Here is a 917,478-nt window from a genome sequence, read left to right as displayed (position 1 = left end):
CAAATTCAATTTTAAACATGCTTTTTTACTATTGTACAATTTCCCTTCTACGAATATTTTTCAGAAAATTATTCTGGGTTTTTTATAAAAAAAAATACATAACACGCAAAAATATCACAAAGAAAGGGCTTGTTTTTTATAACCGCGTACCAGTAATAATTCGTCATGGACTGATGCTGGCAATTGTTGATGATTTATATTACTGCCTGTATTATGAAACATAGCGGCAACATGACTATAATAATTAAATAAATAAATTCGCAAAATATATCGCATTTTTTGCGCGTGTGCGGAGTACATGATGTATTTGTTAATATGAAATGAGTATATTTTCTTTTTAATAGTTGGAAAAATTTTATTTTCTTTACTTTGCACCATTTTTTATATAATATATTTTAATTCAGATATACTTTTCCAAATAACATCAATATTCTGATTGAAATGTGAAAGGAAACAATGATAATAATAAAATATCTCAATCTTTTCCAACAGAATATCACATCCGTAATTTTTTCACAATAAAAAATGATTTTAGCTGCTTGCTTTAGGGTAAAATATGTACAGCTTGTTATTTCACGGATCTCATTATTTATATATTTTTATACTGGCAAAGATTAATACAAAATTAATTACATATCTCTGCCTTTCATAACGGTTCATAACTTTGCTTTCAATTTGAAATTCCACGCGTTTTTCTATTTTGATATGAAAAATTACAAGTCAATCCAACTCGCAAAAAGTACATGTCGTGTGCATAATTTACTTGTTAATTAGTTAATTTAGTTATGTTTTGTAAGTTCCTTCATGCGTAAACATAACTGTCTAAAGACGAGTTGGGGAAGCGGTAAATTTAATCAAGCCAAAATAAAGCGATCGCATTTCGCGCTATAAATTACAACCTCAGACTACTCTTCGCGACTTCTTGGCAAATGCAAACTTGAAAATTTGTTACATTTGGTGTCTTTAAAACAATTCTTGGTACGACAGATCACTGCGCAAATCCTAATGAAAATGATCATCTATGTCAATAATCTTTCATGATGCGGAAAATTAATTATTTTCTGTTAAATTTTAAAATAATGTTTAATTTTTTAAATATTGTCTTATTAAATCAATTGATAGGTAAATAATTTTTGATCGTTTCACAATTACATATATTTATATAAATGTCTATTTTTCAACAAATAAATTATTGTCAAGCATAATTTATTAATTAGAATATTTATTAGACATAATAATATAAAAGATATTCCAAAATGAGGGAAATAAAAAGTAGAGGCTTGTCTACTAAGCTTAGTAAATAATTCGGAAATGATATAAAAATTTATTTGCCTGCCAATCGATTTAGCGTTATCCTATACTTATACTGCGGTAATAAGACCTTCAATTAACATTTTCAATTACTAATGAGACTTTTAATTAAAGGGATTTATTCGGAAATCGGCTTAAATGCGGTCGCGTACGCGGATCAAATCGTGACAGACAAAAAGGATTAAGCGATAGGAATTAAACTCTTGATTATTTAATTTTTCTACTTTATATGAAGAACTCTCTATCAATAATTATTTTCGCTTGTTAAAGGTAGAGCAATTTGCAATGCCAATAACGACAATATCTTTGTGTGATGTTGTTCTTTAACAAGAAACGTGACAAGAATAGTTTCTGCATAACTCGCGATAATATAGGATTCCCAATTTATGTTACAGAAATGTTTTGCGATAAACTTAGATTTATTACACGTACAAAATGTTCCCCATTTATTTCTCATTCTTTCCTTCCAGTACTATAAATACTTTTTAACTTTATTGGATGTCTAATTTTGACGTTACGTTTTAGTTCTTTAGTTCTTATATTAGAGAGTCATCGTTAGAGATATTCGATATTCGATTTGACCTGGCTTGTCACGGTGTGGAATAGTCGACCACAAAGTCATATATTTGAACTTTTATACAGATAGGTGTACGGGAGAAACAAATCTCCATGACCATCCTGTTTCGTGGTGCTTAGATTTATTAAAAAATCATGCGATCTTTCCGAATTATCGGCATCAATAATACGCATGAAAAATCATTTTTATTTATATATTGCACCTATTTGTATCTTCGCGCGCAATATCGCAGTGGTCTGCATCGCACATTCGGCGTTGTATTTCGTCGGAGCCGGCCGGCTCTATTGATTTTCCTCGAGTTTCGTCACGATGTTCCCGACTGAATGAGGTGACTGATTTTCAATGGCTTGCAACCACCGCGAATGACCGGCGCGCTCGCTCTCTTAGCGAATTCTACATTAAACTTGCATTCAAGCGTCATCAAACGCGCGACTACGTTCGAAACTCTAGGCTTCTCTCGAGCAGTCGCAAAGAAGAACGAATATTATGAACAGAACGCTCCCTATAGTTCTGAGTTTGTTAAATCTTAAATTGTTAGGATACAATATGAATCTGATAAAAAACGCAAAATTTTTCACACAGGATTATGATATATAAATACGATATTATTTTCATCGTGCAAATATCTCAATATTTCATAATATATTATTACAATCGTAATAATATTCGCGCATCTTTCAAATAATAATCTAAACATAATCCAATTATCTTCTGTGATTTATCGTATTTATTAATATATAATTCATTGATTAAAACCAGTGTGAACGTAATATTTATAAAATAGAATTACACGTTACATTATTTCTACACTTTCATTTATTATGATAATCAATCAATACTTTATATGCGTTATCGAAATAGGTACACATGTAATATAAATATAAATATATGCCTGCGAGATATTTATAGTATAAAGTGAGCGGATTTTCAAATATACTATAAACACATGTTTCAAGTGTTTATGTACATACAAATATAATTATTCACAACTTACAATGTGTGCGATTAATCAAAAATTTTCAAATGCATAATTATAATAGAAGGCAAATACACATATCAGATGAAACTTTTCATTAATGTTTTGAGCGATTCGTCATCGAGAATACTTTGAGGGTGGCAATGCGCCCTCTATACGAATTTGCAACTCTCCCCCATGCTTGCTCATATCAGGGTGAAAACAGATCCAAGCCAGACGGGAGCAAAACACGATAAACAAATATTACGCATGGACGATTGCAAAGGGGTTCTTACCCTATTGAATTAGCCATTCGTTTGTCCATCGCGTTTGATTTCGCAATTTTCAATTATATTATTGCATAGTAAATTTACACCACTGTTGTTGAGCTTGCACTCATTTTATTATTTAGAGATTTTATTAGAGGTAAAAACTCTTTTTTTTTCTTAAAAACATGATCTTTATTGCTATTTCTCAAAAATGATAAATACAACTAGAACAGACGAATCTATTTTTAGCACAATAATGTGGAATCATTACGCGAGGAAATAATTATAGCAACAATCTCATTATATCACACATATCAAAAATCTGCAAAATATATAGAGACTCGTTTGATAAATCTCAATTTTTCATCTTTTAGACATCATGCTTGGCATGATGTTAATTGCTCGATCTGAAAGCTAATTTGGCACGAGAGCGCCACAGCACAGGAGAATAGCAACGGGTGGTTCCCCTATTGACGATGCAGCTATGCCCGGATTCTCTCGAAATTTGTTTTTGCGAGACCGTTGAATTTCTTGTCGGGCTTAGCGTCGAGCGTCGCATCAGATGACTTCGCTTCTTACGTGATCGCAAATCTCTCCGATCTCTCGTCGCGACGACATTTGTGCGTCTTGTAAAACCGAAATCGAACGGAATGAGACGGTGGGAAGAATGGTTCGCAAATATTATGATAGCATGCAAACGTGATGTAATTGTATTAAGGACATCTTTTGATCCGGCTCAACGATGCGCGTAGGTACGCGAACGTTTCGTTAAATAGCGAGCCTGCGAAATCTGCAGATGCCATATCAGGCATGTGCTTTTATATATCTTTCACCGCAAATCGGATTTCTTTCGAAAAGGGAAGAAGAGAGGCCTAGTATCCGATACTGCCAATATCGATATCGCGAATGAGAGATAGGGAAATAATATCGGCATCACTTCCACAGGATATGTGCGCGGAGTTTTTTACGAAGTCATAAGTTAGGATTCAAAGTATTTTGATAGTCATATTATTGAAATGTTCGTATAAATTTAGATAAATCTCGAATCATCATTATATAAAATTGTACAACTTGAATTATTAAACTATACTCCAGAAATGAAAAATATACTCCATCTTAAGAAATACACTCCATTTCATACCAATGTATTTAATTTATAGATGGCCTTAAATTCTGATCTCAATTGTGTAATTTGTCACAAGTAAACTTACAAAACCTATCAATGACATCCTGTATATCAACGACATGCCATTTTATCCGTAAGATTAATCGAGAATTGTGCTTCGAAAAGAAAAATTCCTGAGATCATTCTTGTATCGAAGACGATAAAAGGATTCTTAGAACCGCTTTATAACCGTTAAATGAAGCGTTATTATTACCCGATATCGCGCTGTGATTATAAATTGTATCCCTTTGAAGGTTTCACTCAGGCAAACTTAACTTGTAGGATGTGCCTACTTACCTTTTTCCAAGCTCGTGCTCCAATTCTGAAAAGACGATAATTCGCAATCATGGCCTATTGAATCTTTACTAGCGTAGCATGATCTATTTTTGCATTGCAAACTTTATGCTATCAAACTCCACTAAAGATATTTTATCCTATTTACGTAAAACGTGTTTGACGTAAAAGATATATAAGAAGAAATCAATGCTTGACAAGACAATTTATTATTTATGCAGAGTGTATAAATAATTAGAATCTCGAAACTCGATAAAACGGCTCCTTTTTCGTGGAACGTAGCCAGCCGGAAGAGCAGGACGACAATTTATAATCGCAGTCGGTTAAAGTTTGCGAAACTTGTACGCTCCTTCGGGTGTGTAAGTATAATCTACTTGCGCACGGCATGTCGCTGGTATCAGACTTGAACGTGTAAGACCACCCAGGCGATGTCTAATACTCTAGAGAGAGGAAGGTAAGGGAGCTAGAGGGAAGGATGTAGCATACAAGGTATTACAATAACAGTGGCTGTTGAGCTCGACATAGTAGACCCATATTACAATAGTATCGACCATGCTAAACGTCACAGAGTAAAGCGGAAATCCATGTTTTAGAAACAATTTCATTATGATACAATATCATATTATTAGATGAAAATCATCGTATTCAATAATATCAAGGAAGATGGAACATATTTTAATTCTGTAAACGTACACATTCACGAGCTCCTTTTATCTTCTTCTCTCAAATAATCGAAAAGATTTACAAATAATACAGTAGAGATTTTCTCTTTATCTCTTTCTTTTTTGTGATGATTTAATGCAAATTTTTTTGTATTCTTTAAAATATTTGTCTTGAAAATTGTTTTAATGGTGTAGAAATAAAAATATTAATGTTAAAATTCTCTTCTAATGTTCTGAGAGACCCTCGGTTCTACCGCGTTTATTAACAATCGGATAAGTGGAATGAACACTATTACTTTGTAGAATATGTGTTCTGCCACTGTAGATAGCACTTCTCTCGGTGGCAATAAACATTACAACGTTACTAACCTGAGAAACTTTCACGTCGACACCATTAGGTTGTCCGCATATAATACAAACCCTCGTTAAACAGTTGTTTACATGCCATTGTAATTCCAAGACAACTCTGTTTAGATAAAAATAAAATATAACTCTTTCTCTCTTTTTCTCTTTTACTCAAGCAGATGTATTTTTACATTCTTCTTACGACTCGCTTTCTTATTTATTCTTTTTTACGTACATGCACTATCTCGCTCCAGGGAATTACAATAAGCAACTGCAATTGCGATAATGATTTTTGTATCAATAAATATAAATAGTCAATCGAATTATCAAATGTAATTTTAATTTTAATTACATTTGATAGTTGTTACGTGTTCTACTTAACAACTTTATGAATATGAAAAATTATAATTTGTGTCTTATATCATTACAGTCGCTACCTTTTATTTATACAAAGAGATATTAGAGATATTATGCAAAATAGTTTTACTTTTAAAATAATTAAATTGTTTGAGTTTGGAACAAGTAAAAATTTTTAAATTAGCATTTTCACACAAATAGACAATTGACAATTTTTTAATAAATTATAAAGTTTGAAATATGTAATATAAATACATACATATATAGATTAGTAAAAGAATATTAAACATATAATAACTTTGTTAAACATATAATAACTGGTTAAAGCAATGACAAGATTTTATTAAAGATCAGATATTTCACTGATGAGAGTCTCAATGAAAATATTCACATTTTATTTCTCCATCTTATGTTTCTTTAATTATGACAGTAAGATTTTGTATAACTATTATTTGAATTCTTAAAATTATATACATATTATGTTTTTCTATTTTGTGATAAATCCATAAAAAATGAAGATTTTTGACCATTCAGATATTTCTCTAGCAAAATTGCTATAAATTTCTTTTATATACATAATATTATAATTAAGATTCATTTTAAAATATTACTGATTGAAACTATTATCACTGATACTAATACTCATTGACTCTTCTCAGTGAAATTTGTTTTCAATGTTCTGTGTTTATAACTGAAACCATTGCTTATCAATGATAATACATTATGATTTTATTTCAGAGAAAATTAGAAACATACGCTTTTAACTAAAAAAATCGATTTTTCTTAGTCAAAGAAAATTTGTCTGCAAGTCGTAACACATATAGGACGAAACTATATTTGCGAGCTTACTTTTTTGCAAGAAACTTTCTGGGAAATTTTGAAGCGCGGATTACTGACACTAAAAACTTACTCTATCCCGCAAAAAATATTTCTCATAATTCTTCGTTACTCTTACGAAAAGAAAGAATTCGAGCGCACTTTATTATTCACAGTTTTCAAGTCAAAAATAATGTAAACTAATTAATTGTTTTAGCTTTGTTAAATAGAATAAAGTTGTTAGTTTTATGCAACATACATAGAATTATCATGTCTCTCCATAATAGTAGCATAAATTTCAAAGATTGTTGTAGAATATTACATCTTTTTTATGCAAAAATATCCTTGGAGAAAAATATTTTTCTATTGAATGTATAACGAAACTTAAAAAAAAAATATTATTATATGAAAAAAGTTATATATATAAATCACAGAATATGTACATATATCGTATAATGAATTATATATCGATTATGCTATCTATCAATAATTGTACCACTTGTTTATTCAATATATCACTGCTTTTATCGATGTAATCTGACCGAATATTGATTACATCAAAGATATTGAATTAAACTTGGAAATTACATTGCTGCGTAATTTGCTGTGCAACATTTGTTATTGAATATAACAATGATATATGTATATTGCAAATATCAATTAAGGAATTTAGTGTAAAATTTAATTTTTGAAGAATTAGCAGAAATTAATTTTTAAAAAAGGCTGAAAAAATTTTATTTACCATAATTTTTAATAATAATGATATTGATTTATTATACATTTAATTTTTTTCTGATATCAATATTGATTTTTCAGAATTTTTAAAAATTGATAAATTGAATATCTTTATGATGTTAATAATTTTTAGAATTTTGATATAATTAATAAAGTTTTTAAAAATTCAGAAAGAAAGATAGAAAGAAAGAGAAGTGAAGAGAAGGACAAGAAAAAAAACGAAAATTTTTTTAATTTGCTATTGTTCGCGAGAATAAGAGCTATTGTTTACATCTTTTCACTATAAAAATTATAACGCGTTGATACGAGCATAATGTAATAGAAGTTTGGAGGATGCGCTTTCTCTGCCGTCACGCGAAATAAATTAACGAGCGGTGAGTGAACACGATAAATTATTTCGTGGTTATAAGACAGTTATTTCTGCACGAGCGACTTGAAGCCGCGATTAATCGTTACCGGTCGAAATATTTCATAACTCATATCTGAACTGCACCACTATTGTATTCGTACTATATTTGAAAGTAAGATATTTCACGCATTTATGCGATATAATTTTTTAGCGGAAAATATTAATACTTTAGTATTCTTGTGATAATTTTTATGCAATTTTTATGCAATTTTTAATTAAATTTATTTCTAAAAACTTTTAAAAATTTTTCTAACTTTTTATTATTTTTTAATGCCATTTATGTATCTTTTCGATTTTACAAAGAATTTTATAAAATTTTTGTTATTACCCGCGGTTTTTGAGATAAAATAATTAAATGCTAACAAGTAGTGTGAAATTGTGGCACGTGTTGACATGACGTACTTATTGTTCCGTTCACGTACCAAGAGATTGCCTGACTATTAACGGCTGCGCGCGCTAAATGCACCAAAGTGATGGACACTGATTTAATATGCGATTGACGGGGATCGAATGATTCAATGATAGTAAAGCGGAGCTCTGAAATTCCACGCAATGATGCTGTCTGCATCCGAATTCACCGTGAAAATTGGATTAAAATCTAACTCTGGTGTAAATTTGTACATGTAAATTACTATTTCTCTTTATAACTTATATTGGCGAGTATAGACTATGAAAATAATATCGAAATAAATTGCATTTATAAAAAAATTATTATTATAAAAAATAGCTTGTTTAATAGATTTTTCAATGAAAGATTATTCAATGAAATTGAATGAATTTGAATAATATAACCTTTTCTATATGTATATAACACACACATAAATTATCACATAAAAACTTATTCCGCATTCTATTTTGAAAATAGTTCATAGAATCATTCTTACTCCATTTTCTGACATTTTGATATACGGTCTTATAGTTGGTATTTTTCTGAACTGATAAGGTAGAGAGATTTACGTTCTTTTCGAAGAGATTATCTGGTCGTACAATACGAAACTCTACACGCTATCAATGAAAATATCGCACTTCAATCAGCCAAAATAGAAATTTCCTTTTTTTAATTTTTTATTTTATCGCGTTGCATTTTTAATAAAAAATTTAATTATAGATATAATATATTTTGCTTTATTAAAGAAATGTGAGATTTTTATTTAATGGAATGTCAGTAATGAATATGTAATATTGTTATAATGAGGATGTACATATCATGTCGAGTTAAATTATAAAATAAATGTAACAGTGCAGAGTTGAAATAAATGCAACAGTGCAAAGTTGATATGCTAAATATGATAGTGGGTATTCAAAATAAAATAATTTTGCATTCATTCGTTTTCAAACAGAAAGATGTGCATCAACAGTAATTAACTAGTAATTTATTATTGTTAATTGCAAAGTGTGTCGATTTAATATACGTTACATAAAGTAAATATATATATATATGTTTTTTACAGACAAGATTTTGCTTCTAGAAAATATATTTTTAACATAAAATTTAAAATTAACATAAAAATTCCATGTAATTCTTGTGATTCCAATTTTCTGTCTGAAAGCTCTCTCATCTATGAAATCAGAGGATATATTAACGAAATTTTTGTATCAAAATTCTCGGTACGATCCCGGATTCGAAATAAAATTCTGCTAGTATTCAACAAAATGCAGTGTACGTAGTACGAAAGATAGATGTATTTTTCGTCTTATTCGCGTAAGAAAAAGAAAGAAAGAAAGATATACAGAGAAAGAGAGAGAGAGAGAGAGAGAGAGTCATCCTCGCTCTCAATACTCTATACGCGTCGTGCTAAATCCTATCGAGCACTGAATGCAATTTGTGTGACCTGATATTTAGGGCTTTTAGTCATAAAATTTCTGTTGAGTAAAGAATAATACAAGCTTGCGGAAAAGCTTGTCTGATGCCCGTCATGGCTCTCACATAATATACACTCTTTCATCCCCCTCCTCCATCGTCGTCTCTTTTACAATATATCCATATATTTTCTCATCCGTTTTCTCCTATCCATCTCTCTGGCATTTGCTTTCTTGCAACTGTATTTCACCTTTACATTACACACATCTCATGTCGCATAAACGAATAGCTAGATATCATAATAGCTCACCGCGCTTTCCTTTCAAATATTTTATTTTATTGCTCCAACACTCCAATTTTAGAAATATGTTGAATAGCGTTGTCAAATATTTTAAATATACGTATATTTATGTAAGAAAAGAAAATATTATATAATTTATTATCTTAAATATGTTAAAAAAATGGAAAATGATAAAAGATTTTGATTAATTATTGTGAACAAGCTCAGAGATTTGACGAAATAGTATAAATTTCAAATGTTCGAAATTGTTACTATGAAGTAGGCGACAGAGGAATGTGTAAAGTTATGATAATGTATCATATAGTAGAAATACCTAAATTGATTTTTGCTTCTATAATCGTCTACAATATTTCCTATAAGTCCATATTTCATATAAAACGCATGCAAGTAAAGCATGTTTTATCAGATAAAACTAATTATATGAAAAGTAATCGCATTCGAAAATCTTCCCTTATTTCGATAAAAGTCATAAAAACTCGCGAGGAAATCACAAAATCAAAAACAAGATACACCAGCCTGTTCGAGCCAAGTTCTTTGAGACTCGAGGAGAGAATCCCGAAGGTACTTTCACTCTTATCTCCCAGTCTCCACAAGCTTGTATCGCGTCGCTGATAACGTGCACCAACGAGTTGATCTCGAGAGGTCAAAGTTACGAGGGGAGACCGAGCTAAGATAAATATCTTTCACTACTCTCTCGAGTAACTCATCGCACAGATTAATCTTTAATCATATTTGTCCATAGATATTTCTGTCAGTATCTAATATTTCCCAGAGAAAATTCGTTTCTTCAAATAGATAAACGAACGTGCACAATGAATAATCAATAGCTCTTTCAATGAAAGTTTCTATTAAATATGAGAGATCTTATATTTAAACTTAATATGTATTTCGAGATATTGATTCACTTTATCAATAAATGATTTTATTTAATAATTTGGGGGTTTTGGCTCAAATAATTGCAAATTAAATCAAAATTGGCACGTAAGAGCGCGGTAGTTGGATCTAGCACACTGCTTCCAACAATCTATCAAATATATTAGAATTTTGCTATGCAAAATAGATGTGCGCAGCAGATCTAACAAATCAAGTAAAAATATCGAGATATATTACACATGAAATCGTTTTTTTGTTTAAATTAATAGTTAGAAGCATGACTCACCAAATTCCGCGCTTTTATTAATTAATAAGAGTGTGCCATTGTGTATCTGCCATACCGGTTTGAGATTCGATGATGAAATCTATAAGCAGTCCTCGATCGTTAGGACATAAATAAACTCAACCGAGGACAAACTCAATTGATGATAACAATGATAACAAAGTCAACTGATCTGGATCTGGTAAGTCATGCTTCTAACTATTAATTTAAACAAAAAAGCGATTTCACGTGTAATATATCTCGATATTTATTTTTACTCGATTTGTTAGATCTGCTGCGACTTTGCATAGTAGAATTATAATATATTTGATGGACTGTTGAAAGCAACGCGCTTGCTAGATCTTCGCAGAATGCAATTTAACGTCACCTGCGCGTCGAGAAATAAAATTATATAATGTAATGCGTCTTAATTCATAATATATTGTTAATATCGCGCTAAGAGAAAGGATCAAAGGACGATCCGAAACGTTCGCTTTTTATTATAATTTTAATTTTGAAATAAACCAATAATAAAAAAAAAGAAAGTGTCGTTTCTTCCTTGCGCTCTAACGTGCCAATTTTGATTTAATCAATAAATGAATCAAATAAATGATTGATTGGTATAATCTGCATACTCTAATAAATATCAATTTAATCTAAATCGGTGTATTGTGCAATAATTTTACAGTTATAGTTTATATAATATCATTATCTATACATAATGCAATATTATTTGCTAAAATTCATTTGAGAATACATCAGATTGAAAATTGATGCTTCTCTATATATACCACAGCTGATTCAAATTTATAATGTATAAACCGCGCGGATGATTTATTATTTTGATCATTGTCATAATTTTGAGGGAAATTTCATTAAATTGTGGTATCAATATTGACTTATTGTTTCGATGCAATCAACATTAAATACCGATTCACCTCTTTCTGAATTATTTATAATTTATTATTTATAACTTTCTCATACATTTCAGCAATTTGTTCTATTAATGATATGGCGTGATTATTTTTTTTTTCACATGATATTGGTAAACGGTGAAATCAAAGATACCAGATCTGTCAAATTCGTTTCCGGATTTCTCATCCTATATCGCATTCCGTTCGTTGATCATTATGATAATACACAGGACAAATCTACTTCGCTACTAAACCGCGCCGTCATTATTAACTCGCCGCTTCTCCCTGAGCCAAAATCAACACGCCACACGACGCAAAATCGAGGATGCATGTTCGTCCGTCCGTTAACTGCCGCTCTAGGTATCTAGCTACGCTCGGAGACATCATACGACAAACGTTGGGACGTGGCGATTTGTCATGTTGTATGCCTGTACGTACCGTGATCAGTGGCCAGTTACAGCCATCATCAACGCGGCATCATTGCCAGAATAATTCAGGTATAATTGACCAGGTCGGCTAATAGCGACTGTTAATTAGTAGGATCTGCTCAGCGTGATCATTGTATGGGTGAGATATGAGTGATCGAGAATACGAGTGTGTAGAGAGGACACAAACGGTAACAAACGCTAGTCGTTGGTCATTCCTTTATCGCAGGAATCCTCAACTCTTTTCATTTTACTATTTTATACGCTTATGGTACTTTAATTTGATTGGCACTGAGTACTTAATCGTATTAAAAATACATTATTTGGAAGCGTTACCTACGCGTTATTTAATAATGACGTAATTAAAGCCGTGTATTATTAGATATAATTATATTGTCCGCATATATTAATGTATTTAAGATTAATGTATTATATCACTCTCTATATAAGTTTTTAACATTATTTTAAAGACCAAAGAATTTATCTTTTCAGAATATTCCGTATCTTTTTTAAAAGAAATCAATTATTTATTTTTAATTGTTAGCGATGCATTTTAATTTTTTTTACATAAATTTCAAATTTTAACTTTTAAAGAACTATGCAAGTCAATTTTAATTCAAGTTAATCACTTCCCTTTCAAATTTAAATAACTTTTGTCAAAACTGTTTTCATATATCAATTTAATGATGTTTCTGACATGTGGAGCAGAAATTGAGCACTTTAATTTAACGATGTAATAGCGTTTACGATTCATATAATCCGGATCGTTTCGAGTGCAGTTAAATACATGCAGTTAAATATTTTCAAGTCACATTTTAATCGAAACATATTTCGAGTTAAAATCCAAAAGTTTAAAAAGTTGAGCGCAAAATGCTTAACGAGTGTTTATACGCGATTGTATAAAAATTGGTTCTTACACTCGGATAAAAATGGAAAGATTATTATATTCGCTAACAATTACAAAATATTGATTATCTAAAAAATTTCTTAGTCGAGAGACTTGATGAAAAATCTAATTGTAAGAGATTGTCTTAATAAAACGAGCCATCACAATCACCAACACTTTGCTTAAATTGCAAATGTACTACTGTTTATTTTTAACATTCATTTAAATGTACTATCGCTTGACGTTATCTTAATCCGTTTACGATAATCGGACAAATTATAAGAGTTGAGAAATCCTGCTTTAGCACTTACGCTCATGACGATGTATGTATACGTCGGTCTTGTATACATATACACGAAGACAATAACGCCTGTATTAACGCACTGCAGATTGCGTACGTGCGGGCGTTCTATGGTAGCCCGAGGGAATGCTAGCTATCTATTCGCAAAATAGCCCTCTCGCCAGATAATCACCCCTCCTTTCGCTCGTTACGATGAGCATTAGAGAGAAAAATTACCGGATTAAAGTCGTGACCTTTTCTCAAGCGATGCATATCTCCCATTACTTTATTATTAGAGCATAAATTATTTTAATCGGCGATTTACAAAGTAAATAATGCGTAGCGATAATTTGTAGGATAACTTGTGCAGATGTAGTATAAAATGTTAAAGACAGATTTCTTACTTGAATCCGTGCGACACAGACCTTTACGTTCTGTATCTACAACGAGACTAACATTCATACACACATGAGAATATGACTATCTAATCCGCAGCATCGTTTAAGCAATACTAAGCCAATAATGGATATGATGGCATTTGGGAAAGCTTATGACACTTAAGAGATTCGCGATTCTGATATGTGCTGATTGTGATATTATCACAAATGTGGCTGGTTAATAGCTTTACGGAATAATTATTATGTCGAGTCATTAGCGAAATTAACAAGGTAATTGTGAATTATTTTTATATTGTAAGGCTTATTAAAGAATGTGATATATTCTTAATTTATTCAAAATAGTGAAAAAGATATCTATGAATTTTTATTCAATTTTCTTTTACCATAAGAGTTTATACTTTCTATAAAAACTTTTTTTTTCTTTTCATGTATATCGTAAAAGTATTTCCTCGTCTCCGCCACTCTTTCGGAAAGAACATTAATTAAACTTGTACTAGCGTTATAAAATAACTTGACACAGAAAGTGTGTGTCGTGATATACATTATAAATATTTTAATCCAATTTTGTGGCAGGTATATAAGAAGTAAATAATTTGTGTCACGTCAGCGCGATTGCCCTTAATTAATGCTAATTAAGAACAGACTTTACATAGTGCTGAATGTGACATAATTAGACGAGAACAGGCAGCATTAGCCGTAAGTGACATTAATACGTAGCCAAGAGGTGCAGCGAAGAACAGCTGGGTATAACACGAATTAATTAATATCTATTATAATATTCCAATTTAAATAAAATTGCATATTTCAACAGGTACTATGCATATCTTTTAATCTATCGCGTAAAAACCGGCTAACATTAAAGTATCGCATATAAATATCCTTCTTAACGCTGATATACTATTATTGTATTATTACCGAGGTGTTCGCCGTACCGCAATTCAACCGAGCGCGTCGTTATTAAAGCCAGTGTACTTATAGCGAGAAATCATAATTTTGCGGAAATCAATATCAACGCCAGTGAAAATTGCTATCCGCCGTGAGAAATATCGTCGAGTGAGCAAAGCGCTGTTCGGAATATAAAAAAAGCGACCGAAGTTGCGCGAAATCACGTCAGAATTCAACTAGCATCTCAAGTACGGTATAAATTAGCAATTAAGACGATTCGGACAATTCATACTTTTGCGTGGATCGAAGAGAACGGGCGACCAATTAAAAATTCATTACCGACCCTTTCCCACTGCCTCTTAAACCCCATTGAGCGTCGCGCGCCACAAAAGAATCCGACGAGGCTCGCTTCTCCAGAGACGGCGCGGGATACGCGAAAATTGTTCGCCAAGACGTCGGCGTGCTCTGGAACAATTCTTCCTGGTAACGATCATGCGTCAGTTGCAGGGAATTTATTCGTCGACGCTCGCACGAATATACAATTTAATTAAAAGCGGCGCGTTCAACGCGGCAACGATATTCCCTCGAATCGCATGCGAGCCACGAGGCCGTCCGCCACAAGTTTCGTAGAGATAAATCTTATCCTCGAACGCGGCGCATAAAATCCCTGCTCCGGTTCCGCCTTTCATCTCTCACTCTCTTTCTCTCTCTCTCCCTCCCCCCCTCTCTCTTCACAAACCTGTACATATAATAATCTCGCGCGACGAAAAATTTTCGCCGCTTCCATGAGCATTCTTATCATTTCCCGCGAAGTACCGCGCCTTCGTTTTCCACTGTTTTTACTCTATTTCCGCCTTTCTATTCTTTATATGTCGTTGAATTTTCAACAAAATTTTTAAACGAAATTGTTATTCTCTGTAACACGTAAAATCTCAATCTGTCTACGACGGTGTTATTATCATTAAAATTAGAGAGAATAAAATTAGAAAGAAAAATAATTTTGAAAAGAAAAAGAGTGGTGGATATATACATGGACAGATGTATGTATATTCATGGGAAGGTAGCTTCATATATATAGAGAAATACAGAGAGGAAAACATAAATGCGCCGTACCTTCATATAATTAATATCCGACATTAATTAGCTTTTGACCACTGTCTTGCGGTCGTTAAACATTTGGCGTGCTCTCAGTGTTCCGGAAAATTCGCAAAATCGCGTCTCGTCGACTTGGGAAATACGAATACGTCGACATCTCCGTTTACCAGTAGCGGGCTGGTCGTAAAAGTTAGCGAATCTGATAGCAGTCAGCTTCGTAAAGCGCCTCTCGATTCGATTCCCGTAGCTTTTACGACCAGACGATCTCTACTATATACCGTTCCAATTTCGAATCCTCTGACGATGACTCTCTAAAGATACGGACAAGGAAAAATTATCGAAAAATCTTATCATTCTCGTGTGAAATTTTATTGATATCGAAAAAAGTAACAATCTCGTAGACGCAAAATGAATATCCAAGTTTTATCAAAATTGGGTGTTCAATTTTATTGGAGTAATTTTTCAACCGTTTAAAATAATATTTGAAGAAAAAATTATATAATATTTTACAATTATCTTTTCTTTTCTCTTTCTTTTTCCACTATATATATATATATATATATATATATATATATATATAACTATTTCGTTAATTCCTTACGTAGTTTAACACTATTAATTATGAATTTTTATTTAAAAATTTTTTTATAAAAAATAATTATAAAACACTATTGGAGACACGCTTAGCTACGATGTCACAATTATCCTGTCTGTACAATATCTGTCGATAAATTTGGGGACTCTTTGGAACGTTATGATTGCCCTGATTCTTTCTCTATAAAGAATTCTCCGTGGATCCTTTTATCTCTTGTTCTTCATAGCCTTCTCCAGAGCAATTAATACATCCCAGCCGTCAAGTTTCGTCGGTGTCGTATCGACTTTCCTCGTTTATCTCCGTCATGAAACTATAAACTGCGCGGCTCCTACAAGCAAGAGTGAAAATTCTATTTCCCAGTAGTAAAGGTGGCGTTCTTGACTGACGCTGCAACGCCGTAATGCATCCATAGGCGAATCGTGCACTCTGAGCTTAGGTGCCTTTCATATTAAAATCGATGTTTATGTAATCCAATACTTTGAGCGGAAATCATTTCTTCCCAAGTTGCTCGGTAACCGTAAAAGTAGAGTATCGATAAATCACAAGACGTACGGATAAACGTAGCCAAAAGCTCTATATCAAGTATGCATCAAACCAAAGAATGCGTCAAATATCTATAATACGTAATCTCGGCAAATCTCGGGATACGCAACTTTTCTTCCTAAAGTTATCTCTCTAGCTAACTTATAAATAAACTTTAAATTTTCCAGCTTCTTATGAAGCGTTTTAAAATTGACGGAAAATAAACGCATAACGTTAGTCGTTGTAAAATTTGAAATGAATTTTTATCAATATGAGACTGGATCAACATCTAGTGACGTTTCGCGACATTTTATGTTAAAAAATAAATTACATTTTTTATGTGGAGCAATATTACGTATTTCTTTTCATATATCTTACATATTTTTTACATATATCTTAATCTACTCGATATATATTTATCCCAAAAGATATGCAAGTATTACAGATAGCGTTTTAAACAATTATCTTATTATTCGCAACTATATACATTTTAAACTAAGCAATTTATTATCATCCAGCAAAACTCAACACAAGTTTGTAAAAATTTAGACTGCATTAAAAATACTATGTGCGTACTAATAGAAATTTTAATATTAATTTAGTATTAATTAATATCGAGTGTATGTGTGTAATTTTCACACTATGTACTATTGTCTCGTTTTAATTTGCATTTTGCAGAATTAGATGATTGCGTTCGAAATTGCTTTACATTTTTTATTATTTACAATAAAAGGGCATACAAGGCAGAAATTGTAAATTAATCTACAAGCATACATTATGAGGAGCGTATAAAATTTTAAGTTATAAAGCGTCGCTATCGATTATCGATACATAGGTATTGCATTTACTGTTAAGTTAATAATGGAATTATTGTGTTATTTTTTGCGAAGCGTATGTGAATGAAAATTAAAATGTATTTATTCATCTTTTTTTGTATACAACAATATATGGGAATTCAGGTAGAAATGACAGGATAATAAAATCAGGAAACAGCAATGTTTTTTGGACAGTTAACGGTATCGAGCCATCCGAGCGATAAGCCATCTCGTTCTTCCATTAAATTCTACTCATGCGAGTCAAGAATTTATTTCTACCATTTCAAGTACTGTATATTCGGTCGATTTGTTTTTGTTTAACGGCAATACGAACGATTATCGATTTTTGCATGCGTCAACGCACTCAATATCCAATTATTTACGCTATCCTGATATATTTGTTATCTTTGCTGAGATTACAATTTTGTCGTACTCAAAGTAAGTTTCAATTGCACTAATTTTTTTTATTTGACACGTAGAAACAATTTATTTAATATACGTATAAAAACTTACAGATATATTTTTAAAAAATATTTTGAGTTCTTTTTTTCATTTTCTCCGATAATATTTTAATATTTATTTATTGCTTATTATTATTTTTAATTTTTTTATTTAATTAAAATATAAATACAAGTAATACATAATTTTATTTAATAAACTACGTAACTTTTTTTTCTTATATATAAAATGCACTTTTTTTATTTTTTACGTAAGTCTGTATCTATTGAACACTTCAATGAAATGATGATTTCGTTTTTGTGACAACAAGCGTAATTTCGTCGATCTTTGCGATCAAACTTAACGACCACCTAAGTGTTTCTCAATTTCTCTATTTCTTTCTAAAGTAGTATTTGTTGCTATGGCCTTAAATGTCTGTTCTCTGCGCTCGATATCGTTTATCGCTATTTTCCTCGATGGTCCGCATAGTCCCGTACAATGCGATTTTCAAACAAAACTAATATCAAACAAAATACGGATAAAAACTTATATATTAATTTTTAATAAAGAATTTTCTCATTTTATTTACCGATTCGTTTTACTTTAACGAAACAAAAATTCGATTGAATATTGACAAATAAAAAAAGAGAAATCGACTTTTTAAGATGGTTTAAAAATGTATCTACAAAATCTAGCAGTTTATTTTTTAGAATTACTTTTTATGTTTATAAAAATTGTTTTTATATTTTCAACGGAAGAGAAAAAGAGAGAGAGAGAATATACCGTATATCCATCTATATCCGGAATTGTTACATTCTCTACATTCATACGTATACTTATTCATTGACGGCAATATTGTATAGGGTATTGATTTTTCAGCAAAGAGATTAATTTTTCCGGATATCGTGGACGGTCGAGCTGTGTCATCAACACAAAACATTCAATACATAACGGAAATAAAAAATGTTTGGCTCGAATACGATACCGCTGCTAACATCAGAAAATCAATTTCCAGTTCAGCTATCGTCAATAATTCATGGAATCGTGATTCAGCAAAATCCAAACTGCCGTTCCACATATACCGCATATATGACCTTCGTACATCGAGCTAAATTTCTTGTAATACCTGAGTTATGAATTCCGTCAACGTGTAAAAGTTTGCGGCGTATAAGCAATGCGCTGTCGTTATAAATCATCGGTATGAATCGATCTAAAAACCGAAAAAAACCTGTCTATCTCATTCGAATTACGTATAAGTACGTAGTTTATCACCGTTGCACCGTTTCCTATTTTGCCAAGTAATACGAGCATAATATCTCACACAAGTGTAATATATTTTATCTAGCTACAATATATTTTCTCGTAGAATTTCAAACGATCCCGTCAGGTGGAGGCTGAAACTACTCGATGTCGGAGGCAAATGAGAGATGAGACCGTTGCGATGTGCGTATCATATTGAGAGATATGTCAGTTTTTAAATTTGCTTGCGTAAAAAGTAGCCAGAAAAATTTTTCAAGAATCTCGCATTGCTTAATAGTTTTGCATAATTTTGCGGGAATAAATCCATTGTGACAGCGATGTGTACAGTGTATACATTTTATTTAATTTTTGGATCGAAGCGCGCACATTTGCGCAAATTATTGAAATATGTATGTAACAAATGTCTGCCATGCTGTAAAACGTTATCGCCCGTGGCATATATTAACGCGAAAGTTAAATCGAGCGAAACATATGCGACATTGCCATTATTATCGTTATTTCTAGAAGTGTGTAAATATGTATGCAAGTGTTCTGGATAACGTAATAATTTTTGTAAACTCAGTATAACCCGGTTTGCATGTGCGTTGTAAATTAAACAATATAAACGCACTGCGTATTATTGCTGATTACGGTAATATATTTTCCCATATATCCATTTTTAAAGAAATGCGTTTTAAAGTCAATTTTTTTACAAAATTTTACTACAGTGATTTATTAATTTGTATATTTATTTTTGTTTATACTTGTACAATAAAATTTCGTTTGAATGTGATTGACGATATAAAAATACTGAGAGTAGATTTGCAACCATAACATATTGTCCGAAAGTTATTTTGCGGTAAGAATAAAAACTTGAACGATGGCAAATACAAGACAGATATTACAGCGGCGTTTTTCTTTAAAGTTTTCTAGTCGGATTAATGATAAAAGTTTTTCGGAAGTAATAATGGTATCATAGGTACTCTATTTAATTTTGATATCGAGCATCGATTGGAGACTCCATAGACCTTGAAATAAGAGAAATGCTATACATTATATCCGGATGTCCAGTTTTATTGAGTCTCTGAACGTTGGAAAACATTGGAGAGAAATAAGTAAATAATTGATAATAAAGAGAAAATCGAGATTACATCGAGATTTTTTCTATGCAGATTAATTGGAGCACGTGTGTATTAAGTGAAGTACTGCGAAAAGTATCACATGTTATTTTACACGAGAGCATATTTAATTTTGATTAATTAATCATTTATTAGCCGATAATTCCATATTCATCGGTTATTATGAATGATACATGGATATATATATATATATATATATATATATATATATATATATTGCCGGAGAGTAATATAATACCATAAATGTTACGCGAAAATAGATAATTAATATGTCGACGAAGTGTACTCTGAGCAAACATTTAACATTAAACTATATTAGAGTACAGAGTACCATCACCAATACTGTTTCGATACATGTAGTAATAGTGTTTTAGAAAAAAGTGACAAAGTAAGAGAGAATGCCTCTCTTTCTATCTAGAGATTTGCAATTTATTACATATTATAACGTTTGAATTGGATAATTCAATTTGCTGTGACCCATGTTTACATATTTATGTGATAGCATCTCTCTGATTTAGATTCATAGACAACTTATATTTAAAGCGCATTAATTTTACAAAAGTTTTTGTAACATTACGAATATATCTATAACGTTATAGGAAAGATATTAATGTCTTTTTTTGCGATGTTTTCCGATTCGCTAATGTTGAATATTTTCTGCGTTCGCTACCCTTGAACGAGCGATCCGGATGAGAGGGTCGTTAACTCACGTTGGCACGGAAGAGACTAGACAGGATTCTTATCTACGGATGTTGGGCACCGATCCAGTCGTTCTAGACAGGGGGAGTCGCGCCCTAATATATAGTTCGATAAAGTTTTCTTTACTTTCACGAACTTATTCAATATTTGTCAGCAAATTCTTCTTTCATTAAAAAATACTGTACTTATTCTACGAAAATTTATTTTTTACATAATGTCAACATTGCTGACAATGAATGCTAAGGCGCGTTCAGAATATTTTAAAAATTTGAATAATATAGGATAAAAAATTTTTCATAAAAATGTACACAAAGAATTCTGTAGATTTGGGAGAGAAACGTACAGCCTGAAACAGAAACGCCAATCCAGTTTCCATGCCGTTGGCTTTTGAATAATTGAAAACGATTTATACAAAAGAGCATGGACTAGAAATAGACGTGATGTTGTGCATATAGTGTAAGCATATTATTATTTGACATCGCTGTGTTAGATATTTCTTTATACCTATGAAATATTTTTATAATATAACGCTGTCTTTTTCTCTCTCTCTCTCTCTTTCTTTCTTCTTTTCATGATGCTATTATTTGACTTGCTTTCTTATTTTAATCAAATAAGTGTACAACTTAATCAGTATATATAAATATTCAACTCTCTAAATTTTTCATGTATAATTTTTATTATCTTTCTGCCATATTTGATAACATACATTTTACATTTGATAAATGTTAAATGGAGTGTACATTTTATAGTGAGATCAACATTAATTGCACATAATTAAATGCAATTTGTGCGTATAGGGAACAACAGGTGTCGCGCTTATACGACAAATCAATTGAGGGTAATGAATTACTTTGTTGGATATGCGGATTCTGTGCATGTCGAACATAAACACTGAAACATTATCAAAATTTAAAATTCAAAATCAATATAGTAACTAATAATTTATTGCTATGATAAATGTTGAATTTGGAAGAGATTAACTTAAATGGTTAAAATAAATGGTTCTCTTTTGTATTCCTTTATATATATATATATATATATATATATATATATATATATAAAAAGAGCCATTTCGTGAATAGTCTTTCCCCAAAAGCTCCTTCGCAAACTCTAGCTCCTCCCTACATACGCAGATACCACCACAAGAGAAGATTCAGATTTTGCAGTGGCAAAACTTTGGTCTATCTTCGCGACAAGCCATCTTTGTTCATTGTCCTATCGGCACTTTGATAGGGCAAAAAGGGGAACGGAAAGTAGAGGTAGTTCGGAATTAAACTTTTGCATAGAGACAATAGAGAGACCTTGGTATACAAGGTGAAAGAGACTGCTAGGGACGATTCTCTCCGACAACATCTACAACAAGAGACATAAGGATGAAAAGGTGTGAAAGAGAATGAACAAGTTATATTTCTATTCCTCTTGACTCTTTTTCCCCATTTCTTATTCTTATAAAGAATACATTATTCCTTGTTCAAAATTAAAATAATTGTTTTCTTGTTAGACCTCATTTCGCTGTTCCAAAGCTTCGAAATTAAATGTATAATTAGATTATTTTCTTGTTTTTTTTTTAAAGAAAAATTTTATGCAACCAATTAAAATTCTATTAAAGTAACTTCAATGCCAAATTAACTAAAAGATACAGATTTATCATCTATTTTCTCCATAGCAGCTTAGTCAACCATAAGCTCTTTATCTTCATTCACTAATTATTCTAAAAAGATTTATGAATAACTCGACATTTCCATTGAAAGTAATCATTTATAAAATCGCTAAAGAAAAGACAGCGCAAAAGAGTTAATCTCTTCCAAATTCAACATTTATCATAGCAATAAGATAATGCAAAAGTAGGGCGCATGTATAGTAGATAAGAAAATTATACATGTTGGAAAAGTCAGATATATAAAAAGGTAAAAACAATTTACGTCCATATTTTTATGGCGTTCGGAAGAAAATGAGAAACGTTATAAAGGACGTTTGCACGTAGAAAATGTGTCCCTCACCTAATAACGGATTCAATTACGCGGCTCTGTGTAGCACTCGAGGTTACCATGATATACAGCGCAATGTAAAATTTAAAAGTGACGCGTACCCCAAGACTACTAACCGCCTCATGACTTGTGGTTTCCGTTTCGGCGTTATGGTGGCCATACTAACCGGTTTCGGTCGGAAACGGGACACTTCGTTCTCTCCGGGGAAATGTCTAAAAACGACCTGACGTCGCTCTCGCCTTCGCTCGCCTTTTCACTTCTCTCTCCCTCTTTCTCTCTCTTTCTACATATATACATATATATATATATATATATATATGTATATATGTATATGTATGTATGTATGTATGTATGTATGTATGTATATCCAGCGTCCAAATGTTTTCCTACGAAGTTTGCCTTCCGTTTCATGTTAAAAATGCATCTCTCTACCTGTATTCGTATAATCTTGACTCATTTAACATAATTCATGAAAGAAAAGTGTTCTCTTCCATATTACTTACATACTTTACTTTTTTTTTAATGTTTTATCCTGCAGCACTTATATATGAAATATTGTATCAAAGATAGAAGACGACTCATAATTATAAATAGTTTTTTTATTTCTTATTAATTTGATCTTATTTATATATAACATAAATGAAAAAGCAGTACTAAATAAATATCAAATATATGTGATATTATGCGTCAGGTCTGTGATCAGTGCCAAGCGGATGTATAACATGCAATTCGCTTAAAAATTGTATGAGAATAAAAGTAAAATAAATGGAATACAACAGACCACCGTAAGAACGACGTGCGATAGCTCCCGTGATACTCAAATAAATTATGGTAGCCACTAGTGAATACAAGAGGAAAGCCAGGCAACCGGGTGCCATATCGCTAATCCTGATCTTCGTCTGTTGTTCAGGATCGACAGCGCTGGCAATGCCGTAAGTCAGCCCTAGTCCCAGCAGAGTGTTAAACATCGGCCCGCCAAAACAAGCTGCATATCCCATGCGAGGAAATCCCCGTCTGGCAATAGCGACATTCGATATCAGATCTGGGCAAAATTTAAAATTAGCTTGCATACGGTTTTATATAAATATACAGAATTATTATGGACAAATACAAATTAAATTAGACTTTAACTCTTACTGAACAAAAGCTACTATTAAAGAATTATAATTTCATAATGATTCTCTCTGGAAAATGTGTAACATCACAATTAATCAGTTTAATATTGTAGAGTCTTTTGTCACGTTTAAAAATTTAATCTCAGAATACTTTTTTTATTAAATTGTGTAGTTTTGGTTTATTTTATTTTATTTTCACAAATACTTTGGCAAGAAGAAGCATTTTTCAACGCGACTCACCCCCGACACTGTTCCCCCATGCAAGAAAAGTGATACCCAGCATGGCGTCAGATATGCTACATGCGTATCCTATGCATTGAAGTACCGCCATGACTTCCCGAGCTATCAAATAAACCGTCAACATGGCAGCGAAAAATCCCAAAAATGCAAAGGTCTGAAATTATGTTACATTCTTTATCATCAAAATTAATAAAATTGCTAATCTCTTTCGCATTTTTCGATGTCGTGAACACTTATTAAAGCTTCGATCATTTTCTTGCGCAGAAAAGAAAGAGAAAATACTTACATTATGGAATTTTGGTACACGGTCCACGTGAGTCGTTAGAAACACAATTACACCAATTACAGTGCCGACAACGAGGAATATCGGCACTATCGGCACATTGCCAAAAGTCGTTTGCCAAACTGCAATAAAACAGTTAAAATGAAATTGAAGTTGAGTGGTACAGATTGTGTTATATGCATTGATTGTCGATACGACGATTATGCGTTATTGACTATCCATCTGGATTTTGCATCTACCATATTGGAATAAAACACATTCTAAAGAACGGTTCTATAATATTGTTGGGAATTTTATTCAAGAAAGAAATAGGCCAGAAATCAATAAACAGTATTTTTAATATCTTTGCCTTTATATAATTGTTATAATATTATAAAGATTAGACGTACCATTTAATAGAAATAGCGCTATCGTAGGTGTTGTACACAACTGAAAGCAATTCAATAACTTTGACCAGCCTCTTTTTTCAGCAGTAGGATTCACAACTGGTATAAAGAGTTGCAATAGCAACATAACAGGCGAACGTATAATCAGAATGATTTTAAATAATCTATTCGAGTTCTTCCAATCTTCTCTACTGATCGGATTGACATCGTATAAAAATTCTTTGAAAAGACCTATTGGTCTATCGGAAACGTAGTCGATAATTTCCGGTTTCAACTGAACGAGACCACCTCGTATTTTTGATCTCTCTATTTCCGTTGCGACAGCAATATCTGATTTAAACAAACATATATAAAAACATAGAACACTCAAATTAATCATACATGGCGATTTTAAAGCAAGAATTAACTATTTAAAAAATATTCTATATTCTATATTTATTTTTCTTACACGTTTTTCGAACACATACATTCATATTTTAAAAAATTATGCGTTCAAGCAAATTGCTAGATAAATATGTAAATATTTATAATGGAAATATACAATGAGCATAATTGTGCTAAAAGACACATTTCACGATTCTTACTTTCAAAGAAATAATAATTTTTGAAAATATAGAGGGAATAGAAATCGATACATTTATTTAATACAAGAAAGAATGCATGTGTGATTCTGAAAGCAAAAATTTGAACTATTGAAAAATTCAAAAGAACTAAAGACATGGATATGTGCGATGAGTCATAAAAACGACGCTCGATACCTAGTTTGGCACGTAAGCCAAAAGGTCGGCTTCTAGCGGGAATCTTGGGAATGGTGCTTGTGTCTCTGTTCGCCAAGTAAGTATGCAGGACGTCTGGATCGAGTACACTTGGGATCCTGGCTGAAAGTACATAAGAATGTTCTCGGGAAAAGGGATCGATACTTAGTATGGAGAAAATTTTCTATAGGCGATAAAGAAGAAGAGAAAGAAAGAGAAAATAGAAGATAGTCGTGTCTTTTATAGATCTTTACAACGAATTCAGAAGTTGTAAGGAAATTTCCCATTGTGGAGTAGAAATATAATTTTCGAAAGCGCATTATAAAATTTCCGGGGATACAGAGGTATCTTAAGAATATATTTCTCTAAAATATAAATTAGAAACTTTTACAGAGAAGAGTACAATTTTATTTGTATTTTTTGAAAGTTATAAATTCTAATTTTTGTCATCCGAGATTCCTAAATAAAATACTAAAAATTCGCGAATGATTCGATATAAGTCGAGGGATCTTTGTAATATACTATACTTTTTAGATTTTCTTCTTTGGTCTCATACGTCTGCATTATTACGATCACTGCGATAAATAGTACATAGACCAGAATAAGACCTGCAATTAAAATTTATTAAATATTAAAAAACATTAATGTCTCTCGATTTATAAAGTTATTTTCATATCTTATATTCTTATCTTATATACTTACTGTTTGCAATGGGATAAATGGCTTACATAGATGATATCAAAAAAAACTTCGATGACACCGTGTTCTTTTTAATTGAAGAAAAAAGATCTTAATTACTTCTTTCTTTTAAAATCTGAATAAAAAAGATGTTCTTTCTAGGATTCTAAGATTCTTTTAAGAGCTTTTAATGAAGCAGGTAATAAGTGAATGCGCATATTAAACACAAGTTGTCTGTTCCTTGAAACTTACTTATTTATATACATACAACTATATTAAAATCATTGCTGAGGAGAATTACGAAGCATCTAGAGTAAAATTGAGTTTCTGTCTATTTATAATACTATCGCGTTTCGCGATATGAAGAAGATGAATCAAGATATTCGACGGCTTTATACGTGGCGTAACAATAACCTGCGCCAATGGCGCTTTGTACGGGCGCAAAATTATTTCCCTGGACTTTATCCGTTGCAACAATAATCCCTGCTTTCCCAGTGAAACGGATTCCTTGCCGCGGAATCCCGCAAAAATTCATCGACAGTCAGATTGCAAGCCCAGCCGGCAAGTGGTGGAGAGAGAGACTGCGGCGTAGCTTAATTAAATTCGCCGAAGAATTATCGTTATTCCAGAATGAAATCACTTATGGCTTCCCGCAGTTAAACTTCCTCTTTCATTATGATGCGTCTGATTTGCCGTGCGAAATATCGATAAAATTTGCCAAACACTATCCTAATTATTCATATATATACTATATATGATAAAATTAATATCACGTTTTAATCATTTCGCTTGGCAATTACGCATTTGAATGTTTCATTGGAATAATAGATAAAATTATGCTGCTATAGTATATATAAACGTAATTACATATTTATGACGCATTATAACATGTATATAATATTATATTTCACTCATTTATTACCAATTTGAAAAGATTAATTGAAAGGCAAGATTGGCGAAAATTATTATCTATTTTAATCAATCATTCACTTGTAACACAGAATAGAATAATGGAAATCATATATTTACTTATGTATTCAAGCCTAAAGCATCAATATTAGCATTGGAATAATAATTAATCGGTTCCTATATAAATTCTCACATATGACAATCAATAATATTATAAAGTATATGACATGTGAAGTATAAGATATATAATTTATATGAAAAATATATAATGAAAAAATATAATGTACTTTTTTAAGTATAATTCTTTTTTACGATTGTACTTGTATTATTATAATCTTATATTCGTTACAAGTCAATGATTGTAAAAATAAGAAGTAAAAAACAGAAGAGAAAGAAATTACATTTTTTTAATTACGAACGCGAAATAATCAATTCATGTTTACAAAGAATATAAAACGATGGATCCGCAAAAGTCAATTGATATTACTTTATCAAATTTGAATAAAAATAATAGACGTACTTACGGCTTCCCAAAAGTAAACCATTTCGTCCCACACTACGTAGTTTATCCAGCATATGGAAGCGATATAAAAACAGGCATCTCTCATGAGAGATTTGAGTGAAACTTTAAAGGGTTTAATTATCGCCACGGAACCGGCAATCATCGAGGTCACGAAGACACCCGCTCCGATTAATTCAGTGAACATTATTATCTCTCCGTTGCCTCTCGACACGAGGGACGTGAAGATGTCAGGCGCGCCGTTTCCAAATGCCAATATCGTCACTCCAGCTATGTTATCCGATAGACGCATTACACTGGCTATTACCGCCAGTGCTGGACAAAAACTGAAATAAAAATATTGTAGTGATTAATTCATAACATATATATATATATCTCGATTTCGATATTTATGACATAACTAATTTGTAGAAAAGTTTTTTAATTGTAATATAAATATAAGTAATGATATTGAAGATTATAATATAAATATAAGTAATGAGAATTAATTGGAGGAGTAATTGAGAATTTTTTCTCGAATTTAATTTATGTAGCAAATTACTAATTTAAATTAAATTTCTTTTATTTTTAATTATAATATATTCTTCTTATAATTTGTATATTTTATCATGAAAAGCAAAATTACAAAATTTTATTTTGGTAACATACAACTTTATTTAGGATTTAACGAAATGTCCATACTTACATTGGTATAACGATTTTATTAATGAAGCATAAAATATATAAAACATTCGGCTTGAAAAAGAAATAACTTTTGGACAAGCTTTCATTTAAGCACATTATATTTAATTAATATCTCATATCTTTCACTAAAATTTACAGAAAATATATAATATTATGTCACATAATATTATTTATATAAGAAAATAAATTTAATGTCCGAATGTTTTTATATTAATTATTATATTAAATATAGATCAAAGCAGAATTTCACTAAACTTTACGATATAGCGCGGTTGCATTTCTTTATCATTAAGCGCAGAAAAATAAATATTACGAACTCTTTAGCGATTTTTAAAAGTATCAGAAATTTAGATGATGATTGCATAAAAACAAGAATATAATTTTGAATATAAATACTGCGAATAAAAATTTAATAAATCTCGTTAAATTTATATGTTGTTTATATATTATAAAACGCGTGCTGATTTATTCAGTAGCTGGTGCACAATACATTATTACAATAAAAAATTAATAATTAAAAATTTTTATTTATTTATTTATTTTAATTTTTATTTATTATATATTTTATAGAAAAGTGTATGTAAACTTTTAAAAAATATCAGAATCAAACAATGATATTTTTGCGTCAACGGTAGTAATTATTAAAAACGGAAAAAATGCATTGAAAAATCTCGATTTGTGGGATTTCGAGACCTATGATTGAATACATGGCAATCTGCCATCTTTTTCTAATATTTGTATAACCTGAACGAACCTAAGGAAACCCTTTGTTTATCATTTTGAGAGAAACCACTGCGTATATATATATATATAGAATGTAGACTGTTGAAATATGAGGAAACATGAATCTTTAAATTATTGGTTTGGTTACTTGCCAAAAGTCAAAATTTGCTTGTAGTTACATAATCATCTACATACATATATTCTGTGTACGGTAACATATGGTTTTCATCGGAATTAAACTTGGCCAAAGTTTCCAAGGTCGGTACTAAGATAAGATGCAATTTTATTATCTGTACTTACCCATTGTGTTCTCATAATCTATATTTATATAAAATAAATCATTTTGTATTTATTTATTTTCATATTTATTTATTCACTTATTTATTCACTTGCGCTTGATTAAGTAAATTTACATGTTAAAATATATAACGATTTATTCAGAAATTTAATAAAATTTATAAATAAAAATTGTCTACCGATAATTATCCGTTCAATTAGAAATTGAAAATGATATATAATGATTTCCGGTTATATAAATATCAGAATGAATCAACTTACAAGTTATCTGCCGTGGTTCCCAAGATCAAGAATAAATAGAGCAGCCATAAGAGCACGAGCACCAAACCGCTAACAAACAAGTATACGTTTTCGGATCTGAAGAAGCAAAACAACAGTACCGTGTACTGAATCACTGAGTCTGAGTAGCAATCTTCAGTGCTCCTCACCCATTCGCAACGTTCCACGGCGGAAACTTGCCAAACGTACGAGCAATCATCCTGAAAAAAAGATTTGACGAAGAACTCGACGAGACGCAAACTGGAAGAGACGTCGATAACAATTTACCTCCCTTATAGGCAGATGCCCGTGTCTTAAAAAGGAGCTCAATATTTGCGACCTCATGTTCGAAAAAGCATAAAAGGGCAACGAAGCGATATGTAACCTATATTTTGTGTATTTGCCTTTCACGGATCCGCTCGATCGTTGCCTATTCAAGCAGAATCGAGCAAAACTTCAAGCGATACAGACAGAATGCTGTCACATACGTAGCGTAGTACCATACGCGTAGTTTGAAACATAAATTCAATACGATGCATACGTAAAGGGCCTTCTTGACAATGACATACACGTTGAAAGTGGGACATTCTATATATATATATATTGATCAATACTCTGAATATTATGCAGTTTACAAAAGTATTAATGTTCTATTTATCACGAAGAATGATATGTTAAATTCAAAAGAAAATGTTATATAAATATAATTTATACAAATTAAATTTATATATAATCTTTAGTTACATTCTCTCTTGGATAAAAAATGTTGACGATGCAACACATTTCTTTTCGGGAAAAAAAAAAGATATGTCCGTTGACTTCTCTTGACTACGGAAGTGCGCCCTCGAGAGAATGTCACTGCTTGACGATACTTATCCGCACTAGTCGGATGTCAACTAGAGGCTCATTAGACGCGGAGCAGTTCTTCTCCCATTTCGCCCCATTTCTGTCTATGACGAGGTGATGAAAAAAAAAACCGTCAGGTAACAAGCACACGGAAGGAAACTTCTCGCAGCAAACGGTTACGCTGTCATCCAGCGTGCGATATTATATCGACACTTATTCGATATTATTGTCAGCTTACGATAATGAAAATTCAATGATGTGTCGCAAGTCGACGACGCCAATTCGTTAAATCCATTATTACCAACCTAGAACTTTCACAGTTATCAGTTTTATGAAAGAATATTTCGCAGAGATAGAGAACGTTTGCAGAACAATGCGAAAACTATTTCTCTCGAAAACGCTCACTAGAAGCTAATTGAATTGATAAAAAACCAACAATGTTGTTGTTATTATATAACACACACATTGTGCTTTTCTCGATATTTAATATCAAATGGAATGTTCGCACAATAGGTACAGCTCTCATTTAAAATAAATTAAATTAGAAATATGTGTCAGTATTTTTGGGTTTTCCAATATTTTCGAATATTTATAGAAAGTCAACTTTTACCTCTGTAAAATTTACGTTAAACGACTTATACATATGTATTAAAACAATTATATTTTTTTGTATTGTAATATTATTAGTTTTAAAAATAAATTGCAAAGTTAAATAAGATTCAAATCGCTGTTTATGTTAAAAATAGTGTTGAAAATCAAATCTTTACTAAATGATTAGTGTGTTTTAGCATTAACGAAAAACTTTAACTTTATAATAAATCTTGTTTCAGATATATGCAACGTTCGCAGAAACGATAAATCAGCTTCGGCAAAATTCGAATAGTGTGATAAGATTCATAATAAATTAAATTTACAAGAGATTTATTATTTTAGCATAAAATGCAAAGAAGGCACTTGAACCTGAATTATTCTGAAAAAAAATCATGATGAAATCTGCGCTCTGACGCCTATTAGTCTATCTTCTATTGTTGCATACTTTTTAACAATGTTCCATTAAGACCACCTTTCAACAGCAGCGTACTTCACCGTAATTGCCAACTTCAGCAAATTGTCATTTATCGCCAGACTTCTTTTGTGCTGCTTTTCACTCTAAACACTTTATTGAATTGCATTCACAGGAGCACAAAGGAGCCAATGGCTTTACCCCAATTTATACTGCGCTTTTATTCTCCCTACGAAAGCCAAGCGAGCACGCTTGGCTTTTCCGGTTTCCTGTTTTGGTTCTCTCTACACACATTTATAATAAAGCGCGTGAGTGATATAAGGCTGAAATATGCAAAAGCTTCTTTCCGTAGTATAAGACGACTCTTACAATTAATGTAACAACGCGTCGGCATTGTGTTGTTGAAACTGAGTATGTACAGGTGTACACACTCGGTTATGCTCGAGCCCCTTTTGCCGTGTGTTTTGAAGAATAATTCATATCAAAGTTAAAGCAAAAGCTCGTTATAAATGTTAAAATAACGACGCAATTTATTTTAATTGAACTGACAGCTTCAAAAAAACGACGGAATTTTTCTATGAATCTATATGAGTGCAATTTCTCGTGAGAGTTTATTTTTGTATGAAAAAATGAGTTTTACCATGAAAATGGATTTAATTTTTATACTAAGTTAAGCATATATCTATTTAAAATATAATAGCATGGTTTGTTTAATAATATTCGTGAGATAAAAAATAAATAAATCAAATTCTAATATTTTTGTCAATTGTATTATTTCGCTTCATTCAAGTATTATATATGTATATGGGAGAGAAACTGAAATTGAAACATATATACATACATGCATAGAAAAACAATATCGATAATTCTGGCGAGAATGTGTATTATTTTCTAATAACATAAATTATTTACTTTGGTATATTAAGATATTCTAGTAAAAGTATTGAATTTAGATTAAAATACATAATTCATTTACAATGAAAATTTGCTTTAAAGAGACATCTTTTTTCCATTTTAAAAATGCATGAAAAACCGTGCCTCTCAACTGTATTTATCAGCTATGTTAAATTGTATTAGGATTTTCGAATATTGAGAGAAAAAAATTCAATTAATTTGAAATTACGATCGTTTATTCGGCAATTATCGGCAGGCTTCGAATAACTTGTTGAGCAGTACAATACTTGAGCAGTTTTACCTACTTATTGAAACAGATGCTTCTGACAGATGCTTACGGAATCGGTAACTTTTTTCTTTTACCGATTAATTAAAATCTTTAACACTTTAAACGTATCAGTTGATATATACGAAAAATATCGAGTAATATAAAGAAGTATAAAAAATAATAATAATTTATAGAAAGTTTTAAATACGAAAAATTAATATTTTGTATATAAAAATTTTAGTTTTTTAAATCTTTGTTTAATATTTCGTTTAAACTGCTCGATAATGTTCTGTATGAGAACCGTTGGGAAAATCGAACTGCAGTATCAATCCCTTTTCCACACGAAGTAGGCCATGCTCAAAACTGATCGTCGAGAAGGGACATTTCTAAGATCAGCACCCCACAGTAAATCGCTTCTTGCGTCCAGAGCAGCCCTCCGTGAATGATGAAGAGTCGCGCATTCGGGTCCAGATATTTTATATGATAAGAGGGTACTTATTATCTTTGTTCACAGTATACATTTACATTATATTACAAAGAAGTCACAAACAGAAATTGGATTAAACTGTTAAATTTTGAATGAGAATCAGTTACAAATTTTTAATTTTTGCATCTTTCTTTATTTTAAATTCTTTATATATTATTTGGATTAATTTGATTTTGAATTTGATATATAAAATTTTATTTTTTAAAGTGCTACTTTATAATTAATTAAAAATTTAAATAATTGAAATGTCTTCTCAATCTTTTATTTCAAAATAAAAAAAAAACATTGCAACTTTGACTTTTGAATAGTGGATTTAAAATTTACGCATAAAAATGAAATCGTAAGAGCGGATAAAACGAGGTAATAACGATAACGAGTTTGATTGCATAATATAACGAAAATGGAATTTTATGAAAAGCGTTGGTCACGCGACGGTGGTTTAGAGGAAAAACAGGCGAATACCTGAAAATAATTTGTTCTCTTCAGGTGTACATACATATATGCGAACGGTACTCTCATAAAAAAACAGCACGAATCACATTCATTTGCGCGTGAACATAGATGGTATTTTATACACTAAGCATCATTAATACTTTCCATTTTTAGGATAACTATTTTCGAGTCGGATGCATTCTGTCTAGATAGTTGCACATCACGACTCCGAATTATATTTGATAGTTTGACATTTTTCTAAGTATATAATAAATGTGTTAAGTAAAGTAAAGAGATGACATTAGATTCTTTAACTAATAATTATGATAAATGAATACAAATTTAAAGGTATTTTATTTGAAAATATAAAATATTAATAATATCTAATGTAGAAAAATGAGCAGAATTGTTCCAAGTGAATACATTTGATTCAAATTCACACATACAAAATTCAATTTTACAAGAAAAAAAAAAAAAAATATATATATATATATATATTATATATTAATATATGTATAGATATTTTTATTATATACATTTATAAATATCTTTACTAACATTTGTGTCAAACAATTTAAAACCAATATTTCCTTCATCTTATCTTGAATTTGCTTGATATATTTTTGCCTTGATATTTTGATAAATGTCAAACTATTTTAATAACAAACGGTAAATTTGTAACAAACATTAAAAGCCGTTCAATATTCGTGCAAATTTACTTGCGGATTATTTAACGATAATGCAAACTTCAAATGAGTTTTATATGATCGCTGGATAATAATATCGCAATAAACATATTATTCGCTTGACAGTACGGCAATATGTATTATTCTCTCTATATGCAGGCAGTCTTGTATAGATTCACTATCCCAAATATAACAACAGCGTAATCGATAAGGAATTAGAAAGAATTAAAATGATTGAAAATTACTAAATATATCATAAGAATAGAAGAATCCTGTGTAAATTAAAACGTTTACCAAGAATTATTAAAGAATTATTCTCAAAAACATTTCTAAGTCATCATTATTTTAATTTAATAAATTTAATAAATTATTTTTCATAATGATTGAAACATATAGCGATATTTTTGAATGCTTTTTAATCAATCAGCTTTTTAGTCAATTATTAAAACTATATTTACTTATAATAAATGACGTTATGGCTATAAAAAATTTTTTCTCATTTTTATAATAAATATGAACAAGAAAAAGATAGTTAAATATTTTTTAAAATATCTATACACAGATATTTTTTAAGATATGTACATATAAGATATGTCAGATTTATAAATGTATTAAATTGTATTGAAGATTAATATTTTAATTACTAATTTTTTTATTTTTTACATTAATCACTAATTTTTGTTATACTTTAATCACTAATTGTTAATTATTAATTTTTTTTACTTTTTACACAGTTTTTATATGATACACATGCGATAAAGAAGAAGAAATCAAAGCGCTTGAAAACTTTTTTAATCGTTTCTAGCATGTTCAATCGACATCCACTCCATTATCAAGAACTTCTCTTGCTCGGTATACCTGCTACGGAAAAGTGTTCTTTCCGTGACCTTCGCGCGGATAAGCTTCTTTCGACATTTAATCCCGCCCAGAAACAAAAAAGTAGTACGTACACAATACAGAGAGCTGCGGCGCCCATTCGATGCACTTAACGTTTCCTAGCAGTGGGGTCATTCTCTCTCCCTTTAGCGCATTTCCACAGTATTTGCTGCGGTACTTGCTCGAATGCCCGGTAAAGGGCGGCAAACACCTGGCTCGGTATAGTGGACGGGTCTATTTGCGATCCCAGACTAAAGTAAATAACGCCGTTCCCGTCGTGAGAGTCCAGATAATCCTGAAGATCCACGAGACGGTGGCTTTGGGCCCGATATCGGAATATGAATATCTCCGATTTCCTTAAATTCTTACGCCAGAAGTTGTGCGATGCTCACGATCATTCCTCAAGATCATCTGAACTGATATTCCGAACCGGAGGATATCGAAGTCAGACAAATCATGCATAAAATATTTTCTTGACCTCGTGATTTCGTATAACTCATCAGAGAACAACATTCTATGTATAAATTTGCGATTAATTTTTCAATTGATATCTATTTTGAATATAATTGATTGTAACATAAATTAATGTTATTTATTTAACGCAATCGAAATTTATTTAACGCATACTTTTGTAGCAATAATAATTAGGACTATCATTTATTTTATTATATTTAGAAAAAAGGCAATTTATATCAGAAATGAAAATTAAATTTGCTGCATTTGCTGCTATATATAAGAGAGAACTAAAAATTCTGTGTAAAACCATTTCAATAATTCCTTTATCTGCGATGTAATTATTAATTTTATTATCAACACTAAATGAAATTTCAAGCATTTATGCGGCGCATACCAAACTCATACAAACTAAAAATAGCATCATCGATAGGCGGAATTTCTAACAGCAATTTTGGGATAAATTCCGCGCATCTGCTTCCCTAGCTATAAGCCGGTTTGGTGATCGGTAGAACTATCGTCGTATTAATCGATCTTTCAAGAAAACTCATTCGCCTGGTATAAGGCTGAACCAGTTAGGGATGTAGCTCGAATTCTCAGAATTCCTAAGGACCTCGTTCGACTACGGTGGCACGATCACGGCGACTGCTGATAACGCCAACCTAGATATATTTAAAGCGCGGATGTGATATTCGGAAAGAACTCGGCGGCAAAAATCTCGTTCATGAGTCGAAACGCTTTCTCGTGTCGATGATCCTCTTCACTTTCGGATGATCCAGCACGGGATGGCAAATTTTCACGCCGATATTCTAGGTCAGGTATCTAATATTTCGCCTCGAAATCGTGAAATCCTAGAAACTAAGCGAGCGATCGAGTGCTGACCAAAGTGGACGAAATGTCCACGTCGGCCAGACGAGTCCTTGCGAGGGAAGTGCGTCACCGCGATGGTATCGTGATCTCTCGCGGAGAGCCTCTTCAGAAACAGCTCGTACACGTTGTAGTGGCTCTTTGCTTGGAAGGGAAATATCAGTGGTATCCTAGACTTTATCGATCGCACCAAGCAAACAAGCGATCACGACTAACAACGTTGCCGTAATCTTCAGTATCAAGAACGATCAACTTTTAAATCATTGCTCTTTCTATTTTTGTGAATCAAAAATATCCGTATCAGCATCAAATTAAATCAGTGGAAAAAAAACGAGGCAACCTTTTAACAAATGAGTTGAAAATATCAATCATTTTTTCCATATTATTAAATTCAAAAATACACTAACATAATATTTAGATTGCATTCTGTCTAAATTCTAATCATTTTAACATATTCCTAATTAAAATATTGAATAAACAGTTAGACTTTTCAAATATTTCACGTGAGAAATATATAAAAATAAACCGATTAAAAGAGATTTTTTTGCATTTTGTGTTAAAGATAATGATAATATACTTAAATCTCATGATCTGTACTTAAACTTATATAAAAATTAAATTAGACAATCAAAAATTATGTACAGAAATGTACTCAATAAATATTCGACGGAAACTCGTATATACTTGAAAATAAATTCCCGCGTACTACTTTGCGGATCGAATTATTTCTCGGCGCAATACTGATTAATTGTCTTGTTCTACCGACGAAATTGGGAACGCGAGTTACAACCCTGGGGTACTTTCTAGCGCGAGATTAAAGTGATTCATTTATTAAGAAATGCATCAGGGAACGAGACTGGTATACTGAGAAGAGTTTGGGAGGAGGGAAATGAAAGGTGAATCGAGAAAGAAAAGGTTCCAGCGCTTACATTCGTTCGTTTGCCTCGAGTCCCAAGCGTACTCTCGCTCTTAATCTGTTTGGAAAATGTGCCGATTCATGATTGTATGTATGTATATATGATTGTATATATTGTATCCATCTATCTATTTACTGGTGCTGCAACTTCTCCATTTACCAAATTACCCAGAATATTTTTCGAAATGACAAACAACGAATACATATACACGCGTCTCCAAGTATATGCATACATCTCAAACCATACAAGATTGAAAGCACAGTGTCGAGAATGAAATAATGGAATTAAGGGTGTCTATGTTTGTTTGTGCATACAAAGCGAATATTTTTGCTAATTTCATGAAATTTTACTTCTAGTAAACCTCAATAAAAGTATTTTACATTTTAAATTAGATAATGTTTTCAAGGTAATTTCATTTTGAAATTCTTTATATTAATCTAAAATTAATCTAAAAAATATGTTTCATGAAGAAAATGAAGACAATTTCTTACTACTTTTTATGTATTTCCATAATACTTTCTTTTTTTTTAAATGAAAATCATACGAAACGTTTTAACATCATATAGTTTTACTTGTAATTTTTACAAGTAAATTTTACAAGTTTACTACTAATATAACAGAACAATATTTTTAAAAATTTAATATCTTATAGATAAGAGAAGTTTTCTCTAATATGGCTGTGCTTATAATCCTACTATAATTTATTAACATTTTCAGAGTTTTCTCGCGAAATACTCGCTGATTTAAAATCATGGATATATCACTGACGTTATTTCATTCTCGGAATCTTCTTCAGCGTGTGGATTGTGTATGGGGATTTTCTAAAGCTGCTAAAAGAATGTAGAGATATTGCAGAAAAAGAAATTCAAAAAATTTTCGTTGAAGATTTAAAAATCGCTTTATATTATATAAAATTACAAACTAATCTGGAGGAGATGGAAAATATATTTACTTCCTTGATGTGGAAATCGGTTTCATTTTTTTACAGAAATAATAAACTTACAAAATATTTAATTGAAAGGTTAAATTGAATTTGAAAATCAACAGTAAATATCATTAGATAAATGTTCTTTTATTTTTTGCTTTTCAGTTTAATTTAACCCGTTTACTCCAGAGTACCTTATATAATGTACATGTGTATACAAAATATATACATTTTGTGATTTATAAACGAGTTAGTTCCGAATAGAGAGTAATCGCGATTACGCGCAAAAAGTGGAATGGTATTTTACTGAATTTAATTTACACGCAATTTTTCGCATTGTAATGGTACTCTCTATTATTTCCGTGCATCACGATGTGGAATATTAAAAAATATCAGAAATACCAAGAAATCCATCAATGCATAATTTTATCAATTGCACGAAGTGCGGAAAAAGCGATAAAAACAATCTCAGCGAAAATTTCCTTCCGATTGGAGTTTTGCGACAAAATAAAATAATGCAAAGGCACATTTAAAAAATATATATATATATATATATATATATATATGTAACATAAAATATATATAACGTTTAAAATAATGTATAAAAATCTTTTTTATTTTATTTGCAATGATCAATATGCATCAGTTTATAAATTTTAATAATTATTTTTTTAACTACTAAATAATAACTAAACATAGTTAATTTAAAAATCAAAAATTAAGATATTATTTAATTAGTTATATTAAAAAATATAATCCAATAATTTTTCATCTCATAAATCTATAAATATTTTATTTTATGAACAAATGAGATTCAATACAATCACACAATCTCTTATAGAAATTATATATATTTTCTTAATTTTTCTCGACAATGAGTCAAAAGACAAGAACGATTTGAATGAAATAGGTATATAGGATTAATTATTCGATCGAATCGCAAGATAGATAATCATACTTATGCATATAACAGATGTGCTTTAAACTCCTTATTGCAACCAGAGAGCAGCTTAAATAAAGCTGCGCTAGCGCGTTCAATTTTGCAAAATGATATAACTTGCGCTTCTTGTAGAATCAGTATAGATGTAGTCTTTATGCTCCTCTTTATTTGCTTCTAGCATGTTCATACATATATTCTCTCTCTTTTCATCTCTATCTGTCTCTTTCTACATACTACCAAAACCTACTAACCACAGGTTTACGTTCCGTGTTCGAAAATCCTACATGTTCATCCGAGTTTCTACGCGGAAGGTTACTAAGCCGCTCGTTTCGGATTTTCCAAAGATTCGAACTCGAGCAACAGAAATGAAAGTACAATCTCATCGAAATACGAAGGATTTTCAAAATGACGGCTTGTGGAAGAGCATTCCTAATTTAAAAAACAAATTTATGGTTATTCTTTTAAACATTGTTATCTGTTATTTAAAATTCATTCCCGTTTTTTAGAAATAAAAATATCAAATTTTGTATGAACAAATATACTGTCGAGGAATTGATTGAAATTCGCGAATAATCTTATGTCTCAATTATAGAAATGCCACAAATTTACATGAAAAAAATTATAAAAGATAAAAATTGGAAAAAAGTAAACTTTGGTTTTGAAATTAGTATTACTCGATTATATATATATGTAAAGAAAATGGATATGCTATACAAGGTATATTACAGCATTATACTTGTTTCTCATGCTAATTAATTCATCAGCTTAATTCTACTAAAGCTCAGTTGCACTTTAACAATATATGGAACTAAACATGAATCCGGCGATGCAGCAATGACTAAAACGCGAAGCATCATTAGCAGTATTATCGTCAAAGCGAAGCTCTTTCATAAATCCGTTCTAAGTGATGTCAATAGTAAATTACATTATACAGCAACAACATTTATAAGTAGGAAAGCATTTGTGCGCGGCAATCGTGCGGAAATACCGACGAGAAAGCTGAGAAACGCAGAACGTGACTTCTCTTCAAGAGAACGAGATAAAAAAGCAATGCGATGTCGCATACACGATCGTATGCTAATGTCCTATTCCGCGACCCACTTCTACTTTAAGCGAGCTTCGAAATTATTCTACCTCCCAAATTAAATGGGGCCAACTCGGTAATTGCTCCCTTTTACATCGCGCATTAATTAGCTCACGACGATATCGTGAAAGTTTCCTACAACTGGCTTACCACCACCAGGAGACGTACTTCTTACATTCTGTAGTCTGCTAGAAATTGAGATAAGAGACTATACAGCCGTGCCAACGTACGATGTGAATAGTTGAGGTCTTAGGAAAATGCATCGTCAATTAAATAATCGCGAATTATTAGCGAAAATAAAATGAATACTAAATTAAAAATTACTAAAAATAATAATATCGATTGCGATTATTCGATGATTTGATTATTCAGTAGATATTCTCAAAGAAATCAAATATATAATGGGTATAATGTTTATATTTATTTCAACAATATATTATAAAATATAATATTATGCAATATTATATTTAAATGTGTAGATATATGATTAAGATATTATATTAAACGATTTAAACAATTTGATGTATGCATCTATTAAAAAATTTCAATACTTTTCAATACATTTTCATCATGATTATGTCATCATATTTTTATTTTATATATGACATATATCTTCCAAAGATAACAGCGTGCTTAAGTTGGTGCATTAATTAATCTCGATGGCGTCACAAAAGTTTTACAGGCTGTACCACAAATCTCTGAGAAGACGCGAATGTTCCTCTCACGATGTGGTACTTGAAATTCAGATAAGAAAGCCTTCACTCTCGTCTTTTCCCTACTCAGATCCCCGACTACTTCTACTTCTTCTTCTTCTTGTTCTTCTTCTTCTTCTTCTTCTTCTTCTTCTATGGCTTTGTCTTCGCTTGCAAGAACGAGCATCGCGTGACTCTCCATCGGTTGAACTTCGTCCCGACTTTACCGAGAGCATCGTTGACTTTCTGCTAAACACTGATGAAACACTGCCCGACAAATAACACCCGACGTGCACTCGTTTAAAGTCAATAAATTATTTATGCGCCAAGTCTCAACTTCCCAGAAACATCCGTCACAAGGTATAATATGCGATACCAAAATGTCATATGTAACCTGGAAGTTATATAAGATCGTTGATTATTTAAAAGTTACATGATATTCTGAATCTGATTTAATCCATAATATATGCATTATGCAATATAAAAAAAAATCAAATCAATTTATAACTAAAACTGTTTAAAAAAAATTAAATCTTTTTACGGAAAAAAAGAAAAGAAATTTAAATCAACTTTTTTAATATTCTTTTTTTAGAAAAAATTTGATGTAAATGCATCTCATAACGTGCAGATTTCTCTCTACCACATTGAAAATTTAAATTTACACGCGAAATTACGCAGTCACAACGCAATGCGTTTTGCAAAAAATTTTTCAGTCAAAAGATAACTTGTGCATGTTTTGAGTATCTTGCATAGCAAATGAAGGAACGCGTGGTCGACCTTCCATGGCAAATTAGCCCGCAAACGGGAACCGGCTCCGAGACCGGAGAATATCCACGACTGTTTGCGATGAAACGGTAGTCATGCGCAAGCCTCGTTAGAGTTTCGTCCGTCGCTCGTTACACGTCGTCACCGGTGGATAGTAGAAGGGAATCCGAGAGAAAGGCGAGCTCGTTTTTCTCTCCCACATATATGGCGACAACGGGCGTCCAGAAGTGTCCAATCTGTCCATTTCCGCGAGCAACCAACCCAGCTAGCATGGTTTCGTCCCACCCCGAGTATCACGCGCCGCTCATTACCAGCGACGGACAAAAGGCGACCCCACTTTTACTCTACGACGAGAACTCTCCTAGGGGACGTCTAAAAATACGAGTACTTTACTCGTCACCTTTGTGCGAAACTGATGTTGTGTACGTATGTACGCGCGAAAGTTACCGTAGTTTTCAGCGTAAGGTATTCGCGTAAAGGTAAACGCCGGACACCAGGAGTGATTAAATGTGTCTCAAAGAAAAGAATGCACACCCGTGATTTCGCTCTTACACGCAACAACAAATAAATAAATGTAACGAAATTTTATAGGAGAAGGAGATTAGCCCGTGACGAATCGATCGATCATTTTCTCATCTATTAGCTATTCCATTAGTCTATTTTATAAAAATGAAAAGTATAAATTTGCATATCACACACACACACACACACACACACACAGAGTTTGAATCATGAAAATGATAATAAAATATTCAGAACATGACTATCGAAAAAGAGCGACACACAAACTTTTTGAAAGCTGGCTTCGTTTCAAATAACAAAATAGCCCGAAATATTGGAAATAGCGATTGATGTTATGCTGCATGATCTATTTTCCAATCCGCAATATCTTTGGCAGTATATTACTTCTATAATTAACGCAGTAATTAGTCACTGTGCAATGTTATAATTAACAGAATAATGGTGATATGCAGAATTTAACTAGTTACTTCCATCTGTATTGCATGCTTTCGTTAATAATATTCAGTAATGAAGCATTGCATCATGTTGAAATATTTGTAACAAATTATTAATTTTCGCTCATTTAAATTATAAACACATCGTGATAACCAATTAACAAAGTATTCTGTTAATTTGGTTTGCTAATAAAAAATTTTGTTACTTTTATGCGAAGTAATATAAACAAGAAGAATCGTTTTAATTCAATCGTTATAATGACACAATTAAATTGATATTGATATCTTATGATTCATTTATTCACGTGCATGCAGCCAGCATATAATTGACATAATTAAAAATTTTATTTGATTTAACAAAATCGAAAAAAATAACGGAGCGATTTAAACAATCTTAAACTTTCTCTCTGCATGCGACGAATTTTTATTACGGTAGCGGCAGTATATTTCACGAAGGGACTCAAATAGGAGTCCTTAGTTTGCTGTTTAATTCCTTGAAAGAAAACGTCGCGCGAAAAGTAGCTCATTACTTCCCAACCATCGCGGTCGTCTAATTGAAAAGGATCGCGAGCAGGCCACATCTCTCGCTAGTACCAGAAACTACGGAGAACGCATGGTCGGATTTATTCCTGACTTTTCCCCTTGTACGCTTTTGCGTGCTTATAGCGCATCGAGATGCAGCGAACGAAAGTCTAAAATTACGCGCCGCGAAGCTAGAATGATTAAAGTTAACGAGCCCCAAGAAATAATTAAAAAAGTTTCAAAAATCATATCCTCGTTGTGTCGATGTATGGCTTTCGCATCATTTACTTTTAATTAACGCAGCGATTTAATACAACGCTAGTCTGCATTTCATGGAAATCGTAAGAATCGAAATCGAAATACTGAGAAATAATTAATAGAGTAAATTGATGAAATAATGTGTCGCCCGTATTTTTTTCTCTTAACTTTTTCATTATTATGTTCTTCATTCTATGCATATTCTCACAATTACGCGCTACTTAATTAATTTTTGTGAAACTATATTTCTAAAATTTAAGCTATAATTAATCATGGCAATCTTATTTTGATTCGTCCAAGTTTGCAGTCAATTTCGAAATATAGAAGATACGAAACGGATGAGAATTGCACAATTAAATACAGCACCTGCTCCTTGGAAGGGAATCATGGGGTTACGAAAAGAGTCATATAATTATTTTTCCTATTGCATCGAATTAGAAAAAAAATCGCGATTGAATCTAAATAAAAGTATTCCAATGACGGTTTATTCAGCTTATTTTTTTTATAATTTACTTGTATTTTTTCTTTAAATAACGAATAATCTTCTTTAAAACTTAAAATACAAAACATTCTTATTATGACAAAAAAGTTTTTTCTGATCATAATTTGAAAAATCAATTTGCTTTTAGTAATAAATATTCTTATAATTTTATTATATATTTTTTTTAACATTAAATATTTTAGTAAATATCTATCTTGTAAAAAAGCTACCATAATTTTAATTTCTCTTGTAAAAGAAAATTCATTTGAAATTAAACCAAGATTAAAATTTTGTTCGTACATGTACTTATGTTACTTTTAATACTTAATATTTTAACTTTTTTACTTGATACTTTTTCTTTCAAAGTTCAAGTCATGAAAAACTTTATTCATTCTCTCATAAAATTTTAAGGTCTCTTCATAACCTCTTTTGTATATTAAAAATTATTTGTCGGTTTTTTCTGAAGGAAAATCACCTACAAATTATTGCAATAGAATTCAATACTTGTCGCATAGAAAATCGAATAAAAACACATTGCAAATCGCAGCCTGCAATTTGTTAGGCATTAATGGTAAATTCAAAGGTGTCTATCCAGTGACAAGCATTGCACGTGTAATGAAATTGACCATGATATACTGTGCAACGAGAGACGTTCCTTTGATTTGAGAGAAGGCAACGAGTGAATTGCCGAGCGAAGGCCTCGTGGTAACGTGGTAAACGAGGGTGAATCTGCGCACGAGAAGGGTAGCGATGGATGTTCCCTTAATTATACGGCTAGCACGTAACGTTGGCATATAAATTTCGGACTGGACTTTTGAAAAATAGATTATACGATGCTACATAAAGAAACAGCTATGTATTTTATATATATTAATAAAGAACATATTAACTAGAATATTAAATAAATGAATTAATTAAATTATTCACTAAAAGTTAAAAAATAATAAAATATCTTTCTTTTTTTTATATTATTTTGAAAGGAACCATTTTATAGAATGATATAAAAATATAAATTTCTTTTCAAAAAAATATCCATAGCTGTAGCTGCTATAAGCAAATTTAACTTGTGACACTCTGATATATCAGAAAAAGATTTGATACAGTGGAACCTCTAACGCGCGATTTCAAACTCTAAAATAACGCAATAACGAGATTGCTTTCATTTCATTTCTAAACTGTGAAATTCAGAGCCATAGAAGATATCATTTTCACACATTATTCCATCGAAAAATACGCGAAAGATACACGTTATTGCATGGTTGAACTGTTACCTAATCATTCACACTATTCATATATTCGTACGGAAGGAATTTTGTGCTATTTTAAGATACTTAGAGGTTCCACTATTTCTTTTTATAATATTATTTTATATCAAAAGAAAAAAATTTGATGAAATTTATCGAACCAACGTGCTCAGTATCCAACGTTGAATCAATTGATACTTCGAGCAATCTCGATAGTCTACCATTCGAAAACTCGAAGATGTATAAAATAGATATAAACTATTATCACAGACCTCGGGAGTTCACAATTATCAGTGAAGATCACTCTCTCATTCTTCGGCCGCTCGAATACCCCGCGGATTCAACCATTTTTTTTTCGGACATAGGTGTCCTGTCGTCGGCAGGATGTACATAATGAAATTGGCCGGACGAGCGTCCGAGTCGGGTAGGGGCGTCCCTTTGATTCGCTGGACGAGGCAAAAGGCCGGGATAAAGGGTACCTCGAGATAACTCGCCGAACGAGGGTGGAAGTCCGTGCCGCTGAAAAGAAGAAGGGGGTGAGTTGTTAGCGTGGAATCGAAAAGAGAGAAACCGGGGCCGGCCGAACGAGGGTGAATTTTCGGTCGACGCCGTTTCCCCGTAATTCCACGTGCACTCATTCCAGATAACCCTGGCTAAGCAACCCTTGCTAAAACCTTAATGATGCAGTCCCAACCGTGCGATTCTATCGGAATATCGATGATTACACACGGAACACGTTGCTCGGTAAGCTTACTTGTTTAAACGAGTCGTCGTACGTTCAAAATAATATAATTTCCTATATCGCATAAAATATTGCATAGAAATATTCTTTTATGTGTGATTTCGTATGTCTATATATGTTAATTTTATTCGCTTCTTTTATAAATTATACAGATATGTGCTTTTCGGAAAAAGTTTTTGTAATCGGATTCTGTTTCGAGTTTTTGTTAATAATACGCAAAATACCGTTATTAAATAAGAGTTAATCACACTTCAGTCTGGCATCGACCAAAAACTTGCTAGCTGATGAAGATATTTCGCTGAACTAAGTGAGAATTAATTGCTGAATTCGGGTTCCTTCCAGAACAGCACCCGTTCTCCTTACAGGCGACGGTAAAAGCAATCTCTCTTTAATAACTTGCCGGAAAGAGGGTTTGCCTTGTATATGCTCTATACGTGTATTGTAAATATATGTGAAATATACACATAATATGCTTCCTGCTTTTCTCAAGATCTTTTGTACGATATTAACGTATAACCTGGAAATGAACGAAATGAGAACTTTTATTCGTTTATAAAATTCTGCAATAATCATAATAGACAAAATAATTCCCTTACGAATAATTTTATTTATATAATAATAATTAATATATGTAATAGGTATTTTTGGTTTACTTTTATTCAAGTATAATTTAAATTTGCAATTAAATAATATAAATTAATTCCGAGAAAATCAATTTTATATATAAGTATAAATAACTGTCTTTCTTCTAAATTATTCTTCTTAATTATTTGATAGAATCAATTCCAGTTTTATATTAGCAGTACACCAAAAAAATTTTTTCTTGAATATTAAATTATAATTTTATTTCGGAACAAATGCTTTTGCTTTTATCTTATCAAGAGTCCTGCTTTATTTTTATTCATTTAATTCTCAAATATTTATATAGTGAATTATTTTAAAACTAGAGAGAAATTTAAGAATCTTAAAAAAATGTAACTGTTGAATAATACTGTTTTCTTTTTTTTAATTTGGGAATAGAAACACAGATTTCACGCGTACAAAATTATGGACTAAACATTTATATTCCACTCACGTGTGTGAGCTTGAGATAACTTTTAACGACATCAGTAGCTATTGGCTCGAAACCAGCGGCAAAATATCGATATCCGCATCTGCCAACGACTCCCTAACCGACAAAAATATTTCACTGGACTAAACGAGAATTAATAGCCGATCTCAAGTCCCAAAGGGACGTGAACCTTCTTACGATCTGGAAGGAGCGAAAAAAAGCATGCTTTCCGAAAAGAGAGGGGTCGCCCGCCTTCAAGTTTGAAATACGATCGAAGTAGAAAGACGCTCGCAAAGGAAAACCTATCAAAGACCTTACAGCTTTTACAAGATTATCCTAACGGAAGGTTTCTATGCGAAGAAATTTGCAGTAAAGGCGATCAATAAAATCGTGGAATGTAGAATACAAAGTTGAGAATTTACATGGATAAACAATCAAAGCGCTACAAGAGAATTACATAGAGTTTTATTAAAACTTGAGGACATTAATACAAATATATGCAATTCTTACAGCAAAATACAAACTTTTTTAGTATCATTGCTTTTTCAGTATCATTGTTGAATCGCACGATGGTCTGATTGTTCCCGTTGTCGTCGAAATGAAAATTCGTGAATTTATTACAATGGTGGAATGAAATTTTTGGACTGCGTCAGCAGGAAACGCAACGTCTGCGGTTTTAATATTGCGCAAGTAGATAGCAAGATCTTTAAGTAATTGTTTAAAGCCTACTATGTTTAGAATTTATGCTTACAATTAGAGCAAAATTTATATATTAATATATCAGAAGATAATCTGAATATAAAATATTATATCTACACCTTTCTCTTTCTCTTTTTTTTAATGTAATATTTAAACGCATATTATATTGCGTTATTCATATTCCATGTGATACTTTGTCTCAAAATAATAGTGCGACAAATTTTGTCAAGTTTATCTCTACGAATTTTGCTTTACTTAAGTTGACAACGATTAAAAATTTTTCACACATGACCAATGGTTTAATTCACAAAGATTATAAAGATAATTTAATTTTAAAAAAATATATTATTCTAATTTTAATCAACAAAACACTTTTTATGCTCTTATATACTTTGTTTCTATTATGCTCTAATACTAAAACTCTAGAGAAAGTAGAAAAATTTAATTAATTCTCACATATACATATACAAATATACCTAGAAAACGCATTATAATTTATATATTAGCTTTGAGGCAAATCTAGATGCTGCTGTTTGTGAATTATAATTAGAAATCTCACGTACATTCTCGTTGATTCTCGAAGTTATGTCGGCTCTGTATATACGTGTCTTAAGAAGGAGAAATTTCAGCTCATAGCAATAGCAGCCCCGACAGCTTTTCGTCCATTATAATCTCGGTTGACTTTCCACAAGTCACTCTCCTCCAGAGGGAATGGTTGCCTTCACGATGTTCACCATTTAGAAATACGTTTCACATCCCCTTCAACCGTTCCACAATTGAATTCAATTAGTATTGTTTCGAAGAAAGAGGGTGCCTCTCTACGAAAACTTTCTTTCTTCCTGGAGTTTATTTGGCCTTTTTGTTTCCGTTTGTATCCCTCTCGCGCCGACAAACCTGCAGTCTGCCATCCTTAAAATTAGTTCGCATTGGTGTGATGCACGATAGTAAATTGCTAGACGCGAACAGTCTTTTCGGCTGACAGTAAGATTTAATCGATCCTTCTTACGATCTTGAAGAAGAAATAGAAAAAAATGCTTTTAATTTTCTTTTAATTATATCAATTAATTTTCGTCGATCTACGCATACAACTATGTGTACTTATTAAATGTTTAGATCGACAAAGTTAATTACTAATTTGTATTTAAAAGATATAAATATTTATATCTCTTTATAATAAATAAATAAATAAATAAAATAAATAAATAAATAAAAGATATAAAAATTTATATCTCTTTATAATAAATAAATAGACACAAAGTGGGTGTGTATGTGCGAATAAAAATTAAAAAGCAGTCAACACAAGAAAGAGTCAAAAATAATTTTTTTTTTCAATTTATCTGATAAAATACTACTGAATTTCTTACTTGATTCTCAATTTTATATGTATTGCCTATTAATTACGATTCAACGTTGATTGTGCAATTGACATTTTGAACAATTAGAAATTATCCGTTCTTTCGAAAAACATCCAATAACGAAAGCATTTATGGTTGGAGATCTCACAGGGCATCATGCTCATCCCGATAAAACAATCGAGCTAAACGGGCGATCGCAGAACAATACGCGATACCGCGCGTTTCCTGTGCCCAACTGCTTTTATCAGCCATTCGACATGTTGGTACGGAGATTTATCTCATTGTACAGAGCGACGCAATTTAGTTTCTACCAGTAAATTGTCGTTATTGCCGCACTCGATTTGATGCTGTGACGCTTAGCACAAACGAGAGAAAAAACATGTGCAATGCTGCATCACAAAAAATGCAAAATTTAAATTTAACATGTTATTTTGCACATTTTACGTAATGAAGAAACCGCATATATCATTTTAATGGCTGGCCGAGACAAGATTTGTTAAAAATTGTATGAAAATCTTGATGCTTGCATTAGTATTAAATTAATAGTCTTTGATTTAATATGCAAATATAAAATGCAATTAAAATTATGATAAAGAATAGAGAAAAAATTGAAATCCTTTCGCATTCTCTTTGTATTCTAGCTTTTTACAAAATATTCTTATCTTTGTTCATGAATTTACTGAAAGTAAAGAGATCCTGAGATTTTCTTATCCAATAGGTTTAAAACTTTATCTCCTTTTTGTCTCCTCTCTCTCTCTCTCTCTCTCTCTCTCTATATATATATATATATATATATATATATATATATACTTATTTTACGTAAAGACACTCTCGCAATCTCATAAAAAAGAATTTTTCTCTCGATTTTTATGAAGATTATAGAAGTCTACAAGTTTTTCTACGTAGCAACGTGCAGTTTTTACCCTATTAAGTTATATTATTACCCGTATAAAACGATCGTAAGTCACGAGAGATTATATAACACCTAAATTATTCGATGGTTCAATATATAAAAAGATGCTAATAATTTCGAAAGTATCTCTATGTTGGCTATATATAAGAAATGCGTTATTATTTTTCTTTTTTTAAAAGATATCTTACAATTAGATTAAACAGCTTTTCATAACGCTCAGCTATATTGTTGCGATTTCTTTCCTTAGCAAATAAAGTTTTCGTTTGCGAAAGAGTTGATTGTTTGGGAACGTTAGATGCACGAAACGAACATAGGAAAGTAAAGGGAAGCCGGTCAACATTTACTTTAATCTACAAGACGTACGCTTTGGGGATTGTTAGGACTTTCCATACATAGCATATTGTACAAACTTTAATATCGTAATCATTAATTAAAATAATCATTTATTCAAAGCATATTTTTTGGAAAAGGAGAAATTAAATGTGAAAATAATTTTTTCTTGGCGTTATTATTAACATTCTTCTAAAGTCACATAATCATCAATGCACAAAAATTAAAAGTAAGACGTGATATTTTTTATATAAAAAGTTTTCTTATGTAAGTAATATTTTAATTAACTTGTACACAATTAACAGATTATTTCGATCAAAACTAGATATAAAACGAAAAGCAAAATTAATAAGATTACATCGCGTATCTTTTTCTGCTCAACTCTGACAATTAGTTTGTCGGTGTCTTCTAATAATCATCGCCTTAATTTCACAGTTAAATTCATCGAGCAAAAATCACGGCAAGCGCTCATCGTTTTGTCAACGATCTCCATTTGCGCCAGCCGCGCTTTTTATTAATGAACCTGTAGACGCCGAGAACTTTTCCGGCAATCTGCACGATCTTTGCGAGTGAAGTTTCCACTTGCGACCTCGTTAGGTGCGCTGGAGAAAACGTTAGACACGTGAAATGGCGACAGATAGCTAAGGGGGAGCTAGTCGACATTTGGTTTAATCAATGGGACGTGCAGACAGTTTAGGGATTGTCACAGAGAAAGTTGCGTTCCCCCACAGAAGAGATTGCGCGGAACACAAGCGGAGACATCGCAAGTCGAGAAGAGAAGAGAGAAGTTTAGGGGGAGACAGACCGCGCGGGCTGTAGGGGGATGTTATCGTCGTTCGGACTAATTAGTTAGGATTTACTGCATATCCGTCCCCGCCATGCTCTGTGTCGGGATCAATAACTCGGATTGTTTGCCATGTTTCTTTCAATTTCACAAATCTTTTCATCTCGAATTACAAGTCGATTTTTCGTAAGAGAAAAGAATTATTTTATTATATTATTACGCATCGATTTAGGACTTGAAAAAATTATTAGCCCTTTAATTTATCAATTACCTTCGTTTCTGCATATTTTAATTAATATTAAAACAAATTTAATATTAAAACAGCTGATAAAGAATTCACATGTAAACGTACAAAATGTTCTTATTCGTCATGACAAGAGCGACGACAGGAAGTTATTAAAAAAAGCGCGTCATGTGTGTGCAAATTTTGCTATATATTCGACTGTGAGAACAGTATCCGTCAACACACAGCAATTTCACGCGCTTGCATCCAACGAGAAATCGATCGGCCGCTGCGACATCATACGCCGCTGCACAATGGGAAACAAATTACGAAATTACCATACTAAGCGACTTCCGGTTCCCAGCACAATAGCGCAACCAAACCGTAGAACAGATTGAACGGCGAAAGCGCGATCAGTGCGCGCGTGCGCTCATAGCGAGATCGGAGAACAGTGGGATATATCATTTGCATCATTGCATCAAAAAGCGCATTACGACTCCAATTCAGCACCGCGGCATTTCCGCGATGCCCATGCTTTAATAAACACCGGCCGCTTTCAGCCGAATGAAAAAGATTGCTATACGTCCGGATTCATTTCGGCACGTCCGATGAATCGCGCCGGTGATTATATGAAGATAGCTTTAAATCAAATATGGAATAAGTTAATTTAAAATGTGCTTTAAAATGATGTCGCGTTTAATGGATGTCATAAATTATGCACGCGACATATATTAACTCTGAACTTGAGATATTCTCAATTGATAAAGTTGAATGTTCTTGCTGAACATTTTCTCTTATATATTATATGATTTCTCGATTCTCGATTGCAATTGCAAGGAAGTATAATATGCATGTGCATGTTGTGTATTTGCAAATTTCAGTATGGATACACACACAATTTTACGCATGATTGCTCGTTAGACTTTCATTAGACGGTTAATGAAAGTATAACAGAACGCTATCATAGATTCTTGTACCGATAGTTGAAGTAATAATTAGGCTCGAGTTTGCTTACAATCTAAATTTTACACGTGGGACTTAGAGCTCAAGTAAGATCAACATAGTATACGGATCGTGTTTACGTTACAGGAGTGCCAGGTTTAACCGCTGCTTCGGCATCGATGATGATAGCACGGAATAGCCGCGAGAACGGTCTTAAAAAAAAAATAAATACGGACAATAAAATTATCTAATGTCTTTTATTCAAAAATGTGCAAATATATTTGCATAGTTATGTGTGTGTTATATAAATAATTTAAATAAATAAAATCAAATACACAGGAAATTTCTGTACGACAGATTATTTGAATATTTAAATTGTTTATTGGAAATTAAATTTTATATATATATATATATATATATATATATATATATATAAATTGTATTGTTTGTTGGTTTTCTCTCGATATGAAATATACGCTTTATATTCAGTATCGCTTTAAGGTATATTTTACAAATGAAATATTTTTCCATAGTTTTGAAATAAAATATAATTCTCTAATATAATAACTAATAGATATTATATCACGTTGTCATTGCTATTCATTATTGTCTATGAAAAAAAGTTATTTAAAAAATTATCTAAACATTATTACACACGTATGAACACGTACACACAAACGTAAAAATGAATATATCAGACACGTGCTATACGCAAACTAACGCAACGAATTCGAGGAGCGTATCTTGATTCGGTTTCAGGAGTTCGCGCAATTAGGGTCGGTATGTGTGCCCATTATTAGAACGACATTAGCGGTCGTCGATGTGTGCCTTGTGATCGAAAGGGATAATGACAAGAGCGTACAAATTAGAGCATCGCGCTTCCATCAATCGCGGATTTAATTAAAGGAGGATGCAAAATTAGGCGTCGCATATTTCTGCTGGTCGCGCGCCACATGTAGCCGCATCCGTTGTAGGATTTGCATGAATAATCTGTGACGAGTCGCCGAAGTAAGCCTAATAGACGACCGTGGATTGTATGCACGCCACGGGATGTCGGAAGCGTAATGCAATTAAACGGATATGGCGGTGGTGTCGCGGCTGCGTAATGACTCCTGTAACTTTTGGAACTTTCGTTACTATGGGTACATTACGGAAAATGTTCGTAATATTTCGGACTAAAAGAGATGTCTTTGTTAAAATACGTATTTTGTAAAAAAAAATAGATTTATACAATATAAAACAAATCCAAAATTATAGCAATGTATGGAATATTTTTGTTTTGTGTATTTTAATTTTATCACAATTTTTCGTGTCACGATATCTTGAAAAAATGGATATAATATTATATAAAATATTCGATAAATTAGAAACTTTTTTAAATATTGAAAGAGAGTTATTGTATTACAAGATCTTTTCCAATCTGATAGTTCCATATTAATTTGATTATGGAGCAGATTTTCTTTTGCGCATTGAATTTTCTACATAAAACGTTTCAGTCGTTACTTATTCTCGTTGTTCCATTGTTTGAGACACCACTACATATGCGTCTACCAGTTTGCGGTAACCGCAGTTGCCTCGTCAGCTAGTGGATTTGCATGAGCAGTCTGCTAGGAATCGCTGAAGTTGGACGAATATACGGCTTACGTTATACATATATCGTAAAACGTCAGTTGGTGCAACTATGCTGATTCGTTTGTTACCAACGAGATAAATCTTATTCGAATTTCTCTTATAAAATCTTATTCGAATTTCTCCTTTGCCTGTAATCCTACAATTTAGAAAGAAAAGTGTCATAATTTAGAAAGATCAATTTTAACAAAGCAATATGATAAAGTTGAATTGAATATATAAAATCGTAATTAATAGAAAATTTTATAATATATCATAATTTTATTTATCAAAATGATAATTTAATAAAAATTTATAATTTTATATTTAATTTTCTTATTAATTACCATATATATAGTACAGTTCTTAAATTATAATATTTTCTGATAATGAAATATTTTACTATATTAAATTGCTTGTATAGAGCAATTTCTCTACATATAAAGGTGAATAATAAATTTCAATACAAAGTAAAACTTTGTAGTTAGCAATTAGAGAGGTGTCAGTCGTAAATTGCAGTAAAAGCCAAAATAAAATTTAGATTGACGTGAATAATACAAACAGAAAGCCAATATTACCTTCTCCCTTTATATAGAAAAATAAACTGTTTATGGAAAATTAATTGCGGTTAATTTTGCTATTACATTAAATACAATACCGTTTATCGAACAATAAATATAAACATATTAAATTATTAACTAAATATATTGACTGAGAAGTAATAAAATCTTTTAAATGTTTCTTTTGTTTTACAAGACATAACTTATAATGTTTAAAATTATTCCCTCAATATGAGGTAACATTATTTTGAATTTTGTTTCCAGCACTTACTCTGGCATTTGATAGAATCTAGTTCAAGTTTCTAACATAGAATTTAGGACTATATGAGATGGCTCTCCACTCCGCAAATTATTCCCAGTGGTGACAATTATATAACATTTGCGGCTGTCGCGAATGTTACATACATATTAATAGCACTTTATTTTAATTAAATATGCAATAATTTATCTAAAATATTTAAAGTAAGCATACATAAGACGAATTTATGTTTAACCTATAACATTCTTAATATAATAAATAAAAAATAAATTCATGTGTTGCGAGAAAGAAAGAAAAAAAGTATAGATAAGTTTATAGATATAAAATGATACAGATATAATACGATACAGATATAAAACACTGAAAATGTTCATAAAATAATTAAAAAAGACTAAATATTATATATAAAGAAATGAAATAATAAAATAATTATTATATTTTCTTAAAACTTTCAATTATATAAGAATCGGAAAACTCATTAGTAATATTGCTGCGTATAAGAGTTATTCTTAAATTGTATTATCTTCATGCTAAAGGAGCGCCATAATTAATGTAGCAGCGAAATAAAAAAGACTTTAACGAGATTCAAAGTATAATTATATTGATTCAGCATAGATTAACTTCGCTCTATTACACTAATTAACCAACGTAATATAAACGGCTTTTGTACAACATCAATAATAAAAGAACCACAAGACTTAACTATAACGGGAAAAAGTTGCGATGGCAAACTTGGGCTGGATTAATTTTTATTACTAGTAACATACCAATATTTCCATTCAATAACTAGTTGTAAGCGGATATAATAATATAATACATCATATTATTAGTAATATTGTTAAAATACATTAGTACTATAATTTAATAATAAAATTATATAATAATAATAAAATTATAAAATTATAGAAAATAATATATAATAAATAATAAATATTCTATTATTTTTTAAAATATTATATAATGTATGTTATAATTTTAGATTATTCAAATTTTGATTTATAATAATATTGTAAGAACAATTATAATCAAATTGCAATATATAGTATCAAACTCATAAATAAATAATACTCATATAAATACTCAAACCTCACTTATGCATTCGGAGAAGAAGGTTTTACTAAGAAGATTTTACTTATTCCTTCGTCTATTATAAATATTTAACGAATTAATGGAACGAATGCATTCCGATTCATCTTTTCGTTTGGTATATATAAATATTTAATTCACTATTCGACTGATTGCGTTCCGACTCGCTTTTTTATTCGATATATATAAATATTACACTTAAGTGTGAGTCCAAGAAACAGATTTCGGATATTCACTGTAAGTCAGCCGCTCCTCGGGCGATCGGGACGAGATTTAAACGGTAGTGCCGCGAAATGGTGTAGAATTTTATGCAAAAAGAACGAAATCGCTATCGCGTCCGGAAGTCGAGATATAAATTGGCCGTTTTTCTGCGCGCGGACGGTCGAAATCGTGCACGACGCCGCGCATGTTGCCTGCCTCTCTCGCGCGATATTCACTGTAACGCGGCGAGTAAAATGGAATGTAATCGTTCGATTAATTGATTAAATACTTATATATACCGAACGAAAAGATGAATCGGAATGCATTCGTTCGATTAATTCGTTAAATATTTATATATATAAATCAGAGCTCGGCAAGAACTGCACATTTCGGCCGATTTTGCTGGCTCCGCCTAGCGCTCTCCCCTTACCTCGCCGTCCCGCGCAAAGCCTACGAGCCGCTCTACGAGCTCTGGTCTATATAACATATTCCTCCCATATTACTATTTCACTACAGTATGAGGGTGCGCGTTCAAGTTTCTCTATAAATATTAATTTATCTAGTTTACAAGAGTGTTGAAATATATAGCATGGTCGTAGATTTGCGATTATCTAATTATAAGATATATACAAACACGCGCAATAAAGTACATGGGCACAAGTAAAACCGGCATAAAATAAAAAAAAACTATCATATATAGTCATCAACTTCTAATCTAAATACTATTATATATTACTGTTATATATTACTATTATATTATTTCTAAATATATTTTTAAATTAATAATATTTACAATAATAATATTTTCACAGATATGAAAAGGATGTGACGTGAAAAAGTTGCTATAATTAAAAAATTTGTAATAATTACATTATAAAATATATTATATAATTCATTAGAATTTAAATCAACCTCCTTCCTTATTCACATCTTTAAATTGAAGCAAGTTGTATATCTGTGCTTCATTTTCTATAAATTTTAAAAAATTACATTTTTATCTCTTGCAATTTCTCTAATTTAAATTAAATTATTCGCTGTTAAAGAAAAAACCGAAATCAACACAAATTAAGCTGTAATATCGACGTTTATAGGTCGATCAATCTCATTAGTGCCATTGCGGTTGTACATAAACTGGTCTATTCACCCTTAGAACGTGACTTGAGTTAACGATTACAATTAACGTAATATATATGTAGAATCGCCTCTCGTCGTCACAAGTCAAGCGTTCTAGAGTATCACGTAATGTCACGTTAAAAAATCGATATTTTCTTTTTTTTCGAACAGAAGTTTGAATATATTCTGATTGAATATATTAACCGAATAAAGTAAAAAGTAGCGTAATTTAAAACTAAAAATCGTAATTATATTATTGCTGACAATTGATGCATTATTTTATTCATTCACTTTATACGATCATTATAATAATGTATTCATCTATACGCATATTAAAACAAGATAATTAGCGATAAAGGCGATTAATTTTGAGCATGGGCGAGCTAATTCAAAATCGTGCGTGCTGCTAACCGCGATAACGAGAAATTATATCTGATTATTTAACGCTAGAAATAAGAATCGGCTTAAATTTTCGAATGCTTTCAAATAAAAATTCTCTTTGTGTATAAAACATAGAAAGAGATTTCTGAGAATTCTCGAATAGATGATTGCATAAATCGCGGCATATAATGATATATGAAAGAGATATAATAACGTGTTATGAATATGTCGCTATCATTAAGAGTTACGTAATTCGACCGTTATTCAAATTTATACGAGAACATTTTAATTAAACTCATTAACTTTATGTAACAATGCACTTTACATATACATTGAATATTTTGCGCGTTATATATAGCAATATAACTATAAAAACAAGGTATTACGCTTGAAAAAATAAAGCCACCGCAAAAGGAAGATGTTATATGTTTAGGAATAATAGTAGGTATAACTCGGTATCGACACTCCATTTAATTGCTATTATTAACATCAATTAAACTGATTGAAAAAACGAAGAGATATTTTATCAATATATTTTTTATCAATGTATTTTTTACGCTTGCGAAAACATTCGTAATCGCTAAAAAATCTCTGCTAAAATACGACACTCTGTAAATTAAGTGCGTTTATTTAAATGATATTTTCAGGAGAACTCGATAATTGATTAGCATTTTTTTTCGTTTCAGGATGAAATATTCCAAACATTTCTGATTACATTATAGTTACTTTGCCGTTTTATCACGTCTTATCATTCGTATTATTTTCTTCTTCCGGTATTACTACGTGCTCTTCCGTCTTATTGACAACATCGATTCTTCTTATTCCAATAAAGACTTGTCTGTCGGTACACTCGTCGTTATTATCTCCGTAACGTAAAAAGGAGCCGTTCTTTAATTAACGGACCCTTTAAGAGACGAATTGGCCGCTGCGCAACGATCAATCACGCGATTGGCCGATCGCAACACTCCTATATATACACAGAGAAGAGAGGACGCCAAAGAGGAAGGGTGCTCGCGTTGGATCGCGATGTTTTTCATTAATTGCCCAGTTCTGCCGGTTGTTTGCCGATCAAAAGACAAAGTTAAACAAGGGTGTAACCGGCCGCGCAGTAAGGTATCGACTTGTTATCGGATCCGGAGACTGTACGTACGAGAGAGGGAGAGAAAACTCGGCGGTATCTCACCGTCTGCGAAATTAGTTCCACGCCCGTTTAGTAATCACCCAACCGTTTCCCTTGATTAGCCAAACTTGTACTCTCCCTAGGATCTCTTCGCCGCTACCGGCGAAGCCGTGACACTTGGGGCTCTCCGCGCTTTAATGGACGATTTACTTCCTCGCCTCCGTAGTGTCGTGGGACTACGAAGGCGCTCGCCCGAAAGGATTCGATGCGCGCGTTACAGTGAACTCTAATCGCCCCACGTGACTTTCGACCAGAGGGTTTGGATCTCTTGGGGCTTCGATATCACGTCGCCGTATTTAGATTTGCGCGATTACTTGCTGTTGATTTTATTAAGAGAAAGAGACGCGATAAAATTGCTTAACAATCGATTGAACATATCGTTTGTCATCTATATGTAATCTTTATGATCTAATTGTGAGCCCTTGTCCAAGGGATTGCCAAGTTTTCCTACGTTTGAACAAATAAAATGTAAGAGAATGTATCCGGATATTTTAAAGCATTAAAAAATGTATGATATCCCCAAAAGATTGATATCATCTCGTCATAAAATGTCCATAAATAATTTAAAATTGTATCTCGTTACGTTTCATTATATTGAAAAAATTTACAATATTAATCTGTACGTTGTAAAGGCAGTTATGATTTTCAGGTACGCTTTCTAGTAAGAAACTCGATATATTTTAATTTAATAACGCAATACGTTTAATTAAAAGAACATATGATCTCAGTTTCTCGAATAACCAATTATTCTTCTTCCTCGTTTCCATTTGCGAGGACTCGAGTATCGCGAAAACGGAACGCAGAATATTCTTATTTCCTTATGATTTTCTATAGTCTAATAGACAAAAGAGCTCCGAGAGATGGCAACCGGATACCCGACTTCCGCGATTTAACGAACAATTTACATGCACCTGTCAGCTTTGATCGAGAGTAAAAAAAACGAATCGTCGAAGAAAAGCTCCACGCTTTTTACGAATAAATCTTACTCTACCTTTAATCTTGCCGTCGGTGTAAAATAAAAAGAGCACTTTACCGGAGCGTACGCTTTCTTTGCCTTTGCAGCGCTATTATGTGCCTAGTTGCGTCCGTTCCATTCTCTGTGCAATCACACTCGGCCACTGTTTCTTGACACCCTTCGTGTTCCGTTAACCACCTACCCTGTCCAGAAGCTCTTTACTCTCTAGACGCACCGCAGGACGTAACCTCCTTTAATATCGGTTCTTTTTTATTGCAAATGACTTTTAAGTGGTCTTAAATACTCCATTACGTTTAAAAACGGGTTATGAATGAACTGCTACAATGTGTTACTATCTCTAGGAATCGCTTCATGAATTTCTCAGTAGATCGTATCAACTGAATTTACCGAGCACATTTGGTAACAGTATTCAATATTAATATACATTTATAGCGGTAATTTTTATTGATAACTATCGATAACATTTATTTACAAAGATGGCATGTTTACGCTGATAAAAATTAAAAGCAAAAAGATTTTGTGGGAATTTTCAAGAATACAAATAAACATAACAAAATCTTATCGCTAAGCTAATTTTAAGTAAATTTTGATAGGTCTAATTTAAATAATCATAATAGATAAATTAAATTTAATATAATTATATTTTAATAATCTATTTTAAATTATCAATTGGAAAAGAATATATAATAAATGTAATATATGCACAAATATTGGAAAAATAGAAATAACTTCAGAGAGAGAGAGAGGGCTTTCAATAAGAAAGATCGTTAAATAAAAAGCGTTTGTTATCGAGTAATTCATGTATAACCAAATAATAATTTCAGAAATATAAAAGCATAACAATCTTTGTAACGATGCCATTATACACTTTTGCAGTATTGCATTCGTTTACAATATTGCGTTCATACAAATGTCAGTCAAAATATGACAAGAATGATTATATACAAACTATATCACAATTCACAATTTCTTTCTATTGCATAAAATGACATGTCACCTGGATATATATGGCTTAGCGATACTATATTTGCACATTGCGACGTGTAACAACGAGTCGCCTCCAATTTTACTTGTTGTCCACAGGTTCTCTGCAGTTGATGATACTGTGCTGTATTGCTCTAAAGTTATAAATCAAAGCTGAGCGACTTCCGAATCTCTCTTTCTCATTGACAGCCATCAATTTTCATAAACTATTGCTCGTTTTATCGTTTATTGATTGATTGACCGATTTGATTGATATCCTCAAATGATAGAATTGATAATCGTCACTCTTGATGATAATTTCTATTAAATTATTTTCTATTAAAGTATTTTTTCACATACACAGTTTATAACAATTATTGTATTTATAAAAAAATATCAAATATTCTAGCTTTTAATTCCTTCCATAAAATAGAATTTTATTTTCTTTTATTCTGTCAACTGCTACTTTGATAATTTTTTTCAAACATGTCATTTACTCTCATGCTATGAGAAATTAAAGTTAATTATTGTTATTTCTTATTTCAAAATACTTGGTAACTTAAATCTTAAAACTCTCCGTATATGTCTAACTTTTAACACATCATACTACCGCGAAATTCGTGACTCTGCGAATCTGCTTCGGTTTATGACGTGGCTTATTTAATTGTAATCTCACTTCATTGTATAGAACGTTTTTGCGAGGTACCTGGTTTTACATCGTTAAATAGTCGGCCGGGCTTCATCCCTCGTTGCTGCAATTAATATTGGCCTTCATCGATCACTCTGGCATTGAGCCAAGACGCGAATAAAATCTTTGTTGACTTTCTTTTGCTGGTCGTTTTTACGAGAACAAAAATTGCCTCTTGTTAACGTGGCTTCTTAATGAGAATACTAATTCATTTAGTTGCTAATACACTCGGAAGCGGTAAAGAGATCCCGAGGTAGAGAACACCCTTTGCACGTGTAATTTAAAATTAAACGCTTTTCTCATCCCGCTTCCCTTCTGCGTAGTTTACAAATTTTCTAAAAAAAGTTACAAATGAAAAATTCAAAAGAATGATAAAATAAAAGAGCTCTACGCTCTTTTGCATTTTTACATAAAGCTATTTTTACCTTACCCGTATATATTTCTCAATAATGCGCATATATAGCCTCCCTTTCAACCGGTCAAGAAGCTCTGTCACTTATCTGCCAACCCTACTTGATAGCCTGAACATATAGGACAAGAATGAAATCGAGTATCTCATGTTTGCATGACAAGACGGATGTCTCGGTGACATGAGTGAGATTGCAGGGGTCAGGATTCATGCATTAGAGCAGTATACTTTTGATGACATATCTTGCTCTGGGATAGCTCCATTGTGGAGATACTAGCACGGAACGAAATGACGGACGAGGTGGTTCCACGTAAATCAATAAAGTATGAGATTCCTGAATAGTCCAGTCGTAACTCCGAAAATAAAATATTCGGTTCTATGTTACTTTTCGAATCCAGTCTTCGTAGATTAGTCGAGGATTTATCTTTCTCGTGATTTTTACGAAATTCCGATATCATCGCCGTCGCAATATCAGTTTTTATTAGTGACGATGTCTTTAAGTTTTTAGAAAGTACGATGCCTTATTAAAATTGCACAGCTCATTCAAGTTTCGACATCTCATCGCTAACATTATCGTGCGTTTTTGTAAGTACGCTGCGCAACAGCTTCCGGATTACTCGTATATTTCTTACAGTAGTCGATACTCTAACGCTATGAAGCAATAAATCAGTTTTCCCATCCCAGACGACGTGCACGACGGTGGCTGTGATGCTTCTTCCACTGATGCGTTATCATCAACCCGTATACTCGAGGGAGAAGACCGAGTGAAATAGCAAAAACCGAAATGAAGAGAACACAAAAAGGACTTATGAGCTATAAGAACCTTAAATGTTTTTTGCTTCTTATCATGGCATGGCTATCGCGGTTTAGTTTAAAGATAAAGCGTACTCCTGCACGATATCTCCTTATCTCGAATTATTGTAATAGAATAGGGGTGGAAAATGTAGCAAGAGTAAGAAATTAATATTAAAAATTAATATTAGAAATTAATATTAGAAATTAATATTAGATAGCATTGACTCTTGTTTTAGATCATTCAAAAATCTTCATTGGTTTTTCTTATAATTTTTTGTAAAAGAGGCAAAGAGAACATCTGTAACAATAAGCGAATCGCTGTCTGGCTTGTTCTATTCATTTGCAAATGAAGCATTACGAGAGCTCGCGTATATGTTTAATGGGAGAAGGATAAGACGAAAATCGAGTCATCATGACGCGGAATACGACGCTGATGAATAGTGCAACGCTGCGCTTCGTGCCACTGAATCTAGATAAAAGTCGGATCGACCGTATAGATGGATACACAGATTCGACCGATGTGGCGCGAGGGCACAGCAGTCACACGGCAATCTCAATAAAGTGAAATCTGCTTTGCGTGTGTCTCTCGAATGGCGGGCATTGAACAGTGTGAGCGTCGACTGGTTTTCTCTCAGGACCCGAAGAAGCGAGGAGAGAGATTCAGAAATATATATAAATACAAATGTCGTTTCAGCATGTATATACCCTTCTCTTTCTCTCGTCTCTTGTCTCTTTTTGGCCGTATGCATACATAGCCATACAGTTACGTACATTTCTTTGTCAGACAGATGCGTCGTGTCAGTCGGCAACATCCTACACACTTGTATATTGGGCTTCTTTTTCTCATTATTCGATGACGTAAATCTTGAAGAAAAATCCGAGAAAGAATTATTAAATATATTATATATTAAATACTATTAAATGATAATAAACGAGAAACGAGAAAACTGATTTATCAGTTTAATTAATGAAAAATGTTACAATGTCACGTTTTTACACATTTTATTATATAATAATCTTACGTTAGCAATTTACGAGGAAGAATGTTAGAAATTAAATGTGTCACTACTAATTCAATGTTGAGCGATAAGAAAATGTAATAAATCTCTTTCTTAAATCTCTCCTCTAAAAGTTTTATAATTTAAAGCAATATATGTTTTATTATATTTAATACATATATAATATATATATATATATATATATATATATATATATATGTCTTTTTAACACGCATTTTCATTGTATGCATGTCTCAACGTCCTTTCATTTCGCGATAATATTGAGGAACTGATAATTGCTACTACAATAGCATTCATGCAGAGATGACAAATGACGTATTTTGGAACAATAGTCGCAATTACTGTAACAGTTACGTCACGCTCCTATAGTATTTCATAGCATTGTCATTGTCATATGGCAGTAATCGAAGGCATTATATACCTAATGTTCAAATCTATTTGAGCAGAGTCGACAGAAGTGTGTCACAACTCGCTTCCTCATCCTTTTAATGTCAAAACATTAATCATAATTTTCAAATATCATCATAATCTAGTCGAAGTGTGTAATTGACGTTTATAATGTCAAAAGCACTATAACATGGAAAAATATTTTTCAATCAATTTTACTGTACAAAATAAACTTTGATAGTGTGTTATACAAAAGATATCTATGGATAAAACATTGGAAATTTATAAATGTTACTTGTACACGTTTTTATAATATAATACATCTTAAATATGTGTATATATTTTAATGAACATGCCCTGCACTTGCCAGTATTTTCGGATTAAATGACTCAATTGTAGAACAAGGAGATGAGCGCGACAGAATGACCGATGCGTTTACACAAGTGGTCTCAATGTCTGAACGGCACGAACGATTGCGGCCACGTGGGCAGGCAAATTCGTCCTGATAATATGGCGGACGAGAATTCATTCCGTTTGCATGCACCTGCTACCGGTAAATCAATAGCAGATACCCGCTGTCGCGTAATTTGCGCGTGTGGTAGTGCATGTACGATGCGCTACATCCTGTAACCCCTGAGGGGACCGGAAGCCCCTGCGGCACGGTAAGATAAATTCTCTTTGACAATAATAGCCGTTAAATATTGGTCATACACACTCAATGGCTCGTGGGAGAGATCGTGGATGTAACGGAGAATCGCATAATTCAGTAATCATATTGAGATGATCCACTTTATAATGACAGATTGAACGAAGCGTACTGTGCAAACGAGCTCAATGGCTTGTATAAAAAAGTAGAGCGACAGTTTTAATTTATTCGAAGAATATTTTTCGAAAAATAAATAAAGATATTAAAGCATTTAATGTCAAGTTTAAAATATCGCATATCTCTGAAACTTGAAAGATGCAATAAGACAAAATTGTTTCTCCATAAGTAAATGAATGAGTTGTTGTAGACTATATATTCTTTTAATTAATGATTAATTATAATTATAATATACGCAAACAATTGAGAAATAAAAATTTGTTTATTATTAAATTATATTTTTGCTATAAATTATATAACACACAAATTATGTGTAAAATATTTTTCAAAAATTGAATCTTTTAGCGAGGAGAACCAATCAATAATTAATCAGACAAATTCGCTGATAATAATGCTACTGGCGATTTTCATAATAAAAAAATATAAAATTTAAATATACATGTAAATAATAATTATAAATAATAATAATGATAAAAATTTTATAATTAAAAGTACAAAATAACGGAGAAATTATAAGCTAAATCAATCAGTGCGCAATAATTTTTATAATTAATTTTTATAAAATTATTAGTAAATCAATGGTTAATGGAGAGCCAGTTAGAATAGCTCTTTCAATTTTAATTTGCAATTCAACTCATCCGTTGCAACTCATCCGTTGCATATTGTAAGAGCAGTGTATATATCTATAAAATTTGCATGTAACTGTATTGTAAAATGTATAAATAGCATTAAATCATTTATAGAATAAATTGATATAAAAAAATAAAGAATACAATCGATTTCCGATAAAATTCAATAATGCGATTTCTATGTCATTGTGTCAAGATTGTGTTCTATTACTACGTTAAAATTCATTCACTGCAAAATTAATTTGCACTCTAACGACGCGCGAACGTCGATATCGATTCCTTTGAAGACTCCGCGATTGTGAGTTTGCATTTCGCAGGTTTGAATTTTCTAAATTAGAAGAGCGCACAAGGCGATTCGATCCCTTGTTCCTCTCGGCGTATTCAAACTATAGAAGATAGCGGTAACTGGAAGGATTCCTGTAGTTTGAGGGCCAAAGTTCCGAACGCTGCGTTTGCACTTAACATCGAGGAGCATTCGCGTATATAGCATCCGTATATCTTCGTGACTGCAGCCTCCGTATCTTCAAATCGACTGAAATCAAAGTACTTCGTCTTTGCGGGCTTCTGTTCGCGAGAAATCCGAACTTTTGAGAAAATTGCAAGCATTACAAACTTGATATATCACTGATTGTAAGTAAGAAAACCGCTGCAAAGAACTTGGAATACACACAATGAAACGTTCCTTATATAAACTTTTTACTTATTCCGTTGTATGGTAAATAATTGATACATAATATTTATTTATGAAGATTTTATTAGGTGGATTAATTATTGATTTAATTTAATTTATTTTGAGCTTTATATTTAATTAAACATTTTCTTATTTTATTTTATTTTAATTTTCTTATTTTTTAATAACGTTACAAAAAAAATATTAGATTATATTTGTTTTCAAACTTTTTTTATATGCTTTTATATAGACATAAAAAATATATTTTAACGTGATAGTTATATATGCCACAGATTTATATATTACCACTGTTTTTTATTTTTTAGTATTTTTATAACATTACAAAATATTAATATTTATAGCATTCATTTTTTTCAATTATTAAAGTTTTCAATATGATTTATATAACAGAAAACGATATGTTTTCAGAGATTTCATATATATTACATTCTATGCATGCCGGAAATATAACGGCGTAAGTCAAAGCCGTTTTGCAAAGCCACGCTCTTTGAAAAACATCATCATCACCATCGTGATTTTCGCGCTCACATATGTGGAATTTTACGGATTATTCCCGACAGCCAGTCATCGCGTAGTATTGGAATTTATTCAGAGCGGTGGAGCATTTGCGAAATTGAAACAAATAATTCTTTGCCAATTGCACGGAACATCTGTCTGTTTGATATGAATGGCATCACGTATAATGAACGTCTAAATTACAATTAATATTGAAATTATAACACGTGATGCCTAATTATATAGAATGAAAAAGAAACAAAGTTTTTTTAGCGACACACATTTAATGAAAAAAAATATATAAGTAATAGAAATTTTTTTTTGGAATCGCATGCATTTAAAGCGTTCCACTCATTTAAAATACCATCTCTGCATATATTAGGCGAAACAAATTCCAAATTCAGAAAGGACTGTTACTTCAGATGAATCAAGGACTCTCAAAAGATAGACATTTTGAATATATTCGCAGCATATCCTCGATTTGTACGCGCTCACGGGCGGAAATTTTCGTATTAAGCGCACCGGACGATTCAACTTCCGTCTACCATTGAACTCGTGCGGGTCGTAAAGGAAGGAAGAGAGAAGAAAAGCAAAGGGGAATTGACTCTCGCGCAATTCGAAGGCCAAACTTCCGAATGCTGCGTTCGCATTTAACATCGACGAAACGGCAATCGCGCGCATTGCCGGATTAAGCAATTTTAGAACCCACCGCGCGAAATTTCCGGGTGTCCTATACTCATCCCGACGAAATACTTCCGACTTAATTCGATTACCAAGCTCCGAAGTCCTTTTCCGATCCGATTGTGTTCAAATTTAACGTAATTTAAATTTATTGCGTGTGATTGTAGCTACGTTAATATAGAAGTCGAATATCTTATGAATATCTAAATGGTATAAGATTAAGTGTTACAATCGACGTTCAAATTCCAAGTATAATAGAAAATCAAATTTCTAGAGAAAATCGAAAATTTTTAATTTATTTCTACAAAATCTATTTCATCTTCTTTTCATTTATATTGATATCGAGGTTATATACTTTAATTCTGGATTCTCCAAATCCTTAGGAAAATGATTAAGTTAAGAACGATTTAAGATGGTTAAGTTAATTGGTTGACTTTTCGTCATTTTATTGAAAGCATTATAAGGAAATCAAAATGTTAAAAAATAAATTAAAAGATACATCAAAGATATAAATTAAAGATATAAAGGATAAAAAAAGAAGACGAATTGAAGTCGAAGAAAATTAAAATGACAATCGCCATCGTTTGAACATTAGTAAAGAAAATAAAATAAAAATGTCAACATATCACTTTGTAGCTTTACTCTGACGAAAGTCACTCCTCCGCTCACGAGAAATTTACTACACGCGACAGCGTCCTCATTGAATCAGCACTCCGGGTACAAACCGTCCGAAAGCATCTTGAAGACGTTGCCTCGGCCATTTTGAAAGCCTCGTCTCTCGTTGCTTCTTCTCGGAGCATCATCTTTTCCGCTCTCTCAGTCGCTCGCGTTGATTCTCGGTCGACGAGGCTACCTTCTCACCGGAAAGGCTCTGGCTGGCCTCGTTACCACTCTAGACGCATAAATTGGGAAAGGTGCGAGCAAAAGAAACCCACCCCCATAGCGATGTGCAATACCGTCGCCTCTCTCCAACATTCATTAGATACCTTGTACTAGCGCCGCGGCCGCAGTGTACGCCCTGCCGAGATACGCCCAACCCCAACTCCCGTTTATGAAGTAATTTGCTTCCCTGAAAGAGCAAAGTTCTGCAGGTAGTAATAAGCTTAGAGTCGCGTCGTTGCCGCGCAACGAAAATCGACACGACGAATCGGCGCCCTTACACCCCAACGACGCGAGCAAGCCGCCGAGACAAAAACGAAGACGAAGGGCTGCGCGTTAAGATTTCCAGAATAAATCGCGACTTTGAGCAAGGGGTTGCATCGCGTCGAAAGTTCGCGCGAAATAGGAAAGTATCGGATGCGAAATGTTTGTTGATGATATACGATGAGATTTGAATAAATTATTTTACGTATATCTCGTAAGGAATTTTTTACTACTCGGTGTAATAATATTATTCGCGCTGAAAAAATATGAATTAAAATTTTTCAAGTGTACTGATCATTCGCGAAATAATTGGAATTACTCGCGAATTATTCCACAGACGTTTGTGAGACATGAATTTACCTAGAGGCAAGATACATAGGTCGTTTCTTTTATCTTGTCGAGTGAACACGCTCGCGACATTGCATCGAATCACATAGGTTCCCGAATTGCCAAAGGGAAAAACGGGATGTTGCTTCTTTCACTGTGGACAATTAAACAGACACTGACTGCAAATTGGTGTCGGACCACTTCCGCGTGACTTTATCAGATCACTGGTCCCCTCGGGAACGACAAACTGCGTTTGGAAACGACGGACCATACCGGACAGCTCCGAAGGGGCTTCACGTTCGCGCAACTAACACACGTGAACACCTGCAGTTATATATACGTATAGGGGGTGGTCTGAAACGTCGCCTCGTCAATACAACGCCTGTCCCGAAACGTAATATTGATCACGTTAACGTCGTTTCACGGTTATCACGTATTCATGCTACCGGTACATTTCACCTCGCGATTCCGGCTTATTAAGCATAGCGCGAACAAAAAAGGCGTATGATTTACATTGATCATTGTTTCATTAACTGTACGCGTTATAATGGAATTGCAAAACCGTTTAAACGTAAATACATATTTATGAACTCGTGTGTTGGTTTGACACAGAATATCGTTGTATCTAATTAGCGAACTTTGTAACTTGTATGTAAATCGATATAAGTTGATACTCACCGGTAGAGTAAAACTTGTGAGAAATATAATTTTATTTGCAATATATTAAGTTTCTCGATTTCTTTTGATCATTAAATAAAGTTATATCATAAAATATATAATATATAAAAATATATATATATATAATTAAAAATAAAATTACCGAGATTAATTATGCAAATCGATTTTTCGAATATGAACACGACGAACAATCGCATAGCGAGTATGCAAATATGTTCGTACTTGTCAAATTGTTCCTATCGTAATGCGATATTTTCCCCGAACAGTGTACGACGCGACACGCAATTAATGCTTTTAAATCGCGCGTTCATTGAAGCGGAAGTACACTTTAATCTAATATGATCTGATTATCCACTGATTACCCATCAAATACAGTATGCATATACGCTATGCGATTCGCTAGAATAGAATCAACAAATAATACGAAAGCATAACTGCACAATGCGTATCGCGAACATGACATGTGAATTACTTTTATCCCGTATCGACTATAATATTCGTTTCCATGCACAACTAGTAATAAATCGTTTGATATTAGCGAATAGATAATTCAATAATATAATTTTAGTGAGCATGTTTCATAGTAGAACGTTAATTATAAAGCAAATGAAACATAAATTATGTTGTGCAAATTGCACAACGATCTAATAATGTGAAACTAATAATGAGTACTGCCTTGTATTGCCTTAATTCTTTAATTCCAGATAACAAATCTCAAAAAATAAGCAAAATCTACTTTATTGTATATTTTTCAATATCTAGCTAATCTTAAATATCGAGTGGAAAATAATGCGATGTTGGAATAGCTTTGATGATAAATTATTTCCGAAATGCTATTGATAAAAAAAGTAAATAAAATAATCAATACTCTAATATCATAAAATTCTTAAGAAAGAACTAGCTATTAATTTTCCTAATTAACTTTACTAAAATGTTTTAAATTATTATGAAATGAATAGATTTCTCATTCTTCTTTCGCACAAGGAATACTTTATGTGATATTTTTTCCGCTCTCTCTTTGTTCACAATTTAATAATTTATTTTCAGGCATTAAAATAGGATATCTCAACTTTCTCGCTGAAACTAAAGCTCTGTTATTGATTTTCTCTTCGTGAATATTTTACTTAGTCATATTGTTTTTAATAAACAACAATTATAACAGGATGTATGTATCAAACATTTATTTCAATATAGAAATAATGAGATTTTTTCCTATAACTCGAATATTAAAATAGCACTTTATCTGTTTTTACAATTCTATCATATAGATACATCCATAGAAACGAGCCAGTGAATCGATACTTCTCAATGGTATACTTTGTGAATTACTCTCGTCGATTTCGCGCACGGAAATGGACACTTTATGCGATCGCTTATATCAAATGATGTGTCTAATGATGTGTCAAGTCACATGTGTAACAGATATTAATCTAACAATAAGTCTAACATTAATTTTTAAACGATAAGATCAATGTTTTCTCACAATCTCCAGACAAATTTCAATTAACTAACAATTTTTACTTGCTTCTTTGATTGATATAAAAATATATTTTATTATCCATCAACGCGCAAATATTTTACTGACAAATCCAAATCGAGTCGCATAAGCTTATTTCTTATATTTTAATACTGACAGATACTAGGTAAGAAAATTTTTTTCATTTAAGATTTATGAAATATAAAAATGTTTTTAAAATAAATAAAATTATTGAAAGAAGGCTCCCATTATATCTCGCCGAGTCATTTGGTATGCGCGCAATAAAGGATAGAATACAGCCGTTAATCGTATTGTATGATTTCACGCCCTCGGCATGATATGTCTGTACAGTCGAGTGCCGGTTCCGGATAGGGTATTATTACGAATCTCGCGATCCTGACACGCCGCTGGTGCGTACCACCATGCACGATCCGCTCATTACGTTTCATTTGTCCGATGCCATGAGCGCCATTTACGCATGGCAGGCATCATTAACCCTTTTAGCGCCGGATGAGTGAACTATCGATTGTACGTACCATACGTTATGGGGGGTATACAGGAACGGCCTTAGCAAGGCACAATTTAGGCCCTTAATGAGGCCCCGAAACAAGGACTATAACATGTAACCAGCTTAGCCTATGATCATGTATCTGCAAAGAGATTAAAATCGATAAAGTTTCATCAAACTCCCGCTTTCTCATTTCAAAGTTATCGATGAGGGAAAATAATTCTCATGTTTATTCATAAATTTATAATAATGCAATAATCAATGTGTTCTTTTACATTGCATTTATACGTATATAGCGAAAAACTCATTGAAAATATATCAGCTTTTATTCTTGTAAAATTGATCAAATTAGCATAAGAGCAGTTTCTGGTACAGCTACTGGTTCATGCATGTAGACGTATTCGTACACGCTCGGGTACGTTCTCGAGAGAGAAATAAGCAACGGAGAACGCGTCTCGTTCGTTTCGCATGTTTCAGAAACGGCTCCTACATCGCGATGCTACGCCTGCGAGGCAACGCAATCGTTTCAGTGCCGATCCATACAGCCATCAGGTTCACGCAGACAATCTCAGCTCGAGGCGCGTTTTTCTTTTCTATACACGAGAGCGAGCGATTTATTCTTATATCCTTGACGCCATGCGAAAAAACTAAAAGAAAGCTGCCGATACTATGACGCGTGAAAACAATAACCTGATGTGAGAGAAATTTCACAGAAGGCTGATCGTAAATTCTCGAAATACTATTCGATTGAAAATCAATATGCGTACGTATTATTTGGCAATTGAAGTTATTTTTCTCGAATAACGATGTATGTGAGGCGATTTTTTTTCTGGCACTCGCAATTGTCTTGAGTATTGATTTGACATTAATTCAATGTATGCGTTCTTTTAATAAATTGCAAATTTATTTCATAATTATTTTTTTTAAATTCTTTTTATACAGTTTAAAATAATAAAATTGAAAAACTTATCTCCATTTTCTATTCCGTTTAACTATTATTAAATTTACTTCTTTCATCAAAAATAAATACTTTTTTGCGTAAGATTTGCTGAAACTGAATTGTATGTACGCGTGTCTAGCTCTAAAACTAGCCCTAAAATTAAATCAATAAATATATGTAAAATTATAAATGCGGAAATTCAATTATATATATAATGAAGGAAATGTCACATTTATAAATATCATAATATTTTTTATTTTCATGCACATCTGTAAGAATTTCACATATAAAATGTTATTATTTTTAATCAATATTAGAGTTTCTAAATTTCTATGGATTCATCGTTCTAGCAAGGATGGACCTGACATCTATCTTTGTCACTAAAATAGATACTGTGTCCGCAACTTTTTTACCATCCCTTTCTGATTTAATTTTTGTTAAATACTGACAACACATTTTAAATACTGATAATATAGTTTAAAACATGCAAATACATAACACATCTAAATACAAGATTGTTTTTACCACAAAAATAACACGAAATTTAATATAAATCGAAATCAACCCTCAACAAGTTTAACCACCCCTCAATAGATGGTGCTGTTCTCCTGTTTAAATATGAATAAAATTATTAATTATTTCAATTATAATGTTATTTATTAACTAACTTCATAAATGCCTTAACAGTATATCAAAAAACAAACAAATGAATGCGAACAATTAAACATAAAGGAATCAATAATATTTAGTATACTACTATCTTGACTATCGGTATCAAATTTATAGATTATCATACACAAAGATAAAATTAATTAACTCCACTGAAAGCAATGTTCGAATAAATATTTTTTAGCATTCCTAATTCAAGATTCTATAAAAAATATAATAGAAACATTAATATAAAATAAATATTATGTTTTGTAAATTGAATAAAAAAAATGGTTAAGATTTACTAGATTATGTAATAGAAAAAATTTCATCAAATTAGTAGTATTGAAAGCTTTTATCAAAAGATGTGATGCGAATAAAGCTTGCAAAATATATTATAATGTAAAGAATTCATTTATTAAAAAAGAGTCTCAGTAGAGTATAAGCTTATTTATTAATAAATTATCAACGAAATAGACTACACAGGATTCAACTTCACATGTTAATGATTTATTAACTTAGTTTCACATACAATAGTATTATGCGTGAACGATCAAACATTGTATAAACAAAATTTACAAAATAAAGTATAAGTCTTTACATCTAAAAGCTACTAGTGTAGTAGTGGATCACATAGCTTCATACTTTTTCTCGGGTCCGGCAAATATTGCTCTTTCCGAGACTATCTTCTTCTTTATTTTATTTCCTATCTCTCATATATGTATATATATATTTATATATATTTGTATTTATATTTATATATTTATATATATTCATATTTATATATTTATATTTATATATAAATATTATGCCAAATATTAAATAAGATAGCTTTTGCTAATTTGTCCTAGCACGGAATTCGGGTGTGGGGAGGAATCGGGGGAATCGTGTACATATGTATATTATACTCATTTAGAGAGATTTAATGATCTCTCTATCTTGTAAATATAAAATTATCATCTCTTATTGTAATACCACTGACAATTGATATAATATATACGTATATATACATACACACATATATATATATATATATATATATATATATATATATATATATAGCTATGTTATTTGCAATAATATTTATAATGTACATCGAAAGTGCATTCGTCGCGTTTCTCCTAAATTTGTTAACCGGTAATTTCAATCACGATAAGTCGTTTGTCATTACTAATAAGACCGTTTCGCTTCTTCCTTTCTTTCTTTTTTGGTGCCACTTGCAATTCGTTCGCTAAAAGAATTCCGTTTCCTTCCTTATCTCGATTTTTTCGCACATGCACACTGTTTCGTCATCTACATTTTTTGCGCGCACACGCACACTGTACATTCCGTTACAGAGGACAAAAATGGCCTGCGTACTCTCTCGTTTCTTCATTATATCTCTCTCAAAACACAACAAGCGAACGAAACCGCTCCGTAAATACTCTACTTTTGATATAAATAATAATAGCAATAAATATATCTGCCGAAAAATCTCGTGACTTTTATTTCACGCTCTAATAACTATCGGTATATAATTCTCCAAAAGATTCGCCGCGCGCACGCCTAATTGTCGTCCGTCCGATTAAACTGTCAACTATCTTCTTACGCTACTATGTCATAATCCTTCGTTCAGTCGATGCGACGCAACAATTTTCGACGATGTAGGCCCTTCGTTAAAACTTGCAATGTCCGAGCTGACTGAGCCATCGAGGAAGAAGTTTGCCCGTCAAAGATCTATTTTTGATCCAAATAATCTTACATTGAGTGAAAAATTAAATAATAAACATACGTTGAAGACAGATTTGTTTTAATTGTATGCGTACAAGAGCTACTTCTTCCCTTTTACTTTCATACGGCGTTGTATAAAAATGTGGCATATATTAAACGTACTCTACTTACATCATGTAATGACCCGTAAAGAATGTTCTTATAAAATAGCCCTATAATATATTTTTTTTCTTTCCCAGTCATCTTTCGCGACATTTTAAATAATTAGAAGCCACAATGTTCGCTGTTGATAGAGATGCATTATTAACGCCTAAAATCGTTCGCTCGACAGCTCGTGTAATAATTAATACCTTCATTCGCCAACATTTGCATTTAGCATTAAACAATCATACTCGTCGACTGTTCATCTCGCACGGCGTGATTATTAATAAGGCGCGTAAATGTATATATGTATATGTATATCTATTTACAATATCATGGAAAATATACAAAGAGCATCGGCACTACAGTATATATTCTCGATTCTTTTTAAGACGTTTGATTCTTGCGTATATGTCACTGAGGTAAGTTTTCACTGGTTTCTTTTTTAAACTACGGTCACTCTCTCGCATTGCATGCTCGAGAGAGAAGGGACAAGTACTCTCGGCAAACATCTTAATTTACATCGATCCCAGAGAAAGAAATTAGCAAAATCTCACGCACCAAATTGAGGACCGTTTTTTGCAGAAAAATTGGCATGTATAAAAACTAAAAACTTTTATAAAAAGTTTGTCAATTATCTCCGTAAATATCTTTATTGAAAGATGAGTATAGATAACTTTATTAACGAAATCTATTATAATACTTTCTAAATATGTTGCTAAAATATGGAAAATTGTATAATATGAATAATTAAATTGCTATAAAAATTATAAAACAACTATAATTAGTAAAATTTAATGTTTAAAAAATAGGAAATTCTGTAATTTTGTTGAATTATATAAAAGCGGCCCTCAACTATTCAACTACGAATCATTTGAAACGCTAGTTTGGGCGAGAGAAATTGAATAAAAAATTAGAAATGTCTTAACTTTTAACGGTCCCGTTGTGTGTGTATAGTATGTGTATGTATAGTATATGTATGTATGTGTGTATGTGTATGTACAGTAATGCCAGCCATTTACGTATTATATTCTTTCTATCATCTTTTTTTTATTTTCACACAGTATGTTTTACTGAAAACGTGCAGATTTGAAAGAATTGTCGTTCGCGGCCGTGATATGTTTTTCACCATTCATCAAATGAAACGTTGCATTGCAACGCGTTTGGTCAAGATGAAACGTTACGAATCGTATCGCAGGAAACGAGAATACGATTCTCCGCTGTCAATTTCTTTGCGAAACTTAGTAATATGTGATATCGCGAACTTTTGATTTATTTTGATATAATGTCCTTAAGTAGAGATGCGCACCGGGAAAACTGCTCGCAAAATTTTTACGAGCTTTACATGGTATATGATATTTGTGATTATGCCTAAAAGTGGCCCAAGTCGCAAATATAAGAAAATTAAATCATCAATTCCTTGTTTTATTCATATTTTATAAATTATACACGGGCTCATTTTAAATTTTAAAGTTACGAAAAACAAATATTATAAAAAATTAACATTTTATATCTTAGCATGATAAAACTATTTAAAAATATTTTTTAATACATAAAAATTTTATTATCTCAGAGTAAAAAAATATGACTCGGGCAACTTTCTGCTTTAAGAGAAGACAGAAAACGTACAGTTGTAGACAAGACTTTGTTTGAACCGAGAAACCATCTTCATAAAAGATTTATAATTCCTCGTGGATATATAAGGTGACATCAAGCGATTATCTTTTGATATAGAGTAGCTCCGATTTAATCTCAGAGGCAAATGTAAGCTTACAGACTCGTCGCATATGCGTTTTCACTAACGTTAATTTATTTGTAAACTCGTTACACTGTTGGCCTTTCTTATATATATCTCTCTGCATTATTTGTTAATAAGATGTTTATCGTCATAGTTGACATATTTACAGATGTAATATAACGCTAAATCTGTACGGACCCGTTTTATAGCTAATTGTAAGTGTTATGCAGCCAGTGCAGTTATAGCAAAGTTTCTCAAGTTCCAGCGTGATTTACGTATGCGCGTGCGTTTCTCGAAGAAATCAAAGTTACAAATCATAGAAAACGCAAATTAGGAATCGCGCGATATTTTTTGATACTTGCATCTTCTTTATTGTCTATTGTACATTTCTGAACGCGTCGAAATTATTTCAATAAAAATAAACTTGTGATTTTTATCGCAACTTCAAATATTCAGTTTATAGCATTTATAGCGTTTCCTTGAAAGAAAAATTGAATTATATTTTTATTCTAAATATTGACGGTATATATATTTTAAGTCTTATGTCAAAATTTTGTTTTGTTTTATTTTATTATTAGCTACATGTAATTTCTTTTTATTTTTAATAATCTAAATATCTAAAAATTTGTTATATTTGCTCTGAAAAATCTGAATATTTAAAACGACGTTAAAAGTCAATTACTCGTGTGTGTGCATTTGTTAAAAAATACCTGGAAACCACATCTTGCAGCGGATTGCTTCGCTACTACGTACTATACAAAATCGACCCGTAAATTATTTAATTGCAGCGTGTGCCAGGTTTATATCGTTTGAGGAACATTTTGTTAAAAAGATGATCGCGCGGATCAAAAACGTCTTTGCAGACGCATATAGATTAAAAATAGTTCAACGAGCCTGCAGCCGATGTTGTCACGGTTTAAAACAATTATTCACACTCTGTATATAGCCTTCTAAAAAAATGCATTACTCTCTATGGATAGTGTAATGAAGGTTTGTTCGCAAAAATATCTTTTTAAACCTATACACGTTTGCTTACACGATTGCCCACATATATGGGCAAATACATATTTTCAGGAAACATCCATGCCTTCAAATGGCACGTGTAAATTGTAAAAACCACGCGTAGTAATCGGGAGAGATTGTATAATATATATTAATTATAGAAAGTTTGTGTGTTTAAAACACCGTCTTTTCTATTATTTTATTAATGGAATCTATAGACGAGTGTTCGAATAAAATAATTGTGTGACAAATTATTCGCTTATGATATAAATGTAATCTCCTTCTATCAATCGAAAAACATCTGTGAAAAACTATCGCTTCCAATATTTTGCTTTCTGTACGTAGTTACATAGATATTTAGTATTAGAGTAAATAATCTAAGAGAATGCATGCTGTAGGCCTATTTTGTATGAATTGGCCGTAGTATTTCTTGCATATGTATGTATATATATATATATATATATATATATATATATGTATAATATATTTCACTATTAATTATGCAATTTTACATGCCTGACCATTTCTTTATTAAACAGATGCTATTCGTCATAAAACAGAATGCACAAAAAATATTACAGCAGATATTACTTAGGCTTTGTCAATTAATTTTATAGAAAAAAGAGAAAAATGCTTGTTACTGTTATATGAGATTGTTGTAATACAGTTCTATGTTTAGCGTTGCATTCTCATGGCCATCGTTTCTGGTATCCATCAAAAGCATTTCTTTCAATTTAATCATGGACAAAATTTTTGATTATGTTATCGGAGACGCTTTTCACATAATCATACGATGCTGTGTGAGCGTCCTAAAGCGTAATATTTATATATAGGAATGGGAAAAAGTTTTAGAGAGAGATAAGATTGTACAATCTCTTCTTTTTGCTCAGAGATGAAATTCTTATAATGATTTTACAAAGAATTCCGATTGTTCGAATGTAGCAAATCACAGTGAACGATCACCGAAACATATATGACTGTATATTCATATACTTTCAAAGTGATTCATTTAAATAATATTTTTGCATCATTTATCACGTATCAACGTTAACATCACGTACTTTTGCACCATCTTACTTAATTTGTCACGTTAGAATCGTTATGTGTGTAATAAAATTTACCGTGATTAAATTAAATCGCACTGAATTGTACCTGCTTCAAAATCGCTTATTTCGCAATTACTTCTATCTAATTAATCAATCATTAATTATGAAGCAAACGGAAGTATATTGGTAATTTATAGGACGTGTACAATTTGTGTGAGAATTTATTAATAATTTATTAAACGGAAAGCTGACTAAAAATTACATTTCCGCACAAAGATCTTCGATACTTTGCGATTTACGACAAATGTAGTGTCGATCGCACGGATGTTTGCACTGACACCCATGATTAAACAACCATGATCAACACGGATCACCGGCATTGTTTCTGTTCGGCTTTGGCATGGTCCATGATTGCCCTTTTCGATGATCTCTTGGCCTCCGATTTGCCAGCGCCATTGATACCCTTTGAACTGGTTGCTGGCAATGATGTCACTTTGGGCGACTTTTTCAAGTCTTTGTGGTCGCTAGACGCCTCCGTCATCTTGTCCAGTTCCGCCATCGCCTCTTGTATCGCATTTTCCAATTGCATATTCAATTTACGACTTCTAGAAAAATAGGGGAGGAACGAGAAAATTGTACAGTTAGACAAATGATTACCAGCGATTACACGTGCGGATTAGACCGATCAGAATAATTGAGCTCATAATATAAAAGCTAAACACACAATCGCGACTAATAGACTTTGCCAAGCATAAGTGATAATAGTTGGCTACATTATAATTAACGCGTACAATTTTTTGTCAAAGAGAAAAACCACGTCAACGAGTCATAGAAAAATATTTTTTTTTTCTTAGAAATAATTTGATTGTGTTCATATAGATTTCTCAAAAATTTTTCTATACAATCGTCTATCACATCGCGCGTGTGTTATGGAAATTAGAATTATATGTATATTTAATAATACAGAATAAAAAAAGAAAGGGGAATAAGAAGAAAGATGGCTGAGAGATTGAAGTAGAACCACTTAACATATTAATGTCCAGCACATATAAGTATCAATATCCTTTGGCTAAGTTAACAAGAATATTGAACCGCAGCTACGCAGTAAGCTATGCGGGATAGATTTAATTGGCTGTTGGCTTGCTAATAAATACTGTATGATTACAATCACTATAAGAGTTCTTCAGAAAGAAAAAAGAAAAAATTTATTATTATTAGATATAAATTTGTTACGAGATAGATTTTCATGTCTTATTTTTATCGCAATATGTTCTAATAATGCGATAAAAATGTAGTAAATTTGTTACAAGATAGATTTTCATGTCTTATTTTTATCGCAATATGTTCTAATAATGCGATAAAAATGGATCAAGTCTGTAGATATCTATCTCGTGTAGCACGCGTATCTTTCTTCGTTTATTCTTTCTCTTCTAAAAATGTACAATTATAATTAATTAAACGTAATACAATTTATATAACATGACGTGCATATTTTATGCAATCTTAAAAAGGCGACATAATGCAATTCTACTATTTGACATTTATAATGCTCCGAATAAAAGCATAAATTATATATATATATATATATATATATATATATATATATATATATAATTCATAATTCTCTAGAATCGAGAATGCCGGACGTGGAGAAAAAAAAATTTTTAAATACTCAAGCATCTCTCCTATTTTTTGTTTTCCCCTGAATATTTACATTAATGCGATGTATATTAAGCGACAAGATAATTCTAAGAGACTCTCATCTTTCGATAGTTCATCCCTGTCGGGGCTGACTCACTTCCTAAACTTTTTACGGGCGCGATGATGCGCCTCGAGGCCTTCGGAGAGGGACTTGAGGGCCTTGACATCGACTTGGGTGCGACCACCCCCGCCCCCGTACCACCGGACCCAAACCGTCTTAGTACCCGGAGGGCCCAAAGATTCGACTTTTCCCGGCCAGGCCGGGCTTCCTCTTGCTGCACCCCACACTAGGTCACCGACCATCAGTTTCCATTGTTCATGGTTTCCGTCGTCTAAGTCCTTTGTCTCGGCTACTGGGGGTTCCAAAGAAGGCACGGTATCTTTCAGAGTTTTATAATCTCGATTGTTTTCGCGTGATTATTAAAAAATTACAAAAAAGCCCATCTCCGAGAAAAGACTTTTGTACAGACATATTGGATAGAAAACTGTGACGGAGTCGTATAAAGATAATTGAGATAATTTTTTAAAATATGATTAATTTTATATTGAATATTATATATTAATAATATTAAATTGCTGCCACTTCTTCTTTTTATCAAGAATTTATAGTGATATTTATAGTGATTTTTCTCCTATTATATCACGATTTTATTTACTTTACAAAATATCAATAATTGTTTTTATCTAACTTATATGAATTGTTTGAAGAATATATTAATATTTTCAAAGGATATATTTTGTATTAACATTTGCCACGATTAGCTACAAATTTACCATTATTAAAACGATCAATAGAATTACAAATAATTAGTTTTCATGTATATAAACGTGTACGTACATATCGTGATACGATACCGCATAATTTCCATCTGATACATCTGTATTGATCTCGATTGCGAGATGTGCAACGCATAACAGCGAAACGTTATGCTTATAGTGCGTGTCGCAGAGGAATATTTGAAACTGATGGTTTAACTACTCGTCCAATAGTATCGTAACAATGTGCTTCTTGCTCGCGTATGTGCTCGTTAAAAATGATTAGTAGCTTCATTCAATGGTGATAGGCGAGTTCCAAGGCAGAATGAAATATCAGATGATTCGAATACATGCAATGATTTTCTTGATATGAATGTTATTTATTCTATATTGTTCTTTTTGCATTATTCATTTATGAGAAATCTCTTCATACATATATCGCTCAAGCGAATAAACTTATAATAGAAGCTTATAATACTCGAAAAAGATCAGGTTTTCAAATTTTAACAAATTTTAAGAAACTTTTTCATTCCTTCTTTTATTATTTTTAACTTTTTCAATGCGAGTTTCTTTGTAAAAAAAATTATGATTGATTGATTTTGCGAATAATTATAGTTAAATATAACAATTTTATTTTCCGATTCATCCTAAATTTATTAATCCAACTTTATAATTCAACATCCAATTTTATTTCACATTTATATCCACCTAAATCATTGTCCAGTAAATGTTCCGCAGTCGTAAAATAATTCGAAAAAAAGACCTCCTCGGGAATATGCACATGCTGTACGCAAAACATGAGGGTGTATATGTACAAGGTACGTTGAAATAACACACGATAGTGAGCCACACCCCTTCCGAAATGAACATATGATTCAAGACCCTTGGCCACTCGGATGACAATGTAATTGCATGGGTGATGATATTAACAAACCTGACAGCCAATTAGTAAACGCAAAAAAAGGGGATCTTCAAGGGCATTATTTACAAATGTCAAAAGTTATTTTCTTCACTTCCCCAAGCGACGTCGAAGACTCGTACGTGATGAATGAAGGATATTTAGTACTGACACCACTTACCTGTCTCTCTTCGACTTCTCGTTTAATATGATTAATAATGCGACATTATAAATCAGTCGCTATCATAGACTAATTCTAAGAACTCAGTTCTGATTCGCGCAAAATATTTTTCTGGCATAAAGCTTCGAAGAGGGAATGATCCCTTTCGATCTAGCATCCAATTCTTGCATACGCAGAATCTCGAATATTGTGAAAAAAAGCTGCTACCAAAGCAATTGCAATGCGGCAAGCGTACATTTTATCATGCAACGATCAAGCACACAAATTAAATAAATAAATAAATACATAAATACTATTAACACACAGGCAAAATTATGGCATACGTGGCACTCGGTTGAAACAGCAAATAGAGTTAGACAATGCCAATGAAAATTAGACAGTGTACGCGAGCATGTGAATTGCAAATAATTCGATTAAAATCATAATTTGAAATACTCTTAATAATAACATTCATACGATAATTATTTGGTGATAAAGAGCAACGAGAAGCGCATTGTTTTTCTCTTGTCTAAACGAAATCATAAATGAATTGGTAAAACAATGATCGATGCTTTACGTTCCTCATTTTCACAAAGAACTAACGAAAAACATCCTGAAGAAGAAACTTTTTTACGATTATCGAAATAAAGTATTAATCTGTGTATATGATCAATATAACTTTAATATACTTGTCATTAAATTATAAAATAATTTATATGCAAGTAGTCTAAGTATTCTCGTATAAAATATAACTAAATATTTTTTTTATTCCGATATATATTATTCTATTAAAAATTGGAAATTTTTGTACATGTTAATTATAAATCTATACTACATTTCTTTCTCGTTTACAATGACAATTATATAATTTCCAAGTCTAAAGTTCTAAGTTTAAAGTTTCTTTGTAGAATGCTTTTACCGTTACTAATTGTAAGCGGAAGTATATTTTGACTACTCATATACTATTAACATCTAAGAGTACCATACAATACTGACCATCTTGGTCTTCATGCAGAGTAGAATGCATGGAATGGATGGAGTCCAGCTTTCGCTTGATTCCGCGGCCGAGGGCATGTTCCCTGCCCTCGCACCTCACCGTGCTCACCACACCTTCGGCTTGCTTCAACGTCTCTGACGTATAGATCTGTCAAATACAACTCGATCAACTCAGGCACAAGCCTACCAATCGCATGCTAATATCATTTCAGTATATCATTCAGTGCCGATGTATTATTTTTTATTACTTAAGAATTTCGATTCGTAGTTTATAAGAATTTTTTTATTTTTCTCGATCGAGCATAGGAGACAAAAGCGCAAAATTCCAATTAAAATATACAAGAATCGGACAATACAAAAGAAAAAAAAAACAACAAATAGAATTGAAGGAAAAAATTATTAGAAAGATTAAAATTTTGTGACCGATATCTCCAATGCTTTTAATGCAGAAATCACGCGATTCATCGGTGCATGCAAACGATAATACTAAAAGAGACAAACTCAAACTCTGTTTACACATGCTTACATTGCAAGGTATATATATGTTTAGAGAGAGAATCATATATATAATTTTTATCAGAGAGAGAAAAGGATAATTTTCAGTAAAAATTTATTTTTTCGTTATTATATATAAAAAGGAGTGATTTTTTTGCTAATTAATCCGATCAACACACGGTTAGTAATACAATTACATTATTGCAATATACGATTTAAATAATAACGCTACGAATAAACGAGCGCTCTTCACCATAGTGAAGATGTAAAAATTATTAACGTTAAATACAAACTAATTACAAACTTAATATTATCGAATGTAAACCGATCGCAACTTAATAATGCCATTGATATATATCTATCTCATTCCAATTTACAAAATTAATTAATTTTGTCCCGCGCGAAAAGAAAGCTGCGATTACTCGTCTGATGATGAATCACTCTCCTCAGCATCGTCGCCCTCTTGCGCATATACGAATTGATTATAAACGTATGGATTAATGTAGGCTTGCTTACTAGGTGTGTAGTTAACAACAGCAATGCCATTAGGGTCAGACCTATAATTATATAAATGTGGATACATGTTGGACGGCGCGATGCCAACGTTAACAAATTTTTGCGAATACCCGACATTTTGTGGAGGACAATAAGACATCCCGGTGTTATGTCGTTCCAATAATTTCTCTGTAGAATTTTGTTCGATCTCTTCTTGCTCCATGACATGTTGTTCGATTTGAGAGACGCGATTATTATCTACGCACGATTTATCGTTGAACTTGTTATTAATTTGAGGCGACATAGTATAATGAGCGTGATCTGGCACTAAGGCTTGCTGTCGATAAACGTTCGCATTAGGGACATAATGCTGGCCATGATAAAGGATTGGTTGATAATGACCGTGACCTATGATTTGCAATGGATTGATCTCAATCTCCGAATGGGAAATATCCGTCATTTCTTTACTGACGCTTAGTTGATCTTCCACGGTAGAGTGGTCCATTGTGTCTGAATTAATGGAATGATTTGGTGATGAAGTGTCCATATACTCCTGTGAGTCAGCGTATGTGTTTTCTGCGTGTGTCGTATCGGCTGGCTGGTGCATGTCTATTATAGTTAGATGACGGTTGACCTGCTCTACGTGGGTACCAACCTGGATCCCAGTGGTCACTGTCGACTCCACGTAAGTCTTTCCGTGCAAGCTCGGTTGATTCAACGTGATTTCCTTGGTGGCGATACTTTGCATTCTCCAATCTTCCGATGCTACCTGTACATCGCCCGAATCCGGTTCGCTGCTCGAAACGCAATGAACCATAGGCTGAAAATAAATTGCGCATCACGTGATAATTAATAAATGCGGATATTCTTTAAAAGAAGGAAAAAAAATTCTACACGTCTTTTAAGCTATAATAATCAAAATTTAAACAAAAATTAAATCATATCTTCTTCTATAACATTAAGAAATTAAAATTTGTTTTAAAATAAAAAATTAGAAACGATTCCATTTATTATAAATTATTTTTTACCGTAGACGACGAGTGATGTCTAGCAGTGATTGGAGGCGCTGGCGAAGCTGCACCGTGTGTAGTAGTGTCCACGGCCGGACTATTGGATCTCTGACTATTTCCAGGACTATGAGTAGTCGTATCCGGTGGCGATCCTTGCCGCATCATCGCCGATTGTACCACATTGGTTTGATTTCCGGCAGTTTGCGTAGATACTGAATGCCTTGCCATAAGCGGACTATGTTGTTCATTTTGTTGAGCCGTTTTTTCCACAACGGTCGTGCTACTACTAGCGAGTACATATTGCTGCTGCTCGATATTCTGATCAGACGATGGCGAATTTATTCCGCTCTTAGGGGAAGATGATGCCGCTTTTCCCTGAATCATACCGGAGCTCAGGATATACGATTGATTCTGATCGAGATTTAAAGAAGGTTCGACCGCTTGTCCACCGTTAGAAGTTGCGCTTTGAAAATTTGGTATCTGATTATTAGACACCATAGTCGTTTGTTGCTGTACGATCGTCGTATTCTGCTGGACGAATGTTGTATTCTGTTGATTCGATGCCGAGGAAACGGCAATGTTTTGCGCGGTAGCACAAGGTACCATAAGAGTTTGCCCATTCATTTGTATGAATTCCTGTTGACCCTGCATGTTCGGTGGTCTCACTTGTGAGGTATTGAATGTTACTTGCTGATTCGGACTGACATTTGCTACTATTGGACTTAGTTGATTTCCGAAAGATGTTGTTCCATTTACCAAAAACTGGCCACTGTTTGGTGAAAGAAATTGTGCTCCCGGACTGTGCTGCTGAATTATTTTTCCACTAGTCGCTTGCGGTGCTCGTATTACCATACCAGCTGGACCGGCAGCCAATATACTTTGACTGGGATTGAATATACTACCATGACTCTGCACCGGTGTCAACACATTCTGTCCATTGACATTCTGTATCTGAAGCTGCATCCCAATGTTGCCCGTATCCTGCAGCAATGTGGCCGTTCCATCAGCAGACATAACCATGCTACCTAAACCAGGCACGATAAACTGCTGAATAGTGGGGAAATTTTGAACCATCCCAGTCGCTCCGTTCAACAAATTCACTGGTTGAAGAAGATTTATTTGCTGAGTCGGTTGAGGATTCGTAATTATTTGCTGAGCATTAAATTGTGCAGATGCCGCACCAGTCTGACCATTCATGACTAATTGTGCCGGTGCTCCGCCTTTGCCAGGTACAATAGTTAACGCCTGAAGCATAGGCCCGCCTATACTCTGAGCCTGAAAGTTCTGTTGCGCAAAGTTCGACTGAGATTGCATTAGCATACCAGCGTTTTGCTGGGACGAAGCGATGTGCAGCATCGATGCTACGGTCTGCGGATTCGCTTTTCGCTTCTTATATCCTTTCTTCTTGGTCATCGCTGATTCCGGCGATAATAATGCCGGTTGTCGATTTATCGTCATACCTTGATTGGCATTGACAGTTCTAGATACATCCTGATTTGTGTCGAGGATTGACTGAGTGTTTTGTATAACGTTGCCGGTAGCAACCGTTAAATGCGGTATCTGCACATTCTGACCTATACCGTCCATCGTCATCACGCTAGGCTGAATTAGCACTGGCGTCTGAATAGTATTCACGAGAACCGTCGGTTGTCCTATCACTTGTTGGGCTACCGCAGGAATCACTTGGCTGACGGCTCCAGTCACGCTAGTAACCATCGGTGATACCGACAACGGTGGCATAGAACTGGCATTGGAAATGATTTTCGGTGGAGGAGGTGCCATTACGCCATTGATAGCCGACCCAGTACTCGCCATGATGAGTTGACCGCCGCTGGATACCAGTATATGGCCAGGCGGTAGCGTCGATCCGGCAGAATGTTTTAATATACCACCAGAAGTGAGGACGTTGTGAACTTGAACGTTGGCTTGGGGATGCTGCTGTTGTGGCTGCTGCTGCTGCTGCTGCTGCTGCTGCTGCTGCTGTTGTTGTTGTTGGTGGTGGTGGTGGTGCTGTTGCTGCTGCTGTTGAGTTTGCGGCTGCAATGACGAATTCGTACTTGTCTGAGGTACTTGTATGCTACTGACAACACTTTGGACCATTTCGAGCGGAGACTTAGACACCATTGTCGAAGATTGATTGTGCGAAACAGTGGAATGAGTGGTAACTGAAGCACTTGGCACATTCGTTAATGTCGTAGATTGTGCTTGATGCTGCGGCTTATTCGGCAAAAGATTAGGTATAGCGGGATTCGGTATCGCAGATGGTGTGTTTATGGAAACGGTAGCGGTATTCGCTCTTCCAGCTAACACAGACGTAATTGTATTACTGCTAACTGTATGACCACTGGCCATAGTTGTTATCACGGATGATGTTCCACCGAAAGTGTTCATAGATATCCTAGAAACTGCGTTTACAGCGTGCGGATGCGGTTGATAACCGTCCAAGGAATTTTGTCTACTCGTTATTTGTCGTTTCACTTGAGGTGTTAAATTGTCCGATGCGGAGGAAGACGTCTGAGATGGCGATGTGCTAGGTGGAATACAGCTGGAACTCATTGTACCGGAACTAGGAGTCTCAGATCTTTGTTCTTGAATGTTACTACTAATCAAGGATTGCGACGGCTGTTGTTGCGCTTGTGGAGTTATTGTTTGGGAGGGCATTTGGCCTGACAAGTGTGAATGAGGTGTTGGTGGTTGCGAATAACTATGTGGTGTCGCTGGTTGCGATGAGATAAGGCTCTGCGGAGTTGCTGGTTGCGAAATCCCAGGTGTCGAAGCCGTTGGTGTATCCGAATTAGCTGGACTATTCGTACCGATAGGAGATCCATGACTGGTGCTCACAGTACCGCCTTGTATTGGTCTAGAGTCAATTTGTTGTTGATTGCTCGTTTGATATCGTTCGCTGAATGTTGACGACGTGACAGGATCTTCGCGCTGATCCGTATTCATCAGGTACTGTCGTTGCATCTGTTGCTTATATTGATCTTGAATATAAGACTGTGTATCAGCACTGGTGACGCAACCTTGACACGGACTGCTCTCGGAATCTGTGCCATTGTTGCTCGATGTAGGCGTCATACTGCTGTGTACGACAACCGGCGAAGTCGCGTGATTCTTTACAGAAGCAAATGACGACGAGGTACTTGTAGGACTGGCGATAGAGGAAGGCTTTGGTTGAGAATTATAAGTGTTCGAGACATGCATGCCATGATTGGCTTGAGGCGACGCTTTCGGATTGTTGTTCAACATGCCCACTTGAGAGCTACTGACACCGGTTTGTCTCGATATTGTGCTATTGAGCAGCGCCGTCTGCTGGGCGAGGTACCCGCTGGGATCCTCTAGGAACGAAGGACCGCTGCTATTGAACGTTGAACCTATCTGATTATTATTTTGCTGATTCTTTTCGCTGAACTCATCTACTGGACTTGATACCGAATGTTCTAATCCGTTATTTGTTCTTGATTCTACGGCACTGTGTTGTCGCTGTTTCTTTACTATTATTTTATTCGATTTCGCTTTCTTTCGCGCAGCCTCATCCGTCCAGTTGGAAGGCTGTGGAATGTGATGATGAAGTGGTGGCACGCGATCAAACGAGTTGCAGGTGATATTCTGCACAGTGACGAGGGACGGTTGATGGGATACGGTCGCAGCACGATTCTGCTGCCATGGTGGTGTTCTATTGTTAAAATGCAAGTTGCCGGGCTGCCCATTTGGTCCCATACCAGACTGCTGCGCCTCAACGGCGTGAGTCGTATTCGGGCTTCTTCCCGTGTGATTGGATAAAACGAACTGCTGTTGATGTCCCATCTTTGCATCTGTGTTTGTCCCTTTCGAAGGATCAAAGTTCCTCATCGGATATTGTACTTGGTTTTGCGCGTACATTCTCTGAACGTTCTCGTGAGAATTATTTGGCAAACCATTTTGAACTACATGATGTCGTTGCAATGAATGATTATGTAACAGAAGTTGTTGCTGTTGTTGTTGCTGCTGTTGTAACTGTTTCGCATTTAAATCCTCATCATTAATTGATGACGCTCGATTGTGCCTATTTTGAATGTCAGTAGCATTGATGTTAGTCATAATGGCAGAGCCAGTTTGCTGCTGCATAACGTCCACAGAGTGATGATTTATTTGCTGATTTGGATATTGCGGCTGAATGCAAACTTGCGATAACTGCTGCTGATGTTGTTGTTGTTGTTGCAACTGCTGTTGAATCTGCATCTGAAAATGATCCGATGATTGTGGCTGCATAGCATGCTGACTTTGTTGAGGCTGTTGCGGCTGCATCTGATGCTGGTGAACTTGATGCAATTGCGGATGAAGGGCAGCTTGATTCGACACTTGCGATGATTGCATATGATGTATGTAACTTTCAGCAGGATGCTGAGAGTAATTTGTCGACTGCGGCTGATCTATTTCCTGAGTCAAGTGCTGCTGTTGTTGTTGCATATTATGCTTTTGAATCTGTTGCAAATGCAATTGTTGCTGCTGTTGTTGTTGCGAATTCAAGTGCTGCTGCTGTTGTTGCATTACATGCATCGACTGTTGATTCAGCTGATTGATATAATGGGGAGCTTGCTGCTGCGCTAATTGATTTACCATTGTATTCTGATGCTGTTGTTGTTCCTGTTGCTGCTGTAAGATCTGCATATGTTGCAGCTGCTGCTGATGTGGTAACAACTGCTGCGATTGTTGTTGCTGCGATATATGCTGCTGAATTAGTTGCTGTTGTTGATGCTGTTGCTGCTGCTGTAGGATAAGTTGTTGTTGTTGTAAAAGCTGCTGTTGTTGTTGAGTCATATTATTGTAATTTGTACTCTGCTGATTCATTATCAGCGGATTGTTCATCAGCATGCCCGACATATTGTGTTGGTTTAACCTCTGCTGAGGATTTCTTGCACAATTGTTTACATCATGATTCTGGGAAGGCGAATTTAAAGACTGATGACAGATTTGTTGGCCGTTTTGTTGGACTTGCAGATTCGGGATCGTGATTGGCCATACCTAAAAATTAAATAATTATAAAATAAATATTTCGACAAATATCTAGTGAAACGTAATGAAAAAATGCATGTATAAAATATATGTCGTATACATATATAATTGGTTGAATAATTCTTTGTAAAAATTTGATTATGTAATTTATCTACAAAATAATAAGAATACTGCGAGATGCTTAATATTATACAAAACTATGATTTTTGGCTCAGAAAAGAATTCGATAATTTGCAAAATTCTATGATAATTACATTCAATTCACAATTACCTGCGATCCATTAGGCACCGGTGAACCTTGAACTCCAGAAGCCGCGACCGCGGCAATAGCTCTTTCCCGTTGTACCAGAAGTTGCGAAACCGAGACGCCGGAATAAATGCCGCCTATGCCTCCCAGTTTCCTCTTCTTCTTCTTGCTGTGACCATCTGCGCACGTCAATAAAGTATCTCTTAATAAACCAGAACCGGAATTCAATTATATCTTCAATTCGCCGGCATCTACTTGAAGTTGAATCGATAAAAGCATTTCCCGAGAGTGCAATTGTGAAAGACAATAAGTCTCTGGCGCTAGAGAAATTAAAATACGACTTATTCACCCTAATCCCGTGCCGTCGGCGTTTTCGCTTATTATTCAGGCGATGTTCCAAGCTCCTTAATGAAACAAATGTTCCATTTGAAATCCCGCCGCAAGGTTAAATTGTATTTAGCCCGACATTTCCGTGCTTTAACTCTCTATCTCTTTTAAAACATCGGCCTTTCTTTCAATTTGCATTCTCATTCCGAAAAATATCGCAATTAAAAGATAGAAGAAAAAGAAATGAAAATTTTGAAGGCTTATACCAATCTTGGAATATGTGATAACAAAATAGAGTTACATCATATCTGTAGATGTAGAATACCGATAACAACAACTAAAAGTCATTACAAGTACGCGAATATGTTAATTGATGCAATATTTATAAATTAATCTTACATTAAATTAGTATCATGATTGAAATCATTTTGTCTTCTAGTATAATGTAAATTTTATATATTTTCTAACAATAGATATTTGAAAAGTTACACAGAAATTATAAAAATATATACAGAATATATACAAAAAATTCCAAAACTGCAATTCAACAAATAATAAATACAAAAAATAATGGTATATACACTATGTAATATGAACATTAGAGTATTTTAAACGGTATATAAATATACTCAGAAAGAGATGAGAGGATTAAATTAATTATATTTTGAAAACATTATCATTTGCATGTCTTAGAACAGTTGCAAGGATCATCGATTCTTCCGAATTAGCATGATTTACGTGTTAGAAAGGAGAAGGATTTTCAACGCAGGGTGATAGGTAAGGGGATCTTTTATCTGTAAGCCTGCAGAAGATAATTATTCTTTGTGCGAGTCGATTGACGCGGGGAGAGAACCAGATTATTCTTGGCGAAGAGGGGAAAAGCATGAAAACGACGAGAAGAGAAAGCGAAAAGGGAGGACGATCATAGTAATGAATCTAAGGCAACTTGTCTGTCCTGACGGCAGTTTAACCCGATTTTCCAAGGGAGAATTTGCGAAAGATTTGCGTAAAATCTTTGGATCCATTTTGTGGCTTCCGGGGTTTTCACGCCAACGCGTAAAGTCTCCCCACACCCATTTGGAATGCCTGCAGTCAATGGTTCGAGCAATAAACGTTCTCGTCGTTAAACTCGATGAAAGAGGGCGACGTAGTAATTGGAAGATGTACTTCGTCGTTTGCGGCTGTTTTTAACCGTCTCAGGTACTCAGTTAAAGCACTCGGATATTCGTTAGTAACTTGCTCGTAATAAATGATTCGTTTTACGGAACGCATGCTTGTTAAATATTAAGAATTGAATTATTGAATTAATTTAAATATTTATTAAACATTTTTCATTCACGGAGATTGTTGTCCCATTGATTTGGCTAAAAATACATCTTTCTATCAAATTTTGAAAATGGATATGTCAAATTATATGGTGCGGTTTATTATCATGTAGATAAGATTTAAAGATAATGTAAATTAATTTCAGAACTGCAATTACTAAAAACGCTTGAAAGTATCAAAATACATAAAGTTGTAATAAAAGAATTTTCAATTTTTCCAGAATATTATATTAAGAATTTAAATAAAAATTTGAACAATTTCTGATAACAAATTAACTCCAGCGACAAGGGCATCAATTCGCTTGAAAAGCTATGGATACAAACGCACTTGTAAAGATGATATTCGTAATCTCGCGAGATAAATCCACTCTTCATCGGTCTCACTGACGCAGTAAGGGCGAACGTTGGTGGCATCGTCGGCGCTTTAACTACACCTACAACGAGAGCCAGACACAAGCGTCGCGAATTTACTTTCAAGCTCCAGCAATCTCGACAGCAAATAACTCTCTTTAGTACGAGCATGAAAATCCGCCAGGATCGCGTCGTTACGCCGTTACGCCGAAGGCGTTGATGCGGACTGAGCGGAGTGAGATCGAAATGCGCTTGCGCGACCAACCGATGGGAGCGGACATGAGGGTGGCTTGGGAGAGAAACAGAGAGAGGAGTAAGGACCCTCCGCCGAGGGAACAAACGTCACTCTCTCGGGGCAGGCGCAAGAATCACAACCGGACACAATCGTTGGACCACAACACTGCTCTCCCTCTCTCTTTCTTTCTCTCTGCTTCTCCCTATTCCCTTCTCCCTATTCCTTATGCGCACGATCGTGGCTCGCTTCTCGTACGAAATTAACCCTTATCAACTCTGTGTTCCACCACCACCTTTCTCCATAACCCCCACCGCGGAAATTACAGCCTGGCTTCTTTCACCCCTTCTTCTTGTATCCACCACCCTCGCCATCGGTCGCGATACGCCGTCTTCGTCGTTGTCATCGTTGTCGTTGGCAGCGAAGGGAAAACGGATTCTTTTCTCCTCCCGGGACTTTATTGATCGACGCCGCGATAAGAAGGCCGCGAGCCGGCCGATTGGTCTAAGGATATGGCCGCTACGCCGCGATCTCGTCACGACGTGGTAGATAGAAAATGCTTCTTCGCAATCTATTCTTTCTTACTGCAACCGGATTAATTCAAATTAATTAATTTTATCTACCAATTACATCAACGATAAACACGATAAATATTTTACAAAGATTAATATTTTTATTTGAGTACGCAATATATTAAATATCTCATTAACTAAAATCTTCCTGCTCACCCTATGCGGATCAAATCCATGTGTTTATACTTCGTTTCAGCCCCCTATACTTCTTAAGAAGATTATTTTCGTCAACAACATCCTATGTAAATACACCTTTCGAAAAGAATGCGAGACCTTAATAGAGTCATCTCGTGTAAGCGGTAGAGTTAATCTGTCTACAAACGCAACGAAAACAAACACACTCGCATACAAGTCAAATCCACCAACGATTTTTTTATGGTTTGCCACTGCAGTTAGAAATCCAGTAGCTTGTGCGAGGATGAATCGTCGAGGTTCATCGCCTATAAAATCTCTCGTTGCTCTCGAGATGTAGCCGTAACTGCCACAAGGACAAAAGTGATCGATCGAGCGCCAGGGAAAAATTGTTTACAGAGGAAAATTGCTTGGAATGGTAAGAGATCACGCAAATCACATTTTGAATGTAAACATTATTACTCATTCGATAATTGCGTGATATGTCATGAGTCTCATTAAATGTGTTTCTTAATTTCTTCCGATAATGAGATTGGACTAATTATCCTAATTAAAATAACTGGGTCTAAATAGCAGAGACCTTTTATTTACGTTTCTGTTATATTATATATCTGAATATATAAAGCGGAAATTATTTTATTCGCGTTTCATTTATCATTTAAATATATACAGAGATAATTTTAAATTCTCTCTCTATAGAAAAAATTTTTACTAAATTAAATTACCCAAATAGCTTATTAAATATGTCTGCAAATAAAAAAAATGAAGCAGTTTGCATATCCGAAGAAAGTTAATGCGGCAATTACTAAACACATTACTAAAGCTGCTGTTTACAGCAGCGGATCGTCTCAGATAATTGTGATTTCCATTTTGCTCTCGTGACCGACAAAACTGAAACAGGCGTTCAATCATTCCTACTCCCAGAGCGGTATATAATCCATCGTACGTAAGCAAAGACCCTTCCCTTTTGAGCTCTTTAGCAAAGTCAAACTGAAAATCAGAAAAAGGGGGAATTAAATCGGGCTCCCAGCGGGGGTGAGCGCGTTATGAAAACTCAGAGCTCGACGTTCCACGGTAAAGATTCATTCTCCACTTATTCCCTTTGCCGTTCTTCCCTCTGTCATAGGATACGTACGTGTGCGTGTATGCGTGTGTTTGCGCAGAGACCGATGGCGCGGTAAAGAGAAGAAAATCGAGGGAAAAAGCTACCGACCCTACCATATCCAGCGTGTCGTTTTATATCACCGGAGAATTGGAATCGAAGCGACGCGAGTGCGCATCGATGTTAAAACGACCCTATAAAGTCCCATAAAAACATTGCCAACGACATGTATGTATATCCGCATGTACATACACGCACCGACCGTAAACTCGAGTTAAACTTTAGTCCCAGATTTCCAGACGCAAGCGCGAAACTATTCACCCTCTCTACTCGATGCCACGCACGAGTGCACCTATGCACCGGAATGAATCGCGCTAATTTATTTACGAGCGAACACAACGAATCGATCCGTCTTTGTTGTTGATAATTGCACAACAGATTCTTTACAAGGAATATCGCATACGAAGAGAGAGAAGAGTAGATTATATATATACGTAAGAGAGAGGATAGATTTATATTTATGAGATATAGATATAGATATATATCTTATAAATATAAATCTATCCTCTCTCTTTACAAGACCACAAATAAAACCGTATTTTAATCTTTTAACTTTGCAATGTATAAAAAAATTGTGATATTTTCTAAAATATACAATATTTACGTTATGTAAATACATCCTTTTCACGATATTCGAATAATTCGATGTTCGAGAAACGAGAGACGTCCTTCCAACCCCCTCTGCGAATAATATTAAAATGTGCGAGAAGCCCAGGGTGAAAGTTTAATAACCGTTGGTCGCCGACACGGTCGCGTCCGGCATTCAATCTACACAAGCGGATTATAATTTCTAGCCAACGCAATTTGGAGTACAGGTAGAGGTACGCTGGGAAACGCGTTTGTCGTGCGTCCTACAACAGCCGCTTAATTAACGGCGCGGAAGTAAGGAAAAAAGAAAAACGGAGGGAGGAGGAGGGAGAGGGAAAGGAGCAACGCGGCGGGATGGGTCGGTTATGGGATTTGGTAATGAAATTCGTTGAAGAGTTTGGCGGCTATGGTGATACATCATTCCACCCGGTCTCCGTTTCGCCCTCCACCGCGTTTCTCTCGAGTTTTAATGCGCCAACGCGGCGGACGAAGAAAAGACGATCCTGAAACGGGGGAAAAAGAGGGAGAAGGGGGTGCGATGGGCGAACCGACTAATGCCGCAATTTCGTCGTCCTTCTTCCACCGACTCGACTTTTTTCCCTAATGATCACGGCTCACTTGACGGGGTGGAAAAACTTTTGGTCTTCCTCCAATAAAAGTTGGCACGTGTTCCCGCGCGACGGTGAATAAACGTCTCGGTGATTATGGCGCCGATTCCACGTCCGACTTGACAGAAAACTTTGTTAATACACCGGATCGATAGAGAAAGTTTCGCGGGCACGTATGCGAGTTTGACTGTCGAAGTCGTCGAGATTGCGAAAACGGAGCGAAGTCTTGATTTTGATCGATTGCGGGAATTGCCTAACGCAAAATAAATTTGAAAAGTTTATTGCAATAACGGTATAAATATTTAAATGAGATATATAAATAAAAAAATACTACGTAAATATAAAAGTACTATATATATGTAACTGCTATATATAATAAATATTATACTATGTTTGCTCATATTTAAATTTCATTCAAAATTTATATTCTGAAAATTTTTAACTTACACACATTTGAAAATGTATTTTTTTTAAATTATTAATTAAATTATTTAATTAATTATTAATGTAATTATTAAATTAATTATTAATTTAATTATAAAATTATTAATTTAAATATTATTTAATAAATTATTAATTTAATTATTAAATTATTAATTTAAATATAAAATTTAATATAAAATTATTAATTAATTTCGATTTTGAATTATTGCACTTTTTCGACGGTGATTTTTATATTCAAATAATACCTTCACACAATTGTAAATGACACATTCTTACCTTTTCTAGCTTTATCCGGCGATGTGGGCGAATCGGCGTTCGCGTGAATCGAGGTCGTTGTCGGGCCAGAAGATAAAGTCGACGATGAGACCGCCGGTGTACAGGACGCAACAGGACTGGCGGCCGCGGACGGCAGCAAAAGTTTCCTCTTATGATTGCAGAGCTTGGTCATCTCGCGCGTCTTGCCCTGATCCGGGCTCCAAGGTCGTGTCGCAACCTGAAACAAGAACGTGCACGCCATTCGTTATTCGTCTGATCGTATCGCGTAGCCGTGTAGGCGTGTGATCGACTAACGAGTTAAATTTGAATCTCCTCGAATGCACGATGAGAGATCCCAGAATATCGTTTGAGGCTTTTTTGAAAGCTTTAACAAAGTTAATTAAATCTTAGAGAATTATATTAATATTGTCGACGAAGTACTTTCATCGATCTCTAGGGTTGATCGATATGTAAAATGTGATTTATATATTTAACAACCAATCTGCTATATAAAATGATAATCTTCTTTACCTCCACCTGTTTTTATCAAGAGGATTGCCATAATCGGTAAATATCCACGCTCGAGAAACAAAAGCGAGCGAAACTGGTAAAAAAAGGAGAGACTAAGGGGGTCGAGGGACCCAGCTGACGAGGCTCATGAATCTCATGATCGATGCGCGATGTTGCGAGCGAAGTTAAAATGCCTCCGAGTTGAAAGGCCGATGCCCATAATGGCCGTGCACCGGACTTCGCCGTGTTACGTGTCAGCTCGGGAGACTTTCCGCAGCAATTTACGGCCGCAAACACGGTGCCATTACAACGTATCGCAAGTAAGATAATGCCACGCTTGATATATAAGAGCTATCCGTAAAGTACCTAGCGCGCGAAATGTTAATCATCGTTTCCTGATGGTCTTTGATGATAGTCAGGATACGATAAGCGATATCATTAATCGTTACTCACGGAAACAATAAATTAAGGATTATACCGCCACATATTTATTGATTAAAATATCTGCAAAATATATTTCGCGATAAAAAAGAATGTAGCAAATTCGCGGATAATATTCTCGTCATGTTTAAAGACGCGAAGCGGGTTTTACGGAGCTAATGGAAAATGTGAGATTCCGCACAACAGATTCGCCACGCTCCATCTGAGCTGGTACCTAGTAGCTTAATTAAGAACGACCTGAATACGGCGCCGAGATTAAGCGTACTCTCGGCGCCGGTCGGCCTTGGCATCGAGAGCCAACGAGTGTAATAATGTATACAGACAGTTAACTCAATCAGTCCTTTTCTCTGACTGGCCTATCATTCATTCCGCTTCTGGCAAGGTGCTCATCAGCACTGATCGCATTACCGATTAATCGAGCCCACCGTGATACCAAAGAGAAAACGACGAAGTTTGCGTGCGATTCATTTTGAAAATATTGCGGATCGATCGCAGATCTTGTCGGAATAAATAAGATAAAGTATTTATATTTATGAATTAATTACTATCAATCTTTCAATTAAGAAAGCGATATTAATTTTCTGTACTGGAAGACGTTTCTAAAAAAAATTGCATCTTTAAAAGGACAAAAAGAAAAAATAAATAAATAAAAATATAAAATATAAAATAAATAAAAATAAAAAATAAATAAAATATAAATATATTATTAGTATTAAAATATATATACCAAGTAATATATGATGTGCTACAAATGTATGTTGTATATAAAAAAAACTAAAAAAATAACTGTTTTCAATTTAAAAAAGGCATGTATATTCTTTGCGGAGAACAAAACATTGTGGGCAAAATATCGCATGTGTTGCGAATAGTCAATTTTTTTTTTCATTCATGTTCGCTAGGCGAATCGCGCCCAAGCGTGCAATTGCGGTTACGTCGTACAGTCGTACATTAGCAAAGCGTGGTGTTTGCATCACTACCTAAATAATCCTCGCCACTCTGAGAGTATATACGCGGGTTACACCGTCGCCGCTTTCCACGGCATTATTTCCCGTCACACGCCGCCCATTGCACGCGAGGTAATCACACGGCGACCAGCGGCGGAAACCGCGATTTAATCCTTTTTCTCGGACGTAAAATGAGACGCCGTACTGCGACAGAAACGACTTTAATATGATAGCTTTTACCCGTTCTCCTTATCCCGTGCCCAGATACGAACGTGGCCGAGTATCTCCCTCTCTTGATTAGATGATCCCGAAAGGGAAAATAAACTGCACTACGCACGCACCGTTTGTAATTATCACGAATCAAACGAGCCAACCAGCACACGTTAAGGATTTTACATGAAACTGCTTTAGGTTTCTATATCGCATGTATAATTACAATAAATTATTAGAGAGAAATGAAATTAATATCTCATAAATTTTTGTAAAGTCTATAATTAAATAATTCAATAAAAATTAAATATCTGCAGCAAAAATTTTAGAGGGTGCTAGATAAGAGAAGATGAAATATAAAAACGCGTTATTAAATTTAAAAACACTTTTTCATCTCAGCAATCATACGAATAGCTATCCCTCGCTATTTAATTATAAAAAAATTGTACAATAAAATTTAACGATAATGGAAAGGAGAAGCTCCTTAGAAAGCTCGTAATAAGATTATCGCGTAATTTACTTGAGAATAAAATATTTATTAAACTGTTATTCATTAATACTAATCAACCAGATATTCGTAAATAATATATAAAGTGAGAACCGTCATCTATGCAATGCGCGTCGATATCTAAATTGATATAATTAATATTGATGCGCGAGCATAAAATCTTTATCGAGATTTATGAGTATGTTTTTATCTCTTTCTCTCAATTGTAGATATTTTCATCGCAAAATTTCTGCATCGCGCCGCAAATGACGAATACGCGAGTTTTATTTCGAGGAAGGTAAATCATCGTGCCGCCACGTTCTCCGCTAACTCCGGATCCAATCAACTTGGCATACACAGGGTCCGTATTCCTCGCAACGCAACGCGACGCGCTGACCTCGACGTCGTTAAATTAAATTTATGTCATTCCCGCGGCGTCCTCCTCCGCTGCGCACATATACCATATGCGTTTATCGTTACCGCGCGACATTACGTTGAATTAACGTAACAAGGCTATTAGTCTGCGATTTTACGACTTTAATCGTGACAGCGGGACCAGACTGCTCCCTTTCTCTCTCTCTCTCTCTCTCGGTCCCAAGCTTCACAAATTGGCTCTCGAGACAATCACGCGGGAGCACGTCGTACGTATCTGTCAACTGTGGATAATTAAATGTGCGCGTGTACGTATGTGAGCGTACGATTGTTCGCAGGTAACATTCCCAGAGAAATGTCGGCTCGCTGATTGCGCGGGAAACTGTGCGTCTCTTTCTTGTAACGGACGGTAGCTCATTTGTTACGGCAAGTACAAGCAATAACGTTCGCTAAATACTGCACCAAATATAATTGAGTGAAATGGCGAACGTTATTGCGTGAAACGAGGTTAAATCCAGGATCTTTCACAATTTTATCACGAGTCGCTACAAATTTTCTACATACATACATAAATAACAATAATTTAATTATATCGAGTGTACAGAATATTATTTATACTTGTCGCGGTAAGCTTGTAATGCATTGTAACAATCAACATGATTATCATATCATGAGCTAACGCGATTAAATTTTAACAATGTAATTTAAAAGCGCCTTGAATAATTTTTATTTTCATCCCATGGTTTATACAACGTGATGCGTGCGTTTTTCATCCTGTGCGCATTTATTCACACGATGATAATATAAAATTTTATAGTCTCGCGTTATTAAACTTGGCCACTATTAAGCGTCTCGCGTCAAAGCCAGGAATATGGATCGACAATGAATGTTCGTCGACGTCAATGCGAATATCTAATTTACGATCGACGTTGCTGTTCCCGCATTAATATCGCCATTATTAAACTCGAGCAACTATCGGACGCATGATGAAAGGTATCTCCGTGTATAGCCGTCTACAAAGAACTTTCGGTGCTTGTTGTTGAAGTGCGCTATTGAAATGAGATGCAGCGAAGACGTGCAATTAATTTAACCGAATATCTAAATTACGCATTAATGATGACACGAAATGAGAGAGAGCGTTAAATATCAAAGCGTTGCCTACCAAATATTATCAAATGAAAAAGGAATCTTATATTAGTCCGTCACTTGAATATTTTAATATAGGAAAACTAATTGATGCGAGCATTTTTCACGATATCGAAAAATTTGCAATTGTGATGCGAAGAATCTAGGACGCATGTTTACGTAATTGTTCGATAATTAATTAATCCATATTAATTGGGAACTTTTGATCGATAATTGCGCGCTCGCCCTCATTTCTCATCACAAAAGCTTCTTGTCTGGATTACGACACGTGCAGCAGCTTTCATTTCCGAGAAATTAGTTTTATTCGTTTAATGAACGAAAATTACAATTTCTGTCGCGTCAATTGACATATGTCAAACAGGTCTTTTGTTATAGGTTGCAGAGATAACGGATGATAAAATTAAAGGTATTATCGTATATCATTGTAAGCTTAATAGCTATGAAATTTCAAAAGTCAATCATCGATGCGTGGGCGTTGCCGCGATATCGTATCGAGGATCATGACGATACAAGAATAGAAGGGATGAGAAGGAAAAAAAAGCACGGTTTACGGTCTAGTATTCAATCGATAAATAATAATTATATCTGGTTGGCCAACTGATACTAATTCACGCGATAAGTCACTCTCGTAGGAAGGGACGCTTTATGTTAACGATGCTCGTAGCAGAAATGAAAGGGGGCGCGTGCTCCGTGATGCTCGTTTAATTACCACTCGTTTATGAACGAGTGATCTAAATGTTCACGCTTCTGCTACAGCTTTACTTACTTGCACGAGATACCGATAAAAATAAAGTTGACGATGTAATAAAATAATCGGCGAGAGATTGGCGAATAAAATTAATTTGAATAGAAATGAATAAAGAATAATAGACATCGATTGTCCTCCGTCGTAATTTCCGCGAGTAATTAAATTATGAAGTTAATCGATCGCTTAATTACCGAATAATCGTGGACAATTGCTCGCTCTCTCATTTTGTTTTCGATAATACTTTTTCCTTGAACATCCCGTGCTTGTAATAGCAGCGCAGTTATTTCCCCGAGATCTCTCTTAATAGTTTAATCAATTAATAATTATTATCGTTCGCGATAAGAGCATTCGCGTTTAATTGCCGTTCGTTTAACCCGCTTTACAGGAACGCAATAAAAACAAGAACATTACGAGTCGAGTCAAATTGAATTGAAACTTTAACGTGGCAAATTCAACAAATAGATATATAATTGTTTAATACTAATTTAGCGGAGGAAGAGAGAAAGAGAGAGAGAGAGAGAGAGAGATACAAATACCGGAATATAGTATTTCGAACAGTGGAAGTAATCCTCATAAATCACTGAGTAGATATCCGATAATTAACATCCTCCGTTTTCCATGGAAGCGAGAGGATGCTGCGCGTTCATTTTCACGGAGGGAACAAAGGGTCGAGGATACGTCGTCGTCATCATCGTCGTCGTTATGAAAAGCGCAAACGAGGGACGATAATTCAGAAGTCGATGGTCAACGCGTCGGTCATTGTAATTTTATCTCGAGGGGCGACGAGAGAGAGAGAGAAAGAGAGAGAGGAGCCGCGTATAAGGGAGTATAAAGTGAAAGAGAAACGGGCCGCGGGAACCGAGAAACAGAAGGAGGAAAAAAAAACGGAGGTAGTGGATGTGCCATAATGTTTTACGATTCTCATTTATAATGTCGGGTAATGTTTCGCTCAGTATGCAGTGCGTATTCGCGGCGAACTGCATCGCCGTCGTCGTGCACAACGGAGTATCATTCCGTGCGGCATTAATTTTCGTATCTGGAATTTATCGCGTCCTTCTCCTTCCCCTTTCTGCCCCTCTCGTCGACCGCGGATATTTCGCGAGTTGGAGATTTAACCGGCGGTTTTGCGAACGATGCAATGCGCTGTGTTTTTTTTCCTTTCCTTCTTTTTTTTTACAACGGTTTTCCTATTCGACGAGAGAGAGACAAAGAGAGAAAAAAGAAAGACGGGGCAAAACTGAGCGTGCTGAATTATTTTCGTTCCCAGCGGTTTGTTCATCTTGCTTTCTGTCGGAGCGATATGTATTTGTAGAACGTAATTTGAAGTTTAAAACCCGCCCGCAAGGCGAAAAAATAATTTCCAGATCTTACGTATTTAATTATTAAAATTTTTAAATTCAATAATCAACGGTATACAATCGTGGAATATATTCCAGGTTTTGAATAGGTTCGTAGGAAGGATCGTCTGCAAAATTGACAAGAGAAGTTTGATCAAAGTTGAACGACTTTATATTCGAATTGCCGTGAAATGTGTGACTAGCTTGAATATTTTTTATCCTGTATAATAAATATTTCTAGGGAAATATATAACTCTGGGGAAAGCAACGTTTTCAGTGCATCAGGAAAAATTACTAACGTGACTCCGCCCGGTGGAAATACGAGGTCTCCGACCTTTCCGCGATATTACGGTAATCTATCGTAAGTGCCAGGCGCGCGCGGACCGTTATAAAAGTTAAAGCGTATAAAAAACGGGAAATAAATTATAATTGCATCCATCACGGTCGCCGTAACTCGATTAAAAAGAACGCAAGTCCGTATAATTCAGCGTAATACGCCCCAGATAAGCGTATAGCACTTAGCTGAAATTAACATTAATAAAATTTGCCCGTTCCCGCGAAATTCCCAGAAGACTGCGCCGGAACCTTCATAATGGCCGCGTTTTACGAACTTCGCGGCTCCGGGGCTCATTTATAAAGCCTGAATGAGGAAGACGAGCGGCGGTTCCGCGAATTCAATAAAAGATGCTCGAGTGGGCGGGAGAACTCACTTTTTCACGATGTTATCGAACGAAAGACCTTCCCTCTCATCATAAAAAAGAAGGACAAGTTTTAAGAATAATATGAATCGCGAATCATAAATGCATGAGCATGGAAATGCGTCGTTTATAAATCATTAAAATACCACGAAATTGATTATTTTGTGCTCATCGAATTATTGATACAATAAAAGAGCGAGACTGGTGCGGGTCATTTTTATAAATCTAATGCAGGTGCATGTCTTTTGTGCGCAAACAATTTTATGCCGATGCCAATTATCTCGAGATATAAACGACGCGAAAGACCTCGCTAATAATTAATTACATTTGAGTTATTATTATGAAAGGAAGGAGAGCGATCGAACGATCGGACTTTAATTAAGAAGTGACTGTCAGAGACATACGTACGTCAATATCTTGCGACTTGAAACTCCAAGCAATTTATTCCTTCAAGGTTTTTATTTATTGACCATCGACAAACAATGGAAGAAAAATACGATATCTACCTTATTTTAAGCAAAACTTTAATTAATATTTGAAACGATATTTAATTCAAACAATATTAAATTTAATTCAAATATATTATTGGCGTTATAAAATTTTAAGTTTTCTAGCAATAATACAAATGTCAACAAAACATGACGATGCAACTTTATAAATTTAAAACTAATAAATGTTGTTTAAACTTAATATAACATCCATACAGCATGTATATACAATATATATATACGCGTATAAAAACGTGTACTATTTTTCTAAGGTTTTTTATGAGTAAATAACAACCGGTGTAACTCATACGCATTAATAAACATATAATTATTCATTAAACGCGCCAATTATATATCGGCGTGAATACTTGAGATGCAATCTGTGATTATTTTATTAATATTGTTACATCTCTGTCATTATGAAAACAGTTATGAAACTGCAATTTAGACTACCAATCGTGTGAGTTACGTATATTCTAGTTTACGAGCATCGTAAAAAGACGTTCGATCGTTTTTTAGTCATCGACGACGCATATGTATGGCCGCGACGCTCAATATAATAGGCGAACGCCGGCAAATTGCAATTTCTACGAGCGAGCGCTGCTGAGCAGGCGTATTAATATCCGCAAATGACAGGTAAAACACACGTCTCGATCGACACGTAATGCCACGTTGTTGGAAAGATAATCGCGTCGACGAGGGGCCCCAGCGAACAACGACCACGACCACGACGACAACCACGACGATGACGATGGCTACGCTCGATTCTCTCGTTTTATCACCCGCATTACGATGTCAGAATGTAGCACGCACGTTGTCCGTCGCGCCTTGAAACACCGACGGGTAATCGCCGTGTATCGATTTTCTGCGTGTATCGACTTCTGCGGACCGGTGTGCTAAAGCCGCTTTTTATCGCCCCGGGGCTGTATTACCTATTAGGTCTTTATACTTTCGCAGGGGAGTAGTTTCCTCCTTCCCATTTGTCCGCGAACTCGATCTGAATGAAAAATACCCGTTCGACTATCTCGACATCTTGTTAATGTCAATAAAATAATAATTTTAAAATAATAATTTTATAAATAATAATTTTATATATAATTCAATTCGAAAATTGCCAATTAAAATCGCCAATTTGTTAATTTTGATATTTACAGTTTAATTGACGTTTCTCTTAAAGTGAGTCGAAAAAATGATTCATTTACATTGTCGAGGAGTAAAATTTGATTCGCGTAATAATCGGCTCGCGAATTCAACCTCGGCGCGAAAAGGGTAGACCGACTTAGTCTCAAGTAGATATTTGTCGTTTAATAATCGTAGCAACATTAAAATACGTAAAACGTGTCAACAGCACAAATGTAAAGGACACAATTTTATAGTTTACGTGTCTAAACGTTCTTGCGATGTAATAATGTTTATAAATAAACGGAATTCGCTTCGATGGTGCGCGTTAAGCTACAACAAGAGCAGAATTCGCTGAAAGCCTGGCGCCACAACGGTCGTTTAATTAAATTAAAACGTAAAATCAATTATCGCACCCCCGTAGCTCCCGCGAGCGACGAGTAGCGTAGCAAGGTGCGCACTTACATTAGACGAGTTGCCCGTAAAGAGAGAACCTTGGCAAAAAGATAAATCCTTCACGGATCGACGTGCGTAAGTCTATACGTTAATCGCAGGATGCTAGTAATTATATAACTCCGCATCGATGCTTGACGATTAAATCTTACTACACGAACGTCAGTTAATTTTGCCGTGTTAATTTTGCACCTGAAAAAGTGTACTTGATACATGTAAAAGTGATTAAAGATTGATTGTAATTGGTAATATATAATATAAAATAAAATAAAATAAAAATTGTATATAATAATATTCAACTTTAATTTTACTCGACATAAGTGTATTACGTCTCTCTTTAATTATTTTTCTAGTTCATATATGTAAAAAAGATATGACAATAATAGAAAAAAAATTTTTTAAATCATACGTGCTTTACATTAAATTTTTAAATTATTTTTATAGAAATTTTGTAACATATTTTATTATATATATTTTTAAACAGTCTGTCGCATCCTCGTTATTGATTACATATAATGTATACGAATCCGGAGCCAAGAGATAATCCGCGGAACAACGCAAGTCAAACATTCGCGGTTTCGAGTCGGAGTATAACTGAAAACCGGGAGAGTTTCGCCTCCCTTGGCGACCGAGACGTAATGTGAAGAATAAACCGCCGTCGGCATGGTTTATTTATCTGCGCTTTTAATCGATTCCGAATAAAAGGCCCACCCTTGCCGGGACACGCTGATTGGCAAGAAATCGCGAGCCACCCTGCTCGCCACCCGGTATCGAAAAACCGGTATGAGTTACGGCGCCGAGATAAAATCGTCTTTCGCTCCGCCATCCGTTGCCTCCCCCTCCCCATCCCCATCCCCTTCATCGACGATATTACGCCGATGCTCCGAGAGACGACAGCTTTTTCTCGCGGCTTATAGCGAACACGGGGCGAATACGTGCGCGCTTGGAGAAATCCTGCGGACCGATACGATCGAGTTGTCATACTGCAAAATCGCTTTTTCAGCTGTCGCAGCTCGCCGCGTCTGAAAGAGAAAGAGAACGCGTGCGTCCAGCATCGGTTGATATTAATCTCGGACGAAAGTTAATTTACGATTGATTTACAGGTACACGGATACCGATCGATACATTGTACGTAGCTCGCATCGCAGATTATCTTATTAATCAAATAAATTACGCGAAATATTCCCAACAAAATTTACCCATGTCTACCCGACTCGCTCTTCTTTCATGAAAATTTCATCAATATCATATTTTTTCATAATTTTTTCGAGTTTAATATTTAATTTGAAGTGTAATATTAATTTGGATACTTTTGCAAAAGAATGAAATAAGAAAATAATTGAAAGAGATTACATTAAATATATATCTATATCATATTTTTTCATAATTTTTTCGAGTTTAATATTTAATTTGAAGTGTAATATTAATTTGGATACTTTTGCAAAAGAATGAAATAAGAAAATAATTGAAAGAGATTACATTAAATATATATCTATAACAAAAGAAGAATGTAAGACATCGTAAACGAATTTACGACAGGCAAATTGAAATAGAAACATGAAATGTCAAAGCGGGAATTATTTGCGTCGTATGTCTCGTCGCATACTATGGCTTACAAATTTCGCAACTAGAGTAACTAATTGTATGTACATACGACATTTAAATGTCGAAAGGATAAGCACGAATGTATATCGCTACTAAATATAATGAGCCGTGAATTACGGTCGCGACTAAACTTTGTACCGTAAAATACATAAAACCGACGTGTGCGGAAAAATGCTTCGTCTACCGCGAATTATATAACCGTCCTGGAATATCGATCGATCGGTATCGAATAATAAATTGTACCCACAACTGCGGTTACGAACTTCATTTTTACATAAATATTATCGGATCACCTGCTGTAAATGTCTAACTGAGAAGCCTTCTCTAATTGAATTTAATCTCAATTCTCCAGTTGCTCGCCGATTTTTACGTCATCGATCGATAATTGCGATCCGAGACATTCTGCGAAACTGGACAAGGCAATTTACTTCGCGTGCTCGCAATAATTGCATTCCAAGTGACGAGGTCGTGAAAGAAATCGTCGAGCGCGATCGACTCGTTTCGTGTTTCTCCTCTTTCGATGACCTGCTATCTTGATCAGCCAGTTATAGATACTCGAAGGAATACGTGACGCGTATGATCTAACGACCACAAGAGTTTATATAAAGCACTATTAGCGTTAACGTTACGATAACTAAAGTGGAAAAAATCTTGGTTTCGTGGCCATCTATGTAATAAGGGTTTGAACGTGACTTTAGTAATTGTTCTGCCAAGTGTGAAAAATCTTTACAATTTTATTTGCCGCCAACAGAGCGTGAGACGAAACGAGGCAGACCTCGTAAAAGCGAAATGTCAAATCGTTATTTTTGTGGTGATGACTCGTCAGTTTTTGGCGCGACACTTATCAATAACGAGGCAAACTCGAGCGTGTGATCTTTTGATATATCTTTTGATAAATCATTTTCATTTTATAAAAAAAAAATTATAAAAGAAATTATTAAATTTCATAAATAACATCGAGAGCACCTGCTTCATTTTGCACAAATAAATCAATGATAACTCAAACAAAAGTCTTTGATGTTTGGCGCGCATAATAATTACGTTTGGCCTTGAATGTTGATTCTCGTCCAAGACACATATTTCCAAGGTTGCAATAATAATAAGACTGTACGCAAATGTATAATGCAATAATTTCGCCGGTGGAAAAAAGTCGCTCGCGTATCGAAATAATTATTGGAAGAAAGCCGACTTGACATACGTCTCTTGTGTATAAGTAATGACTATAGGGACGTAATTTCAGACCCACACGCCCTTATGGAGCCTGAAAAAAACGATAAACGGAAAAGTAATCGATTCATTATGCCTCTGCCTCTTTGACATCTATATAATATCGGTAATAATCAGTTGGACCTTGGAGATCGATAGCATCATTTATATCGAACAAAACCAGAAATGTTGGATGAACGGAAAATGACACCTCAAGGCGAAATACTAATAGCGGTGCTTGCGCGGAGAAAATGAATCGATCTCAATTATCCCGAGAGATATATCGGAGACTTGAATCACGCTTTGCTGCTGGTATATTTGCCACTTGCCTAATATAGATCTGTATTATACGCTTTTAATTCCAATCTTTCAATTCCTTGTCTCGCAATATTGCCCTACAAAAGAATCAATCTTTTCAATCTTCTCAATCTCATCCAAGTAATAATTGGACTGATAATTCTTTTGGCCACAAAAAAGATATTTGCTCCGAATTTATTACGCGCACGGAAACATTCATGATCTCCCGGCAATCGAGAGAACCTCCCTCGTTCCAATAATTCATCTCGGTAGCCGTACGATCCTTCTGGTGCAATAAAATCCGCAACAATGGCCTCCGGCGTTTTTATCGTTTCACATATAATAACGACGACACACGAAATTCCAACTGACGCTAAATGTCCATGTATATAGCCAGGAATATATTCATAAAACCGATAATTGTCTCAACCTTAGAATCATATCACGATCGCACTCTAAAGTCCAATAAAATTTATCACGTCGATTCGCGTTATTCATGAATGATTGACAAACCGCGGTTTATGTTCGGATTAGCAGATTAAACGGCCGACATACATACCAGCTTAATAATTGCGGTGAAATACCTCGCAAATTTTTTCGAAATCTTGCATCAATAAGTATAACTGAAAATTAAACAATAAATAAATAAAAAAGTACGAAAAGACGATAGTAATCTTTAAAACAATTTCTCTCGTAAGAACCACACGACTGAGAAAAATATTATATATCTCTCGATACATTAAACTCTCTCTCTTCCACAATGTTAAATTTTATCGCTTATCGAGGCATGTCGAACGCAAAAAAATTCTATGAATAAAGTATAAGATGGAAGATTTCCAGAGATTTCCGTTAAAATATGTAGAAACAAAATGGTTACGTCAGTGGAACATTCACCTGGTGCGAATAATCGCGCGACGATATCCGCTATACAAGCGCACAAAAGGATCACGATATTCCGATCAATTTATGGTTTTTTTAACGATTTTATTAATGCCCATACATAACAGACGAGGGATATTTTACGAGGAATACGTTTGTTCTTACAAGGGCAACAGAGTCTCGAGGACAACGCAGCGATGCCCGAATAAAGTACGATGGCATAAATATCGACGATGCATGTTCCGGGGAAGTGTAATTAAAGACATGAGGAAAGATCCCGTTGAAGAAGCGAAAAAAGAGAAAGGCAGTACTCTTCCCGAGCGATGGGAAGAGGAGAGCGAAGCGAAGCCGCGAAGAGAGTATCTCGGAGTCGTGACCCACGACGTTGCAATGGAGTTATCGGTTATGAACTGACGGGTTCGAAAAGAACCGTCGTGCCCCGTTGCGGATCTCGAAGGCGTAAATTGGTCAAGAGGAATCGTTTTATTACGAGAGAGATGGAGAGAGCTGGGGGAACCGGACGCGAAGGGCAGCGCGAGGAGAAGAGAGGCGCACGAACACTTCGCGGATGCTGCGTTCTCCTCTTTCCTTCCGTTTCTTTTTTGTGTTTATTATATATACATATACATGCATCTTATGTATTTGCTCTCTTCGTCCGTCCCTTTTTGTCTCGCGAGCCCTTCGAGTCTCCGCCGCGGCCGGTTTTATTTCACCGTGCACCGAGTACGTGAATAAGGAGAGAAACCGAGATACACCGTCGACCCTTTCTTCGTTTCTCCAGTATATCGCGGCAAATCGTACTCTACTACATCATTGTCTCTCTCTCTCTCTTTTTCTCATCTTGCATCTCTACATCGTGTCTCCTGCACAGGAATCTCAAGCTTGAGAGTACTCCACGAGTCTGTATTCGACAGTGCAATCGATACGGATGACAAACACAGCTAAAAACCTGTACAAAAAAATCTACAAAAAAAATAAATAATTTTAATAAATCTCTAATTTTAATAAATCTTATGTAACTTGAAATTTTACATTTCACAGGAAAGCTGAGTCGCGATTTACATATAGCTTAAAGACAAGAAGCTATCGATCCACATTCATATATTTCCGTGACGCAAGAAGAATCCTTCACTCGTGCTAGCGCTATAAATATTCGCGAAGGCAGCCCCCCCTCTCTTTCGGGCGTCCACCGACTGCTGCAGCACGCATCGCTGAATCCGAGTTATGTTAGAACGTGCTAATAACAAGCCGATTCTCTATTCCACTGTAAATTCCGTCATTCTATTACACCGGCGCACGCTTGCCTCCCCGGGGATTTATAGACCCAGCGAGCATTCCGATGCTGCCGTCACGCGTCGCAGGGTCCTCCGCCTCCCCCTCGCCCTCCCCCACGTCCTCCTACTCGTCGCGCCGGAAGCCGATAAAGGAAGTTTGCGAAATTGAAACCCGCAGATTAATTTTCCAGAACGCAAATCACGAAATTGTTTTCTGTACCATGCTATTGAAAAGCTCTTGAGCGATGAATAATGGTAATAAACTGCAACGAGCTATAAAATAAATACTAAAACGCTTTTGGGAAGGACGCGTTTAAAGCTTTTATCTCGCGCAACAATTACAACTCCATAAACTGTGAATAGAGTTATCTTTGCAAAATGTCGTTACAAATTAAAGCAATAAGCTTTAATAAACGAAGCACATTTACACCGAAGAATCCGTGAAGGGCAATAAACGTTTATCCCGTACATATCTCAAACGCGTATACGGATCTTAAGATTCCCGAAGGACCTACCATACGTTGAACATTTCATTACCTCGTATTACACGGTAATAAGAGATAAACGCGCGACACATGACGTGTCGTGGGAAATAAAGAAACGTCTAAATGCGTTACAAATCAAACGGGAAGAGAAACGTTTTGAGCAAGCAAATCGACGCGACACATCGTGCGGAATTTACGATGCAAACGAGCGCGTACAAATAATGTAGCTGTCAAGCGGGCAACACCATTCGATGGTGTTGGGCCGAATAACACAGACGCCCGGATAAATTTGCATAATCGGAAACGATATGCATCGATAAACCGCGATCGTCAGTGGCGCGGTAAACGGCCAGACAAGCTAGAAATTTTCTATAACTATACTCGGGGTCTCGTTGAAACGCGGTAGAGAATACACAATATTCGCAGGATTCAAAAAATATATTGCGTTGGATTTTATTAAAAATTCTCAACTAACAAGTATAAGAAAATTATCTATTTTCTCTTGTCATTAATAAAATAAAAATTAATAAATAAAAAAAACAACAAAAATTAATAAATCAAAAAAAGAATCGGTTAAAAAATAGCTTTGTCGCTTTAATATTGTCATCTACTCTCGAGAAAAAAAAAAATGAAAAGAGCCAGTAACGCGAAAATACAGGTGACATGTGTTCGAGAATTTCTCGCTGCGTGTGTTTTACAAGCAGAGCTATTATAATGACAATTAAATGCCGCACCACGGATTGCACCGCCACTGGCGTAAGCTTTCCTAACCGGATGATTTATTTAGCACGGTGTTGAGTCGGCAGCATCACGAAGAATTATGAGGGCGTGATGAATCTAATAAAATGCGCGTGCACTCTGCCCTCCAACTCGCGGAACGCTTTGCCTGAATATCTCTCGCATCATGAAAAATTACTGTGTAATGTCGAAGGCGCAAAATCTGCATGTCGCATAATGCATTTTAAATAGCGCACATCTATCTTATATCGCACTTGAAGAGACGAGTGTTAAAAGTGAACTGTTGAATAAATAAATAAATCGCTGTCTCTCGGGAATTAAAATACAAGATGGATTATTTTACACGAAAAGGGAATTAATAAAATAAATGCGAATATACAAAAATGTATCACGTCAGATTTCGATATTTATGCACATTCATAGTCGTCATCCGCAATTGGCGACGACTACGAGACGACGAGCATCGAGAGATGCGCTTTGCGATCGTCGAGATCTATCTTGGAACAATACGCTCCTTTCATGCGAGTGCATTCGTCTCTATCTGCGTCGCGATTCTCGCTCGCAGTCTCCGCTGAAGGTACAGCGCAAAAGATGCAACGACGATGCGGCGCCTCATCGCGCCGACCCACTAGCAATGATCGCTAGGCTAGCATACCGCATAAGCGCTGCATAAACGCTATACGAGTCGGCGACCTTGAGTCACGCACGAGTAGAACAGCCGTCCGAGTGGCGGACGAAGGTAACGAGGAACGAAGGGCGAGGGAAAAAAGCGGTTGCACGACCAGGAGGAGAGCGTGAGAGGTCGGCGAAAGAATGAGAGGAGAGGACGAGGGAGAAAATCGCGCGCGGAGATGGCGAGAAAGGGATGAAGATGAGAAAGCGACAAGAGGGCTCTCCTGGCGAGGATTTTATGGCGAAACGAGCCCGACTAATCCGGGCGCGAGTATATACTCGTACTCGCGCTCGTTTTCCTTTTCTCTTTCTCCTAGTCTGTAAGTACCTGAGAAAGAAAGAAGGAGAAAGAGCGCGAAATACACGGAGTACATTGCAGATACTTAAGCCGCGCCGTGTGAATCCCGCTTCGTTTTGCATCGTGCAACCGTATCCTTTCTTTATCGCGATTCGACATTTATTCGTTACGCGAAGAAACGGAGCTCCGGTTACCTGCAACTTTACGAGAATTTACGCTTGTTCGCGGTTATCAGACTCGGACTCGCGATTTTATGGAAATACGAACATGATTGACACCACCGGAACTGTCACTTCATGCGCACATAATTCGCGTAAAAACCTTTATTCTCTGGGAGACATTTTTAAGATAAATGCAGCTACATATTTTACGCCCGTCAAAATAAGATAAATCTGGCACTCTTGTTATTCTAAATAATAAATGAGTTGTTTGACGGAAACGAGCACTAACGTCGGCCGTTACCTTTGACATTCTTTCGCTTATGGCACGAGATCGTATTTATGCGCTTGCACGTGACACCGCGCTCTCGTAACGAGACAAGTGTCGGTCAATCGGCTGGTTCTTCTGGTTCTTCGTCCGATATCCCTTTCGAAATCGAGAGTCCATTGGCTTGCGCGCAAAACCAGTTGCGCGGAAAAAAGATAGAAGTGAGAGAGAGAGAGAAAGAGAAATAGAGACGGAGCCAGGGGAAGATCGGGGAAGTTATCTCGTAGCTCTTAAGGGAATTCACGGGGAATCGTGTTTTCCTGCGGTAATTCTCTCCATGCGATAGCTTAACGCGAGCGTTAAGCGCGTGATTCCTAATCTGGGATAATGCCTATTGTTATCTCGTATTTCCAGCCGTCTACAATGGCTGAGATCGATTTTAGTAGATTGAAACCGATTGAATTAAACAATAATGCTTTGCGCTCGTTATCGTTTCAATGAATCCTACCCATTCGATTAGGTTTAATCAATTATACCACAGTCTCCTCTAGTCTCTCATAATTAATCTTCTTCAATTTTTCATTAACAGCATTTTCTAAATCTTCAATAAAAAATTAAGAAAAACTCGTAAAAAAATAACTCTTATTAATATATATTACAACATTAGAAAGAAATATTTCTTTATTATTCATTTAAAAAATGATTATTAATATGTTTCTATTTTCCCGACAAACTAAAAATTGATCTCACAGAGGATATCTTATTATAAAAGAGATTACAATATGAACTGGAATTAATAAAATTAGACTGCGTAACATACGGGATATTTCGTAGATTTTATTTAGCGGTAAATATTATCCGCGTTAACTCGTGAATAAAAGGGGAAACTGAAATAATGCAGATGAGTTAAGGCTCGTATCCCTTGTCGCTGCTTTTATACGCGTATAGAGAGGACCGTGCTCTTTCCCGCGGCAGTGTGCTTTCAAGAGCACTTAACAGCATCCACGTTGAGTGCTCGAGTTCTAATCCGAGATTGCTGAATACCTTCTGCTAATTGAATGCGCAGCTCGTCACGATTAAACTTACCAAGATGGCACACGCTCGACAATTCAAGCGGATTCACGGCTTTCACTGAAAATCAAGAGCCCGCTCGATGAATAGTCTTAACGAACTACTTCCACCGCAACGATAAATTTATGCGAACCACGAAAATGTTGTAGAGATTTTAGACCTAATTAAATGCGTAATACGGCCGAAAATTTTCTGAACGTAATAAGTATTTCGACATACGCATCGAAAATGAAGAGAGAAAATTACTTTGGACCTCATGCGGGAAGAATAAATTATTCGAATCTTGGCCGATTTCGAGGACCCTTTTTGGAGAGATCCGAACGTGGAGGATCGTATCAAATTGTATTCCAAGTGAGCTGACGTTTGGAAAAGGTCGACTGAAAAATTAAATTCACTTCTATATAAATTTATCATTTCGCAGCACGATTTATCGAGATCGTACATAATAAATGCTAATCGAAGATAAACAATCGAGCTCGAATGAAGAAATCAGGAGCACTATAGACTTTTTTCACAATATAAATAACCTTTCCATAACAATTAAATACATACAAAAAGACATACAATCTACATTTCTTTATAAACGGCATTTTGCTAAAATAAAAATTAAAAAATCTTGTTTTGCTTTTCAACAAGATTATAAAAATCAAGCTTTGAAATGTCAAATGTTTATCGTCGATTTCCTTAAACCCTCATTTCTGAGAGACTCATTGCGCTTAAATTATAATCTATGCGGAAATATCTCAAATATGCGAAATAAATTAGCGTCAATTTCAATCTTACAGTTTCTGAGAATTTATCAGCAACGGTGAACGAATCGCCTAGAGATGTTTGCTGCGATTCAATGGCGTCATGAATCATTCGGTACGAGTGAGCCTCGATGGTTGGCTGCTCACGGAAATTCGCGACGAGCAACTCGTTCGATGACCGCCGCGAGGCAATGATTTTTTTTTTCCTACAATACCCGATCGGTTTCCGGGCGCTTTACGAGTGGAACGGGCGCGATTTCACAGTAATTCGATCGATTGATCACGCCGATCGGACCCGATCCTTCGTGTGCGGTAAGGTTGCATTAACAGCACGAGTTAATATAAATACACGTTTTACGCTTATAAAGAAAAATTCATAATTCTTTCCTTTCCTCTATCGATCGATCTGTATTTTATAACGCGTGATATGAATTAATCTACTGCAGCAATTATAGAAACTAGATCAAACAACCATAATCACACATAAAATCGTTTTCAACAGAAATTGCGCATTTTTCTCGCACCAACCAGTCTTGGAAAATTAAATTAAGCATGACCGCGAGTCCTGTCGCCGCGATTAGAATCTTGCAATCGAGGCAGCGACAGAAAAACATATTTGATCGGGAGAGTGTGATGTCGGGTCCGCAACCGATCCAATCTATCGGTAAGGTAAGGGCAAGCGCACGTGCGAATTAAAGAGACGAGTTGAGCGCCACTACGACGGCATTCCACGATGCGCTGTTAGCCCGTTGCACATCCGCGATGTGTGTCTGCGAACCTCGTGATGTGCGCTTCAAACATCGCGCACGATAATACATGTGCGCGTCGCATTCATCATATTATTACGTGTTAATAAAATCAATGCTTTTCAACACTCGCGTTCGCACATCGTGCATGCGGGACATAGGATCGGGGTAATGGGAAACCATCGATCGGATAACGTTGGAAACCGCACATTGGTGACATGTCGCCCATCATCAAAAATAATATCATCCATGCAATATTGTAAGCTAATATGATTATTAACCAATTATTAGTCTCGCTCAGTTAGCCGAGAGAGAACATTAATATGCCTCGTCAGTGGGGAAATCGAATTTAACTCCTCTTTCTCGTCTACAAAATGTATACTTTGGCAACGGGCTCGAGCTTTTCAATTCAAGATAGATCTCACGTACACAAGTGATGCGTGAATGCATGTACGTATTCTCGCGCACTCTCGTCCTTGGAGGAGATAGAAGCTTCGAATCCGATAGTCACTACGACGACAGTGAATTGCCGCCGAATAAGATTCCTCGCATGGATATGGACGAGCGGAAACGATTTGCCTGGCGGGCAAAGAACCCTCTTTGCTAGACAGGAAAATCGATTACCGCGTCTTTCTTCTCCCCGGGGCTGTTTCAGCGTTTCCCTACGGCAGATTGGCATCGAGTTCTGTCGCATATAAATAGATAAGGAACCGATACGTTATTCCCGAGCAGCGCTTCGACCGCCGTAACAGCGACAACGGGGAGAAAAGACGGGAGAGAACACGGATTCCCGTGCTCTTTCTTGCATACTGAAAACCGTGAGGCAGGGCCACTCGGATGCTCGCGCTGACTCAAGTGTATTCGATACGCTTCTCAAGGATGTTTTGTATCTATTTTCAAAATATTGAGAATTTCAAGAAAATTGTACAGAATGTCCTTACATATTTAGAATCTTCGGTACAATTTTTCAATCGATTCACTAAAGCGTTCACAAGTTGTAAGAATTTTAATTTGCACCGAATTAACATGTGTTCTTTTGGGAAACGTATAACCACGTCAATTCAAATGACAAAAAACACATGGAAATAATATTCAGAATTTGTTTAAAATTTGCAAAAGTTTAGATACAGAGGAAATATTTGGTCAAATAATATTATACGAGTACTAACTGGTTAAAAAGATATTAAATATAATTTAATGAAGTTAGCCATGTCACAAGACGAAATTCTCTGCCAAAAGTTAATTATTTCGATTAACAAAATCTGGAATATTTCAATAAAAACGCAATAAATATTAAAAAATACATCTCTGCACTGTAGCTAAGATCAAATTGTAATATTCTACACAATTGCTCATACTCAAAATACACCAAAAGTGGATATTTCAATATTGATTTTCAGCTACTTTTTACTGGGATTGTACATACAAAACATCCTTAAGCGCCGATGCATTGATCAAAATTTCTGATAAAAATATTCAACATCGATATTTCTTCCGAGCAATATGTCGAAATTATTCTATTTAAAAAATCAATATTGTTATTGCAAATAATAATAATAATAATAATAAGTAAATAAAAAGTATATATAATAATTAAATAAACTAAATATTTATATTGAGAATTTATTACGAAGAAAAAGTATATGAGCATACAATCTTTTTTCTCTCTTGCTCTCTTTCATCATGCGCGACCTACATGTATTGTTTTCTTAATAATATATTATTTTCATAAATATACAAGAGAGCCCTGTAGATTGCATCAAAGCAAAAGCAAATATATACATTGAATCGATAGATTATTAATAAAAATGCAGTTTATAAGGACAGAGTCAAGAATGTATAAACACGACATTTCCATTGTCTGATGCATATATAAAAATTTGTCAATAAAATCGAAAACCAATATAGCGCATTGTCATCCAATTCTATTGCAGAGCAATAACTCGCGGAAAATCTAATTTTCCATATCTGTAATATTGAAAATTGAGCTTATCGACGTTATATACTATTATTAAACTCTGCTTTCACTATTGTTGTTATAAAAAAAGACTTATGTAATAATATCTGTCAGAAATGTGACAAATTTATGAATTGATTTAGTGAAAAATATCTTTTTAGATTTTTTAATCTTTTTGTATAAGCTCTTGCAATCGTAAAATTAATTCGTAATCATTATATCAGATCATATAAATAAATTTTATATTTTATTTATTCCGAAATATATATTACTTTAGAATCTAATTTAATTATAATATATATATGCAAAATAAAAAATATACATCTTTAGAAATAATAGTGCAAATATTTTAAAATAATAATAAACGTATCCTTTCTTTTATCAGCAATCTCTCGAGGAAAATTACAGATATACTAACGCGATTTCATTGACGCAAATATCTAGAAATACTCGTTGTTGCAGATAACGACAAGTTGAAAGCAAAGTTGAAAGCAGATATATCCGCGAGCATCGATGCAACGCGCCCGTTTCGTGTACAATAAACAAACAAATCTAATTTAACCGAATAGAATTCATGCAGGGATTCCAAACTCCCGACTAACCAGTGGCACATTGTTATACGCGGTATGAGCAGAGATTGTATCCCCACGGACACAGAGAAACGCCGGTTTCTGTCGCTGCGCGAGATTAATTTCGCACGCTGGTGCAGCCTGACACCGTGCTAATATCACGTAAATGGGATCACAATGGCGGACCGCAGTTTCCAATCATGTCGCTCGCGCCAACCCTGTATATATCCGAGTGATCGTTACCTCGGCGCTAACATATATCCGCCAGATTGCGTCGATATAATTAAGATGCGACTGCGCGGCACGTCTCACGCGCTTTGCGCGAAATTAGTCTTCCAGAATGGCTGCAACGCTCAGTCATTGCGAGGAAGCAATATCTACGCGATTAAAAGTATCGCCTGATAAAATTACTTTTGAATAATCAATGCGCTTAAAAAAATCGGAAAAATCGATTAACATGATTATCGCTGTGATATTTTTTCCAGTAGTATAATTGATAGTTGGCACTTAAGTGATTATGATTGAAAAATGTTGCAATGTCATCTCTATTTCTTACCGCGTAACAATGATTAGTCAGTCGGTTACGTGGATTCGACTCGATGTTGATGGGTAAGCGAAAAGTATCTTGATAATATGCAGCTTATTCCGCGGGAGAAAAACGATCGAGGATCTCGAGATGCATTGGTGCGGCTATCAAATGATAATGCCTAAGTAGCAAATTGCACGGCGGCAAAAGGGCCAATTTCACTTCTCCGCGGGAACCTTCAAAGTACGAGGAGCAGCAGGTTAATTGCAAGGTCGTCGAGGGAGGGAGAGAACGAGAACCTTTTGTATCATCCGTACATCTTTCTCGACCCGCTAGCACTTGGTTTCCACTTATGGCTCGACGATGCCAAACTGCGCGAAGTATGATTCTCCGCGTAGTATCCCGCGAATCTTCTTGATCGTTGTCGATCAGAGGGCGATCGTGCAAATTGCCACGGCAAATGCCTCCTACATATCCCGTCCGTTCCCTCCTTCTCGCGTGCAACGTTCCAGTAACTTTAAAATTCTGGATGCAAAAAATATGTATATATTCTCATTCTTTAAATAAAATTAATTGTAATTTTACATTGACTCTTAGAATTTAGATATTTTATTTAAATTTTGAAATCATTGTAAAATAAAAAATGATAAATTTTATAAATTTTTCTTATAATTTAATTATGCGACGAAATCTAGCGGTGACAAGAATCGATTGGATAATGGGAGACTTTGAAGATAATAAAGAAAGTGATCTCCACGCTTTAATATAAAAATCGTCTTTCTGCGATCCCGAGATGCTGATCCGAAATTATGCAGATTCGATCAGGTCGCTCCAATGCCAGGCGAGAGGAGGCCGCACTTTAAAGTCGGCGGAATGCTTTTATTATTCATCGCTTTCCCGGAGTCGTCGAGTAAAGCCTGAGGCGATTCGAGGACAAAGCGAATATCCGCGGCATTTCTCTACACTTCGATTGTCAAGCTGCAAAATGGAAAGAAGATCCTGTTTCGTGCGAAACACATTCTTTTATTGAACTTATAGATTTTTCTCCAGGAAACGCAGATCGGGCTTGAAAAAGAAGCGAGATGTTAAACAGGCTCTTATTACAATCTAGTCTCCTAATCCAAGAGAAATAAATAGCCTTTTATTTTTTGCATTTTTGTTTAAGAATACCGGATCTTAAAAAAATATTTAATATCAATAATATTTATATAACGTTGGAATTTTTCTGACGATTTTTTAAATAATTTTCTCTTTCAAAATATCATGTTTTTATAACATATTCTATTTTTAAAATTAATTTTACCATTTTTATAAGCATGATAAAATAATTATTTCATTTATATCCAGGATGTTCATAAATGTCAGACTTTTCTTAAATGGCAATTATATTTTTCTCCTTCCTCTCTCTTTCGCGAAAGAAAGAGAGACATGATGACGTTAATGAGGTGACACAACTAAGGCGACCGACAAGCAAGGGCAAGGCAAACTGAGTAATAGATGCTTGTATAAGAAATGAAAAAGCGCTGGGCTCTTTTTCATTGACGTGGGAATAGACTGACGTCAAGAGCAAGAAATCAAAGAAAAAGAAAAGAAGAGATTGCCCGATATACGTAACAAAAAATACAAATGACATACCATTCACTCGATTCTTAAGCGCGGAATGATTCTTTATCTCAATTCTCAATCTAGCTTACGCAAAAGGTCAAACGTTTATCGGTCTTCAACTCGCACATATTCCAAACAAAAGTATATTCTTTCGAATGAAATATGATGAACAATTTTTTATAAAAGAAAATGAAATATTAATTCAATCAAGATTTAAGCAGCGAGAAAGGCTCTGAAAAAGTAATCTCAATGAATATTTAAAGTAATTGGAGCACAATATTGTACATATTTAACAAAAAATTACGGTCGAGAGTTAATCGAAAAATATGAACCGCTCAACGTGTTACATGTTCATGTTAAGACAACGGTAATCAGTAGACCTATGTGGAACATAATTAATAGTCGGGCATGGAATATGATCGCGAGTTGATCCGATGAGCTTTCTAGGAAAAGGAGAAAAAAGATTGGAAAGAGCGTATGCGCGGTAGGAAATTACGGAGCAGCGTGCGATTGACAGGATTGAATTTTGCAGCTGGTCCATAGCGGAGGAGCCGGACGAATTCTCATTAGCAAGATGCATCGTGGTACGGGCGGGCTGCAATAGGGATCCGGTAAATCAATCGAATAGTAATTAACTGGCGCGGGTAACTCTCTGACTCTGGCGAGTTTGAGTTTGGGAGCGGTGTGATACGGTACAAACGATCCATACAGCCGCACCGGGCGATTTCAGCGAAATATTTGCGTAGCTACAGTTCCGGATTACCGGATCACTCGACCGGTATAATTGCCCGCCATTAACGAGACATTAATTACATTAGCTGACGCAATGAATCGATGTATATTGTGTAAAAACGCGGTTTAATCCTAGGATACACCAAAGGTAAAATATTACGCGCAATGCATTGAAATGTCATTAAAATATATTAAATTGAAAATAAATATTTCCAGTGATTTTCAATTCCGCAATATTTTATCAAATATTATTTTGCAAAATTTTAAATATAAATATATGTGTATGTGTGTCAATTAAATTAAAATTTAAAAATAAATAAATATTTGTTTTACACACATACGTAATATAAATTTCTTTTATATAAAAAAATTACAAATATAAAATATATATTTCAAATTAAAAGAGATAAAAATCTGTCGTGTCAAAATAAATGTGTGCAAAATACTCGCGATTATTCTTCAGCGTTTTAGAACGAGTGCACATTTAATCTCGCTGAAGCTATAGCGACGAAGCGTTACTAACAGCCAATAATTGCCCCCATGATGATGTGAATTGACGCATATCCGCCTGGAACTCATGCTCTGGCGATGAAAACACGAGAGGCGAGATTTGGTTCTAGATAATATTCCGCGCATAAGCAAGTAATTTCATTATCTAAATGTTGATTGCCGGAGAAAGTTTAATGCGGCGTAACTACTAACATTACCGCGTTTGCCAATGGAATTTAATCTTTTCCCTGGCATAGGTATGTTGTTATCCTGTTACAGCGGAGCGCATTTTCTACGACTCCTACAAGCGCTTGCATTTCGCTTATCTAATCATTTCATTCGAGCAGCACTTATAAGAAATTCAATATTCATAATTTTTTCTCGGCAGTTGTGAAGAAATATTTTATCAAAAACTTCCATTCTCATTTAATAATTCACAATAATCAAAATCATGAATGTTAATTTAAATATAAACTCTAAAAAATATTAATATTTAATATAACATTTCCATGATTTTTATATAAAAGAAACACATGTTAAAAGAATTTTTTTTAATTAAATTTTGCAAAACGAGAGAGAAATTTTACTCAAAACTTATGAGAAAAATTTATGAGATTTCATATATATGTATATTTTGCAATCTGTTCACAAAGTTTAAATTTGTAAATTGAAAACTGAAACCCCATTGAGACTTTTGTCGATGCCTCGTCCCGTCTTTTGTATACAAGTTTATTTATATCGATTCCAATCATTCCTTACATTCGCGTACGAATTAATGATATAAACGAAGCGGAATGTCAAGTTCAACATACTGAAATTCGAAACGCGTAAGACAGATATCGCTTTGTAATAGAGTATAGCCGTAAAGGAGCGTGACCCGATCTTAAGACGTGGGATCACGAATAGGGAAGCAAGCCAACTTCTGTAGACGATTCTGAAGCGCCTCTATAATATCGTATTCAGTTCTGTTCTCTGACGCTCAGTAAATCGTTCTAATATGTATTCAGAACGGTTTTGAATGGAGAATCTATTTCGACGCGGATATAACCAGACCGTGCTTCCAATATACGTCGTACGGAACTGGCATCATGGATTTCGCCGGATCCATGAACTCCGAGAATTTCACCGCCCTTAATGATAGGGATGAGGAGATGCCGGGATTAAATGTTAATCGTCGCTGTATCGCGATAATTTCGGTTATCATGTCCTTCATGCATAGTAATTGGCAAGATGATAAATTTCGGAGCACCATTAATACGAGCATGCTTTTGTCTCTCTATGCGTCTAATATTATCCGCTTATTTATCCGCTAGTTTATTATTATGGATGGAGCTGAAATAAGCAATGCGGTCTAAAATTTTAGAGATTAATGATAAACGGAGAAAGAGAAAGAGATAAAAATTCCTATCAAAGATTAATCGCGTTACTGCGCTATAAAAAAGCGTGCAAGAATGAAAGAGGACTCGGATGAAAATCAGATGTCGACGACGGTACCGGCAATCCTCTGATCCTGCTCTTGGGATTTCATTGTCTTACCCTGCTGCATTACCCTCAAAATTTCTCCGACGCACGTGTGTGCGTCCGTGCAGACGTAACTACTCGTTACGCCCCATATCTCTCCCGGTATGAAAAGGGAAGATTGCTCTTACCTGTAACAGAAAGAAAGAATTTTTTTCGTAAATTTAAGACTCTAAATTAAGTTACAAAATTTTATTCACAGAAATCGGTACATCTAGATTATCTTTCTCATAGATTCTCCATACTTTAGATAAAAATATATCTTTGATCAAATTAAATTAAAAAGATGTTATGATTAAGTAAGAAATATAAAAAAGATACAATTAGAGAAAAATATAACATGCTTCGAAAGAAGACTTTAGTACTTGATTATTAAACTCTTTGGATAGACAAGTTTAATTACGATTGAAGCGAGCTAGTAAGCGAATCTTTTAATCATCATCAGTTACACGTTAAACTTTCAGTGGGACGTTCTCAAGATAAATAGTTTCCTCGGTATCTCTCCAGGGTCGCGTAATGAGGACAGCAAAGTATAATTATCGGAATAGCTGAGCGCTAAATTGATACGCGTTCAAATTATCATCAAACGAAGGTCGAGCATCCCACAGAGTGATCTTATTGTTTAGTGTACCCTCTTCATTTACAGACCCCCGCCCACTCGCCTTCCTCTTTCTGGCAATTAATCTTCGCTCAATTGCTACAGTTAATTAATGACGTCGTGCACGAACGCGAAACCCTCCACCGCGCCACTTAGCTTATTGTCTTTCCGGTGAAATTATTCGGCAGTCATGAATCACTTCCTCCACACCCGTGTTACCCCCACTGCCGTTATTAAGGCGGCATAATGACGGGATGATTAAACTGATTAAGTTGGGTAGTTTATCGAGCATTTGTACACTCGAGTCTCAAATACATCTACGAAAAGTACCATTCACGCGATACCAACACGTCGTATTTATACCCACATAATTATATTTTATAAAAATTAATAATAAAAAATGTAAAAGAAGTATAACACATCGAAATTATAACTTTTAAAGTATAAGAAATATTTTAATATATAAAAAAAATTCATGTTTTCCCTAATTTCATAATAAATGTTTTCGCGATAACTTACAGTCGCTGACGAGAAAAGTCAAAGATTTCGACGCGAGAGGGAAGAAAATAAGATAGAATACTAACCGGTGCAACTTGTTACGTCGTAAATATGTAAATGATTAAGTCGCGAAACTCGCCACTCGGTTTATATCTGGATTTTTTCTAATTAAGCTCCCCCTTTCAGCAGCGGCGCGTAAAAGGCGGCCCGCTTACATCGCGTCTCACGCGAAATTAACCGCGCTCCAGGGACTAAACTAATTTGTCCATAATCGAATATTCCGCGGTATATCGTGCAAGTTTAATTAAATGTGGACTGACCGGATGAGCCGACGCGCACCCCGCCCACCTATTTGCCCTTCTTGTGTGCGCGTATCGGCGAGCGAAACGCAATACGCTCGCAAACGGTGATAATTAATACGAAAATTTTTACGTCATGCGGCCAATTATGCGTCGTGATAATAAACGTACGCGTGTTTGATATCACATTATCCGTGCGCGATGTCGATGAAAATTACGGTATTTCCAGTAATAGTCCGGAGAAACGCTCTTAAACAATAGGAGGAAATGTATGCGCTCGAGAGATGCCCGGTAAATATAAAACAAATTTTGTTAATGACTATTTGATATTACAACACGCAATCTATGTGCTCGAAAACAAACAGCTGAGAAAAAGAAGAAATACGTTAAAACACATATCATCGGTACGAATAATCGTGTGCTTAATTATCTAAGGGAGATTAGCGCCCGGCGATTAATCAGCGTTATGTCTTAACGCTAATTTACGCAACGCTGACGTATAAACAGCGAAGAGACGGTTGTTAACGCGCGGACAGAAATTACGGGGACAGGCGCGTACTCGGCAATGCGCAGATACGTTCCGATAAAGTCAACTACGGAGTAGTCCAATCGACGATAAGCACACCGACGTGCAAATTGCGCGCGTGTGTGCTTAACTCATACGCGCGATCATCGCCGAGCGAATTGGTCGCCGGAAGAACGGTAGGGTTGCTTCTCTGTCCGTCCGTCCATCCATCCAGTCATCCCGCCCGTCCATCCATCCGTCTATCCATCCATCCGTTCGGCCGTCTATCAGTCTATCCGGCCTTCACCATGGCGATCCTACCCCACCTATACCACCATAGAGAGGCGGCGCACTCCCAGCACAATTTCCACCGATAATTAGATCACTACCATCGTGTTTCGCCGCGATGTACGCAGTGAAATTTATCGTTCAAGCGGGTAATGATCGTCGACAAAGCTGGCCGCTTGTCAGGAATTAAATTTGCTTGAAATCGAAACAACGCGCGCGGCTCGCGCAATTTAAAGTAATTGGAAATGTTATCAGAAATCGTTTAAATAGATTGAGCTAGTTTTTGAAACTGCATTAATTAGATCTCAAAGTATAGATAAGAAATCAGAAATGTATACTTTCTGTCAAATTAATTTATAATAAAAATTAAAAATTTATATAATTTCTTTTTCAAGCAAGAGAGATATTCGATTGATCAACTGACGCGAAATATTTCCTTTGTCAGTTTCTTTTTTAACTTTCGCAATAAGTCCTTAATCATTATAATTAGAATTTAAAATGATTTTAAATTTTACAGAAGATTTAGAATTCGATTAACTCTCTCTTTCTTATATCACAAAATATTACAATAATTATATATAAAAATTTTAATTCTACAGGGCAATTCTATCTTTACTTCAACTCACACACAAATTAGTTATTAATTTTATATTTTAAAAGCTAAAAGAATGTACGCAACATCAAATTCATAAATTTCGAAATGTATTAGATTTATTAATGTATATTTATAAATAGATTTATTAATTCTTGGATGGTAGGTGATCCGTCGAATTCCTCCTTAAAAATTAATTATAATCTACTGCGTGAAAACGCATCTCGGCGAAATGTACATACAGGCGAACATAGGGGATAGGAGGAGGCGAATATGTACACCACAGAGTTGTTAAATCGATTTATCGGAGATAGGGTCTCAAATGTGGCAATTTCGCCCGCCTGACCATGAGCCAGGAAATTAAATGATCGGTCGATAAATTCATTAATCCCCACCGTTCGCACTCCTCGTCACCGTCGTTGTTTCTTACGACTCTTTTCTCGTCGATTTTACGTTATACGTTTGTATCGCCGCCCTTGTTGTACAACCGCATCAGAAACAATCGCTCGAAGGGCCACCTGGATGGAAAAGCATTCGCCCGAGGTCGATCCAGATACAGCGAGTAAAAGTTGGAATTAATACTCGCCATAAAAAGCCGATGAATATTTTCATTAGCGGCGCCGGTTTCTTGAGAGAAACTACGATAACGCGAAGGTATACAACAGAGATATCATTAAGACTTCGCTTCGAGCGGTGAGAGAGAATTTTCCTCTCGGCATAAAATTCTCTCGCGCACTCGAGCCTCGATTTTCGCGCGGGCTTTGGCGAAAATTTACGAGACGACGCCGCTGGGAGTATCACCAAAACGAGAACGAAACAATTCACGGTGGCTGCGAAAGTATCGCCGACGTCTATACACCTACGTATTTCGCGCGGCACATAATAGCGCAGTTATAAAAACGATGAATTATGCCACCATTCTATGCATTCGTTAATCTCTTCATCTCCTGTCTGTTCGCTCATAATCATTGCGCGTAACAATTTACCGCGGGAAGAATAAAGATGTCGTTAGAGAAATAATAGTTTCCAGATGTCTTATTGTAGATTGTATTCCCGTCAAAATTATTATCGACGAGTCGCGACAATTTTTCACAAGACGCAAACGTATGGTCCCGCGCGTTTACATGGTTGCAAAAATACGAAATCAATTTCTTCGAGTCGTTATCGCTCCTTCCTCCCAAGGGTGCGGTATATTTGCGCGACCGCATAAAATCTGCGGGCAGCCAGCGGCGCGAAAGAGTCCCCGTGCCTCTTCCCCTCGGGCTCTCTTCTCACCTGCGACGGCAAAAAGGCGAGGCTGCATCGCATCGTTAAATTGGCGCATCGAAAACAATCGAGCCCGTCCTCGAGGAGAGGAAGGAAGAAAGGGGAGGACGAGCAAAAAGAAGAGCGGGACGAAGAGGTGAGCAAGGCAAGCACAGCGAGCGCAAGACTTACCGAGGCCGTCTCGTTGCGCTTTATAGCCAGGCTTGACCACGAGAGGAGAAAAACGTCTCAGGGCCGACCGGTCCTTCGCTCTTTCCCCCCCCCCTCCCCCGCTCGATCCTCCGCCACGGCCGCTTTACCTACCTCCTCTTCTTGAATGAGCATTTATTATCGGGCAAGACCGTGTGGCAGCTTGCCAGGGCGCGCACTTGATCTTACACCGCGCCTTGTAAAACACCACTTCCATACGACTGAAAAGCAATTTAATTCCCTCGTTTCTCTCTATTCTCGCGAGTCCCGTCACCATCCCTCTTCTCTTTCTCTGTCTCTCTCTCTCTCTTCCTCTCGCGCGATCAGTTTCCTAACCTTCGTTGTTTCGTAGCCGAACCCTCGCTCGGCGTTCTCCAACCACCCCCGATCCCCCTCGCACGCGGACGGGTATTATTAATCTCGGCCGTACAATGTAACATTGTGCGCGGGTATCGTTCAATTAATTCGAAATGCGTGTACGCGAACGCCAGATTGGAAACCAAGAGCCGGCTAGAATGCCCAGGGACAATGGCGTACTAAGAGGATTGTAAGAGAATCGATACGCTTGAAGAGAGAATCGAAATAGCAATACAAGCTATCAAATATTCAGATAGGATAAAAATTCGCCAAACTAAAGCCATTAAATTAAAAAAGATGAAAAATCTCTTTTCACTTGCAAACGAAATACAGCTTCCTGCGTGTTTAAATTTGATAACTATCGATGCTAGGAATACGTGAAAGAGCGTTAGGTGTCTTCGATACGCCCCCGCTCTTTGAGAGATTGTCGAGGATGACGACGAATGGGATACGATGCAGTTTGAATGCGAAAAAAAATAAACGAAAAGGTCGCGCGAATCCGAGAAGAGTTCACGGCCCGGAAGAGTTCCATTCTAATATTTGTATTGAGAGCGTTGAATTGGAAATTTGTGTAAATCGCTGCTACCAAGTGCTAGCAAACGGTGCATTTAGATACAGCAGGGATTTTGTAGAGCGGGATCAATTTATATTCAAAATTACTTTGCATGCATTACGGTTGAATACAAAATATCAAAGCTCGTGTCTCTATCGGAAATCGATCTAAACGATGATTAATAAGTTACGAAAAAAATGTATATATAAGAAATAATTTAATAGAATTTTTTACGAGCCTCAAAGCGAGTAGGAAAGAGACAATCTATATTCAAATTATAAAATTCGTATTATAAAAATCAGACATCAAGATATTTTTATTATCAAATTAATGTAATAAGAATATAACTCAAGTTTCTCAATAAATAAATATAACAATAGATCATTTTCTTTGAAAATACATATTTTGATTCTAATAATAAATCAAACGAATTTTATAGCATGGTGCGTATTAAAAATGTGTCGTTTTATCATGAATCATCATTATCAGATTCTCTGCAATAGGATTTACATTTTGCGCGCGTCATCATTATCTGTCTTAATCTGTAAGCTTTGATATTATCGGTTGTTTAATCGATTATGGACAGATTACAGTAGCACGTGACAAAGACTCAAAATATTCACAAAGAAGTATCGTGTATCGTCGAGGCATTTAAAGTGCCATTAACTGCACCATTGCCGGGAATCATGAGGAGAAGGATGACGAAGGTGATTCGGGGAAAGGAGAACGCAACCTCGAACGCCGAATTCAAGATACGTCCCGTTTGCGCAACGGGGTGGAAATCTCCCGGGGGACGCTACGAGCGCGCGGTGCAGTATTTCCGATACAACGAACTAGTCAAATATACAAACATATTGAAATATTCTGCCGCGTCTCGTAGTCCGCGAATAATGCCAGGCGCACCGGCGGCTTCGTTTCAATACGCATACAGGGTGTAGAAAATTCAACGATATATTCCGGCGACGCTGTATTCTGAAGATCCGGAGCACGGAGCGGAGAAAACGAGTATTTGCGATGCGTATAGTTCGATAGATATTTATTGATAGTATATTTATCCGTAAAAATAAAAACAGAGAATGAATATGTTTTCATGATAAGTCGCTATCGCGAGAAATTTATTCAATGGCAATCTATAGAAAATATTGATAAAAAAATATCATGAGAAAATTGATATAACTACAAAGTTTAATAAAAAAAATTATTATAAATACGCGTAATACATATGTATAATCTTTTTTTTGTATTTCTTGAAAGTTTTAGAATGATAAATTGTGTACGTATATGCGCATTAATAAAATCTGAAAAATTCAATTACGAGAAACCAGCAAGATCAATCAAATATCGAAAAAATTTCAAGAGTTTAAAGTTTTAAAATTTCTTATGCAATCTTTGTAATGTTAAAGATCACAACAAGTTGAACGACCGCAATGGAATAGTTTGTCATAATAATATTTTACATGTGATTTAAAAAATCGCACAAGAAATATAGAGAGAGAGCGACATAATTCTGCTCAACTTTATTGCGACATAAAAAAAAATCCAATGTATAATATAATATCTCGCGAGGTGTCTCTTTTTGAATCCAACGATATTCGCCTCTATCACAAGAGGAAAATATATTCAGACGTATAGGCGATTCAAGATCGTCCGTCTACGAGGAACACGTACGTGACTCTGGAACATTTTTCCTCCCTTCCGCAGAAATATTGCAACGCGAAACGGAAAAAAAAAACGCGCGGAAAAACGTCAAGACCGACGTTTATGCGGCGTTTTTGCGTGTGTGCACACGCGAATATATCTCCCACACGTGCCCGCGAAAAGGAGACATTCAAGAGCCGACGTATGTACGCCACTTGACAATACGGAGTCGCAGCGAACAAAAAAGATGAGCGCAAGCGAGCGAGCGAACGAACGAACAAACGGAGAATGTACGATCCACTTCGTCCCCTGTCCATTCCTTCTCTCGCTTTTTATCCGGCGCGATCTTCGCGCGGCTTCGCTCTACAGTTCACAATGCTCCGCTCCGCTCTGCTCTGCTCTTCTCCCTGAGGTACGACAGCTTGTTGCAAGCCAGTTCCGGATTACGGCTCTTGCAATATCCACTCGGAAAGCTTGGATTGTCTGCCTGGATACTGGCGAAAAAACATCACCGATCGAAGCTTCTTATCTTAAAATACTAGAATCTGATAATACAAAATCAATCAGCATAGTAGTGTCAATAAGTAATTATTACTACTATTAATATAAAATAATATTACTATCAATTGCTGTATGTCATTTACAAAAAAATTGGATTCGTTATCGAAATATACATATTCGAATAATCTTTAGTAAATATTCTCGCTAATCATCGCTGCTGACGTAAAAATAAATTTTTTAATCAAATTCCACGAGAGAAATTCCTGGTGAAGCATATCGATTAGAATGCGAACCCGTTTGTTCGTCATGCTTCGTCCTCGACATCCCTGCTTCAAGCTTAGACGGGGTATCTCTTTTCCTACTCTCGAGTGGGAATAGGCGCCGTTGACAGGATGTCCCAATGTGCGCGACATCTACGACCCGAAAGAGAAAAAGAGAAAACAGCCCCAGCGTGAAATCATTTGTCCGGGACGAGCCGGCGCAAAACGCCCGCAAATTGAATAGCTGGCGGAAATACCAACGGAACGAAGCAACGTGAATAACCTGTCGCGTACATCCCCGCGCACCCTCGCCATCCGTACGCACTCGTGCATATTCGCCCCGGTCTCTGCCTGATTTATTAGGAGCCAACCGTCAAAGAAAACGACACCATCTCTAGTTGGAGATTACCGCGTCATTGCTGCCGGAAAATTTGCGCGCCACCGGCGACAAATAAAGGACCCATATCACAGAAATTCAGGAGTTGTGTACAACCTGAAATGTGCACGAAAAAAAGTATATTTCGAATATAACAAAATTAAATAATTAGATTATGTAAACAATTATTAGCGTGAATTATATGGCACGCACATGTAATTATTAAATGAATTTTTTTATCGATCCTCTAAAATTTAATCATGACGTGACATAAATTGTAAGGGATAAAGTATAATATAATTACACGATTAAAAAATTTACGAATAAGAAAGAAAGTCGTACATCGATGTTGATGAGAAATAATATTTATCGCCTTCTTCGTAAATTAATAATTGCTCCGCTATTTACCTACTTAATTTAATAGAGCGAGTTCTTCTATGTTATGAACGTTGAAATTAATATAAGCATCACGACACCCGAGCCAATACAGCGATATTAATGAAACGTCAGTCACGTCGCGCATCTCATCGTGTCCGATATCATAAAGGACAAACTCGGAGGGAGAGGGCAAAAGGGGAAAAGAGACAGAGGTCGCGGTTGCTGGTCACGCGATAAAATAATTAAAATGACCCTCCTTCCATTCTTCGACCTCGCGTCAACGATGAAAAGGTAATTATTATTCCCGCGGTGAATGCGCCGACGGCGAAAGGGTGCCACAGGAAACGACGGAGGCGAGAAGAAAAGCCGGGAAGGGGAAGAAAATTGAATACAAGTACGGCCAGTCGGAGTCGAAACTAAAGAGCGGAAAAGCGACGTCGATCGGATAAAAGCGGCGTGCAAAGAAAGAAAATTGAATATAACGCGATCGCATCTATCGATCGCTTTATTAATGAGATCGAGTCGAGATGACAAGAGAGAAAAAAAAAGGAAACGGGTATACATCATTAAGAGGACAAAGAGAATGAAAATCTGAATGACATGAATAAAAATACACGGACATGGAAGATTTCGAGGAGGAACACGCCGGGAGAAGGATATTTGCACGACGGCTCGGGCGGTAATTATTTCACGACAGATGATAAAAATTCGAAGAGCGCGAGGAGAACCGTGAAAAAATGCAAGTTAAAAGAAGGAGAGAGATATCCGGGAAGAACGGCGAAATGGCGAAAAAGGAAATGAAAATGAAGCGGGCACGGTGGCCAGCGAGGTATAAAAAAGACGACGAAAGAAGGGGCTTAATACCGCGTAACGTAATTTAAAAGTGTAATTGCTCTTGTCAGACTCGACGCTGAAGAGGACAGCCACGAAGGAACAGAGAACTGCGTGAAATGGAAAAACGGGTATAAATGAAAGAAAGGAAAATTAGAATAGGGAAATGAAGGGGGTAGGATGAATATAGTTTGAGCGCAACAGTTTTAGCGAGGCGGCAAGAATCCGCACGTAACGGCAAAAACAGGGCGAAAATGAGAAAATAGATACCGGATATTGAAGGTAGCGGCGAGAGACACAAGGACGGGATTGACGGAAACTAAGAAGAGAGGAATAATGAAAGTTATAAAGCAAGAATTTAATATCGCATAATATAATTAACTAGCGTAATTATTCCTGCTTGACACAAAGAAGGAATTAACGATGACGGAAGGGCGAATTCTTTCAAAGGAGCGAAAAATGTCAATAACTGACAGGAATAATTACAGGTTTACAATAATAAAGCAAATATATAATCTCTCCACGTTATATAAAACATTACGTTTATAACATTAGACGCGAAATGTCCATTTACATTTCGCGTCTGCGGTCATCGCGAGTCTTTTCATTTTATAAAACGGTATTCAAGATATGAAATCCCGAGGAAAATTGCGACGAGGAATCTAGATAAAGATAATAGGAAGGAGTAACAGAATCGAGTCGGCAAAGTATTTGGAAAATTCAGGAAAGCACGAGGGGAGAAGAACAGGATGGACAGGACGGACGCGGCGGCCGGGAAGGAACGCGGAAAAAACGAACGAACGAACGAACAAACGAAGGAGAAAAAGGAGGGAAAGGGCTTAATATCGTGTAACGTAATTTAAAAGTGTAATTGCTCTTGTCATGCCGGACGCTGAAGAGAGAGAGAGAAGGGAAGAGCGACCGAGCGACAATGAGTCTCGGGACCGGCTCGCTCACGAGTGGCGGGCGCGAGCGAGTGCTTATGTTACCGGGAGCGTAATAAGTTTTCATGCAAAGCGAACGTGGATTATCCGACCGTGAATGTGCGCGGGAATTATATTTCACGGGAGGAAGCAGACTGTTACTGTTTCTATCCGTGTCCCTCCACGACCGACTCTCGGCTCCTCTCTCGCGCTCGCTCGTCATAAATTACACGGACAAGCCGGGGCCACGGCCAGGATTTAGCAGTCTCCTCTATAGTCGGAGCTAGTATCTTTCCACCCTATCTCGTTCCATGTCTGTACCGCCCTCTCCATACTCCTACCATACCGTTCTCCGCCAGTCCGTTGGCTGCAGGTGAGCTAACGTACCTGTCGACCGTAAGGGACGGTTCTGTACGGACCAGAGATTATGGACAATCCGACCGAATCGTGATTCTCACGCGAGGCTGCCGAGCAGGAGGAAACCACCGTCCGACCGAAATTGAATCGCGTCCTAACGAAGTTGCCTTTGCAGTGAGGTAGAGAGAGAGAGAGAGAGAGAGAGAGAGAGAGAGAGAGAGAGAGAGAGAGAGAGAGAGAGAGAGAGAGAGAGAGAGAGAGAGAGAGAGAGAGAGAAAGCAACAGAGAGATGGGGAAAGAGGAAGAGAGAGAGGAGAAAGATAGCGCGAGAGATAAGCAACTTAAGTAACCCGCATGCTCAGCCACGACGTAATAATCTCGGACGCGTTACTTCTGCTCTCGTTACTTTTAATTAGCCGAGACCCTCCTGCTTTCTGCAGAGAATGACGACAAGACGTCGCGCGAGGCGTTCATTAAGAAAATTGACGTGGTCAGGCGTCGCCGTTTAATCACCGAAGACAAGACATTCGATGCAAACTATTTCTGCGCGAGAATAATACAATGTAGAGAAAAAAACTATTACGCAAACTCCAGACATGTCTTTAATTTTAGAAAGTGTAAGAAAGAATTGCGAAAATTAAAATGAGAAAAAAATGATGTCGAGAGATTTAATTCAGATATTGCAGAAAGATAATATCAGATTACGATTCAAAGATTATGAAATAAAGTCGATTCAAAAATATATAAAAATATACCTTATACTGTAATCGCTTTTAATCGATATAATAATGTATAAAATTTATAATCAAAATTTATAATTAAATATATCCATGAATAAAATAATTTTCCAGCATAATAATCTCTGTCAGCATACTCGAATAAGCGCGTGACTCGAGTGCTAATTTAGCGTCGATTTTACCGTCCCAATAGTCGAAGAAGGACGGAGGAAGCAATCTGTCTGAATGTAAGGGCGACGCGTTAAATTTCCACTAATCAACGCGGAGGACAGTGGGAACGACTACGCCGTTGTTTTCGGTCGATCTACCCTAAAAGCTTGACCCGTCCCGTTTCTCACTCTCGCGAGTGTCGCGAGAATTCGTCGGGGGAGATGCGCGAGTTATGTCCGCTGAGCGACGCGCGTCGCGATGCGATGCGGTGCGGTGCGATGTGGCGCTCTTTCCCACCCCCCTGGAAACTCTCTCGGTGTGGAACTCGTATCGTCGGAACGGACAGGCGAGTGGATTGAACGCGGAGTCGTTGCCGGAACCCAGGGATGAGAGACGTGGAAGCGGCGAATCGAGGTAGGTAGGGTGAACGATCTTCCGCCGTCAGAGACGAATTTGGAGGAGAAAGGCAGCGGCAACACGCGACGAAGACGAAACGCGAGAGACGAAGAAGGGTAGCGGCACGTTCTCGCCGGGAAAAGGGGAGACCGAGTCCCGGGACTTGGCGAGGGAGAGAAGCTCGTGGGATAGACAGGGCCAAACAAAACGAAGCGCCAAGGATCGACGAGCGAAGAGAGAAAGAGGGATGCGAAAGTGGGAAAGTGCACGGGCTGGGTGACGACCGAGAGACGCGGAAGGAGAAGGCAAAGAGCGGGTCGCCCGAGGCTCGCTCCCGCGGGAGCGAGACGAGAAGCTGGAATCCATGATGGGACGAGGTGAGACATATGAAACGGACGTGAACTTTGAGCGGCGCGCGAGAGAGGTGTATCCGCTGCTGGTGGTGGAAACGAGCCGTTCTGGTGGCGATAGTGCCAGTGGTAGTGCCGACGTTGAAGGTGGTAGTAGTGGCGGTGGTGATGGTGGTGGCAGAGAACCGGGAGAAGGGGTCGAAGGCGGCGGCTCCAGACTCGAGACCCAGGTCGATATCAGCCTCGAGCAAACCAGACATCTACCGACCATTCGCAAAACATTTACCTCAAGTGTCCCCGGCGGTGCCTCTGCTATTCGCTGCAATGCGGGCCCTCCTTCGAACGAGGGGTGTAGTCACCCTTCGATCCTTCTCTCGCCTTCCGTCACTCGCGCCGGCAGCGCGGGGTCGAAGACATGTCGCATCGACGATACCGCGATTTTCGATCCGAGGCCTCAACGATCTAGAAAAAACCTTCGACCGGTACTTTAACCGGAGGATCGAAAAAATGTTTCCACCTTGTCCGATTACTCTCAGTACTTCGCGATAAACGCGAAATCAAATTGCTTCGCGCTAAATTTCGGCGGTTTAATGGTCCAGAATAGCTCGCAAGGCTCAACTACTTTGGGCATATAAATCGAAGGATGATCGCAACAGCTTGTTTCTTTTAAAACATGAAGACATCATTTAATTTCCTCAATTTGAAAATCAAATTATTGAAATTAAAAAAAAAAAGGAAATTGAATGTAACGCATATACCATTGTTGTATAAATAAACTTTTGAATTGTGAAAGTACTGTAGGTAAATATAATCGATAACCATCACGAGAAATAAAAATAATATAATAAAAATAATAAATATTTCGAGATGTTAAATAACACAATTCCCGTGACATTATCCTATAACTATTAATATAAATACGAAGACAGATACGAAGTGCTTGTCGTAGACAAAGATTGTTCGTCGTGCAACGAATCGATATCTCGATAGAAATCGATAAAAACAGTGCACGGCGAACGTCATGAGCGATATCCTTCGAATCGTCGCGAATTGCGCTGTCGAGTCGATTTTCTTTCGAGCGGAGCCGCGACGTTTTCTACGTCGCGTGAGCAACAAACCGCGCGTGGTCTTATTCACCGCAGTCGCATTAACGTTCATAAACTTTGAACGTACCCGATGCCATATTTCAACTTAATGAGCGCAATAAATTTATACGTCGCAAGTAGACTGGCAGGGAGACAAGGAGATTGAACGAACGGGAAGAGAAGAGGGGTGGAGAGAAGAGGGTGAAGACGACCAGGGGAGACGAGAAACGCGAGGGGGGAAGGCGAGGAAAGCCGGGGAAGGAGAGAAATCCAGAGTTGCGACAGACGGAAAGGGAAGAACGCGAGGAGAAGAGTAACACAAGCGGAAGAGAAGAGAGAAAGGGAATACACAAGCGCGACCGATACCCCGTTTTTATTAATAGAAATTCAATTTGAACGAAGCAAGCCCGGCAATTCTGAGGAAATCAAATTATCCCGGTATTATCGGAAGCGCACGGTATATCCGTATATATCTATATACGGCGCGTTCTCTCGGCACATCAAGCCACGATCTGCAACGAACGCGCGAGAGATCGCGATATCTCGCGAATAATCAAAACAGCGGGAAATTACATTCGACGCATTTATACGTTCGACGATAAAAAACTGCTCCGTTTTCAAAATTCATTATATCGCGGGGCACTCGTTACCTTTCACGTATCATTAACGATAACTCTTACGTAATACACGATTCATCGAAACGTGGTCGATGTGAAACGATATGATAATTTTCAACATAAAATAAAAGTGCAACACCGAACGTGTCAAATTACTTACAGTCATATTTGACGTATTTTTTTTATCGACAAGGGATCAAAGATAAAAAAGATGAAAGTCAATCGAGGAGATGCAGATGTAAAAGAAGAGGCAAAACGGCAACGATGGCTCTTTGATACATTGCGTCGCGTGTCAAAGTTTCTCCGGACGATCTCACCCTCCTCCCTCTCGGTCTCGGACCGTTTGGCAATTACAAAAGGGAGACCGAAATTCTCCCATCTCCTCTCCCGCTATCCACGATCCTGGATTCGCTTCTTTTTCTCGGCGAAACTTTGAGGTTCGCCGAGACGTCGTGCAAGATTACTTTCTTTGTAAGACCAAAGTTTGTTTCCCCGCCGATGGCCCGAGCCGATTACAAAGAGTATCTTTTGAGCTTTACAATCTTTGACGGTCCTCTCCTCCATTTTATTCGCAAAATTCATGCTTTGTACATCGCTCGAGTAGTTTTTCACTCGTAAAATTGGTATATTTGCAAGCGTGCTGGAAATCGAGAAAGAAATTAATTGAAAATACAAGGAATTAATATCCATCGATACGCTCGCGTAAAATTTCGCGTCGTGTATAGAATATGTTGAATCTTATCGTAAAATAAAATTTATCCCAAAGATATCATTTTTATATTAATAATAAAAATTTCTTTTATAAGTCTACAAATATATTCAATTTTTCGATGTGTATATAATTATATTTTTAAAAGAGAAAATTATAAATTTTGTAAAAGTATTATTTCCAAGTCAACATTAATCGCGCAACATTTTTACAGCATTATTATTATTGTGCAATCTGACTGTCAAGAAAAAGCATTACAACATTTGGAGGAAAGACTGAAAAAGCATTATAATTAATGCAATAGATTAAGCGTATTCTTTCGCAAAAGCTGAGTGGTTGAGTAGCCAGCAACCCGTGAAAAACATTTTCATTGAGATTTCTTTCCCGGACGGAGTTAACTGGCGCTTAATTGCGAATCAAAAATGCAAGCCGGAGAAACGAGACGGGAAGGCGCGCGATAGAAGGAGAAGATGCAAATTCATTAAGGCAAATTACTTTACGCACGGGCTTAAGCGAGACGGGCTTGGTGTAATAAAAGGGTACTCGCTTTACCCCTTTTGTTGCACGATGCAACTCGTGCGCGAGCTCAAGAGAGCGCCTAATACATTCGTCGAGACACACCCGAGACTCATCCTGCCGTTCCTGAAAGCGATAATGGATAGCAACAACTTCATAAACTAACGCCTCGAAACACAGGCTGGATAGACTCACGACAAACAGGAACTTCATACTGACTTCCAAGTGCCGAAATGCCATTACGTCCCGATGGTAATAGGGGGAGCGTAATTTATTTCGCGCGTTAATTATGCCACTCGTAGAGAATTATATCGCTACGCGCAGCCCTCTTTCACGCCCATTACGTCTGTTTTGATTAAACGTCGATTAAATAGAACAATATATAGATAGGGCGAAGGTAAGGAAGCGTCACGTGCTCGCCCGATGATCTCGCGGTCTTCAAAGTTGTAAAAAAATGTTTCCACAGAGGTACTGAACCTCGCGCCGAGTTCACGGACACGATGCTCGTTTGCGCGATAGCATTTCGAAGGATACGGCCGCGGGAAACCGGAGGAATCGTTCCCCGCATCGACGATTTCTCGCGCCGTTGTATGCGCAACAATAGGCGGAAACGTCGGCAGTTACAAAAGGAGCATCGGGAGAAAAGGCAGAAAGAAGGGAACCCGGCTGGCCAAGAGCCGGTAGCGCGGGGGCGATAAAGAATCGAGCCAAATCAAAGGTCCGTAGAGAGACGTTAAGGCTGCTGTCTCCGGCAGATGGTATAGACCGTGAGAGATCGACCCGATAGTTACGCTGCCTGATTAATGCAGGTGGAGATACTCACGGACGCGCGTCGTAAACGTGTGCGTTGCTCGTAAATGCGCCTCAGGAGCGATCGCATGAGAAAGACATTACATCGAGCTACGTATATCGCGAAACCGATTCATTATCGCGGCCTGTTCCGATATTACTTGGCCTGTGTCAGATACGTGAAACGTTTTGTGTCTGCTCGCCATCATATTTTTTTGTCAAGGACGGCCAATTCTAAGTAGATGATTAAAAATATATTTATTTAATATATGTATGTATTAGCGAGAAAGAGAGACAAAGTCTATCTACATGTTATTCCGAGTAGGAAACTTAATCGATATATCGTTATGAATTAAATTAATGGACCGAAAATTAATATCTTCAAAATAAAAGAGGATAATAAAATATAATTTCTCGTGCGAGAGAAATATATAATTTTGTCGAATATGGACCGAAAATTAATATCCTCAAAATAAAAAGATGAAAGATAATAAAATATAATTCCCCGTGCGAGAGAAATATATAATTTTGCATTTCCTCGAATATAATCCTTATTTGTTCCAACTACTTAATACACGTCCGAGCGTTTCAACTGTCCGATTTGCATCGAGATCTTGGTAAAAAGGCGCACGGTGTGGGAGACGGGGCCATGAGTAATGCTGCCCAATTACCATAATAATCTCGTGTCGTCGCGAGTCGCGATTCGAGAGGCTGACTGGTCGCGAACCAACGCGAGATGCATTTCGAGATGCAGCGCAAAGTGCCCGGGCATCGTGCCGATTTCACTCGACAATCCGCGCACTTCTTCACCAGAGTCCTCTCTTCTTGTTCGGGATGGATGAGTACTCGAGTGCTATTGTCCAGACGAGTTTGCATTATAGATGCCACGATATCGTCCGTTCCTCGGAGAATGCTAAAAGATAATCTATTTTGCTCGCGCGAGATGTTTGAAGAAATATATCCAAGATATCAGATATCTTGGTACAATTGTGCCACATATTATTTTAAACTTTTCAATACAATTGAAATATATATGTACGTTCTAAAAGTAGAAATTTCACGTTTGAATTTATACAAATCTCACTATTTTTAATAATACATTAATATATATATATATATATATATATTTTTTTTTAATTATTTTTAATGTGTATATATAAAATTAATATTCTTATTAATATATTAAAAATATATACAAATATGTGAATATATATATATATATATATATATATATATATATATATATACATGTATTTCTCGCTCTTAAATCGGGATATAAATGACAATGATTATCGGTTATGTTGCACGATTAACGAAATTATCGATTTTACATTCCTCACTTTTCGAAGAATCCTGGTATGCGAATCAATGGTAGCAACGAGAAATGTCAACGATAATCGCAAGTTATACCCGTAAGATAAAGCTGATGCATATCGTATTCGTGTTGCAGTATTAGAGATATGCAAATGATTATTAATTATTAGCATGTTGATCGTCATGTCGTCGACACGATGGACCGGATCGCGGTGGAGTCTCTCTCCTCAGATCGGTGAAACATGATAAACTTTAATTAGGAAACGTATTAACGCACCGACGATGCACCGGGTACAGAACGGCGAGCAGCAGCGGTTGAGTGAGTGGTTAGCAAGCAGGTGCACGGATAATTATACGTTTTCCTCGTATATCGTCGCATGCTACCGGAATAATTAAGCAAAACTGATGAGTCTCTTCTGTCTCTTTCTCTCTCTCCCTTCGAAACGTCGTCTCCTTCCGCCATCCACCGAGTGAGTCCAGTATTTTCCTGAATCTTTAATTTATGTGTGCGGAAACCCGACACGAAATTAACCTTATTATACCTCTCTCTTCCTTCCTATTATCGATATTTCTATAATTAATTTCGCGGAATTGAAGGCGCGATTATATTTATCGACGATCTCGACAAAACAATTCGGTGATGGTCCAATTAAGGATGAAATCTAGACGTCGGTGCTATCGGTTTATCATCGTAAAGAAATATACACCATCCTACCCCTCTTTTCAGAAGCACACATTTCATTTCGAAAGAACAATGTGCTCGGAGCGCGATATTTCTTAATAAGCCGCGATCGTTGGCACGCACAATCGCGATATTTCTTCGAGATGGTTGGCACGGGCCGAGATACGTGCCGCCTCGCGTTCGCTCTCGCGAATGTACCATAAATATCTAAATAGCGGAAGTAAGAAAAATTACGTATTTACGGCAGCCGCGTGGCAGAAATAGCGCCGGATCAACGCTTTGTACGCGGCGATGTTTCGTGAGAAGTACGATTTTCCGGAACGGTTTCCACGGTGACGTGATTCATCGTCGTTTCTATAAATTCGAAACGAAAGAGAGAGAGAGAGAGAGAGAAACCGTCTTTAATCGAATCGAGAGAACATTAGATTGCCAAGAAATGATAGCGCTCAATAAGATACCATTGTTAACTGCCCGACAGTAATATTTCTTCCTAGATCTCTAAGGCATCTTGTTATTTTTAAGCAACAAACAAGAAAGGCCTGCTTTATTTATTAATACCCGTAATTAATATTTTAAGTCTATAACATAATAAAGGAATTATTAAAAACTATATCAACAACGTTTTGCTTCTATTTTTCATTTCTGATTAAATGCGACATTAAACGCTCACTTTTTCAACTTTGAAGCATAACACAGTCGGGCTATAAAATATTATCAAGTACTTTTTGCCATCTTTTTCACAAAAGCAAGCTTGCTTTTGTGAAAAAGATGACAAGAACAATCTGATCATATTTTACAGCTAAAGTATTATTATCTTTCCTTCAGCTTTTATTACATAAATATATAAATCAATATATTATATTATCCAGATTATATTCTTCTATTCGCTTATACATAAAAGGAACTGCGACTTAAGATTTTGAAAACGAAATTTTTTCTTATTGTTAAATTTGCATCGGCACATTTTGACCGCGATACTTTTTCATGGCAAATGATCTTTTTAATTGTCGCGAGAAAGAGTCATACTTTCCGATCGGTTCGAGGAAAAATAAAATTGCGCCGCGATATTTGTCGGCGAGAGGTCATTGCCCGCACGCACAATAGCGATATTTTATTCCCGGTAAGTCACGAGTTTCACGGGATTGTATGAACGGAAAGCGCGCGCCAATTACGTGCGCTCGCGCACGATAAATAAATAAACGGCGCCTAATCGCCGACGGCGATTAAGCATGATTAACGCTCGCGCTTTCACAGATGCATTCAGTTATATGCAGGTTGTATGTACTCCTCTGTGAACTTTCGCCGTGGCGAGACACGTCGGAATAACTCTCTCGACGGCACAAACGGTAAAAGGATAAAGTGTAATGAGTGTTTCACCGATTAAGCGCGTCACCGCCTATGCATGCGCATGCACATCACGCGTTTTTTTTTTTTGCATCGGACTCGTCATGCGACAGGCCGATGTATTGACTCGCGTCAACTCTGAAGATTTCTCTCCGCCGATTGCGACAGGAGCAACAACCACGGCTCATTTACTACGAAACGAGAATGTAATTGGGATGTGAAATCGAGAAAGATTTTAACCGCTCGACTGTCACGCATCTCGTGCATCTTGGAAGTAGAGAAACATAAGGAAGCACTCGTTTCCTCTTCAAATGTGTGATATTCGCAGTTTTAAATTACTGAATATGTAAAATAAATTTTTTTCAACAGAGTTAAAAAACTTTTGAATTTATAGTCTGTGACTTTAATTAAATACGTCTTCATTAATTAATAGAATCTCTTAAACCGTGTTTTTTTTGTGCAATTTCTCGGTTGTACTCAAAACTTTGTTTGAAACCAAAGAAATATAAATTTTAATAATTTAATAATGTATATAATATTATATTTAAATAAAAAATAATCTTATTCTATCATATTTCTTTAAAAGCGTTTCTTTTCCTTTAGAGAAATAAAACAAAAACTTTAATAAAAGTTTCTCCAATTTTCCACTTACCTTGGGATCAAAGTTGAAGACCTGTTCGGGTCTGAGCGGGCACTCGAGACCGCATTTGCAGGTTCCCACTGTTGTTAGATACTCCTTCAATTGGTCCAGCGAACCCAGCGCCGTACTGCTTGGACTAAAATAGAGAAATAAACAGAATTATTCCCTTTACCTTTCTCCCATCGCGATATAATAGCGTGCAAACAAAATATGATATGCGTACGCGACGTGAAATTGCGCAATGTTTGTCGAGTTTAGCATCTTGATCGTTTTTTTTTTCCTTGGGGCACTAACGACATTTCTATTTATTATCAACAATATATGTATATTGTATGTACCAACAACGTGCCAACTAGAAAGTTTGCATTTTGTAACTTTATATTAACATATTTGATAACTTGATTATAAATATATAAATTATATTATCATTTATAGCCACACTAACTCGATTGTATAATAATCGCGTAAGCGCGTAAGATTATTAAGAATGTATACAAAATTGAAGAGTTCAGGATCAGTAGCAGACACAGGGATATAATTTGTAAAATTTTATATACTTGAGAGATTTAAAGTAGATCTCACAAATTACGAACTCACACCACTCTCGCTCTGAACTCTTCAATCGGAAATCCAATGCACCACCAGATAATTCTACATTTCAATTTAAAGCGTAAATTGCGAGCATCCGACCACTACCGATGGAATAAATTACGGGTTAAACTACTTAATCGGGGCAGATGCACACCAGACATCTGCAAAAAATACCGGAAAGTTCGAAACACATCAGATGTTACGCTACGATAAACATACTTATTAAATTCCGCAAAAAACAATGCAAGAAAAATTGCATGTATACTTTATATGTGATATTTCAAGAATCTATAGGACAAATAGTAATTATTTCTCTGTACATTTATAAAAGACACATCTCTTTTATCGCTTTATTTTCTCATATTTCAATGCGTGTATATTTTTCTCTCGATACCTTAAATAAATTAATTTCTAAAAATGGTCTTCAATATCATCAGGTGTCTCTTGGAGCGTTACTTTTTCTCTGGTAATTACAGACTGTTCAATTGTAACTGTATTAAATGACAGGTATCCCACAGAAAAGATATTCGAGATTATTGTCGACAAAAAAAGATATCCGATGCTATTCGCGTAATCGGCTTCGTGATGAAAAGCGATCAAGCCTAAGAGCGTTTCAGGGGAGAAACACGAGGTAGGCGTATTATAATTTTGTGAACCGCCCCTCTGTAAAAAAGAGAACGGGAGGAAAGGGATGGTTTATTAGCTAAAGATACAGGCTGTCGTCTCTCTCTTTCCTTCTACCGGTTATTCTAAACGCTTGGAACGGACGAAACAAGTAAGCAAAGAGATTCTCGCCGATGGCTCGAGCCAAACTGACAAGGTGAAACGAGGCAGAGGGGAATCGTCGTCTGTATATTGATTACCTAGCAAAGGGACGAAGAGAAAAGACTTTGTTTCGGGGTACTTTGCAGCTTCCTAAACTAATAACCGCGGGCGTCACCGACATTATAACCCCACGGGAAAAGACGAAACTCTCCCTTTCGTCCTCGAGAATGCTCACGGCAATTATTTCTCGTGACAACAAGACGGATTCTCGTAAACCTACTCTGCCGCTAATTTGTGCCGGATTCGATTTGTTCACGAGAGATCGCTCTATAAAGCAAGAGTTTGCGAATAATAAAGTTTATATTTTCGCTTGACCCAAGTTAGACCATCTCAGAATTAATTCTTCCGCTCTTATTTTAATGCAAACGTTGCCTCTTGACTATTATGCAAAATTATTTTTGAAAAATAAAAAAAAATGTAGAAAAATGAGACAAATCAATAATAAAACTAATTATAAAGTATAATTTTTGACTCAAAACAAGCTTATTATAATAATATTAATCAGCTTTATAAGTCTGAATTTATACTGCGAGATTTGTCGAGAATTGCGTGAATTTAATGAATGAGCGAAACATGTAAATAATGCATTTTTATGTTACGTGGGACTTTTAAACGCGTCATGTACGTACGTCGTGCAAAGCACGCCGCAATCCGAAATTAAGTTTGCGCGACTATCGAGAAAATAAACTCTGAATGAATACGGTTGCGCAGATTTTGGCACTACCCGCTAACCGGGTCTCTCCATCTCGTAAATAATGCGGTAACTCTCCCGCGCTTTGGCAAAGGCCATTTTCCGTATTTCGCGGTGAGACGACCGAATCTGAATGTACAGCCGCTCCCGGCGATGCCATAAATAAGGGCAGGCAGACTTCCTCTCCTGGTCCCACGCAAAGTGCGTTGGAACGCCGGTAACGGAGAAGAGAGACACCATGTTACGCCGGATGAATTATGTCAGCTGGCTGGGTCGGTTAAGCCGCTTGTCCTCGTAAAGCACGTAACCGCGCCGTTCGAAACCGGGTGTCAGCTTTTCCTCTTCCGTCCCTTCCTGCGCGTCCCTTTTTCCGGCACTTTCCTGCCGTTTCGCTCCCGCGAAATCACGTAATTACTCCTATTGTATCGAGAACGATCCGAGCATCTGGTGCGATTGTTTTCGGAAACGCGATAAGTGTCCGTCATTGCGCGGAAGACCTCTCTAATTATCTCTCGTAGCAGGTGCGCGTCGCGAATTCGGAATCGCGACGAAAATTATACAACAAAGTACGCTCGGATTATTTTAATTTACGACACGCTCGAGGATAACGACCCATCCCTCCATTACGGAAATATTACGGAGATGCGAGGGGCGCGGATAGATGGCGGAACGAAAATAATATCTGACAATTTAATTGAGTTAATTAACAAGCTGTTCCCGTCCGTTTCGAGCCATTGCTCATCCCGCCAACAAAAAGCAGTGTTGCGGCGACGTGCTGCGAGGGAGGTAAATCAGCCCCGAGATAAGTAGACTCGTTTACGAGGACGCGGCAATTGCCACCAGCTAAAGAGGCGCGTGCTTGCGCGTTATACCTGAAATATCATCAGCGTGGACTAACATCGCGTCCAAAGACAAATGCGCAATTATGAGAGAGAAGCTTTCTCGGGATTGTCGCGCGATCATGCAAACGACCGCCATTTTTACGGCAAATTTATAACTTGGTTGCGAAAAGCGAAATTAATTGAAAAAATCACTTTTTTGGGGAAATTATCACGGTAAAATTATCAGAAAAAAAAGTGAGAAACGATGTAAATAAAACTATCGCTTCAATGAAAGAATCTAGCTTAAACAAATATTGATTCATTTAATCAAATTACAAAATTAATTAAATATCTATTCCGGTTGTCGTTTCGCTTTTTATATACTCTGAATATTTTATCAAATTGCTAATAAATGTAATTTGCCGCGTTTTTGTTTAGTTTCGTTTTTTTTTAATCTTATCTTTCTTAAATAAACAAATAGTGTTATATTTATAGCTGATAAGAGAGGCATAACTTCAACAGTCAAGTTCCCTCGACACGATTATACTTTTCAAAGCTGAAAATGATGTTGGCGCCTGGACTGTACTTATCTATAATCTATGAGCATTTATTTTACCTTTCGCGTGAGCGAAATGCAATCGCCCGCGGTAACCTGCACGCACGCTTAATTGTGTTCACCCGTTAGACACGCGCAGATACATATCAATTTCGACATTGATCATGAAAATTGCAAGTGCAATCTTTATTTACCCGTTTATCGCGTCTATCCCTTTGTCAACGATTCCGCATCAATTCTTGGATAAATGTGTAACGGCGGGGAGTGCGTGTACAAAGGAAGAAAATATATTTTTCGTTTTTAATAAATATACAGAAATGGTGCGCAACAACAAACATAGCCCGTTGTATTGATAAATTAATAAAAATCAGCAAACCTGATGCATTTCGAGAGTATTTATAAAGCAAACTTATAACGTATCGCGTTAATCTCGCATAATTACGTTGCATTCGAAACATTTGATCGCAAACATTAATTATTATCGAGATTTTAACGCGATCCTCGTAGCTCGCATTTGCGCTATTAAACGCACAAGAGGACGCCGCACGCCAAAAATCAAGAGAGAGAGAGAGAGAGAGAGAAGGGGGGGAGTATTGAAAATGCAACGAGACCCGCTGCAATTATAATTCGCGTTAACAATGCAGCCATGTTCCGCGCGATTCAATCCGCCGCGCAGCTATTATCGGGCAACTCGCAGTTACCGCAATTGCGTATCATCCGCGCGGCGGATAAGCGTGACGGCGTAATAGGAAATTCGCGAAACGCCCGAAATTGTTAATCGTCGCGTGGTGCGCGCGGCTCAAACGAAGGTCACCGTGCAGTAAATCGTCGAGAAGTCGCCCCCCGGTAACAATAATCCGCCGCGCGCGCGAAATAGATAGAGATATATAGAGCGAAACGCCAATTGTGGAATTGGCTCGTAATTCGCGCCCGTTCCGACGGATGGCTCGGCCCGATAATTACCGATCCGGGGGGATAAATTTATGACAGCGATAATTTACGCGGAAACTGCGGCCGACTGGCTCGATAAAGAGCGATTAACTATAAAATGAAACTATCGCGCGCAACGTTCGCTCGGCGATGTACCTGCGTACTTCGTTACCGGGCTTTTGCGCGAGTGCGTGATTGCGTACCCGCGTACCTGTGTCCGCGTCATCGAATATGAGGTGAAAATTTAAATCGCGCGATGCTTCGGGCTCGTCGCTGTAACGATGTAAAAAACGGAAAAACTGTGCGTCCCGAATAGCTGAATATATTTCGCGAAAAAGAGATGTATCGGATACGTTAAATTATACCGATCCTATTAACATAAGAATTATTGCATAATTTAAGAATACGGTGCAGCTTCATTCAACTGGCTCATTCCGCACACGTTTGAAAGCATAATCGATGGAATGTTTGTTTTTAATAATCGCATCGAGAAAAATGGATATTAATTATTGCGAATAATGGACCGCGCACAAAGCGGTCGCAAATATAATGTGCGCAAAAGCACAATATTAATATTAATCGCGGCGAAACGAGAGAAACGATTTCAAATTAATTCGGTTCCATCATCCGCACTTACAACACGTTAAGCTGAGTAATTATATTTCGCGTCGCTTTATCAGCGGCCTCGTGTGTGCGTGTGTGTCGGAGAGAGAGAGAGAGAAGCAATTAATCGGCATGCTCGCGTTTTAGACCGAATCATGCGACTGCGATCAAAATCAATAACCGATCCGTAACGCTGTTCGTGCTGCGTTATCCGGCGTGATGTTCCGTGCTACGGCATTGAAATCAATAATCAATTCGCAAGATCGTCGGGGTGCCGAGTGGTGTTCTGCGTTACTGCCGTAGCCGAAATCGATAATCGATTCGCAACATCGTTCATGCATGCTCGGCAGCAGCGTTTTGCTCTCCGCCGAAATCGCGACTACGATCGCAACAACGTTGGCGCTCGATCGATCGTAACGTTCATTAAATTCCGCTGAAATGCGATACGAGACCGTGATGCGCGTACGACGCATGTGTAATACGTTATACGGCCTAAATAATTATAGGATATTAAACGATGTACCTTAATGACATTGGTAACGCTGGCATCGAGATTTAAATGCCCCTTCCATTTCGAATAATAAAAGCGCCAGGGAATTTAACGCGCCAAATGCGGTATCGCTGATAAATACTCGATTAAGGATGTTTTGTACCTATTTTCAAAATGTTGAGAATTTCATGAAAATTGTACAGAATGTCCTTACATAGGTTTAGAATCTTCGGTACAATTTTTCAATCGATTCACTAAAGCGTTCACAAGTTGTAAGGATTTTAATTTGCACCGAATTAACATGTGTTCTTTTCGGAAACGTATAATCACGTCTATTCGAATGACAAAAACACATGAAAATAATATTCAGAATTTGTTTAAAATTTGCAAAAGTTTAGATACAGAGGAAATATTTGGTCAAATAATATTATACAAGTATTAACTGGTTAAAAAGATATTAAATATAATTTAATAAAGTTAGCCATGTATCTGTCACAAGACGAAATTCTCTGCCAAAAGTTAATCATTTCGATTAACAAATTTCAGAATATTTCAATAAAAATGCAATAAATATTAAAAAATACATCTCTGCACTGTAGTTCTACACAATTGCTCAAAATACACCAAAAGTGGATATTTCAATATTGATTTTCAGCTACTTTTTACTGGGATTGTACATACAAAACATCCTTAATCTCGTTTCGTCAATCTTCCACCAATCCTTCAAAGCTTCTTCGATTATAAAAACGCTCTTGTAACAATGCCATATAAATCTTTGTCCCTCAAAGTATCAAAAATTCATCTGTAAAATTATTTTTAAGCGCGTGAATTATTCGTAATATTGGAAATATAATAATTTCCACAAAAGAAATATCAGTCTTTTGTGAGAAAAACCATATTGTTTTTACTATACTAAAATAATAAATTTTTTTTAAAGGAGGCATATAAATTCTCTTTGACAATTTCCGTTTCTCGAGAATTAATATCGCAACTCGCCGAGATTATATCGTCCCAGCGCGATTCTTTTTCGCATCGTTCAATGCCATTCTGTTGGGGCTATTATCATATCTGCTGTATTATCGTATCCTCGAACTGTTTATCAATGATCTATTTGTGACGGTGTTCTTTACGCTTCGAAAAACAATCTCTATCCGCAGGCAAACCGGCGATATGATATTATCGGAAGAATGTACAGGCTTATATGGTACATAGCTGGGGGAGCGAATAATTTTCGACCACGAAAAGTGAAACGTTAACGGCGTCCGATCACGAATCGCTCGTTTCCTCCGGGTGTTTTGCACTTTTCTGCATGCGAGTGAACCGAACGAAGAAGGGAAAACGAAGGGATAAGAGATTCGAAAGTCGAGGTCGAAGAGGAGAGAAGGAGAGAATTGTTTCACAAGTTGGATCGAGCGCAGATTGCAGTCATTTGCCGGCATAAATTGCACGATCGGATAATCGTCTTGTGCGCGGAATACGAAAGCGGTCGCGGGCGCGTCGAAATCGCCGCGAATCGCCCGAAATTCCGCGATTCCGGATGCGAGCGAGCCCTCCAAATTGTTGCTTTCACCGAGTGCAACGTATAAATAAGCATGGTTTCCGTTACGTGAGTACGTATGTTTGTCCAACGGCATATTTGCAGCCATTCATGCCCATGTCGGCGTAAGATGATTATCTCCAATCATTATTTATTCAAACGAACAGCTACGCGACCTATTGCTCTTTTTGCGGTAACAAGTTTATTTTACACATGTAGTTATGTGACGTAAAGATGTATCCAACAATTTCTAATATTTTATTTAAACAAAGAACACACGTATGAAAATCGATTACGCTATGGCTTACTCGTAAAAGAGAATATTAAGTAATCGATACGCAAATTTAGCTGAACGTAATTGATATTCGACGACCGATTGAAATAGAAAGCGAACTTTAAATATAAAGATTTAAATGTAAAGCGTACTTTTTTATATCTCCTTCCCTCCTTCTCTTATTCTTTTTCTGTAAAGTAATGTGCGTAATTATTATGCGAAATATCCGTTGCACTAATGATTAAAAGTGCCATATATTTTCTTTACTCGGTAGCTTCGCAAAGCCATTTACAATCAAGTTTTGTCAATGTACATATGTGTGTAGCAACCGTAATAATATATACACAGATAAGGTTATCACGACAACGCAGCAAATTTCAACGACAAAACGACTTTTACAGTGATTGTCGTGGCTGTATATATGTAAAAGAAATCCGTACAGTCATATGCATTCGTTAGTGCGGTCATTGAACTTGAAAAAATCGACTATTAATCTTTCATACACACGAATATGAAAGATAATAGAAAGATTTGTGAAACGCAATCGAAATGCGATCGGATTCGAAAACGATTTTACTATTTTTCACTTGATTTTATGATGATTTATCACGAAACATTTATATAAATAAATTAAAAGCTTTTATATAAATAAATTAAAAGCTCGCGCCGATAACACTTTAATTTCTAAATAAATATTTGAGGAGTGTTTCGCGTTGGTTGCCCTTCAAATAAATCCATTCAATTAACCGACAACATTCGCGATTGTGTATTGAAAATGTAATTTTATAAATGGTCACGCGGCGCCGTCAAAGCGCGAACGAGGACATAGACGTCCGAACGATCGATCGCGCAACCCAATCGACTATAGCCGCAAATTGCAGCTCGGCAATTGCGCGATTGCGACTCTTCAGACGACCGAGTTCGCGTAACAGTTCACCAAGATTTATAGACAGACGCGCGAACTTTGTGTTTGTCTTTTCAGACTGCACGTCACCGCCGAGCGATTGCAACGAGTTACAAAATTCATGCGCGTCGATCATTTTAGCGCGCACGAAGTACCCTTTAAACTATAGACAGATGCCGTACAATCTGTCGCAAAGCTACGCCACAAAGTTACCTCTCGCGCAATTGTGTACGTCTGATATCTATACCGAAGACGTACGGGGAAAGTTATCGCGCCCCCCCCCCCCTCGCTAACCCCGCAAAATTGTCCCGTCGCAGTAAACTTATTTATCGCAACGGCGGAGCGTTTTATTCCGTGGAAAAATTATTTAAGACGCCCGCCACCGCAAACGCCGATAGGGATTCGAAGACGCCGCACGCGCGCTCATTATTTATTCACGAGTAAATGAAATTTCCCTCACTTTCTCAAAACTCATTCCTCAAATAAAAGAGATCTTTCCCCGGTCCCGTAGCCAATAAACAAGGCTTACTGCCAACTTTACGACCGTGGTCCCAGGTGGTCTCGCGCACCCGCGTCTCTAGATCGCGGCAACTCTGTTGTTCCACAAGGAGCTTATCAATCGTTCGAGATGCGAAACCATCGCATGCTCGCGGGCAACGCCGACAAATGACTACGAAATCGCTTTAACTAATGTGCAAGGAGACGCACCGATGCGGGAATATTCAATGAACGAGATGTCGCGTTCAGTTTGTGAAATTCTATCTCGCTATAACGGCCAAATTATATCACCGCGGTCCCCTTCTCCCTTTATGCGTACACGCGTAAATTAACCGTTGACAAATCGACTCGTATGTCGGCTCGTATGTTAACCGCAGCATGCCAAAATATGCCAATACGCACCAGAGTACGCCGCAACAAGATGCAGTGCATCCACTTGACATAATTTCATGTATTCTATACTCTTTGTGTTCCACGCAAACAATACTCTCTGTCAGGTATATATTATACACATGGCTGTGTTTAAGTATCAATTATTTATTGAAAATAAATTGTTTCCCGAAAATTTATCATTTCACAGAGCCTGCCGATTGTTCTCACGTTGAAAGGCGAAAGGCGAAAGAGATAGAGGATAATTACAAGATTCGAACCTAATATTATGCCAGTTAATTAGCCGATTTTACGAAAGTGATGCAAATTAAGTCCTTCTTGCGCATGTTACATGACGGATAAGGATCTATAATTTACACGTGCGTGTAAAGGACTTGCATAAAGAAATACAAAAACTCCAATTATTTTTGACTGTTGAAAAAGGGCAATAATAAGTAATAAATTTAATTATAAAACGTTTCTTACGATATGCAAAAAATATAGCTGCAATCTTACGTAAAACGTAGTTTCTGAGAATCATTAAATTATTATTGCATTATAATTATATAAAAATCTTTTACGTGTAAAGTTTCGTGAGAGTAAAAAATATCAGCGTTACTTGCGATTGCATGCTTGTTATACTTGAACAGTATTTGCGATAATCAATCGTCAATGAACCTGAATGGAACAACGAGAGTAAAGTAGATAATCGCGAGGCATCACACTTCACTAATTTCACGTAACGATCAACGAGCTTTTGTCTGTAAAACATCGCTCTCCAGGGATGCTATAGCAGTGCAGCATCATTAAATACGTGAGAGGATAAGCATGCTGACAAACATAAAGCAGCCATCATAATTATATAACTGAAATAAAAAAAAAGTTTCTCTTACTTTAATTAACAATCATAGGAAATAATTACATCGAATCATTATATTTTTATTATTAAACGCATCCAGATCAAAATCTAAATCGACTAGACAAATTTCATATAAAGCAAATTTTTTTAAAAATATTATCAAATTGTTACTATAATATAATATAATTATTACACACTAATAAATAAATAGAAAATACACATATTTATTTTATTATCTTTGATTTTGCGAATTGAATAATCTGACTTTGTAAGTTTACAATTCAACAGATGAACGTAAACTGGTGTCACGCTTCGCTTTGATAAGGATGCATTGGAATCATCTCGCAAATTACTTCCCAAAGCAAGCAACAGAGCTGAAATGGCACAGAATCGCACTTCGCTAATTTCGTATAATGATCAGCGAGCTTATTCGCGAGGCGGATGCTCTCCCGAGACGCTTCGCCAGCGCAACATAATTTACGTCTGTAGTCGTGAGGGGTAGATGGCGGCTTATAGGGGTTACGAGAAGCGGGGGTATAATTATTATCGAAGGCAGGTAGCAGCAGCGGCAACAACAGCATATGGCGAATGCGAGGAGTCGACGTGCCTCTCCTCCGATTCCTCCCCCCTTCGCATCTCTCCCTCTTTCTCTCTCGGTCCCGAGTCGGAGGATCACCATCTGTACGTCCCGGTAAATCCCATGACTCCGCGTATTATTAGCTTGCATTATTGATTTATTATTTAGCGCTAGGCAGCCGCGCAAGCGCCCGCTAAATCGGGGTTAACCGCTCATTTGCCGACGGTGCATTATGGTTTCTGCGTTATGACGCCGTAATGAGGCAATATGCGGAGGAGGGAGATGAAGACCCTCCGGACTTTTTATCGCCGTCCCACTTTTCTCGGATCTCGCTTCGATCATGTCCCCGATTGTGACAACTATTTACGTAAAACTCGATAAGATTCAAAACTCTCGCGAAACACGTTTTATTATGGATAGATATTTAAGCTCTCATGAAACTGTAAAAAAATATTAATAAGACTGAAATCAATTTTTTAATTAATTATCAATTTATCTCATTTGGAAACGTATACATTCGCGAAAAATGTAATCTTTAATTCCTCGATCAGAAATGTTTAATCCTCTCCATAGATGCGACATAATCAGGATAAATGGAAGAAGAGAAACACATTAATAATCCATTTTAGTAACAGAACAGTGTTACAGTTGCCATAATTACCGCGTGTAGCATCATATATCCGTTTCCGTGTGTAACTCGGAAATCTCATCGAGAACGGGTTTCAACGATATCGCGATATCCTACAAACACCACGCGTGTACAAAAATAATTCTAATTACCGCGTGGGCGTTAGGTACGTTAATGAAACATCCCGTAATTTTAGCGTGGAACGAAGCCACCCGTCCTCCTCGCCAAGTTTCGCGTCTCTCGATTACTGTTGTCCACGATTACATTTCGATTAACAGCAAAACGACGCGCCGGCAAATTGTTGCTCACGGTGCCCGATAACGCGCTCGCCGATAAATTAAACGCCGTGATAAACTAGTAGCACCCTTATGCATATACACGCATACAGACACGTGTACACGCGGCACGCATAATCGCAAACGCACACGCAAACGTCGAATGAAAACCCGTTTCGCAGTGAGTCGCTTATCGGAATCGGCCGTATCATAACTAGTACCGGCGTAACATAAAACGAATTTTCCATTAAGCGCAAACTAACTGCGATTCACAATCTATGCACATCACGCTACCAATTTAACTCATTTAATAAACAGGATTGAATTGCTCATCGGATGAGATATCGCAGATAAATTATACGTAGGATCTGCACAGGCATTTTAGAGTACTGTTTAAAAAAAGAGAGAAGAAAATTAAGTTCTTTAAAAAGCAAATAAATAGAAAGAAAATTAATACACATTAAATTAAGGATAAAATGAATATGCTTAAAAATAATCCAGATAATCGAGACGGATGCATCATCTGTCTGATTTCCAAATAAAAGTGTTATACGATTATCAAATAATTAAATAACTATAATCAATAATAATTAAAAATTTTCTACGCATAATATTATCGATATTTATTATTCTATACAGTATTATCTTTCTAAACGGCTTTGCAAAATATTGCAATATGTCAGCTACCTGCTCCGATATAATCATATTTAATTGTGGGATCCATGTCCGAGACTGCGAACCGATGGCAGGACGCGAGTATCGGCGTGAATGTGTGACGGAGATGATTAGTAAGAAAGGAATAAATTGCACTATAGCCGCTGTCGATACGTCTTCCATACAGCACCGCTCTAATTAATTCACGAGAACGCGATTAACGGACGCAACATCTCTCGAATATGAGGCTCCCCGGCTATCCGTTATACCCCACCGCACCGTCTGCATAAAGCATTTTGCGATCTGCATATTTTAGCGACCGCACTTCTAACTTGCTCTCGCGATTATAACTCTGCGCTTGCATCACTTCGCCCGTACATTCCTCAAGAGCGGTAATCAACGGAATGTTCAATTTCACCTCGTGTTTTTATCAGTCGGAACGCGCATATATTTCTAACTAAAACGTAATTTGCGAAGGCTTTACAAGTCGCACATCACGAGCGGTATTCAAAATACATAGTATCGCGTCACGATGTTTTTCCCGGCTTTTCTTTGAAGAGAAATTAATTTTCGCGGCGTACGAGCGTGTATGTGCGTGTGTATTACTTTAATTACGAATTTGTTCCGTGTAAGATAAGAAATGTACGTCGTGAGTCGTAATTTTCCTCAAATATAAAACGAAGAACAACAACGGACTAGAACAGGTGGCGTATAATGACAATTTGTCAGGCATGATTCTCTTAAAAATCGCGCAAAGTAACAGTCTTCAAGCTGGCCTTGAATGCCTAGCAATTACGTGTCTACCGCAAATAAGCGGAGACGACGATGCATGACATCACGTTGCATGTGTTAGCACGTCTCGCAGTCTGCGAGCGTGCTATTGTAAATTTATGTGCTCCGGATTACAAGCATCGATTCGATACGTTTATACGATTAGGACACCCGTCATTCATTTAATGAAAGAACCGACAAATTTGCATAATCATTGAGATGTCGCATGTACCGTCGACTTATTCTTTTTTTCATATGTACATATCTTTTTATTATCGCGCACTTTCATTCATAATTCATACGTGCGTGCCCAAGTATAATAGATTAATAATTGTGCGAAATATAACTTCCCATTACGTCAAATTGTTCCGTACAAATTGTTATTATATCCTCTCGCATACAATTATTGCCATATAATTTCATGTGAATTGGAAGAAAAAAATGATTAAACACGTGTGGAAGAAACTACACGTCTCGATATTCTCTCAAGCAGCGAAGATACAAAGATCCCAGACAACTAGCGATTATTCGAATCGAGGTATTACGTAATGAAAAGACACGGCGAGAAACACAATAATGGAAACGCTATAATCGTTTTGTTTCCGTGCAACCACAAAGGATGAGTGGATAGTTAATTCGCCCAAGTATTGCGTAAGAATATTGAAATTAAGCATTTAAAGGTAATCATCGCGAGAATTACGAGGATATCACGGCAAGACGTACGATCATGCCAGGCGGGGCTAATTGTTAGCGAGTTAACGATGATCGATGATAACGGGTCGTGCTCCCTTATCGAGCGACCCGTGTTGCACGTAACAGGCGCTTGCATGCAACGCCGAGCCGCTTTTACATCGTTACGTGTTTGCAAATTTCAAGAGGGCTCGCATGTGCGAACTATTATGCGTGAGAGATTGCTTTTTCAGTTTCACGAAGCCCGACGGGGCAATCTTGAAGGTAATCGTGCGCCGAATAGGGGAATATTTTGTTTAACAAGCGCGCGATATCATCTACGAGAGAATAAAGTTCATTTTAGATCATCTATAAGCTCGAGCTCGGATAGACTACTCTAGATATATTTTAATACGATCCTATATATTTTACACGTATACAGAGTGTCGGGGCAATCTCTTCCCAACAAAAAACTTCGAGAGCTTACCTCGAGAGTTTTTCAAAACACTGTAATAAGGTATTTTTTCATCGAGCACTTTTCGAGTTATGAGGCTTGAAATGATTTTTTAATTTTACGTAAATAAAATATCTAGTAAAATATTTATTTTTCGATTACCTTAATACTTTTTTTTATGTACAAAATAATGAGAGGAATCAATTGGTGTAAAGAAAACACATAATTGTTTCGAAGAAAAAATATGTAATTTGCAATTAACAATTACATATTTTTTTTCGAAACAATTATGTGTTCTCTTTACACCAATTTTACTATTATTATTTTACTAAATATTTTATGATTTATGTAAAAATTGAAAAATTATTTCAAGCCTCATAATTCGAAAAATATTCGATAAGAAAATACTTTATTATAATGTTTTGAAGAGCTGTCGAGGTAAGCTACAAGAGCTTTTTTAGGAAGTATAATTGTTCTTTGTCTTTTATAAATACACGTAGAGATAAAAAATTTCGAAAGGAAGACGTGAAATTTAAAAGTGTAGCAATAAAATATCTATAAGGCTATCATATTTTAAATATGAACGTGAACCAAAAGAGCATCCAAACGGAATAACACGATGAGAAATGTTACGTAAGTTTCCATAGATTCCCTGCTATGTAGTTTGCATTGATGTGCATCCGAGGATAATACTCGGAGCGAACACTCGACAGCGTTTGCTCCGCAAGCATCCATAGCGATAAAGCGTTTTAACGAGTGCCTCGTAAGTTCTTTTTTTCCCTGCGTGGATCATTAATTAACTCCAGCGAATGAAAAACAGCCTCTCTCGCCCATCCAGCTGTACCCGGCAATAATAAAGCGGGGCAATTAGCCACTTTTAATAACATCGTTTCACCGGACGACTTGTTTGTACTTTCCTCCCTTCCTCCCGCGCTCTTTTTTTTTACACCATTTTCTCTGACGTCCATGCATCGTAATGATTCCGCGCGCACGTGTTACTGTGTGTCGGCAAATCCGACGGATAAGCGCATTTTAATTGACCTAAATTTCGCGAGACTCGACCGGTGACGCGGCGAAATAAATGAAAAGAAGAGAAAGAGAAAAAGAGAACTCCGGCGAGAATCACGGCAATTTTTATACGGACGCGCTTAATTGTATATCCAAGTGCGATAACGAGAAATTTTATTTTTCATTCTTTAACATTGCTACGCTACGATTCTTTGCATTACTTGTAATTATCAAATACTGCGTCGTTTCGCATTATCTACGCTGTCCTTCCTGATTCGCGTCAATTTTCCAAATTAATAATTACAATTTTAATATGGCAAATTAATTTATAACATAATAAAGTGTAAACTTAAATATATGTAATTTTTTATAACAGTAAAAATCTATAGCAATTATTATTATAATCAATATAGAAATTTATATGTGATTACAAAATAAATATTCATCTTGAGATCTTGTAAAAATATAATTTTCTTTTTCATACAAAAGAGTTTTATTTTACAGCATCAAATTATGAAATGCTATTTTTTAACTATTCAAAGATCTTGGCCAATGTTGAAATCCTCTAATAAGACATTTTTAATTTTCCATATATTTGCAATTAGTCAACAATAAAATCCTACGTGATTGAACGGAAATTTAAAAAAAAATATAATAGAATGTATCTCGTGTCTCAATCTTGATCGGCAATTATTTTCCAGTAAGCGACACAGTGTATCACTTTAGCCTTGTCGAATGTAAACAAGGATAAAATGATTCACTGTGTTGCACCGTGTCCTGTGTCGCTCGCTGAAAAACACCCTATATCAGTGCGATATCTTCGGCTTTCTTTTTCGCACGGTGATAATTGTGTGCCTCCCCCCCCCCCGTTTCTCGAAAGCGTTGTAAAGTGTACCGTGAATCCCGCAGAACAGCCGCTCGTAAATATGCACGTCGTTTCATGAATATGCATCGTTCGCGGTGCATACGCGGCTATGCAACGCGCTATGCAGCACGCTTATCCATGTGCCCCTTAAGACTTCGGTTAAACATCGGTGCGCGAGTTTCCATTCGAATGACTCGTCAGTTGCACGAAATATGACAACTACCGTTGTCACCATAGTGACGGAAAGGCAAAAACAAAAATTCACTCTTCCAATAATACATTTGTGACAGTCACTATTGAGTGCGTCTTTACTATACTCTTTTTTTATGTTTTCGCGATTTCTCATAAATAAATGTAGCAGAGACATCTTGGAGAGATTATTAAATCGACCTCCGCACACACGCACAGCCTGATATTTACCTCGTCGTTTTGCCGAAAACCGCCCTTAGCCAAATCTATTGTAATATAATGACAATTGATTGATATGTTAATACAATCAATACACGCTTCATGGAAGTTAATTGAAATTATGTATGTTGAGATGTGCAATGTGTTAATTATGTACGGCGTATCTGCAAACAGTATGAATTAATCCCTTCCTATCGTCCCATTAACATTCGACAGCGACCAGCATTAAGCGTATTAATGCCGGTAATACGATATCGTGGCTACTCACCCAATAATGAGCACCGTTACACGAAGTATGGATTACCGATGCAGTGGCGCTTAATAAATTTTGCAAAAGCTGCCGTCGACATGTCGTCGCTCTCGAAATTTTCTCTCTCTCTCTCTCTAGCTTTGTCTCGAGAACACCGACAAATTCTCTTCTCTCTTTTAACAGCGACAACTTTTTTTTTCGGCGCAATTTTAAGTAGCACGATGCATATTTATGTCCTGGCGAGCGCGAAAGACAAACGGAACAGATTGGTTTCCGGCAGCGGCACGGGCGGTGTTGACGAGGTGGCAGCTGCAAAAGAGGGCCCCGTGTTTGTCACAGGAGGCAGGAAACACTCGCACCCGTTAATAACCCAATTAAAATGGACAGGAAACGTACCCCTGGTACATACCCCGCACGCTCGGCACGCTCTCAATGCCACCACTGCTCCACCGCCACCGCCACTATCGCCATCGCCATCGTTATTACAACTACTACTACTACTACTATTACTATTACCATCGTAACCACGATATTACATTACTGTCGCAATTGCACTGTATCAGAGTGATGCAAGCTCGCAGCTCTGGCTCAAACCGCGGCCGTTCATCGATATCTCGCGTACGCAGCATTGATCGATGTTAGATACTCGGAATTGATATTAATAGATGCTTTGCCGAGATATATCCAACGAGATAAAATTTTAATAACTCGGCACAAAAAGCTTCTCTCTACTTTATTCGTTATAAAATTGTAAATATACCCCTTATCGAAGATTGAATCGATCGGAAGAGTACTTGCGAGATCATCGCAACGCAATACAATGTAGACACGAGATGAATAGTTTTGCAAAACCGCCAGCGAATGTCAGAGAGCGTCTAAGCTTCACTTTTTACGATTGAAATCTGCGGATTAAATTCAATCGGAAATCGTGTCGAGTTGCGAGACAGCTATATAACGCGAGGTAGCTGTAAACGATCGATCAATTATTTTTTTGCGATCAAACCTATACAATTATACGCGATTACCTTTTCCCGTAGCATCAAATAACAATCGCATCGGGTCGTCTTGCAAGCGTTTCACTTCGTTATACGTTCGAGCGCACACCGGTATTCGCTTCTTACCTGGAACACAGGAAAAGAAACAATTTAATAGAGCAATCAATCGTCCGAAACAGGGGAAAAATAAAAGAGGGGCACGCGAATCCTAATAACAGTGCATATGTGTTGCGAAACGTAATTTGTATGATCGATCCGAAAACAATTTTGAAAAAATTATTTCGAGAATGTTACGATAATTTTTTTTTATATTTTTCTCTCATAAATATATATTAAATTGCCTATATCTAAATGTATTATCAATATTTTATCGATCGAGTAATATAATTTTATAATTTCATTTTGCTATATTCTTATTAATTTCTACTAAAAATTTTCCATAATAATTTTATTTATTAAATATTTTATAAAAACTTGTACTAAAAATTTTCCATAATAATTTTATTTTATTAAATGTTTTATAAAAACCTTTATGTAATTAATAAAAAATATCATCTGCAAAAGGTAAAATCCAATTTCTTTTTAGCGTTATATACTATGTTACGATATTTAGCAAGGCCAATAATTTCTGCTATCGGCCGAACAATCTACTACCGTGAAATCGGCGCGATCCAAGAACAGGTCGATGGTTACGGATATCGACGATTCACCTGGATCGCCGTCTGCCAACGCGAGGGTGGTCGACGAAGGGATAGTTTCGAAAATAAAAAAAAAACATGGTAAAAAGCATTAATTACGTAACTTCCGTTCGGCACTTCGTACCGAGGGATAGGTATCTCTGGCGAACGGATAGACCCGAGCACACGCACACCGGCCGCCGGTGCGTAAAGAGCTCGGGGTAAAGCGATATTGCCTGATCGTAAACAAAGTTACAAACAGGATCGGGGAAACTCCTGGGCAATTTATGCCACGTTCGGAATGCACCTAATAAAGTATGATTCAGTCCATTCGTGGAGCTTTTATTTATGCGATATACGCATATCAAAATAATGCTTGCTGATGCTTGCATAAATAATTTTTCAAAAAAATAAACTGAAAATATTAGAATTTCAATTTTTTGTTTTTTTCTGAAATTCATGCATACAACATTGAAAGATAATAAATGATAAAGAGTCTCTCTTTCAGCTATTTTTGATTATTTAAATTTAGTCCGTCAAATGTGACTAGTAATAATCAAATACATTTGTTTGTTGACAATTAACAAATTGTCAGTATCGCACATTAAAATCTTTGCAAGTTGAGTCATATACCGCTTTAATCACAGAGTTGTTCGAGGAAAGAGAATTTGATAACAGATTCGATAATGAAAAAAAAAACGCCACCAGACAGAAATGCATCCCGCGCCATTGTTCGCCAAGTCGGTGCACACGCGAAACGCAGGGTGACACGTTCGGGAATAAATGAGGCGCGCTGTCGGGGCCAGGAAGAGATCGGCGGCGACGATAGCCGACAAATAAAAACACAATATTGGGAAAGAAAAATGTAAAGCAGCGTCATTTAAATGCGTGTAACGAAAGGGGGCCGTCTGGTGGCAAGTCGTCGGGGAAGGAGGAGGGAAAGATGCGAGGGGAAAGGCGACCAAGGCGACCGGGGGTCACCGGACACGACGCGATCGCGTGAGATTAGACCCTTTCAAGTGTGACTCATGCCGGCAGGGAAAGTAAATGAATGCAACTGCGCCGGTACTTCCCCTTTTTTATTCTTCCGCCTTCTTTTTCATTTCTCTCTTTTTCCCTCGTTTCCTCTCTCTCTTTCCCTCTCGCGACCCCGTCTCTCTCTTTTCTTTCTCGCTACCGGATCCTCGAATCCCTCGCCATTCTCGTGTCCAGCAATCGCTGTTAACTTATCGGTACACGCACGGATACGACGCGTGGTCAGATCGAATCAGGAAAGTTCGAGTCAGTCACGAGCAAACTTCTTAGTCGGAAGGGATACAACTTGCTATCGAGAAGTTAACGTCAAGGGAAATTATCTCGTTCAAGGAAATTATTCCCAATTATTCGCAAGTAAACATACATGATTTATTCCGATATAAAAGTGTCTAATTCTAAAGAAAAGCACATTAATATATGGAATTGCTTCGATGTTATAGAGAAAGAATGAATTATAAAATTCATTAAAAAAAATTTTAATTAAATTTTAAATTTAAAAATCTATATTGACTACGATTTAATTTATCTTAAATTAAAGCTTAATTAATTTATTCTTTTATCAACACATTGTTCAATAAATATTTATATCTTTCTTCACGATATCTTCTTCAAAGAAGTCTACTCATGGCGCGCATTAACCGCTTTATTGATGGGTATCGAGCCGTGATGCAAAGCGGAGAGTCCGAGTCGAGGAATGTCATATTCTGGTGGGGCTCATTAGGGCCCCCCTCGACAAGACAAAGCCGCGTCGCTTTCTCTCTTCCTCGGTTCTCTCCTTCGATCCGGTCGCTTGTCGAATTAAGGGTCCGACTCTCCGTGCTCCGGTCTGTTCGATGTCGAGCGACGATCCGCGCCAGGTAAGACATACTGTCATCATCGTCCGCTACCAATGTCCCCTCTATCCGCTCGGCTCTTTTCCTCTTGCCGTCCTCTCTCCTTTTATCTTTGGCTCAATGAGAGACGACCTTCTACGGCGTTCATACGAAAATAGCAACGCCTTTGTTCGACGACCGTCCGCTGTCCGTCCGATCTCTTTCCCCTCCGTCCCTCGTCACCGACGACGTTATTCTCCTTGTTCCGATCTCAGTCTCCCTTCCTCTTTACTCTCCGGCTTTCTCGCAAATGTCTAACCGCCGAGACGTGTATCACTGATTCCTCGAAATTACTGCCACTGATCGTTCTCCTCGGAGACATATAGTGGAATCCTGTGTTACTGTTTTTACGAGCGGCCGTCACGGCGGATGTTTGCGGTTATTTAAATCGTTTTATTACGCGATATCTATATATATTCGCGGTGTCATTGATCTAGGAAAAAAATCATCGCGATTCAAAAATTATCTCTCTCCAATTTTGATTAATATATTTATTAAAGAGAATGTCGGGAGTTGAGAGCTCGCGTTAATCATAACACGGATTTGCACAGACTTTGCTAATTCGATGCATCCCACAGATTCGCGAGCTTTTTCCAATATTTCATATAATTCCTTAAAAAAGCCAGAGAGAATCTTTCGTCTCGTTCGAGGATTATTATACTTTTTTTTTTTACAAATCGGCAAAGTGACGTAATTAATCCTAGATATAAATGCGACATATTTGGCTTTTTGTTTAATATGGTCTGGTCCGAATATCCTGCTTTTGCCGCGCTCATGCATTGAAATCAACTGACGTCGCGATGTGATTGAATTTCACGGCGCGCCAGACGTCGACGAACATGAGTTTATTAGCCGACATATACGTGTCACTGTCGCATTACCATTAGTGGCCGGTTAAATCCGTTTCAAGCCCGAAGCAGCTTAACGTCTGCGGTGATGCAAGCTGGTAAGGTTTATCCGGTCTGCTTTGACGCACGAAGAAGAACGGGCGTTTTTCTTCATGATAATCCATTCCCCGATGTCTGGACACGAAGGACAATCGTGATTTCTTCATTCGCGCCGCTACCGATAGAATCGGATCGCATCTCCCTTTTTAATACCAGACATAATAGCTACCGAACAATTTGCGTGCGCGAAAAAATTTCTCTTTAAAAAAAATGTATATATAATTATCATAAAAATTTAAAATTCAGAGTTTAATGTATTTATTTATTTAAAAATATTATTCTCGTGAAATAACACTTGGAATATTTTTAAGATAAATACGTTATATAAATGAGTTAATTAAAAATATGAGCATATTTCTGATGCGTGTTGAAATATAATTAATTTGTGCCACGAGTATACGCAACGTATTTGGAATAATTACCTTATTTAACTTTTTCAGTTTAAAGCAAGAACAAAGGATAGCCAATTATCAAATTATTCCGTCTCTAATGAATATTTTAATAAATACATCACATATACTCATTTAATGCCACGTCGACGATAAAATCATCAATTATGAAAATATGATCTCATTCTTTTTAATGTTTGTCTAATCCTTTCTCTCAACATAAAGTATGGAAAATATTGAATTTTTATTAATCTAATCATCAAAATTCAATATATATCTGATATGTCAAAAGTGCTTTCTTCTCGATGCAATTCGCGTACGACATGTACGAAACGAGCAGCGAGCTAATCGACACAAAGGCGGATCTTTGTCCTCTCTAATTTATTAGCTCTTTTGGACGGCGCAAGCCGCTGAAACTACGGGCCGTCGAAGAACAGCTAAGAGCGTTAGTCACTCGCCTCATAATTTGTTCACTCCTATATTTAGGCACTATATCCGATCCCCGGGCTCTTCACATCGACCGCGAGGAAGTCTTGCCTCGGCGTCAGTACCACTGTATGTAACAGTGACAACGCAAAGAGCGGCTGCGGCTTCGACGTACGAAAATAAATCCGTCGATGAGCCGCGAAGACGCGCCACGGAATCTCCAAGCACGTGTACAAACAACGCGTAAAATCCTTATTGTACATCGTTGTCGACGCCATATTTCTCAACACGTAGAAGCATGCGAGATCGCGTCTTTTTTTTTCAAAACGCGATTTTATAAAAACGATCATTTTCATCCAATGTAAGTTTTTATTTCTTTTTGTACTTTTTTAGATTTTCTAATTATTCATATTCACTCGTGTTATTCTGATGTCATTAGAAAAAGAATATATTGCCAAGCTATTGCATCCTATCGCAAATGATATAACGAAACGAAAGATGGCAAAAGCGATTAGAAATTACAAGACGCTCGAATTGTGATACACAAGAGAAGTAAAGAAAAAACACTTTCACTGGCCGATAAAAAGAGACGCTAACGTCGTATAAGCCACAAAGAAATAACGCGTTGGCAAAGAGGGAAGAACGGAGCAAAAAGAGGCACGGCAGTTTCTTTGAAGACAGATCGTTCGGGGACACTTGTCGAGTGGCGGCGGCGTCTTTTCTCCCGTGGGATTAAAGCTTGTGTCCTTCCCTTCCCATCGACACCTCATCTTGGGACGACCTCGGGGAGAAAACAGGCCTACGAAAGAAGAAAACTCGATCCAACCGTGATAATGGTCCGCCGCGTCTCACCGATAAATCTCATTGCGTTAAGGTCTCCTTCGTACTTTTTCGAAGCCCCTTCAGGACACGAAATCGTCTCCATATCATCCTCTTTATCCCCTGCCTTTTCTCATTGCGCGGAGGAGGATCTAATTTAGCAACGTCCAAACAAAGACAAACTAGCAGTTCACTTCAACTAGCATTTCATTCGTGAATTTGACAGGAAAACTGTAGCTTCGTTTTATTATCATCTCGAGAATAATTCACGCGCTTTTAATTTCTCAACGTTGTTGTGCCGAGATTGCATTTCTAGCATTGCCGGCGAAAAGTTGAAGAGAAATTCAATAAAGGGATTTCTAACGCTGACAGCTGATAAATGAGCGCCAGAGATTGAATATGGAAGATAAATACGCCCGGAATGACCGCAGACTCTTTTGTCAGCGGTTGTTTTTGCGCGATCCAAAATAAATCAAGTGCGATATTATTCCACTTCAATATGTCCAGACTCGAATTGTCCCAGGCGACCGCCACCTTTTTTTCCCGAGGAGTCGCGACGAGACTTCGACAGTGGCCGCGACAAAAGTTTCGAAGCGTTAGGGGCACACCTCGGGGGATCGGTAAACACGAACTTCCCCCGTCTTAAAACAATTGATACTCCCGGGTGATATCAAACGCCTAAACTTTTTTTCGATACACTCTAGTCGCAAAGTGACAAACACATCAGACGATTGATTGATAACAATAAAATATCCTCGTATTAATTTCACTCAACAAAACAATCGAAACTTGCAATTTTTATTTTTCAAAATTTTTTTCATCTTATCGTGGGATGTCGCAGTTTGAAATACTTTTTGAGTTGTCTCTCTCTCTCTTTCCGAAGAAAAACAGAATTTTACGTTCCATCTCCTAAAGTATACTTTGTTATTTTTAAATGCGTTTCGTGCGAAACATCGCGAGATAAATGGAAAACGAAAATAAAAAGGGCTGAAATCTCCCGTTTCGTATCGCGTTTACATCGCCGTTTTACGGCCATTCGCATTCGTCAAGCACTTTATTATGTTCGTATCTGCGGAAACACTCTCGTTTCAATGAGCCTGTAATAGAATCTTTATTACACGCAGAGTCGTATAACTAGTGAATTACGTTTTTTATAATATATTAATAACGACTAATCGTCGGACAAAATGTGCTCGTAAATATATAGATGCTAACATATCTTTCAAGATAATTAAGCTCTTCGCATTCATTATATAATTGGCATTATGAAATAAATTTTCAAAATACTTTTTCGAAAATGTGTTCCTTCCAATAATATTAAAATTCACGAGAGAGAGAGAGAGAGAGAGAGAGAGAGAGAGAAAACTACGTATATACAATGCGACATCAAAGAAAATACAGGTAATTCGATATTTGCGATATAGGGACACTTCCATAATCATCGGTCGAAATTATTCTCGACGCGTATAACGCGAACGAGCCGCGCTACAAGGACCGCCGTACAAACATGCTAATGCCCTTCGGATTCCAATTAACGCAAATTGTTTAATTTAGAACGTGGCGCGACGGCTATCCCCTTCGCCAGCGATATCGCACTCGAATCGCCACGAATGGAACGAAATGGGTTTACGCGCCCCCTCGAAACCCCCGAACGGCCGCGGCATTGTACAACGCGCGAGACGCGGGAGAGGGGAAGGGGAAGGGGGACGGGGGTAAAAAGGGGGTTGGCGAGAGTTGAGTTATCGTGATGCATTATCGTCGCTGCACGCGTTCGCGTTGCACTTATCAACGCGCGCTATCCGGCGCGGTTGCGGCGGGGCCGTCTGCGTTCGCACCGACGAAACGTCCGGGCTTATCGCGGACGTTGATCGGACGTCGATCAACGGCGCGTTATAAATGATTTCTGTCGACGTTTACGGCGAGATACCGCCGCAATTACACGTCTGCGGAGAGTCCGGCGATGAAGCGAATAAAAAAAATTGCGTATAATCGATCGTCGGAAATGCTTCGTTGCGCACCAAGAATTTATTTCTATTAAATGATAAGTTATGAAAAATTGTAAACGCTCGCTGTGTTTTGTAAGTCGTAGAGAAAATTCCCCTTTTCTTGTTCTGTCATGTAATTATGTATTCTAATTAAGGGAAACTAATACTACACGTACTTAATTACTGACAGTCTTGACGCTGATCCCGTAAAGACTATCGTGTCGCTGTCATCACGTGAAAATAAGGGGTTGAGTGTGCACGAGACGAGAGGCAGCTGACGAAATATGTCGCGTGCGTCCATCGTATCCACAGCGACAATGTTTCGCATCGCTTGGGTAAGCACATTAGTCCCGACTGCCGTAATTAAATGCGTTACGTGACAACGACGCGCGCTGCCAAGTATTACACGCGAGTTTTGCATCGTCCGACAATAACCATTCTTTTTCGCCCCGCTATCGACCGAACCGCCAGATAGATTTATGATGACGAATGTATCGAGGGTGCTGTCGAAGCTTTTTTTCACCGCTTCGCGAATGAAATATGTAACTCACTTTTACACGTTTGAAATTTTCCATCCATTTTTTTCAGATGTATTCTTTCTTTAATATTTTTTTAAAAATGTGTCATATTAATTATATCAAAGACTATAACTTTAACACTGATAAATATAAAACAAATTAATTTCGTGAAAATGAATTGATCCACGAGAAATAATAAAATAAATTAGAGGCAATTATATAATTGAATTGACAATACGAATTTTGCATCGTAAAATAAAATTTTACTTGAAACTGCTATTTGATTGACAGTCGGATTTAACGTCACATTAATTCCTTCCAACTTTCTTCAGCCGAGAACAATTGGAGATATAATTCTTCAGCAATGTATATTCCACGATATTTTTAGTCTGAGAAATTATACAGACACGGAGAAAAACAGGCTTATGAAATATAGTCGAAAACAAATAATCGTTATGTCTGTTAACGCAAAGAGAAACGGGAATCGCTGGATAAATCTATCCAGCGTGCTCGCTATTCTTTACGTCGATAAAACTGTCTTCAGTTGCGAGCGTGAAAGAGGCGCGAGTCGTCCACATATTTATATCCATTGAACGCATCACGGACGGGCTGATTCACGGCTCTTGGGCTGTGCGTCCTTTAATACTCGCGAGTGTTAATGCCAGATTAGAGGCATACTTTTTTCCGAGTTAACGCGCCAACAAATTCGCATTTAAATTACTTTGCTGCCGCGGCCAATTTAAGCTCGATTACTGCTTAACGTGATCCAAATCTATACCGGGAAAGTAAAAATTCCGCGCTAATAACTGGTACAACAAAAACTCGAGGGCCACTGAAGCGTTAACTAATCGATAATTAAATAAAATTGAAATTTATCATGTCGGAAAAAATACTTGTTATGCGCGTGAAAAATAAAGATACGAGTATCAATCTAGACTCAATATAATTGCGATAATATAATAAATTACTCTATGCATTAAACATGACAAATCAAATATGAATTCTTAATTATGCAAAAGATAAAAATTTAAATTAAACCAGATATAGAAAATTGTTTATTAAATAGTATGCAACGTATTACGTGCTATATCCAACCGGATGAATGATGACGAGTCAAAATCGACTAAATCATATTCAGCTGTCGTGATATCAAGAGAGCGCGATGTCCGATTAGCTATCACGTACGATATTACACGTGTCACCTGGAACGGCAGAAATGATGGATCCCATTGACTCGTTAACGACACGCCACGGTTGAATCTTAACGATTCTCGTTACGAGTCTCGCGATCCGAGGGGTGCCACGTAGCCATTATCAAAGGCTGTCCAAGACGTTGCCGTGCGAGCAAATAATAACGATTCGACGTGGCGATTAATGCCCTCGTCGTGGCGCACAGAGAGAGGATGATTATATGCGAGAGCGGAAAAAGGGGAGAGCGCGCAAACGAGAGCGAAGGTTAAATCGGTTCGATGGTCCATACGTAAACGAGATATATCGCAAACGCGCGCGGCAAGCGATAATTTATCACGTAAAAGGCATCGCCTTTGGCGTACGGTAAATTCCCACCGATAGGTCATGCCTGTCCCAATGAACGGCAAAATTGCGCGCCAAGGCTGCGTTTACACGCGCCCGTAATAGGGAGGCTTAACCGCTAAACGCCGCCAGAGATTGTCAAACGCGCGTGGGAGAACAAATGCTGTACCACGTGTATAAATGATACGTATCTTGTCCTTCATCGTGTCGCGATCGTTCGATGTCAATCATCTTCAAATCAAAATTGTCCTTTGCACGCGAGAACTCTCCTTTTCTTCAAATCAGTATTCTTGATCTAAATATAACGACACGCACCGCACACGTATGTATTGATAATTTTTAATCTTAGCGCCTAATGTGAAAATAATAATACGATGCTGACTCACGCGCGCGCAAAAATACCGGGTTCGTATAAAGTACAGAGAGGTAATTTCAAGTGGATGGGCATTATGTTACTCATATGTCATCGTTAATAAAAAATGCAATTTATTGCGAGGCACGGATTTGCTCTGTTATCGTTTCAGAATCGTGCGCGCGAGAAAGAGAACATTTAGTCTAACTGCGCTCCATCAATTACACGAATGTAAATCGAGTTTTAATAACACACGCTATTTGCTAATTATATACAGACCGGTGAAACAAGTCCACCCAGTAGTGGAGAAAAATGAATTGAGCGATTTACGTCAACTTGTAATATCAAATACGAAGAAAAAGTAGTCTATTCGCCGGAGAAAGTATCGAGCGCACGACCCATTTCCTTCCTTTGAAAATTACAGCGAATAACATCCTACATGTGAACAAAAATATGTTTTTTTTTTCTTAAATAAACCTCAATATGTATATCAATTTTATTCTACATATTTTGTCTAAAGAAATATTAATTTTAAAATATGACAACTTGAAATCTAGGCAAGGCAAATTGCGGTGATAATTGCAATAATAACGATAATAACACGCATTAAAAATTATCTATAAGAAATATCTATGAAAAAAAATACAAAATAAGCTTATTAAATGCAATTGAAAAGCAAAGTAGAAAAATGTCGGATATAATTAAAGAGCGAACGATCTGAATAAGCGATTCCCGGAATAAAGACCATCATCTTTCGAATAATTGAGTCGATCGTTCGAAGCACATCGATGTACGTATATATCTCGTAAGGTGTCGTTTCGCCTCTCCGAAGAATGTTGCCGCTGCAACATCGCGGTGCGTTCACCTCACTTTTGCGGTGCAAAAGAGCATACACGGGCGCGAGAGGGGCAGATTACAAAAGTGATGAAAAAAGTAGCAAAGGAGGCGAATTGCAGCACCCTCCCCCTCTCTCCTCCCCCTCTTCCCGGCCCCACGTGTATAATGACGGTGCACGCCGCTCTTCGTTCCCGAAGAGAGGAATGCCGTGCAATTACAGCCGGTGGTCCGCCGCGGCGGTATTTCGCCGCCGCCGCTTGTACGTCCAATGACTTAAGCGGCATTTAGTGGTTTTCGGTGTCACGGCAATCTTACAATGTTGTTGTTCGGTCGACGGCCGGAGCGAAAGGAGGGGAAGGGGAGCCGCGGAGGGCCGCCGCGGAAAGATAGTCGTCCTCGATTCGACCAACAAATTGCACCCTCTCTTCCTCAAGTGTATAGAGCGTAATTGCCCGATTCACGGAGTAACACGTCTCGGGGAAAAATTGCATGTGACAACGCACGCGAAAGAATAGGGGCTCGTTCGTCTTCGAATAAACGTGCCGACCGCCACCGAGTCACGCGAGCTTCCCGAACGTTTGGCCGAATATTAACCATCGAACCACCCATGACGAGTAATCGCGTGAGGTGTCCGTTCTGCGATAAAATTCTCAATTAGAATTTAAAAAATTTTTAAATAAAATTATAATCTTCATTCCCCCTCCCCTGAAACATTAAGAAGTATGTACGAGCGGTATTCGACTTCGTTTCTCGTTAATAGATTTCGCAATCGCTTTAACTTCAAGTTTTATCTACGATGGACATTCTCGCAATTATCGATAAATTTGTCCACCCTCTTTTTCTCTCTTTCTCTTCGATTTGAATCGGCGCGATTCCCGCAATTCCCAAGACGACAGATTGCGTCAGTCGCGTTAATTACGAATACCATTCGCCGATTGTTCGATCTAGTCTGTCGATGATTAAAGTGGCAACGAGTCGGTGAATCTCTTTCACCATGGTCAATTAGCCGCTTCTCCTGCGATCACGTATGAAAATGATCCGCGTAGTTTTGCTCGCGTTAAATTCTGCGCATAAATTACTCGCGGTTTACACATTTTACAGCCCCGCTCGGGCACTTTACAGCGCCGACGAGACGTGACTTCGAAATAGCCATTCGAACGAGCTCATACGTACGTAATTAATGCCGAGAGAAGGAGAGAGAGAGACAGAGCGAGAGAGAGAAGGAGCGCACAAACCCAGTACGTCGATAAGTTTCTACACAAACTCGTCATCGAAGAGAAAAAGAAATAGAGAGAGAAAGAGAGAGAGAGAGAGAGAGAGAGAGAGAGAGAGAGAGAGAGAGAGAGAGAGAGAGAGAGAGAGAGAGAGAGAGAGAGAGAGAGAGAGAGCGAGACAGTCAAAGTCAACGACCCACGTGCCATGAAGTTGCTTGGTGTGGGCAGAAACTAATGGGAAGATATACTTGCGACCGAACGTGGATGGATAGACGTAGGTATTACCGGCGTCAGTATCATCTGGCACATCATGCGCAGCCTCGCTCGTTCTTTGGAATCGCGCGCGTGGGAGTCACTCGTTTCATAAAACAGTCTTCGAATATCTCCGAGAGCTTCTCGATCCGGCCGACGTGGGCACCGAGAAAACTATGTTACTGACAATGGATGCCTCCTATTGGCAATGAAAAACACGCGCGTTACGGAATGTTATCGGAATAAAGAACACGTGTGTGTCAAAAGATACGCGTCGCGAAACACGTGTAACGATGATTCCTTGCGATGTAAAGGCATAAAGTACACAGAGAAAAATGTATACTGTATTCAAGTAAATATTATTTATTTTAAGTATATCATAAGTTTATATATCCGCAAATATATCACAAGTTCACCACAAGCATTAATTGAATATATTCTGAATTTTAGTAAGTGCAGTATTTTAGTCAAGAATATTAAATTAAAACAAAAATGTGGTTTGCTTACTGCAAGAGTTGACGTAAAAAAAGTTTAATTTTTCTTTGATACAACTTTAATATTCTTGAAGAGAAAATAAATTCTTCTTTTGAATACATGATAATGAGATTTTCTAACACTTGTGATGAGTATATTTGAAGACTATTATCAAGAATATATTCTTTATTGAAGAAAACTTACTTAAAAAAAGAAAAATAAACTAAATAATCGCTTTTCTTGGCAGTAGAATGATATTTTTCTCTGTGTACGTGCGATAGATACGCAGCAAGAGGGATAATTTGAAAAATTCATTTTGTAAAGTAGCTAATTTATGACGTCGCCATATAAAAATGCCACGTGCGTTTGTAATAAAATGCGTTACCCACAAGGATGCCGCTGGAACCGTTTGTTTCAACGAAACAATTTCAAATGGAAAACGTGGTACAAGTCGATCGTAAAATCGACCGTAACACATGTTATCTGAAACTGCCACCGCATAGGAATAATAATTAGAACATGCTTGAGGTAACGCAGGAAAGATTCTTTAAATGGCTAGGTACGTAAGCGTGCATTCTTATAACGCGTGCGGCGAATGAGTTTTACGATGTATGGGCGGCACGTCATTAAAGCATGAAATATTGCGAGTGATAAGCGGCATTATTATCATAAAATAAAAGCATTTCGATCACAATCTATGAAAAGTAGATATATATAACTTTGAGCGAAAAAAAGAAATATTTAACGAAATATTTTCTGTTCACAGTTTTACTTTGATCGTCGAGTTCTATCTCGATGAACTCGATCGCGTGGGAGGCAAGGTTCATAATGTAGCTTTCAATCTTGAGTTCTAGCACATATTTTCGAAGGGCAACAGCGTGGGCATCGATGGAATCACATTATTTACATTTATAATATCACTGGATACTGTCTTAACATCGACAATAAAGAACACGTGTTGAAGATGGCATTCGTTACAAGAGCTTTATCATGTCCGATAATTTAATACTAATAAATCACCGATGTTACTCGAGTGTCTTGTTGATTTATAAATTTTTAAAATTATGAAAATGTTATCATGAAAGCGTCTTTCTTATCGAAATATTTTCTAATATTAAACGTAATAAAATATTGACGAGCGCTGCTTCTTTTTTCTCTTTGTTCTACAGCATCCACTGGTCGTCCTTGAGTTGAAAAAAAGAAATTCCCACCTACGCAGCATCGAAAGACAAAGAGGTGCTAATTAGTCGCAGGCTTACTCGAACTAAGCAACCGCAAATCGACCACTTAAGCACGACCTTCCGCCAAAAAGCGGTTCTAACTAGTCGGTCGCAGATATCGGCTGGAAACAGATTCGCGATGAAACGTCATCGCCGTTAACGTAGGCAGGTAGCGGCAATCCCGACGTTACGATTTCCGGCGATGCATAACCAATTAGCGACAACGATCGTGCCACGTGGGACCAAGTCCTCGTCTGTCGTCGTCCATACGGAGCAGCCTTCGTTAATGGCTCTAATGCGAGCTACGCACAGCGTTGTTGACAGCAAATGTCTTCTGAAACTGTCAACACGCGCTGGATACTCTAACAACCGAACCGAAGACGGCACGAGCTTTTGAAATTCTGTCTAATTTCACGCACGAGAGAATCATGTGTGTCTTGTGGAGGCGGCCGTAAATTTCACAATAAACCCTAAATTTGAAAAGATATTTAAAAAAAAATAAGTCTTTCAACAACAAATATTTAAAAAAATATATATGTCTCAATTTTTTCTAATACTTCCTACACTACTGTAAGAAAAATGAATAACAAATATTTCAACTTCGAGAGATTGTCGAGGGATATATCAGAGCGGTGATTGCGATAATTGCCATGCTCCGGACGAGAAACGAAAAATTAATCGACGCAACTTTGCTTTCGACTGACTCCGAACCGAAAATGGAGAGCTAAGAAATTATGAACCGGTACGCGCGCGGCCGAGGTAATTGAAAATAATTGGCTGGTTATACGCGAGCTGAGACACGGAGCGAGCATAAATCTCCAGTAATTCCTTGTATAAAGGAGAGACCGCGCGTAATGACGCGAGAGCGAGAGACAAAGAACCAGTGTGGAAGGCAGGGCTAAATAAAAAACGAATTAACAGGCAGGGAAATCGATTCTCTTTTTGACTTTACTCGCTTCGCTGGCCGATACATTTAGCATTTACCTTTTACAGGATAAAAAAAATTACAAAAAGATTTATAATAGTAAAGGGTAATTGCGTGATCGAGTTGGATATTGTACAAAAACTTATCAAGTTTGGTCGAGAAATTATCTTCATATTACTCGAGAGTTATATACAGTTGTAAACGATTAAACGAGCGAATTTCCTCGTCTATTAAATCATAAATAATTGAGGGAGAGACCAGTCGTAAGTAGCTTACGAAGGGTTAAATGCAACGATGATAAAATGGAGGAAATAGCGAAAGCAGGAAATGGCACGTGTATTTAATTCGAGAATATAAAGGCGGAAGCTGGCGAGATTGGTAAACTTATCCGCGACGGTAGACCAAGGAAGTACATTATCTACAGATATGAAATTACATTAAAAGTCGTTAATTAATTATGAGACCAAGATAAATAAGGGAGAAAGAGCGAAAAAGGATATTTGAATCTCCAAAGAATGTAAAGAATAAATATGCCGGCGCTTGAATCGCGCATGCTTGAAGATAAATTTATTCGTTTTAATAAAAGGATTTATTACGATTCCCCATCGTATAACGCTTGCATTGATTTAACATGCCGTGCACGATGTTTGAGATAGAGGAACATGGAAATAACGTATATACAAAGGATCGTAACGTGATTTCAAGCATGTTGTCTTAACTCTTAAAAGATATAGAAAATTTGCAACTATCTCCGTTACTCGTGCTTTGATTATCAAGCAGCTACCGAAATGACAAGCTGCGTGACAAACATATGTTTCTATTGTATTCAAATCATCTTTATTGTAATTACGTTTTCGTTTCGTTGGAAAATAATAAAGGTGCTTTTCATATCAAAGAATTTCTACGGATGAGCAAAGTCATGCGTATGTTAAGGATCGTGTTAAGGGGAAAACCAAGATGAAGGGTACTGTATAAATCGCGCACGAATCGCGTACAAATGCGTGCGTGCGTACATCCGCTCTCGGAATTGCGTTCTTGGATCGCGGCCCACATCGCCGCGGCTTGTTATTCATATTCCCTCTGATTGAGATGGAATGCTGTCGTGGCCAGGAGCTTGTCTCATCCCCGTTGCTGCCTTTCCCCCTCGCCCCGAGGCATCGCCGACCAGTTTTGCCCTCCCTTTCGAGAGTGAAATCAAGTCCAAATCAATCTAAACCGCTATCTAAATGATACCTCATCGTTTACATCTTCTTCGAAAGGCTACCTTTCGACTTATCGCGCGGTATAAATCTCCAGATAATTAATGGCGTTGATATTACATGTTTTGAGAAATATATAATTACGAAAATAGAATAATATAACATGTAGCACAATAAAAAATTAAAATTAAATTGAGTAAAATTAAGTAAAAATTAAATTAAATTAAGTAAAAATTAAATTAAATAAAATTAAATAAAAATTCAATTCAATTAAAACTTAAAATTATAACTTTACTTTGCTATAATGAAAAACTTTCCTTATTACTCCGCGCAACTGGTTCCGTCGTGTTTTTTATTCAGTCGCGCGCACCTATACGAGGTCGGACTAGATGAAGGGCGATAATCGGCCAGATAAGGACTCAATTAACGCGTGATATATCTCGAGCGAACCGGTATACAACGATCAATAGCTCGGAAAAGATACCGCCAAGACTCCGCGCTTGTAATCTGACATGCGTGTCCCATCGAGCACCTTCCACGCTTTATTACGGTGCGATTGTGTTCGCGCTCTCTTTCCCTCGTCTTATCGCCGTAAAGATATCGATCCGATTATTACCATATTATCGTGGGTTCACGCCTAATGTTGCATAAACGCCGGTAGCCGGCGACCGATACCGATCGTTTCGGCTGGCATCTATAAGCATCGTAAGCGGCACTAAACCCACCTTTTATCCCGATGAGATCGAATATTCATAATTTTCTCTCTCTCTCTCTCTCTCGCCCGAACGTAAAATTTCTTAAAATTGAGGAAGCCGAGAATGCCAAGTATCGTTCAAGGAAAACAGCTCTCGTTCTCTCGTTTTCCGGTGGCTCGTTTCGCGACGCTCTTCCTATTTGCGTGGATGAAGCGGCAATTGCGACCAAAATACGATATGGCGCCTATAAAGTGAAAAAAATGGTTCGCAACTATCGCACCATCGTAAACTGGAAGGAAGCGTACAAACGATAGCACGAGCGCAAAACGTTAGCCAACTACAACACGTAAGCAGCTGTGGTTATGCACGACAGCCGTTGCGGGTGGGAATAATGAGTCGTCCCGACTGGACGTAATCTCGATGAGATCGCAAACGTGCGACAAAAATAGTATTCAACGATTATATATGTATCGCGATATCGCGTGCAAGCGTGGTTTCCGTAATATAAGGATCAAACGCGATTTTTCCAGCGCACTTTGCATTTAATCGATATTAAATACTAAAAATAATCCCGCTCCGACTTTCCTAAACTTTCCTCTTTCGTGTTCATCGCGTTGATTCTAGAGCGTTACCTTATTTAGCCATTTGCTATACTAATCAGAGATATGTCACTTTACGCATTTGCGTATAATTTCATATAATCTTATGAAAAATAGAAAAATAGAATGGAAGAAATGATGAATCGATCAACGTCGGAAACTAGCGCGGGCCTTGATAAAAAGATGATAGATGAATTTTCAAGCGGAGTAGCATCGGTGTTTGAAAAAATGTGATTAACATTCCGGGGTGAAAAACGTTAGCACCGTACCGTGGCTACCGTGACGCATTGCAGCGCAGAGCGACGGACGGCGGGTTTATATTACACCGTCGGGACAGCTATAAGTATTTCAATCAACGACATGCACGCGATAATTAATCACGGCTCACGCGGGGATGCAATCTCGCGGCAGCCTCGACGCGACGGTCGACGACGAAAATAACATTCGCGGGTAAATCCGACGACGACGACGACAACAACGACGACGACGACGACGACGACGACGACGACGACGACGACGACGAGGATGACGATGACGAAGAAGACGCGCGGTTGGCAGAACCCGCCCTCGAGACTGCGAAAGATCATTTCCCGATCGCGAGCGAAGGAGAATACGCTGCTTCAATTAATACCGTCTCGCCAAAAAGAGAACGACGTCATGCAAGGAGATCTCTCGTCGGATATATTTTGCCCAACTGGTTGGCGGGTCTCCCGCGTCATTACGATGACAGTTCTCATTACCTTCATAGGTGATTGGTACGCTTGACAACGAAACGCATACTAACGCGACGTCCCATCTGTTTTCTCGATCGCTCGATCCGCGGCCGGTTTAATCGTTCCCCACCCCTCGCCACGCTACGTAGCAGATTTGTGCATCGCCTTATCGGTAAACGATCTCCACTAATTTCACCTCACGAACGAGGAACGACCAAGCATGGCAGGCACAAGCGTGGGAACTGTCTCGTATCCATCTAGAGGCGATCGTTATTTAAGAAAACTTCCTTTTCACGTTGTATCTTTCGCAATTCCGTTCAATTTATATTTAGATCGAGGTGTAATCGTTAAAGTGAAATGACTAATTCAATTTCAAACCGAGAAAAAATGTTCGCACTGCGCGTGAGCGCGGTAATAAGTCATTAATAATTCATCTTACGCTCTTGAGTCTACGCGGCTCGATGATAAACATCGAATTTTTACACATTTTTGAGGATAAACGCATAAAAACATGAGAGAATAATGAAAACGAGTTGAACGTGTGTGAAAAGTAAACCTCATTTCGAATAATAATTTTATTCAAATGTAGAGTGCGTAATAAAAAAATGTCCTCGAGATCTTAAAATATATAATCATAATTTTTAATTCTTAATATAAAACTAATATATTAAAAGCGTTATGCATAAAGACTCTTTTCAACACAAATTATGTTACATAAATTATACAAGAGATATTTTAAATAATATATTCAAATTTATTAAAGCTGTGTTTTTCAATGTAATTAATTTTTTACTGACGTTATTATATCGCACGTATTTTACTTATTCATAATATCAAATATTCCACTTCATCTTAAAACACGTTAGTCACCCAACATTCTTTAATCGCAAAAAATTTGTATCTTTGATCAACGTATTTAGTCATCGATAAATACATATAGAAAAGCATGCTCGGGCACATATTCAGGAAATGTTATTTTTATATCGGACTAAGAACGAAGACGAGAGAGGCAAAGAAACCGTTTAGCCTTGACTCTGTCGAGTTACAAGCTTCCCCGATTATTAATGTGAAGCATTATTGCGCCATTACGTAACGCGTGGTTATCTTCGACAGGCAACAAAGGAAACAGCGCCTATCTTAACGGGCTATTGTTGTTCGAGTAATGGCTTATGAAACAAATAGCGTAATCCAAAGGTAGGCGCGTATAACGACGAAAAACTCATTGCGGCTGTCGTAACTCATTGTCGATTCTCGCTAGTGTACATTATATGCCGGAAACTCGTACAAACGCTTGAGATTGGTTTTACGACCAGTGAACCAACTCTTCGATTGTACATAAATCTATGCGGATGAGCAAAGGTTACGTAAAATATTTTCACATTCAATGTTTTCACATCGGGCGCGAGATTTGAGTGGAGAAAATTTCTATTGTTTCCGATTAAAAATAATGTTTTCCAATAATTAGATGAAAATACATATATTTTTCTTTCATGTTCGCTCTAGAAATGGAAAAAAACAATTCATCATTTGAGATCTATGGCGTGATTCAATTAAAATTTAGGTCGCGCGCGAAGGATTCCGCGGAAATCACTTCCATTTACAAGGAAATCATTTGTCAAGCTTACACCCTAGCTTTCAACGGAGACCATTCGTCGACCATTTTTCGGATGGCCTTTTTTATTCAGTCTCGACGCATGTGTCACTGCCACGTGGCAGACCCCGTTGACCTTGAATAGTCAGCGAGACACGCCGGTCGATGGAGATGTCCGTGGGATGTACGAGAGCGTGTATGTATGTATAGCGACTCGAAATGCAAATGAGACACTTCTACGAATTCATCGATGCTAATGGTATGATAATGTATGACGAGACTCACGAGTTATTCCGCCGAATAAAAGCCGATTGTTGCAAATACTACACACGTTGCAAATATACGGCGCAATATATGTACAGCGATATCTAAAAAGACAAATTGATTTCCCTCTGTATAATGTACAGAGTCTCGCTAAATCAATCTTGTCAATCATTCATAATTGATATTGTATATCGACATAATAAAGCTCTTATTACGATATTTGCATAAAACGGTATAACGTACTCCCGGTATACCATTGTTCTCGTTGATAACATCATGTGCGGCATGTGCAACATTTTACAATTGCCAGATAAAATGCGATGGTCGAGAGACTACGTGGTGGGAATCAGACCGTGAAGGAACAAACACCGATGTGCTCGCGTCTACAGATATACCACCCAGCCCAACGAGGAGCACTGCAACGAGGTAGTCATCTGATATACACGAGACACCGATGGGCCGTCTGGAGGTTAAATCGTGCGTCGTCAACCGAGAACGCGATGCAACCGTCGACGAGCACAAAATGCAGCCTGATGGTGGCGTTAGGTCAAGGGTTCACTGAATTTTCATGAGAGTCACGCCGACACGGGGAATAAAAATGTCTCGCGCGTCCCGTCAAGTGCGGAATCTGCATTACATGAGAAATAACAACTATATACGAAAGAATCTAACCAAATGTCAGATTTGTAAAAGTCACAAATCAAAATTCCTCCACATTTTAACGTATCCTTCGTTAAGAGTAATATCCTTATTTTGTACAAATTATACAAAAATATCCAATGCAAAGAGGAAAGTAATTTAATTACATTTAAAGAAAACATTTTTCAACTTTTCACATTTGCGGAATTTGAGTTTTATCTATTACTATGAGCAATGTTACAATTTATAATTTTTGTAACTTATTATAAAATGTGATTATTAGTTTGAGAAAAAGGAAATTACTTTTTATCAATTTTGAGAAGGAATTAAAAGTGGATTAAGAATTTCTATTAAATGTTAGTGCCACGTAAATTTTAACGATTAAAAAATCGGAAGCGATTAAAATCCTTTTCGAAACGAACGCGTGAATTGAGGTAAATTTATTAGCTTTGGTGTAGAACAAGAGAAACATATTCTGCAACAGTAAATATCAAATACGTGACGTTGAATCGTCTGCGACTCGAGCGACGTGTTCTACGGACGATAAACTTGTGCTGGTTGCCGCGGACGTAAAATGCGGGTCCATCGTGTGACAGTACGAGCGTAAGAATAAACTGAGGATAAGAGTCAAGCGTAGGGAATACAAAAATATTCTATTCTCAACAATGCCATGACATCAAGTAATGCAAAGTGATGTGAATAAAAATTATTCCCAAACATTAAAATTCCAGATTTATCGCTTGGATGAATAATAATTGAGCTACTGTTTTAAAACGAAACTGTAAACAGCTAACAATTGGAATTCGAAGAAATTATTTTTCAAAGAAAGACAAAAATTCTAGACAGTTTTTGTGTCATTACGATATTAATTAAAACTTAAAATTCCGACTGAACGATTTGTTAAAAAATACTTAGCGATCTAACTAATCAAACTAATTTCTTCGATGGCATATTATAATTTATTTAACTGATTAATTAAATTTTCACGAAATGATGCTCCCTGCGAGCTACGAGCTACCTACAAAAGCCATTGCACGCAAACGACACACATGTCCCGGGTCCTCCCCGCGCAACGCGACATTATTTTATCCTTCGCCCGCCGGGGTCGTCTGGAGGTTGCCCGGAGTGGTGTACCGGGGCCGATAAACTTGTACGAGCTCCCCCTCTCGCTGGCATAAAATGCGGGTCCGCGATGTCGAGTCAAGGATACGAGAATGATGCACGACTTCCAGCGTGATGTGTCTCACCTTGAACGACTGGCGGAGTTATGGTTGCGAGCCACGCGTCGGCGATATGGGCGCGTGGGAGTGAGCCTCCGATCGACGTGGAATCTCTCAAGGTTCCTCTTTCTGGGAAATGATTTTTGAAAACGATCGCTGTAGATCTTCGCGGAACGCGAGGAACGACACGAGCATCACGATGTAGCGCGAAAAGATTTATATGCTACAGGGGCAATTACAAAGACACGTAATCTTGCGAGGTGTGTATCTCAATTTTCTCGAGATAAAACTTAACTCTTGTCTAAGAGACAATGCGTGTTTATAGCAATCGGAATAATAATGTGACGGATTATTTTTGTCCGATGTTTATCTCAATACGACAATATTTTCGAAGCGAAATCTCATTAATAATGGATCGAATATTTTCGATATTACAAGTCAACGATATAATAATGTGTAAATATTAAAAATGATAGCGTAAGCCATGTCTGAAAATGTGTCCGATATACCTGGTCAAGCGTCATTTTGTTCTCGGTAAAGAGATATTACATACGCCTATACGATAGCCCGTATTAATCGTTCGACACTGTTTGCGGTGAACGACGACCGCAAAGTTCCCGTCCGCGCGTCGCCGGCTGAAACGGATCGTTCGTTTTTCTGTAGCCGTAACCGCATCGCGAAAATCATGAGTCAAAGATGAGGGCGAAAGGGTAAAGGAACCCGCGCGACCGCACGGTACGCAACGAAAAGGGTAAACGACGCCGGATTCTCGTCGATGAACTCGTGGTCTGAATTATGACCGTGGGAGCCTATAATCGTTAATTAAAGGCCTTTAGCTGACTCTCGAGTTAAACCGCAGCGTAGCTTTTCGTGCGGAAAACGCGGCGCGTTTCGGTGAAAAACGCAATAAAAACGAGACGAGGATCAGACGCTCGGCTTTTCCCGGCTAGATTTTCCAATTCGAATATGTAATTCGCGCTCCAACGGACCGAAATGAAGTCTGCGAGCTCGACGAACTCAAAAATGAACGAGGATAGCGGACGAGGATGACTCGAATCCTCGTAGTTACGATCATGCGCTGTCATCCATCATCGTAAGTTAAAAGCGCAATTTGTAACCGACGATACGATACCGCGGATGGAACAAAACCGAACATCTTGTTCCAGTCGGCGTTCGAGCCGTTCGTTCGTTCCTTCGTTCGTTCCTTCGTTATGCGGCTGTACAAGCGCACCCTCCGAGATACGATCATCCTAAGTGCCACGAGATATACGACCTACGATTGGCATGCACGAAGCGTTGCCACTTATGTGTACACCGGTACCTTCCACGTTCTCCTCTTCTCTTCGCCTTCCTTTCTACCTACCGCCTCTCCTTATCGAGAGTGTTCCCCTGTCGAACGCGTTTTGCGGGGTCACGCGAATGCGATAATTGATCGAGAGCGATCGAGGGAGAAACCGAAAGATAAGCTCTCTGCGCGATTCGTAAATCAAGAAGGAAAATTTCGAACGTTTCAAATTTCGAGATTATATTAAAGAGAAATTTAATTACAAGAATTTTGAATTTCAAATGCATTTAATATTTGCGTAATCCGTAAAATTTTGTTAAATTCTTAAAACTGCAAATTGAAAAGAAATATTTAAATAAGGCTAGAAAATTTTAGAGCTATATATGTATATATTGCAGATTTTTAAATAAAATGCACGCAGCATTTTACAATTTGTCGCTCATTTTACTGCGTGTTTTCCTTTGAATACTTTATTTCATTGAAATTCGAGGAGCCAAAGCATCCAATCTACGCCATTGCGGTTGCATCGTGTTCGAAGCAGCCGTGCGGTTACTGAACTCGCCACGAAATTAACGTCGCACCTGGCCGAATTAAATTAACGTCGAACGATAAAAGGAAGCAAGAAGACGATCAAAGGAAGGGCGAGAAAAGAAAGGGAAAGAGGGAGAGAGATAGAAAGAGGAAAAGAAGCAAAATTATTAATGATAGATCAGTCGACACGAACTAGCTATGCATTTTTCAAAACTGTCGTGCGATACACATTATTTTGATCCGACTTTATATAGCGCACACAAGCTTATTTAATCTCGAGTGGTTAAATTGGGGTAACTTTGACTATTTATCCAGACATTTCTCGGCTCGTCGGATTTAACGAGATTTCTCTTTATAATTAAATCAGGAATCCGTATTTGGCCTTCATGTTTTTGACATTATCTTTCGACAAAGTTATTATACGCGTTGATGATATTAATGAGGCGTTAACTATAATCGACAAATTATCAAAGTAATTATATTAACGTTGACGTCGCCGGACCATTAATTTATAATTAATTATAAATTAATAGTATAGAATGATAATGAATATAATATAATTAAATATATGTTTAAAAAAAAATGTCCAAAGCAAGTCTCCGACTCACTAGCGTGGTTTTCTTAGAAATTCAAGATAATCCTTTACAGATTCAAGCAAACCTGACTCACGTTTTCTTGTACTGTAAACCCTACAATCTAATCATTCATACGAGAGCTGAATTATTACTCGCGTGTCCGAGCTACCCTCCCACCCTTCCATTTTCCCCGCGCTCGAAACACGCCCCTGGACAACGAACTCGCTGCGAAATTAACGTCGCACCTGGCCGAATTAAATTAACGCCAGACGATAAAAGAAAGCGAGAGGGCAGCGGAGGGGAGGGCGGAAGAACTAAAGGGAAAAACGGTGGCGCCGTACCGACGATACGCCACGGTCGATTCGTCGGTGTCGTACAAGCCGACCGGGTTGGGGTAGTGGCTTTATACCGACGTTAACGCCGGCATCGTTTACCCGGGGGTCTCATGGCGGCGACTCACGAAACAAGGGAGAAACGTCGCATAATGCGACTAACGTAATTAAGGTAGCGACAAGGCCTATCCCGTCCGCCCACACGCCCTTCCGACTCCTTCGTCGCGTTCGTGTGCGCTCTCGTTCCACTCGAGGGTTATAAACGTGAACTTGAAAGTTACTCACCCACCGGGCATTGATTTCGCCGCAACTCGGCGCGAGATAAAGCCCTCGTACTCCCTTCGTCGCGCTACCAACAAGGTAACCTTGGCAATGTTAGAATCACAAACCGTGTGATCGCAAGTATTAGATTAATCACAAATGTATTTCGGTTCGAAACATTTTCAACGATATATTTGTAAGATTGTCGTAAAAAATAAATTATTGTTGCAAATGACATGCATATTATGTATTTGAGGTGTAATTTTTTTTACCTATGTGTCAAAATGATAATGATTAAAATAAAATAAATTAAAAGTCTATTTCAATCGCTGTGTTTTTTATTTATCTTTATTCCCAATTTTTTCAAGCGGCAATGTTTTATTCGCAACACCGCTGTCACCAAGATGCGATATTCGAGAGACGAGTCGAACCTTGAACCGAATTTTATCCGATATGTGACACGATGGATAACGGTTTAAAACTGTCAGAGTCGAATTTGAAAATCCGGTCGCCGGTAGAGATATTTTGGTCGTATCGATTCGGCCGATATCTCGTCCTGAAAAAATTTCGCAAAAGTGACTCCGAGCACGCGTCTGTTCACGTCGTCAATTAATTTTGTTCTTTAGCCGCGCCAGTGCACGGGCAATGCACATTCGAAGCAGACGCGCGATTTCCGCATCCAAACTATGACAAATCGCGAAATATATGGAATTAGGATGTATTCCTTTGTAAAAATTTTTTAATGAGATGAGACAAGGACATTTGCAATTTCGAAAAAATTGTCGACAATACTAAAATAATACTGATGATACCGAAATCGATACTAGCATTAAAATATGTTTAATAACTATACAAAATTAATTATTAATTATTTATTTAATAAATATTTATACTGAGGCAAAATTCGAAATTTAAGTAAAGTAAAATGGTCAACAAAAAATGATTAAGAATTATATATAAATGGTGTTTGAAAATCCTTCATTATCTAAATAAAATTCCTGATTATAAAGTTATTCCATTTTTAAATATTCGCTTTATCAATAATTTATTGCAACTTTTTTTTCTTTTTAATCAAATCAATTAATTCTTCATGTATTTTTCTCGATAATAAGCGGGTCATAATTTAATTTACGATCCGTACGCGACTGGACGAAAATGGCGTAACAGGTTCTATCGTTTTATCGCAGTATTTATGTTCTATTATTCTCAATGTTAGCTCATATATCGTCGGTCCGTTAAATTCCAAGACCGAAGAGAATAAGAGAGAGGCGAGAGAAAAGCGCGGCGGAGAGAGACGTATACCAGGGACATCGTGGTAGAGGTACCCTCACGACCAAGTAATGGGCCATTTATTTTCACTCGTTGACCCTCGCCGAGACTAATGTGTCTCAGCAAGCTTTTTCGCATCCCTCAGCAATGCGCCTTCACGTTCCACCACTCAAGTAGTTTTTACAAGACGCTCTATACCAAAGTGACTGTCTTGTAGTCCGGAGGACTACAAAGCAAGCTTCGAAACACAAGCGAGTTTGTAGCTCAAAATAAAACGGAGGCTTTATCATCGCCGGAGCAAAAGCCAATTTATGCTCGGGATAGACGCGAGCAAAAAGAAGTAAAGGCAGTGTAGTGTCATTACAGCAAATTTGTGATTCGCTGAAACCTATTCCACACGTTGTTAATTCCGTCCCAGCGACGTTATTTACGGCGATATCACGCTAAAGATCCTTTCGCGGATTCTCTTTGTAACGAATCCTTCCTTCTGCGAGATCATATTTATAAATAGAAAACGAGCCTTACGATACGAGTGTCATTTATTCGAGCAAACTTCTTCTTAAGCGTTCAACCGTCGAAAAATTAATGTGGATTAATAAATTGTAGAATTTACGAATATTGTGTTTTAAATCACATCGCTAGATATCGCGAAACATCTTCAAGAATTCTATCAGATTCCTTTATGGCAAACATTTATACGAAAGCTCCGATACGATCCCCAGAAACTTTTACCGCCACAGACAGACAAGTAGAGCTTGAACCTTAGCTTAAGGGGTGACAGTAGAGACCAGAGAGAAAACTTTGAGGAGATTGAACGCTAGGAAGACTACGACGATGTCTCGGGACAGTGGCTTTCAATCTTCTTCTCCACAAATTTATCTCAAATATTCTGTATCGAACATGTGTTATCGCGTTAACTATACTTTCTCTCTTTCTTTTCAAGATAAAAATAATCTTTAAAGAAGATTAACGAACCCCTCGGTCACGAGATAACGAAAATATTTTCAAATAGGTCCACAATTTAAAGAGAAATAATTTATCATAAAAAAATTTCTCATATGTGAACATGCTTTTTTTTATTTAATAAAAAATCCTACTTTTAAAATGCCTCACGTCTCTCGTACTACTTCTCTATAAGGTTATTTTTAAAAATTTTTTAAAATTTGTGACGCGATGTATAGAATTAAATATATTATTCTCAGTAATTTCTCTCTCCAAGTGAATACCACTATGACACGATGGAACCGGCGAGTCGCAAGGAAGAGGAAAGAAGACAGGTGACAGGGATACCGGTGCGAGATGAGGCGAAACGAGGCGAGAGGAGTCGTTACGGTGATTTCCCGCTCAGAAAAGCCGCGTGTACGGTTCGTCGTTCGGCTGGAAGCCGGCCAAATGCACTTAGCCTTCTATCAGAACCCCTCCGTCCTTTTGCTACAAGCGCCCGCCCGCCTGCACCGAATAGGCTAGATAATTTTTGTATTTACTACCGTGGAGATACGACCGGCATATCTGTGGATATCCTCGCGACCAGTCGGCCAGCTTTTCCGCGCGCGTTTCCCTCTTTTCGCGCGTAAAAACAGGAAAACTTTCGTAAAAGCTTTCGCGACCGTCGACTTTCATCCAAGAGATTCGCCCTTCGGTGTCTATCCGCGCACATCCCTTTCCCCGTTTTCTTTCGTCGACAAAAGATCCGCACAAACACGAGAGACGCTCGCTGAATCGTAAACGGAACCACGATAAAAGCGCCCTTTAAAAAGAAAAACGGAAAACGCGTATTAAATATTTTTCCTGCCTCAAAGTAGAAGAACTAACGAAAAAGAGAAATCCACACACAAGAGATTCGGTCTTTAAATAGATAAGATATATCAGAGCGATAAGCGTGTTACGATTATAGTTCTACTAACAACGCGCAACGTTCTCTAATATCGGAATTTAATTGAAATCAAAGAAATAATATGAGAGAGACACTTTAACGTTTCTATAAAATAATACTCAATAAGATTTTCAAGCATTTATCGAGAATATTTCTGTGTACTCACCAGAAAGAGATGAACGGAAACGACGAGACGTGGAATAATGTCACACACACACACACACACCGCGCGCGCGCACACACACACCAAGTCCGAGCGACAAGAGCAAATCCAGATAAAAGCAATATCTGACAAGTAGCCGGAGAAGACGATCCCACGGCAGATCGCCGAGTACTGAGTGTTATATTTCCCTTGACGTTTATTTGGCCGATTTAGGTGTTTACCAAACGAACGGTGTCGCGCACAGAGGGGTCATATAAATATTTTCGATGCTCCGACGATGATTTGTTTTCCAACACGAGAGAGATGAATCAACACGCGAAAAAAAAAACGACATTTCCCCGCCCTGCGTTGAATCGCGCGAGACGACGATCGTGACGTATTTTGTGTTTTGTAACTCTTTCTTTCCGAATGAATAAACAGATGACGTAACAGAAAATAACGACAATATCATATCGCTTGAAAATGTAATTTTAAAAGATTACGAATTTGCTTCAACTTTTTTTTCTTATTTTTTAACAATATATATGTATCTCAGAATATGTGTTTATCAATAATATATATGTAATTATTAAATTAAAATGTCGTGAATAAATTGCACGATTAAAGTACAAGTTTCGCTTTTTATCGTCGTTCTCGCACGAAAGTTGGCAAAAGACAAAATCGAATAATCTCAAATAACAATAACGGCAAACAACGAGTTTCGCCTCGCAATTATGCGCGTTTTATCTTAATTTTTGCCGACTCCAATTTAAGCGGAATCGTCCTTTTTTACAGTCGATCTATTTAACGATGGTCGCTGCAATGGGGCCACGAGTCCCAAGGAGAAGACTCTGTTACGGAAATTACCGTAAAAACCGAGACTCGAGAGTAAAAAGCCCGCTCTTCCGCTACAAAGAAGGGGAAGAATGGCAAATGAAACGCGACACTTATAATCTTTCCTATCTCGCTTTTTAACCTCCATCCGGACCATCCACCTCGCGATGTCTTTCTATTACGCGCATTCCACCTGCTTATTTCCCGCCGACTTTAATTTCGCTCGACGCGATATCAGGAAAAAGCGCAGCACCGGAAAAAAAGCGCATACGAAACGGACAAATAATCGATTTCATTTAACATAAATTGAGGAATCTCACAGGACTGTGCGATCGTAAAAATTTTATTTCCCCGACGAACAATTTCTCGTCGACTGATGTTAATTATCTGATTTCTAAAAATAATTTTGCGTGCACGAATCGAAAGTTCAATGCGTCGAAAGGCGTATAGCGGCAATGCGACCAATAATCTGTCTTCCACAGAAATTGCCTGTCGTAGAAGTTAATTCTGCCTCGACTGAACAAGTAATTCCAATAACTCCGATTCACGAGCAAAGTAAAATTATATATAGTAAACTTTTAAAGAGTGAAACGCGAGGGAGGGCAAAGTACTATTATATCCCAGAAACGTCGAGTAGTAAATGTAAAAGGCAGAATTCAAAAATACGCTAATTATAAGATATGCATGTTAATTCGAGCGGACAGTACGGAGAATTAATATAGCTGATAAGAAAATGATACATATATGATTCTTAACGAATGGAACAAAGTGTATGTGCAACAATTTCATTCATTAAGAATATCGACACAATGTACACGTGCAAATATACATACGTGATTGAAGTAAGAATAGCGCGATCGCTAAACAAGGTGTATCGCTCTGAGAGAAATGCGGTAAACGTACCTGTAACAAAAGAAAAATCAATGATTAAATAAAATTCATTTGCAGGGTGTATTTCTTCGTACACATATATTTTAAACTGATTTGTTGCGAAAAATATATTGCAATCGTTTGCATAAGGGAAAATCTGAAGTAAAATGTTTATCGCTTAACAATTAAAGATATTTTTTTTAATGTCATATAATTGTAATAAAAAATCAAGATTCTTGTTGTCTCTTCTTTTATTTTCCATGTTTTTCTTTTTCTTACGAAACATTTCTTTCGAAATTGTCTTGCCTTGTAATCATTACAAAATTTTATTTCAGTACTATAAAGATGTATATATGCGATAAAAAGTTAACGGAATCAAGGCTGTATATCTTGAAGAAATTGCAATTCAGATTATACGATGCGTCGTACGATAGCAGCAACTATGTCGCGATCAGATTTCAAGAGCTCTCTCCACACGAACCCCACGTCTCTACCTTGTATTACAAGACGAAAAAGATTCCGATCAGCGTATCGACACCTTCCTGCATCTGGGTAAATATGTCTTGTACAGGAAACGGAAAGAAGACGAAAACTTCCGTCGCTCGAACGGAGAGAAGGAGCGAACAAGCATCTCGGCACCCCTTTTCTCCTCGGTCCAAGCTTCAACGGGTTTGCCCTACCAAGGCAAAGTGGAAAATCTCTTTTGTAAGCTCGCGCGTGTTTCCACTTCTCGCTCTTTCTCTCGCTCGCTTATTTTAATATTTGAGCAGACGAGCTTCCGTGGAAAAAGCGTTGAAAGCACCGCTAAAAGGGACTTTGAACGCGCCTCCGACTGACTGCTGGCTCTATACACGTTGCGAGTCTGTGTACGCGCGTAGAGAGGGTCTACGTACACCGTATGCGGCATGAACGCTCGTGACATCGCCGCGTGTAATTTCAAATTCATGGAAATGAGGCCGTAGATCGCGACGAAAAGCCGGGCCCGCCTTTTCCTCTCCCGAGGTTCCGTCGAGAGTTCTGTCTACATCGGTATTTCCGGGCGAACGTGTCGAAAAGGCACGCTTGCGCTTTTGTCGCGCAAGAATCGATTCTATCACAGCAAGTAAAATGTCACGGATTTTCGGCGATATTGGTTTTTCGATCGTGTGCGACGCGCGCGTTTCTATCGGACTGTAAAAAGTGACTGAGCGTGTAATGAGCCCGGGCCCGGTCGAGCGTATTGCTCCGATAAATGTATCCCCTAAAGTTCTAAACGCGGAGAGAATAGCGAGAACACCTACGTCGGTCTCTTATGCCGATCACGTAAAAAGTAAAGATACATGAAAAGGTGAAGAGTGTCGAGCGAATCACGAGACTTGCAGTTTCCTTGAAAACAAATATTTTCAAACCGATGATATATATAAATATATAAATATAAATAATGTAATAATATAAAGAGAGAGAGAGAGAGAGAATTATTGGATATAAAAGAGAAAGCGCTATAAGAGAGAAATTCAGTGATATTTAGATGCAAATACACACAGTTGAAAAATTTTATATTTTTATTAATTTATCTCCATTTATAAATCCATTATTGAATGCATCCTGTTATTTATTTTCCTGTAGTATCGGATAATCCCTGAGGGAAAAGATGAAGCGGAAAAATATGATAACCAAGGCGAGCGAGTTATCGAAAAAATGCGCGATTCTCCGGACGCGCTGACACAATTTGCAAACGCGCGTCGCGCGTTATCATTCCATATTTTCTTCATTTTATTCGCCATCGCATTTGCATATACATATTTATGCCGGCGTGCGAGCACGAGCGGCGGACGCCTTCAACGCGAGCATAAAACGGCGTGTAACTCCGACGAATAATTCCATTAAATTACGAGCGGGAGCGAGTTGGCTGGCTCGGTCGGTCGGTCGGTTGGTCGGAGGTTTGCGCGCGAATGCAATAACGTTTATACGTCGTCCGCCCAAGCGAGGGTGGATAGGTAGGGCTCGCGGAGGTAAGGGCAACGTCGTGACTCGGTTCGCTTCTTCCTGCGGATCCGCGACCGCGGCGGAAACATAGGATCCGAAATACAAGATGCTAATTGCTAAACCGGAGGATGTATACCAGATTCAGCCCGGCTTATCCTCCTTGTCCCGGTATATCGAGGCATGCTTTCTACCAGGGGGTCTCACCCTCTCATCTTCTCTCTCTCTCTCTCTCTCTCTCTCTCGCTCTCGCTCTCATTCGCAATTCCCCCTTCGTTGAAACCGCTGAATATTCAAACTTTGTCGTGGAAAGAGCGATAAACGCGAACTCAAGCGCGTCTCTCTTTCCGCTTCCCGTAGAAAATAAAAGATCGACTCCTGATTCGTTCGCTCGCTCGAATGTCATCAATTTTGCGTAATTTGCTCGATTCGCTCTTGGAATAACCAATGTTAAGTAATCGAAATCAATGCGCGATCCGGCATAATCTATCTGCATAATCCGCGCACGATTTGCCTTACACGTTACATTAGGCTCGCATCGCCTAGTAAGCACATGCTCCCGATTGAAAATTGGCTTTATCCGACCGGCGAAACAATATTATCGCGATAATTGGCTGACATTTAACGGGAATATTCGATTGTATTTTCGGTTGCGAACAATAATCGTCCCGTATATGTGTCCGCGATACAATGGGACGTGTATGTAATTAAGGTCGTTATAACGATACCAGTAGGAATGATAACAATACATGATGATACTATGATAATAAAAATAATAACGACTGCATTTGTAATAAAAAAAATGCACGAGTAGCTCGCAAGAATAAAACCTGCAGCAATAATACTATGTCTGGAAAAATGTGTAATGCCGTACTTTTTTCAAAGTAAAAAATATTTTCATAAAATAAAATTCTCAAAGGTATGCACCGCACAATCCTTTATCACGTAATTAATGCATCATGTTTAGCTTTTTATTTTATTTCATACGCATTGTATAGTTTTTATATCGAAAATATTTAAAGTTGCTTATTCTCTGTGTTTCTCTCGACTGATCTTGCAATATTTTCCTTCGTAACGAACGACAGGGGGAACAAAAATGGTCGCGGAATACTTAATGGTCGACTGGCTTCGAGCATCGTGCGTTTTATTGTCGGACATTTTTCGGTGCTGGAACTCGCGTGACCTTGCGAGTCGCAAAACAACGTTCGCCGATCGTAAGAAAACCACGGCCGGTTATATCCCCAGCGCGAGAGAAACACGCATCTCGTTAAGTAAGAACAAGCGCCGCAAAAGGTACGTACGATTCCTCTTATGGCCTTTAGGGGGAATGAAGCCCTAAGAACTTTAAGGACTGACGCGCTTCGTGGAAGGCGTTGCAAGAAAATAATTTCTTGCCGGTTGCACGACGGCGCGGAGAGATTCTCGCCATAATTTTCACCATAACAAAGTCATTACTCGTCGTACAAAGTGAACATACGCTCATTGCAGCGTGATAAAAATATATCGCGCGAGAAACTACACATTTCTATCGCGCGCAACGGCTATTTCGTCTAAACGAAAACTTTTTAATTAATATGAAATATTAGAGAGAACCTACACTTTTTCAAAAAGTCATCAGAGATAATTACGAAAAGTAGATTATCCTCTACGGTATATTTATAATAACTTAAATGGAGTTTAAAAGCTATCATTGAACGTCAAATTTTAAGAATATCGTACATTTTCTCTTTAGGAATGACGCGAAATTAAACATTTCAACAAAAAGTAATCGACGTACGTTTGCCACATGGCAAAATTTTCCGACGATTTTGCACGTTCCTGTGAAGCTATTACACATTTGTGCGCATAATCGTATTTGATCGTGCCCCATCGTCGATCCAACAAATTATCACTAATAGCTGGTATAAAGTGCACGAGGGTTCTCAATCCGCGGCCAATGCGTGGGCGTTTGCGTAGGCATCGCATTATGCAAGCAAATTACTCGATCGTAGAAACTACCGCTTCTGGTGATACAAGACGATGTCGACGTAGTTTAGGATCAGATAAACGACAACGCCTCGCCCGTTCGAGGACCACATTTACGTCAGAAAAATTTATCGATCCGGACGCGCCTCAAACGGATACGTAAGACACTTATATGCCCCGGGGAAAATTCGCATCGTTACAAACCGCTTTCGTAATCATGTTACTATAAAAGCCGCGCGGAAAGATGAATTCATCAATTTTAAACTACCGCGCGTATATTTTTAATAGAATATTATTTTAAAAATTGCATTTACATTATATTTAATTAATTAATCACTCGCCTCGTTATTTATAATCGATGTATCCAAGATTAAATTGTCGATTGGAAATAAAATTCATCAGACGCTTCAATTTTTCAAGCCATCGGTCTCTATTTCTACGCATTTCTACGCATCTTTATATTTTAGGACACATTATTCGAAACGTTTTTCTTGAAAATTAATTAACTCAAACTATCAACCGTGCTAGGGCAATCTCGAGATCTCTATGGCGTCGCTGATTGAAAATGACGTTACACGATTGAAACCGCTAATCTAGGCGAAAATTGCTTCCGAGACCGCAGATAGAGTAACGCGCGGGCGCGCGAGCGGAGCGAGAGGAACTACTGTCAACGGCAGACCGACCGGTCTCACACGCGAAGAGAGATTAGTCGCAAACGCGTTTGTAATGCCGTGTAAATCCCTGCGATTCGTCGTAAGTCCATTAACAGGGCCGGTGGAACACGACCGCCGGCACGATGCATCGGCCGAAATACCATTATCAACGCGGTAAACAAGTTTCTCCACGGCATTTCTCTCTCGACGAAATCGAGTTGTCCGACAGATTTCCAGTTATCGCTTCCTGGCCGCGTTCCAAATCCACGCCGCGATATCCTCGGGTCCCCGCGGCAGGGAGAGACACCATTACCGCCGATCTTCGCCGATCGATCGCGTCGAAAAAAAAAAAAACCCGACCGTGTGTTACGTTCTTCTGATCGATTACAATTTTTCAGCGTCGACTACCCGTAGATTGACGACTTCTCTACCGTTCCTGCCTTTTTTACTTGCCGAGATTCGATCAGGGATTCATTAACTTTTTGTTGGATCGGATATTGAGCAAAGATCGCTCCGATTATTCTGCGCGCGAAAAAATAACAGCTCGGATAAAAACGGTGATATATGCGAATAAAACGAGAAAAAAATAGAGGCAAATTTTAAGAGATGTTAAAAATATTGCCGACAGCAAATATTTACAAATATTAACGATTTCTCGGCAAATAAACGTGGATTATCTTTCAAGATAATAGCTTCATGGCCATTGTAAATTCTTGCGTTTCTTAGGGAACAACGCGATCAAACTATTTCTGAAGATTTCACGAATGTTTTTCTTTTTTTTGCATTTTGTTCAGTATTGCTACATGATGGATTATCAAAAGCATTTTTCCATCCCGTAGTAACATGTTCGAAATTAAAAACATTTTATTCTCGCAGATTGACCATCCGTTCTATATCGGAAAAGTTATAAAACGAAACTCCTATTCTCTGCCACGTACGAAATAAAAATCAAGCGAAGCCGGAGATAAAATAATAAACTGTTGAACGCGCGCAAGGATCTTCCATATCGCAAAAATAAATAAATTCCACTTTCGATAAAATCGAGTTGTTTCGCGGATTTTTAATTATCGTTTCTTAGCTCGATTTCAAATCGTCGCTGCGATATCTTTGCATCTCTTACGAATATCGTTGCAAAGTTTTAATTATCACGAGTAAATCACAAAGAGCTCTTCTATAAGGATTACTACTCAAACTCATTACAAGTCAAAATTACGTCGACTTGTTAAATTTCCCAACTTTATCCGTGGAAAAAATTTGCCGTCTGCTGAAAAACGGAAATTCCTAGGAATACTTTCGCGCAATTCGCGAGTAATTAAATTACTATTTTAATGAGTCACGCTTAAAAATTTATATTCTTGCGCCGCGTGAAAGAGCGAGCCTAAATTGCGTTTGGTGAATAAGAGATAAAAATAATCTCGCTAATTACATTTAGCGAGCAAAAGGCGACATGTGCCGAGCAAAACGCGCACACCCGAAAGGTTAGTCGCGATTTTCCTGCATTACAGTAAATATGGAAAGTAAATTGCAGCGTAATTGCATGCGTTATTAAACGACGACTCGAGACATTGCGACGCGACAGGCAGCTCGTTTAAAGTTTCTCTTTCGTTCCGTGCAACAATGACGTCTTTGCGAAGGAACCACGTTGTCTCAACCTCAAGGTGTACACACGACTTTAATCCAGAACGACGCAATTATACGGCTAATGAAGGAACTTTCCCCGAGAAGGTTATCTTCCACGACGCGACGCGAAGACGCTTATTGACGAAAGTCGCCCTAAACTCCTTGGTCGCCTTATCGTAACGAGGCATCGCCAGCTACGTAGTCATCCCTTATTTTTACGATCTCATCGTCGACCTTCCTTCAGCTATCATCAAACCTCAGTCGACGACAACTATTCTTCACGAGAATGAAAATTAATTTCTGAACCACATGTTTTAAAGATTATCATCATCGAACCGATATTGATTTATATATCAGTTGCTTACATTAAATAAATTATTCTTCAAAGCTGCATATTAATTTCATCGCGTCATTTTATTATCGTAATTATTTATTTTGAGAGAGTTATTTCTACACACATACAATTTTAATATGTAAATATATATTCAAAATTTTATTTTTTAATTTATGTATATTTATCACTTAACCATAATTATATTTTAACATAATCATATTTCGACAGGACTGATGAAGACCATAAGACTGCATATTATGCTTTATAAAGTTTAGGCATTCAACCAGTTTGATGCCGTACTTGTCACGCGATGGGAACCACTGTTTGAAACTGGCAGACTTAAATGGATACGAGAGCGACAGTACGAAATGAGACCGACCTTGTGGGTGAGGAGCCACAACCTGAATTTAATCCTTCGGGGCCGTGTTATCCCGAGATTATACCGGACAGACAAATAACAGTAATAAAAACGCGATGCGGTAGCCTTCGCGTTTTCTGACGTGCACACGTGTGCACACGTGTGCACACGTACGTTAATCCGTGGAATGGCAATTAAGTCTCTTGCATCAGATTTTCTCCATTTTGGATGTTTTTTTTTTTACGGGCGCGAGTTCGTTTATATTAAATTATTATATTCTGTTTTCTCTCTGCAAAGCAAATGATGTAAACTTGTAATAAATATATGTAATCAATATAATATATGAAAATTGGCATCCTATATATGAAAAAGAAAGAAAACATGTACATTAATTCACACAAATTTATTGTCAGTGATATTCGTTTGGATTCACACGATTCTAAAAAATCTTTATACCATCTATCGAAACGCGCTTAAAAGTATAGTTCATTTAACGGCAATCTCGATAGTTAAAAAGTCGAATAAATTTTCAATTAATTAGTATAAACGAGCGTCTTTTTGACTGATGAAGATAAGCATCGCAAGATATTACATTCTATTTTTTGTCTAAGATCATATAGTCGCTATTTCTCTATCGTATATATTCCCTTACATTCTCGTCTTACTCATAAAATAGAGATTGTGGGAATTAATGAGTTCCATTTTCAAATTTGCATATGTCATGCTTCAATGTAATAATATATATGATAATAGTGCATAGTTAAAATAATAGCATATCCTGATACTAATTTTATCGACGATATGTCTTTGCATTTTAGAATTTAATTTTTAATTATGATGTTAATGTCAAATAAAAGATGAAAAGTTACTTTATAAATACTGTTAAGTATGAAGAGAAGACGTAAACTGGACGGGAAACATTATATGTAGATTATATAGATTTTCATGCTATTTATACATCGTTTGCAAAGTATAAAGTGACCTTGTTGGTTTAACGAGTATATTGTAACCATCATTGATATTCCTCTCTATACTAAATGATCGCGTTCGTCGATAATAAAAACGCGAAAACCATTTCTCTTATCGGCCACAAATTTCCGATTATCGTAGAAAAAAATTTTAATATTCATCGTGAACAACGCGATAAACAGCATAAGCGTGACAGTCAACGATATAATACCCGCCCAGTTAACCATGAATATTTAATTAATTACCACAAAGTAAAGTGAAAATTTACATAAAACTGGCAAGTATTCGACGCGTGAAATATATGGCGAATATTTTTGAAACGTGTTTCGTATCGCTTTTAAATTTGTAATTTTTCTAATTTTGTCCAACCTTCCCCCAACTCTCGAAACAGTACACATTGACTAGATAAATGTCGCTTTGTATCATTATTGCGAAATATTACATAACATGTAAACATTAAAAATTCTGTGCAGGCAATCTTCAAAAAGCTTGACGCGATAAAATCGCGGAATAAAACGTTTAACAATTTGTGATATTTAATCGTAAAGGCCGTATTAAAACAAAATTATAATCAGCTTCGCGCACTATTCCGAGTAATAAATGAGAATAAAATGGTAAATTGCGAATTTAATTGCCGTCGGTCGTTTCGTGTCAAATGTCGTAACGGAGATTTCAATTGCGAAAGCCGCTGCTTGCAATAGAACAATTTAAATTCTTTACATAGCGGATACAAAGATCCACGTGTACTCTGTAATTTATTCCGCGTGTTAACCCCTTTTTATTCCCGCAAACGTGTAGCTTTAATAACAAGGTGTCCGCAATGTCTAAACGAAAGACCACTTTCGAAATATTCAAATCAGGCTTCGTGGAAGCGACACGCACGGCCGACGTATAAATAATTATAGCAATGACGAATAATTTATACGTAAACGCGCGGACCCGCGGCTAATCGGTACGTTCGTTCGCCTCTCGATTGGTATAATAATCTGACGTTATCCGCATCAATCGACAGCTTTCTCTCTATCCCGCTAGAAAAGGAAAATCAACGCTCGCACTGTAATTATCGATTAATGCCAATCGCAATGTAACTAAAAGATTAAGAATATCAGACGGAAATTATAATTACTTCATTCAGCTTTCGCGTATCTGTAGCAAATTATCGGTTATATTGATAAGTAGATTAAATTATTACTACGAATAATACAGAGATACGTTTCACACTGGTTTGTATTAGTATTCTCGTAATAGAATTTTATTTTATTAAATAAATTATTTTCTTTCATCTCTCTATGAAACAGAATAAATGTATAATTAATAAAAAAATGCAATTAACAGCTTTTTAAATATATTTTAAGAAAATGTGATTTTAATTTCCATATAAAAAATGGTTGTTTGAAATAATATGGAAATTAGAGGAGAATGATATAGGCGTCACAATAAATCGTAAATGCGGTCATGCGAGATTAGATGAATCGGACATGGTATAAGGAAGCAGCTTAAACTATCTTTATGGTGTGTGGAACTGAATGCTAGCTTAGGAGCCTCATTAAATAATTCCTCGCTTTCCATTCATTATGAGATCCCAAACACCATGGGCGGTCTTCGAAGATGTTCAAAATATAAAAAGTAATCAAATTAAGGAATTTTCACGTCAATGCCGTAAATGTATATCCGTTATCATCCAAATGGATGAACGTTTTACTAATGCAATTATTAAAACAGAATAGTCTTGATTTAAAACATTGAAATTTTTTTATCAATTCTGTTAGAATGCTATTAATCAGTCTTTCCTCGTTGGCATTAGCTAATAATACTAATTAATATTATTCCATATACCATAAAATTATTATCTATTCTCTGCTAATTAGTTAGAATTAAATTAAATTAGCACAAGTAATACATCATGGCAAATAATACATCAAACGTGAAAATCCTAGATCAATAAGAAAATAAAATATAATTAATTAACAATATTATAAATAACAATATAAAAAAAATAACTAATAAAGTAAGATAGAAATCAATTGAAGAAATCCTTCGAATCTTTTAGAGTAGATTTTCCTAGACTTTATTTCGTCAAATAAACGAAAAATATCAAAGTATTGCGAAATATAAAGGCAACCGAATTACTTATAGAATGACCTCGAAGAAGAGAGACAGTTTACTTCAACGGATAGAATTGATTTTTCAGCAAGATGCTCGCTTTTCGCGCGCGGCCTTTTACGCACCGTCGAAAGGTCGTATAACGAAGTTACCAGGGACGAGAGGCGGATTAGACAAAGGGCTAAGTAGTTCTGGCGAAAGACGAGTTGGCACTGGACTAGATTGTTCCGCGCAGGGGTTACAAGGGGAAAGGAATGAAGTGGACAGGGGTGGACGGATCCAATTATACCCCTTACAATAGGATTAGCCCACCACCGTGCTCGTTCTAACCTCAACGGGCAAAAAGGTGAAGCGAGAGTCTATATACCGTGTGCACGAAACCTTGCCGTAAGGCAGCTTGTCTTATCGAGCTTGTCCGTTGGGTGCCATTATGTCCTTGATCTCTCCTATCACGACATCAGCTAGTGATCGATCGCCGAAAGGAAAGCAAATCTGATCCTCCATCTGATAGACTTGGCGCTACCCTTTGACATGTTAAATCCTTGAACACATGATTCTTGTGATTGAAAGTGAAAATAATATCTTTTAATTTGAAATTGACTTTTAGATTTAAAAACACAAATTAAAATTACACTTTTCAATCTGTAACATTTAAATTTTCAGTAATGTCAAGAAGAAATGAGATCTAAATTAGAATCTGTTGCAAATCTACAGCATCCTAAGATTTGCGAAAAGAAAATAAAGATACAGAATAATTTCTACAAATTCGCGACACTCGAGGGCGAATCTCTTCGAGACAAATATACGTACAGAGAAAAGAAGGAAAAAAAATTTTAATCTTTCTTTCAGGAAAACGAAGAATATTTTCGTACCTCTCAATTCTGTAGCTTGTCGCGGCGCACCGCGTCATGCCGAGTGTTGTAAGGGCAAAGAAGCCACTCCGACAGATGTTCGACTGCTTGAGAGACGCTCTAGAAGAACTGGTAGTCTTTTACCGCCGATGTTCTCGTATACCACTCGAGACTCTAAGAAAGGGTCTCGGAAAGAGACCCTGAAAGATAAATGCGAAAATAATTATGACTCCCTCTCGATCGTTCAATATCGCGAATCTGTCTTGAAACCGGTTGCTGCATTTTACTAAAAAGATAATGTGACAATGTATAAACACGAACGCACAAGCTTGACTTGTGTAAAGTGACTCAGATTTACAAAACTATTTTATATTTATATATTTTGATAAACTCGTCATCGATTATTTTCTTAATAAAACTATCGATATATTAATAATCTATGTTTGTAAATTTTTAATCAAGAACCTTCAGAAAATCAAGTAAAATATTTAAAAATACAAGTACTAATATAAGTAATATGAAAATTGAAAGATTGCGAATTTGATTCAGAAAAAGATAACGTCGCATTAAATTTTCAGTAAGAAAGAAAAAGTGAAAATCGGTACGGTTATTTTTAGTCACACCATCACATTCCTATCGCGCGTTAAGAAATACGAGTACACGTATTCTGTGTGACTTTCAGCTAAAATAATCATAAAGTCTATAATTATCGCGAAATTCTCAATGGATGAAACGTGAGACGATGTTCTTCGAATTCAACCGGTGGCTATATTCGGCCGAGTTTAATCTTCACATAAATATGAATCATGGACCCGATGACAGTTCTAGAAATGAGTTCTGCCGAGACAAAATTTCTCCTCGCGAGCGAAATGCGAGACAGATTCTGCCGGAAATTACGCGAGCGGTGCGGGCGTTACAAGTTTCGTCTTGAAGAAAAAATTGGAAAAGAGAAAGATAGAAAGGATGGAGAGAAATAAAAAGAGCAAGAGCAAAGAAGACTCTCTTTACGTAGAAGGTGCGATTGATCGGGCTGCGGCAGCGGCAGCAAAGACCTGTTATTAAGGTCAATGAGCTTAAAATGTTTTAACCGTCATGGTCTTTATGGCCATTTTGTTTCGCGCCAAACATCCACCTTTCGGCCGATTTCTGTCTCTTTTTCGCGCCAACTTTTTTTCGTCAAGCACGGCATTGCTCGATCTCTGAGAAAACGCTCTCCCGGTAATTGTGCGTAATCACACCCGTTATGAAGTCGCGGCAGATGCGTACTTTTTTTTTCTCTCCCTTTCGAGAGTCGCTCTTCATTCGCCTTTGCAGCATCTGCCACGTCTCCTCTCGTTCTCTTTTCCCGTCCAGGGACAGCTTCAGATGCATTTTTAAGGAAAAGATATTTGCGCGCAATAAATTTGCATCAATTTATAAAAGTGAGAAAGTTTGAGTTTATGCAAGAATTTGAAAAAATCAAATTATTATAACACATGTCATTAGCAAAATGCAATTAATTTGTAGAGTTTTTTTCCTTTCTTTCACTCTATTATTTGATAAAAATAGGACAAATAAGAAAATTATAACATCGAATGATCAATTTTAATTTGCTTTTGTTCTTTTTATGAAATTGAATTCAATCATCGTGAAGCGAAGGAATTTTCCGCTGTAATAATCCAGCTCGATCAAATAAAAGCAATATAGCAATGTAAGGAAAAATATGAATGACTGCTCACAAATTCTTTTTCTTTTTGTAATAAACAGGCGGCTGCTTCTTTGTAAGTTGGTTTCTTTCATCATTTTAATTATAAGAGATTGTAACTTGATCATCGCTATAGAAATACGATAATTAAAACTTAGCAGATGTTCAGAGCTCAATGTTTACGATAATTGACAGTAATTGGTAGCTTGTCGACTTTGACTATCGAGATCAATTTCAATAATTACATTGTAATTGGGATAATTCTATATCTGTAATAAATCATGCCATTTTCAATAAATAATTTTATATAGATTTTTAAAATTATATTCTTAAAATTTCATTTTCTAAAAATATTTATTATATATAGTAAGTTAATCATTTATTATATTATATTATAACAAGTTAAATAAAGTATACGACTTTAATTCGCATTCGAATTTATTTTGCAAAATAGTTTCATTTTCAGGGATACGTTTGCGATTTCCATTGGAGCGTTGACAAACGCTGATGTTGACACTGTGGTACAGATAGAAATTATACGTCGTCGGGACGACATTTAATACCTAGCTGATTATTAGGTCCTAGATCAATCGCTGTCAACCTCGCACCCGGCTCCCGCCACGTTGGCTGTCTCGTCGGCAGATTAATTATTATCGGCGTGGATTATTACAGTCCACCGACAGGTATTTGGCGTGTTCCGCAAACATTGTTCGCACGTACCTCGATGATGTACGCCACAGAGGTATCAAACCATTACGATAACATTGCGGAGCGTAAATCAAAAATAAATGTTCGCGGCAATAAACTTGAACGGAGATCAATTAAGTGTCGTAGCCAACGTAACTAATTTCAACGATTATCGAAGAGCGATATATCGCGATTTCCGTCGTTGAAGATGACGATTTATACGCGTGCGGATTCGTAAAAACTGATCTTGCATTTCTAGTTTAATAATTCATAAACAGCAGTAATATAAATTCGCGCGAAAGCATGTGGCATCGTTGAAGTAATCGCGGTGTAATATCGCTATGAATCTCACAGTTCCGAGAGAGACCTTGGTGCAAATTACTGGTAAATATTCATATCTACCAAGTTGCTCCGAAAGATACGCGCATGTGCGTGTGTAATGCGTGTGGTATAGAGCTCGGCGACGCGTACCACGTGAAGCGAGTGATATTATACGAACGCGCGCAATTAAAGTAACGCTATCCTCGCGTTACGACGCACAGGATTGCATTTGCATTTGCATACGCGAGCGTCAAAGGGTCAAATCGAGTTACGAAGCCCGGCAGCGTTTTTACGTCGCGCGCGCGACGAGACAATGAAGCTTCGCGTCTAGTTTACAGATACAGAGGGAAGAGAGAGAGAGAGAGAGAGAGAGAGAGAGAGAGAGAGAAAGAGAAAGAGACAGAGCGCACCAAGAAACTCTTCGGGGCCGTCGTAATTTCTGGCTCTGGTGAGCTCTCCTCTGTATCCCGGGACATCCTCGCAGTACCCGCCATTACCACCCCACGAAGTCCACTTTGCGCGTTTCTCCGCGCACCCTCGTCGCCATTCCCGCGTATAATTGCCCCATTTAGCGCCCGCTTTATCCTATTTTCCTTTCGGTTACATGCGGAACGATCCGCAACGCGCCCGACAATTTTGTTCATTAGCAAGGATTCGTTAATTGTTTCGGGGATGCGAGTACGTCTGCGAGCTTTTCTCTAAACGAAAAAATTGTCCGCGGTATTAACCATTAAACATTGTCCGTATTTAAACAAGTTCTTTAATTGGACGGTGTTCTGGAAAAAATAAATTAATGCGCGCAAAATTGGAGAAAATGACTGATATATAATCGATTCAGTCGCACGTAAGTAAATAAAATCTGATTGTAATTAATTAGAAATTGCTATTAATGAGTATCCAATTGAGATTTCGCATTGAATTAAACTCTCCCGTCTTTGTTGCAGGGAGCATTGTATTCCGATGCGCTGAAATTGCGACACGAGAGAGATCCTAAATTACCGATTAAATCCGGAGCGAGATCAGTCTTGATGTCTCGTAATAGCTTCATTTATACCGTGCGATCATTGCGCGCACCGTTTAATTATACTTTCACTCTGAGAAACCGCGAGAGTCCCCTCTCCCCCCCTCTCGAAATCCCGAGGGGGGTCGCGGCTGTTATTTCTTATTCCGACTCGGTCGAATCGCATTATCGACGGTATAAAGCGGCGATCCGTGTGAGTTTCGCTTAAGCAGCGGCCTGTCGAGGCTCGCGCGCGCACAATCGTGAAGCCATCGTGACAAGCCTTGGGCGTTGATCGTCGTCGAGCAAAACCAGTTCCCGACGCGCTCGTCTTCGTGATCTCGAACGACGCTGGCTCGCATCCGTGAATCCACGACTCTCGCACGCACGTGTGTGCGCGTACGCACCGGGGTGGTTCGCTGACCGATGAGGTGCCCCGCAGCTTTATTGGGCTACCAGTTATTATGATAATGCCGTACGATGCGCGCGCGGACCTCCGAAAAGCAGAAAAGGGAGACGCGCGCTCTTCTCTCCCGTGTTTTACGCCGCGCCGGCCAATTTTCTGCTTGCGAGGGACAAAAACGTCCTCGAGATCGAACGACGGTTGGTAGTCTTTGCCGAATACTTATGTATCCAATCGAGAGAGAATCGTCGATGAGGCTGAAAGATATTGTCGGCAAAAAACGTAGGCGTGAGATGATAGTAATCACATGTCTTGCGAAGATTGCATTCTTCCAATGTCGGCAAATAACGATATACTCGTAAATTGATTATGTATATAATAAAGTCAAATTTTCTCTCGACCCAAAACATCGTTATTACACACAAGTTCACTTTCATTTATATAATTATACGCAAATGTACTCTTGAAATTTGCACTCGCGTAGGAAGAAAAATGGAGAGAGAGAAGGAGCATTAAATTATATTCGATCAATTTCGTGCATGTTCGAATCCAATGTTACGACAGATCACTCTTTATTTCATCTGCTTATACGCGAAATAAGCTTGCAATTAAGCGGAACGGTAATTTCGGAGCAGGCAAGCGACAGCGGCGGCAATTCATCAGGTCGCATACAACGAAAGCGTACCGGATTTAATGCTCGAGCTGCTTTGAAATGTTACCGAGTCGGGCAAATGAAAAATTATTCACTGACAACGTGTCGGTGCAGCGAAGGACACGAAGGACACTCGATCGCCGCGGCAAAAGGTTCGCGACGACGAAGGGGACACCAGAGTTGGCCGCATAAGGATGCTCGACGACTGATTTATGACCGAAATGACCGGACAGACTCGTGCAAATTACGAGTCGTAAGTCATAATTTAGGTATCCGATCTCTCTCTCTCTCTCTCGACATTGAGATCGGCAATCGTGGTGTCGGTCGCTTCGATTCGTATGTGCCGATTATTTATAAAGCAGCATACATGTATAATATGTGTGTGTGTGTGTGTGTGTGTGTGTGACGAAGTCGAGAAGTCGCAAGAAAATTGCAACCTTAAACGAGCACACGAGCAATTTTGTTCGCTCAAGGATACACATCTCATCGACTATCGATACCTCGACAATGCGCTTTCTTTCTCTCTCTTTCTCTTTACTTTATTATGATTATTATTATTATTATTATTCCAAGACTTGCACAAATTTGTATCAAAGAAGCAGAAAAAATAAAATTCAAAGTTATTAGTTTTAATATATTTATCATTGTACAATCAAGAAATAATAAATTCCATAAGTATATTGGAACATATAAAGTAGTATGTATAACATAATTGCATTTTTTCAATAAAGATTGCTCGAGTATATTATACCTGCAAGAATCTACGTAATTTCACGACTAAATTTTATCCTGATTAGATATTCTTAAGTTTTATAATCCGTTTATTACGTGTATAAATCTTTTAGTCATTTCATTTTTCTACAAATAACATTATCTCAAACAGAAAAAAGGAGTACATTGCTAATTTTACGAGACTCCATATAGATTAATTCCCGATACTAAAAATAAGATACTTAGGGTCTCTTATATTAGAAACACATACTGGTTGATGAAGAAGCTCGAGCTCGTATAATCGAGTTTTTCGCGACATTCCGGCCTCGTCGATGGCACTCGGTACCAATTATCCGATTTCAATTACTCGTGAAATTCAATTTGCCGATTAAACGAAGTACGTTCTCTAAATCGAGTTTATCCGGAAAGTAGCCAGGTTTCCATTATAGTTAGAAATTCGAAACTTCGTAATTCAATCCCATTAGAAATAAACCTCATTTGAGTACAATGTGATATCTAATATCATCGTATGTGATATCGAATAAAAACACTCAATTACTTTAATGCAGTTTTTAGTACTGATTTACCAATAGATTCTAATTAATACTTTATTTACCAATAGATTCTAATTAATACGTACAAGTGTTTGTTGGAAAACATTCGTAAATAATTATCTAAACAAATTTAAATTCCCAAGTTCTTTTTCCCCCAAAAAATCGTATAATCGAATTGTTTCCGATTTATTTCTTTCCCATGAAAACGATACTATATCAAGAGTTCGCTCTTGTTTAACTCAATATCAAGAAAATCGGCGTGAGTCTCGTTTTTGTAGACTTTTCGTGACACGATCCTATCCCTACTTACGATCCCTGAATCTGTAACACGGGTCACACGTGACAGTTGCGAAAGGTGAAAAGGCCTCCTCGTCATCGTGTAGCTCTATCGGAAGCATGCGATTACGAGAGCTCTCCTTCTCTCCGCGCGAAGGAGACGACGTAGAATTAGGCCGAGAAGAGAGAGACCGTTGGGTATGCTGTCGGACGGGTTATCTTACAAATGTTCGGCCGAAACCTGCCCGGGTAGGTTACAAACGTGTTTCTGTAACGCCGAGCCCCGAATTCTCGCCTCACAAGGCGCCCATCTCTTTTCCTCTCTTTCTCTCTCTCCATTTTCTCCTTTTTTTTCTTCCTTTCTACCTCGCGTCGACGCGTTGCTCGACGTGGTTGCCCTTGCACGATCGAAAGTTTCAGGTTTTATGAAGCGGCTATTGTCGGCGTGATACACGTAGAAATACGTTACGGGCATTATGCAGTCGCGTAGAATCCAGAAAAGCTTTCGACAATTGAAAAACTCGGAGCGAGAGAACGGACCGTCTTGTAAGCGCCTTGAATATAAAGAGGTGTCTAAAGGAGATTTTTACAAATTATGGATATTTACTCCATTCTTACTCGAAACTTATTTCACTCGATGTTACGACGGTTATTCTATACTTGTCATGGAAATGAGTTATATAAATAGCCAGAAATACGACATAAAATTTTATATTCTAAAATATGTTTCATAAAAGCGTTGTGTAAATATTCGACGGAAAGATGTAGCGGTTGGATCGGTTTCTTGGTTTCTCCATTCGCGATCGCACCTCGTGGCAACTTATTCTCGCCTCTGGGACAAAGACCAGGACGAGCAAAACAATTAGTTGTTGCGGCTACGCGTTAGCTCGTCCATTGACTTTCTCGGTTGGTATCGCGCGAATAAGCACGCCTATATAATGCACGCGTGTTTCATCCGTGTGCACGCATGCGGATAAATGCGTGCCTGGATATACCGTGGTTGTTATTGACACAAAGGCTCGTCGCGAGACAAACTACGATGGCAAGTGGCTCGCGAGGAAAGCGTGGAATGCGAGAATAATGTATATCGCGCTGCGCCATGACCCAAATCCGAAATGACGCGATCAACGAATCTGGAACTTCGCTCCGAGAAACCTTCATTCCAATGTCATCGTCGTGATTAATCGCGCGTGCTCCAATTTTACCATCTACCGCGCGAAATTATCGCCACTGATTAAGGATATTTTGTATTTATTTTCAAAATATTGAGAATTTCATGAAAATTGTGCAAAATGTCCTACATATGTTTAGAATCTTCAATACAATTTTTAAATCGATTCACTAAAGCGTTCACAAGTTGTAAGGATTTTAATTTGCACCGAATTAACATGTGTTCTTATGGAAAACGTATAACCACGTCGATTCAAGCGATAAAAACACATGGAAATAATATTCAGAATTTGTTTAAAATTTGCAAAAGTTTAGATACAGAGGAAATATTTGGTCAAATAATATTATACGAGTATCAAGACTAGTTAAAAAGATATTAAATATAATTTAAGTTAGCCATGTATCTGTCACAAGGCGAAATTCTCTGCCAAAAGTTGATCATTTCGATTAACAAAATTCGAAATATTTCAGTAAAAACGCAATAAATATTAAAAAATACATATCTGCACTGTAGCTAAGATCAAATTGTAAGATTCCACACAATTTCTCATACTCAAAATACACCAAAAGTGGATATATTCGTATTGATATTGATTTTCAGCTACTTTTTGCTGAGATTGTACATACAAAACATCCTTAACCATCCTCGAATTTATCTCTTTAACAATTTGGTGCGTCTATCCTCAAACAAAATCGTAGGGAAAATGTCGAAAATATTTAATCAGTATAAACTTGAATTATCATAAGATATTTCGTTGAAAAATAATGCATCATATGAGAACGCGTTTGTAGAAAAAAAGGTGACTTAGAAAGAGATCTTTAACCCGCTTCTTTATTCGAGAATCATTTAGCGGAAGAGATGAGTAAAATTTATGCGTACTGAAAGCAAGTTTCTAAAGGTCAGAAACGACTTCCTCCTCCGGCCAGGGATCCCGTTTAACGATCGCATCGTTAATGACCCGTCCGCGAAACGTCGCGGATCGCGCATCGCGAGAGAAAGAGCGATGAGAGTCGAGGAACAATGTTGAAACGGAGTTTAATCTACGACCGCGGCCGACGTCGGTGTAGCCCCGCGGCCGTAAATTTCTTTTCGAGTGCGCTGACCGGCAGCGTGCGCGATAAACACGGGAATGCGGAAGTGCACCGTTGCGCTTCGTCGAATGCCAGAGTGAAATCGGCGTGAAAACCGCAAAAAAATTTTATTTAACACCGCGAAAGAAACCAGTCCCCGCCTTTCATCGGAGATCGTGCGGAATAAAATTGGCATAATTGTGTACGCACGAGCGAGTATTCGTTTATCTATTACAATAGTTAGTCATGTAAATCGAGGGAAACTCGCTAAAAATAGGCATAATTGCGATAATTACATAAGAGACTGCGCACGCAAGCATATTAGTTATCCATTAGTGGAAAAAACCTTATACGATATTGATAAATTACTTTCTCATTCATTTTTCAGTGCCTATTAATTTTATTATTAAAAGATAATACCATAATTTCATAATTATTACTCTGTATTAGATTGCTGCGACCGATTCTACGGAAAGTAATTAAAGCTTTTTATAGACGGCCTGGCAGTCCGTTAATGCGATGAGAATTGCGGAATAATATCGGCGGAACAAAGCGCGTGCTACGTAAGCACGTGCCTCCATCGAGTAAATTGGAGTCAGTTGATGCGAGACTTACAACGATAACGGACGAAAACAAAAGCCTCCGGCTTCCGCGGAACAAAACCGCCGGTATTCTCGCTGTGCCAGCTTGTACGTGCACATGCAACGTCCGGAAAGCGGTCTGAAAATGGGCCAACGGGTTGTCGGCAGTAAACCCAGATTGCAAACGTGCATTTATTATAGCAGTGCGACGCGGAGTGGAACGAAGCGCACAATGAGAGCAGGAGACGCCTCGTTGCCGATCCATTTTAGTACCAAGACGACAATATCGATTCTCTTTATATTCTATGCATCGACATAAAACGGGATTTATCCCTGCCTATAATTACCAGCGATCTAGCGATACGGTTCCCCCCTCGATGAGCCACGTGACACTCGAGTCGGCAATTGTTGCGTTACAAACACCCGTTTCTCGTAGGAAATTTTAATTAATATTTACATAATAATTTTGTAAAAATAAATTACACAACGATGATGCCGGAATAAAATGGTACGTGGAATAAAATCGTATAAAACGAGATTGCGACCATAAAGATAACGATGGAAAAGAGAAACAACACGGCACGAGAGATGAAATAGTTCGAGGCATCGTAGCTAACTTGTAAATAGATATATAATAGCCGTTAAGTCGGATAAGCCTACACACCTTGGTGTTTATCTCGCAGCTTAGAGGGTGGCTACGTCTGTTTGCGCCGCAAATTAGTGTTTGCCTCCGCGCACCTTTGCTTTGTCGCATAATTGTGTTTGCTATCGGGCCGGCGTTAATTTCCTGGCATTACCGACCGCGCTTCGACGATGCTGCGGTGCTTCTTGCGGTCGATCGAGATGGTCGGGAATGTCCGTAGTCTACCTGCAGCATCCTCGAGACCGCCGGAGAAACATCTCCGGCCCAAACGGTTTTATTGTAATACGTCGAGGCTGTCGATAGCGCGAGACATTCCTCGGATGAGCAGCCGGATCATTCCGGAAACGATTTCTCGGATTCGACTGACTATCCCGATGGATAAAATGCTATGCCGACGTCGGGATAAATATCTCTCGCATGTCTATCGATTTTATCGATCTAAAGGCATATTACGCGAAGCCAATGTTACAAATGTCAGATGGAGAAACTCTTTCATTGCGATAGAGCGAATTTAACGGCGCGACATTATTTTTCGACGTCTCGTATTCAACGAGAGAACACATTCGAAGCTTGAGATTACATGTGTACTTAAATCTCAGAAAATTACTTAATTAATATCTATGTTACGACACAAAATATATTTTCAAGATATTGTACATCTGTATGTGCATACCTGTATATAAGAGATTTTTTTACACGCATAATATATCTATATGATTGATACGTAACGAAATAAATATTTTACAATATGATTTATTTCAAATTTAATAATGCCAACATCTTTTCGAGATCTCTCATACACACGTAATACGCCACGTGTTGCAAAATTGTTGAAACTCAAGTTAGAAACGTCGAGTTGTTACGGCACTGCTCGAGCCTGATGATCTTTCACACGTCGGCGCGAGTTTGCGCCCGTAGTCGGACACATATATTTCCATCGGGATTTCTATGCATACCGTGTTTTACCGTTATCGCGGACTGCGGCCTCGTTCCAGCGTGCTTCTCGCGGCGATACCGAGGGCGCATTGCACGGAATCGGGAAACAGCGCGCGTGAAAGAACCGTAATGCATACGTCGCGCGCCTCTCCGTAGGAGACCACCAAGTGACGCGCGTCGACCGCACTCGATGCACTCCCGTCTTCCGTCGCCGGCACAGACGACAATCGCAATGTCACAAACGCGCCGCATGTCGGCTGACATGCCGTTAGGTTCACCGCAGGCCAATAACCCAGGCGCAGCTAAACTTATTTAGAATAGCGCACGTGGCCGCCCACCTTCGTGCGATCTCCTTCAACAATCTCCGCGATGCTGCAATACGCGATATATCGACGCGAGGGGGTATCGGCGACCTTTTCGCCGTCATCGAAAATACGTAGTTGATCTCTACGGTGATCCGTCACGCGATAACGAACACCTACCTGCCGACAAACTTGTTCGAGTCGCTCGTTTGACCGTAAACAGCGATTGGCGTTAACGATAATTGTTTTATCGATGGCGAGAAAGATGCGAGTAAAAACTACAAAGAAATAAGAACCTTAAGTCACGATTAATGAAAATTAGGTCGCAGAATAAATGCAATCTAGTATTTGACAAAATTAATTTGAAGAAAAGTAACCAAAATATAATTTTCTTACTCGTTATAAACAATTATATGTACATAATTTCTTTTTCAAACTTTTAGACTCATATTGTTATCGTTGTTTATGTTTTATTTTTATTTTTCCGCGCAATTAATAAAATACAACACCTAATTATGCTGGAATTACATTACAATATTTATTCCCACGCGCGTATAAATATAACACTAATAAATTATGTTTGTGTACAAACAACGATTATGAGCATCGTCATATTTAATCAAATACTCTCTCCATGTATTTATCCAATGACCGACTTCCGGAAAATCTTTGCATCCGCGTAATGCACTTTCTTAGCCTCGCGCCAATCCCACGCGCCTCTTCTTTCTTTTTCCATCGACTTCACGTCAATCATCTCTCGCATATCGCCACTTCCGGCTGGAAACTAACGCCAGATTGATCGCGCGCTTCCTGCACGGACGGCATTCCGAACTCACTCCTTTCGCCGGCTGAATGCGCTCCCGCAAAGTTATTAACAACGAAGGAGGGAGAGTCATCGAGAACGATAGGGACAGAGCGTGCAGTCGCGTTTCTCGGTTGCTAAACGAGATTTAGATTTTCATACGCTCGGCACAACTGTCACGTAGGAATGCTATTTTACAATGAGAAAACGCGGGGGAAGGGGGAGTCTTGCGAATCCTTTATCAGCTGCCGCAGGCATATGGATTCGTGGTTAACGCGACTTCGATTGATCGCGAGGAAAAAGATTCGCGATCGCTCTTCTTTGACTTTCAACCGATCTCGCACCACCCACTCGCGAATGAAAAACGCACGAGTCTTACATAAGACTTTACGCGGTTCGATTAATATGCAAATTGATGGATCGGGAGCGCGAAGGATTTTTCTCCCCGCAATCTTGGCAATTCTTTCGCGACACAAACTGCACGTGCAGCAATGCAGAGAATTATTTATAACAACTAATGCTCTAATCGCACGATTGTCGAGATGTAAAGAGAGTTATCAATCATGCGTTTCTAAAATACGATAAAATATGATTAACATTTATATAAAAATGTAATGTATCTTTTTATTATACGCGATTTATAATAGAATTAATAATAATAATTTTGAATTTTTGACTTGACGAATCGTTTAAAAATCATCAAGTCAAACTAAAATAAATCAACGCTGAAAGAAAATATGTAATAGTTGAGAAGAGAAACGCCACGATCAATGATAGGTTTCACCGAGCAACAAAAGATTATTCATTCTTTCATGCTTCTTCTCATCAAGCTTGTTAATTGGCACATTTGTTCAATATTCTAATATAATCACTCGTCGTCAATCACGTGCTCGAGTCACGAATCGATCGGGGCTTTCATTAGGAGTTTCATACCGCTTCGCTCACATGTTCGCCAGGTTGACAGGCGATCGAGGAAGCCGAGACGTTCCGACACGAGAGGAAAACGATGGAAGAGAGGAGCTAGAAAGGAAAGCGAGCGGTGAGCAGTATACGCCGGACAATATTATCGCGCGATACCATCTGAGATGCCTCGGCTAGGCCTCTTAGGCATGTCACATTGCAAACAGTGGACAATGAGGCTATTGTTGCTGCATAATGGCCACTCGCTCGCTCGCTCGCGACCTTACGTGGCCTCTTCCTCCTCCTTCCTTCCATCTTCGCCGATCTCACGAACACCACCTCCGGCGCGGCTATAAATCCACTCCACTCTTCCTTCTTCGTTCCGTGAGATATCGAGCCGCTTCAAGATCAACGACGAATAATATCTCCGATAAACGACGAGGATCCATCAGCTTCGCTCGTCGACGATCGGGATTAATTTCGGTTAATAACCCTCGTCAATTCTCGCATAATGGAAATGGTAAAAAAAGGTAATTAATTAATTAAAGGTTAATGACGAATTTTAGACAGCGACAGCTGATGAGGAATTAGAAAACCGATCGATCAAAGCAAAGAAGTGTTGTTGCAACTCGTAATGAATAGTCCCGATTTCTCCGAGCTATCCTAAGAAGGACAGTTTGAGGTTTATTACGGTGCGCGTCGCGGTTTATCCGGATAATAGCACCGTAATTACCATCATAATAATGGACAGTAAGTGAGCGAGGTACGAGAGGGTCTTGCACGCCGGGCACGGCACAAAACAACTGTTGGCTGTGAGAACCCCCCCTTAGAATTCCTCGCTGATGTCTGTCAGTCATTCGTAATTTACGACGATGGCGGAACACTCGAGTGTGCTGGAGGATATCTGGATACTCTAGGTGACCCTTCTCGTCAAGGTGCGGATATGTCGTACAGGCGCTTCCAACATGAGAACAAAGAATTGAAAAGAAATGGAACCGGCTATATACCCGCATATACCTCCCCCTCCCTCGATTATATAGAAATTTTAATATAACATGTGACACGTGTCCAAGAATTATGAATAAATATAGAGATACAATATAAAAATGCATCAATTCTTGACGGACAAATAATTGCAAGCTTCACACACGTGTCCAATATTTTATTTTCCGCAAGGTAACGTATTTTTTATCGCTTCATTAATCAATTTTAAATATCGACGTTGTATATTTTTTTCCGCATTACAAGTTGAAACAATATTTTTAATTTATTTTTTAACAAATTAAAAGTCTTTTATCATGCCAAATATATTTAGAGCGACTGACAGTTTGCAAATTTCTCTATTTAATTATATGACGAGTGATTAAAGAGATTCGATTATTATTTCACAAAATCGATAGCCAATTTACTAATATATTTCTTTGAGAAATCCGTACTACATCTCGTAGCATACAACGCTGACAGACGCTCGAAGGAGGTCGATGCCGACGACTTGGACGAAGGTCACGCCCGACTGCGTAGCTCGTTAATAATTTGCAATCGCTAATTCGCGATCATTGTCCGCACGCGATATCCGTTGCCTGGCCTGCCTCGTATGTGGGAGTAGATAAATCGGATAGCCGGTTATCTGCTTTCAGTTGCACGGTCGATAATTGCGCGCGTGCACTTATGCACCGCATCGGGATGCTCTTAGGCCCAGGTACAACGTCTAATTTTCCAGTTAACTAACCGATACAAACTCCGGCCGTGTACCACTAGTGGTACTACTCTCTCCTTCGGCACTTTGCGAGAAGATCACTAGGGCGCATGATTGCGCGCGTAATATTCGCGCAGCGATTATATCGAGTGAAAGTACTCGATCCGGGTTTTTCGCGCGATATTACGTCTCGCTGATACCGTTTTATCAGTTCGCATTCATCGTTTTATCAGTTCGCAATTTTCCTCCAATATATGCTAAAGTATAGTTAATCGCGAATACAGAAACGAATTTTATTGAAGCAAAAAAGAGGGAGCGATCGCGCTGAGTAATTCCTAAGTAATTTCCGAGCGGATGTATCCAGAGTTCGCGAGCATTATTACCACGACGCTCAAAAGGGGAATTAATCGAGATACCGCGGCATTCTCTCTCGAGTTGATGTTATCCGTATTTACTCGACGCTAATCGAATTCTCGACAGGCGCACGATAGAGCGATGCGACGGTGGGTATCGAGCGTATCGCCAAGCGCATCGTCGTCGCGCGTTTCTTGCTTGGTCTTAACGTACGGAGCGGAACCCCCTCTGACGTAGGGCTTCGTAGAGCATTACCTGTGGTAAGCCCGACTTGGCGAGCGGATCCCGCGGGTTACAGTTAATTGGCTTCGCCGCCCTTGGAGTAAGGCGCATATGCACCGAGATGCGCTCGTGTTGCGCCTCTTTCTTGCGTCGCCAACCTACTCCAACGAGAGTGCGGTGTCGTCGTGTTACTCGCGAAAAGAGCGTTCGCAAATTGTGGGATCAAAAGCGTGCACAGCCGAGCGATACGGCATCAAAGGCAATCATAACATCGTTAATCCGCCCCGATCTTTTCCGCGCTGCTTTTTCATCCGTGAAATTAATCCGCAATTTAATGCACTGCAGCAATATTGCCAAGCAGATCCAATTTCGTTGGCAGTATCGCGCGTTTATGATCCGTTAAGCCTTTAATTTAGTATTTTTGCGCACGGTACGTAAGGTACACCCCTCGGGGTAGGAATGAGAATTCACTCATCCGCGACTTAACGCGGCGGATTATGATAAGTTACACGTGTCACGCAAATCGCCCACGCAGATTCGCAATTCGCGACCTTACTTTCAAGGACGCGCGCACAAATTGTGTAGTTTCGAATTAATTTCTCGTCAATTTATATTTTATCGCGTGTAAGTAATTTACAAACGATTGAAAGCTTCTCGGCGAGACGGTGATTGATATCTCGAATTTTACCTTTACTTTCTCGCTATGCGTTTCTACAGCGAGCGGATAAAAAAATGCAACAATTGCATTGTTGGCTACTAGCGTTAATAGGTTTACCGACTCGAGATCCTAATGTACGTACAAACGACCGTTACGTACGTAGAAAGCGATACTCACGGCGAGGGATCATGAGAAAATGATTACCCCCTTTCGTACGCCGCCAATATTGCGCCACATGAGCATGTTAGAAACTCGCCAAGTCGTGACCCGTCTCGTCGTCGGTACGTCGCGATGGAAACGAGCAAGACGATAGAAACACGAGAGAAGAGATGTCGTTCGACTTGTATGGCTTGTTTTACGGAAATGATAACTCCGCGTCACGACAATATAAGTAATCTCTTGGGCTTTTATCGCTGTCGTTACGCTCTCGCCGATAAAGCCGATTCAATGGACTTATTTGCGGAGGATCGCATGCCTCTTTGATCGCGCGGTTATCAACGACAATCGGGAAAACCCCCTGGCGACGCCTTTCCATTCGAACGAATAAACATTCTCCAAAAGTTGATACGCTATTTCAATCATTACATAACTTGTTTTTTTGGCAATTTCTTCATTCCCACGTTTAGGTCCGGTGAATGTTCAATAATACACGGAAAAATAAAATTTTCTTTCATTTTTGACTTTCGCGATATAACGAGAAATAAGAGAAATCTCGATGGTAAATACATTTTTAATTTGAAGACTTTTCAGATTGAAATATTTCACCGGCGGATAAATTACGAGAGTTTCAAATAAGTAGAAAAACTCCCCCGTTCTCTGATAAAAGCCCGGATATTTGACGGGCAAACGCGCACAGTCGATATCAAATGTAAGATAAATACAAAGTGAAATTATAACGCGGCGCTTTAAACGTCAAATTACACGCGGGGGAACCGGCCGAAATTTCCGGCGCGGTAGCGACCGATAAAAATCATCCGGGCCGGAACGGCCTCGATGAACAAATAAAGAACGATAACGGTGCGAGATGGGCGCCAGGTGTGCTCCTTGCCGATAAAATATCCGACGCGAAAAAGCGCCGCGGGGGTGGGTGATTTTACCGCGGACGGTGATATATACGGCGATCCTCCGCGGACGTGCATTCCGAACGGATACGCCGCTCGCGCAGGAATATTGCCGTTTTACTGTTATTGCAATGGCGCGTCGTGGCGCTGCTAAAACGCACAATGCCCGCCGCCTCTCTCTCTCGTGCGCGTTTACATTCGCCGTCGTGCCATCACCTTCCCCTGGATAGGTATTTTCGGAACGACAGCGCGTGTAAATATTTCTGCATTATGACTGTTCGCAGTTTGAGAAAACGATTTGAATAACGCCGTCTCGGTCAGTCGACGCGAAGAAATCGTCGGTGAAAGACGATTGCGATTTATCAATAATTGATACTTCGTATCCGGTAATTGTCAAAATATACGTCTATTTAATTTGAAGAAAATTTGATATGTAATTGTCGTTAATATTAAATCTATTATTTTACATCGTTTCTCTCTAGTCAAAAAATGGTTCAAACTGTTAGATAATATTGTATAATAATGGTAGAAATTAAAATACAAAAGCATTTTTATCAATGTTTTATACAATTTCAACAATCTTGAAACGTTGTTTTTTCCTGAATTAATTATACTAACACGTAATATACGGGCGTATTTTATTCTTTTCGAGATGAAAAAATAAGAAATTCACGACGCCAGATGTATCTCGATCCACCGTGTAATTCGACATTTATGAAGGTCTCGCCGTGCGCTTCTCCTCATCTTTACGTTATTGTCGAACGTTCGATCGTCTTCGCCGCGATGATTTTCAATAGAACCTTCGGTCCGATATCGCTCGACCATTGTTTCCGATCGCCACGCTTGGAAAGCGCATCCGAAGAAGAACGGAGGATAATAACGAGACTAGATAAGAATACGATCGATAATATTGTCTCCGCGAGAGCATCCGGATAGAGGATTACATCGCGTGAAACGCGATCGCGATATAGTTGTTCGAATCGACATCCGCATCCTCTTTCCGACCTTATCTTTTGTATGTACACGAGAAACGTTTAACTTTTGGGGGATATTTTCTCGATTTATGATTCACGCATGATTTATGATTATCGCATTCCTATGCGATAATAAACGTTATCGCATCTTTGGTATTTTTTAACGCTTTGCACATCGTACGTTATTAAAATATATTACCTGTTATTTAACAATAATAATTTTTTTAAATTTATTAAATCGAGAATGTACCTCCATATATTTGATAAAATAGAAAAAAGAAATATATCACGTATATACATACATTACGCATGCTCGTTCAATATTAGTTTTGAATATTGCTTATCCAAAGAGTATTACTCTGTCGCGATTTCGTCACGTAAAAGAAATAAGCGAAGCGTAAACCGCTCTGGATGAATAAGGCTGCGGCGCACGAACGTTGTGTTGTATTGATCACTGGACAGAAACTAGGTTAACATGACCCGTCCACCCTCTCTTCTACCCTCTTACCTTCCCATTTATCATCAATCCGTCCTTCTCGCGGTACAAATCCGAGTAACCAATTCATCGACTCGATACCAAGAGTTATCCGTTAAGCGCATTTACAGAACCTGACGTTTCAGTACTACAATGCGCTCACCGTGCGATCAATTATCATCGTCATCTCGTCATTATACGCTTTTAACACGAGTTTACACATCGCTTTACCGAGTGACGCGAATGTAACGTCATTATTTCGATAAATATTTTATTAGCACCCTAATGTATATTATATACGTGACGCGAAAGAATCGCGAAATATAATCTGAATCATATATAGAGAGAGAAAAAAAATCATTTATCAATCACGCGGCCTGTACTTGGCCGCCATTCGCAACGATAGCAAGGTCCACTGCGATAACGATAATTTCGTAATCGTCAAACTGCTTCCGCGAGACGCACGCAAAAAGGAAAAAAGAAATCGTATTATCGCGACAAACATATTTCGTAGTCGGAAACGCGTACATATCGCCGCGCTCGTTCAACTTCAGGAAGTGATTATTTCGTCCGCGCGTGTCTCGCATGCAAATCCGACGGAATTAATCGCCCCGCGAACGCCGTTTGTCTTCCCGCGGGGGGGAAAACGGCCGGATGATAAATTCGGCCGTCGTAATCTGATCGGTCACGGTCCATGAGAATGGCTGGCGGTACTTTATGACCCTGACGGAAAATACTTATGAATTCGCCGGATGGAGATTCCGGCGCTCTCGGCCTGCCTCTTAAAGTATCATTACGTACCGACAGTTTGCCAGGATCATAATAAAGAGAGAAAAGCGGTAACGGGAGCAAAACGGAATTACGGGGAGCGGTGTAAGCGCGCGGTCGCGTAAATTCGCATTACCGGGATCCTATCGCGCAAAATTGCCCCACCATAAAAGCGTAGCGAGCTGTGTCAACCGTCGGGATATAGAATCCCGGAACGAGCGGCGCCAATATCACCGGAGATCAGAATGATAAAGCCGACCGGCGTCTTTCGGAGAAATAAAACGCGACGAAATTGAAAGACTTTGGTCGGGGCGTTATTTATGTGGATCAAGTATCGATAGTCCTTTCTGACAAAGGAATAATATGCGAAAAAAAAAAATATATATATATATATATATATCGTAAATGTAAAAAAAAAAGATTGTCTTCTTAATACAAAAAAAATAGCTTTTATAAATAAATATACTTTAAAGGTATATCCAACGAGAGATGTATCGCGTCTCTCAATTTTTCTGTATTTTAAATTTCTCTTTCTCCTGAAATTTATTCTGCAAAATACGAGAACTCTCTCGGAGCGAGTAAATATCTCGGTGATGTCTGCAACATTTGCCTGTGAACGCGCTATTTAAATTCAGAGAAGCGTCTCTGACGACGAGATGCTTTATCCAATTTGCAATCCAGTCTAGCATAGCTCGCGATGAACGCGGCATTAATGCTGTCAGCTGATCCGATTTAAAATTCATTATCCGTCGATAAAGCCTGAAACCATTATTTCATTTGCGCGAGATTAACGAGCGCACTCAGTTGGGCAAATACCGATCGATGAGATTACGCGAATGCGCATTCCGAAATCTAATAAATTAACGACGCCACTCACACTTGTCCGTTGTAATTTCATTTTTTAACTCGGCAAACTATTCTGTATTGCGGTGAACAGTTGCATTACAAATTGCAATTTGTAGCGTACCAATATATACTCGCAATTTCCAGAGCTCTCTGTAATTTGAGAACACACAATTGACGTAAAAACTACCATAACTAAAATTATTCCATAATTCGACTTTCAAATATCACATTATTATTGTGATGCGACTATAATTTTCAGCCAACTGTAAATAATGTCGATTTGAAATAGCGTTCGCAAATAAAAGAAGAAAGTATTTACGATGGAAATATTAAAACGCCAACATTTATCATTTATAAATTTATAACGTATAGAAGCGTTTCTCGAGCGATTTAGGTCCTTGAATAATCACAAGACGTTTCAATAATATTTATCCCCAGAATCGCCATCAATTACCGCGTTCACTCCTGAAATTCAAGCAAAGCAAAAAGCTACGGTAAAAGTATTGCGAGTCATTCCCGCGGACGTTTTATGGGGTTATAGGTAGAGGCTCTCTTTGGTTAGGGGCGGAAGAACGAGAGGGTGACTCCGTCGCGAGGAAGTTATTGATTCCCTTGGCTTGGGCCGAGTGCGAGAAGAAGAGATGAGAACGAAGGCGTGGACGAGGCGGTATGAGTTCATTGCAGTTTCAGTCAAAGTCTCTCTCTCTCTCTCTTGTATTCCGCTTGTCTACCCTTCTTCTTTAGCTCGTTTTCCCGTACGAAATTATGATAAAATCGTGGAAAGCTAAATACAGAGTACCTCGTAATTATTCTAAATCTAAAAACTGCGAAAAAAATTTCACAAATATCCAACGCACGTTTTATCCATCTCTAATATGCAACATTGAAATAAACAGTCGTGAATCAAAGAAAAAAAAACGTATGACATAATACATATAAAATCACCTCAGAATCATCGATGAAATCACGTGTCACGCGTCTCGTTGTCTTCCGCGCAGGCAAAAATCAGAATTAAAATCGTGGGATCGAAGAGCGAAAAATGCGTCACAATTTCACGAACCCTCTCCTCCACGTTTAATCCCGCTACCCCTTTATGAATGCCGAGAGCGGGATGGCACGATCGGTTTGCGGTTATGCAAAAGCTGAGTCAAGCGCGATCGGAATTACACTCGGGCGGCGGATGGCGATAAAGCGGCGATACAGGAATTGCACTTTCCGAAACTGCAGCAGCCACTATACCCCCCCCCTCCCCCTGTCCCCTTCCCATCGCTGCTTCTCGCTCGCTCGACGGCGCAGTCGATTCGCCGGTAAAAGAGCCCGGTTATATATGCGACCGCGGCGCGGGCGGATGATGGTAAGAAGGGGATGAGAGAAAGGGGAATCGAGAGGATGAGCCTTCGCTGTTTTCGTATTCCGGCATCGATCCCACGCCACCGCACCATCACGAGCTTTCGTCTACCTCCGGTGGAATGTGACAAGAGCGCTCTTGTCGCATTTGCCGCTGAATACCCAGAGATAAAGGATTACGCGCGATCTTTTATTCGCGAGCGCTTACACCGAGAGTTTTACGGTATCTGCAAGATTATGATGTCTCGTTACCAAATACCAAATCGGTATCAGATCTATGCGAGTTTTGTAGTAATATTTCATCCTATGAATATATATTCTCGATTAGAACACTTGTTATAATTTTAGATAACTTTGCTGTTATTTCTCTTCTCCAATTTACTAATACTTTATAAAGAAACTTTAAATTTTATCATTTCGTTGGAATATATAAGATTAGACGAACAATGTCGATTTACGATCAAGCCATTGCTGATTTCGCTTTTCTTAAAATACTATGATATCGCGGCAGCATGTAAGAAAGAGATACAGGCATTTTCCTTTCTATTCTCGTTTCACCTCGTCTGAGCGAGCGTATCCTCGTCGCCGAAACTTAAGGTTTATCGACGAGGTTGCTTGGTTTCGGTTAGAGGGTGCACCTTCGAACCCAAAGGGAAAAGAAGATAAGCTCGCCCTGTTTACAACCACCCTTCACAAAGGAACGATCACGAACCGAGATTCCCGTCGCGATATTTCTATCGATAGGGTCGACGTAATACCATGAACGTCCCGACGACGACGACGACGATGCTCCGGATCGCCAGTAAAAATTCTTTTTTTTTCCTCCGTCGTCGTTACATCCCTCGCCATCCCGCGCCACGTCGGAAGATTCTATTTTAAGAGCGTCGCCCGTTGCTTAGACGGGAGATGCTGAATTTATAAAGAGAGGCGGCGGCACAAGTTTTCGCGCAAACTTGTTTGCCGAGTAAACTATAAACGACGACGGAGGATTCCCATAGAGCGAGTAACGCTTTATTGGGCTTCGAGTAACGCCACGATTATTACGAGACATCGGTGAAGGATAAAAAAACATCGCGGGTGCTTTCCCACGTTTAAAGTTGGGAATTACATTTCGCGATTACCGCGAATTATTATCGCTCGAGATAAAATCCGGAGAATTTAAGATGGAAAACGGTGAAAAATAATAATGCTGAGCATTCATAAGAGATTCCATTTAATTGGAACATTAAGAGATCGCATTTACGATACTTTTATCGGATGGAAAAGGAAAGAAGCAACTCTCGAGTATTATTTCATAATTGAAAACGTAGATCGTTATCGTTCTATTTTCATCGGCGTCGCTTAAACGATGCGCGAAGCTCTCGAGGAGCCGTCTTTTAAATTTAAACGAGATTTAAATCCCTCGCGCAAGCTCCGGCATTGAATTTAAGATGAAGATTTACATCTCCGCCGTACACTTTACAGGTACTATCATAATCTAAGAGCTGCAAACGCGCGCGCGATGAAATTATAAAGTGAATTATGTCTGCGTATGCGAAAGAATTGATACAATAAACATTAGCGCTCCTTGCCTATGCGAACGTATATTAAATAATATACGTTTTGGATTAATAAATAATGGAATAATAAATTACTCACCGATAAATTATGATCGTTCCCATTATTGGTCATTCAATTAAAAACCATCGTCATTATATCTTGGAATATTTCTCGGGGAAGCTACCCGGGTCGATATACAACGAGACGAGCCGCCTTTCGTTGCCGGAACAAGCCACTTACTCACGATAAAATTGAATTTACGAAGAAAAAGCCCGGCTTGCCCGCGACTTTCAGAAGGATGGGACGAAAGGGTAATTGAGGGTATAAATATTACCATTTTTAATGAACCACCTTTCACGGGCTCTTCCTCAACGCGAAATTAATTCTCAATCAATTAAGCTCGGACGAGATTTTCATCGCGATATTTCCATCGAGCCCGACGTAATTACGCGAGCGACTCGACAATATCCTACTCGACGAGTTCCATCTCTCATAAAAAAAGAATATAAAATAATACTGAAACATGATTTACGAGACGGAAGTCGAGCCCGCAATTTGCGAATGAGGCTAATGAGATGCGTTAACGTCATTTTCCACGCCTAGGCGCCTCTCTCCGATCAAGATTCAATAGCGCCGGGCCAATAGAAAGGTCTCTTTTCCAAGCTTGACTTCATTTTCTTGCCAGATATTAGAAGCTTCATCTGGAATCTCACGCCGTAATTTAATCCCATCATGCATAATCTTCCGCGCATACATAATAATATTAAAAAATCATATTCCTTTATATTTTATTTTTTTTTGTATTTAAATGTAATTAAGCATTATAATTTTTATTTAAATTATTTTTTATTTTTTATTCTTAAATAATATATAATTAGAAAATAAATGTTTAAGAGATTTATACATGTGAGAAAAAAGCTATTAAGGAGAAATCGTCATTAACGAAAAAAAATAATCGGCTTTTAATCCAAATATTAACGTATTTAACCAAGATTTTTTTTTCTCCGCGCTACGTGGTATAAATTCAAATCCAAAATGAATCTTCAAGCAATTCGAGCCAATAAAAGCGACTTCGTTGAAACGGATTCGCATCTCCCGGGGCCATCCAATTTCATTGTTGATTTTACCTTTTCACCTCTGCCTAGCGTCAAGACTGCTTCTTCTTCTTCTTCGCATTTGCCCTCGCCATCTTCTCCAGTCACCGTGTAGAGGCCAAACCACTCGAGATACGCTACTAACCCTAATACTATTACCGCCATCCCCCGTCGAGAGAGAATCTGCGGCTGAGTGTCCTCGATTCCAGCAACAACCATTTGCAGGTTTCCCTTATCCCAGAAGATCGCGAGGGAATACCTCAGCGCAGTCTTATCTCTCGCCGGAAACTTTAAAATGCTCCCATTTCACTGAATAACGCAGAAATCTTACAGACGAATTCGTCTCACCTCCAAAGAATCAAAGTTCGTTTAGAATGCAATTACTCGTATTTCAAGCAATTCATCCATTTCACAGAATATTTACCAATCAAGAGAGAAGCTACCACGTTCATATATTTTAAACACTATCGTATAATTTTAAAAATAGAATAGTAAAATTGTATACATATTTTAGCTTGTAATTTTTAATTTAATCATAATTTAATGATTTAGCTCAAATGTATACAAACTGCGTATACTTATTTAAAATCTTAGTAAAAATAAAGAAAAATCTATATGTATATATTTGTAAGAAAACATGCTGCATTCACTTTACAAACGTCTGTTTTTATAATCGAATCTATACGAGTTGGAAAGTGCATTATGTGATCGTACGCGGCATTACACGTAATAGAGATTAGGTGAGTTGCTCAACGGGTTATCGACCCGATGTCAAGTAATATGACTTACTGGCACGCGGCATAAAAGAATGCGGACACACAGAGATAATGCTTCTCTCATCGAACAATTTTACTCTTTTGAAAATGTTAGAAAAACTTTGCTTTTACAATAGCAAAGTGAAATGCGAGTTATCTCACTAATCGTCTGACGCGGTCGACCATAAACTCTATCGACAGAAAAAATCAGTTATCTTTCCTATCGGTTATCTTTCGAGAGCGCTCGATGCTTTTGCTTTTCACTCTGAGAACAGACGGAAACCAGTCGAACCAGTCGTATCTCGAATCGATACGACCGAGAAGAAACAATAGGAGCCTCGGAGAACCAGCGAGCGAGGAGAAGATGAAAGCTCGTCGGAGAAACGAAGAATAATTGCGTTAAATAATCGACCGATGCTGTCGAGAGATGGAGAGGCACCCGCGGATAAACGGCACCAACCCTTGTATATAATATATATATATATATATCCTGAGGGAGTTATACGTATAAAACAGATCTAACATGGAGACAATGAGGGTGCCAACGGGCTACGTTTCCCCACCATTGTACTCTGTTAATTAAAGGCCCTAGCAATTACCGCGACGCAACTGTTTCTTTCACCGCTCGTAAGATGCTTACCGTCCCCGCGCGCGCGACCCTTTAGCCTTCTCATCCCTCTCCCTCTTCTCTCCCCCTTTTCTTTCATCCTTCTTGGGATTCCGCGAAAAGCCGTTCTTCGCGATGCACAAAATGCGTGACGCGCGTTACATCTCGCACCGCTCTTTCTTCGCAGAAGAATGAAGCTTTAACGATGTATAAATGTTAAAAATTTTTTTCAATTGAATTCTTTTTATATATTCTAAAAGTGAAAAAAAAAATAATAAAATTTCAATAAAATCTAACAATGGAAAACCAAATTTAATTGTAAGAGAAAATATTTTATATTTAATATTTAACAAAAATGCTATTTTTTATAACTTAATTTCTCTGAAAATATATTAAAGAAAAATGATATGGTTAATGTAAAAATTAATACGAGTTAATAAAACAAACGTCAATGGCCATTGAACCTGGGGCAATATAATTTCTCCGGCAACTGTGAAATCATATTTCGCAAAAGCAATAAATCGTCATAATATTCTAAAAATCAACAGACTGATAATTCTACGCTTGTATAATCACGTTCTTTAATTACATCGCTACAGTGTCGAATCTGTTGTAATTATCAAACCAGATAATTGTTAAATATGTGATGATGTATTAATAGCATAATGCCAGAAACATTACAACTAGTATAACGCGATAATATTAATTAACAAGTAATGATCATTCTACAACGTTAATTTACCTGCATAATGCAAAACATTAAATTTCAACAAAATTCTATATAAATGTCCGTGGCATTATTTAACTTTGTCCATAAATGTAGCTTTGATCCAATCGTGGTCGATCAAACAATTAATAGCTGACAAATAAACGCAGCTGTTAGTATTCGCGCATCCCAATATTTTAGTACGCGAAATTTAATTTACCGTTCTACATATCGAATATAATCAATGCATCATTCAATTCTCCGACAAAGCCTGCTTTTGCGCAGAAACTAAAAGAATACGACTCTCTCTCTCTCATCGTGCGTCATAATTTTTCCAGACATTTATCTCGACTCGCAAAGAACCCTGTCGTATATTTCACCACCCTCTGAAGACGCTCGAGGAGGAGAAGTATGGACCGTTATCGGTAGGGTACGCGTCAAAAATACATCGAGTCGACCATACCGAGAGAAGAGGGCGAGGAGGAGGAAAGGAACGGAATGGATGGACGTTTCTCGGAGGAATTTGGCAAGGATGGAAGGGCGAAGCCGAAGGCGAAACAGGCGAATCAGGAATGATGTTGCACGCAATCTTATTCCCGGGGGGAATCTTTCGTGAGAATAGAGATAAGACACGAAGAGCTACGTAGATAGGTAGGTAGGTAGGTAGGTAGGTAGGTGTCGAATGATTTGCATACAAAAGAACGAAACAAGGTAAAGAGACTAGAGGAAGCTCGAGTCTGTGCAGACTGCACACTGCGGTCGATATAAAATAAAATCTTCATTCCAGGAAAGGTCACTGCGTTGTATCGCTACGCTTATTATAAAATGAGACCGAATCGCGTAAACGTAATATGAGAAAAAATATCTCAACCATTAAATATAGTTATTTTTAATGCTAAGATGGTGCCGCGCGCGTGTAAGTTATAGAAATTAAAAAGGAGAAAAATAACTTTGGGAAATATCTCACTCTTGAACTCTACAGCAAGATAATTTAAAAAAATTTTCCAATCCTTATTTGTGCGTTTCTATTTTTTAAACTAAAAATCCGATATAAACATGCATTTATCACTTATCTGATATATTTCATATCGAAGGAAGGATGGACCGTTTGAGTTTCGTTTCAGACTGATTGTGAAAAGTTTGATAAAAATGTATGGAAATTCGCGACGATAAATAAACGTTGATAAAATGCAGGGTAAGTAACTTGAAAATTGGTCCATGTGTGAAATGATTACATGGTGCAGCGCTGCAAGTGACCCGGTTTTGTTAATCACGCTGCGGGCACAATGAGATTGCGTAGAACCAAGCATGACCACACGTTCGATCTTCCTGCGTATATGTGCGTGTACCTGCACGCGCAGACACATAATATGTGTCAATTGAAACGGCTTTATTGTTATTGGACGCGTTGACACGCTCTCGAAGAAGAATACGTCGCGAGATAACGAGACGAGAGCCCGATAAGAGGAACAATTCATCGAGACGAGCACGACTCATAAATATTAAAATAAATTTGTATTCACTGTGGAAATCACAGATTTAAAATAAAGACTTACTTTGAAGCTGCTACGAAAACTCGTGCCCGATTACACCGATAATCTGAACTAACAATTTGGATCTCTCCTTGGTAGATTACCTTACCTGTAACAAGTAGAGAAAGAGAATTAGTCGAGAGAAAACAATTCATAAATTCATATAAAAATCTTCGTTTCTTTCTTTTTTTTACACAAAAACATTGAAAATTTAAACATTATTTGTATCGAATTAAATTATTTATAACGACAGCATTTATTTATTTCGTTATTGATGTATAAATTGTGATTATAACCATATATTATCTCGTGAGATTATTTCAATACGATTTATTTGTTTCTTTTCCATCTAAAGACGTGATTTGAATAAAGAGGATTAAGCAAACGTTACATCTTCAGACGGAAGAGACAGACGTAAAAAGCGGACCGACACGTCTGGTTCGTGATATCTGTCTCTTTTCTAGTCGGAGCGCTTTTTCCCACGGGATCGTTTGTCTGGCAGACATGTACCAGAGACATTTTGAAAAGCGCGTTCGACGGCACACAATGGGTGAGCGCGCTCGCCAAAGCAGAAGCCGTGCTTTTGCCGGTTTATTCACCTCTCGCCCTTTCTACTTCCTCCCCTTCTGATTCGCCAGGTAAACAGTCGCACGAGAGATACGACGCACGATCGCTCACACTCGGTTCGCTTTTCACGCACGCCCACGCCGAGAAAAACTTTTTGCATACAAACTTTACGCTCATGAGATCCGTAACGTATTTTGAAGCCGCGCCGCATCATGAATTTCATTTCAAAATTTATATATAAAATCTTTAAGCTTTAGTTTTTCATTTTTGCACATATGAATTACATAAATACGTAGAATATGATATATCTATCCCCTTGAAAGATCTATGCATTTTATCTCGATATATTTCCCATATCGTAATATTCCTCATACATCAAAATACAAAAATATCAACATGCGTTTCTCCATGATGATGTAAAATATTACCCTCCGGTCATATAGAAGGGATACACCCCTGTGCACGAAGGGAAGGTCGCTCACCGTGCGAGTACAGGGCGAATATAAATGTGTGTGCGTATGTGCGTGCATACGTACATACGTCACGTCCGTGTACGTGTAGGAGAGTGAAAAAAGCGTGTAACACACGACGCATACGCGCGTCAGTGCATGCTGGCATTGTTGCCCTTCTTGGCGCCACCCCCGCATCTTTCGCACCCTCGTGCAACGCGACTTTCTATGTATACATACATACTATGTATGTATGTATGTATGTATAATGGAAGCATGGCACGCGAGCTGACGAAGGGTGATATACCCTTTGCTCTTTGCCTTTGCTGGTCGTCAACGAACGGAGAAAAAATCCACGATAGTCTTGCACGGACTTGCACGAGGGACTTGCAGCGGTACTTTCAATTTACAACTGCCATTACGATCGCGTGCGTCGCCCTTCATCTACGCACAATCGGTAGTTTGCTTTTCGCATTTGAAATGTACATTGCAGTGCAGGCAAAAATGTCTGCTATCCTAATTCCACCGAACTCTATTATTAATTGAAAAGATCATCGTATATAGGATATTGCAATTTTTTTAATAAACTCTAATCTTTTTTTATATATTTTAATATATATTATACAAAATTTTCTTTAAAACAACTAGTCATAATTAATCATAATAAAATAATTTTAAAAGAATAAAGAATTTTGAAAATGTTAAATTTAAAAAATTAATCTCATAAACATCTCTCGAAATTATGTATCTAAAAATTGAATAAGTTGCTAAGAGAATTCATAATTTGCAGCATTTGTGGCAGAATAAAACATACCGGTCTTTTTTGCAATCTTTTGCAAAGAATGCCCATAAATCTGAACTTCTCGTAAATTTTACCGCACTCCCCAACTTAGGGACCGACCAAAATACTCATCGCTGTTTCATGTTGTCTCGTTTTTCAGTGTGTTTTTTTCTTTTTTCTTTTTTTTTTTGAATACTTTAAGACCGGAAAGGATCAGAGAACTCTCCGCAACCGACTTCCTCAAACTCACACGTGGCTCGTAAGACAACTGAGCGTTTTGCCAGAAACGGGAAACTGAAGACGGATGAGTATTACGTGAAACTTTAGAGAGGTCGTCGATCGTTTCGTGAACGCGTCCTGAGGTACCACAGAGCAATAAGATCGGTGATCGTCGATGTTCACGACGCAATAACGCGGCTGTAAAACCGTAAGTAATATATTTTATAGTAGAGAGCAATAAAGCAATGCGTCTTCGCATCTGGTCGCGTCAGCAGTCTCACCGGGATGCACAACCGGCAGCGATACAGCGGCAAAGAACTCGATTCTTTATTCCCGATCTCCCCCCGTTTCATTCATCTTCCTTCCCTCTCTTTTCGCGTTTTCTTCTTCCTTACCAAGTTCGCGACAGGATTCTACCGCGATGCTTTTATTCCCACGTTCGTTTATTCGCGAGACCACCGGTGTTGGTATATCGAGAAAAAAATTAAAAAACAATTCTGGCGATTTTTCTAACTCAAAACTATCTGTTGCAATGCATAATACATTTTCAAAAGATATTTTTAAAAAAATATTTGAAACAATATTTGTTTTATATTAATCGATATTAATAAAAAAAAATACTCTCGATAAAATTGTCAACGACTGACAAAAAAATATAGAGATCAAGTACGATAAAAAAGAATAATTAATTGCATGAATATATAATAATTGTATAATGTATTTAAATTTTCACAATATCCTTTTCTTTTTTTCTCACACAAACATATTCAGTAATAAACACACGCGCAAAAATTCGCATAAATTTCTACGACTGTAAAACGGGATTCAAAAATACACTGTCAACATGATCGTAAAGCAAAGTCAACTTTATCCGCCATTAATTTTTTTTACATTTTATCGCACAATCTCTTCGTTTCACGTTTCGTATTGATTGCGAATCGTCAACTAGCGACTCCGAGTTCCTCGCAGTCGAGAAACATGGGAAAAGATGCAATGATAATAAAATCGATCTCAGTTCCGTCATTGTACGCGTCTTTGCTGGCAAACGCGGTTTTACGAGGTTTGCTTGCACAATTGTTAACTTACAACGACGGCTCTTCGTTGCAGAGGCATGCAACAAAATCAAAGAGAGATCAACATTACGGCGTGCTCGCGTCAGCCACGCTTGTCGCTGAATTGTGCATAGAAGATAAATGAAGTTGAAGTCGTAATTTAACCGCAACGAGAGAGAGACGGTTTCGTTTAACTAGAGAAGCTTGGGCATGTGAAACGTTGTCTGAATTTATTGTTTGTGATATATCTTACGTTACGTTACGTGGATTTATATTCTCAAAGTCGCATATGAATCACACGTTGATTCATTATAAGCTAAATAAAAAAAGAAAAAAAAATCGTTTCGATCAAAACTTGCTTATTTATAACACACGAACAACGTGTTTCGTGAGCTCAATATTTTTCTTTTATTATCCATTGACATTTCCGCGAAAATTGCGTCCGTCTGATTGATCAACATCCTGCGTCATTGCTCGAACGTATCGCGTGCTTCAACGATTGAATAAATTCGTCTTCGTCCGGAATTACGAAATGCTAAAATAAGCTAGCTCCCACTCGTGTTTAAATAAGAGTTTCTAGCGCTGAAGCTTGCGAAACTTTTACTGGCCGTGAGCTTGCGTGATCCATATAAATGTAAAACGTAGATGTTCGCCGCTTTCATCAAAAGCAAGCCATCGCTTAAATACGGCTCTAAATTAATGCGACTGTCGTATTACACAATTTCATATAATAACTCCTATAATTATTATTAACTATAATTTATCTTATTATTATTAAAATTTATAAGTACTTATTATTTATATCAGTATTATTGCTCGTGATTTCATTAAAAGATTTCATTATATGATACATCTCTTTTATGTACGTATATGAAATTGCTTAATACTTGAGATTATCTCGCATGTAAATTGTAAAAAAAATTTATAAAAAAAAGTTTCACTTGTAACATTCTATAATCTCGTTAGGTGGTATGTTATCTTTGCACACCATCATGATGATACCACCTTTGAGCGATCCGCACATGTCAGAAAGTGATGTAAAAATAATATCCAAGGCCACTCTGACCGAGCGTGTTCTCGTGGTTAACAGACGTTCCCGATAAAGCTCGTTTTACTAGCATCGTATATATCGAGTTAATCGTTTCAACGATTCGAGGAACTTCAAAGTGCCAGAGAACGTAAAGTTCCTGGCCCACTTTTCCATCAAGTTCCAACTACGCACAAATTACGCGCTACATCGCCAGTGGCCTATAAAGTGTATATATTTTAAAAACTCAATCGTATATCCAATACATGCGCACAAAGATACGTATGTATCGAAAGAAGAGTAAACAAAAAAATTATAGTCGATTGACTTGATTAGGGCAATTGTGACATGAAGAGGTATATTGGGAATATTTTTCTTATTTAATACATACCCTAATGAAGTCATTAGAAAATGGCAGACACTAATTATATCATTAACGTCAATAAAAATATTGCTCTATTATATTCAATTATCTTTAATTTCTCGAACGCACATAATATAATCTCTTTTGAAGAAAATTAAAAAAAAAAAAAATATATATATATATATATATATTTATTTATTTATGTACTTTGAAGATTCACAAGGATATCGAAATAAAATCGTTCAAATCAATAGTAAGTTTCGATCAGAATTAATATTGGTAAAAGAGTATATCTACGCTTTCGTGTGCCATTTGGCATTTCAATCGCTGCAAAATCGCGCAATCGCGATTTCTAATGCGCGTTGCATTCCGATAAATTGGATTCCAATATATTAAAGGATGCGCGTATATCACGCCGAACCGTTCGATTTATTGTTGCAACCCACTGCGACCGGCAGTGTGCGATTACTTATGAATGCGCTTTGGGAAGAACATCGATATGAACAAAGACGCGGTTACGAAAGCATCCAGCACGAATCCCATCGATTCAACTATATATTAATTAAAAAGATTAACGATACTCGGAACGAAATGTTACAAGATAACGAGTAATTACGGCGACTTTAAAATATCTTATCGATGTGCAAACGCATACGCGAATATAATGTGTTCGAAAGCGTCAAAAGAAATTTATTGCCATGGATCTCCGTTACGTACTTCTGTCAGCGACATGAAATATACGATCACTGTGTTTTTATCGTATGATCACGGTGAAATCACGACAGCACAACGGCATGGAGAAAGCTACAGTCTACTCGGTCGTCGTTTATGGCCGATCGCAGACATCTGGTTACGCGGCGTCGTCGTCGTCGATGTCGTCGTCTCCCAAACTTTTGCGACTGATTCACTGTTCCCATTGTCCTTTTTACGGTTCCTAAATTTGTCAACCCGCGTCGTCAATTCGATTATCGTGTCTGAAATTCGCCATGTGATTTTTAAAAGTTAAAAGCGAGACGTAGACAGCGCAAAAATATCTCGCTGCCGGCAACGCGATGTTACGTAATAAAAATATTATGTGCGCAATAAACCCTTTTTTTATGAAGGAATCGGTGAAATTTGATAAATCATATTTTACAATGGCGAGTGAGTTCTCTGACAATTTTAAATTGAAAATCACATCATCTCTCTAACGTAATTCTTTAAATTATAAATTAAAAAAGAATTTTAAGTTTACGACGACTCGAGATGATAAAATATTTTAATTTTATTTTATTATTATATTCCCTCTTTTATAAAATCTTTTTATTCAGTAACGTAGAATTAAAATTCACTCTTGCGTTTATCCTTTGACATTTATTATCTCAATTCTTATTAGAAAGAAATGTCGCCTTTATCGCGCAATCGTGACATCAAAGCGAAAATTAAAAAAGTAAACTCGTCAAGCTCTTCCACTTTGTATAAAAAGTCTCGAGGCCGTTGCCTCGATACCGCGCGTGAGACGTTACGTAAATGATTTTTGTCGGAGCGAGCCTCTTAATTTCGGAGAAAGTAGGTTATGGGTGAAGGGACCAAGAGGTCACGCTTCGCGAGGAAAAAGTAAGCGAAGAGAGAGAGAGAGAGAAAGAGAGAGACAGAGAGCCGAGAGGCCGACAGAGCCCTTGACGAAGTTCCGCCCTTCAAGGACAAAATTATCGGAGACCTCGAAGAAACGAGGCCTGGGAAACGCTCCAGTTCCAAAGCGTTTCGCTGAAGGAGCAAATTATTTACGCCCCTCGTTAAAAAATCATTCCTGCCAGAAAGAGCAAGGCTCCGTAATATTTGCATAGCCGCGCGTCTTAATAAGAAAATTCGCTGAAGATAAACGCATCGCGAGACTATTCGCACGTAATTGCAGGTGCCAACCAAATCGCGTTACGATCCGTTAATTCGAATCCTTGAATGAAACATGCTGAGAAACGTTGATTACGTTTCTATGGACTCGTAAATGTTTCCGGCTCGACGATACAGCGATCAGCAATCTGTTGGCCATGTCATACTCGCAGCGTCTCTCTGTTCTCGAGCGCTATTACGCCCGCGGTCTTTATACCCGTACTCGATCAGATATTACGTACCGCTTCATTGTTACGTGGACAACGTACGTCTTGTTCCCGCGTCTCGCAATTAACGCCGCAAAGTCGGCGGAATATTTTCGAATATATTCTGTCGCGCATTATTTCGACGTGTCCGACACGTTGTAATATCGCATTCGATGTTGGCAGCGCGATACATTTCGACGGGAGAAATATCGCGTAGCATCAGCGGCGCGATATATAATTAAGATAGCGCCTCGTCAGGGCCAAGATAAAGTGCACACGGCGGTATTCCGCATTGTCTAAGAGAGAAATCGCCCAGGTGTGCGCCCGTTCGAGTTAGAATGCGGAGTCGAATAACTTTCCTGAGTCGTCGTCGTCGTCGTCGTCGTCATCGTCAGGAACGACGACTGGACTGGCTTTCCCATACTTCTATGCCCTAATTACTACCGTCGGAACGTTCTTACTGCTTTAATTACTATAATTACTCCGCGTGTTCTCGCTGTGACGCGTTTATTCGTTTCGTGTTATTCCATATCTTGCTTCCATCCTGTCGGTGCATACAATATCTGCCATTAAAATTTATCGCTGTTATTTCCTTCATTATCACTGCTTTTGTCGTGTTAAACAGACAGATATGTATGTAGATAATTTACTTAGATTACGAGATACAAGTCTTCTTTGTATGTCATTATTAATAATTTTTATTAGAAATTCAAAACAGTTTATTTCCTTAGGAAAAGACGGCGATAAAATTGCGATAATAATTTATTAATGATGATTAAGAAAAAATAATATAAAAAATTATTAGCATATTTAAAAAAAAATTTTTTATCAAGATAAAATAAAAATTTTCAATCATATCATCTATATCTCTCATCTATTTTTCTTTATATTTGATCAAATCTAAAATCATCATCGATGCTACTTACGGAAGATTTCATTGATTTCTTATTAAAACAGGACCTCTGGCAACTCTAAATATCACCGGAATCTGCTCGCCGCGCCCTAATGCCTTCGCCCCAGGAGCTCTCGGATCCGATTAATTTCCGCTTGATACCGAATAATATTTAATATTTAAAAAGCTTTAGTCTGAGGTGCGCGAACCGAGCGACGACAAGAGGGGAAAGTAAGCAAGGGGTGGATAAGGGGCCCGTCTCTCGTCGCCAGAGTGGTATAAGCGGTCGCCGGTCGGCAGTCAGAGATATTCCCGCAAATCGAATGAACGTGAGCCAAATGAAGCGATATTGAAAGGCGATATCGTCGGTTCGCTCGCTCGACGCACAAATTCAATAACGAGCTCTGGAATAGAACGACGAAAGAGAGAGGAAGAGCAGCACCGTATACTCCGGACACCGGCACCAAGTGGACTTCACCGCAGGAACGGATTCACTGCAAATGCCTATGCTTTTCCTCCCGCCGAGTTTCATCTCGCAAACGTTCCTTCTCACCGCCGATCGATGGAAAATCCGAAGCCAATGATATTAAATAATACATCATCGTTTCCATCAATCTCGAGATCTACGACGCGACGTCTCGCGCAATGTTTTTGCACCTCTCTTGTCCGACTAAAAATATACGCTTGAAATTATTACCCGTCATTTCCTTTTAACAGGGGAAAGGGAGACGTAATAAAAGCCGATGATGCCATTAAACGAAAATTGCGGATATTCGAAAATTTAACGCGATCCCGTCCACGCGTATTATTATTTATCGCTAAATTACGAAAATGTAAAACGACTAAATTGGTAACCATATGGGCTGTTAAAATGCGCAAACATGCGTGCCGTTAACACTTTCATTACCATACAGATACAGACACCTACATATTCTCCAAAGTTGCGCGTTTTGTAAATAACGATGACTTTACGATTGTATAATAATTTGCATTTGTATTCGCGTTTGTCGGCGTATCGCCGTGAACCGGCTAAAAAAAAAAGACCATTAATATCAAGCGGGATTCGCTTTTTTCCGAGGAAATGCAGGTGTGATTTGTACACGATTGTCGTGTCGTCAAAGCGTTGAAACGGGAAAGGCGGAACGCGCGATCCGCCCCTGCAGCTCTGGATCAGTATGGTATCCAGCATTTGTTCATCGTTTTGTTTGCCCGGAGAAGGTATTGGTGAATGTGAGTGCCGCGTTCTCTCACATACCGCTGCATCGTACTACTACCCACAATGCTTTTGTGTCTATCGGCTGGGTTTATCCAACGATCGATCCGCGGGTGTCCGGCGACTCTCGCTTAAAACCTTCCCGAGAAAATATAGTAAGCGATCTCGCGTCGCCACCGACAACAAAGTCTCCCGCTATTTAGCGCGATAATATCGCGTTAGCCGCTAAAGGAAAAAAGTCTACGGACAAGTGCGATATCTATCCGAGAATTACGCTTTAATTACGACAAAGAGAAGTCGTGACGATTTAAAAAAACTTGGCGAAACTCCTACAATATTTAATAATAAAAGAAAAAATTGAAATAAAAAAATGAATATACATATATATAATTCGTAATCTTTTACAATTAGTTGAATTTAGATTGCGAAACATGGAGATAATGAGTTTTTATGACGTTTTTGGGTTTAAAATTATTCGTAGTAATACGAACATATAATATTTCATAATAATAAACCACGATAGCCGCCATACGAATGGTCCTGTTTAAGTTTGCAGTGACAGAGCGCGAGAAATTATTGCTAAAATAAATGCTGTATGCATAAATTAAAACGGTCTCGCGTCGGGAATATTAACGATAATTTCGTGTTTGACATCGAAAAAGAATTAATCGAGGGCGGAGCGGAGAGCGCGAATATTGGATCGGCTACATGCCCGCTTCCATTAATCGAACTGAAAATCGCGGAAATTACGTTATGCTCGCGACCAAAAGCGCTGTCACGTTCATACGCCGAAATCACCGGATTTGATTACTAAGCGAAACATAATAACGCTCGGCTCATTGAAAGCAAATAACGATGCCCCCGCGCTCGCCAAGTTTGTATAGTTGGGTTTTCCGATCAGACGTAAATAAATTTCACGAATGGCGAATCATTTGTATAACGCCGCGCATCGAAAAATGATATATGTCGCGATGCGCGGCGCGCATTAAAATCAACATCGCTCCGCGAATATCGGTAAACCGCGAAATTAACGTACAAATCCGGGAAATCGGATTCCTCGATATATACCTGACGCTTTGCCGATCGTCATTTCCTCGCTATTCATTTTCGCTTTAATACGATTGCTCGAAATCGCGATTCCGGGGCAATCTTTCAAAGCCGTATTTCACGCGAATAATTTTTACGAGTCGCGCCAAGTCTGTGACTCACGTGACACGATTTCCTTATAACTCGTCGTCCCGAACGAGTCGAGGCTGACGGGGCCGTGTGTCGCCGGCTGTTCGTTCGTTCGAGAGTTCCGACTTTCTCCTTCGGAACGAATCATTAGCTTTCACTCACGCGAGTCACCCCGGTTTCCAGCTCGTAGACGCTTGTTAGAGAGAGGCGAGCTCCGAGGACGTAATATGCGTGTCGTAGGATCACGCATCTATCGCCAGCTGTCACGTCGAGAGATTTAACGATCTGAAATATTTATCGAATATTTCAGATCGCTTGTAATATATAGAGCTGCTCAAAATTGCCGAAAACATACAGCATTTAGTCCTTGTAAAATGTAGAGTCCATTCGTTTGAAGCGAACGTCGAGAGACTAATGGTTTTTTCAGCTCTACAAGCCATTGGAAAAAGGCTTTTAGCGAATTACCTCGGAAGCGAAAATAAATGGAAATTGCTCTCTTCGTTCAATTTCAACTTAATTTTACTTTAACAGTATTTTTGAGTAACGGAAAACTTGGGTATTAAGATATTGAATGTTGGAATTTAATAAACCGTGACAAATAACGTCCGTGTATTCGTCTTCCCTCGATCCTAAACGTCTACTAACGCGAATGTTTGCACTAAAACATAAATAAAACATGCGCCGCTCCTCGCTTCATGCCTTCTTACGATGCTATAGAATCAATGCCCGCCGAGACGCGAGCTTCCTTTCCACCGCAACCGAGTCGCGCAAATATCCCCCATATGTTTCGCAATGCAATGTAAAAGGTAGTTATTCCCATATTTGTTATTCCGATCGATATTATCGCATCCACATAACTGGACACTGAAAGACGCGCGTACGAGTAGCAAAATTTTTCGCCTAATGAGAAATTATCTCACTAGAGAAAGCGCTTGCATGTTTTCAAAGTTGAACCACAACTCTAACGAATATATTAAAACTTTCTAAAATCGTTAACAATGTGTATGCGTGCGAGGGGAGAAAGTTTAAAAAGATTTATACACACAAAGATCAATTACATACGTATACATAATCAACTTAACATTCCTACCGCACTTGAAATTATTCCCTCCCCCTCTCCCCCGTGCATCTCTTAAGCGTTCGTTTTAAATTTGAATTTAAACAAGCCTCGAATTCCTCCTTTCGTGATATGCAATTCAGCGATAACCGCAGGTTAAAGCGAGATCGCGATTTGCACGCTCGCGATGCACGCCCGCCTCGAGAAGATCTCGCACGCGCGCGCCAAGACTGGCGTAAAGTGAGAGCACCATAACTGTCACGTATGATACATCATCGTGCGTGTTTTCAGAGTGCGCCTCCGGGGACCGTAAAACGCGTCTCCTCCCTCCCCTGCCCCCTCGCCCCGGCTTGTTTGACTTCCATTTTCGATTGTGAACATTCGCGCTCGCGCTCGCCCTGTCGCCCCGCGCGCTAAGTTTATCGTTCGTTTTATTGCCGATCGTAAGACGTCAACAATTCACGGTAAAAGCGTCGGTAAATAACATATCGCCGGCGTATAAACGCTACGTTAAAGCCACCGCATGTATCCACGTCGCGGGAGCATTTCGCGCGCCCGACACTCGCGCGAAAGCGGGAAATTGCGCGCCGCGGCAAATCGATCATTGCGCGATAAAGAGCGCCGCGATAAAACGGACAAAGGGCGATTATCGTAGCTCGTGAATTGCCTTCGGTGATTTAGTACGAGGCGCTTTATTTCCGCCGGCTCTATTCAGGTTTCATCGTACAATCTACTCTTCTTTTCGGCGGGAAATTTCATCCGATCACGAGCGCAAAACGTGCCGCTCGTGTTGAATGTTAACGAAACGTTCTTAACTTCTTAAGCGATTCACACAAGTGTACGTGTTACGTTATCGTTTCGTCGCGTGTGCTATAAAATAAATTGTTCCACGTCCAATTTTATTTGTATCAACATATAACGTAATCCAACAAAATTTATTAATAAGAGCAATTTTTCCAATTATTAATTAATTTTCCAACTATCTTTAGATTTTATTATTAAATTTATATACATCTCACTAGTCGAGAAGGTGAAAGAAGAAACGACGTCAAACAATTTATTCTCTAAAGGCATGCAATCAAAGTGCAATAAAATACATACGAGTACGTCGATGATGTACCTCGTAATCGACAAGTGCAAACGATTCTTACCTGAAATGAGAAAAAAAACGAGTATAAATCAAATCATTCTGAATAACATCGTGGATATGACGGGAAACGATTTAACGCGTTGCGAGAAACGGGAAATTCGCGGTAAGCGCTCAGCGCGATATCAAGTAAGAGGTGCACGTATGCGGAATTTATACGGAGGAGAATCGCATTTTCAACATTATCGTACTCCTCGCCAATTACTCGAAGAAGCAAGCTGTCGGCCGAAGCCCCCCGCGCTTTCAAAATGATGGAATCGCGAGCGCGCGAGCGCATTTGTGAGGTAAAGCCACGTTTCCGTAGCTGTCCCGATTCATCAGTCCGCTGTTGCTTGTGTGTGCCAGTCGAGAATAGCGGGGCCTGTTTGCAACTTGCCAAGACCGCTGCGCCAGTCGCGGCCAAGCACCAATAACACCGAGTTAATGATGTTTGGTTGACGGATTTATGAGGTCAGTGCATGCGCTAGAGCAGAAGGCCGGTGCATGCGCGGTGCATGCGCTAGAGCAGAAGGAGTCATTGCACGCGCTATAAAGATACGACACCCCGCGGGCGATCCTTCGATCGTATCGCGGAAACCATTAGCCGGCCGTATACGGCAAAAACGTCCCGACAAAATCGTACGCTAATGCGTATATATACCGGAGACGGCGGAGAATAAGAAGATTGATGCGCCCGTGCGATTGATAACGAAAAAAAAATATCGCGCGCGAAAGAAGAGATTGTACGCGCCGGTAAACACGCTCGCGCGATCGAGCGTCGATCGCGATTATCCTCGCGTCGATCAACGCGCCCCGTTAATGAGATGCGCGAGGCATCGGAAGAGCGCGACACGTCGAGATGAGGACGCGAGGAGAATCGTTTACGTATCCGTCCCGCGGCTCGTGATTTCCTTTCATCCGCGGATGAACGCCAGCGTCCAATCATAGCATCCGCGATGACGCACGAGTCGCGTCACAATCGCGCATCTGGCGTATCGGGGAATGATATTTCGAATATTAATAGCCCGTGAGAGTGGCTCTCCGATGTCTTTCCTGGATCCGACGCGGTTATCGGGCAAAGCTGAGTCATACGGATTGCTTTTTTTCAGAATTAAAATATTCAATTCATCGCGAACGCGCGCGAATTAATGGCTCGCGGAGCGGACGCGTAAAGCAAGCTGGCACTGAGAAGATTATAATAAACATGCGCTATAATCACGAGGAACGTTATTAACGTCCAGAGAGATATCAGCCGTCTGCCGGCTATTAACTTTGCGTAATAGCAGCTCTGCGAGAAAACCATTCGCATCTTTTTTTTTTGGAGCAAGATAACGAGACCGGGCATTGTTAAAAGGGGATGGCGGAAAAAAAATCCGCCCGCCCCGGCTGTTCCAAAAACACGCGTAAAAATCGATCGCGCGCACTCTTTATACGGTTTTTTGTCAAAAGCCGAACAGGCCGAACAATGGGCTTATCGTGCGCGCTTGGCACTGAACGGCCTAATCTCGTTCTGCCAATCGAGACAATCGGTTCTGCGAGCAAGAGCACGACGATAAACAGACCGGAACGCAAATTGCCGGGCTCATTAGCATAACTCCCGATCGTCCTCAGCTTCGGGCGAGTGCTTTCCTGGTGTATGTCGTTACAAACACGAGCTCGTTATCAGGTTACTCGAGTCACACGGATTATCGTGTGAGAAACGACTCGAAAAGATCCATTGATCGCAAATGACTCTTGAATCACGATTGCCTCGCGGCAATTTATTCGACAATTTTAATCGAGAACATGAAAAGCAGGCAAACTTTCTCGAATGGTTGATATTATTATTTTTTCACGCGTAAAAAAAGCTCAAGACACGAAACATTGATTTATCATTATATCCTGTTATATAAAATTAAATGATAAAAAATTAGCATTACGAGATTCGGAATCATTGTGGGTGCTTTAGCGAAAATTGATCCTTTTAACGTAAAAACGCAACGGGAAATTGCAACAGGTAATGTATAAATCGGATAAAGCCACGGTTACGCGCGCATGAATAAATTAATTATAGAATGTATATATATATATATATATATATATATATATATATATATATATATATACAAATACAGATCCTATATCGCGCGTCCGTAATGTCACACCGCATAATATACTACATAATAAAAGAACCGAGAAGCAGCGCGAGCGATTGTAATTGAATTCTGATAGCATAATATCAGGGATACGCGACGATATAAAAGGTTTATGTTTGTCAACTCTCTCGCTGGAGGAACGGCAAGAAAAAAAAAACAAAATCATATGACGCATACCTTATTCAGCCATTCAGCCCAAGGTTGGAACTGTTGTTGAGGCAGCTAAAAACGGTAAAAAGAAAAGAACACCCGCGATTAAATATTCGCGTTTTCGCGCAAATCTCGAGGGCTTTATCCTCGGCAGTCACGACGTAACGCCTCTCGCCCTATCTGGTGGTAATGGTGGCCCATACGCGAGATCGCCGTCACGGGTAATTGACACTTTGTAGGATAATGCCGGCGCGAATACGCCGAGTTCTCGTGCCGTGTCTTCCGAAGATGACTATCGGCATCCCCCTAATACGTGTGTACGCACAAATGTGTACGCGTCATGCCTTTATTGCCACGTCTTGTACTCGCGTCGACGATCGGCCGCTTTGTGTAAAATGCCCCTGTTGACCACTGACGATTCGATCATTACGTTGCGCAAAAGTTATTACCCGAGACGAGCAATCTCGCGCCGTAATGTCGTTGCCGTAATAATAATAATGACGCTTTTAGCAATAATGAAAGACTCCGGAATCTGGCGGATACATCGTCCCGCGCCGCAAGCGACGCGAGTAATACACGACCGCCAAGAGTCTCACGCACTCATGCTACGTCAAGGTCGATGTTACGCGCACGCGCGTTCGACGTAATTACGTATGTGGACTCGACGTTATACGCTGTTACGCGTATGAGGCTGAGAGAGCAAATTGCGGCGACTCGCGCGATATCAAAGGATAAGCGTCGTGGACCCGACTCGTCATTTTGCCGGTCAAAGATAGCGAGGGAGATTATTAGCTTTCGTGAGTCGACCGCAACTTATCGCTCTCTACAAAAAAAAACTGATATGTAAATGCAAAACGTTGAGAAATGATCGAATGATTTGAATATTTGTTCAAATAATGTCGCATGTTATTTTGAAATATATTTTTACCTGTTAATTACAGATAAAAATAGCTTGCAAGTTATCTCGTTGTAAAATACTGAATAAAACATGTAGAGTAAAAAAATTTTATTGTTTTCCTGTTTCTTTAAATTTGAGTAAAAAATGGAAAAACTATAGATTATGCGCTCGTTGCATATCTTTCCATTCCAAATACACGAATCGCTCCATTCAATTTCGCTTGAAAACGCATGCTAAAGGCAAGTAATTTAGCGACGAAGCGAATAAATTACTATCGCGAGCTGCGACATTGAATGAATAATGCGGTTCTCCCTTTTTTTTTTTAAATCTCTCGTAAAAACTCGTAGACGTTAGCAATAAGACGGATCTATTCCAATTGCATTAACTTACACGAAAGCTTATTTACATAAGGCGCGAGCAGATTAAACACGACATGTAAATAATTTCTTTATTCTCAGTCTTTATTATTCATCGTTATCAGCGATAAATTATGCCATTCGTGAGGTATATTTATGGGAAAAACGGAGAGCCGGACAGAATGCGACCTCGCGGATAGAACCGCGACACGACGAGCATATTCAATGCATAATGCAGCGTGGATAGTAAGTAAACACTTTGTCTCGCGTACCGATCGCGGCGACTCTCGTTAATCATTTTCGTATTCGCGATAGACGGAGGTACGAGGGATAGATCTGTTTACGACGCGCTTTTTAATTTGCATCGATGATTAATAGCACCGTTTAAAGCGCGAGGATCCAAAGGGGGTCGCCGGCGGCGATGCAGCGCGCGCTCGCTTCGCACGCCAGCGCTTAATGCAACCTTCGTGCCAGGCAAATCATTATGACCACTGCTAGATTATCCGCGTAATCAACATGTGCGTTGCTTCGTTTCTCCGAGAGAGTAGCGCTTTGGATTCTTAGTGACTAATTAACTCCTTTTAGTCTCGCGGGGTTAATATGTCTGCTTCTGCAGAGAAGGAGAGAGATTTTAAAACGTCGTCGAGAGAGATAAAAGATGCGTGATTACACAGAAGAAAATATACTGTATTCAAGTAAATATTATTTATTTTAAGTGTATCATAAATTTGTATATCCGCAAATATATCATAGGTTTACCACAAGCATTCAATTTAATTGAATATATTCTGAATTTTACTAAGTGCAGTATTTTAGTCAAGAATATTAAATTAAAACAAAAATTTGGTTCGCTCACTACAAGAGTTGACGTAAAGTTTGATTTTTCTTTGATACAACTTTACAATATTCTTGAAGAGAAAATAATTTCTTCTTTCGAGTACATAATAATGAGATTTTCTAACACTTGGGATGAATATATTTTAAGATTATTATCAAGAATATATTCTTTGTTAAAGAAAACTATTACTTAAAAAAAGAAAAATAAACTGAGTAATCGCTTTTCTTGGCAGTAGAATGATATTTTTCTCTGTGTATAATAAATATAATATTTCTCATTATACGATATGATCTAAGCTAATGTGAAAAATAAAAATCTGTCATTTGCACTTGCAATCTATACTTGGAGAGTAATTAAAGTGATTACAACAATCGCTGTATCCCATGATAGCAGCATACGTAACAATTCGCACCTACGTGCACCTAACGTACACCGTTCGGTTAGAAGCTGGACGTATCGCGATTGGAATCGGGCAACGTGCCGGGCAACGTGCCGGGCAACGACGACGGGTCGTGAGTGCACGTGCTATGAATAGTTAGATCCGAGTTAGCGTTGATTATCGCGGCGTTCGCGTGTCGCGACGACGACCGGCGTGTCCCTCGCGCGGCGCTGAAATTTTCTGATCCGAACCGGTAGCCAGACCCGCTAATATTAGAATCGAGCGACCGCATACCGATGTTTCTACCAGAAGTGCTTTGTTAGCGCGCCGATCGGCAAGCGCGAAGGTTTTTATATCGGAAAACGCAACCTCTCTCATCTTGGGCAATTATAAAATTATGACGAAAAAATAATTCCCTAATAAAATACTAATAATGTTGATTCGGGAAAAAATAATATCGCAATTCAACAATTTATTGGTTTCAAAGACGCGTGTAAGTGAATTGTAAATATCCCTAAATGAAAAAGAATATTTATGTGCAAGCTGCGTCACGTAAAATTTACATATCTCATGATTTTCCAAATTAAGGCAACAATTTTTCAGTATTGAGAGCATCTTTTGATATTGCAGCGAGCAAGGTTTTTCATCTGATTAAATGACTTTTGAAATTGCAGCTCTGTTTATTCGATTTAAGCACCGTCCGTGTTAAACAGCATGACATGATTAAATGCGGGTCGAATAAACGCGACCGCCCGATGTGCTTATAATGATTTATCAACATGGAGAGAGGCGACTCGTATTGCAGCAGTGCAAAGCGATACGATGAACGATATATCGGTTGGATCTGGGTCAAGGAGAAATCGGATCACGTTGCCCGAGTCGACTTCGTGCTGCCAAAGATTTGACATAGTTCGCATTCATCACGCGATCAATGCAACAGGACAATGCAATCGATAACAGAGCAGTTTACTTAACGTTGGCTCAAGAGAGATTTAACTTTCCGATATTGATGAAAAGATGAGACGTAATAAATTTTCTCGCAAAATCTATTCTCGTTAAAAATTAAATAATACATTTACTTCTCTTGATATTCTGGTGTAAATTTGGGTCGCAAATAAATGGCTCGCGACGTCAAATCGTATCGTTTAATCGTCGTAACCACCGGTTGAATATTAAAATGTCGGGAAGATAAAATATCATAGACCATATTTCTTTCATTGACTCGATTCTCCGCTTGTAAAAAAACTTATAGCGTTATAAAAAAATGCGCTAAAGTTTCCGCACGTTCCCGGATGTATCGTCGTAAAATCTCAGCGCGGTGAAATCCGTTATCTCGCACTCACGCCTCTCCTCTCTCGATGCTTTCTCGATTTCCCTATAAACCCTGGAGGAAAACCATTCTAAATCCCGTATATAGGATCACGCGGTGGAAACAGAAAGACGACTCAGAGCGAAGCCGGAGAAGCGTAAAGCGGACACAGGAACAAAGGCGAGACACAAAATCCAGAAATGCGAACGGTCCGTCTATTCGTATACACGCCCGAAGGGATGATTCTAATTCTAAACGGGGAAACTGCCATTGTGATTGTTCGTGCATTCTCATTAATAATTACTGCGAAAGGAGAATTAATGCGCGGCTCGATCGCAGTTATAATTAGCCTTCGCGATACGGTAAAAGCGAAAATTGACGAAATGCCAGTGATTTAGCGAGAGATAATTAAATCATAATCTACATTTTTTTTCGTTGATACAGAATGAAAAAAAGACATCGTAATAAATCATATATTTAATTTGCAGAAAATATTCTGAAAAGAAAAATCAAAAAAGAAGAACTCGTAAATTTTGACCTGTTTAAGCTTGTATAAACTTGGGTTTCTTCTATTGTGGAAAAAAAATATATTCATGTCGACCTTTCGGTTACCGATCCTATTCCAACAAACGACTACCTTCAATTTCGACTGTTTCCTTTGATGCTTCAATAATTAGTCATCGGGCGGTTTACGAGGTACAGTCGCACGTTAATTCGTCGAAAACACCTGCGGCAGGACATCTTTTATTGCTGATCCTCGACAATAATCGGAGTAATGATCTTTGCGGCGCCGTACAAATTATCGATATGCTTTCGTCAGCGTACTCATTTTGCGGTAGCACACACAGTTGTAGTAAAACTTTATGGGCCCGGTGAAAAACGACCCGAAAGAATCTACTGACAATGAACCCTGGAAAGTCATAAATCAAAAAGCCAATTTTCGGTAAACAACAAAGTTGCAGAGCTGAAACAGACCTATACACGTAATAAGTAACGGCGAAAAGACAGAAAATGCGTTAAATTATACATGTACATAATGTTTCTACCACCGTAACGAAAAACTGAATAAAAATGTAAAATTTTAATTTTCAAGGGTCATTTTCTCACGTGTTTTACGAAAATTTATTTCCCCCTGTTCTTCGCAAGATGCGGTATAACATCGAGCTATCAGCCGAGAAATCTGACGGCCAATTATTTCTGCGAAAAAAAAAAAAACCTTCGTGCGAGGAGCGGCTCACCTGCGGACACGTCATTACGCTTAATGGTGGTTAATTTCGATTTAATCGAATCCGACGTATTCGTTACTACTTTAATTATCAAATGCCAGCGAACACCGGGCACGCAATAGCCGGTTCGTCGCTACATCGAAATAATTAGAGCGATAGTACGTAATGGCTTGTAATGGAATCGATATACAATCACCGGTACACATCGTGCGTGTTTGCGGATGCTGTGGCCAGATGCGGATCAGTATTCGCGGAACAAACGTTCTCTTTGACTTCCGGATCGTCTCAGTCTGGATCTCATTATGTGCTCCCTTTCCTCCCCTCGCTCCCCTTCCGCGTTCCTTCTAGCACGGTTGCAGGGCATCGACGAGGAGAGAACGACGATACGTCGCCCCGGAGCAGACACGGCAAAGTATAGGAGCAGGGCAAGCGGAAGACAGGGAAGGGAGGGAGCGGGTGTTATTGTTCTTCAAAACAATTTAAACTTTAATTACTTCGGTGAACTGCAGAAACGGCGTTGCGACAGTCTCACTGTTTGCCATCGTAAAATTAATTGGCTTCTCCTTCTACCTTCCTCTTCGACCACGTTTCGAGCGTATGAACCCTTTCTCCCTTTCTCTCTTATACACATATATACCCGCTGCATTTTCTTATATAGGGTGATTCTAAAATAAATCGAGGCTTTATATCTCGACGGATTTGAAAAGAAAATTTCCTCTCGATCAGAATGCCATTAAATCTATTTTCATGCTTAATTTTTTGATGTAATGCTAAATTTCCAATTAGGAAATTTATCAAAATTAAGATTCAAGTTTAAATAAAAAATCAAGATTTGTTTTTAAAGAAATTCTGTCGCTAAGAAAAAAGCAATTGCAACTCGATCGAAAATACATTTGCCTCTGAAGACATATTTGCGAATCACCCTATGCGCTTTCCTCCGCCTTCTCCGTTCTTCCGGCTTCCTTTCCCTCCGCATTTCTCCGCAGCTCTAGCATTGTGGACCAATTGATACGCGGAGGTGCAGATCGAACCGCTTTCCACGCCGGCTCGTGCGTTATATCCCCAATGCAATTACCGGGAGTGCCATCTGTCACGCCGCTACACCCGCGGATATATCCGAATATCCGCCGGTTATAATGCGGCTCTTCGTGAAATTTACTCGCGAAAGACCAATCGCTCGAAATCGAATCGCGTTATCCGACAGCCGATAAAAAAAAAAATCGGAAATATTTTCAGAGAAAGCGTGTCGAGCAAATACCCTCCGGCGTTTTTGATTCATTTTTTAAACCAACTTTTCTATAAAAATTTCGCGAGCATAAACGACTGAAAATTGCACTTGGAAAGTTCGGTAAAATTGTTCGAAATTGCGTTGCCCTCAATTATTCGTCACAAGTACGTAATAAGCAAAATTTCTTTCGACATCGTAACAGGATTGTAACGTTTCTTCAATTTTCACATTTTTAGCAAACGTTAAATATAATTCGATTGACATATTTCTAATTTAATAAAATTGATATAGTAATTGAATGTGAAAAATACGGATTCACAATTCTAAACCAGTGAGAAATATTCTCAAACACTTAGCCGTCGTACAAAAATAATCGACGCAAGTAGTTTTGAAACCATCGGAAGTTTGCGAGATCACGAACGTTCATATATCACGTTGTTTTTTCGGCCTTTGGCATCGTCCCTCACAACTCGCAGATTCGTTTATGCGACTGCCGACGAAAAAGTCGAGGAAAGAAGGACCGACGGAAAAACAGCAAAAGAAATAGAACCGGAGACGAAAGGAAAAAGACGGACGAAGAAAAATCATCCGCGCCACGCCCGCGGAAATAAAATCCGATCGTCGAGCGAGAAAGAGAGTTTCGTGTTTGTCGATATTCATTCGAATCAGTCTACTTTATTTGCCTCCGCGATTACTGTTTCGGATATGACATGTTAATAGAGAGCGAAAAAGAGAGAGAGAATTATTTTTCGCGCTACACATTTTCCCAGTGATCGAATAACTATGCATTATTTTTCGCTTCACGCGATAATATTTTTATTTCATCCGTCTTTATTTTTATTTTATTCGCTCCGTACTTTCGAATAATATTCAAACCGTATTTTGCAATAATTTTTTGAAATAAAAAAATCTCTTTATAGTTTATATACGCAACATTTATGCGCGCGGACGCGTCATTTCTGAAGCGAGCGATTCAATCCTTGTCGTCGTTTATAAAACCTCGGCGATGCGTTTTAATACGGAAAATTCAATTATAGACGCATATCAACATATATTACGTCCAGTTACAACAGCTACCGTCCGATCGGACGAACGAATCGCTTCATCTCGAAAGGGAATGGTGCGTCACGATGAGAAAATTCTCGACGACGTCTTCTCCCCGGGCCACTTCGATCGGCCATAGCCGGGGTTCGGAAAAGCAGCTGGCGGTGCGGCGGGCAGGAAAAACGGAATCCGAGCAGTCGTTCGTGTCCGCGCGCGCGCCACGCCCGCGGAAATAAAATTCGTTTCCCCACGAACGTACCGTGAGAACGAGAGAGAGAGAGAAGGGGCGAGGGGGAGGGAGAAGGAGAGAAAGAGAGAAAGAGAAGAACGGGAAGCGGAGGAGGCTGCGCTTGTTGATATTCATTTGGTACGTCACTTCTACCCGCTACAGCCTGCCGCTGGTATACTCGCGCGCGCGGGGGCTGCCGGAAACGATTCGATGTTCCTCCCCCTTTCAGCCCCAAGCCTCCCCGTCCTCGTCTCCGCCGCCCTTCTCTCTATTCCGCACAACGAGCGCAGCCGTAATGCCGGCGGCCAATGCTCGCGAAAAGCTGACTCAGGCATCGCCGTATGGCCGGGCACGGTGCATCGATCGCCTTCTCCGCTGCACCACCGCTTCCTCCTCTTCCACCCTCGCGAGAGAACCCACCCTCCTCCACATCCTCCCTTCGAATCCCGCCGCGTCCCTCTACCTCCTACCGCTCTGCTCCTCCTGCCTCCGAACCGCCCGCAACCCTCTTTTGCTTGCACCTTGCGCCACAGCGCGGCCGGGCTTTAGCCCCGTGAGCTGCGCGACTATACCCGATTTAACGTTATTACGCCGACGATTTGCGCGACGCGACGCGACGCGATGCGATGCGATGCGATGGTTACGCGACCCGTGCTCTGTCGCTGATTGGAATGCGCCAACGCGACGATTCATTGGCTGCCGAGGATTATATCTCTCGCGCGCGCCTCGCCAATTTTATTCAAGATCGATCGTCGAGCATCTAATGTGTAGTCGATAACGATGCGCGAAATAGCTTTATAACGCATCTGCGCTCCAGAAAAGTGTCGCCGATAACAAAATATGCTTTGATACTTTTTTGTAAAAAATTGGAGAAAATAGAATATATCATCTCTCGACTGTGTCTTTACAGATCGACATTGCGCAGTTTGCAATTCTATTTAATACCGTATGCATAACAGTTTACGACTTTGAATGTTGTAAAACTATAGGATCTTTATTAGGCGTTGCAAGTTGTCGCAACAATGGCTCGTAATTAAGGCTCTAAAGCATGGGAAAGATTATATGTAATCATTCACATAACGATAAACAATCTCACTCCCTTTCTCGGCTGCAAGATTGGCAAACAAAGCGAATATAATAATAATACGCTCAAGTACCTAACTACGGAATATAACGAGGAGAGAACGAGAACCAAACGAAGAGAGGGTCACAGAGCGTAAAGTAAGTAAATAAGTACAGTCGAAGTTTGCTTCAGCTAGATTATTGGCTCGCAGTTACCCCGAGTCCGCGATTATCGCGAGCTGGAAGAGACGCGAGAAATCGGCGAAAAACCGCCGTCGCCTTCGAAGGAAGAGAAAAATGAGGTAACGATGGTTGTAGATGACGTCGAACCCCGGCGCACTCCGGTGAATGGTTATTTCATGCGAGTAGCGATAACATTTTCCTAGCATTTAGTTAATGGATGAACGTTTTCTCCGCCTCTCTTTCTCTCTTCATCTTCTCTTCTCCCTCATTTGCATCGTGTCGATGTACACGTGCACGGATTACACTATTATAGCAACTTTAAAACGGTGCGGTAAAACGCGCGATGATTATTATTGCAGGAGCGAAACGCATCTAGAGACTCTCGCGAAATATCTCACGTGAAACTCGCAAAATATTTGCCGCTTTATTATCGGAAAAAAATTCAATCAAATTTTATGCACGAGTATATATTACTACAAATTCATAATTTTTAGGAAAATTATCAAAAAAAGTATACGTCAATTATAAAATAATCAAAGAAGATTGATCATTCGACGTGAAAAAATCGATTCGAAATTTGTCGAAGATTCCAAATAAAAATGGCTTGATGGATTCGCACGCAGCATCTTGTACATGACGCATGTAGCTACATTCGATAAGTAGATATACTCGAGCGAGGTGTATCATGAGTCAGGTGGCATTTTCTAACGACGAAAGAGAGACCAGCGTGCGTTGCATCGATCTGTGACGTGAAGCACGTCTATCGCGCTAAACTGCGCCATTCCGCGGTAATAAAGCACCATTTATCGTAATTATCGCGACGAGACTGCGGAGATTGTCCTCGGAATGACAATGTGTCATAAATTCCCACCAACTTTTGCGTCGCGATTTCCGCGATATTTATGCGCGCAAATCATGTTATAACATTGCCGTCCCATCGTGTTTAAGTGTTTGCAATTGCTTTCGCGTAGCGCGCACTAACGATCCGAGAATATGTCTGCGACGCGGACGTCTCGTTCTATATAAAGAGCGGTAATACAGTTGATAGCACAAAATTGCAAGCTAGGGGCTATCACTGCAAACTAGAGCCATTTCATAAGATTTCGCAGTGCAAAGCGCGCCGTACACTGTAATCTAACAGTTGCGTCATTCTTGCGTGCACGCGCGCGCGGAAGTAAATCGCAAATCACGGTGCAAAGTGATTGCATGACGCTGTCGCTGCGATGGAACGCAAAATCATAGCCGATCAATGTTACTAGAACTCGGATATTTCGCTTCCGACCGCGCGGAAAATTATTTCTCGAGCGAGAGTCGCGTTAAAAATTCGATAACCGGTCGCGCGCCACAAATCGAGCTAAAATAAACCGCGAGCTAAAGTCGCGTGTGGCAAAAGTCTCACGGTGTAATGTCGAGGTCAATTATATACTTTTTTTCCGCGATACGCGGGAAGATAGAGACGCGAGCGCGTAGACGTTAACCTTTCTTAATTAATCGCTCGCGCGAGTCAACCGTGTAGATAGATCTCGGAGGTTGTCGGGTTCATCCCGATGACACGAGCGTACGAGCTTCCGTTGAAATCGATACGCGCTATCAGCGGCAGAGCGGAAAGATATGAATAAATGAAGACGCATATTACCTCGATGCGCGCTCGCGAATATAAATCCCCTCCGCAACGTATGTCCAAATCACGTGCGCTTTTGCTCATAATCAAAAGCAATTGTTTCCCACTCATCCGTTACGCAGCATTTTTTCTCTCATGGCTGACATAAACAGAGTCGCGCGGTATTTATTATTACCGCGATTACCTGTTCAGTTTTAAACGCGAGTTGCGAAAATAAAAATGAAATAAATATCGTCGAGATGAATTTTTTCCTCGCGCTAGAGTCTCGTTAGGGGATAAATTCTATTATCAGTTTTACGACAAAATGGATTCGCGCTTACAACAATTATTGCGCGATCAATCGGTTCGAGCGAAATTATGTTTTTATATTCGCGTCACGTTGGCGCTTCGGATTAAAGTGAAACTAATTAAAACCGACATACTACTTTGAGATAATATATAAGAAGTGAAATAAAGACGCGCAATTGACCGTTCTATTTGCACATCCATCTAACAATAAGTAAAGGGAACATAGAAACGTAAAAGATTAATAGATGCTATAAATCACGGTGTACAAGCTACCGAGATTCCGAGATGTTGAAACTTTTATGAATAGATAGCCACAATTAAATCGATAACATTAATGCTCGTTACACAGAAACTCAACCCAGAAATGTGATATAGAGCGTTATAAATATTTCAACCTGCTTCGAATGTGTAACGATGTGTCACCTTGCATCCATCGATCGTTGGCGTTTATATTGTTTCCTATTAAATCAACAACATTACTGGCGAATAATCAACGCGATGACTAGAAATTTAACGCAGAAATTTAACATAAATTTAAATTCGAGAAATGAAACAATGTTTTTATAATTAATATTACACATGCACGCAGAAGCGTGGGCGGGCGGAGATTTAATATAGAGATTTTTAATATAGATATTTCTACTTTTTGATCTAGATAAAAACGTACGTATTATTTTGTAATACGTATACATTCATATATACGTATATAAACATGTAAACAGCGATATGAAATTTGGCGAGAATACAATTCGCCGTCGGCGGGTAAACAACGTTTCAAAACTTCGCTGTAATCGACACGAGAATGACAGAATTAACTCGTGCAAAAATCGACGGGTCACTCCGAGGTTCGCATTTTTCGAATATTCCATTTGACGAGGCTCATCCATTTTTGTGTCCATTCCCGAACGTTCTCTCGCGTCGACTAATATAACGCGTGTCGCCCGTGCCACGTCACGTTGCGAACATCACCGGCTGCGATTTCACCGCGATGAGTATTCGGATCACTGAACTTACAGGCATTCAGCGCGAATGTATGGATGCGTGGATAAACGTGGATTCGCGCGGTGGATTTCGGAGGGAGAGAGACGGGGAGAAAGAGAGAACGGATAGAGCGCGCACGAAAGCTCTCTCGATCGTTCGAGGGAGAAAACCATCGTCGCATTTTAAACCGTCATTTAGAACAGCTCTCTCGTTTGCATCACCTCTACCTGCCTTCGAATGAAATCGCGTCCATTGTGCAAGCGCTCTGCGAGGAAGAGGGAGAGCGAGAGCGTCCTTCTTCTTCGCGCGGCTGCCGTTGCAACCCCCTCGTGAGACGCCTCGAAACACGGCGCCGAGACTCCGAGTCGCGCTTTTTTCGCTGCCCGCCAATCGATATTTCCGGTTCGCATAATTGCGACGCTTATTCAAGCTGCCGTTCAACCAGATCAATACTCGTAGAACATGGATGAGTCATATTACTTTGTCATCCGAAGAGCCGAGTTCTCCGATATATATTTATCGGTTGCGTAAATTATATCAAATTTATCAAAATAGCATCGATAATACATAAATAGCTTTCCGATAATCGAATAAACATTTCGCAGCGAAAAAAATGATTAAAGTTACTCTATTGTATGTACGAGATATTTGGATACATATGATGAAACATCTCGGCCGCTTTATCATTGTTTCCAGTAGGATTCGTTCTCAGGATCCGCGGCCACATTATTTCAAAAGCGAGGTCCTCGTGGAGATACATAGCTGCGAGGATTAATGTCATAGCGAAATCTCGAGCGGCACTCTCTGGCTTCGGCGGAGAGTGGATGCCAGAGGCGAACACGAAAAACACTCGTATATTCTCGGTACATTCTGTGTTTACGGGCTGTTAACTGCGTGCGACTGTCTCGAGTTACATCAATAAACACGTACATAGATGCGCGCGCACATGCAAGGGTGGAGAGGAGAGAGAGAGAGAGAGAGAGAAGGAGAATTAGGGGAGAGGAAGAGGAGGAGAAAGCGAGTGCCGGACGGAGCGAAATAGAGACCATTTATTATTATTCAACCGGCTCGTCTTACATTACATCAATAAATATTTATCGACGGCCGCGCGCATGCGCGCCTCATGCGAAGCGAGATGCGCAACTAGGCGCATTAGCATAACCGTCGATGCAGACAAGAGGCGAGCAACCAGAGTCTGTTTCCTCCCCGTTCAATAAGGAGATTTGTGTAAATTTATGAAACTTCAAATCAATTTCAAATCTATAAACCAATCGAAACGTCCCGCAAAATGATTTCAAAAATATTCGTCATTTTTTTCTAATCATATTTTTTTTGCACGTCCCTCGTTAATGCTCGATAATGTGTGTGTTGAAACATGAAAACTATAGATTATACAAGTTTAAAGAGTTATCATCCACCTCTGTCCCCTTTCGTTCCGCGAATGAGAGAGGGAGAAAAGGCACCTTCCCTTATTTCGCGGTATCCGTACGAAGCCTCGGCGCAAGAGACTAATTGGATTTCGCTCCCTCGACACGCTAATGACCGTATTCCATTTCCGTGGCTCGAGGTAGTCGGCGCGATGCATCTCCTCGCACGATCTTCCGGTGGTCGCGGCGGCATTCGAGCGAAAATCGCATTATCGTTGCGGTCGAAAGAATTCCGTTCCCAGCGCGAACGCTTAGCAAATATCAAAAAAAAAAAGGAGAAAAAAATAGAAAAAAAAAACAGCCGCGTACATTTTATACGGAGAAATACAAATGGATTCGAAGAATTTCGTCTTGCTTCCGTAATCTCTCGAATCTACCGTCTATGTATAAATGTATACGATAAATCATAATGAATAAATGGCTAGATAGTATGCTGAAGATAAAATGTACTGTATTAATAATTTCTTCTCTACCGAAACATTGGCCTTTATAATTCAACAGTAATTTATAATTCGGGATTTATACTCTCTATACATAAATACAGATTGATTTAGCTTGTAAAAAAATGATTTAATAGAAATTATTTTCATATAAATCAAATAAATGCGCATCTAATTTTTTATACCTGGACACGCAAGGCACTCGTGTCAGTTATATTTTTTCGCAATTTATATTCAGTGTCTTCTTGTAAATTTATACATAACTTGTACCTAGTATGTATAGGAATAATATATGGATAAGAAAATAAACAAGAATATATATGGAGAATCCGTAAAGCAATACGCGTTTAGGTACCTTTCTTTTCCAGATTGATGTTGCTCTTTGATTGCTCGTACGTCAATCGCGCGCATCAATCGATTGCATCGTACGTGCACATCATTCTTCGACATCGATCTCAGAATACCAAGAGTTACCGACGTGCATGAATCGCGTTACCGTCCGCCAATCTACGAGATACAATTGCACGAATGCACCTAATTTTTTCACGCAGTATGTCTATTTCTCCAAGGAATAATCTCTCGAGAGGAATAAAAATATTCTATAAAACTATTTCTATATAAAACTATTCTGCATTTTCATGTTTTAAAATTATTCCCTTAATAAGCATTTAACCATGAAATCTTCGAGCACATTTTAATATATTCTAATTGCAATTTTTTTGATATAAGAGCAAAATGGACACTAAAAAAATGTAATTTATTTCTTCAAAGCATAAAAACCTGTAAAATTTAAAAACAAGTAGCGAATATAATCAAGAACGTGTAACATTGAACATGCATTTTGTATGCAATTGCATGTAAAACATTTTTGTCCTTTTGCGAGTTAATTTTGCACGTCGCATCTCGCCGTGTAAAATCGACTTTTAGAAGACTGCGCGCCTCGCATTTAATTAACAAACACGCTCGATTGCGAATCCACGGCCTCGCAACGGAGCAAACTTAATGACGACATTATTCGGAGTCCCGGCTCGCTCGCACTCGACGAATACGTCGTGCCAAACAAGGTGGAAGATAGAGAAGATGACAGACAGAGACGTACGTTGCGTGTGACCTACATCGCCTGAATCACCGCGCTTTATCTATTTTTAAACGCGAATCTATATTGTATCTCTCGTGCGAGATATGTGCTCGGTGCGCAAATCGCGATGCGTGACGTTATGCGCATAGCGAGGAAGCGAGCGGTTCCGCTCGGCGGAAAACAAGGTATTTAAAGAGCGTTATTCCGCAGAGATCCTCGGAACGCGTTGCAGGTGTGCAATCTACCGATCTTATTAAAGACTAAGCGCGATATAATCGGGACGAGTTTAAAGCGCGAAAAGGAAGCGGCGCGTAAAATTCCAAGGCAATATTCTGTAATGCAGCACGCGCGCGTATAAATTTCAACTATCGTCTGCATTTTTACGCGAAACATGAAAATAATTGCTAGAGCATAAAATAAGCAGCTGCATCAAAGACGCGTTTGGCGCGAAAAGAAAATCGATAAATTATAATTGTGAAATTCAAAAATTTATTTGAAGCCAGATGCCTTATGTTTAATAAAATACACTTGTTCTTTTTTTTAAAGCTTGAGAGACTCGCGAACCTAAAATGGCTCGATATTTCATCCATCGAGAAATAATCAATCTCAAATTAATCGAGGAATACATTTATGTGGGGAAAAAAGCACTCATACGTAGAGAATGGTTTGGTGGGACGGGGACAGTGTATTTGGACGCCGATCGATAAGATACCTCGATATATTACACAGTCGCGAATATGTAAGCCTCTATTGGAGCGGGCTGGCAGTTTCGGGCAACGCGAGCGAATGCACTTTGCACGCGCGTCGAAGCGACGCATTTATTTTGCGGGACGCGCGATTGTGTCCGCGCGGCACCGGAAAACGGACACGCGAAACAACACGACGCGACGCGACGCATACACGCGCGCGCGCGCAGGTAAATGAAAACACGCCAACGAGAAACACCGCGAGTTTAAAAGCGCGGAAAAAATCACAAACGCGATTAAACGTCGACGCCGGCCGACAAATTTTTTTCGTCCGCGATACAAACGATCGATGTATATGCGACGATGCGATTCGCGAGATTCGACGGTGGAAAACACAAAGCGGAAATCAAATTGTCTCGAATAGTAGCGCGCACGGCGCATAGCGGCGGATGAATATGCCGATGCACGTGGCATCGAAAATCTAGTCTGGGAGATCCGTGGGAAATGTACGCGATTCTAGGCTTCGCGTATTATTGAACACTTGGCACAGATTGCGGTGAAATGCCGCTCTGCTCGCTCGCTCTTCCGTTCCACGCGCGATCTTTATGCGCTCGCCCTGCAGCCCGCGATGACATTTAATTTTAGGAATGCACGAGAGAGCGTCGACATCGATACGCGACCGGAATGATATACCGTAAGCAATGACGTGGCGTTGAGATTCGTCCTAATCGGATTATTAGTCTCCTCTCTCGAGCCGTTGCTTATATCATGTTTATGCTCATCATGCGTTCTACTCGAAAGTATTGATGTCAAGAACGTTAAGAGGATGAATATTGATTTCGCGGTATAGAAATCAAATTAAGTATGTTAATGATTTTGCCACAAAATTCATTCTCAATTTATATAAAAGTAAAACACGATAATACTTGTTTCAAATCCAGAGTATAAAATTATTCTAGAATTTTATTTATTATATATATTAAATGTATTTCCCCCAAAGAGAGATACGCATCTAGAATAATTTTAAATAATTTTATACTCTGGATTTTTCTACAAGAAATAATTCCACACGATGAACGGACAACACTGGCCGCGCGGATTCCTATCGGGACGACCTTGCGCTTACCCCCGTATAAAAGCGATCCGCCTATTGATTACGCGGGAGGCGCGCACTTGCCAATTTATTCGTAGGCAGAAAACGCGCCAGCGCGGTCTCTCGCCGCGTGTGTGACAATAGGAAAGCAGGAAACCCCTCTGCCACCCCTTCCCTCCCCCCGGATTCCACGCAATCAATGAGCTCTGGCGGCGGCGACGGCGGCGACCAGAGCGCGCGGATTAATCCGGCTTTACGACGTATTTTTTTCATCCCGGTTCTATCCCGCCCCCGTCTCGCCCTCATCCTCGCGCTCGTCTCCCCTTTCGTTCCGAGCAAGCCGATATCCTACCTCTCGCTCTCTATCTCTCTTCTCTGTTTCTTTCTCTCTCACCTAAGGCCTCCCTCGCATCAAAATAGAGCGGAGAACGCATTAAGAGGCAAAGTCGCTCCGTCGCGCCAATTACATTCGAGACGATCGTCGTTTTCCCTTCTGGATTCCAACGGCGGCGAACGAATGAATTCCACGGGATTTAAGCGACTTGACTTTGAATTCGACAATACTTTCGCTGGTCTTTACATATTCGTTCGATAAGAAATTGTCATTTTATTCGAAAAAATGCGTTAGATATCAAAGAGATAATTACAGACGGAACCTTTAAATCTTTCATTTGTGTACACACATATATCATATAGAAGAATTTGCTAAATGTTTTATGTTAATGTTACTGCGTGAATTAAATGATCATTCATGTTGGAAAGATTTCAATAACACGATATGTTAATTATAATCAGAAGGCGCGTATTCGACTTGTAGATATATACGTTCGCATTAATAAATACGATACATTATAGCTGAGAAATATTTCCAGAATACAAATTTGCTAGCAATCAACAATGACGCAATTATTCAAAATAATCGACCGTTCCGTTAGTTTCGCTTTGAAAGTGTTCTCGGTCAACTTTTGCGCGGTGGCAATAAACTTCTTATTGCTCAAAAATGTCGCGCGCGTCCAAAGTTCAAGAAGACTGTCGGAAAGAAAAAAAAAAAGTACGGCGACCGCCGCCGTTACGGCGAGAAACCTCAAAGTTCTCACCGAGGAACCAACAAGAGCGGGGGTGGCAAAGTTTTACATAGTTATTCCGGGTTATTAAATAACGTTATCTCCCTCTCCTGTCCTCCCATACCTTCTTTCCCGTTGCTTCCCCTTTAGTAAATAGCGCTCGTCGACCACAGATAGACCAGGTAATAAAAAAAGTATCTACGATCCCAACAACTCGCAATATATAATTTCTCTTTTTTATGGAGAACTTTATTTCAGCATGTTTTAGCATTATATCGTTAATATTGGTGGAAACAGACATTAAACGGAAGAAATGCCGGGTTAATGTTAGAAACGTTTCTCGAGATTATGAGCGACGATACGAGTTCGGAGCAATATGCGAGTCGATGCGCGTAACTTTTTATCGCACGATAAATAATCCTTGAATTAATTATGTAGCCGATATTTTAAAACTTGCAGAAACGAGAGCGAGAACGCGAGTTCCGTCAGAGATAAAATTTATGCGATACGATACAAACGTACAATCGTTCCTCGTGTTTGTATACCGCGGATGGTCGAAATACTGGAGGAGAAAGGCGGAGATATACTTTACGCGGCAATTGAGATCAAATTGAACTCTACCGGGGAGTAAAAGAAATCGAGGTGCAGTTACCTCTCGTTCGACTTTCACATTGGGCAATTCGATTACGAGTTATGAAAGCGATTTATATACGACGAGCAATACATGTGTGTACGTATATTCAGCGCCCATGTGTAAAATAATTTTGCACAGTGCCGTGAGATTTTATAATTTTCAGCAAATAAATTTGCGCACGCAATCATATTACTCGGAAAAATATTAGTCATTTAAATTCCAAAACTCGGTTATATCTATACATGTTTCCGTAACAAAAAATAAATTTTATTCAGTCTTTATCAAGGCTACGAATACTTAAAAAAAATATATGCTTTACGTCTTGTAGTAATAATAGAAATAGATATAGATAATAGTAATATAGAAATATATTTTATCGTGTCATTCTATATATAGGCATTTATTTGAAATGTAGATATTTATTTGATCTCAATTTCCAAACGTGTAATTATTTTCATAAATGCGTAACTGATACTTAAATGCTTACCTAGAATTGTAAAATTACATACATATATATACTATACGTATAGTACGAATTTCTATGGATATTTTAAAATAAAAAGATTTTTATCTAAAGATAAAAACGAATAATTTATTGCCTATAACCAGGCAATACATAAAAAAATTCAATGTCAAATCGTTCTATTAACAGAAATCTTCTACGCCGTATTATCATAACTCATTATGTCGTGACTCATACTCAGGTGAGATAACTCGTTATAAATGTAGAACTTGACATGCAAAGCACGCAAAGTGTTATTTAACATTTTGGAAAAACGTAGAATTCTAGTCCAACTTGTCATGCGACACATTACATTCATCATTATAAAAAAAAATAACGTACAAAGCAATCTTAAATAAGTTAAATATATAAAGGCATTAGGCAAAATGATTTAAAGTAAATTCTATGCATAACTTATTGTTATTAAATCTCTCTTTTAACTATTCGATCGTTGTGCTCGTGGATATTTAATGCGGATTTGCGTCAGTAGCCCATTTTCGACGGCGCGATAATTACGTTTCTCATTTCGTGCCACTATTAGCTCCACTTTTCACGCTGCGCTGACGCAAAGTGCTTCTTTTCCAAGAAAACAAATTAAAAAGATTGGCATCAGGGCACTGTTGCCCAAGTTAATCTTAGAAGTAGGAAGCAAAATACGTCGTGCCTTATCGCGCGATAAGCGCACTCCAGACGCACGCGGGGAGCTTTTATATATTATGTAAGATACATAAATTTTAAACGGAACCCGTTAACATCGACGAAACAAGAACAAGAAATAGCTGCCACGTTGGCATAGAGTCGACCAGGAATAAATTTAAACGCATCTATCTGGCACCTAAATGTGTCTCGCGAATTATTGCTCTGTTTGCAGGACACTCGATGTTAAACAGTGCCTGCATATGAGTAAATAGGAAAGTAGATGAATCAGCATTTCTTTTTGCCGCGATCCAAAATATTCTTCTTTCACAGAACGATGTAGAAATATATATATATATATATATATATATATATATATATATATAAGCGATATATAAGCGAAACGACGACAAATTTTTATCGGGAGTGTGTTAAAAAAGTTTAACGCGTGTTTCATTGTCGTAGCAGGAAAGAGAAGTGCGCCTTAAAATTAAACATGCCTTCATTCCGATTTCGCCTCTCGAACGAGTCGTGAAAGTTTTATGAATCCGGTGAAACGACTCTGCAAATGATTCGAATGTAAAGAATTTATACATGCAGTTTGTTATTTATATAGATAGATGCGCGCGCGCATCTATCTATATAAATAACAAACTGCATGTATAAATAAATAAATAAATAAATAAATAAATATACATCATATATATCATTGTTTAAAATTAATTCCGCGAAAACACAGTTAAGAGCGATGATAATCTGCGATATGTATTATTCGCGGTCGGAGAATATTAATTTCCGGGATCGCGGCGGAGTCGAAATAATCCCTGTTGCACATCTGAGAGTGAGAGAGAGAGAGAGAGAACAAAAGTTAAATCGATACGACATCACGGTGGCTATAATAGGTTTCTATCGTTGTTGTGTGCCAGAATTAATACGCGCAAGGAACGATCGGCGGCGATTCGCGCAGTGAGCTACTTGCTCGCTTGTTCAATGCGCTTACGTGGGTGGCTTGTTATCAGCACAAATTACCTTTCCTCCTACGCGCTTAATTTAGTTCCGACCATGCAATAATAATGTTCGCATGACCCGCGAAATTGCCGTGGATCGATGATAGCGACAATTTAAGATCAAATCGAGTTATGCCGACAGCGCGATCGCGATAAGACGTTCAATACGCGATTGTTTCCTCTTCTTGTATACTGTATAACTCGCAATAATGTAACAGAGATCCATTGTAAGACAGCAATAATGTTGCGTTGCCCCTTCGCGTCTTTAGTTTTAATTCAACTTTTAAAGATTAATTAATGTATAATCTATTATCTAATTTTATATTTAAAAATTTTGACAAATTTGACTGTCATGGAAATGATTAAATGTATAAATTTAAACACAAGACACATTACATATAATATTAATATAAGTTTTGATAATAATTTTATATTTAAGAATATATATGTATATAAAGTTAGAAAATTTATCCCAGGAAATTTTCTATACATTCGTTTCCCCCTATTGATTATTATTATAAAAAGGTCAAAATTCCTGCTTTATCAATATTTTATAATAATATATCCAAAAGCAACATGCATTGTATTAGCATACATGATTAAAAATAGGATGATATATAAAAGATGAACAGAATAATAATGCCGCATGGAAAATATTTTTACGAGTAATCACGAGCAAACACAGATTTTTCAAATGTTTAACGAAGGCTTATCACAATAGCGCTTATATATAGCGTGTCTTTGTTTAACCGCTGCGAGACGCTACACGGTACATATACTTCGAACACAACCAGGTGCGTATTCCTGATGCTATCGGCTCGGAAACACGCCACGCGGCGCCGTACTGCGTACAATCAGCACCGCAATAAATTATGTTCCGCGTGTGTTCTTCGCATAGATCTTCAACGACGGGAAACCAAAAAGAGATACAAAGCGAGTCTGACAAAGATGTCCGTCGACACATACGTGGGAAATTTCTGTCGCTCCAAAGATATAGAAAAAAAAACAGAGAATTAAAGATGGAATCTACAGTAGTATTTTGTAATATATTAACATTTGACTTTTAATTTGACTTTCAAAATTGCGATTAAAATAGTTACAAACTTATAGTTATTTATGAGATAAAAAGATGTAGAAGCGCTGATGTGCTTAAGATAATTTATTAATTAAAATACCGATCGATCTTGTTTCTGACATAATATAAAATAATATTGATTTAATCATGACAGACGAAGAAGAAACAGACTTAACAATTATACGATAGATGTAATTTGCGATTGAATTTAATTACAGCTCTGCGGCTGTTCGACGACTGTTAATTTCTACCAGAGTTTCGGAACAAGTGAAAACTATAATTAGCCCATTACTCAATACTGAATATGTTGAAAGTGATCCAAGGCCTCGACGAAAATACCGTGTGTCGGTCGGCAACGTTATTTCGCGACCGCAATTGACGATCATACTGGATTTAAATCGCGAGGAATTTTCAACTATGTAGTATACTTGCACACGGCTGTGCCGCGGCGTCAAAAATGATTACTCTACTTAACTTTATTAATATCTCAATTAAAAGCGGTTATTCCCGGATGGATAGAAACGAATTTATCGCGACAAAAATACCGCCAGCATTCTTCAAACGACGGAAGCTAAGTGGCTCGATGCCATCGAGTGCTGAATAAATAACAATTTCTTATTTCTGTGTATGCCATACTAGTTAATGTCACATTTTGTTTATTGAAGTAAAATATCAAAAGTCATTTGCATTTAATACATATTTATATTCAACTTTTATAAAGTTATATATTTAATTTTATTATCATAATTAATTGTACATAGAATTTTCTGATTCTTTTTTTTTCTTCTATGCAGATTATTCTTTTATTAAAATGTTTTATTTTTTTAAGAAAGAGAATGTGAAAATTTTTTTCATAAGAAATGTTTTAAAAATTTTACCGCAATTGTAGTTTTAAAATTCTCAAAAAAATTGGTTTCAAATTATTAAAAAATAAAACATTTTAATAAAAAAAATAATCTATATGACAAAAAAAAAAAAGAAAAAAAAAGTCAGGAAATTGATTCTAAATACAATAATAATTGTGATGTAATAAAATAGTGAGAAGGAACGTTCAATAAAATGAAAAAGCAAAACAATTTTGTGCCCCACACAGTCATCCGCCCCAAAAAATCCTCAGTATCATATAATCAGACCAAAATCAGACTAATCTAAATTAAGTTTCCTCGCGGCAAAATGGCTTGCAGATTGTGCAGAAATTATGAGCCGCGGGAATTTCCATCGGCATGACCGGGCGACCTCTACCACAGCTTCCCTACTCTGATACATTCGCAAAGTCGAGTCGAGAAGAACAAAGAGAACGCAATAAAGAATAGAAGAGATGGGAAAGACGAAAGATCAACAAAGATAGAGAAACAGAGAGAGATAAAATGATTGAGATAGAGTGGGAAAGATGTTAACTAGCGTCCCCGGTAAAGAAAAGTCTGGATGGCTACTCTTTTTAATTTTTTTGCAATCGAATTGACGAAACGTTCTTCTATATCATATTTTTCGCAAAATCAAAATACTCAAGTCTTTCTCAAGTTTCGAAATGATAATCATATATTTGTGTGTATATATATCTTAAGAATATCTTAAGAATGTCCCTTTTGGTAGGTTGATTTTGGCCATAATTTAGTTTAGTTAAATTTTAACTAGAATTAAAATTTAACTAAATTTTAAAAAACAATATTTTTAAAATTATGTATTACTAGATTTATTACAACTGTTCAAATAAAATATATTTCTTAATAAGCTAATGTGATGTTTAAATTTGAAAAATGATATATATATATATATATATATATATATATATATATATATATAATTATTTTATAAATTCTCTAACAAATATTGTTTTAAATACTTCACAAGATATACTCTTAAGTATCTTTAAGATAAATCTATACTATTTTTAAACAACAAGAGACTATTATACGGCTTCAATTACTCCGCCAAGGCCTTCCATTACACAAGGTATTATTGTGCCGAGATCCAATCTTTTATTGTTCTTAATCGTGGCAACCAGAACGTCGAAAGAGAGTAAATGATATTACAAGACGGCGCAAGAAGAAATAATAATCCAATCTGTATCAATTAATAGGAAGTTTATCAATTAATGAGAATAACACATCTAAACAATAATATAAATAACGCATGCATACATTCTTTAATATTCTTTAATAATAAAACAAAATTTTTGAAATGTAATGTGTTATTCTATTATTATTAATAAAGTCTCATTGATAGTAAAATCAGAATTTTTTCGCGTTGCAGATTGTACATAATTCTCGAAAGCATCGCTTTCGAGGACAACTGAGAAAACGTCGCGGTGACGATGATAAAAAGAGTTCCACGGTTACGCAAAGCCGCGACATCGGATTAACAGTTTCGACACGCAACGATGCACCTGTATAGCGATTTTCGTGACGTCGCGGCAATTTGGCGTGTTTAGCGAACGACTTGACGAGTCATTAAACAGAGAACACTGGCAATTAATTATCACGTTTGCGTAATCGCCGCTCGGCGGCGGTAGAGGTGTGGTTGCGCAACTATCGCTCATTCTGCTCTGCTCTCTGCCTCCCGCCACTCTTATCCTCCCGAAACCCCCTCGGATCCCACCGATTCCTCCTCTCGTCTCTCTCATCCCTTCCATTTGGCGCCAATCATCCCGCGACTTCAATCATGCGTGCCAATAATTTTAATTCTCTGCTAATGCGATCTAATTCTCCGCTTCTTTTCTTCTATCTCAATTGATTCAAAGTGCAAGTAAAGCACGATTTGTGTTACATATTGTACTATTTATTCACTTATAAAAAAATAATGTTGCATTTTATATTTTATCAATTATCCAATTATCTCAATTGCACCTGTTTTCAAAATTAATCGATGAAAAAATTTTTTCGAATGAAAAAAGTATATCAAAAGAGTACTTTAATTTTCCAAAATATGATATAAAGATAATTTTATTAGCTAATTTAGGGAAGATAAATAAATATACAATGTGTATATATGTATTTAAATTTTAATTCAATTTGAAGCTTGCTTTAATCATACGCTCATTGGATTTAAAAAAGCCCGCATAAAAATTAAGATTTATCTCAACTTGTATTGAATCTTATCGTAACGCGAATCATGATCGTACTAGAATAGGATTACGAAGCGCGCGCGTAGCGGATCAACTGTCATTACGCAAGCCAACGAGTTACGCCAGAATCGTGTAGAAATTCGTAAAAGGAATTGGCCGAGTGGTATCCGTTGTTAGAAGCCAGCTACCGACCATAATGGTCCGATTGCCATTCGTTCGAAATGTCCGCCGACAACGGATCCGATCACGAGTTTTAACCTTCCGTTCGTTTGCACGTGTTCCGCCGAGTAATAGTGTTACGCAACGCATTGATATCATTTAGCGGCACACAAGTGCTCACATAAAAAAATATTATATAATTATGATATCATTATTTAATATAACAATTATTACAAATCGATAAAGATAAAAAAATTAATTGAATTTTAATGATTATTTGATTGTTTGATGATTTGATTATTTTTAATGATTATAAACTAGTAGTCACAAAAACATTAATGGATTATTGTAAAAGACAAACAATATATATATGAGATAAAATTCATTAAAAAATTAATTTGTAAATTGAATAAAAAGTTTTTAATTTTGCATTTTATATATTAAATATTAATTAAATTTAAGAGATTTTGATATTTGTACTATTAGTTTATATGATTTTTTAATATTAATGTCAAAATTTTAACTTCATAAACCAGACAATGGTATTCACACAGATTTTATTCAATGCTTTTTTTCTTATACTAGAAACATTATATTTTTATTAGAATTGACTTGAACTCTGATGTAATCATACTTCAAAGCGTTATATTTAGCAACAGCAGTTATTATTATTATTGTTAAATGTAATTAAAGTATTTGGAACTGCATTAAAATATACTAACATATTCAGAATTTGGCAAAATAATAGCAATTCCAAATACTTTGATTATATTTTCACAATTTTAAATCTCACGTTCTTCCTTGTATTCGTAAAAGAAGAATTGGACCGAACATAACAGGTCAAAGAATTCAATGAAAATAACAATTATTATTTCGTTCCAGGTGACCAGTCTATATATTCAAAAGACCGACCCAAACAGATCAAGATCCTGTGGTAAAAAAAAAGAGAAGCGAAAAAGGACGCAAATGAGACAAAAAGGAAAAAAAATTCGTCGCGGTCGGTGAAGTTAAGGGACGAGTGGCATGATAGAAGGCCTGGACGGTGAGGTAAAAGTCTCAGATATTCTCTAGGAGGTATATACGCAGAGAAAGAGAGAGAGAGAGAGAGAGAGAGAGAAAGAGAGAGAGAGACAAGGGACCGATACATATTATAAATCAAGAAGCCCGTGCGTTCCATAAAGGAAATGTCGATGGCAAAGAAAGAGAGAAGACTCGCCTAGCAGGAAGAAGGAGAAAAGGACAGCAAAACTCGTGTGTGCGGTCACGATCGTACATCACCGTCGGTATTTACGAGGTACCACCGTAAATCAATGATCGCACGAGCAGCGCGCGCGATTCAACGAAATTCCTCGTCCCTTCCTGCTTATACACTCCCCTTCCTTCGCTTCCTGTACACGAGAAAACCCGTTGGTCCTTTCCCATCCATCCCTCTTTCACCATCTTACGATAGTCTTCTTCGACGAAATCGATGACGCTAAGAAATCTCGTAAAAGCTATCCTCCGCGAGCAACAAAATGCCAAAAAATCAATCGCAGATTTCTACTTAATCTATAGATTACATATGCAAAGTATTCAACGTTCAATTGCAAGGTTTTCAATTAATTTAAAATTAATTTTGTTGCCGATTTAATTTAATTAAACAAAATGTATTTTTTTATTACTTTTGATACTTTTATGACTGCGTATAATTTTTCTTAAAAATTTTGTATTTGCATATATATGTAATTTTAATATAGACGTAAAATTATTTATTTATGCGACTTTATTTTCTCAAATTTATGTGTCAAGTTTCATTCGCGCATTTACATATTTTAATTTACCTTATATGATACGAAAATAATTGAAAATAATTGAAAAAAGGCCGCAAAAAAATTCACGTACTATCTCGAGCGAACTAAAGAGTGACCGCGCGATTCGCTAATTCAGTCCGGAGAGAGATACGATGGACCGAAAAAAAAGTCGGAGCCACACGCACACACAATCGGATTCGTTTAAGGCTAAGCATTGTTTGTTCGGGCCCTTTAAACGTTTTTTAAAGCGTGACTTCTGCCTACCCGGAAAGGATCGTTTTAACGAGGAGGTTTTAGGACAGACAGAACAGGTCAGATCTCCTACGCTGCAGCTCTACGGTTACGCCACGAGGCGTTGCCCTTTCCGCTTCTCGCGCTGACTCCCAAGAATCAGCCGCCTTTCCGCCTCACAAAGGCGAAGGTTGCCGCTTCTCGCAGCTGATCCTCTAAATCATATTACGCGATCGTCGAGGATAAACCTGTTTACCAATCATGCCTCCCCCTCGAGGAAAATCTTCTCAATCTTGGTATATAACGCGACACGTTAGAGATTTGAAAATATCAGAAAGATTTAACACTTAAATGGATAAATATTTTAATGGCTAAGAATGAGTCGATGAGTTTCGAAATATACTCGATACCTTTGATTCTGCAATAGATTTAAATTCATAATTATGTTGAAATATCGTTTGGAAAAATATCTTTTAAAATTTAGAAAATCAATTAACTATATTATTACAGTAATTTTATGTGTGTGCATGTGTATTCATCTGATTCTTCTATTAATTTTTCTTTTAAAATTTTTTTACAAAAAATTAATCTCACATTATTTTGTAATTTAATTATATATTAACTTTGTACAATGCAAAACAACGGCGACGAAATATCATGTTGTGTTTGAAGAGAAAAATTTTCAAACACCACATCAGTATCTCTACTAAATGACATTAATGCCATACAGATTTTTTCTATTGTGTACTTTTAGAACAAACATTTGCATTCTTCGTAAACTGACTGAAACTGTGCAGAATATATCGCATCTCGATCAAGAAAAAGAAAAAGAATTGGAACAACGACGGAAGATGAAAGTGACCCTTGAACAGATTTTACAAAGGAACCATAAAAGTACAATGAGTTAGGTAGGAAGGCTGCGCTTGCCACGCGATGAAGGGAAAGAGGGACAGGATGTCGAACTTCTGGCTCTGAGAAAAGTGTGTGTTTTTTTTATCGGATTACAAAAAGTCGAAAAGACTTTTGGAAGAAAAAACGTTGCGGCCTTTTCAAGATCTCTTCAAACAGCTGACTGGCCTAAATTTAGATAATTGTGCGCGCGCGCGCGCTGCCGGCTTTCTCGAAACAATATGCGCTATTTTCGAGGCGTCGCGTGTAAACGTGAAATGAAATAAATAATATATCGCTTCCGTTCGGAATTTTCCGCGTTTCAATCGATCGCCGGTAACAATACGGTAAGAAAACGATGATTGAGATCGTCGTAATTTCATTTGCTCGGTTTGCTATATTATAGATATTAAAAAGAGTATAGCTCACGTGAATCGTTATGAATAAATAAATCGTATTCGATTATGATATCGAAAATATAGGAATTCGATGAGATTGAACAATTTCGTACTAAAATGGTTAACCCGCAAAACACCAGTTTTGATAAATTGACATTAAAGCGTTTCATGTTGCCGAGAATCAAGTTGCATGTATAATAAATGATTTCAAGTTTTGTAAATCAATCAATGTTCGCAGTATACAGCAATTACGCCGGTTTCGATAGAAATATAACCCACCCGCTCTTGCTAGTACATTTAAAGTGAATGTAGTTTAATTCCATAAGCGAAATTAAAGTTACACGCGGTACGCGCTTTAATTTCGGGTCGATGCTTCGAGTCGGCGAGTCATTCCGTTAAGTCGAGACGAATTAAAAGCGTCCGCTAATACGGCCCATTTAACTTTATACCTTCGAGTCATTTTCGTGAAACGGAAAAATGGAAACCCAAAGACATGTTTCTCGTTCCAAGAAATCGGCGCCACATTTCGCACTTATAATTTAACGAGACGGGAAAGAAAAATTGCAAGACATTTCTCTTTCGCGAAATAAATGAAATATAATTCTATATATGAAATATATATCCGCAAAGAGGTAAACGCGTTATGACCGTTCCTTTTAATTCGTTTCGCGCAATGACGTCGCCTTGAATAAGATAGCGTTAAAAAAAGTTACCTGATGTAAATGATGACCCCGTTGGTGCATATCCTTTTCCATCCACGTGGCACAGTGATCGCCGGCGACTGTTGTTGCTGTTGCTGCTGCGTAATCACCGCACTGCCGTTCATTGTCAACACGAGCGCATTATGCTGCACACCGTTACTACCGTTATTGTTCGTAGCGTTGACACGCAACGGCGGCTGCTGGCGCGCAGCCTGCTGCGCGCACGCACTACCACCTCCGGGATGATTGTTACTCGCCGGCAAAACACCGTCGTGCTGTCCCATCGGCTGCTGATGACTCTGACTCTCGTCAGGGCTGCTGAGGCTGCTGTAAGTCGTCGACGATTCGTCGGATCGTATCGAGTCGCAAGCACCGATCACCGCACCACTACCGATATCACCGAGCCCGCGAACCGTCGCGCTCGACGCCGACGAGACCGAGGAAGCGGTCTGCTGATTATCGAAATTGTCCCGCTGCCGGGCCTTGTCGTCCACGGCCTGTTGCTCGGCGGACGTCGACGTACCGTACGCGACGCAACCGTCGTCGCCGAGGAGTCCTACGTCACCGGGGTTCGGTCGCGCGACGATTCTACTCGCCGTCGTGGCGTTATACGTCTCGCTGCTCATCCTCGCCGAGTACACGTCGCCGTGCTGGAGTCGCGCCTGATACGCGTTGGCGCCGGGTCCCACGAGGTCGTTGCCGAGACCGTCCGTCGTCGAGTCTTCGCTCTCGGACGCTCGCTTGTTCTCGCGCGACGTCATCATGGTCGTCATCGCCGGCGTGGTGCAGGTCGCGTGGCCCAGCGTGGCCTGTCGATACAGCATCGCGTAGTCCTCGTCGTCTTCGTCGTTGCCGACCATCCCGAGGGAAGAGGCTCGCTTGGCCTCGCCGCCGTCCGCGCTGCTATTGACCGTGGTCGCCGCCGTCGTCGTCGCCGTCGCCGTCGTCATCGTCATCGTCGTCTCGAGGGACGGTTTCAGACGGCAACAGCCGATCGCGGGGGCGGGGACGTTTCCTCCGTCGGCGCGGTATACGGCGGTTTTGGCGGGAAAGGTCGTCGCGGCCGCCTGCGCCGTCGCCACCTGCGGCGCCTGCAAGATGTTGGCGTATTGCGTCGTCGTCTGCTGCTGCGGTTGCGACTGATAACCGACCGCGATAGCGGCAGCAGCGGTCGCGGCGACATTCTGACCCACCGCCGTGGCGTACGCCAAGTTCTCCCCCGACACGTACACTAGGACGCTGTTTTGCTGTATACCTTGGTGCTGCTGCTGCTGCGATTGATGCGGCGATTGCTGCGGTTGTTGTTGTTGCTGGTGATGCTGATGGCCGTGACTCGGGGGAGCAGGGAGCGTGGACGGCTGCTCAGGCTTGCCGGCCATGGTCCAGGTCCAGCAGCGCTGCGGATGACCCCGACGACCCCCACGACAACATCCCTGGCACAACGTGGCACGTAGCTCGCGACGGGTCCTGCCGCATCCTCCGGGGGCGCGATCCTCACGCGCTCGACGACGACGACGACGTTGCCGATGGTTCGCCCTTGTCTCGCGCGTAGCGCGACATAACACGCGATTCGCGCGGCTCCGATTCGGAGCGATCGTAACTCAAAGCCGGCGCGTGTTCGCCGCGCGTAGTACGCGCTGCCGGTGCTCGCCGGTCAATGGCCGTCTAACCTCCTTGACGCGGCGGGGATCGCCGTGCATGGCGCGAGACGCGCCGACGACCGTTTTCCTCCCGCTCGGCTCGCTGCTTATCTTCTCTCGTTCCTCCTCCTTCCCACGAAGATGGATGCACGCTCGTCAAAATGTCGCGGCTCCGAGCGATACGTCGACACACGCGAACGCGAACGCGATTCGAGATGCCGCCATCGGGGTCGGCCGGCTTCCTCTCTCAAAAACGGCGGGCCCGCGGCGCCGAATCCTTTTGCCGCGTCGCGAATGTGCGTCGCGAATCGTTCCGCGGCATGTTCGTTTCCGAAGGTCGCGACTGCCGCTGCCAAGTTCGCTCGAAACTCGTCGTCAGCCGGCGCGTAGGCGCGAGCCGCGTCCTCCGCGAGTGAAGAGAGGAGAACGCAAGGTCTCGCTCGAGCGACTCAAGGTGACGGTCCGCGCCACCCACCCGACGGAGCGAGATTCCACGTTATCGCACACCCGCGTCGCACTTCACGTCGCTTCGCGCGCGCATCGGCGCGCACCTGCGTCGCGGTTCAATCGAACCCGAAAGTCCGACTGGATGTTAATTCGCGCACCTCACTTTACGAGAGTCGACGCACCGCGAGGTCGTGTCAATGACGCCGCGATGATTCGCACTTGTGTACGCCGCACTTGGTCGCCGGGAGCGAAGAAAACGTCGCGCGTTACGAGAAACCTGGATCCCGCGAGCCTCGCGATGTCGCGGCCGGACGACGAGCCATCTCCCTCGGCACTGACTGCGGTTTAATCGCGCCGAGTCGCGGGACGAGTCGGCTCGAGTCGTCTCGAGTCGGCGCTCGATCGGTAATATGGCGCGAACGCGCTCGAGAGGAGAAAAAAAAAACACCGGCGGCGTAACGATTCGGGTTAAATCGCGCACGGACGGACGAACGTCGTGTTATGACGCTGTGTCATCGTCACAGCAGCAGCAGCAGCAGCATCACGACCACCACCACTCTTTTACCACCACCACCATTACCACTGCCTCGTGCCGCGGCCACCACTACCAACGACCACTATTACTCTTCTACTACCACCACCATCATCACTACTACCAGCGCGTTTGCGAACTCGGGTCGAGTTAACTAACCCTCTTGTCGAGCCAAACACCTGCGCGCTCCGCGCTACTCCGTTTCTCTCGCGTCTCGCTCGCGCGCTCGATTATTATTATGTATTATTTTGCGACGAGCGATGGTCGCGCGCGACGCTCCGACGCTCGCGCGTCGCACTGCGTTCGTTGTCCTTGCGATTGACGCGCGCGCGATCACTCACCACCGGCTGACACGGACAACGCGCGGCACCGCCGATCGAAATGCCATGCCCGCCGGATGATCCGCCGTACGCTACGCTGTTTTTCGCGTAACTGATATTGGAAAAATATGGCTCCCACCGCATACCCAGAAACCTCTGCGACGGCAGTCTCTCGAGGCCACTCGCACGTCACTAAGTACATCGCTAAAAACATTGGCCCGCGACACGCGCCGCGGCGACGGTGCCCCTATCTATCGGCGAATGCGCGCGTTAATTTCGCGGTCGCGTTTACGAGCTTATAAATCTCATTTTCTTCCCTTCTCCTCTCCCTCTCTTTTTCTCGTTGAAATCGCTCAATTTTCATCTCTCGAGTAAGCCATTCTCGAATCTATCGCATTCTCCGATCCAAAAGCGGCGTTATAATAATAATTAAATTAAATGCGCGTGACATTTCACGCGAGTTAGATCTATAAATACTTGCAAGGATTAAATAGGATTAGCGAGTAATCAGAGATTTATAAAGCTATAATTATTCATCGATATGTAATCGGTTATATGTACTGGAAATATTAAAACGTTGCTCCACATTCTTATTTTTCATTATTTTTTTTCACAAATATTTATAAAAAGTTAATAAAATATAAAGATTCTAACTCTTGTCGTCAAATTTAATTTGGAACTCGCTTTAATCACTTATTCATCTTCTTCTAAAACTAAAAAGAGATGATCCAAAACTTTACTGGCATTAACAAAATTGATCGAAAGTTAAATAATGCAACACATTACGTGCAATTGCGCTAGTTAATGAATACAGGAAATTTAGGAAAATTCACGGGACAAATGTGTATAGTCGGATATAATGGAAAATACAGGATTCACAGATTTCGCAAAGAGGTAAAGTCGAAAATTTCCTACATTTTACAGTTTCGAATTTATTTAAGATGTTCAAAAAAAAGTACTAATCGATCACCAATTTTTCCTATAATAAATAAGATTACAAGAGACATATGTGGCTATTTAGTAAAATTCACTATAGTAACTGCGAGTACACGACCATGTATACAGTAAATTATGTGAATGTGAGGAGGGGCGGTATGTGTTTCGAAAGTATATTAATTTAATATAGTACAATAGGATTTCAAAATTGTCTAGAGCATTTGTTCATGCGCGCTGATGGAGTTAGAGAAAAATAACGGAATAAATTTTTATAGAAATGAATATGGACTTATTATATAAAAGATTATTACGTGAATTTTCAAAATTTCCTAATTTTACAACCATCGATTTTATCATAAGGATATGCAATAAAATCTTAGCATAGGCTAATGTAAAGAAATGAATTATTAGATCCAATAGCGTATAATTGCACAGCTGCTTATAAATACGCGCAATCGTCCACACATACACACACACAGGAACCTGATTTTCCGTTTTATTTGCATTATTCGCAAACAAAATTGTATTTCCGTTATTATCGTCACACGCCAGTATACAAAAGCGATTGGAAAAAAATTAAATATACTATGAATATGGAATAATGTTTCACCTTTCGAAGACCTCTGATACAGATGTTATATTATCCCGCGCTTTACCTAGATATTTTAAAAATTTGTTAGCACATCGATTGACACATTTCAATATTACTTTTACAAGTTCTAAAAAAACTGTAAAAAATAAACATTTTTAAACCGTCCAAAATGTTGTGGAATAATCAAATGCTGCTATTAGTATTTAGAGGACCAAAAGTAATCATATACACGAATAATTCACGAACAATTTTGAACTAAATATATGTATGTGAATTTTTCAATTCTAGTATATTGTTGTCTACGTAGCAATCAGTCGCTACTGAGCTGTTAATTATTGGAACAATAAAACTGGTCAATTAGTGAAGATTAATAATGATACTTGAAGATACATGTAATTACAGCTTGTAATTCAGGATTGACATCATAAAATTGTTACGTTAGATTACTAAATAAATTTCCTTATCACTGTGTAATGATAAGTACATACTTTTAATGATCCTCTATTTAAGCGAAACTGATAGATCTCATTAAGATGCTTCGCCACAATTTAAAATTACTTTCAATTTATTTCCATTATAATAATAATAAGAATTTACCTTTTATTATCAGGTAATAATCCATCTATTCAGTCGCAATGCCTAATTATCGCATAAAGATCTTATTGAAAAATCAATAACTGTAGTATATTCACAGTTTTGCGCGCATCCGGACATGAATTGTTTCAAATTCATTTTTGCATATTGCATAGTTTCCCTATATATTCAACTATGTTATTTCTTTCTTTAATATGATACGCGGAATCGAGCGAATGGGACAGAAAGTTCGAAATGAAAAAAATGGCTATGTTTACAAGGTTAATGTAATCAAATTAATGTGTGGCACATTGGACTCGCGATGGACCTCCTTCGTCCTCCTCGTACGCCTGTCTTGTATCTCTCCGCCTCTGCTCCTGCTCAGGATCTAAGTCAGTGAGCAAGCATTCTTCGGCGTTGTCCGGAATTATAACCTCATCTCTCGGTGGTAGGCATTGCTCCAGCGTTGGAATAACCGACGGTTCTATGCTCTTTGGAAAATTGACTATGAATTGTATTATGAGCCTACCGTGTGTAAATGGATCCTTGTAAATTGGCATGCCCTCGTTCAAGATGCACTTCAAATCTCCATGTTTTGTTATAGTACCAGGATAAGAAGTTATCACTAAATCTCTACCATCCAAAGTACGGATAACTTTCTGGAATCCACATAACGCTTCTACTAATTCTAGTTGCATCCGCATGATCAAATCGTTTCTTGAACGCCTGAAAAATAATTTATCGCGATAGTTGTTAGTAGAATGATTAATTACATTGATAAATAAATTGCAAAATAAAATTATTTCATCGTAGTAATACTAACTTGAATACTTCGTGTTCCTTTTCTTCCAGAAGAATAACTATGTCACCAGGTTCTAAATCTGGTTCTTGATCACCTTCGCCAGTGAAAACAATCTTTTGCCCATCTACCATGCCTGGATCAACATGGACTTCGAGGATTTTTCTATCTCTAATAGTCTTTCTTCCATTGCAATGCTTGCAACGATCACGAGGATTGATACGTTCACCCTGACCTTTACAGTCTGAACACATGGTTTGTAAGTGTTGCAGCATTCCTGGACCTAATTGCTGGATTTGTACTTGCAAACCAGAACCATGACACGTCGTACATTGCTCAACAGAACCCTTCTTTCCACCGACACCTAATCAGAAAATTATGAAAACCATCTTGACTGATAAATTTTTGTACAATTACTATTTCTATATAATTTCTATATACTTGCCTTCACATTTCTCACAGATGACATTCTTTTGCAAAGCAAGTTTACGTACAGTTCCCTTGTAAAGTTCCTCCAAGGAAACTGATAATTGATGCATGACATCTTGACCTTTGCGTTCTCTACCTCTTCCTCTACTTCGTCCACCAAATCCTCCACCAAAGAACATGTCAAAGATATCCATAGGTGATGAGAAGCCACTATTACCCATACCACCTTCTTTCAAAGCTTGCTCGCCACCTTGATCATAGATACGCTTCTTCTCAGGGTTTGACAATACCTCGTATGCTTGAGAAATTTGCTTAAACTAAAATATATGCAATATTTAGCAAATCTTAAATTTTATCACACGTAACATACATAGTTGGTAAATATTAAATTCATAGTGGAGAACAAACCTTTTCACCCTCATTAGGATTCTTATCGGGATGATATTTCAAAGCAAGTTTTCTATAGGCCTTCTTTAAATCTTCTTGTGTACATCCAGGCTTTACGCCCAACACGTCATAAAATGTAGTCTCCTTAACCATTTTCGCTGCTCGTTAAGTAATTTGTAGTTCAATAAACTCACTTCTGTTGATAAAAGTAAAAAAAAGACATATTACAATAAATTCTCCTAATTTTTAATTAATGTTAAATACCACTGATACTTGATATAACTTGATATACACGATAAGTTAACAACTTTTTATTTCAAAAAATGCTTCAAATATTTTTTTTTAAATAAGGAATGGCAAATTGTTAAAGCTTTAAATACAAGTATTTCATAACCAACTATATAATGTGATAAAATGATATCGTAAAGCAGACTATTATGTATAACGACTATATATATATCCTGTTCGTCATATTGATGAAAAAATAAGATAAGTATTGCATTCATAACTTGATATACACGATAAGTTAACAACTTTTTATTTCAAAAAATGCTTCAAATATTTTTTTTTAAATAAGGAATGGCAAATTGTTAAAGCTTTAAATACAAGTATTTCATAACCAACTATATAATGTGATAAAATGATATCGCAAAGCAGACTATTATGTATAACGACTATATATATATCCTGTTCGTCATATTGATGAAAAAATAAGATAAGTATTGCAATAGCGCAATATAATTCATAAACGTGTGACCAAAAACAGCACAAGTATGCAGCCAAGTTAGTTCTTAATTAATTCATATATTCTTCTCTCTGTCTCTTTCAATCCAAGTCATTGCTTTTTTTGTAATGTTATATAATTACATATGCCAAAGCTTGCATGACACATACAAATTGAAATATGGTCACATCACGATAAACACATAACACAACCATGAATCAATTATATGAATATTTATATAGCAAATAATAAAAAAAATTTAAGCTATCTTTTAATTATATTTAAGTTATTATTTAAAATTTATTGAACACGCGCCAGGAATGCTTTTCCAAGTGAAATCAAGTACATTTGAAACACATTTAAATCTATTTCTATTAAACGTGCGAAAACTTACAAGAGGCATAAAAAAACTCTGACAAAATTAAATTTTCCATTCAATCATTTTAATTTTCATTTCTGTTATATCGAATAAAAATATCGAAGATGTATAAAAATTGGAGTATTATTAAAATATCGATAATTTTTTTTAATCTCACCCAAATTTTTTTTTTCTAAGATTGTGTAAAAATGTTTTTGCGCCATTCGTGGAGAATATTAAAAAACATTAAAACTACATTTGCCTACAAATTCTAGAAATATAATGCCCATGCGACGAGTTTCAAAATGGCGTCGAAATGCTGAGAATACACGATTAAATAGATCAGCGGACGAAGAAAGAAATTAAAAGGCGGATTTGTGGCGTGGCGCGCATCGTGGCCGCTTGCCGAACAAAGAGAGTCTTTACAATCTTTCTAGATCCTTCTGCTATTGTGTAAGTTCGTCGAGCGTGCAAGCTGAGCAACGGAATTAATACGGTATAATGAAGCGTGCGGCGATTGCCAAGTAGCCTGACGAAATTTCTACCTGGCCAAATGAACGCGTTTATGCTATCGCGAGAAAAAACGTGCGCCTGGCTTGGTGCGCGGGAATGATAAACGGTTTTCTCTTCCTCTTTCTCTCTCGGCGAATGCTTCGTCGCGTTGTTAATCGACACGAGCCAGGTAGGGGCGAGCTAACACTCGACTCGCCAACACTACCGTTTTTTTCGTTTCCTACACCTCCCGTTATTACAATGCAGATGCTACTCGCCTAGCGATCGACTCGACGATTCGTAATGTCTCGTTATGTTGAATGTTCACGCTCGTATGCACGAGCAAATATATCGCAACCTTCGGCCGCCCGCTGAGCCCCCTCCGTTGGTTTCGGAGTATCGGTTACGCGAAATAAATGGAAAGAAATCGCGACGGAACTGTGCACGATGACAGTGGCGGCCGCGACTCCGAAAAGTTTTAGACGAGTCTACGCCTTGTGTAAACGCCAACGTCGAGACTGCTCGGAGGAAAAATTGCAAAAGGCTACTGATCGATCGCGCGACTCTGGCGGCCTGTTCGTGCTCGTCCGCGAGCCGTCCCCGAATCTCCCGTTGAAAAAACGCGAAATCCACGTAGTCGCGCGAGGGCTTACCTGCGTAAACGGCGAGACGAGAGTCGATGAAGGATGACCGCGCACGTTTCACACGATGTTCGTTCTCTCGTCCGTAGCTATGCGATGATAACGTCTCACGAACTGAACCGTGCTAAGCGACCACGTCTTCTACCAATATTACTTCGTATCCGTTCTCGAAACTTCCTAGAGAAGCAGTGGCCCGACGTTAACCGAGCGCCAATCAGCTGCCGACATGCTGTCGACGGTAACGCCACCCGTACGAGGTTGGTCTCTTTGAGAAACTCGTCGTTTCGATCACTCTGTCGGTAAGCCAGTTTTATAATTGAAACTCGAAGAGAAAGAAAAATTTTTATATTTGATTGGATGTAAAAAAAACATATATCTACGCATTTTGTTGTTTATTTTTTTCGTGTTTTTATGATAAAGATTGTTTATTTTCAAAATCTCGATTATATATTTAAGCGAATTTATTTCTTATACAGAATGTATATAATAATAAATATAAGAGATATCGAAGAGAAAAGAAATATTATCGTATTATTTTACATATATCGTTATATTATATAAAGAGTTTTGTTTTTTATAAATTTATTATTTTGTATAATTACTCAAAATATTCCTGGTATACCAATTCAACTAATTATATGGTAATATAATGTAAATTAGATTTCTAGTCGCTTTTCATTTCGAAAATATGAAAATAATAAATATAAGTTATTTTGATAATATATCAAATATAAATATTTATAAACAATAAAGTTGTTTAAATTAGCGGATGTGTGTCGGTGTCATGTTGTCATAGATGGCGGTATACATTTCCGTGTATGCCTTTTTCAAGCGATACATTAGCTGAGCAAGATGGTATGTAATTTATATCGATGGATTTTGCAGTAATCGTATAACGAAACGTGTAGTGTTTAATTAAATATTCGAAAATGGCATCTAATAAAGTATGTGTTATATATATAATGTTTGAAAAGTACTAATTATAAAATCATTAACAGTAAATGTGCACCATGACACATAACCTTATTAATGTGTGAATATAGTTACTTATAATTTTTTTAACCGTCTTATCTAATAATAGAGGAAACTACATTAGTTGGAATATTTTATATTGTTTGTCAATAAAATTTGCAGCATTTCCCCATATATCTATGAATATACTGATCTTCAACAATGAATAACCAAACTTATTGTCCTGTTTTGATTCTCGATTACAGACGGAAGGTACAGCTACCATCAGAACAAGAAAGTTTATGACCAATCGGCTTCTATGCCGAAAACAAATGGTGAGTGTACAACACTATTTGTAATCTTTATCACCTCTTGAGTGATGATATGCAAATGTTATATGTTCAAATTTATGTATACATATATGTATCTTTTGCATTATAGGTCGTAGATGTAATCCATCCTGGCCAACCATCGGTTCGTAAAACCGAAATACGCGAAAAATTAGCCAAAATGTACAAAGTAACTCCAGATGTTGTCTTTGTGTTTGGCTTCCAAACTAACTTTGGCGGTGGTAAATCTACTGGATTTGCACTCATTTATGATACTTTGGACTTTGCCAAGAAGTTTGAGCCCAAATACAGGTTAGCGAGACATGGTCTTTTTGAAAAACAAAAACAAACCAGGAAACAGCGTAAGGAACGCAAGAATAGAATGAAGAAAGTTAGAGGTACTAAGAAGAGTAAAGTTGGAGCAGCATCTAAGAAGGTAAGTCGGTTAATGTAAAATATGTTTGTTGTAAACATATATCTTTATTACCTGAATATGTTAATGTTATAATTTTTTAGAAAAATCTTATTTATCTCTTTCTCTTATTATTAAACCTTGATATAAACTTATCTTATGCATGTTAAAACAATGATTCTTTCAAATGATAGGGGCTTTGGCTTTGTTATGTCAAAATTATAATCAGCTTTAATCATATCTCATCTCGTTTAAGAATCTTTTTTATATTTTATTCAAATAATTCGAATAGCTAAATTATTGCATTTAGTAAGAGAAAATTGATGTATATTCATGAAATTTTCTTTATATAAATTTTATATAACTAATAATTAAATTGTTAATACATTGAATAATTAACTTTATTGATAAAAATACATATATTATTTAAAGTTTTCATTCAAGATTTCAAAAGTTAAATTAGTTTAAGTTACTTTTTTTTATATCCTTATAGTATTCAGATTTTGCATAAAATAGTTATATATATATATACATATATTTTGAAGAAATATAAATGGCAAAATGAAACATTTTTTGTTGGTGATGTAATTTAATAACAGTTAACCATGAGCAAATTCCAAAAAATAAAATTTTCTTTGGTTTTTTATATTATGCATGCTATAGTAGTATATATTTATTATTCACATTCTAGGGAAGGAAATAGATCATCATTTGCACTATATAATTCTGGAGAGGGAATATCTTTTTGCTTCAGGGTCAGCATGCAAATCTTTAAGTTTCAAATTACTTTTGTTCATTGTTATTCTTGTATTAGCATGCTAATAATTAATTTTAATATATATATATATATTTTTTTTTCTAATATTTCTAATATTCTAATATTTTATTTGTGTGATATATAAAAATGTATATGTCTATGTATAGTCCATATTATTATAATTTCATATAAAAGTCTGTATTTTTGCTTTAAATGTTATAAATGTACATATTTTTGCTCATGCTTTTTTTGATTTAGAGAAATTCATCGCAAGTACAGGTCTTGATTATATATACTTATTTTGCAGCTTGCTTTTAATTGTTTAATTCAAAACTTAAGTTTAATATGTTATTTGTGATATCAAAAATTAAATTAACATTAATCTTTATTATAAGATAGAAGGGTTCTTCATACAAAATAATAATAGTTTGTAGAGATTATTAAAATACACATCAATATTACATCAATTATCCTAATAACAAAAAACTAATAAAAAAACTTATCAAATATTGAATTGCTAACATTTTTTTTAGTTCAATAAAAAGAATTAATTCTAGTTGTAAAAAAAAATGTTGATAAATTAAATAAAATTATAACATAATTGTTTATAATTCTAACAAAGTAACAAATTTTATTTTAAAATTCTGTATCATATATGTATTCTTTTATATATTTATTTTATATATGCAATATATAATTATGGATATAATTTTATATAAGTATATATATGCATATGAAATAAATATATGCATATAAATATACAAAAAGACTGATATTTAAAATAATAAATATATTTGAATATAGAATTATATTTAATTACATGCTAATGGATGTTATATATTTCATATTTAATCAACGATTTATGTTAATGTGTTTATGTGTTAATTGAAGGTGTATACTATATCATACTTCTACAGCAATTTGTGTGTATAGTAAACATGTATATAAAAAATTATAAAAATTTATTATACATGTGTGCATGCTAAAAACAATTTAAATAAGAAATTAAATATTCTATTAATTTGGACACAAAATATTTTTTTTTATTACAGTAAAACCACAAGCTATCATGAAGACCTCAATCATCGACGTAAAAATTATTATAATATTGTACTATGGAATAGAATTGTAATTATAATAAATTTTGCGGAGTGAACGTACGCATTTCTTTTTTAAATTAGATTGTCGAATTTTAATATTATTATAAAGAAAGTAATATAAAATTAATGTTATTTTGTATATTAAATTTACGCGCTATTATCAAAATTTATATATACATATATATATATATATATATATATATATATATATATACATATATATATGTATATATAAATACATAAATCCCATATCAAACAACTGATTATAAAGTTCTAATTTTTCTTATATATCTTTTTCTATAAATTTAAATAATACTGAAATAATTTTCTTGTATTGTAGTAAATTATTTTTTCTATAAATTTTTCCTAGTATATACTATTTTATAATATTATCAAATTTATAATATTTTCAAATTAAATTAATTGTATTAAGGTATTCATAATAAGTTCATTTTAAAATTTTATATTTGTTAAATGAACAAGATTGAATCATGTAAAATATGAAATCTTATGTGATGTTTTTAAAACATTATGACTTCAGCAGATGCTGGACGAGGCTTTTTTGTGGTACGTGTATTAACAGTTTCGTTGTCTTCTATTCTCTTATTCAAAACAGGTAAAATTACTTCAGTGGATGTTGGATCAGACAATTCGGTGATAGTACTAGTTGCAATTTCTTCGGTTAATGTTTCAATTGATTCAGTAACAGTTACAACAGATTCGATAGATGTTACAATTGATTCGGTAGAATCTAACGTTGTGTCGGTGGATGATGTAATTAATTCGGTGGAAGTCACTACAGACTCAGTGGATGGAACAGTTGATTCTATAGAAACCGGAATTGTTTCCGTAGATGTTAAAATTGATTCAGTAGATATCGTATCTGATTCATCGTTTGTTACAGACGATTCAGTAGAAGTTAGAATTTCTTCGGTTGATGTTACAACCGGCTCTGTGGAAGTTGCAATTAACTGGGTAGTAAATGGAATCGGTTCGGTAAGAATCACAGTAGACTCAGTTAAAACTGATTCAGTCTGAATATTAGTTTGAGGTGTTTGTTGCGGCGTGGTCAATTCAATTTTCGGCGTGGTCAATTTAATTTTCGGCGTAGTCATTGGAAGTTGCGTGGTTTTTGGAATCTCAAATTCATGTATATTAGGCGTCCAATCGATTCCTAATGTAGGAAATGATGGTAGATTTGGTAGCAAAGATCTCATGTCCCATTCATCTGAATCGCTATCTGAACTGTCGTCATCATTTCCTGTAACTTTCCGGATGATGTACCAATTACCAATCCGAACTCCCCAATCTTGTTTTGGGTCGAAGGATATGCTAGCTAATATCGTAAAAAATTGATAAGATAGGAATGTTAAATCATAAGCTCATTTAGAAATTGCTTGGGACTATACAGTTGTAATAATCTTAAAAAAAATTAATAGAATATGTGATGTTAATTGCATTTCCTGTACGATTGTTGAAATTACAATACTTTCAATTATGTTCCGTAGCGAAGCATAAACACATAATTTAACATCCTCAAGCTCAATGAGAATTTCAGTCTTATGATGTAACAAGGAGTTGAAAGGAAATTTTACGTATTCTAACTTAAAATTTCACATGATCAAAATTGCTTACACAAATCCAAGAATAAACTTGGATAACCCGGTACTCGATTTCCTATAGTTTTATCAATGTTGAAAATATCCTGCGGTGAGAAACTCGGAGTTGGTGGATCGTCGTTGCCGAACCATTCTTGCCATTTTCCCACGACTCGATTTTTGATTATTCTGAACCAATCTCGTATTGTTTCTCCGAATCCAGCTGATCGATATTCTCTATGTAATAAATCTGCACCATCTGCGATAAGCGTTTTTGCATTGTATATAATACCAAAAGTTTATAGTAATAGGAATGGTTGTTAATATATTATGTGTAATCAAAAAAGCAGTAATTTCAATTTATTACATTATTGTCCTAACTCTTTCAATTTGTATAATTTTAACATAACGACTTAAAAGACTAAAAACGACTTTGTATTCATAAATTTCATTGATATTAAGCAATATTTCATATGTCTAAAGATATTGAAATAATTATAGTGAAATAACTTGGACACACTCAATCTCACGATATTATTACATCACTGTTCCTTTTATTATAATTGAAGCATTTAGGACAAAGAAGAATAATACACCACTTTAATTGTTTCAAAGATTTAATCTATGTTTAATTTATTCAATTTTATCTCAATATTGCACTAGCTTTTCAATATTTCCCCCATCAATTTAACGTAAACTGTTTTCACTGTATACAACCTCTATCAAAAATTGGTTTTGGCGTAGCAAGTTGACAGGAGAGGAGCAACAACAATACACCAAGTGGTTGCATTTTGCAATCGGACAAACATCACTCTGCGTGCAGATAGAAATGCGTGTGGCTTTATATGTCCTCTGACGGAAGTGCATAGCATGACAATCTCGTTAGTGCCACAATTTTATCAGGGATCAAATTGTATCTTCACAGTAATATCGTTAAACAGCATCGGCCTTGTTCATCCTGATCCTGATCTCCCTCACGAATTGACCTCCACGTTATTTCCATAATATAAAACTTACATCGAGTAATCCAAAGTTCGTACATAGCGCGCGATGTGCACCAAGGCAGACAATCACTTATTCCGCGAATCTAAATCCGCAGTATTATGCTATTGTGTCGTGTTACGTATGAATACAAATTACATACATGCGCTTATATGTGCGATTACTCATGTGGGTTGGGATAAGCCAGCCTCAAATTAGCCATCAATGGATTGTATTGTACACTATTAAAAACTTGCAATTTATTAAATTTTTTACTATTATGTGTTTGGCTGTATTTCTAATATTAAAAAATATTATTTTATTTTAATATATATTTTTAATGCGTATTATCATTGCAGATCAAGAAGAATAATAATTTAAATAATAATTTAGTTTGCTCTAATAAGAGCAATTCTAGAAAAAAGTTTACAGTTGACTTGTAGCACGTAAAAGATACAAACCTGTTATTTATAATTATTGTTTTATATTCAGGTAAATGACTTTAATTTAAATCAGCTTTGAATAAACTATGGATACGAGAGATAGATCAAGAGAATTTTTATATACAAGTCTACACGACCGTATTCGGGATACGTCATGCGTGCATGTATCTCAGCGCAAACACCTTATGGAATGAAAACATTACAGCAGAATATTAATTGGTACAAAATGTAATAAGAATGAAATACTTTACATGAGTCTAAGATTAATAAACTAAAATTTATTAAAGTAAAGTAGCACAATCGATCGTATAACTCTTGATGATGGAGGTACAAAATGGTACTACAAGTTATATATTGCCTATTGTAAAATCTTATTAATCTTTGTGCACTTATTAGCTACGAAGTACCAAAAAGAACCGAATAGAGTTTGAAATAATGCGTTTTTCTCAATCATTGTTTGTACATTTCTAACAAGATTCAATTGATTGTTAATCTAATAAATTGTTTGGGTTGTAGTGAAGTACCTGGCGTTCTAGATAATCGCTCAACTCGCTAGTTTTTCGGGTACTAATTCTATAGACGCGAAATCATAGCCAGTTGAAACAAAGTTGTTTGATCTGCTGTATGTACCAGATGTGAAAGTGGACCCATCCAGAGCGGTTGGAAACACTACGATCGCAACTCTCTCGTCACCTTTCGCTTTTATACGCCTCGAATATTAGTATTTCAAACTATTTCTACTTGGCCACGTATCTTTGTCTTCCAAAAAGTTCTCTATAGTGCGCATGAGTCTGCTGTGAAGACAACGGACATCGACGTTGCACGATACTTCATTCAGAATCCGATGGTGCAGTTGGTCTGTATCATACAACGGCATATCGGATCAATCACTGGTTCATCAAAGGTATCAGGTAAACAAGTTTAGCGATTAATCATAGATATACTTCAATATAGAATCAAATTATATGATAGGACAATTTATATACATGTTATATGCAATGTACGAATCCCAAGTTTTGTAGAGGCTACAATATTGTGGATATGTGTGTGGTTGGGTTATGTTATGTAGAAGAGCTGACTGCGTTCCAATAAGTAGATTATTGCACGGGAAAAGACTGGTTTCAAATACATATGAATAGCACATGAATAATTAAGTAGAATATATATAAAAAGAATTCTACACGAATATTTTAGCTTATTTCCAAACATAGACTCGCCCAAAATTCTCGAGTCTGTATCATCCAATCACGTAGTAGCATACAGTGACGGAACAATAACTATAAATGCCTATTACTTCTTAAAAATTTGCTGCTGAAATGTTTTTTGATTTTATATATTTTAGTTGCAAAAAATTTGGATTTGGATAAGAACATGAGAACATATTTGTAATACCACTCTATTTGTCATGTTGTGTTTTTGTCGGAATATATTCAAGAAACCTATTTACAATGTTGTCGCAGATCAATCAATATTTTACAATTAGTTTTAGCCTACCAATATTGATTTAATAACTATATTGGTCAAACAAAACAATTGCATCTCTAATAATCCCATCTGTATGATTTTAATAACATCCTTTAATAAAGCTATGGATTTTTAGAAATTTTTATATATTTGCAATACGTAATTATTTAATTAATAATATATTGTCTGACTTAAACATAACTTAAACATGTCTATGTAAGCAGATTTTTAATAAATAAATTCTGCTTATTCATTTTTAAACATGGTTACACAAATTATGAAAAAAAATCACTTGATGACATTTTATACAACAATTGAAACCGTTTATGTAATTAAGGAAAATTATCTTAATAAAAGATTAGGTCAATCAGATCAAAATTGTGTTCTTAACAGCTTTAAATTTTACTAGAATATATCCACAACTTTGTAAGATTAAGTTACATTTTTGTTGAATTTTTTATTGATTGCTATGTAATATATATTGCTACGTGTCGCTTTTCTATATATCTTAAATCAATATTCGGAAACGACGTCAGCATAACTATAGCGTATCATCAGCTGACGAGAATCCAAGATGCGTCAGATATGCTGACTAATCTTCAGCATCGCTTCTAATAAATAATCTTAATTCTCTTTTATTCGTTAATAATTTATAACAGAAATCTGAAAAAAATCATATACATTTACATTTAAATTCATTTTAAATCATTACAGTAAAATCAATCATTGTGACTATTTGGTAGCTAACTTTTAAAACATGTAGTCTAAAATACACTTCAATTAAAATATATGGCAAAATTGCAAAAATTATTATTGTTTTAAGGAAATCTCATTCTACTCATCCCGATAGTTTTGTAACATCTTAATTTTTGCTTCTTGCTAACGAATTTAATAATTATTAATTATACCGTAATCTACCGATATTGGGTTACGTACATATATGGAAATTGGAGATGTATTAGAGAATTTTTTTATAATGAATGATTAATCAGCCTTTGTACGCAATTGATTGGCATTTCTATGGATGAGGATTAATTATCATCCTTGTTAATTTACACTGTTAAGTTTGTGCATGTAAAATCTACATTCTATGCTGTTTCTATCTTTCTTATTCTATTAAAATTTAATAGATTTGATAGTATAAGCGTAGACTGAACAAAAGTATGTGTATAGTCGAAGCTAACAGGCCCAATTGTTATGTAATGCCATGTGGTATCCATATGGTACCCTTTGGGTCAGTACCACGTCCAGCACTGTCCAGCGTTACTACCGGTTCATCAGTGACTATAGTGCCAGTGGTTGAGGTTGGGCCGGGTTAAAATGCTCATAACAAATCCGTCCTTCTTTGTCCAATGAGGATGTGAATAGACGCGATACGAGTGACTACGAGGAGAGGACAGTATAATCATAACGCGATAGAAATAGAGGGATATCGTAGGCTTTTTCATAGCATTCAATTTCCATATCGAGAAAAGTGTAGAGAAAGGGGCATACAGGGTTTTCAGCAGATGGGAAGGAGACGCTCAAACAGGGACAAGTAGAGACAGAATAGACAGCATTGCCAACCATTGCCAACCATTGCCAGTGTACTTGTAAAATACTCAACCAAAACGTGTCTCTACAGATTGTACCCTATCTCGGGATGGCCGACAACACCACCACCATCCACGGGGACAAGAGCGATGATAGTAGTTACACGGCGTCACCGCAATCGCCTCCTTTGCTCACCGATTTTGAAATTCAATGCAAACAAGAACCATGCTCTAATCTACATAATTCGATCGACGAGGACTCACTGGCATCTGTAAGTCGAGGGAATTGTGAATATTGCGTTATAGTGTAGCATATCATTTGGGTACATCACGTGTTTGCATCGAAATTGGAATATTATTCAACTTTGTTCATTACGTCTTTGGAAAAAAATACTTGAAAATACTACTCGAAAATCTCGAAATTGCCGAAATTGATAGCCATACTTTACCGCGTTTTTCATGTTGTGTTGCTTGACCATTTTGGTTATATATATTACTACTTTGAATTATGACATGTTGAATGTTATTTATCATACATTTGCATAATTGACTTGCATATTGCATAATCAGTTCTTTTTCAATAAATGAAAAATTAATTGTTATTATTACTAATTTTTAATTATTAGGAAAATGAAATCACATCACATCTTTTGATTATATATCTTATAGCTAAATCTTGCTTTTTGTTCAAAATATCACATAATTATAATTTTATATGATATAGTTTTTTTTTATTTAACTTTAATATTAGAGAAATTTAGAAATAATGTATTTTATTTTTTATTATAGGACGAAGCCTCATCATTTTCTATTCCAATATCTATACCTACGATAAAGAATCCAATTGTTTTGTTAGAAAGATGTGATAAAATTTGGAAAACATTACAATTGATAAAGGTTATACAAACTGACAAACCAATCAATGATGATACTCAAGAAAATAAAGAGGAAGAAATACAATGTTCGGAAAAGTTTATAGAAAAACAACCTAAATCACGCATCATGAATCAACCTACATTAAGAAGTCATAATACGGTACCTTTCAAATTTTCTGTTCTGAAAACAAGAAAATTATATCCTTGCAGTATATGTGGTAAGCAATACCTGGAAAGACGATCTTTAAGAAAGCATTCAGACAGAGTACATGGGATTACTCTTCCATTACTCATCAACCGTAAGCGTGTCAAAAATACTTCACAATTGCCTAAGAAAGATATCGATAAAGTCAATCCAGTTACTTTGCTTAATAAGGAAAGTAATGATTTTGAAAATCTTAATAATGATAAAAATCCACATGCAAAGACAAAGGTTGTCGATACTAAAACTCCAGCATTGAGGAAGTTTGTCAAATGCACATTGTGTCAACAGAAAGTAACATCTATAAGAAAACATTTAATTCATTATCATAAAATTGGTGGTTCTTCAAGTATGGTGGAACAACTGGAATCTTCATTATTAATTGAAAATGCAGCATCCAAAGATGAGAAAATTACATTAGAAAATGTATCCTCCAAAAAATCTCCACAACCTAAAATGAATACGCAAGGTGGATTTCGCATAATGGATAATGAAGCCGATACTCATAAAAAATCTCAAGTTAGGAAAAAACGAAAATATACATTATCTTATAACACTGCTAAAAAAAGATTCAAGTTGAACAACGAGCGTTATATAATTAATCGGCATGGGCCTGCAGTAACACAGAAACAAATATCTTTAAATCATACCAATCAGACATACCAATGCGATATTTGTTTGGGAGTATATGCATCTCCTCGTGGTTTGTACAAACATAGACGCAATCATATTTTTCGTGGAGAAACTAAAGAAAATATCCATAATGTCAAATGTAGATATCATAATTCACCTTTCAATCAGAAATATAAATTATTACAGTCTTCCATAATGTCAACTGTGAGAAATACAAGCAATAGCATGAATAATGTACAATTAAATAATGAGACATTTAATCAAAATGACAAAATTTCCAAGATTAATCAAGCAATCCGATACAATGGAGAAATTGGCAAGAACAATGAAACCATTTGTTTATGTGGAAGATCATTTCGAAATCCTCATACTTTATTTACTCATAAAAAAATCTGTGAGTTATATAAACAGGAAGATACACTGTCGCAGCATACAAATGTCAGTAATGATTCTGGAATTGGTATTAACATAACAATAAAAAAACTAAATGATTCTTATAAAATTGTTGGAAAAGATAATATTGAGGATAAATTTCAAGAGTCTGAAATCCATTTTAAAGAAAATAATTTATCTAATACATCTGATCACACTACCAAAGAGTCTGTTAATTTATGTATTAACAAACAAAAAGAATCAGATAATTCTAAATCTAATTATAGTAAAGATCACAGCTTTTTAAAGTTACAAGTCGCAGATGAAGACGTAATCATTGATATCGAAGATGATGTACAAATTAAATTTGATAAAAATAATACATCAGAGCAAATAGTTACATGGCAAGATGATAAAAGGTCAAATAGGCAGAATGGTGTAAAAAATTTGAAAAATTATAAACAAGTTTCTGATCAAATCTGTACATTGAGACAAATGTGTAAAAATGTTCTAGACGTTTTTGCACATAAATCTAAGAATGCAGTAGAAAATGAAAGTCAAAAAAATAGCCAGGTTGAAGATAGCCAGATTAAAAATCAGGAAATACATCAAGAAAATAAGAGAAAATTACGATCTTCAAATAAACGACGTCAAAATGAAGAGAAAGTTGAAGAGAAGTTTGATGATGATGATTTGAATGATGGAATACAGAATTATATGACAAATCCATTATCAGTATGTGGGTATTGTAACAAACACTTCGAAACAATTAATTCATACAATAATCATCAATGTACTGTTAAAGAGGGGAGACCATTTGATGAATTTTCACTAGAGTTATTGTGTTTCTATTGTGAGGATGTATTAAATAGTTTCAATGAATATGATAAACATATGAGAGTCAAACATTTTGATAAGGCGTATCATTGTTACTTATGTATCAAACGATTTTCAAATCCTAAAGCGCGATTACAACATATTAATTTAGAGCATAAGAATATGCCTTGCAGGTTTTGTAACGAAAAACTTTCTATTAAAGTTAAAGCCTTACACGAAGGTTATCATTTAGGTTTTGGTTATCCCTGTCATAAATGTAAAAAGGCTTATACAAATGGAAAGAATCTTTCTTATCATAATTATAAATCCAGATTACATCCAAAGACTGATAATTTAGTAACTTGTAGCATATGTTTAAAACCTATAAAAATTCGCAACTTTCGCACTCATATGTCTACACATAAACTTAACGCCTGTTATTTTTGCGGTAAAGTGTTTTCTAATAAGACAGGAATAGAATTCCACACCATGATACATCATGGTACACAATCTAAATTAAAATGTAATGTCTGTGGTACGCGTTTCTTTACTAAAAAGCAGCTTGAGAAACATGCAAAGATCGATGGATGTAATAGTGGCATACAAGAAGTAAAAACTAGAAATTTTACAGCAACACATCATTAATAATATTTTTGTTTAAGAAAGTACATAAACAGAAAACAAGTTAATGAGAATTAATATTAGACATAATTAAAAATCTTTTGTATTGCGAATTATTTATAATTTAAAGTACATACATGCAGGTAATTTTGATGCGGATATTTTTTATATTATAATTAGGTTTGCTATATATATATATATGTATCTAGCCAACCTTTATATTTTTATAATTAAATTTGTAATTTTTATTATATATGCGCGTACCGATTAATTCACATAAATACATGTATAACAAGGATGTACACACGTTTCCATCATCTTTATATGTAAGACATAGGTGATACTTCGTGAAACCACCTGTAATCATATGTTCCATAATGTTCTATATAATATATAAATCGCCTTTGAACAAATATTTTCGTACATATTCTACTACATTCTCATGTCTATTATATCGTCTGTGTAATATCAATATCTTGTAAATCTTACAAACTGAATTTCTTAAAACATTTTTTCATAGATATTTCTGTCTTATATCAATTATTAAAATTATATTCCTTCTATATAATCTGTTAATTGCACTTATTATATTTTATTTATTAACGAGATATTTTTTTACACAAACGATATTGTAACTGGATTTATCTACTAGTATCTTACATATAATTGTACAGGAATTAGGATACAAGCTCTATTTGTAAATGATGTATATTTTATCTTTATTAAGAGATAATAGAACATTGGACGTATGATATTTGTATTGAATATATATTAATATTAATGTTGTCTTTTGATTATTGACGTAGTAGTGACAACAAAAAATATTACAAAAATACCAGCACATGTTTAACGATACCATTACGAAAGTGTTTTGAAAATGTGTTATATCAATGGTATTATTTATCTTTTAAACTTGTTATTTACATAAAAATCATAATCAGCCAAAGGAATATAATCTTGGTACACACACAAAAAGTATGTTATATACATATATATGTATTTTTTTTAAGATCTATGTGTTGAATTTTATATTGTATGTGTCATATGTAATGATGAAATTAATTTTACGATATTTATATATTAAACGACATAGATTTTACTTTAAACATATGTATGTATTTTTATAACAACTATTGTTAAGTTTTTAACATTTTCCCATTTTCATGATATGTAACTTTAATTAATATAAGATATATTTTATTAATTTGCTAATTATTAATTTTTGTTATTTAAGCGTTATTGAAAATGATTTTATCACATGATAAGAAAAATATTTCATTTGGAATTATAATAATACTATAAATTATTAATGTTAAAAAAACTTATTTGTGAATTTGTACATATTGCAACAATACTTATAAATGGAATGTAATTATAGAAAACCAAATTTGACAGCACATTTACATCTTATAATTAAAATAATAGAAAGTAACGGATAATTTGTGATTTATGTACTACAATAACGTAATTTCTTTATCTAATCAAAAAAACAGATATATATATAACATAAAATCGTTATATTTAAATGTTTATATATATATATATATATTTGTCTAACATAGTTATTTTATATATATTTGATACATGAATCTCATCTTTTTTATATATATAATAATCAATTTCAAATTGGAAATTATTAGATGTTTGAGTTAGTTACATCTTTAAAGTTACCAAAGGAAATACAACATTTGTAAAGAAATATTTTGAAAATTTATTTGTATTAATATAATATATCGTTTATTTTTAAACTTGTCATTTGTGAAAATCATAAGAAATAAAAAAAAACACATTTTGTATATAAGTCATACGTTCTTATATACATATATTGACTTTGAAATTAAAATTAAAAACATTAAAAGTATGTTATTTATCAGGTGAGAAGTCGACATTTTCGTCACTGTTTTTTTTTTATATGTATATATTGACCGTGAGAATCTGGCAATTTAAAAATAATGGATGGATACGTCTAGTGATTCGCGGCGCGGCTGGTAGGTGTCGCGGCGGGCGCGGCGTCGCCATTGACGGCGGCGCAGACGTGCGCAGTGTTCAAAGTCGTGCGAAGTGTCGGAGAGGGCGGTTGCATTACGCTCAGTGCTTTCTTTGTCGCGCGATTCGCGGAGACGAGTTATATACGTGTGTGTGCGCGCGCGGTCCGCGGCGGCCGGTCGATGTGAGGAAGCAAAACGCAACGACGACACAGCGACGGCACAACGAGAAATGATGGCGCGCCGCCGTGTGATTTGACAAGTGAGGAAGGAAGCGCTCGATGGGAAAAGTGTCTTATTAAAATACTTTCGCGGTGGTTCTCGTACTAGTGGACTCGAAGGCATCCGCCTCGCGCAACCCTGCGTGTAATCCTGGTTAGTGCCTCTTCTTTTTCTCTCTTTCTCTCTCTTATTCTCTCCCTTTTATTTGTCTTTTTCCCCATTGCCGCTATATTCACTCGCGTACGGGGTGGCGTTCGAATGTACGTAATCGTTCGATAATCGTGCGGATTCGAGGCGCCGCGCGTCATCGAACCGCGGTAAACTTCTTGGCTAAAATGCCGAGAAAAGGATTCGAGAGATCGATCGTCCGCGAAATGTACCACGTCGGAGATCATCAGATCGGACACCGTTTACGCCAGTATGCGTATATACACGTTTGTATGTATATATATTCGTGCGCGTATAAATAACAACGGAATCTGGTTTAATAATTGCGGATCCGCTCGCGGGATATATACTATTGCGTTTTTTTGCGCGTTTACCAGTTTTTCCCGTTTCCTACCGAAGACCACTCGCAATCCGGTTCGATCCGATAATTCGAAGCATCCATAAATTACTGTCATTAAGGAATTATCCCGCGATAGCAAATGCATAGTGAAATATCTACTACGAGTAGATATTTTTTAAATTTTTGTTTTAATGACATTTTGTACAATTTCCAAATTAAAAAGATTCTCTTTTATATTCAGTTAGATTAAATTTTCGTATGTTCCAAAATCAGTCTTTTAAAATTAGTGTCTTACTTTTAAATTCTGAATTACAAAGAGATATTTCTCGAGTTATATTTGTTGTCATTTCTTTATTCTACTCTATTTTCATAGTCTGTAATATTCTAAAATAATTGTTTCATTTTTAAATAGTTATGTACACACAGTACGAATAAAATAGATAAAATAGTTATTTATGTATGCTCGATGCAGTAAAATAAATAAAATTAGGCCAGATTGAAACATACGAATCGTTTGAATTTAAAACGTAGTAAGTGTGTGCGAGGCCGATAGAAGGTTATAAGGGATTAAATCAATGCCCGGAGGGAAATGTTCTCTAAAACAATATTTTATGAAATAATAATGAGCATCGTTGGATGCTGAGAAATGCTGAGGTTGTCGAATATTCCGTCGTAAAGCCGGAGAACGTCGCGCCGCTTTTATCGCTGCGGCTCCGAGAAGCGCGCAGTGCTCGAACGGACACGCTCGAATCGATTTTCCCCGTGGTTCTACCGTCGACCGTGCGCGGGCTTAGGCTCGCTCGTACATTTCCTCAGGTTCCCGCGGATCGCCAGCTGTGCGATCGTTGCTTATTTTGCTCCGGAATATTCGCAATTACACGCGACGACGGATGTCATCGTCGTCGGTATGACGTTGGCTCCCCGTTCGTCCCTCGGTCCTTGTCGAAGCACTCGCGATTCCGGACGAAGGTATCTCACGTTCCCGCCCAAAAGCTCGGAAAGGTCGGTCCTCGCTTTTATCGTTATTACGTTTAAAAATAACGAACGCGTTGATTAGCTGTTGAAAAAAGATCTTTTGGAAAATAAAAAAGTGCTGTGACATATAGAGCGTTCTAAAAAAAGCTGCGTTCTGTACCACACATAAATATCTGAAGCGTTGTCGAGATGTCTACAAGACGTTTCTTTGAAATTGTCCTTTTGGCTTTTTGGTGTATTTGATAGTGTTAACGATAAGATTACACTTTGGGCAAAATTCTCTGCCTCGATCGATTTTATCTTAACGAATAGCGAATGCTAGGACGACGATCGCAATGCGCTTGAATTGTTTTGTCATGTACGGTTATACCACCCGTATCGTTCCATGGAGACTAAAAATAGCATTCTCCTCGAGAAACAACTAATTCGACTATGGTTGCCTGATGAAACGTATTCTTATACTTTATATCTTTTATTCTTAAAGATTTTCACTTTTTAACAATTATAGATTCAAAATTAGAGTGGATCGAATAATATAATTTTATGTTTGCTTTAAATATGAATATCTAAATAAGCTCTTTAAGTTATATGGTCTAAAAAGATATATAGAGAGATAGATAGATAGATAGATAGATAGATAGATAGATAGATGATAGATAGATGGATAGATAGATAGATAAAGAAAGAGAGAGAGGGAGAGAGAAAGAAAAAAGAGAGAGAGAGAGAAAGATATTGGTAAGATTTCGAACGAGATAAATTGCCCGTATATTGTTTCTATTAATAAGTCAAGATTGCTCTATTAGTAAATTTAAATTTCGTGCGTCCCGAGGAACGAAAGCTCGCGGGAATCGAGGGCTCGCTGAGATAAATTACGCGTTATCGATAAACTTCGCATTTTGATCCACGCTTCTCTCTGATCGATTCGATCGGTCACACAGATATCAGGATTCCGCACCGTGGATCGACGTTGAAAATTAACGAGCGGAAGTATCAACGGGGTGGGGGAAACAAGAACGGCGACGGCAGTGGTGACGGTGGCGGCGGCGGCAGCGGTGGCGGCGGCGGCAGCGGTGGCTGCGACGAGGGTGTGAGACGACGAGAGGGTGAATCGACAAAGCGGCCAAAGGATGACGGGCGAGAACGGAAAGCGCGGTACCGGCGCCGGCGATGTTACAACTGGAGCAAACATGAACGCAAACGTCACCGACAACGCCAATAATGTTAACGCCAATGTTAACGCCAACATAAACGTCAGCCAGCAAAACGGCGGACTGGAGAAGGCACCCGTCGTCGGCGGTACTAATGTGGAGACGTTACCACGCGCCGGAAAGCAGGTGAGTTTGTGATGAATTTTTCCTTGATTTAAACACCGAGAATGATATATATATATATATATATATATATATATATATATATATATATTACCGTGTGTTAGGAATCGATTGTGACAATATCAATTAATTAAACAAGTTTGCTTTTAATGATTTCACGTCTCTTTTCTTTACATTCTCTTAAAATAATGTAAGTAAAAGAATAAAGTTTTTTAATCAGTGTTAGCTCTAGATAAATGCAGCGTTTCTATAAACTTCACTACATTTTTTAATGTTTGAATATATATTTATTTCATTTTTAACACACAAACAATAAGTATAATACAAAAAAATATAAAATATATATATAACATATAATTGTGAAGTTTTTCTTTTTCCTCTCGATAAAAACTTTCTTTGAGATTTTGTGAAATAAACAAGAGAGTTACTTATATATATATAAGCTTATATCATTCTCAGTGTTTCAATATTATCTATAATATATCAGAAAATTTTCCGTTTTCATGTTGAATACTTATCTCTTTTAATTTCACTAATTTATACATTGTAAAAAATCTTTCGTAATACGATGTCTTATCGTAATTTTGCGTGTTAAATGAAAGGTAAAAAAGGTAAAGTTTATACAAATTTACATAAAACAAAATCAGATAAAAAATAATATTCTATTATAATCGCGCACAGAAAGTGTTATATTGTCAAGGTCATAAAAATACTCATATATAAAATTATATATTTTAAAAATTTGGTTGTATCACGTAACATCGAAAGTTTTTAAAGTACTGCATGATGTGCGCATTGGTTCGTCACGAACATATGTATTTTTGGCCACGAGACAAGGGAAATGGGTAGTATTATCGCAAATAATAGGCTTCGTATGTATACGTGGCATCTAACAGCATATACGGGCTCGCATTTGACTGTTTTGCCGCATGTCAGTTCGCAATTTCGATTGCGTGAATAAAGTACGAAAAGAGGGTTTAGTACAATTGCACTCACGCATTTAATATTCTTCGCGAATTAGTTTCACGAGTTAGTTAAAATGTTTATTGCTAACAACTTGAAAGAGAACAACATGATAGTAGTTGCAATTGCTACATCTAACATTATTTAATGGATGATTATTCAGTTTATTTCGGGTATTATGAAAATATCTGACAATGAGTATCTTTCGAGAAGAATAATATCAATAAAATCGAATGCTCCATTGGTTTAATATTTTTGTGCTAATAGGAAAAATATCTCGATGACTTTGCATTGCACGATAGTTTTAAACAATACGTTAAATTATTTTATTTTGCATCAGAGTTGATATCTACGGTAGTATATTAAGCTTATGATTATTCATGTGAATAAAATTTTATTTAAGTTCTCCTTTTTTTTGCCTATATATCACATTTTACTTTTGGGTTCTTTGTTCAGAAGACATTTGGATACAAACTATAAATTTAAACTATATAAATACATTTGAATATTTTCTTTAATTTCATTTTACAAACATACGTGGAATAATATTCAAAATAACTGAACAACTCGAAATATGTTTTATTGAATATTTCACAACCGGAACAGTGTGATATCACTCGCAACATCATTTGTTTATAAATCGCGCAATTTTTATGAGGTCCTATTTATGGTGCATCTGAGGAGGCGTCGAGAGTGCAAAAAAATGCCTTTGTCGCTAAATCGTTACGTCGAGCGTATTAGCATGCAAAGCGACCATTAAGACGAGCTGACCGACCGATTGTTGTGACTCAAAGGTCACGGTTACTCTAGGACGTAGGCTACCGCGAAGGTAACGGCACAAGTGAATAGCGAACATACGTGTTCGTGTGTTCACGACTTCGAAGATCCTACACGCTTCTTTTCGGCAAAGAAGCAAAAAAATTCTAAATCGAGCGAGCGCGCATAATCTCACGGAACAAAAAGGTTATTGAATAGAGATATAAACTGCTTCATTAATTGCTGTTTCTTCCTGTTCGGGTGAATTGTTACATCGTTAAAACAACCAATCGTGCTTCATGTGGAAAATATCAGTAAAGTAAAATGCGAAACTATTAACTATCTCAATAGCTTCAAGGTAATAGATTTAGATTCTTTATTTTATTTAAGCAAGGACGATGAGAGCAAATTGGTACGATGGCAGAATTTGGGCAAGATAAATATATTATCTAAGGATAGAAAATCGGTTATGATATAAATCGAGAGGAGAAGAATGTGAATCAATAAGCGATTCAATTCTATTAATTTCTTTTATGCTATTTTAAATTCTAAAATTTACCTTGACTTATATGTATATAATTCTTCCATAATATATTAATTCTATCTTATCTTTTGTGCATTTTTAAATACTATATTTGCATTTTCGCGCTTTTTGCAACAAGTATATTCGTATCTATTAAATATACATTTTTATAATTGTATTTCAAATTACGCGCATACAGTGTATCATATAGATATATTTGCATCAAATTATATATATTTTGTAGAAGTAGGTGGAATTAGTCGGTAGAAAAAGTATCTGTACTGACTGTAAAAAAGTATATAAAATATAGAAAAATTATGTGAATGATAAGGGTAAAATTTAACATACTGTAATTTTATATTTTTCATAAAATACGATATTTTTTCAGATACACATATATATATATATATATATATATATATATATATATATATATGTCGTTATGACTGAAATTAAGTCCAGGCTCTTATACTAATTAACGAATACTTTCGTGCGGAAACGTTGTTTCTTTATTCTTTAAAAATGTGTCGTGACAAGAGCAGCACATGTTGTATTCGCTGAGCGTATAATTCGGGGACGAGTTATTTCATTTCTCCTGATCTCGTGATGTCATATGCTATGAATGTTGCTGATGTTTCAGTTTCACAAACGTATCATCATTTCTCGTCTTGCCGAATCTCAAAGAAATCTATAAATCGAGTAAATACGCGTAAAAATATAATCAAAATATAATATAGCTAAGAAACGATAATTTCTTTTTAACTCGTATAGGATAATCTTTTTTTTCAAAATATTGCAAATTTAAAAATCACATTTAAATTAAAGTTTATATATAATTTTTATCATGACGATTAAAGCACGAAAATAAAATGACGTATAAAATTCGAGATGATAAGCAACATAACCGGTCGCTGCAGCATCGCTTAAATTCCTCGAAGTCTGTAACAGCAGTTTGTCGCACTATCTAATAACATCGCTAAGACTTTATTAACTCGACTTACGATGCGTTCATCGTCCAGTTTTATATGCTAACATTTAATCGCTCATTGTATATACGTTCTGGACTCGCGGAGAATTACGTCATATTTCACCATGGACCCTCGCCAACGAACCTTGAACAATGTCTCGAGGCCACAGTTAACCAATCTTGGAGAGAAAGAAAAAAAAAGATTCGAGCGTTTCTCTGATATAAATAAAAAATGTTTTCGTCGCATTACGTTCGTTGAGTCACGTTAGATAGCGAATTGATTAATTGACCGGGACTCAATGGCCGGTACAACTAAGATTGACGGTTGCGTGTTCTCCTCATGTAAATCAAGGTCGCCGTATTTTATCGCTAATATCTTTCACTCAGGTATATATCAGACTTATCAGGAGATTTCTAAATATGCGCGATCCTAATTTTCAGAGTATCTACTTACTACAAAAAAAAATGATAGAAGAGAAAGGTCCTTTCTGTTAATTAAAATTTAGCTAGCCAGAATAGATAACGAACACGTTAATTTTCAAATTAAAAATTTACTCCGGAGATTCTTATTGGAGGATTCATCACTGGCGAAGTCAAAATTAAAATTGCGAGACCATTCGTCATAAATGTCGGTCAAAGTGATTGCATTAGAAAATTACACTGCTGGATTTAAAGCCGCATATTCGTTCAGGATGTCCGCGTGCGCGATAAAGGACACGAAGGTGATGTTGCGGCGATCACGAATCTAGGTCACCCGCGACGCATTACAGGATTTAGACTACCTACGTTCAGCAATTCCTTTCGCGTCGCTCTCGCGATGCGCTTTTGAGGAAGGATTACGTCGCGTGTATAACGGAAGTTTACGAAGGCAAAGACGAAGGTAATTCCGACAAGAGTGCGATGTGCACGAGTTACGTTTTTGATTGTTCGCAATAATACGGTGCGTTCCACGACGGTTGCACGCACATTTCTCACGACGATGCGTCATCCCTCTTCAATCAAGTACTTCAATTATGAATGATGCCCTAAATACTCAAATATTAATTGGAAAAGATACCCAATATATGTGCGATTATATACCGCTAATTTAATATAGTAAATGTCACTAAAATTGGATAAACGGTTTTATTTTTGGACGAACTGTCCAGTAGAATGCAGCTAAACAAGAATATTTAAATAAGAATAATCGTTTTGCATTTCAGGAAAATATATGCAAAAATAGATGTATCGAGATAGTTATAGAATATTTCATGTCCGATAAAAGCAATCAAACATTATTTGCATAACTCGCGCGGCGCGATAAATAATGCAGCAAACTAAAATGACTTAATCTCTCCTGTATATCGATTAGTGAATTAATCCGTTTTTTGCACGATTGAAATATATATGTTGTATACTGCACATCGAAAACACGTTATTTTCCATTCGTTGATTCCTCGCCGGATGAAACCGCGCGTTGCGAAACCGCCGACTACATATGTACATGTATATGTGCCGTCCCTTCCGCCTGCTGTAAAGGTAGACTGAAAATAAACGTTTTCGCGCCGGTACGCTGCCGCAATGGCGTTCAAGCTTGAATGCGAGGTGGCTTCACGCTTTACGCTAGATGGACGGTCCACAAACGCACGCGCGTATGCGTCACCGTGAAATTTTACTTCAATGCATCTCGATTCAAAATCGCTGCGAATCATTCGGTTTATGGCACCAGCTGGCACGCACGAGTCGATTTATTATAATGGGGTAATAGCTAAGAAATCTTTGAGATAATAGCTGAATTATTTTCAGTATGCCTTTTATAATTCACGTATAAAAATTTTGATCTTATGTAAAAATATATACTTTTATATTTAAAAATTTTAGAAAAATATTTAGATGATAAATATGCAAGTTTTTGGAACGTGTTATTAATTTGAGAGAAAATTGGCGCTTTAATAATATGCATAATGATAATAATAATTGAAAAAATATTAATATACAATATAAATATACAAAATAAGATACACAAATTTTGCCAATTATATAGAGTCAAATATTTGTAAACAAATGAATATTATTATGCTTGTTTATTTGCCATGTTTTCTATGGACTTGCGATTCAAAAGAAATATCTATCTATAAAAGGTCAGCTTTAAAAAGCAATTTAAATTAATTGCTGTTATATCTTGCAGCAAGTATCTACTTCAAATTGACAATGACTTCCGTAGAAATTTGGCATTCTGCCCTTGACAAGTATTTGAGCATTAAATGCAAAGTCGGAAACTGCCGTGATTGAACCCACTTTAATAATATGTCGTAAAATGACACTGTCGTTAAAAGCAGCGAAGGTGGATAAAGTACTCGTCACTAACAACGGGCGATACAATTCTCACTAATATATGAACTTGATTTAATTATTAAATTGTGTCAGCTTCGAAGAAGTAACTGGGCTCTTAACCCTTTAAGCGCTAAATTTGACTCATGTCATATAAATCTTTTCGAAGATAGCCAGAATGAATATTTAGCGAGCTTGCTCCAGAAAGTGCTGCAAATAATCTTAATAAATTTAAGTTAGTCTATTTTAAAAGAACATATGTGACATGTATAGCGTTCAATGCTTATTACATGAATTTAACAAATATTGTATAATTGACTATCTATACAGAAGTCAATAAATTTTCCATTAGCAATACAATAAAAAAATACAAATTCTAGAATCTATAAAACTTTAAGTTTATAAAAAATAAAAAAATAAAATAATGCATAAAACTTAATAATGTATTGTATATACAACTGTGTATATATAACTTGTTACATCTTTTTAACAGTTTACAAAATAAAGACTCCTAATATTTATTAAAATCAAAAATAGATAGGATATAATTAGATTTTATTCTTATTGTTAATGTAAGAATTATATTTGGCAAAAAAGTGTTCTTATTTAATACATGTATGTTCACTTTACATCGATGCATTCGAGAGCGTTTCTTTACTTATAAATGTCTAGTTGCGTTCTCAACTAAAAATCTTCGATTAACAGACTTCAAAGTATTGCCTAACGAGGCACTCGACAAAGTGCGATAACTCGAATGCGCATTTCGGGCGATTCACTTCTTTAAACACACATTCAATAAGTAGCGAGCTGTGTAAACTCGACAGGGATTACAGCCCCTCTCGCGTCGTCGATACTTTCTCCCTTTCATGCTATGGACCAGAGTGTCTCACTATGCTTTCGTAATCGGAAAGGGTTCGCCCTAGTCCTTTAACTTATTATAAGAGGGGGAGAAATATAGCGGTTAACTATGCGAACGATATACAATTCTGGAAAAAAAATCTTTATCCCTTCTTTTTTTTTCTATTATCTACCCACAGGAAACTCGAGAATGAAAAATAATTTAACGCAACTCTTGCTACTCTTGAGAATTAGAATGTTCATTTTTTCGTCGTCCACAATTATATATCATGTGGATATTAATAATATGTAGAATAATTTTAGTGAAGGCATGCTAAAAATTTCAAATTTATCTATAATGAATCAATTATTTTCAAGAATTTATCCTCACATGTTTATTTTATTTTATTTTAGTTCTATTTTATTTTATTAATAAAAGTTTTTAATTTTCAAATTTTTTTGTTAACAAATTTGAATATTATTAATCATCATATGCGTTACAAAATAGCATCAGTTACATGTACATATAGTTCTGATTAGACGTTCGTTTTCGATTACTAGAGCACGTATCAGCTTTGGTTCGAACAAAAGAATTATCCGGATAAAAGAAGCATCTAGCGCGTATAGAATAGTCTACGTAGCGTTTTTGTTGTTGCCCTAATTCTCGCATGACATTTTATAACACAAGCTTTTATACTGGCTTCCTATATAATCGATACCGACCTACTTTGAAAATTATATTATGCATGATGGAAAATGTCCTTGCAATCGTAATATTTGATTTATTTATTGAAAAAAATTCCATTGATATTATTAAAATATTCTAAACTTTCAGTAAATACTTGTATAAAATAGATTATATGCATATATGTTAATATGCAATATGCAATAATGTTTGTTATCATCACATTCGATATGATAGGAATGCCAAAATATGTATCGAATCATAGGCGAAAGTACTATTCATAACTTGGTGCAACAACCTATCGATTATCGAGTAAACTCAAGGAGTTAGGTCAATCTACTGCATTTATAACCGGCTAAGATTATCACGATATTGTAGATTAATTACTTTCTATAATAATGTAAATAAACAGGGCGTTGAAAGAAAGAGAGAGAGAGAGAGTGTGAGAGAAATCTATATTTTCCCATAAAGTTTTAATTTATTTTCTTCACGTTTTAAATCTTCTTTCAGACCAAAATACTATTTTAGTTTCACTGTATTTTGTTAATGCATTTTAGATCGAGGTTGCGTCATAAATACTTTAGATTGCATTTAGAAATATTCCCAAAAATAGCAAAAAAGATAATTTTTCCATTTTAATTATATTTCTAAAAAAGATAGATAAAATTTTCTAATATATAATATATTATAATATTTAAATTCCTTGGAGTACGTTATATATTTTTTGAAAAAATATTTTTCCTCATAAATTTGTTAGATTAATTATTTTTTTAAATATTAATATAATTTCATTTTTACATTAATTTAGTATTTTTTACATTTTTTACATTATTGTTTTCGTATCCAAATAAAATACAAAATCAAAATAATTGATAAAAAGTATAAGTAAATATATAAGTAAAAAATAAGTAAATATAAAAGTAAAAAATAAGTAAATATATAAGTAAAAAATTACGATATTTAAAAATATAGAATTACATGAAAAAATGTTTCTCTAAAATAAGAAATGCTAAATGTATTTTAATTTTTCTTAATATATTGAGTACAAAAAGTTAAACGCGTACATGTGAGAATATCAAGGAAATATGACGCAATTGAAACATTAAGTGATAGCATGTGTTGCGCGTTGATAAACAATCAATTTATCGAGATCAAATATAATGACAATTAAAGCGAAATACTTCTCTCTTTGTAGGCACCATATTACGTTGATATCTCATTTTTGATATTGAATTCATTAATGTCAACTGCAATGCCAGTAAAAACTGTTATCTAGAAAAAATTTGTAGTTGCAAAAATGTGCCGATAGATAAAATGCAAGTATAATCATATAATATCTAACATTTTTACTATGCCATATATGCACCTACATATGAATAAACTGTCTTTATATAGTATTTTCATATAAACAATGACTATATATATATATATATATATATATATATATATATATATATATTTCTCTTCACATTTATAAATAAGACGAGTTAAACGCAAAAAATAAAATTTTTAATAAATCTTAATATTGGTCAAATATTTCTGCGGAATTGCAAATATGACTCGCACGATATTGTTATGAGAGATGATCAATATCAATATTAATCGATACTGGTAGGTTTTTTTCATGCATATTTAATGCAAATTTTATTCCACGCGTACATTCGTATATCCATCGTGATCGCATCATGATTATTTTTGTTATATACGTACGCGCACGTGGTAAGATTACGTCACCGCTAGAGAAATTGAAAGATCAGGGAATGAAAAATGCTCGCATACGAAATATCACGAAATCCGCTTCAAAAATGAATTGATTTTTTGCGATAGATGTTTACCGATCATTGTTAACGGATAGTAAGAAAAACCGACGATTTTTATTACAGTGTCGAGTCAGCTGTTAATGTAATCAGTTTTATATCGTAAGGTAGTATCGAATCATTTCGATAATAAAACAGGGAATAATAATGCAAAAAAATTATTACATTTGTCTAACTTTTCTTACTCGAGTCAAAATGATTGCTATTTCTTACAATGATTATTGCAATGGATTAAAGAGATTTGACAATCAAACTGAATTTGATGTACACAAGTTGATAATGTCCCACATGTTATTACCGTTATTATTGCGATAATTAATTTTTTTTTATTTAAATAACAGATTCCGTGTGTAATTTTATATATTTATTAAAAATTACTAAAATTTAAAAAATTTTTTAAATACTTAGAGAATGTTCTATAGAAACTACTTTTTAAGCAAAAATGTGTAATTGAAATAATTAAAAATTGTTTTCTTTATATACTATTTGTCATGATATACTTTTCTTCTGCGGTTTGTAATCAATCATTTTGCTTTCACTCTATAAGCAAAAGTGCGTTTTTTAAAAAGAAGAAAAAAATCGGATAGGTATCGATTTGCAAACGGTGTCGATAGCAATATCTATGGCAGAAATGGAGAGATAAAGTGAAATTGATAATATGCATGCGGAAAAAGGCAAAATAAGAGGAGCAAACAGAGACCACCGAGGAACGAATAGGGGGCGGTTTGCTGCAATAGCGTTGCCGCGTTCATATCGACCCGTGCTTCCGAGAGACTCCATCTTGCCTGTCCCACATATATATATCTATATACATCTCTACATATATCTATTACTTGCCTATCTACTGTAATACTGTGCCCTGCCCTGTGATCACTTTTAGATGCTTTCTTTTGCTTACTGTTTTCTCTATCTTTCTCTCTCTTGACATTAAAAAATGCTTAATTATTTTAATTCCTTCTATAATCTCCCATTTTTATATTTTCTCCTCGTGTATATATAAAGACATTCATGTGATTAAATCAATGCAGACCACTCCTACATAAATTGTCTCTAGCTGTAATTTATCATACATAATAAAAATGCAAAGGATTCGTGTTATATATTGCATGAAAAAATATTATTGAAGAGCATTATATTACTAGATTATTATTGCATTAGAAATTGTTTGAGTACGTTTTTTGATACTATTTTAATTTATTTTTTTCATTCTTTTATTTCGGTAGTTAATAGATTATTCTATTTATTATGATTTAATACGTGTGTGTAATACTTATCTAAATAGCAATGAAAAAAGTAAAAACGAAAAAATTTATCTGTAGTTTTTTATATCTATTATACCTTTGTATCTTACGATGTATACATGTAGCAGTATCAAAACCGTTAATATTAAAAAAAAATTCGCAAGGAAAAATTTTTTCACGATAAAGCACTGTGTAAAAGAAAGGATATATTGTGGATTCTATTCCTCCTGTATAAAAGTATCTATGACAGAATTCTAAAATTCAGTTCATTGCTGCTATGCACACGCCGTTAACATCAACGACCTCGACCCTTTCAATCGTGCTCTCCATTTGCCCCCTATTCAGTTAGAGAAGTCAGGGGTCTTCTCGTCCTCATTTCCTCCACCGACACTGCGTACATTTAATTAAGCCTCAATGAAAAGGACGTAGCGATAAAGAGATTATGTTACTGAATAACATTGGGTGACATATATACGTGTATCAAGAACGGCAGAATATGTGAATGAAAGGGATTCTGCCATTTGAAGTAATACAAATCCAATAATATAATCTTCATCTTTCGTGGCGCGCGTATTTAGTTAACTCCGATGACTTCTTACAAAATCACGTTTTGTAATAACTCTTAATGAAAGAAGTAATTGGGAAGAAGAGAACTGAGAGCTTTTTGATTTTTCTCGTTGCTATTATATTATATCAATCTAATTAAAAAAATTTACTTATTATATATACTATTTTTTGTATTTTTTGTATTTATATATATATTATATATATATATTTTTTGTATTTATATATATTATATATATAGTATTTTTGGTATTTATATGTAAAAATTTTTTTGAAAATTATAATTTTTGTTTAGCATCTAAAACTTGTGCGTTGATAAAAATATTAATGACATCGGACACAATGGGAGACTGTATATTTTATTTCTCTTTCTTTCTCTCATAACTATAGATTCTTGTCATTATACGCTACATGAATAGAGATAAACATGGGCGGTGCGAAAAATTGTAATTACCGTTAATTAACAGTAGCATTATAAAATCATTTTATACGTTTTCATTATCTTCGAAGTTATTTCCGCTACGCTTAATTTACCGTAACGAATGCGTTAGAATATAATGTTTACGTCGAGTAAGATACAATTAGAGATTGCCTTAGAACTTGATATAACAGTGTAACACATTCAGGGTTCAATTGTTTGACACTTGCATATATGGTAATACATACATCGTTGCATACATCGTTTGTTAACAACTCGAAGAGCTGTTAATAACGACACAGATATAAATTTCATTCTTGTCTCGGCAATTAAGCGCGATATCAAGTCTCTAAGAATAGTTAGAAAAAAATAGGCTAATGTGTTACATTAATAAACATTTAAGAAATTATTATTATATTTTAATGAAATAGATTTGTGCATTTATAGAATTTGAAAAATGTGATATATTGAAATTTTATTAATATTACAAATATATGTTTATTAAATAACAGATTGAATGATTATCATGTTACCAATTATGGTTGTATTCTTGGAGTAATATTATAATTTTCATACGTCCTATATACTTTCTTAGATGACCTCGAAGTTCTCGATCGTTACAGAGACATAAAACGACTAGCAGAAAATATTTTTACATAGAACGTTTATAACGAAGAAGCATATCTCTCGCGCGAACGTCTTATGAGATATTTGTCGCTTTATCGCGCTTGGATGTTTTGGGCATTATACAATAACATTCGGGCCGTATACTTTTCACGATGATGATATGGATGAGTCAGAATTGCATTCGCCTTGCTCACAGTGAAAATTGGGACATGGCGACATAACCGGTTAATTCATGCCGTAAGTCCAATCGTTGCGAATGCATTATACAATTATGTGCAGTAAATATTTGATTGAGCAAATTTCTTAATATTATTTCCAGTTATTTAATATCATTTCCATTATTTTATACAAATATTTTTATTAGTCTTTATACTAATATTTTTATAGTCAATTATTTGTTGTTATGTCATGCAAATAAAACGTAACCAACACTTTTGCTTCTTATTAAAGAGAGAGAGAGAGAGAGAGACAAATATTATTTTATTATTTAATATTGACATATATTATTATAATAAGTATATACATATAAAATCGATATATTTTTACATTTATATTTATTTAAAGAAATAAGAATACTTATATTATAAAATATTGCTTATATTTGAAATTTTTTTAAATGTTTTCTTCTATAAATGAGTAGCAATAAAACAGATATGAACAGTAAAAAGCGTATATCGTCTACTATAAAAGTCTACACATATATTTTATATGACCGCGTTATTGTCATAATGTTTATGAGCATATATTACAAGAATCGTAAATTAAATGCTTTGCGGTAAAATCAAGAGCTTATTTGTATTTATAAAATATATGATATTTTTGTTTTATTTTTTAATATTTATTTGCAATATAAATTCTTTTCTAGGAATTCTTAAATTTTTAAAAATCTGTTCTTTACTTTTATTCATATATAATTGCGGCATCAGAGTCCAAAGAAACTTGTTACATAAGTTCCTACCGATTAAATATATATATATATATATATATATATATATATATATATAACATTGAGAAATCATCTGCATGATTAATTAATAGCTATTGCACTAAAGTACGTGCTCTCTTCTGCATCAATCGATGTTTTTCTTGCAGTCTTGAACGGTTAACGCATTCTATTTATATTTGGCTCACGGCCAAAACTGCTTAAGGGAATAAACAGAATTTTGATACTAGAGCTACGCAAAACCAGTTATTTCAGTACACAATTGTGTACTGTCTTGTTCTATTTATTGCATTAAAATTTCTATTTAAAAAAAACTATTATTACGACTTTATTATTATTATTTTATTGCAAGAGATATTATATGATATTATCAAGATATATTTACAAATATATGCATATTTTTATTATTTTCTTTGTACGCCAAAGAAAATAATAAAATTTTTTTCTGTAAATATTTTTAAAAATATAAAAATCATCAGCAAAAATAAATCATGGGATAATCATCATGCTCTGAGTTTAATCCCTAGACATAAATCAGTATGTTTATTAAGAAATTTAATCTACCTGCATATACACGTGGTCATTCTGAACATACGTGACAACACGACCGTAAAAAAATCTCCAGTATTGGTCAGAGCACCTGATGACTTCAGCTTGTAACGCTGGACATGATGTCATTCGCCGGCCTGTAATGTGCGATGATTACATAAGACACGTTTATGAATAAAAATGGAAGATTTTGAAATGTTGGAGAAGAAGAAAAAAACAAATAAAATTCTGTTAAAATCATCTTTATTTACAAGTTTTATTATCTTTGATTACGTATACATTTTTGTTGGTCAGGTATAATGCCATAGATATAAGAGTCACGCGCGTAAATTATCTCAGTCATTAGAGCATTTGTGAACTAAAATGACATTCGAATGCTCAGTGTGAATCATTCTTAGAGTAAAGACTTACATTTAACATATATTTGTCTTATTCGTGCCCATCAATTTGCAACTAAATACGTAGAAATAAAATATTATTTTATTATTTTATCACATTGCCGTTTTTATTTTTATTATTATGATAAAAAATATTTTATTTTATTACTATAATAATAGTAAGTGTTTTGTGTGTATATATCATTTATATCAATTCTATACATTATTTATTTTATTACAATTTTTATAAATTTATAAAACAAATAAATATATATCTCTATATACGTAAATATATATACATATACATATATATTATACAAAAATATATATTTGTTTCTTATAAGAACAGGAATAAAATCTATATTTGCATGATATAATAAAATTATTTTTTATATTTTATATAAGTTATATATTTGTTGTAAATTTTTTTATCTATAATTTATACTTATTACTTACGCATGAAGCATTTTTTTAAAGGATACTTTATGTATAAATAATAACTTGAAAAAATTTCTAACAATTGGCACATCGCACTCATAAAGCAGTCGTTGACATAGAAACGAGTGTCGCGAAATTTTATCGGCGACGCGATCACGAGGTCGCGATATTAAATTTTGCCCGTGGGAAGCTTCGTCTCCTTTTGCAGGACTCGCGGGAACCGCGTTGCAGAAGAATTCCCAGCAAAACAGATAGATTTAATTGCAGCTATCAAGGATACGTGGAAGAAAGGAAGAGTTCCTATATTTTTACTCTTCAAGGAAACCGATAGAATTTCGAGGATGCGCATTATCGTATGACACATCTAATTGGAAAAATTTTAGTTTTTTAATTATTATATATTTTATTATTATGAAACATGTTGATTGATAATTATTTATCAGCATTTCTAAATTCTTAAAATTATCTTAAAAAGTTTTTAATTGTTTTTTTGCTGTACGTTTATATACAATTTCAATATTTTTATTGATATGTATAATCGAAGATCTAAATAGAAATCTATGTAATTGCACTTTGGTTTTTTTCTTGTAAATTGTAGACCGGTTTCTTGTTTCTTAACAGATGAATGATATTTTAAAATTCAAAATTGTATTTTTTTACTTTCCAAATTTAAAAATATTCCTACACGCTTGTGTAGAACAATCATAAGTTATATATACTACAATCGAAAGTTATTTTGATAACAAACAACAACTTGAAAAATCGCATTTGACGCATTTAAATAATTTTTAATATAAGCATCTTTTGTATATAGACTTTCAAGGAAATTTATATTTTATTCATCCACGTCGGAATCCCGGCACCATGCGTTTCGCACCTTGACGTTATTTTTAACTATTATGTCCAGCACGCGGCGTGCATGTCTCGGCTAAACGTAGATCGCCGGTTCCTCGCCGACATAACTCCGAGCTGTGTTATTACATTCTTAGCAGGGAACGATAAGTTATAAGAACAACATCGATTATGATACTTTCTGCCGATGTATGCACATACACATACACATTTGTACATACATATAATTGCTTTTTCAGAGCCATACATTTTTCGATACAAATCGATTTTACGCTGCGAGAACGCGAACGTGTCCACATCGAGCGTTTTCTTAATAAAGATAGAAAGAATCTCCGGCACTTAAAATATGTTAATGAAAAACATTTTTACGAAAAACCAGTGAGACCAGTTAGCGATATGGCGTTCGCATAAAGATTATCTTTCTCGGTGTTCGTTTCGTAAGGTTGTAAACTTGAATCCATTGCCGGAAGACGGTAGAAGATGAGACCTTACGAACATGCTTCTTCTCGTCACGATCTTCTAATTCTCTCTTTCGGCCAGTGACCGACGCAAATTGTCATTAATCATTAGTGTTGATAGTCGAGACATTAATATCCAGAGCGTTGCTCGAGGGGATATCCCTATTACATCCCGAGTCTTTAAAGAGGAGGCGTGCTCATTATATTCTTATGATTGTAACTAATTCCTAATAACCGCTAACACGTCTATATAATTTTATTAAAATGTTCCTGTCGTGATCTTAAACTTTTAACACAGTCAATATTCAAACAATCATTGAAAATTTGTTTTTTTTTTTTTAAATATAATCTGAATTTTAACTAATTACAACTGCATGTTCGTTAAGAAAGTAAAGTTTGTATCTTTAATATTTTTTTAAATAATTACAAAACTTAATATATTTAATATTAAAGCTAATCATGAATGCAATGTGAATAATGCATTTTTTACTATTTCGCTTTAATAGAACTAATAGTTAAATTGTAGCGTTTAATGCATTTGCAACCACGTAATACGCGACTATCAATCACCAATTTTGCACGTCGATTTATAATGTATAATGGCCAACTGATTCGATGAAATCGCTACTTTTAGTATAGAGTGCACAGCCAGTTAAACTTGTAGCCTATATAGCCGAGATTGTTATAACATTCTACTCCGTCATTATTATCGCAACCGCTAATTGCCTGACCACTCAGTCATAGTGATCACTTGTACAAGTTCCATGTCTGATATCTAGATTTCTAAGCATATCCGCGAGCGATGATATAATGAGGCAAAATCATTAATATCAAGAAACTTTATTTCCCATTTGTTTATCACCTCATGATTAATAGCATCATAAAGAACAGATTTCTTACCACCACATTGATATGCAAAGAGATGAGCAAAATATAAAATATATTTGATATTGTACATGAAATCCTTTCTTATCATTATAAATTGACAAATTATTCTGAAAATTTTTTTGCCACTATTTATTTTTTGTAGAAATTGAAAAACATTTATCGTCGTAACTATTAAATACGAACGCACTCGAGAGGTAAAGTTTTCTTAATTGTTGAACGCAATTATTGTGAGCGAGATACATGTATATATTTTAGAAAATATTAAATATTTTAGAAACTGGAAGAAATACGCGAATAAAGATTTAGACAAATTATTAAAGATTTTTATATGATGCAATTTTTTACAAATTTAAAAATAGGTTTTCTTTGGAATCGATCCATAGCTCTAATTCTTAATTTATTTCATTTTATATGCGATGCAATATTAAAGCATCATGCAGGAATTTCAATTACGCGAGCACAGGAGCATTCTGAGAGTAGACAGCATACGTCAGGTATAAATTTACTTCGGCCTACGTAATCGAAGGACATAATATTCTCGTTCTTTATCTGAATATTATCTGGCATTTTTCGTTACGGCGTTATTAACTAAATTGACATTTCTCCGACATATTACCTCATCGAAAAATGCAAACATAGTTCGCTCGGTTACATTTCGAGAAAGCTTGACTCCGTGTTCATTCTCATCTTCCTTTTACTCTTCTCCAGGGACCGCTTCTCTTTTGCTTTTTATTATCCTTTTTCTATCAAGCTCGAGCCAGCATCTTTAGTCAGTCAATGAACTCGGCCTCATTTTATTATTGTCGTGATTTTAATTGCTGTCCTTTAGGCGAGTAATATCATATCGTTCTTATTGCTTATATTTTTTCTCGTTAACATTTTGAAGAAAATAGATCTTCAAGTTGTTAGTTAATTATACAGGCAAAAATGTGCTTTTTTATGAGATCGAACTTTATCGTTATTAAAATAGACATTATTGTTAAATATTATTATACCAACACACACAAAATTCGTTTCGATAAAGTAATTACATTTATATTTCGAATATTTGTATATAAATCTTTTGTGTTTAAACATAAATATTAATATCTATAAATTTTATTCAAACACGATTTCACCAAAAAGTTTACACGAACAATAATTTTTCGTAAAGCATCTTATCTTTTCTCCATGAAATTGTTATAATCATGAATTTTCTCTTTTTCTAGAAAATCCTCTTTAAAAATTAAATTTCTCGAAATCGTTATTTCTTTATCATTTTTTGCAATTCTTCATAGAAAGACTATCTCCTAAAATTAATGATGTACTATTTATATGCTGATAGCTTAAATGTATAGTCATGGTTTTTTAACCGCACGCTTTTGTGGCGCTCGTCGGGCCCGTTGCAAGGATGCTTTGTGAAAGGGAAAAAGTGTGATACCTGCACGAGGTCCGTTGATCCCCATGCAGCAGGTCGTTGCACTCGCTGCTGTACTATCATCTGGTTATAGTCCGTGACAGATTCGCAATTTTGAAATTGCTATTGGCAGATTTAATTTATTGGAACACGCTGTTATACTTTACATATAGATTTTTCAATTTATCCGTTCTTATCTTTATATTTAATTTAATTGGATTAGTCGTCTAATTTATTTAAAAACGCGCATTAAATGAGTGGTTTAATTATCACCAACGAGCGTAGAATCTCTTTAATCACGATGATTGCGAGTGCCAATTTCTGCTTTTCTTTCGCGAGAGCGCAACTATTGCGGCCGTGTTCGAACGCATTCTATGGCTGTCTGTTAGTTTGGCGCATGATGCGGCTATAGTTAGCTTGATACACCGCCAGAAATTGCAGGCGGGCGCATAGCCATTACAATCATTGTAGCAATATACTCGTAGTAGTACTCGCAACTCAAAGTAGCAACTGATAAAGGACGACTGCAGAAGAGGACGCTTTTATTGTAATTCTGGGAAATAAGTAGCAAACACGGAATCACGAAGCTATTGTCGCGATCCGGAAGTACATACTCTGTTTTTCTGTGCCAAGATATTCCAAAGAAAAAAAGCCAAAGATATTCCAAAGAAAAAAAGAAAACAAATTCTTGGATCGACAACTTGGAGAATATAACGTTAATAGTCATTAAATTTTAAACTTTTTCATGACCTGCGTGTGCACGATCATGTTGTTACTCGGTTAATGACCCAGGTCGTGAGTTATTCGTTAAATTATTTCCCCTTCCCCTTGCTCGTTGCAGTTGGTTTGCGTGTGAGAGCATTGTTCGCTTTGCTTAGAACAGGTTTCGATCTTGTATTTCGAGCGTTTTTTGCGCAAGGATGCGACTTGAATAATCTCCTTGATGTCAATAACGAAAAGGAAAATCTGTTATAAATGCGACTATAAATAATTCGCGGCGCAACGTGGTTTTTGTAAACGTTAGAAATAAGTTCATGCGTTATAAATTGCCGCGAGAGTTGATAGCGCGGTTTCTCTCTCGGTCGCGGTCTGCGTTCTATGTTTAGCAACTCCTTTCACGCTCCCTAAGGGGCCCCGGAAGCCCTTAAAGTATCCCTGCCTAGACAGCAAGTGAAGTGAGTACACTTGCATGTAGTTACTAGGAACGGGTTTCTCAGTTTGAGCCACCAAGAAAACCGCAGAGATCGTTGAAACATTTATGCTAAAATCTATCCGCGGAAAACCACAACTTTAAACGTATCTTTCGCGGTAAAAAATAAAATGTGTTTGTTAATGTATTAGAAAAGCTTCATAATTTAATTATATCGCTGATAAAAACAAAAATATTAAAGTTGTCCTGAATTTTGAATCTTATATTCTATTTTTTCATTATTTTCTTAATTTTATCATAATATTATAATAATTAAATAATTTTTTAAATGTTTCTTATGTAATATTTGTAATTAACTGCACAAAAAATCAAATAAATTTTAAGCAAACTAATTCATATATTTTAAATTTACAAGTAACAATAATACTTTACGAAATAATAAATATATTATTTTATTATATGTTTCAATATATATATATATATATATATATATATATATATATATATATAAAAGCCATATTTTTTACATGACTACTATTATTCTATAGCAAAGTTCGCATTTTACGTCAAAAGAAAAAATATATATATACTTACTATCTAATCATAATAAAGTTATCAGTTATGTTATATAACTGACGTAGAATTGACCTTAAAACACTTTAGGTACGTAACAACTCTTTAAATGGCATTTGCACGTCTTGAAGGAGCCTTCCATAATAGCAAACAAATATCTAAAGTGCATTTATTGCATATAAGAGAAATTTTGAATCATAAACTTCGGTAGACATTTCGGAGTCAAAAAATTTGTCAATTTTTCGAGCTGATATTCATTATATGATTATATTATGTGATTTATTTTTGGACAATAATATTTTCATTGCGTGTAATATTATTGCGCTTCAAAATATTTGATAAAATAATTTAAAAAAATAATAAATAATTTATTGCAAACACATATTGCAATATAATTTTTGCCCTCTATGGTACTTCCTTATTTCCCTACGTGGGAATTCTTGAAAGAAAGTGAGAGAAAGAGAGTAGGGGAAGCAGACGCGGAAAGGGACTTGATATCTCAACATGACGACCTAACGGTCTACTGAATTATTTAAGACTTGCCGGAGTAGTTCGCGTGAAACAGAAGATTCTCTGCATTCACAATATATACTAGTATGCGTGTGAACATGTTCGTCCTCTGCGTACTAATGAATACATTAAATAATTGCATTTTTTTCTGTATTGAAGTTTGAGATCTTGCATAATTTGCGAAAAATTTTTATTGAATTATTCTAAAAATGATTTTATCTATATATAATTTTAATTTAAGTAGATAATACGGAATAATAAGGTAGACAATAAATAATATTGCTGATGAAATACATTTATTATCTAAATATTACGAATATAATGATCTCAATATATTTTATACTCCTTTTTTTTAACATTTATGTTACTTATTGAATATCTTATTCTGTATGATTCAATTAATATGCGTAAATCAGATCGCAAAATTTGAGAAAACTATTCTTTCTTCTCTTTCCTCGCTCCATATAATTTTGATTGAGAAAATTTTCTAATACGTTTAAACATACGGAGGGATAGAGAATACATATTTTACATTTCATTCGGATGTGTTTTCTCTAGTGTGAATCGAGTATGAACACAGCGGAGATTATTTATATGGTATCTGTTGACCATTCAAAAAAATGTTATATCGACAAACTGATGCGACACGTCAGTTCTCACGTAGTTGATTCGCACTTGTATCTATGTCCGACAAAAATAAAGCTGACGAATGATTTTTCGTTTTGGTAATTAGAGAACACGATCCATAAATTTTATACGATATGACGAACGCGACACAAACTCTATCCGCATCTCTAATTTCTACCTGAAAAATCAAACATCTGCAAAATCGCTCTCGTAATAATAAAACGAGATTTTTTAGATTAAATCGACACAACTCTATATTATTTCCTTCTCTGTTAAATTAAATAAATTTTTTCTAATGTTTTCTAAAATTCTATAACAATTATATATGCCTTTAGAACTGAATAATATTAGATTGCGCGCTCTTTTATTTTTTCATTAAATGTCTTAATGTTTAAAACGTTAAAATATTGCATTTATTCAAACTATAATAAGCTTTGCTAAAATGGAAATAATATAAATTTTCAAAACAAAGGTCTATTATAGATAATATCGATATTATAAGGAAATGATTCCCCCTCGCAATTTTGAATGAATTTATAATAGATAAATTATGATGATTGTGTTTTATTTTCATATAAATTACACTCGATATTAGCGAAAAACGATGGGAAATGTCGCATATAAGCGCAAGAGCAGCAAGGAACTGACTATCGATTTATTGCTAGGTTGTACTTTGAGCGCATGACGATAAAACGTTGCTTCTCAGCAAAACCACCCACAACTGAAGTATGCTATAGTAATTTCACCTTCCATCACGCTTAGCTGCACAATTTGCATCGTTTCTGCACGCAATATTTTATATAACGATCGCAAACCATCCAACACAATAAAATATTATACACATTCATACTTTATGAATTAATACCGTTAAAATGCAAAAGCGGCACAGTTTATCTTTCCGAATTGTTTAATAAACCTTAAACTTAATGAGAAATATTTAAATTACTAAGGATTATCTTGGTAGTATTAATAGAACTGAATTGAAACTATAAAGCGACATTGTTTCTCAACTTTTGTTAATAGATTATTCCCTTGCTCTGCATTCTATAATTTTAACTATAAGACTTTAGTAATTATATTTGTATTTGTTACATTGATGCAATTTCCGTCATAATGAATATACTTTTGGGATATTTATCAAGTAATAGATTAATAGAGATGATTAATTTCAATATTTATTGTTTTCTCTGTGAGGAGAGAAAATGTGCAATCGCTTTAATTAAATCCATTGACTCAGTTCGTATTTGAGCTTGATTTGGCTTTCATCCAATGCATATTAGCCATTAATATCTTAACATATATACGATAATCTCTCAAAGTCATCGATTATTCTTTTTCATTTAAATTTTTTCAACAATTTGAAACTGATGCTTTCTTTATCGAAAATATTTAGTTATAATTTTGAAGCAATTAATAATTAAAAATAAAAGAGACGAATTAAACTTTAAAAGATAAATGATATATTCTTCAATCAAGTAGACAGATACTTCAACAGAATTCTAATTTAAAATGTAATTACGAAAAAATAGTACGTATAAAGAATTTTGGAGGCATGTATGATAAATGATATCTATCAACATTAGTCAAACTATGGTTAAAAGGTACATCCGGTGGTTGAGCGACACCGTGTAGAACCAATTGCAACGACACAGGATATATACTCGCTCAGTGATCCCGAATAAAGGATCGAATGCGAAGTCGAAAGAGAGAGAGAGAAGGGATCAAGCTGAGGGAGAAAGATCAGAGAGACAGACTGACAGAGAGAGTTGAATTTCCGTCACCTCTTACAGACAGCACGGCGCCCCATGCTCTAAATCTACAGTTAATTACTAACCCACGATGTGATCTGCAATAAGCCGGACAAGACGACCTACTCTCTGGAATTAATGTCCATTTTATTAAACATGATTGATAAAGCGATCGGACCGAAAATAGACATAATCGAGGATAAGTTATTTATTACCAATTACATAATTATTTGAAATCTTTTCCTTTTAAAATGCAAATACTTATCTGCTTGGCAAATTAATTGGCTTTTAGATCCTTTCTAAGTTTTCTTTTACAAATATACAATCGCAAAAAGAATGGAATTTTAAAACGGGTTTATTGTTCCACTTCAGATGTTAGTTTGTACACAAAGGGAAATAAGATGATCGATTAGTACTAGCACGTATCGAACGTGACTTGAGAGAAAAAAAGAATCGAGTTAGTTGCACAAGAGTACTTTGAACGGATATTAATTCGACCGATATTTGCTTCTCGTGAATCTGATATTAAGCGCGTTTAAATTTAGCCGATTTGGCACAGAGAAAAATATGAGTATATAAAGAACGAAGGCAAAAATCTGAAAGGAAAAAATGATGAAAACTTGTTAAATTTTATCTGATGTTATCTTGTTCTCAAATATGTAATGAAATATTTTATCGTTATTTTCAGAGCGATCCCAGTACTGCATTTTTACGGGCGGCTCGCGCTGGGCAACTCGAAAAGGTCTTGGAATATTTGGAATCCGGAGTAGATATCAATGCTTCTAACGCTGTAAGTTTCAATCTGTCATTTTTCATTAAATTTTACGTAACACTGCTTAAATCTCAAAAAGTATGCATTTTATATATATATATATATTTATATTTATATATTACAGAATGGCTTAAACGCTTTGCATCTGGCAGCTAAAGACGGCCACTTGGAAATCGTGAGAGAACTCCTAAATCGTGGCGCGATTGTGGATGCAGCTACCAAAAAGGGAAACACGGCATTGCACATAGCTTCTCTCGGTGAGCGAACACATTATTTTCATTCTCTCCTCATCTTGTCCCTTCTCGCGAAGTCTCATGTCTCGCTCATTAAATGCATACGGGACAAGGACGCGAATGATTTTAAATAAACATTTACTTCTCGAGTCTTACAAGCTCTCGTATCGCAAAATAATATTGTGAAATAAATTTTATTTGTGTGACATCGATACTCTGTTTCAGCTGGACAAGAGGAGGTTGTACAATTGTTGGTGCAACGAAATGCTTCGGTTAATGCACAATCGCAAAATGGATTCACGCCGCTGTACATGGCTGCCCAGGAAAACCACGATTCTGTGGTCAAGTACCTTCTTAGTAAGGGTGCGAATCAAACATTGGCTACTGAGGTTCGTATGAAATGTTGCTCTGCTTTTTGTTGATTTTTCATCGTTAAATTTTTTAATATTTTATCATATTTATTAAATTTAATATATTTATATATTATTTTTTTCTTATATTCTCAAAGCTAAATTATTATATTTAGTTATCTATTAATTTCTATTTATTTCTCTTTTATTGATACTTGAATATATGCGAGTTTTTCCTTTTACAGGACGGTTTTACACCATTAGCGGTAGCTATGCAACAGGGTCACGACAAGGTAGTGGCTGTTCTATTGGAAAACGACACTCGTGGTAAAGTTCGACTGCCTGCTCTACACATTGCCGCCAAGAAAGACGACTGCAAGGCGGCTGCCCTACTTTTACAAGTGAGTTATTGTTACGTCCTGTATCAGTCACGACTAGTATTTGTTATAATAAGTACTATAAGTGTTATAATAATAAATCACATATATAGTTTTCCTGGTATAGTTTCTCCATTTTCCTCTTATTATAGAACGACCATAATCCCGATGTAACATCGAAAAGCGGTTTTACCCCGCTTCACATAGCCGCACATTATGGCAACGACCGAATCGCTTCCTTGCTTTACGATAGAGGCGCGGATGTTAATTTCGCAGCAAAGGTATGCATTTTGTAGGACAAGAGAATTTAGGTGGAATTATTTAAAGATGTTTTTCAAATATAATATATTTTCTCTTTCATTGTAGCACAATATCACACCAATGCATGTGGCAGCGAAATGGGGTAAGATTAAGATGGTTAATCTCCTCATGAGCAAGGGAGCAAACATCGAAGCAAAAACGAGAGATGGTCTAACTCCTCTGCACTGTGCTGCCAGATCCGGTCATCACGAGGTAGTTGACATTCTCATCGAGAAGGGTGCCCCTATAGGTTCAAAAACGAAGGTAATGATAACTGAATGCATATGTCTCGCGAATGAGAAGTTTTCAACATTTGCTGAAACACTACTTGATTTCTATTGACAGAATGGTCTTGCCCCGTTACACATGGCTTCTCAAGGGGATCACGTCGACGCTGCAAGGATTTTATTGTATCACCGTGCACCCGTGGACGAAGTGACGGTGGACTATTTGACCGCCCTGCATGTAGCTGCACACTGCGGTCATGTACGCGTAGCTAAACTACTTCTCGATAGAAACGCTGATCCTAATGCGCGAGCGCTCAACGGATTTACTCCTCTTCATATCGCGTGTAAGAAAAATCGTATAAAAGTGGTCGAACTCCTCCTAAAACACAAAGCGAGCATCGAAGCTACGACTGAGGTAAAATTTTCAAGTTTTTCTTTCACGTTATTCATTATACTCTTATAAAGTAACAATATTATATATATGTCTTTTTACAGTCTGGATTAACCCCATTACACGTAGCGAGTTTTATGGGGTGCATGAATATCGTGATTTACTTATTACAACATGAAGCTAGCCCCGATATACCGACAGTAAGAGGTGAAACGCCATTACATTTAGCTGCCAGGGCGAACCAAACTGACATTATTAGGATACTTCTTAGGAACGGCGCCCAAGTCGACGCTAGAGCAAGAGTAAGTAACTTTATAATAATAATAATAATAATAATACAAATAATTTTTAGTCATAGAGAAAACAAATTTATCATTTAATAGTATAGATATAAAAAATGTGTAATTTATTTGTAGGAAGAACAGACACCTCTTCATGTCGCTTCTCGCTTGGGTAACGTCGATATTGTGATGTTACTATTGCAACACGGTGCGGGCGTAGATGCAACAACGAAGGATTTATATACTCCGCTTCATATCGCTGCTAAAGAAGGCCAAGAGGAGGTAAAATTATAAATATTACACATATTATAATATTACATTATTATATTGATATTACAACAGTGATTTTATAACATTTTTTTATGATCGTATAGGTTGCATCAGTTTTATTAGAAAATAGTGCATCGCTTACAGCAACGACCAAGAAAGGATTTACTCCTTTACATTTAGCAGCCAAATATGGCAATATGAATGTAGCTCGATTGTTATTACAAAAGAACGCACCTGTTGACGCTCAGGGAAAAGTACGTATTCTTTTCTCTAAATTTTACATTTAAAATAAAATTTAATTAATATAAAAATATGTCATGCTACACATTCTTTATTTTACATGTTTAATAGTATTTTATCATTTTAATGAATATTTTTAATTATAGAATGGAGTAACGCCTCTGCATGTAGCGTCTCATTATGATCATCAGAATGTAGCTTTACTTTTACTCGATAAAGGAGCTTCTCCTCATGCTATGGCTAAAAATGGCCATACACCTTTGCATATCGCTGCACGCAAAAATCAGGTATAATTATTATACATATTTATAATTTTGATTATTAATTTAAGTAATTATGTAATAGTATATAAAATATAAAATGATTGTTTGTGATAGATGGATATTGCAACCACTTTATTAGAATATGGTGCAAAAGCTAATGCAGAATCAAAAGCTGGTTTCACACCATTACATTTAAGTGCACAAGAAGGCCATACTGATATGTCAACCCTTCTTATCGAACATAAAGCAGATACAAATCACAAAGCAAAGGTGAGTAAAAAAGGAGACCGATATAATTTTAACTAATATTTATTTATAAAAAAATCTTATATTTTATTTATATATTTTACAGAATGGCCTTACACCTCTACATTTATGCGCACAAGAAGATAAAGTAAACGTCGCTTCTATTCTCGTGAAGAATGGCGCTCAAATCGACGCTAAAACTAAGGTAATGTAATTGCTAAATTTTTTTCGAATTTTTATTATGAGCGAATATAAATTATGATTAAAATAGAAGGTTATGATTACGTCTTTACATTATTAACACTTTATACATAATTAAATTATCATAGATGATATAATTTCTTCACTATATGTACAGTTGCTCTATATTTCATTGATAACTTTGAAATACCGCCTATCTAAAGGCTAATGTAATAGTATGATGACTGTTGTTGATCTTAATACATTAATAGAAAAATAGGATACATTAAATTATATAGTAATAAAAGAATTTACAAAGTTTTTTAAATTAAATTTGATTATTTGATTTTTTTATCAATTCTATTACAAAACAAAATTTCATCAAAATTTCAACAAAATATTCACTGACTAATTATTTATTGATTATTTTTTTCAGGCTGGATATACGCCATTGCATGTGGCATCTCATTTTGGTCAAGCAGCTATGGTACGATTTCTTTTAAGATCTGGTGCTGCTGTTGATAGCAGCACCAATGCTGGCTATACACCTCTTCATCAAGCGGCGCAACAAGGTCATACGCTTGTCATCAATCTGCTACTGGAGAGTAAAGCTAAACCAAATGCTGTAACTAATGTAAGTTTTATTTTATCGAGGTTTAAAATTTTGTGCATTGATTGCATAGAATTATTAGAATATTATATACAATTATACATTTATATAAAATATTTTTTGTACAGAATGGACAGACTGCTCTGGATATTGCACAAAAGCTCGGTTACATAAGCGTCATTGAAACATTAAAGGTTGTCACAGAGACTATCATCACAACAACTCATACCGTTACCATTGAAGAGAAATACAAAGTTCAAGCACCCGAATCCATGCAAGAAACATTTATGAGTGACAGCGAAGATGAAGGGGGTGAGTATTTGTATTCATTATTATGGAAACATTTATTATCCTTTTATATATTGCCGCTTATTATGTCTATTTGCTTCTAATTTATTGACAAACAGATTTGCGATATTGGAATGAAACAAGCTATCATTAAAAAATGCAACAAGTGATATTGATCGCGTGTTATTTCTGATATCGCAACAACATTCATAAATATATATCTTGATAGCTTATTGCTTTACATAATTATTTTGCTTTGCATTAAGCATTAAAATAACACAAAAATAATATCAGAGAAACTGAAAGTTGAATATTACACAACAATGCTTTTATTTTAGCTAATAATGCGTATAGACAATAATATTTAGTAAATTCTCCTAGTTTTTAAGGTAAAACTATCTTTCCTAAATGCTTCCTGCATATAGATTGTAACGCGAATTATCGCGACATAGATGAAATAGGGTTTTAAAGTAACATAGCTTTTGTACATACAACAATTGCACGTCAGGATAAAATCGATGATAAATTATTGCATGGAGGAAAATTATGAAAACATAATTTTAAAAAATAGTATTTACAAATATTAATAGTATTTACAAATAATATTTACAAATAGTATTTACAAATATTAGTATATATTAATAGGTAGATAAATATACATGCAATTTTCGTTCTTTAATCACATATTGTATATGAAGATTAGGTAGAAATTATTAAATTAGTACTAAAAGCCATTTTTGTTGCGCGTTGCATGATACAAATATTATTAGCATGTGAAACTCAACTTCTCGATAGGAACTCTTATCCTTTCCCGATCCATATATCACATATATTAAACTACACAAAATAATAGGAATATATAAAAAGACAAATCTTATTACGCGAATTTTAAATTAGTTCTATTTATCAAAGGTCTAGGTTCTTAGTTCTTTTTTATTAAAGCTACAAAACTGATATCAAAATGCCAAATGGATCTATTATTTGCTTGATTGTTGCATTATCTTCATTTTGCATAAGCATGCATTTAGCAAATATTCACTGGGTTGTTGTATACTAGATTTTGTTCAAAATTAAAGTAGATAATTGTAAAATATTAATAATGCAAAATTTAAAGTTATTTCTAACAAGAACAGAGAAATTGACATTAATTAACATTATGTTGATAGTACAAAATTTCATATTTTCAGATTAATATTTCAGTTAAATATGTTAAATTAAAAGATTTGCACTTAATTTTTTTCTAATACAAGTATATCTAAATAACTCATAGATTCAGAAATTTCTTACTAAACTTTATTTCTTTTAGCGCGGTAGTTTATTTTCAATAACAGGGACATTTAAATAAACCCCCACTTTTATCTGAGATCTAGTTATCTGTAATGTTAAATCGACGCATAGAAAGGCGTACTTGTAGTACGCTAGCCATCATCAGAGGAGTAGTTGATGTCGGTTTGTAATTTAGCGATATTCACGGTTCGCTTATTTAAAAAGAAGCTAGATTCGCACACGCGCATCTCATTCTCGATTCCGCACGTTTTAGCAACAGCATCGCGATTTAGTTTTTAATTTAAACATTAACAACCCAGTGATAGACAGAGCGAAATTTAGAAAAACAGTGTATATGGTGCGAAATTAGCGTTCTGATGAAACCATGACCTTACCTCGACGGCGTGTACGATGTATGTAGGTGGTGATGAAATCGGCACGGCAGCCATGAATGTGTACGGGCAGCCTCCGCACGCGCAACACGTGTACCTTCCCTCTTACTACCAGGGCCAAATGACCTATACCCGTAAGTTGTCTGTACTCTGTTTCTCACTCTTTCTCTCTCTTTCTTTTTCTCTCACGCGTTTAACGAGGAAGACCACTGCGGCAAATATACATACATACATATTCCAGCACTGTTGCGAAACGACGTAATACGTTAGATAATACATGCCATTGTCATTTTTTTCTGGAGATACAATAGTTCTGCTTCGTTATTTTTGACGATTAAAGCATCGCGAGCATAATGATGTTATATAACATCAAAAGTGTTGTTATCGTTATTATTTCGCTGACAAAATTCATCAAAATTCACATATCTCCCGTAAAAAAATCATGCTCAGTTCATTCATGTATGTTTCACGTATATTTCGATCTATTCGAATTTTCGTACATTAGATTTGCATACAGAGATGTGCACAGACACAACTATCCTTCGCCCGTTGTTTCTATCACATTTATTTGTTTCATTCGTCTTCCCATTGTCCTTTCCAAATTTTTTTTATTTTCAAGCAATGCGTACTATTATAGTATATACATTGAATTACATTGATCAATATAGCACAAAGAATTTATTCTAAATATAAATCATATTATTATTAATATTGTAAATCTCTTTCATAAAATTGAAAATGTTCCATTAATAGAACAAGACGTCATTTAAATTTATACAATAATCACATCAATTCATTATTTTAAGTAAAGCTTCTGAAAGAAAATTTGTTTGAAAGTCTTGACAAGAATGTGCTTTTAGTGCACTATATTTATTGCATTTGTTTCTTTTTCTTAAACAAATTTAGACTTAAAGCTAGACGATTTCTCATTTCTAACCAGCAGGATATTTGGTATAGATCTGATATTAAATCAGATTGCAATAATCAAAATACTTTATGATTACATAATTATATACATAATTATTTATTACACACATAATTGTGTAGTTGCATTTTCGGCAAAATTAACGTAATCTTATCTATAAAAAGCAACGTACTTGTCACTTATATGATTATTATCACTATTGTGCATTATTCTTTCGTTACTTATATTCAACAAAAAGTTTAATCTACGAAAAACGAAGCAAATGTTTAAAAAATTAAAGAGCATTTATTATCATAAATAAAATATTGTAGGACGTGAAATGATATCTAAGTAATAAAAATTTGAGAATTTTACACAAAGATAACATTTATGCAAGCAAACATTTTAGGATAAAGCAAATTTGTTTTATTAAAAGTACAAAATGATTTGTCTTTACTACACGCTTCAATTTGAAGAAATTAATATTTCTTTCTTTTTGCACACGACAATACATTGTTGAATATTGCACCAAAGTTTTTACGGGAAAACACATACCTGCAAAATATGAATGCACCTCGTCGCTGTATCTTCGTTCGTGACGATTTTCAAAATAATTCGTAGACGCACGAATTTAATACTATGGGCAAGATTCGTTCCCGTTGCAGCGACGCAACTTTACATACGTTATAACGACGTTGAAATAGGGCGTGCTTCTATCGCTGTTAATGCAATTTACATAATAATGAGCTGCGCGATCATTATACCAACCGACCGGCGCGCTTCGTCGTCATCGTCATAGTTGTATCTATTACATACTGCCCTCCACTTTGGCTACCTGTTATGCAACCGCCAGTGTGCGTATCGTGCCGCGTTATTAGTGCAGTTAGTTCAACCCTTGGCACATCGCCAAATACACGATGCCGGACCGAAATAATCTGAAATTTATATAACACACGCGCGCAGCGGTCGTCGATTAAGAGAAATAAAAAGAAGATAAAGTGTACAATTAGATACGCAAATGCACTCGTAAACAAACTCGTGTAAACTAGCGCATTCGAGTGCACTTTAAACGAAATCGATCATATTAATTAGCAATGCTCGCGAAAAAATACTGATATGAATTTTTGACAAGTTGCGAAGAATTCTTTTAATAGAACAAATGAATTATTTTCTTAAACCCTTTATCGAATCATTAATTGCCTAAGTTATGAAATTTATTTTATTATCTGCAATTATTATAATACATTACGGACAAAACAATAGTCATGTCGTGGATAAGAAACAATTCGATCGATTTCGATTATTTTGCCTTAGCGGTAAGTTTTTCGCGGGATGAACCTTGACCTAAGCGAAACATTGTGGCATCTACACTAGAAATTGATTGTATCTACTATATTATTACAATTTCATCACGCAAATCGTCTAATAAAATTTCCTCGCGTGTTCTCGTTGTTCTTTCGTTGGTGCGATGAAAAGCGCCAGTGGATAGTATGGCGCGGTAAATAAAGTAGTAAGAAAAGCTCAAAAGAGCAGTTACTATTATAAAATTGGTGATTCACGGAATGAGGTCACGTTCCTAGCGAGCTAGTTCCCCTAGTGCCGGTCGAACTTGTATTAATCTTTTCGAGTAGTTGCTGTTCCTGACCCCACATCGATCGCCGCTACCGAGAGCGCGAGCGAAAATAAAGGAAGTATTCAGCATATCCAGCGCGCGTGCTTAATGCAATTAAACGAATTGAATCTAATAGGGTGAATGCTTAGTCGCCGCTTACCCTATCAACCGGCAGCCAGTGTGATAGTCAAAGTAAGGGACCACGGCTTATTCGATAAACCGTTTACGTGTGCGATGAAACGAAGGAATTAGGTGAAAGACACATCAACAGTTTCCCGCAGAAGAAATAATCTACGTGATTACTCTCTAAATCGCTCCATAATCGATCGAAATTACGACTGCTAATATTTCCATTCGATCTATGCCACCTGCATATCGAGTGCACGCGTTGCATACGAAGTTCCGGACGGCCTATCGGACGCTGCATCGCGATAGTGCATCAGTGCGTTAACGACGCTCGAGAATACGGAACGCTTCCTCCAGAGGAGAGAGAACACCAAGCGAATTTCGCGTTGTCGAGAGGGGAAAACGTATCGTAGCAAACATGGCCAAGGGAAAAGCGAAGAAAAAAGGATTCAGGTGCAGTTGTCCATGCGGGTGTGGCAGCAGGAACAGCGACGTATTATGTAAATATCGTGCATCTGTTGCATTATACACCATCATTTATGACATCGTTAACCGTTAGTTTGCGCGGATGCGACCCTCTCGATCTAATCACTCGCACGAACGAGCGGAAGTCGCTGAGTAGCAAATTTTATTTTATTTTTTTTCCTCCAACTGCTTATTTAGGAAGCACCTCTATTTCCTTAGATAATTAGACACTATTGTAAATAATTTCTTTTACAGCGAATATTACTTAAAGTTAATTACTTTGCAAGGCAAATTTCTCTACTTAAAAAATATGAGAGAAATTATTTTTAATTTTCTCCTTTCATTAATTTATTATGTGCACAGGCAATATCAATTAATTTGTCGTCACTTGCAAATAGGAATCTATCGAAAGAAGTATGTTTACATTGCTTTTGATATATTAAATCATGAATTAACTCACTGATATTTATGTAAATTTAAAATTAGCATGATTACGATGAATAAGCATGATATAAAGATCTTCTTTACGATATGATGGTTCAGGTTAAATTTTTCTTGATAAGCAATATTTACAAACCGATAACATCGCACCACGCGACTTTATTTTCATAACGCACTAAATACATAAACGAATATTAAATATTGATTCTCCACGAGCCTTTATTTATATATGATACAGCACATTCTTAAAATTAAACATTATCAAACTTATATTAATTTTAAGATGTTTTATGTTATCAACTTAAAGTTTTATGATTAATTTTCTGATGTACTATTTTATACAAATTTCTCTCTTATCGATATCTATATATATATATATATATACACACATATATATATATATATATATATATATATTTATATATTTATTTATATATTAAATATATATTTTTTATATCTTATTTTTATGAATATAGAACTTGTCAGTTTATTAAAGAAAAATAAGTAGAGTTTTAAACAGTTTTGTTTTAAAAACCTTTTATTTTTATATAAACAATGATAAATAGTTATTTTCTAACAATTTGTATGCACTTACAAAACAATATAAAAATACACAAATATATAGTATATATAAATTACGTAATATTTCATGTAAATTTTGTGGCGTGAAAAATTGAACAATAAATTTCGAATTGATAATCGTATAAGAATGTTAAGAAGCACATTGCTGAATCCCGAAATATCTCGAAACATTTTCGTCTTAGAGGTAACATATGTCCGTGTAACGTGTAAACTGTCACGTGTTGTACCCCATTGTGTATTTACCAACGCCTCCGGTGCTACTATACGGTGATAATCGGTGCTTACTAAGAGATAACAGACGCGCCACGCGACCGTGTTTTCGTAAGCTCGTAAGTGTTAATGAAAGCTAAACGCTCGTACTCTATGGCTCATTGTCTAGATCGAAAGAGCATCATAGTCGTAGTAAATGACGGATATCCTTGGGCGTGGTGCGTACGCAAATATCAGAGCGAAATCGAGGTCGTGTCCTACGCGAGAATGAGATGCTTGTTCCGAAGAATTTAAAGACTCGATCTTATCCATGGAATGCTGCGTCGTATTAAGAACTGAGAATTGTGATTCGAATTAATCCAGGAAAATTATTAAATTATTTTCTTTAATCCCTTAGAATGCACTCTTAATAAAGAACCATAAAAGAAACAGAATATCTGAGAAAAGTAATTTTTAATAATCTATTAACTTCTTTTAGTTCTTTGTAGCATTAATTTTTTTTATAAACGCTGAAAAGTTAGTTATATTTAAATATTATTGCCTGCAATTTATATAATTTTATACAATAATTTTAAATGTAGGCTACGCCAAATCTTAGAATCAATCCTGATTTCGAGAAACGTTCTCTCTCTCTGCGCGCATTTAGCACTGAATGGCACTGTTGTTTGGATTCCCGTGTATTTCTGTACTATACGAGATGCCTGCCTGTAACAATTTTACGTTTACACATGAAAAACAGAAGCTGCTTGACGGCGACGTAAAAATTATTCGTGGCGCCGATTAAAACTCGAGTCGGCGCTTTATCGCTTTAAGCCGCATTATTTGCGTATAACGTTTGTATTTTCTTGAACTCAGCAGCTCGCATTTGCGTGTAACGGATAACAACTTGGTTCTTCGCTTGTACTCGTTATCGTTATACGGATAATGCGAATTAAAAAGAGACCTTCGATCATCTCGGAATATTTCAAATACAGACATGATTTGCGTACGATTGCGCATCGTGAGCAAACAACAAACGCGCCAAGAGGCAGCTACGAAGATTCGATTTTATATCGCGAGATATCGCCAGCCGCGAGAAAGAGAGAGGAAGAAACTCTCGCATAAAAACATTATTACGCGTGTAGCACGCGTTTCGTCGCGCCGCGTTGCGCGCTCAGTGCAGCACGTTGCATCCACGGAAAACGCATCGTCCGTTACGACGTCGTCCGCTCCAAGTTGGCGAATCGCGGACGCGCATTCTAATCGTGCAACGGGACCAGGTATACTCCAACTCTCATTGTCTTCCCGAGCGAATCCGGCGATACGAGGCGGCTCCGGGATATACGTATTCCGGCCGCGAAAGACACGCGCGATTAATGGAGCGGTCTGAGAACCGTGACCTGGTGATCTGTTACTACTACTATTACTATTCCTATTATCACTTTACACGGACGCGACAATGAAGCGGATGAAGCCATTAAGGACATAAGGGAGTAAACGATGATATCGCGTCGATCAAGGACGCCGGATCTTTCGTCGATAGAGCAGCATCCACAGCTCGATAGGCGTCTGATTTTCGATTCTCTTCCGGTGTATTTTTAGCATCTATGCCCGCAAGCGGAGTATACGACCGCGATAAAGTCAGCGAGTAGTATCGTAATCGGATTAATTGCTACTCTTGCGATGAGTAACTAGGTCGGTCTGTCTGGTAAACGAACTTGGGCAATAATAAACATTACGCCATTGCGAGGAAATATTCCGTTAATCTGTTTCAATAGTCTTAAGGCGTTAATAAACGCTTCGTTAATTCCAATAAAAACACGTTAGGCTTGACGATTGCATAAGATCTTCCACTTCTTTCTCTCTCTCTTTCTATATTTTTCTGTCGCTCTTTTTCTCCTTAGATCAGAGGATGACGTCATGCAAAACATTTAACTCGTAAAACGGTAGTCTTGATCCAACTAAGATTAATTTAATTAGATCTTGAATGAATCTGAAGTGAGTTTAGAATGTCATGCGGACGATACATGTAACCTATTTCGTAAGATTTCGCAAGTTTATTTATTCTTGCTTGTGCTTGCGATATGAGCAGACATGATAAAGTGATAATTGCTTAACCCAAAAAGAGATATTAGGAAGAAATTTTCGATATATTTATCGTCGTAAACATGCTAATGAAACGTACGATGGAGATGTCGCGTGCACGAGGCATATAATTACGTCGTTTGCATAAAAAGGTTGCATTATGCGATCGAAGAAAAACATTTTTCCGGCGTGCGTCAAACATGTTTCGTCCCCGACCGTGTTATTGAATCTCTCATTGACATTATGAACGACGCGCCGATTCGATTAGTCGTCACGTTTGAAAGAAGCACAGCGTATCTCTCTTTCTCTCTCTTTGATTACGATTAGCACTATTCTGGTGCATGACGCCGCACGCGTCAACGTTTTAACTGCACTTAAAACAGATTCGACATGATTATTGTGTGGCTTGCCTTTTCACTGATTGGTAGTTTGCAGCCCAAGTTATATAGGTCACTGCCTATGAGGTCGCGTAGGTAGAAGCGGTGTCTTTTAGAGTGAGAGAAGAGGAAGAGATATCCGCATAGAGAGAGCGCGAAATCGCCGTGACTCTTCGACTCAAGGTGTCCTTGAACATCGTTAAAATTAGCACTTCTACATTACAATTTCCTGCAGGAGTATCGTAGCCAGTCCGCAGATGTTTACATTAATTTTAGATATTAACAACACCGCGAGTTCCGCGGATGGTGCGTGACGTCACTATGGGCGAACCATAAGGGAATGGGATAATGGAACCCGATCTTCCTAGAATTGCGCCGAAACCGTCGTGATATGTAGATCAAGAGTATCCTCGAGAACGAAACGCCGACGTGCCAAAGATATTCGCATTATACACACATACACACATGTAACATAATAATATGTTACATTCCACCGAGAAACATTGATATTGAATAAAATTTAAATCATCTGACAGTAATTTAACAAGTAATTACATTGATTGAACATTAATTGGAAGGAATTTTTTTTTATGTATTATACTTTAAGTGTTGAATATTAGTTATGCACTCATTTTATACTATTAGAGTATTATTGGAGAGAATGTTTTTTATATGTAATATATAATATTGTTATATATGTAATTTATTTATTTATGAAAAATATACGTATACATATTGTTCATGATGATAAAAATAATCTGATAGATATCAGAATAATTTTTGTCAAGTTAATGTGCGATAGTTAATGTAAGATATTTTTTTATTCCAACTTCCAAAATGATCTCGATCAGTATTAAGCAGCTATACGGAGTTAATTTATGATTATGCTAACGGTACGATGGAGAGATGTGGGAGGCAAATTTGTAGGCTGACCGTTTATTAGATAATTGTAGCCTACATTCTTGGAATACTTGATAACGCGGGATCGTAAAGCAAGTTGCTCTCAGTCGTATAAAAAATGTGATACAGTTCGTACACGTCGGTATTTCATTAAATTGCTCTCATCTCTTGGATGTAGGATGTATCTAACCGTGACCTCAATTGACACAAGGTATGACGTGATTTAACAACTTTTATCCTATCATTGATAAACGATGCCATAATTTTCTATTTTCTTAAATAAAATTGGCAAAAAATGATAGAGCTATCGACCATTTAATTAAGTACATATTAAAAGAATTGTATCCATTAATAAAAACATATTATGTAAAATTTTGAAATTTTATATATAAAGCTAATGAATGAAATAAAGAAAGAAATTTATTGACTTTAGATATGATTGTATATTTAAAGTTACAGTAAATAATTAATATTTATAATTTAAGATTTATAATTTAAGATTTATAATTTATATTTATAAATGAGAGAAAGAAAAGAAGGATTATGTTATTAAATTTTACACAACTTTTACTTTTTATATGAAAACAACTAAAGACTAGAGTTAAATCTCATAAAGTAACATTGTATGAGTTATAGAGAATCTTTCATAAGATTAGAAATAACTGTTACAATTGCGTAGCAGTTCTGTTTTTGCTCTCGGATCAATGAGTGATGTCGGTAATTTAAAACACTCGAAGAGATTATCGAAATAACATATGGCTCGAAATATATTTAATCTGCCATCTGATAACATTTCCATTTCATACATCTTGTCTTATTATTCGCCAAAAAAGTTAAAAGATGAAAGTAATAAAACAAATCTTTTCAGCATTAATTATATATGGTTTTGTTTAGCAGAAACATATTCTAAATCGCTCATTATTATTATTATTATTATTAATGAACAAGTTACATGCCTTACAGAACATCAATATGAATTTTGCTTCTTCAGCTTAAGTGCAATGGTGTTGACTTGGCAATGATTTCTTCTTTATTTGCAGGCTCACATATTTATTCTCACATGTGCATTACGCATACTTTGGTAGAAAATATTTTGTGACATTTACATATGTTATATCACGCATTCATTTGAACTCGATAATATTCTAGAGAAATGGTCTCTTCTGTCAACTTCTCCCGCAAATATACACGCATACTCGTTCCTATCTTCATTTCTTTTATTCGTCTAATATTTATCACAGGTGAAGATCCAATGCTCAGCGACCAACAGCAGTATCGCTACATGACTGTTGACGACATGAAATCCATGGGGGATGACTCGATGCGCGTGAACGTGACGGACGATGAAAGAGATAATCGACATTCTGGAGGTATGTAAATACATCGGAAATGTGCATTTTAATATTTTAATTCAGAAAATTTTTTAAATATCATGCTCCTTCACTTTTAAGATTTTTACATTATGATTTTGTATTATGTATATGATAAAATATTTGATATAAAATCTGTTTAATCTCTGTTATTTATACAATTTTGATGATAATTACATAATAACTGTTTTGTTAGATTAAATAAAGTAAAATAATAATTATATATGTCCTATAATTTAAGATATGCTACGATTTGCAAATTGAACGTTCAATTATGTTGCTGCAAATTGAACGTTCAATTATATTGCTGTGTTTTAGATTATTCTCGGAAAATATACATTTAACATTATAATGTATGTATTCTTTAGCGCCAACCATAACAGAAATGATTACGAAAGAAAATTATCAACGTACGAACGCAGCCAATCTTAAGCCAGATAATGTAGACATCAACAGGCATCCTGTGCATGTCGGGTATGTAGTATTTTATATCTATTTTTATATATTATCGCAAATTTTTGAAATAAGAAAACAAGATTGCCTAAATCTGTGAAATTTCATTCTCTTGAAATGTTAATGAAAGATTTTCTAGAAAAAACTCACTTGAACATCAGTATAAATCTGAAAGATATATATATTAGATAGATTTTAACATTGAATTAAAAAGCTACGTTGCTAGTTATTTTGCTGCAAATTTTATTTTAAATATTAAGTTTTAGTATTTTTTATATAATATAATTTTATATAATTTATCAATTAAAATACAATAATAATGTAACAATAATAATGTAAATATAATAAATTTCAAATTTTCTTTCATTAATTGTAAATTTTATTTAATTTTGAAGAAAATATTTATTGGCAATTAAGATATCAGAAAAAAATATTAATAAATATAACTGAAACCAAATTATAATTGCATGGTTTGGCGTGACTATAGTTTATAAATATATAACATTAAGATTATAAAATTACGACATGTTCAAAATTTGATGCACGTGTTTTTGTTGATTTAATAGTTATAAAGAATATTTTACATATATATAACTGAAAATTACTAATGAATATAAAAATAGTTTTGAAATTTTATCATAGTTCTCCAGAAACTATGCAATTATCGATTTTGTATGAATTATAAATTAAATTTTTATAATTTTAGAAAAAAACCATGTTTTCTTAATTTTAAATATTATTAGGTTTCGATATTTAAAAAAAATATAATATACTAGTTATTTTTCTAATTTTGAATATATCGTGATATATGACGTAATATATTGTAAAAAATAAAATTTCTCAAATTTATGTCAAAATTTTAGTTCAATTTTGCACGCAGCAACTTTTATCTATTGTAAACCTAGGCTAGGACGGTGTAAAAATAATGTTATTCAATATTACGAGAAATGTGATCCGTATACTGCGTGATCTTATCCGGTGTATATATCGCGATTGACACTGTATTGATGCTACGAAACAATAATGATGTGTATTATAGTGTGATTCAATATGTGTGTTGATGAAAGTTTCCTGTTGTGATTAACCCAACAGATGATTGGCTGCTCGATAAATTACTCATCTAATTCTATTATCTCATTTAATTCCGAATTGGTAATGTGATGTAGACAAACAATATATGTATGTACATGTATACATGATAATTAATACTTTCAATCAAATATTATTTTCACAATCAAGATCAATTATAAAGATATACATCACTATTTTGAACATATAACTGTTGATAATTCATTTTAATATCATAATAATTATGTTTTATTGAAATCACATGCAATATGTGCATAATCTTTCACGTCTGCGCTAAGTTTACAAGGCACGAGGTATAAGTCAATATATTTTAATTATGCTACTATCAGATCTTTTCAATATAAGTATATCCATTATGACACAAAAAAATTAAAAAAAAACATATATAAAATTCTAATGAAAATATTTAATTACAAATGGATATGCTCTTATATCAAGCATTTTTTTAAATAAATAGTTATTGAAATTGATTAAAATTATTAAAAGTAAATAGTGCGTCAATAATGGCAAGTGTCAAATTAAAAAAAATTCAATACACAGTGCACTTGTAAATTTAGATAAATTTAGAAAATACAATAATTATAAGAGATCACAACACGATATAGTATGTACAATTATATTGTCTGTTTTTTTTACTTAACATTCGCTACAAGACGCGATACTTTACAGTCATTCAGCCAGCTCGATAAGAACGCTTGATGTTCTCATTACAGCCTGCTTACTCGTAGGAAAGTTCGATTACTTAGTGTTGAGCATGTTGTTTTTCACGTTTTATTTGGATGAACGATTCTTTGACATTTTGTGAATTATTTCACTCTCTTATTACTGCGATTTATACTAACCACTTGGCTAATTTGAACAAATGAGATTGAAGACTATTCACAAGAAAGAAAGATCGAATCGGAAAAAGAAATTATCTACTTTTATGTAGAAAATCTTAATCACCATAAATTAGTCAGTCTCTGCTATACTTTCTTATGTAACGCGAGGATCTCGTCATTTCTGCACGTGGCATCATTTAAAAAAAAAGCACATGTCATTTTTATAGTAATTTAAAGCGGACTATAATGACTGCACAAACAAAAAAGGATGCAATTTGTACAAACGAGATAGCATGAGCATGACATGCGATCATTATATTCGGATAATCTGAATCGGTTTTGTTTTGAGAATAGCGAATCCTTAGAGTTCTTATGCATCTCGCTGGCAGCCGTCAGTATCGCGCCGAAAGGACAAGGAATGTGGAGGGACAGGTACAAAAGAAAAAATTTTATTTATTGTATATTATTTAAATATAACGATAGATAATTATAACAACTTTTTTTTCGAAAGAAGAATATGAAAAAAGATATTGAGCATATATATATATACATATGCTATGATATTTACGAAAGAAAAAAATCGTTCGTCCAAAAAATTGTGTAGAAAATAGAGAAGATTTCAACGTTGCAACAGCTGCTGGATGTTTTCTTTTTATATAAGCAATTTTTAAATTATATTATTTTTCATAAGGATATGACGGAATCTGTTGCACTAATCGTAATGACCTGTTTAATAAAAGTATGCAAAAATTTTTTATGTCTTTATACAATTGTGTCTCTCTCAATCAAAAATTAATTTACAATTATATACATAAATTAAGAATGATTAATTTACAAAATTGTCAAAATTGCAACAGACTTCGATGCGTCATTATTTTAAGTTGTCTCCGCGAGATATATCTTTTTTCCGCAAAGTGTGAATGATATGTGTGTGGCATTCTCTACTATAATACATAATTATTATTGTTGGTGCTCGTTTCGTAGTCGTGTACAATAGAAAAGTGTTTGCGTGTGATGAATGCAGGTTTTCGAAGTGTTCAGACCATCATCGTCGCAACCTAGGAGCACTTTTTACGAAAAGCAACATAAAAAGTGTAAAAAAATCTGGCATATCGTTTGATGTGATTGATCAAGAATCAGTGCACACATCGTGCTTTAATTATAAATTCAATAATCGAATACGCTCAAAAGTCTATGTAAAAATGTGCTAGTGTTAGCGATATATCACGATCTCATCTTTTTTTTCTTTTTCTATATCATCTCATCATGTCTATGAACGAATGAATACTAACGCGTTTTTTATTTTGTTCCCGATCTTCTCTGTTATTTTATTTGCGCTACTCTCGCAGAATTCCACAGTGGAGAAAGTAAGTGATCTTCTCTTCAAATTTAGCTTCTGCAGTTTGCCATATATATTATTTCCTCGATTTTTTTCAGTTCTTCTTTTTGTCGTACACACAGCCTATCTGCCGCTGCACTACACAATTTCTTATAGCTGCTGATTCTTATTATTCTCACAAACGTTGTATTGCTCAGTGAATAGCTTCGTTCGACGACTACTGAAAAGGTGATTCATGAGTCAAATATGATTGAATCTCTAGGAATCTCAGGAAAATTTATTTTAAAAAATGTCTGATGAATAAAAGGTACGCGTCTATCTTAATTATTTCAAAGTTTTCTAGTTTGTGGCATTTAGCTATTCACGATGATGATATATTTACGTAAACACATGATTTATATAGATGCGTTGCTAAATCTGAATTTAAAATTAAAAAAAAAAACAAGTTTACTACTAGGTAATCGTTAATGACTTCATATTCGAACAGTCGTAAAATACCGCGTTGTCAATACTGCGTCAATTCGAAAGATGTCCTTGTCAAACCAATGCATTCACTGTGCAATGCGTATTGCACAATTTTCTTGTGAATAATTTATAGATTCAGAATGGAATTCTCAGCGTTAGCAGTACTACACTATGTAGTAGTTGAAAGCGATTGAGAATAGACCCAATTCTTGTTTGAATCGAATTAGATTAGGCACTTTCAATGTCGTTAATTTGACGCTTACGGCTATATTACACCCCATCCGACATAAAAGCCTCGTATAAACATTCATATAGATTTGACGTAGGTAGCTGTTTTATTTATCACTTATTTTGCAACATGTATTTCATACAATTTATACTTGTCATCGTATACACAAATATCCACAGATTAGATTTGAATATAGATAGCTGTTTTATTTATCTCTTTTTATTTTGCCATATATTCTCTGTACAGTTCATTATTGTAATTTTATCTGCTCTAATTGCATTATGTTAAAGTAATTACATTTATGCATAATATATATATTATATATTATATAATATATATTATATATGTCGACAATACAACATAATATGAATTCTGTTCATTTGTGAAAAGATAATATCACAGTTAATGATATCATAACATTAACGTGATTAATGCGCATTGTCTTAAAATTTTTATAAAAACTTATAAAATTGCTATATAACTACCAATATCACGCTTTATATATAGTACAATTTCTCGAGAATTACGCTTTCTGGCTTTGCATACTTTTGATACTAGTAAATTCGCGTGGACAATTATACAATGCATCACGATTGACATTAATATTAATATTAATATTGTATTTAAGATAAAATTTTATAATGTATTCACTTATTGCGCTTTTCGTGAAACTTGAGAGAAAATATGTTTATAACAATATTATAGAAATCTATTATATTATAGAAAAATCTATATTATATTATTATATTATAGAAATCTATTATATTGTTTTTCCTTTTATATCTTTTATTACGGAATTTTTCAAGAAAAGATTACATCGTATAGCGTATTCTATTTTCTATTAGATATGATAAAATTAAATTATTATAAATTTTCAAAGAAGCAAAATTACACTTATGCGTTTTTGTGAAGATATATTTTGAATACGCAAAGGGATAGATTTTGACTTTTTGTATACAATCTATATATATGTAGATCCAATAACTTTCTTTTTAACAGTCCTTGATAACATATCGTTAATCCAAATAACGCACTCTCTAAATCTCTTCAGCTTTCTGGTTTCCTTCTTGGTGGACGCAAGAGGCGGTGCAATGCGCGGATGCAGGCACAGCGGCGTCCGCGTGATTGTTCCGCCACGAAAAGCTGCGATGCCTATGCGTGTTACATGCAGATATTTAAGAAGAGACAAATTGACCAATCCACCACCTCTGATGGAGGGAGAAGCGTTGGCCAGCCGCATCCTCGAGTTAGGTCCTGTAGGTGCAAAATTTTTAGGGTACGTCGCATACATCATCTCTCGCGATTCATATTCCTTAATTAATAAAGAATAAATCTGAGGCTCTAATAGAATGTATACAAATTTAATGTATCATTCCTTAATGTTGTTGACATCAGATACGTGACATCGTAAATTTAGAATCGATAGAAAACGGTCGTAATTATTTTAAATAAAATATAAACTAATAATGATATGTGCGCATACACTATAACGGGAAAAACGTACTTTATTACAGTTATTTTCGGTGACAGCTTCTTCTCAAACATTAAGAAATTTTTCATGTGTAGCCCTGTTATCATAGAGGTACCGCACTTCGCGTCGCTGCGCGGAAAAGAACGAGAGATAGTAATTTTACGATCGGATAATGGAGAGACCTGGCGCGAGCACACCTTGGAGGCCAGCGAGGAGGCTGTCCAAGATGTGCTTAACGAGAGCTTTGAGGGAGAAGGTATGATTTTTAAAATAATTTCTTTATATGTGTGTAATTTTTAAATGTACAATAAACTCTGAATTATATATAATAGATTATATCTTTTTTTATAGAGCTAAGCCAGCTAGAGGATCTCCAAACGTCTCGCATCGTGAGAATACTGACCGTAGACTTTCCGCATTATTTCGCGGTAGTATCTCGCATCAGGCAAGAGGTCCATGCGGTTGGTCCCGAGGGTGGCACCGTATCATCATCTGCTGTACCACAAGTACAAGCTGTCTTCCCACAAGCAGCCCTCACTAAGAAGATCAGAGTCGGTTTACAGGTATTTTTCTGTTTCTTTTTTTATAAATGTAATTAAATTTATATCTACTCTTATTAAAAGCATATTTATTTTTTTTATAATTTATTTATCGCATTAAATACAAAAACTGTTATTATGATTTTCATTTAGGCACATCCTATACCGGCGGATCTTGTGGCCAAGTTACTCGGAAATAGAGTAGCTGTGTCACCGATCGTTACCGTGGAGCCAAGACGAAGAAAGTTCCACAAACCGATAACTTTAACCATCCCAGTGCCACAAGCAGCCAATAAAGGCATGATCAACCAATACTCTGGGGATGCGCCAACTTTGAGACTTCTGTGCAGCATAACTGGTAATATATGCTTGCACGTAACATTGTAGAGCAGCGTACCGTCTTACTGGAGAATCTCTTACCGAAACAGCTGAAACTATAATATTATACGCCGCATACACCTTTGGTGTATATATATCTATATCTATCTATCTATATATATATATACATATATATATATATATATATATATGCTCTTGTCGAACTTACGTTATTGCGCATTCAAGTATCAATTTACTGTAGTTTAGCAGGCATGAACTCAGTCGGTAGGCTATCTTGTCTGTTCTCAGGTCATCGGGACTGCGAATCAAAATATCGTATGTTGCACGAAAAGATTGCTTGAATGTTAGCAGCACTTTTATAACTTGTTTATGTTCAGTATTATCAACGGTCTGTACATTTGTGATTTGCACCAATAAATGTAAAGATGCTCCAATGTCAAGTATTCACTCAAAGAGGATTAATTTATGTTGCGGAGGTTTGTCATGACATTACGTGAATGTTTTAAATAATTTCTTGTCATTTACATCCGTATTGTCGGAAAATGTCCCGAGGGCCTTCGGATAGAGATTTAAAAGGGAGATGGTAGCTGCATGTCTTATAGAAAAATTTCGTTGAGTATCATTATTGTATACATATCTTGTTGTAATTCATTGTTAATGCTTGCATATTGTTAGGATTGAGTCATTTAGGTATGGATTATCAAATTAAAGTAGATAACATTTTTTATATATTACCTAGCTCATTGTAAGCGTTAACTTTAAAGTTTTTGTTTCAGCACATTCGTTTAACTGGTAATTGCTTTGATATTAGTAATTTGTAATTTATATAAAATTGTGCTCATGAAGTATATATATATATATATATATATATATTTTAAGTTGTTATAATATTCTTCGTACATATAATACTCACTCTTATAAATGAAAAGAATTAATGTCATTATTAAAACAATACTACATATTCACCGATTATTATTAATATTTAAGCTTAGCTCTTAAATCACAACCTATTGAGAACTTACTTTAAACATCAATATTTCTACGATATTCGTAAAAAATCTTTATTTTTAGAAAAAATAATTACGCTATTTATTTAATTTTTTTAACTTTATTAAAAGTCGTTTTTTATCAAAACATATTAATGACAGATTGAAATACATATTGATGTATATATATAAATTCTTTAATTATTACATGAAATTCGTACATATCTATAATTGCTTTTTACACAATTTATATGGATAGTGCTTCTTCTTGATTTTGCAAGCATTATCATTCGATCAATCACATATTTTATATTATTCACACATTGATAAAAAGCACCTAATAATAATGCACTTATAGCGATCGTTTTAAATACGAAGTTTTTTCTTAGACTAATAATTATACACTCGATATTATTTTTACATTGATTTGTATCCGATCAATTATTAATTGTTCGTATTTAATCTCGGTCGCGCGAAAATATACTACACTATATTTCACCTATGCCATTTGCGTATTTACAACACGGACATATTTTAATAATGTTATTGGACTTGGCATGTATGTCGTTCAGGGGGTCAGACTCGGGCAGTCTGGGAGGATGTCACAGGCTCGACGCCGTTAACGTTTGTGAAAGACTGCGTCTCCTTCACTACTACAGTTTCCGCTCGCTTTTGGTTGATGGACTGTCGTAACATCTCCGAAGCTACGAAAATGGCCACAGAACTCTATACGCATGCGACACATGTACCTTTTATGGCCAAGTACGTTAATGTAATGTAAATTTGAAGTAACAATAAGTGTGAGAAATATGGAAAATAATTATATTATTTAATGCATTTTTGATAGGTTCGTAGTGTTTGCAAAACGAATAGATCCATTGGAAGCGAGATTGCGTGTATTCTGTATGACGGATGACAAAGAGGATAAAACTTTAGAGCATCAGGAACATTTTACAGAAGTCGCAAAAAGCAGGGACGTCGAGGTAACTATCGGCGATAAAAATACAAATTAATTACTAAAATGCATAATGCATAACTATTTAAATGTCTAAAGTATCATAAATTTTATTTTTTGCTATAGGTTTTGGAAGGAAAAACGCAGTACATGGAGTTCTCGGGAAATCTCGTGCCTGTATTGAAAACTGGCGAACAGCTTCAGCTACCATTTAGAGCTTTCAAAGAAAATAGAGTTCCGTTTACCGCGAGGGTAAAAGATCCAGATGCCGCAGATATGATGGGGCGAATTATGTTTATGAGTGAACCCAAAGTTCCGAGAGGCGAATTACCACAAACGCCGATTTGCACGCTAAATATTTTGCTGCCAGAGAAAATTTCTCCGGATACTGCAGTCTCTGAGCTTGATTTATTGGAACTATCAAAAAATTATAGTTTTCTACGCGATGGCGGAATAAGTACGTGAATGCAGTAAAACAAGGAGAAAATTAATTAATACATGCACAATATTTTTTTATCAAAATGATAATTTAACACTAACATTAACATATTATTTTTAGGTAGGCCAGATGCCATACATAGAGCGACTATTCGTTTAACAGACATCGCCAATCTATTGGATAAAGATTGGGAACCACTAGCGGAAGAGTTAAACATCCCGCCTAATGATGTAGCCTTAATAAAACAAGAATATCCTGATAAACCTGCACAACAGGCCGCTGCAATGTTCAAAATCTGGCAGAACAACGGGAACAAAGCTACAGGTAAATCTCTCCACAGATATTATATTGTACAACTTATCTATCTTTATATTTGCAAAACACGAGCGCAGTGTGTGACTTTTCGATAAATGAGAGCTACTGCGTTGGTAACCTTTAAAAAAAACCTGTTTCTCTTAGCAAGGTCAATTAATTAGACACGCGCGTTATAGTTGAGTCAGACGCGAAGAATCTCTTCTAGGAACGTCGTAGATGATGATCTCATTGTGCATTATTATGCCTGACATAAGTCCACACACACGCCTCATTCCCACTTTTCTTCCCGCTAATGGCATTGACTCGCACGTAATTCTCGTGGCGTTTCTGCAATCGGCAGAAATAACGAGCAGTCGTGATTCCATAGTATTCTCGGGCGCACAGCAGAAGTGATTAAAATCTGAGTGTTCGCAGTCATTTCTTTTTTTATGTGTATCTCGATTTTACTATTTGATAAATTTTTCCTATCTCAATCTAAATTATCTGGTATTTTTCGATAAAATAATATATTTCGAGTGTGTGCTGCGTAATTTTTTTTTAACCTTAGATCAATTTCGATAAAAAATTAAAAAAAATTTTTTTTAAATAATGTTTATAACTTTGTATCAGGAATATGAAAATCAAAATCATTATACGAGCGAACTTCTATTAATATTTCGGAGATGTTCTTATTTTCATCCACAATGTGCAATACATTCAGGTTTGTGTCAAATTAATCAAAAAACGAACGAGGATACAATTGACTATAAATTTTATGTATATGTATTGACACATATCTTTATATATAAAATCTATTACACACATATAGTATTTCCAATATTTTATATTTTAAAAGATATATATTGAATGTTTTTAGAATATTAAATATAATAAATGTATAAAATATATACGTAGGTGTATATATATATATATATATATATATATATATATATTTATATATATATATTTATTTATATATTTATATTTATATTTATAATATATTTATACTATATAAATTAAAATATGCCTTTTTAAATTGATCATGATTGAAACATAACATTTGTTCTTCATTCGCATACAGGAAATACATTAGAAAAGGCTCTTAATAAGATTGGACGAGAGGACATAGTGAACAAATGTATCTTCAATGTTGAGCTAGTAACCGATGACGTTGAAAAAGCTGTAGCGAGGGTAAGATTAGATCAACCGGGATTTGATTCGCTAAAAGAAGAATTAGGACCGTCGAGAAACACGTCACTTCGTCGTGATGCAACTATGGATCCCAAGATGGATCCTGATTATGAAGAGCCGGATAGAATGAAGGTGCGCATTTTATACACATCTTTAAGAATCTGCAAGAAATCAATCTATATGTCACATTAAAACATCATTAAAACATCATTAAAAAAGAATGCTATTTTATATTTATAATGTTACTTTGTTTTTTAAATGCTACTGAAAACAATTGAAAAAGATACAATCTATCCACTTTGTGTTTTATAACTCGTTTATATATAGTTGGAACGCTTATACGTAACAGTAATTTACTTAAATAACTGCGTTTTCATAAGCGTGAGAATTACTGAGATAAAACGCAATTTTCTTATTCTAGGACTCTGAATCGGTCGAGGATCTCAGTGTCACTGGAAGTATGCACGATAAATGTAAGTACATTAATAAAGTTCATAATGTTAATTTCATTATTTATTATACTCGCTCTTGCATTGCGGTTTCTTATTACATATATAATTCAAGAATTCGTCAAAATTAGTTAAATATTACACATTTTTTTATTATACTACATTATATAGCAAAAATATGACGTCATGGCTCACAATCGTTGAATGAATAATGCACGTCGCAATGCGTGCTTAATTATGTCAGTACATAAAAATAGCAAATACACTTTTACTCGTGCTTATCTAAATGTGTTAGTCAATGCTTGTCGGACAATTTTATTGTAGCCACATTACGATTTATTTTGCAACGTTTCACATCAGCTCATGTTATTTCCTCATGTCTCCTTGTTTATGCATTTTCTGCACTTCACAGCTAAAGAGCACATCACAATCACAAACGGCACTGTATTCAACGGAACCTCGACCCCCATCAAAGACAAATATGCGAGCGATGAGAAAGAGCTCGGCGACATGATGGCTGATTACCTTGAGCAGAAATGTCACGTGACTGACACGATGAGCAAAAAATCGCGCGATGAACTGGACGATATGGATAAAAAACGCCAGAAAGTGATCGCCGACGCCAACAAAATAGTCTCTGGTAAGTGAGCAACTGAAAGCGCAATTGAATAAATGGTGGGTTGAGGGGCCGTGCTTACTACTATTATTACTACTTTTGGCAGAACCGGTAGCCAATTAATCGATTTTAGCAGAACTACGTCGCCAAATGCGGGATTACGCATTAATTAAAGCTCAGCAGCATGATTGGATTAATGCTGCGGGCGCACGCTTGATCCTAAGAGATCGATTTACTTGATTATTAACCATCTATCGACAACTTACGTTTTGCTATCGGACTCGCTATAAGAACTTGCTAAATTGAAAATACTTATATCCTTTCCTCGATGACATCGTGTTCATAGTTATGAAACATACGTTATGAAGTGTCACTTAAAAGAATTTTGAACGAGATATATGTTAAATAATAATAATACCATTTTTTTTCTTAATAATTAATATTTTAATGAAATTTTTCGTTGTTCTAATTAGTTATATTTTAATGCTGACAATGTTACTTTTCATTTCCAAATTTTATTCATAATTTGTCATCGTCTACATAAAATTATTTTGAGTTTTTACGTAAGTATTAAATTAATACGATATGCACACAATCTTATTTCAGCGAAACGTTGCAATCGAATACAGAAATATTCTTACTTTAATAGCACAATGATTCTGGACACGATTCCTGTCAATAATACATAAAATGATGTCTCAGCTTACAAAGAACATTGTACATTCTGCAGAGCAAATAATGTACATGAGCACTAAACTTATGTCTCTATGCCGTTTTTTACTTCTACTCACAGGTTCTGGAAGCCAATGCGGATCTCTTCGGATTTTTATCAGAGAAAAGCTTGCTTTTATTTTAATATATAACGAATTATTTTATTGCGCCTATTTATCACACAAGCAGCTCTTATCTATTATATATTATACGATATAATTTTTATATCTCATTTAATCATCCCCACTAATATCCTTCTATTCCGCGACACTTTTGGATTAATTTGTTTCAGCAAGGTTTCGCTGCAATTATTTGGCGTTGCATGAATGGCCAATATGTTGTGTGGTCCAATTGTGTGCGCGCACGGAGCAGCTATCATTTGAAAAGATCACTAGACATTGTCGTATAGTCATCCATTAAAATACTGTTTCACGTTTGTGTCTTTAATAGATGAATTAAAAAATACTAAGTTATTATACTAATAGCAATATGCTGTATTAGTTTAAAATAATTAAAAGTTTTTGCGAAGCTGAATATACTTATTGCTGTTTATATTCTAACAGTTTCATTTTGGAATGCCTTCAGCATTTATTTTTTATAATATATATAATATTAATTAAAAAAGATGCACACTCTCATATTTGAAATTGCATCTCATTTCGAAATTGCAAGCTACTGAATAAGTTTTGAAAAGAATTGATTGAAAAGTTCAAATCAAAAATTCATTATATATTGATTATTGAATAATTAATGTTACTTCTCCTTCTTGAATCGTACTTGTCTTGCGTTTATAATGATAGTAATGAAAAGATGGCTGCTCCACAGCACATACACTTCACGCACAAACCACTCTACAATACTCTAACCGCAGTTCAATGAAAAAAGCAATCAAAGAGCGAGCCAGCTTACACTAATGATGACGAAATTGACAATAAAATTGTGTTCTTTTATTTTCCACCACGTATACAGATGCCTAAAATATATGATACTTAATTAACAGGTGTAATAGCAGACGCAGAGAAAGAGAAGGGGAAGTTAGCGAAGGAAGGGTGGTCGGTGGTTTATGATGATGATGATGTGCGAGACAGTAAAGAGGCGCGGGGTGCGATAGGGCAGACTTTAATTAACGTACAATTAGATCAGGCGATCGCCGAGCCGAAAGGTATAATTTCCAAATCAGTCGCTGAACAAATTCCTAGTATCGAGCCACCGATGGTTAGGCAATATCACGGTGAAAAGCCAGATTCTAAAATTAGCAGTAGTAAAACAGTAGTTTCCGTTAGTGATGATCCGAAAGTAAGTCGAACGGTAGTTACTAAAACTACAATAATAAAACAATTTGATCAAACACCGACTAAGACTGTAACTACTAAAGAAACAGTTATTTTACCGGATAAGAAAGATGTTGTTAGCGAAAAGGAAAAATTATCTAAAGAAGGTAAGGAAGTTGACGAAAAATTAATTCAAGGCGTAATTCCTACGGGTATTACGCAAAAAACTGTACAGGTAGAAAGTGTAACTCGAACTGATCAGAAAAAGTCAGACGCAAAATCGGATGTGGCTAAGGAAAAAGATAAGGATAAAACAAAGGATAAGGATAAAGAAAAGGATAAAGAAACTATTACGAAACCAACGAAACCATCAGCTTACGAAGATATTTACAATGTACAGCAACTGGCAGATAGTACGGACGAAAAATCAGACGAAGAAACGAAGAAAACGAAGGATAAAAGCAGTGGAATTTTTTCAAACATTTTTAAAGGCTCTAAATTGAAGAAAGGTAAAAAAGGTTCAAAGGACACATCCCTTGACAGTGGCGATGAGGAATTGCCAAAGCCTATCATAACGAAAGTTTCGGAACAGCAGCCAGAACCCCCTTCTAACGAAACAATAGATTTGTCTTTCGACAGTAAACTTCCAGAAATCACTGTCGCACCCGATGTAAAATTAGCTACTATTGAATTCTTGAATGATTCCAAACGTATTGCCGCGGACATGCATGTGCCTTATGAAAATCTCGCTAAACCAACAGAAAAAGAAGATAAGAGAGTGGAGCTTACTGAGAGCGACGATGACGGTAAAGATAAGACGGGCTTCTTCTCAAGTTTATTTAAAAGCAAATCTAAAAAGGATGACGATGGAACGGTTATACCAGTTATTCATGTTGAAAAACCGAAAGAAAGTGCGGAGCAAATTGCGAAGAAAGAGAAAAAGAAATTGGCAGCGCTTGCGAAGGAAAATGAGGAGTTACTGGAATTACAAATAAAGGAAAAAGCGAAAGAAGCCGAAGCATCTGAGACTGTCGAAATACTTAGTGGTACAATCGAGAAAGAAGCTGCAACTAAAGATATGAAAGTCAAGGATATCGAAAGTAAAGAAATCGAAAAGAAGATTACTGCAGATGAGCACAGTAAAGATGATAAAAAGGAAGAAGATCAAACGAAAGAGAAAGGAAGTTTCTTTGGCATCTTTAAGAGTCCAAAGTCTAAGGAGAAAAAGATGAGCAAATCGAAGGAAACATCCTTCGACAGCGGTGACGAAGAGATTCGAATCGTGACAGAGAAACTCTTAGATGACACACGAAAAATTACTGATTTAAATGAATTACCAGTTGCATATAAAAGTGATAGTACGAAAATCATTCCTAAAGAAGAGGTACATACTTTTGTGTCGACAACTCATTACGACGTCGACATTCCTGCTGATAAAATCGGAAAATCCTACGATGTTGTCCAAACTACGACAAAGATTGAGAAAACTATTATTCAGGAGGAAATAAACGGAAAAGCAGATGCTGGTAAAGACAAAGATCAAAAAGAAGAAAAAAAAGATACTGAGAAACCCGCTTCAGAGGTTAAATCTGAAATATCTGACTCAAAGATTTCCGAGATGGAGAAAGAAGTAAACGATGACATCAAGGAAAAAAGCGGTGGTTTCTTCGGCATATTTAAGAGTCCGAAGCTGAAGAGCAAGAAAAGAAGCAGATCCCGAGAACAGAGTTCTTCGAAGGATACCTCCTTCGATAGCGGAGACGAAGAAATTCGATTAACAACGGCAAAATTTCTGGAAGACACGAAACAGATAGCGGAGAATCTACAGGCTGGAGAAACAGTTACCAGAACTCCACCCATCGATCATGCAGAGATTAAGAAATCTATCATCCTTGAGGATGAAGTCGTTGAAAAAGATAAGGGAAGTGGTATTTTTAGTATATTTAGAAGTCCCAAACAAGCAAGGAGTTCTAGGAGTAGATCAAAAGAAAAGACTCCATCGCTCGAATTACCAGATAGTGGCCACGATGATATGCGGGAAATAACAACAAAATTTTTAGAAGATTCTCGAAATGTAGCGAATATTACAGGCGAATCGACAGAAACCGAACATTTGAAACACAAAATCGCAATTGAAACTAAAGACGATAAATTAATAACTACTATTGAAGATGCGAAAAAAATTAAACATCACATTGCGAGTGCGGTAGAAGATGTTGACAAAATTGTCAAGGATGATAAAGAGATAAATGGTAAAAAAATAGAGGAGAAAACACATGATATCCTCGATAACACTGCAACTACAAAGGATAAAACAATCAAGGAAGCTAAAAAAATGAAAGAGAAAGGATCAGGATTCCTCTCAGGAATATTCAAAGGCGCGAAACATGCTGTAGAAGATGCAACTGACGACGTCAAAGAATTTCTAGATGAGACGAAAAAGGAAGCTGTATTAGAAGAAGAACGTGCTAAGGAAAAAGCTGCCGCCGATCTCAAAGCTTTGAAAGACAAAAAGGATACTGTTGTTTCAAAAATTCAAGAGACTACAGAACAAACTGCTACCGACGTGAAAGACGCGAAAGACAAAGCAGTTTCCGCTGTTAAAGATAAAAAAGATGAAATTGTAGCAGAAGTTTCCAAAGATATTCAGAAAGTTGCCGATACTACGAAAGCAGTTGGTGAAAAAATAACAGCAGAAACGAAAAAAGTCGGTGAGAAAATAGGAACAACTGCGACAGATAAGGCGCAGGATGTGAAGGATATTAAGGAAGCAACAGTCAAGGAAATGAAAGAAGATGCAAAATTAGTAAAAGAGAAATTAGCAGCAGGCGCTGATGCTGTTGCGGACACTATCGACAAAACTAAGGATAAGACAACGAAAGAAGCGAAGAAAGCCAAAGAAAAAACAAGTGGCTTCTTCTCCGGTATATTTAAAGGAGCGAAACACGCTGTCGAAGACGCAACGGACGACGTCAGAGAATTTCTAGATGAGACGAAAAAGGAAGCTGAATTAGAAGAAGAACGTGCTAAAGAAAAAACAACCGCCGATCTCAAAGATTTGAAAGACAAAAAGGATACTGTTGTTTCAAAAATTCAAGAAACTACAGAACAAACTGCCATCGATGTGAAAGACGCAAAAGACAAAGCAGTTTCCGCTGTTAAAGATAAGAAAGATAAAATTGCAGAAGAAGTTTCCAAAGATATTCAGAAAGTTGCCGATACTACGAAAGCAGCTGGTGAAAAAATAACAGCAGAAACGAAAAAAGTCGGTGAGAAAATAGGAACAACCGCGATAGATACAGCGCAGGATGTGAAGGATATTAAGGAAGCAACAGTCAAGGAAATGAAAGAAGATGCAAAATTAGTAAAAGAGAAATTAGCAGCAGGCGCTGATGCTGTTGCGGAAACAGTGGACAAAACCAAGGATAAGACAACGAAAGAAGCGAAGAAAGCCAAAGAAAAAACAAGTGGCTTCTTCTCCGGGATATTTAAAGGAGCAAAACACGCTGTCGAAGACGCAACTGACGACGTCAAAGAATTTCTAGATGAGACGCAAAAGGAAGCTGCATTAGAAGAAGAACGTGCTAAAGAAAAAGCAACCGCCGATCTCAAAAATTTGAAAGACAAAAAGGATACTGTTGTTTCAAAAATTCAAGAGACTACAGAACAAACTGCTACCGATGTGAAAGACGCAAAAGACAAAGCAGTTTCCGCTGTTAAAGATAAAAAAGATGAAATTGTAGAAGAAGTTTCCAAAGATATTCAGAAGGTTGCCGATACTACGAAAACAGCTGGTGAAAAAATAACAGCAGAAACGAAAAAAGTCGGTGAGAAAATAGGAACAACCGCGATAGATACAGCGCAGGATGTGAAGGATATTAAAGAAGCAACAGTGAAGGAAGTGAAAGAAGATGCAAAATTAGTAAAAGAAAAATTAGCAGCAGGCGCTGATGCTGTTGTGGAAACTGTGGACAAAGCCAAAGATAATACAACGAAAGAAGCGAAGAAAGCCAAAGAAAAAACAAGTGGCTTCTTCTCCGGTATATTTAAGGGAGCAAAACACGCTGTCGAAGATGCAACTGACGACGTCAAAGAATTTCTAGATGAAACGAAAAAGGAAGCTGAATTGGAAGAAGAACGTGCTAAAGAAAAAGCTGTCGCCGATCTCAAAGATTTGAAAGACCAAAAGGATACTGCTGTTTCAAAAATTCAAGAGACTACAGAACAAGCTGCTACCGATGCGAAAGGTGCAACGGATGAAGCTATTTCCGCTGTTAAAGATAAGAAAGATAAAATTGCAGAAGAAGTTTCTAAAGATATTCAGAAGGTTGCCGATCCAGCGAAAGTAGCTAGTGAAAAAGTATCAGCGGAAACGAAAAAAGTCGGCGAGAAAATAGGAACAACCGCGACAGATATGGCCCAGGATGTGAAGGATATTAAAGAAGCAACAATAAAGGAAGTGAAAAAAGATACAAAATTAGTAAAAGAGAAATTAGCAGAAGGCGCTGATGCTGTTGCAGAAACAGTGGACAAAGCCAAGGATAAGACAACGAAAGAAGCGAAGAAAGCTAAAGAAAAAACAAGTGGCTTTTTCTCCGGTATATTTAAAGGAACAAAACACGCTGTCGACGACACGGACGACGTCAAAGAATTTCTCGATGAAATGAAAAAGGAAGCTTCAATGGAAGAAGAACGTGCTAAAGAAAAAGTTGCCGCTGATCTCAAAGATTTGAAAGATAAAAAGGATACTATTGTTTCAAAAGTTCAAGAGACTACAGAACAAGCGGCTACAGAAGCGAAAGACGCAACAGAAAAAACAGTTTCTGCTGTTAAAGATAAGAAAGATAAAATTGTAGAAGGAGTTTCCAAAGATATTCAGAAGGTTGCCGATATAGTGAAAGCAACTAATGAAAAAGTAACAGCGGAAACGAAAAAGGCCGGTGAAAGAATAGGAGCAACTGCGGCAGATATGAAGGATATTAAAGAAGCAACAGTAAAGAAAGTGAAAAAAGATACAGAATTAGTAGAAGAAAAATTAGCAGCAAGCGCTGATTCTATTGCCGAAACTGCAGATAAAGCCAAGGATAAGACAACGAAAGAAGCGAAGAAAGCCAAAGAAAAAGCAAGTGGCTTTTTCTCCGGTATATTTAAAGGTGCAAAACACGCTGTCGAAGACGCAACAGATGACGTCAGAGAATTTTTGGATGATACGAAAAAGGAAGCTGAATTGAAAGAGGAACATGCTAAAGAAAAAGTTGCCGCTGATCTGAAAGATTTGAAAGATAAAAAGGATACTGTTGTTTCAAAAATTCAAGAGACTGCAGATCAAGCTGCCACCGATGCAAAAGACTCAACAGACAAAGCAATTTCTGTGGTTAAAGATAAGAAAGATAAAATTGCAGAAGAAGTTTCGAAAGATATTCAGAAGGTTGCCGATACAGCGAAAGTAGCTAGTGAAAAAGTAACAGCAGAAACGAAAAAAGTCGGTGAGAAAATAGGCACAACCGCGATAGATATGGCGCAGGGTGTGAAGGATATTAAAGAAGCAACAGTAAAGGAAGTGAAAGAAGATACAGAATTAATAAAAGAGAAATTAACAGTAAGCATTGATGCTGTTGCGGAAACAGCAGACAAAACCAAGGATAAGACAACGAAAGAAGCAAAGAAAGCTAAAGAAAAAACGAGTGGCTTCTTCTCTGGTATATTTAAAGGTGCAAAACACGATGTCGATGACACAACGGACGACGTCAAAGAATTTCTTGATGAGATGAAAAAGGAAGCTTCATTGGAAGAAGAACGTGCTAAAGAAAAAGTTGCTGCGGATCTCAAAGATTTGAAAGATAAAAAGGATACTATTGTTTCAAAAGTTCAAGAGACTACAGAACAAGCGGCTACAGATGCGAAAGACGCAACAGAAAAGACAGTTTCTGCTGTTAAAGATAAGAAAGATAAAATTGTAGAAGGAGTTTCCAAAGATATTCAGAAGGTTGCTGATACAATGAAAGCAACTAATGAAAAAATAACAGCAGAAACGAAAAAGGCCGGTGAAAGAATAGGAGCAACTGCGGCAGATATGAAGGATATTAAAGAAACAACAGTAAAGAAAGTGAAAAAAGATACAGAATTAGTACAAGAAAAATTAGCAGCAAGCGCTGATTCTATTGCCGAAACTACAGATAAAGCCAAGGATAAGACAACGAAAGAAGCGAAGAAAGCCAAAGAAAAAGCAAGTGGCTTTTTCTCCGGTATATTTAAAGGTGCAAAACACGCTGTCGAAGACGCAACTGACGACGTTAGAGAATTTCTAGATGAGACGAAAAAGGAAGCTGAATTGGAAGAAGAACGTGCTAAAGAAAAAGCTGCCGCCGATCTCAAAGATTTGAAAGACAAAAAGGATACTGTAGTTTCAAAAATTCAAGAGACTGCAGAACAAGCTGCCACCGATGCAAAAGACTCAACAGACAAAGCAATTTCTGCGGTTAAAGATAAGAAGGATAAAATTGCAGAAGAAGCTTCGAAAGATATTCAGAAGGTTGCCGATACAGCGAAAGTAGCTAGTGAAAAAGTAACAGCAGCAACGAAAAAAGTCGGTGAGAAAATAAGCACAACCGCGATAGATATGGCGCAGGGTATGAAGGATATTAAAGAAGCAACAGTAAAGGAAGTAAAAGAAGATACAGAATTAGTAAAAGAGAAATTAACAGTAAGCATTGATGCTGTTGCAGAAACAGCAGACAAAACCAAGGATAAGACAACGAAAGAAGCAAAGAAAGCCAAAGAAAAAACGAGTGGCTTCTTCTCTGGTATATTTAAAGGTGCAAAACACGATGTCGATGACACAACGGACGACGTCAAAGAATTTCTTGATGAGATGAAAAAGGAAGCTTCATTGGAAGAAGAACGTGCTAAAGAAAAAGTTGCTGCGGATCTGAAAGATTTGAAAGATAAGAAGGATACTATTGTTTCAAAAATTCAAGAGACTTCAGAACAAGCTGCCACCGATGCGAAAGACTCAACAGACAAAACAATTTCCGCTGTTAAAGATAAGAAAGTTAAAATTGTAGAAGCAATTTCTAAAGATATTCAGAAGGCTGCTGATACAACGAAAGCAGCTAGTGAAAAAGCATCAGTGGGAACGAAAAAAGTGAGTGAGAAAATAGGAACAACCGCGACTGATACAGCACAGGATGTGAAGGATATTAAGGAAGCAGCAGTCAAGGAAGTGAAAGAAGATGCAAAAATAGTAAAAGAGAAATTGGCAGAAGGCGCTGATGCTGTTATAGAAACTGCGAACAAAGCCAAGGATAAGACAACGAAAGAAGCGAAGAAAGCCAAAGAAAAAACAAGTGGCTTCTTTTCCGGTATATTTAAAGGAGCGAAACACGCTGTCGAAGACGCAACGGATGATGTCAAAGAATTTTTAGATGAGACGAAAAAAGAAGCTGAATTGGAAGAAGAACGTGCTAAGGGAGAAGTTACCGCGGATCTGAAAGATTTGAAAGATAAAAAGGATGCTATTGTTTCAAAAGTTCATGACACTACTGAACAAGTTACCACTGATGCGAAAGACGCAAAAGACAAAACAGTTTCTGCTGTTAAAGATAAGAAAGATAAAATTGCAGAAGAAGTTTCCAAAGATATTCAGAAAGTTGCCGATACTACGAAAGCAGCTGCTGAAAAAGTAACAACGCAAACGAAAAAAGTCGGTGAGAAAATAGGAACAACCGCGACAGATACAGCGCAGGATGTTAAAGATATTAAAGAAGTAACAGTAAAGAAAGTGAAAAAAGATACAGAATTCGTACAAGAAAAATTAGCAGCAAGCGCTGATTCTATTGCCGAAACTGCAGATAAAGCCAGGGATAAGACAACGAAAGAAGCGAAGAAAGCCAAAGAAAAAGCAAGTGGCTTCTTCTCCGGTATATTTAAGGGAGCAAAACACGCTGTCGAAGACGCTACTGACGACGTCAAAGAATTTCTTGATGAGACGAAAAAGGAAGCTGTATTGGAAGAAGAACGTACTAAAGAAAAAGTTGCCGCGGATCTGAAAGATTTGAAAGATAAAAAGGATACTATTGTTTCAAAAATTCATGACACTACTGAACAAGTTATTACTGATGCGGAAGACGCAAAAAACAAAGCAGTTTCCGCTGGTAAAGATAAGAAAGATAAAATTATAGAAGAAGTTTCTAAAGACATTCAGAAGGTTGCCGACTCAACGAAAGCAACTACTGAAAAAGTAATAGTGGAAACAAAAAAAGTCGGTGAGAAAATAGGAACAACCGCGACTGATACAGCGCAGGATGTGAAGGATATTAAGGAAGCAGCAGTAAAGGAAGTGAAAGAAGATGCAAAAATAGTAAAAGAGAAATTAGCAGTAGGCGTGATATCTTCTCCGGTATATTTAAAGGAGCAAAACACGCTGTCGATGACGCAACTGACGACGTCAAAGAATTTCTAGATGAGACGAAAAAGGAAGCGTTATTGGAAGAAGACCGTGCTAAAGAAAAAGTTGCTGCGGATCTGAAAGATTTGAAAGATAAAAAGGATACTATTGTTTCAAAAATTCAAGAGACTGCAGATCAAGCTGCTACCGATGCGAAAGACTCAAAAGATAAAGCAATTTCCGCTGTTAAAGATAAGAAAGATAAAATTGCAGAAAAAGTTTCTAAAGATATTCAGAAAGTTACCGATACAGCGAAAGCAGCTAGTGAAAAAGCAACAGCAGAAACGAAAAAAATCGGTGAGAAAGTAGAATCTACCACATTAGATATGGCGCAAGATGTGAAAGATATTAAGGAAACAACAATAAAGGAAGTAAAAGATGATGCAAAATTACTAAAAGAGAAATTAGCAGTAAGCGCTGATATTGTTGCAGAAACTGCTGACAAAGCGAAGGATAAGACAACGAAAGAAGCGAAGAAAGCCAAAGAAAAAACAAGTGGCTTCTTCTCTGGTGTATTTAAAGGAGCAAAACACGCTGTCGAAGACTCAACTGATAACGTTAAAGAATTTTTGGATGAGACGAAAAAAGAAGCTTCATTAGAAAAGGAATACGCTATGAAGGAGGCTGAGGCGAATCTCATAGATTTACAAGATAAAAAGGATAGCACAGTTATCGGAGTTGAACAGACTATCGATAAAATTGTTACTGATACAAAGGAAGTAAAGGATAAGACAATTTTTACTGTTAAAGAAGAAAAAGATAAAATTGCAGAAGGCATTTCTAAAAATATTCAGAAGATTACCGATACTACAAAAGCAGCTGGTGCAGAAGCAACAGCGGAAACGAAAAAAATCAGTGAAAAAATAGAAGCAGCTGCAACAGATATGGCACAAGATGCTAAGAATATTAAGGATGCAACAATAAAGGAAGTAAAAGGAGATACAGAATTAATTAAAGAAAAATTAGCGGCAAGCACTGACGCTTTTGCAGAAACTGTAGATAAAACCAAGGATAAGACAACAAAAGAAGCGAAGAAAGCCAAAGAAAAAACAAGTGGCTTCTTCTCCGGTATATTTAAAGGAGCGAAACACGCTGTCGAAGACGCAACGGACGATGTCAAAGAATTTTTAGATGAGACGAAAAAAGAAGCTGAATTGGAAGAAAAACGTGCTAAAGAAGAAGTTGCTGCGGACCTGAAAGATTTGAAAGATAAAAAGGATACTATTGTTTCAAAAGTTCAAGAGACTACAGAACAAGCTATCATCGATGCGAAAGACACAAAAGACAAAGCAGTTTCCGCTGTTAAACATAAAAAAGATAAAATTGCAGAAGAAGTTTCTAAGGATATTCAGAAGGTTGCCGATACAGCAAAAGCAGCTGGTGAAAAAGTAACAGCGGAAACGAAAAAAGTCGGTGAGAAAATAGGAACAACCGCGACAGATACAGCGCAGGATGTTAAAGATATTAAAGAAGCAACAGTAAAGAAAGTGAAAAAAGATACAGAATTAGTACAAGAAAAATTAGCAGCAAGCGCTGATTCTATTGCCGAAACTGCAGATAAAGCCAAGGATAAAACAACGAAAGAAGCGAAGAAAGCCAAAGAAAAAGCAAGTGGCCTCTTCTCCGGTATATTTAAGGGAGCAAAGCACGCTGTCGAAGACGCTACTGATGACGTCAAAGAATTTCTAGATGAGACGAAAAAGGAAGCTGAATTGGATGAAGAACGTGCTAAAGAAAAAGTTGCCGGGGATTTGAAAGATTTGAAAGATAAAAAGGATACTGTTGTTTCAAAAATTCAAGAAACTACTGAACAAGCTATTACCGATACGAAGGACGCAAAAGACAAAGCAATTTCCGCTGTTAAACATAAGAAAGATAAAATTGCAGAAGAAGTTTCTAAAGATATTCAGAAGGTTGCCGATACAGCAAAAGCAGCTGATGAAAGAGTAACAGCGGAAACGAAAAAAGTCGGAGAAAAAATAGGAACAGTTGCGGCAGATATGACGCAAGATGTAAAGGATATTAAGGAAGCAACCGTAAAGAAAATGAAAGAAGATACAGAATTAGTAAAAGAAAAATTAGCGGCAAGCGCTGATGCTGTTGCGGAAACTGCAGATAAAGTCAAGGATAAAACAACGAAAGAAGCAAAGAAAGCCAAAGAAAAAACAAGTGGCTTCTTCTCTGGTATATTTAAAGGTGCAAAACACGCTGTCGAAGACGCAACTGACGACGTTAAAGAATTTCTTGATGAGACGAAAAAGGAAGCTGAATTGGAAGAAGAACGTGCTAAAGAAAAAGTTGCCGCGGATGTGAAACATTTGAAAGATAAAAAGGATACCATTGTTTCAAAAATTCAAGAAACTACTGAACAAGCTATTACCGATACGAAAGACACAAAAGACAAAGCAGTATCCGCTGTTAAAGATAAGAAAGATGAAATTGTGAAAGAAGTTTCCAAAGATATTCAGAAGGCTGTTGATACATCGAAAGCAGCTGGTGAAAGAGTAACAGCGGAAACGAAAAAAGTCGGAGAAAAAATAGGAACAGTCGCGGCAGATATGACGCAGAATGTAAAGGATATTAAAGAAGCAACCGTGAAGGAAGTGAAAGAAGATACAGAATTAGTAAAAGAAAAATTAGCGGCAAGCGCTGATGCTGTTGCGGAAACTGCAGATAAAGCCAAGGATAAAACAACGAAAGAAGCGAAGAAAGCCAAAGAAAAAACAAGTGGCTTCTTCTCTGGTATATTTAAAGGTGCAAAACACGCTGTCGAAGACGCAACTGACGACGTTAAAGAATTTCTTGATGAGACGAAAAAGGAAGCTGAATTGGAAGAAGAACTTGCTAAAGAAAAAGTTGCCGCGGATGTGAAAGATTTGAAAGATAAAAAGGATACTATTGTTTCAAAAATTCAAGAAACTACTGAACAAGCTATTACCGATACGAAAGACGCAAAAGACAAAGCAGTATCCGCTGTTAAAGATAAGAAAGATGAAATTGTGGAAGAAGTTTCCAAAGATATTCAGAAAGCTGTTGATACATCGAAAGCAGCTGGTGAAAGAGTAACAGCGGAAACGAAAAAAGTCGGAGAAAAAATAGGAACAGTTGCGGCAGATATGACGCAGGATGTAAAGGATATTAAGGATGCAACCGTAAAGGAAGTGAAAGAAGATACAGAATTAGTAAAAGAAAAATTAGCAGCAAGCGCTGATGCTGTTGCGGAAACTGCAGATAAAGCCAAGGATAAGACAACGAAAGAAGCGAAGAAAGCCAAAGAAAAAACAAGTGGCTTCTTCTCCGGTATATTTAAAGGTGCAAAACACGCCGTCGAAGACGCAGCTGACGATGTCAAAGAATTTTTAGATGAGACGAAAAAGGAAGCTGAATTAGACGAAGAACATACTAAAGAAAAAATTGCCGCGGATCTTAAAGATTTGAAAGATAAAAAGGATACTGTTGTGTCAAAAATTCAAGAGACTACAGAACAAACTGCTACCTATGCGAAAAGTGCGACGGATGAAGCTGTTTCCGCTGTTAAAGATAAGAAAGATAAAATTGCAAAAGAATTTTCCAAAGATATTCAGAAGGTTGCCGATACTACGAAAGCAGCTGGTGATAAGGTAACAGCGAAAACGAAAAAAGTTGAAGAGAAAATAGAAGCAACTGCGGCAGATATAACGCAAGATGCCAAGGATATTAAGGATGCAGTAGTACAGGACTTAAAGAAAGATACAGAATTGGTAAAAGAGAAATTAGCATCAAGCGCAGATACCGTTGCAGATATTGCAGACAAAGCCAAGGATAAGACAACGAAAGAAGCGAAAAAAGCCAAAGAAAAAACAAGTGGCTTTTTCTCCGATATATTTAAAGGTGCAAAGCAGAGTGCAGAGAGCGCAACCGATGATACGAACAAATTTCTGGATGAAATGAGAAAAGATGCATCTTTAGAACATGACCAAGCGAAAAGAACCTTAACTAAAGAATTAAAAGATTTAGAACGTAAAGCTGTGGATTTTAAAACTGACTTGAAAGATAAAAAGGATGCTATCATTATAACAACTCAAGATATTGGAGATAAAGCTATCGCTGATGCAAAGGATGCAAAAAGTAAAATAGTCTCTACAGTAAAAGAAGAAAAAGATAAAATTTTAGAAAAAGCTGTCGATACCATGAAAGCAGCCGATGAGAAGATAACAACGGGGACGAAGAAAATCGACGAAAAAATGGAAACTACTACAGCAGATGTTGCACAAAGTGTTAAAGATGCTAAAGATACAGCGAAAGAGGATATAAGATTAATGAAAGATAAGTTGACAATGAGTGTTGGAACTATAGCCGATGATGTTGAAACTGCAAAAGACAAGGCAACTAAAGAAACGAAAAAAGTTAAGGAAAAGGGATCTAGTTTTCTGTCTGGAATAGTTAAAGGTGCAAAACACGCTGTTGAAAACGCGAGAGACGATGTTAAAGAATTTATTGATGAAACAAAGCACGAAGCGGAATTGGAAGAAGCTCATGCTAAAGAAGCAGCAGCAGCTAAATTGAAAGAACTGGAAAACAAAAAAGATATTGCGGTCGAAAGTGTTACAAAAGACGTAACGATTGTGGGCAAAGATGCTAAAGATAAACTTTCTGAGAATGCAAGTCAAATAGTTGAGACGACGAAGACTGCTCTTGATAAAGTAGCAATCGAAGCGAAAAAAATCGACGATAAAATAGTAAGATCCAAGGCCACAGATGTTGATATAAAAGACGAAAGTGTCAGTAAGAAAATGAAAAAAGATATGAAAGTTGTAAAAACTAAATTGGCAACAAGTGTTGATGATGTCGCGGAAAATACTAAAGCAATTAAAGAGAAGCTAGCAAAAGATACCAAAAAGACGAAAGATAAAGGTTCGGGTTTTCTGTCTGGAGTTATTCAAGGTGCAAAACATACGGAAAAGAAGGTTTCCGACGATGTGAAGGATTTTCTGGAATCGACCAAGCAGGAAGCAGCCGCTGATGAAGCACTTGCAAAAGAGGCAGCCACAGCAAGATTAAAGCAGCTCGAACAAGAGAAGGACAAAGCTGTCGACGAGATTAAAATCGCCACGGAAAGAATTGTGAAAGGCACGAAAGATGTCAAGGAAAGGAGCTTTTCCGGCATGAAAGGTGCGAAGGAAAAAACGATTTCTGCTGTAAAAACAACAGGGAATAAGGTAAAACAAGATGTATCGCAAGCCAGCGATAAAATTAAATCTACTAGCCACGATGCGACGCAGAAAGCTAAACGTGTCAAAGATGCAAGCGTGAACGAAACGAAAGATACACAAGCAGTCAAAGGGAAGGCAACAACTGGCGCAGGCGCTATTGTGGACTCCGCGGAAGTCGCCAAGGATAAGACCACCAAAGAAGCTAAAAAAGCTAAGCAAAAGGTTGGCGGTTTTCTATCGGGCGTGGTAAAGAGTGCTAAACACGCAGTAGAAGACGTAACGGATGACATGAAAGAGTTCTTGGAAGAAACCAAACAAGAAGCAGTCACCGAAGAAGCACGTGCTAGGAGTGACGCTCAAGCGAAAGACAAATCCGCCAAACTGTTAACTGACACAAAAGACAAACCTGTCGGTTCTGTCAAAGATGCATCAAGAAAGAAGGTTGTTCAAAAGGCATCTAAATCGCCACGTGATACGAGAGGTGCGTCAGGGGATGTAGTCTCGTCCATTTCCAAAGAGACGAGCAAGGTAACGAGAACGTTAGCGACTGAAACGAGGAAAGCCGGTGATAAAGTAGAATCTAAACCTATAAACGAGAGTGTTCAGGAGGTAGTTGTACGAGATAGTTTCGAGGTAATTGGCAGTCCGGAGATGTCAGGCGATGTTAAGCATTTAATTGAAACAGTTAGGGATAAAAGAATATCTCGCATTCCACAAAAGATTAGTCCAAGCAAGGAAATTCTAGCTGACGATGTCATGACATCAGACGATTCAGGTTTACGTAGAGTAGTAGAGACAGTAACTACGATAGAGCATCCTGAGCCTCGCACACGGCACTCCGTCACCACAGTCGTGACAAAGTCTGTGCGAACGACCCCACCACCACCCGATTCACTCGCCGAGTTCACTGACAGTAGAACCGAAGGTATCTTGCAATAATCTTGCGTTATATATATCCATATATCTCTATATATACTTATATATACATACATATATATATATATATATATTTATATATTTATATATACATATATACATATATATATATATATATGTGTGTGTGTGTGTGTGTGTGTGTGTGTATATACATATACACATATATATACATACATATATATATATATATATATATATATATATATATCATATATATTATACATATCATATATATTATAATATATATTATATATATTATATATACCAGCTGTGTGTAACATGATTAATTATTAAGTTGATGCTTCTCTGTAACTTCAGTTTTACTAGTTATTCTCGTGACATCAGAGAGAAAAAAAGAAAGAGATATATATATATTCATGCACCTTCGTCATTCATTAATGAAACCTAACACTCTAATCTCAGTCATTTTCAGTCTACTAATTATGTTTCACGACTCGTAGAGCCGATCGACAACATTCGAAACATTCATATTATCGCTTGTTCCTGTTATAATTTTCTGCATATTGTTTTGGATTTGTTTATGTTTCCATGTATATTGAATAGGTATATTGTTAATCGGAGTCAATTTTTTTAATGAAGTTTAAATTAGGAACAGTGCTTGTTATAATACAAGATCAAAGATATCAATCATATCGAAAGAATTTATAAATGATATACTATATTAGTTTAATTATTTCTTATTATTTTATTATATTTATTATAATGATATGACTATTTATATTATTGTCACACAAAATCATGTCTTTTTTTCGTTTATTAGTTTATTATTTTTTTTTTTTTTTTTTTTTTTATTTTTTTTTAACATTATATAAATAGACGAAATGCATGCTTTCAGGTTTTTATGCTGTATTTTATAACGTCTCTTATCATGATAATAGATAATTTTCTAAGTACTATTTATCGAATACCGGAAATCTTATTTTGTCACACAAATCATGTCTTTTTTTCGTTTATAGCATATAACATATAGAGATCACGTATTTACGATTATACAGTAATATGTCTCATTGAAATTAACAGGAGTACTACAACTAGCGAAGCATGAACCGAGGTATGCCATACAGGGAAAACATCATTCATCATCTAATCTTTGTTGAATCACTGCTTTCAATGTCATATTTGTCGATTCTCGATCTAAACTCAATTTGCGTTCTGTGACCTTTTCAGATGTAACCGAAGAGGCTGCGAGACAGGCCCAACATATGGCAGAACAGGCGTCGAGCATCTCGACGAAAACAGGTAACGTAAAATAACTCGAGTAAAATGTAAAAGACTTCACACGTACACGGATCATCATCTTCGGTCGAAGATTAATAACGGTAGCAGACTTTGTTTTTGGTACCCTCATTTATATTTAGCTTTATCTTCCATAGTTAGCACCTGCCGACGCTTTCACACTAACCGATACTTGCGCATGTGTCTTACTAAATAGTTACCGCGATCTCTTTTTGCTAAGAATACATTTACACGCCAGGAAGAAAGATAGCTCTCGTCGTCTACGAGACACCTTGCAATACACTCTCTTCGATTATTATCGAAATTAATTTGTATATATATTATACTCGTCGAGTAGGCTAGTTACATCAGTAGTCTAGAATATTCAATAAATCGTAATATAAAATTCCTGCAGGAAAATAATCCTTCTCGAAAAGAATTGATGAAAAATATAGATTAGATATCTTCTTTTTTATTAATTGTATAGCTTCGAGAAAATTTCTTGTGAATATTAAAATAGTACATATCTTTATTTTACTACGTATTGCGTAATGTTAAAATCGTTTCGTTCCTGCCTCCACGATGGTACATTTTAGTAAGATTCAAGCGCTACGACTAGACATCGTCTTTTAATGAGTGTACTCTTTTTGTTTCCGATAAACAGACTAATCCTTGTTGCAATATTGATACTAACTAAAATTAAATAAACGCGAATATAGAACAGCGGTGTACGCGCACACGCATCACATACGCGAAGCGCATTTTATGATTTATTTCTCTACCTTTTCCGACGCACGTGCGTGCGTGCATGCGTGTGTGTGTGTGCACCAGCGCGAGTTTCTCCTTTTTTATTAGTGTGTATGCGCGTATACATACATATTGTGAAGCAGAAACGCTCCGAATCTCTTTCTGGGTTCAACTTTGGCAGCTGGGCTAGAGTTGAAATTCTTAGTGTGTATCAATGTGCTTTATGTCCTTGTTCCTGTTCTTGTCCATGTCCTTTTGGATGGGTCAGGGCATGATTCGGCTGAAATTGATGGGACTGTAGAGAGGCATGCTACTTCTGCTCCATCAAAGCAACCTGTTCCCGCCCCGCGTCACTCCACCACCAAGCCGTCTACCAAACCCGAGTTCCATCTGGAACTTAGTGACGCCTCACGAATACGTAAAACAGTCGAGCAGCCGCTCAAATCGCAGGAAGCGCAATCGCCGAGCAAGAACAGTAATTTAAAGAGCAAGATACCCCTTAAAATCGATCGTACACCCCAAACAAGCGACAATCTTGAATCCGTTCCATTCGAAACCTCAAAAGATCGTATTATAGGTCCACAAGCGATTTCGAGAACCGTTAAATACATTACCAGGGAATACACGGACGGAGAACTGATCAAGGAAACATCGAAAGAAAATATCGTATCGCTCAAGGACGCAATTCCGACGATCAAACCGAACGATATGATTGAAACTATGATAAACAGCAAAGTGGAAATGACTCTTCCAGTAGAAGAAATACGACAAACAACAACTACAATTGTAACTAGCGATCCATCGGTCGATCCTGAAAAACTGGAAGAGCTTTTGAAGACAGGTGGAATCGTCGAAACGGTGAGGACCGTGACTTTAACCTCAGAAGATGATGCTCTGCAGCCCGTAACGCGCGAGGAGGTTGTCAAGAGAATAAATCAAGTCGCTAGTACTCTTCCGAGCGAGATCTTTGATTTTGGCGAAAATTTCCCAGATTCTTCCACTACTACGATAAAGACCGATAAATCTGAATCCGAAGGTGTTATACAGACGGTCACGACTGTACAACGGGTAACAGTGGAAGAGACGATGCCGGAATCGGAGAGAATTGAGAAGGTGGTGAGAACAGTAATTTCCAGCAGTAATGATGGTGATTTAGGTGACGAGCAAGCTTATGCTCTAAAGAATCTCCAGGAGCGATTGATGAAATCGGAGATTGGGGAGACAACTTCCTGGGTTTCGATGACGGGTGAGCAATGGGAAACGATGGCGCAATACTCTCAAGACACATCGCCCGGCTCCGGCAACGGCGGCGCCGTTGATGGTTTCGCTGCCGGCAACAACAAGAATGGTAGCTCGAGGCACGATATGCACAGCGACACCGATAGTGATGGTTCGCCACAACGTAGAAGACGATCCCCGAGCAAGAGGCGTACGTTGGGCAGTTCCAGCGGGTCGGATGTAGCACTGCACGAAGGTGCGGAGCTGTCCCCGTTGGAGGACGACCAAGGTACCGCACTCTCACAGCTAGTCTTCTAAGTAAGCGATGTACATATTACCCCGAATCTCCTTGCTAACCGGTTACCTCTCAACGAGCCCGAATAGGAGAGAAATGTATATGTATATATATATATATATATATATATATATATATATATATTTATTTATATATTTATATATATATATTAACATGTTGCTTTAATTGTTTGCACGCATTCTCTACGCACACTTTCCTATATTTTCTGCTAATTGTGAACATATATTGATGTTCGCAATTATTCGATGGAAAAATTAACGTGAATTAATTATATGGGTGATGGAGCTTGAACGATTAGAATAATCGATCACCGCTGAAACAGAATTAACATAAGATTGTACAAATTTTAGATATTTCGAGTATGCATCTGTTTCAGGGATGAAAATTTGAAGTTAAAAAAGGAGTCAGTCAAAAAATCCTCTGTTTATTCATTTATATTTTGAAAGTTTCCTTCTATTTATATCTTTTCAATGTTTATTATTTTTTATATGCAGAAAATGCAAAAATAACAGTTATTAAGTAGTTAAAAAAATTGAAAAAAATATTTTTTAACGTAGATGAAATAATTCTTGAAAATTCGAAATTTCGAAATAATTTTTCAATTGGACGAACTTTGACTCTCCAGATATTGTTACATGTTTTGAAGGAGCAAAACCTTGCTTGGGAAATGCATGATCTATTATTTGCTTGCTGTGCTGTGTTATATCTTCCGTGTCGGCGGCATCATATATATAAAAAAGGGTAAATGACCTGTGCAAGGAAAAATAAAGCTTGTGAAGTGCAGTTATATAAAACTGCATAAAGTGCGTAAATACCTTTCTTCATAGGTGTACTTCGTGAGGAATTATGACATGTGCGATTAATGGTGAACGATTAAGTGTTGCTTCGTTCGGGAAACATTTGACGATAATCGTTTTCTTCCTTTTTTTTCGTTGGTATTGGCTATAGGATGGATGGAATCTTATGATCAGGGGCTTTCTGGGACTATAGCATACTTTCATTCGAGGCTCAGCTTTACGATCAGCTAGGTATGATTAAACGTTATCTATCACATGCCGACGTGTTGAAGCGACATGCAAAGAGATGAATCTAACATATATTTATTGCAAAACTTCCTCGTGCAATTTGGCCAAAATAGCGCTAATTAAACCGAAAGTTTGCAATTATGGGGGAATAAAAATGATGTAATAACGTCACAATAAACAGGAAATTTTTATAAAGTATGAATCAGCGCATATACTAAACATCATTTACTGCTAAACAGTATGGATTACTTCGCAGAGAAGCTTTTTAAAAAAATTGCATGAAATTATTTTCCATATTCGTAAAATTTAAGCGCAATTTTTACGTATCTTTTGAAAGATTCTAATTTGACACTTAATTAGAATTGATAATACTTTTAAATAAAACTGATAAATTTAATTTTATATACATATATTAAAATCAATGATAAAATTAATTTTTCAATAATATCACGGTCTTTAATAAGATAACAATAAATTTAGTTTGAACACAAAACTTTTGAATTTTTGGCTTATTCATTACTAATCACGGCGGTGGAACGTTTCTCATCCAGATCGATCAATCAATCAATTCATCAAAATTCAACGTTTCCGAATATAATTCATGGCAATTGATAATCTTTAAATGACAGAAACACACGGTATGGTACCGTCGGTTTGTTCGAGCAATGCGATAGAAGCGAAGACTAGGACGAAGACATCCAGTAGATCCAGCTGCGCGTGTTGGATGAGCATAGCTGTCGCTGCGCTGGTGCTTTTAATAGCGCTTATACTTGCTCTGGAGCCACAAATGTTTCGACGTGTCATCTACACCTTGTCTAACAATGTCCCGAAGCAAGCCGGGTACGACTATCCTTCACATTATTTACTAAAATATCTGTACCACTTTTAGTAATGTTAAAGCTTTTTTAAAGATATATATCAGGGCAACAGTTTTTACGAGATATCAGGATAGAGATTCAAGCTATCGATTTATATTTATGTTGATATTGTATTTTCAAATTCGTGACACAATCCTCGAAAATTGAAGTTTTTCTGATTAATGTATCAGTGCTTAAATTTTCCCTGAATGACTTAATTAAGATTATAGTAATTATTGTTGCAAATTTATTTGTAGTAATTTTGTAAATAAAGATTTAAACATTCTTAAAGTTATAATAGATATTAATCAGAAAAACATAATTATTTGAAACATATCTACTTTTGAATAAAGATATGTGATTGATAAATGTTTTTAATTATAATGAAGATAGTGCATTAAAAAAGGAAAGAGTCTTACATACATATTATTATGCAATATTAATAAAAAAAAATATATAAATTTACAAAGTATACAATGTCCCAGAAATATGTGATATTATTAATAGAAAATTTTATTAAAAATGCAAGATTTACATACTTGTAATATTAGAATCTATCTCTATGTTAAATGTAATCGTAATAGTTTTGAAACCGTAACGTTGATCGTAATAGTTTTTATATAATTTATATAATTTTCGTGAAAACCTTCAAGCTAAATAATATATACAACATTTCAATAATCCTGGCGATGATTGTAACGTGCAACGAATGATACTTTTATAAAACTAAAAGTGCCTTCTATCATACGTGTAGGCATATAGGTCTAATCTTCCGTACCGAATACGTCGCATACATGTGATAAATTGATTTACTACGAAAACAGGTAAATTCGTACAAGAAGAAGCAAGCTTTCTTTTTTCTGTAGTACAGTCTATGCATGAATTTGATATTGATATCCCGCATGATTGCATCTTTTTGCATCTTGTCGACTTTAGTTTGCATTCGTCGCAGCGGTGTCCTGCATTGGGACACGACACATTTTCACTGTAATAGAAAGATATGTTTTATATCTAGTGTTATGCACGAAACGAGCTCCTACTCTTCTTTTTTTTTTTATTTTTCCCATTTTTTTTTTTTTTTTTTTTTCTGTTTCGAGCATCCTATAGTTTACTTTTACCCTTCTAGCTCTCTTCTGATAATAAGCAACTCAAGATAAAGCTAAAGTGTAGAGGGACCAACAATCGTGTTTTTAGTCACGTTAGGATTGTTAGGCGAATCGTCATGTAAGTAATTTATATGTATATACATATATATATCGTATTTTACGTATAAGCACAAGTGTGCGCGAGAATGGCTTTCTCTGAATCTTGTCTATATACAAACGAATATATGACATACTTCTCAAATGGCACTAAGATAGCTCTTTCGTGTTCTTTTTTCCGAAACGAGAGCGAGTTACGTTGCACCGACTGATGTACTACAGCTTCTTAATATTCTACTGAATTCTCCCTTTCGATCCCACAAAAATGTAACGTATGCCGCAATATGAAGGGGATTAAAATCGATATATTTCTAGGATTCTATTTCTAGGATTTCTAGGAATTTAAATTTCAATTTTATCCGCATCGAAAAACTTAATGAAATTATATCAATTTCAATCCCTGAGAGAGAAGAATCGGAATAGAAGATGCTTTTATGTCATCTTTTCATTCCTCGAGCTTATAATCCCTCTATTTATTAGCGATACGCTAGTTTAAAACATAGACACGATAAGCATTTCGATGGCTAAGATACGTCTATGCATTGATTATCGCGTATTATGCTTTACTAATCGAATATCCTCCGAACACACGAGTTTTCCTGTGTATAATCCGTACACATACACGATCCGTATCTTCTGTCAATGTGTCAAACGTGAAGATCGACTCAAATAGAATGATTTTGTACCGTCGTTCTGAAGAACTTCAAATTTGCAAGGCTGTCGTCCTTTTCCGCATTAGGAATTAATATATTGCCAAATTCACAATAAAATTTTAGCACTCTATTCTGACCGTTCGTCTAACAATACTAACTAATGTAGTTAGTACGGGCTCCTATATATAAAATGGTTGCCAAATTTCATGAAGCGTTTTCATTTGATTGCAAAACTACGGTCAAAACCGGCGGACTGCAGATTAAAAATCATTATATCTAATATTTATGAGAATGTTTCCTTCGGATTTAGGCTTCGAGAGACAATCCGCTTTACTCAAAAAAAATTATATTTTTGCTCTGTGCGCAATATAGTGTATTAAAATATTAAAAATTAAGAATCTCTTAATTTATTTTCATGGAAAAAAATATTGATTTACTTTGAAACAGAGTTAAAATACTAAGTACATCAAAAATCATCTCTTTTATAGAGTACTACACTTTCACATTTTATATACACATTAAACGTGTTGGAATGCATTTTTTCAATTTTTGAAAGGAGTCCACTTTCAGTTTTTACCGTAGTATATTCTTTTGTTGTATCGAAAACGTTGAATACCTACATCTCTTACGACTAACTGCTAAATGCTTTGTTCAGCGGCTTTTACCAGCGCTTTACACGAGCTCGCTGCGCTCAAGCACAATCGTATTGACAAAAGTATTCCGAACATTGCTCAGTAATATAATGTTGTCGTATATTTAATTACCTACAGATCAACGAGCGTTTATTTCTAAGCGGTGCTGTCTTCCTATGAAACGTAATTAATTCTTCGATCCTAAATAGCAGAATAATTATATATATATAATATATATATCACAAGAAATTGTATAAAGAAATAATGAACGCGAGAGAGATATAAAATTTAATTTAATTTAAGAAAATTCATTTTTTTATTTTTATTTTAATTATTTCCATTTTACGTCTAAAAAGATATATGTATAATAATAATCCTGTTATTATTGGAAAACTTTGACAGACTGCTATTTAGGATTTAGAGTCTCTCTTTGAGTACATACATATAATTATATCTTTATCTTTTCATATATGATAATATACAGGGTAGATTCAAGAAATCGTAATACAATCGGCGACATAATTTCCTGTATTTAGAAAATATTATGTAAAAATATTGCAAAGAATTATTTCTACTCGTCGATTGTAACATGATTTAAATATCCTGTATGTATGGAGTGTTGTTATTATATACGATACATTTAAATTATAATTAAGACATAGGAATTCGGCCGAGTTTGATGATATACGGCTTGTAGCATACACGTGTAAAAGTAATTAGCATCACAGTACAAAAATAAATAAATAGTAGACGCAATAAAAGTTGTACAAGGATGTATATAAAGTACGCGAGAAGTATATACGTTTGCTGAGATATATCCACGTGCGGAAAGAAATATCACGTGAGGAAAACGGTTGCATATATAGTTTGGCTGATTGAGTGAAAATGCGTATTTATATATACATACATATATATATTATGTATCGTCAAATGTTTAGCAATGTTGTAACTTTTTTTATATGTGTCTAGTTTTATTCCCTTGTTTTGGGCATGACGTAAAATTTGAGAGATATATACGATTCGTACTCTTGTTCTCTATGTAAAACATGCAGCAACAAAATAGCGAAATCCATCGCGAACGTTACACAAGATGTTTGATTTGTTTTCCTTTGTTGTCGCAGAATCTGACTTTTTGCAACATAGCGAGCCATCCTTCATGGAAACGACAACGATCGAGGTGGATCCTGTCACACAGGAAAGGTATATATACAAAAATGTTTTTTTCTTTAAAGGCAAGTATTACATGTCTTCTAATAACAATAAAATTTAATTGCTTTTATTTTTTTTTGTGAATATTCATCGAATATTATTTGAAAATTTGCATTTTTTTCTTTTTCTTTTTCCATGCATCTAGATAAGCATAATCTTGAGAGAATTATTATTTTCAGCATAACAACGACCACACGAGTTGAATCAAGAACAGTATTGTCCACGGGAACCGATGGCACGGATGATTTACGCGAATCTATGCAGAAGATCATGGACACGTTCATGACAGAAGAAAGAAAGGACCATTAGGAATAAAATGCGCTGCTGCCCTTCGAACTTTCTTACAATGAATAAAAGAGAGAATTCGTCGAGGTGTTATCGACGTTGATTCTCTCGTGATTAATTTTCGACGAAGCATCTAGACTCCATCGACTTGACGCGTCCTCGGGTGTCGAGCGATGAGTTTTAGATTATGTAGGACCAGAGGTACACGAAGACACGCTCATCGCGCGCTCCTTCGAAATGTTGCCTCTTTCTGAAGCCACATAAAAGCATGCACGATGATTTACTACCACGCTGCTCATGGCCTATGCTTCGGATTTGCTTACCTTTCCGTTCCGTTCGGTTGCCTTACTTGTTTGCGTTCATAATCTCGCGATCGATGATGATGTGTCTATGTATGTCGTTGCTAGTCCGACTAGCCGATCCGCGCTAGTCTTCACTATGCCAACCCGTCCATGTACAACGCCTTTCTCGTGTTGTTTAAAGCTATAATGCGATATGGAAGGGAAGGAAAGATAGGCGAAAATGATGAAAAAGGAAAAGATATGATGAGAATGCAGCAGCAGAGATTGTCTCGATCATGTCGAGTAATCATCTAGATCTAGTATCTCGCGAGAATAGTCCATTTAAACCGTAGGATGGTTGTTTATCTCTATCTCAATATGTCGCTTAATAGATCGGCAATAAATGAACGAATATACATATATTCTTCATTAATACTTTTGACAATGGACATAATTGATAAATTCTGAAATGAGAATAAGAAAATTTCTTGTTGTTATTCAATTCAAGTCGCGAATTCAGGCATAATGAAAAAAATAAACTAGGAAAGAGGTGCCGATTATTTCACGCACCGACCGTGTTGATTTGATTAACAGTGAGAAATATAAATGTTTTTATGCATCGGAACATAATGTATAAATTTAACTTGTTTAAAAGGTATTTCCTAACAATTTTTAATTGTATATATGATAATTTCTTAGCGTAACTTATATATATATACATATATATATATATATATATATATATATATATATATATATATATATAAATGTACTATGGATACAATTGTAATAATTAAGATGCTAACAGAAATATTTTATTTATATAGCGAGCCTCTGGATACAAATGTTATGTATTAATTTGTAAGCTTGGAAGGGTTACATTATCAGCATTCTGTCATGCCACGTGAAACTAAATAGCGAAAATTAATGACATGATGATGTGTAGAGATTACATTTGAGACTTTGCGGATCCGAATTCATTTTTAATATTCTAAGCCAGTGTTAGCTTTCGATGTATGACACAGTTTTGGAGAAGCACAGAAAAGAGAGGAAGAAAAGAAAAAAATCATATATAAATATATTAAAACGAAATTTAAATAAGCTATTCTATTAATGTATGATATATGATATATTGAAAGATATATAATATGATTATGCTATCTGAAGTTTATAAATTATTGTCTATAATGACTGTTATACTACGTTTAATAGAAATTGCCTAGAGCCCATCTGACCTAAGGACCAAAGGCACAATCACACGCGCATCAAAATAAAAAATATGATATGCTCCTATATATTGTCGTAACATTTAGTATATATAATTCACTACGAATGCCATGACGACGCTGGTACTTTAATGTTATCGATGATGTTTATCTCGCGATGGAAGAAAAACTTTTATACATGCAATATATATTATTATATATTATTGCAAAATACAAGACTACTATTTATGCAACAGACGATATATTCTATGTGCAATAGCAATACATTTTTAATTGTCTTATGCTGTCAATCTATATATATTGCATCTAATATCAATGTCATTTATCTTCATCAAAACATTGATGTACCAATGTTGAACTAATGCTTTATATTTCGCACACTTTTGTACAAGTTAATTTTCAACTTAACATGTCAAACTACATATATTTGCCCCTGTACTAATTACGTATCCCTTTTTAATATTATAATGCATTATCATTACAATGACATTGCATGGCGTCAAGATATCAAAGAAGAAAGAGACTATAATTTATTATATAATATTGTGTGATAGAACTATCAGGCATAATAAATAAAATGTTGCATCGGAATTACAACGTCCTTTATAATAGAAACATAAAGAAAAAGAACGGAAAACGTTCTCATCATTTCATTCATATTTGGACTTTGGACATACACTTGACCAATCAATTATCATCTAATGCACATTTCTTTCATGGATTTCCAAGCATTAATATTATTATTTTTAAAAGTGTGCAACCTAAACGTGAAGAAGAAAAATTAATCTTATGTAAGTATATATTCTTCACATTATATAAACTTTATGTTATTACAATATTTTTATTTACTTTTATAAGGAAAAGGTAGGTTTTGAAAAAAAAAAAGAAAATAAGTATTTCTTCAATTTTTAGAATTTGGTAAACATATGCAATTTTATTTAATATGAAAAAAATTCGAGTTTACAATTATATCTTATTGTTCGGCTTAATTGTACACAAAGTAAACAATATACAGTAATATTACTTATTACAATAAAAAAATATTACTTTCCAGATTTTTTCATTAATACAAAAATTAATTATACATTTTCATCGTTAATAACCGATTAATTGTCGAAATGTAGCACTATCCTCCTTTAATGCAATGAAGAATAACATTTATTAAACAATTGCACTGAGATAATAAAACTATGTTCCAAGAATTATATCTGGCACAGTTATATAAACAATTGTATCATTATTAGTGTCTAATCAATCAAATTACAATAATAATCATGCTAAGAAGTTTTTTCTGTCACTAGAAAGTTGCAAGTTGTTTTTTAATTTGTTTAGCAATTTGACAATTTACTAATTGCACTGACTCTAAAATCTCATCAAAGTCAATGACAAAGGATAGAGGTCTCTAATTGTACATTATTTCATTTCTCGATGGATATTTTAGAGTGAGACATTTCAACATACACACAAAAGAGTACTCACTGTGATGTATATTTCTATTTTTTGCTTAAATGACGGCATACATGTGTATTATTGGCAGATAATATGTACGAAATATAGAGAAATATAGAGAGATGATTATGAAATTGGTCACAACACATTCGATTCTGTACACAAACAAATCTAGCTAATCTGGCATATAATGTATTAAATATAACACAAAATATTGAAATTTAAATATATGTTAAATATCAACTATATAATTTTCCTATTAAAAAAGAATTCATGTTCCTATAAAACTTACAAATATCAAGTATAACTACTCAAATTGGAACATGTTACCCATAAACAATTTATTTGTCGATACATACAGGAAGGAAGTGAGTTATTCGATAGAAGAAATCTTGACATATAATTGTATTTTGTGAAATGAATAGATGTCTCCATGCATTTTCGTGACATACCTTTTTTTTATACTGCAGGTCATCAGATCTGTAAGTACAATATTTTATACATGTATAGATATATGTTATTAAATGTAATAACAAATAAAGAGAATCAAATCTTTTTTTAATTGGATGTTGAAAAAGAAAAGAAAAATTTTAAAATAGGTGCTGTGACTAAATCTAGAAAAAAATCAGAGAGTAAAAGCAAATTATAATAATGTTGTAAACTTGTAAGAAGATAAAATAGTTTCATGTATAAAAAAGCTTACATTGTCAACATCATCCTCATCATTATCGCTAATTTCATCGCCAAACTCAATGTCTTCATCAAATCCATCTTCCACAAAGGTGACTGTATCATTGATACGTACTGAAAATAATTTTACGTTAGAAAACGTCAAGTGGTCAAAATGTCTGATATTAAATACAATAAACAATACCACTTACCAGTTTCTGGGAATTCACCATAAGTTTTCAAGTTACGTGCTTCGTCGGACGTATATTTCAATATAACATCTGCTTTAGCATCCTGATAATCTCGTAAACCAATTAATATAATATCTCCTTGATTTATCCAGACCTTCTTCCTAAGCTTCCCTCGAATGTGACACAATCGCTTGACTCCATCAAAGCACATAGCTTCTAATCTACCATTGCCCAGCATTTTAGTTACTTGAGCATATTCTACGCAAAATAAACACTGTGAGTCCACCAAAATAAAACGCGAATCATTTTCAATTGCAACATTACTTATATTCCCCGCACTGCACTCTCACCTTGTCCATCCTCCTTGAACACCAATTCTCTCTTTTCTGTCTCATTCTCGTTCTTCCCTCTTCTTCTGTTTTTACCTCCCTTTCCTGCGAACAAAGCGTCATTCTTAACATGACAGCGCAAGGAAATTCGCTTAAAGAAAATTATAATATATCCGTTTTTGAAATAATCTTGACGTTAATAGGTTAAGTCAACCTTAACCACATTGCAGAATAAAAATTACGATTATCAAAAATCGTGCAATTTAGACGAAAAAGAATAAATGCGAAACGCAACGCAATCTTACTGACCTTTATTCTTTGGCATGATGTTTTAATAGCGTCAGCGTCAAAGATGTAATAATTATGAACACTCGTTGTCGACACCTTTAATCTCTGGCGACGAGTTTGAATGGCCTTGAATACTAGCAGTCTATACTTCTACAGCTAAAGAGAATGTCAATCTAAAAAAAGTATTTATCTATTTCCCCGAGCCGACGTCTAAATGATAAATATCTTCGTTATTTGCAATTGATGAATCAACGTACACGCGATGAAAAATCTTACAGAAAATTTCGATTTAATGATCATGTCGACTCGAAAGTCGTAGACTTCCGTTGGTTACGATGGAAAGTTCTATGAACTGTGAAGACTGAAGTGCGTTCGAAAATCCTACTCGTGGAGAATAAAGTGTCATTGAATTAACCAATCAAATCACCAACCAATCACAAGGAAACTTTTTCTCTCATCTTAATTGGTCAATTAAATTATTTTACTCCGGATTTTCGAACTTTTAAAATTATTAAATACATAACGGGATTGACTACCTCATTAGATCTGATTGGTTTTACAAAGTAAAGATTACATTTTACTTAATTTTACAAATGCTTCAAATGGTTTTGACTATTGACCTAGGTTTATATATCTTTTTTGTTTTAATTGATTCAATTAAACATTGAAAATTTTTTAAAAATTATAGAATAATTTACTTAACTACTACTATAATTTACATTACTTTTAATACTTTTGTTTAATATAATTTTTTATGATTATTAAAATATATATATATATATATATATATATATATATATATATATGTATGTATGTATGTAAAAATAGAATTTTTAAATAAATTTGTTACTGAAAATTTTAAATTTTCTTTTATTAAAAGTCTAAGAAGCTACAAAGGTTATAGTTCAAGTTTTTTATTATCTGCTTTAAATTCGAATAAAATTCTCTCTCTTATTTAGATAATATAAAATTGTTAGCCTTTGGCAAAGCTCAATTTTTTATCATTAATTATATAAGCCATATTTAAAAAATTACTTATGCTTTGCGCATATTTATTATTTATTGTATACATATATTGCAGTTATACATAGGACCGTTTCTCAATACAGATGTGATGATACATATCGTGATTAATCTAGAGAATCGAATACAATTAAAGAATTTATCTCAACTTTCTACTAGTTAAAATCACTCTCATGCTTTCTAAAATTATAAAATAAATATAATACCTAGAAAGATTAATAAAATATATTAGTTATACATATTTATGTATATTTTGAGAGGTTATCTAATCAATGTAAAAAAATTTTGATTGAAGAATTTTGAACTATATATATTATGTTATCCAGAACAACAATTAACATTATTAGGAGATCGATGTGTAGCAATGCACGTACATTTTATTATGTACGAAATTCTTTACAATCAAATTTCTTGACACACGTTAACAATACAAAGGAATACGATATACAAAATCATTATAATTCGTACATGGTGAAAAGATTCAAATCTAATAGAAGAAAAAGAGCTGACAATGTAATTAATAATGATAATTTACATATATTTATATTTACATTTTCTTGTTTTACTAAAGACTTTAACATAGATAAAATTTTATTTTTAAAATTTTATAGAAAAAAAAAGATGAGGATTCAGATGAAGAAAAAGACGAATACGAAGAAGAAGCACCTGTTGGATCAAAAGTACTTACAATAAATGTTGCGTCTCTTCGATTAGATGCCATTTCTAAAGCTGGGTTTGGAATACCGCGCACGTATGTTTCATTTTATGCATTAATAAAATATCATTATATTAATTTTTTATATATAATATTTACATTAAAACTATTTTATATTACCACGTTCTTTTTCTTGACTTTAGTAAAATAGAGGAAGCATTTTATGCAAGTAAGCTTCGTGTCAATGGGAAAAAAGTATTTAAAAAATCTACAGAGGTAAATATATTTATATTTGATAACTAAAATAATTTATCAAAAATCTTGAAATATAATTTTTTTGTATTTTGTACAAAAATATATAATAAATATAATAAAACAGGTAGAAGTAGGAGATGAAATCGATATGGTTTTACATCGAGATTTGGATAATCCTGGGCTTCTAATTGTAAATAGAATTGTGATACTATCAATGAGTCCTTTATCTAATTCTATACGAATTAAATTGTCCACTGATAAAAAATTATTAATTGAAGATTATGAAGAACCATGGTCAGGCGTTTAATTTTTGTAGCATATTAATGGTAAGATTGTATTATAAAAACAATAAAAGTATAAATAAAATATATTTTAAGAATTACAGTGCTTAATAATTTAATTATTTATTTATTATTATATTTGCTATATATTTTTAATATTTTCGTTTATAGATTTAATAAAGAAAAAAGGACTTATGTAATAATAAGAAAAATAAGAATTATGGAATTTATATTATACTTTATTCGTTAATTTCTTTTGCTTTATCAGAAAATGGTTCTTGAATTGCTCCTAACTGTCGCAATAAATCTTGTTTCGACTCAAAAAAATCTTTATACCATACAATATGATTGATTTTTTCTTCAACAGTCAAATACGGATTTTTGGAAAGTCCAGTGCATACTAATTCCATAAAATGACGTACTGGTCCTGATTTAGGGCACCATTCTTTCAAGTGACGTTCCATAAAGACATGTTCTGAAAAATGAACATTCTGCTCCTCTTCCATATCTGGAATGATATGATATAAATGAATTATGATATATATGAACATATTAAATTGAATTTTAAGTATTGGAAAAAATATCTAGTATATATAAACCTTGCTCATTGTCAATGGGAAATTTCCATAATTTTCCTTGTTCTGTCCAAAGAATCAATTCTTGAAAGATATTGGCAGGTGGATAAGTCGTCAATGCTTTCAGCTCTCTTTGTTCTAATGCTGTCCAAGTTTTTAATTCTGGTATATCTTGCGAAGGGACGCCTATATTTTCAAAAATATGGCTAGGCTGTCCATTCCATAAATTGATGTCTTGTCTATTATGTAACAATCAATTGAAAATATTGCTTAATATATTATGAGAATATAAATAATATTATATTATATTATATAGTATTCTGTAAAATAATAGTCAATATCATTTTTATACAACATACTTGAAATGTGACCTTTTTAGATCATTATTTTGAATATTTAGTTTAGCAGATGTTTTGCTTTCGTTTAATAATTGTCTTGCTATACTATTTTCAACCACTGGTTGCTTATTATTATTATTATTATATTCTTTGAGTAGAGTATGTATTATAGATTTCTTTTCTGAATATCTGTTATTTGTTTGTTGTTCTTCATGTTTTGGCGATTTCTCCTCTAAATTCCTATTAAATATTTAAAAAATTTCAAGACTATCTTAAAAAAACTTAAGTTACACATGGAAACACATTTATGTGTAGTATATACTATACTTTAATGTATTCTGCAATAATTTACATACGTATGTGCCAATTGTTCTTTCCTCAATGTTTCTACTCTAGATGTGAGAACTTTTTGAAGCAAATCCGATGTAGTCCTTATTTTATCTCCACCAAGTATACTGGCTACATTTTCTGCTGCATCTTTTAATTTTTTTTCTATAAAAAATATTTATTATATCCAGAGTCTGAAAAATTTTTTCCATGATTCTTAAATTATTATATAAAGATAAAATTACCATACGACATATGTTTGACTTCATTCAATGAATCCTTAGATTTCCTTTTAGGTTGTATAGCAATATTAATGGTTTTCTCTAATTTCCTCGCCTAAATACAATAACAAACATTTTCATTAAAAAATTTATCATCTTATATTTCCTTTCACAAACACATTATTATTAGATCATTTTTAAATACATTAATTTTTACCTCCAAACAATATAACTTACCTTTATCATATTATTTACATACTCGGTTAAGTCAGTTTGTGCATTTGCTGTTTTTATAATTTCCTGTTTTTAAATATAATAGAATGTCAGAGAATTTATTTTAAAATATAATATTTTTATAATTTCGGAAAGTGAAAATACTTTTACGCACCGAATTTTCTAAGCGAGTATCTTTAACTATTTTAGTCTTTTCGGCCATCTTTGTAGGTACAGTTTGCTAGAAATACAATAAAACTATAATTGCTATTCTAATCAAAATATTGTAAATTAATAAACTTTAAAATAATTGAAAATTATAATTTACTTGTATCATATTGTTCAAGAAACTTCCTAAATTATTTTTATTATTTGATGCTGCAGAATTTTTAGCATATTTTGGCGATTTGGTTTTTTCCGAATCAGAATCAGACTCAGATGATGATGAATCTGATGATGATGAATCTGATGATGATGAATATAATCTTATAGTAATATTTCGCCATTGATAAACTCCATTTAAAGGCCTTATATTGTACCTATAAAAAAATATCATATTCCTTAATATAAAAATACAATTATATAGCATAATAAAAACTACTTTATATATTATTTTATATGCAGCATAATAAATTACTTTACATAACATAATTAATATATGAAAAAATTTGAGATATGTAATATACTGATGACATTGTATTAATTTAATGTATAATATTTTCATTATTTTCGTACAAGTGTATTTACCTCGATAATATATATACAGGTAACATATTTGCAAAATGTCAATTGTCACAATTATATTTTAATGTAAACACAATATGTATAAACGTTCTACTAAGAATAAGAAACAAAATTTTTCAGACTGCTTTTCTGACAACAACGTCATCTTAGTAGAAATCTGCAAGCTCGTTAACATATATCAATAATCGGTAAAATATGTGAGATGTCGGTATATTTCCTACGAAATCACATAATCTATTGAAGATAAAAGATATCTTCCGCTTGATACTTTTCATTTCAAAATACAAGATTTTCTTAATTCATCAAACACGCTATGTAGCGAAAATAATAAGTGAATTCCATGATACATTAAGTGTTTAATAAATAATCATATAATTAAAATCTATATAATCTAAAATACTTCTATATATTTTAATACATTTTAATATATTCCGCGTATATATTTGTTAAATTAAAATATCTCAAACACTAAATGTCGGCAACATGCTGAGTGTTTTGTAACACAAAATGCTTATTTATATTAAATAAATTTCTAACGATTTATCATTGAAAATGAAGTATAATATAAATAATATTCTAATTTATTTTTAAATATTATAAATATTAAAATTAAATAAAAAATTTAAATTTATAATTTGTATCTAATTGAAAATTATTTAAAAACATTGAGTTTAATATGATTTTAAAGCGTCTTGCATTCATATTATAGCATTTGTATTGAGACACTACAATTCTATCTAAATCGGAAACACGACCGCCCTCAGACTTCTTTCTGTTCAAAGTGAGGAATGTGTGATATAATGTGTGTAATAATTAGTTTACAAAAATGAACATTTAGAAAGATGTATCAGATAGAAGAATGTACAAATAATTTATTTATATGGATATAATCTTTTTTGTATATATATGTATATTATATGTATATACACTCAAAACATATGGCCGATAAAGTGATAGGATAAGATAAACTAAAGATTTCAATTTTAAAACATTACAACATACATTATTATATTGAATCAATATATAGTGTGATAGGATGAGTTTAATATTCTTCCTCTTCCTCAGTGTTGACAGCATCTTCTTGTACTTCACGATAATCGAGTTCTAAGGCAGCTAGATCTTCCCTGGCTTCCGAAAATTCACCTTCCTCCATACCTTCCCCGACGAACCTGCGAATAGTTTATTGCGCATTCATTTCTCAGTAAGTTGTAAGATTGGATAACAATGGTTTGTTCGCGTTATATTAAAATAAAATTTTTCTAACATTTGCAAGAACAAATAATCGATATACATATATATATATATATATATATATATATATATATATATATAAATTAAAATGTTAAAAGCATTTTAAACACATCGAAGAGAAAATGAAAAAAGAAAAATGCTATATCTAAATAATTCGAATCATTTCAAGCAGAAGCACAATTAATATTTATATAGAAAATTTAGATTCGAATTTTAGTCCTTTCTCCTTACCAGTGAACGAAAGCTCGTTTGGCGTACATAAGATCGAATTTATGATCAAGTCGAGCCCATGCGTCTACGATAGCCGTTGTGTTGCAGAGACAACATACAGCCCTTTCTACTCGTGCGAGATCGCCACCCGGTACAACAGTAGGCGGTTGATAATTTATTCCCACCTGTTATCAATTTGATGATTGTAATTTAATTGCAATTTTTTAAATTTTAATTTTAAAATTTTTATCTCTACTTTAAACTTCCTTGTTTTAAATTTCCTCGCGTTCACGTCTAATATCTTACCTTGAATCCCGTTGGGCACCACTCGACGAATTGCACGTGTTTCTGCCGTTTTATCATCGCGATCGCCGCGTTAACGTCCTTGGGCACCACATCACCTCTGTACAGCAAACATACCGCCATGTACTTTCCCATGCGCGGATCGCAATTCACCATTTGATGATTTGGTTCGAAACAAGAGTTTGTTATCTCTGAGACGGTCAATGTTTCATGTCCAGCCTTTTCCGCTGACAGAACAGGAGCATAAGTGGCCTGCGATGAAAATCTCGATAATTAGGATATAATTAAGACGCTTTATCAATCAAGTAATCAAAGCTGTTTGAGTTTTAAACAGTTATTAAATGTATATGTGAAAATTAGGCGTTCAAACTTACGAGTGGGAAATGAATACGTGGATAAGGCACTAAATTTGTCTGGAATTCGGTGAGATCGACATTCAATGCCCCGTCGAATCGTAAACTAGCAGTAATAGATGAGACCATTTGTCCAATCAATCGATTTAGATTCGTATAAGTCGGCCGATCGATGTTCAAATTCCTTCTGCATAATTCGTAAATGGCCTACGGATAACACGCGATTATAGAGAGAGACAAATAACTTTATTATAATATTATCTAATATATTAGCAAATATATATAAATGAAAACTCGTAATAAACTTTATTTTACTTTTTAACTTTATATGACATATTTGAAACAAAATGTGCAAACTTTTACTGATAAAATCCAAAGAGAAATTATTGTTATTTTATAATCGGATCATAAATAATTGAATTGTAATAAATTTTTAAACGATCTAAGCTTCATTAAGCTCTATATAGATATGTAAAACAAATACTTAATTTATGAAGATATTTAATTTAATTTAATTTAATTTAATTTTGAATTGTAATGATATATGTACACACCTGATTATCTACAATAAAAGCCACCTCGCTATGCTCTAATGTTGGATGAGTATAAAGAATCGCATTATAAGGTTCCACTACTGCAGTCGACACCTACAAGAAAGATAGCAAGATAAATATTAAAAAATTACAAACAAATAAATTTCGTAAAATTCTTTATATTCTTTATATTATAGATAATATCCAATAAATATATTGTAAACTGAAAAATATATGCAGATTACTTATACTTGAATATCTAAAAGAAATCTGAATTTTTAATTTAAAAAATTGGAATATATTCTAATGAAAATAATAATACCTGTGGCGCTGGATAAATGCTAAATGTCAGTTTACTTTTCTTTGGATAATCGGCGGACAATTGTTCCATAAGCAGACTCGAGAATCCAGATCCCGTGCCACCTCCAAACGAATGGAAGATCAAAAAGCCTTGCAAACCCTTGCATTGCTCTGTCAGTCTGCGTATTCTATCTAAAGTAATGTCTATGATCTCTTTTCCTGAAAATTGTGAGAACAATTAATTTTTTTTATATGTGAAAAATCTGTGCATAAGATTTTAATATACATATCTATTTAAAAAAATTGAATTTCTTTTAAATCTCGATAAATCGTGTATCCCGATGTATCGTTGTAATTAATTTTTGCGTTATTATAGATGTATATGATTATAACAGGAAATATATATTCGAATACCTATCGTATAATGACCCCTAGCATAATTATTAGCTGCATCCTCCTTGCCAGTAATCATTTGTTCGGGATGGAACAATTGCTTGTAAGTACCCGAACGAACTTCGTCTAAAGTATTGAGGAAAATAATTATTTCATTTTAAATCTCTATCAACCCTTAATACGCAATGCGTAGCATTAAAAATATCATAGAAATTAAACAAGAAGGGAAAACACTTGCCTACTACCGTTGGTTCAAGATCGACCAAAACCGCCCGTGGAACATGTTTTCCGGAACTTGTTTCGGAAAAAAATGCGTTAAAAGAATCATCCCCATGACCTACAGTAGTGTCGCTGGGCATTTGTCCATCTGGATGGATACCATGCTCCAAACAATAAAGTTCCCAACAGGCGTTTCCCATTTGCACGCCCGCCTGCCCTATATGAATGGATATACATTCCCGCTGTCAACAAATAGATAAATATATTTATCTTCTGCGTGTAAATTATATATTTATATAAATACGCAATAAAAGTTTTCCGGCTTCAATCCAAGATCGAAAGAAATTATTTACAATTAGAAAGCTTTCTTTTATTCTAACGCTTCAGTTCTTTATCTTTTTATGTAAAATATTCATTTTTCGAAAAATATAAGCAATAAAATAATACATTCTTTTGCTTTTTTATCTTTTAATAAAGAATGAAAGATAACAAATAATGGAAGTAATTCAGATAATTGAAAAATTATTGTAATTAGCTACTATTTTCGAAAATAGCATCATTATTTGCCGTAAATATTTACTGATCCATAACAATCTTATAGATTCGTTACAAATTAAAGAACGAAACTGTTCCATTATCGTGTATAAACTATGTTACTCATTCTACCACGCCATATTAGATATGATTATTACTTCAAGTAGCGTTAAAAAATTCACGGCAGACTATAAGTTTGTAGTTTCATAAAAAGAAAGATACTATAATGCGCACATACATGATTATTAAATGTCAAATATCAGGCATTTAGAAGATCCTTTATTAATTACCTTTTTTGCCATGTTTCAAAAAATTTCTTTATATTAATTAGAACAAACACTGATGCAGACACTCAAAGAAAATTGTATATCTCACAAAAACACATATAATAATATTAAGTTACGCAAAAGTTAATTCATTCACTTAATTATTTCCTTATACGTGTACTCCCTTAATATAATTCTGATCCACGATCTTTTTTAAAAATTATATATTAATCTAAATTTTTTTAACGCCCTTTTATTACTGTATATAAATGATATTTATAAAGGATTTTTTTTAAATTCATTTTCCGAACATAATATCACAAATATTTTCGATATTACAAAAGACAAATAACTATTCTACAAAAGATAAATAATTTAGAAAGAGAATTATAAAAAAACTTATTTTGTGTGTATAATAAAGTTCTTAAAAACTCTGTAATTGATGGGTTTCGTTCTTAATTATATACTTTCACATATCTAATCCCATTTATTTTTTTCTTATTATTTAATCAAAAATTAAAATAACAAATATCTTCCTAATAAATATTCAAATAATTATATTATTTTCACACAAATCATCTCAGAGTAAGATATCGATTATATAAGTCTTTCAACCAATCAATCAATACTTTGATTAAACGAAATCTGTCGACCGAATTTAGAGAGTGATCGCAAGAAACTATGTCCGATAAAGGATGATTACCGATGGCCAAGACGTCGTCGACTAAAGCAGCGACATTATCTGTCAACAATGTCTAGTAGAAAAATGCCCACCTTGGCCTGTGACGTATCTTCTATCATTAATTTAAATGTGTCCTAAAAATGAGCATCTATCGGCATGTCTATAGCCGGCCTACTTCCTGACTTGCAGAAGCATGTGGACAAGTGTATTGTCTCTTGCGATATTATACATCCTATATCTGCATGGTAAAAATCGATTTTTTACAGGTTGACATACTGTAACCATAGCAGCTTAATCAAACATCGAAGTGCATGTCCGATTCTTCCAGAAAATGATTTCACATGAGATTTATCATTCTTTTATAAAATAATCATTGAGTGTGATCTATGATATGAGTTTCGAGAGAATATTGGCCCGAAAAAATATTTGACAATCCATATATAAGCACAAAATTCTTAAATATATATTTGTAAATATATATTTTAATATCCTTAAAAAATTAAAACTTTTAGAAACAAATTTTAAATAGGCAAGTGAATTGTGTATTCGGTCTCTTATGCTCGTTTGTAATGTATATATTTCATTTTGCTTTTGAATGGATCAAATAATCTAAAAAAATTATTTTGTAAAAAGAATAGAAAGGAGGAGAAAGAGTAATTTTATTAATATAAAATTAAAGCGTCGATTGATATTTATAATGCGAATCAATATTTCATATATAATTTAAGTTTCGCGTGAAGCTTTAAAAATATATAGTACATATATTTCAAGCACATTATTTAAGCTATAAATAATAAGCACAAAAAATTATATAGAAAGAAATTTACTTAAAATATTAACTAAAGTAACTATTAAAAGATAAAAGATTGATTTTATTTTCATTGATATTCAAAAAATTTATTAATTATAAATGCATTCTTGAAAATGTTGCCCACCACATCATTTAGCTTTTTGTACTCTCCTTTAATATAAATTATAAGCAAACGGAAAAAAATCGTATTAAAAAGAATATTAATTTTAACATTTGTTAATTTAATAGGATAAATGATTTTATCGATTATTGTTCTTTTTTTATGCAAATTTTTATTTATGCTTTTTTCTATTATATTTTTCTATTATTCTTATTATTTATTAATTATTCTTCCTCAAATTTCTTTTGCACTTATTTAAATTACTTGAAAAAGCTTTTAATTGATTTTATGAGCTATTTAAAAGTATGTATATATCGATTTAAAATGATACACACGACATATTTTCCCAGATATGTACTTTGGTCTAATGCAAAGACGAATATGCGTTTATCAAGAACAATATTATCGTACAAACATATGCAATTTCTATATTAGAATGTTTATAAATGTGTACAATAAATGTGTAAACAAATCGGTAAAAAATTACGTTGATTGCAATATTGATGCAATTTGTAATTAATAATATAAATTATGATAGAAAATCAATTAGAAATAGCAGAAATTTTGAAAATATAATTATAATTTCTCATTACATGTAATTTTTTTTATGTAGAGAAAGGACTTTATTTCAAAGAGATATAGATAGAAAGTATAATAGAATGAAATATATAGGGAATGTCTTAATGCAATTGTATTAATCCTATCAAATGTTCTTTGTAAAAAATAAAAGTTTTAGAATAATATTCTTTTTCTTAAATGTGTATTCCGACTACGAAATTAAATTAAACGAAAGATCTTTTTATTAAAATATAAGTGTGTATATTTTTATGATAATTATTATAATTGAAAAATAGTGTCAATATTAAAATACAAAATACAATAAGAAAACGTGGTACTCACCATTTTTTTTGATTGCGTATACTCTGTAACGTGTCGGAGCGCGTGACGATTCGATCACTGTCTGACTTCGCGGATAGTACGATCACTCTGCATCGCCATTTAAGTGCTATATACGATATATGATATTCGCATCGGAGTTCATAGGCAACGCGGATCAACTTACACTACTACAGTATTCGCGACAATTGTATATGTACATATGCACATCCGCAAAGTGCATTATTATATTCTATAGTATAGATTTCTTGGAAATAGTATATATACATAAGAATGCTCTTCTTTAAACTTCGCTCCAATTTAAAGATATGAAAAAAACGTATTTTTTTATACATTATTTATAATATAAAATTTATATTTCTTACAACATATTTATCTTGAAGAAATACACTTTTATAATCGAAAGTTATACAGTATAAAAAAATAATTACATAATAATAATTAATTAATTAAACTAAATATAAATTTAATGAGAATCTATTTTTGTGTGCAAGCTATTGTTTTTTAAGTTCTTTCGGACTCGACAAAGTTATTAATTTTACTCTTCTAGGGGTTTTATGACATCTAACAGGAGCGATATCAGGTTTTGATGGAGTATTTCTGATTTTAGTTTTGCTCATATTACTATTACTTTCCTCATTGTACACTAACTTGATATCTTCTGTTTCTTCTATAATAATATCCTCACTTGATTTCTTGTCTGTTTGTAAAGTATTGACTTCTGCTCTAATATTTTGATCATCTACTACCTCATTCAACTTTTGTTTATTAATCTCTTTAGGCTCATGTGCTATTATATCGATTGTATCACTTTTAAGATCAATATCCATTGCACAATCGTCAATATCAAATGTTGAAATGTTGCTTTTGATTACATTGTCTTTGACTATATTTTTCGATTTTTTACTAGAATTCTTACACATATTTGCTGAAACAGTATTTACAGGATTATTCATTTTATAAATTTTACCTAGTTCACTTTCTTGAAAATGTATTATGGAACAATAGCCGTCGCTCGAAGATACAATTAAAATTTGACCATCATTGGACCTATAAAAGAAAAAAGAAGTTAGAAATGATAAAAGTAATTTAAAAGTAGAAGCAGAGATATAATAAATAGATGATAATAATAAAGTATAATAATTACCATGAAAGATCGTTCAATCTACCATAATGAATTAGCGATATCACACCAATTGGACAGGTTTGTTGCGTATCATAAATTAATACAGAACTTTGTGTTGCAACAGCAAATATCATCCTATAAGGTAATGTTATCAGTGCATTTGGACCATCTTCCCGCAATTCAAAATATACTGGACAACATCTTACTGCTATAGTACACTCATTCATAGTAGGCAAGATCATTATTGGTCTAAAAAACACATTGTTAAAGTTGATAAGATTTTTTTTAGGGGAAATTAAGGAAATCAGAAACTTTAATACTAACTCTTTCAAATTTGCCCTGGAGAAAACAATTGTCGCATTTGATATAGTTTCTGCAGTCTCATGTGATTCAATTATTCCAGAGGGAACAAAAATAAGTGATCCATCTACTGAGAAAGTCAGTCTGCGAAAGAATGATTTGAATGTGTCATCATAAAATAAACGTACAATCTTTCCCTCCAATGGATTACCAACTGGTGTTGGAATTGTGGATTTATAAACACGTTGAACAACTTTCTTTGTAGCAATGTTTATTAAGCGACAATATCTGAAAAACAAGAAGCAAGTTTTTTAATATACAAAACTTAGAAATTTATAAAATATTTTATCTATATATATAGCATAACATACAATATAGATTATATACCTGTCTGTGCTAATAGTGCATACATATTGATTGCAAGGATCCCAGGACACTCCTTGGACAAATCCTTTATGATCTGATAATATTGTTTTATGTCCTTTCTGAATATCCCATAATATAGCAGTATTATCAACAGATCCAGAAATTAAACAATTAGAGTCTGGTGACCAGCTGATGTCATAAATATCTTCGATATGACCCCTCAATACTTTCCAGGAGATCCATTGTTCTTTATTTTCAATATCATTTGGAAGCAGAGAAGAATCTCGTTCCTCTCTCTCCTTGATTTTCCATAAGATAATTATTGATTCTGCATATTAATGTCAATATTAGTAACAATATATCAAAATATAAAAACAATAAATATAATAATATATAGATATAATAGCTAACCATCATCCCCTGATGCTAGAATTTCTTTTGAAGGGGAAAACCTTACAATATTTACTGCCTTTTGATGACGATCAAGATCTACAGCAAAATTCACAATAGCTCCACCACATTCGGTTGTTGTTAAATGCCAAATCTGTGCTTAAACATAATTATTTAAAATATATTCTCCACATACAAATTTTATCTTTGTCATGTACTTTTTAATCTATTATGATAAAATCAATTATTTTAGAAAGATATTACTTAAAAGATATTACTTAAAAGTTCTTGCTTTTCAGAAAATATAAGAAACATTTGATAACTTTGACAGAATTAAATGAATCTATCCTGTTACTTCAGTATATTTATTCCATTATTTCTATATTAGTTAAAACAATGTTTTTTCTATATATAAATGCTATTATATATATATATATATATATATATATATATATATAATATCTTTATAAATTATAAATTACTTATAAATTACTTATAAATTACTCATTACCAAAACATGACAGTCCGCTCCTCCAGTTGCAACTCTCCGAAACGGTTCTCCTTTTAAATTTTTGCACGTACCATTCTGTATATCAACGCTCAGTACCGGGTCACGATTATGCCACGAAATTTCAGGAGTAGTAACCTTCATTGTCTCGATTAAAATTAACAAGTATGATTCTCATACGTGTCACAATGTAACAAATAAAAGAAACAAAAAGAAGTGATTTACTCCAAAGATGGTTTCACTTAACCTTCAAGCTGTCAGGGTATTCGCGCCAAAAATTTGTGGACCGGGCGATCTCACATGAATTTAAATATTTGAAGATGGATTGCGATTCGAATATTTTTCAAATACGTCCGTAAATCACATTAACCGATCAGCCCAAATGCACTACTGTGTAGAAAACTTTTAAGAAGTGTAAGCAGCACGAATGGACAGGTGGCGTCCGATTGACACGTTGCTAATTGGCCAATTCAAAATAGAACTCTCTGATTGGCCAATCGTTGTTGGTTACCCTAGACACAGATCGATATAATTGGCTATGGCCAATCGCAACGTGGTCAAACGGGACGCTTTCCGAACGGACCTATTTGCGAAGAAGGCTTAAGGCTATAGCACACACTTTCCATAAGACATAACAGTAAGGTTTCGATCAATCGCGTTGCTCAATTTGGCCGTCCGTAACCAAATTGAGCAACGCGATTGGTCGAAAACTTATGCCAGCGGGACACGACTGCTTGTTTCGTGCTGAATTGCATGCGAGCATTACGATGATTTGACAATTCTTTAATATCGAAATTACGATTGGTCAATTAAGACGCTCACATGCGATCTAGTACGAAAAATCGTACGGTGTGCCGCAGACTGTTATGTCTTATGGAAAGTGTGTGCTATTGCCTTTAAACTCCCTACGAGAAAAATATTTACGCATGGTTGTATATATCTTGAACAATATTTTACCAATGGTTCTAGTGATATAAAATAACACCGGCGCTAAAGAGCTAGGAACTTTTAACGACACGTTTCGGCGCCATCGTTCCCGCGCAAACGAGCGCCCGCCCGACACGATCGTCGTCAAAATATCCGAATGTGCATGCGCGTAACCGTTGTGGTTGCGCGGGCCGCTGCTTCATTCGGCTTTCAGCGCTCGGTGTTGGCGTGTCGGCGTAGCCAGTTCCCAGATTCTCTCTCTCTCGCGCACGGAAAAGCATTCGATTCAGCGAGACATGTCCGGACGCGGTAAAGGCGGTGAGTAAAGGAAGAAGAAAAAAAAGAACTTTCTTCATTTCGTATACCGGTGAACGATAATGACACTCCTCGATCCGATTCTTTCCAGGCAAGACCAAGGGGAAGGCGAAGACCCGTAGCAGCAGGGCAGGGCTGCAGTTCCCCGTGGGGAGGATCCATCGTCTTCTCAGGAAAGGCAACTATGCGGAACGTGTCGGCGCCGGTGCACCGGTCTATCTTGCTGCCGTGATGGAGTATCTGGCGGCTGAAGTGCTCGAGTTGGCTGGAAATGCCGCCAGGGACAACAAAAAGACTAGGCAAGCCCTTTATTTCGTTTCTCTCTCTCTCTCTCTCTCTCTCTTTCTCTCTCTCTCTCTATCTATCTATCTATCTATCTATCTATCTTTTTCTCGTTATCTCTTGCGCGTTAGCTTTCTTTGTCTCTTCGTTTCTCTCTCCTTTTCTCTTGTGTTTTGTGCTACGACTTCCTGTTTCTATTTCACGTTCGCCTTTCTCTCGATTTCTTCGATATTCTTGTCTTTAGCATTTTTTTTTGGAGGGAGATCACATTGTTAACCGATTTTTGAAAATTATATCTCGATCATTCTCGGATATTCTCTTGGAATATACATGTATAATTTATGATGCTACATTTTGTTGATTTACTTCAAAGAAATTTCAGTTTATTATTTATTTACTAATCTTTATTTTTGTTCGGCAATTTTTTTGTCAAGGTATAAATATATATGTATTTAACTTTTTTCGATATAAATTGATTGTGTAACTATTACTAACAGTAATATATTTATATATATATAGTACAAATAAGAGATACTTTGTTATATAAAAATACATGATTTCTAATAATGGTTTCTAAATTACTAGCTAATAAGGGAATATTTTTTTATTTAAAAAATCAGTTTGTAATTTTGCTATTGTAAAGTATTATGAAGTATTTCTATATTTTCTACTTCTTTATTTATTTATCATTATTTATATACTTATCTATTTTTGTTCAATTTGTTAATTTGCAAACATTTATTCTCTGTAGGATAATTCCACGTCACTTGCAATTGGCTATTCGTAATGACGAGGAGCTGAATAAATTATTGTCTGGAGTGACCATTGCTCAAGGTGGAGTACTGCCTAATATTCAAGCAGTCCTGTTGCCGAAGAAAACTGGTACTGGTGGTTCTGGAAAAGGCGACAAAGCATCTCAAGAATATTAGATTATTATACATTTATAACTCTTTATCGTACTTTAGAAATATGTCTCTGTTTCTCAAAATAAGAGGAAAAAAATAATATCCCTATAAATCTCAACAGCAAATTTTATATCTGAATCTATGACACATTTTTTTGTATGCTTAATTGACAATCTGCAAGCAAATAATATTATATGGAGATCCTGGAATAGATATTCTACTATTTTCATTCATGTTTTTACATCGCGCTAAGTCCTATCTTGGACACTGTTGAAAGTATAATTGCTGTCTCAATAAAATACATTTGATTGAAAATATTCCAGTGCTAAATAGTAAATTTTCAATTGCGTTTTAATTTAAGATTATGTTATAACAGATACAGTATAACTTATTGCTGAATATTTCTTGACTTATTTAAGTACAATGTTTGATTTAGTGATATGTGCGTGTTATGTATGTTTTCTTTTGCTATAATTTACTATTACTATAATGTTACTATTTTTTTTTAATTTTTTATCTTTTTGCACCTTTCGTGCATTCCTATTGTCTTACATCTAGAATCAGAATTTCTATTGTATTATCAATAAACATTTTAGCATGCATAATGAAAGCATTTGATTATTTTTGTTGAATGTAAAACAATATTTATATGAAAATAAATGACATTGCGTTTCCACTTGAAATTTGGTTTATAATTGTATCATACTCGAAAATATAAAAATAAAATTTAATTTACAAAGATACATAAATATAAACATTTTATATTATATTTTAATATAAATTTTATTTAACAAATGCATGTACTAGTATACATAATTGATAATACGTTTTATGATATATTATTATTTGTTATTTGTAAAAAGTTGTTAATTAACTCTTATTGAAGCCTGCCTCAAATTTGAAATTGGCGCTGGCGAATCTGTCGCCATGCTACAAGGAATTTTCGGTCTAGTCGGCATATAAGTAGCGCGTCGATTCGACGTGACATTTAATTTTCAGACAGCGGAGTACATAGCGGATACTTGGTCTGAAACACATCTCAAAGTGATATATTGACGTTGAACCTAGCAACGAACAGCGCGAAATGTCGTCAGGCGTTATAGATATCCTTGTAGACATGGGTTTCAGCATATCCAAAGCGTAAGTTCGTAAATAAATGTTACATCGTTCTAGTCTAACCTGCGATAATATTTAACTATTTTATTACACAGTGAGAAAGCTTTGGAAATCACCGGTAATAAAGGCGTGGAACCAGCGATGGAATGGTATGTGTATAATTCTTTAGTAGAAACTTTATCACATTGTTAATCATTGCTATTGATTTTTTATTTTAGGCTGCTAGCCCATTCAGATGAAGCTGAACCAGCACCTGAACCTTCCATAGGGGAGAGTGCTCCAGCGCTAGCTGCTGACACACCAATACAGGACAATGTTGCTAGTGCTAGCAATCAATTGGTATCCACCACTGAGACAGCTAAATCCATGAAATGTGATGTGTACGTTGAATACAAAGATAAGCTTTTAACTGTAGGAATATTTGGTTATATATTGGAATTAGACCATTATTTCTCGTATATAATACTATTTCAACAGGAAGAATATGATGATATATTTTCAAATTACTTTTGTAGATGTGGAAAGCTGTTCAAATCCAATTTGGAAATTGAATTTCATGCTACAAAGTCTGGGCATGATAGATTTTCTGAAAGCACAGAAGAAAAAAAACCACTTACTGAAGAAGAAAAGAGAGAACAACTGAAAATGTTGGAAGAAAAATTAAGACAAAAGAGAAAGGAGAGAGAGGAACAAGAAAAGAAAGATGCGCTTGAAAGAGAAAAAAATAGGATACGATCAGGAAAGGAAATGTCTGAAGCTAGGAAAAAGTAAGAAAAATAATATCAATAATATATATTAAATGTACAATATGAAAATTTTAGATAGAATACATGAAAATCTGTATTTTATTTATGTAATAGATTGGAAGAACTAGAAATGAAGAAGCTCTTAGAGCAAAGAAAACGAGAGAAGGCAGAAGAAAAAGAAGCAAGAGAAAGAGTTAGAGCACAAATTGAAGCTGATAAAGCAGCAAGACGAGCCAAAGCAACTGCTGAAAATAATCAGTCAGTTAATACAGCTTCAGCTTCTTTATCTGCAATTACTTCATCCACATCTACGCATCATAGAAAGGATTACACTGAAACTAGGATTCAGGTACTAAAATGAAATATATAGTAAAATTATATTATATATACATGTAATATATTTTAAACAATGATATTTTTTAGCTTAGGCTTACTAATGGACAAACTTTGACACAAAGTTTTGGAAGCAAAGAACAGTTGTCTGCTGTGAGACTGTTTATTGAAATGAATAGGACGGATGGTAATGGCTCTTTTCAACTAATGACTACTTTTCCCAAGAAAGTATTCACAGATGAAGATTATGATACACCATTAGATGTATTAGGTATGTGTATTGATAATTTATTATAGTATAATATACATATACATATGGAAGCATGTGCTTAAATTAACAACATTGATCATTAATATATATATATATATATATATATATATATATATATATATACATACATACATACATACATACATATATACGTACGTACGTACATACATACATACGTACATACAACATACATACATACATACATATGTACGTACATATATACATAGTATATGTACACATACATAGCATAATTTATAATATATCCTATTTTTTATTGATACAATTAGTGCAGTTTTATTAATTAATATTTTCCAATATATTATGTAATATTTTGTCAGTTGTAATAATGACATTGTTGCAAATACAATATTGAAGTCTTTTAGTAAAACATAATATATATTTTTATTTTTTAATTTTTAGGCCTGGTACCTTCAGCAGTCATAATCGTCCAAAAGAAGATGGAATGATGTAACCAGTGATGTCCTAATTTGTAAGCAAAAAATGTATATTATCATACAGATTAATTATAAGACATTCATGCTAATATAATGATATTCTTTATTATAAATAATCGATAATCTTATCTGCAATATGCAAATTTTTTCTGATTTCTTTGTAATCTCTTTCTTTATAAATAGTATAATTAAAAATAGATGATAATAGAAGAGCAGGTATTGGAATTCCGCATTAATTATAATTTAAACTAAATATGCTTTTTTTATCTATATATTCATAATTTAATTTAGAAATTATGTTGTAAATGTCTTAATATAAAACAATTTTTATCTTAATATAAAACATTTTTAATATTTCTTTAATGACAGAAAGAAAATTAAATTATATTACTTTTCTATCTTATGTACAAAGATTCATTATTAAATTCTTACCATGACAAATTATTTCGAGTGCATATCATAGTGCATATAAGTGTAATATATATATAATATTATTTAATAATTTTTCATCTAATTTGTGCACACATACATACATAATGATTTTATTATTATTAAAATTGTTATTATATCTGTATTGCACGATAATTGTGTGGTGTAGAACTAGGATATGTTATTTGTTTCAATTTATTACAATTTGTAGGGAACTCATAAATGCCATCACAATCTATCAACTTCAATGCTTTGTCAAAACAAAGTCTTATCTCGCTCACATACGATTCACCCGTTTTCTAAAAAAAAGTAAAACTATATACTTTTATAAAAAAAATAATATATATTAAATTATTTATTTATATCTGTAAAAAAATGATTTATATAAGAATCGTTTATATCGAAATAATTTTTGGATTTACCTTGTTCTGCACACATATTATTTGGCATCTTTTGTTCAACACTTGTTGAATTCCTATCAGCATATTTTCTACCATGTACTTTTGCCCTGGGAAAATATTTGCTTTTGGAAGTATGTCTATCATATTATAGCTATTAAGAAATGTTAGTCCTTTTTCAAAATATTTATATTCATTTCCTAAAGCTTTTATTTTAATTGCACAAGTGCCGTGTTTTTCCCATTCGTGTTTCCAAAACGAATAAGGATTTGATCCATTATGAATATCCATCCAATTCTCTTTTAATTGACTTTCCAAAGGCACTAGAACGCTTGCGTTAAACCGCAGCGACGTATTGCAATATTCTGGACCTTTTGTATTATATTTTGTCGGCCAAATGCCGTGGATAGTCCATTCATCTCGTTTAGGTAATAAACAAGTGTGATGCTTAGAACTTTCTTCCCATATAAAACAAGCTGTTAGTGGCCATTGTTGAGTAAATATTACGACATCAAAGTTATTGGATTTTGGCTTTTTAGATTTTCTTCTATTAAAAATATATGAAAGTGAAATATCTTTTTCTAAATCACAATTTACATTAAAGCATAACGCAACATTTTGTGAATATACTATTTTTTAATTATTAAAATTATTAATTGTTGAATTATTAAATTATTAAAATTATTTAATTATTAATTATACATAATTTTAATAAATTAAATTAAATATATATTATTTAAAGAAAGAGGGAAAGCAGCAAAAATAGTCTAAAATAATTTTAAAATAGTCTAAAATATTAATTTATGTCAGAAAATATTTAATTATATATTAATAATATTATATTATTCTGATGTTTAATAATACAATATGTAGTTTTATATGTATAGTTTTAATGATTACTTAACTAATTAAATTTAGGAAATTCGAATCATAGAACATTTATTTAAATCGTTATATAAATAATTTTTTGGAAGTCGTTTGACATGCTTTGACATTGATATCGCGAAATTTTTCTTCTTTTAAATGATTTTTAAGCATTTTTTGATAATATTTGTTAACATCTATATCTGTGTACTTGTACAGGTGTGCTAACATATTATCTTTGTTTATCAGAATACTAACATATAGAATTATATAATATTTTGAACAATATTTTTTAATATTACTAAGCATTAACATTAGTTTACTTACCCATGTGTGAGATACACTAAAGAACACAGCAAAAAAATATATAATATAATATATTTGGCCATCTTATTGAGAAAAAATTGTTCCACGTGTAGAAAGTAGATACTGGCTCCGAAAGAGCCAGCATCGAAGCTAAATGTACTCGATTCTCCCACTACCTTTTTCTGTAATTGCCACCACCACCTTTTCTCATTGTTCCACATTATGTCGGTAACAGATGGTTTTACTTAATCCTATTATGAAACCATGAGATATTATGAAGTTGACAATATTAAATATTCTAACAAATGTATCGTGAACCGGATGTATATTGAAAATAGCACATGAATATTGAATAGCATTTTTTTCACGAACATTAATTGACGTCATTGTGCATTGTGCATATAACTGCATAAAATAATTTATGACATAATTTTACAATTACATAACTTTATTTTGTAATTAATTTTGTTTTCGAAAATATTTTTTTATAATTGCAAAATATTTCTCAATAATCGGTTACGTTAAACATTAAAATTATTTTTGATGTTTAATATAATCAAAACAGATACTTTTAATTTAAATTTAGATAATATCAAAAATTGTGCAAGCTATTAATTTAAAAAGAGAACATTCAATTAATGTATTATAATCGTACATTATTACCATATTATATTTAATTATGCTAAATCGTATCATTATTAATATTTGGAAATAAACAGAAAAATGTTGAAATTAATATATCACGAATCTACAAATCTTCTACATCGTTTAAACTTATCTGTTAAACTTATCGTTTGATATTTTCTTTATTATTCTAACATGACGCATGTGTAAGATAATAAAAAAATCACGATATTACATCGTGTTATATTAATTTCTATTAAAGGAAAAATCCCTGCAAGTATGCAACCAAACATACGTATGAGCAATAGAGAGACAGTCATAACATTAAATGGCGCCATCTTCTTTTATAACTCATTTTATAATATTTGATAACGGGAGAATCATTTTTTATACAGATAGAGAATGTTATATTAATTAATATACTCCTTTTGCACAATATATATATATTATCCTAAAATTATTGCAACAATTATAAGATATATGAATTTAACATTATGATGAATGAAAATAGGAAAAAATAAATTTTATTTAGAGAATATATGCAATTTACTTTCTTTTATTTAAAAATTATATAACAGATCAAATATCAATTCTTTATTTTAGTATAAATCATTTTTTACAATAATTAATATTATGTTTATAATATTGTTGTCTCAACAATCATATTTTTTTTAATTATTACAATTATATTTCTAATTTAAAATTTGTTTTAGAAAATATTGAGCTAAATGTCGAAATGCACTATTATATCTCAAATATACATATGGTAAATAAATATTATATTAATGATCAAGTATTAAAATGACTCTTGATCACATTTCCAATTATCTGACACATCTGGAAAGTTTTGTTTGGTTGCACTCTTTGTCTTAATAAATAATATAATATTGCCTTACAGATAAATAATATGATAAGCAGAGCTAGTATATTCAGCCAATAATTTGGAGCTTTCTCCATACCTGCAAAACACACAGATAAAATATTGTTTTATTTTCTCAAATATTTACGAGAAATAAAATCGGCATAGAGAAAATCATTAATATAGAATATAAATGTAATACGTAATAACAGATCTTAAAATGAACAAACAATTCAAAATAATTAGTAAATATTATACAATTTAAAATAATAAGTTTGATATTATTATGAACCCACGCAGCACCAAGTCTAAAGGTACTACTAAAACTGGACGTTTTTTTGTCATAAACATCTTTTACTGACATCGTTAAATCGGAAAGATGGCTAAAAGTCGTCTCATGATTGGAATTCAGTGACTTTTTAATCTTGTGCATATGATGACTAAAAGATGACTTGATTCATTCTATATAGATTATCGACATTCGATAGTAGGAATACTTCAATACACACAATAAATGGACTATTTCTCCAATTTATCCGCCTAATTTCTAATAATCCGTTTAATATTCTGAATCTCAACAAGGAATCCAGATTATTAAATAAATTATTTTAAATTCAATTTGTCAGAAATTAAACTGATAAACAGTAATGCCAGGAAAAGGATGCGGCTCACATGCATACAATGATTCTGCGTAACACACGTATGTGGTTCTCTCTGATTGATGCGTGCGAGCAGTTCCTCTTTCTGGCATTACTGTTTGTAAAAGGCAAAAATATGCTTCAGATCTTATATTAATTACTAATTCTTTATATATATTTCATGATAAATATTCAATACGAGTTAAGAGTAGCTCGCCGCGTAGCGATAAACGAAGAAACACGTGCCACATATTATTATGTCTCTTTTATGTCATCTTTTTCGACAAAGCGAAAAGATGTCTCTATAGACATCTTTTTGTTTTGTCAAAAAGATAACTCAAAAAAGACATCTTTTCGTTATCTTTTAGTATATGTGCTGTGTGGGAAACCTTACCTATTGTTCGAAAGATTTCTTTAGGTGAACTGAAATGACAATATATTTCTTCTACTGGACAAGGTAATCTCGGTCTATCGTAACCATACATAGCTGTTGTGAGAGCCTCTAGTCCATATCTGATACAACTAGTATACATGAATAACGTTCGGTAAAGTGGTAAAGGTGTGGAATCACCAAAACCTTGTATCGCGGTTAAAATCGTGACACAAGTTAGTGCCGGTGCGATGAACATACTGTTCTAAATAAAAAAAGAGACATTTTAGTTGTTATATTTATTAATTTTAAAGAATGTTTTTTTGTATTATATCCATAATTATATAATTTCAAACATACTACGGCATTGAATATGCTAGCGATATTATATCCTATGCTTTCTCCGATAAAGGCGCAGATGAAACAAGTACTGAAAAACATGATGCACCTCTGCCATTCCAGAGGTTGTCCCGTAATAAAGTAGACTATCGAAAGATATATAAAACCTAACAATATCTGAGAAAAGATTCAGAAAGATTTTTAAAATAGTTTGATAGACATGTGATAAGTCTAATGTAAAATAATAAAAATAACAAAAGAGCTGCTATGTGATTTATTGCTAATAAAGAATTTATCAGAGGAACCAACCTGTAAAGGTATACTGATTATTGTTAGGGCCCAGTAATAAGCGCTAAGATTATACCATCTGTTAAAATGTTCTCTTTTCATTATCCGAACTTCAAAAGGAACTGCAAAGAATTGAAATAAAATAATTGAAATACAATCATAAGCTAGTTCTCTCTATTAGGTTATTAATACATTTAATATATATTTAATTATTTTATTGCCTCTTCATCTTTAGAAAAAATTTGACGAAGTTTAAATATGATAATGAATATAATTAAATATAACTATATTCATATATATTATTAAATATAATTAAATATAACGTTATGTATTTTGATTGCATAATGGTTGCTTTTTTGTTGCAGGGAAAAAGAGAGAAATTTTCATATCAACAATATTTATAAATATATTGTTGTACTGATTGAGAAATATAATACGGAATTTTGCAATGAAAAAATTAATTTAATTAATTTCTTATATATCGATTCCTATATATATACACAGAAGAAATAGTATACTTACAATGCTGTAACACTGGAAGCATAGGTATATATAGAAATACTATTAGACAGGCGAAGCAAAAACCAAAATTAAATAGGGCCTTCGAGCCATCATTGCCCATATTTAAAAACAATAAGCCAATTACTAATCCTAAAAAAATATGTAGCACGATCTTCAAGTAGATGTAATCCTGCAAATATATAGAAATATATATTCATTTAACAAATAATTTTTTAGAATTAAGCTTTCTCATATTTATAAACTTCTATTGAATTAATTATTTTGAATTAATTAATATATGTGTTTGATTTTTACTCTATTTCTATAAAGCTGCAATGCCATCCTCTTGGTTAACGTTTTGAATTGATCAAAGCGGAGTACTTTCGGATTATGCTTGTCAAATTCGAATTCACACTTTACTGGAGAAATCGGAAGAATCGGTAATTTGTTGACGTGAATCATCATTTGTTCGATCAAATCGGAACCATAATCGCCCGAGCAGATTTCTATTACTGAAACAAGTATTCGAAACAATGTATCTTTTAACATACCTAAACGTCATTATTATATCATTATGATTGAAATTAAACGATAAATAATGATAAATATAAATTCTTAAAATTCTGAGATCTGATATATCTAAGGATTATTGTTATATCATTATCATTATAATTGAAATTAAATTAAATGAATTCTTAAAGTGCTAAGATCTCCTGTATGAAAAATATTAAGCTTTTTCATGAAAAACTCGACATATGTTTATTATAGCTTGTGACTTTGGCAGAAATATTGAAATAGTGAAATAATGTTGAAAGAAATCATACGAATCAAAAAATACAATTGTACGAACAGTATATGACTTACAGAAGTCCGCTGGATTGTAATGCTTCGGACATTCTAGATTTAGGCTTTTTAAGAACGGCAACACGTTCGAGGTACCCTTGTAAGTACATTGTCCGTCAGTCATGACGTAAACGTGATCAAATTTGTTGAATATACTCGCATTGGGAGTATGTATCGAGCATATAACATTTCGTCCAAAATGCGCCAACTTTTGAAGACTATCAATGCAATGAAAAGAAGACAACTCATCTAATCCACTGAAAAAAATAAAAATAAATCTCTCTGCAACTACTTTTACAATATTAATACTACTACTACTTACAATATTAATACTACTACTTTTACAATATTAATATTTTTAAGACAAAAGTTCTGTACTGCATTTATTTCATTACAAAAGCATATGACACGATTTTTATTCTATTTTCTAATTTCGATATAAGTTGTAACGAATATTTTAACAACAATATGTTGTTTCCTTTAATTTGTTTTTTTCCCAAATAATATTGAATAACATTATAATCAATTTTTTGTTACATATATATGTTTTGTTTAACTATGTGCATAATTCATAACATTTACTAATTGTTATAAAAAGAATCAATGTGATTATCTATAATGAATTTTTAAAATTTATTCTAAAGGTTATTCTAAAGGTAATTTCTAATAATAGATTTTCTAATACTTTGTTATTCTCTTGTTTCAAAACACTTGATTTATTGACTCACAGACTTCTTTATGATTTTAAAGAGAGAGAGAGAGAGAGGAATGTTCTCGGCCAAGACATCAATTATGCGCTATATAATCTTTACTTCTTGCGTCATACAAAATCGTATTAAGAAAAATTAACTTTTTTCTTCCTTTTTTTTAAATAGATTATATAAGAAACAAGATGCCATAATATAATTATTTCTAAAAGCTTAATTCGTAACGAATTACAACAATAATATAACGATATTGCTAATAGTAAGACGATTTATAATGTTTATAATATTGTTATTTTAGAAAAAGATTATAATTAAATAATTATGTATAATTAAGGCTCACGTATGTGTTGCATTACTTGAGTTTTGTATATTAATGACTTCGTTATGCATCTTACAAGTTAAAATAATTGCATACAATATAAAATGTAAATCGTCTTAATGTAAACGTAATTATTTTGCAGTTATCATAAACTTCCTATTTTATCATTCACAAATAATTAAACAACAAGATAAGAAAACTGGCGTATCCGAGCCATAGTGGATGGTAATGCCTAAAACTACTTTAATTGTACGCGAAAATGTAAACGAGAACAAGGCATATACATATATTTTACTTGGTGCATTTACCAAGATATATAAGATTCTCATTTTTGAGAAATTCTATAAAAACCCTCTTTACCCCCCTGAAGAGACATAAACGAGAAAAATATTGGGGCGAATGATTAATATTTATAACTACTTACATATGCAGAAAAATGAATGATGAAATATATTGAGATCATTTATATTGAGATCAAGATGCAAAGTAGTAATATAATTTAAAAGTGTGTATAAAAACTTTTCTATATTTTATTATATCTACGCAGACATTTAAATATATATAGTTACTATTATTATTATACATATAATAATTTGTCATATAATTTAAGAGAATAAGAAATTGAGGTATGTATTATAAATAAGAAAATTTTATATACATTTTGTACAATACTCACGTGGTTGGTTCATCGAGAAAAATCACAGGTGGATTATTTACTAATTCGAGTGCGATTAGCAATCTCTTTCTTTCGCCGCCGGAGAGTTGTTCCATAAATGTATCTTGTACTTCGGATAATCTAAGCATAGCCAGAATCTCATTTATCTAAAATTAATTGATCTTTTGAAAATGTGGATGTTTATGATCATAAGTTAGTGATACTAATTATAGATATCAATTTTTGTTATTTTTTTTTTTTTTTTGTATTCTATGTCTCATTTTAAGTATATTAAATCAATAGATTTTAGGCAATAGCCTAAATGCGCATTCTTTTTATGTGGCAAAGAATGTTACATTAATTGAAAATCAGATTTAAAATTAATAGTGATATTTTCTTAGAACTAGTGCTTGAAATAAGATTTAAGAGAAAATTATTTAATTTTCTGCAGTAAATTATATAATTGTTAAAAAATGTACTTTTTAAATCAAATTTAAATCAGATGTTTCTGACGTAAATCACACATCTCTCTCTTCGCTGATTCAAACTTTTTTAGCAATATTTTTATAATTATTGATAGTAAATTATTATGACAATTACAATACAAATATATACAAATATTGCTAAAAAAGTTTGAATTAGCGAAGAAAGATGTGTACATGTAATTTGATTTGCATCAAAAATAATTAATACTTGATTTAAAAATAATTTTTTCATTGTTAAAAAATATTTTATCAAAAAATGTTTAAACAGAAAATACAGTTGTGTTAATTAATTCGCTTTTGCGTCAATCTTTTATACTTCTGCATCGAATTTATTGTTTACCTTGATTTTAGCCTTCAATATATGCTACTAAAATATTCTGCCATAATATTAGACTACGAAAATATTATACTCACGACAAAATGTTTTTCCGATTGTGATTTCCTTCTGCCAAGTTTTAAATCTGCGGCGAAGGTCATCGCTTCGATAACCGTGAGTCCTGGTGCCGCCAGATCATTTTGCATAATGTAGCATGACATTTTCTTGAACTCCTGCATGTCCCGTGGCTGTCCATTGATATTTATTGAACCACTTATCTCCGTGAATCTGAATACGAAATATTCGCTTTAATGTTGTGCAAAATTGCAAGTTTTTATAATACTGAATTTTTCATTATTTATCATTTCCAAATTTGGATATAAAATATATAATTATTTTAACTGTTGTATAAACTTTGTTATTATGTTTTTGTTGCTTTGTTAATTTCTTCCTTGATTATTCAATCGAGATGCTATATCCTTTTGATTTTAATAATCATTGAAGTTTGCCACAAAATTGTTAAGTATTATGCAATATACTGTTTAGCATAGACATTAACATAGACTCTTTATAAGGCAGTGGAGCCTAAGTGGGAGTGTCCTGAGGGAAAAGAATAGCATGAATTAACTTGTGTATCTGTCTTTTTCTGACACGCATGATGCAATTTCAAGTTATTGACTTTAATAACTTGAAATTACATCACGCGTGTGCCAGAAAAAGATAGAAACACAAATCAATTCATACTATCCTTTTCTCTCAGAAAAACATTCCTCGCTACTTTATGAGCAATCTATGTTAATATGTCTATGCTGTACAGTGAATACGATCTTATATAACTTAAATGTGTGTAGATAATTGGAACTCCTAAACAATCGTAAAATATGAAAATATGAGTTATCGGAATGAAAATATATATGAAATATAAAATAAGATATTTTTGATAATATATATGTGTAATATATATAATATAATATAATTATATTTTAATCGCAAAAAACAAATCATATTGATAAATAATAAGAAGAAATATGATAATTAAAATAATGAACGAATAAATAGTAAATATATAAATATATAAATATATAAAAATAATATATTAAAACAACTTATACAATTTGAGAATCTTAACAAATTATAGTTTGCAATAATAAAAAATAATAACTTAGGACTATTAACAAAATATCACGAATTGCATAAAAAAATAAAAAAGATAATAAATATAACTCAAATGTTTCTATTTTAGACTGGATCTTAAAATTTTTTTATGCAATTCACGACATTTTGTTTTTAGTCTTAAGTTATTATTCTTGCAAACTTTAATTTGTTAAGATTCTTGCAAATTGCATAAATTTGATTTAATATATTATTTGCATGCCCGGTATTTGCTATTTACACTCGTTTATTATTTTATTTATCTTTATTAGAGTTATTTTTCTTATAAGTAAATAATAAGATGGATTTGGTTTTATAAAATATAGACTTATATAATTATGGAGAATAGATCCACGAGAAGATCCACAAGATCAATAATTAACATATTAATTGAATTTGAATAGAGATAATGACGCAGAAAAGATTATAGAATTAACCAATTTTATACGATTAAAGATTTTTATTTGAATTTGATTATTCGATTACGTACTTATATCCGGCAAGAACATTCAGTAACGTCGATTTTCCAGCACCGGAAGGACCCATAATTGCTGTCAGCTCACCCGATTTGAATTGTCCGCTAATTCCTTTTAAAAGTATCTTTGACTCTGTAAATTTTTGACAAAATATTGAATGATATATTATATCTAAAAAATAATTTTATTTATAGTTAAAATTGTTAAAACGCTTGATAAAAACTTTGATAAAAAATTTATTTAATTTATTGATAAGAAATCCCATTACATATGATAAAACTATGTATTATTGTTAACTTTATGTAAGACGCGAGATTACGTGTGAAAAGAATTCTATTACACATCTCCTTGAGCTCATTTGCAATATGTCATTCGATCGTAAAAGTAGCATTTTCTTTTTCATTTTCTTTTGGTCAGGATAGTTGTTAAGCAAGACGGTATTAAAATTTTCTGAAGAATATGAAATCAGCATAACCTGCATAATTCACACACAAATTAAAAATTTAAATAGAATTAAAACGTAAAGAATGAATTGTACCGTGACAGTGAATGAAAATATTCCAATAAAAATATATATACTTGATAAATATAAATATATATATTTGATTACGTTTACTTGCTACGTATTAAATTAATAAGCCAAGTCTATAGCTTTTATTCGATATAGCGTTTATTACTCTTATTATATTAATGGATGCTTCGTAAGAAGAATTAGCATACATTATTAGCATGCGCAATTTGCATAAAGATCATGTCACTTTTTTTGTCTTTTTTTATACTTAAATATTTGCATTTTGATAAAGATAAAATTTGTAAATTAAAAAAAATGAGAACAAAAAGAAATATGAAATAATATGATACACATCATATTACACAAATTGCCTATAATTAACATAAATGAAGTAATAATGTACAAAACTCTGAAATAATAATGATTAAATAACATTAAACTCTTGAAGGTCGCCAGTAAATAAAATACAAGAAGTAATTAAAAACGACCACACTGGCAAATTTTTATTAAAGTGAATCACGACGTTTCGACCATGGTTTTGGTCCTTTTCGAGTGAACTACAAAAAATTATTTCCAGTATTACACAAAATAATGATTAAAACTATCCTTATCTAAATTATACATATATCATATATAAATATGCTCTTGTCACTTCGAATAATTTATTTCATTTCATATATATTTTATAATATATCAATTGCTTATTAATCTATTGAAAGAATAATGTATTACTAGGTCACCACTATATCATCATTTTTATGTTTTTCACACTTGATAAATTTACTATTTAACATAGAAATCTTTTTTCAATTTTTTTAGTATTTTTCTATTTACTTTACATAGTATATTATGCAACATTCGATCGTGAATTACGTGAATCATGCGCGATTTTTGCAAAATGATTACGAAACTTTTTTTTTTTCACTTGTCACAAATGTAACACTAATGGCATTACATGCTTTTCATTTAGCGACACAAGTCGACACAAGAATTATTCTATCTTTATTTGTTGTTATTCATTGAAAAAAGATAATGCAATGCTCTTATATTTATATTCATATCACGCGTTGTGAGTTTTATTATTGGCAACAATACTTCGAGACTTTCGAGAATCAATTTAACATGCACTTTTTAGAAAGGGATTACAAGAAAAATTTCTTCAAGTTCATCAATTTAATTTTTACTATCTCAAGACATCAATTTAATTTTTACTATCTTATATATATCATGAATGGAAGATGTATGTACAATATAACACATTATGTATAATTTTGCTATTTTTAATCCCATAATCTAATATCACTCCATTTTAAAAAATATAAATATTTTTTTTTCTTTTTTCCCAAATTTTGTTCTAGAATTAAAATATATATATATATATATATATATATATATATATATATATGAATAATATAATTATTTTAATTGTTTTTTTTTAATTTACGCAACATGTTATTGTTTACAGAGAAATAATAGGGAACAAATATTTTTCATGCGTAAATTACTTTGTAATCATGTAGATAAAATATGTTATGGAATAAATTTTCAAAAATTTCGTCCAAAAGATCGATACACAATTATAAAAAAAATAATTCCATGCATAACATAGTATGTGAAAGCGCAAGTATATGCTGCATTTTGTTTTATTTTATTTGCTATTAAATTATTATCAATAAATTTTTTGTTCGTAACAAGCAGGTAGAGATATTCTTTCCTTTTATTTGAAAAATAGCAATTGCAGCATCAATTGATTTATTTATGATTGTGTATGATTATGTATTATGTATGATTATGATCGCTTATTGTTCATGAAGTTCATTTAAGTGTGTGTATCCGTGATTAAATAACTCGTGTATTTAAATGCAAAATTATATATTTGTATTCGGTGGCAATGTTTTTAATCATCGAAGTTTTATTACTATAAGTTTTATTGATAAGAATAGTTCAAGTTCAACTGCGAGGTTCTATGTAATGCGCAGTTAGATTTTCATCGGCGAAGCTTACGTATGTCATACGTGTGTCAAAGCGTATGTTTATCAGAATTGTGTATTTGAAATTACTTAAATAACTGGTGATTTTAATATATTCTTCACAAAAAGTACCAACTAAATTAACTGTATTGCAAAAGAAAGTAATCATTTTCATAATTGTTAATTTCAAGATATACAATGTTATATATTAATATAATAAGAAAAATTTAACATCATTATTTTAACATCGATGTTTCAGAGAATGTATATTATCAGCAATTAACATAATACAATTCACAAATATATTTTATCTATATCATATTCAATATTATCGAATTAGGAAAACCGATGTAAATTATACAATATAAAAATACTTGTTGTTTACTAAAAATTTATTGATAATAATTTAACAGTAAATAAAATAAAACAAAATGCAGCACATAGTTGCGCTTTCACATACTATGTTATACATGGAATTATTTTTTCTATGATTTATAATTATCTCATTAGTAATGAATATTAAAATAACAATTAATAATATCAGTCTTTTTATTGCAACGTATATATTTTTCATACATATTTTTATTAACGTATATATTATTAAGAATCTTGTATGACATATGTCACAAGTCTTTTATAAATGATTTTGTAAATAAAATAAATCGTCTAAGTTCAACATGCAAGCAAATAATAAATTTATTAGCAATAAAAGAATAAAAAAATTGAAAGGAAAATGATGAAATAAAAATGTAGCAAAAAATATTCTTTATTCTAATCATGTCATTAATTCAACGAAGCCACAATATCATATATTTCGTTTTATTATATAAATCTTTTTATACTACTACTATACTTTATACTATCAAAAAATTAAACAATATATATTTTTATGTAAAATATTTGCATGAAACTATCTTATTTTCATCTTTTTTATCTTTTAAAAATTCATAAAGATTACAGATTCAATTATGCAAAGATTAAATGTAATTCGATCTCTTATTTTTATCCAATTACAATTTAAGAAGTAGCATAATCAAATACTCATTTATAAAATGCTTTTCTTTTGTAAATTTTAATAATTTAATGGCAATTAAATTATTAAATTATATATCGTCTATATAATAGAATATGCACGCGATATTTTAATATATTATTAATAATTTATAATAATTTTGTGGCAAATTATATTTTATGTAAAAGATAACACTTTACATATAGTATATTATATTATAGTATATTATATTAAAATGTGATCTACTATCATCTTATCGATACATTACCAATAATTGTTAGGTTAAGAGATTAAACTTTAAATAAACGAAAAATGCGCTGTATTAGAAAGTTATCTGTTCTGCCACAAAATAATCTCGATATATAGTATTAACAACGCGTTTAGCGTATTTCACAACTTTTATATTATTATTTTAATTTATTAATGTGAACATATATATGATTGACTTTACCTTTTCGAGAGCTTGGCACTGTATATGTTAAATCGTTGAATTCGATGTTCACCGCGGCCATTTTTGATGTATAGGACATGGTATGTTTGTTATAATCGAGAATTTTTTCTACAGTTTCGCCGTTTCCGGCTTCCTTTTTGTTGTTTTTTATAGTAGGTTCCAAAGTTATAATTTTCCACCTGATTTCTAAAAATGATTTATCTCCAACTTGCGATTGTCATCTGATCCAGTCTCTTTTTCGTAAAGTAAGAAATTGTTCAGTATCACTAAAGAAGTAATACAGATAATAATTAAAAATAGATACATATAAAAATATAAAATACAGAAACCAAAAATTTTGATGTGTGCTATGAAATAAGAAAGAAAATATCCCTTGGAGCATGCTGATTGCTTATTTACACTAATACTGTACATAACAAGGAAAAATGATAATAATTTCTTAATAATGCAATAAGAACTATATATGATAGATGGAAAAGAAACTGTGTTCGAGATTTTTTACATATACGTATATTTCCGAATTACTTTATTATGCATTATGTTTAGAACATTGAAGATTATCCGGAAACTATAAACGTTCTCTCCTGTTTGTAACTTACATGTAATGATCACTTGACAAATAGATAAATACTCAAGATGAATAATATAATAGTAATATAGTTTCTACTTTATATTACATGCATGCGTTACGTAAATCTTATGTAGCACATTGAGCTTCAATTGAAGATGATCTAATATAAGAGAATTATAAGTAACGAACTATATACATATGAGACAATATATGAGCTAAGATTAATCGCTTGCAATTAAATACAAAAACAATAATCAAGATAATTACGTTATTAGTGTTTAAGAAAACCTTGAACTCTCTAGACTCATTCTCCTTATATAAAAGTAAAAATATATATAAGCGATTAAGCTTAACTACTGTTGTACTGTGTAACTCTCATATGTTTATATGTTTATATAGTTTATTATACTGAGAAAAATCTCGTTACATTAATTAGAATTCTGATAGATTCAACCAGTATGTCTGTTGGAAAATGGACGAACCAGAATTCTTGTAGGAATTACAAGATAAATCTGATTAATTTCTTCCTGTTAAATTTACCAAATTTTCTGGTTAATAATACTAAACTCACCAGCACCAAGTTATCTAAACTTTTTTCCTCTAATCTCAAAAATCTGTTAATATTTTGAATTCCAACAAGCTTATTGGATAAATTCAATCCAGATTATTGAATAAATTATTTTAAATTATTTTAAATTTAGTTTGTAAAAATTGTAAACTGATAAACAGTGATGCAAGAAGAGGTTGCTGTTCAAACACACACAATCAGAGAGCTAGAGTCTTCTTTCTGGTATTATTGCTCGTAAGAGAAGAAAAATATACTTTGGATTTAATCTTAATACTAGTTCTTTATATACATTTCATGACAAATATTGAATACGAGTTAAGTTAAGAATGGCACTTAGCGGCAAGCAAAGAAATTAATGTAACAAGAAATTTTATAGATCCAATCAGAAAATACTAACCAAATCCTTATAGTAAAATCTATTAAAGTATCGTTTTAGTTATAAAAAATCATATCTTATCATGATAACTAAAAATTCTTGTTTGATTTAATCAAAATGCCTTCAATCATATACGCCTTGTTGGTACAATCAAACGATTTTTCTCAGTGTGTATATGAAATGTTATTAAATATTATTAAAATACTATAATATATTCTATTATTATATTATATTTTACTAAAAATAGTATAATATATATACAATTTCTTCATATTTGTTTGTTTAATATGATAATTATATATAAAACGCATTATGACCGTGAGCTTTTTGAATTTTTTATATGTGAATATCTTTCCAATTTCTTTTCCAATTTCTTCTTCAAATTCTGCGAGAATATGTTGACCAAAGATATAATTATACAATTTACAACATGCCAATTTTGCTACTTACTTTCTGTAATTTTCATTTTTTTATATAGCAAATAAAGAACTTGACTTATTTACAATTTTCACTGCGACAAGCAAATAAATTGAACTTCTATGTTTTTATTCTATTATTTTTACAACTTTTTCAGATGTGATAACTTTCATGTTCGCTTCTAGCACTATATTGTATTTTAGGAAAGCTAATCTGCATAGACATTTATCTACATAATACACATTTATCTAAATTTGTCTACATATGCGAAAAACATGTTGATATTTGATAATCGTACGTTTATCAGCATTTTATACATGTAGTACGCTACTTTACATACACTTATATTTTAATTTTTCTTATAAAAAACTGAATAAATAAACTAAGATTTTATATTTGGATTCCCACATTATTATACAGCCTGAATAATAACAAATCATTATAATTATTTTTCTCGTAATGTATCTATATAAAGGGAGTAATTTATTAATTTTGTTTTTTTGTCTGTATATGTCTATGTTGCAATCACCAACGATAAGAATATAGATAAGAAACAAAAAACACAGATCACAGATCACATGTCACAGATTCATCTGAATATTCTTCTTATATATATTTTCGTATATTATATAATAAATTATATATTATGTTTTTTTCATTCTGTTTCTTTTTTCATTCTCATTTCAATTTATTTATAATTATACTTATTTCTCGATTATTTTATCAATTTTGTTTTAGTTTGGAAATATTTTACAGTTTTTGTTTTTTTTTCTTGTTAGTTTTCTTTTCTTTTGTTCTTCATCTTTTTCATGCATTCGATTATATTTCTTTAACTAATCTTGATATTAAATTTCTATTAAAATTAAAATTAAATAAAACTATAATTATTTCATCACCTTTAATACTTTCAAAGAATAATCCTAAAATTTTTGAATTTTTGGATCACTAGCAGCTTAGGTTAATTATTCTATTCAGTATTTTTAATAAAACAAAACTATTCCTGAATAGATAAAAATAAATCTATATATAAAGAGACATGCTAAAAGAGAAGATTTTACATTATATGCAAATATCAATGGAAACTTACGAATCATCAAAAATACTCAAATTTTACTCTTCGCGCGTCACCGCTTTAGCATCGTCATTAAACAGAAATATGGCAGCAATGATTTACAAACAATGCATGTCACATCGACGGCACAATGTGGTCTACCGATTAACACGACCTCACTAGAAATAAGAATCACCATAGGGCAATGATTAATCAGTGAATACTCAGCAAAATTACTCAGCGCGCTGCCAGTAGCAGCAGTAGACTGACTCGGAAATAACATTTGGTGCTCCCGCATAGCTGTATATCTCCCTATTGGTGTATGTAAAGCGTGACTCTTAGAATGAGTACTCATTACACTACATCGCCATACATAACATGACTACCATAACTGTTCGCATCACGGTTTGTACGAATAAAATACAGAATGAATTCAAGACAGCACAATTGTGATTCTCGAATAAAGTGAAAATCAGATGCAAGTTTTTAGAATCTATCGTTTTGACGCCATTGCAAATATCGATCGTGTTCAACAGTTACCATACATTCACTTATACGCAATTTAAATCATTGATTTAATAAACAGCCAATTCAAGATTTTTACTCTGTATTATAAATTATTTTCATGACTTTAAATGTTGTATTCGAAATAATATTAAAGATTAAAAAAGGACGTTACATGTTCAATATCTACTTATTTCATACATATACTCTGTTAACTATTATGAATGTCATAACAATAGAGATAAGAGATAATAGGCGAGAGAATTTATTTCATTCAATTACTCATTCAATATTTTTGACTGGTATGCATTTAATACACCAATTTTGTGTATATGTCTGAATTTGATTAAATTTTATTATCCTCGAGTCAGAAAAACAAATTCATTTGTATTAGTAGATAATTCGTATTATTTGTGAATGATAAATTGTGACATCGAATATTTTGTTTAAGCATTAGACACGATTTTTCAGTGAATTATAAAATATCGCGATTTTGACACGCCATTGCATAAATATCGATCGTATTCAACAGTAAATTATAATTATAAATATTTGTATCTTTAATCTCTCTTTTAAGAGATATATTTCTTTTCTTAAAGTTTAGATTTGATAGAATCATTTTTTTCATTCTTAGATAAAATAAAAATGGACCGAAAAAGATTCAAATCGACTACAAATTTAATAAGAATGATATTTACAGACATACTAGTATAGCTTTACTAATATAGACTCGATACAATTTTATAATGAAATATTTATGAACAAGTCTTGCTCACCTTGTTCATTTTTTATTTTTATTCGCATAATTGTATACTAAATAATTTTATGACATCATAGTTTTATCATTGAAAGTCTCTTTATTTTATTTTATTTTATTTCTATCTTATTTTATTTGCTTTATTCCTATTTTATTTTATTTTGAGTTTAATCGTGTCTACATAATAGGAAAATTCTTATATGTACGAATAATTTTTATATGTTACATGCATGTGTAGATTTAATTATTATATACTTAATCTAATAACTATACGAAATATAAAAATATATGCATGAATTGTTACCATTTAGATTGTGAATATAAATTTATTGCACGAAATATAACGAGATAAAATAACAATGATCATTAAAATAACAATGATCATTAAAATAAAATTTGAATATTTATCTATTGCCAGAATATAGGTTTATTTAATTAAATAAGCAAGATCATATACGCATATAAATTCAAATTAATCGTTTTGATTGTGTTTAAAAATTAAAATATCGAAGATTAATAATTGAAAAGTAATAATTTATTGTTAGATATTGTATTAGAGAATTACATATCTTTATGAAAAATTTTTCACAAATTTCGTTTATCATTAATAATGGAATGGATACTTACATCTTGCGTATCTCTTGTGAGTTTTTCATTATTAGTTATTCATATCATTATGCTATCAATATTACGAATTTTATTATGAAGACTTATGAAACATAAATCTCAATGAATCATAGATTGAAGAATTGTGACAAAAAATATGTAATTTTGATGTACATACGTGCGTCCGTAATATATTCAATATTTTCAAATATTTTAATCGATTCAAAGGAAATATGTGTCATCAATAATAATGATTATTAATATTACCAATATTAATGTTTTTTCAAAGTGTATCAAAAAATGTATCATATTACACAGTAAATATTACATAATTATACTTTAAAATTATTTAAAAAAAGACATAATTTTTTTTAGAAATATATGTATATATGTATACATGTTGTTTGCTACTGCATTTTGTATTGATTGTTAAAATCAAGCAGTGAATGATATAATTATCAATTATATAAGAAACTTTGAACCAAAAGAAATGTATTGAAAACGTAATTAAAAAATTAATGTTTCAAATAATAATAGATATTAAAAATAATTTTTGTAATATGTGTGTGTGTGTGTGTGTGTGTGTGTGTGTGTCACATAACAATTATAAACATATATATGTCTATACATAATTAATCATAATAATTAATCATAATAATTTAAAAATTTAAATTTAAACATGTACGATGTAAACAAAGATAATGATTAATCATAGAATTTTCATAATATTAATAATTGTAAGATTAATATCTACAAAAGAAACATTCGTAAACATTTTTTTGAATAATAACTTATAATAGTAAATCATTAAGATAATTTCTTATCGAAAAGAAAGAGAGTATCTATAATTTTGTTTGTAAAAGAATTAGTGGAATAATGCTTTCTGCAATATTTAGCTGTAATTAAATGTTAAATTAATCTTTTGTCCACTATAATAAAATATCATATATAATGCCAATACAATGTAAGAAGCACATATAATTATATGGGAATATTTTACATTTATATAAACTACGCAAAAAATATACTGAGAGATATAACAAACTAAATTGCTAAAGCTTTTGCTAAATAATGCGACAATATTTCCAATAAGGAAACTTAAATAAAAATTCCCAACAAATCGAAAATATTTAATTAAAAATTAAAAAGCTTTAAAATTATTTTTACATAATGCATGCGACTATATTGTGTATATGATATACAATGAAATATTAATATTCTTTTAATATTCTTTTAATATAAGTGGAATAACGGCATGACAAATATGTACTAATATGTCTAACACGATAAGAATGAAGGACAAAAAGTAATTGAAACAGTATTATGAAAAGCATATCTCATATTTATGTTTTATATATGTGCAGAAACTATAACAATGATTATGCCAAACCAGTACAGGTACACGCATCTCGATATCGCACCTTATATATTATAAAAGTGTATTTATTAACAATCGATTATATATTTTTAATTGATCACTGTTTATTTTATCTACATAAATATATACTATATTGTAATAATTACTTCATTTGTTTGAGCGCCGTAACCATGTTATCGATATTTAATTTAATCGACGATTTTTATTTAAAAGACATTTAGATAAGCGACATGATATAATTTCAAAAATCTTTAACTTTGATAAATTTTGAGAACAAATGACAATTTTATATATATATAGAATTGTAATAAAGTACGGTTTTTCTCTCTCTCTTATGTTTTTAAAAATTTTCTGTTTTTCTTTCTATTTTTCTTATAATTTTTAACATTACAAAAAATCGAGAATTTACGCTTATTTAAGAGAATAGTCTAGCAACACATTCTGTGTCTGGAGGAAGATAATAATAATTCAATAAATATATATAATAATTAATTTAATAAATTCGTTCTCAACAGTATAATAGCAAACAAATTGTTATCAAAATAACCTTTTTGTCTTCTGTTAAAAAAATTTGATTTGCATATCTCAATTTGTGAGTATCAACCGATACAAAATAATGCAGGAAAAATTTGCTCATTATATTTATGAAAATCATAGACTTTTATAAGAGTACATAAACGCTCGTTTTGACATAATCTATCAGGGCTGCTCTTTTCTCTAAAGTGTTAATAACATTTGGTCTTTAACATACAAAATTAATATCTGGCAAGATAAACTCATACGCTTATAAATCATCTCGGACATATTATTTCGTCCCAGCTAATTTTAAGAACATGAGCATTTGCATTTGATTTTCTCTAACATCATTTTTTGCATCATTAAGCTCACAGCCATTGGTGGATAGAATAGAATAATCGTTCGTGAAATATATCATCGATTAAGGCCTCGTATTCATTTATGGAAGATAGACACGATTGAGGGCAACTGACAAACCCCCATCACTTTTCTTAAAGAATTCTTAAAAATCGCATGTCAACTAATTCTTTTCGCCTCAGCTTTCTATCTAATTGCATGGTGCGACAAATGTTTGGAGTTAGTCGACAATAAATCTAAGATCGACATTCTCGATCGTATTCTAACGAGAATGCTGATATAAAAAAAGGAAAATTTTTACATATGCATACATACATGCGTATATACATATATACACATATATACATACATGCATACATATATATATATATATATATATATATATATATATATATATATATTAATCGCCGTCGCATTATAAACTTAACTAGAAATATAAATAAGTTATATTAATATATCCCCCTACAATTAAATTCAGCAAAATAGCATAAAACATGAAAGAAAATAAATCACTTTACGATACTTTTGAAACATATAATATACGTCTTTTCTCGATAAAGAATAGTTATTGCCGCCGAGAAATGCCACCAAAATCTTTGCATAAATTTTCTCAGTTTTTACTCACGTATTGTGAGGCATCGAAATTTAAATTTCCATTTTAGAATATCTTACAGTAGTTTGCGTGTATCGACAATTTACCGAGCATTCTTAATCTTCCAACGAAGGAAGAAATACGCGGCGATTCGAAGCACAACGAATATGAGAAGGAGAGCGAGGATATCTAGAGTAAAGTCGGCATCGAGCATGTCCAGTTCCTCAAGTGTCATTTCCGGATTTTTAAAGTGACAATATACCTAGAAAAAAACAAATATTATTGCCTTCTGCAATCTATGATTGATACCAACATTCCATGCTGTATATAATCTTACCTGGAAACATTTTAGTTTCTCTCGACCGTAGCCATAAATTGTCAAAGCAGTTCCCTCGAAACCATATCTAATGTAGCTGAGATACGTGATCCATCGTAGATAGATCGGAATCGCGTCGAAACTGACAAAGAAGCCCGAGAAAAGAAGGAATGGCACCGACATTACTGGCGCCAGAAACACGCCATTCTGCACATTCATCGCAGCGCCGACCACAAAGCCCACCGATTGCGCGACAAAAGAAATTAGCAGACAAGTACTCAAGAACATCAAAAATCGCGTCATATCTGCCGGTTGACTCGTCGAGAAATAAACGATAGTGACATACATTACACAAAATATAATCTGAAAAAAAAAAAAAAATGAAAATAATCATTTATTCGCTATAGACGGATGTTGTTACTTAATAAAGCTTAACGATTTTACCTGAAATGGTATATCAGAAAGAGTAATTGCAAGATAATATGATTTGAGAGAGTACCATCTATTGAAGTTCTCTTTTAAAAGTACAGGCAGTTCCAGTGGGACTAAAAATAAAAATCGATAGGTTAAATTTTTTAGAAATTATGTGAATATTGTTTCTTTTTATCGCGAAATAGACAAGCATAAATTTGAAAACTTACAGGATAGAATGGTGATTGTCATGGAAGTATACATAAGAAATAACATATTGAAAAACAGAAATCCGAGATTGCTAAGTACTTTAGCGCCATCATTTCCAATATCGTAATATAGCGCGGTGATTAATAACGCTACCAAAAGGTGAGCAAAAAGTCGGAGATACATAAGAGTCTATAAATATAAAAGAATTAGAAGTTAGAAGTTATTTTTAAAAATTGAAAAATATATCATTTAGAAAAAATATATTTAATCGCGCAATATTATATTTTAGAATCGCAAGTATTATAGGATTTATGATTGCAAATAGTAATAAGCAAAGAGTCTGAATCTTTTCAATTATTTACCCAATCTCTACGACTGAAGAGTAAAGCACGCTTTAGAATAATGTAGAATTGTAACCATTCGGACGTAGGATATCTTTCCGGAGTTATTGCAATGGATTCATCGAGCAAAGCCATACTAGCATTGTCTTTCTTATCCGAGTCCACAGGAATTGCCACTTCCATCGCTAAAATATTTCATATATTACTATATTATATTACATTTTACATATATTACTTTATATTACTTCTTATTACGACACATTAATTTACACCATAATTATAATATCCTGCCACGATAAATTAAAAAATATAATAAATTAATATAAAAATATAATAGATAGAATTTTAATATATCTATTATATTTTAATTTTAATATAATTTATTCTATCTATTATATTTTAATATAAAATAAAATATAATAGATAGAATTTTAATTAGTTGAAACTCAAATAAAGAAAAACATGATATACAGATTCTTTATAACTGTGCTATATCTAATTGAAATAAATTATATCAATGAAAAGTCATCTTCACATAATTGAATTACAAATCATCGCCACATTATGCGGTTTGTTATAGGGACGTAAAAAAGCGTTCTATACCTTGCTTAGCAATGTCATTCATCGCATAGCCCGATATAAGTTTCTCATTACTAATTTCGTTTAATTTCTGCTCCGCAAACTTCTCCTCTAAATTGTTAACGTCGTTCTTGTCTTTGATTTTAATTTTTTCTATATTATCGCCATTCTTCAGAATTCCCGTTGAGGCAGCACAATTGTTCATTTCTTCCTTCGTCTCAGGAAACGGATATCCCTCGCGTATATCATATTTGCCATTGTTTATCGCATTTACTAAGTTCTTGATATTGTCGCCGTATTCACCGCATGATACCTCAATAACTGCAAGATAAATCATAGCACAAATTATGCTATAATTGTAACATAGAAATCACAAAAAATAACGAATTTATAATAAATAAAAAATTTCACGTTTAATTACTTATATGTGATTAATGTTATTTTCTTTAATTTTACTTTTCAAGATGTGATAATTATCATAAAATAGTAGAAGTAGAATCAACTTTTTATTTAATAAAACTTACTAAACGACGCTGGATTATGATAGCTCGGACAATTGAGGCCAATTGTTCTGAGAAAAGGCACCAGTTGTGATGTGGAGCCTTGATAGACGCATTGTCCTTCGGCTAATGTGTAGAGAGCATCGAACATCTCGAAAAGTCTTGCGCTGGGCTGATGAATAGTACAGATTATCGTTCTACCGCCTCGTGCTAACGTCTTCAACAACGAAATGCACTGGAAACAAGATGAGGAGTCCAAGCCACTGTAAACAACCGGATAAAACAATATCAGTATCTCTAAATTATGCTATCTTTTCGCATCTCTCTTTTTTTATTTGCCTATGCATATTTATGTAATAGTAGCATAAAGAAAGTTGTAGAATAAAAGGACTTGACAATCTGGCGTACTTTTGCAATTTTTTTGCATCGAAGACCTTGATTAAAAATATCAAACAGGAAATATCTGTTAACTGCATAAAATATACATTAAGTGATATGTATTTATAGAGATACGTATTTTCCTTGATTCTTTAACATCCGCAATGATTAACAGAAATAAATGGCGATTGTATTTGAGTGATTCTTTTATGGAGCCAAGTTCTTAGTCCAATATAGACCTTGAAAAGACCAGACATGTCACTTATAACCTTGAAAAGACCAGACATGTCGTATCTTATCTTCTAATTTAAAAAAATATTTGATCCTTATAATTTATAATATATTTAGTCCTTATAATTATAGATCAGAAAATTATTTTTAAACTTTAAATGATAGATGAATGTAAAATTTTTGCATTGCAAATAGATGAGATCATGTATGAAAATCAGTATGTTTGATAATGTAGAAAAAAAAGTTACAGCGTTATAATGTTTGAAAAAAGTCTGTTACACCGTTTCAGTGAAAGTTGCCAACAAAAAAAATACATTACAAAAAAACCAAGCATTTACTTTCTCCGGTTACTACATACTTTTTTGTATCTTAACTGAGATATTGATTTCGTATATATAGATATTTAACTAAGACATTTAAAATATACATATTTGATATTTGATTATGTTTCAGTGATAAAAAATAAAAGATGAATTAGTCTAGATTTATTAAATTTTCTAATAGACGTTGTATTTTTAAGACCAAAAGTTTATTATTTACTGTTATAGTAAGTTCTGTATAACTGATTTTGCACAACTTTAAATCTGGAACAAGCTAGATATTTGAAAGTTGCAAGAAGGAGAAACTCAATGCACGACGCATGACATTTATCGTAACTTGAAAAAATTCACATGTTTTCTCAATCTTGGTACATACAAAAAAGACAAATATATTCCGTTGACATTGGCCGTGTTAAGATCCGAAGATCAAGGAACTTATTTAAAGACGGAATAGTCTTTCTTTTCCATGATTTTTTAGAGAAAGTAAAAGAAATTATTGCTGAATTTCCTTCGAGTTATCTAATTAACTAAAAATTTTTTTAATTTGATTATCGAATATATTTTTATCATATATTTAGATATCATTAAATATATTTATAGGTTATATATATATATATATATATATATATATATCTTTTTTTTTATTTTTAGTAACAGCAAGTTAGCTTATTCATAAAATTAAAATTATTATAATAAAATGACATTATTTATTTATTTTTGATATATATATATCTACGCTAAAATGTTAGATGTTTTTTTATATGAATTAACTACCGAATTATTTATGTATAATGTAATCATAATTATTTCATATTCACCTAGTTGGTTCATCGAAAAACATTATAGGTGGGTTATTGACCAGTTCCAGAGCAATAGAAAGCCTTTTCTTCTGACCACCACTCAGATTCGAGGTCATGGTACGGCGGTGCTCAGATAAACCGAGAGTTTCAAGGATTTCCTGAATCTATAAGAAAAGAGTTTTAATAAATCGACAAAATTATATACAAATAAAATTTTAATCGAGATTGAGAAAGGAAGTATATAAAAAAAAAGATTGTATAAACTAATTTAGAAAGTCGTTAAATTTACATTCTATATGTTAAATTTTTGTTTCATATAATTAAATATAATGTTAAGAAAATCAATAATTGTAATTAAAAAAGATTTTTGATAAACTAATATGTAATAACACAAAAAAAGAGAAGAAAGAGAGACATAAATCGACAGAATAACAATGAATCCAAATATAACTATCGCTTGGTATATATTTAATTTATAATAGATTAATTGCATCTGGTAGTAATATGTTTAAAAGTATCAGATTGTCTATTTAGGACAGTTAATTCGATAAATAGGGTCAACTTACCACTTCTTCTTTCTCTGCTTTGTCGATGTGTGAGCTAAGCTTAAGACTCGCTGCAACTTTCATAGCTTCCGCTACCGTTAGATTCCCGTACAATTGATTATCCTGCATGATGTAGCAGGAGAGTTTCCTGAAGGCACTGAGATTTCTTTCGTGACCATTTATTGTAATGCTACCCTCTGTACCTGTCGTTCTACGATAAAAATTTGTCTTAATAAACAACTCGCAACATATAATATTATCTCGATACATTCGCTTATAGTAATATGTTTGCTTGTATTTTCGCACATTACATCATAAAAATAATTTGTGACAGGCAAAAATTATACATATTTATCACAATTTTTATGTAATTTAATATTTGAGGCTTTTTAAATATACACATGAATATTAAAAATAATTTCCGGATTTGCCGCGTAAATTTTTATATAATAATTTGGGATTCAAAATTAAAGAAAGAATGTATGCGGAAACTAATCCTAATATTTTATTCAATTTAATATTTTATTCAAAACAGAATGATCTATAAAAAAGATTATTGTTCAATCAGACTATATAGAAAAAGGCATGTCTTTTTTGTTATAATTATAAAAAATTTGTTAAAGAAATTTAGGTCAATGATAAGCAATCCATCAACATATTTTCGATAGTCATGTCTTGATTCAAGTTAGTCATTAATAATTCATCAATTTTTCTACTGCATAGAGAAAGAGTCAATGTCAGATCGCTAAACGTGTCATAAGCATCTTTCGTAAATGCGTGAGACTCGATAGTGCACAAACATTGCAACTGACTACGAAACCGGTTTGTAAAACGCGATGGAAAAGAAGCAAGTAAGTAGCAAAACAACTTTTACACGGTAAATACATCATGGGTTATGCGCGAGCGTATTTCTTGGTATTCAAAACTATAGACAAATATCGCATAGAAATCAAATAGCTGATCAACCTTGGGCCATAATTGATGAATTTAGAGAAATATTAAAATTGTCCATATTGTACTATTTATCATTTTTTTAGATAATTAAATAATATGCAGAATATTCATTTTAACAGACTGCAATATAAAAACTTAACTTATAAAGAAAAATTTGCGTGATGATGTGTTTTGATTACAGAACTTGTCTTTTTTTGCATAGTTGATTACGTCAAAGCAATCAAACAACATCATTATACTGGATAATTAATGATCAAGTATTTGTGTGTGTATCGGTTTATATAAAATACAACTATGTTCAAATTGTATGATTTGAATGCGGCAAAATATTAATTGCAATATTTATACACGCCCTTATACGTATAATTTAAACATAAAAGTATAGAGCAAAAAGAAATCGTTGATTTCTTGTTGACAATTGACTTTACAATTGCACAAAATGGAGCGGTGGCTAAAACGCCTTGACACCGCAACTGACTTCTTCGATTTATACGTAAATGAAAAGGTAATTTTAATGATGTAGAGAATACAAAGGAAACCTCTGATTGAGCAACATTTACCGAACTGAGTAACTTCAAAAAATAACTATCTGTCGAACAAGTTAATGATTCGTTGCTTTATCAAGTAAATGTATTATATATGCTAAGAATTATTACGGTTATACGATTATAATAAAAAAAGATACAATTTTTTACTTTAATTAAAAAGTGAAAACAAATTTTAAAAATTAGTAATTTGTTGTTGGAGAATTAAATTTATCTCCGTAGCGCGATCCATACATAACTCTTTCAGGATTTTCGAAGAAATCCCAGTAGAGTATTTCAAACAAGACGTTTCGTAGTAGAGCGACTGACCAAAAATACATTAAAGTAGAAAGTATACACGCAGTACTATGTAAGCTCATTCACAATAAATGACAATCTCAAGTCAATTTTAATGTCATATAATTAAATTACATGATAAAGAATAATATGTAACATACGCACACGCATATTCCGACATTGTATTGTATCACATAAAAACAATTTTTGTATTATCTCTTTAACTTTGTAATTATCGGCAAAATAATTTTATTTCGGAGCAGTTTCATAATAACACGAAAACACGAAAGAAAGTGAAACTCGTATTCCGTCGAAGAAAGTGAGTTCACGCAGTATGCGAAGAAAGCGAAATCATTTGGATAAAAATTGAAAGTATGGAGCGAGGTCATGCCGAGATTATACATGTACGTACGACGAAATCTTCCCGCAGCACGACCGGTTTATAGTAATGCATACATACAGATTCGCATAAATATCTAAGATATTCTAGTAACATGTCGCAAACTTTGAAGTCAAAGTGCCAATTTTCACAGAGAGAAAGAGAAAAAAAGTCGTATGCACGAATATTATTGCCATTTTTCTTCATGTGTGTCACATTTGTTTATTGATGTATGAACGACAGATACGAGATTTTCACGCAGAAAACATCTACTTGGCGTTTCGGTTAATAATCTGACGACGAAATCTTAAGAAAGCGCAAGTTACAACGAAATTCTTCGTAAATGCTATAATCAGAGAAATTGAATATTCTGATAAATTACGCAAAGAAATTGAATTCTTAAATATTTAATCTTTGAAGAATAAGCCTTTGACAGAATTGAAAATTTTTAAAATAAATAAATTTTTTACAGTATTATATTGTAATATGCTGCATCAAATAAGAATCGATATTTGATAAATAATATGATTACAATTAAATGCGATTTGAATAAACAATTAAATTGTAAATTTATGAAAATATATCCGGGAAATAAAAGTGATTTAAAACTCACTATTTCTGAGCGAATAATTCTAGTGCATGACTTTTTTTCAAGTACAATTTATAATAATGTGAAAAAATAATAAAAACGTTATAAGCACATAAAAATCCTTGCATGAGTCATGAAATCAATAGTAGCTTATTCATCGGTATAAAATTAATAAGTGGACTTTTAACTGTTAATTATTAGCAGTTTACTTATATTTCTATGTAGGAATATGTACGTTGGTTGCAAAACGTATATTGCAAGCTAATAATATAAATAAAGCACAACATTAATTAACTCGCATGAGTTTATATTTTATTTTAACTGCCATTGGATTAATTTTATTTAAATTGTATTTCTCATGCCACTGCATTATTCTTTATCGTTAATAATAAAATTATACATTAGCGCTAGTACAGATACGTTAATATATTTATTAATGATAATTGTATCGTAAAAGTTTAATAAAACTTGTTGACTCACTTGTATCCGGTGAGAATATTTAGGAGCGTTGACTTTCCCGCACCAGAAGGACCCATAATAGCCGTCAGCTCGTTGGATCGCAATCTGCCGCTGACAGATTTGAGAATCGTCTTCACATCTAAAAATCGAATAAAATTGTTAAATTTATGTGGAAAAGAATTGCTAATCTAATATAATTAAAACTAAATTGAATCTTATCTTCCAAATAGCATTTTTGATGGAATAAATAGTATTAAAAAAAGCATAATACTCATATAATTAGAATAATTAGAATAAAGCATATAATGAGAATATATATAATTTTTTAACAAGCATTTATCAAGGAATAATTTATTATAATTATTATAATTATTAGGCAAACATATTCTGTTTTTTTTTTATGCAACTGTATAAAAAAACATAATAAAAACAGAATATGTTTACCTAATAAATTATTATCGACTGATAAATGCAAATATTTTTTGGATTAAAATATTTACATATATTTCGTGAAAAACAAACTTATGACACGCCCATATTTTAAATAATTAAGCATGTTGATGATATTCTTGGTTATTTAACACATTTACTTTTCTTATATTATATTATATCATGTAACACTTACTAAAATATTAAATGCTTTTTTAGATAATTATTATTTATCACATTTGTTGATCATCATACCGAGATGACATAAACTGACTCTGTTTTTTGTGTGACATAGATCATTAGTATATAACGCTTGAGATATCAGACAAAGAGAGGAGGACAAAGTCCAGAATGAGCTCGCACGCTATATTATATTTGCGTATATAACCAGCATTGCTTGTGTGACTCATATATACCACAAGGTCGAAAGAGTGACTTTAATTGATGAGTTCATTGTTGCAAGAAAAACGTCAAGTCGTTTCAAACTTGATTATTAATTAATTCTTGCTATTAAATAAGCTATGTAATAATAAAAAAATTGAATTGCTTTTGATAATAATTAACCATAGTGTATCTTACAATTCGATTTTCTAATACGATTGTAAATTATTTAAATATTAGAAACGTAATTTATTACACATTACTTAATCAGAAAATATGAAAGCTTTTTCATTAAATAAATAATATTTAATATTTAGTTTATACAAAGTATAAATATATGTTGGATATACCTTAACAAATATCTAAAAATTTAAATTAAAATATATACGCGGAAAAAATATTTTAATTGAAATATTATTAATTTAAAGAAGTACATTGAAGAAAAATATCTCGCACATCATCAAATATAAAATATAAAATATATAAAATATTGGTATCCTATCAGAATTATATAAAAATGCTTTAACATGTTTGAAATAACATAATTAAATTTTGGTCCATAAAATTTCCCCTCGAAATTGATATATTTATTGTTAATATCTGTTATTTTATTTATCATCAAAGTTAAAGTTTATTTTTTGAAAACTAAAATCAAAATAAACTGTTTTTCAAAAAACAGTAAACAATAATAATAATTCTATTTGTATGAATATTATAAAAGGCAACATAATTTGTAAAATAAAACAAAGTTTTATCAATATTCAACTGATGCAATACATATTAGCCACGATAAATATACAAAAATTGGACTATTCTAGGTCGCATGAGAGCATAAAAAACGTGATCTTTCAGATCTTGTAAAAGATCTTGATTTTATTGATCTTCTTGTGTCAAAATTATAGATAGATAGATGGCTGAATACTGCTTTTACATGCTTACTGATAACAATCTCAATCTATTAACCAGAAACATTTAATCTGTATAAAAAAAATTAAATTATTATTTGCCCTAAGAAGAAACTATGAACATATCGATATATCGTTAACCACAAAACTTTTGAATATCATTTCCCACGTCACAAACTATATAATCAATGAAACAATGAATTCTATATACTAGAGTAGAGAATAAATTACTCTTTGACTTTAAAACCTCATTACATTCATCATAAATTCAAATAATAAACTCGAAAAGTTTATGCAAAAAGTTAATATTAAGAATACTAGTTTTATTGTCATATAATAGATAAAAGACCGCAATTTGATTTTGAAATAAAAATTGAATTTTTTTAATTATTATAATATATTGCGCTCCAAAAATTAACGTTATAAATTTTCAATTATAATAAATAAAGATCATTAAAAGAACATTTTAATCTTCAAAAGCTCCAAATATTGCAAGATCTTTTTTATTTACTATTTGTTTATATTTACAAGATAACGGGATGCCATTTATCTTCATCTATCTGCAAATATTCATATTTAAGAAAGCAATAATTGCTTAAAGAAACGCATTTCATATATATATATATATATATATATATATTATATAATATATATATATATATATATATGTGTGTGTGTGTGTGTGTGTGTGTGTGTGTGTGTGTGTGGTGTGTGTGTGTGTGTATATGTGTTAATATCATGTTTTGTTATACATATGTATATAAAGTAGTAAAATCTAACATTCCTTGACGAAGATAAATATCTCTATTTTCTAAGAGTACTCTCACCTATAATTATTCGATTGCTTGCTATGTACGCATATTTGATCCGAACATGAACATACATAAAACCTTAATGACATATTAAAACACTTTTTTGTTTCAATTCAAGGTGAACTAGATTCCAATCAACTTTATATAAACATATTGAAACTGTAGAAGAATTCTGTAGAAGATTATAAAAATCAGTTAATAAAAATATATATGTAAATTATATGTATAATATATATATGTAAATTCTTAAATATTAAACATATTTTTCATCAATTTACGTCAATTATAATAAATAATTAAATTTTTGAGATTGCTGACGTATCTTTATTTTACAAGAATTCTTATACTCGTTTATTATGTTTATCATATCTTTTTATTATCGTATAAACATTTAAAATCAGTTTTTATATTTGTCAGATATAAACATTATTACTATTTCAAGTAATTGTGATAACAATTTTTTCATTTAGCTTTTAATCAATAGAAATGCGATTTTTAAAAAATTCTGTATATTCATACGTAAAATTAATGTAAGTTTATTGCTTTTCGTAAGATAATTTCCAGATACGATAATTTATCACTTAATAAAAAATGTTTATTATATTCATTGCTTAAACGCACAATATTATGTATATCATTACAATCATATATACACCTTGACCTTACACACACACAAACACATACATGCGCGCGCGCGCACACACACACACAAAATTGCTGCACAATTCTGTCATAATTTTATTCTTCAAAATTTTAGAATGATTGTATTGCTTCCTTAACTTAAAAAGTGCAAGTAAATATCTTCCTCCTACATCTATGTCAAAACTCACGTGACACTAATTGCATCATTGTCTGCCATTAATTGGCCACATACGTAGAATGTAATATTGCAAATCATAGAGAAACAATCCTTTAACTCGGATCTATGCAGAGAGAGAGAGAGAGAGAGAGAGAGAGAGTAAGAGTGAGAGAGAGGGTTGAGATCTAGAAAGAGAGATGAATCAAGTTTGTTAATTTCGAGTGTAGAAAAGGCAGCACGCTAAATTACGCAACCTATATTGCGATATTGCAAAAATCTTGCTACGACATACACTTCGTGACTTTACAATATTTAAATTACTCCGGTTGCTCGCACTGTATATGCGAAATATATATAGTGTATGTATGTGTGTGTAAATGCGGGTGTATCTTTATGAGCATGTATCTGTGGGTATAAATAAAATAGCAAAAGCCAAAGAGAGAGAAAGATAGACTCAGAGATCTCAAAATCTTATATCCATCTATTTGTCTTCATGAGACTACACTCTAGACTTTCTTCATTTAATTTTGCAATCTTATGAATAGCGCAATAATATTTCACGTCATATCGAAATTCTGCATCGTAATCTTGCAAAAGTATATCGTAATACTTGCCACAGGCAAGAATCGTATTTCATTTATCTCGTGGGCAATTACAATGATTTCAATGTAAAATTTACAATTATCAAGAGAAATCTCCAATATGAAATTGTTTCTGTACAATCTTTTCAAACAATTATATTTATTTTAAAAAATACAATTTTTTAAAGATATTTTCTTGAAATGTTATTTCTATTTCTATTTGGGATAGAACATTTTGTAAGATAATAAATAATGCAATTTCTTTAAGTTACGATCGGAGAATAAAAAATGCAAAGCAACGTTGAAATTATCAGTTTAAAATTATCAAAACGCGCAAATTTAAACGCGCACTTTTAACTCTTTGCTATTTTTACACATTGTTGTAAATATTTTAACGACTGAAGATAATTATTGCGAGCAAGGATACTCGATAAGAAAGTCGTCTTCCTGTTTCTCCTATTCATATTTTATTGTATGGATATCACGCAATAAAACGTAGTTAGTGAAACAATGTGACGTAAAATTTTATTGGGTGGAAAAATGATACTTCGATGATAGTACGGATAATAATATAGATAGATAATAAGAAACAGAAATAGAATATAAAAATGGGGAATAATAAAATATACAATAATTGATATATTTCATTATTGCATACATTACAATGTATCGCTTAGACAAGCGAAGAGGATATAGGTCATATTAGTATTCTCAATGGATAATATATTTCATTCTTTAAGTCGATGAGAAAAACATGTTTGATGGCTTGTGTAATGGCTTGTATTCCTTTCGTATTGTACATAACACATAAACCAATGAATGTAAACCGAAATGTAACTTGTGTTTTTCATGTGTCGTGAAATCTATCTAAACTGGTATAAATCTATCAGTGATACATCATTGTTTTCCTTAAAAAAATCCGTAAAGCTTAAGAATACTGTATGCAGGAAGTTTATCCAATCGAACATATATTTCTTTTACCAAAGATATACAAATTATATATCTTGAGCGCATATTTGTAGATAAGTAAAACTAATCTACTAGAAATATTATTTCGATGGTCAATGATTTTCGGAATAAGACATTTAAAAATATTAAGAATATTAAAGCATGTGCAAATCCATGAATTTATATCTACTGTGTGTTTTACAATAAGAATCATTTTAGTACATTAAAGTATCATTTTTAGTCGAACTGATAATAATTATCGTTTATGATTTGCATCTATAGCTACAGCAAAGTCTTCTGATAATATATCATGCATTATACATTGTACATTTTCTTTGATTTATTGTTATTTGTGAAAATACCTAAGTAATTAATCATGATCTGATATATGTATAGTATCTATATTACATTTGCATAATTGAAAAAAATAAAAAAAAACAAAATAAAAAATTCTTGTCATTTTGTAATTAATCTACGCTTGGCAGTAAGATAAGTTTATTGCGGAAGCCCATGTAAGGTAGCATTACTAGAATAACGTAATAATCTTGGATTACGTGGCCAGCTGTGTCTTGACTATTAAACGCTTCATCAAGGCCATCAGAAATTAATTCCTATTTTTTCAACTAAGATATTACACGACAGCAAAATGCATTATGTAAATATTTTAATATTGACATTTATAATATTGCATGATTAAAACGTGGTTTATCATTATCTTATTACATTTATCTTATTACATTTATGATTTATTATATATAGTTCAAATATAGTTTCTCTTTCCAGACCGTAAAATTGTCAATTCGATTCTCTTGATCGACGTGAAATTATCCATCAAAGTGATAATTAATTCCCACAGTATCTGAAGTAAAACGTGACGATTCGCGAGTGTCAATGCCAATGAATTTTATCGTATTATAGTTATTGGAACGATTCACTTGAAGCTTGGAAGATACGATAAGAAGGAACAAAAACTCTTCGATAATATTTAAATCGCTCGAGATATTATTGTATATTTTTCTCTTTATTGCATGTCAAATGCAATTTTCATAATGCTGACAAAGAAACATATAATTCATTGTAATTTTTCTGGAGAAAAAAACTGTTCTTTTTAAATGTATTTTAAATAATTTTAGCGAGGTACATTGTATATATTAGGCATCCATGCAGCCATTAAATAAAATTTATGTTTTTTGAGAGCTTAAAGATGATATTAATATAATTAACATATATTATATAAATTAATATAATTAATATATATTTATATAAATTAATATAATTAACATATCTTGTCTGAAATATACTCCTAGAAAAAATTAACGCATAATTTTTTTCATTTTTTCTTTAAAATTTTTTGTTAAAATTTAAATATCAGCTTTTAAAGAAAAAGTTACAAAAATTATGCGTTAATTTTGTCCAGGAGTATATTAGTCATAATCGATCATTAGTATATTGTCATCGATCTTCTTACAAAATTATAGTTATTGATATTATTTATTGTGATGCGCAATTAAACCGGATTTTAATTTAAATTTTTTAAGAAAAACATCAGAATATATACATGTATATATATTCTATATACTATATACTATATGTCATTCAAATTCTCTTGCAAATTAAAACATCAAGTTTGAATTATTGACTCGTACAAGAAACAAAGAAATAAAGATACTCGCTGTGATAATATTATACAATGATTTAATTTTGTAATGAAATTTTAATAACTCCAACAAATATATGCAATTTAATTCTATAATAATTGTGCAATTTAATTCTACTATAATTTTCTTATATGATTGCAACTTAAGAATATCACCTGCGAAAAATTGGTGTTGCGAAAGTATTTTTATGCGAACTATAAAAAGAAAGAAAAGCAATAGATGAACATGTCACATGTCTATAAATAATCGAAATCTACTGCATAGTTTATGGCGTGTATATCTCCATTATAAGGCAAAATGTCATATATCATAAATATATGACCGCGATACAAAGACAGTTATAGAAAATCGATTACACAATGTGCGTGCATAGTTGATAGAAATATATACTTCTAGTATTATTATTAAATTATCGATTTGATGTATAGACAGAAAGAGAGAGCAATGCGTTGACATCAAGTACAACAGGTGATATTATTAATTTACACCTGAATTATTCACGAAAATATATACGGACAAAGGATTTTTTGAATAAGCTCATGTTTTAAAAAAACACAGATTAATCGGTATTCACTCCCTGTGTCATGCGTTCCAATGACGCTTAAGCGTGATGTTATCACGCGTATCATCTATTCTGATAAGAATGTTCAGAAATGCAATCATGGGGCGTTCATTGCATTTTTAAATGCCATTGCACCGCATTACGAAGCTGCGGAAATGCATTTCTTTCACGCGTGCGTGCACTTTCACTCGGTGGTCAATGTCATTGGAAACCAGTTTACAATCATTTATCACACGCAACAACGACCGATACACGTTCAAAGCAGTTAACGACTGGTTTTCACATGCGAAGGCTAAAAAAAATAAGGAAAAAGCCTCTACAAGATTCATGTGCGTGCGGCAATACTTAGATACGTACTTAACAACTCTAACAATGCTTAATAAATTGTAAATGTATCTATTACTAGTATAAACGTATGAATGTATCGGAATATATTTTACATAAAAAATATAAAAATATCAAAAATATAATAATGTAAAAAATATAATAATTAATCGATACTTGAGAGACGATTCATCGTGAAAATAATATTTATTCGTTAAATATGCTAAATAATATATCATTGCTGCACCTTACCATAAGAAGCAATAACTAATGCACTGTTTTGTTATGAAAAAATTTTAATCTATTTATATTTTACTTTTCGATATCTTAAAATAGAAAAAATATATACATATATAGTTAATTTTAAAACTGTAATGTAAAAATAAATCTTAAGGGAAAATCGCAAGGGAAAAAAGAATGAAATCGAGAAAGAATAAACAGATTGATAATTGCCACTTCATGATAGAATATATAACAATAATATTAAGTATTATTCTTACTACATAAGCATCATTAATAATCATAAAAAAATATAATTTAACTCGTAAGAGATTTATTGCAGTATTATAACAGTAAATTATGTTTTAATATTTGACAGTTTGCGATTAAAAGTTCTTTTTGCATTTGATAGAAACTAATAAAATTGTACTCAATTTGATAAATAATTTTAACATAATAAAAAATTTTTTAATCTCGCATTTTATAGAAATAAGTGGAAGAACACATCGCAAGATAAAGAAAGTATAGAATATTAGATTTATATAGAATATAGAATATAGAATATAGATATAATAAAGAAAATTATAAAGAAAATTATTTTAAATTTGATATTAAATATATTTATCAAAATTTTCTGTTTTTCAAAATAATAGAAATATATGTGTAATTCATACCTTTCAGTTCTATTCCTCGATTTGTGCATAATCTATATGCAATTTTGTGTGTGTGTGTGTGTGTGTGTGTGTATATGTATAATATATCGTCGAAATATTATAATATAATAAGTATATTAAGAGTAAATTAATAATACGGAAGTAGATAAAATGATAATGAATTTTCAGGAAAAAAATATATACATTTTCAAGTACATATATTTAAAAAACGCATGTGTATGAAAATATATTTCCGCGTGTTTTTAATATTTAGCAGGAAATTATCATACTCCATATAAGTCACATATATCACATATATATTTATCAAGTCATTATAAAAACAAGTATGAGAACTCAAGTGAATATAAAATCTTCTTGAAATGACTTGACTATATTGAATTCGAATAATATTCGCTTGTGGAATGCAATTCAAGGGTAACATGTTGGCATACTATGTGATTTCAGGATGTAATTTCTGTGATTATTATGATTAATACTTTTCCTTATATGATTAATACTTTTTTTACTACATCAGAAACTCTACCTGAATGTATAATAGATAATGCTTAATTATTTAGATTTTAAATGTTAAGTTGGCTCTAGTTTTTAACCTCTTTTTTTCATTTCTTGCAATTATTGTATATTTTTTATTAAAATTTTATGATTTTGCCTAATCATAAAACCTATCTAATTACCGCAAACCTGAAATATGTTAGCCACATGTATGTCAAGAATAATGAAAATTTCAAAGTAACATTTACAAAGTAAAGTTTAAATTCTAAAGTTCACTGAGATTTTATCAAAATTGATATGATAACACCAAATAAGCTTCTTGCTGTATAATAGATTGTGAAACATGAAAATACGAAGTTATTTTAGAATATATATATATATATATATATATATATATATATATATATATATATTCTAAACAATTACAATGTTAGAGATGTCTGAGGGAAAAGATATGATACTAATTTATTTTCTCGATACTAACTTTTATGACATTTTAAACATTATTCTTAAGAAGTACTCTTGTTAATTAAAATCAAAAGTGAGTAACAAATACATATTTTAATTTAAAAAACAGATTGAAATGTTGCATGGTTCTCATTAATTCTCTACGAATTAAAATATCGATATTAGAAAATGTGTACTCACTATTTTTGTGGCCTTCTCGAACTTTATATATGAGATCAGTAAACGCCAAATCGACTGGTGGTCTCTTCGGCAGGTGCGTAATAGTTTTCGGCTGCGCTGGCACTATCTGCAACCGCACCGAGTTTTTCCTGGATTGGAACAAAACTCGATTGTTGTCATCATCCGTTGAACAATTTCCCTCAAGCGTCATCTTTTTTAATGAGATTATTTTCACGTTTCTTTCTCGAATACCAATCCGAGTTTGTCTCGATTTTACAACTGTTTTGTTTCGAAATCAATGTTATGGTGCACAAAAGTAAAAAATGAATGCTTCCTCACTGATTTATCACCGCCTGCAATATCATTCATATAATGCAATGCACTTCGCTTTTTACGCAATATTTTCAAATATATTACAAGGGAAGAAATTATTTCTAAATGTATTACTCCTAAATATATTTTCGGAGCAGGTTTGATTTAAAAGCGAACTTGTATGTGTATATGCTCATGTACATATAAATATTTATTTTTTCAATATTTGTGAAAGAATTGATTATGTAGACAAGTTTGTTTTCAAATTTCAGTAGTGAATATTTTCAAAGCGTTAATTTTTAAAAAATTTTGTTTTATGACTATCTTGCATATTATTCATGGGAAAAATATTTAGTATGAAGAAAATAACGTAAGAATAACAAGAAAAGGATATAGAGTAATTATTACATTTTTACAGCACGTATGAATGCCATTTCGTCATCTGTCAGATATGAGAATGCTTACAATATCAGCACTAAAAAAAAACTCTTTCATCACAATATAAATCGTACAACGTGTAAAATAATCAATCGCGATAATTATGATGATAATTACGATTTATATGGCACATTAATCTTTAAGACAATAGAGATTTATTAATGTGACCGCGCGCGCGCGCAATGAACGTTTATATTATTAGAATATTACATAAAAACATTAAAAACGTAATTTCATATGCATTAGTATATAATATTGAACACAGAAAAATCATACATTATAAGAATTTAATATAATGCAAAATTAGCATATGTAGAGAAAGCAAACATATAAATTGTAAATGTACACCGACTTGCAAATTAGTGTTTTAGAAAACAGTGCAAACAGTTTCCAATCGACTGCTAATGGTTTTATTTTCGTAAATGCAACTCGTATTAATTTTTTTTCGCGCTTATAATTTATTCTCATTCATAAAAACATATCAGTTAAAAAATTTTAGAGTAAATATTTTTTCATTAGAATCAAATTATTTATTCAAATTATTTATTTATGTCACGCAATAAAAAGCTTTAATAAGTAAAATATAATGCAGTAACAAATATTGGTAAGAACATTGTTTTTAATCTTTTGTTACACAAGGACGTAAAAAATCCCAATTTTTTTAAATATTATATCAAAAACTTTGAAAAATTATTTTACGATACATCTTTCAGAAATCATTAGATAATTAAATAAAGCTAGAACCGTAAACGCAGAAGGTAGTGCGCGATAATTATACAAGTAAAATATATTACAAGAAAAAACTCATATAAATCATGAGACTTTTATGTACAACATAGACTCAAAACGTAATTGAGAATCTGTCGATGTTTCAACGTTCTTCCAAGTCAATGTCTCCTCAATGTCAAAAACGAAAAGTAAATATTAGATATAAATATTATTTGAAAGTCAATGCCATGAATTGATAGAATTGAAAAGAACAAGTAGAGCCGCAAAACTTGTATCGCAAATGTATAAATTAATGTTAACAATCACGCACTATCTTCTGCGTTTATGGTTTTTAGCCTTATTTAATTAAATAATGATTTAAATCTTATGAACTTCTCGTCACACAAATCTTTCAGAAATGTTTTCTTGTACCAACGAGAAGGAACAAGATATAATTTTCATACGAGTTGGCTCTTACATCGTTTGGTATATTCGTAACTTTAAACGATATTTTCTTGTATACTGTTGGAGAAACTCCCGGACACCGAAACTAGCCTTGAGATGCAACAGAAACGCATGTCAACCTCTGCTCCGAAGTGCGCGATGAGGTGGCCGATGATGACAGCACCACGTTCGATCTGTACGACTGCACGTGTCGCGGCGCACTCCCGAGCAGCGTGCAACGCGTTGCGATTTTTAAATGCACCGGATTATACTTCGATAACAAAGCCTGCGATAGCAAGCAACAAGCAGTGGGGGAGACAAAGAAGCCGTTTAACACCTCCCTCTTTCGTTACGCTACACTCGCTATGACGGTCCGAGACCAACTGTGAGTTAAAAACCGCGGTAGCGTCGTGGCTGCCGCCATTGACGCCGACGCCGCGTCCCTTTTTGTCTCGCTCTCTCTTCTCGTATTCCGCGGTCTTCTCTTTTTCTACTATGCGAAGAAAGAAGACATTCATGATGCATGAGAACAACATTATCGATAGATCAAAGTCCTTCATTGACAAGAAGACAGATAATTATCATTGATAATGTCAGTGATATTTGTCAAAGAGATTTAGTCATTTTTTTAATTCGTTCTGACTCTTTTATACTTCGTAGTTTGTTCTCTTTGAAGAAATTAAAGAACATTATACATGTAGATGTGATTTTTATCGATGACATATCCCGATTTCACTACTATCAGCCGAATGTTTGGAATATTTAAAGTTTGCGAGCGACACATAGTATATAATAGTTCATGTGAAACACATGTATCGAAGAGGAAAATATTATCCGACGATAGTAATGACTTGTGAAAGTGTGCAGTAATAATATAAAAAAATAAAACGAGAGTACAAGGATGACACAAATTTTAAAAAAATTTTAAATATACACTGCCATTAAAATTTTGAGTTATTATCAGAATGTTAATAAGATAAATTATCACAGATAACAACATCACGTAGTTATAATAAATGAGAATAAGAAGTATAGAAATGCCATTCTAATTTGAAATGCAATTCTAATTTTCTAACTTCGATGAGATCATATCTCGAAAGATTATTTTTATTACATATCCGAAATCAACCTACAAATAAAACTATTAAAGTAAAATTGTTGCGTATTTACAAATCGCAATCAATGATAAAAAATATAAGCAATTGTATTATTTTTGAGAACTTTCTATAGCATATATATATAACGTAAATTAATTTACGTCATACACTCATTCATAATGTAGGAGAGATGTGACCTAGCACCATTAAAGGATTGTCTTTAATACATTGACGTAAATGGATAATGATTTAATAAGAATCTGAAGCTGACGCCGGACTAACAATTGCAATTATTATTGGTATATTTAATGATTAAAAAATATAATAATTAAATCATTTTATATTTGAAATTATGCAAAGATTATGCATTATAAATGTTTCGATCAACAATTACATTAATTTTAAGATTATATACATTTATAATAATTTTTTATAATAATTTATATGAAATCATATCATATAATATTGTTCTAGTAACTTTTACTTCTTTCACACCTCTTAATTGTTATTATTGTCGAAATTTTTAGTACTATTTAGCGCATAATAATTTAATTGTAACGCGAAAAAAAAATTCTTTCTCTCTCTATAATTACTGATCATATATGTATATATCTATATAAAATTTAAGAAAATATTATCCTTTAATGTATTAATTGAAAGCTGAATATATATTCCGTACGAATGATCACCGGAAGACTGGCAGTTAAGCATTGATAATAAATCGCTCAATAATGAAATTATATGTATTTTACGCGCGTCATAGGTACGTCTATGTATTCATTAAATGCAATTAATATTTTTTGCGCGTTTGTTCAAACACAATACATTGTATTATGGTTCGCATTACAAGATTGAAATTTCGACATATTTATAATCATATCCTGTTGTTGCAGACATATAGAATGCAACAATAGTAATATAGTTTTCCTATTATTAAAATTTTTAATTTTCTTTACATCATCTTATTTGCTTTTCTCGTATTTCCCTAGATATTAAAAAAATTAAAATGTTAATACATTTTATCATTATAGATTGGAAGTGACTAAACAAATAGTTTATTAATATACTATTCGCCAACAATAGTTTGTTAATATACTATTCGCATCACGCTAAAAAAGAAAATAAATAAAAAAAATAACTGTCGCAATAAAATTAAGATAAAGTTAACATGAATCTAAGATTTTTACTATTCTAATTGAAAATCGATCTAATCGAAAACATAAAATAAAGCATAATAATTAATTTATAAATAATATAAAAGTAATATTATGTTTGACTTCTTTGAATATCATGATTATTATTTATATGTTTGATTTTAATCATAAAAGATTGATTAGAATAGGACGCCAAAAAATTTGACAGAAGATAAAATGTGCATTTATGTATCATTTCACAGATTATATTTTCGAACATTGTCTAGCTATTTAATAAAATATTTTAAATTCTGCATACTACATGTTGCATGCGTCCTCTCCTTTCGTCAGTGTTCGTTAATATACATTATCATCTTTATATACACTTAATGCAATATAAAGTAGTTTGGCATAAAATGCGTCACAGCGTGCGTCATATTTCATTCTTGTAAAAGCATTTAAAATATTTCTACAGATCAAAATAAATGTCATAAAAGTGCCGACGAAATAATATAATGTTTAATGTACGTAATTAACTTATATCTTATTAATTACTCTCGTTTACGTAACTGACAATAACTAAACACAATAAGAATTGTGAAATAATTCTCTTTCTGACAATAACTAAACACAATAAGAATTGTGAAATAATTCTCTTTCTCGCGCAAGTGTTATTGCAGTCATACGAAATACAATCAAGTTTTAATTTTATTTCATGAAAGTGATTAATAAGTTATTTATTAAGATGAAGAAACAGAAAATAAATTTAAAAGAAAAAAAATAAAAATATATAGAGAGAAATAAGAAAATAAATTTCTTTTGTTCTGCTATTCTCCGATAAATTTAATATGTTATATTCTAGACACGTTATTGCGAACGTGACACAATTGTCAATAGTTATTTTTTCCTGTTGGAAATTAAATGATAAAATCATACGCAGAAAAGCATAAAAGATTATAATATTCACGAAAAAAATGGAACAATTACAAGATTAAAACATAGATAAATTATGATTTTCTCCATATTTCATAAAAAGCAGTAGTGTAGAACTGCAGATTGCACAACAATTTCAAAAAGAGAAAACAAGCAATTTCATGATATAAATGCTGACAAAACGATATCTTACAGTATCTATGTAATTAATTTTCACCATAATTATATATGATTAAATATGCTAATGCATCTCGTTAGAAATTTATTTAAATTTATTAAAAATTCAGAGATATCTTTTTGACAACATTTATTTAAGAGAATATAATCTTATAATTAATATTGAAATAAAATATTTTTCTATTATATTAACAAAAAAATGTAATTAAAACTAACCATATTACATCTTTACATTTTATTACAAGATGCAATTTGTGTACGTATGTGTGTTTATTATCAACTATATATCAATTTATTATTTATATTTACATAATTTAAGTCTTAATTTATTACAAAAACAAGTAATATACAAAACAATTCCAAGTAAAAGAATAATAAATAAAAAATATGTTACAATAGTATAAAAACTATTACACAAAATATTTGTTAAAGAATGAGAAACAAAAATTTTTAAAAATTATAAATTTTAAATGAATTATTTATTAACTGATTCATTAATACATAAAAAAATATGTAAAAAAATACGTTATATACGTTATAAAAACGTTATAATTATAAAAACGTTATAATTATTTAGTTATATTTATCTCTCTATTTTATCACATATAACGAGATGTTTGTTAAAATATATTGATTGTTGATTAAATCCTGTAATAATGTGTAGACGAAATGACCAAATATTAGAAATCTTAGCAAAAAAATAACTGGCATGAGATAAAATTTTGCAGAGCCATTATTTAGTATCGATAGAATCATTCAGTGAGTAATCTATGATGTACAATTGCCGAAGTAAACGTCGCTTACACAATAAGAAGCACAAAGTCCGCTTAAATAAATCTTTAATAAGCACGATAACAACGTGACGCAGAAACATATGTAGAAATTTTACTAGCGACCTACTTGATCGTAAATCGTCAGGCAGTTTGTCCCCATTTGATCATAACATTAATTAATTAAAAATGTCATTATTAAAAAAATTAATTAAAAGTTATGATAGCATTATTCGCAATATAGTCCAGACGCGCGTAGATTTTAAATATGTACTTAATAATAAGTCGACATAAACATTTGCAATATAAAAAAATGAAATAAAAGAGCGTTTGAAACATTTAATATATAATATTAGTTTACTCACAGAGCTGTTTTAAGTAACTTACCGAAACTGGAGATTATAATTAATCAATGAACAAAAAATATATCGGATGATTTAGAAAAAAATATGAAAATAACTAGTAATTTGAAACAAAGTATCTTAAGATTATTATATGTTGACGGACTCACTCTTTCCCACTCCCTAGGTCATCGCAATTATGCAGACGTCGTAAATTGCTTATTATGCAGCACACATACACACACAGATGAGTGTCATAAAAATTGGTCTTCACTATTTGCTAGCAAAGCTGTGATCGTTGAAATTTCAGTAAGGAAATTCCTTATTTTTAATCTCACCACGAACCGGTTTGTACAATATAAAAAAAGAATAGTGGTTTCTATTTTTTTCTTACAAAAAAAAGTAATTTTCAAGTCGGATAACACTGTCAAAAACAACTTTTTTTTATAAAACGGTAGAAGAATTAAGATAAAATGATGTACAATAATAATACTGTTATAAAAAAAAGAAAAAACATTATTTTTGAGAAAATAAAACAAATTATATAAATAATTATAGCTTTATCATAGTGTAATATACATATATTTTATATAAACCATACTAATTCTGTGGTTGATACGATAAAATAGTCGTTACATTTTAAATCTGAAAGAACTAATATATATTTTTTTATAATCCTAAATGCAGCAAGAAAAGAACTATCTTAAAAATTAAGAAAAACTGTAGCAATACTGTATTTATATTATAATACATAAGCGTAATATTTAATCATTTGTTCAATATCTATTTATTTTCTTGTTTATAAACTTCTTCGAATAATAAATCGTTTTTCCTCACAATGATCATATAGAAATCTTGATATCTCTGGATACACATTCAAAGATCAGTATGTTATGTATGAGATAATACGGAACGAAATACATATCAAGCACCGAGTAGGTGCAAAGTCTTCCATTATTGATATTCCATCATTTTATCTTTTTACTTGTGATAATTACAGTATTAGATTTAATACAAATGTATTAAACGATAATATAAATTATTCTTATTAATTTCTTTCGTAAAGTAATAGTTTTATGAAGATTTTTAATGCGTTTCTCAAGAAAAACACTTAAGTGCAAAGTTTAGCATAAAAAAATTAATTCAAGCAAAATCATTCCGATTGAATTCGTCTCTTACTCACTAAAATATTACGAGTATATCGTAAAAACTGAATCTATTTTTCATCTTCGATAAAATCTTTGCAAAATGTTTGCAAAATGATGAATTGCATTTTATTACATTCTAGTCGAACAACTTTTTGCGGGATATAATTATCGAAATTATTGATATAATAAAAAATGATTTAAATGCTCATTAAATCATGATTATTATCTGATAGAACATACGATATATTTCCGGGAAGTCGAAGGTCTAATGTTTAAGGCTTGTGTACCGTCGAAGATGTCACAGCGACAAAGTTCAAATTCCGAGATATATATATATATATATATATATATATATATATGTACTTTAAGATTCTGTTACTCTACGACGGTGTTCGTAACGACTATCAGGCAGAATAAATTATCGGCGATTATCAGTGCATTAAGCTTATCGTGAAAAAATTATGATTCTTTGACCAAGATTATTGGCTTGAGAAAATTTCCAAGCTATTCAATGTAACATTTTAAAAATATATATTAAATATTTTATTTTATTTCATTTTTATATATTATATATATTTATTTTTTATTTTAGAAATATATATTTTCTGTCGTTAATTTTTATTTAAAAGTCGTAAACTATATGTGTGCCTATATACATAATTAATTTATTATACGTATTTATTCTTCAGAAATATATTATATTATTCTAAATTAGCTTATATTATTCTTTTTCAAGATAAATACCTTATATATATATAATTATTAAATATTTTGAAAATGCAATCAATTTTTAATTGTCTCAGTATTCTTTTCTTGATTAACTTCACAATTAATTATTATTATTAAGAAATTATAATTCCAAAATATTGAAAAAGTATTAGGTATTCTTTGAAAATGTATATGGGCATTTACATGATTAGAATATCAAATGTCACAAACGCAAAGATAAAGTTGAGTAAAATTTACTCAAATATCATCAATTATATTGAGAAAAATATTCTGATAACATTGATTGAACTGCTAAACATGATAATAATGATGATCAACATTACAGCGTTATCTTAAATGTAATATTCTAAATGCACATTGCATCATTTTTGCAGGCTAAAAATTTGAGCATTAGATAGTTCTCTGTAAAAGAAGTCACGCATTTTCTATCAATTCCACTTTTCTCGATATATTAATATCAGATATATAATAACCTTATTGATAGAATTTATAAAACTCATTATTCAAATGAAGCTTGAGGAATGCTTGAGGAATGCTTTTTGTTCTTTCCCTTTTAAACTATACATCTAGAAAGTACCGCGGCATGTAAAACAAAAGTCTGTAATTTTGTTAGGAACTCACCTGTTAACTCCATTACTGAGCAATCCATTCTGCATGTTATTTTTTCTTCCTTCCACCATGATTGCAGTTGTGTTGCTTCACGGACGATCGACTTGCAACGCACGCCTAAAATTTATAAGTATATTAGATAGAAAAATCTATGAAACGTGATTTGATCGATATATTTCTTTAATAAGATATTTTATAATTACAATAATATAAGAAAATCATTTTTTATTGCACTACTGCGCATGCGATGAAAATATGATATCGTAAATCTAAAAAACAGATCTCGCAAAGATTACCTATAATTTCAAATAATTATGCATACGTATCGAAATTGCGTAAACATACCTCTGATAGATAATATATATACACATAATACTATTCATATTCAATCAAAAATTACTTAGAAAAATTTAGAATTTTAAAATTAATCCTTTTAGATGTAAAATTAATCCTTTTAGATGTAATTAATAATTTTAGATGTAATGAAGAGAATTTTCATGAAAATTTGAAAAAACGTAGAATAATTTTATTTGAATGGAGAATAAACTTGATTTATCAATTCGATAATTAATATTATGCAAATTAAATATAAAAGAAAATTTGCTACATCTGTATAAATTAATTTATATTTATATTCTTTGGAGAGGGAGGTATTAATATATCTGTTTTTCTCTATCGCTCTCTATATTCTAATTATAGAAGTTATTTCATTAAAATTGATTATGCAATTAGATAGAAGTTCATGTTCAACCTTATAAACAGCACTTTGTAATTACGCGCACCAGCGACATTCGCTTATGATTATGAGATCTCATTGTGTAATCTAGTTTATATTTACAGCAAAGAGTATGAATTCGTAGCCCAATATTATGTATAGAGAAACACAGATTGTGATTCATTATTTCTAATATTACTCATTCCAGTGGTGCACATTTCATAATTTTGTGCGTATTACATATTTTTCTTATTTATCAAGTTTAATGACCTTTTTATTATATAAGCGATGGAATTAATCATTTTGTCATTTGTTATCATTTTGAAATGGTTTCTTTTGGAATGATTCTTGAAGTGGTTTTATACATGGTGTGGTGGTGGTTTTATACATGGTGTGGTGGTGGTTACATAATTTTATGATAATCCTATTCAATTTCTTAATACAACGAATATTATAAATTTTTATTTGTAACATACGTATATATTAGTATACATTATTTATAAAATGAGAAATATTAACATTTGAATTATGTTTTCATAGCAAATTATCGTAATTTTATATAAATATACAAAATGTGTGTATGAATAAACATAATATTTTTTTCTCTTTCTCTTTTTTTATCGAGAGATTTTCAACTTATAAATACGTCAATATCTCATTAAAATTCTTTCAACTGTATTGCAAAAATCACAAATAAAATTATCAAGAGAGAGAAAATAATATCGAGTATATATTTCAATGAACAAAAGAGATATGAAACATACACAAGTTTTATCGTAAAATTAAGAAAAAAATTTCCAGTCGACTCTTATTCGTAGCATATACGTGCAATGCACTCCGTCGATGATGATAAAACTATAGAGATACCGTTGCAGCTAGGCTGATATAAAAGTCGAAATACACGCGGAGCTATGGCACTTCAATATAACTTTCAAAAGATACGTCAAGATACATAACTATTAATTAATTAGCCAATTATACCTAAGAATCGAGTAATAAACAAATGCACATTTATATGAGATATGTTTAAAATAAATGCCATTAGCTATTGCTATTTGTAAAAACTTATATTAAAAATTCCAATTGTATATCAATTGTATACCAATTGTATATCAATTATAGTCGTATTTGCATACATATTTAATATATGATTCTACATGAAATTTATACCTCAATCGTATTTAAAAAATACATATGTTACATCTATTATGTATATTTTATAATAATGTATATAAATCTCATTACATTATATATATCTCGTATGTCTCATATTTTGAATGGAAATGCGCACGCGGATAACTTTAAGCGGAATATAAATAGCAGGCATTTAATATTTACCCAAGTGAATTACTTCCACACTTCTGCTAATTTTGGCGCTGCGCTCCGGATGCTTCGATTCGTGCCAAGTATTAGTTCTACACTCGTGTGTAAATGAGATAATGTAAAAACGGAGATATTTCCGGCGTGACAACAGTCACGCGCATACCAATTCGCGACGCGGCATTACACTAAGCTGGCCGATCGATCGTACGCGACTCTGGTGCCTTCTAATCGTCTTGGCATCCCCGTTCTCTCGTACGGATCTCGCGCAGCGGATTGGCCAGCGATAAAACGGCATCTCGCAAACTTTGACACTCATGGAGCCTCTCCCAGCCCCACCAGCCGCGAAAAGCAAAGAGAATGCGCATTGCTATATTCACGCACTTCTCCCGTACTTCATGCTCGCGCACTGCGTGTGCGCATTTGACGATGCTCAATGAGTCAGCTGACCGACCCCAGTTTGATAGTATACATATGTGTAACGAGTACAATGGACTTCAGGATATTTTTTTCGCTTTAATTGAACTTTGTTATCAGAGTTGTCAAGGTTTTCAAAGGAATGTTACAATATAACATTATCCTATATCTATGTAATATTATCTTATATGTATATACATATATGTGTGTGTAATAATTTTGATTATTATTTGAAATAAAATTTGAATAAAGTATATTACACATACACACACACACACACACACACACACACACACACACACAACACACACAACACACATATAATATATGCGGAGAACATATACGATAGCCGATTAGGGTTGTTTAAATTGATAAAATTTATCATTATCGAGATTGTCCTTATGTCGACAGAGAAAATCATGATCAATTTTTGACAACTGATAGTTTTTATCCATTATTGATGTAATCACTAACTGCTGATCAAAGAGCTTAATCTTACAAATACCAACTGTTGGCAAAGTGAAACGAGTTCTTCTAAAATAATTATTATAAATGGTTACAAAATTTTTATAACATTATGAATAGATTTTTTTAATACATTCAAAATATTAAATTTTTTTTTCATATAAAATTTGAGTGAAGATTTATATTTTCATCTTGCAGGCTGGATGAGACGCATTGGGATTGATTAAATTCAATTCAATTTGAAAAATCTACCAACGTATTAATATGGATTTAACTGCAGTTATTTTTAATTTCTAAAAACTTTATGAAATTTATGTTTAATTAGATATATCTGAGATAATAATGCATATATGTAAAATAAAACATATACGTATCGTTAATTAATTTATTAACATGATAAAATAGGTGCAAAAAGACATAATTCACTTTTCATAAATATAAGCAGAAGAAAATGTTCGATACATTGTTTCAAAGTAGAAAATAATAAATAGGAATCACACATGCGTAATGATAGCCTTTTCTTCTTTGAATCAGTTGCTATAATATCAAGATTTCATTTTAAACACAGCTATTCCGAAATTCCATCAGCTCTTTGTATGCGATAATTATTTCGGATTTAACGAAGTCTTCTTGCTTCACGTTCAGATTCCAGAAGCGTTAGGATGTCTCCTTCACGCACGGGACCTTTGACGTTTCTGATGAGCTGTCTGTTTTGTTCGTTCAAAAATTCCACTTTGACTTGTGTACATTGTCCTTGAGACCCCGTTCTGCCGAGAACCTTCACCACTCTAGCTCGAACTATAGGTTTCTCCATGCTCTACTGATTCTTATATCTTTCTGTGCAATCGCTCGTAGAACAGCTCTTGTACACCGTGTTACAAGATTAGCAATGCTGCACTGAACGTGATCGCTACCAACTTAGATCACATGCGGATCAAATAACATCTTGATAATGTTCCAAAAGAGAGTGCAATATGCCAACTAAGAGCACCTAGTAAATTCTGCAAAGAACTATCTGCGTAGACGACTTCAAAGACTTGTGTGAATTATTTGAAGACTCATAGAGAATCTCTTTTAATCCGTATTTAAAATGAGAAATTTTTATTTCTACTTAAAAAATAAGAATAAAATTATATATCGAAATTATTTAAAATTATTGAAATTTATTCAAGGTTGGTAGGCTAGTCATCGCTACGTGTCAAAGCTGCTTAAAATAAGACTGACCTATACTCGTACATTCATCGTGCAGTTATGTGATATATCACTGAGTTGTACTTCGATACATCGATTCAAAATTCAATAAATTATATTATAAATATATTTCATATTAATATATTATAAATATATTTCATATTAATTTAAATACTATTATGTAAAGTGTTATATAATAATCAGAAAATTTGTGTTTAGACACGATCAAATCGAAGTCAAGTTTTCTTTAATAAAAATGTTTAACACCAATATCTACTATTAAATATCTCGATAGCTTAGACAAAGAAAATAATTCCATCCATTGATACAATTGTTTATTCATTTGTGCTTTAGTATAAACGTGATGTCTCTTGCTAAAATCGCAAGATATGAAGTACATTAGCGTCAGTTCATCAAGGGTCGGCGATGTTTTCTCTTTATCACGCGAAACATCTTCATATAATTTTCGTCGTCTCAAAAAGAAGATTTCCTCTACAGGCCTAATCTCTTTGCACATTCACACGTTCAGTCATACATTCTTTTACATTCTTTCTGTCATATAAAATTACAATACTTGAAAAAGATTGCGACATTTGGTATGCGATGTGTGTGGTCTGACTTTATACATTATACATTGACATATACGTGTATATATGTATGTGTGGGTGTACATGGAAATAATATGTATAATCCTAAAAGAGACAAATTATGAATGGATTTTTTTATGCTGCGCACACATACTCTCATATTTTGCTTCATAACGAGCGACATCGCTATAATAAAAAGTTAGTCGACAACGTTCGAACGAAGCTTGAACACAATGCGCACGTATTCGCGATACGATTCGAATAATCGATTCGATGATTATTCTAATCTTCCTCGCCCGATAGTCTTTCGATTTTTTGCGCAGCATTGCATGAAACTTGGACTTTGACAAATAATTGAGACTAAAGAAAATCATCGATACGTCAGAATACTATTCATTCACAGATCTTCAATGAGCGCGACAAAAGAAATTTATAAATATTATTACTATATGAGTATGTGGGTGTGTGTGTGTGTGTGTGTGTGTGTGTAAAGATTAAAGGTGTACTTTTTTTGGAATAATTTTTGAAAATAACATATTATGATTTGAGCGCATTAACAATAAAAAGTCAACAATGTCATCACGCATATAAAATTACTATTGAGATTATACACTTATTTATCTCCGTCTCGATATGAATTTTCAGTCATGGTAGACAAAAATTTTTTATAGGTCTCATAAAATCGGTCTAATCTGCTTTCTCTTTTTCGTTTGGTTCAATGTTACATACAAATTACTCTAATATTTTATATAATGACAAAAAGTTAACTAAAAAATACATTCTTGGTAAAATATATGTATAACTCATTGACTTGTCTATTTAGTAAACAATTAGGAAACATACGGAAATTACGTTTAGAAATTATCCTCTCTCTGAATAATAATTATACGCTATTGCTTTTTAAATGCACAATATAAGTACAAGTATAATAAAACAATAAATAATCATTAAATAAGAAATATTAAGAAATATAGAAATTTAAAAAATATAGAAATTTATTTACTGTCATGAATTAATATACATATTTTTTTCAAACGATGTATTTTTCATTATTGGAATTATATGATATGAGAAACATGCGCACAAGTTCCCTCAAGTAAAAAAGATTTTCGATCTTACATTTTAACGCTAAAATATATTTTATGATAACTATATTTAAAAATCTAGAGAGGATACTTCCAGAAAAATATGTATATTTAACAAGATTTTACTGATTTGGATCAAACATAATAATATAATAATAACTATTAAATTATATTGCAATTATGTAGAGATCTTAAAGAAAAGAGAGAGAGAAACTTAATAATTATTACAAAATATTATCTAAAATTGTAAATTCACCTGTTATATGGCATAAAAGAAACATTGTATAATTAGAGTAATACATTGATCATATCGTGATTGATAAAAAATTATTATCGATAAAATATCAAAGAATCAATATATCTTAAGAATTTAACTAATTTTAAGTATTTTTATGATACTAATGTATAAGTTGGTTTATAAAAATAATCTATCATAATAATGTATTTAAATGATAGAATAAAATAAAAATAATATCAAAGTATAAATACTGATTTTTTTATAATTTATACGTGACAACATGTAATTATCATTTGGTTAAAAAACATATTCATTGTCAACGAATATCACATAAAATTATAAAAAAACATTGAGAGAGATTGATAAATAAACTGTAATATAAAAAATTATAAGTTCTATGAGAAGAAATAATTTTCGTGATAGATTCTATTGCCTCTCTCTTATCCTTCTGTCATTATTACTACTTAATGCAGATAAAAAGTAGAACATATTTTCATTATTTACATTTATCTCGCTAGTATATGTATAAGAGAAATATTATAACTAAAATGTGCTTTAACTCTCAAAATATGCTTAACTCCCTTAGAAATAAAAATACATTTATATTGTCTACAAAACCAATGCATAAATTGCTTTGCTTCTTGTAAGTTTATAATTTCTTAGTGATGTTAGTGATATTAATTAGTATTAGTAATATTTTCAGCGAATCTTAATCATATGTAAATTAAATTGAAAGTATACGATATAATTTTAATCGCTGTTCTTTCATATAAATGAATCTGCAGAATGTAATTGTACATATAGGCCGTGAAAAAGAATCATACAATATTATAAAACATATATACGAGTTAATTACATATTCATTAATGCACAGAACGCTACCTATCTTTTTTTCTGTTTTATGCAACTATACATACACAATATCCTCCCAATAGCCATATATACTATATAGTAAGTGTAACAATATTTAACACTCGCACTTAGAAGCAACGCTCAGGCAGCTAGTGATTGGTCAAGTGTGAGCTTTTTACAATAAACATTTTTCGTTCTTTTTCCTTATTTCCTTATTTCTTTATAATTATCGTATAATTTATTAGGTAAACTCTTGATGAAATTACGATATGAAGAAAGATCGAGTGTATGATTATGTAAGACGAATAACGAATAAGCGTTTTCTACCGTTAATATGAAAACGTTATTCGCGAACAAGTGCTTTCGATTTTCACAATTTTCTGCTATTCATTTGTCCAAGGACATTATTACAATCATAAATACACAATTTACTTATTTGCCTTCGAGATTACCGGTCGAAATAAATATAGCAAACTATGTATAATTTAACATAGGAATATCATAAAAGACTCGTTTTAACGATTCTTTTATTCTACTTATCTATAGAACTCTCTATTTTGTTGTGTTCGCGTTTAAACGCTCTCGTTGGAGGGACACGAGTCTTGAACGGGCCTAAGGCTCCTGGCGAGTTTATTTAATGTGTCATTGGCTATAAACACGTTTGCGATCTTAATTTAATACCGGAAAACCGATGTGTTTGGCGACGCAGATCGATCTACCGTTGTTTACGAGATTGAACATAATCTAATTCCTGTCTGTACTATTTATTTAAACGTCTATCTACATATATAGACGAGCTAAACTTGTGATCCGTATTTAATCGGATTTGAGTTTGGTCGCGGTAACTATTTTCTATTTGGAGAAACAAAATATGATAAATGTTTTCTTTTGCCAATGGCAGAGATCAGATTCGGTTTGGTAACATTTGGAAACCCTAATCATTACAATCATTACATTAATAATAATTAAACATTCTTCGAAGCACTAATATTACATATCTTATGAATGGAATCAATAAAAAATATTATGCTTTAATAAAAGTAAACATAAACTTAAGTATCTTGCGATATCTAACGACTTAAATTACATATCAAAGTTTACATGTCAAACGATTAATTTAATCAAAGATAATTTACCTTTGTTCCCTCATATCTTTCTATTCGAAGCGTGTATATTCTCTTCATCAATATCTTCTTTTCATGCGATGATCTTCGCCACTTATTAATGCAGCAATTCTTGTCGATTCTAAGATCGAACTGTCCTTTGTGCGCAATCGTCTCTTTTGTCATTCATTTTACACGGTTAAAAAATGTAATCTTCGTTGATGATATCCAGGTCACAGTCCCGGTGCAACGACGATTGTAACGTCGTGATTATTGTCTGTCCTGGACTTACTAATCAGAAAATTTAACGAAGGGATCGCAGCTTGAGTCTCAGCACGAAGTAAACGACCACTCTGAGACCGAGCAGGAAGCCGACCAAAGCAACAACGTCCACCCAATAGACCGCATTCTCCATAGACATCTGTTCGAGGAACTTTGTCGGACTCTTAAAGTGGCAGTAGTACTCGGAACACTTGAGCTTCGCTCGATTGTAACCGTACACGGAGATCATGGCACCCTCGAAACCGTACCTCACATAACTCACGTACGAGAGGAATTTCAAATATTTCGGAACGGCGTTAAAATTGATGAAGAAGCCGGAAAATAGGACGATCGGAACCGACATCACGGGTCCGATAAATACCCCAGTCTACAAGCGACAATACGGATATTAGTACAAAAATTATGATAAAAATGAGAAAAAACAGAAGAAGTTAGTCTTGTTTATGTTTTCTGATAATAAAATTTCCTTTATATGTGTATTTTATTGACTTTTACCTCCACGCTCATTGCCGCTCCTATTAGCAGACCGGTAGATTGTGCGACTAACGATGTCAGTATACATATATTTAAATACATAAGAAAACGTTCCGTTTCCAATGGTTGCGACGTGATGAAGTACACAATCATCACATAGGCTATAGAGTATACCATCTGCAACAATTTAATATATTGTGCATGAGTCGCGATGCGTTTGACCTTAATTGAACATGGAGTGTGGCAAATTGTACTCACTTGGAACGGCAAGTCCGCCAATGTTCTCGCGAAGTAAAAGGCTTTCACCGAGTACCAGTAATTTAAGTGTTCTCGTACAAATACAGACATTTCCATCGGAACTATATAACAAAGTTGAAAAAAAATATAACGAACCTCATGGTTATCTCTCTCACGGCGATTACATAACGACAAATTACTCACATGTTAATATAGTAGGCATCATCGCAGTGAACATTAAAAACATCACCGTAAAGAAAACGCATCCAGCATTACTCATAACTTCAGAGGCCTCGTTGCCGATGTCGTAATAAATCGCCCCGATCAAAAAACCGACGATTATATGCGAAATCAATCTTACCCTTGTTAGCGTCTAAAGGACAGAGTGAAAGTAATACAGAATGAAAATAAAATATCTTAAGTATAAATATATACAATAATAATAAGTATCTAAAAAGAGGATATTATATATACTTCTTTTACGATAAAAAATTGCACTATGTGATTGTTTAATGAAGAATACAATTTTTAAGATTAATTATATTCAATCACATAGTGTGTTATTTCCTCATAAAAAAGTAATGAAAGAGGAAACATTCCGAATAATATATATCGTATTTACCATGTCTCGCATTTGCGACAGAAAAGTTCTTTTAAGCAGTATCCAAAATTGCACCCAACCATTCGTCGGAAAGCCAACCTTTTGCTCTATGCTTTCCGCACTGTCTAGCAATGACGTTGTGCAAGAAACCGGCATATTTATTATCGTCGTGCCAGCTGGCGGCTTTGCCACACCGTTCGGTATCAATGCAGCACCTTCTGTTTTTGTCTCTTGTGGTGACTCCTTGGCGATATCGTTTGAAACCGTCTGCGCCGCGGAGATGGCCGTTTGATGAAGCTGATAATTATTGCATTTGCCATTGTTCACAGCCATCACGAGCTTGTGAACGCACTCGCCGTGCTCCCCGCAAGCGACTTCCATCACTAAACCGAGGAAATTTCGTTAGCTAGTCATATCATTGCGATACAATTTTGACAACAACCACGACAATCTTATAAAACAATTTTAAAATTTTAGCAATAAATATATTTTGTACATATATTTGATTTGAAAATGTTGAGATTAATTTTATTCTTATAGAATTAATATGAATGCACAATGAATATACAAAATTATAGTTTAAAGATTTTTACATACATAGGTATAGAAACAATTAAAACTTAAATTAATTAGAATAATGAAAATTCCATCGAATACTTGCCGTAATCCGCTGGATTATGATAACTTGGACAATCGAGACCCATCGATGACAAAAAGGGCACTAGGCCACCGACATTGCCCTGATATATACATTGGCCTTCGGCAAGCAGGTACAGATGATCGAACATCTCGAACAGTCGCGCACTTGGTTGATGGATCGTGCATATAATCGTTCTTCCTATAAAGGATTCCAACATGCATATAATGATGTTATATTATAAACGCGAGACATTGATAAAAAATAATTTTGTAAAAACATTACCTCCTCTACTTAAAGATTTGAGCAAACTGAGACATTGGAAACAAGAAGAGCTATCTAAGCCGGAAGTTGGCTCATCGAAAAACATAACCGGGGGATTGTTGACAAGCTCCAGCGCTATCGACAATCTCTTCCTCTGTCCTCCGCTGAGACTCTGAGTTTGTGTATTGCTGGCTTCGCGTAGGCCAAGTGTCTCGATAATCTCCTCAATCTGCATTCAAATATATAAATTTCAGAAATCGAATTTTGTACTGCAGCTTATATTTTTTAAAAGGCGATAAAAGAAAAATTTCCACTCATCATACCACTACTTTCTTAGAAGTCGCGCTAATATCTTTTCCTAATTTCAGATTCGCTGATATAGTCATTGCCTCATAAACGGTAAGATGAGGCAAAAGTCGATCGTCCTGCATAATATAGCACGACATTTTACGAAATCTTCTGAGATTCCTGTCCTTTCCGTTTATCAGTACTGAGCCATTCAAATGAGACGTTCTAAGAACATTATCGAAAACGATAAAAATTTTCTTGTCAAAAATTTCAAGAAAATAACATATGTGCAATTTGGATAATACACAATTTTATCACTTAACATAATTTATTGTTAATTTTCTATCCTACTTACTTGTAACCTGCTAAAACATTCATAAGCGTACTCTTTCCAGCGCCAGACGGCCCCATAATGGCTGTTAATTCTCCAGATCTGAATTTTCCGTTTACGCATTTCAGTATAGTTTTATATCCTGCAACAAAATTGAGAAATAATAAAGAAAAATTGAAATATAGATATTTTTCTACAATCAAAAATTTGCAACGTAAATATTGCTAGAGATTTTCATATTTTTTCTTAAATATAAAAAAATTTACAAATTAAATCTTTCCAAGCATATCATTATTTTGTATGCATTATAAATAAATATATATCGAATGTATTATTATTGAATTTCATGAAAAGAAAGATATTATCAGCACATATACATTTTACGCAAGTAGAAATGGAACGCGATGTTCTATAATAGAAACTGTCTATTATAAGTCTTTTTCAATTTTGGCATCTTCTTATTCAATTTTCAGTGCCAAAATTTTCGTTAAGAAAATCTTGCCAAAACTGCAATATTTTCATTGTATAGAAAATATATTCAAGGATTATATATATATTCCTCAGACAAATAAAACTTCTGGCTGACCTCTTTATCGTTAGTACACTTGCACCATGGACGATGCATCTGCGCCGAAACGGAAACCTGTCCGTGCATTTCTATCGATTTTTTCGGTCAGGTCATTCACACATGTTGATAGACGAAAAGCCTACTGAACAGCTTTTCGCATATTCGATTCCCCCATTTTAAATTCGATTACATTGTTATCTCAAATTATTCAGCGAAATTCTGTTGCCCCGAAGTAACGCAAAAGCAAAAGTATGTACATACGTCATACCGATATATTATTTTGAGATATAAGTTGCTTTCTTAAAATCAAAAAGTGGAATCGTTCTGCTCTCGTTATGCTCTTCTACTTATTTTTCATTTCTTTCTTGTATGCTACCTTAATGATGACTCAATAATGTGCGTTATGCCGTGAGAACAGAAATTGACTTTCTCCTGGATTTAAATATGCAATTATCTTTCTTTCGGAAACTCACCCCTCTTTCTGCCTTCGGACACGCTATAGGCCAGGTTCTTGAACTCCACGTCGACCGGAGGTCTCTTCGGGAGATGCGTCAACGATACCGCCGGCCTTTTATTGCCCTGCCCGGGACTGGCGCCGCTATGGTTCGGCACTTTCCTGGCCAGAACACCACCGGTACACACCGCAGATGCAGCTCCGTTCGACGTGGTGCCGTTGCAACTGCAGTGGAGATTATTCTGCGAGCCACTGTAACATTTCGCCCAATCATTAATTTAATTAAGAGTTGCGTTAATCGAATAGATCTGTATTTGTTGTCAAACGATAATATGTGTAAGTTTAACTTGCTAATATACATAAGTTTTGCTTGCTTCATAAATCGTAGAGAAAAATTCGCTAAACTGTTTCTACGTATTTTCGCAAAAATAGGACGTATTGAAACATGTATGATCTTTGTACGTTACATTACTTTACCGCCTGCTTTGGAAAGCGCAGCTCGTATACATTAAAATTAAACCCTCGCCACGCTATATGCAGGTGTACGTGTAACGTATGTTTAAGCGACAAAGTTAAGAATGCATATCGATTTATTCAAAATTAACGAGATTTTGAATGTATTTTTTAGAAATATTCCGCAAAGTTGTAATTAATTTGAAAACAGAATAATGTTGAAGAAGCGATGCATATTAATCGCTCATTTATTTTAACATTTTAATGTAGATTTATTTTGCACAGAACAGATGGTACCAATCCCATTAATTAATCCGTGATGTTAATGAGATGGATTGTTTTTTGGAAATATTATTAAACATTGAATATAGATGCGAAATTGTATAAGACATTAAATATTTAACTTATATATAACTTTAAATTTAATATAAATAATCATATATAAATATGATAATTGCCTATATTATACTATCTTAAATTTTTGTGATATATTTTCTGACTCGTCGACTAAATATATTGATAAAAATAATACTACATATATAAGAAGCAATATCTCGCTGCTAATCATAATTTTGCGTATGCACTTGCTGTTTCCCGTCGTAGATGTAGATTTTCTGTTGTGATTCTGGCCGCGTAAAAGTTTATTATTTTCTAATATTATAAGGAAATAAAATCGTAAACGAGATTAGTTTCTACAATTTTGCGTAATAACACTTGCACGCAATTACTATAGCTAAGTGTGAAAAATGCTACTGTTAAGAGGATATAAATATTTTTGTGAGCTGTTGATGATTTTATCGTTGCATTAAATTGGCGGTCGTCGTTTAACTGTTTTACAAAAATCATGACGCTATGTTCATCGCAAGAATTTGTCCACGTTTTCTTATTATTGGTTTTTTCATCATACCTATGATTATTTTTATTGCTAACATCCGCCTATTACTGAGCTACATATTTGCAAGAAAAATTTTCGAAAAACGCGATAAAAGTGATAAATAAAGGTAAATGTAAATGAAAAATGCAACAAAAGTGTGAATATATTTTTTGCAAATCACCGAACAATTTATACTCAATAGCGTCAATGGAAAGCATTTATTTTCTGTCTGGATAATTAAAGGTATGATTTAAAAGATTTGGTAATTAAATAAAAATTATAGAATTTTTTACAAGACATTATTGCCAACATTATACTACTTTTAAACATTTTATTTTGAAGTTTAAAAAATTATTATTATTATTATTATTAAAATTAAATAGTGTTAGAAAACGGAATGATATTGATAATTTTTTAAATTAATTTGGATTTATATTATCTTGTATAAATACAAAATATTACGCTACAATAGAATATTTTGATACACGTGTCTTTATATTGCTAACTTCTAATATAATGCATGCAGTCGAATAGAATTTTACAAAAATGCTAATACCTTTCTGATATACAATAATACAATATTCTAGAACAGAAATATTGTGTACAGATTTTCAATTGATTTTAAACGTTTCTTTGTATCTATTCGTAATTGCTAAGTTTTATAACACTTTGTCCTCTACGAAGTTTTATACTGTAGCTCTCTTTCCCTTTCTATCAATTTTTCATGTATAGTAATATAGTATAGCCTCCTAAAAATTTAAAATACTGAATAAAGCATCAACTTTTCTATTTTATCACACACGATTATAAACGCAAAGTATCTTGTGTTAAATTATACGTAGTTATCTCAATAATATATATATATATATATATATATATATATATACATATATATATATATATATATATGTGTGTGTGTGTAGAGCTTGTTATATATAACAATATGGTGAAAGCGTGCACGCAGCAGCACAATCTCTTCATTCGCTTGAATGATTCAAAAACGTCACAAAAGAGACGTCTTTGTCTAGTCTGTTATGGCTGGACTTAGCACTGACTCATAGATTGTAGAAGGTAAAGCGATCGACCATGTGTTGCGATACTTCTTTGATGTTTCTCGAGAAATCTCAATTCATATCATGATAAACTTTAACTGTACACATTTAGTGCCAGAGTATTAGTCTAATATCGCGCATATTCCTTAGTCTTGGTATTTTCAAGTTTGAGAATCGAAGTTTCCACGAGGAGGTCAAAAACCTTGACCGTGATCGTCTACATCAGACCCTGAGACAATTAGTATCGATTGTCATTCCAAGCAGTATAGTCTCTCAATATTGAATATTCTTGAATGTCCTATAGTTATCTCTTTCATTTACAGATTCAGGCGATTTAAATGATTGATGAAATTAATCGATGAATTGATAAAATTAATCATCTTTATAATAATTTTTACGTAATAATTTTTATCTGATTATTCTTGCAGATGAAGATAAAAATTATTTTTTTCAGCAATTTTTTTACTTAAATATCATTAATTCCTCCAATAATAATTTTTTTAGAGACTTGTAACTTAAACATAAATTACTCGTTGACATAAGTTTCGTCATTTTGTAATATAACTCTGTACTGTTTAATATACAAATTGAATTTATTTTTAGCAGCAATAGATTAAGTTAAAGTAAGGGCAAACCTTGAGAAAGGTACGATCGAATCTAAAACCTTGAAAGATTCCTTTTAGATTTTAGTATTTAAAGGAAGTTTTTGCATGTTTATAAGTATTCTATGATCGTGATAGGAAAGTCATATATTTTTTCTCCTCCTTTTCCTCTCATTCCCCCTTTTATTTACATGGTCATTCGCATATTATACAGTCAAAAATTCTAATTTATATTTGACTGAATCTATATTTTAACAATAATTTATATATTTTAAGAGATTTATAAATATAATATATTAATGCAAAAGTCTGTTCAAGATGGCAAGCTCTAAATTAATTTTATGCTACTTTAACTTTTGCCAAATTTGCGATTTACTATTTCTGTTCTTAAAATAATTAAATGGCAGAAAAATTAATAATTAATTTATTAGCAATAAACATTTTATATATTTAAATTCACTAACAAACACATCTTTTGAAATATGCCTTATAAATGTCTTATAAATGTGAATAATAATGTGAATAAATGTGAATCTGTATATGTCATATAAATATGATATTTACCTACAATTTTTTTAAATAATAAAAATTTAATATTATAAATGAGCTCTTTGGTATTAACTATACAATTGTTCTATATTCTTAAATAAATATTACAGTTGATCATGGACGCAAATGAACGATCAATATCAATTTACATATTCGTATATTACCCTAGGAAATTGCAAGGCAATCATAATGCAATTCATAATACAAGCGCATGTCATGGAATGCTAATCAATAAATAGCAATTTGTATTTGAAAACTGGAGAACGGACAAAGAAGCTAGATTCTCTTTTTTTTTAAGGAATCGAAGGCCATCTGCAGAGTTCGAAGTGAGTTTAAAGCTTACTTTCTAAGTGTATTATACTCTATCTCTACCATAATCTCTATCGTAATATCATAGAGAAACTTTATACAAATTATAGAAATTCTTTTGTAGCAACATCAATTTTGCTTTATCTATCTTTATATATTTTATTTATTACCTATTTATGAAATATGATTAGCAAAGGTTTTGAGTTATGTATTTATTTAATAATCTTAATTGAATTATATAGCTATATAAAATTGTTTATAAATACAAGTAAAATAAAATAAATATCATCTTTATTTACTATTTTTATTTTCGTCGATTTTATTTTTTATTAAACCAATACTTGTATAAATCTTAGCATAATCTTATTATTAAATCTTATTATTAAATTTCTATGACTATCTTTCTCATATAACTGTAAAAAAAGTTTTATATAAGTATGCGTGATATTTTACCTTCGCCTTTTATTTAGCATGTGTTTCGCGCAAAGGTTTTAATACATTGTCATTCATTATTTATCAATCTATAATTCAAACAGACTAATTTATAAAAAAAATGTAAAAGTATAAAAGTTGACTATATCCATGTATTGCTTTTTTTATTTATTATATTTTATATGTATTGTTGCTACAATTATTTTTATTCTAATAATAAAAATTTTGTTTTTTTCTTTAATTAGTTGATATTTATCTTATATTTTTGAATTTCGGATAGCGCATAAATAAAGAATTATAACAAATTTTATTCTTACCCGTGGACTGCATTGTTGAGATTTTCCAGATGTAAGGAAGGAGGAGGTGATCTGATTGTCACCTGATTACTTCCACCTGGAATAAATTGCACCTGCTCATCGCCGCTGTACCTGGATGCTCCGCCACTACTCAGGGTAAGATTCTTCAAATCAGCCATCATCCAGTCGTGCTGAAGAAAAATAAACATTTATATACGTTAAAATAATGTTTCATCAAGCTAAACGAATAAGTCTAAACACTATATTTTGTTGAGAGTATTTAGACAATGTACAAATACTTAGAATTCCATTAAGGTATTTTGTGCCTTAAAATAATAGTTAAAATAATGGTTCAGAGAATTGTCAGAGTGTTTTGCGGTTCAAGAATTGTGTCGTGTTTTTATTGAAAGAGTGATATTTTCTCCGTTTACTTTAAGCCTTTGTTTATCTATATTATTGCAAATGAAAATAAACGTTGATTTGGAAAAAATTCTATTTAATAATATTCTAAAACTGATTCTATTTAATAGTATAGTATTAATGTTTGAGTCGATTGAGATAGATTGCTCTGATCTTCATTTTAATTCAGCTTCAGAAATATTATTCACTATACAACAGAAAACATATCTGTATTTTCAGAATGCGTATTACTTTCATAATCAGAATTATTCATGATAAATATGTACATACTCGACAAATCCCCGAATTTACAGAATAAGAATGATCTTTCTTCACTCAACATCTACGTTAAACTAATGTAAGTACAATAATAGGAAAAGACTTACTCATAGAACGAGTTTCCCCGCAATGTCAATCTCAATATTTATCTCATAAAAAGAAAGAACATAAACAACATACTTGTCCTTATAACGGTTATTGTACACATTATATATACAATAACTCTTATAAAGACAAGTGTTGTTTATGTATATTGTATATATAATGTATGTGAATATTAAAAGTCGTTACGATTTTATCAGGAATTAATCTGTTTAAAATCGGAGTAACAAAGGATCTTTAAAATTAATGTTCTATTTTATTTTAACAAATAAAGAATGAAATGTTATTCGTATTATAAATTTTAATACGAATAAGACAATAAAAATTTATTTAATATTAACGAATATAAATATAGTTCTCAATAAGAAAATTATTTATTATATACAAATAAATCTTCTAATTTTATTCGTTAATTAATTTATTATTTAAAGTAAAATTTTTTCAACTCTGAATATAGTAAATTCTTCATTTTTATTTAATTTTTATTTAGTTTGTATACAATGTTCTAATCTAAGAAATTATAAAATGTTTATTCGAATATTTAATACAAGGAACGCAAAATTAAATGATTTACTGATTTTTCGAATAAATAAATAAATAAATAAATTTTATAATTAATTAGAGAGAATGAAATGTTATATATTGCATATCAAATTAATTACATTTACAAATATGAGATATATCAGACTAATGTATAATTTAGAATTATTATGAGTTTTTATGAGCGTATAAATTTAAACACTAGTAAAATACATAAAATATGAAAATAATGTTTTCCCGTTGTTAATGTAAATCTTATGGAATTAATAAACGTTATAAAAATGTTATCACATTGCACGATTCTGCTGTATTCGAACAAAAATAGCTATAGATTCACTCACCATGTTCTTTATGTGAATCAGCAAAAAAGATATGGAATTACAAATTTTCCGGGTACAGATGCACTGAACGAGCGCAAGCAAACGTTGGATAATCGTCTCTTTTAGATGAAGAGAAAAATGTAACATTTTATTGAGAGAAGACTGTCGTCTTTTTAATTTTTATAAATTCGCTTAATGTGATATATATATATATATCGTAATAGATGTCAAATTATGTAATTAAGATATATTAACTCTAATCGAAAAATAAAAATAACTTGCAAACGAAGAAATTTATGATGAAGAAATTAAGGTGAAATTTAAAATGAAAGTATTACTATTACTATTACTTATTAAAATGTCTTATAAACATATGATTTTTTAATATGATCTGATTTCTTTTCAGAAAGTCGACAGACCTAATCTTATTATTGATTATTATATTTTCGACATTTTTCTTTCTTGCTAAAAGAAGATAACGTTAAACTCTTGAAGGAAATATAAACTTGAACTCTTATAAAAAAGTTTGACAACACGATCAACTTACAAAAGGACACTGAAAATTTAAACAATATTTATGATAGACTAATAAAGGTTGTCTAATCTTTCTCTGTCTGTGGAGACGGTTGACATGACAATCTTGACGAAGTGATTTCCTTATTTCTCACGATAGAATAGTTAACTAAATTATTGTATGTATTATAGTATAACTTGCCGCTCATTTTTTATTTCAAAATCAATGTAATTTATTTTTTTGTGTAATATTGGAAATAATTTGTTGTAGTTCACTCGAAAAGGACCAAAACCATGGTCGAAACGTCGTGATTCACTTTAATAAAATTTGCCAGTGTGGTCGTTTTTAATTACTTCTTGTAAAAGAAGGTAACTTTAATATTGCAAACTTGAATTTTGCTTTTCTTGATAAAAAGGAATTATCTATATCGCATATAAATTTATGAGTAATATTTGCCAGTCGAACAAAAAAAAAGATAAAGAAAAGATAATTTCCTTATATAACATATAAAAGAGGAAAAATAATTAAAAATGTATAATAATAATGATAAAAAAACATAATTACTTTTTTATCAAATCAAGGATGAAAAAAGGATCGGTATCTGAAGATTTTAAAGAAGATTAATTCAACACCGTGTATTATAATTCAGGGCACATCTCTTATGTATGTACACAGAAACCCATTGATGCACCGGGCGCCTTTCGCCCACTCAGTATCTCGAAAATCGAAGGGATCAATTTGCAGCTATGCGCCATCAGAAACAGCGCGTGCTGTTTTTGCAGAACCCGCACGTGCCAGGAAAATCATTTCACCCGTGTGTTTATGATACATGATTACAATTGCATATTGCTCACGCGAGATGCAACGGACAATATTTCATTGTCGTTGCAATCGCTGTGTCAGCAGTTAGGCGTAAGAAGAGCGAGATGAAATCTCGCACACAGTCCGCTTTATTGTCCCAAATGTCCTAGAATCGCTCTCCGGTCGCTAGGCGGATCTTCTTTGTTTGAACAGCTAAACCTCTCGATCAGGTCGAAGGCAAGATAGCCTCGGTCAAGCTCTTGTTAATTAAACGCTCTACTCAGAACAGAATCAATTTTGCAAGTCCGATAAGGTACGAAAGCACACCGAGATATTTGTATACGAGAAAGAGATTTTTTTCCTTTAATGCGCTGCTAAAATAAAGTTTAGATAAATTCCTAATGAGTCGCGCTTAGCCTCTTATTTTCTCATATCAATGACAATGAAATGTGAGCGTGATGCTGGTAATGTTCCAATTGATAAAATTTTAATTCAGGCGTAATAAGAGATATAATTATCTGCATTCTATCGTATTATGCGAAAACATATTTAAGAAAGTAAATTCACGATCTTTTATTCGCACATAATTTTTAGAATTAATTAAATGATATCCGAATAAAAATATGATCATTCGATTTGATATGTGCAAATCCTCCTCGCTAAATTGTGATATCGCATATGTATATGCTTTTATTATAATACGTTTATCTAGTTGTCCCTGGTCAAGGTGTCTACTAAGTAACCCGCATCTTGATTCTATTTCTGAAAGGCATTTGAATGTACGGAGGAAACCGAAAGTTTCGAAGCGTTTGTGTTCAACTTTATTGAAATAAATCACGTCACGTTTAAATGCCCTCTAATAATAGGCTCTAAAAGTCATAAAGTAAGATGCCACAAACGCATAATGATAGCAGTCACAAAAATAATAAAAAAGAATATAATATCTTTACATCTTTATCGAAGATTCTTCCATATGCTGCAAATAATGCCGCGTATCGCAGAAATAAAAGGCTCTAAAAGTCATAAAGTAAGATGCCACAAACGCATAATGATAGCAGTTACAAAAATAATAAAAAAGAATATATCTTTACACCTTTATCGAAGATTCTTCCATATGCTGCAAATAATGCCGCGTATCGCAGAAATAAAAGACATCTAGAATAATTGTGTTCGAACCGAGCTTTGTATAAATAGTTTGTACAATCATGCGATATCACTCGTCTCGAGAATTATTTATACAAGTTACAAGTCATAAGTCATATATTTTCATCCATTTAAATTGTTAAAGCCTCGCACATTAGAAAAATAAAAAATGTCAGAATCATTACTTTCGAATGGGAAAAGATCATCTTTCTATCGATAATGCGAAAGAGCGATATGTCGATGACCGAATGCACTATTATCAGTGATCAATGTCTATATATACATAGATAATATTCAATTTCTTGTAGCGCGTTATGGTATACATATCATTTCGCGCCGCGTAAATTTAATTAACGATGCACTGATCAGTAAATTAAAAGGATGCTCGCGAAAATTAATTAATTCCTTCCCTTTTCATAATTGATTATTGAATAATGAGATAGGTAGACATAGGTAGATACGAGATAGATTCGTAATATTCATGACGCCACAAAGAGTTAACAACTGCACCAAAGGTGTTACGTGTTCGCCCATACGCATGTTGATTTTAAAAGGACAACTCACCCTCGGACGAAAGTGGGCTCAGCTACATGGGTCGCGACGTCCGAATTCATACCACGACGATGACGCTCTGCATTTTTGACCTGTCAAATCCTTCGATCTGTCAAACTCAAAACGGAGATGTGTTTCAGGTACAAAACGATCACGAAGTGATCGCACTATTCTTCGCACTGAACCAAGGGTACGTCACGACATTCTACTCCACTCGTATCGACTTTATGCGCCTAGTTGCTGATGTACCACTATAGCAACTATAAAACTTTATTCGTTCCGGAGTCGTTCCGTGTCCGTTCCAGGGACGATCGATCGCGGACGCATGCACGCACCAGATGATCCCCGGACCGATCTGACCGAACGCACTGAACGGAACCACGACGTATACTGCGACCGAGGCGAGAGAGAACGCCGAGATCCCCGACAACGCACCAGTACGATCAGCTGTCGAGCTATGCACCTCCACTCCGACGACGAAATGAGCCGAGCTCGAGAGTGGCGAGGTCCAGGAACGGCAACGGCGCCCTGGCTGCTCTGATCTTTTATTTGTTTGCTGATGATTGAAAACAAGAGAACAATAAAATTTATTCATTTCTAATATCAATTATATTCTTATATCTTTATCTTTGTCATTCTTATCTTTACCTTTATTTTTCTTATCTTATTGTTTTTATCTTTATTTTATGAAGAATTAATTTTATAAATTTATAAGATATTATAACACATTTCATAAAGAAAAAACGTAAATCAATTTTTGCGTATATATAATTGTATATTTCATATTTATAGAAAAGCTTCTTCTAATTTATACTAATATATGTAATGTAATTTGTTAATATCTAATATATATTTTTTTATATTATTGAGAAAAATTTCTATCTTCTCCTATTATTTTCCTTAATGCTTTTTGCAGTTCTTTATCTCATTCCGACAGATTTTTTGCATCTTACTTATCGCTATCTATATGTTAAATCAAGGATAGTCATTGTTCTTGTGTCTAGTCACATTCGCAATAAATATTGGACTTCAGACGGTGAAATGTCATCGCGCATTTCATTAATTTAATCATCAAAGCAATTAAATAGACTGTCATTGAATCTATTCAATTATATGTCTTTTAAAGAAATTAAACTTCTTGTGTGTATTTCAAAGATTAATTTTGAGTACGTGTTTAATTATGGATCCAATATTAATGTACTAAATACTAATTCATGTACTATTTTATATACTTAATACCGATTTCGATACATTAATCATTAAAAATAATATAGGCACACATCATTATTTTTTTGCCTCTACGAAATTCCTATGGAAAAAGAATGTGATTGTAAAAGAACATTTCCTGTTGTGTGCTTCCTGGTAACTATGGTGATTCAGGATAATGACACACGCGGACTTATCATTTTTCATTGCTTGCTCACATAATTATTCTCTTCGTGAAAAACAAAGTAATCATTTTCTGCCACCAATTTATTACTTGGATTTAAATAATTGATAAATATTTTAGACTTTGCTAAATATAAAATATTACTCAGATTTAAATGATAGAAAGAAAGGATTATAGTATATTTGACATTGTTGTTGGATTATTAAAAAAAAAGGAAAATAGATAAAATAGATTTATATGGATTCGTTGATTTGATGTAATATATAAAGAATAAATCGCTCGGCTCTTTAAAGATGTAACAGGGTGCTGTTGCCTAGTTATACATCCTTGATTCACGCGCATGCACGACAAAGCGAGGTTGTACTTTACGAGCGGAATTTCTACCTACGTTTACGCGAATGTCGACCTTACGAGGTCGTCACGAGTACTCTAGAAGACCGTGACGAAGAGCGCGCGGGCGGGCCGAGCGGAACGACGATAGAAAATAGGAGTGGGAGACTATTTCCTCGGCCAAGTGAGGAGGAAGGGAATGAACGAAGGAGAAAGGAGAGAACTGAGCCACGGGTCGATACTCTAGCACTGAACTCGTTGGTGATACTCACCGAGTGCAGTTGCACCGAGGCGAGTACATCCGCACCAAGATTGGTACCAAAGACTTTTTGGCTGGTATCCACGAATAACAAGATTCAATTCAAGAGAGAGGAATGTCGAAACACAGGACGCGGAAATCCCGCTCGATGGACACCTGTACTAGTAAATGAGGATCGAAGTTTGGGTTTGGCTTTCTGACGCAAGTCTGTCGTTCCACCACATTGTGGTCGATTATATATGTGATGTTTATTATATACGTGTTGGAAGATACGTAGGAGTACATGTACTTCGTTAATAATAATTAGGGTTCCTTTATTGACACACATTGACGTATTTATAAAAGTATCGTAGGCAGTTAAACAATGATCGCAACAACAGAAATGTATCTTCATGTAATACATGTAGAATTTTTATTACATATGTATATACTGGTTTTGCTACTTTCGCTCATTCTACAAATTTTTGTATCAATTTCGATACCTTTCAACTCTGGGGCTTTAAAATCTTTGCTTCTATAATATAATTTTATAAAAGAAAAACTTATTTTTTAACATACTTTGTGTAAAGAACTCTGAGAAGAAAAAATGCAGAAAACACCAAATTTTATGTTTTTTTTTTATTTTTGCCAATGTAATAATTGAAAATTAACACATTTGAAAACTGCTGATAATATTTCCAAGAACTAAGAAAAATTTTAACAAAAAACATAGAACTATTGAAATACTACTTATTTATTATAATTACTTACTTATTCTTTAATCTATTATTATCTTGTTTTTGATACTTCACTCTTCAATAATTCTTGGACTTTTGAACATTGAACATTTGATTATTATCATGTCGATTTTATCACTTCAAGCTACATGTGAAATATTCTATAATTATCTTATTATAGATTCTCTCCTCGACGAACTTTGCATACTGTATGATTAAGAAAGTTCTCTTGCTTCTATCACTAACAATAAGCTTTAATTATGGACAAAATAATCTTTTTGACAATAAACGGTATATTAATACCAGTCAATAAAGACAATAAAATACATAATTTTGAAATTGCCGTTTTATGAATTTGATAACAAATTCTCACAAATAATTTCCTACTTGAAATATACAATTACTATTTTATATGAAATAAAATCTATGTTATTAACGAGCAAAAAATGTATGCTAGACTTTCACAAAGCGTATCATTTAGATTTCTCATTTTGTCTCAACTTTTAAAAACTTCTTACACAAGATTGAATCCAATATAAGATATGTACCACTTTTATCTGCAAAATAACAAACAATTTTATATCGCTTTCTGCTGCAAATGTTTGCTTAACAAGAAAAGATAATGGAAATGAAATGAAGCGTATACACATCGTAGATGTGAAAGCATCGTGACTTGATTTTCTAATTTTCTTGTCACAAGAATTGTAGATTACTTGATGAAGAAATTCCAGATAATTTTGACAATTTATTTTATTTAAAGAGATATTAGATCAAGGACATCTTTCGAGCGAATCAATAAAGTCATCTGACAAGGTCTGTCTGCGAGTATGTTCAGACACGTGTTAAGAGTTTCAGGTGTTTTTTGAGATATGGATGACGAGATGATAGTACGTGCCGAAATAGCCAATGCGGATATTCCTATTATGATAATAATATGACTATGCCAGACCATGTTCCAACGTTTATAATTTTGCTACATGTCAAAGGAGCAATTCATCAGTATGAAACAAGTAGTGATAATAATTTTGCGCTATAAAATATTGGTAAGAATACGTCTGGTAAAAAACTTTATATACTTCAAATATATCTTCGAAATATAAAACTATCTAGTTGAAATATTGAATAATATTTTGGAAAATTTCCACTCCCTTCCATTCTTTAATGTAGTAACTTAAAAGTAGTCGCAAAATACGAGTTGTAGAGATTCAGGTAAAAAAATTTTTTTATGAAACGAATGTACGCATTTCTTTTCAAAAATTACGTTAAATTATCTGTGATATTTATAGATCATTATATTCTTTGTATATTTTAATACCGATAATACACTGAAATTTTAAAAGCATTAGAATGTAATTAACAATGTGATCTTTCATGATTAGTCAGAGATTGCTCCGAAAAGCATAATTAATTTCTAAGTTTCTCGAAAATAATTTTCCAAATTAGGAACGGTCGAAGATAACGATTACAGACAGAAGATCGAAAGTTATACAGATTCTTTTTTCGTCATGCACTTTCGCCGCTTATGTTCTTCATCGTTATCAGTTAGTGCATATGCATGAGGCAGAGATAATTTTTATTTTGATGATCCATGACTAATGACCTCGATTTGCAGTCTCGTCGTTTGTTACACTTGTTAATTTGTCTTTGTGCGTAAATAAATGTGATGCAGATTTCTCATTATATTGATAGAGAGATACGATTTTACATGATTACAAAATGAATTCACAAAATCAATTCGCTCGCACGAAACGAGCAACGCATTTGCGTAGGTGTTACAGAAATTACAGATGCATTCGTATACCAAGTTTTACATAATAGAAACGTTTGTGTGCAGCCATCTATTATTAGAAATTATCAACAAAAGTTCTCCTCTAAATGTATAATATAAACATATATAAATAGATCGCGTGAAATCAATCGAGACATATTTTTATGAAGACATCGTCACGATTCAATTTTATCAATTCACAAATAAATTAAATTCTTTAAGAATAATATATATGCCTTTTCAGTTATAAATATATATGTGTATGTATATGTATGTATGTATGTGTGTATATATACATATAATATTCTAATATTAAGTTATCTTGATTAACATTAATTATTTACATAATTAAATATACATTTATTTAGATATAAAATAATTGTTTAATTATTTTTTATTTCTTTAAAAACTAGCATTTCTTAACAACATGAAACATTTTGGCGATCTTTGTTTTAATGCATAAAGTGCCGCAGATTGTGTGCATACTTAGCATGATAGATTCACAAAATGCTGCAAGTTACAATGATGATCTGACATTTAATTAGCAAAGAAATTATTTCAATAAACGCAAACTACAGCCGTAATATCTCAAATGTACCGAAATTAAAGAACAACTGCAGTAATCTTTCATTCATTAACTCCTATTTGTATGTCTGTATGTCCATTTTTATTACATTTCTCAGAACAGCTAATTGTTGATAAGTGGCAATAATTGGAAGAAAGACAAGAAAATACTTGAATGAATTGTAAATATTTCGTTCTGATATAATTTAGAAATAAATATAAAATATTACTGAAATACAAAGAGTGCACAAAATGTATAATAAATTCGATATCAATAATTTTACAGATCGATTAAATAAGGTATTTAATTCTCAATTGATCATTTATTTTCTGCTGTTGTTGCCACGACAATGAGACGCTCAGCCAAGCATTTGGAATGCAAATGCTTTCGGGGCCGTTCGTAATCGGCTAAGAAAATTACTCGTTCCCTCGGGAACGCGATATCCCCATAATTACTTCCTAATCGAGCAACCTGCAGCGCGAGAGCGAAGGTTTCAATTTGCGGCACAAAGTAGCAACGCCTTTATACCAAGAAAACGTACACAGCCGGAATCACTTTTCTTTCGCTCTTCTCGCTGACTCTATTTAAATGCCCTCTTCCCGCCGTTCCTCTTCCTTTGGCTTTTCCGTTCGACTTCGAATTACGAGCCACTGCGGATTCGCAATTCTCTCCCGAGGAATGCCAAGTTTACGAACGCCTAGAGAAGAGAGAGGCATCGTCGTGATTTTCTCATCGTATCGTTAATCGCGCGCATTAACAAACGCACATGCACACGTGTAATTTTTTCTTTTTCGCTCCTTTTCCAATCTCGATCACGCAAATCGTCGATTATCTAACGAGTCATTGCCGATGGCAAGAATAAGCGATTTAATTTCTATCAGCGTGCTTTCAAAACATGGAGGTCTCGACGCTACAGCTTGAATATAATTCCAAGACATTATATATTAATTATAAATTATAATTATTAATCATTATAAATTATTAATCATATCTTGATAATTAAAATTGCTTGAAGATATTTTTAGAAAATATAACGTTTACATATAAGTCTTTCAATCGTATTGTGTAAAAAAACGTTTCTAAAATTTTTCTATTATATTTTTTGTTTTCCAATTTGTTATGACATAATTAAATGACTTAATGTATCAAAATGAGAAAATCTATTTGTGAAAATTTAATGTAGATCTTGCACAAATTATAGGCTTATTTAATCTTTGCATATATCGAATGCTTCATGTTTTCATGAAATAAAAAACATAAATTCCACTTTTTTATTCTCTCATAAAAGTACAAAGATCAATGTCTCACTATATAATATTTAATCTTGAATAAACCTGAAGAAATATCTATATTTATGAATATCTGCTCGACCAACGATTCGTCATATTCCGACAAGGCTGTGACTCAGCTTGCACGCGCTCGGTGCAACTGCACTCACCATAACACTTGGACCATGAAAGGAGAGTATGCGCTCTCTATTCTGCTTCCAGTAAATATACAAAGGGCTGAGACATGGCCTCGACACAGCCTTTCTTCTGCATTGTAGCTGTCGATCTGTTTTACATATCATAATTGACAGTTATGTGAACGAAAATATCTTTGTTTTAAGTAAAAAAATATAAATATAGCTAAATAAATAATATAACTATAGGATAAATATAGCTTTCTTTTGTAGTGAAATTAAAGAACTTACATTCAATATATGTATATTATCATTTACAATTTTATAATAATAATAATCTTGTACATATGCATATATATATATTTATTATATATGCATATATATATATATATATAAATTGAATTCTGGTGGTTAAGTCATAAAATATATCACCTAATTTTATTCATCTAAACATTATTTAAAAGAAAAAAGAGTTATAATAATGATTATGTTATAGTTTATAAAAAGACAAAAAAAATACAAATTTTACAATTGCGATAATATATGCAATATTGTTGCATATGCAAGAATAATGGCATTTTTGTTTTCAAGTACTGCGTAATTACTCACACATGTTATTTATACATTCGTTATTATCTGCGAAATTAATACTATCAAAGATGAAGATTATACATATCTAAACGATGTAACCACCGAGTGATAGATCAGTAACTGCATCACTCGGTACAAGTGTACTCAGAGCTGCGTTCAAATAGAAATGAGAAGGGGATACGCGCATTGGGCAATCTCGACAAAGAAACTATTTTTCAATTACAGTGCAATTTTTTTATTGAGGAAGATTCCTTTTGAAAATCTCATTACACTTGTAACGTTGTTTATTCTTCGGAATCGCACGTCGAGTGCATTTTATAATATATGCGGTTGAACTTTGTCATATCAAAAAAAAAGTTCGAAGGTGCTACTTCGTCATAATATTTCATTACTATTCTTCAAATTACGCTGAGTAAAAAATTGTTATTATATTATTACTATAATTACGCAAAGTAAAAAATTGTTATTTATCTCGAAGCAAATAGCTTCTTGAAAAACTTTTGCTTGTTTTGTAAAAAATATGTGGAAAAAAACGTATTACGTATCTCGTAATAATATGCGATATAGCATAATTATTATGCATAATAATCTCCTTGACGTTTATAAAGGAATAAAAAATTATGTACTACTTATAACAATAAATAAAATCCCTTTTTTTCCTAGGATAAACTAAAAAAAAGAAAAAAAACAAATATATTTACAAAATTAAGAAATAAATGTTATGTATACTATAAAAGAGAGAAAGAATTATTAATATTTTATATATTATTATATATTATTATATTAATCTATAAATATTATTATTATTAAATATATTCTATTAAAAAAAACTGCACACTGGATTCTTATATGTATAAGAATGTTTACAACACTGTGTGTACTGTTTCATCCCAATTTTAATATAACATTCATGCATTTTCGTTTGGAAACAAAAATAAATATGTGTAGATATGTAAAGTAACACAATGTGCCGTCTGAAAGATCAAATTTTGTCATTTTAACATGAGATTCATTCATAAGATGGCGATATCTCTCGATTTAAAATCCAGCATCCTGCACTACATGCATGTGTAGCGGGTTGCAATAATGCAGGCGTTTAGAAAAAGTAATCTTTATATATATGTATATATACATATATATATGCATATATATGTATACATGCGTGTGCGTGTGTGTGTGTGTGTGTGTGTGTGTGTATACAATTGTTGAATTATTAAATATATTATATAAAAACAATACACAACGTCTCTCCAACATCATCTTGTCATATCGTATATGAAACAACGCATATGAAACAAGACATTTCCGAAAATGAAAACGTGATGAAATTTATATTTGTCACATGCACTTGATACATGCACTTGGTGCTTGTCACGTGCATTGATCGTGCACTTTAGCATGCTTAATAATGTAGGCGTGCGCTGCGTCTGAATTTTAACCCTATCTGGTTAGATAGCCAAGAGTGATGGGACATTTTATACCACTACACATACTTCATCATTAAAAAGAAATGTTTTTCATCAATTTGAATAAAAAATCGATCTAATGAGATCTTTTTGATCCACGAATTCATTTATATTAAGGATTTATAACAAGTATAATGAATATATGTATTCATTATATTCATTATTCAATACAAATTTTTTCCTTCATAATTAAAACCAAATGATATATAGGACCTTAAATTAAATTAAAACCTTAAATTAAAATCTTAAATTAAAACCTTAAAATAAAACCTTAAATTAAAACCTTAAATTAAAACCAAATGATATATAGGACCTTAAATTAAATTAAAACCTTAAATTAAAACCAAATGATATATAGGACCTTAAATTAAATTTAAAAATTAAAACCTTAAATTAAAACCAAATGATATATAGGAGAAAATACTTTACATATTTTCTTCAATCTCTTTTTATCAACATTAGGAATGTAATTTCGTTTCGTTTTTAGATAAAAGTATGAAAAGTGTGAAAAGAAAAAAAAACAGACATTAGGCATTAATATAAATCCTAAAAAACAAAGATCGGAGATACAAACGCACGCGTTTAATATGCAAGTCATTCGAACGAAAATTCATCATTTACCTTGAAAAGAATTTGAATTTTATTTCTGGATTTTCTCTTTCTTTTTCTACACACCCTATATATTTACCATTTTAATTCTCAAAGACCAACGCGGACCAAAGCAGATTAAAGATACGCGCAGTAATAGATATCACATAGATATCGCGATATCAGTGTGCGAGCGAGACAGGCAACTGATACGCGAGAGAAGGAACAGAGACAGGGGTTGTGTCGCGATGTGGGATAGTTGCGATGAGAGTGAGTGCAGTGAGTTGACTTCGATAAGGACGATTGATTTCATAAAGCCCGAGATGTTCGAGCCTACGGAACAGGGAAAGGTAAGCGAGCGTTTTTGCAGGATGTGGTCATCGGGCGAGGTCCTGTCGAAGGACGATGCGCCGGTCAGGAAAGATTCGATCACGCTGTCGTGATTACAGACGAGATGACATTCGTGGAATGCATCCGCCCACATGTATCTCATGGCGTGTTTCACGCGAAATTCAACAATCGGAAATAATCGCGGGATTATCGGAACAATGACATTCGATTAATCGCGTAAAAGCATCTGCTATGATTTACATAAAGAACGCTTTGTCGTTTCGCGTTTTTCGATTTGGTTAGGAAGAGGTTAGGAGGAGATTTCTTTTGGCGTTCCATGAATTTCGAGTGACTCGAAGTCGTTTGTTCATAATCGCGAGAATCATGAAAAAGTTATGTGATAGCGCAAATGATCTTATTCATGAAATTGATAATATAATTTGTCCTTGATAATTTGACATTTTGCAATCTGTTTATAAACAGTATTGTGGTATGCATTCGTTATCACCTACAATCGTCACATATAATCGTCAACCGTTATGTTTAATTATAGCGCAGATTTATTTATAGTGCTCTGTCAGATACGCAATTATTACAATCCTTTGCAAATTTTTATTTAATATGAATGTTATTTTGTTGATCTTAGGATCTCTGCATCCATACAGGAGTTGTACTTCGTGGAGCAAATGCTAGAGAAGATGAGATTCATAGTTCTGGAACACTTAATATTGTGCAATATGTAAGATTTTTTTATTATTGCAATTAATGTTATTTATATGTACATATATATATATATATATCCTACAAAGTTTGTCTATTTTTGCAGAGTTTTGGCAAATGCATAGAATGGAAGCCTATAGAAGATTCTGTGGTATCAGAATGTCAAGATCAAGATCTAGAATGGTCCTTAGTAGATACTCATACAAGACGAACTCGTACAAACTCAGAAGGTGGAGATTCTTTTGGACGTACAAGAACCGTTAAAATATTATTCTCCGACTTAAAGTCGTTTCGTGTGAATCACGGTGGACAACAACTTATATTTATGCAGAGAGATGGTACCACCTATGTTGCCTTCTTTCAGTTGTGTAATGCTGAAAGTTTTGTTAATTCACTGAAGGGATTTATTAAATTCGTAAAATCACGTTCGGATAAAAACTTGTATCTTGTTTTGGATGAAGTTGAGACTGTGTTAAAGAAATCTTTCGCTGAATTAGATCTGTTTCAAGAGAATACTTCCGATTATGTATGGAAATTTGTAAAAAACTTACATAATCGTCCTTATGAAACAACATTAGAGGCTTTCAGTAAACTTGCAGACATTTGGTGTAAGTGGATTTATATCTAAAATCAATATATATTATACTAAAATCAATATATTACAATTTGCTGTAGATGTGCTTTCATAGGCATATATTACATATAATACATTATACACTGCTGGCTATTAAAATTGCAACATATATATATATATATATATATAATATATTTATATATTTATTTATGTGATATACATTATATATAATAATATTATAGTATATAAAGAGCCAGTGAAACGACCTGTTGAAGAGGCAGTTGCCGATCTATTAAATCAATCTCTTACAATCGATCCTCATCCACGTGTATCTATATCTGTATCTGGAGAAGGATCCGGAGAAGAGTACGAAGTAATTGGAGTTGGAGTGGATTTACCTCCGCGACCGCCATGTCCACGTGGTATATAAATTAATATATGAATATACACATTAATATGTATATCAACATAGATAAATAACATAGCATAGGACTCTTACATATAAAATTTTTAATTGCGTATATATATATATATATATATATATATATTATGTATTTAAATAAAAATTTCATAATTTTATCAGGTGCACCATTGACACAAGAACAATGGGAGAAATACAAAGATCCAGAAGGAAGAATTATTAATCCAGAGGCTGTTAAAGAAATCATTTTTCGTGGGGTATATATCTGTTTTTTTCAATAATATGTTTCTAATTGTTTAAATATAACATGTGACAAATTTTATCATATGTGGCATTTATTAGGGTATTTTTCCATCACTGCGTTTCGAAGTATGGAAATTTTTATTGAATTATTATCCATGGCGATCGACACATAATGAAAGATTAGAATTGAAGAGGAAAAAGACTGATGAATATTTCACAATGAAATTGCAATGGCGTACATTTACGTCCGCGCAAGAGAGTCGATTTTCCGACTATAGGGAACGAAAAAGTTTAATAGGTAAGGCTATAAAGTGATATAAGAATAAAATTTCTCATATTTTGAAATAAATAAATATATATTATACATCTTTTAATTTTATTTCAGAAAAGGATGTAAATAGAACAGACCGAACACATCCCTATTATGCAGGAGATAATAACCCTCACTTAGAACAACTGTATGATATACTCATGACCTATGTAATGTACAATTTTGATTTAGGATATGTTCAGGGTATGAGTGATCTTCTTAGTCCTATCTTATTTTTAATGGATAATGAGGTAGATGCATTTTGGTGTTTTGTTGGATTCATGGATAAAGTGGTGAGTTTGATATTCTTTACATAATAGTATATAATGCCAATGCTTGCAAGTATATGCAATTTCTATTATTTTAAAACAGAGCACTAATTTTGAGATGGATCAAAAAGGCATGAAAACACAATTATGCCAATTGCATACTTTATTATGCACTACGGAACCACAATTGGCATACTATCTAAATAGACATGATTCTGGCAATATGTTTTTTTGCTTTCGATGGTTGTTGGTACTCTTTAAGCGAGAATTTAGCGCGATCGATATATTAAAATTATGGGAAATACTGTGGACGAATTTACCTTGCAAAAACTTTCATTTACTTATATGCGCAGCTATTTTGGACACAGAGAAGAATATTTTAATAGAAAATAATTATGGATTTACAGAAATATTAAAGGTAATTTTCAAAATACTTTTTTACAATGGTACAATGATAATTATTTTTATCAAATTCTAAAATATTCTAATGTTATTATTTACAGCATATAAATGATTTGTCACTTCATATTGAGTTACCTTGGACAATTTCTAAAGCTGAAGGTATTTATTATCAGCTTATGTCCATGGAAGATCAGATTCCTGATGATGTTCGTGTGATTATTGGTTTGGAACGATTGCATAAAATGACATCAATGAATGGAAGCGATGATGAAGCATCTGGTAATAATACTCGAGTTAATGGAGCTCGAACTAATAATTCGAGGAGAAATAGCTCAGGTAGCGCCAATGTTAAATTAGGAGACGATGAAGTAATGTTTGAACGTGGATTGAATATGACATATATGTGAGGTCAAGATTGGAGCTTTACAATGATTTATTAATAGAAATCTGATTGAAAGTCTCTCCATTCGAAAAATCAAATATCTGTAATAGTATTTGAAGTTTTATACATATTATTTCAAAAATATTGTTGACAATTTCCACGGTTTTTGACGAAATTAGATAACAAATAAACAGTCAAAAATACTTTGAGAAAAACATAAACAACAATAGCTCGTTTCTAATCAGTTTTTTCAGTTGATAGTAGATGGAATATTTTTCTTTTTTTTTTATATATTGTGATTGAGACTGATTGTGATTATAAGCTTGAAATTCTAAAACGTAAAGAATGTAATGAATACATTCTCAGAAATAATTAAGTAGTGTGTTGAATTTTGAGATATTTATAAGATTTACTGTATAGGGAGATGAAAAGAGAGACGGACAGATTATAGTACTTGTGTGTGCAAAATATGTGTAGATATTTCAATGCAAAAAAAAACTTTGTCTCACTGTAAATGACTGTAAAGTGTAACTTTGGGTGTGCGAAAACAGGATAAGGATAATATCTCTAGACATCTAGATAACATCTTATAAGGGTGTTATATATGCATAACTTTCACTTAAGTTAAAGCCTCTTTTTTTAGATTTGTATAAAACCCTCACAAAACACATTACTGTATATTTCTAATAAAAATCACCTATTTAATCTTTCATATATTTTTGCATTTTTCTCATTTCGCATTGTGCCAATATTGAGGACTCATGGTATCTTCATATAAGTAAAACAGAAATTAAGAAATTCTTTTTCCATTATTAGTTGGAATTTATACACTAGAAAATACTACATTGCTTTCTTATGTGCATATTATATTATAAATACTATAAGATTTATTTTTTTCGTCCAATTTATTTCAATTTATAATAATAATTTGTAATGTTTAATATATATTATCAGCTTAGATTAATATACTATTTTATTTTCCTATGTATAAAACAATATAAAAAAATAGAGATTAGAGAAAGATTATAAAGCATTCGAAAACAACGAAAAATAAGTTATTATTTATATAAGATAAATATTTTTATATTTTAAAATAAAAATATTTCTTTTTTTTTCTCTGATCAATATTAATGTATTAAAAATTAGACTATATTTTAATTGTATTAAAAAATTAAATAATTTGTATTAAAAATTAGACTATATCTATATTCATCTCCTCCTCGTAAAAGCAAATTTCATGCACGCATTAAGGTGCAATTTCATTGACGCTAGAAACCAGCGGCAAATTAAAATCACTAGACTTTCTCTAGATATGGCGTCAATAAAATAAAGTTCAAACAGTTTCAACTTTTTCAGTGTGTAAAGCGGCCTTTTCATTGACGCTACTTTTTAGCGTCAATGAAATTGCACCTTAACAGTTGGCAGCCCTACAAGATAGGCTGTGCAGCACTGCGCGTATATAAAATAAATTTGAAATCGCTTCTAGCCTAACCATCTTCACGCGATCAACTTTATTTGAATTGCACGGCATCGCGTCGAATTATGATGCGGCGCCGATTTGTTCGAACGTAATTCGGGACATCGCAATGCTGTATAGGCGTCGAATGAGCACGAATTGTCACGAAAATATGATAAATCAAATCTACTCACTCGTTCACCGGCTGTTCCATAGGCTGTTTCCGGCCGCTCCACTCGCTCGCCTCGGGACGTCCCATTCCGATCTTGATGCACACGATATCATCAACGCGAACCCGCGACACTTTATTCGGCACTCCCGATATTCGCTCGCATTCGATAATCATCATCAAGGGCGCAAATAACGCGACGCGACTTCGCTCCATCTTCGCGATGACGCCATCACTGAATATCGTCAAAAATCGCTGTCGCGCGTTTTCATCGACACACTATGAAAGTCGCGCGATCATCCTTGGACACTTTCGACGCTCTTTCACTCGCGATATTCGTTTAAAAATGGTTAAAAGACGCGAAAAATGCGGACGTTCGACGATCCGTGTAACTGCGTATGACTCCGAGTCACGTATGACGCGTATGACGTAGCAGTCACGCGCCAACATGGCGGCCGAACCAGTGCGCATTCGTTTCTGCGCATTCGTTTCTGCGCACTGGTTCGGCCACCATGTTGGCGCGTGACTGCTACGTCATACGCGTCATACGTGACTCGGAGTCATACGCAGTTACACGGATCGTCGAACGTCCGCATTTTTCGCGTCTTTTAACCATTTTTAAACGAATATCGCGAGTGAAAGAGCGTCGAAAGTGTCCAAGGATGATCGCGCGACTTTCATAGTGTGTCGATGAAAACGCGCGACAGCGATTTTTGACGATATTCAGTGATGGCGTCATCGCGAAGATGGAGCGAAGTCGCGTCGCGTTATTTGCGCCCTTGATGATGATTATCGGATGCGAGCGAATATCGGGAGTGCCGAATAAAGTGTCGCGCGTTCGCGTTGATGATATCGTGTGCATCAAGATCGGAATGGGACGTCCCGAGGCGAGCGAGTGGAGCGGCCTATGGAACAGCCGGTGAACGAGTGAGTAGATTTGATTTATCATATTTGCGTGACAATTCGTGCTCATTCGACGCCTATAGAGCATTGCGATGTCCCGAATTACGTTCGAACAAATCGGCGCCGCATCATAATTCGATGCGATGCCGTGCAATTCAAATAAAGTCGATCGCGTGAAGATGGTTAGCTAGAAGCGATTTCAAATTTATTTTATATACGCGCAGTGCTGCACAGCCTCTCTCGTAGGGCTGCCAACTGTTAAGGTGCAATTTCATTGACGCTAAAAAGTAGCGTCAATGAAAAGGCCGCTTTACACACTGAAAAAGTTGAAACTGTTTGAACTTTATTTTATTGACGCCATATCTAGAGAAAGTGATTTTAATTTGCCGCTGGTTTCTAGCGTCAATGAAATTGCACCTTTAGATTTGTCCGAAAACAAAAAAAAATTGATAGAATAAGTCGATGCTTGATCAGGTTCTATCGTCTCACAACGGATGGCGTTAATACGAAAATGTAAACAATGGAGTTAACATAAAAACTCAGCTGTGTTTTGTAAAGTAATCTATTTTCGAGGTATGGAATTTGTTCCTACAAAACGGCACAAAAAGTGGAAGAAAAAGCGATACCTGAAACGAAAACAATTACACGAGCGAATTAGAATTGAGGTTAAATCGTCCGCGAAGCATTGGGAAGTGTTCCCAGAATATATTAATGCTTTTGATGCGCGAAGAATAGGAACGACCACGATGCAAGCCGATGCTTTTTGGAAAAATTATGCATCAGCTCAAGAATGGCAAAAAAGGTAAGTGTAAGACAAAAAATTTATCATTTATGCCCTCTCTCATTCTCTTTTCTACAATTTTTTTTTTCTTACACAGATAAATTTATTAAAAAATTTTATTCGAAAAACTTCATTGAATTACACATTAGAGAAAAATAATAATTCAAATAATAATAATAATAAAAATATATATATATATATATAGAATATGAGAGAAATACTAAATAGTTTTTCTTGTAAAACATTTAATTGTTCAATAAATTGCTATTTGCAGACATAGTATAACCTGGTGGAGATCACGCTGCCTTGCTCTTGAATATGAAAATGAAATGCTGCGCGATAAAGTGAGATTGTTAGCTCAGCATTGTACCTATCCTAATATAACTCGGAAAAACAATTATTATAAAAAGAACCATAAAACAGATATGCAGGAAGAAAACTATACAGAATTTAATTCGAATATTGGAGAGGTTGAGTTTAATGTGAATGAAGATATGTTAAAGTTTTTCGAAATAAGCGAGAGACACAAAAGACAGTTGAAGCAAACATGTAAATCTAAAGAGATTAAGAAGGAACATTCTCTAGAAGAAATTTCCATCATTGATGCTGCTGAGATGTATAAGGAAAATTTTGTAGAAGAAATTCCCATCATTAATGATGCTGAGAAAATCTATATGAGGAAACAGGAAGCACATTTGTTATATGGTGACGATAGTTCCAAAATATTAGCAATGGAAACTGCTTTGGAAACTGCAACGAACAAATATAAAGATATCATGAATCCTCAATATTGGCCCAATATGCCTCTTAAACCTTAACTAAGCTGGTCCAGTATATATTATTATTTTCAAGTTTAATGTACATTTTGAATTTAAAAATAAATAGATTATTTCTATAAATTAAAATATTATTAAGTTGTTATTTCCATCTTTTCTTTATATCCTACAAAAATTTCATTGGTCTAACATTCCTCCGTTACTACGCAAGATAACCAAGAGATGGAGTCACCTTAATGTTTCTACGTTCCATAAGTCTGCGTGTGTATGTAACAAAGAGATGCAATCACACACAAATTAGAAAAAAATTCAGGTATATCATTTTTCAAATTTTCTCCTGAGAAATTATAATAAAATTTACTTTTTCGCAGTATCTTTAAATAGCACACAACACTAAACTTGCGGAGGTGTAAGATTCAACCAATCACGCCAGAAGCATAATATCAAGTTGTTTCTCTCGCTCGAGTCCCGCAGCAACCGCGCGCGGCCATAAATGACACCTATCATAATGAAATACGCCGGGGGAGGAAAGCAATTAATAGCTACTAATCTAAAACGACGGGGCACAATTATACTCACATTATTATTACTCGGAATCAGAAATAATTGATCTAGGCACTCTATCGCAGTTTGAAAAGTATTATTGCTTCGCGATGTACGTGAAGTTGTTGCATCACATGCATGTATGAGTGTGTACGTGCATAGAAAAATGAGATGAGAAAGAAGAGAAAGCGCCCTAGACGCGAAGATGCACGAAATAGTCTTACATAGACCTAGTGGAATAATAGACGTCTTAACATCTGTTTGTCAATTATATTCTATGCATATGCTCAAAGTACGTATCGTTTTAATATTTCTATAACACTCGTATATATTTTACACATATCTTGTATACTTATGTACGAATATTTAAAAAACCACACGGATCAGTTATATATTATTATTGAAATTATTAATTTTATATTTTAAGAAAAATACATATTATTAATATTAATTTTATATTTTATTGCTGTCATGAAAATATTGTTATGTTCATTGTTACAAAGTAATAAGATCTTACGATCAAACATTCCTCGAGAATGTTGAATACGATAGATTAGAATGCTGATTATGATAGATTCAAGCATCTCCCGAAAGAAGCAAAGAAATAAAAATCGATTCATCTATATAAATTCCTACTTATATCAGCACCGCATTCCATCGTAAATTCGTCAAGTCGGTGTAACGTCTTGCAGTTTCATCGTCCGTGCCAGGTTTGCACTGAAGTTTGCACCATGCCTGCGTAACTCAATTACCGCGCATTGTGTTCGCGTCTTTGATAGGACTACATGGCTCGTAGAGTAGATTTACCGTGTGGACGACGAGGCGGGAAAGTGCCACTTGCTCACGGATCAAGGCCGTAACTTCTGCATGGATAACGCACGAGGTAAAGTAGTTGAAATTAAGTATTCAAGGCTCCTTCCTAGTCAGCCTCTTTTGTCGTTGATTGAACATGGCATTGCTAGAATGCGCCCAGGACTCAACGCCCGCGAGAAAATAGACTGCGTCGTACGTTATACGTAAAGCTGTTTTCTTCTACGCAAAAGTCGAAGGTATTTGACGCATTTAACTATGCCTTTAGCAGTTTAGTCAACGTTTCGCGAGAGCGCGTCACATTTAAATTTATCGAGACAAGTTGTGATTAAAGGTCCCTCGAGCGTCAACGAAAGAGACATTCGATAAGGGACATCGTGCCGCCGCATAATTTGGAGAAACAGAAGACAACTTCACGATATATCGGAGCAGGACGCGCCTCTAATCGGATCGTCAGGACGTTATCTGTAGACCGAACCAGCGAACATGGACCGTAGGATTTTTAAACCAGTCCGTGAGGCTCGAGACGACCTTTGTCGAAAGAAAAGCTCCTAATTATCGAAATAACGCGTATCGATATCCCGTTTACGTGTCGAACCGAGCTCTATCATTCTACTATACTCCCACGGAATATCCGAACGCGGTCTTGGTTTTTCCTTCGGGTCTAAATTATTCTATCCGCGCGAGTCGATGCTTTTTCTTTTTTTTTTCTCCAAAGATAAATGTAAAACGTGAAAGAAATTAAGTTGTTATTCTATGTTGTTTAGCCCAGATAAGGACGAAGTACGCTCTAATTGAGACTTAATAAACCTGAAGATGTAATACAACGCAACGGTATCGAATAAAATTAACAATTATCATTTTAACGTTATTTCATGTCGACTATAAATGTCATCATTATATCGATACACGTATGCACGGTATATATGATTGCTTCAACTTCTGCATCGTGCGATATTATTTCTTTTTATTCGACAAGCTATGACTTATAGACGGCAAGTTTCCAATCAGTGTAGAACACGTAACATGCAAAATGTCCTTCTTCTCTTTTTCTGGCAAACCGGTCGGTCCTACGCAAAGTAGCTGCGCTCAGGAGAGTCGCTTTATATTCCCTCTACAACTTTCATTTAGATCTTTATCGATCGACTTTCACGGTGTGCTCGCGTATTGCACTTCATTGCTTCACTCCCGACTGTGATCTTGTACTGTGGAATATAATATTGGTGACTCGTACATTGAATTTACTTTTCACCCTGTAATATCGATGAAGATCGTTACGGGACGCTTTCATAAATTGCTATAAATATCTTAATTAATTCAGAAATTAATAACAAACACGCAGCAAAAAATGAAGAAGTAGAAATACTTTTATATATAAATATATATAATCTAATATATACGTATATATGTATGCATTTTCCGTGAATAAGTATTTTGTTAAATCGCATTTCTTTAACGTTAAATATTTTTTCAATACAACGCGTTTAGATTCTTTTGTTCGGTATGTAAGAAAAAAGTAAAAATTGATTTACTGTCGAGCGTGTACATTTTTGCAATTACATAGGCTCTTAAAGCAATTTGTTTTTAATTACCAAGACATTCTCTTTGAGAGACGAAAGATGTAAAAAAAGTCGGAAAGCACTCGTTTTAACGAAGTGCTCTCATCTCCGTCTTGTCAATTCCCAGAGATCGCGCGCGACTCTCAAATTTCTTTTATTTTTTTTTCTTTCGCGAGCAATTTCGCCCTTCCATCATCGCGCTCTAAAATCGTTCTACCATGCATTTGCAATCTCATTGGGACGTTTTAAGGCCCACCTTCGTACAAGATGGAGTCGCCATGCACGAAAAAGAATCACAGGGCGGACAGAAAGGTAGCTCGCTTGCTTTTTATCGCGTTCGTGTCATTAACGCGGCCCCAATGAGTTCTATAAGTTCATATCAGAGGACGGCGTCGAAAGAGAAGTTCGCGAGATCCTCCGAAAGGACACCGAGGACAAGGAGACGCGAAGGCACCTACGACCATTCGCCTTATTAGGTCTCTACTTTCCTCGTTTCTCTCCGCGTCACCCTTCTTGTCTCATCCTCCCTTCGTGCAGCTCTTAAAAATCATGGCTGCACGTAACCGTCTACTGATTATATGGATTCGGCGATGATTTCTGATGATGCCCCCGACCCCCGAAATGGTAAAATAATACAGTGTCGTGTCCTAGCTCGGACCCTTTGGGTTCCGTGGGCCGGTTCGTTAGCGGGGCCTTGGCGCGAGGCACCCTGTCATTATGCGGCTGGTCTCCATCACCCCCACCAGTATCCAATTTTCGGCGCCTCTCCGTACAACCGACGCAGGATCGACAAATCCTCCTGCTCCCTCCGCTATACCGCTCTCCTTTCCTTTTCCGTTCGATCTCTTCTCTTCTCTCGCCGGAGGCCCTCATCGTCTTCTTCGATGCTACTATTTTACGCCACCACTCCGCGACATTGCCAGCGTTTGTGCCGCGTATCGCGTGAATCGTCAATTGTGAGAAAATATTCCAAACTTGTCTTTCATTCTGCCCCTCCCCTTCCTCTCGCTCTTGTATTTGCTCTTGTAAACGCACGTTTCTCGTCACATTCAAACATGCGCGTCCATGGTTGTTAACTCTTTTCAAGGCAAAGTATAGAAAAATATACGCAAAAATTATATTTATGACATTTGTATGAATGCTCTTGGTCTCTTTGTAAAATGGTGTAATCTATGTTCAATATTCTTGCATTGAATTATGAAAACGTATACCATGCGATCTCTTTCTTGTAGAATATTTGTCGGAACGTTTTTCGAGAACGACGTAGGAAAATAACAATCGATCGAGCGAAAATCAATTTTAAACGATTTTAACTTTTAAAGACATAATAAAGTATTGAAAGTGTATTTTTTAATTTTCATATTTTTGTTTTTTTATTCCTCTGCAAATGAAATGAGATAGCAGACCATTACGCGATATCGATATGGCGTGAAACTTGGTATCATTTTGGCTGCCGTTTTCTTTCAAATAGCATTTTTACGAAATTCGAGCGAGCGTCGCGAAATACTAGAGGTAGTCACGACTACGGGCAGACATTCGAAACTCGTAACTCTATCGTGCACCGACTTTGTCTGGTAACATCATCGCTCGCTAAACACTAGTATTCCCTTGACTTTGCATAATTCGATTTCTATGGCTTTAAAAATAATCCTAATTCCACCCGCGATGGGAAATTATATTTTAAAACATTTCTTTTTCTCTCTCTTTCAATTAGTCCGCTTATACAAAACCGATCGTATTTTACGTGAATCTTACCTCCAGACGCAGAATAAGAGTCTGAAATATAACGAGTAAATTCCTTAACTAGTTATTTACGGGTACATCTATCTCACTTTCGAGAATAATGACACGACGGCTGGTTTTTGATCTTTCAAAATACTTATTCCGTTGCATCGTAGCGTTTTCTGGGCGGCCAACGCTCGCTGATTGGCTTCGCCGGAAGTGGGTCGACGAAACCGCGGGGTTCCATTCGTAGGCTTGTAAAAGCGCACGGCGGTCCAGCATCCTTGGGGTGCACTCGTCCTTGGGGCGCCTCTTTGCAAGTGTAGGTGGTCTTCGCGAGCGGCAATCATTCCGCTTAATGACGAGAGCTCGGTCATCTTTCCTTTCTTTGGTCTCAGATTATCGCACCGTGATTCTTCCCTCATATCCACGGACCACTTCGGTTTCCTCCTCCTCTTTGCATCCTCGCCCTCTGCCCTCGTGCTACCACCTTTTATCCCTGAACTCTGTAATTTTCTTCTAGCGACCGTGCCACCACGTCGCGCCGAAATTGATGTACGCTGGAACGATTTCGTGGAAATGTGCGTCGTCGCTAAAGAGGGGAATCGGGCACGACGGTGACGGTGGCATTTTCATCGTGAGCTCGACCTTAGAAGAAGAAAAAGAAGCAGAAGAAGAAGAAGAAATAGAGAAAAGAGGAGATTGGGGAGCGAGAACGAAAACGAACGAGCCGAAAGAGAACGACGAGAATTAGGAGAGGTAAGGTAATAAGTAGAGGAGAGTAAGAGGATTGGGAAAGAAGGAGGAAGTCTCGTTCCGAGAACAGTCGTACGATGAAGAATCGTTCGGCAGTACCGAACACCTCTTCGCTTTCCTCTCGACGTAGAGATTCGCAGGTGCGCCAATTTCTCTCGTCCCGATGCCGTAGGGACGCAGGCAAGCGTGACAACACGCAACGCATTTCTTTCTATCATGCCAAAAATGATACACATTGGCTGCAGATGGAAGTCATTATTATTACAAAGAAGTGTTTTTGCTGCCGACCGTCTGTCGATGTCGAGCTACTATCCCGGACATATAGGCGCGTTGACGACTTACCGAGAAGGAGTTCTCTCCTCCTGGAGCTCTCTCCTCGGATCTGTCCGCGGAGCGAAATTGGCGAACAATTTGAAACCCGATCCGCGTATTCCCACGTTATTAAAACTAACTACTGGCAATTCGAGTCATCTTCGCGGAATTAAAAACGCGCGCTAATCGCGCATTATTTCTACGCGCGAAATCCACGCGGAAAGTGGAAAGACTTCCGCGCACAAGTGACTTAATTTCCGGGAAATATTCGCGTGTCACCGCGGTATTATATGCGCGTCGTCATGTTACGTGATGGTGTGTGCGCGCGCTCGCTCCGCTTCCAGCACCTGCAAGAAAAGCCGAGCGGTTGACCGAGCAAACAATACGAACGATGATGCACCGTCCCGAGCGTATTGTCCGCCGCGGCGAGTAGTAGTAGGCGGCGGATTTATCTGCCTACTCGTAGAGTCAGGTAGAGAGACGAGAAAGAGAGAGGACGAAGGGGGAGAGAGAGAGAGAGAGAGAGACCAGGGGTCCTCGACCCCCGGTACGCGTCGCGTCTCTGCCGGCGACCGACCGGCTGCCGCCGTCATCGTCGCCGTCGTCGCCGTCGTCGCCGTCGGAAGACCGATCGACCTTTCTTTCGTTCCTGGCTAATTTCGCGCATAATTTCGGCCATCTATCAATTATCGATAAATTTAGGAATTTAGGAAATAACAAATCGTACAGTAGCTCGCGCTTCCTCGTGACGTGATCCTCGACGGCTTCGCCTGGATGGAACGTATTGGCGAATCGTTGTAATAATTTCGATTTGTGACGATCGGTGTTTATTACTCTGTCTAATTGTCGCTGTAAATATTCGTTTACTTTATATCGTCATGCTCGGCAGGTATGTAGACGAGATTCTCCGTGATCGAGGAAGTGACGATGGTCTAATATTAACGATACCTTGAATTTTATATTTTACCGATATACGATATTTTTTTTGTAAAATTATAATTGCGAATCAAAAATATCCCATGACGTTGTATCGAAAAAAAATGAACACTTTAGACTAGCATTTATAGTCCCGGAAGAGCAAATATTTACATTTAACGATATGATTTGCATAATGTTTATTGAATAGAATGAGATAAGAGCAACATTTATTATTTTTAACACGAATATTTTAATTTCTATAATTTTTTATATATAAACGATACAAACACAGTACATTGTTATCTGTAAAAACATCGTTTGTAGAAAAATTGTGCCTCTACAGTATAAATTATTTTGTTCATTTATATATATGCACGCATTTTATATATTCGCGGTTGATGGGCGAGTTTGAAAACTTGATCATATTTCATTTATACAACTAATATCAGAGGGCTTTGGTTCCGTAATACAGAATCAAATTAATATGCCGCTGAAAATATATTTAGCAATTTTTAATCTATTATAATGCAAGGTATATATAAACGTCGTACAGAATATCGTAAAGAAGTAAATTTATGACAAAAATTTGGCATAAATTGATCCGAAATTTGAATTATCACGAAAACATCCGCGTAATATCTGAAAAAGTTTGGAATTTATTTGATTTAATTTCAGATTTCTCCAACACATGTGATTGCAAATGTTGAAAACTACACGGCTGTAGACATTAATGATTTGTATGTCATACCCAGGAGGCGTTTTGTCTTTTCATAATCCCGATTTACGTATCTAACAACGAAAGATGGCACATTCTCTCTCGTCAGGTTACGAAATTCCGGAATCTTGGCGATTTGTCTCATTCGATCTTAAATCATTGCGATTCGTGGGATATGTCGCCTAGAGTCGCTCCGATATTTTTCTGGTCACGTTGCAAAAATTCCAGAACCTGCCATTAGTCATTAAACAATTCGTACATGATACTGACAGGTCCTTTCACTCCGAGAATCCTTCTCGAAGAGCCTATTTTCGTGTAACGCGCGTTTGCAGGAGACGGCACGTTCTCGTAGCCGTTTTTCTTGTCGCGTCACGAAATTCCAGGACCTTTGGCACAGGAGACACGTACAGGAGGTCCTACGTAGGGCCGGGCACGGAATGAGCGCCGACGGTAAGTCGGTTCCTCGCATACCGAGCGCTCAGGTAGGTAGGTAGGTAGGTAGATAGGACGGCGGAGAGAGAAGACGCAGGAGAGAAGGAAAAGGATGCGAGGGGAAAGGGAGTGCGAGCGAGTCGGCATGCGAGCAGGCAGGCAGGCAAGGCAGGTAAGAGAGTTTGGTATGGTCTAGCTGCTCGCTGCCGAGGAGCGAGTTGAATGCCGGGGCCCGGTCCCGGTTGCGAGCGGCATCGCTGCTCCCCTCTCCAAGATGGCCGCCGGTTGGTTCGCGAACCCCTGCCCCCCCCTCCCCGACCGCGCGGGCCCGTCGAGTCAGGGGAAAGGTAGGCATCGCAGGTGCCGCCATGTCAGTGCATGCCTAACCTCGAAGCCGCGCGGAACGGATGTTGGGCTCGAGTACGCGACAACACCTCGTGCCGTGCTTCTCTCAAGGGGACTTTACTAGTTTAGCCTCCGGTCGTTGAGCTCGCGCATACGGATCGTCGAGCGCACGTGATCGTAGGACCGATTTCCTCCGAGGGTCTTCGGCGCGCGGTACCAAAAGTGTTCGAGAGGTCTCGCAATCAACCTATCGTCGATATCGACTCGCGAACGGAGAAGAGAGACGGACAAGATACTCGTAGACCTCGAAGAGAATCGCGATTCGCGAGCATCTCGGTGAACCGTGTATCTTTGCGCGCGTTATTTATCCCCATCAGGGTGCATCGCGAGTGTACACTGACAGTTCGAAGTACGTTCGGTACATACGAATTGTCGTTTTCGTCCGTTCGCATCGGTCTCGATCCCGATTATTCCGATCTTTCGCCTGGTCGTTAACTCCGCCCGAGATTTGATCGACGGTCCTCGAGAAGATACGGAAGAAGCGGGTGTCTTACGCGAGGTAGAGAGAATGATAACGGCAGCAACCGGTCCGGGACGTCGTGGAACGAATTAGGCGCGTCGTGATCGACGGGAGCAGAATCGAACGGAATCGCGTGTCCCAAGGACAGACGTTCGAGGTGTCCGACGGGACACCATGTATGACGCGAGGCGATCGCGCCGGGTTCACGACCGGTCGTGCTGATCGGTTCTATTATCGAGTCGTGGATCTAACGCGAGGAATGTGCCATATTTCGCGATCGAGATATTCCCGGTGACAGCGAGGGCTATTTGTGATATGTTTACAGCTGGCGGAGAAAAATAAGAAGGAAGAGGAAGCCTAGAATCAGAGAGCCGAGAAGGCGGAAGATAAAAAGGCGAGAGAAGAAGAGAAAATTTCAAAGGATAGAGAGACGAAGGTATCCTCGCGACGCTGGGATGTCGCGGTTTGCACCAGGAAACGGCTCGTGCGGCCACGACAGGTCGACGACGCAGTGAGACAATCCTGCCGGTTTTCTAAACGCGAAGCTACGTTTTTCCGCGAGAAAAAGAGATAATACTCCGCGTCGGTGTAAGTGTAATACTACAGCCGAGAGAAACCGAGGATAAAAGCAGTGATTTCGTGGTTGATTGGTGCTGGTGGTAAATATGTTGGGTGATACGAAAGGTGTCGGGAAGGAAAGGAAAGCGCCGCGATAATCACCGCGACGTTCGTTGTCGCGAAGGAGAGAGGAAGAGGAAGGACTTTGCGTCGTCGGAAGCGATACGTCTTCTCGTTCATCATCGCGCGCTCGGCGTCTCGCGAGACTAGCGGTCGCGTAGGAATGGAAAGATCGAGATAATATCACGAAGACGGGAGAGGAGGAGGAGGAGGACGGCCGTGGCGCGGTGTTGGAGACCCCCAGGATGCGGCATCTGCTACTGTTCCTCGTCCTGGGAGCGACCCTCGCCCCGGGCGCGCTATCCAGCGTTACGCGCGAAAACGTAACGTGCCTGGAGGTCTCCGAGAATGCGCCGCCGGGGACGAGGGTGGGATATATCGACGCCGACAATCCGCCATACCTGATAGTGTCGGTGGAGGGTACGTCGGTGGAGTCCGATCTGACCGTGAATCAGGCGACGGGCGAGATAAGGACGAAGGTGCAGTTGGACCGCGAGACCCGTCCGTCGTACGTCCTGCTGGCGTTGCAGCAGAACGTGCAGATCACCGTCAAGGTCCTCGACGAGAACGACAACGCGCCAACCTTCCCCGTGGACCACGTGGACGTGGAGTTCCCGGAGAACTCGCCGCGCGACGTCAAACGGGCGCTGCCACCGGCCAAGGATCCCGATCTCGAGCAGTACTCGACGCAGCGCTACGAGATCGTCGCCGGCAATCACGGCAACGTCTTCCGGCTGTCGCAGCACATGGGCCGCGACGGCGTCCTCTACGTGGACCTTCAGAGTTCCGGTTCGCTGGATCGGGAGGCGCGTTCGCGGTATCACTTGGTGATCGAGGCGCTCGACGGGGGGACGCCGCCGCTCCGATCGAGCCTGCACGTGAACGTGACGGTGCAGGACGTCAACGACAATCCGCCCATCTTCAATCAGACGCGCTATGTCGCGTGCGTGCCGGAGAACGCGACTGTCGGCACGCCGGTGCTGGCGGTGAACGCGACCGACGCCGACGCCGACGACAACGGCCGCATCGAGTACTCCATTAATCGCCGGCAGTCGGACCGCGAGGAGATGTTTCGCATCGACCCGGAGACCGGGATGGTCTACGTCAACAAGGCCCTCGACTTTGAGTCCAAGGACCGGCACGAGCTGGTGATCGTCGCCCGGGATCGCGGCGCCCAACCGCTGGAAGCCAGCGCCTTCCTATCTGTGTGCGTAACCGACGTCAATGACAATCAGCCGGCCATCACCGTCATCTTCCTGTCGGACGACGCGACCCCCAAGATCAGCGAGAGCGCGCAACCCGGCGAATTCGTCGCCCGGATATCCGTCAGCGATCCCGACTCCAGAACGGAATACTCGAACGCGACGGTCACGCTCACCGGGGGCGAGGGTCACTTCGGTCTCACCACGCGAGACAACATCATCTATCTGGTGGTGGTCGAACGGCCGCTGGACCGCGAGGAGAAGCCCGTCTACGATCTGTCGGTGGAGGCGACCGACGCCGGCACGCCACCGTTGCGCGCCGTCCGCACCTTCCGGCTCCTCGTCACCGACGTCAACGACAACGCGCCCAGGTTCGCGCGGGAGAGGTACGACGCCCATCTCCTGGAGGCGTCCGAGCCCGGCACGTCGGTCCTGCGAGTGACCGCGACCGATCTCGACGAAGGTACCAACTCGGCCGTGCGTTACTCCCTGCTCAACACGACGTCGTGGTTCGCGATCGACGAGATCACCGGACTCATCAGCACGGTGACGCACGTCGAATGCGAGGTCGACCCGGCGCCGATTCTCGTGGTGATCGCGACCGACTCCGGACGGCCGCCTCTGAGCAGCAGCGCGACCGTCCGCGTGACAGTGCACGATTACAACGACAACGAGCCCATCTTCGAGAAGCCGCTCTACAACGCTACCGTGCCCGAGGACATGCCCGTTGGACGCTGCTTTCTCAAGGTAGGAGATCGTGCGAAAATCAGTTTCTCCGCTCCTCGTAAGCGTCGAAAGGTGAGAAAGCGGAGATCCCGATCGTCGATACGTCGAAACGTCAATGTCGCGTCGAGTCGCGTGACGGGTGAATGTGACGCGAGTCCGCGATTTACGTTATGCTTTTCGCACGCGCGACAATTGTGTTTCAATCGCGCGCTCTTCGAGTCTCGCGTCATATTTACATATCGCTCTTTCTCACCCTTTCGCGAGGAAAAAATACATAGACATGTAGGAACGCTGACGGCGATTGTTTCGTTAGCCGGGCAAAAAGTTGCGGAATAGCTCCGCGGGCTGTTGCAATTTTGCGAATTGCTTGTCATGCCTCTTGATATCTATATGACGTGCGGAATATTTTCCACACTTGTCTCAACGTTCGCGGGTGTAAACGTCGGGCGACGTAACGCTGTCATCTCCCTTAACAAGCGCGGTACCGTCGGTGGTCTTTCTCTCTTTCGTTCTTTCTTTCTTCCTACGTACAAGTATAATTGATATTTATATTCAGAGAAAACTCGATCTCGGAGGAGTTGATTCCTCTATCTCAATTTGTTAAATCATCGTCGTTTGCGCGCGCAAATCGATTATCCAGAAGTTACGAGCCGTGTTCGCGAATGCTCACGATGCGAGAGACATGGAGACTTAATTGACGTATACTTGGAGAATCGGCTAATCTTTGCCGTCATTCGCAATCGAAGGAAATCCGTCACCGCACCTACGTATACGGCAATCTCTAATTGATACGTCATCGCAATCGATTGCGAGACGTTTACCCGAGCTTTCGCCAACCCGTATATAATTAATATCTTAAATGCCGCGTCTCTCGAAGGAGTGACGATGGATACCTCGCGTTTAACCCTTGCACAAGCGACGCCGTTTTGCGTAAAGTTGCCAAGATTCACATTAAAGGTTACCTTCCACGCGGCCGAGCGGCCGAAAGGGCACAAACGCATCACCCGTAAGCCGGTCGGCGAGCTGTCAGACACGTACGTTACGGGAAACCTGTAATTGGTACTCGCGAGAGGTTTTCCTCGGCGTGTTTCAATTAATACCGCGGTTACCCAACAAGCGCGCGTTATCGATCATCAATCTTTTTACTCCGAGGAAACAAGTAACGCGATTCGAAAACCAAGTAAAGTCTGCGCGCGACTTGTCACTTGCACGCGTGAGCGGTCGCGCGTTTTCCCTGCGAGAGGCGGAAGGAGAAAGAGAGAGAGAGAGAGGAACGCGAGAGCGACCTGAATGAGGAAAGTATACTGTACGCAAAAGTGTTGCCGTGCGTATGGACACGCGGATAACGGGGCGACATGAATCGCTCGGGGCACAGCGTCGTCCGATCCGAGAGGAGATGAGTACAGCGCCTCTCTCGCCTCCCCCGTCTCTCGTCTCGTCCCGAGACTCCCCCTCCCCGCTCCCCCGCGCCGGTATTCCGGTATTATATCGACCACGTGGCGCTCGGCGGAGGAATCCCGCCGACGTTTCCTCAGCGAGGCCATCGCCGCCGCTGTACAACGACGAGACGCTCTTCCCCGGAGCGGTGTTAGAGCGCGAACAAGTTAGCCCCGACACACCGATGGTGCTTTACGAGTCGGTACGTCCCGCCGACCGCGCATTTGTATACGTTCCGAACGGGATAACGACGAGATGCAAAGGATAGGAGTAGTTCCGGGGGACGGGAGGAAAGGGGGAGCAAATCCCGGAAGAGATAGCGGGAAGGTCGCGCGTCTCTGAAATTCGAGATATCGCGTTTGCCGAAGCGATTACGCGTGTACCGACTGTCGTCTGGCATTACGAATGATCGTGTTACGTTTGACGTATATAATCGTCGAAAGTAACATAACACCTCTTAGCCCGCGCACCGACGCGAAGCGGTAATCGAGCTATCGCGGGATAGAACCGCGAGAAATCGAGATCCCGGGGCGACCGCGGAGCGGGAGGAAGGCGAGAATAGCGCGGCGTTAAATTCTCCTCCCCCCGTTTAATTCTCTCGCGCGTAAACGCGAGACGCAAACTCGGCGCTGAAAGTTCCTGAAAGTGAAAGCCCGATGTAATAAGTCGATAGTGCCGGAGAGACTAATTCGCCGCAATCGGCGAGCCGATCGTCGACGGTATCGCGCCGATCGTTAAACCGCCCTGACACGGTCAATGCGTCTCTTTACGCTCGAAACGCGCGCGATAAAAAAAAAAGCGCTTCTCTCGTTGCATACGCTTAAAGCGCATCTCGACCGTTGCATTTCTGACCGAGATATATTCATCCGTGAAACGACTTTGCGAAAGCGTTCGTCATTCATCCAACATCGATTCATGGACCGTAGATTCCTTCTGGAGGAAAGAGACGCGAATGGAAGAAGGGACACGCGAAGCAGGAACGCAAAATAAAGGAAGAGAAGAAATCTTTCTCCTCGCCTTCCACCCTCCTCCCTCTCGCATCTCGTCCGTCTGTCTCGCGCGCGCGCTCGGCCCTTTTTTGTCCCGTTGGTTTGTCATCCGCGTGCGACGCCGAATGCCGATGGAAATTGCACGGGAATAAGCCGAGTGCATTTTTCAATCGGCCGACGGACGCAACATCGCGCGCATCCGGCGGGGGCCATACGACCCGATGTTAATGGCTGCCCCCGGTACGATATATATTTTATTGGCGTTTCGCTGCCTAGTTCAATGATAATTTATAATTGTTGTCCGCGCGCGCTCGACTGTAATTATTATAATTACAGATTTTTCGTTCGGGCCCTCTCGGAATCGGATCCTGGCCCGGGCCCGGACGTCCCCTTCGTTCCATCCCTCTCGATGCAGCTCCACCCCTTTGGTCCTTCGTTTCTCGGGGCCTCCGTACGTTTCTCTCTCCCTCTCCCTCTCTTTCTTTCCGTCTGTCTCTCGATCTCGCTTCTTCCTCCTCTATCTCGCTCGCTCGCTGCTCTTTCTATCTCGCGAACAGAGACCAGATCTACGGCGGCTCCGCTGTAGAAACGGGTTTTGGAAGTTGGACTCGCGCGCGAATCGAGTCCTCGCGCTCGATTCCTAAGAGAAACCACTGTCTCCGCTCTCGTCTCCGCTTAACGTGCGATTGCGTTTGATTCCGATAGCGATAAACGTCGAAGGCAATGACGAGAAGAAAAATAAAAATAAACCGATAGCGCAAAAAATATCATGTCTTTCAGATTGATACGAGTTATTCGATTACGATATAATTAATTTTTTCGATATTCCATTCTCGCATATGGAAATCGCGCTATTAACGAGTACTAATCTCCATCGACTCGTCGAATCTAACAATATATCCTCGCACATATTCACGAGATGAGGAAAGAGGAACGCGTGCGTACACGCGTGTACATCCCGCACACGTACGCGCGCGGCCTACGCCGTCCAACGCCGGGAACATTGGTCCAATTCATCCTCGCGCAGGTCTCCCATTATCCGTCCTAACCGGTGACGGAGGATCATTAAGCCACGGCGTCTTTTGTCCGTCTCCATAATATACGTCCATATTATCCGTCTCTAACAACGAAGCTTAAAAAGAAACGAGGGACTCGGAAAAATGCAGCCAAGCGTGCTCCACTTTGAGGCGCGCCGGCCTCCAGCTTGGATTCTCGAAAACGTCAACGATCGTCCATACTTTTCACGGGCACTGTATCGAGTCGAGGAACCGAGATTGCGAGTCGTGCGTAAATCGCGACGCGGGTGTCGCGCGAGCGACGCCCTAGCATCTCTCGCGGATGCGTCTCTTTCTATTTCTATTTCTCTCTCGCTCTCTTAGGTATATATCGCGGTACGAAGTGATGACCGTAATGACTCTAACCATCGTCTGACATCTGGCATTAGGCACTCGGGCTTTCGAGTGGCAACGCCCGCAGCAATTGTTGCCGTTTACGACTGCCGTGCGCGCTCTCCTTCTCCCTTCGCTCCCTCCCTGCCAATGATTCTCTTCTTCTCTTTTATCTCTTGCCTCCTCTCTCCCTCTCTCTCCCTCGTTCCATCTCGTTTTCGTCTCTACGCGCATACTCGGCTGCCTCGTCTCTCTTCGTCTCTTCTCCCTCCGTCCCTCTTCTTTCCCTCTCCTTTATAATCTTTCGCTCAGTCTTTCTCTCTCTTTCTCTTCCCTTCCTTTCCGTCTCTCTCAACCATTCTCCTCGTATCTCCTTCTCGTTTCCCTCGTCCCGTTCTCGCTCGTATATCTCTCCTCTCTCTCCCTTTCGCGCGCCTCTGGTCCCTCTCCCTACCTCTCGTTGGTCCGCTCTCGATCCTACGCGCTATAGACCGCATTCCCGAGCGCAACGACGAGGCAAAGATATATATGTATATGCATTCGCGTGTGCACCGTTCGCCGTCGCCACTGCCATCGTTGCAGTTGCAGTTGCGAAGCAGCGTGCTGGATAGAGCTCGATAGGCTGCTTCTGAAAAGTCATAATTGCGATATTTATAATATATTTCGCGCTACTTTCTCACAACGCGCGATTGCCCGCCGACAGGTGACAACGCTCGCGTTCCTTCGCTCGCGAACGAGCCAACGTATGCGCACGGCTGCTTATTTACAAGCGGATTATGCAATCGGTGTGCTACAACGCACGCGGGCTCTAATCGTAATACCGCACTACATTATGCGAATCTGGTTTTGTCCGGGACCCCCGCGCGTCCCGCTCGAATTGCAAAACGTGACACGCGCTCGTTAACCCGCGAGCGCTCACGTCACAAACACGTGTAGCTTCGAATTAAAATAGGGAATATATAATGAAGATAACGCGTTTATATATTCCGGGGATTTCGAAGTGAAAATATATATGTACGCGTGAAATTATTTATCTCGAGATTATCACGTTATGGCATTCTCGACAGCCCAAATGTGACTTATATCTTCGTGTTTCGTATTAAAAATAATTTGCATTTATGTAAATCCTCTTTATATATTAATACATGTTGACAGGACAACAATTGCCGAATGGAAACTCTTTTTTATAGCGTGCAAAAACGTTGCGCCGTGTCCAATGTAATAAATTAAACGTAAAATAATGACTTGAAAACATTTCGTCGAAAAAATTGCCGTTGTAGCGATAAAATAATTTCCAATTTTAGCGAGTTAAAAACATCATAATTAAATAAAAATAAATAACATGTATTCACACATATAATCAATCGATTTATATCCATTAATTTGATTGCTCAGAAAAATTGTCAATGTGATATAAGCTTTAACGATGTTGTTCGTATCTTTCGTTCTATCGTTTCGCAATCATTTATACGCTTTAACTTTCCATTGAAGATACTGTCGGATCGTGCGAAAGTATGTACAATATAGTCGCTTTTGCGTATGATATGCGTAACACTCGTTCATTATTCCGCATCCTTATTTCAGGAATAATAGAGATTAGGGATCCAATGGAAAAAAAAACAGACCGTTTCTCATTGAATAACGACTCGTATAGCGCGAAGCACAATTACGGGTATTAGAAAGTCATCCTTATTAAACGCGCGTACATTAACTAAATTTCTCTTTGCACAAACATACGCCAAGTCGACAGACCTAGTTTTCGCTAATAACAAATACCGGAAGAGCTCACTTGTACGAATAAATTTTGTGCAATTAAACCGTCTATCTTTCATATCTCGTTTTAAACAATCTTTTTGTTTATTGAACAAAATGCGGACAGTGAAATATCTTTTTTTTTATTATATGCATCGTCACGAAATTAGATAACTTCAACAATCGATCCGTTCCATGAAGTGGAACAACGACGAATTGCGCGATTTTCCTCGGCAGAAACGCCTCCCTCGAACAATTTCCGATTCGACAGTTGAAAATAAATCCTAACGGGCGACGATCGTTTAAAGGGGGAAAAAAAACAGGATTATCCTTATCGGCGTAGCTGATTACCATCATTTTCTTGCGCTTCTAGCTGCATCGCGCGCGATAACCATCCGTTATCGGGTTTCCCATGTCTCCCTGGATTACCCAACGTCCTCTTCTCTCTTCTCGATGGTGGGTGGTGAGATATTAGACGATTCGTCGTTCGTCCTCGCGTTCAAAATGCACAGAGGGCGTCGTATTTTACTTAAATAGTCGCGGAAAAAGTCAAGTCGCCGGCATTTCTCGCTCGTAAATTTCGAATTTCTCATATTGGCGTTACGCAAGAAACGAGCCCAAGGCTTAGCTAAATAGGCTTTCAATGCGAATCATTTTCGTTCTATCTTGCGCTGACGGTTAATGTTACTCGTAAGAGAAGATTGCAATTTCGGACGGATTCCCGAGAAAGATTATTCTCCGCGCGTGAAATCCCGTGAAAAAAAATTCAGCTTCAGTGAACCGCGCCGATACTTTTTCAGAAAATTTCCCTTTACACGTGACGCGGACAAACGATGCCGATCCTCGGCTGATCAGGCCGACCAGGAGCAGAGACGGTAAGAAGGTGTGTACGTTATAAGAAGTAGGTGATTGCTCGGGAACTTCTACGAGAAGGCCGGAACCGAGGTGTGTTGCCGAGAATCTACGGTGCATAACGTTAAGAGAAGAACGGCTCGTAAAATCCCTGGCAGCTGGGCGAGCCCGGTTACAAGCCGTGGAAGGCAAGCCGAGAAAAATCCCTACGCGATCGGACGTATCTTTCTTCCTCCTTCCCCTTCCCCGCGGTTGTCATATCGGGATTACAAGCGCGCCCAATAAAGCTGTTTTATAACGACATCACTTATTGTGACTTATAAGGAATTTATAAAGTTTTGAGAGAAATTTCGTTCAACACATGCTTCCATAAGGAGTTTATCTAGAATAAAAAAGAATTATTTACTCTCTCTCTTTCTCTCTATCTGATAGTAATCTAAGATACCTATTCTTTTCTGTTCAAATAAAGACTAGAAACGTGTAAATCAATTTTTGTGGCTTTAAGCACGGTGTTATCAAGATATTATCGGGACAATGCGAATAAGACAGTTCAAATAACACGTCGCCATTCGAATGACATAGATTTCTACCTGAGCTTATCAATGTGTCAGCATGATTGTCTCCAAATATCCATAAATGTTCAACACCGGATATCGTAAAATTGCCGTTACGCATCGTTGCGTTAATGAACCAAGATAACGTAGATCGTAACGACGCTCATCTTTAGAAACTTAATTATCGTGATAACACTTGTCACAGCTTCGCACATAAAGTGTAATTTCGGTATGCTCGATCGTCTCTGATAATTTTCCTCTTTCGCTGGAGGATCTCTTTGGAAAATTATGATTTCTCACAATATAATCTCTCGATTCACACTTTAAAGCTGGAGAATAAAACTATGTATATAATCAATATATTTCTCATTTTCCATATTTCTTTTCTCAAATAAACTACTCAATTAAGTTATAAAATTCAGGGGATGAGGGATTATTAAAAAATTCAGATGCACCGAATTTCGCTAAAGGCGTTAAAACGTTAAAATCGAGGCCATGTCTCATGATTCCGATCAAAGTCGGTCACTCTCGATCGTTTGATGCCAAAGAGCCCGCGGCTGGCTGTACAGCCGAGCGTTTCCTCCAAGTTTAACGAAACGAGGAAGAAGAGGAGCGAGACTGGGGGAAAGGGGAGACGAAAGAGAGGTTTTAAGTGCGTGCGTATATGCATCGAGGCGTCGAGAAGAGAAAGCGCTTGGTAGGCAGATCGGTACCGAGTTATAACGCAGGTAGAGGAGGCAATCGAGAGATGAAGGCGCGAGAGAAAAGAGACGGGAAATTGCGTGTGAGCCGCACTTTCCAATGCGACCGGGAAAGTGCAAGCGTCGGGTTAAGGCGAGCGTAGACCTCATTTGCACGTGCATCGTGCGCTTGCTTCCTCGACAAAACATCCTATTTCGCGATTCCGTGAAAAAATAAACTCGCCAACTTGTGAAAGCTCGCGTCCCGGCAGAATAAACAGTAATGTATTTATCGCTGTCACCGCTGAAAAAAAATATAAATTCGAAATTGATTGATGAAACGTCAACGCTAAAAAAATAAACGTCCTATCGGCTAAGAATTATATTAAAAGTTTGAACGTTATTAGCGTATGATTCGATGAAGACTGGTGTCGCATTTGAACCCATAAAAAATGTAATTGGAACGCTAACGATTATTTTAAAACGATGATGACTCTCTCGCAATCCTCTTTCTGTGTATTAGATTGTATTGTTTAAAGGGGAATTTTATATGTATCGGTCGTTGGCCGATCGACGGAATCCGAAGGTTGCACGCGAGATTGGATTTCGTGAGCGTGTGCGAGTTTAGTTTTACACTTAATTTCACGATCGATCATCGGCGATCCCACGTCTCGAGCGTTTTCTCCGGTGCACGATCGAGCTCTGGGGCGCATTCCGCCGCACGCATCTCGTCCCGCGACCGATCAGGCTGCAACGCTCAGAGGGAAAAGCACTTTCCGATCGGTGCACGCTGCAGGAAAGTCGTGTAGGTGGTCGATCGCGCGCGAGCGCGGCTTGATTGGCCTATCGATAGGACAGGCAGTTATGGATGTGGAGCAGTTAACGAAGCGTTTGAGAATTTCTCCGATGCAAATGTGTCGTTACATGATTTACATGCATGCCGCACTTTGAGCATACTAATCGCCAGTCACCGAGTAACGTGTCAAATGCTTACCCTAGCGATTGATAATTTTAATCGCGAATAACATTAGACGTATGTCTCGACTATTAGTGCATACTTAATTCCTTTTTTTTTCTCTTTCTTCGTTTGTGTCGTTAGCGAGAATGTTACGACCTTGCTTATCGTCGATATTACAAGAAACCGGCTGTTATTAGGGAAATTTTATTTTACGACTTGTATATGGTCGAGAGGCAAGACGACGCTTGCGTCGACAGATTGCCTCCATTTGCGTTATACATTAAAGATTGCACTTGGCGTTAATAGAGAAGTATTCGTGCTATGTGTCGTGAAATTATCCTTAAAGCCGTTTCGTATTACACGATCGCACCGTCTGTCTTGTAATGTAACCGACGATAAGCAATAAGAAGGACCGTATCTACCGTGAATAATGATACTGTTGGACAAAAAGCGTTATCGAGTATCTTATTACAAAGTCGCGTTTATTCTCGGTACAATAAAGTGTTTCATTATTTTACCATTGCATCGCCAAGCTAAAACAAAGAACTGCGTATCGAGGTTAGCGTATCGACAAAATCGTTGCTGTTACAAATTGTAATCATTTTCGCGATCGGAGTAAGAAACGATAAACGATAGGAAGAGAAATTTCACGCTTACGTGATACGTTTTATGCACGTCGCTATTCTATTATCACGGATTAATCCTTCCGCGTTTGCCAGGTTATACGTATTCTATCAGATAGGACACTTAAAACATAGATAGTGGAGATATAGATGCGGAAGGAAAATAAACCCGCGAGATTTCTCCGTCCGCAAAGATTTATCGTGGAAAAGGGTTAAACATCCGTCAAGTAGCCGATAGGTCCGAGTCGGCGGGACACGTTGCGGTTATCTTGCGTATTATAGCACCATGATCCAGTAAGGGACGGCGCGAATCGCCAGCTTAGGGTCAGTTAACCCAGTCTCCTCTGGAGATCGGCTTCTTCCGAGTTACACTTAATCCGTTCCGCGCTCCCATCTCTCGCGCGCGGAAAACCGATGGCTCCGCTCGTCGGTGTAATCGGAGATAAGCGGCAAGAAGAAGCGCGGCGAGATGCGCCGAGTGACGACCTCGATTGACCCGTCGATCCGTCACGGTTCTCCCGGACGAGAAAAGGGGAGAGACGGAGAAAGAGAGAGTCTCGCACAATTAGTCGAATAAGGTGCAAGATCGAAGGATCGTGCGCGTCAAGTAGGAGCTAACGCCTCGCGAGTGCGAGGGTACCGAGAGTGCGGGTCGTGTGTTTGCATGTGTGCCACGTGTGTGCGTGTAAACGCGCGCGCACGCGCTCTTCCGTGTGCGCGCCGGCCCTTCGAAGATAATACACGCGAGACACGCGTGTTTCACTAATGGATTCCCCTGGGGCCGATTCGTTTTCGTCGCGTCATCTCTACGCGGAATTTGATTAATTACGATCGCACGACCGGCCCGGTAATTACTTTCCGATAGGATCCGCGCCTCTCTTCTCACTCCCGACCAATCATCTTTTCCATTCTGCCCTACCCTTCCCCGCGCGCGTTCACCTTAATCTACCTCGCTCTTCTCTCGCTTCGACGGAAATTCGTCGTTACGCCGGCCGATCGATAAGACCGATAACTCGACAGATCGCGTTCCGATGCGATGCTCGGGTAGATACCGCTCTTTTCGTCTGCCCTCGTCTTTCTTTTTCTTTCTCCCGCCTCTTCTTGTCGCGGAAACGCTCGTGAGAAATTCCGTATTGTTCTTCCGGGATCGAAGGCTTTTAACTTCAATGTCCCTTTTGATTATTCGAGAGACATCAACGCGTGGAACGGAAATATTTCCATCTTACTTCTTTAATGCTATTTAATATATTACTTGTAGCGTAACATAATAAGAAAATAATAGTTTTCCTCCAGGAAAATTGAGCGTTAATAACAGGAAAGTCACAAAGAAACTTAATCGTTAAGATGTACAGTTACAAAATAATCTTACAGGTCGCAAATAAAATATGCGTAAGATAAATTTGCGATAAGCACGGTCGAATTATATCGTTATACGCGCTGGCATCTGAAATTTGGGCATTATTACTCACTCGATTTAGTACAGATGTAACGCGAAATGTTATATGATTAGCGGTAATTATATTTCATTTATGTGAAAAACGCGCGTGTGTGCATGATTTATTTTATTAAAGTATACGGTAAGAGAGCTCGTCTCTTTCCGACGAGATAATCATTTATTTGTCTTCATTTACATATGTGTAATCGCGCAGACAACAAGCCCGCGTGAATGCGATGATCATCGTGTATGATTCGTACAAACTTTTTATTTTTTTTTCGCGCCGCGAAATCGCCCGACAAATTCTTGGCGCGTTATCATCAACGACGAGATACGAGAGCTTACTCTCGCACTCTCTTGTAATTATAGTATAACGGACTATCTAGGATTTCCTGGAATTATTCCGGTATATTACCGGGGCGATTCTCTATTACGCTTGATATACGATCGGTTCAACCACCCGCCCGGCTTCTTTCTCTCTCCTCCTCTCGCCCTCCAACACGTGTATCTTCGCTTTGGCGTTTACGACGCGGTAGACCTCGTATACGTTCGCGGACTTGCTTGATATTTTCTCGGCTGGCCTGTTCGAACTTTCACGGCGAGTAAACCCGCGAGTTAAATCAATTCGTGGCCAGTTTGTGCAGTCTCCATGCGTATCGATTCACGTATATTTCGCACTTTTATGCGAGTTATTCTACGCGAATATCCAGCGATATCTCGCGCCAATCATTAGATGGAGCGAGCATTGAGATCTCCCGATGTGAAGATTAAATCAAAATTCTCGTTTGATGATCGAGATAAGAAGCGATTAACGTGACGTAATCGCGAGATGTAAATCGCTCAGCGAAAAGATTACGGAATTAACGCATTCGAGTTAATATCTTCGCGCGTGCGAATATCCTGTCGATGAACCACGATGACCCCCGGAGCGCCGCGTCTGTGCCGTGCTGCTCGTAAATAAGGGCTGTTCTCGTAAGCGGGAAGAATCGCGCGAAAATTGATCGCGTTCTAATTTACGAGCGTTTAAACGTGCCACGAGTACATCATTAGGCGGCAATAGAAGCTTTTCGAGTGCCCCGACATCTTTTAACGCCGTCTATCGCTTTAACATCCGTGTCATCGGCAACAACAACGATATAGCAATGATTGCGAAAACTACTAGGACAATCAAATTTTTAATTAATAAGTTTATGGATCATATTCACGCAAAATAATCGGATCTCTATTCAAGTTGGATATGTTAGATATGTTAATATCGTGGGGTTACATGGATGGATGGGCAATATATACGGAATATTTATAGATGATATGACGTAATTTGTTACGTTCGAACGCATTATATAAACATAATAAATTGCAATTCCGTTATATTCTAACGGCTAAAGCATTTGTCAAACTAATAAGTACGTACTAGAGAATAATCTTAACGTCACGGATTATTAATAACATTTTATGTTTGCAGTATATTAATGCTAAGAATTTATAGTAATAATGTGGACTATGATAATTGGTATCTATAATAAATGAACGATTAAAAATATTCCATATCTGACATATATTTTGACACAAGTAGAAAAGTCTGTAGAAATTCTTTTAGTCGCTCGATTTATATCAAATGTAAAACTATGTTGCTAAACACATTGGGGACAGATAACTGTTCGCGTTACCCAGTACATTTCAATTAGTTAAATCATTTCTCAACCGGGAACCGTTGGCCTTTGATGTGATAATTTGATAGTAATATATGCAATGGGATCGTTAAACCGAATGTCAATGCAACTATTACGGTCAACAATTCAATCATAGACAATTTAGTTTCTTGCAACAATGCTTATCGCAAGGGGCTCATAGATATCATAAAAACATTGTATTACAATTCAATTATTCTTTTGTATGCCCGCTTTTCAATGTGAATACATGTCGTATGATTTGCATTACATAATAAATACTGTTGATAAACTGGGCTTGGAATGAAATGTCATCGTTGTTCCATTCAAGTCAAGTTTGACTGTCGTATACGGTCCCGTGAATTAACGCTCTCACTTTTTGCACATTTTGTTTCGCGCTCTTTGAATTCCTTTTTGGGAACATACGAGAATTATATAAAATACCGTATCTCTAAAAATCCTAATATGGCGCACGAATACACGCCGAAATATCTAAGTGTGAGATTTTAATTTCGGTGGACCTTTCATGGAATAAATTGCGTCTTGCGAACGGGACGCGACGCGACGATGACGCCGACATTGGCGACGATGACGCAGTGAGACGAACGAGGGGCGAGTAAGACTTTTAATTAAACCGACGTCCAATCAAGCGGTGTCTATCTACCGTTGTTGCGCGCCTGCTGCCGATGCATTTCCGCGTTCCCCGTGCACCGGGGGGTTCAGTCTCGGGTGAGGCTTCCGCTCGCCGATTTCTCGGCCTCGGCATTCGATCGAGGAAGGAGGGACGTCCTCTCCGAGATTCACATCGTCCAGGTCAATCCACTCGTTCGCGATCCCGCTCGCACAATTTTCCTTCTCTCCGCCTCTCAAGCTTTTTTCCAATCTTCTTCTCGTTCGGTTTGCCTATCTATTTATGTATTTTCATTATTGCTCTTATCAACGATCGGCGAAACTCGGAAAACCGCAGAGCAATTAACCGATCTGGCTAATTAGATCGAAGAAGCGCGAACCGGACGCGACTCGTCGTTATTACATCTCTGATCTTATATCGCGTATATGCCATTATGTGCCATTGCTGCGTCGAACGTTAATTCCGCGTCTCCGCATCAATGCGAATCGTACGTCGCGCGGAATGTGGCATTTATCGTCGGCTTACGAGCTACATGCTGCCCCATTATCGGAGCGAGCGTGATCTTTTTTTTTTATCTTGTCGCGAATGCTGATAACCGTGGTTAAGTAGCGTGGCGACGTCTTTGCGTTTTAATGCACTTGTAAATTCGCTCCTCGTCGCCGGCTACTTGGAACGCCGAGAAACGTCATTCCGTCCGCTTATGTCTGCATAATCTGCATGAAGCCGCTAGAGCGACGAGTCGCATAACAATTCGCTTACCTCTTCAATGGACGGTAGAAAAGGGAATGGAAATTGTGCAAGTAATTTTCTATTCGACATTTGTCTCCCTATCGAAAGATGCTACCCCAAACACTGCTAAGGCTGGAGGAAGGAGTATCGAATCTGAATGGAATGGTACTTCGGCGGTACCTTCGATGCTCAAGAGAGAGGTCAAGAGAGAATCGCCGTCATCATCGCCGTCGCTGTGCGACCTTGCGATGCTCTTTCTCTCTTTCTCTCGTCTCTATCTCTCTGTGCTTTTTCGACTTGCATAACTAACTCTGGTTCATCCGCTGAATGAGAATCGGCACGATGCCGTAATACGTCTGAATACAAGGCAGGAGGAGAGGAGGACGCGGGAGAGCAGTGAGAGGGATGCTAGTGGCGGAGGACAACAGACGCAGAGAAGAGGAGCAAAGGTAGAGACAGAGCGAGAAGGAGATTCGAGAAAGAGAGAGATGTCGTGAGCAGCATCAGACTAACAGCAGGTGGTTGGTTGGCTTAAATGCCTTCTCGGGAATCGGTTCAATATACAGAGTGTCTCACAAGTCGCGCGCTTTGTATCCAATTGAATATTACAAATCTGAATTGAAACAAATATTAATCCACAATTCTTGATTTATAACACAAATTGACGGAAATTAAAAAATTACGAAATCAAATTTCAACTATGAAAGAAGATAACAAATTTTAACATTTTTTTATTAATAAGATAATTGTATACTTTTTTATTATTACGTGCACTTTTCTTATATCAATAAAATTAATCGATTTCTAGTTCTTTGTCAAACGAGAGAAAGTGCGCAAGGTTTTTGATACACTTTGTATACACGTAGGCGAACTATAATACTGGCGTCTTCGCTTCAAGAATGCACGCGTGGAAATACGTACGCGCGCGTGCATATACGGACATTATAAACTGATTCGTGACACTATATGTGTCATGCGGGGGCGGGCACACATGCGTGTATCGTCTCGTTTTCTAATGTCCGATAATCGCTACGATTTCCTCGAGTAGGACATATCCAAGAGGTCGGAAATGAAAATATTATCTAGTATCTAGCTTTCTGTATAATTTTTCTAAGGCGAGCCCCGTGGCCACGGAATGCACAGAACCAGGAAGTTCCTAAACGGTAGATATTTCTCATGTCGACGAGGTTTATGCAAGAGTCAGGATATTGCACTTTGCATTTGCGATACGTTGCTTGAAACAATCATTGATCAAATATGATTTAAAGTACATATTTATTGCGCAAGTATTCTCAACCCCTGTTATTATTTCTTTAGATTCATAACTAATATCTATCTAAGACATGAATCTATCATTTAATTACTACTACAAATTTAATTTTGTTAAGATAACATATACGTAAAATAACGGCGTAGGATATTCGAGATGTTTTTAAATGCAACATGTATCGGTAATGTTTGAAATAATGAAATATGTTCAAGGAACTTTTAAATTTCCGAGATTTTGGAAATTGCGTTCGGCGCTAAGAAAATTGCATTTTAAACACCGTGTTGCTTCGCTACCACACTTCCGTTGGCTACCGCAATTCAATCACCGGCCACGCTCTCCTGGCCCTTTATCTTCTTTCATCGCGGCGCGTTCGGACCGAAGTTACGCGGAAGATTGCTCACGATCTTCATCGAAGTCTTGACTTTCGAGAAAGGAGAAGCCACCTGTCGTCTAGTCTCGTATGCCTCGTGACGGACTTTGTCTGCAGGATGTTCCCGGATAGCTTCCCCTGCGCGCGTTATGCGCATGTCGATATCTGCTAAAATGCATCTCGTGTGATATTTCGCGTCTGATAATCTCTCAATTTACAACATAATTAGAAAAAAGTAATATTTGTTTATTGCACTTATTCTCTCATCCAATGCTTCTTATACGGATACGAAGTCGAAATTTACTTATTAAAAAATATATAAACTCTGTACTTTATATTTTAATACTTTATATCCTAACGAAAGGGTGTGAAATACAACTTTGAAAAAATAACTCGATATATTTAATATTTTTAATATCGAGATTTTTTTAAAACGGATCGATTAATTCAGAGCAAGAAAAAATCTGGATCTTTTATAGATTTATTAATCCAGCTATAACCAGTTGTTCGAGCTAGATAGAGTAGATTTTTCGAAGATTGTCCTTTGTCTCGATTACACGAATCAACTGCATCTTACGTCACCCGCTCGTGTTGTTGACCGACAGTACGATATGGTCATTGTGTGACCGAGGTGTAACTTGACCCTCGTTACTGGAATGGTTTCTCTACCAAAACGAGTCGCCAGAAGTAGGTTGTCAGGCTAACGTTGTTTCGTATACCCTCTCTAGCCTAGTGGTCGTAAAAGACGTGAGATTAATTACAAGGACGAAGTGTGAGAAAAAGACCAGCTTGTACTCCGAGAGATGAAGTTTGTTATGACGTAATATGAGATTCCTTACATTGCACGCAGATCCGCGTATAAAATGTTTACGATTCTCACGACTATACATATTTCGATATCAATTTCTCTGCAATGCTCCATACGCATGCATTTTTCTCATTTAAAATTTTTCTGTAGAATATTTTTAATTTATTTTTAGAAATTTTTACACGCACAGAAAAGAGAGAGGACGCTCTTTCTTACATTTTTTTATAACAGTATTTCTTATAAGTATGTAATTATTTTTTATAACGGTATTTTTTATAAGCGTGTAATTATTTGCACATTTTCTTCAGGAGAGGAGAATAGCTTAGCACGTGTTTTCGCTTGCGAAACGCTTATACCCGCCTGTGCGTGGGATGCAGTCGGTGCACTGCATATATATATCCAGCGATACGCGGTAATAACGTATGTATCGATCGATTTATCCCGACGTGATATTTAAAGCGTTGCGATTTAAGGCGTGCAACGATTTTATACGAAGCTTTGGTGATTTAAAATCCGGAAGATACGCTATGCCGCGAAATGAATACGTATACGAGTCATTTCGTCTCATATGTACGTACGTACGAGCGCAAATGCGTGAATGAAAGTGCGAGTCGCGCAACGAAGTCTCCACTTTGTATAACTCAAACTGAAAGGCACCTTTCTTAGGACACGTCTCTCTCTCTCTCTCTCGCTTAGCTCTGTCTTTTTCTCTCCCTTCTTCCGCTGTCTTTGTCCTGCTCGCTCGCGCGCGTCATGTATCACGCTCGAATGCAAGCGTCACTGTCTGTTCGCCATCTGTAACCGATGGAATGCATGTTGGTGGCACGTACTGTGCGAGGAAAATATTGATATTTACCAACGAGAGATTCTGTTTGGTGTTTATTCCGATGGCATAAGCTTACGCAGATGCGCTTCTTTCCTCGAGATCAATAAGTCCAATCTTTTCCAATCAATCAGGTAATTGCGAGAAACTGGTTTTAATCTCCATATTTATGCACAAGTTGCGCGGTAAAATCGACAATATATGAGTATATGCAGATTATCGTTGTTCATTCATTGATTCAATATCAAAAACTTTTTCTATATATTTGAACAATGTATCCGCAATTCCGCGATTGCTTGTCATTTTGTTTTACGATATATATTTTTTAAAAATTGGATAATTTTTCAAAAAAATAATTCTTAAAAAATTGTGATTTTGTAATAAAATCGTCTTGTTATTTGTATATCCACTTTACATGTACATTTTAAATCGCTACGACGATGTGATTAATTCCTCGATTCAAGTTTATAATTGAAGTGTCCGCTTACGATATAAGGCACTTTCACGGCGATATTTTCCCCTCGAGGTAAAATAAGCTTGCAACCAAGTGTGCAGAGATATCGCGCTGCCGAGCGAGTCTCGGCGCAATTCTCTCATAGCAAGGCCAACCGCGGCATTATAACGTGCGCGAATAATTTCGGCTCTTAATGCGTAATGGGTGCGTATAAATTTGAAGGACGCCGCGCTACGTTGCCGTCGCTATGTTTGTATTAAATTTCGCTAACGAGATTCGAAAATTAAGATAATCGTCGCCGTCGCGAAATTGCCCGTGACATTATTCGGGCGAGGTCACGCGCGATCCGCCGCCGTTCGCGTCTTTCGTCGGCGCGTATCGCGATGATATATACGCGTGCCGGCTGAATTCTTAATTGGAACAAATAAATAATCGCGACGAACGCGCCCGATTATAACAATCGCGCTCGTTGCCGATTTATTTTGACGACTGCGAAATAGCGCGGTGGTGAAAAAAAACGCCGCTGCATTTTTCCACGTCGACGATTTTCGGCGGACGACCATAATTACACGCTGCGACGATTCGAGTCCGTATGAAAAGGAGCATATGAGCGATTCGACAAAAGTGAAACGTTATCCTTAAATTATGGGAGAGGGGTGGACACAAGAGAATTAAAAATGGGCGGCGGAACTTTGAGTACGAATTATTAATATTACTATTCACAAACGGTGACTCTCAACTCGACAAGCCGACAAACGGTTCTTTTCTTCCGGTTGTTTGTTTTACAAGCTTCTACAAAGTTGTAATTACGGTCAGTTGTTTCCGTTGAGATATTTAATTCTATCAATCTCGTTAAGAAGAAGAAAATTGTAATAATTAGGATATAAAGTTGGACACTTTTAAGTAATAATGTTAAAAATGAAATCTTTATTGAACGTAATATAAATCTCTCACGCGAAACGACAATCACATAATAGCATGCTCTCACGCATGCAAATTCAGGAGAAGAGAATTAAGAGAAATGTCACGAAATAAAATAATTTATCAATGCATATGCTTATTCTTCCTGGAACTCCATCTATAACAAGATCCTTCGGGACGTGGTATGAAATTCGGAAAAAAAGGATCAAAAGTAAAAGTATTTTCTTTGCATTTTTTCCTCTCTTTCTTCAAGAGTTAAATTCAGGAGGAGAGAATTAAGAGAAATGTCACGAAATAAAATAATTTATCAATGCATATGCTTATTTTTCCTGAAGTTCCATCCATAACAAGATCCGTGGGCATGAAATTCGGAAAAGAAGGATCAAAAGTAAAAGTATTTTCTTTTCATTTTTCCCTCTCTTTCTTCAAGAAGTTTCTGCATACGCGATCGGGATGAAGGCGCCGCATAGGTAGGTAAGAGAATCGCGTGGATCATTCTCGAGAACGCGCGGGGGGCCACGCGATGCCGAGAGGGGGCTCGCATTCGTTTCGCGGAGAGCCAAAGGATACGTTGGAAATGGGATTCGCTATCAGATATTCGTTACTTACATCAGGGTCCTCTTCCTCCGTCGTTCTTCTCTCCTTTCCTCTCCCGTCTATCGCGCTCCTCCGCCTTGTGCGATTCGCGTATGCGTTTATTTCGTTTGTATTGCGGCGTGTGTTGCGCGTAACGTATGGACCTCGCGTTATTTATCATACGACTGCGGCCGCCGATCGCGAGCGGGATGCATTCAACGATCCGCCGCCTAATCATGGTAATTTTAAGTCGGCGATGTAAATTAAGGCGCGCTCGCGCGCGCAAAGCGGTTGCACCGGGGCCCGCTCGGGTAGTTTCGCTCGAGAAAAAGGGCCCGTACAAACCGATTATTGCAATAATTGTGAAACGATCGTACCGGCAACGCGACGTAAATAATTGCTCGAATGGCGCCATCATGTTCATCGTCGTATCTGTCGGCGGGATCTGACGTTCATATCATTAATGACTTAATTAGATGTCATCTTGGCGCGATTCTTTATTCTTTTCCAGAGTGAATTTAATATTTTTACGCGACTCCTTCCAAGCGTAATATACAAGTATAATATAGTAATATGTGTCTCGACTTATTTCCGCGGAAGTCTCCGCCTTACTTTCTCACCACGATCGTCGTAATCTCACGACTACTTGGTTCTGGCGTTCTCGCGGGTTCCATCGGCTTTCCATCCCGCCCAGCGTTTTGCGCAACACATCTCTGCCGCGCCGGTGCATTTCGCGAGAATGCATCTCGCCGGCGAGGCAAGCACGGCCCGAAAAACCATAACCGTGGATAATGCACGGTGGTGAGGATCGTGCGGAGGGACCCGTTCGTTAATGGGGAATCGCAGGCAGTAGCCAGCGAGACGTAAGAGATGGGAAAGAGGAGGGAAGAGGGAGGGGGGAGAGAGAGAGAGATAGAAAGAGAGGAGCACGCGGCCGACCGGCTACCCATATTCCATTCCGACGACCGGAGGGCCACGTCGGCTTTTTGCGGCTGCATTTCACTTGCACTTGGCCAAACTCATTTGTCAGCGGCGCTGCGTGCACCCGGCCGCTACATTTGAGGCCGGCATTGCCTGGCTTCTCGATTCGAATCGCTATATGAGGGCGCGTTTTCTCGGGGGTGTTCTCGGGTGTCTCTCGCATATATTTCTTCGAATTGTATAATACGCATAAAGTGATATAATGATAAACGTTATTAATTTCACGAATTGTATAAGTTTAACACGCGTGATATTAAATGTAAAGATAATGAATCGCTCGAGCGTCGTACAGAAATCTGAAAGAAACAAGCGTCTATTACAAGCCGCCTATTCGCGTCGTGTTAATTTTATATCAAAGTCATCGCGCGATTACACGCTTCATCGATGTTCCCTTGTTTCGCCGGCAAATATTCTTGCGCTGGAGGTGGTCGCGGATTTTACGATTCGCCGCGCGCGTTTAAGGATGCACCGAGAGAGCGTCGAGGAATCTCAAATATTTTAAGATACATTTCGGGCTGCGCAAGATGCATTCTCGTTGACCTCGTCCTCGTCGAGATTAAGGCAATTAAAAACGCGAGAGGCTCGAAAGCGACAGCGGGACACCGCAAACATCCTTGTTCGCGTAACACTTTCAAGGCGAATGTCACCGGCTATGAAAAGTGGAATATGAGAAAACGCGCGGCCGATGTCGCGTCATCGGCGGAAATTAAGTTAATTTCGAGACGAATCCTCGGCGTGCTTTTTACGCACCCACGCTCGCCCACGGTCGTGCTCATTTGTTCGGTGCAGCGTGTAATTACAGCGCCGATGCATGTACAGGATGAGTCATCGAGAAATTTTCAAAGGTACCAAGGCCGTCGCGATCTTCGTTTCGGCTACCGTCCCAGCTTTCTGTTATCTCCCATGCGACCTCGTATTTTCTCGTGTTTATCGCGTTGGTAAAGTCGCGAGATTATTCCTGCATAAGGCTTCGACGGTGTGATTATTCCTGCATAAGGCTTCTCGAAATCGTGCATTAATTAAATTGATTCGATACCTGAGCGTTCCACGCGTTATATTATATAAAATCTTGAAACTTGCGAAACGAAAGTTAACGCTCGCACAATTTTTCTTTCTCTTTTTCTCGGCATGTATGTGTATGTATGTGGAAGAAGAGATGATTTTATTATATAATTAAAGCACTATTATATATGTATAATTAAGCGCGTGAAATAAATTTTTTTAATTATCACAATAGTACTCTAAATATCAAAAGTATACAAATTAACGCATAAAAAGTGTAAAACGCGTTCTAAATATAAAAAAAAAAAAACAAATTAATGCGTTTACACATGTAAACATTTCATTAACTTCAAATTAAAGTAAAAACACAGTAGCAGTTATGGCAATTACGGCTTGCAATTTGTGCTTAGAATGCCAACAATTACCAGGGGAAAGCAGTAAATAAAATAGAGAATTGGGCTCGAGGGATAAAGGGACGAGTGAAGAAATTAAGGTAATAGGATTTCCTTATCTGATCGCCAAAGTCAGACGACCGTAAAGGTGCCGGGAAAAATGGAATCTTTGGGCCGTGCACTTTAATGGCTTTCCTTTTTTTCCCTTTCTTGTTTTTCCTTCACGTCTTTTTTTCCCCTCGTCGTCGTGAGACAGACGTCAGGATTCTTCCCCGCGGGACATCGACTGACGTCGAGAAAACTCGTCCGGGAATTTCTTCCTCGACTTGGACCACGCGCATCTATATTCCCTTTTCCTTCCCTTCCCCTTTCGCTCTCTTTCTCGTTCGTCTTCCTGGCGTGTTCAAACTGACCTGCGATACAGCACCGCGAGCCCACGATCCTTCGAACCAGAGAGAGCAGGCACCGCGACGAAAGGTAGGCGCGACCGATCCGTGAACAAGGCACCGGGCAAACATCTCGGAGAACAGAGGGGCCAGCGCGCCTGAATAAGAGGCTAGTTTGTTCTAGGTCGAGAAAGAGCGGGCGCGTGCAGGTGTCGGGAAACGAAGGGAGGGACGTTGCTCTCGATCGAGAGTTGGGAAACATCGATAAGCGGTGCGCACATCGATTGCATTTTATGGCGGCGAGGATAGGTGTTCTCGATTTTACCGGCACCGGTAGGAGCTTGATCCGCAGAAACGAAAGAGTGAAAGGAGATCGTGTTCCTTCGCCGTTTTAATTGCACCGATCGTACAATAAAATTATTATACCTACAGCATTACACTTAATTTTCGCAATCGCGAATTATTTTATTTTATTTTATCATTTAACTATTTAATTGTAACTATCTTTTCTCGACAAATCAATACGATAACTCCGATCAATTATGTATATTATTAATACAGGGTGTAAATAACTATAGTAAATCGGGTCTTATCGTGCCTCTCGATGAATTTAATCGCGTGGCTGGTTACACCGCGACGGCGAATTAAATACGAGCTCTACCGATGCAAATGATGTTAATGCGAGTTATTCGCGCTGTTTGCTCGAGTTATCGTTCCTCTAATATAAATTAGACACGAATTGGCACCTGTTGTTAATTTGATCCATTAACGAGAGTATACTTGCCAGTATGTAGCGATTTATTACCTAATTCGATACACGATTTGGCTAAATCTTTCTTCTCAATAGACTGTAACATTGCTTTTACTATTACGTAATGCCTCATGTGAATAACAACAAATTGAGCATAAGTAACATGAATGCTAGTCGTATCGATCCAAATGGTTCGCCTTGATGCAACTTTCAGTCACGTGTTTCGATGATAAATCATACGTATGATTATGATTGATTCTCTATAGATTACGACATTTAATTACGTACTATGTAAAAATATTCAACTTTCTCAATTTAAAAGAGTTATGCGATTTTAATAATACCCATATACATAAATGCTGGTATTATTTTTTTCCGTGGTCGCAATATTTTTTATTAGATCGTCCGAGCCAACAATGATGTCCTTATCGAGGCTATTTCCCGCATGCTACGCTATTATTATACTACGACGATCAAAATTCCCGTCGTCGTATCTCGCCATGTGGCGCTCTACTTGGATAACGAATCTAAAGTCCGCGCTGTCTCAGGCATTCAGCGTGAAATTACGTGCGGTCGTCCCGACGTCGGCAGTGACAATTTTCTCAAGAACGCGGCGTGGCCAAGCGGGCGACTTTCGTGCGCGCAAAATAGCGTGCATTCTAGCGAGCAACATACTACGCTACATGATGGTTAAGCGAAGAGTGGCGCGGCGGCTCCAGTTATGAAACTGCAAAGTCGAGGAAGAGAGAAGGCACTCTGCCTTTTAAGGCGAACCGATCCAGACTACCACTCTCCTCTTTTATTTTCTTCTCCATCCTCTTTCTCTTTCTTAACTCATGTTTTCGAAATATCAACAATTCAATCGGTCGACTCTGGTTACCCATAATTATACTTAAAGAAAATATCATTTGCCCGATGAGTGCGAAATAGCCCGAGGAATCCAGCTCGAGTCTGGCAGGAACCAGCGCACTTTCTCGCACGGACGACAAGTGGGTTAATTAATAGCCCGCCTTTTTCGCTCGAGTTCCTGAGATTCCTCTGTAATATGATATAACGATTTTATCGTCGTCACCAAAGACACTTATCATTTTTACGATTGCTCAATTCGCAGAATTGGATTCATAAACATTTTTAGAAAAATTAATAATTTTTAGAAATTAATTTAAATTAGAAATTAATTTGATTTTTAGAATAATCTATTTAAATTAATTAAACCTTAGTCGTTTTTCTTATGTAAACTGATATATTTAATTAATAATCGATGTTTTATTTGGGATATGGAAAGATTTATTATTTCTTTTATTATTTTTTGATTGTTTTTCCTTATTTGATTTAACGGTGAATCTTTACAAAAATTTATAATATGCACAATTGTGAAGAAACTATGAGAAATTACTAACACGCGTCTTATTACAAATTATTCCACTAAATATGCCACACAATGTGAAAGTTATTTACACGTATTTCCTTGACATGACGTGCCAAAGAAAGCGCCAAGTTAAATTTTAGAAAAGTCGTTTGAGGTGAAAAGGCGAATAGACTGCATGCACCGTGAAAAATCACACGCACGCGACCAATATATTCGACTGCTTCTGTGGGGTCCGCGGATAATACGGGTCCAATATTTGGGCTGCGGCTGTCAAGAGTGTCCACTGTCCGTGTGTGTGCGCGTGTTGTCGCCCTTCATTATGCGTATGCTCTACTTTTTAATTTCTTCTTCGACGACGGTCTCTCTTTCCAAATACAACAGGACGAGAACGAGCTTCGAGAGGGTTTTCGGTCGCTTCGTTCAACCGGGGGTTGTCAGGTCCGCCATTAGGACCTAGGCGAGGGCATGGAAACTGGTCAGATGTAGCGGATGAGGTGGAATACGGCGGGGCAAGAGAGAGCGGAATGAGTGGCGAGGAAGAAACGAAAGGTAGGCGAGGGTAGGCGCGGGAAGGACGCCAAGAGAGTGAGGCGACCGGCATTCCACGGAGCCTGTATTAATTATACCAAGTCTCGACGATGCTACGCGAGAGTACAAGAGAAAGAGAGAGATGGCTCCCTCTGAACTACTCCGTCTCTCTTAACTACTACTACTCGTTTCTCCTTGCTTCCTCCTTCTCCGCTCTCTGACGCGAGAAAGAGACGGCGGCACAGGTAACGCAGGTGTGAGCGAGATGGAGCTGAAGGAGGAGAAGAAGTAGATAAGGTAAGGAACAAGGAGAAACGAGAGGGGCAGTTCTGCCGAGACTGCGGTAGGAGTACGCTAATGCGGATCTACTGCCTCTCTAACAATAAGCCGGAACGCTCGAAGGAATAAACCGTGAAGGGGTGCACCTTTGAGTAGACGCAGTGAAATAACTTTGTAACGACGATTCGTCAGTATCATATATGTATATTTTGAGCACCGCGACTCTTCGTATCAGTCTTTATAAAAAGATTCTCCTCCTCTAGAGTCTTGTAAGAACCCTTGAATGGAGATTCCTCTCGATATTAAGTATCGCATTTAATCCCATTGGAAAAGAATCAAAACTTTCCTGTCTGAAAGATACGACATGATTTATTTGTTATTATCTTATATAAGAATAGAAACCTGTGTAATGAATCCATCTGTTAAGAGATTAAGTAGATCCTTTAGGATTATGTTTTTGCACAAAAGAACGTAGCGGGAGATCGTAGATCCCAGTTAAGAATTTCTAAAAAACTTAGAACAGATATTTTTAGCCGGCGAGGGGAAAATAGTTAGCGCGTTCCGAGTATAGGCCGCGCGCATCTGAAGGAAAGAAGAAGAAGAGGAAGAAGAAGAAGAACGGCGGCGTGGAGAGGAGAAAGAAGAAACGTATCTGGTACTTGCAGCGAACGAAGGAGGATGGAAAGTAAATTACCTCTGGGAGGAGGGCCGGTATATGGCGCGAGGGGAAGAGAAGAGGAGTTAAAGGATGGGACGGCACGGGATTTGAGAGGGTAGGATGCACGGATGAAATGGAGAAAGAGAGAGAATAAGCGGCGAGGCGAAGAGTCTGCTGACCGGCAGTAGGCTAGCGAAATTGCATCGCTAAAATCCTAGTCCTATATTCGGAAGCTCTTTCCTTTGATGCGCCTTTTATAAAAAAAAAAAGTTCTTCATCCATCACGTTTTTGCGATGTAATCTGTCGATGCTAATCTTTTCTTTTCTAAAAGAGCACTCTAATGTTGCGTTATTTACGGCAAATTGTTTTCTTTAGCTTCTTCCTGCTTCTTTCTATGTATTTAACAAAATTTCTCTTTTTACTTAAGCACGTTTAAAAACGATATCTCCATTTTTTGGTATTATTATTGCTCGATATTATCTATAATTAAGTTTTTGCAACTTTGGAAAAAGATATAAATTTTTTTAATGTTTTGATCGTTTGTTTTTTTTTTTACTTGTACGGCATCGCTTCCTTTTCTTCCTTGACAGAAGGTGTATCAATCTTTTTCTATCGGGTTACAAGACTTAAATAACGCAAAAATTTATATCATATCGAGTCAAGACGATCGATTTAGGTAATTGGAATATCAAAATTAAATCTATTGATTATTAAAAATATATAGAAATATATAGAAATTATTAAAGGAGTTAATTTATATGAAATACTTTTAAGTAACCGGACTTTCAAGTATAACGTATTATGCTACATATAAGTTTACAAGTAAATATGTAACGTTTGAAGCATCTATCGATGAATTTCGCGTGATCTCGAGCCATCATTCGCCGCATAAACGGATCAAACAGGAAGCGGTGCACGTTCGTGTGGAACCTGTATATCATCAGGCCACTTACATTTAATTTTCTTCATACCGTGCGGGCTGCTGGTGCATACGTCAATACGCGTAACGCATCGATTACAGGCGGGTTCCGCGAGCAACGATGCGTGGCGAAAAGGAGGACGCGGATTTTAATCGCGAGCAATTTGGAAATATGTTTATACGCGTAGAGAGAGAGACAGAGAGAGCTTTTATCTCTAAAAATATTTATAATTATTTCTAAACACGGACAAGGCGTTTTCTCTCTTTCTCTCTCTTGCTACGAGAGTCATGCTCGCGGGAGCTAGCCTCCCATACGTATCTCGTTTGCGCGGTAATCATCGGCACCGTCGTCGCCGCCACCGCCTTCTCTTCGAACGTCGCAATGGGTTCGCATCGCGCAATGGTACGGCCCGCGTGCAGTAGCATTGCGTGCGAAGAGGAGACGCGCGCGTGATCCACGAAAGAGCCGGTGGTAGCCACGCGAGCGCTTCGGGCGACTCTCCTCCGCGCGCGCTCGCTTTTCGCCTAGATGTCCCGAATCCGAGACGTTCCCTTGCCGCCCGCGCACGCAAAACGGCTCCGAATCAATTCCCATCGTTCGTTTCCCTCCTTCTTGGGTTCTGTCGCTCGGTCAGGCTCGAATATTCGAGGGTTCCGCGTGTATGCGTGTCCCAAAAATCTCGACGTTCCTCGCGCGTCCTCCTCGCCCATCCAGGCACGCGAGCTACCGTCTCTCCTTGAGTCCGCTCTTCTCCTTCTCTCTCCGAGTGGCATAATTTTTGCATTCTCAAACGTGTCGCTCCTCCTTTTACATTATTATACCCTTTGAATGCCGAGATGGGTTGCAGTTGTTATATTGTTCTGCGTTAGATTGCACCGCCGTAATTTCATCCACTCCTTTCTTTGGCTCTTTCATCTCTTTTTCTCCTTCTAAACGTTAACTAGATATCCGCGTCGAGGTGCGCGCTAATAATATCTCCGTTAGATTCCTAAGATAAGAAAATATGATCGTTAATTGGAAAGATATTCTAGTTTTGTCGGGGATATATTCACTATGTTACGACTCTTTATCACGGTTATATCTCGTATATTATATATTATTCAAACGTTGACTGTTGTTTAAAAGGCTAAGCGGAAATAATTATGCAGTACTGCACCCCATGCAGTACTGCATACCTCGTACCGTACCTCATAGCGTGGATGATGCTAAAAAATATGCAGTTATTTTACCGGATGTCGTTATTAACATGTGAGAAATAACTACCGCTGCTACTATAGGAGAGAGAAAGAAGCCGTTGTTGTAAATCCAAAGCTATATACAATAGTTACCGTTGATCCGAGATTTTGACTTTACGGCAGTCATTCGTCGCATTATCCTAATGTATCCTGACAGCCCGGCCCGTCGACAAACTCCGGCAAGAGGTCAGAGGAATACCAAAGTTATCTCTCGGAACGGCGGGCAAGGAGAAAGAAAAGGAAAGAGACGAGCACGGGGAGGGAAAAAGAGAAGAAGAAAAGGAGAGTCGTGTAAAAACCCGCGTTTTTTTCCTTTTGTGAAAAATCGAAAAACAAATCGGGACCGCGCGTCGACGCTAGTCACGAAGCGACGATTTATCAAAAATTAATTATCCATTAGGACTTGGGATCGAGTAGAAAAGTGTAGCTTTGTTGCATACAATGGTCGGTTGCCCGGGGCCTCGGCAGGTATAGCGGAGTGAGAGAGGAAAAAAAGGGGGGAGAGGAAAAGAGAGAGAAAGAGACCGCGACGAGTCCTGCCGCAGCGGCCACAAAAAATCGTCTACGCCTCCGAATATTCTGCCGCGTCGTGGCCAGGTCCATCGACAACAGGATCTTCTTTCTTTCTCGTTGACTTTTCCACTTTGCTTTTTTTCGTCTTGCATCTTTTTTCACGGATACGTCAAGTATTTCTCGGACAGTTATAAGCAATATCTCTCAATTATAGATAAATTATAGATAAATTAGCAATCTTTCTCAGTTTAGCGGAATGTAAGATTCTAAAATATCGCTAATAAATGTCGACAACACTTTCCGAAGATACGAATTTTATTTGTGGCGAATTGACAATTTATCGCCAACTATTACGTTTCGATAATTTTTTGTCCGGCCTGATAAAACGTTCTCTCTTCCTCGCCAAACAAATTTGTTCGCGACATCGTCGCTATATTTCTCTCCAGGCTGTCGGTCTTTACTCTTGAATCAGATTCCCGCACTTCCAAGTAATTCCGTAGCGACGAGAAAGATCGAGAGGTGGCCGCACAGTGACCCCGAAGGTCAAGAATGCCCAAAACGAAGGAGAGAGCACGGATCGGTGTGTCCCGAGAGCCGTTCGAGCGGGCTGTGACGGTTCCGACTCGATTCCGGTGGAGGACTTACGAGTATTTTTCAACATGTCCACGAGACGTGGGACACGAGAGGGAAAGAAAGGGAGTTGTTACGCGACTGCGAGCGCGACCGTGACTGTTGGAATACGCTTTAGCAGATCATGTTAAATCGTAGAATTAGCCCGTTCGGCCCTCTTATCCGTTCCTTCTCGCGACACGGCATAACTTACGGTATTTATCCCGTAAACCCCCGGTCCTCTCACCCTGACCCTTGGACCTTATTTATAACTGTAGACAGGTTCACACTATGCTCGATCCTTCCTCCTCTGCGACACGTACGAGCCTCCAGCGCGCTTTAACTGACGGAATAATGCGAGGAGCATCTTCCCTCCCTTTATCTCTCTCTCTCCTTTGCCGTGCCTCAGCACATTTACATTTCTGTACTACTTACTTGCCAAACACAATGCGCGCCCACTCGATAGCTCGAGCACGAGCGCTCGCACTGGATACGCCCCGAGCACGATGCTGTTTTTGCGGTGTATTTATTATCTGCGTTGATTTATCGTACTCACAATTTTTCGTACTATTCGGATGCACATTGTAGAGGTTTCCGATAGCTCGAGCGAGAGGATGGAAGGAATAGAGGGAGGGAGAGAACAAAAGAGAGGAAGAGGAAAAATTCTACCACATCTCCAAGGGAAGACGAGAAGAGAGCGAGGCGAGCCTATGACATGCGTGCCCACATACTGTTACGCGATAAAAATTTAGATGGCACGCATTACGACGTACTATTTGAGATTTTTCTCCGTGCACTCCGTAGGAAGATGAATCAACTTTGCAATTAAAATTTATTATACGTACTTCAACAATGCAGGCGCACGCAATCATTAAAAAAAAAAAATTAAATTTGCATATTTTGGCACGCACTACCAAAACAGTTCTGCCTCACGGCCATAACCGTTCAGGCATACAGTAAAGATCGTACGTGTACACGTGTACATCGAGCAATATGCAACGGGAAATTAACGCGAATAACTGTGAATATATACTAATGGACTTGAGACAGGTTAATAAGCTTTGTATAGGTACAAACCAGTTAAATCGTATAGACGATCGAAGAATGAGATAGTAATTATTAATTGGCCGTTATTTTAATTAATTGATCTCTAAAGTACTCATGAGAATATAATGTGTGTATGTTTGTGCGTATATATATACTTACTAATTAAATAATAAATTTATGAATTGGTCAAATACTTGTTAGATAATTTGACCATAATGTTCCTTTGCATTTCGATGATTAAAAAGAAATTTCGCTACGGAGAGAGAGACTGACACGTGTCTAACAGCACGAACGTAGCGTGTTCGCGGTCGACACGCCTGGAGGAAATGCTGCTTTTTCGGCGTATACATTATCTTCGTTGATTTATATCGGGCTTACAACTTTGTGATATTCACACACACGATGTAGATGTTTTCGATAACTCGTACGGTAAGAGAAAAAGTGAGGAAGAGAGAGAAAAGGAGAGGACACAAAAGAAGAGGCCAGACGGAAATGTTTCTGTAAGGAAGAATTTGACAATTTTTTTTCCAGATTTATCCTCGTCGTTGATTCTCCGCATTTACATTTTCAAACTCATCCGGCCAGTGCAATGTAGCAATTCCGAAGCGTGCGAGAGAGACTAGAGCGAGTGGGCAGTCGATAAGCTATTATACCCGATAGTCTTTAGCATTGGTTATCTCTATCGATTCCTCGAATTTACATTTCTATTCACTACTCACCTGCCAAATATTGTACGACTGTTCCACAATCCCGATGCAACTTCCACGATTCAATCGCTAATAAACTAAAGAGACGCAACAGCGGAATTTCAAATTACAAGTTGTTTTTGCCGCAAATTTCTCACTCGTCACCGTGTTGAAAATATCGTAAAACAAAGTAGATTGTATCAATAAAATTAACTTTTCACGGGAAAAATTCTCTCTGCGCTCTTGTTACTTTGTAAAACGGTATCATTGATCCTCTGTCGGGCCCGTTGGTAGATGGCTTCACTGCTGGGAAGGGACGGTTGTTGCATTTTTGTGGGTGGATATCGAGGAAGAGGGTCTGATCAGAACACGAGAGAATCTAGCGGTGTAAAGAGAGGAACAGAGATGAGTGGACAAGGAGAAAGACGAAGCATGGATGGGAAAGAGAATTTTATTTTTGGTGGGTGGTTTAAATGAGGGTCTGTCTCTTTCGTTCTCTTCCCTCCCCCGTTTCCATATCCTTCGTGTCTTCCTCCTTCACCTTCACCATCACAATTCGACGGGACATCGGATACGTGCAATCGGCTAATACTTTAACGTCTGTCACCGGTGCAAACCGGTGCCGTTTCTTCGGGCCCACCGTCACGAGAAAATAAGGTTCGTTTCTCTGATTTGCGCGGCTGACCTCGCGAAGACGAGGTTTAACGTGTACCATGACGAACTGGCTGGTTCGACGACCCGAACCCAGACCAGTAGGCTGCCAGATGGCCAAGACTTTTCGCTTGACGAGACTGGTATTCCTAATTGCCCGTGACTTTATCATTGATATCGAAGATGGTTGGAATTCGAGCTATTGCTAGGTCGGCTTTAGATTCAAACACACAAATCGTTCCTGCTAATTTCGCGCTTTATATTCATTTCAATACATTATTCGAAAGATTAAGCGTGAAGGTCGCAAACGTCGCGTTCCAAATGTTTCGAAACTTTCAACATGTAGCTCAGCGCTGTATTCAATAAAAATGATTCATTGTCGGGAATATATTATGTAAGAGCCACGCGATATCTCGTGTCTCGGTCTTCATGCTCGGCCTACGAAATATTTCGCGACGAGCAATATTTAAATGTTCTTTTGTCGGATAAGAAAATTGGCGATGCGCGATTAGACCCATTCTCAAACATTTTGGCATAAGAAACTTCTTAATGTAATAATAATCATATATAATATATATTATCGAAAAGGAAGGATAAATCATTAATTAATATTATATTTTAAATTGTAACATCTTTCATATTTTTATATTTGTATAAATTAGCTGTTGTAAAAATGCAATGCTTCTTTTTTATTATTTCTTTTCGTCACAGATCAAAATAAAAAAGATAAATTATGTTAAAAAAGAATCATTTTTCGCGCTCTCTTTCATTTGCTTTCCATCTTGTTAAGGTCATACAGATTGCGCAATCGCTGGTGGGCAGAAGGCGATAAAGCCGGGACACGCGTTATGCTTACGACTATTGCATTCGCAATGACTGTCGACCTCAGATCACAAAACAGGACACCAGGTGTGTCGCTTTATCCGGTCGGTATCGCAATAGATAGCGCGCGAGCAGTACCAGAAGGGCCCCTTCTGTTTCATGACTCACGTAAATTGTGTGTACTCTCGCATAAATTGCGCATTGTCTTCGGACTTTGCGACAATCGCAATATGTCCTGCGGCCTCTCGATCCTTCGTCTAAACTCGTCAAGAACGCAAAGCTCTTATCATATCTTATCGATCGCGCACGAAACCGTCGGTTTGTCCACGTCGTTAATTACTGCCAATCTGGTTAATCATGCGTGCAGACAGGCTGCCGCGCGCGCGTGGGCCTAAAAATCGACGAACGCAATCGCAATATGCAGATCCTCAAGGTGCACGCTGTCCTACTTTCGCGCCGCTTGTCGCAGGTCGCGAATTCCCGTTCGCGCGACAGTGATTTGTTTTACGCGTCGCCGAGCCAGCGAGGCGATAATCGCGAAGGGGGGAATCGAGAGAGGGCCGGAGGGCCCGCGCGTGAAAGTAACTCGGACCGGGGAGAAACGAAGAGTCCGACGAGGCCCCGTCGCGCTTTTTACGATCGCCCTCGATCGCCCTCGTCCCTCTCGCCGCTGGTGGGGGCAGTCCTTGGGGAGTCTTTTTTTTGCGCGAAAATTTAATTAGACCGGCGCGGTGGGCCTCGTGCACTCGATTTGAAATTACTTTTACGAGGGGCCCCGCTCCCCTTTTTCCCGCCCCGCGCGACCACGGCGCCATAATTAAAGCTAGGCGAGCGTCTGGCCGCGTTCCTCCCGGTGCTCTCAGGGCCGACGCCCTCCGGTACTTCTCCAGCCTCCCTCTGGCTCGTCTTTCTCTCCTCGCTCCTCGCTCCCCGCTTCTCCGTCCCTCATCTAGTGTTTCCCCCTCCTCCTCGTTCCTCGTTCTCCTCTTCAAGTTTCCCCCCTTCGTCGCCACGCTTCTTCGCGTTATCCATCCTTCTCTCTCATTCTTCCTTCTCTCGCTCTGGATATCTTAATTGCCCGTCTGCCGAGATATTTTCGCGAATCGCAAATTTATGGACCAGCCCCTTAGCGGATCGCGCTAACGACGTACTTGTGTGCACGTACAGACGTACACGGGCGCGAGAGCGGGAGAGAGTTATAGGGAATGGCCGCGTGCGCGGAGAACATGGAAGAATAAGGCGATTCAGCCGAGAGAGCGAGAGGACAGAAGAGACAGAAAACGTAATCGTCGGTCTCTCGCTGTGAGAATCATTTGGTTATTTCGCGCGCTCTCTTTCGTGGAATCGACGTGGCAATATCACTGTCTTAGCATTAAATTAAAATCATTAACGCCGGAATACTACAGTGTTAATACGCGGCTGGTTGCGCGCGCGCGGACGTTTTTTCTACGTATGTGTACATTCTGTATGGGTGCATTCTGTTTGTCGTCGTACTTGCCTTTCGCGCACGAATATGCTGGATTGCGTTAACATTTAAGTTATCGGCCAATCTATTTTACAATTAACGGACATCGGATATTATTTTAATCGGGAATTCAAGGGCGTGTTCGTAGCGATTTTTGACGTAATTTTATTTCGTTCTTTATTCGAGTCCGGGTTGAGTAATTCGATACCACTCGAGAGGTTTCAACATCAGCGGGAGGTTTCCTCTCTCGAAGCCATATTTTTCTTAATACGGGGATTTTTTTTTTAATACGGTGATGTTTTTATTATTGTTTTCCCTCCTGTTCGTAAACATGAGATTTATTTGTTTTCCGTGCATCAACGAAATAGGCGATAAAAACGGTATCCTTTCCCATGACTAAAAATTATTACTTCATTGTTTTATTTATATAAGCACATTATTATAGGAGATCTCGAGGAAAAAAATAAATCTCAAAGTATCACATTTACTGTAACTTACTCTCATCTCGTCGCATATAGATTCCCATCTCTTTGATTTCCATATATAGGCGGTGAATTGATTTTTATTCATCGCGTCGGAGATTCTCTCGAGAGACTCCCAGTCAACGAATTATGCTAGTATAAAAACGATCGTACGAAGGCAAGGAGTCCCGCATCTCGAACTGTGGTGTTTATCTAAATCTGTCGCTTGTAATAATGTGCGACGCCGTTTAAAAGGCGCACAATTTAGATAACATCTAAACGAGGTCGTAAGAGGTATCGTTTGAAGAATAGCTCCTATGCGGTTACCCGATATCTCCTTTCCCTCCCCTTCATTCTCTCTCGCTTGTATCGAAGTAATTCTAATTCAATTTAGGGAACATTGCAGGCGTCGCGAGACATTGTTATAGGTTGAATATAATCTTTTTTTAATCTGAATATAATCTTTTATTGTATGATTATTTTTCGACGATAGTATTCTGTGATTAAATTTTTTTTATACAAGTATCTTTTTACATATGCAATTATGATTCTCTTTAATAAAATTTTTTAGAAAATGAATTTTTATGATTTTGGAAACGTGATTTCCCGGACTTGATCTTTAATTTTCTATTATTACATTATCTAAAATCTTGTATCTTTAAATATCGAGATGTATAATAAATAAAAATCTGTCGATAATTATACCTGAATCCTATTATCAAATGCGATGGTCGCTGACCCTTCGCGATTTAACGATGCAATACAAGGGAAAGGCCTCCGTTATCTCGATAATGGAGTTTCGAAACGGCAGCTCTTTAAAATCGTGAACCACGCAGGAGGGTGAAAAGGACATTTTACTGGCGAAGCTCGTGCTCATCGGCAAAGGAAAAGGCCCGGGAATGGTCGCCGCATCGTCGAAGGGGCGAGTGGCGCGGGAGGAATTTTAAGTTGGAAACCTTGTCGCGCGTTCCTTTACCTCGAAACCACGAATGTCAGAGTCTTGTGCCGGAGGAAGCACCTTTGACTCCCGTTAAGCGAGAGAAAAAGAAGGATGTGGATGCGTCGACTCGAGGAGAGGAACGGGGAAAGAGTGGCCGCGCGCAAACTGGTCCTTTCGACCTGATTCTCGACTTCTCTGATTGTGAGACGAGGACCGATAGGATAGATCGTTCGTCTAATGGGATTTCATGTAATGCGAAAATGCTGCTCCAACGACTAATTATCGTTTTTTCTCATTCTTGCTGTCATTCCCACTTGCGGATACACGGCAACTTTGGCAGGACACGTAGAGACTGGATGACTGGTAGCCTGTGTTATAGAAATTATATTAACATTTGTGTAAACACTTTGCATACGCCTGGCATTCGAGCTGTATTTTATGATTGGGTTCCTTTCGTAAAATTAATGAAACGAAAAATATTCGCAGCGCTGATACATTGTTCTAATTGATGACGCATGCCGAGCTACCTGTGAAATTGATTCATTATCATAACTCTTATTTTAAAAATCCCTTTGATGAAAAATTCAAATCAAAAGTCCCATTGAAGTTGTTAATTTAATCCTGATTGCGATGTATGATACGCTTTCCGATAATCAATTCGGTGCAACATTTACATAGCATTGATTAATTGATATTAAATGATAAGTATTAATGGAATTTTTCACGAGATATTTTCGTTGTATCTTATATACTATAAAAAAAATACACTTCTGATATCGAATTTGAGTTAAGGCCCGATTGAATTATGCGACTTGGAAAATTGAAAGCCAAGCTTATATGACAGCTTGTAGTCAAACTACGAGAGTCTGCGGCTTTTGGAATGCGCTTCATTCAGGGTTAATATCGGCGCGATGGTCGCTTATCCGAAGCCTGGTTGGCCTGAAACGATCGCGATAGAGGCTTCGCATTCAAAGACCGATATCTTCGGGACGGATAGTGCGTACCTGCGGACGATCCAGTATTTTCTACGGCGGTTGCCAGTTGGTACAGCTCTTGCTATCAACCAGCTCGCGGTAATATTACCCGGAAAGCGTCAATGCTGCGCATTACAGGGCGCCTTAAGGCCGCGCTGCCACACGCCCACGATCGCTCTTCGATTTTCTAACGGCTCTGGCACGCACGTTCGTCAACCTTATTCCTCCACGCATCGTTTGCCATCGCTAGATATCAGCGGCTCTCCATCTCTCGTTGTAATAGAACGCCAATGGCTCTATAAGTATCCCCTGAAATACCACGTTCGTCTCCCTTCGAACTTAGTTCTGGTCTTTCGAGGTAGATTCCAAATTACAACATTTAACGAAATGAAAGCGAATAGCGCGACCGATTTTAATCGAAGACATATTTACATACTTGTAATTTTGCGCATCTTTTTTGGATTATACATCGGAGAAATATTTGCTTCTGAATTAATCTATCGATGCGAGCGAGCGATCTAGGAGACATCATCGAGGAATTTGCGAGTTTTCACAGTACTGGTTTCACGCTTGAGTAGCCGTGCATATGCGATATCAATCGGGAGAACGAGGCATCGAATATCGATGACCGGTTCTGGTCCGGCGGAGAAAATGGGTTTGACTGTAGGAATTAGAAGCGCATACGTAGTATTCCGCGTTCGTGTGCTAAACCGGTAGATAAACGGTGCAACCGTTGTACCATACTCGTTTTACGCGTATTTCTCCATGGCACGGTGTGCGCATTTCCATCTCTTTCCTCTTTACACTTCACACGGTATAAAAAAAATATATGTATAAAGATTCTCTGAAATATCTCAGCGTTCCTTCATTAAACTTTTCTCTCCTCCCTAATTAAATTCAATACACTGTATTCAAGTTCCACTATACTTATCGATATTTCGCACACAATTTCACTAACATCTCAACGCATCGTTGTAAAGCGCTTTTGTGCCGGTAATGAACGAGAAAAAGGAGAAGAATTTTCAGAGAGATCCGGTCTCTCGCGGACAATCCGGCGCGGCGCTGCGTCGCCGGTGGACCGTAAAGCGCGGAATATACGGTGCTTCTCGCGGCGAGGACAACATTGTGATCGTGCAGGTCGTGTGCGTATGCATGCGCGTCAGCGAGATAAGTCGCGAGACGAAAAAAGGAATCCGCGAGGTTTGAGACGCGGCGATGACGGCGGCTCTCGGAACTCGTTCAAGGTCCACGCTCGCAGCCGAGTAGAAGCAAAATGCCGCTGCGGCAAATGGAGCGACTCTATAAAGGCCGAAGGATAAGGCCCGCGGAGGCGACATCGCGTCGTCTCGTCGCGCGAGGAAAAATCGCCCGATCATTAGCCGCTAAACACCTGATTAGGAGCCGACTCGCGATATAAGTAGTATAAGTTGCGCTCACGCGTACACCTACGTGCGTAGGGCGCGTTTCCCGATTACGTCGTCGTGCATTTAATCGGTGAGCACGGCCGATGATACGGACGATGAGACGAGGCCGAACCGGGCGAGTGATTTCGATACAAGCGAGATACACGTGATGTTACGCGCGAATGCGCGCCACGTTGCGTGTGTAGGGTATTCACGTAGGCGTGTCTCTCGGATATTCATGCTATTCCGTGTAAATACGAGGAGGTAAATGCAGACTTTTGTATTTCAATACAACGAGGTGGGATATGTAATGTAAGACTCTTCGCGGATTATCGCGTGTAGGAAGTATCGGGGCCATGGAAATTGCATTACGACAGAGATACGAATCGATTCGTGCGTGGATCGAAGCTTAAATCGCGTGCTATTGACCATTAGGCGTATCACTTGATTACGAGCATTTCTTATTGCCGATATGAGCTAGATGTCTCGATCACGATGGGCACGAGGGACACCGAACATTGGATTACATGGATAATCTGATATCCCGCACCGCACGTCTCTATCTCCGCAGCTCCTTAAACCTTTATAACAGCTCTTTCAACGATATCTCATGGTCATCATTATTGCGCGACAGAGAATACTATTATTACCCTTCTACAAACTCTCTGTCATCTAGTTGTAATTCAATCGATCGTAAAGGTGGCCCGAGAGAAAAGAGAGAGAGAGAGAGAAAGAGAGAGAAAGAGAGATTGGCCTATTAGGATTAACTTTGCATCAGACAAAAAGGGAAGAAAAAAATGACGCTTTAAAACGATAGCGCAATCATCGATGTATCTCACGTATCTCTATATTTCGAAAACGTTTCCAAGTAGCGCTTCCCCGCCGAGCCATCCTGATTTAGAGCGGGATCTTCTCTCGCGATGCCGATAATTGTATTCGTGCATGCGTGCGTCCGTGCGCACGTCTGTGCGAGAAAAATGCGAGGGTCGTTAGCCGTTAAATACCGACGCTGCCTGAGATTGTACGAGGTGCGTACGATCGAGAGAGATCTCGAAAGGATTCGCACGCACGCACGAGTAATATGCGCGCGTTTGTGGAACGTATTATCCACGAGTACATGAGCGAGAGGCGCGCTACGAAGACACGAAAGTGTCCACGTCGCGCGGCGCTTTTGCAACGAGAAAGAGAGAGAGAGATCGAAAGGAGACCGCTATCAATGCTATATACTGTTAGCAATTATCGCTACAAGGGATTGATTGTTGATACTGTGTAAATCAATAAACGCGATGAAGAGAACATAAGAGTCCTTTTAGAACAGGTCAAGAGAAATTAGCGTATTCTTCAAAGTACTATCCTGGGAATAGAAATTGGAAGATAATTTTCAAAGAAACGTGTTAATGACTTGTATATATTAAAAAAATACGTAAAATAATATAAAATAGAGCAAACAAAGTATTGTAGAAAAGTCGCGAGAGCGTCCCGTCTTGTAGGTTTTGCGAGGAAACAGGAGCGACGCGAAGCAAAGCGTACGCGAGTGATGCGTATATACGGCTGCTCCTAAACCGATGATCGGCGCAAAGGATCTCGGATGGATGCAGCGCAAAAACTGGCAGAGACGCGCGGCGTTTTTGAAGAGCGCGGAGGGTGAGCTCGTCGCGAGAGCAAGACGCTCGACACATCGGCAAAAAGGAGCTCGCCCGTCGATACGATTTTTGTCATCCGCCTCGCCAAGGACGCGCCTGTCGTGCGTGCGTGGCGGTAGTCATCGAGAAACGCGGGAGGAACATGAAATCAATCAGAAGTCGCAGACGAGATCGAAGCGGAGAAGAAACGGAAAAGGGAGACGAGAAGGAAATCTCGTGGGCAGAGAGGGAGCGAGGAAGCAACGCGCGAAAGACAGAGAGACGGAAAAGAGGTTCGTCATGCTGGCAGGTATACGAGTACTCTACAAGTACATCCATCGCGCCGAGTTTGCGCGCACTAACACATCGACGACCTGATCGCGAACGAATACGTGTGCGCACCCGTGCATCTACACGCACGGAGCGCGTATATACGCTCGCGAGCCTCTGCTCCCTTTAAAAATCTACGAAGCTATCGGGTCTTCGTCCTGCTCTATCATCCTCCTTCTTCCCCTCCTTTTCGCTCCGTCGCGTCGTGTGCATTCTCGACCTTGAAGGATGTAACAAGTTGTAACGCGGACCAACGGAGACGAGAGCGAGTCGCGCGGCGACTTCAGCAGGCTGCCGTGGCAACCTCCTGGATTGTAACTCTATAAAAGCTTAATTGTTTCTCATTTTACGGTTCAATCTACGTGACTCTTCTATCCTTATCCGGTGCTATCCTCCCGTTGTCTAGTTCTTCTTCCATCGCGCTGAGCACGATGGAATCGATATTGCCTCCTCCATCGAACACGAATTCCTCCCCCTCTCCTTCTTATCCACGTCTTCTCGTTGTCGATCCTCTTGTCCTCCTCCGCGACGTCGATCCTCGTCTTCGGTTCTCTTCTTTCGCATCTTCTTCGTCCCGTTCGTTTCCTGATTGCTGTTGCACTCCAGGCGACTAGCGTAGGTCGGGAGGACGTGCAAGATAACTCTGGATAATTATTTGATCTATAAATACAGGTACAAATCTCTGTAGCGTATCAGCTCAAATTTTCGTTCTTGTAATAATCTTTTCCCTATTTATTAATAAACTTTCTGTATCTTTAACTCGTAACTTACTCAAATATTGGACATAATTCATGTGGCATGGAACGCGATCCTTTCTTAATGCCAGTAGGGTGAGAGAAACGAGAGAGCTGAAGCAGCTTTCGCGACATTTTAAATAAGAAATCCCTGCGGCAAGAAAGAAAAAGGACAAGATTAATGTTACATAGTTACGACACACTTCTTTCTTCGCTTCATGATCTTTTTTATTTCTGTATCGCTGTTATATTACGATCGCACAACATTGCAAAAAGGGTCATCGATGCGCAATCATTTTTATGCATTTGCAACTCTGACATTGATGATGAAGCGCCTTTCAAGATTATCGACCACACCTTCTTTACATTCTTTGGTTGACGATTATAATCAACTGTCTGTGTCTACCAGAGATTTTTCATTAAATCTTTGCGTGTATCTATCAAATGCTTGCTCATTGTCAGTTTATTATATTTTTTTACATAATTCTTAAAATAATCTCGATTTGCATTATGGATGTCTTTACTACGGAATTTTGTTCCTCGAACAGTAGATTCGAGTTTTATCTGTTTTTTACATTTTATTTCCCGCGGGAATTATCATTTCTTTTTGGCAAAATAATAGCCGAAATAATTTATTTATGAGAGAAAAATGTAACAACACAAAAAATGTAACAAAAGGATATAAATTAATTAAAATAAAATAATAGAATATGAATACGGGATTAATAATGCTAAGACAGTTACAAAACTGTCAGTTATATACACGAATCTATGCTAATGTAAATTACGACAGTTGCAAGAATTATTCATGGAGGCGTTTACGTGCGAAGCGGTGTAAACCGGAAGAATACGAAAGAATGCCGTCAAAAGGATAGAGTGCGAAATGTTTCTCGCACGAGCGTTTTGATGGGGGAGTTCGAGGAACGCGCTTAAACCGATCCCCGTCCTGCTTCCTTCCCGCGCGAGAGGTTTGGATGTCTTTCCTCGAAACACTCGTAAATATATCGGTAAAAGACGCTGCGGGCGAACTCGCGGGACTTCGCTAACCGGAATCGCTCGCGCGAACGAGATCCTTCTTCCAAAAACTATTCCCAGGATACTCTAGGAAGAACCGAAGCAAAAAGTAGGTGGAGACGATCGTGTCCTTGAGAGCTAGAGGCGAGGATAGGTACACCCACCGTCCTAGAATTCCGTTGTAGCTTTCTCTCTGCTTCTCTCTTTCGCACTCTTGCCCTAGACCCGGTGGTGCAAGAGGGCGTACATGGAGAAATCCAGGTAGGACGCAACGGAAGACACGGACTACGGATAGGGGGATGATGGGAGCATGGTTATTACAGAACGTTGTAAAATTATGGATCGTTAAGCGGCTTTACGAGTTTGTTCTGTTCGTCCAGGCATTTTGCGTCCTCTCTCTCTCTCTCTTTTCTTTCTTTATGCGCGCACATGATTACATCTCGCTCTTTTCCTTTCTTCTTTCTTCCTCTTTTCCCGCTTACTCCATCGCGAATATGTCGACGACTTTCTTCCTTCTTCTCGCGGCCGATCTCTCACGATCGGTTCGATGTCAAAGACCAGGCGCGGAATATCTTTCTCCATCATGACAATAACGTGGTATGTTTGTTCGACTCGATGCAAAATTAAATATTGCAAAGAACGCAATTGCAATTTTCGCCACGATCGACTAATGTTCGATCGACTAATTGATTTCGATAATCGGTCAAAGAGATTTTAGATGTGCCGCGTCGCTCGAGACGATGAGGAGCAGCCGACAGTTTATTGCGCTAATGCAGAGTTTATGTGAGCGATGCCTCGGCATGATGATCGTAAAATCTACTTGCAAGTCTTGGTCTGTGCAGAAACCGCGCGATTGTATATCGCGCGTGATCGAGAATGCAAGGAGATGGAAAGATTGATATCAACATTATCGTGAGATGCTTTTCGATGTTCGCTGATTCTTTCGAAATTACTTCGACGAAGTCCTTCGCTTCTCTTTTTAGAGATTTCCGGAAATGGAAATTTTTATAAACCGAAAAAAGTAATTCCGTAGTAGAAAAGGTAGTTTCATGGGAGATGTTTTTTATCGTCGGTTCAACGTAGCGTGTATCGAAACCAAGAATTCAGACACGAGCGCAGGTTTCTAAACGCGATTGCGGGGTTACCCTGATGATCGTGGAAATAGATGATAAAGAAATAAAAGTAGATCGACTCACGCAAACTCACGAATAAGATTAATTCCGGGCTTGCGTGTTTCCTGTTACGTGATGTTGGACGAAGTGAAAGATTGTCTCTCGCAACGAAATGATAAAGATTAAAGATGACCCAAATAGGTTTTTTCGAATGTTGGCCGACGAAAAAGTCTTCGGGATGCTAACAGGTTTCTAGCTACACGACGTGTATAGCATTCGGCAAGGATCGCCCGGAGGCGTGCCATTATTCCGCGCGATCTGGCGTATCGTTGGACCGGCCGTCAGAAGTAAGAGGAAGAAGAAGTAGTAGTAGAGTACAAGAAGATAAAAATGCGGTGGAAAGTGATGCGGCGGTCTCACGAGAGAGCTTTGCGATGCAAAGCGTTTCTGTTGCCGCTTTCGTCTCGTTCCTTTTGTCTTGGGGCGGCCAATATGATTCGAAGCGCGTAAAACTCTCTTTCGTAGTCGACGAAACAAAAGGCTGCGGATATCATTGCGCCTGGCCACGGGTATAATGCGAGATGCCCACGGTGGGCATATCTCGGTTTCCCTCCCTCCTCTTCCTCGTTCGCGACCACCAAACCATTTCTACCATCTTCTTCTTTTTCTCCGTCCTCCTCTTCGCCTTTTTCTTCTCGGAAGCGATCCCATGGCGGTAAGGTAATTGTAGTGATTATGCCCCGTTCTCTCGTTCCTTCTCACTCGCGCTCCCTCCCGCTCTTTCGCTTTTCTTCATCTCTCATTCCGCGCAGCCATCGATGTTCGTGTCCTTCGCGAGTCCCAAAAAATCATACCGCGCCCATAAACCCGACGAATGATCCGGCATAATTCTTTTTCTTGCCTTTCGTCATTTTCAGCGGTAATCGTTCGTAGTTCGCTCTCTTTGCTTTTCATCGTCATTGTTTCTCTCGGCGATGACTGTGCGCGTCTACGTTTCGCTACTCCGCTTTTTGCTAATCATCGCAAAGACGGTGATCGATGTTTTGTTTAAATGCACTGGCAGTAGCTCATCTCTAGCTCGTTTCTTTCCGTTGCCGTCATCGTTCTCGTTCTCATCAGCGTAAATATTATTTTTACAAAGCGGAGATTACATGGCACGAACGGATTTGCAACCAATATTCAGTCGGCTTGACAAGGATTCATTCAAGATTTATTACGCGATATAATTTTGTTTAGTTGTGCTTTAATAATTCTACAGAAACTGTCAAATTTTTTGTTTAAAATCCTTTAAACAAACATTTTCAAAACCGGGCTGATTCATTCCAAAGCATTCTGCTTGTGAAAGCATTATGGTTGCTGTAAAAGGCTCGCATTCCGACACATTGCGAAATTACATCGTGTTGGAGACAGAAGCTGGAGACTACCAACGCGATTTCGGCGGGGTGCTGCCATGATGAGAGCCCAAAGTTGTATCGGAAGGAGGCACGGGGCGTGGAAAAGGGCACGAGAGGAAGATGAGGAAAGGGGCGAAGACATTCGGGATGCTCGCGAAAGAGACAGCGGTCAGCCTCTCGCGGTGTGTCCGTCAGTCCGGCTATATATCACGTGTAAACGACTCGGATATTAGCATATCTGTATCTGTCCGGTGGTTGTCCCTGCCAACTCTACCGGGATGAGCGTCTTCTCCGCGCTTGCCTTCCCTCTTCTCGTCTCGCGAAGACCCGCCGAGTCTTCTACCCTCGGGACCCCTCCCTCCTCTTCACTCTCCGGTTTCTGTGCGCGCGGTCGAGATGGACCGGGCAGATTTCGGGACCGGCAAAGTCGGTTTGGGGAGACGCGATGACGAAGACACGCGAAAACACATGGTTTGTACCAAGTAAGATGAAGGGGGGGAGAGGAAAGCACGGCGGGCAGATAGCGAGTGCACGCGGTGCAAGGGGAAAAGACACGGGCCGTCTTACCGAAACTTTAATTGGGAACTTGCACGACGTTACGATACGTATTTACGTATAAGGGGAGGCCGCCGCCTTCCCTTCTCCTCCCGTTTCTCACTTGCTGCTCGTGGAGACAAAGGTATCGAGGACGCTCATTACGATCGTTAGGCGTCGACTGAAACGCTGGAAGATGGAGATGAAGAGGCGGCGATGTTGCGCGCATACTCGATAGTGCTTCCTGAAGAAGATAAATACACGCACCATTCGTTGTATCGCTTCGTAAAATAACGAAGATAATGTACTATGCCGGAAGGATTTGCACAAGAATTTATAAATATATTAGTTTTAGGCTTGTCGTGATATTAACTGCTAATAATATATGAAATGCATTCAACTACCGACTATTTATCGATAATCGTCAAATTTTTTTTTATAGAGAGCCTTTTATAGAAAGTGTGCACTATTTTCTCCTAATGGATTCTACATGAATTTTTAATTTTTTTAATGGATAAATGCTAATCGAGGTACTCTAATGTTGAATTTCACCGGAATTTATGGTCGTTTTAACGCCTCCAAATTCTCCGAAAATGGATGCGATGCGAAAGCATCGATTAACGAAGGAAGGAAGCGAGCAACTTGCATATAACTTGCGCATAATTTGGCGTAAGAAAAGAGCTACCGGTAGTATCGAAGAATTTTGGAAGCGAGGCTACAATACTTAAGTTAATCACAAGCTATCGTGCCTAACTCGGCCGTAACGTTTTGCGGTAACAGTCGCGGCAAGTTTTCCCCGCTACAAAATGGCGTTGAGGCACGATAAAACGATTACATCCAGTGCGCATCGCATTTCGGGGAAGGAAAAAGAATCATCACGATGTGCCACGACGCGATGCGATGCGATGCGATGATGGCGGGTGAGGGAAGGAAGAGACGGGGCGGCGGAGATGGGGACAGGAACTGTGGACGATGAGCAGTCGGCTCCCGTGAAAGAGAGACGAGGAAGTAGAAGGAGACCAGTGAGCGGGGAGGGAGTAAATCGGGAAGACGAGGCGGAGAAAGAGAGAGAGGGAGACCGGGTCATAATAACGGTCGAATCATTTTGCCGGGGTATTTTTCAAAATGACTGGGCACACTGTAGGAACGGCGGTATGCCGTGTTCTTTCGCGATCCGTCGGGGGCTCCGAATTGCCCGCAGATGCGAGGGAAAGAGAAGGAAGGGAGAGGGCGAAAGAAGAAGGGCGCCCCGTGTATCCAGAAGAACGCGTAGAGGGGGAGAGGGATTTATGCTTCTCGTACGGAGGGGTGCGGATTGGGGAGACGTACATATCGTGGTCGTACCAATAGGGAAAAAAGAAAATTAAGGTCTGAAAGGAGGGGAGGAGGCAATGGAGTATGAGGGATAGGTAGAGATCGAATGAGGTCGAGGGAGGGAACGAGAGAGGAGAAAGAGACAGAGAGAGAGAGAGAGAGAGGGAGAGGGAGGTGGTCAGCTACCGCATGGGCCACCGGTAAGAAAGAAGTATTTCGCGTCGAGTAATTGCGCATCGTCGACCGTTTCTCTACCGCGGGGATGAATATTTCGACTCTCGGCCATTTCCGCGAATTGCGTGGAGCGTGACTTCTTCGGATGCAGAAATTTGTGCCACTGTGATCGAACGCAAATTTGTCCGTCTATCGGGTAAACACCTCGGCCCTTGCCGAGTTCCCCTCGCTCCCCCCTCGCCATCTCTTCGCCGATCGCGAATTCTCCCCTCGGGCCTATCGATTTCGACGAGCCGCGAATCACGAATCTATATCGAGCGTGCAGGTGAAATAAGAACCCGCGGGGGCAAGGGATGAACGTTATGGGAAAGGGGAGGGGGGCGCACGCAGCAAACGATCGAATAAAATGACGATCGTCGAAATGATCTAGACCGAGATCCCCTTTGTCTCTGAGCGGTGCGGCGGCCTTATTCGAGGCATATCCTTCGTTTAGGTAGACAGACGGTATAATTTCGTCGGGTCCGTGTCATTTCGAGAACCTTCGCCTTCGCGGCGCGACTCCTCCTTTCCGAGGCGGACTCCTCGCGTTTCTTTACCTGGAAGATTCACTTTATCCTTCTTCCTCTCTCTCTCCCTCTGTCTCGTTTCAATCTTCCCATCCTACCGACTGCCTCCCGTCTCATCCTGCCGTCTCATTATAGACGGACGCCTATATCGCGTGTGTCTCTACCGTTCTAAGACCGGACGGTCATTTGCGAAATATTCGGAGCATTGCGTTGCCTAATGCCCGAGGACGCGCCGCGCGATCGAGCCCTCGGGCCTAACGTTCAAGTACGTTCTCCAATTCGTGGATCCTCGGAATGTTTCAGAGGTAAACGAGCATTCTTTCGTATAGACTTCTGTCGTGGACGTTGAACGATTAAAAGTTGAATTGGAAGTAGGTGGCCTAGCGCAGATGTCTTACATACGATATTAGCTAAAATATCCAAGTGTGTACGCGTGTGCGTGTGTGAATACGCGCGTGCAACGTTCACCGTAAGAACGTGGGCGTGCATATCTGTCGTTATCGTTGCCGTTGCCGCCATTCTGTAATTACGAACGAATCGCTAAACATGCAACGACATCCTCGAGCACGCGATCTGTCTCGAAACAGCTTTCTGACAGATCTATGAAACGCTCCTGTTCGAGCGAGCGTGAAGGAACATTGCAAATTCGTCTGCACGCATACGTGCGTGTGCGGAATCGAGCTCGCGGAAAAAGACCCTTGTTTTGTATGCACTAGTATCAGTTTTTTTATCGTATTCTTTGATGCGAAACAATACCTTTATCGATACGATTTTCGTGAACCGCTCTTCAAAAACGTTTGCTGTTTTTCTCGTTTTTGCTACTTGATTTGAGAATCGTATTATCTGTCATTAGTCAGAAAACGTCGACAAGTCGGAATAATCAATACTTTATAGGTAATAGTGAATATGCAAAAACATGCGCGTTTCAATGATGTTGAAAATGTCAGTTAATCTTCGAGGCTTAATGACCAAGGATTCTCGTTTCGTTTTTCGATCATTGATTCGTCGAATATATGACTAATTAATGCGCGTCGTGACTATCTTAAAACGAACAAACTGTCAAACTGTTGGCGCGTTTCGATGTTGTCGTTGATGGGGAGGCGTGGTTTACAGCGAGAGCGACACACGATTCAGTCTTCGACGAAGAGGCAATAAAATGTTACGCAACGAGTCTAAACTCCGCCCCGAATGGACGATTGTACACATGGCAGGGCTCTCTCTTGTCGAAAGTGTCTAACGCTTTCCACGTCTCGCGCGATTTTTGATCGCGGATCGACGCGTTACATCACCGTTCGATCTTTCCGCGATGTAAGCCGTAGATTTTCACGGCTCGTCGGCTCCGCCGCGTACGGCGAACGAAATATCAATTCGTCTCGGATCTATTTCGTGAAAGAGCGCGAGTGTGCGTTGCCACGGGTGGAGAGACGCGTAACGTGAATTTGATTTATGCCACGTTGAGTCACGGTGTAAAGTCACGTTAGTTACCACAAAGACTATCATATATCACTGCCCGATCGCGCGAGGGAAGTGCAAGGGCGACTCGAACGCGAACGCTCGTATGCGCGCTACGTTTAGCGGCTAATTTTATATCGCATCGGATCGCGCTGTAAAATTCCATCGCCCACGTCTCTAGTCGCCTCTCCGGGCCGATCTCAAAAAATCCGGCGAATACCTTCGGCGTCCGGGTGGACGAGTTTGCTGTTCGTCTCTCGAGGGAACCTGATTTCGAAAGCTTTTCTTTATGCGCCAACAGGAAAGCGGGAGCGTCGGGAGGTTTTCGAAGAAAGGTGTCACGCAACGTATCGTCGTATCGAGGGACGAAGATTTCTGCTATAAAGGGCGAGATGGGACGAGGGAGAGGAAACGAAGGGGGTTGTTGGTCCTTATTACGGTTCGGTCGTTCGCCGTCCAATTAGAGCCGTCTAATTGGGCCCTCGTGGAGTCGCGGGGATGACGGAAGCGTCGATAAGGCCGGGTGCTGGTCGTCGCGGCAAAAGCACGATCGAACGAACGAACCGGGTTAGGGACGAGGGTAGGAGAGGGACAGAAGAAGAGACATACAGTCGAACCGAGCACGTATACACGAGTGACGTATCCGAACCGAACATATGCGGCCCTCACAGAGCGAAGCGAGGCGCGAATATAAATCACGGCGCGTTATATGCCCGAGCGTGTGCGGCTGCGGCGGAGCGCACGTTTGCAACACGCGAGAGAGACGGAGGCCGGTCGCATCGACACACGGCTGGCTCCGAGGATCGGAGCGATCTTCTTCTTGTTCTTGTTCCTTCAACTTTTCCTGCCGTCGGACGTTCCTCCACGTTCCGCATCTCTCCCTCTTCCTCTTTCTCCCTATTCACCGCCACCTTCATCATCATCACTACCGAGAACATCACAACTATCACCCCGTGCCTCTTCTATCGCTCTCTTCGCAAGAGGAGAATAGGGTGAAGAGCGGTGCACTGCGTGTTTACACGCAACACGCACGCACACGCGCGCTACTCGTAAATAGCTCGGGTCAAGCTCTCTTCCTTTCCGACGCGATTTATCTCTTCGCGACGAGTTAAAATCGTTTGCTCGCAAACCGATTATATGTCATGTTCAGAAACATTAATGAGTTAGTTTGATGAAATATTAATGAGACATATGAGAGCAGGATGATTAAAATATTAGCTATCACTGGCGCGCGGTACATTTCAATTTTGAATCATTTTCAAGTAAAACAAAGTGGAATCACGAGGCGATAAAGTATCGTGTAATTCGTTGGGAGACAAATATGTGCAAATTTATGCATTCCAGCATTCTCCGATTACGCAATTAGCATTTCGCGAGATCGTAAATTGTGCCCGCTAACTTAGTCGCTTCGTAGAAAACGCAATCTTTTATTATTTTTACCTATGCATTCGCCTATGCACACCTGTATGCACGGTGCACCTTTTGCAGGCGGAATGCAATTCGATCTCGATAATCGTTGATACTGCATCGAGACAGGGTAATGTGACGACAATAATGCAATCGTAATCGAGCGCCCGCCATCGGCCGAGTAGGCGGATACCTATTGCGTACCCGATCATTAATTACGACAATGCGGTGCATCGCGCACGCAGAGCGTCGCGCCGACCGTTCGTTACTCTGGGCTCTATCGCGCCGTTGATAATTGCAATCAAGTTGGCGTTTCCCTCTCGTACGTGGCGAGTTCAATGGGCCCCGTCGGGAATGCGAGAAAAATCGGTTGCTCGCACAACCCATTGCGCGATCGAGTGATGTATGGCGCGCGAGAACGTAGGCAGGCATCCATCCGTCCGTCCATCTATCTATCGCGCTTTTACTTATGCGAAACCGCATTGCCGCTCGTTGCACGGCGGCCTGTGAAACCCTCGTCGATCGAGCACCTGTCTGCCATAGGTAGTCCTACAACCCCGGCAATAAAGGAGAACATGAGCGACCCGCGCGAGTCGCACGACCTCGCACATTGTTGCCGCAACGATCTCCTCGACTCCCCTCTTCCGCTTCCTGCATTCCGAACGATTTCGTTGACAATGAGTCTTGGTCGTTGAATGCTAATGATTTCGCTATTAAAATTTATATCGACAGTATTAATCCTGTCAAAAAAAATCTAATTGCGAGATAATAATGCAAATTATATTTTTATTCGATACGGTTTAAGGAAATGAAAGCTACAATAATTATTTGATTTCCATACGTTTCTCGCATTAGTTTTCTGTCTAAAGTTTTATCGCAGCTAGTAGCAATTATGCGATCGATCGTGTATCATTAATCAATTATATTATTATCATACTTGTGTACGAAAATTATAATTTAATATCACCAGAAATATTCAGTCGCACATAACGTTTTTTTTTTCTTTCTCTCTTCTCCATTGCCTCGTTGAATGATGCGTACAAATCGCGAGTCAAAGAATGTCAGAACAATAAATGTGACAAGATACACGTGTTGCTTCAGCCGCTTTTGCTACTTCGTTTTTGTCTTTTCTTGAAACTGACGTTTTAGAAAGCAACTCTACATCTTCTCGTTGCTTTTCCGCTGCAACGAGCGCTAATGAAAAATAGCAGGCAGAGGCGAATACGAGATGACAGAGGGGCAAGGAAGGAACAACGAGACGAAAGCAAAGGAAGGTTCCTATAGCTATCCGCATTCCGGTTTACCGAGAACCTATGCACCTGAGATGCATAACTCTCGTGTGACGTTTGTTGAAACGAGGGAGCAAAAGGAGAAAGGAGGATAACTTGAATAATTTCGTCGTATTTTCTTATTTTTATAACTCTTACACGTGTAAAACGTGACACAAATTCAAAATATACTATTGACTAATTATTTCAACGAATTTGTATTAAATGAAATGAAAACGTGAAATTTGCAAAACAATGTTGTATGCATTTTAAATGGTTAAATTGTTAAATTGTTAAATTGTAAAATAGGATATTTTGTCTTTTTTTATGAGAGACGATCTCTATCAATTGTGATCTGTCAGTAGTTTGTTAAGAATACTTTGTGTAACACTTCTAGTCTCTCCGCTCGATTCCACATTGATACAAGCCAGGTAATTCGCCATGCATGGACAAACGATTCGCGGTATCCTAGGATGCGATCCTATCGGTAATTGCAGCCGACCATCTCGAGAACTTAAACAGTCCCCTCGTGACTCACTCATAACACGATATCTCGCAATTTCTATTATTATCCGACATGTTTTACTATACTCTCGGTATGTATATCAATGCCTAACAACGGTATAATTACATGCAATATATTACGTGCACGATTCACCGGCCGCACGTTACAGCTGTGATACATTCGTCAGATATACACTCTAGAAGAACTTTCGTGCTCTACCGTTACTCGGTATCTCAACAAATATGAAACATATACGTGAAATTAGAGATTAGAAAAAAATCTTTTCTCAGATATTATCTATTTTTTTTCATAGAATTCTGGGACGATACATTCTACTCTTTGTCGTCCCGGGAGAAACGTGCATCGTGTAACGCGACGAGATTCTGTCAGTAATTGTAATTGGCCGTAGTAAAGCAAAAAAGACGAAGTAATAGAAATAATGATATGATTCGATCTTTGAATCGATTATTATTATCCATCTTGTGACAAGAGAAGCTTTGGCGAACGAGAAATCAAATTTCTCAAAAATAAAAGGATATCAAGATACAGCGAGAAAGAATGGAAATAACTTTGTAGCTCGCGATTATTTAGCAATTAAACGAACAAATTGGCAATTGCGTATTATAAAAGGTGCTTGCGCAAAACTCGATGGTGCAACAGCAACAAGAGTAAATCTGACTGTTGATATCGATAGAACGAGAGGGAGGACATAACGTATGAGAGTCAGCGAAGTGGATCGCGAGACGCACCGTAACTTAATGGTCGCAGGTGCAGTTCGACGTGGCGAACTGGTATGTTGATGCAATTAGTAGATGGCTGCATCTATTCCGTCTTGGCAACGGCTGCCTGTAGCTGCGTATGTGTGAACGCGTTACGACAATGAACGATTAGAGAAAGAAACAGAGAGAGAGAGAGAGAGAGAGAGAGAGAGAGAGGGAGGGAGAGAAAGAGACAGAGAAAGGGAGCGTGGAGGTAGAACAGCGAGAGAACGTTATGCTGTTTATTAATGCGTGCCAACCAAGTGTACCTGTCATGTAGGTGAGAGTGACGAAGAGGCGAGAGATCGAGAGATCTCTCCGCGAACCTCCTCCTCCATCGCCGCCAACGCAATTGTAATTTCAACTGCAGTTGCAACTAGGTAGCGCGTATTCTAGTATCACATTGTGTCGATTTTACCTTAATTCGCAACATTGAATTTATATAAACCGTTGCCGATGGCAATTGCAGTAAAAAGCGCACAGACGTGATAGCAGTGGAAGGCATTGAACTTACCGCCGTATCGTAAATTATTCAAGGTTCGAGGAACGGTGTCCTTGGTTTACGCATAATTACAACAAGAACAATCTTTCTCCTCAATATCGAGAAATTCTTTAATAATATGATAGTAATTCGCATAAATAATTCCTTATACTCTCATTATACTTCGTATATACAAGACGGACATATAATTGCACGTAATTATTAACATTACGTGCAAAAAAATTTTATAAAAGTCATATCAACGTATGTGTTTATGCATTCATTATTAATATTATCATTAAAGTCACCGTTCTTTCGAATTAATCTATCACTTCGCGTTTAATGAGCCGATAAACGCGTCAATGATTCATCGCGATTCGGCGAATTCACAATCGAACGATGCGCTCGCGTCCGATTCGCGTAAGAAATCGCGAGATAGCGCGCGTTAAAGGACAATCGGTTAACAGCGAACGAGAGCCCGCAGCACGATCGGCGACTAATTGGACACTTGGCGGTGAACGGACCGATTCATCGGCGGCCGTCTTCGGTTCCGCAGATTAACTTCGCCTACGGGATGCCCCGTCTCGCCTTGCGTCTCCTGGCCTCGCGATCAACGCGTACAACGATCGGTTAACGGTGTGTCGACGCACAACAGCAACGTTTCACCCGGCAAGGTCGTCGAGTGACTGGCGAAATCTCAGATTCGCGTGCGCGAATCCAGCTCGTCGATCAGCTCGTCGTGTCGGGCGACTTTACATTATGTGTCGCGCGCGACGTATGTTCTTATCGATTAATCAATTATCTCACAGCGGTCGGTTTCACGAACAAAATTTATACCAGCAACATTTATACATATTTATTTTTTCACGCTTTCGTCGCGAAGCCGGGAAGAAACGTAAATCGCGCTATATCGATTTGAGATTGGAAGGATATATCTTCTTGTCTTGTCGATATAAGACTTACTTGCGTATCAATTAGACCAGTTTGCGGACTGGATGCGTGAGTGGATCTTAATAACGCGGTAATGAACGCGTTTGATTTGCTCTCAAACAACGGCCTCCATCGCGCTCCATCGATCGTCGCCTAAAAAGGTAAAACTCGTGAGATGTTCTATCAAGCGAGGAAATAGATTGGTGATGCAATGAAAATCGGTTAATTAACATCTAATTTATTAGAGTCGAGTCTACTCGTGAACGGAAATCTAATTAAATTATATCACGAGCTCGGGATCGCTTTTTCATGCGCGTTTTCCCGACTTACTCCAGGAAATCAATTAGCTACAGCGTAATGCTTTCAAGCTACTATATGTTAATCGCGCCGATGAGTTTCCATAATTCCGCGTACCATCATCCCGCTACTTTATATCGATTCGATCGTAATTAAAAGTCATATACATATACATACATTATTAGGACGAGTTTTCATTCTCTTTTCCAAAGAGAACTTTTCCAAGTTATGAACGAATAAGCGGTTTACGAGTAAAGACCTTCGACATCGCTTCCGATCAACTCGCACTACAGATTCATTGAACTTGTTATCTCGCCGCCGCGATCGGCTCTAATTACACAACCAGGCAAATAGCGAATGGTTTTTTGCGAATTATCCTTGTACGGTTTCGAAGAGCAGCGTATCTCTAAAGGCGGATGGAAATAATTAATATCAAGCGCATCGATATAGATAACAATTACGAAAAATGTGCCTGTCTACTCTTTTCTAACTCTACGCTAAACTCCCGAGATTACCATATGCGTCGTGTTTTAATGATACGCGAGCATTAGCGCAAACCACTTATCTCCCCATAAAGACATCCGATATTACGTCGCCTCTCCGACAATTTTGCTCGGCCGCAGCAACCAGCGGAATCTCCCCTCGAGGATATCTTGAAAATGATCGAGTATCGACACATCGTGGAAAATGTAAGTTGTATCGAGACGAGTTTTCGCAACGTTACACATAATATATATATGTATATATTTTCTCGCAGAATATTTAATTTTTCCCGTTTTATAATTGAATTCTATTTCTTCATAGATGAATTATATTTCTTGTTTCCGTGGCAAACTCATTGCTTCGTAAAACGTCACTATAGTCGAAGCACTAAGCATAAGCTATTTATACGTTCGCGGAATGTCGAGTCGCCAAAACCGGCATTCGCGAAAAAAGCGAATGTCGTCGGCAATCTTCCGGATCGGCGGTCCTCCGCACCGCCAAGGGGGCAAAGCTAATTTCCATCGATCATCCGCTCATCGTTCTCCGATTTTTGCAGCGGTGAGAGGATAGCATTAGCATGAAAGTGCGCGAATGCAATCATCGGGAAAAAGCGCCGCGTCGGAGCTCCTTTACAGGCAAAATCGCGCGTCGGGCAATCGATCAATCGTTTCTCTAGGCGTTGCGGGTTATTACGTGAAAAATGCTTGTACCTTCGATAGCTTCTCACCGCGGGAGGGTTCGGACCCTCGGTGTACTTCTCCCTCAATCCTTAGTCCTTTTCTTTCTCTCTCTCTCTTTCTCTTCTTCTCTTCTTCTATCTCTCATCCCGCTTCCTCATCCTCGTGCCATCAGCAATCCTCATCTATCTTGCCTCTCTCCTTCCACCGAACGTCCTGGAGGGTCGAATCCTTCTAGCCGGGATTCTTCCTTCCTTCCTTTCCATCCCTTCTCTCTCCGTTCGCTATTCAACTTTCACAAGATCCGTACGTCAAGGTATGAACATGGCGCGCATACGATTCTTCGCGGGGGAGGAGAAAACGGCGGTCAGGAAGAAGGAGAGGGGAAAGAGGGGGTTTTAAACGGCACACGAGTAACCGCACAGAAAGCCAAAGTGATAGAGCATGATTTATCTGTCGGTCGCCATTTTTATCGTCGCCCCTTCTCTCTCATCCTTAAAGGTTGCAGTTACGACGTGCGGTTCCTTCGCGGTGTTGCTCGCGCGAGCGCAACGCACGCTTCCGCAGGTATTTACGCGCATCCATATGTATCCGACCGGTGCAGGAATTGATTGTAAATTTGGCTCTTGACGGTAGATCGGACGCGTGACCTTAGAGCGGACTCGAGTATCGATGCATAATTTCGGCACGCGAACTTGATTTACGATCTTTGAAATCCGATACCGAGAGACTTTATAACCGGATTATTATATTAATCAAAGTCACGCGTACCCAAAAAAAGTCTTTCAATAGAAGATTGCTACTAGGAGCACACACAGGATCGTAAACATATATAATTTTATTCAAAAAGCCATCAATAGCGTCGAAATTAAAAAAAAACACCATTCTGTGAAATTATTATTATTCAATCATCCGATACTCTCTCGGCCGGATTATATATGATAATATAAACGATAATATAAACGATAATATAAACGAAGTGACTCTCTCTCTTTCGTGACTTTCTCTCAAACTCGCTTTTTGCGCTCCGTGAGAAAAGATGGGCGCCACATAAAATTAAAAAGCAACGATTACCTTCGTCCCGTTTTATAGATCCGCCGTATTACTCAAATATAATAGTGTGTGTATGTTTGTGTATCCCATCGCGAAAAATTTCGCAGTGCGGATAAGCGATAGTAAATTACAAAATCTCGGTACGCGCAGGTTCGCCCGTAAATTTCTCGCGGGTCGAACGAGCGAGTCAAAGTAGGCGCATTACGTATTCCGCTTTGTATGCACCGTAATTCACGGCTATTGTTATTATCGCCGCTCATGATCGGCCATTAACGTTGTCGGCTGCCGTTGCTTGCTCATCGATGGAAAAACGCACCGGGGATGCGCCAACCTGGCATCGTAAAATGTGTGTATTCCGCGGCTTTATTAGCGCGAAACTCGTCTCATCATTCTTCTGCAAAGACGTCGATCGTTTTCGCTCCGATTTTCCCTCGCTAATATTCTTAAAACGAAATAATGAGCCCTGATTACATTTTATGCGAAATTCATAAACCTGTGAGAAACACGATAGAAGTAAAGAAAGTATATAATAATTTACTCGCGTGTAACATTTGCGCGATTAGAGAATGTTTAAATCGTCTCTTTTTTTTCACTAGCAACTTGCACGTTGCGCCTGCATATTTTACGTTACGCTCTTGCTCATAAAGCACCGCTCCGATGCATTCGATCGCACTGTACCGTGTAACGGAGTGTTTAGCGGCTATTTAGCGATCCGATTCTACCGATTAGAGGAAAAACCTTACGTAAACGTCAGCCGCGTCTGTTTCGCACCGGTAGGCACATGTGCTCTACATTAAATATCTCTGCGTGCACGTACAGGTATATTTATGCGGCAGCATACCGTATTGTACAAGACTATGCAATTGCTGATGCTCAGGCACGCTTTTATAAAGTGATAAATGTGTTTAGAAAAGTTCGATAGACCGCATTATGTATTGCATTAATGTTAAATATACGCTCGTATTGTCAAACTGAATTGATATCTCGTGTCTGATACATCTGTGTGATTTTTTATCGACGATATTATATCCTTCTCTCGCTCCAATTATAGCCTGCAGGTTTATCCAGACCAAGATGCATAAATAATGCAAGATTTATCTCGTAAAATTATATTTACATCATGCTTGTCGAGATGTATGTTCGAGAATGTCAATGTACTGACAGGTGCCTCTCGGCTCGCAAGAGTTGGTGTGATATACAGAAATATGCGGAGCGACATTAAAATTTTATTTATATCGCGTTGTAATAGCGTATAAATAAAAGCCTCGGTCGCGTACTAATAATAAAAAATCGCGCAACGGCCGGGAAAGCTTTATAGGGCGTCAATAATGACCGGCACCGGTGCCGCTTTAAGATAGAACGTTATTTTGATGCAACTTCGATCCTTCATTAGGCGCTACCGATTGACCGGTAGGTAGCAAGGTAACCGTGGTGCATGCATGCATGCAGAACGCTCGACAAAAAGCGTACGCGTGCAAAGCGTTTCGCAGCCTCGGGGCGCAGAGCGGAGAGATTCCAGATTCTCGACACCACTTATCTCCCCTACAACTTTCTACGGAGCAGATGAGAGGCGCCGATAAAAGTGCATGAAATATATCGATAGGCTGTACACATACGTATAATCTTGATCGACGATCGGGTTATTAATAATTCGCCCGCGTTTCACCCATTGTAAATCACGCGAAAAACAAGTTGTCTGCCAGAACGGCTGCCTTCGCACTGCGAGCGTTATAACTGGTTTCCTCTTCCGGAAAAAAGTAAAAAAAAAAAGACAGAGAAAGAGAGAGAAAATGAATACAACGCGCACGCGCGGTTTAATACCGGTAGCGGAAGGAACGTGCCGGCGTTACGCGAATCCGTGTACTCTTTGGGGAAAAAATTTATTAACCCTTTATCGAGATGCATGTCACGCTCATCGATATCTCGCGCTATGTGTCTCGGAGAAAATAATCAATATCGAGGCTCTTTTTAACGCGTGCACCGCTATCGGTTGAAATTTATAGATCCGCGCTCGATGGTGTTAAAATCATAACAAATATATTTATAGATTAAATGTTAAAAATTGCAAACATGTATTTCTCATACGCTTTTCAAGATATATGCATATCCGAACGCGATAGGAAGATAAAATACTGATAGGGCAAGATTAATTAAAACGCGACGCAAGGTTTCGCGGGACCATATATGTTACTGTAACGAGTAAACTGCATTTTTTCCGTACATCGCCAATCCACTTTGACTATTGGGGCAGTCAGCGCGGTTTATATGGACCCGTAAAAACCGTTTATCGTATATGCATGCAAAGCTGGTTTCATGCGCCTGCGGCCATACGAGGATTCCAGATTCTCGTCACGGTCACCTATACAACTTTGTTTCCTGTAATAGCATCACGCGATGGACGCTGTAATTGTAACAAAAAACCGCGGCTGTTCAATTCGGCCGGAACTTCCGCGGACAAAACCGTAGTAGAGGGCGGCGGCCGGTACACAAATTTGAGGGATCATAATTTTAGTCGGTATGCAGCCATTGAACACTGAATATATGACAGCAACATGTGTAATTGAGAATGCATTCATTTTACTGCATAAAATCTCACTCAATACTTGGAATTTTTTGAAGAATTTTAATTTACATCGATTATGCATTATTACGTAAAATTAGAAAATAATATGTTTGCTAAATCGCATGATTAACGTGCTATAACGTTCGGACAAACGTTATAGTTAGCAGAGAGATATATCGGGTCCATTTGTCACTCATTGTCGGCGATAATGAGGCAACAATGGCTACGGATCTAATAAATGTTACAGATCCGATATTTTATTATTAGAAAATATTGTCGACAAAGGGCAACAGGTCTATTTAAGCGGATCTGTCAGAAACGTTATCGTAATCTGATTAGAATTCCTGCGTATCTCGATACACTCTCTCGCGGCTCGTCAACCGTTTTATCCGTTCGAGATGTACGTCGACCCGGTCCGATCGAAACCGCTACATATGTATACTTTCGTCATGTGCGTGCAAAAGTCGCTGCGCGCCATAATGCCTCGGGCATTTTCAGTATGACGGAGTCTCGACGCCATTCATTTCTCGTGCAATCTTGTTGCACGAAGCAGCAAGCACGAAAGTCACCTCCGGCTTCGAAACCGGCTGCGTATTCGTCGATCGTTCGCTTTCAGCCGCATACGTTGAACAAACAGGGCATTGATCGCGCGAGTGTCCATCAGCTTGCAATCCAACTAAGGAGTAACAACCGTTCTAGAATCGTACGGAAGGATCACCCGCCGAGAATATTTTACAAAGTATCAAATATACATAACTTGTCCGTAAAAAATTATAATTATTACCTCAGTTTAGCTCCCAATGTATAATTTTTTGAGAAAATTATAAATAAGATTGTTGCGCTTGTTTGTAAATTATATACGCAATTTTGTAGTCTCTAGCAAATCCGCAGTTGGATATTCTTTCCGTTGAATTTTCATTCGCTATAGGCTCTTCTAGTGTGGTTTCGGGCGTTGCCTCGCAGCGTGATTAGAAGTGGAAGATGAACAGGGCGCGGTAAGATGGAGAGAAATTAGAAAAAATAGCGATGCGGCGGTGGATCTTCTAGATGAGTTCTCCCGGGAGAAAATAATTTGCGGGTGACCAACCAACCAGCGGTGTCTGCGGTCTTTGTACAATCTCGAAGAGAGAGAGATAGAGTACGCGCGGATGATCGCGGACGAACGAGGGGCAGGGGTAGGAGGAAGGAAAAGAATATTGCGGTCGACGCTCGTAGATGAGAGTGAACGGGGTGGCGGTACCGGCGCAGGAAATGCAAAGACGGAGACGAAGACGAAGAGGAGAACCGCGGGCCAGGCCTCGACCTCGGGGTTTATTAACTCCGGGTAACGTTATACAGCGCTTTGTGGGTCCGCGAGCGCGTCTAACGCATACTCCGACACGCGCGAGCTGCGAAATTTTGCGGCATAAGATCTATTCATTGTGCCAGCTAGGACTATCTCGTTTAACGCCGATCAAAGAAAGCTTCGAACAGCCCGAACCCGGCAATGCCGTTCGAAAGCAATTCTGAGAAGTATATATTTAAGTGAATTATGGGAATTGCGGATCGAATAGAGCAATAATAACATTGACTAATTGCGTTAGTGATTGATTTACTAATCGACTAAATTAAAGGAAATTTAAATATAACGTCGTAGAAAATATCCTTTCTCTATACAGTTTTTATTTATTATCAGAAATAAACGGGAATCTTTCTCTCTTTCTCTCTCTTTATGTGTGCACTAAGTAATCATATTTTCACACTGCGCGTTTCTCTTGGATTTCCAGACACGAACCATCCGGTTACACGAGCTCGAAACGAATTATTAACGGCCTTGCTCCGTTCAGAGCTACACCGCACTTACATCGTTCCTTACTTCGCCGAGAAAGGATGATGAAAAGATATTCTACTAAGTCGCGCGATATTTCAAAAATTTGTTACGAAAACGAAAGAAAGAAATCACAATAGAAATGGAAATAGGAGTCTAATCGTCCAATTTATCATTTCAATCATTGTCACGAAAGCGCATTACGCGATACGACACGATGACTTAACACGGTGAAAAGCCACGAACATGATCGTACCACGCGATATAACGCGTGACGCAAGAAAGTATGTATAAAATATAATATAACGAGGAGAATCATATCGGCTCGTAAGAATCGCCCGAATAATATAAGCAGTTTCACGGCTTTTGGAGCGGATATTAAGCGAAGCCAAGCCGCGCGCTCATGCACGACTATGTACACGCAACCGTGGGATTTCGCGTTATTACGCGAGCCGGTGCATTTAGATATTCCCTCGTGTCTCATGGCGCTCCCGTATAGCGGCGCACACAAACGCATAGAAGAGAAGACGTAGACACGTACTTGCAAGTGCTCACGTATATTTTCGCTCGTTTGCATTCGCATGCAAACGCAGTAAATAGTCGTATAAACAACGGCAGGGGGGGAATAATAGCGTCAGCGTGGATGGTGGCGGAAAAAGGGAGCTCGTGCGAGCGTCCCTCGCACCGGACTGTACAAGAAATTCATTCCGACATAAAGCACGCCATGGATTCCCCGGATAATTATTTGCGTCCGTGAGGGAGAGATAAAGAGAAAGAGAGCCCAGCCAACCCCGGAACTTTCCGTTCGCGTTTGCATCGCTGATAAATTCTGGACATAGTAAATGCACAACACGGTCCGATCTACCTTCCTGATCTCCGTCGTGCACGTGCGACCCCGCACGTTTCGTCTGGAAAGCGTGATCTCAGCCTGATGCGGCACGTTGATGTTGTTCCGATAGCAGATACCGCTGTACTTCGCGTATAAAATTTTGAGTTTTCAGAAATTGCAGCGCACATCAAATTCCGCATCAGGACCGCAATCGCGAAAACGGTATCTCCCTCTTTCCGTTTCGCGATCAAATTCTCGTTATGGCACTCGTTTCTCTTTGGAACGCACGATCGTTTATCGTCGCGCGCATTCGAGTTGACATTCGAAGCGTATTGCCATCGCCGTCACCTACGTCGGGACTTATCGCGAATATTGTCGCACGGTGAAATCTTCAGGTGACGAAGGACTAACGAGGACGAATCATTCGAGACGCGGAGGAAAGACACGGTTTATTTCTCGCTCGCAACTCGCGCGGTTCTTCCTTCTCTGAGAGGAAGGACGGTGATATCTCGTATGAGAACGGGGCGACAAGGTTTTCGTCAATGTCGGGGTTAGACACGCTTAGATTGATTTCGAAAGACGTGTCAAGGAAATTGACGTGCCGCTGAGAACGCGGGTAACTTTAGTCCTGCCGAGGTTCTTACACTGTTCGAAGGAATGTGTCGCGTCATACTGTCAGTTCTCGACTCGTACCGCGTATACACAATCTTGTCGTCTCTCAGAATCTGATCGTTCCAGATTCTCTTGATTTGTCTCTTACGGCTGTTAACAGGTATGTCTACGGATCCGATTGGAAAATATTCAACGCACAAAAGTTACATCAATAGCTACGATGAGCAAACATTTGCCGTCTAAATTCTTGTAAATCGATATTTGATAAATCTAGTTGAAAACGCGCGTTAGCCATAAAACGTTAGCGCGAAAAACAATAGAGACGAAATGTTTGTGTCTTCGAGTAGGAAAAGGAAACAAGTTTCTCCTCGCTCGCGCGCAAAGGGCCCTCGCAACTAATTTCACTTTCAAAAGTGCCTACCTCGCGCGTTCTCATTATTTATCTGCAATTAAGAATCTCGAGGGGCGTCGGCGCTCTGCCACGCCGACGTATCCTCTCTTGTCCCACTACTGTCTGCTCCGCTCTCCTCCCACTCCTCCGATCTCAGGCACTTCTGCATATACCGTCCGCGGGCACCGGAGAGGAGAGGATCCCGACTGTTCGGGTGGTCTCGCACCGGCCCCTCGGGTTCATCACAGACAGCGCCGCGGCGAACTCGCGGCTCCCGACAGCGTTCTCCGTTCCTCCCCCCTGCATACGTGCGATTCCCTCTCGCTCTCTCCCTCGAGCTCTCTTTTTCTTTCCGTCCGCTTCGAGTTAGACCTCCGCTCTCCCGCGGCTTTCTCCCCTTTGTCTCTCTTTCTCTCTCTTCCTGCCACCGTCGTTCTCCGTTCTCTCGCGATGCGCTCATCTCGCTTAACGTCAAAAAACATCGCGATTTTATCACCCCTTTCAATTAACTTAACAATATGCCAGATACACAACAAGAGATAGCCAATAGTTCCGCAGCCGTAAGCGCGGCCGACGGAGAGCGACGGAATGGCAGGGCCATCGGCCGCGGCCGCCGGCAAAGTTTCGTCCCGTGCGGCCAAACTCAACGAGCGGAGGCGAGTCGGAGGGACGGCGAATAACATATGCCTCTCGAACTCGAGTGACGATGCCCTGGCATTGAAACGGGCCTACTTTTCGGCGCGCGTAATCCCGATCGTAATGTCGTGGCCATTATGCCCGACGATCTTTCCGCTGTCCCTTTCTACTCCACCCTCTCTCTCTCTCTTCCTTTTTGCCTCTTGCATCTCGATACGTCGCGGAACTTGCCACCGCAGAGTCGATAAGCCCCTCGTGCATATTGGAGTAGGTACTTGCGAAGACGTACAATGTTGGTTATCGAAGAGAACCAGCGACGGTGGCTTTTTTTTTTATTTATGCCATCGTCCCTTCTCCCTCCCATCGCACGTATACGTACGCCCACACGTGCATTTGCTCTCTTTTCCTCTCGCATGTCTCGAAAGATATCCCGAAAAGTTGTACGATGACAAATGACCAGTCCTCGAACGAGTCATCTATATCACGCGACTCGTCTCTCGGTTAGATCGCGGAATATTTCTCGAATTATTGTCGATCGCGTCGCGCGACTCGCGAATGTAACAGCTACCGATGTTACGCGCTGATTTCGCGAGCGTTTCAATTTTATGTCCGAAAAGGTAATCTCGTTCTCGAGATCATCGTGCTCGTTACTTACGAGGAAGCGCTGCTTTTTGCCGGCTACGCTATTTGTTCTTTTACAGCTCGTTACGCCGCGACGCTTTTTCTTCGCGGTGGTTAAGGAGCCCGGGGCCCCGTTGACGAAATGTTGCGGCGGCCGTTTCGCCCTGCGCGACGTAATCTCGCGTTGCATTATTTACCGCGACGTGTCGCCGGTGCCAACGACCGCCGAGTAACGCCGCGCGCATTTCACGCTCGTAAAACACGATTAAAATAAAGCGTTAGATTTCTTCCCGAAACCACTTAACGACACATTCCGGTCGTTGGACTTTTGCAACGTCATTATCGCGAAATTGCCTCATTGTATTGGCCGAGAGAAGCGTAAGATTGTGCGCTACAGCTCCTGTATTGAAAGTGGCGGATAAGAGCATCTCTCTTTCTTTCTCTCTCTCTAGATTTTTATTATTGTCGATCAATCACGATTCTTATCTTCCAACTGTGTCGAGTCGCGAGATCGTACGCGATAACGATGAGAAAAGAATTACGCGCGGTCAAAAGTTACCGGACGAAATTGTCCGTTTGAAAATTAAGTTAGAGACGTCCGCTCGTCGTGGAAGTATCCTAGAGGTCATAGTATGACGATGAACAAATACCTTTATCGTTCGATGATTAATCTAGAAACGAACGAGAGCGCGCGATACGGCTAACGGAATATGATCGTGACGGAACCGTGTTAAAACGCCTTTTTTTTACCCCCTGCAGTAACCGAAACGCCTCTCCCGTGTCCGTCGAGATCGGCACAGTCATCGTCATCGTCTTTCTTCTCTTCGTTTTCGTCCTCTTCCGCGTTATTGACATGCATGCCGATAGATTACGTAGCGGTCTATCTGTCTCTCTCACTCTCTCTCTCTCTCTCTCTCTCTCTCTCTCTCTCTCTCTCTCTCTCTCTCTCTCTCTCTCTTTACCTATATTTTATTCATCCATCTCCGCTGCTATTCTTAATGTTTTACGCTTGGGAATTTTTATTTAAAATTTCATTTTAAATATCCTACGGGAAAATTTCAGAAAACAAAGATATGCGAATACGCGATAGCGACAGTCTAAAAAAATCGGGAAAGAATCTATACATTTGCTCAGCTGCAAAGTGCAGCGAGTCGAGTTGAGAATAGCTTGTGGATCATTTCAAGGACGAGGTGAGACTGGTAGAAGTATCGTTGCACGTTTGAAATTCCTTCGACTCACCTCGAGGACTCGCGTTCAAGTAATTGCTGTCTTCTTCAGTTCACCGAGTGCCTCTAACGGTTACTTGTGTCGGAGATTCGCATGGTTAGACACGCCGATTTGAGTCTCTTCATACATCGCTAGGAAAACTTGTCGTAACTTGACCTGAAAGAATCAAAAGATAAATTAGGTTGCGTTTTGGATATTATATGCGAAGCCGCGATAGAGAAAAAAAGACTTCCGATCGTAGCCTTCTCGGAACTCGCGTGAAATCATTTTCGTGATTAAATGTTACGTTTTTTTTTAGCTGAGAATGTCTCGTTATCTCACACATATTCTCCTTCCCGTTTATCACGGAATCCGCGACCGGTGCGGCGTTTTTACTCTTTCCTTTCGTTTTTAATGGCGCAGATAGTTCGTGCCTTGCTGCGGGGCTTGCTCAACCATCCTTGTTGTCGTCAACTTCTTGTTCTTCTTCCTCTACACCTTCTCATTATCGTGCTGCCGAAATGTAATGGATCACGGTTTGCGAGAAATAAAGAAAGAGAGAGCTGCTTTCTGTCAAAACGTAGAAAAAGAGGTGGCGAACAAAAAAAACAAGTAGAACAAGAGCAAAAGGAAGAAACATGGGACGTTAAAAATTCGAATGAATTTAGCAATCTTATCCAACACCCACTGTAATTACAACTTTTAAGAGCAGCTACATAAAGTCGTGTATCGAATTTGTTGCCAAGCATGATTTAAATTCCGGCCTAAAAAGAAAGAAAAACTCACTTGAGATTTCATGACAATAACTTCCACATCTTCCTCTTCTTCTTCGAATAGAATAATTTGAGCTTTAAAGTGTCCTAATAAGCTATGAATTTAATAGCAACCAATTTAAATTATAATAAACCAGTTATTCGAGCTTGATATAACGACGTGGAAAATAATGTTGACGGGAATTATTTTCGCATTCTACTGGTGCGTGATCATAAAGAAAAGAACGGTGGCGGACGGTTGATAATGTTTTGTAGAAGTCGATTAATTAGTTTCCTTTTTGAAACGAGATAACTATTTTTCTTTTTTAATAGCGCTATCTTGTAACTTATCGAGTGCAGACGGAAACTTCTCGTTATACGCCTATTTTATTTATTGAACAACTGGTTTCGCAAGAAATTAATTTCTTTAATTTATAATAAACTTTCGAAACCTGTTGCTGTTGCTTTTACCATCCCACTTTGCGGCAAATGTAAAATTAGTCCCATTTATTAAATAAATCCTAAAATTAAGAGAGAAACTTATCATTACCGTATCAATCACGCGCTCGCGCATGACAAACATAATTAAGGCGATTAGCGAATAAAAATCAGCAAATGATGCAGTATGAACATATAATTTTTGACGATTTTCGACAACGCGCATTGCATTATTTCACCGATCGTAGTCTCTTCTCTGAAGAAATCTTTCGAGGACACCGAAAAGTCGGTCGGCGGTAGACGATTCGGGTACCGACGCGCTATCGTATCAGCTCCGTAGTACGTATCGTATCGCCCGGCCGGATCATTACGCCTGTACGTGGTCTATAAGCTGTAGAGAGCAAAGCAGAACAGAGCGGAATCGCGCGCGACGTGCGCAAGAAAACCCCGGTACGAACCCTGGCGGATCGTCCGCTCGTAACTCGAGGTAATTAGAATCAGAAGTACCTACACCCTCTTCTTCTTCTCGGCGGTCATCCACTTCCACCCTCTCATCCACTCGCCCTCCTTCCTCGTTCTTATTCTTTTTCTTGTTCTTCTTTCGTCTCTTTGTGGCTCGGTGCCTCATGTACTCTGTCGGGCCGTCGTCTCGTCGCCCCATGCGGCGCGTTTGCATATACACGCACGTGCGTAAGCGATGCGCAAGACAGGTCGACCGTAGACATGCGCGTGCGGCTTCTCTTTCTCCTTCCTGCCCTTTTCCCTTCTTGGAGAACTGTGCGTCTTTTAAGTTTCTACTATCTTTTCGCTCTCGCTCGTCCTTACGTACTTTCTATGTGCGTATTTTTCTATCCTTTTTCGCGACGTCATAAGATTCTCTCGTTTTATCGATTACACGGATATTCTCGCCATCATTGACACATTAAAATAAAGATTTTGTACAAACGCTTGTATATTGGGCGACAAATTTAACTAGCAAAAATTCCAAACAAATCTGAGAATCCCATCTGAGAATTAAAATTGGCACAATTTATGCAATTTTTCAGAGACAATTAAATTTTTTTATACACGAAATATTTATGTAAAAATTTCTCGCCTTCGAATTATGTCGAATACTCTAGGGACAGTTTCAATACACGTAAATGGAGTTTCTCTCTTTTCTCTCTTTTTCTTCTTTTAAATTTAGCCTCTGTCTTTTAGTGTTTTCTTCCACGTCTACTCTGGTTTTCCAACTTCCTTCCATTGCCTTTTCTTTTCTGCACGAGTTCTAGCGGATTCGTCTCGCTCCACGTACACGAGGAACGCTCGTTACGAGTGACTACTTCGTAATTGCGATTATTATCGATCTTCCGGAGATGCTAGCGAGATCATAGTAATTTCGCAGGTCGGTAGTTCCCCGCATCTGAGTGGTTTCTTTCGTTCTCGTTCAGAGTTATTGCACGCCAACTAACATTTTCTTCGACGGTTTGAAATTTATTTCTTATAGCAGTTTCTTTGACAATTTAAAATATAACAAGGTCGCGGTTTTCAGCTACGGTCGCAATTGATAAATTTTTAACGAAAATAAAGTATTTCTCTCAACAGCATTATATTAAAAATACTCGCTGAATTTAAATAACCGTTTTTAATCTTGTTAAACTTTTAAACGTTTTTTGCAGCAAAAATTAAAAATACTCAATATTAGTATATAAGATAAAATATAAAAAGTCATATGCAACAGCGGAGTAAAACACAATGTTGAATTTATAAATCACATAAATACAAATTAAAGCAATATTTAAAATGATTAATATTTTAAACAATAATTTTTCTGCACTTAATTGAATTTTTTAATACATATAATTTACACGAACAAATATTTTTATACAAACTTTTATAAAGTAAAAATAGAATTTAATTTTTTATATAAGTCCAATAATTATAAATTTTAACAAAAATTATATTTTTATACATATATATTCTTGTATAAAAATATTGATTATAAATATTTAATATTCTAAATATTTCGGAATAAAATTAAAAATATTTTATATACATTATATAATATAATGCACAGGGTGATGTAAAGTTACTACCGTGCATATAAACGAGAAATTAGCTTTTCAAGTAACAAAAAATTGAATAAGTTAATAATTGCTTACCCTATGGTTGCTCTGCCGCTGCCTCCCCGAGTCTTCTCTTGCTCTTCCTTGATTCTTCATTGCACTTATAATAGCACTCACAATTATGAAAACATAATTACTTACGCGCACTTTCAACAAAATACGATAATCTCGCGGCACTTTGTACGACACTTCCGACGTTAAGTATAATTTATTATATTGCGATCAGAGAGAAAAATAACACGAAAACTACGATCTCAAGAAACTACGATCCGCTCGAAATCGAGCGATCAACTTCACGCGCCACTCGCTACGTAAATTATGACTTAATAATTGAACGTTCTATATAATGCTCGACTCGGAATCGATTCGCTTTATACCACGTTTATGTGACATTTTAATGACCAAAAAACACAAAAATGACATCGATAATTCCACCCTGCTATCTCGTAATATTACGCGAGCCGAGTTAATGTTTCAAAATGTGACAGTAAGGATTAAATAAATTCGTGGATTAGTAATAGCTAATTGTAATAAATATGGAAAGTAATTAAATTTAATATTTTTAGCGTTTGTGACATATAAGGAAAACTAATTTTTGTGCATTTGGTCGCACGATTTCCGAGTATTAGTTTCTTGCAGTTCGTAGTTTCCTGCAATATTTTCGCGTTACTTTTCCATCGTAATATAATAAAATGCATATCGCACAATTAAGTATCATGTAAAATGCCATAAAATTATTTTTTATTCTGATTAGCGCGCCATCGTAATTTATCATGTTTTCACGCATGAGTGCCACAAAGAAGCAACAGGAGATGAAAAAGATGCTCGAGGTGGCATCAGGCGACCGCGGAATAATAATTATAAGATGAACAATTTATAAATTTAATTTATATAATTTAAATTTATATAATTTAAATTTATATATTAAAAATTTATATAAGAATTAAAACGCATAATATATAATATATAATCGCAATCTATATCTTTCACATTTGTACATTTTGACTGATAAAGAAATAAATAATATCAGAGCGCTTGATTAAATTAAAAAATGACTTTAACGAAGTTGGATTTATCTCTACTACACTCTAATTAATCCGAACGATTCATATATCGCGAAAGGCGATACGGAATGATTGGTTGCTTTCCACGTTTGAGAAATTGCATCGGATATCGAAATGTCGCGTGATTGTGTTCGAATGTCACGACCGAGGGTACCGGCACGATCCAAAAACTCACACCTTTCCGTGAGCTGAATTAATTAACGACGGCCGTGGCGAAATCAAGGCCACGGTGTGATACGCCCGAATTCGGACGAAGACCCGGCCGCTTTTTAATAGCCCCCAGGAGTAATGATCGATTACTGGGTTGCGTGTTAGGAGGTCCCGCGGGGGGACGACATTGTCGCGCGATTCGCCCAGCAGGCGACTCCGGAACATCAAATGCGACCGCTCGTCGCCGTCTAAATTATTATTACCGTTCTACACGGTAACACCCGTAGGCCCGCAGGTGTAAACGCTGGACCCTGCGTGTGCGGCCGACCGGCAGTACACGCACTCTTGCGCATTCACGGATTCCTCGTAGCGATAGCGTGTAAAAGCGTACTCCCGCATGAAAGGGCTTCTAAGAGAGCTAATGCGGCCGATCTGTCTCCTTTTGGCTGTGTAATCAAGGCAACGCTAAGGATTGATGGTAGAGGAGGTGACATTAAAAAATTGCACGGGAAATAAAAATTAGCCTCATTTACCGTGATATTCGCCGGAGGTCGTCCAGAAACGAATACAGCGCGATTTCAGTCTGCTCATTATGCAACATTGGTGAGCGTAAAACTATTGAAATTTTTTATATGCTGTTAGATTCGATATAAAATTGCGCATTCCAAAAAAATATATAAATTATTTTGCCAAATGTTTTTTTAATATATCAAAATAAGTGAAATCAAGAACGGTTCGGGATCGCTCGAAAGAATCGATCGAAAATTATTTTTGACAGTCAGTAATAGAGAATTGACATCTATCAAATAATAATTACAGTTCAACGTAGCATACTTGTGTTTGGAACTTTTTGATCAATCTCAAGATAGGAAGGCGACATGCTGATGCTTCTTCGCAGATATATGTATGACTCTATCGGATCTGTTACCGGATTGCAAAGCCGATCCTGGAAGTAAAGCTTCTCTTCCTGAATATGTCATCGAAATATGGAACTTCTACTCTCTTATTTATCTGTCTCTTTCTGTTTTTCTCTCGAGATCTGCGAGTGAAAAAGGCATGCCGCCGTTGTCGAATCGAAAGCCAGAAAAGGTCATCGAACAGCCGCCGTTCCCGAGTGTAGGTGGTTGAGAAAAGACCAGACAAATTACCCTCGGCTTAATATGACAATGTGCCATCAACTTTGGCCTACACACTGACAGTTACCATTTCATACACCTCCTTCTTCGTATCCCATACTTCCAGCCCCACTCGCTTCGGATCACATCGTTCCGCGATTTCAATCTCCAACCGCGTCGTTATGCCTGGACCACGTGCACACGGTGGGTCATGGGTAGATCAAGAGCGATACAACTCGATACACGCGATATACATATATCTGCTTTAGAGAGATTGCACGAAGAAATCTTGTGCTTCTTCGTGTTTTATAAATGATTTGTATATAACATTTTGTTTAATTATTATATATATTTATGTAAAACTTTTTCAATATAAAATCAATTTCCATTTCGCATATAATTTTAACACTGATTTTTATTTTATTTGTTTTTGAATTTCTATAGATTTCTATAGATATAAAAGTATAGCTCTCTTATTCGAAATATTAATTAATTATCTTTAATTCCATTAGTTGCAATTCATACATTTGTTCGATGTGGATTTCAATTCTGTTTCGTGAAATTTGCGTGTAATATATAAAAGTGTAACGTAGGCAATACGGCTAATGTAGATTCAACATTAATGTCCCGTAATTAAATAACAATTAGCGAGAATAAATGATGGTCGAGGAACGGTATACGAGCGATGCACGTGTAACTGTTCTTGATATATGATTCCATAAGCATGTATTGTGTGCAAGACGAAATTGATCCCGGAGCTAGGAGGCGAACGAAATTGCTGGCGCGATGAGAAGTCGGTTCAACTTGATGGATTTTTGTCTATCTACCTGCCCATTTGTCGGTGAATGCGGGATATACTGGTGACGCTCCACTTGTTTCGCGAGGAATTCGACAAAAGCGCTAATGAAGATACGCGGTCGAGGCAATGAATACGAAATGAGATGCTCTTAGAAAAGCATCGGTACAATGAACCACAGCCACGAAAAGAGTCAAAGACCCTGAGGCAAGAGCATTCGTTCGAGATATAGTCACTGGACACTTAAACGACGTCTTTCCTTCTCTCTTTGCATCCTCGGGCCCTCCCCCTCTCAACCTCTATCGTTTCGTCTGTGCCCCCTTTCGCGCTCGTTCTCCATTTTCGGACGCGTGAGAGATATCTCCGAATCATTAACGGCAATTAAAACATTGATCAAGTGGGAGCCCTACGATGTAGCGGAGGGACGTACCTGGTCGAACGTGAAAAGGATTTCGTGGGGTCCGGAGGGTGAGCGAACCCGGAGGGGAAGGGAGAGGACCTCATGCGGCGAGAGCATATTACTTCGCAGGAGACTACGTGGGCCTGCCTCTTCTTCTTCTTCTTCTTCTTCCTCCATACGGTTCTCCTTCTCCATCTCATTCGTCGTTGTACATTTCTCTCCTTTCTCTCTTTCTCTCGCTCGCTCTGCGCGAAGCTCTATGGCTGCCCTTCTTGTCGTCGCAGTGTCTCTCAACGTGTCTCTCGCGTCACATGCACCGTCAATTCTACCGCGTGACTAGCGTAGTCTTAATGATTATCGTTGAATTTCTCTATTAGGCAATCAACTACGTGTTATATTTAATTGATGCCGGCGTGAGTATACGTGTACGTAAACGAGATCGATTAGTATATTCGTGAATAGCCGATTACGCAATCCGATTGAATATTTCCGGATAGGCTGGCTCTTATACTTCTCACAGTACAGCCGCACAATTTAAGTAATTTCTAAATGACCGGTCTTTTTTTGCGCTATATCTTGCTCCCGCTGCGCTCCGATTCGCTTGATTGGGTAAGCGATTTTAAATGCCAACCGCGTAATTTGTATCGGATATAACTCGCCGATTAAATTGATCCAATTTGTAACACAAACATATAATATGAGCACAATTTAAAATCTAAAAAAAACATTAATCTTATGTTAGATTAAGCGCATTTCGCATAATTACGCATAATCTAGCTGCCAATTTTTGTTATTCTTCACTTCAATCTAATGGAATTTAATCGTCAACCAAAAATAAATACGACAACATCGTATTTAAAATCACGTTAAAACAAGAATGCGTCGAGCAGTACATTATATCACGATATAAACGATTAACGTTTCCAATACATTATATCACGATATAAACGATTAACGTAAATCAAAGATTCTTATCGAAAGAAAGATCGATATATTGCATAACACGCAGCGATTCACATGCAATTTTTCTTCTTCGCATCCAATTCTAGAGAGAAAAGAACCGAGACCAAATTTCGCTAAAATGGCTAATCATATAAATACGTGATTCTAATTAATACGCGCATTTATACATCTCTTCCGGCGTGTAAATACCGTTCAACAATTTTGTGAACGTAAATCATCTTGCTCGACAAGACGAAAGAAAGCTTTTTTGTACGTAATGAGCTATGTAGAGCTAAATATCTAAAATCATGATGAATAATGCAGGGACGAGAGGAAAGGGACAGTAGTGCCGTGTAGAAGCTAGAGGGGAGAAATATGAAGGGTTGGTAAACGAAGAGGCTGCAGCGATGGCCGGAACCGAGAGGGGGAGTGTCGACAATCGTGTTGTCATTTCTCAAACGGCCGTGCCGCCGCGTTCCGAGGACCCGGCCATTCTCTCCCGCCGTGTTCGCCTTCTCCCTCGTCCATCTTTGGCGTCTTTTCCAGCCGGCTCTTCTCAGTTTCGGAGCGGAATCGTCTGTCGTGTCCCGCGCCGCGCGGTTATTTATTTAATATTGTCACCGATCAACCAAACGGAAAGGAGAGAAAAGATGAACCGAGAGAGAGAGAGAGAGAGAGAGGACGCGACGAGGAAGCAACGGAATCTCGTTGATGACCTCCCCGAGAGAGATCGATGACGCATTCTCGTCGCGCGAGAGATGAGAATGAGCAGCCGTCTCTGTGAGCCATCGCTGCGATGTCAACTGATAAGTAACAACGTGGGTGTAGAAGAGTACGCGAGGAGAAGTGAAACTTCTTTTAATCTTTATTCGCATGATTTATCATCGAATGATTGGAAAACTGTGCGCAAAAGAAAAAGAGAAAGAGAGAAAAAAAAGACAATGCTCGGCAATGAGTATGCAAATGTCAAATGGTGCGTTATCTAATTGACGATCAGCGATAACTATACGCTAAGCAATCAACGATTCGGTATAGCCATCGATTTTCGATTGATCGACCTTCGAGGTCGATTCTAATAGCAGAACCGATTATTATATTATAGTTACGACAGGAACGATATGTATTTAATTGAACGTAACCGCAAGGTCGATCGTTCGAATTGTTTCGCTCTTAACAAAGTGCTCGTTCTCACGTTCGACGGAGGCACGGGAAGGGGAAAAAAGGTACGGCGTGTGCGTTAAAGGAATTTAAATTGGCATCTGTCGGGTAAAGAGCCTGGAATTACTGTAAAAGTCTCCGATTCGCGCCCACGCGTGTTTATTACTGACTCTTCTTCTTTCTCTTTCTCTCTTTTTTCACCCTTTCTTCTCTCGCGTTCCATCTCCTTATTCTCCTCGGCGCCGGGGTATACGGTTTAAGTTAAGTTTGTAAGGTAGACAACCCTCTTATTTACTTTACCGGTCCATGAAGATCACGTGCTCGATAAAATCCGATTTTGAAAGCGTTCCTCTCGATCCTCTCGATTTTTTTCTTATAAAGATAATAATAAATTTAGAATTATTTAGAATTATTTAAAACTATTCTGATTTTACATAAATCGATTACATGGATCGGTTTATTACTATTTTACGTATATTATTTTTAGTATTACTATTTTATTATTTCTAGTCTTAGCACATATATAATGGTACTTAAATATCGATGGAAATCTGTTATCATATATGCAATGTAAAAAAACAATCGCTAATTCCTTAAACGCGATGTTTACATATAATTCATTTCTTTAAACAATTTCTTAGAAAAACCTAGATAAAATAATTAAAGGCTATAATCCGAATTCACTCAACCGAGTCAATATACATATAATTATGCTAATTAACTAAGTAAAGTTGAATACATTTTGCGATTTGCATAAATTATAAGCGAGATAAGAGTATTACATAACAGTATACCTAAGTTACATAAATATATATATAATAAAATGATGTTTGATAAGTAACATCTAGCTTATAAGCGCTAGCGCTGAGATGATCTTGTGTATTGTATTCAATGAATATTGATTGTGTTGCACATCAATCCTTGTAAAAAAATTACAAAACAGAGAATGAAGCATGAAACCGACTCTTTTCAAATTAACGATGTGTAACTTGAACTTGAATTCTTTCTTCCGATTTGGATATCGGCGCAAGCATGTCGCTCGAACATCTGTGCGTAAATGTCCGAATCGAGCAACGCGGAACCGCAATAGTTCCCAAAGAGGATCGTTGGTATCCTTCCTCGTTGCGTTCCGCGGCACCTTGTCCCCTGGCCTGGCCGCGCCATCGGTGCCTTTTACGCGAACAAGAGAGGGATTTTCGGACGCTTCGTATCTGATTATTTACCGGGGACGGACGATCTTGATACTCGCCGGTTCGTTGGCTAAATGCCACGGGGGAATAAAACATTGTTTGCCGATAGGAGTCGTGGACGCGGAGCAAGCCACGTGATATACAATGCCGCTTACCATCATTATTTATGCACCTTCTTTCCCCCTCGGTCTTCTTCCTCTTTGTCCATTCGTTCTGTCGACTTTTTCAGCAATCGACGAATCAGACACTCGTGAAACAAACATATGCGTTTTCTAAATTCTAGCGTTGTCTCCCTCTCGGATAAGCTAAACAAGAATAAATGTCAAAATTCGTGAATGTTGTTTCTGCTGTATCTTTTTATCTTGCGATCAATTAATCGAGACGAAAGCCCAAAATGAATATTTTGCGGTAGCAATCGAGATTTACTATTTCGATTAATCAAGACTGACGTTTTCTCTTCATCGAATCGACGTATATAAACGTCCGTAAAATCCCCGGTATGATCCTCGAGGCGGAATTCGTCGACATTTGCTGACGAGTCGTGGAATGTACGCTGCCCCTCGTGGCTAAGAATCGAACCCTTCCTTCCGAGAGAGAGGACGAGCTATCAACGTGGTATTTACAGGCTCCGCGCTTTAAAGGATTGGTCGGTACTCGAGTGACTTACGAGGAGCGTTTCGCTCGATACGAAATACATTCCGCTTGAAGCGCGCGTTAGGGAAGAAAGATTTATTGGATACGAAAGACGTTGCGGCGAACGAATGGCTCGGCATTAAATTTTAAGGAAGCATAATTAGTATTGTGGTGTCGGAATATCTCGCTATCGGTACGCCGTGTGTCTTGATAAAAGCTCCGAATGTCTTTTGTAATATGGTCGTAATCATCGCGCATTGACGTCAGCATGTTACGGCATATTATCACATATACATTGCGCTATACATAACGCAAACTTTAATGCGAATGTCATTAACAAGAAAAAAGATGCATGAAGAAAAATATTTTTCGAAATAATAAAAATATAATTATACAATGGGCATGTGCAAATTTCGTTTATCCGTTTATTTATTAAATTATTTAAGTTGCATTCTCAATAAAATCTTTTATCAATATCGAAAGTGGATAAATCTATATTCGCACATTTTAAAAGAGAATCGTAACGTTCATTTTGATTTTCGTCTACCTTGCTCCGTGATTCATGCGGGAGCAATTTCGCTGACGAACGGACATCCATCCCGACGAATCGCTCGCGTTAAGAAAAAGGAATTCGCATCTCGCAAAGTGTCTTAGAGAGAGATCTCGATCACACGTAGATGGAAAGACGCGAGGCATTCGGTCTCCCGCCTCATCATTCCTCTCATTCATCTCCCTTCCACTGGCGTGCACACTTTCGTTGTTATTGTCACCGGTTGACCTGTTCTTTTTCCCTCGATTCCACCTTTCATCGCCGAAAAGGCGGAGGATCTCGACTGAAATTTCAACCAAACACACTCCTCACGGCCGACTCGACAGTAAAAAAGCGAACCCGCGTGCCTTCGTCCGCCGGTTTGCAACGTGAGATAAAGACGGCAAGAGCGATTGGCTTGCGCACCGTGCCTTTTTTCTCGATTGATCTCCTTCTCTCTCTCTCTCTCTCTCATTTCAGACTTGTTGTAAATACGAGATGGAGCGTAAATCGGAGAGCGAGCAAGAAAGAGAGGCCGCAAGATCGAGGGTTAACGTAGCGAGGGAGAAAATGGGAAGAGGAAGGAATACGGGTTGAAGGAAGAAGCATATTAGCGAAAGAGAAAAGAGAGAAGGAGAGGGTCAAAAATGACGTGAGAGTACGTGGTGGCGAGCAACGGGCCACGGCCAAGGCTCAACCTAAATGCGGGTCGAGGCGCGGGCGGGCCAACGTTGATATCGAATTTATCGGGTGTCGGGTTGCAACCGTTCGTGGTTCTGTCCTTAAGCACGCATCTACGGCATTTTGCCGGGCCAACGCGTCTGCAGAATCGCCGGGGACTTCGATTCGATTTGCTACGCTCCGAGAGTGACGACGCACGGCGTGGCATTAGAGACCCGTAAGTTTAAGGGACTGCGGCTCCCGATTTCGTCGCACGTCCGTCAAAAAGGTGTCGGCTGTTTTGCATAATAGAACGCCCTTAGAAGACTCCTGCTGCGGTGTTCGCGCACATTTTGATCCGTGAAATCATGTTCCCATATCATAAGAAGCAGAAATTGAAATATATTAAAAATTAAAATAAAAATAATATATGCATTATATTTATTATATATTATTTAATGTATCACGTTCAATAAATAATGTTTGAATTGTATTAAAATTTGAAGTTATCACATTTAGTTTACATTTAATTTTTGTGATTTAATGAAACTGTGGCCAATTAAAAAAATATTTTTCCTTTTGTTGTAAGAATTATATTTTTATATATTGCTTTCTACCGTAAAAGCGCCATTATCCATTACGTTCTCAGTCGAGCATTATCGAGGCAGACAATCGAGTTCACGAATGCGCAAGCAACATCACGTGTTTCGTTGTGCGTCTCAAGCACGCAACACGTGAAGTTATCGAGGGTTGAGTAGGTTGAAGAGAAGGTCGAGACACTAGACAGATGTTGATTAGGTGGTGCTCGGGGCATCCTTTTTTTCGATCTTCACCGGCTTCTCCACTCTCTCTTTCCATCTTCTCTTTCTCTTTCTCTCTCCCGTCAGCTAAATCGCGTTCTCTCTTATTCTCTTCTCTCTTCGTTCGTCATCTCCTTTCGAGCCCTATACCGTGCCTCGCCGTCAGTCTCGCTGAGTCGCTTCTGTTTTCAGACACGAAGCACGCGATTCTTGTTCGCATGTGTAACCGGCACTATCACCATCACCGCCGTCATCGTTGTCGTTGTTTGTCCGTCTGTGTCCGTTACTTGGTTCCTCGCGCGGTCGAAAAATCCATGTTCGATAAACGCTCGTTTATCGCATGTACCATGTTGCTATTAATATCAATCGCTAGAGTCATTTTTTCACCCACACCATACCTGTCATCGTCGGGCGCAAACCATTAAAGAAATTATTTTTGCCGAATCGAAGAATCACGAAAATGTGTTTTTATTTTTGGATTGAAATATATTTGGAATTGCATTCTCAAATATATGAAATTTGTTGATTCGTAATTCATTTATTTGATTAGATAAAAAAATGTTAGAGACACATACAATTTTTTCTGTTGACTCATTACTATAACAGCAATAAGTCATTATTGTGTAAATTGCTGAAAGAAAATTATTACATATATTTTTTATTTTATCTTTATTATTGATAATTTATTTTTGGTTCTGTGTCTTTAGCAAACGAATTTTAAAACTTAAAAGACGAGTGAGAAATTATCTCACATACGGAATTTTTATTTTAACATAAGAACTAGGTTTTACTTAACGTTTCCAATAAAACTTTCTCGAAAGCGGAAGCATGGTTACCATAGACATGGCAACGAAGCAGCACGTTAATTATTCAAGCCGGTCACAGATAATTCCTGTAATACATCGAGGTTCGAATGAAACTATAAATTACGTTGTCGCTAGGGCCATTACCGATCGAGTCCTTAGCTTATCTGGACGTTAATAGGAACTTGCGGAGTTCCAAGTATGATTAACGATCTCTCTTTAAATACTTTACGGTAATTTATATATTACAAGATATGTCTTAATTCAACACTAGAAATCGGATGTCTACTTCTCTTGAAAATTGTAGACGTTACTTTTAATTTTTGATTGATGCTTCGATCGAATCAATCGAGTCGGATTTCAACAACTAGTTTTCTCTTCTTCCCAAAAGAAAAATTAAGCGTATAACTGCATAATTTTTAATAACGTGGATGATAATATTACCACGTGTGCTTACGTTTGTGAGCTCGCATGGCGGGACAATTCTGTCAGGCTTTGATACAATCGACGATAAAGCTGCGAGAAACGTCATTTCGTTGAATGCGCGAGTTAAGAATGACAATGAATACAAGAGACGAGCGCGGCCCACGACAGCTGATAGTTTAGATAAGCGTATCATAACTGCGTCCTATATATGACGAGTGGTATTTTCCCTTTTTACGAGGATGGCCGGCCACGGATCCCAAATTAGAAATGTAGTCGCGGCGAAAAGACAGGAGGGAGTAATGAAGCGATTCGTATGCGAACCATGAAGATACCGTACGCATGGCTGCGGTGCCCTTTTTACGACCGGCATAGAAGAAAGAGAGAGAGGGAGGGAGGAAAAGAGAAACGCAGCGAGGACGACAGAATAAGAATGCTCTCGAGGCAATGTTGTCCCACCTTCGCTGCTTTCTTCATCAGATCTCGGCGTAACCGGAAGCACGCTGACTTGGTGGTTGTTACCGCGAGATTGGTTTTACTCTCGTTGGCATTCGTCGTACTACGCGCTTGCACGATACTCGTGTATCGTCGCTCTGTGCATTCTGCTTGGCGCGTTCATCGGCGAATTCCAAAACCGCCGCGCGGACTCTAGCGGAATTTCAATATCCGCTTATGATATATGCACGTCGAGATGAGGTCATTCATGTCACTCATGGCATCGCGGTTCTCAGAAATAAAACCCGACGATGTCATTTTTTTGATGAAGAGATTAAGCATCAGATCCACGTTGTAATATTTTCACCTCCAGCTCGTGTTTCAATCACGCATGTTCTGCAATTCTAATGCCGCATAATTTGGAAAAATTTTAAGATATTTCATATTTTTAATAAAAGTGTTTTAATAAAATAAGAACAATGGCATAGTGTTTCTAAATCGATTAAATTATTATATCAATAGTATTTAAGTTAAACATAATATTGGAAAATGGTTTCCTTATTGACAGTTGAATATTTCGCGAATATAGAGTTGTGATCGGTACCATAGCTCTAAAACCGTAGTCTTCACCGATAAAATGACCGGAGTCGTAAATTCGTTTTTGCCCATCTCCTTTACTCACCCTTCCTTTCGCGCCGTGGCGCGTAATTCGCTCTCTGACATTCTCTCTGTCCTGCTCTACCTCCCACCCTCTCTTCTTTTTTGCAATGCACTTAAACGTGCACGCAAGCAAAAATTCACAGAACGTTAGAACGCGGAGAAACTCGAGGGATCTTGTGGGATCACGTGGGTTAAAGATGCACCCGCGGTGAAACCAAAGTAGAAGGACATTTGAGAAGAAGTTCCGCGAGGTCATTTCGTTGGAGTCAAAGGAAGAGCCGCGAAGGGAGATGATGCGCGAGAATGAGAGACGGAAATCGTTACAGGAAGGAAATTACGTCGGTGCTCTGGACTCCATCGGATTCCTATTAGCAATAAAATCGGCCAACAACGACGGTGCGTGATACGGCCAGCGCGGTTTGCCACTCGGTCGATTCGGTATATGTCATTCCTTAAAGCGGCGCTTTGCTCCTGATGCATCATTTCGATGATGTTGCATCAATTACCGGGTCAGTGTCACGAGGGCCGGACGCAACGCATCTCGTCCGAACGATCTGTCCCTGTTCGGCGAATGTTCGATTTTAACGATCGCGCGCTCCGACGCCGATTGGCCGTCGCGTGATTCATGGTTCGGCATAATCGATACGGCCATCGAGGCGGAAATTACGAAAGAAACGGAAAGGGTAGAGAGATGAGCGAATAGTGAAGGATGTAGAAATTGGGATAAAAGGAGGAAAGATTTACGGAGATGCCAGAGACGCTATAGAAAATAAAGTTTCTTACTTCGACATCATATAAAATAATCGTAGTCTGAGTTTCGGATATACAAAAACAATGCCGATAGCATTCTTCAAGCACGAATATTTTTCTCGTATATATATATTTCATTTCTCCATAATAAGAGAGGTTGGCGAGATAATTTTACAATTTACTACACAGAATTATAAACGAGAAAATGAGTTGTCAGATTATATCCTTCGAACGTGAATATTAAGAGAAACGACTAGGAATTTCCGAAAGAAGAGATTGCATCGTGAAACGTAGGGGTGCATAATAGAAAACAACGAAAAAGGGAAAGAAGAATGAGAGAGGACAGCGTGCACGGTTTAGGCTGTGCATACGTAATATCTGATTCCACATTCGAGAGAGTCAAGAGGAGAATACCTTTCGATTGTTCTTGTCGTCCCTGGTGAAATAGAGAGCGCACACGGTTACGGGAAGGAGCAAACCTTCCGAAGCAGGAGAAAAGGTGGCCCGGAACAAAGAGAAAAAATGACAAGGATACGAAAGAGAGAAGGAAGGAAGCGGGGATGGTGATTGTTTTGCCGGTGACATGATAATACTTAGCTTAAGTGTATTTAAAGAGGACATAGCGCGTTGAATCTAAGGAGCTGAGAAGGAGAAAGAGGAGGAATGCTCTTCCGAGGGTGAACGATATACAGGCTATGTTGGTCCACGAGAAGCAAAGCGTGACGAAGATCGCACGAGGTGCATCTCCGTCCGGATCCTCATCCACATCGTCATCGAGCCGAGGGAGAATAGGGAGAGACAAGAAGCGAGATAGAAGCGAGAAAGAGAGTAGCTGGCTTGAAAGGAAAATGAGAAGAGAGAAGAAGTAACCGAGAGAGAGGATCCGGCGGCTGCGACGGCGATGACGACGACGGCGGCGGCTGCGCAACCTATTGTCCTTGTATCCACAGTCTTTTTCAATTCAAATTGAAGCCGCAAAAAAGCACAAGGCACGCACACGCATACAGATGTGTAATATATGTAGGCGTATACGCGCACACACGGATCGAAGGCTGGTCCAACGGCTCTACGCACTCTCTTTTCTCCGTCTTCTCTTCCGTCTCTCTCGGACTATCGCTCGTTTTCGTCCACATCGCGCGAGAGAGAGCCGATTCTATCGAACCGTAAATATTACCATCTCAGAAATGCAGGTAGCGCGAAAGGCATTCACCTCTCCTCCTCTTCCGCACACACGTATATCGACATAATGCATCGATGAGAAAGGGAAAGGGATCGCAGAATGGATCTAATCCGAAGCGAATGCGTTTCTTCTCCCTGTCGTCGTTTCCCTCGACCCGCATTTGTATCTACGAGAACAACGCGTTTCGTACAAGCGGATTATACGAGCATACTTTCGTAAGGCTCCAATCACTTGGCCGGCTAATAACTCCCAGTAACGGACATTGTATCGTCCCTTCATTACGCGAGATCTTTTATTGCACTTCAGCGCCGACGGCGATTTACATAACATGACCGAAAGAGAATGATGGTCGTAATAATTGTAATTTATGCGATTAACTCTCCAAAAAAAACCGGTATGCGCCGAAGTCGCGGTAGGCGAAAGACCCCCCTGATCTGTCTTAAACCTATAAACGCGTTCCTCGGACGTTTTTTGTGGCGCATGAGAGAGAAAGAGGACGCGCGTTTTCTTTCATAAATTGTATTTTATTTACTATGGTAAAATGCATTGTATTATATATAAGCAGAAGTATTACATTAATCAAGATCGAATAATGTGCGCAATAGGGATGGGCGATCTTGAATCAATCTTTTGAAGAATCAATTCTTTTATATCCGATTCTCGATTTTTTAGATCGATCTTACATCTTCGATTAATCCAGTGAATCAATTCTTAAGATTAGAGATCGATCCTAAAAAATAAAAGTATAAAATTTACATTACGCCTTGTTTTTTCGTATATATATTAAGTTAAGAAAACCGCAATAATGCATATAAAATATGCAATACTATGTGCAAAATATATATATTATATGAATATTTATAAAAAATGAGCAATAAACATATATAACAAGTTATTGATGTTTTGTTTTTATACAAAAATGTGCTATTATTAGAAATAATGTTGTATTGTTAAAAATATTTAATATTTTGTAAAATTAAATAAAGAGATCGATTTCTGATAGATTGATTCTTTGACAGTCGATTTTTTGGCGAATTGATTTTTAAGTCTCCGATCTAGATCGATCCAAAAAATCGATTCTTCTGGAAAAATCGCCCATCCCTAGTGTGCAGCAGCGTCGTCGCTTATATTATTTTTTTGCGCGAAGGAAATATAAAAAAATATTCAGTTAAAAATCTGAATAATATCGGCCTTGAGTAGCAGTGGAAACACTTGGCGTTATACATTCTCCTTAACAATTGAACGTTACATATACTCCGCCTAGAAATATTACATAGAAAAGTTAAACGCTTATTTAATTTACATTGCAAATATAACTAATCTGAAATACTTTGTTTGCTTTCAGGTAAGACATTGAATCCGCCACTTGTAAGCCCGATTAACCGGTCACGCACGAGCGCGCGTGTAGAATGCGAGTTACGTAAGTAACAAATTGCTTTTGTATCTATTCGAGATGAAACGTACGATACAGTTACGCGTTCGAATCAGAAAAATCCACCCATCTTTAATGCGGCTACGCCGAATTATAAAAAGATTTAATTGCCAATCGCGCATACTGGCGCGCTCATAAGCATAAATTTAACATCGATCAACGCGCGCTACGTCTTTTCAAATTCGGTACTGGAAGCTGTTAGCACAGCAAAAAGATGAAAAATGCCTCGAGTTCGTATGGATGTAAATTATAATTGATCGAGGCAACGATCGAAATCGAGATTCGCTATTAACTCGCGATATAATGATATTTATGCTAATCCCTTTTCTCCAGCAGTCAAAGTTAAAGGAATACCATGCGCTTATTTAATATCACGATACAGAGATGCGGAACGATAATCCCCGTGTAGCTGCATTTTTACATACGCTCGAATGCTTTCAAATGGCGGTTCGCCGATTGATGATACGTGGACCAAAAGTTCTCCAAGTTCTCAGACTCTGGCTGGCCAAACTCGGTATAAATGAGGCCCGGTCCGGTGACATAAAGCGCTACTAGACGTTCGGTTCCCGTGTTTCGGCCGTGCGTTCCCGCGGGTCTTTTACTCGGACGCTGCTCGCCCCGATGACATTCCGTAAGGAACGCAATGATCGGTTTGCGGGCCGGCGCGTCCGGACTTTGAAAGAATTATGGGTACGTAGGGTCTCGCGAACGGTCTTTGTCTCACCCCGAGCGACGACGGGAGTAGCAACCGCCCGCGGATCTCGAGTTTGTCCGTTTGCTTTTGCAGGGCCCTTAACCGTTTCCCCCTCGCGTCGTCCCCTTTCCATTCCGGCAGTAGATACTTTAAGGCGGTGCCGCGAGCGCCAAGTAGAGGGTCCTCGATCGCGGAATCGGGCCCCCAGCCCCGTGGTCGCCGCTTTGCATTTGTTTCGCCGATCGTTCGCGGCTGGTAGAGGGCCCGCTTCCCCTTTCAGATGTCTTCCTCCTCGAGACCCTTTCGCCGTTCCTCCCGGTTCCCTTTCACCGTCGTCGCGCGACGTTCCTCCTCTCTCATTCTTCTTCTCCTCTATCTCGCCGCCTGCTGCTGCCGTTGTTGCTGCTCTTTCGTTTCTTCCTGGACAGCCACACCGGTCCCTAAATTACGCGGCGCGATGCGCCCGTCCGTTTCTGTTACCCGACTGAAACGGTCTCTACGGGACGAAGAGCAATGCGTTTCGGTCCTGTCGAGAGCGCTCTCGTTAATTGATAACCGATATCTCGAATCTCGGCGACGTTTCACCGTAAAACGGCAGTTTGGGAGCCTATTAATATCGTTAAAGCGGCGACGACAAAGAAGAGAGAAAAATCGAATCCACGAGTTCGTCTCGGCTAAGATCCATCGCCTCTTCCCTTTGCCACGGTCTTTTTAACCGTCTCTTTTCTTCCTTTTCCATATTTTTCTTTTCTCTCTATCTGCGCGCGATGTCCCTTGTACGTTTCTCCGTCTCTCTTCCGGCGTTCTTTCTCAGCCACCGAGTTTACCACTCTGAAAAAGAAAGACGAAGAAAGAGAGCAATTCTATCTCTCCTTTATCCGTCCGTTTCGGGACCGACCAATGGCCGGGAGGAACAAGGACGACATTGGCGGAACCGCGGAGAGTACGAATCGTGCGGAGAAGCGAGTAAACGCGAACGCCGACTGTCGCGCGCTTTTTTTCTTCCTTTTCTTCTTCCGCTGCAGCAACTTCCACCGTTGCCTTCGTTCGTCGGTTCGCCCGCTTGCTCGTCTCCGTTCGTCCATCTTCCTCCTCCTCTTTCTTTTTTTGAAGTCTCCGCGCCGACTTATAAGGCGATTCCTGGCGTTCCGTCCGAAAAAAGCAGGAACCTGCGCTGGGAATTCAGGCCTCTCGCGAATCTGGAAGAACGTCCGCGCGACGATATCTTGGCGCGAGGCACCCCTGGGCGAATCGTTGAAAACGACTTCCTGGATGACCCGACGACGGATCGCTGCGTGAACCGCGGTAGATAACTCGCGCAACACCGTATGATTCGGCATTCGATCCATTATCTTTGCAACGTTACGGCATCGAATCGTTTATTCCGCGCACGAATTCATCTTGTAGAATCATGCGATGGAAAATCACGTTACGTTGGTTTAAAGAGAGTTTGCGGCAACGTGAGTGCACGAACAATAGAGTGGGAGGTGTAATAAGAAAATTTGACGTTTCGAGTTTCGATAACAATTATTTGCGACAATGCGCGATTATCAATCGTCGGGATTACATCTTGCGTATTTTTTTTCTTTTTTTTTTCACGAGCGTGGACGTACGTGGTCGAAGGAAACGGAACGCCCGGCATGGCGACCGATAAGGAGCATAATGGGAAATTAGATGCGGTCCGACCGTTGCCACGAAGAAGGCACCGATCATAGAGTACGTGCAAAGTACGGGGTACCGAAGACAATGCACGGACACGTAATGACTAGGTTAATGGGAAAGAGGCAATGTGCAAACAAGGCGCTGTCTAAGATGAGGGAACGCAGATACTCGCGGTCCGAAGAGCGATGCGATGTTTCGAGTCTTTTCCTCTCTCGCGATATCACGAATGTTAAACGTTATTAATACGCGTCAATTATCGTGTAACGTGTTGTAGTCACGAAAATTGCATAACGTGTAATGCGCATGTTGTTTAATGAGACTGCAATATTTATATAATTATGCAATGTTTTATAATTATCAAATATCTCCTTCAAGCGAGATCTTACGAATAAGACAATTTCGTTGTACAATATCACGCGGATGTACGAAAGTAGCATTATGCGCTTTTATCCCTTTGGTAATCTCGGCAAGCCGAGGTGAAGATCCTTTGTAAGGTCAGTAATCTTACGCAGCAGTTGTCAGGTCAGGCTTTCGTCTCTCTCTCGGGGTGAGAGAAGGGCATCGAGCTGCTCCCGCGAATCTCAATTCTTCGGGGGTCTGGGGAGGAAGGCGAGGGTTAGGTCTCTGTGCGCGGCCCGTGAGGCCGGATGTTTGGCCCGGCAACAATAGAGGGTGATAAATGTGCACGTCAGGAGCCATGAGGAGGAGAAGGGCTTCTTCTTCCACGAGCCGCTGCCCCGATGGTGTAGAGGCTCTAGGTTTCTTTTTTTTCTTATCCCGGCAACGAGTCAGTATGAGAGGGCCTATCTTCATCTTGAAACGGGATACGAGGACGCCCGCGCATCCTAATGCCGATTTTGGCCGGTGCGGCAGGTATACGTGGAATATAGGGTCTTCGCTCGTGGAGATTTTTAGCGGACTGACGCGCGACGAAGTCAACGAATCGTCGCTAACCCCGAGGTCATGATTGTAAGAATCTCTGCGAATTCCACGTGAGATAAACTTGACACATCGTCGTCTTTCATCAACATGGATATTCTTTATAATAAATGTAACGTGAAAAAAAATGTATTTCTGTGCAGAAACACGATCGATAATATATCCTATTCGCGAATATAATGGATCGTAAAAATTATCTCCGACCATATAAGCTATATTTTTAGGTCCGCTTCGTTTCTCATTAATATGTGCGAACCGTGAATAGACGGATATTGTAATTAAGATCTCCTTTGAATGCCTACGGCATCCATTAGAGTCAGATTTTTGTGTAAGATCAGTATGGCGACGCGCTTTTTAGCGATCTCCACGTCCGTTTTTCTCCTCTCCTTGTGCGCGCGGAGATCTTATCGGAAACCAATTTCATAACTCAATATATTCGGGCAGAGATTCCTGCGAGCAGACAACGCCAATTAATTCGACGACTCGATTAACACCGATATAGCGAGCCGGTATCGTCGACTTTATCGCGTTTAACCGTCGCCGTTTCTTACTACTAGCGGCCTTCCTCTTAACGTAACTTTGTCTCTTTCTTTCTCTCTCTTTTTACCTCTCTTGATATACACAGTCGATATCTTATTACGAGAGCTCTTTTAGAATGGGCGCAACTTCCGCACTGTATCAAAATGTAAGGCAATGAATAAGTATAGCGTGCGATAAATGCGATGCAAAGAGCCACGGATTTCTTTTACGATCAAAAATGTAATCATATTTTTGCGCGTTTACATTTATCTCGTGCTTTATATCGAATTTAAATAGATTGAGCGAACATTTGCCGATTGCTTCGGCCATATTGAGCTAATAGAAATTTTTTAAATGTTGAATATCCTGTTACCATCGATAGAACTAACTAGTATATCATTCTATATCAATGCACTTTGAATATTTCGCGATAATCGCTTTTACGTATGAATTTATATCGCATAGATTCGCAAGAGTTAAGACAAGCTTAGTTTTGCTTTAAAATAAGTAGTCACCGTGAACATAAGATTATTGAAGCGATTGAAATAAAAAGGAGAATTTTGATTGATAAATGAATAAATTACTATAAATACGATTGTATAATATTACATGTGGCGGTTCAATACCGGTTAGTCGACACGATTATCCGATAATCTTGAGTTCATTGAGAGAATACCGGGCATCAATTTCGCATGCATACATAATACAATTGTATTCATTGGACCGTGACAATATTCAGAAAGTAAAAGCAAAATCTTATTTTGATTGGAATTATGATAGTACAAGAATAGGCGACTATTATTAGAGGATTTTGTATATCATTTCCAAGTATAATTAATACGAAATTTCTATCGGATTTACAGTCATATTAGCCTTTTCACATTTCAAACAGGCTTGAATTAAAAATCCTGAGAGAGAAACAAAATATTACTGATTAATGCGGTACTATTAAGATCAAAATTAAATATTTTATATTAAATTATTTTTAATTATATTAAATTATATTTAATTATATTAAATTATTTTAACAAAAAATTGTAGCATCGGAAATGCTGCGTTCGTATAAATATCATATACCTATGATATCGAATTGATACATCTTAAACATGGCTGCTTTATTTCTATCATATTCTTGCACATATCTTACGGGCAAAAGGTAAATGCATAGTGAGATGCGTGCGTGCGTGCTTGCGTGCAAAGAGCTCTATATCGAGTTGCTAACGAGTGTCGCATAGCTGCAGACCGCCCGGTGATCCTAAAGCAATTATATACTCTTCTGTCGCGACAAAAGCACGAATAATTTTTTAGAGTAAATTCATGCTATATAATCAACAACGTTTCAAGTCGAGGAATGATCGCAATACAATCGCAATTTAACATAAATAACATTGGCTAATGTATACACTTTAATTAAAACGTTAAAGAATATTATTTAACTGCACTGTGTCTGAAATTTGAATAAGATATAAGATCATCTCTATACGAATGACGCTTTATCATATTTATATATGTGCGATTGATGCGAAAAATATAGAAAAATATATAAAAATATATATAATCGATAACTCACGAGAAATTTCACGCGAAAAATAAGGGTAACAAGATATATACGAATGGGTGTGCGTGATTATTTTTATGCATATTATAAACAGATATTTTTGCATATCGTAAGCATAATCGTTCAAAGTTTCCGCTGTTCTCGGTAAACACTACTTTATCTCATTGGATTAAGTTTGGTTAAGATTCACAACGATAGTGATAGTGGTGGTTGCGCGACCACTATTAATAATATCATATGATGATAGATGATGGAGAACATGATATAGGTAATAACTGTCGTTTAATCGTCTTCCGGCTTGGTACAGAATTATGCTATGTTCACGAATTATATTTAATGGATTAGCTATCCTGCTACACGTTTTCAATTAACCATTTCGCAATCATCAACAAGCAAATAGATTATATTATCGTACCGAGTGATTTTTAAGATATCGATACTCGCTAGAGTAAAGAACGTATTAAAATAATTTATAATACATTGTCGAAGCGATGCAGTCTTGTATAAAGATACTACTATATTAAAGCACATTCGATCAAATATCATAAGCCGATTATTTGTGAAAGATTAATATTTTTGTAATATTTTCAGTTAACAGTCATGCAATGATTTGCAAAAAGAACAAGTTACATGCTTGAATAATTTTAAATCCGAGTTTTCTCTCTCTTTAGCTTTTCCTTTCCCAACTTGTGCTGCTCCAATATAGTCACCTCGCTCGTTATAGGAATTCAAAAAAATGTTTAGATGCGCAGGATGATTTGGTATCAAGATGAAAGTAAGTCAGAAAAATCTCTAACATTTTATGAAGAGAGATTTATGGAAGAGAGATTATATCCTATACGGGTTCTACGAAATTTTCAAACCTGATTTCAAACAATAATTTTTCTTTATTGGAAGAGAGAAATTTTTTTTTACTTATTACACATTTTTCTTATTTAAGTTTTCTTATATTTTATGATACTTGAAAATTTCTCTCGTACTTATTATTGACAAATTTGAAAAATTTTTATTCAACATTAATTACTCATGACACATTTGTATATGCATTCATTATAAGAATGATTATTTTTACAACTTTTAAAAATTTGTACACGAAAGAAAAATAAACTGCAAATCATGTATTCAGTTCTCAGATTATTTCTCAGCATCGTAATCAACGCGTGTCACGTGGCAAATATCTTATAGTTTGTCTAAGCTTGTGTCAAGTTCCGGAAAGACTGACGACGGTATGCATTGTTAATGCTAGTGTCCGTTCAGGGAAACACGGGATGTCGATGGTCACAGTTCATTGAAAATTCCATCAGGGTGTCCACGAAATCCCGTTAGAATCGCTCCAGGAGGGCTATCATCGGCGGATTAGTTAGTGAAGGCACGCGCTACTGCTTGATTTTTACCTTTAGATAACTCAATCCTGCGGTTCGTCGGATCGCGCTGACGAATTTCGGGTCGCGATGTAACGATCTGTTTTCCTACGCGACTCATTCCAACCATACTTTCTTCTGAGAATTTATATAACTCGAAATAAATTCTTCAAGAATGCTATCTGAATACCATAATATTTGAAATAAATAAATGTGTCAACACACATTCTCGTGGGATTCTGAACATTTAAATCTTATAGTATTTCTTGCGTCTCGTATTATTCATGATGGTAAATTATTTTTATTTTCTTCACTGAATACAGTGCATTGATCCTGATTTGCTATTTCAATCGCAATCTTTCTTCTATCTCTTTATCTGTGATTATTAATTTGATTTAATTATCGATCGGAACGTATCATTATTTAATATTTGTTGAGATTATCTGCAAGTTTTTATTTACGCGATATAATGTTTAGAAACAAGGTGCGCTAAGAGAGAAAATGAATAAATGAAGAGAAGAAGACAGAAAAGAAAGAGAGACAACGAGAGCATCGGTATTAATTACACAGTACGCGTCTGGCTCCCTAGGCCACCTACGATTACTTGTTTTGCATAATACATATATACACTTAGCGTCAGGATAGCGAGAGGGTAGAAAGATGCGGGATGAGGGCCAGCAAAGTATAAGAACAAGACGATGGTGATCGGGACGGGAGGAAAGGAGGATCTGGTGCGGATCGAAAACGAGGAACGGCGAAGAACGTGTTCGATTCCCACTTGGCCGGAACCGGAATCTCCTCCTTTGCCTCTTCCTTTTTTTTACTCTTTTTCTTTGACTCGTCTCCGACGAAATCACGTACTCTCGTATTCTTTTCGCACACACATACATGTACATACGGATGTTTCCCTCTTTCTTCTTATTCGCATTTTACTCGCTCTTTCTCTCTTTTACGATTCTTCTCTCTTTCGTCGCTTCTTCGCGGGTCGTCTCTGCAGGTCGAAGCGCGCCTGATTATTTAGGCAGCGAATGTTTAATCGAAGCATTGTATCGGTAGGACGAGCTGCTGACTTCCCCCTCGGTCGTTCGACTCCTCTTCTTAAGTTTGGTGGAGGAGGGATACTCCTCGGTCGTCGCCTTATCCCTTTCGGTTCCTCTCGCGTTCCCTTCGTCTTCTTTCTCCGTCTACTCCACCTCCACATCTTTACGTTTATTCGTTTATTTGCTGGTGGCTGATACCTCATTACCGCGACAGATCTACCGATAAGCGCAACGTTCTTGGAAACACAATGCGCCCCTCCTTGGAGGCTGAGCCGTAGCTTCTCCGACCATCGGCGACAGGAGGGAAAGGGATGGACGAGGACGAGGCGGCATCAGGAGCAGGGACGCATATTCTTTGCGTCGTTCGCAACCTCTTCTTTCAATTCGCTCTCCGTTCACGTCGTCTCTTTTCTTTGTTTCCATTGTCGTCACTGACTCTACGAAGAAAATAGATATCGCCGCGCCTCCACCCATCCCCGAACACCTCTTTATCGAGCTCAAAGTCGCCTTCTCACCCCTTCGTTTCCCGATGCTGATCTGATATAACTCCATTCATCGCATTGCACCCCAACCCTCGCATTGATTTATCGGTTAATCTCACGCGAACTCACCTCTATCTATTAGCGGATCCAGATAGTCCCATCTGATCAACAGAGAAATAAAACTATCTCGAAATTCGTAGCCATTAGTCGTATGCGTATCTATTAGAGGAAGAATAAAAGAAAATCGAACTTTACAAATATCGGTACCTAACGAAAAGAAATACTTTCGCGAAATCCGATGAAAAGGGATGCGAAAGATACCGCACGTCAGGGCCGGATTTAGGGGGGGAGGGAGGGGGCAACAGGGGCTGAAGTCTAGGGCCCTTCGCAAGAGAGGGCTCCACAACACAAATTTTTGGGTAAAATTTCCTTCACATCTTTAAATCCGGCAAATTTTTGAGTAAAATTTCCTTTACCTCTTTAAATTCGGCTCTGAACGATCATAACAACTTTAATAATCCTACCTAATAATCCTACTAAGGGATCCTAACAACTTTAACGATCCTAATAGTTTCAATGATCCTAACAGCCCTATTGCTCTGCAAATTAAACCAGCGGAAATATGCGATTTTTTTAGATTTGGGGAATATGCCATAATTAGGATTTTATTACACGAACGTAGTGTTTCTTTATTTTTCGCGAGTTTTTCAGTTTATTTTTGTATGTTATTGTATGTTATTTATTTTATGCGTACCCGTTTATTTGATCTGTTTAATTTACGCGTTTATTATGTGCCATTGCACCTTTTTAAATTAATTTACCTTTCGAATATCCAGGCACTTGGCTATTTTTAGCCAAGGATAAAGCTTTGACCTGTATCATAGGTCAATGAAGGAGAAAAACTCCTTGCCGGCTACTTTTTTCACCGGTACATGAGCATATTTTTACGCTCATTTACAATCGTAATATTATGACCGTTTGTTATCGTCTTAATATAACTTTGCTTTAATTAATATAATGCTATATAGTGTCAATCAAAATTAAATGATTGCAATTTTTATAATATATAATATTATTTATAATAAACAATTTATAATAAAGATTTACGATAAAATAAATTAATTTCACATTATTTATACATTTTCAACTATATTTTCTATTCTATAATATCGTTCATTGATCTTTTTAAACATTACATATGGTTCAATAGATTGATAACTTACTTAGATTTATATCAATTAAAGCAAAGTTTTTTAATATGTTACACTACATAAAAATGATGGACTATAAAAAATTAAAATAATGTCAGTATGCATTATAAAAGTAAATTATTATATAGTATTAAAAAATAAAATTACTAGTATGTTCTTTATGTATTTATGTATATTATTTATTTTAAAATAAAATAAATAATTGATTATAATGTAAAATTAATAAAAAAATGAAATTTTCCTTTAATTAATTCAATTCCTTTAATTAATTTAATTTTCAATTTTGCATTTTTAATAAATTTTAATGTATATTGAAAAAAAACTTTAAAAAATTATATGATTTAATTTGTTCTAGTCCATCCATTTTAAGGTAACGGACCTATAATCTACAATTTACATCTACAATCTCCACACAGATCCGTTACCTTAAAATTAAATAAAAATTTTTCACTCACCGACACTGATGCGCAACAGCGGAGTTGTCAATATTGAAGCTACGTTGTCTGTAACACACAAATATAAAATTCATATAATTAACTTTTAAAGTAACTAATCTTTCATTATATTTAAATATTATTGGACGCACCGAATTTTATATCCGATATGTGCAATAATAAACAAATAAATAAATATGCAATAATTTTTTAAATTCTGAAAAACCTATTTTTTTAAATAGAAAGTTTTATATAATTATTTACATACAATCTTTTTTCTTTGAATCTTTCTTGTTTCATCATTCAAATAAATGACTCAAATTAGTACGTGTACGCGATATAATAATTAATATAAATAAATAATATAAATAGTACTCACCATCAGGTTGTTCCGCCGATGCAGGATGCCTTTCCTAGGCCTGCTCCTCCTCTCAGATCATCAGGATTGTTAGGTTGATCTATAACAAATAGAAGATTTAAATTGTAATAACATCCAAATAATTAATATTTCAAATGTTACATGTATTGAATTTTATATTCGATACATATAATAATGGCAGATTAATAAAATAATTCTATAAATTTTAGAAAAAAACATTACTAATAATTCTCTAATACTTTATAAAAGCTTATATATAGCTAATTTTATAAGATTATAGATTTTATATAAAAATCTTTTTCTTCAAAATTCTCTCTTATTTAAATTATATAAATAAAAAATCAAATTACGCGATTAATTGTTTAATTTAAATTATGATAAATATATTTAATATTTAATATACAATTACAAATAAATAAATTACTTACTAGAAGGTTGCTCTGCCGGAGCCCGATGCCTCTCCTAGGCCTCCTCCTCCTCTCAGTCTTGGACGCGCGATACTTTACGGCACTCCCGCACTCACGAGCGATATTTTTAACGCTATTTTCGCACTTTTACGCGCGATACTGAACGGCACTCCCGCACTATTTCGATGCGATTAAAAATTTTATATTTGATCGCGCGATCGTGGGATTTTTATACGAAAAGTCCAACGCGGAAGCGCGAAAACGCGATGACGCGAGAAAACTAAACACGAAAACGCGGTAACGAGACGCCGCCGTCCGCGACACGTTGACGGCACCGACGACGGAAAGTCGATGACGCAATGCGTCCAACGCATCATATGCGTGCCACATATGAGCAAGCCATTGTGCGACTCGTGACAATGCTGTGCTGGGTACTTAGCTTCCCCTTCAGGCCCTTGAGATTTATCCTAAATAAAAAAATTTTAAATAAATCTCAAGGCACCATCCAAGTACTGAGCCACCCCACCGCGTCAAGGTGTACCCGTGGGGGGTTGCAATATATAAATTTATAATATAATATAATTTATATATATGAAAGAGAAAGAAAGAAATTTATATTATATATAATTTTATATAATTTGTGTGCGGGATTGATTATATCATTCAATAATGTAATCTGACTCATTATAGCGCTTCTGATTTTTACGTCATGTACGAAATAAGTATGTAAACATTTAGTTAAAATAAAAATTTTTTTTCTCATTGTAATGTTTACTTATATGAATATTATTGAATAAAAGATTAAGTATATGCGAAATGTCGACCAAAAGATAAAAGCAATCTGAATAACTGTCTAATTGTATATATAAAACATACTATCTTAAACTGAATCAATGAAATTTTTTATTGATTAAAATGTAATACAGCGTATTTCTCATTTAAATAAGCATTGTCTTTTTATAACATTTTTTGCGAATTATTTATATAGAATAATAAATGTGTTTTTAAAATCTGCAAATAATTTTTTAGAAGATATAGTTAAAATGTTTTAAATATATTTTCTTCTAAATGCAAATCGAAATTATGAATGAATTAATGTATGTTAATTATAATAATATTTTATAGCTGAAAAACAAAATAATATATGTATATCTAAACATTTATACAGATGACACTGATTGCTTTAATTGTAATATATGAATAATATATAAAGTACACCTTTAATAAATCGAATTTAAAAAGAAAATGCTCAAAACTACACCGTACAAACGAGTGTATAAGTAACTGAAATATATGAAATACATTTGCGCAAGTACATTTGTGTGTAACTAAATTGAGACATAAATCTTGTACGCGATAAAAAAGTGATGACAGGCGGACATGAAAATCGGTATTATTTTGGCTTAGTTTTTATCTTTATATCGAGTTTTTATGTTCATATCGAGTTACAATAGATAAGGCTTAGTTTTTATCTTCATATCGAGTTTTTATGTTCATATCGAGTTACAATAGATAAGACCGAGTCGAGGCTCGCTCGAGCTTGCCCTTTAAAAGCAATTAGAGAAAAGGACGCAACGAGGGTGCGACAAGGATGCGTGAAGAAACGCGAATCAGACGTGAGATACGACGCGAGTGACAAAATCCGGGTTTTCTATTGGATTTAAGGATCGAGGAACTATGCTTATTGGCTATCGATTGAGTCCGCGTGGAGTATTTAGCTCAGCAGTCCGCGCGGATTATTTAGGTCAGGAAAAATTCGGGATGCTACATATATGAAACATCTGACACGAATATTAATCATTACGCAAACACAAATTAAATGCAAATACATTAAATTTTAATATTTTTATAAATCTATTTTCTAATAAAATTAAGTATCTAAATTAATTGATTGTAAAATTAATTATTACGCGCAATCAATTTTTTGCCTTTCAAACAGATATTTAATATTGTTAATTATAATTATGAAGGATTATCTTGAATATAAACTTTTAATAAAAATTCAGTCTATTTAAAAATATCTAATTCTTATATATAAAGTACATAATAATTACATTATTGTGAAATATTTTATAAAATATTGAACTATCTTGTAATATCAATTAACACGAAAAATATTTTATTATATTATTTGGAATATTTTAAAATAAAAACTGAAATATTTTTTATATATGCTAGATGATAATTAAGAATAAATTCGAAAAGGTGAAATAGGAATAGGCAATATGTCTAAAAGTAACATGAATGATAAATAATTTATAAATGACTTACATTTTATATTTCGTTGCTCCGTATGTGTTGTTCGATGTTTTTCTCCCTTTTCTCCCTTTTTCGTTCTTTGCTATTTCTTGGTGGCACTCACATTCACTTCCGAAAATACGAATAATAATAATTAATTATATATGGAACGATCGTGAGACACTTTGCACGACACTCCCGATCGCGGAATAATTACATGAGAAACGCACTTTTTAACATATCGTAAGAAACAGAAGATACGAGAGAAGTATTATTTTCGTTCGATATTTATATAAAGTTTCAAATTCATGCTCTACTCATTACAAATGCTCCGTTTTATTAATATTATATTAACATGAATTATAAAATCGAAAGATTAATCTAATTGAAAATCATGATAATCCAATTAATAATAAATTCGATAATATACGAAGAGTATCGTTTCGCACTATTATCTTGCTCGAGTGTCGCCGTATGAATGATACCGAGACTGCGGAATGTAAACATTAGCGCGCTATTGTATACGCCGTCAAGGCTAAACATTGTATTATTGTCTGTCGAAATATTTTACGTATTTTGACAAACATATACGCGAAATATTTTAAAGTATAGAAATTTAGATTTTAAATGATATAAATTAATTATATGATTATTTATTGAAGGATCACTTTCATTACGTTAAATATATATTTATATTTACGATTCGATCGTTTTACTACACGATCTCAATCTGAATTACATTTAAATAATCGAAAAATAGATAAAGAGTCACGAATGATTTATATTTAACCAGGGCCGGTTTAGGGGGGAGGGAGCAACAGAGGCTGAAGCCCGGGGGCCTTCACAAGAGGGGGGCCTCCACAACACAAATTTTTGGGTAAAATTTCCTTCACATCTTTAAATCCGGCAAATTTTTGAGTAAAATTTCCTCCACCTCTTTAAATTCGGCTCTGAACGATTATAACAACTTTAATAATCCTACTAAGGGATCCTAACAACTTTAACGATCCTAATAGTTTCAATGATCCTAACAGCCCTAATTGCTCTGCAAATTAAACCAGCGGAAATATGTGATTTTTTTAGATTTGGGGAATATACCCTAATTAGGATTTTATTACACGAACGCAGTGTTGCTTTATTTTTCGCGAGTTTCTGAATTTATTTTTGTATGTTATTATTTATTTTATGCGTACCCGTTTATTTTATCCATTTAATTTACCCGTTTATTATGTGCAAGCGTTTTTAAATTAATTTACTTTTCGAATATCCAGGCACTTGGCTATTTTTAGCCAAGGATAAAGCTTTGACCTGTATCATAGGTCAATGAAGGAGAAAAACTCCTTCCGTTGTCGGCTACTTCTTTCATCGGTACATGAGCATATTTTTACGCTCATTTACAATCGTAATATTATGACCGTTTGTTATCGTCTTAATATAACTTTGCTTTAATTAATATAATGCTATATAGTGTCAATCAAAATTAAATGATTGCAATTTTTATAATATATAATATTATTTATAATAAACAATTTATAATAAAGATTTACGATAAAATAAATTAATTTCACATTATTTATACATTTTCAACTATATTTTCTATTCTATAATATCGTTCATTGGTCTTTTTAAACATTACATATGGTTCAATAGATTGATAACTTACTTAGATTTATATCAATTAAAGCAAAGTTTTTTAATATGTTACACTACATAAAAATGATGGACTATAAAAAATTAAAATAATGTCAGTATGCATTATAAAAGTAAATTATTATATAGTATTAAAAAATAAAATTACTAGTATGTTCTTTATGTATTTATGTATATTATTTATTTTAAAATAAAATAAATAATTGATTATAATGTAAAATTAATAAAAAAATGAAATTTTCCTTTAATTAATTCAATTCCTTTAATTAATTTAATTTTCAATTTTGCATTTTTAATAAATTTTAATGTATATTGAAAAAAAAACTTTAAAAAATTATATGATTTAATTTGTTATAATCCATCCATTTTAAGGTAACGGACCTACAATCTACAATCTACAATATACAATCTACATCTACAAGCTCTACACAGATCCGTTACCTTAAAATTAAATAAAAATTTTTCACTCACCGACACTGATGCGCAACAGCGGAATGTCAATATTGAAGCTACGTTGTCAATAACACACAAATATAAAATTCATATAATTAGCAGCTTTTAAAATAATTAATCTTTCATTATATTTACATATTATTGGACGCACCGAATTTTATATCCGATATGTGCAATAATAAACAAATAAATAAATATGCAATAATTTTTTAAATTCTGAAAAACCTGTTTTTTTAAATAGAAAGTTTTATAGAATTATTTACATACAATCTTTTTTCTTTGAATCTTTCTTGTTTCATCATTCAAATAAATGACTCAAAGTAGTACGTGTATGCGATATAATAATTAATATAAATAAATAATATAAATAGTACTCACCATTAGGTTGTTCCGCCGATGCAGGATGCCTTTCCTAGGCCTGCGCCTCCTCTCAGATCATTAGGATTGTTAGGTTGATCTATAACAAATAGAAGATTTAAATTGTAATAACATCCAAATAATTAATATTTCAAAAGTTATTACATGTATTGAATTTTATATTCGATACATATAATAATGGCAGAACTTAAACTGAATCAATGAAAATTTTTATTGATTAAAATGTAATACAGCGTATTTCTCATTTAAATAAGCATTGTCTTTTTATAACATTTTTTGCGAATTATTTATATAGAACAATAAATGTGTTTTTAAAATCTGCAAATAATTTTTTAGAAGATATAGTTAAAATGTTTTAAATATATTTTCTTCTAAATGCAAATCGAAATTATGAATGAATTAATGTATGTTAATTATAATAATATTTTATAGCTGAAAAACAAAATAATATATGTATATCTAAACATTTATACAGATGACATTGATTGCTTTAATTGTAATATATGAATAATATATAAAGTACACCTTTAATACATCGAATTTAAAAAGAAAATGCTCGAAACTACACCGTACAAACGAATGTATAAGTAACTGAAATATATGAAATACATTTGCGCAAGTACATTTGTGTGTAACTAAATTGAGACATAAATCTTGTACGCGATAAAAAAGTGATGACAGGCGGACATGAAAATCGGTATTATTTTGGCTTAGTTTTTTATCTTCATATCGAGTTTTTATGTTCATATCGAGTTACAATAGATAAGACCGAGTCGAGGCTCGCTCGAGCTTGCCCTTTAAAAGCAATTAGAGAAAAGGACGCAACGAGGGTGCGACAAGGATGCGTGAAGAAACGCGAATCAGACGTGAGATACGACGCGAGTGACAAAATCCGGGTTTTCTATTGGATTTAAGGATCGAGGAACTATGCTTATTGGCTATCGATTGAGTCCGCGTGGAGTATTTAGCTCAGCAGTCCGCGCGGATTATTTAGGTCAGGAAAAATTCGGGATGCTACATATATGAAACATCTGACACGAATATTAATCATTACGCAAACACAAATTAAATGCAAATACATTAAATTTTAATATTTTTATAAATCTATTTTCTAATAAAATTAAGTATCTAAATTAATTGATTGTAAAATTAATTATTACGCGCAATCAATTTTTTGCCTTTCAAACAGATATTTAATATTGTTAATTATATTTATAAAGGATTATCTTGAATATAAACTTTTAATAAAAATTCAGTCTATTTAAAAATATCTAATTCTTATATATAAAGTACATAATAATTACATTATTGTGAAATATTTTATAAAATATTGAACTATCTTGTAATATCAATTAACACGAAAAATATTTTATTATATTATTTGGAATATTTTAAAATAAAAACTGAAATATTTTTTATATATGCTAGATGATAATTAAGAATAAATTCGAAAAGGTGAAATAGGAATAGGCAATATGTCTAAAAGTAACATGAATGATAAATAATTTATAAATGACTTACATTTTATATTTCGTTGCTCCGTATGTGTTGTTCGATGTTTTTCTCCCTTTTCTCCCTTTTTCGTTCTTTGCTATTTCTTGGTGGCACTCACATTCACTTCCGAAAATACGAATAATAATAATTAATTATATATGGAACGATCGTGAGACACTTTGCACGACACTCCCGATCGCGGAATAATTACATGAGAAACGCACTTTTTAACATATCGTAAGAAACAGAAGATACGAGAGAAGTATTATTTTCGTTCGATATTTATATAAAGTTTCAAATTCATGCTCTACTCATTACAAATGCTCCGTTTTATTAATATTATATTAACATGAATTATAAAATCGAAAGATTAATCTAATTGAAAATCATGATAATCGTTCAATTAATAATAAATTCGATAATATACGAAGAGTATCGTTTCGCACTATTATCTTGCTCGACTGTCGCCGTATGAATGATACCAAGACCGCGGAATGTAAACATTACCGCGCTATTGTATACGCCGTCAAGGCTAAACATTGTATTATTGTTCTGTTCGAAATATTTTACGTACTTTGACAAATATATACACGAAATTATAAAATCGAAAGATTAATCTAATTGAAAATCATGATAATTGTTCAATTAATAATAAATTCGATAATATACGAAGAGTATCGTTTCGCACCACTATCTTGCTCGAGTGTCGCCGTGTGAATGATACCAAGACCGCGGAATGTAAACATTAGCGCGCTATTGTATGCGCCGTCAAGGCTAAACATTGTATTATTGTCTGTCGAAATATTTTACGTATTTTGACAAACATATACGCGAAATATTTTAAAGTATAGAAATTTAGATTTTAAATGATATAGATTAATTATATGATTATTTATTGAAGGATCACTTTCATTACGTTAAATATATATTAAATATTTATATTTACGATTCGATCGTTTTACTACACGATCTCAATCTGAATTACATTTAAATAATCGAAAAATAGATAAAGAGTCACGAATGATTTATATTTAACCAGGGCCGGTTTAGGGGGGAGGGAGCAACAGAGGCTGAAGCCCGGGGGCCTTCACAAGAGGGGGGCCTCCACAACACAAATTTTTGGGGTAAAATTTCGTATCGAATGGTATACAACATTTACAAGATCTATGTATATTGCTTGTTATTTCGCAATAAATTATTTAAACAACGTAAAAATTTCCATTTGATTTTGGTTTAAAAATGGTTAGGGGTCTCCTCCTCTTCGTTGCCCAGGGCCTCCACATCTTTAAATCCGACACTGCCACTCGTAGCTATTAGCGCGATAGTAATCCGAATGGGAACGGCTTTATAGTGGTTGAATAAAAAGAGAAAGAGAGAAAAAGAGAGAGAGAGAAAAAAAGAATTTTTTTGGCCACATTCGGCGAGTCTCGTGTATTTTACGCATCGTTGGGAACATCGATTGCATATGTCATCCGGTAGAATTAAATTTCCATTTATTAATGACCGGCTGTAGCGAGATGGTCGTGAAAGAAAACGAAGAAACAAATTTGTATCTATTAGCTAGATCATAGTATAGATAAGTCGGTCATAAAAGGAAAAATAATCGAGGAAATATAAGTCCAGATCGCTTTTATTAGCGGTTCGATATGACGCATCGCATTATAATTATTTAAGAATGAAAGATACATTATATGCAAATGAGACAAATAAATGAGTCGTTTGATTATATTAGACACGGTTGATTGTCATGTTAATTGTATCGCGAACGAAAAAGATAAGCTTTGAAAGGATATATCTGCGCAACACGTCGTCGATCTTTATTCGAAATTCCGAACGCGCGCTCCTGTTTCGGTATCTCGTCGCATATATCATGCATATAATGAGATCCATTAAGCGAAGAGTATTTTTCCATCGAAAACTATGGCACAGTGTTGCATTGCCGAGCGCCTCGCGTCTCAAATGCGTTCTCGCGCGTTAATCGAGATCTGCTAGGATAGACCGGCGACGAGGCAAGATAAATGGCATCGCTCGCTTTTATTCTGGATACAGCGGAGCGCGAGATCGCGAAAGTACAGACAGCAGGTAGCGTCGAGATTCGCGACTGAAATCAGATCACATCGCTCGTATTACATCCAAATGACTCGGTATAAATACCAGTGTAAAAAAAGAAATCGAGATAGAGGCTGTTCGTGCGCGAAGAGAGGAAGAGGAAGAGGGCGGGGGAGAGGGGGAGGGGGAGCAGAGAACGGGACGAAGGGGTGGGCGACTCGAAGGGTTAGTGGTTGGGCATTATTTATCGATAGCAATGAAAAGGTGGCGGTCGGTGCTTGATGCCGGGGGCTCATTATTCAGATTAACGTTACGCGCCTTTTTTCGCCGGCCAATACACCGCTGAATATTACTCAATAAATCATGGACGTCACAGTGCTAAAGACCCAAAGAAAGGAGGGTCCTTGAGATTTTTCAAATCATCCGGCCTGATGAATGCAACATCGTTCGTCGGGGCCACGAGCGTGGCCGCGCGGAGAGCGCCAGGAAGCATTTGCATGAGCTACCAGCGCGCCGCGCATTAGCATGAGTTAAAATGGTAATGATAACGCGCGCAATGCGCTCTCGATGGACCATCAGGGGGATGCATCCGCGATTGTGGCGGGCGTTAAAAATCGCGTTGTACGTGGCGCAAATCGAGAGTAAGTAAGGCAGCGTTGTTCGCGGCATCGCGAGACTGACATTTGCTCTCTCTATCATTTTACATGTGTTTGTACGGAAGAATACTTGTAAATTACATCTTTCTTTCTCAAGATTTACAAATGTAATGTAATGTTTTAAAATTAATCCTGAAATATTTCAATTAGATAATAATAAATGACTTGAGAACGAGTTGACATTTGAAAACTGACAAAGTCGTTTGACTGTTTCAGGAATTTTATCAGATATTTTCTAAATTTAGAGTTCGGATCTCGTGGAAACTGAATAATTGTAGCCATCTTTATCCGTCTCGCAAGGGATTACGAGTTGATATCGCAGCGGTAGCGGGACATCATCGTCGAGCGTGGGATAAATATCTAGGGTCTGTGTTCCGTTTAATTAGCATCGGTATATACCGGCGCACACTCGCGCGTCGCTTCGCGTATTCGCGTGCATGTGAATACTCGTGGAGGGAGAGGGCGGGATGAAACGGGTATGCTACTTTGAGAGCGTGGACGAAGAGAGAAAAAGGTGGCTTACGGAGGACGTAAGGATCGTACGAATGCGTGAACGGACGAGCGAGAGAGAACAAGAGACAGATGGAAGTGGAGGAGAAAGAGAGGAAGGGCAACAGTCGGACGGACACGTTGACGAGGTACGGTAGTACCTCGGGGACTAATTAAATAAATCCGGGAGCGGCTTCTCGGGGGCCGCCGGCGATCGCGACCGTAACCGCCACGACGATGGTTAAGGTCGTCGTTGCGGAGGCGTCTCGGGTCAAGCGGGAGGTCAGCTTGCCGGCGGTCCATCTCTTCCCCGCTTTCCCTTCCCGCTCCTCCATTGTTCATCCTACCCCGTCGCCGTACCAGTGCTCCTCTTTTCGTGACGATAGGTTAGCGCCGCATCCCGTGTCACAGATCACCTTATATCTTTAGTCTCCACTTAGTCATGCTAATTTATTCCATCTTGGAATATCGCCGACTTTCGCCGATTTACATACATAATTTGGTAAATATTGGAATCGTTGCACGCAGTAAAAAAATTTAATGTAAAACAATACAGTAATGACGTTATGTAATTTTAATTTTCTTAATTGTATTAATCTGAAATGTATGTTTACAAGTTTATCGCTATCGAGATATCCTGCATGTGTGAGAGAGAGGAATTTTTTGATAATATTTTAATTTTATCAAATGCTTACTTTAATTAATCAACAAGTATCGCAATGCCAAGATAATTCTCACGAATATCGCGCACGATCGGGACTGTCTGACAGTCTGAAAAAATCGGAACATCATTATTTCCACTCGATTCAACAGTACCTTCACGTACTGTCCGTCTGTCTGCTTTCCAACGTTTGAACGGACCGCCGCCGATAGAGAAGTATAGGAACCGATTATGTTCGATGCGCACGACTCGATAGAGAAACGGCGGACCGCCTCGCGTTGCAACTTACTGTTAGCAAGCGATATTGGTCTAGGTGCCAGCTGGTGGTAACAACCTTCGCTTGTACCCAATCAATGTGTATCCAGTCTCTTTCTCTCTTCTTCCCGGCAGCGCTTCCTCCGTTGCTTTCGCCGTCCATCATCCGGCATGTCGGCTATAACCTTTCCCTTTCTCTCGCGAGCAGAGCACCGGCTATCAACAGGTCATTATACGAATACCACAATGTCAGTGATCAATACCACCTGCGGGCATCAACTTTGACGAGCCGTGTACTCGCTATTTCGAGAAAGCTCAGATAGAAATATCAGCCATCGACGTAAGACTATGAGTTAATCGAAGAGCCGTCTCTTTCTCTTTCTCTCTCTCTCCTTGTTTATCTCACATAAGCCAGGGCTTTTAATAAATTTTGGAAATAGCTTTTAACGATTAACAGAATCGAGAAATTTATTGAGTTTTCGACTTTGAACACTTAGGCATGTAATAAAACGCATACGCTATAAGTTATCGCGAATTTGTATACATCTATGGTTCGCGTCCAATAAATTTATTTATCACAAAAGTCAACGATAGGGCGAGGCAAAATGAAGGATACTAAGCTTAGACACTTTGTATTCTGTACGCTCTTATTCCTAATTAGCATACAATTTCTATCGTTGCGATAAGCTGATACAACTCCAATGAACTGGGTGTGAGTACTAAACACTGCAGAATGTATACCAAGAATTTATTACTAGACAGTCTATTCTCTCACGATTAACTGTGCTTTTAACAAATTGCGTTATCTATTTATGTATCTTATCGCGTGATACTTAGCTCATACATATTTTCATCAATTTACTCCGATACCGTACGCACATTTTGTCGCGAAAACGATCTTTGAACACGATATCGGCCACTGATGTAATCGCTGACGAAGATTACTCCGCGGGATGCAACTAATAAACAGTATCCTACATCGCAAGTTTGAGAGAAATTGATAAAGGCGTATCGTTAATTTAATCCTTAAAACCGTGCGTTGCATCACGAGAAACCTCGCGTTGATCATCGCTCGAAAGACGCAGGCGGGTTCTCCCGTCGTCTTGATTTAAATAGAAATCAGGGAAAAAGGTATCGGACGTAGGGTATCACGGGGTAATTATACAAAGAGCCAGAAACATCGCCCCCTGCGGTTCGGCGCGATGCAAGTGCACCGAACGCACGTCTTGGTACGTCTAGGGAAGAAAGGACGGAGAGGAACGGCGAAAAAGGGCGGCGGTAAGACGAAGAGGAAATGCCGTACGGCATTTGAGCGGCGAACCTGCACGATCGGAGCTTAGCGGAGGCCAATCTATATGCAGGCAAGTGCGTGTGCGCGCGTTGGGATACACCGTCAGGCATACATAATTAATATTTAAACAAGCAACATCGGTCCGTGCGGCTCTACGCGGGCCGGTGAAGAGCGCGAAGGATAACACGAAGACACTCGAGTCGGAGTGCGGTCACGTGGTTTGGTGTAAGTCGCACAGAGAAACGAGAACAGCACAAACATACGTACGAGGCACAGTAAGTACGATAACAAACGCGTATACTCTCGTGTGTACTCGCTCATTTCAAGTAATTAGCAGTCGAGACACGGACAGGGAGAAGACATCGCGTACTCTTAAGCGTAATCGCAATAAGCTACAAGTATCCTCTCGCCGGAGTCAATGGGACGAATTCGCGCATCGAGTAAATCGCTGTGAGTAGCATTGTTGCGGGTGACGTTGTGTATCGAGTGATATTTCACGAGCATAAACCGCGCACCGAAGGGGTCATTATGCATATATCCGTCTTAACGCGAGACGCATGATACCACCGTAGCTTAATATGTAAAAAGGCCAAGCTACTTTGACGCGTATAAGGATGCTCGCGCGCCGTCTGACTGACCGCCGCTGCCGCCACAAATGTTTAAAGATCGCTGGAGAAGAGGAGGATCGAATGACTGATGAACCTCGTTGAATCGAGGAGTACTTATCGCGCATCGAGCTTGTGAAAGGGCAACGGTGCGCGGCGACTCTGCGGACGGTGGGATATTACATGTAACGAGGCACGAGCGCGTCTCGAGTGCGCGAGCGACGAGAAGCGAAAAGTGGATGTACTAGTCTGGAGAAATTCAAAGTCCGGACGTCGAGGGAGATCCGCGCGGGAATCACTGTTTGACTTGGAAAGCGAGCTCGCGAGTCGCACGAAGAACGGAGGCGAGAGATAAGTGCGGATCGTAGTTGCGATTTCTTTCGCTGTGCGCGCACTAACACGGCGATACGTTGGAGCATCCGGTTCTTCCGCGCAACGAAAAAAGCGGAAAAGATCGAAACATACTTCGTTACGAGAGAAAAAGGATCTCTCTCTCTCTCTCCCTGCGGTATATCGATACATAAATATCTTGAGCGGTGACGCCCATTCTTTAATAACTGAGGCGCATCACGAGTATATATGTGCATATTTGTGCGAATAAATAACCATACGAAGATAGTGGAAACCCGCGCGATGAGACGTCCGGCGAGAATCCGCTCGAGCTTCGGAAAGTTCGATTAGAGTTTTTGTTTGCTATTCCGAGAGACGATGCGCACATTTCTCTGCTCGTTTCTATCCTCTACTCCTCTTTCTCCTTTCCCATCTCGCTCTTTTCATTTGCGTTAAACGTATAGTTCTGTTGCTCTCATTCTTCCAATATCCATAGTTTATTCAGGTGCATTTCTATCTTTGTTCAAACACACGAACGATGGACAGAGATTAAGTATAATGCAAATATTTTCAATTTTTTGATCGTCCTGTCTTTCCGTTTTTCGAATAGTGCAAATATCCGCAAGAAGAAGAAAAAATCACGTTCTCTTCTTTACATATTAGATAACCTTGTTACCTTCGATTCATAGGCGTGTAAATTATCTGCAGCCTTTTGTTTAGCTTCTTTTCCACTCGCGAGCTCATCGGATGCATTCATGCGCGTTGGGAGATGAAGATACTTGAGTTTTCTATGTAATTAGTTTCGCGTAATACCTCTCTCCGCCGAATGACTTGCAAATGTAATGAGTGGTGGTAGTGTTGCGGTAGGGGATTCCTTTTCAAAAGCGCACGATACGTATGCCGCAATATTGCTTGAAGTGTTCTTCGTTAGCTTGCGCGCGCTCGCGTCTATAGGATACATGGCGTACTTCTTTGGGCTATCGTAACGAAGTGGCAAAGCTCTTAACAAACATTACCGCGCGCTATTACAGCATTCTCAGTTGAATTAATGTTCTTAAAGCAATATACAGAATCTTAATCTCTACACGTAGCCGAGAAGACATATCGCTAAAAGTTTCTAATTTATTTCCTCTTCTCGATGTATCCCGCAAGCTTACAATTCTTTTCAAAACATTACAATGCCTCTCGATTTTTTAAAGGTTAATGCATCTCTCGGCAATCTCGCTGAAAAGATTCGTCGTGCTCAAAATCATTCGAAGGTCAATAAAATTACAGTCGCATCTCTCGCGCGATTTATGTATTCGCGTTTCAAGAAAGTACACGCGATAAAGCCGTCCTATCTCGAGAAGCGACATGATGCGCGCCATAACCGCCTACGAGTTAACGCACGTCGGGTTTGATCGCTTCGGGCTTCAATTTAAGCGTACCCGACTAAAAACAATAGGCCGAGTCTGCCATGGTCGTCAGCCCGTCGTTTGGACAGCCCTGGAGGCCGGGTCGAGAAAAAATAAATGGCCCGAAGAGAGCCGAAACCCTGTCTGCGCGCCGCGCGGAGAACGGGGGTGTCGGGCCTCCAGACGAGGGGGAGTCGAAGGAAAAGACGTTTGTAGGGGGAGTAGGCTAGGCCGAAAGGTATATATACTACGTCGAAGATGTAAAGGTAGATGCCACCACGCCCAGAAACGACCTCGAGACCTCGTTCACTCTTCCCTTTTATTCCCGCTCTCTGTTTCTCTTCATCTATGGATTATCTTGCAAAGCCGAACTTGTAATCCGCTCGCGAATCGTTTCGCTAGAAGAACAACTACCGTGTTTACGAGGCAAAAATTGCTCAAGGCTTTCAACATCAAAACACCGCGAGTATAAGTTTTCGGCCAAAATTGACTTAAAAATTTGGTTAATTTTTTAATTATTTATTTCAATTGCACGAATGATGAATTAATATCAAATGCCGTTTGCTTTCAAAACAAAAATAATTATAATAATAAAATGTTTTTTGATGAGAACTGATTTTATATCAGAGGTTTCTCGAAATTAATAATTGCCACGATGCATAAAAATTTTCTATTGAGAATCTGTTATAAATAGTTGACATATATAATCTTTCATATTTAATATTTGATAAATATCTCATTAAACTCTAGAATTATATACTAATTTACATTAAATGTATTATGTTATACATTTAACAGAACTTAATTTGTCATATTGAATACTATCTTGATTTGAAAAAATTTATGAATCTCTTATCGCACATATTAAAAATTATGCACGTAAGAAACAACTTTAACGAGAAGCGAAAATAATAATGAGCGAGAATCTCAATTGTGCAATCCCGTGCAAGATGAAAATACGCCTGTCTATCTTAATTTAATCTTGATAAGTAGTGAAATCTCATTCAGATAGTAAATATCAATATGAAATTGCGGCTCGTTAACGGCGGTTACGTCCAACGTTCGGATTAGCAATATCCTTCTCGAAGGGTCCTCTCTTCTTACGTTAATGTCGCGACAGCGCCCAAGAACAGCAGTATAATAGTGGGAGGGTATACGGGACCGAAGAAGGATAATAATTTCTATGATTGCGACTCTAATAACACGGGATGCCCCCGCGCAATCAGGAACTAGATACGTACCTGACCGGTTCACGGCGACGATGGATGGAGGGAAGAAGGTCGGTACTCCCGCGGACAGTCTCAACCGGGTCATCGTAGGTTTGAGCTATACGTGTGAGATAGAAGGTGACTAATGGTGCTCTAGAGCCTTACGATATGTCGTCGTCAGGGCCTACCGCGGATCGTTCCGATTAGCCATTACTTTATGCGGCGAAAGCGGCCTCTTCTTTGCCGCGCCTAAGCTACTATGTAATTATCCTCGGAGGATTCTCAAGGGGATACCGGAGGATGGGGAAAGGGGGGAGGGAGAGGCGAAGTAGTAGGGGCAAATCATGCACCGTCATCGTCTTTGAGTTTGGATCCGTCCCTTCCGCAAGGACGAAGTCGGCGGATCTATGATCTTACGGTATTATGGCGTGTCGGCGAGACCGTTCTCCGTAACGTCGACAAGAAAATTTCCTCCGCTTGGTATTTATGTATGAGAAATATATCCCACACGCGCGTGTTCACACCACGATAAAGCAATAGCAGCGGCAACAGCAGCGAGACACGCTGCATTTGAGTTTTTAGCATCAGTGTTTTGCATACTAAAGTGTTACTGCACGAAGCGATTAACGCGTCAGATATTCACCGGCGATTGCTCGAAGCGAGAACGCAGGGCGAGGAGGATAAGGGTTCTTCACCTCGCACGGAATTGATTCGTCGTTGCTTTCTAAATTCAGATGCCTACCGCGCTGTCGGGCCGATATTAAAGCGCCGAGAGATTCGATCGAGTGACCGCGATGCGCAAGAAGAAAAGTGCCTTCTGCAGCGAGCAAGGAGGATGTTCCGAGACACAGAGGAAGATAGAGATGACGCAGGAAGGTCTAATTGTGAGACTGGAGGCCCCATTACGGGGCCTGAAATTACAGGGTCGGAATCTCCCCCGACCACCCGATCCATAGAGTAGTCGCCGTCCTTGCTCGCCCATAGGACGCTTAGTCCTGTTTTCGGGTGCCCCGGCGCATTCCGAGAATAGTCCACCTCATTATGAGGTGCTTCCTACATTTTCGAGGCAGCTTCGTATCATTTGTACGGAGGAATCGGGTTAATCCTCGCGCTATCGTCCGATCAATAATAAGGAATGCACCTGCCCGACACCGAACTCGTACGCTAGAAAATACTATTTCGATGCAACGATTAACTAGTCGGCCGTATGAATTTCAACTTTTTAAAGCGCATTCTGTCGTAATGATAATTCCATTTTTATAATGCTTTCGGGAAAAAAAATGTGTGGAATAAAGAATATTCAGTATACAATACAACAAAATATTGCGATAAATATTTGCATCATCGCTTTTAATCCTAGAAACGATAATAATTTTATCGCTTTTATTTTCTGAAAAAACGACAGAGAATTTAATATTCTTTCTAATTGATGTAGCTAATGAAATATTTATTCTTTCAAATTTTAATCTTTCTCGAATAATTATTCGCTTACAAGTTTATACGATTACTTAATCTTCCAGCAAGATATAATATTCACTTAGGTAATCATGCTTATTCTAGAATAGTTTGAAGTTGCATTGACGAACTGTGAAATTGAAAGTGGCAAAAGTTCGCGATAGTTTTGTGCAAAAGCACTTGTCATCGAAGCCGCGACGACGTAGCCGCGACATGCCTGATAGCCGATGGTAATTGAGAATAATAGCGGCGGCCGTTTCGCGTATGTATGCGTATGTCTTTTCATGCATGCAGGTACGTGTGTACATGTAGTGTGTGTGTATGCGTATATATGGTCAAGTGCATTCACCCCGCGGCAATGCGCGGCTGTATCGCCTCTCGTAGGTCGCTTCCCTCCACCTAATGCTGTGTAAACCTATTTGCTGTAAAATTACTCTGTGGTGGCATCTCTCGCTACCTCGCCTCGAGCTCATCTTGCCTGGCTGTGCGCTTGCTCGCGTGTAGAAACACACGAACGGCAGCGTTGAGAGCGTTCCGCTTTTGAGACGGGCGATTTAAAGACTCCCTCTGTCCTCTTCCCCCTCGTTCTCTTTGTTCTTTCACCTGCGCGTCACCTGTCTTTTTATTCGGCGCGCGGCAGAAATTTTTTCCGTGTATAAAACTAATCAAACTGAATGCATCCGCGACTGCGAGCGGTGATTTACGCTCTGCGCTTTTCGAGGCTCTTCGATCGTTTGCTTCTTTAGTAGTAGATGCATGTCCTACAAGTATATTATATGATCTTGTATACATAAAATATGTCATTATGAAATATTCAATGTAAATCTCCTCCAGTCTTTTCAACTCATATCTTTCGTTTTAATAACAAATATTTCATAATTTATATTTCCGTTGATGAAAAGTGAAACGTAATGTATTCGTATGTAATTAAGATATACACATTGCATATTAAACAAACAATAATGCAAAAGTTATAATATATCCTGATTACATAAGAAAGATGCCGCCAAATTTTCATGAATATTCCGCCTTTCTGGCTGAAAAAAATTAATTATCTCTCGTGCAACATCTGTCGCGGCGCGTGGATTCGTTCGTAGGCGGCAAAGAAGAAAGATGAATTTGGGAAAAAATGACAGAGACAAACTTACGCGTTATATTAGTCTCGTGTTTGAGATGTATACGTGTGAGTATGTATGTATGTGAGTGGGACTAATTCGGTAAGTCAGCGTCAAGCGAGACGAAACCGCCACCGTAGCTGTAAATCACCGCAAATGCACGGCGCAACAGCGTGTGCCGAACGTGATCGTGCGCAAAGCTTCGCGAATGTATCGGCGCGAAGCTCGTAGGTACATAAGAGACCTTTAAACGTAACGTTGACCCGATACAAACCGACGGCAAATATTGCGAATTGATTCGTTCGTCGTGTCGCGCTGTACGCGTCGATTTTCTGCGACTATCGTACTTATCCATTAGCCTTTGCTAAATCAATTTTTTCTAAAGGACGGCATAGCGATACGACAGTTAAGCTCAGCTAGTAGTTGATGAACAATCAAATATTCCCTGGCGCAAAAGTACGACGTAGAGAATCTACCGCATAAATGTGTCGACGCGATTTCAATCAGTCTTTCTACTTTCATAAACTTATTTCCCGCTACGTACCACAAGTTGCGAATCGCACCGATGACGCAACATCCCGACACATACATGCATACATACACGTGACCTGGATTTGTCAAGGTTCCGTCATCACCATCATCGCGTGACCGGTTCTAAAGGATACAGATGTAGCCGGGTCGACGAGCTTTGTGTCTGGCGATGACCCCGTGTTAGGTGAAGGCCGCAATAACGACAACCACAACGTTCCGAACACTGCGAAGTGTGAACTCGGCATTTTTGCCGCCTGTCCTCGAACCATTCTCGATCTGTCATTGAGCTCGGCCCTACTGGCCGGAGAGAGAGGACTATTAATCAGCCCGTGCCGTGTGGTCCCTTTAAACAGATTTAAAGGACGATACCGACAAAGGAAAGCTTTTCAAATTTGTTCTCTTTTTTTCTCTTTTCATCCTACCATCTATTCTTAAAGGATTTTCCCAACGTTGTTCTTACCTGTGCGAAAATATCGTATATCTAAATTATTTTATTATTCGCTCCATTATTGACACGCGCAGTACAAGTTTGCATTCCTTTTAATATAATTTAATTATTATTATTTTCGATATTTTTTTATTATTCTGTGTGATTAATGATAAACATTAAATTTTGACCTGAATGTTATAAATGTTTATGTAAATCCCTTTTTGATATACATATTATAATAGTTTGATATAGGTATTTCAAAATTGTATCTGTTGTATTACATTCTATTTTATCGATCGCATAATTGTCGGAAACTTGAGCAAATTGCACGCGACTGGCGATTGTATGGCATCGTAATTCAAAAGATATATCGTACGTAACGTATTCCAGCGTAATAAGAGCCTCGCCACGAATCCGCCCGCTAAATGTAGATTAAAATCTACGCTTATACATCGTAGAAATTATACCCGGCGATTATAAACGAGACGTTATTGGATCGCACTTTTCGTAAGCGGGCTTTACGTCCAAGCCCGATAAGAAGCGAGAGCCAATACCGCACCGTCCTCCCCGTGCGTGCCGCATGCGAAAGAGCCGTGCACGCATGTAGGCACACATGCCGCGCGTTCCCTACAGCGGCGAACATAACGGTAAAGGCCGGGGATTCGATTGGTACGCGAGATGCCGACGAGAGTAACGAAGAAGAGAGAAACCGTCGGGCGCGGAAGGCCGGCGCGAGGGACGGAAAGGATAATTACCGGAGAAAAGGGGAAGGGGCTCGAGGAATACAGTAAATGGCGGGAAGCGATACTAGATACGCGCTTGTGAAGAATGGAAACGATAACGACGATCGAGGACCAATAAACTACTGGTTGCGCGCCTCTATCTCGGCTAGAGTCGCGGTGTAATTATTCCGGGGCGGAAAAACAAATAATGTACATCGACAACGGAATCTGCAACGTTACTTTTGCCATGCCGAGGTGGATTCAGGGTCTATTCATCTAATCGCACCGATAATTCGACGAGAGAGCATCCTGGATAACTGGTTTCTAAAAAAATTGCACGCTCCTCTCCCGCAGCCGGCGTGTGCGATGCAGAATCTACTGCGTAATCGTGCTCTTAAACAACTGTCATTCGTGTCTAGTATTATCTAAACTTTATACGATGCGAAAAAAACTTTCCGATATATGTGAAAAACAATTTAATTTATCACACATTTTTAGATGGCTGTTGGATTTTTCTCTCGTTTGATATTCTTACACTTTGCGTATATGAAAGCGATCGATTTTGAACTATGAGCAATTTCACCGAAATAATTTTTGACGGTAAAAATTTGCGAAAAGACAGTATGAAAATAGTAAAAATTACAAATAACTTTGCCGGATATGCGATTTTGAAGCTAGAAGTCGACGTGACTCGTGAGCATCGTGGCTAACGACACGCCAAAGAAGCCGAGGGCTCATTTCGAGAATCGAAAGAGGCGCTGCGTTAATATTATACGCTGGCATTCGATGTTCATCTACATAAGCAGATGCGCGGTTTATTACATGGGAGATGAAATGGTAGGACGGGAGGCGCGCGCGTGCATGTACGACGGCTCCGCATCACGAGGTATGCGAGCTCTTTCGAAGGTGTCGTAGTTTTGCCAGAAATTGCCCAAGTGTATGGGTAAAGCCGCATTTTTTCCTTGAAAATTAGTCGGTCATTAAATCAACTTGGACTTTTCAATATCTCTTCCATCTCTCTTCCGCACTTTATTTCTTCTTATTTCGAAAGTACCACGCGTGTGACGTGATTTTACTCGACGTTCGTTCTTCACGCTGTTAAGAACGACAAAGAGACGAACGGAAAGCTTGAAATCTAGCTGAAATCTGATACAATCTCGAGATTAGATGACGGATAATCTTGGCAAATGGATCTAAATGTTTTATCGACTAGAGGGCCGTTACCTTTCAATCAAATTTGAAGCGGCGGTATAATCTTGCGAAATGAAAGAAATCGGCGTTCGGGGCTTCCGTGTTTTCTATATTCTTAATTTATACGTGTGTACGCTCCATCATCTTTTTTTCTCTATCAACGTAACTCAATATTTCTACGAATTGCTACGAGTCACCGCTCCTCCCGGGCTCTTCGTGAACGCGTCCGCGCATCCGACGTAATTATTCGCTGAAATGGCGCTTAACTTGCGGGTAATTTCGCGAGGGCCGATCACTTGCGAAACCACCATGTCGCGCGAGGGACACGTCGACGCGCGCTCACGTAAGCGTCATTATCGTCCTGCCCGCTCAATTTCAACGAGTCGGGGGTCCGTTTCGATGGCCTCGGGTTGCGCGGAAAGCAACGGCCGTTTAATATTCGTAACTTTTTATTTTAGTTCCTGCGCGCGCCCGCGTGCACGCAATCGACTTGTAACTCTACGCCTTTACAATCGCGCGGTGACTTCAGTCACCCTGGAGCTCCATCGGAACCTCACCTCACATCACCGTACCCAGATACCGATCCGATCCGATCGGTATCTCCAATCAGCAGTAGATACGTCGTTCGGTAATGTACATTCACGTGCATGTCGTCTAACGGTACCCCGCGGGAACAAGAATCCCGCGTGGTAGAAGGACGTCAGTGTGTCGATCATGCTGAGATTCGAGACCGTGCGGAGAGGACTGAGAAAGGATTGAATAACACGAATATATAGAGTCTCTTCTTTTTATCCTTGTCTTCTCGCTCGGATATCGTCTTCCTTCAGCGCAGCTTTAAAACAATACCTATCGAAAGTCGCTCGTTCATTTTCAATAAGCAATTAAATTTAATTAGGTATTTTTATCGCACGTGAATCTAATTAATCAAATTAAAATATTGTCAATTGATATTGTATTAATAATGATATCGAATAATAAAGCATTCGGGCGAGAATTTGCTCGGGGAGTGGCACAACTAAAACTTTGAGGCAATCTAAACTAATCGAATTGGCGGCTGCATCGCTCGCAAGGAGGATGAAAGACGACAGAGTCGGTCTCGTATTTTCGCGCAAACTCTCGATAAGAATAGCGTTCCGCGACAACCGGTTCGGCACCGCTCCAACTATGCGATATTCTTTCCAGTAACGAGCAAGAAGGGGGGTAGACGCGCAGCGAGAGCCGGCAAATTAATTTCGTCGTACCGTGAATGTTCGCAGCACGAGCCGTGCGCAACCTGGTTAACGAGCTTCCACGAGTTAAAAGTGAGCGCTTCGCGTTGCGGATTAAGATATCGCGCGGATTACTATACGGCGCGGTACGCGCTCGAATGAGAGGGCGAGAGGGAATGACCGCGCGCGGAAGGGGAACACGAAGGGGGCGGGGGAGGCAAGTCGACGAGAGGGGGAGCAAGGAAATCCGGAGAGGAGATCTTAATGTACACCAGCGGTGTATTAACATCCCTTACGAACGGTCGACTAATTGCGCAAAGCCATATAATCCCCAGATTCCGCGTAACAAAGCCACACCGCGGTGGATTATATCAATTAGAGGCTCGCGCGAGTGCGAGAGAGAAGGGAGCGATGCGGGATATAGCGCATACGCGAGAGAGCAAACATTGTACGAGGGAGGAGGGAAGGGGGGAGAGAATTCGCGCCGGTGGTGCGCTCGGAGGCCGTAATGCCGGCGCTTGTACACCTGGTCGTAACGAGTGTTAAGTGTTACGGCTGACTAAGAGGACGAGATGGTAGAATGAGGAAGGATACACGACAGGAAGCTAATTATAATAATCTGTCGGGGCTATAGGGGCCCCGATGAATGACGGCTCCGTGTAGTTGAGAGAAAATCCGTGGCCGTTTCTCGCGGCGCGCGGCCAGGTAACACACTCGCCACGTTCTCTGATCCGTCGACCGTGTTTGGCGCGCATTTATCTCGCTGTATATTCGCAGTTATTCCGCTAATGCCATCTCCGGTCTCGGTTATCGCGAAACGACGGAATCGCCCGCGGGATACGCAGGATGCAGATCGAGAGAAACGCGTGCAACACGCATGATCGCGTAGCGGCTTCGTCTCGAGATGTACAAAGATCTACAGTTAGCTTTCGTGATTCGAGTAATTTTTTAATCCTTGGATATTGCGCAAATGTAGCGAAGGATACGACGTAAAATGTCGCTAGATACCCGCGTATATGTCGCAAGGACGGACGCGCATTTTCTTTTTATTCGATTTGCGCGGAACGAGATCCACGAATGCACTCCGGACGTTTCGGTGGGCGAGCAATCTGCAGCGAGAGCAACGCGCTTTTATCTGCAAAGTACGCGAGGAGTCGCAATTATGCGGAGGGACTCTCTCATTCGTCATCCGCGGTGGTGATCGCTTATCAGCGGTCGTTCGTTTCGGTAGCAATATGTCCTACGTGCAGGCGTGCAAGTTGGCGAGCGACCGGTCGGCTACCCAGAACTTCTCGAGGCCGGCCTCGGACGATCGGTGGCTGCATTAACGTCAAACAATCGCGTCGTCGCAAAGAGAAAAACAAAGTAATAATAATCTCGACAACGAGACGATGTCTGTGCGAATCGAAGGGGGCGGGAGGAAGGATACCGGCGCGAAAGGGCACAAGAGTAACCGGGTGGACTGTCGGGGATCGATGGAAGAAAAAGAAAGAGAAAGAAACGCGATCGGTGTAACGGCGAGAACGTGTCTCCCTCGGCTCGCGTTCACGTTGCACGATTGAACCAATAATGAGTTAAATGCAATTAGGCCCCGCCAATATGCCCTGTCGGTGGGTATGTACGGGCGTGAGAATGAAATATTGTAATTCATTTGGCGCCCCCAGGCTTGGACAGGATGCATTACCCATTCCGCATTGCGCGATAGCGCCCAAAACGCTTCGCAGACTCGGGACCGCAGCGTGGAACGCGCGTATACGAGAAACATTCACCGTGCGACGCGCGTGTATTTGTGCGTTACTCGCACCTCTGTATGCGTAAGCGCGAACGAAGGTATGACCTCAGATGGATATCGGTTAATAGCTTTTTTCGGGCGAGGTTTCAGCGAGAGAGACAGAGGGAATGAGAAAAATGAAAGATAGAGAGAAAGAAGGACAGAGAGAGAGAGAGAGAGGGAGGGAGGAAGAGAAGCAAAGATACGTGGGGGGTAGAGGAAGAGAGATGGAGCGATACACAAAAGAGACGGAAGGGAAGAAACGTTGCAACGGTTCTAGCTCCTTCGTCTCTTCTCCCCGTTCGTCTCTCCCTTTTTTCCCCCGCTGCGCCGGCAATGCGGCTCTTATACATGCGACTGCTGTTCCGTAGCGGCAACGACGACTAGCGACGAGAGGAACCAGGAACTGTTTAACATACGGTAATGGTCGATTCCGCCTTTTTGTTCGTGTCATCCTGTTACACGTGTGATACAGTGACGTAGCGCTGTAGCGCGTTTGTCCTCCGACGATAAGAGCGCGCACGCGCGCAGACGACGTACGCACCGTGTTTGCCGGCGTGCGTGTATGCGATCGGCCGTACACGCACGCAACGAGGATGCGCCGGGAAGTTAGGATTAGCTCTCTTTTAAGTTAAAGCCCGCGGGGGCTGCTTACCTCTTCCTCTCCTGCGCCATGCCGCACATCGCCGTAAGATTCCGGGCGAACGTTAAACGTAGAGTGAAACAAGAAACATCTGTTGCCTGTGAATACTAAAATTACGTCGGCGCCATAAAAGCTTCCTTACCGCGGATTTAAATATTCGTGCGAGAAACCCGTTACGGACAAAAGTTTGCCTTCTCGCAATCTTCTTAACGCTCTATTGTTCGCGTTTATTATATTCAGGTATTTGTACGTGTAAACGCTATAGCGCGCGTAATTTTACGATGGTTAATTTATGTACGAGTTGCCAAAAAATGCACAAATATTTAAATTGAAACAATGTTTTGAATACGTTTTGTCAAAACAGAGTTTCCGTTTTCGCACAAGATTGAGCGATATTTGCATAGACGACGCGTCAGCAAATTGATTTATCCTAGTCTTACACGCTCCATTTCTCACGGGTTCGACGCTTCGACGAAATTCCTTTGTACGGCCGTTCCTTTTTAAGGGCCGAACAAAGGAACGATTCCTCGGTACGTCTGTCACAGTCGGTTTCTCTTCTAGGCGAGCTTGCCTCCTGCCTCTAGGTGGCGTAGAGGTGAGGTAATTAGACGGCTCACCGGCCCGGCTTCCAAAACGAGCTCTGTCCGGTGCGTTTACTAATGAAAGGGAGTGACTAACGACAGATTATTAATATTGCTCGGCGATCTCGATCTCCCATCTAGCACGATATTAAGCATCTCACGCATGAGGCCGGTTTCCTACCACGCAGTCTGTGATATCCGCGGCGCGCGGTACGCGATGGCTAATTAGAAGGGTCAGGGGCAAAGAAAACCCTTCGGTAAGATAGACCGTATCGCGAAGAGGAAACGTTACGTCAACCGTTCGCTCATTAGTTGACGTTCGTTGTATCGCGCCACCGATATAATCAGCGATTGCTTTTCTCGTGATTAGGAGAGGTAACTTTTCGGTTTTAACGATTGATTAACATTGGCTCGATATCTAAATAGCTAAAGCGTATAATAATGAAGTTACTCGACTCGCTTTATATTAACAATAGCGGCGTTCGACGCGCATCGTGCGCGCCTGAAGCTTACGTTATTATATTAAAATCTTCATCACGCGGCAATATTAAAGCACGCGTTGAACGTCTTGGTGATTAACGATGTCGAACGCTTCCACGAAAGTGGCAAGATAATTGGGCAACGATGACATTAAGGGACTTAGCGCTAAACCTCTCGTTATAATTACTGACTTTCTCGCTCGCTTAACAACAAGAGAAAAGAAGAATAGACACTCCTGAGTTGCCTGTCTCGCGGAATGAATTAGTCGTCTTCTCTCCATGAGAACGGCCAGGATGGTAAGGACGAGGAGGAGGACTCTTCGTAGAGCGGACTCGCATCGCGCGAGCATCGGCTCATTAATCTCCCGCGGTAATTGCGACCATATTCCGAGGGAGCGTGGTTAAGACTCTCTTCTCGGCTACCTCTTCTCCTTCTCACGCAACTCCTTTTTCCTCTTCATTCTTCTTCGCTTCTTCTTCATCTTCTTCAACGTTCTTCCACGTCATCTGCAGCGAGGGATAAAAAAAAAAAGGAAGAGGGGCGAGCGCAGCGGGAAAGAACCTCGATACCTGTCCATCAGCGCCGATCGATTGCCAATAATAGCGCGGTCCCGGGTCCCGATCGCCGATCTTGGGCAAGTTTTTAACGTTTCGGGGTGCTCATCAATTTCCCGCGATGCCTCGGCGCTTCGGACGCGCAGCGATAGACGTTGCTTCCGCGCGCGAAATTCCGACGACACGTTTCTCGCTGCGCTCTTTCCGTCTCTTTTTTTTCCCTCCCCGGCGTCATTGTCCTCCGCTGTCGGCGTCGCTCAGCATTTCTTAATTATGCGTTCTCCCTACCACATTTCTCAGGTGACGGTAAATTAATTATGAGCTTGCATATTATTTGAATGACCGTGGTTGCTGCCGCTGTTGCCGCCGGGCCTCTTCCGCTCGCATTTCTTTCTTTCTTCCTCTCGCTCCCTAACCGCCTTGTTCCGATCTTCTGCTTGCGCGGATGCCGCGGTCATCATTAATTATCGGCCGATGTAATGACCCGGACGACCGAACCCACGAGCAGCCGCCATAGCGACTCGATTCGGCGCTCTCGGAGAGGTGTTTCCTTTTAACGATCGTAGCTGTACTTTAGGGACCTGCCTGCGAAACTCGTGCTCGATAATTTCGTTGGACGTATTAAGGGATACGTGGAACGGGCGCATAAACATAAGTACAAGTTATATACGAGGTAATTTCTGGCCCGAACAGTTTTTTGAAATCATAAAGAGTCAAGAGAGCGGTACTACTACTTTGCTCCGCGGTTTCAGAATTTTCTGACGCAAAATCGGTTTAACTATCTTTCTTTCTTATTTCTTATATATCACCGGCAGTTTAAGCTTTCGCCAAAGTGCCGGAATTTAAAGTACCGAATTACCCCGAATTCGAATCATTTATTTTACCGTCCAGAGAGTTGTGCGCTTCTCGAACGCGTATAACGACCCAGAGCTACTATTGTTATCGAGAGAATCCAACGGGGTTTCCAGCGCCGCGCCGATGGGGTAACGGATTCCGAATCGACCGCGGCCCGGATCCGTAGAGATCGCTCCCGCTACCGATTCACGAGAGATCACGATCGAGGTAACCGGGCGGCGATGGCGATGGCGATGGCGATGACGGTGGCGGTGGCGGTGGCGGCGGCGACGAACGGGGCGCTATACAAGAGAAAGATCCGACAGCACCCTCCCTGTCGAGAACTGCCCCGGGGGCCCCGTGCGCTGCAACGAGAGTGAGTAGAGGCCCGCATCGCGCGCGGCGTGAGGCGTTCCGCACACAACTCAGAGGTTGTTGACATAAACGGTCCCGGACGTACAACGTTTTAATACAAAGTTCTTTACGATCCCCGGGCCCCCCGATGCCGGCCCCGACGTGGCGGTGCGCGCGTGCGCTCGCTCGGGCCCCCGCGAGTAAACGGGGCCGGACGGATGGACGGGAAGCGGACAGGGCGGTTTGCCGGTTACGCGGTGGGGCCCGCTCTCAAGATTAGGCCCCGTGGTGCGTATACGCGTCCGCATAAATCCCGGGCCCTCCCATAAATTGCGATACGGTAGCATTAAAGTGAAAATAATGTATGAAATTTGCCTTTTGATCATTTTGTCGGCCGGGGGCGCGCGGCTTCCGCTCTCTCGCTCCCGCGCCCTCGGGCCTCTCTTCCCTCCACCCTTCACCCTCTTATCTGCTCGTCGTCGTTATACCTCTCGATCAGACCTGTGCTTATTCGCCGATATCCAAATATTCGCGCGAAATAAACCGAGCCAGATATTACGATGTACACCGTGTTTCTGCAAATTACATTTTAATTCAATTTCATCTGCTCTCGTGTATACACTTTCTCGCGTCTTATTACAAGTGCCATTAATTTTTTCAACGAGCGATTGGATTAATTGAAACATCGATAATGTACGATAATGCAAAATCGACGTACTCTTTCCAATTATATTTTAGGGTTCGAAAATATAAAGCTGTAAATATAGCGGTCCGACACGGACAGTGTTGCTGTCGCGCGTAACACGCGCCGTCATCAGGGGGACGTATCTGGCGATACGTCGTTGAAGGATGCCCTAATCTCGCATCGGGCCCGCTGGGCGCAGCGTTCGCGGCCGCCGCCGCCGCTGCCACCGCTGCACGTCCAAGGGTCTCATACTCCTTCCGCAGAGTCCCTCCTCGAGCTCGTGTTCATGAATTGCATGCTCTCGCTAAGGGAACGCGGCCTTCCTAGTAGCCGCTACTTATTTAGCCCTAATTTCTGTCCCGGGGCACCCGGTGAGGTATCGTACCGCGTCGACGTGCGTGCCCCGCGATTACGATGGATGAAGGTCAAACGGGAGCACGCGATAATAAGAATTCCGAAGCCTTTAATCCAATATGCTACCGTGATTTAGCGTTACATTGTTAACGACGATATTGTTAAGGACGAATTTGTAACGTGTTGCACGTAAACGTTAATTCTCAATTATCGTTCCACCTTTTCTCGATGAAAAAAATCATGCTGGGAATTTCAACTTAATTGCATACGAGATTATTTCGCGTGTAACGCATCGCGCGCACGCATCGCGGATGTCATTATTATCAGCATTATCGCGGCAACCGTTACTACAAATCTCGAGTTTGTAACTGTACCTGCGGAAAGATAACGAAGCGACTGACTTCCTGGATATCTTTATTACAGCTTCGCGTAAAAAGACAAAAATACCGTCGTAAAGAAATTCATCTCCGTGTATGTACTGAACTCGCTTGGTAGCCGGAAAAAACAAGACGTGTGAGAGACGTTTCCTCAGAACCTGGCTATCATGGTTTTCGCTCGCACGACGAACATAACACGCAGCCCCTTGACGATCATCGAAACAGGAATTTGCGAATTCGCAGGTCAGATCTCATCTCCTTCCCGTTATTTTTATAGGCTTCAAATGATACAATGTAATCGCGTCATTACGAGTCGAAGCCATTAAAATTAAAATTAAAATTAGCACTCATCGATGATTTTAACACATTGCCTTTCATTAGTAACTTTACATTATTCGGAATTTAACTTTTTGTTATTCAAAATGAGAAGATTTAGCTCAATTTATCGAAATATTTTGCGGTCAAAGCGTTGTATTTTTTACATTCCCTTGAAAAACGAGAACAGAGAAAAATACTTATTCCGATTGGACCGCAAATCTGTGAGCTTATATATACGAGGCCAAGATCCGATATTTATAAAAACAATCGCACATATCAGAATATTGTCGAAAAATGAAGCAGGGAAAGTTCTCCTTACACAATGGCAATTTGTACACGTTTGTTTCATCATATTAACGACTTCAATATATCAATTATTAAAAAATAATAATAGGCTGAAAAATTTATCTCTATTTATGTCGCCATAAAGGCACGTTATACTACTTTTTTAAATAATACTTTGTCTGTTATCAATTTAAAATTGCAAGAATCAACGATGCGATGAGTTTAACCGTTTAAAAAAAGGTTTGGAAAAATTGCGAATTATTTCCGGTATACGTGAAACGTGTATAGTATTCATGAAATTTATCGATATGCATTCCAGCTTCGATGTTAACGTGTACTTTTGTAGCATTATAATATTGCATTATGTTTGCATTATTTAAATGTACATGCTGAAGGCCGCATGTAATACATACATGCGAGCAGTTGACATCCCTCTTTGCATTCCTCCGTCTTGCACGGCCTCTCGCGACATTTATCTCGCGCGTCGTTTTGGAATTATGCAAAATGCATCGAAATCTGAGCGTACTCGCGGCGAATAGCGCGATCGCGCGCATCCGCGCGCTCCGAACGTGCCTCTGAGTTGGCCGTGGCCGTAACTCATCGCAAGTTTGCGTCGGCCGTGCCCTGCGCTTAACTCACGCGCATGTCACTAGTCCGCTGATGTATAACGACTACGTGTCGGCTTTGCTTAGGACGCGATTACGCGCTAATGCGTTTCTCGACGTTGCATATGTGCACGCCGGCCGTTATCCTCGCCTCACCGCCATTTGCCAAGCGGCCTGCGGCGACGAGCACAATAATTGACACGTCGAAATTAACGAGATTCTTATCAAAATTCTCGCATGTACGCGAGAAAGACTTTACGCGCACAGATTATTATCCGAATAAAGTTGTACGCGAGAAAGATTGAAGAAATTTCCTCTCCTAAATCTTTGAAATTTCTTATAAGATGAAATTTACGCATTCTTTTTCGAATCATCTCTTCACGATTATTTTAAGGAAAACGTGTCGATTGTAAACAGATTGATTTATCCTTTATTTTAAATTTGATATGGAAATTGGCGACTGAGCTCAAAAGCTTTTGTTATCGATATAAAATTTATTTCCATTTTTGACGAGCAAGAGCCAGAGGAGCTTGAAGAAGTATAAAGATTGCGAGCAATATAAATAAATCGCAAGATCACGCGCGTACACGATTCCGCGTGTAACAATAAACTGACCGCTTGTAAATTACGCGCGCTCTCTCTCAAGATTCGCGTACTCGCGAGCATTTCGCTATCTCGCCGCAGAGATAAAGGGAGATAGAGAGAAAGCATCCTCCTCGAGGAAGCAAGAGGTAGAGGGGGAGAGGACAACGCGGTGCGGGTTCACGAATCGCCGTAGTTCGCTGTCAGATCGTTAGGGTACTGCTGCATAATTAATAGAAAAGTACAAGCGACAGCGGCAATGCAATCCGTGAACAAAAGTACCCGCGCGAGATGACGGTGGCAGATAATTGTGGCAGGGTACACGGTCGCCTAGGTCGCTCGGAAATTCGAGGCAGGAGGCGCAGCAAGGGAACAGCGAGAGGTGGCCGAGGAGGAAGAGGGATCGTGAATGAGGCACGACGCGGAGACGGCGAATCGCGTATGTTAGGTTCCATACTGTCCGCGGCTGTACGCGCCTGTGTGCGGCTGCGAGTGCGTGACAAATAAATGCCTGCCCGCAGCGAAGCGAACGGGAATTTGCATTCGTACGCATAATGCGGTCGAGCAACCGCATTGCCCGTCTCCTCCCGAGGGATCTTCTTCTTCCTCTCTTCGTCTCCTTCTCTCTCTCTCTCTTGCCTCTCTGTCTCGTTGCGTCGTATCTCTCGATGCGAAAAGGGAAAACGTCGAAAATGAAAGCGCGTTTTCGTTTTATCCCGCGCGAAATATGTAAAACGAAATATCGAGAGAAGAAGCGAAAGTAACGTAAAAATTTTAAGAGCGGGTTAAATACGTATGTGTACGCACACATGCGTACGTATGAGCGAAATAACAAATGTGTAGTTGTCGAGTCGGCGAGTGAGAAAAATATATTGGTGCATCGCGATGCGTGTTATAGATCAAGTATTTATATAGCGTTCGTATAACGTGTATAAAGATGTCCGTACCGATTGACGAAGCGGACCTGCGGGCAAACTCGTAATCAAGATCGAACGCTCTCGGAGGATGACAGAAAAAAAAGGACGCATTAACGCAGCCGGGAGTTAATTGAACCTCCCGCGTCAAAATCGTAAACGTGTCGCTGACGTATCTCGCATAAATAATGGATTATCCCGGGCGCGTTAATCTGTAAAGCGACTGTTACTAAATAAGTACAACATTATTCCGGCAGTCGCGATAAGTATTGCCCGGTCGGTTATAATTCGCCGTATATAATCGGAATAACGCGCGGTAATAACTCACGTACCGCGAGTAATTATTATTGCCGGGTCGCAATTAGTTATTCTCTCCGGGGTGATACTCCGCAACATTTTATTGCTGATTTATTGTTGCTTGCGTGTTAACGAAACGTATCGCGCGCGGTGCTCCGGCGCTCGTTTCAAATGATCAAAAGCCAGTTCCTTATTAAATAGGATTATTTTTATGAAGTCACCGCATGCGATTTCTCACGCGATGTTATGAACTCGGGTCCCGATGTCATGTCGGTCATTATAATTATCAGAATCGTACGGTGTTACAATGTTACATGGTGCATACTAATTAGCGCTTAAAAAGAAATACTTTCGATAAATTTATGTATCGTGTAAGAAAGAGGATAACGAGAATTTTGTGCGTGTAGAGGTACATATTTAAATACAACGTCGTATATTGCGTATTAAACATTTTATTCTCTGTTATCAAAAAATTACTCACCATTTGTCGCATACGTATTTGTCATTCCATCGATGTTTGTCATTCCAGCGATGTCAATTTCTGTTCATTTCTCAAAATTTCACAGACTCACATGTATGAATAATTCACAAAAATGTACTCGATTTACGATGACGTATGTAAATTTAAAAAAATACATTAGATATGATACTTTCTGTATATATTTATTTTTGCATATATTCACTTTCGCGAAAAAATCGATGATTCGCGAATTATTGTCAAAAAATCACTCGCGATATTTCAATATATTTAATATTCGTGAAGCGATCACACAATTAATTTATCGATAATCGATGAGTAATTACTATTTTATCTTAAATAGAAAAATTTATTTCCAAATGATGGAAAAAGTACATTTCCTTTTACAAAATTTATCATAAAAAAGCTAGAATATAATAATATTAAGATATAATATAGAATATAATATTATATAGAATATAATATAGAATATAAGATTATCTCCATTACTATATAAAAATGTGATTGATAGAGAGGATAAAAATACCGTGACATATGTGTAGTACACTTCACGAATCCAAAAATATATTGTAGTCTTTGCTAAATTTTCTCCGTGCGGAGAGAAATTGGTGTCGTGTTATTCGGAGCAAAAACACAAAAGGAATGCGTAGCGCGAGGGCGAAGCGTAGTGGGAGAAATACGTCACGCACGGAATTCCCGGAATCGAAGGACGCGAGGTCGCACTATACACACGCACACACACACACAGTCGTGCCTTCGCGATCAGTTTACGTCGATCTACCGAACTAGATAGTGTATCGAGTGCGCGCTTCCGAGATATTCCGAGATATTCCGCTCTATAATAAATTAAACGTATATATCCGAGTTAAAAAATGCGATGTTAGTAATTACCTTTCAACCGACGAAAGATTTTGATATCTGAATCGCAATGAACATATCGCTGTATCGTGTCATTGAACATGAAATGACAAGAAACTCGACAAGCAATTAAATCGCGAACGATTCGCATCTAAGAGTTTCCGCAGGTATTATTTTTGTGTGCTTTTTCGCGTTACTTATTTTATCGATAACATTAACCTCCCCCGGCGGATATAAAATCTTATCGTTGAAATAGAAATTGGACATTTATTTTAATTACGATAGAAATGTTGAATTTAAAGAAATTAATATTTGATATCGACGACGAGTTTGAAACGCGCGCGAATAATTGGACGCTGCGTCTTAAATTTGGCTTCAAAAGTTGGCATCCTTGAAAATTTCTAGCGCGTTTGGCCGAACTACAACCGTCGCGACAGTTGAATTTCGGAAGTCGGCGAAAACTGTCCGAATGATCGTCGTGACTAAACCTCGCGAATAATAGTGATATCGATATTTGTTCGGTGAATCGCGTATAACATCTGATCGAATTTCCCTCTTCGGCGAAAGCCTTGATGAGTAGCGAGTTAACCTCGTTGGTGTGACGCGTTTTCGCTAGTCGCCGAGCGGTCGACATTACGTGTAACTGTATTCCAAAATGTCGGACGTAGTGACGTATCAATTATTTACTCAGTAATTATCTCGATTATTTTATCGAGGAAAGATATCTCGGGATCGAGATTTAGTCCCAGTGAAACTTTATTCTTGGAATTGACGCGAGAATATAAATAAACTTTCTTCGAAAGCACGCATATCGCGAAGCACCCTACTCGGCAAAAAACAGAAGCCTCGCTGGACGATTGGGAGAGGAGGGGCGAGCTCGAGTTATGTACAAATGACGTCACGTAGACAAGTGCGCGTACTTGGATATATTCCGTCGAAGCTTCGTCGAGTGTTATCTCTCTTTATCTTTCGTAGCTCATTCGACGTATAAATCTCACGCATCTGTTAGATATCAAATGGCAGTCGATCACGATAGTGTCGCGAAGATGCATTTTTATATTTATTGTCGAGTGTCTTTCATTCATGTGACTTTTAGAAACGTCGAGAATAAATATCGCAAAAAGGATGTGGAGGATGTGGAGGAAGCACGCATTTCAAGTGTCGCGAGTGATGGTGAATAACGTGATAAACATCTTGAGTGGATCAGCGCGCATAAATATCGTCGGGAGTGCCGAATAAGTGTCGGGCGATTATTACGCGAATGCCGTGAATATATATCGATAATCGATATTTAAAAGTATATTCATCGCGCGTGAATTTCGGTAAAAGTATCGCGAGTTTTGATTTTCGGCATTTATCTTTTAATAATAATAAATAAACGTGCATCTCTCTCGGTAGTGTCGAAAAAAGTACATCGTGCGGTTGTCGAATTTTCGTGAGTGATGATAATTGATTGCCCAATTGACTGATTCAATTGCACGTGCGATGGATCATCGATCATCAAAGGACTTTCGAAAGATGAATGGATTAGACGACGAGAAAAAAACAGGGAGACTATGACTGGTGAGTCTGTAATTAATTAGATGTATCATATTTAATTCATATAGGAATCAGGTTAGATTAGATATCAATCGAATGATTTACGATCGAATAATAGTATATATCGATATTTTATGAGAATCTTTATTAATATCATGATAAAAATTATTTCAAAAATATGTGTATAATAAAAATTGAATGTATTTTTTCATACATTTTCTACAATTTTTATATTTTTATATTTAATACATATACGAATCAGATTAAATTAGATATCAATTGAATGATTTACGATCGAATAATAGTAAATATCGATATTTTATGAAAATCTTTATAAATATCATGATAAAAATTATTTCAAAAATATGATTTACGATCGAATAATAGTAAATATCGATATTTTATGAAAATCTTTATAAATATCATGATAAAAATTATTTCAAAAATATGTGTATAATAAAAATTAAATATATTTTTTCATATATTTTCTACAAGTTTTATATTACGTTATTTCGAGTTATTTACATAATATAAGCGCATACCGGTGTTTTAAATATTATATCGTAAAAAACGTACCGAATTTTAATTTTTATAAAATGCAGTTTAAAAATAATCTAACCTGATTCGTATATGGATTAAATAAAAAATTATTATTATAAAATATTTATATAAAATTATTAAATATCAAATACTAGTACTAAGTGTGATTAATCCGATCAAATCGATAGTAAACCTTAACTTATTCGGAATATTGCGATATGGAAACTGGATTGTCATTAGGCATTATTAGGCATTTTAATAAATATATTTAAAAATTTATTATTCAAATTATTAAACGTTGATGTACACAATTTTCCTCGATGATTTACTTCTCGCTTTAATCCAAATGAAACCCCGCTTTTACCTTGCTTTTCACACGCGCGTCTTACCGTTGACAACGCTCGAAAAAACACCATTAAATTAGCCGCGCGACCATTTCCAATTTTCCGGGGACGCCGACGTCCGTTTGAATGAAATTGCGACATATCGCATATGGCGCAGTCATGGCACTTTCCGATTCTCCACCGAGACGGCCAATCGCCGTGGCTCTGGTGCGATAACCCGACCGTATGTGCCAGTGAGTACGAAGCTACGTCGAAAACGAGAAGGGAGGACTCGCGATATCGCGAGAGATAGGGAGGCCTCGGAATTCGGACGTCGCCCGGCGACGAGCGTGAATCGCGAATCAGAGGATCGCCGTTACGACGAGGAATCATACCCGTTTGCCGCATCGCGTACACCGACGAATCTTTACGCGAGTTTTTACGGCTGCTTTCAGATTTCGGTGACACGTCCGGCGCTGGCAGAACGCCAGGAATGTCGCACGAGGGAAAGGGAGCGGGCCCAACGGGCGTGATTCTTTCCCTCCGTCAAATTGCTCGTAAACAGCCCAACGATACGGGCCTTAATGGCTTACGGTCTCGGCTAGCTGAACTAGATATTGTTTTCGTCGCTTGTCGATCTCGCGGACGTATTTTCCTTGCGTGGTATACTTCTGTTTTTTTTTTTTTACAAGATACACGGCATCTCGACACAGTTGAGATTTTTATGCAAAAGTAATTTGTCAGAGAGAGAAAGAGCGATTCTTTTCTCTGAAACGCTCGCTTTCGCTATATTATTCGCGTTTTCTTTTTCGATTTTCGGCCGAGTCGACGACTACGAAATGGAAGCACGCATCGCGATAGAGAGCGGACATTCGGACATTCGGTGGGTCGAAATAAAAGAGAAAGGTGAGAGATCGGTCCGCGTGGGGCGTTGAATGGAACGACTCACTTACGGTGAAACGTGGAATTCCAGAGATAAGGGGGGGCGGCCGGAGAGTGCCAGGATATTTCAATTTCGTGCCGCTTATCTCGCGCCCGTTGACTTACCGAAAAAGTGTCGCCTTAACATAATTACCGACAAACGACTCGCGATGGATGAGGCCGTCCTCTCGAGATTAACTCGGAACGAAACTTGAGCAGCGCGGCGATATACCCGATCGCGACGAAAATCTCTCGAAAACACCGTCGGTCGCCCGTACAAATCGTCGTACATCCGTTCGCCTTCGTCACCGATAAATTACAACTTACCCTTGCTTCGTCCGCGCTCGTTAAAATGCCGACGACTGATTATTTTTACGCTCTTGTACGCTCTTTCTTAGCTTTGCGCGTTTGTTTGCGCTTGGACGATGGCGGCCGATAAAACGCGTCTCGAGATTGATTTGTCATCTTTACGGCAAATTAATGATAATGAGCCATTTGCTTCCCGCAGGAAATGGAATTAAACGATTCGAATTTCGGCGTAATAATTAATTCGATACGAGTTTCCAAACAGCTATCCTTGCCGCCGCTATCTGTGAAATATGTCTGTTATTATCGAACGTCATTTTTTTTCTCTCGCTATTAACGGTAATGTAGGTCTAAGATGCGGCATGCCGTTAAATTAGACAGCCGACTTTCTCTCCCTCGAAGGGACACGGAGGGACTTGAAGACGGAGCGGGCAACCATTAGAGCGCGTTTCTCACATTTCTGGAATTTACGATTTACCATTCTCTCGAAATTTTCCGCTAGGTAAATCCCCGAACTCCCTTATCTTTGCAGATACTGTCGTATTAACGGACGCACTTTGGCGTCCCCTTCGGTTTCGCGTGGCGTTTCACGTTTGCGCCATCGCGCATACCGCACTACCCGTTTTTATGGATCCTCGATGAGAGCGTAAATTAGAAGAACAGGGATCGAGAGAAGACGTCGCGCCTCCCCGACAGAAAAAGAGAGAGAGAGAGAGAGAAACCCGCGGTTGGCGTGTAGGCGCGAGGAAGCAAAGGTGAAAATAGCCGTAGTTAGCGACCAGGTGTTACTTGGCTTTCAGGCAAAGATATTGCACTACCGAGAAAGAAGCTGTTCGCTGTTGCAAGCATCGGCTTTATATCGGTTCCCGATGGCGGTCGTTACACGTACCGAATGTACGATATATGCGCTAAACGCACTAAAAGTCCAGTAACGCTAAACGCTATTAATTAAACCTCCGTCGTCCCCGGTGGCGGCGACTGATATCGCGTCGGCTTTTCTCTATTTTCCTCGTGTCGGCGCTAATCTCGACGTTTCTTTCTTCGCGCGGGGACCCGGGGGGGACCAGCGTAGGTCGATCGTAAAAGCGGTCGAGTCGTAAAAGCGCGAGTGCGCCACGTCGGCGACGACGACGCATTGGCGAAATCGCGTCCAACCCGGTCCAGCATTAAGATTTAACCCGAGATTAGGGCGTCGTATAACGCGGCCCCGATATCTCCGTCGACGGCGACAACTTGAAAATTTACCCGTTTAATTCAAGTTCGGTTCTTTTCGCGAAATGCGAGAGACGCATCGATGCTTCTTGTTGCTCGCCGTGATCCTTAATTGGGATCGGCGCCGTGTCGATACACGAGACTTTCCGTGGCGAGCAGATAATGTTTAACGCTTGTCCGAGCAAAGGATACATTTTGGTGCATGTAGGTACGCGTGTATAGATTTTCTGTCGCGTTGCAATTTACACGATTATCAGATGATGTAAGAGTAATTATTATTGTTGTAAGTTTTAATCCGCGCCGCAAAGCACACATGCTTCGATCCGTCTTCCTCGAACTCTCTCTCTCCCGTATGCTAATATTAACAAACTCTTTCGCCGGTGCTCGTTAACCGAGTAAATACTATAAAAGCCGTAAACGTCTTTGTAGACGGCGCCGAGAGGATCTTTCGGCCACGACAATCAGAGTTCGCTCACGTTCACCACCTAAATCCACACCGCGTTATTTATCGAGACGTACGCGCGTTGTCCGAATGTCAATCGATCCCGCGTGCGTTGCGTTGCGTTGCGTGCGTTGCGTCGTGTCGCGTAAATCGACGGAAACGCAGCAGCTCGTATCGACCATGAGGCGAACACGATGAAAGACGAGGGAATCGGATCGAAGCTGCGGCGCACGGCCGGCATTCGCCGTGTTTACAGGAGTCGGGATAACTTCAAATATTTGGGCTTTTAGATGTGTTTGGACAGAAAAGACAGAGGCCGCTTGCTGAAATGGCAAAGCCCTCTCTCCTCGCGAGGCTTCGTCCGGTTCTTACGTACGGAAACATAAAACGGCCGGATCCGCGTCGACCCTTGAACCTTTGTTGCGATATCTCACGTTTACTCGGTCACTCGTCAAGTAATCTCGATTCCTTTCCTTTCCTTTCCTTGTTCGTATACTCGATCGAATAGTCGAAGCGAATATCGCGTGCTGCACGGGAATTTTCCTGTCTAAACAGATGCCTCGCTTTCAGCCTTCCACGCGCGCGTTAATTAGCGTTATCCGGAGGAGTATTCATTAATTTCGTGACAAATGAACCGGTTGATAAGCCGCATACCGCGCTTAATTAATCCCCGACGTACTTGCCTACTAGTGAATTTTCCGCCGCTCGTTACGCTCCATCATTTCATTAATAAACGCATTCGCTTAGAAGGGGAGGATATCGACGACGTCGATAGTCGATGAACGAACGTTCCACAGATGTTCCTGCCGAGGAACAAATTAAATCGCGCGCGAGTCTCCCGCGAGCCTCGAGCAACATTCATCGCCGTCATCATCATCATCATCATCATCGTCGTCGTCGTCATCGTCATATTTACGTAATTGTCATGCCGCTACTTGGCGTTCCAAGAGGAAAAAAAAGACGGTCATCGCGTCGCATAACATCGCCCGCTATTATACGTTTCCTCGTTTTCCGCCCCACTCCTCCTTCTTATTTTATTCGAGCTCATCGTCGTTCTCTTACCGCCAGTTACCGGTGCTTCCATCATTCTCCAGAAGGGCCACGCCTGCCCCTCCTTCGATCCTATCTCGCGCCCTTCCCCCTTTTTCTTACGTATCCCTCCCGTGGCTTCGGGTATCCTCCCCTCGTTTAATTATCTTTGCGCTGATTGGTAGCAAAGAATTTCGCGTCGGGTAATTTTTTCGATCCTTTCTCTCACCCTCCTTCATCGCGTCCTCTTTATCTCCTCGTCTGCCTGTTTTTTTTCCTTCCATCTTCGTGTCTTCGCGGTCGTTTCCCTCATCGTGCGCATACCGCATTTCGCCGCATACACGCGTACAACGCGGTCTCTATTACGTTAATATTTAATCACCGGCGGAAATTTGTAAGATCTCGCGATAGATAAGCCGGTCGTTTTAAAAATGCCAATCGCAGAACGAAAGATAAATTTTGCGTCGACTCTTTTTACTCCTTCTTTAGCGCCCAATCTTTACGTAATAATCTCGGCGAATCAGCCGCTCGAATTATATAAGATCAGTATGACGTAAAATAGTGACATAATTTTTATCAACGTAAAGCAATTAGCCGATACGATACCCGACGTATCGCGAAAGAGCGCATCAATTATGATCCACGATTCATTGCACCGCGGATTTATCTTAATCGGCGCCGAGACTATGAACTCGACGTCCAGCCCGCCGAGGAACATAATGCGGATAATAGTTGGGTATAAACTGTTGGAGCGGTTAGTAAACCGTTGCTAGTTGCACGGTATTATGCGGCTCGAAAGTGTCGAATCCCTCTCGCTCTCACACTCTTGCATTCGAGACAGGAGTGGCCGAGTAAAAAGTTATCCGTGTAATCGCATAATTAAGGCTTTACGGTTATTGGCGTCTCAATTATTTTTAGTCAGTCGGAAAGCAGATACGAGACGAGAAGCGCGTGGTTTGTAAAAGATTCTAAGAAACTGCCGGCGTCATTAAGTCTCGTTAAAAAGTACAATTACAGCGAGGTGTTTCCTCGACACGGATCCTTGCCTATTTAAATCGCGAGACTCGTGCGAAAATTGAGATCGATTCGGTGCGAACTACGACGTAGTCTCGCTTAGAGGTAACGGAACGTCGGGAACGAAGATGGATCGGAGATCCAGCGGTGCTTTCCATATGGTGCGAGTTGAGATACGAGTTTCGAGGAGTAGACGCGGCCGCGAAAAATGTATATTAATTTCGCCATTAAGCGTATCAAGCCTCGAGAAACGAGCCGGAGAGAGCCGGCTCGTAACGGGATCCCCGGGATGAGATAACGCGAGCATGCGACCAAGAGTGACATACCGTATCGTATTACAACAGTTATCATTAATTAATGAGGAACTGCGGCGCCTCGGCGATCGAACTCATCTCATCATGCCCTCGGCGGCAACGCCAGCGGCCTCAAGTTTCTCCAATTATTTCGGAATTACGCGAAGAATGCGATTTTAATAAAGCGCAAAATTGTTGGGATCGAGAAGAAAAAAACTTTCTTTCAAAAGACACGTTTATGAATCGGGATTAAAATCGCGCTCGCCCAGGAATCGATGAAATCGAGGTGATCGATTTGACATATTCGCGTTTACATCGCGCGACATCGTGACGATACAACGATCGGGCACTAATGAAGCTTAGTATTCCCATGGAGGATTCCCTTAATGGTCGGTCGCTTCGCTCGCTATCGGTGTACGCCGTATTACAACCGGCGATAGAGTTGCGCTACGCTGAACTAGCGTGTACGATATTAGTTTGTTGCTAATGAAACGCCGGCCGTTTATTACATCGCCGCCGTATTCGATCGTCTCTCTCTTTCTCTTTCGCCACCCTATGTATACACGTTCTCGCGAGATCGGCGTGCGGCATAAATAGTAGCATAGCTCGTGGGAGCATACCACGAGTCAATTAGTTAATCTTGGGACGGCACAAAGACGGTGCTTCATAAACGACGACGGTTAACGCTACCAGGACGCCGGCGATTTACATTGGTCATTGCTAATGACGCTCGCACCACCGTCGCTATCGTGCATAATAGTTTGTTAGTCGCCACTATGTTATAGTCGCACTGTATAACTAGCAGTTGTACGACGCCGAGTGGCGAGAATATTATCCCCGACGACGCGTTCAGCAACGCTCTTTGGCGCTGCCGGAGGGGATAATCTCAGATTTTGCGATATTACAATGATTCCGATGCGAGGAAAGCGGCGATAACGACGAGCTACAAATCTGGCAAATAAATCGATGCTCGTCGCGATGAGGAAGATCAGCTGTTGCATCGAGACGACACGTTCTCGCGCATCGCCATCGAATGCATTGCCTTCATTTGACGTGCCGCGATCTTTGCATTTCTCGCATCCGCACTCGTTCGAGCGTTACAATGATCGTGAACAAATTCGTGTTCTTTTTCTTTTTATTCGTCTCTTTTTAAGAGTTTATCAAAACTGTTTTTTCTCTTTTTTCCTTCTTCATAATTTTATCGTTACGACGATGCTCATAGCATCATCATCGTAATCATTATGTTTATCTTTTCGCCTATCCTGTACTTTAGAATTGCTATCGTATAAAAAATAATTCAGGAAGAAGATCGTTTGGGAATACCAAAGTAATGCTTGCTCGTTAATCAAAAAGTAGCGTAATAATTAATAATACTTGGCAGAGTAGAATGTTGCTGTGAAAAAGTCGCGGAAAAATTTGATTTTAGAACGCAGTACATCGCTTTGGTATTGCTTATCAGACTGATGTACTACATAATGTTACTATATATATGTAGTCGACATGTATATCTATATATTAAAATTACACCTGCCACTATCAATCATAAAGTTGTTTCGCATACGTAACAGATATGCATATTTTATTGCATATTGATAGAGATCACAATTGGAAAGAAATTCTAAATAATATTATAGATGCTCAGTATTTTACACATTCCTACATATGTTTTGCGATATTGGCGGAACGATAAAGCTTCTTTGTTCACACAAATTCGTATCATGTATTATACGAAAGGGATAGCTGCGAGCGGGGTAGTTGTACATTCCTTAATATCTGATTCGAGGACTTATTATACGGATCGCTCCAGTTGCACCTGGTCTCACCTGGTACGCAGATACTCGCGTCCGATAACTATGAATGCGATAGGTGTAATTAATACCCGAGGCGCGGCAAATAAAGGAATAGGGAGCATGATTTATATCGGCGTAGATGTCGGAGGAAGCAAACTTGGCGCGAAAAATGCGCCTTCGATGGAACGCGAGTGGTGGTTAATAATTGTTTTCTAACGTGGTAGCGCGATCGCGAGGGGAAATGTGATATTTAATTTGTCCGTGGACAGGAAATCGCAGGTGTGCGAGGGCGATTATTATAAAACAAACACATGGACGATTCCGAACGATTCGAATAAGCGCGAAAAGTATACTTGAAAAAGTATCATTGCGTTCGATTGATTCGCGTGTAAAGTTGGCGGTCTCCATAACGTTCAAGGCTCGAATGCACGCCTTGGCCATCAATGCGCATCAATCGCCGTATATCTCTGGGATGAGGATCGTCGAAGGTAAGGCGAGGAAGGAAGAAAAGGGTGGAGAGAAAGAGAGAGAGAAAGAGACGCGCGGCTCTGGATTGTATGGATGGGAGTGCGAGAGACCTAACCAGTTCGATCTAACCAGCAACTAGTAATTACTTGTAATAAATCATTATTCCATCATTATTGTTTAATTATAATCAAAATCGCGGCTTGAATATTGATTAAACTTCGCTCATGCTGCCCGTGCAGGAGGAGGGTCCACGCGGCGCAATTCTTCCTGCTTCTTCCACGTTCGCGGAGAAAGCAATTATTAATTTGCTGAGGGCGGCCCCATAGTATACCGCGCGGCTAAGTTTCTCGCGCTATTCCGAGGCTATCGTTCGGAGGTGAACAATCGTAACGTTATATTCGTCTGTTTAAAACAAATTGAAAAAAAAATTGTTTTCCTTCATCATTATCTATAAGAGATAGGAATTATTAATAATCGAATTATATCGGTGCTATCGCAACAATTGTTATCCAAACGAGGCTACGCATTTTCGAGATAAAATTTGCGTTCCAAATTCGAGATCTTTTTGCTAAATCACGTGACGACTGCCGTTCGCCGAAATTGCAGAGTATCAATCACGAGAAACATCTGAGAACGTCTCTCTTCTCGTTTCACGCCACTATAGTCTGTGGTTCGCGAGACAAGAGGGAACAGGAGCAAGTAAGGAGTAAAGTGAGAAAGTGTCTTCTTTCATTGCCGTGTAGCAATCTTAGAGAAAAGATATTCTCGTGCACGCAAAGAAAGGGAGCACACAGACGGGAAGAGAACCGAATTATCGAGGAAGCCGAGACGAGAGAAGAAAGAGGCAACACAAGAGGCGCGTATAGATCCAATCAAGTGCAGCCGCTCATAATTCTCTGTTGTAATTATTGCAGAGTCTCGGAGAGTGCGCTCAGCCAAAGCAATCTTCTCTTATTTTATTGATTAAATTGCTATTATATACATATATATATATATATATATATATATATATATATAATAGCAATTTAATCAATAAAATAAGACAGTCAATAATAAAATCAATAATATAAATAATAAAATAATCAAGAAATAATAATTATAATAATATATAATAATGTATATAATATACGTAAAATAGCCTCTATCTATCTCTTCGCTTCTTCTTCTTCTTTCAAATTCCATGTATGCATCGCGCTTATGATATATTATACGTATATCCGCGATAGCGTAGCCGATTCACGATGGGGCGAAGCGATGCAGCGAGAAGGGAAATTCTCATAGAAGTGGGCAGGAGGAACCGGATAAATATGTCAGAACGATCTAAGCAACGAATCCCGATTCTCTCCGACTTGGAAAGAAACTCGTGTAAGGGATAACCCCGCGAGGTTCGAAGGATAACCTCGCTCTACAAGCAAGAGAGACGTGAATCAGTTGAGATGGGAGAAGAGAGGAGAGAGTGCGACGCGATGTGCGGAGAATGCTAGGTATTAATCGTCCTCCCTTCGCGAGGAACGCGAATCGTTTGCGCTTGGATTCCCCATCAGGGCCGATATCTCTTTGTCATCTATATATCTTTCTCCAATTCCGTCTCATTTTCTTCGTAAGGGCGAGTGCGAGAAAAATAGCGTCACGGGAGACACCGCAGAAATTCGATATCTCGGGAACTTTGCTCTCACAGTCTATAATTATCCCGTCATCTTATGTAGTCTAACTGCGAATCGCACTCTACATTTTTTTGTCTTCTTTGTTCCTTTGTTCGTTGCTCTCGAACCGTAACACACGATGCAAAACACGTAATCCGATATGTTCTACTAACGTAAAGAGTAGGAGTCGCTTGTTTGCGATCTCTAAATGATGCTGCTCCTCTATCTCCGAGATATTTTCCCTCTTTTTTTTCTCTCTCGCACTCGTTCTCGTTGGCGAGAAATAAATCGACTCGGCGACAAGTTGTTGGTAAAAAGGAATGTGTTTGCGAATGAAACGCCACGCCGAGTAGCTTGTTGCAATAACGAAAATGTCGTCGCAGTCCGCGATAACGTCCATCGTTCTAGCAGCCATCTTACATTTTGATACTTTTCACGAGGCTTCTTGTTCGTCATCGAGAAAAGACATTCGATAGAATGAGAGAAAATCTGCGCAACAGCTGATTGCATAGAAATTGCGGAAATTAGCATACATGAGTAATTAATATATATATATTAATAGATATGTTACATATAGAAAATTAATGTGTATCTTAGGCCTGATGTACTTAGGAGATTACATTATATTTAGTAATTATACTAGTTTTGATAGTTACACCGTGAGAAGAAGACGCGTCTTGACGTTCTTGCCGCATTTATATTTTTAATTAAATCTTATTTACTCGTCGTGCTTTTTTCCTAGCTGGTTCACATTAACGTTTATATCTACGGTGGGCGGGAACAAGTGTAACCGACTGCAAAAGCATGTATATATATTTTCAGAGACCTCGGCATATTTAATCGAATATTATCTTTTCGTGTTAATCTCGAGTTAAGCTACGACACATAATTGCAACATTTTTCCCAGACCCAGACAAGACTCTACGAGACGCGACGAACGTACACGTTTCAATGCCATGCGATTGTTTTTATCTGTTTTTATCTACACCGGACGGATCCAGCGCGCTAATTAGCGACGAAAGCTCGCTCGCGTATTTCGCGACTTATTTGCCAACCGATCTTTCGTTAATAACCGGCGGGAGATCAGCAGTCATCGCGGTGTATCAACCTTAGAACTGGCCTCGTCTGTTCGCGGTTCACGAGGAGATCGGTTATTTCCGAGATCACTCGGCACCTTCGGAAAAATAGCGTATATACGCTACGATCGTTCGCGAGCGCTGCTCAAACCGCAGGCACTCGTATCCCCGAGGATGAGCGTACGTTTCCTCTACGCGCGATAATGACACGGGGCGGTGCCGCGCGTCGTAAAGTATCGTCGCGCAAAATTTATGGGGGTAAGGTGGATGCGCTCGGTTCTTTCTCTCTCTTTCTCTCAACTTCCATATCTTCGCCTTCTATGATCGCCTTGCCGTTTTTATCGTCTATAACGGACACACCTATTCTACGATCGAGAAACGCGCGAGCGCGAGACTAGGTTTTAGCCGGTAATCATCCTCGTTGGTCCGCCTGCGGAGAGTTCCGGTAAACCATTGTCGTCGTCGTCGTCGTCGTCGGCCGATGCGCGATCGCATGAATCGGACTCTGTGTCCCATTGTTCATTATGAGCGAGTACGTTGTATTGATTTACGGCCGTGTCTACCCGCATGCAGTGTCACATCGCGTCGTTTCGCCCTCGAGTTTGCGACGCTCGAGGTAGAATCTGGCCAGCGTGACAGGTGTGACGTCTGCATCTCCCACATATTACTACTTCGTGTTCAGTAAATTAACGATATGGGGTTATATAATTTCTTTTTACTCGCATTTTATTAGAATGCAATGTATAGTTATTTTTAATATAATATTATTTTTAATATATTATTTTACGTCACTTTATCTTTCACGCATTTCTATGCGAATCTAACCATACGCGAATTACGAAAATTGTGCAAATGTGTCTCGGGCGAAAGAAAAATTGGAGATTTCTTGTGATTATTGAATATGACAATCAAGTTGTTATAATATCAAAAGAGTATCACGCGCTGTCTCGCTTTGCGGTAACTAGATTCTCGAACGTTTAACACGAGTTTCCTTCCATTTAATTCTCCTGGACAAGGCCTTCTTCCTCTCCATCATTCTCTCGGTTTCGATCCATCGATCTATCAACGATATCGGTTGCGGGTAATAAGTAAGCGATTCGCGCGGCAGGTAAAATTCTCGTACAAGTCGATAGATGCTCCCACATTATCGTGCGAAAATCTTTCGTTTGAGTGAAAAGGCCGGGATGCGAAGAAGTTGGTAGGGAGAAGGAGTCTAGAAGGGAGGGATTCCAACGCTATCGAGCAAAAACGGTGCAATTTTTGACCGGGTAGACGTCCGGGTCGGTGGCCGCGAAGGTACGGATAATACGATCGCCCTCCTTATTTTCATGGAAGAATTTACCCACGATCGACACCGAAAATGGAGAACGACTTAAAGGGAGGAAGGGGACGGGGGAGGAGAGGGAGGGGCAGTCTTTATAAACGATATTGCGTTCCATATAATAACGTTGATACGAGCGTGCGCGGGCGCCCTGCTCGTAATATTTGAGAGGACGAAAACAAGAGGGGACAGGAGGGTAAAAGAGGAGGGCAGAAGCCCGACTTGACCGCGGGACACAGGTGGACAAGGGGGTTAAGAGGGAGGACGCACACACGTGCGATCGATGGAGGAGCCCCCGTCCGTAAAATAGCCGCGTCCGTATACCGATCGGAGGCCCGGGCTAATCAGACGGACATAATTGATCTCACTTGTGATCTTGAGATTCGAAAGATCACGGATGGAGAGAGGCTCGAACCAATAATTATTGTTAATATCGGCCGCCCCTCTTCCCACTCCTTCACCACCGCCACCGCCGCCGCCGCCGCCGCCGCCGCCGCCCGCCGCCGCCGCCGCCGCCGCCCCGCCGCCGCCGCCGCCGCCGCCGCCGCCGCGGTTCAGGCCAGCTATGTATCCAAAGTCCGACGACCATACAGCCAGCAACTTCGGCCTCTACCTTCCTCCCTTCCTTCTCTTCCTTGGTCCCTCTTCCTTTATATATGTGTCTTCCTTTTCTCCCTCCACCCTTCGCTTCTTATTCCTCTTCTCTACCCATCTTTGCTCTTTCCATCTTCGGGTATCTCCCGCCGGTACGTCGGCTGTTCTGTGTCCAGAGCTTTTATTTATATTAATTTCGCGGGCTTTTTGCTTTTCGGTGGTTTCGGGGCCTCGATGAAGCGGAGGAAATATAAAATAATAATGATAATAATGAGCCATTTTGCGCGTAATAATACGGTAGGAGGCCGGGATATGCCGTGGAAGCCGCGCGCGATCCGCCGGGCTAATAATGCTGGACGCCAAGGCTCGACTCTTTCGCGGCGTATAGTTTTACCCACGTAGTTTTCTTCGTCCGCTCTCCGCTCGTAGTTTTCTTCCTCTCTTTTTCCCGCTGTCCTTTTCTTGTTCAGCGGCATTTCCTTCTTTTATTCCCTGATTGGGTGGTTTTTCCATGTGTATCTTACACTTTATTTTCCTACATTTGTGTAGAATTTCTCTCGTTAATCTTTTTATCGCTTTGATGAATGAAGAATGTTGATTGAAATTTCTTTAAACGGATGGTTTTATGCAAAACAATTATTGCATTATCGCAAGAAATCAAACATAATTTTAAGCATCAAGCTCTCGTTCAAATTATTAATCATCTGTTACAAATTGCATATTACCTGGCTCGACTTTTGTTTAAATTTGCGATAATAGCATCACAAGCATAACAGTGATCAACGGCTTGGGCCGTATACGTAAGTGAACGTGTAGCCATCGATGAGAGATACTCTACCTCCCGCCGAGCAGACTATGCGGCCTCTAAAGATTTTATGGCCAGGAATGGGATTTGGGTACACTTAGCAGTCATAAAGCGGCGAAGGTGCAAAGAGCTATCCGCAGCTACCCCTTTTTCGGTTCGAATCGGCGTCTTTCATCCGGAGGAAATCCATGTTAGGGGGGTACTCTTTTACAAGGCCGCTCCTTTCCGTTACCACCGGCGATGACGTGCTTCTGTGTACCATTATTTACTTCCCTCGCAATTGCCCCGCAATATCTTGCATGTAAACAAATACCTTGGAAATGTTCCGATTTTTTGCGTTACGATATCTCTCAAGTTATGCACGTATATAAACTGAATTAATTTAACAAAGAAGATATTGCTGCTAACATAGGCGTCCACAGAGTTTTTAAATTTTATCTATTATAATTATTATTTATTATTAGTATATGTATATGCAAATTTATCTGGACTACACTTTCTTCTTTTTTATTTTTGGTTTATTTCAAAATTAAAATTACAGTAATAAAAAGCGAACGTTTCGATGGAATAGATAAGCATGTCCTCAACTGTTAAGATTCAACCGAAGATAAACTCAGTTGACTCATTGATAACAAAACTTTATTATCTTTTTATTACTGTAATTTTAATTTTAAAATAAACCAATAATAAAAAAGCCAATTTCGATTTAATTTTTAACGCGACAAGGATGAATCCGAGGTCTGCGTATGTTGTATAATGTTAATTAAACTAAAACAGGATAAATGCTACTCGTTACACGTGTCGAAAATGTTTATTTTTTTTTGTTCTTATTACGGACAAACCACGACTCCCTTCGGCATGGATCGCATCAGTAATGCCGTCGTAAACTATCTTGCAAGTTCATTTAGTCTGTCTGGCGAATGCTCGTATTTACCAGATACGGGATCTCATGCACGAAACAATAAACGAATCCTCGGCATTGATCCGACACGGCGAGCCAAGTCGGCGCGCTGATCGCGAGAAAGAGGATACAAGGCAAGGAGAGGAATAAGAAGTAGAAGAAGACGAAACGAGGGAAAAGAAGAAGAAAAAGAAAAAGAAGAAGAAGGCCTGGTCGAAGGTTACGACGTTCTCGGTCTTGTTCGGCTCTTCGACGTAGGGCGCGAGAAGAGTGCCTTGTACCTCACACCCAATCAACTTAGATCCGCGGTTCCAGATAAGAGCTTCCCCCTTCTCCCCCTCTCTTTTGCCATTGAACAGCGTGCACCGAACGTATGTGTGCGTGTATATATACACACGTTGTCAGTATCGCGGCGGTTAACCGGCATATACACAATAGCACTCGCGGGGGCGGCCTGCAAATACTAAGTCATCCGGCGCAAAATACATCGAGTGGTTTTCCTACAGGCGGTGCCTCATCGTGTCCTTCGTCTCTTCGAACCTCCGCATCGAGAACTGACCCCTTTCTCCCCCTTTGGCGTGCATGCATCCGGGTAACGAGCTTTCATTAGCGACGCTGTAGGCTAATGAGCCATGTTAGAGCCGTTCCATGGGCAGTTTTGTACGCTGAGATCCGATGTTCCAGCTTCGTTGTTGAGCTCCTCGCTACTTAAGCTCGTTTTATACATGGTTCGTTTTCGATGATCGTTTCGAACAAATTATTTAAAGCGAGAAGAAAGCGTTAAATCACCGAGATAAAAGAAGTGAGCGCTTTTTACTCTCATATTATACTTATAATCATACCGTATCGCCGTTATAGTGGCATATTAGCTTTCGTCATTATTTTTGTTCCTACTCGGTCTCCTCAACGAAAACGTCTCCGTTTGGTAACGCGATGGAATCGTTGGCCGCGATTATCGAAGGGTCAAATCGCGACGCGACATTGGACGTCGATGATGTTAAATTAAATTAAATTCAGAGGAGGCCAGCCGCGTGACCCTTTCCCTGCGACTCGCTAAGCCCTCGATCTACGGCGGCGATATACGCACGTATACGCACGGTGTACGCATGCACACGGGAAAAAAAGAAACGTCAGGAGGAAAGGAAATCGGCGGTCCAGCAGGCGTTTTATAGCATATATGCGACATGAGCAGGGATATTGAAAAGTTTGATTGCCCGCCGATTTAATTCGCCGCGTATTCGAATCCTGTGGTAGCGAAGGAGGGCCTCCTGCTCCCCTTTCCCCCGAACCGTATCGCCCGCTTCCTCTTCGTCGATCGAATCCCGCGCCACAACTCTCGCGAAAATTGATTTTGCGGTTGTACATGGATCCCGCTCGATCTTCGGAGAACGATACGCCGAATCTAAATGATATTCAAATTTTATACCCTCGAAAACATCAGCAGAAAACTCGCATCGAATTTATCAGAGATCTAAAAAGAGAAAATATGTCTTTTATTGCAAACGAATCGTAGCAGATTTCAAAATTGCGCATCTAAAGAATCTCTAGTAGGATACTTTTCACTTTCCTTGCAATTACACATGACGTGGAAACGCGATACATTCCAAGAATAATTGATCAAGATTTTTCGAATGGCTACCGAGATGAGATTCACTGTAATACGATGTCTCTTCCAATGTAACGTAGGAAATGCTCGCTCGCGCATGTACGATTATTGGATAGAGGCCGGTGATCGCCTAACGGCCGCGCTAAGCGGTTTAGCACCCGTCGTATTGGATCGTATTTATTACCCAGACTGCCCGCTTCGCGTCTCGGACCCGACAACATCCTACGTTTCCTTTTATTTTCCGGCCGATCGTTTCTCGCCGCGCGAACGACGTTGTCGCGATAACGCCACGAAAATATGATCGGCGTATAATATTTCCGCGTCCCGGGGCAAAATAGTCGACAACGATGATGCGAGCAACGAACGCGATGCGCGCGCGATCGTTAAACCATCTTCATTAGACCGGCTCTCGCGACGCGATCACTTGCGTTTAATATCTCTTTACCTCCCGTTTCTCGTACCATTTTCCATTAATCGTATCGTTTTCTCTGCTTTTTGCAGGTAAGTCGGAAGCTGCGATAACGCAAGAAACAAATGGTGGAATACGTTCCTCGCGAATGGAGAGAAATAGCAGAAACAACCGAGCGATTAGCGTGGAATCGCGAGATAAGGCGGAGTCTGCGAACCAGCGATCTCGTGCGCCGGGGCACTTCTCGGCATGGGAGCACTGGTATTTATGTTAATTACTGTCAACGTTAATTAGTGCCACTGCCCTCGCGCGGCACAGATCCCTCCGCCGGGTATCGTGCCGGCCAAGAGGGCTGAGGGATGAGAGGGGTGGAAAAGGTTGGAGAATCGTGTAGAACGAGGAACAAAGAAAGAAAGAAACGAAACGGACGGAGAAAAAGATTCGAGTTGCGAGATCGGAATCACCAACCTCGCTAACCGCGTTTGTCACGGACGATCGGGTTTCGTTTCGAGCCACGATAAGCATTGCAATCTTTGCGGGAGCCATGGAGCGTCTTAATGAGAGCGTCTACGTCGCGCTCATAATAACGCGCGTCCCGAGTTTAATCCTTGATGTGACATTACTTTGATGTGGCAACGGGACGAAACGCAACCGAAGACGGACATTGGACGCGCAAGGAAGTCACGGTCGTGTCACGCGACGATTTTAGAGGGACTCGCAAAAAGGGGTCGTTAGTGCGAAATTGTCGGAAACGGTGGGAACATTATAATGTTATAATGAACGGACGCGTACAACGGAGATTGGTGGTTCTCGGATCTATCGTCCGATGCGTGCACGCCATTCGTTAATTTCTGAACCCGATTTCTGCCTCTCATTCTCTATCGCGTCATTTCGCGTGTGTCTCGTACCGTCAATTTGCCGATAAAAATCATTTGCGTCTTTGTGCGCTTGCAAAGATTATATCGATTAAAATATGATAAAGTTTTCCTTATTGACATATATTTCGTCCCTATTTTGTTAAAATAGATGAATAATGTTACAAGTAAATTATACGACCAATTTCCGCATGCTGCTTTTCTCATTTACTTTCGCCAACTGTTCATAATAAGCCGAGATGTACCTTCGTCAATATATCTCTTCATTTTCATCACGGGCAAATAGAAATCATAGGCATAAAGTATCCTAGATAATTGGATATTAGCATTCTAATGACGCAGGTATTAACGATCGGTGAGAAAAACATAAATTTAGCAATAAAGAAAGTCGCGAATATTAAGTGGTCTCTGGTATCACTAATACATAATAGATAAAGACATAAAAGTCGATAACTAGCGCAAAATTGGACGAAAAAGAATCATTGAAAAAAAATCACCGCGATAATACCCATTTAATTATTCATATACCTAGTCTATTTTTAAGAAAAATGTAGCTTTACATCACAAAAGTAGCCAACAGGTTAAGCGAGAAAATCAACTATTTTAAATATTTTTGTATCTATTTATCTTTAATTATTTTATATTTTATAAGCATACAATTCCTTCGCCGATGCCGTTGATTTATCAGACGAGAGGCATCTTTGCTTAAAATTAATTTTAAATAAATACCTAATAAGATATACGCGTACCTTGAATATGCGTTCGGTTATCGAGTAATATTATAATCGACAAATATTTCTTTCATTTCCTCACTTCGTGTTCACGATTTGTTACGCGGAACATATCGTCGGTTATCGTTATCATTTGCATATTCAAGATTCCATTTACATAGCCAACATGTTCCCTAACGCTTATATATATTCGAATATCTTACAAAAAAACACTCGCCATTTTTTTGCGAGTGGAGTCCCTCTTACATTCGCGGTTCAGAGTAGGTATAGAACGTACACGATGCTTCTGGAACACCCTGTACGCGCGTAATATTCGTTATGCGTGACACGCGTCTTTGAGATAGAGCCATATTCGATGGAATCCCGCCCGTCCGCGGGCTAACGCGAGCGGTGACCGACGACCGTCTCTTTCCCGCGCTCGTCGTCCTCCCTCGTCCGCTCGAGCATCCAGGGGCCTTCTCTTGCAGGCGACGGCGGGTGCGATGACTTTTCTGCCTCCGAGGCTGCTTGCACCGAGCGAGCAGCCTCCGAGTAGCGCAGGACGGTACGGCCGCGGGCGAGATCTACGTGCATACGCGACATAGATGCGGAGGAAGCCAGATAGAGGGAGAGGGAGAGAGAAAGAGTTAGGGCATCGCGGCGGACAGTTTATGACGCGGCACGGCTCGAGCAGTCAAACGTGCCGCTGGCCTTTTTCCCTCGTCTAGCCGACGAACGCGGCTATACGTACGTTTGCGCTCACCGTAACGGAGACCAGTTGAAAAGGACAACCGTTGAAGCCCTGCAAATTTGCCGGTGAATAGACCGCCGGACAGTTCGATGGAGCTCAGCCACGAATATATCTTCCGCCATCGCGGAAAGTTGGCTCACTGCCGGATCGAGAATCGGAGAAGTTATCGCAAACTCCGCTAAATTCGTCGTATTCTTACGAAGCTCGATGAGATATGCGCGATTGTTTCCGTAGAAAAAAAATCTATCGTAGCTTCAAGAGTCGGTGATTTAAACGCATTTTCGACTTTTCACGGAGAAGCCGTCGCCATATTATTTCTCTTGTCAAGAATATAATGATAAAAGAAACATTTTATATCAATTTATTATATGATAAATATATCGGTATAAATTTTATACATCATGTAATGCAAATTTTTTATACGGAGATGACACGCAATAATTAAAAAATAGTATGTGAAATCGATATACATACGTACCTCCAGGCAAGAGAAAGAAATGATAAATACGAGTATTGTCGCGTTATAAAGTTTGTCAATTAGTCGAGGTGAACGCTAATTAATCCAAACGCTCATTAATAGTCGCGGTCCACAGCTACACGTGTCCGGACACTGTCGAACGATTCGATACGCGGAAGACTCGCTCGCTTTAGCGTATATTTGTAAATTCGATAAAATTAACCGACACAACTTATTACTCGACTTGTCTTATGCCGTGTCCATTATCGCCCGGTAAACCGCCTATCTCATTAAAGCGGGAACGTGTGTTAAAGCCGCGCGTGTTTCGAACGGCATGTCGGACAGAAATCGTCGATTTGATATCTCTACTCGAGTTAATGTTACACGGTAGCGTTATACCGTTAGTCGTGAAATAACGCGTCCGCCGAGGGAAGAGAATCGAAACCGCCGAGTATTTTAATAACGGACGTGCGACGAGGCGAATAATAATAATAATAATAATAATAATGAGAAGATCGTTATAACAGTACGCGGCACGACTATTTGCGCATCCGGTTTTCCACGTTGAACCCCCTGTTGATGCCCTTATCGAAAACGCGCGAGAGAGCGAGGGAGCGAAACAAATTACGCGGAGATTGCTAACTAAATTAGCACCGCCCCGAGAGATATTTATATGAAATTGGAGATATATATATTGTAGGTACGTGGCATGGTCGAGCAAGCCACCGTGCTTAAAAAGACGCGATCCATTTCGCGACCGATTTATGACGCCTCACTTATACGGCGCGCCGACGAAATTACATTCGCCAAGTTTCGTTTCGTGAAACGGCGTTCATCTATTAAATTTGACGTTTTACAAGGAACTTGGGAGTTTCCCGAAATGGGCGACAAAAATAGCGGTCTCGTCGCGTCACTTTTTTTTCCCCCCCCTCGCATCCTGTTCGAATAATTCACGTTTCTCTCGTCCGAGTTCCTCGTATCGAAGAGGAAGGAAAAAGGCGGAAAGAGATACAAAGAAAAGACAGATTTTGCATCATTAATTATCGCGATCGGCTTGGGCGCGAGTGCGAAAGTATCCGATTACGGAGCAGTACATACGAGAGAGGGAGAAACGAAGGGAAGAAATGGATGTATCCACTTTGTGTGCCACAGCTTCGCGGGGCTCGGATAAATTCGTCGTTTCGTCGTGTCGCGGACAGTACCGGCTCCGGCTCGGATTTACGAAGTTTGGCGGTTTAACGCGGCGCTACATCGTTGCAGGCACAATGATGCATCGCGCGGATGAGCTTACGGCGGATAGGATTGCGGAGAACAAAAATATCGTCGTTCACCTAGACGATTTTATTGAACGCAGAGAATACATTTATCGTACATACTAATACATTTTAATATTCGCAAATTATTTTTTTTTAGACATTCACATAATTATAACAGATAATGAATTATATCGCGCGATGCAGGTTTCCCATTTAATCGTCAAACTTTGAGAGGCGTCTCGGTGCAAAGGAGAAAAGATGTCGAGCTACGCGACGAAAGCGAACAAAAGCGCGCAAAACAAATGAGCGTAAATAACCGCCTACGCCCAACCGCGGCGCGTTCGACACCTTCCTCTCCGCAGACGCGTCCCAATGCCATTATTTCATTAATTAGTGTCACTCGCGCTTACCCGCGGACACACGAACACGAGAGAACTTCTGCATACGGGCCGTGTTACCGCCACCCGCTTTGTTCACCTCGGCCATAAACCCCGCTTGTGAATTCCGCCTCCTCTTCGGCCTCCTCTTTCCCTCGCTCTCCGGAGAGCCTCTCCGTGTCTCCGTTTCCTCCGTTCGTTCCGTGGCCTCCCAGTCTCTTGCCTCGTTCCGGGATCGTTTTCGCCTATATCGACATCGGTCGCGCCGGTAGATCGCGTCGATAGACTCCGACGCGGATATTAGACTTGGAACGTGACGACGGTGCACCGAGAGTCCAGTTACCGACTCGATACGCCGCATAAGATGCCTACTTTGCGCGACCGGATTGTTGTCCCACTTCGATAATATTTCAACGCGGCTCGCTCCGTCGAGCATCTCATCGCGAAGGAATCTCGTCTTCGGGAAACTCGGCCTCGTAAGCGCGAATCTGTTCCATATAAACGAGTCCGCGTCGAGTCTTATCGCATTCCCGCGCTATAAGTAAGCGATTCAATGAATATCAAGCTTTCAAACGTTGCCCGTTTACCTATTAATTAGACAGGCCGGGTGCGGTGCTGAAACCTTTGGTTAATCTATCGCGCGGCTTGAGAAATTTATGACGAGGAGGGGTGTATTAAAGTAATACCGACATAGCGCAACGACCTTGGGCTATTAAAGCAAACACGCTCCGAGTTACGGTACATCGCGTACATTGTAGAAAAGAAAGAGAGCCGGCATTACGGCGGCGGGTGGCGTCGAAATTCGACGACAAACAAAAACCACCAATTACGCGTGTTATTACCGGTTATACGCCTGACTTATTCATGCGTGTGCTCCGGGGAACGCAGGAGCGGAGGGGGGGGACGGAAGGGGGGACGGCACGGTACCGCCTGATTTCCTGTCGGCCCAACAGCGAGCGTGTCAGCCGCTTACCGACAGGATTTAATAACAGGTGCTTGGAGAGTACAGTGTGCAAATTTATAAGTCCGCCGTACTATCGCGGCCGATTATCCTTTCTATACCTACGTATTAATGAAGTATTTCTGCCGGCAATTATCGGTTACGGCACCGCAATTACAGCCGTACGGCAACTTCTGCTTGACGTTAAAGGGCGGTGTACTCGGGAGTAAAACCCAGAAGTACGGTATCTGCCCGCGACATTTCTCACGAGGATCTCGAAACTCTTCGAAAAACGCCTTCGCCCGAGGCGCGGATTTCATACGACGGGTCACATGGCGATTTAACCCGTCTCTCTTTCCTCGCTTTCTCCAACTTTTTTGTTTCGAATAATAAAGAAGAGACGCGTTCGTACGCCTCGATTTATTTCGACCTTACGATTATCCAGTTGTAATGTCTAATTCTTTTCGACATTCGTACGCGCGACGACAGCCTTTCACCTAAATTATTTTCCTTCTTTTGCAAATGATTCATTTAACAATATTCGGCTCTCTTACGACTTAATACGCATCGCTATACGATAGCAGTCAAATCGATTTCCGCTTATTGAACGCGCTCGCCTCACGCATATCATTATTGTCCGCGCCAACCTCACGTACTATGGTTTTACGATTCTGAGTCGTGCAAATATGTGCATGTTCGTCCCCTTATTGGCGTAAAGCTATACATGGCAGTTAACTTGTACTTACTAAAAGGTTAATAAAGATTTGATTTACAAGCGAAGGAATTTAATAAGCAGATGGAAAGAATCTTTTGAAAATTAAATTAAATTAAATTTTTTCTTTAATATCGATATACGATGTTACATGAAAATTATTGAAGATCCGGTACGTTTTATTTGCAGCGGCGATAAGCAAAAACAATCACGCGACCTCCGAGATTCTCGTCTGAGAAGTCACATTTGTTTTAATATTTCTCGTAACACTCTCCGGTGGGTTATCGAGAAATGAAATGTAATCGCACGGTACAAGCGTGTACATATCACGCGCGTATGACGGGTAATATAAACACGCTCTCTTTCTCTCTCTCTCTCTCTTTCTCTCTTTGTACGGACTGTTAGAACAGACCTAGAAAGTATGGTAGCGTGGACCGATGTAGCGCGACTTTGCTCCGCGCGGGAGAGTCAATTGGTAACCGGCTGCGGCAGTTCGTAACGCAACACTTCTGCCGCTGGCCGCGGGGCAGCAGGCCTCCTTTCATTACGATTCGTCGTGGTTTTCATCTCGCACGACGCACTTTTAAGCTTTAACGTCGGACCACGCTGCGACTTACCCGACCCGCGTATCGATCTCGACGCGCTCTCCGACGAAGACGTCTGAGGTCAAGTGGCGTAATTGAGACCTTTCGATAAATGAGACAATAAAATATGATAAATTTACGAAATGATTATTTATGTTTCATCAATTTATAAGGTTTTCACGAAATATTTATCGAGATGGTCACGAATTTTATTATACACGTGTAACTCTTTTTCCTTAGATAATAATTGAATGATGAAGGGAGTGGAAAGAATGGATGATTGTAAGATGATGCATCGGTATAACAATGTAAAGGCGTGATAAAAGTTAAAAACGATTCTTCTGTCGCGACACGAGACGGGCGATCTACGATACTGCAATTTACATGTGGTCGTTGACTTTGAGTCGCGCGATAAGACGGGATTCGGTTCGTCGAGTCTGCGATTCGCATTCGCCGCCTATTAATCAGTCGAGAAAAATGACAGTCGCACCGAGGACTATCTAGAGACCCTGAATTTATCAACGTACGCGAAATCTAGTCGGTTCGCCATTCGACATTGCGATGGTCAAAAAGATATCGCGCCGCACATTAATAAGGCAATAAATTCGGCAGGTATACCATCTGTCCGAGTAACATCTCGCGAAGACACGCACGCTCGAAATGTATGATGTACGTTTTATCAGCTGAAATTAGCATTTTTGATTCGTACACGGATTATAAGGCAATTCCATACGTTCCCAGTTTACAGATTCGAAAAGCGCGATTATTCCAACATAGGCGACACTCCTCTCTTTCTCCCATCGAATGAGATCGAACGGAAAAACTTGTCCCGAAATTCGCGAGTCTTTAATCCAGCTTGCAGGCTAATGCACGCCGAGGGACATCCCGAGATTGAATCACGCTCGTTATCTTGGGTCGAATGAGAAAAAAAAACTCTGCTCGTTTCGAGATTACGAGCGTTGGGTAGAGTGGGAGAAAGGGAGGGCGAGAGAGCACCTTGTTCCGTCCGTGAGAGGAGGGTAGACAGCCGGAGAAAGAGACGGAGATGGTCCTTTATACTTTCACGCCTTAACGCGATCGTTCGGGAGTTAATTACCGAGCTCGGTCATCGCACGCCGCGCCTCGCTCGACCGTGCCTGTGCCTCTGCCCTTCGGGATGAATTTCGTGCGCGCGTACGGGATCCCTCGAGAGTCTTTCGGGAATGGAAAGGGATCGCCGTGGTTACCAGGCTCTCGCGAGCGATCACGAAATGGATTCGCACAGACGCGATTTATCGCGCGATCGCCCGCGCATTATCGTCATCGTAAAATCTGCCATTACGGAAATTTTCCCCGCATCGGAATGTTTAACGTCGAACGTAGAGAGTCGTTATAAATTTGCCAATTTAATCCGTAAAGATTTAATCCTCGTAAGAGGCGATTAAAATTTACATTTTATAAATGCGACCTATCTAAGAGAGAATACGATTACAATAAAATCTTTATATCGTTTTATATCGCGTATCGTGAATAAAGTATGCGTAACGCTTTTCGTTCGTATCATACGGTACCGCTCTTTTGTTTTTACCTTTTAGCACGTTGCATTACATTACGTTACATTATTATATCTCTGCGATGTAATCCGCTAAATATCTTCGTCATCGTTGCTTCCAGGCGTTAGATGAACGCGGAAGAAAATGAAACGCCACGTTGCCCTGCTGCGTTAACGGCATATTAATTGCCTTCGTAACGCTCGCGCACGTATCGTTATCCCGCTCTCGCCGCACAAGTCGGTTTGGATTCGACCATCTCCGTCTATGCTGGCGCGATTGTGAGACTTACAATTAGAGAGAATTATGACTTAGCCGCGCATCGATATCGGCGTCGCAACGGTAAGAATCACATTATCCCCCTTGAATTCAATCGAGTCTGTCCTTGTGCCAGAAGATGCTCAACCATCTCGCGTGCGCGCACATAAATAACTCGCAATAATTGCCGCGATGGACCAATAATTGCCGCGGCGCACTTTCTGCCGAGCTACGCCGCGTATTCATTGAGCGAGGATGCGGCACGCAACTCGACGCATTCGGCCTTGCGTCAAACGTCGTTAAATCTTTTAACCAAGATTTAATTATCGGAAACGATGAAGCGTAAAAAGCGCTTTGATCGCTCCAACGAATATTCGTATCGTATCGCTTTACCTTTACCGCGTTTGCCGCTACTTTTTATTTTCATCTCGCGCATTTCTTCAATTATTAAATTATTTCGAGTCTCCTTAATGTGGCGGCTAAATTTCTGTATAAAAGGACGATTCAATAAGCATAGAATGTATCATTTAAACGTATTTTAAATGGACGTACGCGCGAGCTCTGTTATTTTATTACCTCCGTTGGTAGTGGAAGGGTTAAAGGACCGTGCCCGACTGTTTATAACTTCGGACAGTGCTACGTTCTTTTCTGGGCCACCCAAGTTTGCCCCGCGCAATATTACAAAGATTAATCAACGTGTCCGAGCATTAAATTCTTTTCTTTTGTTTGGTCCTTTGGGAAGGGGCAATGCAATAAACTACGATAAATGTCAACGTTTCCCATATATCATCTTGTCTTCATATTCTAATATTATTGAACTCTTAATATTTCACTACGCAATCATATCATATCGGAGCGAGCAAAGAAACAATTTTTTATCCGTGCTTGATATCACGGTACATACCGATGCACATAAACGCTGCTTTGAAATTAACGAGAGTCCTAGATATTATTCGAAGCATTCTCCTCATCTTTCCCGAGGAGCATTTCTAACTATTTCAGGCTAATGTTGCTCGGATTTTGGAGATTATTCAAGATTCTCTTGTAACGCGCGATACGCGATTCTTATTTACGTGCCATCGCGGTGTTAAATCAAGCGATTACCCACGAACGCTCTATAACGACGATCTAACGCGACCATCGACCCGACAGAGTGTCACACATTCCACATGGACCTTTTCAAGCTGCCCAACATCCGAATCTCTTTCTTGCCGCGAGACCCGGCCAGGATTGTTTAAGGCAAGGTTACCCAATGCGCTAGCCATGCCATCATAATTTCCCGATTTCTGAACCGCGTCACGGACACATCGAGATGTTGCCCCAGCCACCTACACCATCTTGGATCGAAGGTGGATGCGCCGTGGCTAATCGTAAGGTGTAAGGAAGAGGGACGCGCCGCGGTGTTCGAAGGGACTCGTATGTGTATACGTCTCGGTCCTTTAATTTATGTCCGTGTACCGGTTTTCGCTGCCTGGACTGTTTTTCGTTTCTCGCTCACCTGACATTTCGAATACGGGAAAAAAAGGAAAGAGAGAGAGAGAGAGAGAGAGAGGAGAATCCAAGAGAAAGTTTCCATCCAAACGATTCATCTCGCCGATGAGCGATATTCAAAAGGATATCAACGCCCCTTTCGTTTCTCACTCGATGATCGGTTCCTGCGGAGAGCAAATTGAGCGCGCGAAGAAAAATTTTCTCTCGAGATGCATTCGGGCCCGGAAACGTCTCGGTGTCCAACCGGTTTATCTCATATTTACTCGTGCGATTAATATAGCGTATCGACTTCTACGGACGTTCGATACTCGCGAAACTCCTACCGATCTCCCCGTAAAAGCGTCCGCTATTGCATCGGTATACGTGCGCGCCTCAGCGATGGAGCATTTATTGAATCGATATCCGGGACCCCTTCTCAGTGGGCCTTTATCCCAGGCATGGATATACCGCTTTCAGGTCCCGGGCATTTTTCATCGCGCGCCGACATTCCAAGCAACACATTTGCCCGCGCCTCTCTTCGCCAAGTATCATCGGATGGAAGATAATGCTATGAATGAGGATCGAATAAAGATAGCGGATGAATATCCTCGATACGGTGTGTCTCGAAATAGCAGTCGAGTAACCATTATGCCGAGTCGATCGAGCCAGAAATCGTCAGTGACTGTTCGTTACTCGATCGCATAAATCAGGTGCTCCGCGGGTAACTTAATTAGGCGAGTTCCGGTAAAAGGGTAAAGTCGATTACCGCGGTCAGAAAAGGCGCGGGCTTAAGCGAGTGGGATAAGGTGCGTGCGTTGCGTGAATTTTCTGCGCGCACGATTATTCCGTGCGCGCGCGTGCGGCTCTTGTGAATTCATATCTCGTGCGAATGAGTAATCGCCCTCGGTATCGAGACGAGATGTTTATAATTGAGTTTGAGACACGAAGAGAGAAGGAGAGAGGAGAAGAAGAGAAAGAATCCTTTGGTGCGCGACGCATAAGAATTTTCAATTAATGGCTTATTACAGGGAGCAATGGCGTAATTGAAGCATTGAACAGGCGCAAAAATGTCGTTGGAATATTTCGATTTCTTAAAAGCGAATCTACACGTTTTCAAGTTTTTCTAGTTGTTTTATTTTGTAATGATTTATGTGCGCGAGAATTTTACGTTTTTAATTAAGGCTATTTGAAACTTTCGCATGTCTGAATCGTTAACATTTCTTGTTGCGCATCGCTCTCTTATTAAGCGCATTAAATTCTGTTCGATTTTAAACTCTACATCGATGCGAAACGATTTGCGGTTATTTTTTTATGCGAACGGAAACAAACTCGCGGGATTAAGCGCGAGGAAAGGGACACGAGTAAGAGGCAGGCAGGCATGGCACAGTCGTACCACCTCGCGACTAATTAATGAACGTTGTCTCGATCAATTTACATTTACTAAGACCCGCCACGAGCAACACGAACAACGGCGCTGCCCCCTTGTCGCTCCTCTCCCGAGGGTGGGAGTGCGAAGGGGTGTACCTTCGTTAGCGCCTCGAAAGACATTCGAAGGATTCCGCGAGAGTACGATCCCGCTGCGCAACGAGAAACCGCTCGTTACTCCTCTTGTCTGTCCTCGTACGTAATCGAGAATCGCATGTATCTCGTGTACTTTATTCTCCCTCGCAATTTCGAAAACATTTTCTCGCTGCGTTTGATATAATTTGGCTTGATTAAACATGACGAAAAAATAAATCTACCGCAAAGATTCGATTGATTGATACAAATTTATTTTTTTACTTATTTTATTATTACGACTCTAGCGCGCGTTTATGATTTATAACGGACACCTTAATTTGTCGAAATAATTTCGTTAATTATAAGTGCGATTCGTGACAGGACACCGTCGCTCTTATCTATCGGTCGTATCGCGTAAATGCCGCAGGCGTTGGAGGATGAGATTGCAACAGTCGTATACCTTCCGAGAGCGCCCCGAGGAGTAAGATCTAGGGAAACCATCGAGGCGAGGAAAAAGTCGAAACCGCCGACGGATAGGTCGTTGGGTCGGTGAGACGCACACCTAGCCGGTAATCGTCATCGCGTCTTGGCGCAAATAAGATTCAGCCGCGAGAGGAATAGCCTAAGCTCCCCTTCGTCTCGGTGCGCAGCTTTGAAAAAGGATGTTATTTTATCGCGCTCAAGGACCATTCGTGCGGCTCGCGGCTAATTTTGCGGTCGGCTAAACGACTCGCGAAGGGAAAAGGACGGATGGACGAGGAAACGCGGGAAGAGAAGACGGGGATGGGGGAGAGAAAGAAACTATATGCGCGATTTACGCCGAGTTGACTGGCTGCTGCGGGAAAATGGAAATTGCTTCGTCGTCCTTGAGATCCTTGCGCGTTGCGCGCGATTGTTGAGAAAACCGTCCGTTTCTTCGGATTCGATACACGCACGCGCATCGTGCGTATTTATAGGAATTCCAGACATCGTCTTAGAAAGCCGACGATGTCATCGACACGTTTACCATTCATTTCATTTTACTTAATTAAAATTGGAAAATTGCAGGACGATATTCGCTCGTAAAATCATCTCTATCGCTCGCGTCGTCGAGAAAGGCGTGCCTGGCGGGTCGATAAAAATATCGCGCACGGTTTCTCTCGATTATTTTATGAAGAACAAACGTAGCGATTATCGCTTTTATTAGAAACTCGCCAATTTATTCGCGATTTCGCGTAGATGCAATCATAGACGCAAATTTTACGACGGAAGCCGCCCTCTAATTAGACGCCGACGAAAAATACGATACGCCGTCGTTAATGAGCAAACAAATGCGTGACTGTTTTCGCCATTTACGAGCGGTCAACATGGTTCGAATCGAGAAGACTCGAGAGCGAGAAGAAGCGATCAATTTCCAAGGCCGTGGATATTCGAATCCTTGAGCCTCTACGAGTGATCCTTCCAACGTCACCGCTCTTCCTTCGCGCACGAATTGCCTCTGCGGTCGGACGTAAAACAATCAGCCGACAATTTTTTTGGTCGCTTCGTCGTTACCCGCTCCACGGCTGGCAACGATCAGCGACGTGCCCGGTAGAGGCGACGGTAAGAGGATGGCCGGAGATGGTTGGAGGGGAAGAGGGAGGGCCCCCGGTGAGAAGGCCTTTACGGTCGGGGCGCGCGATTAAAGTTTTTGCACACGAAGAAGTGGAAGCCGAAGAACCGGGCGAAAGAAGAGCGTGCAAGAAGGAAAAATCGAGAGGGAGGAGGAAGGGGAAAATCATGGATGTCTCGCGGTTCCATGATCGACAGATGTGATTGGGGGGGGGACCTCTCAAACTTGCAATTAGTCGCACGTCATGTTAGAATAATAACGCGACACGCGAATTTCGCTCTCTCTCTCTTTTTCTCCTTAAAAGATACATACATTTGCGAATTGCATCGGGTGAATAGCTTCCCCCAGTCTCGATCGCTCCGACGTTATTACGGACGAATAAGAAACGAAACGATAGGACCTCACGTGCACGGCATACGTATCTTATTTGAGCCCTAAAACGAATCTCGGCGCGGTAACGCGAGGCGAAATATATAGATCGAAGAGCTCGACTTTTACGACCGATTCATTAGCCACTGATGGATCTCGTCAACGATACTACCGAATCCAACGAAGCGTGATCCTTACCGTATCCCGCCTCGGATAGAGTCGATTCGTCTCGCCGCCGACTCCTCGTTTGAGCGCGCGATGCGTTAGTGGCCTCGAAGATCGATAAACGATCGACCGGAGGTTTGATCCGCGTTACACTGTAACGTGGGCGGGAGTCGAGCCAATTGTTTTCAGACTTTTACGAGCGATTCATTAGCACCCGATGAATCTTTGTCACGGAGTTGTTTTTCGCGATGGTAAATTATTAGCGCCAACATCGCGACGCGAATATTTCGCTTACGGTTACACGAAAACACCAATCTATAAGCTGACAAATTTTGTCTCAACCTCGGACGTTGGTTGTATTTCACGATCAGATAATTATTATACGTTTATCGCGATTGAGATGAAAAATTGCGATATAATCATCCTTTTTTCGGGTTTTTTTACATCCTGTCGGGTCTCGTCTTTTTTCCTTATTTCAGCGATACAAACGCCTCCGGCGTACCCGTGATTGTGCAATTATCTAAAATTGCCACGTAATTCTCGGATCAGAATGTGCGTTTTGTATACTTCTCGTGTGTCCCGTGCGCGCGGAAGTCTTTCAACGGTAACGGAAAAAAGGGAACTATACCGCGTTTGATCGTCCTTTTTCGTGCTTTCGGTAGCGTTTAATCTCCGTGATTGCATATCCCCGTGTCCAGTATGAAAGGATACTTTGGTTCATCCGTATACGATGCGTGAGGCCCCGGGAAGGTGCAAACCTCATACACCTGGATCGTTACACCGTGAATCAGCGATTGCTTTTACGAAGCCGAGGATATTGAAATGGGGCTGGGACGAAGGGACGTCGAAGGGTCGATTTACGAAGATGAGGCGCGCACAGTTTAACTCGCGTTCTCCGCCTCTCTCTTTCTCTCCTCTCCCCCGCTCTTCTCCATCTTGGCGACGACCCTCGGCCGTTGCAGCGTACGTCGATGATTATCGGGATGAAACGTAATTTTTGTATTCCGACGTTAAGTGGCAAGTTTCTCGCTCGCGACATTTAACGTCCGACGTTCCCGACGTTACAGCCAGTTTTCGTTTACCGCTTATCGCGCATTAGTTGGTGGTAAATTCGCGCTCCTATCGCGCGTAATCGACACCGCGGCCCGTCTCGATCCGGTTTTAACGGTCATCGTCGACGTCTAATAATCTCACGCTCGTAAAGCGCCGTTCGTTGGCGCGACATTGTTGCGTCCAAGATATTACCGGTTTTCTCTCTTCCGCCCTCCTCGAGAATCCTCCGCGTGCACGTTGCCGATCGCTGTAACGAGAAATCGGAGCGATTACGTCAACTTGTGCTTTTTTCGCGCCCCCGGATCTTTTCTATCTTTGCGTACAAAAGTATAATATCGCGGGTACGTTATTCTCTCGGAGCGTATTCCTACGATCCCGTACATCGGAACGCGGAGCAGAGTAATAAATTATTATCGCGTCGATAAGGAATGTTGATGGGATTTAAAGATAGCGCCACGCGTTGCTCGAACGCAGTCCCGGTGGTTATCGACCGCCTAATAGACTCGTTCCTGGGTGTCATTCTCGATATCGATGCGCGATGATTGATACCCGCGCCATCGAGATTTCGTCTCGCCTTTTGTGAACTCGCCCATCGCTTTTCCATTCATTATACTTCGTGTCTCGATCTCTTATTCCGCCTTATTGAATCTATTCATGTAGGATTAATAGGAGCTGACGGACTAATCTAAATTTTATTTTACCGCTGTGATGTCATATTTTTTCATGTCCGCGTCAAGTCAGCCAAGTGACGTTGCAATAATGTATCTTACCGTACTGGGAATATACATGATGGGTGTATAAATTGTAAATACAAATAATTTGCATATATATTCAATTTTCTTGGCATAAACAAGCGAGACTGTAATTTAAAAAGTAATAACGAACCATATTAATTCGGCACGTTTCAGATTGTTTGCGCAATTATCCGACTATATAAATCTTTGAAATGTTTAACATAATATAATACGATGAGACGACTTTGCGATCCATGAGATCGATATTATTGCACGACACAAATATATTTTATTAAAGATAGCGGCGCGCGCGATACGCTAACCGGTGTTTGCGGTTATCAGTTTTTGCGATACATCTTGTCTCGCGCTACAATGAGCGGTCGCGGGGCTTAATAGCCTTCGGGTCCAGAAAGCAAATGAAATGAACTCCCCTTATCTCACACGCACGGTATTTGTCCAGAGCGGAGCGAGCCGATCGATCGTAATTGAATCTCCGCGCTCGTTCCGCCTCTTTTATCTTCCCCCCTCGCAGTCTTCCGCGTCCCGCGCTTGGCCGATCCCAGAAATTCATTCTACAGTCATTTCGCGCAGCCGCCCTTTTCACCAATATATATTCCTTTTGATCTCGCCACACGGTTCCGCATGATTTTATTCTCTCGCCTCGACAGCGTGCATTTTTCCACGCGCGTCGATCGTGGAAGATTGGTACGCCCCTGGATGTAGCCCCGGCCATTCCGGAGCACGTCCTCGGAATTCGCGGAAGGAGCGGAAAGGAGAACGCGCGAGGGGGTTACCGCGATTATAGGGCCGTAATCAGACGCAACACCGCGTCCGGGCAGAGTGTCGATGGAAAAGAGGGACGTCGAGAGAGGAGAGATACACGAACGAGAGAGAAAGAGAGGAAGCTGGACGTGCGCGAAACTTTGGGTGTCGATGGCCGAGGTCATCGTGCTGCTTTTGACGATGTTAACGCGCGTCGTTGAAATCGCACGGACGCCTTCTTAAGGGATCCTCTAACGATCCTCTCGCTCATCAAGGAGATATGTAAATGAGAACCAAAGTCCTATGCTGTAACCTTGATAATAACGCGTCGCGCGATGCGATCGGGAAAGATACATCCTCGTTTGAGCGGTTTTTGATGGGATCGCCAACCGATGGGATCGCCGTACTTATCGGCGAGAGTCGCGTATTAAAAATGTCGCGAGTCGCTCGATAATTCGAGGCGTCCGATTCAAGACGAGAGGGGAGCAATTACAACGATAAAACCCAATTTCGTTGCCAACGACACAATTTCGCGTGTTTCTGTCTCGCGGCGATGATCATCGAGATCGCAGACTTCATTCCCGTCCTCGTTCGGAAGAGATCGTTACTTTGTTTATGTGCTGTCGCGAGGTGCTTGAATATTTAAGCGGAACATTCGTTATTCGGTCCGGTGGAAGATCCGCCGCCGCACTAGAGGCTAAATCAATTAATTTAATTTGTCTCGACGAGGTGCCGCGATATAACTCGAGGTTTCATCCGCAATGATTGTGACGTTATAAATTGCGCGACGCGGTCGCGTCCGTTCTCGAATGGTTGACCCCACGATTAGAGGTACTAAACCGTACCTTTTGCTGTACAATCAACAGCTATTTGTTACTGCGATAATTGCGGACTGTCGGGGTGCGTTGGCTCGCTCTATCTACGGACGGTCCGCTGAAAATCGAGTTCTCGGGCCTGACGCGTATGCTCGAAAGTATCGCGATCGATCGCGCGTAGAGCTTGTCCTTTTAAAAAAAATTACACTAGTACTATTGCTGTATAAAAAATACATTATTAATTTTTTTAGCATTATTTTTGAATATCTTTTTCAGTACATCTTTTTTATTTTTCTCTTCTCGAAGAGGTTTCTTTTATTTCTATATTTCTATAAATAAAGTGTAAAAAAAAGTGAAAGAGAATTAATCGGTCTAGTTCAAATGGTCCCGATTTCGGAAATGTTGTGTCGATTATTACAATATTACGCGAGCTCGATTTTTTTGCGCACACTATACAGGGTGCCGGCAGTTCTTAACGAGTTAACAAGTCTGTTTTGCTGGATGACCATAAGCGACGTGCTGCGCGCTTTCTTTTTTTTTCTTCTCGCTCCTTCTTGCGTCCCGCGAGATCATCGTCGAGGGATCGGAAACCGGATCGATGAACGAGCTCATTGTTGCCAAGGCTCGAAAATGCGAGGGGTCCACACGCCGCCGGAACGTCACGGATGTAAAGGCGATCGCTTCTCGAAAGCACGTGTGGTACGTGTGACGCGAACGAAGGAACGAACGAACGAACGAACGAATGACGTTTTCGCGTCCCCGTCGCGCCGCATCAGTAAGTTCAGGGTGACTACAGGAACACGCGATGATGTAAGTGCGGCGGATGCAGAGCTATGCGCCCAGTCATCATCGCGCGCTCTCGCTCGACTTGATGGCGCGACCGCGATCGACCAGTGTGTGACTGCGCATACGCGAATCCCCGGAACATGTAACATCGATCGTCCGACAGATCCATACGAATCTTTGCTCACAGCCGACGACCGGTATCACGGCCATTTGCCTTGCTAAAGTCGTTAGGGCCGTTGCACCTTGAGGTAGGTGTAAAATCGTCATCGATGCGGAATGCATTTGCCGCGTCGCGTCTCGACGTTGATTAAAATTGCAATCGCTTTCGCGCGTATTTAAATTTTTAATATTATAACATTTATAATATAAAAAGGAACTTGTCTCGAGATTATCGCAGCTGCACTGATGTAGCAAATGAAATTCCATCTTGAATTCCGCCGTGGAACGTTCACGTGTGTCAAAACATTGAAATTGTCCGAGAGAGAGAACAACCTTGGCTCCGGAGTGAAACGTTCCACTCTGAAATAAGTACGCGCGTCGGGGGATACAGGCCAGTGTCGAGAAAAGTCCGACAGGTCGTTTCGCGATGCATCAAATGACTCGCGCCGATTCGTTCGCCGCGGTATATATACGGCTCGCTATTACGGCGCGTACGCGTAGGTACTCTGGATGCCAGCGCACCCGGTTAGGTAACCTCGACGGGTGGTTGGAGCTCGCGTTTAAGCCGAGCAACAGGTAATCCCGTGTACTTCACGGGCACTAAGTAGATACGCGCTCTCTTTTCCAATAGCCGCACCGGGAGAGTGACTCGCAACGCTCGAGCGAGCGCGGAGGCTGCGCTCGGCGGGGGTGCGCGCATTTGCTATCATTGACGGATGAGTCATGAAATCAATTTACGCGGATCGCTTTCGACGCGTGTCATTCTCCGAACACTGTGTTTTCGCGAAAATCAAAAATCTCACCTCGAGGGACGGAACAAGAGAGATGTATTAATTACATTGGTCTAAAAATTCATTTCCATCACATACGGAGTGATTTTTTTCTTATCGTTTTCACACTTACGAGGTATGAAATTCAAATCGGTGTACCGCTCGCGACAGATGGATATCTCGCGATATCACAAAAGTATGAATATCCCCGCGCGAGAGACGGATTATCGCGGGAGATTGATACGTGTGCAAAATCGATACGAGTATCCGACACCTCGCGCGAGCGTTATCGGTGCCATCGCGGTTTCTACCTACTATTATGAGATTTACGAGCGCGCAAAAAAGAGGACGAGTCGAACGCGAGAGAGGTTGAGGGCTCTCTGTAAACGACCGGCATCGACGGCGCGTAGGTAACGGGGTAAGGGTCCTCTCTCGATAGCGCGGCAAGAGACGGCGAGAGTTAATCTCGAGCGTGCGTGCCGGGCGCTGTGAAAATCCGAGCAGCGATTTATACCTCGCGATCGGCGTGGAACGTCTAGGGGAATAATTAAAGGAAGCGGAACGACCGTTGGAGCGAGCGCGCCAGTTAATCGTTACTCATAGCTGCGATTCGTAAACGACTCGAACCTTAATTGCGCGCGATTAGAATCTCTCGTACTCTCGTACTTTCCGCGATGACGACGGGCTCTCTTCCATCACCTTCGTTCTTCCGTGTTCCGGGTGAAATCCGCCGCGCCGGGACAAATGAGTTACAATTTCATTTTATTCAGAGGTCGCGAGTGAGACTGATAAAACGAGGGAAAAAATTGTAATCGACACATAGATAATAGACTCGCAAAGAAACTCGTTTCACAGTCGTAATTGCGTTTTGAAACAGCGGCTACGCCGACGAAATGCACCACCGCTGCACATCCTTAAATCCGCGGAGCGCAACGCATCGTTCTATGATAAACAAGGCGTTTACGTCGCTTAAACCGCGAATTGCTTCGTAAATCGTAATTCTACGCGTTTGCGGGATTTCGTATTCGCGCACGCGCGCAGAAAAATAATCGCGGTTTCGCCCGTCTTTCTTAAAGCCGCGCGCGTCCGCGTCTCTATCCATCCGTCCGTTATTAACTCTGCGCTATCACGGACGACCATCTTTACGTTGCCGCGAATTGAGCGAGGCGTACCTACCTACCTTGGCTTTCTCTCTTTCTCTCTCTCTTTCTCTGGGGGGAGCCTACCGACATTACGTGCACCAACACTCGTGCGATGCAACGCGCGCGCACGTCAGCGCGTTGGCTCCGCTCGGCTCGGATAACAGGCTCGACTGCATCTCCCCTTGAAAATTGCCCCCCATATTTTTACCATATTACTTCATTTTTAAGCCACCTCCCGCTCCTGGGACTCCGTGCCATCATGGTACAACCGCCACCTTCTCTCGTCTTTCCCGCCTCGCTGCGATTTTCAGCGATCCTTTTTCTCCTTCTCTCTCTCTCCTCGGCATCTTGTCCCCGTCGTTCGTTCGCGTTCTGCCTTCGATTCCCCTTCCATCTCGTCGCTCGTCTTCCTCTTCCGTTTCGTCATTCTCTCGGTTGCTCGGCCGCCCCGCGAGTGGTTCACCGCAGAGACGCGATCTCCGCCATTTTACCTGCGTATCGTTCGCGAGCGATCCCGTACTTTTGTCGTTTCTTTCCTTCTTTGCCATTCGCGCTCCGTCTCGCCACCCTTTTTTCTCCCTTCTCACCGAGCAGCACACCCTCGCGTCGACTCTTTTCCGTTACTCGGCCGTTCGTCTCTCCTCTTTTCCACGAAAATTGCTCGTCTCCGTTCCTCCTATTTCCGTTCGCAATCATATCGGCTATCGCTCGATAATGACCGTTACCGGTTTATGCCTTAGCGGTATATACTCGTGCGAATTGACGGGCGCGTACATTCGCGGCGGTCTCTCGACAATCGAGACGAATACGATCGGCGACGCGATCAGCTGGAACCCGTAGCGAGGAAGATGCGCTTGTAACCGAGCCACCGCAAAATGCGAGATACACTTTTTGCGTCAATATTTGGAGCGATTTTGAAATAATGATCGTCATCTTCTCGCGCCGAGCCGGGAGATGCGAGAGAGTTATAGAGGACGATGGGCGGCCGAGATACCTTTCTTACCAGAGGAAGTAAAAAGAGGTGGAGAAGGTAGATAGGTGGATAGCGAAGGGGGGGAGGAAATTCGGGCTCTACGGGGCAACTTAATGAGATCACGCGTAACCGAAAATTGTCTGACGTACCGATTTTATTGGAACGTCCGTCGGCCACGCAAAAATGGTGCCCGTGGGCCGAACTGGTAGCGCACAATGTAGACGTCCATGATGATGTCCAAGATGATATCCCTCCCCGGCGCGTGAAGGGATCCGCCGCGTGGATACGACCGGCCCGGTGCGCCTGTTAATAATACACATTCGCGTACGTACGCTCCTCGTGATCGCCGTTGTCATGACGTAGTCCCGATGAGTCCAGCTCGACCTGATGAGATGGCCGCTAACCGAAAATCAGTGTACGACGCGGCGCTGTTGATGGTAGTCGTGGGGAATACATTGTACGAGCGAGAATGATCCCGCGCCGAGTTAATTGGAAGTTCACGGACGTTTCAACGTGGTAATGATAGCGTTTGTACCGATCCCTCATTCACGTCCGTCCAAGTCGAATCTCGGTTGTACAATCGAAAGTCGTTTCGCCCGTATCCGCCGCTTTCTTTTTCCCACTTTGTTGCAATCTTTTCGCAAGAATGGGTAATCCCGCTTACGTTTACCACGTGACGCGTCCTACGATCGAGAAGATTGGATCCCACACTGTGCATCGCGATAATAACGTTCCCGCGTTGCTTCTTTTTCGCGCGTCGTTACGGTAAGAATTACGTACATCTCTCTCTCTCTCTCCCCCTTGCGCCTCGTTCCTCCTCTCTTCGATATAAATTAACTCGCGAATACCGATATGTCGGATATCTTTTGCTAATTCCTGCCTATACTCGCATCGTTTTATAAACTTTTGTCTTTCCTTTTTCTCGTCCTTTTCACGCGATCAAAAAAAGGTAATCGATCCTTAATCTCTCGCGCCGCGAGCAATTTCAGGCGCGTACCATTACTTCCACGTGAAAAGCGTCAATACGCTCGCGCTCGAAATTGTCACGTTTCATCCGTAGCTAACGTATTAAGGCGCAAGGTGCACGCCCGGTGCATCGCGATAATAATAGCATTCGCTCGGCCCATCCTCCACGATCGTCCTTGTCGCGCGACGTCGGTTCCTTAGGCGAGTCTCTCGGCGCGATACCATCAGGGGGAGGGGGAAATAGAGAGACGATGTTGTTTGTATTACAGGGCAAGCGAGACCCCCGCGAAGCGGGGACGGGACAGCGCCTGACAGCGGTCGTTACGTAAGGACCCGACTTGTTGCGGCAGCCTCTGATAATCTGTCCCACCATTACCGCTTAACAGCTACAACGTTACCGTTACAATGGCGGGGCAGGTTGCGCGACGTGTCGACGGACAATTTGTTAGCTCGCGCTCGCGCGAGATTCGTTTCCCGAGGTTAAGATCGCGATCCAGCGACTGACGAGGAAGTCGCGCGTGGCGGCTCGTCCATTGTCCTCGGCAGGAAGGACAGCCGCTTGGACATTCCGCGGTTGCGCTCGCCGATGTACGCCGTAACGATCGCTCGATAGCGAGGCAACGCGAGATGGAATCGCGAGGTCAGCGGGCCGCGCGCGCGATCGATAGTCGACGTGTAACAATGTCGGCGTGCTTATTCGTCGCACGTGGTTGCACGGTGAAAGTCGCCGGTGTCTCGTCGCCGAAATACCTGCCATTCGCAATTATCGAACGAAACGATGCTTGTGACGTTTACGCCTGCCTTATTACGCTTTCGTAAACGCTGCGAGCGCAAGTCGTACCCCCGTATCTTCGATCCGTTTAATTTATTTGGATTCTTTTATGCGCGCCAAGTATCGCGCTGTCACTAACGATTAATCGTGCCCCGGTCTTGGCGATTTTGCAATCCCCGAGAGGGATCGGTGAACACGTTGTAAGTACATCGACGGGGCAAATATGGGTATTTATCGTTCGTAAAGCGCGAATAAAAGGTTTCCACAATCATTTTCACGACGTTGTATAATTTTGTCTCGCGAACTCCTGCTCGCACGTAGATTCTTCGATTCGTCGAGAGGTACCGATTACGATACGAAAGCGGCGAAACAATATGGTAGAGTCTAGAGATCGAGACAATCTTCGTCAGAAATCAAGTGGAAAGAATGATATTCTCCCGACAATGAAATCAACCGCAAGTATCGCGATGGCGGCGGTAAGAGATCCGGTGAAAAAAGGGGGGACGGGTAGCCGGAGGTGAACGAGGACCTTTGTCGCGTTGCCTTTTTGCGAACCGGCCTTTTTTTCACGATCACACGGCAGCCATTGAGCGAGGGACGTATATGCGAAGCGATCCTCGTAGCCATCGGGCGCGTTCGAGCATAGCGTAATTGTTTCGAAGCATATTACCGTGGCTTTGGCGAATTTTATTTTCTCTCGCGTCCGATCGGCCGGTTCCACCTTTCCGGTCGACTTGCCGCTTCGATGGGGGTTCGCTTAGTAATGGTAAATCCGACGAGCGTCAATTCCGGATAAACAATGCGGGATAAAATCTTGACCGTCGTCCTTGAGCACACATCTAACGCCCGAGAGTCTAACGATCGTTTACGTAATAATCTCACAAACGGATGTCGAGGAAGGCGTGCTTGGAGATTAGAGAAGAGTTGACTAAAATAAAACGTGTCGGCTTTCTTGTGTTTTCTCGTAATTATAGTATATAACAGAAAAAAATGAATTATTACGTACGATTTAGTAGACGAGATAATATTTCGACAACTCGTAGAAAACACCGCGGTAGAATAATGACATGTATACGCGCGTCGATATAATGCGGGGATCATAACTATGAACAAGTTTTAATCATCGTGCCGCGGTTATCTCGGTGTGTCTACTACCGTGTAAGATCGGCCCCCGGCGAGACTATATTATTTATACCTCCGTCCAGCCAAATGTATACTCGCTGATTCTGTCTCTTTTTCTCTTCCATCTCTCTCCTTCTCTTTGCACGGGCAGCATCGGAAGCCCACGGACGAAATGCGCGAGAGACGGTAATATACATAATGGCAGGTTATGCGCGAAGTAATCATAAGCCCGACTACGAAATTTGCGCGAATGCGTCCTTCGGCACTCGAGCATCGAGAAGCGAGAGCTATCTAAATGTCTCGCTCGCGCTTTTCTCGCTTTCGTCGATGCGAGATCGCGTTTGAGATCGACGACATCTCGAAAGATGAGACTCGTGCCTTGTCCCAGGCTTAATTGTTTCAGGCCGAAAAAGATGGCCAGTCGTGCCATTCGACATTCCGCCGCTATTAGCGAGAGTATCCTTGGAATGAAGAATCGGCGCGAGGTATACGTCGCCTGATTTATATCGTTTCTGATCCGGGCGTTTGTCGGTGCTCAATTGCTGTGTACGAATAATTTTGTCTCGATATGCACGCAAAGCCATGCTGTGACGAGAGGCATTCGAAACGTTTAGGCAGGCATGCGAATATTAATCCCGTGCCGTAATATTTTTACGTCCCGTATTCTCCTCTTGCATTAATTCATTTCACGAGTATAACGGATATGAATGCTTATTATAAAAATGTATAAATTTTTTTAATCATGGATTCTCAAATAGGATTTTTTTTATATTAATTGCCATTTAATCGCGTGTCAGTCTTTCTCTCTTTCTTCGGGTACTCTCTCTTAGAACTCGCATTTAGAATGATTCGGAGGTCTCGTATTAGCGACGTGTTGATGGGGAAATTTCGGCCGTCCGGCACCGCGCAACGCAAGCGTAAGGTCGTTACGTGGGGGTAATATAACGATCGGGTAGCTGTCGGGTATGGGGTACAACCATGCGGCAACAACCTCCCGTGGGTAAGCCGTGGAACGCCGGTAGGTAGGCAGGCAGTGGTAGTCCTCGGTGCTGCCTGGGCCGCTGTACCATATTATTAAGGCGGCCAACCGGTGTGACGCTCCGCCATCTCGGGAGCCAATGGGACAGCGTCTCATCGCGTAAGGAATGCGTCCATTCCCTCTCCTCCACCGATCTCTCACCCTCCACGAAAAGCAGTCCCCACCGTTTCCGGCACGACGAATTCGCCTTCTTGCGGCGAAATCGATCGCCGATTACCTTATCTCGACCTCTCGTCCCTCCCGACGTGACTCCCGAACCTTATTAACTCTCAAATCGCGCGACTTCCGCTCTCTCGATCGTCTCCGACCGACGAGAGCCGGCAGAAATTCGCAAACACCTTCATTCACGTCAGCTTTTCTCTATCAAAGTGCTTGTCAATCATAAAGGTATTCTTGTTTTTTTATTACATCCTCTGAATGAGCTTGGGTATGTACGAAATTAGCCGTTTCTGATGCGCGGCCCATGATTAATTTTTACATGATTTTATTATATGAAAACGTTCAGTATGATCAGTTTTTTGATAACGTATCGAATTAAAATAATGAAAGAAATAAAGTAGAGAGAAATTAATCAAAATAGATATATATATTCGAATATTACATAAATATATTTTCAGTATAAATATTAAAATATTTTACATGTAAAGGAATAAGAGGTGTAGGAATGCATCAATTGTTTTCAACTTTGATATATTTTATATTTTATGATACAAGTCTAATACACATATAAAAATAAAAGATGGATAATTACATTAAACACATGTCTACACATTATTGGTGCACACAGATTTGATACGCTATTTGGAAACCGATGAATCGTCGTCCTTTTTAGCGCTCTTCCGTATATTTCGCGGTGAGAAAAAATCGCGGAGTCTCTCAATTAACCGACAAAATGTTCCAAGATTAAAGCGCCCGGAGGTTAATGCGATACCTTGGCAAATAAGTTCCGAGGACTAATTTTCGGGAGAATATTGGTATTTCTCGGAAAGAGACGAATACCTGGAATCCATCGTTTCCTTCGAACCTGGATTATCACTACTCTCGATTAGTCAGGGTGGCTGAACTCGCTTCACCTGACGAACCAACCCGTTCGCCTCTTCCAATCACGATCTTAATAACCGCGCATGGGCGAAAAGAGGACGAAGACGACAAAGACGACAACGATGACGACGACGACGAGGATGAGGAAGAGAGGCAGGCAAAGTTGGCGAGGAAGAAGAAGAAGAAGAAGAAGAACAACAACAACGATGAGACGAATATAAGGAGAAGAGAGGAATGTCGGATGGTCCATAGCATCCGAGACGCGTAATAACAACGACCAGAGAGTCTCGATCTTCGTAGACAATTTACGAGGGCAAAGTGGGTCATAAATGTAATTACGGCTAAATTATGATTATAAAACTACTCCTTTAATAACCGGCTCATCTATCTGTTTGCGGAGAGGCACGAAAGTCACCTTTCTCAAATGTTTGATGCAAATGCACGTGTTTCGATTGTTCTTTATCACGCGAAGAATAATAATCGATATCTTTCGAAATAACCGTCGACGGTGACTTGCAATTATACACAATTTCTCGTCAATGTCGCGTCGATCAAATGTATTAAATGTTAGTTGCCCGCGCAAAAACTGTCAGGTTATACTCATAAGTAAACTCATATCTTTGAGACGCGCTCTTTGTACTCGAGTCTTGTTAATCGATATATACACGTCACGTACGTGAAGAGCCCCGTGGAGATTGAAAGGCGAGGAAGGAGGAGGAGAGAAGGAGGAGACGCCGTATGCGCGGAGAGAGCACAAGGATCCTTATTAAAAATAATTCCCATGCGAGCGGGACCCTCCCCAAACCCACCCACCTCTTCCCCGTTCGATTCTCCGTCAATTAAGAGGGGCCCCTTCGATCCGTCGTGGATCCAATTGGAAATAAAGATCATCCCGGCATGCCCGACGCTTTCCGACGCTTTCGCGAGCTTTCGTAATCATAGAGTTTCACGATATGCTTATTAAATCGACCCGATCGTCGGGGGCAGAGAAAGGGAGAACCGAGGCGCAATCCCGCGTGGCTTTTCTCTCTTTCTCTCTCGAGCTGCCGTCCACCGTCTATCTTCTTTCCGGAGAAGCACTGTTACTCCCCATGCCGCTGCACGATCATTACGCATCGCGCTCACGAACGCGTACGAGACATCGATCGCGAGCCATTATTCCCCGGCTCGTTCGCCTTCCGCGTCGTAGACGAGTCGACGGGGGAGGTCGAAGCCGTTGCCCGGCGATCTTGCGCGAGATATTCCGCCGATTACGAGCGACCTTTGGAATTGTTTGTCCAATACTTGCATGCATAAATTATCCCTTTGCTCAAATCTTTGCAAATTTTCATTTACATTCCAGTTTTACTTTTTATTTTAGCTAGATAATGATCGTAAAATGGATAAATTTCCCTTCACATTGTTGTCAACATTTTAATTAAAAACTTGTACGGCTTCTATTCGATACTAAAAATTGGAAAATAAAAAGTTTGAGGAAAATTAGTGTCAAGCAATTGTATCGTTTTCCTCGCGAGCTTCGACACATCGCGTCGGCGGCATTCGAGGGAATTAATTCGTGTCACGTTATCTCGCTCGCTTCTCGCTCGGCTGCTTCGTCCGTGAACGTTGGTCATGCCGCCACCGAAGGATATAGAGTCGGAGCGAGATCTCGTCTTTAGTCTGGCGTCTTCGCTACTGCAGAGCCCCCGTGGGTCAGGGCCGAGGGTCGAGCGTGATTTCCCTGGCCCACCGCGTGGGCAGCCGTGGCCACGCTTCGTTTCCTCTCGGTGAATCGTGTTTGTCTATTCCTCGCTTTTCTCTTTCATTCTTCACTGCCAGTAAAGACGGCGGCGGAAAAGATCTCCGCAGCAGAGACACGTACAAAATCGGTACAGATTGTTTGCATACTTTTTATGAATTTGTCTTTTATCCACTCGCGCGCGATACCCGATGTGAATGTATAAATTAGGGTGAAAATTTCGTATTCTCGTTCATTTTTACAATTTTTAGTATCGTACAATTTGTCATTTTTCTAAAATATTTTTCACCGAAATTAGATGGAAAGATTCAAGCGAGAGAAATGCAAAAACTACGTTGCAAATTGGCAAATGATTCCGGGGGGAGGGGACGCATTGCGAAAGAGACCCCCGCAAAGATTCGTTATAAGATACGTCGTCGCCATCGAGGATATTAACGCGACGCTACGGACTCTCAACGGGGGGTTCTGCGTTTGCTACCAGCCTCCTTTTTATGATTATTTGGTGGCATTATTGCCGCTTGACCCGCCATTAAGCGGTTAAACGGTCCGAGACGAGAAAGCTCCGCTCGCGCTCTTTATGACAACCGGGGATATTCGCTTCCGAGGAAGACGAGAGGTCGGTCAGGTGGGCTTTATTAATCCGTGTACCTAATTCACCCTGTACCCTCTTTGAGATGCAATTCGATTATCGGGATTCTTGTAATGTATCGAAAAATTACTTTGTTAAAGGTATCGACTCAATTCGCCTTTTATAAATTTAATTTTGCTCCCGTAAGAAGGATGAAAAAATTAATAGCGAATAATACATCGCACAAGTAATTAAATCATTTTGTAATTTTTATTACATAATGTATTACTGTGTTTTATTAATTGTAAAAAACTAAATTATTTTGTATCTAACCTACCAATTTATAAATAGATTATCTTTCTTTTCGTTTAATGTGAGACTCGTTCGTGACTTGTCCGCTTGCTCTGCCCTATTCGGTGACGACACGTGTTTGTGCGCGGCCGAGATTGCAAAAGCTTTTAGCCTCGTCGTGAAATTGTTGATTTGTGTTGCAACCCGGTCTTCGTCGTCGTCGTCATCGTCGCGTCGCGATATCAAGAGACGACGATGTCTCGGGATCCCCGCCTTAATTCCATTTATCGGTTCGCCATTTTTCGCGATCGCGGCATACATTAAGCCACCGTTGCGACACGTAGGCCTCGCGAATGTACGGTTAGATCCATGTTTCATTCATGAACCATAAAGTTGCCGAGGACGCGAGGCTATACCACTTGGACGTTAGGTACTTCCTCGATCTCGCGAACGCACGAAGATTTTATGCGTATATACAGGCAGGCAGGCAGGCAGGCAGGCAGGTAAGCGGACGGGCGCGGAAACGAGCGCAACGGTTTCCAATTATTCCGAGAATTATCGGTTGTGTCTCGAGGTAATGAGGCTCGTGGGCATGGATACGCCGAGAAAATATCGAGTACCTGTATGGAAGCCGATAGTGGGCGATCATAGCTACAAGTTATTGACAATAAATGGCTACTGAACTGGCATTAGTCGGGAAAAGTATGACCGTTTCAGTTACGCAGCGACCGCGCGAGAACTGTGTGATTACGCTTTACTAAAATTTTACATCTCCTGGATTTGAGATTATTATTGTATAAGATACGCGCAAAAGAAACAGTCGAATCTCGCGTTAACAGTCGGATCGCAGATTCTGTTATAATAATACGTAGGCGAAACATGACTTTACCATCGTTCCGGCTGCAACGTCTCAATTACCATCGCTTCCTCTCGCAGAAGGCAAACGTGTAATCGCGCAAACACGGAAATAGCTGCTCTTCTTTCGCGGTAATGTTGCGATTTTCGCGTAAAAAGGCCGCGCAACGCAACGGTAAGCGCAATGGTTAGGTGGGATTGGACGACGAGATGGCATCTGTCAGTGGCATCTGCCTCGCGGAAGCGGGCGAATATACCCGGCGATACCGTCGCTCATCGTGGAAAGCGACGGTATCCGGATACAGAGGATATATTCGCCGGAGCATCTTCCCCGGTGGCTAACTAATGCGCTGGTTGTCTCATTTGCATTCACCCGGGAACTCGAGCGCAGCAAAGGTTGCATACTAGAAAGAGAGAAAGAAGAGAGATCTTTGCTCTCGTGTGTCTCGGCGTGTATCCGTTTGTAGGCTTCTCTCTCGTCGGTGTCGCGTCGTCTCGTTTCTTCGCGCTCTCACGAATGCGCCCTTTTATTCCGCGATACCAGCAGCGTATAGCTTCTCTCCTTCCTCATTCCATTCCGTCCCATTCTCCCGTTCTGACGCGGCGGAGACCGCAGCGCCACGTGTTCTATCCAGGTTCTCTCACCCGCATCGCATGCGAGCCGCGGCCGTTTCATCCGCGGTGAGTGTCTTTTATACGTAGGCGCGAGAGGTAATCTTAAAGTAACCGACCCTGCCCGGCAGTACGTTTGACGTCGCTGATGGCTCCCGTTGTTGTTGTTGCTGCCGTTGCTGCCGCCGCGGTTTCTGCCGCCGCGTCTCGCTGACGCTTCTCTCGCGTCGTAACGGGACACTTATGAACAAAGAGAGGACCGAAAGAAAGGATGATCGGGTGGAAGAGAGAGAGAGAGACGGAGAAGAATAGGAGTCGCGGTATGCAAGCCGGAGCTTTGTAACAACAGTCAGCTCCGGGTTCGTCGTTTCGAGTTACAAGAGTTAGTCGCACCGTGACCCATGACGCGATTCTTGAGACCATCCGCGAGTTTTCTTATCTCGCAACCTTTCCCGTTTTCGTGGCTTCCCTCGTGAACTCTGTTATGATTGTTCGTCCGCTTCCGTGCCTGCCGTCCGCTCGAGATCAATGATGCGATAAATGCCAAGTTCGTAAAATTCCATCAGGTTTCTCTCCTGCTAATCTTCGTTCTCGCGATATCTTCCATCGCGGTTAATAGAGGCATAGTCATTGTTAAAGCAGGCCCGATATCGACAATGAAATCTATATGAAACGAGTTAATCACGCAAACGGCGATTTGTGCTTAAAAAATGTTAAGCGGGATCGTCTTTTCTATACATACATACATACCGAGATGCACACATATAGAGATTGAACTCGTGGCCGTCATATCCGGGATCGTTATTTGTCCCTGAACATTAAAAAATTTCATGGAAGCAACGTTAAGAATCGAGACTTTTAACCAATCAAGGAGGAATTCGAGACAGATGGACGATAGTTAAACTTTGGGCTTTAGTTTAAGAAAGACGTGGGAAAAGGATAGCGATCAAAGAAAGGAAAAGACGGAAAATTTGATCGAGATATTCTGGAGCTCGCGTGGAAGTAAAATTATTGTTTTCCCCCTCGTCCGTTCGTTCCGTTCGTCTTCCCCCGAGGAAGCTAGAAATTCGCGAGAGAGGATGGACGCTTTATTTTCGCGGTTACTCTTTTCTCCTTGTGAGAAACTCGATCCAATCTTTGGGCCGAGATCAATGTAGAGCGCATGGCGCATTTGTCTGCCGTCCTTTTAAAATTGCACTTCGCGGCCGGTCTTGCGAGGGACTTCCTCGTCGTCGTACGATTCCCGCAGGCAGAAACTCGAACTTCTCTCCTCTCCGTCGAAGAGCCAAAGGCGAACCGGATACGTTACTTTGCGCGGGTCGGATCACCCTTGATCATCCACGAGGAGTCGTGATGGACTGGGCCTTCGGGAATTTTTTCGCGTTGTCGCGTATCTGATTACAATGGACAGTGAAAGAGAATTCACTTCTGGTCAAATATCTCGTACAATTGCAAAGGTTCCACAATTATATTAATAATTACACAATGTATTGCAAAGTAACATAAATTTATTACATTTTTCAAAAATATCGCAGAAAATTTTCGAGTAGTGTTATAACAAATTTAAAAAATATAAATACATAAATTCTTATTATATTTATATTGAAAATGATATATCGAGCTATTTAAAAAAATGTATTCTCAAAAATCTCGTGCATCTTGATAGTGACTGTATAAAGTGCTGATGACAAAAAAGATTTTATCCTTCTTTCTTTTTGTTTCTCCATCCAAGGGTTTCGGACTGATCTCAAAAATGACAGTGGCAAAAAGCTCGCTGTCCAGTTTAAAGGATAAATATCAGATATGCAACATCAACGGGTACATACGGTAAACAAGTCGAGTATCTCGTCGAGTGACCTCACGTGTCGACGATCATCGCTCAACGAGATTCTTGATACGAACAATGGCTAAAAACATAAATCGTGAGGGCATATTGCGAAAAAAATATATAACACGATCGAAACTTGATATTCCTCGAGACCTCGCCTCCCATAAATCGTTTCGTATCGTTTAACGATTAAGTCCGTCATTAGGAGCGATAAATTCGATGACGGATGAAGGAATTCGTGACAATTTGCCGGTTGTTTACGAAAACAAATTTCGATAATTCCGCATCGATATCGTGTCTTTGACTCTATAGAGAAGAGAAGCGAAAACGAAAGAGGCGAAAGGAAGGGACGAGGATATTCCGACTGGATTCTCTTAGCCCGGGGGGTGCCAGCAATGACATACTCACAAATTCGTACATCCGTACATAACTTGTCTGTTGTTCCCCCTTCCGCGCCCGCCCCCTATCCACCCTCTCCCTTTCCCGGTTGCCCTGTTCCTCTTGTCGAACGGCCATATTTTTTTGCGCCCCGCAATTATTCGTCTCAAATTACCGGGCTGTACCGCGGAAAACTTATAATGCTTGCAACGCTTGTACGAGATGGAGTACTGTGTTGCCCGTCGGCGTAATAAAAAGGTCGCTTCAAATACAACCGTCGAATGCTCGGTCATAATCTCGGACGCCGGTGCGAGACGCATCGGCAGGCAGGAAAAAAATGTGGAGGATTCTCTTCGATGTTGCCGTTCTTTGGTACTCGCCCTCGTGCGTGTTCGCGTCGATTTACATCGGGATTTTTGCGCCGGTTTATCACGCGCGTCGATATCAATCAAGAAGCAGATGGATGAAAGAGACGCGTTGATTTCTTCTACGAAAATTGCGCTACTACTAGACAGAAATTATTACACGTTTAATAAACCTGATTAACGCGGATAAGTTCTAATCTATGTGTCAGTGTCAGATCACATCGAGTTATAGTCGACAATCTCGGTTTATTACAGACTTGGCTCTTGATTTATTTGTTAATATGGCATCGAGACGGTTCCGCTAGCGTGCACAATTTCTCAAGTTGCGACGCATGATTGAGAAGCGCGCAAAAACTGACAGAAGCATCGTCGGATCTTATATAATCTCGTCTCAACTGTCTTTTATTTTTATCTTCTTTTTCAGTTTCGATTCCTCTTTCGCGCTCTCTTCTTCGTTCCGTTTGTCCGCTTTCTTTCTCTCTCTCGCAATGCGTTCCCTCCTGTTCCTCAAAAGCGACCTTCGCTAGAGCGGGTATACCGGAACACGGTAATTTGTTTGACGACGTAAAGTAGACACTGTGGGAAGAGAGGACGCCGGTCGGAATCGTCGAAATTATGATTTCGAGCGATGTCTCGGGCCTTTCTTCACGCGCGCATACGCACGCATGCACCTTCGTAGACCGGGTTTATGCGTCTCTCTTTCAAGGAAACGTTTCTCCGAAGTAATCATCATTATGTCTTATCATCTTATCGGTACAAACTCGTCGCTGTCTACAAAGACTTTGCGTGTTACTTTACAAACGAGAGCATCGTCTAACCAGGGAACTCCAATAACGAATGCACAAAGGAACGGCGCAGACGGAGAGGAAGAAAAAAAATAGGACCGGTCGTTCGAACGCGCATCTCCCGCGAACCGTTACGAGTAATTGGTTCTCTAGAACGCGGTTGTCGAATTCCGCAGCGCGTTCCAATGCAACGATATAAAATACGAGGCATTTCCGTGTAATCGCAGCGTAGGCACGATGCCTCTTCGCGTTCCAGGGTCGGGCCGTAAACAGCCATTGTTCCGTTGCGCGATCGTTATACGATCGGTGTGAATCGGCGAGGAGAATCGTGAGCCTCGTCGAGAGAGAGAGAGAGAGAGAAGGAGAGAAGAATACTTTCGAAATCGAGACGTCGAGTCATAAATACTTGAAGGGTGTTGAATCAATGTCTAACTGATTTTCATAGATTCTCACGAAGCTTCCCTCGAGAAGAATCACCGTGGATGTTACGCAAAAACGACGCATACATCTGCGCGTACTCGGCACGGAAAGTAAGAACCTTCTCTTTCGTTTTCGCGATATCAGAGTTGCCATTTGTTTCGAAAATTAATTGAGCTGTATATTTTAAAAATTGCAATAAAAATCCGTCGATCAAACGCGTACATTGAAATACTTGGTATAAAGAAATCACGTATGCGCATAATTTGTTGAAAATATTTCGCAGCTGTCTGGCCGGCAGGGACGTGAATAACGTTTCTTAATCTTTGCAATACTCGCAAATGAGGAACGTCGTTTCGGCAGCGTCTCTTCACTCGCAGGTTTTGCTGCGCGGAACATTTATCTCCTTCACCGACAGCGGAAGGAGCCTACGGACAGTGCACAAAGTAGCTTCTCTCTTTCGTCCTTATTACAGCCAACGTATATATATATATATATGGATCGTTTCTTCGACTATTTGTAAAAATTTCGGTCAACTTGTGTGGAAGAAACATTGCTGTTTGATTTTTAGCGTTGTAGCGATCTTTAGAACGAAACGAATGCGTTCGTTAGCAGTGATAATAGAATGGACGAGTAATTATCTTTATTATAATTATAAATTACTTTAAATACTGATACTAATGACGTTGTGAAATTATCGCGGAATAATCCCGTACGTTACATTCGTTTCGTCGACACGGTTAATCTTTCTGTCGAGAAATATCCTTCCGATGTTGTCGAACGTTGCATTTCTCTCGTACGATCGATAGATGCATAATGTGCAATCGGATTATTATGCGCAGGCGAGGAATTAGCATCGATCATAGATAACCTCTGATTTCTGCACGTTTGAATCATACGCGTGATACTTTAACGTTGTTCTCACGTGTAACTTTTACTCGGAGAGAGTTTTACGAAAACAAAGTTTACATGTTGCGCAAATTACATAAGGAATTTATGAAGCATCGAATTGCGTTTCGCAAATATTTCACGATATAATGCACAAGACGTATACTCGTACAAATTTTACGACTCGTCTTAACGCAGACGTGTTAATGGCAATTCGACGTATATTTGATGATTGTAACATTCATAAGTAACAGTCGTGATGTTCGTATGATTATACAATATGACATCCGGGATCTTTTTCTCCGTAAAATCGTGAAACGTTTGAATTCTCTCGAATTCTCCAACACGATGATTCATTCCGGTCGCTCTCTTTTTCGAAGAGAGAGCGACGAGGTATAATACGCCATCGTTTTATCTGTATTCGCGACGCCAGCGGAATTAATATGGAATATAAATCAGATCGTTTGATCGCCGCGTGCATCTTTTTTTTCGAATAGCGCGCACTTTAATCTCTGCGGGGTTAACACGCTCGGACGATGCGAACGATTGTGCAAAAAATCATGCGATACGACCGGACGTTGCTCATGGTTCGATTAAATATCCGTGAGAGAAGGAGAGAGAGGGAGAGATTCGTTTCGAGTTTTAATAATCGCATCGATTACGCGCCGAAGTCGCAAAAACAAGCACGCGAAACGACTCGCGCGTTCCTTAGTAAGTCCCGAGCACAGCTCGGGCTGTAGAGGGGCTGTTTCGCGGCGGCTTTGTAAGAACGCACGAGTCGGTTCGATGTCTTCTCGTATTTTACGAGACAAGGAAATTAGTTAAATATGTAATAATGCTCGACGAGAGAGGGGGCGTCGGGCTCTTGAAATATCCTTCCTCCTTTTTCGCCCTCTCCTTTTGGTGTGTCTCTTTTTTTCCTTTCTTTTCACTTTGTATTCCTGCCCCCGCACCACTGTCATCTTAGTCGACCACACGCGGCGAGCTAAGCTGTCTCTTTTAACGCTCGCTCTAAGAGACACTAAGCCGAGAATCGTTTAGACACTTGGTGGTGTAAAGATCGATAACAATGTAAGTCGGACGGGGGCCTCGACGCGAATGTATTACGGTTCCCGCGTTTTTTTCTTCCTCTCGACTCTCGCTAACGATTAGATATATTCAATCGTGCATGCACATGTATATTCTTTTCTTCTCCCTTCAATTTTTTTTCTCGCATTTAATATCACCGATGTCACGTCGTAAAGGATACGCGGAGCGATCGTTAAAAATCTCGCGAGTTTTACGAGTACGATGACCGGAGTGACTTTCCACATTCCGAATTTTACGGCAGAATCCGTCATCTGGAATTATGCGGCGCGTCCGCGAAAAAATTGAGGAAACCTTTTACTGCCGCGTTTAAATGATACTCTTATCAGTTTAATCTGCATAATTGTATAACAAAGTAGGTGTTGCCTCGTCCCTCGTTTCCCCCGTTCGTCTCCTGTCCTGCGATGCCGTTTACGCAACGCATGTTTTTGACCTATTAATAACGGAGAAAGATATGCGTCGGCAAGCTAACATTTACCGAGCACGGGAAAAGTATTATTTGTGAAAGCAATAATTACGACTCAAATTGATTACCTCGCGTCGATCTACTAGGCTTCGATCGCGATGTTACAGAAATCGCGTAGCCTCGTATAGCAATACAGAAATTAATTACAAAACGTGATGTTACTATCATTATCAGTAATTACAATCGGGATCAGAAGTCATACTTTTAGAATAAAGCAATGTTAACCAATGGTTAACCATAGGTTATTTTAATTGGATGTCGAAAAAAACTGGATTCGTCGTCGCAAATTGCAAAGATATACCTCGGCTCGATCTTTTCCTCGCATTTTTATATGGACAGAGTAATAAATAACTTTACTATCGCTTAAAAAACTGGATTTACCGTCGCAAATTACAGAAATATCTACTCGACCTCTCTTTCGTATTTCTATATACGGGTAAAGCGATAAATAATTTTACTATCGCGTTATCTCTTAATGGACAACCGCTGTTCCCAAAGCTGTACGACAGAATTAAGCAATTTGAAAGTTTGATTTCGCAGAAGACGCGTTATGGTAAACAGCAGTCGATTTTAATTAATCCATAGTCATATCTACTTTATTCGTAGACGTGCGTGTATCTCGAAAGTACAAGTGCGTTTTATGGCCGTGCTTATCGACTCCCGTAATTGAAATATTTATGCGCGTTGGCGTGATACGCTTAACTCGAACGTTTCTCTTTCTGTTTCAGGTAAGGATTTTCCATCGGACAAGAAAATATTCTGCGGAGCTTCCTTTTTGGCATAAAACTTGAGCTACTTGACACAAGGTAACGCGTCAATCTCGTATCGCGAGCGAAGCGGAGAGAATGAAAAGTCAGGAATACGTCGAGTTGCGTAAGGGCTGGCGACCTTCGGGATCCGTTATGCAGGCCGCGTCGGCCGGAATCGGCATAGCATTATTCAACACACTTACAAGATCGCGCTACGATTCGCGAAATCGTTGCCATAATAGCAGATCTGTGCCTCGAGCATGCGAGAGATCGATTCGCGAACGGCCTCGTTCCCTTCATCTCCTCGCGAGATGGATGAAATTTACTCGAGAAGTAAATTCTACGCGAGCGATAATGTTTCATAAGTAGGCAGAGGAAACGCATGGAATGATCGAGCGATTTGCAAGTTTGTCTAGGTGGAGGCAGTTTCGCCTTCGTGCTCTCACACGTGACGGATCGTATTATCGCTTTATCGCTTATCGATCCTTCGTTAGCTTGTTGCATAATTAATCGCGGCCTGAACTTTCGACGCAGTTCTAGTTAATTGATACGATCGAGTCTGCAAAACTCCCGCGTATCTATCGACGTTCCGTAACAAGAGCAGCTCGACCGCTAAAATCGTTTTGCCTCGCTCATAGATCGTTCGTAGGCTTTCAGCACAATCGACCGTATCTCTGACTTTTCATCACGTTGCCTTGAAACAGTTCGCGATGCGATCAGCGATGCGAGAAAAACGCATGTACTTATTGATAGACGATTCGAAATAACAATGTATAATATAAGTCTCCCTCTCATCGTGATCCGTATTAAATTACCACGACTTTGTAGATCGTTTGTTAATCGCAAGCGTGTGTGCGTGTTGACAGTGCGATGCTCGCAATTAACAAACACGGCGAGGATTTATTTTTAGTCCCCTTGCCGCTAATCATCGTTCCCCTTTTTGCACCGTACGCGATCGTATCCGGAACCCTGACCGTTGCCAACAACGTGCCAGTCATCGATTCATGATTTTCCAACGTCGTTCGCTAAACAATATCTCTTCTTATACCTTATACCGAGGTACTCCCGTCCGCGAAACGATTCCGACCGATACTATCTGCAATACGTCTCGTCAGTCGTTCGGATGAGAGAGGCGTTTTACGTGTGTATGCACCACATGTGCATGACGTATACACATGCGGAGCACCCGAGGAGAACGAGATATCGGACACTGACCCGCGCAATAAGCCGACCGTCTATTACTTGTTACCGTAGATTTATCATATTTTATAGATCGTATCTGTAATAATTTTATTATCTGAATTTTTACACGCGCGGTATATTTCATATATCGACTTCTTTAGATAAAAATAACTCGATAATGAGCTCTTTATAAAAACGTCACGTCACTGCCTGTGTGAAATTTGGATCGTTGCTGCAGGATTAAAAAGCTTTATGCTCTTTAGAAAAGTTGATACGCTTGTCATAACTCTTTCTCGGCATCGGTCCAAAAGAAAGCCGGCTCCTCAATCTTGAATATATACACTTGAGTAGAGATTCTGGGGGTCCAGAAGAGGGTTAGTCACCGGTAGCGAGGTGGCTAGTTAGCGACCGAGTGTCGTGTTTGCGTTGGCTCATCGTAAACCTGCCCAGAAGAGGCAGCGTGGATTACTACCGTGGAAGATGCTGTGCCCATCTTCTCGTCATTCCTCCGTCTATTCTATGACACCATTGTAAAACTCTGATTATTCAATCTCTATCGAGAAAAAAAAACCGTGTCACGTATTGAATTTCCATCTTTTTACCATTTCGCGCACATTTCTCGATCATTAAACTTTTCGCGAATGATATTTAATATCTGCTTTTACTCTCTTCGTGATTAAATGGGCCGAGCGCTTTCAATTAACGTTGTGTCAACGCATCCGCGTTGAAATATTTTCGCTCGATATTTATGCAAAACACTCGGCTTCCCTTATCACTTCTCTTTTCTTCGAGATGTCGGAAATGTGGTGATTAAGATTGATTCGTGTTTCCCAAGTAATCTCGTCAAATAATCTTTCAAAGTAATCTCTACAATTAACGTTGTAAACAACAAACGCCTCGCTTGTATCGATGGCCGTTATTCTTTCGATAGCACGGAAATTTGCATAAAATTAATACGGAAGTAAGTATCTGTGAAACGCGCATCTTGAAACGTTCGAGCGGCAATTTTCGTGCGGGAAACGACATACGGTACACGGTATACGGTGTGAGAAAGATAAAAAATCTGTCCTCGGTTTTGCACCGCGAAATTATAATAAGCTTGTCGTTTGTACCGTTGGTTTAGGCCCGTTAGTGGACGTGGGTAGAATCTGATTATTGATAGCATTATCGGTTCATTCTTTGACCGGTTCGTGAACATTGAGAGACACGATTACTCTGAAGAAGTTACTCGCTCGTGTCGCAGCGTGTTGGAACTGGTTCCCTATCGAGTCGCGTCGTGTAGCTTCGGTTCGTTTGCGTGTATGCTAGGCTATTTCCTGTTGGATTAGCAGTGATCGCGACTCTCTTAATCAACTGGCGCGGCGAGAGATTTGTAGGAAACCATCCGGCTGATAGTATCCCTCTATCCGCTCGTGTCATTCGTCATACGAATCTAATCTGCGCTAAGCTTTCGTAAGCTGTCTTTTCAAACGCGATGCAGACATAAATGCATAATCGTTCATTACTACGTCATTGATGTTGAGTTAATTACATCTGTCGATTCGTTTTACGCACAAATTAATTCTACCTTTCCAGAATATTGACGAATGAATAGCAAATTAGCATATGATTAATCATTAATATCGTATCGCGTCAATCAAGAGTCCTTTCGTCGTATTATCTATTTGCAAAATTACGCGATTCTCCTCTCGTAACTCGATTTACGGCCCAATTACTATCTAACAATGTGCGTGCCACGCATGCGATTAATCTCTTTTTTCGGCGGTGAAGAAAAAGCTAAGTCCCATTTGCGCAGGAATGTAATGAGCAGTTCACGGTCCACTTTCGCGATTTCTTCGTTCATCTTCCGCGCCGCGCGTTTGCTCGGCAGAGTGAGAAAAATGTCCGCTACACGAAAGTCACGGTACCGCGGACTCATGAAAGTCGATGAACCGGCCGCAGTGATTCACTCGACTAGCTTTCGTCGAGCTACTACAAGGCTAGGACAATTCCACTCGCAAACTTCTATTCTACTCGTTTTAAGCGAAGATACTCGCGATCGCCCTAGGTTGCGTCGTGAAAGTATTGGCGTTGATAATGGCTACATTTGAAAGTCATATTTGATGCATTTTCTCGGCAATGCGAGCCGTGAATCTTACGTGTCTCGATGACGATGCTAAGAGCTAGAATTCTCTCGTTATGAAATAATCGATATTTATTTACAAAATTGAGAATTAAAACGTATAAACTTTAAAAGTATTCATTTTATCAAGCATTTCCGCGGTATACGTGAAAGTTCTCGAGGTATTTTGAAACGTAATGAAGAAATGTATAGATAAACAAGATATATATTATAAATAGATATATAATATTCGGATGAAATTGATTTGAGAAAAGTATTTAATATGATATAAAAAGAATAATATACTTGTGTGGAGCGAGATGCCGTGTAGATTCTTAGTTAGTTCTTATTAGTTTGTATAGTCATCGGGCCTTAGAAGCAGGAGGGGAGAAGGAGGGGGGGGGGAATCAAGAGTATAATAGAAAAAGGGAAGCCGACGCGCGTAGTCGGAGAAGTAGAAGAAAGAAAAGATCGAGGCTCTTCTACCATGTGAAGGTGAAAAGTGGCCCTGTCGTTTTTGTGGTCTCTCTGCTCGCTCCCAGCACAAAAGGACGCCTGCTCGCGATAATCCTTTATCGTACCGACCTCGCTCGAATAATCCGTATTCATAAGCGGTGAAGTCATTAGTGGTCCATGCGGAGTGTGTGGGTGGGGCGGTAATCGCCGATTGCCGGAGGTGAAAGAAAGACGAGTGAAATCGAGGGGCATAGGCAACAAGATATTCGACAAGAATTCGATAAAGAGAAAAAAGATTGAAAGGAATAAGGATCGTTTCTTGCAAAAATCATTTAAGCAAAAAATGAAGCGAGGAGAGGGAGGCACCCTTATTATGAGATTTATGTAGATTCGTGTAGCTTTTTTTTATCTATCATATATAGATCTATCGGAAACGTTTATCGTTTTATATACGTCGACTCCGATGTCACGCGGCTTGGACATCATACGCGTAACAAACAAGAGTTCTAGATTAAATGTTATTACTGTCACAACAATTAGCTCACGAAAAAATGATAACTGGTTATCGATGAAGCAACTACCGTTGAACTGGTTACCGATATAAATTGCGATACTATCGCGTATATCCTTGGCAATAACGTCCGATATAACGTAACATCTGTTCTGAAATAATCAAATTATTCGACCGCATTAAGACGACGAACAAGTTGACGGACGAATACAGAGATGAATAAATGCGATTAAGAACGGGTTCGTTTAGGTGGATGATGACATGTACTCGCGATTAATCTACTGTAATCTACCGCGTCTACCTGCATCGCGAAGCGACAAAAGTCGGAATGCGCGCTTGACAAGCAAGCACGTATTAACGGTGATAAAACACATATAACGAGTTTGTTAAGGTCACTCGTGGTACTTTAAACGCATTGTTACAATTAGTAAAGACGCGGAAACGAAGAACGAACAAGATGGAAGGAAGAGGTACGTAAATAAAGCGCGAAAGAACGAGAACCAATATAAAGGACGACACAGGAGGTAGCGAAGAATGATGAGCTGTGGGCTCGTATTTACGACGGGGAACAGAGTACTGTATAACGACCGTCTCGCGGGGAATCTGGATTTCGAGCAAGCTCGTAAGTCTCGCGTAGAGCGCACGAGGTGAGAGAAACAGAGAGAGAGAGAGAAAGAGAGAGAGAGACAGAGAAGGGTAGGGTACAGCGGTAACCCCGTAGGTGTTACGTAAGAGAAGGGCTCTTCGGATGTATCTCTCGCTTCTTTCGTCTTCGCATTGGTCCTCTTCTTTCGTCTCCCCTTCTTCCTTTCTGGGCAAGGCGCATCATAACTCAGGGACATCACCGTTCCATGATTACGAGTCATTAAGGGGCCGCGAACCGGTCGCTAAGAGCGTACCTTTTGTGCATACCCCCGCGAGTGTATGTGTATGCGCATGTATGCACGTGGCATAGTGCCCTGCGCGCATCGCGCGAGAATGCGTGCGTGCGTGCGTAGTTGAGTTTTAACGTGCCAACGTACGCACGCGCGTGGCTCGCGGCTTAACTTTCAGTACGGCCATTCAGGCCCGGGGCCCACGGCTTCGCCGGGACCCGGGTCATTTTTTAGCTTTGCTCGCTGCGGGAGTTCGCGTCTCCCCCTCTCTTTTTTTGTCGCTACTCCTCGCGTTCGAGCCCTCTTTGTCGCTCTTATCGAAACGCGCTTTCGTTTTTTCTCTTTCATTTACAACGCGGAGAACGTGGAGGAGGCGGTTTCCGCACCTGTCCGAGTTTTTATTAACACGCACGTACGCCGAATCGGGATCGGAAACTCCATCGGATCCTTACTCTTTCTCGTTACGACGTGCTTGGCACGTCGTTTGCCTCTTTGCTTTCGCTTCTGTATCGCGTGACATCATTTAAATGCGCTTTGCCACGCAAAACCAGAATTTATTTTCGTAAGATTCTTGACAGGCCGCATTTCTTTCACCATTTTTCCTTTTTCTTATCGAATATTAGATATTAAAATTACACTCTCGCTAAAATACAGTAATAATGTATGCAACTTAATTTTTTTCATTAATTAAATTTATTCCAATGTCTATCATTTATTTATTTTCTTAATATTTTTTCCAAATTATTTTACCGTGAATAAATATGAACTGAGATAAATCAACCCATTTAGCCAGCCTCGTTATGGCAATTAAATATTTATATGCGATATTCAAGACAAGTATTTGCGTATCGTACACATTATCCCATGACTCGCGTCGCCTTCTTCTTTTGTCTCTTGCTAAACACATCTTCAAGTATTATATAAATTGTCGATCGGCGATGAAAATTTTCAAATATGAAAGAGATGAAAGATTTTAGAGAAAAGAGCTCAATAACCGGTTATTTTCAAAATATACGAGTAATCATCGTACAAGACGAGCGGTTCAAAGAAGCTGTGTCTTCCAGCATCATTCGATCGACGATTCGCCATGGTCTTAGCGTCGCACGCATGCGAGCAGCGGCAAATCCATCGTGAGACACGCAAGAAACTATTCTCGCGCGTTATACGTCGAATGCGAGATGCGCAGAAACGCAAGAAATATACGACCATAATGTCGCAATCGCAACGATGGCGAAAAGACATTGCCTAATGCTCGGCTCGCATGAGAAGATTCGGTCCCTTGCGCGACAAGTACGTCTCTTGGCGCGAGATCATTACCGGGATTTATTAGATTAAGAGTTAGTTTGCGCTCGCCCATCTCTCTTTGCTTTAGGTGCTAAAGAATTTCCGCGTTGTTTGCGTTACGAGACGGTTAAGGCTTTAGAAACGATTAAAGAGATACAAGGCTCATTCTCCTGCACTTTATCAAGGGCAGAGTACGCGAGAGGATATCGGGTAATTGCGATAGAAGAATATTAAAACGCGATTAATTCCGGAAAAAAGAGTCGAAACTGAAAAAGTCAGGTGGACAGAAATGATAATTTACGCAAGATATTGCGAGAAGATTATATATCTTACCGCGCGGGGTGAAACCCTTCATTATATAAGGAACGATCGACGCGAAGCTCTCGACGTTGGCGTGTCTTTGTCATCGACAGTGTTGCTGGCGTAAATTACGGCCGGACATCAGTCAGGCCCGGCTATTAGTAAATCGGGCCGCGGTTTAAGCCACAATCTAGCAGACCGCAATTTTGTATCGCGCACGCGTTTTTGCAGCTATGGTTATTTATAACGTACAAGGAGCGCGCGCTCGGAAGGCCGCGTATTACGCCCCTTTTTGCCGAGACCGTCGGACAAAAGTCGCCGTATGTACCCCGCCCGCAAAAAACTGCGACTTTCGTGCCGCACATACGACTTTGCGCGCGTACAACGAAAAGTAGAATGAGGAGGAGGAGGAGGAGGCGAGAAGTGACTCCGGATGTGTCGCGACAGTGTCCGTGAACGTCCAGGAGAGAGACCCGGTGCGATGAGGCTCGCTCGCGGAAGGACGAGCCAAAGTCGTCGGCGCGGTGGCTGGAAAGCGAGGGGGCAAGAGGAGGGAGACGCGGACAAAAAGAGAGAGATGCCCGAGAGAGGGACTCCTGGGAGAAAAAAAAGGACGGCGAAACAGCACGGATATTATTTGCCATTAAAGCGAGGGACAATTTAAAAGCTATTACTATTACTCACGGCCTTCGTGTGTGCACACACGCTCTTCGCCTTCGCCTTCGCCTTCGCCTTCGCCTTCGCCTCCGCTCTTCGCGTTCGCGTCCCGCGATCGCACCGGGACTCAGGGTCGCCGCCGTCGCCGTCGCCGTCGCCGTCGCCGTCGCCGTCGCGGCTCGGCTCGGCTCGGCTTCGCGCGGATCGTTTTGCGTGACCGAGCGTGTCTTACGTTCCCTCCCGTGCTCTCGTCCGGGTCGGCCCATCGCACCCGATTTTCGCGGCGTTACGCGCGCATTTGTCCGTAACGAGCGCGAGCGATTACCGCCACCGAGGGGGTGGAGAACGCGCGGGGGGAAAATAATTTACCGGGGACCTTCCGAGAAGATACGAGAGGGGCCCATCTGTATATCCATGGTTATTTGTGTACATTTTGCTCGCTACCTCCGTCCTTGCCATATTACATTGTAATCCGGCTTTATTTTACGTTAAAACAATTTTCTCAAATCGCAAAACGTGCGTAAAGTGAGATGGATGTCGTCGTATATTAGGTCGTATCTTTGATAAGTTGTGTGCTCTGCGGGATCTTTTAATGTTTCTTTTTTCTCTCCTCTTTTTTTTTGTAAGCTTTCGTAACTTTTCGAGGATTGTAAAGATACTTCGACTAGTTTTTTAATGAACGAATGGAAATAAATTGTATAATTGGAACGACGGCATATGGATAATGATCGAGGATAGGAGGGCCCGCGGGTGCAAAAACATCTGGAACGCCTACTTCAGGGTGATAATAACGGTGCATCGGAGTTCCTTTGTAACGTTGCTTGTTGGAAAGGCTCTACAACGCGTCCGGAGCTTAATGCATTTCTTCCCGGAGTATTTCGAAGATTACAGTACATTTCATTTCAATGTTTGCACAAGTACACAAGGTACGCTTGTGTATACAAGTATAGAAGCTTCTCGCACATCGGTCCATCTCTGTGCAAATTGTTTTTCAGTCATCCGTGCAGCACTATTATATAAATGTACATTTATTTTATTAAAATATTTATAATTTAATATATGTAATTGTGCATGTTGTAAAGGCGGCGAAACGTTTCTCTCTCTTTCTCTTTCTCTCTCTCTCCCTCGTGAATACCGTTTTATCAAACAATTTCACGGCTAAACGAGTATTCTTTAAAAACGACGAAGACGCTTCCCTTCATCGTGGCGGAAATAAAAGCCGCAAGAGTCGACCGCCACGCTACCGGTCCCCAAAGCGGCAACGGCCGTGTCGGATGCACGGGATGCGAACACTCGGGAGGAACCGGCATTCTGTTTAAGAACCCCAAGCGAGCGCAACGTTCTCGAATTCCTCGCGCGGGAGATTAAGATCGGACGCTCGAGAAAAGCCAGGTATGACGACGTGTGCGTGCGGTGACTCCGTTAAGACGTGGAAGAAGCAATGGAAGGAGCGGGGAGGAGCAGGGGGAAGAGGATAAGAGCGAAGAAAGGAAGAGAGGAAAAAAATGGGGAAGGCTCGGTATAAAGAGGGGGCAACAATAAGACGAAGGAAAGAGGAGTGAGAGGCTAGGCCGGGGGGACGAGCGTGGAGGGCAGAAAAAAATCTCACGGGGTCGCCCCTCGTTAGTCTCGGATCCCCGAATAATGGCGTTCGACTATTAAACAAACAACAATTTGAGGTGATCGCGCGCCACCCCCGTCGTGAAATTTCCGCTGCCCGAGGGAAATTGTTAACGCGTTGCTGCGATCCAAGCTCTACGATTCTCGAAACGAGAAAGAGAGATCAGGTAGCGATTGAACAGTATCGTTTTAGGAATTAAAATTCTAGGGAATAAATATTCGCAAATATTAAATATAAATATTCCCTTGTGAAATATATATAATTTAAATATGTTTATAATAGAAATATTTTAATTTCCTATCTTATCTTTATAGAAAAGTTCCGGTCTGTCTTTCGAAAAAGTGTTTTAATCATTTTTGAATTTAAACTATTTTTTGAATTTAAACAATCGAGCGCTCGTGATTTTGAATCTTGGAATGAAAAACATGTACGATATCGCGCACGGATGTCCGACGTCGCGATGATTCGATGGATCGAGTCTTTTTAAAGATGCACTTTCGTACCCGCGGGCGTCTCACCGAATGACGAGCCTCGCCTGATCCAAATCGCACACGATACCGCTCCTAATTCTAATAGCTGCAATCTGCACCTGTTACCAACACGCATCGGTTGGAGGGCTCCGAGGGGAACGCATAACGCGCACATACGGCTCACATCGATAAGGACAATTTGCCTTGAAAAAATTCTTGCATCTAATATCCGAAAATTATGGGTACCGCTACTAATTGTAAGTCGCGTGCATTGATTAAATTCAGAGCGCACAAATTGGCATCAGCATCGCACGAATCCCGTCATTATAGCTACACGACTTACCAAAATAAATTCTAACATTCCTTGGTTAAAGACTTTTGACGTGTTACGGATACATTAAGAGCCAAGTTAGCTATGTACGATGAATGATCTCGTTCAAATTTAACGTTACTACGCGAAAATTTTGCCGAATCTATTCGCTAAACAAAAGAAATTCCGCGGCTAAGGATAAATTTCGAATTCGTTCGAATAATTTGGTGAACCGACAAAAAATCCAGGTGGATTCCAGCGAGTCGTCACGGTTGTTATTCGACGAAGATAACGGCTAGGTGGAACGAGGCGCGAGTAAGAAACCAGAAAGCGCGGAGTGTGCGTATCCCTAATTATTTTCTGGCGTGTGCGTACGCGCCGAGCGATTCGCAGCTCGGCATGCTCGTTTGCGATTCGCTCGCAAGTCACGCTGGCAATAATACAACGCGCGGCGAGTAACACGAGGAGCGTAATGCTCCGGCCGCACCGGTCACACCGCAACCTTATCCACGTCACACCTCGAGGAAAGAGTAGAAGGACCCTTTTTCATTGCACTCGTTCTCGTGGTTCTCCGTGCTTCTCGTTTCCTCCTCTCCACCTCTTTTCTCTTCCTTCGTACGAGGCGATAATTACGTTTGCATTAATGTCAGTCTCGCGACTCCCTGCTCGCTTTGCGCCCAATGGGTGTTCATCTACATTTAATTGGGCGACAATAATCGTAACGCGAGGATGTTATATGTACACGCCTTATTACGTATATATACGTATCTCTCTTTTCCCAACACATTTATTTATTTATTCATAGTTTATCGCGTCCATTTTTGTGGATAAAGGAGACGAAGCGATATCTAGACATAAATGTTCTGTCTAATCAACGATAATTATAGAGCGTCGCTCGTCCGTCGATTAGCTACCGTTCCCGCGACAGTATCTTTGAAAAATTGAGATGAAGTAGACATTTTTACCGTCATTCCTCGGCCGTGCTGCCGCGCCTCGCCAGCGATAATTACGCGCACAGGTCCTTCGAGGGAGAGATAGAGAGAGAGAGAGAGCGAGCGGTGCGATCCGCGTTCACGATATTCCTGTCCGACAAACCGGCCTCGTAGAAACTGGGCCTTGCAAGGGAGCTCGACTTTCGAGACAAACGGCCGATAGGCAATTAATCTCGGCTTCTCCTCTCACGCGGCCTCCCTCTGCCCTATCTCCTGCCTCTCTCGCGTTCTCTCTTTGCGGCTCGCGCGGCCGTCGCGGCGATGGCGACAGCGAGGAAAAAGGTCGTGTAAAACGGATGAAAAGTCTCTCGGGCGTCGTATCGCCGTGCCGGGACACGCCGTCCAATTTGAGAGCGATATCTTAACCCGGCCGGTGGCATTACGCCGCAATAAATAACGCCGGGGACGACGATATAATGCATCGGGCCCCGCTTGTGCGCACCGACTACCGCCGGATAAGAGATTAGTCTCGCGCGGCTTCCCGTCGCTTTCAGCGCCGCGAAATCCTCGCAGAGGTGTCTCTTACACATTCGCACGGTGCAATGCTGATGCAAGCGACACGTTTTTACGATCCTGCCCATCGCCAAACGTGCTGGAAAATTGCTAAAGTTGGGAATATAACGGGAGAATAGTATGCCGCGGGAACATCTGACGGAACATCTCTCTCTTATTCTCTCTCTCTCTCTCTCTCTTGCATTCTCAACTTGTTGTCCGTTCGCTAGTAGAAACGTCGCGTTGCCCAATGATTAATTCAAGAAGGAAAATATCCGGTCCCTGTCGATCTTATCAAACAACCGCGGAACGAATCGCACGAGGTAGGTTAATATTCGTTTGGAATTTACCTTGCCACACGCAACTCCTTTCACGGGAGATATATACTGTTATTGCAGTAACATTAGTATATATAATGAAACACTTGACATTTCGTATTCTAAAATCTGTAGACTTTTCTATAGAGAAGAACAATTTTTTTACTTGTAACGAATAGAAAATTATTAAAGACTTAGTAATGGAAGAAAAATTACACTCAGCACTTCATTATTTTTTTTAATCTGTAATTGATGTGTAGATAAATTTTATTTCTTATAACTAGATTTTATCTATATTATTGAGAGAGTTTATGAATTGTATAATGTGTTATAGAGAAATCGGATCTCTTCGCAAGCGTATTGACACAAAAAGGAGCCTGGCAAAGCCTTTTATAGTAAAATTCTTGCATGGCGTTGATAGATTTGTCCTCGTTGCATGGGAGTATGTGCCACGCGTGAGCTTATCGCTACATCCACCTGCGAAAGCGCAGCCGAATTGCTCGCAGGTGCAACGCATTTCGCTGTTTCGTGTGTGTGTACGTGGATGAATGCGCATATAATACCACCTACGATGCTGAGTTGTAGAACGATATTGTTGAAACGATGGAGCTCAAATCCTTTCGATCGATTTCCACGCATAATACGTTCGCACGTTGCTCCAGTATCTTTTACAAGACAGATTGAGAAAAACAAATTTATTTTCTAATCAGGAGAACGAGGAGGGTGCTTTCGGTAAAATAGAATTATACATGCGATTGATCTTGCGCACAATATTTGTAATATCAGAATTTAATTGCCGTATGATGAAGCAAATAATAGTTTATTTGATTATCACTGAAATTCGCAAAAAAAAAAAAAATCCACTAATGTGGACACTTTTGAAGAAATAGGATGCGCATTTTTTTTACTGAGATATCGAGATTTAAAGTTTCTATCTAGTCAGTTTACAAATTTTTACACATGTTCTTAAATGTAAATATCTGTCCTTAGATTAAATTTCGATTAAAATTTGTAATTAACTTTTCATTAAAGTTTGTAATTAACTAGAGAAATGTAAGATTTTCTTATCTTGATTAAATTCTCAAGATTTAATTCTTGAAACTTGATGCCTTCAAGCACTAAACAACTCTATAATTATATATGAATTATACGAATTATATATAAATTTAAATTTTTGCCGACAAAAAATTGTTACGTCAAAGAATATATCTCTAATACTGATTCCAACTTGAGACGTGATTCAATCATAAAATCATAATATCCGTGTAAATTAAAAAGAGAAAGGCAAAGGATGAAAAAGGCGACTAAATGCTCGAATCTGAGATTTAATTCATGGTTAAAGATTGCACAATCCTTGAAGTCAAATAGAAATTGGCTCTTTAAAAAGAGCTTGCTACCAAATACGATACAAACAGGTTTAGTCGCTTTATATGGAACACGTCGAATAATTGGTGCTGCGATTAGGGATTTTCTGATAAATTGGGTCACGCGCCATAAAAGCACGCGTAATAAATCCTATCGGAATAACTAGACAATTAATTTCCATCGGTGGCTGTCAGCGTAAAGTATTGCAGACTCTGGTATTACATTAATTCCGTTGCATAATGTCTCGTTGCAGCGAAATGCGTTCAACTCACGTGTGCTGTTCACACATTTGTGCATTAGCACAATTGCAAGATGCGCGAGATACGAGTTTTCACATCATTATAATGCACTCCCTGAAACGAGTCACTTCTTTGAAAAAAGATAAGGCAAAAAATTCGTGTTTACCTCCTTTCGCGTAGACTCTCTGCGTTAATCATAATTCCACGAGTGTATTGTGACGAAAGGTATCAAAATATCTGGACGCGCTTTTTCATGCAATCGCAGTCGCCGTGATGTTCGCAGACTGACAATTGGTTAACACGACAAGCGCGCTGCGTTCGAGGTATAATAATCAGCAGTCATAAAATGTATTGCGTTTACGCAAACAAAGCTTATAAAATACGATGAGATTGTTTTTTCTATTTTAAAATTTATTCTATTAGGAAATATGCATGCTTTAATTAATAGGGATGAATTAATTTTTCGAGGCCTTGAGATAAAAATGCTTAGAAAAAGGCTACATTTATTTATAACATTTTATAAAAAGAAAAGTACAATTGTACATTGTGTATTATATAAAATTAACAAATCAAAGTGAATAATATTTTTGATAAAAAATAAAATAAAATTTTTTTTCCGTCAAGAGAAAGAGAGAGAGAGAGAGAGGAAAGAATCATTCATCATGATCGCACGCGTTACAGTTATAGCGGAAGACCATCTCGATCTGTCGCGATGCAGATTTGCATGCCGCTTTCGCTCGTAATTAACCTGGCGAACTGTACCGTTAATTCGTTACACTCCGACCGAGTTTGGAAGGAGGACAAAAATGAGAGGAGAACTCGGTTGTCGTGGCGCATCGTGATATCGATTCTGCCGATCGCGGCGCGCGATTATGGCGCGGCGCATGGGGCTCTATACGTTAATTAAGCAAATTTACGTAAAGCCAATCGTCTCTTGGTGCGCATACCGAATTCGCAATGCCGGACGCACTTCCTAATTAGCAAACGCGCGGAGGAGTCATGCCGAGTGCAATAAGACGCGGTGTAGAACAAAAGGTTCCCACGGAAACTTGAAACGTGAAAAGAGAACGAAGCGGGCGATCGCTGGGGAACTTTGCGTCGTCCCATTTCTTGTATCTTTTCTTCTTTTTTCGACGCGATGCGAGATGCACGAGATGCACGATCGGTCGGTCCCTGTGAATTATCACCGACACGGATTTGCATACAGTGATGCGGGGAAAGGTGCGATTTCCATCGTTCCTTCGTTCCGCTGAAGAGAAGGAGAGGCAGAGAAAGCGACAGACCGTAGTAATTTATTTTCGAAGAACGTGGCCCTCGCGAATTTAAGCTCGATCGTCAACAACACGAGACAGAAGGATTTTTGCCTGCTCTTCAGGGATATTTACTTTTAATTGATAAATAATGTGGACTTTTTTTCGGAACAAAATGAAGAGAGAATTAAAATATCGAAATAATCCTTAGAAGATTAAAGGACCTTATATTCATACAAAGATTAGCTATTTAAAATTATCTCTTTGTCTAAAATTATCTAAACTAATATTTTATACTATTCAATTTTGCTTTATCTGATTAAAAATTAACAAATGATTGAAAATTATTAAAGTTCATTCGCACGATTTTTATCGCACTTTTGATACTATACGTGTCCTTTAATCTGAATCATGCGGTTAAAAAATCGATTTTTCGGCGTGAACAGGTTTTGTTAAACTTCAAACACGTTTCGCAAGCGATCCATCTGCTTAAATCTCCTTCGAAAATCGAATTGTTGAATACATACGATTTACTTAATTACTCGGAGGATAATGAGAAAGCTGATAAATTATAAGTTTGAAACAAACTTAATTATTACTCCACTTTCTCTTCGACGATGTCTATATAATAAGTTTTATCTTACATCATCAGCTTATTTGGAACTATGACTTTCCCCTAAGAGACCTAAAGAAGATCTGAGCTACTCTATTGAAGCTTTGCGATCATTGACAGTTCAGAAAGGTAGCTTCGTAAATCTTGCATTCTCGTATATACCCAAAAGATATTTTCTCCATCCAAGTATCCCGAAGCGTGGAAGCTTAATTTTCAAGCGGTATTTCGAGCGGCTCGCTAACGGAAAGCGTTTGAATCGATTTCTCACGAGGTCTGTTAGAAAGGACAAAATCTTTCGAGATACACCAAGAGATGCGGAAGGAATGACGGAGGCAGGAGGGGGGAGGCGAGGGGGAGGCGGCTATTCTACGCCGCGCGCGCCCACAAGTGCGGAGGTTTCACATTCCGCGGGAATTTATCGTAGGAAAGAACCGTGTTCGCCGGTGTAGGAGCAGCGTCATGAAGGGGACCGTGATCTGACTACATCTCTTATGCGCGCTATATATCAGATGGAGGCGGCCAGGAAGAGAGAACGACTATGCGATGAACCTCGCGAAGAGATGCATGCGGACGTGTATCTATCTATGTCTGTAGATGCATATATATATATATATGTATGTGTATAAGAAGGTCACGGTGACGATTATATGTAGCATCGAAAAGAAATGCATGTAAGATCATGCAAGATTTTTTTATTATTTCGAGGAATTTGGTCGCGCGATCTTTTGATAATCACGAGCGATTCGCGAAAAAAAAAGAGAGAGAATGCGCCGCTTTTTTCCATCTTGTAATACAAAGAGACGGGAAGAGGTAGGGAAACAGAAGAACCGGTGAAGCCAGCTCTGGAATCGAGATGACTCGTGCCTCGGAGAGGTCGACGAGGATCATCCACGATAGTCAGTTTGCATCAGCTACTTCGGAGGATCTTGAAGACGAATTTTTCATACGGCTCCTTTCTTCATGGCTCGCATTCCTCCTTTTATCACGTCCGACAACGTAATTCCTGATGATAAAAGTCTGCATAAAATTATTATCGCATCACGATTGATTGCGAAAACGAAAATAATTAGAAATGATGAAACGCAGTAAGAATTTTTTGTATTTAATTTTTTTTCGATATGCCCAAAACAATTTTGTTTTCACATCGATAATAGGAGAATTTAAATTATTTCGAGATTGTCTTCATATGACTTATTCTCGCGTTATAATTTAAAAAATGCCTATAGTGAAGCGCGTTACGTTACGAGATTGTATCACTTCCGTTATCCACTCAAGTCCATTTACGTTACGTAACACGAGTCGGATTTAAAACCGGCCGAAAGTAAAAATGGGGATTAAGAGGGACGAGTGTTGATCGGAAGATGACTTCTTTGTGACGCGATCACAAGGTGGCATATTTGTCCCTAGTCTGTTTTGACAGAATGAATCGAGTGAAAACGACACGGGGAAGACAATCCGATTAGGAGACGTTGTTTATCAGGGATTAGGTGAAATGTGTCAGTTTCCGGATAATGATCGCGTCATGGTATCGATGACGAGCGATCGAAGCGTTTCGAATATCACGTTTGCTTATACGCGATCTATTCTATTAAAGCAAAGCCAGTGTGTCGAGAAGAGATGCTTATAGAGCTAATAATATAAGTACCGCGAGCCAGAAGGTATCGTTCGAATAAAAAGAGGAGGAAATAGCCGGAGACGAAGAACCTGAAGAGAGAACAAGAACAAGACGATCGAGTATTCCCGATGAATTATCCTCGGCAAATTAACGTAAACACAAACACTGTAGAGCCACGTCTCGTCGACAATGGAACCGGTAGAGAAGGCAAGAAAAGCACTCTCTCTCGACTGAACTAACAAAACGGCCCTGTTTGCACTTGTGCGTCGAGCCGAGCAAAGCTCGCCGCTCCAAGTTTCTTCAATGAACTGACATCAATGACTATCAATGTGCCGCTAAGAGCACGAGCAACATCGTACGAACGTAAAGAGATAATTACACCACGTTTAATCACGTGTTTCATGTTGAAGATGACAGTTGTTTATATCAGCTGCATAAAATGAATATTATATAATAATTTTAAAATTTTGCAAAGTTTTTAAAATTTTTAAACCTTGTAAAGGTTGTTACAATAATTGATTCTTAATAATTGAATTTTGTATAAATTATTTATCTCTAGATTTGTAACTTTATACAATTATTACTTTTAAATCAAAGTAATTCTAAAAGTTAAAATTTCTTGTTTTTGTTTTTTATAAAAAAGAAAAATTTTAAATTTTGCATGCAGTATAAATATCTAAATCGTATTAACTGATATTTTTTCCAGCTGATTTATTAATTTTTATTGGAAGCGACGCTCCATGTTTTTTTCGATGGTATCGCGAAAATCTTAATATATACATGTCTCATCCATTATTGCAATACTAAATTTTGCATTCAGCAGTTTCTTACATCTTGCTTATTACGATCGACAATAAATATTTTCGTGGATATTGTCATTGTATTAAACAGCGTTAAATAGTTAATTAACTGGGATATCACAAGGGAAATCTTTGCTACTTGTAGCAAGAAAATAGCACCGTTTTTTGCGATGTATTGTTCTCTCTCTTAGTTTCATCTCTTTATTCCATCGATTTATCTCTTTCTTTCCATTTCCTCTTTTCTCTTTTTCTCGCTCATTCCCGACTGCACTCTCTCTCTCTCTCTCTCTTTCTCTCTCTACTCTTTCTTCTTGCACTCTGACCTGACGGTAGTCTACCTTTCGAAAGCCGTAAAGCTAACTTTAATTACCAATTAGACGTAGCGTGGAGGCATGCTTTCGCTCGGTAAAATCGATTAGCGGCATGGGACACGACGAAGCGCATTGCAGCACAGCATAGCATCGTCACTATCGCAAACGGTAACACACGAGCGATACACTTATGCAAATCGACTGCATCACGGAAATCACGTACGAGGATCATACATACTGGTAATCTTGGCATGATCCATGCTCGAGTGCTCGATTTCACTCGTCGATTAGGATGATGTATATTGATGCGACGTATTTAATCGCGCATTTTCGCGATGCTTTCGATTCACGATCTCGGCCGTGACGCATAGACCTTGTGAATCTCGTTGCGATATATGTACACGTGTTCGTTTCCTTTTTCCGAAGCGGCCCCTGCAGTTGCGCGGTGATCGTGCTCGCCGAAAGTTTGCAATGTGTTTTTGATGATAGGATTGGGTACGGCAATAAATGGTTACGTTGATTATCCGACTCACGAAATATTCGGAATCCCAGAGCAGAAGCCTCAGGCACGATTTTGATTTTGAGATTTCTTGTCTAAACGGCTGTCGAAATTAGAGACATCAATAGTGTTTCGCAGAAAGCAATTTATTATATTATTATTTTAAGAAAACTTGCAACAAAATATAAAAAATAAATTTTATTTTTTATTTAAAAAATAAATTTGTCATAAACATGTTTATGAAATTGTTGAGAAATAGAAACAGCGGGAAAAAGAATCGGAGATAACACATACGTTATTCGTCGCGTAAAAATATGTAAGGGTCTCTCGGATTTACTTTCGGACGATTCTCGAATTCGACGATTTCTCGCAGTGAAAGAAAGAGGAAGCTTAAGCGTGCGATGCGTGTTGGCTTCGCGGTTTCGTGCATCGCGACGGTGTACGGCCCATGTCGATGCTCGACGGCAACACGGGAACTCCGAGGCCGCGGGTATCAATTTATGCGGTGCAACATTGTCGGAACGCGCGCCGGGTCCTCATCCCGGTGTCGAAGGGAGGTACCCGAGGATAGGGGCGCCGGGAGAAACCCTGTAGCCGAGAGGAGAGTACCTTGTAAGACCGTGTTGGAGGTCAACGATAATTCAGGCGAATACCAGACCGGTTAACTTTCGAGCCGAAAAAGAACCATGCTTAAAATTATACGCGTTCGATTCGAACGCGCGATTCCCTCGATCCCGCTCGTCGTCTTATTTATTTCGGCCCTTTTACGCTTTTTTAGCGTCTTTCTCTTCCATCATTTCTTCTGTCCGATAGTTTGGTTGTCTCTCTTGTCAATTGTTTCTTCCGTGCGTTGAAAAAACGTCATTCGCCGCGTAGGATCAATGACCTGTTCAGAGTGATGGATTTTAAATTGTTATAAGATGCGTTTTGATCAATTTCCGGATGCAGAGAAAAAACATTACGTGTAAAGAAAAATTAGATGCGGACTGATCATTTCGACCAGACGTTTCTCATTGAACTCACTTGCATTTCTAAGTTATATTTCGTATTGTTTATGTACAAGAAAAGTACTATTCGTTATTTTTATCGGATATAATTTAACTTGATGGAGAGAAAAGGTACCTCGATCCAATGATTCGTTTTTGACGTTGCAACTTCGGAGAAGTCGGACAGCTCTCTATCGGCAGAGAAGAAACGGTGATACGGATCGCGCGACAGAAGCACTCCGGAGGTGGGAGGCGGGTGATGTATGTGCGCACGAACGCGTATATATATATATATATATATATATATATATATATATATATATATATATTCCGTTCTTCGAGACTCAATTTGTCAACGAGGATGCGTGGTTTTGTTCCACGGACCGGATTCCATTTCGATGTACGCGCGACCGGGCAAAACACAGTCCGTCTCGGCACGCTCGCACGATTATCGAGCTCGAAGTCCACGAGCTGAAGCTCCGTCCGCCTTCTTCCTCGCTCTGCGTTTAAGTTCCTTCATCTTTTTCTCCTTGTCTGTTTTCTGTCTGTTGTCACTTCATTGACTCTTCTTGCTGATATCGAAATAGTTGGCGACTTTGTCACGTGAACTAGGACGCTATCGCGGCATTTACGATCGCGATTCAAGTAGTTGGAAAATAAATTACAACGCGATGAAAATAATATTCAGTGTAAACACAACGAGAAATGATATTTATATTTTAAAAATACATGTAAAATAATATAAAAGATTATTTAAACGGAGAAAATAATCCGAATGTACACTAATCAGATGTTTGCTTAGAGATTCGAAAAATTGGCTTTCTCATTTTTTTCTTCAGTTTATATATTAGAGAGATGATGTCGCGGAAAGTGCAATTGAATGCAAAATGAATATAATGAAATATTAACCGCGATAATCGCGTAGACAAGTGGTCGCCGGTCTGGAGTCTTTGAGAATTTAAACGACGACGACCTCGAAAAGACGATGACGTCGTACGAGATTCGCAACGAAGAGCGGTGGCGGCGACGGGAAGGACGTGCGGCGCGGGGAAAAGAGAAACAGCCTCTTTGGACGATTAAACAACTTAGGGACCGCGGACGAGCAAAGGCGCCGCCTCGCCGGTCGACAGTGGAATGATTAAATAAATTAGTTGCTCGACAAAGAAGGGCAGAAGCGGGATGACTGGATGGGATCCGTACTGGAGGGTAATCCCCGTTGAATTCCTCCTAATTATGCACGCTTTACCACCGCGGCTACCAAACTGAGGGCAGAGAGAGATAGAAGCGACTGGTAAGCGAGGGAGAAATGGAAAGAGGTCGGCGAGTAGACAGGGAGAAAAGGGTGCTAAGAAGGAGGAAGAACGGAGAAGATAGAAAATTCCACGCGAGTGCAAGAGGGTACGCGCCACCCGTCCCTCTTCGTTTTCTTCTTCAACCTCGTTCGCCTTCCTGGAGCGCGCATCCCCGACTACCACGAGACGTTGCAATCCTACCATCGACCGTTTTACTTACAAATTCAATAAGCATATATCATATTTAATGCATGCCCTGAGCCGAGAATGTTTCGACCGCCCTGGACCACCTTCTTCTTCTTCTATCCGATCTTCCGTTTCCTCGGCGTTCCTCGCCACCCACCCCGTGCGCCTTAAGTAGACACTCGCGCAACTGTTGGCTCATCGCTCACTTCCTTCTTCTTGGTTGCGCAAAGTACTTGTAGACACAGCATCGCGTGCCGGAAGTCTCGGAGGCTGCTCTACGCGTGATTGTCTCTATAGTCAATTTGATTATCATAACAATTCTCTCTTTTTTGTTCTCTTTTTTCTCTCTACGCAATAAATAGAATGCGATGTAAGTGCGTTGAGAGTGCAAAGTACAAATAGATGTCTGCCAGTCAAGACTCGCAAGATGCAAATAGCATAAGCTAAAGTTAGAATGCAGTTATTACAGCTTACATTTAAATTTGTCGCGACAGAGCACACGTGTAATTGAAGAATTCGATCGAGACGTATGGCAATACATTTTTTTCATCGGTCGGAATGATCACGGCGGAATCCTTGTTCGTGTATTTGGGTGCGGCGTGGTGCCGGAAAATCGATTCGACAAAGGAAACGCCTGCAAACAAGCCGACACAACGAGGGCTTTATATAGTTGAGGTTTTACGATTGAATGGCCCGTTAATAGACCTCACACATCGGTACGCGAAGGTGCTAGACAGCCGTTAACCAAGTTACAGCAGTGTGACGTAATCCTAGCATCTGACGACGAGCGATCCATACATTATCAAGATTCGAGATGAATTCAATTGTCTCACATTCCGTGATAATTTATCGCTTATAAATGTCTAGAGTCGCTATTACTTTGCGAAACACGATAACTTGCACTTTTACTTCTTTATTTCGGAAAAAGGGAAGTAATTATTCAACGTATGCCATGCGCGTGCGAGAAGGCAATGATTATAAATTAAAAAGAGTTGGAGTATAATTGATGTACCTTTTCCTAGCATTGTCACAGTACATTGCTTAGCGAAATATTTGCACATTTTAATTTAATAATATTAACTACAAAATATTCATAACGTACGTATGCATTTTTTATGTAATTAAAGAAATGAATCTTGCGTATCTCTCTCGTTTCTCGATATCCGCGACTTTGTGTATTACGGGAATTTCTGTAAGGTACAACCGGTTCCGTTACTCATTCGCCTATAATTTATGTCGACATAGCTACACGATCTCCCCAAAAAATCCCTCGGAATTCGATCCTGTATTTATATAGAGATAAAGTGCACAAGCGACAATTCCACGAGAGTTGTAATAAACAAGATAAATTGTGTTCTATCTCGCTCGACAAAACTCTCGGAAGAACTATGCCGGGATATGTTTACGATCCCTCTCGGAATTAATTAGCGGCCGGTAATCTACAGCGACCGCGCCGCTGCCATTACCGTGAAAGCTCAGTTACTTTAACTTCAATTAAGCTCTATAGTAATCCTACATCCGATATCTCACGAGGAGACGAGGCCAGAAGTTGAAGCAAAGCCGAACGCCTTCACGGAATCGTCTTTTAACGTTAATCGCGTAAATTTACGGCGATTTAGTGACGCTCATTTGATTGAAGCCGTCGTCATTGATGGCGTAACGCGAAGCTGGGATTAAGATATAAGCGGCGCAATTTGTATCTCCTTCTAAATTACGCGATACGAAGATATCATATCCGACATTACGTCGATATTTAGGGGTTAATTATTTTTCAAATTTGTCTAAATCGCGGTTTACATCGATGTGTCTAAATAATATTCTTCGATCTCCGAAATCTTGCGCGACTTGTCATTTTACGTTTGAGATGCATCGCTCTTTCGATTCCGATCCTAACACCCGCGCAAAATGTATCATTGTTGTTTGCTCGTTCGAGTCCGAGTACAAGGTATCCCGCGCGTAATGCTCGTGTGTTAAGCGATTACGTCGAAGGTTGAAATCGCGAGATAATCCTCGAGAGGGAGGAGCGGCAGGAGGAAAAGGATTATAGCTCCGGGCAGTTGGAACCTCGGTGTACTGTTCAGCGATCCGTTAGTATTCTCTGATAGCCGTAGCCCTTCTCCCCTCTTTCGGTTTCCCTTCAACCGACACCTCCGCACACGACATACGCGCGACCGCGGTTTCGCGCACGTGTACCTATATATGTAGTACGCGTGCACGTAGCCCGCGTACAAGCGCACGCACACGCATCGCTATACTCGGATCGTAATGCATTACCCACGGAGGTCGGATGTTCGATGGAGAACGAGATAGCGGCACGTCGTACGGTGGGAGGCCACGTATCGGGACATATCTACTAATTAATTTATACAGGCTCGTCCGCGGACCGCACTAATAGAAAGGGAGAGGGAGAAGAAGAGGCGAGGAGCAAACTTATATAGAGGGACAAGTCGGTATTGCACCGCCAAAGAGCGCATTATTCGCCGGCCAGCGAAATGGCCGAGTGTAACGAGGCGTGAAATTAATTTGGTTTACGGATAAATTACGCAGGTTGAGAGATCAGCGCGGCTTTCGGTAATAATAGAGAGCGAAATCCTTTCGTTGGTTCGAAAAATTTCAATCTGTGTCCGAAAGTTTGAAACACACGTAAGCGCAGGTAATATCTTCCAAATGTTCGTATAAGATCAATTCTACTACAGTTTGTAGATTGTTAATCTATATATTGTGCCTACAATATTGAATTATAAAAATATATATTTAGAGACATATCTGATGAGTATATTACAGATTTTGGAGATAAGATACGCCGACAGAGAGAATTACTAACGGAAATAGCCGCCTGGCTTCACGCTAGGCGAAGCGACGAAACGAGCGTTAATATTATTTATATCGATAATTGAGTGCACAGTCACGGACGCTGCCGTGTACGTGCGCGCGTATGAACACGTATACACGCGTGTATCTCGGCGGCTTGGCACCACGGGAGGCCATAAAATATCTTTAATGCCTTTCCGATTCAAATTCGGCCCGTAATGGCCGTAATAGTCATCCGTACCGGTGACGAGCGAGTCGAATCGGTCTTTGCACCTGTATCACGATTCGTTGAGCCAGCGTGGGTGCGCGAAAAAAACACGCACGTCGATGTAATCGTGACTGTGACGTTATTATTTAGATCGTCTTACAATTTTTTCGCCTTTATAAATTTTACAAGGAGCTTTACTAGTCTCTCGATCACTTTTATTAATCTAAGAAAGAGGAAAATGAAGCCGGGAAAGAAGCAACAATTTGGCAAAATATTTTTTCACTTAAGAAACGTCATATACAAGATTTCTGTAATTTATCATTGGCTCTTGCAATTTGCAATATAATGACACGCGCGATCGAAATAAAAAGTAAGGATTGGCAAATTTAATTTAAGTTATATCGATCGACGAATGTGTAAAGATATGGCGTGACATATAAAAACGCATACCTTGTTTGCTTTATCGAGCGACTAATAGTCTCACGATTCAGGAAAGGCAAGTCGCTAACACGTGTCACGCTTATTATTCTATTGACATGAAAGTTGAGTAACACACATCTCGTATATGTTTAGAATCTTTTATTCGCCTTTAAATGTTTAACATTAATCCATAGTATCTCGCAATAGCACTGCGATTTAAGCCTTAATTGAAAAATGTAAGTGTAATGGGAATGTGTAATTTTTTTAACTGATTTAATAGCTATATATCACGCACTTCCAAGACATAGCTTGGTATATTATAGATATGCATAGCATTCCATTTAGACACACGCACACTTGCATTCATTATCGTGAAACGAGCGAGTACATCGATAGCGAGAGACTCCTTTTCATGCGCGAATTTAACAAAACAATTCGGTAGATCGATATATAGTGATAAATTTAATGCGCATTCTCAGAGAACGTTCGGCATCATCGCGAGAGCGTTTAGACGAAACGCGAGGGGGAATACTTTCGTAATGCAACATCGAGGAAGATATCATCCGTAACGAGTCGCGGGATCGTGATCGACCGTCGAAGGAGATCGACGACGAGGAGCTTCTCGTCGGGTGACGTTCCATCGCGTACGAGCTCAAGGACACTCTGGAATTCAGAACCGGTGAGACGACGTCGCGCGAGCCTCCCGGAATTTTTGTCATTTCTTGCCCCATTGTCTTCGGTCGCGCCGCGAAAGAACGCGCCTTTCGCGCAATTATCCGCAAAAATGCGAGAAATACAAACCATATAAATTGCCGCAAAACAACCGGCCGTACGATCCAATTAAGCGGAGTCGCGATCATAAGCGTCCTACCGTCCGGGAAGGTCGAATAATCTTATATCTCGTCGAGAACACGGTACTCGATAATCTGCGAGACGTGCAATTTTCTCGCATCACGTAAATGGCAACGCGAGTGTGTGTTTTCAGGTTCTCAGGCCTCTAAACTCCGAGTTCTCTCGCGCGAGTTCTTCCCGGCGTCCTCGATCTCGCGATACATGATCGCATCGGCGGGATTTAAAGCGCGGAGAAAATTTCGGCAGAGCGACCCGCGCCGAAATTTACGCCACGCGTATTTTACATCCCGGCCCGCTGCTTTTACGAACGCGTTCGTAAAGAGGAGGACCGATTCGCCGAAAGTCGCGCGAGATGTTAGCCACCGTGGCATCGGGGTACATTGTGGAATGTGCATTACGTAACGGCATAATAGCATCGATAAGTATACGACGGTGCTTTCAAGAACGAAGAGCGAGACGAATGCTCGGGATGGGAGCAATTTATGATTGAGCGTAGTCGAGAGAGAAAGAGATATTTGTAAGAAAAAGATGTACGTATATAAATACACAATTTCATTGAAAACACACGAGTGATGGAGGCGCGAGAAGATTAAAATTATTAAAGAGGCAGAGAGAGAGACTAGAATGGAAGGCTCGCAGAAACATCGAATGTCAGGATTGCGACGCCAGTAAATCGCACTGTGTAGAAAGGCAAATGCGATTGGCTAATTGGTTGCACCTGTAGCACGGGATACGTGAGAGAGAGCGCCGAACGTAATTACTAATAGTCACCTAGGCAGCTAGGATAGAACCGGGGGATCCGCGGAATGAGCGGATGAGCGAATGAGCGACACTGGTTTCAATAAGGCAAGAACACGGGCCCGCAAACCGCAAGTCATGTTGGTTCATTACGCCGCCCCACGTGAGAGTAAGATGAGACTTCGAAACTAACCTAAGCCGCTCTGATGGGGTCCGCCTCGCGCGTAGCGGGGCTCGATATAACACTAAGGCCGCATAGCGCGCTCTATCCCTCCGGCTCTTTCTCTCGCCGAAAGGCAGGAGGAAAAAAAGAAGAGGGAGCCGCGGGATATTCCGCAAACGCGTTGTTGTAAATTCTTGGAGAAATTGCGTTTGCGCCCGTACGCTTTGGGGGCATTAATTAAAGCCGCATAATTGTGTTTGCGCACGAGCAAACCGCTAAAGCGATCCTTCGTTCCGCCTGGAATTTCCTTTTTCGACCGAGCGACTGCGCGTCTGCGTGCCGTTTTAATAAGAACACGCTCGTGCCTAGAGTACTCGCTGTAAACTTTATTACGCAACCGTAAGTGGATATTTGTCCGCCGCGCGTTATATCTTTAATTATATTAATCTGTTGAACACACGTGAATATGTAGGAGAAAAATAATAACGCAACTCGAAAATTCATCTTTCAATATTTGCGCTTAGCAAGCGAGCGTGAGCCGGTTGTTTGAGACGATGAGAGAGAATTCTGGTCATCAACCGCGCGCGCGGCTTCCTCGCGCGAGTGCAATGACGCCGCTGTATCAAGTATAGGGGAAGATGTAACGCGCCGGGTCTGGCGTTACAGTTAGCTCTCATCCGGCCGAGAGATAATCCGAACGAGCGGCGCGCGCGTTATCTTCGCTCCGAGGTTAACCTCGCGAAGGGGTACACAGCGAGGAATACGCGCTCGCCGCGTCGGCCCTTCCACGGCGGTATGATTAAATACGAAGGAGGAAGCGCGGTTATACGACCAAGGCGGACGCGCCTAAGATGAGTTAGAATCCACTGGCGGTTACGCCACAGCCCGTACGGTTAATTGGAATTTAGTGATCGTAAGTCGCGCTCGCCGAGCCTCCGCCGAGGCTACCAGCGGGGCCGGTCGACCCCGAAGAATCGCAATTTCCAGATTGCCCAAGCATGTGGCCCCGTCGGCCACAGTCATGGGAACGTAATAAAGGGAATTGTGTCCACGCACCGTGAGCTCGATATCAACGCCACGGGTGAAGGATACGAACGGCATGAATTTAAGATCGCTCTCGCGAATTAAATATATATTAAACGTTGAGATTTATCGCTCCATAATTATTGCGCCAAGTATATATAAGTATGAAAATAAAAATACCACGATGTTCTCCGCAAGAAACTTTGCAAATTTAAAAGGAGCTGAACTGAGAGAGATGGTGACACGCTTCAATTTACATTGCATTATTAAATGAAATTTGTTTTTATCAATGTTGACGCTTACAAATGTTTACGATTATTTCCGTTTCGCTTGTACAGATCGCTGAGGAAATTATTAGTCGCGTGAATCATTTTTTTTATCCGATCGACCGAGCGAAAAAATGCGCGCGAACAAAGTGATTCATATTCGATATTAAAACATGTCGAGATTGTAAACCGTTAAAGTGTACATTAACACTCTCCGAAATCGCCGACTAGAACGATCCGCCGCGATGCGGTTCCCCCCCTCGCAAAATGTATTAATGATAATAATCTGAAATTCAAATTGACAGCCGAGCTTATCGTCCGGCTCGATCCGCCCCGAAATCTCGTTTTCGGGCTTTCGCGAACTCGGGTAGGATTCGGGGTACAAAACGTCGCGGGATTCACGAGGGCCGGTTGTACGCGCGCGTCGGAGCGGCGATAGCAATCTACATCCTTAATTTCGCGGGTTGTCCTGTCTCGGTCGAGGTGGATTGTAAAGTCGAAACGTCAAAACGGCATACCGGGCCCGAGCTCTCGCATGCCCACCCACGTACGCTCTTCTCTCACGCGTATACGCACAAGGCACGCGCATATACTTCCCTCGGCTCGCTCGTGTCGATTTTCAAAATGGAAAAAAAATTAAAGAGAAAAGCATATTTTATGTATATTAATTTTTGAGACTTGTTTCAAAGCCGAACGAAATGTTAGAAATGATAGAAATATATATTAATGACGAGATAAATGCGCGTGGCAGAGTCAATGAAAATATAGATGTACAGCGATATGACACGGAAAGAAAGAGAGAGAGAGAGAAAGCAAGCATTCGCGCGCGAAGTGAAAGGGGTTTGCCCATCTGGGCGAGAGAAATGTTTGCATTAGCTCGACGTTGGATCGTTATGCAGCCGGTAATACCGCGGGCACACGTAGCCACGCTTCGATGCATGCACGCGCGAGCGCGGGACTATATATTCGCGTCCCGAGACTTTGTCCATAATTTAATAATTTTATCGCTCGCCGAGATCATTTAAACTTGTCCTCGCCGTATTTTCGAGACGAAAGCTTCACTCCCTCGTTCTCCTTCCTTCGCCAATTACGATATTATTCGCGCATATCGGATACGCGAGACGCGGCGAGAGCATCCCTCCGATTCTTATAGCCGATCGATCCGAGCTGCGCGTCATAGATCGGGATTCGCGTGATGGGGCGATATTATTACGGCGGCAGATTTGCGCGGCAAACAATTTTGCGAGCGGGACCGATCGCACCCGTCCATAACTTAGCGATTTTATCATTTATGACGATCGTTTAAACCTGTCCTCGTCGTGCTTCGACGAGGAAGGAGCGGAACCGAGAGAGAAGGATCCTTTTTTACCGTCCTCCTCGTTCGGCTAATTATTCGTCTTACTGAGTTTCTTACGGTGAGAGAAAAATCCGACGGGATTAAGCGAGCACCGAGCGAAATATCTATCGCGGTGATATTTTGTCCCCGCGAGAATATTATTATCATAATCCTAACGGGACATGGGCGGGCGCGGGATGATTTCGCGCTGTTCTTTCCGCGAGATACAGTCTCGGCCAAAAATTCTTGGCTGCAATTCTCGGCGCGGAAGATCCGTGAAGCGAACGCCGGAATTGCCGGCATGTAAGAGGTCAGATTATAGATCGGCGGATCATCCGCAATAATTGGCGATTTCCAGCGATTGAATTGACGCCGAGTGCACTTTACGCTAGTCGTGCGGCGATCGATCCAGCCGCGAAACAGATCGGCGAAGATTGAAGGATCGTGAGAGAGACGCACCGGAAGAGGATCGCGACTATAGTATCTTGAAGATTGCATTTCTCTCGCGCGCTCCTTCTCGGTTTCTTTCGCGTATTAAGTACTAAGCATGCTACACTCTCCCTCGTCTAACGGAATCGACACAATATCTCTTCTACGATTTCTAACGACGATACGGGTTTGCCGCGTCGTAATGGCTTGTAAGGATTCTCGAATTATGCATAATGCTTAATTAAAGGTAATTTACGTATAACTGTATCATCCATTATCGCGATATAAATACAATAGAATAACATTGATGCTTGTCTACATCTTTTTTCTCATAGTTGTGCACTTTTCGTTCGAATTATTTACTTGCAACTTTGATTAAAAAAGATATTGATACGTGTGCCCAGGTAAATAAAAATGAAAAATTAAAAAATAATCTAAAAAGATCGGTGGAAGGATCAATGAGAGTAAAATTTTTAAAGAAATTGCATCAACTGATTGACGCGTTAACGGCCAATAAGAAGCCATCTTTATTGGCTGTAAACGCAGCAATATTTAAGCTGGTCTTATCCTAATCCGACCTAACACTCTGTGTTACAGGGCTGCAAAATCTTCTTTTCTCCTTCTTTATATGGTTTTACACGCCGATTCTTGTCGCCATCATCTTCGGCGCTGATCCGAATCGGTCGAAATTGACAGCCGCACCGGTAATTGTGTCATTAGCATCGGAATCAAACGTCTTCCAACGGTCAACAGCGATTTTTTAAGATATGAAACTTTGCGAGAAGGTGAAAGTTGGTTCTTGAGTCGAGTTTTTCTCACCGTTTCTTAATTTCGCGTCTCATGTTCTCCTTTCGTCTTGTAAATTTTTTCATCTCGATTACGAGATTGCGGGAGACAATTCCGTTCTTGGTATCTGTTCAAGTGTCGAGAAACATCTCGCGGCGTTATCACGTGGAAAACCGGTTGGCATATGCCAATTTGAATTCTCGGTCGAAGCATTTCGACAAAATCGAGAGATTGTCGAATCTTGCGGCGAAATAATGTTATTATAAACGCGATTGCGTAGTGCAGCGCGCAGTATGGTACACGATAAGGTCCTTTTATAAAAACGCTCGAGCCTCCGGGTCTTAATTAATGTTGGCTAATGTCGATGGAATGACTCGAGTTTGGAGAGCCCCTCGAGATGACGTAGGGACGGACGTCGTCCTCGAGTTACGACGCGTTGATTGACCGGAAATATTTTAATTCGAGGTTAATTAGTCCGTGAATGTCGCATCCCGAGTCGAAGATTCGACGGTGTAACGCCCGCTCGAATTTTTGCATAATTGCCGACGCGCCGCTTCGCGATTATAATCGCGTCGCTTATTTATCGCGAGGGACATCAGGTGGAAGCGTCGCGTCGTTTAACAGCGCGCGTGCGCCGGCTCATTAACGATTTCTTCTTGGAAGGAGCTGCGCAATGCGCTGCGGGCTGTATTCGCGCGAGAAGAGACCCGTCGGTGCCGTCAGTTCTTTGGATTCCACCTTGCAAAACGACCGACCGACCGTCTTGTGCAACACGTTGATTAATCCTCCGTTATTATGCCCCGCGATTTCCTTCTGAAATTTGAACCTAAGCCGGCATTGTGAACTGGAAAGCGTCGGATAATGAATTTTAATTAAGCCTTAAGGCGCGCTTTATGCGCGCATTAGTGTGTCGAACGCGATACATACGCGCGCATCCCTGAAAGAAACACTCCCGTCCAACACCTGTTGCCGGGAGGTTCCACGATTATATGATTATGTCAGAGGTTATAAGGATCCTTCGAGATTGAGTTATAAATCATTATTACTCGTTATTCGATATAATTACATCTCTTTACGTCCTCTCGAGCAGCTCGGTGAATATATTTCTAAAACTTTATTTCTTGCTTTCGATTAATGCCCCCCCCCTTCTTCGATTCGTACAAATAAGTGAATCATTTGTCTCGCGTGGGAACAAATCTATCGAGTTGCTTTTCGATATGTGAATACTTGAAATAATATATATAAACATTTTCGTTACCCTTCTCGAGCGACAAACTTTCGGTTGATTTTTCGGTGTCAAAACTCGCGGCCCTCGGAATAAAATTGACTTTTGCCGCTTATACTTTGAAGCGGCTCGCGCGATGCATCGGTCGGGGCTCGTTTTCGCACGCGTGCGTATTCTCGCCGCGAGCGAAAGAGCGACCGCGTGTGCGCCGTGTCGGCAGGTATGCGTCTCGGCATCTCGTAAGGTCGCGCGGGAAGGAGGCGCTCTCTCTCCCGTCGAGCACCTGTCGCCAAAAGGATCGGCCACCAACACCACCCGTACCGGCGATCTTCCTCCGTCTGTCGAGGATCCGGTCCCCGTCGGTTTCGGTCTTAAGACCCGGCCGCGTGTACGCGCCTCACGGACCTTATCTCGATACGGTCGTTCCGCGACATGATGGATCGATGCATTAGCGCGCTGATTAGGTCCTCTTTCGCGAACCCATTCGATTCCTTTCTGTCACGTCCCTCTCTCTTCTTCTTCTCCCTTTGCTCCCTCTCCGAAATGCTCTTTACATTTTAAAACGGTCGATTTCTTTTCGCCTCGATTTTCCCCTTCGTTGAAAACGAAGAAGGAATTTTCCAAGAACCACAAGAGAGAAAGAAAGAGCGTGAAGCGAAACTGATGATTTAATTAGAAAAATCGTTGCCGCGGATTATGAGATGATACTATTGCATTTCGATCCTTTGATTCTTCGAATAAGTATTTTACCTTTGAAAAGTGCATTTCAAAGATTTCACGCCAATAGTCTTGGAAATTACGAAGAAACGTAATACCCGTGCATTATTATTTCATTATTCAGGCGTAATAAGGCGAGATTGAATGGCTCGGTAATATTATAAAAGTCAACGTTTCATTTTAGCTATTCCATCTTTCACGATTTCGCATCGCCTGGCGGTGTCGGATACCCCGGTATGATTTCGCAAGGGATAATCGACAAAGAATTGTTTAACGACGTACGGATAAAATATTACGCGGTAGATATCGCAACGCAGCGAGAGATGATGAACTTTGGTGCGAAACGTCGGTCGGGATAAAGAGTACACCTTCAATCGTGAAACGTGAGAGACGGGTTAACGTTCGCCGTAGGCGAACGCGGAGAGGAGACTCGGAGGAGCCGTCGTGAGATTGACCAATTCAACCCGCGGCTTGTCTACATCTAGCATCTACTAATCTCGCGTATAAAGCATCTCGGGTATACGCTCGGCCAACAGATCCGCGGAGGACGGGCGGACGAGCGCGCGAAGAAGTACTCAACATAAACAAGGGGAATCGAACATGCTGGCGAAATGTTAAACGTCTCCTAAACGTGTGCGAATATGTACGCGTACACCGTAAATGTCAGCGCCGGGCGGACCTTTCGCGGAGATCTCCTCGCCGAGAGAATACAAATTTCTTCGGAGCCCGGCAGGTTCAACGCGCGCGCCTGTCGATATATACCTCGTGTATATCGGAAATCTGGAATCCGCCGGCTCTGGGGTATTAGCGGGAGTCGCGCGGTGAAACATTCTCGCGGTATGTCGGGGTCGCTGGTATATTATACTACATCGCGGCGCGATAAATCACGCGTCGCACTCGAGCTGCTGATGCAGACGCGCGCGCGCGCGAAGAAGTACAAATTCGCGAATTAATTGAATCTCGTGTCGAGCGCGGAGACACGCGATGTATGATAACGAGTAACAAGGACGGATGCCGGGGAAAAAGCTACGATAGACCGCATTAATTTCCTCGAAATACCATTAACCCCTTTTCGATAATGCAAAAAGGTAGTTTGACGACACTTGGATGACGTTCTATCACGCGACCGATCGATTATGTTAATCGAATTTTTATTTTTCATCCGATACATCGTCGCGAAATATCGAATAAAAAGGGCTAAAGTAAATTGGTTTCCGATGGACCGATATCATCTCCTGAAAGCATCGTTTATTTCTCTAATTGTAAGATCGCTGACAATCCGTCTACAACGTTAGCGTGCAGCCGATTCAATTCACATATGCATGCGATAAGAGCGACGGGACATACATATTATAAATATACCCGTGGCGGAGACGCGATAGGCGGCTGCAATGAGCAGAAAAATAAATCAAAACTGCGTCAGGCGTAATTCATCATCTCGATGATATTAATGCGACTGCGGGCCGTTTTTGCGAGAACGTATACAATCGATGCACCGGGTGCACGCGCTTATATGCACGGTCTGATTTTATACGAAGCCCGTCTCTGCGCTGGGAGAAAGTACGAGAGAGAGACAATGGAGAAGAAAGAGAAGGCGAGAGAGAAAGCGCGTGTGTGGACACTGAAAGGAGGAGAGAGAGAAAAGAAGTAAAAAAAAAGGGGGGAACCCAGAGCCTCGGGATGTTTTCGCAGATGGGAGGCGATACCGTGAGGTCCTATACCTGCGCAAAACTTTATTGATGACGAAATACATAATCGGCGCGATCTACCACCGCGCTACGTACCTTCAATTATATATAAATAATTAACCTTCCATGCCGAAAGAGTCGATCCGGCCCAATTAAATCCGACGCGATGCAAATCGGTCGCGTAACGGAATGTTTCATGGTGAAAACGCTTATCGGCCCACCCGATGAGGCAAGATCGATGACAACCTTGAATAATTAGCACACGGTGGACACTTGTTTAATCGGTACACGTCTGCGCTGTAAGCTTTAAGGTAACATCTCCAGGCTTTTTTTTCGGGATTCTCTAGTAATTGACTGCGAGAGGAGTACAAGATACGTTTCTTCCCTCCGTCTCTCTCTCTCTCTCTCTCTCGGCATCCTTCGGCGAAATTCCTAGAGCTTGATTTTACGGCTGATGCTCGTCCATGCGAAATTAGCCCCTTAAATTGACTGATTTTATTGCGCACAGCTGGGGGCGCGATAAAATCGGCGGAACGGTAGAGACGGCGAGTTTTGAAATTCGCGAGATTTCAACGCGGACGGATGCCGCGGCTTAAATTATGTAAACGGCGTTCGTGCGCTAGCACGGCTTTTCCCACTTTAGTATCGTCTTTCGCGTGTTTTTCTCGATCGGGAAGACCGCACGTAGCTTAAGCTTCTCGATCTTTATTCGACGCTCGAGGTACGTGGCAGCATCGGCAGCTGCGGTACGTTTTGCGGCGAGCAAGTTTTGAATTAAAAAGCGTCGATGGTGCAAAGTATACTTATTGTACTTGTCTTTTTCTCCGCACTTTCCGTTTCCTTTTCGTTTTCTTTTTCTCTCTGTCATTCTGTCGTTTTTCTGTCGCCTGATATTAACCGACGAGAAGAAATATTACTCGATCGAGATCCAATATCTGGGGGCACGTTGAGAGCGGTAACACAGATTAGCGGGGACTCTTCATCCTCTGACAATTCTTCCTTCCAATTTCTTAATATTTCTTCTTGGATGAATTTCTGCGCGCTTACGCGGCTTGACGCAAGGAAAGAGAGCAGTCGAATCGAATCGTTCCTGTTGATACGACACGTATACCCATCCGGAGTAACTAATTATGCAGATAACGACGCAGCGCAGAAAAAGGCAAGCACTCAGATACGAGAGGCTCGATCGCGTTCCGTTCTGTCCACCTTTCGCACCGTTTTCGCTCTTTTTTTCGATGCTTCGCCACAGTTAGCGGCTTGGATCTCGCCGCCCCTCTTTCCCGTGTACACTCTCATGCCCATGATAACGTCCGTGTGGGATACGGTTATTACATATTTTCGAGATACGCGTACGTGAGAGAGAAGGCGTGAAATGGGATCGATGCCGGCCTCAAGTGCATCGGTAAGTGGTCAAGTTCGATCACCTCGCCTTCAAATCTTATTCGCGCAAACACACACTCGCATACACATATATGTATACATCGTACGTGGGGATAGGGCGCACACAGTAGTAACGCGTAATTAAGGTAATTAGCAACCTACCTTTATTAAAAATATCAATTTATCGAAAGTCGCGCGGGACGCACATTCGTACGCAGGCGGTGATCGTTTCTCGCGGTACGCGATCGTTTCGTAACATCGTTATTAAGCCGAGAGTTAATTAAACGTCCGCGGTACATCACTGTCTAGTAACGAAGTATTTCCTTGCAATTTAGCGGCTCGCCAAGAATCACCACCCCGTGGTTTACCTTTGCGTTATCCATTATACTAAAATCTCATCGTGCGTCAAGTTCCGGTGGAAGGTTTGAAGGTTTTCGGCAGGATCATCTCTCTCTTTCTCTTTCTCTCTGTCTCTCTCTCGGAATGGCGAGAGAAAAGAATCCATCCGGACTTTTCTCTCTCTCTCTTTCTCCAACAGGGGTATACCCCGTATAACGCGCAGGTAGTCGACGGCATCGTGTACGTACGTATACCTACGTACACACATACACACGCGTGCAAACACGCATACAAGAATATATATACATGTATACACGGTACGAGTGTCTACACACTATAGGAGCGCGGCAGTTTCTCATTAGCGCGACCGCTTTTTCTGCCAACGAATTATGAATCGTTTTTATTGCTTTTAAAATTGCTAATCAACCGCTTGGCCATCGGGAGCAGTCCCGGACTCGTTATACCGCGATGCCCCAACCCCCTCCCCCTCTCCTTTCTTCAGCCGCTCTTTTCCTCCGCCAACACCTATATATATTCGACATTCTTTTATTTCTACGATCGCGGGGTGCAACGCGCGGCGTCGATCGCATCGTTTTAATATAGATACGTTTGATTTATTAATCCTTGTTTGATTTAATATTCCATTCGAATTACTTCGATTTAAATGACCGCCATTGATCGTACCGATGAGATAAGCCCCGTCCTTTGTTATGCCTTCACACGCCATCATCTTCTCGTGTATTAGTATGATAATCGGATAAGATCTATGCACTCTCGCCGCACCCTCGGCGTCTTATGAAACGTCTTATGATTTTCCTTACTCTTTCGATTTATACAAGGATCTCGCGATTCCGCGTGCGATCGCCGCCGCGATATCCGTGGAAGGCCTCGTCGATCTCTCCCTCGTCGCGAGAGCGATGCTGAAATGTCAGCTATAAATTTTCGTAGCCTCGTGCGCCGCGACATTTCCACGTTGTTTCGTCTATTAACATAAAACGACGCGCCGACGTTGTCGGTGTCGCGAGCCATCGTCATATTCTACCGTACGCTGCACGACGTTTACGCGAAAGTTACAAGAGGGGAGACGGAGGTTGGTTCCGCTACAAAGGTATCGCGGCACTTTTTCATGTACAACAACGGCATTAATAGAGATAGCAATTACGAAACGTTCAATTTATCGCCATTTTCCGTCGGCGTGATTCTGTGTCTCGAGTCTTGCCGTTAGCGAGAGCGAATTGAAAAATTTCTAATTACGTCTCCGAGACTGTGATACACCGTTATGAATTTATACCGCCGTCATTATACCGCGCTCGCCAACGGAGCCTTAACGCGGCAAAACCCGCCGCGGTGTATGTACGAGGCGCTTCTTGCCCCGATAAAATCCACATTAGCGAGACATCCGCAACACAAATCGGACGTTATCCACTTGCATTAAGCGTTAAACGCGTGAAATAGTACTTGAGTTGAAATTAATAGCCGCGGAAGCGTTTACACGCGTAATACTTCTATTTCTAGGCAGCGTTGGGTTAAAAATAAATTAAATGAAGGTGCTGCGTACTTTTTTCCGTTGCGTTTTATTTCTACGATTAATATAAGTGTACGTGTAGCGATATATTTTTTATTTAATGTTTAATATAATTATGTAGAGTGGAATCAAGAAGAAAACTCACTTGACGGAATTTTATTTTAAATCTACAAGTTAAACAAGTTTCGTTGCAAAATGTCAAAGATATTGAAATGTTGATCGGAAAAATTTATAAAAGATAATAAGAAGGTTGTTAATAAATACAAGAGTCTACCGGTCGCGCTGTCGCAGTCGCGTTATTAAGTTTTAAAGTAGATCATCGGGTGGAATCATCATGTTGGACCGATCGGATTCAGCTGACCGAGAAAGCGTATTCGCAAAGCGTTTTTTACCGCCATAAGCTCGGCCGGAGAACCATTACGCCAGACGGGGATCGGAGGTGTACGCCTTTTTTGTATCCAAATAATTTGCAATCTACCGCGTGGCACAGAACATTATTACGAAACATTGTAATTAGCCCGCGCAACTCCCCGGGCTTTTTTCGACATCGTATCTCTGGGACGATGGGCCCCGCCGATGCACGCGGGTGTGCCCGAACCTTCACGTGGATCCGGATAACTTGGCGACTCTTGGCGAGGGAGAGAGAGAGAGGATAGTTGCTGGCGAAGGTTCGGACGTGAGGTGATTGATCGGTTCCAATATAATGAGTGCCGATAATGACCGACACGGGACAAGGCCCGGCGCGAACGGAAAGCGATGGGTCCGTTCGATAGGAGCTCACGGGGAGAGGATGCGCACGGTCCTTATTCTTCCATCACTCGTGTGTGCACGCACGCACACGCGTATCTGCGTGCATCGCCGATACATCGCGGATTTACGCACACGCGCACGCATTCGACGGTTAGAAAGACTCTCGGACTACGAGAACCGCTTCACGCGCGAGAGAGTCGATATCTTCTTCTTTTCTTACGAGAGCAGCGCGTGTCGCCGCGGATCGGAATCGCTCGAGGCTTCTCTCCTCGGCTTTTTCAAGCCGTGAAGTGTTGCTCCGAGAGTAAATTAATATATTATCCGGTAGTTATCCGAAAGAGGGATCTTCTCCGAACGATGATGGATCCATTTCTAACAGAGATATCTACGGTCGCGCGATACGCTCGTGTATCTGTTCGTCGAAATGTATACGATTGCGATAATAAAGTGAAGCTTACGGATTTAGACGAATACATGTACGTCGCTTTATATTCGTTTGACACCCTATGACATCTAAAGGTATCCGCAAAATATAATAGTTTATTTAGGAATTTGCAGATGCGCGCGCAAATGAAATTAGAAGCTTGCATCTTTCGAATAATTAAGCAATTGCTCTTTTCTAAACGCATTTAGTAGTGCACATAGATATGAATGTATATCAAAAATGGCGAATCGATCTTTAAATTAACTTTGGTTTATGTCTCTTCTTTCTCTCTCTATTGCACGGGTCACGAGGGCGTGTCGCCGCGAATCGGGCTCCGCTTTCTTTTGTCGGCGATCAGGTGCTCGCTACTCAAGAGAGATGACGTGTCAATTTGCTCTTCATTCCTTTCGTCGTGCACCTCTTTACTCCCATCGCTTTCGGTGAATCTCCTCTTTCGGCGCGGATGTATGTATGCGCTTAAGACGAGAGAGAAAGAGAAAGAGGGTGGATCGGGAGAGCGGATCGAGAGAGGACACGCGGGAAAGAGCGAAAGAGAGGAAGCCGGTGAGTGCAAACGGGACGGATCTATCTTACCGGTTGTTATCTAGTGACGCGTCGGGGATTACGTTTGTACGATTCGCCGGCGTGGATGATGTTGTCGCCCATGGTGTCGGCGTTATCTCGACACGGGAGGGCACTTACCTGCCGATAACCGTCCTTCTCTCGCTTCTGCGCGCACATACGCATGCATATACTCGCCGTCGTTCGTTTCTCCCCCCCGCCTTTCCCTCTGCCTCGCGTTTTCTTTTCCCTCCTTTTTATTTATTTCCCTCGTCTGTATTTGCGCGTCTTCGTTCAGGAATTCGCTCGCGAATTTCGCTCGGATCCCGACTTCCCGTTCTTGTTCTCCCCCTTGCGTCCATCTTCTTTCGATTTTTGCCTTTACTCTAATTTGTACCATTTGTACATGAACGAATCCACGTAATTAACTCCGTAATTAACTCGGCGACGATTTTCAATCTTGAAAAGCATCGTTATTAATCTGAATACATGTATTGTTGCACTTAGCGTGGTATATTTTATTTACTTTCAGCGTTATTTAGTTTTCGCGAGAAAAGAAGATTACTTATTGATACGTATATATATGAAAATAAAGGAGTCGATCGATAATTTTGAAGCAGCCTCCGTACATGTATCAATTATCAATTTCATTATTAAATGCACTCTCCGTGGTACTTAATATATTCACGCAGAGATGCTCCCTGCTCTTCATTTTCATCCCGATCTCCCTCGTGCACGTAATTTTGCCCGTCCGAAGCATCGCTTTTCTGAATTCGCGACTGCCAAGTCCAAGAGCGGATATCTTGGAGCGAGGTCTGAAAGAGAGGACGAGAGAGCGAAATTGACGAGGAGAGCGGGGAGGCGGGGGAAATAAAGATAGAGGGTCCCTAGCCGCGCGCGCGCACCAACACTCCCGGCAGGTAATGAGACGAGAAGAGTTTATCCCGCTCCCCCCGCCGCCGCAGCGCGGTGGATGCTGTTTATGCAAATGCAACCACGAATCACGTCCGGTGGCAATCGCTCCGGGAATTATGCCGAGATCGGCATGGAATGATTATTCCGTGGCGCTAAACTCATCTCACTTCGTGGCCCGGCAATTCGGGACCCGCCGACAGTCGTTGCGCATCATCGGCCGCGGTGCGCACTACCCTATTTAATTCAAATAGGTTGCGATACGCACGCAAATCTCTACACGTGTGGGTTTCTTACCGTGCCAACACACGGATCGTTACACACACGCATAAACCGAATACCTTTTCGGTATCATTGTCTCCTTTTTTCCGACATGTACACGCGCGTCTTTAAGATTCTTTTCAATTTTAATTTTTTCGAATTTATTTCAAATCGCTGCTCATTCTTTTTTTTATTATTGCATTATAAAGAATGCAATTCGCGCTAGCATGCGGCGACTAACAATTGAAACTCTTTGTATGAATTATAAAAAAGGAGAAAGAGAAGGAAGAGGCTTCTTGGGTGCGTCTTCTTCGCGCCACCGCAATCGTGTATCTGTGCATTTACCTTATATTATCCCCAATTAAGGCCCAACTTGACGTTTGCCCGGTGCTATTACCAATTAAGGTTTCGGTGCTACCTTCGAAGGGACGAAATATGTACGTAGATCGTAGCTGCGGATGGGTAGGAACGACAAAGGGCAGTCTTGATGGGGACTTTTCCGTGCGAGACGGTAGAGTAGAGGAACGAAGCCGATCGCGCAACGTGGTCGTGGCCTATTAGGGACTATCGGGACTCCGGAGATCCAAGGCATAAACATGCTCGACACCTCGCCGCCTTGCGGTAATGCGTTCGTAACTCTTGGCAATATCTCGGTGCGCTTGTCTCTTTCTCTTTCTAGTGTACGTAGCCTACACCCTTTTTCTCTCATCTTGCATCCTCGTCGCTATTATTTTCTCCTTGCCTTATGAGTTCCGATACGGAGATTTGCGCGTCGCCATCTCTTACCTTTGCACCGCGAGTAAAGTTCACGAGTAAAATCTAACGTGCGCATCACACGTAACGGGACGTCTAGGAATTGTGACTATTAATTCTGAAATATCATTTATTGGGATTACTTCGGAAAATGTTGACTGTCTTAAAAGTCTTAAAGATTTAATAACAATTAGCTGGTGCTTAATTATCTTTTATAAAGATATGATTTGTAAAAGATATCACAGATACAGCAAGAGATGCATTTATATTATTATAATATTTGGACAAATTAATTATTTTTTATTTATTTGTTATTAAAGAATATCTTTTATACTGTTACTTGACGAATGGTTGAAAATTGGATCAAACTTTATGACTGATATAGTTTGTGACAGCTCGAAGAACAGTTTCTTTTTCTCCTCTAATGGTACATTATCGTCTCAGATATCGCTTATCGAAGCATATTAAATCAATGTCTTGAAGGATTAGTTTAAAATCATCTCGAAGGGTACACGACAAATATAAAAGATGAGTGTCTAGTGATCGAAAAAGAAACTATCTTTATAGAGTTAATCTACGTATACAAGACGTTTTGTTTTCAAAAGTCACATCACATCATACATAATTAAAATCTCTACACGATATCAAGTTAATTATTATAAGACGTATAAAAGTATTAAAAATTTAAAAGATATTTTAATTGTTAAGTGTCTTTTGAATATTTTTATAATAAATCTTTTATGTTGTTTGAATAATCATTTCTTTTCTTGAAACTAAAGATATCTCGAGCAGAATCGAGAAACAAAATAGGATTCCTTAACTCAGGAAACGATGGCGTTATTATAGTGATGTATGTATATTTAATCAGAATAAGAATCGAAAGGAAGCCGATGGCTGGCGATGTTCTAGATAGGTTAAAGGAGCCATTACAAATGCCGGGCCTCGGAATGCTCTTGAGCCTTGTATACGTACAGTTTCCACCGAATAAAAAATTTCGGTCGATATACTGGAATGTGTCACATCGCAAGGTAGTATCGGTCACGGTGGACGAGGTCGGGTAGGCGACGAGGTAGGTGTAACGAGGTTCGAGATGCATTGAGACGTAAAGTTTTCGGCTGGGGCTAATAGCGACATTAGTCATTTCGTCCGACATTACTGATATACAAATGGAGGCATCAATAACGGCCAAAGAGCGCGAGCGAGATAAAGAGAAATTCTTACGAGATCGGATGAGAGCGAGAGCGAGGGGAATGAGTGTGAGATGAACCGGTCAACGCGTCGTCGACTTCGGTGGAAGCGTTTTAGCGTTTAGGGGGAATGTTCGGATAACGCGCAAGATTAAGATTGAGATTCCAATGCGCGTTCGTCTATCCCTTTCCTGTCGTCTGTCTTTTTTTTTCTTTATTTTATTTTATTTTCTTTTCGATAAACGAAGAATATTCAATGTTTCTGCGCGGGATGAGAATCCGCGAGATAAATGACCATCGAGAGAATTTCATTCTCTTTAACATTTTTGCGTATTTTTACGGTATATTCTTTCTTCCTCATGCGTTTTCTCTTCACATTTATCGCATATAAATTACAATTGTTCAAAATCTACCTACCTTATCAATCTTCTCGACAGATAATATCGAGAATTTAGTTTCAAATAGTTTGGTATGCACATCATCCTCGATTAAACCTATAGAAATCGTCGACACTGAAAAAATGGTTGAGATATTTTTATATATTTATCAAAATTAAAATATATATTTTTGATATTTTTTTGTTTAAATATTTTCTATATAAAATCACAGTAGCACAAAGTGGCATTGTTGCGTACCATGATATCGTTTTTCACAGTCTCGAACGGATCGTAAAATGTGACGACAGACGGCAGTACACGCAACAGTGTTAAGTGGCACGGAGAAAGTTAAAAATGATCGGAACCTGTGTGTATCCGCGACTCTGTAATTAAAAAATATTAAAATTACGAGTAGTTAATCCTCTCAGCTGTGTACGTGAGAATTGTACATGATAATTGCGATAACTTGTTAGTACAGCTGTTATCTTCGCATCCTGTCGGGAATTATTCTCAGATGCAACGATCGTACCTCGTAAAGTGAAAAGGAATGGAAGTGAGAATGCAAGAGAGAAAGTGAGAGGGGGAGGAGAGGGGGAGGGGAGGAGGAGGACGAAAGACAGCGAAACGACGAACTGGGAGGTGAGGATGAAACGACGATATAACAGGCTGAGAGATCGCGAATTAATTACTCATAAATCGCAATCAAATTACAACGGCAGAAAGAAAGAAGGGGAACACGCGCGATCTCTCTTGGAGGCTCGCCATTATGTCCAATCACTGATTCAGCTCCGTTAATTTTGCATTTAATTGCGCGAAAGTCCGTTTGAGTTGTCTCGCTTCTTTGCTATCGGCTTAAATTCTCACTTGCGTCTGAACCGCTAATTTTTTCAATGTTTCGTGCGGATAAAAGCGCGCGGCAGAGATCCAAAGTGTGCTTTAAACGCCCTTCTTAGGCTCGTTGGACATTTTTCTTCTCGTGTTAATGCGGCAAGTTAATAGTTTTCATCGAATGCAATTTATATGTGCGCGGTAAGCTTCTTACCATCTTATGATGCATCTATTACAAACAACTTCCTATAAAATCTTCGTTATGCTATCATTTCTGTGTATTATGTATAATATATCATTTTTTTTCGTTTACTAGTACTTGGTTAATCTATTTCATTATACGGTAATCTATGTAAAATGAGAATAACCGCAACATCATGCAGCACAAAGAGCGAAAACCGTCCAAGCCAATTCCATGTTGCATACTTTTTTACACTGGTTGTATATTTTCTCATTTATTTTATGTTTGTTTAAATCTCCCTGAGAAATCATTTCTATTTATACGTATGCACTCGATAAAAATGTACGAAACAGCGACGAATTGATCAGCTGTTGCAAAACTATCACAATTATAGCACAATGACAATAATTATTAAAATATTCTCTCTACGTTTTATTTTTTCATAAGTTACTTCTCTTACATAAAATTTTAATAATAGATATTCCACGAGCCGATTTATCTTTAAATGAAAATATTATCGCTGCATTTCCGTTCGCATAATCATCTCGTTTCTGGAATCGCGACTAAAAGGCATATCGAGGGACGAGAAGAGACGAGAAAAAAAAGGAGCAGCGAGAGAACTGCTGTGCCGCGCTCCTGGCGTTTTCGATCGCCGAGTGTCGATGACCTCTGAATGCAACGTGTTAATTGGAAACGTGTGAAACGCATGAATCTAATCGTTCTCGCGCCGGAGGAGAGCGAACCCGATACAGGGCGGCCAGAGCGAAACCATAAATTCAGATCCAACGCATTAGCGCGTCCGCGGCTTCGTTTTATTACTCGATGACCAGAGATGCACATCGTCTGCTGATCTACGCCCAGACATATTTGAAATAATTGCTCGACGAGCGCACATCGTCCGCTCAGATGTATCTATTCGAAATAATAAAGATTGCCATTCGATTTTTAATTTCGCTGAAGAGCAGCGTATTGAAGATGAAAATTATTAAGAGTAACGAAGTGTGTCGGAACGCTGGGAAAAGGAAACTGAAACATTTAGTTTGATTGGAAGAGCCGTAGATCGAATCAAAGTTATGACGATTGGAATGCCATTTGATATAAAATCGCCGATAGAGTCGAACGCAATTCTCCGTTCCCGTAATATAAAACACGTAATGCGTGGAAAGGTCAGACGATTCTGGCTCTCGTTTTATTAGCGCGGTATTGATTCAAGTTGGCGTATGCGAGGCTATGGAGTAAAGTGGAAATTTATTAAATGAAAGAATTTGTTCGCACGTTTTTCAAGACAATTTCAGGATCCCATACACTTTTCATGTAGCGATATAAGAGGCATGCGAGGCTTACGCTGAGAAAATCGAGGATGATCTCTCGCGACTCGCTTCTTTGGAAGATACGCGCGATATGTTCTCCTCGCTCGTGAAAGAAATAAGCGCGGAACAGGTTCGGAACAGGAAACGGGAACGCGCGACCATCCTGTCAATTTATGAACGCATGGCGCGATGTATCTCGGTATAATTACATTTGAATGCGCGGCTGGAATCCAAAGGTGCTATAAATCTAATCTCGTGTCCGCGACGCCTTTGTGGCCGCTAACTTTATTCTCATAACTGCCGCAAAAGTGTAGATTTAATCATTCGCGGACATTTGCCGCTGGCAAAAGGAAAAAAAGTACTGTCGTCGTGTAGCGAGTAATAATCGATTAAGCGATGTTAATCATTTTCGTCTACGGTACTTAATCATCTAACAGGCGTGGTTGAAAAAGCGTGAGAAAACTTTTGAAATACTTCGTTTCGAGGAAGAATTGATATTAATGAAAATATATATGTGAAATTTTGTAATCGAGGTAAAAAAGAATGAGAGAAAAAAAAGAATGAACATAATTATAAATTATGATGTCATAAATGTCAAATATATAAGATATATGCCTTTTTGTACTCGATGATCGCGAATCTTTGCGCAGAATATTTTCAGCATTTTTTATTTTGATTTATAAGGATTTTGATATCATGCGAAAAATTCTTGTTAGGAACAATCGTACATGGCATCATTCTTGATCGGAGATTGGTTCAACGTAGTTATCTTACAATATAAGTTGTTTGTTGAATGGCAAGGCTCTGTGATGCGGATCTCGTATATGCCTTTGGTGAAAGGCAATGTAAACGAGTATCTAGGAACATAATGTCTTAATGTATCTAACAATGAATTGTCTCGCTCCATTAAGTGCGCTCGTACACACGTACGTGAACGGGAATCTGCGACAATAGATTCACGATCGATATATACACGTATATTGGGGCTGATTGGTGTCGCATCGTATCGACTCGATAGAGTTCGATGCATGAATAAGTCATTGGTAATGAGACGGTGGAATGTTCCCGGACGATAACGAATACCTTCGGAGATCCCCCGTCCGGTCGAATAAATTAGGTGTCTCATTTTCGTTATCCGTCGCGTTATCAGTACGCGCCGCTTTCATGCGGGACACTCTCGGACGTGAAAGCGAAGGAAGAAAAAGAGATTCGTCTCGTGTGTCTCGATTAACCGTACGCGGATACACGGGTTACGTATCGTATGTAGATTTTACCTTGCAACTTGCTGTAACGACAAATAGATCGTCTCGCTCCATTAGTCGTAAAAGCACATGTGATTTGTACGGCCGCCCGCCGATAATTAAATATTGTTTATGTTAAATACGTTTTTATGCGTATGCACGTACAAAGTCTCGGTCGATATTTGCTCTTTCTTTCTCTTTCTCTCGTGTTGATTATCAAAACATTCCATTCGAGATAATGAATCGATTTCGCATGCGCGCCGAGTGAAAAATTGTCATTTTCAAAACGAGCGGAAGTTAAAATCGCGTGCGTTGCACAGCATGCTAATAGTTTCCCACCGTTAAATACTTGACTCGCATTAATCTACCGACGATGGTGGGTAGTAATCAGTAAAATTGCGCGGCGCTATGCGCAATTATGTCCTAATTGTGGGCGCAGGAAAATTAAGCGTATTATTCAAATTGAGAGCGACGGATCATTATCATGACAATAAATGCAATTCGCAAAGTGTATACTCGCTATCATTGTTTCGTGACATTTAATTCTCGTTACGTGTATATTATTTTATTCGGAAATCTTCTTTAAGCATTTCGTTCCTGTTAATAAACGAGGACTGATTTACTAATTCGCGTCTGTCGAGAAAAAAATTTCGGCGTTAAGAAATCGAGGACGTGCGCATCTCTTAACGATCGCCTCGTCGCATAAACTCTTGCTCCGCATAATTGATTCCCGGGAAATAACCCGACGGCGAATCTCGTGCATTATTAACCGGAATTCGGGCCACGACTAATCAAGTCGCACAAGAGGGCGAATTCGCTCGCCCCAGAAAAACACGGTTGGGACGCGAGTCGCGACTCGTTTCTCTGGCCGGTTGAGAAACGGAGAATATAAAGCGAATATAAAGAGAACGAGAGAGAGAGAGAGAGAGAGAGAGAGAGAGAGAGAGAGGAGAGAGAGAGAGGAGAGAGAAGAGAGAGAGAGGAGAGAGAGAGAGGAGGAGAGAGAGGGACGTGGATCGCGATTGCGGTGCCCTTCAACAAATAGATGTCCGCCCATACGTTGCCGTGTGCGGGCAACCGGACGCTCGGATGCTGAGAATTAGGACGGTCCGATGAGACTTGGAGTGGGCGGGAGTAAGACGTGCGATTCGAGAAAAACTCACCTCGAATGTCGAGCGAGCCGGGGCGAATGGCGAGGAGAACGAGCGATAAAAGTGCCGTGGCGGAGGAGAAAGGATGTTTTGAGAGTAGGAGAAGGAAAATACGAGAGGATCAAGCGTGATATCGGGAGAATACTCGTCAGAGAGAAGATGAAGACTGAGAGATAGAGCGGAGAGAGAGAAGAGAGAAAGAGAGAGAGAGAGGAGAAGAGAGAGAGGAGAGAGAGAGAGGAGAAGAGAAGAGAGAGAGAGAAGAGAGAGAGAGAGAGGAGGAAGAGGAGAGAGAGGGAGGAGAGAGAGAGGGAGAGAGAGGAGAGAAGAGGCAGCCCGGGCATCACCACGAAGGCCACCTCATTATTTATCGCGATATCAACCTATATTTCACACATATACAGAGAATAGAGGGAGAAAGGAGACAGAGGAAGCTAAAGAGACTTAGAAAGAGCGAGAGAGAGAGAGAAAGATCAGCCGTTCGTATCTCTCTTCGCCCGTTTTCTTTTTCTTCGTTTTTCTTTCGCCAACTATATACTTCCCCTTCCTTTCTCCATTATGCACTTGCACGCGGCGAGATGCACACCTGTAGCTATGTATCGGTTACAGTGCTATTCTCGCTTTTGAACATGCGTAATTTTAGTATTCTCCGCCAGACAGTATTTAAACTTGTATAACGTATCTTGAATTATGATGTAAAGATTTAATATTGAAATAGCTTTATGTATATTGTAAAATATTATTGTATAAGTAATATACATAAGGTCCCCTTCTTATACGACATTTGTAATTATATGACATATATGCGTACTACTCATAAGCTATACTTTCTATATATGTCGGATTAGATTTCTCATGGCCCGTATATCATGCCGTAGACAGCAAGCACATGCTTTTCTCGCGGCAAAAAATGAAAGACAATGAGGTAATATATCGCGCACGCTAATGCAACGCGCGCATTCTTTCTCGCGATTCGATCTCTGCTGGTCTCAGTGACGTTCTTACTGCGGGCGCCACTCTTGTACGCTTCGCTTTTCGCCACTCGCCTAATTAACTCGGTCGATTGTCGGTGGATGGCAAGAAGCCGGCGGATAGCGGATGGTTATGACTAGAACTAATCTCGCCCGGTAAGATGCGTCTTCTGAAAAACTGGACCTCGCGATAATTGAGAGGATGCGCGATGGGAACGCACTAATGAAAAAGTCGAATTGATTGTCTCAAAATGGAAAGCATCCGGCGTTCGATTCTCATAACTTCATTTTGTATTATGCACTATTGAGAGGAAGAAAAATGAAACTTACGACTCGCGTCTTCTTCTCTCGAAACGATCCATAAAGCGAACTGCATTATTTCGAGATAAACGTAGATAGGTTTCCGACTAATATCGTTCGGTCGATTATAAGAACGCGATAGTGCGACGCATGATCGATCGATATATCGCGTCTCCATTCGTTTTCTTCTCGCGACGGTTAAGAAATATAGCTTATACAGGCCGGCGATGAACATAAAGTCTCGAGACGGTACGATATTTCGACATACGCGAGAACAAGGCGAGACACGAAACGGTAAACGAAAAGAGCCAAGGGCCCCCCGTTGATCCTCGTGAAGTGACAAATTATTGTTCCGCTGCGCGCCTCTGTTTTATAGATCTTGTAGATACGAAGATCCTCACGACGATAACGTACTCGAAAAGGATTCCTCGATACGAAATGATGTATCTAGCATCGAACGCAAGTAACGAAATCTAATCGATGCTATCGCCATTCTGAAATCAAAATTACTAAAAATCTGACATTCCGTGTGAAAGATGGTACGATTTCTGGCATAATTAAGCGCTCCGACGAGTCTGGGAGTGTTTGATAAACTCGGACTCGTTGGAATTAATCGGAATAATTTCGATTCTGTATGTCTTAATCAAGCCTTTTTTTGTCAAGCTCATTAAATCATTTGCATAAAATCTAATAAATCATTTGCATAAGTCGTTAATGATATCGTAAATTTCCAGACACGTGGACTCGCGTCTACCGTAGGCAAATACATATTTTCGCGAACGGTCAGACGGTTTAATACGCGTCGCTCAAAATCGATAGAGAGGAAGAGAGAGGTCTGAAGAAAGATATCCGAAGAGGAAGAGAACGGTTCGAATGCGATCCGAATGCAGCGCGACTGGTTCTCCTCACGCGATCGCGGGGAATCTTAAGCACCTGCCACTTAAGGACCGGATTGCTTCGCGGGAATGAGAGGGCAGGCAGGAGAGATCGAACAAGTTGAGAGAAAGAAAGAGAAAGCGTAAAGAGAGAGAAAGAAAGTGGGAGGAGGGGAGAAGAAGAAGAAAGAGACTCGAGAGCGGGAGAAGAAAAGAGGCCGAAAGATATCCTAAGGGATCGAACGATTCTCGAATCGCTATCGATAGACATATAAATAATCCAACACTTGGCAAAGACATAAGAGTGCGCGCGTAATCGAGTAAGAGCTGTGATCGCAAATAGATATAATATCACTTTATTAGAGTCTCGCATATGTATAGCTATGTTAATCATATTTTTCGAGTAATCGTTTCAAGCCGAATAATTAATTGCCCTTTAATCACATCTCGCTCGTTTCTAATTTATATTAAAACGATTATGTGACGCGCACAAGATGAAAATTGAGTTTGACGGAACCACGATGACGTAAGACTCGCGTCGAGTAGATCGAGTACCGGACGTTGGCGGTGTTGGTAATGAAATCTTTTTTTTGGAACCAATGTTCGTTACGCCAAAGTCGCTAAACGAGAGAAACAAGAGCAACAATGGACGCGGTCGGGCTCTCAAACTTGATCGCCGTATTCTCGGCGCACCACCGGCACGTACGGCGATGAAATCATAAATCGGTGAACGCCAGCCCGCCGGCACTGATAGCGAGCAACCAATAATTATGCTAATACATACATCGTAATATATCCGAGGAGGCGGTCATTCGTATATGCGTGTATTGTAGGCCGGCGGGACCGCTCAACATCGCGCGTCTTCGTCGTGCGATTTGCGCCGTGTCGGTTGTTCTATTCGGAATACGATGCGTCGCTGTCGATCTCGAAATCTCGATTAAAGCCGCCTGTCAACCTGACATTACCGCCCACGTGTCATTCACGCGGGAACATTAACTCCATTGCGATAGACCGGCACCTTTATGACAATATGCGTTGCGAGAGGATATTTTACCGAATAATGCGTGTAAAGGGATACAGAAATGTCCCTTGATTTGCTCTTTGTTGTCTGGAATAAAGTATGATATAAATAAAGCAACGATTCGCGATCTATCTAAAGTTCACGTCGTTGCCACGCGTGCATGCAGCTTTCGGTAATCTCGGATAAGAGCAAATTGCAAGAGCAATTTTATCTCGTAGACGCAGAACCCTCGTTATAACGCGTGGGGAGAGGGATGGATCCGATAACGTTAACGAATAATTATCCAAGCGCAAAGACGAATGATCATCGTGTTACGTCTTCATGCCGAATATGATTCCCCCGAGATATCAACCGGATGCGAATAAGGATAAAGGAGGCTGCGAATATCGAGACGAGCGCGAGCTGAATAGATCGAGGCGATGGCACGCAAGACGATAGAGGAGGGCTTCGACTTTATCCGTTCGACGAATCTGGTTGAGTAGCGCCGTTAATCACGGCTTTGCTCGCCAATAAGATTAACGCCATTAATGTCTATGGGCCCAAATTAAGAAAATATTATCGCGATGGCTGTGCGCGAACGCGACGATAATAGGAATCGGCAAATTATGTCGAATGGCTAATCCATTAAGATAAGTTGTCGCGTCTTCTGGTTGAAGCTTCCTCATTTTTCTTATCCTTAATCCAACCGTGGGAATAGTTTCCCGCATTCCACAAAAAAGTATAGTAGACCCTTGCGACAAATAATGTTCCCATTAAATTCTATTTATTTTATACTTACTCAACTTTATGCAAAATCTACTCGTATAATTTCAAATATCGAGAAATAATCGTTTAAAATTATCGATGCTTCTCAAACATTAGTATACGGAATGCCGATTCGTGTCGGAAATGTTTGTACATTAATTATCGCAATCTTGTTCTCCAATTGATATATGCATTCAGGAAGAGGAAGTTCTAACGACGTACCAAGCCTTTTGTCTTCCGTACTCGTCCTGTACGATTCGCGACATCCTCGCATAATTGTCGACACAATAGAGCTGTTAATTATCGACGTTAATTGGCCCGATGGCGTATAACACGACGATCGATGACGCAGCGGCGTGCGAGCACCGTTAAGCTTGTTTCGATCGACGGGCGCGTCACGTTCTTTTCTGTCATTGAAATCTCTATCTGGCCGCCAGAGATTTCAATGCCAGAAACGAACGTGACGCGCCCGCCGTTCGTTTCTGTCATTGAAATCTCTGGCGGCCAGATAGAGATTTCAATGACAGAAACCAACGTGACGCGCCCGTCGTGGCTACGCTCTTACGCATTAGAAATGCGCGAGAAACACGCGCGGCGATAATTGCGTGCGCTGCGCGCGCCCGTGCGTGTCTCTGTGGATATCGATACGACTCCGACCCGGATTCGATAAATAACAATTTATATTGCGTGCAGCGCGAAAATGAATATTAACGTTATCGGGGAATATAACGGCCAGTCGATTTGCGGCATTGCTTTTTCGCGCTCGAAGCTCGAAGATGCGAAACGCTACGCATCTCGTCGCGCTACTAAAATAGGAATAAAAGATAACAAACGAAATCTTTTGCATGTATTCAATTAATTACGATAAAATAGGTATGACGCGTTTATTTTAACGAGTGTTTCGATGAAGCCATTTTTGGTTCGCCTTGGAATAAATTTATTCGTCGACAGAAAAAGAGAGAGAGAGAGAAAACACCGATATATATCCCATATTTTTCCCGTAAAGGACGATCGTGATGTTGTTTACCGCTGTGCGAACGACGTCGCGAGGATAAACCAATGATTCGCGGCAGGAGCAGAGAGGACTTTGCCGGTCCGGTACAACGGCAACAAAAATACGAATCAGGTTTCTCGCGGACCCATTAATCTCGCAGATTCTTAGTCGCCGTTCTACTCGTCGATGAACTCGAGCGTCTGCGTTATAGGCGAGCGAGGCGATTTCCATCCGAGATGCGCTTCGCGTTGATTTTTTTCACAATCACGGGAACGAGTTATTTGTATCTATTTAAACGTTTATGACTCTGTCAATTTATATTTCTGTCGTGCATACATATGTGCGATCGGATTATTAGCTTTTCTATTTATTGCAATTTTTTTGTTTGCTCGTTTCTAATTCTTCCTTTTTGAAATATCATTTGAATTATTAAGAAATGTATCGATAATACTGTTGATACTGTTATTAATATGAATCGGAACGCACGTGGGCAAAAGCATATCTCGCCTAATGTAAAATATCGATTACAAACGTATCCTCATTATACGATAAGCCGAGCTATAGCGCGTACATCGTTGAGAACCACATATACAATCGAAAACGCGATACATCTGCTCGAGCAGGGGAGCCCAGAAAATATAAAATGCGCGACGCGGCTCATCGACTGTTATAAATTTGTCTCGCTATATTAGATGCCAGGTCGAGGTAGGGGGAAAAGACAGAGACGGAGAGAGAGAAAGAAAGAGAGCGAGACAATCTAGTGGCAAATTGCAAGATCAGCAGGATCAAGGAAGAGGAAAAAGGAGCGCTTTTAGCGCGGAAGGGAGCGCGTTTCTTGCGCGGGCAAAGAGAGAAAAGATCCGCGACTACGCGGAGACGCGATTATTAATCGGCGCGATCAATTAAATCGCAATGGGATACGCGCGATTGCGTGCGTAGGATCAATAATATCGCGGACGGATGTACAAGGCGCAAGGGGATCCTTTAATGCGAGGATAGGTGTATCGATTATTGCGATCTCGTTTATCCGGCTGTTCCTTTTTTTTTCCCGGCATCGAACCCGGCCGCTGCAACAGCCCCGCTTCTCTCGCGCGCCCCTTCGACGATCGGTACCGTCGGCTATCGAGTCTGGTTTCATCGAGGCGCACGATGGGGCTATCGACTTTACCCTCGCGGATTTCGCGGAAAATATGTTTGCCGGAGAGAATTACGATTCCGTACTTAGGATTCGTGAAAAAAATCGGGATCCAGTAGTCGCGTTGCACGTCCCGCGGGCTCGATCTTCCCGGTCGATCTGCTCGGAAGGCGAGAGAGTAGAGGGTGAAGAAGGTCGGAAAGAACGCGGGTAGCCACCGCGTGTCGTCGGATCGGTCCATAGATCCCCTATTCTATTGAGACGGCAGAGAAGCGAGAGAAGCGACGACGGCGAGATCGAAAGCGAGATGGAGGCACGCGGGGAGGAAAGAGGCGCGCTTCACCGAGAGGCAGAGAGGACTGTGGAAGTTGCACGGCGCGCGGAGAGCATACAGCTATCTTAATCGACGACCTTTCTCTTAACCCGCCGGAGAATCCCGCCGGTGGCGTTGCAGCACGCTCTCGCTCTCTCGGAGTCCGGCTCCGTCGACGAGAGAGCCTTTGCTGCTCGCGGTGGAGGCCTGCCGCGGAAGACGAAGGAGATAGGGAGTCTCTCGGTCCGCGATCGGTCGGGGGTACGGGAGAAACTCCTCTCGCGGAACGCGGAATCCGACGCTGCAGCGCGTTAGAACCGGACAGCCAGTTGGGACACGAGAGGAGATCGATCTGCGCGTGGGCGGTTGCCGAATAATAATAAACTGGCCCCTCTCGAAAGTCGAGGACCTTGGGGCTATCCGTCTCTGTCTCTTCCTGTTCGCCCATACGCTGCGCCCGCGACGGAGCGATTCTTCTCGTTTCGCCTTAATAAGAGGAGTCCTCGTCGTCTCGATACTCGATAGATTTGCGTCGAGAGATATAAGATTCACGTTTATGCGATGGTGGTTAATAAATATTAATTACTCGTCTACGCGCGTTATTTCAACGATGGAGCGGTACCGCGATCTTTTTTTATTAAATAAAAAAAAAGATAAATATTGCTGATGCGTGTGTCTCTTGCGATGCAGGCGGACATGCCTGTGATTTGTGCGTGCGCGGGCCGCGTGTTCGAATCTCTGCGAGTCACCGCGACCGGTGACAACGAGACAAACGGACGCTATTAACCGAATGCCGAATTTGCGAAAAATAAACCTCCCCGCTGTCCTCCTCGCGACTACTTTCCCCCGCTCTCTCTCGTGCGAATATGGGGACTGGGACGAAGGGCGATAACAAATGACGGGACATACGTCGCGGCGATAGCTTGACAAATATATATTAAACTATTTTAATGAGAAGTGGCCGCCATATCTCATCGCAATTACCGGGCAGCGACCCGCCGAGGGCCCCGGTCGACTCGTCTCTCGGCTTGCTGGTCCACGACGAAAACACGCATCCCGAGAGAGCAAAGGTTAAGAGGAGGGCCATACAGGCTCCTCCAGAAACGGGTGATCGTCATGTCGTACCGATTTGGGATATTTCATAGCAAAAACGTGAAAATTAATGCGAACCATTTTTAATAACAAAATAACTTATTTGTGCGTACATATTATTTGTCAATAATAATTTTATTCATTGTACTATTTCTCAATAATTCGAGAGATTTAATAACTTGAATGCTACAGGCGTTTTTCGACATATCAATATTAATTTTATTAATTATGATTGACACAAAAATAAACATTTATTGCTAACGGAATATTGAATTAATAGATGTTTCGAAATCTATTTTCGCTTATATTATTACGATAGACATCGATCTACCTCGTCATCGACATAACGTTTGATCGGATGATAAACGCGAAACGAAAAGTTCCGTTCCCTTTAGCAAGATCAAATAGTCATCTACAAGATTCTCGCATTCGCGCGATTCTCACACGATAAAGAACCGGTCGTTTCACACGTGCGCGTCTATCGGTCCAACATACGTCTGTCAACAAGTCCGTCGAAGTCTCGATATTCGCTAGTCGCATAGAAAATCAACATCGACGTGGTCGTCGCACCTCGTCGTGCGATGGACACGGGAAAAAATGGCGAGGAAGCCAAAGTAGACGGCAAGACGCGGCGGAGGAGCGACGAGAGCGAACGGTAAGAGATGAACTAAACGAATGGGAAGAAGAAGAAGACGAAGAAGAAGAAGAAGAGAGACACGTTGCCTCTCACTGCCGACTCTTCAGGCAACTGTGAGTGACGGTTCTATAGAGTTCGTCGGGTTGGTAGCATTGTGTGGGCTTCCTCCTCGCCCCCTTCCAAACCTCGGTTACTTTTACCGCGCCACTCTTGCGAACTCGTATGTAAAGCATCGGCTTCGGTACGACGTTTAGTACCGTACGTCGTCTATAGGGGCTGTAATCTCTCTGCGAAACGGGTCCCGGTATTCATGACACTTGTATGATCAAGTATGATCGTTTTTTTGCACGATGTGTGCTTTGGCCTCGTTTCGTTTCGGAAAATGAGTACAGCGGGGATCATGAATATGTAAAGACCTTCGGTCAACCGAGACTTGGCTAATCCATTCCAGAAGATATATGGAGAAATCTTATTAAATTAATCCCAGAATGATGTTTAAATAGTAAGAAAATTATGCTAAAGATATACAGTCTTAAAATAGCTGTTTGCATACTTCATATTACTCTTAGTATTTTATATATCTCGAAATTTTGTCGAATCGAATTTTGTTTTGATAAAATTCATATCCCTAATTTTTTAAATTCTCATTAGATATTGAGCCCATGCACTGAAATAAAATAAGTTTAAGCTTCAAATAAATGATATGATTCGTAATGCATTATCGACAAGAATGTCGACAGCAAACCTCTCACCGCTAATTAACTTTACCGTATACGAGCGTCTATTTGGAATTACGCTGAACAGTTTAGCGCTCGTTCCTCCTCGTCGTTTCGTCAACTCTTAGTTTCCTTCTCGGGCATCTCATTCCACTGGTCTCGTGATTTTTCACCGTCCGCTTATCGGCCTACGTGCCCGAACGTGCGCATACGCTCGTGCAAGTGTGTATGCGCCCGTACGAGAACGAGAATCCGAGAAGAGGAGCATCGGTCGCGTGAAGGAAACGAAAAGAAGGGGAGCAGAAAGAGAGAGAGAGAGAACGAGAAGGAGGCGGCAAACACGCATATATTTATTTATGCAAACGGAATACGGAGCCGGCTAATTGTGCAGCCGCACACCCGCGGTGACTCACGTGACGGCTACCCGGGCATCGTAGCCGCATGTCAATTCGCGTGACAAAGGGTCGCGTCCTATCCACCTACGTAACTTCCGGTTCGGGTCTCCGGCTGTTCGCGCAGATAGCGCAGACAGCCGTTCTCGCGTGCATCGCGCGCGGCGCATCGCGCAATTAGGGCCCCTTATGTGCAAATGGCGAGGATTTTAAGCACGCGCTCGCGTCTCGCCGGGAATGATGGCAGCGCGCCATGGACGCGATAGCGCGTTTTTCGAAATTCCAACGCGTAGTTTCTTCGACGAGTGTGATAACACTTTGCCGGCGAAATGGCGCTTTCGCAGATTCGAGAAAGCCTGCAACGGTTTGAACCAAAATGTTAGATGCGAGCGAAATCTCGCGCATCCTCGAGATTTTTTTTTATTTGATATGTTCGCGATAATTCATCGAGGACAGGGGAGAAATTCTGGTGACAGGAAGGAGGAAAGTAGAAGATGTCTCGACAGAAGTCGGACTATCCGTCAGCGAGGCAAGCGAGCCGCGAATACCGAGGATGGCTTCCCGGCTTACTCAACGAACAGCTCTATCTGTCGACTTCGCGTTTATAAAAAGCGGTACTTTTACGGCGAACGAAAAGCATGAGCGACGATCGGGAGGCTGGAGGCTGAGATGAGAAAAACCGTCGGATATCGCTCAATGGTACAAGAGCGTCGCGAATGGAAGAAGAATCAGACACGCGAGTTGTTAGGATTTCAATCATGAATTTCTAATCGAGAAAAACACCGGCGATTTGGAGCATCTTTCAATAATTAGGTTTCGCTATGAATAACTGGAGACGAGAATCGATCGAGTGGATCCCTAAAAGTGCATCCCTCGCTCCAGATTAATTCACTCGATGACTTTTTCGTACGCTCGATAATGTTTTAATTTTGTACGGGCGCGAAGGGGCCGATCGTGAAGACCCAACGCGTGTGTGGCGAACGCAGGGGGGAAGGATGCGTGTATATTCGGCGCGATAAATTCCCTTTATCGGCGAGACGCGCGCGAGAGCTCGCCGGAGGGAATCCACCGCTCCAATTCGCCGAGTTTTACGGATCATCGTAAGCGATTATACGGGCGCGCTGTTGTGTACTCGGCGATGGGATACCGTGCCGCACCGCCGGGGATGATTTAGTGACCCAACGATGTGAAGGATAATCGTATGAAATATCGCCACGTCGTAAGCGAGGCCCGCGCGATCGCGCGGCATAGTACACACGGTAAATGCTTCGCGCGCTCGCGCGGCATCGTTGACCCCGGGGAATGCGAGGCCCCCTCGGTAAGCTTAATGCACGGGAATTTCATACAATATTAAGAAATATTTTTTCCTACGGAGGAAAATACGGGAGAGCCGATGCCATTAGCTCCATGAATCGCTTGCATTAATCAAGGCGCACCGGAGCTTCGGACGATACTTGGCAGAGTTCCTACCAAGAGTATGATGTCGGAAAATACTGACGCGCGCAGAATGCCGAAAGATTGTTTGACTAATGTTTCGCTGGAGCTCCATCATAGGTTGAAGAGGTTCGTTTCTCTGGCGTATAAAGACGTGCGCGATGTTCGATAATGACCTGCAGGCCAAATCATTTTGAGACGGTTAAATGCAATTTTATCCTCCCGAGATTTTCAATTGCTCGCGAACCGATTGGTAATATTCATGAATGCGCGTTTGAATCTTAGTACAATCTTGAATGGAAAAGTGTAGATGCGGTTCTCACAATTGCGGTAATTCATTGTGCTCCGTTAATGAATCGTTTTACGGGTTCGCCGAGTTACGGTTACAAGGTGAGCGAACGGGAACGATTAGATATCGAGCGCGGCCGGTGAGAGAGAAGACCGAAACGAATCGCGCTTAGGCACACAATACGATAGCGGACGCCGACGAACCGGTCCGGCAATTACGTGGAAGATCGATTATCGCCCGTTAATAGACTCTTCGCCGGCATCGCGCGGTGCCTCGCGACGAGAACTTCATAACTTTCTATAATAATTGCCACGTGCACGCGAAACGCTCACGGCGCAATGCGTCCAGATTCCCATCTATATACAACATTTCGGGCCTGCAATTGCAGTATTTTGATCCTTTTTTAAAGATTTTCTAGCAATAAAAATTTATTTTAATAAAACGAGATCTTTTATTTTGTTTTTTATATAAATAGCATAATAGAATAACGAGATAATTATGGATAAAACATGCTCTATTTAAAACGGGTTTAAAACGGGTTCATTATTTCTCCCGTTTTCTCATATGAATATCTCGCGTGACTTGCTATAGACAATTTATTCCTCTCAAACATTGTAAAGAAAATGTTCATTTTGCGGCTCAACATTCTTTCTGCACCTTTTTTCGAGCGCTTCTCGAGTCTCGCTACATTGAATATTCACCGATTGTATGTTTCTGTAGACACGTTACGAAGCGTATGGCAAAACGAATCGAAAGATCGACAACACACGCACGACTATTTTGCTGCATTTGCCTCGATAAATACGCTCGTTCATACGATAAATTTTTTGAAATAATTTTTATATATCTTTGTGCAATTATTTAAAATATTTTCTCTATAAGCGCGATAAAATTCACTATTTTGGCAATTCTATTTAAACACCGATTGATATTTCTTTAGGATTTTGTAGATCATAGCTCATGATTGTGTGTGTGAACCCGGTTTTCGCAGGAGCGTTGCGTCATCGTCCCACCGCTCGAAGGCTCGCATACCAGATGCGTCGCGGCGAGTCATCTGCGATTTATAGCGATAACTTTTATAGCCGGACAATTTGTACTTGTTGCACCACGATGGCGGCGACGGTCGTCTCAGACGTCGGTGACTGCAGGCGGCCGGTTGCAGCGATGCAACGCGACGCGTCTAGTACCGGCGATCACGACGATCAAACGGCAGAGCGATCAGAAGCGGCAGCAGGCAGATAAAGACGGAGATGTCAAGGGCGTAAGAGATAAAGAAATAATTTCGAATTGAAAACGACGAATGTATAACGCGAGGAAGCATGAGATCCTTCCACCTTTTATAGAAGGAGCAATTTATTCTTCCGAATCTAGTGTGTAATATATTTTTTCGATAGATAAGAAACCAAGTATCATAAAAACCGACCCGTTACTCTCTGCGGCCGTAACAATTAGGTAAATAAATTCGCTACTTTGATCTCGACGCGCTTAAGAAGACGATAGAGAAGACACGAGGAACCGAGAGAGAGGGGAATTGGGGAGAAGGTACGCGCGCCATCCTTAAAGGTGGAGGCGCGAGCATGCTGAGAGCCTTTCGAGGCACCGTATTTTATAACCGGTGTAGACAGCCACCGCATATATACAGACAATCCTTTCCTTTTCCCTCCCTCCCTCCCTCTCTCTCTCTCTCTCTCTGTGTGTGCTGTATGCCATATAACCAGGATGAGACCCGCGGCTTTTTCTCCTCGCGGTCCTGGCGAACGAACACCAGGACCCCGCTGACAACGAGCGCGATACTCCGACCACCAGGACGACGGGGATGGTTTTCGGTCTTTCATCTTTTTCTTTCTCTCTGTCTCTCTCTCTCTCTTTCTCGCTGCTCGAGGACGATGGATGGCGAGAAAGGGACGCAGAGAGGTTTTCGACGCGTAAGATACGCAGGGGATGAGAGAGAGAGGCTTCTGCGTTGTGCGCCCTGTAATACGATTATCTGATCGCGGACGGACATTCAGATTATTTATATTACACACTTGCATTTGCGACCGTTGCAAGATTTAAGGCCACTTTAAGCGATTGTAAAATGCATTACGCACAGTGTATGGAAAGGAGTGATTTCCCATTCGATTTGTTGAATACTGAAAGTGATGTTACTTATTGTAAGTCATATAATGTAGGGAGTTTAATCTTGATTTATGACTACTTTGTAAACTATTGTTGTCTGTTTTTAACCGTACAAGCTTGCAATTTATTCTTTATTTCTTAGATACTACGATAAAATTAAAATCAGATGGAGAGAAAAAATCAATTAAGTGCTCGAATGTGTGAGAGAATTGAATTCGTGTTACAGGATGTGATGTTATTATGTAACGCAACCGAGCGTGACACGCAAAAAGATTCGGAGAAAGCATTCTTACTTGTTCGAGAATCTAGGAGAGGAGGTTTCCTCTCGAAGCGAACAAAGCATTTACGATCTTGTGGCTTCGGTCTGGTCCGGTCTGTCTTACCGAAGGGAATGCGCATCGGATTGTATTCCGCATACACGTCGATTGAAATCGATATTCCTCGCAAGGTCGGGCAATAACAAAACAAGCGAAACAATGCATCACGCGGTATAGTCTCTCGCCGAGGGTTGGAACAGCAGGTTAGACTGCTCGCGATTTAATACACTCTGATCCCACGTAAACGTATCACGGCGAATGTATTTTATCGTTCCTTCGTGAAAGTTTTTCATCGAGTAGAGATTCGCGAAGTGAATTTTTTTAATGTTTGCAATTAAGAATATCGAATCTAGTAATAGGTTTCTTAATAGAAAATGTCATTCATGATATCATAAATAATGAGGCATAATAATCTCATCGAGATAAAATCTCGAGAGATGATTAGCGAAACTTTCGGCAAGAAGAGGTGACGAAAGCAGTACAAAAAGACGATTACAGAGAGGGGACGGGAGCGAAAGACTAACGAAGACAAGACTGTAGCGAGGGATGGCCGAAATCAAACGTTATAGCTGCAGTGTACGCGCTATCGCGCGGAGGGGGCATCGAAGTGGGCCTGAATCGGCTGTCCGGATCAGCACCGGTATTGCTCGGCAATAATTCATTAGCATGATTGTCCGAGTGGAATGGAGGAGGACCTTCGGTTTCTCTCTTCTTCTTTCCGCACTTCTTCTGCTCTCGCATTTTATTCCCCTCTTTCTCTCGCGCTTGCCGAAAAGAAGAAAGACGCGGGGATGTCGAGGATCCATAGTTCTCTCTGCCGTCTGAGAGGAGGTTCCGCATATGGCCCAACAAATTTCCCTCCTTCCACACCCTAGGTCGATCCTTTTTTTCTTCGCTTCGTTTTCGTCCCTCCTCCCTCCCAGCGAGGTACTCGATACGCGGCTCGAGCCGCCAGAAGAGCGCATCGCCGCTTCAAGGTGGCAACAATGTTGGCGGGAAAGTTATTCGACCGCTTGCCACTAAATCATTCCTCGCGGACTCCTGCTTTATTATCCTCCATCCTACCTCCACCCTTGGCTGGCTCTACAATTCCTGGTCTCTTTGTCTCTCTCTCTTTCTTCTTCCCTCGCCCTCCTCCGCGATGGCCGCGCGCCTCTTCCTTTCAGAGCCCTTCTGTTAGCACGTTGGATAGATGCGCTACTCGCGCTTGTGGAAAAATCACGGTGGATATTATAACGCGGACGCGCGCGGAGCATCCAGGGGATGTTGTTGCAAATTAGGTTTCTACGATGGTAATTCTCACACGCGCTCGGGACAACGGCTTTAACTTGACCGCGAAGCGCTTTGAAGATATTAATAATGCCAGTTTATTAACGCGCGGCGCATATTACGCGGGACGAGTCGTAATATTTTATAGTTCTCTCCCTGTATGTTCCCTATCGCCATGCTTCCACTATCGGCGATATAAATGCCGATAAAGTACACGCGTAACGGCTAATATAACACATAACGTGTATACTTTAATATAATACGTTCGCGCTATAATTTCGTTTCCTCTCATTATACCCGTTCATTTACGGCGCTATCAGATCGGACATGGTAATGACAAATGCCGACGAGTATACCCTTCCGATTTATCGACTTTCAGGAGTTCTATTCTAGTCTGCCTATGCGATCCGTTAGCGATCCGCCTACGTAGAAAGGAATATTTTCTCCGCGCGAACCGCCCCGACCTCCTTAATTGTAGCTCAAGATTGCAATCTTGTTCTTTCGACGCGCCCTCTCTACGATTCTCACGATTCTCGTACACATTGTTTTCGAGTGGAATATTATTGCCTGGCAGATAGCAAATTTAATTTCTTCCCGCGCATTCTTCACCGAACCGTCATCAGGCTTGCAATTAATTGCGAAAAAGCTTCACGAAGAAAAAAGAAATACCTGTAGCTTTCTTTGCAAAAAAAAAAAACACGACACAAAACATGATTCTATATTATTAGCGTATGGTTGAAGAGACTTTACGCGACTACTTATTTTCAACTATGGCAACACAAGTAACCGCTTAATTTACCACGAAACACCTATCTCTGCCATCGGATAAACACGCGAGAATGGTTTGCGTTAACCATTGCTCTCTTATGGTATATAATTTTTTTTTCGCGAATATAATCTAGCCAGTATGCCATAGTTATCGCGAAAAATCGACCGGGTCGTAACGAAGTAATCGATCATCGGCGCGCGATCGCGATCACATCCCGTGATTCCACGTTTCCTTTCAACATGGGCGGAACGATTCTCTCCCGAGTACTCGGATCACGGTTTAGATGGCCGACGCGATACCGCAAACGCGAGAAGAAACTTTAAACTGTCATTAAGGCAACTCTGCCTGGGTTAAGGGGTTCATTACCGGTCGAAACTCGCGTCTCGGTTTCTCCCGCGTCGAGTTCCCGACGACTGTGGCACACGAGACGACTACCACTATATCCTGCAAATTACGTCCCGTGCCGGTAAATTTACGAGTGTTTTCTTTTCTCCTTCTTCCTGCCTCGTTTTCCTCCCCGTCCTCGGCCACGCTCGGCCGATTGCGACGGCAATTACTGATCGATCATAATCTATCGATCTATCGGGTAGCATTATCTCTCGATATTAACTATGTAAAAATTGCAAAAATCGCGCTCGCATTGTGTCTCTGGCGGTGATACGCGTACTCGAAACGTGCGATAAATCATCGAGCGAATTCTACATCACGTCGCTCGAAGGAAAATACCGTTTAGACCGCAATTCAGAGCGAGAAGTCTTGTTCGGGAACTATTGTTCGGGTATTCACGCTCAAGTGGGAGTCTATTCATTTCAACGTCGACATATCTATCATAATTCAAAATGGAGAACCTTTATAACGTGGTTTTCCGGATGGAAATGAATTTAGCATTCGGTATACAATACATACATATGTGCGTAGAGCACACAAACCATATAAACCATAGAAAATAATAGATTTAAAATACTTTCAGTTGGGGAAGCTTACAAGCTTAATCGAAATGAAAGATTTCTACGAGACTGAGCGTATATTCGGAGTATTCTCGGAGGAAATAGTCTTTCGACGATAACGTTTCGACGGGGAAAAAAATGGGAAGGCATTTTCGTTAACGACCTTTCGTACGAAATCTCGTAACTTGTATTACATCGAGGGGTGGGTAGGTGGGCATGCGATGAATCGTCGCATAAATCACACACGCTGGAAGCACAGAGGCGTCCATCACCGCCCCCACGTTCGTCCGTCTGTCGCGGTAACGTCTTCGGGTCCTCCTCTGGGAGGGCAAGAAAACGAAGGCTTCGCTCGCAAATTAGTCACTGGGCCCAGATTACGAATGGACCACCTCCCCGGCGATCCGCGGGTATCCCGTTTCAGAAACGCCGGGCGAAATTAAACAAAGTGCTTCTCTCGGGTGGATTTTGCCTTCGGGGAGGCGCGACGACATCGCGCCCTTCGTCATCCGCGTCGTCTTGCGTTTTCTTGCGGTAAAAATAAAAAAATTGCACAACGAACAAATGGAATCGATAAATTTCAATGGTAGGCTATTCGTCGCGATTCTGCGAAACAAGACAACTTTCAAGAACAAACTTGACGATTTTCCAACCGCGGTGTCAGATTGTACGTGTCATCGTATAATTATTTATTATAAAACATTAGAGTTATATTATTTTATTTCTGAAAACAGTTTTAATCTTTCTTGCTTTTATGATTGTTTTATAAAACAGTGCGGTCACAATTATCAAATTATTCGCATTCTTATAATTATAACGCAAAGATATTTAATCGCCGGAGTAAAAGATATAGAAAACCATATATTCTTTTACACGATAGCCATTTTAATCAAGTCAAGATATACGGAAAATGAATTTTGAGATTTATGTTTAAAATGTATATTTCATATTACATGTATCGAGTGTTTTATTGCATTCTGATCTTGATTTATCCTTGTTGCAGGTGCAAGCCACCGATCCCGACTGCGGCGTAAACGCGATGGTCAATTATACCCTGCCTGGCGGTCGACTGGAGAGCGAGCAGCTCCTGGTGCGCAGTGATACGGGGGATATTTGCGTCCGGTCGCCTCTGGACAGAGAAACAGCGCCTTATCTGGAGTTGCCTGTCATCGCCACCGATCGAGGTTTGTGTTCTTCTTGTCTTTCTATTGATTATTAAACGATTATTAAATTGTCGAACTTGGAGACCAAACTCTTATATTTAGTTTTAATGAAACAATTATCAATCTTAATATTATTTGTTTTTCATAATTTGTGACATTTTCATTTTTATCATTTTTTACTTTTATCAGCGATATATTAATTTCCATAATTAAATCCATAAGTTTAAATATGTTATTAAAAGATGACAAATATCGCGTCAGAAAATTAATTTCTATTATAATTTGATATTAAATATCGCTATCATTAATCTTTCCGCCCTTTCGTACCTTGTAATCTAAACATTGAACATCCTTACCTATTGTAATTCAAGATATTCACACTGTTGCGATGATTCGGTCCGATCGCGCGATCTCGTGCGATCGCGATCTCTCGTTCCGACGACGTAGGAACAATGCCCGTAGGAACTTTGCCGTTCGCGTGCGAGTACCGTTGTACGCACTATGGCATCGATAAGGGGGACGGAGGATGGGGTGGGACGAGACGACACAAGTAGAAACAAGTAGAAACGGCGGCGCGGGACGAAGACACGCGCGTGTAGAAACGGGAAGAGGAACGCGAGAGGAAGGTAGAAACAGCGGAGAGGAAAAGACGGTTGGCTATCGACCCGTCGAGATCTAGTAGCTCTGTAATAGGGTGTATGATTTATGTCGCGATGGTGGGTTCTCCGTGGCCATTTTCAACGCGGTAGCGAGCCGGCCGCTTTATGGGAAAGGACAATGACTGCGGATCCATTGATCCATCGTGGGACGCTACCGGCGACCGGTGCGTGATTTTTTGTAGAATTTTTGGAGCGCGGGAAGAAGAACGAGGCAGCATAGTATATTCGAGGAAAGAATATCTACTGAAAAACCGCAAGATCAAAGAGAAGTAGGAAGAGGAGGGTAACTATTGTTGGCGTTATGCCGTTTTGCAAACAAGCGCGCGAACGTAATTGTCGCTCGTTATCGATACGATTGTCCGCCGTGCGAGAGCGGCAGAGTGTCGGTGGATATTGTCAGGATGCACAATAGAATGCCGGCCGGATATGACGGGCACCGGGAGGCATACGGGAGCGCGGAGAGCGATGCACCGCGAATACCGGTGCCGACGTGATTTATATGCCTGCTGACTAGCGCGTCGCGACAGTCGTGCATGTTTGTAAAAAATTTACGAGCAAGAAGAGGAACAACGCTGCGCGCGAATTCCAATTTCGCAGTACTCGCCGAGAATGGAAATGACGAGAGAGAGAAAGAGAGGGGGAGGGATGCTCTCGTAGTTAGATAAATTTCATTTCCCGAGTTGTCGTACATGGGCGGCACATCCGAAAGTATACTGTATCTCAATCAAAGTCCGGGACGCGCGGAAATGATTACAAATATCTTCCGGCGATTCGCACGTCCTCGCGTCCAGGACTTCCTCGTGGCGCCGCGCGCGCCCGAGACTCATTAATCCTCCTCCTCCTTGCCTCTTATTTTTACGCCGGCGATTAATTCTTCTTATTGCCCACCTGTAATTCGCGCGGAGAGAATCATTTTGGCGCGACGGCAGTAAAGCGAATCGCGAGCCACCGTGAACCACGCGGGCCAGGTGCGCATGATTTATATCACCTGCTGACGTTCGCTACGCGAACGACGACTTCGAGCTCTCCGCCTGCGTTCATCCCCTGCGCGACTCGCTGCTGCATCGCGCCTCTTCGATATTTATCGAGGGGGGGAAATGCCGACGATAAGCAAACCGTGCCGCTTACTATCGTGCTAACAGCGCTGGATAACGCGGCGTGCACGGCCGTGCTGATAATTATTACTTACGAGTGAATCGAGGCAGGATCTGTGAGAGAGATATCTATGGATTTCCTTAAATGAATCGGACGTAGAATCGGTTGACAGGAGGCGCCGTCCCTCGTCGAGAATCGATGAATAAATACTCGAATAATTCGATGAATAATAAATTTAGAGCGCTTTCTTTTTTTGCTGTTGCCACCTGTGAATGAAGAGAATCGTAACAATTGAGATAGGTAAAAATTTTCGCAAATTTCGAGTATTATTTGGGTTTTAATCGCCACAATAAATTATATGGCAGAAACAAATAATTTCTTGTAAAAAACATTTTTCAACATATTTGCAATGTGATAGAATTACCGATGTTATTCGAACTGGATTTTCTTTTGCCGAGAATATCCTTTAAAGGGGAGAAATCTTGAATCGGTATCGATTACGCGCGGGTACGATATCTTAATGTAATTTCTACGTTAATCTCTCGGCGAAATCCTCCAAGCAATTCCTGTCGCGCAGAGATATCCCGCCAACAGGATAGATTTTATCTCGCATCTTCGATTTATCGTCGCGTGTTGACGGTAAGAAATAGAAAAAAAGAGATGTGCTATCTGTTTTCTTGAAATTATATACCTGCGAGAACGTGTGTCTGCCTCACAATATACGTAGGCAGGTGTATACAAATGTAAAGAAAGGCGCGTCCGGAAGGACGCACACCGACTTCTCGGACGATGCGCGCTTCGCAACTATACACACTAGGAAGAAGGTGACTTTATTGGCATCGGCATCATAAATCTTCGAGGCTTAACTCCCACCGGACGTTCGTGTCATTGTCCGCACCGTTTTTGCGTTTATTTATTTCCACTTCTCGACGCCGCGCGATACCGCGCATAATCTCGGATATGTCACCGAGCGAGCTGTCAGTTCGTACATTGTAACGAACTTTGAAATCAGCTGTGCGCATTTGCGCGCGGCATATTAATGGAACGAATCGTTTTTCTCGCTTGTAGTGAAGAAAAAAATAAATTTGCGGATTTACGCGAAAGCAAGTGTCTGCTGTTTAATTCGTAAGTAATTTAAGAAACATTTATTTTTCGACCATGAATCTGTTGTTGAAATTGTTTAACGTCAAACGCGAAATTCTAAAGTCACGTGCAAAAAATCAATAACAAGTACGCGTGTCTGTAACACGCGTGTGTTGTGAAACTCATTCTTCGCACATTCGTAATCTCGCTATGAGGTTGAGCACCGCCGCACCTACCGGCCGTATAAATCTCTCGGAACCCTCGTATCCCCCGCCGCACGAATCTCGAAAAGGACTCATCCCGGCGATCGAGCGCGTGAAATTAAAAGGGCCGGATTGCACCGGCCACAAAATATCGGACCGTGCATTAAAATGCCGTTGAACTATCCCCGGGAAGTCGGTTCGTTCTTGGCACGTCCTTTGGTCTTCCGTATCGAACACGTGAGTATTTAATCAATTCTTTTTTATCCTCCACAAAAGGATGCTACGCGATTTGATCTATGAAAGCGCATCGTAAATCCGCAATTAAAAGTCATTAGGGTCGCAACAAGCTTTTTCAATAAGTTCCGTGTGACTATGTCCGTTATCTAGAGATCAGATCTCGATATCTCGATATTGTCCATGCATTGTCACGGATACTTGGTCCTTCTATAGAAGAGAGGCCGGGGCACGAGAGACCGTGGTAGCATGGGATGCGAGAGACCGGACCCTTGACGCATGACTCCAATGACACTCGTACCTATAAATCTCCTCGCGCCTGAGAGAGCGCTCCGCACGGTCCGAGTCCATACATTACTATGAGTTACGGTTGTAAACCGTTTAAACATCGGATTACCCGTTTTACATACACTGTCTTTGATATTAACACTTGCGTCATGCTTCGCCTAAATCTCACGGCGACGACCAGGAGCTCGCAGTACTCTGTTACACTATCTGATTTCTCGTTGCTCGCCGATATTGCGCTCTTAAAAATTACAAAAATACTAGTAATCTGTGATTATCATTTGCAAAATGCGTGCGAGAGACACAGCCCAGCGCAATTTATAGCGAATCTGACAAATAAGGAGCTCTCTACGACTTAGCGTTCTGTATCATGAGACAACTAAATTACTTGCCGGATTAGACGATCGCACAGTCAACGCTGCATACGAACGAGACAAATGAATAGTCGCTTAATAATTTTTCCTGTAAAATAACAATCTCATTATCAGTTATATTTTCTAATTTTATTGTACGCGTACTTCACCGATTGTAGTTAATCGATCTATCAGCAAAGCTATTATCCGAGAGATCGTGATGTCTAAAAGAGCGTGGTCGTTAAGACACTGCGAGAATGCGGCCATTTGGGGACCCCATAAGCTTCTCGTGTTTGAAATATTACTACGAACGGCGCATTACCCCCCCGCGCGGGAGTAAAAGAGCTCACGTCGACGCACACGTGCTCGCGCGTGTCCGAATAAAATGCCAGAGAAAGAGAGAGAGGATACCGAGCGAGAAAAAAAACTGAAGAAAGAACGCAGTGAGAAAAGAGCGAGACGAAACGAAAACCTGTGAAAGGAGAGAGCGAGAGAGGCCAGCGGCTGATTGGATCCGAGAAGAGGCTGCGGTCCGTGATTTATGCCGACCGGCTTCGGGCGCGTCCCCGTAGATTCGTTCTCTACGTCGGCTAATACCCCGACATTATTTGGCTCAATAAGAGGATTTCGGCCGGGAATGAAATAAACATAATCGCTCTCGACCGCGCACTTCTTTCTCGCTTCCATGTGAAATGCGCGGATAAGTGTATAGCATAAAGGCCACCTCATAGATTTTTTTAAAACTCGCATAAAACTCTGAATGATGACTCTCCCTGAATATTAATAAAGCACACAACATAATAATATATTATAATATTATGCGCTATTATTTCTGCAGGTACTTATATTCGTAATAACTTGAAATCATTACTTTGATATAACGAGACAAACGATTCTTAAGATTGTAACAAACACAATATTAATTGCGGACTGCGTTCAATTTTTTTGCTTTTAATTGTTATGATAATTTTTTTATCAACATTTCCCGATATTGGATTTATTTACAATATTTATTCTTGTAATTTAAATTTTTCTAATTTTTTAAATATTTAATATATAACGTATGAGTATGGTCACACGGAGTTTACCTGACGAAATTGTCGCATGTCGATGCGATATACTATACTTACGCATAACAATTATACAATAATAGTATGAAATAAATTCTGTAATAAACCATATATGTATAGTAAAATAATTAGAAAATAATAATTTGAAAATTTGTTTAAATTATTTTACTTCATACTTGATCTTACTAATTTTATAACAATTTCGTTACGAACTAATTATAAATTATTAATAAATCAATCATTATATATTTACAGGTGGATTAAGCACTATAGCGATCGTGCGCATCGAAGTGACGGACGTGAACGACAACTGGCCAATCTTCGAGCCGCGGAAATATAACGTGACCTTGCGTAGCGACGGCACCATACACGGTCCAATCTTGAAGGTAGTAGCGACCGACCTTGATGCCGGGCTTTCCGGCCAAATCGCCTATCGTATCGCTAGCGGCAACGAGGCCGGAGTCTTTCGCATCGATCGAAATACCGGCGAGTTGCACGTGACGAGACCAAGCCTGCTCTCGCGATCGTGGTTGCATCAGCTCAACGTGACGGCGACTGACGCGGCCGGCTTGAAGAGCCTCGTTGACGCCGAGGTCAAGGTCACCGTCTCTTCCTCTGGGCACAAAATCGCCACTTGTGAGAAGCCGCGCTACACTGTCACGGTCAAGGAAAGCATCCCGCAGAACAGCATCGTCGGCGGCGTAAAGGACACCACGACAGCGTCATCCTCCTCGACAGGTACGTCAATTCGCTTTTATGCAAAGTTCTTTTATTGGTCGACCGTTACGTCTCGCAACCCATCATCGCTCGATGTAACCACGGACGCATGTCGAGAATATCATTACGACTGTCACTCGATGAATGACAAAGATTTTCCTCATCGATGTGCCGCATAAATTTTATAAATTTATGAGTAATTATATCAAAGAGTGTTGTTTCCTGATGTACAATTTTCGCGCATCATTCTTGTATCAATGTACGTTGATAATTTTTTTCATTACTTGTTAATCAAATTTAAAGTTTGTACTTAGAAGAAAATAACCAGAAAATTTATCTTTGCGCGACGTCACGATACATGACAGCGAACGTGTTTGCATACCGGAGTTAATCTGGCCGATTCTAGAACGAGGGTACCATCTCCGATCCGGCAAATGCCTCGAAAACGTATTCCACGCGCGGTGCTACCGCGTTAGCATAGTCGCGTCACGAGTAAAATGCCGAAGACTTCACAAACGCCTACGTATACGTGAACGTACGTTCAGGCACGACGCTCGGCCTTAAAAGCTGAAGCGCATTACGAATGAAGATATCCACGCCGCTTTTATACGAGGTACGTAAAGCGCAGTGCAACACGACGGGACGCCTCGATATACTTTGGTGAGCACGCGCAAGTCCCACGTATCCGCGCGCTATTTAAGGATATTCATGTTTCATGTAGCGCCGAACATGCGGCGACAATATAGGTGTCGAGGAAAAAACTTGGTAAATTTCCAGTCAGCGTGTCGAACGTAAGAGTTTTTGTCCGTGACTTTAGCAAAAGATAGGTTAGCGGGGAAAGAGGTTCTTTCCGATCGAGCCAAACAGGTGGTCATCGAAAGGAAGGAGGAGGAATAGAAGAAGCGGGAGAAGACTAAGGTTACGGAGCGAGGGGGGGAGATCGAGCTCGGGTAAGGTCGCGGACGGGTGGGTGGATTACTCCGTGCCGATATATCGAGACACCGGATAGAGGAGAGAGAGCCAGGGAAAAAAGGGGGAGGGAGAGCCGAGGAGAGGTACGTATCCGTGTTTCCACACTGGTGGTACATCTGATGCAAGATAGGCCGCGTCACGACCCGCGCTCACCGCGCCATATACCCGATGCACCGTGTAAACTGTCCTGCACGGTACCGAGCGGTACGGCACGGTACGTTATAGGCTCGTGGATACTGGATAGTTTACACGCTGGTGCCTTACCGGTTGGTCGTATTGTTCGTCCCGGCGTGGCCCGCATATGCGGCCTGTTGCATATCAATGCGCGAGGCATCGAGTATGTACCTTCTTCGCTGAGCGACGACGTGGATCTCTTTCTTTCTCTCTCCCTTTCTCCGTGTCCTTCCTTCTCTCCTCGGTTCCGCTTGTCCCGTCTCTCTTTCGCCCGCGAGAGCATACGAGAGCGACTACGAAACGAGAGAAAGGAGAAGGCTCTCTGGACGTAAGCTGCGCTATCCGAGGTTAAAAAGTATCCTGACCCCGTACGACGCACGGCCTCGATTCATAGTAGATTCTCAGTCGTCGTCGTCTTCGTCGTTGCCGTTGTCATTGTCGTGGTGTCGGTACGTCTCCCCCGTAGGAACGTTCAAGCGCGATCAGGAAACGCATTTCTCAGATTCTTCATACTGGTATTACAGCAATGACACGCGTAGATAAATCGTAATTATGTGATCGTTGTGATCGTTGTGATGGACAAGTGAGTCTATACAAAATGTAATTCAAACGCAGCTTCGTTATCTCTTCATTTCTTCGTAATGTTGTAATCCCAGGAAGCTAAACTCAATGTGCTGTCTGCACAATTTTTGGCAGGATAATCTTATGCCGTCGTAGTGTCGGTTAAAAATCTGTACCCCTTAAGAAGAGACTGGCAAATAAAATATAAAATATGATAAAAGGCAACGGGAAGCGCCTTGTATACATGACGTGAAACAACGAGCGCCGTCTCGCGCGTTGCGCATTCAAAGTTGTCCTTCCGGCATCGGCGCAATCGACCGGTCGGTTTCAGAACCCGACTTTCAATCGGCCACGCGTCCGGCCGAGAACCAGTTCGCGCAGAAGAACGCGGCCTGACACTCAGGCCCGCAATATTTGACACACGGCAGCCAATCAGATTATCAGATTAAAGTTGAACGGGGCCGGCGATCGTCGGCACAGGTGGGGTTCGTTTCGGTTGTGCGAGAAAGAGAGAAGGGGAGAAATCTCGCGGGCGCGCATTGACGTACACCGGCGATCCGTTTTGCGACACCTGTTTCGATAAATCAGATCGAGTCTGGGACGAAATGGCACTCGGCTTCGCGTTTCGATTGAATCAGTTATATTGATCGATCGATTCCTAACGAGACAGCGACAAAGCGACGATGATATCTTTACTGTATCATAAAATATTTTTATTTTAACATAATTTTCTAATATTAGTAAAAATATATCGACATTGATAATATAGTCGATTAATCTAAAATAATTTATAATGTTAAATTTTAAGATTTTTTTATCTGTTTTTTGTTTTTTCAAGAATATTGTGCGTGTTTGCAGTCAAAGTCCTGATTCGCGAATATTCGTTATCAACGAATGTTCCATTAATCAAATTAATTTTAAGATAATCAATGCTTTTTATCTCGATTGCGAGATACTAAACTATAATATTAAATCGAGTCAAACGTAAAACATCGAGACACAAAGGCTACTACTACTTTACTACCATCCATTCTGATAAGCAAACTTTGCCCGAATCCTCTTTGAATCGCAAAAGAGATTATTAAGAAACGAAAGCCGACGAAAGAACGATCATTTCGATTTAAAAAACCTATTAAAACTGACATAGAATTCCGAATCGAGAGAAGCAGTCGTTTGCGAATAGTTATGCTTCCATAAAACCTGACGATAAAGTGAAAAATCATTTGACGTTTACGGTTGAGTTTATGGTAGAGAATCATCGACTAGAAAAGACTAGTCTTATCTTATCCACGGACGAGCGGTCGAATCCAGCGAGTTGAATGTATTGTCCAAGAAAGTAGAAAATGTCTAGAAATCGTGATGACGCGGATTCGAAAATTAATGAGACATGGAGATAAATCGAAATTGAGCGCAGAAGAAACCGATTATGATCGAAATCGTCCGACTTTGTTTTGCTTAGGTTGCTCTTGTAGCGTGCATGGAAAGAGCGAAAGCGGGAGTGATGGATAGATAAAAAATAGCACGGGATTAGTGCCATTGGAGCGAATCGTGTGGGAAATCGATGCTGCAAACGCGCGACGAGACCAGTCAATCGGTCGGATAGTACTACACACCGATAGTTTGCTCTCTTCTTGGTCGCGAGAATCCGTGAACATAAAACAAGATAGCTGTTGTTGAACAGCGGTTTCGCAGCACGCGGAAGAAGCGATAACGACGGTAACAAGCATCTTCGTTAGAAAGCTGACGTGCAATCGGTGACTGCTCATCAAAAAGTCACACTTTCCTTCTCTCGCCAACTTTCTTGCGATTATGCATCTCGGTGATTTGCGGTCAAAGTTTCGAAAAGTAATAAAAGGCGCGTATAATAAATATAGCTTCGCATAGTTGAGTTTAAAGTTGAATGTCTGAAATTTTTTGCAATATTATTTTTTACTATTAATCCGCTCATATTTATCAATAATATTTTCATATTTATTCGCGGGCGATTCGTTATTTTTTAATTCAAAGCTAATTAATAACGCAGCGAATTTTGATTTTGCCAAACACTCTTGGATCGAATATATCGTGTACTTTTCGGGGCCTGGCATTCTTGTCGAAAGAATGCGCGCTTCTTGAGTGCCGGTCGAGAAGACACGAGCCGAACGAAGAGATTGGAACGAGCGAGACGAGGAAGAAGGATACGAATGCGAAAGGAGTCGGGGGGGGGGGAAGGGCGAGAGGAGGAAGAGGTGGAGGTGGACCGTCGTCGTCGCCGAGGTCGCATAAATCGTCGTGAGTCGGATTCCGGGCAGCCGAACGCAAGCCGCCATTGTCCGAGACTTTTTGCCCCTCTCTCCCTATCGAGGGGGCTGCCGCTACGAAGCTGCACTCTTTGCATATGCTTTAAATATCGCCGCTCAGCGCGCTCGCTTTGAGAGCTCCCACGTCCCTTCCTCTTCTGTCTTCCCTGCGCGAAGAAAAGACAGCGAGCGCGGCGAGGTGCGCAGGAGGGTGAGAGTAGGAGGAATGAAAGATGAAGAATGTCGGCGGAAAGAGAGAGAGAAAGAGGAGCCCAAAATTCGCTGACTGTCGACTGTCCTCTCGTCGCAATTGGCGGATCGCATTAGATGCATCTCACCCCGCGATTCGTATCTCGCATTCTCTCGAGAGCGTCACCGCGTCATTGTGCGTATCGGAGAAACGTAAAATAAATAATTTTGATTTTACGACAGGGTGCGCGTATCTAAGCCATTTAGTTTTACAACATTTGCAAATTTAACCGTCCAAATTTTTAATGGTGAACAAGTAAATAAAAAAAGATGGGAAATCGGGAAACACAGGATCGATATTTCAAGAAAACTATTTCAACCGAACATCCCGTCTTAATCTTATCCGTGCGACACAGTCTGTTTTTAACGAGTTTAACGATGACACCATAAAGATCAACGTGCATTGCAGTCGTTTAAGACCGACCATAAAGATACATCCGGATATAACGCGCATGAAACGATCTGGCCGTAACGTCTCAAAATAGCGTATAATCCGCGCCACTCTCGTCGACTATCAAATCGTAAGAAATGTTCCTTCGAATTAAAGACGCTCGAGTTACTTCATTTTTATGTGTTAATTATTGTCTCATTACGCATGGATTCATCAGCTCGAGATATACAATATATTTCTTCCACGAATCAATTAAAGCGTGATGCATTCCGTCTCTTTTTCCGCGCCATTAGAACCGCAGATTGCGTTTCTCTTCTTCGTCCTCATCCTCGTTTCTTCTGTTCGATCTTCGCGAGTCTTGCTACTCTCCTTTCTCCGTTGCACGGATCGTTCTTTCTCTTTCATGCACGTCGTGCTTTCGCCAGACTTGCAAATTTCATGGGACGATCGATCCTACCATCGCGGACTTCGAAGACGGGCGGCCCGACTTAAACTCGCGCCGGGAAGATTCGCGGATAAAGATACCTGCCACGGTTGCCAGGAAGACGACCGCTCGGGTTCTGATTTGCGTAACCTTCCCGGAACTTTGTTTGCTCGCACCTTTACTCCGTGGCATTCTGTTTCGACTTTTACGAAACAACCCTCTCTCTCTGCACCCCCGCCGATTTCACGAATCGCTCTCTTCCTGTACTTTATTCCTCGATTGTTATTTAAAATTATGCACGCCACCGCCTTTGTCCCCGAGGTTTTAATTAGTTTCCTTCGCGTATATATATAGCCGAGAGGAATCGAGGCGTATAAAGTTGCGCGTAATTAATTTACCTTGTCGCCGACTATACATTCGATGTTTTCATTACTCCTCTGCTGGGTATGGCTGTCATGAGAGATATATTTTTTGGCGAATAGGGGGTTACGAGATTATCACTTCGCATTATCTATGCGAGTGTATTTATAATACTTATTATCAACGAGATAATAAGGACCCTCTTACATTTTTATAATTTTATTTCAGTAACTTCACTCGGGGAAAATAAATTTACAAGAAAGACTGATGCAAAATTGCGTTAAATTTTTTTCTTGCAACCGAAAAGACTACTCTGTTCCTGCATAATTGACGTGCGTCCTTTGAATCAATGTATTAACATTTTTAAAGAGAAAAGGATAAGGTATAAAGAAAGTGGGAGGAGGCTGAGATATGATAATCCTATTTACTGATCGTTCTCTTCGTCGATCTTCCGTGGTTTTATACCATTTTCGACGACAGCTATTTATTGCCGAATGCAAATCGCTCACTGAAAAAAACTGACTGTATATGTGACAAGCAAAGACGTACCGTGAGAATGATAGATGAAATAAATGTGTGCGAGCTATTTATTAAATTTAATTATTCGAATTTAATTGCAAAGATCTACTAAGACCTCGGATAAATATCAGAGTCCTATGAAAAGTTGTTTTTCAAGCGTCTTCGCGCTTCTTTCCTCTCTAAATTTATTTTATCATTGTTCGCTACATTGTTGCTGTCGAGAGGTATAATGGTAAGATTGTTGCGGCGGCTATTGTTACTCGGGTCGCGATTCAGAGATACTCGGCCTGGCTGGGGAATCTCGGGAAAAGCGTCTTAAAGCGTATTCCACCGCGGAGGTCGTTCGCAGATCGGTGGAATTCGCAGATGCTCGCGAGATACATCGCGCGGCGCGAGTTCGCTTCGCTATCTCTCGGCCGTAAGAGCATTCACGTTTGCGCGCGTACACAAACGCAGAATACAGATACACGTACACGTACATCCTCTTACACACGTACGTCGTCGCTTCACCGCAATCGTTTTCGATGTGCTATAGGCGTGCGGAGTAAAAAGAAGCAGCGAGCAGAAATCTTGACCGCGCTGCAACCGATTATAGCTTTCCGATCCGGCGATCGCGAGGTTCTTGTCTTTCTCCCGGTATTCGTGCGTTGTTCGATTTAAACATTGTAGCGTGCGTGGCATCGCGCTAATCGATCCGAGAATGCGAATAAAAAGACGCTGCATCCGAGGGATTTTATTAAAATTTACGTTCGGCATTCTAATTACGCGTAATGCACCATTATACGTACATATCGAGACCTGTCAGAGCCGAGGAAATGGCAGAGTAGAATTTTTTAATATGCGCGCGAGCTATCTTTTGCCTGGTCAATGCAATTTACTTCAGCGGTAAAAGATACAAAAAAACTGACCGATTAGTATTCTTTCTATTTGGTCGCACTCGTGAAAAAGCTTCAAGATCATTCGTAGTATAATAAGTAGTATATTAAGACTCGGAGTTATTTCCAACGCGGATTCTTTGAAAATTCTCTTTTTCTCTTTTACAATTGCTTCATCATATTGCTGCATATAATTATAATTCACAAATGACCATAAACTCGATATTAATACACATGATGTAACAATATGAAAAAAAATACGTATAAAAAATTTTTTTATTTATATCCGTTATATTAAAAAGGTTAATTTAATTCATGTTTAACAACATAAAATATCTCGTCATTATAGGATAATCGTTAGCTCCTTGATTTGTCTTATAGTACGTGATTAAAGGGACTCTTACTAGTCGCGGGACACTCTGTAGATACACAGATAGCAATCCTTAGAACGAGAGAAAGAGAGAGAGAGGGACGATATAGAAGATGAGAGGAGATAGAGTGGACTCTCGCCTCCTTCTCCCCGTCTCTCCGCGCCTTGTATGATGCGCCTCTTATCTCGCGCCTCGTTATCGCCGTTTACCATCGCACGGAGCGGCAAGCGGAGAGATTTCTCAGTGTACGTGTTTAGCCGCGTATATACATATATATGTACCTTTTTCCCGCTCTTTCTCGGATCCTTCGGCGATTCGATCCCTCGAGCGGCTTCGCTTCGCCTGGAATTTCGTCGGACCGACTAGGGGAGAATTACTGTGGTGTAATCCTAGATGAGATTGTCCCGACACAGAAAAGAAACGAGGGGGGAAACAGGAAGGCGCGATAGAAGCGCACATGTTCTATGAACGCTGATTTTACTCGGGTTTTAGCTAGCAATGCGCTCCATCGTAATCCTATCTTGTTGTTGCGGATCGCTGGATCACGTGCCACCTTGACTCGTGTCGAATCTGATTTGTTTTATCGTCGATACTCTAATAATATAACTTTAATTGTGCACCCATGATATAGATCTTACCCTTTGCATAATTAATATTCATCTTGAGAAAATGAAGATAAAAAATATGAATTTTATTTCTGCACTATTTTGGAGAAAATTTGACGTTTCTCTTCGCGAAAAATGTCCTTTTTTTGCGACTTTTGTTTCGCCAAATCGAGCAACGTCATTACTTTAATATGCGTCGCGCATCGCGCGTTAAGGGATGCAATGGTAGATGTGCCGCGGTAACCGATGCGGGGCCTCATTTTAATTTATTTTCACGTCGCTGGAAGCTGGGCAGTCTTATTGTCGCCATCCATTGTCTTGTCCCTCTCGGTTGCCGCACGTTTTCTGGACTTTCTACCGTCTCTCTTCTCCGGTTCTTCGTCCGTCCTCGCCGGACGTATACTGTACCATTTAGCTGTGTCTTTCCTCCAAGATATCTTTTACGGAGCTCTATTCGTTTGTTTAGCAGTCCAACGTTCGCGTTTCTTGCGCTATTGTATACGTTGCACTCGGGTACCGTGGTTGCGCTGGTGCAACAAACCTTACATTGGTTACGCGTGTTTAAAACTTTCTTCAGTCGTCGGTTGTAGAAACACTCTAGTCACAATGTGTAAATCTTTCAGTTGGTTTCACCGGTTCGCGACAAATTATTGTTAAAACAATATTTAAATATATATAGATGCGTATCCTCATTTGCACAACACAGTAAACGCAGTAGTGCCGTAGAACTTCGAGGAGAACGCAATACAGCTGTAAGCGGATGTGTTTCGCCGCGGGAGACAAATCCAGACTTGTCAATCCGGCAAGTGTCAAACAAGAAAATAGATATCCGTAAGACGGATACGTTCCATCTGACAGATCGAGACGTGTCAATATCTCGTGTCTCTCGATAATTCATCCGCGATCATTCGAGACATACGATCCGAAAGTTAGAGAGTCGATCGTGGGTTTACGTGTCGTGGAGATTGAGCGTTTTAAATTTCTTGCCAGTTTTCAATTACAAGCTCGCCGCGTAAAAAGCGGCCGTCCTCCCATTAACGAATATCATTCCGGCCGAGGATCGCGGCGCGACCTCGGATGTTGAACGTCTCGCGGCCCTCGTGCTCGCTACGGGACGTCGATATAGCCGTAAACGGGCGCACCGACGTCGTTCGAAACGAGCGAGAGGAACCAGGTCGGACGGATGGGGGCCGGGGTGGTTTGACGTAAGAACGTGCGCGAGAGCACGGGAAGAAAGAGGGACGAGCGGGACCCCCGTCAACGACAGCATACCGCCGCCACGGTATCGTTTCTTCATCGCATTCGTCGCGTCGCTCGACGCTACCACGACCCGCGCGGCTAATCATCATTATTTAAGTACCAGATCGTTTTTCGCTATGTGACGGCGGCGAGTGTCGTGGCGAGCTCCACGTATCGATCCTGGACGGTGTCCCTCCTCTCGGCGAGTATCCCGATACGATCGTGTCGAGATTGCGCGACGTTTCGCTATCACGATGCGTCATATCGGAGTTTCTCTCTTTGACACGTACGATTTTTTTATCGTCGTTAATAGCACGCCAAGATTCGTCCTAGAAGCCCTCTCTGTCTGCTAAATTTCTCATCGTATATTTATATTTATATGCGGCTTGGTTGAGAATCGGCGTGTTTTAAACTCCGACTTTTATAGCGTTCGCCGCGCAACTGTTCTGGAGCACCGTTACGACCGCGATATCAAGAGATGCTTTTAGATGAGAGGCCGCCAGGCGATAATTATAGTCGCCGACGAACGATTCGATGGCTATTACGTGCCTGCATACGAGTTTCTAAGCATATTTTCGAAATTTGATTACGCGCCGTTTCCTAATTAACGAGAAGAAGTCCAATTCCTCGCTCGATGCGGCGCCCAGACTCGACGGATCATTTCCGCACGATCATGCCTATCTCGATCGTCGGCCATAAGCGGACAGTCCTACCGGTCCAATTAAAAAATCCACGGATATATGCAAACGGTCGGCCTTTTATTGGAAGACCCGGGACACCGGACATTCCACAATCTCCGCCGGAATAATCGATTGTCGCGATTTCAAAGCCGCGCAAAACGGGAGACACGCAAGTGTCCCGTTACAAACGTAATAGATTGCGATTGCTCTCGTGCTCTTTTTTCTCATTCCATTATATTACCAGAGATGCACAATTTAGCAGCAATTATTTTATTTTATTTAAAAAAAATTGAGATCGCAATTAGATTCGTATATTCCGCTAATAATAATTTTATTGCTACAAACGCAATTATTTATTCCAATATATTTCCATACTTTGAATGTTATAAACGCGATATATCTATGCATATATCGTTTTTATCTGATAAGAATATCGCGAAAGAGCGGCTTGCATCGATACCCATATTTAGAACAGGATAACTCGTAATTCGCGGCGATCGTAAACGGTCGTCGTGGTTTGCCACGACGGCACCGCCCCTGAGAGGATGATCGGCTTCCTTCGGGCGACCTCAAGTGGGACAGGCACCGTTACGAGCTAATTAGCAAAATAAGAGAAGCGCTCTCCACGCGAGTGTCACGGCGCCGTGTCGCGCCGGCCGCGTAGGCAAGCGATCTCGTGCTGCGAGACCTTATACGATCTGATCATCGATCTGTGATTTATCGCGCTCGGAACTCGGCTCGAAGAAGAGAAAAACCCAAAGTCGTTCTTGCGTGCGTTTCGATGTGCATGGTGCGACTTGCGAGCGTGGCGAATAATTAATACCGCTGCGTACCTCGCGATAAATATAGTTTGGCCGGCGCGGAGATTGCGGCTCTTTTTTCACCGGAGAAGAGGAGTGCCAAGGGGCGAAACGGAAGCGATCGGCCAGATGAAGCAATTCTAATCGATTTGCGTAGAGAAGTCTTGCCTTCAACGAGATATTATCTGCCGCTGCCTCTTGTTTGATGACTTCTAGTTGTGTTGGGAGCATGCGGACATGTACAATGTACGATGCAGTGGCTTCAGTACATTCAATTATGTATATGAGAACAGCAATCGACGGTCTATTAATGATTAAAATTCAGTGGTTCGTCTCTTAATCCGAATGTCATTAGGCTGCTCAGCAGATCTCGTCCAGATTATTCTGACGAGAAAATGCGTTTGACGTTTACAGGGAGAAAAGTTTAACATTTCCAATATTTGCGAAATATAAGATTTGACAAAGATTTCACATGTGCGGCCGAAAAAAACTTGAGACATGTGCAGAGGAAAACATTAATGGCGCGTTACTAAAACCCTTAAGAAGCGACGCGGGAAATCTCATCAAGAATCACCTGAGGGCAAGTCAATCTACAGTGTGGCGCAAACACTGAAAAACTCCATTACATATAAGAGGATAATCTTGTCTAGAGTTTAGCGTCGTGATTGAAAGACCAGACATCTTGATTTCAATATAACGACTCGGCTACCGATCGCAATTACTTTTTACTCGGGCTTCTTGCGCGACACGCGCGCACACGTTTGCTCGAATAGATCGCACGCAGTCGTGTGAATATCGACCTAGTGTACGAAAGTGAATAATCACCGGTTTGCTAGCGGAAGTTACAACTACCCTGCGTCGGGGGATTCTCAGTCAAACGAGATTGCACGACTGGACGAGCAGCTCGCGTATCTCGCGCGCCCGTTCGATACGGCTATTCATGAATGCGTCTGTCGATTAATCAAAGGAGCGCGTAATTGCGAACACGCGTCAAACATTGCTGACGATCGTGACATTGAGATGTCTTTTTTTACATTTGAGAGGAGATACCCAGCAGGGAACGAGCGCAAATTCTATCGCTTAAAAGTTTACCGTGCCATAAATAGAGATGAACGAATGCTAATGAAAAACTGATATTGTTTAATGACGAGCAATTTGTGGGTTACATTAATCTAAAAAAGCGACACGCGTTTCTATCTGTGCGTACATAAATTGCGAGTACGCCTATCAATGGGACAAGTAATGAAGAAAGATAATTAATGTATCGCATTTTTGCAAAATTGCTAGATTAAAACCGCGCCATTTGTACGTGTTTTATTAAAGAAAATTATCTAATGATTTATGAATTATTTGGCGCAAAGAAAACATCGGTCATCCTAACGGAAAATCATTTGCATACCTTGTTTTTCAGGCCGTCTTTTAGATAATTAACGCGCCCGTTGCACGATTTATGTACCTGTTACGCGATAAAACTCTCGTGATTGAGTTTAAAAATACATATTACGGAATGCAATTTTCTATTAACGTGTAATATTATCACGTGCCTGTCGCACCAACGAGCAATTTTCTTGCGACAGGACGACTTCATTTCGATATATATCCTCTCGGCATCAATTAGAAGCTTCGTTTCGATTTCTCGTAGCTGATACAGCTGCCCACATCACACGCATACACACGTGCATGCGTACGTATCAGAGTAGCAAATGCAGTCTCGGGAGAATTATCGAAGAGAAATAAATAGGATCCTGCTACTAGGATTGCACGGCTATCTTCAGTCTTCGTCATCGTCATCGTCATCGTGTCGTCGTCGTCGTCTCGCACGTGAGAACGACTCGGGTGAAAACAGGACAGAATCAGTGGCTGTTAAACAGAGATAGAATGAAAGAAGGACTTGGAAACGGGAACAGAGACGAGCAGGGAACGGGAGTCAAGGAACTAGAAATGAATTCCATTTGCGCGGTTGAGAGGGGAGGACCGTGAAGCGGAATAGAGCGGAATAAGAGAGGAGGACGGAGCAAAAAGGGCTGGCACGACGTCGGCCGCGTGGAACACGGGAGGGTTACCTCGCCTTGTGGAAAGCAAAGAGAAGAGGATGAAGGAGAAATTCGCGGGAAGCGCAAGAGGGACGACGAATAATAAAAAACGCTTGAGGAGGAAGATTATAAGTTATACGCTTACGCGCTGTAAATTTACTCGCATTGTTTAGAATTGAATGAGAAAGAGAATTACGAATGTGATGCGGGATTATATCTCGACTGTTTTCGCGTTGTCATTACCTAAGAATCGCGTTGCGAAGCGTCGTGCAAGAATGCAAGAGATGCATCTGGTCGCGGGAATACGCATGCCGCGTAAACAGGATATGCTGATCAGTAACCATTGATCGCTACCTACGCCATCCGAGACTGCTTATCGATGCAAAAGGAAGGGAAAGCTCGCCGTAATGTTTACAGACATAGCGCAAACATGTGCAAATATGAAATCTTGATATTTTTCTTTCACGTTTTTTTAATATCTAACATTCTGAATTTTTTCGTTTTAATACGCTTGATTATAAATCAGATTTTCACATTTAATTCGCGGATCTGGTCAGTCGCTATGAGGGATTTCTCATAGAAATCGGACGGAACGTCTCGGACCGTGCCATTCGTGTCGAGAACGCATAAGGGCGAGAATCAGTAATGAGTACGTTACGGGTTTCTTCCCTGCCTCGGCTTCGCCGGCAAAAACTCGCTCTCGATTCGATTCACGGTGCCGGAGGACGAGGGATACGAGTAGGAGGAGGTGGAGAGGGTCCAGCGCTGGACCGGCGATCTCCGCGAATTAATCAAATACGCGAGCGATTTGTCTTCGTTACACCCACGTGGGCACCCCGGAGGGACGCGTGTGTAACCGGGGTGACGAAGCCTTCGCGACTCGGCACCGGCGAGAGAAAAACGTGACCGTGCACCTTGCGCGCGACGATTATTCTAAATAAAAATAATGCTTTGTGCAACAAAAATCGGTGGAAGATTTATGTCTGGGTTTGAATTGCAGAAAAAAAACTTGTTTTTATAAATAAATTTTACATTGCTATAAAATACATCTATATAGCGAGAAAAACTGACTAATAATTTACATTAAAATTATATAAAATATGTAAAAATGTTTCAATATATACATAAGTTTTTTTTTTATAATTTGCTATAAATATTGTTTGAGAACATTTTTTTTATTTATCGCTCAAGATTCTTTTATTTTACATCATAACAAAGTATAATAATATTTATTGTTTTTTAATCTTCCGATATACGTAAGATAAAAATTGAAATTACGATGTGCGATATTCTCACGAAGAACGGGCGATTTAATGCGCGCTTTATAATTTTATTATCCTTTAAGATTTATTACCAAATGCGTCGCCGCGCGTATCTTAATGGCTAACTTTCTCGCCACGGCGGCTTACGAAGGAAGGGACACAGATTTGTCCGGCATGTCACATACCCTTCCGAAGTCGCGCGTCGAAATCCTTTTGCACGGGCAAGATACTCGAGCGGTATCTCAGCGTATCGGGATGCGGAGTAAATCGTAATTATATACGGGGAGTAGTACAGGATCGGCGGACCCACCTCTCGCGGCGAGAGTCCGTGGAAAAAGATCACGCGGACGTTTAATAACACGGGTACCGAATGCTGATGGGTAGAGGTATCGCTGGGGATATAAAACGTGTACGTCTTCCAGACCAGTCTCGCGGTACCAACGCATATACGCGTAATTACACGCGCGCCGCGCGTATACGTTCACGCAAGCGCAGTGTTTCATCCTCCGCATGTATATATATTTTACATATGTTGATTCGCGCGCGTGTGTGATCTCAGACACACGCGCGCTTATCCTACACGCAATATGTACTCATACATAGGATGTCTGACCGAGAACAACCTTTCAAATGCCAAAAAACAAACTAAGGATGATGAGGATTGTATCAATGTCTCTCGACATGTGCTAAGTGCAGGAGTTATTTAGCATTGAGAATGAAAGGATTTTGTTTCTCTATCAAAATAAGATGTGTACCAAAATATGCGCACCATTGACCGCCGTATATGTGTATGCGTGCGTGCGTGTAGGTGCACGAATACGGATACACCTTTCACACACTGTTACGAGCATCGATGCGAAAGGGGAAATGGAGGAAAAGGACAGACGAGTTGGATCGAGTATAAATAGCGGTCCATAAATTATGCCATCCACGTACGCGACCGAGTACCATCTTTAAGGCACTGGTCGAAGGCACGGGTCGATGTCACCCGATGTCACCGACGTTAACATAGGAGACAGGCGTCGACGAAGACGCAGATGTCACGAAATAGCGTGGAAATGGAAATATTCACGGCTACTACTCCTCAATTCGGATGACATTGTTCTACCTGATTTTTCCCGTTGCAAACAACGGGAAAAGAAACTTGATCGGAATCGATGGCAGTCGACCTCGCGGAATTGATCGAAACGTATCTAGGAAGGATGTGTCTCGGATTCGTAGTTTCACTCCCGTTTTGGTTCACACCGCGCGCAATTGATCGATCCATCCATCGATTGATCTGAACAATTATCGGTACGTCTGCTGTGCCTGCTTTATTCGCGTGATTGTCTGTAATTGGATGTGACCTCACGATGACGTGTTTTCGTGACACGACGCTGAATAATGTAGAAAATTCATGTCGTTGTAACGAACCGTTGTAGTTGAATCGGATTTCAAACATCATTAATAAAAACGGTTAATTGCTGTGATTGCGAAAAATAAACGGAAGAGACATCTTTTCATCAATTTCATTAGGATTCTTTTTTTATAAATCGAAGCGAAAGACCGCGCGTATGCTAACGATCCGGCTTTAACTCAATACTGACGAACTAATGATTTAGAGCCTCTTCCTGTAATAAGCCATCCAATTATACATCATCATCTATCAAACGGCAAATCGGGGACACGTCGCGTCGGCGCGATGCGTTAGATCTAAAAAGATCCCGACATCGTAAGCCGCGATAATTCCAATTCAGTTTCCCGCAACGTAGGATCCTTACGGTTCTTGGCGTACGAGGACGTGGGCGTGCGGACAGCCAACGGCACTCGTTATGCGAGATACACGCATGTAAGCAGGCCGGCGCGCACGAATCGTTCATCACGGAATTGCATCTGCCAGCGGTAATGACCGGCCAATTTGGCTATTAATTGATTCCGAGGCAGCGGCACCGGGCGGTCCCGGCCGACTCGTGCGAGGAGGTCGAGCGAGGTCGACGTCGTGGAATCGATAAACCGCCATCATTCATTCGTCGATTGCACGTGCCCCGTTCGTTCGCTATTCGGTGGACGAAACTCGTATCATCGAACGGACGCGATCCTACAGACACAAATACGTTTCACGCTCGTGTGCGTGCGAAGGTGACCGTATTCACCGAAGATCTTGCTGTAAGATCATGCCACCGATCAGACACGATCCTTCGAGCGAGCAACGCTCTCCGATCGTAACCGTGACGAATGAGATCTCAGCAATGCGCGACAGAAAAGATCTCGCTTGAAAAGATCTGCTTAGCAGCGAACCTCGGCTAGTCTTCTTTTACGGTGGACTCAATGCCGCCGGAGTTTTATCAGCGGAGAGAATAAATTCGTTCACCGCTGAAGTGAACCGGAGGAACGAGAGTAGCGAGACGCCCGTAACTTTGCCTCTAATTTGGCGAGTTGAAATATAATTACAACTGACTGTGTTGTAATATATTGTTGGCAAGATTGAATGCTGCAACACTCAAGATCACCGATGTCCTTCTGTAATATACAGCTTGTTTGCAAAATTCTTTAAGTCATCCCAATGTATTTTTGCACCAATTGTTTCATAAATTGCTACGGTTGTCGAGGACAGTTGTTAAAAGCAAATCGTTTGTTGATACAAGATCGATTAGAGAGAAACTGACTTCGATTAATCGATCTTCCGATTCAATCACATAAACAACATAAATATATCGGGATTTAATAACAACTCAATCAATTCAGTGTGAACACGCCCGTCGAATCTGGAGTCATTACAAAAACTAAGCTTCGATAATGCAAATGTTCATGCAAATGCAACCGGAGACCAAACTACTTTTTGATATTCGCATCATAATTTATCGAGATTATTCTGATACAACTTTTAATTAGCCTCCGTTGAAGGCGAGAAGGACGAGACTTATTGTGAATAAATTAACACAAAATGTGTTTCTCTTCTTTCGTTTAAAGCAATTTTATTTATATCTGATGCACGTATATATCTGTATATATTATTTAAATTATGTATTCTGCATTTTCAGGCGAACGACCGAGCAGGTTTTATCTGGTAAGAGAGGAAGCTGATCTCTCGTTGGATCCCAACACGGGGATGCTGAGAATTCGACAGCCGCTCGATCGGGAATCACGTGACAAATACATTCTCAGCATCGAAGCACGTAATGGAGGTCCCGCTGGATATTGCCAGGTAAATTGCACATCCTCCAGATAATCATCATCTCGGTATTAACTCACTATAATCATAGCCGTTTATCCGTTTTCTCAATATTTATCCTGAAATGCACATGTAATAATACCGAGTGTGCGAAAAGTTTGCTATGATTTTTGTGTTTCTATTAAATATTATTAGACAACTCGATCGGTGTTTGTTAGCATTGCACTTGAAAACTGTGATTAGTTCATCGTTATTAATCTTTTATCGGTGAGACATGAAGAAACGTTTCATTTATTTAATGAAGGAAATATTAGCTGCCGAATTGCTTTCATTTATATAACATTTATACAATATCGTTTACCTTTTTATTTACAGATGGAATTGATCGTAGAGGATGTAAACGATAATACACCGTTGTTCCGAACGACTAGCGTTCGCATCTCTGTGCCGGAATCTCATCCTCTTCATGTACCTCTGTACGTGGCGCATGCTACCGATCTAGACACCACGCCGTCACTGCCGATACACTACGTCCTCGGTCAAAACAGCAACGACCTCTTCGGGATAGACGCGCGCACCGGCGAACTCTATTTGGAAAGACGATTGGATTACGAGACCCAGCAGAGGCACGGTCTCCTGATAAGGGCCCTGGACGGTGCTGGGCTCTCGGCTAACCTCAGCTTGAGCGTCGAGGTGCAGGACGTGAATGACAACCCCCCAGTGTTCGAGAGGAACGAGTATCATGTGGAGGTTCCCGAAGGCGCCAGGCTCGATTCCCAGGTGAGAAAAATCTTCATTACACGCCCGTCACGCAAGCATTTGTTTGTCGAGAGAATGCGGTAGGGTTCTTCGAAAAAGAAAGCGGATATAGGAGAGACGGAGAGATTTAAAACGTTGTATACGTGTACATGTTAGAGAAAGAGAGCAGAAGAACGAGAAACTTTGGATCAGTCGGGAGAGATGGTAGAAGTTAACAACCTCTCTTCGGTCTTTCTTTCGCTCTTCATCGGCATCTCTTCGCGCCAAAGAGTTCCCTTTTTTTCTTCGTAGGTGGCTTCTTTTTGCTCCTGTGCGTTTTGTATCCCGTCTCTGGGATGCGTAATTTATCCGGGACAACCAGGAAGAACGCGTTCGTGAACCTTTGCTCCCTTTCGATATTGCGAGGCATACGCATCACAACTACCGTTCTCTCCTTTCCGGATAGCTTCTCGCGAAAGAGAAAAGCAGGCGGAGGAGGAAGAAAAAGAAAACGTTGTAAAGTTCACCTTGTAGCAAAAATAAAATTAACCTCTCGCATCGACTAGGAGGGACTTAACTGTACGTTGCGCCGTAAAGATATTAACCGATGTTACTCTACAAAGTTGCGTGATGGATCAGTTCGGACCGGTGGATGGATAGGAAAGAACGTCTGATAATCTGATATCCAAATGCGCGTGCACGCGGCATGTTGCCGATCAATACCGATTGCGACTTCCGCGAGCGTCTGGAATTGATAGGTAACAGTCGATAGGCCCCCGCAGGAGCGTATTACACGGTCGATCATTTCACGAGCAGGTTCCAGCGATTACTTGAACGCGAGATGGGAGATTTATCATGTCACGTACGGTTAAACCGAAAATAGTGTTTCGATTGAGAAACTTGAGTTTCTGAGTTTCGCATTTTGCGCGAATTTGTTTGGTAGAGAGATTTACATTTGTCCTGTTTAATTTCGCATTGAGAAAATCCGAAGCAAGTTATGAATCTTGCAAACACGGATTGGCCCGTAAAAATGATAACGGCAACGTACATTTCCGGTAATACACATATCCGACATATCGAATTGATAAGCGTCTCCCCGCGGTAGTTAGCGGATGTAATCCCGAATGTACGAAGATATTGATGAATGATGCCGGGATTCTTGCTGTAAGATAGTCTCGTTAAATAACGTCACATTTTTAATACAGCATATACACGAGAACCAGAGAGAGACGTCGCCGCGATTGGCGCCTCTCACTTTACTTTTTTCGTCTGCTTATCCTCTTCTTCTCTTTCCTCTTCTTTCGTAGCTGCTCGATCTTTTGTTTTATCTTTCTCCTAGTATACATGTATACATCGCTGATATCTATCGGCGGAACAGATCTGTGAGCTGTCGGTATCTGGACAATATCTAGTATGCATAGATTAGAAAAAAGAAGATGGAGAAATGTAGGAAAGAATGTTGAAGAGCTTAGTACAGTAAGCGTACTTTTCTTTTACCCATCGTAAATTAATAACATGCAATTAGATACATTGCTGCTCTCAAGTATCAAGTTCTTCATTCAATGGTAACGCATATTCCTTCCGATTCCTTCGTCCGCAAAGACAACTTGGTCGCAATATCTCTCTTTTTCTTTTCTTTTCTTTTATTCCTTCTTCTTCTTTCCTTTTCCTTTCCTTCTACTATCATCCATCATCTGCGAGCCGCGAGTTCATGTACGGAACACGACCTTATACACTCCCGGTCCTACATTTTTTCTTTTTTTTCGTTCTTTGACCTTCACTATCTTCCCGTGCTGGGAAACATCGGTTGGCTCGAACGTGTTTAGAGTTCCCGGTCCTTGGGTGCGTTTAATTAATACGAAACGACCGGATCGACTGGTCTTGTCTCGACGCCGCCTCTCACCCCGTTTTTTTTCTCCATTCTCTTGTTCCTTTTCTCTCTTGCTAGATTACGAAAAATCTCGAATGATTATTCTTGTTTCCATTTTCATCGTTCGTCTGGTACTCAGAAATATTTCATTGCTTCATGTGTGAAATTTTCAAATATATTTCAATTAGATATTATATATTTTTTGTGTAATTTAATAATTATAAAATTAAATTAGCAGTTAAATTGTCGCATTAAACATGATTACATATGACTAATAAAATTTCATTGTTTGCAGATTCTTCAGGTAACCGCGGTAGATCTGGATACGGGAAACAATGCGAGACTGAGCTATCGTCTCCATGGTTCTGTTGCCTTTCGCATCAACTCTAACACTGGATGGATCTATCTAGCGCAGAATTTGGATCGTGAAACTCTTGATCGACATGCCTTGACGGTTCTCGCAACGGATAATGGGTCTCCCGCAGCGACCGCGAGTGCTTCAGTACTAGTGACGGTTCTGGACGATAACGACAACGATCCACATTTCGAGAGGGACTTTTACGGATTCGAATTGATTGAGAATCTTCCTTCGGGTACTCTTGTTGGTTCCGTGAGCGCCACCGATCCTGATCTCGGCAAGAACTCGCTTCTCAGATACATGGTGATTCAAGCCAACAGCAGTTTCGCTGTGGATCCTGACACAGGTATAAAAAAAAATTTTCTCAATTTTGCATCCATATTTTTCATTCTTCTTCCGTTTGCACGCCGTCAAATACCAAGGAGATATATATGAGGTTCTCATCGAAACGATGAGTTTGAGTGTTTGCGAAACCCGGGCCTGGCTTCGAGAGCCAAGCAGAGATGCCCGTGCAACTTGAAAACTCGCGAAGAAAAATATTGGCCAATCCATTTCCGAACTCGGGTTCGTCGAGATTTTGTCGAATAAGCTTGACGAGAAGTGCATTATTCTCTATTCTGATCATTCTCAAGTTGAATTCACACCGGACTTATGACTGCGTTACTTGACGACCGTGAATAAGAAATGTATAAGGAGGAACTTCCTGATTTCGTACTTCTCTCGGGGCTACAGTGACAGTGATCGATTCGCGGCGATTAACATTTCGGTTGCAGACTTAAGATTTTTTTTTTCGTCGCGATGCCTTGCTTTGCGGTATTCTGCCATACTACGCTACACGTGCAGCCGCAGGAATGCCACGAAACGGAAGCAATCTCGGTGCAATTCGTCGTGGTCGCGTCGATAATTCCGCTCTCGTCGAAATCTTATCGATCTTTTGCGCGTCATTTCTCCAACTTTATATCTCTTCCTTCTTCGTCGAAGAACGCTATCACGAACGTAATTGTACCGCCGTGTCTACCGCAGAATCTTTTATTTCTTAACCAGATATTGAATCTCGTATATCAGTCTAACGCTTAGTCGATCCGTTGTGCTCTCTTTTCCGTCCTCGCCTCGCGCTAACTTCTATCTCGCGCATCCTCGCTCGCAGCCACAGTTACTTCCTGTTTCAGACAGGTTCTTAGCCTGTTAAATAAAAATTGAACACGCCTTCGCTAGCTTCTTATTAATTCTCCGTGTCTGAATCGTCGGTATGATATTCCTTCTCTCTTTAACTTGTCTCTTCGAGTTCCTTCCAATGCGATATGATGGAGAAACGCTATAGAGTCAACGAAAGATCGATTTAGGTGCGAGAAGGAAACGCCGCGAGTGTGGGAAAAGGAAAGACTATTAATTTTCTAAATGGACCCTAGCCGTCAGCATGTAATTTACGTGTTGCTGTTGCGTCAATCCAATGACCCTTTATGCCGCGCCATTGTTGAACGATTTCGTAATCGACAAAAACATTCCTCGGACAGCGTCGTTTAAATTATTTTGAAATAGAAAAAAAAATATCATAAGATAATATTTTTAAAATATTTTTATAAATATTTTTACAAATACTAATTTTTTAAGTTTTTGATATTACTGAATGACAATTTGCTAAATTACTAGTTGGAATAACAAAAATCACCCGATCGTTGTCTCTCTTCAGGATCTTCGCATAACTCATTTTAGATTGCGGCAGTGTGTGTACGCTCTTTTCTCATGGGCATTAAAATATAATCCGGTAAGAGTGGCGCTTTCGTTTAGTCGACGTGTAACGAATCATCAGGAACGAGGCCCGAGGCTCGTCACACGCCGCGTAACGCACATGTATGCAGTGTGCCACGCAATGTGCGCGGTTTGATTGGCATGCGACACGGGAGTATTTGTGTACACGCTTGGTTCGAGGTCCGGACCCTCTCCTCTCCTTCTTTCCTCCTCGTTTCGTATCCGCCGGGCTGCCTGTTTACAGAGGTGGGACTTCTCGAGTCATTCCGACTGTGCGGATCGAGAGGCAGGCAGAAAAAAAGATGAGAGATAACGACGAGGTGGGGGCGATCGCGCTGCCGGAAGTATCAGCTGTCTTGTCATACGAATACTTCTATATTAATCCCTGCTGCACACAGTGCGAGTGCACATTGTCCGATCAACAGACTGGCGGCAGCGGAGTGAGTTGAAATTTCGCTCGGCCATTGTCCTTCGATCGCGGGCTCTCTAACCCGCGATCTCCCATTGAGAAAACCCTCGAGCGATGCCTCTTGGCTCTTTCCGCGTAGGTCGCCGCCGTAATGTCCGCTTAATGGCGCCCTTTTCTCCATTCATCCAATTAAGGGGGCCCCGCGTGTTGGCTTACAATGTCGAGAGATCGAACCCGCCGTGATTTATGGAACGGCACGTCCTTGATGAGACGCGATGAAAAGTACGGAGAATATCACCGATTGTCAGTTCGATCCGACCAGTTCCTAATATGTACCGGGTGTGATTACAGTCGCTAAACGTCCATGTCCCGCTCGACAAAGACATGATACATTTGACGATGTATTCGTCGAGCCAATGTCAAAGTCGCATTCCGCCACTTTCGCCTCTCTTCCGACGCGAGCCGCGACGTCTTCGTGCGTGGAATCTTCACTCGTCTCTCGTACATTTCAATTCGTCTCGATATGCACGCGCGATACGGCTGATTATTGCAACCTCAGGAATTTCCATGACTTATCATCCAATCAATGTTCATCTATCTATCGGATACCTGTTTACGTACCATCTGCGTCACGTAGCTTGCCCACTGGAACAGGAGCATACTCTTATTTTAGGGATGCGGTAATACTTTTAATGTTATTTTATCGTGCGTCAATTTTGCAAAAAAAAAAAAAACTTTTAATCATTTGGTCTCGTTTAACTAATATTGTTTAACTAATATCGTTCTACGTTGTAGCCTGTGTGTGTACCTAGCATGATAAATGTTGATGATAGTCAATTTATATTATAATTGAGTACAAGTGTAAAAATGGTCGATAGGATATCTTGAATTATTTAGCGATATATTTTCCAGGGGTAAACACGTCCAACGGGGTTTCCCACAGCTTTTTCTTATGCGCTGATAATTTGATACGCAGTTTTGCATTGATGATCAAATTAGAGATAAGATTGCTGCCCGGCTGGTTTGCAACTCGCGTGCGTGGTTGCCGAGCAGGTTCCGAGCTTATCCTCGCCTGAGATTTTTCCATCAGGCACGCTTCTATTCGTCGAATTGTTTGAGGAACCGACGTTGCGTCGTCCGTCACGACGCGGGTCTTCCGCCTAAGCTCGTATATCCGATCGCGGCGATGGATTCCCAAATATTGGAAGAGGCACGCGAAGACAAAAAAGTCCGCTCTTCTTACGAGCATGACGGCGAGGTCGACCATGCGGTCCCACGAGAAACTAACACGAGAAACGCATTAGCACGCGTCCTACGATATACTTCTTATTGTTCCGCGATGGTATCCTCCGGTCGGCGCGTTTGCATGTCCCCCGTCGATCGTTTGTCTTGTCGACGGCGAGGAGTACGATGTCGCCGGGGCCACGCCAGGACGGTCGTGACTAGGTACGTCGAGAATTCGTGGAGGCACGCCAGATTCCGCCTGGTGTGTCGCTGGGGACAGCAATACGGTCGTCGTTTCTCACAGATCCGTCGTACGAATTATTATCCTGATTCTTTTCCCAGATTCTGGCATAATCTGGCGGCGCGGCTAACCGCTCGCTTAATTATCCATTAATGTGTCGACTGATGCCGAGGTAAGGAGGAAACCGGGTCTCCCGACTCCACCTTTTCCCTCTTTCACCTCGCCGCGCTTTCTCGCCCGTCCCCTCCCCGCTTCCTCCTCGTTTTCTTATTCCTCGTTCCCTTCTCGTCGTCCTTCTTTCTTCCCTTGTGACCGTGTCTACTCCCCGCGATACGTAATTACGATGGAGCTTGTTACACGCACGACTACGTACGTTCCGACTAGGTACGATTATTACATGCGAAGAGAGAAAGAGAGAAGAGAAAAAAGAAAGAAGCAAGAGAGAACGGAGACGAAAAACGAAACCCCTGGCGCGACCGTGCATAGACGGTTCTTACGAGCGACGATTATCCAATTAACTGTTCTCGACGAAGAAAATTGATAAGGTCGGTCTAGCCGATCGCGAAGAGGGATGCCGGTCGATTGTACGTATTGAATTTTATGCGAACGGATATGCGAGCGTGTGCTCTTCCGCTCGCATAAAATGCGATTTCAATCGCAAGATCGGTCTCAGAGCCAGCACATAAGATCTATCAGACTCGTTCTTTTGTTGCGCGGCTATAAATATTTCGCAGCGTTCATAAATAGATGCTACCTACAACAAAGTACCGCGAGGAATTCTTAATAGATCGTTAATAATTTGTGTACCATCGGATCCAATGCTTATGAAACGTAATAAAAATAAATTGTTTCTGTTTCTTTTTACTCGTCAGGTGAGATTACCACGCGCGAGCCGCTTGATCGTGAAACGAAAGACGTTCATGAACTGGTCCTAGAGGCACGGGATCAAGGAGCACCATCGAGAGCCGCCAGGGTACCTTTGAAAGTCACAGTTTTAGACGTCAATGACAATTCGCCTGAAATCGTCGATCCTCAAGGAGATGTTGTCAGCGTTAGGGAGGAGCAACCACCGGGAACGGAAGTTGCCAAAGTGCGAGCACTGGACATGGATCTCGGTGAGAACGCTTCGGTGACCTATAGTATCTTGAAAGGTAAGAATATTGTCGTTAACGTTAGTTTAATTTATTTCGGATATATATTTCGATACACACTTGGAGAGAACGATTCCATCTCGATTACTTATTAATTGCCATGCGTGACTAATCGGTTATGCATTGCTCGTTTAATTGAAGGGACCTGCGCTTTTGCCTAGAATATATATGATTATATCTCGGTAAGAAAATATATAAATTATAATTATAGTTGTACGCGAGACCAATAATTGCGCTGCTTCGTTACGAGAATGCCGGTGTGGAGAGTCCGGAATAATAGAGAAATAGCGAGGAAGTACTTACGTGCCGGAGATTAGACAGCGCGGACTTAGTTTTTTACCTTAGGTCTTTCTTTCTCTCTTGCCTCTTGGAAGGGCGAGACTTTTTGAAACTTTAATAACCCAGCAGCAATTACAGAAACAATTATGCACGGTCTTAAAAGCAGTCGCGAGCGTTCTTGCCGAGTGTGTTATCTCTTAGAAACGTATCGTCTATAAAGAAGACGCGCGCGTCCATTCCACGCCGATTACGATCGGCATCTGATTTTCTCGATCACGTGTATCTATAGACATAGCAAGACAAACGAAAAGAAAATTTCGATCATAAGATTAAATCTTAACATCGCTTCTTCGAGGTAGCTGTACTGTCGAGGAACGATGTAATCTCTCCGTCCACGTCGAGTTCATTTCATTTCGCGCTCTATCGTGGCGTCTATTTCACGCATATATTTCTTTCTTCGAATAAATGATATATCGATATATCGAATAATTTTTCTATCTCATGTTGAGCATATTTAATTTAACTTTGCGTTAAATTTGAAAACGTCTTGAATTTTGTTCTCTTTGAATTTTTATTATTTAGAGAATATTTTTGATCGATATCTGATTCCGTTTTTCGCCTTAGACCGAGATTCAGATGGTTACAACGTCTTCACTATCGATCCGATCACGGGCATGATTAGGACCAAGGCCGTGCTCGATCACGAGGAGCGCAACGTGTACCGGGTGTCCGTAAAAGCTACTGATGCTGGGCACTTACCGCGACACAGCATCCGCGCATTACGAGTCGAAGTTTTGGCACTCGCGGATAATCGACCAACCTTCACCAGCAGCAGTCTTACCTTTAATGTGAGTATTATCGTTCTCACCATCCAGTGGAATTCATTTACTTGTCGAAATGTTTCTAATCTGCTGAAGATGCTATCGGTGTATAATTTTCTTTACAATTACTCATTAGAATATTGATATATAATTTAATTGCTTTTTTATATTACTAATTGTCGAAACTCGATATTTTACATTTAACTTTTTTTCTGATAATTTTTAAAAAATAAATAAAATAAATATTCTCATAGAATGTATGTAAATATTTATTATATTTCTCAGTTTTTATCATATTTCGAAATCTCTGTTTAGTTTTCGTTAATATATAAGTTAATATTAATAGAATTTAATATTAATTTGTAGTTAATATTAATTAGATTTTTACAAGAAATGTGAGAAATACAAAAAAAGTAGATAATTATACGGAAATTAAATAATACATGCTTAACGTATATAGGTGCGTGAAGATGCAAGTATCGGACATGAGGTGGGATCAGTGTCGGGGGCGGGTTCTGCAGGTCGCATGGCCTTCACCTTGGATTCACTGACGCCGATCAGCGAGTTTCCAGCTTTCGACGTCGATCGTAGCTCAGGCCATCTAGTGGTCGCGCATTCTCTTGATCGCGAGAACGTAAGTGAATACCACTTAGAGATTCGTGCGTTGGATACGACCTCGATCGGGAATCCTCAAAGTATCGCCGTCTCCGTGAAGATTATCATAGAGGATGCTAATGACAATGCGCCGAAATGGCCACAAGATCCGATAACTATTCGCGTGTCCGAAAAAGCGGCGATTGGCTCGACCATTTACAATCTTACGGCCAGTGATTTGGACAGCGGCTTGAACGGCGATCTCAGGTACAGTCTCGTAGATGAGTTTCCATCGAAGGGTTATTTTGCCGTGGACTCTTTGACGGGCGCTGTAACGTTAGCTAAGCAATTAGACAGAGAGGAAAGGGCGGATTACACTTTAATTCTCAAAGCATCGGACCGCGCACCACCAGGCGAGCAATTAGCATCTACAGTTACAGCGAAAATCATAGTCCTTGATCAAAATGACAACGATCCTGTCTTCGTCGCGCCGGATTCTAACGAGATAACCGTCCCATCGAATCTTTTGCTTGGTGAGTATTATATCTCGTAAGTCGTATTACAAATCTGTACATGAGATGTTTAATTAAAATTCTTGTTTTATTAGGTGCGAGCTTAGTAAGAGTCGTCGCCGTAGACAAGGATTCTGGTGACAATGGTCGAGTGTCTTATGTGATAACTTCAGGCAATGAAAAAGCATGTTTCACCGTGGGCTACGAGTCAGGCATCATAAGCCTCGCGAAGTCCGTTAAAACAACCACGAATCTCGAAATCACGGCTAATGATCACGGATCGCCGCCTCGTAAGGCGGTATTGAAGTTGAGTCTGATTCCTGTGACGACGCAGGCAAACGGACCTCCTCGGTTATTATTGCCCAATCCCATAGCCAGGATTTCCGAGAATTTGCACATTGGGGCGCCCGTACTGAACGTCGCGGGACCAATCGCGGATCAAGGTAAGAACAAAGACTTTCACCTATTTATTTATCATAATTGCTCGTACATTTTTGCCAACGAAATTAACAAAACTCAATCTACACAACGTATGGTCTGAATATAAAGTTATCATCAATTTAACGACGTCTACATTATCGAAACAGATTAAGCGATTTTCCGATTTATGATCTGAAGCAACTCGACATATAAAATACCGCACAAAGAGCAAAGCAAACAAACGTGGCTGAAACTTATCGATAGCAGGCATAACAAGCATCGAAAACAGAGGCTCCTTTTATACTTTACCCTTACTTTATCCTCATTGTTTCGATGGTGCACGCATAAAGTCGCTGCTGCACGATGCAGAAAGGACTCAATTTAGCGACGTGTATGGTGTGCACAGCTGAAATTATAATCTGCTATCTCTTGCTCTTTCGCAGGTGTCTCACTTGCATTCTGACGATCGCGATCTTTCTCTCTCTGTTTTCGATGTAGATAGTATACATCGGAGATGCCGCTCTGCACATGCCATCTACATATCACGCGCAAATCGCGTATGTACGCGCAAAGGCGAGCATAATCGTGAACACGCTCACCGCGGTTAATAGGAAAGCCCTGCTACGAAAATATCTCGAATAATTGCCTTGAATCCGGACGGGGTACCGGCATTATAGTAAATTTTATGAAATGACTCGCGCGACTCGGGCTCTCTCGAGGATCCTCGGTAACGCGTTCCATCCGGTACGTAAAACCCCGGAATACCCCGCTGCGGTGACTCCCCCCCTCTCCGTTGGTTTCTCTTCTCGATCGTTTTAAAAAGCGCGAGTCGAGGTCTCTACCGAGAAAATTCCGACGTAGCGACTTCGTCCGTCTCAGAGAATATCGACCCAGGGAACGCGTCCTCGGATTCTTCTCTCTCGGAAAACGCGATAACGAGTTTTTACAAGCGAGCTCGTTCGTATTATTTATGATACAAGTCGCATCATTTTTCGCGAGACGTGCGGCAACTCGCGCTAATTATCGTGGCGGGAATTTCACGAGTGAACATATTCATGGCATACATTAGTACTTTTGTAGCGAGGAACGTTAGGAGGTGAGTTGTGTCTTAAAGGCGCAAAATGTGAAAATAGTAAGTCGATAAATATCATAAATCGCTCATTTCAGAAATATCGATCCAACATGATCGCGCTTCGCGTATATTCGTACCAACACCTGATGAGATTTCTCATCGTATGAAGAAACTAGTGATAAGCAAAAAGCCAATTACGTCGTGTGAATGTCTGATAAACGATAGCATTCCACGCGATCGTTAAACGCACATATCCTTGAGCTCACACGTACGTATTTTGCGCATCATTTCTCCGCGCTAGATCCGCATACTTACACCCAACACGGCAGCGATCTGATCTAGCCGGTTTAAGTCTGATGAACAGTTAAACCGCGCGGAAGAGTCTGCGCTTCCCGTACGGTAAACTAGCAGCCACCGAAGCCGATGGAACATGGAATATCTCTTCTGGTTTTGCGCTTATCTATCGCGACACCGGAACAGCGCATTAACGCGCCCCGCCAAAGGATCCTACGTATCCCGAGGGACTAGTTGTATGCTAGGATATAGGAGAAGGGGGAATAGTATAGAGGGGGGGATTGCAAAGTGTATGCGCGAGCGGGTGGAGAACCAGAGGATATTAGAGAGGACGAGGCGAAACAATGGCCACGTATATCATCGTGCCGCCGGCCTGCCGCGGTACGCATAGGCAAATCACCGGGCTCCCACACCACACACCGACATCATCATACATGGCGATTCTCCGCGTGTGTACGTGTGATGCGAAGCTACGTTTCGCCGCTACCGGGCTGAAAACACGATGAAAGATGGTCACGAACGCGAGCGTGTTGCAAGTGGACGTATGTGTGTCGCGTCCCTTTGTTCTAAGTCCGCTAAAAATCCGACGAGCATGGGCTCGCTAAGTGAAATTTGAGAATCGAATGCATTAAAGTGTCCGCATTAGAATCGCGAAAATCGCGCTGCGGACGCTACGATTTTTTCGATAATATTCTATTATTAAGAATCTGCAGAAGACATTTTTTTTATGGTTGAAACATGATGATTTTTGTAAAGAATAAGTCGAATTTTATGTGTTGTTGTATAGCATATAATGAATTTTTTTATTTCGCTTTATATAGGTAACATCACCTTCACAATTCCGAAGGATGTGGCCTCGAACAAATTCACCATTGCATCTAATGGTCTAGTCACTCTTCGGGATACTCTGGATCGCGAAAAAGTTGCGCGTTATTCCGTTTCTATTCTGGCGAGATCCAGTAAACTTTTGGACATCACTACTCTGGAGGTGATTGTGATGGACGAGAACGACAACAGTCCGGAATTTCGGCCAGGTTCCTGTTACACTCTCGCTGTACCAGAAAACCAGGAAACTTCCGTGATCCACACCGTAGCTGCGACTGATCTTGATGAGGAAAAGAATGGCGAAATCTTTTACAGTATCGCAGGTGAGTTATTTTGCTGGATGCATTTAAAAATTGCAAATATAAGAATATAAGTGTTTAAGCTTTAATTTCATTCTCTTTTTCAGGCGGCAATATTGGTACCAAGTTCACTTTGAATCCAATGACCGGTGTATTGTCAATGTCAAATTTGGATCGCGAGACCGTACCCAAATATGTATTGACGATTTTGGCCAAGGACAGGGGAAGACCAAGTCGGGAAGCGCGCTGTAATCTCACTGTGATTGTGCTGGACATCAACGACAATGCTCCGATCTTCGTGCAGAATCAGTACATCGAATCTCACGCACATAACGGTTTTTCGTATGGATCGTCAAACTATCCGGCAAATTATTATCCCACCAAATATGTGACAACCATCTCGGAAGACGTTGCGCCGGACTCGAGCGTGATGTCCGTAAAGGCGACAGATCCGGATCAAGGTGTAAACGGAAAAATTACGTATGCCATCGCCGACGAGACAAGCTGGCTCTTCAGGGTCGACAACCTTACCGGTGTTATTACTACAGCTGGGTGAGTGCATACGTCGTCTGCTTTTTTACGTACACATTCTCTTTTTCCTTCTGTCATTCTCCGCCTTTTCCTTTTCCTTCTGATCTTTTCAGTTTCCTTTTCTTTCTCTTAATCTTTTTTCTTCTCTCGCTTTCTTTCCCTTTCCTTCCGTTTTGCTTTACGCGCAATCTTGGTTATCAACCGACTAATTTTATCTTGGCGTTAATTATCGCGACCTTTATTGCACATCCGATTAGGATCGCCCAGGGGAATATTAGCGGTCGGTAGTAGCGTCGTAAAGTGGGAAGTGAAGATACACACATACACAAAGAGGAACATGGAGACGAGCGAAAAAAGCTCGGCGTTCTCTACGAAGGTAGGGGAGAAAGGAAAGGAGCGGTCTAGGAACGTCGTAAAATTATAAAGTCAGTCGATGCGCTTTACGAACGACGTTCTATGGCCGATTAAACGATTCTGTATGCATAACCCGTCGACACAAACCAAGATACTCTTCCTTTTCCCCCGTCTCTCTCTCTTGTAGCCGCACGTTTGCTCTCTTGGTCCTTCGTCGTGTCTGTCCGTTCTTCTCGGTCCGTATGTGTGTCTCTTATGATTACGTGTGCAATAAACTGATACTCGAAACGTCATTAAAGCGAAGACTTTCTATGGCTTCTGTTCATCCTTCCAAACAGCAAGGTCGTGGTTTGTTAATTAATGGATCATTTCGATGCAAGCTACCGTGAACTTTGATTTAGCGAAATCTAACTCAACATAGTGTAATCATTAATTGTTTAGTATAATTTTAGACATCGTAAGAAAATTTCATTCAGAAGGAAGATCTTAATTACTAATTGTGTATGCGTGAATTTTGCAGAAGTCGAATTCATTGCTGAATTTTACAGAATATTAAATGCTTATGGATGATTGAATGATAGATGATAGTTTCATAGTAATTAAAAGACTTTCCATGCTTGATATTTTCTTTCTTTCAAAGTGACTAATAGAATATTCCTACGCTGGAAATATATATACACTTTGCTTGCCATATTAATATTACGTTAATATTAATATTAGTATTATATACTATTTATTAATATTAGTATTATATATATTATTTATTATATTAATATTAGTATTATATATTATTTATTATATTAATATTAGTATTACATATTATTTATTATATTAATATTAGTATTATATATTAATATAATTACCAAACATTCATGGCACCGATATCACACCCAACATTGCAATTGATTATTCGCTTTAATTCTGTCATTTGGTCCTCGATCTTGATTTACGATTACGATACAATTTTGCTCGATTACAACCGTTTATCTGATTCTTATCTCTACTTTCGCTTTTTATCACTTGTGTTCTCGTGCGCCAGAGATCAGTGTATCAGTGTACCGAATGTAGGAGGAAAGGGTGGGAGTATACTAAATCGTGGAGGAACGAGAGAAAGCGCTGCTCAACGATACAGAGAGTGTCGGTAGCCATGAGAAGAAGCGCAGGGGGGAAGAGGCTGCATACTTTTGCATCGCGACAGCCGTGTGTCATTTCAGCGAGATGCCATGTGGCATTTCAATGCATTATTTCAACCGGCAAAATGTCTGATATGCAAAACCAGATCTCGCTCGAGCCGCTCTTTCGCTGTACGTGTATCTCTCCCTCCTGCATCGTTCTCTTCGCTCTTTTTGAATGCGGTCATCTCTGTTTCTCTTTCTCTCTCTTTGTCTTCTCTTCTTCCTTCTGTTTTTAGTATCCTCTTCGTTCGATCAGTAGCCGCGGACCCGGCTTTCGTGTCGCCTTGTTGCTGTTGTTCTTACTGCACAACGGTCGTCCCTGTTACCTTTGGAAGCCGGCCGCTCTGCGGCACGAGAAGGTGTACGAAACATTTTTCCCTTTTTCATTCCTGGACCACCCGGTAGATACAGGTGCGGGTCAAACGAGGACCAGTCCTCTTTAAAATGACTCGATAAATAGCGCGAACCGGTAGCAAGGACGACGAGACGATACCGGAGATGATGTGTCAACTGATCTCGCTGATCTTCCGCAGATAATTGGAATATAAATCACTTTCGTGAAAGTTGTCTGAACTCTCTTCTAACAGAATATACACTCCCTTATTTCTACATCTCTTTCATATTGATCCTTATGTACATATTTGGTTTATTTATTATTTGAATGAAAGTGTACGTAATATTTTTAAAATTGACTTTTACTTTTTTTGAAAGAATTATTTTCAGTTAAAATGTTTTTTGTGAAACTATTATTCTGTTTAATAGAGATAAAGATTTGTAAAACCACATGATTTGCATGAACGGCAGAAACGGCGAAAGATAACTGCACTTCGCTTTGCGCAATCGTAAATAAGCGTATCGAACTCGTGCACTACCGGCGTCCGATCATTATCCCACGCTTATTAAGAGTTATTGCGAGCATTACATTACATCGCAAAGGCGCTGGGAACTTCTCTTGCTCGACGGTTGTGCGAAATTTTATAATAACATTGTTTTCAGATATAATTTTTGTGAAATATCCGCGAATTAGTTTTAATAAATAATTGTAACGAAATCATGATTTACAGAAATAATCTATAAACTTTTTGCGAATACAATACATCGTTAAAATAACATAATTATCATGATTCTAATAAATAATAAAACATAATAATAATCTAATTTTTTTCTCTGGATTGGAATAAACAATGAAACATTGGATAAAATAAAACTTTAGAAAAAAGTAAATTATTGCAAATTTTTTCTCTCTCATTAAATTACATAATTTCTCTTTTTATATATATAAATGTCAATTTCTCTCTTTAATTAGAATTTGTATCAATCACTCTATAATAACTAATTTTTATTTGTTCTAGTTCACTGGACCGCGAAAGCAAAAGCAGATATCTCTTTCACGTAGTCGCTACAGATAGTGGCAAGTACGATGCGAAGAGCACCTCGGTAAGCATTGAGATCAACATTAGCGATGTAAATGATAACGCGCCGGTTTTTGCGGAATATCCCTTTCGGACGCGCGTGCCCATCGGTATACAGCCCGGTCAGAATATTCTACGGGTGGTAGCCAAGGACGTCGATGATGGGGCCAACGGAGATATCGTGTATTCGTTCTTGCACGAGCAGGAAAAGCCAAAGTTTCGGATACATCCCAGCACCGGCGAAGTAACCGCGAGTTTGTCGCTATCTCAGGACAACGGCAAGATCTATCACTTGGAGGTATTAGCCAGGGACAAAGGAAATCCTCCAAAGAGCGCCAAGGGTTTAATCGAGCTTCAGATCGGCGATCTCTCAGATTTAGCACCAGCCCTCAAATTTCAGAATGATACATACAACGTCGTCGTTCAAGAGAACTCTGTAACCGGGACGGAGATCGCTCAAATCACTGCAGTGCGCACCGATGGCAGAAGACAGCATGTATCCTACTCGATCGTGTCGGGGAACGACTTCGATACCTTCGCGATCGATGCAGGTACCGGTTTGTTGCGCGTCAATAATCCTACAAGACTCGACGCAGAACTCTGGAACGATATAACGGTAAAGGACTTTAGCGAAGAGTTACCGTACGATTCGACACGAATCAATTCGTGGGGTAGATCTCTAGAGGATCAGGAGCCTCGAGAAAGTTCGAGACACGTACTCAATATTATGGCAAAGACAACAGGACCAGATGTCCTGGAGGCATACGTCAAGGTGATCGTCAGATTATCCGATGTCAACGATAATCCGCCAATCTTCACGCAAACGCAATACTCGGCTACTGTGCTTGAGGGCAATACTAAAGGAGATTTCGTCGTAAAAGTAAGAGTTTTACAAGATTTTACAGAATCTTCATGTTCGATGCATTATATAGTATTCTTTTTCAAGCATTAAAGTAAAAATAGCAAAATATTAGTAAGAAATAAACATTGTCTTATATGTCTATTATTTATGGCTCATCTAATATGACTCATGGAATCCTTACATAAACATTCATGTATGTGTACAAATTTACGAGTCATATATATTTTAGTAAATGTTAATATTTTTAATAAAGAAAATATCTAAATAAGTAGATATATAATATATATAAGGCAGAATCGTTCAAATATTGAATATTTATTTTTTCTGTTTATTTTATAACAAATTGATAAGATATAAAAATAGTTATATTGATATAATTAATTTATACAATTGATTATAAACATCTTTACATTTATTAATATTTATTGTTGCAGCTTTCAGCAGATGACGCTGACCAAGGTCTGAACAGCAGGATTTTATATCATATTGTGGATGGTAATCCGGATAATGCCTTCACTATAAGCCCGCCGCATAGTGGAATCGTAAGAACCAATATAGTCTTAGATCGTGAAGTCCGTGAAAAATATAGGCTGACCATTATTGCAACCGACCAAGGAAATCCACAATTAACAGGCACGGCTGCACTGAGCGTCCGTGTAATCGATATCAATGACAATCAGCCCACGTTCCCAAAACACAACATTATTTCAGTTTCTGAAGGTAAGTCATAAAAACTAATACTATAATATAAAACCTAGAATTTTTAATATTTTTAAAACATCAATATATGTAAAAAATTTATTTATTATTAAGAGCGTTATCTGTAATACGTTTAAGTAACAAAATTAGATAAATATAATATTCAAGTCATTAACATTATTATGCTTTAGTATCTAAAACTATTGAGCTTGTAGTATTTGATGTGCCATCAATTTTCCATTTAAGTATCCGGTCTTTGCATTTTTCAAATTGTGGCACCATTTCCTCAAGACTTTTGTCACCATCTATAATCATAACCGGTGCTGGTAAAGAGAATAAAGTTTGTCTATAGAGCCAATCATCATGAATTTCATGGATTTGTCTTAGATATTCCAATGGTACAGAGTCTTCTTCTTTGCGTCCACGTGCCTGCATTCTTTGATACACAACTTCTGGCGTTGTTCTTAGATACACTAAATTGCAAAATGCTATTTAATACAAAGTTAAAAAAAAAATATTTTCTTCACTTTAGTAAACAAATGTACCTATTAAGTCTGCTCTTATATTAGCATTTTCCAAACACCAATTGTACCATTTTTCTAAAATTATCACCTCTACATCCTGTATCATGTTTGTACGCTTCATATTCTCTAAGAAGCATCTTGCACTGAATATGGATCTTTCCATGATCTTATAGGGAGATGATGTGCTCATAGTGTGTAATTGTAATCTAGTTAATTGAGCATATGATTGAAATAGAAAGGCATAATTTATCGGGTCCTTGTACAAGAGATCCTAAAAAGCATTATGCAGCTTTTTTTAAATATCAATTTATACAGATGTATATGTAGATATTTAAATAATTATTATTGAATATTGAATTTTTTAAATTACACGATTCTGCCATATATATTTGTGACGTTTTACTCTAAGATATATCTGAAATATGTTAGCTAGAAAAACTGAAAAACTTACCAGCAAATTTACTCCAGCCACATTTCGCCATAAGTCCACTGGTTCTTGCAAAATTGTAGCATTGTTAAAGTTTTGAAAATGATTCAAAAATGTTGTTTTACCACTTCCAATATTTCCTTCGATACAGATTGTAAATGGATTGTTATAGAATTTTCGTGGGGAAGCCATTTTCTTGATACAAATGCAGCAGGGTCTCCCTGAAACAATACATTGTTCCTAATGTAAACTTGTTGCATCAATGAGAATCAACATCAATCAATAATCGAGTTATTTTTCGAAATTATCAGCCTATCAAAAACAATTTTATTGTCTTTCTGTATAATGAAGTAAAAAGTTTTCATACCTATTAGTATCATACTTATTAAATCACAAATTATACGGATATCATAAGTAAAATAGTACCTATGGTAATTATCTTGATGATAACTGTATTCGTTTTACTGCCTTTTATCGATTTATACAGATAATGTGCGTATATTTCTTGAGGTTAGCGAACACGGTTGTTCCTTCTTATCCTTTGTATTATCATATATATTCGTCACGTAACACTATAAAACTGTTTGAAAAACACATAACGTAACTACACAATCGACTAACGCTGACTGGTGACGATACACTGCCACATAAGACGGTTAGGCGCGAGGAGTATGTTTCCCGCCGAAAGTGTACATCGCCATGTTTGACGTCACGTGCAAAACCTGTTTCATGTTTCACGTACATACGTTCGATGGGCGCGATCAGCTGTGTGCGCAGCTACTCTTCGCGGGAAAATTAAATATGCAATAAGACATTATTAATGTTACAATTATTTATTAAATTAGATATGCATATCTCAGTTAGAGAAAACAAATTATATTTAATATAAAATTAATATAATTATATAATTTATATAATTATATTTAATATAAAAATATCTAAATTTATTAACTTATAAAGATGGTTTAATATCAAATTATATATTTTTTAGTCTTCTTTTTATTAATTAATCATTCATGAATCTTTCAAATTTTATTATATTATAAAGTGTAGTATTCGAATATTCAAGATATTTCTTTTCAATTGTAATTTATTGCAAAATGATATGATAATCGCAAACTTTTTCCAGTGTATAGTAACGTGAATCATCTGTTTTGTGCCATAGCTTTATCTCAGAGACAATCACATTAGAATAGCAAAGCACTCATTAAAACACTTGGTGCCATCGACAGTAGCATAGCAGTATGATAATCCTGTCTATGATAATTCTGTCGATGATAATTCTGTCGACGATATCAGGTAGGATTTCACCCACGGTGACGATATAGACGATAGCTCGAGTTTCATTCTGGTCGTTGGTTCTCGAATGTCTACCACGTGATTCCCTCTCGAAATGCAACGGGTTTCATGATGGGTTCACTCCTCTCAAGGTCGCCCACGTGCGACGATAGAAGGAGAGGCAGAAAGGCTGCATGCCAGTATATGAGAGAAGGAAAAAGAGTCGAGAAAAATGCATTTATTGATATCGCGACGTTATTCATATTTCGAGATCATGCCATCATCTGTATAAAGATATCTAAATGAGTAATTCGAGAAGAATTAAGATGAAAATTATAAACAAAAAACAACACATTATCCACGTATAAAATTAATGCTAAATATCAATTATAACTTAAAATTAATTTTAAATTAATCTGTGTACACAAGAATTTTTTATGCTCAAGAAATGTAATAACATAAGCGCAGTCAAGTATAGATTAATATTTTTAACAGAAGGTAGACGTACCTTATATTTGAAATAAAATTTTGATTTGCAACGAAAAGAGAATTTAATATTTGGAGAATGATATATACAGGATGTCTCATAACACACACACACACATACACAAACGATGGCGAAGGTGAATCGATGAAGAGCAAGAGAAGGCAGTAGTAGAGAAGTATCCAACTGCATTGAGAGGGCGGGAACGCATTCTACTCTCCAAGTATAAAGTTAAGTGGCAAAGGATTTATGCCGGCATTAAAGTCCAACTGTTCGGGACAATCTGCATAACTTAAGCGAGGCTGCCGAAGCGCGCGTTCGGTGGCTTGGCTTCTCCGTTTCTTTCTCTCTCTCTGTTCTGGGCACACGAGTTCCTCTTCGGCCTTTCTCGCGTCACCATATTGTTCCTCATTGACAGATACGATTCAATGGAACGGCACGCAAGACCGAGGTGGCCGCGAGTTTGACGTACAAGCGCCAACCTCGCGCTACCACTTCTCGAGGCGCAGAAAAAGAAGGTCTCGTCCCGTCCCCTGTGAATTTCCTTTCGATCGTCATCGGTCCGCAGCTAGTCAACGAAGATGACGCGACGAAAAACGAGTGGTGATCGAGTAAATTCAACCGCATCATCGAATAAACGAAGGCTGCGATGCGGTAGTTTCGATGATGCCTCGAACGGGTCATTTTTTTTCTTTTCTTACGGATCCATTTCTTTCTATTGGATGGAATTTCCAATAGCGAGCAAGTGGCGAGTTACGCACTTCTAGCAATCGTTGGAAGACTAGGATATAATTTATAGAGCCTTTTATTGCACTTGTATTTTTGCTTTTCCTTGATACCGCTACTGTTGCTACGCTGCTTCTTCTTCGTCTTCTTCTTTTGAGAACGTCCGAGAATCGTAGGCATCATATACTGAGTTTGTAATGGCATAATATGAGATTACTATCTAATTTGTACCACCGTAAAGCTCTTCAGCCTCGGTGTAAACGAGACTGCCACATCACGTTAACACACACGCGACGTCGCGTCCGGCAAAATTTATTTAACGTTGCACTCCTTTGGAAGTTCATTGCTATCTTGCAGTTGCAACCGCGACAGTAACGGAATTATATCGTAGAGATATCTAGGCTTTGCCTATAGAGATAATAAATGTTTCATAGACATTTACAGATATACACTTTCAATATTCTGTGTCGGTGGATATCATTTCGATCGTGTCATAGTTTTGTGGCTAATGCATTTTATTGTATTGAAAACAAATTTGATGAGAAATATGCATCATCGTAACGCGAGACGTGACAAGATAATGAACCTGTTTTAATATCTTCTAGCAAAACATTCCTTACCGCATCTTTACGATAATCGCAACCTGTCATTCTCACGTAGTGATTTATGCTTGTAAATTGCTAATTGATAGCGCAACTCGGCATGAAAGGGTTTAGCAGAAGTAGTCTATGTTCTTGTTATATATATATATAGATTGCATCCTTCCACGATAGCGATATCGATTACGTTTAATCCGTACGAGTTGGATTTTTAATGCAGCCTGCTCCAAACGTTTGTAATTACTGCGGCAGGAATAAAGGATGTAATTATGATCCAAACCAGGAGGCGCGGCTCATCGATGTTGGATGGGCCTTGCCTCTGCTCTCATAAGGCCTTTGTACTCGGCTATATGTACATTTGTGGGAGGATTTAATCGACAGCGTCGATCGGGTCGATTCCGAAAGTGGCACTGACACGAGAAATCGAGAAACAATGGTGGACCACCGACGAGTGTGCTTTCCATACAAGGAACATAATGTTGCCGGACACTGCTCGAGTGTGTTTGTAGATTCAATTCGTGAAATGCGAGGAACATCGAGATACTAAACGTTACCTTGATATAGATAATGAATCAGATACTTAAAATTCCGCAATGAAGTTATACGTAAAACATGTATCTCCTGTAATAATTTTTCGAGAAAAATTTCAGTACTTCATTCTTGACGGAACTCTTCTTCATCTTTGACTTTATCGAAAGGATATTTACATCGTTGAATCTTCTTTCATTTGCTTTGCAACAATCTCTATCTCAAGCTGCACTCTGCAATTTTAGTTTCCAATTTATCAAGTCTAGGATAACAGAGGGTTGAAGCTGTAACAGAGTCATGTCGCGTGTACGTATTCGCATTTATAGACGGCGGGATCGCTCCGGAAATCGATTTACACGACTTTAACGATCTCTCGTGAAATTTACGAGCGGTCGCAGCCGCGTGTTCCGACTAGCCCTCATGCTAACCCCCTCGAATACATCGCACCGGTATAGAATAATTCTTTTACTGCCGCAGGTGTTGCTATGCCTGACGTATATCACCCGAGCTCGGTCGTGGAATCAAAGTCCGGTCTCTGATGATATGCCTCTTCCTAACTACGTATTCGCATATCCGTTTATCTCTTAGCAAGTCGAGGAACCCCTTTTGAATTGTTGAAAGCTACATAGAATATATTTATCCTTATATTATATATTTATTTTTATTTCGCATAATTTTTTGCTACATTCCTATAAGTGTGTTTTACTTGTTGTACATTTCTCATATCGGGATGTTGATTTATTTTTAGCATGATAGAAGAGCGATATACTGGAAGAATGAATAGTAGGAATGTAAGTAGCATCATTTAGAAAGAGAGCTTCCGTTCGATTGTGATTATATGTATTACGATGACTTATGAGAAGACATAAATTCATATTTCAGGACAAATTGCGTCCAGGTATGATCAGAGGTGCATTCGCGACGAATTGCGTTACGAGATACGTGTCGCATCGTGTACTTTGTGCTTGCAAATTAGTTCCTACGTTACGGTTTTCAATTTCTTCACGGACGAGATGATATTGTATAATTTCATTCACTCGGCGACTGTGTGATCCGATCGTACCTCGCGAATGAGAAGCTCATCCGTTTCTTCAGGCGGATTCGTTCGACCGCTTCTTCTTAGCACGGTCAAGATAAAACGATTCGATAGTACGGATTCAATGCATTTTAAGCACGACCCCCTTGAAGTGTCTTTAACTTCGCGGAAGAGCACGCCCTGATCCGTAGGCTACACGTTCGCGTCGTTTATGTATCGCGCACGATCATTTCTCGGTGACAAAGTGCCTTCGGGATGAGGACAAAAGAACAAAATCAATGGCACTTTTATGCATAAGGATGCAATTCGTCAGTAGCATCGCAATTTAGAGCGATAAAGCCGTCGCTCTTCATTGTGCTCGAGATCCAGCTTTCTTCATCTTCAAGCCAAGCATATTCTATTCAATTTTGCTCACTATTAAATATCAGAATAGCCCTTGCGATTATTCAGTTGTTGCAGTTATAACATATATTTCACTTACAGATAACGACAAATGACAGACGCATTTATTTCTTTCATCATTAACAAAATTGCTAAAGTGGCGTCTTTTTAAATTTCAGGTACAGCCATGGGAACTGTACTAACGACCATGACGGCGAATGACGTTGACAGTTCACCGGTGTTGACGTATCGATTCGGGAACTTGACGAGTCCGGGACCCTTCAGCATCGACCGATATGGTGGCAAGGTCGTTTTACGGAAGCGTCTGGACGCCGAGACGCGCTCCGAGTATAGTCTCCAGGTGATTGCCAGCGATGGAATTCACGAGGCGACGACCGACCTCGTCGTTCGTGTGACCGATCTCAACGACAACGCGCCGCGATTCGAACAGGCTGTCTACGTGGCTGTTCTCTCAGGTACGTATCGAAGGCCCGATTCTGCCCTTTTTGTCCGAGATGAATGAGAACGAACCAGGTAGCAGGCGAATTCGCAATCCGAAACTTTGACGATGATCAGACGCGATCGTCGCGGTGGTTATCGCGTAGCGTTCGCTTCAGCGAGCAGGTGATAATTCCTTTGATTTATTGAGGAACGATCGTTCCCGAGATTGCGAGATTGGTTGTTCCGCGAAGCGGTAGCGTAGGACGGAATCGCGGAACGATGAGATCCTTCGACGGTTTCGCGGTTTTGTTGCTACATCTTTGAAGCACCACGAATCTCCTGCGGCTCACCGCGAATATACTAGGTGTGTTATTAAAATACATATATTAAAGTCTACTCGTTAATGGTCTGTTTATACAAATTACATGGTGAAAATTCCGACAATTCTAATAGCTCATTTAGACTGCAAGTAATTTATTTGCTGCGTATTGTTTCTATAGTTTATATCTTGTAGTTTTTTTTGACATCTACATCACGAAATTATAGTTTTACTATTGATCGATATTTATTATATTATTTATATCGTCAGATTATTATTGGTCGCGAATTCTGACATCCGCTAGACCATGTTTCGATGTAGTATCCTGTCGAATGTAGTATAGAGGCATAAAGAAATAAGGAAAGAGAAGAGACGGGAAGATACAGACGGGCTCCTCGGCGCGAAATAAACGCGCGTTTAAAAACTGGTTTTTAGTAGACACGCGTTGTCCTGTTGTCCATGTTCCAAACTCGAATTGACACTGCGCCGAGATAAAGCGCGCGAGAAAGAGCGGGTAAGGGATGAGAGGAGAAAAGAGAGAGGCCGAAAAAGAAGACGGGTACAAGGAAGACCGATGAAAAGCTAGTTGTTCGAATGCGGGAGAGACAAAGATACAGTATATTGGGAGAAAGGAGGAGAAGGAAGAGAGAAGGAGAGAGATAAAGAGGGAGGAGAATGCAAGATCGGCAGGATAGGGCGGAGAGCGAGAAGCACAGAGAAAGAATGGTATGGATGGGGTGGAAGAACTGAGGAGGATTGTGACTCTTCGCACATAAATAAACGTGAGGACACTGATTGCAAGGCAGCCGAAAAGCCGCCTTCGCTTGTCCGCCGCCTGAAATCACTAACTTCGCGAAAGGAGATTCTCTTCGAAACTTATTAAAAATACATAGACCCGCAATAGTACATTTGGTTGAATGGCGGAGAGATAGGATGGGAAAGATAGATTGGCAGGTGCTGGATGTGAAAATGTTGAAAGAATTCAAGCGGGAAGCATTTGCATCTTTTTCTCCTTTCATTCCATACATCGTTCCACGCGTTCGCGAAAAGCTATGTTGCGTTTCTCATCGGAGACAGGTACGGGTTGGTAGATCGCAGATACGATCGAACGAAGAAGTTTCGGTGAAAGTTAATGAAGCGTCTGTGCGGTTAATGAGATCATTATAGATGTTTATTATAAAAGTGATAACATCAAGATAGATCGAAGACACTTTGTTCTCGTCGTATTTCCTTAAAATCGTGCGAATTTTAATTAAGTACTCGAGAATTATTAAATATTATCCTACAAATATAATTCGTCTTCTGAAAAAAAGTTTTTCATTGCCGAAATTAATAAAAGAACGATATTAAAAGATATATAAAATAATGATAAAAAGATTATAATAAAACCGTACTAGATATTGAAAAATCCAAATGTGCTAAAGACGAGTAAAATAAAATAAAAAAAAATGAAACATAGATGTTACTAGAAATAACTTATTTCAGTGAGAGAGATTGATTGTGCGTGCGATCACACGTGTTGTAATAAATATCCAAATCCTGTCATTTTTTTCGCAAAGGTTTTTCTTTTTCAAGAATGTCCTTCCTTCTGGACGCAATCCCTGAGGAGTTCTGTCCTTCTAACATATTCCCGACTCTCTTCCATCGGCCTCGTGCACTTCGGGCTATGGTTTGGTATTAATATTAAGTTATCCGTGATTTGAAATGCATTGAAGTGATTTCTATACTATGCACCATCGAGAACCGGATCCGGATAGTACCGCACAGCACGATAACTGGTTATTATTTCATATTTCCGTTGATGTCAAAAAGGCTTATCTTTATCCTTAGTTGTCAAAAAAAAAGATATAATATCGGTGCTGGTCAATGGTAGTTGAAGACGGATCGGCAACAAAAAGATATAGAAAGTATCTGAACTCGTGCTCGTGATCTCTTGATCTTTCTCAGGCTCTGTCCAATGGTTCTCCGTACAATGTAACTCGATAATTGATCTTGCGAGAATGCTTCTGGAGTTTCTGTTCTTCATTCATAAATGAATGCCGTCTCATGTGACTTTATGTGACAGATCTCTCTTATAATTTCACAGAGTTACAAATATCTTTCTTTTTATTCATGAAAATTGCTGTATTTGCTATTTTATGTATACGAGATTGCGTTAACATACTATATCAAATATCGATTTTTTTTTCAGAAGGGCAAGGCAATCTACAGGAAATCCTGACGGTAAATGCGACGGACGACGATCTTTCGGAGGAGAACAGCCGAATACGATACTATCTGTTGCGATCTGTCAAAGGATTTTCGGTACATCCTGTGACTGGTGTTCTGACTGTTAATCGCACGGCGATACCCAGACCAATACCGAAAGAAATGGACTTGGCGATCGTCGCGGAGGATTATGGCAAGCCTTCGGCATCATCGATATGTTCAGTTATTGTGCGACTTAGCAGTTTAAAGAACGCCCTTCCAGGACGGGAGTATAAGGTTACAGTGAAAGAAAATTCGCCAAAGGGTACGACACTAATGAAGCTCTCCGATGTAGATTTGTTGGATGGCGCTATCGTTGCAGGCGACGATAGCGGAGCGTTCGAGATATTTAGAGGCAAATTGATTCTATCCAGGACACTTGATCGTGAAATCAAGGATAGGTAAGTATCGATTTTGATTTAATGTTTTTTGATATTTTTTTCCATTTGTTGTTTTATATTTTATGTTTAATATATTATCTAGTTCTAAAATTATATGCATTTTTTGCAGATACATATTGCGCTTGAGCAGTAAAAGCGAAAACATGACGACGGATTCGCTGATGGGAGAAGAACCGGTAACAGTAACAATCATCGTGGAAGACGTCAACGACAATTATCCATACTTCCTGAAAGAATTTTATCAAGTGTCGATCAAGGAAGATGCTCCACGTGGAACTACTGTTGTCGTTTTACGTGCCAAGGACGATGACTTGATTGACAGCGCAGCAGCTACTTTGATGTACGACATTACGTCAGGCAACGACGGTGGTCTCTTTCGGGTTGAGAGAATGACAGGCGCCGTTTTAGTGAACTCCACGCTCGATTGCGACCTTGAGGCTGAAGTCCACAATCTCGTAGTGATGGCTTGCGACAGTGATCCAATATTGCCTTTTTGTGCGCTCGCCATACTTCGGATTCACCTGGAAGATGTAAATGACAACTCACCAAAGTTCCCCGTTTCCGAATATCTCCAATTTGTTGGTGAGAACGAGCCGATTGGCACGATAGTATTTTCATCGCGTGCCTCAGATTTAGATCGTGGTATTTTTGGATCATTGAATTACTCTATCGTATCTGCCGCTGCGAGCGGATTCTCCGACATCGACGACAGTTGGAAGCTGTTTGCGGTTGATGAGAAATCTGGCATTGTTACCACTCGTGCCGTATTTGATTACGAGCAACGGAATCGATATGCTTTCACGTTACGTGCCACAGATATGGGCGGTCGTTCCGCTGCTGTGCGCGTTAGGGTAGAAATCGATTCAAGGGATGAATTCTTTCCGCAATTTACTGAAAGAATGTATAGATTCGGAATAAAAAGCGGAGTTTCGATATTGCCTGGCACCGTAATCGGTCACGTGACAGCAACTGATCGTGATAAAGGGCCTGACGGCCGAGTAGTGTATCAGTTAACATCTCAGCATCCATATTTCAAATTAAATCGCACTACCGGCGCATTGATCGTGAAGCAAAAGTTAATGCATATCGATATGGGCGTAGAAGAGTCATCGAGATTGGTAGTTAGCGCGAGTTCCGGTAGGCAAGGTTCCCTGTCTAATATGACGGTAGTGGAGATCATTCTGATGGACGACAACGAGCCGAATGGAATTAGAGGAGCTATTACTCTAGCAACGGATGTCGGCTCAAATAATATGGCAGTAGCCACTCCTAGCGGCTTGGCCGATTGGGGTCTAGGTCTGTTGATTGCTCTTCTTCTTCTCATTCTCGCCTTTGGCGCTATTTTCCTTTATCTTCACATTCGTAATCGTCGTCACAAAAAACCCGGCACGAAACCGGGTTTGAATGGCGAAAGCAACGCTACCGCGTCCAATAGCTACGTGGATCCGAGTGCCTTCGACACCATTCCGATTAGAAGTGTGACCGGAGTAGGTGCGAACGGAAATAGCAGTTCCGGAAGCGCTGGAGGAGCAGGCAGCGCATCTTGCCAATTTGCTCCTCCAAAGTATGACGAAATACCACCATACGGAACATCCGGTCAATCCGGGCAACAACAGGCTACCTCCGAGCTTTCCGGAAGCGATCAGTCGGGTTCCTCTGGCAGAGGTTCCGCCGAGGATGACGGCGAGGATGAGGAGATCAGAATGATTAATGAGGGTCAACAAACCGGCGATTCCGCGAGCGACCTTTCGGTTCACAATACTCAGGAATACTTAGCTAGATTGGGCATCGTGGATCCCCCAGCTGGTACACCTAGAAGACCTCCCGAAGCTCTTCCCTTGGATAGTCTACATTTGTTTGAAGACGAAGCGAGCACCGAGGCGGATATAGCAACGTTGATCTATGGCAAGATTGGAGAATCTGGACGACCCACTTCAGGCCTGGAAGTACCGGGTGGACCGTCGATGAATGGCTCTTTGAGCTCTATCGTGCATAGTGAGGAGGAACTTACTGGCTCATACAATTGGGATTATCTATTAGATTGGGGACCGCAATATCAACCATTAGCCCACGTGTTCAGCGAGATTGCCAGGCTGAAGGACGACGCTGCCAGTGTTCAAAGTGGAAACTCCGGCAGCAGCGGCAAGACCAAGTCTGTACATAAAGCACCGCCACCACCATTGCTTACATCCGTCGCTCCGAGGTCATTGGCGGCGCCAGCATTGGCGAGAGGCATCTTGCCGAGGTCACCAATTAGCCACGATGCCTCTACTTTTCCCTCTGCCGCTCTAAGTCCGAGTTTTTCACCCTCTCTATCACCTCTAGCTACGAGAAGCCCCAGTATCAGTCCTCTCGTGCCACCGGCCACCCAGAGATCCAGTCAAAGTGCCAACCGAGGAATTCCCGTCACCGATGCCGAACTGAGGATTTGAAGACATTTAGATTTTATTTCGGCGTATCCCCTGCGTACAAGTTAGTAGTGTTAATTCAGTAATGACTCGCCGAGTAAAAGATATTGGTAAGAATGCGGTGCCTCATGTAAAGCAGTGCGAATGATATTCCTGTTAATATACATTGTTTAAGTGCGATTGAATATATGAATGTTGCTTTCTTAGATGTGAATGATGTATTATAACTCGTGGGGTAAACGAGTAATTTTAATTTAGGAATTTTAATTTGACCGGCCATCGAAGAAGAATATAGTGATCGAATTGTTTTCCTCGTCATACGCAAACATTGTCTTCCCGCGATCAATTATTATTTGTAATTAATTAACGAAATATCGACTATATAGATAATTTTAATTCATCGCGCAGGATAAGAATAATATATTTCACTCGCAGAAGTGAAACAGTAAGCGGGAAAGCGGCGATTGCGTCTCGACGATTCCGTATTTATTATACAATACGGCTGCATCCTTTGTTCGGATCACAATCGATAGGCAATTGAAAGGAAGTATTTTTTTAAACGGAATTGTGTAAATATTCGCCGGCTGCGACGGCGTTTAGTCATTAAGTAGCATTGTAAATATTAATTCACGTGAACAATGATGCTGTCATAATCAAAAAGATAGACTGTCCTTATATAAACCGGAAACTGCGAATGATCGCGCCGTGTTTGTCAAGTTGCGTGAATATGTACAGTAATAATCTACTTTTATAATATTGTGAATTGATATACGAACATGGCGATATCATTCAAGTCGAAAGAAAAAAATACGCTACTACGAGTGAACTGATAACGCCGGATTTCGTGGTAGTGCGTCTCTAAAGCCGCCCGTATAACTTCGTTGATTAATTGTTACTTCATTCCTGTCTTCCGAACGCGACTTTGATGTAACGGAGGATGAAATTTCAGCCAGGTACATATATGTATACATATGCACTGATTATATATAAATGTATGTCATATTTTGTATAAATCGTTCTGTGTACAAAGACTCTCCCGAGCCGAGGGCCTTACCGCGACGTGGGCCTTAAATAAATGAATTTTTTAGGAAGAATTTTTTTATTTTGCCCGATTTCTCATCTCACATATATAAGTAAAATTAATTTCTTATTTGAGTAAATTAATTTAATTGCCAGTTTTTTGAACTTTTGTTTAAAATACATTATTTAATTAGGAAATTAAACAAGAAGAGACAGGGATTTGATGATATTTAATGAGAAAGACAAAGTGTTTCCACATATAAATCTGTTTTTTGTTATACAACACGTTGAGCCTTATAAGTATACATGTATTTTTCAGATTATTTTGATAAGTTTATTTCATGTTCTCTCTGCCCGTTTTATTCCCATGACTACATTACGTTGTCTCACTTTATCAATACTTGAGTATAAAACGTGCCGAGTAACAGAAATATCCGATGTATCACTCGGAAGAATGGCAAGATGCTCTAAATAAAATTCAGAATTAACATCATTATTAACAAAACTCTGTTATTATAAATTAATCAAAAGAGAACTTATTATATATTAATTATGTGTAATTAACAACGCTTTCTTCTCTGTCTTTTACATAACTAAACTACTGATTCTTCTAATTTCTTTAATTTCCGATTTATTTTTATTCAGATAAATGATTAATTTCCATATATGTATATATGATAAAATATAAATGCTATTTCTACGATTTATTTTGGTTAAGTTTATATTTGGTGAACTGCTTACTTTGAATAATATTTAAGCTAAAATAATCTAATTCAATGTAGCTAGTATTTGTTTTGGGGTCGAGTAACAACAAGTGATTTTCTTCGTAAGGACATATGAAATAATGTTATTTATTCACCCCGGAAAAATTAACGATGAAAATCTAGAATAATTGGTTGCAATTTATACGAATGGATAAACATTTAAAATTACTAAAAACGCTAATAATACTATGTACTTGAATAATTTGTACATTTAAACAGTCTCTACGATGAAACACGTATCGACCTATCTATCTAGTGCCTAGAATCAGCGAAACCATATAGGAATCGTTTACCCGATTATATTATATCTAGCAAAACGGTTATTATATTGTGTATCCAGTCTTGTTGCCGCTCGATAATGAGCTGCGCTATTTAATTTTCCATTTTTTTCATCATTAGATTATAGGAGAATTAGTATATGGTCTTCCACATAAGTTCGAAAAAAACACGAATTTTGTTTATCCTAAACTACCGAGTGGACAATATTATACTGGAAGGTATATTATTCTATGCAGGAGGGGAGGGGGAGGGGGAAGGGGAGGGGGAGCACTATAATAAAAAAGAGTGCGATGAGACAGAATTTTAAAGATTCATAATTATGATTAGTGAAAACATAAGTTATTGAAGTTTTTTCATTGCTCTGATATTAAATTTTTCTTGGAAAGCTTCGATTGCTAAGGTGGTAGAGATATAATTTTTTAAAACCGCGTACCCGATTTTATATGTAACAAAATTTACATACAAAATTTACATAAACTTCTATCTCAAGCACTCTCTTTCATTTTTTTAAAGTAGAACACCTAAAGTGGTACTATGCACCAGTTTTTCTGTCAGTTAATGGTCCGATAGTTAATTCGATATGACTTCTAAAATCTATTTAAAGTCCTATGCCCGGTTACAAGTCTTCTTTTGCCATATCTTTTGCGTGCGATATGATCTCCACTAAACCTGTATTATTGTTATATAATCATTAATTAATTTCCTTCTCTTTATTTGTAATCAGTGACGTAATTAATACGGGATACGAAGCGAGTGGTCTTCATAGAGTGCAGTCTCTAATTGTAAGTCGTACGTTATAATCATATATAAGATAATCAAAATGTATTTGTTGTGTATTTCCTAGATATGTGTAGATATACACGTAGCTATCTAATAGTTATCACATAAAGCTTCTCCAATCACCGATAAAAAAATTTATTTATCCTCAATAGAAAAAGTTGCATTTGTCGCGTCACTGAAGACAGTCGTGCACGATCCTCATATTCTGGGCTAGGACATTCTAAAGACATCGAAAAAGCGTCAAGGATTGGCCTCTAATACTACACATGATCATGACACAAGGGTACACGTGAAAAAAAAAAAAAGAGAACTCGAGAAATTTTTTTACTTTCATCGCGCCTACCCTTGATTGGCGCTTCGAAATAAGGCACCACATTCGACGCTGTTTATGCGATCGATCATAGAAACGATCACTGATCCCTGAAGATGCAATAGAATCGGTGATCTCTGTGATTCGCTATAATTATGAGTCTTTATCTACGGATCGTCAACTATTGTTTATTTGCGGGTGTAAGTCGGTCCGATTAAAAATCTCTTTCTCAATCTAGTTTAATTTCTCAGAATGGTGTATGCTTGGACGATTTATATCCCGATTCTTTACTTATACAACGTCGAGCGTAGTAGTTGATATCATCATAGTGATTAATAAAACGCACTTTCTTCTCGAGTCTTTGGAGAGAAGTCTCGACCAAAGTTTCAAAGTACAATATATTAATTCTTATTGCTCTCTCCCTCTCTATGCCTGCGTCACGTAACACATTCTCTATTGTTATTGACTTTGAATCTTATATTGGCGATTGTATTTCCTGCAGAGTTCTTACAGTTTGCCACTTGTAGAACTCCTTGCAGAAAATCCTTACAAACTTCGAAAATTATTAAAACGAGGAGAAGCAGAGGAACTAAACACGCCTTTGGCGCAACGTATGTTTTTGATCCTCGTTGAATAGGCTTGTTTAAACAGATGAAGTCGATTCGCTTGTTTTAACAAGGTTCTACGTAAATTATTTTGTGGGGTTAACGATTAGTCAAACGGTCTCTTCTGTTATACTTCTCGACATGTGCAAAACTCCGAGGCTGAAAAGAGAAAAGAAGTTTGGAGAAAGTGTTTGCAGTTTATTCGAAGACTTGATAGAAAAAAATCGTGTATGTGTATGTGTGTGAGTTATTAAAATTATTTCTATGTTAAAGATTTTGATTCTGTCAAGTCTTCATTTTGCTTGCTATTGATCTATAAATAAATCAGGGATTCGCGAAAATATAAGATGAACACTAATGAATCAATGTGATCTACTATGATCGTACAAAGTGATAGCCTAGCCCTACCAACAAGCGTGTTTACTTGGCGATCCCCGCAATTCGTGTGTCATCTTGCATCTCGACAACGACGGTGTCAGGATCAGGTACCCTGTTAGCGGAAAGACATCCATTGGCGATTGTGGTTGGCAGCACAGTCTCCGACTGAAATTAAATGAATATTGCTTATTGTTCTAGATGCTAGTATAAAAATAAAAATTCCTTCAAGTAAAATAAGCGAATGGAATGAGTCAATTGTTAAACATACTTTTTTTCGAATAACTGATGTGTACATAATTAATTATAAAGAAATTTTACTTGATAGGCTGCTGCGTCCAATGCCATCAGTTCCTTTTTCGACAGTTGCTCAACTACTGCAGCGGCATAACAATCTCCTAGCATATTGTTGGTGGTCCTTATGCGATCTCTAGTAGATGTAGAATTATGCTCATATTAATAATAATAGATTTTAGATATTTTTCCATCGACATAATGATTGCCTTGAATTGTAAATGTGTATTGATCGGTACTTACACGAACCAGTCGATCGCGAATAAAAGAGAAACATCATTAACAGGAGCATCAATGGCGCTTAACACAACCAACAACAGGACAAGCGCAGCACTTGGTACTGAGGCCGACGATACAGAAGCAGCGGTGGATGTCAGACTTCGCAAAATAGAATGATAAAATAACGATGAATATAATTTCTCGTGGTAATGTAAAAAAGTTTGTCGAAAGACTCACATAACGGTGATAATCTCGCCGAAACCCAAAAAAATCCCATTCATCTGGGCGATGAATATGCTGGCCACAGCGACGAAGAGTGCGGTACCATCCATGTTAATATTGCAACCGATTGGCAAGACGAACCTGGTGACTCTAGGGTCGACTCTGAGCTTCTCGGTCATCAGACGAAAAGTCACAGGAAGTGCAGCAGCCCTGTACAAAACTGCGTTAGCAAAGATCGGATAAGGCATGCTTCCGGTGATAGTAGAAACACCATGTCGCCTGTTGCCGCAGTCGGTGGTCATTCTGGCGTAAACTTACGAAATAGGTGTGATTTATTGATAATTTCTTAGATATAATTGATCAAAGGTTGAATTGAACAAAACGAAATAGATGGGGCAGAGAAGTGATGTATGAATAGAAAATATTCGGAATTAATATGGATGCATATTAATTACGGAAAATATCTGCAAATAGTAGACAGAGTGCCAGAGCAACAGCCAGAATGACCGTGTCAGAACAACCTGAAAAATTAATCGGCATTAGCTAAATCACAATCCGCAGGATATCCGCCAGAGACCCACGTAGAATTCTGTAACAGACAATGTATCTTCATGTTGCGGCCATCAATTACTTACCAAGCCCTCGGTCTCTCAAAGTCAACCACCTGCAAAAGGCCGCGTGCAGTGCGTGTTCTAATACATCATCATGATATTCATACAGTCTCTGTTCAGATACACTGAGAACAGAGTTTCTCAGTCAGTCACAGTGTACGCACAGTTGTGTACGCTCTTTTCTGGAAACAGTTAATCCACAGAGAAAACAGATTGAGTTAGATACAACTGTATAAGACCTAGCTGGATCAAAAACAATATAGGCACTGCTAAAAACAATAATAGAGGACAATAAATAGGGAAGAGCGGAATAGCGGATAGATTGTGGATTGTGCGGAATTAATTTTTCGAATATCTTTTAAATGTATGTGTTGGACTTGCGAATATAAAAGAAGGGTAGGATTTCAGAGAATGACTCTCAGTGTGAACTGAAAAAATGATCGTTGCTTTGTATGACTCTTAAAAATGAATTATCAAGAGGCAAATAATCGCACGTTGTTCAGCAGTACAGCCGGTCATCGACGTCCTCGTCGTACCTGCAAGAACGAGCCCGATACACAAGCAACTAATATTTTTTCAGTTCCTCTAATCTGTTTAAAAAAAAACAGTATACTTTAAGTACTCTATTTAAGTTTTATATCATATACTTTGGCGTGGAGGCCTCCTTTGGCAGTTTCTTTTTTCTCTTTCTCGCCATCGCGAGGGAAGAGTCTGAAGATACCGATCACGAATCCTTAGCAGACTTCCACGCCGCGAATCAGTCCAGGTAACACGGAGTCAGCAGATCTCCGGTTTAGACAACATCATTGCCGAATAGTTTTACTCTCGTGATAACGCAGACAATCCTTTGAAATTACTCTACACCTTTTTATTCGCGGCGATAATACATTATGACGATTATTATAACGAAATTCCGTTTACACGTTGCCGTAAAAGATTTGGCAACGATTTTTCGAAACTTCGTAAGTTTGGATGATCGGAAACCTGAAGTATCAGCATTCTAAGTGTTACCCGGAACTGCATACCTCTTTCCCTCTTTCTCTCTTTCTCATGTGGCATGGCGAGCTCTCCTCGCAAGCGAACATTAAAAGAGATTGTCATATGTGGAGGAAGGATTAATAGGACAATTAGAAGTTGTGCCAGCTTTCATAACATTTTTATATAAAAACTAAGCAAACGAGAATATATACGAAACCAAAAGTTATGTAAAGCTGGCTTGACTAATTTTGGAAGGGATATCGGGATCGTGGCCTCGCAAAGCCTCCACATAGCTGGCTGAAACATCAATATGTGTCTCTGTCAATCTATTCGATCGATACACGTCTTTCATCGCCACGTATCACTCATTGTCTATTTCATTTTGCAACGTCAATTGTTTTGGAATTAATTACTTGCACCATTAATCGCGCGACAGACCAGCTCCATTTCGCATAAACGTAAAAAAGGTCCACGTGACAAAAATAAAAAAAGCGGAGGGAAGAAAGGAAATATAAATGGAATGTATGTGGGAGACGACCGATGAGGAAACTACGAGGTCAGAAAGTACAATCACAACGTTGACCGAGGCCCTGTGAGGCAGGCGAAATGGATTCTCTCAAGGTCGGGCTCGGATTCGAAGATCGACGACTCACGTTGATGCCATGGCGAAGGCGGTGAGAGTACCCTGGGCGAGGCCGGCGTAGAATTTAAAGGGGTTCTTTCTAACGAAGGCCATATATATTAACTGCATGATCACCAGCTGATAGAGAAAGACACCGATCGCGATCGTGACGATGAACCATGCTAGCTGCGACATCACCAGTACCAGATCGTCCACGCCGAGTATTTTGCCTGCTATTACAGAGGTGATGCCGATTGGTGTCATCCTGAAGAAGAGACAAGATGTTTTCTATTATACATCATAAAGCGCTGTCATGTCGCTTTCAATGTTCGATTTTGATTTCAAAACTCACCACATAACGGTTGAGACCATTCGCATAATGACTTCAAACACAGCCTTGAAAAAATCTATGACAACTTGACCTTTTTCACCGAGCGTTCCCAGAAATGTACCAAAGACCAGGCAGAAGAAAACTATGCCTAAAGTGTTCGTCCCGCTTCTATATTGTATCACTCTTATCAGTTCTTCGTCTCCTAAAACTTCCGTTGGTAGTTGGTCAGTAATATTCTGGAATGGTTGCTTTTTTGGAACGTATACTGTATGTGCCTGCAACAGTATTATTGTTATTATTATTATTAAATTACAAACTAATTTTTCTTTTTTCCGAATATGATATATTGCAAAAATCGAAACATTATCCTCACCTGTTGAAAAGCTGCTTGGAACAAATTATCTGGAAACATGTTCCTGTAAAATAATTAATTTATAGGATTATTGTATTTAGTATATTTTCAAATATATTAAATACATTGAACAAATAAGCAGTGTGTTTTTGCGATAAAAAAAGGACTATATATAATATATATATATATATATATATATATATATATATATATAAAATAGGACAATGTATTTTAAAAATAACACATTTTTTTCCCACGACCTTTATTTTATTCATAGCCTTTAAATATTGGTTAAGTCGCGGCGCAAATCATGCGGCGACTTTTCAATTAAAATGATCTTATCTCGTGTCACTGAGTAAAAAAATTATTAAATAGTTTCCGAGTATCGAGTGGTATTTCTTCGATTTTAATCCAACATTGGAAAATCATGTCAGATATTGTGTGGGCTTTTAAGCAGAGTTTTGGAATGAGTTTTCGTGCGACTAAAACACGCACGATCGATGAGCTTCTATTTTCGTCTGAACGAATAGTATATGCGATCATGATGAGTTTCGTTTAGTGGAATTTACGGCTTGTAAAATGCTATGACCTTAATCCGACTTAGTTAACCTCTATTATTGGAATGATTCAGCAATTAGGCAACGGTAAAGAGAAGTATCGCGAATTGATTTTATTTTAATATCGCGCAGACGTTATTCAAAGTTTTCGTAATAAAAAATCACGGCAGGGAATTTTTATTACAAATTTTTATCACAAAAATACAATTGATAAGACGATTCCAATTACAAGATACTTAAGCGTAAAATGAAAATATTAATTGACTGTAAAATTGATTATATCAAATCGTTGATTGTTTTCTCATCGCTCCATACACTTCGCGCTCGATTACCTCCGTTTTTAATAGGGAAACTTTCAAGCGTCTATGTACATTATTGATATTGACAGAATCGATATCGAGGATGAGATATCGCAGACATAATTTACCTTCCTAAATCGAGCAGGCTGTCTAGTATGTTAACGGCTCTCGCATGATGCGACGGCCCAATCGATTCTCTGATACCAGGATTACCGGGATGAATAACGAGGACCAGGACTACACCGAGAACAGCATTGAGCAAGGACGTCAGTATGAAGTACACCAGAGTACGAACAGCGATCATTCCGTTCATCCTGGCGTTTAAACTCGCTGAACCTAGAATAATAATGAAAATGAATGAGGTAATTTCTTTGGGGTGAATGAGCATTTGACACGCGTCTTATTGCGCGCACGCAATAATAGGAAGAAACTTACCCGATATAAGACTGGCGATTACCAAAGGTAAAATCATCAGCTTTAGCAATCTCATGAAAAGCTCTCCGGGATAGCTGATCAACATTACCGCATCATCCCCAAGGTCCAGAGGTCGTAAACCAAATCCTAAGAAGAGATGCCATCTTATTAATCCACAATTCTGTGCGGCGACAATGTCGCCTTTTCGTTTGCGACGTAGAGCAAAGAGTTAAGAGATTCTACGGAGCGCCTAACCTTGAACTATATTTAAACTTATTACAGTTAACTGGCTTATTATCCGATCACGAAGAAAGAGTAAACTCTTAAAAGGGGATGATGAAAAGATTGTGAAGGTTTGATCAATTCTTTTCTATTCCATCAAGTCAGATTCGTTTTATAAGCTGTTTATATTCTAATAGAGTCGTTACATACATATATGTAAAGTGTGCACCATATACATCTTTAAATAAATTATTAATTGCGATAAGATATTATGTAGATAACAGATACTTTATTAGTATTCATAAAAAAATCGATGATGTAGAGGTTGACACATAGTCTTGAATCTTTCATTTGAAGAATGAATGAAAACGTTGATTTAGATTCAAACTGACCTCTGTCGAATGATATCGTATAAATTATTATCATGTTGTCAACGATTCTATTTATAGCAATGTAGCTATGTTTGTAGGATGTTTGACTATCAAGTATTAAATTAAATTGTGGGAAATGAAATTTTGCGTAAATCTAATACTCACTCACATATATTGATGATTCTATTAATATGTTTGCCAATCGTTAAATTTATTTTTACCTCTCGTTTAGTTACGTCAAACGTATAGACTCGGTAAATTTCATCAACTAATCTTCGTATTACAATTCAGTTATAATTATATTAAATTAAATTATAAATGCATTATACATTTCATTTCCGATGTTATACGATGCAAACTAATAAAATCAATTTTTTCTTAATTAAATATGATTCTGTTTATTAACATTTCCAGGTAAATCGAATGATATATTCATGGAAACAAACATGCCATAATGTACATACATGAGCATGAAAGATCTATCATGTTATGAATGAGAAAATATTGAATTTCCATTAAGAACCCGACTCTAGAAATCGAACTTACGTGATGGAATTTTTTCAAGAAAATACTTTGTCGATTGTCAATATCTTTTAACGTGATACTATGTTTTTACGTAATTGGAGTAATTTCGAATTGGATTCTCTGCAATATATAAAATCGATGTATATGAAAGTTTGCAATAAATCATTTATCATGGGAAATGTATTATGCTACATCTCGCAGATTTTTATGAACGTTTGACATATTAAAAGCATTCATTATGATCATGTATATGCATAGATGTTAATTATAGAATAAAATCTATACAACGCATGCAGTCGTTCTTATTATATAAGATTTTCATGAATCGATAGTGTAAGATATACAATATGAAAAACAAGTAATCAGTCACTAATATGACAAAGAAAAAAATTGCTAATGAATTATCGTGATAAATTGGAAAAATCTAAATTAGCCTGCATTGTTGAAAACATTAAATGTATTTTTCAATTGCCACAAATGACATTCATCATTTATAGTTGAAAAATGTAAAATGACAAGGGAATAAATTGAAATCATATACATTTTATAAGGGTATAGGACACTTTATTTTATACTTGCGTTCACATCTTTCGATAATGATGCGTAATAATCGACTATTAAACATGGTACCAGATTTAAAAATCTTCTGAATATTATAAAAAAATATAGTGCTTTAGAAAAAAATCTGAAACTGAAGACTGAGATCGTAATTTAATCGAGAAAAATCAAGAAATATCTCTGATACTCACCAAGAATTATGCCGAAGAGAACGCCGGAAAGGGTGACCATGAGCAGCAGGTTCTCTCGCATCCACTTTCTGGTGTCGGCGGTCACCTTACGGGGACCCTGAGAGGCCGAGACGTCCTGCCCGCCCATCTTGGCGAACAGATACTCGGAGAATCGGGCAGAGGACTTCTCCTCCATCTCACTGGGCCGCCAGCAAGCGGCGTACAAGGGATCGGTGCGAGTCGCGTACGAACAGGCCGATCCTCCCGCCGATCCTCCCAAGCTCTCTTCTCGCGATCTCTCGCGGCTAACGGCGGGGCCCCGGTAGCACCACGACGACGACGGGTTGCCGTTTTGGGGGTGTTTCGGTAAATCCGTGCAGAAGGACCAATCACTCGCGCCTACCAGACGTCTTAATAGCCTGGCGGCGGCCTGGCGGATGCCTACTGATTCGATCGTGGTACCGGGATAGGATTGGACCAACTGCTTAGCGATGCTGATAAAAATTGGTGGCTTTGCTAGAGCTCGCGGGACCGTCTAATCACCTCCCGTCGACTTGTCTAATTTTACGTTTGATAATGTCCTACGTCGAAGAATGTCCTCGACGAAACGATTCGAACGTGTACCCGAGGGAGAATTACGCGTTTCTCTAGTTCTAAACGAGAAGATTGCGGACAATTTCGAGTTCCGTAGATCTTTGATCGTCTTAAGATTCCTGTAGCAGCAGTTTCTTGTCAAATATTTGCGCTGTTGCACAAGGTCAGTTACCCGAGAGATTCTCTAGCATTGTCGTCTCTTCTCAAGTATGATGATACCACCACCGTTCTTTTCCAATCGGCGCACTTCAACCTCGTAAAGATCTTGATTTTAGGACAAACGAGAAGAATCAGAACTGAGGTACGGCGACGATGACGACGATGAAGACTCGAGTGCAATGGACTGTTCTGATGAGTATTGCCGACGTAACTGAGCGTGCGCGTGGATCCCCGACACGTTCCTCGCAAAGGATGAGCCCCGACTGCCTGGTTACCGGCGGACATCCCCGTATTGATTCACCGGGATTTCACCCCCGAACGTCCCCGTTCTTTCGGCGACAATAGCGCGCGCCTGCGCAATTTCAGTGGTTCAATCAGTCGCTAAAACGTAGCAAAATGTGCACTGTCCCGATGCTGTTACTGCACGGTGGTGCATCGCAAAAGCAAGGAGGACATGTATAGAGAAATCAAGAGATGACGGTCAAAAGAGGGTGGTGACGGCAGGGTGCGAGCGTCGACGCGCAAAAGAAACGAGAAAAGCAAGGATGCGGCAAAGGGCAGCGGAAGTTTCTCAGAATTGCGAAATATATTATCCGAAAGGAAATCTTTAAATTTAATAGAATTCTGCTTCTTTGTCTCAATGTAATTATTTTTTCATACTGCTTGGAGATGCTGAAATAAATTTTTTGCACAGAGATACTTTATACGTCAGCGATGACCCTGTATATTTTAAGAATAGAGCGTCCCATTTTATTTTAAACGCTTGACGTAACAAATCGAATAGAATGCTATTCATCACCAAACCGTGTTGTAATACAATTTATATATATAAATGGATATTTTATATTCTTTATTTCTTATATTTTAATTGGTTTTTCTGTTATACTTGGAAATTTAAAATTGTAAGACTAGAATATTTATGATTCACAATTATATACTTTATTATATATACAAACGAATTAGGAAAACATCGGAAGATAATAATTTTGCGTAGCAAAAATCGTTGCGTTACAGCCATAAAATGTATCATATTAAAAGAATAAAGATTATAGAAAAAAAATATTTTTTTAATACAGAATGATGAAATAGATAACTGTCTGATCAAACATCGGTAAATACTACCTTTGTCTGACCGTGATGGTAGTTACTACTGGCGAGCTTTGTAGGCGAAAAAGCGAAAACGTTTACTTGAAACAAGGAAAGATGGAAGCACCGCAATGATGCTTTGAATGATTCGCTTATTTTTTTCGATGCTAAGAAAAATTTTGTTAACCGCAGTATGAAAATTAAAAATGGTAGATATATGTACAATTACTTTGCCGGAAATAATATTGCGCTAATGATATCGTCAAAACAAAAAGATAGAGGTAACTTAAGGATCGATTCGATTTAAAAACTTCAATGCAGCGAAAATATCCATTTTATTCTACCTTTAATAGCGTATCACCCTTTTACATAATAATCACGTTATATCGCTGTCGACTGCACTCACTTCGTGGAAAATTGGAAAAGCAGTACAAAATTCCAATTGACTGGTCGTATAAAAGCGTAACAAAAGGAATGTGATACTATACAGGATATATTCGCGATATTGTTAACGAAGTGTAACAATTATTCATTTGCTTATTAAAGCGAATAAATATTTGGCAATTATTATTAATATTATTGTTATAGTTACAATTCGAAAAAGGCGGTTTTGCGTAAATATATGCAATATTTCTTAATTAAGCATAGATTATTATTAGTAGCTCTACTATTAACTCTCGACAGGACAAAATAAATATTTTAATATATATTAATACTATTAAATTTCATTGCTTGACAAAGCGATTTTAAATACTCGCTAATTTTAATTCCTTTTGATTCTTCTTTCATATCCGCGTCGGAATTGATTATGAAAAATGATCATGAGGGATGATTGCGTTTCGTTCAAGCATAATAAGAGAAATTCCTGTGTCATAGTCCGCTGACAAATGTTCTTTGTAACGTGTGAATTAAGTAATCTGCCGACGAAGAACCCCGACATTTCGGCGGAACAGACCATCCCCATTGAATAATGGAGGGTAATGTTCTAGTCCGAATCCGAATTTCGTAGTATGTTACCAGAGTTAGATCTCACCCTCTTTGTAAATAATCTAGAGGCGCGAGAACAACCAAGTGTGTGCCGACGAACGCCTATTTACTTTGTCCCCTTTCGATATATATGACACAATGTGTTTTTCGCATCGCTCTCCGTTCTTCGCATCTGTTTTCTAAATTCTTCGAATTCGAGATTACAGTTTGCATTCGAATGTCGAGGATGAAATTTTTCCATGCGAAGGAAAAATGTCATTTATATTCTTTATCTGTGCATAAATATATCATGCGAAATTTCGATATGATGATTTATAGATTTAACACATATCGAAAAGATTCATGAATATTAGAAAAGAATTGAAAAGCAAGATTAACATATTTAAACATCTGTCTCTTTTTAAATATTTAAATATTTAATTTTATTTAAATATAAAAACATATAATATACATTTATATAATATAATAAATATATAATATAATAAATATATAATATATATAATATAATAAATATATTTGTAAAATTGAAATAAGAATATTAAGAGAAAAAAAAGACAGAGAAAAAAGAGAAAAGCAAGTATTGTGAACTGCATAGATAAAATTTTCTTCGCCAGCTTCTCTTTTCTGGTGGTGGAAAAGAGATATCGTCTAAAATTCGTCTTATGCCTACCTGGTGTCTATGTTTTGCATGCAAGGCAAGAATCTCATTACGGAGAAGCTACTAAACGAACGCCAATGAAATTAGATTGGATATCGGTCGAAGGTTCGAAGAACGTGGCGAAATGTCGGAGAATAAGAACGAAGAAAAAAATTCCAATAATCAGATTGCACGTAGGAACACGAATTTACTTTTTTAAAAAAGTGGCTTGAGGTTTTTATTGAAATGTATTTACAGATTAAATCCTCTTAAATCTCAAAGACTATCTCCCTCATCGAGCATCAACTAGAAAGAAGTGAAAATCTTATAAAATATTCTATAGATTCTCGATATCTCCTGCATAATATCAATAGTACTAACCGCATTATTTTCTTTCGATGGTACGATAAAATTTTTGAGTTTTCATAAAAATGAGAGAAGAAACAATTTACACTTTAAAATTAGTTAGCAAAGAAATCTTTGGGAAATATAAATGAAAGCTATGATAGATGTATGACGCATATGTATTAATAAACATACGGAAAATGAATAATGAATTCTCTTTCCTCTCCACAAAGCATCGTATATGTATGTGTATTTCGATTATCCGAATAAAATATACAACAGAGATCAGGGAGCAATGCGACAGTTAATTTATTGACGCGTTTGAATATTTAGTATGCATGTCGTACACGAAGTGACCGTTAGCATGACTGCCGGTGATAATTAACGTTCACGTACAAACGTGGAAGGTGCACGAGCGATATGTAAATACATAGAGTTGAATTCACTTCCGTGTTACGAAATCGGATCTATCGGCGCTAATAATGACACATTTCCGTGATTACCAGACGATTGAGTATAATAGACGGACAAGCTTGTTCACACTATATTTCTGCAATGCAAATAAGATATCGAAGGTCGCACTTTGTGGAAATCATCGATGAGATCTGTGTGTAACAAGTGCTCGGCATATCCGTCAATTTGGACGGGGTGTCACGTCGGCGATGACAGTTCAAACAAACGGGTATTAAGCACTTAATATTCGACCTAATTCACGGACCTAATTCACGGACCTTCTAGCGGAATGCGTCGTCTTGATCATCGAAGGATATGAAACGATGTAACAATGTTGCACGATGGCTATTTAATAGAGTTTTTTTACATACTTTCCCCGCGTGATAAGATCAGAACGATTACGCGAGAAATATTAACTAATTAAAGAAAAAAAAATATATCCGATATAATCTTATTAGAAGTAGCTACTTAGCGGTTATTTGTAATTAATTCTATGATTGGGAACACATTGAAATAAATTATAAATATGCAAACATTTGATGGAAGCTGCAAACTTGCTGAGTAGACTCGACGATTGTCGAGTCGGTAGCCGGCAAGATTCTTCAAGCTTAGATAGCATCTTCGCGAAGACAAGAGCTATTATACTTGCACGTAAAGCCACGTCAGCCAAAGCCAAAGTCAAGTGTTCGTTCTTTCGAGGCTTCACTTTCCTCTTTTTTGATAACGCTCGAAGTGCATACAGTCTCTCAATCTCTCGCAACATTTTCCGTTTTTATCCATAGCCTTTTGTATTTCATATCTTCTCTGTAGATTCTTCAAATTTTGAAGTCACTGGGTCAGGCGATTGCATTTGAAAAATCTTGATACGCTCATCTTTGAATCATTGTGTATGCATTAGAAGAGGATCTCTCGAAACTTTTGTCTTGATGCTGTACCTATCTAAATTCTCATACATTGATTTGCACGTTTATTCCACAGAGCATTTCTGTCTCTCGTTTGTATTTAATTACAGTCTGTATGCAACTTTAGGAAACGCGTGTCTATGTACTTCATCAGTGCTATTGGGAAGTCACATGGTTCCACAGTGCTAAACTATTTCGGAAACTATTGCCATGTTTCCATTTAACACAAAATGTTGCAGAGCAAAAGCATGAGAAAATATTGAATCATTGATCCTTAATGAATAGATAGTTAAAATCAGTCGTTTTCTCATTCTGTCGTCATTTTAATCAATTTTTTTAAGTAATTACTAATATACGGAAATAAAATAGTGCGTTTTAAAATATAATTTATATCTGTAATGTTTTCAAATATTTTTAATATAAATGGAACGATTATGACATGCATTTCGATTGGAATGTAATTTCTCAATGAAAATATTTGTTTTAAATATTCCATTTTTGTTTAATTTTAAAGCGTCTTGTATATTTAAAAACTTAATTTACAGATACATTTGAGATGTTTATTATTATTTCACATCTGTTAGAAAATAAAATTACCCTACCGAAAAATATTTTCGTTGATATATATGTTTTTTAAATTAAGAAACTGATGAAAGCTGTTGCGTTCTTTTAATCTTATAATTACCAAAACAACTGTACAGTATTTATTTTAATTGCAGTTATTTAAAAAAATGATACAATTAGAGGAATGTTTAAAAGAAGAATGTTTGAAATAATATTGCAAGCATTAAATTTATTATACCTGATATTTCCAAGCTAAAATATTTAGAATAATGAAAAATTTGTAGGAATTAATAAAAATATAGTGGTATGTTAAATATATACATATAATATTAAAACATATCACGTAAAATAAAAGCAATTTTGTAAAATATTTTTCGTTAAATATAATATTATATGTAATATGCGATATTAATTATTATGATAGAGAAGAGATTATAAATCTCAGAGTGTAGCTATTTTTAGACGATAGAATATAGGAAGGAAAATCCGCTACTCTCTACAATATTTCAGCTTGAACATTTTGTTGCTTGATGTCTTGTGCTCGTCGAAGTTTACAGGTGGTCGTGTTTATCAGAAACCGTTGTGTCGCTCCCGGAAGAGTATTGTTGTGGCAACAATACCATTTCAATATTTCGCATTTGAATATCGCCTTATACATTACAGCATGTACAATCGACAAGCTGCTTTCAATCAAACTGTATATTACAATCGGTAGATTTATATGTAAATTCTAAAGAATATCTGAAATGTTGTAAATATAAAGATCATGAAGAAATACGCGTAGTTTATGACGTAACAAATTATAAGTTATAAGGATTGCGAACTATTTTGAATCCAGCCATCTATCTCTCCTTCTGCAATTGATTTACTTCATTGTTTATTTCATATAGCGAGTGAAAGTTAAATCCATTTTCAAATATGTTTATCGGTTTGTCGATTGAAATGTGCGACAGTCATTTTCACTGTATATTTATGAAGCAGTCATTGAGTGTCATGTACTTGAGAATTTTTCCAACATTTAATCTCATATTGTTCGGTTTTGTTTCTAGAAACTTGACAGTTAGTTTCGAGATTTCTCTCAATTAATAGTATAAAGAGAGAAAACAAGAGAGAGAGATGGAGAAAGTGAGACGGAGGAAGAGGCAACGCTTTGGGAATAGCCAAGGGAAATGATATTCGGGAAGCAGCATCTCTAAAATGGGCTAAGCGAGGGTTGATGGAGGATTCGCTATATATCCCACTAGGAGAAGAGACCGCACAAAATCACGACGCTTACGTCCCGGATGCAGGATCGAACGAATTATTTGTAGTCACGAAGGGCCATACGTTTGCTCCGTTAAATTTCCTGAAGTGAAACATTTCGCCATGAAATTGCCATGAAATGGCTATTAATACAACCTTTTGCATGTTTACCCTGAAGGATATTTTATCTTGTTTAATGTCTTCGATTATAAATTTTTACATATCAAATATGTTGATCGACCATGTCGTTATTTGGAAAGTGGGAAATTTGTTTCATTAATGAAATATTGATGTAAAAATGTGATATCAAAACGATATTATAAATAACGAAAACAAATTCTGTTTGCGTGAGGTCACGTTGTTAAAAGTCATCGTTCGTAGAGCAAAGATTGGACATTTCAATCGCCCCAATAACCGTTCGAAAAAAACCATACGTATTTCCAAAGTAGAGGAGCAACACGTGTTTACGCGGAATATTGGTTGCTGTAAATGTTTTCCCTGAATCTGAAAACCCATTCCATTCGTTACTTTCACAGCATTTCGCAGCTCGCCCCCAGCAGCGCTTTTGAAAGGAACTGTTTGCAATCATTCGAAATCCTTCAAACAGGGACGTACATCTGCGTTCACTTTTCGATTGCTTTTAAATGAAAATGGTTTTTGCGTTCCTTTGGTTACCATAATATGACGTTTACAGTGGAATGTTCAACTTTTTAAATCAATCGGTTTCTAATCACTTCGCTCTCCTATATGGCTTTTCTGCTAAATAAATATAAAATAAATAAGTATATATGGACTAAATATATAAAATTTTGTGTCTTTTATTACATCGCTATCTAGTTTTGATGTATTTTACTTCGACAGAGCGAGGTGTAGTGATTAATCATTTTTCTCGGTAAAATATATTTTTCCTTCGATTTTTTGATATCATTTGATGCGATGCTATATTCATGAAAAATTGAATATCTAAAACGGATGTTGATTCAATCTCAGTCGGCTTCTAAAACGCTTGTTGACTGTGTTGTGGTTTCCGGCGAGCTTCGAACGTTATTTCGTCGTGACCTCGACTGCAAATAAGAACGAATTGCCTCGTCGGGGAAACCAAGTTTCCGCCGGAAAGGAATATAATTGGGTACATTGCGCTCGTCCCTTCCCTCGTAACGATATTTAGCGAACGCGATCTATTTCGCTAGTTTACGCAGGAGTAGTCTTTTAATTTAGGATACGGTCGTGGATTTCATGTGATTTAGTTTTGTTCTTTTTTAGATATGTTATCATGGTAACAATTCAACTTCGCGAATTTAACGTATATAATTATAATTTTCATAAATGTAATGCATGTAGATGCATTGATATTACAGATTAAATAATATTTAATAAGTATATTGACTTATACGTAATTTTTTAAATCTTTTCCTTGATGATGAATTTTTAACAACTTATGCCTCAAGGAGAAAGTAGAAAACAGAATCTTAATCTCTCTCTCAATTAATTTTAGGTATACTTAGCTTTAATAAATTTTTTTTTACTTGAAACTTGAGAGATACCAAGATGTTTAACGTTAAAATTTAAAGAAAAATCGTGAAGAGAATTTGGCATTTAATTAAATTTTGATAAGAAAAAGATCAGTTTTTAATAAGATATTACAGACTAGTGTCTACTTCTAGAGATGGTTATTTAATAATTATTTACCCTGTAATTTCGTCTTCATTTATACCCTATTATATCTTGTAGCTCAATTTTCTTATTTTCTTCTTTTTTTATTTTTTTTTATTTGTTATATCATATAATCCTGTCAGCAAAAGGTTACTTTGCATTCGAATTGTATCATTTCAAAAGAGAAGAGATTCTTGCATTTGTTGTATTTCTCTGCGTTGTTTTATAACGTGAATAAGCGTCAACTACAAAAGCGTTTGAATATGGGTGTCGGTAGAAAATTCGAATTAGTTATGAACGCTGATATACCGTAATAAAAGTGGATTAGTTAGTAAAATCCTTTTGTGACATTTGTGATTTATGCGCCGGTTGAGATTATTCCCGAACGCGTTTGATAAAGCCGCGTCAGAATTTAAATTGTAAAAATTAATGAAGAAAGCAAAGGGAAAACGTTTTATTTCGAATGTCGACTTTTTATGAAGTACCAAGTAGACATTGCTCTTCATTTTCAAGGGAACGTTTTATTCGTATTAAATTTATAAAAGTGTAAAATGTAAAAGAGACCACCAAAGTAGTGCGGCGAGTTCTTCTATTTGACTTTCGTGTTCAACAACTGGATAACTCGAAAATATATCTTTCGAGATTTACGATTATCGCCTCTTGCAGAAATATTATATCGTTGAAGATAGAACAATATTAAGAGTTTAATTATCGTTCAATTTCATATTTATAATTAAAATCAATTAATTCATAAAAAACACATACTAATATATATTTTCTTATTTTTTTATTACGATATTATTTCAAGCACATCGAATATATAAAATATATTTTAATATATATGTTATACAAATATTTTAATATATGTACCAAATAGAACAGATAGCAAATACATTTGACATATATCTATACTTGTATAATCAATTCATCCAATGAATGCACCTGTACCTACTGTTCGGCGTTTTGTTGGGTCTACAATAAGATAAACGATCGATAAAGGCATTAGGTGTCCGGAACATTGTAGGGAATAATATTCTTAGCACCTCTAGCTTACTGAATAGTATATATTGTTTAGCGAATTTCACTATTGGGATTCGATGCAATCTGGTAGTCCGAGCTAACTTTAACCACATACAGTGAATTCGAATAGTGTGCTATTATTTTGTAATCTTGCTAATGTATTGCATCGATTCTGTCAACATATTGTATCGATATTTCTTGCTCGCTAATGAAACTTTTAGTTCTTAAAAGAAGATTAAAACCTTTATAGCATTAAAATATAAAATAACAATAACATATATAAACTTCTCAGAAGCCAAATTTATTAACTCTGCTTTTTATTTTTGTGCTCCAAAATGAAGAAGTTACAATTAAAAATTTTACAAAAAAATGGAATGTGAAGCTCATGAATTCTTATATCACGAAATGTAATAAAATTACCTTTTTATATTTATTATATATTATTTGCTTTATGTTAAATTATATTTATAATTATTTATATATTTATCAAAACTCAAATCTCCTTTCATGTTACATTATTGATCTATTTTTCCAAGTATTGAAATTACATATTAAAACGTGTCATAAATAATTGCTTAATTAAAAAATAAAATTCAAAAGAACAAACAATGTAAATATTACATTTGGTCTGAGATATTTCCAACTCGCGGCTAAATGACTGTTGAATAATTTGATTTATTTTGTGCCATCCGATGGCGTTAATAATCGCCTCATCGTCGTTCGGTGTATAAGGATCAATCGAGACACACGTGCCAGGGCTATCTATATGATCGCCGGAAGCATGTCCAGCAAATTGAACTCCTGCAAGTTCAGAAGCGACACAAAGGGTATTATCCGATGAACCGGCTGTCTCCCGTTATCCTTGTCTTGCCTTTCGAAAAGAGCCGACGTAATCGCTTTAAATGGTCAGTCAAGAGCAAAACAGAAATGTTAAAGTCGATCGATCTCTCTTGGCGAAGTAGAGAATTCAAGGACAAGAAAAGACAGGGACCCATGGAATTTGTCGGCATATAATTGCACTTGACATATTTTATCTGCTGGCTTGTCAGCAGATTAAATTAACGAAAAAAGCAAATATCAGATGCTGAGTATTGCCTCTAATCGAAGATAGATTATAAATGTAGTGAAAAATCAATTCCATCAAGTCTTAATGAAATCTTAACGAAATCTCTGGATGATCTGAAAGCAATATATATATATATATATATATATATATATATATATATATATTTATCGCGGGGTGTAGTTTAAAGGCTATTAATCATTGCGGATAAATGTAATATTTACAAAAAAAGTCTCAAAGATTACTTTTAATCTGGTAATTAACTTTGAATGAAAAATATCGCATTAGTCTTAATAATGGTTACCTAGGAAAAAATTCTATTTGCCGAACTTTCTCTAATTACTCGTATTTCATTTTGGAAATTAAATAAATTTTCAAAAATTGTATAATACATATTTAAGAAAAATAAATAACACGAATAAAGGCACTATTTGGTTCATGCTAGCTATTATAAGCTATTCACTTTTTAATTATTACTCATTCAGCGCATTATATTGATCTGACGGTTGACTGCGACTCTCATAATCTTATTAGTAGGTATTAAGCGCGTGCAACGCTACTGATAATATGCTTATATGTTTTTACCATGCAGATAAGAAAGTATTATTTCTTTCGACAATAACGCGAAATATATGCGCGAATTGCGTTCCTCGTCAAGATAGTTATTTATTCTGACAAGTTCCTAGCTTCGTCTTAATTTGCATACACAATTATGCTTTACATTTTGAAACAAGAACAAGCTTTGTATCCAGAAAATTTCAATTTGAATTTTGGATCGCAAGGAGTTGTTGTCAAATTATTGTTGTATTACAGCTCTATTAGTCATTTACATTATAAAATTTTTTAATTTTTGAAAAAAAACATTTTATCTATTTCTGCATCTCTTTTTGGAGTTCCTATTTTAAAATTTTATGAGAAATTTTAATTATATTTAAAATCTTCTCTCTTATAATTTCCGAGTTAAATTACTAGAATTGTTGATATATTTATATTTATAGTTTGACATTTTTTGACAAAAATATGAATATTTTTTCAATTATTTAAGAAATTATTTATAGAAATTAAAGAAGTAATTTACTTATTAAAAAATGTATAATATTAAAAAATTTAATTGTTTAGAAATTAAAGAAATTTTAACTAATTTGAATTAGAACATTTAAAAAGTCAAAATCCTTTATAACAATCCTCTAGGCACCGGTGGTTTCGTTTGCTCGTTAAATAGAAACTGCATCCGCGTTGATTGCAGCAAACTGCTCAAGGACAATCAACGAAAAGTCCGTTGTTTGTCGCTCGGAGTCAATTGAAAACTTCAGTTATGGAAAGTATGGCTGTGAGTGAAATGGAGGAACAATCTAACTCCCACGGCTCATTTCTGAGGGATTAGATGAATGCATCCCTGGCAGAGAAGCCTCATGGCTCTTTACTTACGAGTAAATTATTCGAAGAATGAAGTGAGGGTGAAACTTGCAACGTGAAACATCGCTGCATTCTTATCGTCCTTCAAACTCCGAACGAGGTTTATGGAGCTCGCAGTCATATAACGAATACATAAACTATCGTTAAAACCGCGTATGTAGAATGGCGATTGACATATTTTATTGTCATAGACGAGCATGGAAAAGTCGGAAAACGAGGTTGAGTATTTTCTTAATTAATTTTCATCCACCGCAACTAATTCTAAGCCATTTCGTACTGCTATTTGAAAATTTTGTGGAGGTCATTTCTCATTACTGGGATAATTGTACCGGAACGGACTTAATCACCATGAGATTAAGAGGAAAAGCTTTTAAGATGGCCGTGGTAATTGGAGAGTTCCATCGAGACGTTTGGGAAGTAGCTTTAACTTTGAGCATGAAGATATTGGGAAAGGTTTTATCGAGAATAATAAATGATATCAATGTACATAACTGCCCAATATAATTTAATTAATTTTACTTGCTCTTTGCATTGATTAAGAATTTGGCTTATTAATTAAAGAGGATGATAAAAGATCCAAGTTTTAATGTGGTTCCTGATGTATACTGTCATATATAACAAATGTGAGTTCTGAATAAATAATTGTTATTATAGGCAGCTGTAATATTGTACGATTAATATACAAACATTGAATATATTAAATTATTAAATTTATTACGGCCTATACATATAAAATACCATTTACAATCTATAATTAATCACATCAATTATTTATCCTTCCCCCAGAGAATATAGGCTCGCTCGCAGAAGTGCAATTTCCAATCTCGAAAAAGCTTCGTGGAGAGGACGTAGGAAAAATTCATCGCGGTCAACTTTCAAGTAACTTTTTCATACGAGAAGCGTCAAGCATACAGTACCGAATGTCCATGTCATAATATTCGTGCATCGGAACCGGAGTTTCGCGAACGAGATTGAGAAAGGAGGATCAAGGATTTACACATATCTCCTCTGCTGCACGGAGAAGCTGAGTCGGGGGTTTCCTCTCGCGTATCCGAACGTTAGAGGCTGGAAGCACGAGCGGCTGCGCATTGCCGATACTGTCGTTCTAAAACTCCTCCTGGTAGACGAGGGTTGGCGAATATCACGGGGTAACAGTGCGCGAACCGCCACCACGCGACGCGGTTGCTCTTTCGTAACGCGCATCGACTCCGATCGACAGAACGATACACTGAGATAGCTGCTATCTACGCGAGTATCCCCAAGGAGCTTTTCGAAAAAGCGAGCAATTTATCGAAAAAAATCGGACGCTATCGTTATCTGCGCTTGCATTTCTTTCGTTTCGCTGAGCGAGAAAGAGAAAAAAAAAAGCAATAAATGTAGGCAGCAATTTGGACGAAAGTATACGCGTCATGTTTGGAATAGGCTCCAGGGACATGATGCATCGTTTCATTAATTTACCTGGCAAATTGAGCGCGGGGAATTGCGATTCTGCATTAGTAACTTTTCTAAAAATAGTATCGTCAGTGCAGTACGAATTACTTCGCCGAGACTGAAACAATTAGTTGTTTTATTACGATCTGATTAATTGAACGATGCGACTCGTGAACAAGACAATTAATTAAAGATAACTCGTGAAAACTCTCAATTTCGCAGGAAATGTTAATGTATTTGCCAAAATCTTACAGATATATAAAATATTTATCTAAAGATCTTATGTCGACATATGTGTTGTTACATTAATTTAATCACTCGGGATGAAATCTTAGTGTTTGAAGTGCTTGAAGAATATCCAAGAACATTCAAAGAGAATTTCAATTAATAAATATCCCGAAGTACAATTCCTGCCGTGATATAATCAGAGGGAGCGATTCTCACAGTGAGATCAAAGAGCAAAAGTTCGATTGGATATCCTCGTTCAATGCGTAAATTGGATGTGTCGTGCGATACATAAATTGGACGCGCTGTGATAAAGAGCTCAGTGACACTTTTCCGAATCAGAAGAGCAGGGAGATTAATGTCAACGCCTAATGTTAGCCTGCTCGATGCTAATTTGTAACACGATTAAAAACGGTACTCGGCGAGTTGAAACGAAAGTCAACCAAGTAACACAAAACGGGATTTCACCTGTGAGAGGAATCACCGGAATCAATTTCTGATGAAACCGTGCACGAGAGAAATGTGGCCTAGAGAGGAATGCCGCACAATTTTACGGTAATTCTGCTTACCCGCTTTATTACACCTTTTCAGACGCGCGCACCTTAAAGCGGTCGCGTCGACCGCGGCTAATGTTAACAACTCGAAGCTTAACAACTCTTACGTTTTATCCGTCTCATGACGCTATAAATATAACTAACATTTAATGCAATCCTTTCTGCGTTTAGTGAATATGTTTATTGAAGCTTTTCGAATAATACATCCAAGATATTTCGACAATAATGCACATTCGATGATCAACGATATTAATCGTTGCTATAAACTGCTCTATAAATGCAACAGTGTTTTCGTATTGTAGATGCATATGATTACATTAATATTTCGAGCGTAACACATTTTGACGCGACGCATAAAAACGATTCATTAAAATTACGTTATATTACACTTGAAAGATAATTTAATTTGTAATTGCATAGTTTTGATGACGGAACAATTGCATCTCAAACAAGTGTAATTTTTTAAAATTCCTACACATATTGCTTTCTGGGTCGTTCATTTATAACACAAGACATTTCTCATGTAATTTATCTCTAAAATATGCACGTTATAAAGACGTTCTACGCTTCATATTCGAGATCACCTTTTTAATTATATCAGCTTCCCTTCCGTGAGAAATTAAAATCATCAATAAACTTGTAAGGGCCATATGTTTCTCTTAGATTTTCCCCTATAGTTTAATACACGCAGCTTGTGAGAAAATGTGCTCTTCACTTGAAATCTCTGCTGGCATGATCTCGCTATAACGTTGAAGAAGCTCAATATTTTTAGTCTTTTGATGCGAACAATGATAAAACTTGGGGGAGGATAATCGCTAAAGTTCAGTGTCGTTTTCGTGAATGTTTTCTGCAACAACTTCCTCTTGTTATTTTCTTAATATTGAAATAATTCAAGAACCACGGATTAATACTGTATATATGACTAATAGGGACTATAAGGCAGCTTATTTTATTTCTAATAAATAATGATTCAGTTAAAATAGTAAAAAAATATATATTCCGATGTAAATTATCCGATATATTCCGATCTATAAATTATGATAAAATAAAGAAAAAGATGGAATAAATTCCTATGTGCTGCTGGCAAACTTTCGCCTATCGATTTGAAATAATTCAATACTGAGTCAAATGATTTAAATTTTAAAACAGATGTCTCAACCAGTTCGCAAAACAGTATTCATCATACGAAATTGACAAGTAAAACTGTTTTAATACGTAAGTCATGGTTATATATTGATTAACTTTTCACTTTGACGAATTGTAAACTCAAATTTAATCTCGGTCTTATGTCGGATCTAACTACTCTCTGTACAGCGTATGTCCCTTCGGAATTTGACATGGACCGAAATTGAAAAGTTCCAAAATCAGAATATATTGATTTGTCAAAAAGTATTTCTACATTAAATATTAAATTACATTTACTTTCAACTCAACTGATAAGATTAATCAATAATTTTTTAGTATAAAAACAATTTACAGTTAATTATAAAATCAAATCTTATATTTAAAAAATCAATCAAGAATGAAACAAATTATAACATATATAAATGCAAAAATGCATTTATAATACAATTAATAAATATAAAAATGCAGTTAGTAATATGTCTCAAACTTTTGACTGAGATATAAAATGGAGGGAATTTTTTTCTAAACCCTTAATCCGTGATCATTTAAGAGTAATATCGGTTAAATGCTTTTTCACAATCGTTAAAGAGAATGGAATTCTGAACGTTACTTATAGAGATCTAGATCTTTACTTCCTTCTAATCTTTTCTTATGCGGTTCCTTAGTATTTTCTTCTTTTACTTATTCGATTAACTCCAGTAATGTTCTCCAGCGACTTTATCGTGTAATTGAAATATATAGAAAATAATAATCTTAATAAAAATATATGTATCAATCTCTATGATAAATTAGAAAAAATTCTCTATGATCACACAAAAGACAAAAAAATTGTAATGTTAATATAGATGTAATCTTATCTGCAATTATATAAATGTATACTTATATATTATGTATTGTATTAAATATTTAATCGTATTATTTTAGTTTATGTCTTATCATAGTTCTCAATACAAGCAGATGTTCCAAAAGTCAATATTAAACTTTCACATATAATTTTAAAGAAATTCCTCGAGGGATTCGGGATAACAGAAATAGCAAATCTTCTTTGTGTACAATATATTTATTACATTTTTATCAAAAGTTGCTTTCCAATATAAAATTTCAGATTTGATATCTGAATTTTAAATTTTAAATTTGTAATAATTAAATAATTTTTAAATAACTAAATTTACAGTAATAATAAAGTTCTCGTTATATATGACCTTATTCAAAATCGTATCGACCTTATTCCCAATTTCCTGATCTCGTTATTGCCGACATCACCAGACATTCGAGATATTTCTTGATCGGACACACCTTATTTCTTGATCAGACATCCTATTCCTGACTTCCGGTGTAGACATATAGGAATATATCGGATCTATATCGATTCTATAACGCATCATTCGCTATTTTCCTGTTTGAATTGAGTCACCCGTCTACTCTTCATCGAAACGTACGTAGGACGTATGATTACAATTTACGGTAGGTCAGGTTCGACGAATATCTACCCTTGTACAAGATTTCATATCTTTTGCTTTTATGCCAACTGACAAGACGGTAGGGAGATATTGGTCCCACCCTTCACTTGTCGCTAGAACGTCAAAATAAAACCAATTTTATTGCGAGTAAGATTTACCCCTGGCCGATGAAATAAATAATGATACAATTTAAAAATATGCCACATAAATTTAACGTGATTTATAAGATAGAAAAAAAAGGAAACAAAGAGGAAAAAACGATGTTGATAATGATTAATAACACAACTAAAATGATGATTAATAGCACAATTAAACTGGAATTATGTGAAAGAAGATGAAATAAAGAATAAAATCTACAAAATGAGTATCTATATACGATATTTTTATGATATAATATATTATCAAATTTTCATACACACCTATTAAATTTCCATATTATATATATTATATATATTATTATATATAATATTTTGTAACACAAATTAGAAAGCTAAAACTTTCGTACAATACGTATATATATTTTTAAATAATCTTACGTTTATTTTTACAAAGTGAGACGACTAAGGAAAGTTTTTATAATGATAAATTTTTACTCAGATTTAAAGAGAAAAAATAATAAATTTCAACGTAAGTTAATAGATATGTATGATGTATGCAAATACAAATATATTTATAAAAATATATTTCGATAAATATTATGATGTTATTTTACGTTATATATTATTTTATTATACTATCCTATATTATAGTATTATTCTTTTTTCATGCCGTCGTTTTTGTTAATATTTCTCAATCATTTATCATTCATTTTGTTCCCTGTCATTGATTCATATGTACATATACTTCATTTAAAATATGACATACAGTGTATGTTGAGCTTACAGATATTTTATATACGTTTGTCTAATCTAGATATTTAATGGGAATTTAATAAAACTCTGCTCTGATTATTTTTACATATAATTCTAATATTTATTAATTTTATATTTATAGGTTATTTTTATTTTTATAATTTATACACTGCTGGCTATTAAAATTACATTATATATATATAATATATATATATATATATATATGTATGTATGTATGTATATAAGTATTGCTAAGTATTTAATTATATATATAATAAATTGCAGTCGCCTTGTTAAAACCTTGTACCAATGTTTTATCAAGTTATGATATACATTTAAAACATTTAAGCGAGGTCAACAATTTCATTACCTGAGTGAATAGTTAGCGAGCTCGTTACACTACCTTTTGCGATTCTCGTACCGTCGTCACTCCTACATTGCACTAGCATTAAACAGATTACGCGACAAAGTTTTTGAGTTAGGGAACGAACGTATGTGTTTCACTAAATGAGCCACCCACTTCTCCGACAAGAGACGACAATTCCGCGTTCGCGAAATCTCGTAATTTTGAATCGAAACAATAAAAGAGTAGCGTAACAAAATAATAAGATTCGTGTTATATAGTATTTTCGAACTCTCTTCGTTAAGGGGCGGAATGTGAAAAAGAAAAACTTTATAGCGTCCGCCGCGCTTCGAAACATTTCGTGCGCCTTTATAACAGAGTTTGAAGCTAACAGCGTTACTAGGGCGTGCGATACTATCATATAACTATATTATGTCTTAATGGATCTTTCGACTGCGACAAAGGACGATAAATGCCTTTGGACATTTACTTATAACCCCCATTGGCTTTCATTAATTGTAAAAGATGTTGATTCCTTCTGTATTCGACATTTGTATTTGTTCAATGAAAACAGATACAGATCTCTAACATTTGTACGATTGGAAGATATATAGACTTTATAACTTTTCGCAATCCATCTCGTCTGCGTAATAACGACGTAGATAACGATTTGAACGCGCTCAGCCTGAAGACTTGTCTCTAATCTCGTTTGAAACCCCATTACCTGCCGATGAAAATCAGATTACTCCGACAGAGATTAGTCTGATCGTTTTTCTTTCGCAATATTACGTACTTTTCGTACTATATTCTTATACGTACTTCGTATATTGTTAGATATTCTGCTGTCCGCAAAGGTGTAACGACTATTAAAATGAGGAGAAAAGAATGGCTGCTTTTATTTTATTACAAATTAAATTATAAATGTGCTAGAAAGGCGATATTACATTGTAATAAAAATAACTGGTTTTTAAATTTTGATGCTGACGAAATTTCACTCGTGCGTTTTAACAAATATCATTATATCTTCATATTATACACTCTGTTTTATATGCAAATATAAGATCCGTGCAAAAAGTGAGATTAACGAGCGAATACGGTGAATTTTAAATTCTTAGTATATTTTCTGGAGACGCGTCCTGAAGAGACTCGTAAATGTAATACAGTGTCGCAGTTATATTTCTCTCAACGTAATACCTCTATCTGAATTTCATTTGTGCTTGCTCGCCAATTTAATGAAATTATTTCATTCTCGTAAGCCTATTATTTGAAATTGAGAACATCGAAATCTCTCAAACGTGATATCGAGTTAACCGATCGAGTATTTATGTATGAATATATTTCCATTAGCAGATTATTCTATTTTCCAATTACATACGCAAGCTTCGTTACGATTCCTACAGCTCGACAATAGTTGTAGGTTATAATTAATTAGAGGAGGGGAGGCGACACATGCATTCAACTTTTTGCAAAAACAAGTCTTCAATGAGTTCCTGAATGCAAATTAAATGTAAACCGCTTTTACGCGAAATCGATGAAAAAAACTCTCCTTTGCTCGAGATGTATGAAAAACTTCTGATGCTGAAAAGAGAAAAGTATTTAACATATAACACAAGTAAATAAACTTTTCACCTATCAATAGGAAAAAACTCAAATAGCTTTGCAAGTTAGTTATCTATACGGCAAGTTATTTGATTGATTTGTAAGTACTTTTTCGGTCACAGATTAAAAGGAATATAATAAAATTTATCGAATTTTGATGTCGATATCATAAGTGCATTTCCGAGAGATTTTTGTCGTGTAAAATGTCACGTTTAATAACATTTAGAAAGAGGTAATTTTTGTTATTAAATTTTATTATTAAATATCATGATTGCATTAATTGAAACTTATAGTTAACTCGATTAATATAATTTTCGCGTGAAAAACTGTTTTTCTTCATTTCAATTATTTATAATTTATGTAATACATGACGTACATATAATCACTAATTTTATATATGTATTAATTTAACATCTACAAATTTTACAATTCAGATTTAGCTCATGGCAAAATCTTTTTTTTACAGATGAGAAGAAACCAGAAGAGCGCCTCGAGTCGTCACAAAATCGACGACTGATTATGACGCGCGTCCACACGCAGCGGCATTTCTCTCGTCTCCTCCTGTTGTTCTCTTCCTCCGGAGCCCTCCACGCACGCCATTGCCTGACCCTCCTCCTTCTCGGTCTTACCTTTCTTCGCACAGTTTTATCGTGCGACGAAAAGACTAGATCCCAGAGCCGTGACCCGAACCCGCTTCCCTGCCACGTTGAGGTAAGAAGATACATGGAGCAGAAGAATCTCGATGTTCCCAGAGTGGTATCGGAATGGATGCAACGCGAGAAAGAAGTTTCGAATATGATTAGTCAAAGTACTAGCGATGTGGGCGGTGATGATCATCATCTCAGTGATTTGTTTAAAATCCAACTCAATCGCGAAAGATCTGATCCGGCAGTGACAAAACAAACACACGATATCGACGATGGTACTTTTGTGAACATTATTCATAATGATCAACGCGGTGATCAAGTGCATTCCGAACCTACGACTAATTATCTGAAACGGAAATATGATGATCGATTTAACGATCCTGCGGAAAATGAGCAAGTTAGCAGCGAAATTAATTTAAAAAATATGAGACAAAGTGAAAATAATGCGAAGAATTGGTTAGATAATCTGATCAGGAAGCAATGTAGCATGCCGACGCTCCAAGCTACTCCTTACTTCTCGGCAAATGAGGTTGTGAGCGAAGTGCAATTTCAGGACGATCAAGATAGCGATAATGATGCAAGTTTGGCGATTTTAGATGGACCTCGTCAAAGTGCCGATAATTTACTCGAGAGCTCTGTTCACGATCGCAATGAGGGTACATTAATCGAGGCTCCGATCGATCAGTTGCATTTGCGCGAGGCTTCAAATATCAATCATCTGGCAATACCGATGAGAAGTCGACGAAATCGTAATGAAGTCGATCTCGATGAAGTGAAACGAACGGATCTAAACACCGGTAATTTATTCGCCGAAACGCTCATTAATCGCGCGAGTGATCGCATGAGCGATTTTACATCTCAACGAGAGAGAGACTCGGGCGAGAGTGAGACTTCAAGTCGACCGAGTGAGCGCGATATTGACGTTGCGGCAAATCGACGCGGCGACGATTCGGGAATGGGTCGAAACAATCGTAAGACTGTCGATTTCGAGGACATGAAGCAAACTCATTTGGATGGCCGCAATATCCACGCTCTTGATAATCGAAGCCGCGGTACAAGTAGATCCGAAAGCACGGTTGATTACCTCTTCAGTGAGAGCGAGGACAACTTCAACGTTGCTAATGAGTCTACAAACTCGTACACTTCATACGTCGGTACAATCGCGATTAATACAGTTGCCAATAACTTTGTCAGCACCGCTTCCATCGAGGACCAAGTCGAGATGGACGGAATTTCGGAAACCGAGAATCAAACCGAGATCAACTTGAATACCGATGGAACAGAAATTTCGACCGTGGATTGTCGCGATAGTGCGTGCTCGGAATCGAGCGTTAACGATAATGTATCGGTATTTAGAACGAAAAAATATGGTAGAAAGAAGGAATTGAATCGGAAAAATAAAGGTTATTTCGCACAAGTCGACGTATCAACGATATCTGTCAACGACAATAATACCAATATCGACGTCGTTGACAGCGAAGCGTCTTTCACAGGTTTCAAGGGTTCTCAGAAATTCCCTGTAAAAATCAATCATAAGTCGCGGTCTGAACCGTCGCAGGTTGAAAAGTTTGACAGGCGACACTTTGGTCCGCGCAAGGACATATTTGAAGAAATATCCACATATCCGAGTACTATACTCGACTTACCGAAAAGTCCCAGCAGAGACGTGCTTCATCGTCATCGCAAAACGGACGATGGTTCTGACGTCGGACTGGACGAAGAGAATAATAAAGGCGAGGAGATGATCGAGAGGAATGAGAAACGAAACGATACTTTCGACGAGTCCTGGCTGCTCGATATGTCGTCGACTGGTGTCAAATCGAGCACCGAAAAACTCGCGACGACTCCAAATGTCACATACAGCGACTTCGAGAACGTGACGAAGAAGGATAAGAACGCTTTCGATGGAAGGATGGCGATCGATGTAACAGAGCCGAGTATAAGACCGATAGAGAAGACGAATATAACCATCCTGGGTCTCTTCGAGATGACATACGGAGCGAAAACGAGACCGGAAGGATCCTATGAGCTTCAAGCAGCGAAATTAGCGGTCGAGCGAGTCAACGAATCGAATGTGTTGAAGCGCTTCCGTCTTCGACTTATTTACAATGATACTAAGGTGAGTTAGCTTATTAGTAAAGTAAACGTTGTCACTGAGCATTTAGTAATAAAATATTTATTTTAATAATAATAGAAATTATATAATTAGAAAAATTGCTTTTTTATATTTAAATAAATCGGAAAAAGAGAAATGATATATGTGAGAAAGAAGTATGTAATCGAAAAGTAAATTAATATAAAAAATAACTTCCCAAGTTTCTATTCGCTTAATCTTGCACTTGTGTACATTGTTACTGTTCTTATTCACAATTGATTTCCGTGTCTGATTACCAATACATGTGCACAGTATGATCCATGGGATTGTATTAAATCCTGTCTGTCTTCCCAGTAGGGAGAAATTATTGAAACAGCATACAATCTAACTTATTCTATAAATCAACGAATTACCAGCTTAACGTTATTCCGTGTAAATTGCTTTTTTTCAGCGAATATTGAAAATATTGATTATTCAAAACTATTATTTCTCGCTAGTAAATGATATTAAAATAATCATTTAAAATAAAATATATATAAACTTTAAGATCTCAATAATTATCAAGTTTTTTACTGCATTTATTCTATTCAAGAAAGATCTCTTGTAGAAAATACTTTTATTATGAATAAAGTATAAAAGTTTATATAACTATTTTGTATCCCATTAAATATATTATACAATTACTATATTTTCCATTTTATTAGTGACGCAAAGACATGATATTATTATTATATAATTTCTTTATATAATTTATATAATCTTTATATAATTTCTTTATCAAATTACAAAAATAGACGAAAAAGTGAAAATTAAATTTCTTAAATTTTGCCACTAAAATGCTATATTTAAGATTCTTGAAACTTTCAGCTTTAAATTTATAGTTCTATAAGTAACAATTTCCTATCCGTCCCGATCTTCTCGCATCGCTTAAGCGCTTTAGAATGTATTTATGGTACGCGCATCACCTGCCAAAGAATTGTGGAATGTAGCTGGCTGATGGCGCCTAGGACGTCACCAGTTTTACGTCATTACGTGAACGACGTTAAATTTATACAAAAGAGAGAGAGAGGGAGAGAAGGAAAGAGGGAGAGTAATTTCAGTAGAATTTTTTCTTTCTCTGCTGACGAAATTTGCGAGATATATAGGTTGAGCATTTAATTATACATGGGATATGTATTCGTCGGCGGATCAAGCTTTTCTACATCGTTGCCTAAATTACATCACTCTTTCGGTAATTAGCGATTGAGAAATCATTGAAATGAAATCTCAAACGGACTTAATTAGAAAGTTTTCCCGATAAAAACAAGAAAAGGGAACTCATTTTTTCGCACATCTGCTGTTATAATTCTTGAAAAATAGTTTTGCGATTGTGTACGAGGCATGTAATGTGCTCGCGCGAGGCGTATGATAAGATATGCGACAAATTTACGCACTATTACTTTGACGAAAATGCCATGTAATATGCAATATAAGGAAATCTCTCGTGCGGATTTGCATAATGTAAGACATAAGGGAAAGATACGAAATTAGGTCGCATTGAAGAGCACTAATAGTTTATATCACACTTCTTGAGAGGTTTTTGATAGAACAGTTTAATCAATCTTGAATCTATGATTACTTTTAAACTTTTGGGCATATTATTAAACCCCTCTCAAACTATTTCTGATCTCTATAGAGGCAAATTCCCTGTCGTGCCACAATGTCACATGGTCTTCCGACGATAAATCGAAACCGCTGTCAGATGCCTCGCTTCGAAACAGCTTTGAACATCTTCTGACAGTGCAACCTACTACCATACGCGTTCCAACAATTTGCAATGCTTCCAGCGCATACGAAATACTTTTCGTTCAGGTTGCGCTTTGAAATTTAATAATGTCGATCGGTTCTCGCGCGTGCTTCGTCCTTTGATTACACACAGTTGCGTCAATAAAATTTGTTAAAAAAATACAATAACGTAACATAAAAACGCGATAATGTATGTAAAAATATTATATAGGAATTTGGGGGAAGATAAAAAATATAGAACATAAATAATTAAAATTTTACTGTATAGATTTCTTGAGTTTTTGAATTTTTAAATATTTTGCAGTGGGTAAAAAATAAAAATAGAAAAATATGAAGTATCTGCATGTCTAGTAATATTTTTGATTTCCAGAAATTGAACGATGTCATTTTGACATACGTGATTTCTCTCGTCAGATATTTCTTGCTATGTATATGTATAAATGCATTTCTCAAGAAAAAATTTTCGCAGAACTTTTATAATCCTGTCAATTTCACATACACATATCTTTTTATTGCTAAAATATTTTAAGATTATTCTCATATACGAGAGAGATTAGATACGAGAGAGAACGAGAGAGAAGATTATTCTCATATTCAAGGGTTAGATTTGACAAGTGTTAGATTTGACATCCGTTTGACACTTTTGAAACACAGATTTACACGGAGAATAAAGCCTGCGTGTCAAAATTTATCGTAATTGATTTCTGTATGCAGATATATTCTGTATGCAGACAAAAAAGAAATCTCGTTTCCAATAATGAAAGTTCCATTAATCGTTCTGGCGCAGTTCGCGCTCTGACGGCTACCTCAAATAGAAACGGATAGTAAATTGGCGAAGGTTCGCGCATGCATACCGAATGCTGCTTACGAAACAAACTGACCCTGTGTTTACCCTAAAAGAGAATAGTGGCAACGAATTGCGGTCTGGTCACGAACACGGCGCGATTAAACCGATGTTTTGTTTCGCATTCGAGGGATGAAGGCAAAGCGTCGAGAGAATCGCTATGTGCTTGAAAGTTTTTGCCGTGGTATACCTCCATGATATTAAATCCTAAATAGTTTCACATGTGCGGTGTTCATTTAATGGAACGGTGCTAGTAGTTGTAACTGTTATATTTTTAACAGATTAAAAATCAAAATTTTATTTTTTACACATATATATATCTAATAAGTTTAAAAATTGTACATATGTATTATGCATTTTGAATATTTATGAATTAATAAACATTTTTTTTTAATGAGAACAATTATAATTTATCAACTATAACCAATTATAAAGAAAAGAATACAAAAATTTAACACTGTTTACTTTTTTCCTCTGAAATTCCTTATTAACAACCATGTGCGAACGCGCACGCAAATTATCCTTTTCAAGTTATCCTTATCAAGTTTCATAAATTTACATTATAAATCTACATAAATATTCTTATATATTCTCAAAGGTTCGTTAAGTAACCTTTTATATCCATTTTTCAGGTCAGTATTGAATCTATTTTTCCTTGCTTCTAGCTATTCTGCCTTGAATTTTAATCAGTTTTAAAAAGAAACCTTTTTTCTATTGCCGGTTACTTATTATCGCCGGCAAATATTTTACAATATTTATTTACGATTAAATTAAGTAATTAAATAATTAAGAACGTTTGTTCGATGCACGCATCTAATTCTCTTTATATATTTTTAATAGCTCTAATAACTCTTTACTTCTACTTGTTGGCTAAGTTAGCGAAATTCCAGGATCATCCGCTCCCGAAATTTAGGAAGTATGTCTTAATTTTGATTTATAAATGCACTGAGTATTCTCAATTAAGTATCATTACGTATAAATATTTATAATTTAAAAAATTAAGAAAAAATATGTCTTTAAAAATATTTTATGTATCTTTTATTATCTCTTCTGGCCATCTTTTATCTTGCATAGCTTACTTTTATATTTTTGGAACTACCTATCATTGCTCTGGCTATCTTCTGGCTCGACTTATAACCAGAAGTAGAAAAGGAGAAAAACTCCTTTTATTGCTGGTTGTTTATTATCGCCAGCAGATAAGCGCAAAGATTTTTCTTGCGCTCGTTTACGTTGACGGTTTGTTAAATGCACGCGTTTGTTTCGTTTAGATTGCGAAAGATACATCCCATTATTATATAAAATATCAATTATAATTTTTCGTGTAATTTTTCGATTTAAAATTATTTGCAAAATTTAGGAAAAATTAAATATTGTAAAAATTAGTTGCTTTAATCAGAAAATGGTTTCGATCATGTGTCGCAAATATCCGGAGTTTTGCATGGTATGAATGTAGGGAATTATAAGAAACGAATTTTACTAGCTAACTGTAAATCGCAAAACCGTATTTATTCGTATAAAACCCATGTATTCGTACTGCCCGTAATCCTTGCTACATGTAATCTCTTACGCTCAGAAATGTATCAAAAGATGAGACAATCATAATGAATGATATGAGATTCAAACAGATAGCGAATTTACAGCATTTTCACAAAATCAATGCAAGAATGCTGTAAATTATAAACTCTCGTATATATTCTCGCATTTGACTGCTTTTATACAATTTTTTATGAATGTTAGTAGAATATGTTTAATCACCTATAGATTAATTTTTAGTTATATAAACGATTCTATTTTACCTTTATCAGACAATTGATCAAATTTTATTTGATTGATATGATTTAATTTTAATCGATTCAAGATGGATTGTTTTTCGCGGGAAAATCGAATATTACGCGAAAAAACATAACTAATTATTTACAAGGACCGATGCACTCGACATATTAAATGCTCTTTCTATATATGAATTATTTGTGATTTGTGACAATGCTTTTACAGCATTGTTCGGGTACTTAGTTTTTCCTTCAGGATAAACCTTCCACTTATTTTACTAAGCCCTCCCACTAACGTGTATCCATTGGGCTCTCCCAAATTTATATATTATACCCTTATAATATATTTTGTATGTGTGTGTGTGTGTGGTATAATATAATATATAATTTGTAATTTATTTTATAAGTGAGGGATTATACCTATATTTTGTTTTAATATAAGTGAATAAATATACCAGTTAAAATTAAAGATAAATATTTGCGAATTGTATTATTCGAGGATATAATTAAATTTGTCAATTATTTACATATCGTAAAAATATATATCGTAAAAAAATGAGTGCTAAATATCGTGTAAAGTAAATTAATTCATTATCGACATATTTAAAGCAATATAAAAGAAATTTACGCGAAATATTCTATTTTTAGTATATTTTTTATCTATTTTTTGAATTTTAAATTAATTATTAATTAAACAATTGAGATACATGGTTCTCATTACTTTCTCATTATCGGTTTAGTTTTTAAATATTTTAATTGAGTTTTGATGACTTATTTATATGATCTTATTATATACGATCTCAATCCGATTACACATTTAAAACGGCGAGAAATTTAAAACATCAGATAAAATATATTTAATTTTAGCAGAGTTAGAGAAACAATTACTGTCCGTAATTATTTCGATAAGAATTATAACGACATATTAATTTTTATTAATTATAATTTTTATTCCTGATATGAATGTTGTTGGAAAGCTTTATATCAGAAATGGCGGATAATAATTCATTTAATCCGAATTCATGTTTCCACATTACTATGCAGGAAAACGCGCATAAATCTCGGATTATTCGTGAAATTCAAACTCGCGCGATTTCTCACTTTCAAAACTATCATTGAAAGCAAGTGTCACTATGGATATGAATTCAAAGAGCTATATAATCTTTATATCTTTGATATGAATTTCTTGTACATACGTGCATGCACTCTCATATATACGTGCATCTAATTGCGTACGTGCATATGATGCATTTGTATCGCGAGTCACACATTGTGAGAAGCCGAAAAAGTCTCGTGAGCTATCGATAATTTAACTAATTTATAGCCAAGAAAGTTCTAAAACGAAACTCTTCAGTCTTTTATACTTTCGAGAAAAACAGATGAACGAATTTCCATACGTTAAAATCGAGAAGCAATTAAACTCTACGCTGATTCACATTGACGCATTGTCACAAGCCGGAATATTGCACATATTGAAAAGTGCTATAAAAACTCTGAGATATATATTTCAAAAAATTGAATTCAACATGAGCGACCATTTAACACATATATTTTTCAGTTTTAAAAGTTAAAAACGAAGCGAGAACGAATGCAATGTTTTACGTTCGTAAGAAAATTTATTGAGAGTTTAAATTATGCTTTATGCAATACGAATACATATACGATACAATCGTCAAATTTGTATTCATGTATGCAGCGTATCACGATATCTTATCAATACTACGCAACATATGAATTTGTTGAACGAGAAGATATTTTATTTTTTAAATGATATATATAATTCGAGAGAATCATAAATATAAAGATTTATTAATTACAGTCTTCAAACTTTCTTGATCTGAGTTCCATTAAAATGTAATATGCTAAAACTTAATATATTTGATGTAAAATATACGATCGCTTACATTTTCCGATTAATACGCGTTTTATGAGAAACATACGTTCTTGCACTTTCCAGGGATTTTATTAATTAACCTAAATCCGTTCCGAAAGGGATTACTGTGCCTTAATAGGAATACGGAAGAAGATCTAGAGGCCCAATGGGATTTCTACAAACTTATAATAATTCCTCCCACGCTGAGTTTACAAAACATAGAACAAATACAATTAAAGTCGATAAGTTACACAGATTTCATTCGAACAATAGAATGTTGCAAATCATATTTTGTTACATTTATTTAGTTAAAGAATTTATTTATATAAGAATGTATTTTAACTGTTGTTTATAGAAATATAAAATTACAATATTTATTTTTAAGACCAACTAGCTCATCTCGTATATATCACAAATTAGATTAATTTATTATACATTCATGATTTTTAAGTAATACAGCAGGCGATAATAAAAAGTAGTAGAACAGATAAAGACTTGGCAATTTTTCCGAAATGGTATGTCACTGCCTAGAAATTAATTATAAATGTTTCTATAAAAAATTCAATTCGAAAACACAGTTGAAAATTTAATTTCTGTTGCTTTAAAAAGTGTTTTTAACGAGGTCACGAGAACCTGAATTTACCTCTGGGAAAATTACGAGGGAATAGTTTGTCTATTAACGCACGCAACCGCACTGCTAATAAATTATTGATTGTGCAACATTATCAAAGCTGCCGCTATATTGTTCCTACGACGAAATTAATGAGTAATATTGCGGCATTTGTAGCGATTCTCTTTACAGTTAAAGGAAACTTGAAAAGTTTAACTTAACTTGGAAAGTTTTGAACACAATTTATTTCAGCAGAAATATAAATAAAATTAACTCTTTTAAATCCATGTTCTTATTTATTCCATAGAAGAAAAAACTTTTATAGAGATCTGCAAAAGATCTTGTTATCTTTTGCTTTATAAATTGCTGCAATTATGAAAAAAATTATTATTTTTTGGCTATCAAAAAGAAAAAAACCATACGTATGTGAAGCTAGAAATCAAATATATTTCGAAATATGAGTTACAATCGTAACGAGTGCAACGTTATCGGATTAATTTTTATAAAAGAGAAGTGTAAAAGAAAAATATGTGGAAAAATGCAATGAATTTAATTTCTCAAAGATATTCTTTTTCGCTACCAATTCTCTCTAAAATTTTGACGATCCTCGAAAACCGTTAGCATGAATAATATATACACATGAATAATTATATACACGTACTCTTACATGTCAAGATATCGCTTAATGCGAAAAAATCAACATACTGCTGAATCACATTGTCCTTCACGGAGAAAGTGGCGGTAAAAGTTTTTCTCTAGAATATAAAATCGCCGACCATTAGTTTCGAAGACAGCGATATTTTCCAGTGTAATAGCATTCTGTTTGGAAAGTTTTAATGCAAAATATATTATTTTAAAAATAAAATAATGGAAACTTCATACATTTCATTATAATATCAATATTAATAGAAAGAGATTTAAATGTCGAGATATTGCATCCGTGTCGAGAAAATATTTCTCGAAAAATTTAAAACCCATCGTTGTAATAATGAATGTCAGCGGAATTTCCACGCTTCTCGCTAAGCGAACGAATTTTCGTTGAAATTCCGTTACAATCGATTCGCGACTTCGATAGAGGCATGAAGAGCACACGCATGAGTGCACACGCATACACATATCGAAATACCTGTTTGATTCTGTCTTCCAAGGACGTATAGATTGTGCGCGATCAAATTTAGGCGCGACATCAAATTTATCTCGCATTTTGGAATTCCTGCATAAACCAGCGATAGAACGCATCGCGTAATCTTGCATATCAGAGGAAAAATTGGAGAAAAATTTATTCCAATATATACACCAACTCCGGCATTGATTCCGGTTGTCGAATAGAAAAATATATTCGCAAATTTATATCGCTGCGAATCTTTTTGAAGATTAACGCGTATTTCAATGAATCTTCCTCGTTTTTGCAACGTCAAAGGCATATCTACATCATCGCGTATTGCTATTATTTAAATGTATGCCACGTTACTTTCTATCTCACCGAATCCATCGCGCGAGCTAGATAACAAAGAAGCATCAAAATTTATTTTTCTCCGAACTGCATGTTTTGCTTTGAGAAAATATCTGCGAGGCTTTTCGCACCATCGCATGATCATCAACATTAATAATATCCGGGTCTCGCTGAGATTCATTCTCGTAAAGCACAACGGACGCGCATCTTGACACCGGAATTACGGTACCGTTTACGCTGATAATGCACGATGTCATCCTCATTAGAGTATATTTACAATACAGTTTTAAAGAATCGAGTGTTCTCGTTTGATTTTCTTTATCAATTTCTTGATACTAGTTATCTTAAAGTAAATTGAATTATTTGCATTTCAATTTGTAAATGTATTTGAAGTATGAAAATGTTAATTAAAAAGAGTTAAGAGAAATATTTTATTTCGCTTCGATTATTAATATTGATTTAAGTTATACAAATCGAATTAATCCGAAATTGAATTATTGACATATTGGACTGTGTTTTTTGGCTTGATTACATTTAAATGAAAGATCATGCGCACAAAGGAAATCGTTATCTCGCGCGCTTTAGTCGGGACTTCGTAGCCACGAGGGCAACTTTCCCTGTATGTACCATTTCTGTGGAGAAGCGTAGAGGAACTTTGATTAATTGCCGGAGGTTGTTGTATGACCTACCCGCCGCGACGAGATTCATCCGAAGAACGTTCATTATACTTAGCGCGCACCCTTAAAATCCCTCGGCGCATCGACAAATGGAAAATCTTCCCTCGCGAGCTACGCGAAGTCATTCATATGCGAAATAATTAGAATTTTTTGCCAGTCGCAGATCAACTTCAAATTGATTGAAACTGTATCTGGTAGAACATCATATTTCGTGATACTTTTGTATTCAGATCACAAATCTGAAATGAAATTGCTTCAATTCGTGGTCAGAGAAATAATAATTCGACAAAAAAACAAACTTGAAAGAGTAATTTTGTATTTCTCGAGTAAAATTGCAAGACTCAATTTTATTTCTTCTCTTGTTGTGGTGATAGGGGAGGTAGAAATTGTTGCGACTAACGGAGTTGAGCGTTTATTATATCTAACAACGTTATTCAGAAAAACGAAAAGGAGTCATCAAATGCAGCCTCAACTCGCATTAATTTCAAGAGTTGAAATTAGAGAGAACGATACACCTACGCTGAAGGATACTACCAACTTGAGTGATGGAGCTTTTTCTTTAGATTTCATCACGAATGATTTAATTAACAAAACATTGGCGTTTGGGAAAACAATAATTATAGACGACTAGAGTTTGGCGAAAGCGAAAACAGGCTGAATTGTGAATACTCATTAGCTACCGGATGGTAACAATGATATACTTCAAAGGTGTAGGTGTAATATAGAACTCAAGTTTATTACGGAGTTTCAAAGCTTCCTTCTAAAAGGGGTAGAAATTGTGCGAGTAATGGTACGCGAACAATTTATGTTCTTACACTATTTCTTTGGAGCTCACCCTTTCTTCGTCGTTGTACTTTAAATATATTTAAAAATACCGATGATGCAAGCGATTATAGTAATCATAGCGATAAAAGCGAAACAATTTTTATAAAACTTTACGTTTCTTTAAAATTTTTATTATAAATATCTAAAAATTTGTTGGTATTATCTTAAACTGCGATTAATTAAATACTTTATTTAATCCATAGTTTTTATAAGCACCAGTAAATTATTGTACAGTAGAAAAGTGCAAAACTTTTGAATAATTGGATTAAAAAACAAAATTTATTTTTTAATAATTTTAGAAAATTTGGAAAAATATATGAGAGATAAGAGGGATAAAATAAAAAATGTCCATGTAACACAGAGATAGAGATACGAGACTTCTAATGTCGTCGAGATATATGCAAAAACTTTTTTTCAATCACGTAGGAAGAAATCCGAAGTGCACATCGCCGGCATTCTGGAGAAACGATGTGAAATCGAGAAAAGCCAGTGGCGTGGAATTCAATCAAAAGAAGTCCGGGCGCGAAAATTCGTTTTGAGCGTAGCGAAATTTTTCTTCAATTTAAAGAATCGAGGACAATTACACGCGTGGTCGTTGCGTTTCGGATTTTTTGTACTATGTCTTATTCGCTTACTGCGGTCCATCTCGTTTCGTTCCTCTACTTCCATTATCTGCCAGTGGAAAATCCCCTTTCTGCGGAATCCTTGTGGATTCTCTCTTATATTTCGCCTTGTAGGCAGCCGACGGATATCAAAAGAATCCGTTTTAACATCAAAGATGGATATACTTTGATGGATATCAATTCCATCAATATATAATCTCGATCATTCCAAAATCGTTTTTACAGACGAAGAGATTTTATTACTGTCATTATTGTTGTTATTAATTTTTATTTATTCAACATTCCCAAGTATTTTTAACTTTTAACTTTATTTTTAACACTTTCCGCAATTCTTTTAACTTTATTTTTAACTTTCCCCCTCTTTCAAATATATTGAATTATATATTTAATTATATATAATTATTGCACATTATTTTATAATTGATATAATGTCATTATAATTAAAATGAAAGAAATCTTGCTGCGTTCTTACAATTGAATATCGGATGCACTTTTACGTTGCATTCTTCCGCCAAATAAAAGAAAAATAATTATAATTAAAATTCATATAATGTCATTATAATTAAAAAAAGTGTCTATTATTGATAAATTCAGATATTATATCTTGTGCATTACTTGTTATATATTGCTCTTTTGTAGTTTTAATAATTAATTTTATTTATAATATACAAACTAATAAATAAATTAATACATTAATAAATTAATACAAACCAAAGTATGTGTTTAATTCCTTAATGTTAATATTTAACATTGTTAAGTTAAAGTTAATAATAATATTTAATTAATAATAATAATAACAATTATTACAAAAATAATGAAACATATGTAAGTTTGAAATGACATAAATATTGTACAACCTGTGTAAAATATTTTTTTAATATTGATTATAGAAAGTAGCGCAAAATATTAATTGATACATTCAGCTAAATTGTTTAATTGTTCACTATTGCATCATCTAAATAATAATGTGATCTCTTTTAATAATTGTAGTACTGAATTTGTTTTATTATGCAAATAATAATTATATCAAATATATCAAATAATAATTTAATTATTTGTAACTTTAGAATAAAATCTTTAAATCTTTAAAAATGATATGTCATGTATACTATATGCTTGCATATGTATTTTATATTAAATATCTCAAAGAAATACGTTTGCGTTTAGTTAGTATTGTATATTATGTTAGTACTATGCGATGTATAATTATATATGTCTATATATAGTTACAATATTTTAGATCTTGAAAATGTAGTGTGCGCACACAATACAATTGCTGGCTTTGCGAAAGAAAACAAATTGGCGGAAGAATGCAACGTAAAAGTGCATCCGATATTCAATTGTGAGAACGCAGCAAGATTTCTTTCAATGTTGTTTAGGATAAAAATGCAAAGGAGCATTTTACAATAATTACAGCAATTTTTATGATATTTAGAATAAAATTCATATAATCTAGAACATATATAGAATTGTATATATAATAATATATATGTATATATAATTTAATATGTAATTATTTAATTTAATTTAATTTAATTTAATATATAATTTAAAAATATAGATCATTATTATGAGAATTATACTATTTAGAGTGAAATTTATAGAAATATAAATTAATATAATCTAGAATATAAAAAAAATTGTCAGAATATATCATTATATTATTTGAAATTAAATGTATAGAGAAATCTAAAAAAATACTTTACAACGCGACTCATTGTCTTACTTATATCTCAATTAATATAAATAATACACATCAGAAAAAATGAATTGAAATAATATTTTGCAAAATAATAGGACAGAATTGCACTCTTTGCCAGTTTCATAAGAAAAGCAATTTCTTTTCACTGGTATTATTTTACATAATCCTAATATTATGTTATTTTTTTCAAGCTCCATTTCGATGAGATGTCTTAAACTAGCGACTTATCTAAAGTACTGATTATTTTTTTTGTCGCAGAGAAAAGAAGAAAAGAGAGAGCGAAAATGGGGGAAAGAGAAACGAAGGCAAATTTTTATTTCAGTCTCGTGCTTAACCGTCTTTCATCCTAGATTTAAAAGCATGCGTTTTCACACGTATATACGGACCGAATAAAAAAGTCTATAATCCGGTGCGGTAACAGCTGTCACCTATGAAGAATATTTTAGGTTTCTTCAGGGATTCCACCAGAGAGCTCGCGTCTGTATGTTTATTATATGAGAATAATACTCTTTTACGTTAAATTCTCGTTAAGTTGTAAATCGATCATGACTGACATAATTTCGCAGATTTGAATCTCATCAGAGGTTTTCTATGAATTTTTATATCGATCGTGTAACATTAAAATCGTATCGCTCTGCGTAAAGATATTCTACGCTTTGTATTTCCATAAGTTTTTTGCATATGGAATTTTATATATATGGTAATATAATATTATTAAAGAAGATATTTCGTTCACGGAAATCGTATGATCGTATGCCGAAACTTTTGTCGGACAAAAAACTGTGTATCGTCTTGAAAATATTCATGCAAATTCTACTTTAATTCATTATAAATCGCGAACGATTGACGCAATATCCTCGATTTCAATCTTATCACGCGATAAAATAACCATTTCTTTGATCATATCGTTTTACGAGTGATTGTATCGAGAAATTTTATATCAAATTCAAGTAGAGCCGTCATAAAACGTTGTCGACTATAAATTGCAGTTTTATATATGTATATAGATATTCGTGCAAATATCTTCTCAAGCACACATATTGAAATCACCATGTTAAAAATGTTTTTTTTTTTTTTTTTTTTTTTTTAGCAAACTAATAAATATTCATTATTGATACGATATATAATATACAGTTTTTATAACGCACTAAAAAATTCTTGTTTGTAAAACTAATAAATATTCATATAATATATTACGTATTTTGATAAGATGTTGAAAGCATTTTTATGATTTATGAAATCACGACGAAATCATTCGAGAAGGGAACAAAAGTAGCATACAAATGCGAGTTTATCGTAGAATCTTCTTTGGTATTCTTTTGTATAGTATGTTGCCATGGGACGAGAAATTTGTGGGAGTTGTTGCTTATGTCTCGTTTGCCTTTCGCGAATGAACTGAGAACACTGAATAAGGAAGCCTACAAATAAACAAAACGAGAGCCTGATAAAGAACCGGAGGCTTTTTCCGCGCAGTTTATGAAAAGGATCGAAATGAATAACGAAGATTGCGTGGGTATTCGCCCACGTAGATACTCTCGATGAACGAAGATTGCCTCCATATTTCAACTTGAAATATACATATATACACCGGTACATAACAGTCCCGATAAACAGTTCGCAGCAAAAGTCCGGATGGAAAAGCATCAGATGCGGCAATTGGCATCGGCGTCGACAAGATATAGTCTCCCGATTTCTTCAAGCAGACGGTACACTATCTGCGCGATAATGGATGGAGGAAGGCGCATATTGGAACACAACAAGGAATGAGACAATGGCACGAAATGCAGCCAAGCGATGAGAGCGATGAGAATCACCGGACAAAAATAGAACCGGTGTCCTTTTGTACATCATCGGCGGATTCACGGATGTACGGAGTAACAATGGTTATTTGTGTCGGTTACATTGATGTTTTAGGCTCCCACCGTTCTTTTCTCTAGAAATATTTTATATCTATTGATCTTTAAACATCGAACAAGACTGCGCAGAATAAGATACTATGTCATGAGTTTCGACGTAGAACGCATGAAAAAGTGGAAATAAAGGGAACGAGAACTATACTATGATAAGAAGAAGAGATTGTATGTTTATATTTATATTAATCTCCTACGAACATTTCCCATAGCATCTATCATGAATGCTGGCACACATTGATCGATAGATTTAAAATCACATTGTTATCATTCTCTCTATTCGATTTTCCCGTCTTATTGATGTTTGGGATATGACTATAAAACAATTTTGTTCCAAGAAATTGTCTCATAAAATATGATTTAGAGAAAACTAAAGGGATAGAGAAAGTGATAGAGATGAAAAGATCTCTGAACGATTGAACCATTTGGAGTTCTATTAAACTTCATCTCAACGTCTATCATTGACATTAATTAAAATGTAGAAAGCTACTAAATTATTCTTTTGCATTTGATTTTATTGCATTTCATCTTTTTTATTTTTTTTACTCTTATCATTGGCTATATATTAGAATTATAATTATAATTATAAGTATTGGAATTCTCTTTTTCTTTCAGATCCCAGTAAATTCAAATTAATTATAATAATGTAATTTTTTATCTCTCTATTTTTTGCTTTTACATAAATAATTGAATAATTAACTTTTATATTATATAAAAAAACTGCTTGAAGAAATTTAAACTGCATTTATATAATTCATAATTAAATTATTACCACAGTTTTACGTAATTTCGTAATAAGCGAAAAGAGAAGAAACATAGTAAAATAGACGCGGCGTGTTTCGATCGATTTGATGGTCATCCAGCGGATGATTGCATTATTCCAATTGTTTCTTCCACAATGTCTAACCGCGAAACAGATTCCACCTGACTAACGGCGGTTTATCGGTCGGCCTTGGCTTATGACGGATGAATCCATATATGTACTACGGTATCAGCAATTTTTATGCCGTGTATAAAAGCGATGGAAATGGACGAGATGAACGTCGCAGATGAAGAGCACCCGAAGAAAGAGATATCAACAGCAACCTCTGGCGCACCTGCTAGGTCAGCGCATCGATCTCCGGAAATTCACGGCCCATTCTCACCCCCTCGTCCCGAGACCTTATTCTTCGTCGTGTCTTCTCCCGCCACTTCCATGTATCATTGTCTTGCACGTCCGGCCCCTCGACAAGAATACGCGGCACAAAACGCCTTGTCCCACTATTGTCTCGGTTACACCCCATTCATGAAGCAGTTCGAAGCCTCTGGTCGATAGAGAACTTAGACATATGCTGCACTATCATGGCCACTCGCACGTACATGTGCACGCACATTGATATCGTACTAAACTATTGGTGGACGGAGTGGATTGTATTTTCAGTATGTCGATACATCGACGATCTTGAAGAACCAGGCAATGCGAACGTTTATTGTCTGACATTTCTAAAGAGCTTATTCGATGCGGATGCAGGAGGATAAAGGCATTCTCCTGAGATTTTCGTCCGTGTAAAATAAGAGGGAAACGTGCCGAAAAGTGCACATGGATGTACGTTTCTTTTTTTTTTAAAACGTGATACTTTATGGAGATCACAATCACTTGGCGAGGAAAGCTATCAGATGTTACTTAAAAATCTGCATGAAATATTGGCACTAGTATCTTTTCATGAAATCTGCGTTTTACGATGAATCTGCGATACAAATGTTATGTCAGTATCCGGATCCGGAAACATACATGTCATAGACGCGTATCGTAAAATGTAGAATTTTATGAAGACTCGAGGCTACGAGTTTTTTTCTCAAACATTATTCCTACAAAAAATAACACATAAAGTAGAGCAGAATATAAAGATGGTCTTGAATCTTTTACGGAGAGTAATTTATATTTCTTTTTTATTTTTGTTACATTATTGTGGGAGTAACTTAATTTAATGAAATAAAAATATCCATAATGAAAATTATATCAGTTAATTAAAATTGAATTAATTAATAAATATAAAGTTTTATAGAAATCATTTTTCTTGGCGCAGAGGTAATTCTTGTAAAAAAATATGTTAAATTTTACTCTCTCTCTTTTTGTTTTTGTACAAAAAAATAAATATCTCTATCAGTATATTTATTAAAAAGGATAAATTTTTAAAAAATTATGAGATTAATAAATAATCAAAAATATATACTAAACTAGTCAAGTTATGAATTTATATAAGCGCTCAAGCGATGTGTTATTTCAGTAGTAATAAAACCTAGTACCTGATAATGATCATTTATAATTTATTTTAAAGACGTGTGACAAGTATGTGAAAAATAAAACAGAGATACGATCTCTCATGAGAGCTATCTATCTTCGAACAAGAAACGATAGTCATTAAACAATGAAAAATGACATTTATTATTTCGAAATATACAGATACGGATTAAACTTAGAGAAAGTTTATTAAGAAAAAAAATATTGCGGATTAATTACAACGAATATAAATCTCCTCTTTTCTTGTAAGAAACTCTCTTTACTATTTTTTTCAACAGAGATTATACAACTCCCTTGATGATGATAGCGAAACACAAACTTCATGCAATCTTGAAAGCATTTTTCAAATGTTTGCAAAACTCCGAATCTTAACAGAACATTATTCTCGAATTAAATCTTTATATAAAAATATATATAGAGTGAGATATACACTTTTGTTGTTATAATAACTTATACACTAGCGAATTCGTCGCAAGATCATGTATATTCGACGTATGTGCACTTTCAAAATGAGGATCAAAATGAAGAAAATATTTACGAACCACTCTTGAAAAGATAAGTTGAAAATTGTCCAACCAAGTCTCGTACCAGCCAGCAGATCTTTTTAACTTAGTCGTACCAGTGTACGTGAGTCGCGCGGCGACCGCGTATATATTTTATGCTAGAATTCGCGCGAACGCTTCAAGAATCCATTTCCATTCGTCATCGTGTCGATACCAGTTTTTCTCTTTTCTCACCATTGATCCCCTCTCTATCTCTCAAGATAATAGTAATTTATCACGAAGGCTCTGTGCCATCCTGGCTGTCAGATTCGCGTGTCGACTATGTTTCTTCCTCTCACAGCGATATTACACGTTTCGCGATTTAAACCGCAATGCTGTCATGACATCCATGAAAAATGTGATATATAGGATTTAGTTCACAATCTGCTTTGCTATTGCACAACATATGATTTGTAATAACTAAAACATTCTCAAGTTTTAATTGCAATATATTTTGGAGATTAATTTCATGCATTAAAATAATAAAAAAAAGATGAATGTATTATTATATATTATGTAAAAATAAAGAAGAAATAATATATAGTTGTAAAAGTACTATTATAGATCAAAATTTAAATTGGAATGACAATATATATTGCATTGAATATTCTCAGCCTTTATTAATTACATATTTGTCTTTCGATGAAAACGTATCAGTTTGCATTATTGATTTTGATTTATTAATGTCAAGTTATTGTAGATGCCATCCTCATTCATTATAAGATGAGGAGAGTAAAATTATATCGTTATGCAAATTACTTATGAGTGAAGAGACATTCCGACATTATATGAGATGTCCATTATAGAGGCACAATTAACGATATTCATTACGAGTTGACAGTATCTACGCCACTAATTTGATAATTGATGCGAAAACCAGAATATGTGTCAACTGCAGCGTGAAGCACGGCTGACATCTTAATTATCGAAGATAAATTATGATCGATATAAGAGCAAAGTATACAACATTGATAGGAAATGAATAGCAACTCTTATACATTTAATCAAAGCTCGATATTAGGAAGAATAATTTTATATCATTTGTATACAATATATGTATATCAAAATATAAAATTTTTCATGTTACATAATCTTTAAATATAATGTGGATATAAATATAATGCAGTAAGGGGGAGAGAGAAAAAATAAAAGAGAATATCTGCATATATTTATTATTTTGTATAATATTGTACAATCGCTTTGTAAATTATTGGATTTATGATATTTCAGAAAATACAAAATTTAGAAACGTACTTTCGTGCCATTGCGGAAAATATTATATTTGTATTTATTCACTCTCTCTCTCTCTCTTTCTCTGTCTCTGTCAAATGTTGAGTAATACTGACCTTATTTCATACGCAACAGGTTTCGAGCATTGTAATCGTGTTATAATTGTTGATTTTTTATCGCTTAATTCATTTTTCGGATGTATACAAACAAGCGGATTGAGAACTTGATTAATGTCATGGGATGATGCCAAACTAGAATTTACGTAAGCTAATTGTCTCTGTAAACAGAGATGTTGTGAAAGTCATGGATATGCATGACACATGACGTTCGTTAAGCCAAGTAGCTACGTCCAGAATGTTGTCAGACATGACGCGCTGCAGGAATGTGCTCCAAAGATGCGACGAATACTTGCTCAGTATGTACTTCATGAAAATAAGTTTTTAATTCAATTTGACGGATACTCTGCATTTCTACAGACTTCATTCAATATCGAAATTTCAACAAAATATCTATAATATTCCTGAACATTGTTAGTATTGAACAAAAAGTTATATGTAAAATATTTAGATTCTAATATAATATAATAATATTTTTGAAAAAAATCATTCGAATTCTTGAATAGGAAAGGAGGATTGAGATCTCAATTTTCTCTTCGAAAATGATTGGTCAACATTCGATTTTCGAAGGCATCCTCATCGAGACCCAATGAAATCGTAACAAGACGGTGGAAGTAGGTAGATAGTTGGAGGTAATACTCATGTAAAAGTTGGATCGAGAAGTCCCCGCTTCCTCGTAACTTGCCGTTCCGCATCTCTGTGAGAAAACTCGAGTTTTTTTCCGCACTTTCAAGTTCGCCTCGGTCTCCATTCGCGTTGAATAATTGCTCGTTAAGGCGCGCAGAGTTTTTTTCTCGTTCATCTTGGCGGGCCAACAACGTGCGAAGAACGTGCTACACTCAATGTTTCTTTCCACTATGATAATAATGCCATTTGTACCCATTCACTTCACTTGGAAGATGCGCAATCTTTGTCGTTTGCATGATATTCAGTTGATACTGGCTCCTTGAGTCATTTTCCTCGACGTCATAGCAATTTTGAATCTCATTCCAATGAAGAAGTTTCATAAGTAAAAAATTTACAATATTAATGTGATGAATATTTGCGCTAAAATATAATTCACGTGTTTCTCAATGATAAATTCGATTCTTCAGAAAATATATTTCTGTAAGTTGTTGAAGAGATTATTAGATTATTAGCTGGTCTCACGCGAACTCTCTATCGAAATTTCCACTTTTCTGATTCTAGTGCGATTCTGGAGTGGCCGTGGACAGGTTCTTTCATGCCTTGTACTCGAGGAAGAAGAAGTATCCTATGCCATTCTTGCTCGGTACCGCTTGTTCCGAGGTCACTGAAACATTAGCCAAGATTGTACCCTATTGGAACGTGATTCAAGTATCGTTTGGCTCGACGGCACCGGCCCTCTCGGATTCCAACGAGTTCCCTCTGTTCCTACGAACCGTTGCACCCGACTCGAGTCACAATCCGGCCAGGATAGCATTGATCAAACACTTTGGATGGAACAGCGTCACGGCTCTCTCGCAAACAGGCGACATGTACTCCTTGGTAAGTAGGTCGTAAGGAATGCCACACAAGCAAACCTCCCTTTAATTTATCGGAGCAGTTTCGAGTCGAACGGTTTTCTATCACTTTAATAGTCTGCACCGGAAATAACTTGTATCGTGTAATATCGACAGGCGTTACATTATTTTTTCTCGAGATCGTACACGAAAGTCTTTAAAGTCCATTTCATCCTTCACCTAAAGTGTTTAAAACATACGTATCGTGTCTAGATAGGACTTGAAATTTTGAAGAGAACATGTTCTCTAGCGCGAATAAAACATGTTCTCAATCTGCAGACTAATTGAGAAATTTCGTAATAACGTTGAAAATCGAATCCTTCATAAAGAATGACATTCAGTTAATCACGATTAAAATCCACGGCAAAAATATCCACTTATAAGTCCAGTGTCTACTCTATCGCAGCTTTTACCGTATAAACGTCGAGATCAGATGAAGTGGAATCCGATGGCCGAAATACGGAGGGAACACATGCCAGTAGGCGATAACGCGGTCGCACGTGGGGACATTTTCCGCGCGATATATGTGTCTATCTCTATCTCGCTTTACGTAACCGCGTATTTAATTGCAAGCTACACCACGGAAGTTCGTTTGTGCTCGATGTGACGTGCGGTCTATGTAGTGAAGTTTCCGTTATATCAGCTTTAATTAACTTTCGATTTGTACCCACGCGTAGTTAACCAGAGCGCCGGGCGTTCGCTATCGCGTTTCGGTTAATTCTCGGTCAATTTCCGTCGTTACATTCTAACGGAAGCTACCACACATTATATCCGGCTTTAATGTAGGCTGGATAATATATCATGAATAAAATCAGATAGGTCCTATTATCAGGATTTTGAAATATGAGGGGGAGGAATTAATAAATAGACGACAAAAAACAATTTATATATATTGAAAACATATGTATAGTTTTTCAATCATCAATTTATCAAATTATCACGAATTTTTTTGGATGTTATGTATTTTTGCGACACTTTAACACTGATCTTCTTTCTTTAATAAAAAGAAATTCGATTTTGTAAATTTTTCTAACAAAATATGTACATACAAGTATCTTCTATTTCGAAAATTAGCAACGATAATTAGGAAAATGTTGCGGAAATCGATGTACTCTCTTCATTGTATCAGTATACATCCCCATCTCGTTAAAATTCATATTGTTTCCAAACTAGATTTAAACTACTTTCAAAATAAACAACTTGTATCCGATGATACGAGAGAACATACGAGTCTACATACAAGTTAGACTACATCATAAAGTATATACATATGTACCATGCTAATTAAATTGCGTAATACAAACGATGCGCTTTACTGAGAAACGGCCGTAATTGCAAGATAAACGAAACGATGGTCCTTTTCTAGATAAACGAAGCAAAACTCACGTCGCGTCCTCGTGTAACGTACGATGCGTATTTGTAAAGACGACGTGCGAGATTCTCGTTTCGTCTAAATAGGACGGGACAAACAAATGGCGCATATTCGCGTTTCCGCATCTATCGCTGGCCGCGTGTTTCATGTTGCACGTATGACGCATCTCTGTTTCAGGCAGTGAACGATCTGGTCACGGAACTAGAGGAGGCGAATATCACGTGCACCGCTACCATCACGTTCGCTGAGAACGATTATAAGGAACAATTGCGAACTTTAAAGGTAAAAGAATCGTGCTTAAATGTCACACACCGTTTTTTCCCTTTTTCTCTACAATTCGACGACGGGCATTTGTAACGATTGTTTTGCATAGTAAGATCCGATTCTGAAGACGGTGGTTCGCTCGACCAGCCGATAGTTCAGATCGTCTTTTGGCCGTAATTTGCCTCCTTTGAAATGCAAAGTTCGTTCTCGCGAGACGAACGCTAAAGTATCGATTGGAACGTTACGGATGCATCAGGATTAAATTTGCACTTGCAGCATTAATGTGCGTGGATTAACTCAATTTTTGATGAAGGGGTAATTTAGCTATATCTTAGATATAAATAAGCGTATATTAGTTGATATTCAGCTCGTAAAGAAGCACGGAGCAAAAATTTAATTAAGATTGACGCGAAATTATGACGCGAATAAAATTTGCAATCATCTTTTTCTCTTTGTCTTTTTCTTTATCAGTATCAATAATTGCAATTAACGTTTACGTAATAATAATAATTGCGTAATAATAATGCTTTATTAATCTCAAACTGAAACTTTCAATAAAAGATATAAAATTGTCATTCTTTTCTTCTTTCTATTTTAATTACAGGAGAAGGATACTAGAATAATTATCGGAAATTTCTCTCCGCAATTGGCTCGACGTGTGTTTTGTGAGGTAAGTTGCAAAAAGAAATTTGATTTCAATGTTTTAAAAATATCATTTTCGAAATATGAGTTTTTTATGGAAGACTTTTACAAAATTATTGTAGCTAAGCTTTTTTCTCTCTTTTTATTATATAATAAAAGAATATTATGTTATAATAAAAGAATATTATGTTATAAAAAAAATATTGGAGCTCTTAGAAATGATATCTACAGAATGATAAAGAACGTAACAGACTATATCTTTACAAATTAATTAATGATGCTTTTAATAAGACTCATTACACAACTTATTTCAACAAAGTTAACTCGTCTCATTTAGACTATTCATACATGTCTAAAGGTTCCATCAATTCGGTTGAAATTTTTCAAACTAAAAAAAAATCTTGCAATTGTCGATAGAATTTAGAGATTGTCGAAACATAATAAGTATATAAATAACATAATAAGTATATAAATAACATGTAAACAGACATGTAACAGTAACATGTAAACTTCGAACTCGTTACATTCATATCACGCGTTTTATTGCGCTTAACCACTGCGAAATTCGTTTATAAAAATTTGATTCTCTCTATGATGCTCATATTTTTAAATATTGTTCAACTAAATCACCAATTATTTTGATAAATTATCTTGTGTAGTGACAACATTATTTATTTTATCTTTTCTAGAATTACTATGAGCGAAAAAAAGAATAAAATGCTTTTTCATAATTACGTTTTTCAAAATTAGATTTTTTAAATTTAATAATTAACGTTATAATCATGTGATTTAACAACTTTACGAAATAAATAGATGTCTATTCTAAATGCTCAATCATTCAATATGTCATTGAACTAGAAAACGCTTCCGTGTCAAGTATCATAAAAGCAATACAATAAATTTTATGGAAAAATAACATGTGGAAGTGGAAAATACTTCCGTGTCAAGTATTACGAGCGTAATATAATAAATTTGATTGAAAAAAAACGCATTCATTATACATAGCCTGAATTTATGTATCTATTCGACAATAAGAATTCACTTTCATACTTTCCATCAACAATTCAAACTTTACAAAATGAAAACTTTAGACAATCGCTTGCAACGTTTGTGGATTTTACGGATACTCAAACTCGTAAAACAACGGTTCTTTTTTCGCAAATGCCTACAAAATCGATGAAAAAAACTAGAACAATCCTATGCTCCATTCCATAGTGTCAGGAAATTTTCAACGAGACTTTGCAATGCTTATAAATCAAGCAGAATTTGATTTCTCTATGAAAATGTATCATACACATACAACAATCTTTTCTATTAAATGAAATAATTTTACTACATGTCGTGAATACATATATATATATATATATATATATATATATGTATGTATTTAATTATAATTATATTTAAACGAAGCAGAGAGAGAAAATGATATATCAAATATATCAGATATGTGTTATCAATAGCTGTATAATGTAAGCACATATGTAATGCCAAGGAGACACAGAGTTTAGCTTCTCTCCTTGCTCCCTTTGTAATTTAAGACCGAACCATTCGCAAAAGCTTTGGGGTCTTGTTTGTGGTGCGAGTTTTGAAGTACATATCCGACTCGCACAGTGAATGAATATGCAGATGAAACATCGGAATATACGTAAGCAAACAAACAGAATGATCCAATGAGAGAAGCATGTTGTATTTTAGATTGCGATGTACATAAACTCTATTATGATCCTTATTTCAAAATCAAAAACGATTCAATGATAATTGATAACATATAGAATCACAAAAAATACAAAAATATAACAATTTATCAAAATTATTGTTACTAAATTATTATTGTAAATTATGAATAATATATGTATATTATATAAATATACAATATAGAATTAAATTATTAAGAGATCATTTAATTAATTTTAGTGTATAGCGAATAAAAATTCCGTAACATTACTATCATTTAATATCAAAAATATAGTGTAAATTTCCGCGTTGTTTCTTTATGTTTTTGTTAATGTACGTATACAATTAATTTTCTCTTGTAAATCCTAGATATCAATTTTTGTTTACGTAATGTGCAATTCGACATAGTTATAATTTCATCGCAACATATATGGAATATTGATATATGAAATAATATACGGAAAGTTATATGCAATTTATTCAAGTATTTAATTGAAAATCGCTAACCATCTAGAGCTTGAAAATCGTTGTATATAATAAAATATCGTAAAACATATAATAAAAGTATATTACATGTATTGACGTTTTTGTCTCTATGAATAAAGTAGGGAAATGCCAAGTTAGACATAAAATGACACAAAATATCTGACGTAAAACAAATCCCAACTATATAACTAGATAAATTCTTTCATTATAAATGAGGTGAGATCCAGAAACAGAAAATGTCTGATATAAAACATGCCTTAACTACTGTGATAAAGACTTTATATCAAATACATCCCACGGGCTTTTGTCCTTTGTCGGATCTTTGGATGCTGGGCTACTTCAATTTATATTTTTGCATTATATCTTCGTAATTGTCATTAAAGTTAATTGAGACAGAAAAGGGATGAATATAATATTAAATTTCCTTGTATCTTTGATCCAACAAATTGCATGTTTTTATGTTAAACTTACAATAATTTAATTTCTACAACATCGCTATAAGCATCGAGTTTAAATTACATCGGTTCGTTGCATTCTGGAATATATGCGCTACTTGCACCTTTGCCACAAATTACCAACTTGCAATAAGTCTTCCTGTTCCTCCTCTCTTTTCTCTCTCTCTCTCTCTCTCTTTACCGACTCGCTGCGTGCGATGCTTTAAATCGTGCTGTTTAGTGTTCCAAGATTTTATGGTTAATTTTCCGAGCTTATTCACGATACTTTCACAACTGCATTTCCGTGCAAGATTAACTCTTATATATGTCAAAATATTTAAAAATTCTATTTTAATAGCAGCATACTTATATGTCCGTTTATAATGTATTATTTCTCTCTTGGGCTAGAATATTTTTATTTAGATACTCTAAAGCAAAAAAAAAATGACTTTAAAGCCAGATTTCCAGTGTAATTGTTGAGCAAATATATGCTAATAATAGCTTACATAAAAAATATTAGCTTTGTTATTAAAGAAATGAAGTATTTTTCCATACTGAGATTTTAGCAATGCGAGACACAATCTAGATAATTGTGCGTTTGGACTAATGCATAATTCCAACATTTTTTTCGCTCGCACTATTATAAATTGTCTTATTTTCATTTAATGGACATTGCGCGCTGCGATATAGCCAAAGGACAGGCCATTGTATTACAATCGCGATCGTGTGTGCCTACGTCAGCGTCCGGTGTGCACATTTGCATTGAAGTATGTATATCGGTTTGCTTTACAAGTTAACCCGAACCAACACGTAACATACATGACATCTTACATACTGAAACATACGACAATTTAAACCTCAACAATAGTACCTATTTCTCTTCGGTTCATGATTGTTCCCACGCAAAATTTCAACGTCGCACGCAAGAATAATTTCAGATTTACACGAATGTTCTCTCCTACCCTTCTTGACCCAACCTATATAGGGGAAGAACGTCAAAATTATGGAACATTCAACTTTAATATCACATTAAGGTATTCATACTCGCAAAATAGATCGGCGCATGGCACGTGTTTCTGTGCAAATGGAGATCCTTGAATAGAGTTTTCAACATAACTATATAAACGATGCATGAAAATGAATTTTCGGAAATGGAGATGAGTTTCAGATACGAAAAGATGATCCATTTTGGACAGTATATATTAAAAACTCAGTGACGCAATTACCATCGTTCATAGATTGATGCCGAATCGTGCTTCTCTTCAAATGATTCATTTGGTCGTTACGTTTTTTAATGTTGTTTAATATTCGTAAGTCACGCTCGCACCGTTTATATTATGGTTACGTAGGGATAGACATTGCCTGTTTCCTTCTCGACACAATGGTACAGTGAAACGGAGAAAAAGGATATAACGCGGAACGAAAGATTAATATCTTGTATAGAAGCTGATGGATTGATAAAATCATTTTTTATAAGCGAACAAAAGGATTATACTTTGTGCTTTTATAGATCGTTATGAACGTAATCATTATACAACAGCGAATCGATACTTTCAATATGAATACTTTTTTATAAAAAGATACTCTAATACTTTCTTATACTCTCTTTTATATTTTCATGTGGCTGGTCATATGACTAATATAAGACGTGACACGCGTTCGAAGAATCTTCTTTTATATATTTTCGTAGGCTTATATTCCGCTAATGCATATAACCATAACTTTATTAGTTACTTTCTTTCTGCCGTTTCACGTTTTTTCAGTTAATCTAGTTACGAATAATCGTGATCTCATTATGCGATGTAATATATTAGATTTTATTGTTTAAGCCATAACAATAACCGTATCCCTATTGTACAGATTTTGCAACGGCTGCATGAATCGTAATATTTGCATAAAAGACTACTTTTACAATCGGTTCATGTGTATGTGATGCAATATTTTATTTATAATAAAACAACCGATTGAGAAAGAAATCGGTAAAAAATCTGCTTACCTTAATTTATAGCAAGATCCCTAACAGCACACATGTCCAAAAGATGTCCAAAGGACATCCATAGAATATCCCAATCTCCTATGGATATCCTATGGATATTCTTTGGATATCTTTCGGACATGTGTGCTGTTAGGAAGATTATATAACATATGAAGCAATTGTTGACGACTAATATCGAGTACATGTGTTTTTGATAGAATTTTTTTCCGGGAGGGTTTTTCTTGAAACAATATGTAATTTCCCACCTGCGCGGTTTCAATCCCGTTTTTCTTTTATTTTTACGCTTTACGTCGATATTTGTCGATGACGCATACGTAACGAAGGCACGATTTTCCAGCGAAATGGACAAATCTCCACTAATCGAGCAATTGAAGAACGGGAATAAGCTGAACGGCGCACGTCGAATCGTACGGTTCGTTGCAAATCTATTATCCTGTATTGAGTGATAAGTTGCTTTGGAAAAAAAGATAACGAATAACAATTCAACGAGTTGTAATTCAGATACTAACACCGCAACATTACATGGAAGAATCGATCATTTAGAGGAAGAATATATCGCTGCATATGCCATTGCGTGCGTTTGTACCATCACTTACTATTGTAATTGTATAATTGATACGATTAAATCAAGAGCGAAACATAACAGCTTCATTCAATTACTAGAAATGGACAGGGGGATGAAATCTTGGCTGTAATAATAATTGTACAAGATAGTGAAATATCCGTTGTTCAATATTTTTTAACGACCAATTCTCTTTCTTCCGTTGCTGCAGAGAGATCACGTTATATGATATACGAACGTTATCGAATAACCTTTAAGTACTTTAAATAAAACAAAAGCACACAACTATCCACTTCTTCCCTAATCTAGGGCTGGACCACAAATAATCCTAGCCATTAACTGCACTACTGCGGCCTTTTGCGCTGAAGCAACAACTTTTTATTACCACTTTTAGTGCACTGGCTTGTAAAGCAACTTGATTTACGAGAATGCACATGTTCGCTTCTTCCGACGTTTTCTTTTAGATGCTTTGATATTCCTGTTCTTCGTTCATATTTATCAAGTTGTGTTTATCACTCACTTGTGATAAAATATATCACTTTTAAAAAACGTGAATTTTTATATGATGAAAATGGTTCCACAAGTATGTGTGTTATCAAAATTTATAATTCTTTATAGAAATAAAATAAAAAAGCAAGAACCAAGTATTTTAATTATTCTCCTATGAGATTTGTCTTATATTTAAATTTTACATAATAACTTCTTATATAATAACTTTAATAGTTATCAAATAATTACATATATATAATATTGTATTAAAAATCTTGTGTTAAAATAAAATAGGAAAATTACCTAAAGTTTTCTATTAATAAAAATTCTTGCAATTATTATTTTACGATACGTTAAAAAATATTTCAACTGTTACTCGCTACGCCAAGTATAATTATTTACTCTTGTGTGTTCAATTTTTTTAAACGATGTATCACAGACATATATTACATAATATATAATTATTTTCCTCTTTATACATATATAGTATATCGCTTTCATAAATGAGTATAATCGCGTCTTCTAGAGAATTAATTACATCTCAAGACGAATACAGATATAATCATTGAGAGAAGGAAGCAGGTGAGATGCTCTCAAAGTACAATTTCATAACGACAACGTACTTTATCCGCTAACTTGACCGGTAAAGCGAAAAGATGTAAAATGCCTTAGGCAGATATTACAATGTTCAAAGTACTTGACAGAGCCATGAAAAAATAAAAGGAGAATTCTAGAGCAGAAGACGGAGAGAGTGCTGAGAGAGAGGTAAAGGCAGCAAGAAGACGAGAGGGAGACACATGAGACGGAATATATTTTACAAGGATATTCTCCCGCGAAGGATCCGCGAGCAACCTTTTTCTCAGAGTTATTTCTCATTATACGGCACATCCAACTTCGTTACGCGATCGTCATAAATATTTCCCATGACCGACACTGCGATCCCTTTCCGGAAAAGACTTCGCCAGATGATATTATAAAAACTGATCGGACGCACAAATGCGACATATAATCCCCCTCGTGTTCCTCAATAAATCGATAATGTAAAATTGATCGATAAGAGAAACGATGCATTTGCGATCGTCCTTGGTTACCTTGACGGAATCGTGCGGAATCGATCGCGATAATACGGCATTATGCTTTGCGTCTATTGTTCGCAAACGCGATGAACCGAAGCAATATTCTTTTATAACCCCATGTTTAATTTTGTTGGTAAGAGTTTCGCCAGTGTGTCTCGCACATAGCGTTAAACAGCAAACTCGTTTAGAATCAATTTTGCGAAATATGTGTATAAAATCTCTTACCTTGAACTCTTTTTACCATAAACTTTGATTTTTCCAGGCCTGGAAGCTCGGGATGCACAGCGGTGATTACGCTTGGATATTGTCAGGTGATACCGTCGACTCATTGACGAATGATTGGTGGTATGCTAATATCGGAGAATGTTCGCGCTCTGAGCTGTCGCAGACTTTGGATGGTTTAATCATCGTCAAGAGCCATGCCACGGTCGTGGGAAACGAGACCAGCGACTCAGGATTGGTACGTCATTTCTGCGAGATTTATCGCATAAACTCCTAAAAGTATTAGCAGGGCTTATTAATAGGGGGCTAATAAAAAAGACAATATTGAATTAATATATTATAAGTGTAAACTAATTTTTCTAAACAACATATATAAAATTTTCCAAGTTTCTCTCCATTTTTATTTACTGTATTCTTTGATCAATCTAAAGTTGGTTTTTCCATTAGCAAAAATTGCACTCGAAGAATTTTATCGAATGTTTTTATATAAACACATTTAATAAAGAATATATCGTCGTTCCGGCCATTACTGTTAACGATAATGGTGACAATTGCGGAATTCTACGTCTAAAACGAAAACGAAAATGCGGAAGCTTAAACACGAAGCTGTAACAATAATAACCCCTCGCTACTGCTGCTGCTGCTGGTAGCGCGCAATAAATGAAGTCCCGCGAGCGGAAATTAGAGTATGCAAGCGAAGAAAGCTGGAGGTCTTGCAACGAACTCACCTTTCCATTTTGTTCCATTAAAAAACTTGTGCCGTAAACATCAAAGTAAAAAGAGACACGTAGAGACCGACGAAATTGTAACAAGTGAGTAACGTCTTTCTACACGTTAGATTAGTTCTAGCGTTGAATTTAATGACGACGAGCCATCATAATTAATATTATCGTGCTAAGTCTACGTTTTCGAATATTCTTGAAAATATAGCAAATCGTGAAAATAGACGAAAATAAATCTTTCGCGAAACCGTGGATCGTGTGCATCACACTTTTCACATCCGATTGACATTTCTCCCACGAACACTTTTCCAATATAGTTCTGTCCCAAGGATGCCGTGGGACATGGTTTCCTCTTGCGATATCATCATGAATAATTTCTGCCGCGTATATCTGTGTAATTTCTCGTTCCACTGGGTGGCAAAAATAATTACGTTTGAAATGCGGAAACTTTAATGACGCTATTAATAAGCCTGATAGAGAGAAAGAGAGAGAGAAAGAGAGAAAGAGAGAGAGAGAGAGAGAGAGAGAGAGAGAGAGAATATTTTTTTATAGTCCTGAATGCTAAAATTAAAAATTTCTACTAATAGAATAAAAAAATTTGTCAATGGTAAATTCGTACGAAATATTAAATTGAAAATTCTCTGCAAATATGATTATTTTAGAAATTATACAGTGTGTATTTTATATAACACACGTGTAACATTTAATCATATTAAACAGTAATGTCGAAGATGGAAAGTTTAACATTCTCCTGAAAGTAATCGCATAACTTTTTAGCCTATTGCAGAGCAGATACGCGTTCTAAAAGTTAAGCCAGTGGAAGAGTATTTCAAGTATGCTGGGAATACACACACACAAAGGGGAAGAGACTCGATATCACATTATATTTCCTTTTAGTGCAATTGTCAAAGTTCTGATTCAGAGCATAAAATTATAAATGCAAGTGTATATTATGCGACGCTGCAGTAATTATTAGAGAAATGATATTTTTATTATTTCGCTTTCTTCTAGCGAGCTTAATGCAACGCATTAGGAAGGTTCAAGGAGACTTATATATTAATCTATAATAAACCGCGATCTGTAATCACTTAATTAGATTTGGTGTGGCAAATTTAAAAAAATCAAAGTTTGTCATCCTTGTACTTATTATGCAAATTTATTCCGATGAATAATCGGGTTGCGACATCCTCGCTTATCCTATTTATGGCGCGCTTTATCGCGCCTGCAATAAAGATAATATTATTAAAAATTACAATCATTTCTTCATGTCAATATTCTGTAAGTTTTGATGAAATTTTGATCCATGTTAAATTAATGACAAGTAAATTTTTTTTTTTACATTTATGCCGTATCTTTCTTTTTCAAATGAAAGTACGTGGGTTTCGTTGATGCAAACGACAAATTAAATTAACGTCCGCTCGTTCGTCGATTCAAACTGTCTCTCCCTTTCTCCCTTTCCTTCTCTCTCTGTCTCTCTACATGCTTCAATTTTTTTAATTATACGACAGAGTTTGCGAATGTTTCGCGAACTGTCCGACACGCTTCATGTGCCATTCTCATTTATTTTTCAGACCAGTGCGAAATTTACTTCAGAGCTCGTTAACAGAGGCGTCAAGGACTCGAAATTCGCAGGACAAACATACGACGCCGTGTGGGCCATGGCCCTTGCCCTCGCTAAAACTGAGGTCCTTCTAAATCGACAGAACGAGAGCATGGCACAGTACACGCATACAAGAAAGGATCTCACTTATCGTCTACTGGAGCAGCTGAAACTGCTGCACTTTATCGGAGTTTCGGTGAGTCGGGACAGGCGAAGGATAAATAAAGCACCGAGAGTGGCCGTTTATTACGTCCGCAAAACTTGAGAAACGTCACGGAAGAGTACAAAATTGCCCCACACAAATCCGTATATACGAAACACGTTCCCTAACTAATATCTTTTCATCTATAGCTTTTTCTTGACTAACTTGAAGTCGATTCTTTTTTTAACAAAAATGTCGAATGAGATTCTTTCCCTTTTAAAGTTTACTTTAAATAATTGAAAATGAAAAACTTTTTTGATGAATTAACTTTAATGAGATACGTTTAAAATCTCGCGAGGTTATAGAAAAGGTTATATGAGATAAGATATTATATATCTATCTACTATTTTTCTTAAAAAGACAAATTAGTATAGGAAAATTTTCATAATTTGCACAAAACTGATATAACGATATCATTAATTTATATTAGCTGATGTGGTATATAAAAATAAAAGCGCATAACTGGATTTACGTTGCGCTAACGAAACTCTAATTATTTTTCATATTTTATATGACACGATTCCAACATTCCGTCATTATTTTACAACAAATTTGGTCATATATTTTTCACATTCTGTTTTCGTTGTGTTTGCAGGGACCGGTTTCCTTCGATGATGCAGATCGCGTGGGCATCACGGCGTTTTATCAAATGCATGGTAAGTGATAAAGATATTTAAATAAAGGATGCGTTGTAAAATTGTTTATATATTTTTTTGAATTTAATCTGTTTTTTTTTTCTATTAATAAGATAGAATTAAATTTAATGAATCAATTTACGCGAACTGAAGGATCAGGGGATTATTGGTTTAGTAGGAGATTTGGCACGATAAACGCCATTTATTGACACAAATCGAAACTTCACTGACGAGTCACTGACACATTTCGCCGGATGCTCTCCGGACTTCACGCTTCACCCATTCGACACCAATGTCAATAACGCCGTTAAGCGTACAATGAGCAAGAGCTTACGCTAGGCAACACGATGAAACGATACAACTGGGTTGAAAGCACAGACAATAGCTTTGGCTCTAACGATGCGGTGTATCGCGTATCCTTCTCTCATTGGAGACAATTGGCGCGTGGACGCGCACATAATCCAATTTATGAGTTTTCTATTACGAGACATACGTCTAGCATCCCGCTAATGCATTTTATTTGTGAGCATTTTCGCATTATTTTAGAACTTCGATTTGTCATAACCAGAAATTTACGATATAGCAAGTTATATATTTTCTTCAATAGAAAATGCAATTTTCCTTTGAGGAATCGTTTCGTATGTTTACTTATATGGTTCTCAAAACAATATTATTCTCGTATGATTGTTTTAATATAAAAAGTTCGAAAGATCAAATCCGCTATCGATATTTCGCAAATTGCCCTATTCTAATATTTTCGCAAGCGATTATCTCTCCGAATACCTTATGCATTTAAATGACCTTTGATTTAAATGAACTTTGATAATAATTATGTTTTATTTTAAGTATATTAAGCAATTTTTATTAAAAATTAATCAATTATGAATCAATTTTGCTATAAATAATAAAAAGAAAATTACACTTATAAATTGTTGAAGAGTGTAATAAATATTTTTAATTAATATAAAAATTGATATATATGTGTATAAATAATTGTAAAAACTACAAAAGAGATAAAAGTAATATGTACATGTAACGATGTCATAAACAATATAGAAATTTGCCATGCTTCTAATTATAGTAGCGTCGCTTTATTTTCAACAGATGCTCGCGTGCACAAATGTTTGTGTTTAAAAACGTGTGCACTGCAACACTATACCTCTTTAAATTAAAAATTAGTTATTTTTTTATTGTTAACGCTACGATAACATTGTAGTACTTGAATATAACGTTAATTAATTCAAGAAAACGTTAGGGGAGAAAGTCGTGCTACGCGCTATACATTACACTATGTGATTATTTTTTCTCTGTCATTTCTTCTCTTCGTATATAATAGCATCCTGAACTAGAAATTTAGTTTGTTAACATTGTTGTAATATTATTTAATTGCATATGCAAATCTTTCTACATATCTTTATACATATTTTTAAAAAATATTGGCATTTCGAATGCGCCTTATGCACAAATAGAATTACCCGCATTTGCCTTAGAAAAGCCACAAAGAGAACTCAATGCAGATATCGTGGTTACCGGTTCACTTTTCCATTTATATTCACCAGAGATAAGTTATTTTTTAAGGTCTTTTGTCAATTTTCTATGTGACTTGATGCATTATATTCACTTGTATTTAAGATATTATTGATTCAATCTTTTCATTCTAAAATAACACAGCTTCGTATATATTAGATCATTAATCCATATATAGAATATTGTGTCAAATTTGCATGATCCATCAATGATCCATTTGTTGCTAATTTTATTGTTAATGGATGAAAACTCGTTTCGTTATACCGCTAATAAATAAGCGTGAAAACTTCTTGCGACATTCCCATTCGTCTAGGAGAAGCTTCTACGAGAAATCGCATAGACTTCGTAAACTGCTAACTTGACGTAGCTCAACTGTGCAACTACTAACTTCGTTCGCGAAACTGACATTGAATTATAAAACTCAGTGCTTCTTGTACTTAAAATTGCAATCAGATATCTCTTGCGATGTGTACTATTAAATTCTTATTTTACTTCTTACATTTAACGATCAAAGAAATTAACATTAAATAGTCCCATTATATTAGCATTTAGCATTTCAATTAAATCAAAGTAATAAATTATTTATCAAATCCCATTTGGCACATGAGGCCTATTGTTTCCTGTTTCCTGATGCTATTTACAAGTGCAATGTCATGATGCGAAATCGAATGTCTCCTGCAGATTGGCTTAACAGGAAATCGATATGTATCGATTACTGGCATTGTGTAACTTCGAGTTAAATCAAATACAGATCCATTAAACATGCATTATCTAGGTAGACAATATTTAATTTTCAACATTGTTATAAGAAGATTGTTGTAAGATTGAAACCAAACAAACATTCTACAAAAGTTTAATTATTATCTTACCCTCTGTCAGAATTTACTTCCTTTTGTCAGGATAAAATGGAGGATAAAAAAATGTATGAATTTCATATCAATATCATAAATCTAAAATTATATATCTCTTTAAGAAATAATTATTATGATTTTAGATTACTTCGATTCTAGATACATTCGCTGGATAATAATCGAATATATTTTATACACACACACATTATATCGTGAAAATCGACTCATCTGCCTTAGCCGCAATATTTAATTGCAATCAATCACAATCACGTTAAACTAGACCACTAGACCTCTACTTTCTCTATAGATTTCCAATATGTGGCACATCATATCTTTTAACATATTCAACCATTTACTGTGATATTTCATTGTTGAAAAAAATGCACTTTTTCTCTTTTTTACAAATACAACGGACTGAGAAATCGCATGAAAAAGTTTTTTACACAATTTATTTCCTGAAATAAATTGACTAATATTTGACCACGAAATATTTACGGCCTTTCGCTGACATGTTTGTTTTATATGACAATAGCTGCATGTTAACTTTCTTTAGTTTTCTCATTTCATTTTGTATGTATGTTACAAAAATATTTTCCTAAAAATGTACAATAAATTTGTTGAAATAAAAATGCTTCATATAATTCATATAAATAGAAAAATGTGAGCTACGTGATAAAAAATTTGAAAACTGATTGAATATATGTGTAAACGGAATATTTTGCGATTAAAATTTGTTTTTGGTGATCTTTGTTTGACGACTTTATGATAAAAAAAGTTAATATTAATACTGCTAATAATGAAAAAAATGAACGAATATAATGAAAACTATAGAAAAATATATAAAAAATATATATTAGCCTTATACCTTTAACTAGATGAAATAAATTAAATTTGCACACATCAAATCGCAATGGCGTTCTGATAACGGAGCGAAAATAAAAATAACCAATTGCATATTCAATTAGTTTTTTGCAGCGTCGCGTTATAGCACTTGCGTTTCGACGCACGAATCGATGATTTCATTTTTCCATAAGTGGAATTCTCCGAGAAAGATTCACTTTATGGCGATTCAGAACGAGAGAAGAAGAAAGAGAGAAAGTTAACAGATCCTGGAAATAAAGAACCGCCTAAATCCCTTGTCGGCGCCAAAGTTTAACGCTCGTAAAGGGTTTTGCACGAGTTTCCGTTAGAACATGGGACAGAGCAAACATCAGCTCGGTCGATGTCGCGGTTTATATGTTTCTGCCAGACAACGGCAGAGTCGTCTGAGTCCGTCTGAGATACAAGCTATAAGACGCGATCATCATCGTAAATCTCGCAGTAACACGTCTAATAATGCTCGACGTTTTATCGATAGTATTTTATACATCGGCAAAGGGTCAATTAGGCATTATTAGTGAAAACGGACTCTTGTCGAAATCGGTAGGAGGAAACGTACATAAAAAAACAAGATGAGATTAACATAAACCGAATATTCAACAATATTACTTATTGTTAGATAATATTACTAATATTTTTTCTGTCATGAATAGGTAACAATCATAAATAGGTAATAATACGAATTTTATATAGCCAAGATAAAAAATTATAATTTTATGTAAGTCATGCTAATATTATTACCGATATACTTTAATGCTAAATAATGACGTTTGAAATTAAACTTTTTTAATTTGCATTGTTTGAAGACTGCAGGCGTAATTACGTGTTAGTAATTACCTCTGTCAAATACCTCCCGTGCATCGTGATAATAATGCAAAATACGACGCAAAACCAAGAAATACTGTAATTGCTTTCGCATTGTTGCCACGGAAAATGTTCACATGTCATCCTCGCTGAAATTCCAAAATTTATTCTGTACAAGAAACCGCGCTGATGAAATTACGATTCATTCCGATTCGAATTAATTATTTGGATACAATGACATTTCTCGTTCGAGTTACCAAAAAAGTTGGAAAATTTATTTTACATTATGCGTATTCGCATAATCCTTCCTAAAGCCGAAAATTGCAACATTAAAATGCAAGGGCTAAGTGCAACATCGTATGTCACAGAGCAACCATGCGTTTCCGCGTGCGCGTGGGTCGAGAGAAATTTGAATAACCATCAAATTCGGACCAGAAATCTGAAATATAGAACCAGAGCGTGCTCGAAAATCCTGCGCGCGGAAAACAAGATTTGCGGGACGGATGGACGCGGTGAAACGGAAGCTTTACGTGCGTGGAATTCACGGATCGGATGTTGGAGATCAGAGTCATCGGATTTTTCGCGTAAAGCAAGCTGTGATAATCGATACGCGCCACGTCAAAGAATCCGGGCGCCTTGCGCGAATGCACAGGAACGCGATCCATCCGCCGCGAGATTCGAGATCTGTTTACGTTCGCTGGCGAGATTCGAGATCCACGGTGCCGCCCCAATGGCGAACAATTTCAAGGGTCAAGAGTTCTCTCTCGCTGGTGCAAACAATGCCGATGCATAATTCGAGTGGTCCGCAGAAGCACCGATCTGCGGTATGCTTACGATTCCGGCGTTAGAATTCTCCGCGAAATCAAGCCTCCCTCGTGGAGTGCATAACGCGCAACCGATAACAAGGAGATATATCCGACAGTGTCAGACCGTGTCAGTAGTACAGCCTTACTTTCGCGCCATCCTCGATCGTGCTTTCGCTACCAAGGCCGCGATTCATTATTCTTCTGTATCCGTCATCCGTTGTATGACTAAAAATGATACGGTCTGAACAATCTCTTAAAAGCTTCAATCTACAGAAAAAGAAGACAAATATCTCCTCTGCTCAGTATTTTCGTCTTTTGTTATGGCGTATATGTGAGATATAAATATTTTTTTTCGAAGCTAAAGATCGTAAGAATCATCCATCTATCAAATATTATCCCTTAATACATTTTGACGTAACGATTGTATTTTTAGATAAGAATAAAGATTTTATTGATCTATACGCGTTATAAATAGTATAAACGAAATAAGTCATTTCTTATTATTAGAAAAATGTTATCAAAAACTCGTTATTAGAACCCGTTATGAACTTTTAAAAGAGATTGTGTAAAGTTTTCAACAAATATTAGCATCTGTCTTCTCTTGCCACTAGTCAGCTTAACAAAGAGAAATTGAGACGCAGATTATCCAAAGCGCTTTGTTTAAACTTGAGACCCTCTTAGTATGTTACCGCAAGGTTTAACATTACTTTTCTCTCTCTCTCTCTCTCTCTTTGTTCAGTAGCAAGATCCGTGTATTTCTAGAGACATCAAATATTTTATTTCCACTGCTCATAATCCCACAGTGTATTTTCAGTGAGTGTATTTTCATGTCTAATCTTCTTACAATGAAAAAAACTTTCGAAATTCATCGAAAATTATTTTCCTCTTCATATATCACGTGGAAACTCATTAATCATGTTTCAATTGGAACAAAAATAATTGTGCGGCAGAGAAAATGTTCTCCTCCATTAAGAAAATTTTTGCAATTTATCAAAGAGAGTTAACTTATGGTACTTTCGTCAAAAACGAGTGTCATATTCTTTGTCGCTTCCTGTCTCTTTCGGCAAAGCTCGATCTGACCTTTCGCCATTTTCTCGCTATTCTGAAAACCGCCGTCTACGGTATATTATATACTCGTCGCTTAACTCGTTAACTCTGCTCGGAGCATCGCGAAGATGCGGCTTCTTTTTTACGTACCGCGTCCGTGGCATCGATTTTAGATAAAGTCAACAAACTGGCACGAATTTTCGGCGTCAATAACGACTACAAAGAGGGGTCACACAAAGGGCTCTGCTATTTGGACAAATTAAATAGTATCGACTGCGCGTTTACCACCTGTGACCTGTCTTTCGTTTATTTTTTTTTCACACCGCGCGTTTGTTTCCAGCTGTCAAACTCCTACTGCAATCTATCAAATTTCACAGCAAATAGCCCAAGCCTCGCATTGTCAATATTGGATACTCGAAAGAGATATAGAAAAAATCGAAATATAATCGATCTGCCTTTCGTACAACATATTAAATGGTGTGGATTGGTTGAAATCACGTATCTCTCATGTATCCTTATTTGATCGTATAATGATGGATGAAAAAAATTTAGCGAGGGCGATGGATTGAACTGACTGGATGATGGTTGTTCATATAGGTCAACGAGGGTTGCGAAGAACACTGAACTAGTGATGCGATATAGGGAAGATTCCTTATACGATGGGTCGTTACACGATGGGATATCGATTTGATTTGGTATCTCTAAAAAAAAGAGAGAAAAAATATAGACCAAGTTGTATATTACGTTGTATCGAAAATCGGATATAAACGAGTGCGAGCGAGAAATTGCAGCAATTGAATTTTGTTTTATTTATGACAATCAGATGATTGTATGGTCGTCTTGATTACATATCTATCAAATAGAGTCAAAAATGGACCAAATGGACTTGTCACTTATTTCGAATTTCTCTAACAATATCCAGGCAATTGTGTTTATGTCACCAACATTTATCGTACAATATTATTTCATTTTGTTACTTCCGCTACTTTCCCATTAATCACCATTGACCACCATTTACGGCGATCCATTTCGCTTCTTCACTTCATTATATCGCAATATATCGGAAAGTTACTTAAAAAGAGGATGTATTTTTTATTATTTCAATATGTATGTGTAATACGTATAATTCTAATGCACGAGATCATACTATCTCTGTTAGTTCCGCTGCGGAGAAATTCAAAGTGCATTCTAAAATTCGTCGCGCTCAATTTGCACGCGAGATTAAACTCGCAAGAGCAGTCACCACGTACCATGTTGTCGCGGGTTTATCACGAAATATTACGTTGGTTCCTCGCTGGAGAAATTGCCTCTCGATGTTGAAATGTATGCATGATGGATAGAGAAAAAAAAAGTAAAATAAAACCACCTATAAAACCGCGAACGACGTAAATCCTTTTATCCGCCGCTTGTGTTCAAATGACCAGAACGGATATCACGGTTCATAACGTGTTTTAGCCGACAATGTATTATACGGGTATGTAATGACGCGCGCTAATTTTTTTCCCTCGCTACCAAATGATAATCGCCATCGCGTCGCATATGAGAGTTCGCGAGATCAATGTGCGAGCTTACGCAATGAAAGCCAAGCAAATTATTGAATGCAGGATACTGTTAAGCTTGCTTTGCGCGGTCTAAAGTGCACGAGAGGACCTCCAGGAAAATTCGATAAAATTCTTTCTTAAATTTTAGATATAATGCGTAGAATTTGATAAAGATATATTTTTTGCATTAAATGCGCAGATAAAATTCTAAGTAAAATTGTATCATGAATTTGACTTTGTGAAATATAGCTTGTATAAAATGGCTTAAACGCTGCTCGAGCTACGAGTAAAAAGAAACTCGCATAAACGTAGTACGGAGAGAAACAAAAGGCAATATACAGATAGCATAAATTGCAAGCATTCGCTTGCTTGTCGTTTCTAGCAGGAATAATAAATCCGACGACATGACTATTCTTTGTTGCTCTTAGAATTAAAGTTGACGTGAAACAGCTAACTGCTCTTGGAATTATAAAAGAAAATTGTCAACGAACGTACAGAGAGCGCTTTGGACTGATTCTAAAACTCTACATAATGAGAATAACAAAAATTGGCAAAGCACTCGGTCCGCGCGTTTGTTACATGATAAGTAGCTACTGAAACTTTAAATCTAACATCATAACAGGTTGATGTTCTGAGTAGACCGCGTTCTTTAATTGGTAAGATCTAGAAGTTTTACTTATTGAAGTGAATTTTTCAACTTTATACAGAAGTTATCTATTTTTATATAAAGTAAAGTTCAAATATAATTTTACTTATTCTTGAACATTTCTTTTTCACTTTATTACATTTAAATTTTATAATCCAAGTATTACTCACATGCACGTATAAAATATTTAATATTCAACAGTGTCAAACATTTTTATAAATAATATATTGACAATAGATATTATACTAATCACAACACATATATTGACAATAGATATTATACTACGTACTAATTATATATTGAAATATATATGTGCATTACTGAAAAAAAATTAATTATCGATTATATTTCTAGGACTTGATACAGATTCCAGAATCGCTATCGTTTATTTCAGAATCGAGAAGACATGAAAGAAAAATCTGCTTAAAGATTCATTAGAGATATTTCGGCATCTCCACGATTGAAAACTCCGAGAAACTTAGTTTTAAACTTAGTTTTCTATTCACTTGTAATCTACAGTCAAATTAACATTATTTCCTGGAAATATGCTAGCTTATTGATTCAAGGCAATTTGGATATCGCATCGTCACTGAATCAATATGTGTAATGTTACGAGTAAAATACGAATTGAGCGATATATCATTTCTATCATCAAATTGTAACAGGTTATCAAATTGTAACAGGTTATCAATTTTCTATCATATGATACTATTAGATTCAATATTATTATATATTTGACTAGTGTCGCATCTATAAAAGGGACGATACATTTACTTACATATTTATTATAAATAACATTATAAAATTATAAAATAATATGACACATGAAATGATAAAGGAAAAATAAATAAAAATTTTGTCCAACTATTATAAGGAAATAATTAAAATTAATTTAAAATCAAGTATATATTTTCTCATAAAGTATTTGCCATAACTTTTTTCGTGTGCTACGCTTTGCTATAACTACTGATTACTTTCAAAATCGATCAGATTAATCGAATAGCGTTTAATCCGTTATTTGAATAGGTTTTTCATTGAAATTTCGACCTCAGGTGCGATGATAGCAATGCTGACAAGGTTCTCACGGCTCCAATCTACCTTTTGCCTTGCGAATATCCAAGCTTATCGACTTTGGCCGATAAATCGCCAGATGAGTACGAGAGAAAAAGAGGCGAGTAATGGATTTTCTAAAGATATTGAACGATGAGATAGAAGCAATTAAAGCTTCGATTTGATTAACGTTGCTCTTTCGATATGCAATATAATTCCTTCTCCAATAAGAAGATAATCATCAGAATTTGACAAAAGATGTCTATTTTGTTGGAATTAATATTGGATGATACTTAAAAATTTAATCAAACATAATTGCAAATTGCTTGATGCCATTGATTTTTTACTCATAAATTATCTACCAAAATTCCTCCTATTTATAGTTTATCAGTTTTGGATAGTTAGTGGAGTAATTAATTTCTGTTTCAAAATTGCCTTCAATAAAAAGAAGGAGATAGTAGATGTGCAAACAATTGGAAATGATAAAAGAGAGGAAATTACACTCTCAACTTGAATAAACGTCCCTTTGGACGTCTCGATCTCTTTTCGCTACTTATTTTCCGACGCACGAACGGAGCAGTTTTAGTCAGGCATTCACACAAAGAGAAAGAAAGAAGAAATCTAAATAGAGCAAAGCGGATAAAAAATTTAGTTCAAAGTAAAAATCGGTAGTTTTTATTCTGACAAAAAATCTATCTCACTACATCGTTATAGAATTTTATAACTTTCTATATCTGAGATAATCGTAATTTGCACATTTCAGAAACTGTGTAATCTGAGTAAAAGGAAAGCAATAATAATAAGTATTAAATCAAACTATAATAAAAACATTAAATTAAAAAGTTTACGTCAGTAATTATAATTTTAAATAATGGTTATCATTACTGTATGTACTTAAGATTTACTTAACTTATTTACTGGATCTAAAACTGCAATTTAATGGCACTTTTACGCGCTTCGGATACTTGATCGAAAAGTTTTTCGATTACAGGACACATTATGAACAAAATAGCCATCTACACTCCCGAAGATGGGAAACTGATAATGAACTGTCCAGGATGTGTGGCTACAAGATGGCCCGGAGGGCAAGTGCCAGCGGCTCGCAGAGTCTTCCGGTACGTATTATCAATATTAATAGGCTCAATTGAACCGCTCAATTGTTAATAGATAAACCCAAAATTCTCCTAATTTCTTTTAAATTTATATGTCTAAATAAACATATTTAAGTGACCGAAAACAAACATGTGATAGAATATAAAGAAATAGTACGGCTCATAACACTTACGTCTAATCTTATTACACAAATCAATAATTAGTCATTAATTATCCAAAAGTTAATATTTAATAATATAAATAAGCATTAATAGTTTTATCACAAATAAAAAATTAATTGAAATAATTAATGTTATGCAATTGATAGACATGTGGCAAAATCATCGCCATCAAATATTTAACCGTTTTGACACGTGTTCATTTGCAATATTTCGATGATGTAATCACAGCTTATACCGAGTTATGTACAATAATAGCAATAGCAATTATAACATCGCGAAACAACGCGTTAAATTAATTTATACATCGTTCGATAACATCGGTCGATAATTCATCAAATCCAGAGAACTATCCGAGTAATCCTGTATATTATTGCATGCAGATTACGAATGGTGACAGTGGCACCTGCTGCATTCCTCGTCATTACCTGCATCGCCAGTGTTGGTGTTACTTTGACTCTTGTTTTCCTGGCCTTCAATCTTCACTTTCGTAAACACAAGTAAGCTTATTGTTCAATATGAGCAACACACACAACACTGTGTGTCTTGTAATAAAGGTAAAATATATCATATATAAAGCACAAGCGTTTAAGTAACATCCATTAAACTATTTACTCAAAAAATGCAAATCTATTCTCTGAATATTTATTTGATTTAATTAAACTTTAAAAAAATTTTTTTATAAATTATTTTAATAGAAAACCTCGTAAAAGAATATATCGAGGCAATATTTTGTACGAATCAAAACAAATGAAGAGGTAGCTTGTTCACGGGAATAACGCTTGCTATATATCGATGAATTTATATGTAAATCATCGCGATATATCATTCAAGTTCATTATTCCTGGATATTGGCAGAAGCATAAAACTTTCAAGCCCAAGGCTAAATAATATGGCTGCCGTTGGTTGTGGTCTGGTCTATGGTGCTGTTATACTTTTGGGACTGGACGATGCCACATTGCCCGACAGCGATGGTTATTATCCTACGGTGTGCAAGGTGATTAACATCCATTATGGGGAGTATTAATGTCCCTCAAGTTGCGATCAATAATATGGGTGTTAGTTTGATTTACATAATGTATGCTAATAATCTCTATTAATATATATATATATACATGCATAAAGGCGATTTACAAATTAATATATAAGAAATTTTATATTGAAGACATATTTCTCTTTCTCTTTTAAATGCGTTCGAGTCTAAAAATTAAAAGAAAAGTTATTATGTATTTGGCGAATGATGTGTAATTTTTATATACTGAAATATAACATGCGATAGTAATGAAATTATGCAACAGTATGCAATTTTATATAATGCCTGTAATATTGAAAATTATATATTAGTTATTATAGAAGTTATTTGCTAGAAATTGTAGACTGTTCATTCTTGTAATATCTTACGTATAAATTATATTATGAGATATTTTCATTTGAAAATGGAAATTAACATAAACGCGTCGTGTGCATTTTCGATCTTCAGGCAAGAGTATATCTCTTATCGGCCGGCTTCTCAATGGCTTTTGGCTCAATGTTCACAAAGACTTATCGAGTACACAGGATTTTCACCAGGAGCCGAAGCGGGGTCGTGAAAAACAAGGTTAGCCGACATGACAATAATTCTCTTCCCACGGTGATCAAACGCAAAATCAATATTTGTATCGATAAGGACTTCGAAAAGAATTACACGTGCTTTCGCATTCTTATAAACTCGATTCTATTGTTAGAAATATAAATCGAAAAATTTATCGCTTTGTACTTTCCAGTTGCTTCAAGATACCCAGTTGATATTCTTGATCTGCATGCTCCTGGTGATTGACGTTGTCGTGGTAACGCTGTGGGTGAGTTTAGACCCGATGCAACGTCACTTGCAAAATCTGACCCTAGAGATTAGCCCGCAAGACCGGGGGGTCGTCTATCAACCTCAGGTAATCAATGCGAGAATACACGTGCTGGGTCGTTTCGTCATCTCGAACGAACCACGAACGGTCACAGCTGAACATCATGATTACGTAATCATCATTAATGAGTCCTAACCAATTAACTCGTTTTTATTTATCCTTGCACAGGTGGAGGTGTGCCGTTCGCAGCATACGAACGGCTGGTTAAGCGCTCTCTATGTTTACAAAGGTTTATTGCTCGTAGTCGGGGTTTATATGGCATGGGAAACGAGGTGAGCTCAGAGATAAGACGTTTCGAAGTTGGCAAAGTGGGTTCTCTCTAATAGAGATAATCTGTTGCATATTTTACGAATGGCTTCGAAAGAGTAGACATTAATTCTTCATATCTATAATTTTCCGCAGAATTATTAAAATATAATCTTGCTTTGTTTATTGCTCTTCTCGAATATTGATCGTTTAAACTATAATAAGGTATAAATAAAATTGTCAAATATAAATCGGCACCTTAATCGTCGATTTAAGTACTGTCAGTTCACACGGAGATATACAATACACGAACGAATCGCTGATGGTTTCAGGCACGTAAAGATTCCAGCCCTAAACGACTCGCAATACATCGGTATGAGTGTGTACTTTGTAGTAATCACATCAGGTATCGTCGTAGTGTTAGCCAACTTGATGCCCGACCGCGCGACTCTGACCTTCGTCACGATCACTGCCCTCATCTTGGCTTCGACGACGGCAACCTTGGCGCTACTTTTTCTGCCCCAATTGGCGAACATACTAGCGGGTGAAAGAGCCGATCCGGTCGTGCAGAGTTTCGGTCTCAAGATCGAATGCAACACGCGTAGATTTGTCACCGATGACAAAAGGTGAGTGATCAAAAAGAATTTCTCCTTGAAAAAATAGAGAAAATATAAAATAACGAATTGTGCACGATAAAATATAATAGTTTTGTTCGATGTAGTGATAAGAGATTCTTTCCTTTTAACCGGGGTTAATCGAGCGAATCAACCTCGAAACAATGTCGCGTCTACGTTTTGGAATCCCCTCGCATTCCTTTGAAAAGTGAAAAATGAAAAGTTGAGAGAAAAATTATTTTGTGTTGCGTCGTAAACGACAGTTTACGGATTGCAAAGTTTAAGAACAACTGTTGAACTTATTTAATACAACTGCATTATTTTCTTTTGAATGACTCGTTTGCGAAACTATTTTAAATATTTACCATTTTATAATCTACATGTTTGTCATACATATTTTCAAGATATTCATTCTCACTTGCATTTACAAATTCCTGAATATCATGTAATAGTTGACTATTAATAAAATTTATTTTTTGTAAAAATAAAAGAATTAATATTTGCGTAAAAATTGTTAAAATTTTTTGTAAAAATAACAGACATTTAATATTTGCGTAAAAATTATTAAAATATGCAGTGGCATTTTTCTAAAAACAATATTTTGACAACAGAGAATTACAGTATCGCGTGGAGGTGCAAAACCGAGTGTATCGACGTGAAATGGCACAGCTGGAACTGGAATTGGCGAGATTGGAGAAACTACTGGCGCAAGAGCCAACGGAACCGTCGCGCGCCTCATCAAGCACCTCGATTCCGCAACGAAATCCGAGCATTGGGGGTGGTTTACCCCTATTATTGCTTAGTGTTCTGCCACCGGTTATTCCCCGAGCCAGCTGGCCTTCGGCAGATTCATCTGGTAAGAGTAAAACATCATGAATAATTATGGAGATCCGTCGTGCAAAAAACGCTTTTCCAATCTCCGCTGTCTGAAATATTAAAATTATTTTGAAAATTTAATCTGCTTTTTTTGTCGGTTGAATTCAAGACAGTCAGATAAATTTTAACGGTAGTAAAAATCCGACAAAAGACGTCGCGTCTTTATATAGTATGAAGAAGATAAGAGAGTATTGATCGACCACTATCATACATTTTGTATCATATCCTGCAAAACAATGTAAATAAATTGAATTTTAGCAGTCTAAATTTGAAAACTAATGTCTGTATTACTTTTTTGAAAAAGCAACAAAAGCTTTCTTTATCAAAATACATTTTATTTATTGAAGGTGCGGAGTCAAAGTTAATTAATATAAAAGCATTTGAAATATATATGATAAAAATATAACTAATTATTGAAATAAAAAGCATAATAAGATAGAAATAGACATGCCAAAACTTGCACGACGAATCCGACTTTGCAGGCAGGAGAGAAGGAAGGAACTACAAGTATTAATGCTTTTCTCGCTTCCGTCGTTTTTCCGTCGATCAGATGTTCGAGAAAGGTGACAGAAATCCCCTTATTGCACGTGATTGCCTAAAAAACTACCCATGTTCACTCATGTTCGCTTGCTTGACTTAAAACGTGAGAAAAGAGTTCGAATCATAGAAAATGTTAGTGTAGAAGAGAACAAAAACATCCCGTTTAAAAGTTTTAAAGTTTCGGAGCATTAGGATGATTTGCGAGTTTCATAAATTAGATTTGCGAAACAAAGCAACTATTTTTCGGAAGAACATATGCATGCGCAAACTTATCATTTGAAAGATTTCAACTTTAATTATAGTTAATACGTTAATTATTCACTGTAAAGATTTTATAAATACATTTGTATATAAAGCTTCTTCGTATTTAGTGCAGAGGAAGAATCTTAACAAAACAAAGTAGCAATGTGGACACATAATCCTCTTTAACAAAGTTTTAGAAGTATTTAATTTTAGATTTGATCAAAATCAGAATTGAATAGAAAATTCTAGGTGTTCAAGCTCGCAGAAATAAATCCCTCTCCATTTATTTTAATTTAATCTATTTTTTACAGATTGCGGAGATAAAATGCAATCGCTCGATTATTCATTTACATCTTTCGCGATAGGCGGAATACACGCACTTTATAATTGATTCACTTATGCGTATTTCTCGTGGATTGACAAAAGGAAACTTTCCTTGAAAACTCATCGGCTGATTATGTCACTTGCAATACAAATGTCGCACATTTCACTCGCGAAATATCCGTCTTCAAATGTCATGCACATGCATATTTACGCTCTGATAATTCAATGACATTATACGTAAGCGTAAGACGTGTATTGGATAGAGAGATCTCGCGTATTCTACATATATATATATATATATATATATATATATATATATATCAATTATCATCTAGATCAACTTGACCGTGATCGCTAGAATATATTAGCCGATATATTATTAGCGAACGAAAGCTCGCGAACGCAGTTTGATACGTTTCTGATATCGATTCTGTATCGCTGTCGAATCTCGCGTTGTACTCACATCTCCCGAAAATCTCGAATTCCTTTCATAAGTCCGGACAATTCATACATGCGAACCGCGTACGAGTCTGCACGCCAATTGCACGTTCCACTCCAATATTTCTGAATGTCTACTATCAACGGATCAAATGAAGTCAAAGACTGCGCGCCGTCTATGCATGCATACATACAGAGTGTTTCACCACTCCGTCGGAAAATAGCTGAATCGAAAATGCTTTGAGGAATTTTGAAGCCGTGCTTTCCTCGAAGAAAATTTAACGATCTAATTTCAAAAACATTTCACATATAAATTTAGTGGATTTGAAAACATAATTTATAAGCTTCAATTGTTCAAAATAACTTCCTTTTATATTAAAAATTTTTCAAAACAATTTTTTACTCGAAAAAAATATTAAATATAATTGTAATTTACCAAAAAGCTATCATGGAAAAAAATTTTTCATTGAGATAATAAAGGTATCCCATTATACATATTCGTGGATCATATTAATTACGTACTTGTATACATGGTATAAAACATATTCACTATATTACAGCGTTCATGTATTGAAAGATGACGGAAATATCTACTAATTATCGATCCTTCAAATTACGATATTATTAACAAGTATGTCATTGTACGTCTGTCATTATTTAATGAACAGTTGTACTTACTCATTAATCTGATTCGCGTTTTTATTAATTTTTAAAATATGTTTTTTATATATTAATAATTTTCTAACTCTTCAGAAATTTCGAATATATTACAATACCAAAGAATATTTGAGAATTCGTCAAAATGAAAAACGCATGACGAGTAAATAGTTATATATAATATTTTATTCTACTGCGAGAGATTTTCTCTTCTTTCTCTCCTTCAAGACAATTTTTATACTGAAAAATTTCAATATATTATATATGAATATATACATATACATACATACATACATATATATAATCCGAAACGATCCGAAAACGTGTATGGGAGAAGGGATATCCGTATAAATAGCTACATACAATCTTACTGTGGGCGATTTTCATACTGAAGCTACAGTCATAATCCGATTAAAACATTCGAGAATTAAATAATAGTGATTTCAAAATAGTGTAAATTTTGATTACGATTAAATAAGCTACAGTAAGTAATATTAAAATCGAAATTCTAAAATAACGTAATAATTGCATTAATAATAAATGAATAACACAATATCGATGTAAACAAAAATAAAAAGAGGTTGATTGATTCACATCTTTATGAAACTATGATTTCTCTCTGATGACAAGATAGATCGACAAGTCTTTTTTCCAGAATACGGAATATTCCTAGCTGAAATTCATAACTGGAAATTCATGACTGACTTCTGCATAAATGTCGCCTAAATTTACATGCGCTTTCTGCGGAATTGACGTCCTGATGGCTAGATAGAACCCAAGCCTCAATAATGCGCGTCCATCATAATGACTGCTTGGCATATAATGGGGTTTCGTGTCATGTACGAGTTGGCCCTTGTTGAAATTAGGCATACGTCGCGGTACGGTAGCATTTAGCAGCCAGCCGGATCTGGAACCGGACGATCCCAGACAAAGCCTGGCCGACCTTTACAAACTGCATCGTCGTCGGGAGACCGAGGGGCCGAATCGCCTGGGTGTTTTTCAACGACTCTTCAGTCTCTTCGGCAGCAGGCCGAGTAGCAGGAAAACCTCCACCGCGTCGTTCACCGGTAAGCAAGTGTCGAAGAATAAAAGAATAAAAGCACTTCGGAGAGCTCAAGGCGGTAGAGACACAATTTAACTATATATGCGACGTCGCGCAAGCAAGGAAATTTTTTTCCACAAAAGAATTTTTATAAAAGCACGTATAAAAACTACGCACGTATAAAAAAATTTAAAATAAAAGATTGGAGAGCCAAAGTTTATTTTATAATAATGGCTTTGATTCAATTTTGGATAATTTGTATTTATGTTCAATCGTATCACATGTCATAAACTTATGTTTATAGAGAGAAAACCATAAGCTTATAAAGAAATAAATATAAATAATTTTAATGTAGTTAATTATATATAGTAATTTATATAGTTAATATTATATAGTTTATATTATATAATTCATAATCATAAATCTCGTTAATATGCATACAAAGAAAGAAAAGTTTATTACATATCATGTAACACATGTACACATATGTAGTATTATAGATTTAACATTTTGATGAATGCGGTTTATATTTCATGTTCGGTTTCCATATCTATATATAATTCATATATTTGAAATATCGTTATATCCTGCTTATATTACCTTTATTAGGAGTTGCATCGGCGCTTCGTGTCCATATGGGTTACATTGCTGGTTTAGTGCCTGGGACGAAGGCTGCCTCTACTTGCCAGGTAGATGCCCAAGGCACTCACTCGCCTCATGCACGATGCGGTTCAGGACCAATAATTAGTATTACTAGCGAGGAAGACCGTAGATTGAGCCTAGGGCTACGTCGCAAGGAAAGTAGCGAGCCTAGAGTAAATTTCAGCTTACCGCCACGTGAGTGACCTACATAATTCACATCTTGTTTTAATGAAATATCTCTTACCACATATAAGAAAATCTTTATCTTTATCTTTAAGGGTTACGATAATTTTCATAAAAAATATAAAGATATTAAATTTAAACAATTTGTATCATATAAGGAATTCAGAAGAGCTACAATTCTAAATATCTTATATATTTTACATTTTTGTATGTGCATAAACGCGTAAGAAAATTCTGATGAATTTTTCTGAACAAATTTGAATCCTGAAATAAAGATAAAAAAATTTTTCAGAGGCAAGCACGAGTCAGTCGTCTTCTCGAGAGAAGATACGCGGTTCGCCCCGATTTCCTCATCGAATAGTTCCAGCGAATAGTTTAAGCGCTATCGCGCAGGGTACATCGATTTCGAGACCGCATCGTTGGCACTCGATGGAAGATGCGACGAAACCGAAGACTGCCCAAACAACATCTCGTGGTTCATGCAGTCCCAATTTTGATGTATGGGCCACAAGTGAAGTCGGAGTTCCTTTTAGCGAACTTGCCAATACTATCAGAGGTAGGAAACCACCAGATTCCTTGGCCTTGACTATCACCGTAGACTCAACGGCGAGTCCGGTCGATGCAAGATTAGGCAATGATCTAAGGAAGCTATTTAGGGAAAACGACAGTCAGGATCCAGTCAGTCCTGCTGAATACGAGCTAAAGACGACTCGGTCGAGTTCGTCATCCTCTTCGTCTTTGAAGATAATCAATGGTACAAGCGACTGTGTGCCCTTAAAGAACAATTTTACTTCGGAAATTCAACAGGACACTGTTTCAAACTTTTGTCAGGAAACAAAATCTCGTCCATCGAGTCCGGTAATGTCAGTGATCGATACTGGTGGATAATCCAAGGGAGGAATCAAACACTGACGTCGATTCTTACATCAATGCTTCTTGCGAGAACAAGAGATCGACTTCTATAACGTAATGCACATGTGTGATTGTTACAGATTTATCCAAGTTGTGAGATCCAAGTGATAAGTTGTTTAAGAGAGAACATACACGTATATCGAGGAAAATTTCTGAACAATGTTGATTTTTTCGTGTTCCACTCGCACATTACTTAACATTTTGACTTTTGATAGAGTGATTCTATCAAAATATTGTAATCGCATAGGCAATCCATTAAAATCAAATAAAATTAAAAACCGCATCTATTTAGATTTTCATATATGTATATGGTAGATTATAGATCAGAGACATTCCTACATGCCATATAAAATAATATTGTAGAAATGATTTTTGTGAATATATCTTCGTGATAGTTTACATATGTAATACAAGAAAATTATAAAAAAACATTAAAATGTATTAACAATTATTAAATAGTTTAGAAATAATATTTGGAAAAACTAGATCTTTCGATAGTCAATTCATATAAAATAAAGTTAAATAGTGTAATAATACGAAAGTTGTTTATTAAAATTAGTTATAATTAATTATTCATTAATCATTATAGCAGCAATAAGAGTCGGTGATTGTGGAGTGGAACGCTATAAAATCGACATTGTCAATGCAATATGAAATCACTGAAAGGAAGAAACAGATATCTGAATCAACACTTGATGCGAAAGAATTAATTTTATTGGTGTGGTCGAATCAATAAATAGAATAGAGTGTATTGAGAATTTACAAAATGGCATATGTGTGATTATAGATTTCTTGTTTCGTAATGCTCAAACTGTGGGGATTACGGATCAATTGCAACGTAATGTCAAACATGTGTGTTCGCTAGTAACTGTGCCAAAAAAAGCAAATAGAACCCGTGGGAATATATAATGTTTGTCTTGATGAATCATAAAAAGGGGACCAACACATATTTACGATATTCTTCTACGAATTTTCGTTCTGGCAGAATAATTTTGATTTTAAATTATATATAGTTAAATATATAGTCAAATTATATATAATTTTAAGAAATTTAATTTAGATATAATTTCTCAAAATAATAAAATAATATACATTTTAAGGGCTTTTATTTCATCTGATAACTATATTGATAAAAATTTGTTTTTAAAATACTTAATAAATTATATATTGTAAATTATATATTGTAACATGCACACATGTGTGTTAATCAAAGATGAAATATTTCTGCAATTAAAAGTTCTGTAAACGCGTAAAGAGACAAATTATAAATATTCTTACGGGAACTATAAAATCCCATATGGGATTACGATCAAAGTGTTCAGTACCCAAAACCTTTTCTCTAGTACCTGTGCAATGAAAATATCTGCTCGAAGTAGAGCGGTTTAAAATATGCTACACATTTTGTTTGTAAAATGTTTACACGTTGGAACGATATTTTCATGCCACCGAATATTAATATAATATACAATATAAATATGTAGATAGAAATGACAGGAACATATACCTGTGAAAGAGGATTTCCTTATGAAATCTATTCGACTTGTTTCATAACACTCGAACATCTCGATGTGTCAATCATTAAAACTTTAGTGACTAAGCAATAATCAGCATTATCTGTGCAAATAAGAATATAATAATAAAGAACTATATATTGTATTCATCTTTGCGCATTGTTGATCCTGAAATCCTTTATCCAGTCTGAAATGTATAATTCTTTAAAAAAGATGATTAATATGACAAATTTAACTAATAAAAGAATTCTTTATTCTTACGTATTGTAAATGATTATATATGACTAAGAACTATGCAGTATAAAAAGACATTGATTTCTGTAGAGAATAAATAATTATATACAATAATTATTTTATACGATATCTGCATGCAATAAGTCCATGTATTACATTTGTCTGTGTAGTACATTTTTCGAATTTTTATTAAAATAATGTTTATATATCTATTTTATAACATGATATAATGTCCAAGTGGAATTCATCCATCTATTTTGTTTAGAGTAAATTTATAACAAACATAAATTGTAATTTTCCCATTTAGTAAATATATATATATATGCATTAAAAAAATTAATAAAATATTTCGCATATATGTATATAATACATAATAAACTATATATATATTTCTACAATTATAAAATCAATTCTATAATTATAATATCAAAATTGATCATCTTCTGTTTAGATATTATACAAAAACGTAACACATTACAAAGTAAGTGTGTGTGTGAATAGAAACAAAATTTATAATTTACTGATACAATATTTCGCAATAACAATGAAGAGTTGAACGTTCCAATATACACACAAAAATAAATTATTAATCTTATAAATAAGATTAATAAATTTATTATAGCAACATTATTTTTCTTTCTACATTTAATCGCTTACAACTTTATATTGCAACCTGAAAAAAAGCCAGTATTTTAACATTGGTTAAATCGATAAAATGCTACTTTAAACGTATATAATAAATTATATAAATATATTACTCACGTCAAGTTTTTCTAAAATTATTTCTGCTGGCTTATCTTGTTTCAACATCTCTTTTGGACTGTTTTTCGCAATATTTCCTTCCTCTATATGGGCCTTCTTCTCAGGGGTTTTCAAAGCATTTCTCGCTTCTACTCTCCTACGATTTAGGAAAGCCATACCATGCACCCTCAAGTGTTTGTCTACCGCAGCTTTATCCTCGAAAACTGCCATACAGACGTAGCACTGATTAGCCACTGTAGTTTTTCCTTCCGCTTCCGAATCGCCATCGACACCAAGAGCATAAGAAGGGTTTTGATTCATATAATTGATAGGATCCTCTATTCCATGGAAAGCTTTGAGATGCATCTGCAAGCTGGGTGTAACCACAAAATTCTCGCCGCATTCCAGACATATCACATAACGACCTTTTAATCGATGATTAGCAGCAATGTGCTCCCTCAGATTGGACATATCAGTGCATCGTTGATCGCATTTCTTGCATTTAAAATTTCCTTCGCCATCCTCTGCTGTCTCCTGTTCCACGCATAATCCTACGGGTGTACTCGCATCCTTCGTTTCCGTATGTTTCTTCGAAGTCCATCGACGTTTCCTCTTGGACATGAGTAAAGCGCTATCCGCTTTTCGCTTTCTGCTATTGATAAATTGCTTATAACCACCATTAATAAAGTCAGGTGCTATCCGTGTCAATCGCGGAGTAATTATCGCCAACTTGTATTCGTGCGAGTGCTTTTCACGAAAGTGTGCTTCCACTATGGATCTAGAAGTATTAATTTGTTCACCACATAAGTGGCACAGATAATCGATATTTATCTCTTGCATACCTGTTGTTCCATGTATAGCGATACGCCTTTTTGGTCTTATTCGCACTTCGAGAAAGAAATTTTTTTTTCCTAAAATTCTTTGAACCATTATCTGATTTGCAAACTTTTTCAGATTCAAATAAATGTTGCGGGATCTTGGCAGAAGGTTGTAAGGTGGACGTTATGTGACTCGTGTTTTCATCCCCTAATACTGGGGTACTCTTCGGTTCACTGGTAACAAATGGTTCTATGTTCGGTTTACATATTTTTTTAATATCAACTACCTTTATACGACCATCTATACTTGGTTTAGTCATGAACTCAGGATCCAAGATTCTTTTGCGCGATTGAGTCGATGAATTTATACAGACATTATGTGTATTTATTGATATCGATTCGTTGTTAGTTTTGTCAGGCTCTTTTGTCTTTTCTGTCTCTTCCTTATTATCAGATATACTGTCATTTAATTTCACTTCTTTCGCATTCTCACTTGCTAATGGATCGTCTTTGTCATCTATAACTATTTCAGCTTGAGAAAATTGAGAATTAGATTTCTCCTTTGCATTGGTTGAAGTTTTCACGACTGTTTCTTTAAGTTTAAATGGTTTTAAATTGCTCATTGATTTAACACTGACAATTTTTGGCAATGATTTTATTTCTTGTTCATCATCAATATTCTTTTTCATTGTTGATGGTTTCATTTCTAATCTAGATGACCATGCCACGTGTGAATCATCATATTTCCAAAGAGATATTTCGTCTTCTGTGCCATGTTCGAATACTTCTGAAGAGATAGTTCGAGCGTTCACGATTCTAGGTATTATAGTTTGCTTCGCTGTTTCGTTCGTAAATGAATTCACAAAGTTTTCAGAAATTGGATTTACATCAGTTTTAAAAAATTTTTTACCAAAAATATCAACCAATGCTTCTTTACTAAGGATCTCTGACAAACGATGCAAATGCTTATTTCGTAAATGATTACTTAAAATTGCAGTTGTATGCTTATTTTCTAGAGTTGTTAATGAACAAAAAGGACATTTAAACCATATCAATTTTCGAATCGCAGGATGCATTTCCGTATACCACATGAAATTTTCAAAACGTACGATTACATTTCCTAATTTGCATCCCACTAGACGTACCGGTTTTCGATTTTGTAGAAATGGATGTGTTTCAGTGGAATGTTTTAGATATTCACTGTATGAAGAAAGTATCTTACCACATTCTTCACAAGCAATTCTCGTGGTGCTGTGCATGATAGCAATATGTCTAGTAATCGATTCCATATCTCTAAAACCATCTATTTCACAAATTTTGCAAGAAAGAACAAATTTTTTCAAAGTATGAAAACAAACAGTCCATGTGTGGACTTCTAAAGATCTAATAGAATCAAATTTGGAATGACAATCTGGGCAAACATAAGGTTCGCAATTCTTATGGTAGTTCTGATGTGCAGTAAACCGTGATAGATTATCTTGGTAAGATAAACATTCGTGACAAACAAGTTTATAACAAGAACAATATATATCATCATCTTTAGATAATTTTGAAAATCCAGGAATATACGATTTAGGTTTCATAAGCTTATTACATGATAAACATTTATGAGAATCCGTTTCCGATATTTCTGATTCCCATTCGTCTAATATCACATCATCGTTCTTTTTATCTGTCATATCTTGATTACACTTTTGTAGGCATTTTTCCAATATATGTTGAAGAGTATTGATAGATCTCGATTTCTCCCAAAGGACATTGCTTGATAAAAAATTCAAAACTTTCCTCATTTCTTCATTAACAAGTTGTAGATGGTTAATCCGTTCTTTCAATTCAAAACTATCCAAGTCATCAAACTCATCAATCATTTGTTCTCTATATTTTGGTATTACTTCACACGTATCTCGAAAACCTTCTTTTGAAATGCGATCTACTACTTTTACATTCATATAAATATCTTCATTTTTCTTGACGAGTGATATTGTTTCAAACAAATATTTTTTCTGGGTCGTACCAGAAGAGGACTGCATCATGATCAATTGTGGAGGTGCAATTTGTAGTCTTTTAATCGAATTTTTTCTAACATATGATTCATATGTCCAGTCAGAATAATTGGATGATTCAGAAGGAGATGGTGAAGGTGTTAAACAAAGATCTGTAGTAATAGAAGGTGTAGAAATATTGTTAGAAAATGAAACTTGTTCTATATCAATATTCTCGGCCTGACTAGAGTTAGTAGACACGGATACTGACGTGTTGTGCTCGGATGTTTGCTGTTTTATAACTTTCGTCATACTGTTCATAATTGGTCTCAAATTGGAAGGATTTTCTGTATCCTTTATATTATTTTGATATTTAATGAGATACTTTTTTCCGTCTTTTATCACAAATTTGTCTTGTTTCTTGATGTTAATAAAATTACAATTTTTCTGTGACATATTGGTATTTGCATCATTACTATTATCTAATACCAACGTATTTAATCTTTTTTCAGTGCTGACTTCATTCTTGTCACAGGCAATTACATTATTTGAATCTTGTCCAATAACAACCAATTTTTTATTGGAAATAAGATGAGACGGAAGTTGATCAATTATTGATGTAATATCCACATTTTGTGGACTTTCAATACTTAGTATTTTTGAATTATTGTTTATTGATGTTTGAAGATCTTGCTCCAAATGATCTGAATTAATCTTAGGTAATATCTTATTACTAACATTCCGTGAACTTTGGATATTCAATATCTTGGAATTATATCTTTTTGATTTTTTATTTTGTTCCAAATATCCTAATCTAGATTTAGGTAATATTTCAGATATCTCAAAACTATTGTTTGAAGTTTGACTCTGCTTCAAATGATTTGAATTAGTCTTAGGTAATATTTTAGGTAAAACCTTTTTATCAGAAATTACAATTTTAATTGGGTTATCCAGAATTTTATTAATATCAGCTTCTATTACTGATGCTGGATTACTAGGCTTATTGATGTTATTTACAATTTTTTTTACAAATGGCTTTGCTTTTTTACATTGTTGCACACAGTTTTTGGATGATTGTCTAATGACAAAATTTTTATTAGAACTACCTGATTTTACAATGGTAGTATTTTCATTAGTCATATCTGATTTAAATGAATGAAGATCTTTATAAGTTGTAATTTTATGTTTATTATTTATTTTTATCACATCAGTTAAGCTTTTCATACTGTTATGTGCTGATTTTGTAATACCTGTTATTTGTCTTTTCGGTACATAGCTCACTGATGATTCTGGTTCAAAATGTTGTGAAGTTGGACCACAATCTACAAAAGTAATATCAGTTGACATACAAGGATTATCTTCATTTTCTGATACATTTTTGTCCGCAATCTTATTTGCATCTTTATCATTAAAATTGTCAGAGGAACTGACATTTATAGATTCATTTATTGTTGACTTCTCAAAGGTTTTAAATAATTCCTGACCTTTGTAACCTTCAACAAGTTTAGTTATCATATTATTATTACTTTTATCCAACTTCCACCAGTTATTTTCCAAATTATGTATTTTTAACCAGTCCATAATATGTATACGTGACAAAAGTGAGCGTTCCATAAGTGCTTCACATATTATTTCAACTTCAGGTGACCAATCACTCTCATACATATTGGCAGATAAAGGCATTAACATTAGATCACCCATATCTATTGCACTTAAATCATGCATTTTTACATGTTCACAAAATTGGCATTGGTTGTAGAATACCTTTATAACACCCAGCTTCTGATATTTAGTTAAACCTCTTCTTCGCAAATACCAACGTTTGTTCATGTCTTTTTTTATGCATGCAGGACATGCAGAACCTGTTTTGGTTATATGAGTACATACTGTAATAAAACAATTGCGACACCAAAATCCTAAGATCCAACTACGTCGTTTCTTATGATCCTCAAAACTATTTTGAAAGCGAAAACTGAAACAAGAATTATTGTATCCATAAAGTAAAATGCATCATAAAATTATACAACTAAGTTACTATACAAACTTACCAATCTTTACATTGTTTACACACATATAATGGATCAGATTCCACAATCTCTTCACTTAAGGATGCTGGTGGTTCTGTTGGCATATAAGGCAAACCTTTATCTCCAAACAAAGCATCTTTTACAGCTGCTTGATATATCCGTTTATTTTCAATTCTATGATTTTGATGCAGTTTTAAGTTAATATCGTAAGTACATTTTGAATTAACATCCTGAAAACAAATTGCTAATAAAATAATTAGAAATAAAATTAATCATTACTTCTTTTATTCACATAATTAACCAAGCTTTTACAAGCCTATTTATGAATGTAAAATGTTGCAATAGCTTAATCAATGTTCTCACAATATTATAATTTATATAAGATGTTATAAAAGTGGCTCTCTTGATTTGCACGCTACACAAGCAACACATCCATTATCTATCTATTAATCAACACAATGACTGCATAATGAACTAAAAATTTTCCTCTTATCGAATTTAAAATCAATTTGTCTCTTTCATATACTTGATACTTCACCATAGATATTTGTTGTGGCATATCTGTTTTATTATATGGAATTTAATGAATTAACACATTGTTGTAAATCACGAAATTGCATCTTTCAGCCATGACGTCTTCGAGTTATTATCGTTCAGTCGGTAAAACAGTATGACGGAGCTGCCATGGCGGAGAGATATTGAAACAATTTTACTTGAAAGATTTAACGTCAATTTTAAGCTATATGTAATATATACTTCGAAGTCCACAATATGTTTTATCAGAATATTTACATATTGTAATTTGATAAGATAAAGTATAAATTAAGATACCGTTGTTTTTACACAGCAAACAGATGTAGTCACTGAGAGTTCCATGATACTTGATGACTCAATATAAATTGTATGCCATTTTTTTATATATATATTCAGATAAACTTTCCAATGCAGAAATCCTGAAATTGTGTATATTAGATAGATATATATGATATAGGTGTATATCTTATGATATAAAATACAATTGAATGCATATATTCTGATAAATCAATGCTCAAAATATCAAGAATTATATAACAATAAAGTATTACATAACAATAATGTGAATATATATGCAATTAGTAGGAAATTATTTGTCTGAATAGCATTTCTGTAATATCCATTATTATATACCTAATATAATGGCATGTTATGTATGTTATAAAACACAAAATGGAGAAATATTACATATATACGTACACTCCCTCTCTTATTGTATATATGGATTTATTCTATACTATTTATATAAATATTATTAAATATCCAAACAGATGCATTCATTATAAAAAACTAAGATTAATTAGATTTAAAATAATGCATACCCAAATGAGAATATGGACCAGTGCAATCAAAAATATTTATATCTATAACGTTATCCTCTTTCTTCGATTACAAGGAATAGCATACTTTGATGACAGCAGCTTTCTGTCACTGTAATGTCAAATAGAACCTGAAACAAAATAGATATTTTATTTGCGTTTTATACTATGCTGCAATGATATCAAATAATGTTCAACAAAAGAATAATCATGAGATAGAAAGGGTTGATCAAGTACTCATGTGTATATGTAAGAATAAGATTAACATTTGAGCTTGATCCAATTTTTTTCTATGTTGTTTATACTCTACAATTAGATAACTGGAAATTATTATTATATAAGATATAATTAATACCTTCTCACATAATATTTTTAGTATCTTGTATGACTATGTCTAACCTCATAATAGTCACTGCCAGAGTGCGCTAGTGTTGAAAACTATAAAATGTTTTCCTGTGAAGTACAACATAGACTAAAATTTGACTACTTTCAATACATATAATAATAAAATAAATATAAGATTTTTCTCACGATGATGTGTAACATTGTGATAAAATTATACTCTAAGATATATATCAATGCACATATAATTGTCAAAGTATAGACAATAATAAATAATATTAAAATTTTCTTATAGTTAATTGTATTATAATTATAATAATATAAATATATACAATTTATATAGAAATCGCGCATAAATACTGTTTAAAATTTTATTTTAATAGTGTAATGAAAATATTAGAATAAACGAATAACTCCATCTAATATAAAAATATTAAAATTATTTTGTGGCTTGGGGTTTCCTCTACTTTTACATGTATTTCACATAATTTTTTTACAATTTCATTTTTCATTTAATGCAACATTGTGTAAAGCAAGAGAATCCTCATTCATTACTTTTATCTTATTAAGTTTGATTTTATCTAGCTATAAATTTTAAATAAGCGTTTTACATGAAAAATTCCTTATATAAGCTATTTTTAAAGCTTTCTTTTTCATCTCTTCTTCCGTGTTCCCTTCATTTTTAAATTGTCCATTTTAACTATATTTGTCACCTGGGCCATTTGCTTTCTCGCTTCAAACGTCATATTATCTCGTGCAAATGTGTTATAACCTCTGGTTATAACTACACAACTTGTATCAGTAAAGTCTATGGCCGAAGCTCCGTGATCGTCCAGATCGTCCCCAAAGGCTCAGGTTCAGCAAAGTCGGTAACGTCAGTTGCGTAACTGCAAAAATGCCGTTTTATCAATACAATTCGTTTACTGGTAGAATAAAACCATCTGCCAATTTTCAACCGCTCTATCCTCTTGTAAGTGAAAATGGATATGATCCGTCCATAACAAAAATTTGGCGAAAAACTTATGACGTTTTTACATAAGAGTGTTCGTTGTATTGTGGGTTACATTTCGTATTTCACTTTGTGACATTTCTCTAAGATTTATTGATTTATATTATTTAGTAGCACAGCATTGTTTTTTCTTTGAACACGATGACAGCGTTCAGAATTGATCGTCAATTCATTATTAAGTTTGATAAATATATAGAGTAGTCAATCGGCCATGTCTAGTATGGACATAGTCTTGTATTTCATGTAACATCTGTGTTAGATTTATATTGTAATGCAGTATAATGTTGATTTGACAATAGATAAAATATCTAAAACAAGCTAAATGCTCTATTAATTAGTATTACTTTGAAATTGCAAAATAATCAGTATATTATATCGTAGTGCTTGATCTATGTATTTATTTTTTATCTATTTGTACATTTATTCATATTCTGGAGATCAAAGATTAATTTCTATGTATTATTTTTATTCAATATGTGTGGGAAATTGTTTATGTTATTTCAGTCTCCTGTGCCTTTACAGAGGACAGAACCACCAGTGATGATCTATGATACTATCAAGACCAAACCATTAACAGTTATACCTAAGTCAGGATATTCTACTGACAAACCAGCCTCTCTTAATCCAAAAATGTTGCAAAAATTCAAATTTTTCCAGGTAAATACATATCGATTATTTTTAATTATGATCAATTTTTAAATATAAATTTCTTCTTGCTTATAGACTAGTATAGACAAGCCTGTATATCTAGCAGGTGGCAAGAAAGACAAGATATTATTTGGATTCACAGTTGCATACGTTGGTATTTGTACACTACAATCACTCGTGTTTGTTGCTAAAGAATGCTTAAATATTATTTGAATATAATATGAATATTGTAAGTGAAAATTATGTAGATAATAGATGTAATACTGCTCTGCTATTACAATTTTCTGTATTAACATTGTAAATGGTAGTACTGCAAAATAATGAGAATTGTATTAATAAATTAAAAATATTAAGATATTTTTTAATTAACGCCCAATTTCCTTTATACCTAATTTCAAGTGTATATCATTTTATCTATATAACTTTTTAAGTCTGGATTCTATATAAAAAATTCTTATAAGGACAATTGTAAATCTTATATACAAATATTAGTTAATATATTGGCAAAATAATATTGAAAATTACTAATATTATAGAAATATAAAATTTTTTTTCTCTTGGAAAAATGCACTAAAATCACTAGATTAACAAAGTACCGCAATTTTTATCTCAATAAGATAAGCTGGAGCAAGAATGTCAAGGTTCGTTCGAACGCGTGACGCGCGTAAACATAATACACGCATGTATGTGCGCCAACAGCTCTTTTAAGAAAATACTCAGGACTGAAACAGTTTCACCAACTGATCAATTGACGAGTTTTTTGTATCAGTGATTGGTAGAACTGTCTCATATATGAAATAGTTGAATTGAACTTTTTTGAAAAGTTTATTCGTCGTTGTCGCGATATTAACGTCCGGAATAAGTGGAATATATTCGTAAGTTATATACAATTTTATTATTAATAAATAGTTGATTGCTCTCGAAATACGATACTCGATTATACGATAGGAATCAAAATTATAAATTATTACTTTGTTGCAATCTTTACAAGCAATAATTATTCTTCTATTTCTATTTCGTTTCTATCCTAATATATATGTGTACACACACACACACATTTAGAATTCTAATATAATAAATAAATATTCTCTCTGATATCATTTGATCTAAATATAATTTGATTCAGAACGCGCAATAAAATAATCGAATAAAAATCGGATAATTAACATAACGGAAATATATATTTTTAAAGTTATATACAAGTGTATTTATATACAAGTATATCTTTAAAGTCACACACCACACACACACACACACACACACACACACACACACACACACGTACACGTACACACGGATTAATTATTTATTAAACGATTAATATACTTTGTGAAGTTATTTCCATTTTTATTTGCAATTATGATCTTTAATAAAAATTTCTCATCATAATAAAAAAATTTTATATCGTTTATCAAAAGTTTAAATTAGATTTAAAAGTATATTATTGCCTCTTTTCGAATAATTGATTATTTCACTGTACCTATTTCGTGAATAGCTATCATTACAGAGATCGCGTAGAGTTTGACAATGCAATAAAATTAATAATAAAATTCCAATAAAATTAAATACAAATTAATTATAATAATTAAATATAAATTTGTTTATAATTAACTTTTTCTACGTTGAGAAAAGTTCTTCGTTTCTTTTGGAATATCTTAAAGATTCTTTTAATTAAATTTTACAAAATATATAACTATTAAATTTATAGTATTTAATATTTAGAAATAAATAGATAATATTTCACTTTTATAGATTAAGTATACGATATTATTTATTAAAAGAACTAATATATCTTTTATGGATCTTTTTGTTAAGTTAATTATTTAGATCTACGATTCGATTGTTTTACTGCATTTCAATCCGAATTATATATTTAAATGATCGAAAAATAAAACGATAATAAAATAATAAGCAATATATATCTATTTTAAAAATAGTGTATATAAATAATAAATAATAAATAATTTTTATAAATTACTCACCGCATGTCTCTGGCTGCTTCAGGCTCTCTCCCTGCTTTCTTACTGTCCGATACTTTTCCAGATGTCCTTTTCTTTTGTTGTTTCATCCTTTGTTGTTTCCTCGTAGTCACGTATTCACTCGCGAACAAACAATTATATTTCAGTTAATTATATTTCAGTCATATACAGAAACGATCGCGAGACACTTTGCACGGCACTCCCGATCGCAAAATAATCATACGAGATACGTATTTTTATAATATTATTATTATTTTATTATTATTGCAAGAGAGGAACACAAAAATTACAATAATTCACTCGATTTTTAAACGAAGCCAAAATCATGCACCATTCGATTCTTACACTAATTAACTATTTCTATTTGTTGATGTATAATATATGCATAATAACGCGAATCATAAGATTAAAATATTAAAGTAATGTAAATTGATGATACAGCAATCGTTTAATTAATATGATATATATGCATGCAGTTTAGGAAAGTTTAAAACATCGGGCGAAATCGAATTTCATTCTACGCAATGTTAAAGAAATAATTATTATTCGTAAAGTTCGATAATCGGAGAATATTGCGAGAAAATTTGTAATTTTTGCCCCTTTCACTTCAATTTTTATTTGCAATAATGAAAGATCACGTTTCGATGAATTTATCGTCGCCACAATTGCATTTATTATAAGAGTTAATTATTTGTCATTTGTAATAGTCGAATTATTATATTTCGATCTAATCGCGATCGTATCTTTAGGAAAAGAATTCGATAATACGGAGCGGTCCGTATCGCTACTTTCTCCCGTTGGAATGTCGCCGTGCGAATGAGGGGAGGTCGTCGCGTATGTAAACAATAGCGCGCTACGTCACAAGGCCAAATGACGTCACAAGATCAAATGACGTGTTAGCTCGCTGCCGAAATATTTAACGCGTACTGTGACGTATGTGAGAATTGTATTTATATACAAGTATATTTTTAAAGTCACACACACACATACACACACGCACGCACGCACACACACACACACACACACACACACACACACACACACACACACACACACACGTACACTGAGAAAAAAGTTGTTAATTCGACTCCATTTAACTAAATTATTATTTTTTAAATTGAAATATTGAAATATTTAAGTTAAATAAATGTCATGTTAGATTTATAATAGTTAAATATTCCAATTAAAAAGACAATAATTTAGTTAAATGGTTTAGTTAAGGTAACAACTTTTTTTCTTAGTGTATACAGATTAATTATTTATTAAACCTCACGAGATATATTAATCGTTTAATAATATAAATGTATTTATATCCAAGTATATTTTTAAAGTCTCGCACACACACGTACACTGAGAAAAAAAAGTTTTTGTTAACTCAACTAAACCGTTTAACTAAATTATTATTTTTTAAATTAAAATATTGAAAATATTTAAGTTAAATAAATGTCATGTTAGATTTATAATAGTTAAATATTCCAGTTAGAAAGGTAATAATTTAGTTAAATGGTTTAGTTAAGTTAACAACTTTTTTTTCTTTTACAATTAGTCTTTTCTCTGTCTACTATTTGATTGTTTTATTACGCTTTTAGAAAGTCAAGTTCTATAATGTAACTTTTAATGTTGTATTTCATATGAAATTATTATTTTAAACATAATAATTTTCTTTCTTTGCATTTCTATCATGAATAGACATTTCCAAGCTTTACTAAAAATATCCCTCAATTTTTTCTCTCTTTGGACAATTTATTTACATTTATATATAATTCTCTTTATTCCTTTAAAAGTGAACATCGAGAACAAGGCACACGAGTATTGTAAATGTCAAAAAATGATCGCGCGAATATTATAGTTGTGAATATATAAAAATAAATGCAATATACTATGAATTTTCTACGTTATATATTGAATCGAAATTGCACAAAAGAGGAAAAGAAGAACAAGCCTATGAATAGACATTTCCATTTTTTATTAAAAAATTAAAAATATCTCTCAATTTTTTCTCTCTTCGGATAATTTATTTACATTTATATATAATTCTCTTTATTCCTTTAAAAGTGAACATCGAGAACAACTCTCTTTCTTCAGGCAAGTCTACATATATGACCAATATGATTAATTGATTCCATCTTTATATATTTATCATTATGTGCTATTAATTAAAGCCGTAGACAATATTCAGAAATCAAAGTTGTGCGAACGTTGCGCACAGGAATGGCCATGCGCAGAAACGAATGCGGACTGGTTCGGCCGCCATGTTGGCGCGTGACTGCTACGTCATACGCGTCATAGTACGTCATACGCGTCATACGTGACTCGGAGTCATACGCAGTTACACGGATCGTCGTACGTCCGCATTTTTCGCGTCTTTTAACCGTTTTTAAACGAATATCGCGAGTGAAAGAGCGTCGAAAGTGTCCAAGGATGATCGTGCGACTTTCATAGTGTGTCGATGAAAACGCGCGACAGCGATTTTTGACGATATTCAGTGATGGCGTCATCGCGAAGATGGAGCGAAGTCGCGTCGCGTTATTTGCGCCCTTGATGATGATTATCGGATGCGAGCGAATATCGGGAGTGCCGAATAAAGTGTCGCGCGTTCTCGTTGATGATATCGTGTGCATCAAGATCGGAATGGGACGTCCCGAGGCGAGCGAGTGGAGCGGCCTGTGGAACAGCCGGTGAACGAGTGAGTAGATTTGATTTATCATATTTGCGTGACAATTCGTGCTCATTCGACGCCTATACAGCATCGCGATGTCCCGAATTATGTTCGAACAAATCGGCGCCGCATCATAATTCGATGCGATGCCGTGCAATTCAAATAAAGTCGATCGCGTGAAGATGGTTAGGCTAGAAGCGATTTCAAATTTATTTTATATACGCGCACAGCCTATCTCGTAGGGCTGCCAACTGTTAAACGATAAATTTTTTCGATCTAACCTAACCTCTCAGTGCTTTGGATTCGAATGTAAACACAAGCGTATGCTGCCTGGATTTTATCATGCTTTCAAAAATAATATTTAATTATTTCATTAGTGTATTACATTTTATTACGTAGTATATTAATCGTATTAAATGTGCGACGTACAGTTTTACACATTTTAATGAGAAGCATATAATATAATTGGTTAGGTTAGATTAAATTAAAACAAGCTGCTGTGATTCATTTAACATAATAGGATTAATTTGACGAATGTGCAGCTATTGAAGTTACATGATATTTGTGGACACATTTTTAAAGTAATCATGAGTGTCTTATCTCATCTTGATTATATGAAATTAAAATATAAAATATTTATGTATTCCACATTAACGTTATTCATTACAAGTACTATATTACTTTTCTTATATCTCAATCATATTTCATCGATGAAGCTTTTCATATATCGCAGACAATATGATACTGTGTGTGGAATTTTACACAGGTAATACATGGCACAAAAATAATTTGTTCTCAAGTATTGTGCGCATTTCTCAAAAATAAATCAAATTAAATTATTTTAAGTAGGATCCAAAAATCACTACATTGCCAGGATTGTATCTTATTATAACTGTGATATTATCACCTTTTAATATGTGTGCGCAGTATTACATACATAAAATATATAAATTTATTTGAAACGTACAGAAATCTTTATCTTATTTATAATATTTATGATATAAAAGAAAATTGCAACTCTAATGAAACAGAGCGGTGGAATAATTGGTTGATACTTATGCTGGTCTACAATATTTATCCTTTTTTCATCATTAGATTTTTGGTGCTTTTTTTATTATACAGATGTTATCTGTAAATATAGTACTTGTAATGTTGCTTCTATATCACTGTAAGCACACAAAAATGATAGCATTTGTAATTATGTTATACTTATATATCATAAGAAAGAGAAAATAAAATTAAAGTTGAATACTGAATGTGCTCTAAAGTAAATCTCATCTAAATAAATAAATACATAAATGTGCGCCCCACATTCCTCATGAAAAAAATACATAATATTAATTTTTATGTATTATTATTTTTAGATTTTTATTCTTTTAAATTCTCTAGATGCACTTTTCATTTCTCCTCTCTTTCTTTCCAGCTACTAAATATAGATCTATCATTTTTAATATAGATCTGTTATTTTTACTGTACATTATTGCAGTAAGTGGAATAAAGAGCAAATCTTTTGGCACATTTAAAATGTACAGGAAAGTTTTATCTGATGCGTTTTTTTCAATAGAAATATCTGAAAAAAATGCATACGTCTTTTTTAATCTTAGTCTTTCTAAATAAAAATTAGAATAAATTTACAAAATAATTTGCTTTAATATATTTTTATTGCAAACATATGAAGCAAAGTGCTCAAGGTGCATCACTATGAAAACATCGATAGAATAAAAAATAGATCGCATACAAAAAAATTAAAATATTTACATTACATATTTGATATTTCGCAAATATTTCCATTATTTTGAGATTGATTTGTTTCATGAAATGAAACGCCCTCTAGTCAAATAAATTGTCAATTGATTGAAAGGTTAAGTTTTCGTGGGTTTCTAACTCGAAGCAGCTTGAAAGCAAAATCAAATGACAAATCGCAAAAATTAAAAAAATTTTTCAAGAATTTCTCACTGTAAAATCATAATAAATACTACATTATCATGGAGGAACAAAACAAACCGATTGTAGTATTTCATCCAATTATTTCCTCTATACAGAAAATTAATCTTTACGAAACAAAATCCGTAAGTTTTAAATAAAAAAAAATTAAACATATATATTTGAGCCTTTTTATCAATTTAATTATACAATTATAATTTACATTTGCATTTTTATATTTTATAGCGATTTTATCTAATGGGATCAAACAATATATTAACGCGTTTTCGAGTTCTAAAAATTGACAGAATGGAACCAAGAGAATTGATTGTAATAGATGATAAGAGAGAGTATACTCAGGATGAAATACAAGATCTGGTTAATATGATAGAGATGGGTAATAGAACACGAACAGGGCAACGCAACAATGTTGGCAGTGTTGCTCGTGCTATATCTGCCTTTGGAATTGTTGGTAAGATTATTAAACATTCTTTCTATATGTATCAATAAATATACAACTATTAACTGCACGTATATAAGCTTCTATAGTATATATGTGTATTAAATATAATAATTTATATAGTGTAACACATATTTTGATTCAAGCATTTATCTTGTATTTATAGCGTATGCACTTTTCTTTTCTTTCTCTTTTTCTCTTCATTATTCTACATTATTGATACAAATATTGAAGCTTAGGCTCCTCAATATTTTATGCTTCTTTAACGGTATGATATTTAACTACTCTACCGCAACATATATCACACACACTATTCTTAAACTACTAATATTACTATATCAGATATTAAAAGCATCTTATTGGAAATTATTATTAATTATGCATCATACAAAATTAGTTTACTTATATTTACTTGCTAATGAAGACAAGAATAGTAAAGATCCTGCACCTAGTTCGAGTATATCAGAGGAGCCTGAGCCTCAAGAATCACAAAAACCACTGCATAAACCGACACAAACTAATTTCTCCTGGAAGAATATGTGGCAGAGAGATACTTTCCCCAGGCTAGTGCGAGCTTTTGCTCTTCTTGGTAAGGCATAATGAGCTTCATATTGACAAAGATAGTTAAAGTAACTTTGTTCTAGAAACAATTAGCAATGGAAATAAAGGGTATGCAAGTTATTTGTTAATGCATCAATATATTATTACAAATTGTTAAGCATGAAATTAGTTGGTGAAATATATCTTAAATATTAATTTTAAAAGAACATGACAAAATATTGGTTACACTAGAAAGTTATATATAATAATTATTTGGTTAATATAATATTTAATGCAATCAATTAAAATAGAGTAAGAATTATATGGTTAACAGAATTAATAAGCGATATTATGATATATCTTGTATGTACATAGTCTTTTTTGCATGGTATGCTATTTATGTATTTATATTTCTCATAGAGTAATTAAAAATTGAATGCATGGATTACACACCATATAATGGACGTTTTATATTTGTGCGTTTATGATTATGATTATATATATAAATTAATATAATTAATATATTATATACAAATTAATATAATTAATTACTAGTATAAAAAGCTAGCAATTTTTTTTTCTTTTAAATGTAATAATTACTAATAGATAGTAAAAATATAAGGAGTATTCAAAAAATAAAATAATTAATAAGAATTATAATGATAACATAAAAAATATATTTTAGAAAAAAAAATATTTAATATCTAGGTTTTGTACGTTTCCTGGAGGGATATTATATAATTTTGGTTACGAAACGTCGCCGAATTGCAGTTATTGGTCATCACACGATATATAAGATAGAAGATACATCAATGATATATATACCAAATGATATCGTACGAGTGTTCCATCCAGATGAACAGCGATATGTAAAGATGTTTCAAAGTATCGATCTCAGTAGTAATTTTTACTTCAGTTATTCGTATGACATATCGCATACATTTCAAAGTAATATGGCACCACCAAGGCACATTAAATCTGATATTCCCATTGATACGCCTATTGAACAGAAGAAATCTGAAGAATTGAAAGACTCTGAGGATTTTTTTAACATGTGGACGTTTAGAAAAGATTGGCAGGCTGAATGGTATGGAACTTAAAAGACTTGTTTCTTTATATACATAATTCAATTAGAGAAAATGAGTGAATATTTTATTTAAGTGCAATATTTAGAATATATGATCAATAATGATATGGAACATGATTATAGTGAAAGCGAGAAATATATGGATTATAGTATACGTAGCAATCCAAATCGTCGCTTTGTATGGAATTCCTATTTGTTAAAACCTGTAGAAAAAGATTTGCATCCTGACTGGATATTGTATGTAATACATGGCTTTATTGGTCAATCAAATGTGAGCATTTTTGGGAGGTCTATGTACGTTACTATTATTGCCAGAAGAAGTAATAAATATGCAGGGACTCGTTTTTTGAAACGTGGTGCAAATTTTAATGTAAATACACAATTGTATATTATGATACGAATTTCTCATAAATATTTATAAACTAATAAATAATCATATAATTATAGGGAGATGTCGCGAACGAAGTAGAAACGGAACAAATCGTTCATGATTCTGGTGTAAGTTCTTTAAGTAAAGGACGTTTCAGTTCTTTTGTACAAATGCGCGGATCAGTGCCTGCTCATTGGAGTCAAGACGTTAGTAAAATGGTACCAAAGCCAACTATAATTTGTGACTTATCCGATCCTTATGTAGAAACAGCAGGTTAATATTGAAAATCAACAAATTAATTTTGTTTTTATAAATATAAGATTATTGTTTTTATATATATATAAAATTACTTTAGGAGCACATTTTAATCAACTGTTAAAAAGATATGGATCACCGATAATATTGTTAAATTTAGTGAAAAAACGGGAGAAAAAAAAACATGAAAGTACATTAAGCGAAGAATTAAGTGTAGCTGTAAAATATTTAAATCAATTTTTACCTCCAGAGCATCATATTCAATATATAAGTTTTGATATGGCACGTATGAATAAAAGGCAAGTCATGTTAAATTATAACATGAAAATTCAGAAAATGACAATATAAAAGTATTACAATTTTGTTTACAGGAAAGAAGTTAATGTTATGGGGCGTTTGGCAAATATTGCTTATAATGCTGTGCTAAAGACTGGTATTTTCCAATCACATAATCCTTACTATAGTCAGAGATATCTTTTCTCATCACAAAACAATAATATCAGAAAATTTCACAAGACAAATTCAAACTCGACTTTATCATCCAATTTAAATGATACCAAAAGCTCTATCAATGCTTTAACTAAAACGGATTCTAATAGACAAACAAATTCTATATATAACTACAATTCAAATATAGATGTCAATAAATTGTATGAGTTAAATCAAATTGAGAGTAAAGTGGCAGAATGTTTTGCTAGGAGAGGAACTGTACAAACTGGGATTATCAGAACAAATTGTGTAGACTGTTTAGATCGAACTAACACAGCTCAGTTTGCAGTAGGAAAATGTGCTTTAGGATTTCAATTATGTGCTTTGGGTGTATTAGAAACTCCTAAACTTGAATTTGATTCTGATTGTGTGAGGATGTTAGAAGAATTATATGAAGATCATGGAGATACCCTAGCTTTGCAATATGGTGGCTCACAATTAGTACATAGAATTAAAACATACAGGTTAATATGATTACATTTGAGCATATGACAGTATAAAACTAAAATAAATTTAATCATAAAACTATTATTATTTAGAAAAACTGCTCCATGGACAAGTCAGGGTAATGACATTATGCAAACCTTGAGTAGATATTACAGTAATACATTTAGTGATCAAGAAAAACAGCATACAATTAATTTATTTCTGGGTAAATAAACATATATCTGTAATATTTAATTTTTGCAAAATATTCTATATATAATTATTTTTTAATATATCTTAGGATTGTTTGTACCTGAAGAAGGCAAGCCCCCAATATGGGAACTTTTGACAGATTATTATCTTCACCATCCTCCTGCATGCCGCTATTCGCGTAAGACAAGGCTTTTAACACAATGGTGGGATAAAAATGTATTGAAATGTCTTCCTTATGCATTTGATGAAATAACTAAATCCTGTTCAGAAATGATACAAGTGCAAAATTCAATAGAAGAAATGATTGACGTTTATTATGATTATCATAGGTATTGCTTATTTTGTAATTATATACATCTTCATGTATATTATCAATTTAAACTTAATTGAAAAGTTCAATGTAAATATTTTAGACCATATGAATTGTCCTTGCTATCTGAGATATATGCTTATAAAATAAGTCACTCCATTAGAGATTTTATGCCGCACTTTACCACATGCTACAGTCCATTTGCTGTTCGTGTACGACCAGGTAGGCGAAGAGAAGAAGCAGGTAATAAAAATTTAAATATGAAAAATCCGTCTATGACTGGTCAGAGCAGTACAAGCAGTACAACATCTAGTGCAAGGTATATATAAAGTTTGATTACCATATTTCTTTTAAAATTAATTACAATCATAATTTATTAGTGTTACTAAATGGATGATATATTGCAGTTCAAGTGAGGACTCAAGTTCAGATGAAGATGAAAGTCATCAACAAATGGATGATTCTCAATTAATTATTTCTAAAGAAAACTCAGAGCTAATATCATTTGAATCATTGTTTCCATCTATGAAAGAAGTATATGGCACACAACCAGAATATCCAAAACGAAATGATATTCTTCTTTATAAAAGGTAATAATAATATATATAATATATTCTCATAAGTATAAATAAAATTTTATATGTTTTACTCAACATTTTCTCTTTTAGGTTTGTTTTAATAGGACGTAATGCAACATATACCACAGATAATAGCAAATTGCGTTCAAAATTAATCCAACAAGCATCCTTTCCTGAATCTATGGCTACTATTATTACACTACCTAGTGTTAAAAATGAAAGCATAAATATATATGAACAATATGTGAAAAGAGCCACGGTACGTAAAAATATGATACATATAATATAATATAGTATCTTGTAACTTCATAAATATTTTTAGTCAGGTGGTTCGACACCAAATCCAAACGATACAAATTTATATGAAACTTATGCTTCTCAATATAAATTGCTTATGGAAGAAATATGTCCTGGATAAAATTAAGTTAATTTTGCACTTTATATATTAAATTATTATTATAATATATTGTAAATATATTAAATAAAATATATTGCAGATATTCTCTATATTAATAAAGTATTATTGTCAATATAAGGTAATTTTATGCTTACTTAATGCTTGGCATTGCATCTTCAATTTTAAAAATTATATAATAATTATTGTATTAAGGAAATACATAAGAAATAAAGTACAAGATATCAATTTATCAATCAATCTTTATTGATGATAAGCCAGACATAAGAAATATATATTTCCATTTCCATAACATAGAAATAGAACTTGAGTGTTTAGCTTACTTCAACTTCTTCTTTGGCCGAATGTTATTTGTGTGTCCACACTTTTTCTTACGGCAATTAGTTGCTCTAGGATGAAGACGAGCATAACATTTGCGACAGATCATTTTGTCACAATTGTATTTTTGTGCCAATATACGCAAAGTAGGCTCAATTACACCTCCTCGGAGACGTAGTACGAGATGGAGAGTGGATTCTATTGAAATGATTATTGCATGTTTTATTGTCTATTTCTATCTCAATATCATTCAAAATGAGATATATATTTATAAACTTAGAGCAAATAATCCAAATTGTTATATGTAAAAGCTTTTACATTTATGATCCCAATCATATTTCAAGTTCTGTAAATTATAAAATTGTATATATAGTACCTTTTTGAATGTTATAATCAGAGAGAGTACGTCCATCTTCTAATTGTTTGCCAGCAAAGATAAGTCGTTGCTGATCTGGTGGGATTCCCTCTTTATCCTGGATCTTAGCTTTCACATTTTCAATGGTATCAGAGGCTTCGACCTCGAGAGTGATGGTCTTACCAGTGAGGGTTTTCACGAAAATCTGCATGATGTTTTATCTAGAATAGAATCTTGAGAATTATAAACTTGTCATGATAATTATATGATTTTAATGTTACAAAGAGTAGTCTTTCGATAATTGTTTGATAATCGCAAAGCTCTTCTTACTCGAAAATATTGTGATGTAACCAAGATTCGTTTCGATTTATAATTTCAAGGAAAAATATAACGGGGAAGGAATAGGATTGTGAAAAATTAAACACTAAATTTAGAACAATCAGGAAATTTTCAACGAATAATGACAACGAAACATGATTTATGTGCATATGTTAACACATCATCTTGCAATTGTTTCTCACGCGACTTTTGTTTAAATATCCGGATTTTGTAAAAAGATGTTGTTGCTAAATTTACGACAAGATTTAACGAGAAACGAGAATATTTATTACGGAAAAAATGCTTAATAATACATCGTACTCACTGTTCGTGACAACGTGCTGCCAATAAACCCAACCTAAAAAGGTTAGTCCAGTTATGGCCGTGCCGTTACTTCCGCCGCTATTGCGGAAATACGTTTGTGCGCCATCTTGTTCGATATTTCGAGAATCGAAATGTCGCTTCTCGATACGATGTTCATCGTGGAACGCGTCGCGTGCGGAGTCACATTCGCGTATTTTTCACCGTCCCGTATTTTTCGCGATCGTTATAATATAATAAAAGTGCTTCTCGCGCGCGTAGAATTACCGTGAGTGCCATAAGTGTGTCATAAGTGTCATCAAGAGTCGAACGCGTTCGTTTCGATGGGTTAAACGTTACGCGAAATCGCCGCTGATAGTATCGCATTTTGTCTTGTCGTTCGTAGTCGATCGAAATTGTCTTCGTATATCTAAGTGCAATGGGTGCTTTACTATCGTCAGGTATGTTAATTTTCAAAAAATGGCTGGCATTAAGAAGAATCTCGTATTCGTGCCAAGTACATACATATACATGTACATACATATACATGTACATACATATACATGTACATACATGTACATACATGCGCATCTGTATGCGCATGTGTGCGTTTTCCCAGGGAAGACGAAAGGTCCTACATCCGAGCGATATGCAAATTTCGGTGATTAGATCTAGATGAGGAGATATCTCGCGATTATCACGATTTACTACGTCATCGAGATTTCAATTGCGAGAGTACGATGTATGCGATATTACAAACATAGAATGAATTATTATTAGGCGTTTTTCAGCGAACGACACAGAGGACACAGTGTAATACAGTGAATCATTTTATCCTTGTTTATATTCGGCAACCAACAAGGATGAAGTGATAATGTGTCATCTGTATTGCTTGCTGAAAAACGCCCGTTAATAACAATATACTGTTTGATTCTCAAGCTTATTATTGTAAAAATAAATGAATTAAAGAATAAAAAAAATAAATGAATTTTAGAATATGTATATATACATATATATATATATATACATACATATATATATATATATATATATATATATATATATTAATTCATTAATTTTTTTAAATGCGTTTCTCCATTTTAATCTTTTAATTTGCAATTTGATTGAAAAAAATAAATATTCTGTTATATCTGTATGCATATATATATATATATATATATATATATTTATTTATTTATTTATTTATTTATTTATGTATTTATGTATATATGCAGAATGTATATAACAGAATAAAATTTTTATTTTTTTCAATTAAACTGCGAATTAAGAGATTAAGAAAGGAATTTTAATAATGTTTAAATCAATTAGTGATTTTACAAAAAAGATTTAGGAATTTTATATTTTACAATATGTATATATATGTCGCAATTAGCAATTTGTGATTGGAAGAAATAAATATTTTATTCCGTTTAAGAATAAAACTAAATTTCTTCAAGTAAGAAATATAAATTAGATATTAAAAAGATTAGATATTCGATTTTGCAGAATAAATTCTTTTCAATTCCTTTTTAATTCAGTTATGTTTCATAGTGCATAATCATTTCTCCGCTTTTTTCCGTTCATATGCGTCTACCGGATATTCTTCCATAAACTCAAATGTGCTTTGCGATATTCCGACGAAATAGCTTTACGATTTTCTGTCTCCTTGAATGTTTCCTTCGATTGTCCATTTCTTTTATATCATCTAAGTTACCGCGTTTCACACTAGGGAATAGATAAGAGAAAACACATACATAACTGGAGAACGCGAAAAATGCCCCATAAATTTCGTTGTACAATAGAAGATTATGAAATCGTTAACCGACGATCAATCTACCATAATATTTATTGGGACGTATAATTCGCGCTTTTTCCACTTTTATTCGTGAGATTACATATATGTATTTTATTACTATTTTTTATAGTTTAATTAACTTTCTCTTTTATCATTTTCCAGCGATAGATAACCGGCTTGGTCACTCTATTAATTGGACTGATCGACGGACATTTGGCGCTAATCAAATTACTAGTGTCATGGGTGCAAAGTGTACGATAACTGGATTTACCTTCATTCCTTCATGGACTCGCTGCGATTGCGAAGAGCTAGCAGATTGTAATCCGATAGATATATCAAAGTAGGAATAGCCCGCGTTTGTACCAAGAAGAGAAATCGATGGAGAGTAGAATTCCGTTTCCCGAATACTTGGTAAGTATACGAAAAATTTCAAAAGAATTATTTTTATTTATTATTTTTATTTTTATTTATTAATTTTATTTTTATTTACTAATCGCGGAAAAATGTTAATTTCTCAACTTCTAATTTTATTTAATGATAATTCGAAGATAATATTATTATATAATTGTTTTTCGATATTTAAAATATCATAAAAATGAGAACTTTTCTCTTTTAGCATTTTTAATTCACGTATTATTTAATGATGCAATATTTATAACATTGACAATTCAAAATCGCAGAAGCAGCGCATGTACAAAGCTCAATGTATCTACGTAGCGATTTATATATTGTAACCATGTAATAGGATTTGCAGCTTCTTACTACTGAATGCAAACGCGGAGTACTATGCTTCTTGTGTAAATAAGCTATGCTTACCGACGAGATAGCCGACCAGGCGTACGTATCACCAATCATTTGCCTAGGCTAATCAACGTGCGCTGCTCTTGTGATGTGGCTTAAATTAGAGGACGGCGAGCTCGTATCGCTATGGTTTCGGGCTGCATTTGAATTGTGTATGAGTAAGCCTGAATTAATGGTTAACCCGACACGTGTAGCTGGCACGTTCATTTTGGTATGACCCGTGATAAACTTTGCGTAATATACGAGCTATCTCGCGGCACGTCTTCCGCTTAAATAATCATTATCATCTAATCGAAAAAAACTTTATTACAATTAACGTGCGCGTTAAATCCTTCGATGAATGCTGTCTACATAAAACATTATTTCCACTTCCACACGTCAAGTGTGGGGTGATAAAACTTTTCGTCTAATATTTTTATCGGATCTCTCTTTCTCATCGAAAAATGCATTTATAAAATCAAATACTAGTAAGTCCGCCAGAGCGTTAATATGATTGAGAATCGCATTATGCTCGTGACGCATGCGGCTACCCTTTATTTACGAAACTATCGTACGAGCTCGACAGTAATATTTACTTTTCCCCCCAAAGGAAAGAGGATTTCAACTGCGGACAACGCGCTGTCATCGTTATTCTCGAGAGTCGTAATGTTGTTGTTCGCTCTCTCATCCCTCTCTTATTGTTGTATTTGGCTGGGGGTAGTTTTAGCCCGCCGCTGGATGAAGTAACGTGTTAGGAATTTTCTCTGAAAAATGAGGATTTATATTGTGGCTATACACGTGCGCGATAAAGGGTTTAATTAAAAGCAAACCCCCCTAATAGGTGAGAAAGTAATATATCAGTAATTTCTTTTCTGAGAGAACGATATCAATAATTTATTCGTCGTTGATCAAAACATTTAGATGACACTTTAGATATTATTTCAGTGCATTACGATAAGAGATACTTTTATACATATTAAAAAAAAAGTATATATAAAGATACATGTTTCGCGGGAGGCTTTACGAAACTTTACAATCGTCCGGTATATACGTACAATACGTAAAGTACTCGTAATCTAAAAGGAACCCCGCATCGCTCTCTAAGGACAGATAAACCGTGCCTTCCGACTTTCCCAGGATCTCTATGTTGCCTTTAACTCTACATTACCGGTGAGCATACGGTCTGGATATGAAAGTTTCATAACCGAGGGCGCCATGCACCGCGCCCCTGTGCAGCGCGTTATACTACTGGTACTCTCTTTCCGCGTTCGCTTTAATAAAATATTTTTATTTGTCGTAAAAATAGACGACCTCGGACGCGTCGGGTCGCTAATACCGGTCGCCTCGGAAAATCTGAAGTCGAGCGGTAAAATGCGCTCGCGCATTTGCGTCACGAGAAATTTTACTTTCTTCCTTTTTGCAAAAATATGTTTTGTCAATTATAAACAAAAGTTTTTTTTTTTTTTTTTTCATTTATCTGATACAGGCAAACATTTAATGCAGCCGATGTCCGTACAATGTCAAATTAATTGGAGCTCGTCAATTGACCGTACGATATCAAGGAGTAAATAATTGATCGCGCATACTTTCGCAATCGGGTCACGATACACCGGGGAACAGCGCGCGAGATTAGGTCGCTTAACTCTCTTTTATGAAAAATTCATTAATGATAGAGTCGCGGCGCGTTGACGTCACGATGTCCTGGACAAGGGTGTTAAACGATGAATGCGCCGACATCAATCCTAATTATGTTTATGCATCTCGTATCCACGCGTCATCTTATCAAAATGCTATCTCCTTGGTCGCGTCAGCGGTGAATTATATCGAGACACGAAAACGGATGAAGTTTACCCTCGGGTCGAACTAATAATGGAAAAGCCTGTCCGAGTTAGTAAGATCATTAAACTGCCGTTGTGCCCCGTGATACATCCGGGCGAAACCGAAGCCTAACTTAACGCGAACTCATTCAACTACCGTTAACCTTTCATGACACTTTGACCTCAAATCATGCGTTTACCTGGTAACACAATGCGTCTGGGTCGTCGCCTTCTGACAGCGAGATGCAGAATTATCGGCTCTATTCTCGTCCGCGGTCGACCGTAACATTGATCTCGTCGCAAGCTTTTGCAGAGCGCGCCGCTCCTCCTCCGTCTCTTTTTTCACGTTTTTCTTCATCTATTCTGTGTACAACAGCCGCGTGCCATAGTTTCGTTGCTCGAAAAAGTGCAATTAAAAGTTGTTGCCACGGATCGCGATGGATCGAGCGTGGGATTTAATCGCCGTTGTGATCCGCGCCAGTAATTACGGTTCGCTCTCCAGTTTTTATCTCGATTTTCGATTCGGATCTCACGTAATCCCCGCTGTTCGTGGCTTCTAGGTGGGCGCATTCGAAAGAAACCTTGCTGATAGTAATTTACACACCGACATGTCGCAACTCTCATACATATCGTATATTGTACGCTCTCCTTTCGCTTTTGTTGCTTCAGCTTATGTAAAGTCATCAAAGAACTGACAAAAGTTATTTTAAGTATAATAATGACATAAAGAATACCGGTATTCACCTGCACACTTGCAGTATTATTAAAACTTGTTAACGTGGCGCTATTAATAATAACTGCGAGAACGCTGACTTGGGTTTCCTAAACAACGAAGACTGGTTTTGTTTTAGAATACCAGGTACTTGGCCGTATATATGAGATCGTCTTACAAACTCTATAGTATTATAATGTCGATCCAGTAGAAACGCTAGCTTGTATGTAGGAAATTTTAGATTTATGTTAAGAATATGAGGAAGAACTCGCGTGCGAATAAAATAAAAACATATATCGTCTGCCTTTTATTGTCTGTTATCATTGAATCGGTAATTGGATCGGTACATGGTAAAGTTTAAATCGATTTATACATCGATAAATTACGAGCTTTATATTAATTACTATTTTCCATACAATATATATTTATATGCATCATTGCAAATTTAAAAATATCGTGTTGATACATGACAAAATTTGTTATCAGTAAATAGATATTTATGAGAATGGTCAAACAATCAAATGAATATTGGACAATTATATGATAATTACATGAATTATTCGCACCAATTTCTCTCTCTCTCTCTCTCTCTGTATATGTCTGTATATATATATTTATTATATTAATATACATTGCGCGATGTGAAGCGCGATCTAATATATGCCCTGCAAAAATTATGTTTGATAAAAACTGAAACGATACAAAAATTCCCTGTTCGACAAATGAATGAAAAAATTAAATTTAATTGTAACATGTTTGAGATCTTTCGCCAACTTGCTCTTTTTCTACATCGTATTATACCATGTTGTGCTATTATTCCAAGTATTGCTAGTTTTCGCTTTTTTTACGATAATTCCTGTCGTCAAGCAGGGAAACAACAGATTTTTTCCCATGTTCGTGAGAGGCAAATTCAGTAGCGCGCATTGTATCTATGCACACACGGGGGCGATATATCGGATACAGCAGAAAAGGGGGAAAGAGGGGGGGGGAAGTAGCGTGCAGTTCCGAATACGCATTGTAGGTAGATAGGAGCAATCGTGTGCAGGTAGGACACGCAATGCAGTTTTGTGGAAATTGGGTCAGCGAGTTTTCGGGTTGGAAGGAGACAGATAGATAGAGAGATTGCGAAAGAGCAACTGAGGAGTGAATGGATGATGTAGAAAGATGGAGGGAGATGGAGAGAATATAAGAGCGACGAGAAAAATAATCGCGAGGGAGAAAAAGAGAGGAACAGAGAGAGAGAGAGAGAGACAGAGAAAGAGGAACGGTTCTGGAAAGCAGAGCGAGCGAGAGAAAAGAGACGCGTGAAACCTGGGTTCCTGGACCAGGGGTTGAATGGTTGTCGTTGTCGGGTAGAGGGGATGACCGCGAGATACCGTGAAGCAGACCGCACGAGAAGGAGAACGCCGTTGCCGATGGTGGATCGAGGGTGGAAGATAGATGAAGGGAGGAGGAGAGAGAAGGAAGAGATGGCAGGGGAGTTAAATGTATGTAAATTAAACGTCCCTCGACTTTATTTAGCGCGAGAGTTTAAAGGCGCGCGAGAGGAGGCAACTCGCTCGCCCCCGCCACGAATACTGTCGAATAAGGCAGCTCGCTCGCGAATAAAGGAAAGGGGCTGCATACGTTGCCCCGTATTCAGGTCTTGTTTTCCGAGAACCGCGACTATAAATCCAGAGAAGCCTTCGTTCTCGATGCTCTTTGTATATGAAATTAGGTGGTTCGCTACCGTCTTTCGCCAACTGCCGGTAGTCTGACTGTGTTCGACTGAAGTTAAGTAGCTTCCAGTGGGTTGATGAGTTTCGCGAAATAGCGCGCGCGATTACTCTGTTCGCTTTTGCATTATTATTACTTCATACCGCGAAAGTGATCTTGATTTCGTTTCTATAAGCAGATATAATATCACCTAACTAAAAACATGAGATTAATTATTGTACAGTAATTTTCCGTTATCAAAAGGAAAACTTTACGCTAATTTGCAGTGTGGTGTCTTTTGTTTACCCGATCACTTGCCAATCTGGAAGAAATGCGACGATTACGATACCGCGTCTATCGGATCGACTTGTTTAACTTGCTTGTTGCGAAGCACACTGTTCTCCGGTTCGAGTTCGCCGTCTCATTAGCGACGATGAAAGGGCCCGCGTTCTGTAATTAACGTTACGAATTACCGAATGACGCGCACAGGAGTCAATTCGACGAGGATGATGTAGCTACCTTTGACTCGTGGAATCAAACCGGAAGCGAGCGGTCGTCGCCACGAACGGCTCCGGACGCAAAATCGCGCACCAGCGCGTCATTTCGTTTCTCACAATGTAAGAACAGGCGACAGGGCGGCGAAAAGGGTGGCGTTTATCGCGATAGCATTGTAATAGCTCGATGAATGAGTCTGCCCGCGACGAACGCAATGATTTCGTGGGGGGTGGACAGACTTTCAAAGCGCTAAAATTGCGATTTATTGTGCCGATGAGGAAAATTGTGGATTTTATCTTTTCACCTGTACGCGAATTATTTTGCACTGGTAAATGAGACCCGCGCATTGCGAAACATATGTATACGGAGCATATATGTCTTTGCTTTGCTCGTCTAAAATTCTACTAGGCATTGATTGCGGCAAACGCGAGGAAATCATGTTATAACAAAGCTGAAATTTTGCGTTTCCATTTCTGATATACATAATAAGAATGTAGACGATTATATTATTATAGTTATATGTCTCTCATTACGTTATATAAATATATTTACGCGAAAAACACACTCAGAACTCATGCATATCAGCGCGTTGCATGTTCCGACAAAGTTTGGGGAAACTGCACATTTTACTGTTCTCGTAGGACCATCTTGTCCCAGGCAGTACTGTCGAGTCGGCTCTAGCCAAAACCCTCCCTTCGCGCGGCCCCTCGAGCGAACTTTGCGAAAGCCGAGGAGTCACGGAGTTGCGAGTGTACCGGTCGCGCATTACGAGCTCGCAGCCGCTTCGTTCCGCGAGGTTTCCCTCAATAATGGAGCGGGCCAAATGGTCTAATTTACCCGGCGTCTAGTCGAGCAGCCTGAATATGCATATGCGGCCGACGATGAAGGTGACGACGACACAACGAGCACGTCGCGTCGCTCGACGGATAGGCGCGTTCACTATATTGCGTGTTATGCATACTGCACGCCACCCGCGCAAACGGACACGTGCTGACAGATATGCGCGCCACGTGTCCGTCCCCCGCTCACCTCGCCGTATATTCAGCGATACGTCTCTTCATACCTTATTAGGCGTCACCCAGACTCGGTCGTTCGGCTGCGCTCTCCAAATTGAGCCACTTGAAACATACGGTGCGATTTGTCGCGACGCAGCATATTGCGCGTATACGCAGGTATTTTAGACTGACTTAAAATTATTTCAGCAAAACTACCCCTTTTTGTTATTTTTTGTTAAATCTTGCGATCATGCAATTTAGATTTTTTGAAAATTTTTCTCGATATTTTAAAAATAAGACGTATCTCTCCGATAATTATTCTTAGCAACGAGATAGTTTACGCAGCAAATTGTATCAAATATCATGGTACTAATAAGCTAAGTATTAATAACAAGGATATTTCTGATGTATAAAAAGTTCTGCGAGATAAGTGGAAGGCAATTATAAATGTTATCTTTCGAACGTGGGATGGTGCGAAACATAGCGAGGATAGGATCCTTTCGAACATGAAACGAGAGTCAATATTAATTGACGTAGAATTAACCGTCTTCATTCGTCGATGTATCCGCGTGCGGCTACTTTCCGAATGGGGTCACTCGGCGAACGTAATGCAATTTTCATCCCAAGACTCGCGTGCCGAGCGCAGGCGGTTTAACGACGAAACGAAGCGGTAAATGTCCTTTTTTCGTCCACGGCGGGAAATGTTCCGCGAGTGAGAGAAAAAAAATTGCTCTGCAAAAATAGGCATTAGCCAAGGTACGTTAATTTCTGCATTGAAAGGGGTAGCGGTGCGCCCTTTCATCGAGAGAGACATTGGCTTTCAGACAGTTTTCCGTCGTTAAGTACTTTATATCTCGCTGTGATGAAAAACTCGTTTACGCAACGCGGTTTCATGCGAAGCAAGCCAACACTCATTATGCGCAAGCAATTTGACGCAGATATAAATAAAACATTAAATGCGGCCTTTCTTGCTGCAGGGAAAGAGATTTTCATACGAGCCATGACCGCATACACAATACGGGTGGAGTTATTAATTTAATCCCTTGCACCGCGATATATGCTACGTTACGTTACGCAGTATTACTTGCATTCAAATTATAATTTGTGTTAGAGCGACGTCTGATAATGTCAATTTAGTTCGTACATGGCGCGCCGCGAGTGAAAATCTTACAATTAGTAAATGATCGAGAATTTCCCTTATCTCGGACGAGATTTCCGATATCCTCGAGATCGATAATTCATTCATGCAGCGGAAAATTTAATTTGCCTATAATTGAATATCACGGCGTTCGTCTCCACGTCTCACCTTCGTCGCTTCATCGTACGGAAATCTGCGTCGAGACGCTACCGATGGATCATCGATCGAGGTCTCGATGTATAAAGAAGCGCCCGATTAAATGGGATTTAAGAGTCTTGAGGAAAAAGTAACGAACGCGGTGCCCGTGATCCATCGAACTTTATTATCAACCGGCAATACGTGTTATCGGAGATTCTCTTGGAGCTTGCCGCCGATTAATTTCGGGGGATGCGCGGCTGTGGCCGGAAAATTTGTCAACGGAAAATTTTCTAATTAGCCTTCATTATACCGCGGGGGTGCGGGAGGTTTCAGATTGGCTTTCCGTTAACGAAATCGTTATATAAATATAGGATTTTGAAGGGCGAAAGTTGAGGGATGAAGAAACCAGGATATCATCTTCTCATCCTTACTCTTTTTCTCATCTTCTAGGCCTTCATCTTGGGATTTGAAAAAGATTAAAAAAAGAGGAGAGGGTGGAAAAGCCGAAGGTGGAAGTATATAAAGTAAATAGCCGTTTTCGAGCGATCGATGCTTGGATATTAGGAAATTCTTCGATCCGGTTTACACTGGCGGCGTCTCTAGCCGGAAGCTATTAAAGGAGTCTCGATCACAGCTGGTCTTGGCGAACGGATATCTGATTGGCTTATCGCGATGACGATAATTTGGTCACATCACTGCACTGATTGCATTGTGCATTCTTTGGTGTATCAGATACGCCGCATGCGAAGGGAGAAAAAAACGCTCGACGCTGAGAAGAAGCGGAGAGGGATGGGATAAACGACGATCGATGAGTTGTATTAAGAGTAGACTTTTTTTCCTATATAGAACTTTTTCTAATTTTGTGGAATATCGCCCGACCCGATTATATCGGCAGTTGTTATTTATAGCACTGCGGAGCAAAGGAGCGAGATATATCAATGACTTCTCGTCTCGAACAATGTAATGTATTACATCGCTCGACATCTGATATTAATCCTCCTATTGGAAATTGATAACTTTCATTTGCGATCTTAGCGCGGTATCTCTGAAGCTTGATATCGATTTTGTCGAGAAAAGGCTGCGTGGGATTTAAGATAAGTTTCACGATTATCGGTTATCATATGTTTCAATTATAAATATTTAATTTGACCTTTATAGTTATATATTGCATGCGCGATTTTCTCTTTTCATCTTTCTAATGACAGATATTGTGAGATATAATTTCGCTTGTTTATCTGGCGATTTCAAAATTGTAAATTTGAACAAATCATAAAAAACTTTTAACTGGTATAAACCATCCGCATAGGAAAACAGGGATCTAGGAAAGCATTATGTTTCTTAGTAATTGTATATCAATATGCAACGCGAGAATGATTCATTCTTCCATTCATAAATACTAGTATTTCGAAAAGCATTACAATATTTCGCAATTTTGTCAAAGATCGAATGGACATTTTATTAAGCTTTTAATTTCTGTTTCGAAGACACGGTTATAGTAATAAGTGGCAGTTGAATTAAACGGAACTATTACGATAGTACGGATGTGCATCGACTGACGTGAATTTACATGTCTGGAGCATCGACTGCAGCAGCCGACTCCATCATAGAATTTTAGTCCCGAGGGGCAGGGAGCGCTAAACAAGTTTCTAACATACATATATATATATATATATATATATATATATATATATAACTGTACCAGTTCTGCTTGTTGATCGGTTATTCAATCTCTCTGTTTGGAAATATACACGTAGAATTTGATACACCATGCACAAAATTCGCGCTAAAGAAGTCAGGCGCGAACTGACTTAAAATGCAATTGAAGCACTGAATGAATTTTTATATCGAACTTCATGAATGCTCTTGATTTTGCAAACATAAATTTTACTATTACGCAAAGTATATTATAGAAAGTTTGAAGAAATAATCGAGTAGAAATAATTAATATAATAAATTCATTTTTTTGTGTTCAATAAGTAAAATTATGTTAAAAAAATATACGGAAGAAGAGTAAATTTCTTTATGATGTGTTCGTGTGTAATATACAAGAAATATGTAGGTATTATTTAGTCTTAACTTGCACATTTTTAATGTATATATTCCAAGAGAATATAAATTTTCTATAATATTTCCTAACAGGGGGAGGGGGACGTTAATCTCCAACTTACCTAAGCGGATTAGACGATGTAAATAACTGAAACCACACATTCAAGTTAACCATGATCCTCTTATCGTCGGCAATTTTCATATTTCTTTTATTATCTCCTGCAAATGTTATAGCCCATCGTGGCAACCTATCGTCGCAAATCACAACATCACACATGCGATAAGGCGATGTAAAGGGCGATAATCGTTACCGTCAAGAGGTCCAATGGAAACGCGATCGCTGGTATTCGCAGCACGTCGACTCTTACAACGCTTTTTCTGCCGTTTACAAGAGGTGTCGGTTAGCTCCGAAGTTTCTTTAGCCTTTAACACGGCACGGTCAACAAAATTGCGGCGGTCTCGGTATCGGCGATCACGCGCCTTTCGCATAGGGCTTGTATTAGCTTGTTTGGGACCGTTTAACCGGTAATCCGGCACGGAAGCAAATAAGTTAAACTTCGTAAACTTTGTCGTATAAACTTAAAGTACTTGGTCGAAATGTTTAGGAGAGACACGCGCGTCCGCGAACTGCCGTCGACGACGACGATGGGAAAATTCCCGCCATCCTCGTATCTTTAGGCGTTTTCGACGACGTACCTCGTTCACTTTCCTAAGTAAGTAGTAGGTAGTTTTTGCCTTCGCTAAATTATCGTCAGTCAGGTCCAATCGTTTAAACGCTCGCGCTCGCAATTTTAGCTCGTAATCGCGCGGATTTGGGACTTACCCGGATTAGACATTTCAACGAATGGTTTTCGCAAAGTTTTCGCAAGTTCGATAATGTTCGATTGTCAAGTATCATTGCTAATAACTCTGTCGCACTCTTTCTCTTTCTCTTTTCTCTTGTCTCAAAATATATATAATTCCATCTGTAAAAGTACATTTAATAAGAACTTGAAACAGATTTAATCCATCTTCTTTCTCTCTCTCTCTCTCTGCTAAAATAATGATTGTATTAGTTATTATTTTTACACTTTGCTGCGCTACTTCTCTCAGCTCTCTAGAGACAGGTTCGAATATAATAAATCGTCAAAAATATGCGTTATAATGAAGATAAGTGTACATGTCCAATATCATTAGCGTACAAAAATTACACGTTGCCGCGTATAGTTAATGTTTAATATCCCAGATCTTATAATCATAATATCAGTATTGTATCATTAAATTCCGACGAAAATGTTAGCCAGATGATTTCAAATTTTTTTTCAAATATGTATTTCATTCGTTTTCCGATTATTACTGTGAGGGAATCGAATTTATTATAGCAAATGAATTTATACGAGAGCTCGATACAAACTAATTTATAGATTTATAGTTTACTTATTTATATATTTTTATAATATTATATAAATAAATAATAAAATTATTATTAAGCAAAAATTGAAATAATTATTTTAAAAAATATTTAAAATTTATTAAATTAATAATGATATTTATTTAAATATATTAATGTAAAGAAAATTAAATTTATAAATAGTAATTTTTATATTTTATAATTTAATGAAATTAAATTTTATAATTTTATTTAATAATATTATTAATATTAATATAATATAACAATAATTTTATGCATCATAAATGTCAGTGAGGAGGAAAAGCGAGGAGACTAATTTTTTCTAATTAATTTTGGAGTATAAAGTCTATTTACTCTGTGATAATTAATTAATAGTCATTTTCATCTAGAATGCGTGTGCTGTAATGAATGATTAATTAAATATAATTATTAAATGCATAAATTTCATATTTCCTATGCGTGCAATAATAATATTAGAAAATATGCTATTAAACTCCGTTTTCAATTGATTTTCTTAAAAATCGGGCGTGGTAACGGAAGCGTTCTTGGTTTTAATCATATCCATTAATCGTTATTTCCGCGGCTGAATATACCGGAGCTGCATCGGACATTATTTTTTTACACAACGAGGCGTTTCTTAATTTACCTGAGAGATTGCTCACGACATTTATTCAACGAACAATTTTCGCCAAGCCTGCCTTTTTGGTGTCGGCAATTTTATCGCGAACAATTGCGTTTAAAGCATGGAGTAAAATCTGAATTTTGCGCATTTTTCGACTTTAATTTTAAAAGTGACATAGAAATTATCTCTTTATTTGTTCGCGACGATAGAGATAAATAGCAAAATAAATTCCTTTATGCACTGTAGCATAAAAGTTAAAATCATATTAGTCGCGACCTGCTTCGGATTTTCCGACGTGCTTTTATTCTTTTAAGGTTTAATCTGCGAAATGTGATAAATATAAAAATGAGCAATTGTTTCGGTGTAATGCGCTCGGTAGAAATCTTCTTAAAAACGCTGCCATTTGCCAGTGTTCGAGAAATCTAATTTCTTGCTAGTGAGAAACCTCGAGAAACAATGCGCCCTCGTTTTGCCGTTCCGATCCTGAAGTCTCTTCTTAATCTTTTAGTTTTCAGCCGTAAAGTGTCCAGTTGTAACAAGTTATGATCCTGAAAGCGGAGCGGCTGTGCGAGCAGCATAAAACAAGAATAGCACGCTATCCCTTCGTCTTGTGACTTTCGTATTGGTTGCAATTTCGCGGAATGATACTTCCCAGTTCTTGCCAGCTCGAGACAGAGTGTAAAGACACCAAAAGATTAATATTGATCGGTAAAACCGCGCGTTGCGTCAACGTTCTTACATGATGTATCTCCGAGATAACTGTCAGGCGTTATTATTGTTAAAAATCAAACTTCCGCTCTTGATATTCAAAACGCCGTGGAAATTTGGGATGCACGATGTGTCTCGAAGTAAATTTTCAGTCGCATTACCATCAACCACGAGAATCAGCCAGGGGGATACAAGGTTGCAGTGCAAACTCGATTCCTGATGTCATAGCGCAGGATCTAGTGGAAACTCAAACACGTTGCATTTTGCGACTTGGCAAATGCAACTCAACTATCCGGTCTCCAAGATCTCTATCCCCGGTCTTCTCCGGTCGGTATCGTGGGACGTGAAATCCGATTCCCTGCAGCCGCGACAACGTGGCGCATGTAAGAGAGTCGCTCTCGACGGCGAGAGCGAGAGACTCGCTTAGCCTCGAAGGAGTCTGGGCGAAGGAGAGATGAGGCAGGTTGTAAGCGAGGCAAAGAGGAGAGGCCCTGGCAAGGTTGGTTCCTCCTTCTTGCCTTGCCTCGCTTCTCTCGCTGCTCGCCATCCGACATTGGACGCGAATACCGCATGTACTCGCGGTATCCGAGTACCTACTCGAGCCTCAGCTCTCCCGGTCCTTTAGCCTTGGACGGAAAGCATTGACCTCGACGTTCCACTCCGAGGGCACAACCGGTCATATGGGGGAAGGGAGTACGGTCTACTACAAAATACATACTCGCGTTTACTCTCTCTTTTTTTTCTCTTTCTCTTGCTTCATGCCAAGAACTGGTAACTCTCTCTCTTTTTATGTTCTCTTCCATTCTATTTTTCTTTTTCTCTTCGTCTGTCATGATATCTTTCGAATACAGGTACATATGGATAACACAGTGCGTGCTATGTAAATGCTCACATAATTTTGCGTAATTGTAAGAAACACTGCATTTCTTTTTATTGTACACTTTATTTTCCTGTCTATAGATACGCCTGTCTACAGATACTTCTTATAATAGGCGCTGCAAGGAATAATAAGAGTATAATATATTGATACAAAAATTAAAATTAAAAAAATGCCAATATTTAGAATGCAAAAATGCTGGCAATTGAAATGTATTAAATTTAAGCAGAATAATTTTCAAGACTAATTCTTAATAAGATATTTTTTGTCTAATGCAATTGTCCTGGTACAATTTTGTTGAAATTGAAATAAACACAAGTCTTATTTTTGCTCCAATTAACGTTGATTCGTTCCACTGCTTCTTCGACAACTTGTCTCCGTCATGAAGCAATCGAGGAGCGAATCGCTCTCCTGGAACGTGCACAATCTGACTACCGGGAGAAAAGAGGTTGAAATACCGATATTATTCATAATGCAAGCAGTAACAGTGCAGTATGAAGTATCCTCGAAGCGTGCAATTCTACGATAATTTCAAAAGCCAATTAAAGTCCAATTCGTACGAAAAATTAAAAGCTTTAATTATTGAAAACAATGAATATTATTTTATAATCTGCGTTATGAAATTTTTATGCAGTTTTTATTTTTATGCATATCTCTCTCGCATGTCTAATTAATCTTTAGTCCGTTCTTTATATCGGATATTATATCGTTAATTAAATAAAACATGTAATATTTCCATTAGTTATTGAACACTTTATAAAGTTAAAAGATTTTATTTGTAAACATTGCCTAACATAAAAATTGAAACGTGTATACGTACAAAATACACAAAAATCAAAATGCAATATGCAATGCAATTGACAATTTTCAGAATAGTAATTTAATAAATTCGTCATTTCGTTTAGCATAAATTGGGGAAATGGGTACGTGGAGCATCGGACCCAAGCGCCGTCAGTGGTGCGGTGAAAAAGCAATATTGATCTTATGCTAATTTTGCTACTGAGTTATGAAGGGTTCGTGCCGAATAGGATAATTTATTCTCCTGTTAATGCCAACTCGTACACACTCCCGCACCCGTCGAGCATGTGCATCGAGAGAGAAAGAGAAAGAGAAACAGAGGGAAAGAGAGAGAAAAAAAGGGGTGTCCGTGCTCCTCGAAAAATCAGATTTATGCCGTAAACTGGCTAGAATTTCGTCGTGGATTCACGTACGTCACGGTGACGTAAGCCCACGATGACATTGCGCTCCGGCGAAACGGAGACTTCGCGTTGACGTGCCCTGTCGCAAAGGACATTCGCTCATTTCCTAGGGCGAAGCCATACCGGAACTTTTCAACTCATACATTTATAATAGCAACTCCATTTTCGTTTTCGTCCTTCGCGAATGCGCCATTTGTTACGCCGTCATGACGTACGAGCGAATGCACCTTCGTCCGATATTTACATTCCGAATCCCTTGTCAAAACTTGGTGAGAGATATGATACGTGTATGATTTGACTTACGGTAATTTTGGAGACCTAAAGGTCTTCTCTCCGACTTAATTTCAGAAATCCATGATTCACTATTTATAATATTCACTTGCAATTATTGCAATTATTCTAATTTCTTTTTATTATCCTTTTTCCACATTATACAATTCTGTTTTTACTTTCAATT

The 917,478-nt window shown here is 37.6% G+C and overlaps 29 protein-coding genes, 1 long non-coding RNA gene and 1 pseudogene across 58 annotated transcripts; 12 read left to right on the top strand and 19 right to left on the bottom strand.

The window, feature by feature from the left end:
• Nucleotides 1-24,130: 24,130 nt before the first annotated feature.
• Nucleotides 24,131-30,643, bottom strand: LOC105248875 (mitochondrial sodium/calcium exchanger protein). The gene is made up of 9 exons (XM_025410597.1): nucleotides 30,587-30,643; nucleotides 30,302-30,519; nucleotides 28,337-28,662; nucleotides 26,757-26,837; nucleotides 26,233-26,352; nucleotides 25,478-25,804; nucleotides 25,092-25,210; nucleotides 24,806-24,959; nucleotides 24,131-24,492 (listed from the first exon to the last, which is right to left on the bottom strand). The coding sequence occupies exons 1-9, from the start codon at nucleotides 30,641-30,643 to the stop codon at nucleotides 24,131-24,133; spliced, it is 1,764 nt and encodes a 587-aa protein (XP_025266382.1).
• Nucleotides 30,644-33,666: 3,023 nt separating this feature from the next.
• On the bottom strand, nucleotides 33,667-38,182 carry LOC112638594 (annotated as a pseudogene).
• A 40,513-nt stretch (nucleotides 38,183-78,695) lies between these two features.
• LOC105248852 (putative mediator of RNA polymerase II transcription subunit 26) lies at nucleotides 78,696-274,417 on the bottom strand. Of its 5 annotated transcripts, none has more exons than XM_011253880.3 (9): nucleotides 271,339-274,415; nucleotides 143,530-143,653; nucleotides 97,006-97,222; nucleotides 91,013-91,167; nucleotides 85,765-90,750; nucleotides 85,392-85,556; nucleotides 83,747-83,894; nucleotides 81,034-81,289; nucleotides 78,696-79,840 (listed from the first exon to the last, which is right to left on the bottom strand). In XM_011253880.3, exons 1-9 carry the CDS (start codon nucleotides 272,703-272,705, stop codon nucleotides 79,606-79,608), a joined length of 7,653 nt encoding a protein of 2,550 aa, XP_011252182.2. In that variant the 5' UTR covers nucleotides 272,706-274,415; the 3' UTR covers nucleotides 78,696-79,605. The 5 variants fall into 5 exon arrangements, with proteins under 5 accessions (XP_011252182.2, XP_011252183.2, XP_011252184.2 ...); XM_011253881.3 differs by having other exon boundaries at nucleotides 81,034-81,286; XM_011253882.3 differs by lacking the exon at nucleotides 81,034-81,289 and having other exon boundaries at nucleotides 79,634-79,840; nucleotides 271,339-274,416.
• A 750-nt stretch (nucleotides 274,418-275,167) lies between these two features.
• On the bottom strand, nucleotides 275,168-280,428 carry LOC105248851 (dnaJ homolog subfamily A member 1). Its single transcript, XM_011253877.3, has 5 exons — nucleotides 280,209-280,428; nucleotides 278,003-278,177; nucleotides 277,611-277,911; nucleotides 277,190-277,529; nucleotides 275,168-277,092 (listed from the first exon to the last, which is right to left on the bottom strand). Exons 2-5 carry the CDS (start codon nucleotides 278,132-278,134, stop codon nucleotides 276,663-276,665), a joined length of 1,203 nt encoding a protein of 400 aa, XP_011252179.1. The 5' UTR covers nucleotides 278,135-278,177; nucleotides 280,209-280,428; the 3' UTR covers nucleotides 275,168-276,662.
• A 519-nt stretch (nucleotides 280,429-280,947) lies between these two features.
• Nucleotides 280,948-283,877, top strand: LOC105248850 (40S ribosomal protein S24). Of its 4 annotated transcripts, none has more exons than XM_025410639.1 (4): nucleotides 281,111-281,140; nucleotides 281,414-281,482; nucleotides 281,589-281,912; nucleotides 283,698-283,877. In XM_025410639.1, the coding sequence occupies exons 1-4, from the start codon at nucleotides 281,126-281,128 to the stop codon at nucleotides 283,698-283,700; spliced, it is 411 nt and encodes a 136-aa protein (XP_025266424.1). In that variant the 5' UTR covers nucleotides 281,111-281,125; the 3' UTR covers nucleotides 283,701-283,877. The 4 variants fall into 4 exon arrangements, with proteins under 4 accessions (XP_019882327.1, XP_025266424.1, XP_025266423.1 ...); XM_025410638.1 differs by lacking the exon at nucleotides 283,698-283,877 and adding an exon at nucleotides 282,580-282,643; XM_020026768.2 differs by lacking the exons at nucleotides 281,111-281,140; nucleotides 283,698-283,877 and adding an exon at nucleotides 280,948-281,051 and having other exon boundaries at nucleotides 281,589-281,930.
• A 375-nt stretch (nucleotides 283,878-284,252) lies between these two features.
• On the bottom strand, nucleotides 284,253-286,411 carry LOC105248848 (cell wall protein DAN4). Of its 2 annotated transcripts, none has more exons than XM_011253871.3 (3): nucleotides 286,061-286,411; nucleotides 285,381-285,602; nucleotides 284,253-285,081 (listed from the first exon to the last, which is right to left on the bottom strand). In XM_011253871.3, the coding sequence occupies exons 1-3, from the start codon at nucleotides 286,131-286,133 to the stop codon at nucleotides 284,267-284,269; spliced, it is 1,110 nt and encodes a 369-aa protein (XP_011252173.2). In that variant the 5' UTR covers nucleotides 286,134-286,411; the 3' UTR covers nucleotides 284,253-284,266. The 2 variants fall into 2 exon arrangements, with proteins under 2 accessions (XP_011252173.2, XP_011252174.2); XM_011253872.3 differs by having other exon boundaries at nucleotides 284,253-285,012; nucleotides 286,061-286,409.
• Nucleotides 286,412-287,389: 978 nt separating this feature from the next.
• Nucleotides 287,390-293,469, top strand: LOC105248849 (daple-like protein). Of its 3 annotated transcripts, none has more exons than XM_011253873.3 (3): nucleotides 287,390-287,671; nucleotides 289,856-290,035; nucleotides 290,553-293,469. In XM_011253873.3, the coding sequence occupies exons 1-3, from the start codon at nucleotides 287,612-287,614 to the stop codon at nucleotides 293,304-293,306; spliced, it is 2,994 nt and encodes a 997-aa protein (XP_011252175.2). In that variant the 5' UTR covers nucleotides 287,390-287,611; the 3' UTR covers nucleotides 293,307-293,469. The 3 variants fall into 3 exon arrangements, with proteins under 3 accessions (XP_011252175.2, XP_025266400.1, XP_011252177.2); XM_025410615.1 differs by having other exon boundaries at nucleotides 287,561-287,678; nucleotides 290,553-293,468; XM_011253875.3 differs by lacking the exon at nucleotides 287,390-287,671 and adding an exon at nucleotides 289,410-289,768 and having other exon boundaries at nucleotides 290,553-293,468.
• Nucleotides 293,470-295,335: 1,866 nt separating this feature from the next.
• Nucleotides 295,336-373,882, top strand: LOC105248873 (ankyrin-2). Its single transcript, XM_025410609.1, has 39 exons — nucleotides 295,336-295,642; nucleotides 297,911-298,306; nucleotides 321,209-321,310; nucleotides 321,417-321,549; nucleotides 321,751-321,914; nucleotides 322,121-322,276; nucleotides 322,405-322,533; nucleotides 322,619-322,816; nucleotides 322,898-323,194; nucleotides 323,275-323,472; nucleotides 323,587-323,733; nucleotides 323,826-323,975; nucleotides 324,108-324,248; nucleotides 324,339-324,494; nucleotides 324,577-324,675; nucleotides 325,087-325,284; nucleotides 325,389-325,572; nucleotides 327,236-327,340; nucleotides 336,129-336,257; nucleotides 336,626-336,731; nucleotides 339,970-339,987; nucleotides 341,705-341,929; nucleotides 342,220-342,380; nucleotides 342,476-342,687; nucleotides 342,817-343,021; nucleotides 344,561-344,750; nucleotides 344,836-344,971; nucleotides 345,070-345,400; nucleotides 345,503-345,706; nucleotides 346,758-346,999; nucleotides 347,289-347,340; nucleotides 347,729-347,956; nucleotides 349,644-357,267; nucleotides 358,305-364,477; nucleotides 365,677-365,748; nucleotides 366,740-367,978; nucleotides 369,660-369,870; nucleotides 373,496-373,574; nucleotides 373,763-373,882. The coding sequence occupies exons 2-38, from the start codon at nucleotides 298,100-298,102 to the stop codon at nucleotides 373,500-373,502; spliced, it is 20,529 nt and encodes a 6,842-aa protein (XP_025266394.1). The 5' UTR covers nucleotides 295,336-295,642; nucleotides 297,911-298,099; the 3' UTR covers nucleotides 373,503-373,574; nucleotides 373,763-373,882.
• LOC112638595 lies at nucleotides 325,104-329,562 on the bottom strand. The gene is made up of 3 exons (XR_003123095.1): nucleotides 328,666-329,562; nucleotides 327,210-327,415; nucleotides 325,104-325,279 (listed from the first exon to the last, which is right to left on the bottom strand). It is a non-coding gene; the product is annotated as an uncharacterized LOC112638595 (long non-coding RNA).
• A 2,567-nt stretch (nucleotides 373,883-376,449) lies between the features above and the next one.
• Nucleotides 376,450-378,532, bottom strand: LOC105248847 (eukaryotic translation initiation factor 1A, X-chromosomal). Its single transcript, XM_011253869.3, has 5 exons — nucleotides 378,323-378,532; nucleotides 378,035-378,118; nucleotides 377,706-377,942; nucleotides 377,528-377,628; nucleotides 376,450-377,304 (listed from the first exon to the last, which is right to left on the bottom strand). Exons 1-5 carry the CDS (start codon nucleotides 378,336-378,338, stop codon nucleotides 377,299-377,301), a joined length of 444 nt encoding a protein of 147 aa, XP_011252171.1. The 5' UTR covers nucleotides 378,339-378,532; the 3' UTR covers nucleotides 376,450-377,298.
• A 1,094-nt stretch (nucleotides 378,533-379,626) lies between these two features.
• On the top strand, nucleotides 379,627-381,064 carry LOC105248871 (uncharacterized protein C6orf203 homolog). The gene is made up of 5 exons (XM_025410636.1): nucleotides 379,627-379,837; nucleotides 379,936-380,075; nucleotides 380,183-380,255; nucleotides 380,359-380,560; nucleotides 380,883-381,064. Exons 1-4 carry the CDS (start codon nucleotides 379,640-379,642, stop codon nucleotides 380,539-380,541), a joined length of 594 nt encoding a protein of 197 aa, XP_025266421.1. The 5' UTR covers nucleotides 379,627-379,639; the 3' UTR covers nucleotides 380,542-380,560; nucleotides 380,883-381,064.
• Nucleotides 380,734-383,070, bottom strand: LOC105248846 (28S ribosomal protein S31, mitochondrial). The gene is made up of 9 exons (XM_011253868.3): nucleotides 382,937-383,070; nucleotides 382,518-382,728; nucleotides 382,365-382,430; nucleotides 382,214-382,276; nucleotides 382,001-382,091; nucleotides 381,785-381,920; nucleotides 381,450-381,668; nucleotides 381,115-381,329; nucleotides 380,734-381,023 (listed from the first exon to the last, which is right to left on the bottom strand). The coding sequence occupies exons 1-9, from the start codon at nucleotides 382,960-382,962 to the stop codon at nucleotides 380,755-380,757; spliced, it is 1,296 nt and encodes a 431-aa protein (XP_011252170.1). The 5' UTR covers nucleotides 382,963-383,070; the 3' UTR covers nucleotides 380,734-380,754.
• Nucleotides 383,071-383,842: 772 nt separating this feature from the next.
• On the bottom strand, nucleotides 383,843-389,976 carry LOC105248842 (tubulin alpha-1 chain). 3 transcript variants are annotated; one of them, XM_020026765.2, is made up of 10 exons: nucleotides 389,789-389,975; nucleotides 387,999-388,215; nucleotides 386,515-386,737; nucleotides 386,298-386,402; nucleotides 385,906-386,102; nucleotides 385,605-385,697; nucleotides 385,072-385,257; nucleotides 384,701-384,949; nucleotides 384,416-384,579; nucleotides 383,844-384,102 (listed from the first exon to the last, which is right to left on the bottom strand). In XM_020026765.2, the coding sequence occupies exons 3-10, from the start codon at nucleotides 386,693-386,695 to the stop codon at nucleotides 383,976-383,978; spliced, it is 1,302 nt and encodes a 433-aa protein (XP_019882324.1). In that variant the 5' UTR covers nucleotides 386,696-386,737; nucleotides 387,999-388,215; nucleotides 389,789-389,975; the 3' UTR covers nucleotides 383,844-383,975. The 3 variants fall into 3 exon arrangements, with proteins under 3 accessions (XP_011252165.1, XP_019882323.1, XP_019882324.1); XM_011253863.3 differs by lacking the exon at nucleotides 387,999-388,215 and having other exon boundaries at nucleotides 383,843-384,102; nucleotides 389,789-389,976; XM_020026764.2 differs by lacking the exons at nucleotides 387,999-388,215; nucleotides 389,789-389,975 and adding an exon at nucleotides 387,320-387,402 and having other exon boundaries at nucleotides 383,843-384,102.
• Nucleotides 389,977-390,261: 285 nt separating this feature from the next.
• LOC105248870 (chromatin assembly factor 1 subunit B) lies at nucleotides 390,262-392,874 on the bottom strand. The gene is made up of 6 exons (XM_020026763.2): nucleotides 392,479-392,874; nucleotides 391,989-392,121; nucleotides 391,599-391,905; nucleotides 391,236-391,499; nucleotides 390,933-391,160; nucleotides 390,262-390,835 (listed from the first exon to the last, which is right to left on the bottom strand). Exons 1-6 carry the CDS (start codon nucleotides 392,617-392,619, stop codon nucleotides 390,280-390,282), a joined length of 1,629 nt encoding a protein of 542 aa, XP_019882322.1. The 5' UTR covers nucleotides 392,620-392,874; the 3' UTR covers nucleotides 390,262-390,279.
• A 637-nt stretch (nucleotides 392,875-393,511) lies between these two features.
• Nucleotides 393,512-395,528, top strand: LOC105248843 (histone H2A). The gene is made up of 3 exons (XM_011253864.3): nucleotides 393,512-393,720; nucleotides 393,809-394,016; nucleotides 394,751-395,528. The coding sequence occupies exons 1-3, from the start codon at nucleotides 393,699-393,701 to the stop codon at nucleotides 394,926-394,928; spliced, it is 408 nt and encodes a 135-aa protein (XP_011252166.1). The 5' UTR covers nucleotides 393,512-393,698; the 3' UTR covers nucleotides 394,929-395,528.
• A 303-nt stretch (nucleotides 395,529-395,831) lies between these two features.
• LOC105248844 (UBX domain-containing protein 1) lies at nucleotides 395,832-397,965 on the top strand. Its single transcript, XM_011253865.3, has 7 exons — nucleotides 395,832-396,044; nucleotides 396,116-396,169; nucleotides 396,239-396,400; nucleotides 396,536-396,787; nucleotides 396,881-397,115; nucleotides 397,190-397,370; nucleotides 397,791-397,965. The coding sequence occupies exons 1-7, from the start codon at nucleotides 395,989-395,991 to the stop codon at nucleotides 397,835-397,837; spliced, it is 987 nt and encodes a 328-aa protein (XP_011252167.1). The 5' UTR covers nucleotides 395,832-395,988; the 3' UTR covers nucleotides 397,838-397,965.
• On the bottom strand, nucleotides 397,666-400,136 carry LOC109609822 (ribonuclease Oy). The gene is made up of 4 exons (XM_020026752.2): nucleotides 399,844-400,136; nucleotides 398,677-399,199; nucleotides 398,258-398,553; nucleotides 397,666-397,853 (listed from the first exon to the last, which is right to left on the bottom strand). Exons 1-3 carry the CDS (start codon nucleotides 400,041-400,043, stop codon nucleotides 398,389-398,391), a joined length of 888 nt encoding a protein of 295 aa, XP_019882311.2. The 5' UTR covers nucleotides 400,044-400,136; the 3' UTR covers nucleotides 397,666-397,853; nucleotides 398,258-398,388.
• A 1,012-nt stretch (nucleotides 400,137-401,148) lies between these two features.
• On the bottom strand, nucleotides 401,149-415,867 carry LOC105248845 (ATP-binding cassette sub-family G member 1). The gene is made up of 12 exons (XM_011253867.3): nucleotides 415,358-415,867; nucleotides 412,339-412,604; nucleotides 408,409-408,526; nucleotides 406,865-407,054; nucleotides 405,987-406,132; nucleotides 404,306-404,541; nucleotides 403,757-403,953; nucleotides 403,463-403,631; nucleotides 402,962-403,062; nucleotides 402,674-402,829; nucleotides 402,338-402,578; nucleotides 401,149-401,405 (listed from the first exon to the last, which is right to left on the bottom strand). Exons 2-12 carry the CDS (start codon nucleotides 412,415-412,417, stop codon nucleotides 401,236-401,238), a joined length of 1,803 nt encoding a protein of 600 aa, XP_011252169.1. The 5' UTR covers nucleotides 412,418-412,604; nucleotides 415,358-415,867; the 3' UTR covers nucleotides 401,149-401,235.
• A 4,140-nt stretch (nucleotides 415,868-420,007) lies between these two features.
• On the bottom strand, nucleotides 420,008-448,456 carry LOC105248841 (ATP-binding cassette sub-family G member 4). 4 transcript variants are annotated; one of them, XM_011253861.3, is made up of 13 exons: nucleotides 448,168-448,456; nucleotides 446,127-446,231; nucleotides 437,297-437,424; nucleotides 427,886-428,003; nucleotides 424,684-424,873; nucleotides 424,136-424,281; nucleotides 422,413-422,651; nucleotides 421,913-422,209; nucleotides 421,331-421,494; nucleotides 420,989-421,157; nucleotides 420,792-420,892; nucleotides 420,369-420,710; nucleotides 420,008-420,293 (listed from the first exon to the last, which is right to left on the bottom strand). In XM_011253861.3, the coding sequence occupies exons 2-13, from the start codon at nucleotides 446,183-446,185 to the stop codon at nucleotides 420,135-420,137; spliced, it is 2,112 nt and encodes a 703-aa protein (XP_011252163.1). In that variant the 5' UTR covers nucleotides 446,186-446,231; nucleotides 448,168-448,456; the 3' UTR covers nucleotides 420,008-420,134. The 4 variants fall into 4 exon arrangements, with proteins under 4 accessions (XP_011252163.1, XP_019882321.1, XP_019882320.1 ...); XM_020026762.2 differs by lacking the exon at nucleotides 437,297-437,424 and having other exon boundaries at nucleotides 448,168-448,303; XM_020026761.2 differs by lacking the exon at nucleotides 448,168-448,456 and having other exon boundaries at nucleotides 437,297-437,628.
• A 946-nt stretch (nucleotides 448,457-449,402) lies between these two features.
• On the bottom strand, nucleotides 449,403-449,964 carry LOC109609825 (40S ribosomal protein S28). The gene has a single exon (XM_020026758.1). It carries the CDS (start codon nucleotides 449,843-449,845, stop codon nucleotides 449,648-449,650), a length of 198 nt encoding a protein of 65 aa, XP_019882317.1. The 5' UTR covers nucleotides 449,846-449,964; the 3' UTR covers nucleotides 449,403-449,647.
• Nucleotides 449,965-452,406: 2,442 nt separating this feature from the next.
• LOC105248840 (ATP-binding cassette sub-family G member 4) lies at nucleotides 452,407-467,911 on the bottom strand. Its single transcript, XM_011253856.3, has 12 exons — nucleotides 467,453-467,911; nucleotides 462,812-462,981; nucleotides 458,243-458,475; nucleotides 457,226-457,343; nucleotides 456,906-457,095; nucleotides 456,604-456,811; nucleotides 456,343-456,519; nucleotides 455,703-456,064; nucleotides 455,285-455,453; nucleotides 455,102-455,202; nucleotides 454,865-455,020; nucleotides 452,407-454,736 (listed from the first exon to the last, which is right to left on the bottom strand). Exons 2-12 carry the CDS (start codon nucleotides 462,970-462,972, stop codon nucleotides 454,392-454,394), a joined length of 2,220 nt encoding a protein of 739 aa, XP_011252158.1. The 5' UTR covers nucleotides 462,973-462,981; nucleotides 467,453-467,911; the 3' UTR covers nucleotides 452,407-454,391.
• An 8,845-nt stretch (nucleotides 467,912-476,756) lies between these two features.
• LOC105248869 (TBC1 domain family member 15) lies at nucleotides 476,757-480,866 on the top strand. Its single transcript, XM_025410617.1, has 9 exons — nucleotides 476,757-476,865; nucleotides 477,492-477,584; nucleotides 477,672-478,173; nucleotides 478,382-478,561; nucleotides 478,723-478,817; nucleotides 478,903-479,101; nucleotides 479,189-479,406; nucleotides 479,486-479,800; nucleotides 479,886-480,866. The coding sequence occupies exons 1-9, from the start codon at nucleotides 476,764-476,766 to the stop codon at nucleotides 480,189-480,191; spliced, it is 2,010 nt and encodes a 669-aa protein (XP_025266402.1). The 5' UTR covers nucleotides 476,757-476,763; the 3' UTR covers nucleotides 480,192-480,866.
• Nucleotides 480,867-483,138: 2,272 nt separating this feature from the next.
• On the top strand, nucleotides 483,139-484,332 carry LOC105248837 (uncharacterized protein F10E9.5). Its single transcript, XM_011253851.3, has 2 exons — nucleotides 483,139-483,496; nucleotides 483,750-484,332. The coding sequence occupies exons 1-2, from the start codon at nucleotides 483,270-483,272 to the stop codon at nucleotides 484,291-484,293; spliced, it is 771 nt and encodes a 256-aa protein (XP_011252153.1). The 5' UTR covers nucleotides 483,139-483,269; the 3' UTR covers nucleotides 484,294-484,332.
• A 1,307-nt stretch (nucleotides 484,333-485,639) lies between these two features.
• LOC105248839 (protein dachsous) lies at nucleotides 485,640-793,535 on the top strand. Of its 4 annotated transcripts, XM_025410623.1 has the most exons (19): nucleotides 485,640-485,677; nucleotides 489,409-489,644; nucleotides 493,209-495,510; nucleotides 739,959-740,139; nucleotides 745,356-745,838; nucleotides 762,632-762,795; nucleotides 763,138-763,542; nucleotides 765,666-766,074; nucleotides 770,224-770,502; nucleotides 771,406-771,629; nucleotides 772,063-772,729; nucleotides 772,804-773,151; nucleotides 775,316-775,642; nucleotides 775,726-776,170; nucleotides 779,031-779,970; nucleotides 780,387-780,672; nucleotides 786,814-787,110; nucleotides 789,586-790,042; nucleotides 790,152-793,535. In XM_025410623.1, exons 3-19 carry the CDS (start codon nucleotides 493,807-493,809, stop codon nucleotides 792,472-792,474), a joined length of 9,939 nt encoding a protein of 3,312 aa, XP_025266408.1. In that variant the 5' UTR covers nucleotides 485,640-485,677; nucleotides 489,409-489,644; nucleotides 493,209-493,806; the 3' UTR covers nucleotides 792,475-793,535. The 4 variants fall into 4 exon arrangements, with proteins under 4 accessions (XP_025266408.1, XP_025266407.1, XP_025266409.1 ...); XM_025410624.1 differs by lacking the exons at nucleotides 485,640-485,677; nucleotides 489,409-489,644; nucleotides 493,209-495,510 and adding exons at nucleotides 621,205-621,290; nucleotides 622,220-622,686; XM_025410622.1 differs by lacking the exons at nucleotides 485,640-485,677; nucleotides 489,409-489,644 and having other exon boundaries at nucleotides 492,407-495,510.
• On the bottom strand, nucleotides 780,817-782,292 carry LOC105248838 (deoxynucleoside kinase-like). The gene is made up of 4 exons (XM_011253853.3): nucleotides 782,029-782,292; nucleotides 781,627-781,823; nucleotides 781,197-781,446; nucleotides 780,817-781,124 (listed from the first exon to the last, which is right to left on the bottom strand). Exons 2-4 carry the CDS (start codon nucleotides 781,792-781,794, stop codon nucleotides 780,832-780,834), a joined length of 711 nt encoding a protein of 236 aa, XP_011252155.1. The 5' UTR covers nucleotides 781,795-781,823; nucleotides 782,029-782,292; the 3' UTR covers nucleotides 780,817-780,831.
• Nucleotides 793,536-793,683: 148 nt separating the features above from the next.
• On the bottom strand, nucleotides 793,684-804,412 carry LOC105248836 (excitatory amino acid transporter). 2 transcript variants are annotated; one of them, XM_011253849.3, is made up of 11 exons: nucleotides 803,350-804,412; nucleotides 801,504-801,629; nucleotides 801,197-801,404; nucleotides 800,234-800,276; nucleotides 799,882-800,135; nucleotides 799,561-799,794; nucleotides 797,334-797,528; nucleotides 797,121-797,255; nucleotides 796,905-797,013; nucleotides 796,633-796,751; nucleotides 793,684-796,367 (listed from the first exon to the last, which is right to left on the bottom strand). In XM_011253849.3, the coding sequence occupies exons 1-11, from the start codon at nucleotides 803,522-803,524 to the stop codon at nucleotides 796,319-796,321; spliced, it is 1,647 nt and encodes a 548-aa protein (XP_011252151.1). In that variant the 5' UTR covers nucleotides 803,525-804,412; the 3' UTR covers nucleotides 793,684-796,318. The 2 variants fall into 2 exon arrangements, with proteins under 2 accessions (XP_011252151.1, XP_011252152.1); XM_011253850.3 differs by having other exon boundaries at nucleotides 796,617-796,751; nucleotides 803,350-804,406.
• A 12,759-nt stretch (nucleotides 804,413-817,171) lies between these two features.
• LOC105248834 (gamma-aminobutyric acid type B receptor subunit 1) lies at nucleotides 817,172-877,199 on the top strand. Of its 2 annotated transcripts, XM_011253847.3 has the most exons (19): nucleotides 817,172-817,660; nucleotides 823,504-825,803; nucleotides 845,208-845,525; nucleotides 847,089-847,193; nucleotides 847,780-847,845; nucleotides 854,800-854,997; nucleotides 857,053-857,277; nucleotides 857,879-857,939; nucleotides 868,061-868,184; nucleotides 868,724-868,840; nucleotides 869,199-869,337; nucleotides 869,821-869,937; nucleotides 870,104-870,265; nucleotides 870,407-870,510; nucleotides 870,817-871,110; nucleotides 871,710-871,954; nucleotides 875,043-875,243; nucleotides 875,828-876,055; nucleotides 876,336-877,199. In XM_011253847.3, exons 2-19 carry the CDS (start codon nucleotides 823,557-823,559, stop codon nucleotides 876,929-876,931), a joined length of 5,547 nt encoding a protein of 1,848 aa, XP_011252149.2. In that variant the 5' UTR covers nucleotides 817,172-817,660; nucleotides 823,504-823,556; the 3' UTR covers nucleotides 876,932-877,199. The 2 variants fall into 2 exon arrangements, with proteins under 2 accessions (XP_011252149.2, XP_025266425.1); XM_025410640.1 differs by lacking the exons at nucleotides 875,828-876,055; nucleotides 876,336-877,199 and adding an exon at nucleotides 872,525-872,537 and having other exon boundaries at nucleotides 875,043-875,100.
• Nucleotides 877,200-879,199: 2,000 nt separating this feature from the next.
• Nucleotides 879,200-886,055, bottom strand: LOC105248833. Its single transcript, XM_025410611.1, is given in 8 exon segments — nucleotides 879,200-879,373; nucleotides 879,463-880,317; nucleotides 880,319-884,213; nucleotides 884,290-884,498; nucleotides 884,807-884,947; nucleotides 885,100-885,221; nucleotides 885,624-885,751; nucleotides 885,976-886,055. Coding segments are annotated over 5 exon segments (4,992 nt in total). The 5' UTR covers nucleotides 884,828-884,947; nucleotides 885,100-885,221; nucleotides 885,624-885,751; nucleotides 885,976-886,055; the 3' UTR covers nucleotides 879,200-879,361.
• A 670-nt stretch (nucleotides 886,056-886,725) lies between these two features.
• Nucleotides 886,726-887,959, top strand: LOC105248832. Of its 2 annotated transcripts, none has more exons than XM_011253843.3 (3): nucleotides 886,726-886,932; nucleotides 887,494-887,628; nucleotides 887,695-887,958. In XM_011253843.3, exons 1-3 carry the CDS (start codon nucleotides 886,858-886,860, stop codon nucleotides 887,830-887,832), a joined length of 348 nt encoding a protein of 115 aa, XP_011252145.1. In that variant the 5' UTR covers nucleotides 886,726-886,857; the 3' UTR covers nucleotides 887,833-887,958. The 2 variants fall into 2 exon arrangements, with proteins under 2 accessions (XP_011252145.1, XP_011252144.1); XM_011253842.3 differs by having other exon boundaries at nucleotides 886,743-886,932; nucleotides 887,476-887,628; nucleotides 887,695-887,959.
• A 4,291-nt stretch (nucleotides 887,960-892,250) lies between these two features.
• On the top strand, nucleotides 892,251-899,345 carry LOC105252411 (polyphosphoinositide phosphatase). Of its 8 annotated transcripts, XM_025410630.1 has the most exons (15): nucleotides 894,092-894,326; nucleotides 894,427-894,652; nucleotides 894,807-894,908; nucleotides 895,065-895,229; nucleotides 895,889-896,267; nucleotides 896,391-896,637; nucleotides 896,715-896,910; nucleotides 896,993-897,191; nucleotides 897,264-897,845; nucleotides 897,921-898,033; nucleotides 898,109-898,349; nucleotides 898,434-898,649; nucleotides 898,738-898,920; nucleotides 898,999-899,167; nucleotides 899,231-899,326. In XM_025410630.1, exons 1-15 carry the CDS (start codon nucleotides 894,243-894,245, stop codon nucleotides 899,324-899,326), a joined length of 3,198 nt encoding a protein of 1,065 aa, XP_025266415.1. In that variant the 5' UTR covers nucleotides 894,092-894,242. The 8 variants fall into 8 exon arrangements, with proteins under 8 accessions (XP_025266414.1, XP_025266415.1, XP_025266413.1 ...); XM_025410629.1 differs by lacking the exon at nucleotides 894,092-894,326 and adding an exon at nucleotides 892,251-892,284 and having other exon boundaries at nucleotides 894,807-895,229; XM_025410628.1 differs by having other exon boundaries at nucleotides 894,807-895,229; nucleotides 898,494-898,649; nucleotides 899,231-899,345.
• Nucleotides 899,346-899,547: 202 nt separating this feature from the next.
• On the bottom strand, nucleotides 899,548-900,824 carry LOC105252394 (ubiquitin-60S ribosomal protein L40). Its single transcript, XM_011259750.3, has 3 exons — nucleotides 900,640-900,824; nucleotides 900,018-900,217; nucleotides 899,548-899,839 (listed from the first exon to the last, which is right to left on the bottom strand). Exons 2-3 carry the CDS (start codon nucleotides 900,205-900,207, stop codon nucleotides 899,643-899,645), a joined length of 387 nt encoding a protein of 128 aa, XP_011258052.1. The 5' UTR covers nucleotides 900,208-900,217; nucleotides 900,640-900,824; the 3' UTR covers nucleotides 899,548-899,642.
• Between the last annotated feature and the right edge of the window lie 16,654 nt (nucleotides 900,825-917,478).

Source organism: Camponotus floridanus, unplaced genomic scaffold (genome assembly GCF_003227725.1).
Source record: "Camponotus floridanus strain SB8 unplaced genomic scaffold, Cflo_v7.5 scaffold33, whole genome shotgun sequence".
In the NCBI taxonomy this organism is placed as follows: Eukaryota; Metazoa; Arthropoda; class Insecta; order Hymenoptera; family Formicidae; genus Camponotus; species Camponotus floridanus.
Note: the sequence above shows the minus strand (reverse complement) of the source record. Positions and strands in the feature narration are given on the sequence as shown.

What these genes read in the sequence shown, in the direction of transcription:
- LOC105252411 (XM_025410627.1), top strand. Translation starts at nt 894,243, where the DNA reads ATGGAGGAACAAAACAAACCGATTGTAGTATTTCATCCAATTATTTCC. An exon ending in GCGAGCTTTTGCTCTTCTTG is followed by an intron (nt 895,230 to 895,888) that starts GTAAGGCATAAT and finishes TTTAATATCTAG; the next exon opens with GTTTTGTACGTTTCCTGGAG. An exon ending in AACGTGGTGCAAATTTTAAT is followed by an intron (nt 896,638 to 896,714) that starts GTAAATACACAA and finishes ATATAATTATAG; the next exon opens with GGAGATGTCGCGAACGAAGT.
- LOC105248847 (XM_011253869.3), bottom strand. An exon ending in GTTCAAGGAGGATGGACAAG is followed by an intron (nt 377,943 to 378,034) that starts GTGAGAGTGCAG and finishes TATTTTGCGTAG; the next exon opens with AATATGCTCAAGTAACTAAA. An exon ending in TGGTGAATTCCCAGAAACTG is followed by an intron (nt 377,629 to 377,705) that starts GTAAGTGGTATT and finishes AATTATTTTCAG; the next exon opens with TACGTATCAATGATACAGTC.
- LOC105248842 (XM_020026764.2), bottom strand. An exon ending in GCATTTATCCAGCGCCACAG is followed by an intron (nt 385,698 to 385,905) that starts GTATTATTATTT and finishes TCTTTCTTGTAG; the next exon opens with GTGTCGACTGCAGTAGTGGA. An exon ending in GGTGCCCAACGGGATTCAAG is followed by an intron (nt 384,580 to 384,700) that starts GTAAGATATTAG and finishes AATTGATAACAG; the next exon opens with GTGGGAATAAATTATCAACC.
- LOC105248836 (XM_011253849.3), bottom strand. Translation starts at nt 803,524, where the DNA reads ATGGAGGAGAAGTCCTCTGCCCGATTCTCCGAGTATCTGTTCGCCAAG. An exon ending in TCCAAGCAGCTTTTCAACAG is followed by an intron (nt 800,136 to 800,233) that starts GTGAGGATAATG and finishes ATACTGTTGCAG; the next exon opens with GCACATACAGTATACGTTCC. An exon ending in TTCGCGATCGACTGGTTCGT is followed by an intron (nt 797,014 to 797,120) that starts GTAAGTACCGAT and finishes TACATCTACTAG; the next exon opens with AGATCGCATAAGGACCACCA.
- LOC105248849 (XM_011253873.3), top strand. Translation starts at nt 287,612, where the DNA reads ATGGTGCAGTTGGTCTGTATCATACAACGGCATATCGGATCAATCACT. An exon ending in CAATCACTGGTTCATCAAAG is followed by an intron (nt 287,672 to 289,855) that starts GTATCAGGTAAA and finishes GTGTCTCTACAG; the next exon opens with ATTGTACCCTATCTCGGGAT. An exon ending in ACGAGGACTCACTGGCATCT is followed by an intron (nt 290,036 to 290,552) that starts GTAAGTCGAGGG and finishes TTTTTATTATAG; the next exon opens with GACGAAGCCTCATCATTTTC.
- LOC105248869 (XM_025410617.1), top strand. Translation starts at nt 476,764, where the DNA reads ATGTGGGATAGTTGCGATGAGAGTGAGTGCAGTGAGTTGACTTCGATA. An exon ending in AGCCTACGGAACAGGGAAAG is followed by an intron (nt 476,866 to 477,491) that starts GTAAGCGAGCGT and finishes TGTTGATCTTAG; the next exon opens with GATCTCTGCATCCATACAGG. An exon ending in CACTTAATATTGTGCAATAT is followed by an intron (nt 477,585 to 477,671) that starts GTAAGATTTTTT and finishes CTATTTTTGCAG; the next exon opens with AGTTTTGGCAAATGCATAGA.
- LOC109609825 (XM_020026758.1), bottom strand. Translation starts at nt 449,845, where the DNA reads ATGGAGAAACCTATAGTTCGAGCTAGAGTGGTGAAGGTTCTCGGCAGA.
- LOC105248852 (XM_011253879.3), bottom strand. Translation starts at nt 272,705, where the DNA reads ATGGCCGGCAAGCCTGAGCAGCCGTCCACGCTCCCTGCTCCCCCGAGT. An exon ending in GGGGTCATCATTTACATCAG is followed by an intron (nt 143,654 to 271,338) that starts GTAACTTTTTTT and finishes TCTCTATTTTAG; the next exon opens with TCCAAGCAGTACGGCGCTGG. An exon ending in GCCGGATAAAGCTAGAAAAG is followed by an intron (nt 91,168 to 97,005) that starts GTAAGAATGTGT and finishes TGACGTGCGCAG; the next exon opens with ATGGTCACAGCAAGAAGAAG.
- LOC105252394 (XM_011259750.3), bottom strand. Translation starts at nt 900,207, where the DNA reads ATGCAGATTTTCGTGAAAACCCTCACTGGTAAGACCATCACTCTCGAG. An exon ending in TGATTATAACATTCAAAAAG is followed by an intron (nt 899,840 to 900,017) that starts GTACTATATATA and finishes TCATTTCAATAG; the next exon opens with AATCCACTCTCCATCTCGTA.
- LOC105248850 (XM_025410637.1), top strand. An exon ending in TTCTATGCCGAAAACAAATG is followed by an intron (nt 281,483 to 281,588) that starts GTGAGTGTACAA and finishes TTTGCATTATAG; the next exon opens with GTCGTAGATGTAATCCATCC.
- LOC105248846 (XM_011253868.3), bottom strand. Translation starts at nt 382,962, where the DNA reads ATGTTACCTGTATATATATTATCGAG. An exon ending in AGTCAAACATATGTCGTATG is followed by an intron (nt 381,921 to 382,000) that starts GTAATTTTATCT and finishes TATTTTTTATAG; the next exon opens with AAAAAAAATTAAAAGATGCA. An exon ending in AAAGAACAATTGGCACATAC is followed by an intron (nt 381,669 to 381,784) that starts GTATGTAAATTA and finishes AATATTTAATAG; the next exon opens with GAATTTAGAGGAGAAATCGC.
- LOC105248845 (XM_011253867.3), bottom strand. Translation starts at nt 412,417, where the DNA reads ATGTCCTATACATCAAAAATGGCCGCGGTGAACATCGAATTCAACGAT. An exon ending in AATCGGAAAAACATTTTGTC is followed by an intron (nt 406,133 to 406,864) that starts GTGAGTATAATA and finishes AATTAATTTTAG; the next exon opens with ATAAATGAGATTCTGGCTAT. An exon ending in AGAAATCTTTCGAACAATAG is followed by an intron (nt 401,406 to 402,337) that starts GTAAGGTTTCCC and finishes TGTGTTTTGCAG; the next exon opens with GTATGGAGAAAGCTCCAAAT.
- LOC105248843 (XM_011253864.3), top strand. Translation starts at nt 393,699, where the DNA reads ATGTCCGGACGCGGTAAAGGCG. An exon ending in GTCCGGACGCGGTAAAGGCG is followed by an intron (nt 393,721 to 393,808) that starts GTGAGTAAAGGA and finishes GATTCTTTCCAG; the next exon opens with GCAAGACCAAGGGGAAGGCG. An exon ending in AGGGACAACAAAAAGACTAG is followed by an intron (nt 394,017 to 394,750) that starts GCAAGCCCTTTA and finishes TATTCTCTGTAG; the next exon opens with GATAATTCCACGTCACTTGC.
- LOC105248851 (XM_011253877.3), bottom strand. Translation starts at nt 278,134, where the DNA reads ATGGTTAAGGAGACTACATTTTATGACGTGTTGGGCGTAAAGCCTGGA. An exon ending in ATCCTAATGAGGGTGAAAAG is followed by an intron (nt 277,912 to 278,002) that starts GTTTGTTCTCCA and finishes CATATATTTTAG; the next exon opens with TTTAAGCAAATTTCTCAAGC. An exon ending in AAGGAACACGAAGTATTCAA is followed by an intron (nt 277,093 to 277,189) that starts GTTAGTATTACT and finishes ATTATTTTTCAG; the next exon opens with GCGTTCAAGAAACGATTTGA.
- LOC105248875 (XM_025410597.1), bottom strand. Translation starts at nt 30,643, where the DNA reads ATGAGGTCGCAAATATTGAGCTCCTTTTTAAGACACGGGCATCTGCCT. An exon ending in TTACTTTTGGGAAGCCGTAA is followed by an intron (nt 26,838 to 28,336) that starts GTACGTCTATTA and finishes TTTTAATTGCAG; the next exon opens with GTCTTATTCTGGTCTATGTA. An exon ending in GTGTACCAAAATTCCATAAT is followed by an intron (nt 24,960 to 25,091) that starts GTAAGTATTTTC and finishes ACATAATTTCAG; the next exon opens with ACCTTTGCATTTTTGGGATT.
- LOC105248838 (XM_011253853.3), bottom strand. Translation starts at nt 781,794, where the DNA reads ATGGCTTCCCCACGAAAATTCTATAACAATCCATTTACAATCTGTATC. An exon ending in TGGCTGGAGTAAATTTGCTG is followed by an intron (nt 781,447 to 781,626) that starts GTAAGTTTTTCA and finishes AATGCTTTTTAG; the next exon opens with GATCTCTTGTACAAGGACCC. An exon ending in TATAAGAGCAGACTTAATAG is followed by an intron (nt 781,125 to 781,196) that starts GTACATTTGTTT and finishes TTTGCAATTTAG; the next exon opens with TGTATCTAAGAACAACGCCA.
- LOC109609822 (XM_020026752.2), bottom strand. Translation starts at nt 400,043, where the DNA reads ATGTGGAACAATGAGAAAAGGTGGTGGTGGCAATTACAGAAAAAGGTA. An exon ending in TTAGTGTATCTCACACATGG is followed by an intron (nt 399,200 to 399,843) that starts GTAAGTAAACTA and finishes TATTTTTAATAG; the next exon opens with AAGAAAATCTAAAAAGCCAA. An exon ending in TAATATGTGTGCAGAACAAG is followed by an intron (nt 398,554 to 398,676) that starts GTAAATCCAAAA and finishes ACTTTTTTTTAG; the next exon opens with AAAACGGGTGAATCGTATGT.
- LOC105248840 (XM_011253856.3), bottom strand. Translation starts at nt 462,972, where the DNA reads ATGATGGCTGATTTGAAGAATCTTACCCTGAGTAGTGGCGGAGCATCC. An exon ending in AATGTTTTAGCAGGTTACAA is followed by an intron (nt 457,096 to 457,225) that starts GTAAGTAGGATA and finishes TAATGTTCTTAG; the next exon opens with AACGTCTCATTTGAATGGCT. An exon ending in GATGCCTACTATATTAACAT is followed by an intron (nt 455,203 to 455,284) that starts GTGAGTAATTTG and finishes TTTGTTATATAG; the next exon opens with TTCCGATGGAAATGTCTGTA.
- LOC105248870 (XM_020026763.2), bottom strand. Translation starts at nt 392,619, where the DNA reads ATGAAGGTTACTACTCCTGAAATTTCGTGGCATAATCGTGACCCGGTA. An exon ending in GAGCGGACTGTCATGTTTTG is followed by an intron (nt 392,122 to 392,478) that starts GTAATGAGTAAT and finishes GTTTAAGCACAG; the next exon opens with ATTTGGCATTTAACAACAAC. An exon ending in TGCACTATTAGCACAGACAG is followed by an intron (nt 391,500 to 391,598) that starts GTATATAATCTA and finishes CTTGTTTTTCAG; the next exon opens with ATATTGTCGCTTAATAAACA.
- LOC105248837 (XM_011253851.3), top strand. Translation starts at nt 483,270, where the DNA reads ATGGAATTTGTTCCTACAAAACGGCACAAAAAGTGGAAGAAAAAGCGA. An exon ending in GCTCAAGAATGGCAAAAAAG is followed by an intron (nt 483,497 to 483,749) that starts GTAAGTGTAAGA and finishes TGCTATTTGCAG; the next exon opens with ACATAGTATAACCTGGTGGA.
- LOC105248839 (XM_025410623.1), top strand. Translation starts at nt 493,807, where the DNA reads ATGCGGCATCTGCTACTGTTCCTCGTCCTGGGAGCGACCCTCGCCCCG. An exon ending in GGGACCAATCGCGGATCAAG is followed by an intron (nt 773,152 to 775,315) that starts GTAAGAACAAAG and finishes CGCTTTATATAG; the next exon opens with GTAACATCACCTTCACAATT. An exon ending in CATTATTTCAGTTTCTGAAG is followed by an intron (nt 780,673 to 786,813) that starts GTAAGTCATAAA and finishes TTTAAATTTCAG; the next exon opens with GTACAGCCATGGGAACTGTA.
- LOC105248834 (XM_011253847.3), top strand. Translation starts at nt 823,557, where the DNA reads ATGACGCGCGTCCACACGCAGCGGCATTTCTCTCGTCTCCTCCTGTTG. An exon ending in CTTCACTTTCGTAAACACAA is followed by an intron (nt 868,841 to 869,198) that starts GTAAGCTTATTG and finishes GGATATTGGCAG; the next exon opens with AAGCATAAAACTTTCAAGCC. An exon ending in AAATTTCAGCTTACCGCCAC is followed by an intron (nt 876,056 to 876,335) that starts GTGAGTGACCTA and finishes AAAATTTTTCAG; the next exon opens with AGGCAAGCACGAGTCAGTCG.
- LOC105248844 (XM_011253865.3), top strand. Translation starts at nt 395,989, where the DNA reads ATGTCGTCAGGCGTTATAGATATCCTTGTAGACATGGGTTTCAGCATA. An exon ending in GGTTTCAGCATATCCAAAGC is followed by an intron (nt 396,045 to 396,115) that starts GTAAGTTCGTAA and finishes TTTATTACACAG; the next exon opens with TGAGAAAGCTTTGGAAATCA. An exon ending in ACACTGAAACTAGGATTCAG is followed by an intron (nt 397,116 to 397,189) that starts GTACTAAAATGA and finishes GATATTTTTTAG; the next exon opens with CTTAGGCTTACTAATGGACA.
- LOC105248841 (XM_020026761.2), bottom strand. Translation starts at nt 437,486, where the DNA reads ATGACGCTTGAGGGAAATTGTTCAACGGATGATGACAACAATCGAGTT. An exon ending in TCGAGAAGGCCACAAAAATA is followed by an intron (nt 428,004 to 437,296) that starts GTGAGTACACAT and finishes TTCGATTTTTAG; the next exon opens with ATGTGAAGACGATTCTCAAA. An exon ending in TTTTTCGATGAACCAACTAG is followed by an intron (nt 422,652 to 424,135) that starts GTGAATATGAAA and finishes GGTTGTTTACAG; the next exon opens with TGGCTTGGACTCCTCATCTT.
- LOC105248873 (XM_025410609.1), top strand. Translation starts at nt 298,100, where the DNA reads ATGACGGGCGAGAACGGAAAGCGCGGTACCGGCGCCGGCGATGTTACA. An exon ending in GCATCGAAGCTACGACTGAG is followed by an intron (nt 323,195 to 323,274) that starts GTAAAATTTTCA and finishes GTCTTTTTACAG; the next exon opens with TCTGGATTAACCCCATTACA. An exon ending in AAGAGCCGGATAGAATGAAG is followed by an intron (nt 347,000 to 347,288) that starts GTGCGCATTTTA and finishes TTCTTATTCTAG; the next exon opens with GACTCTGAATCGGTCGAGGA.
- LOC105248832 (XM_011253842.3), top strand. Translation starts at nt 886,858, where the DNA reads ATGCCGTTTTATCAATACAATTCGTTTACTGGTAGAATAAAACCATCT. An exon ending in TTCAACCGCTCTATCCTCTT is followed by an intron (nt 886,933 to 887,475) that starts GTAAGTGAAAAT and finishes ATGTTATTTCAG; the next exon opens with TCTCCTGTGCCTTTACAGAG. An exon ending in AAAAATTCAAATTTTTCCAG is followed by an intron (nt 887,629 to 887,694) that starts GTAAATACATAT and finishes TCTTGCTTATAG; the next exon opens with ACTAGTATAGACAAGCCTGT.
- LOC105248871 (XM_025410636.1), top strand. Translation starts at nt 379,640, where the DNA reads ATGTTATCCAGAACAACAATTAACATTATTAGGAGATCGATGTGTAGC. An exon ending in GGGTTTGGAATACCGCGCAC is followed by an intron (nt 380,076 to 380,182) that starts GTATGTTTCATT and finishes TCTTGACTTTAG; the next exon opens with TAAAATAGAGGAAGCATTTT. An exon ending in TATTTAAAAAATCTACAGAG is followed by an intron (nt 380,256 to 380,358) that starts GTAAATATATTT and finishes ATAATAAAACAG; the next exon opens with GTAGAAGTAGGAGATGAAAT.
- LOC105248848 (XM_011253871.3), bottom strand. Translation starts at nt 286,133, where the DNA reads ATGCAACCACTTGGTGTATTGTTGTTGCTCCTCTCCTGTCAACTTGCT. An exon ending in AAAACCAATTTTTGATAGAG is followed by an intron (nt 285,603 to 286,060) that starts GTTGTATACAGT and finishes CGCTTATCGCAG; the next exon opens with ATGGTGCAGATTTATTACAT. An exon ending in AAGTTTATTCTTGGATTTGT is followed by an intron (nt 285,082 to 285,380) that starts GTAAGCAATTTT and finishes TTACGATATTAG; the next exon opens with CTAGCATATCCTTCGACCCA.